The sequence below is a fragment of the Pseudophryne corroboree genome, chromosome 8, assembly GCF_028390025.1.
Source record: "Pseudophryne corroboree isolate aPseCor3 chromosome 8, aPseCor3.hap2, whole genome shotgun sequence".
In the NCBI taxonomy this organism is placed as follows: Eukaryota; Metazoa; Chordata; class Amphibia; order Anura; family Myobatrachidae; genus Pseudophryne; species Pseudophryne corroboree.
Genome location: NC_086451.1, coordinates 234,881,702 through 236,035,134, shown reverse-complemented (window position 1 = coordinate 236,035,134; position 1,153,433 = coordinate 234,881,702). Strand labels below are relative to the sequence as shown.

Genomic DNA, 1,153,433 nt, shown 5'->3' with positions numbered 1-1,153,433 from the left:
AGCGTTTACATGTGTTTCCAATTCTACATTAATCACACCTGTATTTTTGGCCCTTTAAAAGGGACCCAAGAACATTTTTCAAATCTCTCACTTTGAAATGGCTGCTGCCTTGTGTAGTACTGATTTCTTGTTTGCTGTGGGATACCTGAGACTGCTCCATGAGGCTACAATAAACCAGGGCCAGGAAACTGAACATGGTCAGTAGGTTGTCCAGGTGCCGCGGAGGCTGCGCAGGCCTCGTTTTTTTAGGGGGCGTTTAAACTTAAACGCATTGGCCGATGACCAGGTCATACAGATGTTCCTGCTAAACAGAAATAACATTTTCCGTCTGTATGACCTTGTCAAACTGGACCTAGACCCTGAGACAGCACGCTCTCGCTCTGTCTCAGGCCTGCACAAACTCCTGGCTGTGTTGCACTTCATGGCTACTGGCAGCTTTCAGGCTGTGACTGGCGATGTAATTGGTATCTCACAGCCCACCTTTTCTAAGTATTTAAATCAGGTGAGTTAAAACATACATACTCCTCTATGTCTAAGTGGTGCTTCTGTTATGTAATATAACACAGTATTGTATTTATTACAGGTCATGACACTCACCTTATATTTTGTAATGTCCACTCAGGTTTGGATGCTTTGGATACACACATAGATGCCTCTATCTGCTTCCCTACCCAGGAGTCGCAGTGGCATGCAGTCAGGGTAGCTTTCTATGAGCTTGCTGGCATGCCCAATGTGCTGGGTGCCATAGATTGCACACACATTGAGCTGAGACCACCTAGGGGCAGGCAATACATTTATACCAATAAACATCTGGCCCACACCACTAATGTCGAGGTGGTTTGTGATGCAAATCTAAAAATGATGAGTGTTGTTGCGGGTTACCCTGACGACTGCCATGACTCCTTCATCCTCAGTCAGTCATCCCTCTTTGATAAATTTGAGGCCGGACAAATGCCTGATGGATGGCTGCTGGGTATGTTCCAAGTTTGTTGTGTGTATGTGTGTTACCCTCAACATCGTCATTATGTAAGGTATTTTTTGCCTAAACCACATGTCCTAATGTTGGCTATATCTGTCTTTCAGGTGATGGGGGGTATGGGGGATATGGCTGCTTCTCTTGGCTTCTTACTCCATTGTCCCAACCTGATTCCCCTGCTGAACACAATTACAATAATGCACATAAATCCACGCGGAATGTGATAGAAAGATGTTTTGGGGTGCTGAAATCTAGGTTTCGGTGTCTGGATAAGTCTGCAGGGCTTTTGTTGTATAGTCCCTCAAAGGTGACTAGGATTGTGTTCTGCTGCTGTTTTCTTCATAACATGTGTTTGTGCCAACATCTGCCACATGTTGAGGAGGAGGATGTTGGTGATGAAGAAAACAGTCAGCAAGTAGAGGAGTTAGAAACATCTGGCGACAGTGTGAGTACAGATGTAGGGAGGCAGGTAAGGCAAGAACTGATTCTGCATCATTTTACCAGTAAGTCTTAATTTTGCTTACTCAACTTGGCTAATACCAATCCTAAACAATATGTGTTAGGCGCCGAGGGTCCGCTCGTCAGTGCGGCCCGGCGCCTAGCAACTAGGGACGCCGCATGCGGACAGCCGCCGGCTCCCTAGCAACGCTAGACGCCGGGCGCACGGAGCCGCACAGACCCTAGCAACGGGGACGCCACTGTCGGACCGCGTTCCCCGTTGCTGGGTCTAAGTTAATCACCTCACTGGTTCCTGGCCGTGCAGCATGCAGCTGCACGGCATGTTGTAATTAGCCCTGTCTGGCTCCTGATTGGAGGGCTCCCATTTAAAGGCACTCTCAGGACTTCTCACAGACGCCGGTAATAGCTTCCTGTTTGCTGTGTCAGTTGCAGAGAGTTTTCCAGTCCTGTTCTATCCGGTCGTTCCTGTCCTCAGTGATCCAGTACTCGGAAGTTGTCATCTTTTCCTGGAGTCCAGACCGAGCACCTTTAACATCCTGTGGTGTTCGTGAGTCGCGGCGTAGCCGTGTGTTGCGGCTTGACCGCTTACTATTTATTATTTGGTTATATTGTGTTTCGGAGCTTTTTGCGGAGGATTCCGCTCCCACAAATCCACTCTGGTATCCAGCGGTGCTGGATAGGAGTAACGGATTAGTGGATTTTTGGTTGTCCTTTTCCCTGGCGGTTTGTCCGCACATACTTCTGGTTTAAGTTAGTTAGCTTGTAGCCCCTGGCCTGGTTGCTTAGTCAGAGGGCCCCTTGTTATCACCCTGTCTCGGATTTCCCTTTGTCTCCCATTAAGACCTGAGGGGGCATCGGAGTTGGGCAGACATAATCCGCCCTTCAAACGCGGCTGCCATGGGCTCAAGCAACCATAGTCTCGCAGGGGATTTCTGATTACACGGGCGAGACAACGGAGTTAGGGCGCCAGGGGTTACTAGGCTTTCCCGCTCCCGTAACCAGCATTTCCTTCCAGTACTCTGGCCTCTGTCATAAGATCTCCTCTGGTCAGAAGTACTGGAATCATAACATTATTACCGGCCAGACCAAAACTTAAAATTAAACAGGGTTTGATTTTTCCCTTATTCAGTTTAGAAGATTTGTCGGCCTCATGAATCCCACTGGTTTAGGGCCAAATCCTGGCCAGCTTCTAGTTAGCCAGATTCAAGAACTTACTCAGATGGTTCAGGATCTTTCCCTTCGGGTGAGGTCACAGGAAGATCTTTTACGGACTTCCCCGAGGGTCGTTCCTGAACCGAAAATGCATTTGCCTGACCGTTTTTCTGGTGATAGGAAGCAGTTTTTTAATTTTAAAGAGTCTTGTAAACTTTATTTTCGTTTAAGACCAGTCTCCTCAGGTACGGAATCTCAGCGGGTCGGAATTATTATTTCTTTACTTCAGGGGGATCCCCAGACCTGGGCTTTTGGTTTAAGAACAGAGGATCCGGCATTGTTGTCTGTAGACGCCTTTCTGGGGTCTTTAGGGCTATTGTATGATGACCCTGATAGAGAGGCATCCGCCGAGAGTCAGTTACGTGCTCTCAGACAGGGTAGGAATCCCGCAGAGATTTATTGTACGGAGTTTCGCCGTTGGTCGAACGACTGTGGATGGAATGACCCAGCCCTGCGCAGTCAGTTTCGCCTCGGCTTATCTGAGTCTATAAAAGACAGTCTCCTTCAGTATCCCGCTCCTGAGACTCTCGATAAACTCATGGAGCTTTCTATTAAGATTGATCGTCGTCTCAGAGAGCGGAGGGCTGAAAAAGGAGCACCTGTCGGGTCTACCCCTTGTGTTTTTTCCATTCCTGTGGACATAGAGGAGCCCATGCAGATGGGTCTCTCCAAGCTGTCTCCTGAAGAAAGAACCAGAAGGCAAAATTCTGGTCTTTGTTTGTACTGTGGGGGTAAAGGACATTTTGCCCGTAATTGTCCGAGCAAGTCGGGAAACGCCTCGACCAAGTGAATTGTGAGGGGGTTCACTTTGGTCTGCAGCTTATCTCCTCGAATAATTCCCTGTTAGTCCCAGCTAAAGTTTCCTTTGGCAGCCTCTGTTCTTCGGTGTCGGCTTTCGTTGACAGTGGAGCTGTAGGGAACTTTATGGACTTAACGTGGGCCAAGGCCTTAGGTATTCCTCAGTTAACCTTGGGTAGGCATATCACCATGCATGGTTTAGATGGGAGTCCCTTATCCAATGGGGTTATTTCTCTCTGTACACCCCCTGTTCTACTTTCGGTTGGAGCTCTTCATTCCGAAAAAATTGAATTTTTCCTTACCCATTGCCCAGCAGTTCCAGTGGTTCTGGGTCACCCTTGGCTGGCCTTTCATAATCCCATCATTGATTGGCAGTCGGGGGAGATCTCACAATGGGGTACCATCTGTAATAAGGAATGTATTACGCTTCCCCTCAGAATTGCTGCTGTTATTCCCGCACCCATTCCTGTGGAATACCAGGATTTTGTTGATGTATTTTCCAAGGGCAATGCGGACATTCTGCCTCCCCATCGGCCTTATGATTGTGCTATTGAGCTAATTCCTGGTGCCACATTGCCAAAGGGAAGGTTATATGCATTGTCCGGACCAGAAACTGTGGCCATGAATGAGTATGTTAAAGAGAGCCTAGGGAAAGGATTTATCAGGCCATCTAAATCCCCTTTAAGTGCAGGCTTCTTCTTTGTGGAGAAGAAAGATGGATCACTCAGACCCTGCATTGACTTTAGAGCCTTGAATAAGATCTCAGTAAAAAATACTTACCCTTTGCCACTGATTTCTGTCCTCTTTGATCAGCTACGTTCGGCTGTGATTTTTTCTAAGATTGACCTGAGAGGAGCGTATAACCTCATCCGAATCAAGTCAGGAGATGAGTGGAAAACGGCATTCAGTACTCAATCGGGTCACTACGAGTATCTGGTTATGCCATTCGGCCTGTCTAACGCTCCGGCAGTTTTCCAGGATCTCATTAACGATGTGCTCCGTGATTTTCTTGGAAGATTCGTAGTCGTCTACTTAGACGATATCTTGATCTATTCTGACTCTATTGAACAACATGTTACCCAGGTGCGTCAGGTTCTTCAAAAATTACGTGAAAATCACCTATATGCCAAGCTGGAGAAGTGTGAATTTCATGTCACGGAGGTATCCTTTTTAGGGTACATTATTTCCCCTCGGGGATTCTGTATGGAACCAAAGAAGCTCCAAGCCATCCTTAGTTGGGCGCAACCCACCAACTTAAAAGCAATTCAGCGCTTTTTAGGGTTTGCGAATTATTATAGAAGATTTATTCATTCTTTTTCCGACCTGGTTGCTCCCATTGTGGCACTGACTAAGAAGGGAGCGGATCCAACCAACTGGTCACGTGAAGCTGAAGTATCTTTTCAGGCCTTGAAACAAGCCTTCATCTCAGCCCCAGTCCTCAGACATCCCAACCCAGAATTGCCTTCCATTGTTGAGGTTGATGCCTCGGAGGTTGGAGTAGGGGCTATCCTGTCTCAGAAGGATCCGGACTCTCTAGAATTACATCCTTGTGCCTTTATGTCCAGGAAATTCTCTTCTGCTGAATCCAACTACGATGTTGGTAACTGGGAATTACTGGCTATTAAATGGGCTTTCGAGGAGTGGAGGCATTGGCTTGAGGGAGCAACACATACCATTTCAGTTTTGACTGACCACAAAAATCTTCAGTACATCGAATCAGCTAAATGGCTGAATGCCCGGCAGGCTCGTTGGGCTTTATTTTTTACTCGTTTCAAGTTTTTTATCACTTTCAGGCCAGGTTCCAAGAATACTAAGGCGGATGCCCTGTCACGCAGTTTTCTTCCAGTTCATGATAACAGTCCTGTTACTCCCATACTTCCGTCTTCAGTCATTCGGGCAGGTCTCACACAAGATTTGTTCACCCAGTTAAAGCAGCTTCAACATCAAGCTCCTGGAAATACTCCTGCTGGTCGTCTTTATGTCCCTGAGTTTTTGAGAGCAACTGTTTTGACTGAGTTTCATGATAGCAAAGTTGCCGGGCATCCGGGGATCTCTAAGACTTTGGAATTAGTCTCCCGCTCAGTATGGTGGCCTGGTCTTTCCAAAGACATTAAGGAGTTTGTTTTTTCTTGTCAAGTCTGTGCACAGCATAAAGTTCCCCGATCCTTGCCTATCGGTCAACTTATGCCCTTAAATGTTCCTCTCAGGCCATGGTCTCATATTTCCATGGATTTTGTGGTAGACCTCCCTCTGTCAGCCGGATGCCGAGTCATATGGGTAGTAGTGGACCGTTTTAGCAAGATGGCCCATTTCATTGCTCTTCCCCGCCTGCCATCTGCCCAGGGATTGGCAGTTTTGTTCCTCCGCCATGTTTTCAGACTCCATGGATTACCCACTGATATTGTTTCTGATCGGGGTCCACAATTCATTGCACAATTTTGGAAGTCTTTTTGTGCCTCATTAAAGATGAAATTGTCTTTAACGTCCGGCTACCATCCCCAATCCAACGGGCAGACTGAGCGAGTTAATCAATCATTAAAACAGTATTTGCGTTTGTACTCGGCCAAACTCCAAAATGATTGGTCCGAGTTTCTTCCTTTGGCGGAGTTTGCTTACAACAATGCCTGTCATTCCTCCACCAATGTGTCTCCATTTTTTACAGTTTTCGGTTTTCACCCCAGGGCTAATTCCTTTTTTCAACATTCCTCTGTCTCCTCGCTGACCTTGACCTCTCATCTCAGACTCATTTGAAGAAAAGTGCACCTTGCTCTCAGAAAAGCGGCATTTCGGGAGAAAAAATTTTCTGACAGGCTCCGGCGGCCTTGCACTTTTAAAGTAGGAGATAGGGTATGGTTGTCGACTCGCAACATTAAACTTCGACAAACCTCAGCCAGATTGGGCCCCAAATTTATTGGACCATTTCATATTATAAAAAAAATCAATCCAGTTGCTTTCCGGTTACGTTTACCAAGAACTCTCCGGATCGGAAATACGTTCCATTGCTCCTTGTTGAAACCATACGTTTCTTCCAGTAGATTTCCTCGAAAGGTCTCTCAGGGGAAATCACCAGTAGATGTACAGGGTCAGCAGGAGTTCTTGGTGGAGAAGGTTCTCGATTCCAAGTTGTCCCGGGGTCGGCTTTATTTTCTGGTACATTGGAGAGGTTATGGTCCAGAAGAAAGGTCTTGGGTCCTGGATAAGGATCTCCATGCCCCGAGGCTCAAGAGGGCATTTTTTCGAGAATTTCCTCAGAAACCTGGCCTTAGGGGTTCCTTGACCCCTCCTCAAGGGGGGGGTACTGTTAGGCGCCGAGGGTCCGCTCGTCAGTCCGGCCCGGCGCCTAGCAACTAGGGACGCAGCATGCGGACAGCCGCCGGGTCCCTAGCAACGCTAGACGCCGGGCGCACGGAGCCGCACAGACCCTAGCAACGGGGACGCCACTGTCAGACCGCGTTCCCCGTTGCTGGGTCTAAGTTAATCACCTCACTGGTTCCTGGCCGTGCAGCATGCAGCTGCACGGCATGTTGTAATTAGCCCTGTCTGGCTCCTGATTGGAGGGCTCCCATTTAAAGGCACTCTCAGGACTTCTCACAGACGCCGGTAATAGCTTCCTGTTTGCTGTGTCAGTTGCAGAGAGTTTTCCAGTCCTGTTCTATCCGGTCGTTCCTGTCCTCAGTGATCCAGTACTCGGAAGTTGTCATCTTTTCCTGGAGTCCAGACCGAGCACCTTTAACATCCTGTGGTGTTCGTGAGTCGCGGCGTAGCCGTGTGTTGCGGCTTGACCGCTTACTATTTATTATTTGGTTATATTGTGTTTCGGAGCTTTTTGCGGAGGATTCCGCTCCCACAAATCCACTCTGGTATCCAGCGGTGCTGGATAGGAGTAACGGATCAGTGGATTTTTGGTTGTCCTTTTCCCTGGCGGTTTGTCCGCACATACTTCTGGTTTAAGTTAGTTAGCTTGTAGCCCCTGGCCTGGTTGCTTAGTCAGAGGGCCCCTTGTTATCACCCTGTCTCGGATTTCCCTTTGTCTCCCATTAAGACCTGAGGGGGCATCGGAGTTGGGCAGACATAATCCGCCCTTCAAACGCGGCTGCCATGGGCTCAAGCAACCATAGTCTCGCAGGGGATTTCTGATTACACGGGCGAGACAACGGAGTTAGGGCGCCAGGGGTTACTAGGCTTTCCCGCTCCCGTAACCAGCATTTCCTTCCAGTACTCTGGCCTCTGTCATAAGATCTCCTCTGGTCAGAAGTACTGGAATCATAACAATATGTAGTTCTGAATTATGTTTGTGATGCTGTATTGTTTCATGTTAGGCATGTTGTTTACAGTTAGTCACTAACATTTTCATCTTACACTGTCAGTCAATAACAAATTAAACATTGCACATATAGCGTTTGAGTCATTTATTACCTAAAACACTTGTTTTTGCTTGGGCACAATTCTATATTGTTGAAATATGGTTGCCAATACTGTATATACTGTTGCAGGGTTGCTCATTTCCTAGGTTTTTTTTTGCTGGCTGCAGAGGATTGTGATGGCACATTGGGCCGTGTTCTGCTGGATCGTCTAACTGGGGAGGTAACTGGGGTCTGGCGAGGTGTGGTTGTCCCTGAGCTTGAGCCTTGTTGCTGGGATGCCAACACATTTATGTTTTGGCTCAGGTTGTTGAGGCTTGCTGTGAGTTGTGTGGTTGTGGCTGTGTTGTTGGAGATGATTCTGGACAGGCTTTCAGTGATTAATTGATTGTTCTGAATGATTTGAATGAGGGCTTGTTGATGGCGGTGTTGTTCGTCCATTATGCGCTGAAAACTTGCTATCAGTTGACTGGCAGGATATTGGCTGTGTGTGTTGAGACAGGCATAGTTTTGTGCCTGTTGTGTGGCCCAACTGGACCAAAACTCTGGTCCCATTTGTGGCTGGGGTGGAGTTGGGCTCAATTGGGGGGTGGGGGTTGTTTGGGCTGGTGGAGATATGTCAGCCGGCCTGGTTTGCTGGTTATTATCAATTGCTTGCAGGTGGAGTGTGAATGTTTGCTGCAAGTCAGTTTCCTGCTGGGTATCCAGGGGCATGATGTCTGGATCTGTATGGGGTTGAAGACAGCCATAATTTAGTTACTGTTGGGCTTCTGGTTGGTTTCAGCTTTACGTCAACATGCATTACTTCTTAATATGCATGTTGTAAATTATAAATAGAATGTGGGCTAAACTTAAAATATTATTGTACATTATTTTAGAAACATGTGACTTCTTAGGTACCCTACTCATTCCAACAATTTTTAAGGTAAATGTTGGACTAGGAGCCTTACTTAATGGCCAAATACGTAGAACTATAAAAAGTAAAAATTCCACCATTGACATATTATGTTTAAAGCTTCCTTTTGCCAAACAAACACAATACATTAAATGTGTTCAACAATACACTCATACATTGTTAAAGGCTGTCAGTCTTGCCCAGTAAACTTTTTCAATTATAGTGAAAAAACATATGTTTAAAAATATGGTTGGCAGAGAAGTGGGCACACCTATTTTGCGCATATTGTTAAGATGAGATGTGAACCACGAAATAATGCTTACCATGGGGTCAAATTACTAAGATGGAAGTTGGTTTTAAGATGGGATGTTGTCCATAGCAACCAATCACATTGCAGGGATTATATTCGAGAAGGTTCTGTATTAATGTAACGTAGAATAGGATTGGTTGCTATGAGCAACATCACATCTTAAATAGAACTCCCATCTTAGTAACGTTACCCCCATGTGTTTGCTGGTGTGGATTAGTACAAGAATGAGTGTGTGCTTTTGGACATGTTTTTTTGTGTGCAAAAACACTGTGTAAAATGCATTTTTTTTATTTATTTTATGTTTACTCACCAGACAGCTGAGGGGATTGTGGTTCCTCGCTTTGTGGACTGGCCAAAATGGCTTCTGGTGGCTGAGCCAACACAGTGGAGATGCGCCATTGTGGTGGTGAGGATGCGGGGGTAGTTACCGCCTCAAGACGGCGTCCCTTGCTACCCATCTTCTGGAGACTGGCAGACCCCTGTGAATGGTGTCTTAGTGGAGTGTGATGTGATGATGAAGTTCCTATGGGATAAAATAGACATTATAATTCTGTCTTTCTATGTGTTTTCAGAATATGTGTATCCACAAAAATATTACCTGCATCGCCAGCATCCGCATCTCTTGGCAGTGTGGTTTGTGTCCTGGCTGTGCTGGCTCTCTTTCGTACTGTAGAAATATGAAGTTTGACCTTATGATCATTATATTGTGATTAGATATTTAATAAAAAACCTTACTGTGATGTGGACATATAAAGAACATTATGAGAATTAAATAAAACTTTGGTTATGCTTTTCTGGCTAACTTCATTGGGTGTGTATACTTTAATCATGAACCAATTACACCAACCAATCCATACCCTAAGGGGCCCTACTCACTGGCCGACCCGCCGCCGAGCTGCCCGACGGCGGATACGGCCGACGAGCGACCCGGCGGCGGGGGGGCAGTGACGGGGGGAGTGAAGTTTCTTCACTCCCCCCGTCACGCGGCTGCATTGAAGTGCAGGCAAATATGGACGAGATCGTCCATATTGGCCTGCATGCACAGCCGACGGGAGACCAGCGATGAACGAGCGCGGGGCCGCGCATCGTTCATCGCTGGAGTCTCCACACTGAAAGATATGAACGAGTTCTCGTTCATTTATGAACGAGATCGTTCATATCTTTCAAAAAATCGGCCAGTGTGTAGGGCCTATAAGGTGCAGAATTAACAATGTTATACAACTACAAAACCAACCGTGGATGTTTAACACAACAAGAATATTAGTCTGTAACCAAAAAATTTATTTCTGACAAAAATAACTCACAACAACCAAATATATTATTTAAAAAAAAAAAAAAAAGATTCAGCGGCAATAATCACATCTTGCACACAAAGGCCTATCCACAACAACATACATTAACCATAAATACATTAACCAAAATGGAATAAACATTCATAAAAACACGAGTCACACTTCATTTAAAGTACCACACAAAAATGCCAAAAAAAACCCCAGAACAGAATAAATTGATGCAGCAAAAGGGCCAGGACAACTGCTAACTTCACAATACAAAGGTAAAAAACATAACTATTTATGTACAAAACTACATCACCAACATATTAGAACAATGAACCAACTTACAAACACAAATATCTACAATACATTTCAGACAACTAAGGACAAAGCACATATGTTAAAAGAATATAAATATTGTACAACAAACTCACCATCCTGCCTTGGACGATCCGAATCCCGGACATTAGTCGCACCAACCACTTCTGGTGGAATAAGGGGCCGCACAGGCTCCTCCCACTCCCGATACGACGCTCTGAAGGGGTGGCCACCCCCTTTGTCTGGCTGACTTTGCCTCCTTGGCCATCTTAGCCTTGACACGGCGCTTGATGTCGTAGATACGCTTACGACACGTGTCCTCTGTCCTTCTCACCACACCCTCACTGTTAACTGCCGCTACTACCTTCCCCCACAGAACACTCTTCCTGCATGAAGGAACCTTGGCGGCATCAGGCCCAAACAGCTGACGATGATGGGTCATCAGCTCCCGCACCAATGCAACATTCTCTGCATAGCTGAACTTCACATTGCGCCCCGTCTTTGTAGTGGTGCGTGGCTGCGGAGCCACAGCACCATCACTGTCACTCGAGGCCGCAGCACCAACCTCCCCCTCCTCCTCCCCCTCACTAACCTCCTCCACCTCACTCACCTCCTCCCTCTCACTCACCTCCTCCACCTCACCTCCTCCACCTCACTCACCTCTGACTGGGACATATTCCGGACAAACAACAAATAACACTGATAAAAATAAAACACAAAACACACTCCTCCACTACCACTACACACCACACACCAAACACACACACACACACATACATACACACTCACAAACAATGACAATAGACTGAAAAAAAATTTACAAAGACAAAAAACTAAACAAACTTTTAAATAACTACACAACAAGTATGACAAGACTACTTACACAGTACAGCACTCAGCAATCGCAAAAAAAACCCTCAAATCCTCCAAAAACTCCAAACAACTCTCCAACACCAGACACCACTTCCTCTCACCTCTCTACTAGCTAAACCCACGAGGTTCGGTCGGTTTGGGGCGGTTTTATAGTAATGAGCACAGACACTCCTCCATCAGAAAACAAAGCAATCACGGACGAGTGACAAAAACGAAAGTTAGAAAAAAATTGCGGCTGGGAACGGAAAAACACTGCCGTAACATTCAAATGACGAATTCGTAAAAAAAAACACAACACGGCCGCAAAAACACAAAATTGGGCGCATTCTACCTTTGAAAAACACGAATGACATCGACATCGAAAAATGAAAATAATCAAAATACGACAGCATCGTAAATGAGGCGTAAAAAATTCAAAAAGTTGCAAATTCACACATTCGATGCCAATCGTGATTCATCTCCCACCAAATCGACATAAATACGAATTTTAGTAAATATACCCCCTAATATTTAAAAACCTTTGCGGGCCAAATCTAGTGGGTTTTATTTTATTTTTTTACTTATAGGGAAAAAGCAGCGAAAAAGCTTTAAATGTGGTGTAGCAGTGGTTTTCAGAATAGTATGCTGGCCAGATACAAAACTGCCAGGAAGCATGTAGTATTCGGGGGATAATTGAAAATGATTGAAAGGATAGAAGGTATCAGGTCTCTCAAGACGGGATACGGTTGTTAGGTCGACCACTGAAGGTCGACAATGCCATTAGGTCGACATGCATTAGGTCGACATGTACTAGGTCGACAGGTCATAAGGTTGACACAATTTTTTTTAAATTTTTTCCTACTTAACGATCCATGTGTACTACGATTGAAACGGTAACCTGTGCCGAGCGAAGCGAGTCCCCTTGCCCGAAGCATGGCGAGCGAAGCGGTGCACTAATTTGGGTTCCCCGTCACTTTACGGAGAAAACGACACAAAAAACATTAAAAAAACTAATGTCGACCTGTTGACCTAGTACATGTCGACATAACGCCCTTGTCGACCCAATGCCATTGTCGACCTTCGGTGGTCGACCTAATGAGTGTCGACCTAAGTTGGGTCGACCCACCGACCCATACCCCTCAAGACTGACCAGTAGCTAGTTCATTTTGGACAGGCCCACTAGATATGCAAGAAGGTGCCAGATATGAATATCCCTTCTAACATCTCTCCGAGGCATCAGAAAACATTTTACAAAGTCTTGATGGGACATAGTACCACCCATACGGGAAATAGTAAGCATTTTCTTTACTGTTAGTGCATATGGATCTATGGTAATATCTTTTAAAGTTGGGCAAGCCTAGGCCACCCTAGGAGCAGCGGTGTAACATGACATCACAATATTGTGTAAATGGAGGGAGGCCATCAGCACCTGGTAGTACAGCACTGCTATACAGACTGCAGGGTGCGTACCAGGAGGATCCAAGAGATGCTTGGGTGGCACTGTAGTAGCAATACCTGCAGAGTGCCACTCCAAAAGCAATGTGCTCTGTGTGATGGCACCACTCACACACCCCTACTTATGGCCCTGACTAAGAGGTCTTTGTTGCCCCAAATAAAGACAGAGGTGATATACTGAATAAATGTAAAGATATGGGGTGTATGAATTTGAACAGGAAGAGCTTTGAAAAAGTATATAAGCCTTGGAAGGACATTCGATTTGATGGAATTTATTAGTTCAATCCAAGAAATGAAGATTTCTAGGGCAATAGATCATGTTTAATATTGGACAAGAAATGGGAATAGTTTGCCCAATAGTGCTGATTAATGTTTTGTGATAGAAATGCCAAGGTTTTTTAATTCATTGATATACCACTTTAATGAGGATTGTGATCCCAAGGTGTATTTGATGTTAGGAGTATGATAGAATACTCTTTTATTGTATTGTGGCTAGGGCAAATTGTTTGCTAACCACATCTATGTTTGTTTGGGCCCTGGCTACATTTGACTTCCTTCTACCTGAGGCCACTTAAAAAAAATAATAATAATCATGAGCCAAATAAATTTGCTCATGGGAAAAACATTGACTGTGGTCCAGCAGGTGACCACACAGATCATGGGTCAAGCAGCCATTGTGGGCTTGATGCCCTGCAGACTCTGCCATATGCAGAGCTCATGATCTGCACAAGGATTTCCATCCCTTATCAGTTCCCTTCCTGTGAAATACTTCATTTTATCTCCCACATGTACTCCATCTGGATCCTTCTGCGAGATGTGCAGTGAGTTGGGTGCCATATTGGAAACCCCAGGGGTAGCCAGAGTTTCTACTCAGCATTCAGTTATGTCCCATATGATGATGATGATGTTGTTGTTGTTGTTGTTGTTGTTGTTGTTGTTGTTGTTGTTGTTGTTGTTATTATCATCATCATCATCATCACTATTATTATTAGTCTATGTATTATTCTATGGGGGACATGGACTTAGCAGTGATAAAAGTGGAGAAGTGAGCCAGTGGAGAAGTTGCCCATGGCAACCAATCAGCATTGACATAACATTTATCATTTGCATACTATAAAAGTATACAGAGCAGCTGATTGGTTGCCATGAGCAACTTCTCCACTTGCTCACTTCTCCACTTTTATCAGTGCTCATGTGTCTTATATTAAGGGGTGCTTTCACTGCAGCATCTCAGCACTTTACTGGTTTCTGGTGCCGTTTAACCTTCTACAGTTGTCTGGACTGGTCTGTCAGGAGGACCCACTGTCTTCATTATGTCTGTATCACCTAATCTGCATAAAAAATTAGCCATGCGGTGCTTAACAATTCTGTCTGTGATGATCTACTGACACCTTGTGACCAATTTTGCACTGCAGAAATAGTCCTTTAACTACTTGCCTGGCATGGTCGCATCATACCTGCAAGTGCTCTATCTGACCTGGTCGCACAGGATGCGACCAGTCAGATAGAGAGTGTTAGCAGCGGCAGGGAAGGGAAACTTCCAGCCGCTGCTGCTGTCAGAGGGACCGGAAGGTCCCTCTGCCTCCCTGCACTCTACCCTACTGATTGCTGTGCTGCCGATCACTGCTGATCGGTCAGCACGGCAGGATCCCCCCTCCCTCCCCCTCCAGCGGCTACAGACAATGGCAGCAGCTGGGGAGTGTATATTAACCCTACCAAGCCACCCCCAGACCCCCCCCCCCCTCCGTATACCTGGAGGCTGTCCCTGCTTTCAAAATGAAAGCCACGGTTTTCCGATGATCGCGATGTTCCCGAACGATGTTTCGATATTTGTGAGAAAATCTTTTTTTAAATAAAAAAATATTTTTTTTTTTATTTTATTTTTTTTTTTTTTACTAAAATCATTTGGGATAAGGTTAAATTCACGTTCTTCACCTAATTCACTCACAAAAAAAACCTGACAATTTCGGAGTGGTTTTTTGGCTAAATAAATAGTCAGTTAAGTGGTTAAACACCTATAACTACACTGCCATCTTGCAAAATTTCTTCTGCTTGGCTGTCAGACCCCATATGTGATTATGTTTTAGATCAATGTGTTCTTGTTAATGCGTGTATTATTCTGTGTCAGTCTAATATTCATATGCAACCTTTCTGCAGCATATCAGTGTTTGAATGGCATTTGTCTATACTGGTTTGCGTAAAGGGGCTGTTCTATCCTACTTGCCATTACAATACTAATTAAATAACTATAAAGCCATTGCTAGCTGTAATCGGGTGCTATGTTTCCCCCTGCAGGCCACTTGAAATATAGCATTTGCATTTTCTTACCAGGCAAGACTACTATAACTCGAGTATCAAGCTGTACAATAATCAACCTAAGAACCTCCGTTGAGCCTGATGAATACTGTACCACAATTATTATTATTATTATTATTATTATTAAAAAAAATAATGTTACACATAAGTAGCATTGACCTTAATAGTTCCTACAGGCATATAGGTTCATGCAAAAAATTGCAGATACCACACTAAGATAAACGGCTTTTTTAATCTGAGAAAAAATTACATCCAATGCCTAAAAAAAATTTCAAAAAGGTTATAGGCCCTACACACTGGGTGACATGAGTGAAAGATATGAACGATCTTGTTCATTAATGAACGAGATTCCGTTCATATCTTTCAGTGTGGAGGCACCAGCGATGAACGATGTGCGGCCCCGCGCTCATTTATCGCTGGTGCCCCATCGCTTGTGCATGCAGGCCAATATGGATGATCTCGTCCATATTGGCCTGCACTGCTATGGAGCCGGGTGACGGGGGGAGTGAAGAAACTTCACTCCCCCCGTCACTGTCCCCCCGCCCCCACCGCGGGGTCACCCGTTGGCCGTGCGGCGCATCGCGCAGTGTGTAGGGCCATAAGAAGAAGGACACACAATATATATAACAATGCTCCCCTTTAGAATGTAAGCTCTCACAAGCAGGGCCCTCGTCCATCATGTGTTTTTCCTTCTCTTACTTAAATTATCTTTTATTCAATACTCCCTTTGACGGCTTAGTGTCGTCTGCTGATGCAGCTATGTTTATGTCCTATATTATCTTGTTTTTCTTACTTGTATATGTACTGTGTAATAATTGCACCATATAACTAAAGGATAATAATAATAATAATTATTATATATGTATATATGTGTGTGTGTGTGTGTGTGTGTGTGTGTGTGTGTGTGTGTGTGTGTGTGTGTGTAAATAGTTATTCTTATGAAAATAAGACAGAATTGCTTACTTACGCAAAAGGCTGTGACTCTGCCGTGAAAGGTGTCACCTGAGAAATGTTTGATGTTCCTAGTCTGGCAGTCTCCGTTAAGGTGCTTACACATTGGCTGAAATATCGCAGGTCACTCGTCCAGTGTGTACGCGCAATATGTCTGTGAATGCTGTCGTTCACAGGCATATTAAGTCTTGGGGGTGCCCGGGGGTACTTAAGACGGGAGCCCCAGTAGAAGGTGGGGGGGGGGGGTATATTAGATTGTGCATACCTCCCAACATGACCCATTCTAGGAGGGACAAAATGCTCTCTACATGGACTTCCCACTTAATGGGTTCACTACGATCTGCCGGCGGCCGGCCTCCCGGCGACCAGCTTGCCGGCGCCGGGAGGCCGGCCGCCGGCTTACCGACAGTGTGGCGAGCGCAAATGAGCCCCTTGCGGGCTCGCTGCGCACGCCACGCTACGGGCACGGTGGCGCTTCGAGCGCCACACTGTTTTATTCTCCCTCCAGGGGGGTCGTGGACCCCCACGAGGGAGAATAAGTGTCGGTATGCCGGCTGTCGGGCTCCCGGCGCCGGTATGCTGGTCGCCGGGAGCCCGACCGCCGGCATACTGAAGACCACCCCACTTAATATATGATTGGCGTAACCTGTGTTGAACTATTTCATTGATAAGAAAGGTATTTCAGCACAGGTGCTTGCAATCATAAATTAAGATGGAAGTCCAGGAAGAGAGCAGGTTGTCCCTCCTGGAATGAGTTATGATGGGAGGTATGGATTGTCTATATTAAATTTAAACCAATGGCATACCTCCCAACTTTCTTCTCCTGGGAAGCGCTCTCCCGAAAAGGGGGCGTGGCCTACGGAAAGGGGCGTGGTTTCACGGGAGGACCCGCGATCGCGAGTCACGCCCCCGTTTTCGTCACTGAGGGGGCATGCCCAGCGCTCTGTGAGCCGCTGGCATGCTCCCTATCCCTCCATCTGCACTGAATAGACGCTGTGCGCATGCGCACAGCGTCTATTCACCGCTGCTCTGCTAAGCAGGGCAGCGGGTGACAGAGCCTCCCAACTGCCCTCCCCCACCGCGGGACACTGCGGCCCGCGGGTGGGACAGTCCCCAAAAAACGGGACTGTCCCGCGAAAATCGGGACAGTTGGGAGGTATGCAATGGTGTATATTAGTTTTAAACTAATAGTTTAGTAATGCCTAGGTACTGTTTATAGCTCCACCTAATTGAAAACTACTGACAACTATTTTATAAAATATTCTTGTTGTGTAACAAAGACAACTTAACCTTAAAATACACATAGAAAAATAAAATAATTTATCTTGTCACATGCAAGAATTGCAGCAGCCTCTGTACTACTTACACACTGGGACAGACTCAGGGACTCTCTGTGTGTGTCTCTAGCTCTAGACCCAAATAGTTTAGTTGCATAACAGTTTACAAAGGACTCAGACACCCAAGCAGGGAGGAGGAGAAGCTGGGATCCCTGTGTCACTTACAGCTCTCTCCACTCTCCTATCTCTCCTCTGGTCAGAAAGCTCTGTCTGTCGGTAGCTCATGAAACATGATACTCCTGTGTCTCTGCCTGCACTGCATAAGGTCCTGCTCGCATTCTGGCTGCTGGTTCTGTTGCTGCTTAAGGGGGGAAGCTAGTAATGTCAGTGTGCTCCTTCCAGGGGGCCCCCTGACAAAGGGGGGCCCGGGGTACGCCCTGCATCCCCCCTTATTCTGGCTATGCCCTGCTACACAGCCGATAGCCACAATATCTAACTATATGTTAGGGCATCATGCTGTGTGTACGGGTAGTCAGTCGACTGCCTGTACACTTGCTGCAGGTGCCGGTGGTGATTGACAGCACAGTTGGGCGGGCGCATGTAAATTCCCGCCCACTTTGTGACGTCAGTCCCGACGGAATGGGCAGTGTGTATGCAAAACACACTGCCCAGTCCCGATCAGCCGATATATCTACAAGTATGGATCCAGCCTTAGGTAATGGACCCTGGGTGCTGGCAGCATCTCATTCTTATGGTTACCCAATTCCCTCTTCACCCCCACCTTCTGGTTAACTCTCTTAGTGCCAAATGTTGATTGATTGATACAGCAGTCTTTAGAGGTGAACCAATGAATCTGGGGATATCTCTCTAACCCATTTGGTAAGCTCCTCTAATTTTTTAACTCGCTTTAAAAGGAGGTTTGTTTATTTGGGAAGTAGATACTTTAAACACACAATATTTTATGACTGGTCCAGAGGCGGAACTACCATTGGTGTTGCAGGTACATTGCACCGGGTCTCCTGAGCAGGGCCATAACTAGGTGTGTGTAGAGTGTGCCTTGTACACAGCGCACTTGTGAAGGGAGCGCAGTCCCTGATTGGCCGCTCTGATTGTGTGACTCTGTGGCGATGTGCTCTGGTGGTATGTCTGCTCCCAGCGCCGGGCGATCAGCGGCATGTTGGGGAACTGTGTCCCCGGTGGGATAAAGTAGAGCATAACACTGGGATTGAGTGTCCGATCCTAGCGCTGGTAGTACTGTGGCGGGTGTCTGGTGCTGGAATCTGTATGGACTCCCTGCTCTGGACTTGAAGCAGCAACGGCCATCACTGTGGAAGCAGCGCTTTAAACTTAACGCCACTTTGGCATCCAATGGAAAGCGCCGGACACAGCCTTTCAAATCCTGTGCCCTACATGAGCCGGTCATGTCTCACAGAGTGGTAGCCAATGGAAAATGGCCATGGTGAGCTAATCAGACCTCGCTGCACCGTACGTGGCCCCGCCCCTGGAATCTGACATCAGATGCCGCCGGAGGGGGGAAGAAAGAAGGCGCTACGGAGGAGAAGAGGAAGTGAGGCTGCTGGAGCTGGAAGAAGACTCTGGATGAAGAGCTCCAGTGGCCGCAGAAGAGGCCAGAAGACTCCAGGCTCAAGAGAGAAGACCAGAAGCGCCAGTGCCGCTTGGCAGGATGGGTGAGCGGCAGAAGAAAGTAGTAGATGACCGGAGAGGCCTGCAGTGGTGGGAAGCAAGAGACCCCAGTGAAGCTCCCCACTGCAGTCTCTCCCACCGTGAGGTAGGCCCTTCTGAGGCCATACATCTTTCCTCCCTAGGCCACCAGGGATCAGGTATTAGGCCCATGGGCACAGTCAGGCCCCAGGCCTGCGGGGCGCAGTAACATAGTAGTAACATAGTAGGTGAGGTTTATAAAAGACCAGAAGTCCATCAAGTTCAACCTGAATTATATTATATTCCCTATTTTATTCTGGCTAAAAGCAATATCCTTGGATATCTTTTTCCGTTAGAAATTTATCTAACCCATTTTTAAAAGCATTGACTGAGTCTGCCATTACAACCTTCTCTGGCAGTGAATTCCATATTCGAATTGCCCTTACAGTGAAGAATCACTTCCTGCGCTGAGTACGAAATGTCCTATCCTCAAGCCTTAGTGGCTGTCTGCATGTTTAGTGCAGAGGTCTCTTAATAAACAAATCACCAAGTAGCTCCGTATATTGCCCCTTTGTATATTTGTAGATATTAATCATATCTCTTCTTAGTCGTCTCATTTCTAGTGTAAACATGTCTAACCTAGAAAGCCTCTCCTCATAGTCCAGAGTCTCCAACCCCTTAATCAGTTTGGTAGCTCGCCTCTGAACCTTTTCAAGTTCTAACGTGTCTCTTTTATAGTGTGGTCCCCAGAACTATACGCAATAATCAAGATGCGGTCGTACCAACGATTTATACAGTGGCAGGATTACACTCTCATTCCTCAACTCAATTCCCCTTTTAATGCCTGCTAACACCTTATTTGCCTTTGTTGCTGCACTTTGACATTATGTACTGCTGCTAAATCTATCAATGAACACCCGCAAATCGTTTTCTAATACAGTTTTTCCCAATTTAATTGTTAATTTGCGTGATTATTCTTAGTCCCCCAGTGCATAACTTAAAATTTTTCCACATTAAACCTCATACTCCATTTCGTTGTCCAAACTTCCAGTTTAGATCAATCACTCTGAAGAGACTCCACATGCACATCTGACTTGATTACCCTACATTTTTTAGTATCCTCCGCAAAGATTACACTGTGCTTTCTAGTCCTTCTCCTAGATCATTTATAAATATGTTAAACAATAGTGGCCCCAGCACAGAACCCTGCTGTATTCCACTGATTACTTTAGACAAGATGGAAAACATCCCATTAACCACCACTTGCTGTTCCCTGTTATCAAGCCAATTACCCACCCATGTACAAATAGTGTTTCCTATTCCAAGATCCCTTAATTTGAAAATTAGCCTCCTGTGAGGCACTGTGTTGAACGCTTTCACAAACAGATAGACCACATCTACTGCATTACCCTGGTCAAGATTGTTGCTTACTTTCTTATAGAAGCCACAAAATAATACCAATCCACATTGGTAGGTAGGTGGGCACTAGGCCCGTGGCCATAATTCAGGCATTGTTCCCCCCCCCCCCCCATTAGGCATGCAAGGTGATTCTGGGCATTAGGCCTAGGTCACCCAACCGACCCCATGCTAGGTGGGCCATAGGCCCATGGGTAATTGTCAAGCCTCAGGTCTGTGGCACTAGGCCCCGTTTGTATGCACTCCCCCCCCCCCCCCCCCCCCAGGCCCAGGTCACTGTAAAGTGCCACAGTCAGGCAGGCAAAAGCCTGAGCCTCTTAATAAGAGTGATCTGGGCATTCGGCCCAGGTCACTCCAGCATAATGTATAACAGGGGACTCTACCTGCCGTAATGTGTAAAAGGGGACTCTATCTGTCGTAATGTGTAAAAGGGGACACTCTACCTGCCGTAATGTGTAAAAAGGGACTCTACCTGCCTTAATGTGTAAAAGGGAGCTCTGCTGTGTAAAATGGGACTCTATCTAGCGTAATGTGTGACAGGGGCTACCTGGCGTAATGTGTGACAGGGGCTCTACCTGGCATAATGTGTGACAGGGGCTCTACCTGGCATAATGTGTGACAGGGGCTCTACCTGGCATAATGTGTGACAGGGGCTCTACCTAGTGTAATGTGTGACAGGGGGCTCTACCTAGCGTAATGTGTGACAGAGGCTGGCTCTACCTGGCATAATGTGTGTAAGTGGCGCTACTGTGCGGCGTAATTTGAATAATGGAGACTAGTTTACAGTGTAATATGAATTGGTATTATTTTGTGGCCACGCTCCATCCCCATGAAGCCACGCCCCTATATCTCTTTTGTATATGGGGGGTGGGGGGTTTGCCACTGATGCTGTTTCTTGCACACAGCACTAAAATGTCTAGTTATGGCACTGACCCTGAGGACTACGGGGCCTACTGCAACCCAGACCAGCAATAAGTTATCCCCTGGCCCCCCTGCAGACCAATGGCGGTTGAATGTCCCAGTGCAAAGAGCAGGGTGGGATCCACTTCCTGAGGTACCTAACCCTTACCTTAGGGAGGCAGGGCTGACCTTGGGCCTAATTCAGACCTGATCACAGCAGCAAAATGGCTCTCTAATGGGCAAAACCATGTGCACTGCAGGGGGGGCTGATATAAAATGTACAGAGAGATTTAAATTTGTGTGGGGCGTGCTCAAACTAAAATCTAAATTGCAGTGTGAAAATAAATCAGCCAGTATTTACTATGAACAGTAACAAAATAACCACCCAAATGTAACTGTCTCTGCACGTTATGTGTGCCCCCCCCCCCCTGCCATGCACATGGTTTTGCCCATTATAGAACAATTTTGCTGCTGCGATCAGGTCTGAATTAGGCCCCTTGGGTGTGCTGGACTTATAGAGGAGTCCTGCCACCTATCAGAGCTGATGACCACAGCCACTTCCTGCCTCTAATTAACAGGTAGCTGTAAATTTTTTCTAATTCATTGCTGTCTGTGAATTAAAGGCAGCTTACAGCTGGTGTAACTGGCACTGTCAGTGTCTGCCTGAACAAGTGCCAAACTGAGGAAAGCACAAGGGGCAGGGACACCTGTCACAGACAGAGGGAAAGCCACTGTGTTCCTGTCCCCACTAATGTACATGCCCCCTGTGCTCCGCACCACACAGAACATGGGGCCTAGTTCAGATCTGATTGCAGCAGCAAATTTGTTAGCTAATGGGCAAAACCATGTGCACTGCAGGGGGGGGGGGGGGGCAGATATAACATGTGCAGAGAGAGTTAGATTTGGGTGGGGTGTGTTCAAACTGAAATCTAAATTGCAGTGTAAAAATAGAGCAGCCAGTATTTACCCTGCACAGAAACACTATAACCCACCCAAATCTAACTCTCTCTGCAAATGTTATATCTGCCACACCTGCACTGCGCATGGTTTTGCCCATTAGCTAACAAATTTGCTGCTGCGATCAGATCTGAATTACCCTCATTGTGCTTGTACTCCTGTCACCCTCTGCCTCTCCACATCACCTACTGTCATGTTGCATACTGTGAACTTGGGTTGGGGTGGAGGAGGGGGGCCCAAATTATATTTTTATACCTGGGCCCACAATTCACAAGTTCCACCGCTGAACTTGTCCGAGATTGTTATATTACTTACTGTACTTGTGCCAACTGTATCCAATCCTGCTACAGATAACCAGGGCCGTCTTTTTGTATGGGCTCAATGGGCTCTTGCCCAAGGGCACCAGGAGTATAAGGGCCCTAGGCTGATAGATGAGGGTCCCCTCTTTCCAGGGGTACCAGATTTTAAAAAATTGGCCCTGGGGAACCAGAGATATCCGACTTCAAAGCAGTGGTCCCCATCCAAGCCTGTTAATTGCTCTTCCCAGCCAGATATCTCAGGCTCTGTAGGACTTAGAGTTTTTCTGAGGGTAAATTTCAAAAGCTGGGACTCTCCACTTTCGGTGGACACTGGCAGCTTGTCTCTACTATGCCCAGAACCAGAGATATCAGCCTTCAAGCAGCTGGTCCCTGCTCAAGCTCCACACGCCTAATATGCAGTTTTATATATTCGTTGGTGGATTGCTCTGGCTCCTGAACTCTGATCCCTGAGTCCCCAGAACCTTCTGACAGGTGAGACACTCTAATTTTTATCCCATTCAAAGCTAAGAAATATTTTTCCAGGAACTTGAGATATCTGCAGTCAAGCAAGCTGCTCTCTCACCAGAAAATGATGAATATTAAGCCCACTCCACTATCGACCCCTCCCTTACGTATTAAACACCTCCTACCACCCTGGAAGTCATGTTCCAGGGCCCCTTCATTCAGTCCAATGCCACCTTCTACAGTTTAGTGTTCTCCCTCCCACACCATCTGTGCAGTAAAGGAGTAATTAGCAGAAATTGTTAGGCGCAGCGGTCCGTAGCCGGCCGCTGCGCCTTCTCCCCTTTCTGCACGGCGCCTGGCAACGCTAGGGACGCCGTGCGCGCTGATCCGCCGGGTCCCTAGCAACGCTAGGACGCCGTGCGCGCTGAGCCGCCGGGTCCCTAGCAACGCCAGGACGCGTGCGCGCCGAGCCGCCGGGTCCATAGCAACGGGGACGCCACAGGCGGACCGCGTTCCCCGTTGCTGGTGTTTAATTAGTATGCACTCACACATGTCCTCTGGTCGTGCAGCAAGGCAGCTGCACGACATTTTGGGTAATTAGGCTCTGGACTCTGATTGGAGGGTTCACTGTTTTAAGCCTCCTCAGTGCCTCACACAGAGGCCGGTGATAGCTTTCTGCATGCCGCTCATGTTTGGTGAACGTCTGTTCCTGGTCTGCTGTGCCCGGTCTTTCCAGTTCTCTGAGTTCCTGAGTCTTGGAGTAGCCGTCTTATCCTAAGGAATTCTTCATGTCCTCGTTTACCTGTGGCAGTCGATAGAGGATCTTGCTTGGTTTCGTAAATGGCGGCTCTGCCGCAAGTTGCGGCCTAAACCGCTTTATATTGTTTTCTGTTATTGGAGCATTTGCGGAGGTATCCGCTTCCACAGTCCTCTCCGGTACTCGGCGGTGCCGTGTGGGAGAGTGGACAAGTGGAGTATTTTGTTGTTCTTTTCCCTGGCGGAAATCCGCGCATACTTTAGTTTCTGCTTTGTTAGTAGCCCCTGGCCTTGTTGTTCAGTTAGAGGGCCCCTTGTTATCACCCTGTCTCGGTTCACTCTTTGTCTCTCATTAAGACCTGAGGGGGCATCCGAGTTGGGCAGACGTAATCCGCCCTTCAAACGCGGCTGCCATGGGCCCAAGCAACCATAGTCTCGCAAGAGTGTACTGACAGCTCAGGCGAGACAACGGAGATAGGGTGCCAGGGGCTATTCCCTTTCCATTCCCCTTTCCCAGCATTACGTTCTGGTATTCAGGTCCTACCGTATAAGATCACCCCTGACCTGAGTATCAGAATCATAACAGAAATGACTGCTCCAGGTACTAGATGCTGAGCGGAAGATAAAACACCCCCTACCGCCCGCAGGACATCAAAGCTACCGCTGATAGCACCCCCACCCCTGGAGGATGGGTAGGGGCCCCAGTGCATTGCTGTGCCCAGGGGCCCACACTGCTGTTAAGACGGCCCTGCAAATAACCCCTTCTGCAGCCCTGCAAACAGGGCACATGCAGGATACAGCATGTCAGACATTTTGATACATTTCACAGGACAATTTTACACACTGAAGGTCAATAGAATACAATTGTTTTATACATACAAAGTACATGAAATATAATTTATGGTAATTACTTCTGGGCCTTGTTGCTACAGTAGTTTTATAAAAAAAGAGAGAATTTATAGAAACTGACCCCAAAGGACCTTATTCAGATTCAGTTATTTTAGCAAAACTGCAACTGGCTGTGATCGCATGCTGGGGACCGTCCAGCATGCAAATACGTGACAGCGATGTGATCGCAATGCAATTGCTATCGCATCACTGATTTGTGGATGCTCCCTGCCTCCGCAGCCAGGACGTGAAGGCAGGTGCAGGGTGGCCATTTTTCGGGTTGCAGTGGCCGCGTGTAATGTCACGTTTCTGACGCAACGCCCAACCAACGCCACGTCGCCACCACACAAAACACCTCTGCCTGGCAGTCAGGCAGAGGCATTTGCATAGGTTAGATGCGATCACACAGAATAGTCAGTATGCGATCGCATCTTTAACCACTTAACTGATGATTTATTTCGCCAAAAACTGCTCCAAAATTGTCGGGGGTTTTTATGAGTGAATTAGGTGAAGAACATGAATTTGACCCTATACCAAATTATTTTAGTTTACAAAAAAAAAATTAAAAAATCCCTTTTTTTTTGGTACATTTTTTTCCAAACATCAAAACATCGATCGGGAACATCGCGACCATCGCAGCTTTCATTTTGAAAGTCGGGATAGCCTGCAAGTATACAGGGGGGGTCTGGGGGTGGCTTGGGAGGGTTCATTTACACTCCCCAGCGGCTGCCATTGTCTGCAGCTGCTGGAGGGGGGGGATCCTGCCGTGCTGACCGATCAGCAGTGATCGGCAGCATGGCAATCAGTGGGGGAGAGTGCGGGAGGCAGAGGGACCTTCCGGTCCCTCTGACAGCAGCAGCGGAGGGAAGTTTCTCTTCCCTGCCGCTGCTAACACTCTCCATCTGACTGGTCGCATCCTGTGCGACCAGGTCAGATATAACACTTGCAGGCATGGTCGCATCTGATGCGACCATGCCAGGCAAGTGGTTAAAGAGCTTTGCAAGATATATTACTGTAGTACGTCAGTTACTCTGCATATCTGGGACATATAATATTTTCCCAGCCTGCACTATGCTCCAGTGGCAAATTTCCTATTAGGCACGTGCCTAGGGGTGGCACCTATTTGGGGGTGGCACATGGATGCTTGTAACGTCAGCCCAAAAAGTACCAGTAACTGCTAAATATTTCCTCTGTACTGTACCATTTGCCACCTTGAATGGAGTGTAAATAGGTAGGACATTCACATACTGCCCCTGTAAGCTGTCCCACTTAGTAAATATGTATACTGTATATAATAAAAAAATGAAAACGTCTTAGTAGCTTTTTCTTTATTATTCTTTAAAATTGTCTGTCATCAAATGAGGGCTTATAACCAATTAATAAAAATAATACAATTAGGCAGGAGTGGGGCGGCTGTTACTGTTGTGCCTAGGGGTGCCCTCACCCCTAAATCTGCCCTTTTAACCTCCCAAGGTGATCTCACCAAAGCCGTAGTGTCCTTGCGCACTTGCTGCATCCAGATTAGTGATAGCTGTCTCTAGTTGACATGTGTGCTGGCTGGAATAGTGATTGTGCCCCAGCCAGGGACCGGGTTCCGAACATGTCAGCAGTCAGTCCAGGGGAGGGTGAATATGTTGCTATAAAACCTTACTCAGTAAGGATTGCAAAATTTGCAAATCGCAATCCTTCCAATTATTGAACGACTATGCATGCGCAGTGTTCGCATTGCGCACACGCAAGTAAAAATAGTGACAGAAATTGTGTACATATCGTGATTGCAATGTAGCCACTGGTTGTTGTTTTTTTAACTTCAATAGTTTTTATTGAAATGTTATATGAATAAGGGGGTACAGAAAAATAGTAGGGGATAAGGAGGCGCAGGGGCGGATCCAGAAAAAAATGAAACGGGGGGCACCATGATAGGGTAACAGTAATAGTTATATTTACATGCACCTAAGGTACATGTGCTCCCAGATAAGGGGTGTGGTATCACAAGGGGCGTGGCCTCACAGAATATGCCATCAGGTAATGATTGGCTGTAGGAGTGCATCCTGGTTTATTGCCAATGTTTCACCCTGATGAAAAGGCTGATTGGGCCTTGAAATGTTGGTCACCTGTTCCATTAGGTATGGGAGCCTGGAAGGCACCCCAGCACAATATAATTATTAAAGTTTTTAGTTGGTGGTGGCAGGTGCAGCATACCTTGTTTTTGGCACTGCACAGAGACTCAGACTGCAGGATACAAACTGCCCAACTTTGATTAGCAGAAGCAGCCAGCTGGATCTCCAACAAGCAGCATAAGACATCTGCAGGACAGCCCTGTCACAACCACATGGGCTGCCTTCTCAAAGCTGAGTCTGAGGTTGACTGCACCTAGCATGGTGGTAAAGGAAGTGCAGGAGGAAGTGCTGGGAAACTGTGCGGTGCAGTGAAGGCTAATGAAGCCTTCTGCGCCTTCATAAGTAACAGTCTTACTTGATGCTGGCATTTGAACCCCGTGCCTGGGCTGTACTCTGGATGGCTGGCAGTGGGGGAGGTAGGTTGCGGTGTGAGCATGGGGAGGCTGGAGCTGCAGCTCCAGCATCCCCATTGGCAGGGCTGTTTCTAGCCAATGTGGCTCCCAGTGCGAGATTAAAAAATGCGCCCCCCCATGACATAAAAAAATGTGCCCCCCACACACACACACCTAGATAAAAAAAACCTTGCGCACGCACCTGGCAAGGGGGCGTGACCTCATCTAAATGGGTGTGGCCTCGTCTGAAAAGACTACCTCACAATCCAGTTTTTGACCCTGCTCCAACAGATCACGACCACCACAGGAAAAAAAAAATCTACCATATTAAGCCCCACACAGTAATGCCCCCTGCACCATATTATGCCACACACCGCAATGCCCTTGATACATTAAATCCCCACACTACGGCAGGCAATAGTCCCCATTTCACACATTATGGCAGGTGTCCCCATTTTACACATTGAGAGAGAGAGAGAGAATACTTACAGGGGCGATTACCGCTCTTTGGCCCACCTCACCAGTCGCTCCTCGCGCCGGCCTTTCCCTCTTCCTAACTTGGATCCCCCTATGTACTCTGCTCAGGGGGGGGGGGAGTTTCGCGGAGTGACGGGGTTGCGTCGTGACGTAATGAGGCAACTGCGTCATTCCGTGAAACTCCGCCCCCCGAGTGGGTTATTAGGGGAGAAATAGGAGGGGGAAGCAGGGAGCCACAGTTAGTGCCGCAGCAGGTGCCCAGTGCGGTTGCACTGCTCGCCTGCCCCAAGAAACGGCCCTGCCCATTGGTTACCACACGGACTTGCTATTAGAGCCGCAGCGGGTCCTAGTGCCTGCCGGCTCTTTTATCAAATCTGACTGACTGATATAGCAGTAGTGCTGCTGCTGTCCTCCTTTTGAAAAAAAGAAGTCAGAAACGCCAGGGGAGTCACGGGCCCGAGTGCCCCCCCCCCCCCCCCTGGATCCTCCTGTGAGGAGGGGGGAACAAGAACAAAGGGAAGGGGGGATGTACACAGTAATAACATCAATCATATATTCACAGGAACAATATACAAAAAAGAACAATCTCAAAATCAATAACAATTTAATATAATAAGTAATTGAAGGACAATTATCGTGACCAAAAAGAAGTAAAAAGGAAAAGCATTGAGAAGTAGGATTCTCATTTAGACTGAACTGTGGAGGAGGTGACTGAGAAGGGTGTGATACAAAAGCAGCACAGTCTCCCGCCGTAAGATAATAATGCCAGGGCTTCCATTTCTCAACAGATGAAGAAGCGGCAGAAGGATAAGGGACATATACGGTTTCCATGTTATAATGAAAATTAATCTTATGAAAGACCTTTATAACAGGGGGTGCTACTGACTGTTTCCAAGCTTAAGCTATAGTGGCCCTTGCGGCTATACATATATGTCCCAATAAATATCTTTGATGCACTGGAACTTCTATAGGGTAAATATGAAGCAATGCTAAAGTGGGGGACGGGTTCAGGGATAATTGTAAAACATTATTAATCAGTATAAAAACATCTGACCAAAATATTCGAAGTGAAGGGCATGACCAAAAGACATGAAACAAATGGCCTATTTCTCCGCAGTTCCTCCAACAGTATTGAGAACATGGAGGCCAAAAGGTATGTAGCCTCTCTGGAGTTAAATATAATCTGTTTGACATGCATTTCTGAATGATTGAAGCATTTGGACATATGAAATGTTAAACAGTATAATTTTTCCCATTGCATATCAGTTATGTTGACGTTTAAATCCGTCTCCCAGCGTTTCTGGGCATTAGACTTTTGAGATGGGGGCAATGTTATAAGTGTATTATACCAAAAAGTTATATCCGTAGAGGAAGCAAAAGGATACGGAATAATGCAGATTGGGATATAGAGCTAGGAGTTGATTGTAAGCGGGGCAAACTCTGGAACCAATGTCTGATTTGTAAGTAGTGAAATATTTCGGTTTGGGGGAGAGAAAATCAGTCATGCAGTTGGGAAAACGCAAGGAAAGTATTTCCATGTAGTAAATCTCCCAAAGTAGAAATATTGCACATGCTCCAGGTAGAAATATTTAAATTGGGTATCATTTTACTTACAGCCTTCAATGAAAGAGCTGCATATGGGGCAGTAAATACAGGGAGTTTACCTATTAAATTGTCCCATACACGTAGAGATGAGGTCGTAGAAGGAAGAGCGGGTAAATTTAATGGACGGAGAGCTTTTGGGGTCCATAGCAAGTCCTCCAGGGGGTAGCCTAAACACCCTAAACTTTCAATATGTGCCCACAGGGACTTGGAATAGGTTACTCTCTAATATATTAATTGCGCTAGAAAACAAGCATCCTGGTATAGAACTAAATCTGGGAGAGCAAGACCTCCACGATTATAAGGAAGAATCATTCTAGTAAGTGCTAATTTAGCAGGATGGGATTTCCATAAATATTTTGTCAAGACAAGTCTGCATTTATCAAGATAGTATTTAGGGAAAGTATAAGGTATAGTGTGAAACAGATACATAAGCTTGGGCAATAGGGTCATTTTAAATGCAGCTAAACGTCCCAACCAGGTTATTTCAAATAAAAGCCAAGAGGATGTCAGGGCTTGAAGAATAGCTATCAGGGGAGGTAAATTTACCTCAAAGACTTTAGAAGTGGAGGAGGGAATTTGTATCCCTAGATATGTAAGCAAATCGGATTTCCAATTATATGGATATTGAGAGCGCAAGGATGCTATAACGGTGTCTGATAACTTGATAGGTAAGTAGCCACTGTTTGACTGTCAGGAAGCCAGCGTTACTGGGCAGAAACCTGAGCGTGCCCGGGCATTTTTAAGGAGGGTCTCTGACATCAGCGATGACCACTTCCAGCCTCTTGTGTCGCTTGAAGTGTGGATGACCTTGCCTGGCGCAGATAGGTAAAATCTTTGATGTTCCGGTAATTGCATACAGTTTGCGATACAGTCACAATTTCTGCAGAGGGTGTTTTTTTCTCTATTTCCGGGTGGCAACTATTTGATCGCAGCAACTGCTCTTTAGCAAAAACCGCAATCCTTACTGAATAAGCTCCATAATTAGCAAAGTGCAGACTGCAAAGTTGTATTCTGGATCTCCTTAATGCTCCGTAGGTCAGTGGATATATGTCGGGCCACTATCCTTAACATGTTTCTTCATCGTTTTGGGGTGATGGTTTCATCAGTAGGTATACAGTACTGTGGTGCTTTCCAGGTCCAATATTCAAAGGTTAGACAAACTAATTATAGTAAGCCTCTAATTATCAGGCTCAGGTGTTCTCATAATGTGCAACATATTAAGCAGAGACTGTGCGATCAGCACAAATCAAATACATACTGTATACAATATCCTCAATACAAAATTATTAAGCTCAAAAATATATACATAAATATAGTTTAATAAATACATAAATAAAAGAAAAAGAAAAAAGAGAAGGCATCACTAACGAATGTTATATTTAAATTTAATGGGATACACATAAAAAAATTTGTAAACAGCATTCTAGCATGATTTATGAATACATATTCAACATTTTAATAAATGTGTACTTACTGTACTTGTATTCTATCGGTGTTACTGACAGGGCCGGTGCTAGGGTGTTCGGCGCCCCCCTGCAAACTATACATTTGCTCCCTCCCATATTTTACAAAGGGACAGCGCGCGTCAAAAAAGGGGTGTGGTCTCACATGGAAGGGGCTTGTCCACACACAATAGTACACCCCAGAGCTGTAACTAGACTTTATGGTGCCCTGTGCCAGAAAGAGAATTGGCGCCCCGTCACCGCATTTTTCCAATAGGGACATAAGGCGCACGCCTCGTGGGGAAGAGGCATGGCAAAATTGACCACATAGAATGCCCACGCTGCGATGCCCCTTCCCACACACACCGCAACACTGAGCACTAAACATTAAGCAGATCAGTGCAGTGTGCAGCCACACATCCAATCCCTTGCAGCCACACACTACATAGAGTAGATCTGCCCAGCCATAACGCTGATCACTACTTCACAAAGTACAAGGTAAGCTTCAAATAGTTACAACTCTCCAGCTTGGAATTCTTTAGCTGTCTATGTAAGGGCAGAAAGCGCCATGAGTAGACCGTCTGACTGCAATGCCATAGGCAATGGGTTTGAAGCCTGGACACATCAGCATCCCAAAACGTAATAAAGTACAGTGCGGCTAAACAACAAAGAGCTATCAAGTCAAGTCCATGAATGTTGTATAGGTACTGTATTAGCCACAAAAGGGTTGGGGTAGGAGACAGGGGCGGATAGGAGATGCTGGGCTTCAAAAAGGAGGGAGATGTAAGTGAAAGTAATTAGATAATTTATAATTAACAAGTGCTGCGAACAGCGCCCCCTACCCTGCAGCGCTATGTGCGGTGCCCCCTCCGCACACACCTAGTTACGGCTCTGCTACACCATTTAAAATTATGCCACAGTGTAGCACAATCTTATTCACTTCACCCCGCGCATAGTAGTGCTGTTTATACACGTCCCCGGTAGTGGTGTCGCTTATACACATAATACTCCCTGTAGTAGCGCCGCTTACACACATAATGTTCACAGTAGTAGTGCTGGTTAGATATAATGCCCACAGAAGTGCCACTTATACACATTATGCCCCCACACACATACATACACATAGATACATACACCAGTGGCGGAACTTATGAATGGTGGGCCCAGGTGCAAAAATTTTCTTTGGGCCCCCTTCTTCCATCCCATCCCAAGTTCACAATATGCCACATGGCTATCTATGACAGGAGAGGCAGTGGGTGACGAAAAGGAGGATAAGGTAATGGGGACAGGCAGACAGTGACAGGGACAGGCAGAAAATGATGGGGAGGGGGTTGACAGATATAGGGAGAGGGTGACAAGGAACGACAGTGGATGATGGAAAGAGTGACATAAGCAGTAGGAAATAGGGAGAGGGTGACAAGGACTGGCAGTGGGTGACATGGATAGGCAGAGGATAATGGGGAGGGGGTAACAGGTATAGGCAGTGGGTGACAGGTAGAGGGTGAGAGGAAGAGGGATGTAGTTACCATCCTGGCGGTCGGGATCTCGGCAGTCAGCATACCGACGCCAGAATGCCAACAGGGGGCCGAGGGCTATTTCTACTTGTGGGTGTCCACGACACCCATAGAGTGGGCATAGAACCTGTGACGACCCTGAAAGGGGCTTCGTTGCGCTCGCCCCCCTGCCGGCATTCAGATGGCCATGTTCCCGGCGTCGGTATGCTGACTGCCGGGATCCCAGCTGCCGGTCAGCCGTACCCAATGTGAGAAAGAGGGTGACAGGTAGAGGCAGTGGATGATGGAGAGAGTGACATAGCCAGTAGGAAACAGGTAGAGGGTGCAGGTGACAGGGAGAGGGTTACAGGTATAGACAATGGGAGACAGGGAGAGGGTGACAGGTACAGGCAGTGGGTTACAGGAAGAGGGTAACAGGTACAGTACATGGTAGTTGGTGATAGTTATAGGCAACAGGGAGAGGGTGACAGGTACACTATACATCTGTGATGGCTTTAGCAACCAGCTCCTGACAGTTGTCCTCTATGGCTCCACCCTCCGGTGATGTCAGTGGTGGGCAGTGAAAACATTACTGTCACAGCCTAACCCCGTTCTCTGCATTGGCTCTATATGTGGCTGTATGCTCTTGGTGGTGGGTAATGGGGGGGGGGGGGGGGGGGGAGTGGGCGGTATAGGCAGCTTCAACTGCTCTTCTGGCTTCCGCTACTCACAGGGAAGCCACTGCTCAGAAGCCTGGGCTCTCTGCAGTGGGTGGCTGCTCCGCCTCTTCCTGGCTCTGTCGCTCCTTACCTTCAAAGACCTCAGCGCCCGCGCCACTCTTAGGGCTCCTTCCTCCCCTGTGGCAGCAAGTCTCAGATAGGAAGAGCCGGACTGGTCAGGAGGAAAGGGGAGGAGCGGGGAAGAGAGGGGATTGGCGCCCCTCCTCCTCTGGCCAGACTGCGGACATCATCTTTCCACAGCAAAAGGCTCAATCTATACTAGGACCGGGACGGACAGGAAGCGTGATGCAGCAACGGCAGCTTATAATGATGACTCATTGTAATGGTGCCGGCTTCAGGACCCTTAATTGCTGTGGGCCTCTGTGCTATGCAGCAGGTGCACCGCCGAAAATTCCACCTCTTACATACACATAGTTAAACACACACACATACTGTAGTTATATACACGCGCACACACACACACACACATAGATACACACACATACATACACATAGATATACACACACATACATATAGATACACACACATACACAGATACACACACATACACATAGATACACACACACATACATACACATAGATTCACACACACAGATAAACACATTTTCCCACTCACTCTCCCCCAACTTACCATCTGGCTGGCAGGATCTGTAGCAGTTTCTTTCTGTCCTCCTCTGCAGCCTGCCTGGTCCCATGTAGCTCCACTCCCTTTTTGTGCTGTCAGGGGAAGGAGGCGGCTTTATCATGCTGCCATCGCCGCTGCCTGTCAGTGTGACAGGCACAGCAGCTGGCAGTAGCAGGGAGGCCAGGCGCAGCAGCGGGAATGCAGAGCAGGGAGGGCGCCTCTCCTACCTGGCGCCTACCTGCTTTGCATCCCTTTGCTGAGTGGGTAGCGTCGGGCCTGGTTACTGACATGATTTCTACTAGTTGTCATATAAACCTAAATACTTATTGTAGTTTAAATGTGCTATGACTATTACTAGTGTCTTACATCTTACATTATTGTCTTATGTATTATCAGCAGAAGCTCCTACCTTTTTAGGGCATGGGGGCTGCAGCTTCTCATGCTGGAGCGGGAGAGAAGAGAGCCAGCCCACAGACAGCTGGGTCCTGGACACTGCGCAATGGATCTGGCAGGTGCTGGGACCTGCGCATGTGCACATGTCGCCACTTGAGTGCGCATGCACAAACCCTCATCTTCTATGGAGCTGATTAGCTGCATCCCATCCCATAGAAGCTGGATTGGGCTGACGATTAGGCAGGGAGGGCCTTCCTGCAGAAAGCCAGCACTCTACTAATCGCAGCCCGGTCTGACAGACCCTGAGGGAGGAAACACCTCCCAATGCTTGTCTTGCTGGTGATTGGCAGGTACAACTTCCAAAAGGAAGTCAATGCCAGTCACAGTGAAGTAGGGATGGCCATCGGTGTGGTTGCCACTGCTGGCGATATGCCATGTAACCATCAATGGCTGCCAACGGTGCAGTGCGTGACCATAGATGGTTACCACAACCGATGGTCATCACTGTTTTTTCATGAGAACATGGGGGCAGGGCTTTGTGGGTGTCAGGGTGCGAGGCGGGGCTATGCTCCGTGTCCCGGCATATCATTAATAATTTTTTTTTAAATGATTATGCCTTTCCATCGATGGAGGGAAACCATCTGATTCTCCCCCAACGATGGCATAAGTATTCTACATTACCGATAAACCATCAATGATTTTGAATCATTGATGGTTGATGGCCATCCCTACCGTGAAGCCACTAAGCGAGTACAGGCACACAGATTGCAACTGGATCAGCTGAGCTCACTGAAGGGTGGATTTTATTGTAGGGGCTGCAATCCTGCAGCCTATAGGTAAAATCCGCCACTACTTATCAGTATTTTAAGTAACTAGTAACCATTGAGATTAACATTTGTCCACTACTATGATTGTGATAAATAACTATTTTATTTAAGGGAACTTTTATTTTTAGATTAGTTGTATATAGAAGCATAACTTGTTTACCATATAATCAAATAATGAATATTATTCCTGCTTCTTATGTTTGCATAATTTGCAGTGTATAATTTACGTTAGGGGTTTGTAAAATTGTTTCTCATCAAAGCAGGTTTTCCATTTCTTATGACATGCTCTTGACATAGGCATATCTATAAGAGGGTCTATCAAACTGTCATTATTCTGTAGTGATGATAATACACCTTGAGCATGAACTGCTATGGGGTTTGTACATTTACTTCTGGCTCCTGTTTCTAGTATTGCTATTAAATGGTCAGCAGTAGTCACAGTAATGTTGTTTGTCTTCAGGATAATTATCCAGAAGCGGAGACCCTATGGCTAATGACTCGAGCTTGGAACATAGGAATTTTCCAGTACAGTATGAATAAACACACTGATGCAGAGCGCTGGTGTGCATTGGGCATACGCCTGCTCAGTTATTTGGGATCTTTGAAGAGCAGCTATGAAAGCAAGGTATGTACAGCAAGGATGCAGGAATAACCTTTATGGATGCATTTACCTTTATATAAAAATGCTAGAAAGATGAGATTTATTAGTAATATTGGCTGCTGACGTATACTTATTGAGGAATTCCCAGAAATTTGCATACAGTGCATCCGAAAAGTATTCCCAGCGCTTCACTTTTTCCACATTTTGTTATGTTACAGCCTTATTCCAAAATGGAATAAATTAATTTTTTCACACAAAAATTCTACACACAATACCCCATAATGACAACATGAAAAAGTTTTTTTGTGAGTTTTGCAAATTTATTATAAATAGAAAACGAAGAAATCACATGTGCATAATGTAAGTATTCACAGCCTTTGTCATGAAGCTCAAAATTTACCTCAGGTGCATCCTGTTTCCACTGATCATCCTTGAGATGTTCCTACAGCTTAATTGAAGTCCACCTGTGGTAAATTCAGTTGATTGGACATGATTTGGAAAGGCACACACGTCTATATAAGGTCCCACACTTGACAGTGCATGTTTGAGCACAAACCAAGCATGAAGTCAAAGGAATTGTCTGTAGACCTCCGAGACAGGATTGTCTGGAGGCACAAATCTGGGGAAGGGTACAGAAAAATATCTGCTGCTTTGAAGGTCCCAATGAACACAGTAGCCTCCATCATCCGTAAATGGAAGAAGTTTGGAATCACCAGGACTCTTCCTAGAGCTGGCCGGCCGTCTAAACTGAGCGATAGGGGGGGGGGGGGGCTAGTCAGGGAGGTGACCAAGAACCTGATGTCAGAGCTACAGCATTCCTCTGTGGATAGAGTAGAACCTTTCAGAAGGACAACCATCTCTGCAGCAATCCACCAATCAGGCCTGTATGGTAGAGTGGCCAGACAGAAGCCACTCCTTAGTAAAATGCACATGGCAGCCCACCTGGAGAATGCCAAAATGCACCTGAAGGACTCCCAGGCTATGAGAAACAAAATTCTCTGGTCTGATGAGACAAAGATTGAACTCTTTGGTGTGAATGCCAGGCGTCATGTTTGGAGGAAAGCAGGCACCGCTCATCACCAGGCCAATACCATCCCTACAGTGAAGCATTATGGTGGCAGCATCATGCTGTGGGGATGTTTTTCAGTGGCAGGAGCTGAGAGACTAGTCAGGATAGAGGGAAAGATGAATGCAGCAATGTACAGAGACATCCTGGATGAAACCTTCTCCAGAGAGCTCTTGACCCCAGACTGGGGAGACGGTTCATCTTTCAGCAGGATAACGACCCTAACCACACAGCCAAGATATCAAAGGAGTGGCTTGAGGACAACTCTGTGAATGTCCTCAAGCCAGAGCCCAGACTGGAATCCGATTGGATATCTCTGAAGAAATCTGAAAATGGCTGTGCATCGACGCTTCCCATCCAACCTGATGGAGCTTGAGGGGTGCTGCAAAGAGGAATGGGCGAAACTGTCCAAAGATAGGTGTGCCAAGCTTGTGGCATTATATTCAAAAAGACATGAGGCTGTAATTGCTGCCAAAGGTGCATCAACAAAGTATTGAGCAGAGGCTGTGAATACTTATGTACATGTGATTTCTTAGTTTTTTATTTTTAATAAATTTTAAAAAATCATGTTTTTCACATTGTCATTATGGGGTATTGTGTGTAGAATTTTGAGAGAAAAAAATAATTTATTCCATTTCGGAATAAGACTGTAACATAACAAAATGTGGAAAAAGTGAAGCGCTGTGAATACTTTTCGGATGCACTGTATGGGCAAATGCCTCTAATCAAAATGAGACGAACATTAAATACACCGAAATCACCTAGGGCCTAATTCAGACCTGATCGCTGCTGTGCATTTTCGCACAGCGGGCGATCAGGTGTGAACTGCGCATGTGCCGGCGCCATTTGAAAAGGAAAATGTGTTTGAAAAAGAAATGCGCCTGGTGCATGCCAGAGGTGCGATCTGCATCTCTGCCCAGCGAGCGCCTCTGTCTCATTGACAGGCAGAGGCGTTCGCTTGGCGGTAGGGGGTGGGCCGGCGGGTTTTGAGGGCGCGGTTCGAACAATGTAGGCATGCCCGGACCGTGCGGAAGGCAGGCCGCTGCGGCTGCGTGACGTCACACGCAGCCACTGCGACCCAGGAAGCAACGAGTAGCTCCCTGCCAGCGTGCAGGAGCTGAGCAGGCAGGGAGCTACTCCTCAGCTACTTAAGCATTGCTGCTGTGCGATGCTTTTGTACCTGTGCGGGTGGGGGGGGCTGACATGTGGGGGGGACTAGCTGGGCGTCACCCCGCATTTCTGTGAAACTGATTGTAGATGTTCTAAATTTAGCACATCTACGGTCCGGTCTGAATTAAGCCCATAGACCAGCCTTTCATAATGTTAGAGTGAATACTAATATTAAGAGATACGTACCAAAACAAGATTGGGGTGTTCTATGAAGAATGTGGGCTAGCTATAGCAGTTTGCCTGCTTTAAAATGTTTTAATGAACTTCAAAGGATTCTCTATTAATGTGTCTGCATAGATCTCTTCATATGCAAATTGTTGAGATTTTTAATATAACTAGGAAGGTACTAATAGGACCTCAGCCACAGCTTTCAATGGGACTTATTATAACGGTTACATACCCAGCATCACCTACTTTGTTTTCACTTTGGAGGACAGTGCTAGTGAGGATCACTATTCAAATGAATATGTTATACAAGTAAATACAACTCATTTGAAAAATGCTGCCAGGACAATTATTAAGACCACTGCTTATGTGAGCACATCTGAGAGTACTACAGTACTGGTTCTCATTAGACAAAGTTACTGTCAGAGACTCTGACAGTACAAAAACAGAGCTCTTTGTTGCATATGCCATTAAACATTGAGGAACTCTCATCAGACAGTAACCCAAATAAAGTGGCATATTTCTGACTGTAGTATACTTTGTCAACATTCATCACGTTGACATCCATAACATTGACATGAGACTGTTGACGTGGTTATAATTCTGACATGTTTGCACATGTGCTGGATCATCCACCATGGGGACTCTTATGTGCAGAAAAAAGGATTGTAGGTCTGCAGAATTTGCAGCTCATATACTTATAGTTGCAGAGATATAATAAAAACCTCTTGTCTATCTAGATGGCTGGTCTCTACAGTGACATACTAGACAAACTGGATAAAGCAAAAGGATCCCTGTCTGAAGAGTGACGGCTAGAATAATTACATATGTTTGCATTTTACCTGCTACCTTTATTTCTATCCCTGCTACAGAATGATACTGCACTACTAACAAAACTGTTTAAACTCTCTTGTTACAGTATGTAACAGCCTCTTAACAATAAACCTGATTGATGTTATGAGAATTGTGGAATTTCTTCCCAAAGTGTAACTGTGGATATGTGGAGGCAGTATTGTATGTACATTCAAGACACACAAAAGCTTCCTATTTCTTATTAGATATAATGCTGTTATACACACCATTTGGTTTACTCCATCTCTTTGTGTCCTTACACGTGTGTGCTTGCATTTCTATATATCTGTGCAGGACGATGTCATCTATTTTACTGTACTTTATATTGGTGAGTTCTCGCCCACACAGTCTATGGATGACGTGTCAATATAAAGGTGTTACCTTCTCCTGCTGAGTATGCAATAAGAAAGCTTGTTAAAGATGATTTCCATAACCTGTAGAAGATAAACCAAGCATAAGACTATAGCTATTATGATACAGTATGTGCACTGAGTTTCATTAGATTAGAAAGCAAAAGCACACCATTCTTAACTAGCTGTATATATCTGTTACAATAGATGGTTATATAAAAAGACACGCACTCTTATACCAATAACAGAATGCACAATAGTCAGAATTTATATAGAATCATTGTAAAAAAATTTTTATTTTTCAATCAAATATTAAATGCAGCACTCTGTCTGCCCCTGTGTGGCAGTGGGTGTTTGCACAGGAACCTCCCAGTATGTAGCCTCAAGTCGTATTCTGTTGAAATTCGCTGAAAAATCACCCATTTCAAAATCATAGGCCATAAGTTCCCAAATGTGGTCCTCAAGGCACCCCAGCGGTCCAGGTTTTAAGTATATCCATACTTGGCCACAGATTACTTATTTAGCACCTCAAACAATTTGATTTAACCATCTGTGCTGAGCCATGGATACCTTTAAAACCTGGACCATTGGGGTGCCTTGAGGACCGCGTTTGGGTACCTCTGTCATAGGCTATTACATTTTCCCCATTGTCTTCCTTCTAGAGAATAATTTTAAGGACTGCAATTAGTACCCACCTATGTCCGTGAAGTCTTACTTTAATGCACGCTACTCACACAGGAGTAAGTAATATAGACTAACCAGGGCTGTGCGGTGAGGTAAATTTCTTAGGAGGCACTGGTTAGTACCAGAGCCAGATTTACACACAATATATGAGCCAGACGGTTCATGTGGGCAATATACAAAGATGCAGCAGTATAAACTCCTGGAAATTTAGCGGGTTTTGATCAGAGATGTGCGGAAAAGATAAGCAGGTGAGGCAGCCATAGAACTTTTGCTCCAGTCCAGAGATTTGACTTTAAAAATTATAATACAAAGAAGATATTTTTAACATATTCTTACTATTTTTCATATACTTTATACAGTCAAAACTCTGGCACAAACATTAGTATGACAGGAAAGGGATGCGGTCATGTCACCGCCGCTATGGATCCTGTCGGTCACCATGCAGACACCAGGAAACCCTGATCAATCAGAATGCCGACCCACAGGGACTATTCCCACTCGTGGGTGTCCACGACACCCATAGAGTGGAAATAGGTACTCGCCCCCAAGCCCACTGCGTTGTGAGCGCAGTGAGCCTGCAAGGGTCTTTTTGCACTTGCCTGCTGCCGGGATCCCGAGCGCCGGTCTCCCAGCCCCAACTCGACAGGAAAGGCTCTGCCTCACCTCACCACACGTCACTGAGACTACAGTAACAGTATGAAAACCCACTCCCCTTTGATTTCTTCTATTCCCAAACAGATGATGAAGTCTGATTGTTCCTAATTGGAAAACTGAATCAGGACAAGTTATGCTGCTCAATATATAGGCAAATGATGGTGGCCAAGTAAAGATTTTTTTTAGATATTTTTTTTCCTCTCTTGCTATGTACTGAATATACTTTGTTCTTGCAGGTGGCGACTTCAGCACAGCGCATAATCAACTCTTAGACTGATCTTAATTTAAAATTGTTATTTTCTCATTCCCACTCAAAAAGATCGTTAATAAAGAGTACACATTGTACTTCTAATTATTATCCCTCGCCTATTATGTTACACTCTCAATACATAGCTGCTGCTGCTTCTTACTAATATATCTTTGAACACTTGTTAGCGGTGTTTAGTACTTAGAGTGTGCCCCTGCATTTTCTTTTTTTCTATGTGGAACTACAAGTATCTGCATGGTAGCACCTCTCAATGTTTAGAATTAGGGATGCTGATGCAGACCACAAGTGGAGGAGGTTGTGGGTTGCAGGTCATGAGCAGGGGATCGGAGTTGGGAGCCGCAGTCAGTAGGTCCCTGCAGCTCTGCCTCACACACATAGCCAGAACTACGGGTGCCAGTCAATGAATTAACGTGGTGGAAGCATTTTTCTCTTACGTCCTAGAGGATGCTGGGGTCCACATTAGCACCATGGGGTATAGACGGGTCCACCAGGAGCCATTGGCATTTTAAGAGTTTGAGAGTGTGGGCTATGCCCCTCCTACCAGACTCGGTTTAGAAAATGTGCCCGGAGGCGCCGGTCACAGCTAGGGGAGCTCTCCTAAAGAAGTTTAGTTTAGAGTTTTTTATTTTACAGGGAGGCTGCTGGCAACAGCCTCCCTGCAGCGTGGGACTAAGGGGGGGAGCAGTGTCCGCCCTGCGGGGTCTGAGCCACTGACTCGACACTGAGCACCAGAGGGGCTGATCGGTCTCCGCTGCAGTGGAACCACTCACCCCAGCAGCATGCCGCCGACCCCTTACAGAGCTGAAGCATGTGGTGAGTTAGTCACCGACCCCCCTAGCAAGCGGGGGGCCGGTGTGAAGATGGCGGTAACAGGGGATGGAGCACGGTATTAACTGCGCTCCTGGACAGTACCAGAGGCACATGGTGCGGCGCTGTGAGGGACACCCTGGGCCAGCGCCTACCCCTCACACTGGTCGGCAAGCCTGTCTGGGTCAAGGGATTCCAGCCAGCATAATCCTCAGGCCAGTTTAAACTTCTGAAGAGCGGGAAGACAGCGCCATGAAGGGGGCGAAGCTTCTCCTCAGAGCGGACCATTGACGGTACCAGAGGCATGTGGTGTGGCGCTGTGAGGGACACCCTGGGCCAGCGCCTACCCCTCACACTGGTCGGCAAGCCTGTCTGGGTCAAGAGATTCCAGCCAGCATAATCCTCAGGCCAGTTCAAACTTCTGAAGAGCGGGAAGACAGCGCCATGAAGGGGGCAAAGCTTCTCCTCAGAGCGGACCCTGCAGCGTTCCAGCGCCATTTTCCTGCATGCTGTAGCTGAAGGAAGATTCTGGTCCCTCCACAGCAGCTCCAGATTACTGTGTTACGGTACCAGGTGGTTGTAGAAGAGAGGGGAGGCTGATATATTTACTGTGTGTCCTATTAAGGAGCACAAGTCAGCGCAGATAAGGGGTCTCTCCTTGTACAAAGCACCCATTCCATGTAATCAGGTTAGCACTGGTTTAGCACAGATTCCAGCAAGGTAAACAGAGTGGTTTACCTCTATCAAGACTTGGATTTCTCAGATTTCTGACAGGGTTGCCAGTAATGAATCTGCAACCCAGGTATTGCAGTCCTCTATGGCTGTGTGGCCTTTGTCAGGTACCTCAGGTCACCCCTCTATATACCCCCACAAACGTGCGCTTGTGCAGGTAACACAAGATGACACGGATACCAATTCTGACACTACAGATGGTGATGGGGATGTATTGCGGGGGTCCGCATCTCTTGCAAGGGGGGTGCTGTTGTTGATAGAGGCTATCAGGGATGTGTTAAATGTTAATGATGCCACACCTGAGCAGGTTGAGGAGGCTTTCTTCACTGAAAATAAGAAAGCCTTGCTAACCTTCCCTGAGTCAAAGGAGCTGAATGCTATATTTGAGAAGGCCTGGGTGAATCCTGAAAAGACATTTCAGATCGAAAAGAGGTTTCTGGTAGCTTTTCCTTTCCCTGAGGAGGATAGGAAAAAGTGGGAAAATCCGCCGATTGTTTACGCATCTGTATCCAGACTATCAAAGAAGGTGGTTTTACCGGTACCGGGATCTACCGCCTTAAAGGAGTTGGCAGATAGGAAAATTGATAATACTCTGAAATCAGTGTACACTGCTTCAGGGGCCATATTGCGTCCCACTATTGCTAGTGCATGGATTGCAAAGGCAATAGTGAAATGGTCGGCTTCCTTAATGGAGGATTTGGATACGATGAATAGGGATGACGTTGCACTGTATTTGCGCAACATTCATGATTCTGCAGGTTTTATGGTAGAATCCATGAAAGACTTGGGTTCCATGGCTGCGGGAATTTCTTCCATGTCTGTTTCAGCTCGCCGGGGGCTGTAGCTCCGCCAGTGGTCGGCCGACGCGGAATCCAGAAATAGCGTGGAGTCGCTGCCCTATACAGGCCAGGCTCTCTTTGGGGAAGCCCTAGACGCATGGATATCTACCACTACAGCGGGTAAGTCTCCGTATCTTCCCTCAGCAGCACCTGCTCCGAAGAGATCCTTCTCCTCAGCTACGCAGCAGTCCTTTCGGCCCAACAAGTCCAGAAAGGCCAAATCATCCAGTACCTTCTTCAGGGGGGGTAAGGTTAAATCCAAGAAGCCTGCCGTCGCAGGTTCCCAAGAACAGAAGCCTGCTTCAGGTACCCCAAAGTCCTGCGCATGACGGTGGACGAGAGGGCCCGGAGGTGGGGCCTGTGGGAGCGAGACTCAGACAGTTCAGTCATGTCTGGGTATCGTCCGGCCTGGATCCCTGGGTGGTAGATATTGTATCCCAGGGATACAGACTGGAATTTCAAAGTCTACCTCCTCATCGTTTTTACAAGTCGGGCTTACCGCCTTGTTGGAGGACAGCACAGGGCTTCAAGACACTGTCCAAAAGCTGGTGGAGGCACAAGTCATTGTGCCGGTACCACCGCATATGCTGACAAAGGGTTATTATTCGAACTTTTTCGTGGTACCGAAACCGGATGGTTCGGTCAGGCTCATTCTGAACCTAAAATCATTGAATCCCTTTCTAAAGGAGTTCAAGTTCAAGATGGAGTCTCTCAGGGCGGTGATATCAGGTCTGGAAGAGGGGGAATTCCTGGTATCACTGGATATCAAGGATGCGTTCCTTCAAATTCCAATCTGGCTGCCGCATCAGGCTCATCTCCGCTTTATATTGCTGGACTGTCATTTTCAGTTCCAGGCCCTGCCATTCGGCCTCTCAACAGCACCGAGGGTGTTTACCAAGGTGATGATGGACATGATGATGCTACTCCGCAAGCAGGGTGTGAACATCATTCCTTATCTGGACGATCTCCTGATAAAGGCATCGGCCAGGGAGAAGCTGCTGCAGTCCATTGTTCTCACAACACGGCTGCTTCAGAGTCACGGGTGGATTCTGAATTTTCCAAAGTCACATTTGGAACCAACCTGGAGATTGTCATTTCTGGGAATGATCCTGGATATGGAAGTACAGTGAGTGTTTCTTCCGCGGGACAAGGCGTTGGTGATCCAATCCATGGTCCGGAATGTCTTGAAGCCAGTCCGGGTATCGGTACATCAATGCATTCGCCTATTGGGAAAGATGGTGGCCTCTTACGAGGCTCTCCAGTATAGGAGGTTTCATGCTCGGACCTTCCCACTGGACCTCCTGGACAAGTGGTTGGGATCTCACCTCCACATGCATCAGAGAATTTGCTGTCACCAAGGGCAAGGATTTCACTCCTCTGGTGGCTCCAATTGCCTCATCGCCCGGAAGGCTGCAGGTTCGGGATTCAGGACTAGGTCCTGCTAACGACGGATGCGAGTCTCCGGGGATGGGGAGCAGTCACTCAAGAGGTGACCTTCCAAGGACGGTGGTCAAGCCTGGAAGCCGGCCTGCCCATCAACATTCTGGAACTAAGAGCCGTCTACAATGGTCTTCTTCAGGCGGCCCCTCTTCTAAAAAACCGGGCCATTCAAGTGCAGTCGGACAACTTAACGACTGTGGCTTACATAAACCGACAGGGCGGAACGAAGAGCAGAGCGGCAATGTCAGAGGTCGCAAGAATACTCCTCTGGACGGAAAAGCACGCGCTGGCACTGTCAGCCATCTTCATTCCGGGAGTAGACAACTGGGAAGCAGACTTCCTCAGCAGACATGATCTCCATCCAGCAGAGAGGGGTCACCACCCGGAGGTGTTCAAGGAGGTAACAGATCTTTGGGGCCTACCCCAAATAGACATGATGGCCTCTCGTCTCAACAAGAAGCTTCGGCATTATTGTTCCAGGTCGAGGGACCCACAGGCAGTGGCAGTGGATGCCCTGGTGTCTCCGTGGGTGTTCCAGTCAGTGTACGTGTTTCCACCTCTCTCACTGATACCAAGAATCCTAAAGCTCATAAGGAGAACAAGGGTTCATGCGATTCTCATTGCCCAAGACTGGCCAAGAAAGGCTTGGTACGCGGACCTTCTGAATCTACTGCAAGAAGAGCTGAGGCCTCTTCCTCTTCGGGAGGACCTGCTGCAGCAGGTGCCGTTCGCCTATCAAGACTTACCGAGGCTACGTTTGACGGCATGGAAGTTGAGCGCCTGATTCTTGCTCGGAAAGGTATTCCGGAGACAGTTATTCCGACCCTCATACAAGCTAGAAAAGGGGTAACGTCAAAACATTACCATTGTATTTGGGAGAAATATTTTCTTCGTGTGAGTCAAAGAAGTTTCCTGTGGTGGAATTTCAACTGGGACATTTCCTCCTGGGTCTGAGGTTGGGATCTGTGAAGGTCCAGATTTCAGCCCTATCCATTTTCTTTCAGAAGCAATTGGCTGCCCTCCCTGAGGTGCAGACCTTTTTGAAGGGAGTTCTGCATATCCAACCTCCCTTTGTACCGCCTACGGCGCCATGGGACCTTAACGTGGTGTTGCAGTTCCTCCAGTCGGATTGGTTTGAGCCTCTACAGGAGGTGGAGCTCAAATTTCTTACATGGAAGGTGGTCACTTTGTTGGCCTTAGCTTCTGCTAGACGTGTCTCTGAGCTGGGGGCTTTATCCTGTAAAAGCCCTTACTTGATCTTCCACGAAGATAGAGCTGAGCTCCGGACTCGTCAGCAGTTTCTTCCAAAAATTGTGGCATTTCATATCAACCTACCTATTGTGGTGCCAGTGGCTACTGACTCCGCAATTACTTTAAAGTCCTTGGATGTCGTGAGGGCTCTGAAGATATATGTGATGAGAACTTCTCGTCACAGAAAGTCGGACTCTCTGTTTGTCCTATACGATCCCAAGAAAATTCGGTGTCCTTCTAAGCAGACTATTTCTCGCTGGATTAGGTTCACTATCCAGCACGCTTATTCTACGGCAGGACTGCCATGTCCAAAATCTGTTAAGGCCCACTCTACTCGTAAGGTGGGGTCTTCCTGGGCGGCTGCCCGGGGTGTCTCGGCAATGCAACTTTGCATAGCTACAATTTGGTCTGGGTCGAACACGTTTGCAAAGTTCTACAAGTTCGATACTTTGACTGAACTTCAGATCATCAGAGGCCATTCAGTTCTGCAGGAGCCTCCGCGCTCTCTCTCCCATTCTGGGAGCTTTGGTACATCCCCATGGTACTAATGTGGACCCCAGCATTCTCTAGGACGTAAGAGAAAATAGGATTTTGGTACCTACCGGTAAATCCTTTTCTCCTAGTCCGTAGAGGATGCTGGGTGCCCGCCCAGCGCTTCGTTTTCCTGCTATTATTATTTGGTTCAGTACAACTTCATTTTAGTTGAGTACTGCATCGTTACTTGGTAAGTAATATTTCAGCTGTTGCTGAGTAGTTCAAGCTAGTTGTCTTGACTTGCCTTGTATGTGTGAGCTGGTATGAATCTCACCACTATCTGTGTTAAGTCCTTCTCTCGAAGTATGTTGTCTCCTCGGGCACAGTTTCTAGACTGAGTCTGGTAGGAGGGGCATAGAGGGAGGAGCTAGCCCACACTCTCAAACTCTTAAAGTGCCAATGGCTCCAGGTGGACCCGTCTATACCCCATGGTACTAATTTGGACCCCAGCATCCCCAACGGACTACGAGAAAAGGATTTACCGGTAGGTACCAAAATCCTATTATTACCAGCCTATTGTGTCTGTTACTCTCTGTGACTGTAGCCTTACCCTACTACGCCTGTACATATCTAATCTCAATTTTTAATTCTATTTTCTCTAGCATCCATAAGGGATATTGGGGAATTAGTATGATGGGCATAGACAGGGTCCAAAAGAGCCGGTGCACTTTAAATTTCTTCAACTGGTTGTGCTGGCTCCTCCCCTCTTTGCCCCCTCCCACAAGCAGTTTAGAAAAAAGTGCCCTCAGGAGAGGATGCACACTCTGGAGCTCCAGAGAGTTTTCTTCAGTTTCTTTTAAAACGTTATTATTTCCGGTATGCTGTTTGGGCAATAGCATACCTGCACCGTGGGAGTTAGGGGGGGGGGGCTGTTACCGGTCTCTTCAGGTGTCAGAGCCGCTTCCCTGCTGCAGGACCACCGTCCTGAGAGGATGTTGTAGCGGTCACAATCGCAGCATGCCGCACACCCCTAACATTGTCTGAAGGTGACAACAGTGGTGAGTACACACCTGGGGTCCTACTAGGGGGGCCCCCAGGTTCTTGGTGTGGCACAAATGCAGGGGCGGCATACGGGACCCTCCTGGGGGGGGACCTGCTATAGCCCCCCTGTGTACACTGGCAGCGGTAGTGAAAACTACAGTAACACTTCTGTGATGTTTTTACACTTATATGGAGACTTTGCCAGTATAAATATCTATGAAGCTCTGGCGCCATTACAGGGGATTAGCTTCCTCAGAGCAGGACTCTGCTTACAGCTGCAGCAGCATGCACACACAGCTCCTACAGATACTCAGGATACGTAGGAAAACTGGGACAGGGGTGTAGCAAAGGGGGAGAGCCGCTATTGTACACAATCTGTGTCCTGAAAAGGACAAAAACTCTGGTGTTACACCATGATATAACAGTTTGCAGTCTCACTGGGGCTGTTTAGCTTGGGTGTGCTGTTCCCTTCTCTCTGTCTCCCTCTCACATACAGTAAGCACAGGCTTGCTAATATATTGCTTGTCTGTGTGTATGTGTGTATAAGTGTTGTTTACTGTAAACATGGTAAAACACCAATTATGCAGTGTATATCACACCAGATTATCTCACCCTCTACATCTGGTTCCATATCATGTGAACAATGCAGCCAGTTCTCACAATTCAGTGAGGGGGCTGGGGGGGAGGGTCAAGAACCTTCCTGGCTAGGTGGCATAAAATCCATGATGTCAGATATGTCATCTCAGCTCACAGCTAATACTAGAAAAACTCAACAACTGCAGCAGGCTGTTGCAGACCTAGTTGCAAGGGCAGATGTTCAACAGCCCCCCCTCCTCTCTAGATCAGGACCACAAAAATGTGGGTTACCTGCTTTACTCTCATCCTCTGATGAGGAGATACACGAGGAGGGGGAGGACTTGGATCTTGTTACTGGGGATTCCCCTTCTTCCCCTCATTCTGGATATACGGGGCAACGCATCAGTCTCTCGCCTATCTAAAAAGGCGGTACTGCCAGCTCCAGGCTCCTTTACCATAAAGGAAACTGGGGATAGATAAATAGAGACTACACAGAAATCTATCTACACAGCGGATGGTACATCACAAAGACCGTTCATAGTGGGTTGCTGGATGACTCATGCCATTCATACTTGGGCTACTCAAATTCAAGAGGGCCTCTCGGAGGATATGTCCCTGGTCACTACGGTGACTCTCCTAAAACACATTGAAAGCAGATTCACAATTTTTTAATTCTGCTATCCCTAATCTGTCTCTTTTTGGCTCATTTTCTCCTAACTTTAAGGTGTCTAATTTTTTTTGATTGATATACCAATCTGGTTCAAAATTTCATGTGGGTAATTCCACTGCTATCTGAGAATGTAATATAGATTACTGCCATGATAATAATTGGTCAATAGAGGGCGCCATATACACAGTCCGTTTCAGGACTTTAGAACTATTCCTGCTGCATATAAGGCATATAGCCAATACCTACGGTTTGCCCTGCTGAACGATCACTACCAATTCCAGGTGCTAACCTTTGGCCTGTCCACAACTCCGAGGGTGTTCACGAAGGTGATGGCGGAGATGATGTTCCAACTCTGGGTCCAGGAGGTCAATATTGTCCCTTATCTGGACGATCTCTTGATAAAGGCGAGATCCAGGGAGCTTTTATTGCTCCTTATAGACAACACTATCCAACTTCTGTCCCACCATGGGTGGATCCTCAATTTACAGAAGTCCCACCTGCAGCAAACTCAGTGGCTCCTGTTCCTAGGAATGTTGTTTGATACTGTGGCCCAGAAAGTTTTCCTTCCAGAGGTCAAAGCTAGAACACTCCAGGAGAGGGTCTGAATTGTTCTACGGCCTACTCGAATGTCCATCCTTCTTTGCATATGATTGTTGGGGAAAATGGTAGCCTCACACGAGGCGATCCAGTATGGAAGGTTCCATGCCAGAACATTTCAATTGGATCTACTGAGCAAGTGGTCCGGATCACATCTTCAGGTGCACCGGATAATACAGCTGTCACCTGTGGTGGCTACAGTCCTCCAACCTATTGGAAGGTCGAAGTTAGGGGATTCAGGATTTGATCCTCCTCATGACAGATGCGAGTCTAAGAGGATGGGGAGCTGTCACCCAGGGGGGGCTCAGTTCCAGGGCAGGTGGTCAGCCCATGAAGTCCTACTTCTGATCAATATTCTGGAACTTCAGGTGGTCTACAATGCTCTGCTTCAGGCCTCTCCTCTACTCATGGATCACGCGATACAAGTTCAGTTAGACAACGCCACGGCGGTGGCATACATAAATCGACAAGGAGGGACAAAAAGCAGGGCTTGCATTAGAGAAGTGTCAAAGATACTCCTCTGGGCCGAAAGAAATGCAAGAGCAATGCCTGCAATCTTCATTCTGAGAGTGGACAACTGGGAAGCAGACTTCCTGAGTCGTCACGATCTCCACCTGGGAGAGTGGGGGCTCCACCATCAGCTGGTTCAGCAGATCATCGACTGGTGGGGCTGCCCACAGATAGACATGATGGCTTCTCGACTCAATAAGAAGCTTTGCTGGCATTGCTCACGAACCAGGGACCCTCAGACGACGGCAGTAGATGCACTGACGTCGCCTTGGTCTTACCGGCTGGTCTACCTGTTTCCTCCAATTCCATTGATCCCAAGGGTGCTAAAGCGAATCAGGAATCAGAGTCCAGGCAATTCTGATTGCCCCATATTGGCCTCGGAGGACGTGGTACGCGTATCTTCTGGACATGCTCGTCAAAGGGTCCGGGACTGAGGATAGACAGCAAAAAGGTCGACAATCCTAAGGTCGACACACCTTAGGTCGACATGGACAAAAGGTCGTCATGGACAAAAGGTCGACAGGAACAAGGTCGACATGGAAAAAGGTCAACATGAGTTTTTTGTTTTTTGTGTGTCGTTTTATTCGTAGAGTGACCGGGAACCCCAATTAGTGCACCGTGTCCCCTCGCATGGCTCGCTTCGCTCGCCATGCTTCGGGCATGGTGCCTTCGCTCCGCTACCGCTTCGCTCGGCACAGATTACCGTTCCAATCGTAGTCCACGTGGATCGTTAAGTATGAAAAAATCGTGAAAAACTCACGTCGACCTTTTTCCATGTCGACCTTGTTCCTGTCGTCCTTTTGTCCATGTCGACCTAAGGTTTGTCGACCAATTGGCATCAACCTAAGGTTTGTCGACCTTTTTGCTGTCGATCTGGAGTCCGGATACCCCCGTCAAAGACCCTTTGTCACAACTGAGGGCCTGAGCTGACGGGAGGCAGCCTCAGTTGTAGGGGCTGAGATGTACCGGAACCTGGGAGGTTGTATCAGACCCCTGGACATGTAAGTAACATGAATAATAACTGCCCGAAGGCGTGACCACGACAACTTGGATAAAAGTCAATGATGTTTATTATGACAACTCCGCAACACAGCAGCAGTAAAAGAAAACGTAAAAGTCAGCAAAGAATAAATACAGTTCCTGGGTACTACAGGATGGCAGGAGCCACAGAGCACTGGTAGTGTGAGATAGTTCTTATAATCTTCTAGATGGAAAGTCCTTACCAGGCCAAACTGTAGCAATGGAGATAACCCAGGATTGTACCAGCTGGTGTTCCAGGAAAACCTGGGTTGCTGAAGATAAAACGGCTGCTGTGGATACTGGCTGGAACCAGACTGTTGTTAGCACGGAGTGGATACTGGCTGGAACCAGTTAAATAATAAATGAACTTGGGAGCGATGAAATATGAGCTGAAATGTAGAACTTGAGAGCGGAGAAATAATAATACCGGTGGAGAGTGGTAAAGTGTAGAAAGGACACCGGCCCTTTAAGAGAAGCTGTACTCTGCTGGAAGCTGGGCTGGAAGCAGGTAATGTTGTAGCTGGAAACAGATGAATCCACAATGGATTGGAGAGTCAGGCTACACCGCAGGTGGAATGCTGGTGCGGGTCTCTATGGTGGAAGTCTTGAGACAGGAGCTGGAACCTGGAAGACAATCACAGGAGAGATACAAACAGGAACTAGGTTTGACAACCAAAGCACTGACGCCTTCCTTGCTCAGGCACAGTGTATTTATACCTGCAGCAAGGAAGGGATTGGCTAGGCAATTATGCAGATTAACAATACTGACAACAGATTGGAGGAAATGATCAGATGACAGAATCCAAGATGGCTGCGCCCATGCAGACACTTGGAGGGAAGTTTGGTTTGTAATCCATGTGGTAATGAAAACAGTAATGGCGGCGCCGACCACTGGAGACAGGAGACGCCAGGCTGACAAGTGCACATCCAACCACGCGGACACAGAGGAGGCCGCGGCTGACGTAATCGCCACTCTGACACTCTGCATGCAGAAGCTCAGGGACGGCGGCGGAGGCCGCGGGAGACGCCATGCCAGATGTAATATGGCGTGACTGTGACAGCGTCTCAGGGAGACAGGAGAGGATGCAGGAATGTGAACATCAGGATAACAGATGGGATCCGGTCCTGGAGCGCTGAGCCAGCCTTAGGAGGCATCTGATGGGTAAGAAATGGCGTCCAGATACCCGGATCGTGACAGCACCCCCCCCTTTAGGAGTGGCCCCAGGACACTTCTTTGGCTTTTGAGGAAACTTGGAATGGAATCTCCGAACCAAGGCAGGAGCATGGACATCAGAAGCATTGGTCCATGAACGTTCCTCAGGGCCATAACCCTTCCAGTCAATAAGATATTGTAGTTGACCGTAACGGTGACGTGAGTCCAGGATCTTGGCTACTTCATACTCAACGCCTCGTTGAGTTTGGACTTTCGGAGTTGGAGGAAGTGAGGAATGAAACCGATTCAAGATCAGCGGTTTCAACAGGGAAACATGGAATGTCCTGGGTATTTTTAAGAAGGGAGGCAACTGAAGTCTGTAAGCAACAGGATTGATGACTTGTTCAATCTTGAAAGGACCGATATAGCGAGGTGCAAACTTCATACTGGGAACTCTTAACCTCAAATTCTTCGTGGATAACCATACCCGATCACCCACCTTGAGAGCAGGAACTGCTCGACGCTTCTTATCCGCAAACTTCTTGTACCTGAACGATGCCTTGAGCAGAGCTGATCGTACGCTCTTCCAGATATTGGCAAACTGATGCAAGGTGATATCCACTGCGGGAACAGAAGTTGCTGGAAGCGGTTGGAACTCAGGGACTTTAGGGTGGAATCCAAAGTTAGTGAAGAATGGTGTTGAAGCAGATGAAGAATGATACTGGTTGTTATGACAGAACTCGGCCCAGGGAAGTAATTGAACCCAGTCATCTTGAGAGGAGGACACATAGATGCGGAGGAAGGCCTCCAAGTCCTGATTCACCCTCTCGGTTTGACCATTGGTCTGAGGATGGTAAGCCGTGGAAAACTTTAGCTTGACTTGGAGGACTTGACATAAACTTCGCCAGAATTTGGCTGTGAATTGAACTCCTCGATCTGAGATAATTTCTTCAGGAAGACCGTGGAGTCGGAAGATCTCTTGTATGAATACTTGAGCCAACTTGGAAGCTGACGGAAGACCGGTGAGAGGAATGAAGTGTGCCATCTTGGTGAACCGGTCAACTACCACCCAGATGTTATTGAACTTGTTGCACATGGGTAAATCTGTAATAAAATCCATCGACAAATGGGTCCAAGGTCGACGGGGAACAGATAGTGGAACCAGTTGCCCCGCAGGCGACTGGCGGGATACCTTATGTTGAGCACACTTTGGGCAAGATGCAATAAACTCCAAGACGTCCTTTTTCAGAGTTGGCCACCAATAGGACCTAGAGGTAAACTCCAGGGTTTTTTGGATACCTGTATGTCCGGCAAAACGGGAAGCATGGGCCCAATGCATGAGCTTCTTCCTTAGCATCGGTTTCACAAAACTTTTCCCTGATGGGGGCGTAGAGTCCATCCCTACCGTGGAGAATGCCAACGGATTTATAATAGGATGCTTGTCTGAAGACTCTGACTCATTTTCTTGCTCCCATGAGCGGGAAAGGGCATCGGCCTTGCGATTCTGAGAGCCCGGACAGAACTGGAGTTTAAAGTCGAACCTGGAAAAGAAAAGTGCCCATCTGGCCTGACGAGGGTTGAGACATTGTGCGCCTTTCAGATATAAAAGGTTCTTGTGGTCTGTAAGTATGGTGATTGAATGAGAAGCTCCCTCCAACAGATACCTCCACTCTTCTAGAGCGAGCTTGATGGCTAGCAACTCCTGGTCGCCAATGGCATAGTTGCGCTCAGCTGGGGAGAACTTCCGAGAGAAGAAACTGCAAGGGTGTAAATGGCCATCTTTAGCCCTCTGAGATAACACCGCTCCTACTCCAACGGAGGAGGCATCCACCTCTAAGATGAAAGGAGAGTCGATGTCAGGCTGTTTCAGAACAGGCGCAGAGATGAACCTTTGTTTTAAAAGATGAAATGCTTGCATGGCTTCTTCAGACCACTTGGACGGGTTAGCACCCTTCTTAGTGAAAGCAGTAATAGGCGCCACAATGGTGGAAAAGTCTCGTATAAACTTTCGGTAATAGTTGGCGAACCCCAAGAACCTCTGGACCCCTTTGAGGGTTAAGGGTATCGGCCAATTTTGGATTGCTTGTAGTTTCTCAGGATCCATCTCTAGTCCGGAACCGGACACAATGTACCCTAGAAACGGAATGGACTTGACTTCAAAGACGCATTTCTCTAATTTGCAATAGAGATGATTGACACGGAGACGGGACAGAACCTCTTTAACCCAAAAACGATGTTCCTCTAAATCGTTGGCAAAAATGAGGATATCGTCTAGATAGACCACGACATGACGGTATAGAATGTCTCTGAAGATCTCATTGACAAAATGCTGGAAGACAGCTGGAGCATTGCTCAATCCGAAGGGCATGACGAGGTACTCATAATGTCCGTCACGGGTGTTAAAGGCGGTCTTCCACTCGTCACCCTCACGGATCCGGATGAGATTGTATGCACCTCTCAAGTCCAGCTTTGTAAAGATGGTAGCTCCGCTAACTCTGTCAAAGAGCTCAGTAATCAGGGGTAAAGGATAACGGTTCTTGATGGTAATGTCGTTCAAACCTCTGTAGTCGATGCACGGCCGCAGACCACCATCTTTCTTTTTTACAAAAAAGAAGCCTGCGCCGGCTGGAGAAGAGGAAGGTCGAATGAACCCTTTTGCTAGGTTCTCTTTAATGTATTCCTCCATAGAATGCGTCTCAGGCAGAGACAACGGGTAAGTTCGGCCTCGAGGTGGAACCTTCCCTGGAACGAGATCAATCGGGCAGTCCCATTCTCTATGAGGAGGAAGGATATCAGCAGAAGCCTTACTGAACACATCCGTGAAATCTTGATATGGAGGAGGTGGAACATCAGACGACCTGGGGGAGGAAGAACAGACAGGCAATACTTTAAACAAACATGTCTCAGCACAGGAGGGACCCCATGCCAGAATCTGCGTAGTTGTCCAATCAATAGATGGATTGTGAAGACGGAGCCATGGAAGGCCCAGGACCACAGGATGTGTGGCTCTTGGAATCACTAAAAAAGAAATAAGTTCGGAATGAAGAACTCCCACTCTCAGACGAACTGGTAGAGTCCTTAAAGAAATAACAGCATCAAAAATTTTGCTGCCATCCACGGCAGTTAAAGAAATGGACGAAGGAAGTCTCTCGGTGGGTAGGGACCACCGTTTAACATAGGCTTCGGTAATAAAGTTCCCAGCTGCTCCGGAATCAAGGAGGGCAATGACGTTCCGATAACGTTGAGCAACTTGAAGCGAGACTGGGAGATTACAATCTTGAGGAGATGGAGAGGAGATCATTACTCCTAGCCGGCCCTCTCCTTGGCGAGCTAGGATTTGGAGTTTCCCGGACGTTTGGGACAGGCATTAATGGTGTGAGACGGAGCTGCACAATAAAGACAGAGAGACTCGGAGAGACGTCTTCGGCGCTCAGCAGGAGTTAAACGGGAACGGCCAATTTGCATGGGCTCATCTTCAGTTGGTGACAGTTGGCGAGGAGGAGGAGCAGAAGATTTTGGAGCAGATGATCTTCCACGCTCAGTTGCTCTCTCTCTGAAACGTAAATCAACTTTCGTGCAGAGTGAGATTAGCTCATCTAACTTAGAGGGTAAGTCTCTGGTAGCTAACTCATCTTTAATATGCTCAGATAAGCCATGCCAGAATGCAGCATACAGGGCCTCGTCGTTCCATGCCAGTTCGGATGCCAGGATCTGGAACTGTATCAGATATTGTCCTACAGTACGTGACCCCTGGCGTAAACGGAGAATCTCGGATGAAGCTGAGGTTACCCGGCCTGGCTCGTCGAAGATGCGCCTGAATGTTGACACGAATGCAGCGTAAGAAGATAGCAGGGTGTCGGACCTCTCCCATAACGGTGATGCCCAATCAAGGGCTGAGCCACTGAGAAGAGAAATAATGTAGGCAATTTTTGTACGGTCACTGGGAAAATTGCCAGGTTGTAGCTCAAACTGAATCTCACACTGGTTGAGAAATCCCCTGCAGAATCTTGGAGATCCGTCAAATTTTGCTGGCGTTGGAAGATGAAGACGTGGAGCAGAAATGGGTAAGGTGGGTGGGGTTATAGCTGGAGTCACTGTGGTTGACGCACCAGACGCGCCTGATCCACGGAGAGTTGTCTGAATCCCATCCAGCCGAGTAGAGAAATCCTGGAGACAGCGGATGATGTGGCCCTGTGCAGCCTCCTGATGTTCTAGTCGGGCTGCCAGTTCTTGCATCGGCCTGGCCGCTTGATCCTGGTCTCCGGCTGGATTCATTAGGTCAGTGCTTACTGTCACAACTGAGGGCCTGAGCTGACGGGAGGCAGCCTCAGTTGTAGGGGCTGAGATGTACCGGAACCTGGGAGGTTGTATCAGACCCCTGGACATGTAAGTAACATGAATAATAACTGCCCGAAGGCGTGACCACGACAACTTGGATAAAAGTCAATGATGTTTATTAGGACAACTCCGCAACACAGCAGCAGTAAAAGAAAACGTAAAAGTCAGCAAAGAATAAATACAATTCCTGGGTACTACAGGATGGCAGGAGCCACAGAGCACTGGTAGTGTGAGATAGTTCTTATAATCTTCTAGATGGAAAGTCCTTACCAGGCCAAACTGTAGCAATGGAGATAACCCAGGATTGTACCAGCTGGTGTTCCAGGAAAAGCTGGGTTGCTGAAGATAAAACGGCTGCTGTGGATACTGGCTGGAACCAGACTGTTGTTAGCACGGAGTGGATACTGGCTGGAACCAGTTAAATAATAAATGAACTTGGGAGCGATGAAATATGAGCTGAAATGTAGAACTTGAGAGCGGAGAAATAATAATACCGGTGGAGAGTGGTAAAGTGTAGAAAGGACACCGGCCCTTTAAGAGAAGCTGTACTCTGCTGGAAGCTGGGCTGGAAGCAGGTAATGTTGTAGCTGGAAACAGATGAATCCACAATGGATTGGAGAGTCAGGCTACACCGCAGGTGGAATGCTGGTGCGGGTCTCTATGGTGGAAGTCTTGAGACAGGAGCTGGAACCTGGAAGACAATCACAGGAGAGAGACAAACAGGAACTAGGTTTGACAACCAAAGCACTGACGCCTTCCTTGCTCAGGCACAGTGTATTTATACCTGCAGCAAGGAAGGGATTGGCTAGGCAATTATGCAGATTAACAATACTGACAACAGATTGGAGGAAATGATCAGCTGACAGAATCCAAGATGGCTGCGCCCATGCAGACACTTGGAGGGAAGTTTGGTTTGGAATCCATGTGGTAATGAAAACAGTAATGGCGGCGCCGACCACTGGAGACAGGAGACGCCAGGCTGACAAGTGCACATCCAACCACGCGGACACAGCGGAGGCCGCGGCTGACGTAATCGCCACTCTGACACTCTGCATGCAGAAGCTCAGGGACGGCGGCGGAGGCCGCGGGAGACGCCATGCCAGATGTAATATGGCGTGACTGTGACAGCGTCTCAGGGAGACAGGAGAGGATGCAGGAATGTGAACATCAGGATAACAGATGGGATCCGATCCTGGAGCGCTGAGCCAGCCTTAGGAGGCATCTGATGGGTAAGAAATGGCGTCCAGATACCCGGATCGTGACACCCTTGACTTCTGCCACTGAGAATAGATCTTCAACAAGGACCATTTGTCTACCCGGACTTACGGCAACTTCAGTTGATGGCATGGCGGTTGAGTGGAACATCCTAGCTTACAATGGCCTTTCCAAAAAGGTTATTGCTACCATGGTTCAGGCTAGGAAGCCTGTGACGTCAAAACACTATCATCATATCTGGGGAAGATATGTCTCTTGGTGTGAGGAATGCACGTATCTGCCTGCAGAGTTCCACTTGGGACGTTTCTTACGTTTCCTGCAGGCTGGTGTGGATACGTCTCGGTTGCATTAAGGTCCAGATTTCAGCTCTCTCCATTTTCTTCCAGAAGAAATTGGCAGTGTTGCCAGAAGTTCAGACCTTGCAAGGGGTACTTCACATACAACCTCCTTTTGTGCCACCCACGGCACCCTGGGATTTGAATGTAGTGTTGGTTTTTCTACAGCCCTCCTGGCATGTAGTTACCTGTTCAGCTGTTGCTGTTTTGTTACCAGCCATTGCTGGTCGTTTTACGTTATTGGTGTGCTGATGTGTGAATCTCACCACTCATGGTTGTTGTGTTCCTTCTCTCAAGTATGTCCATTCTCCTTTGGGCACTATTTTACCTATAACTGCCTGTGGGAGGGGGCATAGAGGGGAGGAGCCAGCACACCCAGTTAAAGAAAGTGCGCCGCCTCCTTTGGGCCCCGTCTATATCCCATCGTACTAATTCCCCAATATCCCTTATGGACTATGAGAAAAGGATTTATCATTAGATACAGTAATTAAAATCCTATTTTCTGCAGTGGGGTACATTGGTTCCAGAGGGAAACAGAGGGAAACATCGGGCTGTAGAGATGGATCTTGATCCAGGCACCAATAGGTTAAAGCTTTAGACTGTCCCAGGATGCATTGGGGCCTCCTCTATAACCCCACCTCCAGGCACACAGAGCAGGTCATTTAGCAGGGGGGCTGCACTGGGAAGCCCTGAAAAATATTTTAGAATACTTCAAGAGCTGCAGCACTTACATGTCAGGGTGACATTCTGTTCTGCGGATCAGTCACCTCCCCAGCGGTGTTGCATACTCCCGTGGGCTCTGTTCCCGGGTACTTGCGTTGGGGAAGCTCCGGCATTGGTCACGCGGTCGCAGCGCTCTCCTGGTTCCCATGGCTGCTACAGAAGGGAGGAGGTAAGAGGGTCCCCCAGGCGGGACCTGCCATTACATTGCATTCTGAGCGCAGTCTAAGGAGACGGACTGCAATGCTGGCATGGACACTGTAACCGAGCAAGGACCCCACTATATCCCTAAGGGCATAGGAGTACAGGTCGGGTGTACCAATGCCCACTTTACTAAGACTCCGTAGTACTAGGTGGTGAGGACCAGCATAGGGAAGAAGGCGCTTGACCTGTAGCCCCTCCCCCAGCTCCGGGCGCCATCTACTGCTGGTGTTCATGCCCTGGAACTGCCTCACCCTCTCCCTCACTCCCAGATGGAGACACTATGCGCCATCTTCTAAGAATAGCTGCGACTGGTCTCCGGGACTGCAGTGCAAAGACTCCTGTGTAAATCGGCCTGTATATCCTGTATATCAGTGCCGTGATTTTACACACACATAAGTATTCTACATGTCGATATTAAGACAGCGTTAGTGAAGAACAAGTGTACTTGTGCCAGAATATATTGTACGAGTATTCTGATGTATACATATGGTCTCAGACCGAGCATTGTGTTATATATATGTATATATATATATATTTTTTATATATATATATATATATATATATATATATATATATATATATATATGAGGTGTGCACCGGACATTTTTCGGGTTTTGGTTTTGGATTCGGTTCCACAGCCGTGATTTGGATTCAGACGCATTTTGTCAAAACCTCCCTTAAGAATTTTTGTCGGATTCAGGTGTGTTTTGGATTCGGGTAGGGGTTTTTTTTTTTTAACCAAAAAACTGCTCAAATCAAAGAATTTGGGGGTAATTTTAACCTCAATAACCATAATTTCCACTCATTTCCAGTCTATTCTGAACACCTCACAATATTATTTTTAGTCCTAAAATTTGCTGAGGTCGCTGGATGACTAAGCTAAGCGACCCAAGTGGGTGGCACAAACACCTGGCCCATATAGGAGTGGCACTGCAGTGTCAGACAGGATGGCACTTAAAAAAATTGGCCCCAAACATCACATGATGCAAAGATAAATAAAAATAAATAAAAAGAGGTGCAAGATGGAATTGTCCTTGTGCCCTCCCACCCACCCTTATGTTGCATAAACAGGACATGCACAAACCCATCATTTCCGCGACAGGGTCTGCCACACGACTGTGGCTGAAATGACTAGTTGGTTGGGGCCCCCACCAAAAAAGAAGCAATCAATCTCTCCTTGCACAAACTGGCTCTACAGAGGCAAGATGTCCACCTCCTCCTCATCGTCCGATTCCTCACCCCTTTCACTGTGTACATCCCCCTCCTCACAGAGTATTAGATCGTCCCCACTGGAATCCACGATCACAGGTCCCTGTGTACTTTCTGGAGGCAATTGCTGGTAAATGTCTCCATGGAGGAATTGATTATAATTCATTTTGATGAACATCATCTTCTCCACATTTTGTGGAAGTAACCTCCTACGCCGATCGCTGACAAGGTGACCAGCTGCACTAAACACTCTTTCGGCGTACACACTGGAGGAGGGGCAACTTAGGTAAAATAAAGCCAGTTTGTGCAAGGGCCTCCAAATTGCCTCCTTTTCCTGCCAGTATACGCACGGACTGTCTGACATGCCTACTTAGATGCTGTCACTCATATAATCCTCCACCATTCTTTCAATGTGACAGAATCATAAGCAGTGACAGTAGACGACATGTCAGTAATCATTGGCAGGTCCTTCAGTCCGGACCAGATGTCAGCTATCGCTCCTGACTGCCCTGCATCACCGCCAGCGGGTGGTTTTGGAAATGTTATCCTTTTCCTGGCAGCTCCAGTGGCGGGAGAAAATGAAGGAGGAGCTGTTGGCGGGTCACGATCCGCTAGACTTGACAATTGTCTTACCAACAGGTCTTTGAACATCTGCAGACTTACAACGTAGGCTTTAAACCTAGGATCGAGCACGGTGGCTCTGATTTCAACAGATTGACCACCCGTGAATCCTGGTTAAGCGAATGAAGGGCTCCATCCACAAGTCCCACATGCCTAGCGGAATCGCTCCGTTTTAGCTCCTCCTTCAATCTCTCCAGCTGCTTCTGCAAAAGCCTGATGAGGAGAATGACCTGACTCAGGCTGGCAGTGTCTGAACTGACTTCACGTGTGGCAAGTTCAAAGGGTTGCAGAACCTTGCACAACGTTGAAATCATTCTCCACTGCGCTTGAGTCAGGTGCATTCCCCCTCCTTTGCCTATATCGTAGGCAGATGTATAGGCTTGAATGGCCTTTTGCTGCTCCTCCATCCTCTGAAGCATATAGAGGGTTGAATTCCACCTCGTTACCACCTCTTGCTTCAGCTGATGGCAGGGCATGTTCAGGAGTGTTTACTGGTGCTCCAGTCTTTTGGCACGCGGTGGCTGAATGCCGAAAGTGGCCCGCAATTCTTCGGGCCACTGACAGCATCTCTTGCACGTCCCTGTCATTTTTTTTTTAAATTCTGCGCGACCAAATTCATTATATGTGCAAAACATGGGACGTGCTGGAATTTGCCCACATGTAATGCACGCACAATATTGGTGGCGTTGTCCGATGTCACAAATCCCCAGGAGAGTCCAATTGTGGTAAGTTAATCTGCGATGATGTTCCTCAGTTTCTGTAAGAGGTTGTCAGCTGTGTGCCTCTTATGGAAAGCGGTGATACAAAGCGTAGCCTGCCTAGGAACGAGTTGGCATTTGTGAGATGCTGCTACTGGTGCAGCTGCTGCTGTTGTTGCTGCGGGAGGCAATATACCTACCCAGTGGGCTGTCACAGTCATATAGTCCTTAGTCTGCCCTGCTCCACTTGTCCGTGGTTAAGTGGACAGTGGGTACAACTGCATTTTTTAGGACACTGGTGACTCTTTTTCTGACGTCTATGTACATTCTCGGTATCGCCTGCCTAGAGAAGTGGAACCTAGATGGTATTTCGTACCGGGGACACACTACCTCAAGCAATTCTCTAAGTCCCTGTGAACTAACAGCGGATACCGGACGCACGTCTAACACCAGCATAGTTGTCAAAGCCTGTGTTATCCGCTTTGCAACAGGATTACTGCTGTTATATTTCATCTTCCCCACAAAGGACTGTTGGACAGTCAATTGCTTACTGGAAGTAGTACAAGTGGTCTTCCAACTTCCCCTCTGGGATGACGATCGACTCCCAGCAGCAACAACAGCAGCGCCAGCAGCAGTAGGTGTTACACTCAAGGATCCATCGGAGGAATCCCAGTTAGGAGAGGACTCGTCAGACTTGCCAGTGACATGGCCTGCAGGACTATTGGCGTTCCTATCTAAGGAGAAAATTGACACTGAGGGAGTTGGTGGGGTGGTTTGCAGGAGCTTGGGTACAAGAGGAAGATGGGATTTAGTTGTCAGTGGACTACTTCTGCTGTCACACAAAGTTTTTGAACTTGTCAATGACTTCTGATGAATGCGCTCCAGGTGACGTATAAGGGAGGATGTTCCTAGGTGGTTAACGTCCTTACCCCTACTTATTACAGCTTGACAAAGGCAACACACGGCTTGACACCAGTTGTCCGCATTTCTGTTGAACTAATTCCACACCGAAGAGGTGATTTTTTTGGTATTTTGACCAGGCATGTCAATGGCCTTATTCATCCCACGGACAACGGGTGTCTCCCCGAGTGCCTGCCTTAAACAAACCACCTCTCCATCAGAATCCTCCTGGTCAATTTCCTCCTCAGCGCCAGCAACACCCATATCCTCTTCCTGGTGTACCTCAACAGTGACATCTTCAATTTGAATATCAGGAACTGTACTGTGGGTGCTCCTTCCAGCACTTGCAGGGGGCGTGCAAATGGTGGAAGGAGCCACCTTTTCCCATCCAGTGTTGGGAAGGTCAGGCATCACAACCGACACAATTGGACTCTCCTTGGGGATTTGTGATTTAGAAGAACGCACAGTTCTTTGCTGTGCTTTTGCCAGCTTAACTCTTTTCATTTTCTAGCGGGAGGAGAATAATGAGCACAGATACTGAGCACTGTTATGGATAATAGAACTGACACGGGGCAGCAAAATACAGCAATGGACTACTGTACTGTACTACTATATACTGGTCAGTGGTCACCACAATGCAGCAATGATAATAATGAGCACAGATACTGAGCACTGTTCAGGATAATAGAACTGACACGGGTCAGCAAAATACAGCAATGGACTACTGTACTACTATAAACTGGTCAGTGGTCACCACAATGCAGCAATGATAATAATGAGCACAGATACTGAGCACTGTTCAGGATAATAGAACTGACACTGGGCAACAAAATTCAGCACTGGACTACTGTACTGTACTACTATATACTGGTCAGTGGTCACCACAATACAGCAATGATAATAATGAGCACAGATACTGAGCACTATTCAGGATAATAGAACTGACACGGGTCAGCAAAATACAGCAATGGACTACTGTACTACTATAAACTGGTCAGTGGTCACCACAATGCAGCAATGATAATAATGAGCACAGATACTGAGCACTGTTCAGGATAATAGAACTGACACTGGGCAACAAAATTCAGCACTGGACTACTGTACTGTACTACTATATACTGGTCAGTGGTCACCACAATGCAGCAATGATAATAATGAGCACAGATACTGAGCACTGTTCAGGATAATAGAACTGACACTGGGCAGCAAATTCAGCACTGGACTACTGTACTGTACTACTATATACTGGTCAGTGCTCACCACAATGCAGCAATGATAATAATGAGCACAGATACTGAGCACTGTTTTGGATAATAGAACTGACACGGAGCAGCAAAATACAGCAATGAACTACTGTACTGTACTACTATATACTGGTCAGTGGTCACCACAATGCAGCAATGATAATAATGAGCACAGATACTGAGTGTGACGACACAGCCGGCACATCATGTCGCACAGTCATAAAATACATGTGTTTACTTTCCTAGCCCTGGTCCTACCCATGGACTTCACTAATTGCCGATATGTTAGTTATATGCTAAGCAATATTGTATTGTGTTGTGTTATTATATTGTACAGTTATATTTTATATGTTATATTTGGACTATGTGGTTTATTTGGTTATACTGTGTTCAATGTGTGTAGTTGTTAATAGGAATAGTTCTCTGCCAGAGGATTTAACAGACAAATAGTAGCTGGAGTCCCTTGTCTGCTACAAAGGGGATAAATCTGGTGGTGAGTGGACACTATCTGATACATGGAGGAGGGATAACCTAATTAGCAACTATTGTTCTCTAGTAGGCATGTATAGACATGTTACAGGACAACAGCAGGTTTTACCCTGCAATGAACCTGACCTTTTCTCCAGCCATATCCACCCCTTACTCTGCAGCTCCAATAAGCAGAGAGCGCCACGTCTTGGACAGCCCTGGAAGGCAGGTCTACACCTAGAGGAATTGGTGGGACTTTTGAAAGAGAGAGAGATCTAGACAGAAGGGCAGAGAGTGGATGTACTTCTGACGTGCAGACGCTGACTAGGCATTGCGGTGCCGTCAGTGGCGAGAATCCGTGGCGAAGGACGTTGTGTGAGCTGGTATCCCAGGCCAGGAGACACAGAACTACTGCTGGCAGGTAACCTCAGGAGACTGTAATCCTAAACTACTGTGGGGACTTAGTAAGTAAGATACCATCCTGGCTTGTAATTGTTAATGTTATTGTGTACTGTGTGTGTATATTTACAATAAAGAACATTTGCCACTTTACTAAACTGTTTACCTGAGTGATCAGAGAATCCGTATCTTCACAATTGGTGGCAGCAGTGGGATCACTCAGTCTCAGTTTACCCTGGGTAAGGCTGCGAGAGGTGTCAGCGGAGGGCACCTAAGAGCCTTGTAAACAGTTTGGCACACAGTAGCCAGGTATCTTGCTGAAAAGTTGTTGGTACGTTTGGAAAGTCAGCAGTATGGAGGCAGAAACAGAGGTGTACAAAAACCTCAACAAGAGATTCCTGCATATGGTCTGTCGAGCACGAGGTATTTAGGTGACCGCAACAAATGTAAAGGAATCATTAATTGCGAAATTGCTGCAATGGGATCAAGAACACCCTTGTGATGAGGAGGACTCTAATGAGTCAGATGAGGAGGAACAAGTGATGGAGTGGTTGAGACCTACAGCCAGTAACCGCAGTGAGAGCAGTGGATCGGAGGTGGGATCCCAAGGGTTAGTACAACCCCGTCTGAAAGCCCTAAGAGAGGGGAAGGCTGGAGAAAAGTTTGATAGGACACCAGAGGTATTACAGACCCGTCTAGAAGCGCTGGGAGATGGTTCGACACCCGATGATCGGATGCGGGTAATAAAGGAGGTGATGGGACTACCAGACAACAGTCCTACAGTGATAACTCTTGCACCAGCAGCCACCATTCTACAGACTGCCCTGTCCCATCAGGATGTGCCCATGGGCAGGTGCCAGCAACGCAACATGGCGTCTGACGTTTCATACAGAGGAGATTTGCAGAGCCAGCGACTGGGTCAGAGGATGGATAGCTCAAGCCGTAAGCTGATGGAATCCACACTGAGATGGCATGAACACACCAGGGAGCAGGTCGTGTTGGACTACCCCAGGAGACAGTGGTGTCTGGGTCATACAGAGCAGGTAAGTGCAGTGAATGTTACCCTGCACTACCCTATACAAGGAAAATCTGAGGAACAGATGAGTTGTGGATCTGCTGGGCTTTTAGTGGTCCCATGTGCTATACTGGGGAAGGGTACTGAAAATGAGAAGAAAGTGGGGTTTGTCATTCAGACACCCCAGGAGGAGATGCACTATGTCTTCCCATTTGCAGAAGTGGAAGATGGGGGATCTAATAACCAGCTGTGAAGAGAGCTACAAGGTCTGTGTGGAAGAGGAGATCTCTGTGAGGGCAGCAATAGTTGGTAATATCCCAACTATAAGCATGGTTAGTGCAGCCAGTGTCTCACTTCAGGCTGCTCTGCATATTCAGCTGATAAAGACCTATTGTGAAGCTATGTTCATGGCTGCTCCAGTTATTTTATCAGAAAAGAGTGGGCAGGAGGTGCCCAGTGTTTCCCCAGCTACCTTATCTCTCGCAGAAGATTCTGGAGGTCTGTTCCCATTCAGTGAACTTGACGATAAGGAGCTGCAGTCTGAATGCCAGAACCTGCACTGTGACTCAGAGAGAATCCAGGTATCAGACATGGTGAAAGCAACATCAGCACAGAAACTGGAAGGGAGCATGTTGCTCTACTCTAAAGCACCTGAATGTGTTTTGGACTGGCATTGTGTGCTAGGTGAAATGACTGACTCTAACCAGGATAATGATGTTCAGCCAGGACATGTAACAGTGAATGCAGTGAATGGAGAAGATAATGCCACTGTCCCTGTGAACCTACATCCATGTTCCAGTACAACCATGGTCAAGTTGGTGGGTACACACAAGGGAGCTGAGCAGATTGTACTCCAGGCCAAAGCATACAAGACTCGGAGAGGAATCCCACAAGTTATCCAGCCAGCCAGGCTGGAGGAGGCATTTACCCAGGATAGAACAGAAGCAAGTTCTGGCATGGAGGAATCCCCATTGTGCCCTGCCAATTACCATACCCGTGGTTCGTGTTTGGGGGAGGTAAGCCACTGTCCTGATGCACCAGAGGTGATGGAAGTGGGGATTCCAGGGAATACTTTGGGGGGGGGGGGGAGAGTGAGGGCCCCAGAAATACACTGTTGTACTGGCTGTTTGCCCAACCAAACGACTGTCTCCAAAGAGGACTTTGATTAATGTATTTGGATTGGACACTAGGAGGAACTACAAGAATTATGGACTGCTGATCACGTTTCCACCAGACCCTGGTAAGACTGTATTGATTTATGTACTGTGGGCCATGCACCTGCCAGACCAGGGAAAGAAATCCCCACACCAGCCTTGTGACACTGGCTATGGGCTTTATACATGGAACGCTTGTGTGCTCTATACAAACAGTAAAATGCCGGCCCCAAAACCACCAGACCCACAAGAGAATCCAGAAAATAACTGATTTGATGGGGCCTAGACTGTTTGATGCAGGAGAGCGGCACTGCTTTCAGCAAGCTTAAGCTACACATGACACAGGGCTAGAAAGTAGGGGAAGGTAATGTGATGACACAGCCGGCACGTCATGTCGCACAGTCATAAAATACATGCGGTTACTTTCCTAGCCCTAGACTCCTCTGATTGCCGATATGTTATTAGTTATATGCTAGGCAATATTGTATTGTATTGTGTTGTGTTATTATATTGTACAGTTATATTTTATATGTTATATTTGGACTATGTGGTTTATTTGGTTATACTGTGTTCAAAGTGTGTAGTTGTTAATAGGAATAGTTCTCTGCCAGAAGATTTCACAGACAAATAGTAGCTGAAATCTCTTTTCTGCTTCAAAGGGGATAAATCTGGCGGTGAGTGGACACTATCTGATACTTGGTTGAGGGATAACCTAATTAGCATCTATTTTTCTCTAGTAGGCATGTATAGACATGTTACAGGACAACAGCAGGTTTTACCCTGCAATGCACCTGGCCTCTTCCCCAGCCATATCCACCCCTTACTCTGCAGCTTCAATAAGCAGAGAGCACCACGTCTTGGACAGCCCTGGAAGGCAGGTCTACACCTAGAGAAATTGGTGGGACTTTTGAAAGAGAGAGAGATCTAGACAGAAGGGCAGAGAGTGGATGTACTTCTGACGTGCAGATGCTGACTAGGCATTGTGATGCCGTCAGTGGCGAGAATCCGTGGCGAAGGATGCTGTGTGAGCTGGTATCCCAGGCCAGGAGACACAGAACTACTGCTGGCAGGTTACCTCAGGAGACTGTAATCCTAAACTACTGTGGGGACTTAGTAAGTAAGATACCATCCTGGCTTGTAATTGTTAATGTTATTGTGTACTGTGTGTGTATATTTACAATAAAGGGCATTTGCCACTTTACTAAACTGTTTACCTGAGTGATCAGAGAATCCGTATCTTCACACTGAGCACTGTTCAGGATAATAGAACTGTCGAAGTCAAAAATATTTCAGTACACACATCACATACAAACTACACACAGATGGCCTCCGTGCACGTACTTGTTCTGCCGTGCGTGCGCATACTCGCAAGTTATGTATGATCGCTCCCGCAGTCCTGCGTATTAGCGCGTGGTATGAGTAATTACGGTAGTATTTTTGATCGCATGGAAAAGCCATAAAAACACATTACATATTTATTCCATATAGTGCACAATGTACACATAGTTTACCTGCACCACACCAGTGACTTATACTTGCTTAAATGGTATACGAACAAAGGGATTCACCTTTACAGGATAGGAAGGGACAGAACTATGTTAAAAGGTGGTGTTTGGTATCCAGCTGTAGGGTATTTTAAGAGCAATATTCCGGTGTTGGTTTGCAGAAGATCGCACGCTCCTGCGTATAGTTATGCGCAGGAGCAGAATATTAATACTAACTGTAATTACTGTACTCTTGATATGCGGCGGGAACCCAGAGGAGAACATCTGCAAGTGCACCTGGACCAGACATCGCCCACCTATTCAAACCGACCTATGACCTTTCCTGTACTGTAAATGACCATCCCTGTGTCCAACGGACAAAGAGATTACAGTTTCCATTGTGTTAGGTTTTGGACAAATGTATAAAAAGCCAGCTGCAGGCCAGGTCACAACACAATCTCTGAAGGTCATCTACCTTGATGACTGAGGACCGGGAAGCGCAGGCGATCAAACGTATGTACCATTGACTGTAGCCTTTTTCTCTAATTGTATTGTATTATTGTTGTAACCCCCTGCTAGTAAAGATAACCATTGTGGGTTGGATCTCAATATAGTTTTTGAAATACAATTGGTGTCGTGTCCCATTTCCTTGCTAAGGTTTAAAGTGTATTTACAGCCATCGGGCTGCTGCATTGCGCTAACAGCGTGTAGGCCTGTGTACGCAAACTGTGTAGTCACTACGCCCTTTCGGCGTATGTGCGCAGAGTGCGTAACCAATATAAGGGTGAAAGGTTAAATACAGCGGCCGCAGCGGCTCGATTTTAAAGTGTATTAAGTGTGTTTAAAGTATTGCTTTTAGTCCTGTAAGTCAGTCATTTCCAACCACGGTCCTCAAGGCACACCAACAGTGCAGATTTTAGTGATATCCAGGCTTCAGCACAGATGGTTAAATAAAAATAACTGAGCTACTAATTAAGTCACCTGTGCTGAAGCCTGGATATCACTAAATCCTGCACTGTTAGTGTGCCTTGAGGACTGTGGTTGGGAATGCCTGCTGTAAGTAAATCAACATTTGCAATTGGGGGCTCGATCCGGTTTTTCACACACTCAAAGGCTAGCAGGTCATAGCAGACTTTAATCTATCAGCAAAGGGTGGAAAGATATCTACGTTAAACCTTTTCCTGGTTGCTGGATGTTTTTAAAATCCTATTTGTGTGCTGTTAAATTGTGTCTTCTCTGTCTGGTCTGCAGAGGTGTTGATAGAACCCATAGGTAAACAGGAAGAAAGCTATTTAAAAATCTGCATAATTTTTTTGGCGCCAAAAGCGTACACAAAGGGTACCAATACTTTGCATGCCCTCTCACATATTGTTGCCACAAGGTATAGATTTCTAGACCAGTTTAGATCTGTGTGAAATCGGATACATTTGTTGCTATATAGATAAATTTGAATTAGTGTGTTAAGGGAATAATTATAAAAAACACAAAATGCAGTTCTGGCCTAGTCATTACGGTTTACACAGAACAAATGTGGGTTGTGTTTAGTGGGCAATAGTAGTTTTTATTGCTCACATTTATCGAAGTTGTGTGATTTGTTTTATTGCGTACGCACATTGGTACACGTGGTATGGAACGTGAGGACAGCGTAAAAAACGTGCACGTGGTGCAAGGCCGCACACATGGGTTAGAGGTACGCATGGTTGCGTAATTACACAAGCTTGCGTAGGGTTGCGTGCGCATAAATTGAACCACACGATAGTTGTTCAATTAAGAAGGAATAGTATACTTTAAATACAATAGCACATAACTATCCAATTTCAAAAGCAGATTAGTATAAGACTTTTGTTTAAACTGTACTGCCTCTGGGGTAAAGCTACCGATCAGAAAGAGTGGAAATTTTCTGTACAGAAAAACACTCTGTATTTGTGTGAGCTGAAAGCAGGAGTGAGTGGGTTTTAACCCCGGAATTTGGGATCCCGTCGGTTGGTACACCAAGTGAGTGAAGGCTTGGCGGCGTGAGGCGGCTGACTCACATTAGTATAGAAAAGTACGCAAGTCGTGAGGAGACTTGCACAGGAGCGTGGTAGGGAATTGTGACCCATATAGTTTTTTTGTTACGCTCCGGCTGAGATTAGCAGTTTGTATATTCGACTCGTGGTCGTAGAGTGGATAGGTAACAAGTACCTATACGCTGTGCGATTGGACCGCGCGTTTGTGGGTGTGATACGTGACGCAACTTGATACCCTTGTGCAAACTTTTTGCACAAAACCGCGGTATCATTAGGGCCGTGTAGAGCATATGCAAGCGTGATTTGTGTATAAGTGCATAGGGAGTTTTCGCTGGTCTCTATCAGGAAAATCTCCAACGGTAGATATTCACTGGAAAAGGTAAGTCACTCCTAAAAACTTCCAGTGAATAGAAGCCAGTTAGGGGCCCTAAGTTGGGTACATTGCCTTCCGCTATCAACAGTGTATCGTAGTATTGGCCAACGTGGGCGAGAGCGGGTGAAGAGCGCTCGGAGAACTTTCACCGTCTGCTTGCATTGAGTATTTTGGTGTTTGTGGGAAAAGGCCCACAATTATGGGAGCCAGTTGTTCAAGTAAGAGACGCATGGTAGCCAGGGTTCAGACTGGAGAGCCGCGGCCCAAGGGGTCATCGAGGTTTATAATGTGTGGGAAATATGGTCCACATGCTGAAGTTTATTGTGACGAATGAGTATGTATAACTGACAAAGATAGGGTATCATTCCCTAGGGTGGGCAGCTTTGAACCAGAGGTATTACAGAACATAAGAATTAGGATATGTCTGATAAAATCCAGAAAACAAAGGATTAGATATATAGATTGTTTAAATTTGTGGCAGCAAGAGGGGGATGTGCAGAGGGAATTGACTCGCACAGCAGGTTCCAAACCTAGCGGGAAAACAATGGCGACCGCACCACCACCACCACCATATGTTGATGGGGAGAAATTGGCTACAAGCAATGATGCATTGGTACAGGATAGGAAAGTAATTGATAAATGTGCTAACCCTAACCCTTGCCAGCTGTATCCCGTTTTAAATTTTCCCCAGGACTGTGAGCAGGAAGACGAGCCCAGCACGATATCGGCACTCTCAATAGCAGTCACCATACAGGATACTCAGGTGGGCACGGCTCAACCACCAAGGGTTGTAGCGAGACCCCCCAGCAGGGGTTAGTGAGGTTGTGTCCACAGGTAAGTACGGCACCATACACTATGCAGAGACAATAGCTCCCCGCATTATAGAGTCAAACCAGAATTATGTAGTTGAATTAAATCCTGTCAGGGTGATTGCAGTTCCCAACGGGAGAACTGACATTCAGGGAGTAACCCCCATCAGGAACATTGCCATGCATTGTCCCTGGTCCCGAGCAGAGTTAAGGTCAATTATATCAGAATTCCCCGATCCCAGAAAAGATCTAGTCGGATGCCAGAGATTCATTAAAGAGTTAGGTAACGCCCATGAGCCCACAAACAAAGATTGGCGAACAGTGCTTCGGGTGTGTCTACCCTCAAATATTGACATCACAAAATTCATAACGGATTGTAAGCTAGATGCAGAAGTACCTCTCACTGATGTCTACAATCAGGAGAACGTAAAGCAAATCAATCTGCAATTAGGAGTGTATTTCCCTACTATTGTTAAATGGAATAAAATCTTTTCCATAAGACAAAAGGAAGGTGAAATGGCATCTGAATATTTCCATCGAGCACTGCAGGAAATAGTTAGATACACTGGGATTGAGGATATTAAGGATAATGCACATCATAGGGAGGTAGCTGTTTCTGTGTTAATAGACGGTTTAAAGGAATCACTAAGGACAAGGGTGCAAACCTCTCTATCTAACTGGAGAGGTATCTCGGTGGCTGCGTTGAGAGAGTCCGCTATCGAGCACGATCGGAATATCATTAAACACAGGGAGTCACAAGGGGATAGGCTGATGACGGTAAGTATACAGGCTCTTACAGCAAAACCACATCAACCAAAACCCCAGACCCCTGATGGTAAGTCACGTATAATAGTATGCTACAGTTGCCAGCAAGAAGGACATTACTCAAGGGAATGTAGGAATAAAGGGACACAATGTATACAGACCCCCTAGACCAGGATGTGAACCACGCTATAACACTCATAATTGGGAACAGGGACCACATAGAGGGGAAACACGGAGGTATCCACCTAGGAGGGACTGGCAGGCCTCCGAAAAACCACAGCTACCCCCTCACATATTGTAGCTGCCAATGCATTGCAGGAGGGTCCCACTACACAATAGTGGTTGGGCCACACCTGTACTCTTCAGCCAGTGAAGTTGATTGCTAGCCTTGGTAGTGAACCTGAGGTCATGGTTGATGTAGCTGGTGTACCATTACCTTTTCTTGTAGATACAGGGGCGGCCAGGTCAGTGTTGAATTCCACATCAGGTGTAAAAACCACAGGTAAAACAATTTAGGCAACGGGAGTAACAGGAACGGTGCAACAATACCCTTTGAGTAGACCTGCAGAGATTACGATAGGGCCCTTGCAAACCAAACATTCTTTTCTGTTGGCTGCATCGGCTCTGACTAATCTACTTGGCAGAGACCTATTGTGTAAAATGCGGTGTGTCATATATTGTACTCCTGAGGGTGTCTTCTTGGATATACCTGAGAATCATGCTCAAGAAGTGCTAGATATACTAGACACCCCTCAAAGGCTAATGTCGCATTCTACTGTTATAGACGTGTTCATCGCAGGTAGAGGAAATGATCTCACAAATACCGGGTTCTCTTTGGACCAAAGATGGACAGGACACTGGATTGATGGCGAATGTAGCTCCAGTAGCAGTACAAGTAAAAGATGGCAGGATAGCTCCAAAAATCCCTCAATATCCTCTGAAGCCAGAGGTAGAGTTAGGAGTTTACCCTGTCATAGAGCGGCTGCTACAGCAGGGCATCCTAATCAGGACATCCAGCACCGCCAATAGTCCCATCTTCCCTGTGAAAAAGAGTGGGGGGAGGGGTAACAGGCTAGTGCAGGATCTAAGGGGGATAAACAAAATAGTTGAGAGCCAATTCCCCGTAGGGCCCAATCCAGCTGTCATCCTCATGCAAATTCCCTCTACTGCAAAATTCTTCACTGTCATTGACCTCTGTTCTGCTTTCTTTTCTGTACCTCTTCACCCTGACAGCCAATACCTCTTTGCTTTCATGTACAGGGGAGTACAGTACACCTGGACTCGTCTTCCCCAAGGTTTCATTGACAGCCCGAGTATTTTCTCCCATGCCTTGCATGACTGTTTACAATCCTTTCAACCTGAGAGTGGATCAGTGCTAATACAGTATGTCGATGACTTGTTGTTGTGTTCTGACTCACTCAAATCGTCCTTGAAAGATACGAAATAGCTTCTGTTTCATCTTTCCCATACAGGACACAAGGTTTCAAAGGATAAGTTGCAGTTGTGCCGGACCAGGGTCAAATATTTGGGACACTGCATGACACTAGGACTTAGACACATCACTGCTGATAGAATACAGGCGATTCGCGACATGACTCTGCCACAAACTCAGCAACAGATCCGCACTTTCCCTGGAATGTGTTGGTACTGTCGAAACTGGATTCCAGGGTTCTCTATACTGGCTTTACCTTTGCAAGAAATGGTCTCTTCGAACAAACCGGAACGGATCTCTCACACAGATGAATCCGAACTAGCGTTTGAGAGACTCAAACAGTGTCTATCACAAGCACCTGCATTAGGTATGCCAGATTATGAGAAGCCCTTCGAATTGTACGGTACTGAAAGTGCTGGGTGCGCGGCAGGTGTCTTAACTCAGAGATATGGTGATGCCAGCAGACCGGTAGCTTAGTACAGTGCACAGTTGGACACTGTAGCATGGTCTCTCCCCACGTGCTTGCAAAGTGTTGCAGCGATAGCTTTGCTGGTAAATAAAAGCGAGGATGTAGTGTTAGGATATGACTTGACCATCCATACACCTCATGCAGTATCAGCCTTACTAAACTCCGCCCAAACCAGACATGTCTCATCTGCTCGGTTTACAAAGTAGGAATTATCACTGATAGCCCCTGTAAACATCACCATTAAGAGATGCAGCTCACTAAATCCTGCAACTTACTTGCCAAGTGTGCCTGGTCATGCACAAAGGGTGGAGGATGAGAATAATGGTGAAGGAGGATTTAGTGCAGATACTGATACTCATGATTGTATGGAATACCTGAATCAAACTTTCACTGCGAGACCTGGCATCAGTGACAACCCACTGGAAGGAGTAGACTTTACCTTCTACACTGATGGTAGTTGCCACAGACAGACGGAATCGGGAGACCTGTGCACCGGATTTTGCAGTTGTAGATGACAAAGGCATCATAGAAGCTGAACCCCTTGGACCACCACACTCAGCGCAAGTCGCTGAGCTGGTCGCCCTAACCAGAGAATGTGAATTGGCCAAAGGTAAGTCAGCTAATATATACACGGACTCTAGGTACGCCTTTGGAGTGGTGCATGATTTTGGGGCCCTGGGACGCCTCAGAAATGTCATGACGGAAGCTGGCACACCTGTAGCGCATGCGTCTCACATCAAAAGGCTTCTGACAGCAATACAGGAACCAGACAGAGTGGCTGTTATCAAGTGTAAAGCACACACTTACAACCAAGACCCAATCTCACTTGGTAACAGCCGGGCAGACGAAGCTGCTAAATCAGCAGCAAGCACCACCATACAGACGAACATCACATCACTGATGACATTTAACACGGTCAACATGCAAAATTTGTGTTCCCTACAGGAAAAGGCGGTCTGGAAGTCGAAGGGGTATGGTCAGGAGTCCTCAGGACTTTAGACAGGTGGACACGGTAAGCCAGTAGCCCCCAGAGCATATCTTCCAAGTCTAGCTGAGGCGGCACACAGTCTGACTCATCTGGGCAAAGAGGGTATATGCAAGCTGGGAAGAGCCTACTGGTGTGCACCAGGATTCTCTTCTCATGCAGGTAAGAGGGCAATGACATGTTTTACTTGCTTGAGGAAGAATATTGGTAAGACAATACCAACAGAGCCATCCCATATCCCTCCTACAGATGGACCTTTTCAGGTAATACAAATCAACTTCATACAGTTACCACCCTGTAGGAATTTGAAATATGTGTTAGTATGTATCGATGTGTTTTCCAACTGGGTAGAAGCGTTCCCTGCTGCCACAAATACTGCTACGTTCACTGCAAAGAAAATTGTGCAGGAATTGGTGTGTAGATATGGTATCCTTAGAATTATTGAAAGTGATAGGGGTACCCATTTTACAGGTGAAGTCTTTCAGGTCATGTGCAAACTGATGGGAATTAATAGCAAGCTACATACTCCGTACCGACCACAGGCGAGTGCGAAGGTAGAGAGAATGAACAGCACTATTAAGAACAAGCTGAGCAAAGTGATGGCTGAAACTGGATTGCTGTGGCCAGAAGCTTTGCCATTAGTGTTGTACAGCATCAGAACCACTCACAGGTCTCCGCTTAACTTATTACCCTTTGAAAATCTTTTTGGTCGACAACCTCATGTAATGATAGACCCCAGGATGATTTGAAATGCAATAATGAAATAACTGTGAAATATTTGGTTAGGATGAGCCAGCAGCTGAGAAATCAACAAAGAAATTTAAAGCTGGTGATTCCTGACCTACCGAACAGTAATTGTCATGACATTGAGCCTGGGGATTATGTGATGATTCGAAATTTCTTACGCTCAGGTTGCCTCATAGACAAGTGGGAAGGACCGTACCAAGTCTTGTTAACCAGCACTACAGCATTAAAGGTCGCTGAAAGAGAGACTTGGGTCCACTCGTCCCACTGCAAGAAGATCGCTGACACGGAGAAAACTCGTGACAAAGAGCAAGGTGAAGAGAACCTCGTATCACTAGAGAATCTATTCCGGGAAAGCTGAGAGGCAGGACTGTTGAACGGCACCTGAGCACGGAGAGCCTCAAGATCAAGGACGGTTGTCGCACCACTTTCTTTTTTTCACCTCCCCACTGCATTTTCCTTTCTTTTCTCCTCCTTATTTTCCTTATTTCCCCTAACGAAATGGATCTATCACAAGAGACCACATTTCGGGTTCTGCTAGTAACTCTGTTTTTGATCAGGTCAATTTGTTTTAATGAGGGTCCCAGAGAGGTCGAGCAAGGATCTGGAATGGGTTCTGATGGCGAGTACGAATTTGTAGGATCTCAGGAGCAGCACATCCCTCGAGTAAAGGCTGGTATCAGTAAGCGCTCTGGTTGTCATGGAGCTCGGAGGCAATGTGAAGGGTTAATGTCTGATGAACATTGTATTTGTAAGAATTGTGAGAATGTAGTCGAAGACGGGTGCATCCAGAGATGTCAGTCCAACATTAATATTGACATGGACCGACATCCGTTGAGTGATTACTACTCATTAGTGGGTAACGTTTTAAACCAGACAGAATGCTGGGTGTGCTCACAGGTACCTCAAGGTCAGGGTAAGTCAGGATTAGTACCATACCCTTTAGCAATAGATGAGGTACTCGAATTATGGGGTGGGAGACCCGTGGACAAGAAATTCAATATATATAGGCCCCCTAGCTTGAAGCTCCACCAGTACAATGTAGATAGGTCCCTGTTGTGTTTTAATATTTCCAATTTCCGAAAACCAGGAAATTGGGAAGTGACGAGGAATAACCAGACAATGAATTTTTCACACAGAGCTGATAGGATTCCTATTGACTCTGAACTTGTACGCAAGATAGCCAACAATGGGAGGTATTTTCGGTACCGGTATACACGTGGAAGCAAGACCATGTGGATTGGAAAAGTATCATCAAGGTATTGTGCCCATAACATCCAGCCCGATACTTTTAGTGAACAAATGAGAGAACTAGGGATTGGTTTCTTTACATGGAAAGTTTGCAATATGGTGATGTTACATTTTGTCCCCTATGTTCTCCCAGATGATGCCTATTTCATATGTGGGAGGAAAGCGTACAAGTGGCTTACTCCGAGGTCTGAGTGATTGTGTTATATTGGGAGAGTACTACCAGAGGTCATGACCATAATCCACGACAAAATGAAAGACGTTCACCGCAGCGCTCAGATTCCTTATACTCATACCCACTATGAACACATCATCAAGAGACACCTCATAGATAGGGCAGAGCACGCAGCCTCTGATTTGATCCATGAATCCACCGGGATTCAGTTCCTTCTCGCATTAGATATCACCCGTACTGCCAGAGGAACTATAAATTATAAGTACATCCATGCGCTGGCAAACTTGATAGACAATATCACCGAGATGTATGATGACACCTTCAGGTATACAGGAAGGGAGTTACAAGCCTACAAGAAGGAATTGATCCAGCACAGAATGGTCCTTAATTATGTTGCAGCCATGACAGGTGGGTACTACTGTGTTACTCTGGAAACTCAATATGGTGTGAAGTGCTGTACGTATATTACGAACAGCACTGACGACCCCACGGAGAAATGAGATGAGATCACCAACTCTATCCTCAGCAGCTATAAGAAGCACAACCAAATGCTGCCTCGATATTCTGCCGATTAATTAATGTTGTATTTACTGGACTTTACACGTGACTATCACGGTCAATCGCGCTCCTCCTATATTATATATAGGAGAGGCGCTGGTGGCTATCTGAACTCTATTTGTAATCACCCTCCGTCACGCTGATCAAGTATATTGAGCATAAACTACTGCAATGACACAGTGCTCCTTCCGAAAATTGAAGAAAGAACTGATTACATTATAAGATGTATCTACATTAGTGAACACAATGAATACACATACGCAGAGCATTAGATTGTAAAGTCCAGTAAATACAACATTCATTAATTGGCAGAATATCGAGGCAGCATTTGGCTGTGCTTCCTGTTCCTATAGCTGCTGAGGATAGAGTTGGTGATCTCATTTCAGTAGTTACATTGTATGCAATAATGAATGACATAGCTATATGCTGAAAGTATCTATTTACAACAAGTTTAGCTACAGTTACATGTCCTTACTGTGCACAGCTGCCAGCAATAAACGTAGCATATAACTATTGTAATTATTTAACACTCAACAAGCTACTGAATATCTGTGTATCCAATTAATTTAAGGCTGTGGGTATTAACTATACCTATGTATGATTTAACTATATAAGTTATTGAAGAAGGGATACAACAATAACACAATAACACACCAATCTATTTTTGTATGTGAAGTGATCCTGGTAGCATACTGTGTGTGAATCAACTAACACCATACTCCTATTAGTTATTGTACGGCACCCACTGTAATATAATAACTCCATGGCAATTAATTGAACAATTATTTAGACAATGAACGTATAGACGGATTATATCTCTACCATTACATTGCGTTCAGAATATTGAATAACCATCTCTGAGCATTCAGATCCGCAGTGATCCTTATCAGATTAATAAAATCGTACTAATACAAGATATGACACAGGTAGTGAGCCTTGCTTTTTAAAATTCACTTTATTTAGTTATTTCACTCACTATATGTAGTCACTATAACACTTGTATTGTTTTGTCTTATTTCGTATTTTTTGAACGGTCTTAATGGATTTATTAAAAGTTAAATTTTAGATTATTCTACGTGCGCCAACAAAGAGACATTCTTTCCTTTCTTGTTTTCTTGTGTAATTCGGTTGTCTCTGGGTGCACCCTTGAACATCCAATAACTGGTAATTTATTACTGACGGATATTTATCGGGGCTCTTTGTCTTGTAATTTTATATCAATTGTTCAGCTGGTGCAGAGTATATCCCATCTCCCCCATCCTTTTAATGCTCTAAATAAGGGTATTTTGAGAGCAATATTCCGGTGTTGGTTTGCAGAAGATCGCACTCTCCTGCGAATAGTTATGCGCAGGGGCAGAATATTAATACTAACTGTAATTACTGTACTCTTGATATGCAGTGGGAACCCAGAGGAAAACATCTGCAAGTGCACCTGGACCAGACATCGCCCACCTATTCAAACCGACCTATGACCTTTCCTGTACTGTAAATGACCATCCCTGTGTCCAACAGACAAAGAGATTACAGTTTCCATTGTGTTAGGTTTTGGACAAATGTATAAAAAGCCAGCTGCAGGCCAGGTCACAACACAATCTCTGAAGGTCATCTACCTTGATGACTGAGGACCGGGAAGCGCAGGCGATCAAACGTATGTACCATTGACTGTTGCCTTTTTCTCTAATTGTATTGTATTATTGTTGTAACCCCCTGCTAGTAAAGATAACCGTTGTGGGTTGGACCTCAACATAGTTTTTGAAACACAATTAGTGTCGTGTCCTATTTCCTTGCTAAGGTTTAAAGTGTATTTACAGCCACTCGGGCTGCTGCATTGTGCTAACAGCGTGTAGGCCTGTGTACGCAAACTGTGTAGTCACTACGCCCTTTCGGCGTACGTACGCAGAGTGCGTACATGGTACGATCTTGTGTACGTAAGGTGTGTAACCAATATAAGGGTGAAAGGTTAAATACAGCGGCTGTAGCGGCTCGATTTTAAAGTGTATTAAGTGTGTTTAAAGCAGTGGTGCAAATATGCGGGTACGCTCGGGTACGGAGTACCCTTAAGAATATGGCAGCGGGTACTCAGTACCACCTGTCATACACTTTGCACCTGTGACCGCCATTACCACTATTATAATGCGCCACAAAGTTACAAGACCATGGTGCTTGGCAGCATGACAGCTCCTCCCAGTTTGTCAGAGTTACTGGGAGCGCAACGATGATATCATGACGCCATATCACACTTCCTCCTCTGGTGGCTAGGGCTGGCGTGAAGAGAGGAGCCTGATTGCACTTTCCCACAGTGTCTCTTGCTGGGAGCATTCATTTCTAATATAATGTGGACACTACTATATATGTCTATTATTATGGGGATATTACTAATTATTTCTATTGTAATGTGGACACTACTATATATTTCTATGATACCAGGTGCACTACTACACTATATATTCCTTTTATAATGGATGCATTATTATATATTGTTATTACATTTGGTGCATATATTTATTATACTGGTACTGGGGGCATTACTATATATATATTTCTATTATACTGGAGGCATTACTATATATTTCTAGCCTTGCCTCCAGAGTGCAAAGAAAAGGGGCTTTGTAGTGTCGCCACGCCACTAGTGTCATGTAGCCACTCCCACTTGTGGAATGTAGCCACGCTCCCTCACAACACATGACCACGCCCATTTTTCAGCACTCAGTACCACTAAGAAAATATTTCTACTTGCACCACTGGTTTAAAGTATTGCTTTTAGTCCTGTAAGTAAATCAACATTTACAGAACTGACACGGGGCAGCAAAATATAGCACTGGACTACTGTACTGTACTACTATATACTGGTCAGTGGTCACCACAATGCAGCAATGATAATAATGAGCACAGATACTGAGCACTGTTCTGGATAATAGAACTGACACGGAGCAGCAAAATACAGCAATGGACTACTGTACTGTACTACTATATATATACTGGTCACCACAATGCAGCACTGATACTGAGCACAGATATTGAGCTGAGATTTAGCTGATATTGGACTATTCAGGCAGAGACGGTAGCCACGTCCTCTCGCTACCTTGACAATACACGAGTGAAAATGGCGGCGACGCTCGGCTCTTTATATGGAATCCGAATCTCGCAAGAATCTGACAGCGGGACGATGACGTTTTCCCCCGTTCAGGTTTTGCGTGTTAGGCGGGAAGAACCGAGGCTGCCTCCGACCCGTGTAAACCACATGAAGTTCGGGGGGGTTCGGATCTCGACGAACCGAACCCGCTCATCTCTAATATATATATATATATATATATATATATATATATTTCTGCTGTGGGCTCTACAAGGATTCACATCGGGGTGTAGAGTAGGATCTTGATCCGAGGCACCAACAGGCTCAAAGCTTTTGACTGTTCCCAAGATGCTCAGCGCCGCCTCCTCTATAACCTCGCCTCCATGCACAGGGAGCTCAGTTTGTAGTTGGTGTCAATTCAGTAAGCAGGCACTTTACAGGGGGCTGCCTCAAGCAGCCTATTCGGAGCTTCTTTTGAAGAAACGTGACAGAAGACTTTTGTCAGACTACTAACAGAGCTGCAGCAAGTTAGTCAGAAGACTTCCCTGCGTGCAGCTCCGTCACCCCCAGCGGCGCTGTATACTCCCGCGCCCTGGTTGCCGGGTCACTGCAGCGGAGGCTCCGGTTTTCTTCTAAAGGTCAGTCACACACACACCGACCTCCCGGATCGTGAGGCCGCTGACAAGGGAAAGGTAAGGGGCTTCTGTGCCCGCACTTTACCACGATCCAACGCGGCCGTAGGAGGCGGGAAGCACGCGCTGGCGTGGACCCTGATTATTGGGCATCCGCTCCACAAGCCACCAGAGACAGTTAAGGGGCACAGGTCTGGGGTTTTTTCTCTCCCTCACTCCTGACCAGCGGCCATCACAGATTGAGCTGAGCTGTTTCTGGCAAGATGCGAGTAGCGTGGTTGGCAGAAGCTGACGGCCGGGACTTCCGGTTCTGGCTGACGGATGCAGCGGGACCGGGAGGGCAGGATACGAACAGTCACACCATACGGAGTTCCGGCCCTGGCTAGCAGATGCGCCCGGGGATGGTTGGCGGAAGTGGAGGGCGGGAGCCCCTGGATGTCACCATAGGAAATAATGAGTTTAAAATCCCGGAAGTGACGCAACGCAATCATTATTGGTTCTCCATATCCATGATAATTGCAACAATACATACAGCTATGTTCAATGAATGTATCAGAACCAGGATTTGTTGAATAGGAATTTAAATTCTGGACTAACAGACTGCCCCTCATCTCACCTTGAAAAAGTCCTGCAGCAAAGCAGGTGGAAACGCATTGGTTATTGAGGGGTCCGCAGTGCAGTCTCTACCACCACATCTGGATTGCTGAATCATTACCAGGAACGAGCTCCAGTCTGCTTTTTCCGGAGAGGCGATTGGGAACTTATTAAGAACTTGTTTGAGAGCTATTATTGGTTCTCAGACCTGCTGGTAATTATTCTGACTCTCCTCCACAAAGGACTGTGCCAATTCTCACATGTTTCAGTTTTATGTCACAATTGTATGTCAGTATTAAAGATGTTGTAACTGTACTACACATGATATTTCTTTTTTCTTTACATGTGAATTTATGAATGGAATAATCATATCTACTGAGAACGAATCATCTGGATATCTATTTAAGATAAGGGATACCCTTTATCCATTTGTTTTTGTCTTATGCACAATTAAGCTGTGGCTGTGATTTCACTGGTATAAGTGTGTTTATAACGCCAGAAGGAACGCATTCCCAACTCTTTGATTCACGCATATTACTGTTTGGAGTTCCTTGGAGAGAGACTCCTAGGGTTTGCATTTTCCTTATAGGCTGCTTTTTTGGGTTGCGCAATATCAAATTGTCTAAAAGAATACCCTAGCTACACTTTGTTCTCTTCTCTCCTATCTTTTGGTATTTGTAATTTGCAGCAACCATGTTTAAATGTAGGGAAAATAGGAGATCCATGCTAGAAAATCTTTGTAAAGACGAGGGCGAGCATATTTAGCTTCTCGATGAAAGTTTAGAAAGCATCATGAGAAAGCTGGAAACAGTACTTCTAAAAGAAAACAGGATTTGGTGGGAGACAGTTACTTTGGAGAAGTACGTTTCCCACAAAATCATTCCAAGAGGTCTAAGGTTAAACAAAAATGCCTCTTTTGAGAGCTCTTCAGAAACATTTAAAGATGATTGGGGCATGATCTTAGCAGAATGTTCCTTCTCTCTTGTTAACCTTATTATTGAGAGGAAGAAAGATTTGGTAAATTTGGATGAAGAAATTAAACGTTATAGAGACCTGATTGTTCGATTTGCAGATATGCCTGAGTATAAGCGTTTTGAGGAACGAATTGAAATTAATATTAAGAAAAATGAAAAGGCATTGGTCGATCGAAAAATCAGGAAATTTATAAGGGATAAATGGGAATCTAGTGATTCAACAGAGTTTGAATCAGAGGATGAAATAATGGATATAGAGGAGATGCATCAAATTGAAGATACAATAAGACAGCCCAAAAAGGAGAATTATAGAAAAAGAACTAATTATCCAATTAGATCTAGAAAAACTTCTGTATCGTGGAGATCGACACTCAAGAATAGGGATAAACGACACTACTCCAGAGAGGATATAAGAAAAGAGGTCCCTAGATCAGAGAGATACAATGATAGGAGGTATCTAAATAAGGCCCCATATAGGTGGGATTATAGAAATGGAAGAGAGTATGACCCTAAAAACAACTGGAGTGATAGAGGGTCTCCCTTCACAACCCCCCTGCCAACGGTATGGGGTCTTTAATGATCATCAAAGGGAGACTCATTTTTTAGGGGACAGGAGGAGGAGGTGGGATTGGAAATAAGAAAAAGGACACATAGGGGGAAGAGGGGAGGGGTTAAAAAGTAGAAGAAAAACCCTAGGAAAAAATTGGCAAGGAAAAACAAAAGGAAAACTACCTCTCTAGAAACCCAGGCCCTTCAGATGTAGGAATGTCTGGAATCAATAAAGAAAATAATGAGGAGATAAAAGGTATTAAAATATTCAATATTAGCGCCCACGTCCTCACAGAGAATGAAAAGAAAGTCCTAGAAAAGGGCCTTAAATACGCTCCCGCTATACCGATTAATAAATTCGAGACTTTTGTTGATATCTATAAATTCATACGGAAATTATGCATTACATTTTTTTTTTATCAAAAGAATCAGTAGAGGAAGTAGGCAATATAGAAATGACAGACCATACACCTTTTAAACCAAAGTCTATCTTTTATCCCGCTCACGTTAAGGGGAATTTTATTGATACTTTTTGCCAATTGGTACAGGGAGATGTGAGAGAATTTAGACCCACAGGGATAAAGCACAATTTTACCTCAAAAGAGAGGGCGGCTCTGAGGGATTTAAAGCAGAATACAGTAATAGTCATCAAGCCTGCAGATAAGGGGGGGAGGGGGGTAGTGGTAATGGATAGGGAGTGGTACACAAAGGGTATAGATACCCATTTAGAAGATTGTTACACTTACCAAAAACTTAGGTCGGATCCCACAGAAAGGATCAATATAAGTTTTAAAGAACTTGTGAAAAAATTCAGTGACCTAGGTATACTGGAGGAAAGGGAGGTGAAATTCCTCATGAATGAGAAACCAACAGTGCCTACTATGTACCTGCTCCCTAATGTACATAAAGACCCTACCAACCCCCTGGGGAGGCCTATAGTCACTGGTATAGAGTCTATAATGGCAAATTTATCGGAGTATATCGATTATTTTTTGCAGCCGTTGGTGTTAAAAAAATGCCTCACACCTAAAGGATACAAAGAATCTTTTAAATCTCTTGTCCACGATTCCGTGGGAAAAGAACTTAATATTAGTTACGGCTGATGTTAACTCACTTTATTCTATTATTGCCAATCAGGCTGGAATCAGAGCGGTTAAGAATGCCTTGCACAATAGCACTCTAGGGGAGAATTTACAACAATTTATTTTAGAGGGTATTCATTTTATTTTGAATAATAATTATTTTATGGTAGAAAGGGATTTTTTTATTCAGAAGGTCGGTACAGCAATGGGCACCAGGTTCGCTCCAAGCTACGCAAACATCTTTATGGGTCATTGGGAAACAGATTGCATCTGGACCCAGAACCCGTTTGGAGCGAACCTGGTGTCCTGGCGAAGGTATATTGATGATATCTTTTTTATTTGGAGAGGGGATAGGGAAACCCTGGATATGTTTTGTAAATATTTAAACGAAAATGATTTGAACATACAGTTAACGTTCAGTATAGATTATAAGGAGGTTAACTTTTTAGATATTACCCTCTCACAAGATGATGGGAAATTCTGTACCAGAACCTTTATCAAACAAACAGACTCTCAGGCCTACATCAATAAAAATTTTACAACGGAAATGGGGGGGATGGGAAAACTACTGTACTAGTACCGTATTCTAAATTGAACAATGAAGAAAAGAAACCCCAACTTACAATTCATAACAATTCCTTGTCTTGTGTATCAACTGGGGGTGCTGCCACACATATATTGTTGCCAATATATATAGATAGGTTTTGGAACAAGGAAGAAAAGATTGGTCTTAGGTGGCGCACTAATACAAATGATTTTACATTTAAAATATAACTTTTATTTCATATACTTAAAAAGCCTGTAACTGTGAAATATTAAAATGAATTAAAGGACAAGTGAAAGACAAAGTGCAACCTGTGATTATTAAAAAACCACACACTACACCCACTATGCTGTGCAATGTCTCTATATAAAATACTTCAATTATTGTGTACAATGACCTCGATTATGAATATGCATGCTTATCAGAGAAACAAAAGTTCCACCTAAGTGAACCACAATTCTGTCAATCAATTTAATATGATATGGGCTCCTTAAGTGTACTGTAACATGTATGTTATTAGACGTTAGATCTGATAGGGTAGACCGAATAAACTCAATATGTCCCAATTAGCTCCTTGCCTGACAAAATTGTGACTACATCATCCGATGTTCCCACAATATTCGCTATACCACTGTCCTTCTTGATACTAATTTATCTCTTTATATTAACACATAATGCTGTATCACCACTGATGAGCATCAATCAAATTTGTACTGACAGTTATATAAAAGTACAATGTTGGTCAGCATTCCCAGACTCTGCTGTCAGTGCTGTCCCATATGGTGCATTGTACTGCATTGTAGAGTGCTGTTCTTGTAATTTCCTTCTACAAATAACTATTGGCAGCTTGCCCAATCGTATAGATAATCTGGGGACAGAACTATTGTACCTGGATAGCGTTCTCAGTCTCTGCTGTCAACGCTGCCTCATGCAATGCAATTGTACTGGTATAGCACACAATACGTAACTTTCAGTGCCCTTTTGTTAGTTGCTGTTGGAAAATTGCTTATTCAAACAGCGTGAATGTAATAAAAATTCCTCATGTGGCTAGCGTTCTCAATCTCGGTTGTCGACGCTGCCTAGTATAGCGCTATGTATCCATCTGGGCACAATAATTCTGGTTAAATCCCCTCTTGTTAATTACTGTTGGCAAGTAACCTGTTAATGCAACTTTATCTGGGAATACAGATCAAAAATTTATTAATTGTCAGTATTCTGCTCGATTTATTATTAACAGTGAGAGTTGTCCCAGTAATTAGTAATGTGGGAGAGAAAAGGGTATTTTAGTATCAGCATGTTTTAGATCAGGTTCAGGAGCTAATTAGGATATTCCATACACAAGAGATGCACTAAAAAATAATATTGTGAAATAAGCTTTATGTGCTAAATACCCCTCCTGTATATCTATATGATTTCAATCATCATAGTTCACAGAATCCAGGCCAGCAGCTTACTGCAGTATTTGTCATGCAGGTTTATGTATACACTCTATCCCTAAGTGTATCAGAGGATGTTGTGACAGGCTTTAATTATGCACAATATATTTCACAGCTTTTAGTCTGCAGTTACAGGCTGATACACTGGGATTTCAGACTGTTACATATTATCAGACTGTGTTATATATACACACTTTATCCCTAAATGTATCAGAGAATGTTGTAACAAGCTTTAATTATATACAATGTGTTTCACAGCTATTAATCTGCAGCTGCAAGCTGATACACTGGGATTTCAAGCTGTTACATATTATCAGGCTGTCAGTATTGCACAGTCCTACATATGCAAATGAATATGCAGTGTGTTAAAGTTCTCTGCTGCTGCGTGATAGCTTAATGGCCCTTAATCGTGGGTGCAGTGTTCAGCTTAAGATATTCATTCTATGGTTTGTAATCACACTTTTCACCTATAATATAAGCCTAATCATGGTCCCCTATTGTCTAAAGTTCATATTCCTCAAATCATATTCTGAATAAAGCACATATCATTGACAAGCACATTTTAGTAAAGCATGTGGGTGAGGTGTGAATCGCCAACACGTGTTTCACAGTTAGTTTCCTCAGGGCTAACCAGAATGTCTCCGGTGACCGGATTATCACAAAGTAGCAGCTCCAATCACGGGGCATCTCCCCGGTCACATGATTACAGCATCCAATAGCAGCACAGGTCCCTTCATTTGGGATCTAGTGTTTCTTCTGGTCCGATCACATGATTCTAAGGACCAATCACTATCAGGATAAACCATGCACTAGAGGAAAAGATAATAATAATTAAATGTCTATCATTCTGGACTCCGCTTTATCATTTCTGTGAACAGTTTAAGTTAGTAGTGCTCCTATAGGAGTTCATATTCCATACACTGCAGTGAATTATGTGGAAATTCGTTCACCCATCCACCAGGGGTTCATCATAAATAATATTTATGTGTATCTCTGTTAATCTTGTGTATTTTAATCACATACACAGTATCTTGTATTAATGTGACAAAGAGTATAGGTGTCCACAAGGGGCGTGACATCAGATTTGTGAAAATAATAAGAAAAAATATAATGTGCAAAAAACAAAGTCCAAAAGTGTAAACAATATGTGAAAACCGTGTGCTTGTGAATAATAATTCTATATAATTAATATGAACTCAATTAAAAAGTGATTATGTTAAATTTCAGGGTGTGTAAATTGAAGTGTCATGAATAATTATTAAAATGTATGATAGTGCCTTTAATGTTGTGCAGTTATTCATTACGTGCGTGATATATGAATTAATGAATACATGTGAAGTGTGTACAGTGAAACATATAGATATGATTCAAATGTGAGATATGATATTGCATGTTCCTTTATTAGCAGATTTATAATCCTCAATAAAAAATTCCAACCCACTGCCTATTCACTGTGCATCGGTCCTGGTTGATCTTATTGATATCATCATAATGTGTCTCAAAAGACTTGGACTGGTATAGATATAGATTTATACTTTGCACTCTATACAGTAACACTTGCTTCAAGATCTCATCAGTATGTAAAGTTGGCCAGTGTTTCTGTAGGATTCCATTAATCTGAGTGCCGCCATTATCAAGCATTATATATATATATATATATATATATACAAACAGAGAACCCAGCACTCACCAAAGTAAACTCACTTATCCTCAACAATTCAATAAATAAATGATGGGGGTTTAGTTGGTGGATTGGCCAATGCACGGAAGCCTGTATACCGATTCAAGGTACCCCACCTTCATACAGGTCCTACACTATCACAGAGTCTTAAAACCTGACTACCACACTGCTGCATCATCTGCCTGCTAGATGTAATGTGTACCTGCCACAGACTTTATGGCTTTTAAAGGCACACTAGTCACCTATTGCACTGGCTCAAAGATGATTGCTAAAAAACAGCTGAGACAGGTTCAGGATAATAAAGTCCACACAGGGGTGCATGAGAAAGCTAGTGGCCACGGTTAATAAGAGCTAACCTGGTCCGTGCATTGGCCAATCCACCAACTAAACCCCCATCATTTATTTATTGAATTGTTGAGGATAAGTGAGTTTACTTTGGTGAGTGCTGGGTTCTCTGTTTGTATTTATTAGAGCGATGTGGTCATGGGCTACATGCACCCCGCCCTGTGAGTGGTAAGTACAGCTGTGTACCCCGCTTCTGTGGTGGAGAGTGCAGTGTTACATGCACCCCACCCTGTGAGTGGTAAGTGCATAGCTGAGCCCCGCTTCTGGTGCGGTGAGTGCTGTGGTTTTTACTCTGTGTGTATATGAAGGGGTTAATCTAAAAAAAAAAAAAAAAAAAAAGGTTAGCTCTTATTAACCGTGGCCACTAGCTTTCTCATGCACCCCTGTGTGGACTTTATTATCCTGAACCTGTCTCAGCTGTTTTTTAGCAATCATCTTTGAGCCAGTGCAATAGGTGACTAGTGTGCCTTTAAAAGCCATAAAGTCTGTGGCAGGTACACATTACATCTAGCAGGCAGATGATGCAGCAGTGTGGTAGTCAGGTTTTAAGACTCTGTGATAGTGTAGGACCTGTATGAAGGTGGGGTACCTTGAATCGGTATACAGGCTTCCGTGCATTGGCCAATCCACCAACTAAACCCCCATCATTTATTTATTGAATTGTTGAGGATAAGTGAGTTTACTTTGGTGAGTGCTGGGTTCTCTGTTTGTATTTATTAGAGCGATGTGGTCATGGGCTACATGCACCCCGCCCTGTGAGTGGTAAGTACAGCTGTGTACCCCGCTTCTGTGGTGGAGAGTGCAGTGTTACATGCACCCCACCCTGTGAGTGGTAAGTGCATAGCTGAGCCCCGCTTCTGGTGCGGTGAGTGCTGTGGTTTTTACTCTGTGTGTATATATATATATATATATATATAGATAGCAGTACGGTACAGTAGTCCACTGCTCTACCTACCTCTGTGTCGTCAAGTATACTATCCATCGATACCTGTGGTGCATTTCAGTTTTGCACAGTTTGCTGACCACCAGTATATACTATATAGCAGTACGGTACAGAAGGCCACTGATCTACCTACCTCTGTGTCGTCAAGTATACTATCCATCCATACCTGTGGTGCATTTCAGTTTTGCACAGTTTGCTGACTACCAGTATATACTATATAGCAGTACGGTACAGAAGGCCACTGCTCTACCTTCCTCTGTGTCGTCAAGTATACTATCCATCCATACCTGTGGTGCATTTCAGTTTTGCACAGTTTGCTGACCACCAGTATAACTATATATATATAGCAGTACGGTACAGTAGTCCACTGCTCTACCTACCTCTGTGTCATCAAGTATACTATCCATCCATACCTGTGGTGCATTTCAGTTTTACACAGTTTGCTGACCACCAGTATATACTATATAGCAGTACGGTACAGAAGGCCACTGCTCTACCTACCTCTGTGTCGTCAAGTATACTATCCATCCATACCTGTGGTGCATTTCAGTTTTGCACAGTTTGCTGACCACCAATATAACTATATATATAGCAGTACGGTACAGTAGTCCACTGCTCTACCTACCTCTGTGTCGTCATGTATACTATCCATCCATACCTGTGGTGCATTTCAGTTTTGCACAGTTTGCTGACCACCAGTATAACTATATATATATAGCAGTACGGTACAGTAGTCCACTGCTCTACCTACCTCTGTGTCGTCAAGTATACTATCCATCCATACCTGTGGTGCATTTGTGAGAGGGGTGGCGGTGCGGTGTGGTGATGCCTGCTTCCGTGCAGGTGTAGTTTCGCTACTCACCAGGCGCCGCTCTCTCTCACCTTCAGGAACCGGAACCTTCAACGGACCTGGCAATCTTCAGTCGGATCCGGACACGGCGATTCCCTCTCGGAGCTGAAAATAGTCTACATTAAGGGGGGTATCAACCCTTCTTCCACCGGAAAAGGGGATACCCCAGGGGTGACGGCGACCTTCACCGGTTGGGTGAAAGGTCATCACAGGAATAAAGCCTCAGCCACCCAGAATTCACACACTCGCACTCTTGCGCGTAGTGTGATGAAGGGGTTCTCACGTCCGTGAGCAAACCCCTATTCCGACGCTCGGGGACAGACAAAGGGACAAACGTACACAGATGCTACTCACCATCAGTTCCGCACTGCGAACGTCTTCTTCTCTTACAGGTCCCTGTAAAGAGGCAAACGAACAAGCAAACAGCCGTGCAGGGCCTAACTCAACCTAGTGTCACACCCCTATACTAACTACAACGGCAGAGCCCTCAAACTAGCTCTGTGGGTGTGGTGCAACAAAACTAAACACAGACTTAACAAGCTCACACTTTGCCCCACGCACGGTAACAACATACATCACGATACACAGTGCAAGCAACTACCACGGTGCTGTCCCCTTAAGTATCTGAATCAGAACACCAGGTAGTGGGGGCCGCACAGCTCACCCACTCCCCGTACACTGTCTTTCCAGGGGCTCGGGCCGAGCGGCCCTGCCTGCCTAAACACCTTGGGGTGGACTGGGCCTAGTGCCCAGTGCCACCTTTATGCACCTTTGGGAAGGGAACCTCTTATTTACTGGGTCTAACGCCCCCCTAACTGCACTCAGGCCCGAGGCCTGACTTTATCCCTCGGGCCTAGTGCCCGCCTAACTTGCTGCCCGTTGGGTGACCTGGGCCTAATGCCCTGGGTCACCTTATAACCCTAAGCCAAAAGGAACTAGGCCTAATCCCCTCTAATGCTCCCACAGGCCTAATTCCTGAATTGCCCATGGGCCTAATGCCCGCCTAACATGCGCCACGGGCCGGGGGCCCGACTATGTGCCCACGGGCCGGGGGCCCGACAAAGTGCCCGCGGGCCGGGAGGGCCCGACTATCTGCCCACAGTCCGGCAGGGCCTGACTGTGCCCACGGGCCTAATGCCCGAACACCCGGTGGTCTAGGGAGGAGCGATTACAGGGGTGCCTGAGAAGGGCCTACCTGACCCGCTGGGAGAGGCACCAGGGGGGAGCTTCGTCAGCTCTCTTCCTTTCCACCCCTGGTGACCTCTCCGGTGCTCCTTCTCAATCTTCGGCCGCTGGCCCGTCCTGGCCAGCGGCGCCGCCGTCGCCTCGCCGCGTCCAGCCGCCGCTGGACATCTTCTTTCCGCAGCCCAACGTTTTCTGGCCTCTTCAGCGGCCACCGGAGCTCTTTACCTCTCTTCGGCGCGGCCTCCTGTCTTCTCCTCGCGGCGTCCTCTTCAGCGCTCTTCCGCGCGCTCCCCGTCTTCGGCTCCCGCCCGGCGTCTGACGTCAGATGCCAGGGGCAGGGCCTGTGACGCGGCGAGCGCCGATTGGCTCGCTGCGCCCGCTTCTGATTGGCCGGCACCCCGCGAGCCGCAATTGGCTCGCGGACGGCGCCGGGTTTGAAAAGACGCTGGCGGCGCTTCTCATTGGCGGCCCAAGTGGTGCCAAGTTTGAAACGCCGCCGCGCCGCTGCCTGTCGCCTTTGACAATCTGGTGCAGGGAAACGTCTGATCCCTGCACCAGACCCCCGCTGCTGCTGTACGCCGACAGGCGCTGGGGACAGACAAGCTGCCCCAGCACTGCCCCCAGCTAGGGTCTGCACCTCGGATGTGCCCTGGGACACAGGGCACATCTCTACACATTTCAGTTTTGCACAGTTTGCTGACCACCAGTATATACTATATAGCAGTACGGTACAGAAGGCCACTGCTCTACCTACCTCTGTGTCGTCAAGTATACTATCCATCCATACCTGTGGTGCATTTCAGTTGTGCGCAGTATATATAGTAGTAGGCCATTGCTATTGATATATTACTGGCATATAATTCCACACATTAAAAAATGGAGAACAAAAATGTGGAGGGTAAAATAGGGAAAGATCAAGATCCACTTCCACCTCGTGCTGAATCTGCTGCCACTAGTCATGGCCGAGATGATGAAATTCCATCAACGTCGTCTGCCAAGGCCGATGCCCAATGTCATAGTAGAGAGCATGTAAAATCCAAAAAAATAAAGCTCAGTAAAATGACCCAAAAATCTAAATCAAAATCGTCTGAGGAGAAGCGTAAACTTGCCAATGTGCCATTTACGACACGGAGTGGCAAGGAACGGCTGAGGCCCTGGCCTATGTTCAAGGCTAATGGTTCAGCTTCACCTGAGGATGGAAGCACTCATCCTCCTGCTAGAAAACTTAAAAGAGTTAAGATGGCAAATGCACAGCAAAGAACTGTGCGTTCTTCTAAATCACAAATCCCCAAGGAGAGTCCAATTGTGTCGGTTGCGATACCTGACCTTCCCAACACTGGACGGGAAGAGGTTGCGCCTTCCACCATTTGCACGCCCCCTGCAAATGCTGGAAGGAGCACCCGCAGTCCAGTTCCTGATAGTCAAATTGAAGATGTCACTGTGGAAGTATGCCAGGATGAGGATATGGGTGTTGCTGGTGCTGGGGAGGAAATTGACAAGGAGAATTCTGATGGCGAGGTGGTTTGTTTAAGTCAGGCACCCGGGGAGGCACCTGTTGTCCGTGGGACGAATATGGCCATTGACATGCCTGGTCAAAATACAAAAAAATCACCTCTTCGGTGTGGAATTATTTCAACAGAAATGCGGACAACTGGTGTCAAGCCGTGTGTTGCCTTTGTCAAGCTGTAATAAGTAGGGGTAAGGACATTAACCACCTCGGAACATCCTCCCTTATACGTCACCTGGACCGCATTCATCAGAAGTCAGTGACAAGTTCAAAAACTTTGGATGACAGCGGAAGCAGTCCACTGACCACTAAATCCCTTCCTCTTGTAACCAAGCTCCTGCAAACCACCCCACCAACTCCCTCAGTGTTAATTTCCTCCTTAGACAGGAACGCCAATAGTCCTGCAGGCCATGTCACTGTCAAGTCTGACGAGTCCTCTCCTGCCTGGGATTCCTCCGATGCATCCTTGAGTGTAACTGCTGGCGCTGCTGTTGTTGCTGCTGGGAGTCGATCGTCATCCCAGAGGGGAAGTCGGAAGACCACTTGTACTACTTCCAGTAAGCAATTGACTGTCCAACAGTCCTTTGCGAGGAAGATAAAATATAACAGCAGTCATCCTGCTGCAAAGCGGATACCTCAGGCCTTGGCAGCCTGGGTGGTGAGAAATGTGTTTCCGGTATCCACCGTTAATTCACAGGGAACTAGAGACTTGATTGAGGTACTGTGTCCCCGGTACCAAATACCATCTAGGTTCCATTTCTCTAGGCAGGCGATACCGAAAATGTACACAGACGTCAGAAAAAGAGTCACCAGTGTCCTAAAAAATGCAGTTGTACTCAATGTCCACTTAACCACGGACAAGTGGAGCAGGGCAGATTCAGGACTATATGACTGTGACAGCCCACTGGGTAGATGTATTGCCTCCCGCAGCAAGAACAGCAGCGGCGGCACCAGTAGCAGCATCTCGCAAACGCCAACTCGTTCCTAGGCAGGCTACGCTTTGTATCACCGCTTTCCATAAGAGGCACAGAGCTGACAACCTCTTACGGAAACTGAGGAACATCATCGCAGATTGGCTTACCCCAATTGGACTCTCCTGGGGATTTGTGACATTGGACAACGCCACCAATATTGTGCGTGCATTACATCTGGGCAAATTCCAGCACGTCCCATGTTTTGCACATACATTGAATTTGTTGGTGCAGAATTATTTAAAAAACGACAGGGGCGTGCAAGAGATGCTGTCGGTGGCCCGAAGAATTGCGGGCCACTTTCGGCATTCAGCCACCGCGTGCCGAAGACTGGAGCACCAGCAAACAGTCCTGAATCTGCCCTGCCATCATCTGAAGCAAGAGGTGGTAACGAGGTGGAATTCAACCGTCTATATGCTTCAGAGGATGGAGGAGCAGCAAAAGGCCATTCAAGCCTATACATCTGCCTACGATATAGGCAAAGGAGGGGGAATGCACCTGACTCAAGCGCAGTGGAGAATGATTTCAACGTTGTGCAAGGTTCTGCAACCCTTTGAACTTGCCACACGTGAAGTCAGTTCAGACACTGCCAGCCTGAGTCAGGTCATTCCCCTCATCAGGCTTTTGCAGAAGAAGCTGGAGACATTGAAGGAGGAGCTAAAACAGAGCGATTCCGCTAGGCATGTGGGACTTGTGGATGGAGCCCTTAATTCGCTTAACCAGGATTCACGGGTGGTCAATCTGTTGAAATCAGAGCACTACATTTTGGCCACCGTGCTCAATCCTAGATTTAAAACCTACGTTGTATCTCTCTTTCCGGCAGACACAAGTCTGCAGAGGTTCAAAGACCTGCTGGTGAGAAAATTGTCAAGTCAAGCGGAACGTGACCCGTCAACAGCTCCTCCTTCACATTCTCCCGCAACTGGGGGTGCGAGAAAAGGCTAAGAATTCCGAGCCCACCCGCTGGCGGTGATGCAGGGCAGTCTTGAGCGAGTGCTGACATCTGGTCCGGACTGAAGGACCTGCCAACGATTACTGACATGTCGTCTACTGTCACTGCATATGATTCTGTCACCATTGAAAGAATGGTGGAGGATTATATGAGTGACCGAATCCAAGTAGGCACGTCAGACAGTCCGTACGTATACTGGCAGGAAAAAGAGGCAATTTGGAGGCCCTTGCACAAACTGGCTTTATTTTACCTAAGTTGCCCCCCCTCCAGTGTGTACTCCGAAAGAGTGTTTAGTGCAGCCGCTCACCTTGTCAGCAATCGGCGTATGAGGTTACTTCCAGAATATGTGGAGAAGATGACGTTCATCAAAATGAATTATAATCAATTTCTCCGTGGAAACATTCACCAGCAATTGCCTCCAGAAAGTACACAGGGACCTGAGATGGTGGATTCCAGTGGGGACGAATTAATAATCTGTGAGGAGGGGGATGTACACAGTGAAAGGGGTGAGGAATCGGACGATGAGGAGGAGGTGAACATCTTGCCTCTGTAGAGCCAGTTTGTGCAAGGAGAGATTGATTGCTTCTTTTTTGGTGGGGGCCCAAACCAACCAGTCATTTCAGTCACAGTTGTGTGGCAGACCCTGTCACTGAAATGATGGGTTTGTTAAAGTGTGCATGTCCTGTTTATACAACATAAGGGTGGGTGTGAGGGCCCAAGGACAATTCCATCTTGCACCTCTTTTTTCTTTCATTTTTCTTTGCATCATGTGCTGTTTGGGGACTATTTTTTTGAAGTGCCATCCTGCCTGGCACTGCAGTGCCACTCCTAGATGGGCCAGGTGTTTGTGTCGGCCACTTGGGTCGCTTAGCTTAGTCACACAGCTACCTCATTGCACCTCTTTTTTTCTTTGCATCATGTGCTGTTTGGGGACTATATTTTGGAAGTGCCATCCTGTCTGACACTGCAGTGCCACTCCTAGATGGGCCAGGTGTTTGTGTCGGCCACTTGGGTCGCTTAGCTTAGTCATCCAGCGACCTCGGTGCAAATTTTAGGACTAAAAATAATATTGTGAGGTGTTCAGAATAGACTGGAAATGAGTGGAAATTATGGTTATTGAGGTTAATAATACTATGGGATCAAAATGACCCCCAAATTCTATGATTTAAGCTGTTTTTGAGGGTTTTTTGTAAAAAAAACACCCGAATCCAAAACACACCCGAATCCGACAAAAAAATTTCAGGGAGGTTTTGCCAAAACGCGTCCGAATCCAAAACATGGCCGCGGAACCGAATCCAAAACCAAAACACAAAACCCGAAAAATTTGCGGTGCACATCACTACTTAAAATACGGATAAGTGAGCATTGTAGAAATATAAAAAATGGTCTGACCACACACGCTCTGTCCAATCATTTTAAAACTCATCATAATAGTTCTTTAAAACATATAATTAGATTTGCAGGATTTAAATTAATTAAATGTACCAACAGACAAAAGGATATCATGTCAATCTTGGCAAAAAAAGAAATACAGGCTATATATGAATTCAATACATTACATCCATTTGGATTGAACAATGATTTTGAGTTAAAATGGTTTTTGTGATTTATTTTTTTTATGGTAATTTATACAAATTTTTAGTGCATCCGGATAGGAGTTGAATAAATACTTACTGATGCTTTTATTTTTAAAGTATGTGAAAATGTATGTAGCTTGTTAATACACGAGATATGAGAGGTTAGAGATGTTTGCGGAGGGACACTTCCGGGTCTGGCTGGCCAATATGCTATCAGGATGGTTGGCAGAAACGGGTGTCATAGGAAAATATGGCACTTCTGGCTCTGGTTGGCAAGACGCGAGTAGCGTGGTTGATGGAAGCTGACGGCCGGGACTTCCGGTTCCGGCTGACGAATGCAGCGGGACCGGGAGGGCAGGATCCGAACAGTCACACCATACGGAGTTCCGGCCCCGGCTGGCAGATGCGCCCGGGGATGGTTGGCGGAAGTGGAGGGCGGGAGCCCCTGGATGTCACCATAGGAAATAATGAGTTTAAAATCCCGGAAGTGATGCAACGCAATCATTATTGGCCCTCCATATCCATGATAATTGGAACAATACATACAGCTATGTTCAATGAATGTATCAGAACCAGTATTGGTTGAATAGGAATTTAAATTCTGGACTAACAGACTGCATCTCATCTCACCTTGAAAAAGACCTGCAGCAAAGCAGGTGGAAACGCGTTGGTTATTGAGGGGTCCGCAGTGCAGTCTCTACCACCACATCTGGATTGCTGAATCATTACCAGGAACGAGCTCCAGTCTGCTTTTTCCGGAGAGGCGATTGGGAACTTATTAAGAACTTGTTTGAGAGCTATTATTGGTTCTCAGACCTGCTGGTAATTATTCTGACTCTCCTCCACAAAGAACTGTGCCAGTTCTCACATGTTTCGGTTTATGTCACAATTGTATGTCAGTATTAAAGATGTTGTAACTGTACTACACAGGATATTTCTTTTTTCTTTACATGTGAATTTATGAATGGAATAATCATATCTACTGAGAACGAATCATCTGGATATCTATTTAAGATAAGGGATACCCTTTATCCATTTGTTTTTGTCTTATGCACAATTAAGCTGTGGCTGTGATTTCACTGGTATAAGTGTGTTTATAGCGCCAGAAGGAACGCATTCCCAACTCTTTGATTCACGCATGTTTCTAGGACTGCTGGGGCAAATCCTCCTATGTAGAACCGCCTGATTGCCAGTGCTGTGCTTCTTATTACAGGACACTTAAGTATTCTACCTGTCACTGGGACAGTGTTAGTTAAGAAAGAGTGCATACATTCAGGGTTGTGTGGTACAGACACCATGTGATTTACATCCAGTGTTTGCTGTGTATTGTTATATCTATTGTTAACACATATAGCCATACTGAGTATTACTTTGTATAGCTAGTCCAGTGCAGTTTATGGTACATAATTTCTGCATGGTACGTTTGTGACTATTTACGTGTGTGTGCATGTAGCTGCTGCGTGGTTGCCTTATTAAAGGGTATTTCACTCAGTGGGCTATTCCTATATTACTATACCTGAGGGGACCAAATGTTTCAGGTTTTCTTTTTTTGGTTTTTTTTTCTTTCTGTTTAAATATAGGTGTATATCACAAGGCATACTGACAGTGTATTTTTCCTTGTGAATTATAGTCACCATTTAATCTATATCTCTTGAACTCCCGGTCTGTGCTATCATAGGCACGCTTTACTGAGAGTTCTTGATAGGTATAGTGCTGCTACACTTTGTACCTGGTTGCCCGATATTGTGCACATAGTTATGTCTGCTACACATGGCAACAATGCTGTGGCTTCTCCCACACTGCGTGGTAGTGAGGCCGCGGACGACATGGAGGATAACATGGCAGCTGAGTGTTCAGGTTCAGGGGGTTCCTTGCCCCCCAGTGGGTCGGTAGAACCTGGGGCATCACAAGACCCACCTTGGGCTACATTTTCCACATTATTAAACACGCTTGTGACTAAATTAACTCCCCCTGTGGGACCACCTGTGCCACTGCAACAGTTTATGGTCCCTGCTGTAAACCCGCCATGGGCGGATCAGCTTTCCACTCAGTTACAGCATTTGAACCGATCTATGACTAAATCTAAGGGTCACTCTCGCCCAGGGCCGGATTAACAATGGGGCTGATGGAGCTGCAGCTCCAAGCCCAGCATCAAAATAGGCCCACAGCATCTTTAGACTGCTATGCTGCTGCAGACAGGAAAAACAAATTCCTGCTACAGCAGCTTGCCAGTGAGTATTCGAGGACCTGCCGTCTTCCGGCTTCAGAGACATCCCCTACATCCCCCGGCCGCCAGTCATGGAGCATGCAGGTACCCCCCCCCCCCCCCACTCCCTCTATAGATGAGGAGAGAGAGCATTCTTTTATTAAGCCCCGCCCCTCGCAGCAAAATGCCGCGATTCGCGGGTCCATCGGGAGGGGGCGGAGCCAATATGAAAGATACCTCTAATAGCATCATGTCCTTTTGGCCCCGCCCCCTCCTGATGGACCCGCGGAAAAGCGGGTTTTTGTCGCGATGGTGCCTATGTCTAGTTCACTGGGCCGGCTCAGAAGTACCTCCCTGACAATAGGCAGACTGAGCCAGGGGAGCAGTGTGAAAGTGTTCCCTGGCCGCCCACAATGCGATCCTTGGCCTGCCGCTGATGAGAGCCGGAATGAGCAAGCCTATACCGAAGCGCTGACAGAAAATGCTGCTTTGATGTGTTTGTGCTAATCAGCAGCTTTGCTTATTGGAGCGGAGCTGCAGCTGTGCTGACTGGCAAGTAAGTCTCACAGCATGCAGCGGCAGCCTTGTGGCTCTGCCTCTTAGCTGCTGCTGACAGAGAAGTGGCACTTTGCAGCATTAGGGCTACCTGCTGCAGCTACAGAGCAGACAGCACTGTACATCACCAGCTCACCAATGAATGAGGAACTGGAGGATTGGGAGTGGAGAAGAGGAACACTTGGTAATTGAGGTATGGGCCAGAGGACAAGATATACATTTATGATGTCATGAAATTCGTTCACAGCTTTTAAGATGCTGCATTTCCATACAGTGCGTTTGTAGACGTATCATCAACATATCATTGGTCACACCTTCGAAACTTGCACCAACCCTATGGCAGGTGCTTTTTCTCAGTCTATGGGGGTATTCAATACGTGCCATTTCTTTCAACACATTCAAAACCTGGCCTGATTTTTCGACTTGTCAAAAACCACGTGGATCTGCGAATTCCCCACTGATCCACGTGTTTTGTCGAATTTGCGGACGTTTTCTACAGTTGTTTGGTCCGTTTTCGACTATGCCGATTCGACACACTAAAAATTGAAAAGGCATGTTGAAAATTGAGCAAAATCATGTTGAAAACGCCCGCGATTGAATAGCCAATGGTTGAATTAGTGCCGGTTTTCTGACTGTCTGAAAACTCTGCACGAATTGAATACCCCCTAAGTCCTCATATGTAAGCTACTGTGTGTCTTTCAGAGACATGCCCCCGACACTCCCATAATACACATTAGCATGCGTCAGTTTTGCTACCTGTTACCTCACAGTTGCCTCCCAGGAAGTCCCATAAAAATTCCCAGAATTCCCTGCATCCAAATCTATACTGTGGCTCTGCGCAGACAATCGGGACACTTGTGACAAAATATTGCACATTTGCGTGCATATTGCCACTTTGTCCACCTCTGAATTAGCTCAAGATTCAGCCCACGGCTAATTGTTGGGTAATTACTATGAGGGGCAAGGAAAAGCTATTCAATTAAATTGCCTTTTCACTGTGCCTAAAATCGGGAATTACGGTGTGGAACTCACTTATTCCGCGTAAATAGTAGAATCAATGGGTTTAACCCACGCATGAATCCCTGATTGTGCCATTTTCTCAGAATTGTTTCCTCAAAGCTCCTGACGCATCCCTGGACATTCTATGACACTCCCTTCCCCCAATTTAGGATGAAAACTAGAATTTTTTTTATGATTTTCATTTTGGGAATTTTTCTATTTTCTCTGTATGTAATGACGTCCGAGTTCATAGGCCGTGCGGGATGTCGGCCGAATTCAGACATTTTTTTAAAGGGGCAATCACTTACAAGGCATGGTTTTGCCTTTAAAAAAAATGGCCCGTTCGGCTGCCAAACTCTGGCGTCATTACATCCAGCCCTATGGATTTGTTTCAATAATTGATTTGTTGCAGATATAATTTGACATTCCAGTGCTGAGATTTTTCCATGTTTCAAACACACACACACACACACACACACACACTTACACTTATATATACACCACCAGGGCCGGTGCTAGGGTGTTCGGCGCCCTCCTGCAAACTATAAATTTTCGCCCTCCCTTCCATACAAAAGGGGTGTGATCTCACAAGGAAGAGTTGTGACCACACAATAGTACCCACATTTCAAATTACACCACACAGTAGCATAATCTTATTCACACTACAAGTAGTGTTCCTTATTCACATTTCAACAGACAGTAGTGACCCTTACTCACGTTAGACTACACAGTAGTACTCCTTATACACGATGCCACTTACATATAATCCCCACAGTAGTGCCTAGGGTTGCCAGATCATCCCTTTAATCCTGGAGACCTATGAATAATACAGGTTCTGTGGCTGATTACATTTAAGCCTGCATTCCACCTGGTTCTAATCAGCCACAAAACCTGTGTAAATCACAGGTCTCCAGGATTAAAGGGATGATCTGGCAACGATAGTAGTGCCCCTTATACTCGCAATAACCCACAGTAGTAGTGCCTCTTAAACGTAATGGCCATGGGAAGGAGGGGGTGCAATGATGTGTGGGGCCTAGGAACATGTGCACACAGGAGCATGCCAAGACAAAGGCCTGCACTGCCTTCCACCTCCGACGCTCACCTGCATTCAGTGCCTCTGAGGTACGGACTCACTGGTGGTGGCTGCTGTTGATCTCCAGCCGAGCCTGGCTGCTGCTGGTTGGGGGCATGCGCTGAGTGGCAGCTGTTCAGCAAATACATGCAGGAAGGAGCGGGGGAGCAGGCCGAGCTCAGCACTCAGGCAGGGCCGGATTAAGCTTTCAGGGGGCCCAGGTCATGTAAAACAGGGAGCCCTTCCCATCTTGTAAACGCAGCCCCACTAGCTGTTCCCGGTGTGTGTGACTCCTTTCCCTGCACCTCCATCAGGCAGCAGTGGGGAGGAAGCTGAAGCCTTCTTTTGGGCAGCATACAAGCCTGGCAGCAGAAATCTGAAGGCAGGGTACATGATTTGTGCGTACTGTGTTGTACTTTTGTTGTACATAAGATTTTTTTTTATTGTCCCATATTGCATATGGATACAGAATGGGCTGTTTCACAAAGCCTTGTTAAATTATTTTAATATACAGTATTATTAATTCTGAAATTGAATCCAGGGCTGACTACTCCCAATGAAAGGATGTCCAAGGATAACCCCCTTCAATAAAAGAGACATTCAAAATGAGACCTCAGATCTGTGGGGCGGCCCAATACGTCTACTCACCCTCCTCCACTTACTACTGCTGCGCCACGCTCCCTTCCATCTCTGGCAGCGGCTCTGTGCGAGCACACTTTCACTGCAATGAAACATGATTGGTGGATAGCACTAGCCATCCACCAATCACTGATATGATACTCTCATGACTGTGATTGGTGGATGATCGGTGCCATCCACCAATCAACACTGCTAGCACCCGGCGATGTGAATGTGGACATTGACAATGACTGGCCCGGGTGTCTGCGGTGCTCCCCTCTCTCTAGGTGCCGCTTCCAGCAAGGAGGAGATAGAGAGGGGGAGCCGTTCTTCATGTTGCCGGCGCCGCTGACCACTATACAGTGTGACAGGCAGGCGCAGCGGCAGCAACAGCAGGGTTGTTGCAGAGCGGGGAGAGCGCCTCTCCAGGTCAGCGCCTCCCTGCATTGCGGACCCTGCTGAGCGGTTAGCGCCGGCACTGTACACCACTGGTTACACCCCCATATCAATATCCACACCCCGCCATGCTGGTCACACCCCTTGCAGCGGCACACAATAGGCCCTTTATAAATTTCAGCTCCAGGCCCACGAGGACCTTAATCTGGCACTGCTCTCGCCCACCTAAGACTAAGTCGTCTTCTAAATTGGCCATTACCTCCTCCCAATCCACTGCTATTCCAGACACATCCTCTTACGAGGACGGTGCATATACTGATCCCACAGACACTGACACAGATGTTTCTGATGGGGAAGGAAAATCATTAGTGGATCTCCCGGATTTGATTGAGGCAATCAGACTCATTCTTCAGGTGGCTGATGATCCTGAGCCTGAGTCTGTCTCAAAGAAACTGGATAGGTTTAAACGTAAGAAGGTGGTTAAACAAGTTTTACCCCATTCTGATCACCTGGCTGACATATGTCAGGAATTCTGGGAAAATCCGGGGACTAAATTTACACCGAATAAGAGACTGTTGGCTCGCTATCCTCTCTCTCTCTGGAGGTATGTAAAAATTGGGAAACCCCTCAGCCTGTAGATTCTGATGTGGCGTGTATGGTTGTTTCCTCTGCTCTGCCAGTAACTACCATCACCTCTCTGAAGGAACCGACGGATCGACGTGTGAAGGGCTGTTTAAAAGCGATTTATACCCTAGCGGGGGCTGTGCATAGGCCAACAATTGCAGCGACTTGGGCTTCTGAAGCTGTTGAGGCATGGGCTCAGGAACTTGAGGCGGAAATGCCTTCGAATGCATCCGAGCATGCTCAACAATGTCTCTCGTATATTGCCACGGCTTCTCTATACCTTAAGTAGGCGGCCTCCGATGCTGGGGTGCTGGCGGCCAAGGCTCCTACTGCGTCCATCTTGGTCAGACGTATCCTTTGGTTGAGATCCTGGTCAGTGGATATGGATTCCAAGAAAACCCTGGAGGTGCTTCCTTTCAAGGGAGACATTCTCTTTGGGGAAGACCTCAATAAGATTGTGGCTGATCTGGCTTCTGCTAAAACAGCTTGACTACCTAGTACGGCTCCTTCAATGCAGAAGGCTAAAAGTACTTTCCCTCGGCCCTCTAGTCCTCCAGGTAAAGCAAAAGGTCAAGCGTTCCCAAAGCAAGCTCGTGCTTCCAGACCTGCCAAGCCCAGACTGAAGCGTGCCTGGGCCGACCCCGTCAGCCAGCTTCCAAAACGGACAAGTCTGCCACATAACGGGGCGGGCCTCCCTCTGGGGGATCCCAAGGTGGGGGGCCGACTTCTTGGTTTTGCCCAGGAATGGTTGAAGACCACTTCAGATACCTGGGTGAGGTAAGTCGTCATTTGAGGTTACGCAAAACCCTTCAAGAATCGTCCCCCGCAGCGGTTTTGCATGACAGACGTGCCTCTGGATCCGGCAAAAGCAAACACTTTGCACTCGGTGGTACATTCCCTCCTGACCACAGGAGTGGTAGTACAAGTGACTCTGGCTCAGAGAGGCAAGGGGTACTATTCATTGCTGTTTCTAGTCCCGAAACCGAACGGGTCCTTGCGGCCCATTCTCAATCTGAAGTCCTTGAACAAGCATGTGCGGATCTCCAAGTTTCGTATGGAAACTCTGCGCTCTATTGTTCTGGCCATGGAGCCTGGGGACTATATGGTCTCCCTGGACATACAGGATGCCTACCTGCATATTTCTATTGCAGTATCTCATCAACAGTACATGCGGTTTGCTGTGGGAAACCTTCATTAACAATTTCGGGTGTTACCCTTTGGTTTGACAATGGCTCCCCGAGTTTTTACCAAAGTAATGGCGGTCATGACGGCTACACTCCGCCGACAAGAGGTCAGGATCCTACCGTACTTGGACGATTTGTTGATCCTGGCAAATTCCCCAGAACTTCTGTGTCATCTCGATCTGATGGTCCAGTGCATGAAAGCCCACGGGTGGCTGATCAACTGGAAGAAATCCTCCCTGGTGCCTGCTCTGAGCATGTTACACCTGGGAGCGTTAATGGACACTCACAACCAATGGTTGTCCCTGTCTCAGGAGAAAGTCCTGAAGCTTCAGGACAGGATTCGATGTTTCCTATCTCGTCCGCAAGTATCAATACATTCGGCGATGCAAGTGCTAGGTCTCATGGTGTCGGCTTTCAACATGGTGGAGTATGCTCAGTTCCACTCTCGCCCTCTGCAGAAGTTAATTCTGGCCAAATGGGACGGCCAACCTTACCGGATCAGATCTCACATGATCTCTATGTCTCCGGAGGTCCGCCTGTCACTGAGCTGGTGGCTGCAGGACCAACAATTGAGCAGGGGCCGTCCCTTCTGGATATCCAACTGGGTACTTCTGACGACGGATGCCAGCCTGAGAGGTTGGGGCGCGGTGTTGGAACACCACTCTCTTCAAGGTCGCTGGACCAAGGAGGAGTCTCTACTCCCGATAAATAGTCTGGAACTGCGGGCAGTGTTCAATGTGTTGACAATGGCCCAGCATTTGATACAGAACAGGCCTGTTCAAGTGCAGTCGGACAACGCCACCACGGTGGCGTACATCAATCATCAAGGCGGCACCCGAAGCCGCATGGCAATGAGGGAAGTATCACGGATTCTTCAGTGGGCAGAACGCCATCTGCCGGCCATATCCGCAGTGTTCATTCCGGGAGTCCTGAACTGGGAAGAGGACTATCTCAGTCATCAGGACGTACACGCAGGAGAGTGGAACCTCCATCCGGAGGTGTTTCAACTTCTCGTGGACACGTGGGGCCTTCCAGATGTGGATCTGATGGCATCTTGACACAATTACAAGGTTTCGGTCTTCGGAGCAAGGACAAGGGATCCTCAAGCTGGGTTCGTGGACGCTCTGGCAATTCCATGGAATTTTCAGCTTCCGTACGTGTTTCCTCCAGTGTCTCTCCTGCCCAGAGTAATACGGATGTTCAAGCAAGAAGGAGGAAACCTGCTTCTGGTTGCTCCAGTGTGGCCCAGATGGCACTGGTTCTCCGATCTACTGGGTCTCTCGTGGGATCGTCCCATTCTACTTCCACAACGACCAGACCTCCATGTTCAGGGCCCTTGTGTTTTCCAGGACTTGGCCCGTCTGGCTTTGACGGCATGGCCCTTGAGGCTTCCGTCCTGAGGGCCAAGGGTTTTTCTGAGGCGGTCATTCAAACTATGTTGAAGGCCCGTAAGCCGACTTCTGCTCGGATCTACCATAGGGTCTGGAATGCTTTTTTTACTTGGTGTGCGTCTCATAATTATGACATTTTCAAGTTTAGTACGCCCAAATTATTGGCTTTTCTACAACAGGGCCTAGACTTAGGCTTGCATCTGGCCTCCCTCAAGGTTCACATTTCTGCCTTGTCGGTTTGGTTTCAGAGAAAGATTGCCACCCTACCTGATGTCCATACGTTCACTCAGGGTGTGTTGCGGATTCAGCCTCCTTATGTGCCACCGGTGGCCCCTTGGGTCGGTGGTTTTGGAGGCCTTGCAAGTGTCTCCTTTTGAGCCTCTTGCCTCTGCTGACCTTAAGTGGCTTTCCCTTAAGGTCCTATTCTTGCTGGCTATTGCTTCAGCTAGAAGGGTCTCGGACTTGGGTGCCTTATCCTGTAAGTCTCCCTATTTGATTTTTCATCGTGACCGGGCGGTTCTTAGAACACGGCCGGGTTATTTGCCTAAGGTGGTGTCTTCTTTCCACTTTAACCAGGAGATTGTGGTTCCGGCCTTTAATTCTCCTGAGTCGTCTCCCAAAGACCGATCTTTGGATGTGGTACGGGCTCTCCGTATCTATGTGAAGAGCACTTCCTCCGTTCGGAAATCTGATTCTCTGTTTGTTTTGTTTGGTTTTCACAAACGTGGCTGGCCTGCTTCAAAGTAGACTCTCGCTAGATGGATTAGAATGGTGATTGCACATGCTTATGTACAGGCTGGTCGTCCAGCTCCTGATACCATTAAGGCCCATTCTACTCGGTCTGTTGGACCTTCTTGGGTGGCCCACCGTGGTGTGACCCTTGAACAGTTGTGCAAGTCGGCTACGTGGTCCTCTGGGAACACGTTTATAAGGTTCTATGCCTTCGATACCGCCGCTTCCCAGGATGCTTCCTTTGGATGCAGGGTTCTTGTGCCCGCTACAGTGCGTCCCCTCCCATAAGGAACTGCTTTAGGACATACCCGATGTGAATCCTTGTGGAGCCCAGTGTACCCCACAGCAGAATACGAGATTTATGGTAAGAACTTACCGTTGTTAAATCCCTTTCTGCGAGGTACACTGGGCTCCACAAGGCGCCCACCCTGACGCACTTAGCTTCTTTGGGTTGGTGTTGGCATAGCCACTGACACCTTCTCCTGTGGTGAGTGTGTGGTGTACTTGGCTATGAGCGGTTGTTGTCTCTGGTACCTGCTACTGCATTGGGCTGGTTAACGAAACTGAGCTCCCTGTGCATAGAGGCGGGGTTATAGAGTAGTTGTGCCAGAATATATTGTACGAGTATTCTGATGTATACATCTGGTCTCAGACCGAGCATTGTGTTATATACATGTATATATATATATATATATATATATATTAGAGATGTGCAACGGACATTTTTCGGGTTTTGTGTTTTGGTTTTGGATTCGGTCCCGAGGCCATGTTTTGGATTCGGACGCGTTTTGGCAAAACCTCCCTTAAAAATTTTTGTCGGAGTCAGGTGTGTTTCGGATTCAGGTGTTTTTTTTCCAAAAACCCCTCAAAAACAGCTTAAATCATAGAATTTGGGGGTAATTTTGATCCCATAGTATTATTAACCTCAATAACCATAATTCTCATTTCCAGTCTATTCTGAACACCTCACAATATTATTTTTAGTCCTAAAATTTGCACCGAGGTCGCTGGATGACTAAGCTAAGCGACGCAACTGGCCGGCACAAACACCTGGCCCATCTAGGCGTGACACTGCAGTGTCAGACAGGATGGCACTTATAAAAATTGGCCCCAAACATCACATGATGCAAAGATAAATTTAAAAAAAAGGAGGTACAAGATGGCCCTCCCACCCACCCTTATGTTGTATAAACAGGATATGCACATTTTAACAAACCCATAATTTCAGCGACAGGGTCTGCCACACGACTGTGGCTGAAATGACTGGTTAGTTAGGGCCCCCACCAAAAAAGAAGCAATCAATCTCTCCTTGCACAAACTGGCTCTATAGAGGCAAGATGTCCACCTCCTCATCGTCCGATTCCTCACCCGTTTCACTGTGGACATCCCCCTCCTCACAGAGTATTAATTCATCCCCACTGGAATTCACCATCTCAGGTCCCTGTATACTTTCTGGAGGCAATTGCTGGTAAATGTCTCCACGGAGGAATTGATTATAATTCATTTTGATGAACATCATCTTCTCCACATTTTCTGGAAGTAACCTCGTACGCCGATCGCTGACAAGGTGACCAGCTGCAATAAACACTCTTTCGGAGTGCACATTGGAGGGAGGCAACTTAGGTAAAATAAAGCCAGTTTGTGCAAGGGCGTCCAAATTGCCTCTTTTTCCTGCCAGTATATGTACGGACTGTCTGACATGCCTACTTGGATGCTGTCACTCATATAATCCTCCACCATTCTTTCAATGGTGACAGAATCATAAGCAGTGACAGTAGACGACACGTCAGTAATCATTGGCAGGTCCTTCAGTCTGGACCAGATGTCCGCTATTGCTCCTGACTGCCCTGCATCAACGCCAGCGGGTGGTTTTGGAAATTTTATCCTTTTCCTGGTGGGTCACGTTCCGCTTAACTTGACAAGTAGAAAATAAAAAATTGGGCGCCAATGTTTGTATTGGGTGATAGCCGCACGTTCTTAGGGCCTCGTTTCTCTGACCCCACTCAGTGAAACAAAATAGAAAAAAATAGAACTGCGCATATCATCCAAATAGCGACATTTATTCAATATCACAATGTATAAAATAAAATTTGTACAATTTCCGGCCGGATTAGAATATATTATTGCATAAAACAATTGGGATGCTAGCTAATATCCTCAATACCTCCTAAAAACTTAAAATAACAATAACACACACACAGGTAATATGCTCTAAGCACATATGATCGTATCACTGATTTATACATCCACTCATAGGTGACTCCTATAACATTGCAGGCGTCCCTGCAATGCACAGCAGGTGATTAAATGTCCGCAGGACTCATTAGTATAGCAGCAAAGCATTGTTAAACTTCAATTGTTATACCCCTATAACACTGGGGTTATATTGAATAACAGTCTCTTGCAATGCAATGTCCCATGTACTGGTTAGTATATCAGCAAAGTGGCTGTTATAAGCTTACAATTAGTATTCCCTTTAGCACAAGGGTAGTTTGTTAGAAGGCAGTCTCTAGTCACTAGATTGGCTAATAAAAGCACTCTGGTCTGTGAGCGCACTACCTATCCCCCTTAGCACTGGGGTCCTAGTGCTGAGTTGATACTAAGCCATCATGCAGATATACCCACAAATGTTCCTGTTTAGCAGTTTGGCCGGCCGGCTATGAACTCGCGTATTAAAACCTCCACATACGCGTTTCTCCGCTTTAGTTTGGCTTCAGCGGCTTCTTCAGCGTGTATGGAGCCTCTCCATAATTCACAGGCTTAAATACCGGATCCGTATTCCCGTTCCTCTCATGCGCGTGCACACCCACCGTGTGCTGCGTTCCAAGCCTCATTTCCATTTCACATAGAACGAGGATATTCCCTGACTTCCGTCTTCAGCCAGAACCAAGCCTCATTTTCACCTCGAGATGTCACTCGTTCCCCGCACTCTCCTTATAGCGTTTTATCAGACTTTTCTTATTAATCAATGGTCCTAATTAGTCACCTGCATAGTCACCTTCATATGTGCATATTTTAAATTCATATAAAATAAACTAATAATCATTATCCCTAAATATTTAAATAACTTTCTTATAACGCACATAATAATAAAAACTTTTTCTATCTCATATATCATCCCTTAATTTCTGTTCTGGTGTTGGTCACTCCTCACAAAAATAACACATTAAGCGCCTTGGGTCCTATTGGAGAAAGAGCGCTATATAAATAAAATTATTATTATTATTATTATTATTATTATTATTAATATTTTAATATATATGCAGATATTTGTATCCAATTATTATTTACTCTTTAAACAATCACATTAACATGTATAATTAATTCTAAATATACTTCCTATAGACCTGATTTAATTACATTAGATTTGGCACATTAATCAAAGCTCTACACAGACATGTACATATGTATATATGAATGATCATAATCCATCATAAATAATCCATAATGTCTAAATCCATTCTAAAAAATATATCTATATATATATATATATATATATATATATTTCCCTCAACGCCCAATCCCACTTCCTACCTCCATTTAAAATTAATATAATAGTTGCAAGCCCATACAGTCATATAATGCCCTATATCATAGAATTCTAAACCCCATTTAATTCCACAGTATCGTTTAATCCATTAGGTAACATTGTATCTAACTGAAAAATCCAGTAGGCTTCACGTCTACATAGTAGCCCAAATCTATCCCCCCCCCTCCCCCCATTTAGTTTGCTTAATTTGTTTAATAGCCACCATAGTAATACCCTCAAAATTTCCTTTTTGGCACCGTATAATATGATTCACTACTGGATGTTGAGCACTCCTCATAACATTCCGCCTGTGCTCCATGTAGCATACGTGTAGGGTACGTGTAGTACGACCTACGTATTGTCTGCCACACCCGCATGTTAATAAATAAATAACATACGTTGATAAACCGCTAATAAAATCTTTTATTTGAAATTTTTCTTTAGTAACATAAGACTGGAATTGCGTGCTTTTACGCGGTAGATATCTACATGATAGACATTCCATTTTGCCACACCTATGAAATCCTGGTGGTATTATTGGCAACCACGTATTTCCAGTCTTTGGTATACTTCTATCCTCAAAGTGACTGACAACCAATTTTGATCTCAGATTTTCAGCCTTTCTGAAGACCACCATACCTCTAGGATCTATATCCGCTTTTAATAGCTCATCCAAAAGTAACATGGACGTGTTCTTTTTAATATGTCCAATTTGATGTGCACAACAATTATATTGTGTCGAAAATAGGCCACTTTTTTTCTTTTTACTATTGTCCTCTTTGTTTTTTACCTCAATAGTTCTAGGTTTCAATAGTGTTTCTCTGTCCAACTGAACCACCTCCGACATGGCCCTCTCTAACAGGTCTCGTGTATATCTTTGTTCTAAAAATGAGTCCATCAATGTAGTTGCTTGTACATGAAAAGTGGATAATTCCGTACAATTCCTCCGCAACCTAACAAATTGGCCCCTGGGGATATTTTCTTTCCATGCACGTTTATGTGCACTTTTATAATTTAAATAATGGTTCTGGTCAACAGGTTTAATAAAAGTTTTAGTGACCAGTTTATCACCCTCAACAGACAGGTCTATGTCCAAGAAATTAATAGAAGTGTTACTGTAATTATATGTAAAACTTAATCCAAATTCATTATCATTTAATCCCTGTAGTGAAATTAACGAGTGACTGTGAATCCCCACCCCAAATAATAAATAAGTCATCAATATAACGGCCATAGTATACCAGGTCCGCACCCAGCCCGCATCACCACACATGGGCATCCTCAAAGACGCCCATATATAGATTCGCGAAACTAGGCGTGAACCTGGTACCCATGGCCGCACCTCGTGTCTGTAAACAATAATGGGAATCAAATACAAAGTAATTATGTGTTAAAATAAATGTGATAGAATCCAATAAGAAGGCACGAAGAGAGTCTGACACATCACTTTGTTTCAAATAATAGTCAATCGCTAACACCCCTTTGTCATGGGGAATATTAGAATATACTGTAGAGATTCTACGTCACAGGTAAGCAGTGGTGCAAGTAGAAATATTTTCTTATGGGTACTGAGATGCGCGCGCAGCAGGCGCGTGTGCAAAAAGGGGTGTGGTCACATGTCATGTGGGGCGGGCGTGGTCACATGCCAGGGGGAGTGGCTACATGACACTGGGGGCATAGTCACACAACACAGCCCCTTTTCTTTGCACTTTGGAGGCATAGCGTTGAGAACTGTGACTTGCTCTGTAGTGCAGTTTATAGTGGCACTGTGGCAGTAATTGTAAGCTGTTTCTATGAGAAGTCATCTCAATTCAGGGCTACTGAACATTAGTGATGAGCGGGTTCGGTTCCTCGGAATCCGAACCCGCCCGAACTTCACCTTTTTTTTACACGGGTCCGAGCGACTCGGATCCTCCCGCCTTGCTCGGTTAACCCGAGCGCGCCCGAACGTCATCATCCCGCTGTCGGATTCTCGCAAGACTCGGATTCTATATAAGGAGCCGCGCGTCGCTGCCATTTTCACACGTGCATTGAGATTGATAGGGAGAGGACGTGGCTGGCGTCCTCTCCGAGTCCGTTGTATTATATTAGAACTTAGTTATAATTGTGGGGAGGATTGGGGACGGGGAGCAGCTATAAGGAGATTACAGTGCAGGGTTTTGAGTTTAATCCGTTGTTTCTCTGCCTGAAAAAAAACGCTCCACCATATCTGTGCTCACTCAGTGTGCTGCACTGCTGCATGATATATCTGTGCTGAGTGCACTGCTCACACTGCCTAATTGTGGGGACTGGGGAGCAGTTATAGCACTGTACGTGCACAGTTTTGCTGACAGTGACCACCAGTCCAGTATACGTTTGTCTGCCTGAAAAACACTGTGGTGTTTTTTTTTTCTTTCTTCATGCTAGTTTGTTTAGCAGTCTGCTGACACTGCAGTGTCCACCAGGCCCGTTATACAGTATATTATATATATAATTAAGCACTAAGCAGCAGTACGGTAGGCCACGGCTGTATCTACCTCTGTGTCGACTCGTCACTCGTCGTCCATAAGTATAAGTAATACTATCCATCCATCTACATTGTATACCTGTGGTGTTTTTTTTTTTCTTTCTTCATACTAGTTTAGCAGTCTGCTGCTGACACTGTCCACCAGGTCCGTTATACAGTATATTATATTTATATATAAGCACTAAGCAGCAGTACGGTAGGCCACGGCTGTACCTACCTCTGTGTCGTCACTCGTCGTCCATAAGTATAAGTAATACTATACTATCCATCCATCTACATTGTATACCTGTGGTGTTTTTTTTTTTTCTTTCTTCATACTAGTTTAGCAGTCTGCTGACACTGTCCATCAGGTCCGTTATACACTCAGTATATTATATTTATATATAAGCACTAAGCAGCAGTATGGTAGGCCACGGCTGTACCTACCTCTGTGTCGTCAGTGCACTCGTCGTCCATAAGTATAAGTAATACTATACTATCCATCCATCTACATTGTATACCTGTGGTGGTTTTTTTTTCTTTCTTCATACTAGTTTAGCAGTCTGCTGACACTGTCCACCAGGTCCGTTATACAGTATATTATATTTATATATAAGCACTAAGCAGCAGTACGGTAGGCCACGGCTGTACCTACCTCTGTGTCGTCACTCGTCGTCCATAAGTATAAGTAATACTATACTATCCATTCATCTACATTGTATACCTGCGGTGGTTTTTTTTTACTTTCTTCATACTAGTTTAGCAGTCTGCTGACACTGTCCACCAGGTCCGTTATACAGTATATTATATTTATATATAAGCACCAAGCAGCAGTACGGTAGGCCACGGCTATACCTACCTCTGTGTCGTCACTCGTCGTCCATAAGTATAAGTAATACTATACTATCCATCCATCTACATTGTATACCTGTGGTGGTTTTTTTTTCTTTCTTCATACTAGTTTAGCAGTCTGCTGACACTGTCCACCAGGTCCGTTATACAGTATATTATATTTATATATAAGCACTAAGCAGCAGTACGGTAGGCCACGGCTGTACCTACCTCTGTGTCGTCACTCGTCGTCCATAAGTATAAGTAATACTATACTATCCATCCATCTACATTGTATACCTGTGGTGGCTTTTAGTTGTGCACAAAATATGGAGAACAAAAATGTGGAGGTTAAAAAAATAGGGAAAGATCAAGATCCACTTCCACCTCGTGCTGAAGCTGCTGCCACTAGTCATGGCCGAGACGATGAAATGCCATCAACGTCGTCTGCCAAGGCCAATGCCCAATGTCATAGTACAGAGCATGTAAAATCCAAAAGACAAAAGATCAGTAAAAAAATGACCCAAAAATCAAAATTAAAAGCGTCTGAGGAGAAGCGTAAACTTGCCAATATGCCATTTACGACACGGAGTGGCAAGGAACGGCTGAGGCCCTGGCCTATGTTCATGGCTAGTGGTTCAGCTTCACATGAGGATGGAAGCACTCATCCTCTCGCTAGAAAAAAGAAAAGACTTGCGGCAAAAGCACAGCAAAGAACTGTGCGTTCTTCGAAATCACAAATCCCAAAGGAGAGTCCAATTGTGTCGGTTGCGATGCCTGACCTTGCCAACACTGGACGGGAAGAGCTTGCGCCTTCCACCATTTGCACGCCCCCTGCAAGTGTTGAAAGGAGCACCCGCAGTCCAGTTCCTGATAGTGAAATTAAAGATGTCAGTGTTGAAGTACACCAGGATGAGGATATGGGTGTTGCTGGCGCTGGGGAGGAAATTGACAAGGAGGATTCTGATGGTGAGGTGGTTTGTTTAAGTCAGGCACCCGGGGAGACACCTGTTGTCCGTGGGAGGAATATGGCCATTGACATGCCTGGTGAAAATACCAAAAAAATCAGCTCTTCAGTGTGGAAGTATTTCAACAGAAATGCGGACAACAGGTGTCAAGCCGTGTGTTGCCTTTGTCAAGCTGTAATAAGTAGGGGTAAGGACGTTAACCACCTCGGAACATCCTCCCTTATACGTCACCTGCAGCGCATTCATAATAAGTCAGTGACAAGTTCAAAAACTTTGGGCGACAGCGGAAGCAGTCCACTGACCAGTAAATCCCTTCCTCTTGTAACCAAGCTCGCACAAACCACACCACCAACTCCCTCAGTGTCAATTTCCTCCTTACCCAGGAAAGCCAATAGTCCTGCAGGCCATGTCACTGGCAAGTCTGACGAGTCCTCTCCTGCCTGGGATTCCTCCGATGCATCCTTGAGTGTAACGCCTACTGCTGCTGGCGCTGCTGTTGTTGCTGCTGGCAGTCGATCGTCATCCCAGAGGGGAAGTCGGAAGACCACTTGTACTACTTCCAGTAAGCAATTGACTGTCCAACAGTCCTTTGCGAGGAAGATGAAATATCACAGCAGTCATCCTGTTGCAAAGCGGAAAACTGAGGCCTTGACAACTATGTTGGTGTTAGACGTGCGTCCGGTATCCGCCGTTAGTTCACAGGGAACTAGACAATTTCTTGAGGTAGTGTGCCCCCGTTACCAAATACCATCTAGGTTCCACTTCTCTAGGCAGGCGATACCGAGAATGTACACGGACGTCAGAAAAAGACTCCACAGTGTCCTAAAAAATGCAGTTGTACCCAATGTCCACTTAACCACGGACATGTGGACAAGTGGAGCAGGGCAGACTCAGGACTACATGACTGTGACAGCCCACTGGGTAGATGTATTGCCTCCCGCTGCAAGAACAGCAGCGGCGGCACCAGTAGTTGCATCTCGCAAACGCCAATTCGTTCCTAGGCAGGCTACGCTTTGTATCACCGCTTTCCAGAATACGCACACAGCTGAAAACCTCTTACGACAACTGAGGAAGATCATCGCAGAATGGCTTACCCCAATTGGACTCTCCTGGGGATTTGTGGCATCGGACAACGCCAGCAATATTGTGCGTGCATTACATCTGGGCAAATTCCAGCACGTCCCATGTTTTGCACATACCTTGAATTTGGTGGTGCAGAATTATTTAAAAAATGAAAGGGGCGTGCAAGAGATGCTGTCGGTGGCCAGAAGAATTGCGGGCCACTTTCGGCGTGCAGGCACCGCGTACAGAAGACTGGAGCACCACCAAAAAAACCTGAACCTGCCCTGCCATCATCTGAAGCAAGAGGTGGTAACGAGGTGGAATTCAACCCTCTATATGCTTCAGAGGATGGAGGAGCAGCAAAAGGCCATTCAAGCCTATACATCTGCCCACGATATAGGCAAAGGAGGTGGAATGCACCTGTCTCAAGCGCAGTGGAGAATGATTTCAACGTTGTGCAAGGTTCTGCTGCCCTTTGAACTTGCCACACGTGAAGTCAGTTCAGACACTGCCAGCCTGAGTCAGGTCATTCCCCTCATCAGGCTTTTGCAGAAGAAGCTGGAGGCATTGAAGGAGGAGCTAAAACAGAGCGATTCCGCTAGGCATGTGGGACTTGTGGATGGAGCCCTTCATTCGCTTAACCAGGATTCACGTGTGGTCAATCTGTTGAAATCAGAGCACTACATTTTGGCCACCGTGCTCGATCCTAGATTTAAAACCTACGTTGGATCTCTCTTTCCGGCAGACACAAGTCTGCAGGGGTTCAAAGAACTGCTGGTGAGAAAATTGTCAAGTCAAGCGGAACGCGACCTGTCAACATCTCCTCCTTCACATTCTCCCGCAACTGGGGGTGCGAGGAAAAGGCTACGAATTCCGAGCCCACCCGCTGGCGGTGATGCAGGGCAGTCTGGAGCGACTGCTGATGCTGACATCTGGTCCGGACTGAAGGACCTGCCAACGATTACTGACATGTCGTCTACTGTCACTGCATATGATTCTCTCACCATTGAAAGAATGGTGGAGGATTATATGAGTGACCGCATCCAAGTAGGCACGTCAGACAGTCCGTACGTATACTGGCAGGGAAAAGAGGCAATTTGGAGGCCCTTGCACAAACTGGCTTTATTCAACCTAAGTTGCCCTCCCTCCAGTGTGTACTCCGAGAGAGTGTTTAGTGCCGCCGCTCACCTTGTCAGCAATCGGCGTACGAGGTTACTTCCAGAAAATGTGGAGAAGATGATGTTCATTAAAATGAATTATAATCAATAGCTCCATGGAGACATTCACCAGCAGCAATTGCCTCTAGAAAGTACACGGGGATCTGAGATGGTGGATTCCAGTGGGGACGAATTAATAATCTGTGAGGAGGGGGATGTACACAGTGAAAGGGGTGATGAATCGGACGATGATGATGAGGTGGACATCTTGCCTCTGTAGAGCCAGTTTGTGCAAGGAGAGATTGATTGCTTCTTTTTTGGTGGGGGCTCAAACCAACCAGTCATTTCAGTCACAGTCGTGTGGCAGACCCTGTCGCTGAAATGATGGGTTGGTTAAAGTGTGCATGTCCTGTTTATACAACATAAGGGTGGGTGGGAGGGCCCAAGGACAATTCCATCTTGCACCTCTTTTTTCTTTTTTTCTTCTTTGCGTCATGTGCTGTTTGGGGAGTATTTTTTGGAAGGGCCATCCTGCGTGACACTGCAGTGCCACTCCTAGATGGGCCAGGTGCAGAGGCGTATCTAGCACGGGGCGAGCAGGGCACGTGCCCTGGGCGCCGTGGAAACTCCAACAGAGGGGGCGCCACCGGCACGGCCCGCTCACCCCATGCGACAGGGATTCCGCCGGCGCTACCTGCGGCGTTCTCCCTGTCTCGTCCCCGGCTGCTGTGCCTGTCACACTGGACAGGCAGCGGCAGCCAGGAGCCTCTCCTCATCCCCCCCCTTCCTCCCTGCACACTGTACTGTATAACTGTACGCGATCGCGCGTGCGCGCGACCGCGACCTCGGAGGTGCGCGCGACCGCGACCTCGGAGGTGCGCGCGCGCGGCCTTCACAGGTGAGCGGGCTTTTCAATTCTGTTTATATTTTTTTTCTGTCAGGAGAGGGGGGTGCGGGACAGTGTGTGTTTGTTAATTGTGTGTGAGTGTGTGTTAATTGTGTGAGTGTGTGACAGTGTGAGTGTGTTAATTGTGTGTGTGTGGGACAGTGTGAATGTGTGTTACAGTGTGAATGTGTGTTAATTGTGTGTGTTGTACAGTGTGAGTGTGTTAATTGTGTGTGTGTGTGTGTGTGTGTGTGTGTGTGTGTGTGTGTGTGTGTGTGTGTGAATGTGTGTTAATTGTGTGGGTGTGTTAATTGTGTGTGTGTGGGACAGTGAGTGTGTGTTATTTGTGTGTGTGGGACAGCGTGCGTGTGTGTTAATTGTGTGTGTGTGTGGGACAGCGTGCGTGCGTGTTAATTGTGTGTGTGTGGGACAGCGTGCGTGCGTGTTAATTGTGTGTGTGTGGGACAGTGTGCGTGTGTGTGGGACAGCGTGCGTGTGTGTTAATTGTGTGTGTGTGTGTGTGTGTGTGTGTGTGGGACAGTGTGCGTGTGTTAATTGTGTGTGTGTGGGACAGTGTGAATGTGTGTTAATTGTGTGTGTGTGTTAATTGTGTGTGGGACAGTGTGAATGTGTGTTAATTGTGTGGGTGTGTGTGTGTGGGACAGTGTGAGTGTGTGTTAATTGTGTGTGTGTGGGACAGTGTGCGTGTGTTATTTGTGTGTGTGGGACAGCGTGCGTGTGTGTTAATTGTGTGTGTGTGTGGGACAGTGTGCGTGTGTTAATTGTGTGTGTGTTAATTGTCCCGGCGGTTATTGGCGTCTGTAGTGTGCGCCCCGTCCTCTGCCGCTGACAGGAGCGGCGGTGTGCGGCTCTCCCCCTCCTCCGCCGGCTCCATCCTCCCGTCGTGGCCCTGCAGTGTGTGCCGGTCTCCCCAGCAGCAGCAGCAGCAGGTTAGTCTCTCTCCCCCCTCTCTCTCTCTCTCTCTCTCTCTCTCTCTCTCTCTCTCTCTCTGTCTCCTCCTGTGGATTGAAGTTTGTAAGTATCATTTTCATTTTTAGATGTACCCCTATTGGATTCTACTGGACAAGTGGACGTGACCGGCGTGGGATGTAGGTAAGTAATCTGTCTCTCATTTTTACAGATTCCCCTACTGGATTCTACTGGACAAGTGGACGTGACCGGCGTGGGATGTAGGTAAGTAATCTGTCTCTCATTTTTACAGGTACCCCTATTGGATTCTACTGGACAAGTGGACGTGACCGGCGTGGGATGTAGGTAAGTAATCTGTCTCTCATTTTTACAGGTGCCCCTATTGGATTCTACTGGACAAGTGGACGTGACCGGCGTGGGATGTAGGTAAGTAATCTGTCTCTCATTTTTACAGGTACCCCTATTGGATTCTACTGGACAAGTGGACGTGACCGGCGTGGGATGTAGGTATGTAATCTGTCTCTCATTTTTACAGATTCCCCTACTGGATTCTACTGGACAAGTGGACGTGACCGGCGTGGGATATAGGTAAGTATGTGTGAGTGTGTCAGTGTGTTTTAATACATTTTTACTGTCACGGTGTGTGAGTTGTGTTTTTATTTGGGTATTTTTTCTGTTGTAGAACTACAGGTACCGGCGGGCCCGTTATTTCCCTGCATGTTGGTACTTGAGGTTCTCCAAGTACCAGCAAGCGGGGGAGGCTTTCTGGGCCTTGTAGTTCCACAACAAAAAACAATATTCTTTTTTTACTTACATGGCTATCAGCCTCCCATCCACAGCCCACGGATGGGGGGGACAGCCTCGGGCTTCACCCCTGGCCCTTGGGTGCCTGGAGGGGGGGTGAACCCTTGATTTAAGGGGTCCCCACTCCAGGGAACCCCGGCCAGTGGTGACTAGTTGGGGGGATAATGCCACGGCTGCAGGGACCTACATAAATGTGCCCCCCGGCTGTGGCATTATGTCCCTGGCTAGTGGAGCCCGGTGCTGGTTTTAAAAATACGGGGGGACCCCTACATCTTTTGTCCCCCGTATTTTTGGAACCAGGACCGGACTAAGAGCCCGATGCTGGTTGTCTAAATACGGGGAACCCCTGTCCAATTTTTTCCCAGTATTTAAACAACCAGGACCGGCTCAAAGAGCCCGAGGCTGGTTATACTTAGGAGGGGGGACCTCACGCAGTTTTTTTTTACATTTTTAACCCATTCAGACCCTTCTCCATTAAGTTAATGGAAGCCCTGGACAACAAAATTGCATTCATGTCCTCCTCCCACTGCCTTCCCAGTCCCAAACACAAATTATTATTTTTTTTCTATAAAAATGTACAATATATCACAAGTATGATGAGCAAGCATGCAGCGGGCATTGGCGGCTTTGGACTGAGTTGCAAATTAGTGGCGGAGGGCTGGGTCAGTTGATGGTGGGCGAGTTTGTAAGCCATTGGTGGTGGCAGCGGGCATCGGCTCAGAGGCAGTGGCGGGCATTGGCTCGGTGGCGGTAGGGGTCATCGGCAGGATTCGGCAGACATTATGGCTGTAGTGCCTCACCGCACGCCACTGACCTCGCCGCACGCCACTGGTGTGTGGGACAGTGTGCGAGTGTGTTAATTGTGTGTGTGGGACAGTGTGAGTGTGTGTTAATTGTGTGTGTGTGGAACAGTGTCAGTGTGTGTAAATTTTTGCAGTCCAGTGTGTGTGTGGGGGAGAGGAAAGTATGAGAATGTGTGTGTGTAGTCTGAGTGGGTGTGTGTAGGATTTGGGGGTGGCCAGTCTGTGTGTGTGTAATCAGTGTGTGTGGGATGTACTAATGGCCATTTACCAAAGAGAGATATGTATTAAACAACGGGCACTGAGATGCCCTTCTCACTCACCATCCAGCTGGGTGGGCGAGCCGGGCGGGTGGAAAGCCAGCAGCAGGGGCAGCATGCCGGATATCAGCAGCCGAGGGTGGGGGCTGTAAGGCACGTGCGGAGCCCAAAGCCGGAGATCAGCAGCATGTTGACCGGCATTAAGCAGCTTCTGCTTCCGCGTTCAACATGCTGCTGATCTCCGGCTTTGGGCTACGCAGGGTTCGGGGGATGGGTGTCCTCTGCCGGTGTACTGCAGCTCCGGGGGTGCGGGCTCCGGAGGCTTTCAGCACTGTTGAATATCCAGCTGCCTCAAGTATGTACAGCCCGCACCCTCTGCTGCTGATATCCGGCATGCTGCTGGCTGTCCCCCCGCCCGGCTCGGCCACACAGCTGTATGGTGAGAAGGGCATCTCAGTTCCTGAGGTTTAACACATATGCCTCAGAAAATGGCCTCTGCGGTAAACGATACTAATGCTTACCGTGACAGTAACAGCGGGGAGGAAGGCGCACATCGGGATCCTGCAGCATGAAACAAGAACCCCTTCGGAGCGCAGCAGACCACACTGAAAAGGGTGCATACCTGGTGCGGTGCTCTGCATCCCGGGTGGTGCCGAAGATGTGGAGTGTCGGAGGTGGCAGAAGCGCCGCAGCTTGGGGTGAGAAACTGCTGCAGCCCTTCCGCTGCTAAACTCTGCAATTAGTCTATTAAGGGGGTGGGCTCCCCTCATCATAGTGCCCCACAGGCCATGTTAATTCTGGGGGTAGGATCCCCTAACTCTATAATGGGAATTTTGGCTCATATCATGTACTGTAACGTGAATTTTGGCTCATACCGTGTGCTATAATGTGAATTTCGGCTCATACTATGTGGGGTAATGTGAATTTTGGCTCATTCCGTGTGCTGTAATGTGAATTTCGGCTCATACCGTGTGCTGTAATGTGAATTTCGGCTCATACCATGTGGGGTAATGTGAATTTTGGCTCATACCATGTGGAGTAATGTGAATTTTGGCTCATACCGTGTGCTATAATGTGAATTTCGGCTCATACCGTGTGCTATAATGTGAATTTCGGCTCATACCGTGTGCTATAATGTGAATTTTGGCTCATACCATGTGGGGTAATGTGAATTTCGGCTCATACTGTGTGCTATAATGTGAATTTCGGCTCATGCCATGTGGGGTAATGTGAATTTCGGCTCATACTGTGTGCTATAATGTGAATTTCGGCTCATACCGTGTGCTATAATGTGAAAGGGGCACCAATACTAGATAGTATAAGGGGTCCTACTACACTGAAGGACACGCCCCTTTTGAGTGACCGCGCCCCTTTTCCGGAGCGCGCGCGCCTTCGGCGCGCGCATAATTTCTATCTGCACTCTTTCATTCCGCCTTCTAAAATTCAACTTCGACCACTGCACCTACATCTGTACATACACACCCTGACATCTTTGTATGCAGTGACACCGGTGACGTCTGCACATACTTTCCTTTTGTATTTTTTTTTTTATTATTATCATTTTATTTATTTATTATTTTTATTTAAAAAAAATTTTTTTTGGGTGTGTGTGTGTGTGGGGGCGCGCCATTATTGATCTTGCCCTGGGCTCCAAAAACCCTAGTTACGCCTCTGGCCAGGTGTTTGTGTCGGCCACTAGGGTCGCTTAGCTTACTCACACAGCTACCTCATTGCGCCTCTTTTTTTTCTTCTTTGCGTCATGTGCTGTTTGGGGAGTATTTTTTGGAAGGGCCATCCTGCCTGACACTGCAGTGCCACTCCTAGATGGGCCAGGTGTTTGTGTCAGCCACTAGGGTCGCTTAGCTTACTCACACAGCTACCTCATTGCGCCTCTTTTTTTTCTTCTTTGTGTCATGTGCTGTTTGGGGAGTATTTTTTGGAAGGGCCATCCTGCCTGACACTGCAGTGCCACTCCTAGATGGGCCAGGTGTTTGTGTCGGCCACTTGGGTCGCTTAGCTTAGCCATCCAGCGACCTCGGTGCAAATTTTAGGACTAAAAATAATATTGTGAGGTGTTCAGAATAGACTGAAAATGAGTGGAAATTATGGTTATTGAGGTTAATAATACTATGGGATCAAAATGACCCCCAAATTCTATGATTTAAGCTGTTTTTTAGGGTTTTTTGAAAAAAACACCCGAATCCAAAACACACCCGAATCCGACAAAAAAAATTCGGTGAGGTTTTGCCAAAACGCGTTCGAACCCAAAACACGGCCACGGAACCGAACCCGAAACCAAAACGCAAAACCCGAAAAAATTTCAGGTGCACATCCCTACTGAACATCTAGGTCAATATTAAGTTGGATTAAAAATTAAAAGAGTGCAGCATTGACTGAGCCAAAAAAAACTTTTATTTTATTAACCAGGATTGTGAATAATGTAAGCTAGAACTGTACAAATATATAAAACAATCACATTTTAAAATAACATAAGTTATATAACAGATGTCTAAGTTAATGTAATATCAGTGTACCTTACTCCCTCCTTCCATCTCTCACCCCTGCACCTCAATCCCTCCATCCATCTCTGCTGCACCTTGCTTCCACCTTCCATCTCCCACACCTGTACTTCACTTCCACCTTCCATCTCCCACATCTGTACTTCACTTCCACCTTCCATCTCCCACATCTGTACTTCACTTCCACCTTCCATCTCCTCTGCACCTCACTCCCACATTCCATCTCCCACACCTGTACTTCACTTCCACCTTCCATCTCCCACACCTGCCTTCCACCTTCCATCTCCCACACCTGTACTTCACTTCCACCTTCCCTCTCCCACACCTGCCTTCCACCTTCCATCTCCTCTGTACCTCGCTCCCACCTTCCATCTCCCACACTGTACTTCACTTCCACCTTCCATCTCCCACACCTGTACTTCACTTCTACCTTCCATTTCCCACACATGCCTTCCACCTTCCATCTCCCACACTGTACTTCACTTCCACCTTCCATTTCACATAGAACGAGGATATTCCCTGACTTCCGTCTTCAGCCAGAACCAAGCCTCATTTTCACCTCGAGATGTCACTCGTTCCCCGCACTCTCCTTATAGCGTTTTATTAGACTTTTCTTATTAATCAATGGTCCTAATTAGTCACCTGCATAGTCACCTTCATATGTGCATATTTTAAATTCATATAAAATAAACTAATAATCATTATCCCTAAATATTTAAATAACTTTCTTATAACGCACACAATAATAAAAACTTTTTTTATCTCATATATCATCCCTTAATTTCTGTTCTGGTGTTGGTCACTCCTCACAAAAATAACACATTAAGCGCCTTGGGTCCTATTGGAGAAAGAGCGCTATATAAATAAAATTATTATTATTATTATTATTATTATTAATATTTTAATATATATGCAGATATTTGTATCCAATTATTATTTACTCTTTAAACAATCACATTAACATGTATAATTAATTCTAAATATACTTCCTATAGACCTGATTTAATTACATTAGATTTGGCACATTAATCAAAGCTCTACACAGACATGTACATATGTATATATGAATGATCATAATCCATCATAAATAATCCATAATGTCTAAATCCATTCTAAAAAATATATCTATCTATATATATGTATATATATATATATATATATATTTCCCTCAACGCCCAATCCCACTTCCTACCTCCATTTAAAATTAATATAATAGTTGCAAGCCCATACAGTCATATAATCCCCTATATCATAGAATTCTAAACCCCATTTAATTCCACAGTATCGTTTAATCCATTAGGTAACATTGTATCTAACTGAAAAATCCAGTAGGCTTCACGTCTACATAGTAGCCCAAATCTATCCCCCCCCCCCTCCCCCAATTTAGTTTGCTTAATTTGTTTAATAGCCACCATAGTAATACCCTCAAAATTTCCTTTTTGGCACCGTATAATATGATTCACTACTGGATGTTGAGCACTCCTCATAACATTCCGCCTGTGCTCCATGTAGCATACGTGTAGGGTACGTGTAGTACGACCTACGTATTGTCTGCCACACCCGCATGTTAATAAATAAATAACATACGTTGATAAACAGCTAATAAAATCTTTTATTTGAAATTTTTCTTTAGTAACATAAGACTGGAATTGCGTGCTTTTACGCGGTAGATATCTACATGATAGACATTCCATTTTGCCACACCTATGAAATCCTGGTGGTATTATTGGCAACCACGTATTTCCAGTCTTTGGTATACTTCTATCCTCAAAGTGACTGACAACCAATTTTGATCTCAGATTTTCAGCCTTTCTGAAGACCACCATACCTCTAGGATCTATATCCGCTTTTAATAGCTCATCCAAAAGTAACATGGACGTGTTCTTTTTAATATGTCCAATTTGATGTGCACAACAATTATATTGTGTCGAAAATAGGCCACTTTTTTTCTTTTTACTATTGTCCTCTTTGTTTTTTACCTCAATAGTTCTAGGTTTCAATAGTGTTTCTCTGTCCAACTGAACCACCTCCGACATGGCCCTCTCTAACAGGTCTCGTGTATATCTTTGTTCTAAAAATGAGTCCATCAATGTAGTTGCTTGTACATGAAAAGTGGATAATTCCGTACAATTCCTCCACAACCTAACAAATTGGCCCCTGGGGATATTTTCTTTCCATGCACGTTTATGTGCACTTTTATAATTTAAATAATGGTTCTGGTCAACAGGTTTAATAAAAGTTTTAGTGACCAGTTTATCGCCCTCAACAGACAGGTCTATGTCCAAGAAATTAATAGAAGTGTTACTGTAATTATATGTAAAACTTAATCCAAATTCATTATCATTTAATCCCTGTAGTGAAATTAACGAGTGACTGTAAATCCCCACCCCAAATAATAAATAAGTCATCAATATAACGGCCATAGTATACCAGGTCCGCACCCAGCCCGCATCACCACACATGGGCATCCTCAAAGACGCCCATATATAGATTCGCGAAACTAGGCGTGAACCTGGCACCTCGTGTCTGTAAACAATAATGGGAATCAAATACAAAGTAATTATGTGTTAAAATAAATGTGATAGAATCCAATAAGAAGGCACGAAGAGAGTCTGACACATCACTTTGTTTCAAATAATAGTCAATCGCTAACACCCCTTTGTCATGGGGAATATTAGAATATACTGTAGAGATTCTACGTCACAGGTAAGCAGTGGTGCAAGTAGAAATATTTTCTTATGGGTACTGAGATGCGCGCGCAGCAGGCGCGTGTGCAAAAAGGGGTGTGGTCACATGTCATGTGGGGTGGGCGTGGTCACATGCCAGGGGGAGTGGCTACATGACACTGGGGGCATAGTCACACAACACAGCCCCTTTTCTTTGCACTTTGGAGGCATAGCGTTGAGAACTGTGACTTGCTCTGTAGTGCAGTTTATAGTGGCACTGTGGCAGTAATTGTAAGCTGTTTCTATGAGAAGTCATCTCACTTCAGGGCTACTGAACATTAGTGATGAGCGGGTTCGGTTCCTCGGAATCCGAACCCGCCCGAACTTCACCTTTTTTTTTACACGGGTCCGAGCGACTCGGATCCTCCCGCCTTGCTCGGTTAACCCGAGCGCGCCCGAACGTCATCATCCCGCTGTCGGATTCTCGCGAGACTCTGATTCTATATAAGAAGCCGCGCGTCGCCGCCATTTTCACACGTGCATTGAGATTGATAGGGAGAGGACGTGGCTGGCGTCCTCTCCGAGTCCGTTGTATTATATTAGAACTTAGTTAGTTATAATTGTGGGGAGGATTGGGGACGGGGAGCAGCTATAAGGAGATTACAGTGCAGGGTTTTGAGTTTAATCCGTTGTTTCTCTGCCTGAAAAAAAACGCTCCACCATATCTGTGCTCACTCAGTGTGCTGCACTGCTGCATTATATATCTGTGCTGAGTGCACTGCTCACACTGCCTAATTGTGGGGACTGGGGAGCAGTTATAGCACTGTACGTGCACAGTTTTGCTGACAGTGACCACCAGTCCAGTATACGTTTGTCTGCCTGAAAAACACTGTGGTGTTTTTTTTTTCTTTCTTCATGCTAGTTTGTTTAGCAGTCTGCTGACACTGCAGTGTCCACCAGGCCCGTTATACAGTATATTATATATATAATTAAGCACTAAGCAGCAGTACGGTAGGCCACGGCTGTACCTACCTCTGTGTCGTCACTCGTCGTCCATAAGTATAAGTAATACTATACTATCCATTCATCTACATTGTATACCTGTGGTGGTTTTTTTTTCTTTCTTCATACTAGTTTAGCAGTCTGCTGACACTGTCCACCACGTCCGTTATACAGTATATTATATTTATATATAAGCACTAAGCAGCAGTACGGTAGGCCACGGCTGTACCTACCTCTGTGTCGTCACTCGTCGTCCATAAGTATAAGTAATACTATACTATCCATCCATCTACATTGTATACCTGTGGTGGTTTTTTTTTCTTTCTTCATACTAGTTTAGCAGTCTGCTGACACTGTCCACCAGGTCCGTTATACAGTATATTATATTTATATATAAGCACTAAGCAGCAGTACGGTAGGCCACGGCTGTACCTACCTCTGTGTCGTCACTCGTCGTCCATAAGTATAAGTAATACTATACTATCCATCCATCTACATTGTATACCTGTGGTGGCTTTTAGTTGTGCACAAAATATGGAGAACAAAAATGTGGAGGTTAAAAAAATAGGGAAAGATCAAGATCCACTTCCACCTCGTGCTGAAGCTGCTGCCACTAGTCATGGCCGAGACGATGAAATGCCATCAACGTCGTCTGCCAAGGCCGATGCCCAATGTCATAGTACAGAGCATGTAAAATCCAAAACACAAAAGATCAGTAAAAAAATGACCCAAAAATCAAAATTAAAAGCGTCTGAGGAGAAGCGTAAACTTGCCAATATGCCATTTACGACACGGAGTGGCAAGGAACGGCTGAGGCCCTGGCCTATGTTCATGGCTAGTGGTTCAGCTTCTCATGAGGATGGAAGCACTCATCCTCTCGCTAGAAAAAAGAAAAGACTTGCGGCAAAAGCACAGCAAAGAACTGTGCGTTCTTCGAAATCACAAATCCCAAAGGAGAGTCCAATTGTGTCGGTTGCGATGCCTGACCTTCCCAACACTGGATGGGAAGAGCTTGCGCCTTCCACCATTTGCACGCCCCCTGCAAGTGTTGAAAGGAGCACCCGCAGTCCAGTTCCTGATAGTGAAATTGAAGATGTCAGTGTTGAAGTACACCAGGATGAGGATATGGGTGTTGCTGGCGCTGGGGAGGAAATTGACAAGGAGGATTCTGATGGTGAGGTGGTTTGTTTAAGTCAGGCACCCGGGGAGACACCTGTTGTCCGTGGGAGGAATATGGCCATTGACATGCCTGGTGAAAATACCAAAAAAATCAGCTCTTCAGTGTGGAAGTATTTCAACAGAAATGCGGACAACAGGTGTCAAGCCGTGTGTTGCCTTTGTCAAGCTGTAATAAGTAGGGGTAAGGACGTTAACCACCTCGGAACATCCTCCCTTATACGTCACCTGCAGCGCATTCATCATAAGTCAGTGACAAGTTCAAAAACTTTGGGCGACAGCGGAAGCAGTCCACTGACCAGTAAATCCCTTCCTCTTGTAACCAAGCTCGTGCAAACCACACCACCAACTCCCTCAGTGTCAATTTCCTCCTTACCCAGGAAAGCCAATAGTCCTGCAGGCCATGTCACTGGCAAGTCTGACGAGTCCTCTCCTGCCTGGGATTCCTCCGATGCATCCTTGAGTGTAACGCCTACTGCTGCTGGCAGTCGATCGTCATCCCAGAGGGGAAGTCGGAAGACCACTTGTACTACTTCCAGTAAGCAATTGACTGTCCAACAGTCCTTTGCGAGGAAGATGAAATATCACAGCAGTCATCCTGTTGCAAAGCGGATAACTGAGGCCTTGACAACTATGTTGGTGTTAGACGTGCGTCCGGTATCCGCCGTTAGTTCACAGGGAACTAGACAATTTCTTGAGGTAGTGTGCCCCCGTTACCAAATACCATCTAGGTTCCACTTCTCTAGGCAGGCGATACCGAGAATGTACACGGACGTCAGAAAAAGACTCCACAGTGTCCTAAAAAATGCAGTTGTACCCAATGTCCACTTAACCACGGACATGTGGACAAGTGGAGCAGGGCAGACTCAGGACTACATGACTGTGACAGCCCACTGGGTAGATGTATTGCCTCCCGCTGCAAGAACAGCAGCGGCGGCACCAGTAGCAGCATCTCGCAAACGCCAACTCGTTCCTAGGCAGGCTACGCTTTGTATCACCGCTTTCCAGAATACGCACACAGCTGAAAACCTCTTACGGCAACTGAGGAAGATCATCTCAGAATGGCTTACCCCAATTGGACTCTCCTGGGGATTTGTGGCATCGGACAACGCCAGCAATATTGTGCGTGCATTACATCTGGGCAAATTCCAGCACGTCCCATGTTTTGCACATACCTTGAATTTGGTGGTGCAGAATTATTTAAAAAACGAAAGGGGCGTGCAAGAGATGCTGTCGGTGGCCAGAAGAATTGCGGGCCACTTTCGGCGTGCAGGCACCGCGTACAGAAGACTGGAGCACCACCTAAAAAACCTGAACCTGCCCTGCCATCATCTGAAGCAAGAGGTGGTAACGAGGTGGAATTCAACCCTCTATATGCTTCAGAGGATGGAGGAGCAGCAAAAGGCCATTCAAGCCTATACATCTGGCCACGATATAGGCAAAGGAGGTGGAATGCACCTGTCTCAAGCGCAGTGGAGAATGATTTCAACGTTGTGCAAGGTTCTGCTGCCCTTTGAACTTGCCACACGTGAAGTCAGTTCAGACACTGCCAGCCTGAGTCAGGTCATTCCCCTCATCAGGCTTTTGCAGAAGAAGCTGGAGGCATTGAAGGAGGAGCTAAAACAGAGCGATTCCGCTAGGCATGTGGGACTTGTGGATGGAGCCCTTCATTCGCTTAACCAGGATTCACGTGTGGTCAATCTGTTGAAATCAGAGCACTACATTTTGGCCACCGTGCTCGATCCTAGATTTAAAACCTACGTTGGATCTCTCTTTCCGGCAGACACAAGTCTGCAGGGGTTCAAAGAACTGCTGGTGAGAAAATTGTCAAGTCAAGCGGAACGCGACCTGTCAACATCTCCTCCTTCACATTCTCCCGCAACTGGGGGTGCGAGGAAAAGGCTACGAATTTCGAGCCCACCCGCTGGCGGTGATGCAGGGCAGTCTGGAGCGACTGCTGATGCTGACATCTGGTCCGGACTGAAGGACCTGCCAACGATTACTGACATGTCGTCTACTGTCACTGCATATGATTCTCTCACCATTGAAAGAATGGTGGAGGATTATATGAGTGACCGCATCCAAGTAGGCACGTCAGACAGTCCGTACGTATACTGGCAGGGAAAAGAGGCAATTTGGAGGCCCTTGCACAAACTGGCTTTATTCTACCTAAGTTGCCCTCCCTCCAGTGTGTACTCCGAAAGAGTGTTTAGTGCCGCCGCTCACCTTGTCAGCAATCGGCGTACGAGGTTACTTCCAGAAAATGTGGAGAAGATGATGTTCATTAAAATGAATTATAATCAATAGCTCCATGGAGACATTCACCAGCAGCAATTGCCTCCAGAAAGTACACGGGGATCTGAGATGGTGGATTCCAGTGGGGACGAATTAATAATCTGTGAGGAGGGGGATGTACACAGTGAAAGGGGTGATGAATCGGACGATGATGATGAGGTGGACATCTTGCCTCTGTAGAGCCAGTTTGTGCAAGGAGAGATTGATTGCTTCTTTTTTGGTGGGGGCCCAAACCAACCAGTCATTTCAGTCACAGTCGTGTGGCAGACCCTGTTGCTGAAATGATGGGTTGGTTAAAGTGTGCATGTCCTGTTTATACAACATAAGGGTGGGTGGGAGGGCCCAAGGACAATTCCATCTTGCACCTCTTTTTTCTTTTTTTCTTCTTTGCGTCATGTGCTGTTTGGGGAGTATTTTTTGGAAGGGCCATACTGCGTGACACTGCAGTGCCACTCCTAGATGGGCCAGGTGTTTGTGTCGGCCACTAGGGTCGCTTAGCTTACTCACACAGCTACCTCATTGCGCCTCTTTTTTTTCTTCTTTGCGTCATGTGCTGTTTGGGGAGTATTTTTTTGGAAGGGCCATCCTGCGTGACACTGCAGTGCCACTCCTAGATGGGCCAGGTGTTTGTGTCAGCCACTAGGGTCGCTTAGCTTACTCACACAGCTACCTCATTGCGCCTCTTTTTTTTCTTCTTTGCGTCATGTGCTGTTTGGGGAGTATTTTTTGGAAGGGCCATCCTGCCTGACACTGCAGTGCCACTCCTAGATGGGCCAGGTGTTTGTGTCGGCCACTTGGGTCGCTTAGCTTAGCCATCCAGCGACCTCGGTGCAAATTTTAGGACTAAAAATAATATTGTGAGGTGTGAGGTGTTCAGAATAGACTGAAAATGAGTGGAAATTATGGTTATTGAGGTTAATAATACTATGGGATCAAAATGACCCCCAAATTCTATGATTTAAGCTGTTTTTTAGGGTTTTTTGAAAAAAACACCCGAATCCAAAACACACCCGAATCCGACAAAAAAAATTCGGTGAGGTTTTGCCAAAACGCGTTCGAACCCAAAACACGGCCACGGAACCGAACCCAAAACCAAAACACAAAACCCGAAAAAATTTCAGGTGCACATCCCTACTGAACATCTAGGTCAATATTAAGTTGGATTAAAAATTAAAAGAGTGCAGCATTGACTGAGCCAAAAAAAACTTTTATTTTATTAACCAGGATTGTGAATAATGTAAGCTAGAACTGTACAAATATATAAAACAATCACATTTTAAAATAACATAAGTTATATAACAGATGTCTAAGTTAATGTAATATCAGTGTACCTTACTCCCTCCTTCCATCTCTCACCCCTGCACCTCAATCCCTCCATCCATCTCTGCTGCACCTTGTTCCACCTTCCATCTCCCACACCTGTACTTCACTTCCACCTTCCATCTCCCACATCTGTACTTCACTTCCACCTTCCATCTCCCACATCTGTACTTCACTTCCACCTTCCATCTCCTCTGCACCTCACTCCCACATTCCATCTCCCACACCTGTACTTCACTTCCACCTTCCATCTCCCACATCTGTACTTCACTTCCACCTTCCATCTCCTCTGCACCTCACTCCCACATTCCATCTCCCACACCTGTACTTCACTTCCACCTTCCATCTCCCACACCTGCTTTCCACCTTCCATCTCCCACACCTGTACTTCACTTCCACCTTCCCTCTCCCACACCTGCCTTCCACCTTCCATCTCCTCTGTACCTCGCTCCCACCTTCCATCTCCCACACTGTACTTCACTTCCACCTTCCATCTCCCACACCTGTACTTCACTTCTACCTTCCATTTCCCACACATGCCTTCCACCTTCCATCTCCCACACTGTACTTCACTTCCACCTTCCATCTCCCACACCTGCCTTCCACCTTCCATCTCCCACACCTGTACTTCACTTCCACCTTCCATCTCCCACACCTGCCTTCCACCTTCCATCTCCTTTGCACCTCGCTCCCACCTTCCATCTCCCACATCTGTACTTCACTTCCACCTTCCATCTCCCACACCTGCCTTCCACCTTCCATCTCCCACACCTCTACTTCACTTCCACCTTCTATCTCCCACACCTGCCTTCCACCTTCCATCTCCCACACCTGTACTTCACTTCCACCTTCCATCTCCCACACCTGCCTTCCACCTCCATCTTCCATCTCCCACACCTGCCTTCCACCTTCCATCTCCCACACCTGTACTTCACTTCCACCTCCCACACGTGCCTTTCACTTTCCATCTCCTACACCTGTACTTCACTTCCACCTTCCATCTCCCACACCTGCCTTCCACCTTTCATCTCCTCTGCACCTCGCTCCCACCTTCCATCTCCCACATCTGTACTTCACTTCCACCTTCCATCTCCCACACCTACCTTCCACCTTCCATCTCCCACACCTCTACTTCACTTCCACCTTCCATCTCCCACACCTGCCTTCCACCTTCCATCTCCCACACCTGCCTTCCACCTCCATCTTCCATCTCCCACACCTGTACTTCACTTCCACCTTCCATCTCCCACACGTGCCTTTCACCTTTCATCTCCTCTGCACCTCGCTCTCACCTTCCATCTCCCACACTGTACTTCACTTCCACCTTCCATCTCCCACACCTGCCTTCCACTTTCCATCTCTCACACCTGTACTTCACTTCCACCCTCCATCTCCCACACGTGCCTTCCAGCTTCCATCTCCTCTGCACCTCGCTCTCACCTTCCATTTCCCACATCTGTACTTCACTTCCACCTTCCATCTCCCACACCTGCCTTCCACCTTCCATCTCCTCTGCACCTCTTTCCCACCTTCCATCTCCCACATCTGTACTTCACTTCCACCTTCCATCTCCCACACCTGCCTCCCATCTCTCACACCTGCACTTCACTTCTACCTTCCATCTCTCACACCTGCCTTCCATCTCCCACACCTGCACTTCCCTTCCACCTTCCATCTCCTTTGCACCTTGCTCCCCCTAGGCATTCCATATTCCCTTGCCATTTTCCTATAATGCCTAAGTCTGGCTCTGCCCATAGAATCTACCTGATATATTACCTTACAACACTTCAATATATTGTAGTCGATACATATTCTAGGCCATTGGGACCCAATAAATAGACTGTTACTGCACATTACAACATATAGGTATAACGGTGAGCACTCATGCAACATCCCACTAACTATTTAAGAAAAAGAAGGCCAACTCCAGCAAGAGCAGCTCCTGGTACCCCCATCATCCTCTCACCTACTATAACTCCCTCCCATTTCCTGGAGCAGATCACCAAGCTAGCACAGAACTTAACATTTAGAGGCACTTCCACAGCTGCTTATAGTAGGCCTGATCCTGTTGCCTTGCTTGCTCCTATCTTGCCATGCCTTTACAGAATTGAGCTGCCCGACGTCCCTTGCCCAGCCACGATTTTACATATGCGTCCAGATTCCACTCAGTGAAGGGAGGACCAACAATTGAAATAAAAAGTAAGTCCGACACATGTCGAGTGGTCAGTGCAGTCCGCTTATCTGTAATTATGTTGTTCATAACACTAAAGCCTCGCTCACAGTCAGCATTGCTTGCTGCAAGAGTATCTACTGCAAGAATTAATTTCTTTCATTTTTTGGGAACAATCCGTCCTGCGCAGCATTTATATTCCACAAATCCCAGGTGTGTTTCATGGTAACTGACATTCAGCACTTCACATAGTGTACGAATCTCTTGGTCTCCAAAAAGTGGATTATCAGAATCAGTTTGCCAAGATTCAGGATTCAGAACAGATATACTGTCAATCAGGGTATGGTAAGCAGTTTCCCCCCCTTTTGCTACGCTTTCTGTTGCTTTATTAGCAGTGGTGGCAAATAATTTGCACCTCATGTTGTCAACAACAGCCTGAATGAATTGAGAAGATTTGATCTTGGGACTTTTCCCAATGCCTGTCAACTTTGTATTTTTGAACATCATTCCCTCTTCTGCATTCTGTGTCTGTTTACTGTGAAATCCTGGTATTCTCTTTAGGCTTTCAATTCTCCGCACATACATTTTTATGTGGTTGTCTGCCTTTGGAATGGTCATTTTTCTGTCTTGTAAGAGTTCTGATAAAAAATGTTAGCTCAGTCAGAACATCTAACATAATTGACATATTTTTTTACAAAGTTGACTGAGCACAGTTTTGAATGTAGACCTTGGAATTTAACTTGCTCCCTTCTATCCCTTGATTGGTCTTGTGAGGCATTTTTAAAGTGTGCAGCTGATGCAGGATACGTCTGCCAGACTGCATTCACTGCTCTCCACGATGAATCTACCCATCTTACGTTGAAAACTCTGCCAAATTTTTAAAGCAAGACATGCAGCTCATTAGCCTGTGCACTAAGCTCACGTACATTTTTGGTGACTGACTGTAAAGTGTGTATAAGGTGTCTAAAAATGACCTGAAGTCATTTGTACCTCCAGTAACAGCTAGTGCTTGATCCACAGCCAGTTCAAGCCTGTGATTCATGCAATGCCAGTGAATTCGTTTGGGAAAGTCTCTTTGTAAGAGTTTTCCAACACCAGCTTTTACACCAAGCATGACATTTGCGCCATCACTACAAAAACTGACAAAGATCTCTGTCAATACTTCGAAAGTAAAACCATGATGGAATAAACATTTCATTATTTCCTGTTTTATACTCTCAGCTGAGGCATTTTCTAACTCTATCAAATCTAAAGGAAATGCTAATGGATTCATGACTCCATCAACACTGGATTTTAAAAAAATAACAAGAGTTGATTTTCTAGAAAGTGTAGTAGCTTCATCAACTAATATAGTGATCATAGTTTTTATTGTTATCATTTGTGAGACAATCTTTTACCTCATTTCAGCCGAAATGTGTTCTATAATGTCTCCGCAGACCATTCTACTATGAAGCAAACGCCCAATCTGAACTCTATTCACTTTTTGCAGGTCAATCAAGCTCTCATGGTCAGTAAATGGCCTATTCATTTTAGCAATGTAGTAAGCTGTTCTGAATACACGGCTAGTGATTTCAAAAGCAGCTTCTTGACTTCTTCCATTTATGTTTAGCAGAATATCTTTTCTAGCGGTTTCTAGAATTTTTTCTGCTTCTGCATGAGCAGCGCTATTTTTGTGTATATACATTTTTTTGCTTAGAGATGTGAGCTCTGTTTCCTTAGTTTTACCAAAAGGTAAAATGTTACATTCTGCCCATTGAGAAGCAATATTTATGCCTCGAGCAGTGTGAATCTTTAAGTTAGAAACTTCTGCACAGATTGTACAGCCGAGTTTTCCCCTAGACGCAAATAGCCACTCATGTTTCTTCTTGAATTCGTCAAATTGTTCTTTTGACCACACAGCTGGATATTGCTTTTCATCTGTAGACTTATCGTGTGATTCAGCTGATGTCTCAGCAACACCTTCCTCACAGTCAATAGTTACTATTTCATTGTCCAGTGCTAAGTTCCTACAAAAAAAAGAGAGCAGTAGCTCATGTTTCTACAATATTTTTAAAAAATTATCAATTTTTTATTAATATTTAAGCTAATTACTCTCTCACTGAAATTTAAAATATCTAGTTGCTTATTTATTAAGCTTTTTTTTCCCATAAAATTATATTTGAAAATTTATAATTTTATGGATTATTGTTATGAGGTATTGATTTCACAGAAATCAAATGCAGAAATTGAATGTTTATTAGCACTGCAGATCGCAGTCCTTATTATTATCAATGGGAAGTACAATCTGACCCCTGCTGTATGTACCAAACTCTGAAAAGCATAGTTTAGAGAATTTGGTCATGTTAGTTTTAGAGATGTGCACCGGAAATTTTTCGGGTTTTGTGTTTTGGTTTTGGGTTCGGTTCCGCGGCCGTGTTTTGGGTTCGAACGCGTTTTGGCAAAACCTCACCGAATTTTTTTTGTCGGATTCGGGTGTGTTTTGGATTCGGGTGTTTTTTTCAAAAAACCCTAAAAAACAGCTTAAATCATAGAATTTGGGGGTCATTTTGATCCCAAAGTATTATTAACCTCAATAACCATAATTTCCACTCATTTTCAGTCTATTCTGAACACCTCACAATATTATTTTTAGTCCTAAAATTTGCACCAAGGTCGCTGGATGGCTAAGCTAAGCGACCCAAGTGGCCGACACAAACACCTGGCCCATCTAGGAGTGGCACTGCAGTGTCACGCAGGATGGCCCTTCCAAAAAATACTCCCCAAACAGCACATGACGCAAAGAAGAAATAAAAGAGGCGCAATGAGGTAGCTGTGTGAGTAAGCTAAGCGACCCTAGTGGCCGACACAAACACCTGGCCCATCTAGGAGTGGCACTGCAGTGTCACGCAGGATGGCCCTTCCAAAAAACACTCCCCAAACAGCACATGACGCAAAGAAGAAAAAAAAGAGGCGCAATGAGGTAGCTGTGTGACTAAGCTCAGCGACCCAAGTGGCCGACACAAACACCTGGCCCATCTAGGAGTGGCACTGCAGTGTCACGCAGGATGGCCCTTCCAAAAAATACTCCCCAAACAGCACATGACGCAAAGAAGAAAAAAAAGAGGCGCAATGAGGTAGCTGTGTGAGTAAGCTAAGCGACCCTAGTGGCCGACACAAACACCTGGCCCATCTAGGAGTGGCACTGCAGTGTTACGCAGGATGGCCCTTCCAAAAAACACTCCCCAAACAGCACATGACGCAAAGAAAAATGAAAGAAAAAAGAGGTGCAAGATGGAATTGTCCTTGGGCCCTCCCACCCACCCTTATGTTGTATAAACAGGACATGCACACTTTAACCAACCCATCATTTCAGTGACAGGGTCTGCCACACGACTATGACTGAAATGACGGGTTGGTTTGGACCCCCACCAAAAAAGAAGCAATTAATCTCTCCTTGCACAAACTGGCTCTACAGAGGCAAGATGTCCACCTCATCATCATCCTCCGATTCATCACCGTGTACATCCCCCTCCTCACAGATTATCAATTCGTCCCCACTGGAATCCACCATCTCAGCTCCCTGTGTACTTTGTGGAGGCAATTGCTGCTGGTCAATGTCTCCACGGAGGAATTGATTATAATTCATTTTAATGAACATCATCTTCTCCACATTTTCTGGAAGTAACCTCGTACGCCGATTGCTGACAAGGTGAGCGGCGGCACTAAACACTCTTTCGGAGTACACACTTGTGGGAGGGCAACTTAGGTAGAATAAAGCCAGTTTCTGCAAGGGCCTCCAAATTGCCTCTTTTTCCTGCCAGTATACGTACGGACTGTCTGACGTGCCTACTTGGATGCGGTCACTCATATAATCCTCCACCATTCTTTCAATGGAGAGAGAATCATATGCAGTGCCAGTAGACGACATGTACGTAATCGTTGGCAGGTCCTTCAGTCCGGACCAGATGTCAGCATCAGCAGTCGCTCCAGACTGCCCTGCATCACCGCCAGCGGGTGGGCTCGGAATTCTGAGCCTTTTCCTCGCACCACCAATTGCGGGAGAATGTGAAGGAGGAGCTGTTGACCGATCAAGTTCCACTTGACTTGATAATTTTCCCACCAGCAGGTCTTTGAACCCCTGCAGACTTGTGTCTGCCGGAAAGAGAGATCCAACGTAGGTTTTAAATCTAGGATCGAGCACGGTGGCCAAAATGTAGTGCTCTGATTTCAACAGATTGACCACCCGTGAATCCTGGTTAAGCGAATGAAGGGCTCCATCCACAAGTCCCACATGCCTAGCGGAATCGCTATGTCTTAGCTCCTCCTTCAATGTCTCCAGCTTCTTCTGCAAAAGCCTGATGAGGGGAATGACCTGACTCAGGCTGGCAGTGTCTGAACTGACTTCACGTGTGGCAAGTTCAAAAGGTTGCAGAACCTTGCACAACGTTGAAATCATTCTCCACTGCGCTTGAGACAGGTGCATTCCACCTCCTTTGCCTATATCGTGGCCAGATGTATAGGCTTGAATGGCCTTTTGCTGCTCCTCCATCCTCTGAAGCATATAGAGGGTTGAATTCCACCTCGTTACCACTTCTTGCTTCAGATGATGGCAGGGCAGGTTCAGGCGTTTTTGGTGTTGCTCCAGTCTTCTGTACGTGGTGCCTGTACGCCGAAAGTGTCCCGCAATTCTTCTGGCCAACGACAGCATCTCTTGCACGCCCCTCTCGTTTTTTAAATAATTCTGCACCACCAAATTCAAGGTATGTGCAAAACATGGGACGTGCTGGAATTTGCCCAGATATAATGCACGCACAATATTGCTGGCGTTGTCCGATGCCACAAATCCACAGGAGAGTCCAATTGGGGTAAGCCATTCTGCGATGATCTTCCTCAGTTGCCGTAAGAGGTTTTCAGCTGTGTGCGTATTCTGGAAAGCGGTGATACAAAGCGTAGCCTGCCTAGGAAAGAGTTGGCGTTTGCGAGATGCTGCTACTGGTGCCGCCGCTGCTGTTCTTGCGGCGGGAGTCAATACATCTACCCAGTGGGCTGTCACAGTCATATAGTCCTGAGTCTGCCCTGCTCCACTTGTCCACATGTCCGTGGTTAAGTGGACATTGGGTACAACTGCATTTTTTTGGACACTGGTGAGTATTTTTCTGAGGTCTGTGTACATTTTCGGTATCGCCTGCCTAGAGAAATGGAACCTAGATGGTATTTGGTACCTGGGACACAGTACCTCAATCAAGTCTATAGTTGGCTCTGAAGTAATGATGGATACCGGAACCACGTTTCTCACCGCCCAGGATGCCAAGGCCTCAGTTATCCGCTTTGCAGCAGGATGACTGCTGTGATATTTCATCTTCCTCGCAAAGGACTGTTGGACAGTCAATTGCTTGGTGGAAGTAGTAAAAGTGGTCTTACGACTTCCCCTCTGGGATGACCATCGACTCCCAGCAGCAACAACAGCAGCGCCAGCAGCAGTAGGCGTTACACTCAAGGATGCATCGGAGGAATCCCAGGCAGGAGAGGACTCGTCAGAATTGCCAGTGACATGGCCTGCAGGACTATTGGCATTCCTGGGGAAGGAGGAAATTGACACTGAGGGAGTTGGTGGGGTGGTTTGCGTGAGCTTGGTTACAAGAGGAAGGGATTTACTGGTCAGTGGACTGCTTCCGCTGTCGCCCAAAGTTTTTGAACTTGTCACTGACTTATGATGAATGCGCTGCAGGTGACGTATAAGGGAGGATGTTCCGAGGTGGTTAACGTCCTTACCCCTACTTATTACAGCTTGACAAAGGCAACACACGGCTTGACACCTGTTGTCCGCATTTCTGTTGAAATACTTCCACACCGAAGAGCTGATTTTTTTGGTATTTTCACCAGGCATGTCAATGGCCATATTCCTCCCACGGACAACAGGTGTCTCCCCGGGTGCCTGACTTAAACAAACCACCTCACCATCAGAATCCTCCTTGTCAATTTCCTCCCCAGCGCCAGCAACACCCATATCCTCCTCATCCTGGTGTACTTCAACACTGACATCTTCAATCTGACTATCAGGAACTGGACTGCGGGTGCTCCTTCCAGCACTTGCAGGGGGTGTGCAAATGGTGGAAGGCGCATGCTCTTCACGTCCAGTGTTGGGAAGGTCAGGCATCGCAACCGACACAATTGGACTCTCCTTGTGGATTTGTGATTTCGAAGAACGCACAGTTCTTTGCTGTGCTTTTGCCAGCTTAAGTCTTTTCATTTTTCTAGCGAGAGGCTGAGTGCTTCCATCCTCATGTGAAGCTGAACCACTAGCCATGAACATAGGCCAGGGTCTCAGCCGTTCCTTGCCACTCCGTGTGGTAAATGGCATATTGGCAAGTTTACGCTTCTCCTCCGACGATTTTAATTTAGATTTTTGAGTCCTTTTTTTACTGATCTTTTGTGTTTTGGATTTTACATGCTCTGTACTATGACATTGGGCATCGGCCTTGGCAGATGACGTTGATGGAATTTCATCGTCTCGGCCATGACTAGTGGCAGCAGCTTCAGCACGAGGTGGAAGTGGATCTTGATCTTTCCCTATTTTTGGAACCTCAACATTTTTGTTCTCCATATTTTAATAGGCACAACTAAAAGGCACCTCAGGTAAACAATGGAGATGGATGGATACTAGTATACTTATGGATGACGAGTGACTGACGACACAGAGGTAGCTACAGCCGTGGACTACCGTACTGCGTCTGCTAGTATAGAGATGATAATTAATGATATAAAAAAAATATATATATAACTACTGTAGGTATATATAATATAATGACGGACCTGGTGGACACTGTCAGCAGACTGCTAAACTACTAGTATGAAGAAGATAGAAAAAAAAACCCCACCACAGGTAGGTAGGTATACAATTATGGACGAGTGACGACACAGAGGTAGGTACAGCCGTGGCCTACCGTACTGCGTCTGCTAGTATAGATAATATACTAAATATATTACTACTGTAGGTATATAATATAATGACGGACCTGGTGGACACTGTCAGCAGACTCCTAAACTACTAGTATGAAGAAGATAGAAAAAAAACCCCCACCACAGGTAGGTAGGTATACAATTATGGACGAGCACTGACGACACAGAGATAGCCACAGCCGTGGACTACCATACTGCGTCTGCTAGTATAGATAATATACTAAATATATTACTACTGTAGGTATATAATATAATGACGGACCTGGTGGACACTGTCAGCAGACTCCTAAACTACTAGTATGAAGAAGATAGAAAAAAAAAACCCACCACAGGTAGGTAGGTATACAATTATGGACGAGCACTGACGACACAGAGATAGCCACAGCCGTGGACTACCGTACTGCGTCTGTGTTAGGGTCTCCTGCCCTGTGCTGCCACGTCGTCATGGCAACCGGGAGACAAGTGCTAGCGGAGTAACCTGAGCGCAGCTGATACTCCGGTTCGGGTCTTTTGCTGTGCAGTGGTTACAGGCAGGGGATCCGGTGCTGGTTTTTGTGCTCACAGTCTGTGAGGTCTGAGGGGGGTGTGGACAGCACCTGCTTTATAAGGCCTCTTCTCAGGTTAAGCAGATGCTGCTGAATCTTTGTTGGTTAGTCAGTTCCTGAAAGTTAGCCAGTACTGTGTAGCTTTGTATTTGTTGTTGCTTACTGCAAATAGGCCTGGGGATTTGGTACTACACTCTGCCAATCCAGACCTAGCAGTAAGACTGGAGTCAGTCGTTTAGCCTGCTGAGGTTCTTTTGATATTCTGTGAACCCAGCAGGTTTGTGGCTGTACTTTCAGACCTGCCTGCTTAATCCTCTCTCACTGTGCAGGGTGTCCATGTGTCAGTTTAGTGGCAGTAAGCTGTACCTGGGCCCTGCAAGTGAGAATTAGGATTGTGGAGACTCTCCTTGTGTCTATTATTCCATCTCTGATCAAGGAGTTTACTGCCACACCCGTTGGTAACCCTTTAGGGTTTTGCTGTTGCCCTTAGCAACAGCATTTCGGGTTCTCTACGTATTAAAACACAACATCTTGCTTTTTCCATCTGAGCATTTCTAATACTAGGGAGACACCCAGTTTCTTAGCCTCTGGGCTTCTCTGTTCACTCTGTGTTGGTTTTGTTACCCTATCACCTTCTGTGTACATTATGTCATATTTCCCAGTCTGTCTGTGAGTTCATTTGTTTTGCATCCCTCTCTGTTCAGACACCAGTACATTCCTGCAGGCACTGGTGTGCATAACATATTCAGCAGCCCAATACTCCTGTTGAAATTTTGTGGGAATATGGAGCATACCCCTCAAAATACGTTGCAACAGGTGGTCGATCAGGTGCAGGTCCTGACTCGTCAATTTAATTATTTGTCCATTAAAATGCACACCTCCCAGGCCGCTGGCGGAGCTCCCACAGCAGCAGCACCTTCAGGGGTTAAGGAGCCGAAAGTAAATCTTCCGGATCGTTTTTCTGGAGATCGCTCGCAGTTCTTTTGTTTCAAGGAGAGCTGCAAGTTATATTTCCAGCTTAGGCCTCAGTCTTCTGGGTCAGAGATTCAGCTGGTGGGCATAGTGATTTCCTTGCTACAAGGAGACCCACAGGTCTGGGCATATGGGTTGCAGCCTGACTGTCCGTCGCTTAAAAGTGTTGATGCTTTTTTACGGCACTGGGCATGTTGTATGATGACCCTGACAAGACGGCCTTAGCCGAGGCTCAGATTTCGATCCTTAAGCAAGGGCGAAGGCCAGTTGAGGTTTACTGTACGGAGTTTCAGAGGTTGGCCCATGATACCCAGTGGAATGACCCAGCCCTGAGACACCAGTACCGAAGAGGTCTTTCTAACCAGATAAAAGACCAACTGGTACAATATCCCTTGCCTGATAGCTTGGATCAGCTCATGCAGTTATCCATCCGGGTGGATAGACGGCTGAGAGAGCGTAGGCTTGAAAGGGAGACAGAGGTTTCCTTCTTTCCCAAGGGAACCTCAGACTCTGAGGAATTTTCCGAGGAGCCTATGCAGATTGGGGCTACCCGCCTCTCCTCGCGTGAGAAGACGCGGAGGAGACAGCAGGGGTTGTGTTTGTACTGTGGGAATAAGGGTCATGTGGTAGTATCATGCCCAGAAAAGCCGGAAAACTTCAGGGCCTGAGGGTGATGGGAAATATCCTGTCAGGCCAGAAGTCAGAATTTCCCAAGAAGACTTTTATCATTCCGGTGACCTTGAAGATCCTCGGTCAAACTGTCAAGACTGGGGCCTTTGTGGACAGTGGGGCCGACGGGGTTTTTATGGACCGCCAATTCGCCCTGAAACACTCTGTTTCCTTAGTACCCTTGGCGTCGGAAATTGAGATTTGTGGGTTAAACGGGGAACCATTATCCCAAGGTAAAATTACCTCTTGCACTAGCCAGATTTCTTTGTTTATTGGAGCCACACACTCTGAAAAATTGTCCTTTTATGTGACTGTCTGTACTTTTGCCCCATTGGTGTTGGGGTTACCCTGGTTAAGGGCCCACAATCCTCAATTTGACTGGGTCTCTGGGGAGATTCTTAGTTGGGGTACTGATTGTTTCAGGAGTTGCTTGAGCCTTCCAGTCAGGCTCTCGCAGCTAAGTTTGCCAGGATTGCCAGGGTGTTATGCAGATTTTGCGGACGTGTTCTCCAAAAAAGTTGCAGAGGTACTACCTCCCCATCGCCCCTATGACTGTGCCATTGATTTGTTGCCGAATGCTAAGCTTCCCAAGAGCAGGTTGTACTCCCTGTCACGTCCTGAGACTCAGGCTATGGCAGAGTACATTCAGGAGAACTTGGCTAAAGGATTTATCAGACCTTCACAGTCTCCAGTTGGGTCGGGGTTCTTCTTCGTGGGTAAAAAGGACGGTTCATTGCGACCCTGCATCGACTTCAGGGAATTGAACCGTATCACGATTAAAAACTCATACCCACTGCCTCTCATTTCGGTCTTGTTTGACCAGCTTCGTACTGCCACCATTTTTTCTAAGATTGACCTACGCGGTGCGTACAATCTAATCCGAATAAGAGAGGGGGATGAATGGAAGACTGCCTTTAATACCCACTCAGGGCATTATGAATATTTGGTGATGCCTTTTGGGCTCTGTAATGCCCCGGCAGTCTTCCAGGATTTCATGAACGATGTGCTCAGGGAATATTTGGATAGATTCTTAGTTGTATACTTAGATGACATCCTAATCTTCTCCCATTCCCTGGAGGAACATCGGAAGCATGTACGCTTAGTCCTCCAGAAACTCAGAGACCACCGGCTTGGGGCGAAGCTGGAGAAGTGCGAATTTGAAGTTCAGCAAATCGCATTTCTAGGATATATTATCTCCCCAGAAGGTTTCCAAATGGAGGGTTCCAAGGTACAGGCAGTCCTGGATTGGGTGCAGCTCACTAGTTTGAAGGCGCTTCAGCGTTTCCTGGGCTTTGCAAATTTTTATAGACGATTTATCGCTGGATTTTCATCTATAGTGGCGCCCTTGGTGGCACTCACTAAGAAAGGGGCGGATGTTGCTCACTGGTCTCGTGAGGCCAAAGCGGCTTTTGCCCGTCTCAAAAGGGCATTTGTCTCGGCCAAGGTGCTGCGACACCCAGATCCAGAGCGTCCTTTTGTGGTGGAGGTGGATGCCTCTGAGATGGGTATTGGGGCAGTGCTCTCTCAGATGGGAGTGTCTGATAATCGCCTTCATCCCTGTGCTTACTTTTCCCGTAAATTTTCGCCTGCCGAGATGAATTATGACGTGGGTAACCGGGAATTGTTGGCTATTAAGGATGCACTCGAGGAGTGGAGACACTGGCTTGAGGGGGCTAAGTTTGTGGTCTCAATTCTCACCGACCATAAGAATTTGGCATATTTAGAGTCAGCGAAGCGTCTCAATGCCAGGCAGGCACGATGGGCTTTGTTTTTTGCTCGCTTTAATTTTTTGATAACATATCGCCCTGGGTCAAAAAACATCAAGGCTGATGCGCTCTCGCGGAGTTTTGCTCCAATCCAGGAGACCACCGAGGAGCCGTTGCCCATTGTGTCCCCATCATGTATTAAAGTGGGCATTACCCAGGACCTCTTGTCATTAGTCCTTAGAGCACAGGAGCAGGCTCCTCCAGACCTTCCGGTAGGTCTTTTGTTTGTGCCTCCTAGGTTAAGACAGCGAGTGTTCCTGGAATTCCATGCCAAGAAGTCGGCAGGTCACCCGGGTATTGCCAGAACTCGGGAGTTGCTATCTAGGGCGGTGTGGTGGCCCTCGGTGGCTAAGGATGTGGATCAGTGGGTTCGGGCATGTGACATCTGTGCCCGAAATAAGACTCCTAGAGGGGTTCCTGTTGGCCCATTACATCCACTCTCTATTCCATCTAAGCCATGGACCCACATTTCAATGGATTTTGTTGTGGACTTGCCCAAATCCTCGGGGATGACAGCCATCTGGGTTGTCGTTGACAGGTTTTCGAAGATGGCGCACTTCGTTCCACTGGTTGGGCTGCCATCGGCCAGACGCCTGTCTGAATTATTTATGCTGCATGTTGTGCGTCTCCACGGGTTGCCACTTGATGTGGTCTCTGACCGCGGATCCCAGTTTGTGGCCAAATTCTGGAGGGCATTTTGTTCCGATCTCCAGATTTCTGTCAGCTTGTCGTCAGGCTACCATCCGCAGTCTAATGGGCAGACTGAAAGGGTGAACCAGTCCTTGGAGCAGTTCCTCAGGTGTTATGTCTCCAAGTGTCAGACTGACTGGGTTGCTCATCTGTCAATGGCGGAGTTTGCCTATAACAACGCGGCTCACTCTGCTACAGGGATCTCTCCCTTCCTTTGTGTGTATGGGCATCATCCTAAGGCCAATTCTTTTGACCCCCTGGACTCCACGCCTGGTGGTTCCTCTGTCGTTTTGGTCCTTAGAGGTATTTGGAGGAAAGTGAAGAAAGCCCTTGTGTCTGTGTCATTAGTGACCAAAAGGGTTTTTGATAAGCGGAAAAGACCCTGCAGCTTCAAATTAGGAGACTTCGTCTGGTTGTCTACCAAGAATTTGAAGTTGAGACAGCCATCTCATAAGTTAGTTCATCGGCCCTTATAAGATCACCAGGGTTATCAATCCGGTGGCATTTCAGTTAGATCTGCCCCGTTCTTTGGGTATCAATAAAACATTTCATTGTTCCCTTTTAAAACGGGCGATTAGTAATCCTTCTTCCAGAGGAAGACCTTCCCCTCTTCTGATACGTGGCCAGAGGGAGTTTGTTGTTGAAAGGATTCTTGACTCCAAGATGGTTCGGGGTCGGCTGTCATTTTTGGTGCACTGGAAGGGGTATGGCCCGGAGGAGCGGTCGTGAGTGCGCAGTTGTGATCTTCATGCCCCCAGACTGATACGCTCTTTCTTCTCGCAGTTCCCCGATAAACCCGGTGGTAGGGGTTCTTTGACCCCTCGTCAGAGGGGGGGTACTGTTAGGGTCTCCTGCCCTGTGCTGCCACGTCGTCATGGCAACCGGGAGACAAGTGCTAGCGGAGTAACCTGAGCGCAGCTGATACTCCGGTTCGGGTCTTTTGCTGTGCAGTGGTTACAGGCAGGGGATCCGGTGCTGGTTTTTGTGCTCACAGTCTGTGAGGTCTGAGGGGGGCGTGGACAGCACCTGCTTTATAAGGCCTCTTCTCAGGTTAAGCAGATGCTGCTGAATCTTTGTTGGTTAGTCAGTTCCTGAAAGTTAGCCAGTACTGTGTAGCTTTGTATTTGTTGTTGCTTACTGCAAATAGGCCTGGGGATTTGGTACTACACTCTGCCAATCCAGACCTAGCAGTAAGACTGGAGTCAGTCGTTTAGCCTGCTGAGGTTCTTTTGATATTCTGTGAACCCAGCAGGTTTGTGGCTGTACTTTCAGACCTGCCTGCTTAATCCTCTCTCACTGTGCAGGGTGTCCATGTGTCAGTTTAGTGGCAGTAAGCTGTACCTGGGCCCTGCAAGTGAGAATTAGGATTGTGGAGACTCTCCTTGTGTCTATTATTCCATCTCTGACCAAGGAGTTTACTGCCACACCCGTTGGTAACCCTTTAGGGTTTTGCTGTTGCCCTTAGCAACAGCATTTCGGGTTCTCTACGTATTAAAACACAACATCTTGCTTTTTCCATCTGAGCATTTCTAATACTAGGGAGACACCCAGTTTCTTAGCCTCTGGGCTTCTCTGTTCACTCTGTGTTGGTTTTGTTACCCTATCACCTTCTGTGTACGTTATGTCATATTTCCCAGTCTGTCTGTGAGTTCATTTGTTTTGCATCCCTCTCTGTTCAGACACCAGTACATTCCTGCAGGCACTGGTGTGCATAACAGTCTGCTAGTATAGATAATATACTAAATATATTACTACTGTAGGATTATAATGACGGACCTGGTGGACACTGTCAGCAGACTCCTAAACTACTAGTATGAAGAAGATAGAAAAAAAAAACCCCACCACAGGTAGGTAGGTATACAATTATGGACGAGCACTGACGACACAGAGATAGCCACAGCCGTGGACTACCGTACTGCGTCTGCTAGTATAGATAATATACTAAATATATTACTACTGTAGGTATATAATATAATGACGGACCTGGTGGACACTGTCAGCAGACTCCTAAACTACTAGTATGAAGTAGATAGAAAAAAAACCCCACCACAGGTAGGTAGGTATACAATTATGGACGAGCACTGACGACACAGAGATAGCCACAGCCGTGGACTACCGTACTGCGTCTGCTAGTATAGATAATATACTAAATATATTACTACTGTAGGATTATAATGACGGACCTGGTGGACACTGTCAGCAGACTCCTAAACTACTAGTATGAAGAAGATAGAAAAAAAAACCCCACCACAGGTAGGTAGGTATACAATTATGGATGAGCACTAACGACACAGAGATAGCCACAGCCGTGGACTACCGTACTGCGTCTGCTAGTATAGATAATATACTAAATATATTACTACTGTAGGATTATAATGACGGACCTGGTGGACACTGTCAGCAGACTCCTAAACTACTAGTATGAAGAAGATAGAAAAAAAACCCCCACCACAGGTAGGTAGGTATACAATTATGGACGAGCACTGACGACACAGAGGTAGCTACAGCCGTGGACTACCGTACTGCGTCTGCTAATATAGAGATGATAAAGATGATAGAAATGGAAAAAAAAATATAACACTACTGTAGGTAAATATTTATATAATATAATGAATGACGGACCTGCTGGACACTGTCAGGAGAATGCGTTTATACTATAGAATAAAAAAAAAAAAAACACCACAGGAGTGTTTAACTTTTTCAGGCAGACAATATACTGGTGGTCACTGGCAGCAAAAGTGTGCACTGTACTCCTGCTATAACTGCACCCCAGTCTCCCCCACAATTCAGCTGTGTGAGCAGTGAGCACTCAGCACAGTCAGATATACATAGATGATATATCATGCAGCACACTGAGGCTGAGCACAGATATGGTATGTGACTGTGTATCGTTTTTTTTCAGGCAGAGAACGGATTATAAATAAAACTGGTGGTCACTATCAGCAAAACTCTGCACTGTACTGAGTACTCCTAATGCTCCCCAAAATTAGTAAATCAAGTGTCTCTCTAATCTATTCTAAACGGAGAGGACGCCAGCCACGTCCTCTCCCTATCAATCTCAATGCACGTGTGAAAATGGCGGCGACGCGCGGCTCCTTATATAGAATCCGAGTCTCGCGAGAATCCGACAGCGGGATGATGACGTTCGTGCGCGCTCGGGTTAACCGAGCAAGGCGGGAGGATCCGAGTCTGCTCGGACCCGTGCAAAAAAGGCTGAAGTTCGGACGGGTTCGGATTCCGAGGAACCGAACCCGCTCATCTCTAGTTAGTTTATATCATTTTCAGATTATCAAAACTTCTTAAAGCCAATAGAGGCATGGTAGCAAGAGAGAGATCTTTCTATCCCTCTCCTGCAGCCTCCATCCGGTGGCAGCTCCAATACTGGAAACTGTCACTGTGCGCATGCACAGTGTCAGATTCCCCATGACTTTAACACAAATTGAAAAATCTTTTTAAAAATGTAAAGGAACTCAAAGGGACATCGGTTATCACTACCACTTTCCTTTCGGGGGTTTACTTAGTACATAGCAGGAATATTTTTTATAAAAACTGAAAAATTCACAAAGGAAAAGAATGTTAATAATTACGACAGTGCCGCAATTATTAGTGCATAGGCATCTTAACAAGAACAGTGCAGCCAAGTAAAAAACTAGATGTTTAGGGCTAACATTTTGGAAGGCTAGTCTATAGGTCTTCAAGAGTCCCCTCCCCATTTTACATTAATACACAATATTGAGTATATACATTCATTGCACTTTCAAAATAAATTAGCAAAAAAGATTTAAAAAATATGCTGGTACCCACACATATAAATAACCTTGCTCCGGTGCAAAAAACGATATATCAAAGAAGATCCAAAGAAGTGGAGGCACTCAGACTGCAAAATGCAGAAAGCATAAGTATATTGGGCAAACGTTTTCAAGGCTGATGCCCCGTCATCAAGACCACACAAAGAAAGGAGTAACTCCTGTCTTTGTGTGGTCCTGATGACGGGGCATCAGCCTTGAAAATGTTTGCCCAATATACTTGTGCTTTCTGCATTTTGTGATCTGAGGGCCTTCACTTCTTTGATATATATATATATATATATATACACACGTACATACACACACAGTATATATATATATATATATATATGACATGTTTGAAGATCTGACTTACTGTGTTTGAAGTGGAATGTCATTTTTTCCATTCTTTGGTTGGTGGTGAAAGTAGAACATTATTCCTGGCTTTGAAGTATTTGTTCGCTTTTTATTAGACATGATGCCAGCCTGGTAATAACAAAAATTGTTAACATAATATAGAGATTAGAATTAAAACATTTTTGGATCTAATTAAAAAGTTAAAATACCGGTTTAACATTTACAATTGTAAATATTTTGCGTGGTTAATATTTTTACCATATTATCTCCTCCTCATATAACATTAATGTACTGTAGTACAGGTTGAGTATCCCATATCCAAATATTCCGAAATACGGAATATTCCGAAATACGGCATTTTTTGAGTGAGAGTGAGATAGTGAAACCTTTGTTTTTTGATGGCTCAATGTACACAAACTTTGTTTAATACACAAAGTTATTAAAAATATTGTATTAAATGATCTTCAGGCTCTGTGTATAAGGTGTATATGAAACATAAATGATTTGTGTGAATGTACACACACTTTGTTTAATACACAAAGTTATAAAAAATATTGTATTAAATGACCTTCAGGCTTTGTGTATAAGGTGTATATGTAACATAAATGCATTATGTGCTTAGACTTGGGTCCCATCACCATGATATCTCATTATGGTATGCAATTATTCCAAAATACGGAAAAATCAGATATCCAAAATTCTTCTGGTCCCAAGCATTTTGGATAAGGGATACTCAACCTGTATACTATTTACACACCAGACATGTATGTCAAGGACCACCAGATAGTGAGTACCATCCTACCACCGTGAGGAATTTAACCTTCCACAGGAGGTAACATGTGTAACTTGTTGTTACTAAATTAAGAAAATACAAAACAGGTAACAGATGTGTTCTACCTGGTTAAATATGTAACATGACAGTGTGTGTGTGTGTGTGTGTGTGTGTGTGTGTGTGTGTGTGTGTGTGTGTGTGTGTGTGTATATATATATATTCAATACAAGGTCTGGCACTCCCAATACAAATGCTTATCTGCAGCCGGTGCCATCATAAAGGATAAATATATACAAGGAAGATGCGGCACTCTAGGCTTGAATAATTCCACAAAACTCCGATATTTTGCAGCAACGTTTCAGTAGACACACCTACTGTCGTCAGGCTTTAATGCCTGACGACAGTAGGCGTGGAATTATTCAAGCCTAGAGTGCCGCATCTTCCTTGTATATATATATATATATATATATATATACACACACACATACAGTATGTTCTATAAAGTTTGACTCTGGTGCATATACTACTGATCTACCCTCGTGTCAATCTTGAGGTGACACCAGCTTCACAAACTGCGCAGAATGAATCTTTGAGAACTTATCTTCTATATCCCCCCCCCCCCACACACACACACACACACACAGCTTTTTGGCACAAAATGCATCCATTTTTACATCAACCCCACCTGTATGTATTTTTAATAGGTAGATTATTTATGACACATCTAATATGGCTTTTAAATGTAAAATCTTAGTGTAACCCGGTACAGATTTAATTACCTGGTATAGATGTCTTCAATGTTTTAAAACTGTACTTTTCAATAATCAATGTGAAAATCTCTGTCAGGGGACGGCTGCAGAAGATGTAGACCTGTTAGGGAATAAAAATATTTTGTTAATCCAACAGCGATTTATTTTTGTGATGTTCAATTTGTACAAAGTCATTATGTAAAGAGAAGAAAACTCAAGAATAAATCCAAGAGGTTACATACTGGTAAGAGAGAGAGAGGGCTTTAGTGAAAACGGAAAATTCGTTACTTACCTAATGAAGTATTCCCAAGTCCAGTCCAAAGGATCGTATAACACCATAAGCTTGGGTGAAAATGTAGGGCTGTTCTGAAGTCCACTCCAAAGGGTGAAGAACACTGTTGGTTTTAGTGGTGATCAAGGACTGTGGGTAAGTATACTCCAAAAAAATCAAAGTACACTGCAGGCCTTGGGTGAAGGCACTGTAAGGGAAACAGAGTCATAATCATAACTCTAGCCTAGCAAAGCAAAACAAATACCGAAACCAATATATCCTCTGGCACAAAGCAAGCAGCGGCACTCGGAGGCTGATTTCAAAACATGTATTTTACAACGTAATCCCAACGTCCGGGGCTCACATATAGCTCTATCTATATATCTATCTATCTATCTATCTATCTATCTATCTAACTATCTATCTACATATATCTCTACATATAATATAATACAAGTGCCCAGCACTCCAGATTTATAGGCTATTTGTATACTTGCCCGGATGCCCTCCGTGACCTCCAATATAGTGTGTCAGCGTCCGGAGTCTTACCGGTATACTGGGGCCGCGGGGCTGGCTTCCTTGGCGATTTGCAGGCAGCGGCGGAGGTGAGCTGCTGCGCCGGATCCGTGGGCAGCAGTAGCGGCGGTGAGGGGGTCCGCTCGTGGTGGCAGGACGCCGCTACAGCGGGTCGCTCTTGCTGAGCCGTTGCTTGGAGACCAGGGGTAGAGAGCAATGTGGCTTTGCAAAAAGGTCTGCATTACTGGGCGCCGCCATGTTGGAGACCAAGTTTTAAGCATAGTTCCTGTTTCCTGTTTCTTCCAGCCAATCCAGGGTAAGCTCTCCCTATAGAAGGGGGCTGGTTTAGTACAGGGACGCCAGTGCTTCAAGTTACAACCCTGTTGTAGGTGCTTTAGCCTGTGCTCCCAGGATTCCTGCTGTATTCTGGTTCCTCCTGATCCTGCTTGGTCGGTTCTCTGTTGCTGCTACAGCCCTGCCGTTTCTAGCCTGTTACTGCCTGTGGAAGCGCCCCTGGAAAACCCGGGCCAGTAAGACTCTTTGGGCACAGTCGGCCCTGGGTCTTCTGCCTCGTCTTTCAAGCCACACTCCACAGATCTCCTTCACCAGCCACGCCTTTGTACCACCGACTATAGCCTGCAGATTATTATCTTCAGCCTCGTTTAACAAACCACAGTCCACAGTACTTGTCTCCAGCCACGTCTTCAACCACCATCCACAGCTCCACAGTTCATCATCTACAGTCTCGTCTTTCAAATCACAGTCCACAGTTCTTCGCCCCCTGCCACGTCTTTAACCATCGTGCTCCAGCCTCGGTCCTCTACCTCAGCCCTGTACATAATAAATACTTTTCATTGACTCTCAAAACCCGCCTACATTCTTCATTGCTCCGTGTCCCATGTGAAGGAACTATATCCAGCCCCCTCATCTGGTTCATTCACAGCCTGCTACCTCCTCAGCTGCCGGATCCTCAAACTTTGCTAGACGTGACATAGTGGACGTAATGGCGGCACTCCGAGACGTGTAGGTCAATGATAAAATTGCTTTTGAAATAAAAGTAGTTTTTGCATTGATGTACACGTCTCGGAGTGCCGCCATTACTTTGTTATTTATATATATATATATATATATATATATATATATAGATATATATATATATATATAGATAGATAGATAGATAGATAGATAGATAGATAGATAGATAGATAGATAGATAGATAGATTTTTTATTTTTTTACAGTAGGTAGTGGCACTCACAAAGTTCATACCACAAAACCATGCTGGGGTGCAAAACTATCTTAGGCATTTCCAAGGAATCCATCCGCAGTTAGCCAAATATAAATCCAAGTATAGAGAGAGCACTCACCAGTCTTCTCTAAGGAATTCAAGATGATTGCAGCACAATATAAACAACTGTAATGTGCAAAAAAAACAGCCTCATCTAGCCAACGTTTCAGGGCCTGCAGTGCCTTTGTCAAGGCGTGAACAAAGGGGCTGGGGACCCCGGAATGTTGGCCAGATGAGGCCGTTTTTTCTAAATCCCAGAGCGCTGCTGCCTTTTTTGATCATAATTATATAATATATAGCTAAAAATGACCAGCAGCACACATTGAGTCCATTTTTAGGAGTGCCAGGCACATAAACCAGTATGTATGCAAGAAAAAACATCATAAAGTCTAAAGGAGTGCAAAAAACGTATAATACATGACAGCTTAGAAAAAGCAGAGGCTCATAGATTCAAGCTTATACTCATTCTAAAATGCCAGGGTGGTCACAAGAGCGTCCTCATGCTAAATAGCAACAGTGAATCCAACAGCTGGCATTTTAGGATGAGTATAAACTTGAATCTATGAGCCTCTGCTTTTTCTAAGCTGTCATGTACTATACGTTTTTTGCACTCCTTTAGACTTTATGATGTTTTAATATAAACACAATTTTTGCATTAAATTGGAGGTGCTGGCTCTTTTGTCTTTTATATATATATATATATATATATATATATATATATATATATATATATATACATATACACATGCAATCTGGACAGCGACACTCAGAAAAATAAATCCACAAGAAGCAGGTCCTGATGAAAATGCTGGCGCATTGAAACGTTGATGTGGTAAAGGAACCTGCTTCTTATGGATTTATTTTCCTGAGTGCAGCCAACCTGATTCCATATACAGTGTCTGATATACAGCACAAATCAGACGGCAACGGGGCAAGTAACTTTCATTCCAAGTATATAGAGTGCCGGATAACAATGCTATATATAGTCAGAGAATCACAACCTAGTCTGTAAAGATACTCCCTGTCGAGCTCGCACCTTGCAAAAGGTGAGGGGATATCTAGATTCCACCTTACAAACGTGTTGGCTGTGTACTCTTTTAGTTGCATTTTATTGACACAATTTTATACTTTGAACTGTGTATACGTTATTAAAATAACTTTTTACTAATTGGCCTGTTGGCCTCTTGTTTGGGTGACTATTTGGTGAGGGGTGTCTGTTACAGGTCCCCAGATTTAAATACCCTCCAGTCTACATTCTGACGAAAATAACGCTGGAAGAACTGTGTAATTACATTCCACTTTAGCGCACTTGGGAATTTGTGTTTATTCTTGTATGCTTTTGAGGTCTCCCAACAAAGATCTCTCCCGTGGTGCCGCTTCTAGGTTGGCGCGAGATAAAGATACTACTGTGTTTTTTATATATATATATATATATATATATACTGTATACACACACACACACACACACATACAATCGTGGGCCCAGCACTCTCCGCATAAAAAAGTATACCTCTCCAGTTGCCTTCCATATTAGAGGGCTGTGCAGCTCCCCAATATAGTGTACACGTAGACGGCGGCACTCAGGTAAATAAAGACACAATACTGCGTGTTGTAGCCAACGTTTCAAAGCAACGGCTTTTTCATCAGGGCATATCTGCCATATATATATTCATATATATATATATACACAAATACCGCATCTACCACCCGTGTGGTGGGTGCACTCTCGCGGAAATCAATCACCTTGAAAAATTGGTGTATCATTCAGTTTAACCAGGTTCAGTCACGTTGCCTTTAACAATCGACATTTCGGTCCTATTAATGGACCTTTATCAACACCGGCAATTCATAACATCTAAACAATCAAGGAAATGTATAAAATCAGTCAATAAAAATATCGAATCACACACACACCACCACCAGTGCCTCCCAGGCCCTTATAGCAGAGAATAGTGGCATATATAATATTAATTAAATAGCAAACTGTATCAAAACAGAGATAGGAGTCAACCTCCACCATATCTACTCCCAAAGGACAGGCATTATAACAAACACTGAAAAGGACTTAAAGAGTTACCTGGGGTAATATTAAGTCACAAAGGGATCAGAAGTAGCTCCTTAAACACAGGACTACTGAAATAGAGAATTCAAGCCCTCTCAAACACTAACCCACAAAAATAGATATTAAGACACAAAAGTACCATATGAAAGTCATACCTGGTTAATTTAAAAAACAACATGTGGCAGCTACATGTCAATCGGCAAAAGCCAGATGGATTCAGCAACAGAGTCTGCAACTTTAAACACAAACAGGGTGTTTTGATAATCCAAATAAAGTAAGATATTCCTACCTCTAGTGTTCACACAAGCCAGTATACTCACCTCTCTGCTGCCAGATGACTAATGGTAGCTGCATACTGCACATCAGCAGCTGCCAGCTATTTAACATCATGAGACAGGAAATGCCACTTAACTGTGGAGATGTGTCCGGTCCCCCGAGACACATCCCATCAGCAGCACGCAGGGGATCTGTGTCCCCTGCGGAAGTGTGTGCGGGGCAGCGCTGGGGCAGTTGGTCTGCCCCCAGCGTTTGTCCGTGGGCAGGAGCGGCGTGTGTCCGGTGCAGGGATTACCCTCTTCCCTGCACCGGGCCGGAGGCTGCGGGGTAGCTTAAATGTTGGCGCCCTCCGGGAGCCAATCGCGGCTCCCGGAGCGGCAGCCAATCAGAGAGGGACGCGGCGAGCCAATCGGCGCTCGCCGCGTCATAGGCCCCGCCCCCGGCGTCTGACGTCAGACGCCGGGCGGGAGCCTGAAGACAGGACGGCGCGCAGGAGCGCGAGGAGAAGATACGCCGGGCGGGAGCCGAAGACAGCGCGCGCGCGGAAGAGCGCGAAGAAGAGGAAAGCGGTCGGGCTCCTGAAGGAAGATGTCCAGCGGCGGCTGGACGCGGAGCAGCGGAGGCGACGCCGCTGGCCAGGACGGGTCAGCGGCAGAAGAGGACGCTGGAGTTCCCTGGAGCAGGTGAGGCCTCGGTGAGGCAACATTCACCCCCTCCCCTTTTCCTCCCTCGACCACCAGGGACGGGCACTAGGCCCGGGGCACAATTCAGGCACTAGGCCTGTTGCGCAGATAGGAGTTTGGGGGTCACCATTGGAGTAGGTGGTTTGGGCATTAGGCCCAAGCCACCACAAAGCGGCACAGTTAGGCGGGCGTTAGGCCCGGGGGCATATCAGGCAATAGGCCTGCGGGGCATTAGAGGGCGTTAGGCCCTAGTGTATTTTGGCCAATTAGGGAATATTAAGGTAACCCTGGGCACAAGGCCCAGGTCACCCAACGGGCAACAAGTTAGGCGGGCGCTAGGCCCGTGGGTGAAGTCAGGCCTCCGGCCTGTGTGCAGCTAGGGGGCGCTAGGCCCAGTGAATAAGACCCCCGAGGTGAATAAAGGTGACACTGGGCACTAGGCCCAGGCCACCCTGAGATATTAGGTAGGCAGGCCCGCTCAGCCTGAGCCCCCAAGAAGAGAGTACGGTAGGTGGGTGAGCTGTGCGGCCCCCACTACTGGGTGTTCTGAGTCGGGTAACTAAAGGGACCGTACCGTCGCTTGCATTGTGTATCGTGATGTATGTTACCGTGCGGGGCAAAGTGTGAGCTCGTTAAGTGTGTTTAGTTTTGTTGCACCACACCCACAGAGCTAGTTCGAGGGCTCTGCCGTTGTAGTTAGTATAGGGTGTGACACTAGGTTAGAGTTAGGCCCTGCACGGCTGTTTGCTTGTTTGTTTACCTCCTTACAGGGACCTGTAAGAGAAGAAGACGTTCGCAGTGCGAAACTGACGGTGAGTAACATCTGTGTGCGTTTGTCCCTTGTCTGTCCCCGAGCGCCGGAATCGGGATTGCTCACGGACGTGAGAATCCTTTTCATCACACTACGTGCGAGAGCGCGAGTGTGTGAAATCTGGGTGGCTGAGGCTTTGTGCCGGTGATGACCTTTCACCCAACCGGTGAAGGTCGCGGTCACCCCGGGGGTATCCCCTGTTCCAGTGGAAGAAGGGTCAATACCCCCTTTAAGGTAACCTATTCTCATCTCAGCTCGGTCGTCGGTCAGCTCCGAGAGGGAATCGCCGTGTCCGGATCCGATTGAAGATTGCCAGGTCCGTTGAAGGTTCTGGTACCTGAAGGTGAGAGAGAGCGGCGCCTGGTGAGTACCGACTTTACACCTGCACGGCAGCAGGCACCACCACACCGCAGCCGCACCTCTCACATAACCACAAAATATAACCATATTCGTGCTAAACACAAATTACACATAGAGGATGTACACAGCCTCAATGTCCTAATGTCCAGTGTACTTAAAGCAACACATTTAATGGCTGTAACAATCCAATAACGCTCAGAAACACATCAATTACAACAATTGCGGCCGCTGGGGACCGGAAGTGGATGCGTTTCACGGACCGGAAGTCCAGCGGCTGCTGCTCCGCTAAGCCGCTCCAAAAACCTAAGGTTTTAGTGAGCTAACAGCACTCAAAGACAAACATTAGGGGACACCACAGCACAGGGATCAGGGGTTCGGAACTCCATAAACTAGCCACAATTAGTCAATTGTCTAATCGACCCGACCGGAAGTGACATCATAACTCAATATGCATCAATGGGAGGGGGATTAGCCTGTCAATCAACCGAGTTAACCTAAGTTTATACGAATGACAATTAGAATACTGGTTTTACATATGGAAAAAATTGCCTATTATCAGTGGAACACAATTACACTCAATGAGGCAAACCCCTTAAATGTATTTCTATAAGGAACACCTATCCCTTAAATGTATTTCTATAAGGAACACCTATCTGTTTTTTTGATTAGGGACCTTAGTCAGAGTTTATGAGGGTGTTACCCTAATGGTATACGTACACATATTGTGGTTGTTAATACTAAACAAGCATATGTTCATTTAGTGTTATTTTTAAAAAAGTATTATTATTATTTTCAGTATCTTCTTATTTATATTTGTTTATGTTATTATTGTTTAAATTATTTTTTATGTTTATATTTTTCCCAGAACCACCCAGGTCCTTGGCAGAATCCCGGTGTGATCCATTGCATATTATCTCACATAGTGACAGTAAATTGATGGAGTTATCTTATTGATAGGTGGCATTCTAGTATGTCTAATTGAAATTAAAATAAAAATTGATGTATTAGGTATTTACTGTGTGGGATTCCCTTTAATTATGTTCCACTGATACTAGGCAATTTCTTCCATATGTAAAACCAGTATTCTAATTGTCATTCGTATATACTTAGGTTAACTCGGTTGATTGACAGGCTAATCCCCCTCCCATTGATGCATATTGAGTTACTTCCGGTCGGGTCGATTAGACAATTGACTAATTGTGGCTAGTTTATGGAGTTCCGAACCCCTGATCCCTGTGCTGTGGTGTCCCCTAATGTTTGTCTTTGAGTGCTGTTAGCTCACTAAAACCTTAGGTTTTTGGAGCGGCTTAGCGGAGCGGCGGCAGCGGGACTTCCGGTCCGTGGAACGCATCCACTTCCGGTCCGTGGAACGCGGAAGTCGCATCCCCAGCGGCCGCAATTGTTGTAATTGATGTGTTTCTGAGCGTTATTGGATTGTTACAGCCATTAAATGTGTTGCTTTAAGTACACTGGACATTAGGACATTGAGGCTGGACACAATCTTATTTAAGCAATATCCCATTAACTCATACATGATAAAAGCTCCGGAGCATATGATTCTATACTCATGCACACTCGGTACATAGATGATATTTTCATCATGTGGACCGGGGGTACGGATGCGTTTGAACAGCTGATGCTGGAGGTGAATCAGTTGGATACGACAATTAAATTTACCTACTCTCATAGTTATGAGGAGATACAATTTTTGGATGTGAGGGTTCAGGTCCAGGGGGGCCGTGTTGGGACCAGCGTCCATTTCAAGGATGTGGATCGCAATACGTTCCTCCTGGCAGGAAGTCATCACCCGTCCTCTTTAAAACGAGGACTACCATTGTCACAGATGATGAGAGTGGCCAGGATTACCAGTGATGCATCAAAAATCCCGGAGGATCTTGATGTATTAATTAGTAAGTTTAGGGCCCGTGGGTATGATCATGAGGTGCTACAGCAACAAAAGAGACAGGTCTTAGGGATGTCAAGGTCTCAACTACTTAAATCATCAAGGTGTAATGATGAAGAGGTAATCCCCTGGGTAAGTACATTCACGGTAGCAAGCCCTATCATTAATCAAGCCACGAAAGCTTTATGGCCGATTGTAAAATCAGATAGGGATCTGATGTGCTTTAAGGACTGTAGACCTATGGCCGCATTTAAGCGCGGTCATAATCTAAAGGATAGGCTGGTGAAAACCGACATCTCGGGGAGAGGTATACCTTGACACCCTAATGTACACTTTAAAAAAACAGGTTGTTATAGCTGCTTTAATTGCATCACTTGTCAATATGTCACCTTGTAAAAGTTTTAAACATCCTCATACGGAGAGAACCTTTGATATTCGTTATGTGCTCACTTGCAAGAGCACGTATGTGGTGTACATAGTGGTGTGTCCCTGTGGTTTATACTACGTGGGACAGACCACACGTAGTTTCAGAGAACGTATGGCTCTCCATCGCTCCAGTATTGACCTATCACTCTCAGGCAAATCCACTGATCAACCGGTAGCACGGCACTTTAAGATAATGGGCCATGTACTATCGGATTTACGTTATTTCATGATTGATCATGTCCCCGAGTTTTTACCAGAATCAGAATCAGCTTTATTGTCCAGGTGTACTCACGTACACTAGGAATTCTTTGTGGTACAATGCATCGCCAAGCAGCAATATGGAGGAAAAAACGTAGCATACATTACAAACATTACACATATGAGTTCATACTGCACATATGCAACTGTACAGTAGACATATTATACATTTAAGACTAAAAACTAAGGCTGCTTGGCAGAGCAGCACCGAGGCAGCCATCCGCGGCGCCAACTAGAACTCACACAATGCACATAATACAGAAGATTTAAGTATTACATCAAAAGATAAACCACACAGACAAAGACACAGAAAGAATAATGCATGATTGGTGTAGGCATTTTGAGTAATAACCTCCAGGGGTTGTGTATTCCACCATCACAAGGCACCAGGTGCGGCAGCCATCTTAGGCGCACTGCGTAGGATTACCCAGGGTGGAATAGTCCACCCCTAGAAGAGAACACAAAATGGGGAGATTGCAGAGTCCTTAAGTTCAGAGTAGGGTTCCAATAAAAACATCAGGTCCACGCATTTTTCATCCCATCCACAAGCGCACCAGATAAGGCAGCCATGTTGGGCGCACTACAAGGTTACACAGTGGGAGATGAGCCATACAGGGGCCAAATGCATGTATGGGAGAACTGACACGTGTGTAGGAGTATGCTACACCCTGCATGGAAAGATCCAAATGAAGCACACCCCGCCCACAGGGGAACCATCCGAGGCAGCCATGTTGGGCGCACTGCATAGGTTACTGCTGGCAGCGTGTGCAACCAATGGAGGTACACATTACGGGAATAGCACACAGTGGGGTGGAAGTACCGTGTAAGAAGAAAGAGAAGAGAAAGACACATTTGCAAGAAAACTGTACTAACATTATTTTGTGAAAAAGATAAATGTCCTGGTCTCATGAGAGCAGTGCGGGTGGGTGTGAGAAAGTGGGGTGCACACTAATGTCCAATGGAACTGACCCAGCAAAGTCTGGTCCTGATGCGCACGTCCCTCAGTTCCCTGCTGAGCTTGAGGGGTAGTCCCGGGGGCAGTCATGATGTTTTTGGACACAGAAGTAGTAGGCATTGGTCCTGGTGTTCTCATGGCAGAGGTGAGGAGAGGCCACATAATGTTCCAGATTTCTTTCTTGATGCTGTTCAATGTTTGTTTAACTGTTTTTTTAACTGTTCATTTTCAAGACGCTTAGAGAAGGAACGCTTTGAGTATTGGAACGCACAGCTGACATGCACAGCTGTGCATGGTTGAAGTTACAGATATACTATGGGAAATTGACCCAACTACAGCTGAGGCAAATGTCCCACTAATCAAAGGTGTTACATTACACAGTGATTGACTAAACAAACACCAGCCCAGTGAGCCTTAATTAAATATGCGGCACTGCCCATATCACGAGGGGGTGATCGTGGTAAAGTTTTGTTACTGACTGAAGCCAGGTGGATGTTCAGGTTGAACACCATGGCTCCGCTCGCCTTGAATGAAAAAATTAACTGGAACAGTATTATGTACATTTTGTTAAGTATATGATGTATCATTCCTAACTAGTGCGGTATTGTTCGTTGTATTTACCTTTATACAGGGGTGTAGCAGGCAGAATCATATGCTCCGGAGCATTTATCATGTATGAGTTAATGGGATATTGCTTAAGTAAGATTGTGTCCATATGCTGATTATCTGTGTTCATAGGATACTGTTAATTATATCTTGTGTTCCCCCGAGGTTGATGTATTATGTATTGCTTTAATATGTGTGTCTTTACGTGTTTTGTTTCAGCTGTTGTGCTACTGCACTGATGGGCGCTGGAAGCCGGGTTTCCATGGCGACCGCTGGGACGGAACGCAAGCCGGGTTGTCACTATGGCAATGACCGGAAGTATCCGCTCGGAAGTGCGTCATTGAGGCTGGACCCGGACTTCAGGTGCGGCCAGGTGCGGTGAGCGACGCTGATTCATGGGGTATTTCCGAAGGTAAGTGTTTGTATGTCATTTGGCTTGGTGTTGTCTGGAAGAAGGAGCTAGAGCTCCGAAACGTTACATTAAATGGACCAGCAGCTTTGTCTAATTGAAACCCTGTGATTGCCGTTTGTACCGACCTTGGAGCACTATATATATATATATGTGCAAAAAAGATAGTATAGCGACACTTGTGAGGTTAAAATCTCAGTAAAACTATATGAATGAATTATAAACTTTTGTTAAAAAAGCTACAAGCCCACGTAACCTTTTAAAATGGTGTCAGCCCACCCCTAAAAATACAACACTGGTATTGTATTGTTAGAGAGTATAAAAATGGGGGGATAGGGGTACTGGCGACGAGTGTGGCTAAAAACAATGTTTTTGTATGCTTATAATTAGAAGCCAAAAGATATTATAAAATGATAAAAATAGATTTTAATATATACGAGAGTAAAACAGTTTCAATGAATGGTTTTAAAAACAAGAATAAAAAACTTTTGTCAATAAACGAGAAATATAAAAGGATAGGAATTCAGAACTTAGCGTGAAAACAGTGGGTGGTCAGTACAGGCCCAACGCGTTTCGTCTCAGCAGACTTCTTCAAGGGGTAGGGACAGAATGAAGCTGCATGTCTATTTATACCCATATCACTAAGTCAGAGGGTTGTGACATCATAATAGATCATGTGATGTAATTACACATTATATATTCAAAAAGTTGACAAAGCTTATTTCATAGCAAAGCTGGAGTGAGAACCAAGTCAGACAAACTAAATAGTGCTAAAAATGAGTGATTTGAGACAATAAAAACGTTTAAAAACATCCACAGTATGATTAAGAGTCACTTCCGGTGATGGAGGACTCCGCTGGTCACTTCCGCCCCACTTCCGGCGGCAACTGTGCATGCGCCCGCAGCGGCTCCCGGCTTTATTGCGCATGCGCCCGCGGCTGTTCTGAGCTGCTCCTAGGTAGATGGTGATATTCTGACTCCTTAGGCTGTATCAGATGGAGTCCATTTTGTATGGGATATTTGGAATGCTTTTCCATAATGCTGCGGCGGCCATCTTTGGGTGGATGAGCAGACATTCCTAGAATACAGACACATCGGTTTCCATAGTAACGGGTTACATACATGGAATGATAGAAAACAAATGGTAATTTCAAAGCGGTGGTGCATATGCATATTTAGAGGCACAGATTTCATAACAAATAAGTAGATATATTAAAATGAACCCTTGCCCATAAGCTAAAAGTGCTAGTGCAATACAGGCGACTCTATGAGGTGACTTAAGTTATTATTAATAGTAATTACTATTAATAATAACTTAAGTCACCTCATAGAGTATGAGAATATCACCATCTACCTAGGAGCAGCTCAGAACAGCCGTGGGCGCATGCGCAATGATGCCGGGAGCCGCCGCGGGCACATGCGCAGTTGCCGCCGGAAGTGACCAGCGGAGTCCTCCATCACCGGAAGTGTGGCGGAAGTGACTCTTAATCATACTGTGGACGTTTTTAAACGTTTTTATTGTCTCAAATCACTTGTTTTTAGCACTATTTACCGTATATACTCGAGTATAAGTCGACCCGAATATAAGCCGAGGCACCTAATTTTACCACAAAAAAACTGGGAAAACGTATTGACTCGAGTATAAGCCTAGGGATGGAAATGCAGATCTAGCCGTACACATCCATTCGCACAGCGAGCACGTTGATGCGCAAGAAAAGATTTATATATATACACGTACACACGTACACACACAAACATATAATATGCACACACACACATGTAACTGCATGTATACAGTATTTGGCGGCTCCAGCATCTGATACAACACTACATACACATGTACAATTGCAGCCCTGTTTGATGAGTAACTTGCCGCCCACTGTGCCCCAGGCATGGAGGGGTCTAACATACATGCCAGCAGCCCCCGGCCAGGGCACATCAACTCTTTGCTGCTTGTACATTATTCAGGACACTACCAAATTGCATAGATAAACTGGTGGTACCTGAAACACAGCACAGGATCCCAAACGACACTCAGCATGGTCCTAACATCCGGGAGTCGGGAGTACGTTCTTTTTACTTCTAGTGGTTGTTCAGCCTCAGCGGTGCCAGCCGCTGATTGGATGGTTCCGCCATCAGCCATCAAAAAGTGAGAGGGCTGTATTTGGGGCGGCTGTTTGTCATTCAGGCCAGCTGGGAGGGAGGAACGACTATTGGTGCTGCTGTCCTGCAGAACTATCAGCCGTCACTGGGAAGTTAAGCAGCTGGGCCATGAGATACTGCACTGCTGATGCTCACCGCAGCCGCACTTTACATGCACAGATCGGGAAAGGCTGAGCTGTGTGGCTTTGAAGCTGTGTGTGTTAGCAGCAACGGAGGTGAGGTCCGGCCGGGTGACTTTTCAGCAAGAGCAGCAGCGGCGGCAGTGCAGCGCGTATCTCACTTGCTGAACAGTCACCCGGCCGGACCTCACCGCCGTTGCCACGAACACACACAGCTTCAAAGTCACACAGCTCAGCCTTTCCTGATCTGTGCATGTAAAGTGCGGCTGCTTTGATGTCACTGAGAACGGGCCGTGGCTGCTAATAAGAAGGGGTCCTGACTGTCCAGCAAGACTCCAGCCCAATACACCGCTGGCGGGTGGCATGCGACCCGGGCACTCCACTCGCTGTCAGAGAGGCCGGGCCCGGGACAGTTGTGGCCCCAGCACCCCCTTGATGGCGGCCCTGGCTGCTCACCCGGAAGCAGGTACTTTTCATGGTGGTCCTGGAGCATCACTCGAGTATAAGCCGAGGGGGGGCTTTTTCAGCACAAAAAATGTGCTGAAAAACTCGGCTTATACTCGAGTATATACTGTAGTTTGTCTGACTTGGTTCTCACTCCAGCTTTGCTATGAAATAAGCTTTGTCAACTTTTTGAATATATAATGTGTAATTACATCACATGATCTATTATGATGTCACAACCCTCTGACTTAGTGATATGGGTATAAATAGACATGCAGCTTCATTCTGTCCCTACCCCTTGAAGAAGTCTGCTGAGACGAAACGCGTTGGGCCTGTACTGACCACCCACTGTTTTCAAGCTAAGTTCTGAATTCCTATCCTTTTATTTCTCTATCGTCCTAGTGGATGCTGGGGTTCCTGAAAGGACCATGGGGGGATAGCGGCTCCGCAGGAGACAGGGCACAAAAAGTAAAGCTTTAGGATCAGGTGGTGTGCACTGGCTCCTCCCCCTATGACCCTCCTCCAAGCCTCAGTTAGATTTTTGTGCCCGGCCGAGAAGGGTGCAATCTAGGTGGCTCTCCTAAAGAGCTGCTTAGAAAAGTTTAGCTTAGGTTTTTTATTTTACAGTGAGTCCTGCTGGCAACAGGATCACTGCAACGAGGGACTTAGGGGAGAAGAAGTGAACTCACCTGCGTGCAGGATGGATTGGCTTCTTGGCTACTGGACATTAGCTCCAGAGGGACGATCACAGGTACAGCCTGGATGGTCACCGGAGCCTCGCCGCCGGCCCCCTTGCAGATGCTGAAACGAGAAGAGGTCCAGAATCGGCGGCAGAAGACTCCTCAGTCTTCTTAAGGTAGCGCACAGCACTGCAGCTGTGCGCCATTTTCCTCTCAGCACACTTCACACGGCAGTCACTGAGGGTGCAGGGCGCTGGGAGGGGGGCGCCCTGGGAGGCAAATGAAAACCTTTTTTGGCTAAAAATACCTCACATATAGCCTCCGGGGGCTATATGGAGATATTTAACCCCTGCCAGAATCCGTTAAGAGCGGGAGACGAGGCCGCCGAAAAAGGGGCGGGGCCTATCTCCTCAGCACACAGCGCCATTTTCCCTCACAGAAAGGCTGGAGGGAAGGCTCCCAGGCTCTCCCCTGCACTGCACTACAGAAACAGGGTTAAAACAGAGAGGGGGGGCACTAATTTGGCGTTAGAAATATATAAAAAAGATGCTATAAGGGAAAACACTTATATAAGGTTGTCCCTATATAATTATAGCGTTTTTGGTGTGTGCTGGCAAACTCTCCCTCTGTCTCTCCAAAGGGCTAGTAGGTCCTGTCCTCTATCAGAGCATTCCCTGTGTGTGTGCTGTGTGTCGGTACGTGTGTGTCGACATGTATGAGGACGATGTTGGTGAGGAGGCGGAGCAATTGCCTGTAATGGTGATGTCACTCTCTAGGGAGTCGACACCGGAATGGATGGCTTATTTAGGGAATTACGTGATAATGTCAACACGCGCCAAGGTCGGTTGACGACATGAGACGGCCGACAAACAATTAGTACCGGTCCAGACGTCTCAAAAACACCGTCAGGGGTTTTAAAACGCCCGTTTACTTTAGTCGGTCGACACAGACACAGACAGGGACACTGAATCCAGTGTCGACGGTGAATAAACAAACGTATTCCTTATTAGGGCCACACGTTAAGGGCAATGAAGGAGGTGTTACATATTTCTGATACTACAAGTACCACAAAAGAGGGTATTATGTGGGATGTGAAAAAACTACCGTAGTTTTTCCTGAATCAGATAAATTAAATGAAGTGTGTGATGATGCGTGGGTTCCCCCCGATAGAAAATATGGGCGGTATACCCTTTCCCGCCAGAAGTTAGGGCGCGTTGGGAAACACCCCTTAGGGTGGATAAGGCGCTCACACGCTTATCAGAACAAGTGGCGGTACCGTCTATAGATAGGGCCGTCCTCAAGGAGCCAGCTGACAGGAGGCTGGAAAAATATCATAAAGTATATACACACATACTGGTGTTATACTGCGACCAGCGATCGCCTCAGCCTGGATGTGCAGAGCTGGGGTGGCTTGGTCGGATTCCCTGACTAAAAATATTGATACCCTTGACAGGGACAGTATTTTATTGACTATAGAGCATTTAAAGGATGTATTTCTATATATGCGAGATGCACAGAGGGATATTTGCACTCTGGCATGAAGAGTAAGTGCGATGTCCATATCTGCCAGAAGATGTTTATGGACACGACAGTGGTCAGGTGATGCAGATTCCAAACGGCACAAAGGTGTATTGCCGTATAAAGGAAGAGGAGTTATTTGGGGTCGGTCCATCGGACCTGGTGGCCACGGCAACTGCTGGAAAATCCACCGTTTTTACCCTAAGTCACATCTCTGCAGAAAAAGACACCGTCTTTTCAGCTTCAGTCCTTCCGTCCCTATAAGAGTCATATCTGCCCAGGGATAGAGGAAAGGGAAGAAGACTGCAGCAGGCAGCCCATTCCCAGGAACAGAAGCGTTCCACCGCTTCTGACAAGCTCTCAGCATGACGCTGAGACCGTACAGGACCCCTGGATCCTACAAGTAGTATCCCAGGGGTACAGTTTGGAATGTCGAGACGTTTCCCCTGCGCAGGCTCCTGAAGTCTGCTTTACCAAGGTCTCCCTCCGACAAGGAGGCAGTATGGGAAAAAAAAAAAAAATTCACGAGCTGTATTCCCAGCAGGTGATAATTAAATTACCCCTCCTACAACAAGAAAAGGGGGTATTATTCCACACTATATTGTGGTACTGAAGCCAGAAGGCTAGGTGAGACCTATTCTAAATCTAAAAAAAATTTGAACACTTACAAAGGTTCAAATCAAGATGGAGTCACTCAGAGCAGTGATAACGAACCGGGAAGAAGGGGACTATCTGGTGTCCCGAGACATCAGGGATGCTTACCTCCATGTCCCAAATTTGCCCTTATCACTAAGGGTACCTCAGGTTCGTGGTACAGAACTGTCACTATCAGTTTCAGACGCTGCCGTTTAGATTGTCTACGGCACCCCGGGTCTTTACCAAGGTAATGGCCGAAATGATGGTTCTTCTTCGAAGACAAGGCGTCTTAATTATCCCTTACTTGGACGATCTCCTGATAAGGGCAAAGTCCAGGGAACAGTTGGAGGTCGGAGTAGCACTATCTCGGATACTGTTACAACAGCAGGGGTGGATTCTAAATATTCCAAAATCGCAGCTGATCCCGACAACAAGTCTCCTGTGCTTAGGGATGATTCTGGACACAGTCCAGAAAAAGGTGTTTCTCCCGGAAGAGAAAGCCAGGGAGTTATCCGAGCTAGTCAGGAACCTCCTAAAATCAGTGCATCATTGCACAAGGGCCATGGTAAAAAAATGGTGACTTCCTTCGAAGCAATTCCAGTCGGCAGATTTCATGCAAGAACTTTTCAGTGGGATCTGCTGGACAAATGGTCCGGATCGCATCTTCAGATGCATCAGCGGATAACCCTATATCCAAGGACAAGGGTGTCTCTCCTGTGGTGGTTACAGAGTGCTCATCTTCTAGAGGGCCACAGATTCGGCATTCAGTTTTGGATGTTGGTGACCACGGAGGCCAGCCCGAGAGGCTGGGGAGCAGTCACACAAGGAAAAAATTTCCAGGGAGTGTGATCAAGTCTGGAGATTTTTCTCCACATAAATATAGCTAAGGGTAAATTTATAATGCTCTAAGCTTAGCAAGACCTCTGCTTCAAGGTCAGCCGGTATTGATCCAGTGGGATAAAACATCACGGCAGTCGCCCACGTAAATAGACAGGGCGGCACAAGAAGCAGGAGGGCAGTGGCAAAAACTGCAAGGACTTTTCGCTGGGCGGAAAATCATGTGATAGCACTGTCAGCAGTGTTTCATTCCGGGAATGGAAACTGGGAAGCAGACTTCCTCAGTAGGCACGACCTCCACCCGGCAGAGTGGGAACTTCATGGGGAAGTTTTCCACATAATTGTAAACCGTTGGGAATTACCAAAGGTGGACATGATGGCGTCCCGTCTGAACAAAAAACGGGACAGGTATTGCGCCAGGTTAAGAGACCCTCAGGCAATAGCTGTGGACGTTCTGGTAACACCGTGGGTGTACCAGTCGGTGTATGTGTTCCATCCTCTGCTTTTCATACCTAAGGTACTGAGAATTATAAGACGTAGAGGAGTAAGAACTATACTCATGGCTCCGGATTGGCCAAGAAGGACTTGGTACCCGGAACTTCAAGAGATGCTCACAGAGGACTTATGGCCTCTGCCGCTAAGAAGGGACTTGTTTCAGCAAGTACCATGTCTGTTCCAAGACTTACCGCAGCTGCGTTTGACGGCATGGCGGTGGAACGCCGGATCCTAAGGGAAAAGGCATTCAGGAAGAGGTCATTCCTACCCTGGTCAAAGCCAGAAAGGAGGTGACCGCACAACATTATCACCACATGTGGCGAAAATATGTTGCGTGGTGTGAGGCCAGGAAGGCCCCACGAAGAAATTTCAACTCGGTCGATTCCTGCATTTCTTGCAAACAGGAGTGTCTATGGGCCTCAAATTGGGGTCCATTAAGGTTCAAATTTCGGCCATGTCGATTTTTCTTCCAGAAAGAATTGGCTTCAGTTCCTGAAGTCCAGAAGTTTATCAAGGGAGTATTGCATATACAACCCCCTTTTGTGCCTCCAGTGGCACTGTGGGATCTCAACGTAGTTCTGGGATTCCTCAAAACACATTGGTTTAAAACCAGTCGAATCTGTGGATTTGAAGCATCTCACATGAAAAGTGAACATGCTCTTGGACCTGGCCTGGACCAGGCGAGTGTCAAATTGGTGGTTTTTTTTTTCTCAAAAAAGCCCATATCTGTTTGTCCATTCGGACAGGGCAGAGCTGCGGACTCGTCCCCAGTTCTCTCCCTAAGGTGGTGTCAGTGTTTCACCTGAACCAGCTTATTGTGGTGTCTTGCGCCTACTAGGGACTTGGAGGACTCCAAGTTGCTAGATGTGGTCAGGGCCCTGAAAATATAGGTTCCAGGACGGCTGGAGTCAGGAAAACTGACTTGCTGTTATCCTGTATGCACCCAACAAACTGGGTGCTCTTGCTTTTAAGCAGACTTTTGCTAGTTGGATGTGTAATACAATTCAGCTTGCACATTCTGTGGCAGGCCTGCCACAGCCAAAATATGTAAATGCCCATTCCACAAGGAAGGTGGGCTCATCTTGGGCGGCTGCCCGAGGGGTCTCGGCTTTACAACTTTGCCGAGCGGCTATTTAGTCAGGGGCAAACACGTTTGTAAAAATCCTACAAATTTGATACCCTGGCTAAGGAGGACCTGGAGTTCTCTCATTCGGTGCTGCAGAGTCATCCGCACTCTCCCGCCCGTTTGGGAGCTTTGGTATAATCCCCATGGTCCTTTCAGGAACCCCAGCATCCACTAGGACGATAGAGAAAATAAGAATTTACTTACCGATAATTCTATTTCTCGGAGTCCGTAGTGGATGCTGGGCGCCCATCCCAAGTGCGGATTATCTGCATTACTTGTACATAGTTACAAAAATCGGGTTATTATTGTTGTGAGCCATCTTTTCAGAGGCTCCGCTGTTATCATACTGTTAACTGGGTTCAGATCACAGGTTGTACAGTGTGATTGGTGTGGCTGGTATGAGTCTTACCCGGGATTCATAAATCCTTCCTTATTGTGTACGCTCGTCCGGGCACAGTACCTAACTGAGGCTTGGAGGAGGGTCATAGGGGGAGGAGCCAGTGCACACCACCTGATCCTAAAGCTTTACTTTTTGTGCCCTGTCTCCTGCGGAGCCGCTATCCCCCCATGGTCCTTTCAGGAACCCCAGCATCCACTACGGACTCCGAGAAATAGAATTATCGGTAAGTAAATTCTTATTATTTCTCGTTTATTGACAAAAGTTTTTTTATTCTTGTTTTTAAAACCATTCATTGAAACTGTCTTACTCTCGTATATATTAAAATCTATTTAAATCATTTTATAATATCTTTTGGCTTCTAATTATAAGCATACAAAAACATTGTTTTTAGCCACACTCGTCGCCAGTACCCCTATCCCCCCATTTTATATATATAGAGAGAGAGAGAGAGAGAGAGAGAGAGAGAGAGAGAGAGAGAGAGAGAGAGAGAGAGAGAGAGAGAAACGTGTGGTGGCACTCAGAAAGAACGACTGCAGAGGCAACGCTGATGCGGTCAACGTTTCAGGGATTGCTCCCTTTTATCAAGACACAACCAGCACCCTGTAATACAACACATATATATACAACACCGGTACCTTACCAAACTCCAATCGCGTGGCTCCGTCCACCTCTCCCTGCCGCCGGACGATGACGTCATCAGCACGAGCGAGCGCTAAGAATCTCCGTCGGGCGGGTAGGGGGCGCGGCTACGCACACACGTCGAGGCGTTGCTAGGTGACCGTAAACAGGAAGTGTAGACAGACTGAAATATCACTCCTACAAATAACTGATACAAATACAGAACGTGACAAACAATTAAAAACACCTGAGAATGTAAATCCATACTGGGCAGCGCTATCTTATACAGCAGAATACATTATTTAAAGGGCAAGCAATATTATCAATATGCTAGTGTATAAATAACAAGCTATGCATCACAACTATGTTATAATTAGCAAATACATCCTGATAATAGAATAGCATACTCCCTCATATCTGTGATAGTATATACTACTATGAAAATAATGTAGCTTCAAAACCATGTTATCAGTCACAATTGTGGCTCCGGTATGCTTACAAACGCTTTAATAAACCATGAATGGAATAAGGAGTAAGTAATGAGTTACAAGAAACAATTAAAGCTTAAGGCCTCATTAAGGCCCAACGGATGGACCGTTTGGAGAGTGTGGATCCACCACGCCTCTTTTCTCAAGAGCGCCTGACCTCTGTCACCCCCTCTATTACTTGATGGAACATGATCGATCCTTTTGTAGCGAATGGACGACAAACTATGATTGCAATTTTTAAAATGTCGTGCTACAGGCAGATCGCTACCTCTGCCTTCTATGGCTGCTCGTATACTCGACCTGTGTAGGGCAATTCTCTCCTTAAACTGTCTAATACTTTTTCCGACATATAAAAGCCCACATGGGCACTTGATGTAGTAAACAATAAATTTACTACTACACGTTAATGTATGCTTGATGTTAAAGAGCTTGCCCAATTTAGGGTGATTGAAGGTGCTACCAGGTTCCAAGCAACTACAGGTAGTGCACCCTGTGCACCTATAGTTGCCCGGTTTACGAGTCAAAAAATGTGGCAATCTTTCTTGACCCAAGTCGGATATATCATTGTGGACAACTATGTCTTTTATGTTGCTTCCACGTCTATATGATGCCATGAGTGTGGTGTCCTTAAAGGACGATAATTCTCTGTCTCTAGCAATCACTGGCCATATGCCCTTAGCTTGACGGTATAGTTTCTTACTTGCCGTCATGTAATCTTGAGTCCAAATCATTCTATTGTGGACACTTTTGGAATCTTAGGAGGCTGTTGGAATTATTTATTTGGTTGAGCAAGTCCGTAGAGTGCCGTACCTTTGGATTATATATATATATATATATATATATATATATATATATATATACTTTTGAAGCACCTGGCACTCACGTGATACAAACAACAATTGCTCCGGTGCCCTCCTAGAGAACGATAGTCCATAGAGAGATGTACATACAGGCGGCACTCAGAAGACTTCATATAACTCTTTTTATTATAGGTGAATCATCCAATGATGACTCACCTATAATAAAAGGAGTTATATGAAGTCTTCTGAGTGCCGCCTGTATCATATATATATATATATATATACTGTCAAAGTAAAAAATATTGTAATGCATACACCATGTACTAACCACACACACATGCCCGCTGCGCGTGCACTTGTTCCGCCGTGCGTGCACATATCCGCAATTTGCGTATGATCACTCCCGCGATCCTGCGCGTGGTATGGGTATTTACGGTGGAGTTTGTGAGCGCATAAAGGGTTATCAGAACATTACATATTGTCAATGTCGAAAAATATAGCGACCTATGATGCCTTGTACTAACCCCATGCGCTTGCCCGCTGCACGTGCACATTCTCTCCCGTGCGTGCGCATATTCGCAGTTGCGTGACGGCGCCTCCACGGTCGTGCGCTCAAGCGCGTGGTATGCGCATTTACGGTAGAGTTTGTGTGCGTCTGGCGGGCGACTCGATCGTTACATAGTTAATCTAAATAGTGTATTTTATAGGTTATGGTCCCCTTAATAATATCAGTAAGTTTGTTTATTGTAACAGGTTCATGGACAGAGAGATCCCTCTTTACATGATACGAAGGGTCAGACAGGTTTTGAGCAGTGGTGTTTGGTATGCAACGGAAGAGTATATTATTAGTAACATTCCGATGTTGGTTTGAAAGAGATTAATCGCTCCTGCGTATAGTTATGTTTATAAGAAGTTTATGGACATTTACTGTATTTGCAGTTCATTATCCATGCGGCGGGAAACCTGAGATTCCCTCCCACCTGAGCAGTTTGAAATAGTCACAGCCCACCTGTTCGAATCAACCTATGACCTTTCGTTATAATGTGAAGACAGATTCCTGTGTCCAATGAACAATGAGATTGTAGGGCCCTTTGTAGTGTACTGTATGTTGTGCATATAAGAACAGCCAGCCTGGGCCAGCTCAGTCTTCTCTCCACAAAGGTTTTCATCATTGACTAACTAGAGAGCTGGGTTCCAGGACTGCGCTAGCGATCATTCCCCACGTGTGTAAGTTCTCTGTGACCAACTTATTCTCTGTCTGTATTTGCCATACTCTCTCTCTCTCTCACTGTTATTGTTTAGGATTAAGACGCTATTGTATATTTATGTCCAGTTATTCTGTTTAGGTGTTTTATGTTAGTGCTGTAGTGTATAAGCTGTTAACTGTTTTCCCCTTTTACATAGCTAAACCTCGTTAGTAAAGGTGTTGGAACCTCAGCAAGGTGTCTGTGTTTCTCTAGCTAGTATAGAGGGTTTCTGAGCGTCTCAATCGCTCAATCAGCTTTTATATAATAGAGGTTAATCAGCGTTACATTGTGTTAACATTACAAGACCAAGGTTTACAGTATAAGCTTAGCCTTTCAGTGTGTTGCATACAAGGTTTACTGTGTGTCATCCTGTGAGCGTCTGCGCCGCCCGTGTTCCTCTCGTGGACACAGCGTCCGCTACGCTAGTAGCGTAGCATTACGGTGCTCGGGCCGCCTATAGCGTGCTCGATACCCAGCGTAAGCCGTGAGCGAACGTGCCGCTCGTGCGTCTCGACCACGGCCTAGCGTCTGCTATGCTAAGTGCGTACCATTACGGTACCCCATACGCCCATTGCGTACTGAGTCTCTTACCAATATATAGTGAATGTTATAAGATAAATAATTAGCTTTATCAATTGGCGGCTCATCCGTCCTCCACATATCCGCTCTAGCGAACACAAGCAGACTTTATCTGTCAGCAAAGGGCGGCAAGGTAGTATCCCTTTGTATCCGTGTTGGTGGTGGGGGATACGGTAGTGCTGACTAGATAAGCGTCTGCATCGCTACGTTGTAGGAGTGCTGGTGGAATCTGGAACCGGAAGGTAAGAACAGTACGCTATTGTTTTTTTTTTTTTTTAAACTGTTTCATTTCTGTTTGGTACACATTGCAAACGCAACACAAGCACACACCTGTATTTTCATTGGTATTTTCACATCTCGCCTTCCTGTTTGCCATTTATCATTGATAACGTGCTGAGAAAGATTTGTTGCTTTTGATAGTTAAAAGTAAAAATAATACGTAAGGAAGTAATTTGTAAAACACGCACACGGCTTTGCCTAAAATACAAGGAAGTTCTGTGTGGTGCTCGGTAAATGATTACAGTTAAATATCATTTGCATTGATAGAAATGTGTTACTTGTGTTACTGTGGACGTGTCTGGCCTGTGTACACGTGTCCCTAACAAAGGGCGGGACAAGCGTACGTGACGCAAGGGCTTACACGCGTAGCGTATATTACGCAACGAAGCGTACGGGTACGCCCACGTAATACAAATCACACGATAGTATTGTTTTAGTAGGCGATACGGAGGCAACGCGATAATAGCACAAGTTAATCTCAGTGTCCTAAGTTTTAGCGTAAGAGATCCTTCTCTAGTTGCAACTCCTCTGGGACTAGCCTGCGATACTGAATGAAAGGAATTTCTGTACAGAAAAGAAAGTAAAGAGTATATGAGGTGAAAGAGTGTGTATATATATATATATATATAAGTTTCTCATTTTTGTTGGAACCCCCGGAAGTCGAGTTCTCGTGAGGTACATCCGTGAAAGTAACAGCGCGGTGGCTTGGGAGGCATCCCTTGTTAAATATTAAAATAAGAGCATTAGAGTATAGCAGATTAGGAGGTCTACTGTACACAGACCAGGAGGTCACGGACCAGGAGGTCCAGAGAGACAGACCAGGAGGTCTAGGTACAGCAGACTAGGAAGTCCGCTATAGATTATAGAGTATACCCATATAGGCCATCAAGCTCTGGCTGAAGGAATTCGTAGCCGTAATTTTCGATTCCGTTGGTTGTTCCGCACATAAGATTAGTTGCTTATGTGCAGTACGATTGTACCGCATGTAATTGTGTGCATTAGTTTGTAACTTGACCCAGTACCATTTGCGTACGCTAGAGGGGTCATAAACGCTATTTGTACATTCTAACGTGATTTGTGTAATTTTTTATTTTAAGGGAGGTTTGCTGGTCACTCGGGAACTCTCCAGCAACTGATATTTACTGGGAAGGGTAAGTGCTCTTCGGATCACAGCCACACGTTCCAGTAAATAGAGGTTCAGGTTGCAGGGGCCCTAGGTTGAATACGCCAGCGCTAAGGCAGTGTGTGGGCGTATTGGTCGACGTGGGCGAGTGTGTGAAGGTACTCGGTAAACTTTCACCGTCGGCCTACCCCGGACATCTTGGTTTTTGTAAGGGTTCGCTGAAGACCCTGATTATGAAGGTCAGAGGTAGTGAAAGCAACTCCTACAAAGATGGGGGCCAGTTGTTCAGGTAGGGGGCGATCAACCCTGGTTCAGGTTGATTTAGTAAACCGGCCCATAAGGTCGGCAAGGTATATAACGTGTGATACAAACCAAGAGGTCCAAGATGAATCACACACAAAGGTTTTCAATGAATGGGAAAGAATGACTGTACATGACGGGGAAAAGTTCCCACGGGTAGGCAGTTTTAGTCCCAAGGTGTTACAAAATCTAAGGAGAAGGATATGTCTAATTAAGTCCGCGAAGAGGCGGATCCGACATTATGATTGTTTACAGTTATGGCAACGGGAAAGTGAAATACAAGGAGGATTAGCTTACACAGCTGACTCTCACTTTGGTAAGAAAAATATGGCAACAAGAGAAAAAGTGGTTACAGAGAATGGCACACTGGTATATGATAATTGCGCACTTAGCAACTGTAATATTGATGATAAGAATAATTGTAACAAATGTAACAATGATAAAAGTAAAACTGTTAAATGTACAACTGTAAACCCGTGCAAGTTGCACCGCATGTTAAACTTCCCTCAGGATTACAAGCAAGAAAGTGAGCCCAGCACGATGTTGGCACCTTTTCCAGCAGCCATCATACGAGACATCCAGGTGGACGCGACCCAATCGGTAAGGGCAGTAGTCAAACCCCCTAACGGAGGGTCAGGTGAGGTCGTGTCCACAGGTACGTACGGTGTTATATATCACGCACAAACAAATGTATCTCATATTGTAGAACCAACACAAGATGATGTGGTTGAATTTAATCCTGTCAGGGTGATCACAGTCCCCAATGGGAAGACTGACGCTCAGGGAATCATTCCCGCCAGGGACAGTGCAATGCGCCGTCCCTGGTCCCGGACAGAATTAGGAGCAATTATGTCTGAATTCCCTGATCCTAGGAAAGATCTAGTTGCATGTCAGAGGTTTATTAAAGAACTAGGAAACTCCACAGAAGCCACCAACAAAGGTTGGCGGACAGTGCTGAGGGCATGTTTGCCCTCCAGTGTTGACCCTGCGAAATTTATTACTGATTGTAAATTAGACACAGAAGTACCTCGTACGGAGGAACACAATCAGGAATGTATTAAGCAGATCAACCGACAGTTAGGAGTATATTTCCCAGCCGTTGTCGAGTGGAACAAACTCTTCTCCATAAGACAAAGAGGAGGAGAAAGTACTTCTAATTATTTCAATCGAGCACTGCAAGTAATGGCTAGAGACACTGGGATCACGGACATTGAGAAAAATGCACAGCATAGAGATATAGCGGTTAAGGTATTAATGGATGGTTTACAGGAAGTGTTGAGAACAAGGGTACAGACCTCTCTACCTAACTGGAGAGGTGACTCGGTGGCTGTTTTGAGAGAGTCTGCTATTGACCATGAATGGAACATCAAAAGACACCTGGAGTCACAGGGCAGTAAGCAAATGACAATCAGTAGACAAGCCCTGACAACGAAGCCACACCAGCTTAAGCCCCAAACCCCTGTGAGAAATTCAAATGTGATAGTTTGTTATCATTGTCACAAAGAGGGACATTTTGCAAGAGATTGTAGATCAAGAAATATACAAAAGTCATATCAACCCCCTAGACAACGACATGACCATGATATCCAAAGAAACAGGGAAGCACAGGGAGGTAAGAAGCCTCAGATCCCTGTGGGTAAGTCAAAGGTGATAAGATGTTATAATTGCCAGAAGGAAGGTCATTTTGCACGAAGTTGTAGGTTTAAAGATCCACAAAAGGTATATCAACCCCCTAGACAAAAACATGAGCAAAGTCATGATACACGAAATTGTAATCAGGAATCACCTAGGAAGAAGTTTGGGCCGCACCTGTAATATGCAGTCAGGAAAGTTGATCATTAGGACTGGTAGTAAACCTGAGGTTACAGTTAATGATATTGAGAGGTCAGTTCCTTGTAGACACAGGAACGGCCGGGTAAACTTTGAAATTTATCTGTAAATGTTTCTTTTTCCCCATCTCTGATGTTCATCGGCAGAACTCAAACTCAAACTCAAACATCACATAGCTACTTGGTCTTTGCAGAAGTCTACCTAACCCCAGTGTGACCTACCGACATCGGTGTGTCCTGGCCAGGCACAAAAGGGTGGAGTGTGGAAATACTGGTGGGGGAGACTGCGCAAAGATACCAATGGATGTGATGGTGTGACAGCCTGATGGTGAACGGAAGATCTGTTTTTTTGTTTGTTGTTTTATGTAACATATATATGAATTGTTCTCTCTCTCTCGTTTGTTTTTTTTTCTCTTCTCTCTCATGTTCTCATGCTTTACAGATGGTATGTCACACATCAGTTAGACAAATGGTAATGCAAGATTTTTGCTCCTTACAGAAAGATCGCTGATTTGGAAGGAATATTGTATCACCAGAATGTTCGTTTGGAAGACTGAGAGACAGCACCTTTGAGATGACAACAGAGCAAGAAGAACAACAAGACTAGAGGACAAAAGCATCGTCACATTTTTCTTTCCCCTCAAATTATTTTTTTTGTACCCCCATTACAAATTTCTCCTTCTCCTCCTGTAAGATGGACTTGCCCCAAGAGACTGTGAACCGGATTTTCCTGTTGACCATGATGTTGACCAGAGCAGTCTGTTTCGGTGAGAGTACCAGTGAGGTCGAGAAAGGATCTAGAATGGAATCTGATGACCAGGATGGAGGCGTAAATTTCCAAGAGCAACATAATCACTGAGTAAAGGCGAGTATCAGAAAATGATCTGGTAGCATTGACAATAGAAGGAATTGTGAAGGATTGTTAGCTGAAGAGAACTGCATCTGTAGGCATTGTGACAATATAGTTGAGGATGGGTGCATCAAGAAATGTCAGTCCAGTTTTAATATCCACATAGACCGGCATCCATTGAGTGACTATCACTCCTTAGTGGGTAAAGTGTTAAATCAGACAGACTGTTGGGTATGCTCTCAAGTACCTCAAGGTCATAGCAAATCAGGACTAGTACCATTCCCTTTAACTGTAGGAGAGGTACTTGAGTTAAGTGGTGGGAGGCCGGTGGACAAGAGGTTTAATATCTCTAGTCCTCCTAGTTTGAAGCTCCACCAATATCATGTGGATAAGTCCTTAGTATGCTTTAACATTTCCAATCCCCGAAAGCCGGGAAATTGGGAAGTGTCATGGAGTAATCAAACCATGACATTTTCATATAGAGCCGATAGAATGCCCATAGACACAGAGCTTATACGCCAGATAGCCGACAGTGGAATATTTTCCCGGTATAGATACACTCTAGGAAGTAGGACCATGCGAGTTGGAGAAGTATCACCAGGATACTGTGCACATATCATACAACCGGATACGTGTACTAGACAGATGGGAGAATTAGGGTTAGGAGATTTCACATGGAAAGTTTGTAACATGGTTATGTCATACTCCGTCCCATATGTTCTCCCCGATGATGAATATTTCATATGCGGGAGAAAGGCGTATAAGTGGCTTGCCCCAAACTCAGAGGGATTGTGTTACATTGGAAAAGTACTGCCTGAAGTAATGACTGTATCCCATATCAAAATGAAAGACATTCACCGCGGTGCCCAAGCTCCTTATACTCACACTCATTACGAGCACGTCGTTAAACGGCACCTGATAGAGAGGACAGAGCATCCGGCCTCTGATCTGATCCATGAATCCACCGGGATTCAATTCCTACTCGCGTTAGATATCACTCGTACCGCCAGAGGAGTGATAAATTATAGATATATATCTGCGCTAGCAAACTTGTTAGACAATATCACCGAAATGTATGACGACACGTTCAGGTATACTGGGAGAGAGTTACAAGCCTACAAAACAGAGCTGGTTCAGCATAGGATGATTCTCAATTACCTCACAGCAGTGACAGGCGGGTATTGTGTTACCCTAGCAACTCAATATGGAGTAAAGTGCTGCACGTATATTACAAACAGCACTGAGGACCCGGCCAAGGTCATAGACCAAAAGATGGATGACATTTTGCAATTAAAGTGGGAGTTCCGAAGGAGACAATCTCACTCTCGCTGCTGTGAGTAATGAGCTGACCAGTTGGGTATCATGGTTGAACCCACGAAATTGGTTCTCTGGTTTAGGAGAATGGGCCCAAGGCATTATAATGGATGTAGGGAAATTTCTCTTGTGTATTCTGGGAGTCGTCATATTGGTTGGTCTGATATTTAGATGCGTTCGGACTTTAACGAAGTGTAAAGGTAGTACCAGAGTGATGAGTCTGAGGAGCGAGGACACTGTAATAATAACAACTAATTTGATTTATGACCCAACGATAGAGACAATGTTGTGATGAAAATGTGATTCCACGGTCCGTTTCTTTCACCCGTTTCTCCTTTGTTTTCCTCCAAGGCACAAAGACATCCACTTGGAAGAAGAATTTGACAACCTCTTTTATACAGACCATTGATGAACTGTGTCACAGACACCCAATACTTTTAGTGACTAACTATCTACGGGAAACCCAATACTTTAGAGACTATAATTTTATGGACACTGGAACAGCTTTTGTTCGCCATTTACAACAAAAGCACCGAGAGACATCAGACAACATGTACATCAGACAAGACATCAGACAAGACCTCAATCGGCGACTGTTTATTTAAACTCACATAGTTTACGACTGCATTTATAACGATTGTTTCTTATCTTCATCTCTACAACCTCCAGGTAGTATCTCACATAGTCGACAGGTGATTCTCACATATTAGCATTCACATGTTCCCCCCCTTCATGTATCATCAACTAAATGTGCTCCCCCATTTGTTGCAACCAAAAGCCGAAAAGAGCTCGGTAGAGTTTGACAGCCCATCCACAGACCCTTAATACGGGATAAGAAGGATTCAAATGTATACTTCGCAATACCTCGAAGCTTGATTTAGAACACGTACGGCACGATGATACATGACCCCTCAAACATGGATCTCATACACACATGCTTTTACTGTCTCACTAGGTCATACTTTTCCCACCTTCTACTCTCCTCCCTTTACCCAATCATAAAAAGGTATTTACATGATGACATATATTTTTCTGTTTGAACTGTTTAGGAAGTGGCAGTTATTGGTGACTGCCAAAGGGTGGACTGTCAAAGTCGAAAAATATAGCGACCTATGATGCCTTGTACTAACCCCATGCGCTTGCCCGCTGCACGTGCACATTCTCTCCCGTGCGTGCGCATATTCGCAGTTGCGTGACGGCGCCTCCACGGTCGTGCGCTCAAGCACGTGGTATGCGCATTTACGGTAGAGTTTGTGTGCGTCTGGCGGGCGACTCGATCGTTACATAGTTAATCTAAATAGTGTATTTTATAGGTTATGGTCCCCTTAATAATATCAGCAAGTTTGTTTAGTGTAACTGGTTCATGGACAGAGAGATCCCTCTTTACATGATACGAAGGGTCAGACAGGTTTTGAGTAGTGGTGTTTAGTATGCAACGGAAGAGTATATTATTAGTAACATTCCGGTGTTGGTTTGAAAGAGATTAATCGCTCCTGCGTATAGTTATGTTTATAAGAAGTTTATGGACATTTACTGTATTTGCAGTTCATTATCCATGCGGCGGGAAACCTGAGATTCCCTCCCACCTGAGCAGTTTGAAATAGTCACAGCCCACCTGTTCGAATCAACCTATGACCTTTCGTTATAATGTGAAGACAGATTCCTGTGTCCAATGAACAATGAGATTGTAGGGCCCTTTGTAGTGTACTGTATGTTGTGTATATAAGAACAGCCAGCCTGGGCCAGCTCAGTCTTCTCTCCACAAAGGTTTTCATCATTGACTAACTAGAGAGCTGGGTTCCAGGACTGCGCTAGCGATCATTCCCCACGTGTGTAAGTTCTCTGTGACCAACTTATTCTCTGTCTGTATTTGCCATACTCTCTCTCTCTCTCACTGTTATTGTTTAGGATTAAGACGCTATTGTATATTTATGTCCAGTTATTCTGTTTAGGTGTTTTATGTTAGTGCTGTAGTGTATAAGCTGTTAACTGTTTTCCCCTTTTACATAGCTAAACCTCGTTAGTAAAGGTGTTGGAACCTCAGCAAGGTGTCTGTTTCTCTAGCTAGTATAGAGGGTTTCTGAGCGTCTCAATCGCTCAATCAGCTTTTATATAATAGAGGTTAATCAGCGTTACATTGTGTTAACATTACAAGACCAAGGTTTACAGTATAAGCTTAGCCTTTCAGTGTGTTGCATACAAGGTTTACTGTGTGTCATCCTGTGAGCGTCTGCGCCACTCGTGTTCCTCTCGTGGACACAGCGTCCGCTACGCTAGTAGCGTAGCATTACGGTGCTCGGGCCGCCTATAGCGTGCTCGATACCCAGCGTAAGCCGTGAGCGAACGTGCCGCTCGTGCGTCTCGACCACGGCCTAGCGTCTGCTACGCTAAGTGCGTACCATTACGGTACCCCGTACGCCCATTGTGTACTGAGTCTCTTACCAATATATAGTGAATGTTATAAGATAAATAATTAGCTTTATCAATATTTAACCCAAATAGTGCACTTTGTACACATAGCTCCCCAGCACCACATCAGCAAGTATCAACAGTTTAAATGATTCCAGGACTAAGGGATTCACCTTTGCATGATAGGAAGGGACAGACAAAGGTTATAGGGTGATGTCTAGTATCCAGCTGTAGGGTATTTTAAGGGTAACATTCCGGTGTTGGATAGAGAAAGATCGCATGTTCCTGCGTATAGTTATGTGCAGAAGTAGAATATAGATATAAACTGTATTTACTGTATATTATGTATGCGGCGGGAATCCAGAGGAGACCACCCACAAGAGCAGTTGAGAAAGACATCGCCCACCTTTTCAAATCAACCTATGACCTCTCCTGTAATGTAGAGATGCATCTCTGTGTCCAATAGACAAAGGGATTACAGTGACCATTGTATTGTATATGGAAGTAGTGTATAAAAAGCCTGTTGCTGCCTGGCTGGTCAGAAGACTCTGAACGCTATCTACCTGATGACCGGAGGACTGGTCCAGGTTGCGCAAGCGAACATTCTCACGTATGTACATTGACTGTAGCCATTATTCTGTTGTAGATTTATCTTGTTAGCCTTGTAGTATATAACTTGTAATTGTTATCCCCTTTCAAATAATCCACTGTGGCCTTAGAACCCAGCGGTTAACTACAAATCGGTGTTGTGTCCTCATTTCCCTGCTAGGGTTTAAAGTGTATCTAACTGTATAAGGTTTAAGAGTATATTGTTAAGGTGTGTACGCGCTGCGGGTACTTTGTACCGTCAGCGCTGCATAAGGTTTAAGGTGTAACATCATTACAGTGCTTTGCGGCACAAGGTTTAGAGTGTAAGAATATCATTGCATTGCATTACGAATAAGGTAAAGGTTATCAAAAGTGTGTGCGCGCGCTGTGCGTACGTTGTACACCCAGCGCGGCGTTTGTACGCCAAGTACGTACACGGTACGGGACTCTGTACGCAAATAGCGTACGAAGTGCGTAGCGTCTGTATTAAGTATAGCGGCCGTAGCGGCTCCATGGTAAGAGTGTGTTTAAAGGTATAGCTTTATGGTGTAAGATAATATCGACATTATCAAAATATATATATATATATATATATATATATATATATACACTGCTCAAAAAAATAAAGGGAACACTAAAATAACACAACCTAGATCTGCATGAATGAAATATTTTTATTAAATACCTTATTCTTTACATAGTTGAATGTGCTGACAACAAAATCACACAAAAATGATCAATGGAAATCAAATTTATTAACCCATGGAGGTCTGGATTTGGAGTCACCCTCAAAATTAAAGTGGAAAAACACACTACAGGCTGATCCAACTTTGATGTAATGTCAAACAAGTCAAAATGAGGCTCAGTAGTGTGTGTGACCTCCACGTGCCTGTATGACCTCCCTACAACCCGCACAAGTGGCTCAGGTAGTGCAGCTCATCCAGGATGGCACATCAATGCGAGCTGTGGCAAGAAGGTTTGCTGTGTCTGTCAGCGTAGTGTCCAGAGCATGGAGGCGCTACCAGGAGACAGGCCAGTACATCAGGAGACGTGGAGGAGGCCATAGGAGGGCAACAACCCAGCAGCAGGACCGCTATCTCCGCCTTTGTGCAAGGAGGAATAGGAGGAGCACTGCCAGAGCCATGCAAAATGTCCTCCATCAAGCCGCAAATGTGCATGTGACTCCATGAGGGTGGTATGAGGGCCCGACGTCCACAGGTGGGGGTTGTGCTTACAGTCCAACACCGTGCAGGATGCTTGGTATTTGCCAGAGAACACCAAGATTGGCAAATTCGCCACTGGCGCCCTGTGCTCTTCACAGATGAAAGCAGGTTCTCACTGAGCACGTGACAGAGTCTGGAGACGCCAAGGAGAACGTTCTGCTGCCTGCAACATCCTCCAGCATGACCGGTTTGGCAGTGGGTCAGTAATGGTGTGGGGTGGCATTTCTTAGGGGAGCCGCACAGCCCTCCATGTGCTCGCCAGAGGTAGCCTGACTGCCATTAGGTACCGAGATGAGATCCTCAGACCCCTTGTGAGACCATATGCTGGTGCGGTTGGCCCTGGGTTCCTCCTAACGCAAGACAATGCTAGACCTCATGTGGCTGGAGTGTGTCAGCAGTTCCTGCAAGACGAAGGCATTGATGCTATGGACTGGCCTGCCCGTTCCCCAGACCTGAATCCAATTGAGCACATCTGGGACATCATGTCTCGCTCCATCCACCAACGCCACGTTGCACCACAGACTGTCCAGGAGTTGGCAGATGCTTTAGTCCAGGTCTGTGAGGAGATCCCTCAGGAGACCATCCGCCACCTCATCAGGAGCATTCCCAGGCGTTGTAGGGAGGTCATACAGGCATATGGAGGCCACACACACTACTGAGCCTCATTTTGACTTGTTTTAAGGACATTACATCAAAGTTGGATCAGCCTGTAGTGTGTTTTTCCATTTTAATTTTGAGGGTGACTCCAAATCCAGACCTCCATGGGTTAATAAATTTGATTTCCATTGATCATTTTTGTGTGATTTTGTTGTCAGCACATTCAACTATGTAAAGAACAAAGTATTTAATAAGAATATTTAATTCATTCAGATCTAGGATGTGTTATTTTAGTGTTCCTTTTATTCTTGTGTGCAGTGTGTATATATATATATATATATATATATAAATGATCCGGCACTCGCCCCGTTCCCCAACAGCAAATATTCTGCTCCCGTGCCCTCCAGAACAGGAGTGGTTCTTCCGTAAAATAGCTTAAAAAGCAGACGGCACTGGGAGACTTTTAATCACGGTGCATAAAGTGCTTATATATACACACACACACACATTATATATACTCATACACACATATTAGGATAGTTATATTTAGTGCTGCAGCTGTACTTAAAATCACCATGTTCACTGTACAGCAGCAGCACCAAATATAACTATCCTAATAAGTGTGTGTGTGTATGTATATATGTATATATATCAAAACAAAAGGGGGGGTAACCCTTAGCGCTGTGTGTATATAGAACGAGCTGCACACCAGAGGGAACCTCCTGTTAGATGAGGTCCAATATAAGATACGGAAAAAGGGGGGGGGATCTGGGTGCGCTAAAATAGAACTGTCATCCACAACCATGCAAATAGGAACAGTGATCCAGAAATTTAATATTTATTACATAAAAACAGGGGATTTTTCCCTTCACATAAAAACCGAATGGTTCTTGCAGGATTTTCAGACAATACAATTCATACCAATACACGATGAACAGTGTACATTCAATGTTGATGAAACATTATCAAACAAACTGTGTATGATGGTGGAAACAGTACTTGTGGGAACCCAACGCGTTTCGTCCCAATCAGGGACTTCTTCAGGGGTGTTTATCTAGATAGAAATAACTAGGTGTAAGATCTAGAGACTCTTAATCATTGTTCATATTTAGTGAGCCTATACATACCAAGTGCCAGACTTGTTTATAGAATATCCTGAAAGGACGTATATAGCATTATTAAATGATAAAACAGGTATAAACCTAAAGGGCAAAAAAACTAAATAATAAAATTAATGAGAGGTCTTATAAATTGAAAAATGAGGAGGCGGAGGAGAAAAGCAGGAGGAAAAAGATGTTACATACCCAAAATTGGTAAGTGGCGGATAATCCGTCAGTAGGTTTCCGTATTTTTTTAAAAACGGGCCATATTTAACAAAACATGGAAAAATTACATAAAGATATAGAAAAGAGGAACCAGTATTTCTAAAGTCAATCAAACTAGACATGGGGTGACTTGAGACTCCGAGTGGAATAGAAGTCCAAATACATACCAGCCATATAATCAAGATAAATACACTCTGGCTCTATGTGAAGAAGACTAACGCTCAACCTCAATTGATAATTTCTTCACAGTGAATGAAACCTATAATGATAGGTAAAAAATATATTTAACCCACTAATACAATGTAGGGACAATCACAATCAATATACATTGAATGACATCACTATAAAAACAAAACCATCCCCGTATCAATATATGGAGGCAAGACAGTAACAGTGGTACTTACTAGATGAGCATATAGTGGTTCTCTCAAAGTCCAGAGTGTAACTGGAAGCGAACACTACCAGCAGGATATTTATACCAAAATTGAAATTACATCACTTCCTGGGGTTGGTAATGGAGTCTAAATAACAAAATAAATGAAAACCTTATACATGATTAAAGTGGGGATCAAATTAATAGATGGAGACAAAGGTGTATGTGTTAAAAACCTAATAGTTTATTCAATAAATAGAATAAACAAGAATAACAAAAGATAAAGCTTAATTAATATAGGTGGAACGCATATTTCTGCGTTCCAACAGCCGGAAATAAAGATACCGGAAGTCCGTTCCACCAGCGCTGAAAAATGTAACCTTAAGCACATACAGCATACAAAATGTCATGCGTTCCTCCACGGGGGGTTGACCACATCCCGATGGGACGCAATGACGCCGACCGTTCGGCCGTAACCTGATAGGTGATGGTCTAGAAAATGATGGACTTATTATAATTACGGCGGTGGAACGCACGGCCATTATGCGCTCCACCGTCAGGAAGTGTCCGTCAAGAAGTGTTACTGCGGTGGAACGCATGCACATGCGCTACACCATCAGGAGGCACCGTTCCACCCTATACAGAGTGGCCAAACTTCAATAAAAAAAAAAAAAAAATTTGCAACGATGAATCAAAGGGTGGAACGCAAAACGAAAATCCCGTGCGCTCCACCGGACTAACGCGTTAGGGACTCTGCGGCCTGTATAAATAAATAAATAAAGTGACAGGTGAAACTACTTAAAAAATTTATAATAATTAAGTGCTTAACCATTAAATACGCTTATGGGAAATGAATGAATATGTGCCTAATTAAGAGGGCCTAATGACCCAATAATAATACCATTAATCGAAAATTATTTGTGTCAATAATTAAATAATATTCAGGACAAAACCACAATAACAATAAATTCTGTAAGTGTGAAGTCAAGTTAAACATGAAGCTATATGCTGTATGCATATTTATAATGTAGCTCAGAGCTAGTAAATAACACTGATAACTTTACAATTAATTTGTCTCCATATTTACAATAGCGATAACGAGGTTACAAAAAAAATCCCAATATGGTCGTTTAACAATAAACTAAAGATTGAAAAACATATAAAATGTAATGACAGCATGGCAACATAAATTGTGGTGATGGATGACAAACAGAATCTAAAACTAATGTTTGAGGGGTTAAGATAATACAAAGATGTATCAGCAGTCAACTAGATTCTCTCAGTTCATATATAGAAAAACCCTGTTTACACGTATGATTAAAGTAGGCTACCTGTTTATCAACATATGGTTAATAGGGACTAAAAAGCTGAAAGAGGTGGAAGCAAGCATAAGATACTACACATATATATATATATATATATATATATATATATATTATACACTGCCCCACATATATACATATATATATATATGTACATACACACACACACACACACTGCCCCAGGCCGCTGCCATTGTTTTATAGTGTATATATATATATATATATATATATATATATACACACACACATACTGGACTAGTACAGACAGTACACTGTCTGTACTAGTCTAGTATATATACTATTAAAACAGTGTCAGCAGCCTGGTGCAGTGTGTGTGTGTATATATATATATATATATATATATGCACACACACTTACATTGTATATAAATTTACACTGAGTGTACCTCACTCAGGCAGTTAGGCTGCTAGTGCTCCAGCTCAACAACAAACTGCGATGCGCCTAACGGTAACGGCTCCCCTGCCCTGAGTGTGTCTCTACTACTCGTCGCCGGCACCGCTGCTCAAGCCTCCTCAGACCCGCCGCGCCCAGCCAGCCCCCAGCCGCGGGAGCGTGATGATGTCACGATCACACTCCCAGCAGGCTGAGAAGGGGAGGCACCAATGCGGAGGCACACAGCGGCAGCAGCGGGACCTGGGGAGCGCATCACAGTCCAGTGAGCGGCGCGGCCCGGCGGAGTGGGAACGGCGTACCCGCAGCAAAATTCTTAAGGGTACGCCATACCCGCCCACTTGCAGGGCTGCAGGTAAGTAGATAATAATGTTTTACTGATGGAATTCAAAAAATGTTGAGTATCTTTTATATGTGACCTCAGACTCTCAACGTGCCCCTGTAAATAGCTCCCAGACCAGAGTGCTTTTATTAGCCAATCTAGTGACTAGAGACTGCCTTCTAACAAACTACCCTTGTGCTAAAGGGAATACTAATTGTAAGCTTATAACAACCACTTTGCTGATATACTAACCAGTACATGGGACATTGCATTGCAAGAGACTGTTATTCAATATAACCCCAGTGTTATAGGGGTATAACAATTGAAGTTTAACACTGCTTTGCTACTATACTAATGAGTCCTGCGGACATTTAATCACCTGTTGTGCATTGCAGGGACGCCTGCAATGTTATAGGAGTCACCTATTAATGGATGTATAAATCAGTGATACGATCATATGTGCTTAGAGCATATTACCTGTGTGTGTGTTATTGTTATTTTAGGTTTTTAGGAAGTTATGAGGATATTAGCTAGCATCCCAATTGTTTTATGCAATAATATATTCTAATCCGGCCGGAAATTGTACAAATTTTATTTTATACATTGTGATATTGAATAAATGTCCCTATTTGGATGATATGCGCAGTTCTATTTTTTTCTATTTTGACTTGACAAGTGTCTCACCAGCAGGTCTTTGAACATCTGCAGACTTGTGTCTGCCGGAAAGAGAGATACAACTTAGGCTTTAAACCTAGGATCGAGCACGGTGGCCAAAATGTAGTTCTCTGATTTCAACAGATTGACCACCCGTGAATCCTGGTTAAGCGAATGAAGGACTCCATCCACAAGTCCCACATGCCTAGCGGAATCGCTCCGTTTTAGCTCCTCCTTCAATCTCTCCAGCTGCTTCTGCAAAAGCCTGATGAGGGGAATGACCTGACTCAGGCTGGCAGTGTCTGAACTGACTTCACGTGTGGCAAGTTCAAAGGGTTGCAGAACCTTGCACAACGTTGAAATCATTCTCCACTGCGCTTGAGTCAGGTGCATTCCCCCTCCTTTGCCTATATCGTAGGCAGATGTATAGGCTTGAATGGCCTTTTGCTGCTCCTCCATCCTCTGAAGCATATAGAGGGTTGAATTCCACCTCGTTACCACCTCTTGCTTCAGCTGATGGCAGGGCAGGTTCAGGAGTGTTTGCTGGTGCTCCAGTCTTCGGCACGCGGTGGCTGAATGCCGAAAGTGGCCCGCAATTCTTCGGGCCACCGACAGCATCTCTTGCATGCCCCTGTCATTTTTTTTAAATTCTGCACCACCAAATTCATTGTATGTGCAAAACATGGGACGTGTTGGAATTTGCCCACATGTAATGCACGCACAATATTGGTGGCGTTGTCCGATGTCACAAATCCCCAGGAGAGTCCAATTGGGGTAAGCCAATCTGAGATGATGTTCCTCAGTTTCCGGAAGAGGCTGTCAGCTGTGTACCTCTTATGGAAAGCGGTGATAAAAAGCATAGCCTGCCTAGGAGCGAGTTGGCGTTTGCGAGATGCTGCTACTGGTGCCGCCACTGCTGTTGTTGCTGCGGGAGGCAATACATCTACCCAGTGGGCTGTCACAGTCATATAGTCCTTAGTCTGCCCTGCTCCACTTGTCCACATGTCCGTGGTTAAGTGGACATTGGGTACAACTGCATTTTTTAGGACACTGGTGACTCTTTTTCTGACGTCTGTGTACATTCTCGGTATCGCCTGCCTAGAGAAGTGGAATCTAGATGGTATTTGGTACTAGGGACACACTACCTCAAGAAATTCTCTAAGTCACTGTGAACTAACGGCGGATACCGGACGCATGTCTAACACCAACACAGTTGTCAAGGCCTGAGTTATCCGCTTTGCAACAGGATGACTGCTGTGATATTTCATCTTCCTCGCAAAGGACTGTTGGACAGTCAATTGCTTACTGGAAGTAGTACAAGTGGTCTTCCGACTTCTCCTCTGGGATGAGGATCGACTCCCAGCAGCAACAACAGCAGCGCTAGCAGCAGTAGGCGTTACACTCAAGGATGCATCGGAGGAATCCCAGTTAGGAGAGGACTCGTCAGACTTGCCAGTGACATGGCCTGCAGGACTATTGGTGTTCCTGTCTAAGGAGGAAATTTACACTGAGGGAGTTGATGGGGTGTTTTGCAGGAGCTTGGGTACAAGAGGAAGAAGGGATTTAGTTGCCACTGTCAGTGGACTGCTTCCGCTGTCACCCACAGTTTTTGAACTTGTCAATGACTTCTGATGAATGCGCTCCAGGTGACGTATAAGGGAGGATGTTCCTAGGTGGTTAACGTCCTTACCCCTGCTTATTACAGCTTGACAAAGGCAACACACGGCTTGACACCAGTTGTCCGCATTTCTGTTGAAATAATTCCACACCGAAGAGGTGATTTTTTTGGTATTTTGACCAGGCATCTCAATGGCCTTATTCATCCCACGGACAACAGGTGTCTCCCCGGGTGCCTGACTTAAACAAACCACCTCTCCAATCCTCCTGGTCAATTTCCTCCTCAGCGCCAGCAACACCCATATCCTCATCCTGGTGTACTTGAACAGTGACATCTTATATTTGAATATCAGGAACTGTACTGTGGGTGCTCCTTCCAGCACTTGCAGGGGGCGTGCAAATGGTGGAAGGAGCCACCTCTTCCCGTCCAGTGTTGGGAAGGTCAGGCATCGCAACCGACACAATTGGACTTTCCTTGGGAATTTGTGATTTAGAAGAACGCATAGTTCTTTGCTGTGCTTTTGCCAGCTTAACTCTTTTCATTTTTCCAGCGGGAGGATGAGTGCTTCCATCCTCATGTGAAGCTGAACCACTAGCCATGAACATAGGCCAGGGCCTCAGCCGTTCCTTGCCACTCCGTGTCGTAAATGGCATATTGGCAAGTTTACGCTTCTCCTCAGACACTTTTAATTTAGATTTTTGGGTCATTTTACTGAACTTTTGTTTTTTGGATTTTACATGCTCTCTACTATGACATTGGGCATCGGCCTTGGCAGACGATGTTGATGGCATTTCATTGTCTCTGCCATGACTAGTGGCAGCAGCTTCAGCACTAGGTGGAAGTGGATCTTGATCTTTCCCTATTTTACCCTCCACATTTTTGTTCTCCAATTTTTAATGTGTGGAATTATATGCCAGTAATATATCTGGAATTAGACGGCAGTAATGTCTGGAATTAGATACCACTAGATAGATACCAGATACCACTGTGACTGGAATGATGATGACCTATGCACAGTGACAGGACACTACCACAGCACCCTACAGCAGCAAGATGCAGCACAAGACACTGGACTTTTAGTCACCACAATGCAGCACTGATACTGAGCACAGATATTGAGCACTGTTCAGGATAATAGAACTGACATTAGGCAGCAAAATACAGCAATGGACTACTGTACTGTACTGTACTACTATATACTGGTCAGTGGTCACCACAATGCAGCACTGATAATATAATAATGAGCACAGATACTGAGCACTATTCAGGATAATAGAACTGACACTAGGCAGCAAAATACAGCAATGGACTACTGTACTGTACTACTATATACTGGTCAGTGGTCACCACAATGCAGCACTGATAATATAATAATGAGCACTATTCAGAATTATAGAACTGACACTAGGCAGCAAAATACAGCAATGGACTACTGTACTGTACTACTATATACTGGTCAGTGGTCACCACAATGCAGCACTGATAATATAATAATGAGCACAGATGCTGAGCACTATTCAGGATAATAGAGCTGACACTAGGCAGCAAAATACAGCAATGGACAACTGTACTGTACCAGGGGCGGATCCAGAAAAAAATTACAGGGGGGGCACCATAAGGGACATGGCTTCGTTGGAATGGGCGTGGCTTCGTTGGAATGGGCGTGGTATTGCAGGAAAAGACTACCTTATACCCCAGTTTTGCAACCTGCACGCCCAGACGTTGGCCACCACAGAAAAGAAAAATAATCCTGATTCATGCCCCTTACATTATTTGTCATTTTTCCTCCTTATAGTAATGCCCAGTATACATTATTCCACATACTGCAATGGCCCTTAGACATTATTCCACACACAATAATGCACATGACACAATATGCACACACTGTAATGCCCCAGACACATTATGCCACACACCGTAATGCCTGTGACACATTATGACAGGAATCGCAATGCCCGTTATACATTATGCTACACACTGCACTGCCCCTGATACATTATAGCACATACAATGTCTGGGACACATTATGCCACACACTGCAATGACCTTGAGACATTATACCACAATGCCCGTGATATAGTATACCATACACCGTAATGCCTGTGACACATACCGCAATGCCCGTTATACCCTATGCCACACACCGCAATGCCCGTTATATATTATGCCACACTGTAATAACCCTGAGACATTATACCACATACCACAATGCCCGTGATATAGTATACCACACACCGTAATGCCTGACACATTATGACACACACCGCAATGTCCGTGATACATTATGCCACACACTGCAATGACCCTGAGACATTATACCACATATCACAATGCCAGCGATAGAGTATACCATACACCGTAATGCCTGCGACACATTATGACACACACCGCAATGTCCGTGATACATTATGCCACACACCGTAATGCCCATTACACATTAAGTCCTACAGTAAGGCTTCTAATTACTTTTCAAATACCTGCTCGTTGTCAGGGGTTTCATGCACTGGGTGTCATGCTCGTTGCCAGGGGTTTCATGCTCTTGGTTCCATGCACGGTGCCAGGGGTTTTCATGCTCAGGGTGTCATGCTCGTTGCCAGGGGTTTCATGCACTGGGTGTCATGCTCGTTGCCAGGGGTTTCATGCACTGGGTGTCATGCTCGTTGCCAGGGGTTTCATGCACTGGGTGTCATGCTCGTTGCTAGGAGGTAGTCTATGCTCCCAGTGCCACATATGTCCCCAGTGCCAGATATTCCCCCACGGTGCCAGGTACTCACATGCCCCCAGTGCCAAATATAGCCCCCCCCCCATGTGCCAGGTACACATATACCCCCAGTGCCAGATATTCCCGACAGTGCCACATATGCCCCCAGTGCTATATATGCCCCCATTGCCACATATGCCCCAGTGCCAGATATTCCCCCCCCCCAGTGCCACATATGCCCCCAGTGCCAGACAATGCCCCAGTGCCAGATATCCCTTCCCTGCCAGTTATTCCCCCCAGTGCCAGATATCCCCCCCCCCAGTGCCACATATGCCCCCAGTGCCAGATACCCCCCCCCCCAGTGCCAGATATGCCCCCAGTGCCAGATATTCCCCCCAGTGCCATATATGTCCCCAGTGCCAGATATTCGCCCCCCCCCCTCCCTGCAAATATGCCCCCAGTGCCAGATATTCCCCCCAGTGCGTCCCCCGTCCCCCCCCTTCCTCCGCCGCCGCCGCTGCTCCCCCCACTCCCCTGCTGTTAGGAGGGACACGGAGGGCACAGTGCACGCCTCCCTGTGTCCCTCCTGGGTCTCCGGCGGCCGCGGGTCACTGTAATAAAGGAAGTGCTCACGAACGGCACTTCCTTTATGAGACCAGCGGCCGCCGGAGACACAGGAGGGACACAGGAGAGGCGTGCACTGTGCCCTCCGTGTCCCTCCTAACAGCAGGGGACGAAACGAGACCGCAGACTGACATGCGGACACTCGTCCGCATGTCAGTCTGCACTAAAAATGACAGGGGGGGCACGTGCCTTGGTGCCCCCCCCCTAAATCCGCCACTGTACTGTACTACTATATACTGGTCAGTGGTCACCACAATGCAGCAATGATAATATGAGATATTGAGCTGAGATTTGCGATATTGGGCTAATCGGGCAGAGAATGTAGCCACGTCCTCTCTCTATCTCGAAAATGCATGAGTGAAAATGGCGGCGACGCGCGACTCTTTATATGGAATCCGAATCTTGCGAAAATCCAACAGCAGGATGATGACGTTTTTCCCCGTTCGGGTTTTGCGTGGTAGGCGGGAAGAACCGAAGCTGCCTCGGACCCGTATAAACCACATGAAGTTTGGGGGGGTTCGGATCTCGACAAACCGAGCCCGCTCATCTCTAATATATATATATATATATATATATACACACACACACACACACACACACACATTTACTAGTCCGGTGCAGTTTTATTGTCTTACTAAAATAATTATATGCACTGTCACTGTGACTGTGTGTGCCTGTATCTGCTGTGTGGATTTCACTTTCAGTGAATCCCAGCTTTAGCTATCACTGTATTCTGTACCCTAGGGGACTAGGTGCATCTGGGTCACATATATAGTGCTCCACAGTATTTACCGTTAAGTGTATTCTACTGTGTACTCAGTCACATACTACTGGATTTATTTGCTAGTGTTGTGTACTGTGTATGCAGTCACATTGTACCGGACTTAGGGGAACACGATCGCTCGCTGCAGTTTGTCGCAGTGCAGCGATCGAGTCGGAACTGCGCATGCGCCGGCGCATGACAGCTTTCGTTGCCTAGCGATTGCCTCTGAGACATCTCACGCATGACATCTGCGTGACATCTCACGCAGCCGCTGCGGCCAGCGGCAGTGACAATTAACTCCTCAAATACAAAGGCTTCTGTATTTGTGCGGGGGGCCGGCACTGGCATGCGGGGTGGACTAGCCCTGTGCTGGGTGTCCCCCCGCATGTCAGGGAAGATCGTAGCTGTGCTAAATTTAGCGCAGCTACGATCAACTTGGAATGACCCCCTTAGTCGCTGGTGTTGTGCACTGTGTACGCTGTCCCATACTAGGGGATTTATTCGCAAGTATTGTACTCTGTATGGCTGTATTGTACTCATACACTCTGCGGTTACATTCACTGAAAATGTCTAACACAAAGGGCGGGAAATCTGCGGGCGCTCCTGTATCATGCAGAGCATGCACCAAAGATTTGCCTGAGGGGGAAGTTTTGTATGACTGTCTGTGTACTATGTGCCATACATCTCCCAGTCAGTCCGCAGCTCCTGTAACCAATCAAGAGCCTCCTTGGGCGGTGTTCTCAACTATGCTCAATACACTTGTGACACACCTTACGACCCCTATGGGAATGCCTGTGCCATTGCAGCCACATAATGTCCCTATGGTAAACTCGCCTACTTAATTTGTCTGCCCAGTTGCAGCAATTGAATCAATCCTTGGTTAGACATAAAACTGCCCCAAGTCACTCTTGTGTCACGGGGTCACCTAAGCGGGCTACTTCCTCCTCACAATCCACTAATCTCTTAGAATATTCTTCTCATTAGGATGGGGAGTACACTGCCCCGTCAGACACTGACACAGTTGCTTCTGACGAGGAATCTACTACTCAGGTTGATGTCCCTGACTTAGTGGTTGCAATAAGCAGATCCTACAGATCACTGATGATGATGATGATGAGGATTCCACTACGGTGTCTAAGAAACTTGATAAGTTTAAATGTCAGAAGGTAACTAAAACTATATTACCACATTCTGACCATTTAGTAGACATACGTCAAGAACCCTGGCCTTCCCCAGGAAAGAAATTCTCCCTATCTAAAAGAATGGTAGCTCGCTATCCTCTCCCTTCAGAGTTATGTAACAATTCACCGCCGGTGGATTGCCATGTCACCTGTTTCACTGTGTGATCTACTCTGCCTGTCACCACTGTCACCTCACTGAAAGAACCGACAGATAAGCGTGTGGAGGGATGCCTGAAGTCTATTTACTCCTTTACAGGCTCTGTACATAGAACCACTATAGCAGCCTCCTGGGCTGCAAAAGGAATTGAAGCATGGGTTCAGGCATTAGAGGAAGAGCTGCCTCAGGATATATCTGACACTGCCAGACAATACCTGTCTCATATTACCACCGCCGCCTATTACATTCAGGAGGCGTCCTCTGAGGCAGGTATGTTGGCGGCCAAGGCATCGACTATGTCCATCCTGGCTCACCGTATTCTGTGGTTGAGGTCATGGAAGGTGGACCTGGACTCCAAAAATGCTTTGGAGGTATTCCCTTTTAAGGGGAACATCCTATTTGGAGAGGATCTCATTAAAATTGTGACTGTGGCTGCTAAGACTGCTTTTCTCCCAAATACTAATCCTTCTGCACAGAAGGCAAAAGGTACCACTTTTCGCTCCTTTCGACCTCAAGGGAAAGCAAAAGGTAGACATACCCGAGACAATCTCATGCTCCCAAAACCACTAAGCCCAAGGCCAAACAATCCTGGGCTACCCGTCAGCCTGCTTCTAAACACGACAAGCCTGCTGCATGAAGGGACGCCCCCCCCCCCCCCCTCTGGGGGACCCCAGGGTGGGAGGCCGACTTCTGCGATTCACCCAGGTCTGGTTGAAGACCACTTCAGACGCATGGGTGCAAGAAGTTGTCTCTCACGGGTACGCAGTCTCTTTCAAGAGACGTCCCCTTCCCCAGTTCTGCACAACGGTTAACCCTTCGGATCCGTTGAAGGTGCAAGCTGTACAACTGTTTGTGCATTCCCTCCTGGATACAGGAGTGGTGGTCTCAGAGAGGCAGAGGATACTATTCGACCCTGTTTCTAGTCCCGAAACCCAATGAGTCTTTCCAGCCTATACTCAACCTCATATCACTGAACAAGTTTGTGAGAGTGTCCAAGTTCTGTATGGAAACACTGCGCGCAATTGTACTGGCCATGAAACACAGACTGTATGGTATCCCTGGATATACAAGATGCTCACCTGCATATACCTATTGCCATATTGCATCAGCAATATCTGCGGTTTGCTATTGGCAACATTCACTATCGGTTCCAGGCTCTGCTGTGTGGACTGGCCACGGCCCCATGGATCTTCACCAAGGTTATGGCCGTGATGACGGCTCATCTCCATCGCCAGGGAGTCAGGATCCTGACGTATCTGGATGACTTGCTGATTCTGGCAAACTCCCACGATGTCCTCCTCTGTCATCTACAACTGACGGTAAACTTCCTACAAGCCCACGGGTGGCTCATCAACTGGAAGAAGCCCTCGCTGGTTCCTGCTCGGAGCATGGTGCACCTGGGGGCACTGCTGGACACACACAGTCAACGGCTGTTTCTGTCTCCAGAGAAGGTCCTGAAACTTCAGGATAGGATCAGAGCTCTCGCCCAAGATTGTCGATACACTTGCCGATGCAAGTACTAGGCCTCATGGTGTTGACTTTTGACATGGTAGAGTATGCTTAATTTCATTCCTGCCCTCTGCAGAGGTTAATCCTTTCCAAGTGGGACGGCCTACCTCATCAGATCAGGTCTCACATGATCTCCTTGACTCCGGGGGTTCGTTTGTCGATGACCTGGTGGCTACAGGACCAGCGGTTAAACAGGGGCCATCCCTTCTGGATCCCCAACTGGGTCCTACTGACTACGGATGCCAGTTTGAGGAGTTGGGGCGCTTTGTAGGAGCAACACTCCTTCCAGGGTCGGTGGACCAAAGAGGAATCACTCCTCCCAATAAACAATCTGGAATTGTGGGCAGTGTTCAATGCTTTGTCTCTCACCCTGCCTCTGTTACAGAACAGGCCTGTTCAAGTACGGTCAGACAATGCCACCATGGTTGCATACATAAACCATCAAGGAGGCACTCGAAGCCGCATGACAATGATGGAAGTATCAAAAATCCTTCGTTGGGCGGAACGCCATCTGCCAGCAATATTGGCAGTGTTCATTCCGGGAGTCCTCAACTGGGAAGCGGATTTCCTCAGTCATCAGGATGTGCATGCCGGAGAGTGGAGTCTTCATCAGAAAGTCTTTCAACTCCTAGTGGACCTACCAGATGTAGACCTGATGGTGTCTCAACACAATCACAAAGTTCTGGTATTCTTATCAAGAACTAGGGATCCTCAAGCAGCATTCATGGACGCACTGGTAATTCCATGGAACTTTCGGCTGCCTTACGTGTTCCCTCCAGTGTCACTCCTGCCCAGGGTACTTCGGAAGTTCAAACAAGAAGGAGGAATACTACTTCTAGTCTCTCCAGCATGGCCCAGAAGGCATTGGTTCTCAGACCTGCAGGGTCTATCGATAGAGCATCCTCTTCTGCTTCCTCAATGTCCACACCTCCTCATTCAGGGACTTGTGTCTACCCGGACCTGGCCAGACTGGCTTTGATGACGTGGCTCTTGAAACATCACTCCAGAGGGCCAAAGGATTCTCCGAGGCAGTTATCCAAACTATGCTGAAGGCCCGCAAACCGGCATCTGCACAGATTTATTATACGGTCTGGAATTCTTACTTCACCTGGTGTGTTGCTAAGAATTATGATGCATAAAAATTCAGTACTGCCAGACTTCTGGCTTTTCTGCAACAAGGCCTGGACTTAGGCCTTCGTCTGGCCTCCCTCAAGGTTCATATATCTGCCTTGTCGGTGGGGTTTCAGAGAAAAATTCTGTCTATTCCTGACGTTCATTCTTTCACTCAGGGTGTTTTACGGATTCAGCTTCCCTATGTACCTCTTGTGGCTCCATGGGATCTGTCTGTTGTCCTGAATGCCCTGCAAGAGTCTCCATTTGAACCTCTTGAGTCAGTGGACCTTAAATGGCTCACGGTCAAGGTCCTGTTCCTACTGGCTATTGCCTCTGCTAGGAGGGTGAAATTTGTAAGCAGTTGGGCAAAACCATGTGCACTGCAGGGGAGGCAGATATAACATGTGCAGAGAGAATTAGATTTGGGTGGGGTGTGTTCAATCTGCAATCTAAATTGGTGTGTAAAAATAAAGCAGCCAGTACTGTATTTACTCTGCACAGAAACAAAATAGCCCACCCAAATCCAACTCTCTCTGCACATGTTACATCTGTCAGACCTGCAGGGCACATGATTTTGCCCAACTGCTAACAAATTTGCAGCAGCGATCAACTCTGAATTAGGCTCATTGACAGCAGATTCATCTTTATCCTTTCTGCATCTTCAGCCAGCTTGTAGCAACCAGTGGTCTTACCACCTTGCCTCCACCCACAGAGAATGATATATGACCCAGTGTTGCCAGATACTTATTTATTTCATTTATTTCTTCAATGTATGTATTGTTCATGTAATCTGTACAGGTTGCCCTGAGAAATAATTTAGAGGTGAAACTCACTTCTTTGATTTGTGACTTGGTCATCGTTTATACAGGAATTGCACTTATCTGAGCATAACCTACCCAGATTTGGGTAGACCTATACTCAGGCAAGGTTTAACCAACCCAGATAATGTATCCCTCTAATGACTATAGAATAAGTACTGCAGTTTCAATATTACTGTTGTAGGAAGAGCTACTAAACGTTGGACCCCAATAACATCTTAGGAACACAGGTGCACATAAATTCAAGTCCAATTCAGGACCATAACCACAGTGGTACGTTGAATTAAATCCAATTCAGGACTAGGATTATAGCACCATCAGTGCCACTATTCCTGCCACACAAATTTACACACTGATATTCATCAGTTCATTTTAAATTATTTTTCTAGGAGACTATATTTTTATCGATTTAATAAAAGCTATGTTTTATATTCCTTAACAATACTAATTTATACAAATCTACTATATTTTTTCTTAAGAGAGCACTGAACAAGAAAGTCCTCTCTTCTTTTTTTTCTTTTTTTCTTTTGTATCCCAGGATACTTATTGACTTTACGGTGCTCCGCCAGCAGTGTTAATAGGGACAGCTAGTCACCATATCTCACGAATGCTGGTTTCATTTATTTATTTAGTCACTCTTTGACTTTTTTCTATTTCTGCTGGTGAGGAGCCACACCCAATTTGCTTACTATCTTTGAACATTTTTTAGTAGTGTTTAGTACTTAGAGTGTGCCCCTGCATTTTCTTTTTTTCTATATGGAACTACAAGTCTCAGCATGGTAGCACCTCTCATAATGTTTAGAATTAGGGATGCTGATGCAGACCACAAGTGGAGGAGGTTGTGGGTTGCAGGTCATGAGCAGGGGAGGGGAGTTGCGAGCCGCAGTCAGTAGGTCCCTGCAGCTCTGCCTCACACACATAGCCAGAATTACGGGTGCCAGTCAATGAATTAACGTGGTGGAATGAAGCATTTATTCCATACTCAGTCTGTGCAGTGCAGTGCAGTGGCCATACAACCTATTGCTGTAGTACATAGAGTCCTGTATCCTCTCTAGTGAACAGAGCGTATGTCCATCTTCCATCTCAACCTGTTCCCAATGCTTGTGGAAACTGCACACAGTGGTGCTTGATTCTGAGTCGCACACAAAATGGCTGTGGCTATGGCCAGTCATGGAAGCCTGTTTTACTATCTTATACTAATGCAAGAATCCACAGGATTTATGCAGGGGATCATATGTGTGGAAGCGGAAAGCTGTGCTGCCCATTGATCTTACATCAGCAGCTGCAACTACTGCATCATCATTAGTATCTGCAGTTCCACAGCCACATGCTGGGTGCAAGTTTCCCCCTACCAAAATCAGGCTTCCCCTCCTGTGCACAGAACTTGCACGGAGCTTTTGCTACATGTCATACTTGCCTACTCTCCCGGATCATCCGGGAGGCTCCTGAAAATTGGGTGGTACACTCAGCACACGGGAAAGGTAGGCAAATATCCCAGAGCAAGCCCCAATCTCCCCCCAACACCAGTGCCGTTTCTAGTGGCAGGCCAGCCGTGCAATCGAAGGGGGTGCCCATCGCAGCACTTTTATGTCTCCAGTAGCACTCCCCCTCTTCCCTGTCATTAGTACTCCGCTCAGGGTTGCAAAACTTCACCCCTTCCCCACCCCGGGAGGAGAACTATGACAGGAGGAGTGACGCTGAGGAACACGGGTGACGCTGAATCTGGGCAGGTTATTGTGTACAAGCTTGGAGCGGTCAGAGCGGAAGCGACGAGCGGGCGCACACGTGTGCATGTGCAGGAGGAGGCCGGGAGCCGGGAAGCAGGCTGAGTACAGCGGAGCGGGCAGTGGGCAGATCGCTGCTGCTGCTCCTGTGTGTGAGGCCGCTGCTGTGTGTGTGGGAGTGAGGGAGTGTGAGTGAGTGTGAGGGTCCTACCACTGCCGGGCCGTTGCTGCTACCGCAGCTAGTGGAGTGTGTGAGTGAGTGAGTGTGTGCGTGAGTGAGTGAGCAAGTAAGTGTGTGAGGGCCACATTCAGTGTGTGAAAATGTGTGTGAAAGAAGGAAGTGAGAGGGCTGCTGTTGCTGCTGAGTGAGTAAGTGGGCACTGCTGGGGGTGAGAAAGAGTGTGAGTGCTGTTGCAGGGTGAGAGTGAGTGAGAGTGTGTTGCTAGGGGAGAGAAAGGGTGTGAGGGCTGCTGCTGGGTGAGCGAGTGTGTGCTGCTGCAGCCACAGCCTGCGTGAGGACTGCGAACGAAGCAGGTGCCGGAAGCCGGGTGCACGGCAGCAAGTGAGAAGGAGGTGCGGAGAGCTGGAGCAACTGCAAGGAGGAGTATCGGTGAGGGCCCACTCAGATAAGTATTGATTATCTACTTTATTGTGTATGTGATTGAATTGACTGTTTCTGCTGTTTCTCTTCACAGCTAGGTCATAGTCAATATCATATTGCATAGTTTTGTATTGGGCCGTGATTGAGAATCTCACTCAGTGCGTGTTGTGCAAGATGTATGCGCACCTGGAGCAGCCGACCCAGTGCGAATACATATGCACGAGATGTGTGCGAACGGTTGCCCTGGAAGCCCAGGTAACTGATCTAGAGCAGACCCTTACACGACTGTGAGAATCTCAAGCAAAGTTTAGATAGAATGGTGGAGGAGTTGCGGGAGGGGTCACCGGTAGACAAGGATACTCAGGTAGCCAGCTGGGTCACTGTTAGAAGGAAGAATAAGAGAGGGGAGGCACGACCTCTCTAAACTATCAAACCCGAACAAATTTGCCCGATTGGACGAAGATTCGGTGGATGATAGCGAGGAAATGACGGAGCCGGAGGAGACTGCTCCCTCTAGCACCTGGAGGAGTGGTTCCTCTGGCTCAGATGGGATGAAAGTTAGAGAGGCACCCAGGCAGATAGTGGTGGTAAGGGACTCTATCATCAGGAAGGCAGATAGGGCAATCTGCTACCGGGATCGTGATAGCCATATGGTCTGTTGTCTCACACATCGCGGACAAGGTAGATTGTTGGGAGGGGCTGGGAAAGACCTGGCGGTCTTGGTGCACGTTGGCACCAACAACAAAGTTAGCGGTAGGTGGGATGTCCTTAGGAAAGATTATTATATTAAATATTACCAGTGCCACGCGCTAGCTCAGGGAGGCAGAGGGAGATCAGGGAGGTAAATGTGTGGCTTAGAGACTGGTGTAGGAAGGAGGGCTTTGTGTTCCTGGAACACTGGGCGGACTTCTCAGTGAGGAGTCATCTTTTTTGTCGCGATGGATTGCACCTGAATGAGGAGGGGGCTGCGGTGCTGGGGGGAAGGATGGTCAGTAGGTTGGAGGAGCTTTTAAATTAGGAGCCTGGGGGGAGTGTTCAGTTAGAAACTATGGGTCACGTAGTGAGAATAGTAAAGATGGTGGTAGTGAGCTAAATGGGGGTGGAGAAGGGGGGAGGGAAAGAGCAGCCAGCAAGGGCAAGGGTATTTGCATGGGTTGTAAAAAGGGTATTAACAAAGGTATTGCCAAAACATTAACTAACAACATGTATGTGTCATCATTACAGCATATAGAAAAGGATGTACAGAGCATAAGGGAAAATACTTATGTCAGGGCGGAGAATGTAGGCCGGAACATTGGGTTGATCAAAGAGAAGAGTAAGGGGGGCAGTATTAAGTATGGTGGGGTGGAAAGGGAGCGAGGACAGTCAGTAAGAGTAAGTCTAGGCAGGCACTAGTAAACCATGATAGGATACCTTTAAAAATCCAAGCGGATAAGGGAACCACTAAACTAAAATGTATGCTTGCAAACGCAAGAAGCCTAGCAAGTAAAATGGGGGAATTGGAATTGTTAGCATCAAAGGCTGAGTATGATATTATAGGTATTACAAAAACATGGTGGGATGACTCTCACGACTGGGTTGCAAACTTGTAGGGGTATTCTCTTTTCAGGAGGGACAGGGCAAGCAAAAGAGGAGGAGGTATATGTCTTTATGTTAAACCATCTCTTAAACCATACCTAAAGGAGGTTATTTATGAGGGGACTGGCGATAATGTGGAGTCACTATGGGTTGAAATCTCAAGTGGAGGTATTGATGAAAAAAAAATAGTTATAGGCATGTGCTACAAACAGCCAGATATTAGCATACATGAGGAAGAACAACTCTTGCAGCAAATCGAAAGGGCTGCACGATTGGGGGACATCCTAGTGATTGGGGACTTTAATTATCCTGATATTAATTGGAGTAACGATTCATGTGCTAAAGCTATGCGCAACATGTTCTTAAATATGTTAAAGGACCCAACTGGGGTAAAACTACTCTGGATCTAGTAATTACTAATAATGTAGACATTATATCAAATACTAAAGTTGGGGAGACTTTGGGTAACAGTGATCGCTATATGTTCACATTTGACATCATTTTCAGGAAACATAGCTATAAGGGTTCAACAAAAACATTTAACTTTAGGAAGGCTAACTTCAGTATGCTGAGATGTGCACTAAACAACATTGAGTGGGAAGTTTTGTTTCATGGTAAGAACACTTTGGAAATGTGGGATGCTTTAAAAGGGTTGCTAGATAGCAATATTCACAAATTTATTCCCATGGGCAGTAAGCGCAGGAGTACCAAACTCAAACCAATGTGGCTTAACAAGAAGGTCAAGGCAGAAATCGATAAAAAGAAGCGTGCTTTCAAAGCATTTAAATCTAATGGAAAGGAGGATTCATTCCAGTACAAGAAATGCAATAAAAGCTGCAAAAAAGCAACAAGAGCAGCTAAAATTGAAAACGAAAAGCAAATTGCTATAGAGAGTAAAACCAATCCTGCATTTTTTTAAATACATAAACAGTAAAAGGTAAAAAAAGGAGAACATAGGTCCAATAAAAGATGAATTTAGAGTATTGATAAATGATGATGAATCAAAAGCGGAAATACTGAACAAATGTTTTTCATCATTGAACTGACGGTGGGAGTAGTGCATAGCAATAGTGACAGTAATGATTCATGGTTAGATACTTGTTTAAGTGAAGAAGTAGTCAGGGAGAGATTATGCAAAATAAAGATTAATAAATCACCTGGCCCGGATGGACTTCATCCAAGGGTTCTTATGGAGCTTAGGTTACAACTAGCAAGACCCCTATACTTGATTTTCAATAGTTCAATTAGATCTGGCATGGTACTGAAGGATTGGCGTATAGCTGAGGTAGTGCCATTATTTAAAAAGGGATCCAAAAATCATCTGGGTAACTACAAACTGGTTAGTTTGACATCTATAGTGGGGAAAATATTGGAAGGAATTCTAAGGGATAGCATACAGGAGTATCTGCAGACCACTAAGATTATTAGCAAGAACCAGCATGGGTTTGTGAGGGACAGATCATGTCAAACTAACTTAGTTAACTTCGACGAGGAAGTGAGAGACAATCTTGTCCAGGGAAAAGCAGTGGATGTGGTCTACTTAGATTTTGCAAAAGCCTTCGAGAAAGTGCTTCACAGGAGACTAATCATCAAATTAAAGGAGCTTGGCCTAGGAAAAACTATTTGTACATGGATAAGTAACTGGCTGGACAACAGGGTACAGCGAGTAGTGATCAACAGAACAGGAAGTCCTCAAGCTGGACACCAGTAGTCAGCAGAATACCACAGGGGTCCGTACTCGGGCCACTACTGTTCAACATATTTATCAATGACCTAGAAATAGGCCTGGAAAGCAAAGTGTCAATCTTTGCAGATGATACTAAACTGTGTAGGGTAATTAATTCAGAAATAGATGTGGCGTCTCTGCAGAATGACTTGTCTAAACTTGAAATCTGGGCATCTAAATGGAGAATGAGGTTCAATATAGAAAAATGCAAGGTTATGCATTTCGGGACTAAAAACAAACTTGCATCCTACATATTAAACGGGGAAAGTCTAGGGGTAACAATTTTGGAAAAAGATTTGAGTTTACTCATTGATAATAAGCTTAATAACCGTATACAATGTCAAAGCGCAGTAATGAAGGCAAGTAAGGTGCTAGCGTGCATAAAACGGGGAATTGAGACAAGGGACGAGGATGTAATCCTGCCGCTGTACAAATCATTGGCACGTCCGCACCTGGAATATTGTGTTCAGTTTTGGGCACCACTGTATAAAAAAAGATATTGGTGAACTCGAAAGGGTTCAAAGGCGAGCTACTAAATTGATTAAAGGGCTATAGGGACTGGATTACAAAGAAAGGCTTACTAGGTTGAATATGTGAAAAGAAACAAGGAAATCCCGCACCAGACTTATTGAATTTGATGGCAAGTAATAAATATAGGGATATAGGGGGTAATTCCAAGTTGATCGCAGCAGGAAATTTTTTAGCAGTTGGGCAAAACCATGTGCACTGCAGGGGAGGCAGATATATAACATGTGCAGAGAGAGTTAGATTTGGGTGAGGTGTGTTCAATCTGCAATCTAAATTGCAGTGTAAAAATAAAGCAGCCAGTATTTACCCTGCACAGAAACAAAATAACCCACCCAAATCTAACTCTCTCTGCAAATGTTATATCTGCCTCCCCTGCAGTGCACATGGTTTTCCCAACTGCTAAAAAATTTCCTGCTGCGATCAACTTGGAATTACCCCCATAGTCTCTAAATGGCTGTATATAATACAAATGCAAAGCTACAGACTGGTGCCACCTACTGATCCTAAAACATGTACAAGGAAAAAATAGAGAAAAGGGATCAGTTTTTTAGGTGCACTCACTCCCATTAACATCAAAAATTATTATTGGTATTACATCCGTATCGTCAATCTTCTTTTATATATATGAGTTGACACTCAGTTAGTAATATATACCAATACCCATATGGAATGTATCAACTTTATTAGTATCCCACATGAATTATTAAGACCTCTTGTTAGGGCCGTAAATAGTGAAATATGAAACAATAAAAAATAGTTAGACGTGAATAAGAAAAAATGGACAAAAAAAAGAGTTTTATTTTGTCCTGGTGCTAAATAATAAAGAAAGTATTAAAAACAAAACCGTGTGCCGCCTATTCTTCCTTAATTATGTATGTCTTATATGAGAATTATATTCCACTCATATATTACTTAGAAAATTATAGTTGGGATGTATGTCTGTATATCCTTTATAATAGATGCAACAATCCCTAGTTGGTATATTCCTTCATAAACCTGTCACAACCTTGCTCAATTGGTGATGTTCTCCCCTATTTAGATTTGAGCATAATATTGCTTAATGAGGACAGTGATTCCCAATCTCAATATTGCCTCTAAACCTATGTTCTATCAAATGTTACAGTTATTCCTAAATGATACATGTAATCTCATCTAATGTCTGGCAAGATATTGTGGTAGATACAATTATTGCTTTACTAGACAAAGTGTCATCCTATGCTATGACTGTATCACCAAATCATTGGAAATCTGCGGTCTCTCCAATGTGTAATCCCTGGGAAGATACCAATTAGGTTGTATATCACCTGTATTTCAATATCAAATTTGATACAGGTAGATGGCACCTAAATTCCCAATTTTGATAGGATTATAATGACTTCTTATCATGCACGGAAAGGTACAGTGGTAGTCTTTCTTATATATAGTCCTTCATATATATGTGATTACATGTAACAATTAATTTGCTGTACGTGCCCTTTAGGTTAATAATAATAATGCACGTTGATCATATGTACACCATTCGAAAAGATTCAGATCATATCCCCTTGCTTAGTTTATTATATATTTTTGCCCATCGGTCAGGTAGTGTGTATGTATCCAGCTGGTATATTTTTCAAATGTATCTTTTTTTTATTCAGATAGTGTAGGTCTAGTAACCCTTTAATTAAGCATATAATGTGCTCCTACTCAGGGCCGGCGCCACCACTAGGCAGCTTTAGGCAGCTGCCTATGGGCGCCGGCCACTTGAGGGCGGCAGCTCACGCTGCCGATGAACCCTTCTCCATCCTCTTCTTTAAGAGGAATATTACAGGCATTAGCGGGCCGAGGAGCGGAAGACAGTTGCTATAGCAACTGTAACAATATCCGACAGCATACTGCTTACGCTATATGAATAAAGTATTAGAGCCGCTGCCGATGGGTTACACTGACACTGGGGTATATGCAATTGCGGTCGAATTCCAGAAAAAGTCGAATTCCGGAACGAATTCGCCTCAAAAAAACAATTCGCCTATGCAGTACAGTACTTTATCGCAAAAAAACGGACATTCAAAATTCGACTTTTGGCAATTCGACTTTTTTCGCATTCGACTTTTCTGCAATGGTATAGATGCTGCAATTCGCCCAAAGCATATTCAATTCAAGTTTGGAAATTCGCCTGCAGTGCTTTTCGACCGCAAATTCGCCTATTTTAGTCCGCCTCAGTTGACTGGCGGGATCTAAAAAAAAATTTTTAGTACATGTTTTTTTTGGATATTTGAGGATTGCTAGTAGCATATCTATTTATATTGGAAAGGATTATCTACTTGGTTTGTCTTTTTTTGCTTCACAAGTATTATTTAATTGATTTTTTAAAGGAATATTTTTTTCTTCAATCTCCTGAGGGAAATTTACCCATGATTCCACAGTTTTTCCCAGGATACACTTCTGCAAAGCCCCTCCTATCTCCTCACTCCCAGGTTTGAGACTACAGGGAGAAGGAGCCATTTTACAGTCAGCTCTGTGGAATCGTTTTTTTAGGAAAATTCCTGCGTTTTAAAACACATTCCTATTTTTGTACTGACTACAATGATGGAGCCTTTTTCTGACCAGATTGTGATGTTCATGCTGGCTGCAAGCATGATGGAGGAAGAAAGTGCTGATGAACATCAGGATCCAGGTCAGCAAATGTCTGCATTGGGTGAGCTAGTATTGCGGGTTTCATTTCCACGACCACGCCAGTATCGCACTAGGCGTGAACTGGAGGATCTCAGCGAGTTCGAGGTGATACAAAATTATCGCTTATCGACTCGCGACATATATTCGCTGTACGCTCTGTTGGAGGCCGACTTGGAACCTCGGGCACGGACAAATCGTGCAATCAGCGGTTTTCAGAAACTGCTGGGGACGTTACATTTTTTGGCGTCAGGCACATTCCAGCCTACACTGTCTCAAACATGCGGTTTTTCACAGTCGACACTGTCGCGCTGTATAACCCAGGTCATTAGGGCTTTCCGCAAATTGACGATCCAGTACATCACATTTCCAGAGACGGACAGCGAATGTCGTGAGATCAAATTAGGCTTTTTCAACAAATACAAATTTCCCAATGTGCTGGGCGCGATTGACTGTACCCACGTGCAGATCAGACCGCCACGGAATTCAGAGGAATGTTTTCGGAACCGAAAACAGTTCCATTCCCTGAACGTGCAGGCGGTCTGTGATGTAAACATGAGATTTTTGAACATTTTTGTGGGATTTCCTGGATCATCTCACGACTCCTTCATCCTAAGCCAGTCATCGCTGTTTGACAAGTTTGAAACAGGAAACATGCCTGGTGGCTGGCTGTTAGGTATGTATTTTCATTTTTTTATTTTTTTATTATTTTATTATTATTATTTTTTTATTATTTTTTACAAGTACCTAACATTTTTTTTATATTTTCTATAGGCGATGCGGGTTATCCAAACAAACCGTGGCTGTTGACCCCATTGTCTAATCCTGTTGGTAGAGCAGAAAAACGTTACCAAGAGACACACATTGCATCGAGGGGAGTAATTGAGCGTGCCTTCGGTGTACTTAAAAGCCGGTTTCGATGTTTAGACACTTCCGGCGGTGCTCTTTTGTACTCACCGTCGAAGGTTTGCGGCATGGTAAATGCATGTTGTATTTTACACAACATATGTGTCGCAAACCGTTTGCCGGTGACTCTTCGTCGCAGTGCTTTCCGACGCGGGAACCGGTCTTCTGCTCTACCGGTGGGTATGGACGAAGGAGAGGATTCCCGGCGGACATTGATCCAAAATTATTTTGCAGTTGCCTGTGAGTATACTGACATTTGTATTATCGTGTAAACTGACATTGGAATATTTTTTAAAAAACCTCTTCATTTATGTATTTCAGAGTTTTACATCCTGTTGATGTATATCCCCAGGCCATGTTTGTACAGTTCGTTACCCCGTTTTATCCTGTTGTTGGGTTCCCGCAAATATTTGATCCTTTTATCCAACTCTACCATGGGTGAACCTACTGGTGATGTGGACCTGACCCTCCGCCATGTAGCAGACAACCCCCCCTCAGGTGAGATGTATTGCCCAAAACTCCCTTATCCAAAATCACCCCGGCATGTCCAAAGTGCAGCCCTCCGGCATTTGCAAGACTGCACATCCAAGCATTCCCTGAAACAGCAATGCTAGGGAATGTTTGGATGTGCAGTGATGCAAGTGCAGGAGGGTTGAATTTGGGCCGCTGCAACCCGCTTGTGTTGTGTGGACTGTTGTATGTACCTCTTTTTCCAGCCCCAGGGTGACACTATCACCCATATCTGGATGCTCAAACTTTTCTCTTCCACAGGTCCTGCGATGTATCTTCCCAAGTGGCGTGGATGTGAGGAGACACGACATTTCACCTGATGTTCCATGGGTGACCCTACTGGTGATGTGGACCTGACCCTCCGCCATGTAGCAGACAACCCCCCCTCAGGTGAGATGTATTGCCCAAAACTCCCTTGTCCAAAATCACCCCGGCATGTCCAAAGTGCAGCCCTCCGGCATTTGCAAGACTGCACATCCAAGCATTCCCTGAAACAGCAATGCTAGGGAATGTTTGGATGTGTAGTGATGCAAGTGCAGGAGGGTTGCATTTGGGCCGCTGCAACCCGCTTGTGTTGTGTGGACTGTTGTATGTACCTCTTTTTCCAGCCCCAGGGTGACACTATCACCCATATCTGGATGCTCAAACTTTTCTCTTCCACAGGTCCTGCGATGTATCTTCCCAAGTGGCGTGGATGGGAGGAGACACGACATTTCACCTGATGTTCCATGGGTGACCCTACTGGTGATGTGGACCTGACCCTCCGCCATGTAGCAGACAACCCCCCCTCAGGTGAGATGTATTGCCCAAAACTCCCTTGTCCAAAATCACCCCGGCATGTCCAAAGTGCAGCCCTCCGGCATTTGCAAGACTGCACATCCAAGCATTCCCTGAAACAGCAATGCTAGGGAATGTTTGGATGTGTAGTGATGCAAGTGCAGGAGGGTTGAATTTGGGCCGCTGCAACCCGCTTGTGTTGTGTGGACTGTTGTATGTACCTCTTTTTCCAGCCCCAGGGTGACACTATCACCCATATCTGGATGCTCAAACTTTTCTCTTCCACAGGTCCTGCGATGTATCTTCCCAAGTGGCGTGGATGTGAGGAGACACGACATTTCACCTGATGTTCCATGGGTGACCCTACTGGTGATGTGGACCTGACCCTCCGCCATGTAGCAGACAACCCCCCCTCAGGTGAGATGTATTGCCCAAAACTCCCTTGTCCAAAATCACCCCGGCATGTCCAAAGTGCAGCCCTCCGGCATTTGCAAGACTGCACATCCAAGCATTCCCTGAAACAGCAATGCTAGGGAATGTTTGGATGTGTAGTGATGCAAGTGCAGGAGGGTTGAATTTGGGCCGCTGCAACCCGCTTGTGTTGTGTGGACTGTTGTATGTACCTCTTTTTCCAGCCCCAGGGTGACACTATCACCCATATCTGGATGCTCAAACTTTTCTCTTCCACAGGTCCTGCGATGTATCTTCCCAAGTGGCGTGGATGTGAGGAGACATGACATTTCACCTGATGTTCCATGGGTGACCCTACTGGTGATGTGGACCTGACCCTCCGCCATGTAGCAGACAACCCCCCCTCAGGTGAGATGTATTGCCCAAAACTCCCTTGTCCAAAATCACCCCGGCATGTCCAAAGTGCAGCCCTCCGGCATTTGCAAGACTGCACATCCAAGCATTCCCTGAAACAGCAATGCTAGGGAATGTTTGGATGTGTAGTGATGCAAGTGCAGGAGGGTTGCATTTGGGCCGCTGCAACCCGCTTGTGTTGTGTGGACTGTTGTATGTACCTCTTTTTCCAGCCCCAGGGTGACACTATCACCCATATCTGGATGCTCAAAATTTTCTCTTCCACAGGTCCTGCGATGTATCTTCCCAAGTGGCGTGGATGTGAGGAGACACGACATTTCACCTGATGTTCCATGGGTGACCCTACTGGTGATGTGGACCTGACCCTCCGCCATGTAGCAGACAACCCCCCCTCAGGTGAGATGTATTGCCCAAAACTCCCTTGTCCAAAATCACCCCGGCATGTCCAAAGTGCAGCCCTCCGGCATTTGCAAGACTGCACATCCAAGCATTCCCTGAAACAGCAATGCTAGGGAATGTTTGGATGTGTAGTGATGCAAGTGCAGGAGGGTTGCATTTGGGCCGCTGCAACCCGCTTGTGTTGTGTGGACTGTTGTATGTACCTCTTTTTCCAGCCCCAGGGTGACACTATCACCCATATCTGGATGCTCAAACTTTTCTCTTCCACAGGTCCTGCGATGTATCTTCCCAAGTGGCGTGGATGTGAGGAGACACGACATTTCACCTGATGTTCCATGGGTGACCCTACTGGTGATGTGGACCTGACCCTCCGCCATGTAGCAGACAACCCCCCCTCAGGTGAGATGTATTGCCCAAAACTCCCTTGTCCAAAATCACCCCGGCATGTCCAAAGTGCAGCCCTCCGGCATTTGCAAGACTGCACATCCAAGCATTCCCTGAAACAGCAATGCTAGGGAATGTTTGGATGTGTAGTGATGCAAGTGCAGGAGGGTTGCATTTGGGCCGCTGCAACCCGCTTGTGTTGTGTGGACTGTTGTATGTACCTCTTTTTCCAGCCCCAGGGTGACACTATCACCCATATCTGGATGCTCAAACTTTTCTCTTCCACAGGTCCTGCGATGTATCTTCCCAAGTGGCGTGGATGTGAGGAGACACGACATTTCACCTGATGTTCCATGGGTGACCCTACTGGTGATGTGGACCTGACCCTCCGCCATGTAGCAGACAACCCCCCCTCAGGTGAGATGTATTGCCCAAAACTCCCTTGTCCAAAATCACCCCGGCATGTCCAAAGTGCAGCCCTCCGGCATTTGCAAGACTGCACATCCAAGCATTCCCTGAAACAGCAATGCTAGGGAATGTTTGGATGTGTAGTGATGCAAGTGCAGGAGGGTTGAATTTGGGCCGCTGCAACCCGCTTGTGTTGTGTGGACTGTTGTATGTACCTCTTTTTCCAGCCCCAGGGTGACACTATCACCCATATCTGGATGCTCAAAATTTTCTCTTCCACAAGTCCTGCGATGTATCTTCCCAAGTGGCGTGGATGTGAGGAGACACGACATTTCACCTGATGTTCCATGGGTGACCCTACTGGTGATGTGGACCTGACCCTCCGCCATGCAGCAGACAACCCCCCCTCAGGTGAGATGTATTGCCCAAAACTCCCTTGTCCAAAATCACCCCGGCATGTCCAAAGTGCAGCCCTCCGGCATTTGCAAGACTGCACATCCAAGCATTCCCTGAAACAGCAATGCTAGGGAATGTTTGGATGTGTAGTGATGCAAGTGCAGGAGGTTTGCATTTGGGCCGCTGCAACCCGCTTGTGTTGTGTGGACTGTTGTATGTACCTCTTTTTCCAGCCCCAGGGTGACACTATCACCCATATCTGGAAGCTCATACTTTTCTCTTCCACAGGTCTTCCGGTGTATCCTTCCTAAGTGGTGTGGATGTGAAGAGACAGTTCCCTTGATGTTCCCTGGGCAATCTACTTACGTACAATTCAAATGCATTACAAATTTTAATAAAAACCACAGGAAACTTCTATTTTTAAAAGTTTATTGAAGAAAAATTTTTAATAAAGTTTGAAATTTAATTAAAACAAAAAAGTAGTTTGTTCTTCTTTACATTCTTTTCTTGTGTATATAGATATCTGTGGGGGAAAAAAAAAAAGTATATTAAAGTAAAGATACACTAAACTCATGTTCATTTATTTTCACTAAAAATTGGTGGAACAACACAGCCCAGCATGACCCATTGCTGGACTGTGTGGTTCTACAGAGGCATGCGGTTCAAAGTGAAAGAGTGGCGTCAGTGGTCAGCACTTTGACACGCTAACATTTGTGGAACAACACAGCCCAGCATGACCCATTGCTGGACTGTGTGGTTCTACAGAGGCATGCGGTTCAAAGTGAAAGAGTGGCGTCAGTGGTCAGCACTTTGACACGCTAACATTTGTGGAACAACACAGCCCAGCATGACCCATTGCTGGACTGTGTGGTTCTACAGAGGCATGCGGTTCAAAGTGAAAGAGTGGCGTCAGTGGTCAGCACTTTGACACGCTAACATTTGTGGAACAACACAGCCCAGCATGACCCATTGCTGGACTGTGTGGTTCTACAGAGGCATGCGGTTCAAAGTGAAAGAGTGGCGTCAAGTGGTCAGCACTTTGACACGCTAACATTTGTGGAACAACACAGCCCAGCATGACCCATTGCTGGACTGTGTGGTTCTACAGAGGCATGCGGTTCAAAGTGAAAGAGTGGCGTCAGTGGTCAGCACTTTGACACGCTAACATTTGTGGAACAACACAGCCCAGCATGACCCATTGCTGGACTGTGTGGTTCTACAGAGGCATGTGGTTCAAAGTGAAAGAGTGGCGTCAGTGGTCAGCACTTTGACACGCTAACATTTGTGGAACAACACAGCCCAGCATGACCCATTGCTGGACTGTGTGGTTCTACAGAGGCATGCGGTTCAAATTTTCTTGAATGAAACATGGTTCTACTCACCTTGGTACACACAACACAAACTTATGCCGTCCACTTCATTTTTCCCCACCAATCCTATGAAGAAGACAAAAACACAGACTAGTGAATAGTAAATTCACACAATTAAAGCCTACTGTACACCATTACAAAAAGGATTTTTGGAAGAAAAAAGTGGTATCAGAATAGCTCTTTGGCCCATCATACACGTAGCCACAAGGAGCTTTCATCCGTTACCACACGCGCCCGCATACATGCCCGCGCATGTATGCCTACACAAAGCTCCTTGGTAGTACCCGGTCACGGGTGGGGAAGCCCAACACAGAAAACAATAGTAAGAAAAAAAACAAACTAATGGGAGGGGAAGAAAGGGATACACGAAAAACATTTGTAAATAAATAAAATACGACCGGGTTTATGGTGGAAGTCTGTCCGGATCCTCTTCTTCCCCCTGATAGGGCGTGGATGTCCTGGGAGGCTGGGGAGTATGTTGACTGGTCCTCTGTGCCCATGCTGCTGAAGATTGTGTGGCCGGTGGTGGAGGCATCTGGGGGGTGGGGTACATCCCTGTATATCCCTGGTACATCTGTGACTGTCTGTACTGGGATGGGACTTGAGGAAGGGTACGAGGCGTCCTTGTGGCTTGCGACGGCGGATATGGTGGATCACCAGCGTGTTGATTAGCTGTTCCTGGGAGCTTATCATAGATCATCTGCAGTGTGGTTGCGATGACCTGTTGGCTGGATGAGGAGTGTCGATGACTCTCCGACATGTTTTGATTGCTTGATACCAGACATGCAGTGTTGTCCACGAGCCGGGTCATGGATTCGGCCAGAATGTTAAGTACGGTCATACTCTCCCTATGATCTTGCATTCTGACCTGTAGTATTGTGGCCGTGCTGTCGGAAAGAGTCTTTTGCAGTTCAAGCAGACTGTTTGCCATTTTCTCCATTGTCCTCTCAATGTTGTCCAGTCTGCTTCCCACGACATTTGTGTATGTATCCTGGCGTGTCCCAATCTCTGATGCCAGGGTGTGAACCCTCTGAACAGTTGAGGGATTCTGCCCTTCCTGGATGTCTGCCACAACTTGGATTTGGGCAGCTGAAAAGAAAATTAGACAATATTATACACATTCATCATACATTTTTTTGAAGGCTCACAATTCAATTTACTCACGCAGGGATGTAGTAACTGGAGCCTCCTGCACTTCCACCTCGTCATCCTCTGACGACTCCTGTAGGAGGAGATCCGGCCTGAAGTAGGAACCAATCCCCGAAGCTAGTCCGCTGCTGGTCCGTGGCACCACTGTTTGCAAAATAATTTTTTGGGGAAAGTTAATAAAATTTACACAACTGCTGCCCACCCCCCCCCCTCCTACAAAATAAATACAAACCTTCTCCATCCTGTGATGCCGCTGCTCCAGGAGCTCCACTTGTCCTCGTTTCGGAAGACTTTTCAAGGGTCTGGCTGGATACGTCTGCACGGCTGTCCTCAAACCCAAGAAAAGTTTCGTCTGTTAACCCTGTAGACTCAAACAGATCGGGTGATGGGTCCACAAGGGTTGTGTCTTGAGGCTCTTCAGTCACAGTCCCAGAGCTCCTGGAGAGACGACGATCTGGTGATGGCCTGCGCGCAGGAGCTGATGTTTGGCGCCCATCTTGTGGTGTGGTCGCCGACGGTGTCTGGCGCACAGGTGAAGTTCTGTGCGCTGATGTCTGGCGCACAGGTGATAGTCTGTGCGCTGACGTCGTCTGGTGCACAGGTGACAAACTGCGCGATGACGAACTGTGGCGCACAGGTGACGATCTGCGCGCTCCCGATGCTTGCGGCGCAGGTGATGGTCCGCGCGCTGCTGCCGATGCCTGCTGCACAGGTGATGGTCCGTGCGCTGGCGATGTCCTGCGCGCAGGTGATGTCCTCTGGGCAGGCCTGTCTGAAAAAAAAAAAACAACTCACATTAGCACATACAAAAATTTTAAAGGGAAGTACAGTTCATGTGAATGTATTCTTACCATCAGACCTCCTTTTGGACGGCTTATCTCCCGCCTTCTTCCGTCTTCTGGGCGGTTCTTCCTCCTCGGGAAAGCCAGCAGGACGGCTAGAGTCCACACCTCCGCGAACTCCTTCGACCATGGCAGGGTTCATGCGCCTTCTAATAACATCCTCCCAGGGTAGCCACTTCAGGTTGAGAGCCGGGCCACCTCCCGTAGCTGTCTCATGTCGGCGCTGAATCCCCATCTTCTTCTTGGTCTGTCTGCGGCAATCACTGTACCGCTTCAAGCAATTTCTGGTGCTCCGGCGGTTTCCAGATATTGCAGTGACTTGACTCGCAATGGATTCCCAGATGCTTCGCTTTGTCCTAGCTGCTGTTGTCTGTGCCCTTGGTCCATACAAAACGTCGTAGGACCTGTCGACGCAATCCACTAGGGTACAGTTTTCCGCCTCAGTATATCTGGGTCCACGCGGCTTTTTAGGTCCTGCATCTTCACCAGAGGCTTCCTCCTCCGACTGCTCCTCTGGCTGGCTTCTTGCCTTTAGGGATTAAAAAAAATAAAAAAAATTAATAATAAGATCGGTATGTACCTGTGAGTGTCAGTATCCCTGTCATTGCGCACATATTCCAGTAGGTGTGCATGGCATTGCGCAAACTACAGTAAAGAAAGTTTGATGCTATTTGTGTCTGCAGGTGTGGTTAGTACCTTTCTACTAGGCTTTTTCTTGGACTTCTCATGGGCCCTTGACGACCGCGGCTGGTCACTACATGCCTGGCCGGTCGTATCCGCCTCCTGGGTTGGCTCCCACTCCTCGTTGCTATGAAGGGATAGATCCGAGGGGGTGGGGGAAGGGGCGGATCGGGTCTGCTTGTCCTTTGACATCTCTGTTATAAAATAAAATAAAATAAAATAAAAATAAAAATACATACATACATACATACATGTATAAATGGCTGACCCACACAAAATGGCTGACCCACACAAAATGGCTGACCCACACAAAATGGCTGACCCACACAAAATGGCTGACCCACACTGTTGACTAAACTTGCTCCAAATCACCCCAAAATGGCCAGAAAGCATCCCAGCACACTCAGGAGGAACACCACAGCAAAATTAGGCGGGAAAACACATGTTTGCCAAACTGCCGACAGCACAGGTCGACCAGGCTGTCGACTAAACTTGCTCCAAATCACCCCAAAATGGCCAGAAAGCATCCCAGCACACTCAGGAGGAACACCACAGCAAAATTAGGCGGGAAAACACATGTTTGCCAAACTGCCGACAGCACAGGTCGACCAGGCTGTCGACTAAACTTGCTCCAAATCACCCCAAAATGGCCAGAAAGCATCCCAGCACACTCAGGAGGAACACCACAGCAAAATTAGGCGGGAAAACACATGTTTGCCAAACAGTCTACAGCACATGTCGACCAGGCTGTCGACCAAACTTGCTCCAAATCACCCCAAAATGGCCAGAAAGCATCCCAGCACACTCAGGAGGTACACCACAGCAAAATTAGGAGGGAAAAAACATGTTTGCCAAACAGTCTACAGCACATGTCGACCAGGCTGTCGACCAAACTTGCTCCAAATCACCCCAAAATGGCCAGAAAGCATCCCAGCACACTCAGGAGGTACACCACAGCAAAATTAGGCGGGAAAACACATGTTTGCCAAACAGTCTACAGCACATGTCGACCAGGCTGTCGACCAAACTTGCTCCAAATCACCCCAAAATGACCAGAAAGCATCCCAGCACACTCAGGAGGTACACCACAGCAAAATTAGGTGGGAAAACACATGTTTGCCAAACAGTCTACAGCACATGTCGACCAGGCTGTCGACCAAACTTGCTCCAAATCACCCCAAAATGGCCAGAAAGCATCCCAGCACACTCAGGAGGTACACCACAGCAAAATTAGGCGGGAAAACACATGTTTGCCAAACAGTCTACAGCACATGTCGACCAGGCTGTCGACCAAACTTGCTCCAAATCACCCCAAAATGGCCAGAAAGCATCCCAGCACACTCAGGAGGTACACCACAGCAAAATTAGGAGGGAAAAAACATGTTTGCCAAACAGTCTACAGCACATGTCGACCAGGCTGTCGACCAAACTTGCTCCAAATCACCCCAAAATGGCCAGAAAGCATCCCAGCACACTCAGGAGGTACACCACAGCAAAATTAGGAGGGAAAAAACATGTTTGCCAAACAGTCTACAGCACATGTCGACCAGGCTGTCGACCAAACTTGCTCCAAATCACCCCAAAATGGCCAGAAAGCATCCCAGCACACTCAGGAGGTACACCACAGCAAAATTAGGCGGGAAAACAAACAGTCTACAGCACATGTCGACCAGGCTGTCGACCAAACTTGCTCCAAATCACCCCAAAATGACCAGAAAGCATCCCAGCACACTCAGGAGGTACACCAATGCTAATAGAAGACCCAAAAAAGTCAATTAAAGAATAAAAAAAAAACGTGAAAAACTACCCCAAAACACAAGTCTCCCCCAAAAAATGCAGCAACACAAGCAAGGGGCTATACACATACCTGCACACATGCACACATACCCAAACACCCCATGTACACCTCATGGCAACCCCCACTACACAAACACATACATGCAACACCAGACACACATGTGGTACTTACCTACAAATGTAGTAAAAGCTCCTAAAATGGCTCTCCTCCGGGTAACAGGAATCCTCCTGACTGTCCTGGAATAAAGCCTGCTGGGGTGTCCAAACGATATCCACAGCAAACAACCAAATTGCTAGCTCTGCACCTCCACACACCTCTCTGCAGGTTCACAAAATGGCTGCAGAGCACGCAGCAAACAAGCCCTAATAAAGGGCTGCTTTCGGCGGGAAGGCGAATTCAGTACTCCCACATATATACACATGCACATATATATATATATATATATATATATATATAATAAACTAGGTACCGGCCCGTGAAAATGACGGAACATCGTAACAGTAATGTCAGAGCTGGTGACTGTGTGCGCCCAAATGGAGCAACACTTGAACTACTCGATCGGGCACCATATAGTCACTGCCAGCACACAAAACACTTGAATTCCCCCCATACAGATGAGGAGCAGCATTAGTGTTTAATTACATAGTGGGTGTATGTATGTATATATATATATATATATATTTAGTGGTCGAAGTGGGCTGGTATGCGGCGGCATGGCATACCGGCACTTCTCCACAGACCCGGAAGTTTTTGTTTTTTTTTTAAATGGCTGAGCGTGCTCATGTTCCCCCCACCGCTGCTCCCAGTCACGGCGGTCGGTGCCGGAGCTCTGTACCACACTACTCCCCAGCAGTTACAGCGGACACACACTCCCCCTTCCCTCCTCCAGCAGCCGTCCATGCACAGTGCCAAGATTCCTTCAATTATTCAACCGGGCGGCCACGTCACAATTGGGTCTGCTTAGACGCTGGCGCTCGAATCCTCCTGCTGCCGGCTTCCTCTTCGGGCTCTGCCTGGGTCCGCGCTGTGGGACTCCCTTGTTGACAGTGACAGCCCGCAGCTCAAGCTAAGGTTGACTGGACATGGCGGCGGTGAGTGACTGCTGGAGAGCCCTGTGCCCTCCTGCCCCCCCATTCCCCATGTGTGTGGACCCTCCCTCTGTGTGCGTGACACCTTGTGCCCCCCTGTCCGTCCCCCCACTGCCTTTGTGTGTATGTCACCCAGTGCTCCCCTACCCCTGTTGTCCTGTGTGATGACCCTCCTGCCCATGTATGGTGGTCTGTACACCCCCCTGCATGTGACACCCTGTCCCCCATGTTTCGGCTCATACCTTGTGCTATAATGTCAATTTTGGCTCATTCCGTGTACAATAATGTGAATTTCGTCTCATTCAGTGTGCTACAATGTGAATTTCGGCCCATTCAGTGTGCTACAAGGTGAATTTCGGCTCATTCAGTGTGCTACAATGTGAATGTCGGCTCATTCAGTGTGCTACAATGTGAATGTCGGCTCATTCAGTGTGCTACAATGTGAATGTCGGCTCATTCAGTGTGCTACAATGTGAATGTCGGCTCATTCAGTGTGCTACAATGTGAATTTCGGCTCATTCAGTGTGCTACAATGTGAATGTCGGCTCATTCAGTGTCCTACAAGGTGAATTTCGGCTCATTCAGTGTGCTACAATGTGAATTTCGGCTCATTCAGTGTGCTACAATGTGAATGTCGGCTCATTCAGTGTGCTACAAGGTGAATTTCGGCTCATTCAGTGTGCTACAATGTGAATGTCGGCTCATTCAGTGTGCTACAAGGTGAATTTCGGCTCATTCAGTGTGCTACAATGGGAATGTCGGCTCATTCAGTGTGCTACAATGTGAATGTCGGCTCATTCAGTGTGCTACAATGTGAATTTCGGCTCATTCAGTGTGCTACAATGTGAATTTCGGCTCATTCAGTGTGCTACAATGTGAATTTCGGCTCATTCAGTGTGCTACAATGTGAATGTCGGCTCATTCAGTGTGCTACAAGGTGAATTTCGGCTCATTCAGTGTGCTACAATGTGAATGTCGGCTCATTCAGTGTGCTACAAGGTGAATTTCGGCTCATTCAGTGTGCTACAATGTGAATGTCGGCTCATTCAGTGTGCTACAATGTGAATTTCGGCTCATTCAGTGTGCTACAAGGTGAATTTCGGCTCATTTAGTGTGCTACAATGTGAATGTCGGCTCATTTAGTGTGCTACAATGTGAATGTCGGCTCATTCAGTGTGCTACAATGTGAATTTCGGCTCATTCAGTGTGCTACAAGGTGAATTTCGGCTCATTCAGTGTGCTACAAGGTGAATTTCGGCTCATTCAGTGTGCTACAATGTGAATGTCGGCTCATTCAGTGTGCTACAAGGTGAATTTCGGCTCATTCAGTGTGCTACAATGTGAATGTCGGCTCATTCAGTGTGCTACAAGGTGAATTTCGGCTCATTCAGTGTGCTACAATGTGAATGTCGGCTCATTCAGTGTGCTACAATGTGAATTTCGGCTCATTCAGTGTGCTACAAGGTGAATTTCGGCTCATTCAGTGTGCTACAATGTGAATTTCGGCTCATTCAGTGTGCTACAAGGTGAATTTCGGCTCATTCAGTGTGCTACAATGTGAATGTCGGCTCATTCAGTGTGCTACAATGTGGATTTCGGCTCATTCAGTGTGCTACAAGGTGAATTTCGGCTCATTCAGTGTGCTACAATGTGAATGTCGGCTCATTCAGTGTGCTACAAGGTGAATTTCGGCTCATTCAGTGTGCTACAATGTGAATGTCGGCTCATTCAGTGTGCTACAATGTGAATGTCGGCTCATTCAGTGTGCTACAAGGTGGGGGGGGGGGGGTAGCAGGCTGAAATTTTGCCTAGGATGTTGAGAAGCCTTGCACCGGCCCTGCTCCTACTATTGTTATACTCCACACCACTCACACTTATATAAATTATAAGGCAATCTGAGCGCTGTTGTATTAATACAATGATATCATGGGACAAGTATATATTCCTCTGTATACTTTTCGTACATTAATGGTATAAATGAATCCTATAAAAATAGCATATTGGCAGTACTCGTATATAGTGTCCTGTGATTCACATAGTACAGGTACATTCCTAGTCTATGCTGCCAATTGCTACAAACATCTGACAGAACAGCAACTATGATCTGTGTTGCGTGCTGCTAAGATTCCACAGCACCGCACTGCACGTGGCTACAACCTAAACGTGCATACAGTTCATCTACACAAGCAAATAGGTTGGCAGGTATAATAGTGGAATAATAGTTCTAATATATTGATATGAACATTTTCATTAGTTATTTACGGCGCACGGCTATTCCCCTATGCGCATTTCACTCTATGTTAGAGCTTCATCAGGGCTCTAGTGTCTAGTGGGCAAAAATATATAATAAACTAAGCAAGGTGATATGATCTGAATCTTTTCGAATGGTGTACATATGATCAACATGCATTATTATTATTAACCTAAAGGGCACGTACTGCAATTGAATTATGTTACATATAATCACATATATATGAAGGACTATATATAAGAAAGACTACCACTGTACCTTTCCGTGCATGATAAGAAGTCATTATAATCCTATCAAAATTGGGAATTTTGGTGCCATCTACCTGTATCAAATTTGATATTGAAATACAGGTGATATACAACCTAATTGGTATCTTCCCAGGGATTACACATTGGAGAGATCGCAGATTTCCAATGATTTGGTGATACAGTCATAGCATAGGAAGACACTTTGTCTAGTAAAGCAATAATTGTATCTACCACAATATCTTGCCAGACATTAGATGAGATTACATGTATCATTTAGGAATAACTGTAACATTTGATAGAACAGAGGTTTAGAGGCAATATTGAGATTGGGAATCACTGTCCTCATTAAGCAATATTATGCTCAAATCTAAATAGGGGAGAACATCACCAATTGAGCAAGGTTGTGACAGGTTTATGAAGAAATATACCAACTAGGGATTGTTGCATCTATTATAAATGATATACAGACATACATCCCAACTATAATTTTCTAAGTAATATATGAGTGGAATATAATTCTCATATAAGACATACATAATTAAGGAAGAATAGGCGGCACACGGTTTTGTTTTAAATACTTTCTTTATTATTTTGCACCAGGACAAAATAAAACTCTTTTTTTCTTTTTTGTCCATTTTTTCCTATTCACGTCTAACTATTTTTTATTGTTTTCATATTTCACTATTTACGGCCCTAACAAGAGGTCTTAATAATTCATGTGGGATACTAATAAAGTTGATACATTCCATATGGGTATTGGTATATATTACTAACTGAGTGTCAACTCATATATATAAAAGAAGATTGACAATACGGATGTAATACCAATAATCATTTTTGATGTTAATGGGAGTGAGTGCACCTAAAAAACTGATCCCTTTTCTCTATTTTTTCCTTGTATAGGTTGAATATGTATACACTGGAAAAGAGGCGTCTAAGAGGAGACATTATTAATGTCTTCAAATACGTAAAGGGGGACTCCAAAAAGTTATCAGAGGAATTATTTATTAAAAGAACTCTGTTTAGGACACGTGGGCACTCGCTCATGCTGGAGGAGAGAAAATTCTGTATGCAACGGAGGAAAGGGTTCTTCACTGTTAGGGCAATAAGGATTTGGAATTCCTTGCCAGGGAAGGTGGTAATGGTGGACTCTGTAAATGCATTTAAAAAAGGACTGGATGAATTTCTGATTGAAGATGATATCCAAGGTTACAACATTTATAGTTGTTTACTAGTCATAAAACATTCTTCAGCAGGTACAGTAAAATTAACTCAACTAAATACAGAATACAGGTTGAACACGATGGACATTTTGCCTCTTTTCAACCTCAATTACTGTTACTATGTGGGAGGGGAGAAGAGGAGTGGTTGGCGGGCTGTGGGGAGCTGTACACACCCCTGGCCTGGCATTACACACCCCTGGCCATGTGCATCACACCCCGTCCCAGAGCATGAAACCCTTGGCAACGAGCAGGTGATTTCAAAGAAATTAGAAGCTTAACTGTAGCGTATAACGTATCACGGCATTGCAGTGTGTGGCATAATATGGTGCAAGGAGTATTACTGTGTGTAGCTTAATATGGTGGAATTATTTTCTCCCTGTGGTGGCTGAGGTCTATTGGTGCAGGGTCAAAAACTGGGGCATAAGGTAGTATTTTCCTGTACAGCCACGCCCATTTCTAGGTAGTCCACGTCCCGGCGCATGCAAATTTGTGGTTTTTATAACTATGAGGAGTGGGGGGAGGCACACTTTTGAATGTTGATTGGGGGGAAGGGCACATTTTTAAATCTTGTACTGGAAGCCAAATTGGCTAGAAACAGCCCTGCCCACCACCCCCGCCCTCTTCCTAGCTCTGAATTGCATCATTGTAGCCCCACTCCCGCTATACAATATCAGTAATATGGGCATTGAATACCAGGGGGCACAATGGTGGGATCAAGTATCCACAACCCTGTACCACCCACCCATGATAGGGCCACCCCTTCCCGTTATACTGACCTGGCTGCCCCCTCCCACATAGGGCAGCCAGAAAGTCTGTTAAGTATGCTACATGTCCCAGGGTGATTCTATGCGATAGATTAGACACTGTACACTTCATGCCCCAAAGCGCCCCAATTTCACAGAAAGATTTAATGAAATTGTGACCAACTCAGGATAGGATGGGCATTCTCAGAAATGTGAAAGTCGCTTCCACTCTTTATGCAAAAACTGTCCGGTTGCGACTGTGACGAGAGATCTGTGTGTGACTCCATCATCCAATCGTCCCCAGCGAGCAACAGGTAAGTTAGCTGTGGGTGGTAGCTAGTATGGGAAGAAGGGGTGAAGGGGAATGGGTATGGTTGAGTAAAGGTTAACGTTGAGACATCCACAGGGGCCGGGTATGGGAGGAGATGTGGTCAAATACAAGAGGCACGGTCATGCCTCCTCTGAAATGAAATCAATTAAAAAAATACTATCAATGGTGCATTTGAAACCAAACATTTGTCGGGTTGGGGATGGAATCCCGGAGTTCAGAATACCGACACCGGTATACCAGAATGCCGCCAGCGGTGCGAACGCTAGAAAGCCCCTTGTAGACTTGCTGCGCTCACCACACTGCAGGCTCGGTGGCTCGCTGTTCTCGCCACAGGTTCTATTCTCATTCTAAGGGTGTCATGGACACCCACGAGTGGGAATAGACACTAACTCTTGTCAACCTTTTGAACCTGTCGTCCTTAAGCATTGTCTGCCTTCATACTGGGGCGGGGTGGAGGCATAACACTATACAGGAGGCGGTACGGAGATGTGGTGGCCACAATAGCATCATTGTAGTCATGCCCTCCCCTTTACAATGGTGAAATTACTGGCATTATACAGCAGTGGGCATGGCTACAATTATGCGATTCACCCAGAATCGCGTCGTTGGCACCTGCACCACCTACTTAACTTGCTAAGTGGGCGGTCGGGCAGGGGAGGTCCTCTTAAGCCAGGAGACTTGCCTGGTCTTCCAGGGGTCAGGAGGGTCGTACAGTTTTTGAGAGCCTCCTGGTCATTCTGAGTAGGCAAATATGTACCTTTTACCTGTCAACCTTTTGACCATGTCGACCATATGGTGTTGACCTATTGACTGTCTAGGCAGTGTAAATCTGTCACCCAGATAGCGTTACTAGACACCTTACCTTGATTCCTAATACAGTCAATTATTTGTCTGACTGTGTGTCACGATCCTGACTTTATCGCTCTAGTTTTGTGACTTACCTTTGCCATTAGTCCTGCATCTCAAGAGTGTCCTACTTGCTGGGTTTAGACCAGCTCACTAGTACCAAGTACTTCCTATTTTGCTGAGTCCATTATCTGACAGGTCTGCTTGGTTTACAAGCTGCCGTCTGTGTTGCTAGCTGCTGAATCTTCTGATTAGCCACTTGTGTGAGTTTTCCTGTGTGAGTAATCTGTAGAGTTCTGAATTAAGCAGTTAAGTCTGTCCATGTTGTCCCCTCACAGTGAACCCAGCATGGCATGCTAATTCCAGTTCCAGCTCTCCACAGTGCTCTGCTCACTCCGCTTCTGCAGCATTTGAGCCTATTTACTCCACGCCAGAGTTCCCTCCAAAACTCCATGTCTGAGATTTGGAGGGAACTCTGGTGTGGAGGAAATAGGCCCAAATGGTGCCGCCATGACACTTGCTAACAGCTTACCACTGATTCCCCAACCACAGATTCTGCAACAGTCTCCTGACTCGGTCTGCTCCTGTTCTCTGCTTAACCAATCCTTGGCCTAGCAGCGGCCATTTGACTTGGTCCTCCAATCACCGCTCTGCAATGGGATATAACAATTTCAAGTAGCAGATGCCTTGAACAACATCGCCTTACTGAGCTACATCCCTGGGCTCCAGGCTCTGAACTCCTGCAGCTTGTGGTAGTACTCTGTCTGTATAAGTCAGCCTGAAATTAGAAGCACCATCGGTTCCTGCCCGATAAGAAGCATCATTGGTTCCAGCTCGATGTAAGAATCCTCATCAGTTCAACCCCCAATATAAGAAGCATCCATCTGTTTCAGCCCAATATTACAAGCAACATTTATTCTAGCCCAATATACTGTAAGAAGCATCATTGGTTCCAGCCCGATAATCCTGTATCATCGGTTCCAGTCCGAGAATCCTGTGCCATTGGCTACAGTTCGATAACTTGTGTCATCAGATACTATTCTGCAAGCATCAAGCTCCAATTCTCCTATTTCCTGATCATGTGCAAGAACTGCTAGAAGCCTCCCAGTTTCCACTTCTCAGTATCCACCACTGGCCTGCTGAGGTCACAGTTGGGAACACAAATCCTCACAGTTTTGACACTGTGGCTGTTAAGCTATAAAACCAATAACCAAAAATCAGAGACCCTCCCTCTCCACCTAACATACCAGCTGAAAAACATTTTAAACATGAATTGTGATTTCCAATTAATGGAAGACTATCTGCAGGGCCAGTTCTAGACCTTGTGGCGTCCAGTCAAACATTTCCTTTGGTACCACCCAATTTAAAACAGAGAGAGTGCACGCCAAAAGCGTGCATAAACAATAGGAGCGTGGCTTCATGGGGAGGGGGCGTGGCCACAGAATAGTACCAATTCAAACTATACCGCACAGTAGTGTCCATCAGTCACATTACACCAAACAGTAGTATCCTTTATACATGTTGAGCCAGATAGAGCCTCTTATACATATTACATATTGCGCCAAGCAGCCCTTTATACACATTGCGCCAGGTAGAGCCTCTCACACATTTTGTCAGGTAGACACTGAAACACATTGAGCCAGGTATAGCTCTTATACACATTGCACCAGGTAGCCCTTTAACACATTGCACCAGGTAGAGCCTCTTATACACATTGCACCAGGTAGAACCTCTTATACACAGTGCGCTAGGTAGAACCTCTTATACACATTATGCCGGGTAGCTCCTTATACACACTGCACTAGGTAAAGCCTCTTATACACACATGGCTCCAAGTAGCCCCTTATACACATTGTACCAGCTAGACATATTTATACACATTGCACCAGGTACAGCTTCTTATACACATTGCACCAGGTAGAGCCTCTTATACACATTGCAACAGTTAGCCCCTTATACACATTGCGCCAGTTAGAGCCTCTTATACACATTGCGCCAGGTATAGCTCTTATACACATTGCACCAGATAGAGCCTCTTATACACATTGCGCCAGTTATAGCTCTTATACACATTGCACCAGGTAGCCCCTTATTCATATTGTGCCAGGTAGAACCTCTTATACACAGTGCGCTCGGTAGAACCTCTTATACACATTATGCAAGGTAGCCCCTTATACACACTGCACCAGGCAGCCCCTTATACTGTACACATTGTACCAGCTAGACCTTTTTATACACATTGCACCAGGTAGATCCTCTTATACACAGGGCATCAGGTAGAGCCTTTTATACACATTGTGCCAGGTAGAGCTTCTTATACACATTGCACCAGGTAGAGCCCCTTATACACATTGCACGAGCTAGAGCTTCTTATACACATTGCACCAGGTAGAGCCTCTTGTACACACTGCACCCAGTAGCTCCCACCCTTACTTTACCACAGTTAGGGGCAGAGTATTTCCATGAAAGGGCTTGCAACGGGTACACAGTGTCCCCTCACCCCTTGCTGTGGCTCTTCTGCCACCTCCGATCTGGCTTCTTTGGTCTTCAGCACCACACTAGGCTGCGCTCTTTGCTGGGGTCCACCTGCAAAGTCCTCTCACCACCTGGGGTCGTCCTTGGCTCCGTTGCTGGGGTCTTCTCTCTGTTCCGGGCAACTGTGTCAGTGCCATCTTCTCTGGTGTCTGGTAAGGGTCCTTCTCGGGTCCTCACCTACATGTAAGCATGGCATCCTCCGCAGTGCCTGCGCTGCCCCTCTTTGGTTAGCGCTGCTCCTCCTCAGGATAAGGGCTCTTCCGCGAAGTACTGATTCCCTGGATGGTCCTCCGGTTCAGCATTGCTGCAACTCCTCTCCAATGGTGTCCCCCATTCCACTCCGCGCAATCAGACAGTGACTTGTGCAACTTTCTTTCTTGCAGGGATCCCCTGTGGTTGCTGGTCATCCCAACGCTGCAGACTCTGGTCTCTTCATCTCCTGGGGACTTAGCTATGGTAAGCATGCCTCCTCGCTGTCCGGCCGCACACCATTCCCCTAGGGATCAGCTACCTTTTCTCCCGCATAAGTGAGTAGGGGGTAGGTGCAGCCAGCGGAAGGTGGAAATGAATTGGGGAGGTTGGTAGCGGGCAGCGGGTTATGGAGGTGTGGGCACATTTAATATGGATGCTGCTGGCAAGGTGGCTGCAGCCACGCCCTCAGGCCACAGAGCCCCGGGCACCTGCCTGCTAGCATGCACTTAAAATCAGTACTGACTATCTGTCTAGAGCTAAGTCTTATGAAGAGCAGTATCCCCTTCAACAAAACAGATCTGTACCTAGCATTCTGGTATTCCTATAATTTAACAACGCTATAAACAAAGACTCCGGGTCACAATTACACATACAGTTCCTCCTTGGCTTTTCTTTGGGCATTCTTAAACAGAGGCTCCCTTGGTAAATTCTAAGAAGGCTCCTGTGGTTTCCCAAGGGCAAACACAGGATTTATTGTGGGGGAGTTTCCGTATGTGTTATTCATGTTAAATACTATATACAGTACTAGCTGAATACCTGTACTTTGCTACGGCATTTCAAGTATAATCACAAAGAGATGAAAAGCGCTGGTATTTAAGCAAATTTAATACTGCTTTTAAAATACACACACTTGTGGTAGGATGTTGTTGAGAACTGGTAGCATCAATGTGCCTCTCCATGAAGACGCCCGAGAACACACCAAAACAATGAACAGATTTTATTGTACGGAATCTGTAGTCTCTGTGTCTTATTTTCTGGTCAACAGGATATACCTAACGTTAACTGGTTAGTTTATCAAAGAAGGTCAGCAATTAGACTTACAACAAGACAAGCTCCGCCCGCCACTGCCAATCTTTGTCAGGCCGCATCTCCACAGATTGATGCTGTCAAAAGCCTCCTTCTCTGCCCCATCCCGCCTCTGATGCTGCCCTGCTCAGTGTTGTAAATGCTGGGACAACAGTCCAAGCTCCGCCCGCTGTATGTTAAATATGCAAGATTTGCAGGAATAGGCTGACTCTATTCCAAAGTGGCCTAGGTCTCCTTACTTAGCTTCTCGCTCTCCTTAGCGCTCTTCCTTTGAAGTAAAAAGGTAAATATTTTTGCACAACATTTAAGGTCACTGGGAGAGCTGTTCGTACCCTTTACACAGCAGATAAGCAGTTGCTGACTATCAAGCTTTATTTTAATGCATTTAAGAGTCAAAATATCTATCTCTCCTTTCCTCCTATTGCTCTCTGAGAGGTTTGGAAATGTTTAGTTGAAGTGATAGGTTAACCTCTGATAATTGAGACACTATCCTCTCCCAACTGGACATACAGTAGGTTGGTTAAGTACTATATATATAGGGGTGGCAGTTGATGTGGCTCCTCTCTTTGAATAATGGGCTGCACTGCAACTGCCACTGGCAAGGAAGTCCAGGAACAGAACATTGTGTCCTCCCCCCTCCGTGACTTGGTATCGCCAGCACTATGCATTATTTATAGCCCCAGGTGGGTGGGCTGTCTTAACTCTCCTCTGTGAGGAGGGATTTCCAAATAGTCATCTCACCCCTTTTAACCCCTTTGTGGGTGGAATTTTGAAAAAACTTTTCTTAGTGGGTGCCTACGTAACAAAAGAAAGCTACTGCCCAAATTTCAAGTTCCAAGTCCTTATGGTTCAGGAGATTTTGTAATGAGTCAGTGGTATTTGTCCTTTATAGATATATACAAATATACCTATACATACATAGCACACACATACATACAAACACATATACATACATACATGTATATCACATACCTGGGGCTGAGAGCAGACTGCCGGCACTCTATGGATGGAGGGAGCTGCTGTGGCTGAGCATGCGCAGCAAGCAGCTCCCCCCAGACAACCTGTATACAGAGAGCTACAGAGTTCTGTTGCTGTAACAAGCACCACAATCTCTGTGAGTGTGAGGACTCAAGGTAGAAGGGGAAACAACGGAAACAGATGAATGAGCTGAAACGGCCAAGAAGTCGTTAAGGAGTCCACAGCCTTGGATTCTGGGTTACATGTACAGGAGCAGTACCGAAGGAGCTGATGGTTTTGCCTGGTCACCACGAGGTCTACCCGAGTCTAGCCCCAATGATTAACCAGCTGTGTAAAGACCTGTGGATGTAACGCCCATTCTCCTGGATAAAGATTCTGACGACTTAGGTAGTCTGCTTCCCAATTGTCAAACCTGAGTATAAAGATCGCTGAAATCGCTGTTGTACTTTTTGGGCCAGAGGAAAATGCGACTTACTTCCCACATGGCTCCCCTGCTTTGAGTTCTGCCTTGTCTATTTATGTATGCCATCGCTCTGACATTGTCTGACTGGACTCGAATAGCCAAACCTCTGAATAGAGGAAAAGACTGACAAAGGGAAGTGTACACCGCTCGGAGCTCTAGAATGTTGACTGGCATGGATGACTCCTGAGGAGATCAAAGCCCTTGGAAGTGACTGCCACAGCACCAGTTGTGAGGAGAAACCAGTTCCATAAGCCAAATCAAAGTCCCTCTGGAAGGTGAGAGGTCTGCAACCACCAGAGGAGTGAGAGCCGCATCCTGGGTGTTAAGCGAACTAGACGATTCAGCTGTAAGTGTGATCCTGTCCACTGGGAGAAGAGATCTAATTGAAAGGGTCGTAAGTGAAAATGACCGAACTGGATGGCTTCAAATATAGCCACAATCTTGTCTAGTAGGTGGATGCAGAGGTGAACAGAGACTCGCTGAGGCTGTAGGAGTAACTGAACCAGTTCCTATATAGCCAGAGCCTTGTCCAGCAGAAGGAAACCTATGGAAGCACCGTATCGAAGATCTATCCCTAGGAACTGCAGTCTCTGAGTTGGTTCCAGGTGTGACTTCTGGAAACTGATAATCCATTCGTGCTCTATGAGGGGATCGGTATGGTATCCCGCTGCATGGGATGCCGAAGGTCAGTATACCGACATCAGCTTCCTGAGCGGTGGATTGCCAGCAGGGGGGCAAGCGCAACTTCCCTATGGACACCCATAGAGGGAAAATCACCTATATCGCCGGTTTACAGGTGGCGGTATGGTACCCCAGTCAGTATCCTGGCGTCAGTATTGTGACAGCCGCGATCCTGACGAGCGGTATGCTGACCGCATACCTCTATGAGAACCTGATGGGTTAAGGCAATGCCCTGTAATATCCTTTACTTTGACTGAGCCCTTTATGAGGAGATCATCCAGGTACGGAATTATGCTTCTTTCGTATGGAGAAGCGTCATGATCACCGCCATCACTTTCGTGAAAAGTCCAGGTGCGGATTTCAGGCTGAATGGTAGGGCCTGGAACTGGTAGTGAGACAGGATGCTGGAATGTACTGGTTGTAAGCAGGAACACTCCAGAGGCAGGTACAGGCTCCACAGGAAGCTATCACCGGCGGGGCTGTCCTATTCTAGCTCCCATAAAAACCCCTGCAGACCAATCAGCAGGCAGCCCAGCCCAGGAACCCGATTCAACCGGCTGTCAGCTGGCACGCGGCGTCCCGGCTACTTAGTAACAGCCGGGACTGCAGTGCAGGGCAGACGCCCGGCGTCTCCGGTTGCTAGGCAACCGGCCGGGGACAGAGAATCAGCAGAGGAAGTGACGCGCCGGCCCCGCTGCCTAGCAATGTCCGTGAACCGGCGCGACCCGCCGCTGCTAACACCCACAGAGCGAGTGGAATGTGCACAGGTTTTATCTGAAACCGGCTTCTCAGATGTAGAATAAGCCTAATAGTTTCTTTAATCTTAACTATAACCTGTTTAGAAGCTGGCCATCCTAGTTCATACAGAATTAGGAGATAATCTGTCTTTTTAATACCTGAAGTCCTGTCTAAGTAAATTCTTAATACCGTGACCACATCTAGCAATGGTAATCTGTCTTTGCTGAAGGCCCTGTCTGCCTTAAAAAAGGAGGGAGTCACTATGTCCTGGTTTAAATGGAAATCTACTTTAGGTTGAAATGAAGAATGTGTACGAAACATGGCCCTGTCTTTATGTATAATTATTGAGATTTACAAGATAGAGCCCCCAATTCTGACACCTCATAGCTGATTCAATGGCTAGGAGAAAAAGCTATTTCCATCTTACCAATTTGAGATCTATCTCCTGCACAGGCTCAAACTGAGGAGCCTGAATAGCTTTAAGAACCAGATTTAAATTCCAGGGTTCAATATAGGGTGGTTTAATGTGTAGCACTCCTTGCAGAAAACTTCTAACTTCTAGAATAATAGACCCAATTTGTTTTCAGAAAATAAACTGAAAAGGTCTGACATCTACACTTTTAGAGAACCTAGGCTGAGACCCAAAGAAAAAACATCCTGTAGAAAAGAAAAAAGTCCTGGTAGAGAAAAAGAAGAATCAGAAACCATCTTCTCTTGGCACCAATCTATATATTTTTCCAGACCATATGATAATTGACTACAGAAACCTTTTTCCATACTTCCAATCATCTTAGGAGATCTCGTTGAAGCTTTTCTTCTGATTTTGGATTGAAAACCAAATAGTCTAGATAAGGTATCATACTGATTCCTTTCTTTATTCGTTAGCACCCCTGCCATAACCCTTGAGAAAATTCAAAGTGCTGTGGCTACCCCGAAAGGCAGTGCCCTGAATTAGAAAAGTTTTTTTCCAACTGGAAACCTCAACAGTTTCCGATGACCTTCCCAAATGGGTATATAGAGATACACAGCCTTTATGTCTACGCATGCCAGGTATTCGCCTACCTCCATCCCATTCATCACTGACCTCATACATTCCATTAAGAATCTACAGTATCTATCCTTAACCTTAAATTAAGATATTTAAATTTAATATTGGTCTGTGACTCCCGTCTGGTTTCTGAACCAGAAAAAGTTTGGAATAAAATCCTATAATTCTCTGGAAACTGGATACAGGAATAACTACTCCCGAATCCAGTCTTTATCATCTGTTTTAACTCCATACATTTTTGTCTGTTTATTGGTCACCTTGTTAAAAGAAATCTTTTTGGGTTAACTCCCAGGATTTTTGTCCTATAACCTCTCTGTACAAACCTTGTAACACACCTATCCATGGAAGGCATCTTTCACCTGTCTTTGAATGGCATTAGGCAGGCACCTACCCAAGATACCCCCTGGGAGTAATCTTGCAATAGGATCATCCACTTTCTGTGGCTGTTTTCTAATCACAATGTCTTTATTCATCCACTGAGTACATAGACTGAAACCTGTGAGGAACCTGACATTTCCTATCCAAATTCTCCCACAGTTCAGAGATAAACTCTTTTAACTGGACAGAAGAAGGAAAACACACAGATCGTTTCTTAACCTTTTTAGGTGTAACTGAAACCATAGCAATAACATCTTGACCTGTGAGAGTAAAGAGACAAAATATGTGAGGTTATGTGTACTGTAGAGAGAGGATGTAATTAGATAGTGAAGCATTGAAGGTTTATGCAGGTGGCTCTGTAATTTGATAGACTTGTCTGAAGAGGTGAATTTTCAGGGAACGTTTAAAGGTTTGGAGACTAGAGGTGAGTCTTATTGTGCGTGGGAGGGCATTTCACAGAGTGGGTGAAGCCCGGATAAAGTCCTGTAATTTTGAGTGGGAACAAGTAATACGTGTGGATGAGAGACGCAGATCTTGTGCAGAGTGAAGAGGTCAGTTAGGAAGATATCTTGAGATGAGTGAAGAGATGTATGTTGGTGCAGTTTAGTTAATAGCCTTGTATGTAAGTAAAAGTATTTTATATTTAATACGGTAGAATACCGGTAAACAATGGAGGGACTGACAGAGCGGATCTGCAGATGATGAACGTCTAGCAAGGAAGATTAGCCTCGCAGCTGCATTCAAAATGGATTGTAGTGGTGAGAGCCTATGTTTGGGCAGACCAGTCAGGAGACTATTACAATAATCAATGCGGTAGATAATGAGAGCATGGATCAGAGTTTTGCTGTGTCTTGTGTAAGATATAGTCATATTTTGGATATGTTTCTTAGATGTATGGAACATGATTTTGAGACAGATTGAATGTGGGGAACAAAGGACAGTTCAGAGTCAAGAATGACACCTAGGCAGCGAACTTGTGGGGTAGGGATGATTGCTGAGTTACCAACAGTGATAGAGATATCAAGTTGGGAACTACTATTGGCCAGTGGAAATATAATTAATTCTGTTTTGGAAATATTAAGTTTGAGGTAGCGAGATATCATCCAAGATGAAATGGCAGAAAGGCATTCAGTGACACGGCCCAATACAGATGGTGACAAATCTGGGGAGGATAGTTAGACTTGTGTATCATCTGCATACAGATTATACTGAAATCCGAAAGAGCCAATTAGTTTGGGAAGAGATGTGGTATAGCTAGAGAAAAGCAGAGGACTTAAGACTGAGCCTTGCGCTACTCCAACTGAGAGAGGTAGCAAAGAGGAGGTGGAATCAGAAAAACGAACACTGAAAGAGCGATAAGTAGGATGAGAACCAAGAAAGGGCGGTGTCCTGAAGACCTAGGGATTGTAGTGTTTGTATGAGGAGAAAGTGGTCAACAGGGTCAAAGGCAGAAGAGAGATCAAGGAGAATAGGTAGTGAGTAATGGCTTTTAGATTTAGCAGTGACCAGATCATTCCCTACCTTAGTTAGTGCTGTCTCTGTGGAGTGTTGGGCACGAAATCCTGACTGAAGTGTGTCCAGTAAACTGTGTGTGTTAAGAAAGTGTGTGAGGCGAGTGTAGCTTGGAGGGGCATGGGAGCTGAGAGATGGGACGGTAGTTTAAGAGAGTGTTTGGGTCAGAATTTTTTTTTTTTTCGAATGGGAGTAACCACTGCATGCTTGTAGAGAAAGAAAGATACCAGTAGACAGAGAGAGATTACAGATTTCAGTTAAGGTTGACAGAGGAAACAGATTTACTAATTTGTGAGGGTATAGAATCAAGAGGAGAGGTAGTAGAGTAGGCAGATGAGAAGAGTGCAGATACTTCATCTTCATTTGTGGGATCAAATGAAGAGAAGGTGTTAGAGGGTTCAGGAAAAGAATTGAGCAGGTCACTGGCTGTGGAAGAGCATACCATTTCATTTCGGATCTTATCAATCTTGTCCTTGAAATAGGACACAAGATCTTGCAACTGATAGTGGGTGGGTTGCGTGAGGGAGGGACAAGAAGTGATTTAAATGTATTAAAAAGTCACTTGGAGCAGAGATGAGAGATTGGAAATATGTTTATTTGGCAGTGTCCAGAGCACTACGATAGGAGTAGTACATGGTCTTATATGTGAGAAAGTCACTTGAACTATGATATTTACGCCACTGGTGTTCTACTTTATGTGAGAGTTTTTGTAGGTGTCTTGTGTATTCAGAGTGCCACGGTTGACATCTAAGTCTACATGGAGTGTAGAGGGTACCCGGAGCCACTTCATCAAGTGCTGTTTCTAGAATTTGGTTAAGGTGTGATACAGCAGTGTCAGGAGAGGTGAATGTAGAAATTGGTGAGAGCAGTGGTTGCAGAGAGGTAGATAGTTTTAAAAAATATATTTTTATTGAAATTTTCGATACGGACAAAAAAGTATACAATGAAATATCAGATATCACAGTAAGACAATCACTAAGCAAAATGAAGAGGATGAGAAATAATTGAAAACAACTCCAAAGACTGTCATGAATATACACATTTTCCCCAAATCTGAAGATATGATAACTATATCTTAGGTTTTGAAGATCAATACAAAGAAATACTGTAAAATCAGGACTGAAACATCAAAGCAAATAAAATGACGGAGGGGTGAGGAAAGAAGGAGAGGGGAGAAGCAGATAGAAGAAGAGGGGGATCCACCCGATTCAAGAAGTATAATCAAAATATTACATTACGTTGGCAAGGACGGTCAGGTATTTTCCATTACAATTTAAAAGAAAAGGTCAAGGTCTCAAATTTTCGAACGCTTTATAAATATGCAATTGTGTCACCAATTCTAAGGTATAAATAAATGGGGCCCATTTAAGATAAAACCTCTGAACTCCTGGGTAGAAGTCAGAACTTGCATATTTCCTCTCGTAATATAAAATCTGAAGAAGTTTATGTTTCACTTCTGCAAGACGAGAAGCTGTTTTCTTTGTCCAATGATTTAATAGACATTTTTTACTTACAGTAACAACGGTAATCAAGAGGGGAAGAACACGTTTCTTATCCCTACCGAGAGACCATGCTGAGAAATTAATCCCTAAACATGCCTTTGGATCTGGACTCAATTGGAGATTAAACATATTATTAATAAATTGTTTGAGTGTTTGGGAAAACGCAGTGGTGTCCAGGCGTTTGCAGGGCGGGTGTCTGATGTCAATTCCGGCACCAAAAAGACTGAAGTGATCGCAAGGGCTGAGTAAGTCCAGAGCTACTCTGAAACTGCACAAAATGTTTTTGCTGCACTCGGCTGAGGTTAATACTTTTAAAGAAAAGGAACAGGACTCTATCAAATCAGAAATAGTTACCAGTGAGGGAATATCCATTTTCCATTTGGCCAGTTGTAATTCCCATTGAACATGTTTAGCAGAGTTAATAAGTATGTGATACAAATTTTTCATTTTGTAAACCTTATGTATGAGAAAATGAAATAGCATTTCCAACTAATTAATCTGTGATAGAGTTACGGCCTGAGTAGCCAAGTATGGTGGGGGAGCTTTTATTGAGGTTAAAAAGTGTCGCATCTGTAGATACATAAACATATGGGTTTTAGGCAGTATCTAGCGCTGACTAATCTCATCAAAAGAGGATTGGTAGCCACCTGGGTCAAAAACTTTACACGATACATAGAACCCTTTAGAATGCCAAATCTTAAACCAGGGGTATGTTATAGAAGGTGGGAATGAAGGACTTCCCCATAAAGGGATAAAAGGAGTGCTGCGTGGGTTACTATCACAACATTTATTAATAGAAATCCAGGTTTTATGTGTATCCGCAAACAAATTATGATTACGACGTTTTACTGGGATAAGGGAATATTTAGATTGTAAAAGGGCGCTGAGTATGGAGAAAAAAATTCTATATCAAGGGAAAGATCAATATATTGAGATTTATTTAGTATCCAAGCACTGATATTCTAAAGAAAGTCGCGTATGAGTAGGTTTTCAGAACAGGACAACCTAGACCTCCTTTATTTCTAGGTGTGATAAGCTTGGCTTTAGAAATCCTAAGGCGTTTATGCTGCCAGAGAAATTTGGAGAACAAAGCGTCCAATTTTTTTTATATCCGAGTGGAGTATAGCAACCGGAAGCATTTGCATGCAGCAAGAAATTTTAGGAAAGATATTTGATTGAATGACTGCTAAATGTCCCAACAGGGAGAGTGGTAAATCCTTCCACGCCTCGAGTTTAGTGATTATTTTAGTAAGTACAGAATTATAATTGGCAGAATAAAGGTGTTGTAGATTAGAACAAATTTGTATGCCCAAATATTTAATTTGGGAGGGGGCAATTGATAAAGGTATGTTTAAAGATTTCAAGAAGTCTGAAGTAGTAGTTCCTAAGACTTGAATTTCCGATTTGGACATGTTAATCCGATATACCGAAACTGCTCCAAAGGATTTTAATAACTGGACCAAAGCAGGTAAAGAGTGATGGGGGTTAGAGAGAAATATAAGAGTGTCATCAGCAAATAAGCTAATTTTCAGTTCTGCAGAGCCAATTTTGACTCTGGAATCAATGGGGAGTTACGTATGGCAACAGCCAGGGGTTCTATGGCAATGGCAAACAAGAGAGGCGACAATGGGCACCCTTGCCTAGTACCTCTACTAAGAGTGCAGGCCGAAGAAAGAGTCTTATTGTAAGCCACTCGAGATTTGGGGGTAGACTATAACATACGAAGGATATTAAGTAAAATGGATAGGGAAACCAAATTTTTCTAAAGTACGAAAAAAAGGAGGCCATAGGACAAGGTAGAATGCCTTTTCTGCATCCAACGTAACAATAGAATAGCCGCAAGGACTCTTCTCACATTCACTACCGAGTGTCTTCCAGTGATGAAGCCAGTTTGATCCTTATGGATTAAAACAGAGTAGGTTTCAAGTGATCCGCCAGGATGTTTGTAAAAATCTTAGTCAGTGTTTAATAATGAAATAGGTCTGTATGACCATGGAAGACTAAGATTTCTATCTATTTTAGGTAAAACTTTAATAAAGGCATCTGAGAAGTGAGGGGGAAGAGTCCCATTGTGAATTATATTATTAAAACAGGCTGCTAAGGGTTGCGTAGTATGGGTACTAAGTAACCGGTAAAACTCATTCGAAAAGCCATCGGGCCCGAAGATTTAGCTGGTTTCAGTTATTTAAGAACTTTCAGCACTTCCTCTGAAGTTATGGGGGCCATTAAAGCGGTAGATAAAGCAGCTGGCAGCTGAGGGAGAGGGAGCAGATCCCAAAAGGCAGAAGAAGAGGAAGAAGAAGGAGGCATAGATTCAGAAATCGTCGAAGAGGGAGAATGATCAGTAATCTCTAAAGGAGCAGAATAGAGATCTTCATAAAAGGATTTCATAACCTCTGTAATCTGATTCAGTTAGGGACCCATCTGTTTTTAGTAGGGGATGTACTACCATTTGGCTTCTAGATCCCTGCAATAAGTTAGTTAGAAGCCTACCTGTCTTATTGCCAAATCTGTAAAACTTTTAACATTAAAAAATAAGATTTTATACCTACCGGTAAATCTTTTTCTCGTAGTCCGTAGAGGATGCTGGGACTCCGTAAGGACCATGGGGATAGACGGGCTCGGCAGGAGACATGGGCACTTTAAGAAAGAACTTTAGGTATGGGTGTGCACTGGCTCCTCCCTCTATGCCCCTCCTCCAGACCTCAGTTAGAGAAACTGTGCCCAGAGGAGACGGACAGTACGAGGAAAGGATTTTTGTTAATCCAAGGGCAAGATTCATACCAGCCCACACCATTCACACTGTATAACTTGTGATATACTAACCAGTTAACAGTATGAAAACAACATAGCATCAGTCCAAGACTGATGAAACTATAACATAACCCTTTAGTAAGCAAAACTATATACAAGTCTTGCAGAAGTAGTCCGCACTTGGGACGGGCGCCCAGCATCCTCTATGGACTACGAGAAAAAGATTTACCGGTAGGTTTAAAATCTTATTTTCTCTTACGTCCTAGAGGATGCTGGGTACTCCGTAAGGACCATGGGGAATATACCAAAGCTCCCAAACGGGCGGGAGAGTGCGGATGACTGCAGCACCGATTGAGCAAACAGGAGGTCCTCCTCAGCCAGGGTATCAAACTTATAGAATTTTGCAAAGGTGTTTGAACCCGACCAAGTAGCAGCTCAGCACAGCTGTAGTGCCGAGACCCCTTGGGCAGCCGCCCAAGAAGAGCCCACCTTCCTAGTGGAATGGGCCTTGACCGATTTAGGTAACGGCAATCCAGCCGTAGAATGAGCCTGCTGAATCGTGTTACAAAACTTTTAACATTAAAAAATAAGATTTTATACCTACCGGTAAATCTTTTTCTCGTAGTCCGTAGAGGATGCTGGGACTCCGTAAGGACCATGGGGATAGACGGGCTCGGCAGGAGACATGGGCACTTTAAGAAAGAACTTTAGGTATGGGTGTGCACTGGCTCCTCCCTCTATGCCCCTCCTCCAGACCTCAGTTAGAGAAACTGTGCCCAGAGGAGACGGACAGTACGAGGAAAGGATTTTTGTTAATCCAAGGGCAAGATTCATACCAGCCCACACCATTCACACTGTATAACTTGTGATATACTAACCAGTTAACAGTATGAAAACAACATAGCATCAGTCCAAGACTGATGAAACTATAACATAACCCTTTAGTAAGCAAAACTATATACAAGTCTTGCAGAAGTAGTCCGCACTTGGGACGGGCGCCCAGCATCCTCTATGGACTACGAGAAAAAGATTTACCGGTAGGTTTAAAATCTTATTTTCTCTTACGTCCTAGAGGATGCTGGGTACTCCGTAAGGACCATGGGGAATATACCAAAGCTCCCAAACGGGCGGGAGAGTGCGGATGACTGCAGCACCGATTGAGCAAACAGGAGGTCCTCCTCAGCCAGGGTATCAAACTTATAGAATTTTGCAAAGGTGTTTGAACCCGACCAAGTAGCAGCTCAGCACAGCTGTAGTGCCGAGACCCCTTGGGCAGCCGCCCAAGAAGAGCCCACCTTCCTAGTGGAATGGGCCTTGACCGATTTAGGTAACGGCAATCCAGCCGTAGAATGAGCCTGCTGAATCGTGTTACAGATCCAGCGAGCAATAGTCTGCTTTGAAGCAGGAGCGCCAACCTTGTTGGCTGCATACAGGACAAACAGTGCTTCTGTTTTTCTGACTCTAGCCGTTCTGGCCACGTAAATTTTCAAAGCCCTGACCACATCAAGGGACTCAGAATCCTCCAAGTCTCGCGTAGGCACAGGCACCACAATAGGTTGGTTCATATGAAAAGATGACACCACCTTAGGCAAAAATTGAGGACAGGTCCGCAATTCCGCTCTATCCATATGGAAAACCAGAGAGGGGCCTTTATGAGACAAAGCCGCCAATTCCGACACTCGCCTAGCCGAAGCCAAGGCTAACAACATGACCACCTTCCAAGTGAGATATTTTAAATCCACCGTTTTAAGTGGTTCAAACCAGTGCGACTTAAGGAAACTCAACACCACATTAAGGTCCCAAGGTGCCACCGGAGGTACAAAAGGAGGCTGAATATGCAGCACTCCCTTCACAAAAGTCTGTACTTCTGGGAGAGAAGCTAATTCTTTCTGAAAGAAAATGGATAAGGCCGAAATCTGATCCTTAATGGAGCCTAATTTTAGGCCCAAATTCACTCCAGTTTGTAGGAAGTGAAGGAAACGGCCCAGATGGAATTCTTCCGTAGGAGCATTCCTGGCCTCACACCAAGAAACATACTTTCGCCATATACGGTGATAATGTTTGGCTGTCACGTCCTTCCTAGCCTTTATCAGAGTAGGAATGACCTCATCCGGAATGCCCTTTTCCACTAGGATCCGGCGTTCAACCGCCATGCCGTCAAATGCAGCCGCGGTAAGTCTTGGAACAGACAGGGCCCCTGTTGCTACAGGTCCTGCCTTAGAGGAAGAGGCCACGGATCTTCTGTGAGCATCTCCTGCAGATCCGGATACCAGGCCCTTCGCGGCCAATCTGGAACAATGAGAATTGTCTGTACTCCTCTTTTTCTTATTATTCTCAACACCTTTGGGATGAGAGGAAGAAACACATAAACCGACTGGAACACCCACGGTGTCACTAGGGCGTCCACAGCTACCGCCTGGGGGTTTCTTGACCTGGCGCAATACCTCTGCAGATTTTTGTTGAGGCGGGACGCCATCATGTCTATCTGGGGCAGTACCCACTGACTTGCAATCTGTGCGAAGACTTCCTGATGAAGTCCCCACTCTCCTGGATGCAGGTTGTGCCTGCTGAGGAAGTCTGCTTCCCAGTTGTCCACTCCCGGAATGAACACTGCTGACAGTGCGCTTACATGATTTTCCGCCCAGCGAAGAATTCTGGTGGCTTCCACCATTGCCACTCTGCTCCTTGTGCCGCCTTGGCGGTTTACATGAGCCACTGCGGTGATGTTGTCTGACTGAATCAGAACTGGTAGGTCGCGAAGTAAGGTCTCCACTTGACGAAGGGCGTTGTATATGGCCCTCAGCTCCAGGACGTTGATGTGAAGACAAGTCTCTTGACTTGTCCAAAGTCCTTGGAAGTTTCTTCCCTGTGTGACTGCTCCCCAACCTCGGAGGCTCGCGTCCGTGGTCACCAGAACCCAGTCCTGAATGCCGAACCTGCGGCCCTCTAGAAGGTGAGCACTCTGTAGCCACAGGAGAGATACCCTGGTCCTGGGGGACAGGGCGATCAACTGATGAATCTGTAGATGTGACCCGGACCACTTGTCCAGTAGGTCCCATTGGAAGGTCCTCGCATGGAACCTGCCGAAGGGAATGGCCTCGTACGATGCCACCATCTTTCCCAGGACTCGAGTGCAGTGATGCACTGACACCTGTTTTGGCTTCAATAGTTTCCTGACCAGGGTCATGAGTTCCTGAGCCTTTTCTATCGGAAGATAAACCCTTTTCTGGTCCGTATCCAGAATCATGCCCAAAAAGGTCAGACGAGTCGTAGGAACCAACTGCGACTTCGGGATATTGAGAATCCAGCCGTGTTGCTGTAACACTTTCAGAGAAAGTGACACGCTGCTCAGCAACTGCTCTCTTGATCTCGCTTTTATGAGGAGATCGTCCAAGTACGGGTTATTGTGACACCCTGCTTGCGCAGGAGCACCATCATTTCCGCCATTACCTTGGTGAAAATCCTCGGGGCCGTGGAAAGCCCAAACGGCAACATCTGAAATTGGTAACGGCAATCCTGTACCGCAAATCTCAGGTACGCCTGATGAGGTGGATATATGGGAACATGAAGGTATGCATCCTTTATGTCCAGGGATACCATAAAATTCCCCCCTTCCAGGCTGGCGATGACCGCTCTGAGCGATTACATCTTGAACTTGAACCTTTTCAGGTATAGGTTCAGGGATTTTAAATTTAAAATGGGTCTGACCGAACCGTCCGGTTTCGGGACTACAAACAGGGTTGAGTAATATCCCCTCCCTTGTTGAAATAAGGGAACCTTGACCACCACCTGTTGAAGATACAATTTGTGAATTGCATTTAACACTAACTCCCTTTCTGGGGGAGAAGCCGGCAGGGCCGATTTGAAAAACCGGCGAGGAGGCACCTCTTCGAATTCCAGCTTGTAACCCTGAGAAACAATTTCTATTGCCCAGGGATCCACCTGTGAGTGAACCCAGATGTGGCTGAAAAGTCGAAGATGTGCCCCCACTGGGGCGGACTCCCTTAGCGGAGCCCCAGCGTCATGCGGTGGATTTTGTAGAGGCCGGGGAGGACTTCTGTTCTTGGGAACTAGCTGTGTTGTGCAGCTTTTTCCCTCTGCCCTTACTTCTGGCAAGAAAGGACGTACCTCGTACTTTCTTGTTTCTCTGTGACCGAAAGGACTGCATTTGATAATGTGGCGCTTTCTTAGGCTGTGAGGGAATATAAGGCAGAAAATTGTATTTACCAGCTGTAGCTGTGGAGACCAGGTCCGAGAGACCTTCTCCAAACAATTCCTCACCCTTGTAAGGTAAAACCTCCATATGCCTTTTTGAGTCGGCATCACCTGTCCATTGCCGGGTCCAGAGGACTCGTCTAGCAGAAATCGACATAGCGTTGACTCTAGAACCCAGTAAACCAATGTCTCTTTGAGCATCTCTCATATATAAGACAGCATCTTTTATATGTCCTAGGGTCAATAAGATGGTATCCTTATCCAGGGTCTCAATCTCCGCTGATAAGGTATCTGTCCACGCTGCTACAGCACTACAAACCCAAGCCGACGCAATAGCCGGTCTGAGTAAAGTACCAGAATGTGTGTAAATGGACTTCAAAATAACCTCCTGCTTGCGATCAGCAGGATCCCTTAGGGTAGCCGTATCTTGGGATGGCAGCGCTACCTTTTTGGATAAGCGTGTCAACGCTTTGTCCACCCTAGGGGAGGATTCCCACCGTATCCTGTCCTTTGCCGGGAAAGGATACGCTATAAGAATCCTTTTGGGAATCTGCAGTTTTTTGTCTGGAGATTCCCACGCTTTTTCACACAACTCGTTCAGCTCATGAGAAGGGGGAAAGGTTACCTCAGGTTTCTTTCCCTTATACATGTTTACCCTCGTGTCAGGGACAGGGGGTTCCTCTGTGATATGCAAAACATCTTTTATTGCAATAATCATATATCGAATACATTTAGCCAATTTTGGCTGTAACTTTGCATCATCGTAGTCGACACTGGAGTCAGAATCCGTGTCGGTATCAGTGTCTACTATTTGGGATAGTGGGCGCTTTTGAGACCCCGAAGGTCCCTGCGACATAGGGACAGACATGGGTTGACTCCCTGGCTGTTCCCTAGCCTCAGCTTTGTCTAATCTTTTGTGCAATAAATTCACATTAGCACTTAAAACATTCCACATATCCATCCAGTCAGGTATCGGCGTTGTCGACGGAGACACCACATTCATTTGCTCCACCTCCTCCCTAGGAGAGCCTTCTACCTCAGACATGTCGACACACGCGTACCGACACACCACACACACAGGGAATCCTCTTATCTGAAGACAGTTCCCCCACAAGGCCCTTTGGAGAGACAGAGAGAGAGTATGCCAGCACACACCCAGCGCTAATGACCCAGGAAAAAACACACAATGTTTACCCAGATAGCGCTGTAATCTGTATAATGCGCCAATTATGTGCCCCCCCTTCTTTAAAACCCTCTTTCACCGTGGATAAGCAGGGGAGAGTCCGGGGAGCTTCCTCTCAGCGCTGTGGAGAAAATGGCGCTGGTGAGTGCTGAGGAAGGAGCCCCGCCCCCTCGGCGGCGGGCTTCTGTCCCACTCAAATATCGAAAAACCTGGCTGGGGCTCTTTATATATACAGTGCCCAGCTGTATATATACACATTTGCCAGAAAAAGAGGTTTTATTGCTGCCCAGGGCGCCCCCCCCCTGCGCCCTGCACCCTTACAGTGACTGCCGTTTGTGTGTGCTGTGTGGGAGCAATCGCGCACAGCTTTACTGCTGTGCGTTACCTCAGTGAAGATCTGAAGTCTTCTGCCACCTCTGAAGTCTTCTTTCTTCTCATACTCACCCGGCTTCTGTCTTCCGGCTCTGCGAGGGGGACGGCGGCGCGGCTCCGGGACGGACAGCGAGGGTGAGATCCTGCGTACCAATCCCTCTGGAGCTAATGGTGTCCAATAGCCTAAGAAGCAGGACCTAGCTTCAGAGAGTAGGGCTGTTTCTCTCCCCTCAGTCCCTCGATGCAGGGAGTCTGTTGCCAGCAGGCTCCCTGAAAATAAAAAACCTAACAAATATACTTTCTTTCAGGAAACTCAGGAGAGCTCCCTGTAATGCACCCAGTCTCCTCTGGGCACAGTAGTAAACTGAGGTCTGGAGGAGGGGTATAGAGGGAGGAGCCAGTGCACACCCATAAAAGTTCTTTCTTAAAGTGCCCATGTCTCCTGCGGAGCTCGTCTATCCCCATGGTCCTTACGGAGTCCCCAGCATCCTCTAGGACGTAAGAGAAAGATAATTATCACCGCTTAATTGCAGTAGTTCCGAGAAATGCGTTTTAGCAGTGAAATATGTGGATTTATTTTCTAGAGAAGGGGACTGTTTATAAATTTTGAAAGCAGTAGAGAAGTTCGATTGCAATTCCAAATAAGCAGCAGTCCGTAGCTTTTTAAGCAGTGAATTATAAGATATCAATTCGCCACGTAAAACTGCTTTTGCCGCAAGCCAAAAAACAGTTGGGTCAGAAAATTAATAATCAACATTATGTTGTCGATATTCATTCCACCAGGTTTCCATTTTTGTTTGGAAACCCTTCGCTTTACGTAAGTGTGAAGGAAATTTCCAAAGGGGTGTTGAGTTTTCAGACTTCTTGAAATTTAAAACCACCCAAACCAAGCCATGGTCTGCTAGAACTGGTGGTTCCATATCAACTAAGGTTACTTTAGGAAAAAGTGATTCCGCTATGAGTATATAGTCAATTCTTGACCACGTATTATGGTTTAAGGAGAGACATGAATATTCTCTCTCTGTAGGATGGGTAGCCCTCCACGTATCTACTAAATTAAGGGATTTAGAAAAGAAGGGTAGACCTATTCTTGGTAAAAAAAATCAAACCTTTTGGAGGAGGGAATTGATCAAGAAAGGAGGAGGAAATTAAAGTCACCACAGATTATTAGTGAAGTTGGATCATAAGTATGCAGTTTCACCAATAATGAAGTGAAAAAGGATTTTTTTAATAAATATTTGGAGCGTGTATATTACACAAATTAAATAAATGACCCTGAAAGTCAAAACTAATGACCAAATAATGCCCTTCCAAATCTGCAGAAACATAGGACACCTGGATATTCAATGATTTTTTTTAGCCAGTACAGCCACACCCCGAGATTTGGTATTGTGTGAAGCAGAACCCAGTGATACCCAACCATATCATTTGCAACTTTTTAACCTCATTGGCCATTTCCCGAAGACAGATTAAATCAACAGCAAATTTGTCCAAATAATGCTGCATTCAGACTGCAAATGCCGGATCCTACCCGGTAAGACAAACGTGTACTTACCGGGTGGGATCCGGCATTTGCACTCCGCTGCTGGCTTTCCGACCCGGCAATATACCGGGTCGGTTGCCATAACAACGGAGCGCGCAGCAGCAGCAGGGGCGGGGGTGGAGGCGGCGTCGAGAGATGAGCTCATCTCCAGCGCCGCCTCTCCCTATCTTGTGAATGGGAACCGTGTCGCATCGACACGGCTCCCATTCACACCGCACCTGACCCGGTAATCAACCCGGGTAAAACCCTTCTTTTTTACCGGGTTGATTTACCGGGTCAGGCGACCCGCTAAATCGGCCAGTGTACTTTCACATCGCACACTGACCCGGTTCGACACGGCAATATGCCGTGTCGGTACCGGGTTATTTGTGCGATGTGAAAGGGGTATAAGTGAGTAACATTCTGCATGTAGCAGGAGTATGTATACCCCTAATATTAAGTGAACCAACCTTGAGAGACATATGTGCAATAACTGTTGGAATCAAAACAGAGCTTTGTAAATCGTGAGGAAGAGTAGTAGGTACATAAAGAGGGGAAACACATGAGGGAAAAAATAAGATTTTAAACCTACCGGTAAATCTTTTTCTCCTACTCCGTGGAGGATGCTGGGGACTCCGTAAGGACCATGGGGTATAGACGGGCTCTGCAGGAGACATGGGCACTACAAAGAACTTTAGATGGGTGTGCACTGGCTCCTTCCTCTATGCCCCTCCTCCAGACCTCAGTTAGAGAAACTGTGCCCAGAGGAGACGGACAGTACGAGGAAAGGATTTTTGTTAATCTAAGGGCAAGATTCATACCAGCCCACACCATTCACACCGTATAACCTGGAATATACGCAACCGGTTAACAGTATGACAAAACAGTATCAGCCAACAACTGATCTTAACTGTAACATAACCCTTATGTAAGCCACAACTATATACAAGTCATGCAGAAATATGTCCGCACTGGGACGGGCGCCCAGCATCCTCCACGGACTAGGAGAAAAAGATTTACTTGTAGATTTAAAATCTTATTTTCTCTTACGTCCTAGAGGATGCTGGGAACTCCGTAAGGACCATGGGGATTATACCAAAGCTCCCAACCGGGCGGAAGAGTGCGGATGACTCTGCAGCACCGATTGAGCAAACATGAGGTCCTCATCAACCAGGGTATCAAAATTGTAGAATTTAGCAAAAGTGTTGAAACCCGACCAAGTAGCCGCTCGGCAAAGCTGTAAAGCCGAGACGCCACGGGCAGTCGCTCAAGAAGAGCCCACCTTCCTAGTGGAATGGGCCTTTACCGAATTTGGTAACTGCAATCCAGCCATAGAATGAGCCTGCTGAATCGTGTTACAGATCCAGCGAGCAATAGTCTGCTTAGAAGCAGGAGCGCCAACCTTGTTGGCTGCATACAGGACAAACAGTGCCTCTGTTTTCCTAATCCGAGCCGTCCTGGCTACGTAAATTTTTAAGGCCCTGACTACATCAAGGGACTTGGAATCCTCCAAGCCTCCCGTAGCCACAGTCACCACAATAGGTTGGTTCATATGAAACGATGACATCACCTTAGGCAAAAATTGAGGACGAGTCCTCAACTCAGCTCTATCCACATGGAAAATGAGATAGGGGCTCTTATGAGACAAAGCCGCCAATTCGGACACCCGCCTAGCAGATGCCAAGGCCAACAACATGACCACCTTCCAAGTGAGAAATTTTAATTCAACTGTTTGAAGAGGCTCAAACCAGTGAGATTTCAGGAACTGTAACACCACGTTAAGGTCCCATGGTGCCACTGGGGGCACGAAAGGAGGCTGGATGTGTAGCACTCCCTTTACAAAGGTCTGGACTTCTGGGAGAGAAGCCAATTCCTTCTGGAAGAATATAGATAGGGCCGAAATCTGTACCTTAATGGAGCCTAACTTTAGGCCCATATCCACTCCTGTCTGTAGAAAGTGGAGTAAACGGCCTAAGTGGAAATCTTCCGTAGGAGCATTCTTAGCTTCACACCAAGATACATACTTCTTCCAGATACGGTGATAATGTTTCGCCATCACCTCCTTCCTAGCCTTTATCAGAGTAGGGATGATCTCCTCCGGAATACCTTTCCCAGCTAGGATTCGGTGTTCAACCGCCATGCCGTCAAACGTAACCGCGGTAAGTCTTGGAACACGCAGGGCCCCTGTTGCAACAGGTCCTCTCTGAGAGGAAGAGGCCACGGATCGTCTGTGAGCATTTCCTGAAGATCCGAATACCAGGCCCTTCGAGGCCAATCTGGAACAATGAGTATTGTCTGCACTCTTGTTCGTCTTATGATTCTCAATATTTTTGAGATGAGCGGAAGAGGAGGGAACACATAGACCGACTAAAACACCCACAGTGTCACCAGGGCATCCACCGCTACTGCCTGAGGGTCCCTTGACCTGGCACAATACCTCCGAAGCTTCTTGTTGAGGCGTGACGCCATCATGTCTATTTGAGGAAGTCCCCAAAGACTTGTTATCTCTGCAAAAACTTCTTGATGAAGTCCCCACTCTCCTGGATGGAGCTCGTGTCTGCTGAAGAAGTCTGCTTCCCAGTTGTCCACTCCCGGAATTAATACAGCTGACAGAGCGCTTACGTCATTTTCTGCCCAGCGCAGAATCCTGGTGGCTTCCGCCATTGCCATTCTGCTCCTTGTCCCGCCTTGGCGGTTTACATGAGCCACGGCTGTGACGTTGTCTGATTGAATCAGAACCGGTAGGTCGCGAAGAAGATTCTCCGCTTGTCATAGGCCGTTGTATATGGCCCTTAATTCCAGTATGTTGATGTGTAGACAAGCCTCCTGGCTTGACCATAGTCCCTGAAAATTCCTTCCTTGTGTGACTGCTCCCCATCCTCGGAGGCTCGCGTCCGTGGTCACCAAGACCCAGTCTTGAATGCCGAACCTGCGACCCTGAAGGTGAGCACTCTGCAGCCATCACAGGAGAGACACCCTGGCCCTGGGGGACAGGGTTATTTTCTGATGTATTTGAAGATGGGACCCGGACCACTTGCCCAGAAGGTCCCACTGAAAAGTCCTCGCATGAAACCTGCCGAAGGGGATGGCCTCGTAGGTCGCCACCATTTTTCCCAGTACTCGAGTGCATTGATCGACTGACATTCTTTTTGGTTTTAGCAGGTCTCTGACCATATTCTGGAGTTCCTGGGCTTTTTCCATTGGGAGAAAAACCCTCTTCTGTTCCGTGTCCAGAATCATGCCTAAGAAAGATAGTCGAGTCGTTGGAATCAACTGTGACTTTTGGTAGATTTAGAATCCAACCATGCTGCTGCAGCACTCTCAGGGAGAGTGACACGCTTTTCTGCAACTGTTCCTTTGATCTCGCTTTTATCAGGAGATCGTCCAAGTACGGGATCATTGTGACTCCTTGCCTGCGCAGGAGCACCATCATTTCTGCCATTACCTTGGTGAAAACCCTCGGGGCCGTGGAAAGCCCAAACGGCAACGTCTGAAACTGGTAATGACAGTCCTGTACAGCGAATCTCAGGTATGCCTTATGAGGATATATGGGAACGTAAAGGTATGCATCCTTTATGTCTAGTGGCACCATAAAATCCCCCCCTTCCAGGCTGGAGATAACTGCCCTGAGCGATTCCATCTTGAACTTGAACCTTTTTAAGTACAGGTTTAGGGATTTTAAATTTAGAATGGGTCTGACCGAGCCATCCGGTTTCGGGACCACAAACAGGGTTGAATGATACCCCTTTTCCTGTTGTATTAGGGGAACCTTGATAATCACTTGCTGTTGACACAGCTTTTGAATTGCAGCTAAAACTATCTCCCTCTCTGGGGGAGAAGCTGGTAAAGCCGATTTGAAGAATCAGCGAGGAGGCACATCTTCGAATTCCAGCTTGTAGCCTTGGGATACAATTTCCATCGCCCAAGGATCCACGTCTGACTGAACTCAGACGTGGCTGAAGAGTCGAAGACGTGCCCCCACCGGCGCGGACTCCCTCAGTGGAGCCCCAGCGTCATGCGGTTGATTTAGTAGAAGCCGGGGAGGACTTCTGCTCCTGGGAACTAGCCGTAGCAGGCATTCTTTTCCCTCTACCCTTACCTCTGACAAGGAATTAAGAGCCTCGACCTCTTCTGGACTTATGCAACCGAAAGGACTGCATCTGATACTGTGGTGTTTTCTTTTGCTGTGGGGGAACATAAGGCAAAAAAGTAGATTTACCCGCGGTAGCTGTGGAAACCAGGTCCGCGAGACCTTCCCCAAATAAAACCTCACCTTTGTAAGGCAAAACTTCCATATGCCTCTTTGAGTCGGCACCACCCGTCCATTGGCGGGTCCACAGTGCTCGCCTAGCACAAATGGCCATTGCGTTGGCCCTCGAACCTAGTAGCCCAACGTCTCTCTGAGCGTCTCTCATATATAAGACTGCGTCTTTGATGTGACCTAAGGTCAATAAAATGGTTTCCCTATCAAGGGTATCAATATCAGCTGGCAAGGTATCTGTCCAAGCTGCTACCGAACTACAAACCCAAGCCGATGCTATTGCCGGTCTGAGCAAAGCACCTGTATGTGTATAAATTGATTTTAAAGTCGTTTCCTGTCTGCGATCAGCAGGATCCTTGAGGCCTGCCGTGTTTGGAGACGGTAGCACCACCTTCTTGGATAAGCGCGTTAAAGCTTTGTTCACCCTGGGCGAGAATTCCCACCGTACCCTGTCCTGTGCAGGGAAAGGGTATGCGATAAGAATTCTCTTGGGAATCTGCAGTTTCTTGTCTGGAGTTTCCCAAGCCTTCTCAAATAACGCGTTCAGCTCATGAGATGGGGGAAACTAAGAATGCCAAATTGATTTCTCACAAATATTTAAAATGCCTGCTCTAATATATAGTGTAAATGCCTGCAACTCTTATTACCATATCCCATGAATGTGCGCTGTACATCGCACAACACTGCATCCCATAAGAGAAAACAATACACCCACACGTTATCTGAGTTGCAAAGCTCATTAATGTATATATTTGTTGTTAAAAGGATATGGATTCAATATATATTACAAAGTACAGTATACCTATAGTTACATGAATACAACTCACACAGTAAACAGTTAGAACATACAATTACATAGTTATATGCAGTTTCAGTTACATGCCAGCGATACAATACCATATCTTTCTCATATAAGTTTGTCCCTCCATATGACTCTCTCTCTCTCTTTCCTCTGTAAAATCATGCAAGACCTCCATCTCCCTCTGAGACCAAAAAGGGACTAACTCTGAGACCAAAAGAAACAGGAACTACCTTCCTGTGTGACCAGCAAAATGTGTTAACTAGTTTCTGGGGGAGGGGTTCATGATGAGTCACTATTCTCTATGTATATGCTGATCAGGTTCAACCTTCAAGACTGCCAAAGGGCTGGCCTGAGTTCCCTGTCCACTGTTTGGAGCTTCTATTGTTCTAATAGAAGTGATTTTAGCTTTTATACATGTAATCATAATTATCCGCTGCAATGTCCCACAACTTCATAACAAGTATCAAATTAATCTACACATTAAGCTGGTTGTTTTAATAGTAAACATGACCGGTCTATTTGGTTCCGTTCAAATAATACACATTCATGACATTAATTCAATATATATACAATTCTAAATCATCATGATGTCTGGCGCTTGATATTATTATAATTATGTACTGTATGAGATAAGTGTCGAATCCATCTCTGTGGCATGTCCGTGTAAATGCGTGTGTTACCATATATAGCTGTGCTCGCTGCGCGTATTTGCAAGTATAGCGACTTAAATGTGTGTAGTTTGTATGTTCTCTTTATGTAATATTTTTGACTTTGACAAAACGTTACCTCAGGTTTCTTTTCCTTAAACATGTGTACCCTCGTGTCAGGGACAGAGGGGTCTTCTGTGATATGTAAAACATCTTTTATTGCAACAATCATATAATGAATACTTTTGGCCACCCTTGGGTGTAACCTTGCATCATCATAGTCGACACTGGAGTCAGAATCCGTGTCGGTATCAGTGTCTGCTATTTGGGATAGGGGACGTTTTTGAGACCCTGAAGGGCCCTGTGATACCGTCAAAGCCATTGATTGACTCCCTGTATTATCCCTGGACTCTGCTTTGTCCAATCTCTTATGTAATCAAGTCACATTTGCATTTAAAACATTCCACATATCCAACCAATCAGGTGTCGGCGTTGCCGACGGAGACACCACAATCATCTGCTCCACCTCCTCCTTAGATGAGCCTTCCGCTTCAGACATGCCGACACACGCGTACCGACACCCCCACACACACAGGGATATATTTATATGGAGACAGTTCCCCAATAAGGCCCTTTGGAGAGACAGAGAGAGAGTATGCCAGCACAGACCCAGCGCCAACTGACACTGGAAATCAAATTCCCATATTAACAGCGCTTTTATATATGAATATACACTCACTGCGCCAATTATAAGTGCCCCCTTCTGTCACCGTGTTCAGCAGGGGAGAGTCCGGGGAGCCAGCTTCTCTGCAGTGTGCTGTGGAGAAAATGGCGCTGGTTAGTGCTGTGGGATCAAGCCCCGCCCCCTCAGTGGCGGGCTTCGGTCCCGCTCAAATTTTCAACACTGGCAGGGGATTGTATAATCTACATCCTCCGCAGCCTATATAACTATATTAGCCAGTCCTAGAGGTTTATTATTGCTGCGCAGGGCGCCCCCCCCCCCCTGCGCCCTGCACCCATCAGTGTGTGTTGTGTGTGGGAGCAATGGCGCGCAGCGTTACCTCAGAGAAGAACTGAAGTCTTCTGCCACCTTTGAAGTCTTTTTTCTTCTAATACTCACCCGGCTTCTATCTTCCTCTGTGAGGAGGACGGTGGCACTGCTCCGGGACGAACGGCGAGGGTGATACCTGCATTCCGACCCTCTGGAGCTAATGGTGTCCAGTAGCCTAAGAAGCAGTGCCTATCATTTAAGTAGGTCTGCTTCTCTCTCCTCAGTCCCACGATGCAGGGAGCCTGTTGCCAGCAGTGCTCCCTGAAAAAAAAAAACCTAACAAAATTCTTTTTCAGAGAAACTCAGGAGAGCTCCTCTGCAGTGCACCCAGTCTCCTCTAGGCACAGGATCTAACTGAGGTCTGGAGGAGGGGCATAGAGGGAGGAGCCAGTGCACACCCATCTAAAGTTCTTTGTAGGTCCCATGTCTCCTGCAGAGCCCGTCTATACCCCATGATCCTTACGGAGTCCCCAGCATCCTCTAGGGCGTAAGAGAAATAAAAGGACAAAAAAGTAACACCCAAACAAAACATACAAAACAATCGTGAGCAGTGAAAGTGTGTCCTACCCAAGGACTTCCAGCTAAAGTTCAGCATTTGCACCACCAGGGTTGCAAACATTGAACCAATTACTATAGACTTCTAGGAAAAACGGAACGGCTCAGTTCCGGTTATCCACTCCAGCCATAATAATCTGAATATAGGAATCTCCAATAAGTCGGAATGATATGAATAACAAACACAAATAATCACAGATACACCATATAGAATAATGACATGCCGTCGAATAATCTGAATACGTGAATACTTAAACATAACTCAACTTCAGGAAATAAGTAGGAATGGTCAGTGAGAGTTCAAGATGTATCATTCATCTCGAGCCTGAAACATGTCAATGTTGCATTCTTCAGCAGCTTCCTCTCTTAAAAAAGCCTCCGCAGCAGTAGTGAAGTCAGAGAAACTTGATCTTCTCAGGCGGGCCGGGAACATCATAATAAACCTGCGATTAGCTTTAATTATAGCTGTGCAGACTGGAGAAAAAGTATGTCTGAGTCTTGAGAGTTCCACTGAAAAATCTTGGAAATGTGCACCTCCCACTGAATGGGATGAAGTTTGCGGCACGCTTTCAAAATTGCCTGAGTATGGAGATAATTAAAAAATGTGAAAATAACCACTCTAAGATGTTGTGAGAGATGCCTTGTACTATCACGTATGCGGTGTATCCTCTCCACCACAATATCAGCACATTCTCTCTCAATGTGTAGTAGTTTAGGAAGAGTGGGATGCAGAAAATGTCCTAGGGGGGGGGTCACCTTTCAGTGACTCCGGGAGTCCTATGATTCTTAAATTGTTTCTTCTGGTTCTGATTTCATTATCATCTAACTTTTCAGCTAGACATTTGTTCTCTGTTTCTAAAGCACAGACAGACTTTTGCAAACCTGTAACATTGTCCATGGTGTCACTGATGTGTTTCTTAGCCTCATAGACTCTACCAGACAGATGCTGTATTTCAGCAGTGATATCAGACACAGCTTTTTGTAACAACGGCGTCAAGGTGGCCTGAATCGCTAAAACCATTTCTTCATATGAAGAGGAACAGGTACTTTTGCAAGCGGGAATCTCCTCTGCATCAGTAGAGAGGTCGGCTATAGGTTTTTTTGCTAGCCGGCATACCTGGAGCCTTTTCCGTGCCCGGCGCCATATTGTATTCTCTCCAGCGCTTCTCTTGTTGCAGCGGTTGGGCTGATGCAGGCACATTAGGAGCGGTGAGTGCGGCTAAAAACTTCTCCATCGGCTTCTCTTTCCTACGTGGAGACCGGGAGCGGCGTTTCCCCGATGCAGACAGCGTGTTTGTTGGGAGAGCTGGCGTGGAGACCGGAGCTGAAAGGAGAAGATGCTCATTCTCCCATGCCGGAACCAGAAGTCCAGAGAGGTAGTTATTGAAAATGAATAGCCTTAATATTTCTGCGGGTTAGAGGAGGCTTGGTAGACTTCAGGGACATGAAGTTTGAAGTAATGGAGGAAAGCATGCAGGTGATAAGGTTGTGATCTGAGAGAGGGAAAGGAGTGTTAGAGAGTTCAGAAACAGAGCATAGTCTGATGGATACAAGATCAAGGCAGTGGCCGTCCTGATGAGTAGGGGAGTCAGTCCATTGGGAGAGGCCAAGAGAGGAGGTTAGAGAGAGTATTTTAGAGGCATGGGGAGATTGTGGACTGTCAATAGAGATAATGAAATCACCCATAATGATGGTGGAGATGTCAGAGGATAAAAAGTGAGGGAGCCAAGCAGAAAAATCTTCCAGAAACTTTGTGGGTTGCCCAGGTGGGCAATAGATAGCTGCAACACGTAGAGAGAAAGGGGTAAAAATCCTAATAGAATGTACTTCAAATTATGTAAATGCGAGTGAAGGAACAGGTGGTAAAACTATGTGTGTGTAAGATCTGGATAGTAAAATTCCAACCGCACCTCCTTTACTGTTACCTGGCCTGGTGGGGGTGTGTGTGAAGTGGAGGCCACCATTTGACTGTGCTGCAGCTGAAGCAGTGTCTGATCGTGTGAGCCATGTTTCTGTTATAGCTAGCATATTGCATTTTTTGTAAATGAAGAGGTCACGAATAGATGTTAATTTGTTGCAAACAGAGCGTGCATTCCATAAAGCACATTTTAGTGACTTGGAGGGAGATGGGAGACAAGTAATGTTTATAAGGTTTGTTGGATTTATATTCCGTTGTGAATCAGCTGAATGTGAGTGTATGTGGATGGGACCTGGATTTGGTATCCTGTGTAACTTCTGCACAATTTTTTTAAAAATCAGACTTAGAGGTGATTTAGTGATGTAGCATAATTATCTCAATAGACTACAATAAACTCAGATACTTATCACACTCCCTGGAGAAACTGAGGAGGGGGACATGAAGGAACTTTGTTAATTGTCCCATCTCATCCTTTTTTCAGCTGTTGGACTGAACTATCTGATGGACAGGGTTGCTCCTTTTGGTCCTGCTGTTCCAGCCAGTCCGATGACTTATGTCAGCACATTACCCTCTCTGCTAGGGTAGGCACTGAGCGCATCCTTCCCCCTACTAGCTACCTTTTTGTTAGGGTGATAGAGGCCAAAACTTTCCAGAACCAGCCACCCCTCCTCTGGTTGGAGTAAAATCTGGTCTTGCTCTACTTCTTGGATGCAGCTTCCTGTAGCTATAACTCCACTTGCATCCCGTGTAGCTCCAACTGCTGCCAGGTTACTGTGCCTCTCACCCCACACTGGCGGATAACTGAGTCCAGCTCTACCTGGCGTTTGCAGCAACTCACCTGATTGACACCAGCTTAGCATTTCTAGGATTGCCCTGAGGTAAGGTGATGCACTGTTTTTCTACCATAAGCACCAGGGTTCAGCAGAGATCAGTAAGGGTTAAGAGAGATAGAAGCTCCAAAATAAAAAGGGAAAGACAAGAATCCTTCCCCAAACAAAATGCTGACCACCTTCTTCAGCACTTAATGAAAAACTGTGTGTGTCTGTGTGTGTGTGTGTGTGTGTGTGTGTGTGTGTGTGTGTGTGTGTGTGTGTTTGTGTGTGTGTGTGTTAGAGTGGAGAAGCTTTTATAGAGCTAAAAGTGTAGATCAATAAGTGCTGATGCCTCAACACCACTCTAACCCCCATGTGTAATGAAGTGTCAACCCAGATGTAGGAAAAACGAGTTATGGTAGACTTACCCTTGTTAACTCTTTGAGGTCCATAAGGCCCAAAAGGATAACATCGGGGCTGTAGGTGGTGGATCAGGTCCAGGTACCAAACAGTTAAGCTTTCAGATTTCCCAGGATGCCTCAATCCCTTAGCCTCCATGCTCAGGCAGGTCAGTTTTGTTAAAAAACCCAAAGCAGAAAAAGGATAGGAGAGTAGAAAGATATGGTTCACAGAAGAACACACTCTCACAGACAGGAAGCAGTGACTATAGCCGTAAACCCATACAGGCCAGGTGCGTCAGGGTGTGCGCCCAGTGGACCTTGAAGAAAGTTAACAAGGGTAAGTCTACCAAAACTCTTGTTTTCTTCTTCGGTTTTCATAGGGCTACACAGGGTTAACATCAGGAATGTGCTAAAGCAGTACTTCAAGGGTAGGGATGTCCCTGAGTGGATAGTAGAATCCAGCATCCAAATAAAGCATCATGGGAGATGAATGTATCAAAGATGTAAAACCTAATGCTGGGTACACACTTGTAGATATATCTACAGATCAATTGATCTGCAGCTATATCTATAGCCGGATTGGGCAGTGTGTTGTGCTGTCAGTCACCGTCGGCTGCTGCAGCAGTACGTGTACGGGTGGTCGGCTGACCGCTCGTACACACACAGCGATGCACTTGTATATCTGTAGATATATTGATCATGGTGTGTGCTGCAGGGCCGACGCGATATGTCTGAACAACGGCATTCACAGACATCATTGTTACACACTGGCCAACGGACCCGCAAAATATCGACCGCTCAATAGAAAGGCCAACTTATCGACCAGTGTGTACCCAGCATAACAAAAGTGTGGATGGGAGACAATGTAGCCGCCTTGCACAATTGTTCAGTGGACGCACCTCGGCGCATCGCTCATGAAGGTAACACAGAGTCGAATGAAGCTGGTACTGAGTGTACGCTTGTGCATTAGTCATTCGAATACACCTGGCCAGAGTCTGTTTGTTAGCTGGCCTACCACGTTTGTGAAAACCATAGAGGATGAATAGTCAATCAGATTTCTTAATGGAACTGGTCTGACTCATATAGAGACGGAGTGCGCGGACAACATCCAACTAAAGTTCCCCTGTCAAGAGACTTGGTGAAGCAAAAGCCGGGAACTACTATGGCTTCATTAAGGTGGAAACGGGAGACCAGTTTAGGGACGTAACCCTGTTGAGTACAGAAGACAGCCCTGTCTGGATGAAAGATCAGAAAAGGAGGGTGACAGGAGAGTGTTCCTAAGTCTGACACCTGCCTGGCAGATGCAAAGGCCAGAAGGAATAAGGTCTTTGCAGTCAATCATTTCAAATCCATGGACAGCAGAGGTTCAAATGGAGGCCATTGAAGAGCGTCTAGAACAGCAGACAAGTCCCACGAAGTCACCAGAGGGAAATAGGACACGTATAACACCCTGCAGAAAGGTGCGAAACAATACTGGCAAGGCAGAGATGTGTACTTTAAGGGAAGCTAGGCGAAGGCTGAGGCTTCATCCACACTGCAGGAAGGCCAGTAGTCTTGATATTCTGAAGACAGTAGGGTCATAGCGCTTGGTAGCGCACCACTGGAAGTATACCACACCCTGTAGTATATATGGGCTGAGGCTGGTTTTTGTACCTTAAGCATTGTCTGTACAATAGAACAAGAAAAGCTTTTTGCCCTTAATATGGAGGATTCAAGAGCCATACCGTCAAAGACAGTAGTGCTAGGTCCGAGTGTGGACATGATCCCTGAGACAGCAGGTCCTGTCATTGAGAGTTGGAAGGGAACTCACACTGATAGACACTGTAGGTCGGAGAACCAATGATGTCTATGTCACTATGAGTGTGCGTCCCTCCTGTTTGAATTTCTGCAGAACCCTTGCAGAAGAGACATCGTAGGAAAGATGTACATTAGATGGAAGGTCCATTTGACAGAGAAAGCATCTACGAACACCGCTTATGGATCACGCACCTGGGATCTGTATAATGGAACCCTGTGATTGTGTCGCGAGGCCATGAGGTCCACGTCTGTCAGACACCATTTGTCCACGAGAAGTGTAAATACTTTTGGGTGTAGGGACCATACGCTCGTATAAACATCCTGGCGACTGAGGATAGTCCCTGGAATGAATATGGCTGAGATGGCTGGAAGATGACGGTCAGCCCACTTGAAAATTCAGCCACTTCCTGCATTGCCTTCTGACTTCGAGTGCCATCCTGGTGATCGTGGCATTGTTGGACTGAACTTGTACTGGTCTGTCTTGAAGGACACTGTGTGCTAGAGTTAATACTGGTTAGACCGCTCGCAGCTCCAGAACATTTATCAGCAACTGAGACTCTGCCGGCATCCAATGACCCTGAAATGAGTGCTACTCTGTCACCCCCCCAAACCGCCGAGGCTTGCATCCGTGACACCGTAGCCAGCCCAAAAGGCAGCGCCTGGAATTAATGATTGTTGTATATAGCAAAACGTAGGTATTGTTGATGTGAAGGAGCAATAGGGATAAGCAGATACGCATCCTGTGTGTCCAGTGATAATATAAAATCCCCGATTCCATTGCTAGGACAATGGAATGCAGTTTCCATGCAAAACTTGGGGACCTTTACAAATCTGAGAGATTTGTTGAGGATGGGTCGATGAGACCCGTTGGCCTTTTGTACGAGGAACAGGGAGCAGTAATAGACACTTTCGCTATTGTGATGGAGGACCCAGTGTGATCACCCCTGATTGCAGGAGGGATAGAACTTACCTTTTGCAAAATCAGAGCCTTTTCCGGATATGAGGGTAGGCTTGTGCAAAAGAATTGTTGAGTGGGGGATCCTTTAAAAGATTGCGTACCCGTGAGAGACTACTTCTTGCACCCAGGTGCCTGAGGTGGTCAGGTTCTTGGTGGCAGATAAAAGCAACAATCTTGTTCAATTTCGGGCCAAACAAAATTTCTCTCGTGAAAGGAAGAAAATCCAGTGTTTTCTTGGAATCCATGTCAGCCTTCCAGGAGCAGAGTCAAATAATATGGCGGGCAAGCACTGCAGTAGCAGACGTCTTGGCTGCAAATAATCCAGCATCAGAAAGCGACTCTCCTACGTAAAAGGCCGCGTTTCGGTTAAGAGCCCAGTCTTTTTTTAAATAAATTTCTTTATTAGACAGCCATAAAGTCACAATATACGTTGTCAGATATTAAAGTACAAGATTATTCAGCAGTGACATACATTTAAATTCTAGTATGAATAAAATACAGAGAATTGAAGGCTGTACAGTTTTTTTGTTTTTTTGTAAGAGAAGAAGAAAAATAGAAACAGTTCACAGCAAATAATGCAAACTCAGCTGTCTAGTAATAATGGTAGTAGCAGTACCGGGGGGGGGGGGGGGGGAGGGGTGCTTAACACGCGTGCACCATCCCCTCCAATAATAAGGAACAGTCCAAACAGATGAGTTAAATATCACATCTGTTGAAGGAAAGTAGAGATAGGAAAGAGAAAGGAAGAGAAAAAGAAAGGAAAGAAAAGAGAAAAGGATAATTTAGAGAGCAAAGAAAAAGCACTAGTACCGAGGTACCATAAATGGGTAGCGTATGTTGCCGGGGGGGGGTGATCAAATCCATATTCTGGGCGAGGAGAGTATGTCATGGGTTTGGAGTGAATGTTGTACTATGTTAATCCCTAATTAGGACTGTCGACGCTATAAGCAAGGCATCTCAATTAGATCTATCTTTCAGCCTACCTGTGGTCAAGTAATGGTTCCCACTATCCGACTAGTCCAATACCATGTAGTGTCTCGGAATACCTTCCAGATACATTCACGCCTGTCCAGGGGTAAAGTCTCTATATAGGTTCCCCATTTTTTGTGGAAAAGCATCACTCCATTTTCAATTTGAAAAGTGGCCATTCGTCTCTCACAAAACAGTACGTCTAATAAGGCAGATTCCCATTCTCCCATCGATGGAGCAGTTTTATATATCCAATGTCTCAATAACACCTGTTTCGCCACCGTGACCATCACAGTCGGTAGAGGGATCATAGAAGCAAGGTCAAACCGCGACAACCAGGGCGAAAAGTCCGCGAACAGCAACGGGCCCACCTCTTCTGGAAGGGGTAATTTAAGTAAACGGGATAGATACTGGAGAATCTTACGCCAGAACCGTTTAATTTTCCCACATAACCAGAAATTGTGCGCAAGGGATGCTCCACTTCCTCCACATTTAGGGCAACTGCCCGTCTCACCGGGGCGGAAGTGTTGTCTTTGAGAGGGGGCTATATACATCCTGTTTAAAGTTCTTAAATGTATTTCTTGTAGTGTAGCGGATTTTAGAGCCTTTAGGACCAGTTCAGTGCTCTCAGACATCTCGCCCATCTCGGGTGCCTCCGGGAGTTCCCGCCGCCATGAAGCAGAGAGAGGGGACCAAGAGGGGGCTGACACCTCAATCAGGTCATTATAAATATAGCGAATTTTGAATGGGTTATGTCTGCAAAACGTGAGAGTGTCGAGTATTGTTCGAGTAGAGGCCTTTTTACCCAGGGGGTCACCTAGGGAGGTAATGTAATGGCGCGCTTGGAGATACATAAAGAAATTAGTGTGGGGCAAAGAAAATCTGTCACGTAGTTGTTGAAAGGAGAGCATCTGGCCACCAGGATCAAAGACATCCCTGATAGAATAAATTCCTTTACACTTCCATGTGTAAAAGTGGCGATTATCTAAAGAAGAGGGGAAACTAGGGTTGCCCCATAAGGGTATATACGGTGATTCAAAGGGGTTAGTATGGAATAATTTATGAGTGGAGATCCAGGCCCTATAAGTATCCCAAAACAAAATATTAGTCTTTAGTTCCTGGGGTAGTTTAGAGAGTGGTGTGTGAAGCAATGCTGCAGGGGAGTAAGGAAAAAATAATGCTTCTTCCAATTCCAGGTTCGTAGATAGATCGGACCGGAGCAGCCAATCTGAGGCGAATTTTAATAGTGCTGCTCTAGCAAACATCGTCACATTGGGCATACTCAGACCACCTTTTCGTTTGTTAACATAAGTTCGGGCTTTGGGCATGCGAGGCTTAGCATTTTTCCATATAAATTTTGAAAATATTTGCGAGCAGAGTAGGGAGTCTTGTTTAGTAATCGTAACGGGGAGCATTTGGAGCAAATAAGCCAGTTTAGGGAATATAACGGACTTTATCACCACTATCCTGCCTAGTAGAGAAAGTTTAAGATCTTTCCAGGTTTCTAAGCGTGTTTTAATTTGTTGGATAATGGGAGTATAATTGAATATATACAGCCGGGAGAGTTCCGAAGGGATATAAATACCTAAGTATTTTAGTTTAGTAGGGGTCAGCGTAAATTGGGAAGCGAAGTCAGTATAGATGTGGGGGTCTTTTATGTTAGTCAGGGGGAATAATTCAGATTTATGTGTATTTATGCGGTAACCAGCAAAGGTACTAAAACAGTGTATGGTGTCGAAAATAGCTGGTATCGAAGTACGGGGGTTGGAGACAAATAAAATCATATCATCTGCGAATAATCCAAGTTTAACTTCTCTTTCCCCTACCGAGATCCCCGAAAAGGTTGGTAATTGTCTCAGTGCTATGGCCAGTGGTTCCAATGCAGCCGCAAAAAGCAGAGGAGATAAGGGGCATCCCTGTCTAGTCCCCCTATGGATCATTAAGGGCCGTGACAGATATCGGTTTGTGAAAATTTGTGTAGATGCATTATGATAGATAGTGCGTATAACGGCTATAAATCTGTCAGGAAATCCGAACTGTTGGAGTGTCTCAAACAGGTGGTCCCACGTCACCAAATCAAACGCTTTTTCGGCGTCCAATGACAATAGGAAAGTGGGATCACCTGTCCCCACCCTGCTCAGGGACTGTATAACTGTCAGAACCTTACGGATATTGGTTACCGAGTGTCTGCCTGAGATAAAACCGGTTTGATCTTCATTAATTATTTCAGGCAGGATAGATTTTAGGCGATCCGCCAACAGTTTAGTAAACAGTTTGTAGTCCACATTAAGCAAGGAGATAGGGCGGTAAGAGGACGGGAGGAGCGGGTCTCTACCAGGTTTGGGTATAACTCGAAGCAGGGCCGAGTTGAAATACTGTGGGATAGTAAGGTTGGAAAAAATAGAATTAAAAAAGGCCGTTAGAGAGTCCACTATTTTAGGAGAGAGCAATTTAAAGAATTCCCCGGATAAACCATCTGGGCCCGGGGTTTTCAGTGGTTTAAGGGTTTTAATAGCTTCTGTCACTTCAGTGACAGTGACAGGGGCTGTGAGAGAGTCCGACTGATCTGGGGAGATCTGAGGCAGCTGTATTGTTTCCCAAAAGGAGTTTTTAGTAGGTTGTTCGATGTCGCTATGTGAGTAGAGATCGGTATAAAAGGAGTGAAAAATATCTGTGATCGCCTTCCCTTCAGAGTGTATACCAGAGGATGGGTCTTTCAGAGCTGTTACATGTTGGGGCCCCTTATCAGATTTAAGCAGATTGGAAAGCATTCAGCTAGGCTTATCCCCATATTGAAAAAATTTATATTTTCCTGCAATAAGGAATCTATTGTCCATTTGTGTCAGAGTATGATCAAACTGGGTCTTAGCGTCCCTATATTTCTGCTTGTTAGATAACGTGGGTGAGGATTTAAATTTTTGAAATGAGGAAGTGAGTACAGACTGTGCCGTCCTATATACGGCGTCTTGGTCTCGTCTATATTTCGCCATGTATGCAATTATGTCTCCTTGTAAGACAGCTTTGGCTGTCTGCCAAAACAAGGCGGGATCAGACGCGTGGGTAGAGTTATTAAGTGCGTAAGAGTCCCAGGAAGTCGTCAGCATAGTTTTAAATTCTGGAGAAGCCGCCATCTTAGCAGGGAATCTCCAATGTGAATTAGTACCTAAAGTGAGTCTACCCTGTAGCACTATCGATATAGGGGCATGGTCTGAAATGGTTATAGGGTTAATAGTTGCCTCAATGATCCTGGTGGACAGATCAGTGGAAACGAAAAAATAATCAATACGTGAAAAGGAATTATGGGTTGAAGAGTAGTAAGTATATTCCAATTCTACGGGGTTATGAAGACGCCATACATCAATCAGTCCCAGTTGTGCAGACATGTAATCCAGATTGATCCCGGGAAGTCGGGTCCTCTGGGACGAGGCACCCTTCCTGTCCAGGACCAGAGAGGACACCATATTCATATCCCCTCCAACAATAAGGGAGGTATGCGAATATGGGCGGAGAATATTTGTTATTTCTAGATAGAATGATTTATCATAGACAGCCGGGGCATAGACATTGCACAAGGTCAGTCTGGTGCCCTCCAAAGTTATATCTAGGACAATGTATCTACCCAGAGGATCGATAATCTGATGGTGTATGTCGAAGACCACCCCCTTACGGATAAGGATCGCAACCCCTCTCGCCTTAGAGGAGAATGAAGAAAAAGCTACAACTTCTTGTCTAAGCATGATAAGTTTAGCGTGTTCATCAGGGGTCAGATGCGTCTCCTGAAGCATAGAGACATCCGCTTTTATTTCATTTAAGTAGGTAAGGATACGTCTCCGTTTAATAGGAGAATTAATACCCCTAACGTTCCACGATATTATATTAAGTTGTGACATTTATACCACCAGTAGGAGAATACAGCAGGGCCATATCAGGTCTTGAGACAAGAAGCCTCCTTATATAATTAATCCAGAGTATCGTGAACACAGACAATCCCCACCCCCACCAGCTAGGCATCTTCAGGGAAGGAGGAGTAGAGAGGAAGAAAGAAAAAGTCAGAAAGTAGAAAGGAAAGTAAAAATAAAGGTTAAGACAAGAACAATATATGGGAGCGTTCCCACCAGTATACATCAGTATATACTGTCTGCATGGGCTCGCTGCAATGTAGAACAAAGATAAAAAGAAAGGGAATAACAGCATAACCAACAGGCAATACCAAGATTATGAACTTTAAGAAACATCACTATGACCCTTATATAAAGAGAATGCTAACACGGTAGTAGTTAAACCAAATCAAATCCACCCCGCAATAGATGAGAAACATCAACTATATCGATCCACATAATAATATGGACTAAGACCTGAAATCAAGTTTCAACTGTTATCGTCTGCTCTGCTCGGAGAAGACGGGTGTGAGGCTGAGGGTGACCGCATGGGTCCTTCGAGCTCCGTCACAAAGTCCTTAGCTGAGTCCACTGAAGTGAAATCTTTCGGACCTTGCGGAGTGAAAATGCGCAGTCGCGCAGGATAAAGGAGGGCAAATCGGATACCACTTTTCACTAGGTGAGAGCATAATGGAGACATTTCTCTTCTGGCTCTAGAGACTTCTGCGGAATAATCCTGGAAGAGAAACAGCCGTTGACCATCCCAGTGAAGTGGGCCCCGGCTTCACGCCACAGACCACATCAGTTCTTTATGTCTAAAGTTTAAGCATTTAAAGATAACCGGGCGGGGTCTAGTTTGGTTAGAGTCACGTGGCGGACCCAGTCTATGAGCTCGTTCAATCTCCATCGAAGATAGTTCTTCCGGGATGCCTAGGAGGCCTGGCAGGTCGGAGAGTAAAAACTTTAGAAGATCAGGGCCTTTCAGTGATTCTTTAAGGCCCACAATTCTCAGGTTGTTACGACTCGAACGATTTTCCAGGTCGTCTATCTTCATCATCATATGTTGGCGTGAAGATGTTAAAGATACGACCTGTTCCTTGAGATCTTCGATTTCTTTGAAATTAGCTCCAATCCTATTCTCATTCACCGAGATTCTGCGAGTCATAGACCCAAGATCTGATTTAAGGTCTGATACCGCGGTCATAAAATTGTCCGCCTGTACTTGCAGTAACGGTTCCACGGTTTCTTTGATTGCTTTCACTATTTCCGAATAGGAAGGAGGAGCGGGGGGAGCTTTTGGGGCCATGGTAGGTGATGATTCAACTTCGCCATCTAAACCGACAGGATTGAAAGACAGCGGCGGAGAGACGGGGCTCGGTTCCCCGCGTTTATTTCCACTCCTATATCTTTGTGGTTTTGGTGCAGAAGAACTTAAGAATTTGTCCATAATAGTAATTATGAGCTCATGAGGGTCGGATAGATGGGATGGTATGCCTTTGGCTATGAAAGGATGAAGAATTCTACATCACAGCTGCGGGTGGTGTAAGTTCACATATCGCTGCGAAATGTGTCAACTGAGGGTAAACGGAGGATGGGCGTAGTTCACCAAGTTGTCAGCGGGATGTAATTGTGTTAACCGGGTATAAATTTGATGTCGCCAATCTATGCGGGAGGGCGAGCAGGTTGATTTAGAGAGCGTGGCAAATATATTCAGTGGTGTAATATATCAATTACAACGGCAATCCGGCCAGCGGCATCACCGTATGAGCACGCCCACGAAAGATTAATCAGTAAGTAATGAGATAGTCGTTCTCACCTCCCACACACGTGGCGACAAGAGGGGGTAGGAGATGTAATTCACTTTGTGGCAACAGACTGGAGAAACAGCACCGCTTCTGAGAATCAACCGTGATGATATAGGGGCAATTCCATCTCACTGCAATGTAATCTGGAAGATAGCCAGCTCGGAGGAAGGATTTGATCAGCTGAGGATGAAGGGAAGTGAGGCTTAGTAGGTCTGTGGTGCTTCTGTTATTCTTGTAGTGTGTCAGTTGGTCTCCCCCAGCCTTCCCTTTTAACTGTGGAGCTCATAGGTTTCTTCAATTACACAGACCCCTTCCATCCCATCCAGCAGCAGCAGCTTATATTGTCAGGGGGAGAGGGGTGCAGGGAGGACACAGCCACCTCACAGTGAGCCCGCGTCTGGCAGGGAGAGAGCCGCGCTGCCGCAGCACCGGAAGTGCGGCCTCGCGGGTCCCTCCGTCTCTTCGAGCGCCGGGTGTCAGCAGGCTCTCCACGGGGCACCAACCTTGTTACAGGGGGGGTCCCAGAGGCTTCACGGCAGACAGGGGTGAGTGAGTCCAGACGCTCCGGTTGTCGCGGGCAGCTCCGGTTCCCACACCGCTCACGGAGCTTCTTGTCGGGCCCTGGATGAAAATTTAGCCCGCGGCTCCGGCACCCGGCACAGGCCCCAACCCGCAAAGACCGTGAAAACGGTCTCCCGGCTCCGCGGCCAAGTACCCAGGCAACCAGAGCGATAGGGGGGACTGTAGAGGTAGGAAGGGGCCAGTTAAGCTGATTGCAGCTGGAGATTTAAATGTTTTTAGCAGGAGCTCTGCTTTCCTGCTTCCAGCCGTCTCTCCAGTCAGGCCACGCCCCTCCGGAGCCCAGTCTTTTAATTACATTTTCACTATATTAATTTTTGTATATAGATTTTGTTTTCCTTTTATTAACACATACTAACACTTTACCTTCTCGCATTGTGCTGCCCTGGGGTAGTTGGCCTTCGCCAGTTTGTGGGGTTCTGCACCCCGGGCCCAGACCTAGAGTTAGGGACCACCAGCCTTGTCGGGGCCTGGCATCTTATCATACATTTGCAAACTGTATGTAACTAAGACCTCTGGATTTCTATTATAAGTATATATGTAGTCTTTCATGTCTTGGTACAGGTACAACTCTGTGCTGGGGGACACCAGGGATTAATCCCCAATGTATTTCTAGCTTAGACTAACCCCTCCCTTTCATGCACCTGAAATGTATTTCCTGATTGATTTGAGCAACTTACATTTTGTTCTGCTAGTGGAGTCCCTTGTAAACAGCAGTGTTCACGCCAGTGTCCATCTCCCAGGACACGCGGCAGACTATGATTTAAGACGTGGGACCCACCGTACCTGCCCCGATGGTGGCCATGCAGTCCTAGGGTAGTCCAAGGCTGGGCGTTGCTAGGCTTTGTTTGGTCTCCTCCGGAAGCTCCGGACTAACAGCGTCTTGCTGTGCAGGAGCTTCGGCGTCAGCGGGGGTGACGGAGATGCAGCACTGGAGTCTATCAGACTCACAGCGCAACAGACTCAAGTAGAGATAAATAAAAATAAAAAGCTTGGGGCTGCTTAAAAGCAGATCCCTGTTTATGGGTGCATCCAGCTTACTGCTGACACCAACAAAAAACTGACCTTCCTAAGCATGAAGGCGGGGCTATAGGGGTGGGGGAAGGACCGAGGCATCCTGGGAAATCTGAAAGTTTAGCTGTTTGGTGCCCAGACCTGAGCTACCCACCTACAACCCCGATGTTCTCCCTGTAGCACCCTATGGAACCCAAAGAAGAAATACATTATTCAGTCATACCCTCAATTTCTACTACAGCTCTATGCAAATGAGGTATTGTCTTAGTTTTGCACATCACCACCAGAGATTCAACTTTAAGAATTATAGCATGCAAGAGCCACTGTTCTTCCTATTAAAGGGGCCGCGATTCTGTGCAGGCAAGAAACTGTGCACCTGGCCCAAACCATGCTGCACTGCAGGTGGGGGGAGGGGGGGGGGGGGGGGGGGGGAGATAAAAAAAAGTGCAGAGATTTAAGGGGCGATTCAATTGTTTATGCACACCTGATTTCCAGTCTAAAATGACGGGAGATCAGGGAGAGCTATTAATTTTTTTTATTTTTTTTTATTGCATTGTTCGCACCCTGCAATATTGGGTGTAGCTGCCTAAAATTGCTAAACCTGACCAAAGTGCTGGATGTGACGCGAAAAGTGAAAAGGGGCTGCAAATAGAAATGCCAGTGCTTATTTGCGCCCGAACACAGCAACAATTGAATTGCTCTGTCAGGCGCCCGGAACCGACAGCAACTGGCACAAAGATTTGAATTTCTCCCTTAGATTTAAACAGTGGTTCATCCAAACTCTAGTCGAAATTGCAGTGTAAAAATAAAGAGTTAGGATAAAACTTACCTTTGTTAACTTCGAGGTCCATGGGATTCACAGGGACATCGGGGGTGTAGGGCTGCAGAGTGGATCCGGGCACCAGACCTTTAAAGCTCCCAGGATGCTCCGGTCCTTCCCCCCTATACCCCGCACCCTGGCCAAGGGACTTCAGTTTTGTTAGCAAGCCCAAGGCAGGAGCAGGATGAAAGAGAAGGAAGAACATTACACTCAAGAAACACACTCTCAAGCTACAGAGAAGGGAACAAATGACCAGAAGAACCCATTGAAGCCAGGTGCGTCAGGGTGGGCGCCCTGTGAATCCCATGGACCTTGAAGAAAAAGAGTTAACAAATTTCTTCTTCGGGGTTCATGCTGATTCACAGGGACATCGGGGATGTCCTAAAGCAGTTAAACCCCAGAATGGGGACACTCCTGAGTTGAGAGGAGTACCCGACATCCAAATGAGGCATCCTGAGAAGCGAACGTGGCAAAGGCGTAAGACCTTAGGCAGATGTGGATAGAGGACAATGTGGCCACCTTGCAGAGCTGTTCTGCAGACTTCCCACGGCGAGCTGCCCACGAAGGCCCAGCAGACCTCGTGGAATGAGCCGAGACTGTGTCCAGCACGGGGAGGTTTGCCTGTTGGTAAGCATGTGAGATGGTCAAGCTGGGCCAGAGTTTGTTTACTGGCTGGCCTTCCTCTCTTGTGAAAGCCATATATGATAAAGAGCGAGTCCGTTTTCCTGACAGACTGTTCTGCTGAAGGCAGAAATGCCGTCTTAAAAGCAGCAATAGTATCCACTATCTCATTAAGTTTTTTTTTTTTACCAAACAAGATGTCCCCCGTAAAAGGTAGAGCTTCCGAGGCCTTTTTAGAATCACTATCCGCTTTACATGTACGTAACCAAATCATGCGTCGCGCTGCAACAGAAGTAGCAGAGAGTTTAGGTCAATAATCCTGTGTCTAAGACCACTTCGCCTAGATAGGACGCTGCCTCCCTGACGTTCACAATGTGGGACATCGGGACCCTGTGTGTATCTGCCGGCATACTCTCTTCTAAGGCATCAGCCCAACTTTCAATGGCCTTAGCTACCCATGCCGAGGCCATGGTTGGTCTAGTGACTGCCCCTGAGAGGGAACATATAGACTTCAGGCAAGTTTCTATCTTTGTCAGTGGCATCCTTTCGGGACGAAACAGATGGGATAGGCAGTGTAGATGTGCCCACTAAAACATGCCACATGGTAATCCACAGAGGGAGACGTTTCCCATTGTGCGCAATCCTTTGCCTGAAGGCGGTAAAATGTTGTCAGACGCATAGCTTTCTGACATTTTTTACCATGCATACTCCAGGCTTCCTGCAGTTGTTCGGACTAAGGAAACTCTGCTAAAACTGGTTTTTTTGGCCGCTTAAATACCGGCACCTTGGATTTGGATGTAGGGGCCGGTTGTTCTTCAGTTAATTTCCAGGATGAACTTTAACGCTCTGACTAAAGTTGGTACATCTATAGTGGAATAACGTTTCTCATCAGGGGAGAGGGATTCCACTAGAGATGCATCTGTCTGATCAGGTTTCCCAAAGGATCCCTCTGACTCAGGCCCCTGAGTAGATTAAGAGGACTGTAAAGACCTTCTGTGGGGCCGCCCCTCTGTAGTCTTGGTTTGTAACATTTGTTGGACTGCAGCAAAAGTCTGAGCTGGACAGTACATCTACCCAGGGAGGCTGTACAGGAAGTAAAGGGGGATTAAACATTGCAGGCTGTAGTTGATGAAATCCCACACTGTGGGGCTGGGCAGGTGCTGATATGCAAATTGCAGACTGCTTGAGGAGCTGTGAGAAGGAAGCCCATGGGGGTTCCTGTGGCAGGGGCTGTTCTGCTGAGGTAGACTGGTATGGAGGATTATAACCATTTATGTATTGACTATCATTAACAGGATACTGTGGGGTTAAGCCCACTGAAAAGGTCCTGCATGAAACCTGTACTGGAGCAGCCTGCTCCTTATGAGCCTTTCTAGAGGACATACTGTAAAGCACACTTCAGTGTATGGCTTAAAAATGCAATGTGACTGTAACATAGTATCTGAGGTTGAAAAAAGACAATTGTCCATCGAGTTCAACCTATTTGTGGTCTCCTATGCATGATGATTTGACTAAAATTTCTGACTGATGCTGCTGTCAGCCGTTGCATTTTATCCCTATTTATAGTAACTATAATGCATGACTATGCACCATACCCCTGGATATCCTTATCCATTAGGAATTTATCTAACCCATTCTTAAAGGTGTTGACAGATTCCGCCATTACAACTCCCTCAGGCAGGGAATTCCAAACACGTATTGTCCTTACCGTGAAAAAGCCTTTACGCCGTATTGTGCGGAATCTCCTCTAACCTGAGCGAGTGTCCACGAATCCTCTGTGTTGATCTAACCAAAAACAGGTCCCGCGCAAGCTCTGTGTATTGTCCCCTTATATATTTGTTGATAGAGTCAAATATTACCTTTGAACATAAGCTATATACTTATTATGGACTAGTACGCAATCGGCGCACAGAGTACCGTAAGGGTACGCACTTAGCTTAGCAGACGCTTAACCGTGGGCGCGACGCACGAGCGGCACGTACGCTGTCGGGCTTACACTTGGTATCGAGCACGCTATAGGCGGTCCGAGTACCGTACTGCTACGCTGTTGGCGTAGCGGACGCTGTGCCGTGAGAGTGAGACACGAGCGGCGCTGACGCTCACTGAATGACACACTGTAAACCTTGTTTAACAACACACTGTAAGGGTATGCTTATACTGTAAACCTTAGTACTGTAATATTACCACAATGTAACGCTTATTGACCCTGATAATATGAAAGCTGTTTGAGCGATTGAGACGCTCAGAAACCCTATACAATAACTGGTGAAACATACAAGACCTGGTAAGGTTCCAACACCTTCGTAGGAGATACTTTAGTATAAAAAGGGGAAAAACAGTTACAGCTTATACACTACAGACCTAACATCAATACCTAAACAGAATAACAAGAAATAAATGTGAACAATAGCGAACGATAGCAAACAGAATAAACACAAAGAGAATAAAATGGCAAACACTTAAAGGGTAACAAAATGAGAATGAATGGCGTACATAAAGAATAACAAAATGGCTACAGAGAAACTTACACACGTGGGAATGATTCGCTTGCGCAACCCGGATCCAGTCCTCCAATTATCAGGTAGATAAATATTGATGTGAGAGGGAGAGAGTGAGCTGGTCCGGCTAGGGTGGCCTTTATATACACATCATACAGTACAATACAATGGGCCCTACAATCTTATAGTTCATTGGACACAGGAATGTGTCTCTGCATTATAACAAAAGGTCATAGGTGGGTTTGAACAAGTGGGCTGTGTCTGTTTCCAACTGCTCAGGTGGGAGGTATCCTCAGGATTCCCGCCGCATGGATAATGAACAGCAAATACAGTGAATGTCTAGAAACTACTTTTAAACATAACTATACGCAGGAGCGAACAATCTCTTCCTAACCAACACCGAAATGTTACATTTAAAATACTCTACAGCTGGATACTAGACATCACCGTTCTACCTTTGTCTGACCCTTCATATCTAGTGGAGTCCCTTGTAAACAGCAGTGTTCACGCCAGTGTCCATCTCCCAGGACATGCGGGAGACTATGATTTAAGACGTGGGACCCACCGTACCTGCCCCGATGGTGGCCATGCAGTCCTAGGGTAGTCCAAGGCTGGGCGTTGCTAGGCTTTGTTTGGTCTCCTCCGGAAGCTCCGGACTAACAGCGTCTTGCTGTGCAGGAGCTTCGGCGTCAGCGGGGGTGACGGAGATGCAGCACTGGAGTCTATCAGACTCACAGCGCAACAGACTCAAGTAGAGATAAATAAAAATAAAAAGCTTGGGGCTGCTTAAAAGCAGATCCCTGTTTATGGGTGCATCCAGCTTACTGCTGACACCAACAAAAAACTGACCTTCCTAAGCATGAAGGCGGGGCTATAGGGGTGGGGGAAGGACCGAGGCATCCTGGGAAATCTGAAAGTTTAGCTGTTTGGTGCCCAGACCTGAGCTACCCACCTACAACCCCGATGTTCTCCCTGTAGCACCCTATGGAACCCAAAGAAGAAATACATTATTCAGTCATACCCTCAATTTCTACTACAGCTCTATGCAAATGAGGTATTGTCTTAGTTTTGCACATCACCACCAGAGATTCAACTTTAAGAATTATAGCATGCAAGAGCCACTGTTCTTCCTATTAAAGGGGCCGATTCTGTGCAGGCAAGAAACTGTGCACCTGGCCCAAACCATGCTGCACTGCAGGTGGGGGGAGGGGGGGGGGGAGATAAAAAAAAGTGCAGAGATTTAAGGGGCGATTCAATTGTTTATGCACACCTGATTTCCAGTCTAAAATGACGGGAGATCAGGGAGAGCTATTAATTTTTTTTATTTTTTTTTATTGCATTGTTCGCACCCTGCAATATTGGGTGTAGCTGCCTAAAATTGCTAAACCTGACCAAAGTGCTGGATGTGACGCAAAAAGTGAAAAGGGGCTGCAAATAGAAATGCCAGTGCTTATTTGCGCCCGAACACAGCAACAATTGAATTGCTCTGTCAGGCGCCCGGAACCGACAGCAACTGGCACAAAGATTTGAATTTCTCCCTTAGATTTAAACAGTGGTTCATCCAAACTCTAGTCTAAATTGCAGTGTAAAAATAAAGAGTTAGGATAAAACTTACCTTTGTTAACTTCGAGGTCCATGGGATTCACAGGGACATCGGGGGTGTAGGGCTGCAGAGTGGATCCGGGCACCAGACCTTTAAAGCTCCCAGGATGCTCCGGTCCTTCCCCCCTATACCCCGCACCCTGGCCAAGGGACTTCAGTTTTGTTAGCAAGCCCAAGGCAGGAGCAGGATGAAAGAGAAGGAAGAACATTACACTCAAGAAACACACTCTCAAGCTACAGAGAAGGGAACAAATGACCAGAAGAACCCATTGAAGCCAGGTGCGTCAGGGTGGGCGCCCTGTGAATCCCATGGACCTTGAAGAAAAAGAGTTAACAAATTTCTTCTTCGGGGTTCATGCTGATTCACAGGGACATCGGGGATGTCCTAAAGCAGTTAAACCCCAGAATGGGGACACTCCTGAGTTGAGAGGAGTACCCGACATCCAAATGAGGCATCCTGAGAAGCGAACGTGGCAAAGGCGTAAGACCTTAGGCAGATGTGGATAGAGGACAATGTGGCCACCTTGCAGAGCTGTTCTGCAGACTTCCCACGGCGAGCTGCCCACGAAGGCCCAGCAGACCTCGTGGAATGAGCCGAGACTGTGTCCAGCACGGGGAGGTTTGCCTGTTGGTAAGCATGTGAGATGGTCAAGCTGGGCCAGAGTTTGTTTACTGGCTGGCCTTCCTCTCTTGTGAAAGCCATATATGATAAAGAGCGAGTCCGTTTTCCTGACAGACTGTTCTGCTGAAGGCAGAAATGCCGTCTTAAAAGCAGCAATAGTATCCACTATCTCATTAAGTTTTTTTTTTTACCAAACAAGATGTCCCCCGTAAAAGGTAGAGCTTCCGAGGCCTTTTTAGAATCACTATCCGCTTTACATGTACGTAACCAAATCATGCGTCGCGCTGCAACAGAAGTAGCAGAGAGTTTAGGTCAATAATCCTGTGTCTAAGACCACTTCGCCTAGATAGGACGCTGCCTCCCTGACGTTCACAATGTGGGACATCGGGACCCTGTGTGTATCTGCCGGCATACTCTCTCCTAAGGCATCAGCCCAACTTTCAATGGCCTTAGCTACCCATGCCGAGGCCATGGTTGGTCTAGTGACTGCCCCTGAGAGGGAACATATAGACTTCAGGCAAGTTTCTATCTTTGTCAGTGGCATCCTTTCGGGACGAAACAGATGGGATAGGCAGTGTAGATGTGCCCACTAAAACATGCCACATGGTAATCCACAGAGGGAGACGTTTCCCATTGTGCGCAATCCTTTGCCTGAAGGCGGTAAAATGTTGTCAGACGCATAGCTTTCTGACATTTTTTACCATGCATACTCCAGGCTTCCTGCAGTTGTTCGGACTAAGGAAACTCTGCTAAAACTGGTTTTTTTGGCCGCTTAAATACCGGCACCTTGGATTTGGATGTAGGGGCCGGTTGTTCTTCAGTTAATTTCCAGGATGAACTTTAACGCTCTGACTAAAGTTGGTACATCTATAGTGGAATGACGTTTCTCATCAGGGGAGAGGGATTCCACTAGAGATGCATCTGTCTGATCAGGTTTCCCAAAGGATCCCTCTGACTCAGGCCCCTGAGTAGATTAAGAGGACTGTAAAGACCTTCTGTGGGGCCGCCCCTCTGTAGTCTTGGTTTGTAACATTTGTTGGACTGCAGCAAAAGTCTGAGCTGGACAGTACATCTACCCAGGGAGGCTGTACAGGAAGTAAAGGGGGATTAAACATTGCAGGCTGTAGTTGATGAAATCCCACACTGTGGGGCTGGGCAGGTGCTGATAAGCAGTCTGCAATTTGCATGAGGAGCTGTGAGAAGGAAGCCCATGGGGGTTCCTGTGGCAGGGGCTGTTCTGCTGAGGTAGACTGGTATGGAGGATTATAACCATTTATGCATTGACTATCATTAACAGGATACTGTGGGGTTAAGCCCACTGAAAAGGTCCTGCATGAAACCTGTACTGGAGCAGCCTGCTCCTTATGAGCCTTTCTAGAGGACATACTGTAAAGCACACTTCAGTGTATGGCTTAAAAATGCAATGTGACTGTAACATAGTATCTGAGGTTGAAAAAAGACAATTGTCCATCGAGTTCAACCTATTTGTGGTCTCCTATGCATGATGATTTGACTAAAATTTCTGACTGATGCTGCTGTCAGCCGTTGCATTTTATCCCTATTTATAGTAACTATAATGCATGACTATGCACCATACCCCTGGATATCCTTATCCATTAGGAATTTATCTAACCCATTCTTAAAGGTGTTGACAGATTCCGCCATTACAACTCCCTCAGGCAGGGAATTCCAAACACGTATTGTCCTTACCGTGAAAAAGCCTTTACGCCGTATTGTGCGGAATCTCCTCTAACCTGAGCGAGTGTCCACGAATCCTCTGTGTTGATCTAACCAAAAACAGGTCCCGCGCAAGCTCTGTGTATTGTCCCCTTATATATTTGTTGATAGAGTCAAATATTACCTTTGAACATAAGCTATATACTTATTATGGACTAGTACGCAATCGGCGCACAGAGTACCGTAAGGGTACGCACTTAGCTTAGCAGACGCTTAACCGTGGGCGCGACGCACGAGCGGCACGTACGCTGTCGGGCTTACACTTGGTATCGAGCACGCTATAGGCGGTCCGAGTACCGTACTGCTACGCTGTTGGCGTAGCGGACGCTGTGCCGTGAGAGTGAGACACGAGCGGCGCTGACGCTCACTGAATGACACACTGTAAACCTTGTTTAACAACACACTGTAAGGGTATGCTTATACTGTAAACCTTAGTACTGTAATATTACCACAATGTAACGCTTATTGACCCTGATAATATGAAAGCTGTTTGAGCGATTGAGACGCTCAGAAACCCTATACAATAACTGGTGAAACATACAAGACCTGGTAAGGTTCCAACACCTTCGTAGGAGATACTTTAGTATAAAAAGGGGAAAAACAGTTACAGCTTATACACTACAGACCTAACATCAATACCTAAACAGAATAACAAGAAATAAATGTGAACAATAGCGAACGATAGCAAACAGAATAAACACAAAGAGAATAAAATGGCAAACACTTAAAGGGTAACAAAATGAGAATGAATGGCGTACATAAAGAATAACAAAATGGCTACAGAGAAACTTACACACGTGGGAATGATTCGCTGGCGCAACCCAGATCCAGTCCTCCAATTATCAGGTAGATAAATATTGATGTGAGAGGGAGAGAGTGAGCTGGTCCGGCTAGGGTGGCCTTTATATACACATCATACAGTACAATACAATGGGCCCTACAATCTTATAGTTCATTGGACACAGGAATGTGTCTCTGCATTATAACAAAAGGTCATAGGTGGGTTTGAACAAGTGGGCTGTGTCTGTTTCCAACTGCTCAGGTGGGAGGTATCCTCAGAATTCCCGCCGCATGGATAATGAACAGCAAATACAGTGAATGTCTAGAAACTACTTTTAAACATAACTATACGCAGGAGCGAACAATCTCTTCCTAACCAACACCGAAATGTTACATTTAAAATACTCTACAGCTGGATACTAGACATCACCGTTCTACCTTTGTCTGACCCTTCATATCATGCAAAGAGGAATTTCTCTGTCCAAGAACCGTTTACACTAAACATACTTTCTGACATTGTTAAGGGAAATACTGTCTATAAAACACACTATTTTGGTTAAATATGTTGCGATCGAGTCGCTCGCTAGACGCTCACAAACTCCGCCGTAAATACACATCTCCATGCGCAGGAGACGTCGGAGCAGGGGCGGATTGGGAACAAAAAGCGGCCCTGGAAAAATTTGTACTAGTGGCCCCACATGGGCAGCACCAGAGGTGCAAGGTCTAGCCATGGGCCATGGCAACAGCATCCTCCCCCCAAGACTTTCCAGATAGTAAGCTTGTCCAGCATCAAGGGGGAAGTTAAAAAGAAAATTAAATATTATGAGCACATTATATGATACACCTTCAGAATTTAGGAAACTATATCATTCTTTAGAAAGATATATTTTCTTACTTATTACACCAACCGTATCCCAATCACTATTCACTCAATCTTATATGTCAGCCAAGCAGGCAGACAGAGCATACACTAGATCATCTGCAATCACAGGCTAAGTGGCAAAATCATTTTCATATACGCAAATTGTTGGCATCGTATTCATTATGTTTAGAAATAGGACCACATGTCCTCAAACAAAACAGGCCCCGCGGATGCGCCGGCCCACCGGGAATCTTCCCTGTAAACCCTATGGCCAATCCGCCTCTGCGTCGGAGCATCCCTTACGCAACCTGAGGGGATGCGTACGCACGGGGGAGTGGGTGCACGAGCAGCGGGCATGTGCATCGGGGTTAGTACAAGGCATTGTGAATCACAATATTTTTCGACTTTGACAGTCCACCCTTTGGCAGTCACCAATAACTGCCACTATCTAAATAATCAAACAGAAAAATATATGTTATCATGAAATACCTCATTATGATTGGGAGTAGGGAGGAGAGGAGGAGGTGGGAAATGTATGACCTAGTGGGATAGTAAAAGCATGTGTGTATGAAATCCATGTCTGAGGGGTCATGTATCATCGTGCCGTACGTGTTCTAAATCAAGCTTCGAGGTATTGCGAAGTATACATTGAATCCTTCTTATCCCGTATTAAGGGTCTGTGGATGGGCTGTCAAACTCTACCGAGCTCTTTTCGGCTTTTGGTTACAACAAATGGGGTGCACATTAGTTGATGATACATGAAAGGGGAAAATATGTGAGTGCTAATATATGTGCCTATATTACCTGTCGACTATGTGTGTTACTACCTGAAGATAGTAGAGATGAAGATAAGAAACATGCGTTATAAATGCAGTCGTATAATTATGTATGTGGTCGCTGATTGGGGTCTTGTTGATGTCTTGTCTGATGTCTTGTCCGGGTTGTCGTGTCTTTACTGTAGCTTTGCGGTAATTGGCAAACAAAGCTTCTTCAAGTGTCCATAAAAAGAATTACAGTCTCTAAAAGCTCATTAGGTGTCTGTGACACAGTTCATCAGTGGTCTGTGTAAAAGGTCATCAAATTCTTCTTCCAGGTGGATTTTCTTGGTACCTCGGAGAAAACCAAAGGAGAAACGGGTGAAAGAAACGGACCGTGGAATCACATTTTATCACAACATTGTCTCGATTGACGGGTCATAAATTAAACTAGTTGTTGTTACAATGCCCTCGCTCCTCAAACTCATCAATTTGGTTCTACGCTTGCAATTCATTAAAATCCGAACACATCTGAATACCAGACCAATCAGTATGATAACTCCCAGGATACACAAGAGGAATTTTCCTACATCCATGATAACGCCTTGAGCCCATTCTCCTAAACCTGAAAACCAATTTCGTGGGTTCAACCATGATACCCAGCCGGTCAATTCATTACCCACAGCAGCGAGTGTAAGATTGTGCCTCCTTCGAAACTCCCACTTTAATTGCAAGATATCGTCCATCTTTTGATCTATGACCTCTGTTGGGTCCTCAGTGCTGTTTGTGATATACGTACAACACTTCACTCCATACTGAGTTGCTAGGGTGACACAATACCCTCCTGTCACTGCTGTGAGGTAATTTCGAACAATCCTGTGCTGGATCAGTTCCGTTTTGTAAGCTTGCAATTCTCTCCCAGTATATCTAAAGGTGTCATCATACATCTCGGTGATATTGTCTATCAGGTTCGCTAGCGCGGTAATATACCTATAATTTATAACTCCTCTGGCGGTACGGGTGATATCTAACGCGAGTAGGAATTGAATCCCGGTGGATTTGTGAATTAAATCAGAGGCTGCATGCTCTGTCCTATCTATAAGGTGTCTTTTTACAATGTGTTCGTAATGGGTGTGATTGTAAGGAGCTTGAGCATTGCGGTGAACATCTTTCATCTTTTCATGGGTAATGGTCATTACTTCCGGTAACACTCTTCCAATGTAACACAATCCCTCTGAGTTTGAGGCAAGCCACTTATACGCCTTCCTCCCACATATGAAATATGCATCATCGGGGAGGACATATGGGACAGAATATGACATCACCATGTTACAAACCTTCCAGGTGAAAACTCCTATCCCTAACTCTCTCATCTGTCTAGTACACGTATCAGGTTGTATGATATGCGCACAGCATCCTGGTGATACTTCTCCAACTACTTCCTAGAGTGTACCTATATTGGAAATATCTTCCACTGTTGGCTATTTGGCGTATAAGCTCTGAGTCGATGGGCATTCTATCGGCTCTGTGTGAGAATGTCATGGTTCGGTTGTTCCATGTCACTTCCCAATTTCCCGGCTTTCGGGGATTGGAAATGTTAAAACATATTAGGCACCTATCTACATGGTATTGGTGGAGCTTCAAACTAGGAGGGAAAGAAATATTAAATTTCTTGTCCACCGGTCTCCCACCCCTTAATTCAAGTACCTCCTCTATCGTTAAAGAGTATGGCACTAGTCCTGACTTTCTATGACCTTGAGGTACTTGTGAGCACACCCAGCATTCCGTTTGGTTTAAAACCTTACCCACTAATGAGTGATAGTCACTCAATGGATGACGGTCCATATTGATATTAATGCTGGACTGACATCTCTGAATGCACCCGTCCTCAATTATGTTGTCACAATTTCTACATATGCAGTTCTCTTCAGCTAACAATCCTTCACAATGTCTATTAATGTCATGGCTACCAGATCGTTTTCTGATACTCGCCTTTACTCGGTGATTGTGTTGCTCTTGGAATTCTACGAATCCATCCTGATCATCAGAACCCATTCCAGATCCTCTCTCGACCTCATTGGTACTCTCACCGAAACAGACTGCTCTGGTCAACAACAGGGTCAACAGGAAAACACGAACTGCAGTCTCTTGGGGCGAGTCCATCTTACAGGAGGAGAAAGAGAAAGTTGTAATGGGGGAAAGAAAACAACTATGAGGGAAAGAAAACTTGGCGCGACAACCGCCTCCGATCTTGTAATTCTCTGTGCTCAGGTGCCGTGACAACAGTCCTGCCTCTCAGCCTTCCCAGAACTGACACTCCAATGATATGGTTTCCTCCACACTCTGTTCTATGTCATGGGCTTTCTCTGGGTCAGCGACCTTCTTACAGTGGGACGAGTGGACCCAAGTCTCTCTCTCGGCAACCTTCAATGCTGTTGTGCTGGTCAGTAAGACTTGGTACGGTCCTTCCCAACGGTCAATCAGGCAACCTGAGCGTAGAAAATTCAGAATCATTACATAATCCCCAGGTTCAATGTCATGACAATTACTGTCTGGCAGATCAGGAATCACCAGCTTTAGATTGCTATTCTGATTCCTCAACTGCTTGCTCATCTTAACCAAATACTTTACGGTTACTTCATTGTTACATTTCAAATCATCCTGGGGGTCAATCATAACATGGGGTTGTCGACCAAAAAGAATTTCAAAGGGGGACAGATTAAGAGGGGACCTGGGAGTGGTTCTGATGCTGTACAATACAAGTGGCAAAGCTTCTGGCCACAACAATCCAGTTTTAGCCATTACTTTGCTCAACTTGTTCTTAATAGTGCCGTTTACTCTTTTCACTTTCGCACTCGCCTGTGGGCGGTACGGAGTATGCAGCTTACTATTAATTCCCATTAATTTGCACATTACCTGAAAGACTTCACCTGTAAAATGGGTACCCCTATCACTTTCAATTATCCTAGGGATACCATACCTGCACACAAATTCCTGCACAATTTTTTTTTTGCAGTAAACGTAGCGGTATGTGTGGCAGCGGGGAACGCTTCAACCCAATTTGAAAACACATCAATACAAACCAATACATACTTCAAATTTCTACAAGGTGGCAATTGTATGAAATCAATCTGTATTACCTGAAAAGGGCCGTCCGTTGGCGGAATATGGGATGGTTCTGTTGGTATTGTCTTTTAAATGTTCTTCCTCAAACAGGTAAGGCATGTCATTGCACTCTTGCTCGCATGAGAAGAAAATCCTGGTGCGCACCAGTAGGCTCTTACCAACTTGCACATACCTTCTTTACCTAGATGAGTCAGCCCATGTGCCGCCTCTGCTAAACTCGGAAGGTATGCTCTGGGTGCCACTGGCTTACCCTGTCCATCTGTCCAGAGTCCTGAGGACTCCTGGCCATATCCTTTTGACCTCCAGACTGCCTTTTCCTGTGGCAAACACAAATTCTGTATTTCACTCAATTTCTGTGTGTTGACGGTATTGAATACCATCAGTTGTGTGATGTCTGTCTGTCTGGGGGTGTTGGCTGCTGATTTAGCAGCTTCGTCTGCTCGGCTGTTACCAAGTGACACTGGGTCTTGACTGTACGTGTGGGCTTTACACTTGATAACAGCCACTCTGTCAGGCTCCTGTATCGCTGCTAAAAGTCTTTTGATGTGGGTTGCATGTGCCACAGGTGTGCCAGCTGCCGTCATGAAATTTCTGAGGCGCCATAGGGCCCCGAAATCATGCACTACTCCAAAGGCATACCTAGGATCCGTGTAGATATTGGCTAACTTACCTTTAGCCAATTCACACGCTCTGGTTAGGGCAACCAGCTCAGCAACTTGTGCTGAGTGAGGTGGGCCCAGGGGTTCCGCTTCTATGGTGCCTTTGTCATCTACGACTGCGTATCCAGTACACAAGTCTCCCGAGTCCGTCTGTCTGTGGCAATTACCGTCAGTGTAGAAAATAAAATCTACACCGTCCAGTGGGTTGTCACTGATGTCAGGCCTTGCAGTGAAATTTTGGGTCAAATATTCCATACAATCATGTGTGTCAGTGTCTGTACTAAATCCTCCTTCACCATTACTCTCATCCCCCACCCTTTGTGCCTGTCCAGGCACACCTGGGAGATACGTTGCAGGATTTAGTGCGCTGCATCTCCTTATGGTGATGTTTACAGGGGCCATTAGTGCTAATTCCCACCTTGTAAACCGTGCGGATGAGACGTGTCTGGTTTGGGCAGAATTCAGTAAAGCTGACACTGCATGAGGTGTGTGTATGGTCAGGTTGTGTCCTAGCACTACATCTTCGCTTTTACTCACTAGCAATGCTATCGCTGCAACACTTCGCAAGCATGTGGGGAGGGATCGCGCTACCGTGTCTAGCTGAGCGCTATAGTAGGCTACCGGCCTGCTGGCATCACCATGCTTCTGGGTTAAGACACCTGCCGCACATCCAGCACTTTCAGTACCGTACAGTTCAAAGGGTTTCCCATAATCTGGCATACCTAATGCTGGTGCCTGCGTTAGGCACTGTTTTAGTCTCTCAAATGCCAGTTCGGACTCATCTGTGTGCGAAATCCGATCTGGTTTGTTTGATGAGACCATCTCTTGCAAAGGTAAGGCCAGTATGGAAAATCCTGGGATCCAGTTACGACAGTACCCACACATTCCTAGGAACGTGCGAATCTGTTGCTGAGTCTGTGGCAGAGTCATGTTGCGAATTGCCTGTACTCTATCAGTGGTGAGGTGTCTCAGTCCTTGTGTCAAACAATGCCCCAAATATTTTACCTTGGTCTGGCATAATTGCAACTTATCCTTTGAAACCTTGTGTCCCGTATCAGAAAGATGAAACAGAAGCTGTTTCGTGTCTCTCAAGGACGATTCGAGTGAATCAGAACACAGTAGTAAGTCGTCTACATACTGTATTAATATTGATCCGCTCTCAGGTTGAAAGGATTGTAAACAATCATGCAAAGCCTGCGAGAAAATACTTGGGCTGTCAATGAAACCTTGTGGTAAGCGAGTCCAGGTGTACTGTACTCCTTTGTATGTGAATGCAAACAAACATTGGCTGTCAGGGTGCAGAGGTACAGAGAAGAAGGCAGAGCAGAGGTCAATTACAGTGAAAAATTTTGCAGTGGGAGGGATTTGCATAAGGATGACAGCTGGATTTGGCACTACGGGGAATTGGCTCTCCACTATTTTGTTGGATCCCCCTTAGATCCTGCACTAGCCTGTAACCCCTCCCCCCACTCTTCTTCACAGGGAAGATGGGACTATTGGCAGTGCTGGACGTCCTAACCAGAATGCCCTGTTGTAGCAAGCGCTCTATTACTGGGTAAACTCCTAACTCCACCTCTGGCTTCAGAGGATATTGTGGGATTTTTGGAGCTATCCTACCATATTTTACTTGGACTACTACAGGAGCTACATTTGCCATTAATCCAGTGTCTTGTCCATCCTTGGTCCAAAGTGACTCCGGTATCTGGGAAATCATTTTCTCTACCTTGGACGGACACCTATCTGTAACAGCAGTATGCGTCATTAACCTTTGTGGGGAATCTAGCATATCATGTACTTCCTAAGCGTGATTCTCGGGTATATCTAAGAACACACCGTCAGGAGTACAATATATGACACACCCCATCTTGCACAGTAAATCTCTCCCAAGTAAATTAGTCGGAGCCGATGCAGCTAGCAAAAAGGAATGCTTGGTCTGCAAAGGCCCTATCGTAATCTCTGCTGGTTTGCTTAAAGGGTAGTGTTGTACTACTCCTGTTACTCCCATGGCTGGAATTGTTCTACCAGTGGTCTTCATACCCACTGTTTAATTTATCACTGACTTGGCCGCCCCCGTATCTGCAAGGAAAGGTAGAGATCTACCACCTACATCAATTGTGACCTCGGGTTCACTTCCAAGGCTCGCAATTAATTTCACTGGCTGCAGACTACAGGTGTGGCCCCACCCCTATTGTGTGTGGTGACCTCCCTGCAGCGCGCTGGCAGCTACTACATGTGAAGGGGCTAACTGGGAATTATCAGAGACTTGCCAGTCTCTTCTTGGTGGGTACCTTTTTGTTTCCCCTGCATGTGGCTCATAACTCCGTCTCTGCGGTCCCTGATCCCAATTACGTGTGTCTTGTCGTTGTCTAGGGGGTTGGTATACCTTATGTGGGTCGTTAAACATACAATTCCGTGCATTATGTCCTTCTCTGCTACAATTATAACATTTTATCACAGTTGACTTACCCACGGGGGTCTGGGGCTTTGGCTGAGGTGGCTTTGTTGTAAGGGCTTGTATACTTACTGCCATCAGCTTATCGCCCTGTGTCTCATGATGTTCCGATCATGTTCAATAGCGGTCTCTCTCAAAGCAGCCACCGACAGACCTCGCCAACTTGGTTGAGTGGTCTGTACCCTTGTACTTAACACTTCCTTTAAACCATCCATTAACACAGAGACTGCTACTTCCCTATGATGCACATTTGTCTTAATGTCTGCTATTCCAGTATACTTAGCCATTTCCTGCAGTGCCCGATGGAAATAATCAGAAGCTATTTCACCCTCTTTTTGTCTTATGGAGAAGATTTTGTTCCACTTGACAACAGCTGGGAAATATACTCCTAATTGCATGTTGATCTGCTTAACATTTTCCTGATTGTATGCATCTGTGAGAGGCATCTCTTCATCTAACCTACAATCAGTGATAAATCTTGCAGAGTCGATATTGGGGGGCAAACATGCCCTCAGCACTGTCCGCCAATCTTTGTTATTGGGTTCTGCGGAGTTACCTAGTTCTCTGACGAACCTTTGGCTTGCAACTAGATCTTTCCTAGGATCAGGGAATTCAGACATAATTGCTCTTAATTCTGTCCGGGATAAGGGACAATGCATTGCAATGTTCCTGACGGGAGTGATTCCCGAAGTGTCAGTTTTCCCATTTGGGACCGCAATTACCCTGACAGGATTAAGCACAATGACATCACTCTGGGTTGATTCTACAATATGTGGTGTAATTGTTTCTGCGTAGTGTACAGTGCCGTACTTACCTGCCGACACAACCTCACCTGTCTCTCCACTAGGGGCCTTTGCTACTCCTCTTACTGGTTGGGCCGTGCCCACTGTAGTCTCTGCTATGGTGGCTGCTAGAGAGAGTGCCGATATTGTGGTAGGCTCATCTTCCTGCTCGCAATCCTGGGGGAAGTTTAAGACGGGATACAACTTGCACGGGCTAGTATTAACATCAATACACTTATCTACTTTATTCTTATCACTAATACAATTTATTAAGTGCATTTTTATCATATACCAGTGTGCCATTCTCTGCAGCCATTTTCTCTCCTGTTATGTATGGTGGTGGTGGTGTGGTAGCTATTAGTTTCCTGATAGGATTGGAACCAGCTGCTTGAGCTAATCCTCTTTGTATCTCGCCTTCCTGTTGCCATAACTGTAAATAATCATAATGTCTAATCCGTTGCTTGCCGGACTTTATTAGACATATCCTTCTCCTTAAATTTTGCAAAACCTCAGGATTAAAACTGCCTACCCTGGGAAACTTCTCCCCATCGTTCACAGTCATATGTTCCCACTCATTGCATAAAACCTCGGCGTGTGATCCATATTTCTCACACATTATATACCTGGCCGACCCAACTGGTCGCGGTACTGAATCAACCTGAACCTTGGTTGATCGTCCCTTACTTGAGCAACTGGCCCCCATTATTTGCAGGTATTGCCTTCTTAGCGAATTCCTACAAAAAACCAAGTTGCCTGAGGTAAGGCGACGGTGAAAGTTCAACGAGTGCCTTCACTTCACTCTCGCCCACGTCGACCAATACGCCCACACACTGCCTTAGCGCTGGCGTACTCAACCCAGGGCCCCTGCACCCTAAACCTCTATTTACTGGGGCGTGTGGGAGTATGCTACCCTCCCCAGTAAGTATCAGTTGCTGGAGAATTCCTGAGTGATCAGCGAACCTCCCTTAAAATAAAAAAAAACCTACACAAATCACGTTAGAATGTACAAATAGCGTTTTTGATCCCACAAAAACTGAATGAGTATCAAGGTAACCAACTAATGCACACAATTACGTGCGGTACAGTCGCAATGCGTATAAGTAACTATTACTTATCTGCAGAACGACCAGCGGAATCGGTTGTTTAGGCTGCGAATCCTTCAGCCGGAGCGTATTCTCAAAACGGGCCTATATGGGTTTTGCGCCAACCCCCCTCTGGGTTGCGCTCACTTACCTCTGACTTTTCTTAAGTCAGGGTCTTCAGAACTTCATATATGTACTTTTAACGGATTTCTGATTTTTAGCGACCTTCTGGTCTGCTGTAACACTACTTGCTCCTTTTATCTTATTTCACTGTTAACGTGAGATGCCTCTCTCACGCCACCACGTGCTTCACTTCACGGGTGTACTTCTACGAGATCTCGATTTTTCTCAAGGTTCACCCAAAGAAAAATTCACTTGCATACACACGCTTCTTTCACTTCAAATATACTGTGATTTTTCTGTACAGAAAATTTCTTTCATTCAGGTAACACAGGTTAATCCTAGAGGAGATGCAGCAAGAGAAGGATCTTTTTTCTTTAAACTAGTTTTAGGAAACTGAAAGAAATTGTGCTATTATCTCGAGGATTCCGTATCGCCCTACTAAAACAATGCTATCGTGTGATTTGTATCTAGTGGGCGTATCTGTACGCACATTGCGTAATTTCCGCCACGTGTGTAGGCCTTTGCGTCGCGTACGCTTGACTCGCACTCGGTGAGAGACACGTGTACACAGGCTGGATACGTCCGCAGTAACACAAATAACACGCTTCTATAAATGTAAGCGATATTTCACTATAAACACTTACAAAACACCACACAGTATCTTCTATGCTGCGTGCGTGTTTTTACAATTACTCCCTTAAGTATTACTCTTTACTTTTTACTAAAATAGCAACAAATTTCCTCAGCACGTTATCAATGCAAATGGCAAACAGGAATGTAGATATGTGAAAATACACAAATGAAAATACAGGTGTGTGTGTGTGTGTGTTGCGTATGCAATTTGCACCAAACAGAAATTAAAACAGTTTAAAAAGACAATAGCTTAACGTTCTTACCTTTCGGTTCCGGATCCCACCAGCATCCCTACAAACCAAGCGAAGCAGACGCTTATCTGATCAGCACTGCCGTATCCCCAACCATAAACACGGATACAGGGGATACTACCTTCCCGCCCTTTGCTGATGGATAAAAGTCTGCCTGGTTCCGCTTGACTGCGGGTATGAGGAGGCCCGGACGATGCCCCCAATTGATAGAGTCAAATATTACCTTTGAACATAAGCTATATACTTATTATGGACTAGTACGCAATCGGCGCACGGAGTACCGTAAGGGTATGCACTTAGCGTAGCAGACGCTTAACCGTGGGCGCGACGCGCGAGCGGCACGTACGCTGTCGGGCTTACACTTGGTATCGAGCACGCTATAGGCGGTCCGAGTACCGTACTGCTACGCTGTTGGCGTAGCGGACGCTGTGCCGTGAGAGTGAGACACGAGCGGCGCTGACGCTCACTGAATGACACACTGTAAACCTTGTTTAACAACACACTGTAAGGGTATGCTTTTTTTTTTTTTAAACATATGTTTATTTGGGTTTTTTTCAGCTTTTCAAACATGTAACATCAGACAAATACAATGGACATACGAAAGGACATTTTAGACCATGAAAAATTTGATAATCATCTATGCGAAAATGTTAGAAATTGGTAAAGTAGGATCTTGTACTTCGGAGCAATAGGGATGGACATCAACATTATAAGGTTGTGAAGAACATATACTTGTACATTCCATATCCGAAGTATCAAAGACTAATCATTCTAGGCGAATCCAAGGGAGGCAAGTTACAACTTTAACGTTAGAAATTTGAACATTTTCGCCTTAGACCTACCTAGATAAAAGACTAACTAGAGTATGCAAGGTCCCCTATGAAGTGTTATGTCGTTCCAAAAAGACACAGTTACTTGTCCTCTCAAACCAATCTCTTATAGTAGGTCTATCAAGGGGAAGACACAAGACACAATACAAAACAGTGAGAGTAAGGGAAGGTGGGAGAGGAGAGCGATAGATCAGGGAAAGGAGGGGTGAAGCAGTTGGAGGGTGTAGGAGGGAGCAGGGATGGATATCGGAGCCAGGCCGCACAACGCCTAGAGCGATCTGAAAATATAATATAGTATAGTAGGGCAAAATTGGATAGCTATCGATCAAGGAGTGCGCTGATCAAATATCTTCAATATCTGGGAGCGTTCTTCTGTTGTGCGGGTATTAATATATGGGTTCCATTTTTTCGTAAAGCATTTAGCCCTTAATTGGACATTGGGATATAAAGAGTATCTGTCATAATACATCATTTTATTTAGTAAGGAATGTACTTCTGCCATTGAGGGGGCTGATCTGGAGATCCAGGAGTTTAAGATCACCTTTTTAGCAATAGTTACCAATATTGTGAGAAAGGGGATAAGGTGTTTGTCCCAAACCGCTAGGGTCCATGAGTCAAAATTGGCAAACAACATTGGAATTGGGTCAAAGGGTATGTTTATAGAAAAAGAGGAGTTTATAAAGTTCCTCAATTTGTGCCAAAATCTTTTTACATGACCGCAGTCCCAGAAGTTGTGGAACAAAGATGCTGAGGAAGAGTGGCATTTAGGACAAGACCCATCTTCCTCTCGAACAAAGTGACTACGCTGTTGTTGAGATATATATGCCCTATATAGTGATTTCACGTGTATTTCTTGTAGGGATGCTGTATGTAGAATTTTCAATGTTTTGTGGTAGTATTTGAATAGTAAAGATTCTGGTAAACACATAGACAGGTCTCTTCCCCACACCCGCGCCACCGACTCCCACACCGCCTGTTTAGCAGGGGATATCAATTTTTGATATATTAATCTCGTTTTGTATTTGTCTTTCAAGAACAAAGTTGCCACTTGGGCGATAAGATCTGGGGTCCCCGACCGCAGCATGATAGGGGGAAGAGACCCGATGTAGTGCTGGAGTTGGAGATATGGAAAATAGTAGATATCTGTAACCCCATATGTTTCTTTCATGAAAGAGAAAGAGATAAATTTCCCACCTGGATCAAAAACTTGAGATGTGCTACGTAGTCCCTTCAATTTAAGTCTGTAAAAAAGTGTATCTTGTATCCCCGGTAGAAACAAAGGATTGCCCCACAGAGGTATCCATTTTGAGTTTTGAGGGGATTTTCCTAATTTTTTGTTGACAGCCCACCAAGCATTATACGTGTCTTTGAATAGTATATTCATATAAATCGCTGCGGGTAAGTTTGCTTTATTAGTGTGTAAGAGTGCCCCTGGGGCATAAGGGAAAAACAAAGCACAATCTAGGTCATAAGAAGTGTATTTGCTTGTTTCAAGTAACCAGTCATATATATAGCGGAACATTAGGGCCCGGGAATATTGAAGAATGTCAGGGAAGCCCCAACCTCCCTCTGGTTTAGATAATTGAAGTTTTTGTCTAGAAATGCGTGGTTTTTTATGTCTCCAAATGAAAGATTGGAAAATCGAGTACAACTCTCCAATGTCATGTAAAGTGAGTCTAATAGGCAACATTTGCATAGAGTATGTGAGTTTTGGCAACAAGATTGTTTTTACTACTTCTAATCTGCCGAGTAGTGATAAAGGAAGATTGCACCAATTCTCTAAAGTCTTAGCGAAATGTGTGATGGTTGGGGAGTAATTGAGTTTATAGAGGAGCGTTAAATCTTTTGGGATTAAGACGCCTAAATATTTGATGTGGGAGTGCATGATTTTAATAGAGGATAAGGAAGTGTCATTAGCGAAAGAGGGGGAGGGGCCTTTAAGCATAAGAAGTTCAGATTTGTCTATATTAATTTTGTATCCCGAGAAAGAGCTGAATTTTTGAATAATTTTAAAGACCTGGGGGATAGAGGTTTCAGGATCAGAAAGAAAAAGAAGCATGTCGTCTGCAAAAAGAGATAAACGTAAGTCCAGGGAGCCGATAGAAATACCGGAGAACAAAGGAGATTGTCTCAAGGCTATCGCCAGTGGCTCCAGCGCCAAAACAAATAATAGAGGGGATAGGGGGCATCCCTGTCTGGTGCCTCTCTTGATCGGAAAGTGAGATGATAAATTTCCATTACAGATCAGCTGGGAGGAAGAATCAGAGTATAAAGTTTGTAAAATTTTTATAAACTGATGTGGGAAACCAAAGCGATTTAGGGAGTCATAGAGATGGTCCCAGTGCACCATGTCAAAAGCCTTTTCGGCATCTAGCGATAATATGGCTTTTGATATCTTAGACCTGGGGCACTTGGAGTCGCTCACCACCGCCAGAACCCGTCGAATATTTGTTACCGGGTTTCGAGCACATACAAATCCTGTCTGGTCAGAGTGTATCACACTGGGTAAAATCACTTTAAGTCTGTTAGCTAGAATTTTGGTCAGTATCTTGTAGTCGATATTGAGGAGGGAAATTGGCCTGTAAGAGCCAGGGTTAGAGAGATCCCGCCCAGGTTTTGGGAGAAGTCTCAGAACTGCTGAGTTGAAGTACTTCGGAAGCGAGCCCGACTCCATGATAGTGTTGAAGACAGAGGCTAGAGTTGGGGCCACTAGTGGGCCAAGGAGTTTGTAATAATCAGGAGTGAGGCCATCTGGACCTGGAGCTTTACCTGAGGTTAGTCCCGCTATAGCTTCAACCACCTCAATCTCAGATATTGGTGTTATCAAGGAAGCCCCCTGGGACCCCTCAATTTGTGGGACGGGGAGCGCCTCCCAAAAGGAGGAAGCATCAGCCTGGAGAGGAGTTGGGGATGAGTACAGAGATGTGTAAAAGTTTTGCAGTACTTGTGTGGTCTGGTCATTGTTGGTTGACAATGATCCGTCTAACTTTTTCAGAGGGTGTATAGAGGATGAGGGACGCTGACCCTTAAGGAGGTTTGACAGTGTCTTACTAGGTTTATTCCCAAACTTGTAGAACCGATAACCCGACTTAAAAGAGTAATTTGTTTCTAATTTAGTGAGGAGGGCATCAAATATAGTTTTTGCTGATGAGTATTTCAATTTTGTAGTCGGGGAGGGGAGTGATTTAAAGTTATTGAAGGCGTTTGTTAAGGCAAGTTGTGCAGAAACATAGTCCTTTAGCAAAGCTTTCCTCGATGAGGATGAGAGAGCAATCATAGTGCCTCTTATGACTGCTTTTGATGCCTGCCAAAACAAAGGCGGATTAGTGGATTGCATTTCAGCATTATGTACCCCATATTCAATCCAACTATCCCTGACTTTTTGTCTAAAGTCAGATGAAGTAGCAAGAGCAGGGGGGCAACGCCAAGAGATAAAGTTTCTCTGGAAGGGTTTCAGTTGTAGTTCCACCCATATCACCGCATGGTCTGAAAGGGATATAGGTTCAATTTCAGATCGGACTACTTTAGATAGTAGAAATTCTGACATTAAGATATAATCTATACGCGACATAGTGCCTCTCGCAGCTGACAGGCAGGTGAAGTCACGGTCAGTCGGATGCATAACCCTCCAAATATCCAGCAATTGGAGTTTTTTGGCTAGGGAAGGTATACCAAATTTGGGTGGGTTGCCGCCATGCTCTTTCGGGAATTGTTTATCTAGAAATTTTGAGGAAATAACATTCCAGTCCCCACAGAGCATAATAGGGGAGTCCGCAAAAGGAGTCAATTTAGTCATTATTAATTGAAAGAAATGTTTGTTGTATACATTAGGGGCATAGATATTACAGAGGGTATAAGGTTGGTCATTGTATTTGATGTGGCATATCACCCATCTGCCCTCCACATCCGCGGAGAGGGAAACAACTTCGGCAGAGTTGTTTCTTTTGGCTAGAATCACCACCCCTCTAGATTTTTTGGAATATGAAGCGGCTGCTAGTACCCTCCATCCCAACATATTTAGTCTCTGGACATCTGGGGGGAGAAGATGAGATTCTTGTAAAAACACAATATCTAGGTGCAACTTTTGCAGATATAACAGAACTTTTTTCCGTTTTTGTGGGGAGTTCATGCCTCCCACATTCCAGCTTCCCACTTTAAGGGATGACATTAGCCCAAAGATGGAGAAGCAGATATAATGGCCATTGAGTGAGCATGGCCCCGACTCCCATCAGGAGGGGGGGAGGAAGAAAGAACGAGGACAAGACAATAGGACAGACATAGAAAACCACATACAACAAAAAACAAGCATATTTCGCAAACTGACATTCCGGATAGGGAATCCCAATAAAGGCTAAGTGCATTATTAACAGGGAGAGCAACCGGTAGCCACCCAATAGAGACAGGACATAGCAGCTTGATCGCCGCCGGAACCCACCCCCGGGAATAACTAAAGTCTAATATCTCTCTCAAGAGAGCGTTGAGTAGACAAAGGGATATAAATTTGGATGTAGGGGTATATAGTGTAGCATAGAAGCAAGGACAGGAAGGTATGTTAGAGGAATGATTAATGGAGGATAATAGATGGAAATCTGGAACAATCCCCGTCCATTTGGCTTAATGGTAGAACTCCAGAAGAGCTGTGTCTCTGGTGTTAGTATACAGGGGTTCAGAGAGAAATAATGAGGGCGAGGAGAACAGGGAAGAAAAGAAGGAAAGAAGGGTACGGAGATCTTCAACAGCTCGTGTGCTATTATATTGTATATATGGCAGCGTGATAGAACATGTTAGAATATTGTGCGTAATAAGAAACCTACTATATTCTATATATGGCAACATGGGGGAACAAGTTAGAGAGTTATGCCCCTATATCTATGGTAGCGTTATAAGAAACCTAAAAAGAAACACTTTTAAAATTAAGTAATCAGTAGCAAGAGACAGTGGACCGCTCCACAGGGATACAGCAAAACATAGCTGCAGGGATTAATGAAAAAGGTGATTGTAGGGCAGGCCACAGCCACGCGCCCTAGGACAAAAAAGCAATCTTTCGTTTCCTGGTGGGGTCAGTCACATCGAATTGGATCTTCAGATTGTAGTTGGAGATAGGCTTCAGCGTCGCGTACAGACAGAAAGTCTTTAAAGGAATCATCTTTGTAGATGCGCAGCCGCGCCGGGTATAACAGTGCAAATTTCTGATTGATCTGAATCAGTTTAGAGCATAAAGGAGAAAACTCTTTCCTGGCTTTAGTGAGTTCTGCAGAATAGTCCTGAAAAATTAGTAAGGAATGGCCTTCCCAGGATAATTTGCGATGTTTGCGGGATGCATGCCATAAGATTTCTTTGTGTAAAAAGTTCAGTACTTTAAAAATCACAGCTCGGGGTCTACCGCCATCTTGTGGTCGATACGGGCCAAGGCGGTGAGCCCTCTCAATAACTATGTCTGAACATTCAGATTTAACTTGTAAGAGTGCCGGTAAAGTGTCCCGCACAAACAGCAGTAGATCGGACCCTTTCACTGTCTCCGGCAGGCCTATAATTCTTAGATTCTGCCTTCTGGCCCTGTTCTCCAGTTCATCTGTTTTATTATGAAGGTTGTAGCAAGCTTTCGTATTCAGACTAACTGCTTTTTTCAGATTGGCTATATCTGCAAAGCATTCCCCTAATCGATGCTCAGTTACTGAGAGTCTTTGAGAGAATTGAGCCAACTGCTTGTTAATGTCTGCTGTTTGCTCTTTCAGCAGGGGGCCGACAGTCTCTTTAATTGCTTGTACAATGTCAGAGTATGTGACTGCGGCCGCTGGGGCCTGTATTCCCGCCATTGTGTGCGGGGGACTGACACTCTCTGAAGGATCTTGAGAGGGAGGGGGAGAGGGAGTCTTGCTCCAGGCAGCCTGTGGTGGAGAGCTTGGGGGAGCCAGGAGTGGATGTTGGGGCTGCAAGGTAGGAGACGACTCACCTCCCGACCTGGCCGCCGCCGCCATTTTAGGTGCTGTGCGGTTCTGCTCCTTGTCCTTGCGGGCCTTGCTGCGCGACATCAGAGGTCGGAAATATCGTTCCATACACCGGGGGAGCTGTTCCGGGTGTGTGGGGGACCAGCGGACCGGCTGCGGGAGGCTCAAGAGCCGTTACGAGGGCTCTAAATAGCGGGTGGCAGCGGAGCTCTGAATTCAGCTGCTGCTCATGCGGCCGCCGGAACCGGAAGTCAAGGGTATGCTTATACTGTAAACCTTAGTACTGTAATATTACCACAATGTAACGCTTATTGACCCTGATAATATGAAAGCTGTTTGAGCGATTGAGACGCTCAGAAACCCTATACAATAACTGGTGAAACACACAAGACCTGGTAAGGTTCCAACACCTTCGTAGGAGATACTTTAGTATAAAAAGGGGAAAAACAGTTACAGCTTATAAATAAAACAGGGCCAAGGACTGCGCTTCTTGCTTCACTTGATCTGATAAGCTGCTTATGGAGGAGTAAGAGGATTCCACTTTCCTCTCAATATAACTAAACAAAAAACAAAAATACCTCCCAGCGCTAATAGTCAAGTGAAATATCAACTCACATCACCAATTCTTTGATAATCTTTACCAATAATTATACAAATACAGACCGGAATATGTAAGTATAAAGTTTATTAATAGAATTATGAATAAAAGATGATCATCTATTCAAAAGCCTAAAAGAAAAAATAATAAATAAAAAGTGATTCCTAATACCGGTATATTATAACATGGACATAACATACATACATACATATAACATTAATAGGCTGGTGATAATAAGAATTTACTCACCGGTAATTCTATTTCTCGTAGTCCGTAGTGGATGCTGGGGACTCCGTCAGGACCATGGGGAATAGCGGCTCCGCAGGAGACAGGGCACAAAATTTAAAAGTTTGACCACTAGGTGGTGTGTACTGGCTCCTCCCCCTATGACCCCCCTCCAAGCCTCAGTTAGGATACTGTGCCCGGACGAGCGTACACAATAAGGAAGGATTTTGAATCCCGGGTAAGACTCATACCAGCCACACCAATCACACCGTACAACTTGTGATCTGAACCCAGTTAACAGTATGATAACGTAGGAGCCTCTGAAAAGATGGCTCACAACAATAAACAACACGATTTTTTTGTAACAATAACTATGTACAAGTATTGCAGACAATCCGCACTTGGGATGGGCGCCCAGCATCCACTACGGACTACGAGAAATAGAATTACCGGTGAGTAAATTCTTATTTTCTCTGACGTCCTAGTGGATGCTGGGGACTCCGTCAGGACCATGGGGATTATACCAAAGCTCCCAAACGGGCGGGAGAGTGCGGATGACTCTGCAGCACCGAATGAGAGAACTCCAGGTCCTCCTTAGCCAGGGTATCAAATTTGTAGAATTTTACAAACGTGTTCTCCCCTGACCACGTAGCTGCTCGGCAGAGTTGTAATGCCGAGACCCCTCGGGCAGCCGCCCAAGATGAGCCCACCTTCCTTGTGGAGTGGGCATTGACAGATTTAGGCTGTGGCAGGCCTGCCACAGAATGTGCCAGTTGAATTGTGCTACAAATCCAACGAGCAATCGTCTGCTTAGAAGCAGGAGCACCCAGCTTGTTGGGTGCATACAGTATAAACAGCGAGTCAGATTTTCTGACTCCAGCCGTCCTTGAAATATATATTTTCAATGCTCTGACAACGTCCAGCAACTTGGAATCCTCCAAATCGCTAGTAGCCGCAGGCACCACAATAGGCTGGTTCAGGTGAAACGCTGAAACCACCTTAGGCAGAAAATGAGGACGCGTCCTCAATTCTGCCCTGTCCGAATGGAAAATCAGATATGGGCTTTTATACGATAAAGCCGCCAATTCCGACACTCTCCTGGCTGAAGCCAGGGCCAGTAGCATGGTTACTTTCCATGTAAGATATTTCAAATCTACCGATTTGAGTGGCTCAAACCAATGGGATTTGAGAAAATCCAAAACTACATTGAGATCCCACGGTGCCACTGGGGGCACAACCGGGGGCTGTATATGTAGTACTCCTTTTACAAAAGTCTGGACTTCAGGAACTGAAGCCAATTCTTTCTGGAAGAAAATCGACAGGGCCGGAATTTGAACCTTAATGGACCCCAATTTGAGGCCCATAGATAATCCTGTTTGCAGGAAATGTAGGAATCGACCCAGTTGAAATTCCTCTGTCGGGGCCTTCCTGGCCTCACACCATGCAACATATTTTCTCCAAATGCGGTGATAATGTTGTGCAGTCACCTCCTTCCTGGCTTTGACCAGGGTAGGGATGACCTCCTCCGGAATGCCTTTTTCCCTTAGGATCCATCGTTCAACCGCCATGCCGTCAAACGCAGCCGCGGTAAGTCTTGGAATAGACACGGTCCCTGCTGAAGCAGATCCCTTCTTAGAGGTAGAGGCCACGGATCTTCCGTGAGCATCTCCTGAAGTTCCGGGTACCAAGTCCTTCTTGGCCAGTCCGGAGCCACTAGTATCGTTCTTACTCCCCTTTGCCGTATAATTCTCAGTACCTTGGGTATGAGAGGCAGAGGAGGAAACACATACACTGACTGGTACACCCATGGTGTTACCAGAGCGTCCACAGCTATTGCCTGAGGGTCTCTTGACCTGGCGCAATACCTGTCCAGTTTTTTGTTGAGGCGGGACGCCATCATGTCCACCATTGGTCTTTCCCAATGGACTACAATCATGTGGAAGACTTCTGGATGAAGTCCCCACTCTCCCGGGTGAAGATCGTGTCTGCTGAGGAAGTCTGCTTCCCAGTTGTCCACTCCCGGGATGAACACTGCTGACAGTGCTATCACATGATTTTCCGCCCAGCGAAGAATCCTTGCAGCCTCTGCCATTGCCCTCCTGCTTCTTGTGCCGCCCTGTCTGTTTACGTGGGCGACTGCCGTGATGTTGTCCGACTGGATCAACACCGGCTGACCCTGAAGCAGAGGGTTTGCCAGGCTTAGAGCATTGTAGATTGCTCTTAGTTCCAGTATATTTATGTGAAGAGACGTTTCCAGGCTTGACCACACGCCCTGGAAGTTTCTTCCTTGTGTGACCGCTCCCCAGCCTCTCAGGCTGGCATCCGTGGTCACTAGGACCCAGTTCTGTATACCGAATCTGCGGCCCTCTAACAGATGAGCACTCTGCAACCACCATAGCAGAGAGACCCTTTTTTCCAGGACTCTTGTGCATTGATGCACAGACACTGTCCCTGGTTTTAGGAGGTTCCTGACGAGTTCGGATAACTCCCTGGCTTTCTCCTCCGGAAGAAATACCTTTTTCTGAACAGTGTCCAGAATCATCCCTAGGAACAGCAGACGTGTCGTCGGGATCAGTTGGGATTTTGGAAAATTCAGAATCCACCCGTGCTGTTGGAGCACTACTTGAGTTAGTGCTACTCCGACCTCCAGCTGTTCTCTGGATCTTGCCCTTATCAGGAGATCGTCCAAGTAAGGGATAATTAATACGCCTTATCTTCGAAGAAGGATCATCATTTCGGCCATTACCTTGGTAAAGACCCTGGGTGCCGTGGACAATCCAAACGGCAGCGTCTGAAACTGATAATGACAGTTTTGTACCACGAACCTGAGGTACCCTTGGTGTGAAGGGCAAATTGGGACATGAAGGTAAGCATCCTTGACGTCCAAGGACACCATAAAATCCCCTTCTTCCAGATTCGCTATCACTGCTCTGAGTGACTCCATCTTGAACTTGAATTTTTGTATGTACAGGTTCAGAGATTTCAGATTTAGAATAGGTCTTACCGAGCCGTCCGGCTTCGGTACCACAAATAGCGTGGAGTAATACCCCTTTCCCTGTTGTAGAAGGGGTACCTTGATTATCACCTGCTGAGAATACAGCTTGTGAATGGCTTCCAATACCGTCGCCCTGTCTGAGGGAGACGTTGGCAAAGCAGATTTTAGGAACCGGCGAGGGGGAGACTTCTCGAATTCCAACCTGTAACCCTGAGATACTACCTGCAGGATCCAGGGGTCCACCTGCGAGTGAGCCCACTGTGCGCTGAAATTCTTGAGGCGACCCCCCACCGCCCCTGAGTCCGCTTGTAAGGTCCCAGCGTCATGCTGAGGCCTTTGCAGAAGCCGGGGAGGACTTCTGCTCCTGGGAAGGGGCTGCTTGCTGCAGTCTCTTACCCTTTCCTTTGCCTCGGGGCAAATATGAATGTCCTTTTGCTCGCTTGTTCTTATAGGAACGAAAGGACTGCGGCTGAAAAGACTGCGTCTTTTTCTGCTGGGAGGGGACTTGAGGTAAAAAGGTGGACTTCCCGGCTGTTGCCGTGGCTACCAAATCCGATAGACCGACCCCAAATAATTCCTCCCCTTTATACGGCAATACTTCCATATGCCGTTTGGAAACCGCATCGCCTGACCACTGTCGTGTCCATAGACTTCTTCTGGCAGATATGGACATCGCACTTACTCTTGATGCCAGAGTGCAGATATCCCTCTGTGCATCTCGCATATAAAGGAATGCATCCTTTAATTGCTCTATAGTCAATAAAATACTGTCCCTATCCAGGGTATCAATATTTTCAGTCAGGGAATCCGACCAAGCCACCCCAGCACTGCACATCCAGGCTGAGGCGATTGCTGGTCGCAGTATAACACCAGTATGTGTGTATATACTTTTTAGAGTATTTTCCAGCCTCCTATCAGCTGGATCCTTGAAGGCGGCCGTATCAGGAGACGGTAACGCCACTTGTTTGGATAAACGTGTGAGCGCCTTGTCCACCCTAGGGGGTGTTTCCCAGCGCGCCCTAACCTCTGGCGGGAAAGGGTATAACGCCAATAACTTCTTTGAAATTAGCAGTTTTTTATCAGGGGTAACCCACGCTTCATCACACACGTCATTCAATTCCTCTGATTCAGGAAAAACTACAGGTAGTTTTTTCAGACCCCACATAATACCCCTTTTTGTGGTACTTGCAGTATCAGAGATATGCAAAGCCTCCTTCATTGCCGTGATCATATAACGTGTGGCCCTACTGGAAAATACGTTCGTTTCTTCACCGTCGACACTAGATTCGGTGTCCGTGTCTGGGTCTGTGTCGACCGACTGAGGCAAAGGGCGTTTTACAGCCCCTGACGGTGTTTGAGACGCCTGTACAGGTACTAACTGGTTTGCCGGTCGTCTCATGTCGTCAACCGACTTTTGCAGCGTGCTGACGACATCACGTAATTCCATAAACAAAGCCATCCATTCCGGTGTCGACTCCCTAGGGGGTGACATCACCATTACCGGCAATTGCTCCGCCTCCACACCAACATCGTCCTCATACATGTCGACACACACGTACCGACACACAGGGAATGCTCTGATAGAAGACAGGACCCCACTAGCCCTTTGGGGAGACAGAGGGAGAGTTTGCCAGCACACACCAAAGCGCTATAATTATATAGGAACAACCTTATATAAGTGTTGTTTCCTTATAGCTGCTTAAATATATATAATATCGCCAAAAAATGCCCCCCCTCTCTGTTTTTTACCCTGTTTCTGTAGTGCAGTGCAGGGGAGAGCCTGGGAGCCTTCCTAGCAGCGGAGCTGTGTAGGAAAATGGCGCTGTGTGCTGAGGAGATAGGCCCCGCCCCCTATTCCGGCGGGCTCTTCTCCCGGTTTTTCTGAGACCTGGCAGGGGTGAAATACATCCATATAGCCTCATGGACTATATGTGATGTATTCTTTTTAGCCAGAAAGGTATTAACATTGCTGCCCAGGGCGCCCCCCCCAGCGCCCTGCACCCTCAGTGACCGCCGGTGTGAAGTGTGCCTGAGCGCAATGGCGCACAGCTGCAGTGCTGTGCGCTACCTCATGAAGACTGAAAAGCCTTCAGCCGCCGGTTTCTGGACCTCTTCTTACTTCGGCATCTGCAAGGGGGTCGGCGGCGCGGCTCCGGTGACCCATCCAGGCTGTACCTGTGATCGTCCCTCTGGAGCTAGTGTCCAGTAGCCTAAGAAGCAAATCCATCCTGCACGCAGGTGAGTTCACTTCTTCTCCCCTAGGTCCCTCGTTGCAGTAAGCCTGTTGCCAGCAGGACTCACTGAAAATAATAAAACTATCAAAACTTTTACTCTAAGCAGCTCTTTATGAGAGCCACCTAGATTGCACCCTGCTCGGACGGGCACAAAAACCTAACTGAGGCTTGGAGGAGGGTCATAGGGGGAGGAGCCAGTACACACCACCTAGTGGTCAAACTTTTAAATTTTGTGCCCTGTCTCCTGCGGAGCCGCTATTCCCCATGGTCCTGACGGAGTCCCCAGCATCCACTAGGACGTCAGAGAAAAGCTTTATAGTGACAAAGTCACTTTCCTCGCCTTTTGAGTTTTACTCCAAGAGGTATACAGATGCTATATCAGCACTATATTCAATGGCTGATAATTTATATTTAAAAGTCTCCTTAAAATGTGAAAACTACTTATAAAAAGTCCATCCTCCTAATGGGCCACTTGAATTATAGTCCAAAGATGATCTCTATAAACTGTAGCTTTGTATCCAATGTGAGACTTACAGTGTCCTTCTTATAGCTGGAAGCATAAAACATCAGGTGTCTGCCGGCAGACGTTTTTGCTGGTGCCTCTGCGATCAACTAGTTTCGCCTGTCTAAGCAGGCTTCATCAGGATGCCTGAGTGCACCTTCTGACTCGTTTTTATGCTCCACTAATTGTTCGTAGTCATGGTTACCCTGTCTGTATGGGTGACATCATTTCCGCCCATCTCTTACATCGGATTTTTCTGTATATTCTTCCGTTTCTTTCTCTGGTACCGGCCGCGTCACTTCCGCCCTTAGCCCAGGCGCTTCTTCCGTATTCAGTGCCCGGTTATCCAGGGAGCGGCCACGTCACTTCCACCCTTCTTGAGGGTCCTGCTGCTGCTCTTGCTTGTACCGGCCGCGTCACTTCCGCCCTTAGCCCAAGCGCTTCTTCCGTATTCAGTGCCCGGTTATCCAGGGAGCGGCCACGTCGCTTCCGCCCTTCTTGAGGGTCCTGCTGCTGCTCTCGCTTGACGTCACTTCCGCCCTTCTCTCTAACATAGTTAATGTAGTCTCCATAGCGACGTGATGTGACTTCCGTTTCCCTGTCGGACCGCTCTCTCCATCCAGTCCCCATCATACTGTCCCCAGTCATCAACTTACTATGGATATAAGTAATCAACCTTATATCTTACTTGTGTTCTTCATTCAGACTGTCAATAATTGTCACGTTCCCATCGTTATTGGGCCCATCGTCAGGCATTCTTCTTAGTTGTCACTCCAGATTATTATTCATTCTAGATGAAGGTAATCGGAGTTTCACTGCTATATTTTCATGTATATTATACCCTTTATTTGATTGGGTTATAATTGAATACACATTTAACACACATATAACAAGGTGCATATAAAACTAAAATGAAACAATAAAAATAAAAAATAATAATAGTAATAATAATAAAATGTTAATAAAAATTAAAATCAATTAATTATACTGCTATCTGCCTGTATTTATATTTCTTGATGTTATAGCTTTTTACCCTAGTAGATTATTCATCTAAATATTCATTATAGTTTAGTCGGTGATATTAAATCTTTTATAAAGGGGAAAATGGTAGTCCTATTTCTTTCCTTATCCTTCTTTCAAGAAGGGGTGGAGGTCCCAATCTATGTTAAGGCCTTTAGGTATAAGAGTCCCAAGTTCAAAAATAGTTCTTGCTTCTTCCTTTAGTAACTCACTATTCCAGTCTCCTCCTCTCCATGCTTTTTTTATTAATTTAATCCCAATGAAATTCAAAGAAGAGGGATCACTATTATGAATTTTTCCCTTTATAAAAGATGGGCCCAATAACGATGGGAACGTGACAATTATTGACAGTCTGAATGAAGAACACAAGTAAGATATAAGGTTGATTACTTATATCCATAGTAAGTTGATGACTGGGGACAGTATGATGGGGACTGGATGGAGAGAGCGGTCCGACAGGGAAACGGAAGTCACATCACGTCGCTATGGAGACTACATTAACTATGTTAGAGAGAAGGGCGGAAGTGACGTCAAGCGAGAGCAGCAGCAGGACCCTCAAGAAGGGCGGAAGTGACGTGGCCGCTCCCTGGATAACCGGGCACTGAATACGGAAGAAGCGCTTGGGCTAAGGGCGGAAGTGACGCGGCCGGTACAAGCAAGAGCAGCAGCAGGACCCTCAAGAAGGGTGGAAGTGACGTGGCCGCTCCCTGGATAACCGGGCACTGAATACGGAAGAAGCGCCTGGGCTAAGGGCGGAAGTGACGCGGCCGGTACCAGAGAAAGAAACGGAAGAATATACAGAAAAATCCGATGTAAGAGATGGGCGGAAATGATGTCACCCATACAGACAGGGTAACCATGACTACGAACAATTAGTGGAGCATAAAAACGAGTCAGAAGGTGCACTCAGGCATCCTGATGAAGCCTGCTTAGACAGGCGAAACTAGTTGATCGCAGAGGCACCAGCAAAAACGTCTGCCGGCAGACACCTGATGTTTTATGCTTCCAGCTATAAGGACACAGTAAGTCTCACATTGGATACAAAGCTACAGTTTATAGAGATCATCTTTGGACTATAATTCAAGTGGCCCATTAGGAGGATGGACTTTTTATAAGTAGTTTTCACATTTTAAGGAGACTTTTAAATATAAATTATCAGCCATTGAATATAGTGCTGAAATAGCATCTGCATACCTCTTGGAGTAAAACTCAAAAGGCGAGGAAAGTGACTGTCACTATAAAGCTTATCACCAGCCTATTAATGTTGTATGTATGTATGTATGTATGTATGTATGTATGTTATGTCCATGTTATAGTATACCGGTATTAGGAATCACTTTTTATTTATTATTTTTTCTTTTAGGCTTTTGAATAGATGATCATCTTTTATTCATAATTCTATTAATAAACTTTATACTTACATATTCCGGTCTGTATTTGTATAATTATTGGTAAAGATTATCAGTTACAGCTTATACACTACAGACCTAACATCAATACCTAAACAGAATAACAAGAAATAAATGTGAACAATAGCGAACGATAGCAAACAGAATAAACACAAAGAGAATAAAATGGCAAACACTTAAAGGATAACAAAATGAGAACGAATGGCGTACATAAAGAATAACAAAATGGCTACAGAGAAACTTACACACGTGGGAATGATTCGCTTGCGCAACCCGGATCCAGTCCTCCAATTATCAGGTAGATAAATGTTGATGTGAGAGGGAGAGAGTGAGCTGGTCCGGCTACGGTGGCCTTTATATACACATCATACAGTACAATACAATGGGCCCTACAATCTTATAGTTCATTGGACACAGGAATGTGTCTCTGCATTATAACAAAAGGTCATAGGTGGGTTTGAACAAGTGGGCTGTGTCTGTTTCCAACTGCTCAGGATTCCCGCCGCATGGATAATGAACAGTAAATACAGTGAATGTCTAGAAACTACTTTAAAACATAACTATACGCAGGAGCGAACAATCTCTTCCTAACCAACACCGAAATGTTACATTTAAAATACTCTACAGCTGGATACTAGACATCACCGTTCTACCTTTGTCTGACCCATCATATCATGCAAAGAGGAATTTCTCTGTCCAAGAACCGTTTACACTAAACATACTTTCTGACATTGTTAAGGGAAATACTATCTATAAAACACACTATTTTGGTTAAATATGTTGCGATCGAGTCGCTCGCTAGACGCTCACAAACTCAGACGTAAATACACATCTCCATGCGCAGGAGACGTCGGGGCGTCCCTTACGCAACCTGAGGGGATGCGTACGCACGGGGTAGTGGGTGCACGAGCAGCGGGCATGTGCATCGGGGTTAGTACAAGGCATTGTGAATCACAATATTTTTCGACTTTGACAGTGTAGATGTCTCCACTTTTCCAATGTAAACATGCCTAGTCTTTCAAGCCTTTCCTTGTATTCCATCGTCTCCATGCCCTTAATTAGTTTGGTCGCCCTCCTCTGAACCTTTTCTAGCTCCAGGATATCCTTTTTGTAGTACGGTGCCCAGAATTGTACACAGTATTCAAGGTGTGGCCTCACTAGTGATTTATATAACGGGAGTATAATACTCTCGTCCCTAGCATCAATACCCCGTTTTATGCATGCTAATATCTTATTAGCCTTCTTTGCTGCAGTCCTACTTTGGGTACTACTGCTTAGTTTGCTATCTATGAGGACACCTAAGTCCTTTTCCAATACAAAATCCCCTAATTTTACCCCATTTAGTAGGTAGGTGTAATTTTTGTTCTTGTTACCACAGTGCATTACCTTACACTTGTCTGTGTTGAAGCGCATTTTCCATTTGGCTGCCCATGCTTCTAATTTAACTAAGTCGTTCTGAAGAGACTCGGCATCCTCCTCTGTATTTATAGCCTTAGACAATTTGGTATCATCTGCAAAAATTGACACCATGCTCTCTAGACCTTCTGTTAGGTCGTTAATGAAAATATTGAACAATAGCGGTCCTAATACTGAGCCTTGCGGCACACCACTTAGCACTTCAGTCCAAGTTGAAAAAATAAGAATTTACTCACCGGTAATTCTATTTCTCGTAGTCCGTAGTGGATGCTGGGTACTCCGTAAGGACCATGGGGTATAGACGGGCTCCGCAGGAGACTGGGCACTCTTAAAAGAAAGATTAGGTACTATATCTGGTGTGCACTGGCTCCTCCCTCTATGCCCCTCCTCCAGACCTCAGTTAGGGAAACTGTGCCCGGAAGAGCTGACATTACTAGGAAAGGATTTGGAATCCAGGGTAAGACTCATACCAGCCACACCAATCACACTGTACAACTCGTGATAACTATACCCAGTTAACAGTATGAACAATAACTGAGCCTCTCTCAACAGATGGCTCATACAATAACCCTTTGGTTAAGCAATAACTATATACATGTATTGCAGAGAGTCCGCACTTGGGACGGGCTCCCAGCATCCACTACGGACTACGAGAAATAGAATTACCGGTGAGTAAATTCTTATTTTCTCTGACGTCCTAGTGGATGCTGGGTACTCCGTAAGGACCATGGGCATTATACCAAAGCTCCCAAACGGGCGGGAGAGTGCGGATGACTCTGCAGCACCGAATGAGCAAACTCAAGGTCCTCCTCAGCCAGGGTATCAAACTTGTAGAATTTTGCAAAAGTGTTTGAACCCACCAAGTAGCAGCTTGGCAAAGTTGTAAAGCCCGAGATCCCTCGGGCAGCCGCCCAAGAAGAGCCCACCTTCCTCGTGGAATGGGCTTTTACTGATTTAGGATGCGGCAGTCCAGCCGCAGAATGTGCAAGCTGAATGGTGCTACAGATCCAGCGAGTAATAGTCTGCTTTGAAGCAGGAGCACCCAGCTTGTTGGGTGCATGCAGGATAAATAGCGAGTCAGTTTTTCTGACTCTAGCCATCCTGGAAACAAAGTTTCAGGGCCCGGACTACGTCCAGCAACTTGGAATCCTCCAAGTCCCTAGTAGCCGCAGGCACCACAATAGGTTGGTTCAAATGAAACGATACCACCTTAGGGAGAAATTGGGGACGAGTCCTCCATTCTGCCCTTTCCATATGGAAGATCAGATATGGGCTTTTACATGACAAAGCCGCCAATTCTGACACATGCCTAGTCCAAGCTAAGGCCAAAAGCATGACCACTTTCCACGTGAGATATTTTAGCTCCACGGTCTTAAGTGGCTCAAACCAGTGGGATTTTAGGAATCCAACACACGTTAAGATCCCAAGGTGCCACTGGAGGCACAAAAGGGGCTGAATATGCAGCACCCCTGTAACAACGTCCGAACTTCAGGCAGTGAAGCCAGTTCTTTTTGAGAGAAAAAGGGATAGGGCCGAAATCTTGGCCTTTATGGATCCTAATTTTAGGCCCATAGTCACTCCTGACTGTAGGAAGTGCAGGAATCGACCCCCCTGGAATTCCTCTGTAGGGCCTTCCCAGCCACACACCAAGCAACCTATTTTCGCCACAGTGAAAAAGTCTTGCTGTCACGTCTTTCCTAGCCTTTATCAGCGTAGGAATAACTGCATCCGGAATGCCCTTTTCCGCTAGGATCCGGCGTTCAACCGCCATGCCGTCCAACGCAGCCGCGGTAAGTCTTTGATCAGACAGGGTCCCTGTTGCAACATGTCCTGACTGAGAGGCAGAGGCCATGGGTCCCCTGAGAGCATTTCTTGCAGTTCCGGGTACCGAGTCCTTCTTGGCCAATCCGGAGCAAAGAATATTGTTCACACTCCTCCGTTTATTACAATTCTCAGCCCTTGGGTCTGAGAGGAAGAGGAGGGAATATATAGACCGACTGGAACACCCACGGTGTTACTAGTGCGACCACAGCTATCGCCTGAGAGTCCCTTGACCCAGCGTAAAACCTTTTTTATATTTTTATTGAGGTGGGACGCCATGTAGTCCACCTGAGGCAGTTTCCATCAATTTGTAAAACTGCGTGAAGACTTCATGATGAAGTCACCACTTTCCCGGGTGGAGGTCGTGTCCACTCCCGGAATGAACACTGCTGACAGTGCGCTTACTTGATTCTCCGCCCAGCGAAGAATTCTGGTGGCTTCTACCCTCGCCACCCTGCTCGCCACCCTGGCAGTTTACATGAGCCCCTGCGGTCTGACTGGATCAGAACCGGTTGGTCGCGAAGCAGGAACTCCGCTTGACTTAGGGCGTTGTATATGGCCCTTAGTTCCAGGATATTGATGTGAAGGCAAGTCTGTTGGCTTGACCACAAACCTTGGAATTTTCTTCCCTGTGTAACTGCCCCCCACCCTCGGAGGCTTGCATCCGTGGTCACCAGGACCCAGTCCTGAATGCCGAATCTGCGGCCCTCGAGAAGGTGAGCACTCCGCAGCCACCACAGGAGAGACACCCTGGTGATTAACCGATGCATCTGAAGATGTGATCCGGACCACTTGTCCAGTAGTTCCATTGTCCTTGCATGGAACCAGCCGAAGGGGATGGCCTCGTATGATGCCATCATCCTTCCCAGGACTCGAGTGCAGTGATGCACGGACACCTGTTTTGGTTTTCAATGGATTCCTGACCAGTGTCATGAGCTCCTGAGCTCTCTCTATCGGGAGATAAACCCTCTTCTGGTCTGTGTCTAGGATCATGCCTAGGCGAGGCAGATGAGCTGTAGGAACCAACTGCGTCTTTGGAATATATAGAATCCAGTCGTGTTGCCGTTTCACTTCCAGAGAAGGTGATACGCTGTCCAGCAACTGCTCTCTTGATCTCGCTTTTATGAGATCATCCAAGTATGTGATAATAGTGACACCTTGCTTCCGCAGGAGCACCATCATATCCGCCATTACCTTGGTGAAATTGGTAATGACAATCCCGTACCGCAATTCTGAGGTACGCCTGATGAGGTGGATAAATGGGGACACGAAGGTATGCATCCCTTATGTCCCGATTCATTTCAGGCATGCAATGACCGCTCTAAGCGATTCCATCTTGAACCTGAACCTTTTCAGGTATATGTTCAGGGATTTTAATTCAATATGGGTCTAACCGAACCGTCTGGTTTCGGGATTATACCATGGTCGAATAATAACACCCTCTTGTTGAAGGAGGGGACCCTTGACCACCACCTGTTGAAGATACAATTTACGAATTGCAGTTAACACTGGCTCCCTCTCTTGGGGGGAAGCCCGCTGGGTCCTCGGTGAGGGGGCATCTTCTCACAGTCCAGCCTGTATCCCTGTGATACAATTTCTATTGCCCAGGGATCTAACAGGGAGTGAACCCACTTGTGGCTGAACTTACGAAGGCATGTCCCCACCGGGCCTAGCTCCGCCTGTGGAGCCCCAGCGACATGCGGTGGATTTTTGTAGAGGCCGGGGAGGACTTCTGTTCCTGGGGACTAGCTGTGTTGTACAGCTTCTTTCCTCTGCCCCCGGCTCTGACATGAAAGGACGCACCTCAGACTTTCTTGTTTCTTTATTCGAAAAGCTGCATTTAATAATGTCGTGCTTTCCTAAGCTGTGCAGGAATATAAGGCAAAATATCAGAATTTACCAGCTATAACTGTGGAGACCAGGCCCGAGAACCTTTCTCCACACAATCCTCAGCCTTCCATATGCCTCTTAAGTCGGCATCATCTGTCCAATGTATATTCTACAGGACACGTCAAGCAGAAATCGACATAGCTTTTGTCTCTAGGACCCAGTATACTCATGTCCCTTTGGGCCTGCTTTATAATTATATATCTATCACTTAAGACAGCATCTTAAAATATTTATATGCATACTAGGGTCTCAATCTCTGCTAAGGTACCTGTCCACGCTGCCACAGCGCTATAAACCCATGCCAACACAATCGCCGGTCTGGGTAGTATACTAGAATGTGCACGCTATCTGCAGGATCCCTGAGAATAGCTAGTGCAAACAGGACACCCAAGGGGAAGATTCTCAACACATCCTGGCCCTAGAGGGGAAAGGATACAGCCTGAGAATTCTCTTGTGGGAAGCTGCCGTCTCTTGTCTGGAGATTCCCGCTCTTTTTCCTCATGAGAGGAGGGAAATTTACCTCAGCATTCTTCCCCTTAACATGTGCACTCTCGTGTCAGGGACAGATGAGTCATCAGTGATATGTAAATCATCTTTTATTCCAATAATCAAATATTGAATATCTTTTAGCCCTCTTGGCTGTAAATTTGCATTATCGTAGTCGACAGTGGAGTTAAACTCCGTGTCGATACTGTTATTTTGGATAGTGAACATAGAGAGACTCTGAAGGACTCTGTGACATAGGGACAGACCAGGGTAGATTTCCTTTCTGTTCCCTAACCTTTTGTGCAATAATTTTACCTCAGCACTTACACATATCCAAACAGGTGTCGGTGTTGTTGACGGAGACACCCTCCCACACACTTATCCGCTATCACCTCCTTAGAAGAGCCTTTTACCTCAGACTTGTCGACACACGCGTACCGACACACCACACACACAGGGGATGCTCTAATTGAAGACAGTTCCCCCACCAGGCCCTTTGGAGAGACAGAGAGAGAGTATGCCAGCACACACCACAGCGCTATATAATACAGGAATGTACACTATACTGAGTGATTTTTCCCCTATAGCAGCTTATATACACAGTTTTGCGCCTAAATTTATGTGCCCCCCTTCTCTTTTTTACCCTTTGTGTACCAGGATACTGCAGGGGAGAGCCTGGGGAGCTTCCTTCCAGCTGAGCTGTGAAGAGAAAATGGCGCCGGTGTGCTGAGGAAGAAGGCCCGGCCCCCTCAGCGGCGGGCTTCTGTCCTTTTATGTACTTTAATGGCGGGGGTTAATGCACATATACAGTTTATCAGACTGTATTATGTGCTTTTCGCCAAGTAAGGTAATCTAATTGCTAATCTAAGAGTGCCCAGTCTCCTGCGGAGCCCGTCTATACCCCATGGTCCTTACGGAGTACCCAGCATCCACTAGGACGTCAGAGAAAGATCCATTAACCACAACGCACTGCTCCCTATTTTCTAACCAGTTTTTGACCCAAGTGCATATTGTGCTTCCTAGCCCTGATTCTTGTAGCTTGTAGATAAGTCTCATGTGTAGTACAGTATCGAACGCTTTGGCAAAGTCTAAAAAGATTACATCCACGTCTTTACCCTGATCTAGGTTTGCGCTTACTGTTTCATAAAAGCCAAGTAAGTTGGTTTGACAGGATCTGTCCTTCATAAACCCATGTTGATTCCTTTTAATGACCTTATTGACTTCAAGGAACTTCTGAATACTATCTCTTAGAATACCTTCCAATACTTTCCCCACTATAGCTGTAAGACTAACTGGTCTATAATTACCTGGTTCAGCTTTACTTCCCTTTTTGAATATAGGCACTACTTCCGCTATACGCCAGTCTTTGAGAACCATACCTGATATAACTGAATCCTTAAAGATCAAAGATAGCGGTTTTGCCAGTTCAGAGTGAAGCTCCATTAGAACCCTTGGGTGAATACCATCGGGCCCTGGTGATTTATTAATCTTTAAATGTTTTAATCGGTCACAGACTACTTCCTCGCTTAAATAAGTACCTATCAGTGGGATATTCTCATTATTGAGATTGTGTCAGTCCCTGAATTGGGTCCTCTCTAGTGAATACTGTTGAAAAAAACTCATTTAGTGTGTCCGCTATGTCATTATCATTTTTGCTTAAGACTCCCAACTTGTCTTTTAAAGGGCCTATACTCTCCTTCTTTAATCTCTTGCTATAGATTCAAGGAAAAAGGGGAAGGGTAGAGAACCTCTGCACTGGACTCATGTCAAATTAATAATACCTATGGTAAATTGATGTCATTCCCCAATTTCATTATCATAGATCAATTCATGATGTTATATGGGGGTGCCGCCATAGACAATAAAAATAGAAGAAAAGTACTGGGAAGGAAAGAATTGTCTCTTTGTTGGCGCACTTAAAGGAGAAAGAGTAAGTTTAAAATGTAACTTTTAATTTTATTTGATTAAAATCCCTGAGAATGTGAAAAATCATGAGACAACAATTACAAACATTACATACAATACAAATAAAAATGATGATAAATCCTCCTGTGTGTCTTGGTTGTATTCATATGATTTATGATTCTTAAGTGAGTGCAGCAATACCTCAAACCCTACCGCAAAATAATAACTGCACGACCGGATCCTTATTCTTTAAGATATCTTTATTCAAATTATAGAAGAGTATATCACTGTGTCCAGCAGTCTCTATAAATTAACGGTAGAAATTCTATTCTGTATTCATAATTTGTGCATATGCATATGGGGCCAACGTGTCACACTTCTGCAAACAGTATCTCTAAACATTTGTTGTAGCATATACTTCAGTAATTATAGCTCATTGGTGGCTCTATCACATAGTTATTCTGTCGCTATCTAGAAAGTTTCTCAGCAGTCCGTGGTTGTTGTGATACAGTTCTGAGGATTAACAACAGTTAACACTGGTATTGCAGATTCTCTTTCTGCCTCTGTAGGTGGTCAAGTATACACTTCAATGTCTATTACTTGCACAGAATGACCTGCAGAGGACATTTGTTAGTCAGAGAACAGTTCCATCTTGTAAATTCTTATTCAATAGATGTGAACTGTCTGCTGTGTATATTTGTTTACACAAAAGTTTTCACATCCAGTGTGTTATGCTAGTTTAATTTGACAGAATGGTTGATTTGTATCCTTCACGTTTGTCTGTACTGTTGCTGTCTCAAAAATTGCAACAAACCACGGCTCTTACTGTTTTATCCTAAATGTTGCAACAGTTGCCACTGGAACTGCAGGTATGAAAATGTCATTGGCAAGCTATTATGACCGTTTATTTGTAGTATCCTGCAGAAAATATTTATAATCACGTCTGGAAAATACACTTCCACCACATGAGCTTTATAACATGTACTTCAGTAATTATAGCTCGTTGGTGGCTCTATTGTATAGTTGTTCTGTCGCTGTCTAGAGAATTTCTCAGCAGTCCGTGGTTGCTCTAATACAATCCTGAAAATTTACAACAGTTAACACTGGGATTGCAGATTCTCTAACTGCCCCTGTCAATGGTCATATATACATTCCTGTGCCTATTAGTTACACAGAATAACCTACACAGGGCTTTTATTTATCAGAGATAGAGCTCCACCTTATAAATTGATATTTAATAAATGTGAGCTATCTGCTGTGTGTGTTTATTTACACGTGATCTTTCACATCCAGTGTATTATACCAATTTAATTTATCAGGATAATTAATTAGTATCTTAAATATTTGTCTGGTCTGTTACTATATAACAGGTTACAGCAAACCACGGTTCTTATAATTTTGTCCTAAACATTGCAACAGTTACCACTGGACCTGCAGGTATTAAAACGTCATCAGCAAGCTACTGTGTCCGTTTATTTGTAATAACCTGCAGAAAATGTTTACTTCTGGAAAATACACTTCCACCATGCGAGCTCTTGCTGGATAAATATGAGCCACTTTCTATGTGCATTCATTACTCAAGCTTTCCACAGCCCATGTCAGAGTATGTCCACACGCTGTACTGATTTAAATCCACCCTAATTAGCTTAGAGCTGTAGAACTATCCCTAAAATAGTATAGACATTCACTGATGCACCAGTGTGATTGTGTTTAAACTGATGTCCCAACGCTGTTTAATACAGTGTAATTGTAGCTCACACTAATTATACTTAAAGTGAACGATCTCCTATCAAATAAATGCAAGCTATTCACTGTGTGTGTATGTTACACAGATTCTCTAGCTTAATTCACACTATATCTACATATCAAGCTGGTGAAATTAAATCAGGTGTGAACATGCCGGTATATTGTGATCCCGGCTCTATCTCATACTAGGGTCAATAAGCATTGGTCCCATTCGTATTTCTGACTAAGATAAAGTCCCATATGTTGCACATAATAATTAAACATATTTAACTGAGTTTGACATTGCACACAAAATGAGTTCTTATTATAGACACATAGTAGCTGAGCTGGTGTGCTAGCACCGTTCTGAAACGCCCACGTGCACGTTTCACTTTTGCTTCATCAGGGCAAAGCTGCCCAGGACGAGCCCACTTGCCTAGTAGAATGGGCTTTTACCGAAGTTGGTATTGGCAATCCTGCAGTGGAATGAGCGTGCTGAATGGTACCTCTGATCCCGCAAAATAGTCTGCTTAGAAGTAGGACCCCCAATCTTGTTGGGGTCATAGAGGACAAAGACTCTGTTTTCCTAATGCGAGCCGTTCTAGCAACATAAGTCCTTAATGCTCTGACGACATCCAAGGACTTTGAAACTGCTGAGGTGTCAGAAGCCACTGGCACCACCACAGGTTGGTTGATATGGAAGGATGACACAACCTTCGGAAGAAAGTGCTGACGCGTTCTCAGTTCAGCCCTATCTTCATGAAAAATCAAAAAAGGACTCTTGTGTAACAGAGCCCCTAATTCAGACACCCGTCTGCCTGAGGCCAAGGCCAACAACGACTTTCCACGTGAGAAACTTCAGCTCCACCTCTTGCAGAGGCTCAAACCAGTCCGATTTAAGGAACTGCAACACCACATTAAGATCCCATGGCGCTGCAGGAGGCACAAAGGGAGGTTGGATGCGCAGAACCCCCTCACGAACGTCTGGAGCTCAGGAAGGGAAGCCAACTATTTCTGAAAGAAAATGGAAAAACCCGAAATTTGGACCTTGATAGACCCGAATCTCAAGCCAGCATCCACACCCGCCTGTAGAAATAGCAGAAGACGTCCTAATTTAAACTCCACCGCAGGAGACTTCTTGGATTCGCACCAAGATACGTATTTTCTCCAAATACGATGGTAATGTTTGGACGTTACCCCTTTCCTGGCCAGAATAAGTGTGGGAATGACTGCATTGGGAATACCCTTACGGGCTAGGATCTGGCGCTCAACAGCCATGCCGTCAACCGCAGCAAGTCCTGATAAACTAACGGCCCCTGCTGAAGCAGGCCCTCGCGTAGAGGAAGAGGCCGAGGATCTTCCAGTAGTAACTCCTGAAGATCTGGATACCAAGCCCTCTTTGGCCAGTCTGGAGCAATGAGAATTGCTCGAACCCTTGTTCTTCTGATGATCTTGAGAACTTTTGGTATTAGTGGAAGTGGAGGGAACAGATACACTGACTGGAACACCCACTGGGTTACCAGAGCATCCACTGCTATTGATTGCGGGTCTCTCGACCTGGAACAACATTTCTGAAGCTTCTTGTTGAGACGTGATGCCATCATATCTACTTGAGGAACACCCCAATGACTTGCTACCTCCGCAAAGACCTCTGGGTGGAGGCCCCATTCTCCTGGATGGAGATCATGTCTGCTGAGGAAGTCTGCTTCCCAGTTGTCCACTCCCGGAATGAAAATTGCTGACAGAGCTTTTGCATGTCTCTCTGCCCAGAGGAGTATTTTTGTCACCTCTGCCATTGCCGCTCTGCTTTTTGTTCCGCCTTGACGGTTTATGTAAGCCACTGCCGTTACATTGTCTGACTGGGTCAGTACGGGGCGGCCTTGTAGAAGGTGCGCCACTTGATGAAGGCTGTTGTACACAGCTCTCAATTCCAGATTGTTTATGTGAAGGAGTACTTCTTCACCTGACCATCTTCCTTGGAAGCTTTCCCCTTGCGTGACTGCTCCCCAACCTCGGAGGCTTGCATCCGTTGTCACCAGGATCCAGGCCTGAATCCCGAACCTGCGTCCCTCCAGGAGGTGAGAACTTTGTAGCCACCACAGGAGCAAAATTCTGGCTTTCGCTGACAAGGTTATGCATTGATGCATGTGCAGATGCGATCCGGACCACTTGTCCAGTAGGTCCCACTGGAAAAACCTGGCATGGAATCGGCCATATTGTAGAGCCTTGTAAGCTGCTACCATCTTCCCCAGCAGGCGAATTCACTGATGAATGGATACAAGTTTTGCTCTCAAAATTTGTCTGACCATGCTCTGGATCTCCTGAGCCTTTTCCACCGCTAGAAATACTCTGTTCTTCGGTGTGCAGTATCATTCCCTGAAATGATAACCTCATTGTCGGTTCCAATTGTGATTTTTGGAAGTTGATGATCCAACCGTGCTGTTGAAGCTGTCAGGGATAGTGTTATGTCCTGGACTAACTTCTCACTCGATCTCGCCTTTTTGAGGAGATCGTCCAAGTAAAGAATTATGTTGACTCCTTTCTTGCGAAGGAGAACCTTCATCTCCGCCATTACCTTGGTGAATATTCTCGGAGCCGTGGAGAGTCCGAAAGGTAACGTCTGGAACTGATAGTGAGAGTCTTGAACCGCAAACCTTAGGTATGCTTGATACGGAGGAAAAATGGGAACATGCAAATAAGCATCCTTGATGTCCACCGACACCAGGAATTCCTTTCCCTCCAAGCTGGGATCACCATTCTCAGGGACTCCATCTTGAATTTGAATCTTTTCAAATAAAGATTCAGAGTTTTTAAGTTTAAAATCGGCCTGACTGAGCCATCCGACTTCGGCACTACAAACAGGCTTGAATAATATCCCTTGCTCTGTTGTTCGGCTGGAACCAAGGAAATCACTTTGTCTTGAATTAATTTCTGTATTGCGTTCAGCACTTTTGTTCTGTCCTGAACAGAAACTGGTAAGATTGATTTGAAAAATCGGCATGGGGGAAGGTCTTGAAATTCTAACTTGTAACCTTGGGATACTATTTGTAATATCCAAGGATCCAGATCTGAGTGATCCCAGACCTGGCTGAAGAACAGAAGACGTGCACCCACCCAATCGCACTCCCGCAGGAGAGCCCCAGCGTCATGCTGTAGTTTTGGCAGAAGTAGATGTTGACTTCTGCGAACCTGATGGTGTTGCAGATTTCCTACCTCTTCCTTTCCCTCTTCCTGCGAAGACGGGAGTACCCTTTGCCTTTTTGTACTTGTTGAGGCGAAAGGACTGCATAGTATGAGAATGATATACTTTTTTAGCCGATGCAGCTGCCGACGGCAGAAATGCTGATTTGCCAGACGTAGTAGTTGATATAATGGCATCCAGCTTTTCACCGAAAAGGGCCTCATCATTGTAGGGGAGTGCCTCAATATTTCTTTTGGATTCAGCGTCAGCATTCCATTGGCGGATCCAGAGCGCCCTGCGGGCTGAAATTGCCATAGCAGAGGCTCTTGAGCCCATTAAGCCAACGTCCTTCATAGCCTCAACTAAGTAACCTGCAGAATCTTTGATATGACCTAAAAATAGAAGCATATCATCCTTATCAACAGTGTCAATATTAACAATCAAGTTGTCTGCCCACTTTTCCACTGCGTTACCTACCCACGCAGAAGCAATTGTGGGCCTGAGTAACGTACCCATAGCTATAAATATAGACTTTAAAGTCGTTTCTAATTTGCGGTCAGCACGTTCTTTTAAGGAAGATGACCCTAGGGAAGGCAAAATGATTTTCTTCGACAGCCTAGAGACTGAGGTGTCTACCATTGGGGGTGACTCCCACTTACGCCTGTCCTCTTCAGGGAAAGGGTACGCTACACGCAACCTTCTAGGAATAGCAAACTTCTTTTCCGGGTTAGACCAGGATTCTTCAAAGAATGCATTTAAGTCCTTAGATGGAGGAAAAGTCACCACCTGTTTTTTATTTAATTTAAAATAATATTTTTCCTCAAATGCAGGTGTCGTGTCAGTAAATTCTAACACCTCTTTTATAGCGACTATCATACACTGAATGCTGTTAGCTAGTTTGGGGTCTACCCCAGTGTCGACCTCAGTGTCGGAATCTGTGTAGTGTCCCTTTGCATAATCTGCGCCAGAGACCTTTTCTGAGAACTGGAGGGATACCGAGTGGATGACGTGGAAGAGTCAGCAAACAGTGCATCCTCCAATACTTTGTCTGTTGTTCAGACTCAGAGAATTTCTTTGCAAGCTTAGACATATTATTCTGCAGCTTTCTCACCCACACAGGCTCAGAACAGTCTTGTGCATTCAAATTGGGTTCCTCTGGGGAAGAACTTTCTCCAGACATTGTACACACTTGTACAGTCATACCACTTCCACACCGGGGAGCGAATGGTGAAAGACATACACTGTCTGTCAGAGGGACCCAAAGGGATTTGCCAGTCCACACCACGGGCCTATAAGTATTGTATACAGTATACACAATCACAGCGCTGTATAATTCAATACAGGTTGAGTATCCCATATCCAAATATTCCGAAATACGGAATATTCCGAAATACGGACTTTTTTGAGTGAGAGTGAGATAGTGAAACATTTGTTTTTTGATGGCTCAATGTACACAAACTTTGTTTAATACACAAAGTTATTAAAAATATTGTATTAAATGACCTTCAGGCTGTGTGTATAAGGTGTATATGAAAGATAAATGAATTGTGTGAATGTAGACACTTTGTTTAATGCACAAAGTTATAAAAAACATTGGTTAAAATTATCTTCAGGCTGTGTATAAGGTGTATATGAAACATAAATGAATTCTGTGCTTAGATTTAGGTCCCATCACCATGATATCTCATTATTGTATGCAATTATTCCAAAATACGGAAAAATCCGATATCCAAAATACCTCTGGTCCCAAGCATTTTGGATAAGGGATACTCAACCTGTATTAAGTCTGCAGACCTAATGTAATATGTGCTCCCCTCCCTTCTATAACACCCTGGTACTTGTATTAGCGATGTGTGAGAAGCAGCTTCAGGGTCAGCACACTGGCGTTTCTGTGAAGAAAATGGCGCCCAATGAGTGTTACTGGCAAGTCTGAAGAGAAGTCCCGCCCCCCCGTAATGGCACGATTCTACCTCAGTTAACAAATTTTTTTTATACTGGGGGGGTATGTACTCCAGCGGCTCCCATGTATGTACTTTATGCCAGTGGAGTAAGGATTTTAATATGTCCCTCATAGCACCCCCCCCACCACCACCACGCGTTCTGCACCCTGTGCTGAGAGACATGTTGCTGCGTAGCGTCCCGCGCTGCGCTGGTACTTTTATGCCGCCACGATGACCGGAGGACCCCTCTCTGCAGGTCTCCGGTAAATGCTCACCAGCCTTCTGGCTCTGTTAGGGGGTAGCGGCAGTGCTGTGGGAGTGAGCAGCAGCTAGGCGAGGGCTGTGTTCAGTGCCCTTCAGGAGCTAATGGTGTCCTGTCAGCGGAAGCAGAGCCATTGAACTAATGGAGAAGTTGGTTCCTACACCCCCACTCCCACGAAACAGGGAAGCTGTTGCCAGCAGCTTCCCTGTAAAATAAAAAACCTAACAAAGTCTTTTATTTTCTAAACTGAGGTCTGGAGGAGGGACATAGAGGGAGGAGCCAGTTCACACTGTTAAGTCTTAAAGTGCCGAAGGCTCCTGCGCAACTGTCTATACCCCATGTTACTAAAATGGACTCCAGCATCCACTAGGACGTAAGAGAAAGTGCCCTGGTAGCATAGTGGCATCGCAGGTGCACTGGCGCCAACACCAGCGGTCCTTCTCCGCGACCACAATGAAAGAGGCGGGTCCCCGTTTCCATGGAGACTTGCCTTACCTGTCCCCCTGTTGGCCGTCTGTAGTCCCTAGGTCGCCAGGAAGCCTTGCTAGAGGAGTCTTGTCTGGCGGCCACCGAGATCACCAGACCAGTTACTGGTGTCACGGTGCCGGGCAGGGAGTTGTAGGAGCAGCAGCGCTGGTGTCCGCTGGACAACCAATCGCTGCTGCTGGGTAGTAAAATATACTAAAATCTAAAAAAATTATAAAATAAAGCAGCCCCCTGTCTAATGATGCATCCGGCTCCAGAACGAAACTGAAATCCCTTGGCCAGGGTATAGGGAGGAAGGACTGGAGCATCCTTGGAGCTTAAAAGCTTTAGATGTCTGGTGCCCAGATCCACGCCGCAGCCCTACAACCCCAATGTCCCTGTGAATCAGTATGGACCCCAAAGAAATAAAGCCGTCCTGTACTTACTCAGCATGAAAAAAAATAAAATAGGATTTTAATTACCTACCGGTAAATCCTTTTCTTGTAGTCCGTAGAGTATGCTGGGGTCCACATTAGTACCATGGGGTATAGACGGATCAACTAGGAGCCATTGGCATTTTAAGAGTTTGAGTGTGGGCTGGCTCCACCCTCTATGCCCCTCCTACCAGACTCAGTCTAGAAACTGTGCCCAAGGAGACGGACATCTTCGAGAGAAGGATTATACACAGATAGTGGCGAGATTCATACCAGCTCACACATACAAGGCAAATCAAGCTAACTAGTTTGAAAACTCAGCAACCGCTGAACCATTACATAACCAGTAATAAAGCAGTACTCAACTAAAAACCAAGTTGTACTGAACCATATAACCACTGCAGGAAAACGAAGCGCTGGGCAGGCGCCCAGTATCCTCTACGGACTACGAGAAAAGGATTTACTGGTAGGTAATTAAAATCCTATTTTCTCTTACGTCCTAGAGGATGCTGGGGTCCACATTAGTACCATGGGGATGTACCAAAGCTCCCAGAACGGGAGGGAGAGCGCGGATGCTCCTGCAGAACTGATTGGCCTCTGAGGACCTTAAGTTTGGCCAAAGTATCAAACTTGTAGAAGTTTACGTACGTGTTTGACCCCGACCAAGTAGCTGCTCGGCAGAGTTGTAAAGCCGAGACAACCCAGGCAGCCGCCCAGGAAGCACCCACCTCACGAGTAGAGAGGGCCTTAACAGACGTAGGACACGGCAAGCCTGCCATAGAATACGCATGCTGGATAGGGAACCTGATCCAGCGAGAGATTGTCTGCTTAGAAGCTGGACACCCAATTTTCTTAGGATCATACAGGACAAACAGAGAGTCCGATTTTCTGTGACGAGCAGTCCTCCTCACATAGATTTTTAGAGCCCTTACATCATCTAAGGACTTTGATGAGAATGAGGAGTCAGTCGCAACTGGCACCACAATAGGTTGGTTGAATGAAATGCCGACACAAACCTTCTCAAGAAACTGCTGACATGTCCGAAGCTCAGCTCTATCTTCATGGAAGATGAAGTATGGGCTTTTACATGACAAAGCCCTTAACGCCGACACACGTCTAGCAGAAGCTAAGGCCAACAATGTGACAGCCTTCCATGTAAGAAATTTGACCTCAACCTCCTGTAGAGGCTCAAACCAATCTGACTGGAGAAACTGCAACACCACGTTAAGATCCCAGGGCGCCATAGGCGGTACAAAGGGAGGTTGGATGTGCAGAACTCCCTTCAAAAATGTCTGAACCTCAGGGAGGGCAGCCAATTGTTTCTGGAAGAAAATGTATAAGGTCGAAATCTGGACCTTCATGGATCCCAACCTCAGGCCCATATCCACACCTGCTTGCAGGAAGAGGAGAAACCATCCCAGTTGAAACTCCACCGTAGGAAACTTCTTGGACTCGCACCAAGATACATATTTTTTCCAAATACGTGTTAGGTTCCTGGCGCTCAGAACAAGGGAGATGTGGTGTAGTGAGTCCAAAGCACCAGAACGTGAAGCTGAAATAAGGTGTGGTGTGGAAATAGCCCCTAGCACCCTACCTCCATTGTCTCACCCGTGTGGTCAGTTCACGCCTGAGTGACTATGGTTTCTTGGGCCCACGGCAGCCGCGTTTGAAGGGCGGATTAGGTCTGCCCAACTCCGATGCCCCCAGGTCTTAGAGTGAGACAAGGCGTGAACCGAGACAGGATAATAACAAGGGGACCTCTAACTAAAGCAAACAGAAGGCTAGGGGCTACTAACAACCCTAAAACTAAATATATGTGCGGCATGCCGCCAAAGGAAAAGAACAAAGGAAATGCTGTCCACACGCCGACACAATACTGTTGTGTACCGGCGGTGACAGCATAAGCAGAACCCTCTGCAAAATACCAGTAACAAATATAACCAAAGAATACTGCGGCCTAGGCCGACGGATGCGGCAAAGCCGCTACTCACGGAACCGGTACAAATACTGGCAAACGGACAGGAACCCCCAATGTAGCCGACACAGACTCTCAGAACCAGAGGACAGGCAGAATCCCAAACGACAGACCGGTGGACACCAAGAAGCCAGATACTCGACCAGGCACAGACAAAGCCACAGGACTTCTGGACAGGAACGCTTCACGGCAGGACACGGGATCAGACACTGGAACCGACACTGGAAGCAGCTAGACAGACACTGCTAGACAGGAGCTCAGGAACTGGCAGGGACTAGCTAGGAACTGGCAGGGACTAGCTCAGAACTCAAGAACTCTGGAACTATCACCAGCGTCTGTGTATTGCACTGAGCCAGAATATAACAGAGTGAGTGTCCTAATTAATTATGTCGTGCAGCGGCCCTGCTGCACAACTGAGAGGTGCAATTAACAGACAGGTGAGGCTGAACACATGGGAACAAGCTGCAATTACACAGACTCACCACCGGCAGCAAACAAGAGTCTTCTTAAACCAGAGCAACGGGAAATCCTGGCCTGCAAGACAACTATAAACATAAAATACGGAAAACAGGAATGAACCACTACCTGTGGTTCATAACAGCACCCTCTCCTTAAGGGTGAGCTCCGAACACCCCATGACACCCACGGGGAACATAAACAGAAGTATAACATAAAATACATAACCAAAATGCAAAACAGGAATGAGCCACAGCCGTGGCTCATAAGAATACGATGGTAATGTTTAGACATTACTCCTTTCCTAGCCTGTATCAGGGTAGGAATAACTTCATTCGGAATGCCCTTCCGTGCTAATATCTGGCATTCAACCTCCGTGCCGTCAAACGTAGTCGTGGTACGTCTTGAAAGGCGAACGGCCCCTGCAGCAGCAGGTCCTCCTGAAGAGGAAGAGGCCTCAGCTCTCCTAGCAGTAGTTTCAGTAGATCCGCGTACCAAGCCCTTCTTGGCCAGTCTGGAGCAATGAGGCTTGCCTGAACCTCTTGTTCTCCTTATGAGTTTGAGAACTCTTGGAATGAGTGGAAGTGAAGGAAACACCTATACCGACTGGAACACCCACGGAGTCACTAGGGCATCCACCACCATGGACTGCGGGTCCCTCGACCTGGAACAAAACCTCGAAGCTCCTTGTTGAGACGAGAGGCCATCATGTCTATTTGGGGTACACACCAAAGATCTGTTACCTCCTTGAACACCTCCGGATGGAGACCCCACTCCCCTGGATGGAGATCGTGTCTGCTGATGAAGTCCGCTTCCCAGTTGTCTACACCCGGAATGAAGATAGCGGACAGCGCCAACGCGTGTTTTTATGCCCAGAGGATGATTCTCGTTACCTCTGACATTGCAGCTCTGCTCTTCGTTTCGCCCTGTCGGTTTATGTAAGCCACTGTCGTTACATTGTCCGATTGCACTTGAATGGCCCGATTTCTTAGAAGATGGGCCACTTGTAGAAGACCGTTGTAGACGGCTCTTAGTTCCAGAATGTTTATCGGCATGCTGGCTTCCAGACTTGACCACTGTCCTTGAAACGTTTCCCTTGAGTGACTGCGCCCCAGCCCCGGAGGCTTGCATCCGTGGTTAGAAGGATCCAGTCCTGAATCCCGAACCTGCGGCCCACCAGAAGATGAGGTAATTGTAGCGACCAGAGGAGTGAAATCCTGGCCTTTGGTGACAGAAGTATTCTCTGGTGCATGTGTAGATGAGATCCCGACCACTTGTCCAGGAGATCCAGCTGGAAGAACCAAGCATGAAACCTTCAGTACTGCAGATACTTCTAAGAGGCCACCATCTTCCCCAGAAGGTGAATGCACTGATGAACCGACACTGGACTGTAACAGCTTCTCCTTGGGCGATGCCTTTATTAGCAGATCGTCCAGATAAGAAATTATGTTCACCCCCTGTCTGCGGAGGACCATAATTTCGGCCATAACCTTGGTGAACACCCTCGGTGCTGTGGAGAGGCCGAATGGCAGGGCCTGGAATTGAAAGTGACAGTCCAACAGTGCGAATCGGAGATAAGCTTGATGCGGCGGCCAACTCGGAATGTGGAGGTACACATCCTTGATATCCAGGGATACCAGGAATTTCCCTTCCTCCAGACCTGATATCACCGCTCTCAGAGACTCCATTTTGAACTTGAACTCCCTTAGGAAGGGGTTTAACGATTTTAAGTTAAAAATGGGTCTGACCGAACCATCTAGTTTCAGTACCACGAAAAGGTTCGAATAGTAACCTTTGTTGTGCATATGGGGTGGAACCGGTACAATAACCTGTGCCTCTACCAACTTCTGGATGGCTTCCTATAGAATAGCCCTGTCTGCCAGCAGAGCTGGCAAGCCTGATTTGAAGAATCGGTGAGGAGGGAGATCTTGAAATTCCAGCCTGTGCCTCTTGGGCACAATATCTTGCACCCAGGGATCCCGGCCGGACGACACCCAGACGTGACTGAAATGCCTGAGTCTCTCCCCCACCTCCAGGCCGTGCGGTCCACCATCATGCTGAGGACTTTGGCATACCTGAAGCAGGTTTCTGTTCCTGGGAACCCGCAGCAGCAGGTTTCTTGGAATTTGACCGACCTCCTCTAAAGAAGGTGTTGGACGGTTTCGCCTTTCTTGCTTTGGCATTCCGAAAGGACTGTAATGTAGCTGAAGAAAAGGGTTTCTTCGTAGTAGGTGCAGTTGAGGGAAGAAAAGGAGACTTACCTGCTGTAGCTGTGGAAATCAACGCATCCCCAAAGAGAGCCTGACCTGTGTAGGGTAGGGTCTCCACACCTCTCCTGGATTCCGCATCTGCAGACCACTGGCGCAGCCAAAGTCCCCTACAAGCTGAGACAGACATGGAAGATATCCCTGCAGCCATGGAACCCAGGTCTTTCATGGATTCCACCATAAATCCTGCAGAATACTGAATGTTACGCAAAAACAATTCAACATCACTTTTATCCATTGTATCCAAATCCTCAAGTAGCGTGCCTGACCACTTTACTATAGCTTTGGAAATCCATGCACTGGCAATAGTGGGACGCAGTATTGCCTCTGAAGCCGTGTATATGGATTTGGGGGTAATATCAATTTTGCGATCAGCCGGCTTTTTTAAGGCGGTAGATCCTGGAACGAGTAAAACCACCTTTTTTGAGAGTCTGGCTATAGACGCGTCAACTATGGGTGGGTTTTCACATTTTTTCCTATCCTCCTCAGGAAAGGGGAAAGCAACCAGAACCCTTCTAGGGATCTGGAATTTTTTTCTCCAGGTTTTCCCATGCTCTCTCAAATATAGCATTCAATTCATTAGACGCAGGAAAGGTTAGCGAGGCTTTCTTATTGTCAGTGAAGTAAGCCTCCTCAACCTGTTCAGGTGTTGCATCAGCAATATTCAACACATCTCTGATAGCCTCTATCATCAACTGCACTCCTTTTGCAAGAGATGCCGCCCCCCTCAGCACGTCCCCATCACCTTCTACCCTATCCGAGTCGGTATCCGTGTCGTCTTGCATAATCTGGGCAAAAGCACGTTTGTGGGTACATACTATAGGGAGCCCTGAGGTAACAGAACCGGACCAAACTGCCATAGAGTTCTGTAAAACCTGAGTTGCAGATTCATTCTGCGCAACCCTAGCTGAAATCTGAGAAATCATAATTTTGATAGAGGATAACCACTCTGGCTCCCTTGTTGGTATCTGCGCTAAGACAATGCAATCCTGATTACATGGAATGGGATCATGCTTAGAGGACATATCCTCAGCAGCATATGACACAGAGTCCCTGCACATAGCTTTATGGAGACCACACACACACAGGGAAGGGCAGACAGAGTTTCCCTCCAAGAATGCCAAGAGAGACACGGTTTGGAGCCAACCCACACACAGCGCCTTGTAAGATGCAGGACACCCCTTACTAGCGCCCACTGTGTACTGTAATACTTCACAGCGTCTGATGCACCCCCCCTTCTACAACTCCCTGGTACCGCACAGGTTAGCTGGAGTTGCTTGGAAGGACAGCTCTGTCAGCATCTGTGTACAGGAACTGCAGGCAGGAAAAGAGCGCTGAACGCTGCTGGGTCCGCTCTGAGAAGCTCCGCCCCTTGAAGATGGCACGTCTTCCTGCACAAATTTTTTATACTGGCCTGAGGATTCCGTTGCTAGGTGGGGGATTCCGTCCCCTGTTAGCATCTGTGTACGGAGGATTCTGACGCTAGCCTGGGGATTCAGTCTCCGGTTAGCGTCTGTGACCAGTGTAGGGTATTTAGACGCTGGCTCAGGACGCCCCTCATAGCGCCAACACTGTGTGCCGCTGAGCCTTACCGGAGCACAGCCGCTCAGAGCTACGCTCTTACCTATTGCCATCTTCTGGCTCTGTAAGGGGGTGGCGGCATGCTGCCGGGGTGAGCGATCGATCCCCTCAAGAGCTCAGTGTCCTGTCAGCGGAGATAGTGGCTCAGACCCCGCAGGCCGGACACTACTTCCCCCCCCCCCCCTTAGTCCCTCGAAGCAGGGAGGCTGTTGCCAAGAAGCCTCCCTGTGTCTAAACTCTAAATAAAATAATAAAACTAAAAACTCCTATGGAGCTTCCCTAGCTGTGACTGGTAGGAGAGGAATAGAGGGAGGAGCTAGCCCACACTCTCAAACTCTTAAAGTGCCAATGGCTCCTAGTGGACCCTTCTATAACCCATGGTACTAATGTGGACCCCAGCATCCTCTAGGACATAAGAGAGAAAAAATAAGAATTTACTTACCGATAATTCTATTTCTCGGAGTCCGTAGTGGATGCTGGGGTTCCTGAAAGGACCATGGGGAATAGCGGCTCCGCAGGAGACAGGGCACAAAAAGTAAAGCTTTAGGATCAGGTGGTGTGCACTGGCTCCTCCCCCTATGACCCTCCTCCAAGCCTCAGTTAGGTACTGTGCCCGGACGAGCGTACACAATAAGGAAGGATTTATGAATCCCGGGTAAGACTCATACCAGCCACACCAATCACACTGTACAACCTGTGATCTGAACCCAGTTAACAGTATGATAACAGCGGAGCCTCTGAAAAGATGGCTCACAACAATAATAACCCGATTTTTGTAACTATGTACAAGTAATGCAGATAATCCGCACTTGGGATGGGCGCCCAGCATCCACTACGGACTCCGAGAAATAGAATTATCGGTAAGTAAATTCTTATTTTCTCTATCGTCCTAGTGGATGCTGGGGTTCCTGAAAGGACCATGGGGATTATACCAAAGCTCCCAAACGGGCGGGAGAGTGCGGATGACTCTGCAGCACCGAATGAGAGAACTCCAGGTCCTCCTTAGCCAGGGTATCAAATTTGTAGGATTTTACAAACGTGTTTGCCCCTGACTAAATAGCCGCTCGGCAAAGTTGTAAAGCCGAGACCCCTCGGGCAGCCGCCCAAGATGAGCCCACCTTCCTTGTGGAATGGGCATTTACATATTTTGGCTGTGGCAGGCCTGCCACAGAATGTGCAAGCTGAATTGTATTACACATCCAACTAGCAAAAGTCTGCTTAAAAGCAAGAGCACCCAGTTTGTTGGGTGCATACAGGATAACAGCAAGTCAGTTTTCCTGACTCCAGCCGTCCTGGAACCTATATTTTCAGGGCCCTGACCACATCTAGCAACTTGGAGTCCTCCAAGTCCCTAGTAGGCGCAAGACACCACAATAAGCTGGTTCAGGTGAAACACTGACACCACCTTAGGGAGAGAACTGGGGACGAGTCCGCAGCTCTGCCCTGTCCGAATGGACAAACAGATATGGGCTTTTTTGAGAAAAAAACCACCAATTTGACACTCGCCTGGTCCAGGCCAGGTCCAAGAGCATGTTCACTTTTCATGTGAGATGCTTCAAATCCACAGATTTGACTGGTTTTAAACCAATGTGTTTTGAGGAATCCCAGAACTACGTTGAGATCCCACAGTGCCACTGGAGGCACAAAAGGGGGTTGTATATGCAATACTCCCTTGACAAACTTCTGGACTTCAGGAACTGAAGCCAATTCTTTCTGGAAGAAAAATCGACAGGGCCGAAATTTGAACCTTAATGGACCCCAATTTGAGGCCCATAGACACTCCTGTTTGCAAGAAATGCAGGAATCGACCGAGTTGAAATTTCTTCGTGGGGCCTTCCTGGCCTCACACCACGCAACATATTTTCGCCACATGTGGTGATAATGTTGTGCGGTCACCTCCTTTCTGGCTTTGACCAGGGTAGGAATGACCTCTTCCTGAATGCCTTTTCCCTTAGGATCCGGCGTTCCACCGCCATGCCGTCAAACGCAGCTGCGGTAAGTCTTGGAACAGACATGGTACTTGCTGAAACAAGTCCCTTCTTAGCGGCAGAGGCCATAAGTCCTCTGTGAGCATCTCTTGAAGTTCCGGGTACCAAGTCCTTCTTGGCCAATCCGGAGCCATGAGTATAGTTCTTACTCCTCTACGTCTTATAATTCTCAGTACCTTAGGTATGAAAAGCAGAGGATGGAACACATACACCGACTGGTACACCCACGGTGTTACCAGAACGTCCACAGCTATTGCCTGAGGGTCTCTTAACCTGGCGCAATACCTGTCCCGTTTTTTGTTCAGACGGGACGCCATCATGTCCACCTTTGGTAATTCCCAACGGTTTACAATTATGTGGAAAACTTCCCCATGAAGTTCCCACTCTGCCGGGTGGAGGTCGTGCCTACTGAGGAAGTCTGCTTCCCAGTTTCCATTCCCGGAATGAAACACTGCTGACAGTGCTATCACATGATTTTCCGCCCAGCGAAAAGTCCTTGCAGTTTTTGCCACTGCCCTCCTGCTTCTTGTGCCGCCCTGTCTATTTACGTGGGCGACTGCCGTGATGTTTTATCCCACTGGATCAATACCGGCTGACCTTGAAGCAGAGGTCTTGCTACGCTTAGAGCATTATAAATTTACCCTTAGCTATATTTATGTGGAGAAAAATCTCCAGACTTGATCACACTCCCTGGAAATTTTTTTCCTTGTGTGACTGCTCCCCAGCCTCTCGGGCTGGCCTCCGTGGTCACCAACATCCAAAACTGAATGCCGAATCTGCGGCCCTCTAGAAGATGAGCACTCTGTAACCACCACAGGAGAGACACCCTTGTTCTTGGATATAGGGTTATCCGCTGATGCATCTGAAGATGCGATCCGGACCATTTGTCCAGCAGATCCCACTGAAAAGTTCTTGCATGAAATCTGCCGACTGGAATTGCTTCGAAGGAAGTCACCATTTTTTTTTTTACCATGGCCCTTGTGCAATGATGCACTGATTTTAGGAGGTTCCTGACTAGCTCGGATAACTCCCTGGCTTTCTCTTCCGGGAGAAACACCTTTTTCTGGACTGTGTCCAGAATCATCCCTAAGCACAGGAGACTTGTTGTCGGGATCAGCTGCGATTTTGGAATATTTAGAATCCACCCCTGCTGTTGTAACAGTATCCGAGATAGTGCTACTCCGACCTCCAACTGTTCCCTGGACTTTGCCCTTATCAGGAGATCGTCCAAGTAAGGGATAATTAAGACGCCTTTTCTTCGAAGAAGAACCATCATTTCGGCCATTACCTTGGTAAAGACCCGGGGTGCCGTAGACAATCCAAACGGCAGCGTCTGAAACTGATAGTGACAGTTCTGTACCACGAACCTGAGGTACCCTTAGTGATAAGGGCAAATTTGGGACATGGAGGTAAGCATCCCTGATGTCTCGGGACACCAGATAGTCCCCTTCTTCCCGGTTCTTTATCACTGCTCTGAATGACTCCATCTTGATTTGAACCTTTGTAAGTGTTCATATTTTTTTAGATTTAGAATAGGTCTCACCTAGCCTTCTGGCTTCAGTACCACAATATAGTGTGGAATAATACCCCCTTTTCTTGTTGTAGGAGGGGTAATTTAATTATCACCTGCTGGGAATACAGCTCGTGAATTTTTTTTTTTTTTTTTTTTTCCATACTGCCTCCTTGTCGGAGGGAGACCTTGGTAAAGCAGACTTCAGGAGCCTGCGCAGGGGAAACGTCTCGACATTCCAAACTGTACCCCTGGGATACTACTTGTAGGATCCAGGGGTCCTGTACGGTCTCAGCGTCATGCTGAGAGCTTGTCAGAAGCGGTGGAACGCTTCTGTTCCTGGGAATGGGCTGCCTGCTGCAGTCTTCTTCCCTTTCCTCTATCCCTGGGCAGATATGACTCTTATAGGGACGAAAGGACTGAAGCTGAAAAGACGGTGTCTTTTTCTGCAGAGATGTGACTTAGGGTAAAAACGGTGGATTTTCCAGCAGTTGCCGTGGCCACCAGGTCCGATGGACCGACCCCAAATAACTCCTCTTCCTTTATACGGCAATACACCTTTGTGCCGTTTGGAATCTGCATCACCTGACCACTGTCGTGTCCATAAACATCTTCTGGCAGATATGGACATCGCACTTACTCTTGATGCCAGAGTGCAAATATCCCTCTGTGCATCTCGCATATATAGAAATACATCCTTTAAATGCTCTATAGTCAATAAAATACTGTCCCTGTCAAGGGTATCAATATTTTTAGTCAGGGAATCCGACCAAGCCACCCCAGCTCTGCACATCCAGGCTGAGGCGATCGCTGGTCGCAGTATAACACCAGTATGTGTGTATATACTTTTTATGATATTTTTCCAGCCTCCTGTCAGCTGGCTCCTTGAGGACGGCCCTATCTATAGACGGTACCGCCACTTGTTCTGATAAGCGTGAGCGCCTTATCCACCCTAAGGGGTGTTTCCCAACGCGCCCTAACTTCTGGCGGGAAAGGGTATACCGCCCATATTTTCTATCGGGGGGAACCCACGTATCATCACACACTTCATTTAATTTATCTGATTCAGGAAAAACTACGGTAGTTTTTTCACATCCCACATAATACCCTCTTTTGTGGTACTTGTAGTATCAGAAATATGTAACACCTCCTTCATTGCCCTTAACGTGTGGCCCTAATAAGGAATACGTTTGTTTATTCACCGTCGACACTGTATTCAGTGTCCCTGTCTGTGTCGACCGACTAAAGTAAACGGGCGTTTTAAAACCCCTGACGGTGTTTTTGAGACGTCTGGACCGGTACTAATTGTTTGTCGGCCGTCTCATGTCGTCAACCGACCTTGGCGCGTGTTGACATTATCACGTAATTCCCTAAATAAGCCATCCATTCCGGTGTCGACTCCCTAGAGAGTGACATCACCATTACAGGCAATTGCTCCGCCTCCTCACCAACATCGTCCTCATACATGTCGACACACACGTACCGACACACAGCACACACACAGGGAATGCTCTGATAGAGGACAGGACCTACTAGCCCTTTGGAGAGACAGAGGGAGAGTTTGCCAGCACACACCAAAAACGCTATAATTATATAGGGACAACCTTATATAAGTGTTTTCCCTTATAGCATCTTTTTTATATATTTCTAACGCCAAATTAGTGCCCCCCCTCTCTGTTTTAACCCTGTTTCTGTAGTGCAGTGCAGGGGAGAGCCTGGAAGCCTTCCCTCCAGCCTTTCTGTGAGGGAAAATGGCGCTGTGTGCTGAGGAGATAGGCCCCGCCCCTTTTTCGGCGGCCTCGTCTCCCGCTCTTAACGGATTCTGGCAGGGGTTAAATATCTCCATATAGCCCCCGGAGGCTATATGTGAGGTATTTTTAGCCAAAAAAGGTTTTCATTTGCCTCCCAGGGCGCCCCCCTCCCAGCGCCCTGCACCCTCAGTGACTGCCGTGTGAAGTGTGCTGAGAGGAAAATGGCGCACAGCTGCAGTGCTGTGCGCTACCTTAAGAAGACTGAGGAGTCTTCTGCCGCCGATTCTGGACCTCTTCTCGTTTCAGCATCTGCAAGGGGGCCGGCGGCGAGGCTCCGGTGACCATCCAGGCTGTACCTGTGATCATCCCTCTGGAGCTAATGTCCAGTAGCCAAGAAGCCAATCCATCCTGCACGCAGGTGAGTTCACTTCTTCTCCCCTAAGTCCCTCGTTGCAGTGATCCTGTTGCCAGCAGGACTCACTGTAAAATAAAAAACCTAAGCTAAACTTTTCTAAGCAGCTCTTTAGGAGAGCCACCTAGATTGCACCCTTCTCAGCCGGGCACAAAAATCTAACTGAGGCTTGGAGGAGGGTCATAGGGGGAGGAGCCAGTGCACACCACCTGATCCTAAAGCTTTACTTTTTGTGCCCTGTCTCCTGCGGAGCCGCTATTCCCCATGGTCCTTTCAGGAACCCCAGCATCCACTAGGACGATAGAGAAATTTGCACTCACTCCTTGCACTGTAACATGGTTTTTCCTGGTGCAGTCACTGCTTGCATCCTTGACCTGTCCTAAAGGGAGGGAAAGGTAAATTGTGGTAAAACATTCCTGCTTTAAAAGCCTGTAAAACATTACTAATTGGACATGAAATATAAGCAGATGTTTGTCCTTTCCAAAACTCTTCTTACTTTCATCCTTGATATTCTTGTGTCAGCTGCAATTAAATGGATCCCACCAATTACCTGAAAGAAATCTGTATGTGAGTTATAAACACAATCACACTGTGTGAAAGAAAATGTAGAGAAAAAGCCGACAAGTCATTGCAACTTCGTTTATTAAAAAATATATGTGCCTCCTGGGTTTATCAGCATCTCTTTAAACAATCAGATTCCATTTCATTTTCTGCTCTGCTGTAAATTACAATTGGGAGGGGAGAGGCAGGGACAAAGATATATATATATATAAAAAGGTATTATCACACATTGGTACCAGCCACCCCGCCTGCTGTTTATTCCATTACACAATTCGTACCATGACATGCCCTCTTCACATCCCATTCAAGCTGGTGGATAGCAAGCGGGTAGAAACAATTAAATAAAAGTAAAAATCAAGGAGGATAGGAAACGCTTTGCAAAATCCTCAATGTAGCAGCTGGGGAACAAATAAAAATAAATCACTTTAGAAATGTCACTAGTTTCCCCCCACTTCAAAGCTTCAACTTCCATTGTTCTCTAGCCACCATGATTCATCAAGCCACATCATTAGTAAGCAAATACATAGCCCTAAAAGTGAATGACCCCCCCACTTCAACCACTTGACAGTGCAGGACAAACTATGAATGCCAGCTGGTTACCAGCACACACTGGAGAGAAACGGAGGTACAGTGTCCTGCAGTGTCGGAACCAAGCCTGTGAGTGATCATACTCTGGAAATTGGACCCTGAGCGATGAGTTTCACACTGAGCATCAAGAAGGAATTTTTGGTTCACTTCTTCAGTCCGAGCAGTTCTCTAGCCACAAAAACATTTCACACCAAATATGGATCTTGGAACGGCAGTATCCATAAAAAAAACATCCATCTTGAGAGAACATGCACCCTGTTCAGATAACAATGTTACCTGTAGGAAAGTTGTGTTAAGGTGACATAACGCATGCGGACAGGTTTGTAGCCACTTCAGGCATAGCCGACAACCTTCATAGCATCTCTTACAGAACACTTGCTAAAATGGTCAGCGACATTGTGTGTAACATACATACAACATTCTAACAGTAGTATCCCTGTTCCTCAGTCATGTGCTGCCTGCAGCAGACCTACGGCGACTGCCCTACACCTCCACTGCCTGTTACTTCTACTAGAAATGAGACTGTTTTGAAACTCTAAACATTCCGATTTTACAAACACAGCAGCATGGAACATTGGAATTTTAGCTAAGAGTTTATTATCTGTGAACAGGTATGGAGCATAGGGGCTTATGGTCAATAAAAGGACCTCTATATTGCTCCAAAACCTTAGAATTAAGCCCTTCTGTCCTCATTCTTCCCAGGCTCAAAAATATCCAGGTTAAGGTTTTGTTTTTTTAATTAGCAGAACTGCAATCTAAAAATTAAAAGGATTCTAACGGAAATGAAAAATATGGATTTTATACCCGTTAATTTAAAAATAGAAGTTACCATGAAAAAAAATTCACACGGCAACACAACACAGCCTTAAAAAAATAAAAATCATCATCATCATGCAAACACACAAGAGTCAGATCCATTAAAACTCTGCTCCTGTCTCGCACTTTACTTTCTCTTTATCTTGGCTGCTTCTGTGGTCGGTCCTGGAACCTGACACCTCCTCTGGTCCTCAGCATGCCTCCGTGGTACTAAGAACAGTGCAAGCCCCAGAACAGAACTCCCACAAACCTACTTATTTGGAAAGTGTGAAAAGCTCTCCAACCATAAAACAAACTTAAGGGCATGGCTCAGACCTGTGCAAATAGGCCCGCATCACAACACTGCACCAAGGGAGGCGGCAGGCATTTAAGGAGTTACTAGCTATCACAGAGTACCATGTAGTAGCTTGTCAGAGGAGAAGTTTCTTCTAGAACAGCTAGACAAGGTTATAGTGTCCATTTAAAAAGTAAAGTTTGGCTCACGTCAGTTTTCTAAGCTTTTTCCGAAGAATTCCTACATGTAAAGGAAGATAGATTCCACTCGTCATCACATATAAAATCATCAATGTAAATTATGTCAGTCTTCCATAAGAGTCAGAGTACCGAGAACAAGCAGTAGAGGAAACTTTCCAACTAGACAAGCTGCAAAAAGGCAGCTAGACCCCACTCCATACGCTCCCAAATATTTGGTGCCAACTGGATCAACCACATATAGCAGACCTTACCCAGAGCAAGAATGGTAGCCATGGTGGGTAGACTGTATATAGTACCAGAGCAAAGCCCGAGCTCTGCCCATCACAGAAGAGAACTTTAAAAAAATCATTACAAACAATAGAATAGCAGGGACAAATATCCCATCACAGCCAAAATATATATATAATATATATATATATAATCATATATAAATTATATATACACACACGCACACACATTATATATATATATATATATATATATATATATATATATATATGTATATAAATATGCCTTCTTCCAATCCAGCAGAGGTGGGGGCTTATAGATAAAGGGTGGGTGTCTGGAGTTAGGAGGACGTGGCCTCTTCTGCTCTTTTCCCTTTTTTTTTTTTTTTTTGCATTTTGTAATCTAAATGTTCAAGTCTGTTCTTGCCCCATACAAGTGAGGGCAGGGATTCCTTGTTGACCCCACAAAAATTCCCCAAATGGTCAGTATAACTACACACAAGTTGCAGAGAAAAACTGGCGGAGTTCTGGGCACTCTCAGGACAAATCCATGTGTATGATGACAAATGCACATAGAACCCCACTCTGTCTCTCTGGGGGTACGGGTAGTGTTGGATCGTAGAGGGTAGACAGCAGTTCAGTAAAGTATTTAGAGTTTTTCAGGGGATGGCACCCAGATATGATGTCCAGAATGATCCTCAATTATCTGCTTGATCTTGTTATAAATTTCTTCCAGCGACTCACCCTGTACGATGGCTGTGGATAGAAGACTTTCATATAAGCATTTTTTTTTTTTGCAACAAAATATTACAAACGTTCATAAATCTCAAAACATGAAAAGAAACATCAGATGTCTTTTTTCACGTTCAATATCTATGTAACTACAAGTAACTTGTATCAGACCACTAAAATCTGAAAAGTTAAAGTCTTCCTAATTTTACAGCTGCGGTCTCTCAAACGTCAGCACAACTACCATACAATGGCATGAAGCACCTAAACATTTGCATCTTTCAGCAATGTACAAACTTTCAAGCAGTCAAGATACTGTATATAAAGAGTAATTTGTAACAATGAAAATTATATAAGAGAATGCATTCTAATACCTCCTCCCTTTGTTGCTTACTGCGGCTGTGCAAGTCACCTCCAAGTTTGAGGATCACTTTGGTTAATTTGTCAGCCTAAGCAGTGAACCCCTAATGCTGCACACAAAAAATCGAGGGATGTCTACCAAGCACCAGGATTTCTAAATATAGGCTGCAAAGTAAACTTTCTGTGACTGTATTTGCTGACGAACAGTTTTCTTTCAAAGGATGTAAACATGAGCAATAGTGGTACACGTCTCCATTATTCTAAATAATGTAACAAGACTACAACACAATATATGGAGTAGGGTAACCTGCACTGTGAAACAGCTTCTAAGGTAGAGGTATAAGTGTGGCAGATATGGTGCAGGTGCATGAGGCATGAAATGGGAAGCCAGGCTAAGTAAATCCCCATAAATCCTTGTCTCCATGTTTTATTTAGGTGTTTCTTTATATATATGCTATACAAAATATATGTACAGGCTGCTGTTATTGATGACCTGTAAGGTGCCAATATGCTCTGCAGCACTGGCCAGTGGGAAAAACAGGACAAATAAAACTGGGACATACAAGCACAAAGAAAATAAATAAATAAAAAAATAGAAATTTAATACCTATCGGTAGTTCCTTTTCTCGTAGTCCGTAGTGGATACTGGGGATCTGTACTTTAGTACTATGGGGTATAGATCGGGTCCACTGGAGCCTGGCACTTTAAAACCTTTAGTGTGTGTATGTGTGTGCTGGCTCCTCCTCTCTATGACCCTCTACCAGACTCAGTATAGGAAACTGTTCCCGAGGAGACGGACATACCACGAGAAGAAAAAAACAGTTACAACAGCGGTGGGGCACTAAGACTAAGCCAACACACAACCATAATTGAAAGGAGGGCGCAACACCAACCCAACCAAGATAGCAAAGCTATCCCAATAAACAGTACCGCAACATGGGCCAACCAAACACTTACTCTGGTAAGAAGGAATCGAAGCACTGAGGCGGGCGCCCAGAATCCACTACGGACTATGAGAAAAGGAATTACTGGTAGGTATTAAATTCCTATTTTCTCTTACGTCCTAGTGGATACTGGGGATCTGTACTTTAGTACCATGGGGAAGTCCCGAAGCTCCCAAACGGGTGGGAGAATGCTGAGACCCCTGTAACACCGCCTGACCAAACTGAAGGTCACCCTTGGCCAAGGTGTTGAACCGATAGAACTTAACAAAAAAGTGTTCGAACCAGACCAAGTGGCAGCTCGGCACAACTGTAAGGCCGAGACACCCCGGGCAGACGCCCAGGAAGAGACCACATATCTCGTTGAGTGGGTCTGAATAGACGTCGGCAAAGGCAGAGGCGCCGAAGTATAAGCTTGTTGAATGGTCAATATGAGCAAACGAGCAATTGATTGCTGAGGAGCCGGACAACCGATCTTGGTGGCATCATAAAGGACAAACAGCAAGTCAGACTTCCGATGATGAGCAGTCCATTTGACATAAATCTTCAGAGCCCTCACCACATCCAAGGACTCTGGACCAAAGTAAGCGTCAGACAACATCGGAACCACAATGGGTTGATTCACATGAAAAGCTGACACCACTATCTGCAAAAATGGAGGTCGGGTCCTGAGTTCCGCCCTGTCTTCATGAAAAATCAAATAAGGGCTCTTACAAGATAAGGCCCCAAATACAGATACACGTCTGGCAGACCCCAATGCTAGTAACATCACCGTCTTCCAGGTGAGAAATTTCAACTCCACCCTATGTAAAGGTTCAAACCAGTCCGATTGAAGAAAGGACAGAACCACATTGAGATCCCACGGAGCTGTGGGAGGTATGAAGGGCGGATGCATATGAAGAACAACTTTGAGGAAAGTTTGTACTTCCGGCAACATGGCAAGCTGTTTCTGGAAGAAAATAGAAAGCGCCGAAATCTGGACTTTGATGGAGCTTAAGCGTAGGCCCATATTCACACCCGCTTGCAAGAAAAGCAGAAAGAAACTCATTCTAAATTCCACGGGAGAAACCTTTCTACTTTCAGGAAACATACTTTTTCCAGATACGATGATAATGTTTAGACGTAATACTCTTCCTTGTCTGGACCATGGTGGAAATAACCCGGGAGGGAAGACCTTTTCTAGATAGAATTTCCCTCTCAACTTCCAAGCCGTCAAACGTAGCTGCGGTAAGTCTGGATAGACGAACGGCCCTTGTTGAAGATCCTTTTGAAGCGGCAGAGGCCAGGGATCCTCCAGAGCCATGGTTAGGAGGTCCAAAGAAAACGCCGTCGAGGCCAATCTGGGGCAATTAGAATTGCTTGAATGCTTTCCCTTCTTAGTCTTTTTAGAACACTTGGGATTAGCGGTAGAGGAGGGAACAGGTACACAAATGGGGTCGTCAGCACGTCTACTGCTACAGCTTGCAGACTCCTCGTTCTGGAACAGTAACAGCATAGCTTCTTGTTGAGACGAGAAGCCATCAGATCCATCTGCGGACAGACCCACCAGTGGATTAACGGTTGAAACACCTGGGAATGTAGGCCCCATTTCCCCGGATGGAGGTCGTGTCTGCTGAGGAAGTCCGCTTCCCAGTTGTCTACTCCTGGAATGAAACTGGCCGATATGGACCTTGTGTTGGCCTCCGCCCAGACCAGTATTCTTGACACTTCTCGCATCTCTGCTCTGCTTTTTGCTCCCCCTTGTGGAGTACATAAACAGACCTCTGTGGATTTGTCCGACTGGACCTAGATCGCCTTATCCTTCAGGAGATGGGAAGCTTGCAGAAGAGCATTGTAAATTGCCCTGAATTCCAGGATGTTTATCGGCAGAGCAGATTCCTGAACGGACCATAACCCCTTGGGTCACCGCTCCCCAACCCCGTAGGCTGGCATCTTGTCAGTAGAATCCACGAGTGGATATTGAAACTTCTGCCCTCTACCAGGTGAGGAATTTGAAGCCACCATAATAGAGAAATCCAGGCTATCGGAGATAGGGTCACTTCCTGATTCATATGAAGGTGAGAACCTGACCATTTGTCTAGCAGATCCAGTTGAAATGGCCGGGCATGAAACCTTCCGTACTGGATTGCCTCGTAAGCAGCCACCATCTTGCCAAGTAATCTGATGCAAAGATGTATGGACACCCTGCGAGGACTGAGCACCGAGCGGACCATAGCCTGGATAGTCAAAGCTTTGTCCATTGGGAGAAACACCTTTTGAGATACCGTATCCAGTATTATTCCCAGGAACTGAAGACGCTGGGTCGGTTCCAGGTGAGATTTCTGAAAATGTAGGATCCACCCATTATCCATGAGTAGGCAAATAGTCAGATCGATGCTGTGCAGTAGACGCTCCCTGGACACAGCCTTTATTAGGAGATCATCCAAATAAGATTTTAAACCTACCGGTAAATCTTTTTCTCGTAGTCCGTAGAGGATGCTAGGGACTCCGTAAGGACCATGGGGATAGACGGGCTCCGCAGGAGACATGGGAACTTTAAGAAAGACTTTGACTCTGGGTGTGCATTGGCTCCTCCATCTATGCCCCTCCTCCAGACCTCAGTTAGAGAAACTGTGCCCAGAGGAGACGGACAGTACGAGGAAAGGATTTTTGTTAATCCAAGGGCAAGATTCATACCAGCCCACACCATTCACACTGTATAACTTGTGATATACTAACCAGTTAACAGTATGAAAACAACATAGCATCAGTCCAAGACTGATGAAACTATAACATAACCCTTTAGTAAGCAAAACTATATACAAGTCTTGCAGAAGTACGAGGAAAGGATTTTCGTTAATCCAAGGGCAAGATTCATACCAGCCACACCAATCACACCGTATAACTTGTGATATACTATCTAGTTAACAGTATGAAAAAACAACATATCATCGGTCCAAAACCGATGAAACTACAACATAACCCTTATGTAAGCAATAACTATATACAAGTCTTGCAGAAGTAGTCCGCACTTGGGACGGGCGCCCAGCATCCACTACGGACTACGAGAAAAAGATTTACCAGTAGGTTTAAAATCTTATTTTCTCTAACGTCCTAGAGGATGCTGGGGACTCCGTAAGGACCATGGGGATTATACCAAAGCTCCCAAACAGGCGGGAGAGTGCGGATGACTCTGCAGCACCGATTGAGCAAACAGGAGGTCCTCCTCAGCCAGGGTATCAAACTTATAGAACTTTGCAAAGGTGTTTGACCCCGACCAAGTAGCTGCTCGGCACAGCTGTAGTGCCGAGACCCCTCGGGCAGCCGCCCAAGACGAGCCCACCTTCCTAGTGGAATGGGCCTTAACCGATTTTGGTAACGGCAATCCTGCCTGAATCGTGTTACAGATCCAGCGAAAAATAGTCTGCTTGGAAGCAGGGCCGCCAACCTTGTTGGCTGCATACAGGACAAACAGTGCTTCTGTTTTTCTGATCCTAGCCGTTCTGGCCACGTAAATTTTCAAAGCCCTAACCACATCCAGGGACTCGGAATCCTCCAAGTCACGTGTAGCCACAGGCACGACAATAGGTTGGTTCATATGAAAAGATGAGACCACCTTAGGTAGGAATTGAGGACGGGTCCGCAATTCCGCTCTATCCATATAGAAAACCAGACAGGAGCTTTTATGTGATAAAGCCGCCAATTCCGAAACTCGCCCAGCCGAAGCCAAGGCTAACAACATGACCACCTTCCAAGTGAGATATTTCAACTCCACTTTAAGTGGTTCAAACCAATGTGACTTAAGGAAACTTAACACCACGTTAAGGTCCCAAGGTGCCACCGGAGGTACAAAAGGAGGCTAAATATGCAGTACTCCCTTCACAAAAGTCTGTACTTCAGGTAAAGAGGCCAATTCCTTTTGAAAGAAAATGGATAAGGCCGAAATCTGAACTTTAATGGAGCTTAATTTTAGGCCCAAATTCACTCCAGTTTGTAGGAAGTGAAGAAAACGGCCTAGATGGAATTCTAGGAGCATTCCTGGCCTCACACCAAGAAACATATTTTCGCCATATTCGGTGATAATGTTTAGATGTCACGTCCTTCCTAGCCTTTATTAGCGTAGGAATAACCTCATCCGGAATACCTTTTTCCGCTAGGATCCGGCGTTCAACCGCCATGCCGTCAAATGCAGCCGCGGTAAGTCTTGGAACAGACAGGGACCTTGTTGTAACAGGTCCTGCCTTAGAGGAAGAGGCCACGGATCTTCTGTGAGCATTTCCTGCAGATCCGGATACCAGGTCCTTCGTGGCCAATCCGGAACAATGAGTATTGTTCTCACTCCTCTTTTTCTTATTATCCTCAACACCTTGGGTATGAGAGGAAGAGGAGGAAACACATAGACCGACTGGAACACCCACGGTGTCACTAGGGCGTCCACAGCTACCGCCTGAGGGTCTCTTGACCTGGCACAATACCTTTGTAGCTTTTTGTTGAGACGGGACGTCATCATGTCTATTTGGGGCAGTCCCCACCGACTTGCAATCTGCGCGAAGACTTCTTGATGAAGTCCCCACTCTCCCGGATGCAGGTCGTGTCTGCTGAGGAAGTCTGCTTCCCAGTTGTCCACTCCCGGAATGAACACTGCTGACAGAGCGCTTACATGATTCTCCGCCCAGCGAAGAATTCTGGTGGCTTCCGCCATTGCCAATCTGCTCCTTGTGCCGCCTTGGCGGTTTACATGAGCTACTGCGGTGACGTTGTCTGACTGGACCAGAACTGGTCGATCGCGAAGTAAGATCTCCGCTTGATGTAGGGCGTTGTATATGGCCCTTAGTGTCAGGATGTTGATGTGAAGACAAGTCTCTTGACTTGACCAAAGGCCTTGGAAATTTCCTCCCTGTGTGACTGCTACCCAACCTCGGAGGCTCGCGTTCGTGGTCACCAGGATCCAATCCTGAATGCCGAACCTGCAGCCCTCTAGAAGGTGAGCACTTTTCAGCAACCACAGGAGAGATACTCTGGCCCTGGGGGACAGGGTGATCCGCTGATGCATTTGCAGATGTGACCCGGACCATTTGTCCAATAGGTCCCATTGGAAGGTCCTTGCATGGAATCTGCCGTAGGGAATGGCTTCGTATGTCGCCACCATTTTCCCCAGGACTTGAGTGCAATGACGTATTGACACTTGTTTTGGCTTCAACAGGTTCATGACTAGAGTCACGAGTTCCTGCGCTTTTTCTGTCGGAAGAAAAACCCTCTTCTGGTCTGTGTCCAGAATCATTCCGCAAGAAGGGCAGACGAGTTGTAGGATTCAGCTGCGACTTTGGAATATTGATAATCCAGCCGTGTCGCTGTAACACATTCAGTGAAAGTAATACGCTGTTCAGCAACTTCTCCCGTGATCTCGCTTTTATGAGGAGATCGTCCAAGTACGGGATAATTGTGACACCCTGTTTTCGCTGGAGCACCGTCATTTCCGCCATTACCTTGGTGAAAATTCTCGGGGCCGTGGAAAGCCCAAACGGCAATGTCTGAAATTGGTAATGCCTGTACCGCAAATCTCAGGTACGCCTGTTGAGGAGGATATATGGGGACATGCAGGTATTCATCCTTTATGTCCAGAGATACCAACAAATCTCCCCCTTCCAGGCTGGCGATGACCGCCCTGAGCGATTCCATCTTGAACTTGAACAGTTTTAAGTAAAGGTTCAGGGATTTTAAATTCAAAATGGGTCTGACCGAACCGTCCGGTTTCGGAACCACAAAGTTGAGTTGAGTAGTACCTCTTCCCTCTTTGAAGCAGGGGATCCTCTACCACCACTTGTTGCAGGCACAATTTGTGAATTGCCTGTAAAACTATCTCCCTTTCCAGGGGTTGTTTCGGTAGGGCCGATTTGAAAAACCGGCGAGGAAGCACTTCTTCGAATTCTAGCTTGTAACCCTGGGAAACAATTTCTATTGCCCATGGATCCACCTGTGAGTGGACCCAGCCGTGGCTGAACAGTCGAAGACGTGCCCCCACAGGAACTGACTCCCTCAGGGGAGCCCCAGCGTCATGCGGTGGATTTAGCAGTGGCCGGGGAGGACTTCTGTTCCTGGGAACTAGCTGTGGTGTGCAGCTTTTTCCCTCTGCCCTTACCTCTGGCAAGAAAGGACGATCCACGTGCTCTCTTGCTTTTATTGGAACGAAAGGACTGCATTTGATAATGAGGCGCTTTCTTAGATTGTGAGGGAATATATGGCAAAAAATTTGATTTACCTGCCGTAGCCGTGGAGACGAGATCCGAGAGGCCCTCTCCGAACAATTCCTCACCCTTGTAAGGCAACAACTCCATATGCCTCTTTTAGTCGGCATCACCTCTCCATTGCATGTTCCACAGGACACGTCTAGCAGAAATCGACATAGCGTTGACTCTAGAACCCAGTAGACTAACGTCTCTTTGGACATGTCTTATACATATATATACATATAAGACAACATCTTTTACATATAAATATATATATATATATATATATATATATATATATATATATATTAGGGACAATAACATGGTATCCTTATCTAGGGTTTTAATCTCCGCTGATAAGGTATCTGTCTACGCTGCTACAGCGCTATAAACCCATGCCGACACAATCGCCGGTCTGAGTAGTGTACCAGAATGTGTGTAAATGGACTTCAAAGTACTGTTACTGCATGCTATTTGCAGGATCCCTGAGGATAGCTGTAAAGTCAGCGCTACCTTTTTGGGTAAACGTGTCAATGCCTTGTACACCCTAGGGGAAGATTCCCATCGTATCCTGGCCCCATTAGGGAAAGGATACTCCCTGAGAATTCTTTTTGGGAAGCTGCAGCTTCTTGTCTGGAGATTCCCGCTCTTTTTCTTCATGAGAGGAGGGAAATTTACCTCAGCTTTCTTCCCCTTAAACATGGGTACCCTCGTGTCAGGGACAGATGAGTCATCAGTGATATGCAAAACATCTTTTATTACAATAATCATATATTGAATACTTTTCTGCCAGTTTTGGCTGTACTTTGCATTATCGTAGTCGACACTGGAGTCAGACTCCGTGTCGATATCAGTGTCTATTATTTTGGATAGTGAGTGTTGTGAGACTCTGAAGGTCTCTGTGACATAGGGACAGACATGGGTAGATTCCCTGTCTGTTCTCTAATCTTTTGCGCAATAAATTTACCTCAGCACTTAATTCCACATATCCAGTCAGGTGTCGGCGTTGTCGACGGAGACACCACACACACACATTTGCTCCATCTCCTCCTTAGAAGAGCCTTTTACCTCAGACATGTCGACACACACGTACCGACACACCACACACTCAGGGAATGCTCTACTGAAGACAGTTCCCCCACAAGGCCCTTTGGAGAGACAGAGAGAGAGTATGCCAGCACACACCCCAGCGCAATATGACCCAGGAAAAACACAGCAATTTAATGTTTACCCCGTAGCGCTGTTATTATTATCTGCGCCGAATTATGTGCCCCCCCTCTTCTTTAAAACCCTCTCTTCTACCGTGGTATAAGCAGGGGAGAGTCCGGGGAGCTTCCTCTCAGCGGCGCTGTGGAGAAAAACATGGCGCTGGTGAGTGCTGAGGGAGAAGCCCCGCCCCCTCGGCGGCGGGCTTCAGTCCCGCTAAAAGTGTAAAATTGGCGGGGGCTCATGCATATATACAGTGTCCAGCTGTATATATGCTCTCTTTAGCCAAATAATAGGTTTATATTGTTGCCCAGGGCGCGCCCCCCCCCCCCCCCCCTGCGCCCTTACAGTGACTGCCGTTTGTGAGGTGTATGAGAGCAATGGCGCACAGTGCTGTGCGTTACCTCAGTGAAGATCAATGAAGTCTTCTGCCGCCTCTGAAGATCTTTTCCTCTCATACTCACCCGGCTTCTATCTTCCGGCTCTGTGAGGACGGCGGCGGCGCGGCTCCGGGACGAACTCCAGGGTGAGACCTGTGTTCTGACTCCCTCTGGAGCTAATGGTGTCCAGTAGCCTAAGAAACAGAGCCCTGAAACTCAGAGAAGTGGGTCTGTTTCTCTCTCCTAAGTCCCTCGATGCAGGGAGTCTGTTGCCAGGAGGCTCCCTGAAAATAAAAAACCTAACAAAAATGCTTTCTTACAGGAAACTCAGGAGAGCTCCTGAAATGCACCCAGCTCCACTGGGCACAGTATCAAACTGAGGTCTGGAGGAGGGGCATAGAGGGAGGAGCCAGTGCACACCCAGAGTCAAAGTCTTTCTTAAAGTGCCCATGTCTCCTGCGGAGCCCGTCTATCCCCATGGTCCTTACGGAGTCCCAGCATCCTCTAGGACTTTAGAGAAATTAACATTAGCACTTAAAACATTCCACATATCCATCCAGTCAGGTGTCGGCACTGCCGACGGAGACCTAACATTCATACACTCCCCCTCCTCCTCAGGTGAGCCTTCAATCTCAGACATGTCGACACACGCGTACCGACACACCACACACACACACAGGGAAGCTCTTTTCTGAAGACAGGTTCCCCACCAGGCCCTTTGGAGAGACAGAGAGAGAGTATGCCAGCACACACCCCAGCACCATATGACCCAGGAAAAAACACAGTATGTTTACCCAGTAGCGCTTTTGTTATGTATATGCGCCAATTATGTGCCCCCTCTCTACTTTAAAACCCTTCTTTCCCCGTGTGTTAAGCAGGGGAGAGTCCGGGGAGCTTCCTCTCAGCTGTGCTGTGGAGAAAAATGGCACTGGTGAGTGCTGAGGGAGAAGCCCCGCCCCCTCGGCGGCGGGCTTCTGTCCCGCTCAAATTTCTCAATAACATGGCGGGGGCTCTTTATATACATGTACAGTGCCCAGCTCTGCGAGGACGGCGGCGCGGCTCTGGGACGGACGGCTAGGGTGAGACCTGCGTACCGATCCCTCTGGAGCTAATGGTGTCCAGTAGCCTAAGAAACAGAGCCCTGAAACTCAGAGAAGTGGGTCTGTTTCTCTCTCCTCAGTCCCTCGATGCAGGGAGTCTGTTGCCAGCAGGCTCCCTGAACATAAAAACCTAACTAAAATGCTTTCTTCACAGGAAACTCAGGAGAGCTCCTGAAATGCACCCAGTCTCCACTGGGCACAGTATCAAACCGAGGTCTGGAGGAGGGGCATAGAGGGAGGAGCCAGTGCACACCCAGAGTCAAAGTCTTTCTTAAAGTGCCCATGTCTCCTGCGGAGCCCGTCTATCCCCATGGTCCTTACGGAGTCCCCAGCATCCTCTAGGACGTTAGAGAAAAGGGACTATGTTCACACCCATCCTGCACAGCTGCAGCATCATCTCCGCCATGACCTTGGTGAAGACCCTCGGAGCTGTGGATAATCCAAAGGGAAAGGCCTGAAACTGGAAATGGTCGTCCAAGATGCCGAACCCGAGGTAAGCCTGATGAGGGGGCCACATGGGAATGCATAGGTAAGCATTCTTGACATCCAGAGACACCAGGAACTCGCCCTCTTCCAGAACGGACACCACCACCCGCAGGGACTCCATCTTGAATTTGAACACCCTCAGATACGAGTTTAGAGACTACAGGTTCAAGATGGGGTGCACCGAACCGTCTGATTTGGGAACGACAAAAAGACTGGAGTAAAAACCCCGGTTGTGTAACGGAGGAGGTACAGGAACTACCACCCCTGTTTTCAAAAGTATTTGAATAGCCGCTTGCTAGGTAACTTTTGCTGCGGGTAAAGCTGGTAAACCCGACTTGAAATACCTGTGAGGAGGGAGTGCTTGAAATTCCAGCCAGTGTCAGTTGGAAATGAGGTCCCTCACCCAAGGATCCGGGCAGGACTCCACCCACACGTGGGCAAAGTGTTGCAGGCGAGCACCTACCTGAAAGTCTCCTTGTCGCTGGGGCCAACCATCACGCGGAAGGCTTAGCGGCAGGGGATCTGGTGGTCTGGTTCAGGGAGACAGCAGGTGCATGTTTACGGGACTTACCACAAGATCCTCTGGAAGCAGTGGAGACCCCTCAGCCCTGGCCTCTGAACCTTGCCACACGAAAGGACTGCAAGGAGGGTCCGTAGTAAGAATGGCTAGCAGGTGGCAGACAAGTGGTTCTTCCAAGCAAGTCTACCTATTTAATTTGTCCCCAAACAAGGCATCACCTTTAAAGGGAATATTTTCTACACCCTTTTTGGAATCAGCGTCCGCTGCCCACTGACGTAACCACAGAGCTCTGCGTGCTGAGACAGCCATCGCAGTAGTGCGGGCATTTATCTTACACAACTCCTTAATAGCCTCGCTCATAAAATTTGCAGCATCCTGTATATGTTGCAGCAGAGATACGACCTCATCCCGGGGTAGAGAGACTAAACCATCAATAACATTATCAGACCACTTTACCACAGCCCTGGTAAACTCCACCCGCAAACTATTGTGGAGTGCTGTGCGCGCCTGCTGCCGTATAATTTGCCTTGAGCGTTGTCTCAATTTTACGGTCAACTGGATCATTCAGGGATATAGCCCCAGGAACAGTCAGTACCAATTTCTTAAACAGTCTGGATACAGATGTATTGACCAACGGGGTTTTTTCCCAGACCTTCCTATCCTCAGCTGGAAGGGGAAAGGTAGATAAAAACCTCTGAGGAATTTGAAATTTTTTATCAGGGTTTCACCAAGCCTCCCTGGCCAGGGAGTTTAACTCTTTAGACACCGGAAAGGTAGCTGAACTCTTGGGTCTAACATTAAAAGTATAACTCCTCATCTGGCTCCGCCTCCTGATACGGTATGTGGAGGACCTCTCTTACAGCAATTTTGTGAGCCTCCACCGCAGGGGACAGGGAGCTATCATTATCCACATCTGGCTGATCAGAATCAGATTAGAAAAACCGTGGCAGTGAGCATTTATGTGAAGCCACTAGAGGAGGCTGAGAAGCCTTCTTAGAATCTGCTGATTTAGCCACACAATCAAAGGAGTGTTTTAACACCCGTCTCTCTCTTTAGCTGCAGCTAATTCAGAATTTACATTTTGAATCACGCTCTTAAAGCTATCTAACCAGTCAGGTGCTCATGAGCTGGGCCCCTGAGGAGATAAAGAACATTGCTCACACATGAGTGACCCCGCTGGAGACGGGGTAAAATTACAAGCAGCACACATAACCATGTCCACAGACATTATGCGGGAGAACTACAGCGCAGCTCCTTGACCAACACCCCACACAGACCCTAGAGAGCCCATGGGGTGACACTGAGGAGTGGACCCAGCACACAGCAGTACAATGTGTGGAAATAAGTGTATGTGATATAAGTGCAGCAGCGCTACACCTGACGTGCTCCCCCCTGTCTATGACCCCCTGGTACCAGTTTCAACAGTCTGTAACTGCGTGGGTCCTGGAGAAGCAGCATGCATGCAGCCTTGATGATCTGCAGCGCAGAAAATGGCGTCTTCCCGTCGCTGTCCCGCTCCAGGAAGCCCCGCCCCTTGCAATGGCGCGCGGTCCTCACAAAGATTATACTGGCCACAGTGGTAAAACACATGTGAAATGCATTAAACAGCCCATATAAAGTCTTAAAGACGGTGAGCACTGTGGGGCAACAGCACTGAGCCAGTTTGTCCGCGGCGGGCACCGCAGCTCCGAGCCCGTGACATGCTACCAAACTGCACCGGGGACCTACTAACCGGGGCCCCGGTGTAACACTCTAGGTCTTCAGCATCTGTTAGAGGATGGCGGCTAGCTGCTGGCGTGGGCACACACACTGACGATGAATGATCAGCACCTCAGGAGCTCAGTGATCTGACAGCTGGGATTACGAACCATTAACCCTCAGGAGGTTGGTTCGGTCCCCCCTCTAAGTCCCACAAAGCAGGTAGTCTGTCTGCCAAGCAGAGCTACCTGAAAATAATAAACTAAATTATAATTAAAATTAAAGACAAATCTCTGGAGCTCGAGAGAAGTGCACCCGGCTCCTCAGGCACATTTTTCTAACCTGAGTCTGGTAGGAGGGGCATAGATGGGAGGAGCCAGTACACATATACACACACCAAAAGTTTAAAAGTGCCAGGCTCCAGTGGACCCGATCTATACCCCATGGTACTAAAGTACAAGACCCCAGTATCCACTAGGATGTAAGAGAAAAAAAAATAAGATTTTACTCAACGGTAAATCTATTTCTCGTAGTCCGTAGTGGATGCTGGGGACTCCGTAAGGACCATGGGGAATAGACGGCCTCCGCAGGAGACTGGGCACTCTAAGAAAGAATTAGTACTAATGGTGTGCACTGGCTCCTCCCTCTATGCCCCTCCTCCAGACCTCAGTTAAGGAAACTGTGCCCGGAAGTGCTGACATTACAAGGAAAGGATTTTGGAATCCCGGGTAAGACTCATACCAGCCACACCAATCACACCGTACAACTCGTGATAACACATCCAGTTAACAGTATGAACAACAAACGAGCATCACTCAACGGATGCCAACATAACATAACCCTTTATTAAGCAATAACTATATACACGTATTGCAGAAAGTCCGCACTTGGGACGGGCGCCCAGCATCCACTACGGACTACGAGAAATAGATTTACCGGTGAGTAAAATCTTATTTTCTCTAACGTCCTAGTGGATGCTGGGGACTCCGTAAGGACCATGGGGATTATACCAAAGCTCCCAAACGGGCGGGAGAGTGCGGATGACTCTGCAGCACCGAATGGGCAAACACAAGGTCCTCCTCAGCCAGGGTATCAAACTTGTAGAATTTTGCAAAGGTGTTTGAACCCGACCAAGTAGCAGCTCGGCAAAGCTGTAATGCCGAGACCCCTCGGGCAGCCGCCCAAGAAGAGCCCACTTTCCTTGTGGAATGGGCTTTTACTGATTTTGGATGCGGCAAGCCAGCCGCAGAATGAGCCTGCTGGATCGTGTTACAGATCCAGCGAGCCATTGTCTGCTTTGAAGAAGGAGCACCCAGCTTGTTGGATGCATACAGGATCAACAGCGAGTCAGTTTTTCTGACTCCAGCCGTTCTAGCTACATAAATCTTCAAAGCCCTGACTACATCAAGCAACTTGGAATCCTCCAAGTCACGAGTAGCCGCAGGCACCACAATAGGTTGGTTCAAATGAAAGGATGACACCACCTTCGGCAGAAACTGCGGACGAGTCCGTAATTCTGCCCTGTCCATATGGAAAACCAGATAGGGGCTTTTACATGACAAAGCCGCCAATTCTGACACACGCCTAGCCGAAGCTAAGGCCAATAGCATGACGACTTTCCACGTGAGATACTTTAGCTGCACGGTCTTAAGTGGCTCAAACCAGTGGGATTTCAGGAAACCCAACACCACGTTGAGATCCCAAGGTGCCACTGGTGGCACAAAAGGGGGCTGAATATGTAGCACTCCCTTAACAAACGTCTGAACCTCAGGAAGAGAAGCCAGTTCTTTTTGAAAGAAAATGGATAGGGCTGAAATCTGGACCTTAATGGAACCCAATTTTAGGCCCAAATTCACTCCTGACTGTAGGAAGTGCAGGAACCGGCCCAGCTGGAATTCCTCTGTAGGGGCCTTCCTGGCCTCACACCAAGCAACATATTTTCGCCATATACGGTGATAGTGCTTTGCTGTCACGTCCTTCCTAGCCTTTATTAGCGTAGGAATAACTTCATCCGGAATGCCTTTTTATTCCGCTAGGATCTGGCGTTCAACCGCCATGCCGTCAAACACAGCCGCGGTAAGTCTTGGAACAGACAGGGTCCCTGTTGCAACAGGTCCTGTCTGAGAGGCAGAGGCTATGGGTCCTCTGTTAGCATTTCTTGCAGTTCCGGGTACCAAGTCCTTCTTGGCCAATCCGGAACAATGAGTATTGTTCTCACTCCTCTTTTCCGCACGATTCTCAGCACTTTGGGTATGAGAGGAAGAAAAGGAAACACATAGACCGACTGGAACACCCACGGTGTTACTAGTGCGTCCACCGCTATCGCCTGAGGGTCCCTTGACCTGGTGTAATACCTTTTTAGCTTTTTGTTGAGGCTGGACGCCATCATGTCCACCTGTGGCAGTTCCCATCGATTTGCAATCTGCGTGAAGACTTCTTGATGAAGTCCCCACTCTCCCGGGTGGAGGTCGTGCCTGCTGAGGAAGTCTGCTTCCCAGTTGTCCACTCCCGGAATGAACACTGCTGACAGTGCTTGCACGTGATTCTCCGCCCAACGAAGAATCCTGGTGGCTTCCGCCATTGCCACCCTGCTTCTTGTGCCGCCCTGGCAGTTTACATGGGCCACTGCGGTGATGTTGTCTGACTGAATCAGCACCGGTTGGTTTCGAAGCAGAGGCTCCGCTTGACTCAGGGCGTTGTATATGGCCCTTAGTTCCAGGATATTGATGTGCAGACAAGACTCCTGACTTGACCACAGCCCTTGGAAGTTTCTTCCCTGAGTGACTGCCCCCCATCCTCGGAGGCTTGCATCCGTGGTCACCAGGACCAAGTCCTGTATGCCGAACCTGCGGCCCTCGAGAAGGTGAGCACTCTGCAGCCACCACAGAAGAGACACCCTGGCCCTGGGGGATAGGGTGATCCGCCAATGCATCTGAAGATGCGATCCGGACCACTTGTCCAACAGATCCCACTGAAAGATCCTCGCATGGAACCTGCCGAAGGGAATGGCTTCGTATGACGCCACCATCTTTCCCAGGACTCGCGTGCAGTGATGCACCGACACCTGTTTTTGTTTTAGGAGGTCTCTGACCAGAGTCACGAGCTCCTGAGCCTTCTCCGCCGGGAGAAACACCTTCTTCTGGTCTGTGTCCAGAATCATGCCCAGGAAGGGCAGACGCGTCGTAGGAATCAGCTGCGACTTTGGAATATTCAGAGTCCAGCCGTGCTGTTGCAACACGTCCTGAGAGTGTGCTACGCTGATCAGCAACTGCTCCCTGTACCTCGCCTTTATGAGGAGATCATCCAAGTATGGGATAATTGTAACTCCTTGCTTTCGAAGGAGCACCATCATTTCCGCCATTACCTTGGTAAATATTCTCGGTGCCGTGGACAGGCCAAACGGCAACGTCTGGAATTGGTAATGACAGTCCTGTACCACAAACCTGAGGTACTCCTGATGAGGTGGATAAATGGGGACATGCAAGTAAGCATCCTTGATGTCCAGAGACACCATAAAATCCCCCTCTTCCAGGCTTGCAATGACCGCTCTGAGCGATTCCATTTTGAACTTGAATTTCTTCAGATAAATGTTCAGGGATTTTAAATTCAAAATGGGTCTGACCGAACCGTCCGGTTTCGGTACCACAAACATTGTGGAATAGTAACCCCTTCCCTGTTGAAGGAGGGGAACCTTTACCACCACCTGCTGGAGATATAACTTGTGAATTGCCGCTAACACTACCTCTCTTTCCCTGGGGGAAGCTGGCCGGGCCGATTTTAGGTAACGGTGAGGGGGCATCACTTCGAATTCCAGCTTGTATCCCTGAGACACAATCTGTATAGCCCAGGGATCCACCTGTGAACGAACCCACTGGTGGCTGAAATTTCGGAGACGCGCCCCCACCGCTCCCGGCTCCACCTGTGGAGCCCCAGCGTCATGCGGTGGATTTAGTGGAAGCCAGGGAGGACTTCTGTTCCTGGGAACTAGCTGTATGGTGCAGCTTCTTTCCTCTACCCCTGCCTCTGGCAAGAAAGGATGTACCTCTGAATTTCTTGCTTTTTTGTGAACGAAAGGACTGCATTTGGTAATACAGTGCTTTCTTAGGCTGTGAGGGAATATATGGCAAAAAATTTGACTTCCCAGCCGTAGCTGTGGAAACTAGGTCCGAGAGACCGTCCCCAAACAATTCCTCACCGTTATAAGGTAAAACCTCCATGTGTTTTTTAGAGTCGGCATCACCTGTCCATTGCCGAGTCCACAGGACCTGTCCAGGGTATCTATTTCCTCAGATAGAGTATCTGTCCATGCTGCTACAGCACTACACATCCAGGCCGAAGCAATTGCTGGCCTCAGTAGAGTACCTGAATGTGCATAAACAGACTTTAGGATACCTTCCTGCTTCCTATCCACAGGATCCTTTAGGGCGGCCGTATCCTGTGACAGCAGGGCCACCTGCTTGGATAAGCGCGTCAACGCTTTGTCTACCCTAGGGGAGGATTCCCAGCGTATCCTGTCCGTTGGCGGGAAAGGATACGCCATAAGTAATCTTTTGAAAATCAGCACTTTCCTATCAGGAGAATCCCACGCTTTTTCACATAATTCATTTAATTCATGTGAAGGGGGAAAAGTCACCTCTTGCTTTTTCTCCCCAAACATATAAACCCTCTTGTCAGGGACAGGGTTTTCCTCTGATATATGCAACACATCCTTCATTGCTATAATCATGTAGCGGATGGCTTTAGCCATTTTAGGCTGCAATTTTGCCTCATCGCCATCGACACTGGAGTCAGAATCCGTGTCGATATCTGTGTCAACAATTTGGGATAGTGGGCGCTTTTGAGACCCTGCCGGCCTCTGAGCTGTAGGATCAGGCATGGGTTGAGACCCTGACTGTCCCAAGGCTTCAGCTTTATCCAACCCTTTATGCAAGGAGTTTACATTATCATTTAACACCTTCCACATATCCATCCAATCAGGTGTCGGCGCCGTCGGCGGAGACACCACATTCATCTGCACCTGTTCTGCCTCCACGTAGCCTTCCTCGTCAAACATGTCGACACAATCGTACCGACACACCGCACACACACACACAGCGATGCTCTAATTGAGGACAGGACCCCCACAAGGCCTTTTGGGGAGACAGAGAGAGAGTATGCCAGCACACACCCCAGCGCTATATAACCCAGGGATTACACAGTAACTTAGTGTTTACCCAGTAGCTGCTGTATAACTGATTTATGCACCTAAATTTATGTGCCCCCCCTCTCTTTTTACCCTCTTTCTACCTGGAGACTGCAGGGGAGAGCCTGGGGAGCTTCCTCTCAGCGGAGCAGTGGAGAGAAAATGGCGCTGGTGAGTGCTGAGGAAGAAGCCCCACCCCCTCAGCGGCGGGCTTCTGTCCCGCTTTCTGTGTAAAAATAATGGCTGGGGCTCATACATATATACAGTGCCCAGCTGTATATATGTGACTTTTGCCAAGAGGTATCATAATTGCTGCCCAGGGCGCCCCCCCCTGCGCCCTGCACCCTACAGTGACCGGAGTGTGTGGGAGCAATGGCGCACAGCTGGAGTGCTGTGCGCTACCTCATGTGAAGACAGGAGTCTTCTGCCGCCGATTTTGATGTCTTCTTGCTTCTGCCGGCTTCTGTCTTCTGGCTTTGCGAGGGGGACGGCGGCGCGGCTCCGGGAATGGACGACCAAGGTTAAGATCCTGTGTTCGAACCCTCTGGAGCTAATGGTGTCCAGTAGCCTAAGAAGCGCAACCTAGCCGCAGTTAGTAGGTTTGCTTCTCTCCCCTCAGTCCCACGTAGCAGAGAGTCTGTTGCCAGCAGAAGCTCTCTGAAAATAAAAAAACCTAACAAATACTTTCTTATCAGCAAGCTCAGGAGAGCCCACTAGGAGCACCCAGCTCTGGCCGGGCACAGATTCTAACTGAGGTCTGGAGGAGCCAGTGCACACCATTAGTACTAATTCTTTCTTAGAGTGCCCAGTCTCCTGCGGAGTCCGTCTATTCCCCATGGTCCTTACGGAGTCCCCAGCATCCACTAGGACATTAGAGAAACAATATTAAATGCAAAACCAAAAGTATTTTACATGATATAAGTAAACAGCTGTGGCACTTGTAGGAGTGTTTATTACTAGACCTCTACATGGGGTATCCTGATAATGAGACCTCAGAGAATAAACGTTATGAATTGAAGAATACCTTATGGAATTAAAGTCTGGAAACCACTTGCAATTGTTCTAACAATTGCACTATAATGAGGAGTGTCACAGAAGCACATACATTTAGCAACGATCAATTTACCTGTGAAAAATTCTCCAAACTCCTGCTCCAGCTTGGTGGCTTTATCAAACATCTTGTGAGCTTGCTCAAATGTTTGCCTCCGATTCATTTCCCTACAATGAGAAAAGGAACACTTTTAATCTCTCGCCTTTTAATTATCTATATTCACTTTATAGTAGACTCGCACATCAACCAGGACTCACATCACATTTCCAACTTCCATAAAAGTTGTTGAAAGTCAAAATATATACGATTTGCTAACACCATCTGTTAGATCTTCTGGTGACTGACACCTACTGGGCATACATCTCCAAATAAAACACTAAATCTCTACCTTTCACACACTGGGCAATAAATGTAACAACAAACAGTGCATTCTGTAAAGACTAACGTAACTAAGCCAAAGATAAAAAATTTGCTTGTGTAAAGGACGGTGAACTGTACAGTCTCCCTTTTCCAAGAACAAAACCGTTTAATCAAAAAAGAATAAATTCAGCACACCAGGTCTGATTCAAGTTCAGTCGCATTACAGGTAAAAGCGCAAAATACCGATGTTTGGTACTTTGTGCATGCATCATACAGGTTAGGCATCAGACATAGTACGGATGTAGAGGTCAGGTGACCGAGTCTGCAGCCGCTTGGGTGTGGGCAGCTAAGGTATACATTTCCCAAATTAAGGTGTGCCTCCTCCTAATTGCGGGAGTGCAGATGCCGGAGTCTCCATTTTCTGATGGAGATTTGCTGGCCTCAGTGACGGAGCTATGGTGGCCAGTCTGAGTAACCTCAGGGTTACTCAGCCAGCTGATGGTATTGGAGGTGAGCTGATGCTGTGTCCTCAGTTGCAGCAGAGGATAACACATGCGTGTAGTAGGCGTCTACTTATACCAGATGCCTCCTGCAGCATTACCATATCTGAGCATCACTGCTGCTACCAAGTAAGCAGCAGTCATGCACTTTATCTGAATCACCCCACAATGCTGTATTTCACAGAAAGCCTGTATCAAAGCCATAGGGATCTATTTACTAAGCCTTGGATGGAGATAAAGTAACAGCCAATCAGCTCCTTATTGTCATGTCACAGGCTGTGTTTGAAATATGTCAGTTAGGAGCTGGTTGGATGGCACCTAATCTCCGTCCAAGGCTTAGTAAACAGACCTTTTATTCACTGCCTGTAGTAATAAAATTGTACAAATGGCAGCTAGAGTGAAATAATTAAGTCTAATCTGAGTATATACACAGTCCAGTACCACTAATTATGAGGGGAAAAAAGTCCCACTTTTTGGCTGCTGCCTGTTGTGGTTAATAATATGCAGAAACGCATATTACTTTCTTCAATCTTGGACTTGATCTAAAACAGCATTACTTTCTTTGGCCTATTGGTATTGGAACACGATAGTCCGAATTTAGCTTTTTAAAGCAATCTTCACCTGAAACATGCTTTGAGTGCCCAAGTCAGCGAATTCTCACCCTTTGTTTCCATTACACAAGTACTTGTCAAGATTGCCCATTGTAAGGTCATATCTACTTTATACCCTGTTCCTAATCAGTTGCTTCCCCTACTGATTTACAGCCACTTAAAATAGGATTTTAATTACCTACCGGTAAATCCTTTTCTCGTAGTCCGTAGAGGATACTGGGGATACATTTAGTACCATGGGGTATAGACGGGACTACTAGGAGCTTTGGGCACTCTAAGTATTTAATAATGGTGGCTGGCTCCTTTTTCTATGCCCCTCCTACCAGACAGTCTAGGAAACTGTGCCCGAGGAGACGACCATACTTTGAGAGAAGGATATGAAAGAATAGTGGTGAGATTCCGAACCAGCACACACAAACCAGAGGATAGCCATGCTAACCAAACTTGAAACAGGTACAGCAACAGCTGAACCAACCAACAATACTTACCAAGTAACAGTGCAGGAAGAACGAAGCACCGGGCGGACGCCCAGTATCCTCTAGTCTACGGGACTACGAGAAAAGGATTTACCGGTAGGTAATTAAAATTATATTTTCTCTTACATCCTAGAGGATACTGGGGATCCATTTAGTACAATGAGGAAGTACCAAAGCTCCAAAACCAGGTGGGAGAGTGCTGAGGTTCCTGCAGAACTGAACTGAAGGTCCTCAGAGGCCAAAGTATCGAACTTGTAGAACTCTGCAAATGTGTTCGAACCTGACCAAGCAGCTGCTCGGCAGAGCTGTAAAGCCGAGACACAGCAGGCAGCCGCCCAAGAAGAATCCCCCGACCTAGTAGAGTGGGACTGTACAGATTTAGGAACCGACAATCCTGCCGTGGAATGAGCATGCTGGATAGTGAGCCTGATCCAGCGCGCAATTGACTGCTTTAAAGCTGGACACCCAATCCTACTGGGATCGTAAATAACAAACAGCGAGTCCGATTTTCTGTGACGAGCTGTCCTCTTCACATACACCTTCAAAGCCCTCATAACATCCAAAGACTTTCAAGTAGCAGCTGTCCTTAACAACCGGAACCACAATAGGTTGGTTGATGTGAAACGCAGACACCACTTTAGGAAGAAATTGCTGATGAGTCCTGAGTTCAGCTCTGTCCTCATGGAAAATTAAATAGGGGCTCTTAAAGACAACGCCCCCATCTCCGACACACGTCATGCTGAAGCCAAGGCCAACAGTGTGACGGTCTCCCACATAAGATATTTTACGTCTACCTCCTGTAACAGTTCAAACCAGTCCGATTGGAGTTACTGCAGTACCAAATTGAGATCCCAAGGTGCCGTGGGAGACACAAAGGGAAGCTGGATGTGCAGAATACCTTCCAAAAACGTCTGGACTTCAGGGACAGAAGCCAATTGTTTCTGAAAGAAAACGGACAATGCGTAAATCTGGACTTTTATGGAGCCCAGACGTAGGCCCACATCCACACCCGACTGCAGAAAAAGCTGGAAACGTCCCAGATGAAATTCCACCGCAGAATATTTTCTGCTCTCACACCAAGAGACGTATTTCTTCCAAATACGGTGGTAATGTTTAGATGTTACGCCCTTCCTGGCTTGGATCATAGTCGGGATGACCTTGTCAGGGATGCCTCTCCTGTCTAGAATCAGCTGTTCAACTTCCATGCCGTCAAACATAGCCGTGGTAAGTCTTGATAGACGAACAGGCCCTGTTGCAGAAGATCCTCGTGAAGAGGTAGAGGCCACAGATCTTCGAGGAGCATCTCCAGAAGAACCGCGTACCAGGCCCTTCTTGGCCAGTCCGGAGCGATGAGAATTGACTGAACCTTTTCCCTATTGATTCTTTTCAAAATTCTTGGGATCAGAGGAAGTGGAGGAAACCGGTACACCATCTGATAGACCCATGGAGTCGTCAGAGCGTCCACTGTCACTGCGTCTCTCGACCTGGAACAATACCGCCTGAGCTTCTTGAGACGAGTGGCTATAATGTCGATTTGCGGATATCCCCATTAGCGTGTCAAGCACCTGAACACTTGCGGGTGAAGGCCCCACTCCTCCGGGTGCAGGTCATGCTGCTTCCCATTTGTCTACTCCCAAAATGAAGACCGCCGACGCCGCAGCGCCTTTTTCTGCCCAGAGGCGAATTCTTGACACGTCTGATATTGCTGCTCTGTTTTTCGTTCCGCCTTGTCGGTTTATGTACGTCACTGCCATCACATTGTCCGACTGGACCTGAATGGCCCGATCTTGAAGATATGAGGCATGCAGAAGGACATTGTATATAGCCCTGAGTTCCAGAATGAAAAATTATATGTACATACAGCTAGAGATAAATCTCAAACTGTATATATATCTGGCGCTGAAATGCAATGTATGGTAATAATTTACCAGATGGTGATCAGTAAAAATCGTGACCTTTAGGGCTGCTGAGCAAAACAGCTGGTTAGGCTGAACAACTAATTGAAGTGCAAAGAAGGAAGAAATGCTCTGCGCACCAAAAATCACTTGGAATTAATTAATTGATTAATTAAGTGCAGTCTAGCAAGGAGAATGATTGACTCAATGAAGCTTGACCTTTTTTTATAAAGAAAAATATTTTATAAAACAGTTAATGACACAGAACAAAGTATATGAGACAAACAGTACATATATATATATATATATATATATATAAGCAGTATAAAAACCGGAGGTTTTCACCTCTTGCAAGTGTAAACAGAAACACTGTATCTAACTTTTATAAACGTGCTGTTTAAACAGCATACAATGTATCTAAAATGCAGATCAGATATCTTAAGTGAAAGAGGCTCTTTACAGAGAGCAACAATTGATTCTGACACTGGCGTCCCAGTGTGGAATCATATAAAATGTCCACAGATGGCTCCACAATATGAAATTATTAGAAGCAAAGCAAACGGTAATAATTACCCCCGTGCTGATTCCTGAGATGTAATGCAGAGTCCTGTATGCATTTGCACGAGGAGAATGTAAAGATTTGTAATTGCTGCCACAATGGTAATTAGAGGACAGACTTGCTGGAATACTTATTCTCCGTTGTAATAGCCGTCAGTTGACCATCAGATGATGACATATAGGGAGTTTCCCAGCAAGGGACGTGATCCGTATGGCTATCGGTAACAGCATGAAACGGCAAAGCCGCTGATGGCTGGCGCCGCACTGGTCTCACAGCGGAGATCCGTCTATATCCAGCTGATCGCAGCGGGATTATGATGTAGAAATGCCGTTAGCAACTGGACTCCCTTTAACCTCACTGCGGAGGTATGATTCCTGTAGGTCACTTGGCTTAGATGTGGACGGAACCGGAGTATCAGGACCGAGATGGTAGGAGCCCGTCTGTGGAGTAACAGATATCCACTGCACTGAACTCGTAGAAAGGGGCGTCAACGCGTTTCGTCTCCTAGCAACGGAGACTTCCTCAAGACGAAGGAACGAAGACGAAGGAAGTCTCCGTTGCTAGGAGACAAAACGCGTTGACGCCCCTTTCTACGAGTTCAGTGCAGTGGATATCTGTTACTCCACAGACGGGCTCCTACCATCTCGGTCCTGATACTCCGGTTCCGTCCACATCTAAGCCAAGTGACCTACACGAATCATACCTCCGCAGTGAGGTTAAAGGGAGTCCAGTTGCTAACGGCATTTCTACATCATAATCCCGCTGCGATCAGCTGGATATAGACGGATCTCCGCTGTGAGACCAGTGCGGCGCCAGCCATCAGCGGCTTTGCCGTTTCATGCTGTTACCGATAGCCATACAGATCACGTCCCTTGCTGGGAAACTCCCTATATGTCATCATCTGATGGTCAACTGACGGCTATTACAACGGAGAATAAGTATTCCAGCAAGTCTGTCCTCTAATTACCATTGTGGCAGCAACTACAAATCTTTACATTCTCCTCGTGCAAATGCATACAGGACTCTGCATTACATCTCAGGAATCAGCACGGGGGTAATTAGTACCGTTTGCTTTGCTTCTAATAATTTCATATTGTGGAGCCATCTGTGGACATTTTATATGATTCCACACTGGGACGCCAGTGTCAGAATCAATTGTTGCTCTCTGTAAAGAGCCTCTTTCACTTAAGATATCTGATCTGCATTTTAGATACATTATATGCTGTTTAAACAGCACGTTTATAAAAGTTAGATACAGTGTTTCTGTTTACACTTGCAAGAGGTGAAAACCTCTGGTTTTTATACTGCTATATATATATATATATATATATATATATATATATATATATATATATATATATGTACTGTTTGTCTCATATACTTTGTTCTGTGTCATTAACTGTTTTATAAAATATTTTTCTTTATAAAAAAGGTCAAGCTTCATTGAGTCAATCATTCTCCTTGCTAGACTGCACTTAATTAATCAATTAATTAATTCCAAGTGATTTTTGGTGCCCTGAGTTTCAGAATGTTGATTGGAAGAGCGACTTCCGGAGTTGACCATCTTCCTTGAAACTGCACCCCCTGGGTGACTGCTCCCCAAACTCTGAGGCTTGCGTCCGTGGCTAGCAGAATCAAATTCTGAATCCTGAACCGTCGGCCCTCGATTAGGTGAGAAGTCTGTAGCCACCACAAAAGGGAGATCCTGGCCTTTGGCGACAGGATCTAGTGCATGTGAAGATGCTATCCGGACCATTTGTCCAACAGATCGAGCTGGGAGGGTCTTGCATGAAGCCTTCCGTACTGAAAAGACTCTGAAGAGGCACCATTTTCCCCAGAAGGCGAATGCATAGATACACCGATATCCGGGTTGGCTTCAGTACATCGCAAACCATCGACTGGATTACCAATGCCTTTTCCAACAAAAGAAAAACATTCTGCGACTCTGTGTCCAGTATCATTCCCAGAAATGGGGGCTTCCGAGTTGGCTCCAAGTGAGATTTCGGAAGATTTAGAATCCACCTGTGATCCAGGAGTAGTTTGGTTGTGAGGCAAATGCTGTTCAACAACCTCTCCCTGGACAGTGCCTTTATCTCACTCCCTGCTTGCGAAGGAGAAACATCATCTCTGCCATCACTTTGGTGAACACCCTTGGTGTCGTGGAGAGACCAAAAGGCAGGGCCTGGAACTGGTAGTGACAGTCCTGCAGTGCAAACTGTAGATAAGTCTGGTGAGGCGGTCAGATAGGAATGTGGAGGTACGCATCCTTGTTATTCAGGACACTAGGAATCCCCCCCCCCCTCCCTCTAGACCTGAGAATGCCGCTCTCAGAGACTCCATCTTGAATTTGAACACTCCAATCAAAATCGGCCTTACCGAACCGTCCAGTTTCGGTACTACAAACAAGTTGGAATAATATCCCTTGTTTTGTAGATGAGGTGGAACTGGAACAATGACCTGAGTCTATACCAGTTTTTGAATGGCATCCTGTAAGGTTATACTTGCCTCTTTTGAAACTGGGAAGCCTGATTTGAAGAATCTGTGAGGTGGGAGCTCCTGAAATTCCAGTCTGTAGCTCTGGGAAATAAGATCTATGACCCAGGGATCCTGAGACGATGTTGTCCAGATGTGACTGAAAAATTTTAGTTGGGCTCCCACCTGCCAATCCTCGTGGTCCACCGTCATGCTGAAGGCTTTGAGGCAGCAGAGCTTGAGCTCTGTTCCTGAGAACCAGCAGCTGCTGTTTTCCGTGGTTTACCTCTAGCGCCTCTGATGGATGTAGAAGAACCTCTGGTTTTACCCTTAAAATTGGCAGTACGAAAGGACTGTAGGTTAGGTCCTGAGTAGGCCTTTCTGGCTGGGGGAGCTGCAGAAGGAAGATATGTGGACTTACCCGCAGTAACTTTGGACATCCATTTGTCTAGTTCATCTCCAAATAAGGCCTCTCCTGTGAAGGGTAGGCCTTCCACACCTTTCCTGGAGTCCGCGTCTCCACTGGCGCAGCCATAAGCCCCTGGGTGCTGACACTGCCATAGAGTCCCGTATATGTTGCAGGAGTAAAACAATCTCCCCCCTAGATAAGGAATCCAACCCCTCAATTAGGTTACCTGACCATTTAGCAACTGCTTTGGTAATCCACACACATGCTATAGTGCGTCTCTGGGCCACCTCAGCAGCCGTATACAAGGATTTGAGTGTGGTCTAAATTCTACGATCAGCCGTGTCTTTCAGGGAGGCTGCACCAGGGACAGGAAACACTATTTTCCGTGACAGCCTGAAGACTGATGCATCCACTATCGGTGGATTTTCCCATTTTTTCCTATCCTCGGGAAAAAAAGGAAAGGATGAGAGTAACCTTTTAGGAATTTGAAATTTCTTATCAGGATTAACCCATGGTTCTTCAAACAGGGTACTCCGTTCTTTTGACACAGGAAAAGTGACTGAGGACTTCTTTTTTACATTAATATAAGATTCCTCACACTCCTCTGTTACCTTATCAGGAATTTGCAGAACGTCTCTGATAGCTTCTATAAGAGACTCTATTCCTTGTGACAGAGCAGCATCTCCCCCCCCCCCCTCTGAGTTCCCCTCCCCCTCCTCCATGTCTGACCCATCATCAGAGTCAGAATGCAGGATATGGGCCAGAGTACGTTTTTGCGGACAAATGGCAGGGGACTGAGACGCTGGTTGGGGACCGAGTCTCTATTCATAAACCCATCCACAGATTGTTTTAAGTATTGCGTCTCTTTCTCATCGCGGGACAATTTAGTAGAAATTTGGTAAATAATTCCTTTAATAGAATCCAAACATGCTCGCTTTGCCCCGCTAGCCTGGGAAGGTACACTGCACCGAATACATTGTAGTGAGCCCCTTAGGGGAAGAGGAACACTCTGCCGTACATGAAACACTCTTTGCCTGACATATTGTAAATGTGACAGCAAACACACAGGAAAAGGTTAAAAGCACAATTAACCCACAAAGAGCCCTTCCAGGGAGTCACAGAGAAATTATGGAGCCAGCGCACTGCACCCTTATCGCCAATGCCAAGCTTAGTCGGGTCGCAGACAAAGTATCCAGATTGGGGACTTGATACACTAATAAATCGCTCCACCCTGCTATGACCCCCTGGTACCGCTGAGGTAAGCTGGAGTCACTCCGGAGGAGCTGCGCGTACCTGTCAATCAGCGCCTGTGTCCACTGCAGAGGGAAAATTTGGATTTCTTTACTTACCGTAAAATCCCTTTCTCTGAGTACATCTGGGGGACGCTGCGCACTTACACTTGGGTTAGAGTGTGTGAGTATGGAGTTTGGCACAAGCTATGAAAATAACTAACTCCTCCCCCTCTAGCCACTCCTATCAACTCCCTGTTCATAGGAAGGACTCCTCAGTTAAAGTTTAATAAAGCCGAGAGAGAGAAAACAAAACCAGCAATCAATAAAAAGACAAAAGGTAAGGGATCACAGAGTCCCCCAGAAGGACTTAGAGATATATACGTTATGGTAAGAACTTACCGTTGATAACGGTATTTCTCCTAAGGCGAGAAGAACACACATGCACACCCTTCCATACAAGAAGGAAGAGGTTAGTGAGTAGCAAGATCCTCAAATCAGGTGCGTCAGGGTGGGATCCCTGTGGAACCTGTGGACTTAGTAGAAATACCGTTTTCAACGGTAATTTCTAACCATAACATATATTTCTCCGACAGGGTCCATAGGTTATCCACAGGATAATAATGGGATTTCCCAAAGCAATTTTAGTGGTGGGGACGCTCCTGATTGGACAGGAGAACCTTACGCCCGAATTCAGCGTCATGAGAGGCAAAAGTATCCAAGCATAATGTCTAATATATGTGTTAATGGAAGACTATGTGGCTGCCTTACATATCTGTTCTGCGGAAGCACCATGTTGTGCTGCCTATGAAGGACCTACCTTACGAGTAGCGTGAACAGAGACATTAGGCGGAACAGGGAGATCCGCTTGAGAATATGCTTCCGAAATAGTCATTCGAAGTCCCCTAGCCAGCGTCTATTTATTAGTAGGCCATTCTCTCTTGTGGATTCCGCAGAAAATGGAGAGAATCTGTCTTTCTGATGGCACTGGTGCGATCCACGTAGATCCTTAATGCTCGGACCACGTCCCGCGACGCATCTCCCGCAGAAAGCCCCAATACCTGAAAAACCCGGGACTACAATTTCTTCATTAAGGTGGAATTTAGACACCACCTTCGAAAGATACCCAGATCTAGTTCTGAGAACTGCTTTATCTGGATAAAAAAAATCAGAAATGGGGAATGACATGTAATGCCCTTAAATCTAATACTCTTCTAGCTGACGACATAGCCAGTAGAAAGAGAACTTTAGCTGTCAACCATTTAAGATCCACTTTATTAAGTAGTTCAAATGGGGCAACTTGAAGGGCTTTCAGGACTAGACTTAAGTCCCAGGGCACTGTAGGAGGAACAAAAGGAGGTTGAATGTGCAGCATTCCCTGGAAAAAGTATGCACATCTTGTAACTTGGCAATTTTCTTTTGAAACCATACAGTCAATGTTGATACTTGTATTCTCAAGGAAGCCACCTTCGAACCCTTATCCATTCCCGCCTAAAGGAAATCTAAGACCCTGGAAACTTGGAAAGATTTCGAGTCTATATTTCTTTCACTGCACCATGAATATAGGCCTACCATATTCGGTGATAAATGCGAGCTGAGGAGGGTTTTCTCGCTCTGAACATTGTTTGAATTACCTGTAGCGAGAATCCTCTTGATTTCAGGACAGAGGTTTCAAGAACCACGCCGTCAACGATAGTGGAGCATCTGTCGACATTCTCTGCAGATCTGTGTACCAATGCCTTCTGGGCCAAACCGGAGCCATTAGAATCACGGCACCCTTTGCTGCTTTTATTTTCCTCACCACCCTGGTTGCAGGATGATCGGAGGAAATAGATACGCCAGATGAAAATCCCATTTCACTGACAAGGCGTCCACAAAGTTCGCTCTGAGATCCTTTGTTCTTGCCCCGTATGCGGGCACTTTGTTGTTCAGACGGGACGCCATGAGATTTATCTCTGGCAAACCCCACTTGTCTACCAGAGTCTGAAAGACTTCCGGGTGTAGAGCCCATTCGCTTGCTTGAACGGTGTGTCGACTGAGAAAGTCTGCTTCCCAGTTTAGGATGCCTGGAACGAATACTGCGGACAAGGCAGGAAGATGGAGTTCTGCCCATCTTAGTATGTGACTTACCTCCATCATTGCTGTTTGGTTGCGCGTTCCTCCCTGACGGTTGAGGTACGCCCCTGCCGTTAAATTGTCAGAGCGGATCTGGACTGGTCTTCCTTGAAGAGTGTCCTTTTCCTGAATCATTGCCATGTATATGGCCCAAAGTTCCAAAAGATTTATTGGCAGGCAACTTTCTTCTGTGGTCCATTGTCCCTGGAACCATAATCTTACGTACACTGCTCCCCAGCCCTGAAGACTGGCATCTGTTAGCCAAAAAGGTTCTCCCCTTTGTCTAGATGGGCTATCTGTTTGCCACCAGGCTGATGACTTTCTTACCTTGTGTGAAAGTACCATAGTCTGTTTATCGTCTGATGTATTCCATTCCATCTGGCCAGAATCAGACGCTGTCGAGGTCTTGAGTGGAATTGTTCATACTCCACCATGTCGATTGTTGACACCATCAAACCCATCAGTCGCGTAGCTGCGTGGATTGATATTGTTTTGACTGTGTAACAACTCCTGACTGTACCTTAGATATCTTGTTCCGAGGTAATCAATTTTCTGCAGACTTGAATTCAGTACCGCCCCACGGTGAGTCATCCGTTGTGACGGAACCAAAGATGACTTTGCCCAATTTATGAACCACCCGTGCCTCTGCAGACAAGTCATTGTCTGTTGGAGATGGCACAGAAGCTTTTCCTGTGATTGTGCCAGGATAAAAAAGGTGGTGGAGGTATGACAATTTTCTTATCCCCTTCCTGCGGAGATAAGCTGCCATAATCATCATAATTTTGGTACATACTCTGGGGGCTGTGGCTAACCCAAAGGGTAAGGTCTGGAACTGAAAATGTTGCTGGAGAATGGTGAACCTTGAGATAACACTGATGGAACAGTGCTATAGGAATCTGTAGGTAAGCATCCTGACTATCCAGGGATACCATGTAATCTCCTGGCTCCATGCAAAAAGTATGGAGCGCAACATCTCCATGTGAACCGTGGTACCCAAACTTATCTGTTTAGGATTTTGAGAATAGGGTGAAAGGATGCTTCTGAACCCAAACCCAGTTGGAGTAAAAAAAAAACCTATCCCTATTGTGCAGGGGTTACTGGAATGACTATTCCTGACCAAAGCAATTTCTGAACTGCTTCTTGAAAACTTCTGTACCCGAGATGGACTGGAACAGAAGAACCTTTAAGGAGGATGCTTCTAGAAGGGAAAGCATAACCTAGAGATACCGCTTCTCGCACCCAGGCATCTGTTTGTAGACTGCTACCAGATCTGTGCAAACTGAAGAAGTTGGCCCCCTATCCTTTTGGGGTTCACCAGGAGGAGGCCCGCACCATCATGCTGATGGCTTATCCTTTGGTTTGGAAGCTGGCCCTCTGACTGTCTATGCTTCTTTGCCTTACCAAACTTATTGTATTGGGGCTGTTTCATTCCTTTATGACCGACAAGGCCGAAACCGGACCCCTAGGTTTGGGGTTATATGTGGAAGGAAACGTGACCTTCTTGGAGTCTCTTTCTGACTCCAGAATATCTGTTAACTCCTTCCCAAACAGAAATTTTCAGCCAAAGGCAAAGTTTCCAGAACCTTCTTTGATTCTGAATCAGCTTTCCATGTATGTAAGCAAAACTGCTCTACGAGCAGCTATAGTTAATGCTGATGCCCTAGAACATTAATGTCCATATGAGCTATATGGGATTCTTGCTCCCTTGCAGGCGCTGAAAACCTGTCTTCCAGTACCTCAGCCCAGTGTACCTACAGCACCTGGTATTCCTAGGTGGTCTCCCATCCAAGAGCTAACCAGGCTCAACACTGCTTAGCTTCCAAGATCTAGTGAGATTGGGCCTATCCAGTGTGGTGTGGCTGTAGATTGCAAGGTGAAGTCATGGCTGGCCTTATGACTGCCCCAGACAGAGACAATATGGTTTTCAGAAAACCATCCCTTTTTTGATGTTGATGACAAAGGCCATATAGATCAATGATATGCGTATCTACTTTAGGAGGCACTTCCTATCTTTAAACAGTCCCCCGCTGGAAAAGGATATTTGGAATCCCATTTACTGGGAACCTATATTCCTTATTGGGTATAAGCCAAACCTTTTACAGCTGCTGGGGTCCCCCATGAGGAGGCCATAATTTTGGGGACGTTTAAACATAGGTACCTTATTTTTAACACGGGCTCTGTTTATCCTCTGAGGACAGAAAAGGCCTTTACTGTTCTCATTTATTCAGCTATATTCACTGAGCTGATACCCTCTACCTGTTCTTTGTATGCCGAAGTAGAGTATGTAGAACTTTCATTGTCTGATGAATCATCATGTGTAGCCTGTGCAGTTGATGATTTATTTACACTCTGTTTCTCAGCTTGTTTTATTGGAGAAGCTGCTGGTAATACCATAGGTAGAGAGCTGCATGTATGGGTTAATAGTGAACCCTATTCCTGGTATTGATGCTGTAGGAATTAACCTTTCAGCTATACTGTACAAGGTCTGTGCAAACATCGCCCAAGGGGGATCCTTCTGTACTTGATGTAGATCAGGGATCTGCCTTGTATTATGCTGAAAAGCAAACCATTTTACACATAAACCATCCTGTACCAGATCAGAGGGGATAACATAGTTTTTGCAAGACAACATGATATGAGTGTTGGTGTTACTGTAAGTGTACTCGTCACTTTTGCCGCTCTTAGACATAAATAATCAGCACTTTCACAGTGTACTACACAATTTGTGACTGTAACCACTTTACCGTTCTAAAGTGATATCAATCTGACCCTTACCCATGCACCCGCATTGAGGATCAGAAGACCAACTGACAAACATATATAAAAGTCAGCAATCACACTAGCAGTCAGTCACATGTTATATATGAGTCATATGAGCACATAATCAACTACGAACACATTTTAAAGTATGTAGGAGTACATATTACTGAATTCTGTTTTATGCAGACGTAATGCGAAGAAAACCACAGTAATGTACACAGACTCATATGCAATAGGCACTTAAATTTAACTATTCATACTGACAAAAGTAGATAGAAAATTAGTGCTGTATAACCCGTACTCAGTAGAGTGGGATACAGGGAGATTCACCTCACTTCCAAGATCGATCAATACGTTAGCGAACGCTGAGTGGATCCAGACGCTACTAGTATACACCGCCGCTCCGGGAACTTTTAGTGAGCACAGACGCACTGCATACAGACGCACCGGCTATACAGACGCTTTTATTGCGACCGGGTCTCCTCGCGGTAGCGCTTAGTGAACACAGACGCAGCGGCCTATGCTGCGACCGAGAACCCTCTTAGTAACGTCTGAGAGGGAAGTGAGGCAACAGTTCATGGCGGGAGACTCGCGGAAACTGGTCATGAACTGGGGGAGAGGGGCGACGAGGAGAGCGTCTAACTCCCCACCGCTGACATCAACCCTAGGGATCGCAGCCTCATACTATTCCAGGTGAATTATGATCCCTAAGGCCTAGCGCTGGAGCACCCGTGGTGGCGGCTCGTCAGCTGTTTGGTAGTCTCTTTCCAATACAGTGCGGCTGTGTCCGTATTCTCCAATTACGGGGAACCTATGCCTTACCTTCTCCCCGTGCTCCGGCCACAGCCTGGTAACGTCTGCTGGACCTGCTAGTATATCCGACACAGACGCTCGCCGAGACAGCACTGCACACATGGGTAAGCGTTGTTGCGACCCGGCGGAGAGTTGTTGGAGCGACTCTTTATAATATGCGTATAAGACGCTGCTAAGAAAGATCGCTCAAAAACATAGTAAGACTATAAAAATAAAATAAGAAAGCTTAAGGCTGCCATAGAACAGCAGCCCTCTGACCATGGTCCAGCTCCTGCCTCACCAAACAAAAAACTGATTTGCCTGAGCCAGTGGGCGGGGATATATGGACGGGCCCGTTGCATCCTGGGAGTCATGAAAGCTTGTGATCGTTTGGTGCCAATCCGCTGTCGCTCCATCATATCCCTTTGTTATCCTGTGGATAACCTTTGGACCCTGCGGAAGAAAGATTTTACAATAAGTAAAAAAATCCAAATTTCTCTATCATCCATCTGGGGGACGCTGCTCACTTACACTTGGGTGATATCCCAAAGCAAGCCAAAGAGGGGGGTGAAATAAGCAGGAAATCCACCCCTAAGATCAGACACCCAATAGAGGCATCCCCCCATACCAAAAGTATGGAAACAATAGAATCCTGTGAAGGTTGCAGCTCTACACAGCTGCACAATAGAGGCACCTCCACGAACAGCACAGAAGGCCCCAACGGCCTGAGTTGCACAATTCTGCAGAGGGTCAGGAACAGCAGAGGACACATAAGGCTGACGGGTAGCTGATGTGACCCAACGAGCCTCAGTGTTCTTAGAGACCGGTCAACCTCGCTGGGACGCACCAAGAACTAACAACGTGTCCGTACAGCGAATTTCAAATGTTTCAGTTCAAGGTTTGTCTTGAACCCAGGTCTCAATATACACTGGTCTCTAGCAATAGTGTGCTGAGCCACAGCTCCTCTGTTGAAAAAAGGAGTTTTGTATGTAAAACCACTCTAATAGAAAAACCAACAAAGGGGGACTACAGCAAAGGACTGCCAACTCAGAAACACATTGAGCTGAAGCAATGGGCAAAAGAAAACAAAACCAACGTAAGAGGAAGGAACCGCCACCCAACAGAGTCCAGAGGCTGGAAAGGAGACACAGGAGCTACACATGGAAACTGTATATGCAATAGCTGTGAAGGAAACACCGAACATCCGAAAGAATGTTGGTAACCATGTCTGGAAAACAAAATCTAGAGCAGAACCCTGTATCTGAAGATAAGAAGACAAAGTCCTTTTAACAACTGTTCTGCAGAAAAGACAATAGGCGAAAAAGACCAAGAACTTCAGCTGAGAGGCCTATATATTCGCACCAAAAGATGAAAAGTTTTACTAAGCACTGTGATTGGTTTGCGAGCCTGAAACATAGTCAGGGTTACCGACTGAGGTAAACTTATTACTCTGATGATGTTCTCCACAATCACGCCGTCACCGTAAGACGAGACAAATCCCGGTGATGACACAAAGTTTGTGAGTGAAGTTCTGGCCAAAGAGGTACACTATAAGGAGCCTTGGCCACCCTGGTCTGAAGCATTGCAGAGCAGTGTTGACAGCCAAATCCAGAGCGATTTAGTTAGACCAAAAGAGCCACTGGTCAAATACGTTGAAGCAGTCACTGGATCTTGTCAGAGGCAGAAACAAATATGCCAGATGAAATCGATAAGGAGCTAACACGGCGTCCATGATTGCCACAAGAGGATCCCCGGAGCGATCACCGTAACAAGGAAGTTATTTTTGTAGAGATGAGAAGCCCTGAGGTCGATGTCGGATCGTCACACAGGTACATCAAAATCAGAAAAACCTGTTGGATTATTTCACATTCTTCAGGGAAGAAAAGCATGACAACCCGGGAACTCAGCTTCCCAGTTGTCCATTCTGGAAATGGAGACGGCAGACATTGCCGGAACCCAAAGTTCCTCCCTCTGCGTATGTGAAATACCGTTCCGACGGCTTTCCAGCTGCAAGTGCCACTGTACATGTTGATATAGGCCATTGCGGTTTCGAAGTTCGACTGGATGCGGGCTGCAAGACCATGCCAATCTTCTCTTTATCGTTGCAATTTTTTTTTTGTACATGTGCTGCCAAAGCGAGCACTTGTAGAAAGCCTTGAGCTGGAGCCAAGGCGTCGTGCACTGCCCGGAGATGGAAGTGACATCTCCACTGCGGACCTCAATGTTTTTGAAAACCAGAGTTGAAACCCAAAACCGTAATGTCTGAGACTAGTGACTGTGGTTATGACCTTCCATGTCAAGACAGAAAAAGGAGTCCTATGGGTCAGATTCGGATTGTGTAGACACCAACGAAGATAGTGTTCACACTAGCCTTCTTTTGCGGGGCACTGCGCCCTGCCCCTTTTCTGAGTGAACCCATGACCTGTTACACCTTACTGCTAGAGCTATTTACTCCTGCCTGCAAGTCACGCTATGATTTGGAAGCGGAATTCCACAAATCGCAATCAAAATGAATATATGGGCGTCATAGACAGGGCAGAGATGCAGGATTGAATAGAAATAGAATCCAAGAAAACAACATTGGCAGAGGATAGAGCTTCAGAGACCCAATCTGTCAATGGATAATTTGAAAAATAAGAATTTACTTACCGATAATTCTATTTCTCGTAGTCCGTAGTGGATGCTGGGGACTCCGTAAGGACCATGGGGAATAGCGGCTCCGCAGGAGACTGGGCACAAAAGTAAAGCTTTAGAACTACCTGGTGTGCACTGGCTCCTCCCCCTATGACCCTCCTCCAAGCCTCAGTTAGGATACTGTGCCCGGACGAGCGTACACAATAAGGAAGGATTTTGAATCCCGGGTAAGACTCATACCAGCCACACCAATCACACCATATAACTTGTGATCTAAACCCAGTTAACAGCATGATAACAGAGGAGCCTCTAGAAAAGATGGCTCACTACAGTAATAACCCGATTTTTTTGGTAACAATAACTATGTACCAGTATTGCAGACAATCCGCACTTGGGATGGGCGCCCAGCATCCACTACGGACTACGAGAAATAGAATTATCGGTAAGTAAATTCTTATTTTCTCTGACGTCCTAGTGGATGCTGGGGACTCCGTAAGGACCATGGGGATTATACCAAAGCTCCCAAACGGGCGGGAGAGTGCGGATGACTCTGCAGCACCAATTGAGAGAACTCCAGGTCCTCCTCAGCCAGGGTATCAAATTTGTAGAATTTTACAAACGTATTTGCTCCTGACCAAGTAGCTGCTCGGCAAAGTTGTAAAGCAGAGACCCCTCGGGCAGCCGCCCAAGATGAGCCCACCTTCCTTGTGGAATGGGCTTTTACAGATTTTGGCTATGGCAGGCCTGCCACAGAATGTGCAAGCTGAATTGTACTACAAATCCAACGAGCAATAGTCTGCTTAGAAGCAGGAGCACCCAGCTTGTTGGGTGCATACAGAATAAACAACGAGTCAGATTTTCTGACTCCAGCCGTCCTGGAAACCTATATTTCCAGGGCCCTGACAACGTCTAGCAACCTGGAGTCCTCCAAGTCCCTAGTAGCCGCAGGCACCACAATAGGTTGATTCAGGTGAAACGCTGAAAACCACCTAAGGGAGAAACTGAGGACAAGTCCTCAATTCCGCCCTGTCCGAATGGAAAATCAGATGAGGGCTTTTACAGGATAAAGCCGCCAATTCTGACACGCACCTGGCCCAGGCCAGGGCCAACAGCATGACCACTTTCCATGTGAGATATTTTAACTCCACATATTTAAGTGGTTCAAACCAATGTGACTTTTGGAACCCAAAAACTACATTTAGATCCCAAGGTGCCACTGGAGGCACAAAAGGAGGCTGTATATACAGTACCCCTTTCACAAACGTCTGAACTTCAGGGACTGAAGCTAGTTCTTTTTGGAAGAAAATTGACAGGGCCGAAATTTGAACCTTAATGGACCCCCATTTCAGGCCCATAGACACTCCTGTTTGCAGGAAATGTAGGAATCGACCTAGTTGAAAATTCCTCCGTCGGGGCCTTACTGGCCTCGCACCACGCAACATATTTTCGCCAAATGCGGTGATAATGTTTTGCGGTTATATCTTTCCTGGCTTTGCTCAGGATAGGAATGACTTCATCCGGAACGCCTTTCTCCTTCAGGATCCGGCGTTCAACCGCCATGCCGTCAAACGCAGTCGCGGTAAGTCTTGGAACAGACAGGGTCCTTGCTGGAGCAGGTCCCTTCTTAGAGGTAGAGGCCACGGATCCTCCGTGAGCATCTCTTGAAGTTCCGGTTACCAAGTCCTTCTTGGCCAATCCGGAGCCACGAATATAGTGCTTACTCCTCTCCATCTTATAATTCTCAGTACCTTGGGTATGAGAGGCAGAGGAGGGAACACATACACTGACTGGTACACCCACTGTGTTACCAGAGCGTCTACAGCTATTGCCTGAGGGTCCCTTGACCTGGCGCAATACTTGTCGAGTTTTATAAACATGTGGAAAACTTCTGGGTGAAGTCCCCACTCTCCCGGGTGGGGGTCGTGTCTGCTGAGGAAGTCTGCTTCCCAGTTGTCCACTCCCGGAATGAATACTGCTGACAGTGCTATCCCATGATTTTCCGCCCAGCGAAGAATCCTTGCAGCTTCTGCCTTGCCCTCCTGTTTCTTGTGTCACCCTGTCTGTTTACGTGGGTGACTGCCGTGATGTTGTCCGAATGGATCAACTCCGGGTGACCTTGAAGCAGAGGTCTTGCTGAGCTTAGAGCATTGTAAATGGCCCTTAGCTTCAGGATATTTATGTGAAGTGATGTCTCCAGGCTTGACCATAAGCTCTGGAAATTCCTTCCCTGTGTGACTGCTCCCCAGCCTCGCAGGCTGGCATCCGTGGTCACCAGGACCCAGTCCTGAATGTCGAATCTGCGGCCCTCTAGAAGATGAGCACTCTGCAACCACCACAGGAGAGACACCCTTGTGCTTGGTGACAGGGTTATCCGCTGATGCATCTGAAGATGCGACCCGGACCATTTGTCCAGCAGGTCCCACTGGAAAGTTCTTGCGTGGAATCTGCCGAATGGGATTGCTTCGTAGGAAGCCACCATTTTTCCCAGAACCCTTTCATTGATGTACTGAGACTTGGCTCGGTTATAGGAGGTTCCCGACTAGCTCGGATAACTCCCTGACTTTCTCCTCCGGGAGAAACACCTTTTTCTGGACTGTGTCCAGGATCATCCCTAGGAACAGAAGACGAGTCGTCGGAATCAGCTGCGATTTTGGAATATTGAGAATCCAATCGTGCTGCCGCAACACTACCTGAGATAGTGCTACACCGACCTCCAACTGTTCCCTGGATCTTACCCTTATCAGGGAATCGTCCAAGTAAGGGATAACTAAAATTCCCTTCCTTCGAAAGAGTATCATCATTTCGGCCATTACCTTGGTAAAGACCCGGGGTGCCGTGGACCATCCATACGGCAGCGTCTGAAACTGATAGTGACAGTTCTGTACCACAAACCTGAGGTACCCTTGGTGAGAAGGGTAAATTGGGACATGAAGGTAAGCATCCTTGATGTCCCGAGACATCATGTAGTCCCCTTCTTCCAGGTTCGCAATCACTGCTCTGAGTGACTCAATCTTGAATTTGAACCTCCGTATGTAAGTGTTCAAGATTTTAGATTTAGAATCGGTCTCACCGAGCCGTCCGGCTTCGGTACCACAACAGTGTGGAATAATACCCCGTTCCCTGTTGCAGGAGGGGTACCTTGATTATCACCTGCTGGGAATACAGCTTGTGAATGGCTTCCAAAACTGCCTCCCTGTCAGAGGGAGACATCGGTAAAGCCGACTTTAGGAAACGGCGAGGGGGAGACGTCTCGAATTCCAATTTGTACCCCTGAGATATCACCTGAAGGATCCAGGGGTCTAATTGCGAGTGAGCCCACTGCGCGCTGAAATTCATTGAGACGGGCCCCCACCGTGCCTGATTCTGCTTGTAAAGCCCCAGCGTCATACTGTGGGCTTGGCAGAGGCGGGAGAGGGCTTCTGTTCCTGGGAACTGGCTGATTTCTGTAGCCTTTTTCCTCTCCCTCTGTCACGGGGCAGAAATGAGGAACCTTTTGCCCGCTTGCCCCGAAAGGACTGCGCCTGATAATACGGCGTCTTCTTATGTTGAGAGGCGACCTGGGGTACAATTGTGGATTTCCCAGCTGTTGCCGTGGCCACCAGGTCTGAAAGACCGACCCCAAATAACTCCTCCCCTTAATAAGGCAATACTTCCAAATGACGTTTGGAATCCGCATCACCTGACCACTGTCGTGTCCATAACCCTCTAATGGCAGAAATGGACAACGCACTTAGACTTGATGCCAGTCGGCAAATATTCCGCTGTGCATCACGCATATATAGAAATGCATCTTTTAAATGCTCTATAGTCAATAATATACTGTCCCTATCTAGGGTATCAATATTTTCAGTCAGGGAATCCGACCACGCCAACCCAGCACTGCACATCCAGGCTGAGGCGATTGCTGGTCGCAGTATAACACCAGTATGTGTGTAAATACATTTTAGGATACCCTCCTGCTTTCTATTAGCAGGATCCTTAAGGGCGGCCATCTCAGGAGAGGGTAGAGCCCTTGTTCTTACAAGCGTGTGAGCGCTTTATCCACCCTAGGGGGTGTTTCCCAACGCACCCTAACCTCTGGCGGGAAAGGATATAATGCCAATAACATTTTAGAAATTATCAGTTGTTATCGGGGGAAACCCACGCATCATCACACACCTCATTTAATTTCTCAGATTCAGGAAAACTACAGGTAGTTTTTCCTCACCGAACATAATACCCCTTTTTGGTGGTACTCGTATTATCAGAAATGTGTAAAACATTTTTCATTGCCTCAATCATGTAACGTGTGGCCCTACTAGAAGTCACATTTGTCTCTTCACCGTCGACACTGGAGTCAGTATCCGTGTCGGCGTCTATATCTGCCATCTGAGGTAACGGGCGCTTTAGAGCCCCTGACGGCCTATGAGACGTCTGGACAGGCACAAGCTGAGTAGCCGGCTGTCTCATGTCAACCACTGTCTTTTATACAAAGCTGACACTGTCACGTAATTCCTTCCAACAGTTCATCCACTCAGGTGTCGACCCCCTAGGGGGTGACATCACTATTACAGGCAATCTGCTCCGTCTCCACATCATTTTTCTCCTCATACATGTCGACACAAACGTACCGACACACAGCACACACACAGGGAATGCTCTGATAGAGGACAGGACCCCACTAGCCCTTTGGGGAGACAGAGGGAGAGTTTGCCAGCACACACCAGAGCGCTATATATATACAGGGATAACCTTATATAAGTGTTTTTCCCCTTATAGCTGCTGTATTGTTTATACTGCGCCTAATTAGTGCCCCCCTCTCTTTTTTAACCCTTTCTGTAGTGTAGTGACTGCAGGGGAGAGCCAGGGAGCTTCCCTCCAACGGAGCTGTGAGGGAAAATGGCGCCAGTGTGCTGAGGAGATAGGCTCCGCCCCCTTCTCGGCGGCCTTATCTCCCGTTTATCTGTGTATTCTGGCAGGGGTTAAATTCATCCATATAGCCCAGGAGCTATATGTGATGCATTTTTTGCCATCCAAGGTGTTTTTATTGCGTCTCAGGGCGCCCCCCCCCAGCGCCCTGCACCCTCAGTGACCGGAGTGTGAAGTGTGCTGAGAGCAATGGCGCACAGCTGCAGTGCTGTGCGCTACCTTGTTGAAGACAGGACGTCTTCTGCCGCCGATTTTCCGGACCTCTTCTGTCTTCTGGCTCTGTAAGGGGGCCGGCGGCGCGGCTCTGGGACCTATCCATGGCTGGGCCTGTGATCGGTCCCTCTGGAGCTAATGTCCAGTAGCCTAAGAAGCCCAATCCACTCTGCACGCAGGTGAGTTCGCTTCTTCTCCCCTTAGTCCCTCGATGCAGTGAGCCTGTTGCCAGCAGGTCTCACTGAACAGAAAAAACCTAAAACTAAACTTTTCACTAAGCAGCTCAGGAGAGCCACCTAGTGTGCACCCTTCTCGTTCGGGCACAAAAATCTAACTGAGGCTTGGAGGAGGGTCATAGGGGGAGGAGCCAGTGCACACCAGGTAGTTCTAAAGCTTTACTTTTGTGCCCAGTCTCCTGCGGAGCCGCTATTCCCCATGGTCCTTACGGAGTCCCCAGCATCCACTAGGACGTCAGAGAAAGGATCATCTTATACAATAATGGACAACTTGCATTATGCAATCTGCAACCGCAATAAGATCCATTCATTAGCCAAGATACGGCATAGGAATATTTATGTCAGAATGAATACCAATTTAATATCCGCCTCACTGTTGTTAAACCGCGGTTATTTAAGGTCACATACTGTACTTTAGGAAGACAGTCATCTTAGGCCACCACATGATGGATGCATCTACTAATTATTAGTGGAACCTCCATCAAGTCAGTGTCTTCATCAGCGAAAAGGATAATAATAATTTACTCACCGGTAATTCTATTTCTCGTAGTCCGTAGTGGATGCTGGGGACTCCGTAAGGACCATGGGGAATAGACGGCTCCGCAGGAGACTGGGCACATCTAAGAAAGATTTAGGACTATCTGGTGTGCACTGACTCCTCCCCCTATGACCCTCCTCCAAGCCTCAGTTAGGAACTGTGCCCGGAAGAGCTGACACAATAAGGAAGGATTTTTGAATCCCGGGTAAGACTCATACCAGCCACACCAATCACACCATATAACACGTGATAGGAACCCCGGTTAACAGTATGATAACAAATGGAGCCTCTGAAGAGATGGCTCACAACAAAACCCGATTTTTGTAACAATAACTATGTACAGGTATTGCAGACAATCCGCACTTGGGATGGGCGCCCAGCATCCACTACGGACTACGAGAAATAGAATTACCGGTGAGTAAATTCTTATTTTCTCTGACGTCCTAGTGGATGCTGGGGACTCCGTAAGGACCATGGGGATTATACCAAAGCTCCCAAACGGGCGGGAGAGTGCGGATGACTCTGCAGCACCGAATGAGAGAATTCCAGGTCCTCCTCAGCCAGGGTATCAAATTTGTAGAATTTTGCAAACGTGTTTGCCCCCGACCAAGTAGCTGCTCGGCAAAGTTGTAAAGCCGAGACCCCTCGGGCAGCCGCCCAAGATGAGCCCACCTTCCGTGTGGAATGGGCTTTTACAGATTTAGGCTGCGGTATGCCTACCGCAGAATGCGCCAGCTGAATAGTGCTACAAATCCAGCGCGCAATAGACTGCTTAGAAGCAGGAGCACCCAGCTTGGTGGGTGCATACAGGATAAACAGCGAGTCAGTCTTTCTGACTCCAGCCGTCCTGGAAATATAAATTTTTAGGGCCCTGACTACGTCCAGCAACTTGGAATCCTCCAAGTCCCTAGTAGCCGCAGGCACCACAATAGGTTTGTTCAAGTGATAAGGTGAGACCACCTTTGGGAGAAACTGAGGACGAGTCCTCAATTCTGCCCTATCCATATGGAAAATCAGATAAGGGCTTTTACAAGACAAAACCGCCAATTCTGAAACCCGCCTGGCCGACGCCAAGGCCAACAGCATGACCACTTTCCACGTGAGATATTTTAAATCCACAGTCTTAAGTGGTTCGAACCAATGTGATTTCAGGAATGCCAAAACCACATTGAGATCCCAAGGTGCCACTGGGGGCACAAAAGGAGGCTGAATATGCAGTACTCCTTTGACAAAAGTCTGAACTTCGGGCAGTGAAGCCAGTTCTTTTTGGAAGAAAATCGACAGAGCCGAAATCTGGACCTTAATGGACCCCAATTTGAGGCCCAACGTCACCCCTGCTTGCAGGAAGTGCAGGAATCGACCCAGTTGAAATTCCTCCGTCGGGGCCTTCATGGCCTCACACCAAGCAACATATTTTCGCCAAATGCGGTGATAATGTCTTGCGGTGACATCCTTCCTGGCTTTGATCAGGGTAGGGATGACTTCCTCCGGAATACCCTTTTCCTTCAGGATCCGGTGTTCAACCGCCATGCCGTCAAACGCAGCCGCGGTAAGTCTTGGAACAGACAGGGTCCCTGCTGCAGCAGGTCTTGTCTGAGCGGCAGAGGCCAAGGGTCCTCTGTAAGCATCTCTTGAAGTTCCGGGTACCAAGCTCTTCTTGGCCAATCCGGAACCACGAGTATGGTTTTCACTCCTCGCCTTCTTATTATTCTCAGTACCTTGGGTATGAGAGGTAGAGGAGGAAACACATAAACCGACTGGTACACCCATGGTGTCACTAGAGCGTCCACCGCTATCGCCTGAGGGTCTCTTGACCGGGCGCAATATCTTTTCAACTTCTTGTTGAGGCGGGACGCCATCATGTCTACCTGTGGTTTTTCCCACCGGTTGACCAGCATTTGGAAGACTTCTGGATGAAGTCCCCATTCTCCCGGGTGGAGGTCGTGTCTGCTGAGGAAGTCTGCTTCCCAGTTGTCCACTCCCGGAATGAACACTGCCGTCAGTGCTAACACATGATTCTCTGCCCATCTGAGAATCCTTGTGGCTTCTGCCATCGCCATCCTGCTTCTCGTGCCGCCCTGTCTGTTTACATGGGCGACCGCCGTGATGTTGTCTGACTGGATCAGTACCGGCTGGTTTTGAAGCAGGGGTCTTGCCTGGCTTAGGGCATTGTAAATGGCCCTTAGCTCCAGGATATTTATGTGAAGAGAAATCTCCTGATTTGACCACAGTCCTTGGAAATTTCTTCCCTTTGTGACTGCCCCCCAGCCCCGAAGGCTGGCATCCGTGGTCACCAGGACCCAGTCCTGTATTCCGAATCTGCGGCCCTCTAGTAGATGAGCCCTCTGCAGCCACCACAGCAGCGACACCCTGGTTCTGGCCGATAGGGTTATCCGCTGTTGCATCTGGAGATGGGACCCGGAACATTTGTCCAACAGGTCCCACTGGAACGTCCTTGCGTGGAACCTTCCGAATGGAATTGCTTCGTACGAAGCTACCATTTTTCCCAGGACTCGTGTGCATTGATGTACCGACACTTTTCCTGGTTTTAGGATGTCTCTGACCAGAGATGACAATTCCTCGACTTTTTCCAGTGGAAGAAACACTCTTTTCTGGTCTGTGTCCAGAATCATTCCCAGGAACAGAAGACGTGTCGTCGGGACCAGCTGTGACTTTGGAATGTTTAGAATCCAGCCGTGCTGTTGTAGCACTTCCTGAGAAAGTGCCACCCCCACTATCAACCGTTCTTTGGACCTCGCCTTTATCAGGAGATCGTCCAAGTACGGGATAATTAAAACTCCCTTCTTGCGAAGGAGTATCATCATTTCGGCCATTACCTTGGTAAAGACCCTCGGTGCCGTGGATAACCCGAACGGCAGCGTCTGGAACTGATAGTGACAGTCCTGTACCACAAATCTGAGGTACTCCTGGTGCGGAGGGTAAATGGGGACATGCAGGTACGCATCCTTGATGTCCAGGGATACCATGTAATCCCCCTCCTCCAGGCTCGCAATAACCGCCCTGAGCGATTCCATCTTGAACTTGAACCTTTTGATATAAGTGTTCAAGGTTTTTAAATTTAAGATGGGTCTCACCGAACCGTCCGGTTTCGGTACCACAAACATTGTGGAGTAGTAACCCTTTCCTTGCTGAAGGAGGGGTACCTTGACGATCACTTTCTGTGAATACAGTTTTTGAATAGCCACCAACACTGCCTCCCTGGCAGAGGGAGTTGCCGGCAAGGCAGATTTTAGGAAACGGCGGGGGGGAGACGTCTCGAATTCCAGCCTGTACCCCTGAGATACTACTTGAAGAACCCAGGGATCCACTTGTGAGAGAGCCCACTGTGCTGAAAAACCTGAGACGTGCCCCCCACCGTTCCCGATTCCGCCTGAGCAGCCCCAGCGTCATGCTGTGGACTTACCGGACGCAGGGGAGGACTTCTGCTCCTGGGAACTAGCTGTGTGCTGCAGCTTTTTCCCCCTTCCTCTGCCCCTCGGCAGAAAGGATGAGCCTCTAGCCCGCTTATTTTTCTGGGGCCGAAAGGACTGTACCTGATAATACGGTGCTTTCTTTTGCTGTGGGGTAGCCTGTGGCAAAAAAGTCGATTTCCCAGCAGTAGCTGTGGAAACGAGGTCTGAAAGACCTTCCCCAAAAAGTTCCACCCCTTTATAGGGTAAAACTTCCATGTGCCGCTTGGAGTCGGCATCACCTGACCATTGCCTAGTCCATAACCCCCGTCTGGCGGCAATGGACATAGCGCTTATTTTTGATGCCAGCCGGCAAATATCCCTCTGTGCATCACGCATGTATAAGACCGCGTCTTTTATATGGTCAATCGTTAGCAAAATATTGTCCCTATCCATGGTATCAATGTTTTCCGACAGGGAGTCTGACCACGCAGCAGCAGCACTGCACATCCAAGCTGATGCAATAGCGGGTCTCAATATAATGCCAGTCTGTGTGTATATAGCTTTTAGGGTACTTTCCAGCTTTCTATCAGCAGGTTCTTTTAGGGCGGCCGTATCCGGAGACGGTAGTGCCACCTTCTTTGATAAGCGTGTCAATGCTTTATCTACCCTAGGGGGTGTTTCCCAGCGTGACCTATCCTCTGGCGGGAAAGGGTACGCAGCCATTAACCGTTTAGAAATGATCAATTTCTTATCTGGGGAAGTCCACGCTTCCTCACACACCTCATTTAATTCGTCAGATGCAGGAAAAACTACTGGTAGTTTTTTCTCACCAAACATAATACCCTTTTTTGTGGTACCTGGGGTATCATCAGAAATGTGTAAAACATTTTTCATAGCCTCAATCATATAACGGGTGGATCTATTGGAGGGTACACTCGTCTCATCATCGTCGACACTGGAGTCGGTATCCGTGTCGACATCTGTATCTGTCATCTGAGGTAGCGGGCGTTTTATAGCCCCTGATGACATTTGAGACGCTTGGACAGGCACAAGCTGAGTAGCCGGCTGTCCTATGTCGTCAAACCTTTTATGTAAGGAGCTGACACTGTCACGTAATTCCTTCCATAAGTCCATCCACACTGGTGTCGACCCCGCAGGGGGTGACATCACATTCACAGGCATTTGCTCCGCCTCCACATCATTATCCTCATCATACATGTCGACACAGCAGTACCGACATACAGCAGACACACAGGGAATGCTCTTACAGAGGACAGGACCCCACAAAGCCCTTTGGGGAGACACAGGGAGAGTATGCCAGCACACACCAGGGCGCAATATAACACAGGGATATCACTATACAGAGTGTTATCCCCTATAGCTGCCTATAATATATATACTGCGCCTAAATTGTGCCCCCCCTCTCTTTTTTACCCTTTCTGTAGTGCAGGACTGCAGGGGAGAGCCAGGGAGCTTCCTTCCAGCGAAGCTGTGAGGGAATAATGGCGCCAGTGTGCTGAGGGAGTTGGCTCCGCCCCTTTTTCGGCGGGCTTTCTCCCGCTATTTTATCGTTTCTGGCAGGGGTTAATATACACCTATATAGCCTCTGGGGCTATATATGGTGTTAGTTTTGCCAGCCAAGGTGTTATTATTGCTGCTCAGGGCGCCCCCCCCCCCAGCGCCCTGCACCCATCAGTGACCGCAGTGTGTGGTGTGCATGAGGAGCAATGGCGCACAGCTGCAGTGCTGTGCGCTACCTTGGAGAAGACAGAAGTCTTCAGCCGCCGATTTTCCGGACCACCTTCTTGTTTCTGGCTCTGTAAGGGGGACGGCGGCGCGGCTCCGGGAACGGACGACGAGGTCGGGTCCTGTGTTCGATCCCTCTGGAGCTAATGGTGTCCAGTAGCCTAAGAAGCCCAAGCTACCACCACTTAGGTAGGTTCGCTTCTTCTCCCCCCTTAGTCCCTCGTTGCAGTGAGCCTGTTGCCAGCAGGTCTCACTGAAAATAAAAAACCTAAACTATACTTTCTTCTAGGAGCTCAGTAAGAGCCCCTAGTGTGCATCCAGCTCAGCCGGGCACAGAAATCTAACTGAGGCTTGGAGGAGGGTCATAGGGGGAGGAGCCAGTGCACACCAGATAGTCCTAAATCTTTCTTAGATGTGCCCAGTCTCCTGCGGAGCCGCCTATTCCCCATGGTCCTTACGGAGTCCCCAGCATCCACTAGGACGTCAGAGAAAAAGAAAATAGGATTTTGGTACCTACTGGTAAATCCTTTTCTTGTACTCCGTAGAGGATGCTGGGGTCCACATTAGTACCATGGGGTATAGACAGGTCCACCAGGAGCCATTGGCACTTTAAGAGTTTAAGAGTGTGGGCTGGCTCCTCCCTCTATGCCCCTCCTACCAGACTCAGTCTAGAAACTGTGCCCGAGGAGACGACATACTTCGAGAGAAGGATTTAATACAGATAGTGGTGAGATTCATACCAGCTTACACAAACAAGGCACGTCAAGACAACTAGCTTGAACTAATCAGCAACGGCTGAAACATTACTTACCAAGTAACAATGCAGTACTACTAAAACGAAGTTGGCCTGAACCTAATAACAGCAGGAAACTAAGCGCTGGGCGGGCACCCAGCATCTTCTACGGACTACGAGAAAATGATTTACCGGTAGGTACCAAAATCCTATATTCTCTTACGTCCTAGAAGATGCTGGGGTCCACATTAGTACCATGGGGATGTACCAAAGCGCCCAGTACGGGAGGGAGAGCGCGGAGGCCACTGCAGAACTGATTGACTGAACTTCAAATCATCAGAGGCCAAAGTATCAAACTTGTAGAACTTAGCAAACGTGTTCGATCCCGACCAAGTTGCAGCACGGCAAAGTTGCAGTGCCGAGACACCCAGGGCAGCCGCCCAGGAATACCCCACCTTATGAGTAGAGTGGGCCTTAATAGATTTTGGACACGGCAGTCCTGCCGTAGCATAAGCATGCTGGATAGTGAACCTAATCCAGCGAGAAATAGTCTGCTTAGTAGCAGGACACCCAATTTTCTTGGGATCATATAGGACAAACAGAGTCCGTTTTCCTGTGACGAGAAGTTCTCTTCACATAAATCTTCAGAGCCCTCACGACATCCAAGGACTTTGAAGTAATTGAGTCAGTAGCCACTGGCACCACAATAGGTTGGTTGATATGAAATGCCGACACAACCTTCGGAAGAAACTGCTGACGAGTCCGGAGCTCTGTTCTATCGTCATGGAAGATCAAGCAAGGGCTTTTGCACGATAAAGCCACCAGCTCGGAGACACATCTAGCAGAAGCTAAGGCCAACAAAGTCCCCGCCTTCCATGTAAGAAATTTGAGCTCTACCTCCTGAAGAGGCTCAAACCAATCCGACTGGAGGAACTGAAACACCACGTTAAGGTCCCAAGGCGGCGTAGGCGGTACAAAGGGAGGTTGGATATGCAGAACTCCCTTCAAAAAGGTCCGAACCTCAGGGAGGGCAGCCAATTGCTTCTGAAAGAAAATGGATAGGGCTGAAATCTGGACCTTCATAGATCCCAACCTCAGACCCATATCCACTCCTGCCTGCAGGAAGAGGAGGAAACGTCCCAGTCGAATTTCCACCGCAGGAAATTTCTTGGACTCACACCAAGAAACATATTTCTTCCAAATACAATGGTAATGTTTTGACGTTACCCCTTTCCTAGCCTGTATGAGGGTAGGAATAACCTTCGTCGGAATACCTTTCCGAGCAAGAATCAGGTGCTCAACTTCCATGCCGTCAAATGTAGCCGCGGTAAGTCTTGATAGGCAAATGGCCCCTGCTGCAGCAGGTCCTCCCGAAGAGGAAGAAGCCACGGCTCTTCTTGCAGTAGATTCAGAAGGTCCGCGTACCAAGCCCTCCTTGGACAATCTGGGGCAATGAGGATCGCCTGAACCCTTGTTCTCCTTATGAGCTTTAGGATTCTTGGCATGAGTGGAAGTGGTGGAAACACATACACTGACTTGAACAACCACGGAGACACCAGGGCGTCCTCTGCCACTGCCTGTGGGTCCCTCGACCTGGAACAATAACGCTGAAGCTTCTTGTTGAGACGAGAGGCCATCATGTCTATTTGGGGCAATCCCCAAAGATCTGTTATTTCCTTGAAAACCTCCGGATGCAGTCCCCACTCTCCTGGATGGAGATCGTGTCTGCTGAGGAAGTCTGCTTCCCAGTTGTCTACTCCCGGAATGAAGATGGCGGACAGCGCCAGCACGTGTTTTTCCGTCCAGAGGAGTATTCTTGACACCACTGACATTGCTCTTCGTTCCGCCCTGTCGGTTTATGTAAGCCACTGTTGTTACGTTGTCCGACTGCACTTGAATGGCCCGGCTTCTTAGAAGAGGGGCCGCCTGAAGAAGACCATTGTAGACGGCTCTTTGTTCCAGAATGTTGATGGGCAGGCCGGCTTCCAGGCTTGACCACCGTCCTTGAAGGTCACCCCCTGAGTGACTGCTAACCATCCCCGGAGGCTCGCATCCGTAGTTATCAGAACCCAGTCCTGAATCCCGAACCGGTGGTCTTCCAGGAGGTGAGGCAATTGGAGCCACCAGAGTAGTGAAATCCTTGCCTTTGGCGATAGATGAATTCTCTGATGCATGTGGAGGTGAGTTCCCGACCACTTGTCCAAGAGGTCTAGTTGGAAGGTCCGAGCATGAAACCTCGCGTACTGGAGAGCCTCGAAGGAGGCCACCATCTTTCCCAATAGGCGAATGCATTGATGCACCGACACCCGGGGTGGCTTCAAGACAGCCCAGACCATGGATTGGATCACCAACACCTTGTCCCGCGGAAGAAACACCCGCTGCACTTCCGTATCCAGGATCATTCCCAGAAACGACAATCTCTGTGTTGGTTCCAAATGTGACTTTGGAAAATTCAGAATCCACCCGTGACTATTGAACAGTCGCGTTGTGAGAACAATGGACTGCAACAGCTTTTCCCTGGACGATACCTTTATCAGGAGATTGTCCAGATAAGGAATAATGTTCACACCCTGCTTGCAGAGTCGCATCATCATTTCCGCCATCACCTTGGTAAACACCCTCGGTGCTGTTGAGAGGCTGAATGGCAGGGCCTGGAACTGAAAATGACAGTCCAGCAATGCGAAGCGGAGATAAGCCTGATGCGGCAACCAGATCGGAATGTGAAGGTACGCACCCTTGATATCCAATGACACCAGGAATTCCCCCTCTTCCAGACCTGATATCACCGCCCTGAGAACTCCATCTTGAACTTGAACTCTTTTAAAAAGGGGTTCAATGATTTTAGGTTCAGAATGGGAATGACCGAACCATCCGGTTTCGGTACCACAAAAAGGTTGGAATAGTAACTTTTTGTCAGCATGTGCGGTGGTACCGGCACAATGACCTGTGCCTCCCCCAGCCTTTGGACAGCGTTTTGAAGCACAGTGCCGTCCTCCAACAGAGTTGGTAAGCACGACCTCAAATAACAGTGAGGAGGGATACTTTGAAATTCCAGCCTGTATCCCTGAGACACAATATCTACTACCCAGGGATCCAGGCCGGACAATACCCAGACATGACTGAACTGTCTGAGTCTCGCTCCCACAGGCCCCACCTCCGGGCCTTCCCGTCCACAGTCATGCGGAGGACTTTGGAGTACCTGAAGTAGGCTTTTGTTCCTGGGAACCTGCGGCGGCGGCAGGCTTCTTGGATTTAACCTTACCTCCCCTGAAGAAGGTATTGGATGACTTGGCCTTTCTGGACTTGTTGGGCCGAAAGGACTGCTGCGTAGCTGAGGAGAAGGATCTCTTCAGAGCAGGTGCTGCTGAGAGAAGATACGGAGACATACCCGCTGTAGTGGTAGATATCCATGCGTCTAGGGCTTCCCCAAAGAGAGCCTGGCCTGTATAGGGCAGCGACTTCACGCTCCTTCTGGATTCCGCGTCGGGCGACCACTGGCAGAGCCACAGTCCTCGACAGGGTGAAACAGACAGGGAAGAAATTCACGCAGCCACGGAACCCAGGTCTTTCATGGATTCAACCATAAAACCTGCAGAATCATGAATGTTGCGTAAGTACAATGCAACGTCATCCCTATCCATTGTATCCAAATCCTCACATAAGGTAGCCGACCACTTCACTATTGCCTTTGCAATCCATGCACTAGCAATAGTGGGACGTAATATGGTCCCTGAAGCCGTGTACACTGATTTCAGAGTATTATCAATTTTCCTATCTGCCGGCTCCTTTAAGGCGGTAGATCCTGGCACCGGTAAAACCACCTTCTTGGAGAGTCTGGATACAGATGCGTCAACAATTGGCGGGTTTTCCCACTTTTTCCTATCCTCCTCAGGGAAAGGAAAAGCTAACAGAATCCTCTTAGGAATCAAACTTCTTTTCAGGATTCACCCAGGCCTTTTCAAATATAGCATTCAGCTTTTGACGCAGGAAAGGTTATCGAGGCTTTCTTGTTTTCAGTGAAGACAGCCTCCTCAACCTGCTCAGGTGTGGTATCATTAACATTTAACACATCCTTGATAGCCTCTATCAACAACTGTACCCCCCTTGCAAGAGATGCGGACCCCCGCAATACATCCCCATCACCATCTGTAGTGTTAGAATCGGTATCCGTGTCCTCTTGTGTTACATGCACAAGCGCACATTTGTGGGGGAATATAGTGGGGTGACCCGAGGTACAAGACAAGGGCCATACAGCCAGACTGTAATACCTGGGTTGCAGACTCATTACTGGCAACCCTGACAGATATCTGAGAAATCCAAGCTTTGATAGAGGAAAACCACTCTGCTTCCCTTGCTGGAATCTGTGCCAAACCAGTGCTATCCTGATTACATGGAATGGGATCATCCTGTGAGGATAAATCCTCTGCAGCATATGACACTCTATCCCTGGACATTGCTGCTGGTGACCACCAAACACACACATAGGATGGGGTAAGACAGAGTTTCCACCCCAAGAATGGCAACAGAGAGACAGAGATTGGAGCCAAACCACACCAGCGCTTAACACAAGGAGAAAACCCCTTATCAGCGCTGACTTGTGCTCCTTAATAGGACACACAGTTAAACAATCAGCCTCCCCTCTCTTCTACAACCCCCTGGTACCGTATTACAGTAATCTGGAGCTGCTGTGGAGGGACCAGGATCTTCCTTCAGCTACAGCATGCAGGAAAATGGCGCTGGAACGCTGCAGGGTCTGCTCTGAGGAGAAGCTCCGCCCCCTTCATGGCGCTGTCTTCCAGCTCTTCTGAATTTGAAACTGGCCTGAGGAGTTGTGCTGGCTGGGATCTCGGGAGCTCGACAGGCTTGCTGACCAGTGTGAGGGGTAAGCGCTGGCCCAGGGCGCCCCTCATAGCGCCGCACAGTGTGCCTCTGGTACCGTCCGGGAGCGCGGTTAATACCACACTCTATTCCCCGTTGCCGCCATATTCACACTGGCCCACTGCTTGCTAGGGGGGTCGGTGACTAACTCACCACTTGCTTCAGCTCTGTAAAGGGTCAGCGGCATGCTGCTGGGGTGAGCGGTTCCCCTGCGGCAGAGACTGCCGCTCTGGAGCTCAGTGTCCAGTCAGCGGAGTCAGTGGCTCAGACCCCGCAGGGCGGACACTGCTCCCCCCCCCCTTAGTACCACGCTGCAGAGAGGCTGTTGCCAGCAGCCTCCCTGTAAAATAAAAAACTCTAAAACTAAACTTCATTAGGAAAGCTCAGGAGAGCTCCCCTAGCTGTGACCAGCTCCTCTGGGCATATTTTCTAAACGTAGTCTGGTAGTAGGGGCATAGAGGGAGGAGCCAGCCCACAAACTCTTAAAGTGCCAATGGCTCCTGGTGGACCAGTCTATACCCCATGGTACTAATGTGGACCCCAGCATCCTCTAGGACGTAAGAGAAACACTGTCTGTAAATGTGAGGCATCAGATCTGAAGCAACAATATTGTGTACTAGAGACAGACACATTTCCCTGGAAACATGAACCGCTTCATCATCCCAACGTGAGGGAAGAGGTGGAAACCAATTAACTCAGTAGTCTATTTCTTATTCCTATCCTGAAGCATCCTCCCTGACAGGATTTATTTGACTAATTTCCTGAGATAAAGCCTCAAAAATGTGGATCAGAACAAGAAACGAAATAGAGGGAGGTGCAGTACTCCGCCAATTGGCGGTACAGCCTGAGGACGCAATCATCCTGCTTAAGGTAGCCATCTCAGACAGACACCAGGAAGTATAAAACTAAGACCTGCCTTAGAAGTGACCATAACTAGAGATCATAACTATGACAAATGATTGTCCTTTGAAGTAACTGAGGTATAGTGTCTGTTAAGGACCTGGCTCACTGCACAGTATAAGCTGCATAAGGAGCGTTTAGCTCTGTGCAGCCATTTTGGAAATTTATAGGTACACAGTGCACAAGAAAATAGATAGTCTGTCTTGTGTCTCGACATAGAAATAACAAAAGGAAAACAGACTACCAACAATCACTGCTTTAGGTGAAAGTATTGACCACAGAGTATTTTGCATTAACTCAGCCATTAACATTTTACCAAGGTTTGTGGGCTAAGTACTAAACAGAGTACCAGTCCCTTGTCATAGTGCAAGCAAAGGCAGACTCTGACAATACCGGTATTTGTGTACTGGTCCTGGACGCACTGCAATACCAGGTCAATGTATAAAGTGGACAGAGCAAGCTCCTCTTCTATCATGTAAGATATGGTCCCTAAATAGGGAGCGCATCCGATATTAAACTGATAAAAACAGATATTACACCTGAACTTTTCTAAAAGGCTGAGATAATAAGCAAATATCACTTGCATATTGGTTGCAGTTGGTGGGCTATGTAATAGAGGCAGTAAAAGTCCCACTATACCAGCTACTGAATAAAGCTATAAATGCTGAACACAGTAATGGCCACTATATTTACTGTAGTGCCCATAATTTGTTTAGAGAGGGCATTGTTCGCATGACAACACGGTAGCGTCTAGTTTACCTTCGTGGAGAGGACCTTTCCCATAACCCCCTGGGTCCCTGTCACAATCTAATTGGAATAGTAAAGTGTGGCGAGCGAAGCGAGACACCGATCCCGAAGCGTGGCGAGCGTCCAATGCTGCATAGAATTTTTTTTTTTTTTTTACCCCAAACGAAAGGAGAACGAAGCAAACATTTAGGTGCTGTAAGAGCGGAAGTTCTCTCCTGCCCTCTCGTTTTGTCACTTCCAGGTCCTGAGCACGAAGGTAACAGACACAACCATGACAACACAGGTAGGATTTTCTAACAAGCAAATATCATGTATATATTTGTTATAGTTGCTGGGCTAAGTACAGAAACCTGCAATAGTCCAGAATACTTGCTATTGTGTATATTATACTATATAGGCAGATCACTTGTAAAGTTGCCACTCTGTGGGCTTGTTACTGATCACAGCAATAGTCCCACTATCTCAGTGCAAAGAATGACAGTGTTCCCCCTCCCCCTCATGCTGAGCTGCTGAAATGTGATCAGCAGCTTCCTGCAGTGCTGCTGGGGGCATGGCCTAAATTGGGTGAGGCAGTAGGTTTGAGGGCGCTAAAACACCCAGCAACTCCCTACAATAAAGATAATAACAATGTTTCTGGCCAGGGTTGGGCTAGAACTTAAGTCTGGCTGAAGAAATACAGAGAGAGAGGGACTTAGTATGCAGTAAGAAGCTGCACAAAATGGCTCCTTCCCGGGACCTGAGGCACTTTATAATACTGCCCTCAGTGTTCCCTGGCCACCGCTGGCCCCAGTACTCAGCGCAGCCACATACAGCTCCTTACAAGTGACCTAGCCAGGGCACAGCAAATATACGGGGTTGGGCGCGCGCTAAAAATCCTTACTCTCACTGGCAAAACAGTACACACATGGGAGCCGCTGGTGTACATACCCCTGCCAGTATAAATATTGTATTTACCGAGGCTGAACCGCGCCATTACATGGGGCGGGGCTTCTCCTCAGACTTGCTAGTAACACTCAATTGGCGCCATTTTCTCCTCACAGTGACAGCAGAGCGCTGATCCTGAAGCTGCTTTTCCTCACACATCGGTGATACAAGTACCAGGGTGTTATAGAAGGGGAGGGGAGCACATAGTTAGAGGTCTGCAGACTTCATATTGGATAAAAGCGCTGTGGTTGTGTGTGTGTATATATATATATATATATATATATATAATTATTGTATGCAATACATATAGGGCGCGTGGTGTGGGCTGGCAATTCTCTCTGTGTCCCTCTGACAGACATTAAGTAGATCTGTCCCCAATACCTCCCGTGTGTGTGAGTGGTGCGACTGTACACGCATATACCATGTCTAGAAAAAGTTCTTCCCCGGAGGAACCCATTTTGTAGGCACAGGAGTGTTCTAAGCCGGTGTGGGTGAGAAAGTTGCAGAGTAATATGGCTAAACTGGCAAAGAAATTCTCTGCGTCTGAACAACAGACAAAGTATTGGAGGATGCACCGTTTGCGGATTCCTCCACGTCATCCATTGGGACCCCTCCAGTTCCCAGAAAAGGTTTCTGGCTCAAATTATGCAAAGAGACACAGACACAGATTCCGACACTGAGGTCGACACTGGGGATTTGAGGGGGGTAGATCCCAAACTGGCTAAGAGCATTCAATGTATGATAGTCGCTATAAAAGAGGTGTTAGAATTTACGGACACCTGCACCTGAGGAAAAAGATTATTTTAAATTAAATAAAAAACAGGTGGTGACTTTTCCTCCGTCTAAGGATTTAAATGCATTCTTTGAGAAATCCTGGGTTAACCCGGAAAAGAAGTTTGCGGGTAGCGTACCATTTCCCTGAGGAGGACAGGCGTAAGTGGGAGTCACCCCCAATGGTAGACACCTCGGTCTCTAGGTTGTCAAAGAAAATAATTTTACCTGCCCCAGGGTCAGCTTCATTAAAAGAACCTGCTGACCGCAAATTAGAGACGACTTTAAAGTCCATCTATGTTGCTACGGGTACATTACTCAGGCCCACAATTGCTTCTGCGTAGGTAGGTAACGCAGTGGAAAAGTGGGCAGACAACTTGACTGTTAATATTTGACACAGTCGATAAAAATGATATGCTTCTAATTCTAGGTCATATCAAAGATTCTGCAGGTTAGTTAGTTGAGGCTATGAAGGACGTTGGCTTACTGGGCTCAAGGGCCTCTGCTATGGAGATTTCAGCCTGCAGGGCACTATGGATCCGCCAATAGAATGCTGACGCAGAATCCAAAAGAAATATTGAGGCGCTCCCCTACAATGGTGAGGCTCTCTTTGGTGAGAATGCCATGATATCAACAACTACATCTGGCAAGTCAGCATTTCTGCCGTCTGCAGCTGCACCGTCTAAAAAACTAGGATTTTAATGCCTACCGGTAAATCCGTTTCTCTTAGTCCGTAGAGGATGCTGGGGATGCTTCAAGAACCATGGGGTATAGACGGGATCCGCAGGAGACATGGGCACACAGACTTTTATTGGGTGTGAACAGGCTCCTCCCTCTATGGCCCTCCTCCAGACTCCAGTTATAGGAACTGTGCCCAGGGAGACGGACATTTCGAGGAAAAGGATTTATTTAATTATTTTAAAACTAAGGTGAGATACATACCAGCTCACACCACAAACACGCAGTACAACATGGCATTTAACAACAACGCATGCAACAGCATGACCAACAACAGTCACAGACTGACTGAACTCAACATGAGCGTAACTACAACCAAACTGCAGAAACAGCCCGCACTGGGACGAGCGTCCAGCATCCTCTACGGACTAAGAGAAAAGGATTTACCGGTAGGTATTAAAATCCTATTTTCTCCTTACGTCCTAGAGGATGCTGGGGATGCTTCAAGAACCATGGGGTTTATACCAAAGTTCTAGAACAGGCGGGAGAGTGCGGATGATTTTGCAGCACCGATTGACCAAACAAGAGGTCCTCCTCAGCCAGGGTATCAAACTTGTAAAACTTGCAAAGGTGTTTGATCCCGACCAAGTAGCGGCTCGGCAAAGTTGTAACGCAGAGACCCCTCGGGCAGCCACCGAAGATGAGCCCACCTTGCTGGTAGAATGGGCTTTCACCGATTTCGGTAACGGCAATCCTGCCGTAGAATGAGCCTGCTGAATTGTATTACAGATCCAGCGCGCAATAGTCTGCTTAGAAGCAGGAGCCCCAATCTTGTTGGGAGCCCACAGGACAAACAGAGCCTCTGTTTTCCTAATCTGAGCCATTATGGCGAGATAGATTTTCAAAGCTCTGACCACATCGAGAGACTTCGATTCCGCCAAAGGTGTCAGTAGCCACTGGCACCACAATAGGCTGGTTTACGTGAAATGATGAAACCACTTTAGGCAGAAATTGCTGACGAGTTCTCAACTTCGCTCTATCAGCATGGAAGATTAAATAGGGGCTTTTGTGAGACAAAGCCGCCAACTCAGACACCTCGCCTTGCGGACGCCAAGGCCAACAACATGACTACTTTCCAAGTAAGGAATTTTAACTCAACCTTACGCAAAGGTTCAAACCAATGAGACTGCAGGAACTGCAATACCACATTCAGATCCCACGGTGCCACAGGAGGCACAAACGGAGGTTGGATGTGCAGCACGCCCTTCACGAAGGTCTGGACTTCTGGAAGGGAGGCCAATTCTTTCTGAAAGAAGATTGATAAGGCTTGCAAAAAATGGAGCAAACGCCCCAATTGAATACCCTTCCGGGCTAGGATTTGGCGTTCAACCGCCATGCCGTCAAACGCAGCCGCGGTAAGTCTTGATACATGCACGGCCCCTGTTGTAACAGGTCCTCCCGAAGAGGAAGAGGCCAGGGATCTTCTATGAGCAACTCCTGAAGATCTAGATACCAGGCCCTTTTTGGCCAATCCGGAACAATGAGTATCGCCTGAACCCTTGTTCTTCTTATAATCTTTATCACCTTTGGAATGAATGGAAGTGGAGGGAACACATATACCGACGGAAACACCCACGGTGTCACTAGGGCGTCCACCGCTATCGCTTGAGGGTCCCTTGACCTGGAACAATATCTCTGAAGTTTCTTGTTGAGGCGGGACGCCATCATGTCTACTTGAGGAATTCCCCAACGACTTGTCACTTCTGCAAAGACCTCTTGATGAAGACCCCACTCTCCTGGATAGAGATCGTGTCTGCTGAGGAAGTCTGCTTTCCAGTTGTCAACTCCTGGAATGAAGACCGCTGACAGAGCGCTGGCATGTCTTTCCGCCCAGCGAAGAATCCTCGTGGCCTCGGCCATCACCGCTCTGCTCCTTGTTCCACCCTGGCGGTTTATGTACGCCACTGCTGTTACGTTGTCTGACTGAATCAAGACGGGCAGACCGCGAAGATGTTCCGCCTGCAGAATGCCGTTGTAAATGGCCCTTAATTCCAGAATGTTTATGTGCAGACAAGCTTCCTGGCTTGACCACTTTCCCTGAAAATTACTCCCATGTGTGACTGCTCCCCAGCCCCGGAGGCTTGCATCTGTGGTCACCAGGATCCAATCCTGAATCCCAAACCCGCGTCCCTCCAGAAGGTGAGAACTGTGCAGTCACCACAGAAGGGAGATTCTGGTCCTGGAAAATAGGATTATTTTCCGGTGCATGTCCAGGTGAGACCCGGACCACGTGTCTAACAGGTCCCACTGAAACACCCTGGCATGGAACCTGCCATACGTAATGGCCTCGTAGGCCGCCACCATCTTCCCCAGCAACCGAGTGCATTGAAGAACCGACACCTTTGCTGGTTTCAGAATCTTTTTTTACCATGTTCTGTATTTCCAGAGCCTTTTCCACTGGAAGAAAAACTCTCTGCAATTCTGTATCCAGAATCATCCCCAGGAACGACAGTCGTGTCGTCGGAACCAACTGTGAATTTGGCAAATTTAGGAGCCAACCATGTTGCTGCAGAATCGTCAGTGAAAGGGCAACATTTTTCAGCAATTGTTTCTTGGATCGTCTAAGTACGGGATAATTGTGATTCCCTGCTTGCACAGGAGAACCATAATTTCCGCCATTACTTTGGTGAAAATCCTCAGAGCCGTGGACAGACCAAACGGCAACGTCTGAAATTGGTAATGACAATCCTGAACAGCAAACCTCAGGTAAGCCTGATGTAGAGGATATATGGGGACGTGTAACTAGGCATCCTTTATGTCGACCGACACCATAAAATCCCCCTTCTCCAGACTGGAGATCACTGCTCGGAGAGATTCCATCTTGAATTTTAATTTTCATAGGTAGAAATTGAGGGATTTTAGGTTCAGAATCAGTCTGACTGAGCCATCCGGCTTCGGGACCACGAACAGGCTCGAATAAAAGCCTTCCCCCCTGTTGTGAAGGGGGGACCGTGACAATTACTTGATTTTGACACAACTTTAGTATCGCAGCGCATACTACCTCCCTTTCTAGAAGAGAAGCTGGCAAGGCCGATTTGAAAAATCGGTGAGGGAGCACGTCTTGAAACTCCAATCTGTACCCTTGGGTTACCATTTCTAATATCCAAGGATCCAGGTCCGAGTGCACCCAGACCTGACTGAAAAGTTTGAGACGTGCCCCCACCGGTGCGGACTCCCGCAGAGGAGCCCCAGCGTCATGCGGTGGATTTGGTAGAAGCCGGAGAGGACTTCTGCTCTTGGGAACTTGCCACAGCTTGTGACCTTTTTCCCCTTCCTCTCGCAGCAAGGAAGGAGGACCCTCGTCCTTTTTTGAATTTATTGGGGGCGAAAGGACTGCATTTGATAGTGGGTCGTTTTCTTCTGTTGTGCAGGAACATAAGGTAAAAATTATGACTTACCCGCGGTAGCCGTAGACACCAGGTTAGTGAGGCCGTCGCCAAACAGGACACTACCGTTAAACGGTAACGACTCCATCGCCTTCTTAGAGTCAGCATCAGAATTCCATTGATGAATCCACAATGCTCTCCTTGATGAAACTGCCATGGCATTGGCCCTTGAACCCAAAAGGGATTTACAGCTTCTTTTAAATATGCAGCAGTGTCCCTGATATGACCCAGAGTCAAAAGCACGCTATTCCTGTCTAGGGTATCCATCTCAGATGACAAGTTATCTGCCCACTTCTCAATAGCGCTACTCACCCATGTCGAAGCAACGGCAGTGACATAAATGGATTTTAGTGTATTTTCCTGCTTACGATCCGCAGGATCCTTTAGGGCTACCGTGTCGGGAGACGGAAGCGCCACCTTCTTGGACAGGCGTGATAAAGCTTTGTCTACCGTGGGGGTTGACTCCCACTTTTCCCTGTCCCCAAATGGAAACGGATATGCCACTGGAATTCTTTTGGGAACCTGTATCTTCTTGTCAGGATTTTCCCAAGCCTTTTCAAAAAGAGCGTTCAGTTCATGAGAGGGAGGAAACGTTACCTCAGGTTTCTTTCCTTTATACATACAGACCCTAGTATCAGGAACAGCAGGGTCCTCTGTTATATGCAACACTTCTTTAATTGCCACAATCATGTACTGAATGCTCTACACTGGAATCAGATTCCGTGTCGGTATCTCTATCTGCTATCTGGGTAAATGCACGTTTCTGTGACCCCGAAGGGGTCTGAGTTTGTGACAATGCATCCTCCACGGATTTCCTCCATGTCTGGTTCTTAGACTCAGATTTATCAAATCTCTTAGTCAACCGAGTCACATTTGCATTCAAAACACTCAACATATTTACCCAATCATCCGTCGGCGGTGCCGACACGGTCACTCACAGTATTTTGTCCCCACTCCAGACCCACAACAAAGCCTGTAAGAGAGACTCAGAAGGAGTTCTGCCAGCTCACAACCCAGCGCCTATCCCGGTACTGAAGCAAGTAAAAGACTGCCCAGACCTGTTAGCGCCTTTATATATAAATAAATAGCACCAAATCTCTTGTGCCCCCCCCCCCCCCCCCTCGTTCCCCGTTTTGCACCCTGTTACTTGTACAGCAGTGTGGGAGGCCAGTCTCAGCGTCTCTGCAGCTTCTGTGAAGAGAAAATGGCGCTGGTCAGAGCTGTGAGGGCTAAGCCATGCCCCCCTTAATGGCGCGCTTCAGTCCCGCTTAAAATACATATTTATACTGGCGGGGGTCGGTAATTAGTGCCTAGGCACTGTTTACCCATCTGCCAGTGCTATTTGAGGGTCCTATGCTGCCCAGGGCACCCCCCCTGCGCCCTGCACACTGCAGTGCCGTGTAGCTCGGACCTCAAAAGTAGTCTTCTGCCGTCACTGAAGTCTTCTGATCTTCCTATACTCACCCGGCTTCTTTTTTCTGGCTCTACGAGGGGGGTGACGGCGCGGCTCCGGGAACAAGCAGCTAGGCGCACCAAGTGATCAAACCCTCTGGAGCTAATGGTGTCCAGTAGCCTAAGAAGCAGGGCCCTTGAACTCAGAGAAGTAGGTCTGCTTCTCTCCCCTCAGTCCCACGATGCAGGGAGCCTGTTGCCAGCAGGTCTCCCTGAAAATAATAAACCTAAGTCTTTTTTTCTGAGAAACTCTGGAGAGCTCCTCAGTGTGCATCCAGTTTCACTGGGCACAGAATCTAACTGGAGTCTGGAGGAGGGGCAGAGAGGGAGGAGCCAGTTCACACCCAATCAAAGTCATAGTGTGCCCATGTCTCCTGCGGATCCAGTCTATACCCCATGGTTCTTGAAGCATCCCCAGCATCCTCTAGGACGTAAGGAGAAAGTATATAATTCTCAAACTATGCAGTCCTTTCGGCCCAACAAGTACAAAAAGATAAGAGTACCACTTTTTTCACAGGAAAAGGGAGAGGAAGAAAACCTACACCACCATCAGGCTCCCAGGAGCAGAAGTCAGCAACTACTTCTGCAAAAGCCACAGCATGACGCTGGGGCTCCTCTGCAGGAGTGCGATTGGGTGGGGGCACGTCTACTATTTTTCAGCCAGGTCTGGGTTCACTCAGATCTGGATCCTTGGATATTACAGATAGTATCTCAAGGATACAGGTTGGAATTTCAAGACCTTCCCCCATGCCGATTTTTCAAATCAGCCTTGCCAGTTTCTGTTCAGGACAGCGCAAATGTCCTAAACGCAATACAAAAATTATGTCAAGACAAAGTAATTTCCTTGTTTCCTGCCGAACAGAAGAACCAAGGCTTTTATTCAAGCCTGTTTGTGGTGCCGTAACCGGATGGCTCGGTCAGACCGATTTTAAACCTAAAATCTCTGAATCTTTATTTGAAAAGGTTCAAATTCAAGATGGAATCCCTGAGAGCACTGTTCTCCAACTTGGAAGAAAAGGAATTTCTGGTGTCAGTGGACATCAAGGATGCTTACTTGCATGTCCCCATGTACCCGCCACATCATCAAACATACCTAAGGTTTGCGGTTCAGGATTGCCACTACCAATTCCAAACATTACCGTTCGGGCTCTCCACGGCTCTGAGAATATTCACCAAGGTGATGGCGGAGATGATGGTTCTCCTTCGCAAGCAAGGAGTCAACCTAATTCCAGGGACAAGCTACTTCAGAACATAGCACTATCCCTGACGGTGCTTCAACAGCACGGTTGGATCATCAACTTTCCAAAATCTCAGTTGGAACCGACGATGAGATTATCATTTTTGGGAATGATACTGGACACCGAGGTACAGAGAGTATTTCTACCGGTGGGAAAGGCTCAGGACATCCAGAGCATGGTCAGACAACGTTTGAGACCAAGAACAGTATCAATTCATCAGTGCATTCGCCTGCTGGGGAAAATGGTAGCAGCTTACGAGGCTCTACAACAGGCATTCCCAACCACGGTCCTCAAGGCACACCAACAGTGCAGGTTTTAGTGATATCCAGGCTGCAGCACAGATGGTTAAATCAAAATAACTGAGCTACTAATTAAGTCACTTGTGCTGAAGCCTGGATATCACTAAAACCTGCACTGTTGGTGTGCCTCGAGGACCGTGGTTGGGAATGCCTGCTCTACAATATGGCCGATTCCATGCCAGGGACTTCCAGTGGGACCTACCGGACAAGTGATCAGGGTCGCATCTCCACATGCATCAAAGGATAATCTTGTCAGCGAAAGCCAGAATTTCGCTCCTGTGGTGGCTATAAATTTCTGACCTCCTGGAGGGACGCAGGTTCAGGATTCAGGCCTGGATCCTGGTGACCACGGATGCAAGTCTCCGAGGATGGGAAGCCGTCACGCAAGGCGAAAGCTTCCAAGGAAGAGGGTCAAGTCAAGAAACTCTCCTTCACATAAACATTCTGGAATTGAGAGCTGTGTACAACAGTCTTCATCAAGCGGCACACCTTCTTTAAGGTCGTCCCATACATATCCAGTCAGACAATGTGACGGCAGTAGCTTACATAAACCGTCAAGGCGGAACAAAAAGCAGAGCGGCATTGGCAGAGGTGACAAAGATACTCATCTGGGCAGAAAGGCATGCAAAAGCTCTGTCGGCAATTTTCATTCCGGGAGTGGACAACTGGGAAGCAGACTTCCTCAGCAGACACGATCTCCATCCAGGAGAATGGGGCCTCCACCCAGAAGTCTTTGCGGAGGTGGCAAGTCGTTGGGGCGTTCCTCAAGTGGATATGATGGCATCACGCCTCAACAAGAAGCTTCAGAAATATTGTTCCAGGTCGAGAGACCCACAAGCAATAGCAGTAGATGCACTGGTGACCCAGTGGGTGTTTCAGTCGGTGTATCTGTTCCCTCCACTTCCACGAATACCAAAAGTTCTCAAGATCATCAGAAGAACAGGAGTTCGAGCAATCCTCCTTGCTACAGACTGGCCAAGGAAGGCTTGGTATCCAGATCTTCAAGAGTTATTACTGGAAGATCCTCAGCCTCTTCCTCTTCGCGAGGACCTGCTTCAGCAGGGGCCGTTAGTTTATCAGGACTTACCGCGGCTGCGTTTGACGGTTGAGCGCCAGATCCTAGCCCATAAGGGTATTCCCAATGAAGTCATTCCCACACTTGTTCTGGCCAGGAAAGGGGTAACGTCCAAACATTACCATCGGATTTGGAGAATATATGTATCTTGGTGTGAATCCAAGAAATCTCCTGCGGTGGAGTTTCAATTAGGACGTCTTCTCCTATTTCTACAGGCGGGTGTGTATGCTGGATTGAGATTAGGGTCTATCAAGGTTCAAATTTCGGCCTTGTCCGTTTTCTTTCATAAACGGTTGGCTTCCCTTACCGAGGTCCAGACGTTCGTGAAGGGGGTTCTGCGCATCCAACCTCCTTTTGTGCCTCCTGCGGCGCCATGGGATCTTAATGTGGTGCTACAGTTCCTTAAATCGGACTGGTTTGAGTCTCTGCAAGAGGTGGAGTTGAAGTTTCTCACTTGGAAAGTGGTCATGCTGTTGGCCTTGGCTTCAGGCAGACGAGTGTGAGTTAGGAGCTCTGTCACACAGGAGTCCTTCTTTAATATTTCGGGCTGAACGGAGAACTTGTCAGCACTTTCTTCCGAAGGTTGTGTCTTCTTTTCATATCAACCAACCTGTGGTGGTGCCAGTGGCTTCTGACACCTCAGCCGTTTCAAAGTCCTTGGATGTCGTCAGAGCGTTGAGGACTTATGTTGCTAGAACGGCTCGAATAAAGAAAACAGACTCTTTGCTTGTCCTTTATGACCCCAACAAGATTGGTTGTCCTGCTTCTAAGCAGACTATTGTGCGCTGGATCAGGGTTACCATTCAGCACGCTCATTCCACGGCAGGATTGCCGTTACCGACACGGGTAAAAGACCACTCTACAAGGAAAGTGGGTTCGTCCTGGGCGGCTGCCCGGGGTGTCTCGGCATTGCAAATTTGCTGAGCAGCTACCTGGTCAGGTGCAAACATGTTTGCTAAGTTTTACAAGTTTGACACCTTGGCTGCTGACGACCTTACATTTGGTCAGTTCTGCAGGAACATTAGCACTTTCCCGCTCGTACTGGAAGCTTTGGTACATCCCCATGGTACTAAAATGGAACCCAGCATCCTCTAGGACGTAAGAGAAAATAGGATTTTAATTACCTGCCCGTAAATCCTTTTCTCGTAGTCCGTAGAGGATGCTGGGCGCCCGCTCAGTGCTAATTTTTCCTGCTGATTACGTTTTCTCTTTTTTGCACAGTTTCATGTGTTCAGATGTTAACAGCTGTTGCGTCATACATGCTGGTTAGCATGAGTTATGTTTAAGGCCATGTTAGCTGATATGTTTTTTGTGTATGGTATGAGCTGGTGTGAATCTCGCCACAAGTTTAATAGTAATTCCTCTCGAAAATGTCCGTCTCCTCGGGCACAGTTCCTATACTGAGGTCTGGAGGAGGGGCATAGAGGGAGGAGCCAGTTCACGCTGTTGAAAAGTCTTAAAGTGCCGAAGGCTCCTACGGAACCTGCGTCTATACCCCATGGTACTAAAATGGACCCCAGCATCCTCTACGGACTACGAGAAAAGGATTTACCGGCAGGTAATTAAAATCCTATTATTCTCACTCTGGATGGGTTTGTCGCCAACATTAGTGACTAAACACCAAATAAGAAAACAATTAGAAATAAAACCTAACTAAAAGCTAGGAGCAAAAGAAAAGTGTGCCTTCACTCCGAGGCACAAAACTAAAACTGAGGAGTACTTCCTAGGAACAGGGGGTTGATGGGTGGGGTTAGAGGGGGAGGAGTTAGTTCTTTTCATAGCTAGTGCCAAACTCCATACTCATACACTCTAACCCAAGTGTAAGTGCGCAGCGTCCCCCAGATGGATGATAAAGAAATGGCGCTGGTGAGCTGCTGGATCCGCTCATAGTGAAGACCCGCCCCCTCAATGGCGTGCAGTCTTCCCGCTATTTTTATACTGGCTGAGGTAATTTAGTGCTTAAAATGGTGTCATAACCGTTTCAAGTCTGTGTTTGCCAGTGTGGGTACTATGTACAGTGTACTGCGACTCAGTTCGCCCCCTCAGAAGCGGTGCGTCTGCACTGTGTACAGAGTCTGGAGATGCAGTCCACCCCGGTTAGAAGCTATGCGTCTCCGTACCCTCATGCCGCCATAATGGCCGGCGACCCGCTGACCGGGACGCTGGCTTAGTACTCACCACTTTTCACTCTTCTGGATCTGTTAGGGGTGGCGGCGTGCTGCGGGAATGTACGCTCGCTGTGGTGGGGCTTGCGAATAGTTCCCTTCCCCAGTCCCAAGAAGCAGGCAGGCTGGTGCCATACAGTCCTGCCTGAAAATGTCAAACAGAAAAATAAATGCAGAAAACTCTTAAGGAGCTTCCCCTAAGCATGACCGGCTCCTCTGCGCACATTTTCTAAACAGTCTGGTAGGAGGCGCATAGGGGGAGGAGCCAGCCCACATTATCAAATTCTGAAAGTGCCTGTGGCTCCTAGGGGACCAGTCTATACCTGATGGTACTAAATGGATCCCCAGTATCCTCTAGGACAGGGGTGTCAAAGACAAGGCCCGCGGGCCAAATCCGGCCCGCCAGACCTCGTCTGATGGCCCGCGGTGCCGCCGCCATGAAACCCCCTTCTCCCGAGTGCCCAGCGCGGGGGGGGGCTTCGCGGAATGACGCGATTGCGCCGTGACGTCACGGCGCAAACGCGTCATTCAACGAAACCCCGTCGGAGGAGGGAGAAGGGAGCCGCGCAGACGAGGAGGGAGAGGCGGCTGAAGAGCGGCGAGAACCGCTTCAAATGTAAGTCAGCCCCTCTCCCTTCCTCTCTTTCTCTCTCTCTCCCTCCTTCCACCACCTGCCGCAATGTGTAAAATGGGGACCTGTGCCTGCCACAATGTGTAAAATGGGGACCTGTGCCTGCCACAATGTGTAAAATGGGGACCTGTGCCTGCCACAATGTGTAAAATGGGGACCTGTACCTGCCGCTATGTGTAAAATGGGGACCTGTGCCTGCCACAATGTGTAAAATGGGGACCTGTGCCTGCCACAATGTGTAAAATGGGGACCTGTACCTGCCGCTATGTGTAAAATGGGGACCTGTGCCTGCCACAATGTGTAAAATGGGGACCTGTGCCTGCCACAATGTGTAAAATGGGGACCTGTGCCTGCCACAATGTGTAAAATGGGGACCTGTACCTGCCGCTATGTGTAAAATGGGGACCTGTGCCTGCCACAATGTGTAAAATGGGGACCTGTGCCTGCCACAATGTGTAAAATGGGGACCTGTACCTGCCGCTATGTGTAAAATGGGGACCTGTGCCTGCCACAATGTGTAAAATGGGGACCTGTGCCTGCCATGTGTAAAATGGGGACCTGTACCTGCCGCTATGTGTAAAATGGGGACCTGTGCCTGCCACAATGTGTAAAATGGGGACCTGTGCCTGCCACAATGTGTAAAATGGGGACCTGTGCCTGCCACAATGTGTAAAATGGGGACCTGTACCTGCCGCTATGTGTAAAATGGGGACCTGTGCCTGCCACAATGTGTAAAATGGGGACCTGTGCCTGCCACAATGTGTAAAATGGGGACCTGTACCTGCCGCTATGTGTAAAATGGGGACCTGTGCCTGCCACAATGTGTAAAATGGGGACCTGTGCCTGCCACAATGTGTAAAATGGGGACCTGTGCCTGCCACAATGTGTAAAATGGGGACCTGTACCTGCCGCTATGTGTAAAATGGGGACCTGTGCCTGCCGCAATGTATAAAATGGGGACCTGTGCCTGCCACAATGTGTAAAATGGGGACCTGTGCACTATAAAAGGGGGCACATGGCTGGGCACTTTAAAAGGGGGCAGATGGCTGGGCACATATAAGGCAGGTGGAGCGGTAAATTTTGGATAGACCTACAGATACAACCGGCCCTTTGATGGGGACCAAACTGCTGATGCGGCCCCCGATGAATTTGAGTTTGACACCCCTGCTCTAGGACGTAAGAGAAAGGTCAAGTAGGAAGTAAATCTGGTAACGATGAAAAAAGGTCTTACATGTATAGTAACCTCCATGACATCACATCACGTATTCGTTATCATCCAATACATTTAAATGTTTTGTGCAGACTGCAGCACACCCCTGAGGGTTCTATGGAGACTGACATCAGAACGGACTCATTTATTGTGGAATGTACAGAAATGTAGGACCGCGCTCTTAGCATTTTGGCAATACTCCCCATTATTAACAAATATGCCTATTTACATGGGGTCTAGAAGAAGTTCTGAAAAAAAAACATGTATCTTCATAGATTCAACTTGATGACATTAGCAAAGGTATTAGCCTTGACATGGCTGGTTGGGGGTGAATTGGAAGCTTACTGTGAATGATAGTAGGAACCATGAACAACATGCACACAGACAGCAAGGCACTTTGCAAGTATCCAAATATGGCCCATTTGGTGTTTGGCTGACGTGTCTATACTTAGGGCAGTATCTTATTAGCAGTTGTACTTTGCCATTGCTAATAGGATTGTAGGGAGCTATCCTATTAGCCCTGATGACGGCACTTATTGGGGATTATGCTTCGGGTGCCTCAGGCAAACGACACACAATCCCTGATAAGTGACCGCTGGAGCAGTAATAACATATGGCACTTTCCCCTGATCCCATGTGTTATTGTACAATCGCGGGTCCAGTTTCAGCCCATCAAAACAGCCTCTAACTGGATACTGTGATAATTACCATTGATTATTAATCACGATATTCGTCCGTTTTGATAGGCCAAAACTGCATCGGGGCTAATAGGATACCGCTCTTAACATGCCTGGGCTCAGAGAGGGAGTCTGCCTGATACAGGTTTATCTATACTTTCTTTTCGCTGCATTCTCCTTTATGTTGTGGAATGCGATCAATAAATGACTATGTTTAAGTAAATACTGCAAGTGTGCCCAGTTTATATCCTATAGAGCAGTACAGAAGGTGTAATTGTTAGCATTACTGCCTCACAGCACTGAGGTCATGGGTTCGATCCCCACCATGGCCCTAACAATGTGGAGTTTGTATATTCTCCTCGTACTTGCGTGGGTTTCCTCCGGGTACTCCGGTTTCCTCACACAAACCAAAAATATACTCGTAGGTTAATTGGCTCCCAACAAAAATTTACCCTAGCGTGAATGTGTGTGTGTAAATGTGGTAGGGAATATAGATTGTAAGCTCCACTGGGGCAGGGACTGATGTGACTGGGCAAATATTCTCTCTGTAAAGCGCTGCGGAATATGTGTGCGCTATATAAATAACTGGTAATAATAATAATAAATATTATTTCTTTGTAAAACATTTAAAAAACCAGCATCTGTACTAGTTCTTTGGCATTGTGCTTCTTACAGCGCAGAATCCAGGTTCTTCATTTGTCTGGCCAAAATAATGTCATGGTACCTTGCTTTCAGTTATTAGACATCCACATTCTACTCCATTCCATGTACATTTCAAGCTTTCTTTGTGGGGGGAGAACTTCTTTAAGCTGTCACCACAGAATTTAAATAATGCTTTTAAATGATTCATCCTAACGAAGTTCACAGAACCTACAATAATAAGATTTTACTCACCGGTACATCTATTTCTCGTAGTCCGTAGTGGATGCTGGGAACTCCGTAAGGACCATGGGGAATAGCGGCTCCGCAGGAGACTGGGCACAACTAAAGAAAGCTTTAGGACTACCTGGTGTGCACTGGCTCCTCCCTCTATGACCCTCCTCCAGACCTCAGTGAGGATATTGTGCCCGGAAGAGCTGACAGAATAAGGAAAGGATTTTGAATCCCGGGTAAGACTCATACCAGCCACACCGTATAACTCGTGATACTATACCCAGTTAACAGTATGAAATATAACAGCCTCTCAACAGATCGCTTAACAATAACCCTTTAGTTAAACAATAACTATATACAAGTATTGCAGACCATCCGCACTTGGGACGGGCGCCCAGCATCCACTACGGACTACGAGAAATAGATTTACCGGTGAGTAAAATCTTATTTTCTCTGACGTCCTAGTGGATGCTGGGAACTCCGTAAGGACCATGGGGAATATACCAAAGCTCCCAAACGGGCGGGAGAGTGCGGATGACTCTGCAGCACCGAATGAGCGAACTCTAGGTCCTCCTCAGCCAGGGTATCAAACTTGTAGAATTTAGCAAATGTGTTTGACCCCGACCAAGTAGCTGCTCGGCAAAGTTGTAAAGCCGAGAACCCTCGGGCAGCCGCCCAAGAAGAGCCCACCTTCCTCGTGGAATGGGCTTTTACAGATTTAGGATGCGGCAGTCCAGCCGCAGAATGTGCAAATTGAATCGTGCTACAGATCCAGCGAGCAATAGTCTGCTTTGAAGCAGGCGCACCCAACTTGTTGGGCGCATGCAGGATAAATAACGAGTCAGTCTTTCTGACTCCAGCTGTCCTGGAAACATAGATTTTTAGGGCCCGGACTACGTCCAGCAACTTGGAGTCCTCCAAGTCACGAGTAGCCGCAGGCACCACAATAGGCTGGTACAAATGAAACGCTGAAACCACCTTTGGGAGAAATTGGGGACGAGTCCTCAATTCTGCCCTATCCATATGGAAAATCAGATAAGGGCTTTTACAAGACAAAGCCGTCAATTCTGACACACGCCTGGCCGAAGCCAAGGCCAACAGCATGACCACTTTCCACGTGAGATATTTTAGTTCCACGGTTTTAAGTGGTTCAAACCAATGCGACTTTAGGAAATCCAACACCACGTTGAGATCCCAAGGTGCCACTGGGGGCACAAAAAGGGGGCTGAATATGCAGCACTCCCTTAACAAATGTCTGAACTTCAGGTAGTGAAGCCAGTTCTTTTTGGAAGAAAATCGATAGAGCCGAAATCTGGACCTTAATGGAACCCAATTTTAGGCCCATAGTCACCCCTGACTGTAGGAAGTGCAGAAATCGACCTAGCTGAATTCCTCCGTTGGGGCCTTCCTGGCCTCACACCACGCAACATATTTTCTCCATATGCGGTGATAATGGTTTGCGGTCACTTCTTTCCTAGCTTTAATTAGCGTAGGGATAACTTCCTCCGGAATGCCCTTTTCCTTCAGGATCCGGTGTTCAACCGCCATGCCGTCAAACGCAGCCGCGGTAAGTCTTGGAACAGACAGGGCCCCTGCTGCAGCAAGTCCTGTCTGAGCGGCAGAGGCCATGGGTCCTCTGAGATCATTTCTTGAAGTTCTGGGTACCAAGATCTTCTTGGCCAATCCGGAACCACGAGTATAGTTCTTACTCCTCTCCTTCTTATCATTCTCAGTACCTTGGGTATGAGAGGCAGAGGAAGGAACACATACACCGACTGGTACACCCACGGTGTTACCAGAGCATCCACAGCTATCGCCTGAGGGTCCATTGACCTGGCGCAATAACATTTTAGCTTTTTGTTGAGGCGGGACGCTATCATGTCCACCTGTGGCTCTTCCCAATGGTGTACAATCATTTGGAAGACTTCTGGGTGGAGGCCCCATTCTCCCGGGTGGAGGTCGTGTCTGCTGAGAAAGTCTGCTTGCCAGTTGTCCACTCCGGGAATGAACACTGCTGACAGTGCTAACACATGATTTTCCGCCCATCGGAGAATCCCTGTGCCATTGCCATCCTGCTTCTTGTGCCGCCCTGTCGGTTTACATGGGCGACCGCCGTGACGTTGTCTGACTAGATCAGCACTGGCTGGTTTTGAAGCAGGGGTCTTGCCTGACTTAGGGCATTGCAAATGGCCCTTAGTTCCAGAATATTTATGTGTAGGGAAGTCTCCTGACTTGACCATTGTCCTTGGAAGTTTCTTCCCTGTGTGACTGCCCCCCAACCTCGAAGGCTGGCATCTGAGGTCACCAGGACCCAGTCCTGTATGCCGAATCTGCGGCCCTCTGGAAGATGAGCACTCTGCAGCCATCACAACAGCGACACCCTGGCCCTTGGAGACAGGGTTATCAGCCGATGCATCTGAAGATGCGATCCGGACCACCTGTCCAACAGATCCCACTGAAAGATCCTTGCATGGAACCCTCCGAATGGAATTGCTTCGTAAGAAGCCACCATCTTTCCCAGGACTTGCGTGCAATGGTGCACCGACACCTGTTTTGGTTTTAGGAGGTCTCTGACTAGAGATGACAACTCCTTGGCCTTCTCCTCCGGGAGAAACACTTTTTTCTGTTCTGTGTCGAGAACCATCCCCAGGAACAGTAGACGCGTTGTAGGAAACAGCTGCGACTTCGGAATGTTCAGGATCCAGCCGTGCTGTTGTAGCACTGCCCCAGCTAGTGCTACTCCGATCAACAACTGTTCCCTGGACCTCGCCTTTATAAGGAGATCATCCAAGTACGGGATAATTATAACTCCCTTCCTTCGAAGGAGTATCATCATCTCTGCCATTACCTTGCTAAATACCCTCGGTGCCGTGGACAGACCAAACGGCAACGTCTGGAATTGGTAATGACAGTCCTGTACCACAAATCTGAGGTACTCCTGGTGAGGGGGGTAAATGGGGACATGCAGGTAAGCATCCTTGATGTCCAGTGATACCATGTAATCCCCTTCGTCCAGGCTTGCAATAACCGCCCTGAGCGATTCCATTTTGAACTTGAACCTTCGTATATAAGTGTTCAAGGATTTCAAATTTAAAATGGGTCTCACCGAACCGTCCGGTTTCGGTACCACAAACATTGTGGAATAGTAACCCCGTCCCTGTTGAAGAAGGGGTACCTTGACTATCACCTGCTGCGAATACAGCTTGTGAATCGCCTCCAGCACTGCCTCCCTGTCTGAGGGAGCTGTCGGCAAGGCAGATTTGAGGAAACGGCGAGGGGGAGACGTCTCGAATTCCAGCTTGTACCCCTGAGATACTACCTGTAGAATCCAGGGATCCACCCGTGAGCGAGCCCACTGGTCGCTGAATTTCTTGAGACGGGCCCCCACCGTACCTGGCTCCGCCTGTGGAGCCCCAGCGTCATGCGGTGGACTTAGAGGAAGCGGGGGAGGACTTTTGTTCCTGGGAACTGGCTGTATGCTGCAGCTTTTTCCCTCTACCTCTGCCTCTGGGCAGAAAGGACGCGCCTTTAAGCCGCTTGCCTTTCTGGGGCCGAAAGGACTGTACCTGATAATATGGTGCTTTCTTTGGCTGTGAGGGAACATGGGGCAAAATGTTGATTTCCCAGCTGTAGCTGTGGAAACGAGGTCCGAGAGACCATCCCCAAACAACTCCTCACCCTTGTAAGGCAAAACTTCCATGTGCCTTTTAGAATCAGCATCACCTGTCCACTGCCGAGTTCCTGGCAGAAATGGACATTGCGTTTATTTTTAGATGCCAGTCGGCAATTATCCCTCTGTGCATCTCTCATGTATAAGACTGCGTCTTTAATATGCTCTATGGTTAGCAATATAGTGTCCCTGTCTTAAGGTACAGAGAATCTGACCACGCAGCTGCAGCATTGCACATTCATGCTGAAGCAATAGCTGGTCTCAGTATAATGCCTGAGTGTGTATATACAGACTTCAGGATAGCCTCCTGCATTCTATCTGCAGGCTCTAGGGCGGCTGTGTCCTGAGACGGTAGTGCCACCTTCTTTGACAGACGTGTGAGCGCTTTATCCACCCTAGGGGATGTCTCCCAACGTGACCTATCCTCTGGCGGGAAAGAGTACGCCATTAGTAACCTTTTAGAAATTACCAGTTTCTTATCGGGGGAAACTCACGCTTCTTCACACATTTAGTTCATCAGATGGGGGAAAAACCACTGGAAGCTTTTTTTCTCCCCAAACATAATACCCTTTTTTGTGGTACCTGGGGTAATATCAGAAATGTGCAACACATTTTTTATTGCCGTAATCATGTAACGGGTGGCTCTATTGGTATGTACAGTAGTCTCATCGTCGTCGACACTGGAGTCAGTATCCGTGTCGACATCTGTGTCTGCCATCTGAGGTAGTGGGCGTTTTAGGGCCCCTGATGGCTTTTGAGACGCCTGGGCAGGCACAGGCTGAGAAGCCGGCTGTCCCACATCTGCTATGTCGTCAAACCTTTTATGTAAGGAGTTGACACTGTCACGTAATTCCTTCCACATGTCCATCCACTCAGGTGTCGACCCCGCAGGGGGTGACATCACAATTATCGGCATCTGCTCACATAAGCCTCCTCATCAAACATGTCGACACAGCCGTACCGACACACCGCACACACACAGGGAATGCTCTGACTGAGGACAGGACCCCACAAAGTCCTTTGGGGAGACAGAGAGAGAGTATGCCAGCACACACCAGAGCGCTATATAATGCAGGGATTCACACTACCCACAGTGATTTTTCCCTTATAGCTGCTATAATACACAGATTTGCGCCTAAATTTAGTGCCCCCCCTCTCTTTTTAACCCTTTGAGCCTGAAAACCACAGGGAGAGCCTGGGGAGCTGTCTTCCAGCTGCACTGTGAAGAGAAAATGGCGCCAGTGTGCTGAGGGAGATAGCCCCGCCCCTTTTTCGGCGGACTTCTCCCGCTCTTATAATCATAATGTGGCAGGGGTATTTTACACATATATAGCTTATTAGGCTATATTATGTGTGATTTGCCACTCTTAAGGTACTCTAATTGCTACCCAGGGCGCGCCCCCCCCCAGCACCCTGCACAAATCAGTGACCGGAGTATGTGGTGTGCACAGGGAGCAATGGCGCACAGCTGCAGTGCTGTGCGCTACCTTAATGAAGACCGGAGTCTTCTGCCGCCGATTTCCTGGACGTTCTTCTTGCTTCTGGCTCTGCAAGGGGGACGGCGGCGCGGCTCCCGGACCGGACGACCGAGGCTGGGCCTGTGTTCGATCCCTCTGGAGCTAATGGTGTCCAGTAGCCTAAGAAGCCCAAGCTAGCTGCAAGCAGGTAGGTCCGCTTCTCTCCAGTAAGTCCCTCGTAGCAGTGAGTCTGTTGCCAGCAGATCTCACTGAAAATAAAAAACCTAAAATATACTTTCTTTTCTAGGAGCTCAGGAGAGCCCCTAGTGTGCATCCAGCTCGGCCGGGCACAAAATTCTAACTGAGGTCTGGAGGAGGGTCATAGAGGGAGGAGCCAGTGCACACCAGGTAGTCCTAAAGCTTTCTTTAGTTGTGCCCAGTCTCCTGCGGAGCCGCTATTCTTCATGGTCCTTACGGAGTTCCCAGCATCCACTAGGACGTCAGAGAAATCAGGTTAGCTGCTCTATATTAAAGTACAGTAACCCAAAGTAACTGAATATCAGTCTGTAAATTCACTACTGGGTTGTGTATGATCATATTTCAAAACTATTAGCAGGACCCAGTTATGCCTGTGTGAGGCCAAACTATTCATTCAGTCACTAAGGCCAAGCTCCAGGACTGGGCCCACGTATGGCAAGACTGACACTGTTCATGAAATAAGCCACACATACTAGTCACTCTAAGGCAGTGGTTCTATCAAGACGTCCTACAGTATCAGCATTATTCCCACAGCACCCCTAGGCCCAAAGTTTATTGAGAAACACTGCAAAAATGTTTAAATTAAGCAAACTATGCATACTGATCTTCCTTTAAGGTCAGTTATGTGGTTGTGGACAGGGTTGTGTATCTTTGCCCACATATTTTATGAGTGACAGCCACCAGCTCTGGTTTTGCCTATCAAACTGATTTTATTTGATCACCAACCCCTGGAAGTGCCTTGATGTACCCCAGGGCGCCACGACACGCCGTTTGGGACTCACTGCTCTACAGGGTGCATTTCCGAAAGGTCAATTTTCATCGATTTCATATAAAAATCGTTCTACATTGATGCTGTGTTTACAGGCTAACACACACATTTACTAACATTGTATTCTTAATGTATATTTTAGGCACGGAAATTCACTGCTTTTCATCAAGATAAACAAACAAAAAAAAACAACAATTTTCTGCAGCAGGGTACATTGGTTTCCACAGGGAAACATCGGAGTGTAGAGTGGATCTTGATCCAAGGGCACCAACAGGTAAAGCTTTAGCTGTCCCAGGATGCATAGGGGCCTCCTCCATAACCCTGCCTCCAGGCACTGAGAGCTCAGTTTTTTAGTTGGTGCCTGCAGCAGCAGGTCACTGAACAGGGGGGCTGCGCTGAGCAGCCCTGAAAGCTTTTAAAAGAAGACCTTTCGCTTTTCTGACTAGGGTGGTAGCACTGTATGTCAGAGTGACATTCAGCGCTGCAGCTCTATCACCTCCCAAGCGGAGCCGCACACTCCCGTTGGCCTGGTTCCCGGGTACCCGAGGCATAGCAGTCCCGACTTAGGCACGGTCGCAAACTGCTCTCCTGGTACCTGCTACAGGGAGGAGGTAAGAGGGTTTTTCCTAGGCAGGACATGACATTAAATTACGTTCCGTCCGCGGTGTGGGGAGACAGACAGCGGCGCTGGCGTGGACACTGTCATTAGGCAGCGACACCACTAGACCACCAGGGCAATCGGAGCACATGTCAGGTGTATTAACACCTGTTTACTAAGGCTCCACAGTACCTGGGGTGGAAGTCCAGCACAAGGGAGGTGGCGCTTGACCTGTTGACCCCTCCCCCGGCCCAGGGTGCCATCTCCTTGCAGATTTCCCGCACTGGAGCTACCTCACTCTCCCTCACAGTGACTCTGGGTGCCATCTTAACAGCATAGCTGCGTAGGTCTCCGTGATTGGAGGGCAAGGTCTCCCATGTAAAGCCGCTTGTGTACAGCGCTGAGACTTTACATTCACTTCACTACATGTCTTAGAGACAGCATTAGTTGTATATTGTACGAGTATTCTGCTATATCCTCCGGTCTGTGACAGTGCTGTGATAGATATAAAATATATATATATATATATATATATATATATACACATATATATATACATATACACACACACACACACACATACATACACACACACAAACAAACAAACACACAAGTCCAGTGCAACTTTATTGTCATAATAATTTCTGCATTGCATTTGACAGGAGGCATTTGATATGCCGTCTGTCGGGATCCTGGCACTCACCATACTGGCAACTATTCTCCCTCTTGGGGTGTCGACACCCCTGGAGGGAGAATAAATAGCGTGGCGCAGCGAGCCCGCAAGAGGCTCTTTTGCGCTAGACCCGCTGCCGGCGTCAGTATGGTGGGCGCCGGGATCCTGAAAGCCTGCATAACGTAGTACACCCGCATGTGACTGTGTGCTTTCACGTTCAGTGTTTCTTAGATATAACTAAAACTATATTCTGTACCCTGGGCTAGATGCGTTTGGGTCTTACAAATTTAGTTCTACACAGTGTATATCTAAATATCAATATAAGTATATTTCCACTGTTAGTCACGTTATACCGTTTTATTTCACAGGTTTTTGCTTTTGTCTGGCTTTATAATCGTACTGTGTTAGCCCATTTGTTGCATATATAATGTCTAACAGAAAGGGCAGCAAGTCTGTGTAAGCTCCTGCATCATGCAGAGCATGCTCCAATGATTTATCAGAGGAGGGAGTGTTGTATGATGGTCTGTGTACTGCTTGTCATGCACCTCCCAGTCAGTCCGCAGCCCCCAGTCTAACCAACTGCAACAACTAAACCAGTCCCTGGTTAGACAGAAATGTACCTCGGGTCACTCCCGTGCCCCTGGTCCCTCTAAGCGGGCTGCTTCCTCCTCACAGTCTAGTACAAACCTCTCTGATGTCTCATATGAAGAGAGGGGGAGCATACGGTCTTGTCAGACACTGAATCCTGTGTTACTGATGAGGATTCTCCCTTACAAATTGATGTCCCTGCCATGGTGGTTGCTCTTAAGCATATCCTTCAAATCACAGATGAGGAGGATTCCACTGCTGTGGCAAAGAAAACTGATAAGTTTAAACAGCAGAAGGTGGTTAAAACTGTTTCTCTTACGTCATAGAGGATGCTGGGGTCCAATTTAGTACCATGGGGTATAGACTGTTCCGCAGGAGCCTTCGGCACTTTAAGACTTTTCAACAGTGTGAACTAGCTCCTCCCTCTATGCCCCTCCTCCAGACATGTTTAGAAAATGTGCCCGGGAGACTGGCTGCATATCAGTGAAGCTCTACTGAGCTTGACTGAAAGACTTTTTTCAGTTTTTATTTTACAGGGAACCTGCTGGCAACAGCTTCCCTGCTTCATGGGACTTATGGGTGGGTGGGTGGGGGTGGGGGGGGGGGAGAGTAGTAACCAACTTCTCAGTTAGTTTAATGGCTCTGCTTCCGCTGACGGGACACCATTAGCTCCTGAAGGGTACTGAACACAGCCCTTGCCTGGCTGCTGCTCACTCCCACAGCACTGCCGCCACCCCCTAACAGAGCCAGAAGTCAGAAGGCTGGGGAGTATTAACCGGAGACCTGCAGAGAGGGGTCCTCCGGTCATCATGGCGGCATAAAGGTACCAGTGCAGCGCGGGACGCTGCGCAGCAACATGTCTATCAGCACAGGGAGCAGGGCGCGCGCACGGGGGGTTAGGGGTTTGCGCGCTCTGAGGGACATGATAAATCCTTACTCTCACTGGCAAAATGTACATACATGTGAGCCGCTGATGTACACTACCCCCGCCAGTATAAATATTACTGTGGCTGAACCGCACCATTACAGGGGGCGGGGCTTCACCTCAGAATTGCTTGTAACACTCATTTGGCGACATTTTCTCCTCAAAGAGACGCCGGAGCGCTGATACTACAGGCTGCTTCTCCTCACACATCGCTGATACAAGTACCAGGGTGTTGTAGAAGGGGAGGGGAGCACATAATTTATTGAAGTCTGCGGGCTTCACATTGGATAAAAAGCACTGTTTTGGCATATATGTATATTCATTGTATGTAATACATATAGGGCGCGTGGTGTGGACTGGCAATCCCCTCTGGGTCTCTCTGACAGACTTTAGGTAGATCTGTCCCCAATAGCTCCCCTGTGTGTGTGAGTGGTGTGACTGTACACGTGTGTAACAGGTCTGGAGAAAGTTCTTCCCCAGAGGAAACCATTTTGGAGGCACAAGACTGTTCTGAGCCTGTGCGGGTGTGAAAGCTGCAGAGTAATATGTACATTCTCCGAGTCTGAACAACAGACAAAGCAAGACAGTCTGTGGAGGTTGCTCTGTTTGCTGATTCCTCCATGTCACCCACTCGGGACCCCTCCTGTTCCCAGAAAAGGTCTCTGACCCAAATTATGCAAAGGGACACTGACACAGATTCCGACACTGAAGATTTGAGGGAGGTAGATCCCAAACTGGCTAAGAGCATTCAATGTATGATCGTAACTATAAAAGAGGTGTTGGAATTTCCGGACAACACCTCCACCTGAGGAAAAAGATTATTTTAAATTAAATAAAAAAACAGGTGGTGACTTTTCCTCCGTCTAAGGATAGCGTACCCTTTCCCTGAAGAGGATAGGCGTAAGTGGGAGTCACCCCCAATGATAGACACCTCAGTCTCTAGGTTGTCAAAGAAAATAATTTTACCTACCCCAGGGTCAGCTTCATTAAATGAACCTGCTGACCGCAAATTAGAGAAGACTTTAAAGTCCATCTATGTTGCTACGGGTACGTTACTCAGGCCCGCGATTGCTTCTGCGTGGGTAGGTAACGCAGTGGAAAAGTGGGCAGACAATTAAATTGTTAATATTGACATGGTCGATAAAGATGATATGCTGCAAATTCTAGGTCATATTAAAGATTCTGCAGGTTACTTGGTTGAGGCTATGAAGGACGTTGGCTTAATGGGCTCAAGGGCCTCTGCTATGGAGATTTCAGCCTGCAGGGCACTATGGATCCGCCAATGGAATGCTGGCGCAGAATCCAAAAGAAATATTGAGGCGCTCCCCTACAATGGTGAGGCTCTCTTTGGTGAGAATGCCATGATATCAACAACTACATCTGGCAAGTCAGCATTTCTGCCGTCGGCAGCTACACCGGCTAAAAAAAAGTAAAAAAACAAAGTATATCATTCTCATACTATGCAGTCCTTTCGGCCCAACAAGTACAAAAAGGCTAAGAATACCCCTTTTGTCACAGGAAGAGGGAGAGGAAAAGGTAGAAAATCTACAACACCTTCAAGCTACCAGGAGCAGAAGTCAGCAACTACTTCTGCAAAAGCCACAGCATGATGCTGGGGCTCCTCTGCGGGAGTGCGATCGTGTGGGGGCACGTCTTTTATATTTCAGCCACGTCTGGCTTCACTCAGACCTGGATCCTTGGATATTACAGATAGCATCCCAGGGTTACAGGTTGGAATTTCAAGACCTTCCCCCATGCCGATTTTTTCAAATCAGCCTTGCCAGTTTCTACTCAGGATGTCACAAATGTCCTGAACGCAATACACAAATTATGTCAAGACAAAATAATTGCCTTAGTTCCTGCCGAACAAAGAAACCAAGGTTTTTATTCAAGCCTGTTTGTGGTGCCGAAGCCGGATGGCTCGGTCAGACCGATTTCAAACCTAAAATCTCTGAATCTATTTGGAAAGGTTCAAATTCAAGATGGATTCCTTGAGAGCGGTGATTTCCAGCTTGGAATAAAAGGAATTTCTGGTGTCGGTGGACATCAAGGATGCTTACTTGCATGTCCCCATTTACCCACCACATCAAGCATACCTGAGGTTTGCGGTTCAGGATTGCCACTACCAATTCCAGACATTACCGTTCTGGCTCTTCACGGCTCCGAGAATATTCACCAAGGTGATGGCTGAGATGATGGTTCTCCTTCGCAAACAAGGAGTCAACATAATTCCATAATTGGACGATCTCCTCATAAAAGCGAGATCCAGGGACAAGCTTCTCCAGAACATAGCATTGTCCCCGAAGGTGCTTCAACAGCACGGTTATATCATCAACTTTCCAAAATCGCAGTTCGGACCGACAATGAGATTATCATTTTTGGGAATGATACTGGACACTGAGATACAGAGAGTATTTCTACCGGTGGGAAAGGCTCAGGACATCCAGAGCATGGTCAAAAAACGTTTGAGACCAAGAACAGTATCAATTCATCAGTGCATTCGCCTGTTGGGGAAAATGGTAGCAGCTTACGAGGCAGTTTCCATTTCCAAGGAAGAGGGTCAAGTTAAGAAACTCGCCTTCACATAAACATTCTGGACTTGAGAGCTGTGTACAACAGTCTTTATAAAACGGCACACCTTCTTCAAGGTCGTACCATACAGATCCAGTCAGACAATGTGACGGCAGTAGCTTACATAAACTGTTGAGGCGGAACAAAAAGCAGAACAACAATAGCAGAGGTGACAAAGATACTCCTCTGGGCAGAAAGACATGCAAAAGCTCTGTCGGCAATTTTCATTCCGGGAGTGGACAACTGGGAAGCAGACTTCCTCAGCAGACACGAGAATAGGAGAATGGGGCCTCCACCAAGAAGTCTTTGCGGAGGTGGCAAGTTGTTGGGGTGTTCCTCAAGTGGATATGATGGCATCACGCCGCAACAAGAAGCTTCAGAAATATTGTTGCAGGTCAAGAGACCCACTAGCAATAGCGATAGATGCACTGGTGACCCAGTGGATATTTCGGTCGGTGTATCTGTTCCCTCCACCTCCACTAATACCAAAAGTTCTCAAGATCATCAGAAGAACAGGAGTTCGAGCAATACTCATTGCTCCGGACTGACCAAGGAGGGCTTGGTATCCAGATCTTTAAGAGTTATTAATGGAAAATCCTCTTCCTCTTCGCGAGGACCTGTTTCAGCAGGGGCCGTTTGTTTATCAGGACTTACTGCGGATGCATTTGATGGCATGGCTGTTGAGCTCCAGATCCTAGCCCGTAAGGGTATTCCCAATGAAGTCATTCCCACACTTATTCTGGCCAGGAAAGGGGCAACGTCCAAACATTACCATCGGATTTGGAGAAAATATGTATCTTGGTGTGTAACCAAGAAGTCTCCTGCGGGGGAGTTTCAATTAGGACTTCTCCTCCTATTTCTACAGGCAGGTGTGGATGCTGGATTGAGATTAGGATCTATCAAGGTTCAGATTTCAGCCTTGTTAGTTTTCTTTCAGAAACAATTGACTTCTCTTCCCGAGGTCCAGACGTTCGTGAAAGGGGTTCTGCGCATCCAACCTCCCTTTGTGCCTCCTGTGGCGCCTTGGGATCTTAAAGTGGTGTTGCATTTCCTTAAATCGGTCTGTTTTGAGCCTCTGCAATAGGTGGAGTTAAAGCTCTCACTTGAAAAGAGGTCATACTGTTGGCCTTGGCTTCAGGCAGACGAGTGTCTGAGTTAGGAGCTCTGTCACAGAGTCATTATTTGATATTTCATGAAGATAGGGCTGAACTGAGAACACGTCAGCACTTTCTTCCGAAGGTTGTGTCTTCTTTTCATATCAACCAATCAATGGTGGTGCCAGTAGCTTCCGACACCTCAGCTGTCTCAAGGTCCTTGGATGTCGTCAGAGAGCTGTGGACTTATGTTGCAAGAACGGCTCGGATAAGAAAAACAGAATCTCTGTTTGTCCTCTATGACCCCAACAAGATTGGGGGTTCCTGCTTCTAAGCATACTATTGTGCGCTGGATCAGGGGTACCATTCAGCAAGCTCATTCCATGGCAGGATTGCCATTACCGACTTCGGTAAAAGCCCACTCTACAAGGAAAGTGGGTTCGTCCTGGACGGCTGCCCGGGGGGTCTCGGCTTTGCAAATCTGCCGAGCTGCTACTTGGTTGGGTGCAAACACATCTGATAAGTTTTATACGTTTGACACCTTGGCTGCTGACGACCTTCAATTTGGTCAGTCAGTTCTGCAGGAACATTAGCACTTTCCCGCCCGTACTGGGAGTTTTTGTATATCCCCATGGTTCTAAAATGGACCCCAGCATCCTCTAGGACAATGATTTTCAACCCTTTACAACTCGCGGCACACTGAACAAGATTTAAATATTGCCAAGGCACACTCAAATATAATGGTGATGCAGGGTGCAGCTGCGTGTTCTAGGATGTCATGTCGCAGCTTCTCCATAGGTAACACCTGAGCCACATCTGAGAAAGACAGAAGAGCCCAACACTGCCCAGGTCCAAAATTAGAACTGTCTCTGCAACCACAAAACCCACCAGTATTGATTGTTCCATGGCCTCAGTAGCAGCAAATCTCTGACGGGCCTGGCTGTGTTTCTATGGCGGCACAACTGGAGACTGCTCAGGGCACACTACTGTGCCACGGCACAGTGGTTGAAAAACACTGCTCTAGGACGTAAGAGAAAAATAAGAATTTACTCACCGGTAATTCTATTTCTCGTAGTCCGTAGTGGATGCTGGGAACTCCGAAAGGACCATGGGGAATAGCGGGCTCCGAAGGAGGCTGGGCACTCTAGAAAGATTTATGACTACCTGGTGTGCACTGGCTCCTCCCACTATGACCCTCCTCCAAGCCTCAGTTAGGACACTGTGCCCGGACGAGCGTACACAATAAGGAAGGATTTTGAATCCCGGGTAAGACTCATACCAGCCACACCAATCACACCGTATAACTCGTGATATTATACCCAGTTAACAGTATGAAACAATTGAGCCTCTCAACAGATGGCTCAACAATAACCCGATTTAGTTAACAATAACTATGTACAAGTATTGCAGATAAACCGCACTTGGGATGGGCGCCCAGCATCCACTACGGACTACGAGAAATAGAATTACCGGTGAGTAAATTCTTATTTTCTCTGACGTCCTAGTGGATGCTGGGAACTCCGAAAGGACCATGGGGATTATACCAAAGCTCCCAAACGGGCGGGAGAGTGCGGATGACTCTGCAGCACCGAATGAGAGAACTCCAGGTCCTCCTTAGCCAGGGTATCAAATTTGTAGAATTTTGCAAACGTGTTTGCCCCTGACCAAGTAGCAGCTCGGCAAAGATGTAAAGCCGAGACCCCTCGGGCAGCCGCCCAAGATGAGCCCACCTTCCTTGTGGAGTGGGCATTTACAGATTTTTGGCTGTGGCAGGCCTGCCACAGAATGTGCAAGCTGAATTGTACTACAAATCCAACGAGCAATAGTCTGCTTAGAAGCAGGAGCACCCAGCTTGTTGGGTGCATATAACTAAACAGCGAGTCAGATTTTCTGACTCCAGCTGTCCTGGAAACATATATTTTCAGGGCCCTGACAACGTCTAGCAACTTGGAGTCCTCCAAGTCCTTAGTAGCCGTAGGCACCACAATAGGCTGGTTCAGGTGAAACGCTGACACCACCTTAGGGAGAAACTGGGGACGAGTCCTCAATTCTGCCCTATCCGTATGGAAAATTAGATAAGGGCTTTTACATGATAAAGCCGCCAATTCCGATACTCGCCTGGCCGAAGCCAAGGCCAATAACATGACCACTTTCCACGTGAGATATTTCAGATTCACGGTCTTTAGTGGCTCAAACCAATGTGATTTTAAGAAACTCAACACCACATTGAGATCCCAAGGTGCCACAGGAGGCACAAATGGGGGCTGAATATGCAGCACTCCTTTTACAAATGTCTGAACTTCAGGTACTGAAGCTAGTTCTTTTTGAAAGAAAATCGACAGAGCCGAGATCTGTACCTTAATGGAACCTAATTTTAGGCCCATATTCACTCCTGCTTGCAGGAAATGCAGAAATCGACCTAGTTGAAATTCCTCTGTTGGGGCCCTTTCGGCCTCACACCATGCAACATATTTCCGCCATATGCGGTGATAATGATTTGCTGTAACCTCTTTCCTGGCTTTAATAAGCGAAGAAATGACTTCTTCCGGAATGTCCTTTTCCTTTAGGATCCGGCGTTCAACCGCCATGCCGTCAAACGCAGCCGCGGTAAGTCTTGGAACAGACAGGGCCCTTGCTGTAGCAGGTCTTGTCTGAGCGGCAGAGGCCACGAGTCCTCTGAGATCATCTCTTGAAGTTCCGGGTACCACGCTCGTCTTGGCCAATCCGGAACCACGAGAATTGTGTTTACTCCTCGCCTTCTTATTATTCTCAATACCCTTGGTATGAGAGGCAGAGGAGGAAACGCATAAACTGACTGATACACCTCCGGTGTCACTAGAGCGTCCACAACTATTGCCTGAGGGTCTCTTGACCTGGCGCAATACCTCTCTAGTTTTTTGTTTAGGCGGGACGCCATCATGTCCACCTGTGGACAATCCCACTGATTTACAATCATTTGGAAGACTTCTGGATGAAGTCCCCACTCTCCCGGGTGGAGGTCGTGCCTGCTGAGAAAGTCTGCTTCCCAGTTGTCCACTCACGGAATGAACACTGCTGACAGTGCTAGTAGATGATTTTCCGCCCATCGGAGAATTCTTGTGGCTTCTGCCATTTTCATCCTGCTTCTTGTGCCGCCCTGTCGATTCACATGGGCGACAGCCGTGATGTTGTCTGACTGGATCAGCACCGGCTGGTGTAGGAGCAGGGATTTTGCTTGACTTAGGGCATTGTACATGGCCCTTAGTTCCAGAATATTTATGTGAAGGGAAGTCTCCTGACTTGACCATAGTCCTTGGAAGTTTCTTCCCCTTGTGACTGCCCCCCAGCCTCGAAGGCTGGCATCCGTAGTCACCAGGACCCAGTCCTGTATGCCGAATCTGCGGCCCTCCAGAAGATGAGCACTGTGCAGCCACCACAGAAGAGACACCCTGGTTCTTGGAGACAGGGTTATTAAACGATGCATCTGAATATGCGATCCGGACCACTTGTCCAACAGGTCCCACTGAAAGGTTCTGGCATGGAACCTGCCGAATGGAATTGTCTCGTAAGAAGCTACCATCTTTCCCAGGACCCGCGTGCAGTGATGCACCGATACCTGTTTTGGTTTCAGGAGGTCTCTGACTAGAGAAGACAGCTCCCTGGCTTTCTCCTCCGGGAGAAACACTTTTCTCTGGACTGTGTCCAGAATCATACCCAGGAACAGTAGATGCGTAGTCGGAACCAGCTGTGACTTTGGGATATTCAGAATCCAGCTGTGCTGGCGCAGCACTTCCTGAGATAGTGCTACTCCCACCAACAGCTGTTCCTTGGACCGTGCCTTTATTGGGAGATCGTCCAAGTACGGGATAGTTAAAACTCCCTTTTTTCGAAGGAGTATCATAATTTCGGCCATTACCTTGGTAAACACCCTCGGTGCCATGTACAGTCCAAACGGCCGTGTCTGGACTTGGTAATGGCAAACCTGTACCACAAATCTGAGGTACTCCTGGCGAGGATGGTAAATGTGGACAAGCAGGTAAGCATCCTTGATGTCCCGGGATACCATGTAATCCCCCTCGTCCAGGCTTGCAATAACCGCCCTGAGCGATTCCATCTTGAACTTGAATTTTTTTATGTATGTGTTCAAGGATTTTAAATATAAAATGGGTCACACCGAACCATGCGGTTTCGGTATCCCAAACCGTGTGGAATAGTAACCCCGTCCTTGTTGAAGTAGGGGCACCTTGAGTATTACCTGCTGGGAATACCGCTTATTAAATTGCCTCTAGCACAGCCTCCCTGCCTGAGGGAGTTGTCGGCAAGGCATATTTGAGGAAACGGCGGGGGGGAGACATATCGAATTCCAGCTTGTACCCCTGAAATACTATTTGAAAGAAACAGGGATCCACCTGTGAGCGAGCCCACTAATTGCTGCAATTTTTGAGACGGCCCCCCCACCGTACCTGGCTACACCTGTGGAGCCCCCGCGTCATGCTGTGGACTCACAGGAAGCGGGGGAAGAATTTTGATTCTGGGAACAGGCTGACTGGTGCAGCTTTTTCCCTCTTCCCTTGTCTCTGTACAGAAAGGAAGCGCCATTTGACCCGCTTGCTTTTCTGAAGCCGAAAGGACTGTACCTGATAATACAGTGCTTTCTTAGTCTGTGAGGAAACCTGAGGTAAAAATATTTCTTCCCAGCAGTTGCTGTGGATACGAGGTCCCAGAGACCATCCCCAAATCATTCCTCACCCTTATAAGGCAGAATCTCTATGCGCCTTTTAAGTCAGCATCACCTGTCCAGTGACAGGTCTCTAATACCCTCCTGACAGAATGGACATTACATTCATTTTGGATGCCAGCCGGCAAAATATCCCTCTGTGCATCCCTCATATATAAGACGACGTCTTTAATATGTTCTCATATTAGCAAACTAGTATGCTTGACAGGGTCACCGACCACGCTGCAGCAGCACGATCTGCAGGTCTCAGTCTAGTACCTGAGTGTGTAAATACAGACTTCAGGATAGCCTCCTGCTTTTTATCAACAGGTACCTTCAAAGTGGCCGTTCCTAAAACGGCAGTGCCACCTTTTTTGACAACCGTGTGAGCGCCTTATCCACCCTAGGGGATATCTCCCAGCGTAACTTATCCTCCTGGCGGGAAAGGGTACGCCATCAGTAACTTTTTAAAAATTACCAGTTTCTTAACGGGGGAACACACGCTTTTCACACACTTCATTTATTCATCTGATGGGGGAACAAAACACTGCCTGTTTTTTCTCCCCAACCTAAAACCCATTTTTAGAGGTGCTTGGGTTAATGTCAGAAATGTATAACACATTTATTATTTGCCGGGATCAAGTCACGGATGTTCCTAGTGGATTGTGTATATGTCTCAACCTTGTCGCCACTGGAGTCAGACTCCGTGTCGACATCTGTGTCTGCCATCTGAGAGAGCGGGCGTTTGTGAGCCCCTGATGGCCTTTGAGACGCCTGGGCAGGCGCGGGCTGAGAAGCCGGCTGTCCCACAGTTGTTACGTCATCCACCCTTTTATGTAAGGAGTTGACACTGTCGGTTAATACCTTTCACCTATCCATCCACTCTGGTGTCGGCCCCACAGGGGGCGACATCACATATATCGGCCTCTGCTCCGTCACCATATAAGCCTCCTCATTCAACATGTCGACACAGCCGTACCGACACACCGCAAACACACAGGGAATGCTCTAAACGAGGACAGGACCCACAAAAGCCCTTTGGGGGGACAGAGTGAGAGTATGCCAGCACACACCAGAGCGCTATATAATGCAGGGACTAACTGAGTTATGTCCCCTATAGCTGCTGTTTCTATATAATGTATACTGCGCCTAAATTTAGTGCCCCCCCCCCCTCTCTTTTTTAACCCTTTTCTGTAGTGTAGACTGCAGGGGAGAGCTAGGGAGCTTCCTTCCAGCGGAGCTGTGAGGGAAAAATGGCGCCAGTGTGCTGAGGGAGATAGCTCCGCCCCTTTTCCGCGGCCTAGTCTCCCGCTTTTTTATGGAATCTGGCAGGGGTATTTACCTCATATATAGCCCCTGGGGCTATATATTGAGGTATTTTTGCCAGCCAAGGTGTTTTTATTGCTGCCTCAGGGCGCCCCCCCCAGCGCCCTGCACCCTCAGTGACCGGAGTGTGAAGTGTGTGAGAGGAGCAATGGCGCACAGCTGCAGTGCTGTGCGCTACCTTGGTGAAGACTGATGTCTTCATGCCGCCGATTTTCCGGACCATCTTCTTGCTTCTGGCTCTGTAAGGGGGTCGGCGGCGCGGCTCCGGGACCGAACATCAAGGCTGGGCCTGCGGTCGATCCCTCTGGAGCTAATGGTGTCCAGTAGCCTAAGAAGCCCAATCCGGCTGCAAGCAGGCGAGTTTGCTTCTTCTCCCCTTAGTCCCTCGCTGCAGTGAGCCTGTTGCCAGCAGGTCTCACTGAAAATAAAAAACCTAAGTCTATCTTTCTTTCTAAGAGCTCAGGAGAGCCCCTAGTGTGCATCCAACCTCGGCCGGGCACAAAATCTAACTGAGGCTTGGAGGAGGGTCATAGTGGGAGGAGCCAGTGCACACCAGGTAGTCATAAATCTTTCTAGAGTGCCCAGCCTCCTTCGGAGCCCGCTATTCCCCATGGTCCTTTCGGAGTTCCCAGCATCCACTAGGACGTCAGAGAAATAGGATTTTAATTACCTGCCGGTAGATCCTTTTCTCGTAGTCCGTAGAGGATGCTGGGCGCCCGCCCAGTGCTCATTTTTCCTGCTGATTAAGTTTATCTTTTTGCACATTGTTTCATGTGTTCAGTTGTTAACAGCTGTTGCGTTATGCATGCTGGTTGGCATGACTTATGTTAAAGGCCATGTTAGCCGACATGTTGTTTATGGATGGTGTGAGCTGGTGTGAATCTCGCCACAAGTTTAATAGTAATTCCTCTCGAGAGAATGTCCGTCTCCTCGGGCACAGTTCCTATACTGAGGTCTGGAGGAAGGGCATAGAGGGAGGGAGGAGCCAGTTCACACTGTTGAAGTCTTAAAGTGTCGAAGGCTCCTGCGGAACAGTCTATACCCCATGGTACTAAAGTGGACCCCAGCATCCTCTATGGACTACGAGAAAAGGATTTACCGGCAGGTAATTAAAATCCTATTTTTTACCTCATTGTGATCATTTAGTGCACATCAGACGGGAACCCTGGTCTAATACAGGGAAGAAATTCCCTATTCCTAAACAGGCCTTTGGCTCGCTACCCTCTCCCTGCAGAGTTGTGTAACAAATGGATGACTCTACCGCCAGTGGATTCTCATGTCACCCGCCTAGCGGTGTCATCCATGCCTGTCACCACACTGAAGTAGCCGACAGATAAGCGTGTTGAAGGGTGACTGAAATCTCTATATTCCCTTACAGGAGTTATTCATAGACCCACTACAGCCACCTCTTGGGCTGCAATAGGTAGTGAGGCGTAGGTTCAGGCGCTAGAGGAGGAGCTGCCTGAGGATTTTTCTGGCAATGCCAATATTTTGTTTGGGAAAGAGCTAAATAAAATAGTGTCTGAACTGGAAGCTGCTAAGACAGCTTTTCTCCCAACTACTAATCCTTCTGCACAGAAGGCAAAGGGTACCACTTTTCGCTCCTTTCGGCCTCACGGGAAAGCAAAAGGTAGACATACCCGTGACAATCTTGTGCTCCTGAAATCACCAAGCCCAAGGCGAAACAGTCTTGGGCAGCCCGTCAGCTTGCTGCTAAACATGACAAGCCTGCTGCATGACGGGGCGGGCCTCCCCCTGGGAGACCCCAGGGTGGGAGGCAGACTTCTACAGTTCGCCCAAAGTCTGGCTCACGACCAATTCAGACACATGGGTACTGGAAGTTGTCTCTCACGGATACGCCGTCTCCTTCAAGAGACATCCCCCTCACCAGTTCTGCACTACGGCTCTCCCTTCAGATCCGTTGAAAGCGCAGGCTCTCCAGACAGTTGTAGGATCCCTCATGAGTACAGGTGTGGTTGGGCCGGTGTCTCAGTCCTAGAGGGGCAGAGGTTACTACTCGACCCCTTTTCTGGTCCCCAAAACCCGATGGGCCTTTCCAGCCTATACTCAACCTCAAATCTGTGAACAAGTTTGTGAGAGTGTCCAAGTTTCGTATAGGAAACGCTGCGCTCAATTGTGCTGGCTATGGAACCCGGAGACTATATGGTATCCCTGGAGATACAGGATGCATATCTGCATATTCCTATTGCCATATTGCATCAGCAGTTCCTGCAATTTGCTATTGGCAACCTTCACTACCAATTGCAGGCTCTGCCATTTGGACCTGCTACGGCTCCTCGGATCTTCACCAAGGTCATGGCCGTGATGACGGCCCATCTCTGTCGCCAGGGAATCAGAATCCTCCCAAACTTGGACGACCTGCTGATTCTGGCAAATTCTCACAAAGTCCTCCTCAGTCATCTGCAACTAACGGTGAATTTCCTGCAAGCACATGGGTGGCTAATTAATTGGAAGAAGTCCTCGCTGGTCCCAGCTCAGAACATGGTGCACCCTGGGGCACTCTTGGGCACACAGTAAGACTGTTCCTGTCTACAGACAAAGGGCCTAATTCAGAGTTGATCGCAGCAGCAAATTTGTTAGCCGTTGGGCAAAACCATGTGCACTGCAGGGTGGGTGGGTGGGCAGATATAACATGTGCAGAGAGAGAGAGAGAGTTAGATTTGGGTGGGGTGTGTTCAAACTGAAATCTCAACTGCAGTGTAAAAATAAAGCAGCCAATATTTATCTCGCACAGAAACAAAATAACCCACCCAAATCTAACTCTCTCTGCACGTTATATCTGCCACACCTGCAGTGCACATGGTTTTGCCCAACTGATAACAAATTTGCTGCTGCGATCAAATCTGAATTACCCCCGAAGTCCTGAAGCTTCAGGACAGGATAAGATACTTCAGTTGTGGCACCAGAGTGTTGATAAACTCTGCGATGCAAGTCCTTGGCCTGATGGTGTCATCCTTCGACGTGGTTGAGTACGCTCAATTTCACTCTCGTCCTCTGCAATGCTTGATCCTGTCAAAGTGGGAATGGCCTACCTTATCGGATCAGATAACAGATGGTCTTGTTGACTCCGGAGATTCGTCTGTCACTGACCTGGTGGCTCCAGGACCAGCAATTGTGCAGGGGCCGTCCATTCTGGATACCCAACGGGGTCCTACTAATGGATGCCAGTCTGCAGGGATGGGGAGCGGTGCTGGAATAACACTCGTTTCAGGGTCGTTGGACCAAGGAGAAATCCCTCCTCTCCGATTAACATTTTGGAGCAGTGTTCTCTTTCCCTGCCTCTGGTATGGAACAGGCCTGTTCAGGTACAGTCAGACAACGCCACCACGGTATACAGAAAGATACCAGCGCTAGGAGTTGTATCACCAAATATTCAATGAATCAATTAAACTATCAATGGATCAGTTAAAAAGAGATTTAATAATTAATAGAACATGAATGCTGATAAATCACACACATTAAAAATTCCAAATAATAAAAAATTAATAAAAAATAATAATAACCATAAAAATTAATATTGGCTCTGAGGTAGTAATTGTTTCAAGTTGCTGATATGGACCCAACCATTAGTTAGTGATCCCGGACTTGGTATAAATACAAGTTTCCTCCTCCTTAGAGTTATTTGTGCAGTCAGCTGGTAATACCCTTAATATTACCTCTCACACAGTTCCACGAGGTGATGATTGCAGTTACTCGCCTGTGTAGATAGTTCAAGGGGTTTCCATGGTTTTGCTGAATATGCTGAAAAGGAGTGGTTTAAAATTCTGGTCCTTGGAAATCCAAGTTAGGCAGAAAAAGTCCTTATCTGGATCAAGCTGGATGGTAGGTTGGAGTTCCACAGCAGTGCACTGATCCATTGATAGTTTAATTGATTCATTGAATATTTTGTGATACAACTCCTAGCGCTGGTATCTTTCTGCATATTGTTTATTTTTTGTGGGGTCTGACAAACCCCTTCCAGATGCTGTGGTAATCCAAGTGGGTATTATATTTAACTTTATTAACGCCACCACGGTGGCATGCATAAATCATCAAGGCAGCACTCGAAGCCGCATGGCAATGATGGAAGTGTCAAAAATCCTTTGTTGGGCAGAACGCCATCTGCCAGATATATCAGCAGTGTTCATTCCGTGTGTCCTGAACTAGGAAGCAGACTACCTCAGTCGCCAGGAAGTACACGCCGGAGAGTGGAGTCTTTATCTAGAAGTCTTTCGACTCCTAGTGGACAAGTGAGGTCTACCAGACGTAGACCTCATGGCGTCTCGACACAATCACAAGGTTCCGGTCTTCGGATCTCGGACCAGGGATCCTCAAGCAGCATTCGTGGATGCACTGGCGGTGCCATGGAACTTTCGGCTGCCTTACGTGTTCCCTCCAGTGTCACTCCTGCCCAAGGTTCTACGGAAGTTCAAACAGGAAGGAGGAATGCTGCTTCTTGTAAGCTCCAGCGTGGACCAGACATTGGTTCTCAGACCTGCAGGGTCTGTCGACAGAGCGTCCCTTTCTACTTCCTCAGCGTCAAGGCCTCGTCGTACAGAGGCCTTGTCTCTAGCCGGACCTGGCCAGACTGGCTTTGACGGCGTGGTTCTTGAAGCATCACTCCTGAAGGCCAAAGGATTTACTGAGGTGGTTATTGAGACTATGATGAAGGCCCGCAAACCGGCCTCTGCCCGGTATTATTACAGGGTTTGGCATTCATATTTTACCTGGTGAGCTGAGAAGAATTATGACGCTGGTAGGTTTAAAATTTCCAGAATTCTGGCTTTTCTGCAAAGAGGTTCGGACTTAGTTCTTCGTCTGGCATCCCTCAAGGTTCATATATCTGCCTTGCCGGTGTAGTTTCAGCGCAAGATTACCACTGTACCTAATGTTCATAAATTCACTCAGGGTGTTCTATGTATTCAGCCTCCCTATGTACTCCCTGTGGCTCCATGGGATCTGTCTGTTGTGCTGAATGCCCTCCCTTTGAACTGGTAGACCTTAAATGGCTCACGGTCAAGGTCCTGTTCTTACTGACTATTGCCTCTGGAAGACGGGTGTCAGACTTAGGCGCTTTATCCTGTTGTCCGTCCTTTCTAAATTTTCCACCGTGACCGGGCAGTTCTCCGAACTAGACCAGATTATTTGCCTAAGGTGGTGTCATCATTTCACCTTAACCAAGAGATTGTGGTTCCGGACTTTATCTCTTTGGACTTGTCAACCAAAGAACATTCTTTGGATGTGGTAGGGGCTCTCCATGTCTATGTGGAGAGGACTGCCTCTATTAGGCGGTTGGATGCTCTCTTTGTCCAGTTTGGTTTCCACAAATGTGGCTGGCCTGCGAACAAGCAAACCTTGGCCAGATGGATTAGAATATTGATTGTACATGCTTATGTGCAGGCTGGACTCCCAGCTACTGCTGCTATGAAGGACCATTCTACTTGGTCTGTTGGACCATCTTGGACAGCCCACCGTGCCGCGTCTGCAGAACTTTGTACAAGGCGGCTACGTGGTCCTCAGTGAACACGTTTCTTAGGTTCTATGCCTTTGATACCTTCGCCTCCCAGGATGCCTCCTTTTGGCGCCGGATTCTCACATCTGCTCAGGCGCGTCCCCTCCCTTGAGGAACTGCTTTAGGACATCCCCGATGTTTCCCTGTGGAAACCAATGTACCCTGCTGCAGGAAAGGATAGTTATGGTAGACTTACCATTGTTAACTCTCTTTCTGTGAAGTACATTGGGTTCCACAGGGCGCCCACCCTGACGCACCTAGCTTCTTTGGGTTTATATGGCATTAGCCACTTGTACCTTCTCCTGTCGTGAGAATGTGTTCTCATGTGACTAACATCTGCCTTCTCTCTTGCCTGCTCCTGCATTGGAATGGTTATTAAAACTGAGCTGCCTGGAGGCGGGGCTATGGAGGTTGCCCCTATGCATCCCGGGACAGCTAAAGCCTGTTGGTGCCTCTGGATCAAAATCCACTCTACACCCCAATGTTTCCCTGTGGAACCCAATATACTATGCAGAAAGAGTTAACATGGTAAGTCTACCATAACTCTCCTTTTAGTAAATACACCCCTAGAGATGAGAGACAAGAAGTAATGGGTACTTACATGAGTGCTTCTACTGATTTTGGTTTGATAAAAATAGCGATGGGGAATAGTTGTGCTTGTTGCAATCGTTTGATTGCATTGCCAGATACATCGAGAATGCAGTGTTTTCCCTGTGAAAGAAAGCATATTAGTGTACACTATATTGGGAGACTTGAAATTAGAAGAAAGGTCTCTGCACTATATCAGTGGTTCCCAACCTCTGTCCTCAAAGACCCCCAACAGTTCATGTTTGCCAGGTCACCCAGAGGTGCGCAGGTGTGGTCATTACTCACTGACATTTTAAAAGATCCAGAGGTGGAGGCAATTATTTCACTTTTGATTCTGTGAGGAGACCTGGAAAATGTGAACTGTTGGGGGTCCTTGAAAACAAAGTTTGGGAACCACTGATTTTACGTGAATAACCTGATCACCTTCCCAAACTTACCCTTTCAGCTACTGCACGTACAGACTGAATACTAGTCCCATAGAGATTGTCATTAAACTGACCAGCCTCTATGAATTTGTTTTCCTGAATGTCTTTCTCCATCTGCTCCCGAGAAGAAACAAAATGATAGTCCTGACCGTCAAGCTCCGTCTCCCTTCGTGGTCGTGTAGTGTCTGCAGTGATTAATTTATTTACATTAGAAGAGAGGAAATGAGGTGCCGAAGAGTCTCAGAATTATGGAAGTTAAAATAAATATATATATATATATATATATATATAAAAAAAAATAATAATAATAATAATAATAAGCATCCCTTACGTGGAACACAGGAACCGAATTTGTGAGGAAATTCAGAGATAAGATCATCATTTACTCTGTCCTTCAGGGGACCCAAGATGATGACTGGTCTAGAATAATGAACTAAGACAGAAATGTATTCCATGTTAATAAACTTTTAAGAGCATTGAAGTAACAATGACATGCCATACTAAACTACAACACTGTTTTAAATAATATCAGACCATCATAGTCTAGGTGATACTATGGGCTCGGGGATGCAAGCAGAAATCCGACCACCATTGCGGTGGCCACTTTAGACGGAGAATGTCCATTCTCGCACCCAAAACACCCTGTTTAGTCAGCGAGAACTGGCCTTCCACGACATGACAGCGTGCAGAATTGAATAGCAACAGGAGCTAATTCTCCACACTATTCAATCTGTGCAGAATTGAATCGAGCCCTTTGTTTATTCAAACAGGGAACACTTAAAATGGGAATTTCTTACACAGTTATATTGAAAGGACTATGCAAGAACATGCACACAGATAACTAAGGATTGTGACGTTTGTTGATTTATCAAAATGTAACAAAGTAAATGTGATTGCCATCTTTCCTGGTGTTGAGACACAAATAAATTACTGGTGGTAAGTCCATGATAAATTATTGCAATAAATACCAAGATATCTAAAGGTAAAGTTGAAAACCAAATGTAATTACAAGTCATTTGTTCCATGTATAATTCAAATATACCCGCCCCACAGTGCCAGATATGCCCCACAGTGCTAGATGTGCCAGATATGCCCCACAGTGCCAGATATGCCCCACAGTGCCAGATGTGCCTGATATGCCCCACAGTGCCAGATGTGCCCCACAGTGCCAGATATGCCCCACAGTGCTAGATACTTACCCTCCGTCGCTCCCGCGCTGTCTTCTAAAGGAGGGACACGGAGAGCGCAGTGCGCGGCTCTCCTGTGTCCCTCCTGCGTCTCCGGCGGCAGCGGCGTGTGTTAAAGGAAGTGCCGGTTCGTGCACTTCCTTTAACACACACACCGCCGGAGATGCAGGAGGGACACAGGAGAGCCGCGCGCTGCGCTCTCCGTGTCCCTCCTAACGCTGACTCGATTATAAGCCGAGGTGGCTTTTTCAGCACAAAAAAACGTGCTGAAAAAGTCGGCTTATAATCGAGTATATACGGTAGTTCACACAAAAATCCCCAATACATTTCTGCAGTTTATTTCAACATTTTTGTCTGTTTGTTGTTTTAAAAAACGTCATGTTACAAGTAACCAGGGGTTCCAGCACACTAGCTGGAAAAGGAGGATTTTGGTACTTACGGATAAATCCCTTTTTTGGAAGCCTTAGGGGACACTGGCACAACTTCAAGACCGTGGGGTGATGATGGTGGCTTACAGGGAGCTGGCACTTTAAATAATCGAAGAAGTGAAACAGGCTCCTCCCCCTCTAACCTTCATCATCCTTCAGTTATGAATTAGCCGAGAGGAGGCGGGAACAAGAGAACAGAAACTATAAGAGGGAAGAGAGCATATAACAAACACAACAGAACAACAAGGATGGAAAGAGAACAGCGACGGGCGGGTGTCCCCTATGTCTTCCGAAAAATGGATTTATCGGTAAGTACCAAAATTCTCCTTTTTCTGTCAGCCACTAGGGGACACTGGCCCAACTTCAAGACTGTGGGGACATCCCAAAGTTTTCCCCCCGGGGTGGGAGATTACTAAGGAACTTGCAAAACTAGACGGCCAAACTGAGAAGATGAAGCCGCAAAAGTATCAAACTTGTAGAATTTAGCAAATGCATGAATACTGGACCAAGTGGCTGCTCTACAGAGTTGAGATGTGGTAGCTCCCCTTCTGGCGGCCCATGAAGGCCCAATTTAACGCGTAGAATGGGCAGCAATGGATACTGGCGATCGCCTAGACTGGTGGAGATAGGCCTGACGAATAGTCAAATTAAACGTAGCCGTGGTAAATCTGCATCCACGAAGGGCCCTTGTTAGAGTAGATCCGGACGCAGAGGAAGATTGACCGCTAGAAGAAAGCGCAGTTCTAAATACCAAGCCCTCCAAGGCCAATCTGGTGCCACCAGGATCACAGTGATTGACTCCCGTGTGATTCTCTTGAGAATTCGAGACAATAGAGGAAACAGAGGAACACGTAAACTAGGTCGTACGGTCAAGGCACTGCCAGAGCGTCCACAGCTACCGCTTGAGGATCCCGGGTTCTGGCGATGTATCTTGAAGTTGATAATTGAGACGTGATGCCATGAGATCCACGTCTGGACACCCCATTGTATATCGCTCTCAGTTTCAACTAATTTATTGGCAACAGCAATTCTTGTGGAGACCAGTGGCCCTGAAGATGGGAGTCCAACACAAGCGCGCCCCATCCCGGGGTTGGCATTCGTCGTGAGGAGCGCCCAGTCCCGCACACACCGAACCGCCTGCCAGCAGTGAGATTGTGCAGCTGCAGCCACCAAAGAAGCAAAAGTCGTGTCTTCAGAGTTAGATAAACTAACTGTTGTACATGCAGATGCGACCCAACTATTGATGTAACAGGTCCAGCTGGAAAGGACGTGAATGAAAACGGACGAATTCCAGAGTTTTGAAAGCAGCTACCATCTTTCCAAGCAGACGAATGGATAAATGGACTGGTACCCATCGTGGCTTGAAAACAGGCCGGACCAGTTTCTGTATACTCAGAGCTTTATCTTGTGGTAGAAAAACTCACTGTACATTGGTGTCCAGAATCACACCGAGAAACTGGAGAGGCTGTGATGGCTGAAGGCTGAATTAAAGAAAATTGATTATCCATCCATGTTCTACCAACACATTGTAAGTTAATAGAGCATGCTCCTGGAGAATGCGATCGGATGGAGCCTTGAGGAGGCCGTCTAGGTATGGTATTATTGTGATTCCCAATGATCTGAGGTGAGCAATCATCACCGACATGACCTTGGTAAACACTGTGGGTGCTGTGGACAGTCCGAATGGTTAAGACTCTGAACTGAAAATGACCCTGTTGAATGACGAACCTGAGAAACGCCTGGTGAGGTTACCACATCGGAATGTGGAGATATGCATTCCTGGTGTCTAGAGATATCATGAATTCCCTGGGTTCCAGTCTCTAAATCATTGAGTTGAGTGACTCCATCTTGAACCGGTAACACAGACACTGATTTAATGATTTCAGGTTCAGGGTTGGTCTTACTGTACCGTTTTTGTTTTGGAACTACGAAAAGATTAGAATAGTAACCCTTTTTCCATTGACTCAGTACTGGCATTAGCAGAGTTAATTCTGCTAAGGTCCGTATTGCACCTTGAAGGGCTAAACTTTTGTCCAGAAGGATGGGAAGACTTGTAGTAAAATATTTCTTTGGCGGTAAAACTCAAATCTAATGTGTATTCCCTTGGGAGATGATGTTGCAAATCCACGCATTTTCGGATAGTTTGAACTAGGCATCCTGAAAATGTTGCGTTCCCACCGCACCTGGACCCCGGTGGGAAGGGAGACCGTCATGCCACAGTATTTTCTGTAAGCTTTTGGTCTTGACGATGAACAGCGACTTGCCGCGACCTCTACCTTGAAAGGGTGTCGCTCTTCAGCGTCCTCTAAAAGGTTGAGTGGAACAAAGGGATCAAAAGGAGGTTCCAGTATAAGAGCGTTTAGACGGTGGTGGAAGGGTCGATAAGAAGGTAGATTTACCACCCGTAGCTTGTAGAATTAACGTGTCTAGTTCTTTTCCAAAAGAATGTCACCTGTAAAGAGAAGTGCCTCCGCAGCTCTTTTTGACTCAGTGTCTATTTGCCATGACCTCAGCCAAAGGGCTCTTCTGGCTGCAATAGTTGCTGTTGAGATCCTTGAGTTAACTTGTCCTATATCTTTAGCCGCTTCTCCTAAGTATATAGCTAATTCTTTAATGCGTTTGCTAGGATAACTACATCTTCTAACGGAACCCCCTCTTGTAAATCTTTAATCAACTTAGTGGCCCAATGCTCCACTGCCTTGTTCACCCAGGAATTCACCAAGGTTGGTCTAAGTGCAACAACAGCGGCCACATAGATGGACTTCAACATGGTGTTCAACTTCCTGTCAGAAGGGTCTTTCAAAGAGGATGCGCCCAGAACGGGTAATGCTGTCTTCTTTGACAACCTGGAAAGAGGAGTCCACTTGAGGTGACTTCTCCCATTTATCCGTCATAGCCGATAGAAACGGATAAAGACTGAGGAATCTTTTGGGCATCTGAAATTGCTTCCATCAGCTGATCATCCAGCTTCTTTGAAAAAGGATACGTGACCGAAGAATGTGGTTTTCTACCAAACAACGCAGTATCTGGAGACTCTGGTGTTGTAGTCTCGGAAATGTTCAAAACTAGTCTTATAGCTAAAATAAGAGGTTCAACCCCATGAGAAGGTTCCGGTAGAACTTAGTCATCTGCGTCAGAAATTTTGCCCAAATCACGATCGTCCTCCTTAGCTTCTTCCGGAGAGAGAAGTTCTACTCCGGATTCATCGGACTGAAGAATTAAGGGTACTGGACGTTTCTTAGCCTTGGACACTGTCTGCGACTGTTTACTGGACGAGTCCAAGCGTTCTGCGAGACCCTCTACGGACCTATCTAATGCAGACACCCAAGGCGGTTCTGTAGCACTAGAAGGAATATCACTTTGAAAAATCTCCCTGTCTCTCGAGTCTTCCATAAAGCAGCCACCTCAGTATGTAATTGTGAGATGGTTCCTGTTAGCGCTACCTCCCAGGGAGAAAATTAGCGTCTTGGGACAGGTCATTAACGTAACTGCCGAAGCACATGCCTCACACAAGGAGGATTCGTCCGTATAATTTTTTGTTGTTGTTGCACTTTCACACAGACAATTTTTGAAACGCCTTATTTGCTGGTCCCTTGCCTGCCATTGTGATGGGACAGAGACACACAATTCACAGCAGCACTATCAATAATACACAGAGAGAGAGAGAGAGTAATATCAGAAGTATAGAGGGAGGTATATTTTTCTACCGGTCTATTCTAAACTCACTCAGCTACCAGCCTGTATTCTATGTGCAGGCTTTCAGTTTTCTGGCAATCTGAATCACTCTGCACCTGTTTCTGCTAACAGTGCTGATTCCTGAAGAAAGAAGAAACAATGTTGCTAAACATGAGCTGCCTAGCTGAGGAAGGCGCCTTTTTGGTGAGTGACAGGTTGCATACCTGCCAACTACGCCCCAGAGATGTACTGGCACCCAGCTCAACCATAAGCATCATATTGAGTAGGTGCCTGGGTGCCTACAGTATAATTTGTAAAGTGCAGGCATTTTTTGTATTAAATATTTTAAACACAGTGGGGATGCACTGCTTGTGGATGCTATACACTGTTACAGCACTGTACATTTCTCTTACGTCCTAGAGGATGCTGGGGTCCATTTTAGTACCATGGGTATAGACGGTTCCGCAGGAGCCTTCGGCAATTTAAGACTTTTCAACAGGGTGAACTGGCTCCTCCCTCTATGCCCCTCCTCCAGACCTCAGTTTAGAAAATGTGCACGGGAGACTGGCTGCACCTCAGTGAAGCTCCACTAAGTTTCGCTGAAAAAGACTTTGTTAGGTTTTTTATTTTTAACCAACTTCTCAGTTAGTTTAATGGCTCTGGTTTCGCTGACAGGACACCATTAGCTCCTGAAGGGAGCTGCTCACTCCCACAGCACTGCCGCCACCCCCTAACAGAGCGAGAGAGAGAGAGTATTAACCGGAGACCTGCTGAGAGGGGCCCTCCGGTCATCATGGCGGCATAAAGGTACCAGCGCAGCGCGGGACGCTGTGCACACACGTCTCTCGGCACAGGGCGGGGGGGGGGGGGGGGGAGGGGAGGGACGATGCGCTCTGAGGGACATGATAAATTCTTACAGGCGGTGGGGCTTCACCTCAGAATTGCTTCTAACACTCATTTGTCGCTATTTTCTCCTCACAGAGACGCCGGAGCGCTGATCCCACAGGCTGCTTCTCTTCACATATCGCTGATACAAGTACCAGGGTGTTATAGAAGGGGAGCACATAATTTATTGAAGTCTGCGGGCTTCACATTGGGTACAAAGCGCTGTCTTGGTATATATGTATATTCATTGTATGTAATACATATAGGGCGCGTGGTGTGGACTGGCAATCCCCTCTGGGTCTCTCTGACAGACTTTAGGTAGATCTGTCCCCAATAGCTCCCCTGTGTGTGTGTGTGTGAGTGGTGTGACTGTACACGTGTGTAACAGGTCTAGAGAAAGTTCTTCCCCAGAGGAAACCATTTTGGAGGCACAAGAGTGTTCTGAGCCTGTGTGGGTGACAAAGCTGCAGAGTAATAATAAGAATTTACTTACCGATAATTCTATTTCTCATAGTCCGTAGTGGATGCTGGGACTCCGTCAGGACCATGGGGAATAGCGGGCTCCGCAGGAGACAGGGCACATCTAAAAAAGCTTTTAGGTCACATGGTGCGTACTGGCTCCTCCCCCTATGACCCTCCTCCAAGCCTCAGTTAGGTACTGTGCCCGGACGAGCGTACACAATAAGGAAGGATCTTGAATCCCGGGTAAGACTCATACCAGCCACACCAATCACACCGTACAACTTGTGATCTGAACCCAGTTAACAGTATGATAACACAAACGAAGTAGCCTCTGAACAGATGGCTCACAACAACAGTAATAACCCGATTTTTGTAACAATAACTATGTACAAGCATTGCAGACAATCCGCACTTGGGATGGGCGCCCAGCATCCACTACGGACTATGAGAAATAGAATTATCGGTAAGTAAATTCTTATTTTCTCTAACGTCCTAGTGGATGCTGGGACTCCGTCAGGACCATGGGGATTATACCAAAGCTCCCAAACGGGCGGGAGAGTGCGGATGACTCTGCAGCACCGAATGAGAGAACTCCAGGTCCTCTTTAGCCAGAGTATCAAATTTGTAAAATTTTACAAACGTGTTCTCCCCTGACCACGTAGCTGCTCGGCAAAGTTGTAATGCCGAGACTCCTCGGGCAGCCGCCCAGGATGAGCCCACCTTCCTTGTGGAATGGGCCTTTACAGATTTAGGCTGTGGCAGGCCTGCCACAGAATGTGCAAGTTGGATTGTACTACATATCCAACGTGCAATCGTCTGTTTAGACGCAGGAGCACCCAACTTGTTGGGTGCATACAATGTAAACAACGAGTCAGATTTTCTGACTCCAGCTGTCCTTGAAATATATATTTTTAATGCTCTGACAACGTCCAGTAACTTGGAGTCCTCCAAGTCGCTAGTAGCCGCAGGCACCACAATAGGCTGGTTCAAGTGAAATGCCGAAACCACCTTAGGGAGAAATTGAGGACGTGTCCTCAATTCTGCCCTGTCCGAATGGAATATCAGATATGGGCTTTTGTATGACAAAGCTGCCAACTCCGAAACTCTCCTGGCTGAAGCCAGGGCCAACAGCATGGTTACCTTCCATGTAAGGTATTTTAAATCTACCGATTTTAAAGGCTCAAACCAATGAGATTTGAGAAAATTTAGAACCACGTTCAAATCCCACGGTGCCACTGGAGGCACTATTGGGGGTTGTATATGTAGTACACCTTTGACAAAAGTTTGTACTTCAGGCACTGACGCCAATTCCTTCTGGAAGAAAATTGATAAGGCCGAAATTTGAACTTTAATGGACCCCAATTTGAGGCCCATAGACAATCCTGCTTGCAGGAAATGTAAGAATCGACCCAATTGAAATTCTTCCGTTGGAGCCTTCTTGGCCTCACACCACGCAACATATTTTCTCCAAATGCGGTGATAATGTTGTGCGGTCACTTCTTTCCTGGCTTTAATTAAAGTAGGAATAACTTCCTCAGGAATGCCCTTCTCTTTTAGAATCCGGCGTTCAACCGCCATGCCGTCAAACGCAGCCGCGGTAAGTCTTGGAACATACAAGGTCCCTGCTGAAGCAGATCCCTTCTTAGAGGTAGAGGCCACGGATCCTCCGTGAGCATCTCTTGAAGTTCCGGATACCAAGTTCTTCTTGGCCAGTCCGGAGCTACCAGTATTGTTCTTACTCCTCTTTTCCGTATAATTCTCAGTACCTTTGGTATGAGAGGCAGAGGAGGGAACACATACACTGACTGGTACACCCACGGTGTTACCAGAGCGTCCACAGCTATTGCCTGAGGGTCTCTTGACCTGGCGCAATACCTGTCCAATTTTTTGTTGAGGCGAGACGCCATCATGTCCACCTTTGGTTTTTCCCAACGGTTCACAATCATGTGGAAAACTTCTGGATGAAGTCCCCACTCTCCCGGGTGAAGGTCGTGTCTGCTGAGGAAATCTGCTTCCCAGTTGTCCACTCCCGGGATGAACACTGCTGACAGTGCTACGACATGATTCTCCGCCCAGCGCAGAATCCTTGCAGCTTCTGCCATTGCACTCCTGCTTCTCGTGCCGCCTTGTCGGTTTACGTGGGCGACTGCCGTGATGTTGTCGGACTGGATCAACACCGGCTGACCCTGAAGCAGCGATTTTGCCAGGCTTAGAGCATTGTAGATCGCTCTTAGCTCCAGTATATTTATGTGAAGAGACGTCTCCAGGTTTGACCACACGCCCTGGAAGTTTCTTCCCTTTGTGACTGCTCCCCAACCTCGTAGGCTGGCATCCGTAGTCACCAGGACCCAGTCCTGTATGCCGAATCTGCGGCCCACTAACAGATGGGCAGTCTGCAACCACCACAGGAGAGACAACCTTGTTCTCGGTGACAGTGTTATCCGCTGATGCATGTGCAGATGCGATCCGGACCATTTGTCCAGCAGATCCCACTGAAATGTAGGTGCATGGAATCTGCCGAATGGAATCGCTTCGTACGAAGCCACCATCTTTCCCAGGACTCTTGTGCATTGATGTACTGACACAGTTCCTGGTTTTAGGAGGTTCTTGACAAGTTCGGATAACTCCCTTGCTTTCTCTTCCGGGAGAAATACCTTTTTCTGAACCGTGTCCAGAATCATGCCCAGGAACAGCAGATGTGTTGTCGGGGTCAATTGAGATTTTGGAAGATTTAGAATCCACCCGTGTTGCTGAAGCACTACTTGTGTTAGCGCTACACCGACTTCCAGCTGTTCTCTGGACTTTGCCCTTATCAGGAGATCGTCCAAGTAAGGGATAATTAATACGCCTTTTCTTCGTAGAAGAACCATCATTTCGGTCATTACCTTGGTAAAGACCCGAGGGGCCGTGGACAACCCAAACGGCAGCGTTTGAAACTGATAATGACAGTCTTGTATCACGAACCTGAGATACCCTTGGTGTGAGGGGTAAATCGGGACATGTAGATAAGCATCTTTTATGTCCAAGGACACCATGAAGTCTCCTTCTTCCAGATTCGCTATCACTGCTCTGAGTGACTCCATCTTGAACTTGAATTTCTTTATGTGCAGGTTCAAGGATTTCAGATTTAGAATAGGCCTTACCGAACCGTCCGGTTTCGGTACCACAAATAGTGTGGAATAATACCCCTTTCCCTGTTGTAGGAGGGGTACCTTGACTATCACCTGCTGAGAATACAGCTTGTGAATGGCTTCCAAAACCGACGTCCTTTCTGAGGGGGACGTTGGTAAAGCAGACTTTAGGAACCGGCGAGGGGGGGACCTTTCGAACTCCAGCATGTAACCCTGAGATACTATCTGCAGGACCCACGGGTCCACTTGTGAGTGAACCCATTGATTGCTGAAAATCTTGAGTCGACCCCCCACCGTTCCTGAGTCCGCTTGTAAAGCCCCAGCGTCATGCTGATGGCTTTGTAGAAGCCGGGGCGGGCTTCTGTTCCTGGGCAGGGGCTGCTTGCTGCCCTTTCTTACCCTTTCCTCTGCCTCGCGGCAGATAAGACTGTCCTTTTGGTCGCTTTTTATAGGAGCGAAAGGACTGCGGCTGAAAAGACGGTGTCTTTTCCTGTTGGGAGGGGGTCTGAGGTAAAAAAGTGGATTTGCCGGCAGTTGCCGTGGCCACCAGGTCCGAAAGACCGACCCCAAACAATTCCTCTCCTTTATATGGCAATACTTCCATATGCCTCTTGGAATCCGCATCACCTGACCACTGTCGCGTCCATAAACTTCTTCTGGCAGATATGGACATCGCGCTTACTCTTGATGCTAGAGTACAAACATCCCTCTGAGCATCTCGCATATAAAGGAAAGCATCCTTTAATTGCTCTAGAGTCAATAAAATACTGTCCCTATCCAGGGTATCAATATTTTCAGTCAGAGAATCCAACCACACTACCCCAGCACTGCACATCCAGGCTGAGGCTATTGCCGGTCGCAGTATAACACCAGTATGTGTGTATATACTCTTCAGTGTAGTTTCCAGCCTCCTATCTGCTGGATCCTTGAGGGCGGCCGTATCAGGAGACGGCAACGCCACTTGCTTTGATAAACGTGTGAGCGCCTTATCCACCCTAGGGGGTGTTTCCCAGCGCGCCCTAACCTCTGGTGGGAAAGGGTATAATGCCAATAACTTCTTGGAAATTAGCAGTTTTCTATCGGGGTTAACCCACGCTTCATCACACACGTCATTTAATTCCTCTGATTCTGGAAAAAATACAGGTAGTTTTTTCACCCCCCACATAATACCCCTTTTTGAGGTACCAGCAGTATCAGAGATCTGCAAAGCCTCCTTCATTGCCGTGATCATATAACGTGTGGCCCTATTGGAAAATACGTTTGTTTCTTCACCGTCGACACTAGATTCATCTGTGTCGGTACCCGTGTCGACTGACTGAGGTAAAGGACGTTTTACAGCCCCTGACGGTGTCTGAGACGCCTGAACCGGTACTAACTGGTTTGCCGGGCGTCTTATTTCGTCAACTGACTTTTGTAATGTGCTGACATTATCACGTAATTCCATAACTAAAGCCATCCATTCCGGTGTCGACTCCCTAGGGGGTGACATTACCATCATCGGCAATTGCTCTGCCTCCACACCAACATCGTCCTCATACATGTCGACACACACGTACCGACACACAGCAGCCACACAGGGAATGCTCTAATCGAAGACAGGACCCCCTAGCCCTTTGGGGAGACAGAGGGAGAGTTTGCCAGCACACACCAAAAGCGCTATAAATGTATATAAACAACCCTAGAAGGTGTTGTTTACTATATATGCGCTCTTAATATATAAATATCACCAATTTATGCCCCCCTTCTCTTTGTTACCCTGTTTCTGTAGTGCAGTGCAGGGGAGAGACCTGGGAGCCTTCCTCACCAGCGGAGCTGAGCAGGAAAATGGCGCTGAGTGCTGAGGAGAATAAGCTCCGCCCCTTTTTCGGCGGGCTTTTCCCCGGTTTTTAAGAAACTGGCCTGGGTTAAAATACATACATATAGCCTTAATGGCTATATGTGATGTATTTATTTTGCCACTAAAGGTAATTATATTGCTGCCCAGGGCGCCCCCAGCAGCGCCCTGCACCCTCCGTGACTGAGTCAGTGAGCCGTGTGACAACAATGGCGCACAGCTGCCGTGCTGTGCGCTACCTTCAAGAAGACTGAGGAGTCTTCTGCCGCCTGCTTTCCGGACCTCCGTTCTGCCGTCTCTTCAGCGTCTGTAAGGGGGATCGGCGGCGCGGCTCCGGGACGAACCCCAGGCTGACCTGTGTTCCGACTCCCTCTGGAGCTAAGTGTCCAGTAGCCTAAGACTCCAATCCATCCTGCACGCAGGTGAGTTGGAAATCTCTCCCCTAAGTCCCTCGATGCAGTGATCCTGTTGCCAGCAGGAATCACTGAGATTGAAACCTAAAAAAAAACTTTTCTAAACAGCTCTTTAGGAGAGCCACCTAGATTGCACCCTCTCGGACGGGCACAAAAACCTAACTGAGGCTTGGAGGAGGGTCATAGGGGGAGGAGCCAGTACGCACCATGTGACCTAAAAGCTTTTTTAGATGTGCCCTGTCTCCTGCGGAGCCCGCTATTCCCCATGGTCCTGACGGAGTCCCAGCATCCACTAGGACGTTAGAGAAATGTAAATTCCCTGAGTCTGAACAACAGACAAAGCAAGACAGTCTGTGGCGGATGCTCTGTTTGCCGATTCCTCCACGTCACCCACTCGGGACCCCTCCGGATCCCAGAAAAGGTCTCTGAGCCAAATTATGCAAAGGGACACTGACACAGATTCCGACACTGAAGTCGACACTGGAGATTTGAGGGGGATAGATCCCAAACTGGCTAAGAGCATTCAATGTATGATAGTCACTATAAAAGAGGTGTTGGAATTTCCTGACAACACCTCCACCTGAGGAAAAAGATTATTTGAAATTAAATAAAAAACAGGTGGTGACTTCTCCTCCGTCTAAGGATAGCGTACCCTTTCCCTGAAGACGATAGGCACCTCAGTCTCTAGGTTGTCAAAGAAACTCATTTTACCTGCCCCAGGGTCAGCTTCATTAAAAAAAACCTGCTGACCGCAAATTAGAGACGACTTTAAAATCCATCTATGTTGCCACGGGTACGTTACTCAGGCCCGCGATTGCTTCTGCGTGGGTAGGTAACGCAGTGGAAAAGTGGGCAGACAATTAAATTGTTAATATTAACACAGTCGATAAAGATGATATGCTGCAAATTCTAGGTCATATCAAAGATTCTGCAGGTTACTTGGTTGAGGCTATGAAGGACATAGGCTTACTGGGCTCAAGGGCCTCAACTATGGCGATTTCAGCCGCAGGGCGCTCTAGATCCGCCAATGGAATGCTGATAATGAATCCAAAAGAAATATTGGGTGCTCCCCTACAATGGAGATGCCCTCTTTGGAAACTAGATGCCAAGATATCAACTACTACATCTGGCAAGTCAGCATTTCTGCCGTCGGCAGCTACACCGGCTAAAAAAAAAAAAAAAAAAAAGTATATCGTTCTTATACTATGCAGTCCTTTCGGCCCAACAAGTACAAAAGGGCTAAGAATACCACTTTGGTCACAGGAAAAGGGAGAGGAAAAGGTAGAAAATCTACAACACCTTCAAGCTCCCAGGAGCAGAAGTCAGCAACTACTTCTGCAAAAGCCATAGCATGACGCTGGGGGCTCCTCTCTGTGGGAGTGCGATCGGGTGGGGCACATCTATTATATTTCAGCCAGGTCTGGCTTCACTCAGACCTGGATCCTTAGATATTACAGATAGTATCACAAGGTTACAGGTTGGAATTTCAAGACCTTCCCCCATGCCGATTTTTCAAATCAGCCTTGCCAGTTTCTGCTCAGGATGGCACAAATGTCCCCAACGCAATACACAAATTATGTCAAGACAAAATAATTGCCTTAGTTCCTGCCGAACAAAGAAATCAAGTTTTTTATTCAAGCCTGTTTGTGGTGCCGAAGCCGGATGGCTCAGTCAGGCCGATTTTAAACCTAAAATCTCTGAATCTTTATTTGAAAAGGTTCAAATTCAAGATAGAATCCTTGAGAGCGGTGATTTCCAGCTTGGAAGAAAAGGAATTTCTGGTGTCGGTGGACATCGAGGATGCTTACTTGCATGTGCCCATTTACCAGCCACATCAAGCATACCTGAGGTTTGTGGTTCAGGATTGCCACTACCAATTCCAGACATTACCGTTCGGGCTCTCCACGGCTTCAAGAATATTCACCAAGGTGATGGCGGAGATGTTGGCTCTACTTCGCAAACAAGGAGTCAACAGAATTCCATAATTGGACGATCTCCTCTTAAAAGCGAGATCCAGGGACAAGCTACTCCAGAACATAGCATTGTCCCCGAAGGTGCTTCAACAACACGGTTGGATCATCAACTTTCCAAAATCGCAGTTCGAACCGACAATGACATTATCATTTTTGGGAATGATACTGGACACCGAGATACAGAGAGTATTTTCTACCGGTGGGAAAGGCTCAGTGCATTCGCCTGTTGGGGAAAATGGTAGCAGCTTACAAGGCGCTACAATATGGGCGATTCCATGCCAGGGTCTTCCAGTGGGACCTACTGGACAAGTCGTCAGGGTCGCATCTCCACATGCATCAAAGGAAAATCTTGTCAGCGAAAGACAGAATTTCGCTCTTGTGGTGGTTACAAATTTCTCACCTCCTGGAGGGATGCAGGTTCGGGATTCAGGCCTGGATCCTGGTGACCACGGATGCAAGTCTCCGAGGATTGGGAGCAGTCACGCAAGGCGAAAGCTTCCAAGGAAGATGGTCAAGTTAAGAAACTCGCCTTCACATAAACATTCTGGAGATGAGAGCTGTGTACAACAGTCTTTATCAAGCGGCACACCTTCTTCAAGGTCGTCCGATACAGATCCAGTCAGACAATGTGCCGGCAGTAGCTTACATAAATCGTCAAGGCGGAACAAAAAGCAGAGCGGCAATGGCAGAGGTGACAAAGATACTCCTCTGGGCAGAAAGACATGCAAAAGCTCCGTCGGCAATTTTCATTCCGGGAGTGGACAACTGGGAAGCAGACTTCCTCAGCAGACACAATCTCCATCCAGGAGAATGGGGCCTCCACCTAGAAGTCTTTGCGGAGGTGGCAAGTTGTTGGGGTGTTCCTCAAGTGGATATGATGGTATCACGCCGCAACAAGAAGCTTCAGAAATATTGTTCCAGGTCAAGAGACCCACAAGCAATAGCGATAGATGCACTGGTGACCCAGTGGGTGTTTCGGTCGGTGTATCTGTTCCCTCCACTTCTCCAAAAGTTCTCAAGATCATCAGAAGAACAGGAGTTCGAGCAATACTCATTGCTCCGGACTAACCAAGGAGGGCTTGGTATCCAGATCTTCAAGAGTTATTACTGGAAGATCCTCGGCCTCTTCCTCTTCGCGAGGACCTGTTTCAGCAGGATTTACCGCGGTTGCGTTTGACGGCATGGCTGTTGAGCGCAAGATCCTAGCCCGTAAGGGTATTCCCAATGAAGTCATTCCCACACTTATTCTGGCCAGGAAAGGGGTAACGTCCAAACATTACCATCATATTTGGAGAAAATATGTATCTTGGCGTGAATCCAAGAAATCTCCTGCGGTGGAGTTTCAATTAGGACGTCTTCTCCTACTTCTACAGCCGGGTGTGGATGCTGGATTAAGATCTATCAAGGTTCAGATTTCAAAAACAATTGGCTTCTCTTCCTGAGGTCCAGACGTTCGTGAAGGGGGTTCTGCGCATCCAACCTCCCTTTGTGCCTCCTGCGGCGCCATGGGATCTTAATGTGGTGATGCAGTTCCTTAAATCGGACTGGTATGAGCCTCTATAAGACGTAGAGTTGAAGTTTCTCACTTGGAAAGTGGTCATGCTATTGGCTTTGGCCTCAGGCAGACGGGTGTCTGAGTTAGGAGCGCTCTCACACAAAAATCCTTACTTAATATTTCATGAACTGAGAACACGTCGGCACTTTCTTCCGAAGGTTGTGTCTTCTTTTCATATCAACCAACCAGTGGTGGTGCCAGTGGCTTCTGACACCTCAGCCATCTCAAAATCCTTGGATGTCGTCAGAGCGTTGAGTATTTATGAAGCAAGAACGGCTAGGATAAGGAAATCTGAATCTTTATTTGTCCTCTATGACCCCAACAAGATTAGGGGTTCTGCTTCTAAGCAGACTATTGCGCGCTGGATCAGGGGTACCATTCAGCACGCTCATTCCACGGCAGGATTGCCATTACCGACTTCGGTAAAAGCCCACTCTATTAGGAAAGTGGCTTTGTCCTGGTCGGCTGCCCGGAGTGTCTTGGCTTTACAAATCTGCCGAGCAGCCACTTGGTCAGGGGCAAACACGTTTTCTAAGTTTTACAGGTTTGACACCTTGGCTGCCGAGGACCTTCAGTTTAGTCAGTCAGTTCTACAGGAACATTAGCACTTTCCCGCCCGTACTGGGAGCTTTGGTATATCCCCATGGTACTAAAATGGACCCCAGCATCCTCTAGGACGTAAGAGAAAATAGGATTTTAATTACCTGCCGGTAAATCCTTTTCTCATAGTCCGTAGAGGATGCTGGGCGCCCGCCCAGTGCTCATTTTTTCTGCTGATTACGTTTATATTTTTGCACATTTTTTCATGTGGTGTTCAGTTAACAGCTATTGCGTTATGCATGCTGGTTGGCATGACTTATGTTAAAGACCATGTTAGCCGACATGTTGTTTATGGATGGTGTGAGCTGGTGTGAATCTCGCCACAAGTTTAATAGAAAACTCCTCTCTCGAGAATGTCCGTCTCCTCGGGCACAGTTCCTATACTGAGGTCTGGATGAGGGGCATAGAGGGAGGAGCCAGTTCACACTATTGAAAAGTCTTAAAGTGACGAAGGCTCCTGCGGAACAGTCTATATACCCCATGGTACTAAAATGGACCCCAGCATCCTCTACGGACTACGAGAAAATAAGAATTTACTCACCGGTAATTCTATTTCTCGTAGTCCGTAGTGGATGCTGGGTACTCCGTAAGGACCATGGGGTACAGACGGGCTCCGCAGGAGACTGGGCACTCTTAAAAGAAAGATTAGGTACTATATCTGGTGTGCACTGGCTCCTCCCTCTATGCCCCTCCTCCAGACCTCAGTTAGGGAAACTGTGCCCGGAAGAGCTGACATTACTAGGAAAGGATTTGGAATCCAGGGTAAGACTCATACCAGCCACACCAATCACACCGTACAACTCGTGATAACTATACCCAGTTAACAGTATGAACAATAACTGAGCCTCTCTCAACAGATGGCTCATACAATAACCCTTTAGTTAAGCAATAACTATATACATGTATTGCAGAGAGTCCACTACGGACTAGGAGAAATAGAATTACCGGTGAGTAAATTCTTATTTTCTCTGACGTCCTAGTGGATGCTGGGTACTCCGTAAGGACCATGGGGATTATACCAAAGCTCCCAAACGGGCGGGAGAGTGCGGATGACTCTGCAGCACCGAATGAGCAAACTCAAGGTCCTCCTCAGCCAGGGTATCAAACTTGTAGAATTTTGCAAAAGTGTTTGAACCCGACCAAGTAGCAGCTCGGCAAAGTTGTAAAGCCGAGACCCCTCGGGCAGCCGCCCAAGAAGAGCCCACCTTCCTCGTGGAATGGGCTTTTACTGATTTAGGATGCGGCAGTCCAGCCGCAGAATGTGCAAGCTGAATCATGCTACAGATCCAGCGAGCAATAGTCTGCTTTGAAGCAGGAGCACCCAGCTTGTTGGGTGCATGCAGGATAAATAGCGAGTCAGTTTTTCTGACTCTAGCCGTCCTGGAAACAAAGTTTCAGGGCCCGGACTACGTCCAGCAACTTGGAATCCTCCAAGTCCCTAGTAGCCGCAGGCACCACAATAGGTTGGTTCAAGTGAAAAGCTGATACCACCTTAGGGAGAAATTGGGGACGAGTCCTCCATTCTGCCCTTTCCATATGGAAGATCAGATATGGGCTTTTACATGACAAAGCCGCCAATTCTGGCACACGCCTAGTCCAAGCTAAGGCCAAAAGCATGACCACTTTCCACGTGAGATATTTTAGCTCCACGGTCTTAAGTGGCTCAAACCAGTGGGATTTTAGGAATCCAACACACTTTAAGATCCCAAGGTGCCACTGGAGGCACAAAAGGGGCTGAATATGCAGCACCCCTGTAACAACGTCTGAACTTCAGGCAGTGAAGCCAGTTCTTTTTGAGAGAAAAAGGGATAGGGCCGAAATCTTGGCCTTTATGGATCCTAATTTTAGGCCCATATTCACTCCTGACTGTAGGAAGTGCAGGAATCGACCCCCCTGGAATTCCTCTGTAGGGCCTTCCCGGCCACACACCAAGCAACCTATTTTCGCCATATACAGTAAAAAAGTCTTGCTGCCACGTCTTTCCTAGCCTTTATCAGCGTAGGAATAACTGCATCCGGAATGCCCTTTTCCGCTAGGATCCGGCGTTCAACCGCCATGCCGTCCAACGCAGCCGCGGTAAGTCTTGGATCAGACAGGGTCCCTGTTGCAACATGTCCTGACTGAGAGGCAGGGGCCATGGGTCCTCTGAGAGCATTTCTTGCAGTTCCGGGTACAGAGTCCTTCTTGGCCAATCCGGAGCAAAGAATATTGTTCACACTCCTCCGTTTATTACAATTCTCAGCCCTTGGGTCTGAGAGGAAGAGGAGGGAATATATAGACCGACTGGAACACCCACGGTGTTACTAGTGCGACCACAGCTATCGCCTGAGAGTCCCTTGACCCAGAGTAAAACCTTTTTTATCTTTTTATTGAGGTGGGACGCCATGTAGTCCACCTGAGGCAGTTTCCATCAATTTGCAAAACTGCGTTTAGACTTCCTGATGAAGTCACCACTTTCCCGGGTGGAGGTCGTGTCCACTCCCGGAAAGAACACTGCTGACAGTGCGTAAAATTTATAACAATTTATTAAAAACACTAACTCGTTAAAAAATAAGAATTTACTTACCGATAATTCTATTTCTCATAGTCCGTAGTGGATGCTGGGGACTCCGCAAGGACCATGGGGAATAGCGGCTCCGCAGGAGACTGGGCACATCTAAAGAAAGCTTTAGGACTAACTGGTGTGCACTGGCTCCTCCCCCTATGACCCTCCTCCAAGCCTCAGTTAGGATACTGTGCCCGGACGAGCGTACACAATAAGGAAGGATTTTGAATCCCGGGTAAGACTCATACCAGCCACACCAATCACACCGTATAACCTGTGATCTGAACCCAGTTAACAGCATGATAACAGAGGAGCCTCTGAAAGATGGCTCACAACAATAATAACCCGATTTTTGTAACAATAACTATGTACAAGTATTGCAGACAATCCGCAATTGGGATGGGCGCCCAGCATCCACTACGGACTATGAGAAATAGAATTATCGGTAAGTAAATTCTTATTTTCTCTAACGTCCTAAGTGGATGCTGGGGACTCCGTAAGGACCATGGGGATTATACCAAAGCTCCCAAACGGGCGGGAGAGTGCGGATGACTCTGCAGCACCAAATGAGAGAACTCCAGGTCCTCCTCAGCCAGGATATCAATTTTGTAGAATTTTACAAACGTATTTGCTCCTGACCAAGTAGCTGCTCGGCAAAGTTGTAAAGCCGAGACCCCTCGGGCAGCCGCCCAAGATGAGCCCACCTTCCTTGTGGAGTGGGCATTTACAGATTTTTGGCTGTGGCAGGCCTGCCACAGAATGTGCAAGCTGAATTGTACTACAAATCCAACGAGCAATAGTCTGCTTAGAAGCAGGAGCACCCAGCTTGTTGGGTGCACACAGGATAAACAGCGAGTCAGATTTCCTGACTCCAGCCGTCCTGGAAACATATATTTTCAGGGCACTGACAACGTCTAGCAACTTGGAGGCCTCCAAGTCCCTAGTAGCCGCAGGCACCACCAATAGGTTGGTTCAGGTGAGACGCTGAAACCACCTTGGGGAGAAACTGAGGACGAGTCCTCAATTCCGCCCTGTCCGAATGGAAAATCAGATAAGGGCTTTTTTAGGATAAAGCCGCCAATTCTGACACGCGCCAGGCCCAGGCCAGGGCCAACAGCATGACCACTTTCCATGTGAGATATTTTAACTCCACAGATTTAAGTGGTTCAAACCAATGTGACTTTTGGAACCCAAAACTACATTGAGATCCCAAAGTGCCCCTGGAGGCACAAAAGGAGGCTGTATATGCAGTACCCCTTTTACAAACGTCTGAACTTCAGGGACTGAAGCTAGTTCTTTTTGGAAGAAAATTGACAGGGCCGAAATTTGAACCTTAATGGACCCCAATTTCAGGCCCATAGACACTCCTGTTTGCAGGAAATGTAGGAATCGACCCAGTTGAATTTCCTCGGTCGGGCCTTACTGGCCTCGCACCACGCAACATATTTTCGCCAATTGCGGTGATAATGTTTTTTGCGGTTACATCCTTCCTGGCTTTGATCAGGATAGGGATGACTTCATCCGGAATGCCTTTTTTCCTTCAGGATCCGGCGTTCAACCGCCATGCCGTCAAACGCAGCCGCGGTAAGTCTTGGAACAGACAGGGTCCTTGCTGGAGCAGGTCCCTTCTTAGAGGTAGAGGCCACGGATCCTCCGTGAGCATCTCTTGAAGTTCCGGTTACCAAGTCCTTCTTGGCCAATCCGGAGCCACGAATATAGTGCTTTCTCCTCTCCATCTTATCAATCTCAGTACCTTGGGTATGAGAGGCAGAGGAGGGAACACATACACTGACTGGTACACCCACGGTGTTACCAGAGCGTCTACAACTATTGCCTGAGGGTCTCTTGACCTGGCGCAATACCTGTCGAGTTTTTTAATCATGTGGACGACTTCTGGGTGAAGTCCCCACTCTCCCGGGTGGAGGTCGTGCTGAGGAAGTCTGCTTCCCAGTTGTCCACTCCCGGAATGAATACTGTTGACAGTGCTATCACATGATTTTCCGCCCAGCGAAGAATCCCTGCAGCTTCTGCCATTGCCCTCCTGCTTCTTGTGCCACCCTGTCTGTTTACGTGGGTGACTGCCATGATGTTGTCCGACTGGATCAATACCGGCTGACCTTGAAGCAGAGGTCTTGCTAAGCTTAGAGCATTGTAAATGGCCCTTAGCTTCAGGATATTTATGTGAAGTGATGTATCCAGGCTTGACCCTAAGCCCTGGATATTCCTTCCCTGTGTGACTGCTCCCCAGCCTCGCAGGCTGGCATCCGTGGTCACCAGGACCCAGTCCTGAATGCCGAATCTGCGGCCCTCTAGAAGATGAGCACTCTGCAACCACCACAGGATGGATACCCTTGTCCTTGGTGACAGGGTTATCCGCTGATGCATCTGAAAATGCGACCCGGACCATTTGTCCAGTAGGTTCCACTGGAAAGTTCTTGCGTGGAATCTAACGAATGGGATTGCTTCGTAGGAAGCCACCATTTTTCCCAGAACCCTTGTGCATTGATGCACTGAGACTTGGTTCGGTTTTAGGAGGTTCCTGACTAGCTCGGATAACTCCCTGGCTTTCTCTTCCGGGAGAAACACCTTTTTTCTGGACTGTGTCCAGGAACATCCCTAGGAAACAGAAGACAAGTCGTCGGAACCAGCTGCGATTTTGGAATATTGAGAATCCAATCGTGCTGCCGCAACACTACCTGAGATAGTGCTACACCGACTTCCAACTGTTCCCTGGATCTTACCCTTATCAGGGAATCGTCCAAGTAAGGGATAACTAAAATTCCCTTCCTTCGAAGGGATATCATTTCGGCCATTACCTTGGTAAAGACCCGGGGTGTCGTGGACCATCCCTACGGCAGCGTCTGAACTGATAGTGACAGTTCTGTACCATAACCTGAGGTACCCTTGGTGAGAAGGGTAAATTTTGACATGAAGGTAAGCATCCTTGATGTCCCGAGACATCATGTAGTCCCCTTCTTCCAGGTTCGCAATCACTGCTCTGAGTGACTCAATCTTGAATTTGAACCTCTGTATGTAAGTGTTCAAAGATTTTAGATTTAGAATCGGTCTCACCGAGCCGTCTGGCTTCGGTACCACAATAGTGTGGAATAATACCCCGTTCCCTGTTGCAGGAGGGGTACCTTGATTATCACCTGCTGGGAATACAGCTTGTGAATGGCTTCCAAAACTGCCTCCCTGTCAGAGGGAGACGTCGGTAAAGCCGACTTTTGGAAACGGCGAGGGGGAGACGTCTCGAATTTCAATATGTACCCTTGAGATATTACCTGAAGGATCCAGGGGTCTACTTGCGAGTGAGCCCACTGCGCACTGAAATTCATTGAGAACGGGCCCCCACCGTGCCTGAGCTTGTAAGGCCCTAGCGTCATACTGAGGGCTTTGCAGAGGCGGGAAAGGATTTCTGTTCCTGGGAACTGGGTAATCTCTTCAGCCTTTTTCCTCTCCCTCTGTCACGAGCAGAAAAGAGGAACCTTTTGTCCGCTTGCCAACAAAGGACTGCGCCTGATAATACGGCGTCTTATTTTGAGAGGCGACCTGGGGTACAAACGTGGATTTCCCAGTTGTTGCCGTGGCCACCAGGTCTAAAAGACCGACCCCAAATGTCCCCTTTCAAAGGCAATACTTCCAAATGCCGTTTGGAATCCGCATCACCTGACCATTTTACTGGTAGAATTGGACAACGCACTTATACTTGATGCCAGTCTGCAAATATTCCGCTGTGCATCCTGCATATATAGAAATGCATCTTTTAAATGCTCTATAGGCAATAATATACTATCCTTATCTAGGATATCAATATTTCCAGTCAGGGAATCCGACCATGCCAACCCAGCACTGCACCTCCAGGCTGAGGCGATTGCTGGTCGCAGTATAACACTAGTATGTGTGTGAATACATTTTTGGATACCCTCCTGCTTTCTATCAGCAGGATCCTTAAGGGCGGCCATCTCATGAGAGGGTAGAGCCCTTGTTCTTACAAGCGTGAGAGCGCCTTATCCCCCCTAGGGGGTGTTTCCCAACGCACCCTAACCTCTGGCGGGAAAGGGTATACAGCCAATACTTTTTAAGAAATTATCAATTGTTATCGGGGGGAAACCCACGCATCATCACACACCTCATTTTATTTCTCAGATTCAGGAAAACTACAGGTAGTTTTTCCCTCACCGAACATAATACCCCTTTTTGGTGGTACTCGTATTATCAGAAATGTATAAAACATTTTCCATTGTCTCAATCATGTAACGTGTGGCCCTACTGGAAATTACGGTTGTCTCTTCACCGTCGACACAGGAGTCAGTATCCGTGTCGGCGTCTGTATCTGCCATCTGAGGTAACGGGCGCTTTAGAGCCCCTGACGGCCTATGAGACGTCTGGACAGGCACAAGCTGAGTAGCCGGCTGTCTCATGTCAACCACTGTTTTTTTATACAGAGCTGACACGGTCACGTAATTTTCAACAGTACATCCACTCAGGTGTCGACCCCCTAGGTGGTGACATCACTGTTACAGACACTCTGCTCCGTCTCCACATCATTTTTCTCCTCATACATGTCGACACAAACGTACCGACACACAGCACACACACAGGGAATGCTCTGATAGAGGACAGGACCCCACTAGCTCTTTGGGGAGACAGAGGGAGAGTATGCCAGCACACACCAAAGCGCTATATATATATACAGGGATAACCTTATATAAGTGTTTTTCCCCTTATAGCTGCTGTATGTTCTAATACTGCGCCTAATTAGTGCCCCCCTCTTTTTTTTTAACCCTTTCTGTAGTGTAGTGACTGCAGGGAAGAGCCAGGGAGCTTCCCTCCAACTGAGCTGTGAGGGAAAATGGCGCCAGTGTGCTGAGGAGATAGGCTCCGCCCCCTTTTCGGCGGCCTTATCACCCGTTTTTCTGTATATTCTGGCAGGGGTTAAATGCATCCATATAGCCCAGGAGCTATATGTGATGTATTTTTTTTTTTTTTTTGCCATGTAAGGTATTTTTATCATGTTTTATTGCGTCTCAGGGCGCCCCCCCCAGCGCCCTGCACCCTCAGTGACCGGAGTATGAAGTGTGCTGAGAGCAATGGCGCACAGCTGCAGTGCTATGCGCTACCTTATTGAAGACAGGAACGTCTTCTGCCGCCGATTTTTCCGGACCTCTTCACTCTTCTGGCTCTGTAAGGGGGCCGGCGGCGCGGCTCCGGGACCCATCCAGGCTGGGCCTGTGATCGTCCCTCTGGAGCTAATGTCCAGTAGCCTAAGAAGCCCAATCCACTCTGCACGCAGGTGAGTTCGCTTCTTCTCCCCTTAGTCCCTCGATGCAGTGAGCCTGTTGCCAGCAGGTCTCACTGAAAATAACAAACCTAAACTAAAACTTTCACTAAGAAGCTCAGGAGAGCCCCTAGTGTGCACCCTTCTCGTCGGGCACAGAAATCTAACTGGGGCTTGGAGGAGGGTCATAGGGGGAGGAGCCAGTGCACACCAGTTAGTCCTAAAGCTTTCTTTAGATGTGCCCAGTCTCCTGCGGAGCCGCTATTCCCCATGGTCCTTACGGAGTCCCCAGCATCCACTTAAGACGTTAGAGAAAACAGTACTATTCTGTACAGTTATATTGTGCCATGTGCATGCATAAGAAAAATGAGTTTTTACCCAAGATATTGTTTCAGGACATGTATCATGTGAACTCTAGAGGATCCGTTCCAAATATTGCCCTTAGGTGGTATATATCCAGTAGTTTTCCACTATGTAAGTCCCGTTTAGATGGTGTCAAGAGAGTACTTTATAAATTCCATAGGCCGCTAGAGGATTTTAGATGGAATAAATGTCCCATATGCAGTGGGTACCTCATGCAATGCGGTAGTTGGATGGTGCCTCTCTGGGACTCCTCTGGGTAGCTGGAAGTTGGTATGGGCTGGTTCGGATCCAATTGAAAAGAGTCCTGCTCCAAAGGTGAAGCCTGACGCGTTTCGCTGCATATACCTTGCAGCTTTTTCAAAGGTATATGCAGCGAAACGCGTCAGACTTCTTCTCCTTTGGAGCAGGACTCTTTTCAATTGGATCCGAACCAGCCCATACCAACTTCCAGCTACCCAGAGGAGTCCCAGAGAGGCACCATCCAACTACCGCATTGCATGAGGTACCCACTGCATATGGGACATTTATTCCATCTAAAATCCTCTAGCGGCCTATGGAATTTATAAAGGACTCTCTTGACACCATCTAAACGGGACTTACATAGTGGAAAACTACTGGATATATACCACCTAAGGGCAATATTTGGAACGGATCCTCTAGAGTTCACATGATACATGTCCTGAAACAATATCTTGGGTAAAAACTCATTTTTCTTATGCATGCACATGGCACAATATAACTGTACAGAATAGTACTGTTTTTTAACGAGTTAGTGTTTTTAATAAATTGTTATAAATTTTACACATTTAGTGGATATTGTTCATTTCCTCTTGGAGCGCAGCCTCCTCTTTTTTCTGTTGTAATTGTATATATATTGGGAGTGACTTCCTTCTTAATATTGGCTGCTGCTTAGCCGAGCACCTCATCTCACAGCGCCCGAATACCCCAGGGTATTTTTAACCTTTTTTACTGCTGACAGTGCGCTTACTTGATTCTCCGCCCAGCGAAGAATTCTGGTGGCTTCTACCCTCGCCACCCTGCTCCTTGTGCCGCCCTGGCGGTTTACATGAGCCCCTGCGGTCTGACTGGATCAGAACCGGTTGGTCGCGAAGCAGGAACTCCGCTTGACTTAGGGCGTTGTAAATGGCCCTTAGTTCCAGGATATTGATGTGAAGGCAAGTCTGTTGGCTTGACAACAAACCTTGGAATTTTCTTCCCTGTGTAACTGCCCCCCACCCTCGGAGGCTTGCATCCGTGGTCACCAGGACCCAGTCCTGAATGCCGAATCTGCGGCCCTCGAGAAGGTGAGCACTCTGCAGCCACCACAGGAGAGACACCCTGGCCCTGGGGGATAGGGTGATTAACCGATGCATCTGAAGATGTGATCCGGACCACTTGTCCAGTAAGTTCCATTGTCCTTGCATGGAACCAGCCGAAGGGGATTGCCTCGTATGATGCCATCATCCTTCCCAGGACTCGAGCGCAGTGATGCACTGACACCTGTTTTGGTTTTCAATAGATTCCTGACCAGTGTCATGAGCTCCTGAGCTCTCTCTATCGGGAGATAAACCCTCTTCTGGTCTGTGTCTAGGATCATGCCTAGGCGAGGCAGATGAGCTGTAGGAACCAACTGCGACTTCGGAATATATAGAATCCAGCCGTGTTGCCGTTTCACTTCCAGAGAAGGTGATACGCTGTTCAGCAACTGCTCTCTTGATCTCGCTTTTATGAGGAGATCATCCAAGTATGTGATAATAGTGACACCTTGCTTCCGCAGGAGCACCATCATATCCGCCATTACCTTGGTGAAATTGGTAATGACAATCCCGTACCGCAATTCTGAGGTACGCCTGATGAGGTGGATAAATGGGGACACGAAGGTATGCATCCCTTATGTCCCGATTCATTTCAGGCTTGCAATGACCGCTCTTAGCGATTCCATCTTGAAACTGAACCTTTTCAGGTATATGTTAAGGGATTTTAATTCAATATGGGTCTAACCGAACAGTCTGGTTTCGGGATTATAACATGGTCGAATAATAACACCCTCTTGTTGAAGGAGGGGACCCTTGACCACCACCTGTTGAAGATACAATTTACGAATTGCAGTTAACACTGGCTCCCTCTCTTGGGGGGAAGCCCGCCGGGTCCTCGGTGAGGGGGCATCTTCTCACAGTCCAGCCTGTTTCCCTGCGATACAATTTCTATTGCCCAGGGATCTAACAGGGAGTGAACCCACTTGTGGCTGAACTTACGAAGGCGTGTCCCCACCGGGCCTAGCTCCGCCTGTGGAGCCCCAGCGACATGCGGTGGATTTTTGTAGAGGCCGGGGAGGACTTCTGTTCCTGGGGACTAGCTGTGTTGTACAGCTTCTTTCCTCTGCCCCTGGCTCTGACAAGAAAGGACGCACCTCAGACTTTCTTGTTTCTTTATTCGAAAAGCTGCATTTAATAATGTCGTGCTTTCCTAGGTTGTGCAGGAATATAAGGCAAAATATCAGAATTACCAGCTATAGCTGTGGAGACCAGGCCCGAGAACCTTTCTCCACACAATCCTCAGCCTTCCATATGCCTCTTAAGTCGGCATCATCTGTCCAATGTATATTCTACAGGACACGTCAAGCAGAAATCGACATAGCTTTTGTCTCTAGGACCCAGTATACTCATGTCCCTTTGGGCATGCTTTATAATTATATATCTATCACTTAAGACAGCATCTTAAAATATTTATATGCATACTAGGGTCTCAATCTCTGCTGATAAGGTACCTGTCCACGCTGCCACAGCGCTATAAACCCATGCCGACACAATCGCCGGTCTGGGTAGTATACTAGAAAGTGCACGCTATCTGCAGGATCCCTGAGAATAGCTAGTGCAAACAGGACACCCAAGGGGAAGATTCTCAACACATCCTGGCCCTAGTGGGGAAAGGATACAGCCTGAGAATTCTCTTGTGGGAAGCTGCCCTCTCGTCTGGAGATTCCCGCTCTTTTTCCTCATGAGAGGAGGGAAATTTACCTCAGCATTCTTCCCCTTAACATGTGTACTCTCGTGTCAGGGACAGATGAGTCATCAGTGATATGCAAATCATCTTTTATTCCAATAATCATATATTGAATATCTTTTAGCCCTCTTGGCTGTAACTTTGCATTATCGTAGTCGACAGTGGAGTTAAACTCCGTGTCGATACTTTGTTATTTTGGATAGTGAGCATAGAGAGACTCTGAAGGACTCTGTGACATAGGGACAGACCAGGGTAGATTTCCTCTCTGTTCCCTAACCTTTTGTGCAATAATTTTACCTCAGCACTTACACATATCCAAACAGGTGTCGGCGTTGTTGACGGAGACACCCTCCCACACACTTATCCGCTCTATCACCTCCTTAGAAGAGCCTTTTACCTCAGACATGTCGACACACGCGTACCGACACACCACACACACAGGGGATGCTCTATTTGAAGACAGTTCCCCCACCAGGCCCTTTGGAGAGACAGAGAGAGAGTATGCCAGCACACACCACAGCGCTATATAATAAGATTTTACTTACCGATAAATCTATTTCTCGGAGTCCGTAGTGGATGCTGGGGTTCCTGAAAGGACCATGGGGAATAGCGGCTCCGCAGGAGACAGGGCACAAAAAGTAAAGCTTTTCCAGATCAGGTGGTGTGCACTGGCTCCTCCCCCTATGACCCTCCTCCAGACTCCAGTTAGGTACTGTGCCCGGACGAGCGTACACAATAAGGGAGGATTTTGAATCCCGGGTAAGACTCATACCAGCCACACCAATCACACCGTACAACCTGTGATCTAAACCCAGTTAACAGTATGATAACAGCGGAGCCTCTGAAAGATGGCTTCCTTCAACAATAACCCGAATTAGTTAACAATAACTATGTACAATTTATGCAGATAATCCGCACTTGGGATGGGCGCCCAGCATCCACTACGGACTCCGAGAAATAGATTTATCGGTAAGTAAAATCTTATTTTCTCTATCGTCCTAGTGGATGCTGGGGTTCCTGAAAGGACCATGGGGATTATACCAAAGCTCCCAAACGGGCGGGAGAGTGCGGATGACTCTGCAGCACCGAATGAGAGAACTCCAGGTCCTCCTTAGCCAGAGTATCAAATTTGTAAAATTTTACAAACGTGTTCTCCCCTGACCACGTAGCTGCTCGGCAAAGTTGTAATGCCGAGACCCCTCGGGCAGCCGCCCAAGATGAGCCCACCTTCCTTGTGGAGTGGGCCTTTACAGATTTAGGCTGTGGCAGGCCTGCCACAGAATGTGCAAGTTGGATTGTGCTACAGATCCAACGAGCAATCGTCTGCTTAGACGCAGGAGCACCCATCTTGTTGGGTGCATACAATATAAACAACGAGTCAGATTTTCTGACTTCAGCTGTCCTTGCAATATATATTTTTAATGCTCTGACAACGTCCAGTAACTTGGAGTCCTCCAAGTCACTTGTAGCCGCAGGCACTACAATAGGCTGGTTCAGATGAAATGCTGACACCACCTTAGGGAGAAAATGCGGACGAGTCCGCAGTTCTGCCCTGTCCGAATGGAAAATCAGATATGGGCTTTTGTAAGATAAAGCTGCCAATTCTGATACTCTCCTGGCAGAAGCCAGGGCTAGAAGCATGGTCACTTTCCAAGTGAGATATTTCAAATCCACCTTTTTTAGTGGTTCAAACCAATGAGATTTTAGAAAGTCCAAAACCACATTGAGATCCCACGGTGCCACTGGAGGCACCACAGGAGGCTGTATATGCAGCACTCCCTTAACAAAAGTCTGGACTTCAGGGACTGAAGCCAATTCTTTTTGAAAGAAAATCGACAGGGCCGAAATTTGAACCTTAATAGATCCCAATTTGAGACCCATAGACAATCCTGATTGCAGGAAATGTAGGAATCGACCCAGTTGAAATTCCTCCGTCGGAGCACTCCGATCTTCGCACCACGCAACATATTTTCGCCAAATTCGGTGATAATGTTGCACGGTTACTTCCTTCCTTGCTTTAATCAAAGTAGGAATGACTTCTTCCGGCATGCCTTTTTCCTTTAGGATCCGGCGTTCAACCGCCATGCCGTCAAACACAGCAGCGGTAAGTCTTGAAACAGACAGGGACCCTGCTGAAGCAAGTCCCTCCTTAGAGGTAGAGGCCACGGATCTTCCGTGATCATCTCTTGAAGTTCCGGGTACCAAGTCCTTCTTGGCCAATCCGGAACCACTAGTATCGTTCTTACGCCTCTTTGCCGTATAATTCTCAATACTTTTGGTATGAGAGGCAGAGGAGGAAACACATACACCGACTGGTACACCCAAGGCGTTACCAGCGCGTCCACAGCTATTGCCTGCGGATCTCTTGACCTGGCGCAATACCTGTCCAGTTTTTTGTTGAGGCGAGACGCCATCATGTCCACCATTGGTCTTTCCCAACGGGTTACCAGCATGTGGAAGACTTCTGGATGAAGTCCCCACTCTCCCGGGTGAAGATCGTGTCTGCTGAGGAAGTCTGCTTCCCAGTTGTCCACTCCCGGGATGAACACTGCTGACAGTGCTATCACATGATTCTCTGCCCAGCGAAGAATCCTTGCAGCTTCTGCCATTGCACTCCTGCTTCTTGTGCCGCCCTGTCTGTTCACATGGGCGACTGCCGTGATGTTGTCCGACTGGATCAACACCGGTTTTCCCTGAAGCAGAGGTTCTGCCTGGCTTAGAGCATTGTATATTGCTCTTAGTTCCAGAATGTTTATGTGAAGAGACGTTTCCAGGCTCGTCCATACTCTCTGGAAGTTTCTTCCTTGTGTGACTGCTCCCCAGCCTCTCAGGCTGGCGTCCGTGGTCACCAGGATCCAATCCTGTATGCCGAATCTGCGGCCCCCCAATAGATGAGGACTCTGCAACCACCACAGAAGAGACACCCTTGTCCTTGGAGACAGGGTTATCCGTAGGTGCATCTGAAGATGCGACCCTGACCATTTGTCCAACAGATCCCTTTGGAAAATTCTTGCGTGGAATCTGCCGAATGGAATTGCTTCGTAAGAAGCCACCATTTTTCCCAGGACTCTTGTGCATTGATGTACAGACACCTTTCCTGGTTTTAGGAGGTTCCTGACAAGCTCGGACAACTCCTTGGCTTTTTCCTCCGGGAGAAAAACCTTTTTCTGAACCGTGTCCAGAATCATCCCTAGGAACAGCAGACGAGTTGTCGGCATTAACTGGGATTTTGGAATATTCAGAATCCACCCGTGCTGTTTTAGCACTTCTTGAGACAGTGCTAATCCCATCTCTAGCTGTTCTCTGGACCTTGCCCTTATTAGGAGATCGTCCAAGTATGGGATAATTAATATGCCTTTTCTTCGAAGAAGAATCATCATCTCGGCCATTACCTTTGTAAAGACCCGAGGTGCCGTGGACAATCCGAACGGCAGCGTCTGAAACTGATAGTGACAGTTTTGTACAACGAACCTGAGGTACCCCTGGTGTGAGGGGTAAATTGGAACGTGGAGATACGCATCCTTGATGTCCAAGGATACCATAAAGTCCCCCTCTTCCAGGTTCGCTATCACTGCTCTGAGTGACTCCATCTTGAACTTGAACTTCTTTATGTACAGGTTCAAGGACTTCAGATTTAGAATAGGCCTTACCGAGCCATCCGGCTTCGGTACCACAAAAAGAGTGGAATAATACCCCTTCCCTTGTTGTAGAAGAGGTACCTTGACTATCACCTGCTGAGAGTACAGCTTGTGAATGGCTTCCAAAACCGTCTCCCTTTCGGAGGGGGACGTTGGTAAAGCAGACTTCAGGAAACGGCGAGGTGGATCTGTCTCTAATTCCAACCTGTACCCTTGAGATATTATCTGCAGGATCCAGGGATCTACCTGCGAGTGAGCCCACTGCGCGCTGTAATTTTTGAGACGACCGCCCACCGTCCCCGAGTCCGCTTGAGAAGCCCCAGCGTCATGCTGAGGCTTTTGTAGAAGCCGGGGAGGGCTTCTGTTCCTGGGAAGGAGCTGCCTGTTGCTGTCTCTTCCCTCGACCTCTGCCTCGTGGCAGATATGAATAGCCCTTTGCTCTCTTATTTTTAAAGGAACGAAAGGGCTGCGGTTGAAAAGTCGGTGCCTTTTTCTGTTGGGGAGTGACTTGAGGTAGAAAGGTGGATTTCCCGGCTGTAGCCGTGGCCACCAAATCTGATAGACCGACTCCAAATAACTCCTCCCCTTTATACGGCAAAACTTCCATATGCCGTTTTGAATCCGCATCGCCTGTCCACTGTCGCGTCCATAAAGCTCTTCTGGCCGAAATGGACATAGCACTTACCCGTGATGCCAGTGTGCAGATATCCCTCCGTGCATCACGCATATAAAGAAATGCATCCTTTATTTGTTCTAACGACAGTAAAATATTGTCCCTGTCCAGGGTATCAATATTTTCAATCAGGGACTCTGACCAAACTACCCCAGCACTGCACATCCAGGCAGTCGCTACAGCTGGTCGTAGTATAACACCTGCATGTGTGTATATACTTTTTTGGATATTTTCCATCCTCCTATCTGATGGATCTTTAAGTGCGGCCGTCTCAGGAGAGGGTAACGCCACTTGTTTAGATAAGCGTGTTAGCGCCTTGTCCACCCTAGGAGGTGTTTCCCAGCGCTCCCTAACCTCTGGCGGGAAAGGGTATAATGCCAATAATTTCTTTGAAATTATCAGCTTTTTATCAGGGGCAACCCACGCTTCATTACACACGTCATTTAATTCTTCTGATTCAGGAAAAACTATAGGTAGTTTTTTCACACCCCACATAATACCCTGTTTAGTGGTACCTGTAGTATCAGCTAAATGTAACGCCTCCTTCATTGCCAAAATCATATAACGTGTGGCCCTACTGGAAAATACGGTTGATTCGTCACCGTCACCACTGTAATCAGTGCCTGTGTCTGGGTCTGTGTCGACCGACTGAGGCAAAGGGCGTTTCACAGCCCCTGACGGTGTTTGAGTCGCCTGGACAGGCACTAATTGATTGTCCGGCAGCCTCATGTCGTCAAACGACTGCTTTAGCGTGTTGACACTATCCCGTAGTTCCATAAATAAAGGCATCCATTCTGGTGTCGACTCCCTAGGGGGTGACATCCTCATATTTGGCAATTGCTCCGCCTCCACACCAATATCGTCCTCATACATGTCGACACACACGTACCGACACACAGCAGACACACAGGGAATGCTCCTAACGAAGACAGGACCCACTAGCCCTTTGGGGAGACAGAGGGAGAGTTTGCCAGCACACACCAAAAGCGCTATATATATATCAGGGATAGCCTTATAATAAGTGCTCCCTTATAGCTGCTTTGTTATATCAAAATATCGCCATAAATTTGCCCCCCCCCTCTCTGTTTTACCCTGTTTCTGTAGTGCAGTGCAGGGGAGAGACTTGGGAGCCGTCCTGACCAGCGGAGCTGTGAGAGGAAATGGCGCCGTGTGCTGAGGAGATAGGCCCCGCCCCTTTTCTGGCGGGCTCGTCTCCCGCTATTTAGAGAAATCAGGCAGGGGTTAAATATCTCCATATAGCCTCTGGGGGCTATATGTGAGGTATTTTTAGCCTTTATATAGGTTACATTTGCCTCCCAGGGCGCCCCCCCCCCAGCGCCCTGCACCCTCAGTGACCGCGTGTGAAGTGTGCTGAGAGGAAAATGGCGCACAGCTGCAGTGCTGTGCGCTACCTTTAGAAGACTGCAGGAGTCTTCAGCCGCCGATTCTGGACCTCTTCTGACTTCAGCATCTGCAAGGGGGCCGGCGGCGCGGCTCCGGTGACCATCCAGGCTGTACCTGTGATCGTCCCTCTGGAGCTGATGTCCAGTAGCCAAGAAGCCAATCCATCCTGCACGCAGGTGAGTTGACTCCTTCTCCCCTCAGTCCCTCGCTGCAGTGATCCTGTTGCCAGCAGGAATCACTGTAAAATAAAAAACCTAGCTAAACTTTTTCTAAGCAGCTCTTTAGGAGAGCCACCTAGATTGCACCCTTCTCGGCCGGGCACAAAAATCTAACTGGAGTCTGGAGGAGGGTCATAGGGGGAGGAGCCAGTGCACACCACCTGATCTGGAAAAGCTTTACTTTTTGTGCCCTGTCTCCTGCGGAGCCGCTATTCCCCATGGTCCTTTCAGGAACCCCAGCATCCACTAGGACGATAGAGAAAATACAGGGATGTACACTATACGGAGTGATTTTTTCCCCTATAGCAGCTTATATACACAGTTTTGCGCCTAAATTTATGTGCCCCCCCTCTCTTTTTTACCCTTTGTGTACCAGGATACTGCAGGGGAGAGCCTGGGGAGCTTCCTTCCAGCTGAGCTGTGAAGAGAAAATGGCGCCGGTGTGCTGAGGAAGAAGGCCCGGCCCCCTCAGCGGTGGGCTTCTGTCCTTTTATGTACTTTAATGGCGGGGGTTAATGCACATATACAGTTTATCAGACTGTATTATGTGCTTTTCGCCAAGTAAGGTAATCTAATTGCTGCCCAGGGCGCCCCCCCCCCAGCGCCCTGCACCCATCAGTGACCGGAGTGTGTGGTGTGCTAAGGGAGCAATGGCGCACAGCTGCAGTGCTGTGCGCTACCTTAATGAAGACCGGAGTCTTCAGCCACCGATTTTCAACTTCTCTTCGTTCTTCTGGCTTTGCAAGGGGGACGGCGGCGCGGCTCCGGGACTGGACGACCGAGGACTGGGCCTGTGTTCGATCCCTCTGGAGCTAATGGTGTCCAGTAGCCTTAGAAGCCCAAGCTAGCTGCAAGCAGGTAGGTTCGCTTCTCTCCCCTCAGTCCCACGTAGCAGTGAGTCTGTTGCCAGCAGATCTCACTGAAAATAAAAAACCTAACAAATACTTTCTTTTCTAGGAAGCTCAGGAGAGCCCCTAGGGTGCATCCAGCTCTGGCCGGGCACAGATACTAACTGAGGTCTGGAGGAGGGGCATAGAGGGAGGAGCCAGTGCACACCAGATATAGTACCTAATCTTTCTTTTAAGAGTGCCCAGTCTCCTGCGGAGCCCGTCTGTACCCCATGGTCCTTACGGAGTACCCAGCATCCACTAGGACGTCAGAGAAAAAGATTTACCGGCAGGTAATTAAAATCCTATTTTTTCCTTGAACACTGGGCCGCTTCACTGAGCCTGTCATCCCTGTAGCGAACTGCCTGTGAGGATGGCAGCTTAGTTTGTTATGCCACAGTTTCCTTCTGACTACCGCGTCTCCCGCTGCCATCAGAATAGCAAATACTTGCCGGGCGTTGGGCCCATGACCAACAAACTTCATGTACTGGCACCCATCTCATTTTGAGAGGCTGCATGAGAACTTTGTTGAGCTGCTGCTATGTGTGTGAGCTCAGTGTAAAGTCCAGTAGCGCCGTACCTCCGCTGTCAGCCGCCCCTCAGTGTCAGAGTCCCCGCTGTACGCGCCAGTGCTAGAGTGGAGGATGTCGCGTTGCCACTGCCGTCTGCTCGTGTGGTCCAATGAGCACCAGTGTGCCGGGACCTGCTGTATAGGATGTGTAGCAGCCACTGTACTGGCGCCGCTGTGTTATCGCACTGCCGCTGAGACTTAAGAGCGCGGCAGTTTAGTTAGTCATGCAACCGCTGCACTATGTCCAGGACATGGAAACAGTGCTTCCATGCGAGCGCCCACTGCATGCAGCAGCAGGGCTACAAGAGCAGCAGCAGCACAGGGATGGTGGAGGCCGGCAGGCACTCCCAGACCACGCCGCTGTTAATTTAAGCTGAGCGGACCCAATGCCTCCTCCCCCTGGTAATGGGGAGGACAGTCCATAGTATAGGAAGCTTACGGAAAAGCACCTGTGTGTCGGTGACGGCGGGCCCGCTGACCACGGGCGCCTTATAGGGGTGACAACACTCACCCATTCCGACCCTCAGGAGGATGTGGCTGCTTTTCTGGAAGAAAAGTGATTCTCGCTTAAGCTCTGATCTCCAGTGTAGCGTCTCACCCATTCGGGACTTTCAGGATGCGGCTGTCTTGGGAGGAATAGTGCGTCTCATGTTAAGCACTGTTCTACATATATTCAGCTTGACGCTGCTGGTCTGTAACCCGGACCCCACTTCTCATATAAGTGGCAAAGGGTTCCTGAGGCTGAGGGAACTAAGTCCCATGATAAAAAGAGTAAAATAAAAGAAAGTAAATGAAAATAGATGTAGACTGAGCTGGAGCTCAGTCAGCAGTGACCGGCTCCCTGGGCACAAATTCAAAACTGAGGGATGATGGGGGATAGAGGGGGAGGAGCCTGTTTCATTTTTTAGATTATTTAAAGTGCCAGCTCTCTGTAAGCCACCATCACCACCACACGGTCTTGACGTTGTGCCAGTGTCCCCTAGTGGCTGACAGAAAAAACTAGATTTATGGTAAGAACTTACCTTTGTTAAATCTCTTTCTGCGAGGTACACTGGGCTCCACAAAGATAGACATTGGGGTGTAGAGTAGGATCTTGATCCGAGGCACCAACAGGCTCAAAGCTTTGACTGTCCCCAGAATGCACAGCGCCACCTCCTCTATAACCCCGCCTCCCTGCACAGGAACTCAGATTTTAGTTAACCAGCCCAATGCAGTAGCAGGAAAAGAGACGAGAACGGTTAGTAGCCACATACACCACACTCTCACGACAAGAGAAGTGTCAGCGGCTAATGCCATACCAACCCAAAGAAGCTAAGTGCGTCAGGGTGGGCGCCTTGTGGAGCCCAGTGTACCTCGCAGAAAGAGATTTAACAAAGGTAAGTTCTTACCATAAATCTCGTTTTCTGCTGCGGGGTACACTGGGCTCCACAAGGATAGACATTGGGGATGTCCTAAAGCAGTTCCTTATGGGAGGGGACGCACTGTAGCGGGCACAAGAACCCGGCGTCCAAATGAAGCATCTTGAGAAGCGAGTAGAATGGGCCGTAATATGAGCAGGAGCTGACAGACCAGCCTTCACATAAGCATATGCAATCACCATTCTAATCCATCTGGCCAAAGTCTGCTTGTGAGCAGGACCAGCCACGTTTGTGAAATCCAAACAATACAAAGAGAGAATCAGATTTCCTAATAGAAGCAGTTCTCTTCACATAGATAAGGAGAGCCCGTACCACATCCAAAGACCTCTCTTTGGGAGACAGATCAGAAGAAACAAGTGCCGGAACCACAATCTCTTGGTTAAGGTGGAACGAGCCCTAAGAACCGCCCGGTCACGGTGAAATATCAGATATGGGGAACTACAGGACAAGGCACCCAAATCCGAAACTCTTCTAGCTGAAGCAATAGCCAGCAGAAACACCACCTTAAGGGAAAGCCACTTAAGGTCAGCTAAACCAAGAGGTTCAAACGGAGACTCTTGTAACGCCTCCAAAACCACCGACAAGTCCCAAGGAGCCACAGGCATAGGGAGGTTGGATAAGCAACACACCCTGAGTAAAGGTATGCACATCAGGTAAGGTCGCAATTATTCTCTGACACCACACCGACAAGGCAGAAATATGAACCTTGAGGGAGGCCAGACGCAGGCCTAAGTCGAGGCCCTGCTGAAGAAAAGCCATCAACTTGGCCGTACTAAACTTGGAAGCGTCATAATTGTTAGATGCGCACCAAAGTAAGAATGCCAGACCCTATAGTAAATCCGAGCCGAAGCCAGTTTCCGGGCCCGCAACATAGTTTGAACGACCGCCTCAGAAAACCCTTTAGCCCTCAAGACGGAAGCTTCAAGAGCCACGCCATCAAAGACAGCTGGGCTAGGTCCTGGTAGACACAGGGGCCCTGAACGAGGAGGTCTGGGCGTTGTGGAAGTAGAATTGGACGCTCTGACGATAGGCCTTGCAGGTCTGAGAACCAGTGCCATCTGGGCCACGCTTGAGCTATGAGAAGCAGTATTCCTTTTTCTTGCTTGAACTTCCGAATTACCCTGGGCAGGAGTGAGACCGGAGGGAACACGTACGGCAGCCGAAACCTCCACGACACCGCCAGCGCATCCACAAATGCTGCTAGAGGATCCCTTGTCCTTGTTCCGAAGACCGGAACCTTGTGATTGTGTCGAGATGCCATCAGATCTACGTCTGGAAGGCCCCACCTTTCCACTAGGAGTTGAAACACTTCTGGATGGAGGCCCCACTTGCCGACATGTACGTCCCGACGACTGAGAAAGTCCGCTTCCCAATTCAGGACTCCCGGAATGAGGATTGCCGATATGGCCGGTAGATGGCGTTCCGCCCAATGTAGAATCCGTGAGACTTCCTTCATTGCCAGACGGCTTTGAGTGCTGCCTTGATGATTTATGTAAGCCACTATGATGGCGTTATCCGACTGCACCTGAACAGGACTGTTCTGAATTAAATGCTGAGCTAGGTTCAATGCATTGAAGACCGCCCGAAATTCCAGAATGTTGATTGAGAGGAGGGACTCCTCCTTGGTCCACCGACCCTGAAGGGAGTGTTGCTCCAGCACCGCGCCCCAACCTCTTAGACTGGCATCTGTCGTCAACAGGACCCAGTTGGATATCCAGAAGGGACGGCCCCTGCACAATTGTTGGTCCTGGAGCCACCAGAGCAGCGACAGACGGACCTCCGGAGTCAATGAGATCATGTGGGACCTGATCCGGTGAGGCAGGCCATCCCACTTGGCTAGAATTAGCTTCTGGAGGGGGCGAGAATGGAATTGAGCATACTCCACCATGTCGAATGCTGACACCATGAGGCCCAGCACCTGCATCGCCGAATGTATCGACACTTGCGGACGAGAAAGGAAGCAACGAATCCTGTCCTGAAGCTTCAGGACTTTCTCCTGACACAAGAACAACCTCTGGTTGTGAGTGTCCAATAGCGCTCCCAGATGCACAATGCACTGAGCAGGGACTAGGGAGGATTTCTTCCAGTTGATGAGCCACCCGTGGGCTTGTAGAAACCGGACAGTCAAATCTAGATGACGTAGGAGAAGTTCTGGGGAATTTGCCAGGATTAACAAGTCGTCTAGATACGGCAGTATCCTGACCACTTGACGGCGGAGTACCACCGTCATCACAGCCATGCCTTTAGTGAAGACCCGCGGAGCCGTTGTTAAACCAAAAGGTAACGCCCGAAACTGGTAATGGAGGTTGCCAATAGCAGACCTCCGGTATTGCTGATGTGATGCTGCTATAGGAATATGCAGGTAAGCATTCTGTATGTCCAGGGAGACCATGTAGTCCCCCGGTTCCAAGGCCAGAACTATAGAGCGAATGGTTTCCATACGGAACTTGGAAACCTTCACAAACCTGTTCAATGCCTTGAGGTTTAGAATGGGCCGGGAGGACCCATTCGGTTTCGGGACTAGAAACAGTGGAGAATAGTACCCCCGGCCCCTCTGCGCAAGAGGCACCTGTACTACGACTCCTGTGTCCAGGAGGGTCTGTACCACCGAATGTAGTGTGTTTGCCTTTGTCTGGTCCAACGGGACGTCTGTCCGGCAAAATCGATGAGGGGGTCGGTTACTTCCCGTACCCAGGCATCTGAAGTGATCTTCAACCATTCCTGGGTATACCCTAGAAGCCGGCCCCCAACCCTGGGATCCCCCAGGGGGAGGCCCGCCCCGTCATGCGGCAGGCTTATCGGCCTTGGAAGCTGGCTGACGGGCCGCCCAGGCTCTTTTGGGCTTTGGCTTGCCAGGTTTGGAAGTGCGGGCCTGCTTGTTGTACGCCTGACCTTTTGCTTTACCTGAAGGACGAAAGGGGCGAAAGGAAGTACCTTTAGCCTTCGACACAGAAGGAGCGGTACTTGGCAAACAGGCAGTTTTGGCAGTAGCCAAGTCAGCCACTATCTTATTTAAGTCCTCCCCAAACAGAATATCTCCCTTGAAAGGGAGTACCTCCAGGGTTTTTCTAGAGTCCAGATCCACAGACCAGGGTCTCAGCCACAATATCCCGCGAGCCAGGACTGACGTAGTAGAGGCCTTGGCTGCTAGGATACCGGCATCAGAAGCCGCCTCTTAAATATAGCGAGAAGCTGTGACAATATATGACAAGCATTGTCTAGCATGGTCAGAGGAGATTTCAGCTTCTAACTCTAAGGCCCATGCTTCAATAGCCTCTGCAGCCCATGTTGCTGCAACAGTGGGCCTTTGTGTAGTATCCTTGAGGGTGTAAATCGCTTTCAGACAACCCTCCACACGTTTATCCGTAGGCTCTTTTAGAGACGTGACGGTAGTGACAGGTAGAGCTGACGAAACCACCATCCTAGCCACATGTGAGTCTACTGGAGGAGGCGTTTCCCAATTTTTAGACCGCTCTGGGGCGAGGGGATAGCGAGCCAGCATCTTCTTTTGAGGCACAAACTTCGTACCCGGGTTTTCCCAGGGTTCCTGATGTATATCCACTAGGTGGTCAGAATGAGGTAAAACTTGTTTAATCACCTTCTGACGCTTGAACCTATCTGGTTTCTTAGGAGGGACGAATGGCTCGGGATCATCCGTAATCTGTAGAATTAACTTAATAGCCTCCAAAAGATCAGGAACATCCACATGTGAACTACCCTCCCCATCAGCAGTATCTGAGTCAGAACCTGTGGGGTCAGTGTAAGTGCCGTCTTCATCAGACGAGTTGTCAGCGACAGCAGTTGATTGTGAGGAGACCAGAGCTCGCTTAGAGGACCCCTTGGACTTAGGCGAGCAATGGTCAGACTTTTTAGTAGTCAGGGACTGGTTCAACTTCTTCAATTGAGCAGATAAATCGTCCGCGCACGGCGGGTTAGCTGCAGGGACCACATACGGTTGTACCGGCATTGGGGGTCCGATAGGGGGTGTTAGTTTATTAACTAGCGTATGTAGAAGCGTGGAAAAAGCGGCCGATGGTGGGTCATTATGTACCTCCGTTGCCACAGTCCCACTGGGGGTCAAGGAGCCCCCAGAACCAGAGCCCACAGCTGCTATATTTTCCTCATAGGGATCTGTGGCTTCAGCAACACCGGCAGTGTGTTCAGCCCTAGAATCGTTACCCTCAGAAGCAGACATGATATAACTTGCAGTATCAGGTAACACAGTACAATTGGCAGCAGCACAATACCCCTTACCCAAACCCCTGCGCAGTGTAGTCAGTACTAGCAGAGATAAAGGAGAGATATGGTGACTAAATCACAGAGAAAAATACGTATTAAAGTATATCTTTGTGAAAATCCTATATCAATATAAAATCTGACGCACCAAGCCCCCTCAGGTTATAGAATATCGGGATAGCAAGTTGAGTGAAAGACACGAAATGGACACCACTCAGCTAGCTAATGCACACACAGATAGTCACAGTTTGTACAATGCAGAGGTTATTACTAACAATAATACTGCACTGGACTAGCTTATATATATAGCTATGTAGTCAATAGATATAACACTGCACAGTAAGAACTGGATGTATATCACAGGGTAATTGTACTAGAAAACCCTGACTAAATGCACTCTTTCTTAACTAGCACCGTCTAAAAGGCAGGTAGAATACTTAAGTGTCATGTAAAGTCACAGCACTGACAACCAGGTGGCTTTACACAGGAGGATTTGTCCAAGCAGTCCCAGGAACAGTGTAGCTGAGAGAAATGGCGCCCAGACACTGACAGGGAGTGAGGGAGAGACAGATATGCAGCTCCAGGGCGGTAACATTTGCGAGAAATGGCGCCCTGGGGCTGGAGGGAGGGGCTTCAGGTCTAAGCCTTATCCCCCTGCTGGCAAAACCACCGGGTACTGTGGGCTACTGAAAATGGTTTAGAGAGAAAACCTGACCTGCACCCATGCCCTGGTGATCTAGTGGGATCGCCTGTACTGCCACAGTGTCCACTGACCGCTCCGCAAGCGGGACCCACTCACCACCTCCCGAAGCGCGGCCACGCGATCCCGGAGTGCCCCCGTCGTGTGTGCCTGACTGAGAAGAAAACCGGGGCCTCCTGCTGTAGTTACCCGGCAACCAGGGCTCGGGGGTGTACAGCGCCGCTGGGGAGAGCTGGAGCTGCAGCAGTGAATGTCTCCTGACATTTACACACCGCTGCTGCACTTGTAGTCTTCACTTTTTTCTTAAAAAAAAAAGCTCTTCTTAGGGCTGTCTGGAGCAGCCCCTCTGTTATGTGCCTGCTATCTGCAGCACCAACTACAAAACTGAGCTCCTGTGCAGGGAGGCGGGGTTATATAGGAGGCGGCGCTGTGCATTCTGTGAACAGTCAAAGCTTTGAGCCTGTTGGTGCCTCAGATCAAGATCCTACTCAACACCCCAATGTCTATCCTTGTGGAGCCCAGTGTACCCCGCAGCAGAAACACTACTTTATACTATTGCACATCAATGATTTACTCATTATGAAACTCTCACGCTACCAAGTGCCGCCAAGTAGTAAGAGCTAGGTGAGTGGCACATGGTGTAGCTGTAGGGGTTGAGTTTGTCACTTACTTTAAGGCCGGAGCAAAGAGCCACGGAAATAATTACACCACCTTTGAGATCAGGCACTTACAGAATTCATACCAGGTCACAGCACATATATGCAGGATTATATTGCCACAGTAATAGGATAAAGACAGAAAAGCCAGTTGAACAAGTGTACTAAAGTGATAATACAACAGGGCCCATGTATGAATTACAAGTTTAGGACAGTGATAGCCAGCAGATTGCCGTACGAGCATATACCTGCAGCCCACGGTTCTTTCCTGCAGATTTGTTTGTAACAATTGTTTAAAATACCTGCAGATACTTCACTGTAGTGTGTCCGTTTTTGGTTTAATATTTTGTTTGAATTCATTACCGAGATTAAGTGTAATGATTAAAACGTTAGAGGATGACCCTCCCCTGCAGCATATCAAGTCACCTATATGTTTTATGGCACATGTCTTTATTTGTAAGACTTACTCTCTTGTCGGGTCACTGGCTCATATGACAGGATAGTGTCTTCTTGTCCCTCTGTGGAGTAATAATAAAAGTGCTTGTTTGAGATTTCACAAAATTAAAAGGGCAGTGATTAGATAATGAGAGTGAATGTCTACTCACTGGAGCTGCTCTCACTGTCACTGGTATTCGATGTCACAGCCTCTGTAAATAAAGAGATGTCATCATGGGGTATAGTGGGAATGTGACACACTGCACACACAGAGCAAAGGGAAAGGGTTTGAGAACCCTATGAAGTGCAAGCTCCACATAACAGCTGCCTGTCCTATTACCAGATCAGCCTCCCTGGTATGATATCAGAATTAAGATTAAAATGGGTTTAAACATATTCACACTGCTGCTTATACAGTTAAAGTTTACTACTTCCGTCATTTAAATATAATTAACTTCCTTAAGAGTCCAACAATATTTTTTTTTTTTTTCATTTTTAGATATCACATAGACATCAACTTGCCATGTTACAGTAACAAATAGCTGTAGGTATTCCAATGGCCATTAGCTTCATTCTAGGAAATAGACCTGTACTGGGATGTCAGACAGTCATGCTTTAGCTGAATGCAGGGCATACAAACCTAGTTTGCAGAGCTGCTAAATCAAGTAGTGTATATAAATAAATGATCATTTATAGACTAAATATCTGGGGTTTCCAAAGAATAATTAGATAAGCTGCATTGCAGCCTTCAATAAGATGATCTATGCGGAGTCAGATCTTTATGTGCATTACATACATAGGTGAAAAGAGACATGCCACAAACGACCATCTGCCCCCCACCCACACCTGACAAGACATGTCCCCAAGCACACACATCCCAATAGTAAGAGCAGAGCCCCTCCCCCCTCATACTGAGGGACTTACTCAGACTCTTTGATCCATAATAATCGTCACTTAAGCCAGGGAAGTCCTGATATTACAGATAGGAGAGAGGAGAAAGACAGAGACAGTGAGAGACAGCCAGATAGAGACAGTGTTAGGAAGAAGAGCCCAAAAGAATAGTCACCATGCACAGAATAATGTCAATGTCACATCCTCCTTATGTAACAAATACACCAAAGCAAGAGAGGCGAAGAATTGTCAAAATGGAGGGCATTTCAACTGACCACACGAATCAGTATTAGAAGGGACACACTATTGCTCATTTTAGGAGGTAACACTAAGGAGGACAGAGGAAGAATCAAGAACATTGATGACATACTGGCATGGCTGAATAACCAGAGATCGCATCTAATCGTAACGTCACTAAACACTTCAGTGCTCCAGTCACTCTCTAAAGATGGTACATGTGCATGCTATGTCCCAGAAACACTGCTGAGTGCACCTCTTGTAACGTGTGTTGTGATAAGCTGAAGTTTTATTCTATACATCTTGTGTTTTCGTTTTGAATACTGTGCCTCAAAGAGTGCTCAACCTCCGTAAGTGTGCATAATACAGCGCACAATCTGCTATGTCCATGTTGCTGACCACAATCGTTTAGTGCACTTATTCTAAATATCCAGATTAACACTCAAGTCACATTTCCAGATTTGCTTTCAAGAGGGAACTTCATTATGCTATAACCATAGTGCTTCAACATAACTTTATAAAGACAGGCCATGAACACTATAAAAACAGCAGGAATATCAGCCAATATCACAGTATGGTGTCTGAAATCATCATAGGGACCACTGCTCATTACAGATCTGCTGCACATACTGTCAGACAGTACCACCATGTGGCAGACCACTGTCACTGAACTTCTACATTTCTCTTCAATACTTTGACATACCTGCTCGCCACTACAGCCCGTGGTCAGTTCCACACACCTAGAGCGCCCATGTCACTTACTATTACTGTACCATCAGTATTCCGCAGATCAACCTTTTCAATAGTGACTATGGTGCATACAGTACACTGCATCCCACAGATGTGTCCTCATATATCTTTGCAGCAGTCAAGCCAAACAGCCTCTCTTGGCACACCAGGACCTACGGGGCTCTGTTAGTGTCGAGCATCATTTTTGCAATGCAATGGAACTAGGACACACCAGGATACTGTGTGATTAATTTGATATGCACCACTTGTATATCTCTGTGCGACAATCTCTGAATCTGCATATGAAGAGCAACAATGTAGCAGCTGCGGCTTTTTTCTAACCCAATTTCCTTTGTGCTCCGTATACAGACTAAGTTGTACACAAATATACAGGTGTCACATATTAATCAGCATAGTCTACTGGTGCGTACTAGTCACATCGCGATTAAGACACATAAAAAAAAAAAAAAAATATAGGATTTTGGTTACCTACCGGTAAATCCTTTTCTCTTAGTCCGTACAGGATGCTGGGGTCCATATTAGTACCATGGGGTATAGACGGGTCCACCAGGAGCCATTGGCACTTTAAGAGTTTAATAGTGTGGGCTGGCTCCTCCTTCTATGCCCCTCTTACCAGACTCAGTCTAGAAACTGTGCCCGAGGAGACAACATACTTCGAGAGAAGGAATTACACAGATAGTGGCGAGATTCATACCAGCTCACACAAACATGAAAATCCGGCCAACATGCCGGAACAACTCAGCAACAGCTGAAACAGTATATAACGCAGAACTTACCTAGGAACCAGGCAACACTGAACTATAAAACCAATACAGGAAACGAAGCGCTGGGCGGGCGCCCAGCATCCTTTACGGATTACAAGAAAAGGATTTACCGGTAGGTAACCAAAATCCTATTTTCTCTAACGTCCTAGAGGATGCTGGGGTCCATATTAGTACCATGGGGATGTACCAAAGCTCCCAGTACGGGAGGGAGAGCGCGGAGGCTCCTGCAACACTGCCTGACCAAACTTGAGGTCATCAGAGGCCAAAGTATCGAACTTGTAAAACTTGGCAAACGTGTTCGACCCAAACCAAGTAGCTGCTCGGCAGAGTTGTATTGCCGAGACACCCCGGGCAGCCGCCCAGGAAGAACCCACTTTACGAGTAGAGTGGGCCTTTACGGATTTCGGACACGACAATCCTGCCGTGGAATAAGCATGCTGGATAGTGAACCTGATCCAGCGTGAAATCGACTGCTTAGAAGCAGGACATCCAAGTTCATAGAGGACAAACAGAGAGTCACTTTTCCTATGACGAGCCGTCCTCTTCACGTAAATCCTCAAAGACCTCACTACATCCAAGGCCTTTGAATTAATTGAGGGATCAGTAGCCACTGGCACCACAATAGGCTGGTTGATGTGGAAAGCCGACACAACCTTAGGCAGGAACTGTGGACGAGTCCTAAGTTCCGCCCTGTCTTCATGGAAGATCAGATAGGGGCTTTTACAAGATAAAGCACCCAATTCCGACACGCGTCGCGCAGAAGCCAAGGCCAACAAGGTGACCGCCTTCCACGTGAGAAACTTGAGATCAGCCTCCTGTAGAGGCTCAAACCAAGCAGATTGTAGGAACTGCAACACCACATCCAGATCCCATGGAGCCGTAGGCGCCAGAAAGGGAGGCTGGATGTGCAGTACCCCTTTCAAACAGGTCTGAACCTCAGGGAGGACAGCCAAATGTTTTTGAAAAAAGATGGACAAAGCAGAGATCTGGACCTTGATGGATCCTAATCTCAGGCCCACATCCACTCCCGCCTGCAGTAAAAGGAGAAAACGTCCAAGTTGAAACTCCACTGCAGGAAATTTTCTTGATTCACACCAAGAAACATATTTTTTCCAAATACGGTGGTAATGTTTAGACGTTACCCCCTTCCTAGCCTGAATCAGGGTAGGAATGACTTCACTCGGGATACCTTTCCGAGCTAAGATCTGGCGCTCAACCGCCATACCATCAAATGTAGCCGTGGTAGGTCTTGGTAGGCGAACGGCCCCTGCAGTAGCAGATCCTCTCAAAGAGGTAAGGGCTTTGGATCTTCCAGCAGAAGATCCAGTAGATCCGTATACCAAGCCTCCTTGGCCAGTCCGGAGTAATGAGGATTGCCAGAACCTTAATTCTTCTTACCAGCTGAAGAACGTTTTGGAATCAAAGGAAGTGGAGGGAACACATACACTGACGGGAACACCCACGGAGTTACCAGTGTGTCCACCGCCACTGCCTGAGGGTCTCTTGACCGGGATCTTGTTGAGGCTGGAGGCCATCATGTCTACGTGAGGAACCTCCCACCAACCGGTTACCTCCTCAAACACCTCCGGATGGAGGCCCCACTCCCGTGGATGGAGATTGTGTCTGCTGAGGAAGTCTGCTTCCCAGTTGTCTACTCCCAGAATGAAAATTGCTGACACCGCTACAGCGTGCCTTTCCGCTCAGAGGAGGATTCTTGCCACCTCTGACATGGCAGCCCTGCTCTTCGTTCCGCCTTGTTGGTTTATGTAGGCTACAGTGGTCACGTTGTCCGACTGCACCTGAACAGCCCAATCCTGTAGAAGGTGTGCTGCTTGCAGAAGGGCGTTGTACACGGCCCTTAGCTCCAGGATGTTTATTGGGAGAAGTGACTCGAGCCGACCATTGTCCTTGAAAGGTTTCCCCCAGAGCGACCGCTCCCCAACCTCTTAGACCTGCATCTGTGGTCAAAAGGATCCAGTCTTGAATTCTGAACCTTAACCCTTCCAGAAGGTGTGGAAGTTGCAGCCACCAGAGTAGTGAAATCCTGGCTTTCGGAGACAGGCGTATCCTCTTGTGCATGTGTAGGTGAGAGCCCGACCACTGGTCCAGTTGAAACGATCGAGCATGAAACCTGCTGTACTGCAGAGCCTCGTAGGCGGCAACCATCTTCCCCAGAAGGCGTATGCATTGATGAACCAATACCCGGGTAGGCCATAGGACATCCCGGACCATTGTTTGAATCACCAACACTTTCTCTGCCGGGAGAAAAACCATCTGCACTTCTGTATTGAAGATCATTCCCAGGAAAGACAGCCACCTTGTCGGCTCCAGATGAGACTTTGGAAGATTCAGGATCCAACCATGCTTCCTGAGCTGCTGTGTCGTGAGTGCGATGACCGCAACAACCTCTCCCTGGATGACGCCTTGATCAGGAGATCGTCCAGATAAGGAATTATGTTCACCCCGTTTGCGGAGGAGAACCACCATCTCCGCCATCACCTTGGTGAAGATCTTTGGTGCTGTTGAGAGGCCAAACGACAGCGCCTGGAACGGATAGTGATCGTCCATCAGCGCAAACCTGAGATAAGCTTGATGCGGCGCCCAAATTGGAATGTGGAGGTAAGTATCTTTGATGTCCAGGGACACCAGGAACTCCCCCTCCGACAGCCCTGAAATGACAGCTCTCAGAGATTCCATCTTGAATTTGAACTCCTTGAGATAAGGGTTCAAAAGATTTTAAATTTAGAATAGGCCGTACCGAACCATCCGGTTTCGGTACCACAAAAAGGTTCAAATAATAACCCTTGTTCCGTTGCTGAAGAGGGACCTGAACAATGACCTCTGACACCACCAATTACCTGATGGTTTCCAGAAGAATTATCCTGTCCGCCAGCAGAGCTGGTAAGCCTGACTTGAAGAAACGGTGAGGCGGGGGCTCTTGGAACTCCAATCTGTACCCCCTGAACACTATATCCAGAACCCAGGGGTCCAGACCCGACGACACCCAGACGTGGCTGAACTGCCGGAGTCTCGCACCCACCTGACCTTCCTCCAGGCTTAGCTGTCCACCGACATGCGGAGGCCTTAGGGATATCAGAAGCGGGCTTCTGGGTCTGGGAACCTGCGGGAGCGGGTTTCTTTCCTTTAGCACGCCCACCTATGAAAAAGGTGTTCGAAGGCATATTCTTTCTAGGTCTTGCGGCCCGAAAGAACTGTGACGTGTTAGATGAAAAGGGCTTCTTCGTAGCCAGTGCAGCTGAGGGGAGAAAAGGAGACTTACCCGCGGTAGCCGTGGCAATCCACGCATCTAGCGCCTCCCCAAATAGAGCCTGACCTTTGTACGGAAGGCCTTCCACACACTTCCTGGATTCCGCGTCCGCAGACCAGTTGCGCAGCCAGAGACCTCTGCGAGCAGAGACTGACATGGGGGAGATCCCCGCAGCCATGGAACCCAGGTCCTTCATGGAATCTACCAGGAACCCTGCAGAATCCTGAATATTACGCAAAAACAAATCAACGTCACCTTTTTCCAGCGTAGACGATTCCTCCTGCAGAGTGATCGACCACCTGGCAATAACTTTAGCAATCCAAGCACAGGCTATAGAAGGCCGCAATATAGCCCCCGAAGCCGTGTAAATGAATTTCAGCGTAGCATCCACCTTGCGATCTGCCGGGTCCTTTAACGCGGTAGATCCCGGGACCGGTAAAACTACCTGTTTGGACAGCCTGGACACAGAGGCGTCGACTATCGGTGGAAACTCCCACCTCTTCCTATCTTCCTCTGGGAAGGGAAAAGCCACCAACACCCTCTTGGGAATCTGGAATTTCTTCTCCGGAATTTCCCATGCCTTTTCAAAGATAGCATTCAATTCTTTGGATGCCGGGAAGGTGAGGGGGGGCTTCTTATTATCTGTAAAGAAGGCCTCCTCCACCTGTTCCGGAGCTGTGTCTAAAATGTGTAAAACATCCCTAACAGCCTCAATCATCAACTGCACCCCCTCGGCAAGTGATGCCGTCCCCCGCAACACATCCCCATCACCGTCTACAGCGTCAGAGTCGGTGTCCGTGTCATCCTGCATAATTGCAAGCGCACGTTTATAAGAAAATTTACCACCGGAGACTCCGAGGAGGCAGAATCAAACCATACCACCACAGAGGACTGGAGGACCTGAGTGGCGTGCTCAGTCCTAGCAACTCTATCAGAAATTTGGGAAATAGTCCTCCTCAGAGAGACTAACCATTCTGGCTCTCTAGCTGGGATCTGCGCTAAAACTGGCAATCCTGATTACATGGTATGGAGTCCTCCTGGGAGGACAAATCCTCTGCAGCATATGACACATTGTCCCAAGACATGTTACCACACACACACACACACAACACCCCACAAACACACAGGGTATTATGTAGGCAGTGGATAGCGACTGCAGGCAGAGAAAATGGCGCTGAACGCTGCTGGGTCCGCTCTGAGGAGAAGCTCCGCCCCCTTCCCGCTCTCAAGAAGATTATACTGGCCTGGAGGATTCGGCTGACCTGGATCCACAGACCCCGACATGCAGGAAACGACCAGTGCAGGGTCTGGTGCTGGCCCAGGGCGCTCCCCCCCCCCAGCGCCGCACAAGGTACCGCTGAGCCTTCCAGGAGCGTGGTTAAGACCGTGCTCCTAACCCTCTAGCCGCCCACTTCACACTGTCCCCCCCACTTGCAAAGGGGGGGTGGGGGGGGGGGAAGACAGTGACTCACTCGCCATCTTCAGCTCCTGAGGGGGTGGTGGCCGGCTGGCGGGGCGAGCGTTCCCCTGCGGCGGGGCGCGATTGGACCCCTCTGGAGCTAGTGCCCAGTCAGCGGGAGCAGTGACTAAAGACCCCAGGGGGCGGACACTGCTCCCCCCCTCAGTCCCACGCTGCAGGGAGGCTGTCGCCAACAGCCTCCCTGTAAAATAAAAAAACTGAAAAGAAGAAATAAACTCTTTTACTAAGAGAACTCTGTAGAGCTCCCCTAGCTGTGACCGGCTTCTCCGGGCACATTTTCTAAACCGAGTCTGGTAGGAAAGGCATAGACTCGTCCACAGTTCCTGCCTAAGGTTGTGTCGGCTTTCCACATCAACCAGCCTATTGTGGTGCCAGTGGCTACTGATCCCTCAATTAATTCAAAGGCCTTGGATGTAGTGAGGTCTTTGAGGATTTACGTGAAGAGGACGGCTCGTCATAGGAAAAGTGACTCTCTGTTTGTCCTCTATGAACTTGGATGTCCTGCTTCTAAGCAGTCGATTTCACGCTGGATCAGGTTCACTATCCAGCATGCTTATTCCACGGCAGGATTGCCGTGTCCGAAATCCGTAAAGGCCCACTCTACTCGTAAGGTGGGTTCTTCCTGGGCGGCTGCCCGGGGTGTCTCGGCAATACAACTCTGCCGAGCAGCTACTTGGTTTGGGTCGAACACGTTTGCCAAGTTTTACAAGTTCGATACTTTGGCTTCTGATGACCTCAAGTTTGGTCAGGCAGTGTTGCAGGAGCCTCCGCGCTCTCCCTCCCGTACTGGGAGCTTTGGTACATCCCCATGGTACTAATATGGACCCCAGCATCCTCTAGGACGTTAGAGAAAATAAGATTTTACTTACCGATAAATCTATTTCTCGGAGTCCGTAGTGGATGCTGGGGTTCCTGAAAGGACCATGGGGAATAGCGGCTCCGCAGGAGACAGGGCACAAAAAGTAAAGCTTTTCCGATCAGGTGGTGTGCACTGGCTCCTCCCCCTATGACCCTCCTCCAGACTCCAGTTAGGTACTGTGCCCGGACGAGCGTACACAATAAGGGAGGATTTTGAATCCCGGGTAAGACTCATACCAGCCACACCAATCACACCGTACAACTTGTGATCTAAACCCAGTTAACAGTATGATAACAGCGGAGCCTCTGAAAGATGGCTTCCTTCAACAATAACCCGAATTAGTTAACAATAACTATGTACAATTTATGCAGATAATCCGCACTTGGGATGGGCGCCCAGCATCCACTACGGACTCCGAGAAATAGATTTATCGGTAAGTAAAATCTTATTTTCTCTATCGTCCTAGTGGATGCTGGGGTTCCTGAAAGGACCATGGGGATTATACCAAAGCTCCCAAACGGGCGGGAGAGTGCGGATGACTCTGCAGCACCGAATGAGAGAACTCCAGGTCCTCCTTAGCCAGAGTATCAAATTTGTAAAATTTTACAAACGTGTTCTCCCCTGACCACGTAGCTGCTCGGCAAAGTTGTAATGCCGAGACCCCTCGGGCAGCCGCCCAAGATGAGCCCACCTTCCTTGTGGAGTGGGCCTTTACAGATTTAGGCTGTGGCAAGCCTGCCACAGAATGTGCAAGTTGGATTGTGCTACAGATCCAACGAGCAATCGTCTGCTTAGACGCAGGAGCACCCATCTTGTTGGGTGCATACAATATAAACAACGAGTCAGATTTTCTGACTCCAGCTGTCCTTGCAATATATATTTTTAATGCTCTGACAACGTCCAGTAACTTGGAGTCCTCCAAGTCACTTGTAGCCGCAGGCACTACAATAGGCTGGTTCAGATGAAATGCTGACACCACCTTAGGGAGAAAATGCGGACGAGTCCGCAGTTCTGCCCTGTCCGAATGGAAAATCAGATATGGGCTTTTGTAAGATAAAGCTGCCAATTCTGACACTCTCCTGGCAGAAGCCAGGGCTAGAAGCATGGTCACTTTCCATGTGAGATATTTCAAATCCACCTTTTTTAGTGGTTCAAACCAATGAGATTTTAGGAAGTCCAAAACCACATTTAGATCCCACGGTGCCACTGGAGGCACCACAGGAGGCTGTATATGCAGCACTCCCTTAACAAAGGTCTGGACTTCAGGGACTGAAGCCAATTCTTTTTGAAAGAAAATCGACAGGGCCGAAATTTGAACCTTAATAGATCCCAATTTGAGACCCATTGACAATCCTGATTGCAGGAAATGTAGGAATCGACCCAGTTGAAATTCCTCCGTCGGAGCACTCCGATCTTCGCACCACGCAACATATTTTCGCCAAATTCGGTGATAATGTTGCACGGTTACTTCCTTCCTTGCTTTAATCAAAGTAGGAATGACTTCTTCCGGCATGCCTCTTTCCTTTAGGATCCGGCGTTCAACCGCCATGCCGTCAAACGCAGCCGCGGTAAGTCTTGAAACAGACAAGGACCCTGCTGAAGCAAGTCCCTCCTTAGAGGTAGAGGCCACGGATCTTCCGTGATCATCTCTTGAAGTTCCGGGTACCAAGTCCTCCTTGGCCAATCCGGAACCACTAGTATCGTTCTTACGCCTCTTTGCCGTATAATTCTCAATACTTTTGGTATGAGAGGCAGAGGAGGAAACACATACACCGACTGGTACACCCAAGGCGTTACCAGCGCGTCCACAGCTATTGCCTGCGGATCTCTTGACCTGGCGCAATACCTGTCCAGTTTTTTGTTGAGGCGAGACGCCATCATGTCCACCATTGGTCTTTCCCAACGGGTTACCAGCATGTGGAAGACTTCTGGATGAAGTCCCCACTCTCCCGGGTGAAGATCGTGTCTGCTGAGGAAGTCTGCTTCCCAGTTGTCCACTCCCGGGATGAACACTGCTGACAGTGCTATCACATGATTCTCTGCCCAGCGAAGAATCCTTGCAGCTTCTGCCATTGCCCTCCTGCTTCTTGTGCCGCCCTGTCTGTTCACATGGGCGACTGCCGTGATGTTGTCCGACTGGATCAATACCGGTTTTCCCTGAAGCAGAGGTTCTGCCTGGTTTAGAGCATTGTATATTGCTCTTAGTTCCAGAATGTTTATGTGAAGAGACGTTTCCAGGCTCGTCCATACTCCCTGGAAGTTTCTTCCTTGTGTGACTGCTCCCCAGCCTCTCAGGCTGGCGTCCGTGGTCACCAGGATCCAATCCTGTATGCCGAATCTGCGGCCCTCCAATAGATGAGCACTCTGCAACCACCACAGAAGAGACACCCTTGTCCTTGGAGACAGGGTTATCCGTAGGTGCATCTGAAGATGCGACCCTGACCATTTGTCCAACAGATCCCTTTGGAAAATTCTTGCGTGGAATCTGCCGAATGGAATCGCTTCGTAAGAAGCCACCATTTTTCCCAGGACTCTTGTGCATTGATGTACAGACACCTTTCCTGGTTTTAGGAGGTGACAAGCTCGGATAACTCCTTGGCTTTTTCCTCCGGGAGAAAAACCTTTTTCTGAACCGTGTCCAGAATCATCCCTAGGAACAGCAGACGAGTTGTCGGCATTAACTGGGATTTTGGAATATTCAGAATCCACCCGTGCTGTTTTAGCACTTCTTGAGACAGTGCTAATCCCATCTCTAGCTGTTCTCTGGACCTCGCCCTTATTAGGAGATCGTCCAAGTATGGGATAATTAATACGCCTTTTCTTCGAAGAAGAATCATCATCTCGGCCATTACCTTTGTAAAGATCCGAGGTGCCGTGGACAATCCGAACGGCAGCGTCTGAAACTGATAGTGACAGTTTTGTACAACGAACCTGAGGTACCCCTGGTGTGAGGGGTAAATTGGAACGTGGAGATACGCATCCTTGATGTCCAAGGATACCATAAAGTCCCCCTCTTCCAGGTTCGCTATCACTGCTCTGAGTGACTCCATTTTGAACTTGAACTTCTTTATGTACAGGTTCAAGGACTTCAGATTTAGAATAGGCCTTACCGAGCCATCCGGCTTCGGTACCACAAAAAGAGTGGAATAATACCCCTTCCCTTGTTGCAGAAGAGGTACCTTGACTATCACCTGCTGAGAGTACAGCTTGTGAATGGCTTCCAACACCGTCTCCCTTTCGGAGGGGGACGTTGGTAAAGCAGACCTCAGGAAACGGCGAGGTGGATCTGTCTCTAATTCCAACCTGTATCCCTGAGATATTATCTGCAGGATCCAGGGATCTACTTGCGAGTGAGCCCACTGCGCGCTGTAATTTTTGAGACGACCGCCCACCGTCCCCGAGTCCGCTTGAGAAGCCCCAGCGTCATGCTGAGGCTTTTGTAGAAGCCGGGGAGGGCTTCTGATCCTGGGAAGGAGCTGCGTGTTGCTGTCTCTTCCCTCGACCTTTGCCTCGTGGCAAATATGAATAGCCCTTTGCTCTCTTATTTTTAAAGGAACGAAAGGGCTGCGGTTGAAAAGTCGGTGCCTTTTTCTGTTGGGGAGTGACTTGAGGTAGAAAGGTGGATTTCCCGGCTGTAGCCGTGGCCACCAAATCTGATAGACCGACTCCAAATAACTCCTCCCCCTTATACGGCAAAACTTCCATATGCCGTTTTGAATCCGCATCGCCTGTCCACTGTCGCGTCCATAAAGCTCTTCTGGCCGAAATGGACATAGCACTTACCCGTGATGCCAGTGTGCATATATCCCTCTGTGCATCACGCATATAAAGAAATGCATCCTTTATTTGTTCTAACGACAGTAAAATATTGTCCCTGTCCAGGGTATCAATATTTTCAATCAGGGATTCTGACCAAACTACCCCCGCACTGCCCATCCAGGCAGTTGCTACAGCTGGTCGTAGTATAACACCTGCATGTGTGTATATACTTTTTTGGATATTTTCCATCCTCCTATCTGATGGATCTTTAAGTGCGGCCGTCTCAGGAGAGGGTAACGCCACTTGTTTAGATAAGCGTGTTAGCGCCTTGTCCACCCTAGGAGGTGTTTCCCAGCGCTCCCTAACCTCTGGCGGGAAAGGGTATAATGCCAATAATTTCTTTGAAATTATCAGCTTTTTATCAGGGGCAACCCACGCTTCATTACACACGTCATTTAGTTCTTCTGATTCAGGAAAAACTATAGGTAGTTTTTTCATACCCCACATAATACCCTGTTTAGTGGTACCTGTAGTATCAGCTAAATGTAACGCCTCCTTCATTGCCAAAATCATATAACGTGTGGCCATACTGGAAAATACGGTTGATTCGTCACCGTCACCACTGGAGTCATCGCCTGTGTCTGGGTCTGTGTCGACCGACTGAGGCAAAGGGCGTTTCACAGCCCCTGACGGTGTTTGAGTCGCCTGGACAGGCACTAATTGATTGTCCGGCCGTCTCATGTCGTCAAACGACTGCTTTAGCGTGTTGACACTATCCCGTAGTTCCATAAATAAAGGCATCCATTCTGGTGTCGACCCCCTAGGAGGTGACATCCCCATATTTGGCAATTGCTCCGCCTCCACACCAATATCGTCCTCATACATGTCGACACACACGTACCGACACACAGCAGACACACAGGGAATGCTCCTAATGAAGACAGGACCCACTAGCCCTTTGGGGAGACAGAGGGAGAGTTTGCCAGCACACACCAAAAGCGCTATATATATATCAGGGATAGCCTTATAATAAGTGCTCCCCTATAGCTGCTTTGTTATATAAAAATATCGCCATAAATTTGCCCCCCCTCTCTGTTTTACCCTGTTTCTGTAGTGCAGTGCAGGGGAGAGACCTGGGAGCCGTCCTGACCAGCGGAGCTGTGAGAGGAAATGGCGCCGTGTGCTGAGGAGATAGGCCCCGCCCCTTTTCCGGCGGGCTCGTCTCCCGCTATTTTGAGAAATCAGGCAGGGGTTAAATATCTCCATATAGCCTCTAGGGCTATATGTGAGGTATTTTTAGCCTTTATAGGTACTCATTTGCCTCCCAGGGCGCCCCCCTCCCAGCGCCCTGCACCCTCAGTGACTGCCGTGTGAAGTGTGCTGAGAGGAAAATGGCGCACAGCTGCAGTGCTGTGCGCTACCTTTAGAAGACTGCAGGAGTCTTCAGCCGCCGATTCTGGACCTCTTCTGTCTTCAGCATCTGCAAGGGGGCCGGCGGCGCGGCTCCGGTGACCATCCAGGCTGTACCTGTGATCGTCCCTCTGGAGCTTGATGTCCAGTAGCCAAGAAGCCAATCCATCCTGCACGCAGGTGAGTTGACTCCTTCTCCCCTCAGTCCCTCGCTGCAGTGATCCTGTTGCCAGCAGGAATCACTGTAACATAAAAAACCTAGCTAAACTTTCTCTAAGCAGCTCTTTAGGAGAGCCACCTAGATTGCACCCTTCTCGGCCGGGCACAAAAATCTAACTGGAGTCTGGAGGAGGGTCATAGGGGGAGGAGCCAGTGCACACCACCTGATCGGAAAAGCTTTACTTTTTGTGCCCTGTCTCCTGCGGAGCCGCTATTCCCCATGGTCCTTTCAGGAACCCCAGCATCCACTAGGACGATAGAGAAAATAGGATTTTGGTTACCTACCGGTAAATCCTTTTCTCGTAGTCCGTAAAGGATGCTGGGCGCCCGCCCAGCGCTTCGTTTCCTGTATTGGTTTTATAGTTCAGTGTTGCCTGGTTCCTAGGTAAGTTCTGCGTTATTTACTGTTTCAGCTGTTGCTGAGTTGTTCCGGCATGTTGGCCGGATTTTCATGTTTGTGTGAGCTGGTATGAATCTCGCCACTATCTGTGTAATTCCTTCTCTCGAAGTATGTCGTCTCCTCGGGCACAGTTTCTAGACTGAGACTGGTAAGAGGGGCATAGAGGGAGGAGCCAGCCCACACTATTAAACTCTTAAAGTGCCAATGGCTCCTGGTGGACCCGTCTATACCCCATGGTAATATGGACCCCAGCATCCTCTAGGACTTTAGAGAAAATATGAAAATTCCAAATGCTAACAGAGTTGTACGTGACCTGGTGGCTCACTCACGCCAAGCATGTCCCACTGTGTGGCGTATAGAGGCTAGATGGATGAGAGCACAACTGTATAACAAATATATTACTTTAGGCATATGGCAATTAGTTACATCATGATCTAACCGGAAGCTATAAAAGAAATTCCCATGGTAATACCACAAAGGGCTATCAAATCAGTCATACCCTCAGCTTAGCTACTGTGTTGAGTCTCCTTTTTAGAACCCATAACATCTTGGTAGTTACTTTTTACAAGTGGCTGCCTTCGGGGGCTTACACAGGGTGCTCTGCCTACACTTACCCCTCCGTCTGAGAAACAGTCAATTCTACTATTACTTCCCAGAGCAGAACACAGCACAAAGAGGCATCACCGATATCCATGACCTATGCGACAGCCAATCACATGGCTATTTGGCATAACCCAAGAAAGGAAAGCGCAGAAAGCAATGCAACGTTACAAGAATAGTATAAGACATGACTGCTCTGCCTTACACTTTCCTTGGCTTGTGTCACATAGCCAAGTGTATGAGCCTCATCAAAAAGATCAGTTCCTTCCTAAAGCGCCACCTGAGCTACATTCTGCTCCTTCTAAGGCTATATGAATGAAATACAGCTCAGGCACAAACATCTTTAAAGAATATGTGCACACACCCCTAGCCATTCAAGTAGTTATAGTCTCTGAAACAGCTACACTGGTGTAAGGTCTGACATGTCCTCTCGTCTTACTTACGTGCATTGCTGGTCTCTTGAACAAGACTCTTGTAAAACGGAAACTTGCGAGACAGTCGAAAACTCTTTTTACGCTTGGATTTGATAGACTGTGGCAGATGGGGTACGGCACAGAACGGATAACGGGAATGAAAATGCCATACAGTGTAGAAATGGAGGAGAGAATGGAGAAGAACAAAAATAAAAACGAGACAAAAACAAAATATGGGTTTACAAGGCATGCAAAAAAAAAAAAAAAATTAAAATGGGATAACGTGATGAACGGAGAGGCAAGGATAACATGGAATGTTGAACAAGAGCCTTTCCAGGGACAACAGATATGACCTGGCCTGCATCTTACCAAACTTTATTAAAGCCATGAAACAACGTTTAAAAAATAAAACAAACCTAGCCTACTTGCAGTATGGCATTCTTGGAAAATCAAACATAATCAACATTACCCCTCAATAGTACCCTGCCGGTCATAATAAGGTTAGCAAAGTCTTAATTATTACTCTGTGTGTGGGGCCTCATTGTTCAATTTATTTTAATAATTCAGTGGTCTCATTAACAAAAAAAAAGGGGGTAAAAAGTTAATGTTTTGGAAATTATCAGGAAATTAGACTAAAAGCAGGAGTGCTCACTTAAAAGCATTACAATACTTATTGGTGTCATGTGATCTAACATACATTAACAGGCCAAATGTCAGTACATACAGTACGTTGGAATAACCATTTCAGATTACTTAAACTACTCAGAAAAACTCATTATAGGTGATAACTGAGAAGAGAAACCGGGTCATATTCACTAGACACTACAAAAATAAAACATTAACTGATTGGTTATCCTGCTGCCTGGGCAGGTAGCCGCAAGTGTACTCACTCTGTTAGACTCCATGCCAGAGCGTCCATGGAATTTGACCGTTTTCAGTCGCGCTCTCTCTTTTTTCTCAACCCTGCAAAGAAAAGTAGACATCTATAGGTTGGTACACATGGCAATATCCTCTCTCTAGCATCCATAAAGTGACTGTGGTCCAGCTGCTTGAACCAACACATAGGTGGATATCCTATTAACCACAATAATTTTACAGCCAGAAACAAATAAGATTTTAAACCTACCGGTAAATCTTTTTCTCCTAGTCCGTAGAGGATGCTGGGGACTCCGTAAGGACCATGGGGTATAGACGGGCTCCGCAGGAGACATGGGCACTATAAAGAACTTTAGATGGGTGTGCACTGGCTCCTCCCTCTATGCCCCTCCTCCAGACCTCAGTTAAAGAACTGTGCCCAGAGGAGACGGACAGTACGAGGAAAGGATTTTTGTTAATCTAAGGGCAAGATACATACCAGCCCACACCATCCACACCGTACAACTTGGAACATACGAACCAGTTAACAGTATGAAACAAAACAGCATCAGCCAGAGACTGATCAAAACTGTAACATAACCCTTATGTAAGCAATAACTATATACAAGTCTCGCAGAATTTAGCCCGCACTGGGACGGGCGCCCTGCATCCTCTACGGACTAGGAGAAAAAGATTTACCAGTAGGTTTAAAATCTTATTTTCTCTTACGTCCTAGAGGATGCTGGGGACTTCGTAAGGACCATGGGGATTATACCAAAGCTCCAGACCGGGCGGGAGAGTGCGGATGACTCTGCAGCACCGATTGAGCAAACATGAGGTCCTCCTCAGCCAAGGTATCAAACTTGTAGAATTTAGCAAAAGTGTTTGTACCCGACCAAGTAGCCACTCGGCAAAGTTGCAATGCCGAGACACCTCGGGCAGCCGCCCAAGAAGAGCCCACCTTCCTAGTGGAATGGGCCTTTACCGAATTTGGTACCGGCAATCCAGCCGTAGAATGAGCCTGCTGAATCGTGTTACAGATCCAGCGGGCAATAGTCTGCTTAGAAGCAGGGGCACCAACCTTGTTGGCTGCATACAGGACAAACAGTGCCTCTGTTTTCTTAACCCGAGCCGTCCTGGCCACATAAACCTTTAAGGCCCTGACTACATCAAGAGACCTGGAATCCTCCAAGTCCCCCGTAGCCACAGGCACCACAATAGGCTGGTTCATATGAAATTATGAAACCACCTTAGGCAGAAATTGAGGACTAGTCCTCAACTCCGCTCTATCCACATGGAAAATCAGATAGGGGCTTTTGTGAGACAAAGCCGCCAATTCAGACACTCGCCTCGCAGATGCCATGGCTAACAACATGACCACTTTCCAAGTGAGAAATTTCAACTCAACTGTTTGAAGAGGTTCAAACCAGTGTGACTTAAGGAACTGTAACACCACGTTAAAGGTCCCATGGTGCCACTGGGGGCACAAAAGGAGGCTGGATGTGCAGCACTCCCTTTACAAAAGTCTGGACTTCTGGGAGAGAAGCCAATTCCTTCTGAAAGAATATTGACAGGGCCGAAATCTGTACCTTAATAGAGCCTAACTTTAGGTCCATATCCACTCCTGTCTGCAGAAAGTATAGGAAACGGCCCAGGTGAAAATCTTCCGTAGGAGCATTCTTGGCTTCACACCAAGATACATATCTCCTCCAGATACGGTGATAATGTTTCGCCGTCACCTCCTTCCTAGCTTTTATCAGAGTAGGGATGACTTCCCCCGGAATACCTTTCCTAGCTAGGATTTGGCGTTCAACGGCCATGCCGTCAAACGTAACTGCGGTAAGTCTTGAAACACGCAGGGCCCCTGCTGCAACAGGTCCTCCCTGGAAGCAAGAGGCCACGGATCTAAAGATCTGAATACCAGACCCTCCGAGGCCAATCCGGAACAATGAGTATTGTCTGGACTCTTTTTCGTCTTATGATTCTCAGTATTTTGGAGATGAGTGGAAGAGGAGGGAAGACATAGACCGACGGAAACAGCCATGGTGTCACCAGGGCGTCTACTGCTACCGCCTGAGGGTCCCTTGACCTGGAACAATACCTCGAAGTTTCTTGTTGAGGCGTGACGCCATCATGTCTATTTGAGGAAGCCCCCAACGACTTATCTCTGCAAAAACTTCTGGATGAAGACCCCACTCTCCTGGATGGAGATCGTGTCTGCTGAGGAAGTCTGCTTCCCAGTTGTCCACTCCCGGAATGAAGACTGCTGACAGCGCGCTTACGTGATTTTCCGCCCAGCGAAGAATCCTGGTGGCTTCCGCCATTGCCACTCTGCTCCTTGTCCCGCCTTGGCGGTTTACATGAGCCACTGCTGTGACGTTGTCTGATTGAATCATAACAGGCAGGTCGCGAAGAAGAGTCTCCGCTTGTCGTAGGCTGTTGTATATGGCCCCTAATTCCAGCACGTTGATGTGTAGACAAGCCTCCTGGTTCGACCACAGTCCCTGAAAATTTCTACCTTGTGTGACTGCTCCCCATCCTCGGAGGCTCGCTTCCGTGGTCACCAGAACCCAGTCTTGAATGCCGAACCTGCGACCCTCTAGAAGGTGAGCACTCTGCAGCCACCACAGGAGAGACACCCTGGCCCTGGGAGACAGGCTTATTTTCTAATGTATTTGTAGATGGGACCCCGACCATTTGTCCAGAAGGTCCCACTGAAATGTCCTTGCATGGAACCTGCCGAAGGGTATGGCCTCGTAGGCCGCCACCATTTTTCCCAGTACTCGAGTGCATTGATGAACTGACACTCTTTTTGGCTTTAACAGGTCTCTGACCATGCTCTGGATTTCCTGGGCTTTTTCCGTTGGGAGAAAAACCCTCTTCTTTTCCGTGTCCAGAATCATGCCTAAAAATGACAGCCGAGTCGTTGGAATCAACTGCGATTTTGGCAGATTTAGGATCCAGCCGTGTTGCTGCAGCACTCTCAGGGAGAGTGACACACTTTTCAGCAACTGATCTCTCGATCTCGCTTTTATCAGGAGATCGTCCAAGTATGGGATAATTGTGACTCCTTGCCTGCGTAGGAGCACCATCATTTCCGCCATTACCTTGGTGAAAATCCTCGGGGCCGTGGACAGCCCAAATGGCAACGTCTGAAACTGGTAATGACAGTCCTGTACAGCGAATCTCAGGTACGCCTGATGAGGAGGATAAATGGGGACATGAAAGTATGCATCCTTTATGTCTAGTGACACCATAAAATCCCCCCCTTCCAGGCTGGAGATCACTGCCCGGAGAGATTCCATCTTGAATTTGAACCTTTTTAGATACAGGTTTAGGGATTTTAGATTCAGAATGGGTCTGACCGAGCCATCCGGTTTTGGGACCACAAATAATAAGAATTTACTCACCGGTAATTCTATTTCTCGTAGTCCGTAGTGGATGCTGGGAACTCCGTAAGGACCATGGGGAATAGCGGGCTCCGAAGGAGGCTGGGCACTCTAGAAAGATCTTAGACTACCTGGTGTGCACTGGCTCCTCCCACTATGACCCTCCTCCAAGCCTCAGTTAGGTACTGTGCCCGGACGAGCGTACACAATAAGGAAGGATTTTGAATCCCGGGTAAGACTCATACCAGCCACACCAATCACACCGTACAACTCGTGATATGAAACACAGTTAACAGTATGAAACAATAGAGCCTCTCAACAGATGGCTCAACAATAACCCGATTTAGTTAACCATAACTATGTACAAGTATTGCAGATAAACCGCACTTGGGATGGGCGCCCAGCATCCACTACGGACTACGAGAAATAGAATTACCGGTGAGTAAATTCTTATTTTCTCTAACGTCCTAGTGGATGCTGGGAACTCCGTAAGGACCATGGGGATTATACCAAAGCTCCCAAACGGGCGGGAGAGTGCGGATGACTCTGCAGCACTGAATGAGAGAACTCCAGGTCCTCCTCAGCCAGGGTATCAAATTTGTAGAATTTTTGCAAACGTGTTTGCCCCTGACCAAGTAGCTGCTCGGCAAAATTGTAAAGCCGAGACCTCTCGGGCAGCCGCCCAAGATGAGCCCACCTTCCTTGTGGAATGGGCATTGACAGATTTTGGCTGTGGCAGGCCTGCCACAGTATGTGCAAGCTGAATTGTACTACAAATCCAACGAGCAATAGTCTGCTTAGAAGCAGGAGCACCCAGCTTGTTAGGTGCATATAGGATAAACAGCGTGTCAGATTTTCTGACTCTAGCCGTTCTGGAAACATATATTTTCAGTGCCCTGACAACGTCTAGCAACTTGGAGTCCTCCAAGTCCCTAGTAGCCTAGGCACCACAATAGGCTGGTTCAGGTGAAACGCTGACACCACCTTTGGGAGAAACTGGGGACGAGTCCTCAATTCTGCCCTATCCATATGGAAAATCAAATAAGGGCTTTTACAAGACAAAGCCGCCAACTTTGATACTCGCCTGGCAGAAGCCAAGGCCAATAACATAACCACCTTCCACGTGAGATATTTCAGATCCACGGTTTTTAGTGGTTCAAACCAATGTGATTTTAAGAAACTCAACACCACGTTGAGATCCCAAGGTGCCACAGGAGGCACAAACGGGGGCTGACTCTGCAGCACTCCTTTTATAAATGTCTGAACTTCAGGTACTGAAGCTAGTTCTTTTTGAAAGAAAATCGACAGAGCCGAGATCAGTACCTTAATGGAACCCAATTTAAGGCCCATAGTCACTCCTGCTTGCAGGAAATGCAGAAATCGACCTAGTTGAAATTCCTCTGTTGGGGCCCTTTCGGCCTCACACCATGCAACATATTTTCGCCATATGCGGTGATAATGAGTTGCTGTAACCTCTTTCCTGGCTTTAGTAAGCGTAGGAATGACTTCCTCCGGAATGCCCTTTTCCTTCAGGATCCGGCGTTCAACCGCCATGCCGACAAACGCAGCCGCGGTAAGTCTTGGAACAGACAGGGCCCCTGCTGCCGCAGGTCCTGTCTGAGTGGCAGAGGCCATGGGTCCTCTGATATAAATTCTTGAAGTTCTGGGTACCAAGCTCTTCTTGGCCATCCACGAGTATCGTTCTTACTCCTCGCCTTCTTATTATTCTCAGTACCTTTGGTATGAGAGGCAGAGGGGAGAACACATAAACCGACTGGTACACCCACGGTGTTACCAGAGCGTCCATAGCTATCGCCTGAGGGTCCCTTGACCCGGTGCAATATCTTTTATAGCTTTTTGTTGAGGCGGGACGCCATCATGTCCACCTGTGGCCTTTCCCAATGGTGTACAATCCTATTGGAAGACTTCTGGAGGAAGTCCCCATTCTCCCGGGTGGAGGTCGTGTCTGTTGAGAAGATCTGCTTCCCAGTTGTCCACTCCGGGAATGAACACTGCTGACAGTGCTAACACATGATTTTCCGCCTATCGGAGAATCCTTGTGGCTTCTGCCATCGCCATCCTGCTTCTTGTGCCGCCCTGTTGGTTTACATGGGCGACTGCCGTGATGTTGTCTGATTGGATCAGTACCGGCTGGTTTTGAAGCAGAGGCCTTGCCGGCCTCAGGGCATTGTAAATGGCCCTCAGGTCCAGAATATTTATGTGTAGGGAAATAACTTGACTTGACCAAAGTCCCTGGAAATTTCTTCCCTGTGTGACTGCCTCCCAGCCTCAAAGGCTGGAATCCATGGTCACTAGGACCTAGTCCTGTATGCCGAACCTGCGGCCCTCTTGAAGATGGGCACTCTGCAGCCACCACAGTAGAGATACCCTGGTCCTTGGAGACAGGGTTATCAGCCTATGCATCGGAAGATGCGATCCGGACCACTTGTCCAACAGGTCCCTCTGAAAAGTTCTTGTATGGAACCTGCCTAATGGGATTGCTTCGTAGGAAGCTACCATTTTTCCCAGGACTCGCGTGCAATGATGCACCGCTACCTATTTTGGCTTCAGGAGGTCTCTGACTAGAGATGACAACTCCTTGGCTTTCTCCTCCGGGAGAAACACTATTTCTGGTTTATGTCCAGAACCATCCCCAGGAACAGTAGACGTGTCATAGGAACCAGCTGTGACTTTGGACTGTTTAGAATCCAACCATGCTGTTGTAGCACTTTCCAAAATAGTGCTACCCCGACTACCAACTGCTCCTTGGACCTCGCCCTTATAACGAGATTGTCCAAGTACGGGATAATTACAACTCCCTTTTTTTGAAGGAGTATCATCATTTCGGCCATTACCTTGATAAAACACCCTCGGTGCCATGTACAGTCCAAACGGCAGTGTCTGGACTTGGTAATGGTAATCCTGTACCACAAATCTGAGGTACTCCTGGCGAGGATGGTAAATGGGGACATGCAGGTAAGCATCCTTGATGTCCCAGGATACCATGTAATCCCCCTCGTCCAGGCTTGGAATAACCGCCCTGAGCGATTCCATCTTGAACTTGAATTTTTGTGTTCAAGGATTTTAAATATAAAATGGGTCACACCGAACCATGCGGTTTCGGTACCCCAACCCGTGTGGAATAGTAACCCCGTCCTTGTTGAAGTAGGGGCACCTTGAGTATTACCTGCTGGGAATACCGCTTATTAATTGCCTCTAGCACAGCCTCCCTGCCTGAGGGAGTTGTCAGCAAGGCATATTTTAGGAAACGGCTGGGGGGAGACATCTCGAATTCCAGCTTGTACCCCTGAAATACTACTTGAAAGAAACAGGGATCCACCTGTGAGCGAGCCCACTAATTGCTGAAATTTTTTGAGACGGCCCCCCACCGTACCTGGCTACACCTGTGGAGCACCCGCGTCATGGTGTGGCCTCACAGGAGGCGGGGGAAGAATCTTGATTCTGGGAACAGGCTGACTGGTGCAGCTTTTTTTCCCTCTACCCTTGCCTCTGTACAGAAAGTTAGCGCCATTTGACCCGCTTGCTTTTCTGAAGCCGAAAGGACTGTACCTTTGTCTGTGAGGAAACCTGAGGTAAAATTATTTCTTCCCAGCAGTTGCTGTGGATACGAGGTCCCAGAGACCATCCCCAAATAATTCCTCACCCTTATAAGGCTCTCTATGCGCTTTTTAAGTCAGCATCACCTGTCCAGTGACAGGTCTCTAATACCCTCCTGACAGAATGGACATTACATTTATTTTGGATGCCAGCCGGCAAAATATCCCTCTGTGCATCCCCCATATATATAAGACGACGTCTTTAATATGTTTTTATGTTTTCCAACTAGTATCCCTGTTTGACAGGGTCACCGACCACGCTGCAGCAGCACTATCTGCAGGTCTCAGTCTAGTACCTGAGTGTGTAAATACAGACTTCAGGATAGCCTCCTGTTTTTTATCAACAGGTACCTATTAAAGTGGCCGTATCCTAAGACGGCAGTGCCACCTTTTTTGACAAACGTGTGAGCGCCTTATCCACCCTAGGGGATATCTCCCAGCGTAACTTATCCACCTGGCGGGAAAGGGTACGCCATCAGTAACTTTTTATAAAATTACCAGTTTCTTAACGGGGGAACCCACGCTTTCACACACTTCATTTATTCATCTGATGGGGGAACAAAACACTGCCTGTTTTTTCTCCCCAAATCTAAAACCCATTTTTAGAGGTGCTTGGGTTAAAGTCAGAAATGTATAACACATTTTTTATTGCCGGGAGCACGTCACGGATGTTCCTAGTGGATTGTGTATATGTCTCCACCTTGTCGACACTGGAGTCAGACTCCGTGTCGACATCTGTGTCTGCCATCTGAGAGAGCGGGCGTTTTTGAGCCCCTGATGGCCTTTGAGACGCCTGGGCAAGCGCGGGCTGCGAAGCTGGCTGTCCCACAGCTGTTACGTCATCCACCCTTTTATGTAAGGAGTTGACACTGTCGGTTAATACCTTTCACCTATCCATCCACTCTGGTGTCGGCCCCACAGGGGGCGACATCACATATATCGGCCTCTGTTCTGTCACCATATAAGCCTCCTCATTCAACATGTCGACACAGCCGTACCGACACACCGCAGACACACAGGCAATGCTCTAAACGAGGACAGGACCCACAAAAGCCCTTTGGGGGGACAGAGTAAGAGTATGCCAGCACACACCAGAGCGCTATATATATACAGGGACTAACTGAGTTATGTCCCTAATAGCTTTTATATAATATACTGTATACAGTGCCAATTTTAATGCCCCCCCTCTCTTTTCCCTCTTACTGTACTGTAGAATTGCAGGGAAGAGCCAGGGAGCTTCCCTCCAGCCGAGCTGTGAGGGAAAAATGGCGCCAGTGTGCTGAGGAGATAGGCTCCGCCCCTTTTTCGCGGCCTATTCTCCCGTTTTTTATGGAATTCTGGCAGGGGTATTTACCTCATATATAGCCCCTGGGGCCATATATTGAGGTATTTTAGCCAGCCAAGGTGTTTTTATTGCTGCCTCAGGGCGCCCCCCCCAGCGCCCTGCACCCTCAGTGACCGGAGTGTGAAGTGTGTGAGAGGAGCAATGGCGCACAGCTGCAGTGCTGTGCGCTACCTTGGTGAAGACAGAGTCTTCATGCCGCCGATTTTCCGGACCATCTTCTTGCTTCTGGCTCTGTAAGGGGGACGGCGGCGCGGCTCCGGGACCGAACATCAAGGCTGGGCCTGCGGTCGATCCCTCTGGAGCGAATGGTGTCCAGTAGCCTAAGAAGCCCAATCCGGCTGCAAGCAGGCGAGTTCGCTTCTTCTCCCCTTAGTCCCTCGCTGCAGTGAGCCTGTTGCCAGCAGGTCTCACTGAAAATAACAAATTCTAAGACTATAACTTTCTAAGAGCTCAGGAGAGCCCCTAGTGTGCATCCAACCTCGGCCGGGCACGAAATCTAACTGAGGCTTGGAGGAGGGTCATAGTGGGAGGAGCCAGTGCACACCAGGTAGTCTAAGATCTTTCTAGAGTGCCCAGCCTCCTTCGGAGCCCGCTATTCCCCATGGTCCTTACGGAGTTCCCAGCATCCACTAGGACGTTAGAGAAATAGAGTTGAATAGTACCCCTTCCCCTGTTGCCCTAGGGGAACCTTGATAATCACTTGCTGTTGACACAGCTTTTGTATCACATCTAAAACTATTTCCCTCTCTGGGGGAGAGGCTGGCAAAGCAGACTTGAAAAATCGGCGAGGAGGCACTTCTTCGAATTCCAGTTTGTAGCCTTGGGATACAATTTCTATCGCCCAAGGATCCAAATCTGACAGAACCCAGATCTGGCTGAAGAGTCGAAGACGTGCCCCCACCGGCGCGGACTCCCGCAGTGGAGCCCCAGCGTCATGCGGTGGATTTTGTAGAAGCCGGGGAGGACTTCTGTTCCTGGGAACTAGCCGTAGCAGGCATTCTTTTCCCTCTACCCTTACCTCTGGTGAGGAAGGAAGAGCCCCGGCCCCTTCTGGACTTATGCGACCGAAAGGACTGCATCTGATATTGAGGTGTTTTCTTTTGCTGTGGGGGAACAGAAGGCAAAAAAGATTTACCCGCGGTAGCTGTGGAAACCAGGTCCACGAGGCCCTCCCCAAATAAAACATCACCCTTGTAAGGCAAAGTTTCCATATGTCTCTTTGAATCGGCATCACCCGTCCATTGGCGGGTCCACAGGGCTCGCCTAGCAGAAATTGCCATGGCATTGGCTATTGAACCCAACAGCCCAACGTCTCTCGCAGCGTCTCTCATATATAATGCTGCGTCTTTTATATGACCCAAGGTCAATAAAATGCTATCCTTATCTAGGGTGTCAATGTCAGATGACAAGTTCTGTCCATGCTGCTATTGCGCTACATACCCATGCCGACGCTAGTGCCGGTCTGAGCAAGGCCCCCGAATGTGTATAAATTGATTTTAAGGTAGTCTCCTGTCTGCGATCAGCAGGATCCTTGAGGGCTGCAGTGTCTGGAGACGGTAGCGCCACCTATTTGGACAAGCGCGTCAAAGCCTTGTCCACCCTGGGCGAGGATTCCCACCGTAACCTGTCCTGTGTGGGGAAAGGATACGCCATAAGAATTCTCTTGGGAATCTGCAGTTTCTTGTCTGGCGTTTCCCAAGCTTTTTCAAATAAAGCGTTCAGCTCATGAGATGGGGGAAAGGTTACCTCAGGTTTCTTCTCCTTAAACATGCATACCCTCGTGTCAGGCACCAAGGGGTCCTCTGTGATATGCAAAACATCTTTTATTGCAATAATCATATAATGAATACTTTTGGCCACCCTTGGGTGTGACCACGCATCATCGTATTCGACACTGGAGTCAGAATCGGTGTCGGTATCAGTGTCTGCTACCTGGGACGGGACGTTTATGAGACTCTGAAGGGCCTTGTGACACAGTCAAAGCCATGGATTGACTCCCTGCTTTTTCTCTGGACTCTGCTTTGTCCAATCTTTTATGTAATAAAGACACATTTGCATTTAAAACATTCCACATATCCATCCAATCAGGTGTCGACTGTGCCGACGGAGACACCACAATCAGCTGCTCTACCTCCTCCTTAGATGAGCCTTCCGCTTCAGACATGCCGACACACACGTACCGACACCCCCACACACACTGGGATAGATATATATATATATATATATATATATATATATATATATATATATATATATATATAGAGACAATCCCCCAATAAGGCCCTTTGGAGAGACAGAGAGAGAGTATGCCAGCCCACACCCAGCGCCACTGGACACAGACAAAATCCCAGTCTGTACAGCGCTTTTATATATCAATAATACACTCACTGCGCAAAATAAATTTGCCCCCCCCCCCCCCCCCCCCCTCTTTTTTGCCCTCTGTACTTGTGTTCAGCAGGGGAGAGTCCGGGGAGCAGCTTCTCTGCAGCGTGCTGTGGAGAAAATGGCGCTGGTTAGTGCTGGAGGATCAAGCTCCGCCCCCTCAACGGCGGGCTTTGGTCCTGCTCAAATTCTTAATACTGGCGGGGGTTTATTTAATATACTGCCTCCGCAGTATATATATGTCAGCCAGTGTCCCTTGAGGTTTATTATTGCTGCCCAGGGCGCCCCCCCGCGCCCTGCACCCATACATTGCTGTCAGTGTGTGTGAATGTGGGAGCAATGACGCGCAGCGTTACCGCTGCGCGGTACCTCAGTGAAGATCTGAAGTCTTCTGCCGCCTTTGAAATCTTCTTTCTTCTTATACTCACCCGGCTTCTATCTTCCGGCTCTGTGAGGAGGACGGCGGCGCGGCTCCGGGACGAACAGCGAGGATGAGACCTGCGTTCAAACCCTCTGGAGCTAATGGTGTCCAGTAGCCTAACAAGCAGAGCCTATCATTTAAGTAGGTCTGCTTCTCTCCCCTCAGTCCCACGTTGCAGGGAGCCTGTTGCCAGCAGTGCTCCCTGAAAATGAAAAACCTAACAAGTCTTTTTCAGAGAAACTCAGTAGAGCTCCCCTGCAGTGCACCCAGTCTCCTCTGGGCACAGAGATAGAAGAGTGTGTAAGTGCGCAGTTAGCAGCAGCTGGTATGGGGATAGTCATGTTCCCCAATAAACTAAAGAAGAAAAGACACACAAAATACCAGCGCTGGCTGTAATGAATTAATTATAAAAAGACGGTTTGCTTATGTATATACAATGTAAAAATATAACACTTTATTATACCATTAAAAAAACAGGAATCGATTCCTATTACCCAAATTTAATAACACTTGCAATCATAGTCTCTCCCTGGATAAGATCTAATATAATTCCACTCTCCTCTAGGACATGTATTATTCTTTACGGCTAGGAAAATCTCCAGATGGCATTCACTGTAACACAGGGTAATTACCGATTCCACAATAGGTGTGTATGATGGCATCAGCTTTAGGAAGAGTCCATTGCTAGCTGTATATGTGGATCAGGTCCTTGCTCGTAGGAATCCCCAGTGATTGGAAAAGTGTCCAATTAGAGCCAAAAGTATCAAAGTCCCAATGGATGACGTCGGAGAGTGGTGTCCAGGCGGGTGAATAAACGAACGCGTTTCGCTGGCAACAGTATGATCCAGCTTCCTCAGGAGCAACATCTTTTGGGCACAGGATCTAACTGAGGTCTGGAGGAGGGGCATAGAGGGAGGAGCCAGTGCACACCCATCTAAAGTCTTTAGAGTGCCCATGTCTCCAGCGGAGCCCGTCTATACCCCATGGTCCTTACGGAGTCCCCAGCATCCTCTAGGACGTAAGAGAAAATAAGATTTTACTCACCGGTAAATCTATTTCTCGTAGTCCGTAGTGGATGCTGGGAACTCCGTAAGGACCATGGGGAATAGCGGCTCCGCAGGAGACTGGGCACAACTTAAGAAAGCTTTAGGACTACCTGGTGTGCACTGGCTCCTCCCTCTATGACCCTCCTCCAGACCTCAGTTAGGATACTGTGCCCGGAAGAGCTGACACAATAAGGAAAGGATTTTGAATCCCGGGTAAGACTCATACCAGCCACACCAATCACACCGTATAACTCGTGATATTATACCTAGTTAACAGTATGAAATATATCTGAGCCTCACTAACAGATGGCTCACAACAATAACCCTTTAGTTAGGCAATAACTATATACAAGTATTGCAGACAATCCGCACTTGGGACGGGTGCCCAGCATCCACTACGGACTACGAGAAATAGATTTACTGGTGAGTAAAATCTTATTTTCTCTGACGTCCTAGTGGATGCTGGGAACTCCGTAAGGACCATGGGGATTATACCAAAGCTCCCAAACGGGCGGGAGCGTGCGGATGACTCTGCAGCACCGAATGAGCAAACTCAAGGTCCTCCTCAGCCAGGGTATCAAACTTGTAGACTTTTGCAAAAATGTTTGAACCCGACCAAGTAACAGCTCGTCAAAGTTGTAAAGCCGAGACCCCTCGGGCAGCCGCCCAAGAAGAGCCCACCTTCCTCGTGGAATGGGCTTTTACAGATTTAGGGTGCGGCAGTCCAGCTGCAGAATGTGCAAGTTGAATCGTGCTACAGATCCAGCGAGCAATAGTCTGCTTAGAAGCAGGAGCACCCAGCTTGTTGGGTGCATACAGGATAAATAGCGAGTCAGTTTTCCTGACTCCAGCCGTGCTGGAAACATATATTTTCAGGGCCCTGACTACGTCCAGTAACTTGGAGTCCTCCAAGTCCCACGTAGCCGCAGGTACCACAATAGGTTGGTTCACATGAAAAGCTGATACCACCTTAGGAAGGAATTGGGAACGAGTCCTCAATTCCGCCCTATCCATATGAAAATCAGATAAGGGCTTTTGCATGACTAAACCGCCAATTCTGATACACACCTGGCCGACGCCAAGGCCAACCGCATGACCACTTTCCACGTGAGGTATTTTAGCTCTACGGATTTAAGTGGCTCAACCCAATGCGACTTCAGGAAATCCAACACCACGTTGAGATCCCACGGTGCCACTAGAGGCACAAACGGGGGCTGAATATGCAGCCCTCCCTTAACAAAAGTCTGAACTTCAGGCAGTGAAGCCAGTTCTTTTTGGAAGAAAATGTACAGAGCCGAAATCTGGACCTTAACGTAACCCAATTTTAGGCCCGTAGTCACTCCTGACTGTAGGAAGTGCAGAAATCGACCCATTTGAAATTCCTCCGTTGGGGCCTTCCTGGCCTCACACCAAGCAACCTATTATTGCCAAATGCGGTGATAATATTTTGCGATCACATCTTTCCTAGCCTTAATCAGCGTAGGAATAACTTCCTCCGGAATGCCTTTTTCCTTTAGGATCCGGTGTTCAACCGCCATGCCGTCAAACACAGCCGTGGTAAGTCTTGGAACAGGCAGGGCCCCTGCTGCAGCAGGTCCTGACTGAGCGGCAGAGGCCATGGGTCCTCTGAGATCATTTCTTGAAGGTCTGGGTACCAAGCTCTTCTTGGCCAATCCGGAACCACGAGTATAGTTCTTACTCCTCTCCTTCTTAGTATTCTCAATACCTTGGGTATGAGAGGCAAAGGAAGGAACACATACACCGACTGGTACACCCACGGTGTTACCAGAGCGTCCACAGCTATCGTCTGAGGGTCACTTGACCTGGCGCAATATCTTTTTAGCTTTTTGTTGAGGCGGGACGCCATCATGTCCACCTGTGGCCTTTCCCAATGGTGTACAATCATTTTTAAGACTTCTGGATGAAGTCCCCACTCTCCCGGGTGGAGGTCGTGCCTGCTGAGAAAGTCTGCTTCCCAGTTGTCCACTCCGGGAATGAACACTGCTGACAGTGCTAACACATGATTTTCCACCCATCGGAAAATCCTTGTGGCTTCTGCCATCACCATCCTGCTTCTTGTGCCGCCCTGCTGGTTTACATGGGCGACCGCCGTGATGTTGTCTGACTGGATCAGCACCGGCTGGTGTTGAAGCAGGGGTCTAGCCTGACTTAGGGCATTGTGAATGGCTCTTAGTCCCAGAATATTTATGTGTAGGGAAGTCTCCTGACTTGACCATAGTCCTTGGAAGTTTCTTCCCTGTGTGACTGCCCCCCAGCCTCGAAGGCTGGCATCTGTGGTCACCAGGAACCAGTCCTGTATGCCGAATCTGCGGCCGTCTAGAAGATGAGCTCTCTGCAGCCACCACAACAGCGACACCCTGGCCCTTGGAGACAGGGTTAACAGCCGATGCATCTGAAGATCCGACCCGGACCACTTGTCCAACAGATCCCACTGGAAGATCCTCGCATGGAACCTACCGAATGGAATTTCTTCGTAAGAAGCTACCATCTTTCCCAGGACTCGCGTGCATTGATGCACAGACACCTGTATTTGTATTAGGAGGTCTCTGACTAGAGATGACAACTCCTTGGCCTTCTCCTCCGGGAGAAACCCTTTTTCCTGTTCTGTGTCCAGAACCATACCCAGGAACAGTAGACGCGTCGTAGGAACCAGCTGCGACTTTGGACTATTCAGAATCCAGCCGTGCTGTTGTAGCACTTCCCGAGATAGTGCTACTCCGACGAACAACTGCTCCCTGGACCTCGCCTTTATAAGGAGATCGTCCAAGTACGGGATAATTATAACTCCCTTTTTTCGAAGGAGTATCATCATCTCGGCCATTACCTTGGTAAATACCCTCGGTGCCGGGGACAGACCAACGGCAACGTCTGGAATTGGTAATGACAGTCCTGTACCACAATTTTGAGGTACTTCTGGTGAGGAGGGTAAATGGGGACATGCAGGTAAGCATCCTTGATGTCCAGTGATACCATGTAATCCCCTCCGTCCAGGCTTGCAATAACCGCCCTGAGCGATTCCATTTTGAACTTGAACCTTCATATATAAGTGTTCAAGGATTTCAATTTTAGAATGGGTCTCACCGAACAGTCTGGTTTCGGTACCACAAACATTGTGGAATAGTAACCCCGGCCTTGTTGAAGGAGGGGTACCGTGATTTCACCTGCTGGAAGTACAGCTTGTGAATTGCCGCCAGTACTACCTCTCCTCGAGGGCAGCAGGCAAGGCTGATTTGAGATAACGGCGAGGGGGAGTCGCCCCGAAACTCCAGCTTGTATCCCTGTGATACTACTTGCAGAACCCAGGGATCCACCTGTGAGCGAGCCCACTGGTCGCTGAAGTTCCCGAGACGCGCCCCCACCGCACCTGGCTCCACCTGTGGAGCCCCAGCGTCATGCGGTGGACTCAGAGGAAGCGGGGGAAGATTTTTGATCCTGGGAACTAGCTGTCTGGTGCAGCTTTTTCCCTCTTCCCTTGTCTCTGTGCAGAAAGGAAGCGCCTTTAACCCGCTTGCTTTTCTGAAGCCGAAAGGACTGTACCTTATAATACGGTGCTTTCTTAGGCTGTGAGGAAACTTGAGGTAATTTTTTTTTTCCTTCCCAGCTGTTGCTGTGGATACGAGGTCCCAGAGACCATCCCCAAACAATTCCTCACCCTTATAAGGCAGAATCTTCATGTGCCTTCTAAAGTCAGCATCGCCTGTCCACTGCCGGGTCCCTAATACCCTCCAGGCAGAATGGACATTGCATTAATTCTGGATGCCAGCCGGCAAATATCCCTCTGTGCATCCCTCATATATAAGACGACATCTTTAATATGCTCTATGGTTAGCAAATAGTATCCCTGTCCTGACAGGGTAATAGACCACGCTGCAGCAGCACTATCCATGCTGAGGCAATTGCAGGTCTTAGTATAGTACCTGAGTGTGTATATACAGACTTCAGGATAGCCTCCTGCTTTTTGTCAGCAGGCTCCTTCAAAGTGGCTGTATTCTAAGACGGCAGTGCCACCTTTTTTGACAAACGTGTGAGCGCCTTATCCACCCTAGGGGATATCTCCCAACGTGACCTATCCTCTGGCGGGAAAGGGTACGCCATCAGTAACTTTATAGAAATTACCAGTTTCTTATCAGGGGAACCCACGCTTCTTCACACACTTCATTCACTCATCTGATGGGGGAACAAAACACTGTCTGCTTTTTTCTCCCCAAACATAAAACCCCTTTTTTGTGGTACCTGGGTTAATGTCAGAAATGTGTAACACAATTTTCATTGCCGAGATCATGCAACGGATGTTCCTAGTGGATTGTGTATATGTCTCAACCTCGTCGACACTGGAGTCAGACTCCGTGTCGACATCTGTGTCTGCCATCTGAGGTAGCGGGCGTTTTTGAGCCCCTGATGGCCTTTGAGACGCCTGGGCAGGCGCGGGCTGAGAAGCCGGCTGTCCCACAGCTGTTACGTCATCCAGCCTTTTATGTAAGGAGTTGACACTGTCGGTTAATACCTTCCACCTATCCATCCACTCTGGTGTCGGCCCCACAGGGGGCGACATCACATTTATCGGCATCTGCTCCGCCTCCACATAAGCCTCCTCATCAACCATGTCGACACAGCCGTACCGACACACCGCACACACACAGGGAATGCTCTGACTGAGGACAGGACCCCACAAAGTCCTTTGGGGAGACAGAGAGAGAGTATGCCAGCACACACCAGAGCGCTATATAATGCAGGGATTCACACTACCCACAGTGATTTTTCCCTTATAGCTGCTATAATACACAGATTTTGCGCCTAAATTTAGTGCCCCCCTTCTCTTTTTAACCCTTTGAGCTTGAAAACTACAGGGGAGAGCCTGGGGAGCTGTCTTCCAGCTGCACTGTGAAGAGAAAATGGCGCCAGTGTGCTGAGGGAGATAGCCCCGCCCCTTTTTCGGCTGACTTTCTCCCGCTTTTTTATGGATCCTGGCAGGGGTATTTTTCACATATATAGCCTCTGGGACTATATATTGTGATTATTTTGCCAGCCAAGGTGTTAATATTGCTGCTCAGGGCGGCGCCCCCCCCCCAGCACCAATCAGTGACCGGAGTGTGAGGTGTGCATGAGGAGCAATGGCGCACAGCTGCAGTGCTGTGCGCTACCTTGTTGAAGACCGAAGTCTTCTGCCGCCGATTTTCAGGACCATCTTCATGCTTCTGGCTCTGTAAGGGGGACGGCGGCGCGGCTCCTGGACCGGACGATCGAGGTCGGGCCCTGTGTTCGATCCCTCTGGAGCTAATGGTGTCCAGTAGCCTAAGAAGCCCAAGCTAGCTGCAAGCAGGTAGGTTCGCTTCTTCTCCCCTTAGTCCCTCGTAGCAGTGAGTCTGTTGCCAGCAGATCTCACTGAAAATAAAAAACCTAAAATATACTTTCTTTTCTAGGAGCTCAGGAGAGCCCCTAGTGTGCATCCAGCTCAGCCGGGCACAAGATTCTAACTGAGGTCTGGAGGAGGGTCATAGAGGGAGGAGCCAGTGCACACCAGGTAGTCCTAAAGCTTTCTTTAGTTGTGCCCAGTCTCCTGCGGAGCCGCTATTCCCCATGGTCCTTACGGAGTTCCCAGCATCCACTAGGACGTCAGAGAAAAGAGACTTGTTTTACGATTTGAGTCCAATGGCATCAGGCTATCTTATTAAAGCCGTTTTTCTGTCCAAAAACCAATCCGGTCTGCAGGCGACAACACATCGGATCCCGGATAAATTCCTAGACCCATGTGTTCTTGTGGCTCTGAATAGCTGTTTATCTGGGATTATACTTCACATGCTGCATAATCCCCGATAAGTGCCGACATCAAGGGAATCAGTATGCCGACATCTGGGCTAACAGGATATTCCCCCGCAAAAATCTATTAGCATTGGTAATTTAGGACATTAACACCTATGGCAAACATCCTCAGCTAATACACCCTATTTTCTTAAGTGCAAGACAGACTTAGCGCTGCTTATTTTATTTTCTGTCTGACCAGTGCTTGATAAAGTATGTAAATTTCACGAGGATACATTCACCATGAGATAATAATGACATCTATGATTACAGCAGTTCAAGCTCTATTCACTATGTGGTGCATACAACTAGAAGCAGGCTGAGCTCAAGTAGGCCCCAGAACAAACAGGTCTCAAAATAAGTTATGGCAAACGCAGTATATTGGAAATTGTCAAGATGGATTAATGGCCACTCACCTCTTTTTGCTGGGGATAACCCCGATTTGTTCACTTTCCCCATGTGGAGTGACAAGTCTTGCCTGCCACCATTCATCATCAGAGGCATTGATAACATGAAGAATATCCCCATAAGAGAAGCTCAGCCCCTGGCTTGGTAGGCAGCTGTCCCGAGATCGATCATAGTCAAACAAAGCCCTGTTAATGGCAAGAGCAACCATCAGAATTAAATCTTGTTTCTATATGAGTGAACAATTTCACAAATTTCCAGTTGTATGATAGTTTAATATGGAAGTGCAGATATGCCTCCATCACATGCAGAGGTAGGAGGGTGCTGTTAAGACTAGGGTGGCCACAGAAAACAATGGGATTGGATACAAGGAAAAACAAAAAAACTAAAGTAAACAGTAGTAAATAAAGGATTTTACTAGATCAAGAACTCATCATACTGGTGTTGTGTACATGCACACACATAAATACATACATTGCTAATTGCATAAATCTGCTTTTGAGCCAATGTTTCTGGAGATTTTTTGTTTAAATTGAGTATGTTCAATTTGATTCTTTTTAAATTTATGATACAAGGTTCAGTGGTTTCCCTAGGGCCTCTTTCTGACCCTGCCGGGCTTCCCCTCTCAGGTCCCCAATCTTCCTTTCCCCAGCTACATCATAATGCCACTTAGCACTACAGCAGAGGTTCTCAAACGCAGTCCTCAAGCTACCCTAACAGTCCAGGTTTCAGGTATATCCATGGCTCAGCACAGACGGTTAAATCAGATTGACTGAGGTGTAAAGTCACCTGTGGCCAAGCATGTATATACTTACAACCTGGACCGTTGGGAGTGCTTTGACAACCGCATTTAAGATACTCTAGAATACAGGAAGGACAATTGTTACAATGTCTGTGTATGGGAGAATCATTTTCTTTTGCACTTTACTCATATTTGGAACTGCATCATAGGGTACTACAAAGGAGCTCTCATATACCTTTTTGCTGCATCATACTAGAGGAGAACTCCCACACAGCTGTACTTAATGTTTGTGCCAGATAAGTAAAAGCAGAACTAGATCATGTATGTACCTGACGTAGAGAGATCTTTTCTCACTGGTGCGCAATGACCCGGATCCAGAGCTCATGCTGCTGTTCATCATTTGCTCTCGCAAGTCATGGATCTTTGACTCAAACCGACTGTACTCTAAGAAACATAACATGACAATACTTTACAGAAACTTGTTGAAAGATAATTTTTTAAGTCCACTACAAATCATAGCTGCACTACATCTACTGAAAGATCGTAAGTGGTCTTTTTACAGTATGTCATTTATCAGCCATCTACTACACAACACTTCAGACAACGAATGAGACAAACGCCTCCACCACATTACAGGCCTCTTATGATACCACACATATATACATAGTGTCACTATGTAAACTTCACTTCTGCTAAAATAAAATCTGTTTTTACAGTAACTTAAACAGTCACTGAAGCCATATAGTAACTGTGGAGACAATAGTATAAGACAGAACTGTGGGGCCCATAAATGTTTATGTTACTGGCAGGCAGTGTTCATCTGCGTGTTTAATTAGTGACTGGTTCTCTCTTATACACGCGACAAGGAAACTAAACTGCTGCTCATAATATATTGTATTTTGCAAGTCACTGACGTACATAAGTGAAGCTGTAATAAAAAGGACAAAAATCCAAGACAACCGTACTTTCTCAGTCACGCTGCTGTACAATGCCTTATATCCACGACAAGCCACACAGTAGCGGTTCCATATTGTGTACTTGTTACTATTCTTTTTGGTACTTGAAAAATTAGTTCTTCATATACAGTATTGCACACTATGTGATGACAGATCCAGACTTAAGGAACAGGACGAGCACCATCCAGCCAGGAAAACTTCTCTCCATACACTCATACAAGCATGCACCATAAATTTAGTAGGTCATTTGGGCACTAAGAGCTAGGATTTATTTGATTTAGTTGTCTGACCACCAAATTTTATATTACAAGGATTTTGACAAACTTGTATCCTTGCTTTCTATCTTAACAATATTCTTTAACTGTAGTTATGTCAACACTAATTACAAGTGGGTAGCATGGACCACGGTTGCCCATTTGCTGCAGACGCGACAACTGATGGTAGGGTCAGGTCGCTGCTGGAGTTTGAATTGCATTTAACATGCAGATGAGTAACTTGTAATTGGGAGGTCACAACATTGTGATCAATGTATTTAACTTACATTATTATTATTATTTTTTTACATTTTAAAACTATCAAAACCACTGGACTGATGATGACGATGTACCAACCTCAGTAACACAATACGCTTATGGTTAGGTGTATATGCATGTTTCTGCTGGGCTGTACCGGACCCTGTATAACGCATTACAATGTTCCAAAAAGAATCCCGCATTACACATATTTGCACAACACTATGGGGTATATGCAATTGCGGTCGAAATCAGTCTGGGATTCGACACAATTCGACAGTCGAATCCCGACCGCCGGGACCCGAATTCGACATATTCAATAAAAAACGGATTCGACAGTCCCGCTGTCGAAAAAAGGACCAATTGACGAATAGTGTGCGTCCTGGATTCGACTTAATGGACGGCACAAAAGTGTAAAATAATCTTGAAAAAAAATGCGTGGGGTCCCCCCTCCTAAGCATAACCAGCCTCGGGCTCTTTAAGCCGGTCCTGGTTGTAAAAATACGGGGTTGGAAAAAGGACAGGGGATCCCCCGTATTTTAACAACCAGCACCGGGCTCTGCGCCTGGTCCTGGTGCCAAAAATACGGGGGACAAAACACATAGGGGTCCCCCGTATTTTTCACACTAGCACAGGGCTCCACTAGTCAGAGAGAAAATGCCACAGCCGGGGGGCACTTTTATAAAGGTCCCTGCGGCCCTGGCATTAAATCACTAACTAGTCACCCCTGGCCGGGGTACCCTGGAGGAGTGGGGACCCCTTAAATCAAGGGGTCCCCCCCCTCCAGCCACCCAAGGGTGAAGCCTGAGGCTGTCCCTCCCATCCAAGGGCGGCGGATGGGGGGCTGATAGCCTTGTGTCAAAAAAATAAGATTTTACACACCGGTAAATCTATTTCTCGTAGTCCGTAGTGGATGCTGGGGACTCCGTAAGGACCATGGGGAATAGACGGGCTCCGCAGGAGACTGAGCACTCTAAGAAAGAATTAGTACTACTGGTGTGCACTGGCTCCTCCCTCTATGCCCCTCCTCCAGACCTCAGTTAAGGAAACTGTGCCCGGAAGAGCTGACATTACAAGGAAAGGATTTTGGAATCCAGGGTAAGACTCATACCAGCCACACCAATCACACTGTATAACTCGTGATAACATACCCAGTTAACAGTATGAACAACAACAGAGCATCAAACAACAGATGCCAACATAACATAACCCTTTTATTAAGCAATAACTATATACACGTATTGCAGAAAGTCCGCACTTGGGACGGGCGCCCAGCATCCACTACGGACTACGAGAAATAGATTTACCGGTGAGTAAAATCTTATTTTCTCTAACGTCCTAGTGGATGCTGGGGACTCCGTAAGGACCATGGGGATTATACCAAAGCTCCCAAACGGGCGGGAGAGTGCGGATGACTCTGCAGCACCGAATGGGCAAACACAAGGTCCTCCTCAGCCAGGGTATCAAACTTGTAGAACTTAGCAAAGGTGTTTGAACCCGACCAAGTAGCTGCTCGGCAAAGCTGTAATGCCGAGACCCCTCGGGCAGCCGCCCAAGAAGAGCCCACTTTCCTTGTGGAATGGGCTTTCACTGATTTTGGATGCGGCAAACCAGCCGCAGAATGAGCCTGCTGAATCGTGTTACAGATCCAGCGAGCAATAGTCTGCTTTGAAGCAGGAGCACCCAGCTTGTTGGATGCATACAGGATAAACAGCGAGTCAGTTTTCTTGACTCCAGCCGTCCTGGCTACATAAATCTTCAAAGCCCTGACTACATCAAGCAACTTGGAGTCCTCCAAGTCACGAGTAGCCGCAGGCACCACAATAGGTTGGTTCAAATGAAAAGATGACACCACCTTCGGCAGAAATTGCGGACGAGTCCGTAATTCTGCCCTGTCCATATGGAAAACCAGATAGGGGCTTTTACATGACAAAGCCGCCAATTCTGACACACGCCTAGCCGAAGCTAAGGCCAATAGCATGACCACTTTCCACGTGAGATACTTTAGCTCCACGGTCTTAAGTGGCTCAAACCAGTGAGATTTCAGGAAACTCAACACCACGTTAAGATCCCAAGGTGCCACAAAAGGGGGCTAAATATGCAGCACTCCCTTTACAAACGTCTGAACTTCAGGAAGCAAAGCCCGTTCCTTTTGAAAGAAAATGGATAGGGCCGAAATCTGGACCTTTGTGGACCCTAATTTTAAGCCCATAGTCACTCCTGACTGTAGGAAGTGCAGGAACCAGCCCAGCTGGAATTCCTCTGTAGGGGCCTTCCTGGCCTCACACCAAGCAACATATTTTCGCCATATACGGTGATAATGTTTTGCGGTCACGTCCTTCCTAGCCTTTATCAGCGTAGGAATAACTTCATCCGGAATGCCTTTTTCCGCTAGGATCCGGCGTTCAACCACCATGCCGTCAAACGCAGCCGCGGTAAGTCTTGGAACAGACAGGGCCCCTGTTGCAACAGATCCTGTCTGAGAGGCAGAGGCCATGGGTCCTCTATGAGCATTTCTTGCAGTTCCGGGTACCAAGTCCGTCTTGGCCAATCCGGAACAATGAGTATTGTTCTCACTCCTCTTTTTCTTACGATTCTCAGCACCTTGGGTATGAGAGGAAGAGGAGGAAACACATAGACCGACTGGAACACCCACAGTGTTACTAGTGCGTCCACAGCTATCGCCTGAGGGTCTCTTGACCTGGCGCAATACCTTTGTAGCTTTTTGTTGAGGCGGGATGCCATCATGTCCACCTGTGGCAGTTCCCATCGATTTGTATCTGTGTGAAGACTTCTTGATGAAGTCCCCACTCTCCCGGGTGGAGGTCGTGCCTGCTGAGGAAGTCTGCTTCCCAGTTGTCCACTCCCGGAATGAACACTGCTGACAGTGCTTGCACGCGATTCTCCAGCCCAACGAAGAATCCTGGTGGCTTCCGCTAACGCTACCCTGCTTCTTGTTCCGCCCTGGCGGTTTACATGAGCCACTGCGGTGATGTTGTCTGACTGAATCAGCACCGGTTGGTTGCGAAGCAGAGGCTCCGCTTGACTCAGGGCGTTGTATATGGCCCTTAGTTCCAGGATATTGATGTGCAGACAAGCCTCCTGACTTGACCACAGCCCTTGGAAGTTTCTTCCCTGAGTGACTGCTCCCCATCCTCGGAGGCTTGCATCCGTGGTCACCAGGAACCCAGTCCTGTATGCCGAACCTGCGGCCCTCGAGAAGGTGAGCACTCTGCAGCCACCACAGAAGAGACACCCTGGCCCTGGGGGATAGGGTGATCAGCCGATGCATCTGAAGATGCGATCCGGACCACTTGTCCAACAGATCCCACTGAAAAGTCCTTGCATGGAACCTGCCGAAGGGAATGGCTTCGTATGACGCCACCATCTTTCCCAGGACTCGCGTGCAGTGATGCACCAACACCTGTTTTGGTTTTAAGAGTTCTCTGACCAGAGTCACGAGCTCCTGAGCCTTCTCCGCCGGGAGAAACACCTTTTTCTGGTCCGTGTCCAGAATCATGCCCAGGAAGGGCAGACGAGTCGTAGGGATCAGCTGCGACTTTGGAATATTCAAAATCCAGCCGTGCTGTTGCAACACTTCCTGAGAGTGTGCTACGCTGATCAGCAACTGCTCTCTGGACCTCGCCTTTATGAGGAGATCGTCCAAGTATGGGATAACTGTGACACCCTGCTTTCGAAGGAGCACCATCATTTCCGCCATTACCTTGGTAAATATTCTCGGTGCCGTGGAGAGACCAAACGGCAACGTCTGGAATTGGTAATGACAGTCCTGTACCACAAATCTGAGGTACTCCTGATGAGGTGGATAAATGGGGATATGCAGGTAAGCATCCTTTATGTCCAGAGACACCATAAAATCCCCCTCTTCCAGGCTTGCAATGACCGCTCTGAGCGATTCCATCTTGAACTTGAACCTTTTCAGGTAAATGTTCAGGGATTTTAAATTCAATATGGGTCTGACCGAACCGTCCGGTTTCGGAACCACAAACATTGTGGAATAGTAACCCCTTCCCTGTTGAGGGAGGGGAACCTGTACCACCACCTGCTGGAGATATAATTTGTGAATTGCCGCTAACACTACTTCCCTTTCTATGGAGGAAGCAGGCAGGGCTGATTTTAGTTAACGGTGAGGGGGCATCACTTCGAATTCCAGCTTGTATCCCTGAGACACAATCTGTATAGCCCAGGGATCCACCTTTGAGCGAACCCGCTGGTGGTTGAATTTTCGGAGACGCGCCCCCACCGCTCCCGGTTCCACCTGTGGAGCCCCAGCGTCATGCGGTGGATTTAGTGGAAGCCGGGGAGGACTTCTGTTCCTGGGAACTAGCTGTATGGAGCAGCTTCTTTCCTCTACCCCTGCCCCTGGCAAGAAAGGACGCACCTCTGACTTTCTTGCCTTTTTGTGATTGAAAGGACTGCATTTGGTAATACGGTGCTTTCTTAGGCTGTGAGGGAATATATGGCAAAAAATTTGACTTCCCACCTGTAGCTGTGGAAACTAGGTCCGAGATCGTCCCCAAACAATTCCTCACCCTTGTAGGGTAAAACCTCCATGTGCTTTTTAGAGTCGGCATCGCCTGTCAATTGCCGAGTCCACAGGACCCTTCTGGCAGAAATCGACATTGCATTTATTCTAGAGCCCAGTAGGCAAATGTCCCTCTGGGCATCCCTCATATATAGGACAGCGTCTTTTATATGCCCCAGGGTCAGTAAAATAGTATCCTTATCCAAGGTATCCAGTTCCTCAGACAGTGTATCTGTCCATGCTGCTACAGCACTACACATCCAGGCCGAAGCAATTGCCGGCCGCAGAATGGTACCTGAATGTGTATAAACAGACTTCAGGATACCTTCCTGCTTCCTATCCGCAGGATCCTTTAGGGAGGCCGTATCCTGTGATGGCAGGGCCACCTTCTTAGATAAGCGTGTCAACTCCTTGTCTACCCTGGGGGAGGATTCCCAGCGTAACCTGTCCGTTGGCGGGAAGGGTTACGCCATAAGTAACCTTTTGGAAATCAGCACTTTCCTATCAAGAGAATCCCAAGCTTTTTCACTTAACTCATTTAACTCATGTGAAGGGGGAAAAGTCACCTCTCCCCAATAAACCCTCTTGTCAGGGACAGGGTTTACCTCTGATATGTGCAATACATCCTTCATAGCTACAATCATGTAGCGGATGGCTTTAGCCATATTAGGCTGCAATTTTGCATCATCGCCATCGACACTGGAGTCAGAATCCGTGTAGATATCTGTGTCAACAATATGGGATAGTGGGCGCTTCTGAGACCCTGACGGCCTCTGCGCTGTAGGATCAGGCATGGGCTGAGACCCCGACTGTCCCAAGGCTTCAGCTTTATCCAACCTTTTATGCAAGGAGTTTACATTATCATTTAACACCTTCCACATATCCATCCAATCAGGTGTCGGCGCCGTCGGCGGGGACACCTCATTCATCTGCACCTGCTCTGCCTCCACATAGCCCTCCTCGTCAAACATGTCGACACAAGCGTACCGAGACACCACACACACACAGGGAATGCTCTATATGAGGACAGGACCCCCACAAGGCCTTTTAGAGAGACAGAGAGAGAGTATGCCAGCACACACCCCAGCACTATATGACCCAGGAATCACACAGTAACTTAGTGTTTACCCAGTAGCTGCTGTATATATGATTATTGCGCTAAATTTATGTGCCCCCCCTCTCTTTTTACCCTCTTTCTACCGTGAGTCTGCTGGGGAGAGCCTGGGGAGCTTCCTCTCAGCGGAGCTGTGGAGAGAAAATGGCGCTGGTGAGTGCTGAGGAAGAAGCCCCGCCCCCTCAGCGGCAGGCTTCTGTCCCGCGATTTGGTGTAAAAAATGGCGGGGGCTCATGCATATATACAGTGCCCAGCTGTATATATGCTGCTTTTGCCAGGAGGTACTCAATTGCTGCCCGGGGGGGCGCCGCCCCCCCCCCCCCCCCCCCCTGCGCCCTGCACCCTACAGTGACCGGAGTGTGTGGGTTAGTGTGGGCGCAATGGCGCACAGCTGCAGTGCTGTGCGCTACCTCATGTGAAGACAGGAGTCTTCTGCCGCCGATTTTGACGTCTTCTTGCTTCATCCGCCGGCTTCTGTCTTCTGGCTCTGCGAGGGGGACGGCGGCGCGGCTCCGGGAACGGACGACCAAGGTTAAGTTCCTGTGTTCGAACCCTCTGGAGCTAATGGTGTCCAGTAGCCTAAGAAGCGCAACCTAGTTGCAGTTAGTAGGTTTGCTTCTCTCCCCTCAGTCCCACGAGCGGAGAGTCTGTTGCCAGCAGAAGCTCTCTGAAAATAAAAAAAACCTAACTAAAATACTTTCTTAATAGCAAGCTTAGGAGAGCTCACTAGAATGCACCCAGCTCCTTCCGGGCACAGATTCTAACTGAGGTCTGGAGGAGGGGCATAGAGGGAGGAGCCAGTGCACACCAGTAGTACTAATTCTTTCTTAGAGTGCCCAGTCTCCTGCGGAGCTCGTCTATTCCCCATGGTCCTTACGGAGTCCCCAGCATCCACTAGGACGTTAGAGAAAAAAGAATATTTTTTTTTGTAGCAGAACTACAAGTCCCAGCAAGCCTCCCCCGCAAGCTGGTACTTGGAGAACCACAAGTACCAGCATGCGGGGGGGAAACGGGCCCGCTGGTACCTGTAGTTCTACTACAAAAAAACACCCAAATAAAAACAGTACACACACACACACACACCGTGACAGTATAACTTTATTACATACATGCACACCAACATACATACATACTTACGAAGTGTCAGTCCCCTTCTCCACGTAGAATCCACGGGGTACCTGTAAATAAAATTATACTCAACAATCCAGTGTAGATCGGTCCTCTTCTTTGTTTGTAATCCACGTACTTGGAAAAATAAAAAAACGACAAACACGATCCATGCACTGAATGGGGTCCCATGTTTACACATGGGACCCCTTTCCCCGACTGCCGGGACCCCCCGTGACTGCTGTCAAAGAGGGTCCCTTCAGCCAATCAGGGAGCGCCACATCGTGGCACTCTCCTGATTGGCTGCGCGCGTCTGAGCTGTCAGGCGGCGCACTCGAGATACACTGTAGTGCATAGGCGCTCCATTATATCCAATGGTGGGAACTCTGCGGTCAGCGGTTGACCGCGAGGTTATGTGGGGTCACCCTCGCGGTCAACCGCTGACCGCAAAGTTCCCACCATTGGATATAATGGAGCGCCTATGTTTTTATTTGGGTATTTTTTTTGTAGTAGAACTACAGGTACCAGCGGGCCCGTTTCCCCCCGCATGCTGGTACTTGTGGTTCTCCAAGTACCAGCTTGCGGGGGAGGCTTGCTGGGACTTGTAGTTCTTCTACAAAAAAACAATATATATATATTTTTTTTACACAAGGCTATCAGCCCCCCATCCGCCGCCCTTGGATGGGGGGGAGGGGGGACAGCCTCGGGCTTCACCCCTGGCCCTTGGGTGGCTGGAGGGGGGGGACCCCTTGATTTAAGGGGTCCCCACTCCTCCAGGGTACCCCGGCCAGGGGTGACTAGTTAGTGATTTAATGCCAGGGCCGCAGGGACCTATATAAAAGTGTCCCCCGGCTGTGGCATTATCTCTCTGACTAGTGGAGCACGGTGCTGGTGTGAAAAATACGGGGGACCCCTATGTGTTTTGTCCCCCGTATTTTTGCCACTAGAACCAGGCGCAGAGCCCGGTGCTGGTTGTTAAAATACGGGGGATCCCCTGTCATTTCCCCCCCCCCCCCCCCGTATTTTTACAACCAGGACCGGGTCAAGGACCCCAAGGCTGGTTATGCTTAGGAGGGGGGACCCCGCACATTTTTTTCCCTGAAATTTTAACCCATTCCCACTGAAAAACATGCTCTGATCTCTCCATATTATTTTAGTCAGTAAAAAAAAAAATATTATTTAAAAAAATCTATTAAATAATACTTGTGGCTCATAAATAGGCAAACCAAGTAGATAATCCCTTCTAATATAAATAGATATGCTATTAGCAATAAAAAAAAACCACAAAAAAAAACATGTTTTTACATTTTTTTATTAGATCACGACAGCAAAATGAGGCGGAATGAAATTGACTGTCGAAAAGCACTGTTGTCGAATCGACATTCTTCAATTGAATAAACTTTTGTTGAAAAGCCGCATTTTTTCCATTGCAGACATGTTGAATTTGACAAATGTCGAATTGCAAAAAGTCGAATCTGAAACGGCAGGTTTTTTGTCGAAAAGTACTGTATTGCATTGTCGAATCCAATTCGACAGGTTTTTTTTTGTCGAAAATGACCCGTTTTTCGACATTTGCGGCAAATTCGACCGCAATTGCATATACCCCTATATGACAAGTTCTTCAGTTGTCAGCACCCCATATATTGGAGAAATTGGGATCACTCTTGCCCTGTATTTAATTCACATCTGACCATGTGATCAGATGCACCTAATGCATTCACACTGCACAAAAATGCCCATTCCTTCCCCCATATGCCTCCCTGACTGTAAGGAGAGAACAGTATGTAATGCATACACATCCAGCCATCCATTATGAGCTTACAATCAAATCGGTGCACTACACAACAGCTTTAACTAGTTGACTAGGAGATCGGCACTGGGGATCCCGGCGGTTAGCATACCGACCCCGGGAACCCGGCAGCAGAATGCCGGCAGGGGGGTCAGCGCAACAAAGCACCTTGCGGTCTCGCCACAGGTTTCATTCCCACTCTATGGGTGTCGTGGACACCGCCGAGTGGGAATAGTGCCTGTGGATCGGCATTCTGTTTGCCGGCATTTTGATTGCTCGAGGGCTGGTCACATGACCGGATCCCATATGAACTTGTCTTTTCCCACTGCCCCAGGAACTCTCCTCATTACGTTGTTCATTAATGCTTCAGACAAATCCCTATAGGGAGGACTATGTCATTCTAAACAATACAAGTCATCCCTGCAGAAGGAAATCCCCTGTGAAGTCAGAAGAGGATTGATTCCATATGACTACGATAGCTAAATCAATATGAATAGATCCAGTGAGCCTTGGATACACCCATAATACAAATAAATAAAAAGAGACCAGTTTGTGCAATGCTGTTGTCTATAGGTCTACTTTAGAAGAAAGACGGTGGGCAAAATAAGTCAACTAGAGAGCAGATGAGGAGCAAGACTTGTGGCTCAAACATTAAATGCAAAAGGACGAGTGCCAGTCGCCCTCAAACCATCACCAGTAATCAAAAGTAACTGACCCCCCCCCCCCCCGCCGTCCCCCAGTAGAGTGTCGCTGATTAGATCATTTGCTACCAAAATGACTTGCCAGAAGGAGTTAACAGATTTTTGAAAGGGGATCATCATAGGCTGCACAAATGTCATGTTTCTAGAACGACGCTGGACTGGTATAAAGAACATTCATTATTCCAGATGGACTGGCCAGCTCAGACTGCCGATCTTAATCCCGTTGACAACCTCTAGGACGAATTGGAGCAGCAGGTGCATTTTAGACCAATTTGACCTTTTTCAGTGTTGCAGTTGGAGTGAGATAGACATTATAAAGATTGACCGTCATTAAGCTGACATGAAAAAAATCGATTTTTGTTTGTTATTGTGCGTTTTTAAACATATTTCACCCAAATTTGAGAAATGCTTTGCTCGCCATGCTTTGGTCTCAGTGGATCACTTCACTTGCCACAAGGTTACTAAAGGTAATAGTTTGTGACATCGATAGTAAATGCAGCAAAAGTTGTAAAAATATTTTTTTAAAGTGTTGACCTTTTGACCTTGTAACAGTCTAACAACCACCTCCAGCAGTCGGTCACTGCACTTCAGGCGAAATGGCAAAACATACCATCTGCTGTTGTCCAGGATCTTGTGGACAGTTTGCCAAGAAGAGGGTCTGCAGTAATCACTGCATGTGGTGGAACTGCAGACATCAATAAAATCTCTGATGCTGCTTTCACATCGCAAAACCTGCTTTTGAAATGGTATTTGAAACGGTTCTTAAAACGGGTCTGAGCAGTTAAACCCCTTTCACATCTCATGTTGTAACCAGTAAATTACCATTTCATTCCCGTTTTGGTACCTTTCACACTGAACCCGTTTCACCCATAGAAAACAGTGGTTGTCATTATAAATGGACTTTTCTGGCCCACACATTATTATTAATCACTAATTAATTCATTATTAATAATTTGGATAGTCGTACGATGGAACCCAGCAGCTTGAAGCATATCTATTTTTATTAGATGGGATTAGGTACTTGGTTTGTCTTTTTTGGAGGCACAAGTATTATTTATATATTTTTTTAAATTATTATTATTTTTTTTTTAGATGGAATGGTTAAATACAGGAAAAAAATGGCGTGGGGTCCCCCCTCCAAAGCATAACCAGCCTCGGGCTCTTCGAGCTGGTCCTGGTTCTAAAAATGCGGGGAAAAAATTGACAGGGGATCCCCCGTATTTTTAAAACCAGCACCGGGCTCTGCGCCTGGTGCTGGTGCAAAAAATACGGGGGACAAAACGAGTAGGGGTCCCCCGTATTTTTCACACCAGCATCGGGCTCCACTAGCTGGACAGATAATGCCACAGCCGGGGGTCACTTTTATGCCGTGCCCTGCGGCCGTGGCATTAAATATCCAACCAGTCACCCCTGGCCGGGGTACCCTGGGGGAGTGGGGACCCCTTCAATCAAGGGGTCCCCCCCCCCCCAGCCACCCAAGGGCCAGGGGTGAAGCCCGAGGCTGTCCCCCCCCCATCCAATGGGCTGCAGATGGGGGGGCTGATAGCCTTTGTTGTAAATGAAAAGATATTGTTTTTTCCAGTAGTACTACAAGTCCCAGCAAGCCTCCCCCGCAAGCTGGTACTTGGAGAACCACAAGTACCAGCATGCGGGGGGAAACGGGCCCGCTGGTACCTGTAGTTCTACTGGAAAAAAAATACCCAAATAAAAACAGTACACACACACCTTGATAGTAAAACTTTATTTCATACGTCGACACACACATACTTACCTATGTTCACACGCCGACATCGGTCCTCTTCTCCATGTAGAATCCAGGGGTACCTGAAAATAAAAGATCAATATACTCACCTCAACCAGGCTCCAGAGATAAATCCACGTACTTGGAGAAAAAAACAAACCGGACAACCGACCACACGGACTGAAAGGGGTCCCATGCTGACACATCAGACCCCTCTCCCCGAATGCCGGGACATCACGTGACTCCTGTCACTGAAGTCCCTTCAGCCAATCAGGAAGCGCTACTTCCGTGGCGCTCACCTGATTGGCTGTGCACTGTCTGAGCTGTCAGACAGCGCATCGCAAAGCCGCTCCATTACTTTCAATGGTGGGAACTTAGCGGCTAGCGGTGAGGTCACCCGCCGGTCAGCGGCTGACCGCGGGTGACCCCACCGCTAGCCGCAAAGTTCCCACCATTGAAAGTAATGGAGCGGCTTTGCGATGCGCTGTCTGACAGCTCAGACAGTGCACAGCCAATCAGGTGAGCGCCACGGAAGTAGCGCTTCCTGATTGGCTGAAGGGACTTCAGTGACAGGAGTCACGTGATGTCCCGGCATTCGGGGAGAGGGGTCTCATGTGTCAGCATGGGACCCCTTTCGGTCCGCAGGTCCGGGTGTTCGTTTTCTTTTTTTGCCAAGTCCGTGGATTTATCTCTGGACCATGGCTGAGGTGAGTATATTGAACTTTTATTTTCAGGTACCCCTGGATTCTACATGGAGAAGAGGACCGATGTCGGCGTGTGAACATAGGTAAGTATGTGTGTCGGCAGTGTGTAATAAAGTTTTACTGTCGACGGTGTCTGTGTCCTGTTTTTATTTGGGTATTTTTTCCCCCATTAGAACTACAGGTACCAGCGGGCCCGTTTTTCTCCCGCATGCTGGTACTTGTGGTTCTCCAAGTACCAGCTTGCGGGGGAGGCTTGCTGGGACTTGTAGTACTACTGGAAAAAACAATATCTTTTCATTTACAACAAAGGCTATCAGCCCCCCCATCCGCAGCCCATTGGATGGGGGGGGACAGCCTCGGGCTTCACCCCTGGCCCTTGGGTGGCTGGGGGGGGGGACCCCTTGATTGAAGGGGTCCCCACTCCCCCAGGGTACCCCGGCCAGGGGTGACTAGTTGGATATTTAATGCCACGGCCGCAGGGCACGGCATAAAAGTGACCCCCGGCTGTGGCATTATCTGTCCAGCTAGTGGAGCCTGATGCTGGTGTGAAAAATACGGGGGACCCCTACTCTTTTTGTCCCCCGTATTTTTTGCACCAGCACCAGGCGCAGAGCCTGGTGCTGGTTTTAAAAATACGGGGGATCCCCTGTCAATTTTTTCCCCGCATTTTTAGAACCAGGACCAGCTTGAAGAGCCCGAGGCTGGTTATGCTTTGGAGGGGGGACCCCACGCCATTTTTTTCCCGTGTTTTTCACATTTAAAAGTGTATAAAGCCACTCTCTCATGTGTCTCCTATGTTTTCCAAGCTGTTTCCTGGTTGTGGCTGGTGACATCACACATGGAGACAGCCTATCATCTTCTGGGGCTTGCAAATACTGTTTCAGACCCTTTCACACTGCACAGTGAAATGGGACTGAAACGGGTAGGACCCTGCTTTTTTACCGTTTCAAAATATCGGTATTTTGAAAACGGTAAATTGAAGGGGACCCTTTCACATCGCAGCTTGACCCGTTTAGGAAGCCAGTTAAAACGGCAAAATACCGGGTATAAGCTGCGGTGTGAAAGGGGTATGACCTATTTGCTGTCAAACCGTAACGCAGGTGTCCTAAGGGGAGCACAGGGAGGACAGAAACCTCCCACGGAGCAGAAGGTTTTATCTATTTGGAAAGGTTAAAAATGATGAATCAAAAAGTATTTTTGTGGTGTTTACTAACAATAACAACCACATTTACTTTAGGTTCGCTTTCTTGAAATTTTGATTACAAACCACAACTTTTTTGGCAATCTTAGGTAGATTTAATTTGCCGTATAAAGCGTTATAAACAAGTTCTTTTATTGACATTCAAACTCTTCTGTAAACAATTTTTGTGGGTTCTGTATGAAAAAACAATTCTATACATGATATGATATTTATGTTGTAAATAGCATGTCGGGGATTTTGCAAACTCACAGGAATTCGATTGTCAGGAATGTGGTTTTGTTTGTCTGCAATTCAATTCAGGGCATGATATTGTAATCTGTGACTTAAATATGCATATCAGGCAAGGGACAGGGAGGAGACTTATTTGTACTCCCAGGAATGCAATGTTATATAAGGCAAGACTTGGGAGAAGAAGCCAAAATCACTTTGGTACTGAACTGAAATGAATGGTAGCAGCAGTGGGAAGCAGTATATTGTTCTGTGGACGTGTGGAAAAATATCAATCATCGCTTTATAATGTGACTTAATTGTCATTGGCACCAGTAGGGTAATCTTGCTGGCACTGTGACAGCCAAAGGCAGGGAATCTCTAATAATCGCACGCAACTGGTGTTGGTTTAGGGCGGCTTGCTTGGCATCATCAATATGGAAGTGCAAACGCCAGTCAAGTACATGCTGTCCTCCCTCTTCAGATGAAATCCTCTACTGCAGCAAGAGATGTTAGTTGAAACAACTGAGAAAGGGGAGGGACAAACCACTTGCTAAACCAGCCAGTGGGAATATAAACGGGTGTGGTATGGAAGGTAGATAGTAACTAGGTCGACAGTAACTAGGTTGACAGGGTCTCAAGGTCGACAGGTCAAAATTAGTTTAAAAAAAAAAAATTGTGTTGTTTTCTTCGTAGAGTGCCTGGGAACCCCAATTAGTGCACCATGTCCCCTCGCATGGCGCACTTCGCTCGCCAAGCTTCAGGCAAGGTGCCTCGCTCCGCTCGGCAAAGATTACCGTTCCAATTGTAGTCCACATGGATCGTTAAGTATGAAAAGGTTCAAAGGTTCGTAAAAAACTCATGTCGACCTTTTGACCTGTCAACCTAGAACATGTTGACCTAGAGACCCTGTCGACCTAGAAACCCTGTCGACCTAGTTACTTTCGGCCAATAGTGGTCAACCTAAACATTGTCGACCTAGTTACTGTCGACCTAGAGACCGGATCCCAATATAAACATGTTGGATTGAAAAATTAGACCTATTTACAGCATTTCTAATAGCTTAGTATTACATTCAAAACAAAAAAATAAGAATTTACTTACCGATAATTCTATTTCTCGGAGTCCGTAGTGGATGCTGGGGTTCCTGAAAGGACCATGGGGAATAGCGGCTCCGCAGGAGACAGGGCACAAAAAGTAAAGCTTTAGGATCAGGTGGTGTGCACTGGCTCCTCCCCCTATGACCCTCCTCCAAGCCTCAGTTAGGATACTGTGCCCGGACGAGCGTACACAATAAGGAAGGATTTTGAATCCCGGGTAAGACTCATACCAGCCACACCAATCACACTGTACAACCTGTGATCTGAACCCAGTTAACAGTATGATAACAGCGGAGCCTCTGAAAAGATGGCTCACAACAATAATAACCCGATTTTTGTAACTATGTACAAGTATTGCAGATAATTCGCACTTGGGATGGGCGCCCAGCATCCACTACGGACTCCGAGAAATAGAATTATCGGTAAGTAAATTCTTATTTTCTCCATCGTCCTAGTGGATGCTGGGGTTCCTGAAAGGACCATGGGGATAATACCAAAGCTCCCAAACGGGCGGGAGAGTGCGGATGACTCTGCAGCACCGAATGAGAGAACTCCAGGTCCTCCTTAGCCAGGGTATCAAATTTGTAGGATTTTACCAACGTGTTTGCCCCTGACTAAATAGCCGCTCGGCAAAGTTGTAAAGCCGAGACCCCTCGGGCAGCCGCCCAAGATAAGCCCACCTTCCTTGTGGAATGGGCATTTACATATTTTGGCTGTGGCAGGCCTGCCACAGAATGTGCAAGCTGAATTGTACTACACATCCAACTAGCAATAGTCTGCTTAGAAGCAAGAGCACCCAGTTTGTTGGGTGCATACAGGATAACAGCAAGTCAGTTTTCCTGACTCCAGCCGTCCTGGAACCTATATTTACAGGGCCCTGACAACATCTAGCAACCTGGAGTCCTCCAAGTCCCTAGTAGGCGCAAGGCACCAAAATAAGCTGGTTCAGGTGAAACACTGACACCACCTTAGTGAGAGAACTGGGGACGAGTCCGCAGCTCTGCCCTGTCCAAATGGACAACCAGATATGGGCTTTTTTGAGAAAAAAACCACCAATTTGACACTCGCCTGGTCCAGGCCAGGGCCAAGAGCATGGTCACTTTTCATGTGAGATGCTTCAAATCCACAGATTTGACTGGTTTTAAACCAATGTGATTTGAGGAATCCCAGAACTACGTTGAGATCCCACAGTGCCACTGGAGGCACAAAAGGGGGTTGTATATGCAATACTCCCTTGACAAACTTCTGGACTTCAGGAACTGAAGCCACTTCTTTCTGGAAGAAAATCGACAGGGCCGAAATTTGAACCTTAATGGACCCCAATTTGAGGCCCATAGACACTCCTGTTTGCAGGAAATGCAGGAATCGACCGAGTTGAAATTTCTTCGTGGGGCCTTTCTGGCCTCACACCACGCAACATATTTTTGCCACATGTGGTGATAATGTTGTGCGGTCACCTCCTTTCTGGCTTTGACCAGGGTAGGAATGACCTCTTCCGGAATGCCTTTTTCCCTTAGGATCCGGCGTTCCACCGCCATGCCGTCAAACGCAGCCGCGGCAAGTCTTGGAACAGACATGGTACTTGCTGAAACAAGTCCCTTCTTAGCGGCAGAGGCCATAAGTCCTCTGTGAGCATCTCTTGAAGTTCCGGGTACCAAGTCCTTCTTGGCCAATCCGGAGCCATGAGTATAGTTCTTACTCCTCTACGTCTTATAAGTCTCAGTACCTTAGGTATGAGAAGCAGAGGATGGAACACATACACCGACTGGTACATCCATGGTGTTACCAGAACGTCCACAGCTATTGCCTGAGGGTCTCTTAACCTGGCGCAATACCTGTCCCGTTTTTTGTTCAGACGGGACGCCATCATGTCCACCTTTGGTATTTCCCAACGGTTTACAATCATGTGGAAAACTTCCCGATGAAGTTTCCACTCTGCCGGGTGGAAGTCGTGTCTGCTGAGGAAGTCTGCTTCCCAGTTTCCATTCCCGGAATGAAACACTGCTGACAGTGCTATCACATGATTTTCCGCCCAGCGAAAAGTCCTTGCAGTTTTTGCCATTGCCCTCCTGCTTCTTGTGCCGCCCTGTCTATTTACGTGGGCGACTGCCGTGATGTTTTTCCCACTGGATCAATACCGGCTGACCTTGAAGCAGAGGTCTTGCTAAGCTTAGAGTATTATAAATTTACCCTTAGCTCCAGTATATTTATGTGGAGAAAAGTCTCCAGACTTGATCACACTCCCTGGAAATTTTTTCCTTGTGTGACTGCTCCCCAGCCTCTCGGGCTGGCCTCCGTGGTCACCAGCATCCAATCCTGAATGCCGAATCTGCGGCCCTCTAGAAGATGAGCACTCTGTAACCACCACAGGAGAGACACCCTTGTCCTTGGATATAGGGTTATCCGCTGATGCATCTGAAGATGCGATCCGGACCATTTGTCCAGCAGATCCCACTGAAAAATTCTTGCGTGAAATCTGCCGAATGGAATTGCTTCGTAGGAAGTCACCATCTTTACCAGGACCCTTGTGCAATGATGCACTGATTTTAGGAGGTTCCTGACTAGCTCGGATAACTCCCTGGCTTTCTCTTCCGGGAGAAACACCTTTTTCTGGACTGTGTCCAGAATCATCCCTAGGCAAAGCAGACTTGTCGTCGGGATCAGCTGCGATTTTGGAATATTTAGAATCCACCCGTGCTGTTGTAGCAGTATCCTAGATAGTGCTACTCCGACCTCCAACTGTTCCCTGGACTTTGCCCTTATCAGGAGATCGTCCAAGTAAGGGATAATTAAGACGCCTTTTCTTCGAAGAAGAATCATCATTTCGGCCATTACCTTGGTAAAGACCCAGGGTGCCGTGGACAATCCAAACGGCAGCGTCTGAAACTGATAGTGACAGTTCTGACCACGAACCTGAGGTACCCTTAGTGAGAAGGGCAAATTTTGGACATGGAGGTAAGCATCCCTGATGTCTCGGGACACTATATAGTCCCCTTCTTCCTGGTTCGTTATCACTGCTCTGAGTGACTCCATCTTGATTTGAACCTTTGTAAGTGTTCAAATTTTTTTAGATTTAGAATAGGTCTCACCTAGCCTTCTGGCTTCAGTACCACAATATAATGTGGAATAATACCCCTTTTCTTGTTGTAGGAGGGGTAATTTGATTATCACCTGCTGGGAATACAGCTTGTGAATTGTTTCCCATACTGCCTCCTTGTCGGAGGGAGACCTTGGTAAACCAGACTTCAGGAGCCTGCGAAGGGGAAACATCTCGACATTCCAATCTGTACCCCTGGGATACTACATGTAGGATCCAGGGGTCCTGTACGGTCCCAGCGTCATGCTGAGAGCTTGGCAGAAGCGGTGGAACGCTTCTGTTCCTGGGAATGGGCTGCCTGCTGCAGTCTTCTTCCCTTTCCTCTATCCCTGGGCAGATATGACTCTTATAGGGACGAAAGGACTGAGGCTGAAAAGACGGTGTCTTTTTCTGCAGAGATGTGACTTAGGGTAAAAACGGTGGATTTTCCAGCAGTTGCCGTGGCCACCAGGTCCGATGGACCGACCCCAAATAACTCCTCTTCCTTTATACGGCAATACACCTTTGTGCCGTTTGGAATCTGCATCACCTGACCACTGTCGTGTCCATAAACATCTTCTGGCAGATATGGACATCGCACTTACTCTTGATGCCAGAGTGCAAATATCCCTCTGTGCATCTCGCATATATAGAAAATGCATCCTTTAAATGCTCTATAGTCAATAAAATACTGTCCCTGTCAAGGGTATCAATATTTTTAGTCAGGGAATCCGACCAAGCCACCCCAGCTCTGCACATCCAGGCTGAGGCGATCGCTGGTCGCAGTATAACACCAGTATGTGTGTATATACTTTTTATGATATTTTCCAGCCTCCTGTCAGCTGGCTCCTTGAGGACGGCCCTATCTATAGACGGTACCGCCACTTGTTTTGATAAGCGTGTGAGCGCCTTATCCACCCTAAGGGGTGTTTCCCAACGCGCCCTAACTTCTGGCGGGAAAGGGTATACCGCCCATAATTTTCTATCGGGGGGAACCCACGCATCATCACACACTTCATTTAATTTATCTGATTCAGGAAAAACTACGGTAGTTTTTTCACATCCCACATAATACCCTCTTTTGTGGTACTTGTAGTATCAGAAATATGTAACACCTCCTTCATTGCCCTTAACGTGTGGCCCTAATAAGGAATACGTTTGTTTATTCACCGTCGACACTGGATTCAGTGTCCGTGTCTGTGTCTGTGTCGACCGACTAAAGTAAACGGGCGTTTTAAAACCCCTGACGGTGTTTCTGAGACGTCTGGACCGGTACTAATTGTTTGTCGGCCGTCTCATGTCGTCAACCGACCTTGCAGCGTGTTGACATTATCACGTAATTCCCTAAATAAGCCATCCATTCCGGTGTCGACTCCCTAGAGAGTGACATCACCATTACAGGCAATTGCTCCGCCTCCTCACCAACATCGTCCTCATACATGTCGACACACACGTACCGACACACAGCACACACACAGGGAATGCTCTGATAGAGGACAGGACCCACTAGCCCTTTGGAGAGACAGAGGGAGAGTTTGCCAGCACACACCAAAAACGCTATAATTATATAAGGACAACCTTATATAAGTGTTTTCCCTTATAGCATCTTTTATATATTTCTAACGCCAAATTAGTGCCCCCCCTCTCTGTTTTAACCCTGTTTCTGTAGTGCAGTGCAGGGGAGAGCCTGGGAGCCTTCCCTCCAGCCTTTCTGTGAGGGAAAATGGCGCTGTGTGCTGAGGAGATAGGCCCCGCCCCTTTTTCGGCGGGCTCGTCTCCCGCTCTTTAATGGATTCTGGCAGGGGTTAAATATCTCCATATAGCCCCCGGAGGCTATATGTGAGGTATTTTTAGCCAAAAAAGGTTTTCATTTGCCTCCCAGGGCGCCCCCCTCCCAGCGCCCTGCACCCTCAGTGACTGCCGTGTGAAGTGTGCTGAGAGGAAATGGCGCACAGCTGCAGTGCTGTGCGCTACCTTAAGAAGACTGAGGAGTCTTCTGCCGCCGATTCTGGACCTCTTCTCGTTTCAGCATCTGCAAGGGGGCCGGCGGCGAGGCTCCGGTGACCATCCAGGCTGTACCTGTGATCGTCCCTCTGGAGCTAATGTCCAGTAGCCAAAGAAGCCAATCCATCCTGCACGCAGGTGAGTTCACTTCTTCTCCCCTAAGTCCCTCGTTGCAGTGATCCTGTTGCCAGCAGGACTCACTGTAAAATAAAAAACCTAAGCTAAACTTTTCTAAGCAGCTCTTTAGGAGAGCCACCTAGATTGCACCCTTCTCGGCCGGGCACAAAAATCTAACTGAGGCTTGGAGGAGGGTCATAGGGGGAGGAGCCAGTGCACACCACCTGATCCTAAAGCTTTACTTTTTGTGCCCTGTCTCCTGCGGAGCCGCTATTCCCCATGGTCCTTTCAGGAACCCCAGCATCCACTAGGACGATAGAGAAATAAGATTTTACTCACCGGTAAATCTATTTCTCGTAGTCCGTAGTGGATGCTGGGAACTCCGTAAGGACCATGGGGAATAGACGGGCTCCGCAGGAGACTGGGCACTCTAAAAGAAAGATTAGGTACTATCTGGTGTGCACTGGCTCCTCCCTCTATGCCCCTCCTCCAGACCTCAGTTAGGATACTGTGCCCGGAAGAGCTGACACAATAAGGAAGGATTTTGAATCCCGGGTAAGACTCATACCAGCCACACCAATCACACCGTATAACTTGTGATACTATACCCAGTTAACAGTATGAAATATAACTGAGCCTCTCAACAGATGGCTCAACAATAACCCTTAGTTAGGCAATAACTACATACAAGTATTGCAGACAATCCGCACTTGGGATGGGCGCCCAGCATCCACTACGGACTACGAGAAATAGATTTACCGGTGAGTAAAATCTTATTTTCTCTGACATCCTAGTGGATGCTGGGAACTCCGTAAGGACCATGGGGATTATACCAAAGCTCCCAAACGGGCGGGAGAGTGCGGATGACTCTGCAGCACCGAATGAGAGAACTCAAGGTCCTCCTCAGCCAGGGTATCAAATTTGTAGAATTTAGCAAAACGTGTTTGCCCCTGACCAAGTTGCAGCTCGGCAAAGTTGTAAAGCCGAGACCCCTCGGGCAGCCGCCCAAGATGAGCCCACTTTCCTCGTGGAATGGGCTTTTACTGATTTAGGATGCGGCAATCCAGCCGCAGAATGCTCCAGCTGAATTGTGCTACAAATTCAGCGAGCAATAGTCTGCTTAGAAGCAGGAGCACCTATTTTGTTGGGTGCCTACAGGATAAAAAGCGAGTCAGTTTTCCTGACTCCAGCCGTCCTGGAAATATAAATTTTTAAGGCCCTGACTACGTCCAGTAACTTGGAATCTTCCAAGTCCCTAGTAGCCGCAGGCACTACAATAGGTTGGTTCAAGTGAAAAGCTGATACCACCTTAGGGAGAAACTGGGGACGAGTCCTCAATTCTGCCCTATCCATATGGAAAATCAGATAATAAGATTTTACTTACCGATAAATCTATTTCTCGTAGTCCGTAGTGGATGCTGGGGACTCCGTCAGGACCATGGGGATTAGCGGCTCCGCAGGAGACAGGGCACAAAACTAAAGCTTTAGGATCAGGTGGTGTGTACTGGCTCCTCCCCCTATGACCCTCCTCCAAGCCTCAGTTAGGATACTGTGCCCGGACGAGCGTACACAATAAGGAAGGATATTGAATCCCGGGTAAGACTCATACCAGCCACACCAATCACACCGTATAACTTGTGCTCTGAACCCAGTTAACAGTATGACAAACGTAGGAGCCTCTGAACAGACGGCTGACAACAATAACAACCCGATTTTTTTGTAACAACAACTATGTACAAGTATTGCAGACAATCCGCACTTGTGATGGGCGCCCAGCATCCACTACGGACTACGAGAAATAGATTTATCGGTAAGTAAAATCTTATTTTCTCTGACGTCCTAAGTGGATGCTGGGGACTCCGTCAGGACCATGGGGATTATACCAAAGCTCCCAAACGGGCGGGAGAGTGCGGATGACTCTGCAGCACCGAGTGAGAGAACTCCAGGTCCTCCTCAGCCAGGGTGTGCCCCTGACCAAGTAGCAGCTCGGCAAAGTTGTAAAGCCGAGACCCCTCGGGCAGTCGCCCAAGATGAGCCCACCTTTCCTTGTGGAATGGGCATTTATATATTTTGGCTGTGGCAGTCCTGCCACAGAATGTGCAAGCTGAATTGTACTACACATTCAACTAGCAATCGTCTGCTTAGAAGCAAGAGCACCCAGTTTTTTGGGTGCATACAAGATAACAGCAAGTCAGTTTTCCTGACTCCAGCCGTCCTGGAAATCTATATTTTCAGGGCCCTGACAACATCTAGCAACTTGGAGTCCTCCAAGTCTCTAGTAGCCGCAGGTACCACAATAAGCTGGTTCAGATGAAACGCTGACACCAACTTAGGGAGAAACTGGGGACGAGTCCGCAGCTCTGCCCTGTCCGAATGGACAATCAGATATGGGCTTTTGTGAGACAAAGCCGCCAATTCTGACACTCGCCTGGCCGAGGCCAGGGCCAACATCATGGTCACTTTCCATGTGAGATATTTCAAATCCACAGATTTGAGCGGTTTAAACCAATGTGATTTGAGGAATCCCAGGACTATGTTGAGATCCCACAGTGCCACTGGAGGCACAAAAGGGGGTTGTATATGCAGTACTCCCTTGTCAAATTTCTGGACTTCAGGAACTGAAGCCAATTCTTTCTGGAAGAAAATAGACAGGGCCGAAATTTGAACCTTAATGGACCCCAATTTGAGGCGCATAGACACTCCTGTTTGCAGGAAATGCAGGAATCGACAGAGTTGAAATTTCTTCGTGGGGCCTTCCTGGCCTCACACCACGCAACATATTTTCGCCACATGTGGTGATAATGTTGTGCGGTCACCTCCTTCCTGGCTTTGACCAGGGTAGGAATGACCTCTTCCGGAATGCCTTTTTCCCTTAGGATCCGGCGTTCAACCGCCATGCCGTCAAACGCAGCCGCGGTAAGTCTTGGAACAGACATGGTACTTGCTGAAACAAGTCCCTTCTTATCGGCAGAGGCCCTGAGTCCTCTGTGAGCATCTCTTGAAGTTCCGGGTACCAAGTCCTTCTTGGCCCATCCGGAGCCACGAGTATAGTTCTTACTCCTCTACGTCTTATAATTCTCAGTACCTTTGGTATGAGAAGCAGAGGAGGGAACACATACACCGACTGGTACACCCCTGGTGTTACCAGAACGTCCACAGCTATTGCCTGAGGGTCTCTTGACCTGGCGCAATACCTGTCCAGTTTTTTGTTCAGGCGGGACGCCATCATGTCCACCTTTGGTCTTTCCCAACGGTGCACAATCATGTGGAAAAAACTTCTCGATGAAGTCCCCACTCTACCGGGTGGAGGTCGTGCTGAGGAAGTCTGCTTCCCAGTTGTCCACTCCCGGAATGAAAACTGCTGACAGTGCTATCACATGATTTTCCGCCCAGCGAAGAATCCTTGCAGTTTCTGCCATTGTCCTCCTACTTCTTGTGCCGCCCTGTCTGTTTACGTGGGCGACTGCCGTGATGTTGTCCCACTGGATCAATACCGGCTGACCTTGAAGCAGAGGTCTTGCTAAGCTTAGAGCATTGTAAATTGCTCTTAGCTCCAGTATATTTATGCGGAGAGAAGTCCCCAGACTTGATCACACTCCCTGGAAATTTTTTCCCTGTGTGACTGCTCCCCAGCCTTTCAAGCTGGAATCCGTGGTCACCAGGACCCAGTCCTGAATGCATAACTGTGGCCCTTTAGTAGATGAGCACTCTGCAGCCACCACAGAAGAGACACCCTTGTCCTTGGAGACAGGGTTATCCGCTGATGCATCTGAAGATGCGATCCGGACCATTTGTCCAGCAGATCCCACTGAAAAGTTCTTGCGTGAAATCTGCCGAATGGAATCGCTTCGTAAGAAGCCACCATTTTTCCCAGGACCCTTGTGCAATGATGCACTGACACTTTTCCTGGTTTTTGGAGGTTCCTGACTAGCTCGGATAACTCCCTGGCTTTCTCCTCCGGGAGAAACACCTTTTTCTGGACTGTGTCCAGAATCATCCCTAGGGACAGCAGACGTGTCGTCGGAGACAGCTGCGATTTTGGAATATTTAGAATCCACCCGTGCTGTCGTAGAACTACTTGAGATAGTGCTACTCAGACCTCCAACTGTTCTCTGGACCTTGCCCTTATCAGGAGATGGTCCAAGTAAGGGATAATTAAGACGCCTTTTCTTTGAAGAAGAATCATCATTTCGGCCATTACCTTGGTAAAGACCCGGGGTGCCGTGGACAATCCAAACGGCAGCGTCTGAAACTGATAGTGACAGTTTTGTACCACGAACCTGAGGTACCCTTTGTGAGAAGGGCAAATTTGGACATGGAGGTAAGCATCCTTGATGTCCAGGGACAACATATAGTCCCCTTCTTCCTGGTTCGCTATCACTGCTCTGAGTGACTCCATTTAGAATAGGTCTCACCGAGCCGTCTGGCTTCAGTACCACAATATAGTGTGGAATAATACCCCTTTACTTGTTGTAGGAGGGGTACTTTGATTATCACCTGCTGGGAATACAGCTTGTGAATTGTTTCCAATACTGCCTCCCTGTCGGAGGTAGACGTTGGTAAAGCCAACTTCAGGAACTTGCGAGGGGGAGACGTCTCGAATTTCCAATCTGTACCCCTGGGATACTACTTGTAGGATCCAGGGGTCCACTTGCGAGTGAGCCCACTGCGTGCTGAAACTCTTGAGACGACCCCCCACCGCACCTGTTTGTACGGCCCCAGCGTCATGCTGAGGACTTGGCAGAAGCGGTGGAAGGCTTCTGTTCCTGGGAATGGGCTGCCTGCTGCAGTCTTCTTCCCTTACCTCTATCCCTGGGCAGATATTATGGGGACGAAAGGACTGAGGCTGAAAAGACTATGTCTTTTTTTGCTGAGATGTGACTTGGGGTAAAAAAGGTGGATTTTCTAGCTGTTGCCGTGGCCACCAGGTCCGATGGACCGACCCCAAATAACTCCTCCCCTTTATACGGCAATACTTCCATGTGCCGTTTGGAATCTGCATCACCTGACCACTGTCGTGTCCATAAACATCGTCTGGCAGATATGGACATCGCACTTACTCTTGATGCCAGAGTTTCGCATATATAGAAATGCATCTTTTAAATGCTCTATAGTCAATAAAATACTGTCCCTGTCAAGGGTATCAATATTTCCAGTCAGGGAATCCGACCAAGCCACCCCAGCGCTGCCCATCCAGGCTGAGGCGATCGCTGGTCGCAGTATAACACCAGTATGTGTGTATATACTTTTTAGGATATTTTCCAACCTCCTATCAGTTGGCTCCTTGAGGGCGTCCGTATCTGGAGACGGTAACGCCACTTGTTTTTATAAGCGTGTGAGCGCCTTATCCACCCTAAGGTGTGTTTCCCAACGCGCCATAACTTCTGGCGGGAAAGGGTATACCGCCAATAATTTTCTATCGGGGGAAACCCACGCATCATCACACACTTCATTTAATTTATCTGATTCAGGAAAAACCACATGTAGTTTTTTCACACTCCACATAATACCCTTTTTTGTGGTACTTGTAGTATCAGAAATATGTAACATCTCCTTCATTGCCCTTAACAAGTAACGTGTGGCCCTAAAGGAAAATACGTTTGTTTCTTCACCGTCGACACTGGAGTCAGTGTCCGTGTCTGTGTCGACCGACTGAGGTAAAAAGGACGTTTTTAACGCCCCTGACGGTGTTTTAGACGCCTGGACAGGTACTAATTGGTTTGCCGGCCGTCTCATGTCGTCAACCGACCTTGCAGCGTGTTGACATTATCACGTAATTCCTTAAATAAGCCATCCATTCCGGTGTCGACTCCCTAGAGAGTGACATCACCATTACCGGCAATTGCTCCGCCTCCTCACCAACATCGTCCTCATACATGTCGACACACAAGTACCGACACACAGCACACACACAGGGAATGCTCTGATAGAGGACAGGACCCCACTAGCCCTTTGGGGAGACAGAGGGAGAGTTTGCCAGCACACACCAAAAACGCTATATTATACAGGGACAACCTTTATATAAGTGTTTTTCCCTTATAGCATTTTAATATATATATACATATCGCCAAATAAGTGCCCCCCCTCTCTGTTTTAACCCTGTTTCTGTAGTGCAGTGCAGGGGAGAGCCTGGGAGCCTTCCCACCAGCATTTCTGTGAGGGAAAATGGCGCTGTGTGCTGAGGAGAATAGGCCCTGCCCCCTTTTCGGCGGGCTTCTTCTCCCGTTTTTCTGAGACCTGGCAGGGGTTAAATACATCCATATAGGGGGTGTGGCCTGGCTGTGGATGCAGGAGGTTGTGCTGCACTCAAGCTCCTGCCACAGTAGCAGTTTTAACTGCTCTTTTGCCCTACAATCGTACCTGACACCTTTCATATACCCTACTCGTACCCCCACAGCAATAAGCAGGGCGGTTGCGGAGCCGGCGGGTGCCCCCTGGACCCGTGCGGGTTGCGGCCTACCCCGCCAGCTGGAGCCGGGACCTCGCGTGTGGAGCTACCCCGGACCGGAAGTGCGGCGCCCCGCGGCTGAGAGACGGGCCGGAGCTGTCCCCAACACCCCCAGAGCCCCCGCACCACTTACCACCCGTCAACTCATCCTGGTGAGTCAATGCCCTGACGATCCGCTCTGTGCGGCGGGTTCCCGTGCGTCCGGCGGCTGGCTCCGTTGTGAGAGGGAGTGCGGCGCCGGTCACGTGGTGCCGCTCCCGGGGACAGACGCGGCCACTGACTTAATCAAAGCCCACGGCGTGCCCCAGGAGGCCCCGACTGGGCTCGGGGGAAGCCAGCCACTGCCACCACTGAAGCTATCCTGCAGACAGGGGATACTTGGGGCCCGTTGCAGGCACCTGGAGGTGGCAGCCTGGCGGCGCCATCTTGGATCCTGGCAGACACCACTGGCAATAGGAGCCGCCGACGCCATTTTTAAATCTGGAAAGGCGCCCATACTAAGAGTGCTGTATAGCCCTGCTGCCAAATAGGGTGTAGGTGACAGGGGCTGTTGACACAGGATCCCAACCACCCCACTAATTAAAGGGGACAAGCTGCACATTCTTTGCCTGACATAGGGAACTGAAGCTCCCCCTGGTGGACCCCTGCTACATCTCACCTCCCCTACTGCTACACTTGCTTGTATTATAACAAAATAACTTGCCTACAACTAGCCACCGCTGTGTGACCACCATGTCCCCACCCAAAAGGAAATAGACGCCTCCTCCTGCAGCCATGTAGGGCCGTCTCGAGGGATGAGGGCTGACGCCTCCTGACACGTTCTACTACCAAAATGACCACAGATCTGTTCTGCTGATTCTGCAATATCTTGCCAGACCCGACACGATAACGCATCCACCCTGACATGTCTTTAACGGCGCGATTCACCGAACGCACCCACCACTGCACCTGACACTCTCTTCTGTACGGTGGCGACTTAGGGATCAGTGAATATCAGCCCCAAGCTCTGGGATATGGGACCGAGGGAGTGCTCAAAGTGTGACCTGCGATACTGAATTGCCCATCACATCTGCCCCAACGCCTGTCGCACAGGTTTCGACGCCCACATCCCCTTCTTATTACCCATGAGTCGCAGGAGACGTAGGGGAGTGAAAACCTCTATCGGTCAGTCTGAAGTTACCCCCCGCTCAGACCTAAGGCGGTTTCTCAATCTCCGGAAAGATACAGTTATGTCGACTCCACCGACGCCTTCCTCTCCGGCACATTCCGAGAGGGCAGAGAAGCAAGGCGAAAACAGAGTGACTACACCGGATAGGAATTCCACTGAACAGCAGGACATGCAGAAGGTTCTCACACTCCTGCAGACCTTGCCCACTAAGGCGGACTTCACATCTTTGGAGAGTAAACTCCGAGATGTGGTCCACTCTGAGGTGTCCTCACTTCGGTCTGAACTGACTCACCTGGGTTCTCGAATTGAAACATTGGAGACCAGGGGAGAAGAATCCAACGCTTTCCAACACGCACTGGTGGATACTATCAGACTTCAAGCAGAAGAGATTCAGAACCTGCACGACCATCTTGATGATATAGACAACAGGGGACGTAGGAATAACCTGCGAGTGAGGGGCATTCCAGAAGACATACCACAGCAAAGCATCTCAGATGTCCTCAACAAGATCTTCGGTGCAGTCCTGGAAACCGACCCGAACGACCCCATTGTTTTCGACAGGGCACACAGAGCACTGCGTCCCAGAGGCTTGCAGTCCGACCGACCAAGAGACATTATTTGCCGCCTACACTACTACAGCCAAAAAGAAGAGATAATCAGGAAACTCCGGAACGCCGGAGACCTAGACTTCAACGGCGCACCTATCCAGGTCTTTCAGGACCTTTCTCGTCACACCCTACAGTCAAGACGTCAAATAAAACCCCTAACAGACGCCCTCCGTAAAAACAACATCAAATACAGGTGGGGTTTTCCGTTCAGCATCACAGCGACCAATGACGGCAGGTCTGCAACGATTCGGACCCCCGAGGATGTCGCCCCCTTCTGCTCCACCCTATCTATTGACCCAGTACAGGTCCCTGAGTGGCAATCCGTAGGCTCGAGAATACGCCCCCCCCAGCCTCCCCGGGCTGACATACCTTTCCAAACAAGGGGATCTCCTTCAGCAGCACAGAAGAGGAATCGCTCCCTTTCGTCCCCTCTGTCTCCATCTTCTCCCTCGACTGCGAAGACCTGATCGCACCACCTTTAAAATGGCAACCTTTCCTCGCTACGCAGGACTGACGGGCACGGAGAGGACTACTCCAATATGTCAAGTCCCCATGGGAGGATCCATGGCTTTTATATGAAGACTGCCTCCCTCGAGACACCATGCAGTTGAGGGGCGCGTTGCCTCTCGGTCTCTCGCCTCTATATTTAATAGCCCCGTCATGCCCGAGGGACCTAGACATTTTAACTTCCCGAATAGAGTGAGATTTAAGCAACTCTGCCACGGTATTTACTGTACTATCGTAGCTCGGGTAATGTACTGTACCCTAGTGTGATGGCATGCAATGTTCACATTATTGTGGTTATTCATTATGTTCCATTGATATAGTTCGTGTGGGAGGGCGGATCCGTCCCCCCCCCTCGTTACCCCATTTGCACCGCAATGTTTGGTCCTGGAATGATCGATGGGGACACTGTCCCCGTTGTTCGTATCACCAGGAGCGGTGCTACGTTTCCACATGTTCAACTGTTCTATATTGCTATGTTTTTCTGTTCTGTTGTTCTTCCCCTATCCCTTTCTCTCTCCCCTCCTCTTCTTCAGGTTCTCTCTTCCCTTCCAAAATTACCTAGACTCACCAATGCCCTAACCCTACTCTATGCTGCTGGGATCTCGGTAAGACCAGATTTACTATTTCTTATTGGAACAGATAAATGGCGCTACTAAAAGTGGTTTCTATTAATGCCCGGGGACTCAACATTCCTGAGAGGAGGTCAAGGGCCTTACGAGAATTGAAAGCCGAAAAAGCAGATATTGCCTTTGTGCAAGAAACCCACTTTAAAGAGGGAGTGGCCCCCTCTCTCGGGAATCGAGACTTCCCCACAGGGTATTTCTCAAATAACGTTGATGGTAAGACATTGGGGGTAGCGATTCTGATCGCCAAGCATGTTGCCCTCGCTGATGTTGTTTGTCACCAACTTGTCCCCGGCAGGGCTTTACTTATAAACTGCGCCATCGCTAATAGAGCTCTTACATTTCTTAATGTTTATGCCCCCAATAAGGCTCAGCCAGGCTTTTTGGAAAGAGTCCTCACGCTAGCCCAACCTCATATTAATGGGATTCTGCTTTTTGGCGGGGATTTAAACTGGTCTTTGGAGCCTCGGTTAGACTCCTCCAACCCCTCCCCAAGGTATTCAGATAAATTACATCGTAGGGTCCGGAAGATTCTACATAACTTCCAACTTATGGATGTCTGGAGATTACAACACCCCTCCACTAGGGACTTTAGCTTCTATTCACACCCTCACAACACTTACACTAGGATTGACTACTTATTTATCTCGCATAGATTTTTGCATCTGGCTGAGGTATCTGCTGTGGGCAGCATGTCCTGGACAGACCATGCTCCCGTCTCTCTGGGGGTTCGCCTGTCCCCAGCCCGCCCGAACTCCTACACATGGAGACTAAACGAGACGATCATCCAGGACCCCGGTTGCCAGCAGCAGATCAGAGAGGCGATAGCCGATTATATTGAGGTCAACGACACAGAGGAGATCTCTAAAGTGGTAGTTTCGGAGGCACACAAATGTGTAATAAGAGGAAAACTCATCCAACTGGGTGCCCATAGGAAAAGACAACATATGGCGGCACGGGAGGCCTTGTTACAAAGAATTCAAGCCTTAGAACTTCTCCATAAATCCACCATGTCAGATGAAAACCTTCAATCATTACTAATAGCTCGGAAGGCATTAGACTCGCTTATGTCCCACAGATTGAAGTTAGAGGCTAGAAAATGTCGTAGTCGCTATTTCCTATGGGGGAACAAACCTGGGAAGCTGCTAGCGCGGGCTCTCCAGGCTCAACGCGCGGCATCTTTTATATCTAAAGTAAAATCTCATACGGGAACAACACAACACACCACGACAGAGATAGCAGCAGCCTTCCGACATTATTATACCCAATTATACAACCTAAGAGGCTCCACGGAGGCAGAATCTGATCTCTCCCGAAAGGCCTCCATTGCAGAGTTTTTAAGGGAAATTAAATTCCCCACTCTTACACCTGAAGAAGTCGAGTCACTTGAGAACCCCTACACTCTGGCTGAACTCGAAGACGCTGTTAAGACCACCCCAAATGGCAGGAGCCCGGGCCCTGACGGCTTCTCTTTAGCCTACTATAAGACATTTGGAGATGTCTTGCTACCTATGATGCTCAGAGCTTTTAATCAGGTTTCAGACCAGTCCTCCTTCTCCCCCCAGTCTATGCTTGCACATATCACAGTGATCCATAAGGAAGGCAAAGACCCGTCACAATGTTCCAGCTATAGACCAATTTCCCTACTAAACGTAGACTTGAAGCTCTTCGCCAAATTAATGGCGAATCGCTTAAAACTCTTCCTTCCAAAACTGATACACTCGGACCAGGTGGGTTTCGTTCCGGGCCGCGAGGCCAGGGACAACACCACGAAGGTTCTCGATTTGATTCATTACGCATCAACTTGTAAATCCCCCTCCATCCTCCTCTCAACAGACGCAGAAAAAGCGTTCGACAGGGTGGACTGGGATTTCCTATTGGGGGTACTGGAACACATGGGCATGGGCATGGTAAGCCTCCAGAGAATTAGGGCCCTGTACTCTGACCCCGCTGCTCGCGTACGTATCAATGGTGAACTATCAGACCCGTTCCAGATACGGAATGGGACTCGTCAGGGGTGTCCTCTGTCACCACTTATTTTTGTGCTATGCATGGAGACCCTGGCGAGGGCCATTCGCCAGAATGTTAACATCACAGGGCTACAGGTGGGGAGGACGGAGTACAAGCTCGCCCTATTTGCAGATGACCTCCTTGCAGTGATTTCCAATCCCTTGACCTCTATACCCAATCTCCTTAAAGAGTTCAAGCGGTTTGGTACTCTCTCCAATTTTAAAATTAATTTATCAAAATCTACAGCAATGAATTTAACACTAGACCAGACCAGCCTCCAAGTACTACAATCTATCTCGCCCTTTGCATGGCATCCAACACAGTTAAAATATTTAGGAGTAACCCTTCACAAGGATCTTTCCCAAATTTACCAACTGAATTTCCCTCCACTCCTTTCAAAACTCCAATCTGATCTCTCCAAATGGGGCGGGGAAAAAATTTCATGGATAGGGAGAATAGCAGTAATCAAAATGAATATTTTACCCAGAATTCTTTACCTACTACAAACTCTACCTGTTACTATTCCTCGATCATGGTTCCTCTTACTACAACGAAAGATCAGAGACTACATTTGGGCGGGGCGAAAACCCCGATTTAAGCATGAGATCCTCTTTAGACGGAAACATCAAGGAGGTCTCCAACTTCCTCACTTTTTATCCTATTACCATGCAGTACTCCTTACGAGAGCCATGGAATGGAGTAGTGAACCCCACAGGAAACAATGGGTAGACATTGAACTGGCCTCTCTTCCCTCTCTTAGCTTAAACTCCCTCTGGCTTTCTAAAGTCCCCCAAGTAATGCACCCACTGGCTGGTCCCATCTTTTCGTGTTGGCGTCTCCTACGCTCTATCCCACATATTTCAGCACATCCCTCCCCACTCTCACCACTGTTTGGGAATCCTGAGTTTCCCCCTGGATGCCACTCCTTGTCGTTTCATGCATGGCAAGAAAAGGGCATCCGGAGAACTAATCAAATGCTAGATTCATCTGGTATAATGCCCTTTCCCGAACTGCAAACTAAATGGAACCTACCCAATAAAGAAATCTGGAGATATCTCCAACTTAAACATTACCTACAGACTTTTTGCTCTTCTGGAAAGGGTATACGAGCACTGACTCTATTTGAACAGATGTGCCTCTCCCACACATACCCTAGACACACTCTTTCCACGTTTTACAAGTGGATCTTGAATCATAGATTCTCTTCCCAACCGAAATTTGTCAGGGATTGGGAATTAGACCTAGGGGGTTTGGTGACCACAGACGATTGGGAGGGTATTTATAAAAATACCTTCTCATTAACTACCAATGTGCTAGTCTTGGAGACTCACTACAAAATACTTACAAGATGGTATAGATGCCCAAATATCCTTGCGAAAATTTATCCTGGAGTACCCAACACGTGCTGGAGATGCGAGACAGCAGTAGGCACCCCACTACATATATGGTGGGAATGCTCTCTCTTGCAACCGTTCTGGCGCAAGGTGGTGGAGACAGCTAGCATTATCCTCGGTGAGGACTTACCCTTTTGCCCTAGCTTTTGGTTATTAAATCTCACGCGTACACCTAGTTATCATCTCAAGAAATCACTACTTCGCCATATTCTAAGTGCCTCTAAGGCAGTGATCCCAGTTCACTGGAAATCAACAGTGCCCCCCACTATGAAAGAATGGTCCGCCCGATTAGACCACTATATGGCAATGGAAGATCTCATTTTGTCTCTAGAAATGAAAAACACCTCCTTTATAGCTACTTGGAGCCCATGGCTGGAATACAAAGAGTCAACCCATTACAAATCTTCTCTTTAAGAGAAACCCCTCCCCTTTATCTCCAGTTGCCATATGTAACTAATCATGCTTTAAGCCCCTTAGGACAGGAAGAGAAAACCTCCCCCCCCCCCCCCTTCCTAAACCTTATCTCTCTAAGCTACCTTTCTTTCTCCCCCTCTACACTGAGAGTAATACTACCCCCTACCCTTCTATTTTTCTCTTTGTATCTCGTTACTCCTCTATCCTCTCCTACTTCTACTCTCTCCCTTTTGCATCAAGAAGTTGTAATTCATGAAACGTTTATGGTTCTTACTCCTTTATGCTCTATATATTTTTCTTTATCTGGAAGTATGATACGTTAGTGGAAAGAGGACATCCACCTATACAGTTATTTTTCTTTTCTTTTATTATACACGGTGTTAAGTCTCTCCAGATGATGTACCTCTGACAATCTGAGAAGCTATTCAAATGTTTCTGCAACTTCCTGTTTTCGTTCAATTGAAATTTCAATAAAATCTATTTGCAAAAAAAAAAATACATCCATATAGCCTCCAGGGGCTATATGTGATGTATTTTTAGCCAGAATAAGGTATTATACATTGCTGCCCAGGGCGCCCCCAGCAACGCCCTGCACCCTCCGTGACCGTTGGTGTGAAGTGTGTGACAACAATGGCGCACAGCTGCAGTGCTGTGCGCTACCTTCATGAAGACTGAAAAGCCTTCTGCCGCCGGTTTCTGGACCTTCAATCTTCAGCATCTGCAAGGGGGGTCGGCGGCGCGGCTCCGGGACGAACCCCAGGGTGAGACCTGTGTTCCGACTCCCTCTGGAGCTAATGGTGTCCAGTAGCCTAAGAAGCCAATCCATCCTGCACGCAGGTGAGTTGAACTTCTCTCCCCTAAGTCCCTCGATGCAGTGAGCCTGTTGCCAGCAGGACTCACTGAAAATAAGAAACCTAAAAACTTTTTCTAAGCAGCTCCTTAAGAGAGCCACCTAGATTGCACCCTGCTCGGACGGGCACAAAAACCTAACTGAGGCTTGGAGGAGGGTCATAGGGGGAGGAGCCAGTACACACCACCTGATCCTAAAGCTTTAGTTTTGTGCCCTGTCTCCTGCGGAGCCGCTAATCCCCATGGTCCTGACGGAGTCCCCAGCATCCACTTAGGACGTCAGAGAAAAGGGCTTTTACATGACAAAGCCGCCAATTCTGACACACGCCTGGCCGAAGCCAAGGCCAATTACATGACCACTTTCCACGTGAGATATTTCAAATCCACAGTTTTAAGTGGCTCAAACCAATGTGATTTTAGGAAACTCAACACCACGTTGAGATCCCAAGGTGCCACAGGAGGCACAAAAGGGGGCTGAATATGTAGCACTCCCTTTACAAATGTCTGAACACCAGGCAGTGAAGCCAGGTCTTTCTGGAAGAAAATCGACAGAGCCGAAATCTGAACCTTAATGGAACCCAAGTTTAGGCCCATAGTCACTCCTGACTGTAGGAAGTGCAGAAAACGACCCAGCTGAAATTCCTCTGTTGGGGCCTTCCTGGCCTCACACCACGCAACATATTTTCGCCAAATACGGTGATAATGGTTTGCGGTTACTTCTTTCCTGGCTTTTATCAGCGTAGGAATGACTTCCTCCGGAACGCCCTTTTCCTTTAGGATCCGGAATTCAACCGCCATGCCGTCAAACGCAGCCGCGGTAAGTCTTGGAACAGACAGGGCCCCTGCTGTAGCAGATCCTGTCTGAGCGGTAGAGGCCATGGGTCCTCTGATATCATTTCTTGAAGTTCTGGGTACCAAGCTCCTCTTGGCCCATCCGGAATCACGAGTATCGTTCTTACTCCTCGTTTTCTTATTATTCTCAGTACCTTTGGTATGAGAGGAAGAGGAGGGAACACATAAACCGACTGGTACACCCACGGTGTCACTGGAGCGTCCACAGCTATTGCCTGAGGGTCCCCTGACCTGGCGCAATATCTAGTTTTTTGTTTAGGCGGGACGCCATCATGTCCACCTGTGGCCTTTCCCAACGGTTTACCAACAGTTGGAAGACTTCTGGATGAAGTCCCCACTCTCCCGGGTGTAGGTCGTGTCTGCTGAGGAAGTCTGCTTCCCAGTTGTCCACTCCCGGAATGAACACTGCTGACAGTGCTAAGACGTGATTTTCAGCCCATCGGAGAATCCTTGTGGCTTCTGCCATCGCCATCCTGCTTCTTGTGCCGCCCTGTCGGTTTAAATGGGCGACTGCCGTGATGTTGTCTGATTGGATCAGTACCGGCTGGTTTTGAAGCAGAGGCCTTGCCAGACTTAGGGCATCGTAAATGACCCTCAGCTCCAGAATATTTATGTGTAGGGACGACTCCTGACTTGACCAAAGTCCTTGGAAATTTCTTCCCTGTGTGACTGCCCCCCAGCCTCGAAGGCTGGCATCCGTGGCTACCAGGACCCAGTCCTGTATGCCGAATCTGCGGCCCTCTTGAAGATGAGCACTCTGCAGCCACCACAGCAGAGATACCCTGGTCCTTGGAAACAGGGCTATCAGCCGATGCATCTGAAGATGCGATCCCGACCACTTGTCCAAGAGGTCCCACTGAAAGGTTCTTGCATGGAACCTGCCGAATGGAATTTTGCTTCGTAAGAAGCTACCATTTTTCCCAGGACTCGTGTGCAGTGATGCACCGATACCTGTTTTGGTTTCAGGAGGTCTCCGACTAGAGATGACAGCTCCTTGGCTTTCTCCTGCGGGAGAGACACTTTTTTCTGTTCTGTGTCCAGAACCATCCCCAGGAACAGTAGGCTTGTGGTAGGAACCAGCTGTGACTTTGGAATGTATAGAATCCATCCGTGCTGTTGTAGCACTTCCCGAGATAGTGCTACTCCGACCAACAACTGCTCCTTGGACCTCGCCTTTATAAGGAGATCGTCCAAGTACGGGACAATTAAAACTCCCTTTTTTCGAAGGAGTATCATCATTTCTGCCATTACCTTGGTAAAGACCCTCGGTGCCGTGGACAGTCCAAACGGCAGTGTTTGGAATTGGTAATGGCAATCCTGTACCACAAATCTGAGGTACTCCTGGTGAGGATGGTAAATGGGGACATGTAGGTAAGCATCCTTGATGTCCAGGGATACCATGTAATCCCCATCCTCCAGGCTTGCAATAACCGCCCTGAGCGATTCCATCTTGAACTAGAATTTTTTTTTATGTATGTGTTCAAGGATTTCATATTTAAAATGGGTCTCACTGAACCGTCCGGTTTCGGTACCACAAACAGTGTGGAATAGTAACCCCGTCCTTGTTGAAGTAGGGGCACCTTGACTATCACCTGCTGGGAATACAGCTTGTGAATTGCCTGTAGCACAGCCTCCCTGCCTGAGGGAGTTGTCGGCAAGGCAGATTTGAGGAAACGGCGGGGGGGAGACGCCTCGAATTCCAGCTTGTACCCCTGAGATACTACTTGAAGGATCCAGGGAACCACCTGTGAGCGAGCCCACTGATCGCTGAAATTTTTGAGGCGGCCCCCCACCGTACCTGGCTACGCCTGTGGAGCCCCCGCGTCATGCGGTGGACTCAGAGGAAGCGGGGGAAGAATTTTGATTCTGGGAACTGGCTGGACTGGTGCAGCTTTTTCCCTCTTCCCTCGTCTCTGTGTAGAAAGGAAGCGCCTTTGACCCGCTTGCTTTTCTGAAGCCGAAAGGACTGTACCTGATAATACAGTGCTTTCTTAGGCTGTGAGGAAACCTGAGGTAAAAAATTTTCTTCCCAGCTGTTGCTGTGGATACGAGGTCCCAGAGACCATCCCCAAACAATTCCTCACCCTTATAAGGCTCTATGTGCCTTTTAAAGTCAGCATCACCTGTCCAGTGTCGGGTCTCTAATACCCTCCTGACAGAATGGACATTGCATTAATTCTGGATGCCAGCCGGCAAAATATCCCTCTGTGCATCCCTCATATATAAGACGACGTCTTTAATATGCTCTTATGTTCGCAAAATAGTATCCCGGTTTGACAGGGTCACAGACCACGCTGCAGCAGCACTATCTGCAGGTCTCAGTCTAGTACCTGAGTGTGTAAATACAGACTTCAGGATAGCCTCCTGCTTTTTATCAGCAGGTACCTTCGAAGTGGCCGTATCCAAAGACGGCAGTGCCACCTTTTTTGACAAACGTGTGAGCGCCTTATCCACCCTAGGGGATATCTCCCAGCATAACTTATCCTCTGGCGGGAAAGGGTACGCCATCAGTAACTTTTTAGAAATTACCAGTTTCTTATCGGGGGAACCCACGCTTTTTCACACTTCATTCACTCATTTGATGGGGGAACAAAACACTGCCTGCTTTTTCTCCCCAAACATAAAACCCTTTTTTAGTGGTACTTGGGTTAATGTCAGAAATGTGTAACACATTTTTTATTGCCGGGATCATGTAACGGATGTTCCTAGTGGATTGTGTATATGTCTCAACCTCGTCGACACTGGAGTCAGACTCCGTGTCGACATCTGTGTCTGCCATCTGAGGGAGCGGGCGTTTTTGAGCCCCTTATGGCCTTTGAGACGCCTGGGCAGGCGCGGGCTGAGAAGCCGGCTGTCCCACAGCTGTTACGTCATCCAGCCTTTTATGTAAGGAGTTGACACTGTCGGTTTATACCTTCCACCTATCCATCCACTCTGGTGTCGGCCCCACAGGGGGCGACATCACATTTATCGGCATCTGCTCTGCCACCACATAAGCCTCATCAAACGTGTCGACACAGCCGTACCGACACATCGCACACACACAGGGAATGCTCTGACTGAGGACAGGACCCCACACAGCCCTTTGGGGAGACAGAGAGAGAGTATGCCAGCACACACCAGAGCGCTATATAATTTAGGGATTAACACTATATTGAGTGAATTTTTCCCAATAGCTGCTTGTATATACAATATTGCGCCTAAATTTAGTGCCCCCCCTCTCTTTCAGCCTGCAAACTACAGGGGAGAGCCTGGGGAGCTGTCTTCCAGCTGCACTGTGAAGAGAAAATGGCGTCAGTGTGCTGAGGGAGATAGCTCCGCCCCTTTTTCGCTGACTTTTCTCCCGCTTTTTTTATGGATTCTGGCAGGGGTATTTATCACATATATAGCCTCTGGGGCTATATATTGTGATATATTTGCCAGCCAAGGTGTTTTTATTGCTGCTCAGGGCGCCCCCCCCAGCGCCCTGCACCCTCAGTGACCGGAGTGTGCATGAGGAGCAATGGCGCACAGCTGCAGTGCTGTGCGCTACCTTGGTGAAGACTGATTTTCCGGACCTCTTCTTGCTTCTGGCTCTGTAAGGGGTACGGCGGCGCGGCTCCGGGAACGAACACCAAGGCCAGTTCCATGCGGTCGATCCCTCTGGAGCTAATGGTGTCCAGTAGCCTAAGAAGCCCAAGCTAGCTGCAAGCAGGTAGGTTCGCTTCTTCTCCCCTTAGTCCCTCGATGCAGTGAGCCTGTTGCCAGCAGGTCTCACTGTAAAATAAAAAACCTAAAATAAACTTTCTTTCTAGGAGCTCAGGAGAGCCCCTAGTGTGCATCCAGCTCGGCCGGGCACAGAAATCTAACTGAGGTCTGGAGGAGGGTCATAGTGGGAGGAGCCAGTGCACACCAGATAGTACCTAATCTTTCTTTTAGAGTGCCCAGTCTCCTGCGGAGCCCGTCTATTCCCCATGGTCCTTACGGAGTTCCCAGCATCCACTAGGACGTCAGAGAAATGTGTAAAACTCTCACCCCTTTGAGGATGAGAGAAAAACTTGAGAGATTTAGAATAAAATTGATAGGAATTACAACTCTCACCACAACCGAGAATTAATTGAATTGGTCTGGTCCTTAAAACTATAGTATATAGAGAAAACATTTGTCAGGAATTGTAAAAACATCTACAACTAAAATCCAACATCTCCCACTACAGAGCAATATCTCCAAGAATTGAATTTGTGGGAATTTATTTTGGCGACAAAAGTTCCCAAAACTCCTGAAAACAGCAACATCCCACCGAATTGAATTGAGCTGAGCCCATAGGTGTGTATCCCATAGAGTATAACTTAAACATTTCACATTTTGCCAGTCTGTGTCCACCCCCATCACTATATATAGCTGACATGTGCCCACATTACTTAACCTGCCAGTAACTCCATGGCTGTTCCCCCTTCTCCTCTGATGTATGCCTTCTAAGAACAATTACCATGTACCTAGTTACAACAGGTCTAGTGATTTTGCATTATGATATGCATGCCGTGTTATTGCAGCCAGTGCTGCACTACTGAGAAATTCTGCTTACATGAATGTCACCAGAGCTTTCAATGAAAACAGGAGAGCGGTTCCTGGCACAAAAATAGCACACTGTGTTATAATACTGTGCCTCGGAGCTGTAATACCCCTTTCACATGGCACAAATTACCCGGTATCGAACCAACATATTGACACGTCGACACGGGTCAGTGTGCGGTGTGAAAGGGCCATGTCCGAATTCCTGGGTCGCCTGACCCGGTAATTCAACCCGGGTAATAAGAAGGGTTATTCCCGGGTTTAATACCGGGTCAGGCGCAGTGTGAATGGGTTGACGGGTCGATGCGACCCGGTACCCATTCAAAGAATAGGGAGAGGCTGCGCAGAGATGAGCTCATCTCCCAGCGTCGGCTCCTTTCCCCCCTCCCCGCTATGGCAACCGACCCAGCAATTTGCCGGGTTGGGAAGCAAGAAGATAGTCTCCAATGCCGGATCCCACCCGGGAAGGACCCATTTCCGGCATTGGAGAGGTGAAAGGGGTATAAAAAGTTCACAGCAACGCCCTGAGAGCTGTCATTAGCAACCCACTAATAGTGTTGAAGCAGCAAAACAAAGACATGACATACTCTGGTCACAACTGTGTATTTCTAAGTCATCATGGCAACTGGGATTTGTACAGTGCTGCTACTTACTTGGCTTTTATAACAGTAAGCGCAAACCTAGATCAGGGTAAAGAGGTGGATGTAATCTTTTTAGATTTTGCCAAAGCATTCGATACTGTACCACACATGAGACTTATCTACAAGCTACAAGAATCAGGGCTAGGAAGCACAATATGCACTTGGGTCAAAAACTGGTTAGATAATAGGTAGCAGCGCGTTGTGGTTAATGGATCTTTTTCAACTTGCACTGAAGTGCTAAGTGGTGTGCCGCAAGGCTCAGTATTAGGACCGCTATTGTTCAATATTTTCATTAACGACCTAACAGAAGGTCTAGAGAGCATGGTGTCAATTTTTGCAGATGATACCAAATTGTGTAAAGTTATAAATGCGGAGGGGGATGCTGAGTCTCTTCAAAACGACTTAGTTAAATTAGAAGCTTGGGCAGCGAAATGGAGAATGCGCTTCAATACAGATAAGTGTAAGGTAATGCACTGCGGTAACAAGAACAAAAATTACACCTACCTACTAAATGGGGTAAAATTAGGGGATTCTGTACTGGAAAAGAACTTAGGTGTCCTCATAGAAAGCAAACTAAGCAGTAGTACCCAAAGTAGGACTGCAGCAAAGAAGGCTAATAAGATATTAGCATGCATAAAACGGGGAATTGATGCTAGGGACGAGAGTATTATACTCCCGTTATATAAATCACTTGTGAGGCCACACCTTGAATACTGTGTACAATTCTGGGCACCTTACTACAAAAAGGATATCCTGGAGCTAGAAAAGGTTCAGAGGCGGGCGACCAAACTAATTAAGGGTATGGAGACGCTGGAATACGAGGAAAGCCTTGCAAGACTAGGCATGTTTACACTGGAAAAGGGCAGATTAAGAGGGGACATGATCAACATTTACAAATATATAAGGGGACAATATACAGATCTTACGCAGGACCTGTTTTTGGTTAGATCAACACAGAGAACTCGTGGACACTCGCTCAGGTTAGAGTAGATTCCGCACATTACGGCGTAAAGGCTTTTTTACGGTAAGGACGATACGTGTTTGGAATTCCTTGCCTGAGGGAGTTGTAATGGCCGACTCAGTCAACACCTTTAAGAATGGGTTAGATAAATTCCTAATGGATAATGATATCCAGGGTTACGGGGCATAGTCACGCACTATGGTTATTATAAAAAAAGAGGGGTAATCGGAACGGCAGTCATCAACTTCAGTCAAAATTTTATACAAAATAATCGTGCATAGGAGACCACAAATAGGTTGAACTCGATGGACAATTGTCTTTTTTCAACCTTAGATACTATGTTACTATGTGTGCACTGGAAAGCTGTTATGTTATATTTGGATGAAAGTAGAAATAAGACCAACCATAGGCACTCATTCTTCTATGGTCAAACTGAATGAAAGTGACTTAGATTGTTGCATGTGTACACAAATTGTAAAAAATATTTTAACACTGAACATAAATCGATCACAGGGGTAAATTTACTAAGATGGGAGTTCTATTTAAGATGCAATGTTGCCCATAGCAACCAATCAGATTCCAGGTATCTTCTAGAAGGTGCTAGATAAATGAGAAATAGAATCTGATTGGTTGCTATGGGCAACATCCCATCTTAAATAGAACTCCCATCTTCGTAAATTTACTCCACTGTGTGTGTGGACAGGTTACACATGCCCCTACATGCTGAACTGGCTTCCAATTAATACCACACTGGCCGTAAACCAGCCCTCTGCTTTTCTTACTCTATACCACATCTCTTGGTAAACTAATCAGCTCTTTTGGATTTCAGTATCATCTGTATATAGTTGATACTCAAATATACCTATCCTCCAAAGATTTGTCACCATCTGTAGTGGTCCGTGTCACTGAATGCCTTTCTGACATTTCCTCTTGGATGACATCTCACCACCTTAGACTTAGTATTTAAAAAATAGGATTTTGGTACTCACCGTTAAATCCTTTCCTCCTAGTCCGTAGAGGATGCTGGGGACTCCAAAAGGACCATGGGGTATAGACGGGATCCGCAGGAGCTTGGGCACACTAAAAAGACTGACTGGGTGTGAACTGGCTCCTCCCTCTATGCCCCTCCTCCAGACCTCAGTTATAGGAACTGTGCCCAGGAGAGACGGACATTACAAGGAAAGTTTTTTGTCTTAAGGGCTACCAAATTACCAGCCCACACCATAAACATACCGTACAACCGGAATAACGCCAAACCAGATAACAGTATGCATAAAACTCCAGCAACCAGCTGCAACAAACCAATACACAAGTCGTGTATAAACGAACTTAACCAGTAAGAAAATATATAATGCAAGTAATAGTCCGCACTGGGACTGGCGCCCAGCATCCTCTACGGACTAGGAGAAAAGGATTTAACGGTGAGTACCAAAATCCTATTTTTTCTTACGTCCTAGAGGATGCTGGGGACTCCAAAAGGACCATGGGGATTATACCAAAGCTCCAGAACGGGCGGGAGAGTGCGGACGACTCTGCAGCACCGACTGAGCAAACGCCAGGTCCTCATCGGCCAGGGTATCGAACTTATAGAATTTAGCAAAAGTGTTCGAACCCGACCAAGTAGCCGCTCGGCAAAGCTGTAGTGCCGAAACACCTCGGGCAGCCGCCCAAGATGAGCCCACCTTTCTGGTAGAACGGGCTTTAACCGACTTCGGCACCGGCAACCCCACCGAAGAATGAGCTTGCTGGATCGTACTACAAATCCAGCGTGCAATAGTCTGTTTTGACGCGGGATGACCAACCTTGTTGGCCGCATACAAAACAAACAACGCTTCAGTTTTCCTAGTAACAGCTGTCCTAGAAACGTAAACTTTTAACGCTCTTACAACATCCAGAGATTTTGGAATCGCCACTTCTTCCGTAGCTACCGGAACCACAATAGGTTGGTTAATGTGAAATGACGAAACCACCTTCGGTAGAAATTGTTGACGAGTCCTCAATTCCGCCCTATCCGCATGAAAAATCAAGTACGGACTCTTATGAGATAAAGCTGCCAATTCCGATACTCGCCTGGCAGATGCCAGCGCCAAAAAGCATAAAAACCTTCCAAGTGAGAAATTTTATTTCAACCGTCGCAAAGGTTCAAACCAGGAAGACATGAGGAACCGTAAGAAGACATCAAGGTCCCATGGCGCTACAGGCGGTACAAACGGTGGATTGATATGCATTACACCCTTCACAAAAGTCTGAACCTCTGGGAGGGCAGCTAACTCTTCTTAAAAGAAAATAGACAAAGCCGAAATTTGCACTTTGATGGAACCCAATTTCAGGCCTGCATCTACACCCGCCTGTAAAAAGTGGAGAAAACGACCCAAGTGAAACTCCTCCGCAGGAGCCTTTTTAACCTCACACCAGGAAACATATTTCCTCCAGATACGGTGATAGTGTTTCGCCGTAACCTCTTTCCTAGCCTTAATGAGAGTTGGAATGACCTCCCTGGGAATACCCTTACGAGCTAAGATCTGGCGCTCAAACTCCATGCCGTCAAACGCAGCCGCGGTAAGTCCGGAAACACGCATGGACCCTGTAACAACAGATCCTCTCTTAGAGGAAGCGGCCAAGGATCTTCCACCAGTAAGTCCTGAAGATCCGGGTACCAGGCCCTTCTTGGCCAGTCTGGGACGACGAGAATCGCCTGAACCCTTGCTCGACGAATGATCCCAAGCACCTTTGGAATGAGAGGAAGAGGAGGGAACACCTACACCGACTGGAAGACCCACGGAGACACCAGGGCGTCCACCGCCGTGGCTTGTGGGTCCCTTGACCTGGAACAATACCTCGGGACCTTCTTGTTGAGCCGAGACGCCATCATGTCTATCAACGGAATTCCCCAGCGTCTTGTCACTTCTGCAAATACCTCTTGGTGCAGAGCCCACTCTCCCGGATGGAGGTCGTGTCTGCTGAGGAAATCCGCTTCCCAGTTGTCCACCCCCGGTAGGAAAACTGCTGACAGTGCGCTGACGTGTTGTTCCGCCCAGCGAAGTATCTTTGTGGCCTCCGCCATTGCTGCTCTGCTCCTCGTTCCGCCTTGGCGGTTTATATGGGCCACCGCTGTGATGTTGTCTGACTGTACCAGGACCGGTCGGCACTGAAGAAGACTTCTTGCTTGGAGCAGGCCGTTGTAAATGGCTCTTAGCTCTAGAACATTTATGTGGAGACAGGCTTCCTGGAGCGACCATTTTCCCTGGAAATTTCTTCCTTGGGTGACTGCGCCCCAGCCCCGGAGACTTGCATCTGTTGTCAGAAGTACCCAATCCTGGATACCGAATCGGTGTCCCCCCAGAAGGTGATGAGCTTGCAGCCACCACAGGAGAGAAATTCTGGCTCTGGGAGATAGACTTATCTTCCGGTGAATGTGTAGATGAGACCCAGACCATTTGCTCAGCAAGTCCCACTGAAACACGCAGGCTTGAAATCTGCCGTATGGAATGGCTTCGTACGCCGTAACCATCTTCCCCAGAACCCGAGTACAATGATGGATCGACACACTCGTCGGCTTCAGAAGTTCTCTGACCATCGTCTGCAATTCCAGAGCCTTTTCTTCTGGAAGGAATACCTTCTGTAACTCCGTGTCCAGAATCATGTCCAGAAAAGGAAGCCGAGTGGTCGGAATCAACTGGGATTTCGGCAATTTGAGGACCCATCTGTGTTGTCGCAGAACAGATAGAGACAACTCTGCACTAGTCAGCAATCGTTCCTTGGACCTCGCCTTTATCAGGAGATCGTCCAAGTACGGGATAATTGAAACCCCTTGTTTGCGAAGAACCATCATTTCCGCCATGACCTTGGTGAAAATCCTCGGAGCCGTGGAAAGCCCAAACGGCAACGTCTGAAATTGGTAATGAGAATCCTGTATCGCAAACCTGAGGAAAGCCTGATGCGGAGGATATATCGGCACATATAAGTAGGCATCCTTTATGTCGACTGACGCCATAAAATCCCCCCCCTCTAGGCTGGCAATCACCGCTCGAAGGGATTCTATCTTGAAATTGAAGACTTTCAAGTATGGATTGAGGGATTTTATATTTAGAATTGGTCTGACCGAACCGTCCGGTTTCGGTACCACAAAGAGGCTCGAGTAGAACCCCTCCCCCCGCTGGGACGGGAACAATGACCCTCTGTAGACACAATTTTAGAATGGCCGCCCGGACCACCTCCCTGTCCGGAAGAACCACTGGTAATGCCGAAATGAAGAACCGGTGAGGGGGCATCTCCTGAAACTCCAGTTTGTATCCTTGAGACACTATTTCTAACACCCAAGGATCCAGGTCTGATTGAATCCAGACCTGGCTGAATACCTGAAGATGGCCCCCCACCGGTCCGGACTCCCCCAGGGAAGCCCCAGCGTCATGCGGTGGACTTGGTAGCAGCCGGGGAGGACTTCTGGTCCTGCGCACCTGAGGTTGCAGGAATTTTTCTTCCCCGTCCTCTACCCTTTGAGGCGAGGAAAGACGAACCCTTTCCACGCCTGTATTTATTGTGACGAAAGGACTGCATTTGCTGATGTGGTGCCTTCTTCTGTTGTGTGGGAACATAAGGAAGAAAAGAGGACTTACCCGCAATCGCGGTCGAGACTAGGTCCGCCAGGCCGTCCCCAAACAAGACCGTACCTTTAAAGGGTAGAGCTTCCATAGACCTCTTGGAGTCGGCATCAGCATTCCATTGATGGATCCACAAGGCCCTCCTGGCAGATATCGACATGGCATTGGTCCTTGATCCCAAGAGCCAGACGTCCCTTGCCGCGTCCTTCAGGTAATCTGCAGCGTCCTTAATATAACCGAGAGTTAGAAGGACATTATTTTTATCAAGAGTATCCATGTCACTAGCTAAATTCTCCGCCCATTTAGCAATAGCACTACTCACCCATACCGACGCCACAGCAGGTGTGAGCAATGCACCCGTATTAGCGAAAATGGACTTCAGACACGTCTCCAACTTGCGATCCGCCGGATCCTTGAGAGCTGCCGTGTCAGGAGACGGAAGCGCCACCTTCTTAGACAAACAGGATAGAGCTTTATCAACAGTTGGAGATGTCTCCCATCTTTCCCTGTCATCAGAGGGAAAAGGATACGCCATAAAAATCCTCTTGGGAATCTGCCATTTCTTATCCGGCGATTCCCAAGCCTCTTCACAAAGAGTATTCATTTCATGAGAGGGGGAAACTTTACCTCAGGTTTCTTCCCCTTGAATAAGCAAATCCTTGTTTCCTGCACCGCAGGTTCATCAGAAATCTGCAACACATCCTTTACAGCCACTCTTAACCAAACGTGGATGTAACACCGCCTCAGTGAAATCGACCTCGGAATCAGAGTCCGTGTCGGTATCCGTATCCTCCACCTGAGTAAAAGGCCTCTTATGGGACCCGGATGGGGTCTGTACCTGAGATAAAGCCTCCTCCATAGATTTCTTCCACACCTGGGTCTGTGACTCAGACTTATCTAACCTCTTAGATAAAGAAGCTACATTGGAATTTATTGTAGTAAGGAGTGCTAGTAAATCAGGAGTCGGCTGCGTCGACAGTGCTAGCTCTAGCCCCGCATCCCCACCTCCTATAACCTCCTCTGGTGAACAACATTCAGGTTCCGACATGTCGACACGCAGTACCGACACCCACAACACCCAGAACCGTCCCAGCAAGGTGACAGGCCCACAATTCAGCCCAGAAGAGGAGACAGAGGGAGTATGCCAGTTCACACCACAGCGCCTGTATTGGGACACAGAAGATTAAGTGTACCCAGCGCTGCCTTATAATTCACAACTGGTACCCCACAGCGGCTCTCCACTGGAGATGCCCCCTATACTTGCAGAAAACGTGGAGGTCCCGGCAGCGTCTCTCCCTCGGTGCTGTGTAGGGAGAAAATAAGAATTTACTCACCGGTAATTCTATTTCTCATAGTCCGTAGTGGATGCTGGGGACTCCGTAAGGACCATGGGGATTAGCGGCTCCGCAGGAGACTGGGCACAACTACAAAGAAAGCTGTTAGACTACTGGTGTGCACTGGCTCCTCCCACTATGACCCTCCTCCAGACCTCAGTTAGGATACTGTGCCCGGAAGAGCTGACACAATTAGGAAGGATTTTGAATCCCGGGTAAGACTCATACCAGCCACACCAATCACACCGTATAACTCGTGATACAATACCCAGTTAACAGCATGATAACAACTGAGCCTCTCAACAGATAGCTCAACAATAACCCTTTAGTTAAGCAATAACTATATACAAGTATTGCAGACAATCCGCACTTGGGATGGGCGCCCAGCATCCACTATGGACTATGAGAAATAGAATTACCGGTGAGTAAATTCTTATTTTCTCTAACGTCCTAAGTGGATGCTGGGGACTCCGTAAGGACCATGGGGATTATACCAAAGCTCCCAAACGGGCGGGAGAGTGCGGATGACTCTGCAGCACCGAATGAGAGAACTCAAGGTCCTCCTCAGCCAGGGTATCAAATTTGTAGAATTTAGCAAACGTGTTTGCCCCTGACCAAGTAGCAGCTCGGCAAAGTTGAAGAGCCGAGACCCCTCGGGCAGCCGCCCAAGAAGAGCCCACTTTCCTTGTGGAATGGGCTTTTACTGATTTAGGATGCGGCAGTCCAGCCGCAGAATGTGCAAGCTGAATCGTACTACAGATCCAGCGAGCAATAGTCTGCTTAGAAGCAGGTGCACCCAACTTGTTGGGCGCATACAGGATAAAAAGCGAGTCAGTCTTCCTGACTCCAGCTGTCCTGGAAACATAAATTTTTAGGGCCCTGACTACATCCAACAACTTGGAAGCCTCCAAGTCATTCGTAGCCGCAGGCACCACGATAGGTTGGTTCAGATGAAAAGCCGATACCACTTTGGAGAGAAACTGGGGACGAGTCCTCAATTCTGCCCTATCCATATGGAAAATCAGATAAGGGCTTTTACATGACAAAGCTGCCAATTCTGACACACGCCTGGCCGAAGCCAAGGCCAACAACATGACCACTTTCCACGTGAGATATTTTAAATCCACGGTTTTCAGTGGCTCAAACCAATGTGACTTTAGGAAATCCAACACCACGTTGAGATCCCAAGGTGCCACTGGAGGCACAAAAGGGGGCTGAATATGCAGCACTCCCTTAACAAAAGTCTGAACTTCAGGTAGTGAAGCCAATTCTCTCTGGAAGAAAATCGATAGAGCCGAAATCTGGACCTTAATGGAACCCAATTTAAGGCCCATAGTCACCCCTGACTGTAGGAAGTGCAGGAACCGGCCCAGCTGAAATTCTTCCGTTGGGGCCTTCCTGGCCTCACACCACGCAACATATTTTCGCCATATGCGGTGATAATGGTTCGCAGTTACTTCTTTCCTAGCTTTTATCAGCGTAGGAATGACTTCCTCCGGAATGCCCTTTTCCTTCAGGATCCGGTGTTCAACCGCCATGCCGTCAAACGCAGCCGCGGTAAGTCTTGGAACAGACAGGGCCCCTGCTGCAGCAGGTCCTGTCTGAGCGGTAGAGGCCATGGGTCCTCTGACATCATTTCTTGAAGTTCCGGATACCACGCTCTTCTTGGCCAATCAGGAACAATGAGTATAGTTCTTACTCCTCTTCTCCTTATTATCCTCAGTACCTTTGGTATGAGAGGAAGAGGAGGGAACACATAAACCGATCGGTACACCCACGGTGTTACCAGAGCGTCCACAGCTATCGCCTGAGGGTCTCTTGACCTGGCGCAATATTTTTCTAGCTTTTTGTTTAGGCGGGACGCCATCATGTCCACCTGTGGTTTTTCCCACTGGTTTACAATCATTTGAAAGACTTCTGGATGAAGTCCCCACTCTCCCGGGTGGAGGTCGTGCCTACTGAGGAAGTCTGCTTCCCAGTTGTCCACTCCCGGAATGAACACTGCTGACAGTGCTAACACGTGATTTTCCGCCTATCGGAGAATCCTTGTGGCTTCTGCCATCGCCGTCCTGCTTCTCGTGCCGCCCTGTCGATTTACATGGGCGACTGCCGTGATGTTGTCTGATTGGATCAGTACCGGCAGGTTTTGAAGCAGGGGATTTGCCTGACTTAGGGCATTGTAAATGGCCCTCAGTTCCAGAATATTTATGTGCAGGGAAGTCTCCTGACTTGACCATAGTCCTTGGAAGTTTCTTCCCTGTGTGACTGCTCCCCAGCCTCGAAGGCTGGCATCCGTGGTCACCAGGACCCAGTCCTGTATGCTGAATCTGCGGCCCTCTTGAAGATGAGCACTCTGCAGCCACCACAGCAGAGACACCCTTGTCCTCGGAGACAGGGTTATCAGACGATGCATCTGAAGATGCGATCCGGACCACTTGTCCAACAGGTCCCACTGAAAGGTTCTTGCATGAAACCTGCCGAATGGAATCGCTTCGTAGGAAGCTACCATTTTTCCCAGGATCCGCGTGCAGTGATGCACCGACACCTGTTTTGGTTTTAGGAGGCCTCTGACTAGAGATGACAGCTCCTTGGCCTTCTCCTCCGGGAGAAACACTTTTCTCTGTTCTGTGTCCAGAACCATCCCTAGGAACAGCAGGCATGTTGTAGGGACCAGCTGTGACTTTGGAATGTTTAGAATCCAGCCGTGCTGTTGTAGCACTTCCCGAGACAGTGCTACCCCTACCAACAACTGCTCTCTGGACCTCGCCTTTATCAGGAGATCGTCCAAGTACGGGATAATTAAAACTCCCTTCCTTCGAAGGAGTATCATCATTTCCGCCATTACCTTGGTAAAGACCCTCGGAGCCGTGGAGAGAACGAACGGCAACGTCTGGAATTGGTAATGGCAATCCTGTACCACAAATCTGAGGTACTCCTGGTGAGGATGGTAAATGGGGACATGTAGGTAAGCATCCTTGATGTCCAGCGATACCATGTAATCTCCCTCGTCCAAGCTCGCAATAACCGCCCTGAGCGATTCCATCTTGAACTTTAATTTTTTGATATATGTGTTCAAGGATTTCAAATTTAAAATGGGTCTCACCGAACCGTCCGGTTTCGGTACCACAAACATTGTGGAATAGTAACCCCTTCCTTGTTGAAGTAGGGGCACCTTGACTATCACTTGTTGTGAATACAGCTTTTGAATTGCCTGTAACACTGCCTCCCTGCCTGAGGGAGTGGTTGGCAAGGCATATTTGAGGAAACGGCGGGGGGGGGGGGGGGGGGGGACGTCTCGAATTCCAGTTTGTACCCCTGAGATACTATTTGAGCCCACTGCTTGCTGAAATGCTTGAGACGGGCCCCCACCGTACCTGGCTCTGCCTGTGGAGCCCCAGCGTCATGCTGTGGACTTAGAGGAAGCGGGGGAGGACTTTTGCTCCTGGGAACTGGCTGTATGCTGCAGCTTTTTCCCTCTACCTCTGCCTCTGGGCAGAAAGGACGCGCCTTTAACCCGCTTGCCCCTATTGGCCCGAAAGGACTGTACCTGATAATACGGAGGTTTCTTTGGTTGTGAGGGAACATGGGGCAAAAATGTAGACTTCCCAGCTGTTGCTGTGGAAACGAGGTCCGAGAGACCATCCCCGAACAATTTCTCACCCTTATAAGGCAGAACTTCCATGTGTCGTTTGGAATCTGCATCACCTGTCCACTGCAGAGTCCATAACCCTCTCCTGGCAGAAATGGACATTGCACTAATTTTGGATGCCAGCCGGCAAATATCCCTCTGTGCATCCCTCATGTATAAAAGTGCGTCTTTTATATGCTCTACGTTCAGCAAAATAGTGTCCCTGTCTAGGGTATCTATATTTTCTGACAGGGAATCTGACCATGCAGCAGCAGCGCTGCACATCCAGGCTGAAGCTATAGCCGGTCTCAGTATCACACCTGTGTGTGTATATATAGATTTCAGGATAGCCTCCTGCTTTCTATCAGCAGATTCCTTCAGGGCGGCCGTATCCGGAGACGGTAGTGCCACCTTCTTCGACAAGCGTGTGAGCGCTTTATCCACCCTAGGGGATGTTTCCCAGCGTGACCTATCCTCTGGCGGGAAAGGGTACGCCATTAGTAACCTCTTAGAAATTACCATCTTTTTATCAGGGGAAGCCCACGCTTCTTCACACACTTCATTTAACTCTTCAGATGGAGGAAAAGCTACTGGTAGTTTTTTCTCTCCAAACATTATACCCTTTTTTGTGGTACCGGGGGTAACATCAGAAATGTGCAACACATTTTTCATTGCCTCAATCATGTAACGTGTGGCCCTACTGGAAGTTACATTAGTCTCTTCGTCGTCGACACTGGAGTCAGTATCCGTGTCGACATCTGTGTCAACCATCTGAGGTAGCGGGCGTTTTAGAGCCCCTGATGGTTTTTGAGACGCCTGGGCAGGCACAGGCTGAGAAGCCGGCTGTCCCACATTAGGTATGTCGTCAAACCTTTTATGTAAGGAGTCGACACTATCACGTACTTCCTTCCACAGCACCATCCACTCAGGTGTCGACCCCGCAGGGGGTGACATCACATTTACAGGCATCTGCTCCGCCTCCACATAAGCCTCCTCATCAAACATGTCGACACAGCCGTACCGACACACCGCAAACACACAGGGAATGCTCTGACAGAGGACAGGACCCCACACAGCCCTTTGGGGAGACAGAGAGAGAGTATGCCAGCACACACCAGAGCGCTATATAACACTGGGATCCCACTATCAATGAGTGTTTTCCCTATAGCTGCTTTTTTTATATATATTACATATATATATATATATCTATACTGCGCCTAAATTTAGTGCCCCCTTCTCTTTTTTACCCTTCTGTAGTTTTCTCAGACTGCAGGGGAGAGCCAGGGAGCTTCCTTCCAGCGGAACTGTGAGGGAAAAATGGCGCCAGTGTGCTGAGGGAGAAGCCCCGCCCCCTTTTCGGCGGACTTTCTCCCGCTTTTTCTGTGATACTGGCAGGGGTAATTTTACATCTATATAGCCTCTGGGACTATATATGATGTGTATTTTGCCAGCCAAGGTGTTATTTATTGCCCTCAGGGCGCCCCCCCACAGCGCCCTGCACCCATCAGTGACCGAAGTATGAGGTGTACATGAGGAGCAATGGCGCACAGCTGCAGTGCTGTGCGCTACCTTGGTGAAGACTGAAGTCTTCTGCCGCCGATTTTCCGGACCATCTTCGTGCTTCTGGCTCTGTAAGGGGGACGGCGGCGCGGCTCCGGGAACGAACACCAAGGTCGGGTCCTGCGGTCGATCCCTCTGGAGCTAATGGTGTCCAGTAGCCTAAGAAGCCCAAACTACCACCTGTTAGGTAAGTTCGCTTCTTCTCCCCTTAGTCCCTCGCTGCAGTGAGTCTGTTGCCAGCAGATCTAACTGAAAATAAAAAAATCTAAATATACTTTCTTTCTAGGTGATCAGGAGATCCCCTAGTGTGCATCCAGCTCGGCCGGGCACAAGAATCTAACTGAGGTCTGGAGGAGGGTCTTAGTGGGAGAAGCCAGTGCACACCAGTAGTCTAAAAGCTTTCTTTGTAGTTGTGCCCAGTCTCCTGCGGAGCCGCTAATCCCCATGGTCCTTACGGAGTCCCCAGCATCCACTTAGGACGTTCGAGAAAATGGCGCGCGAGTGAGCCGCGGACCGAAGCCCTGCCCCCTTCCCGGCGGCTTGGCCCGCCAAATTTAAACATACAAAAAATGCCCGGCGGGGGTCTGTAATAAAGTGCCTCGGCACCTACGATCTTTTGCCGGCTCAGTAACCTCAGTAACATGCCCCCCAGGGCGCCCCCCCCCCCCCCCCCAGCGCCCTGCACCCAGTGACTACCGTTGGTGATGTGTGTGGGAGCATGGAGCACAGTCACTGAAGACTTCTGCCGTCCTGAAGTCTTCTGTTCTTCTCATACTCACCCGACTTCTGGCTTCTGTGAGGGGGTGGCGGCGTGGCTCCGGGAACAAGCAGCTAGGCGCACCAAGTGATCGAACTCTCTGGAGCTAATGGTGTCCAGTAGCCGAGAAGCAGAGCCTTGAAACTCACAGAAGTAGGACTGCTTCTCTCCACTCACTCCCACGCTGCAGGGAGCCTGTAGCCAGCAGGGCTCCCTGAAAATAAAAAACCTAACAAAAAGTCTTTTCCTAGAGAAACTCAGGAGAGCTCCCCTAGTGTGCATCCAGTCACTCCTGGGCACAAAGTCTAACTGAGGTCTGGAGGAGGGGCATAGAGGAAGGAGCCAGTTCACACCCAGTCTTAAGTCTTTTTAGTGTGCCCAAGCTCCTGCGGATCCCGTCTATACCCCATGGTCCTTTTGGAGTCCCCAGCATCCTCTAGGACTAGGAGGAAAGGATTTAACGGTGAGTACCAAAATCCTATTTTTTAAATACTAAGTCTAAGGTGGTGAGATGTCATCCAAGAGGAAATGTCAGAAAGGCATTCAGTGACACGGACCACTACAGATGGTGACAAATCTTTGGAGGATAGGTATATTTGAGTATCAACTATATACAGATGATACTGAAATCCAAAAGAGCTGATTAGTTTGCCAAGAGATGTGGTATAGAGTAAGAAAAGCAGAGGGCTGGTTTACGGCCAGTGTGGTATTAATTGGAAGCCAGTTCAGCATGTAGGGGCATGTGTAACCTGTCCACACACACAGTGGAGTAAATTTACGAAGATGGGAGTTCTATTTAGAGAGTTTATATATATATATATATATATATATATATATATATATATATATATATATATATAAAGAGAGTTTTTATTGCTGCTCAGGGCGCCCCCCCTCCCAGCGCCCTGCACCCTCAGTGACCGGAGTGTGAAGTGTGCTGAGAGCAATGGCGCACAGCTGCAGTGCTGTGCGCTACCTTGTTGAAGACAGGACGTCTTCTGCCGCCGATTTTCCGGACCTCTTCTGCCTTCTGGCTCTGTAAGGGGGCCGGCGGCGCGGCTCTGGGACCCGTCCAGGCTGGGCCTGTGATCGTCCCTCTGGAGCTAATGTCCAGTAGCCTAAGAAGCCCAATCCACTCTGCACGCAGGTGAGTTCGCTTCTTCTCCCCTTAGTCCCTCGATGCAGTGAGCCTGTTGCCAGCAGGTCTCACTGAAAATAAAAAACCTAAACTAAAACTTTCACTAAGAAGCTCAGGAGAGCCCCTAGTGTGCACCCTTCTCGTTCGGGCACAAAGATCTAACTGAGGCTTGGAGGAGGGTCATAGGGGGAGGAGCCAGTGCACACCAGATAGTCCTAAAGCTTTCTTTAGATGTGCCCAGTCTCCTGCGGAGCCGCTATTCCCCATGGTCCTTACGGAGTCCCCAGCATCCACTTAGGACGTTAGAGAAAACAGAATTATATTTCCACCGTCCAATAGTAGTTAGAAACCTGTTATCTCTATCACTGTAGAGAACTCGACCATCAATCCTACCACACAAGCTTGCTGCCTAGGCGTCATCCTCGACTCTGACCTGTCCTTTGTTCCTCAGATTCAATCTGTCTCTAAATCAGGCCTGGCCAACCTGTGGCTCTCCAGCTGTTGTGAAACTACAAGTCCCAGCATGCCCTGACAGTTTTGCCATAAGGGAATGCAAAAACTGTGACAGGGCATGCTGGGATGTGTAGTTTTACAACAGCTGGAGAGCTACAGGTTGGCCAGGCCTGCTCTAAATCTTGCTAAATGCATCTATAAAACATATCCAAAATACGACCATACCTTACTAGACACCAGAGACGTGCGGTGAGCTAAATGGCTCAGGAGGCACTGGCTGGCCCCAGAGCCAGATTTACACACAATATATGAGTCAAAGGGTACATCTGGGCATTATACACAGGTGCAGCAGTATAAACTCCTGGAAATTTGGTGAGTTTTGATCAGAGATGAGCGGAAAAGATAGATAGGTGAAGCACTGCCTCACCTGCCATAGACTTTTTACTCTAGAGTTTTGGCTATACATATTATTAGAATAATGCAAAGGAGATATTTCTAACATATTCTTTGTATTTATCATATACTTTACAGTCAAAACTGACACAAACATAAGTATGACAGGAAAGGCTCTGCCTCACCTCACGTCACTGCTAGACACTGCAAAAAAGAATCCATGCTCTCATTATCACCTGCATTAATTATTGCATTAGTCTCCTTAATGGTCTAACTAAAGAGACTCTCCCCACTACAATCCATTCTGAATGCTGCTGCGAGATTAATCAACCTCACTAGACATTAATCGTCTGCGGATTGACTCCGTCAGTGCCTTCATTGGTTACCTATATTCTACCGTATTCAATATAAAATACTTTTACTTACACAAGGCCATTAACGAAATTGCACCAACATACTCTATTATCTCAAAATATCTCCCAACCCAACCTCTACGCTCTTCACAAGATCTACGTCTCTTATCCACACTCATTTGCTCCCATTTACGATTGCAGGACTTTCTTTGGCCTGTATCCACTCTGTGGAATGTCCTCCCACACTAGTCTCCAAACCTTCAAGAGTTCACTGAAAACTCACCTCTTCAGGCAAGCTCATCAAATTCCGGAACCGCCCACATAACTTTCATACACTTTCCTAACCAATTACTTCCCCACTGTACGGTCCACTCATATTCACATATTTCCCATCATCCTGACCTCAGGCCAACACAGGTGTGTGACCATATCATACAGCCCACCAAGAGCCTTTGCAATCTGGCAGGCCTTTATGTAACAGATAACAACTATCCTTGTGTATCAATGCCAACCTTGCAAACAGGGCCTTCCTACCTCATTGACTATCAGTTTTGTTTTTTCACTCTTTTCAAATTGTTTTATGTTATAACTGTTTCCAATTGTAAAGCGCAACGGAATTTGCTGCACTATATAAGAAACTTAGTAAGTAATAAACCAATGGGCAAAAAAAGATCACTAATCCCAAGCAACTAATGGATAAGATTCAAAATTCCAAAATGCAGTCAGCCAATAAATGCAGACTGTGGAGGTAGTCATCTTCTAATCACACTTGTGGTGTTCCCGGTGGGATCATATTACACAAAGCCTCTTTTTATAGACATCAAGACAATCAATTGTTTCTTTCCCTCAGCTACCACTAGGTGTCACAAAGCAGAGCAATTCAATTGTTGCTCCCTACAGACACCTATAAGTAGCAAGGGTGACATTTCTTCGCACTGTGGTGAGAGAAGAAATATGTGCAAAGTCTGTAGTTTAGGCGCTCTAACTAGGACTTTAGACGGGATTAGCCACGTCTATTTGGGCATGGTCAAAAAAAGAAATAAATTTGAATTGCGACTCCTGATCTCCCGTCACTTTAGACCGAAGATCAGGCATGCAAAAACAATTTAATCTCCCCACAACCAAAATCATAAAGACAAAATTTAGCATACCCCACTGAGATGGGTTGCCACAAATAGATTGGTTTTCTAGCTCTAGAAGGAACGGTATGTTTCCCACTAAAAGAGCGAAAGCGTAGGAGCAGTTATATAATTTAAGCAACGATTTATCAACCTTGGGGAGTGATAAATTGCATGGTGATAAAGTACCAACCAACTCCTGTCATATTACAGGCTGTGTTTTAAAAATGACAGTTAGGAGCTGCTTGGTTGGTATTTTATAACCGCGCAATTTTTAACTATCCAAGGCTTGAGAAATCTGGGCCTTAGAGAAAAACCAACAGAAACAATGGAAAGCCTAATACCCAGGAATACCTATCAATATACTGCAAGTAGAAAAAAATAAGATTTTACTTACCGATAAATCTATTTCTCGTAGTCCGTAGTGGATGCTGGGGACTCCGTCAGGACCATGGGGATTAGCGGCTCCGCAGGAGACAGGGCACAAAAATAAAGCTTTAGGATCAGGTGGTGTGCACTGGCTCCTCCCCCTATGACCCTCCTCCAAGCCTCAGTTAGGATACTGTGCCCGGACGAGCGTACACAATAAGGAAGGATTTTGAATCCCGGGTAAGACTCATACCAGCCACACCAATCACACCGTACAACTTGTGATCTGAACCCAGTTAACAGTATGACAACGTAGGAGCCTCTGAACAGACGGCTCACAACAATAACAACCCGATTTTTTTGTAACAATAACTATGTACAAGTATTGCAGACAATCCGCACTTGGGATGGGCGCCCAGCATCCACTACGGACTACGAGAAGTAGATTTATCGGTAAGTAAAATCTTATTTTCTCTAACGTCCTAGTGGATGCTGGGGACTCCGTCAGGACCATGGGGATTATACCAAAGCTCCCAAACGGGCGGGAGAGTGCGGATGACTCTGCAGCACCGAATGAGAGAACTCCAGGTCCTCTTTAGCCAGGGTATCAAATTTGTAGAATTTTACAAACGTGTTCTCCCCCGACCACGTAGCTGCTCGGCAGAGTTGTAATGCCGAGACCCCTCGGGCAGCCGCCCAGGATGAGCCCACCTTCCTTGTGGAATGGGCCTTGACAGATTTAGGCTGTGGCAGGCCTGCCACAGAATGTGCAAGTTGAATTGTGCTACAAATCCAACGAGCAATCGTCTGCTTAGAAGCAGGAGCACCCAGCTTGTTGGGTGCATACAGTATAAACAGCGAGTCAGATTTTCTGACTCCAGCCGTCCTTGAAATATATATTTTCAATGCCCTGACAACGTCCAGCAACTTGGAATCCTCCAAATCGCTAGTAGCCGCAGGCACCACAATAGGCTGGTTCAGGTGAAACGCTGACACCACCTTAGGCAGAAAATGAGGACGCGTCCGCAGTTCTGCCCTGTCCGAATGGAAAATCAGATATGGGCTTTTATACGATAAAGCCGCCAATTCTGACACTCTCCTGGCTGAAGCCAGGGCCAGTAGCATGGTTACTTTCCATGTAAGATATTTCAAATCCGCCGATTTGAGTGGCTCAAACCAATGGGATTTGAGAAAATCCAAAACTACATTAAGGTCCCACGGAGCCACTGGGGGCACAACCGGGGGCTGTATATGTAGTACTCCTTTTACAAAAGTCTGGACTTCAGGAACTGAAGCCAATTCTTTCTGGAAGAAAATCGACAGGGCCGAAATTTGAACCTTAATGGACCCCAACTTGAGGCCCATAGACAATCCTGTTTGCAGGAAATGTAGGAATCGACCCAATTGAAATTCCTCCGTGGGGGCCTTCCTGGCCTCGCACCACGCAACATATTTTCTCCAAATGCGGTGATAATGTTGTGCAGTCACCTCCTTCCTGGCTTTAACCAGTGTAGGGATAACATCTTCCGGAATGCCTTTTTCCCTTAGAATTCGGCGTTCAACCGCCACGCCGTCAAACGCAGCCGCGGTAAGTCTTGGAATAGACACGGTCCCTGCTGAATCAGGTCCCGTCTTAGAGGTAGAGGCCACGGATTTTCCGTGAGCATCTCCTGAAGTTCCGGGTACCAAGTTCTTCTTGGCCAATCCGTAGCCACGAGTATCGTTCTTACTCCCCTTTGCCGTATAATTCTCAGTACTTTGGGTATGAGAGGCAGAGGAGGAAACACATACACTGACTGGAACACCCACGGTGTTACCAGAGCGTCCACAGCTATTGCCTGAGGGTCTCTTGACCTGGCGCAATACCTGTCCAGTTTTTTGTTGAGGCGAGACGCCATCATATCCACCTTTGGTTTTTCCCAACGGTTCACAATCATGTGGAAGACTTCTGGATGAAGTCCCCACTCTCCCGGGTGTAGATCGTGTCTGCTGAGGAAGTCTGCTTCCCAGTTGTCCACTCCCGGAATGAACACTGCTGACAGTGCTATCACATGATCTTCCGCCCAGCGAAGAATCCTTGCAGCTTCTGCCATTGCTCTCCTGCTTCTTGTGCCGCCCTGTCTGTTTACGTGGGCGACTGCCGTGATGTTGTCCGACTGGATCAACACCGGCTGACCCTGAAGCAGGGGTTTTGCCAGGCTTAGAGCATTGTAAATCGCTCTTAGCTCCAGTATATTTATGTGAAGAGACATCTCCAGGCTTGACCATACTCCCTGGAAGTTTCTTCCCTGTGTGACCGCTCCCCAGCCTCTCAGACTGGCATCAGTGGTCACCAGGACCCAGTCCTGTATGCCGAATCTGCGGCCTTCTAACAGATGAGCACTCTGTAACCACCACAGAAGAGACACCCTTGTCCGTGGCGATAAGGTTATCCGCTGATGCATCTGCAGATGCGATCCGGACCATTTGTCCAGCAGATCCCACTGAAAAGTTCGTGCGTGGAATCTGCCAAATGGGATTGCTTCGTAAGAAGCCACCATCTTTCCCAGGACTCTTGTGCATTGATGCACAGACACTTTTCCTGGTTTTAGGAGGTTCCTGACAAGTTCGGATAACTCCTTGGCTTTCTCCTCCGGAAGAAACACCTTTTTCTGAACCGTGTCCAGAATCATTCCTAGGAACAGCAGACGTGTTGTCGGGGTCAACTGAGATTTTGGGAAATTCAGAATCCACCCGTGTTGTTGCAGCACTACTTGGGTTAGTGCTACTCCGTCCTCCAGCTGTTCTCTGGACCTTGCCCTTATCAGGAGATCGTCCAAAGTAAGGGATAATTAATACGCCTCTTCTTCGCAGAAGAATCATCATTTCGGCCATTACCTTGGTAAAGACCCGAGGTGCCGTGGACAATCCAAACGGCAGCGTCTGAAACTGATAATGACAGTTTTGCACCACGAACCTGAGGTACCCTTGATGTGAAGGGCAAATTGGGACATGCAGGTAAGCATCTTTTATGTCCAGGGACACCATAAAGTCCCCTTCTTCCAGATTCGCTATCACTGCTCTGAGTGATTCCATCTTGAACTTGAATTTTTTTATGTACAGGTTCAAAGATTTCAGATTTAGAATAGGTCTTACCGAGCCGTCCGGCTTCGGTACCACAAATAGCGTGGAGTAATACCCCTTTCCCTGTTGTAGGAGGGGTACCTTGACTATCACCTGCTGAGAAAACAGCTTGTGAATGGCTTCCAATACCGTCGCCCTGTCTGAGGGAGACGTTGGCAAAGCAGACTTTAGGAACCGGCGAGGGGGAGACTTCTCGAATTCCAACCTGTAACCCTGAGATACTACCTGCAGGATCCAGGGGTCCACCTGTGAGCAAGCCCACTGCGCGCTGAAATTCTTGAGTCGACCCCCCACCGCTCCTGAGTCCGCTTGTAAAGCCCCAGCGTCATGCTGAGGGCTTTGCAGAACCCGCGGAGGGCTTCTGTTCCTGGGAAGGAGCTGCTTGCTGCCCTCTCTTACCCTTTCCTCTGCCTCGGGGCAGATATGACTGTCCTTTTGCCCGCTTGTTCTTATAGGACCGAAAGGACTGCGGCTGAAAAGACGGTGTCTTTTTCTGTTGGGAGGGGGTCTGAGGTAAAAAGGTGGATTTCCCGGCAGTTGCCGTGGCCACCAAATCCGATAGACCGACGCCAAATAATTCCTCCCCTTTATACGGCAATACTTCCATATGCCGTTTGGAATCCGCATCACCTGACCACTGTCGTGTCCATAAACTTCTTCTGGCAGATATGGACATCGCACTTACTCTCGATGCCAGAGTGCAAATATCCCTCTGAGCATCTCGCATATAAAGAAAAGCATCCTTTAATTGCTCTAAAGTCTGTAAAATACTGTCCCTATCCAGGGTATCAATATTTTCAGTCAGGGAATCCGACCAGACCACTCCAGCACTGCACATCCAGGCTGAAGCGATGGCTGGTCGCAGTATAACACCAGTATGTGTGTATATACTTTTTAGAGTAGTTTCCAGCCTCCTATCAGCTGGATCCTTGAGGGCGGCCGTATCAGGAGACGGTAACGCCACTTGTTTTGATAAGCGTGTGAGCGCCTTATCCACCTTAGGGGGTGTTTCCCAGCGCGCCCTAACCTCTGGCGGGAAAGGGTATAATGCCAATAACTTTTTAGAAATTAGCCCTTTTCTATCTGGGTTAACCCACGCTTCATCACATACATCATTCAATTCCTCTGATTCAGGAAAAACTACAGGTAGTTTTTTCACCCCCCACATAATACCCCTTTTTGTGGTACTTGTAGTATCAGAGATATGCAAAGTCTCCTTCATTGCCGTGATCATATAACGTGTGGCCCTACTGGAAAATACGTTTGTTTCTTCACCGTCGACACTAGATTCAGTGTCCGTGTCTGGGTCTGTATCGACCGACTGAGGTAAAGGGCGGTTTACAGCCCCTGACGGTGTCTGAGACGCCTGGGCAGGTACTAACTGGTTTGACGGCCGTCTCATGTAGTCAACTGATTTTTGTAATGTGCTGACATTATCACGTAATTCCATAAACAAAGCCATCCATTCCGGTGTCGACTCCCTAGGGGGTGACATCACCATTACCGGCAATTGCTCCGCCTCCACACCAACATCGTCCTCATACATGTCGACACACACGTACCGACACACAGCAGACACACCGGGAATGCTCTATTGAAGACAGGACCCCACTAGCCCTTTGGGGAGACAGAGGGAGAGTTTGCCAGCACACACCCAAGCGCTATAATATATATGGGAACAACCCTATATAAGTGTTGTATCCTTATAGCAGCTTAAATATATTAATATCGCCAAAAAAAGTGCCCCCCCCTCTCTGTTTTACCCTGTTTCTGTAGTGCAGTGCAGGGGAGAGTCCTGGGAGCCTTCCTCACAGCGGAGCTGAGCAGGAAAATGGCGCTGTGTGCTGAGGAGAATAAGCCCCGCCCCCTATTTCGGCGGGCTCTTCTCCGGAATCTGTGAGATCTGGCAGGGGTTAAATACATCCATATAGCCTCAAAGGGCTATATGTGATGTATTTTTAGCCATAAAAAGGTATAATACATTGCTGCCCAGGGCGCCCCCCCAACGCCCTGCACCCTCCGTGACCACTGTGTGAAGTGTGCTGACAACAATGGCGCACAGCTGCAGTGCTGTGCGCTACCTCAGGAAGACTGAAAAGTCTTCTGCCGCCTGCTTCTGGACCTCTTCCATCTTCGGCATCTGCAAGGGGGGTCGGCGGCGCGGCTCCGGGACGAACCCCAGGGTGAGACCTGTGTTCCGACTCCCTCTGGAGCTAATGGTGTCCAGTAGCCTAAGAAGCCAATCCATCCTGCACGCAGGTGAGTTCACTTCTCTCCCCTAAGTCCCTCGATGCAGTGAGCCTGTTGCCAGCAGGACTCACTGAAAATAAAAAACCTAAAAAACTTTTTCTAAGCAGCTCTTTAGGAGAGCCACCTAGATTGCACCCTGCTCGGACGGGCACAAAAACCTAACTGAGGCTTGGAGGAGGGTCATAGGGGGAGGAGCCAGTGCACACCACCTGATCCTAAAGCTTTATTTTTGTGCCCTGTCTCCTGCGGAGCCGCTAATCCCCATGGTCCTGACGGAGTCCCCAGCATCCACTAGGACGTTAGAGAAACCTAAATACTATCATTCCTCATTATTGTACAATACAGACTTAACTCTAGGGAATGTGAAATAAATAGTATAAATACAGATATTGTTCATAAAAATAAAGCAATGCCATTCCACACAGTTACCTATCAGACCAACTTCACACACAGCTATGAATAGACCGCGACTATGTATACTTGGGGACAGATTCAATTGTGGCGTGTGCCACCTGCTGGCCATCAGAAATAATAGGCGTCTATTGGCGCTATTCAATTGTTGCTCCAATAGAAGTCCATTAGCCGAGGCAGACACAAATGTGTTATGAAGTCCGTAGTTTGGGTGCCCAAAGCCAGACTTTTGATGCCCATTCATGCTATTTAGATGGATATTGCCGCTTTGCACAGCTAAACCCAGAGATGACAGGCGCCTTAACTAGCAATGGGCGCCTGATCGGAGCAACAATTAAATAGCTCCAATAGGCGCACATTGCTAAACACGCCCAGCAGAGGGCACAAAAACAAATGAAAACGCCCCTCAGGGGTAGATTCAATTAGATGCAAAGTAGGTTGAACAAATTTTTACAACTGAGGAAAATCATGGAAATTACTTTTTGCTATTCAATTAGAAACTCTGTACAAGATTTTCAAAGGAGTTAACGTGGCTTTTAGTTCGCACCTCCAAAGTAGGTGAGAAATAATAGGATTTTAATTACCTACCGGTAAATCCTTTTCTCGTAGTCCGTAGAGGATGCTGGGGTCCATTTTAGTACCATGGGGTATAGACGGTTCTGCAGGAGCCTTCGGCACTAAGACTTTTCAACAGTGTGAACTGGCTCCTCCCTCTATGCCCCTCCTCCAGACCTCAGTATAGGAACTGTGCCCGAGGAGACGGACAACTTCGAGAGAAGAATTTACATTAAACTAGTGGAGAGATTCACATCAGCTCACACCATGCAAAACATGCCGCCTAACATGGCTTTCAACATAACCCATGTGAACGTGCATGCATAACGCAACAGCTGTGAACATCTTAACACATGAGAACCTGTGTAAAAAGATAAAACGTAATTCTGCAGGAAAAATTAGCACTGGGCGGGCGACCAGCATCCTCTACGGACTACGAGAAAAGGATTTACCGGTAGGTAATTAAAATCCTATTTTCTCTTACGTCCTAGGAGGATGCTGGTGTCCATTTTAGTACCATGAGGATGTACCAAAGCTCCCAGTACGGGCTGGAAAGTGCTAATGTTCCTGTAGAACTGACTGACCAAACTGAAGGTCATCAGCAGCCAAGGTGTCAAACCTGTAAAACTTAGTAAACGTGTTTTCCCCTGACCAAGAAGCTGCTCGACAAATTTGCAATGCCGAGACACCCCGGGCAGCCGCCCAGTAAGAACACACTTTCCTTGTAGAGTGGGCCTTTACCAAACTCGGTAACGGCAATCCTGCCGTGGAATAAGCGTGCTGAATGGTACCTCTGATTCAGCGCGCAATAGTCTGCTTAGAAGCATGACCCCCAATCTTGTTGGGGTCATAGAGGACAAACAAAGATTCTGTTTTCTTTATCCGAGCCGTTCTTGCAACATAAGTCCTCAACGCTCTGACGACATCCAAGGACTTTTGAAACGGCTGAGGTGCCAGAAGCCACTGGCACCACCACAGGTTGGTTGATATGGAAATAAGATACAACCTTTGGAAGAAAAAGCTGACGCGTCCGCAGTTCAGCTCTATCTTCATGAAAAATCAAATAAGGACTCTTGTGTGACAGAGCCCCTAATTCAGACAATAGTCTGTCTGAGGCCAAGGCCAATAGCATGACCACTTTCCAAGTGAGAAACTTCAACTCTACCTCTTGTAGGAGGCTCAAACCAGTCCGATTTAAGGAACTGCAACACCACATTAAGATCCCATGGCGCCGCAGGAGGCACAAAAGGAGGTTGGATGCGCAGATCCCCCTTCACAAACGTCTGGACCTCAGGAAGGGAAGCCAACTGCTTCTGAAAGAAAATGGACAAGGCCGAAAATTGGACCTTGAGAGACCCTAATCTCAAGCCAGCATCCACACCCGCCTGTAGAAATAGGAGAAGACGTCCTAATTTAAACTCCACCGCAGGAGACTTCTTGGATTCACACCAAGATACATATTTTCTCCAAATACGATAGTAATGTTTGGACGTTACCCCTTTCCTGGCCAGAATAAGTGTGGGAATGACTTCATTGGGAATACCCTTACGGGCTAGGATCTGGCGCTCAACAGCCATGCCGTCAAACGCAGCCGCGGTAAGTCTTGATAAACAAATGGACCCTGCTGAAGCAGGTCCTCGTGAAGAGGAAGAGGCTGAGGATCTTCCAGTAATAACTCCTGAAGATCTGGATACCAAGCCCTCCTTGGCCAGTCTGGAGCAATGAGAATTGCTCGAACCCTTGTTCTTCTGATTATCTTGAGAACTTTTGGTATTAGTGGAAGTGGAGGGAACAGATACACCGACTGAAATACCCACTGGGTCACCAGTGCATCCACTGATATTGCTTGTGGGTCTTTCGAACTGGAACAATATTTCTGAAGCTTCTTGTTGAGACGTGATGCCATCATATCTACGTGAGGAACGCCCCAACGATCTGCTACCTCTGCAAAGACTTCTGGGTGGAGGCCCCATTCTCCTGGATGGAGATCGTGTCTGCTGAGGAAGTATGCTTCCCAGTTGTCCACTCCCGGAATGAAAATTGCAGACAGAGCTTTTGCATGTCTTTCTGCCCAGAGGAGTATCTTTGTCACCTCTGCCATTGCCGCTCTGCTTTTTGTTCCGTCCTGGCGGTTTATGTAAGCTACTGCCGTTACATTGTCTGACTGGATCTATATGGGACGACCTTGAAGAAGGTGTGCCGCTTGATGAAGGCTGTTGTACACAGCTCTCAATTCCAGAATGTTTATGTGAAGGAGTACTTCTTGACTTGACCATCATCCTTGGAAGCTTTCACCTTGCGTGACCGCTCCCCAAAATCGGAGGCTTGCATCTGTGGTCACCAGGATCCAAGTCTGAATCCCGAACCTGCGTCCCTCCAGGAGGTGAGAACTTTGAAGCCACCACAAGAGTGAAATACTGACTTTTGTTGACAGGATTATCCTCCGGTGCATGTGTAGGTGCGATCCGGACCACTTGTCCAGTAGGCCCCATTGGAACACCCTGGCGTGGAATCGGCCAAATTGTAGAGCCTCTTAGGCCGCTACCATCTTCCCCAACAGGCGGATGCACTGATGAATCGATACGCGTGCTGGTTTTAAAACATGTTTGACCATCCTCTGGATCTCCAGAGCCTTTTCCACCGATAGGAATACTTTCTGTGCTTCCGTGTCCAATATCATTCCCAGAAATGATAACCTCATTGTGGGTTCCAATTGTGATTTTGGAAGGTTTATGATCCCACCGTGCTGTTGAAGCACCGTCAGGGAAAGTGCAATGTTCTGCACTAGTTTCTCCCTGGATCTCACTTTTATGAGGAGATCGTCCAAATATGGGATGACTGACTCCTTTCTTGCGAAGAAGAACCATCATCTCCGCCATCACCTTGGTGAATATTCTCGGAGCCGGGGAGAGCCCGAAGGCAATGTTTGGAACTGGTAGTGGCAGTCCTGCACCGCAAACCTCAGGTATGCCTGATGCGGCAGGTAGATGGGAACATATAAATAAGCATCTTTGATGTTCATCGATACCAGAAATTCCTTTTCCTCCAAGCTGGAGATCACCGCTCTCAGGGATTCCATCTTGAATTTGAACCTTTTCAAAGAAAGGTTCAGAGTCTTTAGGTTTAAAATCGGTCTGACCGAGCCATCCGGTTTCGGCACTACAAACAGGCCTGAATAAAACTTTTTTCCTGTTGTGACACAGGAACTAAGGAAATTACGTTGTCTTGACATAATTTCTGTATTGCGTTCAGCACTTTTGCTCTGTCCTGAACAGAAGCTGGTACGGCCGATTTTAAAAATCGGCATGGGGAAGGTCCTGAAATTTCAATTTGTACCCTTGGGATACTATCCGCAATACCCAAGGATCCAGTTCTGAGTGAACCCAGACCTGGCTGAAAGACAGTAGACGTGCCCCCACCCGATCGTACTCCCGCAGGGGAGCCCCAGCGTCATGCTGAGGTTTTAGCAGAAGTAGCTGTTGACTTCTGCTCCTGCGAGCCTGATCGTGTTGTAGATTTTTTACCTCTTCCTCGACCTCTTCCTGCGAAGAAGGGAGTACCCTTTGCCTTTTTGGACTTGTTGGGTCGAAAGGATTGCATCATATGAGAATAAAATCCTTTCCTAGGTGGAGCAGCTGCGGAAGGCAGAAATGCTGACTTGCCTGATGTAGTTGTTGAAATCATGGCATCCAGCTTGTCTCCAAAGAGGGATTCTCCATTGTAAGGAAGCGCCTCAATATTCTTTTTTGATTCCACATCAGCATTCCATTGGCGGATCCACAGCGCCCTGCGGCCTGAAATCGCCATAACTGAGGATCTTGAACTCAGCAACCCAATATCCTTCATAGCTTCAACTAAGTAACCTGCAGCATCTTTGATATGGCCGAGAGTTAGGACTATTTCATCCCTGTCAACTGTGTCTATGTTAACAAGCAAATTATCAGACCATTTTTCCACAGCGTTACCTATCCACGCACAAGCAATGGTGGGCCTGAGCACCATTTCGTTAGCCGTATATATGGATTTTAAGATTGTTTCTAATTTACGGTCAGCTGGATCTTTTAAAGAGGCTGAACCAGGGGCAGACAAAACTATTTTCTTAGACAGCCGAGAAACTGAGGTGTATCATTGGGGGTGTCTCCCATTTGTGCCTGTCTTCCTCAGGGAAAGGGTACGCTAAAAGTATCCTTCTGGGAAGGGTAAATTTATTCTCAGGGTAAGCCCAGGATTCTTCAAAGAACGCATAAAAATCCTTTGAAGGAGGAAAAGTCACAACCTGCTTTTTATTTAATTTAAAAATAAGATTTTACTCACCGGTAAATCTATTTCTCGTAGTCCGTAGTGGATGCTGGGAACTCCGTAAGGACCATGGGGAATAGCGGCTCCGCAGGAGACTGGGCACAACTAAAAGAAAGCTTTTAGACTACCTGGTGTGCACTGGCTCCTCCCACTATGACCCTCCTCCAGACCTCAGGTAGGATACTGTGCCCGGAAAAGCTGACACAATAAGGAAGGATTTTGAATCCCGGGTAAGACTCATACCAGCCACACCAATCACACCGTATAACTTGTGATACTATACCCAGTTAACAGTATGAAATATAACTGAGCCTCTCAACAGATGGCTCAACAATAACCCTTAGTTAGGCAATAACTACATACAAGTATTGCAGACAATCCGCACTTGGGACGGGCGCCCAGCATCCACTACGGACTACGAGAAATAGATTTACCGGTGAGTAAAATCTTATTTTCTCTGACGTCCTAGTGGATGCTGGGAACTCCGTAAGGACCATGGGGATTATACCAAAGCTCCCAAACGGGTGGGAGAGTGCGGATGACTCTGCAGCACCGAATGAGAGAACTCAAGGTCCTCCTCAGCCAGGGTATCAAATTTGTAGAATTTTGCAAACGTGTTTGCCCCTGACCAAGTTGCAGCTCGGCAAAGTTGTAAAGCCGAGACCCCTCGGGGCAGCCGCCCAAGATGAGCCCACTTTCCTCGTGGAATGGGCTTTTACTGATTTAGGATGCGGCAATCCAGCCGCAGAATGCTCCAGCTGAAATGTGCTACAAATTCAGCGAGCAATAGTCTGCTTAGAAGCAGGAGCACCTATTTTGTTGGGTGCCTACAGGATAAAAAGCGAGTCAATTTTCCTGACTCCAACCGTCCTGGAATATAAATTTTTAAGGCCCTGACTACGTCCAGTAACTTGGAATCTTCCAAGTCCCTAGTAGCCGCAGGCACTACAATAGGTTGGTTCAAGTGAAAAGCTGATACCACCTTAGGGAGAAACTGGGGACGAGTCCTCAATTCTGCCCTATCCATATGGAAAATCAGATGAGGGCTTTTACATGACAAAGCCGCCAATTCTGACACACACCTGGCCGAAGCCAAGGCCAATAACATGACCACTTTCCACGTGAGATATTTCAAATCCACAGTTTTAAGTGGCTCAAACCAATGTGATTTTAGGAAACTCAACACCACGTTGAGATCCCAAGGTGCCACAGGAGGCACAAAAGGGGGCTGAATATGTAGCACTCCCTTTACAAATGTCTGAACTCCAGGCAGTGAAGCCAGTTCTTTCTGGAAGAAAATCGACAGAGCCGAAATCTGGACCTTAATGGAACCCAAGTTTAGGCCCATAGTCACTCCTGACTGTAGGAAGTGCAGAAAACGACCCAGCTGAAATTGATCTGTTGGGGCCTTCCTGGCCTCACACCACACAACATATTTTCGCCAAATACGGTGATAATGGTTTGCGGTTACTTCTTTCCTGGCTTTTATCAGCGTAGGAATGACTTCCTCCGGAATGCCCTTTTCCTTTAGGATCCGGAATTCAACCGCCATGCCGTCAAACGCAGCCGCGGTAAGTCTTGGAACAGACAGGGCCCCTGCTGTAGCAGATCCTGTCTGAGCGGTAGAGGCCATGGGTCCTTTGATATCATTTCTTGATGTTCTGGGTACCAAGCTCTTCTTGGCCCATCCGGAACCACGAGTATCGTTCTTACTCCTCGTCTTCTTATTATTCTCAGTACCTTTGGTATGAGAGGCAGAGGAGGTAATACATAAACCGACTGGTACACCCACGGTGTCACTAGAGCGTCCACAGCTATCGCCTGAGGGTCCCTTGACCTGGCGCAATATCTAGTTTTTTGTTTAGGCGGGACGCCATCATGTCCACCTGTGGTTTTTCCCAACAGTTTACCAACAGTTGGAAGACTTCTGGATGAAGTCCCCACTCTCCCGGGTGTAGGTCGTGTCTGCTGAGGAAGTCTGCTTCCCAGTTGACCACTCCCGGAATGAACACTGCTGACAGTGCTAAGACGTGATTTTCCGCCCATCGGAGAATCCTTGTGGCTTCTGCCATCGCCATCCTGCTTCTTGTGCCACCCTGTCGGTTTACATGGGCGACTGCCGTGATGTTGTCTGATTGGATCAGTACCGGCTGGTTTTGAAGCAGAGGCCTTGCCAGACTTAGGCCCTTGTAAATGGCCCTCAGTTCCAGAATATTTATGTGTAGGGACAACTCCTGACTTGACCAAAGTCCTTGGAAATTTCTTCCCTGTGTGACTGCCCCCCAGCCTCGAAGGATGGCATCCGTGGTTACCAGGACCCAGTCCTGTATGCCGAATCTGCGGCCCTGTTGAAGATGAGCACTCTGCAGCCACCACAGTAGAGATACCCTGGTCCTTGGAGACAGGGTTATCAGCCGATGCATCTGAAGATGCGATCCCGACCACTTGTCCAAGAGGTCCCACTGAAAGGTTCTTGCATGGAACCTGCCGAATGGAATTCTGCTTCGTAAGAAGCTATAATTTTTCCCAGGACTCGTTTGCAGTGGTGCACCGATACCTGTTTTGGTTTCAGGAGGTCTCTGACTAGAGATGACAGCTCCTTGGCTTTCTCCTGCGGGAGAAATACTTTTTTCTGTTCTGTGTCCAGAACCATCCCCAGGAACAGTAGGCGTGTGGTAGGAACCAGCTGTGACTTTGGAATGTATAGAATCCATCCGTGCTGTTGTAGCACTTCCCGAGATAGTGCTACTCCGACCAACAACTGCTCCTTGGACCTCGCCTTTATAAGGAGATCGTCCAAGTACGGGATAATTAAAACTCCCTTTTTTCGAAGGAGTATCATCATTTCTGCCATTACCTTGGTAAAGACCCTCGGTGCCGTGGACAGTCCAAACGGCAGTGTTTGGAATTGGTAATGGCAATCCTGTACCACAAATCTGAGGTACTCCTGGTGAGGATGGTAAATGGGGACATGTAGGTAAGCATCCGGGATGTCCAGGGATACCATGTAATCCCCCTCCTCCAGGCGTGCAATAACCGCCCTGAGCGATTCCATCTTGAACTTGAATTTTTTTATGTATGTGTTCAAGGATTTCAAATTTAACATGGGTCTCACCGAAACGTCCGGTTTCGGTACCACAAACAGTGTGGAATAGTAACCCCGTCCTTGTTGAAGTAGGGGCACCTTGACTATCACCTGCTGGGAATACAGCTTGTGAATTGCCTCTAGCACAGCCTCCCTGCCTGAGGGAGTTGTCGGCAAGGCAGATTTGAGGAAACGGCGGGGGGGGAGATGCCTCGAATTCCAGCTTGTACCCCTGAGATACTACTTGAAGGATCCAGGGATCCACCTGTGTGCGAGCCCACTGATCGCTGAAATTTTTGAGGCGGCCCCCCACCGTAACTGGCTACGCCTGTGGAGCCCCCGCGTCATGCGGTGGACTCAGAGGAAGCGGGGGAAGATTTTTGATTCTGGGAACTGGCTGACTGGTGCAGCTTTTTCCCTCTTCCCTCGTCTCTGTGCAGAAAGGAAGCGCCTTTGACCCGCTTGCTTTTCTGAAGCCGAAAGGACTGTACCTGATAATACAGTGCTTTCTTAGGCTGTGAGGAAACCTGAGGTAAAAAAATTTCTTCCCAGCTGTTGCTGTGGATACGAGGTCCCAGAAACCATCCCCAAACAATTCCTCACCCTTATAAGGCTCTATGTGCCTTTTAAAGTCAGCATCACCTGTCCAGTGTCGGGTCTCTTATACCCTCCTGACAGAATGGACATTGCATTAATTCTGGATGCCAGCCGGCAAAATATCCCTCTGTGCATCCATCATATATAAGACGACGTCTTTAATATGCTCTTATGTTCGCAAAATAGTATCCCTGTTTGACAGGGTCACAGACCACGCTGCAGCAGCACTATCTGCAGGTCTCAGTCTAGTACCTGAGTGTGTAAATACAGACTTCAGGATAGCCTCCTGCTTTTTATCAGCAGGTACCTTCAAAGTGGCCGTATCAAAACACTGCCTGCTTTTTCTCCCCACACATAAAACCCTTTTTTAGTGGTACTTGGGTTAATGTCAGAAATGTGTAACACATTTTTTATTGCCGGGATCATGTAACGGATGTTCCTAGTGGATTGTGTATATGTCTCAACCTCGTCGACACTGGAGTCAGACTCCGTGTCGACATCTGTGTCTGCCATCTGAGGGAGCGGGCGTTTTTGAGCCCCTGATGGCCTTTGAGACGCCTGGGCAGGCGCGGCTGAGAAGCCGGCTGTCCCACAGCTGTTACGTCATCCAGCCTTTTATGTAAGGAGTTGACACTGTCGGTTTATACCTTCCACCTATCCATCCACTCTGGTGTCGGCCCCACAGGGGGCGACATCACATTTATCGGCATCTGCTCTGCCACCACATAAGCCTCCTCATCAAACGTGTTGACACAGCCGTACCGACACACCGCACACACACAGGGAATGCTCTGACTGAGGACAGGACCCCACACAGCCCTTTGGGGAGACAGAGAGAGAGTATGCCAGCACACACCAGAGCGCTATATAATTTAGGGATTAACACTATATTGAGTGAATTTTTCCCAATAGCTGCTTGTATATACAATATTGCGCCTAAATTTAGTGCCCCCCCCTCTCTTTTTAACCCTTTGAGCCTGCAAACTACAGGGGAGAGCCTGGGGAGCTGTCTTCCAGCTGCACTGTGAAGAGAAAATGGCGCCAGTGTGCTGAGGGAGATAGCTCCGCCCCTTTTTCCGTGGACTTTTCTCCCGCTTTTTTATGGATTCTGGCAGGGGTATTTATCACATATATAGCCTCTGGGGCTATATATTGTGATATATTTGCCAGCCAAGGTGTTTTTATTGCTGCTCAGGGCGCCCCCCCCCCAGGGCCCTGCACCCTCAGTGACCGGAGTGTGAAGTGTGTATGAGGAGCAATGGCGCACAGCTGCAGTGCTGTGCGCTACCTTGGTGAAGACTGATGTCTTCTGCCGCCGATTTTCCGGACCTCTTCTTACTGGCTCTGTAAGGGGGACGGCGGCGCGGCTCCGGGATCGAACACCAAGGCCAGTTCCATGCGGTCGATCCCTCTGGAGCTAATGGTGTCCAGTAGCCTAAGAAGCCCAAGCTAGCTGCAAGCAGGTAGGTTCGCTTCTTCTCCCCTTAGTCCCTCGATGCAGTGAGCCTGTTGCCAGCAGGTCTCACTGTAAAATAAAAAACCTAAAATAAACTTTCTTTCTAGGAGCTCAGGAGAGCCCCTAGTGTGCATCCAGCTCGGCCGGGCACAGAAATCTAACTGAGGTCTGGAGGAGGGTCATAGTGGGAGGAGCCAGTGCACACCAGGTAGTCTAAAAGCTTTCTTTTAGTTGTGCCCAGTCTCCTGCGGAGCCGCTATTCCCCATGGTCCTTACGGAGTTCCCAGCATCCACTAGGACGTCAGAGAAATAATCCTTTTCCTCTGGGACCAGTGTTTCAAGAAACTCCAACACTTCCTTTATAGCAACTATCATACATTGGGGTCGATTCAATTCGGCAACTTATGAATAGCGCCGGGAATTAGCTCCCGACGCTATTCAATTCAGCTGCTAAGTTACCAGCAATTGTCGGGAATTCTTCTCTCATCCCCGGGGGATGAGAGAAGAAACCCGATAAAAGTGCTGCCTCGCGCCGTGGGAGTTACGTCGGAGAATGCCCGTTCTCCCGACAATTCAACCTGTTTAGTCGGCGAGAACGGGCCATCGCCGACTTAACTGGAGCTGAATTGAATAGCGTCGGTAGCTAATTCCCTCCGCTATTCATAAGTTGCCGAATTGAATCGACCCCATTGCATGCTTTTGGCTAATTTGGGGTCTACCCCTCTCAAATCCCCAGTGTCGACATCAGAGTCGGAATCTGTGTCTGTGTCCCCTTGCGTTATCTGGGCCAGAGACCTTTTCTGGGAACTGGATGGGACCCGAGTGGATGATATGGAGGGGTCAGTAAACAGTGCATCCTCCACATACTGCCTCCAATATTTAGTCTGTTGTTCAGACTCAGAGAATTGTAGTGATGAGCGGATTCGGTTTTACTCGGTTCTTAAAACGGCATCTTATTGGCTCACGGATGTCACGTGTTTTGGATAGCCAATAAGATGCCGTTTTGAGAACAGAGTAAAACTGAATCCGCTCATCACTAGAGAATTTGTTTGCAAGCATTGACATATTCTTTTGCAACATTCTCACCCACTCTGGCTCCTTCTGAGAGGGAAGGGCCACCACATTACCCTCTTGTGCATCTAAAATGGGTTCTACCTGGGAAGAACCCTCCCCAATGTCTGACATGTTACACACTTGTACACACACACACACACCTATCACACAGGGGAGCTATTGGGGACAGACCCACACTAAAGTCTGTCAGAGATACACAGAGGGATTTGCCAGTCCACACACTGCGCCTTATTATGAATTGTGGAAATATTACCCAATTACAGCGCATATACCAATAATAGGCCCACAAACCTATTTATAATGAACACTCTGTGCCCCTTCTATAACACCCTGTACTTGTATCAGCATTGTCATGAAGAGAAACAGCGTTCAGGAGCTTCACACTGGAGTATCTGCAGGAGAAAATGGCACCCAGTGAGTGTTCTGGCAAGTCTGAGGAGAAGCTCCGCCCTTCAGCCTCAGCAATGTAATATTTATAATGGCTGGGGATGGCACATCAGCGGCTGTACATGTATGTGCCCTTTTTGCCAGTGAGAGTAAGGTTTTAAAACATGCCCTCAGAGAGCGCGCCCCCCCCCCCCCCTCTGCGCGCTCTGCACCCTTGTGCTGAGAGACATGGCGCGCAGCGTCCCTCCGCTGGGCGTGTACCTGTATGCCACCAACGATGACCGGAGGATCCCCTCTCTGCAGGACTCCGGTAATATACTAACCAGCTCTCTGACTTCTGGCTCTGTTAGGGGGTGGCGGCAGTGCTGTGGGAGTGAACGCTGGCCAGGCTTGGGCTGTGTTCAGTACCCTTCAGGAGCTAATGGTGTCCTGTCAGTGGAAGTAGAACCATTAACTAATTGAGAAGTTGTTTCCTACTCGCCCCCCCTCCCTAAGTCCTACGAAGCAGGGAAGCTGTTGCCAGCAGCTTCCCTGTAAAATAAAAAACCTAAGAAAGTCTTTTTCCAGCAAAGCTCTGTAGAGCTCCACTAGTGTGCATCCAGTCTCCTGGGCAAATTTTCTAAACTGAGGTCTGGAGGAGGGGCATAGAGGGAGGAGCCAGTTCACACTGTTGAAAAGTCTTAAAGTGCCGAAGGCTCCTGCAGAACAGTCTATACCCCATGGTACTAAAATGGACCCCAGCATCCTCTAGGACATAAGAGAAAGTAACATTCCTTATTTTATTGTAAAACCCAAACATCGAAAAATACAGTGCAGTATCCCTATGACACACCACCAAATGAATAATCCTCGATTCAAATAAGACGTAATTTTCTCTTAACAGCAAAAAAAATAAAATAAAGTTAGACAGCGTGGTGCATGTATGTTGAGGTGATGTATTGACAAGGAATTGGTTCTTGAACTTGCCAATGGGAGATATATATATATATATATATGCACACACAATTTACTTCATTTGATATTTTTCTAAATTTCTCAATGAGAAACTTTTGGCCTAAGGGTGCTGTGAAAAATAAGATTTTACTCACCGGTAAATCTATTTCTCGTAGTCCGTAGTGGATGCTGGGTACTCCGTAAGGACCATGGGGAATAGACGGCTCCGCAGGAGACTGGGCACTCTAAAGAAAGATTTAGGTCTACCTGGTGTGCACTGGCTCCTCCCCCTATGACCCTCCTCCAAGCCTCAGTTAGGACACTGTGCCCGGAAGAGCTGACACAATAAGGAAGGATTTTGAATCCCGGGTAAGACTCATACCAGCCACACCATATAACTCGTGATAGGAACCCCGGTTAACAGTATGATAACAATGGAGCCTCTGAACAGATGGCTCGCAATAACAACCCGATTCTTGTAACAATAACTATTTACAAGTATTGCAGACAATCCGCACTTGGGATGGGCGCCCAACATCCACTACGGACTACGAGAAATATATTTACCGGTGAGTAAAATCTTATTTTCTCTGACGTCCTAGTGGATGCTGGGTACTCCGTAAGGACCATGGGGATTATACCAAAGCTCCCAAACGGGCGGGAGAGTGCGGATGACTCTGCAGCACCGAATGAGAGAACTCCAGGTCCTCCTCAGCCAGGGTATCAAATTTATAAAATTTTGCAAACGTGTTTGCCCCTGACCAAGTAGCAGCTCGGCAAAGTTGTAAAGCCGAGACCCCTCGGGCAGCCGCCCAAGATGAGCCCCCCTTCCTCGTGGAATGGGCTTTTACAGATTTAGGCTGCGGTAGTCCCACCGCAGAATGCGCCAGCTGAATAGTGCTACAAATCCAGCGCGCGACAGTCTGCTTAGAAGCAGGTGCACCCAGCTTGTTGGGTGCATATAAAATAAACAGCGAGTCAGTTTTCCTGACTCCAGCCGTCCTGGAAATATAAATTTTCAGGGCCCTGACTACGTCCAGAAACTTGGAATCCTCCAAGTCCCTAGTAGCCGCAGGCACCACAATAGGTTGGTTCAAGTGAAAAGCTGATACCACCTTCGGGAGAAACTGAGGACGAGTCCTCAACTCTGCCCTATCCATATGGAAAATCAGATAGGGGCTTTTACAGGAACAAAGCCGACAATTCTGACACACGTCTGGCCGAAGCCAGAGCCAACCACATAACCACTTTCCACGTGAGATATTTTAAATCCACAGTCTTAAGTGGCTCAAACCAATGTGATTTCAGAAACTCCCAAAACCACATTGAGATCCCAAGGTGCCACTGGGGGCACAAAAGGAGGCTGAATATGCAGAACTCCCTTGACAAAAGTCTGAACTTCAGGCGGTGAAGCCAGTTCTTTCTGGAAGAAAATCTTCATGCGGTGAAGCCAGTTCTTTCTGGAAGAAAATCGACAGGGCCGAGATCTGGACCTTAATGGACCCCAATTTGAGGCCCAACGTCACACCTGCTTGCAGGAAATGCAGGAATCGACCCAGTTGAAATTCCTCCGTTGGGGCCTTCCTGGCCTCACACCAAGCAACATATTTTCGCCAAATGCGGTGATAATGTTTTGCGGTGACATCCTTCCTGGCCTTGATCAGGGTAGGGATGACTTCCTCTGGAATGCCTTTTTCCTTTAGGATCCGGCGTTCAACCGCCATGCCGTCAAACGCAGCAGCGGTAAGTCTTGGAACAGACAGGGTCCCTGCTGCAGCAGGTCTTGTCTGAGCGGCAGAGGACAAGGGTCCTCTGCAAGCATCTCTTGAAGCTCCGGGTACCAAGCCCTTCTTGGCCAATCCGGAGCCACGAGAATAGTTCTCACTCCTCGCTTTCTTATTATTCTCAGTACTTTGGGTATGAGAGGTAGAGGAGGAAACACATAAACCGACTGGTACACCCACGGTGTCACTAGAGCGTCCACAGCGATCGCCTGAGGGTCCCTTGACCTGGCGCAATATCTTTTTAGCTTTTTGTTGAGGCGGGACGCCATCATGTCCACCTGTGGTTTTTCCCAACGGTTTACCAGCATCTGGAAGACTTCTGGATGAAGTCCCCATTCTCCCGGGTGGAGGTCGTGCCTGCTGAGGAAGTCTGCTTCCCAGTTGTCCACTCCCGGAATGAACACTGCTGTCAGTGCTAACACATGATTCTCTGCCCATCGGAGAATCCTTGTGACTTCTGCCATTGCCCTCCTTCTTCTTGTGCCGCCCTGTCTGTTTACATGGGCGACCGCCGTGATGTTGTCTGATTGGATCAGTACCGGCCGGTTCTGAAGCAGGGGTCTTGCTTGGCTTAGGGCATTGTAAATGGCCCTTAGCTCCAGAATATTTATGTGAAGCGAAATCTCCTGATTTGACCACAGTCCTTGGAAATTTCCTCCCTGTGTGACTGCACCCCAGCCCCGAAGGCTGGCATCCGTGGTCACCAGGACCTAGTCCTGTATTCCGAATCTGCGGCCCTCTAGTAGATGAGCCCTCTGCAGCCACCACAGCAGCGACACCCTGGTCCTTGCCGACAGGGTTATACGCTGTTGCATCTGGAGATGGGACCCGGACCAACAGGTCCCACTGGATAGTCCTTGCGTGGAACCTTCCGAATGGAATCGCCTCGTACGAAGCTACCATTTTTACCAGGACTCGTGTGCATTGATGTACCGACACCTGTCCCGGTTTTAGGATGTCTCTGACTAGAGATGACAACTCCTCGGCTTTTTCCATTGGAAGAAACACTTTTTTCTGGTCTGTTTCCAGAATCATTCCCAGGAACAGAAGACGTGTCGTCGGGACCAGCTGTGACTTTGGAATTGAGAATCCAGTCCTGCTGTTGCAGCACTTCCGGAGAAAGTGCTACCCCCTTACCAACTGTTCCTTGGATCTCGCCTGTATCAGGAGATCGTCCAAGTACGGGATAATTAAAACTCCCTTCTTGCGAAGGAGTATCATCATTTCGGTCATTACCCATGGTAAAGACCCTCGGTGCCGTGGATAATCCAAACGGCAGCGTCTGGAACTGATAGTGACAGTCCGGTACCACAATCTTGAGGTACTCCTGGTGAGGAGGGTAAAATAAGAATTTACTTACCGATAATTCTATTTCTCATAGTCCGTAGTGGATGCTGGGGACTCCGTAAGGACCATGGGGAATAGCGGCTCCGCAGGAGACTGGGCACATCTAAAGAAAGCTTTAGGACTAACTGGTGTGCACTGGCTCCTCCCCCTATGACCCTCCTCCAAGCCTCAGTTAGGATACTGTGCCCGGACGAGCGTACACAATAAGGAAGGATTTTGAATCCCGGGTAAGACTCATACCAGCCACACCAATCACACCGTATAACTTGTGATCTGAACCCAGTTAACAGTATGATAACAGAGGAGCCTCTGAAAAGATGGCTCCCAACAATAATAACCCGATTTTTGTAACAATAACTATGTACAAGTATTGCAGACAATCCGCACTTGGGATGGGCGCCCAGCATCCACTACGGACTATGAGAAATAGAATTATCGGTAAGTAAATTCTTATTTTCTCTAACGTCCTAAGTGGATGCTGGGGACTCCGTAAGGACCATGGGGATTATACCAAAGCTCCCAAACGGGCGGGAGAGTGCGGATGACTCTGCAGCACCGAATGAGAGAACTCCAGGTCCTCCTCAGCCAGGGTATCAAATTTGTAGAATTTAGCAAACGTGTTTGCCCCTGACCAAGTAGCTGCTCGGCAAAGTTGTAAAGCCGAGACCCCTCGGGCAGCCGCCCAAGATGAGCCCACTTTCCTTGTGGAACGGGCTTTTACAGATTTTAGCTGTGGCAGGCCTGCCACAGAATGGGCAAGCTGAATTGTACTACAAATCCAACGAGCAATAGTCTGCTTAGAAGCAGGAGCACCCAGCTTGTTGGGTGCATACAGGATAAACAGCGAGTCAGATTTCCTGACTCCAGCCGTCCTGGAAACATATTTTCAGGGCCCTGACAACATCCAGCAACTTGGATTCCTCCAAGTCCCTAGTAGCCGCAGGCACCACAATAGGTTGGTTCAGGTGAAAACGCTGGAACCACCTTAGGGAGAAACTGAGGACGAGTCCTCAATTCCGCCCTGTCCGAATGGAAAATTAGATAAGGGCTTTTACAGGATAAAGCCGCCAATTCTGACACGCGCCTGGCCCAGGCCAGGGCCAACAGCATGACCACTTTCCATGTGAGATATTTTAACTCCACAGATTTAAGTGGTTCAAACCAATGTGACTTTTGGAACCCAAACTACATTAAGATCCCAAATTGCCACTGGAGGCACAAAAGGAGGCTGTATATGCAGTACCCCTTTTACAACCGTCTAAACTTCAGGGACTGAAGCTAGTTCTTTTTTGGAAGAAAATTGACAGGGCCGAAATCTGAACCTTAATGGACCCCAATTTCAGGCCCATAGACACTCCTGTTTGCAGGAAATGTAGGAATCGACCCAGTTGAATTTCCTCCGTCGGGCCTTACTGGCCTCGCACTACGCAACATATTTTCGCCAATTGCGGTGATAATGTTTTTGCGGTTACATCCTTCCTGGCTTTAGATCAGGATATGGATGACTTCCTCCGGAATGCCTTTTTTCCTTCAGGATCCGGTGTTCAACCGGCATGCCGTCAAACGCAGCCGCGGTAAGTCTTGGAACAGACAGGGTCCTTGCTGGAGCAGGTCCCTTCTTAGAGGTAGAGGCCACGGATCCTCCGTGAGCATCTCTTGAAGTTCCGGTTACCAAGTCCTTCTTGGCCAATCCGGAGCCACGAATATAGTGCTTTCTCCTCTCCATCTTATCAATCTCAGTACCTTGGGTATGAGAGGCAGAGGAGGGAACACATACACTGACTGGTACACCCACGGTGTTACCAGAGCGTCTACAACTATTGCCTGAGGGTCTCTTGACCTGGCGCAATACCTGTCGAGTTTTTTAATCATGTGGACGACTTCTGGGTGAAGTCCCCACTCTCCCGGGTGGAGGTCGTGCTGAGGAAGTCTGCTTCCCAGTTGTCCACTCCCGGAATGAATACTGTTGACAGTGCTATCACATGATTTTCCGCCCAGCGAAGAATCCCTGCAGCTTCTGCCATTGCCCTCCTGCTTCTTGTGCCACCCTGTCTGTTTACGTGGGTGACTGCCATGATGTTGTCCGACTGGATCAACACCGGCTGACCTTGAAGCAGAGGTCTTGCTAAGCTTAGAGCATTGTAAATGGCCCTTAGCTTCAGGATATTTATGTGAAGTGATGTATCCAGGCTTGACCCTAAGCCCTGGATATTCCTTCCCTGTGTGACTGCTCCCCAGCCTCGCAGGCTGGCATCCGTGGTCACCAGGACCCAGTCCTGAATGCCGAATCTGCGGCCCTCTAGAAGATGAGCACTCTGCAACCACCACAGGATGGATACCCTTGTCCTTGGTGACAGGGTTATCCGCTGATGCATCTGAAAATGCGACCCGGACCATTTGTCCAGTAGGTTCCACTGGAAAGTTCTTGCGTGGAATCTAACGAATGGGATTGCTTCGTAGGAAGCCACCATTTTTACCCAGAACCCTTGTGCATTGATGCACTGAGACTTGGTTCGGTTTTAGGAGGTTCCTGACTAGCTCGGATAACTCCCTGGCTCTCTCTTCCGGGAGAAACACCTTTTTTCTGGACTGTGTCCAGGAACATCCCTAGGAAACAGAAGACAAGTCGTCGGAACCAGTTGCGATTTTGGAATATTGAGAATCCAATCGTGCTGCCGCAACACTACCTGAGATAGTGCTACACCGACATCCAACTGTTCCCTGGATCTTACCCTTATCAGGGAATCGTCCAAGTAAGGGATAACTAAAATTCCCTTCCTTCGAAGGGATATCATTTCGGCCATTACCTTGGTAAAGACCCGGGGTGCCGTGGACCATCCCTACGGCAGCGTCTGAACTGATAGTGACAGTTCTGTACCATAACCTGAGGTACCCTTGGTGAGAAGGGTAAATTTTGACATGAAGGTAAGCATCCTTGATGTCCCGAGACTTCATGTAGTCCCCTTCTTCCAGGTTCGCAATCACTGCTCTGAGTGACTCAATCTTGAATTTGAACCTCTGTATGTAAGTGTTCAAAGATTTTAGGATTTAGAATCGGTCTCACCGAGCCGTCTGGCTTCGGTACCACAATAGTGTGGAATAATACCCCGTTCCCTGTTGCAGGAGGGGTACCTTGATTATCACCTGCTGGGAATACAGCTTGTGAATGGCTTCCAAAACTGCCTCCCTGTCAGAGGGAGACGTCGGTAAAGCCGACTTTTGGAAACGGCGAGGGGGAGACGTCTCGAATTCCAATATGTACCCTTGAGATATTACCTGAAGGATCCAGGGGTCTACTTGCGAGTGAGCCCACTGCGCACTGAAATTCATTGAGAACGGGCCCCCACCGTGCCTGAGCTTGTAAGGCCCTAGCGTCATACTGAGGGCTTTGCAGAGGCGGGAAAGGGTTTCTGTTCCTGGGAACTGGGTAATCTCTTCAGCCTTTTTCCTCTCCCTCTGTCACGAGCAGAAAAGAGGAACCTTTTGTCCGCTTGCTAACAAAGGACTGTGCCTGATAATACGGCGTCTTATTTTGAGAGGCGACCTGGGGTACAAACGTGGATTTCCCAGTTGTTGCCGTGGCCACCAGGTCTAAAAGACCGACCCCAAATGTCCCCTTTCAAAGGCAATACTTCCAAATGCCGTTTGGAATCCGCATCACCTGACCATTTTACTGGTAGAATTGGACAACGCACTTATACTTGATGCCAGTCGGCAAATATTCCGCTGTGCATCATGCATATATAGAAATGCATCTTTTAAATGCTCTATAGGCAATAATATACTATCCTTATCTAGGATATCAATATTTCCAGTCAGGGAATCCGACCATGCCAACCCAGCACTGCACCTCCAGGCTGAGGCGATTGCTGGTCGCAGTATAACACCAGTATGTGTGTGAATACATTTTTGGATACCCTCCTGCTTTCTATCAACAGGATCCTTAAGGGCGGCCATCTCATGAGAGGGTAGAGCCCTTGTTCTTACAAGCGTGTGAGTGCCTTATCCCCCCTAGGGGGTGTTTCCCAACGCACCCTAACCTCTGGCGGGAAAGGGTATACAGCCAATACTTTTTAAGAAATTATCAATTGTTATCGGGGGGAAACCCACGCATCATCACACACCTCATTTTATTTCTCAGATTCAGGAAAACTACAGGTAGTTTTTCCCTCACCGAACATAATACCCCTTTTTGGTGGTACTCGTATTATCAGAAATGTATAAAACATTTTCCATTGTCTCAATCATGTAACGTGTGGCCCTACTGGAAATCACGGTTGTCTCTTCACCGTCGACACAGGAGTCAGTATCCGTGTCGGCGTCTGTATCTGCCATCTGAGGTAATGGGCGCTTTAGAGCCCCTGACGGCCTATGAGACGTCTGGACAGGCACAAGCTGAGTAGCCGGCTGTCTCATGTCAACCACTGTTTTTTTATACAGAGCTGATACTGTCACGTAATTTTCAACAGTACATCCACTCAGGTGTCGACCCCCTAGGTGGTGACATCACTGTTACAGACACTCTGCTCCGTCTCCACATCATTTTTCTCCTCATACATGTCGACACAAACGTACCGACACACAGCACACACACAGGGAATGCTCTGATAGAGGACAGGACCCCACTAGCCCTTTGGGGAGACAGAGGGAGAGTATGCCAGCACACACCAGAGCGCTATATATATATACAGGGATAACCTTATATAAGTGTTTTTCCCCTTATAGCTGCTGTATGTTTTAATACTGCGCCTAATTAGTGCCCCCCTCTCTTTTTTTAACCCTTTCTGTAGTGTAGTGACTGCAGGGAAGAGCCAGGGAGCTTCCCTCCAACTGAGCTGTGAGGGAAAATGGCGCCAATGTGCTGAGGAGATAGGCTCCGCCCCCTTTTCGGCGGCCTTATCTCCCGTTTTTCTGTATATTCTGGCAGGGGTTAAAAGCATCCATATAGCCCAGGAGCTATATGTGATGTATTTTTTGCCATGTAAGGTATTTTTATCATGTTTTATTGCATCTCAGGGCGCCCCCCCCAGCGCCCTGCACCCTCAGTGACCGGAGTATGAAGTGTGCTGAGAGCAATGGCGCACAGCTGCAGTGCTGTGCGCTACCTTATTGAAGACAGGAACGTCTTCTGCCGCCGATTTTTCCGGACCTCTTCACTCTTCTGGCTCTGTAAGGGGGCCGGCGGCGCGGCTCCGAGACCCATCCAGGCTGGGCCTGTGATCGTCCCTCTGGAGCTAATGTCCAGTAGCCAAGAAGCCCAATCCACTCTGCACGCAGGTGAGTTCGCTTCTTCTCCCCTTAGTCCCTCGATGCAGTGAGCCTGTTGCCAGCAGGTCTCACTGAAAATAACAAACCTAAACTAAAACTTTCACTAAAAAGCTCAGGAGAGCCCCTAATGTGCACCCTTCTCGTCGGGCACAGAAATCTAACTGAGGCTTGGAGGAGGGTCATAGGGGGAGGAGCCAGTGCACACCAGTTAGTCCTAAAGCTTTCTTTAGATGTGCCGAGTCTCATGCGGAGCCGCTATTCCCCATGGTCCTTACGGAGTCCCCAGCATCCACTTAGGACGTTAGAGAAATGGGGACATGCAGGTAAGTATCCTTGATGTCCAGAGAGACCCTGTAATCCCCCTCGTCCAGGATCGCAATAATCGCCCTGAGCGATTCCATCTTGAACTTTGTTATATGTGTTCAAGGATTTTAAATTTAAGATGGGTCTCACCGAACCGTCCGGTTTCGGTACCACAAACATTGTGGAATAGTAACCCTTTTCCTGTTGAAGGAGGGGTACCTCGATAATCACTTGCTGTGAATACAGTTTTTTGGATAGCCACCAACACTGCCTCCCTGGAAGAGGGAGTTGCCGGTAAGGCAGATTTTAGGAAACGGCGGGGGGGAGACGTCTCGAATTCCAGCCTGTACCTCTGAGATACTGTTTGAAGAACCCAGGGATCCACCTGTGAGAGAGCCCACTGTGCGCTGAAATTTCTGAGACGGGCCCCCACCGTACCCGGGTCCGCCTGAGCAGCCCCAGCGTCATGCTGTGGACTTACCGGACGCAGGGGAGGACTTCTGCTCCCGGGAAACTAGCTGTGTGCTGCAGCTTTTTCCCTCTACCTTTTCCTCTTGGCAGAAAAGATGAGCCTCTAGCCCTCTACTTTTCTGGGGCCGAAGGGACTGTACCTGATAATACAGTGCTTACTTTTGCTGTGGGGTAGCTTGTGGCAAAAGTTTTGATTTCCCAGCCGTAGCTGTGGAAACGAGGTCTGAAAGACCATCCCCAAACAGTTCCACCCTCTTCTAGGGCAAACTTCCATGTGCCGTTTTTAATCGGCATCGCCCGACCATTGCCGAGTCCATAACCCCCGTCTGTCGGCAATGGTTTTACCTAGCGCTTATTAGTGATGCCAGTCGGCAAATATCCCTCTGTGCATCACGCATGTATAAGACAGCGTCTTTTATATGCTCTATTTTCAGCAAAATATTGTCCCTATCTATAGTATAAATATTATCCGACAGGGAATCTGACCACGCAGCTGCCGCACTGCTCATCCATGCCGAGGCAATAGCAGGTCTCAATATAATGCCCGTGTGTGTGTATATAGCTTTTAAGGGTAGTTTTCTGCTTTCTATCAGCAGGTCCTTCAGGGCGGCCGTATCCGTGACGGTAGTGCCACCTTTATTAATAAGCGTGTAACCGCTTTTTCTACCCTAGGGGTTATTTCCCAACGTGACCTATCCTCTGGCGGAAAAGGGTACGCTGCTTAGAAATTATCAATTTCTTATCGGGGGTAGTCCACGCTTCCTCACACACCTCATATCAATTCCTCAGATGCAGGAAAACTACTGGTAGTTTTCTGTCACCAAACATAATACCCTTTTTTTGTGGTATCTGGGGTATTATCAGAAATGTGTAATACATTTTTCATTGCCTCAATCATGTAACGGGTGGCCCTATTGGAAGGTACACTAGTCTCATCGTCGTCGACACTGGAGTCGGTATCCGTGTCAACATCTGTGTCTGCCATCTGAGGTAGCTGGCGTTTTAGAGCCCCTGATGACATGTGAGGCGCTTGGACAGGCACAAGCTGAGCAGCCGGCTGTCCTATTGTCGGCAAACCTTTTATGTAAGGAGTTGACACTGTCACGTAATTCCTTCCATAAGTCCATCCACACCGGTGTCGACCCCGCAGGGGGTGACATCCCATTCACAGGCATTTGCTCCGCCTCCACATCATTATTCTCATCATACATGTCGACACAGCAGTACCGACACACAGCACACACACAGGGAATGCTCTGACAGAGGACAGGATCCCACAAAGCCCTTTGGGGAGACAGAGGGAGAGTATGCCAGCACACACCAGAGCGCTATATATCACAGGGATATCACCTATAGAGAGTGTTTTCCCTTATAGCTGCATAATATATATATACTGCGCCTAATTTGTACCCCCCCCCCTCTCTTTTTAACCCTCTTCTGTAGTGCAGGACTGCAGGGGAGAGCCAGGGAGCGATTCCTCCAGCAGAGCTGTGAGGGAAAATGGCGCCAGTGTGCTGAGGGAGATGGCTCCGCCCCTTTTTCGGCGGGCTTTCTCCCGCTATTGTAAAAGTTCTGGCAGGGGTTAATAAACACCTATATAGCCCCTGGGGCTATATATGGTGTCAGTTCGCCAGCCAAGGTGTTAATATTGCTGCTCAGGGCGCCCCCCCCCCAGGGCCCTGCACCCATCAGTGACCGCAGTGTGTGGTGTGCATGAGGAGCAATGGCGCACAGCTGCAGTGCTGTGCGCTACCTTGGAGAAGACAGAAGTCTTCAGCCGCCGATTTTCCGGACCACCTTCTTGCTTCTGGCTCTGTAAGGGGGACGGCGGCGCGGCTCCGGACGACGAGGTCGGGTCCTGTGTTCGATCCCTCTGGAGCTAATGGTGTCCAGTAGCCTAAGAAGCCCAAGCTACCACCACTTAGGTAGGTTCGCTTCTTCTCCCCTTAGTCCCTCTGTGCAGTGAGCCTGTTGCCAGCAGGTCTCACTGAAAATAAAAAACCTAACATATACTTTCTTCCTAGGAGCTCAGGAGAGCCCCTAGTGTGCATCCAGCTCAGCCGGGCACAGAAATCTAACAGAGGCTTGGAGGAGGGTCATAGGGGGAGGAGCCAGTGCACACCAGGTAGACCTAAATCTTTCTTTAGAGTGCCCAGTCTCCTGCGGAGCCCGTCTATTCCCCATGGTCCTTACGGAGTACCCAGCATCCACTAGGACGTCAGAGAAATAATTATGATACTCTAGGGCACCGTGATTCCCAAAAATTTGAGAGCCACTGCTATAATATATACGTGCCAGCCAGTATTCCCCATAATTTTGTTTACACGCAACCACTGTGTAGTGCAGAGGTTCTCAAACTCGGTCCTCAGGGGCCCACACAGTGCATGTTTTGCAGGTCTCCTCACAGAATCGCAAGTTAAATAATTAGCTCCACCTGTGGACCTTTTAAAATGTGTCAGTGAGTAATTAATACACCTGTGCAGCTGCTGGGTTACCTGCAAAACATGCACTGTGTGGGCTCCCGAGGACCGAGTTTGAGAACCTCTGGTGTAGTAGGTGGGACAAGGTGGATAAATAAAACAAGTAGAATGACAATCTAACACAGGCATTCCCAACCACGGTCCTCAAGGCACACCAACAGTGCAGGTTTTAGTGATATCCAGGCTGCAGCGCAGATGGTTAAATCAAAATAACTGAGCTACTAATTAAATCACCTGTGCTGAAGCCTGGATATCACTAAAACCTGCACTGTTGGTGTGCCTTGAGGACCGTGGTTGGGAATGCCTCATCTAACACAATAGAGTATTGTGACATAACAGAAAGTGAAAAGTAAAAATACCCAAAATACAATTTTCATGACAATGTATCATCACAAAACAAACAACAGCGGGTACCTGTAGAACGGGGCTGGCTGTTTTAGCAGAGGGCTACAATTAGGACATGGTGCATTTTGCCACTCTAAAATTGGGCAGGGTGTAGCACCCTGCTAATAAAGCCTACTGACATGCTCAGGATAGACAGAGGACAGGCCTAGTACCGAATGGTTGAAGATTTACTGGCATGGAGAGTGCTCTGTGTAAAGGCCCATACACACTGGGTGGTTTTGAGCTGAAAGCAGCTCACTTTTTGTGTGTTGAGCTGCTTTCAGCTCAAAGCCGCCCAGTGTGTATGCACAAGCGATGATCGCTGATGCACGCTCCCGCTTCATCGCTGGCGGCCGCGTTCATCTACTGGTATTACCAGTAGATGAACGGCGGGGTGGGCTTTTTTCCATAGCGTCCTGCTATGGAAAGCCACTCACCTCCGCTGACATCGCTGGGTAGGGGGGGAAAGCGCTCAGTGTGTATGCACTGAACGCTTTTCAGCCCAGCGATTATCGCTATGCATACACGCTGGGCAAAAACGCCCAGTGTTTATGCACCTAAAGAAGTCTTGGAGGATGATGAAGGGTGTCAGAAGGGATAAGAGGCTGGAAGTGCAGGGAAGGCAGGACTGGGTGAGGGCTTTGTAAGTGAAGATGAAGAGAATGAATTGGAAAATACTGGGGTAGAGGAACTAGTATATATTGGATCAGGTGCACCAGATAGGATGCTGCTGAGATAGAGTCTGGCAATGTAGCAAAGCCAGGATGCATGGGGTGAAGGTGAGGAAGACGTTAAGCATGTATGATGCCCGGACACCTGACTTGGGAACAGATGTGATAATGGTGTTTTCACCCATGGGAGAGACAACTGGACATGAGAGAGAAGGTGCTGGAGAAAGGGGGATCTGGGTGGTGATGGCATAGAGCGAATACTGAGTACTGAAGAAGCTGTTGAGGTCATCAAAGTGAGAGATTTATAGAGAGAAGAGCAGAGGGCCGGGTTACTCTGACAGGGACTGGAAGTAGAAACAGAGAAGGAGCGGCTGGAGGTAGGAGCAAATCCCAACATCACTGCAAGGGTGGAAATACACCGACACTCATGGAGGCGATCCTTATTATCAGTAATGGTTTCCAGTGATTTATGCTTTACACCAACTCTCTAACGAGCGCTGGAAGTCACCGGCTATAATATACATGTATCCGTGTTACTGGTGTATCATACATTCACAAAGACGGGACCAGGGATTTCTCACATATATTATATATATTTATTACACACATAGATATGTATCTGGGAACATCTGTGAGTGATTAGACTTGTGCACTGGGTGTGAGTAACAGCAGTAGCAGTCATACAGGTCACTGACAGCCAGGGACTGGGAGCAGCGCTGCCGCCAGTAGCCAGACAGAGGTGCCAGGAGTGTCCCCTCCCTCCCTGCAGGACACGGGGAGCACAGCCCGCCTCGAGCAGGACACACCGCACACACCTGCCGGCGTCATGTAACCGCGCATGCAGTACCACCACCGTACTGCCCTGACAACGGAAACAGCGTTCTCGCCGGCACATTCCTGACTCACGTATCCGCGTCCTCCCCGGCTGCGCTCTGACCTCTGGGGTTGCGGAGACCGCGCCCAGACCGTCACAGGGCATGCACAGCCACTGACCCCCGGCTTGCTGGCCACCCACCTGTACACGTAACACCGTCCGTCCTGCGGTAACTAGCACAAGCCCGGCTCCCGGGTCTCTGCAGCCGTTTCAACGAAACAACAGGCGAAACTCTGCGAATGGTAATCTCCGCCTCTTCCGGCCAGAAGCAATCCACCAACCATGTAGCTTGCAAGTCAACTAACCAATCAGATCGCGACCAGCTCAATCAGCCACTCAGCGGCACATCGCGTGTTGCCGCCCAACCAAAACTCTGTATTTTCCCGCCCACTTTTCAACAGGCCACACCTACAATACTTGTCTCGGATGGTTGCTGTTCGTACTTATAAAGAACGGTCAGTCTGTACTGAGGTCACTCACGGTAGATGCTAAATCCTAGTGGGCTATGGGACCTGTGACGTCAGGGGGCGGAGCAAGGACGGATACTACTTTCAGTATCCACGCCACCAACTACGAGCTACCGTGTCCATTTCTGGACCCTTTGCCGAACTTGCTCACCCCCTTCTCTTGCGTGTCACGTGGGTCAAATGTCCCTTGGCCCACTAGGAAATAGACACAATCCTGAGGTCACGCAATAAAGCTGCAGTAGGGATGGCCATCGGTGGGTTATGCATCAATGGTTCCATTGATGGATAACATAGAGATGGTGTAAAACCATCTTTAAGGGAATCATCTATAGTTTTACCCATCGATGGCAACCCCTGTATTAAATGTAACATGAATTGCAGGCCAATCAAAGCCTGGGGCTGGACCTTGCGGGTGTTAGAGGGCGGGATCAAGCTCCTTGCTCTGACATTTGGAGGGAGAAGGGAAAAAAATTGGTAGCACTAAACCATCTGGGTCTCCATCAATGGTAAAAGTATTGGACATTGGTCACAACCCATCAATGATTTCAAATCATAGATGGTCAATGGCCATCCCTAACCATAATAGCGTACCTCCCAACTTTTAATCTTTGTAAGTCGGGACACTCTGCGCTGCGTTGCCGCGTGCCCCCCCGAAAAAGGGGTGTGGCCTCGGGTGGGATAAGCGTGGCTACTGCCGAGTGGGCATGGTCACACGCTGAGGGTCCATTTTCGTCATTTAGGGGGCGTGCCCAGCGCTCCCTGAGCAGCTGGGCAGCCCCCGGCTTACTCCCCGCACTGCATAGATGCCGTGCGCGTGCGCACAGTTTCTATTTAGAGATCACTCGCTGCTTTGCAAAGAGCAGCGGGTGATCAAAGCCTCCCCAACTACCCCCCTCCCCTGCGGGACACTGACCCGCGAGAGGGACAGTGGGACAGTGTCCGAATAGCGGGACTGTCCTGCTGAAATCGGGACAGTTGGGAGGTATGTAATGGAGAGTGCATAGCCGTGCACGTTATTAGCTTATCTGCATGCGGAAACAAACCTAAACTATAGCGTCCTCAGGTCACACTGCCCTAGTTGGCACATGCTATGCCAGCATTAGCTATCGCTGTGTGCATTATTGGGAGGAGAAAGCAGGCTGTAACGCAGGGGATCCTAAGACATATGCACTATGTGGGAGAGCTATCAAACCTAAATAAGGCAAGTGGAGGTATTACTCGTAACATTCATTCAGATTCTAGCTTTTATTTTGTAGAATGTATGAAAAAAATTATAGCTAGAATCTAATTGGTTGATACCCTACATCCCAACATAACCCTCTCCGGGAGGGACAGAACGCTCTGCTCCTGGACTTCCCTCTTAATGCATGCTTGCCATCACCTGTGCTGAAACACCTTTTCTATCCATTAACCTGTTCAAAACATGTGATGGCAATCATAAATTAAGAGAAAAGTCCAGAAGCAGAGCATTTGATTCCTGCTGGAGAGGGTCATGTTGGGAGGTATGGTTGATACAGGCAACATCTGCACGTGCCCTCTTTAGAAGGGATGATAAAACTTCTAATTGGAAGCCATCAGCAATGGCTTTGCCTATTACATTATACCAGTGCTGGTGGCTGCCATTCATAAAATATGTGGTTAAACAGAAGCAAATCTAGGTTCCCCACCACATAACTGAACCTAAGGATGACATGTAAACACAATTTACTTCATTTAATATTTCTTTAAAATTTCTCAATAAGAAACGTTTGGCCTAGGGGTGCCATGAAAAAAAATTCTGATACTCTAGGGCAGGCTTGGCCAACCTGTGGCTCTCCAGATGTTCTGAAACTACACATCCCAGCATACCCTGCTGCAGATTTAGCATGGCCTAAAAGTAATACTGTGGCAGGGCATGCTGGGATTTGTAGTTTCTCAACAGCTGGAGAGCCACCGGTTGGCCAGGCCTGATCTAGTGTGTACCCAGCTTAAGTTTCATGGAGACAGTGACTGAGCTAAGCAGTTTAGAGCAGAGGTTCTCAAACTCGGTCCTCAGGACCCCACACAGTGCATGTTTTGCAGGTCTCCTCACAGAATCGCAAGTGAAAATAAGAATTTACTTACCGATAATTCTATTTCTCGGAGTCCGTAGTGGATGCTGGGGTTCCTGAAAGGACCATGGGGAATAGCGGCTCCGCAGGAGACAGGGCACAAAAGTAAAGCTTTTACAGGTCAGGTGGTGTGTACTGGCTCCTCCCCCCATGACCCCCCTCCAGACTCCAGTTAGGCACTGTGCCCGGACGAGCGTACACAATAAGGGAGGATTTTGAATCCCGGGTAAGACTCATACCAGCCACACCAATCACACCGTACAACTTGTGATCTAAACCCAGTGAACAGTATGATAACAGAGGAGCCTCTGAAAGATGGCTTCCTAAACAATAACCCGAATTAGTTAACAATAACTATGTACAAGTATTGCAGATAATCCGCACTTGGGATGGGCGCCCAGCATCCACTACGGACTCCGAGAAATAGAATTATCGGTAAGTAAATTCTTATTTTCTCTATCGTCCTAAGTGGATGCTGGGGTTCCTGAAAGGACCATGGGGATTATACCAAAGCTCCCAAACGGGCGGGAGAGTGCGGATGACTCTGCAGCACCGAATGAGAGAACTCCAGGTCCTCCTTTGCCAGGGTATCAAATTTGTAAAAATTTACAAACGTGTTCTCCCCTGACCACGTAGCTGCTCGGCAGAGTAGTAATGCCGAGACCCCTCGGGCAGCCGCCCAAGATGAGCCCACCTTCCTTGCGGAATGGGCGTTAACAGATTTAGGCTGTGGCAGGCCTGCCACAGAATGTACAAGTTGAATTTTGTTACAAATCCAACGAGCAATCGACTGCTTAGAAGCAGGTGCACCCAACTTGTTGGGTGCATACAGTATAAACAGCGAGTCAGATTTTCTGACTCCAGCCGTCCTTTAAATGTATATTTTTAAGGCTCTGACAACGTCCAACAACTTGGAGTCCTTCAAGTCGTCTGTAGCCGCAGGCACTACAATAGGCTGGTTCAGGTGAAACGCTGATACCACCTTAGGGAGAAAATGCGGACGCGTCCGCAGCTCTGCCCTATGTCGAATGGAAAATTAAATAAGGGCTTTTATAAAACAAAGCCGCCAGTTCAGATACTCTCCCGGCCGAAGCCAGGGCCAGTAACATAGTCACTTTCCATGTGAGATATTTCAAATCCACCTTCTTTAGTGGTTCAAACCAATTTGATTTGAGGAAATCTAAAACTACATTTAGATCCCACGGTGCCACCTTAGGCACCACAGGAGGCTGTATATGCAGTACTCCTGTGATAAAAATCTGGACCTCAGGGACTGAGGCCAATTCTTTTTGGAAGAATATTGATAGGGCCGAAATTTGAACCTTAATAGATCCCAATTTGAGACCCATAGACAATCCTGATTGCAGGAAATGTAGGAAAACGACCCAGTTGAAATTCCTCCATCGGAGCACTCCGCTGCTCGCACCACGCAACATATTTTCGCCAAATACGGCGATAAAGCTTCGCGGTGACTTCCTTCCTTGCCTTTATCAAGGTAGGAATGACTTCTTCTGGAATGCCTTTTCCTTTTAGGATCTGGCATTCAAACGCCATGCCGTCAAACGCAGCCGCGGTAAGTCTTGAAAAAGACAAGTACCCTGCTGAAGCAGGTCCCTTCTCAGAAGTAGAGGCCACGGATCGTCCGTGACCATCTCTTGAAGTTCCGGGTACCAAGTCCTTCTTGGCCAATCCGGAGCCACTAGTCTTACTCCACTTTGCCGTATAATCCTCAATACCTTTGGTATGAGAGGCAGAGGAGGAAACACATATACCGACTGGTACACCCAAGGTGTTACCAGCGCGTCCACAGCTATTGCCTGCGGATCTCTTGACCTGGCGCAATACCTGTCCAGTGTTTTGTTGAGGCGAGACGCCATCATGTCCACCATTGGTTTTACCCAACGGTTTAATAGCATGTGGAAAACTTCTGGATGAAGTCTCCACTCTCCCGGGTGAAGGTCGTGTCTGCTGAGGAAGTCTGCTTCCCAGTTGTCCACGCCCGGGATGAATACTGCTGACAGTGCTATCACGTGATTCTCCGCCCAGCGAAGGATCCTGGCAGCTTCTGCCATTGCCCTCCTGCTTCTTGTGCCGCCCTGTCTGTTTACATGGGCGACTGCCGTGATGTTGTCCGACTGGATCAACACCGGTCTTCCTTGAAGCAGAGGTTCCGCCTGGCTTAGAGCATTGTAGATTGCTCTTAGTTCCAGAATGCTTATGTGAAGAGACTTTTTCAGGCTCGACCACACTCCCTGGAAATTTCTTCCCTGTGTGACTGCTCCCCAGCCTCTCTGGCTGGCACCCGTGGTCACCAGGATCCAATCCTGCATGCCGAATCTGCGGCCCTCCAATAGATGAGCCTCCTGCAACCACCACAGAAAGGATACCCTTGTCCTCGGCGACAGGGTTATCCGCAGGTGCATCTGAAGATGCGACCCTGACCATTTGTCCAACAGATCCCTTTGCCTGGAATCTGCCGAAAGGGATTGCTTCGTAAGAAGCTACCATTTTTTCCCAGGACTCTTGTGCATTGATGTACAGACACCTTTCCTGGTTTTAGGAGGTTCCTGACCAGGTCAGATAACTCCTTGGCTTTTTCTTCGGGAAGAAAAACCTTTTCTGAACTGTGTCCAGAATCATCCCCAGGAACAGCAGACGAGTTGTCGGCATTAATTGGGATTTTGGAATATTCAGAATCCATCCGTGCTGCTTTAGCACCTCTTGAGATAGTGCTAAACCCATCTCTAGCTGTTCTCTGGACCTTGCCCTTATTAGGAGATCGTCCAAGTATGGGATAATTAATACGCCTTTTCTTCGAAGAAGAAATATTATCTCGGCCATTACCTTTGTAACGACCCGAGGTGCCGTGGACAAACCAAACGGCAGCGTCTGAAACTGATAGTGACAGTTTTGTACAACGAACCTGAGGTACCCCTGGTGTGAGGGGTAATTGGAACGTGGAGATACGCATCCTTGATGTCCAAGGATACCATAAAGTCCCCTTCTTCCAGGTTCGCTTATCACTGCTCTGAGTGACTCCATCTTGAACTTGAACTTCTTTATGTACAGGTTCAAGGACTTCAGATTTAGAATAGGCCTTACCGAGCCATCCGGCTTCGGTACCACAAAAAGAGTGGAATAATACCCCTTCCCTTGTTGTAGAAGAGGTACCTTGACTATCACCTGCTGAGAATACAGCTTGTGAATGGCTTCCAAAACCGTCTCCCTTTCTGAGGGGGACGTTGGTAAAGCAGACTTCAGGAAACGGCGAGGTGGCTCTGTCTCTAATTTCAACCTGTACCCCTGAGATATTATCTGCAGGATCCAGGGATTTACCTGCGAGTGAGCCCACTGCGCGCTGTAATTCTTGAGACGACCGCCTACCGCCCCCGAGTCCGCTTGCGAAGCCCCAGCGTCATGCTGAGGCTTTTGTAGAAGCCGGGGAGGGCTTCTGTTCCTGGGAAGGAGCTGCCTGTTGCTGTCTCTTCCCTCGTCCTCTGCCTCGTGGCAGATATGAATAGCCCTTTGCTCTCTTATTTTTAAAGGAACGAAAAGGCTGCGGTTGAAAGGTCGGTGCCTTTTTCTGTTGGGGAGTGACTTGAGGTAGAAAGGTGGATTTCCCGGCCGTAGCCGTGGCCACCAAATCCGATAGACCGACCCCAAATAACTCCTCTACGCATCGCCTGTCCACTGTCGTGTCCATAAAGCTCTTCTGGCCGAAATGGACATAGCACTTACCCGTGATGCCAGTGTGCAGATATCTCTCTGTGCATCACGCATATAAAGAAATGCATCCTTTATTTGTTCTAACGACAGTAAAATATTGTCCCTGTCCAGGGTATCAATATTTTCGATCAGGGACTCTGACCAAACTACCCCAGCACTGCACATCCAGGCAGTCGCAATAGCTGGTCGTAGTATAACACCTGCATGTGTGTATATACCTTTTTGGATATTTTCCATCCTCCTATCTGATGGATCTTTAAGTGCGGCCGTCTCAGGAGAGGGTAACGCCACTTGTTTTGATAAGCGTGTTAGCGCTTTGTCCACCCTAGGAGGTGTTTCCCAGCGCTCCCTAACCTCTGGCGGGAAAGGGTATAAAGCCAATAACTTCTTTGAAATTAGCAGTTTTTTATCGGGGCACCCCACGCTTCATCACACACGTCATTTAATTCTTCTGATTCGGTAAAAACTACTGGTAGTTTTTTCACACCCCACATAATACCCTGTTTAGTGGTACCTGTAGTATCAGCTAAATGTAACATCTCCTTTATTGCCAAAATCATATAACGTGTGGCCCTTTTGGAAAATACGGTTGATTCGTCACCTTCACTACCGGAATCAGTGCCTGTGTCTGGGTCTGTGTCGACCGACTGAGGCAAGGGGCGTTTTACAGCCCCTGACGGTGTTTGAGGCGCCTGGACAGGCACTAAGTGAGTGTCCGGCCGCCTCATGTCGGCAAACGACTGCTTAAGCGAGTTGACGCTATCCCGTAATTCCACAAATAAGGCATCCATTCTGGTGTCGACCCCCTAGAAGGTGACATCCTCATATTTGGCAATTGCTCCGCCTCCACACCAATAACGTCCTCATACATGTCGACACACACGTACCGACACACAGCAGACACACAGGGAATGCTCTATACGAAGACAGGACCCACTAGCCCTTTGGGGAGACAGAGGGAGAGTCTGCCAGCACACACCAAAAAAGCGCTATATATGACAGGGATAGCCTTATGATTAAGTGCTCCCTTATAGCTGCTTTTATATTAATATATTGCCATTTATTTTGCCCCCCCTCTCTGTTATACCCTGTTTCTGTAGTGCAGTGCAGGGGAGAGACCTGGGAGCCTTCCTGACCAGCGGAGCTGTGACAGAAAATGGCGCCGTGTGCTGAGGAGATAGGCCCCGCCCCTTTTCCGGCGGGCTCGTCTCCCGCTATTTAGTACATTTAGGCAGGGGTAAATATCTCCATATAGCCTCTGGGGCTATATGTGAGGTATTTTTAGCCTTTTTAAAGGTTTACATTTGCCTCCCAGGGCGCCCCCCCCCAGCGCCCTGCACCCTCAGTGACTGCCGTGTGAAGTGTGCTGAGAGGAAAATGGCGCACAGCTGCAGTGCTGTGCGCTACCTTAAGAAGACTGCAGGAGTCTTCAGCCGCCGATTCTGGACCTCTTCTTGCTTCAGCATCTGTGAGGGGGCCGGCGGCGTGGCTCCGGTGACCATCCAGGCTGTACCTGTGATCGTCCCTCTGGAGCTTCATGTCCAGTAGCCAAGAAGCCAATCCATCCTGCACGCAGGTGAGTTCACTTCTTCTCCCCTCTGTCCCTCGTTGCAGTGATCCTGTTGCCAGCAGGAATCACTGTAAAATAAAAAACCTAAGCTAAACTCTCTAAGCAGCTCTTTATGAGAGCCACCTAGAATTGCACCCTTCTCGGCCGGGCACAAAAATCTAACTGGAGTCTGGAGGGGGGTCATGGGGGGAGGAGCCAGTACACACCACCTGACCTGTAAAAGCTTTACTTTTGTGCCCTGTCTCCTGCGGAGCCGCTATTCCCCATGGTCCTTTCAGGAACCCCAGCATCCACTTAGGACGATAGAGAAATAATTAGCTCCACCTGTGGACCTTTTAAAATGTGTCAGTGAGTAATTAATACACCTGGCACCTGCTGGGTTACCTGCAAAACATGCACTGTGTGGGCTCCCGAGGACCGAGTTTGAGAACCTCTGGCTTAGCTAGTTGACTGCCACTTATACTGAAAAAGTGACAGGCAGCTATTGGCAGTAGAGTACACCTGCATTAGTAGTGTGCTACACTATTTATCGGTACAGACTGTAAAGTTACTATTCAACATGTGCTGATGTGCACAGAGAAATTGAATATGCAGAATAAGTTTAATCATAATACCAGGGGTCCAGCTTTGGCATTTTAGCTTAGACCCAATAAGACGTGTATCAAAATCCTGGTTTTATGCACGTGAATGCGCATCAACCTGGGATTTTGGTATGTCTGAATGCAAATGATCCGGGACTAAGGGCCTAATTCAGATCTGATCGCAGCAGCAAATTTGTTAGCAAATGGGCAAAACCATGTTGCACTGCAGGGGAGGAAGATATAACATGTGCAGACAGAGTTAGATTTGGGTGGGGTGTGCTTAAACCTAAATTGCAGTGTAAAAATAAAGCAGCCAGTATTTACCCTGCACAGAAACAATATAACCCACCCAAATCTAATTCTCTGCACATGTTATATCTGCCCTCCCCTGCAGTGCACATGGGGGGTCATTCTGACCCGATCGCACGCTGCAGTTTATCGCAGCGGTGCGATCGGGTCAGAAGTGCGCCGGCGTATGCCAGAAGGCCGTCGGGCCGATACGATCGCCTCAGGCAGAGGCGATCGCTGGGTGGGGGCGGAACGGCGGCCGCCGTTTCGTGGGCGCAGTCCGGCCAACGCAGGCGTGGCCGGATTGAACGGGGGGCAGGCCGCAGCGGCTGCGTGACGTTACACGCAGCCGCTGCGGGCCGGGGACGCGATGAATAGCTCCCGGACAGCGCGCTAAAGCTGCGCTGGTCGGGAGCTACTCTTGAAGTGCAAAGGCATCGCCGCTGTGCGATGCCTTTGCACTTCTGCGGCGGGGCACTGACATGCGGGGCGGGATAGCCCTGTGCTGGGTGCCCCCCTGTCAGTGTGAATTATTGTAGCTGTGCTAAATTTAGCACAGCTACGATTATGTCAGAATGACCCCCATGGTTTTGCCCATTTACTAACAAATTTGCTGCTATCAGATCTGAAATAGTCCCTAAGTGCCAAGTCCGTGACCCTACTCCGGATCAGGGTTATGGAACTCAGACCCGGGATTTTGCTGGCATGCTAGCCCTGGCAATTTCCTGGGTCTGATGTCTGAAAGTGGTATTACATGGGGGTTATTCCATGCCAGTTCACCCAGGCATGACACCCATCGACTGGGATTTTCATGAAACTTTGTACACTTGATACTACCACAGAGCTACTAACCCATGTAAAATTTTTCTGCTCTAGGCATCATAGTTTTTGAGATGTAGGGGGTCAAAGTTTTGAAAAATTGCTAATGCTCTGTTTTTTTCTGCGGTGTATTTGGAATAAAATTCACATCTCCACGTATCACTTTGAAATTTTGACCCTTTGTCAATTGAAATATTGAGACTCTAAAAAAAAAAAGTTTTAGCGATCTTGCCCGACTCTGACAGTTCATTATACATTCCTTTATGTCATACTTAATAATTTTTTTATTGCAAAAAAAAAGTGGGTTCAGTTAGCATTATCAACCTAAGGCATATGAGTTATCATGTCCCTTTTCTCTAACGTCCTAAGTGGATGCTGGGACTCCGTAAGGGCCATGGGGAATAGCGGCTCCGCAGGAGACTGGGCACAACTAAAAGAAAGCTTTAGGTCTACCTGGTGTGCACTGGCTCCTCCCTCTATGACCCTCCTCCAGACCTCAGTTAGAATCTTGTGCCCGGCTGAGCTGGATGCACACTAGGGGCTATCCTGAGCTCCTAGAAAAGAAAGTATATTTTAGGTTTTTTTATTTTCAGTGAGATCTGCTGGCAACAGACTCACTGCTACGAGGGACTAAGGGGAGAAGAAGCGAACCTACCTGCTTGCAGCTAGCTTGGGCTTCTTAGGCTACTGGACACCATTAGCTCCAGAGGGATCGAACACAGGGCCCGACCTCGATCGTCCGGTCCCGGAGCCGCGCCGCCGTCCCCCTTACAGAGCCAGAAGATGGTCCTGAAAATCGGCGGCAGAAGACTTCGGTCTTCAACAAGGTAGCGCACAGCACTGCAGCTGTGCGCCATTGCTCCTCATGCACACCTCACACTCCGGTCACTGATGGGTGCAGGGCGCTGGGGGGGGGCGCCCTGAGCAGCAATATTAACACCTTGGCTGGCAAAAAAAATCACAATATATAGTCCTAGAGGCTATATATGTGAAAAATACCCCTGCCAGAGATCCATAAAAAAGCGGGAGAAGTCCGCCGAAAAAGGGGCGGGGCTATCTCCCTCAGCACACTGGCGCCATTTTTCCCTCACAGCTCCGCTGGAAGGATCGATCCCAGGCTCTCCCCTGCAGTTTCAAGACTACAAAGGGTAAAAAAGAGAGGGGGGGCACTAAATTTAGGCGCAGCAGTATATATATAAGCAGCTATAAGGGAAAATCACTCAGTTATAGTGTTCATCCCTGTGTTATATAGCGCTCTGGTGTGTGCTGGCATACTCTCTCTCTGTCTCCCCAAAGGGCTTTGTGGGGTCCTGTCCTCTGTCAGAGCATTCCCTGTGTGTGTGCGGTGTGTCGGTACGGCTGTGTCGACATGTTTGATGAGGAGGCTTATGTGGAGGCGGAGCAGATGCCGATAAATGTGATGTCACCCCCTGCGGGGCCGACACCTGAGTGGATGGACTTGTGGAAGGAATTACGTGAAAGTGTCAACTCCTTACATAAAAGGTTTGACGACATACCAAATATGGGACAGCCGGCTTCTCAGCCTGTGCCTGCCCAGGCGTCTCAAAAGCCATCACGGGCTCTAAAACGCCCGCTACCTCAGATGGCAGACACAGATGTCGACACGGATACTGACTCCAGTGTCGACGACGATGAGACTAATGTAATTTCCAATAGGGCCACACGTTACATGATTGAGGCAATGAAAAATGTGTTGCACATTTCTGATGTTACCCCAGGAACCACAAAAAAGGGTATTATGTTTGGAGAGAAAAAACAACCAGTAGATGAAGTGTGTGAAGAAGCGTGGGCTTCCCCCGATAAGAAACTGGTAATTTCTAAAAGGTTACTAATGACGTACCCATTCCCGCCAGAGGATAGGTCACGTTGGGAAACATCCCCTAGGGTGGATAAAGCGCTCACACGCTTGTCAAAGAAGGTGGCACTACCGTCTCCGGATACGGCCGCTCTAAAGGAGCCTGCTGATAGGAAGCAGGAGGCTATCCTGAAGTCTGTATATACACACACAGGTATTATACTGAGACCAGCTATTGCTTCAGCATGGATGTGCAGTGCTGCAGCTGCGTGGTCAGATTCCCTGTCGGAAAATATTGATACCCTAGACAGGGACACTATATTGCTAACCGTAGAGCATATTAAAGACGCAGTCTTATACATGAGAGATGCACAGAGGGATATTTGCCGGCTGGCATCTAAAATAAGTGCAATGTCCATTTCTGCCAGGAGAGGGTTATGGACTCGGCAGTGGACAGGTGATGCAGATTCTAAAAGGCACATGGAAGTTTTGCCTTATAAGGGTGAGGAGTTGTTCGGGGATGGTCTCTCGGACCTCGTTTCCACAGCAACAGCTGGGAAGTCAGCATTTTTACCCCATGTTCCCTCACAGCCAAAGAAAGCACCGTATTATCAGGTACAGTCCTTTCGGCCCCATAAGGGCAAGCGGGTTAAAGGCGCGTCCTTTCTGCCCAGAGGCAGAGGTAGAGGGAAAAAGCTGCAGCATACAGCCAGTTCCCAGGAGCAAAAGTCCTCCCCCGTTTCCTCCAAGTCCGCCGCATGACGCTGGGGCTCCACAGGCGGAGCCAGGTACGGTGGGGGCCCGTCTCAAAAACTTCAGCAATCAGTGGGCTCGCTCACGGGTGGATCCCTGGATCCTTCAAGTAGTATCTCAGGGGTACAAGCTGGAATTCAAAACGTCTCCCCCCGCCGTTTCCTCAAATCTGCCTTGCCTACAACTCCCTCAGGCAGGGAGGCAGTGTTAGAGGCAATACACAAGCTGTATTCCCAGCAGGTGATAGTCAAGGTGCCCCTCCTTCAACAAGGACGGGGTTACTATTCCACAATGTTTGTGGTACCGAAACCGGACGGTTCGGTGAGACCCATTTTAAATTTGAAATCCTTGAACACATATATAAAAAAATTAAAGTTCAAGATGGAATCGCTCAGGGCGGTTATTGCAAGCCTGGATGAGGGGGATTACATGGTATCACTGGACATCAAGGATGCTTACCTGCATGTCCCCATTTACCATCCTCACCAGGAGTACCTCAGATTTGTGGTACAGGATTGTCATTACCAATTCCAGACGTTGCCGTTTGGTCTGTCCACGGCACCGAGGGTATTTACCAAGGTAATGGCCGAAATGATGATACTCCTTCGAAAAAAGGGAGTTTTAATTATCCCGTACTTGGACGATCTCCTGTTAAAGGCGAGGTCCAGGGAGCAGTTGTTGGTCGGGGTAGCACTATCTCGGGAGGTGCTACAACAGCACGGTTGGATTCTAAATATTCCAAAGTCACAGCTGGTCCCTACGACACGTCTACTGTTCCTGGGGATGGTTCTGGACACAGAACAGAAAAAAGTGTTTCTCCCGGAGGAGAAGGCCAAGGAGCTGTCATCTCTAGTCAGAGGCCTCCTAAAACCAAAACAGGTGTCGGTGCATCACTGCACGCGAGTCCTGGGAAAAATGGTAGCTTCCTACGAAGCAATTCCATTCGGCAGGTTCCATGCAAGGACTTTTCAGTGGGACCTGTTGGACAAGTGGTCCGGATCGCATCTTCAGATGCATCGGCTGATAACCCTGTCTCCAAGGACCAGGGTGTCTCTGCTGTGGTGGCTGCAAAGTGCTCATCTTCAAGAGGGCCGCAGATTCGGCATACAGGACTGGGTCCTGGTGACCACGGATGCCAGCCTTCGAGGCTGGGGGGCAGTCACACAGGGAAGAAACTTCCAAGGACTATGGTCAAGTCAGGAGACTTCCCTACACATAAATATTCTGGAACTGAGGGCCATTTACAATGCCCTAAGTCAGGCAAAACCCCTGCTTCAAAACCAGCCGGTACTGATCCAGTCAGACAACATCACGGCAGTCGCCCATGTAAACCGACAGGGCGGCACAAGAAGCAGGACGGCGATGGCAGAAGCCACAAGGATTCTCCGATGGGCGGAAAATCACGTGTTAGCACTGTCAGCAGTGTTCATTCCGGGAGTGGACAACTGGGAAGCAGACTTCCTCAGCAGGCACGACCTCCACCCGGGAGAGTGGGGACTTCATCCAGAAGTCTTCCAACTGATTGTAAACCGTTGGGAAAGGCCACAGGTGGACATGATGGCGTCCCGCCTAAACAAAAAGCTAGAAAGATATTGCGCCAGGTCAAGAGACCCTCAGGCGATAGCTGTGGACGCTCTAGTGACACCGTGGGTGTACCGGTCGGTGTATGTGTTCCCTCCTCTTCCTCTCATACCCAAGGTACTGAGGATAATAAGGAGAAGAGGAGTAAGAACTATACTCATTGTTCCGGATTGGCCAAGAAGAGCTTGGTACCCGGAACTTCAAGAAATGATCTCAGAGGACCCATGGCCTCTGCCGCTCAGACAGGACCTGCTACAGCAGGGGCCCTGTCTGTTCCAAGACTCACCGCGGCTGCGTTTGACGGCATGGCGGTTGAACACCGGATCCTGAAGGAAAAGGGCATTCCGGAGGAAGTCATTCCTACGCTGATTAAAGCTAGGAAAGAAGTGACCGCAAACCATTATCACCGCATTTGGCGAAAATAAGAATTTACTTACCGATAATTCTATTTCTCGGAGTCCGTAGTGGATGCTGGGGTTCCTGAAAGGACCATGGGGAATAGCGGCTCCGCAGGAGACAGGGCACAAAAAGTAAAGCTTTTCCAGATCAGGTGGTGTGCACTGGCTCCTCCCCCTATGACCCTCCTCCAGACTCCAGTTAGGTACTGTGCCCGGACGAGCGTACACAATAAGGGAGGATTTTGAATCCCGGGTAAGACTCATACCAGCCACACCAATCACACCGTACAACTTGTGATCTAAACCCAGTTAACAGTATGATAACAGAGGAGCCTCTGAAAGGTGGCTCCCTAAACAATAACCCGAATTAGTTAACAATAACTATGTACAAGTATTGCAGATAATCCGCACTTGGGATGGGCGCCCAGCATCCACTACGGACTCCGAGAAATAGAATTATCGGTAAGTAAATTCTTATTTTCTCTATCGTCCTAGTGGATGCTGGGGTTCCTGAAAGGACCATGGGGATTATACCAAAGCTCCCAAACGGGCGGGAGAGTGCGGATGACTCTGCAGCACCGAATGAGAGAACTCCAGGTCCTCCTTTGCCAGGGTATCAAATTTGTAGAATTTTACAAACGTGTTCTCCCCTGACCACGTAGCTGCTCGGCAGAGTTGTAATGCCGAGACCCCTCGGGCAGCCGCCCAAGATGAGCCCACCTTCCTTGTGGAATGGGCCTTAACAGATTTAGGCTGTGGCAGGCCTGCCACAGAATGTGCAAGTTGAATTGTGTTACAAATCCAACGAGCAATCGACTGCTTAGAAGCAGGCGCACCCAACTTGTTGGGTGCATACAGTATAAACAGCGAGTCAGATTTTCTGACTCCAGCCGTCCTTGAAATGTATATTTTTAAAGCTCTGACAACGTCCAACAACTTGGAGTCCTCCAAGTCGCTTGTAGCCGCAGGCACTACAATAGGCTGGTTCAGGTGAAACGCTGATACCACCTTAGGGAGAAAATGCGGACGCGTCCGCAGCTCTGCCCTATCCGAATGGAAAATTAAATAAGGGCTTTTATAAGATAAAGCCGCCAGTTCAGATACTCTCCTGGCGGACGCCAGGGCCAGTAACATAGTCACTTTCCATGTGAGATATTTCAAATCCACATTTTTTAGTGGTTCAAACCAATGGGATTTGAGGAAATCTAAAACTACATTTAGATCCCACGGTGCCACCGGAGGCACCACAGGAGGCTGTATATGCAGTACTCCTTTGACAAAAGTCTGGACCTCAGGAACTGAGGCCAATTCTTTTTGGAAGAATATTGACAGGGCCGAAATTTGAACCTTAATAGATCCCAATTTGAGACCCATAGACAATCCTGATTGCAGGAAATGTAGGAAACGACCCAGTTGAAATTCCTCCGTCGGAGCACTCCGATCCTCGCACCACGCAACATATTTCCGCCAAATGCGGTGATAATGCTTCGCGGTGACTTCCTTTCTTGCCTTAATCAAGGTAGGAATGACTTCTTCTGGAATGCCTTTTCCTTTTAGGATCTGGCGTTCAACCGCCATGCCGTCAAACGCAGCCGCGGTAAGTCTTGGAATAGACACGGTCCCTGCTGAAGCAGGTCCTGTCTTAGAGGTAGAGGCCACGGATCGTCCGTGACCATCTCTTGAAGTTCCGGGTACCAAGACCTTCTTGGCCAATCCGGAGCCACTAGTATCGTTCTTACTCCGCTTTGCCGTATGATTCTCAATACCTTTGGTATGAGAGGCAGAGGAGGAAACACATACACCGACTGGTACACCCAAGGTGTTACCAGCGCGTCCACAGCTATTGCCTGCGGATCTCTTGACCTGGCGCAATACCTGTCCAGTTTTTTGTTGAGGCGAGACGCCATCATGTCCACCATTGGTCTTTCCCAACGGTTTATTAGCATGTGGAAAACTTCTGGATGAAGTCCCCACTCTCCCGGGTGAAGATCGTGTCTGCTGAGGAAGTCTGCTTCCCAGTTGTCCACTCCCGGGATGAACACTGCTGACAGTGCTATCACGTGATTCTCCGCCCAGCGAAGGATCCTGGCAGCTTCTGCCATTGCACTCCTGCTTCTTGTGCCGCCCTGTCTGTTTACATGGGCGACTGCCGTGATGTTGTCCGACTGGATCAACACCGGTCTTCCTTGAAGCAGAGGTTCCGCCTGGCTTAGAGCATTGTAGATTGCTCTTAGTTCCAGAATGTTTATGTGAAGAGACTTTTCCAGGCTCGACCACACTCCCTGGAAGTTTCTTCCTTGTGTGACTGCTCCCCAGCCTCTCAGGCTGGCGTCCGTGGTCACCAGGATCCAATCCTGTATGCCGAATCTGCGGCCCTCCAATAGATGAGCCCTCTGCAACCACCACAGAAGAGATACCCTTGTCCTTGGAGACAGGGTTATCCGCAGGTGCATCTGAAGATGTGTGCATTGATGTACAGACACCTTTCCTGGTTTTAGGAGATTCCTGACCAGGTCGGATAACTCCTTGGCTTTTTCCTCGGGAAGAAAAACCTTTTTCTGAACCGTGTCCAGAATCATCCCTAGGAACAGCAGACGAGTTGTCGGCATTAATTGGGATTTTGGAATATTCAGAATCCATCCGTGCTGCTTTAGCACCTCTTGAGATATTGCTAATCCCATCTCTAGCTGTTCTCTGGACCTTGCCCTTATTAGGAGATCGTCCAAGTATGGGATAATTAATACGCCTTTTCTTCGAAGAAGAATCATCATCTCGGCCATTACCTTTGTAAAGACCCGAGGTGCCGTGGACAAACCAAACGGCAGCGTCTGAAACTGATAGTGACAGTTTTGTACAACGAACCTGAGGTACCCCTGGTGTGAGGGGTAAATTGGAACGTGGAGATACGCATCCTTGATGTCCAAGGATACCATAAAGTCCCCTTCTTCCAGGTTCGCTATCACTGCTCTGAGTGACTCCATCTTGAACTTGAACTTCTTTATGTACAGGTTCAAGGACTTCAGATTTAGAATAGGCCTTACCGAGCCATCCGGCTTCGGTACCACAAATAGAGTGGAATAATACCCCTTCCCTTGTTGTAGAAGAGGTACCTTGACTATCACCTGCTGAGAGTACAGCTTGTGAATGGCTTCCAAAACCGTCTCCCTTTCGGAAGGGGACGTTGGTAAAGCAGACTTCAGGAAACGGCGAGGTGGATCTGTCTCTAATTCCAACCTGTACCCCTGAGATATTATCTGCAGGATCCAGGGATCTACCTGCGAGTGAGCCCACTGCGCGCTGTAATTTTTGAGACGACCTCCCACCGTCCCCGAGTCCGCTTGAGAAGCCCCAGCGTCATGCTGAGGCTTTTGTAGAAGCCGGGGAGGGCTTCTGTTCCTGGGAAGGAGCTGCCTGTTGCTGTTTCTTCCCTCGACCTCTGCCTCGTGGCAGATATGAATAGCCCTTTGCTCTCTTATTTTTAAAGGAACGAAAGGGCTGCGGTTGAAAAGTCGGTGCCTTTTTCTGTTGGGGAGTGACTTGAGGTAGAAAGGTGGATTTCCCGGCTGTAGCCGTGGCCACCAAATCTGATAGACCGACTCCAAATAACTCCTCCCCTTTATACGGCAAAACTTCCATATGCCGTTTTGAATCCGCATCGCCTGTCCACTGTCGCGTCCATAAAGCTCTTCTGGCCGAAATGGACATAGCACTTACCCGTGATGCCAGTGTGCAGATATCCCTCTGTGCATCACGCATATAAAGAAATGCATCCTTTATTTGTTCTAACGACAGTAAAATATTGTCCCTGTCCAGGGTATCAATATTTTCAATCAGGGACTCTGACCAAACTACCCCAGCACTGCACATCCAGGCAGTCGCTATAGCTGGTCGTAGTATAACACCTGCATGTGTGTATATACTTTTTTGGATATTTTCCATCCTCCTATCTGATGGATCTTTAAGTGCGGCCGTCTCAGGAGAAGGTAACGCCACTTGTTTTGATAAGCGTGTTAGCGCCTTGTCCACCCTAGGAGGAGTTTCCCAGCGCTCCCTAACCTCTGGCGGGAAAGGGTATAATGCCAATAATTTCTTTGAAATTATCAGCTTTTTATCAGGGGCAACCCACGCTTCATCACACACGTCATTTAATTCTTCTGATTCAGGAAAAACTATAGGTAGTTTTTTCACACCCCACATAATACCCTGTTTAGTGGTACCTGTAGTATCAGCTAAATGTAACGCCTCCTTCATTGCCAAAATCATATAACGTGTGGCCCTACTGGAAAATACGGTTGATTCGTCACCGTCACCACTGGAATCAGTGCCTGTGTCTGGGTCTGTGTCGACCGACTGAGGCAAAGGGCGTTTTACAGCCCCTGACGGTGTTTGAGGCGCCTGGACAGGCACTAATTGATTGTCCGGCCGCCTCATGTCCTCAAACGACTGCTTTAGCGTGTTGACACTATCCCGTAATTCCATAAATAAAGGCATCCATTCTGGTGTCGACCCCCTAGGAGGTGACATCCCCATATTTGGCAATTGCTCCGCCTCCACACCAATATCGTCCTCATACATGTCGACACACACGTACCGACACACAGCAGACACACAGGGAATGCTCTAAACGAAGACAGGACCCACTAGCCCTTTGGGGAGACAGAGGGAGAGTCTGCCAGCACACACCAAAAAGCGCTATATATGACAGGGATAGCCTTATAATAAGTGCTCCCTTATAGCTGCTTTATATATATCAAGATATTGCCATTAAATTTGCCCCCCCTCTCTGTTTTACCCTGTTTCTGTAGTGCAGTGCAGGGGAGAGACCTGGGAGCCGTCCTGACCAGCGGAGCTGTGAGAGGAAATGGCGCCGTGTGCTGAGGAGATAGGCCCCGCCCCTTTTTCGGCGGGCTCGTCTCCCGCTATTTTGTGAATACAGGCAGGGGTTAAATATCTCCATATAGCCTCTGGGGGCTATATGTGAGGTATTTTTAACCTTTATATAGGTTTACATTTGCCTCCCAGGGCGCCCCCCCCCAGCGCCCTGCACCCTCAGTGACTGCGTGTGAAGTGTGCTGAGAGGGAAATGGCGCACAGCTGCAGTGCTGTGCGCTACCTTTAGAAGACTGCAGGAGTCTTCAGCCGCCGATTCTGGACCTCTTCTTACTTCAGCATCTGCAAGGGGGCCGGCGGCGCGGCTCCGGTGACCATCCAGGCTGTACCTGTGATCGTCCCTCTGGAGCTGATGTCCAGTAGCCAAGAAGCCAATCCATCCTGCACGCAGGTGAGTTCACTTCTTCTCCCCTCTGTCCCTCGTTGCAGTGATCCTGTTGCCAGCAGGAATCACTGTAAAATAAAAAACCTAAGCTAAACTTTCTCTAAGCAGCTCTTTATGAGAGCCACCTAGAATTGCACCCTTCTCGGCCGGGCACAAAAATCTAACTGGAGTCTGGAGGAGGGTCATAGGGGGAGGAGCCAGTGCACACCACCTGATCTGGAAAAGCTTTACTTTTTGTGCCCTGTCTCCTGCGGAGCCGCTATTCCCCATGGTCCTTTCAGGAACCCCAGCATCCACTAGGACGATAGAGAAAATATGTTGCGTGGTGTGAGGCCAGGAAGGCTCCAACGGAGGAATTTCAGCTGGGCCGTTTTCTGCACTTCCTACAGTCAGGGGTGACTATGGGCCTAAAATTGGGTTCCATTAAGGTCCAGATTTCGGCTCTATCGATTTTCTTCCAGAGAGAACTGGCTTCACTACCTGAAGTTCAGACTTTTGTTAAGGGAGTGCTGCATATTCAGCCCCCTTTTGTGCCTCCAGTGGCACCTTGGGATCTCAACGTGGTGTTGGATTTCCTAAAGTCACATTGGTTTGAGCCACTTAAAACCGTGGAATTAAAATATCTCACGTGGAAAGTGGTCATGCTGTTGGCCTTGGCTTCGGCCAGGCGTGTGTCAGAATTGGCGGCTTTGTCATGTAAAAGCCCTTATCTGATTTTCCATATGGATAGGGCAGAATTGAGGACTCGTCCCCAGTTTCTCCCTAAGATGGTATCAGCCTTTCATTGGAACCAACCTATCGTGGTGCCTGCGGCTACTAAAGACTTGGAGGCTTCCAAGTTGTTGGACGTAGTCAGGGCCCTGAGAATTTATGTTTCCAGGACAGCTAGTGTCAGGAAAACTGACTCGTTGTTTATCCTGTATGCACCCAACAAGCTGGGTGCTCCTGCTTCAAAGCAGACTATTGCTCGCTGGATCTGTAGTACGATTCAGCTTGCACATTCTGCGGCTGGACTGCCGCATCCTAAATCAGTGAAAGCCCATTCCACGAGGAAGGTGGGCTCTTCTTGGGCGGCTGCCCGAGGGGTCTCGGCTCTACAACTTTGCCGAGCAGCTACTTGGTCGGGGTCAAACACATTTGCTAAATTCTACAAGTTTGACACCCTGGCTGAGGAGGACCTAGAGTTTGCCCATTCGGTGCTGCAGAGTCATCCGCACTCTCCCGCCCGTTTGGGAGCTTTGGTATAATCCCCATGGTCCTTACGGAGTCCCAGCATCCACTTAGGACGTCAGAGAAAATAAGATTTTACTCACCGGTAAATCTATTTCTCGTAGTCCGTAGTGGATGCTGGGCGCCCATCCCAAGTGCGGATTGTCTGCAATACTTGTATATATTTATTGTTTAACTAAAGGGTTATTGTTGAGCCATCTGTTGAGAGGCTCAGTTGTTGTTCATACTGTTAACTGGGTATAGTATCACCAGTTATACGGTGTGATTGGTGTGGCTGGTATGAGTCTTACCCGGGATTCAAAATCCTTCCTTATTGTGTCAGCTCTTCCGGGCACAGTATCCTGAGGTCTGGAGGAGGGTCATAGAGGGAGGAGCCAGTGCACACCAGGTAGACCTAAAGCTTTCTTTTAGTTGTGCCCAGTCTCCTGCGGAGCCGCTATTCCCCATGGTCCTTACGGAGTCCCAGCATCCACTACGGACTACGAGAAATAGATTTACCGGTGAGTAAAATCTTATTTTTTGTTCAATTGAACCTTAAAATATACATTAAAGGCTATGAAAGAAAAAATAAGAATTTACTCACCGGTAATTCTATTTCTCGTAGTCCGTAGTGGATGCTGGGGACTCCGTCAGGACCATGGGGAATAGCGGCTCCGCAGGAGACAGGGCACAAAATTTAAAAGTTTGACCACTAGGTGGTGTGTACTGGCTCCTCCCCCTATGACCCTCCTCCAAGCCTCAGTTAGGATACTGTGCCCGGACGAGCGTACACAATAAGGAAGGATTTTGAATCCCGGGTAAGACTCATACCAGCCACACCAATCACACCGTACAACTTGTGATCTGAACCCAGTTAACAGTATGATAACGTAGGAGCCTCTGAAAAGATGGCTCACAACAATAAACAACCCGATTTTTTTGTAACAATAACTATGTACAAGTATTGCAGACAATCCGCACTTGGGATGGGCGCCCAGCATCCACTACGGACTACGAGAAATAGAATTACCGGTGAGTAAATTCTTATTTTCTCTGACGTCCTAGTGGATGCTGGGGACTCCGTCAGGACCATGGGGATTATACCAAAGCTCCCAAACGGGCGGGAGAGTGCGGATGACTCTGCAGCACCGAATGAGAGAACTCCAGGTCCTCCTTAGCCAGGGTATCAAATTTGTAGAATTTTACAAACGTGTTCTCCCCTGACCACGTAGCTGCTCGGCAGAGTTGTAATGCCGAGACCCCTCGGGCAGCCGCCCAAGATGAGCCCACCTTCCTTGTGGAGTGGGCATTGACAGATTTAGGCTGTGGCAGGCCTGCCACAGAATGTGCCAGTTGAATTGTGCTACAAATCCAACGAGCAATCGTCTGCTTAGAAGCAGGAGCACCCAGCTTGTTGGGTGCATACAGTATAAACAGCGAGTCAGATTTTCTGACTCCAGCCGTCCTTGAAATATATATTTTCAATGCTCTGACAACGTCCAGCAACTTGGGATCCTCCAAATCGCTAGTAGCCGCAGGCACCACAATAGGCTGGTTCAGGTGAAACGCTGATACCACCTTAGGCAGAAAATGAGGACGTGTCCTCAATTCTGCCCTGTCCGAATGGAAAATCAGATATGGGCTTTTATACGATAAAGCCGCCAATTCCGACACTCTCCTGGCTGAAGCCAGGGCCAGTAGCATGGTTACTTTCCATGTAAGATATTTCAAATCTACCGATTTGAGTGGCTCAAACCAATGGGATTTGAGAAAATCCAAAACTACATTGAGATCCCACGGTGCCACTGGGGGCACAACCGGGGGCTGTATATGTAGTACTCCTTTTACAAAAGTCTGGACTTCAGGAACTGAAGCCAATTCTTTCTGGAAGAAAATCGACAGGGCCGAAATTTGAACCTTAATGGACCCTAATTTGAGGCCCATAGATAATCCTGTTTGCAGGAAATGTAGGAATCGACCCAGTTGAAATTCCTCTGTCGAGGCCTTCCTGGCCTCACACCATGCAACATATTTTCTCCAAATGCGGTGATAATGTTGTGCAGTCACCTCCTTCCTGGCTTTGACCAGGGTAGGGATGACCTCTTCCGGAATGCCTTTTTCCCTTAGGATCCGGCGTTCAACCGCCATGCCGTCAAACGCAGCCGCGGTAAGTCTTGGAATAGACACGGTCTCTGCTGAAGCAGATCCCTTCTTAGAGGTAGAGGCCACGGATCTTCCGTGAGCATCTCCTGAAGTTCCGGGTACCAAGTCCTTCTTGGCCAGTCCGGAGCCACTAGTATCGTTCTTACTCCCCTTTGCCGTATAATTCTCAGTACCTTGGGTATGAGAGGCAGAGGAGGGAACACATACACTGACTGGTACACCCATGGTGTTACCAGAGCGTCCACAGCTATTGCCTGAGGGTCTCTTGACCTGGCGCAATACCTGTCCAGTTTTTTGTTGAGGCGGGACGCCATCATGTCCACCATTGGTCTTTCCCAATGGACTACAATCATGTGGTGAACACTGCTGACAGTGCTATCACATGATTTTCCGCCCAGCGAAGAATCCTTGCAGCTTCTGCCATTGCCCTCCTGCTTCTTGTGTCGCCCTGTCTGTTTACGTTGGCGACTGCCGTGATGTTGTCCGACTGGATCAACACCGGCTGACCCTGAAGCAGAGGTTTTGCCAGGCTTAGAGCATTGTAGATTGCTCTTAGTTCCAGTATATTTATGTGAAGAGACGTTTCCAGGCTTGACCACACGCCCTGGAAGTTTCTTCCTTGTGTGACCGCTCCCCAGCCTCTCAGGCTGGCATCCGTGGTCACTAGGACCCAGTTCTGTATGCCGAATCTGCGGCCCTCTAACAGATGAGCACTCTGCAACCACCATAGCAGAGAGACCCTTGTCCTTGTCGACAATTTTATCCGCTGATGCATCTGCAGATGCGATCCGGACCATTTGTCTAGCAGATCCCACTGAAAAATTCGTGCATGGAATCTGCCGAATGGAATCGCTTCGTAAGAAGCCACCATTTTTCCCAGGACTCTTGTGCATTGATGCACAGACACTGTCCCTGGTTTTAGGAGGTTCCTGACGAGTTCGGATAACTCCCTGGCTTTCTCCTCCGGAAGAAATACCTTTTTCTGAACAGTGTCCAGAATCATCCCTAGGAACAGCAGACGTGTCGTCGGGGTCAGTTGGGATTTTGGAAAATTCAGAATCCACCCGTGCTGTTGGAGAACTACTTGAGTTAGTGCTACTCCGACCTCCAGCTGTTCTCTGGATCTTGCCCTTATCAGGAGATCGTCCAAGTAAGGGATAATTAATACGCCTTCTCTTCGAAGAAGGATCATCATTTCGGCCATTACCTTGGTAAAGACCCTGGGTGCCGTGGACAATCCAAACGGCAGCGTCTGAAACTGATAATGACAGTTTTATACCACGAACCTGAGGTACCCTTGGTGTGAAGGGCAAATTGGGACATGAAGGTAAGCATCCTTGATGTCCAAGGACACCATAAAATCCCCTTCTTCCAGATTCGCTATCACTGCTCTGAGTGACTCCATCTTGAACTTGAATTTTTGTATGTACAGGTTCAGAGATTTCAGATTTAGAATAGGTCTTACCGAGCCGTCCGGCTTCGGTACCACAAATAGCGTGGAGTAATACCCCTTTCCCTGTTGTAGAAGGGGTACCTTGATTATCACCTGCTGAGAATACAGCTGGTGAATGGCTTCCAATACCGTCGCCCTGTCTGAGGGAGACGTTGGCAAAGCAGATTTTAGGAACCGGCGAGGGGGAGACTTCTCGAATTCCAACCTGCAACCCTGAGATACTACCTGCAGGATCCAGGGGTCCACCTGCGAGTGAGCCCACTGTGCGCTGAAATTCTTGAGGCGACCCCCCACCGCCCCTGAGTCCGCTTGTAAGGTCCCAGCGTCATGCTGAGGCCTTTGCAGAAGCCGGGGAGGACTTCTGCTCCTGGGAAGGGGCTGCTTGCTGCAGTCTCTTACCCTTTCCTTTGCCTCGGGGCAAATATGAATGTCCTTTTGCTCGCTTGTTCTTATAGGAACGAAAGGACTGCGGCTGAAAAGACTGCGTCTTTTTTTGCTGGGAGGGGACTTGAGGTAAAAAGGTGGACTTCCCGGCTGTTGCCGTGGCTACCAAATCCGATAGACCGACCCCAAATAATTCCTCCCCTTTATACGGCAATATCTGGCAGATATGGACATCGCACTTACTCTTGATGCCAGAGTGCAGATATCCCTCTGTGCATCTCGCATATAAAGGAATGCATCCTTTAATTGCTCTATAGTCAATAAAATACTGTCCCTATCCAGGGTATCAATATTTTCAGTCAGGGAATCCGACCAAGCCACCCCAGCACTGCACATCCAGGCTGAGGCGATTGCTGGTCGCAGTATAACACCAGTATGTGTGTATATACTTTTTAGAGTATTTTCCAGCCTCCTATCAGCTGGATCCTTGAGGGCGGCCGTATCAGGAGACGGTAACGCCACTTGTTTGGATAAACGTGTGAGCGCCTTGTCCACCCTAGGGGGTGTTTCCCAGCGCGCCCTAACCTCTGGCGGGAAAGGGTATAACGCCAATAACTTCTTTGAAATTAGCAGTTTTTTATCAGGGGTAACCCACGCTTCATCACACACGTCATTCAATTCCTCTGATTCAGGAAAAACTACAGGTAGTTTTTTCAGACCCCACATAATACCCCTTTTTGTGGTACTTGCAGTATCAGAGATATGCAAAGCCTCCTTCATTGCCGTGATCATATAACGTGTGGCCCTACTGGAAAATACGTTCGTTTCTTCACCGTCGACACTAGATTCGATGTCCGTGTCTGGGTCTGTGTCGACCGACTGAGGCAAAGGGCGTTTTACAGCCCCTGACGGTGTTTGAGACGCCTGTACAGGTACTAACTGGTTTGCCGGTCGTCTCATGTCGTCAACCGACTTTTGCAGCGTGCTGACATTATCACGTAATTCCATAAACAAAGCCATCCATTCCGGTGTCGACTCCCTAGGGGGTGACATCACCATTACCGGCAATTGCTCCGCCTCCACACCAACATCGTCCTCATACATGTCGACACACACGTACCGACACACAGCAGACACACAGGGAATGCTCTGATAGAAGACAGGACCCCACTAGCCCTTTGGGGAGACAGAGGGAGAGTTTGCCAGCACACACCAAAGCGCTATAATTATATAGGAACAACCTTATATAAGTGTTGTTTCCTTATAGCTGCTTAAATATATATAATATCGCCAAAAAATGCCCCCCCTCTCTGTTTTTTACCCTGTTTCTGTAGTGCAGTGCAGGGGAGAGCCTGGGAGCCTTCCTAGCAGCGGAGCTGTGTAGGAAAATGGCGCTGTGTGCTGAGGAGATAGGCCCCGCCCCCTATTCCGGCGGGCTCTTCTCCCGGTTTTTCTGAGACCTGGCAGGGGTGAAATACATCCATATAGCCTCATGGACTATATGTGATGTATTCTTTTTAGCCAGAAAGGTATTAACATTGCTGCCCAGGGCGCCCCCCCCAGCGCCCTGCACCCTCAGTGACCGCCGGTGTGAAGTGTGCCTGAGCGCAATGGCGCACAGCTGCAGTGCTGTGCGCTACCTCATGAAGACTGAAAAGCCTTCAGCCGCCGGTTTCTGGACCTCTTCTTACTTCGGCATCTGCAAGGGGGTCGGCGGCGCGGCTCCGGTGACCCATCCAGGCTGTACCTGTGATCGTCCCTCTGGAGCTTGTCCAGTAGCCTAAGAAGCAAATCCATCCTGCACGCAGGTGAGTTCACTTCTTCTCCCCTAGGTCCCTCGTTGCAGTGAGCCTGTTGCCAGCAGGACTCACTGAAAATAATAAAACTATCAAAACTTTTACTCTAAGCAGCTCTTTATGAGAGCCACCTAGATTGCACCCTGCTCGGACGGGCACAAAAACCTAACTGAGGCTTGGAGGAGGGTCATAGGGGGAGGAGCCAGTACACACCACCTAGTGGTCAAACTTTTACATTTTGTGCCCTGTCTCCTGCGGAGCCGCTATTCCCCATGGTCCTGACGGAGTCCCCAGCATCCACTAGGACGTCAGAGAAATAATGGGATTTCTGCAGCAGGGTATATTGGTTTCCACAGGGAAACATCAGGGTGTAGAGCGGGATCTTGATCCAGAGGCACCATCAGGCAAAGCTTTGACTGTCCCAGGATGCATCAGGGCCTCCTCTATAACCCCACCTCCAGTCACTGAAAGCTCAGTTTTGAGTGGTGCATGTAGCAGCAGGCCACCTATCAGACGGGATGCACTCGGCAGCCCTGAAAAAGCTTAAGAAGACTTCAAGGGCTGCAGCACTGATATGTCAGGGTGACATTCAGCGCTGAGACTCCTTCACCTCCCAAGCGGCGTTGCATACTTGCTGCAGAGACGCTCCGGCTTAGGCACACGGTCACAGATGCTCTCCTGGTTCGCGTGGCTGCTATGAAGGGAGGAGGTAAGAGGGTCCCCCATGCAGGACCGGCCATTAAATTGAGTATCTGATCGCAGTCTAGGGAGATGGACTGTCACTGAGCAGGGACCCCACTATATCTGCCAGGGCATAGGAGTACAGGTCGGGTGTACTAATTGATCTGGCTCCGTAGTACCGGTGATGAGGTCCAGCATAGGGGAGCCGGCGCTTGGCCTGTAGCCCCTCCACCGGCCCAGGGAACCATCTCCTCACACTCTCCCTCAGTTCCTGACAGAGACGCTAGGCGCCATCTTCTGAGCATAGCTGCTACTGGTCTCTGGGATTGCAGGGCAAGGTCTTCCCTGTAAAGCCGCGTGTACACAGCGCTGATACTTTACAGACACTTGAGTATTCTACATGTCTTCATACAGAACAGCATTAGTTAAGAAACAATGTACCTGTTACAGAATATATTGTACGAGTTTTCTGATATATACCTCCGGTCTAGGACCGCGCTGTGTTTTATTTATATATATATATATATATATATATATATATATATATATATATATATATATATATATATATATACTAGTCCAGTGCAGTTTTATTGTGCTTATAATAATCTCTGCATTGCCTGTGACTGTGTGTGCCAGTATCTACTGTATGGTTTCACTCTCATGTGTATCCCATCTATACCTATCACTATATTCTGTACCCGAGGGGACTAGGTGCGTCAGGGTCCTCTAATATAGTGCACACAGTACTTATCGCTATACGGATATTCTACTGTGTTACAGTCACGTACACCCGAAATTTAGTCCACAAGTTTGTGTACTTTTACGCAGGGTGTGTACTTTGTCTGGCTTCATCGCACTATTACCCTGATTGTTGCTTTAATACAATGTCTAACAATAAGGGCAGTAAAACTCTGGAAAATCATATAATTTGTTAAGGCATGCTCCAGAGGTTTACCTAAGGGGGAAGTATTGCATGATGGTCTGTGTACTAAATGTCATACACCTGCCAGTCAGCCTGCAGCTCCTGTAGCTACAATGAAGCCACCCTGGGCTATGTTCACTACCCTCCTGGGGACTCTGGTGGACCATTTAGCCCCTCAATGGGACCTCCGGTGCCACTGCCACCACAAATTGTCCCTATGTTAAATCCACCCTGTGCAGAACATTTGTCTAGCCAACTGCAGCAGTTAAATTAGTCTTTGGTTAGACAGAAAGCTAAGCCAGGTCACTCCCTTGTCCATGGGTCCTCTAAGCGGGCTGCTTCCTCCTCACAATCCACTAACCTCTTTGATGTTTCATCTGAAGTGAACGGGGAGCATACGGTCCTGTCAGACACTGAATCCTGTGTTACTGACGAGGATTCTCCCTCACAAGTCGATGTCCCTGCCCTAGTGGTTGCTATTAAGTAGATCCTACAAATCTCTGAAGATGAGGATTCCACTACAGTGGCCAAGACAACTGATATGTTTAAACAGCAGAAAGTGGTTAAAACGGTATTACCCCATTCTGATCATCTTGTGAACATCAGACGGGAACCCTGGTCTACCCCAGGTAATAAATTCCTGCTCCCTAAATGGGCTTTGGCTCGATATCCTCTCTCTGCAGAGTTATGTAATAAGTGGGAGAATCCGCCACCGGTGGTTTCTCACATCACCCGTCTCATGGTGTCGTCTACTCTGCCTGTCACCACTGTCACCTCACTGAAGGAACCGACAAATAAGCATGTGGAGGGATGCCTGAAATCTATATATTCCCTTACAGGGGCCATTCATAGACCCACGATAGCTGCCTCTTGGGCCGCAAAAGGAATTGAGGCGTGGGTTCAGGCGTTAGAGGAAGAGCTGCCCGAGGATATTTCTGACAATGCCAGACAATACTTGTCTCACATATGCACCGCCACCTATTACATTCATAAGGCGTCCTCTGAGGCGGGGGTAATGGCAGCCAAAGCGCCATCCATGTCTGTACTGGCTCGCCCATACTGTGGCTAAGGTCGTGGAAAGTGGATTTAGACTCCAAGAAGACCTTCGAAGTACTCCCCTTCACTGGGGACATTTTATTTGGAGAGGACCTAAATAAAATAGTGTCTTAATTAGCAGCTGCTAAGACTGCTTTTCTTCCTCCTACTAATCCTTCTACACAGAAGGTGAAGGACTACCTCTTTTAGTTCCTTTAGACCTAAGGGAAAACCAAGGGTCAGACTTACCCGAGACAATCTCGTGCTCCCAAGACCACCAAGCCCAAGACGAAACAGCCCTGGCCAGCCCATCAGTCTGCTTCAAAACAAGACAAGCCTGCTGCATGACGGGGCGGGCCTCCCCCTGGGTGGAGGACAACTTCTGTGGTTCGCCCAGGGCTGGTTACAGACCACTTCAGATGCATGGGTACTGGAAGTTGTCTCTCACGGGTACGCTGTCTCCTTCAAGAGACGTCCCCCTCCCCAATTCTGCACTACGGTACTCCCTTGGGATCCGTTGAAGGCGCAGGCTCTGCAAACGGTGGTAGGTTCCCTCCTGGGTACAAGAGTGGTTGTGCCGGTACCTCAGTCCCAGCGTGGCAGAGGCTATTATTCAACCCTGTTTCTAGTGCAGAAACCCAATGGGTCTTTCTGGCCTATATCAACCCCAAATCACTGAACAAGTTTGTGAGGGTAGCCAAGTTTCGTATGGAAACGTTGCGCTCAATCGTGCTGGCTATGGAACCTGGAGATTACATGGTATCACTGGATATGCAGGATGCTTATCTGCATATTCCTTCAGCCATATAGCATCAGAGGTTATAGCGGTTTGCTATTGGCAACAGTCACTACCAATTCCAGGCTCTGCCATTTGGACTGGCCGTGATGACGGCGTACCTCCATCGCCAGGGAGTCACAATCCTGCCGTACTTAGATGACCTGCTGATTCTGGCGAGTTCCCACAATGTCCTCCTCTGTCATTTACAATTGATGGTGAGTTGCTTACAAGCCCACGGATGAAGTCCTCGCTGGTCCCAGCTCAGAGCATAGTGCACCTTGGGGCACTTCTGGACACACACAGTCAGAGACTGTTCCTGTCTCCAAACTCCTGAAAATCCAGGATAGGATAAGACACTTCATCTGTCACCACAGAGTGTCTATACACTCGGCGATGCAAGTACTTGGCCTGATGGTGTCGGCATTCGACATGGTGGAGTACGCTCAATTTCATTCCCGCCCTCTGCAACGCTTAATTCTTTCCAAATGGGACGGCCTGCCTCATCTGATCAGATCCCAAATGATCTTGTTGACTCCAGAGGTTCGTTTGTCGTTGACCTGGTGGCTCCAGGACCAGCAATTGAGCAGGGGCCGTCCCTTCTGGATGCCCCACTGGGTTCTCCTGATGACGGACGTCAGTCTGAGGGGATGGGGAGCGGTGTTGTAGCAACACTCTTTTTAGGGTCGGTGGACCAAGGAAGAATCACTCCTCCCAAGAAACATCCTAGAGCTGAGGTTGGTGTTCAATGCGTTATAACTTGCCGTGCCTCTGGTACAGAACAGGCCGGTTCAGGTACGGTCAAACAACGCCACAACAGTGGCATACATAAACTATCAAGGCGTCACTCGAAGCCGCATGGCTATGAAGGAAGTGTCAAAAATCCTTTGTTGGGCAGAACGCCATCTGCCAAGTATATCGACAGTGTTCATTCCGGGTGTCCTGAACTGGGAAGCAAACTACCTCAGTCGCCAGGAAGTACACCCAGGAGAGTGGAGTCTTCATCTAGAAGTCTTTCAACTCCTAGTGGACAGGTGGGGTCTACCAGACATAGACCTCATGGCGTCTCAACACAATCAGAAGGTTCTGGTCTTCGGATCTCGGACCAGGGATCCTCAAGCAGCATTTGTGGACGCACTGGCGGTGCCATGGAACTTTCGGCTGCCTTACGTGTTCCCTCCAGTGTCACTCCTGCCCAGGTTATACGGAAGGAATGCTGTTTCTAGTCGCTCCAGCGTGTCACAGAAGGCATTGGTTCTCAGACCTACAGGGTCTATCGACAGGGTATCCCCTTCTACTTCATCAATGGCCAGACCCCCTCGTACAGGACCCTTGTCTCTACCCCGACCTGGCCAGACTGGCTTTGACGGCGTGGCTCTTAAAGCATCACTCCTGAGAATCAAAGGATTTTCAGAGGCGGTTATTCAAACTATGTTGAAAGCCCGCAAACCGGCTTCTGCCCGGATTTATTACAGGGTTTGGAATTCTTACTTCACCTGGTGTGCTGAAAGGAATTACGATGTCCATTGCTTCAGAACCTCCAGAATACTGGCTTTTCTGCAAAGTGGCCTGGACTTAGGTCTTCGTCTGACCTCCCACAAGGTTCATATATCTGCCTTGTCGGTTTGGTTTCAGAGAAAAATTGCCTCAATACCTGATGTTCATACATTCATTCAGGGCTTTATTCGGATTCAACCTCCCTATGTCCCTCCTGTGGCTCCATGGGATTTGTTTGTTGTGCTAAATGCCCTGCAAAACTCTCCATTTGAACCTCTTGAATCGGTGGACCTTAAATCACGGCCAAGGTCCTGTTCTTACTGGCTATTGCCTCTGCAAGACGGGTGTCGGACTTAGGCGCTTTGTCCTGTCATCCACCCTTTCTCATATTCCACCGGGACCGGGCAGTTCTACGAACTCGCCAAGGTTATTTGTCTAAGGTGGTGTCATCTTTTCACCTTACCCAAGAGATTGTGGTTCCGGCCCACTGGATTTGTCTCCCAAAGAATGTTCTTTGGATGTGGTTAGGGCTCTCCGTATCTATGTGGAGAGGACTGCCTCTATCAGGAGGTCAGTTGCCCTTTTTGTACTGTTTGGCCTGCGAATAAGCAAACCTTGGCCAGATGGATTAGAATGGTGATTGCACAAGCCTATGCGCAGGCTGGACTCCCAGCTACTGCTGCAGTTAAAGCCCATTGTACTCGGTTTGTTGGACCTTCCTGGGTGGCACGCCGTGGCGCGTCCCCAGAACAATTGTGCAAGGCGGCTACGTGGTCCTCAGTGAACACGTTCATTAGGTTCTATGCCTTTGATACTTCCGCCTCCAAGGATGCTTCTTTTGGGCGCTGGATTCTCTTACACACTAAGACGCATCCCTTCCCTTGAGGAACTGCTTTAGGACATCCCCGATGTTTCCCTGTGCAAACCAATGTACCCTGCTGCAGAAAAGGAGAGTTATGGTAGATTTACCATTGTAAACTCTCTTTCTGCAAAGTACATTGGATTCCACAGGGCACCCACCCTGACGCATCTAGCTTCTTTGGGTTGTATGGCATTAGCCGCTGGTAACCTCTCCTGTCTTGAGAATGTGGTTCTATGTGACTAACATCTGCCTTCTCTTTTACCTGCTCCTGCATTGGGCTGTTTAACGAAACTGAGCTCTCAGTGCCTGGAGGCGGGGTTATAGAGAAGGCCCTGATGCATCCTGTGACAGTCAAAACTTTGCCTGATGGTGCCTCTGGATCAAGATCCCACTCTACACCCCGATGTTTCCCTGTGGAACCCAATGTACTTTGCAGAAACAGAGTTAAGAATGGTAAGTCTACCATAACTCTCCTTTTTGATTGCCTGTATGAGTATTTTAATGTTTAATTATAATTCTCACTTTAAAAATGAAAATTACTATTGGGTATAATTTTGCCCGCCAGGAGAGTATTTTCATTTGTATATTACTATGTGTATGTGCAGATTTCTATTTACATATAGGTGAGTATTCAATTATATGCGATAACCCATTTTATGCACGAAAAACTGTGATTTTACTGCAAATCGTGAAAGACCCCTATTCAATTAGCCGCAATAATTTATAATCGATAATTTAACTGTACATTTTATTTCACCAACTTTGCAGGTGGGAGTAGTCAGTTTTTTTCCATTTTTCTTTTCCAAGTCTCCTAAAATGACCTAAATATATACTTATACCCATTTTTATGTACCCCTAATTTAATGAGAGCACTTATTTTACTTAATTTTGGGGGGAGAATTATGATTTTTTGAGTAGTCCCTTGCACTCACGGAAGAGTGGCTGCATTTATCATTCCTGCTAGGGATGGCCATCGGTGGGTTATCCATCGAAGGAACCAATGATGGATAACCTCGATGGTGTGAAACTATCTGGAAGGGAACCATCGATGGTTTCACCCACCGATGAACACACCTGCTTTAGTGTACCACGAGATGTGGGCTAATCAAAACTCGGTGGTGGGGCTTCACGGGTGTGAGAGTCTGAATATGCTCAGTGCCCCAACACCTTGGAAAAGCAAAAAAAAACCATTTGGTCGCTCTGTAACATCGATGGTGGGAAACCATTTAGTTCTCTCCCATCAATAGTAAAAGTACTTACCAAAAGATAGTCGATGGCCATCCCTACCACCTGTTTCCTAGTGAAGCGGGCAGGAAAAGGAGATTATACAGGGAATCGTGGTGCCGAATGGAGGGGGTGACGATAAACAATGTGAATTTGCATAATGTAGACCTAATGGGGCCTAGTGACGTGACAACATTGCCCCGCCCCCCAAAGTGCCAAGCAGCATCTCTTCTCCAGGCTTTTCCCGTACAGGAGACCTGAAAGTAGACAACTATGTTGTAGCCCTATGTGGCTTCCAGGAGTAGCAGAGGATACAATCCTGAATAAGCTGGCTTGTTGATTTGTGCACCAGTGTATTATCGCAATCACATGCATGTCCACATTTATAGCCCATGCTAGCCAGACAAGGCAGGAGCTGCCACTGGTACAGACTATAAATAATGGTGGGTATTGAACAGAAGTGCAAAATTAAAAGAGAGAGTAAGGTGTAAGACAAACATATGGCAAGTAATGGTAAGCCTGCTTACCTCGTCAAGGTGTACCCTATAAAGCAGGGCCTCATGTGTGTGAGATGTGATAGTGTGTAATGCATGGTAAAGTAGACTGTTTGAAAGGGTAACTTAGTGCATTACTTGCCATAATGCTATTTGAGCAGTACTAATGTACGTATGAATGATAAGCGGATTCCAAATTGAGTTATTATAATACAAATAAACATGTAAATAAATTAGTATGGAAAGTAGAAGTACTCTGTGCTGTATTTAATGACAATGTCAGTTTAATTTTTCCTGCAGAACAAAAAGCAGTAGTCCATAGCCTTTTCGTCCCTAATAAGTTTTTACAAGTTAGTTTGGACTTGCCTACCTATTTCTGTCAAGTACCCTACCATTATTGTAGCTAAAACAAGGTGCTTTCTGAAACCCGAACACAACAGAGCTACAGATGTGTCCTCCACTGTACATCCAGCCTCAATACGCCGCACGGTGTGAGATGACTGGGATGAGTGAGCCGCCAGGTCTCTTTTTTGCCAAAAATGCATCATGATGCAATTAGGAAGCACCAGCAGCATAACTCGATGCAACTAGGACACACCAGGAGCATAACATGCTACTAGGACGCACCAGGAGGATAACACAATGCAACTAGAACGCACCAGGAGCATAACACAATGCAACTAGGATGCATCGGGAGACTGTGCTGATTTATTTGCTATATTACACTTGTATATTGTGTGTAACAAATACAGAACTCTTATTTGAAAAAATCTGCAGCTGCTACATTGTTGCACTTTGTGTAGAGATTCAGAGACTCAGTTGCACACAGATATATAGGTGTCATGTATTAAATTAATTAGTACAGTCTCCCTGTGCATCCTATCCATTTTATGCAAAAACGACATTAGCAGAGAATGCAAAAATATCACAATTGGGATTCCAAACAACTCCAACCCACCCTAGAGAAATCGCAAGATCTCTCTACAGTGCTGAAAACTCTGCTACCATTTTTATAAGAAATTGGATACCGCGGATATTGGGAGTGCACATGCCCACAGCCTTAGTGGCATGTTATATGCCCTGGAGCCACAATAAATCTTAACCTGGCTGTATATACCTGATGTTTTATCAGCTGTGTTTGAGAGTCTAGGTACCTGCAGTCTCAACATTTTATTGCAGGAGGATGAGCTGATATGTTAAAGAACAACTAAGTCAGGTTTTTTTATATTAATATATAAATATATTTATAGAATGGCATGGTATAATGACAGAAAACTCCATAACATGCATGATTGGATACTTTAGATCACATGACCCCGCATTATTTCCCAACGACTGCAGTTCCCAGTGTAACCTCATACTTCCAGCAGCCTGTCACACTACCATCTTCAAACAAACACAACTGTAAACAATACAGAGACTACTGACAGCAGCACATCCGTGCCTCACTGACAGACATACACATCACTGCCCCACTGACAGCAGCACATCCCTGCCTTACTGACAGCAGCACATTCCTGCCTCACTGACAAACATACACATCCTGCCTCACTGACAGACATACACATCCCTGCATCACTGACAGAAATACACATGCCTGCCTCACTGACAGCAGCACATCCCTGCCTTACAGACAGCAGTACATCACTGCCTCACTGACAGCAGCACATCCCTGCCTCACTGACAGCAGCACATCCCTGCCTCACTGACAGACATACACATCCCTGCCTCACTGACAGACATACACATCCCTGCCTCACTGACAGACATACACATCCCTGCATCACTGACAGAAATACACATGCCTGCCTCACTGACAGCAGCACATCCCTGCCTTACAGACAGCAGTACATCACTGCCTCACTGACAGCAGCACATCCCTGCCTCGCTGACAGACATACACATCCCTGCCTCACTGACAGACATACACATCCCTGCATCACTGACAGAAATACACTTGCCTGCCTCACTGACAGCAGCACATCCCTGCCTTACAGAAAGCAGTACATCACTGCCTCACTGACAGCAGCACATCCCTGCCTCACTGACAGCAGCACATGACTGACAGCAGCACATCCCTGCCTCACTGACAGCAGCACGTCCCAGCACATCACTGCCTCACTGACGGCAGAACATCACTGCCTCACTGACGGCAGAACATCACTGCCTCACTGACGGCATCACACCACTGTCTCACTGACAGCAGCACATCCCTGCCTCACTGACGGCAGCACATGGCTGACAGCATTTATATATAATTAAATGCAAGGTAAAATGCTCCTACTGCCATAGCCTTATTTTACACGGCAGCTTGGACAACAAGTAAAGCATTTTGGAGTATTTCCTCTCTCTTCACAGCAAAAATCACTCCTGGGCAATATGTGAAGAAGGATGTGGTCAGGATGCCTATGCTGGAATCCCGACACGCGGGCAAAATGATGATGCTGGAACACACACATCACTTAGAAAGCAGACGTTGGAATCCCTACCGTCAACATCCCGAACGTAAGTGTGTCTTCTAGATTTTACCCGGGGAATGTGGGGGGGAAGAGGTTAAGTTTAGGTTGCTGGGGGAGAGGGGAACTAGGGTTAGGCTGTTGGGAGGTGGTGTCAGATTTAGGCACCTCCGGGAGAGGGTAAGAGGAGGGTCAGGGTTAGGCTTCTGGGGGGAAATTAGGGTTAGGGGATGCTGGACATCGGAATGCTGGTGTCGTTCTAATGGCCGCTGGCATCACAAACGCCGGCATCCCATATCACGCCCTGTGAAGATAGGATAGATATAACATATATCAAGTGACATATGTACTATGCCAATTATATTTTATTTTGTGACGCCTTTATTCATGACCCTCTTATATAGAGAATTTCTGTTACCTACAGGACTTAAATACATTCCATAACTACACTGAGATACAAGATAGGGAAGCACCCACACTTAAAGGGTTGGCCATTAATTCAATCATATAGATTTATTAATAAAACATAGGGGTACAGGTATTTATACCATACTGTAGTTGAAACTGACAATCCACTGTAGAAGATGGAACCCAGGTATATAAGGACTGATATGCTGTAACCCAAGATAAAAAGACATCATCAAAAGACACCGCAGTGCATGAAAACGCATTGATAGAGTGACTTTTTACTAAATCTATATGATTGAATGACATTATTACATTACAACCCCCCTTCCCCTTTGTTCTGGTTTTGTTTATATACATTTAGGATTGATAATACTGGCATATGTCAATATGAGGATAAAAAGAAAGTACAAAGAAACCTTTGTACATAATGTGCATATAATCCTTTTATGCAAGTGAGCATGCATGTAAGAATCTTCACAGAGCGACGTTTACATCACACTTTGGGTGCCCAGAACGGGAGCCGGGTGTTTGAGTACTTTGGGACTAGCTCACCTTATCCTGTGCGATTTGACACATGGGGTGTAATTGTGTCTTTTTATTCTTCCCATTTACAGTATGTATCCCCATTTATGGACTTTAATACTGAAAAACCTGGAAATTATTACATTTGAAGTTGTTGGAACAATCTATAGAGCTAATTCCGAGAGGTACGGTTGTGCAACATGATGCAAATGCTGCAGGAGGCATCTTCCACCAAGGATGCAGCATTAAATCATCTCCGTGAACAGCCGATATCTGAGTAACTCGCAGGTTACTCAGGATGTCTGTCGTTTTCACGCCAATGAAGCTGCGTTAGAGGATGCAGCCACCGTCTTTAGCACGCCCAGAAAATTCAGCCGACGCGCCTAACTTACTGGAACGCTGTTTGTTACGCCCCCAAACACCAGCAGTAGGTCAATAATGTTGCACGTTTGGAGCACTGTGAGAGACATTACAGATCTGCACACTCGCAGTGCGGATTCTCCACAAAGGCAGATAGGTGTTACCATTGAATTAACGTATATCTTTGAATTATGCCATAGCCAGAAACTTAAATAGGTCTTATGAAAAACTAGTTAGCAGACTGTCAAAATGACAGAACAACATATCAGTAATGTCCGTGCCAGCGGCTGTGCGCGCCAGAGTGGAGCAACACTTGAATTGATCCTCCGGGCGCCAGCTACTGAATTCCCTCCAAAGAGGTGGGGAAAAGAGTCAGCCAGTGAAACATGTGACATTACCACACTGGCACGCATTACAGTCATTTTCTAACATTTTTATGTTAAAATGCTACAGTATATTACCATGATAGTTTTAAATTAAAACATTAAAAAAACACTAATAAACAAATTTGTTTTAGTGGAGAATATTACAATAGCAGAGTAAAAATGCAGCAGTCCATTTTCTGTTAAACACCAAAAAAAAAATTGTGACTTTGCAAAATCTCCTGAAGAAGCATAATCTTAAATGTCTGCTGCATGCATGTACTTGCTTAGCCTGTAAGACTCTATAATCAGTAACGTCTAGGTGAAGGTTATATGCCAGAAGTAAGCCCATATCCCAGGAGACAGTCTCACTCTAATCATACGTTCATTCACTATGGTTTATAAATACCTTTGCATTCCTTTACTTTAATGCCACACATTGCCACCTACAGTACTCCAAACACAAATCTGGTGCCAGCAAACATGAGGTCATCAATGCCTACCTGTATCTTTCTTCCCACAGCTCTCATCTCTTTGTTTTAACCCTTAGCATCCATAACTGCTCCTACCTTGAGCAAGAACCAACTCTGTGCCTCCTTAAAGGACCACTACCCCAGCATATTGTCCAAAGTGTGACTGTTACTGGAAAACTGCATTAGAGTATCCACTATAGGCCTTGAATGAAAATCCAAACTAGGTAATGTTGGTATAAAGACCACATAACCTCTGCTATAATCCGTATTCTGATTTAATGACTATGAATAGTAAAAATTGAGACCGTTTATATACTGTACATTTTTAAATCACAGCACCAAACTATTACCATCTATCTGCTACTGTGTGTACAAATGCATCTCTCTAGACTGGGACAATAAGAAGCCACACAATGCCCGGCACCATCCCTTCTCTCCACTTGTCCAATCTCTTCTCTTACTGAACACATTCTGTCATACGGTCTACTCTGGTAAACATGATCTAGTTCTGGGAAATGCAACCTGTTTATTCATTACAGTTGGCTGCACAGATCTGTAAATATACCAGTTTGAAAGTATGCTTAATTACTTTAAATGACTAAGGGTTATAGAATGGATCCAACCTGGGCTATTCAATGACATCTCAATTCGACTTTTAAAAAAGTCGAATTGAGATGCGGGAGGGAAGACGGGGGAGAGCAGTGCTACAGCAGCGGCTATATAGCCGCTGCTGTAGCGCTGCTCTCCCCCGTCTCCCCCCCCCCCCCCCCATTCACTCTGCCTCTCCATCCTCTCTCGGTCCCTGCATCACAGCCGCCGCTCACGGCAGCGTCCACCCGAGCTCCAGCAAGCGGCGGCTGTGACATCCTTCGGCGCTGCTCTCCCCGTCCCCGGTGCGACTCTCCCCGTCTCCGGCGCTGCTCTCCCCATCTCACTTCGACTTTTTTTAAAGTCGAATGTAGATTATCGAAAAGGGGGCCAAAACCTGTCGGTTTTGGCCCCGTTTTCGACACAAGCACGCGGATCGGCAGCTATTCCGCTGATCCACGTGATTTGGGGTTAAAATTTGGGGTTAGATTGAATAGGTCGGAACCCCTTCCGACCTAAAAAAGTTGAAAAACTGCCGTCTTTTCGACAGACGGCAGCTTTTGACAGCAATCGAATATACCCCTAAATATTTCCCTTTGCTTCCTAATAATTATATACAGATTTACCATGCTATTTATGAAACCCTAATTATGTATAACTTATAACAGAGCTTGGGCTGATACAGAGTTGAACGCAAGCTGGCTATAATGAGAGAATTGTGGCTATTCACCCTAATGCAGAGTTGTACACATGATACATCCCTGCACTGTCCCTATTCATATGCTAGGCTTCAAAGCCATCATTATTATCAGTGCACACTTGCACAAGACATATCCCTGGTATAAGAGATCCCACTGGGAAAATGCGTATCTACGCATGTACACAAATCAGTCAATATGTGTGCAAATACCAAATTAACACCACGTTATGCCCCTTTAGCCGCAATATACGTATCTCATGAGGAGCTGAAGTACAGACTAAAGATCACCAGCTCTCACTCGCCTCTTCTGGTTCGCTGTAACTAACAATTCTAAATTTATTATAGTTACAACTACATTATATGACATTGGGGGTCATTCCGAGTTGTTCGCTCGTTGACGATTTTCGCTATACTGCGATTAGTCGCTTACTGCGCATGCGCAAGGTTTGCAGAGCACATGCGCTTAGTTATTTTACACAAAAGTTAGGTATTTTACTCACGGCATTACGAGGCTTTTTCATCGTTCTGGTGATCGTAGTGTGATTGACAGGAAGTGGGTGTTTCTGGGCGGAAACTGGCCGTTTTCTGGGAGTGTGCGGAAAAACGCTGGCATTTCTGGGAAAAACGCGGGAGTGACTGAAGAAACGGGGGAGTGTCTGGGCGGACGCTGGGTGTGTTTGTGACGTCAAACCAGGAACGAAACTGACTGAACTGATCGCAATGTAGGAGTAAGTCTGGAGCTACTCAGAAACTGCTAAGAAATTTCTATTCGCAATTCTGCTAATCTTTCGTTCGCAACTCTGCTAAGCTAAGATACACTCCCAGAGGGCGGCGGCTTAGCGTGTGCAATGCTGCTAAAAGCAGCTAGCGAGCGAACAACTCGGAATGAGGGCCATTGAGGCCACCTATTTATTTTATTTCCATTTGGATTACTGCAAGAAATCCCGTTGGTTTTTAAAGGGCTACACAATGGAGTGCCTGTATTCCATATTACATGGAAAATGGATTTTTACCAGTCAAGACACTATTCTATCTTGTATATATTATGCTCGATTAAATTATTATATTGTGTACAAATAGGATACTGTGACTACAGCATTTATTGCTAACACTATCACTCTCTCTGCTCTCAATAGGTGTAAGTATACTTGGCTGTAAGTCTGCCATACACCTGGTACAAATAGAACAGACAATAAGCTGACATACATCCAGCTCTACATACACATGTATCTTTTTTGTTGCATATGTCTTTTTCTGTGTATGTTGGATTTTTACATCATTCTTAAGGTGGGTACACACTTAGTGATTTAGGGGGTCATTCCGACCCGTTCGCACGCTGCGGTGCGAACGGGTCTGAAATGCGCATACGCGGCGTGCGCATTGTGCACGCGCAGAAGATAGCGATTGCAGCGGCGACCGCAAGCAGATGGACAGCAAGAGGGCATTCCGGGACGTCAACTTACCATTTGCTGCCGTTTTCGGGGAGTGGTAAGTAAAACGCAGGCATGTCCAGGCGAACGGAGGGCGGAGGTGTGACGTCAAAGCTGACCCCATAATCGCTGGATCCGACGCACAGGGTAAGTATGTCCAGGACTGGTCTTGTTTTGAGTGAAACTTTTTTAGCTTAGCAGGGCTGCACAAGCGAACGCAGCCTTGCTATGCTAAAATACACTCCCCCATAGGCGGAGATTAGTTGATCGCACCAGCAGAAAAAAGTTACTTGGTGCGATCAACTTGAAATGACCCCCATAGTGAACTATATCACTCATTTTCCCCTCTGAGCGATATAGTTTACTATATCTCCCAGTGTGTATGCCATTGCTGACCCTCGATCTCAGCCGTGCATGCAGCTCAATTTGGACTCATCGTCCAATGCTACATGCTCCGGCCAGCCGCGAAGTGACATCACTGTGCGATATCATTAGTGATATCGCACAGTGTATATGCCCGCCGTCGGGCGGCCCGACTCGGGAGGGGAAGCACTAGAGGATGTTGCTCACCACGCACATAGCCTAGTGTGTACCCACCTTTAAGGTACACAGCAAATATATATTCAGAACAAAGCAGCTGATCCAGAAATGAAATTAAGAAATGTATAAATCCATTTTGCGCATTCGCTTTCGATGTCCTACTCATTTCTATGTTTAACTTAAATATGTTGTTGTAATGAGTACAGCCAATAAAGTCATCATCATTATTATCTTGTTATTTTCTTGCTAATCAGTTTTCCATATTTTTACAGGTGTCAATATTATCATATGTAAAAACATAGTTTGCAAATGTATTGTTAGTTAAAAACTCCACTGAAGGAAGCTGGTTTTAACATAATATTTCATTAACATACAGTGTATATTGTAGGAATAGTAATAGCGTCTTAATTAAAAGGGGAAACATAATACAGTATATAGGGGTATATGTAACAGTATATAGTAAATTATTATTATTATCCTTTATTTATATGGCGCCACAAGGGTTCCGCAGCGCCCAATTACAGAGTACATAAACAAATAATCAAAACAGGAAACAGCAACTTACAGTTGAAGGCAATATAGGACAAGTACAGGGTAAATAAACATAGCTACAGCAGCAGACGACACTGAGATAAGTATCAGGTGGCAGAGGACTGCTGGATTTGGTGCAGCTGAAGATTATTACAGTAAGAAAAAGGATAAGCACATGAGGGAAGAGGGCCCTACTCATGAGAGCTTACATTCTAAAGGGATTGCTGATTTAACAATATGCCCATTCTCGTCCAACATCCCACACCTCAAGCAAACTCGGACCCTATTACATATATCTTACAGTCTTTTTAAATGGTAGTTTCCACTTTATTTCTGAAAGATACGATTGCAATTGTGAACACACACCCCAGAAAATGGTACATGTATCTTACCTTCAGGTCGGTACTGTGCTACAATTGTAACGGTCTGTCCTGCCCGTTTGAGCGCTGCAGCAGCTTGTTCATGTGTTGCACTGCGTAGATTCACTCCATTAACCTGTAGCAAAAGAAAATGTTCAACTTTACATACTGATGCACTTTACAGCAATAACAGATTATCCGTATTAATTATGCCCAGGCTACATAAGACACTAGGTGGTTATATGTTTGGGTAGACTGCAGCATCTATCTGTTCAGTATAAAAAGTATGACGCAGTATGGGAAGATCTGGCACAGATATATAGGAGTATGCAGGGTTTTTTTTGTTTTGTTTTTTTAAATGCCTGTAATCAAGTGTGTAATGGGCATGTATTATGAGGGGGTAATTCAATCCGCTGTGATATGTGGCTGCTTACGGTAGTGAGCATTACTGTACTCCAACATTGCACATTTCCTGCGCTCACTTATGGGGTGCTAGGGAAAATGTCCAATGTTAGTGGCTGTGAGCTTCCGGTGTTCAGACTATTTCTTCTTCTGCCATAAAATGTTACGAGTGCAGCACAAACTAAAATCTGGCAACTGTTAGGACAGCAATTAGAGTCAAGTTAGGTTAGGTGGGTGGGCAGCAAGCAATATCAGCAAACACAGTTTGTAAGGCAAAAAGTAACATATACTGAGACTTGCGTTTGCTAATTCACAAACGACTTGTTAACAAAACTATTACAGCGCACATTAATTCATCATGGTCAACATTGTACTTACAGATAGGATGCGGTCGCCACGTCGCAACTCCCCACTAAGGTCTGCTGGTCCCCCAGCAAGAATAAATGATACAAAGATTCCTTCTCCATCCTCTCCACCAACAATGTTAAAGCCCAGCCCTGTGGAGCCTTTGTGTAGAATGATCTTGCGTGGTTCCCTAGGGACACGACGGAAAGACATGTCTAGCACTCAAGTCAGGTGGAAAGGGGAAAGGAAGATGAATGTGGAAAGGTGGGAAATGATAGAATAAGTGAGAATAAAGGAGAGGGAGAACAGAAGAAAGGAAAAAAGCTATGTGGAAAGCAAAGGTCTTGAAGAGATACAAATCAGACATTAACTTCTGATTTAAGTATATGATTATAAGTAAAGCAACAAAACTGAATAGAAAAGCAACGAGTGGCAGACTGAGAAGGATGTTGTAGTCTGCTCTGTATCAACGGCTGGATGAGATGGAAGCTGGGTAGGAAAGTGCTGCACAGCCGGTCTGACTGGTGCTATCAAAGGAAATCACTAATGAAACCTCCTGACAAGTTTCAGGGCAGGAACAACTATGGATTGCAACATAAGGTAACTCATCACATCTCACAGCATCTATCTGCTCCCCAACAAGTACAACTCCTCCAATGGTCACTGCTTCATACTTTATATTCCATTTACCATCCTATCCTTTCATCTACAGATTATTGCCCGTTTTATATATATATATATATATATATATATATATATATATTGAAATATATATATATATATATATATATATAATGTAGGAAAGATTGGCGGCACTCAGGTATACCTGACGAAGATTGAATAAATTGAAACGTATCTATGAGAAGAGTCCGCCAGTGATTCTTATTAAGATAAGTCCGTGAGTGCCGCCAATCCTTCCTACATTGCATGTTCCTACAGTGGATGGCACCCGTCAGATTGAATACTGTTTAGCAGTTGAGTGCAGAGTACCTTGTATTGCTATATATATATATATATATATATATATATATATATATATATATATTTATTCCCATACTGTAGAGCAGCGGAGTATGTCCTCATGTGCAAATGTCTCCAATTCTTCTCATGCTTGGCAACTCCCTCCTACCTCTCTTTGCTGCTCCTTTGTGCCAGTAGCGGACGCTTGTGGGGTGCGGTGTTCAATGGTCTCCGATATGACATAGATGATGAGACGTTGACTGTGAACATGAGTGCTGCTCCCAGATGTACTGCTGCCTCTTTTGTTTCTATCACTTCCTTCTAACTCTCACCTGCACTGGGCCCAGTGATTAGTTACAGGCCCCTATGTTCGCTTCTGTATTGATAACTCCTCTTCCGCCTCGCTTTAATCTTTCACTTTTCACTTGTCCTTAAATCTTCACTAGACCGTGACCTTAGTTCCCTCTGCTTTCACTGCATACAGTACCTCCAGTTATCTATCTTAACCTCATTCTTTCTGACTGCTGCTGCTTCTACCATTCTCTCAAGTTCCAGGAAGCCCGATGCTGTCTCTTGCTGCCCTGTCTGCATCTAACTGGTGTTTAAACACTTATTTGCTCTCCCTCTCTCACTGACACATTCTTTCTCACAAAACAAGTAGGGTGTTGCTAACACCTCTTTTCTTCTGTTTTGTTAATTTAACCTTTTCCTGTAAGTATTCAGGTTTAAAACTGAGCAAATACACAGAGGGTTTGTTAATCCTCAGACACTTCATGTGTGTGCCTGCTTGTCATTTGTAAACTAAGGCATCCTTTTGAGAGTGATTGACAGTGAGGGACAGAGTAGTTCTCTTTGCTGGGTGTTAGACATTTCAAACATTTAGTTACAAGGTTCAGTAGGATAGGTCACATTCCCATCATTCCAAGTGAGCTGAATGTATCTGGGAAAAGCTTTGCGTTGATGACATCATCACTAACACACATGACTACTACAAGCTGCCGTTTTATAATGGGTTGGAATGACAGTTCACTAATTGTCTGTGTCACCTGTGGCTGTAGAGGCACCTCCCTAATTAATCTCATCTGTTTTCCCTCTCTCATACACTCCTTTTTGTCTGCAAAATATTATTTTTTTCCTATAGACAGTTCCCTTTCCCCAGAGTTTTCCAAACCCTACCATTACAGTCCAGGTTTTAAGACTATCTATACTTGGAGAAATTGCGGAGAAATAGGGGAGAAATTGCGGAGAATTAGGACATTTGTATCACATTTTCTGGTCATGTCCTCTTCTTCATACTTTCTGGGCAGAAGTATTTACGCTGATAAATAAAGTGCTATGTCTATCTTTAAGCCCATCCCCAGCTTTAGCTCTCCTACATATGTATCCCCTAGAGGTCTAAGCCCCCCAAAGGTACTTATTGGGACACATTTGTATAGCAGCAAGGGTAACCTTGGCCCAAGCCTGGAAACAAGCGGTAGTCCCTCCTGCTCTAAAAGGGTTTCATAAGGTTCATTTCCACTATATCATGGAAACTGAATGTGTGCCTTATTCTTCCTCTGCTTCCTCTCCCATTATGCGATGGTTCCATTGGCATGAATACGTCAAGGAGGGGGAAGGTTCCGCTCTCATATCACACCCAGGGAAGACATCCCCTTTACAATTTAGTCTGAATGAGAAATCTTCTACTTCTTGAATGCTCCATCTCCCATACTATCCCTTTTGGTTTGTACTGGCGGTTATGTCTATAATGTTATCAATTGCCTTCTCCCTAAAGGTAAAACCCTATCGAACTAGCCCTTCACATTTTCATCTGTTAATATGGCTAGAATACCTGAATACCTGCTTAGTGCTATGTTAACTGTCTCAAATGTATGTTGCATTTCATTGACGTGTACATCCCTCCCCACCCTGTTTTTTTTCTTCTGTACCCCCCCCCCTTTTTTCTTTTTGCATTTACTATAAAATCCAATAAAAATTATTGATGTTAAAAAAAGACTATCTATACTTGAGTCCAGATAGTTACATAAAATTGACTAAGGTACTAATTAAGTCATCTGTGCACAAACATGGATATCCTTGAACCCTGGACTGTAAAAGCGGAGTTTGGGGAACTCTGCTTTATCCCCTTCAGTTTTCACTCCCTCACCTCCAACCCTATTGCATATTTTGCATGATGAGTCAGACTGCAGATATTTTTATCCCTCTGTGCCTAGTAACCAGTCTTTAATATTTGCTATATTCCTGTTTGATAGTAAGTTACACACTGAACCGACGATTGCCATTAGTCTGTAAATGTTAAAAATTGATGTCATCAATAATATAACTAACACCTCTATACTGTGTACATACAATAGCGGGGAATACATAGGATATCCCGGCAGACGGGATGCCGGCTGTCACTATACCGACAGCCTCTTCCTCTCTGCTGGATTTCCAACAGCGAGTCCCCTCACAGGCTCGCCATGCTTCGGGCCTGAAGGCTCGCTTCGCTTGCCACAGGTTACATTCCCACTCAGATGGTGGCGTGGACCCACCAACCGAGTGGGAATACCTGGTGGACCCACTAACCGAGTTTGTCCGGATTCCAGCCGGCGGAATTACACCAGCTGTCGGGATTCCAGCGTCGGTCTCCTAAATGCCAGTATCCCGATATATATATTAACTGCATCCCAATAGCGGTATAGGGTTGTAAGTAACTTTTAAAACCTCAATCTAATTTGCCTCTGAACCAAAGTTGCACAACATATGGATGGGACCAGAACTGGGTTCCCATAATCTGTTTTTTTGGATTGCCCTGATTGTCAGATGTGCTAAACAATGTGCTGGGAAATTTCTCTTTTGGGGTTCCAGAAAAATAGCACAGTGAACCTTAGTGTCCCGAAACAATGGCATACTGACCTTTAGGCAACTAAAACAATTGTAAACTGACCCTTGGTGAACCAAAACAATAGCACACTGACCCTTGGTCACCTGAAATAATGCACGCTGATCGTTGGTCTTTCGAAATAATGGCACACAGACCCTTGGTCACTTGAAACAATGGCACACAGACCTTTAGTCATCTGAAACAATGGCACACATGCCCTTAGTCAGCCAAGACAATAGCACACAGAGACTTGGGCACCCGAAACAATGGCAAAATGACCCTTGATCTCTCAAAATAATGGCACACTGACCGTTGGTTACCCGAAGCAATAGCACACAGACCCTTGGACTTCTAACAACAATGGCACACAGACCTTATGGTGTCTTCAAACAATGCACTGACCCCTGATCTCTGTGTTGCTTTAATTGATGTTTTGTTGATCATACAGTATATAAATTAGTATTAGGAAAGAAATGAAGCTCTTATGTAAAAGGTTATAAACCAGCCATTGAAAATGTTGACAACTATTGGTGGAGTTACATTAATTTCCAAAACATTTAGTATATTGTAAAACAATTTAAGCAGTTTTTCTGTGTTATGGTGTGTACATACGGTGAGATTTTTTCTTACGATTTTGACTATATAGTCAAAATCGTAAGAAAAGTTAGTGCAGATCGCAATGTGAAAGTCACCTTGCGATCCCGATTCGATGCCGATGCACAATTGGCATCGCAAGAATAGATAGACTGTGCAGGCAAGTCAATTTTGACTATCTCTATAGAAGAGATAGTCAAAATTGACACTTAGCCAAAATCGCACATAGTCAGTATCGCAAGTACATAATGAGTGTGCTTGCGATACTGACTATGTGCCGACCTAGCCCCTGTCGCATAGTGAGAATCGGGCATAGCCCGAATCTCACCGTGTGTATTGGCCATTAGAAAAACCTGTTTGTTATTCTTCTATGTTTGCGTTAATCAGATATTAAACTCCCGGTATTCACCTTTGTAACTAAAGGTTTGTAAAACAGGTTTAACCGGACTTAGTCATGATATAGTATAGAACATCAAAATATCTTAACAAAGGCTTCTTCTATAGTCTTCCTTCAGGTTAAATGAGACACTCTAATTGCATAGTGTAGCTCTAACCTTCTTTTTCACATTTGGAGTTGAGTAATTCAATATAGAGATGAAAAGTATAGCATCATTACCAGGAATGCTCCTAGGAAGGGGTAGCCAGGTAAGGCAGACAGTTCTCAGCCATAGCAAAACTTGTCTGTAAAGTTAGTGTATTTATCAAACATATATATATATATATATATATATATATATATATATATACACACAATGTCCAGATAAAGGTGCACATTCACAAGTATACCCATTTTCACAGTATGCATGTATTGTATTATTCATTTTTTATTACATTATTTATATTGCGCCTATTAAATACAAAATAGATTTTATATATATATATATATATATATATATATATATATTATTATTATTATTTTTTTTAAATACTACATTTAACACATCAGTAGCCGCCCCAGTGGTGCTTACAATCTATGGCCCACATTTATCAAGCCTTGGAGAGTGCTAAGTTGCACGTTGATAAAGTACCAACCAATTAGCTCCTAACTATAATTTTTCAAACACAGCCTATAACATGACAGTTAGGAGCTAATTGGTTGGTACTTTATCACCGTGCAATTTATCAAGGCTTGATAAATCTGGGCCTATATTCCCTATCACATGATCACACATGGGTAAATTCTAAGCATACTAACAAAATGCATTGCAGGAAATTAACCCTGATTCCAGTGTATATATACAACAATCTGAAGCTGGAACTGTGCCTTATTAATATTAGTGATGAGCGGATTCGGTTTTACTCGGTTTTACTCGGTTCTCAAAACGGCATCTTATTGGCTCACGGATGTCACGTGTTTTGGATAGCCAATAAGATGCCGTTTTGAGAACCGAGTAAAACCGAGTAAAACCGAACCTCGCTCATCACTAATTAATATATGATTAATTGGATCCATTTGTTATTGTCCGTGGCCACAAATTCAGATATTAGGTACCTTGTTTTCAACTGTGATCTCGGTCCTGCGTTACCCACATTTATATGTGATGTTTTATATATTTTAGATTCTATATATGATTTAATAAATCAATATTTTGTTAATTCAGCAGCTGTGTTCATCTCCCTTATTTTTCATTGTCTAGTTACCATGTATATATAGGTTTCAGGACCTATTGTTGTAGTGGCAGCAGTATTTAACTGCACCATATAAAAATCAAATTTATTGCTATTTAATATTATATTTACATATAGCGGCCATGTTTTTTCTTTTTATTGCAATTAAGCTATCAGTTTATTTTTGAAGTGTGGGTGGAAGCCTACACAAACATGGGGAGTACATACTACCTGCACAAGGTGCCCTGGTTGGCCATTGGATAGGCTTACCATACTAGCCCTTTAAACTGGGACACTCATGGATAATACAGGTTCTGTGCCTGACTGACTTCTAGTCTGCATTTCACCTGTTTTAATCAGCCACAGAACCTGTTTAATTCATGAGTGTCCCGGTTTATAGGGATAGTATGGAAAGTCTGCCACTGGATATGTTGTTATTAGTCTCCAGCTGTCTTTTGCATTTTCTCTATCCCATTACTGTATAAAGCTAATGGGAAATAAATAAATAAATAAGTAATAATATTCTGTATAGAGAAAGGTTGGGAATGGGATCCCCACAGCCAGGATGCCGACATCGGCACTCTGGCTGCCTGAAATCCTGACAGAAGTGCTGGAGCTAAGTAACCCTAATCCTAACCCCCCCTCCCCCCGCAGCCTAACCCTAACCCCCTGGCATACATACATTTGGGATTCCAGCTGTTGGGATTCCAGTGTCAGCATTCTGGCCCTGGTATTCTGACTGCCGGGACCTCATATATCGACTACATCCACTGAGAAAAGTCGTGCTGTGCAGTTGATCAATAACAAAAACACAATCAAGCACAAGTCTTACAATTCTGTGATGATCCCAGATGCAGTTGGACCTATAATCCAATTTAAGAGCATCATTATACTGGGAAGACTGGACATATTGGTAACCATGGATTGTACTCAGCAACCCAAACATATCATTGACGCCCTGGTAACTGTGTTTCATGTTAAAAGTGCAATGAAAATCCTTTGCACAGTGATTAGCATTGCTATGCTACAGTAATAGAGGCTAATTTTTGATACAAACTCAGGTCCTATATGTGTGGAGGTTGCATATATTCCATTATTAGGTGGGGTTCTATTAATTTTCCTCCCACAGTCTAACGGATGCTGGTAGGTTAAATGGCTGATAGCCATTTAACCTAGCCTTTGATGGAATCACTACAAAATTAATTGGAGTTAATAAAACAAGCACTTAACTTATAAAGGCACCTAAGATGTCTACCTCTATGTAGAACTTTTGACCCTTACAACCTTTTGGACCTGTCGACCTTACCCACTGACGACGTTTCATTTTGATCTATTATACCACACTTCAAATAGAACTCAATATCCTAAAGAATGTGATGCACTACAATATCTGCTCAATGAGGTTACCACCTAATGGTGCCTCATTATAGTACCACAGTGAAGACTGGATGAGAGAAGACAGGAGTTGAGGACTTTCTTTCTTTATCATATGATCGTGGGAAAGGAAATGACCAGAAATAAATGGAATGGGAACAGGGAAGAGGAAGAGTGAGATGACTGCATGAGGGTCTACCAAATGATGGCCAATCAGATATGTTCAGTACAGCCGTTCCGTTTACCCCTTCCTTGATCCCCAACTCCTCCCTTTTGTATTGCACTGAAATATTAATAAAATTTACTTAAAAAAATGGTTGATTGCTGTAATATGAAAAAAAACAGCATTTAATTTACATACTGTAGCTGATGTTACACTGATCATATTTCTTGTCAATAATGTTCATATATTTGTGGAGCAACTCTTAAGTTACACTGCCTTCCCAAAAGAAACTTTGAGGTGAAAATCATAGTGATCCGCTCAATTGATATCTGTTAGTGGGAATAAGTTCTAATATTTGCTATTGGGAATAACTAATGCTAATCAGGATCTATAAGGGTAGGAAGCCAGCGGTTACCTCACAACATTTGTGATGCTGAACAGCAGAATTACATACCTGGTCAGACAGGTCATACCAGGGTAGGATGTGGGTGGCACAGTCTGGCTTCCTATCTCTACCTTATGTTTAGCATTTCTCTAAAACGTATAAAATACGTATTGTCTCTGTCTTTTTAAAGTCTGTATTGTACGACAGGTGTCTTCATATTTTTAAATCAATATAGTAAGTGGGTTGTAATTTTGTCCATGCATTATATGCTGTGCCTTGAGTTCTGCACAAAAGCATCTTTCAAGGATCCTTCTTTAGAAAACCATGGACCTAATTCTGAGTTGATCGCAGCAGCAAATTTGTTAGCAGTTGGGCAAAACCATGTGCACTGCAGGGGGGACAGATATAACATGTGCAGAGAGAGTTAGATTTGGGTGAGGTGTATGCAAACTGAAATCTAAATTGCAGTGTAAAAATAAAGCAACCAGTATTTACCCTGCACAGAAACAAAATTACCAACCCAAATCTAACTCTCTCTGCAAATGTTATATCTGCTCCCCCTGCAGTGCACATGGTTTTGCCCAATTGCTATCAAACTTGCTGCTGCGATCAACTCAGAATTACCCCCCATATGTGACACTTTTAATAGTCCCCAATCCCCTGTCAGCTGGGTCTGGGAATTTGGAATATTAAACATGTTTAAAAATCCCGATTCCGAGAAGATAATAAGCCAATTCAATCCAAGTGGGAGACAGAACTTCAAATTTCCCTAACAGATGAGGATTGGTCCACATTATTTCCAAATATCTTTAAGATGTCCAACTGTACAGTATCAATCATTCCGAAATTATGTTTAATTAATAAATGGTCTTTATCATACTCCAGATAAATTGCATAGAATATGTCCTGAGATCTCTAAATATTGCTGGAGAAATTGTGGACTAGAGGGCACCTTGGTCCATACCTTCTGGTCTTGCCCAATAATGAAATCTTTATGGACGGAAGTTTTTCACTTGATTACTAAGGTTACTGCGTAGGTTCTTCCTCAACTCCCTTAAATTGCCCTTTTACACTATTTCCACCTAACAGTACAAGCCCATAATATATATGTGTTATAGGACATATTCTCATATCTACAAGGGCGACTATAACCCAATATTGGGAAAGGTCAGATCCCCCACTTTGCTGAAAATAATATCCAGTGTACAAAGAAGCTCTGACATGGAAACACTTGGGTTTACATACTCATCTGCCTTATCTCCATTGACTAAGTGGAGCCCTTGGTTTGTCTTTTATGCTGCTTATATTGCCGAGATCAATCCTTCTGTTAATAAATACATTTTTGCTGTTCTCTTTCTAATTCAGTTTTATATGTTTGTATATTTCCTCTAAAAGTTTATTAATTCTCAGTAAGGCGTAAAAACTATGTTATCATATTTATGCTTTTCTATGGTATATATTACTAATATTGGTTTTTTTCTATTTTCCCCTTTTGTCCTTTTTTGTCTGTATGTGTTATATTGTATATCATGCGTCGTATTCTGTGTAATTCCAGCTACAGTATCATTGTGAATATAGTTACATATGTTTTGTACTGTCAAAATTTCCTTTTCTTTCTCTTCAATAAAAATGATTTGAGTTAAAAAACGGTCAGGATCAGCAAATCAGTCAATTTTAACATGGTTACTATACCCGAAGGATTGCCGATCATTGCTGGCCACCAATCCAGCTGGCGGATCAACGTATCCAGCAGGGTTGGGAAATAGCCTCATAGATGTATGGCCTTAAGACTAATTAGCACTACAGATCACAGTCCCCATTATTCTAATTGAGTACTATGCTCTGACCCCTATGGGGTGTATTCAATAATTGTCGGAAACTGTCAGAAAGACGGCAGCTTCCGACAGGTTTAGGTTGAAAGGGGTTTCCGACCTATTCAATGCCTGCTGATTTTTTCCGACAAGTCAGGAATTCCCGTCTTGTCAGAATCCACGTTGGCTGTCGGAAGCGCGGCCAAACCTGACAGGTTTTAGCCCCATTTCCGAAAATGTCAATCCGACTTTAAAGAAAGTCGGATTGTCATTGTCGGGAACAGGCCAAACCTGTCGGGTTTGGCCCGGAATTGAATACGGACCTGTCGGATCCTTTCCATTGGAAAAAATCCGACAGGTATTGAATATACCCCTATGTATCAAACTCTAAAAGCATATATTTTTTTTAACAGTTTGGCCACATTGGTTAACACCGTCCTCAGGTAGCATTAACCACTTTATGCCTATAGCTGCATTTTCTTATGATCCAAAATGTGAAAGACTCTTCCACTATGCCTGGGATGTAACTCACAGGAACAGAGGTTCTTACAACTGCTATCCCTGGAAGATCATTTTAGTACATATCTGTGATACTTTAGTTAAATATGAAAAAATCAATCATGATAAGGACTGATAATAATTGCGGCACTGCTGAGATTATTAATACATAGGCCCCAAGTTCTAAGCAACCGCTGTTTTATCCGTCAGCACACTACAGTGCATCAGGGATGCATGAGAGCTGCATGGAGACACAGGTTTGTTAAATTGTTCTTATGCAGGCTTGGCGCTGAGTATCATTGCTGGAATGGCAGGATATGTATAGACAAAACCATAATTATCATTCTGGGACGTTACAATAAATAATTGTACAATAAATAATTGTATGTAGTATGTTTATGTTTTGTATTGTAAAGATTACAATGTCCTGACTGTCTATAGCTTGGTAAACCAGAGAAAAAATAAACTCGTTTTTTGGGGGGCACTCATTAACAAAATATTATGTAAAATATAACTTTTATTTCTTATTATTAAAATACTATACCACAACCAAGACAAGACAAGGACATAGACATATATACATAAATGACCAAACAAAACCACACCTAAATTTCCGTGTGGAATAACATCACATTGGAAGATAAACGTAATTAATTCATAGCTGATGGTATCGATACTGAAAGTTATCAAGACAATAAGCAGCTCACCAACCCACAATTTGATATAGTCTGTGGGGTAGTGTGGCTAGCTAAGTGTAAATCAAAAAATGATATCAGTATACACAAATCAACTGTCAGTACCTTAGCCAATTATAATTAATACAAATGTTGTGAAATATATGTCACAACTGCAATAGTATTATAAATGTATCACCAGACTTTGCGGTACAACAAATATCCCAGTCAATTGAGTGATGTATTATCTCTTATAAAGGTAGTAGCGATATAATATGATATTATTCAATATATAGGATATTAATATCCACAGTACAGGTAAAACTTGATACAAAACATAGTCTTAGTGCAAATACTATAAATCTTCCCAGTGCAGTGTACCAGTATGCATGCTGCTAGGATTATTAATTTTTCTGGCCAAAGTATCCAGTATATGGAACACCCTAATCCATATCTCAGGTACTAGAGAACTGTTGCAAATAATCAATAACAATCAAAACCTCTGAACAGACTCAGGCAGCAATGTATCTATTGACTCCTCATATGTAATCATTTAGAGGATAAATGAAACAAAGTAATTGTTGCCTGGGTCTGGGAATATAGAGAATCTCATTAGCTGAGAATGTATTAAATTTCATAAAAAGAGAAAGAAAAGAGGCACACCTAGCATTGGTGCAGTGGGGCAGCTGCTGTTCACTGTGTGCCAAGCATTTATACAGTGAATGAGTGTGCCCCATCTCCATCGAAGGGTTGGAAACAGGTAGAATGCTTCTGCTATTGAAAAGATAACCCCGGACACCCTGATGTATCAGCGCAGGGGGCCCTATGAGTTCTCATTAACAATGAGAGAGCATTGTAACAGAGGTAGAAAAATGAAGTAAAAAAATATAGTACAGGTTGAGTATCCCTTATCCAAAATGCTTGGGACCAGAGGTATTTTGGCTATCGGATTTTTCCGTATTTTGGAATAATTGCATACCATAATGAGATATCATGGTGATGGGACCTAAATCTAAGCACAGAATGCATTTATGTTACATATACACCTTATACACACAGCCTGAAGGTCATTTTAGCCAATATTTTTTATAACTTTGTGCATCAAACAAAGGGTGTGTACATTCGCACAATTCATTTATGTTTCATATACACCTTATATACACAGCCTGAAGGTCATTTAATACAATATTATTAATAACTTTGTGTATTAAACAAAGTTTGTGTACATAGAGCCATCAGAAAACAAAGGTTTCACTATCTCACTCTCACTCAAAAAAGTCCGTATTTCGGAATATTTGGATATGGGATACTCAACCTGTATCAGTAAAGTATGTGTAGTGCACCAGTTTCTTAGAGGATGTAAGCTGCTTCCCTGCATATGTTAGTACGTTGATGCAAGGTGAGCGTTACCCCCCTTCCGCCCTATAGTGCCTGGAAAAAAGAGTAGTAAAGTGACAGTGCTGGGACCCTAATGGTAGCAAAGGTCCTGATGCCAATAGGTATTGCAGGATCCGTTTACTCACCATGCGGTCCTGCTGATTGTCACTTGAAAAGGAAAGGTACCTGAGAGTGGTTATAAAATAAATTCCCCGAAGGGAGGGGAAGCAGAAAAAGAAATCAGGTACAATTTAAGGTGCACTCAAACCAACCAGCAAGTTTTACTGTATTATTTTCAAAAAGTGTATGTCTACACTGCAATGTCAAATAAAGGCTCAAATGCCCATTAACTAAGATTAGTACTGAGAATTATTATTGTTTGAGGGACTGAGACATGTCCTTTATTAATAATAGAGCGAAATATTAAAATCTAACAAAAAATAAAAAGTTTGTGACAGAAATTAACAAATTGTGAATAAAGATTTAAAAAAACGCTGATGCGTCATACCCTTAATATATGTCCTTAAGAATTATTCCAAATGTACATGAATGTGGATGTATTTATGCAGCACTGTATCGGTGCTAATTATAATAGAGATCTGTACTTCATGTAGTAACTGGGGCTTAAATCATATGCCACAGAGGGAGATATATTATTTGGCTGTTTGAATCACAAGTTGTTACAGTACATTGCAACAGTGGTGAGTAGAATGTTACTTACTGTAGTGTTGTGATTGAAACTAGAAGAAACACTGTTGCTAAATATATGATTCACGCATTTAGATACAAATCACCATGTGGTAGAGAGAGCTAATAAGGGAAATATCTGGCTACAATAGCATTTGTAAAGTAGTGTGCAAATACATCAATGGATATCCTATATATAGTATCAATCTTGGGTAATATGCCACCTTATTACACTGTATTGAAATATGATTATTTAATAAATCACAACAGCATAGGATATCTATAAATCCTGTTAACGATATAAAGAGGGTAGATTAGTATTTACTGTATCATGTAGATGCACAATGATTGATAATTATGCCGCACTAGATTAGATTGTATCAAATCCGTGTCTCACAATAGCACTGTCTGTACATTCTCAGTGCTTATGATATATCGTTCTTCAAAGATCTTTTAATGTGCAAAAATGCCCTATAAATATATAGGGTACATGCAACCCACTTATTTATGCATGGCCTATATATATAGGTCTGTGATGTATAACACAAATCAGCAGTGATTATGTCCCGTACTGTATGATATTATATTGTGCCTATACAGGACATATAAACTGCCATTGACGATCACTGATCGTGTTTAAATGTGCACATTCCTATAACACTAATGTGCACATTCATGTACATTTGGAATAATTCTTAAGGACATATATTAAGGGTATGACACATCAGCGTTGTTTTTAATCTTTATTCACAATTTGTTAATTTCTGTCACAAACTTTTTCTTTTTTGTTAGATTTTAATATTTCGCTCTATTATTAATAAAGGACATGTCTCAGTCCCTCAAACAATAATAATTCTCAGTACTAATCTTAGTTAATGGGCATTTGAGCCTTTATTTGACATTGCAGTGTGGACATACACTTTTTGAAAATAATACAGTAAAACTTGCTGGTTGGGTTGAGTGCACCTTAAATTGTACCTGGTTTCTTTTTCTCCTTCCCCTCCCTTCGGGGAATTGATTTTATATCCTAGTTTAAACCAGTTGGTAGCACCTTATGAGCCTTTATCCCTATGTCTCATATATACACATGAGATTTTATAATAAGGGTTGAAATACACATCATGTAAGGCACCCCAACCTTGTAACATAAACTGAATTAATTTATCTTGGTGCGGGTTACTTTTCTGATTTGATGTGAGCTTTATGCTTGACCAATATCAGATAAAAATATTTTGACCCGAGAGTGGTTATTGGATATTAGAGTGTGCGGCTCAGGGTACACTGCGCTGGGTGTGCGGTGTCCCGTCTGGCTTGTGAGCGGGCGCCCGCCTCAGACAGCTGTTTCGCTATTCTAGCTTCCTCAGTGGTCTCACTGTTTGTTTCATTTATCCTCTAAATGATTACATATGAGGAGTCAATAGATACATTGCTGCCTGAGTCTGTTCAGAGGTTTTGATTGTAACTGATTATTTGCAACAATTCTCTAGTACCTGAGATATGGATTAGGGTGTTCCATATACTGGATACTTTAGCCAGAAAATAGGATTTTAATACCTACCGGTAAATCCTTTTCTATGAGTCCGTAGAGGATGTTGGGGACACCAAAAGAACCATGGGGTATAGACGGGATCCGCAGGAGACATGGGCACTTTAAGACTTTCAAAGGGGCGTGACCTGGCTCCTCCCTCTATATCCCTCCCCAGACTCAGTTTGGAACTGTGCCCGGAGAGACAGACATTCCAAGGAAAGGAATTAACAAACAAGGTGAGCATTATACCAGCTCACGCCATAAACATGCCCAATAACATGGCATTCAACTGAACACATGTTAACGGACATGAACAAAATTCAGCAACAAGCTGAAGAAACCATAACACAACCTGTGTGTAACCAGAACTAAACTGCAGATACGGGCGCCCAACAACCTCTACGGACTCATAGAAAAGGATTTACCGGTAGGTTTTAAAATCCTATTTTCTATTTCGTCCTAGAGGATGTTGGGGACACCAAAAGAACCATGGGGTTTATACCAAAGCTCTATAGCGGGTGCGGATGACTCTGCAGCACCGATTGACCAAACTTAAGGTCCTCATCGGCCAAGGTATCAAACTTGTAAAATTTAGCAAATGTGTTTGACCCCGACCAAGTAGCAGCTCGGCAAAGTTTCAATGCCGAGACACCCCGGGCAGCCGCCCAGGACGAGCCCACCTTCCTAGTGGAATGGGCCTTCACCGATTTCGGCAACGGCAAACCTGCCGTGGAATGAGCCTGCTGAATCGTTTGACATATCCAGCGGGCAATGGTCTGCTTGGAAGCAGGACACCCAATCTTATTGGGAGCATACAGGATAAACAGAGACTCTGATTTCCTAACTGGAGCCGTTCTGGCGACATAAATTTTCAAAGCTCTGACCACATCTAGAGACTTTTCCTCAGCCAAAGCGCCAGTAGCCACTGGCACCACAATAGGTTGGTTAATATGAAAAGAGGAAACCACCTTTGGCAGAAATTGTTGCCGAGTTCTGAACTCTGCTCTATCTTCATGGAAGATCAAATAAGGGCTCTTGTGAGACAAGGCCGCTAACTCAGACATCCACCTTGCGGATGCCAATGCCAACAAAATGACAACCTTCCAAGTGAGGAATTTCAATTCCACTTCACGTAACGGTTCAAACCAATGTGATTGAAGGAATGTCAATACCACATTTAGGTCCCAAGGTGCCACAGGGGGCACAAAGGGAGGTTGTATGTGCAGGACCAATTTTACGAAGGTCTGCACCTCAGGAAGTGAGGCAATAGTTTCTGAAAGAAAATTGACAAGGCAGAAATCGGCACCTTAATGGAGCCTAATTTAAGGCCCGCATCCACTCCATTTTATAGAAAAAGGAGAAACCATCCAAGGTCAAACTTCTCCACAGGAGCTTTCTTGGACTCGCACCAGGAAACATATTTCCTCCAAACACGGTGATAGTGCTTTGACGTCACACCCTTCCTATCAAGAATAAGGGTAGGGATGACTTCACTGGGAATACCCTTTCGGCCTAAAATCTGGCGTTCAACCGCCATGCCGTCAAACGTAGCCGCTGTAAGTCCTGATAGACGAACGTCCCCTGTCGTAGCAGATCCTCGCGAAGGGGAAGAGGCCAGGGATCTTCGACCAGTAACGCCTGAAGATCCGGGTCCCAAATTCTACTTGGCCAGTCTGGAACTACAAGGAGCGCTGGAACCTTTGTTTTTCTTAGAATTCTCAGAACCTTTGGGATGAGAGGAAGCGGAGGGAAAATGTACACCGACGGAAACACCCAAGGTGACGTCAGTGCATCCACTGCCGCCGCCTGAGGGTCCCTGGACCTGGAACAATACTTCAGAAGTTTTCTGAAGCGAGACGCCATCATGTCTATGTGGGGAACCCCCCAAAGACTTGTCACTAGTGTGAAGACCTCTTGATGGAGCCTCCACTCTCCTGGATGTAGATCGTGTCTGCTGAGGAAGTCTGCTTCCCAGTTGTCCACCCCCGGAAGGAATATTGCTGACAGAGCGCTTGTATGTGTCTCTGCCCATCGGAGAATCTTTGTGGCCTCTGCCATGGCTGTCCTGCTCTTTGTGCCGCCTTGGCGGTTTATGTATGCTACTGCTGTCACATTGTCCGATTGGATCAGGACAGACCGGTTTCAAAAAAGATGCTCCGCTTGCAGAAGGCCGTTGTAAATGGCCCTTAGCTCCAGAACGTTTATGTGAAGATGAGTCTCTGGACCTGACCATCTTCCTTGGAAGGTCACCCCTTGTGTGACTGCTCCCCAACCTCGGAGACTTGCATCCGTGGTCACTAGGATCCAGTCCTGGATCCCGAACCTGCGTCCCTCTAAGACAGGGGTGGGGAACCTCAGGCCCAAGGGCCGTATAAGGCCCTCAAAGCCACTTGATCCGGCCCGGCCAGGCTCACCTAAATGAGAGGAGATGCTGAGTGCCCATTGAGATTTTACCACCAGCGGGCGCCCGGCTCCTCAGCAGCAGCCAGACGCAGGAGCTCACTCCTGAGCTCCAGCTTCTGGCTCAGGCAGTGTACATGTGTGGCTGTGCGGCGCTATGGGAGAGACGTCATGACATCTCTCCCATAGTTCCGAGGAGAGGGAGGGCAGCGGTCCGAAAACAGCAGGAGCAGGGCTGGTGAGCATTGTGGGGTTTTTTTTTTACTTTCAATGTGTGTGTGTGTGTGTGTGTGTGTGTGTGTGTGTGTGTGTGTGTGTGTGTGTGTGTGTGTGTGTGTGTGCGTGTGTGTATGTATGTGTATGTAAGCGGCGCTACTAGGGGGCATAACTACATGGGGCATAACAACTGACGGGGCATATCTAATGGGCCAAAACAACTGACAGTGGGCATATCTAATGGGGCATAACAACTGACTGGGGGGAAATCTAATCGGGCATAACAAGTGACTGGGGGCATAACTACTGACTGGGGGCAGGCTAATTTTTAAGTTGATAATTTTTGTATGGCCCCCGAAGGATTTTAGAAATATCCAAATGGCCCTTGGTAGAAAAAAGGTTCCCCACCCCTGCTCTAAGAGGTGAGAGCTGTGGAGCCACCACAGGAGTGAGATTCTGGTGTTGGGAGATAGAATTATTCTCCGGTGCATATGAAGGTGGGATCCGGACCACTTGTCCAACAGGTCCCACTGAAACACTCTGGCATGGAACCTCCCAAACTGGAGGGCTTCGTATGCCGCTACCATCTTCCCCAGCAACCGAATGCATTGATGAATGGAGACTGTTTTTGGTTTCAGAATGAGTTTTACCAAACTCTGAATTTACAGAGCTTTCTCCATAGGAAGGAACACTCTCTGCTGGACTGTGTCCAGAATCATACCTAAAAACGCCAACCGGGTTGTTGGGATTAACTGTGATTCCGTCAAGTTTAAGATCCAGCCGTGCTGTTGCAGAATCGATAGGGACAGTGCAATGTCCTGTACCAACTTGTCTTTGGATCTCGCCTTTATCAGGAGATCGTCCAAGTATGGGATAATTGTAACTCCTCGCTTGCGGAGGAGAACCATCATCTCTACCATGACTTTTGTGAAAATCCTCGGAGCCATTGACAGGCCAAACGGCAACGTCTGAAACTGGTAATGAGTATCCTGGATTGCAAACCTGAGGTACCTTTGATGAGGGGGATAGATGGGGACATGAAGGTATGCATCCTTTATGTCCAATGATACCATGAATTCCCCCTCCTCCAGACTGGAGACCACCGCTCTGAGAGACTCCATCTTGAATTTGAATTTCTTCAGGAATTTTTTTTAAAGAGATTTCAGGTTGAGGATTGGTCTTACCGAGCCATCCGGCTTTGGTACCACAAACAGGCTTGAATAAAAACCCTCCCCTTGCTGTGCCAGGGGAACCGGGACCACAACCTGATTTTCACACAATTTTTGTATTGCTCCACAGACTAGAACTCTGTCTGGAAGCGAAGCTGGTAAGGTTGATTTGAAAAAACGGCGAGGGGGAACGTCTTGAAACTCCAGTTTGTACCCTTGGGTCACAATTTGCAACACCCAAGGGTCTAGGTTTGAACGAACCCAGACCTGACTGAAGAGCTTTAGACGTGCCCCCACCGGTGCGGTCTCCTGTAGGGAAGACCTGGCGTCATGCGGTGGATTTGGCAGAAGCCGGGGAGGACTTCTGCTCCTGGGAACCCGAGGAGGCGGGTGTTCTCTTGCCCCTTCCTCTACCTCTGGTAGCAAGGAAGAAATTTCCTCTGCCTCTTTTATACTTGTTGGGCCGAAAGGACTGCATTTGATAGTGTGGTTTCTTTTGTTGCGCAGGAAAATAAGGTAAATAGGTTGACTAACCCGCGGTGGCCGCCGATACCAAATCAGTAAGGCCATCACCAAAAAGTTCACCTCCTTTAAATGGAAGGGACTCCATATTTTTCTTGGAATCGGCGTCAGCATTCCACTGGTGAGTCCAAAGCGCTCACCTAGCCGCAACTGACATAGCATTAGCCTTAGCACACAGGAGGCCAGCATCTCTTGCAGCCTCTTTCAAGTACGCAGCCGTGTCCCTGATATAACCAACCGTCACTAGGATGCTATCCCTATCAAGATTATCCAAATCAGAAGACAAACTTTCAGCCCATTTTTCAATAGCGCTACTTACCCATGCTGACGCAATAAGAGGCCTAAGCTGCGTCCCCGTGGTTGTAAAAATAGCTTTCAAAGTAGTCTCCTGTTTACGATCAGCCGGCTCCTTAAGGGTCGTCGACTGAGCCGCAGGGAGGGCTGCCTGTTTAGACAAGCGCACTAGGGCCTTGTCAACTGTGGGTGGTGTTTCCCACTTTTCCCTATCAGCCGCGGGAAAGGGGTACGCCACCTTGATCCGGTTAGGAATCAGATTTTTTTTTATCAGGGTTGTTCCAAATGCTATCAAATAGGTCATTTAGTTCAAAACATGGAGGAAAAGCAACTGAGCGTCTCTTTTCCTTGTAAATAAGGACTCTCGTTTCAGGTGTAATAGGGTCCTCATCAATATGTAATATGCTTTAACAGCTACAATCAAATACTGGATACTCTTAGCTAATTTAGGATCTAATCTGGAATCAGCATAGTCAACATCAGCCTCAGAGTCTGTGTCGGTATCTGTGTCAACTAATTGGTCAACACCACGTTTGAGCGACCCCGGAGGGCCCTGGACCTGCAATAAAGCGTCCTCCATTGATCTCTTCCACACCTGGATTTGAGATTCAGACTGATCAAACTTTTGATTTAAAAGAGTGACATTAGCATTTAAAGCATTCAAAGTAGATAACCAGTCAGCGGTCGGCGGTGCCGACAGGGCCACCCCCAAAACATTTGGTGTCCCCAATAAATTATCCCCCTGAGAGGAATAATCTGTCTTAGACATGTCGTCCACTGAAAACAGCACCCAAATCAAAGCCGGTCAGGGAACACAAAGGGAAAAAGCCAGCTCACACCCCAGCGTCAAAATGCAGGTCTGAAAACACCCTCAAGTGCCCCAGAGCTGCAGCGCTAAATTTATCTATTAATTCTGCTCCCCCCCCTCATTTTCTTATGCCCCTGGTACTTGCTGCTTGTGAGGAAGGACCAGCGCTCCTTGTGTGGAGGAGGAAATGGCGCCGAGTGAGCAGTGAGGAAGAGGCTCCGCCCCCATAATGGCGCACTTCGTCCCGCTTAAATATACATTTATTTATCCTGGCGGGGGTTTTGGACTGTGCCTAGGCACTTTTAGTCCCACTAGTCAGCTTTTCTGAGGTAAACAGGCTCCCCAGGGCACCCCCCCCCCCAGCGCCCTGCAACCAGCGGTGTGTACTGTATGGGAGCCCGGCGCGCACTGTGCACTCGCTGTGCGGTACCTCTGTAATGCTGTCTTAGTGAAGAGAAGTCTCCTTTTCTTCTACATACTCACCTGTCTTCTGACTTCTGGCTCTGAAAGGGGGTGACAGCAGGCTGTGGGAACTAGAATCCGAGAGTACCCGGCGTTCATCTCCCCTTAGGTGCGGAGTCAACCTGTCAGCAGCAGCAGAGCCCTGAAACTCATTAGAAGTGGGTCTAGACTGCTCTCCCCTCAGTCCCACGAAGCAGGGAGGCTGTAGCCAGCAGACCTCCCTGAAAATAAAAAACCTAACAAAAGTATTTTCAGAGAAACTCAGTAGAGCTCCCCCGAGTGCCTCCGTCTCGCAGGGCACATTTTCTAAACGGAGTCTGGGGAGGGATATAGAGGGAGGAGCCAGGTCACGCCCTTTTGAAAGTCTTAAAGTGCCCATGTCTCCTGCGGATCCCTTCTATACCCCATGGTTCTTTTGGTGTCCCCAACATCCTCTAGGACGAAATAGAAAAATTAATAATCCCAGCAGCATGCATACTGGCACACTGCACTGGGAAGATTTATAGTATTGGCACTAAGACTATGTTTTGTATCAAGTTTTACCTGTACTGTGGATATTAATATCCTATATATTGAATAATATCATATTATATCGCTACTACCTCTATTAGAGATAATACATCACTCAATTGACGGGGATATTTGTTGTACCGCAAAGTCTGGTGATACATTTATAATACTATTGCAGTTGTGACATATATTTCACAACATTTGTATTAATTATCATTGGCTAAGTAACTGACAGTTGATTTGTGTATACTGATATCATTTTTTGATTTACACTTGGCTAGCCACACTACTATATCAAATTGTGGGTTGGTGAGCTGCTTATTGTCTTGATAACTTTCAGTATCGATACCATCAGCTATGAATTCATTACGTTTATCTTCCAATATGATGTTATTCCACACGGAAATTTAGGTGTGGTTTTGTTTGGTCATTTATGTATATATGTCTATGTCCTTGTCTTGTCTTGGTTGTGGTATAGTATTTTAATAATAAGAAATAAAAGTTATATTTTACATAATATTTTGTTAATGAGTACCCCCCAAAAAACGAGTTTCTTTTTTCTCTGGTTTACTATTGATTGTCTACTCTCAGGGGTGCACCTCCACATAAGTTATTTGCAAAAATCCTTCTTAGAAGATTAATTTTCTGAACTACTGTGGTCTGCTAATTTACTGGGTGTAATAACCATCATAATTAGATTTTACGACCTGTGCTCAAGTTTTTCTTTCCCTTTTCCCTGACCCTACCTTTCCCCCATCAAAAAATGTCTATAGCTTGGTATAGACTTGTAACCCCACTAGCCATGAATTGAATATCACTGAGAAGAAATCACATACAATAGGCTCTCACATCTACGTGAAATCCAGCGTGCATAGTACTATTTGGTTTAAAACATGTTCTGTGGCTATGCAGTTCAGAATCCTTCCTCAAACACTGAGAGATACTAATGCAGGTGCCCCAGGCGGTAGCCTGAAGCCAGAGCTATAAAGGGAGGAAGGGGAGGGGGGATCTTCCCCACCAAATCGCATCCATGCAAATATCAGCATGACAAGATAACATGAGTCTGATGTTAGCTGCTTGCCCCAGTGAACTTGCAAAGGTATTCTTGATGTTTATTGTAGATTTCTTGAAGAACGGAGATGGCTGGGTATTAATATACAGTGGCTGATGTGCTTCCTATATATTTTATAGTAGATTTGCAAGAAATATACATTTCTGTGGGTGTTCACGCACATAAAGTATACAGTAGGCAGTAAACTTGCATGGAAACAAAGACAGTCCTCAAATTTCAAAGTTGTTCTGTCGATAGCATGGATGAACCTCAATTAGTAAAATCCGTTATATAAACTTATGTCCTGAAGCTTCATGTGTCTACAATCGAGCCAGTAGTCCTTTCTCATGATCATGTCCCCTTTTAATAACCCCACTGCATAAAACCTTTCAGGACAACATGCCAAGATAGCAAACTCTTCACCAAACACATTACTGAGAGTTAATTTTGTGTAGACTCTGAATAGGAGAGGCAAGATGACTGAGCTTTACTGCCTCCATGTGTCGAACAGTGATCCTTAAATTATCTAGTACATGAGGGATTTAGCAAAACTGCATTTAGTTAGAGAGAGGTTTGGTAACGCCTGTGTATTACATACTGTACTCTGTCACCGCTGCGGATGATTATTTAAGACTGGTGGGTTGTTACTGATTTTGGAGAAAATCCCCAATCACTTGCTGTATGCTGTATCCAACAGATGCTACATTCCTAGTCTGTATTCTCTGTATAGACAGAATAAATAGCTGAAAGCAGTATAACTCACCTTGCTATGAAATGTACAGTCGCCATGTTCAGTGATCTGTGTAAGTCAGTCTGCAGTGGGAGGTGAAATCTACAGTTCTTTCCCTTTCTCTCACTGTTACAACACACCTGTTCTGACTTGTCAAAAGAGTCCTTTTTTCCTTATTACAGTACTTTACAAAATATGCTGATTATCAAACTGCTCACAGCGACACATGCAGTATTTCTGAAAGGATTGTTTTGTTTAGCCAATCTTAGTATTAAAATACATGTTATGAACCGGCTGCAGAATTCAGGACACTTGCATAGATCTGTACATGACTTAATGGAAACCTCACTGTCTCGTGTTACGCACAAGCCTCACCTGGTGAAATCTTCTTCCCCCAGCATGTGTCGAGGGACAGGTGAGAATCTGGATGGGGTGACTTGAGGTGGTTGGTAAGGGGATTTACTCTCCACACTGCTCAGGTATCCGCCCAGAGTGGAGTTATGGCTTATGTGGTTATCAACAGTGAAAGCTGCAAAGTCAAGAGATAGATCAAGGATTGAGTGGAAATGGAAGCAAGAGTAAGAATAAACGATTAGTGAGAACTCCGGGACCATTGATTACGGAATACTAAATAGAGAAAATAAAATGGTCTACACCACAAAAGCAATAAGGAGATTTGGCCAAGAACTGTGTACAATGCACGGTTTACTAATAAACACGATGACACATTGGTTTTGATTTTACAATACATAGTAGTACTGAATTAGATTTGTGTGACAAGAAAGTGTTTCTGCTAGTGAAAGCACACCTGCATTTCAAAGGTGAACGCATACTGTGCACACACCAATGACTAACCATCAACAATTATGCTGTATGTAAAAGTACAACATTGGAGTGACCGGGATGTTACTACCCACAAGGAGGTAATGGCATCCTTGTGGGACGTCTGACAGATATGGAGGCTACTCAAACTGTTTGGAGCAAATACAGTGTCAATGGAATGATCAATGTCCTTGCTGGAAACACATCTGTTCATTACTATGTCAAACAGTAATGATGTATATGTTTGTACCACTGGTGTTAGGTAAACACTAGTGACAATGCATTTGCAACATGACTGAATTTAGCACACACTGATAACCAGTATTTATGGTGACCAGGGGGCGTGGGTGTGGAATCTGCAGTAAATGTGAGTAAATAGACCAGGCAGCGTCCAAAAGACACTACCGTGCCACTGCTCCTGACTGCAGCCACATGCTTTTCCCAACAGTAAAGAATGGTAGGAAAAGCCAGGGGCAAAGTGTTTGGCAGTTAGCCTTTTTTTCTAAAAAAATATATTTAATTACTGGATATACACAACACAGACTGATTAGGCCAGTTCACCTACACTTTAATGACTAGGCCAGGAATAATGTTTCAGGTCCTTTTTTCAGAAGAGACAGAAACGGAAATCTATCAAAGCGAGAGAGAGAGAGAGAGAGAGAGAAATGGAGAGAGATAAAAGTACTGACCAATCAGCTTCTAACTGTAATTTTAACGGCTGAGCATTTGAAAGGTGACAGGAGCTGTTTGGTAGCTATTTCTCTCCACTTTATCTCTCTCCAAGCTTTGATAAATCTCCCCTAGAGATTTGTTTCAGAAACACATTAGAGGAAATATATATTAGGGCAATAGCAATATAATGCGGACAACCAGGAAAAAAATAGTCTTTTAAAAACATTTTATACCCACTTTTACTTTCATGCATTTAGGGCAAAAATAGGATTTTAATTACCTACCGGTAAATCCTTTTCTCGTAGTCCGTAGAGGATACTGGGAATATATTTAGTACCATGGGGTAGAGACAGGTCCACTAGGAGCCATGGGCACTTTAAGAATTTGATAGTGTGGGCTGGCTCCTCCCTCTATGCCCCTCCTACCAGACTCAGTCTAGCAAACTGTGCCCGAGGAGATGGACATACTTTGAGAGAAGGATATAAAGGATAGTGGTGAGATTCCGAACTTTAAACAGGAACAGCAACAAGCGAACCAACAATACTTAACCAGGTAACAGTGCAAGAAAAACGAAGCACCGTGCGGGCGCCCAGCATCCTCTACGGATTACGAGAAAAGGATTTACCGGTAGGAAATTAAAATCCTATTTTCTCTTACGTCCCAAAGGATACTGGGAATCCATTTAGTACCATGGGGATGTACCAAAGCCCCCAAACCGGGTGGGAGAGTGCTGAGGTTCCTGCAGAACTGATTGACCAAACTGAAGGTCCTCAGAGGTCAAAGTATCAAACTTGTAGAACTTAGCAAACGTGTTCGAACCAGACCAAGTAGCCGCTCTGCAGAGCTGTAAACCCGAGACACCCCGGGCAGCCACCCAGGAAGAATCCACCGACCTAGCAGAGTGGGCCTGAACACATTTTGGAACCGGCAAACCTGCAGTGGAATAAGCATGCTGGATAGTGAGCCTGATCCAGCGTGCAATTCTCTGCTTTGAAGCAGGACACCCAATTTTATTGGGATCATAGAGAACGAACAGCGAGTCGGATTTCCTGTGACGTGCTGTCCTCTTTATGTATACCTTCAAAGCCCTCACAACATACAAAGACTTTGAAGTAGCAGAGGTGTCGGTGACAACCGGAACCACAATAGGTTGGTTGATGTGAAACGCAGACACCACTTTAGGAAGAAATTGCTGACGAATTCTGAGTACAACACTGTCCTCATGGAAAATTAAATAGGGGCTTTTGTGAGAAGAAGCCCCCAGCTCCGACACATGTCTTGCTGAAGACAAGGCCAACAGTGTGACGGTCTTCCACGTAAGATATTTTACGTCCACCTCCTGTAACGGTTCAAACTAGTCCAATTGGAGGAACTGCAGCACCAAATTGAGATCCCTAGGTGCCGTGGGAGGCACAAAGGGAGGTTGGATGTGCAGAACACCTTTCAAGGACGTCTGGACCTCAGGGAGAGAAGCCAATTGTTTTTGAAAGAAAATGGACAAGTCCGAAATCTGAACTTTTATGGAGCCCAGACGTAGGCCTGCATCCACACCTGCCTGCAGAAAAAGCAGGAAACGTCCTAGATGAAATTCAACCGCAGAATAATTTTTGCTCTCACACCAAGAGACATATTTCTTCCAAATATGGTGGTAATGTTTAGACATTACCCCCTTCCTGGCTTGGCTCATAGTCAGGATAACTTTGTTGGGGATCCATCTTTTGGCTAGAATCAGCCATTCAACTTCCATGTCGTCAAGCGTAGCTGCGGTAAGTCCTGTTACATGAACAGGTCCAGTTGCAGAAGAACCTCGCGAAGAGGTAGAGGCCACGAATCTTCGAGGAGCATCTCCAGGCCCTCCTTGGCCAGTCCGGAGCAATGAGTATTGCCTGAACCTTTTCCCTTTTTATAATTCTTGGGATCAGAGGAAGTAGAGGAAACACGTACACCATCTGACAGACCCATGGAGTCGTGAGAGAGTCTACCGCCACTACCTGTGCGTCTCTCGATCTGGAACATAACCGCTTGTGCTTCATGTTGAGACGAGAGGCCATCATGTTGATTTGTGGATATCACCATCGACGTGTCAAGCACCTCAACACTTCCGGGTGAAGGCCCCACCCCCCCGGGTGCAGTTTGTGTCTGCTGAGGAAGTACACTTCCCAGTTGTCTACTCCCGGAATGAAGACTGCTGACAATGCCAAAGCGTTTTTTTCTGCCCAGAGGAGAATTGTTGACACCTCTGACATTGCTGCTCTGCTTTTAGTTCCGCCCTGTCGGTTTATGTACGTCACTGCCGTCACCTGAATAGCCCGATCTTGAAGAAGATACGAGGCCTACAGAAGGGCGTTGTATATTGCCCTGAGTACCAGAATGTTGATTGGAAGGATGACTTCCTGACTTGACCATCTTCCTTGAAACTGCACCCCCTGGGTGACTGCTCCCCAACCTCTGAGGCTTGCGTCCGTGGTTAATAGAATCCAGTTCTGAATTACGAATCTCCGACCCTCGACGAGGTGAGAAGTTTGTAGCCACCACAGAAGGGAGATCCTGGCTTTTGGCGACACACGGATCCTCTGGTGCATGTGAAGATGTGATCCGGACCATTTGTCTAACAGATCGAGCTGGAAGGGTCTTGCGTGAAATATTTTGTATTGAAGCGCCTCAGAAGAGGCCACCATTTTCCCCAGAAGGCGAATACATAGATGCACCGATATCCGGGTTGGCTTCAGGACATCCCGAACCATCGACTGGATTACCAATGCCATTTCCAACGAAGGAACACTTTCTGCAACTCCGTGTCCAGTATCATTCCCAGGAATGGAAGCCTCCGTGTGGGCTCTAGGTGAGATTACGGAAGGTACAGAATCCACCCATGATCCTGGAGAAGCTTGGTTGAGAGACCAATGCTGTCCAGCAACCTCTCCCTGGACGGCGCCTTTATCAGAAGATTGTCCAGGTACGGAAATATATTCACTCCCTGTTTGCGGAGTATAAACATCATCTCTGCCATCACTTTGGTGAATACCCTTGGTGCCGTGAAGAGACCAAATGGCAGGGCCTGGAACTGGTAGTGACAGTCCTGCAGTGCAAACCGTAGATAAGCCTGATGAGGCAGCCAGATCGGAATGTGAAGGTACGCATCCTTGATATCCACAGACACTAGGAATTCCCCTTCCTCCAGACCTGAGATCACCGCTCTCAGAGACTCCATCTTTAACTTGAACACTCTTAAGAACGGGTTCAAGAACTTGAGATTCAGAATTGGCCATACCGAACCGTCCGGTTTCGGTACTACAAACAAGTTGGAATAGTACCCCTTGTTGTGCAGATGAGGTGGAACCGGAACAATGAGTTGAGTCTGTACCAGTTTTTGGATGACATGCTGTTAAGGTTTACTTGCCTCTTGTGAAACTCGTAAGCCTGATTTGAAGAATCTGTGAGGTGGTAGCTCTTGGAACTCCAGTCTGTAGCCCTGGGAAATAAGATCTATGACCCAGGGATCCCGGCACGAACGTGACCAGATGTGACTGAAGAATCTTAGTTGGGCTCCCACCTGATAGCCCTATAAGGCATCCCGGTCCACCGTCATGCTGAAGGCTTTGAGGAAGCTGAGCCTGAGCTCTGTTCCTGAGCATCTGCAGTTGCTGGTTTGCGTGGTTTACCTCTTGAGCCTCTGGAGGCCGTAGAAGCACCTTTGGATTTGCCCTTAAACTTGGCGATCCGAAAGAACTGTAAATTTGAAGCTGAATAAGCTTTCCTGGCCGGGGGAGCTGTGGAAGGAAGATACGTAGACTTACCCGCGGTAGCTTTGGAGATCCATTTGTCTAGTTTATATCCAAACATGGCCTCTCCAGTGAATGTTAGGCATTCCACGCCTTTCCTGGAGTCCGCATCAGTAGTCCACTGGCGTAGCCACAAGCCCCTGCATGTTGACACTGCCATAGCGGTGGTGTGTGCATTAAGCAAGCCTATCTCTTTATAGCTTCCACCATAAATTTCGCAGAGTCCAGTATATGCTGCATTAGTAAAACAACATCTTCCTTAGACAAGGAATCTAACCCCTCAATTAGGTTACCTGACCATTTAGCAATGACTTTTGTGATCCATACACATGCAATACTGGGTCTCTGGGTCACCCCAGCAGCTGTGGACACTGATTTGAGTGTAGTCCAAATTTTACGATCAGCCGTGTCTTTTAGGGAGGCTGCACTAGGGACAGGCAATACAATTTTTGTGACAGCCTAGAGACTGATGTGTCCACTATCAGTGGATTTTCCCATTTTTTTCCTATCCTCCAGAGGAAAAGGAAAAGATGAGAGCAACCTTTTAAGGATTTTAAATTTCTTATCAGGATTAACCCACGGTTCTTCAAACAGGGTATTCAATTCCTTTGACGCAGGACTTCTTTTTTACATTAAAAAAAGATTCCTCACACTCCTCTGACACCTTATCAGGAATTTTCAGAACATGTCTGATAGCCTCTATAAGAGCTCTATTCCCTGTGACAGAGTAGCATCCCCCCCTCCATATCCACCTCGCCCTCCTCCATGTCTGACCCGTCAGCGTCAGAGTCAGACTGCAGGATATGGGCCAGAGATCGTTTTTTGTGGACAAATGGGAGGGGATTGAGACACTGGTTTGGGGACTGAGTCTCTATTCACAAGCTCATCCAGTCTGTCTTAAGTATTGCATCTCTTTCTCAATGCGGGATAATTTCATAGAAATATTGGAGATCATTCCTTTAATGGAATTAACCCACTCCGGTTCAGCCCCGCTATTCTTGGAAGGTGCACTGCCCTGAGTACCCAGTAGTGAGCCCCCTAGTGAAGAGGAACACTCCGCTGTACAAGAAACACACTCTTTGCCTTTGTATGTGACAGCACATACACACAGGAAAAGGTTAAGCACAATTAACCCACAAATAGCCCTTCAGGAAGACAGAGTTATTTGGAGCCAGCCCCCACCGCACTCTTATCACTAATGCCAAGCTTAGCTGGGTCGTAGACTAAGTACCCAGATTGGGGACGTAGTACACTAATATAGTGAAGGCCCCGCCCCTTCAATGGCGCGCACTCTTCCCGCTTTTTTATACTGGCTGAGGTAATCTGGTGATTAAAATGGAGAGAAAACCATTTTAAGGCTGTTTTTGCCAGTGTGGGTACTGTGTACAGTGTACGGAGATGCAGCTGTGTACTGTGTCTGGAGACGCATTCCGCCCCGGTTAGAAGCCGTGCGTATCCGTACCCTCATGCCGCCATAATGGCCGGCGCCCAGCTAATCGGGACGCAGGCTTAGTACTCACCACTCTTCACTCTTCTGGCTGTTAGGGGCGGCGGCGTGCTGCGGGAATGTATGCTTGCCGTGGTGGGGCTTGCTAATAGTTTCCTCAGGAGCTCAGTGTCCTGTCAGCAGGGAACAGGACCATTAACCCTTCAAGAGGTTGGGCCGTCCCCCCCCTAAGTCCCACGAAGCAGGCAGGCTGGTGCCACCCAGCTCTGCAGTGAAAATAACATATAAAATAAATGCAGAAAACTCTACAGGAGCTTCCGTAAGCGTGACCGGCTCCTCCGGACACATTTTCTAAACTGAGTCTGGTAGGAGGGGCATAGAGGGAGGAGCCAGCCCACACTATCAAATTCTTAAAGTGCCCATGGCTTCTAGTGGATCTGTCTATACCCCATGATACTAAATTAATTCCCAGTATCTGCTAGGACGTAAGAGAAACCATCATATTTCTGAGGAATAACATATTCGCTAGATTTGGGCAATAGGATGCAGGATTTCTAAGCCTTTATACCATTTCTAGCACAATTTAACAATTTCTGACTGTTCTTATTTATAACTCATACAGCAATACAGTATACTGAGCAGTGACAGCTCCTACCATCATGGTGAGGGGGCTGCCCATGCTGCAGTACAGAGACAGTCGGAATTCTGGACTGCCAGAGTTGCAATGCCTGGCGATCTGGCAGGTGCAGGGCCAGTGCATGTACACAAATGGTAGTAGGACCGCATAAACACTGGCTTGTAGGGACTGCACTGGCTGCAGCCCCTAGAAACCGCTTAAGGCTGTCATTCCCATTGGAAGTGCTCTCTCCTTTAATCACGTCTCGGACGGGCAGTCCCAGGGAGAGAAAACACCAGATAGTACTTCCAATAGGAAGCCACAGCCAGGGTGCTCCAAATGACTCACTAGGGGTGGCAGACTTTACTGGGGAGGCTAATAATGAAGATTTTTCTAAGAAGCATTTCCCCCTTTTCCAATAATCCTCAAAGTCACTTACAAATCAATGTTATATCAAGATTTTACTCACTGCTGGAATAGTCAGGGGGAGCATAAATCTCATTGAGGTGAACAGGTCCAGGTTTAGCTACTTTGAGATAAACCATATCGGAGGTATTCTTCAGTGCAGCCACAGCCTCTTCATGTCTGACATCCTGCAGGTTAGTGTTATTCACCTGGAAGTAGACAAAAGGTAGATTACCAAAAACTGACTAATTGTGGTCTCCCCATTGGTTTATTATGGAACACTGACACTCACTGCCAAAAGCCTGTCTCCAATCTGCAGTCTTCCATCTTTCTGTGCTGCTCCCCCCTCAATAATCTTAGTAATGTAGATGCTGTTGTCCCCTGGAATGTGCTGGTTCCCAATACCTCCAGCAATACTGAACCCCAGCCCTGTGGAGTATTGAGAAAAAAAGTTACAATTGCAAATCCCACTGTATCTGTTTTTTGTTTACTTTGGCAATTTTCTGCATGTAATAAATTGAATTTATGGTAATAATTGTGAATCTCCATCCTATGTGTTCTTTCCATTTCTTATCGTATATACTTACCTGCACAATATATCTCACTATCAGAATTAATCTAGTGCAGGGGTTCTCAAACTCGGTCCTCAGGACCCCACACAGTGCATGTTTTGCAGGTAACCCAGCAGGTACACAGGTGTATTAATTACTCACTGACACATTTTAAAAGGTCCACAGGTGGAGCTAATTATTTCACTTGTGATTCTGAGAGGAGACCTGCAAAACATGCACCGTGTGGGGTCCTGAGGACCGAGTTTGAGAACCTGTGATCTAGTGCAAGTAATACATTTGCAGACCCCTTTTATAATGTATGTCAGGCATTCCCAACCGCGGTCCTCAAGGCACACCAACAGTGCAGGTTTTTGTGATATCCAGGCTTCAGCACAGATGGTTAAATCAAAATAACTGAGGTACTAATTAAGTCACATGTGTTCAAGCCTGGATATCACTAAAACCAGGACTGTTAGTGTGCCTTGAGGACCGCGGTTGGGAAACACTGATGTATGTATAACGTATGTACTGATACTGCCACCAAGTGGTCACATGTAGGTATTTTATACCTAATAAATGGAACAGGTGGAGAACAAATGTCTTTTTTAACAACTTTGAAATAACTATCAGCAGAGAGTATATTACTAGTAGTAAACATAAATGAGTGAATAACAGAAACTCCATAGGCATGGCTATTTTACGATGGTATCGGCACTTTTTTTTGTTTTCGGTGGAATTTTTTTTTTTTTAAATATTAAATTTTTATTGAATTTTCACACAGATTACATAAATATGTATATGTGAATTGGTATAAACAATCTGGATGAGGGTAAAGAGACATACATAAAACAAAACTAATAAAGACATTAAAGACGTTGGGGGGGGGGGGGGGGGGGAGTACAAATCAGGGGTATCATAATGCAACAATGAGAATACAGTAGAGTGTAAAGCAAAAGGTCTACTTCACTTTAACCCGTTAATGTCTGGAATGGACTGGGGGAGCGAAGCACGGAGAGGTCTGGAGTAGAAATCGAGGCCCAAGGGGCACCTATCTGGCCCGAACCCTCCTTGTATAGGGACCATTTAATCCATTTCTTGCTAATAGAGGTATTTCCTGAGGAATACTTGGCCTGTGCTGTTTCGAAAACATAATGTTGATGGACTTTATTTTCTATCATAGAAATAGTGGGGACAGTTGCTGATTTCCATTTGGAGGCGATGGCGGCTTTAGAGGCTATAAGGATATGGCCTAATAGGTATCTATCTCCGCTGGACATTTCCTTCCCATAGTAATGGAAAAGCGCCAAGAGAGGTTCGGGCAAAAGTACCACTCCCAGTACGTGGGAAATAAGTAGAAACACTTCCCTCCATAGCGCCCGAATTATTGGGCACAGCCAAAATATATGTAGGATATCTCCCACCATCCCGCAGTTTCTCCAGCAACTAGCGGAGACATCTGGCCAGATCTTGTGCAGGCGATCTGGCATTAGATATACCCTATGGACCAATTTGTAATACATTTCACAATGATTCACGCATTTAGAAATTCTAAAACAAGATTTAAAGATATCTCTCCACACATCTTCAGTGAAGGTTGCAGGGAGATCCCTTTCCCATTTGGTCTGTGCAGGGAAAACTCCATGATGGGCCTCTGTCACAAGATACTGGTACCATCGTGATATGCCTCCTCTGTTGCCGCTGGGTGTAAGAAGTGACATCAGTAGTTTAGGGAAATCAGTATGTGGAACTCGATTTGGCAAGCAACTTTGAAGCCAATGTCGCAGTTGTAGATATTTATGAAAGTCCTGTTTGGGAATCTGAAACTGTTCTTGGAGCAGGGAGAAGGAAACTAAGGTGCCGTCCTGGAGGACATCCTTTAGGGTAGTGAGGCCTAAGTCCTGCCAATGGTATAATTGCATGTCTGGTATCAGTAGGGCTATAGTGTGGAGGGACAACTGGGGGGAGGGGATAGCACCAGGAGGGAGAGATTTAATTACTTCTTTCCATGCCATCAGGGTTGTGTGTACTGCTGGACATTCAGCAACTCTGGTTGGAACTGAGTTAGTGGGCAACCACAACAAATCCGATAATGTGAAGGGGGATATCGCGTCTCGCTCCAGGGATACCCATGGTTTAGACTTGCTCTGAGTGAACCAGTCTTTAGCCTGTGTAAGTAAACAAGCGATATGGTATCTCTCTAGATCTGGATACGCAACACCCCCGTTCCCTTTAGGTGCCGTCAATGTGGATTTCGCTATTCTCGGCTTCGAGCCTCCCCATATATATTTAGTCAAAAGCCGATTGAATCTGTTACAAACATCTTTGGGGAAAGCTCTTGGGATGGTGCGAAACAGGTACATCAACTTTGGCAAAAGGACCATCTTTGCCGCCGCCACCCGTCCGACCCAGGAGACCTCCTGCATCATCCAGTCTTTAATCATCAATTCAAATGTACGATAAAGAGGGTCATAGTTGCATCCTATTAAGTCCCGCCCCCTAGATATATGAACACCCAGATATTTAAGTGACCTAAGTTGCCACGCATACTTATAATCATTCTTTAGACGACTAAGAGTGCTGTCGGATATATTCAAAGGGAGGGCCTCGGTCTTAGTAGTGTTTAGCTTGTAATAGGAAACCGCTGCATATGAGTCTAATATAGAATGTAGATGGGGTAAGGACGCCTCAGGCTCTCTAAGACACACCAGAATATCATCCGCAAAAAGACAGATTTTATGCGGCATCCCCCCCACTTCTGGGCCTATAATTGAATCTGACATCCTAATTTGTTCCGCCAGAGGCTCCACCGCTAGCACAAAAATCAGGGGTGATAGTGGGCAACCCTGCCGGGTCCCATTAGTAATATTAAATATGGAGGAGTTGTACCCATTGGTGAAAACCGAAGCCGAGGGTGAGGAGTACAATGCCAATATAGAATCAAGTATTCTACCCTCAAATCCAAAATGACCCAGGGTAACCCTTAGGTAGTCCCAATGTATCCTATCGAATGCTTTTTCTGCATCCAGAGATAGAAGCAGGAGAGGTTCGTTCCGGGCCTGGCAGCGGTCAATTAAGTTAATAACTCTACGTGTGTTATCCGACGCTTGTCTGCCCAGAACAAAACCTACCTGGTCTGAGTTAATCAAACTTGGCAGGAGAGGGGCGATCCTATTTGCCACCATCTTGGCGAACAATTTAAGGTCAGTGTTCAGCAATGCTATAGGGCGGTAGTTCTGAACCACTGTAGGGGATTTTCCTGGTTTAGGGATGGTGACTATTCTGGCCTCCAACATCTCTCTCGGGAAGCATTTGGAACCAGAGGCTTCATTATATACTGACAATAAGAGTGGAGCAAGGGTTAGTTTGAATGTTTTGTAGAAGTTGGAGGGATACCCATCTGGGCCAGGGGCCTTATTTATTGGACAGGAATCTATGGCTGCTATGACTTCGTCAATTAACCAGGGGGCGCTAAGGGATTCACGGGTCTGGGCGTCTATAGTGGGGAGCGATAGCCCGTCTAAAAAACCTTTGATGTCTGCTAACGTGGGTTGGGGGGTGTCAGGGTCATCCTTGAGGTTATACAGCTGCGAGTAGTATTCAGCAAACGCGTTCGCTATCTCGACCGGGTCAGTTACTTTGACTCCTGAAGATGTGTGGACAGCATGTATGCGTTCCTTGGCTCTGCGTCCTCTTAATTTGCGCGCCAATAACTTTCCTGCTCTATTACCAAGCCTATAATAATTTTGATTTAGCCGCTGCAGGTTGCGATGTACTTCGGTTAAGGCAAAGGCGTTTACCTTGTCTCGAGCAGTAAGGAGTTGCTTATAAAGAGATTTATTGTCGGGGTTTATTTTATGTGCCGCTTCCAACCGCGCAGCCTCTCTGTCGGCTGATTCGTGTCTCCTCCTGTATTCGCGCTTAAGTCTAGCTGCGATTTGAATTGCAGAGCCTCTAATCACGGCCTTCAGGGAACACCAATGGGTAAAAACAGACGTGTCTCCGGGGCAATTCGTGGTCAAATATAGGTCCAGAGATTGCTGAATGGCCTGGTGAGCCTCAGGGTGAGCCAACAGGTGCTGGCCCATTCTCCAGGGGCCGTGGGGAACCACCCTCTTACTAATATCCCAAACAACAATGATCGGAGAGTGGTCAGACCAAGACATAGGTAATATGTCTATTTTGCTAATAGTCGCTAATGTCCATCTATCCGCTAATGCTAAGTCTATACGAGAGTATGAACTATGGACATGGGAATAAAAAGTGTAATCTCGTTCTCGTGGGTGTTTAGCCCTCCAGACATCGTATAGCGCGTACTCAACCAGCAGTTGGCTAAATTTGCCTGAGGGGTCCTGAGGCGGGCTGTTACGGAGGGCCCGGGTCGGACGGGAGCGGTCAACAACGGGATCCAGTACCATATTGAAGTCCCCTAAAATCAAAAGGGCTCCCTTCATACGTTCTTTGAGAGTTCTACAGAAGGTTCTAAGGAATGGGATTTGTTTGGCGTTAGGCGCATAACAGGAGACCAAGGTAGTCTCTACATTATCCAATTTACCCACTAAGATTAAATATCTCCCGTCTGGGTCTTCATATTTATCGGACAGAACAAACGAGCAATGTTGTGCTATAAGGAGAGCCACACCAGCTTTCTTGGCGGGCCCATTTGCCATGTAACAGAGGGGGTAACGTGTGTTAGTAAATGAGGGGGGATTTTGGCTCTGGAAGTGTGTCTCCTGCACCGCCACCACATGTGCTTTAAGTTTATAAAAACAATTTAGGGCAACTCTTCGTTTGTGAGGGGAATTGAGCCCTTTGGCATTGATAGAAACTATGTTAACCATAGTCCTTTATAAAAAGAGCTAAAAGTTCCGATGACCAATTTCCGTGCTTAAGCTGATATACCTGATAGGGGAAGGGAAACATTTCCAGGGGTGGGAGGACAGACAGACAAAAAACTAAAAAAACAAAACTGAATTGATCTCCCTTGAGATCATAACCAGTCGCCATGATAAGGCGGCTGTGTAGGCTAAGGGGGGGGTTAGTGGCGTAGCGCCTACCCGCTGCCATATTTTATACTGCATTCTATACTGAACACATATACGAAACATAAACAGAAACATAATCATCCCTGCAATATTAAGGCATATAGGGACTTGTGCATGTAAATATCACATGAGGAACAAACATTACTTAACAAAGACTGTCCAGTCTGTACACAAGGCTCATAGACTGGCACCGTCGTCAGAAGCATCGTTAGGATCTCTCCAGCTACTCATCCTATACCTCGAACTCCAATACCCATAGCTGGAGAGTCACTAGTGTCATTACGTTACCGAAATAGCCTCCGCGGACGGTGTCCGATTCCGAGCATGCCACCTCACTTCACCGCGGACCAGTCCTGCTGAAGTCGACGGGGTGAGGAGTCCGCTGAGGGTTCCGCAATGTTCCAGGATTTGAGCAACTTTGCTCCTTCATCCGCTGTAGAAATAGAGACAGTGGAGCCATCTCGATGGATCAGTAGCTTGGTGGGGAAGCCCCAGCGGTAAGGGATATCCGCCTTCCTGAGAGCTGCCGTAATGGGGTGAAAGGAGCGCCGTTTATAAAGAGTAGCTGCTGACAAGTCCCCGAAAAGCTGAAGTCCCTTAAGGGCTGAAGAGTTGTCCGACGTCGGTCTTGATGCTTTCAGTAGTGCCTCCTTTACGTGAAAGTAGTGCATTTTCATCAGGACATCTCTAGGCGCGTCTCCTGGGGCCGCTCTCGCCTTTGGCAGTCTGTGTATTCGGTCAATAATAAAATCTGCCGAAGGGGACTGGGGTAATAGAGCTTTGAATAGGGCCACAGCGTAATCGTGTAGACTGCTATGTGACACAGATTCGGGGACTCCCCGCAATTTAAGGTTGCTGCGTCGTGATCTGTCCTCCAGCTCTGTGACTTTGTCTCGCAAAAGCTTCACCTCTGCCTCCAAGGCGTCATGGGAGTCTAGTAGGCCGTTATGGGACCCCACGACCTCTTCCATTTTATTTTCCAAATGATCAGTACGTCCCCCTAGGTCATCTATGGATTGTTGACACGCTGTTAAAGTGGTACGGAACTCCGCTGCCACTTCGTCTTTAAAGCGAGATAGAAGGAGTTTCATAGTGCCCACAGTCAGAGCATCTCCATCTTCAACTTTATCCAGGTTTGTAGCGGCTATGGAAGCAAGCGGAGGTATCTCCCGAGAGGGGGGAGTTTGCGGTACTTTTTCTGTAACAGAGGATTTAGTGGGTTTAGGGCCCGGCAACTTAGGGGATGACTTGAAAAATGAAAGCTGCTGCGTGGGCTTAGACGGCTTGCTGCGTCTGGACGGCATGCTAAGGCCAGGGTAAGAGAGCTCGGCAGTTCTGATCACGTAAGATATGGAAAGTTGAGGCTCCGCTGTCTCTGGTATTACCAGGATGTCATGTAGATATTGGCAAGGGTAGGGGGTACTGCTCCCTTTACATTGGCATGAGCAAGGCTTGCAATGCTATGTAACTAGCCATCCTCTTCTTTGTGCCTATGTGTCGTTGGGGGGGACTTCTATCCCGCACTCCAGGTCGCCCAGGTACACTAAGGGTCAGGACGCAATTTGCAGAGGATCAGGATAAAGCCCAATTCCACCCGGACAGATAATACTACCTTGCCGAGGGAAGGTTCTTGGTGGCACCAGGTGTAGGGCCAGGAGTGTGGCACTGCGCCGTGCTTCCCGAGCACTCTCTGCACAGCTCCAGGATCTAATATGAGAGACTTGTGGGTCGCATGACTCTGCTTCTCCCTCCTGCTCCCTCCAATGGGCCACCCGCAGCCGTGGGTGTATCCGCAGAGGGGTCGGGGACACACAGGCTCTCCCAGTATCCACGGGTGATTTCGGTGTGCACTGATGAGGTGAGTGAGGGGGGGACTTCGTCTATCGCTTAATGGGGATCCGCACCCCTGAGTACGTCCCAGCGTCTCCAGAGCATAGATGACTGAGAGCGCTCCTTTTCTTTTGTTCTGGCCGCACACTTTCTGATAGGCAGGGGGGGGGAGGGGGGAGTCCCGTCCGGAGCAGTGCGCCGCTGGTAGCTGGTAAAGGGACCCGGCACCAAGGGGGGGAGACGAACAACCACTTCTATGGAGTGGACCCTTCTATCCGCTCACCTCCAGGGCCGCCTGATGTCTCCTCCGAACCTCCGCCGTCCTGCCTCCCGTTCTCCTGTCTCCAAGGTGGCCGCCACTCGTGTCCCGTCGTGCGCTTCACGGCTTCTATCTGAGCCTGGGCCTCCTCCCGCCGGCCAGCGGGGACCTCCGGTGAGTCCTCTGAGACGCCCTTGCAAGGGATGTGATGGTAGCCGGTCCGTCGATCGTTCCGGGCCGGCCGATCTCTCAGCTGGGGTGCAGTGTGAAAATTTAGGCCCCGGCTTCTGGGTGTTGAGTAGGCCGCAATCCGCGGGAGCCAGGAAACCGGCTCCCCGATTCCGCAGCTCGTACTCGCCACCTGTAGTAGCACTCTAGGGATATGATCCAGTGGATTTGGATCAATTAGGATAGGGTGAGGCTGTGATATTATGATTTAACTCTCAGGTCCCTGAGAGCTCACTGAAAATGCAGCCTGCTCATACAGCCTCCAGGCCACGCCCCTTCGGTGGAATTTTTAATTCTTTTAACTAGCTGTATAAACTGGAAGAAATCAAATAATGAATTTTAGAAAATTAATAAAATAGGCATCTGAAGACTTATGCAGAGTTTGGAAGCTACTATATATCATGTATCAACTTGTACCTTTAGGTGAGTAACTGCACTTCACCGGTTTTTTTTTTTTTTAAATAAATTATTTGGGGGGAATTCAAATGTTTGAAAAGTCAGTTGGGTGTCTGCTTTTTCCTATCTAATAGAAAAAAAACAGACACCCAACCGACTTTTCAAACATTTGAATTCCCCCCATTATTCTGGTTTTGAAACGTTCCATACTTTGCAGATTTATACATACAGCGAAAATGCCACCATGTAAAGATTGTACATAAAGTCATAGATTACTCCAACTTTAGTCATACAATCAAACACTGTCGGAATCATAATACTTCACAGAAAAAATAACTCACATCCCTCAACAGCTTGGCGTATAGAGGAATAACCTCCAATATCAATAGAATAACAAAAATGAGGAACCCAGCATGGAACTATATTACGAATGGGGGGAGGGGGGCTTTAGAAACAAAATCAAAGACAAGGGGAAAAGGGCAAGGAAAGACAGAACTAGGAAGGATCTCAGACTATTGGGGCAGATGTATTAACCTGGAGAAGGCATAATGAAGTGATAAACCAGTGATATGTGCAAGATGATAAAGGCACCAGCCAATCAGATCCTAACTGTTAATTTACATATTGGAGCTGACTGGCTGATGCCTTTATCTCCTTGCACATATCACTGGTTTATCACTTCCTCCTTATGCCTTCTCCAGGTTAATACATCTGCCCCATTGTCAGTTATCGTCCAACGGAAGTGACAGGACAACAATAATATACGGTCGTTTGGCCGTATAATCTGAGTATTTCTCTAAAGCTGTAAAGTAAATGTCCTCCATATGCATGTAAAAATCTATATGCTGGACCCATTCCCACACAGTCGGCGGTTCGTGAGAGCGCCAGTGCACCGGGACAACTGTTCTTTCCGCATTATTTAAATGTTTGAGCAATGAGGTTTGTATTTCGCTAAGGGGATGGCGGAGTGAGACAGTAGCCAGAAGTCTGGGCCAGTTGGCATCTGGAATCCCAGAATTGTAGCAGAGAGCTCTACAACTTTGGTCCAGAAAGGGACAACAAACGGGCAATCCCACCATATATGGATTAGAGTGCTTCTATCTTTGTTACAGCGCCCAGCATAAGGGAGAAACTGAGGGAAAAAATGTATGCAACAGGGCTGGGCATCAATACCATCTTGTCAGTACTTTATACTTTGTTTCTACAACTTCTAAGCTAGTAGAGCAACGTGCCAGAACCTCGCAATGCTTGTCCCATTTAATAGTAATTCCCTTATGTGCTAAATCTTTATCCCATGAAACACAATAAGAAGAAGGATCAGGAAAAGAGCCGTTTATCAGGATCTTTTAAGAGTGAGGACCCTACGAAGGTCGAGCACACCTCTCCGAGAGGTGATAAAATGGTGGAGTTGCAAATAAAACCAGAAATCCTTTGGAAGGATATTCTTATTTTCTCGCACCTCTGAGAAGGTTTTAAGTTTACCATCTGCAAACAGGTGGTGTATTCTCGCCATATTCGCCCTTCTCCATCTGGACGCCACTCCACTCGAAATTCCCGGGGGAACAGTGGATTATCAAATGTAGACATAAGAGAAGAGTTTCCTGACGATATTCCCAGACTAAATCGAAGAATTTTCCAAAAAGCTAAGGTGGGACCTACGGTGGGATGTGACAATCGAGCAATTACAGAAGTCCATGGCAAGGCAAATAAATTAAGGTTTGTTGAGGCTTCAATCTCAACCCATTGTTTCCTAATTGGGCTGGGCCACAACCAGTCCAGTATTCTATGTAGGACAGTGGCATGGTAATAAAATGAAATCATTGGCAGTTGCTGACCTCCCTGTGATTTACGTCTACACAGATTATTATGCTTGAATCTGGGTTTTCTACCACCCAAAACAAAATGACTTATTGCCTTATGAGCTTCTGAAAGGAATTGAGAGGGAAGTTTTATCGGTATGGTTCGGAAGAGGAATAACAACCTGGGGAGAATATTCATTTTCACAATGTTCATCCGGCCAAACCAAGAAAACCTCTGTGCAAGCCAATGTGTCATCTCTTGTTTCAGTTTTCGGAGGAGGGGGATGTGATTAATCTAGTCTATAGCACTAAATTGAGAAGGAATTAAAATCCCCAGATATTTAATGTGGGAAGACTGCCACTGAAATGGGAATGATGTGGGTAGCAGGAGAATCATTGAGGCCAGAAGAGTAAAATTGAATGCAATAGATTTAGAGTAATTAATTTTGAAATTAGTCAGTCTGCCAAAAGGTGTAAATTCTTACATAAGATGGGGCAGTGGGACTACAGGGTCAGTTATGACTGCCAATAGGTCTGTAATGTTGGAGTTATGTCTGATTGCTCGCGCCAGTGCCTCCATACATAGCACAAAAATCAGGGGCGAAAGTGGGCACCTCTGACGAGTGCCATTAGAGATGTGTATGGGTTCCGAGTAAATTACGTTTATTCTGACCTATGCGGTATAAGCTCTGTACAACTAAATATTTTTTTTGTAAAAAGGTACGACCCAGACCCAACCGTCGGAGGACTGCCTCAATAAAGTCCCAGTCCACCAGATCTAAGGCCTTCTCCGCGTCCGTGGAGAGAAGCATTAAGGGAGCATTCATTGTTTGGGCATGAGTTATCAAACCAATAACTTTAATAGTGTTGTCCCTTGCCTCTCTGCCCGGTACGAATCCAACCTGATCAGGGTATACAACGTCTGGCAGCAACGGACCTAGACGGTTAGTCAGCAGCTTTGCATACAACTTAACATCAACGTTAAGAAGCGAGATTGGTCTATAGCTGGATGGGAGCGTTGGGTCTTTACCTTCCTTCGGTATAAGTGTAATATGAGCTCCAAGGGACTGGCCAGAGAAAGGGAGTTCTGTTGAAACTGCATTACAGGCACTCAACAACAATGGAACAAGCTTATCACGGAAGGTCTTATAATACGTGATAGGGAAGCCACCTGGGCCCGGACTTTTGCCGTTAGGGGAAGACTGCAATGCAGCAACTAACTCTAGCTCAGTGAAAGGGGCTTCTAGGTTCTGAGCCACGTTATACAAGTCAGAGTAATAGGTGTGAAAGATTTTAGCCATGCCACTACCTGTGGCCCCGGTACCTTTTTTTCACATTGGTATATATATTTCAATAATAATATAAACACGATATCCATGAATTTGTGTCACTTACTGATGTCAGTAAAATCATAAAATCTTTGATTTGGCTATAAAAAGGTCCCAAACCTAAATGTATTTGAAAACAACATGACTGTACCCTATCAATCTTTCTGTACATCTTTTACACACAGACCTTTAGGTCCTTTAAGAAGATTAACCTCCACGATGGTCTCCGGAGGACTCTGCCTGCGCCGGACTAAAAGCCTCACTACGGGGCCTGCCTCCTTCAGAGCCTCCACTGCTTTACTATGCACAACCTCCGTTACATCCACGTCATTGACACGAAGGACACAGTCGGTCACCCTGCAAAGAGAATGAAACATATTGTCTATACAATACTTCTGCGGAGTCAGTGAATGAAAAAAGCTGAAAAAAGGCAATGAAAGCTGAAACAAAGATAACGGTGCTTCCACTACCTGGGGACATGTCAGTGATAACCATGACCATCTCTCACCCTAATCTCCCATCCATTGCTGCAGCTCCTCCAGGAATTATTTTTGTGATGAATATTCCAGGATCATCAGGAACGTGCGGATTATCAATCCCTCCAGCAATGCTGAAGCCCAAGCCTGAGTTTCCCTGCAATATGGATAAATACCAAAGTATACCAAAGTATAGATACCAGAAGTAAAGTGGAAAAAGACAGAGTGATGGAGGCGGGGGGGGGGGATGTATATCTTGTAGTGTTGGACTTTTTTGGGAGACTTCAATTGATTATCACACCCAATCTCCCGTCCCGGCGATATTTAATTGAGCCCTGTCATCGCACCCATAGAGGTCGTAGAGCTTCATAGAGTGGCTAAACCCGACCAAAGTGCTGGCGCGATAGCGAAATTGCGGTTTGGGTGCCAAAATGGTTCACTTTTTGGGCATTTCAGTTCGCTACCCCCAAGGGGTGCAAGCTGAAATGCAGACGCCAGCAGCCGTTCGCGCCTGAACAGAGCTACAATTGAATAGCTCTGTTGGGCGCCATCTACTGGCTGCTGGCGGGATAACATTTTAATTACGCCCTAAAATCTTTTAAATGTTATTGGCAGACAGGAGTCACATTGTTTTTCATACTTACCCTCTCTAATACAATCTCTTCGTATTTGTATAAAGCATCGCTACCATTTACCTGCAAAATACAGAATTAAATGATAGATTAGAGAATGGAGAAATCCCGTCAGATGAAATCTTGTGGATCTGCAGTGCCATTTTAAATCAAAAGCAGAACAGACAGAAAACTAGACATATATGAGTACATTTAATATAACGGCCATAGCAACTAATTGGATTCTGGCTTTCATTTATCTGGTACACATAAAAAAAAATGCTATGGGCAATACATTCATTTTTATAAACCCCCACTTTACATTATTTACCCAAAAGTCTCAGTAATAAGAGCGTGGCCCCGCAGTGCGCTTGCCTGCTATGTCATCAGGAGTACTGATTTGAACATTTGTTCCCATTTTTGGCCCTTTTGAGTGAAAAATCGAGGTGGATCCCTCTGTACTCAAATATAAAAACAAGGTCTTAAGGGGGGTGCACACGGGGCGATTCAGGCTCAGCCCAATCTGGGCTTAGCACACATCGCAGCGAGCGTCTGTACACATGTAGCGATGTGTGCTAGCCTGATCCTAACTAGACCGCAAGGCTCAATGAGAGCCTTGCAATCTAGCCAGATCTTGACTGCATGCAGTCAAGATCTGAGCTGGCGATAGCGATGCGCGGGGCCACGCATCGCTATCGCTATGGGGTATACACATGGAGCGATCAGTGCTTTATTTCTAAGCGATCTAGACAGATCGCTTAGAAAATAGGCTAATATCGCTCAGTGTGTACCGCCCCTTAAGGTGTGTACTGTGTTTATCCATGCATATCAGCTTGGTGTTCACATGTCTTCGGAGGTAGCAGAGACTAGGCATTGCCCTACGCATGCAATGGGGAGTCTTTTGCGGTAGCTACAACTTTTAGTACATGCATACTAACTAAATAAAAATATGCAGCCATGACTTAATTAAAACATATGTGAAACTTGTAAAAGCAGGTATTGATTATGGGAGTGGTCCAGAATTGGTAACTGGCAGTACTTTGCATTGACATTTTACTTATTGGCCAACTTGTACAATCTCAGCCCATAATACGGCAAAAGTCATGCAAGACATATTCTTTGTAGACTCCTTTATCCACACCAAGCAATGTAATAATACATTTCACATAACACAGTTTGCCTCACATAATACTGTCCTGGTGTTCCCTTATGCTCTTGATTAATTTAGGCCATAAATCTAAGTCAATCTAATCAAATGTGTCCTCATACACCAAGCCTCAATACGCTATACTGCTCAAGACACCTGGCACAATACGCCTGGCACGTGTGAGCCACAAGGACCTGCGCGACTCTGCTTGCGCCAAGAGTCTTTTTTTTTTAATTGTGTCTTAGGCAAGCAAAAAATAATTATTAAAGTGCGCAATAAATGTTACTCTAGGCAACCGTCACACATCACTGAGGGAACACCACATCCCTCGATATAAATAAAGCAGAAAAAAAATGGATGTGTGCATGGGCGCCCTTGTTACAAAGATGAATACTGGAATGGTATTTTATTTAAAAACACACTACTTTAATACAAAAAACAAAATGTGTACATAACAAATCATAAAAACATGTAAAATCACAAAAAACAATGTGCCAATCCCAATAAAATCTCACCCTCTATATGATTTGCGGTGGGCAGAGAGCCTTTTTATGCAAAAGGCAATCCGATCCCGATGGAATTGTCGTGGCACCACCGCAAAAAGGCTTATTCCATTTGGAGGCTGAGTAGGGAATCAGGCAATGCAATGAAAGATGCCCGTGTCGTCCAAACGACGCGTTTCGGAGAAAGCTCTCCTTTTTCAAGCTTGGATGACATGGACCATCACATAACAGATATTTATACCCCCTTTAATTATGTTAATTAACCAATTAGGCTATCATAACTTCCAGATTCAATCTGCCGGAAGTGACGTATGCGGTTCATTAGGTACTTCCGATTACGTTCCATATATACCCACCCTATGTTTCCACATTCAATATACAGCATAAAGCATAAATATAACACAGTATATATCGCCAAAGTCCGATCTTAATGCTGTACTTAGCGTTAGCAAAAAACTTTACTTAAACGGAGAAACCGTTTTTTTACTTCCGCTTTTAATAGCCGGAAGTGACGAATACGTCTCTCCGCTGCGTTCCATGCAGCGGCCATCTTCAAAAATAACTTCCGTCCACGTGTTCAAGCAGTAGAGCATTACAAAGACGGAAAAGCCGGCCTTTTACTTCCGCTTTTGGTGACCGGAAGTGACGCATGCGTTTCACCGCTGCGTTCCATGCAGCGGCCATTCTTAAACATGGCTTCCATTCTGATATTCAGGAAGTACAGCTAGCGTTTCACCGTTGAAATCCACATGGTGGCCATCTTGCTTAATGCTTTTCCACATAGAAGACTATATTTATCATACTTGACCATTTAGATTCACATGAAAGTCACTTCAAGGATAAATATATATAATATAGTAGTGCCATATCTCCTCAACACATCTTAGCCGTACTTCACATTCCGGACCAGTCCATCCCTATTACCGGGAGATAGGCATTCCAATGAGAATACAACTCCTGGCTCCAGTGTTTTAACTCGAGAAAAAGAGAGATGAAAATACAGTAATTAATAACAATATATTAAAAGTATTTAAAATGTTAAAATGTCCTAAAAAAAAAAGCAATATAAGACAACAGAATGTGGATACAATAAAATAGGAGTTCATTCTAAAAACCACTTCAGTTCGAAATCTGAATTGTGTCCTTCTGGTATAAGAGTATTCAAATTAAAAAACAACCTCATTTCACTCTGTGCCAATTTCGTTTCTGTATTTCTGCATTTCCAATTACCTCTAATCTGTTGGATGCCTAAAAATCTTTTTATCCCTCTTTCACACTTATCATGGACCAATGAAAAATGTTCAGATAGTGGATGGGTGTTAAAGCCCTTTTTGATGTTATAAATATGTTCTGCCATTCTTGTTTTTAGACATCTAGTGGTTTTACCTATATACAGTTTTCCACAATGACATTCTATGAGGTAGATTATGTTGCGTGAATAACAGGTAATAAACACTTTTATATTTCTTTCCATGTACCTCAAATTCTGTAGTTTTTCTTTCTATTCCATTCTTTGTAGTGGATCTGCACATAAAGCACGTTCCGCAGCGATGAAACCCAATGCTTCGTTCGCTGGCTCCTTTTTCATTTTTCAGGGCACTTTGTACTAAAATATTCTTAAGAGAAGAGGCTTTCTTATAGATAAACCTAGGTTGATCTGGTATAATATCACACAGAATAGGGTAATCTTTTAAGATTCTCCAATTCTTTCTTATTATACCCTCAACCTTCTTATGATGGGCCCCATATTTAGTAATATAGGCCCATTCATAGCGGTTATCTTTTTCAGTAATTTTGGATTTCTTCTTCAAAAGTTCCTTTCTCTCTATCGTATAAACCTTTTGCTTTGCTGTTTCCAAAAGATGTTTAGGGTAACCCTTCTGTTGGAAACGTGTAGTCATTTCCTCTGTTTGCTCTTCTAAAGTGCTCTCATTAGTGCAATTTCTTTTTAACCTCGTAAATTGGCCCATATTTTCCAACCATCTTTTATGATGTTGACTGGATATTTCAATATATGAGTTGGAGTCAGTAGGTTTTCTGTGTGTCTTTGTGCAAATTTTGCTATTTTCTATATAAATAACTAAATCTAAAAAGGCTAAAAATTCTTTATTTATATCAAAAGTCAGTACAACGTGCTTTATGTGCAGATCCACTACAAAGAATGGAATAGAAAGAAAAACTACAGAATTTGAGGTACATGGAAAGAAATATAAAAGTGTTTATTACCTGTCATTCACGCAACATAATCTACCTCATAGAAAGTCATTGTGGAAAACTATATAGGTAAGACCACTAGATGTCTAAAAACAAGAATGGCAGAACATATTTATAACATCAAAAAGGGCCTTAACACCCATCCACTATCTAAACATTTTTCATTGGTCCATGATAAGTGTGAAAGAGGGATCAAAAGATTTTTAGGCATCCAACAGATTAGAGGTAATTGAAAATGCAGAAATACAGAAACGAAATTGCACAGGGTGAAATTAGGTGGATTTTTAATTTGAATACTCTTATACCAGAAGGACACAATTCGGATTTCGAACTGAAGTGGTTTTTAGAATGAACTCCTATTTTATTGTATTCACATTCTGTTATCTTATATTGCTTTTTTTTTAGGACATTTTAACATTTGAAATACTTTTAATATATTGTTATTAATTACTGTATTTTCATCTCTCTTTTTCTCGAGTTAAAACACTGGAGCAAGGAGTTGTATTCTCATTGGAATGCCTATCTCCCGGTAATAGGGATGGACTGGTCCGGAATGTGAAGTACGGCTAAGATGGGTTGAGGAGATATGGCACTACTTTATTATATATATTTATCCTTGAAGTGACTTTCATGTGAATCTAAATGGTCAAGTATGATAAATATGGTCTTCTATGTGGAAAAGCATTAAGCAAGATGGCCACCATGTGGATTTCAACGGTGAAACGCTAGCTGTACTTCCTGAATATCAGAATGGAAGCCATGTTTAAGAATGGCCGCTGCATGGAACGCAGCGGTGAAACGCATTTGTCACTTCCGGTCACCAAAAGCGGAAGTAAAAGGCCGGCTTTTCAGTCTATGTAATGCTCTACTGCTTGAACACGTGGACAGAAGTTATTTTTGAAGATGGCCGCTGCATGGAACGCAGCGGAGAGACGTATTCATCACTTCCGGCTATTAAAAGCGGAAGTAAAAAAACGGTTTCTCAGTTTAAGTAAAGTTTTTTGCTAACGCTAAGTACAGCATTAAGATCGGACTTTGGCGATATATACTGTGTTATATTTATGCTTTATGCTGTATATTGAATGTGGAAACATAGGGTGTGTATATATGGAACGTAATCGGAAGTACCTAATGAACCGCATACGTCACTTCCAGCAGATTGAATCTGGAAGTTATGATAGCCTAATTGGTTAATTAACATAATTAAAGGGGGTATAAATATCTGTTATGTGATGGTCCATGTCATCCAAGCTTGAAAAAGGAGAGCTTTCTCCGAAACGCGTCGTTTGGACGACACAGACATCTTTCATTGCATTGCCTGATTCCCTACTCAGCCTCCAAATGGAATAAGCCTTTTTGCGGTGGTGCCACAACAATTCCACCAGGATCGGATTGCCTTTTGCACAAAAAGGCTCTCTGCCCACCGCAAATCATATAGAGGGTGAGATTTTATTGGGATTGGCACATTGTTTTTGTGATTTTACATGTTTTTATGATTTGTTATGTACACATTTTGTTTTTTTGTATTAAAGTAGTGTGTTTTTAAATAAAATATCGTTCCAGTATTCATCTTTGTTACAAGGGCGCCCATGCACACATCCATTTCTTTAAATTGTGTCTTAGCCGCAAGTGGATGAGACAGGCCGCTTCATGGGACTGCACCAATTAATATCATACGTGGCACTTATTTATCTTTGTGCGTCTGAGTCTGTATAGGATTTTGCATTATTGAGAGCAGGACTGAAAGAGCATTACATCAATAAATCTGCCACGGTATAAGAATTCTCCTTTGCTCAGCATAGATGTAAGAAAGGATACTGTCACCTGTGAATGATAATGCCTACTTACTCTACCTTTGCTATAAATCAATGATTGTCTTGCCTGAAAATGGATTATTTTCTCAGCTATCGAACTTAGAATAATGAAGTTTCCTTATATACTGTACTATGAAAAAATCTTTGACTGTTCCCAAAAATAACACTAAAACATTAAGGGATAATCCAGCCAATATTATTTCCTGTTTCTTTGTAAACTAAATGCAAGAATCCCTTAATGGAAATAGAGTAGGACAGAGATAAATTGATGTTTGCCTGAGTAACATACAGTATTAGGCTTACCATACTATCCCTTTACACCGGGACATTCATAAATTACACAGGTTCTGTGGCTGATTAAAACCAGGTGAAAGGCAGGCTTTAATTTTCAATGGGTCTGTAAAAACGATGGCTTTACTAGACCACTTTGTTTGCCACAACTTTCATCTCCTGAATTTCATAATGTAAGGTCATTAACTCTAATATGAAGGCTGAGTGTGGTCATGGAGTCACAAGGGAAAGAGTATTCCTTAAATCAGTTATAAGGCTAAGCTAAACTTCTAACCTGTTGAAATCCCGCTGGTTCCGAGATCTTGGAACCTAATACACATCACTAGATATGTGTATGTTTCCCATTGTAGCAGGATTTCATTCATTGCTGTAAGCTGTAAATCTATATTAAATAGTACAAAATTTGTTGGATTGGTGCATTTATCTTTTATAAATATATTTGTTTAATTCAAATTGTATACTGTTTAGTTCTTGAGATTTTTATACTGGCTTTAAATGATAAACTCTATGGAATGGTAATGCAAAATGTCAAAGACCCTTTGGTGGTTGAAACGGTTCCGGTATGAATGGTCGACCATGTTATGGTCGACAGTCATTAGGTCGACCACTATTGGTCGACATGGGCATGGTCGACATGGACACATGATCGACACATGAAAATGGTCGACACATGAAAGGTCGACACATGAAAAGGTCGAGATTAGTTTTTTAACTTTTTTTGGTGTCGTTTGTGACTGGGAACCCCAATTAGTGCACCGCTTCGCTCGCCATGCTTCGGGCATGGTGCCTTCGCTTCGCTCGGCACAGATTACCGTTCCAATCGTAATCCACGTGGATCGTAAAGTATGGAAAAGTTCCCCAAAAGAAAAAAAGTTAAAAAACTCATGTCGACCTTTTCATGTGTCGACCTTTCATGTGTCGACCATTTTCATGTGTCCATGTCGACCATGTCAATGTCGACCAATAGTGGTCGACATAATGACTGTCGACCATAACATGGTCGACCATGTGAATGGATACCGGTTGAAACGCGTAGGTGAATTATCCTCTGAAATTGTGGTGACAATAGACAAGGAGGAAAGTTTTTGTTTTACAGCTACCTCCATATACCTCAGTACGAGTTCATCCTCATTTATGTTGAAGTTTATGGTTTGCCAGGGACGTGCGGTAAGGTAAATGTCTCAGGAGGCCCTGACTAGTACCAGAGCCAGATTTACGCACAATATATGAGCCAAAGACTTCATGTGGGCATTATACACAGGTGCAGCAGTATATACTACTGGAAATATGGTGAGTTTTGATCAGATATGTGGGGAAAAGATAAGTAGGTAATTAGATGATTAGAATAATAAAAAGAAGATATTTCTAATATATTCTTTATATTTTTCATATACTTTATACATTCAAAACTCTAGAGCAGGCATTCCCAACCGCGGTCCTCAAGGCACACCAACAGTGCAGGTTTTAGTGATATCCAGGCTTGAATACAGGTGACTTAATTAGTACCTCAGTTATTTTGATTTAACCATCTGTGCTGAAGCCTGGATATAACTAAAACCTGCACTGTTGGTGTGCCTTGAGGACCGTGGTTGGGAATGCCTGCTCTAGAGTGTACTTCACCGCACGTCACTGCTGTTTGCTATGTTTATGAATTAAAGAAGCTTTTATACAAACTTTCTCACCGCTTTAAGGGGATTATTCAGGTTTGTTAGCAAACCAAAAAAAGCACACTAATGGGAATAGCCATGTTGCACTGTAGGTGGGGCAGATGTAACATGTGCAGAGACTTAGATTTGGGTGGGTTATTTTGTTTCTGTGCACAGTAAATACTGGATTCTTTATTTTTACACAGCAATTTAGATTTCAGTTTGAACACACCACACCCAAATCAAAATCTCTCTGCACATGTTATATCTGCCCCACCTGCAGTGCACATGGTTTTGCCCATAAGTAGGCTTTTTTGGTTTGCTAACAAAACTGAGTAAGGCCCTGAGTACATTTATACCCACACTGAGGGTCTATCTGTACTAGAAAACAAGGAGAAAGGAAGTCTTCTCAGCTAAAGACCCCCAGAAGTGACTACTGTTGTGAGTGTTTTGTTGAGGGGGCATCCCCAACAATATTATATACGGTGTCGGTGATTACCTGTTGTGGATGGTTATTTGAGATGTCTGATCATTATCCCAGTGCTGGCAACACAGCTACAAGTAGGAGACGTCTCTTCTAATGAGACGTCTCCTGACATTTTCCCTCCTTCAAATCAGACAGTAATTTAAAGGTACATACTGGCTTAATTTATTATTTATTAACAGTTATTTATATAGCGCACACATATTCTGCGGCACTTTACAGAGAATAATTGTCCATTCACATCAGTCCCTGACTGATGTGGAGCTTACAATCTATATTCATACCTCCCAACATGACCATCTCCAGGAGGGACAGAATGCTCTGCTCCTGGACTTCCCTCTTAATGTATGATTACCATCACCTGTGCTGAAACACCTTTCTTATCCATTAACCTGGTCAGCACAGGTGAGGACAATCATAAATTAGGAGAAAAGTCCTGGAGCAGTGCATTCTCAGACCCTCCAACATGACCCACCGGGTCTGGGACTCAGGGTCAACAGCAAAAATGTCGACACACCTTAGGTCGACGCCAATTGGTCGACACACCTTAGGTCGACATGGACAAAAGGTCGACAGGAACAAGGTCGACATGGAAAAACATGGTGTCGTTTTCTTCGTAGAGTGACCGGGAACCCCAGTTAGTGCACCGCTTCGCTCGCCATGCTTCGGGCATGGTGCCTTCGCTCCGCTACCGCTTCGCTCGGCACAGATTACCGTTCCAATCGTAGTCCACGTGGATCGTTAAGTATGAAAAGGTTCCAAAAAAGAAAAAAAAAGTTAAAAACTCATGTCGACCTTTTCCCATGTCGACATTGTTCCTGTCGACCTTTTGTCCACGTCGACCTAAGGTGTGTCGACCAATTGGCGTCGACCTAAGGTGTGTCGACCTTTTTGCTGTCGACCTGGAGTCCGGATACTGACCCACCCCACTAGGTACAAAATGCTCTGTTCCTGGACTTCCCTCTTAATTTATGATTGCCATCACCTGTGTTGAACTAGTTAAATGATAAGAAAGCTGTTTCTTCACAGGTGATGGCAATAATAAATTAAGAGGGAAGTCCAGAAACAGAGCATTTTGTACCTAGTGGGGCGGGTCATATTGGAGGGTATGCATTCTGTCCCTCCTGGAGAGGGTCATGTTGGGAGGTATGTATATTCCCTAACACATGTACACGCATACACATTCATGGTAGGGTTAATTTGTGTTGGGACCCATGTTAGTAAATAAATAAATCCACCTTTTGTGGACTAAGGTGGAATCCAATTAGCCGCTATAACGTGATCTGCAATCGCTGGTAAAGTTATCGCACCTATCACCTGAAAAAACTGCTTATCGCGGGTATGCACACTCCTGTTTTTTACCTGTCCTATTACAAAATAGCGAAAACGGATGACCTGCGATGTATTAAACAGTGAAAAGTGCAGATAAAAATGGGTAAAATATACGGTATGGTAAGAACTTACCGTTGACAACAGTATTTCTCCTAAGTCCACAGGTTCCACAGTATACATTGGGATATGATGGAGCGACAACGGATTTGCACCAACGGTCAAAGCTTTTCTGCCTCCCAGCATGCATCGGGCCCGTCCATATATCCCCACCCCCTGGCTCAAGCAAATCAGTTGTTTTCCAAAGCTCAGGCAAGAAGAACACACATGCACACCCTTCCGTACAAGAGGGAAGAGGTTAGTGAGTAAAAGGATCCTCAAATCAGGTGCATCAGGGTGGGATCCCTGTAGAACTTGTGGACTTAGGAGAAATACTGTTATCAATGGTAAATTCTTACCATAACGTATATTTCTCCTGCAGGGTCCACAGGGTATCCACAGGATACATTGGGATGTCCTGAAGCAATTTAGTGGTGGGGATGCTCCTCATTAGACAGGAGAATCCTTTGCCCGAATTCAGCGTCCTGAGAGGCAAAGGTATCAAAGCATAATGTCTAATGAATGTGTAAATGGAGAACATGTGTCTACCTAACATATCTATTCTGCTGAAACAGCACATTGTGCTGCCCATAATGCCTACCTTACAAGTAGAATGAGCAGAGACATTAGCCAGAAACAGGGAGATCAGCTTAAGAATATGCTTCTGAAATTTTAATCCAAAGCCACTTCACCAGTGTCTGCTTATCCGCAGGCCATCCTCTCTTGTGAAATTCATAGAGAATGAAGAGAGTATCTGTCTTTCTGATGGCACTAGTATGATCCATGTAGATCCTTAAGGCACGGACTACGTCCAACGATGCATCTCCTGCAGCAAAGTCCTGCCCCTAGAAGACCCAGACTACAATTTCTTCGTTAAGATGGAATTTAGAAACCACCTTAGGAGGAGACCCAGATTTGGTTCGAAGAACTGCTCTCTATCTGGATAAAAAAAATTCAGAAATGAAGGATGACATAACAATGCCCCTAAATCTAAAAATTCTTCAAACTGAAGCAAAAGTCAGTAGAAAGATAACTTTAGCTGTCAACCATTTAACCATTTAAGATTCAATCTTTCAAGTGGTTCAAATGGAACAACCTGAAGGGCCTTTAAGACTAACTTAAATCCCAAGGCACTGTAGGAAGAACAAAAGGAGGTTGAATGTGCAGCATTCCTTGGAAAAAACTGCGCACATCCTGTAGGTTAACAATTTTCTTTTGGAACCATACAGTCAATACTCTCAAGAAAGTCAGCCATAAACCTTTATGCATTCCTGCCTGAAGGAATGCTAAGACTCTGAAAACCCTGAAAAACCACGGGTCAAATTTTTGATCCCTGCACCATTGAATATAGGTTTGCTATATTTGGTGATAAATGTGAGCTGAGGAAATTTTCCTTGCTCTAAGCATAATTAGAATTACCTGTTGTGAGAGTCCTTTTGCCTTCAGGATGGAAGTCCAAAGAGTCACTTCATCAAAGACAGTCCATCCAGGTGTTTGTAATAACCATGACCCTGAGACGGTAGATCTGACCGTTGAAGGAGTAGAAATGGAGCATCCATCTGTGTATCAATGTCTTCTGGGCCAAGCCGGAGCTATCAGTATCACGGCACCCTTACCTTGTCTTACCTTTCGTATCACCCTGTATTACAAGGCGATTGGTGGAAACACATGAACCAGACGAAAGTTGACAAGTCATCAACAAGATCGCTCTGGGATTTGCTCTTGCCTGTATGCGAAACCTTTGTTGTTCTGACAGGACGGCATGAGATGTATCTCCGGTAACCCCCATTATCTACCACCAGAGTTTTTAAGACCTTGGAGTGTAAGTCCATACGTTTACCTGAATTGCGAGTTGACTGAGAAAATCTGCTTCCCAGTTTAGGACTGCCGGAATGAGTACTGTGGACAAGGCTGGATTACGAAGTTCTGTCCACCTCAAAGTGTGACTTACCTTCTTCATTATGTTTTGGCTGTGGAATCCTCCCTAATGGTTGAGGTACACCACTGCCATTGCATGTCCGAGCAGATTCGATCTGGATTCACCCGAAGGATATTCTTTGCCTGAATAAATGCCATATATATATGGCCTGAGGTTCCAATATATTTATTGGCAGGCAACATTTCTTCCTTGTTCCACTGCCCCTGGAAGCAACTCCTTCCTGACACTTCACCCCAGCCCCACAGGCTGGCATCCATTGTCAGAGTTGCCATCTGATATTCAAAGGAGCCTTCCTTTGTCCAGGATAGGATGTCCAATAACAATCAAGCTATTGACCTCCTAACTTACAGAGGCAGACCATAATCTGTGCTTTTATTGTCTGATGAAAAACCTTTCTACCAAGAAATGATCAGACATTGCAGATGTATCTAATGGAACTAAGTAAGAACTAAGAAATCAGCCTCCCACCCTCGGTCGCAGCAGGTGGAGGCCCTCACCATCAGGCTGATGGCTTATCTTCAGATTTGAAAACTGGTCCTCTGGTAGCTCAATACCTTTTAGTCCTACCAGACTTGTTGGATTGGGACTGTTTGCCTTTTACACTTTCCTTTTGCTTTTCCTTGATTCCAAAAGGACTGGAAAGCTGGAAATTAGGCTTGAATTTTTGTGTGAAAAGAAACTTCACTTTCTTGGAGTCTGATTCCAAATACTATGAATTATTTACCAAAAAGAATATTTCCAGTAACAAAGATCAGAATCCAGAACCTACCTGGATTCTGAGTCAGTTTACCATGTACATAGCCAACCTGCTCTGCGAGCTGCTGCTGCTGCCCCTGCTGTCTGAGGGGTAATTGTACCCATATCCAGGTCTGCTTATCGCTGCCTGTTTTTTGCTTTCTAGATGCCATTGAAAGATCCCCTTTCAATTCATCAGACCAGGCTGCCACTACTTTCGCTATCTGAGTTGATGCCAATGCTGGTCTAATGATTGTCCCAGACAAAAAGAAAAAAATGGTGTTTTAGAAAACCATTGAGTCTCCTATCCGTGACATCATTTATTTATGTTGAAAACAAAATTAATGTAGATTTTCGCAGCAATCTAAGATCTGCAAATCTACTTTGGGAACCACCCTTATTTTTTAAACAGTCCCCAGATGGACAAGTATAATTGGAATTCCATTCCCTGAATTTCTAACTTCCTATTGAGCATAACCCAACATAATTTCCATCAGCTGTTTTGGAACGTTTAAACACAGCTGCCTTATTTTCAAACACAGGCTCTGCTGCTTCTGAGGATAGAATGGCTTACATAGCACTAGTGAGCTCAGGTATGTCCACTGAGCTGAGACCCTCCGAAATGTGCAACGAGTCCTCAGCTAAACATGGGTAGACTGTGAAGATGTTGTATCATGTCTATGTGATTTACTTACCACCGGCCTTTCAGCCTGCCTTTGTTAAGAGGCTGCCATTCCCTAGGTGGATCACCTCAGAATGAAAGTTGATTGTAAGGGTTATTAGGATAACCTATTGCTGGTATAGGAGCTGGCATTATCTGCTCAGCTAGATCTGAGCAAAGTAGCCCATGAAGGTTCACCAGAACCTGTGCCTGCCCCGGTTACTTAAGAGGCTTTGGAGATAACTAAACCATTTTGCACATAATCCCATTGAACCAGTCCTGATAGGTTAAACTAGTTCTGCAAGACAACATGAAATGAGTATTGGTGCTGCTGTGGAAAGTGTATTTTCCTCACCCTTGCTGCTCTTAGACATGATAAATAAATTACACACCTTTACAGTGTTAGCACATAATTTGTGACTGTAATCACTTTAAAATTTGTTAAAGTGACATACAATCCGACCCTACCCTGCTTTGCACCAGCACTGAGGATCGGAATACACAGAAAACTGACGGTTATTATAGTAAAGTCAGCAATCACACTAGCAGTCAGTCACAGGTTATACATTTGTATAATAAGCAATATAAGCACAGAATCAACTACAAATATATTACAAGTATGTAGGAGAAACATATTACTGCATTACCTTATATGGGAGTTTTAAACGTATTCAGTTGCACAGCAAAAGAAAACCACATCAATAGTTATCAGACTCATATGCATCACGCACTTTATCTAACTATTCATACTCAAAGGTAGATAGAGACTTAGTGCTGAATTACCCGGCTCAGTAGAGTGGGATATAGGTAGACTCACCCCGCTTCCAGGACGATCATTACGTTTGTTAACGCTGAGTGGATTCAGATGCTAATAGTGTACACAATCGCTCCATGAACCTATAGTGAACACAGACGCCCAAGTGAACACTGACGCACCAGTCACACAGCCGCCTATGCTGCGACTGGGTCCCCTGAGTACACAGCTAAAACAGTTCATGGCGGGAGACTCGGAGGAAACTAGACATGAACCGGGGGGAGGGACGACCAAGGAAGCGTCTGACTCCCCACTGCTGACATCAACCGTAGGGATCGCGGCCTCATACTACCCCCCTGGAGCCTATGATCCCTAAGGCTTAGCGCTTAGGTCGATAGGGACACTAGGTCGACATGGTCATTAGGTCAACATGTGCTAGGTTGACAGGCCAAAAGATCGACATGCGTTTTAAAAAAATTATTTACATTTTTGGACTTTTTCATACTTTACGATCCACGTGGACTACAATTGGGAACGGTAAACTGTGCCAAGCGCAGCGATAATGGAGCGAGGCACCTTGCCCGAAGCATGGCGAGCGAAGCGAGCCATGTGAGGGAACACGGTGCACTAATTGAGGTTCCCCGTTACTTTATGACCTGACGACCTACTACATGTCGACCTAATGACCATGTCGACCTAGTGTCCCTGTCGACCTAATGCATGTCGACATTTAGTCGTTGACCTAATGACTGTCAACCTAAGTTGGGTCGACCCAACGACCCATACCCGCTCAGAGTCGGTGAAGGGAAATTTTGCGATAACCCCTATGGAGAATTATCGCATGCTAGTAATTGGATAACTGTGACATTGTGGGTTGTGAAAAATAAGCATTTTCTAATTTTTTTCCGCAAAAACGAGTTATGAAAATTAGGTTAATTTGATACCCCCCAAATATTAACTAATTTTTTACTGTCTAAAGCAAAATACTGTATACATAAAAAAATGTTACAAGGTCAGGAAAAGGACTGAAAAGCAATCCAGCAGAGATAAATAGCATACTGCCTCAATTAAGGTGGCATGAGTCACCGGATCGTCTGGCCTGTGGTGGTGACAAGTTAGAAACCAGTCACCCACACTCTAAGTAATTTGTAAGTGCACAATGTTGGGCTACTCTACAGACAGAACATCACAGGTAAGGTGGTCAGTAATAGTGGCATTACTGACCGCTGTGTATATTACTGTCCATTACTATTCATAAGCATTTTATATGTATTACTAGTGGGAATGTTATTGGGCATTAGTCATTCTCATGGGCATCTTACTGGCTATTACAGTAAACAGTGGACTTAATTCTATTACTACTGTGTATCTTACTAAGCATTTCTATTACTTTACATCTTACTGTACTATGCATTATTGTAGTTCATCTTAATGGGCATTACTGTTACAAATGAGCATCTTAGTGGGCATTGCTGTTACTTACTTTGACTACTGGACTTCTTATTGGAACTTGATGCAATAATTAGATGATTTCTAGGAGTTACTATTAATTTGCATCTTACTGGGCATTATCACTTTCATATTAGATCTTGATGGAAGTTACAACTTCCATATGACATCTTACTGGGTGTTAACACTTGCATATTAGATATGAGGTGACCTTATCACTATTGTAATGGCTTCAAAGTTAACACTGCCATATTACATTTTGCAGGACAGAGCGGGGAGCCCAAATGGCAGAAGTAGATTGACGCCAGGCAGTGGCAGTTCCTACTTACTTTTAGTAGGGGGGCTGCTGTTACCTCTGTGCCCGGAGAGGAAATAGGCAGCCCCGGGAATGGCACATGTGCAATGGATCTGGCATGCTCAGTTGACGCAGTGCGACTGCACACACGCAAACCTTCGGCTTCTATGGACTGCATCGGCTGCAGCTCATAGAAGCCGGATTGGGCTGAGCGAAAGGCAGCCCTCTGCTAATCTGGTTGCAGCTGGTGTACTGGCTAGAAACCATAGTGAGACAGCGCTGGCGGCATTTCAAATGTGGCACTGGATGCAAGCCAATCGGAGTTTGTGGACCAGCAATAAGGAGCAGGCGCAAACGTCGACATTTTTTTCAAAACTGGTTTACGCATTAATAGATGCCTCACCCCCATTGTAGCTTACCCACATAATCCACTGCTTGTCACTGGCCTAGGCTGAGGGTGTTGTGAACTCGGGGATTCTTCCGGTGGTTGGGAAGAGGAACCACAACTGAGCTGGAAAAGGGAAGGCCTAATATAGGATTTCCTCATACAGGACACTGACAGTGGAGTTTGATGAAATATTGAAGAGTTTTATTGCAGGGAAAAACAACTTAAAGTCAAATGCCAAAAAGGGATAAATGAGGGAAATGTCCAGACCCACTGAAGGGTTTAGTGAGAAGTATTAGAGATGCTGGTAACTGAAGAAACTGTGGATGATGTTTAAAAGTCACTGATAACTTGAGGAACTTATAAATGATGATTGAAGGCACAGATGGATAAAGAACTTGTGAGCGGTGACAGAGACGCTGATGATGTGAAGAACTGAAGTGCAGAGGTTTAAGACGCTGTTTGATTTGTAGAACTTGAGAACGGTGACTGAGACGCTGATGATGTGAGGAACTGAAGTGCAGGGGTTTTAGACGCTGTTGATTTGTAGAACTTGAGAACGGAGACTGAGACGCTGATGATGTGAGGAACTGAAGTGCAGGGGTTTTAGAAGCTGTTGGCTTGTAGAACTTGAGAACGGAGACTGAGGCCCGCAGCCACGCTGATTCCTAGGAGCACGGGTGACTGGAACACAGAGAGATATACCGGCCGCTGAATACACTGGAACCGGTGCAGCGAACTGGCAGCTGGAAATGCCGGAGACACTGGAGTACAACTGCAGAGATCCTTGCCGGGAACAAGAGCACTGGCATCTACGTCAGGGAAAGACGATACTCAGGCACTGAAGCTCTGTCCGGCGTCTGACTTTGAATCTCCCGCCAGCGCTGGATTGGCGGAGCAGTCTGATGACGTCACCTGCCCCCCGTCCACGTGATGCTGGGTGTCATGGCGGCGCCCAAGCCCCGGAGAACCGCCGGTAGCCGCGCCAACCAGACGCCGGAGCCCGTGGCTCACCAAAGGCAGAGGCCGCAACACCGACCAGCAGACACGCAGGGGTAAGCGCGGCGAACGCCGCCTCTGGTGTGTGACACTGCTCTTCCCATCTATGCTTATTTTGTCAGTCCCGGGCCCCACAATTACTGATGGCAGCCCTGTATGTTGGCATATAAGATCTTGATTCTTAGTCATCATCACTGGCATATTCAATCTTGTTGGGACATAATTGGTGACATAAAAGTTTTTACATTTAGGCTGAAAGGTTGTATTTTGGGTATTTTCTATTTTATGGCCCCAAATTTCACACTAAAGCTAGGTACACACCTCAGAGATCTGAGAAACGACCCATATTTTTTTTTCTGAGAGCTGAAACGATCCAGAGAATATACGTTTTCCAGTGTACTACTATTAATGTTCCTACCTGAACAATAAATATCCCTAAAGATCATTGCGGTGAGATTTTTAAATGCACCATGTCACATACACAATACATTTATGGTGCAATGGGGCAGATGTATTAAGCCTGGAGAAGTGATAAAGCAGTGATAAAGAAGTTGTAAGTGGGAGTTGTTAAAGCACCAGCCAATCATTACCGGTTTGAAAAATAACAGTTAGGAACTGATTGGCTGTTTTCTTATCACCTTCCACTTATCACTTCTTTATCACTGCTTTATTACTTTTCCAGGCTTAATACATCTGCACCAATATCTGCTCAAATGTCGTACACCAGCCCAAATCAGATAAGCTACTCAATGATGATCGGCTCGGGGTGCATTGTACACACTGTGCTATAATGGAACCCAGCAGCCAAGAGTTGTCTATTTGGTCAATTGTACAGTGTGTACCTGACTTTAGATTATGTAGTCTAATTATGTGGTAAAGTTGTTGTGTTTTGCATTTTTGTCATGTAACATTTACCAACTGCAAATAACACTTTCATATCACTGACCAATCTCTTGGAATTCTGACATCATAGGCATGCAAGGACACGCATGTAACATGTACACTGCTGTGAAGATTGTAGCCTTAAAACAGAAAGAGTGCTCTTCTTTAGAAGTGGCCTCAAGGTAATTGTTGTCCAGTGAGACATATTTGCTACATTTTTGTGCCTGCACCATAATAAATCAGTGATGTGCAATGTAAGCAGGTAGTAGGTGATCTGTCCAAAAATCCAGGCCTGTGAGCATTGGTCACCACTGACAATTATTTTGTTAAGAAGATCTGTGGCTTCTTTTGCAGACAAAATAACATATTGTGAGAGCTAGTAAACAAAAATATGAATGTACCAATAAAAAGCAATATTGTGAACAGGAAGGGACTACAGAAGAACATTTTTCAGCCAATAAACAAAAAAACTAAATTTGAAAAGGTTATATTTTTTTTTTTTAGGAATCGCCAGCTATAAAAAAAAACATATTGTTTAGTGTATGTGCTTGTGTCATATGGTACAGCAAGCAGGGTATGAGAAGTATTCACTACTGCAAACTTTTTGACATGTTTAGACTCCTGTTAAATTCAGTCTGCTTTTATGTATTGTATAGAACTCAAGTACAGGGACTGACTTTATCTGCAGTGCCATGACATTGTCACAACTCACGAAGAACAGCATACTTATGTTAATATCATTTTTTAAGGTATTTGTAAGCTATTCTTAGAAGCTTGAAAACCATTCCCAAAGACTGGGGCAATGGTGATTTGGCAAAATCATATTGCTACTTCAGGAGGATTCCCACTCCTAGTTGTTTAATTATACTGCCTCATAATAGTAACTTCTGCCGGGTAAATTCCATTTTTGATCAAATAGTCTAAGTATATGATGATCCTGACAGGGTCACATAAGCATAAACTAATCTTTGTTCCCAGAGACAGGGGCTCCAACCTGTTTAGGATTACTGTGTCAAATTTCCGCAGTGTGCTACTGTGTGTAGTTAGAACAATCCGAGCAGGTTAAGTACTTTTTTCTCTACCAAAAGCAACTGATGGACCAAGGATAGGAAACTTCACCATTACTACACTGACCACCTATAAATTTGCTCTGTGGAAGCCTATGAAGGATGGGGCTTACTTGTTGGCATTCCTTAGAGCAGGTATTCCCAACCACGGTCCTCAAGGCACACTAACAGTGCAGGTTTTTGTGATATCCAGGCTTCAGCACAGGTGACTTAATTAGTAGCTCAGTTATTTTGATTTAACCATCTGTGCTACAGCCTGGATATCACTAAAACCTGCACTGTTGGTGTGCCTTGAGGACCGCGGTTGGGAATGCCTGCCTTAGATGTATCTGCCCTTACTGTGGAGAAAAGGGGGCGAAGAAATTCAAGAAAACAACAGGGCCTAGGTGATTGTAAGAAAGCACATATATGTTAACAGGTAGTTACACCTAGAAAACATCATTACCTGTAAACTTAACCTTTAGGGAAATGTAATGCCAGTTAACAAGCTGGCATTATGTGGTTAACAGTTCTCCTGGGAATTTCATATTGGGGGAAATGTGGCAACCTCTTCCATAAATTCTAAACTAGCACTCCAAAAGTGTGTTGGATACAGCCCATGGTATTACACCAAACATGTAGCTAGTCAGTTTCCAAAATCTGTGTACATCCATTTGCTTTGCTGTGAGATTGTAAGATGGGGAGAGGGGTACATGATAGAATGGTTATCTTGACAAGTCCGGTTTGCCACCGCTTGTATTGGAAATGTTGCTGTTAAATACACTGTATACAGGGCCTGGTTCAGGTTTGTTAGCAAAGCAAAAAAAGCACACAACTTGGCAAAACCATGCTGCACTGCAGGTGGAGCAAATGTTACGTGCAGAGAGATTTAGATTTGGGTGGGTTATATTGTTTCTGTGCAGGGTACATACTGGCTGCTTTTGCATGTAGGACAAAAATGTTAAACAGCTTTATTTTTACACTGAAATTTAGATTTTCACTTTTGAACACACCCCACCCAAATCTAACTCTCTCTGCATATGCTACATCTGTCCCAGTGCAGCATGGTTTTGCCCAGATGTGTGCTTGTTTGCTTTGCTAACAAAGTCCCACAGTTACATATTATGCTAAAATGTTTGCCAACAAGTTTTCTCCTGATTGAGAATTCTGAGTGTACTATAGAGCTATTGCTAAGGTCTACATTTACTAAACACAAAATATTAACATGATTTAACCCTGAACTCCAGCCATGGACGCATATATGAAAGAATATATGGACAAAGGGTTCATCAAGCCTTTACATCCCCTATGATAATGGGGAGCAGGGTCTGGGGCTGATGGAGAAAAGAAAAGGGATTTATGCCCATGTATTGTTATAGAGGTCTCAATAAAACCAGCATTAAAAAAACAAAAACAAATACTGTGTGCTTTTGATTTTGTCCTTCTTCAACTAAATTCTGGAAGGCAATATATTTCTAGTGACTGGGCTCAGAAGAGCATATTATTTAATCAGGATAAATGGAGAGGAGTGGAAAACACCATTCAACACTCATACCAATGGTGTGTACACACGGTGAGATCCTTGCTATGCCCGATTTTCACTTTGTGATTTCCCTTGAACTCCCTGGAGCCCAGCACCACCGATTTTGACTAACTTTTCTTGAGATATGGACTATGTGTGCTTACGATTTTGGCTTATGTGAGATTTAATTGACATGTGAGATGAACTAGATAGTACACCGATCTAGCAAGGATTGACTTGCCTGCACAGTCTATCTTTTCCTGCGATACCGACCTGGCGGCACCGCGCATCAGGTTCGAATCGGGATCGCAAGTGGCATAACACCTTGCGATTTGCACTAACTTTTCTTGCGATTTTGACTATATACCACCGTATATATATATATCACCGTGTGTACACACAATGAATGCATCGTTATAACTTTCGGTTAATGCAATGCCCCAGCTGTATTTCAAGACTTGAAATCCTTTGGGACCTGTTTGAAAGACTTGTATTTTTTTCTATATTCCTCAAATGAAGATTACAGTAGGCAGGATAAATTGGTAGGTGGTTAATGATCATTTCTGGATATCTTATCTTTCAATGCATTAATATGGATCTGATTAAGTAACCAGCTTTATTGATTGGACACTATCCTGCTACCTTAAAGCCATATGTAGACTTTCAGGATTTGCAAAGTAATACTGATACTTTATTACATCATTTTCTACTATTGTGGCTTACATGGCAATGACAAAGAAGAGCTGAAATGGCCGCATTTATTTTGTAAAAATGCAGTTTCATCTCAGTACCCATCCTTCAAAATCCAGATACCAGCCTACTTTTTATTGTTCAATAATCAACCAGTACACTCATATGCCTTCAAATGGTCACAGAATACAAGTGTAGTCAAATGTTGTTTGGGTTGCTAGTTTACACTCCTCATCAGACTTTAAATATAAGTGCAATTAAAACACATCTTAATACACACTTCTTCAAATACAAAGAGCTAAAAATCAGATGCTTGTATAGTACATGTATTTCAACATAGGATAACAGCAGACCCTCCAACATGACCCGCCGCACTAGGTACAAAATGCTCTGTTTCTGGACTTCCCTCTTAATTTATGATTTCCATCACCTGTGTTGAACTAGTTAAATAATAAGATAGCTGTTTCTTCACAGGTGATGGCAATAATAAAGTAAGAGGGAAGTCCAGAAACAGAGCATTTTGTACCTAGTGGGGCGGGTCATGTTGGAGGGTATGTAACAGCTCTCATATTAACCCACTCTTCCAAGCTCCTTGCTCACTGTCTCTCCCCTCTGTCTCACTCCGGTCTGTCTGCCCCTCCCCTATAGAATGTAGGCTCTCACAAGCAGGGTCCTATTCCCTCATGTGCTTTTCCGTCCCTTACTTATACTATCATCTACTCCTCACTGATTTCAATGATACCTAACCCCTTGGGTTCTGCCACCCTGCTGCTTGAGAATTATGACTACTTATGCGACAATGTTTAAAAAAACATGTCCTGTAATGTTCTGTACTGTAAGTTACTTTCTTCTAGTTTTGTTCATAATGTTTCTGTTTATGTATTTTGTAAAATGCTACAGACTCACAGTGGTGCCATATAAATAAAGGTCAATAATAAAATAACAAAGGAAGGACAATTTTGCGGTGAAGTGAGTTCTATGGGAGAAAGAGCTCTACTGTATATGAATAAAATCATTATTATTACCCTATCCCTAATACGCTAACCAAAACCGCTAACCCTAACATAATACACTAACCCCTAATCTGAACTGCTAAACCAACTCTAATACCCTAACCCAAACCCCTAAACTAACCCTAATACCTCAACCCTCATGGGCAGACTGGATGGGCCATTTGGTTCTTATCTGCTGTCAAATTCTATGTTTCTCTGTAAGGGGAGGTGTATTTGATTCTGAAAGGGGACTGTGCTGTATTTTATAGATACAATATAGCCGGCCACACAGCAAATGGGAGAGATTAATTTATCCACAAGATTCCATCAGAACCTTGCGCACAATTACTGTACGAGTTATCCATGCAGGAAATCCTTGTTTGTTTTTTATTGCAGCCCATAGAGGTGCAAGCAAAAAATGAACAAAAGCTTTCCTCCCTCAATTATGTGCTATGTGCACAGTCATACATCTCATGAGTCTCATTAATTGAATCTCCTCTGTTATTTGGCAGCTGTATGACTCTGAAATGGTCAGCATCCAAAGCTGTACATAATCATGATTCCAACAAGGTGGAAATACAATTTAATATTAATACGCATCAAAGCTTGTGCATTATTGAACAAACAGTGGGGCAGATGTATTAACCTGGAGAAGACATAAGGAAGTGATGGGGCATGGCCAGAGTTAGCACATAGCTGGTCTTATGTCACATAAACTACTTACTCAATACAAGTAGCTGCTATATCGGGTGTGGTATAAAAAGTCAACATTCAGAATGTTAACAGGTTCTGTATGTCGACAGACAGAATGCCAACATGGACATTACTGTAGGTCGACAAGCAAAATAGGTTCACATGTCCATAATGTAGACATTTATCATTTCAACATCAGAATGTCTACATAGTTTTTTTTTTATATTTTAGCCTAACACTAACCCTAATATCACAAAAAAAAAGGAGATTTATGGTAAGAACTTACCTTTGTTAAATCTCTTTCTGCGAGGTACACTGGATTCCACAGGGAATAACATTGGGGTGTAGAGTTGGATCTTGATCCGAGGCACCAACAGGCTAAAAGCTTTGACTGTTCCCAGGATGCATAGCGCCGCCTCCTCTGTATACCCGCCTCCAGTCCCTGGAGCTCAGTTTTTTGTTAACCAGTCCAATGCAGTAGCAGGTAAGTCAGACAACAACAGTTAGTAGCCACATACACTACATTCTCAAGACAGGAGAAGGTACCAGCGGCTAATACCATACAAACCCAAAGAAGCTAAGTGCGTCAGGGTGGGCGCCCTGTGGAGTCCAGTGTACCTCGCAGAAAGAGATTTAACAAAGGTAAATTCTTAACATGAATCTCCTTTTCTGCTGCGGGGTACACTGGTATTCCACAGGGAATAATATCGGGAATGTCCTAAAGCAGTTCCTCATGGGAGGGGACGCACTGTAGCGGGCACAAGAACCCGGCATCCAAAGGAAGCATCCTGGGAGGCGGATATATAAAAGGCATAGAACCTTATGAACGTGTTCACTGAGGACCACGTAGCCGCCTTTCACAATTGTTCAAGGGTCGCACCATGGCGGGCCGCCCAAGACGGTCCAACAGACCGAGTAGAATGGGCTTTGATGGTAACAGGAGCAGGAAGACCAGCCTGTACATAAGCATGTGCAATCATCATTCTAATCCATCAGGCCAAGGTCTGCTTATTAGCAGGCCAGCCACGTTTGTGAAAGCCAAAGAGAACAAAGAAAGTCAGATCTCCTAAGTGAAGTTGTTCTTTTTCACATAAATACGGAGAGCCCGTACCACATCCAAAGACCTCTCTTTGGAGGATAAACCTGGAGAGGTAAAGGCTGGAACCACAATCCCTTGGTTAAGGTGGAAAGACGACAACACCTTAGGCAGATAACCAGGGCGAGTTCTAAGAACTGCCCGGTCACGGTGAAAATTCAGAAAAGGTGACCGACAGGACAAGGCAGCTAAGTCTAAAACCCGTCTAGCAGAGGCGATAGCCAGCAAAAACAGGACCTTAAGAGTAAGCTACTTAAGGTCCACAGACTCAAGAGGTTCAAACGGAGACTCTTGTAAGGCGTCCAGAACAACCGACAAATCCCAAGGAGCCACGGGAGGAACATAAGGAGGTTGTATCCGTAAAACACCGAGTGAATGTATGAACATCAGGCAGAGTCGCAGTTTTTCTCTGAAACCATATTGACAAGGCAGAAATATAACCCTTGAGGGAGGCCAGACGAAGGCCTAAGTCCAGGCCCTGTTGTAGGAAAGCCAAAAGATTGGCAGTACTGAACTTGAATGGATCAAAATTCTTAGCAGCACACCATGTGAAGTAAGAATTCCAGACTCTATAATAAATCCGAGCCGGTTTACGGGCCTTCAACATAGTTTGAATGACCGCCTCAGAAAACCCTTTGGCCCTCAGTACTGAAGCTTCAAGAGCCACGCCGTCAAAGCCAACCGGGCCAGATCCTGGTAGACACAAGGGCCCTGAACGAGGAGGTCTGGGCGCTGCGGAAGCAGAACAGGACGCTCTATCGGGAGACCCTGCAGATCTGAGAACCAATGCAGTCTGGGCCACGTCGGAGCGATTAGAAGTGGTATTCCTCCTTCTTGCTTGAACTTCCGTATTACCCTGGGCAGAAGTGACACTGGAGGGAACACGTATGGCAGCCGAAAGTTCCGTGGAATTGCCAGTGTGTCCACGAACGCTGCTTGAGGATCCCTTGTCTTTGCTCCGAAGACCGGGACCTTATGATTGTGTCGAGACTCCATCAGGTCTACGTGTGGTAGGCCCCACTTGTCCACTAGGAGTTGAAAGACTTCCGGATGAAGACTCCACTCTCTGGCGTGTACGTCCTGACGACTGAGAAAGTCCGCTTCCCAGTTGAGGACATCCGGAATGAACACTGCCGATATGGCTGGCAGATGGCGTTCCGCTGTCAGGTCCGGGTGTTTTTGTGAATCCGTTAACCCGGAACCAACCACAGGTGTAGGTGCTGGTGTATGAAGAAAGCAGGGAGGACGAAGGAAGTTCCGTTTCATATATTTATTAAGATAACAATTCAGTAAGGAGTTAAATGACTAGTTGTTAATCATCATTTTATACTGAAGTATTGCAGGAATGGCAGAAATAATATGCTAGAGAAAACTCACAAATAAATAAAAGAAATGTTCATGGAAACATATGCAAAAACAAGCTGATGAATAAATGTTGAATTGTCCAAATAAAAACAAGCTTGATGCTGAACTGCAGAATGTGTTTAACTGGTTAATGCAGACATGAAGAAATAACTGTAAGGATTTGCAATGGAGTTTTGAGAGTTAACTGAGAAACTGTGAAGAATTATCCTTGTTATGACAACATAGAAAATATAAAGTACTGAATTGGGTTACTTGCGGGTTCCGGAGATCACTGTGAAACTGTAGTAGATGACAAGGTGATGAATGGGTTAAATGCAGAGTTGAACAAACGAACAGCTGAGGGAAATGGAATCCTCCAAACTTTGAATGGTAGGCCGACAAGGTAACCTCATGCAAGACTCAGGGAATTCAACTGTTTCCAGTAGGTGAGCAATTAACTGACAGCACAGCGGAGAGCCGGTAGATCTTTCAGCAGTGAAGGCTGCAGACGAACCTCTGGGAACGGAGGCGATATCTGGACCACGGGAATCACACAGGAATGCACGGAGAGAGCTCAGAGCTAGAGCACAGCGTTGATACAACAAAGCACTGGCCCAGAGTAACATGATCCCTGCCTACTTAAAGGCAGCGCACGCACGGGATTGGCTTACACCTGCCCACAGGTGTTTTCACAAGTGCTCTGTATTACCTATTTGGTCTCCAACATGGCCACCTCCAATACAGCAGACACACCGCAGTGCCTTAGGCCATTTGGTCCCCGCACTCCCAGTTCCCAGACTCTGCATTACCTGTGCCACTGATCACGGCGCGTCCCCACACGGGCGCACAGCACCGCGAGCAACCGCACTGGCAACGGATGAACCCCAGAACCCGCAGAGGTGAGAGTCCGGTTCGTGACAGCACCCCCTCTTCTAAGGGTGGTCTCCGAACACCTTTGAACCTTATCAGGATTTTTGGAGAAGTATTTCTGTACCAGTCTTGGAGCATGAACATCTTCAGAGAAAACCCAGGATCTTTCCTCCGGACCGTAACCCTTCCAGTCGACCAGAAGCTGTAAACGTCCATATCGGGAACGTGAGTCCACAATCTCTTTAACTTCAAATTCCTCATTCTGCAAAGAGTGAACTTTAGGAGATTTGGACTGGGTAGTACGGAACTTATTGAGAATCAAAGGCTTCAGTAAAGATGTATGAAAGGCGTTAGGAATTCTCAAAGACGGTGGCAACTTGACTTTGTATGACACAGGGTTGAGTACTTTTACAATGGGAAATGGACCAATAAACCTGGGAGCAAATTTCTTAGAAGGAACTCTGAACCTGAGATTGCGTGTAGAAATCCAAACCTGGTCTCCCACTTTATAATTCGGTACAGCTTTACGTTTTCTATCTGCAAAAGATTTATAACGAGCGGAAGTTTTGACCAACGACTTACGCACACAACTCCAGATTCTAGATAGACGTTGAAGCTCTTGATCTGCTGCTGGAACCTCTAGGGCTGGCAATGGATGGAACTCTGGCACACGAGGATGAAAGCCGAAGTTAATATAAAAGGGCGTAGATTCAGAAGACGAATGGAAGAGATTATTATGAGCAAATTCTGCCAATGGAAGGTAGTCAACCCAGTCATCCTGTGAGGACGATATATATAGCCGGAGAAATGTTTCAAGGTCTTGGTTTACTCTCTCAGTTTGTCCATCTGTCTGAGGATGATATGCAGAAGAAAAGTTCAACTTGACATTTAAAGACGAACAAAGCGACCTCCAAAACTTGGCCACAAACTGTGTTCCCCGATCAGAGATGATCTCTCGAGGAAGGCCATGCAACTTGAAGATTTCAGAGATGAACAATCTGGCTAATAAAGGGGCTGATGGTAACCCAGTTAATGGAATAAAATGTGTCATTTTCGAAAATCGATCCACTATCACCCAAATGGTATTTCGCCCTTTTGATGGAGGTAGATCGGTCACGAAATCCATTGAGATATGAGTCCATGGTTGTTTGGGTATGGATAATGGATGTAATAAACCTGGTGGAGAACTTCTTGGACTCTTATGTTGGGCACATTTAGGACATGCTACTATAAACTCTTGGACATCGGCTTTGAGACGTGGCCACCAATAAGACTGTTGAATAAATTTGAGAGTCTTTAGAACCCCAGGGTGACCCATGAAAGTGGAGGAGTGAGCCCAGGTAAGCAGCCGTTTTCGAAGACTTGTGGCGACAAAGGTCTTGCCAGGCGGAGGAACTGGAGAGGTTCGAGTCATTAAAAAGGACGTAGGATTCACAATGGCTTGATTCGTGGTAGCATCATTTGATTCAGAAGAAGCAAAGGACCGAGAAAGGGCATCTGCCTTTTTGTTCTGAGACCCTGGACGATAGGTGAGCTTGAAATTAAATCGTGAGAAGAAAAGCGCCCATCGAGCTTGTCGTGGATTTAAGCACTGAGCTGACTGCAGATATAGAAGATTCTTATGATCAGTATATACTGTAATGCGATGTTGTGCTCCTTCTAGAAGGTATCTCCACTCCTCAAATGCCAACTTGATGGCAAGTAATTCTTGCTCACCGATTGCATAATTACGCTCGGCCGGGAGGAACTTACGGGAGAAATATCCGCAGGGATGGACTTTTTTATCTTCAAAGACTTGGGATAACACAGCTCCTACTGCTTCTGTAGATGCATCCACCTCTAGTAGAAAGGGACAATTCCAATCAGGCTGTCGAAGAATGGGGGCTGACACAAAGGCTTGCTTTAAATCAGAGAAGGCTTTGATTGCTTCAGAAGACCAGTTCGTAGGATTTGCTCCCTTGCGAGTTAGGGCTGTGATGGGAGCAGCTAACGTAGAATAATTCTTAATGAATCTCCTATAGAAATTAGCAAAGCCAAGAAATCGCTGAATCCCCTTGAGAGTTGTAGGAGTGGACCAATCTCGGATAGCTTGTACCTTACCGGGATCCATACATAGCTCTGATCCCGAAATGATGTAACCAAGGAACGGTATGGAAGATACTTCAAAAGTGCACTTTTCTAACTTACAATAAAGTTGATTTTTCCTCAAACGTGTCAGTACCTCTTTAACTTGGTGACGGTGAGACTTTAGATCCTTAGAGAATATTAGGATATCATCCAGGTACACTACTAGACACTTGTAGAGAAGGTCACGAAAAAGTTAATTCACATAGCTTTGAAAAACTGCAGGTGCATTACAAAGACCAAAAGGCATTACAAGGTATTCGTAATGCCCATCCCGGGTATTAAAAGCAGTCTTCCACTCGTCCCCTGCCCGGATGCCGATTAAATTGTAGGCCCCTCGGAGATCCAGTTTTGTGAACACAGTAGCTCCCTTTACCCGGTCAAATAACTCTGGAATTAAGGGTAATGGATACTTGTTTTTCACAGTGATCTCATTGAGTCCGCGGTAATCTATGCAAGGTCGTAACCCACCGTCCTTCTTCTTAACGAAAAAGAATCCGGCTCCTGCAGGTGAAGAAGATGGTCTGATAAATCCTTTGGTTAGATTTTCCTGTATATAATCAGACATAGCTTGCGTCTCTGGGATGGATAGCGGATAAATTCGTCCCCTAGGAGGGGTTTTGCCCGGAACCAGGACGATTGGGCAGTCCCATTCGCGATGAGGAGGTAGAGAGTCTGCTGCTTGTTTACTGAAAACATCCGCAAAGGGTTGATACACCGGAGGTAGATCGGGAAGGCTAATTGACCGGAGAGGTAAAATTGAGGCTAAACAATCCTTGGTACAAGATTTACCCCACGAAAGGACTTCCATGGTTTGCCAATTGAGTTGAGGATTATGTTTCTGCAGCCAAGGTAAACCAAGTATCACATCTTGAGAGGCTCTGGGAATCACGTAGAAGGAGAGGTATTCGGAATGGAGCACACCAACTTTCATCTTGAGACATACGGTTCGATGAGTAATTATACCATCTGGAATTCGACTGCCATCCACTGCTGTAACAGCAACTGCTGCTTCCAGAGGTATGGTTTGAACTTTAGACCGTATGACAAAGGCTGAGGAGATGAAGTTCTCGGCTGCCCCGGAATCTAGGAGAGCTGAAACTTTCACTGTAGAACTTGGAACTTCTAATTGAATAGACAAGGTCGGCTCTTTCCCAGAACGTGATTCTAGAGTAACTCCTAGCTTAACCTCTCTTGAATAAGCTAGGAGCGAGAGTTTCCCGGTCGGAGTTTGCAGAATTTAACTAAGTGTTCGGAGGACCCACAGTACATGCAGAGGTTACCCTGTCGACGACGAAGTCGTTCCTCTTCTGTGAGGCGAGAGCGCCCAATCTGCATAGGTTCTTCTGTCGTTACCGGAGACTGTGATGAAGAATCTTGTCGAGGCCTAGGATGACAACGTGGACTGGATCGCTCTGCCCTGGATTTCTCCAAACATCGCTCCCTGTAGCGTAGGTCAAGTTTGTTACAGAGAGAAATCAATTCATCCAGTTTAGTTGGCACATCCCGGATAGTTAAATCATCCTTGATTCTCTCTGAAAGTCCATTCCAAAACGCGGCGATCAGGGCCTCCTCATTCCAGTTTAACTCTGAAGACAACGAGCGAAACTGAATAATATATTGACTGACAGGACGTAAACCTTGACGTAGACGGAGAATCTCCAAGGATGCTGAGGTGGTCCTGCCTGGTTCGTCAAAGATTCTCCGGAAGGAAGATACGAACTCTTTGTAATTAGAGAGGATAGGATCACCTCTCTCCCATAATGGTGATGCCCACTCCAGAGCCTGACCGGAGAGGAGGGCAATAATATATGCAACCTTAGAACGAGCAGATGGGAAACTGGCGGACATCAGTTCGAACTGGATCTCGCATTGATTCAGGAATCCTCTGCAAAGTTTTGGAGTTCCGTCAAACTTACTCGGAGAGGGTAACTGCAAGCGGGACGTAGGCAGCATCACAGGAGAAGCTGTAGTGGTAACTGGGACAACCGGAGTTGGAATCTGGACTTGAGACGTTTTAATAGCTGTATGAAGAGTCTCTAAACGGTCTGCCATAGTTTGCATAAACTGCACTATTTGTGTCTGTATAGACTCCTGGTTTTCCAGACGGGAAAGGATATCTGACGTAGCACCGCCTCCTGCGAATTGGTCACTTGACGGATCCATGTGGCCAGTGCTTACTGTCAGGTCCGGGTGTTTTTGTGAATCCGTTAACCCGGAACCAACCACAGGTGTAGGTGCTGGGGTATGAAGAAAGCAGGGAGGACGAAGGAAGTTCCGTTTCATATATTTATTAAGATAACAATTCAGTAAGGAGTTAAATGACTAGTTGTTAATCATCATTTTATACTGATGTATTGCAGGAATGGCAGAAATAATATGCTAGAGAAAACTCACAAATAAATAAAAGAAATGTTCATGGAAACATATGCAAAAACAAGCTGATGAATAAATGTTGAATTGTCCAAATAAAAACAAGCTTGATGCTGAACTGCAGAATGTGTTTAACTGGTTAATGCAGACATGAAGAAATAACTGTAAGGATTTGCAATGGAGTTTTGAGAGTTAACTGAGAAACTGTGAAGAATTATCCTTGTTATGACAACATAGAAAATATAAAGTACTGAATTGGGTTACTTGCGGGTTCCGGAGATCACTGTGAAACGGTAGTAGATGACAAGGTGATGAATGGGTTAAATGCAGAGTTGAACAAACGAACAGCTGAGGGAAATGGAATCCTCCAAACTTTGAATGGTAGGCCGACAAGGTAACCTCATGCAAGACTCAGGGAATTCAACTGTTTCCAGTAGGTGAGCAATTAACTGACAGCACAGCGGAGAGCCGGTGGATCTTTCAGCAGTGAAGGCTGCAGACGAACCTCTGGGAACGGAGGCGATATCTGGACCACGGGAATCACACAGGAATGCACGGAGAGAGCTCAGAGCTAGAGCACAGCGTTGATACAACAAAGCACTGGCCCAGAGTAACATGATCCCAGCCTACTTAAAGGCAGCACACGCACGGGATTGGCTTACACCTGCCCACAGGTGTTTTCACAAGTGCTCTGTATTACCTATTTGGTCTCCAACATGGCCACCTCCAATACAGCAGACACACCGCAGTGCCTTAGGCCATTTGGTCCCCGCACTCCCAGTTCCCAGACTCTGCATTACCTGTGCCACTGATCACGCCGCGTCCCCACACGGGCGCACAGAACCGCGAGCAACCGCACTGGCAACGGATGAACCCCAGAACCCGCAGAGGTGAGAGTCCGGTTCGTGATATCCGCCCATTGAAGTATCCTTGACACTTCCAACATTGCCATGCGGCTTAGAATGCCAACCTTGATGATTTATGTACGCCACTGTGGTGGCGTTGTCTAACTGTACTTGAACAGGCCTGTTCTGTACCAGAGACAGAGCTAGTGTCAATGCACTGAAAACTGCCCGCAATTCCAGAATGTTTATCGAAGGAGAGACTCCTCCCTTGTCCACCGACCCTGAAGAGAGTGTTGCTCCAACACCGCGCCCCAACCCCGCAGACTGGCATCCGACATCAGAAGGACCCAGTTGGAGATCCAGAAGGGACTACCCCTGCTCAATTGCTGGTCCTGTAGCCACCAGGTCAGTGACAGGCGAACCTGCAGAGTTAAGGAGATCATGTGAGTCCTGATCCGGTGAGGCAGGCCGTCTCATTTGGAAAGAATTAACCTCTGGAGAGGGTGGGAGTGAAATTGAGCATACTCTACCATGACGAAAGCCTACACCATGAGGCCCAGTACTCGCAACGCCGAGTGTATCGACACACGTGGGCGGAATAGGAAGTTTCTTATTTTGTCCTGAAGTTTCAGGACCTTCTCCGGCGATAAAAACAACCGCTGGTTGTGAGTGTCCAACAATGCCCCCAGGTGCACCATGCTCTGAGCAGGGGCCAGGAAGGATTTCTTCCAGTTGATGAGCCACCTGTGGGCTTGTAGGAATTGGACCGTCAGTTCCAGAGAAAATCTGGTGAGTTCGCCAGGATCAACAAGTCGTCCAGATACGGCAGGATCATGATTCCCTGACGGCGAAGAAGAGCCGTCATGACCGCCATGACCTTGGTGAAAATTTGTGGAGCCGTGGTCAGACCAATAGGTAAGGCCTGAAATTTAAAATGTAGGTTGCCAATAGCAAACTTTAGGTATTGCTGATGCGACATGGCAATAGGAACATGCAGGTAAGCATCCTGTATGTCCAGGGATACCATATAGTCCTTGGGCTCCAAAGCCAGAACAGTAGAGCGAAGCGTTTCCATACGGAATTTGGAAACTTTCACAAATTTGTTCAAAGACTTGAGGTTGAGAATGGTCCTAGAGGACCCATTCGGTTTCGGGACTAGGAACAGCGTGGAATAGTACCCCCTGCCTCTCTGAACCAGAGGCACCGGCACTATCACTCCTGTATCCAGGAGAGATTGTACCACTAAATGGAGAGTTTTTGCTTTTACCTGATCCGAAGAGATGTTTGTTGAGCAAAACTGGAACGGGGAACGTTTCTTGAAAGAGACGGTGTATTCGTGAGTGATGACTTTCCTTACCCAGACGTCCGAAGTGGTCTGTAACCACACCTGGGCAAACCGTAGAAGTCGGCCTCCCACCCTGGGATCCCCCAGGGGGAGGCCCGCCCCGTCATGTAGCAGGCTTGTCTGTTCTGGAAGCAGGTTGACGGGCAGCCCAGGCACGTTTAGGTTTGGGCTTAGTGGATTTGGAAGTGCAAGCCTGTTTTGGGTACGCCTGACCCTTTGCTTCACCTGGAGGTCGAAAGGAATGAAAGGAAGTACTCTTAGCCTTCGGAGCCGAAGGAGAAGTACTAGGCAGACATGCAGTTTTAGCTGATGCCAAGTCAGCAACAATCTTGTTGAGATCTTCCGCAAAAAATATGTTTCCCTTAAAAGGGATCACCTCCTAGGTCATTTTAGAGTCCAGATCTACAGACCAGGACCGCAACCAGAGAATCCGGTGAGCCAGAATGGACGTACAATAGTAGACGCTTTGGCCGCCAGGACACCTGCATCAGATGCCGCGTCCTGTATATAATGAGAGGCTGTAATAATATATGAAAGACATTGTCTAGCACTATCAGGAAAATCAGACGGTAGTTACGCTTCAACTTCCTGAACCCAGGCTTCACTAGCTTTTGCCGCCCAAGAAGCCGCAATAGTGGACCTATGCACAGCTCCTGCAAGAGTGAAAATGGACTTCAAGCAACCCTCCACACGCTTATCCGTCGGTTCCTTCAGCGAGGTGAATGTAGTGACAGGCAGAGCAGAAAACACCACCAGACGCGCGACTTGTCAGTCCACCGGCGGTGGTGTTTTCCAATTTTTACTTAACTCTGCAGCAAGGGGATAACAAGCTAGCATCTTTTTAGACAGGGAAAATTTCTTTCCTGGATATTCCCAGGACTCCTGACGTATGTCAACCAAGTGGTCAGAATGGGGTAAAACTAATTTAGTAACCTTCTGACGTTTAAACTTATCTGGTTTCTTAGAGGTAGCTGGAGGCTCTTCGTCATCATCAATTTGAAGAATCAGCCTGATAGCCTCCAAGAGGTCAGGAACATCCACTTGTGTCAGAGATTCCCCATCAGAAGCATCTGCATCAGTGTCTGAAGGGTCAATATAAGCGCCATCTTTATCGGATGAAGTATCCGAAACATGTGTGGATTGTGAGTAAGTAATGGCCTGTTTAGATGACCCCTTGGTCTTAGGCGGGCGAGGGTCAGGATTTTGCTTAGCCAGAGACTGATTTAATTGCTGTAACTGAAAAGACAGTGTATCTGCCCATGGCGGATTAACTGCATGGACAATATGTGGCTGTAATGGCACAGGAGGTCCCATAGGGGGCGCAAGTCTGGTTACTAGCGTAGTCAGTAAATTAGAGAAAGCAGCCCAAGGTGGGACTTGATTTGCCCCCGTTGCTGCAGACTGACTGTGGGGTATAGAACCCTCAATACCTGAATCCTCAGCTGCTATGTTTTCCCCTGGGTAATCCGTGGTGACAGCACTGCATGGTGCAGGATAAGCCATGGATCTACCACCCTGTTTAGCAGACATTATTTGTAAGCATAACCTTAGGGTGTAATAGTACAATATAAGCAGACGAATTACCTGACAAAAAAACCCTGTATAGTGTGACTGCAAAGCAGTGCACAAACAGAGGATTTAAGAGGTATATGGTGACTGTAAAACACAGAGAAAAACACCAAAGTAGTATATCCTGTGAAACACTATATTAGCCCACTTCAGAATACAGAATATAGGGATAGCAATATGTGTGAGATACACGGAATAGAGATCACACAGCAGCTATAGGCGCACACACACAGTCACATGTACAATGCAGAAATTAATACAAACAACAATAAAACTGCACTGGACTAGCAATACTAAGTAACTGTACTACCAAGTAAAGCTATGTAGGTATATAGATATAACGGTGCACAGTAAAGACTGGATGTATATCACAGGGTACTTGTACTAAATATTCCTGTAGTAATGCACTTGTTCATAACTAACACTGTCTAAATGACATGTAGAATACTTAAGTGTCCTGTAAATGCACAGCGCTGATGATACAGGCGGCTTTACAGAGGAGACATTGCCCAGCAGTCCCAGAATTAGCTGAGCATGTGTGTAATGGTGCGCAAACGCTGACAGGGAGTGAGGGAAACAGAGAAATGCAGCTCCAAGGCGGTAACATTTGCAGTAAATGGCGCCTAGGGCTGGGGGAGGGGCTACAGGTCAGAGCCTTATCCCCTTGCTGGACTTCACTACCGGGTACTGCGGGGCCTATTAAAAGTGTGTGTGCCCTGAAGAAAACCGGAGCCCTCCGCTGTAAGTACCCGTCAACCAGGGCGCGGGAGTATACAGCGCTGCTGGGGGAGGTGAGGAAGCCGCAGCACGATATGTCAGCATGACATATAGCACTTTTAAGTGCCTGTGCTGCGGCCCTTGAAGTCTTATATCTTCTGAAAAGCTCTTTTCAGGGCTGCCTCGCACAGCCCTCCCAGTTAGCTGCCTGCACTGCAGGCACCAACTTACAAACTGAGCTCCAGTGCCTGGAGGCAGGGATATAGAGGAGGCGGCGCTATGCATCCTGGGAACAGTCAAAGCTTTTAGCCTGTTGGTGCCTCAGATCAAGATCCAACTCTACACCCCAATGTTATTCCCTGTGGCATACCAGTGTACCCCGCTGCAGAAATGTATTGTCTGGTGGTGACATGTTACATGCTGACATTATGAACATGTTGATATATTTCCTCTCGACCTTTCGTCCATGTCGACATAGTGAATATCGACCTGTTGGCATTCTGACTGAAATGCTGTCTAAAGCGGCTAATGATGTATAGGGCAGAAACACTTTATAAGTAGAACTGCAAGTCCGGGTAAGATTTATTATTATTTGTTTCTATAGCGCCACTGATAACATCGAATTTTCTAGGGAATACTGAATCATTCACATCAGTCCCTGCTCCATTTTTTAAACTGTGGGAGAAAACTGGAGCACCCAGTGGAAACCGGAGCACCCAGTGGAAAACCACCACAGGGAAAACATACAACAGTCCACTAAACAATGTATGCACTATGAATATTTTTTTATTATTATTAACCTTTATTTATAAGGCGCCACAAGGGTTCTGCAGCGCCCAATTACAGAGTACATAAACAAATAATCAAACTGGAAAACAACAACTTACAGTTGACGATAATATAGGACAAGTACAGGGTAAATAAACATAGCTACATCAGCAGATGACACTGGAATAAGTATCTGGTGGCAGAGGACTGCTGGATTTGGTGCAGTTGAAGATTATTTAAGAGCGAAAAAGGAGAAGCACATGAGGGAAGAGGGCCCTGCTCGTGAGAGCTTACATTCTAAAGGGGAGGGGTAGACAGACAGGGATGACACAGATGGGTACATAGAGAGCGTGGAACAGAGGGTTAGGATGAGATTTGGCTGGGTTTGGTGAAGAAGTGGGTCTTGAGAGCCAGTTTGAAGTTTTGTAGAGAGGTGGAGAGTCTGAGGGGGAGAGTTAGGGAATTCCAGAGAAGTGGTGCAGCATGTGAAAAATCTTGGAGGTAGGAGTGGGAGGAAGTAATCCATAGGCAGGAGAGTCGGCGTGCATTAGCAGAGCGAAGAGGACGGGTGGGAGTGAAAAGGGATATAAGGTCAGAGATGCTGATGGGAGAGGAGTGGGTGAGGGCTTTGTAAGTGAGTGTGAGAAGCTTGAAATGGATTCTGAAAGGGAAGGGGAGCCAGTGAATGTCTTGTAAGAGAGGCGAGGTGGACGTAGTGCATATGGTGAGGAAAATGGGTCGGCCGGCAGCATTGAGGATAGACTGGAGTGGAGAGCGGTATTTGTCAGGAATGCCAGTCAGGAGGAGATTACAGTAGTCCAGTCTTGAGATGACCAGTGAGTGGATACGAGTCTTAGCAGCATCCTGGGTCAGAAAGGGTCTGATCCTGGGAATATTTTTTAGATGAAAACGGCAGGTTTGTGAGAGGTGCTGAATGTGTGGTTTGAAGGAGAGGGAGGAGTCATGGATTACTCCAAGACAGCGCACCTGGGGGCTAGAGGAGATAGTAGTGCCATCAATAGATAATGAGATTGTAGGAGGTGAGGTTATGCGGGAGGGATGGAAGATGATCAGCTCGGTCTTAGACATGTTAAGTTTAAGAAAGCGCTGGGACATCCAAACAGAGAGGGCAGAGAGACAGTTGGAGATACGAGTGAGGAGAGCAGGGATAAGGTCTGGAGAGGAAAGACAGATTTGAGTGTCATCAGCATAGAGATGATATTGGAAACCAAAAGAACTAATGGGCTTACCTAGTGAGGACGTATAGAGAGAGAGAAAAAGAAGAGGACCAAGGACAGAACCTTGGGGTACACCTACAGTTAGTGGAAGTAAGGGGGAGGTGGAGTCATGAGAGGAGACAGAGAATGAACGGTCAAAGAGGTTGGAAGACAGCCAAGAGAGGGCAGTATCACGCAGACCAATGGAGTGAAGGATTTGCAGTAGGAGAGGATGGTCCACAGTGTCAAAAGCAGCAGAGAGATCACGTAGAATAAGTAGAGAGTAGTGTCCCTTAGATTTAGCAGCATGGAGATCATTGCATACTTTTGTAAGAGCAGTTTCAGTGGAGTGGAGAGGACGGAAGCCAGACTGGAATGGGTCAAGCAGTGAGTGTGAGGAAAGAAAGGAAGTAAGGCAGTTGTAGACAATACGCTCAAGGAGTTTGGAGGCAAAAGGGAGGAGAGAGATTGGTCGGTATTTGGAGAGAGTGTTTGGATCAAGGGTAGGTAGCGGAGGAGTCGGGAGGGGATAGAGTCAAGTGGGGAGGTGGTGAGGGGACAGGAACGAATGACGGCCATGACTTCTTCACCAGATGCATGGAAGAAAGATGTAAGAGTTGGTGGGAGGGATGGGGAGGTGTGGTAGGGGATGGGAGGAGGCTGGTTACTGATGGTCTGGTGTGATGTGATATCCTGACGTATGGAGTCAATTTTGGATGTGAAGTAAGTGGCAAAGTCAAGAGCAGAGAGTGAGGAGGGGAGACAAGGTGGAGGTGGGCAGAGGAGTGAGTTGAGAGTGGCAAAGAGGCGCCGGGGGTTGGAAGACTGGTAGGAGATGAGGTTCTTGAAGTATGACTGTTTAGCAAGAGAAAGGGCAGCACTGAAGGATGACAGCATAAGTTTTAAATGGAGGATTTCTACCTTAGAGCGTGATTTCATCCAGTGTCGCTCAGCAGTACGTGAGCATTTTTGCAGATATCTGGTGCATTTGGTGTGCCAGGGTTGAAGTGTTAATTTGCGAGGGTGAATAGTGGTTGGTGGAGCAACAGAGTCAAGAGCAGAAGTAGGGGATGCATTGTATATGGAAGTGGCTTGTTCAGGGCATGAGAGAGAGAGAATAAGAGAGAGAATAGGAGAGAGAAGTGAGTCAAACATGGAGTAAAGGAATGTGGTGTCAATAGCCTCAATGTTACACTTAGTGATGGTAGCCTTAGGAGGTAGAGATGGGGAAGCAGAGAGAGATAGGTTAAAGGAGAGCAGGCGGTGGTCAGAGAGGGGAAATGGGGAGTTGGAAAAATAAGAAATATCACAACGGTGAGTGAAGACCAGATCCAGTGAGCTCCCATTCACATGGGATGGTGAGGAGGTCCACTGGGAGAGACCAAGTGAAGAGGTGAGGTTAAGGAGTTTAAAGGCAGGGGATTGTGTGGGGATGTCGATAGGGATGTTGAAATCACCTAGGATAATGGAGGGAATGTCAGAAGAGAGGAAGTAAGGAAGCCAGGAAGCAAAGTTGTCGATTAATTTGGAAGCAATGCCAGGGGGGCGGTAAATGACAGCTACTCTAAGATGGACTGGTTGAAAGAGGCGTATATGAAGGTATTTAAGTCAAAAGGAAGATAATTTTATGATTTTTTTTTTTACATTTCATTTTATAGACTATAGAAGTAAATTTGTCGATAAAAGACAATATCTAGCAGAATGTATCTAATGGTACCAGAATGGAAAACAAACTCTGCAGAGGGTAGGTGATATGCAATTAGCATTATATAATATCCATCTTTTGTCTCATTTGAGTGTCTAGCAAACTGGGTGCCTACTCCAGCTGTAATGTTAATATGAGTATATCTGCAGAAATAAAGACTGCAAATGAGAGATTTACATTAAAAAATACACAGGTCAACCTGCATATATCTCACTATTAGGTTTTAGCTATTGTGCTTGTTCTCCAAGAGGTCCACTGAGAACAGTTATAAGAGGAACATATGCTATTCGAGCCTTTCCTGCAGATGAGAGCCCATACTAACCAGTAAAAGGAGAGTATTACGACAGCAACATTGCTACAGTGCCCTCCACACCAAAGGAATCCCCAAAATGGTGGCACCAAGCATATGTTTTGGCATAATAATGCACACTGCTACTTGAAAGCCATGTAATTCCAGCATCCTGTGTGTTATTAAAATGGGCAGTACGGATGGTGTAATGGTTAGCATTACTGCCTCACAGCACTGAGGTCATGGGTTCGATTCCCAGCATGTCCCTAACTGTGCAGAGTTTGTATATTCTCCCCGTACTTGCGTGGGTTTCCTCCGGGTACTCCGGTTTCCTCCCACAATCCCAAAAATATACTGGCAGGTTAATTGGCTCCCAACAAAATTAACCCTAGCGTGAATGTGTCTGTACATGTGGTAGGGAATATAGATTGTAAGCTCTTCTGGGGCAGGGACTGATGTGAATGGGCAAATTTTCTCTGTAAAGCGCTGCGGGATATGTGTGTGCTATACAAATAACTGGTAATAAATAAATAAATAGTGACTTCTCAGGGCTGATATAAAAAAACGGTTCTTTTCACCAAATAAGCCGTTCTGCAACAACAGTAGTGCTGGGCACATGCTCTTGTCTCCCATGTTGGTAAACATTGTAGTCACCATGCTGACTCAGACAGCCCTACTCAACCCCCTGGTGTATCTGGCCACTCTAGAGGCCCCATGAGTACACAGGGAGCAAACAGGGCACTAAATTGCTTGGACCATATCGGTCAGATGAATTTGGATTTGAGGCCAGACACTTTGTAACCCATACCTCATATTGTGAAAATAATTTATAACCTGCTTTGCCTGATTTAGTAATGAAAGGAAAGAATCCATAGAGAGCAGAAAGCAGACTGATGTGTGCCTTGCAATAAAGAAAGACAATCTGAATGTGTACCTCTCGTTATTTGCAGGACTAGAGCTCTATTTTAACTCTGCACTGGATTTGGACAGGACATCCAGATCCAAGAAACTTTTCTTTTATAGAACAGAGACCCAGAGGACGTACCACATCTACTAGCACACAGTATCTCATTAACTAGACATCAAATCTCATTAAACGATTCCAGAACACTAAGAGCAAACAATTATACAACGTACAATGTGGTGCTGAACGTCCCAGCCATTTAGACTGACTGTACATATTCAAATTGTTACAACTTCACAAAATGGAACACTAGGGGCAGGTCTTCAAAATATAAAACAGGGCAATATAGAGGCAACATCTTAGTACCATATTATCAACAAAGAAACAATGGAATTATTTCCTCAAAGTGTGGAGAGATGACTTTGACTTCAAAAAAATCTGATTATACATTGTCATATTGTGATCTTATGGAATAGATCAGCAAATCTAGTCATTCATGGCATTTCAAAGCGGTCACCTTCTTATGGAATTTTAATGTTTGCACTCTTCTGTGCTAAATGGTGAAAATGCCATAATGTAAAAGTATTAGCAAAACTAATAATACATAAGATTGTCCAGGCAAGTGGTACTCAAAAATCATCAACATGGCAATGGCATTACCCAATGCAGAAACATCCTCATGTCGAAAGTCTATGGTCAATACTCCAATGCCTATATCATGTTACTTTGGTGCGTCCAAGCCATTACCTTGTTATTATATGTAATCCAAAACCAATCATTTGTTATTGGTGGCAATGCAGTCCAATAACTTGGTGCTGGTACTCTAGCATCAAAAAATTGTGGTTCATGGTTTTCAGATGTCATTTAAAGGAAAACTGTAAAATGAGCTGAAGAACAGGAAATGTGTACCTATTTTTGAAATGGAACACAAGGTAACATTATATGATTCTTTCTTATTAATGGTCTAACTCACCGAAGATCCTGGGTCCAGACAGTCTGCGTTCACCAGCATAGGTGCAGCACCAGCCTGTGGAAAATAGAGCAGAGGATGTGGGACATGCTGAAGTCATAGCAGCAAATATGTGGTATTGCGATGGGATGTAAATAACACAAAAAAAAGGAGTATGCTTATCATGATACAGAAGAGCATAGCTCCCGGGTAACATACACATATGTAAATATAAAGCACATTTACAGGTAGAACTCTGAATGTACACCGATGAAGGTCCTCATTCCAAGTTGATCGCTAGCTGCCGTTGTTCGCTTCGTAGCGATCATTTAAAAAAAATGGTAAAACTACGCAGGTGTATGGACCACAATGCGCATGCACGGCGTACGGGTACAAAGAGCATCGTTGTTTTGCACTGTTTCTAACGACGATTCCATTCGCACAGCCGATCGCAAGGAGACTGACAGAAAGAGGGCGTTTGTGGGTGTCAACTGACCGTTTTCTGGGAGTGTTTGGAAAAACGCAGGCACGTCTAGACGTTTACAGGACGGGTATCTGACGTCAATTCCGGGACCTTCGTCGCAGCAATCATCGCACAGAATAAGTAACTACAGGGCTGGTCTTGTTTTGTACCTGCTCTGCTGCACAGGCGTTCGCACTCTTACAAAGCGAAAATACACTCCCCTGTGGGTGGCGACTATGCGTTTGCACGGCTGCTAAAAGTAGCTAGCGAGCGATCAACTCGGAATGAGGGCCAAGGGTAGTTGTGGCTACAGTAGGCTGTTCACAAAAAAAAATAACATATTTAAAATAAAATGATTTGTTGTGTTAAATTCAAAACACAATAGTTTCCTAATGAGGGATATTATTCCCTTTCCTAATATGGTAATGATTAGTTCAGCATTGCAGCACAATAGCCATAAAATAAGTATAGTAGATCAATTACTCCTTTCCTGCCATGACACCATGGGGTCATGCAGATGATGGCAAATTGGCCAGAAATCATTGCGGAATTAATGGTAGATTAGAGCGACTTTCCCATGCCCAATTCCTCAGCCCCACTACCAGTCACCTTGCCCTTACCTCATAGCAGCCAGACACCAGGCCATACAGCACTCACTGCATGGACTCCCTCTCACCTACTCCAGTTTTACTGTATTTTTTTTTTTATATTTCCACAGCTGCAACCTGCACTCACAAAGCCTGTCTTATGTGGTGTTCACTGAACGGATATTGTGCTTCTGCATTTAGTATGTATCAATAAATAGCTCACAGGGCAGGCTCCAAATGCATTTGCAGTATGAGCAGACCTTGTACTTCTAAAGGCCAACACAGAAAACTTGGAGGCAGAATCTCTACACTGTGTTATGTGGTTTTACTACCATATTGCTTGGAAGTAAAACATTGGATGAGGAAACATAAAATAGCCAGATACATATTTTCTGAACAATTCTGGACACTGGAAAGTGAAACTTATGCCTGTCTGTGCAACACAAAATACGTAACTGTGCCCTGTGCATGCCCACTAAGAGAACACATGCGTATGCACGAATACAGAGTTGATCCCATTTGACATTGCTCCTCCTTACGAATGGATAGGTGAAACCGAGACAGCTGGTGCATGCACACGCAGTCCAAGTACAGTATGGGCTTGTTCATACATACATGGTTAGCCGAGATCTGCAGAGATACTGCTATAGCTTTCCCATGCTCTGACCAATCAGCAAGCTGCTTTCTGTACGGATTAGAATCTCATAGACAGTGGGCCTGTTGTTCAAGTTGCAGCTACTGGTGGAGGTTATCTTCTTTGTGCAAAATGTTGTCTTTTTTCTTCAGAAAGAAAGCACTCCATACCCCTTATCCCCCACCCGGGGTTTAGGTGAGCAATAAAGTCATGAATGACAGGGGCTTACGGGATTTTTTTATTTTAATAAAATATATTTGACACCATTTCCGTGTTGTTGCTGTTGTTTGTTTGTTTTATGCTGTATTTTTTTTTTATTGCAGGTACACTACAGGTCTCAGTGGCTGCCAGAACATGCTGCCAGCTATGGGTATGCTGGTACATGTAAATATACAAGATCCAGCAAACCCAAACAGTTTAGGCATGCCAGGGCTTGCTGGGACCTGTAGTTTTTTTTAATGCAAATTCTGTTTTATTGACAAAGGGATAACAATACACAGCACAAAAGAATTGCATGTAATACAAGAAGTAGTGTAACAAGTGCTGACATTTCAAACGTAAACTGAGAATACAAAAAATAAAACAAAAGTAATATTTGATATTATTAGCTTACGTATCTTAGGATAATAAACTGCGTTATCTTCACGAAGTAAGAACAATAAAAAGAAAGATAATAGAACACACAGGAAGCAAAAAGGAAAGACAAGATAAGAGAAAGAGAGAGAAAAGAGAAAGAGGAAAGAACCGATATCACCATTGCGACCCTATGATGACGTAGGGGAGGGGAGTCGCAGAAGGGTTTTGTATTCCTGCGTACCTTTGAATTCCAGCCAATCAAGCCAGACAGCTGCAAATCGAGAGGCAGACTGTCCGGAAGACGTCAAGTCCTCTGGGACCTCCAGAAGCACGGAATGGTCGCCCTAGCGGCATTCATTAAGTGTCGCAATAAAGAATATTTAAACTGGGATAGAGGAAGGTCAATTAAGTTAAGTAGCCAAAACTCAGGTGTCTCTGGTATAGGGACTCAGGGAGCCCCGTGATACGCCTGGTGATAGAGTTGGACCTGTTGCCAGAACGAAGCCAGTCCCGGGCACCGCCACCAAATATGGCAAGGAGTGCCACGAGACCGGCCACACCTCCAGCAGACATCTGGAACACTCGGAAACATGTGGTGGACTCGGTCTGGGCACCTATACCATCTCGATACCACTTTGTATTGAGTATCCAATACTTGAAGTGAAGGCGAACTGGCAAATGTGAACTGAAAAATGCGGGACCATTGGTCAGAGGTCAACTCCCTACCTAAGTCCTCATGCCACGCTGTTACGAATGCCAAGGGTCGAGTGTGAGTGTGCGCATGGCAATGTCTGTACAACAAAGATATTATGTGTCGTGGCAGATTTTCAGAGAGACACAAGGATTCGAAAACCGTCGGCCTCCATCCCACCGCGCGAGCTGGTGTTGAAGCAACATAATGCCGAATTTGTAGATAAGCCCAGAAAGAATTATGCGGTAGACCCCAGGATCGTTGCAAGTCTGCGAAGGGATGGAATCCCGACGGACCAATCAGGTGACTCAACTGAGAGATGCAAGCTTTAGCCCATACTGATGTCGGAGACAGAGAGAGAGGATTCGCGGGTAGGTCTGGATTGAACAATAAAGGCATCGGTAAGGAGGGGCTCGGGCTGAAAGAATCTAAGTACCTAAATTTCTTCCATATCTTAAAGGTCGGGTCTAGGGTGGGATGTTTTATGCGTGGAATTTTTTTAAGCCAGGGAAGAATAAGTGAAGGAGTCCCCACAGACGTTTCAGCTATCAGCGGCCACTGCTTAGTATAAGGGGATCTAGACATATCTAGGACTCTGGACAGGTGCACAGCATGGGACCTGTAGTTTACCATAAAAAGTAAAACTTTATCTTTTTAAACTTCATATGTATTGCTTTAAAAAATAGGATTTTAATTACCTACCGGTAAATCCTTTTCTCGTAGTCCGTAGAGGATACTGGGGTCCATTTAGTACCATGGGGATGTACCAAGGCTCCCAAACCGGGTGGGAGAGTGCTGAGGTTCCTGCAGAGCTGATTGACCAAACTGAAAGTCCTCAGAGGCCAAAGTATCGAACTTGTAGAACGTAGCAAACGTGTTCGAACCTGACCAAGTAGCTGCTCGGCAGAGCTGTAAAGCTGAGATACCCCGGGTAGCCCCCCAGGAAGAACCCACCGACCTAGTAGAGTGGGCCTGTACAGATCTTGGACATTGCAAACTTGCCGTGGAATAAGCATGCTGGATAGTAAGTTTGATCCAGCATGCAATAGTCTGCTTTGAAACAGGACACCCAATCTTATTGGGATCATAAAGAACAATCAGCGAGTCCGTCTTTCTGTGACGAGCTGTCCGCTTCACACAGATCCTGAAAGCCCTCACAACATCCAAAGACTTTGAAGTAGCGGAGGTGTCGATGACAACCAGAACCACAATAGGTTGGTTGATGTGAAACGCAGATACCACCTTAGGAAGAAATTGCTGATGAGGCGGCCAGAACAGAATGTGAAGGTACGCATCCTTGATATAAAGAGACACTAGGAATTCCCCCTCCTCCAGAACTGAGATCACCGCTCTCAGAGACTCCATCTTGAATTTGAACACTCACAAGTACGGGTTAAACGACTTGAGATTCAGAATTGGTCTTACCAAACCGTCCGATTTCGGTACTACAAACAAGTTGGAATAGTACCCCTTGTTTAGATGATGAGGTGGAACTGGAACAATGACGTGAGTCTGTACCAGTTTTTGGATGGCATGTTGTAAAGTTATACTGGCCTCTTGTGAAACTGGCAAGCCTGATTTGAAGAATCTGTGAGGTGGGAGCTCTTGAAACTCCAGTCTGTAGCCCTGGGAAATAAGATTTATGACCCAGGGATCCTGGCAGGAATTTGACCAGATCTGACTTAAGAATTGTAGGCATACTCCCACCTGACAGCCTTCCAGGTATTGCGGTCCACCATCATGCTGAAGTTTTGGAAGAAGCAGAGCCTGAGCTCTGTTCCTGAGCACCTGCTGTTGCTGGTTTGCGTGGTTTACCTCTTGCGCCGCTGGAGGATGTAGAAGCACCGCTGGATTTGCCCTTGAACTTGGCTGTCCGAAAGGACTGTAACTTAGAAGCTGAAGAAGTCTTCTTAGTTGGGTGGGCTGCGGAAGGAAGATACGTGGACTTACCCGCAGTAGCTGTGGAGATCCATTTGTCTAATTCATCTCTGAACAAGGCCTCTCCTGTGAATGGTAGGCCTTCTACGCCTTTCCTGGAATCCGCATCAGCAGTCCACTGGTGTAGTCACAAGCCCCTGCATGCCGACATTGCCATAGCGGGGGTGCATGCGTTAAGCACGCCTATTTCCTTTATGGCTTCCACCATAAAGTTCGCAGAGTCCTGTATATGCTGCAGGAGTAAGACAACATCCCCCCTAGATAAGGAATCTAACCCCTCAATTAGGTTACCTGACCATTTAGCAATGGCTTTAGTGATCCACGCACATGCAATATTGGGTCTATGCGCCATCCCAGCAGCTGTGTACAATGATTTGAGTGTAGTCTCAATTTTACGATCAGCCGTGTTTTTCAGGGAGGCTGCACCAGGGACAGGCAATACAATTTTACGTGACAGCCTAGAGACTGATGCGTCCACTATCGGTGGATTTTCCCATTTTTTCCTATCCTCCAGAGCAAAAGGAAAAGATGAGAGCAACCTTTTAGGGATCTGAAACTTCTTAACAGGACTTCTTTTTTACATTAAAAAAAGATTCCTCACACTCCTCTGACACCTTATCAGGAATATGCAGAACATCTCTGATAGCCTCTATAAGAGCTCTATTCCCTGTGACAGAGTAGCATCCCCCCCTCCTTATCCACCTCTCCCTCCTCCATGTCTGACCTGTCAGCGTCAGAGTCAGACTGCAGGATATGGGCCAGAGATCGCTTTTGCGGACAAATGGGAGGGGACTGAGACGCTGTTTTGGGGACTGAGTCTTTGTTCATAAACTCATTCCCAGTCTGTTTTAAGCATTGCGTCTCTTTCTCATTGCGGGACAATTTTTTAGAAAGAGTTGAGATCATTCCCTTAAGAGAATTAACCCATTCCGGTTCAGCCCCGCTAGCCTGTGAACCTTGAGTACCCAGTAGTGAGCCCCTGGTGAAGAGGAACACTCGGTGGTACAAGACACACACTCTCTGCCTGACATAATGTAATGTGACAGCACACACACATACACACACACACACACACACACACACACACAGGAAAGGTTAAGCACAATTAACCCACAAAGAGCCCTTCAGGGAGACACAGAGTAATTTGGAGCCAACCCCCACCGCGCCCTTATCTCTAATGCCAAGCTTAGCCGGGTCGCAGACTAAGTACCCTGATAGGGAACTTAGTACACCTATAGTCGCTCTCCCCCTGCTATGACCCCCTGGTAGCACTGAGGTAATCTGGAGTCACACTGGAGGAGCTGCGCGTCCCTGTCTTGTCAGCGTGTGTGTCCACTGCAGAGAGAAAATGGCGCTGGTGAGCTGCTGGATCCTCTCAAAGTGAAGCCCCGCCCCTTCAATGGCGCGTGGTCTTCCTGCTTTTTTTATACTGGCTGAGGAATCTGGTGCTTAAAATGGAGAGAACCATTTTAAGGCTGTTGTGCCAGTATGGGTACTGCGTATAGTGTACCGTGACGCAGTTGTGTACTGTGTCCAAAGACGCATTCCGCCCGTGTAGAAGCCGTGCGTCTCAATACCCTCATGCCGCCATAATGGCGGGGCGCTGGCTCAGTACTCACCATTCTTCTGGCTCTGTTAGGGGTGGCGGAGTGCTGCGGGATTATACGCTCGCCATGGTGGGGCTTGCGAATAAGTCCCTCAGGAGCTTAGTGTCCTGTCAGCGGGGAACGGGACCATTCAAGAGGTTGGGCCGTCCTCCCCCCCCCCCCACCCCTAAGTCCCACGAAGCAGGCAGGCTGGTGCCAACCAACCTTGCCTGAAAATAACAAACATTAAAAATGAATGCAGAAAACTCTTCAGGAGCTTCCAGAGATGTGACCGACTCCTCCGGGCACATTTTCTAAACTGAGTCTGGTAGGAGGTGCATAGAGGGAGGAGCCAGCACACACTATCAAATTCTTAAAGTGCCCATGGCTCCCAGTGAACACATCTATACCCCATGGTACTAAATGGACCCCAGTATGCACTAGGACGTAAGAGAAATACCATTTATTTAATATTTTTTAAGCTTATTAGTCAAATATATCAACTCTACATATATAATACTATAGGCAAAATGTAAAAATGCAGCTGATGCTAATTAAAAGTAGTGAGTGAGTAGTAAGACAACTGGTGTCAGGTGGAAGGATGCATAGAAACCATGGTGACAGCATGTGAAGGGATGACACACTGACATGTAAACACAAAAATGTTATTCCTATTCCCTCATATACCGGTATGCGCTGAAATTACCTAATTGATTGACACCTGCAGGGGAAATGAGACAAGGCCTGGCAAATATCACTGTCTCAAATAGTGGAGATAGCAGCTATGAAGACACTGAGATAGAGGAGGTATGCTGGAAAGAAACTAGTTTACAGGCATTATAGTACTGTACTGTCCATAAGCGTTACTAGGCAAATCACGTCACATCATTAACGCAGCGTGTGCATTTGTGTCTAGTTGGTAATGGCTGACCATAACTGCAGGCAAAACCACACAAAGGAAACTGGTTGGATTAAAAAAATGAGGCACTACAATGCGGTTATTATATATAAAGTGTATCCAGGGTAAAGATGCGTGTATGTGAAATGCAAGCAGTTCTGCTACAGATTTATATACTTACCATAAACTATTGGTGAAAATAATGAAACATTCAGAGCAGATTATAAACTCAATTTGCAATGACCTCATCCCATATCCCTGTATTGTGTATGCGTACTATACCATTGTCTAATAGCACAGGGCTACTGAATGGAGCAGCAGGTGAGAAACATTTACTTATTTCAAACAAGTCACAATTTTTGCTTTAGATCATTATTATTGATCTGTTGAAGATTAGACGTTAATTAAAGTCTGTTGAGAAGACAAGTATGTGTGCATTCATTTCACAATTATCGCCTCTTTGAGTGCATCATCCACTATGATGCTAAGTGATTAGTACAGAGACTAACCAGAGTTAGCCGTAATAAATAAGATTTTACTCACCGGTAAATCTATTTCTCGTAGTCCGTAGTGGATGCTGGGACTCCGTAAGGACCATGGGGAATAGCGGCTCCGCAGGAGACTGGGCACAACTAAAGAAAGCTTTAGGACTACCTGGTGTGCACTGGCTCCTCCCACCATGACCCTCCTCCAGACCTCAGTTAGGATACTGTGCCCGGAAGAGCTGACACAATAAGGAGGGATTTTAAATCCCGGGTAAGACTCATACCAGCCACACCAATCACACCGTATAACTCGTGATACTATACCCAGTTAACAGTATGAAATATAACTGAGCCTCTCAACAGATGGCTCAACAATAACCCTTTAGTTAGGCAATAACTATATACAAGTATTGCAGACAATCCGCACTATGGATGGGCGCCCAGCATCCACTACGGACTACGAGAAATAGATTTACCGGTGAGTAAAATCTTATTTTCTCTGACGTCCTAAGTGGATGCTGGGACTCCGTAAGGACCATGGGGATTATACCAAAGCTCCTAAACGGTGCAGCACCGAATGAGCAAACTCTAGGTCCTCCTCAGCCAGGGTATCAAACTTGTAGACTCTTGCAAAAGTGTTTGAACCCGACCAAGTAACAGCTCGGCAAAATTGTAAAGCCGAGACCCCTCGGGCATCCGCCCAAGAAGAGCCCCTTTCCTCGTGGAATGGGCTTTTACAGATTTAGGGTGCGGCAGTCCAGCCGCAGAATGTGCAAGCTGAATCGTGCTACAGATCCAGCGAGCAATAGTCTGCTTAGTAGCAGGAGCACCCAGCTTGTTGGGTGCATATAGGATAAATAGCGAGTCAGTTTTCCTGACTCCAGCCGCCTGGAAACATATATTTTTCAGGGCCCTGACTACGTCCAGTAACTTGGAATCCTTCAAGTCCCAAGTAGCCGCAGGCACCACAATAGGTTGGTTCACATGAAACACTGATACCACCTTAGGAAGGAATTGGGAACGAGTCCTCAATTCCGCCCTATCCATATAAAAAATCAGATAAGGGCTTTTGCATGATAAAGCCGCCAATTCTGATACACGCCTGGCCGACGCCAAGGCCCACAGCATGACCACTTTCCACGTGAGGTATTTTAGCTCCACGGATTTAAGTGGCTCAACCCAATGCGACTTCAGGAAATCCAACACCACGTTGAGATCCCACGGTGCCACTGGAGGCACAAACGGGGGCTGACTATGCAGCACTCCCTTAACAAAAGTCTGAACTTCAGGCAGTGAAGCCAGTTCTATTTTGGAAGAAAATCGATAGAGCCGAAATCTGGACCTTAATGGAACCCAATTTTAGGCCCATAGTCACCCCTGACTGTAGGAAGTGCAGAAATCGACCTAGCTGAAATTCCTCCGTTGGGGCCTTCCTGGCCTCACAGCACGCAACATATTTCCGCCATATGCGGTGATAATGGTTTGTGCTCACTTCTTTCCTAGCTTTAATTAGCGTAGGGATAACTTCCTCCGGAATGCCCTTTTCCTTCAGGATCCGGCGTTCAACCGCCATGCCGTCAAACGCAGCCGCGGTACGTCTTGGAACAGACAGGCCCCCTGCTGCAGCAGGTCCTGTCTGAGCGGCAGAGGCCATGGGTCCTCTGAGATCATTTCTTGGAGTTCTGGGTACCAAGCTCTTCTTGGCCAATCCGGAACAATGAGTATAGTTCTTACTCCTCTCCTTCTTATTATTCTCATTACCCTGGGTATGAGAGGCAGAGAAGGGAACACATACACCGACTGGTACACCCACGGTGTTACCAGAGCGTCCACAGCTATCGCCTGAGGGTCCCTTGACCTGGCGCAATATCTTTTTAGCTTTTTGTTGAGGCGGGACGCCATCCTGTCCACCTGTGGCCTTTCCCAACGGTGTACAATCATTTGGAAGACTTCTGGATAAAGTCCCCACTCTCCCGGGTGGAGGTCGTGTCTGCTGAGAAAGTCTGCTTCCCAGTTGTCCACTCCGGGAATGAACACTGCTGACAGTGCTAACACATGATTTTCTGCCCATCGGAGAATCCTTGTGGCTTCTGCCATCGCCATCCTGCTTCTCGTGCCGCCCTGTCGGTTTACATGAGCGACCGCCGTGATGTTGTCTGACTGGATCAGCACCGGCCAGTGTTGAAGCAGGGGTCTAGCCTGACTTAGGGCATTGTAAATGGCCCTTAGTTCCAGAATATTTATGTGTAGGGAAGTCTCCTGACTTGTCCATAGTCCTTGGAAGTTTCTTCCCTGTGTGACTGCCCCCCAGCCTCGAAGGCTGGCATCCGTGGTCACCAGGACCCAGTCCTGTATGTCGAATCTGCGGCCCTCTAGAAGATGAGCACTCTGCAGCCACCACAACAGCGACACCCTGGCCCTTGGAGACAGGGTTATCCGCCGATGCATCTGAAGATGCGACCCGGACCACTTGTCCAACAGATCCCACTGGAAGATCCTTGCATGGAACCTGCCGAATGGAATTTCTTCGTAAGAAGCTACCATCTTTCCCAGGGCTCGCGTGCATTGATGCACCGACACCTGTATTTGTATTAGGAGGTCTCTGTCTAGAGACGACAACTCCTTGGACTTCTCCTCCGGGAGAAACCCTTTTTTCTTGTTCTGTGTCCAGAACCATACCCAGGAACAGTAGACGCGTCGTAGGAACCAGCTGCGACTTTGGAATATTCAGAAACCAGCCGTGCTGTTGTAGCACTTCCCGAGATAGTGCTACTCCGACGAACAACTGCTCCCTGGACCTCGCCTTTATAAGGAGATCGTCCAAGTACGGGATAATTATTTCGGCCATTACCTTGGTAAATACCCTCGGTGCCGGGGACAGACCAACGGCAACGTCTGGAATTGGTAATGACAAACCTGTACCACAATTTTGAGGTACTCCTGGTGAGGAGGGTAAATAGGGACATGCAGGTAAGCATCCTTGATGTCCAGTGATACCATGAAATTCTCCAGGCTTGCAATAATCGCCCTGAGCGATTCCATTTCGAACTTGAACCTTCGTATGTAAGTGTTCAAGGAGTTCAATTTTAGAATGGGTCTCACCGAACCGTCTGGTTTCGGTATCACAAACATTTTGGAATAGTAACCCCGGCCTTGTTGAAGGAGGGGTACCTTGATTTCACCTGCTGGAAGTACAGCTTGTGAATTGCCGCCAGTACTACCTCCCTCTCTCCGAGGGCAGCAGGCACGGCTGATGTGAGGTAACGGCGAGGGGGAGTTGCCTCGAACTCCAGCTTGTATCCCTGTGATACTACTTGCAGAACCTAGGGATCCACCTGTGGGCAAGCCCACTGGTCCCTGAAGTTCCCGAGACGCGCCCCCACCGCACCTGTCTCCACCTGTGGAGCCCCAGCGTCATGCGGTGGACTCAGAGGAAGCGGGGGAAGATTTTTGATCCTGGGAACTGGCTGTCTGGTGCAGCTTTTTCCTTCTTCCCTTGTCTCTGTGCAGAAAGGAAGCGCCTTTGACCCGCTTGCTTTTCTGAAGCCGAAAGGACTGTACCTGAAAATACGGTGCTTTCTTAGGCTGTGAGGAAACCTGAGGTAAAAATTTTTCTTCCCAGCTGTTGCTGTGGATACGAGGTCCCAGAGACCATCCCCAAACAATTCCTCACCCTTATAAGGCAGAATCTCCATGTGCCTTTTAAAGTCAGCATCACCCGTCTACTGCCGGGTCTCTAATACCCTCCTGGCAGAATGGACATTGCCTTAATTCTGGATGCCAGCCGGCAAATATCCGTCTGTGCATCCCTCATATATAAGACGACGTCTTTAATATGCTCTATGTTAGCAAAATATTATCTCTGTCTAGGGTATTAATATTGACAGGGTATCAGACCACGCTACAGCAGCACTATTCATGCTGAGGCAAATGCAGGTCTCAGTATAGTACCTGAGTGTGTATATACAGACTTCAGGATAGCCTCCTGCTTTTTATCAGCAGGCTCCTTCAAAGCGGCCGTATCCTAAAGGTGTGTACACACGGTGAGATTTTTTTCTTGAGATTTTGATTATATAGTCAAAATCGCAAGAAAAGTTAGTGCAAATCGCAAGGTGAAAGTCACCTTGCGATCCCGATGCGCGGCCCCGCCAGGTCGGCATCGCAAGAAAAGATAGACTGTGCAGGCAAGTCAATCCTTGCTAGATCGGTGTACTATCTAGTTCATCTCACATGTCAATGACATCTCACATAAGCCAAAATCTCACATAAGCCAAAATCGTAAGCACACATAGTCCATATCTCAAGAAAAGTTAGTCAAAATCTGTCCTATCTGGGCTCCGGGGAGTTCAAGGGAAATCGCAAGTAAAAATCGAACATAGCAAGGATCTCACCGTGTGTACACACCTTAAGACGGCAGTGCCACCCTTTTTGACAAACGTGTGAGCGCCTTATCCACCCTAGAGGATATCTTCCAACGTGACCTATCCTCTGGCGGGAAAGGGTACGCCATCAGTAACTTTTTAGAAATTACCAGTTTCTTATCGGGGGAACCCACGCTTCTTTACACACTTCATTCACTCATCTGATGGGGGAACAAAACACTGGCTGCTTTTTCTCCCCAAACATAAAACCCCTTTTATGTGGTACTTGGGTTCATGTCAGAAATGTGTAACACATTTTTCATTGCCGAGATCATGCAACGGATGTTCCTAGTGGATTGTGTATATGTCTCAATCTCGTCGACACTGGAGACTAACTCCGTGTCGACATCTGTGTCTGCCATCTGAGGTAACGGGCGTTTTTTGAGACCCTGATGGCCTTTGAGACGCCTGGGCAGGCGCGGGCTGAGAAGCCGGCTGTCCCACAGCTGTTACGTCATCCAGCCTTTTATGTAAGGAGTTGACATTGTCGGTTAATACCTTCCACCTATCCATCCACTCTGATGTCGGCCCCACAGGGGGCGACATCCCATTTATCGGCCTCTGCTCCGCCTCCACGTAACCTTCCTCATCCAACATGTCGACACAGCCGTACCGACACACCGCACACACACAGGGAATGCTCTGACTGAGGACAGGACCCCACAAAGTCCTTTGGGGAGACAGAGAGAGAGTATGCCAGCACACACCAGAGCGCTATATAATGCAGGGATTAACACTATAACTGAGTGATTTTTCCCCCAATAGCTGCTTGTATACACATATTGCGCCTAAATTTAGTGCCCCCCCTCTCTTTTTAACCCTTTGAGCCTGAAAACTACAGGGGAGAGCCTGGGGAGCTGTCTTCCAGCTGCACTGTGAAGAAAAAATGGCGCCAGTGTGCTGAGGGAGTTAGCCCCGCCCCTTTTCCGGCGGACTTCTCCCGCTTTTTCTGGAATTCTGGCAGGGGTATTTTTACACCTATATAGCCTTCCTGACAATATATGGTGTAGATTTGCCAGCCAAGGTGTATTATATTGCCCTCAGGGCACCCACCCCAGCGCCCTGCACCCATCAGTGACCGGAGTGTGAGGTGTGCATGAGGAGCAATGGCGCACAGCTGCAGTGCTGTGCGCTACCTTGTTGAAGACAGAAGTCTTCTGCCGCCGATTTTCCGGAACACTTCTTGCTTCTGGCTCTGTAAGGGGGCCGGCGGCGCGGCTCCGGGACCGAACGATCGAGGTCGGGTCCTGTGTTCGATCCCTCTGGAGCTAATGGTGTCCAGTAGCCTAAGAAGCCCAAGCTACCTCCAGTCAGGTAGGTTCGCTTCTTCTCCCCTTAGTCCCTCGCTGCAGTGAGTCTGTTGCCAGCAGATCTCACTGTAAAATAAAAAACCTAAAATATACTTTCTTTCTAGGAGCTCAGGAGAGCCCCTAGTGTGCATCCAGCTCAGCCGGGCACAAGATTCTAACTGAGGTCTGGAGGACGGTCATGGTGGGAGGAGCCAGTGCACACCAGGTAGTCCTAAAGCTTTCTTTAGTTGTGCCCAGTCTCCTGTGGAGCCGCTATTCCCCATGGTCCTTACGGAGTCCCAGCATCCACTTAGGACGTCAGAGAAAACAGACATTATTGATGGTCATTCCGAGTTGATCGCTCGCTGCCGATTTTCGCAGCGCAGCGATCAGGTGAAAAAAAGGCATTTCTGCGCATGCGTATGCCCCGCAATGCGCACGCGCGACATACGGGTACAAAGCTCTTTGTGGTTGTGCTCAGGTTCTAGCGAAGTTTTCCTTCGCACTGGTGGCCGCAAGAAGATGACAGGAAGGGGGCGTTACTGGGTGTCAACTGACCGTTTTTATGGAGTGTTTGCAAAAACGCAGGCGTGTCTGAAAAAACGCAGGCGTGGCTGGGCGTTCGCTGGGTGGGTGTATGACGTCAAATCCGGACACGAATAGGCTGAAGTGATTGCAAGCGCTGAGTAGGTTCAGAGCTACTCTGAAACTACACAAACTGTTTTTGCAGAGCTCGGCTGCACATGCATTCGCACTTCTGCTAAGCTAAAATACACTCCCCAGTGGGCGGCGGCATAGCATTTGCACGGCTGCTAAAACTAGTTAGCGAGTGATCAACTCGGAATGACCCCTATTGTCAGCACATCGAACATACATGTGTGATGCTCTACTATAATACAGTAATGACTTACAGAAATATGGATCTAAAGCTTATCTATGCATAATATATAAAAAATGTGGATCAGATGAAAATAGTGAAAAGACATTATTCTGGTGTTATGGTCTGATCTGTGGTTAAAGTGTGAAGACCAGATACCTGCAGAACAGGGATAACCCTCAATGAATAGAAACAAGCCCTCTAAACAGATGAATCGGGGATGGATAGCAGCCAGTGATGGCAGCTTTATATATGGTTAGGATTGTTAGGCCATCCAGCGGGTCTGTATCAATTGCTGCTTTTGACCACAGCTGAAAAAAACAGCGTCATTCCAGGCATCCCCCAGCAAAATAGAAACAGAAAACTTGACGGCAGATAAGAACCACTTGATCCATCTAGTCTACCTCTTTTTTACCATATTTTTACCTCAAACCCTATCTAATCCTTATTTCTTTGTAAGGATATCCTTATGTCAATCCCATGAATGTTTACATTGCTCTACTGTCTTAGACTCTACCACCTCTGATGGGAGGCTATTCCACTTGTCCACTACCCTTTCTGTGAAGTAATTTTCCTCAAATTTCCCCTGAACCTCCCTCCCTCCAGTTTCAGTGCATGTCCTCGTGTTCTAATACTTCTCTTCATTAGAAGAATGTTTCCCTCCTGGACTTTGTTAAAACCCTTGATATATTTGAAAGTTTCTATCATGTCCCCACTTTCCATTCTCTAAACCAGAGGTTCTCAAACTCAGTCCTCAGGACCCCACACAGTGCATGTTTTGCAGGTCTCCTCACAGAATCGCAAGTGAAATAATTAGCTCCACCTGTGGACCTTTTAAAATGTGTCAGTGAGTAATTAATACACCTGTGCACCTGCTGGGTTACCTGCAAAACATGCACAACTTAAAAAATTACCCTGCCCCCCAGTAGGTCTGCCCCTTAGAGGTAGTGTGTGTGCGCCCCGGAGCGGCAGCCGCGGCTCCTGATTGGCTGCCGGTCCGCGAGCTCTGATTGGCTCACGGACCGGCGGCTGGTTTGCAGTACTACACGCCTCCGCTCCCACACGACAGCCGCGCTCTCCTCCCTGTCTCCCTGTTCTGACAGCTGAGACACGCTGCCGCCGGACTGAGCGGCGGCGTGTCTCACTGACACAAGCTGGTGGGCCGTACCAAACGGCTTTGCGGGCCATATACGGCCCGCGGGGCGGAGGTTCCCCACCCCTGCCTTATACAGTGGCATTGTTACTTCTTTCTTTCTGCTGCTGATTCCTTCCTCAGTGCAACCAAGCATCAGGCTAGCCTTCCTCATTACTTTGTTACATTACTTACCTGCCATTAAGTCCCCTGAAATAGTGACCCCTAGATCCCTTTCTTCCTCAGTGGTTTCCAGTATAGTGACATTAATACTATATTTAGCAGGAAACTCTACTTTGTAGAGCACCCCTACCCACACCACTTTCCAACAAGGGCGGCCATAGGACTAAGTAAAGTAGGAGGCATACGCATCAAATAAAAAGCATCTAAGATGCATACGACTCAAAATTGTACAAGTACTGTAAGATGGGTATACAGCCTGTAAAGCCTGCACAGTTTGCTATTGATCGCCTAATCCAGGGGTTTTCAAACTCGGTCCTCAGGACCCCACACAGTGCATGTTTTGCAGGTAACCCAGCAAGTGCACAGGTGTATTAATTACTCACTGACACATTTTAAAAGGTCCACAGGTGGAGCTTTATTTCACTTGTGATTCTGTGAGGAGACCTGGAAAACATGCACTGTGTGGGGTCCTGAGGACCGAGTTTGAGAACCTGTGGCCTAATCCACAGGTTCTCAAACTCGGTCCTCAGGACCCCACACAGTGCATGTTTTGCAGGTCTCCTCACAGAATCGCAAGTGACATAATTAGCTCCACCTGTGGACCTTTTAAAATGTGTCAGTGAGTAATTAATACACCTGTGCACTTGCTGGGTTACCTGCAAAACATGCACTGTGTGGGGTCCTGAGGACCGAGTTTGAGAACCACTGGCCTAATCTATCCCAATTAATAAATTGCATGCAACTCAGAATTAGGCCTAAAGTCTTATGGTACATCCAGCTCTGCACCGGTAACATATGCCCACAATTAACATCAAGCGCACTTACACGCAGATATACCCCTGGCTTACATCAGGTGCACTTCCACCCAGATATTCCCCCAGTTTACATCAGGTGCACTTCCACCCAGATATTCCCCCAGTTTACATCAGGTGCACTTACACCCAGATATGCCCCCAGCTTACATCAGGTACACTTACACCCAGATATGCCCCCAGCTTACATCAGGTGCACTTACACCCATATATGCTCCCAGTTTACATAAGGTGCACTTACACTCAGATATACCCCCAGCTTACATCAGGTGCACTTACACCCAGATATGTCTCCGACTTACATAAGGTGCTCTTACTTTTAGATAGGTATGCAGCTTACATCAGGTGCACTTACACTCAGATATGCCCCAGCTTACATCAGGTGCACTTATACCCAGATATGCCCCCAGCTTACATCAGGTACACTTACACCCAGATACTTCCACGGCTTACATAAGGTGCACTTACACCGAGATATGCCCCAACTTACATCAGGTGCACTTACACCCAGATACATCCCAGGCTTACATAAGGTGCACTTACACCCAGATATGCCCCATCTTACATCAGGTGCACTTACACTCATATATACCCCCAGCTTACATCAGGTACACTTACACCCAGATATGCCCCCAGCTTACATCAGGTGCACTTACACCCATATATGCACCCAGTTTACATAAGGTGCACTTACACTCAGATATACCCCCAGCTTACATCAGGTGCACTTACACCCAGATATGTCTCCGACTTACATAAGGTGCTCTTACTTTTAGATAGGTATGCAGCTTACATCAGGTGCACTTACACTCAGATATGCCCCAGCTTACATCAGGTGCACTTACACCCAGATATGCCCCCAGCTTACATCAGGTGCACTTACACCCATATATGCACCCAGTTTACATAAGGTGCACTTACACTCAGATATACCCCCAGCTTACATCAGGTGCACTTACACCCAGATATGTCTCCGACTTACATAAGGTGCTCTTACTTTTAGATAGGTATGCAGCTTACATCAGGTGCACTTACACTCAGATATGCCCCAGCTTACATCAGGTGCACTTACACCCAGATATGTCTCCGACTTACATAAGGTGCTCTTACTTTAAGATAGGTATGCAGCTTACATCAGGTGCACTTACACTCAGATATGCCCCAGCTTACATCAGGTGCACTTATACCCAGATATGCCCCCAGCTTACATCAGGTGCACTTACACCCAGATACTTCCACGGCTTACATAAGGTGTACTTACACCCAGATATGCCCCAACTTACATCAGGTGCACTTACACCCAGATACATCCCAGGCTTACATAAGGTGCACTTACACCCAGATATTCCCCCAGTTTACATCAGGTGCACTTACACCCAGATATGCCCCCAGCTTACATCAGGTACACTTACACCCAGATATGCCCCCAGCTTACATCAGGTGCACTTACACCCATATATGCACCCAGTTTACATAAGGTGCACTTACACTCAGATATACCCCCAGCTTACATCAGGTGCACTTACACCCAGATATGTCTCCGACTTACATAAGATGCTCTTACTTTTAGATAGATATGCAGCTTACATCAGGTGCACTTACACTCAGATATGCCCCAGCTTACATCAGGTGCACTTACACCCAGATATGTCTCCGACTTACATAAGGTGCTCTTACTTTTAGATAGGTATGCAGCTTACATCAGGTGCACTTACACTCAGATATGCCCCAGCTTACATCAGGTGCACTTATACCCAGATATGCCCCCAGCTTACATCAGGTGCACTTACACCCAGATACATCCCAGGCTTACATAAGGTACACTTACACCCAGATATTCCCCCAGTTTACATCAGGTGCACTTACACCCAGATATGCCCCCAGCTTACATCAGGTACACTTACACCCAGATATGCCCCCAGCTTACATCAGGTGCACTTACACCCATATATGCTCCCAGTTTACATAAGGTGCACTTACACTCAGATATACCCCCAGCTTACATCAGGTGCACTTACACCCAGATATGTCTCCGACTTATATAAGGTGCTCTTACTTTTAGATAGGTATGCAGCTTACATCAGGTGCACTTACACTCAGATATGCCCCAGCTTACATCAGGTGCACTTATACCCAGATATGCCCCCAGCTTACATCAGGTGCACTTACACCCAGATACTTCCACGGCTTACATAAGGTGCACTTACACCCAGATATGCCCCCAGCTTACATCAGGTGCACTTACACTCAGATATGCCCCCAGCTTACATCAGGTGCACTTACACCCAGATGTGCTCCTAGCTTACATCAGGTGCACTTACACCCAGATACATCCCTGGCTTACATAAGGTGCATTTACACCCAGATATGTCCCCAGCTTAGATAAGGTGCACTAACACCCACATATGCCCCCAGCTTACATAAGGTGCACTTACACCCAGATATGCCCCCAGTTTACATAAAGATCACTTGCACTCAGATATGCCCCCCCGTTAACATCAGGTGCACTTACACTCAGATATACCCCCAATTTATATCGGGTGCACTTACACCTAGATATGTCCCCATATGTAGGTGCTTTACAGCAAATGATGTATTATTAGATTTCACTTAAATAAAAGAAATACATATCTAATGCAGCAGGTATAATCTTCCTCATGTATGAATAAACGGGATGGAGTCAGAATGCCGACTGTCAGGATCCCAGCTGTCAAAATACCGACGCCCTTCAGAATCCTGACACCAGGACTCTGAAAGGACCACGAAACCGACGCCGGAATCCTGACAGCCGGCATCCCGACCGTAAGTGTACCCAGCAGGTTAGGTTTAGGCTCAGGAAGGAGGGTTAGGTTTAGGTGTCAGAAGAGGGGTTAAGGTAAAGCTGGGGGAGGGAGGTTAGGATTAGGCTGCGGGTAGGGAGGGTTAGGTTTAGGCACCCTGGTTCTGGTATGAATGGTCGACAATGTTAAGGTCGACACTCATTAGGTCGACCACTATTGGTCGACATTGACATGGTCGACATGGACAAATGATCGCCGCGTGAAATGGTCGACACACGAAAAGGTCGACATGAGGTTTTTTTACTTTTTTTTGGGTGTAGTTTTCTGCGTAAAGTGATGGGGAACCCCAATTAGTGCACTGCTTCGCTCGCCATGCTTCGGGTAAGGTGCCTCTCTCCGCTACCGCTGCGCTCGGCACAGGTTACGGTTCCCAGTCGTAGTCCACGTGGATCGTAAAGTATGAAAAAGTTCCAAAAAAAGAAGAATTTTTTTTTAAAAACTCATGTCGACCTTTCCACGTGTCGATAATTTGTCCATGTGTCGACCATGTCACTGTCGACCGATAGTGGTCGACCTAATGAGTGTCGACCTTAACATTGTCGACCATCTGAACGGATACCAGGCACCCTGGGGGGTTAGGGTGGGGGTATGGAGGTTAGGATTACGCCGCGGGTATGGAGGGTCAGGGTTAGGTACCCCCGGAGGGGGAGTTAGGGTCAGGCTGCGGGGGGAAGGAGGATTAGGTTTAGACAGCAGGGATGGGGACTTAGGTTTAAGCACCTCCGGGGGGTGGTTATGGTCAGGCACTAAGAGGGGAGGCTAGAGTTAGGCTTCGGGAACAGAGGGTTAGGGTGTAGGGGAGGGGAGAGACCATCCCACACTCACCCCTGTTGGCCTTGCCAGCATTGGGATCCCGGCGTCGGTATTATGACCACCAGGATCTTAAACGCCAGCATTTCATACAGGAACTGAATAAACGTAGCACAATTTTTATTCTAAAGTACACATCATATGATTTTGAAACAATGAATGAGGAAAGCACCGGTCATCCTCAGAGATAAATCTGCAATCAAAAGCGGCTAGCTAGTGCTGGGGGCCATCAGCATCAGTGTGTACTTACAGTATATCAGCCTTCAGGTACCTGTGAGACAGCTACTGACAGGCACATCTACACCTCTCTGCAGAACTACCTTACGCTTTTACTGTACAACATCTGTATTTGCAGGCTGCTTCCCTACCCAATCCACAGCTCAAAGTATAAGGAAGTGCAAGTACAAAGGGGATAATTCAGAGTGGATCGCAGCAGCAAATTTGTTAGCAGTTGGGCAAAACCATGGGAGGGCCATTCCGACCCGATCGCTCCCTGCAGTATTTCGCAGCGATCGGGTCGGAACTGCGCATGCGCTGGCGCCACAATGCACCAGGGCATGCCGGACTGCTGGAGGCCGTTGTTGCCTAGCGATCGCCTCTGCCTGATTGACAGGCAGAGGCGGTTGCTGGATGGGAGGGGGGCGGCACGGCGGCGTTTGGCCGCCATTATGGGGGCGCGGTCCGGACAACGCAGGCGTGGCCGGACCGTGCGGGGGGCAGGCAGCAACGGCTGCGTGACTTCACGGGCAGGGGCAGCACTGGCCGGGAGTTACTTCACAATTACAAAAGCATTGACGCTGTGCAATGCTTTTGTACTTGTGGGGGGCGGCAGACTAGCCCTGTGCTGGGCGTCCCCCCGCATGTCAGGGAAGATGATCGTAGCTGTGCTAAATTTAGCACCGCTACGATCAACTCAGAATGACCCCGCATGTGCACTGCAAGGGGGGGACGGGGGGTAGATATAACATTTGCAGAGAGAGTTATGGGCCCTTCACACTGGTCGATAATACGAGATACCGTTCATATCTATGAGTGTGTAGGCACCAGCAATGAACGATGCGCAGCCCCGCGCTCGTTTATCGCTGGTGCCGGCTCGTTTAAACATGCAGGTCAATATGGACAATCTCGTCCATATTAGCATGCAATGCTATGGAGCCAGGTGATGGGGGGAGTGAAGAAACTTCACTCCCCCAGTCACCTCCCCCCGCGTCACCTTGTCACCCGTCTGCCGTATCGGCCGTCGGGCAGCTCGGCGGCGGGTCGCTAGGTGTGTAGGGCCCTTTAGATTTGGGGGGGGGTTATATTGCTTCTGTGCAGGGTAAATACTGGCTGCTTTATTTTTACACTGCAATTTAGATTTCGTAATGAACACACCCCACCCAAATCTAAAGAGCTCCATACGCTACTGCGACATGTCCACTTGACATGTCACAGATGATCACCCCGGCAGCCTCCTGGGCGGCAGGATCGCCCATGATACATCGTATGCTGTCCTTTTGCATACAATGTATCTTGGGCGATCCTGGCCGATCCCAGCCACACCTGCGGGGTTGGACCAGATTGAATGTGCAGCACATTCAATCTGGAGGATCCGATCCCATGCTCACTGGGCCACGCATCGGATCTGATACACAGCCAAAATGCCCGTTTTCACCCAATATATCGGGCCGAATGCCCGAATTGGGATGAAATCACATGTTATATCTGCCCCTTCCCCCTGCAGTTCACGTGGTTTTGCCCAACTGCTAACACATTTGCTGCTGCGATCAACTCTGAATTATCCCCAAAGTCTGTATACTGAACATTAAAGAAGGGACAAACGGGGAGATGTAAGAATAAATGATAAGTATCAAAAGAGCTATAACCAGCACTATTTGACACTTACATAGAACATCGGGGATGCGGTCAAGATGCCACCGGCCGGAATCCCGGCGGTCGAAATACCGACGTCGGAATCCCGACCGCCACAATCCCGACCGCCACAATCCCGACAGATTCTCCCTCCGTGGGTGTCCACGACACCCATAGAGGGAGAATATAATAGTGTGCCGAGCGTAGCGAGGCACCGTGCCCGCAGCGTGGCGAGCGAAGCGAGCCCGCAAGGGGCTGCGTTCCGCTCGCCACCCCTGTCGGGATTGTGTGGTCGGGATTCCGGCGTCGGTATTTCGACCGCCGGGATTCCGGCCGGCGGCATTTAGTACTGATCCCGAACATCGGCATGTATGAAAGCAGACAACGTAGAAAATAAAAATCTCTTTTCTCTAGGGAATCTGCAAACTTCTAACAATGAAAATCATTCAGCTCTTACTAAAAAATGATAAGTGTACTTTTGTGGCTTATAATTTTTTCAAATATCGGCATGTGCACAAACCTGCAGGGGCTTTGGGTGGTCATTCCGAGTTGTTCACTCGCTAGCAGTTTTTAGCAGTCGTGCAAACGCTATGCCGCCTCCCACTGGGAGTGTATTTTAGCTTAGCAGAAATGCGAACGAAAGGATCGCAGAGCGGCGGCAACGTTTTTTTGTGCAGTTTTAGAGTACCTCAATACCTACTCAGCGCTTGCGATGACTTCAGACTGTTCAGTTCCTGTTTTGACGTCAAAAACACGCCCTGCGTTTGCCGGCCACGCCTGCGTTTTTCCTGGCACGCCTGCGTTTTTTCGAACACTCCCTGAAAACGGTCAGTTGACACCCAGAAACACCCACTTCATGTCAATCACTCTGCGGCCAGCAGTGCGACTGAAATGCTTGTGTGAAACTACATCGTTCGTTGTAATAGTACACCGCGCGTGCGCATTGCGCCGCATATGCATACGCAGAAGTGCCGATTTTTTGCCTTATCGCTGCACAGCGAACGAATGCAGCTAGCGATCAACTCGGAATGACCACCTTGGTCCAGCCACGCACAAGATCTTGCAGTGCTTGTGAGATCTCGAGCATACACAGTGGGGTCGGCCAGGAGGCAAGAGGTTGATGCACTCCAGAGAGCGTGATGTTTATCAGCATTATTGTTCCCTGTTTCACCTCCATAAGAGTACACCTCCCCCAAAGGATACAGTTATCACAATGCACTTGGGCTTTTTATCCTACAATCCTGCATCCGACAATGCATTGTTAAGGTAGCACATACAGGCCCTCATTCCGAGTTGTTCGCTCGCTAGCTGCTTTTAGCAGCATTGCACACGCTAGGCCGCCGCCCTCTGGGAGTGTATCTTAGCTTAGCAGAATAGCGAATGAAAGATTAGCAGAACTGCTACTAAATATTTTCAAGCAGTTTCTGAGTAGCTCCAGACCTACTCCTAGATTGCGATCAGCTCGGTCCGTTTAGTTCCTGGTTTGACGTCACAAACACGCCCTGCGTTCGACCAGCCACTCCCCCGTTTCTCCAGACACTCCCATGTTTTTCCCTGGCACGCCTGCGTTTTTTAGCACACTCCCGGAAAACGCTCAGTTACCACCCAGAAACGCCCCTTTCCTGACAATAATTCACCGATCAGCAGAGCGACTGAAAAGCGCCGCACGAACACCAGCAAATCTACTAAGTTTTGAGTAAAATACCTTAGCGCATGCGCTCTGCGTACCATGCGCATTTAGCAACAAATCGCAGCATAGCGAAAATCGGCAAAGAGCGAACAACTCGGAATGACCACCATAGTCCTTCCAAGTGAAAAATGAATGTTTTCTTCTTCGACCACTGCTCTCCAAACAAAGACTCTAAGTGTTCTCACAGGGATGCTGCAGAATATTTCACATTTTCACAGCACAAGTTCATATTTTCAACAATAGATGGCGCTACATTCCATATTATGATTTCAAATACATTTTTGTATATAATTAACTGTTGACTCCCAAAGTCCAGCAGTTACGGAAAAGAACTGATGGAGGGTGTTTTGACGGGTTCAGTATGAATTACCAGTGGCCGCAGTGGGGTGAGCGCAAGAAAGCCTCTTAAAGGCTTGCTGCGCTTGCCACGCTGCGTGCACGGTGGCTCGCTGTGCTAGCCACAGATTATATTCTCCCACAGAGAGAGAATAGCCTTTCTTGACGGTATTCCGGTGCCGGCATTGTACCGCTGTGCAGGATTCCAGCGCCGGCACTATGATCACCGGGATCCTGTGCGGCGGTATCTTAACCGCTTCCCATTTTGACCACTGTCTGCGAGGACTAGCGATGTTCAGTGAATTCAATAGTTTCCATACTGTGCACCACAAGCAATAGAGACATTTTTTAACATTATTAAGAAGTACAAGAAGAAAATTATGTCAAACCACAGACCAGTGATAAAGTTATGAAGAAACTAAAATATTCAAAATATCAACCCGGGATTTTGGTATGTATGAAAGGCACGGTTCCGGGTCGCCAACCCTGGAATTGACCTGGGTTTTTACCAGATCTTTCTTTCCGGGTTGACATCCCAGGAATTTGCTCTCTGGCCACATGTGAACAGTTTTAATTGGCCAGGAACGGCAGATTGATGCCTGCTGATGACATCATCAGCGGCAGCCGGAGATGGACAAACACCACACGAGAGGAACACAGAGCTGTGCAGAGAAGAGTGCCAGAGGGTGCCAGTGAACATATGCCACACATGAGAGGAACACAGAGCTGTGCAGAGAAGTGTGCTTGTCAGCCATGAATCCAGCAATGCATTATGGGAACCACACCCAGACTATTTATAGGCTGCCCCCCCCCCCTTTGCATGACCTCATTATTGTGTGCCTGCAAACTGTCCCCTTAAAATTATGACATTGCCTTCAAAACTGGAAAAAAAACAGTTTGTGTGAAAGGGACCAACTCGGGAATTTCCAGGGTCTCTGGAGTAGTGTAAAAAGGGGTTCTCGAATAAACTCCCGGGTTTTTTCTGAAGAGAAAATCCCATGTCTGAGCAGGGAAATTCCCGGGTTGTATATTTGAAAGGGGTATGAAAGGCATGTTCAGCTTCTACTTCCAACAAGCAAGCTTAGGAAATAATGGGCCTAATTCAGACCTGATCCCTGTGCTGCAAATTACACTGTCCTGCGATCAGACATTCGTCGCCCAGTGGGAGTGAAAATTCACCCCGTGCAAGTGTGTGATTGCATGTGTACGCTGTACGAAAATTCCCCTCAGTCAGCGGACAGCTGCAAAACCGTTCGCATCACACTCACCATTGAATGTTTTCCCACTCTGTGCAGTGTGTGCAGTGGGGGTAATTCCAAGTTGATCGCAGCAGGATTTTTTTTTTAGCAGTTGGGCAAAACCATGTGCACTGCAGGGGAGGCAGATATAACATGTGCAGAAGAGTTAGATTTGGGTGGGTTATTTTGTTTCTGTGCAGGGTAAATACTGGCTGCTTTATTTTTACACTGCAAATTAGATTGCAGATTGAACACACCCCACCCAAATCTAACTCTCCCTGCACATGTTATATCTGCCTCCCCTGCAGTGCACATGGTTTTGCCCAATTGCTATCAAAAATCCTGCTGCGAACAACTTGGAATTACCCCCAGTCTGCGAGTAGCTCAATACTTACTCCTCCAGTGTGAAGAAATCAGGCTGATCGGGGGCCAGAGCTAACGTCACACACCCTCCCTGAAAACGCTTGGGAATGCCTGAGTTTTTCCAGACACTCCCTGAAAACGTCCAGTTACTACCCATAAATGTCCTCTTCCTGTCAATCACATTGCGAACGTCCGTGCAATCTAAATTTTCACACCATCCTGTCTCTGTTTGGTGATGCGCCTGCGCATTGCGGTGCATACGCACATGCAGTAGTTAGATAAATCACCTGCTGGGCAAAAACGCACAGCAGCAATCAGATCTGAGTTAGCCCAGAATTAGACAGAGCTTGATATTGTTATACATACTGTTTTGAAAAAATAATTCCATAACATTTAAAAAACTTGCCCTACAGTCTCAACCCTGACAAAGCATAATAATCTGAAATCATCATGTTTAAATCACCAAGCGTAAAGGGCTCACCAAAAGGAACGACTTTGACACTTTATAAAATAAGGCTTTTTCATAATGTTGATTGTGCTTGCTCTGATTTCTTTATTGAATAAACCTGTATGTGCCGTACACTGAATTTTGTAAATATTCTGTGTGTGCAGCTGACCTCATGCTGGAATAATTGTAACCTCTTGGGAAGCAGGACCATTTTACCTTTGTTTCCTTTGCACTTGTGTATGTCTTTGCGTCTTTACTAATTATTCAGCATCATATAGAACCGGACACACTAGATAGTTTTAATCCGTTACTTAGTGCACATAAATCCAATTCTACATCCCCCACCCTGCTCTCAGTCGTAGCCTTAGGCTCTTGTATAAACTGCAGTTTTCTGCTTCACTTAGTCAATCTCCCATGAATAGACAATCAATATTCAGATATTGAGCTGTGTGCTGGGAGTGGAGCCCCTAGGGCAAACTACTCATAAAACAAACAACCTTCATTTTATGACCCCACAGCCAATCCAAAGCTAGCATGATTAATAAATTACCCCTATGCAACAGAAAATGTAGCTAGAATGGTAAAATAAATGAAAATTAAACAGGCAACTACAGAGATTAATCACCATAAAAAATATAAAATACACGTGATGTAAAGGGAAGCAGTTATAGGCCCTACACACTTGCCGATTTGTTTGAAAGATATGAACGATCTCGTTCATAAATGAACGAGAACTCGTTCATATCTTTCAATGTGGAGGCTCAAGCGATGAACGATGCGCGGCCCCTCGCTCGTTCATCGCTGGTCCCCCGTCGGCTGTGCATGCAGGCCAATATTTGCCTGAACTTCAATGGAGCCGCGTGACGGGGGAGTGAAGAAACTTCACTCCCCCCATCACTGCGCCGCCGGGTCGCTTGTCGGCCGTATCCGCCGTCGGGCAGCTCGGCGGCGGATCGGCCAGTGTGTAGGGCCCTTTAGTTTCCCAGCTGTCCGGCAGTCAGGATACTGACAGCCAAGGGAATCCTGGCAGTCGGAATCCCAACCGGGGCCCGGAATCCCCACTCAGGGGGTGGTCCACGCCTCCTCCCGAGGGGGAATAAATTAGTGTGGTGAGCCGGGCCTGAAGCATGGCGAGCATGTGAGGGGACACGCTGCGCTCGCTGTCTGGATCCCGTCGTTGTTCTTATGACCGCTGGGATCTCGACGTTCTGAATCCGAAGCAAATATATGAATACATTTCTGTAATATCATTTAAATGGAAAGTTCGGATGGCTTATATACATAATCAGTAAGTTCTAAGATCGTTCGTGATTACTATAGTGTTCACTAGGGAAAATATTGTACATACATATATAGTGTGTGTATATATATGCACATACACACGCACACACACACTTATGTATGTATATGTTAATACATATTCCCTGTCAAGCATACATCTTAAGATAGTTGAGGTAGCTATATTTAAAATATACACTTTATATACACACATACAGCATATACAGATTTTATATACACACATACAGTATATATATATATATATATATATATATATATATATATATATATATATATATATACACACACACAGTGGGGCAAAAAGTATTTGGACAGCCACCGATTGTGCAAGTTGACCCACTTAAAAAGACGAGAGAGGTCTGTAATTTTCATCATAGGTACACTTCAACAGTGGGAGACAGAATCTGGAAAAAAAACCTAGGAAATCACATTGTATGATTTTTAAAAATGTACTTTATTTGGACACCTACCAAGCATCAAGATTTCTGGCTCTCACAGACATGTTACTTCTTCTTTAAGAAGCTCTTCTATCCTCCACTCATTACCTGTATTAATGGCACCTGTTTGAACTGGTTATCTGTATAAAAGACACCTGTCCACACCCTCAAACAGTCAGACTGCTACCAAGACCAGAGAGCTGTCTAAGGACACCAGGGACAAAATTGTAGAGCTGCACAAGGCTGGGATGAGCTACTCGACAATAGGCAAGCAGACTGTCTGGATTCTCAGTGGGCGGGATGTAGGGGGGTCACATAACTACATCCCATATTATCATATGGGCTGGTCCACTGTGCACGGAGGGGTGGGTAACAACCAGCAGTGCTGCACCCACAGAAAGCATACGTGGTCCATGTCCGTGATACCACAGCGACAATTAGCCAGAATTCTTTAGCAACAGAGACTAGTTGACAAATCGTAGCCTGGGGGCAAGCACTCAGCATTGGCGCATTAACAGCGGACAACCCTTAAAAGTTCGCTTGAGGTACTAAACAAAGGGCTTATTTATCGATGGGAGAAATGCCTGTTTTTTGGCGAAAACTGGTCTTTTTACCAGTGAAAGATCTTCTTCCTGCTTTGTATATTAATATGTAAACAACCAGCATTGGCCCACATTGGGGGAAGTCTATTTATTAAGCATTGCAGCGTTACTGCTGGCTCTGTCAATATTATCAGATAAAGGACCTAATTCAGTATGAGTTGTAGTTTTGTGAAAATTTACAAAACTACAACTCTTTCCACTAACACAGGGTAGCCACCTGCCTCCACAGCCTAGCTGCGAATGCAGTCGCCGGGCCGCCATGTTTTGAGTCGCAGACGCTGCATGTGATGTCATGCAGCCACTGCGGCCCGCTCCGCAAACGGTCCGGACACGCTTGCACAGCTGACCAACGGAAGCGTGGGCAGTGAAGCCAGGAAGTCTGCTTGTCACAACGCAGACCAATGGCTTTCCCCTCCTAAAAAAGAGGCGACATGTCCCTGTTTCTAGGAATGCAGGCCTGCCTCCGCCCCATCCTCACCCCCTCAATGGCGCTGCCTGGGAAGAGTGGAACTATGGGTGACAACACAGGGACGGTTCCCCATTAACGTAATTATTCGGAGAGAACCCCTTCAGCAGCTGAAGCATTGCAATGATTTCAGGAAGCTCCACGTGTGCACTGCACATACGTGATGTGATGTGACTGATGCGAGTAAGTGTGCCACTGCTTCAGTATATAATATCTTAGGGTGCCCCGCCTCCCAGCCCAGTCCATTTCCTGTGCAGCTATTGATATTTAGGTAGTCCTGATTATGACTTTTTATTCTTATGAAGACTAAGGGTGCTCAAAACAGATACTACATCGTAATGTTCACTAGTAACATCCTGTAAAGAGTCAAATAGGTGTTACAGTGACTGCTGAGATACGTGGCCTATACGGAAAATATCCCATTACTAGCCATCCTTTGTTTGCACCCTGTTATCAACAAATGACGAAAGTATTATTAATTACAAAACCAACTGGTAGATTTTAATGAATTTCCAGACCTTTGGGTCTGGATGTAGGTGGTCAGAAGAACGACTGGGGCATCCCGATGGAGAGAATCAACACAGGGGCTAGGTAAATACACTTAAGGCCCCTATCCACTACTCAGGCTTGTCTGAACTGCAGATCGCATCAGATTTCTTTTGAACTCTCCCGGGAGCGTCACAGGAATCGGATCGGACCCTGGCTTTAATTTTCACTACATTCACTTCAGATATATCTGATGCGATCTATCATGTGTCAGATCGCATCAGATATATCTGGTGCACACATGCTACATGCGATTGATCTGATGCTGCTGCTGCCGCATCCTGTGGTGGGTGGGAGTGGCCAGTCAAGTGACGCTTCAGATTAATCTGATCAGATACATCTGAAGTAAAAAAAACACTCCGATGTGCACCTGATTTCTTCAGATTCAGATAAATAGTTGGGGCAGCCACAAATATCTGTAGTTCAGACAAATCTGACACGGGACTGCGCATCGGATCGGTAGAGCCATCCGATGTGACACTTTTCTTCAGATATTTTTGTCAGATGTGTCGAAATCTGAAGAAAAGTGCCCAAATCGGACTAGTGGATGGGGACTTTAGCCTCCCCCAATATCCCCATAACCCCAACCCTCCCCACCCTCAGACTAACCCTAACCTCTAACCCTCCCCACCCGCAGCCTAACCCTAATGCTCCCCGGGGTTGCCTAAACTTAACCCCAACACCCAGCAAACCCCCCCTTCCCCATACTTACACTCGGTAATCTGGCGTCAGCATTTCATCTGCTGACAAAGTTTCGGCGTTGTGGCTGCGTGTCGGGATTCCAGCGCTAGGATTCCAAATTCCTGCATCCTGACCGCATCCCCTGTGACTCAGCTGAATAATATACTTGGTAAAATAAAAAAAAATATGTGTAACTAAATCTATGAAATATGCTCTCGGCATCACTTTTCTGATTACGCTAGTTAACGATTTCAAACTTTATTTCGACAACATGAGCAAAATAGGGTGATTTTCACTACTTCATATTTGTTGGTAAAAAGTTTATAACAGGTCATGTTTTTTATGTTATATGCTTGAATTCATTGTTTACAATTTTATTATTATTTTACCATTGTAAATTAACTGAATGGCTTAACCACTTGCCTGGCGTGGTCCCATCAGATAAAACCACACCAGGCTAGGCTTTCTCTGACATGGGCCTATATTTATTATTTACTAATAATCCGAGTTTGACCGATTTGTGTTTTTTTTTCTAAGTCCCAACATGGGAATTCACTAAGCACAAATCTCGGCAGTGTTTGGGCTATTCGTAATGGTTTTCAAGGCTAAGTTCAGAAATACGAATGAATAGACCATCGGTCAAATGCGGCTGTTATTTCATACAACACGGTTATTCACTATTAATTCGTATTTGGGTGTTAGTCTCTGAATGTTCAAGTGCGGGTGTTTTTTTTTGCGATTCGTTAAAAAAAGCAGCAAAAAAATAGACCTGCTTTTTCCTGGCGAGTTTGGATAATCATGCACAGATCAGTGAGATCTGTGCATGGTTATCTATGGGAAAGGGTCGTTTAGTGTAAAAACTTTAAAAAAAAAAAATTGCGTGGGGTCCCCTCTCCTAAGCACAACCAGCCTCGGGCTCTTTGAGCCGGTCCTGGTTGCAAAAATATGGGGAAAAATTTGACTGGGGATCCCTCATATTTTAACAACCAGCACCGGGCTCTGCGCCTGGTGCTGGTGCCAAAAATACGGGGGACAAAAAGCGTAGGTGTCCCCCGTATTTTTAACACCAGCACCGGGCTCCACTAGTCAGAGAGATAATGCCACAGCCGGGGGACACTTTTATATAGGTCCCTGTGGGCCTTGCATTAAATCACTAACTAGTCACCCCTGGTCGGGGTACCCTGGAGGAGTGGTGACCCCTTAAATCAAGGGGTCCCCCCCCTCCAGCCACCCAAGGGCCAGGGGTGAAGCCCGAAGCTGTCCCCCCCCCATCCAAGGGCTGCGGATGGGGGGCTGATAGCCATGTGTAAAAATAAGAATATTGTTTTTTTTGTAGCAGTACTACTAGTCCCAGCAAGCCTCCCCCACAAGCTGGTACTTGGAAAACCACAAGTACCAGCATGCGATGGAAAAATGGGCCCGCTGGTACCTGTAGTACTACTGCAAAAAAAATACCCAAATAAAAACAGAACACACACACCTTGAAAGTAAAACTTTATTACATACATGCACACCTACATTCACACATACTTACCTATGTTCACACGAGGGTCGGTCCACTTCTCCAAGTAGAATCCATGGGGTACCTGAAAATAAAATGATACTCACAAAAATCCAGTGTAGATCGGTCCTCTTCTGAGCTTGTAATCCACGTACTTGGCAAAAAAACAAACCGAAAAACCCGAACCACGCACTGAAAAGGGTCCCATGTTTACACATGGGACCCCTTTCCCCGACTGCCGAGACCCCCCGTGACTCCTGTCACAGAGGGTCCCTTCAGCCAATCAGGGAGCGCCACGTCGTGGCACTCTCCTGATTGCCTGTGCGCTCCCGAGCTGTCAGTCAGGCTGCGCACGGCAGAGATACAATGTAGCGCATAGGCGCTACACTGTATCCAATGGTGGGAACTTTGCGGTCAGCGGTGAGGTTACTCGCGGTCAACCGCTGACCGCAAAGTTCCCACCATTGGGATAGCCTATGCGCTACATTGTATCTCTGCAAAGTATGTTGATTACAGGCTCAGAAGAGGACCGATCTACACTGGATTTTTGTGAGTATAATTTTATTTTCAGGTACCCCATGGATTCTACTTGGAGAAGTGGACCGACCCTCGTGTGAACATAGGTAAGTATGTGTGAATGTAGGTGTGCATGTATGTAATAAAGTTTTACTTTCAAGGTGTGTGAGTTCTGTTTTTATTTGGGTATTTTTTTTGTAGTAGTACTACAGGTACCAGCGGGCCCGTTTTTCCACCGCATGCTGGTACTTGTGGTTCTCCAAGTACCAGCTTGCGGGGGAGGCTTGCTGGGACTAGTAGTACTGCTACAAAAACAATATTCTTATTTTTACACATGGCTATCAGCCCCCCATCCGCAGCCCTTGGATGGGGGGGACAGCCTCGGGCTTCACCCCTGGCCCTTGGGTGGCTGGAGGGGACCCCTTGATTTAAGGGGTCCCCTCCAGGGTACCCCGGCCAGGGGTGACTAGTTAGTGATTTAATGCCAGGGCCGCAGGGACCTATATAAAAGTGTCCCCCGGCTGTGGCATTATCTCTCTGACTAGTGGAGCCTGGTGCTGGTGTTAAAAATACGGGGGACCCCTACGCTTTTTGTCCCCCGTATTTTTGGCACCAGGACCAGGCGCAGAGCCCGGTGCTGGTTGTTAAAATATGGGGGAACCCCAGTCAATTTTTCCCCCAAATGTTTGCAACCAGGACCGGCTCAAAGAGCCCGAGGCTGGTTGTGCTTAGGAGGGGGGACCCCACGCAATTTTTTTCTTGATTTTTAACACTTACATTTTTTTTTTTAAAGGTGCACAATGAAGCCCTGCACGGATCTCACAGATCCGGCCGGGATTCCTTGTGTTTTGTCAGGCAGTGTTTTACTCATCACTCCCGTAAAACACTGCCTGACATTACGAATCACATTGACATCGGAAAAGACGAATGTTGCAAACTCGGCAGTTTAGTAAATGACCTTCTCAGGATTCAAAAAGTTGCAGTAAAATCCACCCGATACCATTCGAGTTCAAACACCCTTAAAAACGGCTAAAACACGAATATCAGTAAATATACCCCATGGTTGCATCTGATGCAACTAATCAGAAAGTCCACTGTGAGGCTGCTGGAAGAGAATCTTCTTGCAGATGCAGGTATCAGAGGCCCCTCTGCTTCCTAGTTCCCTCCTTCCGGTGCCTTTCATGCAGCCTGTCACTGCTGAGCAGGCAGCCAGCCCAGCTGCACCCTCACCCACAGCTGCAGAGATTATCAGCCATCTGAGAAATGTGAAAGAGCAGCCCCTCACCTTCCTTGTGGCCTCCTGACAGCTGCAAAGAGGAGCAGCCACCAGAAAAATATAGAGACGCGATGTTAATTATCGATGGGTCAATATATCAACCATCAATGTTTGTAACAATGTTTAAATAAAACAGCTAACAAAAAATTGTATTGGATATGTCTCAAATAAACGTTCTTAACCAAATTCAATCATAAAAACTCCCCAGCAATTTCTGACCATTTTTTGGGGGGGGAAATATTAACCAGTTTAATGTGTTTAAACTTTAAAGCAAGGATAATACTGGAAATTTGATAACAAAAAGCATGTTTAAGACACAAGTATATAAACAATAAAGAATCCCCACAAGATCGCTAGATAAATTTAGGAAACATATTACTTAAAGTTATTTTTGCGCTTATGAGTAGCGTGGTCCTCCCTTATCAAAACCCAGCTATAATCATCCATCATCGCTGGATCCATCCCCTTTGATACAGATACTCCATTGGTCGAATATCTTGATGGAATCATGCCACCTGCTTATCACTCACAGCTCCCAAACTGTCCAGAAAGAAGTCCAGAATGTAAGAAATGTATCTTCAACGACATAACTCATCCTAACTTTTTGTAGTTATTCAGTAATCCATTGGCTCTATGGAGGCCAATCCCGGGATCGGCGGGATCCTGGGATTTAGTCCCAAAAAACCGTCCGGTATTCAATCCCGGGATTGGAAGCTCCAGTCCCGGGGATTGAGGGATCAGCGTTGAGCGTCCTAAGGACGCTCAGACGCTGGCCGGCTTCCTCCTCCCGGCTCCCCAGCACAGCATGACATGCAGTGAGAGGTCACGCTGCGCCACCACCCGCCGCTGGGAGAGAGAAGAGGATGTATCCCACCCGCCCGCGATATATGATGATTTATGTCTGTGGGGTGGGGCGGGGTGAGGGGGCAGCCACATAGGGAAAAGCCAATCACGGGTATCCCGGGATTGACCATTTTTCAATCCCGATACCCGGGATTGAAAAAATGGCCCGGGATTGGCCTCCCTAATTGGCTCTTTATATCGGATCTTTATAGTTTTCTGATTTTTCATTTCCTAAAACCAACCAACCTCAGATTGGAAGGAATTCCATGCAGCTAATTCTACCGCACTAAGATTATCTTCAAAGGTTTTGTCTTTTAAAAATAGTTTGAGGGCCTACAAATAACCTTCCTTCAACTTGGCATCACTCAGTTGTAGAAACTGACATTTAAATTCTCTAAACCTTCAGCATTTTTGTCCATAGTCTTTACAACATTTTTCACGAGGAATAACTTAATATGTAATAGAGGGATGATCACCACTTCAGGATCCAATGAAGGTGTATATTGTGCTCTCTGGGGATGAGCTCCTCCCTGACGGGCCAGTCCAATGTATAATTCTGGTGTGTAGAACAACTATGCCATGGGCACAGGAAACAACAATACTTAGTAAAACCACCCTGCAGGCCAAACAACAAAGCAATTTCCAATCAGCAGATTTGCCAGCAAAATATATTATAAATAATGGCATTTACCAAGATTGACATAGCATTGTAAATTTCATCCATAGCTACAGTACCACTGGTACCGACAGTTCGATATTCCCATTCGATCAGCTAAGAAGAATCAATGAATAATCGCCATTGTTCATGGTTAAGCTGAAACCCTAGTTCGGGATTCGGTCAATTTACCTACAATCAAAATCCAGACGGTCAAACTACCGACAACGATTGACCGACGGTCAAAATGCTGACATGGTCAAAATCCCGACAAGGTCAAAATACCGACATTTAAGACACCGGTTTTCGGTGTGTATGTTGACAAAGGTTGACACTTACACCGTATAGTTGTACCGCGTCCCCTCGCATGGCTCGCTGTGCTAGGCACACTATTATATTCCCCCTCCAGGTCCACTGGGATGGTAATGTATGAACAAGTCAGTAGCAATGAAAAAATCATGAAAAACTCATGTCAACTTTTTGACCTGTTGATATTTTAAATGTCTGTATTTTGAACTTGTCAGTATTTTAAATGTTGGTATTTTGACCATGTCCGGGATTTTGTCATTGTCGGATTTTGATTGTAGGTAAATTGACCGCATCCCCATCATATGCATAGGCAATCTATTGCAAAAGCAGATGCCTCAAGGGCCCCATACACTACAGTGACATGTCGGAGGCTAAAGTCGGATGCGCTTTCCTTTTGAACCGCCCGGCAGCTTCCCGTACGGCAGAATCGCATACGATACATCATATGCGGTCCTTTTGCATACAATGTATCATATGCGATCCCAGCCATGCCTGCGGGATCCGACATATCACGAGTGCAGTACTAACGACCTAGGGGCTCCGATCCGATGCTCACGGGAACGCGCATCAGATCGGATGTAAAACACATCCGATTTATCGACCCAAAAGGTCGAAATCGGGCATTATCGTTCTAGTGTATGGGGCTCTTTATGTCTATAACTATGCTATAATTCTCCCACTTAGCTAACCTCTATTTCAGTGTACTCAATAGAGATAATCAGCAGGAGGATTCTAATTTATTTTTACCTAATCATAACCATTTTGACATGCAGTATATCAGCAGAAATAGTCTGCAACATTCAGTTTCTTTTTACCCAAGCATTTAAATAAATAAATCCAAAACATGAGGTGTAATGCTCTGTAGTGTAGTTCAGGTATAAGATTCTGTATTGCCTATGCATTTAAATAAATAAATCCAACCCATGAGGTGTAATGCTCTGCAGTGTAGTTCAGATATAAGATTCTGCATTAACTATGCATTTAAATAAATAAATCCAACCCATGAGGTGTAATGCTCTGCAGTGTAGTTCAGATATAAGATTCTGCATTAACTATGTATTTAAATAAATAAATCCAACCCATGAGGTGTAATGCTCTGCAGTGTAGTTCAGATACAAGATTCTGAATTACCTATGCATTTAAATAAATGAAATGTAACACACTCATACATCATCCGTTATTTGTGTGAACCTTCTTTTTGTTTGTTTCGCAGTGAACAGGGTCCACTTATTGGCAGTATATATTATAACACCCAATGCCTATGTGGGAGAAAATTAAATCTCCTTTTCCGATGATGTCTGCCCTCCCACTGTCCACAGTCATGTTCGTTTTGTTTGTTCCCATTTTGCAGACGCCGACACTTTTCTCCCAGCGGCCCCTGCGCCAAGGTGCTTTGCGCATGCATAATTCAGTGATGCTGCTGTGACTCACCCCCAGCCACCTCCACTGGGTATGTGGGAGCAGTGGCGTAACTATAGAGGGCACAGGGGGTGCAGTAGCTATGGAGCCACCCCGTCAGGGGGGGCCTGAGTCACAGCAAGCAAACCTTTTTTTTTTTTTTTGCAAACATTTTAAGATCACGCAAAAGATGCCGATGACATGCAAATCTGGAAGCAGTGCAAAAGAAGCTGAGGACGGACAGATTGGTGCATGCTGCCTGAGCCTGTGTTCTCCTTTGGACTCGGACAAACTCACGGTGCTGCCGGTAAGAACACCCCTCCAACAGAGCCAGCCCTAACAATACACTTCGCTCCAGGCTCCTGCCACTGGTGGGATATTCCCTGCCCCCCCCCCATTGCCTACTCGAGCACCTTCCCCTTCCTGGTGCCAGGCCGACCCTAACATTACACTCCCCTCCCGCTGCCGTCCACCCACTCACCTTCCCCCCCTAAGTGCAGGCTCGAACATTACACTGCCTGTCCTCTCCCCCTGTTGCTGGTGAGAACGCTCCACACCCGACCCCCAGTGCGACTTGAACAATGCACTCCCCTCCTGCTGCTGCTAGTGGGAACACCCCAGAGTGGCTGCAAATCCCGGTGATAACTATCAGCATTTTATTTATTGTTTTAACAAGTTTATTTGTGGTTTTATACACAAAAACATATACAGAAATACATACATACATATATACATATATGGATATGATGACCAAGGAATGAGAAAGGAGAAAAAGGGAACCACATTCAAAAAAATAAAAAATACATATATACCAAACGGACGTCTGCAACTATAAATATGTTGAAATGGATTAACCCGGTTGATGTGAGGCCAGGATAAGGTAATAGCCAGGGGCCTGGTAAAGGGAAGGTACTATATATCAACACAGTAAACCAGGAAAAACAATAATAGGATTTTAGTTACTTACCGGTAAATCCTTTTCTCGTAGTCCGTAGATGATGCTGGGGTCCACATTAGTACCATGGGGTATAGACGGGTCCACCAGAAGCCATTGGCACTTTAAGAGTTTAAGAGTGTGGGCTGGCTCCTCCCTCTATGCCCCTCCTACCAGACTCAGTCTAGAAACTGTGCCCGAGGAGACGACATACTTCGAGAGAAGGACTTAACACAGATAGTGGTGAGATTCATACCAGCTCACACGTACAAGGCACGTCAAGTCAACTAGCTTGAACTAATCAGCAAACGGCTGAAACCTTACTTACCCAGTAACTATGCAGTACGCAACTAAACAAAGTGGTACTGAACTAAATAACATAAGCAGGAAAACGAAGTGCTGGGCGGGTGCCCAGCATCCTCTACGGACTACGAGAAAAGGATTTACTGATAGGTACCAAAATCCTATTTTCTCTAACGTCCTAGAGGATGCTGGGGTCCACATTAGTACCATGGGGATGTACCAAAGCTCCCAGAACGGTAGGGAGAGCGCGGAGGCTCCTGCAGAACTGATTGACCGAACTTCAGGTCATCAGAGGCCAAAGTATCGAACTTGTAGAACCTTGCAAACGTGTTCGACCCAGACCAAGTTGCCGCTCGACAAAGCTGCGTTGCCGAGACACCCCGAACAGCCGCCCAGGAAGACCCCACCTTACGAGTAGAGTGGGCCTTAACAGATCTTGGACACGGCAGTCCTGCCGTAGAATAGGCATGCTGGATAGTGAACCTAATCCAGCGAGAAATAGACTGCTTAGAAGCAGGACACCCAATTTTCTTGGGATCATATAGGACAAACAAAGAATCCGATTTCCTGTGACGAGAAGTTCTCTTCACATAAATCTTCAGAGCCCTCACGACATCCAAGGACTTTGAAGTAATCAAGGGGTCAGTAGCCACTGGCACCACAATAGGTTGGTTGATATGAAATGCCGACACAACCTTTGGAAGGAACTGCAGACGAGTCCGGAGCTCAGCTCTATCCTCATGGAAGATCAAGTAAGGGCTTTTGCATGACAAAGCCCCCAGCTCAGAGACACGCCTAGCAGAAGCTAAGGCCAACAAAGTGACCACCTTCCATGTAAGAAATTTGAGTTCCACCTCCTGTAGAGGCTCAAACCAATCCGACTGGAGAAACTGCAACACCACGTTAAGGTCCCAAGGCGCCGTAGGCGGTACAAAGGGAGGTTGGATATGCAGAACTCCCTTCAAAAAGGTCTGAACCTCAGGGAGGGCAGCCAATTGTTTCTGAAAGAAAATGGACAGGGCTGAAATCTGGACCTTCACAGATCCGAATCTCAGCCCCCATATCCACTCCTGCTTGCTGGAAAAGGAGGAAACGTTCCAGTTGAAATTCCACCGCAGGAAACTTCTTGGACTCACACCAGGAGACATATTTCTTCCAAATACGATGGCAATGTTTAGACGTTACCCCTTTCCTAGCCTGTATGAGGGTAGAAATCACTTCTTTCTGAATACCGTTCCGAGCAAGAATCAGGCGCTCAACTTCCATGCCGTCAAACCCAGCCGCGGGAAGTCTTGATAGGCGAACGGACCCTGCTGCAGCAGGTCCTCCCGAAGAGGAAGAGTCCTCGGCTCTTCTTGCAGTAGATCCAGAAGGTCCGCGTACCAAGCCTGTATTGGCCAGTCTGGGGCAATGAGGATCGTCTTATGATCTTTAGGATTCTTGGGATGAGTGGGAGTGGTGGAAACACGTACACTGACTGGAACACCCACGGAGACACCAGGGCGTCCACCGCCATTGCCTGAGGGTCCCTCAACCTGGAACAACAACGCCGAAGCTTCTTGTTGAGACGAGAGGCCATCATGTCTATTTGGGGTAGACCCCAAAGATCTGTTACCTCCCTGAACACCTCCGGATGGAGGCCCCACTCTCCCGGATTGAGATCGTGCCTGCTGAGGAAGTTTGCTTCCCAGTTGTCTACTCCCGGAATGAAGATGGCTGACAGCGCCAGCGCGTGCTTTTACGTCCAGAGGAGTATTTTTGTGACCTCTGACATCGCCGCCCTACTCTTCGTTCCGCCCTGTCGGTTTATGTAAGCCACTGTTGTTACGTTATCCGACTGTACTTGAATGGCCCTGTTTCTTAGAAGAGGGGCCGCCTGAAGAAGACCGTTGTAGACGGCTCCTAGTTCCAGAATGTTGATGGGCAGGCCAGCTTCCAGGCTTGACCATCTTCCCTGGAAAGTCACCTCTTGAGTGACTGCTCCCCAGCCCCGGAGGCTCGCATCCGTCGTTAGCAGGAGCCAGTCCTGAATCCCGAACCTGCGGCCCTCCAGCAGGTGAGGTGATTGGAGCCACCATAGGAGTGAAATCCTCGCCCTTGGCGACAGACAAATTCTCTGATGCATGTGGAGGTGAGATCCCGACCACTTGTCCAGGAGGTCCAGTTGGAAGGTCCGAGCATGAAACCTCCCGTACTGGAGAGCCTCGTAGGAGGCCACCATTTTTCCCAATAGGCAAATGCATTGATGAACCGACACCCGGGGTGGCTTCAAGACATCCCGGACCATGGATTGGATCACCAACGCCTTGTCCCGCGGAAGGAACACCCGCTGTACTTCCGTATCCAGGATCATTCCCAGAAACAACAATCTCCGGGTCGGCTGCAAATGTGACTTTGGAAAATTCAGAATCCAACCGTGACTCTGAAGCAGCCGTGTTGTGAGAACAATGGATTGGAGCAACCTTTCACCGGACGATGCCTTTATCAGGAGATCGTCCAGATAAGGAATGATGTTTACACCCTGTTTTCGGAGTAGCATCATCATCTCCGCCATCACCTTGGTAAACACCCTCTGTGAAGTGGAGAGGCCGAACGGCAGAGCCTGGAACTGAAAATGACAGTCCAGCAATGCGAATCGGAGATAAGCCTGATGCGGCAGCCAGATTGGAACGTGAAGGTACGCATCCTTGATATCCAGGGATACCAGGAATTCCCCCTCTTCCAGACCTGCTATCACCGCCCTGAGAGACTCCATCTTGAACTTGAACTCCTTTAGAAAGGGGTTCAACGATTTTAGATTCAGGATAGGCCTGACCGAACCATCCGGTTTCGGAACCACAGAAAGGTTTGAATAGTAACCCTTTGTCAACATGTGCGGTGGTACCGGCACAATAACTCGTGGCTCCACCAGCTTTTGGACAGCGTCCTGTAGCACTGTGCTGTCCCGCAACAGAGTTGGTAAGCCCGACTTGAAAAAACAATGAGGAGGGAGACTTTGAAATTCCAGCCTGTATCCCTGAGAGACAATATCTAACACCCAGGGATCCAGGCCGGACGAGACCCAGACCTGGCTGAACTGTCTGAGTCTCGCTCCCACAGGCCCCACCTCCGGGCCCTCCTGTCCACCGTCATGCGGAGGACTTAGGGGTACCCGAAGCAGGCTTTTGTTCTTGGGAACCTGCAGCGGCAGGTTTCTTGGACTTAACCTTACCTCCCCTGAAGAAGGCATTGGATGACTTGGCCTTTCTGGTCTTGTTGGGCCGAAAGGAATGCTGCGTAGCTGAGGAGAATGATCTCTTCGGCGCAGGAGCTGCTGAGGGAAGATACGGAGACTTACCCGCTGTAGTGGTAGAAATACACGCGTCTAGGGCTTCCCCAAAGAGAGCCTGGCCTGTATAGGGTAGCGACTCCACACTTCTTCTGGATTCCGCGTCGGCCGACCACTGGCGGAGCCACAGTACCCGACGAGCTGAAACTGACATGGAAGAAATTGCCGCAGCTATGGAACCCAGGTCTTTCATGGATTCTACCATGAAACCTGCAGAATCATGAGTGTTGCGTAAATACAATGCAACCTCATCCCTATCCATCGTATCCAAATCCTCCATCAAGCAGCCAACCACTTCACTATTGCCTTTGCAATCCATGCACTAGCAATAGTGGGACGTAATATGGCCCCTGAAGCAGTGTAAACAGATTTCAGAGTTTTTATCAATTTTCCTGTCTGCCAGCTCCTTTAAGGCGGTAGATCCCGGTACCGGTAAAACCACCTTCTTTGAGAGTCTGGAAACAGATGCGTCAACAATAGGTGTGTTTTCCCACTTTTTCCTATCCTCCTCAGGAAAAGAAAAAGCTACCAGAATCCTCTTAGGAATCTGAAACTTCTTTTCAGGGTTCACCCAGGCCTTTTCAAATATAGCATTCAGCTCTTTTGATGCAGGGAAGGTTAGCGAGGCTTTCTTGTTTTCAGTGAAGAAAGCCTCCTCAAAATGCTCAGATGTGTTATCATTAACATTTAACACATCCTTGATAGCCTCTATCAACAACTGTACCCCCTTGCGAGAGATGCGGACTTCCGCAATGCATCCCCATCACCATCTGTAGTGTCAGAATCGGTATCCGTGTCGTCCTGTGTTACCTGCACAAGCGCACGTTTATGGGGGCATATTGGCCCTCATTCCGAGTTGTTCGCTCGCTAGCTGCTTTTAGCAGCATTGCACACGCTAAGCCGCCGCCCTCTGGGAGTGTATCTTAGCATAGCAGAATTGCGAACGAAAGATTAGCAGAATTGCGATTAGAAAATTCTTAGCAGTTTCTGAGTAGCTCGAGACTTACTTCTACATTGCGATCAGTTCAGTCAGTTTCGTTCCTGGTTTGACGTCACAAACACACCCAGCGTTCGGCCAGACACTCCCCCGTTTCTCCAGTCACTCCCGCGTTTTTCCCTGAAACGCCTGCGTTTTTCCGCACACTCCCAGAAAACGGTCAGTTTCCGCCCAGAAACACCCACTTCCTGTCAATCACTCACCGATCAGCAGAACGATGAAAAAAACTTTGTTACGCCGTGAGTAAAATACCTAACTTTTGTGTAAAATAACTAAGCGCATGCGCTATGCGAACCTTGCGCATGCGCAGTAAGCGACTAATCGCAGTATAGCGAAAATCGGCAACGAGCGAACAACTCGGAATGACCACCATTGTGGGGTGACCCGAAGTACCCGACAAGGGCCACACAGCCACCGAGGACTGTAATACCTGGGTTGCAGACTCATTACTGGCAACCCTGTCAGAAATCTGAGAAATCCAAGTCCTGATAGAGGAAATCCACTCTGGTTCCCCTGCTGGAATCTGTGCTAAACTAGTGCTATCCTGATTGCATGGAATGGGATCATCCTGAGAGGATATATCCTCTGCAGCATATGACACTGTATCCCGGACATTGCTGCTAGTGACCACCAAACACACCCCACACACACACACACACACACACACACACACACACAGGATGGGGTAAGACAGAGTTTCCCCCCCAAGAATGGCAAGAGAGAGACAGAGATTGGAGCCAACCCACACCAGCGCCTAAACCAAGGAGAAAACCCCTTTCCAGCGCTGACTTGTGCACCTTAATAGGACACACAGTCAAGTAATTAGCCTCCCCTCCCTTCTACAACCCCCTGGTACCGTTACAGTAAACTGGAGCTGCTGTGGAGGGATCAGGATCTTCCTTCAGCTTGTCAGCATGCAGGAAAATGGCGCTGGAACGCTGAAGGTCCGCTCTGACGCGAAGCTCCGCCCCCTTCCCGCTCTTCTGAGTTTAAATTTGGTCTGAGGAGTTGTGCTGGCTGGGATCCCAGGGGCCCGATAGGCCTGCTGACCAAAAGTGAGGGGGAAGCGCTGGCCCAGGGTGCCCCTCACAGCGCCGAACAGTGTGCCTCTGGTACCGTCCAGGAGCGCAGTTAATACCGCGCTCCATCCCCTGTTGCCGCCATCTTCACACCGGCCCTCCGCTTGCTAGTAGGGGGGTCGTGACTAACTCACCACGTTCTTCAGCTCTGTAAGGGGTCGGCAGCATGCTGCTGGGGTGAGCGGTTCCCCTGCGGCGGAGACCGATCAGCCCCTCTGGAGCTCAGTGTCCAGTCAGCGGAGTCAGTGGCTCAGACCCCGCAGGGCGGACACTGCTCCCCTCCTTAGTCCCACGCTGCAGGGAGTCTGTTTATTAGGAAAGCTCAGGAGAGCTCCCCTAGCTGTGACCAGCTCCTCCGGGAACATTTTCTAAACTGAGTCTGGTAGGAGGGGCATAGAGGGAGGAGCCAGCCCACACTCTTAAACTCAAAGTGCCAATGGCTCCTGGTGGACCCGTCTATACCCCATGGTACTAATGTGGACCCCAGCATCCTCTAGGACGTTAGAGAAATAAAACATAGGTAAGCTTAAGATGGAGAGTAAAAGGGACAGAAAGAAGAGATAAGGGAATAAGGGAAACAATAAGAAAAGAAGGAGGAGTACAAAGAAAGGGTAAGAGGAAAATGGAAAAAATAGAGAGAGGTAGAGGCCTAATCAATATTATAAACATAGGGAAAAAAACAGTATGAAGTGCAGATGGCTATTCCCAGTAGGTGTTAGGGAAAATATATGTCAGTATCAAAGTAAAAGGTCTGAAAAGCCTGATGGAAGGGTTCCTTGGTGGGTAAGGTTATTATATAAAAAAACAATCACACCAGATCATAAGGAACTTATGGGAGGTATTGTGAAGGTAAGGTGATATTTTCTCCATGGCTGCAACGTGCCAGATTTTATTCAAAAGTTGTTGGCGGGAAGAAGGATACTTTTCCATTGTTTAGCAATTAAACAACGGGCCGCATTCAAGATGCGCATGGAGAGCTTGTCTGCACCCTTATTTAGGTCCTCTGTTGGGCAGCCAAGGAGAAGAGACCAGGGCGATTTGGTTATTAGTACGTGGAGAACCTCAGAAAGAACATGGGAAACATCATCCCAAAACCATACGATCTTGGAACATGACCACCAGATATGTAAATAGGTGCTCTCTTCGCCACAACCTCTCCAACATCTGTCTGAGACAGAGCTATACATTTTACGTAGAGGGGAAATTACTAGGTACTACCTATAGTAGATCTTGTAAGCGTTTTCTTTAATTAAGGAGGAGACAGAGAGGCTTTAGAGACCCTTTCGAGTATGATGGTCCATGACTCGTCATCTGGTGGATTACCCAGATCTCTTATCCATTGGAGCGCATGACTTGGGGTATTTTGAAGCTTAGCATGAAGTAGGTAATTGTACAGTGCTGAGATGACCCCCTTACGAAGGGGATAATTTAAGCTAAGAGACTCGACCTGGGTCAGCAGTCTGGTAACTGAGCTAGGAGTTAGGGAGTCAAAAAAATGACGAATTTGGATGTACGTAAAATAGTTAATAGAAGGCAGATTGTATTTGCTCTGTACAGAATCCAGAGAAGCGCAATGGTCTGAATCCAGTAAATCATATACAACTCTAATGCCTCTACAGTTGAGTCCAGGAGAAAATGCTGGGTTATGCCATAGGGGAGTGATGGGAGAGGGGTAGGAGGTAATATCAAAGTGGATTTTTTAATAATCCCATATTGAGCAGGTAAAGGCAACAGGGTGAGAATGCGTGATTGCAGGCCTTACCTAGGGGGCTAGTCCTAGAACAGAGGACATTGAAGGAACGTTACATGAGTTAGCCTCCACTAGAGACCCACCTAGGAGTTTGAGAGGGTGCAAACCAACTATCAGCATTTTTGTTAAAAAAATTAAAGATTCTTTCGAATTGTTTCCCTTGAGTCATAAAGCAACATTTACAGTACAGCGGGTTGGGTTAGGAATGCCAGCTGTCAAAATACCGTCCGCGGCATTCCGATATTCTGAATACCGACAGGGGGAAGGTAAGTATAATTACTTTGCCCCAATGACCCCCTAACGCTCCCTTCCCGCAGCCTAAACCTAGACAATCCCCCCCACAGCCTTTTTCTAACACTCCATGTAGTGCCTAAACCTAAACACCCCTTTCCTCAGCCTAAACCTAACCCTCCCCCCCAATGCAGCCTAAACCTAACACCCCTCCCCCACACACACATATGGTCCCCCCTGCGACTTACCTCTCCTGCGGCCCACAGGATCTTGTTCGGGATCCCGGGTTTCGTAATGCCGGAGCTGGGATTGTAATCCCAGTTGGGATGCCGGCGCTGACATTCCGAGGGTGTGTCGAGATTCCGGCATCTGTATTTTGACTGCTGGGATCTTAAACAGATACCCAGTATAGTACATGATGTGTGTTTTTTTAATGGTTAAAGTTGGAGAGATTTTATTGCAACACAGGACAGTGATGGGTTCAGTGGCGTAACTACCGTGGGTGCAGCTGATATGGGACCTGGACTGCTTCCAGGGCCCCCAGCTTCCCCTGCACCCAGTCACAGGCTGCCTCCGAGGACTGCTGGTCCTCCATCACCTGCCGATAGCACAGCCGTAGAGGATGTAGCAGAGGGTCCCCCACACTGCGGCCAACATTGCCTCATCCTGGCCCAGACGCTCTGCCCCTATCTACCTGGCTCCCAACATCAGAGAGGTGACATGATTCGCAGGTATTTAGGTGGCACGGCCTAATACCATGAAGTGCCCGCACCCATCAAAGACCTGTGCACTGTGTGCAGTGCAATTATAGTCAGGTAGTGTCTCCTGCCCGCTCCCCCCCCACCGGCACGCTCTATCTTACTCCTCACTCTCTATGACACTGTCTCTCTCCCCCGGACTCTCTCTCTGACACTGTCTCTCCCTCACTCTCTTCGTGACACTGTCTCTCCTCAACACTTTCCCTCTCTCTGTGACACTGTCTCTCACTCCCTGCCTCTCCCTGACAGTCTCTCTCTCTCTCTCTCTGACTCCATCTCTCTCTCCATGGACACTGTGCCTCTGTCCCTCTCTCTGACACTGTCTCTCTCTCTCCCTCTCTCTGACACCATCTCTCTCTCCCTAACACTGTCTCTTTATCCCTCTCTCTCCCCTTGACACTGTTCCCCTCTCTCTCTCCTGACACTGTCCCCTCTCTCTCTCTCTGACAGTCTCTCTTTTTCTCTCCCTCCCGGACAGTCTCTCTACCCCTGAAACTGTCTCTCTCCCTCCATCTAGCTCTAAAACTGTCCCCCCCTCTCTCTCCACCGACACTGTCTCTCTCTCACTCTCTCTCTCTGTGCCACTGTCTCTCTCAATCTCTTTCTTTCTCTCTTTCCGTGGCAGTTTCTCTCTCTGACACTTTCTTTCTCTCTCCCTCTGTCTCTCCCGCTTCTTTCACTGACACTCTCTCTCACTCTCGTCTCTCTCTATATATCTTGCTCCTCCCGCCCTCTCTCTCTCTGACACCATCTATCTCTCTCCCCTCTCATCCCTTTCTCTCTTTCTCCCTGAAAACCCTCTCTTTCATTCCCTCTTTTCCCATTAAACCCTCTTTCTCTCACCCTCTGACCCCCCACCCCCCTCTTTCACTCCCTCTCTTTCTAACTCTTCCTTTTCCCCCTGACACTGACTTTGTCTGTTTCTCTCTCTCTCTCTCTCCTCACTCTCTCTCGCTTCCCTAAAGGGCACTGTAATGACAACAGACGAGGGTCCCTTTCAAGATTTGCTATGGGGTCCACAACGTTCTAGTTACACCACTGTGTGGGAGATCTCGCTAGCATTGCAAGATCTCCTATGCAGCCCAGAGTTGGCAGCCGCCACAGCCAGGGATAGATCTGTCCCTACTGTGGTGATCGGGCAGTTGACACCTGAAGCTGTCAAAATAGATACAGTAGCTGCAGGTGTCGGAGCAGTTAGTGCTACTGACCGTTAATACAGTGCCCGGCATATCGGCGCGTGCTATCGTGTAGATAGCAGCGCCGATATATAGAGAGGGGCGCAGTAATACAAGGGGGAGAAGCGGTATCAGTGCACAAAACATGCGCTGATGCCACTTCTTCCCCATAATGCAAGGTAATACATCTACCCTTCTGTTTGTTTCAATCTCTTTTTGTTGTTCTTTGTTATATAGATTATCAAAATTGTGAGGAATCCGGCCTGCGCTGATTTCAATTTGATAAATGTATCTACCAAATATATTGTACAGAATTTGTATGTTTTTAATTTTTATTTATTATGTGTTACTCACAAGCACTCGGATTTATTTTCAGGTTAAAATCAGGTTTACACAATATTTCAATAGCAATTATTTCAAGCCCATTTCTGTATAAAACACATTTTTGTGGCATCCAGCAAAATCAGACACTCCTTGAAACAAGAAGGGTCTTCCTCCCTATAAATCTGTTTAAATATCTTGTTGTTCTGTAATACAAAATCTAGGGGGTCATTCCAACCCGTTCGCACGCAGCGGTTTGTCGCTGCAGTGCAAATGGGTCCGGAATGCGCATGTGTGGCGTATAACGAACAAAGTGGTCGCAGAGACGACCGCAAGAAGATTGACAGAAAGAAGGCGTTCCTGGGCGTCTCCGGACCGTTGGCAGCCGTTTTTACGGGGAGTGGAGAAGAAAATGCAGGCGTGTCCAGGAGAACGGAGGGCGGATGTCCGACATCAAAGCCGGCCCCAGCATCGCAGATATCGTCGCACAGGGTAAGTATGTCCAGGGCTAGTCTTGATCTGCTTGAATTTTTTTTAGCTTAGCAGGGCTGCACAAGCGATCGCAGCCCTGCTAAGCTAAAATACACTCCCCCATAGGCGTGTACTAGTTGATCGCAGCAGCAGCAAAAAGTTGCTGGCTGCGATCAACTCGGAATGACCACCCTAGTTTTTGCAGATCACCTATATCTTAACCTATACTAATAAGCAACATTTTTTTCCCTTTCATTGTCCATCAATCAACAGAGGCATGAATAACAGCCATCTGGTCATGTAAATGGAAGCGCAGTCCCATCCATTGAGAAACACTGCTTACAAGTGCTGACCCATTACATCACACTGGCATTTAGGAGTCAGGGTTAGGCACATTACTCATTGTTGGATGCTGCAAGTAACTTTCACATCACAAATGGACCCGGAAGCCCTCATTCCGAGTTGTTCGCTCGTTGCCGATTTTCGCAACAGAGCGATTAAGGCAAAAATGCGCATGCGTATGGTACGCAGCGCGCATGCGCTAAGTATTTTAGCACAAAACTTAGTAGATTTACTCACGTCCGAATGAAGAATTTTCATCATTGAGGTGATCGAAGTGTGATTGACAGGAAGTGGGTGTTTCTGGGCGGAAACTGACCGTTTTCTGGGAGTGTGCGAAATAACGCAGGCGTGCCAGGATAAAACGCGGGAGTGTCTGGCCGAACGCAGGGCGTGTTTGTGACGTCAAACCAGGAACGAAACGGGCTGAGCTGATCGCAGTGTAGGAGTAAGTCTCGAGCTACTCAGAAACTGCTAAGAATTATTTTTTTCGCAATTCTGCTAATCTTTCGTTCGCAATTCTGCTATGCTAAGATACACTTCCAGAGGGCGGCGGCCTAGTGTGTGCAATGCTGCTAAAAGCAGCTAGCGAGCGATCAACTCGGAATGAGGGCCGGAATACATTACTGGAGCCGACGGACCCATAAAATTAGGTTAGTCCAGGACCACTGGGAACGTTTTGTTAATATTCTACTCATGTCAACATTTTATCAGTGTCAACATGATGCATGTCAACATTATGACCAAGTTGACAAAATATACCCAACCCATATGCAAGTTTTAAACATATATTAATGATTGCATAAGGTGAAGATATGCTATTTTTAATGTGTACACCAGTGGTTCCCAAACTGGATGCCTCGGGGCACTTGGGAGCCCTGGGTTGGTGGTCCAGGAACAAAATGTGGTCCATGTATTAGGCAAAACCAGAGCTGGTGGCTTCTCATAATAAAATCTGTGGCCGTACAGAAGCGCAACCCTGTCCACCACTACATAGCTGAACCAGAGCCTGACAGGTAAGCACAATTTACTTCATTTTATCTTTTTTAAGATAAGAAACTTTTGGCCTAGGGATGCCATGAATAAAATGCTGATACTCAAGGGCGCGGTGATTCAAGATAGGTTTAGAACCACTGGTGTTTGCTATGGTAGAAAGAAGGAAATATTGTACTCATACCAAACCTTCACCATATAAGCCCATTCTATGCAACATGTAGTACATTCCTCCTGGCATTCTAAACTCAGTGTCTCTGAAGCTATCTGCTGCGTCCAGCTTTGGTTTATTCGTAAATACCATTTATATGTTATTTTTGTCCTATTATATCTGTAATGTACATTTGTATGCCCTTTATGTCGACCGGTTTATGTTTGTTTTGTTTTTTGTATGCCTTTTGTACCCCACTATGGACCCCTAAGGGCACCCTTTCAAGAATACTGGGCCTGAGTCAGAGGTGGACACAGTTAGCACTGCTGCTGCCATTATGTATGTAGCGACTGTGCTGAATTATGCCGCAGGAGGCGTCTTGTGTAAATAGAAGCCCACTCTCTGCTTCTGTGATATGCTGCAGCATTGTGTGTGACCATCGGACTAACCCTAAGGATACTCAGGATGTCCGGTGAGATCACCCTGCTGGAGCCAGTGATGCTGCATCCGTGGACACTTCAATATGCCCAGAAAACTGGACGGACACCCCTCCCATTTTCTGGAGCACTGCCCATCTGCATAGATCTAAAAACATCGGAGATCTGCAGAAACATTGGGGTTACGTGTATCTCTGAATGAAACCCAATGATAATAATACACTAGCAGAACATACAACTCCATAATGTCACAATCTTGCCTTATAATGAAAGCTCATAAGGCAGAAAATAATAATCCAACAAATCACAATAGTAACACAATCATAGTGAAGATATAGGACTGATTTTTTTCATCCTATACATCAAAATCAGTATTTTGAGAGTGAATAAGACAAATATTTAGGTGGAACTTATACAGCTGCAATATTCCAATAGCTGTTCTATTATAGCCAACTCAGGCTGAATTGTATTGTATAAAGCAATTTTAAAAACTATAAAAAGGTTTAAACATTTTTTATAAAGATGTTACTTTTTTTAAACTTTATATATTTTTTTTCCAATAGTGCAAATATTAGCCTAATACAGTGGTAAATTAAGCTACAACCCTTTACACTAGCATGCGGGGGGACACCCAGCACAGGGCAAGTCCACCCCGCAAACCGGGCCTTTCCCCCCCCACTAACATGGGAATGCTTCGCTCAGCAGCAAAGCACTCGCATGTAAAGGGTAGCCCTCTGCCTGCACAGCCTAGCTGCGAAGGCAGACGGCTACCCGCCATGTTTAGGCTTGCACCGGCTGCGTGTTATGTCATGAAGCCGCCGCAGCCCGCAAACAGTCTGGACACGCCTGCATTGTCTGGACCACGTCCCCCAAATGCCACAACTCCCTCTCCCGCCCCGCAAACACCTCTGCTTGTTATTCAGGCAGAGGTGTTCGCATATGTGAGATGCCGTCGCATCTCACTGTGTGCACACGTGCAGTGCGGTTTCTGCACGTGCGCACACTCCAGAAGGGCTTCAGCATGCAAACGCATCGTAGATGCGTTCCATGCTGAATTAGGCCCTCAGCCAGTTGGTCGGCAACAGGCAGTGATAACAAACTTCTGCATGTTGCTATAAAGGGGCTGTTCATGACAACTAAACCCCATGTACCTGTTGTAGTGTAATTAGTTAGTACTTACTGGCCTATTTTATGTTACAAAACCCTATTCCATAAATTAGATAAGCTAAATAAACACTATGCGCCTGAGGTGGACACAACCTTTGCACGCAGGAACTTTGCTAAAACATGAAATGGATCTAACTGAACAAACATCAGGCCACCATCAGACCCTCAGGTTGCTTAGGATGTCAGGCCAAACCATTCAACTGGGGCTAGTGAAGCTGCGTACAAGGACACAACCACTGGCTTCGTCATGTCCAGAATATAGGGCCACCAAACTACTGCAACGCTGCTCCTGCTCATTCGCAGATCAGAAAAAACAATCGCTTAACTGCAAAAGAAATAAATAAAATGATCAATCATACACCTATAAATCAGCCCCCATAACAATACAGGAACATTGAGATCAGTTGAAATCAGTGATTTCTCCATGGCCTGCATTTCGTACATTTTGAATAGGTGGGAATGATTGCTTTATTTTCAGTGTTTGAAAAAAAAAACCACAGAAAAAATAAGATTTTAAACCTACCGGTAAATCTTTTTCTCATAGTATGTAGAGGATGCTGGGGACTCCGTAAGGACCATGGGGTATAGACAGGCTCCGCAGGAGATATGGGCACTATAAAGAACTTTAGAATGGGTGTGCACTGGCTCCTCCCTCTATGCCCCTCCTCCAGACCTCAGTTAGAGAAACTGTGCCCAGAGGAGATGGACAATACGAGGAAAGGAAGCAACAACTATATACAAGCCTTGCAGATTTTGTCCGCACTGGGACGGGCGCCCAACATCCTCTACGGACTATGAGAAAAAGATTTACTGGTAGGTTTAAAAATAAGATTTTACTTACCGGTAAATCTATTTCTCGTAGTCCGTAGTGGATGCTGGGGACTCCGTAAGGACCATGGCGAATAGACGGGCTCCGCAGGAGAGAGGGCACTTTAAGAAAGAATTAGGAATACTGGTGTGCACTGGCTCCTCCCTCTATGTCCCTCCTCCAGACCTCAGTTAAGGAAACTGTGCCCGGAAGAGCTGACAGTACAAGGAAAGGACTTTTGAATCCAGGGTAAGACTCATACCAGCCACACCAATCACACCGTATAACTCGTGATAAACTTACCCAGTTAACAGTATGAACAACAACAGAGCATCAGACCAACCTGATGCAACCATAACATAACCCTTATGTAAGCAATAACTATATACAAGCATTGCAGAAGAAGTCCGCACTTGGGACGGGCGCCCAGCATCCACTACGGACTATGAGAAATAGATTTACCGGTAAGTAAAATCTTATTTTCTCTAACGTCCTAGTGGATGCTGGGGACTCCGTAAGGACCATGGGGATTATACCAAAGCTCCCAAACGGGCGGGAGAGTGCGGATGACTCTGCAGCACCGAATGAGCAAACACAAGGTCCTCCTCAGCCAGGGTATCAAACTTGTAGAATTTTGCAAAAGTGTTTGAACCCGACCAAGTAGCTGCTCGGCAAAGCTGTAATGCCGAGACCCCTCGGGCAGCCGCCCAAGAAGAGTCCACCTTCCTTGTGGAATGGCCTTTTACTGATTTTGGAGGCGGCAATCCAGCCGCAGAATGAGCCTGCTGAATCGTGTTACAGATCCAGCGAGCAATAGTTTGCTTTGAAGAAGGAGCACCCAGCTTGTTGGATGCATACAGGATAAACAGCGACTCAGTTTTCCTGACACCAGCCGTTCTGGCTACATAAACCTTCAAAGCCCTGACTACCTCTAGTAACTTGGCATCCTCCAAGTCACGAGTAGCCGCAGGCACCACAATAGGTTGGTTCAAATGAAAAGAGGACACCACTTTTGGCAGAAATTGCGGATGAGTCCGTAATTCTGCCCTATCCATATGGAAAACCAGATAGGGGCTTTTATGTGACAAAACCGCCAATTCTGACACACGCGAGATATTTTAACTCCACGGTTTTAAGTGGCTCAAACCAGTGTGATTTCAGGAAACTCAACACCACGTTAAGATCCCAAGGTGCCACTGGTGGCACAAAAGGGGTTGACTATGTAGCACTCCCTTTACAAACGTCTGAACTTCAGGAAGAGAAGCCATTTCCTTTTGAAAGAAATGGATAGGGCTGAAATCTGGACCTTAATGGACCCCAATTTTAAGTCCAAAGTCACTCCCGACTGTAGGAAGTGAAGGACACGGCCCAGCTGGAATTCCTCTGTAGGGGCATTCCTGGCTTCACACCAAGCAACATATTTTCGCCATATACGGTGATAATGCTTAGCAGTTACGTCCTTCCTAGCCTTTATTAGCGTAGGAATAACCTCATCCGGAATGCCTTTTTCTGCTAGGATCCGGCGTTCAACCGCCATGCCGTCAAACGCAGCCGCGGTAAGTCTTGGAACAGACAGGGCCCCTGTTGCAACAGATCCTGTCTGAGAGGCAGAGGCCATGGGTCCTCTGTGAGCATTTCTTGCAGTTCCGGATACCAAGTCTTTCTTGGCCAATCCGGAACAATGAGTATTGTTCTCACTCCTCTTTTTCTTACGATTCTCAGCACCTTGGGTATGAGAGGAAGAGGAGGAAACACATAAACCGACTGGAACACCCACGGTGTCACTAGTGCGTCCACAGCTATCGCCTGAGGGTCTCTTGACCTGGCGCAATACATTTGTAGCTTTTGTTGAGGCGGGATGCCATCATGTCCACCTGTGGCAGTTCCCAACGACTTGTAATCTGTGTGAAGACTTTTTGATGAAGTCCTCACTCTTCCGGGTGGAGGTTGTGCCTGCTGAGGAAGTCTGCTTCCCAGTTGTCCACTCCCGGAATGAACACTGCTGACAGTCCTTTTACGTGATTCTCCGCTTCGCGAAGAATTCTGGTGGCTTCCGCCATCGCCACCCTGCTCCTTGTGCCGCCATGGCGGTTTACATGAGCCACTGCGGTGATGTTGTCTGCCTGAATCAGCACCGGTTGGTTGCGAAGCAGAGGCTCCGCTTGACTTAGGGCGTTGTATATGCCCCTTAGTTCCAGGATATTGATGTGCAGACAAGCCTCCTGACTTGACCACAGACCCTGGAAATTTCTTCCCTGTGTGACTGCCCCCCACCCTCGGAGGCTTGCATCCGTGGTCACCAGGACCCAGTCCTGAATGCCGAACCTGCGACCCTCGATAAGGTGAGCACTCTGCAGCCACCACAGGAGAGACACCCTGGCCCTGGGGGATAGGGTGATCAGCCACTGCATCTGAAGATGCGATCCGAACCACCTGTCCAACAGATCCCACTGAAAAGTCCTTGCATGGAACCTGCCGAAGGGAATGGCTTCGTATGACGCCACCATCTTTCCCAGGACTCGCGTGCCTTGATGCACCGACACCTGTTTTGGTTTTAAGAGGCCTCTGACCAGAGTCACGAGCTCCTGAGCCTTCTCCGCCGGGAGAAAAACCTTCTTCTGGTCTGTGTCCAGAATCATGCCCAGGAAGGGCAGACGCGTCGTAGGAATCAGCTGCGACTTTGGAATATTCAGAATCCAGCCGTGCTGTTGCAACACTTCCCGAGAGTGTGCTACGCTGATCAGCAACTGCTCTCTGGACCTTGCCTTTATGAGGAGATCGTCCAAGTATGGGATAATTGTGACTCCTTGCTTTCGCAGAAGCACCATAATTTCTGCCATTACCTTGGTAAATATTCCCGGTGCCGTGGACAGACCAAACGGCAACGTCTGGAATGGGTAATGACAATCCTGTACCACAAATCTGAGGTACGCCTGATGAGGTGGATAAATGGGGACATGAAGGTATGCATCCCTTATGTCCAGAGACACCATAAAATCCCCCCCTTCCAGGCTTGCGATGACCGCTCTTAGCGATTCCATCTTGAACTTGAACCTTTTCAGGTATATGTTCAGGGATTTTAAATTCAATATGGGTCTGACCGAACCGTTCGGTTTCGGTACTACAAACATGGTCGAATAATAACCCTTTCCTTGTTGAAGGAGGGGAACCTTGACCACCACCTGCTGAAGATACAGTTTGTGAATTGCAGTTAACACTGTTTCCCTCTCGTGGGGGGAAGCCGGCAGGGCCGTCGGTGAGGGGGCATCTCCTCAAAGTCCAGCTTGCATCCCTGAGACACAATATCTATTGCCCAGGGATCTAACAGGGAGTGAACCCACTTGTGGCTGAACTTACGCAGGCGTGCCCCCACCGGGCCTAGCCCCGCCTGTGGAGCCCCAGCGACATGCAGTGGATTTTTGTAGAGGCCGGGGAGGACTTCTGTTCCTGGGACCTAGCTGTGTTGTGCAGCTTCTTTCCTCTGCCCCCGCCTCTGGCAAGAAAGGACGCACCTCGGACTTTCTTGTTTCTTTGTTCTAAAGGCTGCATTTGATAATGTCGTGCTTTCCTAGGCTGTGCAGGAATATAAGGCAAAACATCAGAATTACCAGCTATAGCTGTGGAGACCAGGTCCGAGAACCCTTCTCCACACAATCCTCAGCCTTCCATATGCCTCTTAAGTCGACATCATCTGTCGATTGCATATTCTACAGGACACGTCAAGCAGAAATCGACATAGCTTTGTCTCTAGGACCCAGTATACTCAGGTCTCTTTGGGCATGTTTTATATATATATATATATATATATATATATATATATATATACAAATCTCTTAAGACAGCATCTTTAATATATATATCTCTATATATACATATATCTATATATACATCTACATACTAGGGTCTCAATCTCTGCTGATAAGGTACCTGTCCACGCTACCCCAGCGCTATAAACCCATGCCGACACAATCGCCGGTCTGAGTAGTGTACCAGAATGTGCACGCTATCTGCAGGATCCCTGAGAATAGCTGTTACGACAGGTTACCTTTTGGGCAAACGTGACACCCTAGGGGAAGATTCCCATCGTATCCTGGCCCTAGTGGGTAAAGGATACTGCCTGAGAATTCTTTGTGGGAAACTGCAGTCTCTTGTCTGGAGATTCCCGCTCTTTTTCCTCATGAGAGGAGGGAAATTTACTTCAGCTTTCTTCCCCTTAAACATGTGTACCCTTGTGTCAGGGACAGATGACTCATCAGTGATATGCAAATCATCTTTTATTACAATAATCATATATTGAATACTTTCTGCCATTTTGGCTGTAACTTTGCATTATCGTAGTCGACACTGGAGTCAATCTCCGTGTCGACATCAGTGTTTATTATTTTGGATAGTGAGCATTGAGAGAGACTGAAGGTCTCTGCGACAGAGGGACAGCCATGGGTAGATTTCCTGTCTGTTCTCTAATCTTTTGTGCAATAAATTCACCTTAGCACTTAATTACACATATCCAACAGGTGTCGGCGTTGTCGACGGAGACACCTCACACACACATATTTGCTCTATCTCCTCCTCAGGGGAGCCTTTTACCTCAGACATGTCGACACACACGTACCGACACACCACACACACACAGGGGATGCTCTATTTGAAGACAGTTCCCCCACAAGGCCCTTTGGAGAGACAGAGAGAGAGTATGCCAGCACACACCCCAGCGCTATATGACCCAGGAATCACACAGTAACGTAGTGTTAACCCAGTAGCTGCTGTATATATTGTTTTTACACCAAATTTATGTGCCCCCCCCTCTCTTTTCACCCTCTTCTATCGTGCTTCTGCAGGGGAGAGCCTGGGGAGCTTCCTCTCAGCGGAGCTGTGGAGAGAAAATGGCGCTGGTGAGTGCTGAGGAAGAAGCCCCGCCCCCTCAGCGGCGGGCTTCTGTCCCGCGATTTTGTGTAAAATAATGGCGGGGGCTCATGCATATATACAGTGCCCAACTGTATATATGCTGCTTTTGCCAAGAGGTACCTAATTGCTGCCCAGGGCGCCCCCCCCCCCCCCCCCTGCGCCCTGCAGTGACCGGAGTGTGTGGGTTTAATGTGGGAGCAATGGCGCACAGCTGCAGTGCTGTGCGCTACCTCATATGAAGACTGGAGTCTTCTGCCGCCGCTTTTGACGTCTTCTTGCTTCTCACGACGGCTTCTGGCTCTGCGAGGGGGACGGCGGCGCGGCTCTGGGATCGGACGACCAAGGGTGCGTTCCTGTATTCGATCCCTCTGGAGCTAATGGTGTCCAGTAGCCTAAGAAGCATGACCTATCCGCAGTTAGTAGGTTTGCTTCTCTCCCCTCAGTCCCACGTAGCAGAGAGTCTGTTGCCAGCAGATCTCTCTGAAAATAAAAAATCCTAACAAAATACTTTCTTATTAGCAAGCTCAGGAGAGCTCACTAAAGTGCACCCAGCTCTGTCCGGGCACAGATTCTAACTGAGGTCTGGAGGAGGGATATAGAGGGAGGAGCCAGTGCAAACCAGTATTCCTAATTCTTTCTTAAAGTGCTCTGTCTCCTGCGGAGCCCATCTATTCCCCATGGTCCTTACAGAGTCCCCAGCATCCACTAGGACGTTAGAGAAATCTTATTTTCTCTTACGTCCTAGAGGTCCTCATCAGCCAGGGTATCAAACTTATAGAACTTTGCAAAAGTGTTTGAACCTGACCAGGTAGCTGCTCGGCAAAGCTGTAAAGCCGAGATGCCTCGGGCAGCCGCCCAAGAAGAGGCCACCGTCCTAGTGGAATGGGCCTTTACTGAATTTGTTAACGGCAAACCCGCCGTAGAATGAGCCTGCTGAATCGTGTTACAGATCCAGCGAGCAATAGTCTGCTTCGAAGCAGGAGCGCCAACTTTGTTGGCTGCATACAGGACAAACAGTGCTTCTGTTTTCCTAACCCGAGCCGTCCTGGCTACATAGATTTTTAAGGCCCTGACTACATCCAGGGACTTGGAATCCTCCAAGTCACCCGTAGCCACAAGCACCACAATAGGTTGGTTCATATGAAATGAAGAAACCACCTTAGGCAAAAATTGAGGACGAGTCCTCAACTCTGCTCTATCCACATGGAAGGTCAAATAGGGGCTCTTGTGAGACAAGGCCGCCAATTCGGATACCCGCCTTGCAGATACCAAGGCCAACAACATGACCACCTTCCAAGTGAGAAATTTCAATTCAACCGTTTGAAGAAGTTCAAACCAGTGAGACTTCAGGAACCGCAACACCACGTTAAGGTCCCAAGGTGCCACTGGGGGCACAAAAGGAGGCTGGATGTGCAGCACTCCCTTTACAAAAGTCTGGACTTCTGGGACAGAAGCCAATTCCTTCTGAAAGAAAATAGACAGGGCCGAAATCTGTACCTTAATGGAGCCTAATTTTAGGCCCATATCCACTCCTGTCTGTAGAAAGTGGAGAAAACGGCCCAGATGGAAATCTTCCGTAGGAGCATTCTTGGCTTCACATTAAGAAACATATTTCCTCTAGATACGGTGATAATGTTTTGCCGTCAACTCCTTCCTAGCCTTTATCAGAGTAGGGATGACTTCCTCCGGAATACCTTTCCCAGTTAGGATTCGGTGTTCAACCGCCATGCCGTCAAACGTAACCGCGGTAAGTCTTGGAACACGCAGGGCCCCTGTTGTAACAGGTCCTCCCTGAGAGGAAGAGGCCATGGATCTTCTGTGAGCATCTCCTGAAGATCTGAATACCAGGCTCTTCGAGGCCAACCTGGAACAATGAGGATTGTTTTCACTCTTTTTTGTCTTATGATTCTCGATATTTTCGAGATGAGAGGAAGAGGGGGGGACACATAGACCGACTGAAACACCCAAGGTGTCTCCAGGGGGTCTACCGCTACTGCCTGAGGGTCCCTAGACCTGGCACAATACCTCCGAAGCTTCTTATTGAGGGGTGACGCCATCATGTCTATGTGAGGAATTCCCCAAAGACTTGTTATCTCTGTGAAAACGTCTTGATGAAGTCCCCACTCTCCTGGATGGAGATCGTGTCTGCTGAGGAAGTCTGCTTCCCAGTTGTCCACTCCCGGAATGAAGACCGCTGACAGAGCACTTACGTGATTTTCCGCCCAGCGAAGAATCCTGGTGGCTTCCGCCATTGCCACTCTGCTCCTTGTTCCGCCTTGGCGGTTTACATGAGCCACGGCTGTGACGTTGTCTGATTGAATCAGAACCGGTAGGTTGCGAAGAAGATTCTCCACTTGTCATAGGCCGTTGTATATGGCCCTCAATTCCAGTACGTTGATGTGTAGACAAGCCTCCTGGCTTGACCATAGCCCCTGAAAATGTCTTCCTTGTGTGAATGCTCCCCATCCTCGGAGGCTCGCGTCCGTGGTCACCAGAACCCAGTCTTGAATGCCGAACCTGCGACCTTCTAGAAGGTGAGCACTTTGCAGCCACCACAGGAGAGACACCCTGGCCCGAGGGGACAGGCTTATCTTTTGATGTATTAGTAGATGGGACCCTGACCACTTGTCCAGGAGGTCCCACTGAAACGTCCTTGCATGAAACCTGCCGAAGGGGATGGCCTCGTAGGCTGCCACCATTTTCCCCAGAACTCGAGTGCATTGATGAACCGACACTCTTTTTGGTTTTAGCAGTCTCTGACCATGTTCTGGAGGTCCTGGGCTTTTTCCATCGGGAGAAAACCCCTCTTCTGTTCCGTGTCCAGAATCATGCCTAGGAATGATAGTCGAGTTGTTGGAATTAATTGTGACTTTGGCAGATTTAGGATCCAACCGTGTTGTTGTAGCACTCTCAGGGAGAGCGACACGCTCTTCTGCAATTGATCTCTCGATCTTGCTTTTATCAGGAGATCGTCCAAGTATGGGATAATTGTGACTCCCTGTCTGCGCAGGAGCACCATCATCTCCGCCATCACCTTGGTGAAAATCCTCGGGGCCGTGGAAAGCCCAAACGGCAACGTCTGAAACTGGTAATGACAGTCCCGTACAGCGAATCTCAGGTACGCCTGATGAGGAGGATATATGGGGACATGAAGGTATGCATCCTTTATGTCGAGTGACACCATAAAATCCCCCCCTTCCAGACTGGAGATCACTGCCCAGAGCGATTCCATCTTGAATTTGAACTTTTTCAAGTACAGGTTTAGGGATTTTAGACTAAAAATGGGTCTGACCGAACCATCCGGCTTCGGGACCACGAACAGGGTCGAATAGTACCCTTTCCCCTGTTGGACTAGGGGAACCTTGACAATCACTTGCTGCTGACACAGCCTTTTGAATTGCAGCTAACACTACTTCCCTCTCTGGGGAAGAAGCTGGCAAGGCCAACTTGAAAAATCGTCGAGGGGGCACCTCTTCGAATTCCAGTTTGTAGCCTTGGGATACAATATCCATCTCCCAAGGATCCACGTCTGACAGAACCCAGACCTGGCTGAAGAGTCGAAGACGTGCCCCCACCGGTGCGGACTCCCTCAGTGGAGCCCCAGCGTCACGCGGTGGATTTAGTAGAAGCCGGGGAGAACTTCTGCTCCTGGGAACTAGCTGGAGCAGGTGCTCTCTTTCCTCTACCCTTACCTCTGGCGAGGAAAGATGAGCCCCGACCTCTTCTGGATTTATGCGACCGAAAGGACTGCATCTGATATTGTGGAGTTTTCTTTTGCTGTGGGGGAACAAAAGGCAAACAGGTGGATTTACCCGCGGTAGCTGTGGCAACCAGGTCCGCGAGACCTTCCCCAAATAAAACTTCACCTTTGCATGGCAAAACCTCCATATGCTTCTTTGAGTCGGCATCACCCGTCCATTGGCGGGTCCACAGGGCTCGCCTAGCAGAAATCGCCATGGCGTTGGCTCTCGAACCCAGCAGCCCAACGTTTCTTTGAGCGTCCCTCATATATAAGACTGCGTCTTTAATGTGGCCTAAGGTCAATAAAATGGTATCCCTGTCTAGGGTATCAAGGTCAGCTGACAAGGTATCTGTCCAAGCTGCAACTGCACTACACACCCATGCCGATGCTATTGCCGGTCTGAGCAAAGCACCTGTATGCGCATAAATAGACTTTAAAGTAGTTTCCTGTCTGCGATCAGCAGAATCCTTGAGGGCTGCCGTGTCTGGAGACGGTAGCGCCACCTTCTTGTACAGGCGTGTTAAAGCCTTGTCCACCCTGGGCGAGGATTCCCACCGCACCCTTTCCTGTGCAGGGAAAGGATACGCCATAAGAATCCTTTTGGGAATCTGCAGTTTTTTATCAGGAGTTTCCCAAGCTTTTTTAAATAACTCGTTAAGCTCATGGGATGGGGGAAAGGTTACCTCAGGTTTCTTTTCCTAATACATGCGCACCCTCGTGTCATGGACCGAGGGGTCATCTGTGATATGCAAAACATCTTTTATTGCAATAATCATATAATGAATACTTTTGGCCACCCTTGGGTGTAACCTCGCATCATCGTAGTCGACACTGGAGTCAGAATCCGTGTCGGTATCAGTGTCTGCTATTTGGGATAGAGGACGTTTTTGAGACCCAGAAGGGCCCGGTGACCCAGTCGAAGCGGTGGATTGACTCCCAGCTTTTTCTCTGGACTCTGCTTTGTCCAATCTCTTATGTAATAAGGTCACATTTGCATTTAAAACATTCCACATGTCCATCCAATCATGAGTCGGCGTTGCCGACGGAGACATCACAATCATCTGCTCCACCTCCTCCTTAGCTGAGCCTTCCGCATCAGACATGCCGACACACTCGTACTGACACCCCGACACACACAGGGATATAGTTATAAGGAGACAGTTCCCCAATAAGGCCCTTTGGAGAGACAGAGAGAGAGTATGCCAGCACACATCCAGCGCCAACTGACACTGGAAAATAATCTCCCAGATAATAGCGCTTTTATCTTAATCACTGTGTTAATACACTCACTGCGCCTTACAAGTGCCCCCCCTCCTCTTTTCAGCCCTCTGTCACCGTGTTCAGCAGGGGAGAGACCGGGGAGCCATCTTCTCTGCAGATCTCTGTGGAGAAAATGGCGCTGGTTAGTGCTGAGGGACCAAGCTCCGCCCCCTCCAGCGACGGGCTTCGGTCCCGCTCAAAATATCACAAAACTGGCGGGGGATTTATAGAATTACTGCCTCCGCAGTGTCTAACCTTATAATGCCAGAATTAGAGGTTTTTATTGCTGCCCAGGGCGCCCCCCCTGCACCCTGCACCCATCAGTGCCCGCTAGTGTGTGTAGTGTGTGGGAGCAATGGCGCGCAGCGTTACCGCTGCACGTTTACCTCAGTGAAGATCTTAAGTCTTCTGCAGCCTTGAAGTCTTCTTTTCTTCTTATACTCACCTGGCTTCTATCTTCCGGCTCTGCGAGGAGGACTGCGGCGCGGCTCTGGGACGAACAGCGAGGGGAGACCTGTGTTCCGACTCCCTCTGGAGCTAATGGTGTCCAGTATCCTAAGAAGCAGTGCCTATCACTTAAGTAGGTCTGCTTCTCTCTCCTCAGTCCCACGATGCAGGGAGCCTGTTGCCAGCAGTGCTCCCTGAAAATAAAAAACCTAACAAAATTCTTTATCAGAGAAACTCAGGAGAGCTCCCCTGTAATGCACCCAATCTCCTCTGGGCACAGGATCTAACTGAGGTCTGGAGGAGGGGCATAGAGGGAGGAGCCAGTGCACACCCATTCTAAAGTTCTTTATAGTGCCCATATCTCCTGCGGAGCCCGTCTATACCCCATGGTCCTTACGGAGTCCCCAGCATCCTCTAGGACGTAAGAGAAAAAGGGTTACCACCACTTCAAACATTACATTGCTAAGGCTGGGTACACTCCTGACCGACAAGTTGATTGAGCAAACAATCAAGGTATGCGCATACAGCGAAAAGATGCTTGATCAGAATTCCCAGCTGGGAAGGCATTTGAATTTGCGTTGATGTCAGCCCCCCTCCCTCCCCCCCTCCCCCCCAGCAAGTTGACAGTCCAAGCGTACACACAGCCAGATGGCACAGTATATCTCCATATATATCAGCCGATGCGATACGTCTGTGAAACCATATCAGGGGTACACACCCGCCAACGGGTTCACAATATATATCGATCGGTCGACGTGTACCCATTTTAAACCTCAAGTTGTCCTGGGAATACAGAGACCTCTAATGGAAAATAGTATTGTTTCCTCTTTCAAGTGAGCTGCTTTATCAATCACAACAATATACTAACTTCAATCTACAGCCTCAATCACATCTGTTAAATTGAAGGAGACTTTTGACAGCTTTGAAATATTCATTTATATTGGTTGAGACTAAGCAGAGGCAATGCTTGCTTGGCCAATTAGGACACAGCAGGGGTAGAATGAAAGCTGAACAGCGTGGGGCCACTCCCTGCAAAACACAATAAGCAACAGGGGCGGCTCAAGGTACAGGCTGGCAGGGATATAGCTCAGAGCGCCATTGCCAGAACGGTCGCTACCTGAACATCTGGCCCAGCTGCGCTAGCAGTGGCTGATTTTTGTCCATTTTTCTCCCAATACCCTATCCTCTTTATTATGATCCTCAGATCGCTGCTTGATCCGAGATGTCAGGGAACAGCAGCTCCGTCCCCCAGGAGCCACACTCCCAGTGTTCGGCCTCAGGATCCTGAAGATCTGAGCAACTGTAGAGCATGCTGGATGGAGCGCGGAGCAGCAAGAGGAGCCTGCTACAGGACAGAGCATATAAATAAGAGCTCTCTGAGTAAGGGGGCGGAAAGAAAGGTAGTGGGGGCAGAAAGGTTTGGAGGGGGGTTATGTGTAGTGTGGCTGCTATAGTGTAACCCCCCCTTTTCCCCCGAAAGGAATGGGTTTAACAAGAATGTGCCTCCACCCAAGCAATGAGTGTAATGAGTTAGTTGGATTGTACCTAGCTAGCTTGGGATAGCTAAAACGACCTTTGAACTGTAGGAATACAATATTGTTTTGTTCAATGGGGTCAGGTAACTTCTTCGGCAAAGAATACACTTCAATGGGTATGTATTGGTTTGTTTTATAATAATGCAGTCAATTTAATATACACTTATTACACTATATAATATCAGCTTATTAACTATTCCTATGTAAGGTTCAAATGTATAAATCAGTAATACTGGAAATGACTGAGTAATACTCCTTAAACAATTTTATATATGTATTTACTAATTACAATACCCTTGCATGCACAACAAAAAAATCTCTAGTCCGAAGGAATATAGACCCGGGGTTTGGGTGTATGAAAAAAATATGGTACCTTTGGGGCCCTTTCTATAACTGTGCAGAGAGCAATGTAACTTGACTTGAGTCGTTCAAACGAAACTGCAACAGTTATTCAAGCTGGCACATGAGATGGTGACGTCTATGATATATGACATTTCCTCATAGTGATGTATTTATATCCATTATAAACAGATGAAGGTGGTAATGCTGCCAGGTTGGCGATCTACCCACCAATGTTTCTTGGGTGTTAGATTGAGTTAGGTTAGTAATCTACTGGTACACAGTAGGGGACGTTGCTCTCCTCACAGTTGCCTCTTCCTCACAGTTTACTCTGTAGCTGAGTCCGCCTCATGTTATCACTGGCTTGTTGGAATAGTAATAGTCACTCACAAGACCGGACTCACTGTCGTTCCAATGTTACCAAGGGTGGCGGTTCATAAGTCACAATAAAAAGGCAGAAGTCCCTTAAGTGCTGTATATTCTGGCGTACCACTGTCTGATCACTGAGGATAATAGTCTCATAAATAGCTTAAGCGGATTACATAAATTGTGAGTCTTTCCCTACTCAGTTCACTGGTCTGTTAGTGGTTTTAGCATATAATGTAAGGAATAAACTGTGAATTAATCTCAGTACCAGGGCGAGGTGCACTTCACTCCTATAACTCCCCCAATACTGGTAAGTTTTTTCCTGCTGGTGTGTGCCAGTATCCTTTCACTCCCCCTCTGAGTTGAACTCTTCTTCTGTACTTTAATATAACCTCTAGTGCTGTAAGTCTCGTATGACTATGGGGGTCATTCTGACCCGATCGCACGCTACAGTTTATCGCAGCGGTGCGATTGGGTCAAAATTGCGCATGCGACGGCAATGCAGTGAGAAAGCGCATGCCAGACGGGTGGGCGGGGGGCGGAAAGGCGGGGTTTGGCCGCCATTTCGTGGGTGCGGTCTGGACAACGCAGGTGTGGCCGGACCGTGCGGGAGGCGGGCCGCAGCGACGAGTAGCTCCCGGCCAGCACGCTAAAACTGCGCTGGCTGGGAGCTACCCCTAAAGTGCAAAAACTGGTTTTGCACTTCTGCGGGGGGGGGGGACGGCACTGAAATGCGGGGCGGGCTAGCCCAGGGCTGCAATCAACTCTGAATCACCCCCTATGGTAATACAGCTTTAGACTAAGTATATACTTCCCCTTTTGGCAGTTAGTTTCGCTGTACTGGGCCAAACTCCCATGACTCACTGCTATTGGGCTGCGATTACGCAGTTTATTATGCAGAATAAGGAGATTTATGGTAAGACTTACCATTGTTAAATCTCTTTCTGCGAGGTACACTGGATTCCACAGGGATTAATATCGGGGTGTAGAGTTGGATCTTGAGCCGAGGCACCAACAGGCTAAAGCTTTGACTATTCTCAAGATGCATAGCGCCGCCTCCTCTATATCCCAGCCTCCAAGCACTGGAGCTAAGTTTTATTCACCAGTCCAATGCAGTAGCAGGTAAAAGAGACGACAACAGTTAGTAGCCACATACAGTCTCATTCTCACGACAGGAGAAGGTACCAGCGGCTAATGCCATACCAACCCAAAGAAACTAAGTGTGTCAGGGTGGGCGCCCTGTGGAATCCAGTGTACCTCACAGAAAGAGATTTAACAAGGGTAAGTCTAACCATAAATCTCTTTTTCTGCAGCGGGGTACACTGGTATTCCACAGGGAATAACGCAGTTCCTCATGGGAGGGGACGCACTATAGCAGGCACAAGAACCCGGCGTCCAAAGGAAGCATCCTGGGAGACGGAAGTATCAAAGGCATAGAACCTGAAGAACGTGTTCACTGAGGACCACGTAGCCGCCTTGCGCGAGGGACGCGCCACGGCGGGCCACCCAAGAAGGTCCAACAGACAGAGTAGAATGGGCCTTGATAGTAGCAGGAGTTGGAAGGCCAGCCTGCACATAAACTTGTGAAATCACCAGTCTAATCCACCGGGCAAAGGTCTGCTTATTCGCAGGCCAGCCATGTTTGTGAAAACCAAAAAGGACAAAGAGAGAATCAGATCTCTGGAGAGAGGCAGTTCTCTTCACATATATACGGAGAGCCCGTACCACATCCAAAGACTGCTCTTTGAAGGACAAACCAGGGGAGATAAAGGCCGGAACCACAATCTCTTGATTAAGGTGGAAAGATGACACCACCTTCGGCAGATAACCAGGGCGAGTTCTAAGAACAGCCCGGTCACGGTGAAAAATCAAAAAGGGTGAATGACAGGACAAAGCACCTACTGTAAGTCCGACACCTTACTAGCAGAGGCAATAGCCAGCAAAAACAGGACATTAAGCGTAAGCCATTTAAGGACCACAGACTCAAGAGGTTCAAATGGAGACTCTTGTAGGGCCATTCAGAACAACGGACAGATCCTATGGAGCCACAGGAAGGACATAGGGAGGCTGAATCCGTAAAACACCCTGAGTGAAAGAATGAACGTCAGGTAGAGATGCAATTTTTTTCTGAAACCATACCGACAAGGCAGAAATATGAACCTTGAGGGAGGCCAGACGAAGGCCTAAGTCCAGGCCCTGTTGCAGAAACGCCAAAAGTTTGGCAGTACTGAACTTGTGTGCATCATAATTCTTAGCCGCACACTAGGTGAAGTAAAAATTCCAGACTCTATAATAAATCAGAACTGAAGCCGGTTTACGGGTTTTCAACATCGTTTGAATGACCGCATCAGAAAAAATAGGATTTTGGTACTTATCAGGTAAATCCTTTTCTTTGAATCCATAGGGGGCACTGGAGTACTCTTGGGATATGGACGGCTTCCGCAGGAACAAGGGCACTGAATATTTAAATTTAGAACTCTCCACCCCTCCATATCCCCGAGTACCTCAGTGTTTTTTACTGAGCTGAACAGGAACTATAAAGAGGTTGACAATGGAGAATTACATATAACATAACGGACAACAACAAAGTTGACACATAACGTTACTGACAACTAAACAGTTGACACCATAACCGATAGAACCTTATAATTTGAACCAGTCGGTGAAAATGTGTTACCATAAGATCCCCTGAGCTTAATACAAACCAGGTAAAACTGCTCTGGGTGGGCGTCCAGTGCCCCCTATGGATTCAAAGAAAAGGATTTACCTGGTAAGTACCAAAATCCTATTTTCTTTTTCATCCACTAGGGGTCACTGGAGTACTCTTGGGACGTACCAAAGCTTCCCCCGTGGGCGGGAGAGCTGTTTGACACCTGTAACACTAGGCGGCCAAAGCTAGATGCTGATGCCGCAAACGTATCAAACTTGTAAAAGCGCACAAACGTGTGCACTGAAGACCATGTAGCCGCACGGGAAAGCTGCGTCGTAGAAGCTCCCCGACCAGCTGGCCATGAAGTTCCCACAGAACCCGTGGGATGAGCTATTACTGATGTAGGCGACTGTAACCTAGCCTTAAGTTAAGTCTGACGTATAGACAGTTTTATCCATCTGGATAAGGTCTGCTGAGAAGCTGGCCAACCCCACTTGGCAGCATCATAGAGAACAAACAACGAATCCGTATTACGAACTGTAGACCTTCAGGACACATAAACGCGTAATGCGCGTACCACATTCAGAGTTCCAGAATGTGCTGTCAACACAGGAACTACTATTGGTTGATTGATGTGAAAAGATGACACTACCTTTGGTAAGAAAGCGGGATTCGTCCGAAGTTCCGCTCTGTCATCAGGAAACACCAAATACGGTGGCATGCATGACAAGGCACCCAAATCTGAAACACGCCTTGCCGAAGCTAAGGCTAGAAGAAAAAATTGTTTTCCAAGTGAGAAACTTTATATCCACTTGCTGTAAGGGTTCAAAATATGAAGACTGTAATAACTGTTAACCCAGATTCAAGTCCCATGGCGCTGTGGGTGGAATGACTGGAGGCTGTACTCTGAGGACACCTTGTAGAAAAGCGTGTACCGACGGCAATAGAGCCAGTCGTCTTTGAAAATAAATTAACAACGCAGATACCTGCACCTTTAGTGTAGATAAACGCAGTCCTCCATCTAACCCCGTCTGCAAAAATAACAAAAGACGGTATAACTTGAAAAATGATGTCGGAAACTTCCGAGCTTCACACCAACCTATATAGGCACGCCAAATTCTGTAATAATGAGCTGCCGTAACCGGCTTCCTAGCTCGTAACATGGTTGGTATAACCGATACTGTAATGCCCTCTCTTCTTAAGAGGGCGGTCTCAACAGCCACCCCGTCAAATGCAGCCGGGCTAAATCTGGGTAAAAGAACGGACCCTGTTGTAACAGGTCTGGACGTAGTAGGAGCGGGCAAGGATCGTCTGCGAGTAGTCCGCGGAGATCCGAGACCCAGCTCTCTGAGACCAATGAGACATCACTAGTATGACTGTGACAGACTCTCTTTTGATCCGTTTTAGCAACTGAGAGAGCAGCGGAAAACGGTGGAAACAGATACACGAGACTGTACGGCCACGCGATTGTGAGAGCATCCACCCCCACTGCCCTTGGATCTCTCGTTCTGGACACATACTGGGGCGTTTGTGGCGAGGTGCCATCAGGTCCACCTGAGGGTAACCCCACCTGTGGACCAACATGTGAAACACCTCTGGATTTAATGCCCAGTCTCCTGGATGAAAATCCCGACGGTTGCGATCATCCGCCTCGCAGTTGTCCACTCCCGGAATGAACCCAGTCGACAATATCACCTGGTGGTATTCTGGGCAATTGAGGATTCGAGCTACTTCCCGCATTGCCATGCGGCTTCTCGTTGCTCCCTGTGTATGCGACTGCCGTCACGTTGTCTGACTGCCCTTGGACAGTCTGAGAGCGAAGCATGTAGTGCATTGTAAATTGCACTGAGTTCCAGGACATTTATAGACAGCAATCTGTCGTGATCCGCCCAGAGACTCTGTCGTTGACCATTTGAAACTACAACTCCCCAACTTCTGAGACTCTCGCCCAGAGTAGAGACACCGTCTCCCCTGGCGACAACCTCACCCTGTGGGGAATCTGCCTATGCGAGGGCGACCACTGCTGTTGAAATGGACGCGAGTGAAAACCTCCGAACTGAAGCGCTTCGAAAGCCACCACCATTGTTCCTAATAGGCGAATACACAAATGTACCGACAGTGTGCGTGGCTTGAGCACTAAGTGTACCAGATGGCGTATAATCTGTACTTTCTGGTGTAGTAGTTAAATTCCTTGATTTACCGTATTTGGAATCATACCTAGGAATTGAAGTCATTGAGACGGAATTAGATGCGATTTCTTGAAGTTGACACTGCAACCGTGGTGTACGTTAGCAGCGCAAGTAGGAAGAGCATCTGTCGAGACGGAGCTCTTATGAGCAGATCGTCTAACTACAGAACGATTGTCACTGCCAGAGATCTGAAATGAGCTACCATCACAAACATCACTTTGGTGAATACTCGAGGCGCTGACGAGAGGCTAAACAGTAGAGCCTGAAACTGTTAATGGTTGTGGCGCATTGCAAAACGCAAGAACGTCTGATGAGGTGACCTAACCGGAATGTGTAAGTACGCATCCCGGAGATCAAACGCAATCATGCAATCTTGTGGCTCCAAATCTGCAAATTCTGGCCGCAGAAATTCCATCTTCAATCTGTAGGAAGTGACTTAATGATTGAGACTGTGACGGAGCCCTCCGGCTTCGGTGAATAATAACCCTAACCTTGTGGGTGTACCAGGACTGGAATTAAAAACTGCTGAATCCAGCAGAGACTGAATGGCAACCTGCCAAAGCGCCTTCTTGTCGTCCGACAGAGGCAGTCCTGTCTTGAAAAAGCGCAGTGGCGGGAGACAGCTTTCTTTTAACACTAAATAGCGGAAACATCCATCAGTGGATGTCTAGAATCCCAGCAAATGTAACGTCTGAAGACGCGCTCCCACAAATGGAAATCCGAAATGGCCTGGGAGCCCGTCAAGCCACTGGCTTGTTGGTGACTTTAGGGCCCTGGCGTTACAAGGCGTGGCTGTACCACAGCCTTGACAGGACTGAAGTCTAAAGGATTTGAACGCCGGACCAGAGTATTTCCGTCTTGGTACCGGTGGAGGCAATGACAGGAAACTAGGCTGTCCCCCCCCCCGCCTTGGCCTGAGAAATGCATTTGTCAATTTTAGGACCAAACAACTTCTGGCCACCGTATTCTTTTGACCTCTGACTCCGCTTGCGAAGAACGCAGCCAGAGAACTTGTCGTGCTGTAACTAGTGACGATGAAAATGCGAGAAGCGAGCTAACAGCCGGAAGGAGAAGCTGTACATAGCTATCTCAAATTTGATTAACGATAAGTATAACGTGATCGTCATTGTTTCCATACAAAGGGCGCCTTAGTGACCCAACGTCTGAAGGGTCTGTATAAGGTTTGACACAGACGAATCCACCAATGGCGGATTCTCCAATGTAGATCTGTGAGGTATAGAACGGGTTATTCGCTTATTTCTACTAACATCTTAGTAAGATATCCCAAATTAGAAGCCCATTGGAAATCTGTTGTTTAGTAAATCCGACTGATTATATGTTAGAGGCTCCTTAGTCTCTGTAAACTTCAGAGACTGACGCACTGGTCATTATCAATGTCTGGGCTGTTAAAAACCGCACTATCTGACTGCTGGTCTAATGTGCCATCCTCACCCTTATTTAACGCCGTAAGGGTTGGCATAGAATTGTCAGACTGCAACATAGCAGAAACGGTTAAATTATAAGACCAATTAAATGAATACTCTGCTACCCAAAGTGAAGTTGGACTTTTGCAACGGCTGAGACTCCTCCGTTAGATTTGGCGGTCTTCTCCGAGACTCGGATCTTGCCGCTCGTGTCGAACGGTGGCCAATTCTAATTGCAACCCAGACATTACATTTGCGTAACATAGGAATGAAACCGGGTTCCGGAGTGGAAACCTACAAAACATACGGAACATGTGGTAGATTCATGTACAGACATTGCAGTAAACATTCCTTTTTAGTCTTTGCTGGTGCCGTACTCTTATGCAGACAGACAACCCAATAAACAAAGACAGACACTTGCACGATGGAGTAAAAATGTTACTTAAGGTGTGTAATATACATATATATATATATGGCCGAAGTGCATTTACATGGCCAGCTTATGTAAAACCTGAAGCAAAAATTCCCACTAACACCCCTGCGCCTCCGGTGGAGTAGAGATGTAGGGCAGGAACGTTCTGGAATTACAAACAGGAAGAAACAGGAAGCATGGTTAAAATGGCCCCCATGCCATGCTTACACTGACAATCACAGTACAGGGTACAATACATCCTGTGTGAATATAGACTCAATAGTCTATTATACAGGGAGAATCACAGGCAGGCTATGGCAGCCTGTCATACAGGCTATTTCTCTTTATGTAATCAGCCATGTCCTCCCCCCCTTCCCCCTGTATTCCCTGTAGCGCTGTGTTTCAGCGGGGAGCATTGCCGGGAAGCTCATTGCAGGGAGGCAAGGGACACTTATTGCAGAGCAGCGGAGGTCGGCTGGCCGGAGCGGCGCGTAGCGGCTTCCGGCGTCGCTCGAGCTGCGGCGGTTCCCCTCTCAGCGCTGGCATCTTCCTGCTGACAGAGCGTCTGGGGCGGCCGGACGGAGCGGCTGGGGCGGCCGGACGGAGCGGCGGGTGCGGGCGGCTGTATGAGCGGCGGGTGCGGGCGGCCTGACAACACGGACCCCACACAGCGGGGCGGCAGCCTGCGCTGACCGCCCCGTTCCCCCCCAGCATACCATGTTGTATGGAGGGCTGCGACGGGGATTCTATCTGTAAGCTCCATCCAGCTTTTCAGTTCATGGCTGCGACGGGGCTTCTTCCTGTAAGCTCCGTCCAGCTCTTCAGGGCATGGCTGCGACGGGGCTTCTTCCTGTAAGCTCTGTCCAGCTGTTCAGGGCATGGCTGCGACGGGGCTTCTATCTGTAAGCTCCGTCCAGCTTTGCAGCAGTAGTGGGCTGCGTGTGGCTGTGAGGGTGCTCTTTGTGAGGACCGACACGCCATGCTCTTGCAGCGGCACTATCCCGGACCCATGTTTTTACAGAAACTGGGAAGGGATGTGCAAAAGGAAAAAGTAAAAATGAAAAATTAAGAAAATCTTCAACTAAGTGTGGGAACTCCACACAAGCCTTGTTCGTGCTGTGAGCACAGAAAAAACACTGAGGTACTCGGGGATATGGAGGGGTGGAGAGTTCTAAATTTAAATATTCAGTGCCCTTGTTCCTGCGGAAGCCGTCCATATCCCAAGAGTACTCCAGTGACCCCTAGTGGATGAAAAAGAAACTTTGGCTGTCAGGACTGAAGCTTCAAGTGCCATACCATCAAAGCCAGTCGTGCCAGATCCTGGTGGACACAAGGGCCCTGAACGAGGAGGTCTGGACGTTGTGGTAGTAGAAGAGGGCGCTCTATCGAGAGACCCTGTAGGTCTGAGAACAAATGCCATCTTGGCCACGCTGGAGCAATGAGAAGTAGAATTCCTCCTTCTTGCTTGAACTTCCTCATTACCCTGGGCAGGAATGAAACCGGAGGGAACACATACAGCAGCCGAAAGTTCCATGGAATTGTCAGTGTGTCCACGAACACTGCTTGAGGATCCCTTGTCCTTGATCCGAAGACTGGAACCTTGTGATTGTGTTGGGACGCCATCAGGTCTACATCTGGTAGGCCCCATTTGTCCACTAGGAGTTAAAATACTTCCGGATGAAGATTCCACTCTCCGGCATGCACGTCCTGATGACTGAGGAAGTCCGCTTCCCAGCTGAGGACCCCCGGAATAAACACTGACGATATTGCTGGCAGATGGCGTTCCGCCCATTGAAGAATCTTAGACACTTACATCATTGCCATGCGGCTTCGAGTGCCGCCTTGATGATTTATGTACTCCACCGTGGTGGCATTTTCCGACTGTACAGTTTTAAAGTATTGAACACTGCCCGCAACTCAAGAATGTTCATCGAGAGGAGAGATTCCTCCTTGGTCCACCGACCCTGAAAAGAGTGTTTGCTCCAACCCCGCAGACTGGCATCCGTCGTTAAGAGGACCCAGTTGGAGATCCAGAAGGGACCACTCCTGCTCAATTGTTGGTCCTGTAGCCACCAGCCCAGTGACAGACGGACCTCCGGAGGCAAGGAGATCATGTGAGTCCTGATCCGGTGAGGCAGGACATCCCATTGGGAAAGGATTAACCTCTGCAGAGGGCGGGAATGAAATTGAGCGTACTCTACCATGTCAAAAGCCGACACCATGAGACCTAGTATTTGCATTGCCGAGTGTATCGACACACGTGGGCGAGAGAGGAAGGATCTTATCTTGTCCTGAAGTTTCAGGACCTTCTCCAGAGACAAGAACAACAGTTGGATATGTGTGTCCAATAATGCCCCCAGGTGCACCAGCAAGGACTTCTTCCAATTGATGAGCCACCCGTGGGCTTGTAGGAATTGGACCGTCCGTTCCAAATGATGGAGGAGAACGTCTGGGGAGTTCGCAAGGATGAAAAAGTTGTCCAGATACGGCAGGATCGTGATACCCTGACGGCGGAGCAGAGACGTCATGACCACCATGACCTTGGTGAAGATTCGCAGAGCCGTGGTCAGTCCAAATGGTAAGGCCTGGAATCGATAATGGAGGTTGCCTATAGCAAATCGCAGGTATTGCAGATGCGACATGGCAATAGGTATATGTAGGTAAGCATCCTGTATGTCCAGGAATACCATATAATCCATGGGCTCCAAGGCCAGAACAATAGAGCGAAGAGTTTCCATACGGAATGTGGATACCTTTACAAATTTGTTCAAAGACTTGAGGTTGAGAATGGGCCGGGAGGAACCATTCGGTTTCGGAACTAGGAACATTAAATAGTACCCCCTGCCTCTCTGAGCTAGAGGCACCAGCATAATCACTCCTGTGTCCAGGAGGGATTGTACCACCAAATGGAGAGATTTTGCTTTCACCGGATCCGAAGGGATACTTGTCGAGCAAAACTGGCGAGGGGGACGTTTCTTGAAAGAAATGGCGTATCTGTGAATGACAACTTCCCTTACCCAGGCGTCTGAAGTGGTCTGTTACCACACCTGGGCAAACCGTAGAACTCGGCCTCCCACTCTGGAGTCCCCCAGGGGGAGGCCCGCCCCATCATGCAGCAGGCTTGTCTGTTTTGGAAGCAGGCTGACGGGCAGCCCATGAACGTTTAGGTTTGGGTTTAGAGGTTTTGGAAGTGCGAGCCTGTTTCGGGTACGCCTGACCCTTTGCTTTACTTGGAGGCCGAAAAGGAACAAAAGGTGGTACTTTTAGCCTTCGGAGCTGAAGGATTAGTACTTGGCAGACATGCAGTTTTAGCAGACGCTAAGTCAGCAACAATCTTGTTCAGATCCTACCCAAAAAGGATGTCTCCCTTAAAAGGGATCACCTCCAAGGTCTTTTTAGAGTCCAGATGCACAGACCCGGACCGCAAACACAGAATCCGGTGAGCCAGAATGGACGTAGTAGATCCTTTGGCCGCCAGGGCACCGGCATCAGAGGCCGCCTCCTGAATATAATGAGAGGCTGTGATAATATACCAAAGACGCTGTCTGGCATTATCAGAAAAATTAGAAGGTAGCTCCGCTTCAACTTCTTGAACACAGGCTTCAATAGCTTTTGCAGCCCATGAAGCTGCTATAGTGGGACTATGTACAGCACCTGCAAGAGTGTAAATAGACTTCTAGCAACCCTCCACACGCTTATCCGTCGGTTCCTTCAGAGAGGTGACGGTAGTGACAGGCAGAGTAGATGACACCACCAGACGTGCGACATTAGAGTCCACCGGTGGTGGTGTTTCCCAATTTTTACTTAATTCTGCAGTGAAGGGATAACGAGCCAGCATCTTTTTAGACAGGGAGAATAGCTTTCCTGCAGACTCCCAGGATTCCTGACGTATGTCAACTAAATGGTCAGAATGGGGCAAAACTTATTTAGTGACCTTCTGACGTTTGAACTTATCGGGTTTCTTAGAAGTATCTGGAGGATCAGATTCATCATTAATCTGAAGAATCAGTTTGATAGCCTCCAAGAGGTCAGGAACATCGACCAGTGTAATAGATTCCCCATCAGAAGCGTCTGCAGTGTATGAGGGGTCAGTGTATACGCCCTCTTCATCGGATGAAGTGTCCAAAATATGCGTGGATTGTAAGGAAGAAATGGCCCGCTTAGATGACCCATTGGTCCTAGGAGGGCGAGGGTTAGGTTTTTGTTTAACCAAAGACTGATTTAATTGCTGTAACTGAGTTGACAGAGTATCTGCACATGACGGATTAACTGCAGGGACAATATGTGGCTGTAATGACACAGGAGGTCCCACAGGGGGCGTAAGTCTCGTTACTAGCGTAGTAAGCAAATTAGAAAGAGCAGGACAAGGTGGATCTTGGTGCACCTCTGATGCTGCAGACTGACAGAGGGGTATTGGCCCCCCCCGTACCTGGACCCTCAGTTGGAATATTTTCCTCAGATGTATCCGCGGCGTCAGCACTGCATGACGCAGGATCAGCCATGGCTCTCCCGCCCTGTGTAACAGACATTATTTGGAAATATAGCCGTAGGGCGTAACAGTAAAATATAGCCAGACAGAATACCTGACAAAAAGCCCTTGTGTAGTGCGAGTGCAAATGCAGAACACAAACAGAGGATTTAAGTGGTATATGGTGACTGAAATATACAGAGAAAAAAATAAGAATTTACTCACCGGTAATTCTATTTCTCGTAGTCCATAGTGGATGCTGGGAACTCCGTAAGGACCATGGGGAATAGCGGGCTCCGAAGGAGGCTGGGCACTCTAGAAAGATTTATGACTACCTGGTGTGCACTGGCTCCTCCCACTATGACCCTCCTCCAAGCCTCAGTTAGGACACTGTGCCCGGACGAGCTGACATAATAAGGAAGGATTTAGAATCCCGGGTAAGACTCTTACCAGCCACACCAATCACACCGTACAACTCGTGATACTATATCCAGTTTTACAGTATGAAAACAACTGAGCCTCTCAACAGATGGCTCAACAATAACCCTTTAGTTAACAATAACTATTTACAAGTATTGCAGACAATCCGCACTTGTATTGGGCGCCCAGCATCCACTACGGACTACGAGAAATAGAATTACCGGTGAGTAAATTCTTATTTTCTCTGACGTCCTAGTGGATGCTGGGAACTCCGTAAGGACCATGGGGATTATACCAAAGCTCCCAAACGGGCGGGAGAGTGCGGATGACTCTGCAGCACCGAATGAGAGAACTCCAGGTCCTCCTCAGCCAGGGTATCAAATTTGTAGAGTTTTGCAAACGTGTTTGCCCCTGACCAAGTAGCTGCTCGGCAAAGTTGTAAAGCCGAGACCCCTCGGGCAGCCGCCCAAGATGAGCCCACCTTCCTTGTGGAATGGGCATTCACAGATTTTGACTGTGGCAGGCCTGCCACAGAATGTGCAAGCTGAATTGTACTACAAATCCAGCGAGCAATAGACTGCTTAGAAGCAGGAGCACCCAACTTGTTGGGTGCATACAGGATAAACAGCGAGTCAGATTTTCTGACTCCAGCCGTCCTGGAAACATATATTTTCAGGGCCCTGACAACGTCTAGCAACTTGGAGTCCTCCAAATCCTTAGTAGCCGCAGGCACCACAATAGGCTGGTTCAGGTGAAACGCTGACACCACCTTAGGGAGAAATTGGGGACGAGTCCTCAATTCTGCCCTATCCATTTGGAAAATCAGATAAGGGCTTTTACATGATAAAGCCGCCAATTCTGACACTCGCCTGGCTGAAGCCAAGGCCAATAACATGACCACTTTCCACGTGAGATATTTCAGATCCACGGTTTTTAGTGGCTCAAACCAATGTGATTTTAAGAAACTCAACATCACGTTGAGATCCCAAGGTGCCACAGGAGGCACAAATGGGGGCTGAATATGCAGCACTCCTTTCACAAATGTCTGAACTTCAGGTACTGAAGCTAGTTCTTTTTGAAAGACAATCGACAGAGCTGAGATCTGTACTTTAATGGAGCCTAGTTTTAGGCCCATATTCACTCCTGCTTGCAGGAAATGCAGAAATCGACCTAGTTGAAATTCCTCTGTTGGGGCCTTTTTGGCCTCGCACCATGCAACATATTTCCGCCATATGCGGTGATAATGCTTTGCCGTAAGATCTTTCCTAGCCTTAATAAGCGTAGGAATGACTTCTTCCGGAATACCCTTTTCCTTTAGGACTCGGTGTTCAACCGCCATGCCGTCAAACGCAGCCGCGGTAAGTCTTGGAACAGACAGGGCCCCTGCTGTAGCAGGTCCTGTCTGAGCGGTAGAGGCCACGGGTCCTCTGAGAGCATCTCTTGAAGTTCCGGGTACCACGCTCGTCTTGGCCAATCCGGAACCACGAGAATGGTGTTTACTCCTCCCTTTCTTATTATTCTCAATACCTTTGGTATGAGAGGCAGAGGAGGGAACACATAAACCGACTGGTACACCCACGGTGTCACTAGAGCGTCCACAGCTACCGCCTGAGGGTCCCATTAACTGGCGCAATATCTTTTTAACTTTGTGTTGAGGCGGGACGCCATCATGTCCACCTGTGGTTTTTCCCAACGGTTTACCAGCATCTGGAAGACTTCTGGATGAAGTCCCCACTCTCCCGGGTGGAGGTCGTGTCTGCTGAGGAAGTCTGCTTCCCAGTTGTCCACTCCCGGAATGAACACTGCTGACAGTGCTAGTACATGATTCTCCGCCCATCGGAGAATTCTTGTGGCTTCTGCCATCGCCACCCTGCTTCTTGTGCCGCCCTGTCGATTTACATGGGCGACTGCCGTGATGTTGTCTGACTGGATCAGCACTGGCTGGTGTAGAAGCAGGGATTTTGCTTGACTTAGGGCATTGTAGATGGCCCTTAGTTCCAGAATATTTATGTGAAGGGAAGTCTCCTGACTCGACCATAGTCCTTGGAAGTTTCTTCCCTGTGTGACTGCCCCCCAGCCTCGAAGGCTGGCATCCGTGGTTACCAGGACCCAGTCCTGTATGCCGAACCTGCGGCCCTCTAGAAGATGGGCACTCTGCAGCCACCACAGTAGAGACACCCTGGTTCTTGGAGACAGGGTTATCAAGCGATGCATCTGAAGATGCGATCTGGACCACTGGTCCAACAGGTCCCACTGAAAGATTCTGGCATGGAACCTGCCGAAGGGAATTGCTTCGCAAGAAGCCACCATCTTTCCCAGGACCCGCGTGCAGCGATGCACTGATACCTGTTTTGGTTTCAGGAGGTCTCTGACTAGAGATGACAACTCCCTGGCTTTCTCCTCCGGGAGAAACACTTTTTTCTGGACTGTATCCAGAATCATACCCAGGAACAGTAGCCGTGTCGTCGGAACCAGCTGTGACTTCGGGATATTCAGAATCCAGCCGTGCTGGTGCAGCACCTCCTGAGATAGTGCTACTCCCACCAACAACTGTTCCTTGGACCTCGCTTTTATTAGGAGATCGTCCAAGTACGGGATAATTAAAACTCCCTTTTTTCGAAGGAGTATCATCATTTCCGCCATCACCTTGGTAAATACCCTCGGTGCCGTGGACAGTCCAAACGGCAGCGTCTGGAATTGGTAATGGCAATCCTGTACCACAAATCTGAGGTACTCCTGGTGAGGATGGTAAATGGGGACATGCAAGTAAGCATCCTTGATGTCCAGGGATACCATGTAATCCCCCTCTTCCAGGCTCGCAATAACCGCCCTGAGCGATTCCATCTTGAACTTGAATTTTTTTATGTATGTGTTCAAGGATTTCAAATTTAAAATGGGTCTCACCGAACCGTCCGGTTTCGGTACCACAAATAGTGTGGAATAGTAACCCCGGCCTTGTTGAAGTAGGGGTACCTTGATTATCACCTGCTGGGAATACAGCTTGTGAATTGCCGCTAGCACCGCCTCCCTGTCTGAGGGAGCAATCGGCAAGGCAGATTTTAGGAACCGGTGGGGTGGAGATGCCTCGAATTCCAGTTTGTACCCCTGAGATACTATTTGAAGGATCCAGGGATCCACCTGTGAGCGAGCCCACTGATCGCTGAAATTCTTGAGGCGGCCCCCCACCGTACCAGGCTCCGCCTGTGGAGCCCCACCGTCATGCGGCGGACTTGGCAGAAGAAGCGGGGGAGGACTTTTGCCCCTGGGAACCTGCTATTTGTTGCAGCCTTTTTCCCCTACCTCTGCCTCTGGATAGAAAAGACCCGCCTTTTCCACGCCTGTTTTTCTGGGTCCGAAAGGACTGAACCTGATAAAACGGCGCCTTCTTAGGCTGAGAGGGGACATGGGGTAAAAATGCTGACTTCCCAGACGTTGCTGTGGAAGCTAGGTCCGAGAGACCATCCCCAAATAATTCCTCACCTTTATATGGCAACACTTCCATGTGCCTTTTAGAATCTGCATCTCCTGTCCACTGGCGAGTCCATAAGCCTCTCCTAGCAGAAATGGACAATGCACTAACTTTAGATGCCAGTCGGCAGATTTCCCTCTGTGCATCTCTCATATATAAGACTGAGTCTTTTATATGGTCTATGGTTAACAGGATCGTGTCTCTGTCTAATGTGTCAATATTTTCTGACAGTTTATCTGACCACGCAGCGGCAGCACTGCACATCCAAGCTGACGCAATAGCTGGCCTAAGTATAATGCCTGAGTGTGTATATACAGACTTCAGGATCGCCTCCTGCTTTCTATCAGCAGGTTCCTTGAGGGCGGCCGTATCCGGAGACAGTAGTGCCACCTTTTTAGACAAACGTGTGAGCGCTTTATCCACCCTAGGAGGTGTTTCCCAACGTGACCTATCCTCTGGCGGGAAAGGGAACGCCATTAGTACCTTCTTAGGAATTACCAATTTTTTATCAGGGAAAGCCCACGCTTCTTCACACACTTCATTTAATTCATCTGATGGGGGAAAAACTACGGGTAGTTTTTTCTCCCCAAACATAATACCCTTTTTAGTGGTACCTGTATTTATCTCAGAAATGTGTAACACCTCTTTCATTGCCTCAATCATGCAGTGAATGGCCTTAGTGGGCATCAGATTAGACTCATCGTCGTCGACACTGGTGTCAGTATCAGTGTCGACATCTGGGTCTGCGGTCTGAGGTAGCGGGCGTTTTAGAGCCCCTGATGACCGGTGCGACGCCTGGGCAGGCACGAGCTGAGAAGTCGGCTGTCCCACATTTGGCATGTCGTCAAATTTCTTATGTAAGGAGTCTATACGTGCACTCACTTCTTTCCATAAGCTCAACCACTCAGGTGTCTGCCCCGCAGGGGGTGACATCCCTTCTAAAGGCATCTGCTCCGTCTCCACATCATTATCCTCATCAAACATGTCGACACAGCCGTACCGACACACTGCACACACACAAGGAATGCTCCAACAGAGGACAGGACCCACAAAAGCCCTTTGGGGGGACAGAGTGAGAGTATGCCAGCACACACCAGAGCGCTATATAATGCAGGGACTAACTGAGTTATGTCCCCTATAGCTGCTTTTTCTATATAATTTATACAGCACCTAAATTTAGTGCCCCCCCTCTCTTTTTTTACCCTTTTCTGTAGTGTAGACTGCAGGGGAGAGCCAGGGAGCTTCCTTCCAGTGGATCTGTGAAGGAGAAATGGCGCCAGTGTGCTGCAGGAGATAGCTCCGCCCCTTTTCCGCGGCCTATTCTCCCGCTTTTTTCTGGATTCTGGCAGGGGTATTTTCCACATATATAGCCTCTAGGGCTATATATTGTGGTATTTTTGCCAGCCAAGGTGTTATAATTGCTTCTCAGGGCGCCCCCCCCAGCGCCCTGCACCCTCAGTGACCGGAGTGTGAAGTGTGTATGAGGAGCAATGGCGCACAGCTGCAGTGCTGTGCGCTACCTTGGAGAAGACTGATGTCTTCTGCCGCCGATTTTCCGGACCTCTTCTTGCTTCTGGCTCTGTAAGGGGGACGGCGGCGCGGCTACGGGACCGAACACCAAGGACTGGGCCTGCGGTCGATCCCTCTGGAGCTAATGGTGTCCAGTAGCCTAAGAAGCCCAATCCGGCTGCAAGCAGGCGAGTTCGCTTCTTCTCCCCTTAGTCCCTCGCTGCAGTGAGCCTGTTGCCAGCAGGTCTCACTGAAAATAAAAAACCTAAGTCTATCTTTCTTTCTAAGAGCTCAGGAGAGCCCCTAGTGTGCATCCAACCTCGGCCGGGCACAAAATCTAACTGAGGCTTGGAGGAGGGTCATAGTGGGAGGAGCTAGTGCACACCAGGTAGTCATAAATCTTTCTAGAGTGCCCAGCCTCCTTCGGAGCCCGCTATTCCCCATGGTCCTTACGGAGTTCCCAGCATCCACTAGGACGTCAGAGAAATATGATTTAATTTACCTACTGGTAAATCCTTTTCTCGCAGTCCGTAGAGGATGCTGGGGTCCACATTAGTACCATGTGGTATAGACGGGTCCACTAGGAGCCATTGTCACTTTAAGAGTTTGAGTGTGGGCTGGCTCCTCCCTCTATGCCCCACCTACCAGACTCAGTCTAGAAACTGTGCCCGAGGAGACGGACATCTTCGAGAGAAGGATTATACACAGATAGTGGCTAAATTCATACCAGCTCACACATACAAGGCAAAACAAGCAAACCAGCTTGAAACTCAGCAACCGCTGAAACATTGCTTACCAAGTAACAACGTAGTACTCAACTAAAAACTAAGTTGTACTGAACCAGATAACTGCAGGAAAACGAAGCACTGGGCGGGCGCCCAGCATCCTCTACGGACTACGAGAAAAGGATTTACTGGTAGGTAATTAAAATCCTATTTTCTCTTACGTCCTAGAGGATGCTGGGGTCCACGTTAGTACCATGGGGATGTACCAAAGTTCCCAGAACGGGAGGGAGAGCGCTGAGGCTCCTGCAGAACTGATTGACCAAACTTAAGGATTTTAGAGGCCAAAGTATCAAACTTGTAGAACTTTGCGATCGTGTTGGACCCCGACCAAGTAGCCACTTGGCAGAGTTGTAAAGACGAGACATCCCGGGCAGCCGCCCAGGAAGAACCCACCTTATGAGTAGAGTGGGCCTTAACAGACGTAGGACACAGCAAGCCTGACGTAGAATACGCATGCTGGATAGTGAACCTGATCCAGCGAGAGATTGTCTGCTTAGAAACAGGACACACCCAATTTTCTTGGGATGATACAGGACAGAGAGTCCGATTTTCTGTGACGAGCAGTCCTCCTCACATAGATTTTAAGAGCCCTTACAACATCTAAGGACTTTGATGAAATTGGGGAGTCAGTCGCAACTTGCACCACAATAGGTTGGTCGATATGAAATGCTGACACAACCTTCAGAAGAAACTGAAGACGTGTCCGAAGCTCAGCTCTATCTTCATGGAAGATCAAGTATGGTATTTTACATGACAAAGCACCCAACTCCGTCACACGTCTAGCAGAAGCTAAGGCCAACAAAGTGACAGCCTTCCACGTGAGAAACTTGACCTCAACCTCCTGTAGAGGCTCAAACCAGTCCGACTGGAGGAACTGCAACACCACGTTAAGATCCCAGGGCGCCCTAGGCGGTACAAAGGGAGGTTGAATGTGCAGAACTCCCTTCAAAAAAGTCTGAACCTCAGAGAGGGCAGTAAACTGTTTCTGGAAGAAAATGGATAGGGCCAAAATCTGGACCTTTACGGATCCTAAACTCAGGCCCATATCCACACCTGCTTGCAGGAAGAGGAGAAAACATCCCAGTTGAAACTCCACTGTAGGAAACTTCTTGGACTCACAACAAGATACATATTTTTTCCAAATACAATGGTAATGTTTAGACGTTACTCCTTTCCTAGCCTGTATCTTGGTAGGAATAACCTTGTTCGGAATGCCCTTCCGAGCTAGTATCTGGCGTTCAATCTCCATGCCGTCAAATGTAGCCATGGTAAGTCTTGATAGGCCAACGGCAGTAGGTCCTCCCGAAGAGGAAGAGGCATCGGCTCTTCTAGCAGTAGATCCAGAAGATCCGCGAACCAAGACCCTCTTGGCCAGTCTGGAGTAATGAGGATCGCTTGAATCCTTGTTCTCCATATGAGCTTTAGCACTGTTGGAATGAGTGGGAGTAGTGGAAACACGTACACCAACTGGAATACCCACGGAGTCACCAGGGCATCCACCGCCATTGCTTGCGGGTCCCTCGACCTGGAACAATATCGCAAAGCTTCTTGTTGAGATGAGAGGCCATCATGTGTATTTAGGGTATGCTCCAAAGATCTGTTACCTCCTTGAACACCTCCGGATGGAGACACCAATTCCCTGGATGGAGATTGATCCTGCTGAGGAAGTCCGCTTCCCAGTTGTCTACTCCCAGAATGAAGATTGCTGACAGCGCCAACGCGTGTTTTTCTGCCCAGAGGATGATTCTTGTTACCTCTGACATTGCAGCTCTGCTCTTCATTCTGCCCTGTCAGTTTATGTAAGCCACTGTCGTTACAATGGCCACCTGCACTTGAATGGCCCGATTTCTCAGTAGATAGGCCGCTTGGAGAAGACCATTGTAGAAGGCTCTTAGCTCCAGAATGTTGATCGGTAGACCGGCTTCCAGACTTGACCACCTTCCTTGGAAGGTTCCCCCTTGAGTGACTGCGCCCCAGCCCCGGAGACTTGCCTCCGTGGTTAGAAGGATCCAGTCCTGAATCCAGTACCTGCGGCCCTCCAGAAGATGAGGTAATTGTAGCCACTAGAGGAGTGAAATCCTGGCCTTTGGCGACAGACGTATTCTCTGGTGAATGTGTAGATGAGATCTCGACCACTTGTCCAGGAGATCCAGTTGGAAGGACCGAGCATGAAACCTCCCGTACTGCAGAGCCTCGTAAGAGGCCACCATCTTCCTCAGAAGGCGAATGCAATGATGAACCGACACCCGGGGTGGCTTCAGGACATCCCGGACCATTGTTTGTATCACCAATGCTTTTTCCTCTGGAAGAAACACCCTCTGCACTTCCGTGTCGAGGATCATTCCCAGAAAGGACAACCTCCTGGTTGGTTCCAAATGTGATTTTGGAAGATTCGGGATCCAACCGTGTTCATTGAGTAGATGGGTCGTGAGAACTATGGACTGTAACAGCTTCTCCTTGGACGATGCCTTTATCAGATCGTCCAGATATGGAATTATGTTCACCCCCTGTCTGCGTAGGAGAACCATAATTTCCGCCATCACCTTGGTGAATACCCTCGGTGCTGTGGAGTGGCCGAATGGCAGGGCCTGGAATTGAAAATTATAGTCCAACAGTGCGAATCGGAGATAAGCTTGATGCGGCGGCCAAATCGGAATGTGGAGGTATGCATCCTTGATATCCAGGGATACCAGGAATCCCCCCTCCTCCAGACCTGATATCACCGCCCTTAAAGACTCCATTTTGAACTTGAACTCCCTCAGGAAGGGGTTTTACGATTTTAAGTTCAGAATGCGCCTGACCAAACCATCCGGTTTCGGTACCACGAAAAGGTTCGAATAGTAACCTTTGTTTTGCATATGGGGAGGAACTTGTACAATAACCTGTGCCTCCACCAACTTCTGGATGGCTTCCTGTAGGATAGCCCTGTCTGCCAGCAAAGATGGCAAGCCTGAATTGAAGAACCGGTGAGGAGGGAGATCTTGAAATTCCAGCCTGTAACCCTGGGACACAATATCTTGCACCCAGGGATTCAGGCCGGACGACACCCAGACGTGACTGAAATGCCTGAATCTCGCCCCCACCTCCAGGCTGCACGGTCCACCGTCATGCTGAGGACTTTGGCGTACCCGAAGTAGGTTTCTGTTCCTGGGAACCCGCCGCAGCAGGTTTCTTGGATTTTGGCCGACCTCCTCTAAAGAAGGTGTTAGACGGCTTGGCCTTTCTTGCTTTGGCAGTCCTAAAGGACTGAGATGAAGTTGAATAAAAGGGTTTCTTCATAGCAGGGGCAGCTGAGGGAAGAAAAGGAGACTTACCCGCTGTAGCCGTGGAAATCCACGCATCCAATGCTTCCCCAAAGAGAGCCTGACCTGTGTAGGGTAGGGTCTCCACACCTCTACTGGATTCCACGTCGGCAGACTAATGGCGCAGCCAAAGTCCCCTACGAGCTGAGACAGACATGGAAGATATCCCTGCAGCCATGGAACCCAGGTCTTTCATGGATTCCACCATAAATCCTGCAGAATACTGAATGTTACCTAAAAACAATTCAACATCACTTTTATCCATTGTATCCAAATCCTCAAGTAACGTGCCTGACCACTTTACTATAGCTTTGGAAATCCATGCACAGGCAATAGTAGGACGTCGTATCGCCCCATAAGCCGTGTATATGGATTTGAGTGTAGTGTCAATTTTGCGATCAGCTGGCTCTTTAAAGGCGGTAGATCCTGGAACAGGTAAAACCAGCTTTTTTTAAGAGTCTGGATACAGACGCGTCAACTATGGGTGGGTTTTCCCATTTTTTCCTATCCTCCTCAGGGAAGGGGAAAGCAACCAGAACCCTTCTAGGGATCTGGAATTTTTTCTCTGGGTTTTCCCATGCTTTCTCAAATATAGCATTTAATTTTTTTAGACGCAGGGAAAGTTAGCGAGGCTTTCTTACTGTCAGTGAAGTAAGCCTCCTCAACCTGTTCAGGTGTTGTATCAGCAATATTCAACACATCTCTAATAGCCTCTATCATCAACTGCACCCCTTTAGCAAGAGATGCCGCCCCCCGCAGCACCTCCCCCTCACCGTCTGCCATGTCAGAATCGGTATCCGTGTCATCTTGCATAATCTGGGCAAGAGCACGTTTGTGGGAACATACAGTAGGGGGTCCTGAGGTAACAGAACCGGACCAGTTGCAGATTCATTCTGTGCAACCCTAGTAGAAATCTGAGAAATCATAGTTTTAATAGAGGATAACCATTAAGGCTCCCTTGCTGGTATCTGCACTAAGACAGTGCAATCCTGATTACATGGAATGGGATCATCCTGAGTGGACATATCCTCTGCAGCATATGACACAGAGTCCCTGGACATAGCTTAATGGAGACCACAAACACTGCACACACACACAGGGGAGGACTGACAGAGTTTCACCCCCAAGAATGGCAAAAGAGACACAGAGATTGGAGCCAACCCACACACAGCGCTTTTAAGGTATAGGGAGACCCCCAACCAGCACTGACTGTGCCCTTAACAGGTTACACAGTCTTTACACAGCCCCCCCCCCCTTCTACAACCCCCTGGTACCATAAGAGATAGCTGGAGTTGAATTGGAGGGATAGCTCTCACTGATAGCGCTTCTGCAGGCAGGAAAATGGCACTGAACGCTGCTGGGTCCGCTCTGAGGAGAAGCTCCGCCCCCTTCATGGCGCTGTCTTCCCGGTCTTCTGAAGATTATACTGTCCTGAGGAATTGTGCTGGCAGCGATCCTGGGACCCTGACAGGCTTAGAGGTCAGTGTAGGGTGTAGGCGCTGGCTCAGGGCGCCCCTCACAACGTCGCACTATGTACCGCTGAGCCTCGGAGCGCAGTTTGTACTGTGTTCCATACCCTGTTGCCGCCATCTTCACACTGGCCCCCCCGCTTGCTAGGGGGACCGGTGACTAACTCCCCACTGATCTTCTGGCTCTGTAAGTGGGTGGCGGCATGCTTCTGGGGTGAGCGATCCCCTGTGGCGGAGAACGTTCGATCCCCTCAGGAGCTCAGTGTCCTGTCAGCGGATATAGTGGCTCAGACCCCGCAGGGCGGACACTGTTTCCCCCCTTAGTCCCACGAAGCAGGGAGGCTGTTGCCAGCAGCCTCCCTGTAAAATAATAAACTCTAAAAAAAAAAACTTTTACCAGAGAAGCTCTGTACAGCTCCCCTAGCTGTGACTGGCTCCTCCAGGCACATTTTCTAAACTGAGTCTGGGAGGAGGGGCATAGAGGGAGGAGCCAGCCCACACTCTCAAACTCTTAAAGTGCCAATGGCTCCTAGCGGACCCGTCTATACCCCATGGTACTAATGTGGACCCCAGCATCCTCTAGGACGTAAGATAAATACAAAGGTAGTATATCCTGTGAAACACTATATATATAGGACTCTGATGCACTTAGCCCCCCTCAGGGTACAGAATATAGGGATAGCAATATGTGTGAGATACACAGAATAGGAACCACACAGCAGCTATTGGCACACACAGTCATATGTACAATGCAGAAATTATTACAAACAACAATAAAACTGCACTGGACTAGCAATACTAAGTAAAGCTATGTATGTATACAGATATAACAATGCACAGTAAATACTGGATGTATATCACAGGGTACTTGTATTAAATATCCATGTAGGTATGCACTTGTTCTTAACTAACGCTGTCTAAACGACATGTAGAATACTCAAGTGTCCTGTAAATGCACAGCGCTGATGAGGCAGGCGGCTTTACATAGGAGACAGTGCCCAGCAGGCCCAGAGTCAGCTCAGCATGTATGTATTGGCGCCAAAACGCTGACAGGGAGTGAGGGAGAGAGATGCAGCTCCAGGGCGGGAACATCTGCTGTAGATGGCTTCTGGGGCTGGGGGAGGGGCTACAGGTCAGAGCCTTCTCCCCTCTGCTGGACTTCACTACTGGGTACTGCAGGACCTATATCAAACGGATTATAGTAAATGCGACATGTGCCCTTGGCCCTGGTGGATATAGTGGGGTCCCTGCACGGCCACAGTGTCCACGCCAGCGGCGCTGTCCATCTCCGGAAACCGCGCCGGATCACGATTTCGGTGGGTCCCACCTGGGGGACCCTCTTACCTCCTCCCTTTGATGATGCCGCCACGTGATCCAGGAGAGCAGCGGCGGTATGTGTGCCGGAGTGCCTCCGCTGTAAGTACCCGGCAACAAGAGTGTGGGAGTATACAGCGCCGCTGGGGGAGGTGAGGGATATGTCAGAATGACACATAGCACTTTTAAGTGCCTGTGCTGCGGCCCTTGAAGTCTTCTTTCTTCATAAAAGCTCTTTTTAGGGTTGCCATCCCTGCTAGCTGCCAGGCACCAACTTAGAAAACTGAGCTCCAGTACCTGGAGGCGGGATATAGAGGAGGCGGCACTATGCATCCTGGGAACAGTCAAAGCTTTAGCCTGTTGGTGCCTCGGATCAAGATCCAACTCTACACCCCAATGTTATTCCCTGTGGAATACCAGTGTACCCCGCTGCAGAAATGTAGATTATGCCAGCCAAAGAAGTAGTAGCCGCCTTTCTGTTGGTTCTAACCTCTGTCCTTTCACCTCACAGTCTAAATGTCACGGATAGCTTAACTGAACGAGGCACTACTATTCATCTCATGTAATCAATTATTTATTATGCTACCAATTCCTCCTCTCTGTTGATACTGATAGCCTCCAGTCAGTTTGTGCAGCGCTAACCAGGACCTGCCTCTCGCTTCCTGTGGTTCAATATCAGACTAGAGCTGACGACTAGTACCACCCAGGTACCCGCCTATCACCACTCACAGAGCCGCAGTTGCTGGGTACTCATTGATACTCATTTCCCCGCCTCTCCTGTCAACTCTACCTCCCGATGTGCTCAGCTTCCTGTACAGCCAGATTAGTACAGCCACGGTCATGACTCCTGATACTATTCACCACCGCTCTTAATCCTCCCACCGGTAAATATGGCTCCAAACCATAAAGGGAGATGTATACTCCTGGGACCAGCGATCTTATTGCTGCTGCTCCTCTCCCTCTCAGTCTGCCGCACGCCCCTCTGTCTACCTGCCTAACTGCCTTCGTCTCCAGCTGTATGATGTGTATGTGCTGCTTCTGGAGCTTTCTCTCACACTGCCCATCAATAAATGCATATATATTAACACCTTTTATCAGAGCAATATGCACATATATCTATATTGCACATAACATTTATTTTACTGTTAAACATTTATGTTATAATAAATGGAGAGTTCAGTTTTGTTTACAATACATTTCTTAAGTAATGTATAAGGCAGTATATAGCCCAAGTATATAGCCCAAGACTGACTACAATAGGAAGACAAGATAAGGTGAAAAGGGGGCCAGAGGTGACAATGTGACTGCTATGGGAGTGTAGGAACAGAAAGGACTGGAGAGAGGGGAGCTCAGGACACAATGTGTGATGCTATGGGAGCAGCATATGTGTTCGTGAGGTTATGAGAGCTGAGTGTGTGTGAGGCTACTGGGGCTGCTTGTGTATGTGAGGCTATTGAGGCAGTTTATGTGTGTGAGACTATGGGACAGTGAGGCAGTGAAAATGTGTGTCGAGGGATAAAGGAAATTCTCTCCCTGGGCTTCATTCAGTCTAGAAATGGACCTGTAAGCAAGAGAATCTCCTATAAATTAGCCCAGATCTGCGACTCAGTGTAAAACGCTGGGCGGAGTCACAACCCTGGGCGAAGTCAGGGTCACAGATCTGGGCTAATATATCCGTGGGTGCTCCCGAGCCTGAGCACCCACGGGCAATGATGAGTATAATTATGCCCGCACCCACCCTCCCATACTTTACTGGGGCTGCGCCCAGTAGACTCCTGGCAATGTACATTAATCCCCTGGGAATGGACATTTAACCCCTGGCAACGCGCATGAAACCCATGACAATGGACATTAAACTCCTGGCAACGCGCATGAAACCCCTGGCAACGCGCATGAAATCCCTGGCAACGCGTACTAAACTCCTGGCAACAGACATTAAACCCCTGCCAACGTGCATGCAAACCCTGGCAATGGACATTAAACCCCTGGCAACGCGCATGAAACCCCTGGCAACGCGCATGAAACCCCTGGCAAAGTGCAGGAGACCCCTACCAACGTACTGGAGACCCCTGGAAATGAGCATGAGTCCCCTGACAACATGCAGGTAATTTAAAAGTAATTAGAAGCCTTACTGTGCGCCATTATTTGGTGTCAGGACCTGATACACCAACCGCGGCACCACCGCACCCGCCCCTACCCCACCTGCAGCACCTTCTGAACCCCTCCCCCATCAGCAACAGCCCCGTACCTGCCTCTCCACCACCCGTGGCACGCCCTCCCCTCCCCCACCCACAGCCCATCCGGACCCCATCCACGGCTCCCCCTCCCCAAGGGGATACACCCCCTTCACCACTGGACACGCTTTCGTCCTGCAATATTTAACCACTAACAAAACTAGGAATGCAGGTAATACTCCATATAATACAAATATTGAACGCCATAAAGGCGTGCAGGGTTTAAGGGGGCATAGCCCCTTGCGACGGTGTGAAGAGCGCCCGTAGAGCGCGATGAGTCACTTAGTAGGATAGACTGTGCTGGTCATACTATAACAGTGAAACCCACAGCATGTGGTCCATCTTCCAGAATGTAACACAGCCCCAGTCTGTTCACCACAAATCCGAAATCCTTAGAACAAGCACCAAACACCCCACAGTGTAGTTGCAATATAGAATACAGCATTTCTTTGCTCAAGTACTTCTGGTCCCAGCAAGTCCTGGCAGCCCTAAATTGCTTGGGTACAAAACACATAAATGATCCAAGCACAGCGCTTATAGGGGTTTCTTTAGACTTGGACGCAGCCACGCATTCACTGACCGTACACATTGCGGCAACATACAGGGCGGGGGCCGTCGAGGGGGTGTCGTTGTGGCATCGGAGGGTGGGGCATTCTGAACGGGGGCGGACCAGGACCGTTTTCGGGGCAGCTGCGTGACTTCACACACAGCCACTCCGAAAAAAAATAGCGCAGGCTGCGCTGCCAGGGGTCAATCTTAGTTCCGATGCGTCCACAAATTGCATCGGGAGGCGGCCTCTCACATGTTGGACGGCTTTGCCCTGTGATGGGCGGTCCACAGTATGTGAGGAGACGAATGCAGATCGCAAAAACAAAATCTTTCTCTAATGGGCAAAACCATGTGCACTACAGGTGGGGCAGATATAACGTGCAGAGAGTTATTTTGTTTCTGTGCAGGGTAAATACTGGCTGCTTTATTTTTACAATTTAGATTTCAGATTGAACACACCCCACCCTAATCTAACTCTCTCTACACGTTATATCTGGTTGTGGTTCATTAGGTTGACAAACACTGGGTCGACCACGTTTGGTCGACATGCATTAGGTAGACATGATCACTAGGTCGACATGGTCTTTAGGGTGACATGTGCTAGGTCGACATGGAAAAAGGTCGACATGAGATTTTTTTACTTATTTTGGTGTCGTTTTGTTCGTAAAGTGACTGGGAACCCCAATTAGTGCACCGTGTCCCCTCGCATGGCTCACTTCGCTCGGTTACCGTTACCAATTGTAGTCCACATGGATCGTTAAGTATGAAAAAGGTCAAAAAAAGGAAAAAATTGTGAAAACCTCATGTCGACCTGTCTCTTACGTCTTAGAGGATGCTGGGGACTCCATAAGGACCATGGGGTATAGACGGGCTCCGCAGGAGATAGGGCACCTAAAAAGAACTTTGACTATGGGTGTGCACTGGCTCCTCCCTCTATGCCCCTCCTCCAGACCTCAGTTAGATCGTGTGCCCAGAGGAGAATGGGTGCACTGCAGAGAGCTCTCCAGAGTTTTCTGTGGAAGAAGATTTTTGTTAGGTTTTTTATTTTCAGGGAGTCCTGTTGGCAACAGGCTCCCTGCATCGTGGGACCGAGGAGAGAGAAGCAGAGCTGGCTTGTCAAGTTGGGCACTGCTTCTAAGGCTACTGGACACCATTAGCTCCAGAGGGAGTCGGAACACAGGTCTCACCTGGGGTTCGTCCCGTAGCCGCGCCGCCGTCCTCCTCACAGATGCCGAAGATAGAAGCCGGATAGAGAAGGCAGAAGACATCTTAGGCGGCAGAAGACATCAGATCTTCATGAGGTAAGGCGCGCAGCGATAAGCTGCGCGCCATTGCTCCCAGTCACACGCACACAGAGCAGCACTGAAGGGTGCAGGGCGCAGGGGGGGGGGGCGCCCTGGGCAGCAACAAACCTCACATTTTGGCACAAAACAGTTTGATTAGACTGCGGAGGCAGTAAATCTATGATCCCCCGCCATTTTATTAAAAAATCACTGGGACCGAAGCCCGCCGTCGGGTCGGCGGGGCTTGATCCTCAGCACTAACCAGCGCCATTTTCTCCACAGAAGCTGCATGAGGAAAACGCTGGCTCCCTGGTCTCTCCCCTGCTGAACTTCACAGGCTGGAAAAAAGAGGAGGGGGGCACATTAGCGACGCAGTGAGTGGGAATTGGCATATTATATATATATATATATATATAAAGAAAAAAAAAGCGCTATCTGGACATATTTTTTCCAGTGTTTTTAAGCGCTGGTGTGTGCTGGCATACTCTCTCTCTGTCTCTCCTTAGGACCTGGTTGGGGTTTTGTCCCCTTATAGGTTAATCCCTGTGTGTGTGGGGTGTCGGTACGTGTGTGTCGACATGTCTGAGGCGGAAGGCTTCTCCAAGGAGGAGGTGGAGCAAATGAGTGGTGTGTCCCCGTCGGTTGTGCCGACTCCAGATTGGATGGACATGTGGCATATGTTGAATGCAAGTGTGGTATCTTTACATAAAAGGCTTCATAAGGCTGATTTAGGGGGGACATCAGGGGGTCAATCCTCGGATTGGACCGACTCACAGGGCCCGTCGGGGTCTCAAAAGCGTCCCTTAACACAAGACACTACTATCGACACGGATTCTGATTCCAGTGTCGACTATGACGAAGTAAAATTGCACCCTAGGGTGACTAAAACCATTCAGTGTATGATTGTGGCAATAAGGGATGTGTTGCATATTGTGGATGAACCCTCGGTCCCCGACACAGGGGTACACATGTTTAAGGAAAAGAAACAGATTATTGACTTTCCAACATCTCATGAATTAAATGAATTCTTTGGAAAAGCTTGGGAGACTCCGGATAAGAGACCGCAGATCCCCAAAAGAATTTATAGGGCATACCCTTTCCCTAAACAGGACAGGGAGATTTGGGAATCACCCCCCACTGTGGACAAGGCCCTGACGCGCTTGTCCAAGAAAGTGGCGCTACCGTCTCCTGACACAGCGGCCCTTAAGGACCCTGCAGATCGCAGGCAAGAAACTACCTTAAAGGGTATTTATTTTCATACGGGTGCTGTGCTAAGACCGACAATTGCGTCGGCATGGGTGTGTAGCGCAATTGCAGCTTGGACAGATGAGCTGACAGATCAAATTGATAATATGGATAAGGATACTATATTCCTAACTCTAGCCCATATTAAAGATGCAGTCTTATTTATGAGGGATGCTCAAAGGGACATTGGATTGCTAGCTTCTAGGGCCAATGCCATGTCTATCTCAGCGAGAAGATCCTTATGGACTCGCCAATGGACGGGTGATGCTGATTCCAAGAAACATATGGAAGTACTACCCTATAAGGGTGATGTATTGTTTGGGGATGGGCTGACGGACCTGGTTTACACAGCTACAGCAGGTAAATCAAATTTTTTACCATATATTCCCCAACAGAAAAAGAAAGTAACACCCTATCAGATGCAGTCTTTCGGTCGCACAAGTCCAAAAGAGGTTGGGGATCCTCTTTCCTCGCCAGAGGTAAGGGCAGAGGCAAGAGAGCACCTGCTTCGGCAGGTGCCCAGGAACAAAAGTCCTCCCCGGCTGCTCCAAAACCCACAGCATGACGCTGGGGCTCCCCTGAGGGAGTCCGCACCGGTGGGGGCACGTCTTCGACTTTTCAGTCAGGCCTGGGTCAGTTCGGACCTGAATCCCTGGGTATTGGAAATAGTTTCCCAGGGTTACAAATTGGAATTCGAGGAGGTGCCCCCGCGCCGATTTTTCAAATCGGCCCTACCAGCTTCCACATCGAAAAGGGATGTAGCTGCAATTCAAACGCTGTGTATACAGCAAGTGATAATCAAGGTTCCCCTGCACCAGCAGGGAAGAGGTTACTACTCAACCCTATTTGTGGTCCCGAAACCGGACGGTTCGGTCAGACCTATTTTGAATCTGAAATCCCTAAACCTGTACATAAAAAAATTCAAATTCAAAATGGAATCTCTCAGAGCGATAATAGCCAACATGGAGGAGGGGGTGTTTATGGTGTCTCTGGACATAAAGGATGCGTACCTTCATGTCCCCATATATGCCCCCATCAGGAATACCTGAGATTCGCTGTACAGGATTGTCATTACCAATTTCAGACGTTGCCGTTTGGACTCTCCACGGCCCCGAGGATTTTCACCAAGATAATGGCGGAAAATAAGATTTTACTTACCGGTTAATCTATTTCTCGTAGTCCGTAGTGGATGCTGGGGACTCCGTAAGGACCATGGGGAATAGACGAGCTCCGCAGGAGACATGGGCACTTTAAGAAAGAATTTAGATTCTGGTGTGCTCTGGCTCCTCCCTCTATGTCCCTTCTCCAGACCTCAGTTAGAGAAACTGTGCCCGGAAGAGCTGACAGTACAAGGAAAGGATTTTGGGAATCCAGGGTAAGACTCATACCAGCCACACCAATCACACCGTATAACTTGTGATAACTTTACCCAGTTAACAGTATGAACAATCACATAGCATCAGATAAACTCTGATGCAACTATAACATAACCCTTATTTAAGCAATAACTATGGCCCTCATTCCGAGTCGTTCGCTCGGTATTTTTCATCGCATCGCAATGAAAATCCGCTTAGTACGCATGCGCAATATTCGCACTGCGACTGCGCCAAGTAATTTAACAATGAAGATAGTATTTTTACTCACGGCTTTTTCATCGCTCCGGCGATCGTAATGTGATTGACAGGAAATGGGTGTTACTGGGCGGAAACACGGCGTTTTATGGGCGTGTGGATGAAAACGCTACCGTTTCCGGAAAAAACGCAGGAGTGGCTGGAGAAACGGGGGAGTGTCTGAGCGAACGCTGGGTGTGTTTGTGACGTCAAACCAGGAACGACAAGCACTGAACTGATCGCACAGGCAGAGTAAGGTTGAAGTTACTCAGAAACTGCAAAGTAGTTTGTATTCGCAATATTGCGATTACATCGGTCGCAATTTTAAGAAGCTAAGATACACTCCCAGTAGGCGTAGGCTTAGCGTGTGTAACTCTGCTAAATTCGCCTTGCGACCGATCAACTCGGAATGAGAGCCTATATACAAGCATTGCAGAAGAAGTCCGCACTTGGGACGGGCGCCCAGCATCCACTACGGACTACGAGAAATAGATTTACCGGTAAGTAAAATCTTATTTTCTCTAACGTCCTAGTGGATGCTGGGGACTCTGTAAGGATCATGGGGATTATACCAAAGCTCCCAAACGGGCGGGAGAGTGCGGATGACTCTGCAGCACCGAATGAGCAAACACAAAGTCCTCCTCAGCCAGGGTATCAAACTTGTAGAACTTTGCAAAGGTGTTTGAACCTGACCAAGTAGCCGCTCGGCAAAGCTGTAATGCCGAGACCCCTCGGGCAGCCGCCCAAGAAGAGCCCACCTTCCTTGAGGAATGGGCCGTAACTGATTTAGGCAGCGGCAACCCAGCCGCAGAATGAGCCTGCTGAATCGTGTTACAGATCCAGCGAGCAATAGTTTGCTTTGAAGCAGGCGCTCCAAGCTTGTTGGAAGCATACAGGATAAACAAAGATTCTGTTTTCCTGACCTTAGCCGTTCTGGCTACATAAACCTTCAAAGCCCCGACGACATCCAGTGACTCGGAATCCTCCAAGTCAGTAGTAGCCACAGGCACCACAATAGGTTGGTTTATATGAAAGGATGAAACCACTTTCGGCAGAAATTGTGGGCGGGTCCGCAATTCTGCTCTATCCGCATGGAAAACCAGATAAGGGCTTTTATGTGACAAAGCCGCCAATTCTGACACACGCCTAGCCGAAGCCAAGGCTAATAGCATGACCACCTTCCACGTGAGATATTTTACTTCCACCGTTTTGAGTGGTTCAAACCAGTGTGATTTCAGGAAACTCAACACCACGTTAAGATCCCAAGGTGCCACTGGAGGCACAAAAGGGGGCTGAATATGCAGCACTCCCTTTACAAACGTCTGAACTTCAGGCAGAGAAGCCAGTTCTTTTTGAAAGAAAATGGATAAGGCCAAAATCTGAACCTTAATGGAACCCAATTTAAGGCCCAAAGTCACTCCCGACTGTAGGAAGTGAAGGAAACGGCCCAGCTGGAATTCCTCCGTAGGGGCATTCCTGGCCTCATACCAAGCCACATATTTTCGCCATATACGGTGATAATGTTGAGCCATCACATCCTTCCTAGCCTATCAGCGTAGGAATTACCTCATCCGGAATGCCTTTTTCTGCTAGGATCCGGCGTTCAACCGCCATGCCGTCAAACGCAGCCGCGGTAAGTCTTGGAACAGACAGGGCCCCTGTTGCACAAGTCCTGTCTTAGAGGCAGAGGCCACGGGTCCTCTGTGAGCATTTCTTGCAGATCTGGATACCAAGTCCTTCTTGGCCAATCCGGAACAATGAGCATTGTTCTCACTCCTCTTTTTCTTATGATTCTCAACACCTTGGGTATGAGAGGAAGAGGAGGAAATACACAGACCGGCGGGAACACCCACGGTGTCACCAGTGCGTCCACAGCTATCGCCTGAGGGTCTCTTGACCTGGCGCAATATCTCTGCCGCTTTTTGTTGAGGCGGGATGCCATCATGTCCACCTATGGCAGTTCCCACCGACTTGCAATCTGCGTGAAGACTTCTTGATGAAGTCCCCACTCTCCCGGGTGGAGGTCGTGCCTGCTGAGAAGTCTGCTTCCCAGTTGTCCACTCCCGGAATGAACACTGCTGACAGTGCGCTTACGTGATTCTCCGCCCAGCGAATTCTGGTGGCTTCTACCATCACCACCCTGCTCCTTGTGCCGCCTTGGCGGTTTACATGAGCCACTGCGGTGATGTTGTCTGACTGAATCAGAACCGGTTGGTCGCGAAGCAGGGTCTCCGCTTGACGTAGGGCGTTGTATATGGCCCTTAGTTCCAGGATGTTGTTGGAAATTTCTTCCCTGTGTGACTGCCCCCCACCCTCGGAGGCTTGCATCCGTGGTCAACAGGACCCAGTCCTGAATGCCGAATCTGCGACCTTCGAGAAGGTGAGCACTCTGCAGCCACCACAGGAGAGACACCCTGGCCCTGGGGGATAGGGTGATCAACCGATGCATCTGAAGATGTGATCCGGACCACTTGTCCAGTAAGTCCCATTGGAAGGTCCTCGCATGGAACCTGCCGAAGGGAATGGCCTTGTATGAAGCCAACATCCTTCCCAGGACTCGAGTGCAGTGATGCACTGACACCTGTTTTGGTTTTAATAGATTCCTGACCAGTGTAATGAGCTCCTCTATCGGGAGATTAACCCAATTCTAGTCTGTGTCTAGGATCATGCCTAGGAGAGGCAGATGAGCTGTAGGAACAAACTGCGACTTTGGAATATATAGAATCCAGCCGTGTTGCCGTTACACTTCCAGAGAAAGTGATACGCTGTTCAGCAACTGCTCTCTTGATCTCGCTTTTATGAGGAGATCATCCAAGTACGTGATAATAGTGACACCTTGCTTCCGCAGGAGCACCATCATTTCCGCCATTACCTTGGTGAATATTCTCGGGGCCGTGGAGAGACCGAACGGCAACGTCTGAAATTGGTAATGACAATCCCGTACCGCAATTCTGAGGTACGCCTGATGAGGTGGATAAATGGGGACATGCATGAAGGTATGCATCCTTTATGTCCCGAGTCACCATAAAATCTCCCCCTTTCAGGCTTGCAATGACCGCTCTTAGCGATTCCATCTTGAACTTGAACCTTTTCAGGTATATGTTCAGGGATTTTAAATTCAATATGGGTCTGACCGAACCGTCTGGTTTCAGGACTACAACATGGTCGAATAATAACCCCCTCCTTGTTGAAGGAGGGGAACCTTGACCACCACCTGTTGAAGATACAATTTGTGAATTGCAGTTAACACTGTTTCCCTCTCGTGGGGGGAAGCCGGCAGGGCCGTCGGTGAGGGGGCATCTCCTCAAAGTCCAGCTTGTATCCCTGAGACACAATATCTATTGCCCAGGGATCTAACAGGGAGTGAACCCACTTGTGGCTGAACTTACAAAGGCGTGCCCCCACCGGGCCTAGCTCCTCCTGTGGAGCCCCAGCGACATGCGGTGGATTTTGAAGAGGCCGGGGAGGACTTCTGTTCCTGGGAACTAGCTGTGTTGTGCAGCTTCTTTCCTCTGCCCCCGCCTCTGGCAAGAAAGGACGCACCTCGGACTTTCCTGTTTCTTTGTTCGAAAGGCTGCATTTGATAATGTAGTGCTTTCCTAGGCTGTGCAGAAATATAAGGCAAAATATCAGAATTACCAGCTATAGCTGTGGAGACCAGATCCAAGAACCCTTCTCCACACAATCCTCAGCCTTCCATATGCCTCTTAAGTCGGCATCATCTGTCCATTGCATATTCTACAGGATACGTCAAGCAGAAATCGACATAGCTTTGACTCTAGGACCCAGTAGACTCATGTCTCTTTGGGCATGTTATATATATATATATATATATATATATATATATATATATATCTCTTAAGATAGCATCTTTAATATATATATCTCTATATATACATATATATATATATATATATATATATACATACTAGGGTCTCAATCTCTGCTGATAAGGTACCTGTCCACGCTGCCGCAGCGCTATAAACCCATGCCGACACAATCGCCGGTCTGAGTAGTGTACCAGAATGTGCACGCTATCTGCAGGATCCCTGAGAATAGCTGTTACGTCAGGGCTACCTTTTGGCAAACGTGACACCCTAGAGGAAGATTCCCATCGTATCTTGGCCCTAGTGGGGAAAGGATACTCCCTGAGAATTCTTTGTGGGAAACGGCAGTCTCTTGTCTGGAGATTCCCGCTCTTTTTCATCATGAGAGGAGGGAAATTTACCTCAGCTTTCTTCCCCTTAAACATGTGTACCCTTGTGTCAGGGACAGATGACTCATCAGTGATATGCAAATCATCTTTTATTACAATAATCATATATTGAATACTTTTCTGCCATTTTGGCTGTAACTTTGCATTATCGTAGTCGACACTGGAGTCAGACTCCGTGTCGATATCAGTGTCTATTATTTTGGATAGTGAGCATTGAGAGACTCTGAAGGTCTCTGCGACATAGGGACAGACATGGGTAGATTCCCTGTCTGTTCTCTAATCTTTTGTGCAATAAATTCACCTTAGCACTTAATTACACATATCCAAACAGGTGTCGGCTTTGTCGACGGAGACACCCTCTCACACACATATTTGCTCCATCTCCTCCTTAGGGGAGCCTTTTACCTCAGACATGTCGACACACACGTACCGACACACCACACACTCAGGGAATGCTCATCTGAAGACAATTCCCCCATAAGGCCCTTTGGAGAGACAGAGAGAGAGTATGCCAGCACACACCCCAGCGCTATTAACCCAGGAATAACACAGTAACTTAATGTTAACCCAGTAGCTGCTGTTTATATTGATTTTTGCGCCTAATTATGTGCCCCCCCCTCTCTTTTTACCCTCTTCTACCGTGTAACTGCAGGGGAGAGGCTGGGGAGCTTCCTCTCAGCGGTGCTGTGGAGAAAAAACATGGCGCTGGTGAGTGCTGAGGAATAAAAGCCCCGCCCCCTCGACGGCGGGCTTCTGTCCCGCTTTCATGTACAATTTTGGCGGGGCTCATACATATATACAGTGCCCAACTGTATATATGCAAACTTTTGCCAAAGAGGTCTCTAATTGCTGCCCAGGGCGCCCCCCCCCCCTGCGCCCTGCACCCTTACAGTGACCGGAGTATGTGGGTGTAGTGTGGGAGCAATGGCGCACAGCTGCAGTGCTATGCGCTACCTCATGTGAAGACTGGAGTCTTCTGCCGCCGATTTCGAAGTCTTCTTGCTTCTTTCACCCGGCTTCTGTCTTCTGCGAGGGGGACGGCGGCGTGGCTCCGGGATCGGACGACAAAGGGTGAGATCCTGTGTACAATCCCTCTGGAGCTAATGGTGTCCAGTAGCCTAAGAAGCAGGACCTATCTGCGGAGAGTAGGGCTGCTTCTCTCCCCTCAGTCCCACGATGCAGGGAGTCTGTTGCCAGCAGAGCTCCCTGAAAATAAAAAAACCTAACAAAATACTTTCTTATAGCAAGCTCAGGAGAGCTCACTAAACAGCACCCAGCTCGTCCGGGCACAGATTCAAACTGAGATCTGGAGGAGGGACATAGAGGGAGGAGCCAGAGCACACCAGAATCTAAATTCTTTCTTAAAGTGCCCATGTCTCCTGCGGAGCCCGTCTATTCCCCATGGTCCTTACGGAGTCCCCAGCATCCACTAGGACGTTAGAGAAATGATGGTGGTCCTGCGCAAGCATGGAGTCACAATTATCCCATAATTGGACGATCTCCTGATAAAAGCGAGATCAAGGGAGAAATTGCTGAGCAGTGTGGCGCTCTCGATGAGAATGCTCCAGCAACACGGTTGGATTCTAAATCTACCGAAGTCACAGTTGATTCCGACAACTCTACTACTGTTCCTAGGCATGATACTGGATACGGAACAAATGAAGGTCTTCCTCCCAATAGAGAAAGCCCAAGACATACAGAACATGGTCAGAGACCTGCTAAAACCAAAACGGTGTCAGTTCACCAATGCACTCGAGTTCTGGGGGAAATGGTGGCAGCCTACGAGGCCATTCCCTTCGGAAGGTTCCATGCAAGGACTTTTCAATGGGACCTTCTGGACAAGTGGTCCGGGTCCCATCTGCACTTACATCGGAAAATAACTGTCCCCAGGGACCAGAGTGTCCCTCCTGTGGTGGTTGCAAAGTGCTCACCTACTGGAGGGTCGCAGGTTCGGAATTCAGGATTGGATCCTGGTTACCACGGACGCGAGCCTCCGAGGATGGGGAGCGGTCACACAGGGAAAAAAATTTCAGGGTCTTTGGTCAGACCAGGAGTCCTGTCTACACATCAATGTGTTGGAACTCAGGGCCATTTACAACGGCCTTCGACAAGCGGACAGTTTTCTTCGAAACCTACCGGTTTTGATTCAATCAGACAATGTCACAGCAGTGGCTCATGTGAACCGCCAAGGCGGGACAAAAAGCAGAGTCGCAATGGCGGAAGCCACAAGGATCCTTCGCTGGGCGGAAAATCATGTAAGCGCTCTGTCAGCTGTCTTCATTCCGGGAGTGGACAACTGGGAAGCAGACTTCCTCAGCAGACACGATCTCCATCCAGGAGAGTGGGGACTTCATCAAGAAGTCTTTGCAGACGTAACACGTCTTTGGGGAACTCCTCAAATAGACATAATGGCGTCACGCCTCAACAAAAAACTTCGGAGGTACTGCGCCAGGTCTCGGGACCCTCAGGCAATAGCAGTAGACGCTCTGGCAACACCGTGGGTGTTCAAATCGGTCTACGTGTTTCCTCCTCTTCCTCTCATCACAAAAGTGTTGAGGATCATAAGACGAAGAAGAGTACGAACGATACTCGATGTCCCAGACTGGCCTCGAAGGGCCTGGTACTCGGATCTACAAGAGATGCTCACAGGAGATCCCTGGCCTCTTCCTCTGAGGGAAGACCTGTTGCAGCAGGGGCCCTGTGTATTTCAAGACTTACCGCGGTTACGTTTGACCGCATGGCAGTTGAACGCCGAATCCTAGCGAAAAAGGGGATTCCGGATGAGGTCATCCCTACTTTAATAAAGGCTAGGAAGGAGGTGACGGTTAAGCATTATCACCGTATCTGGCGAAAGTATGTGTCTTGGTGTGAAACCAAGAATGCACCTACGGAAGATTTTCATCTGGGTCGTTTTCTCCACTTCCTACAGACAGGAGTGGATATGGGCCTGAAATTAGGCTCTGTTAAGGTACAGATTTCGGCCCTCTCGATTTTCTTTCAGAAGGAATTGGCTTCTCTTCCAGAAGTCCAGACGTTTGTAATGGGAGTGCTGCACATCCAGCCCCCTTTTGTGCCTCCAGTGGCACCATGGGACCTGAACGTGGTGTTGCAGTTCCTAAAATCACACTGGTTTGAACCGCTTAACAAGGTTGAGTTGAAATTTCTTACCTGGAAGGTGGTCATGTTGTTGGCCTTAGCATCAGCAAGGCGAGTGTCAGAATTGGCGGCTTTGTCACACAAGAGCCCCTACTTGATTTTTCATGTGGATCGAGCTGAATTGAGGACACGTCCGCAATTTTTGCCTAAAGTGGTTTCTTCGTTCCATATGAATCAACCTATTGTGGTGCCTGTGGCTACAAGTGACCTGGAGGATTCCAGATCCCTGGACGTAGTCAGGGCCTTAAAAATTTATGTAGCCAGGACGGCTAGAATTAGGAAAACAGAGGCTCTGTTTGTCCTGTATGCAGCCAATAAGATTGGCGCTCCTGCTTCAAAGCAGACTATTGCTCGCTGGATCTGTAATACGATTCAGCAGGCACACTCTACGGTGGATTGCCGGTACCAAATTCGGTTAAGGCCCATTCCACTAGGAAGGTGGGCTCTTCTTGGGCGGCTGCCCGAGGCGTCTCGGCATTACAACTTTACCGAGCGGCGACTTGTTCGGGGTCAAACACTTTTGCTAAATTCTACAAGTTTGATACCCTGGCTGATGAGGACCTAGCGTTTGCTCAGTCGGTGTTGCAGAGTCATACGCACTCTCCCGCCCGATTGGATGCTTTGGTATAAACCCCATGGTCCTTACGGAGTCCCCAGCATCCTCTAGGACGTAAGAGAAAATAAGATTTTAACCCTACCGGTAAATCTATTTCTCCTAGTCCGTAGAGGATGCTGGGCGCCCGTCCCAGTGCGGAAACTCTGCAAGACTTGTATATAGTTGTTGCTTACATAAGGGTTATGTTACAGTTGACATCGGTATTGGACCGTTACTGTCGTTTGTTCATACTGTTAACTGGTTATGTATGTTCCAGGTTACATGGTATGATTGGTGTGGGCTGGTATGAATCTTGCCCTTGGATTGCTAAATCCTGCCTTGTATTGTCCATCTCCTCTGGGCACAGTTCTCTAACTGAGGTCTGGAGGAGGGGCATAGAGGGAGGAGCCAGTGCACACCCATAGTCAAAGTTCTTTTTAGGTGCCCTATCTCCTGCGGAGCCCGTCTATACCCCATGGTCCTTACGGAGTCCCCAGCATCCTCTACGGACTAGGAGACATAGATTTACCGGTAGGTTTAAAATCTTATTTTTTCCACGTCGACCATTTTCCATGTCGACCTAATGACCATGTCGACCTAATGACCATGTCGACATAATGCACGTCGACCAAACGTGGTTGACACAATGTATGTCGACCTAACTCATGTCGACCTAATGACCGCCATCCGTTATATCTACCCAACCTGCACTGCACGGCGTTGGTATGAATGATCGACAATGTTAAGGTCGACACTCATTAGGTCGACCACTATTGGCCTGGTCGACATGGACAAATGGTCGACACATGAAGGTCGACACATGAAAAGATCAATCCGGGCAGCCACAGGAGCTGCGCTGGCCGGGAGCTGCTCCTGAAATGCAAAAGCATTGCCGCTGTGCGATGCTTTTGCCCTTATGCGGGGGGAGGGGGGGGGGGCGGCACTAACATGCGGGGCGGACTAGCCCTAAGCTCCTCCCGCATGTCTGAGTGCCTGATCGTAGCACAGCTACGATCAACTCAGAATGACCCCCATGTGCACTGCAGGGGGGGCAGATGTAAAATTTGCAGAGAGATTTAGATTTGGGTGGGTTATTTTATTTCTGTGCAGGGTAAATACTGGCTGTTTTATTTTTACACTGCAATTTAGATTTGAGTTTGAACACATCCCACCCAAATCTACTCTCTCTGCACATGTTATATCTGTCCCCCCTGCAGTGCACATGGGGGTTCATTCCAACCCGATCGCACGCTGCGCTTCTTCGCAGCCGTGCGATCGAGTCGGAACTGCGCATGTTCTGTGGCCGCATTGCACAGGTGCGTCATTGCCCGGCGATGGCCGTCGCCGAGCAGCGACACCGCTAATAAAGAAAGCGGTCGCAGCAGCGACCGCAAGAAGACTGACAGGAGAAAGGCGGAACTGGCCGTCAACTCACCGTTTTCTGGGCGTGGAGATCCAAACTCAGGCGTGTTGAGGCATTTGGAGGGCGGATGTCTGACGTCAAAATTATTTTGTATGCAAATACAGATGCAGACACACACAGAATATAGGCATGCCACATATCATTAAGCTGATTGGGTGTCCTATTTGGGGTGGTATTCATGTGACCGCCGGTCAGCTGACCGACAGTCACATGACCTCCTCCGTGAGCCCGACGGCATGCCGACCAACAGGGACTATTTCCACTCGTGGGTGTCCACGACACCCATAGAGCGGGAATAGAACCCGTGGCGACCGCAGGTCGCCACCGAGCCCGCAGCGTGGCGGTAAGGAGACCGCCGGTCACCAGTACTACACCCTCCTATTTGCATAGCAATGCAAATAAGATGCATTTAAAAAAAAAAAAAAAAAGACGCCTGCTGCTAACAGAGTTGCAGTCATCTCACTCACGTCATTATATAATATAGTTCATTCAGAGAATAAAATTAATGAACTACAATATCTAAATGTAGATCAAAAGCTGAACCCTAAAATAACCAGAGCAGTCTTCTTGGTCTATGACCAACCATAGGACATGATTCAAATGTGGTTGGAGCTGCTATCGCTGCTGCCTACATATCAATGCAGCAGGTAGTGCCACCGCTCCTGCTTGTATTAGTGATCCAAGCTACATCCTAGGATCATCTGCGACACCATCAACAGGCTGCGTGATTCATGGGGATCGCACATACAACAAAGAGGCCAGGAAATCATCCTCTGATGGAGATCCTGGCCTCGTCCCTTTTCTACAATGGCGGTAACACGCCCACGTTTTGAGAAACGGAGGCTGCCACTGCCTACTTCCTGCACACAAATGCCATCAGACTGACACCGAACTGCGTCATGTGCAGTACGGGTTCAGCGCATGCGCTAAGTACGAAGCATTGGTACTTTGCAGCATGTGCCGCAATAGGGTTGGGACCTTGAATCAGGCCCATTGTGAAGCTGCACTGGTTAACACTGACAAGATGGGAGAAGGTTTGTGTCATTCAAATTAGGCTTTGCTAATTATAAATCCTATTGGATTAAAAAAAGCAACACTGGAAAGTATCCCCCTGGGTTCAGGCATCTAAAAATTGGGTATAAGTAGTTGTGTGATGTTAAGATCTTTTTTGTTGTTTTTTTATAGCATTTTTTCTTGCCGTACTACAGGTTCCAACAGACTCTAGCTGACAGTGTATTCTGGTGCTTATGGTTCCACAAGCCCTAGCATACCCAAACAGTTAAGGGCTGCCAAGGACACTGTACGTGTGAGATGCGTAATAATCTGCCTATGGACATGTGCATATTGTTGTACTGAAATGCATCTTTTACTCTAAACAAGCAGAGGTAGGTCTCACTTTGCACCAGCTGTAACTGTCCTAACTCTAATACCCCTTTCGCACAGAAAGGTACATTACCAGGTGAAGCAGTTCTACCCAGTAATTTGCCGATAAACACAGGTCCTTTTTCTGTGTGAAAGGGTCAACCCGGGTTGAAATTCCTGTGACTTTGACCCAGGAATTTACCAGGGTCGGAGACCCAGGAATTTCTACCCAGGTTGACCCTTTCACACAGACAAAATACCCTTGTTGATACGCAAATTGCCGGGCAGAAAATATTGACCCAGTAATTTGCTTCTCTGTGTGAAAGGGTGGTCAGGCAGAGACCGGCAAAATCACCCGGCACTCAAATGCCGGGTAAATGCCGGGATTTCTGTCTGAAAAGGGTATGAATGACGCTTTCTGTGTTTAACTAGGTTGTGCCTGGCAATAATAGCAGTGTCTCATATATATATATATATATATATATACTTACTATTTCATTCAGAACCAGTGATATGAATCTGAAACAACTGTAATACTTATATCATCTGTTGGCTGGAACAGTTACCACTGTATGACATGGCTAGGGGTCTATTCATGAAGTAGTGAAAAGAGTGGAGAAGTGAGCCTGTGGAGAAGTTGCCCATGACAACCAATCAGCTGCTCCGTACAATTGTATAGTATGCAAATTTTAAAGGTCACTTCAATGCTGATTGGTTGCCACAGGCAACTTCTCCACTGGCTCCAAACTTCACTGCTTCATAAATAGACCCCTAAGAGAGAAGTTTGCATTAAAGATAGTTTGACTTGCACTTCTTTCATGCTGTAGTGTATTTTTTTTCCACTTCTTTTTGTATACTACTGTAACCAGTTGCTTTTTTTCAGACAAGACCCTCTATAGCTTAGATCAGTGGTTCCCAAACGTGGTCCTCAAGGCACTTTAACAGTCTCTAGACTTTAAAGGTATCCATGCTAAAGCACAAGTGACTTTTTTAGTACCTCAGTCAGTGTGATTATACCATTTGTACACAAGCATGGATATCCTTAAAACCTGGGCTGTTAGGGTGGCTTGAGGACATACTTGCCTACTCTCCCGGAATGGCCCGGGAGGCTCCCGAAAATCAGGCGGCCCTCCCGGCCCCCCGGAAGAGCTGCAAGTCTCCCGATTTCAGGGGTCCCCCCTGCCCGTCCGCTTACTTAGTGTGTAAAGTGGGCGGTCTGGGCAGTAGATGACGTGATTCTTGCTGAATCGCGTCATCATAGCCACGCCCCCTGCAGTGTAATGAGATCGTGGCATTACAGAGTGGGGGCGTGGCTTAAAGGAGGTGCCGCTGTAACTCCGCCACTGTCCCGCCCCCATCCCGCCTCCGGTCTACCCCCTCCTCACGTCACAGCCCTCCCCCTGCCTCCCTGCTGAGCCGACCTGGCTGCTCTCTCCCGCAGAGAGCAGCCAGAATGACGGTAAGTATGCTTGAGGACCATGCTTGGGAACTGGCTTAGATGAATAACTGGTATGTCAATAAGAGAATCTTGCTACACCCTTTGCAGAACATAAAAGCACTGCCAGTATGTTCTGAAACATATTTTGCTTTTCTGGGGTAGTTAAGTACTTTGTTTCCCCAAATACAAAATAAGTTCATTACAAATAAACAGGTCTGCAGCCTTTGTCCATTACTGCTATAATACTGTAGCCAGCATGCGGAACCCCAGATCTAACTAAGAGAAGAGAAATCTGGAAGAAGTGTGTAGGCTGCCATGTTATTGGAATAGGTGAGTGACTGCAGGAAGTGGCATGTAAAGCGGTTCCCCAGGATACTAGAATATGATCCCACTCTCATGCTGTGTATTATAATACATTTCATATGTTAGTCAGTGTATGCATCATTGTCACTTGAAAAGAGAATTAGGTACATCGCAAGTAAGGGAGAGAAGTAAAAGGAAAGAGGAAGCGAGGGAGTGAGAGAGTCATGGTAGAGGGGTGGGAGTGTGCAGATTCTGGTACATGGTGATCTGTGCAGGAGGAGGAGGAGGTTTCCATGGTAACTGAATTCCTACTCCTTCCTCCCTCCCCAGGATAATTAACCCTTGGATTTCAGGAACCTGCCTCAGGGGAGTCACCAGCTGTCAGGCAGCAGAATGTGTACAGGGCCAGCAAGCACATGCTGTATCTGTATGGACAGATAGATGTGTGAATAGATAGATAACAAGATAGCTGCTTATAGATAGAGAAAATAGGAGATAGCGATAGATAGATAGATAGATAGATAGATAGATAGATAGATAGATAGATAGATAGATAGATAGATAGATAGATAGATAGAATTTTGATTACGTTATTATACTAGTATGAATCATTTTTTTCATAAACTCCAGTTCTTATACTGTGTTACTAAACACTATTTTATTGTACCATAAAGCACAAAAACTGCAGATGCTCATGTAACATCCATGCACTTACCATGTATTAAAGGTGATGAAATGTATGCACATATTCTTCGGCACTGTCATACAAACCCTTCGCTTAAGATCAGCTTCATATTTTCCATACATACTTGAATCGCATTTACTTGGAACACAAAAATGGTATTTGGCATGAAAATGCTGCATCATTTCTGCATGCATGTGGGGAAAAGACCTAAGTGTACATGTACTTGTAGGTTGTCTCCCTAGGTTTCCGTTCTTTCACACAGCCTCCATTTTACAACACTCAGATTACTCCGTCCATTTTCTGAGCAGACAGACTGTAATGCAGGAAAATATCAACTCCCTCCAACGTCAGCCCACTCACATGGGTAATATAATAATGTATAATAGAATATATATATACTGTATATGTACACATACTAACAAATGTATATTTGTATCCTGTGTATGAAAAGAATATGGCAAAATATAGACCAAAATTATAGGCAGTATAGATCTGTATATCTATTGGGAGAAGAATCAGGAGCAATAAAGAATACTTATGGGGGTCAAAGAGCAAGACACTTAACAGCTTCAGGATGAGGCACAGATGGGGCGGGTAGGTCATGTGCAGTAGTTACTCTGACTTTGGGTGTCTCACTACCTGTGAAAGTGAAGAGGAGCACCTGTTGAAGAGCAAGTATTAGTAAAGTCTAGCACATTTGACAGGCATCCCACATATGTATGCGTGTGTGTGTGTGGGGGGGGGGTCACCTTTCTTGGGGACAATTTAATTCACCACAGAAGTGTTACTCTCTAGCTCACTTCAAATTAAGATGTATTAAAGTATTAAAGTATTAAAGCGTAGTCTCATTCATTTGTTAGGTAACTTCACTCACTAAGCAGCCTCAATCATTGGCAAAGTAACCTCGTGTGAGGAGAGCACCTCTTCCTCTCCTATGGTACAGCAGACAGCACCACCATTTCAGACATACCAAAAACGACACAGTCTTATACTTACATTTATTACCAGACACACCCTGTATTTCTTATATTAGAACAAGTATATTCCCCACCACAGTGTGATCTATCTGTAATTACTAATCACCATCTTCCTCTTTATGGGCCTGAACATCCTTGTTCATCGATTACCAAGTTATTATTTCACTAATATGTACAAGTCTTACTGCACTTCCATCTGCAAAATAGACTGTTGGGAGCCCTCAGCTGTGAGAAAACGCATATGTGCCTCCACCCACACAATGTGCAAGATTCATGTATGGGAATACATATAAACGTTTGTCCTTTTGAATGAAGAGACATCTGCAACAATCTACATAAAATAACACAATATATATACCCACATATCATAAAAGTAAACATTTGTATATTTAAATTCTTAAAACCATTTGATTGTATACACCCACACCCAAGTACAATTGTGCTCTATACATATTATATAATGATCTTACCACATGAGAATAATTTGTGTTTTACATGTATGTATATACAGACAACTTTCATTTTCCTGAATTTATGAATATGATACTTGACATCCAATACACGTGCAATAATGTGAGGGGAAGAAAGGCTCCCCAAATTCAGTGAGGGGAGAAAAGGAACCAGTAGGTGGAAAAGATGACAGATGAAATGGTTCGAGGAGATTTAGGGGTTGTGTGGTGGGGGTGAAGGGGTTATTTTATGAGATAACTCACCTGCTCATACCAGTCACGGTTGGTGCAAGTACACTCTGGCCACCAATTGGGGCTATTACCATTCATTTTTGGGGTGGCACTTTTGGGGGGGCCTTTCAAGGTTGGGGTAAGATTTTCACGTGTGGCTGGGACAAGCTTGGCTTTTCCGCGAGCCGTTGGGGTGACAGCAGGTTGTGACGGGAGGGTTTGAGAGCTATAACCTCCGTAGCCACCCCCATACTGCTCATGCTGCCACTCTCCATATGTTGGGGGTTCCATCCTGCGCAGAGCAGACATGCGAGATGCCTCGTAACACTCAGGACACTTGCAGCAATGATGGTGTTTGTGCATCATAGGATCCGACTCCAAAAAGAATAAGCGTAACCACAGACCAATCCAGTACCAAAATCCACCTCCTCAGCACAGAAAATGCCCCAAAATACTGTAAGGCTGTATTAATCTGCTGGTATCTCAGATTTTTCTTACAGGGCCACGTACCCAGGCACTGCTCACAATACACTCCAGTGAAAAAAAAGGTTAAACACCTGATCAGTGCCAAAAATGTACCTTAGATGAGATGGCTAATGCCCACAATATAGCAAAACATTGGCAAAAATAAAAACATAAAGGCAGATAGCAAATGTGGCCAATGGGGGAGGTGGTAAAGGCAGAATATTCTGTGTTATAAAATCCAATAAAAAAAAAAATCACCACAAAAAATACCAAAATCTGCCCTTATTTCCTTAAAAAAAATACTGATTTCCTGAGCATTATTCCTGCAGGTCTTCCCTCCTCCCACTTCTTGATGTAGGGAATCTGCTGAGGGAGGGGGGTTAAATAAGATGCAGTCTCCTGTGCTCCCCCTCAGCTCCGTCAATGTAAAGATGGCGTCGTTGATGCCCTTTTCTCTTTCTCAGCAGTGGTTACTGGGGTGAGGGGGCTATTTGCTCTCTCAGGCCCAATGTCGAGTGTGGGTGCCTCAGGCTGGGTGCAGGGTGCTCCTGGACGGTGTGCAGAGGAGGCTGTGCTGCTGGTCCCTGGTGGAGCTGCTGCCTCTCTGCCTCTGGATGCAGCATCTCCTGGTTGCAGCCAATCAGGAACCAGCAGCAGCATCAGCACCACCGGCTGTAACCCTATATCTGCCAGAAAAAGGCCTGCAGTGCATAGAGCTTGGATTTAGAGCTGCAACTGCCACAGTAGCTGCGGAGTTAATCAGCAAATTCTTAACGGGGACCGGGATCTGCAGCTGACGGATTCTAATGGGGGAGGATGAGAGTGGCAAGGGGGAGGGCCACCAACATTTTATCCAAGGATCCTAAATCAGAGCAGAGAAGGAACACCCACCCACTGAAGCTTTATTGCCTCATTTTGAGGTTGACAAGTGCTATTGAGTATTATCATAGACTTTGCACAGAGCTCTGCCGTGTCCTCCATGCAGCTCATCACATTTAGAGTAGAAATCACGTCTATGCTGTAATTATTCCTAGTGACAGATGCAGTGTGTGTAGAGTGCAGAACAGAATGTATAGGTTTTACAGCCACACATGTAATCTGCAACAATAATGTTGATGGGTAACATAAAAAATTAGAATTGTAAACTTGAAAATCAAATTACAGAAAGCATTTGACAGTTGAGCAAATACAGACACGGTTAATTAGGTAGACTTGTAGAATTGTGTTACATGCACAGCACAGTATGTAATAACCATGCTATGTATGAATGTACATCTGTGTGAAGAATATGACAGTCAACATGTCTGTTACATACAGTGCAGACTGTCTTGTGCAGATAAATTGAAATAAACCTACAGATGTGCCCTCATATACCTATCCTTTTCTGCGCCATATGGCGAGAGACACCTGGCATGGCTTAGATGCTCTACTATGGGTAACATATTATTGCATGTAAATGTGATAAATAGTAAATATATACTGATGCATCAGTTGTACAATCTTAGCTTTTACTGACTGGTAGTTGCTAAGATTATATACTTCAAACTGGACATCAAATCGCTCCATATACTCAGAGCAAATTAATTTCTTTGCTAACTAACAATTTGCTGTGACTAATTTTTTTCATAAATTACATATAATCTAGGTAAATAAGACTAAATATAGTTAATTGTAGAGGCAGTTCTGCTAACAAAAAGCTTATATAGTGATCCAAGTTACTGTAAGTGCTTGGGATATGAAATGGATTTTTACACACATATGGTAGTGTGCACTAATCAATCCCTGGAGAAAAAAATAAGAATAGTTTTTCTTCGAACTATGGGCCTAATTCAGACCTGATCGTAGCAGCAAATTTGTTAGTAGTTGGGCAAAACCATGTGCACTGCAGGGGAGGCAGATATAACATTTGCAGAGAGAGTTAGATCTGGGTGGGTTATATTGTTTCTGTGCAGGGTAAATACTGGCTGCTTTATTGTTACACTGCAATTTAGATTTCAGTTTTAACACACCCCACCCAAATCTAACTCTCTCTGCACATGTTATATCTGCCTCCCCTGCAGTGCACATGGGGGGGTCATTCTGAACCGATCACACGCTGCAGTTTATCGCAGCGGTGCGATCGGGTCAGAACTGCGCATGCGCCGGCGCCTGCCGTCGGGCCGCTACAATCGCCTCTGCCTGATTGACAGGCAGAGGCGGTCGCTGGGCGGAACGGCAGCGTTTTGGCGCCGTTTCGTGGGAAACTGTGAGATGCCTTTGCCTTTCTGTGGGGAAGGAGGGCGGCACTGACATGCGGGGCGGGATAGCATGTCAGTGTAAATGATCGTAGCTGTGCTAACAAATTTGCTGCTACGATCAGGTCTGAATTACCCCCTACATCTCTGATTTTATGCTTTGATTAAATCTATAATTTGGCTGTATAAACTGTAATGTCTCAATAAAAATAATTGTTAAAAAAAAAAAATTCTAAGAACCAAAGAAAAGTACAAGACATGCTGAGGCACAGATTTAATTAATTGTGGCCAGTTCAGTCGTAGTTGCACCTGCATTGCATGCATGCATAAAAAAAATTATTATATTCACCCATGTGCAACCACACTGCCCTTTCCATACACCCGGTTAAAAAGTCATTACCAGTACACACTTGAACAGGCCTATACCTGGTGCTAGAGATCTGTATGAAAACAGACAGATCTCCACATAAGCACGTCCCAGCATAACTTGCAGTTCTATTGAAACGCCCTCACTGAACTTAGACTACATGCGAACACGGGGCCTAATTCATACCTCCCAACATGACCCTCTCCAGGAGGGACACAATGCTCTGCTCCTGGACTTTTCTCTTCATTTATGATTGCCATCACCTGTACTGAACAGGTTAATGGATAAGAAAGGTGTTTCAGCACAGGTGAGGGCAATCATAGATTAACAGGGAGGTCCAGGAGCAGAGATTCTGTCCCTCCTGGAGAGGGTTGTGTTGGGAGGTACGTAATTCAGACCTGATCGTAGCAGCAAATTTGTTAGCAGATGGTCAAAACCATGTGCACTGCAGGGTGGGCAGATGTAACATGTGCAGAGAGAGTTAGATTTGGGTGGGTTATATTGTTTCTGTGCAGGGTAAATACTGGCTGCTTTATTTTTACACTGCAATTTAGATTTCAGTTTTAACATACCACACCCAAATCTAACTCTCTCTGCACATGTTATATCTGCCCCTCACTGCAGTGCACGTGGTTTTGCCCATCTGCTAACAAAGTCTGAATTAGGCCCCGAGTTTCCACCCAGTGAAACCCTTTCAGCCACAAGCTGAAACGTGTTACTGAGTTACGTACAACTCTGAATTGCCCGAAGATGTGCGCTTGGCTCCAAATATGTCCATTGCAAAAACGTAGGATCCGTCTGCAAAACTGGATTACATTCAACCCACTGTCACTGTACAGGACATTTGGGAAAGGCATCGGAGGATGTAGCTCCCGGGTTAAGTGCCCGGAACCAATCAATTTCCTTGTGGTAAGCCCACAACTAGAGGATTTCAAGTTGCATACATAACTAGTGGCTCTAGGGTAAATCCGCAGGCTTGCCGCGTGTGGTAACATTGTGCGTCAACAGACCTGCGTCTACCAATTAACCCAGTAGATACAGCTAATCACGATAAAGGCTGGATACACACTATAAACTTATCTGACCAATCTTTCTGGTTGGAACAAAAATCTGGTAATGTATAGGGGTTAGGTAGGGGTAGCAATGACCATTTGCTCCAAAACACTAGAAAACGGACAAAGGCCCTCATTCCGAGTTGATCGCACGGTAGCATTTTTTTGCAGCCGTGCGATCAGATAGTTGCCGCCTATGGGGGAGTGTATTTTAGCTTAGCAAGTGTGCGTTCACTTGTGCAGGGGAGCTGTGCAAAAAGTTTTTGTGCAGTTTCTGAGTAGCTCTGAACCTACTCAGCTACTGCGATCACTTCAGCCTATCAGGTCCCGGAAATTACGTCAGACACCGCCCTGCAAACGCCTGGACACGCCTGCGTTTTCCACAGCACTCCCAGAAAACGGTCACTTGCCACCTTGCTGTCAATGCTGTCTTGCTGTCAATCACCGCTGTGATCGCGTTCTTTGTAAGGTCCCACACTGCCCGGCATTGGGCAGTGATGTGCCTGCGCATTGCAGTCGTGGCGCATGCGCAGTTCAGACTCGATCGCACCGATTCGAACAACTGCAGCGTGTGATCGGGTCGTAATGACCCCCAAAAATGGATGTTCGGACAAATAAGTGAAATCCATTTGATTTAACAAATTTATCCGAAGGACCATTTTTGCCCATTTTCTGGCTTTTGGGAGCAAATGGTTGATTGTCATTTGCTCCCATACATTACCAGATTGTCGCTCCAAACAGAAAGACTGAACAGATACTGTAATCTTATAGTGTGTATCCAGCTATAGCAGGGACGTGCAGTGAGCTAAAAAGCTAAGGAGGCACTAGCTAGCACCAGAGCCAGATTTACACATAAAATATCAGCCAAAGGGTGCACCTGGGCATTATACACAGGTGCAGTAGTATAAACTCCTGGAAATTTGGTGAGTTTTGATCAGAGATGTGCGGAAAAGATAGATAGGTGAGGCCATAACTTTTTACTCCAGAGTTTTGGCTATAAAAATTATTAGAATAATACAAAGAAGATATTTCAAACATATTCTTTGTATTTTTCATATACTTTATACAGTCATAACTCTGGTACAAACGTAAGTATGAAAGGAAAGGCTCTGCCTCACCCCACTGCACGTCACTGAGCTATAGACTCGGCAGACGCGATGCAATCAACTGAATACGACTGGGACCTTAACCCGGCAGCTACAATACATCCCCGCAATGCTAACTGAATTGCCCCCAAAGAGCTTCATGAAAAGCTGTAAGTAAGAGGAACTTCTATTTCTATTTACATCATTATCACGCTCAGTTTGCAGTCTTTTGAATCACGTAATTAAACCACTGAAATGGAAACTTTAAAAAAAAAATAGCTTTTCTCCAAAGAAATTAGCATTTTAAGACCCCATTTTAAACTGAGCTGCCTTTTCATGAGTTAAATTATTGTGGTAAGCAAATATCTACTACAGTATATTTCAGATCTACAGCTCATTAGCATGACGGGGATGCACATGTACAATTGCAGCTAATTGTAAGCAAATTGCTACCATTTATGACTCAGAGCTTAAGAAAGATATTGCACTTAAGTAAAGAACAGTATCCACACCAATTTAGATTTTTCTAGAAATAGGATATATACCTTGTAAAATAACATGGATTCTATAGCTCAGAGGGCTACATGCAGATTTGAAGGCAACTTGTGCCGCATTGCGTGCATGGTAATAAGAAATGCGTATATTGGGCATGATTCAGAGGTGGACAAGAATGTGGCCGCCGCTAAGTTTTTTGACAGCTGTGCGACAATAGGCAAATGCCGCAGGAAGTGTCTAGTGTAAAAAGATGCCCACTGTCAGTTTCTCAGATCCATTGCCAAGTCTATAGATGCAGCATCAGATTAACATCGCAACCATCGCATTGGACATCTTAGTGACTCTCAGGATGTCTGCAGGGGCTAGTAACAGCGCGTCCGAAGACGCACCCACCTACTTCAGCACGCTCCCAAAACGGAGCAGACAGGCCTCCTTTTTGAAGACCGTTACTTCTCTCTTCCCCCAAAAGCCTGCAGCATGTCCATCATGATGCAGCATCCAAGGCATTGCAACCGGGGTCAAAGTAACATTGCAACACACGCGCACTGAGACCCCCCCAGAACATGCGCAGTTCTGAAACCATTGATCATTTGCAACCGTATCGGAACTGCGTGCGGGTCTGAATCAGGCCCACTGTCTTGTGTGCAGGGTGTACTCGCATCAGCCCTATACTAGGTGCCAATGATATTTCTTAAACCATTTGTATTTACAATTCAGGTACTACGCATTTTTTGCGGAAACACTTCTGCCTATGTCAGGGCACTCCATTACAGCCCAGTTACACCTGTCAGCCGCAAGCAGAGATGCTACTGAAATATGTACAACAGTGTACTGTCTGTACGTCCTTGCAGCACAGCGCAAAACACGCAAGACAGGCTGCACAAATGGGCGCATGTTCCACTCAGCACCACAATCTTTTTATAACACATGATATTCACAAGCGTTCAGTGCCAAGTTTATTGAACGATACAGAGCATAACTACATCAGTGAATATATCAGGAGTCCAAATGAAAAATGACATGATTAGTAAAGAAAAACAGACACTTCTGCAACAATATGTTTCACTTTTGCCCACAGAAACATTTAGTATTCAGGCCCAAATGTATTAAGCTTTAACAGGTGATAAAATAGGATTTTAATAACCTACCGGTAAATCCTTTTCTCGTAGTCCGTAGGAGATACTGGGAATCCATTTAGTACCATGGGGTATATATGAATCCACTTGGAGCCATAGGAACTATAGAAGTTTGATAACGTGTACTGGCTCCTCCCTCTACGCCCCTCCTACCAGACTCTGTCTACGAAACTGTGCCCGAAGAGACGGACATACTTTGAGAGAAGGAAATAGATAAGGAAAGTGGTGAGATTTCAAACCAGCACAACCAGAACAAGAGGAAAGCCATGCTAACCAAACTTGAAAACAGGGACAGCAATAGCTGAATCAAACAACAGGTCTTAAACAAGTAACCGTGCAGGAAGAACGAAGCACCGGGTGGACGCCCAGTATCCCCTATGGACTACGAGAAAAGGATTTACCGGTAGGTTATTAAAATCCTATTTTCTCTTACGTCCTAGGAGATACTGGAAATCCATTTAGTACCATGGGGAAGTACCAAAGTACCCAAACCAGATGGGAGAGTGCTGAGGTTACTGCAGAACAGATTGACAAAACTGAAGGTCCTCAGAGGCCAAGGTACCAAACTTGTAAAACTTGGCAAACGTGTTCGAACCCGACCAAGTAGCTGCTCGGCAGAGCTGTATTGCCGAGGCAGCCCGGGCAGTCACCCAAGAGGAACCCACCGACCTAATAGACTGGGCCTGTACAGATCTCAGACTCTGCAAACCTGCCGTGGTAAAGGAATGCTGGAAAGTGAGCCTAATTCAGCGTGCAATAGACTGCTTTGAAGCATGACACACAATCTTGCTGGCATCATATAGAACGAACAGCGAGTCTGATTTCCTGTGACAAGCAGTTCGCTTTACATATACCTTCAAAGCCCTTACCCACACCCAAGATGGCCGCCGGGAACACAGCCCAGCCTGTACACAGAAGCCCTGGCTCCACAGCAGCACCGCTAACCCCTGCCGGAGGGACATGCTGCCAGTCTGCAGAGCCGCCAACCAGTGCCCCTGCCTGTCCTCCCAGCGCACCCTGCCGGGCACCAGCAGCCCACACCTCCGCCAGCTGGACCTCTCCAAAGGTACGGAACAGGTAAGAGCCGGCTCCCCTGCACAGTCTCCCGCCACACCGTGACATTACCCCCCCCCTCCTTTTTAGAGTGGCCCCTGGACACAATTTAGGCTTCTCTGGATGTTCAGAATGAAATTCGTGAACTAATGCTGGGGCATGAACATCTATCGCGTACTCCCAGGACCGTTCCTCCGGACCATATCCTTTCCAGTCCATTAGGTACTGTAACTGACCATAACGAATTCGGGAGTCAAGTACCTTTTTAACCTCAAACTCTATTCCACTATGGGTGAGTACTTTGGGTTGTCGTGGTAACAGTCTCCGAAAATTGGTTCAAAACTAAAGGTTTTAGCAAGGAAACATGGAAAGAATAAATTTTGAGGTAAGGGGGTAGTTTGAGTTTATAAGACACTGGATTCATTATTCCCACAATTGGAAAAGGACCTAAAAAGCGGGGGGCAAATTTAATTGAAGGTACTCGTAAGTGTAAGTTCCTTGTAGAAAGCCAAACTTGGTCTCCTACCTTGAGACTAAGAATTGTTCTTCGTTTTCTATAAGCCCATTTCTTATAACGAAGAGAAGCCTTTTGAAGATTGGTATGAACTCGATTCCAAATTATAAAAAACGCTTTAGGGAAGTCTCCACTGCTGGTAAGTCGAGTGCCGGTAGACTCTGAAATGCTGGAACTTTAAGATGGGCTCCGTAAACAATGAGAAAGGGCGTAAGCCCAGTAGAAGAATGGTAAGTATTGTTGTGGGCGAACTCAGCCCAAGGTAAATGTTCTACCCAATCATCCTGAGAAGGGGAAACGTGAATGCATAGAAAGGTCTCCTAATCTTGATTAACTCGTTCCGTGGAACCGTTGGACTGTGGATGATAGGCTGTGGAATACTGCAATTTGATTTGTAAGGCTGTACAGAGGGATTTCCAGAACTTTGCTACAAATTGCACCCCTCGATCAGACACTATTTCGGTGGGAAGACCATGAAGCCTGAAAATCTCGTAAATTAAATGATGGGCCAATTCAGACGCTGTTGGTCATTTCTTCAATGGTACAAAGTGGGCCATTTTGGATAATCGGTCTATCACCACCCAGATTGTAGTGTAACCTCTAGAACAGGAGTTCTCAAACTCGGTCCTCAGGACCCCACACAGTGCATGTTTTGCAGGTAACCCAGTAGGTGCACAGGTGTATTAATTACTCCCTGACACATTTTAAAAGGTCCACAGGTGGAGCTAATTATTTGACTTGCAATTCTGTGAGGAGACCTGCAAAACATGCACTGTGTGGGGTCCTGAGGACCGAGTTTGAGAACCTGTGCTCTAGAAGATGGTAAATCTATTATGCTGTCCATTGATAAATGGGACCATGGTTGAAAGGGTACAGAAAGAGGCAATAACTTCCCAGCCAGAGGTTGCCGAGAGACCTTGTGTTGGGCGCACTTAACGCAGGAGGAAATGAAGGCTGTCACATCTGCTTTTAGCGTGGGCCACCAATAGGATCTTTGCAGAAATTCCATTGTCTTGTGAACACCCGGATGACCTGAAAATCGGGACATGTGAGCCCAAGATATGAGTTTCTTCCGTAGTTGGGGAGTGACAAAAGTTTTCCCTGCAGGAGGTTGTAGACGAGTGGAGGAAAAAACTTTTGCATCTAGGATGGGGTGTGTTTGAGGAGGTTCTTCAGATTCAACGGAAGTAGTGGACCATGACAGAGCATCCGCTTTTAGATTCTGTGAACCGGTCCGATAAGTCAGGATGAACGAAAAGCGGGAGAAGAACATGGTCCAACGAGCAAGACTCAGATCTTTCAGGAAGGTTAAGTTCCGATGGTCTGTATAAATGGTAATAGGGAAGTTAGCTCCTTCCAGGAGGTATCGCCATTCCTCTAGGGCCAGCTTGACCGCCAACAACTCCTGCTCCCCGATAGTGTAGTTCTTCTCGGCGGGGAGAAACTTCTTCAAGAAGTAACCACAAGGATGGAGCTTATGATCTTTGTACCTTTGAGAGAGTACCGCTCCTACCGCTTCTGAGGAGGCGTCCACTTCAAGAAAAAAGGGGTTTATTTATATCTGGTTGGCTTAATACTGGTGCTGATATGAATGCTTGTTTACGCAGCTGGAAAGCGGACTCTGCTTCTGGGGACCAATGAGACGGGTCTGCTCCTTTTCGAGTAAGAGCGGTGATGGGGGCTACCAAGGCGGAGAATCCTCTAATAAATTTCCGATAGTAGTTAGAGAACCCTAGAAAAAGCTGCACCGCTTTAAGAGAGGAAGGTCTTGACCAATTCAATATTGCTTGTACTTTCTCCGGATCCATCTGTAATCTGGAGCCCGAAATGATATACCCTAGAAAGGGAACTGAAACCTGCTCAAAGAAGCATTTCTCTAGCTTGCAATACAGATGGTTCTCCCGCAGTCTAAGTAGTACCTCTAGAACGTGTCGTCGATGTGTTCCAAGGTCTGGGGAAAAGATTAAGATGTCGTCCAGATAGACCACGACAGATTGATATAGAAGGTCTCGGAAAATTTTGTTGACAAAAATAAGAATTTACTTACCGATAATTCTATTTCTCGGAGTCCGTAGTGGATGCTGGGGTTCCTGAAAGGACCATGGGGAATAGCGGCTCCGCAGGAGACAGGGCACAAAAAGTAAAGCTTTTACATGTCAGGTGGTGTGTACTGGCCCCTCCCCCTATGACCCTCCTCCAGACTCCAGTTAGGTACTGTGCCCGGACGAGCGTACACAATAAGGGAGGATTTTGAATCCCGGGTAAGACTCATACCAGCCACACCAATCACACCGTACAACTTGTGATCTAAACCCAGTTAACAGTATGATAACAGAGGAGCCTCTGAAAGATGGCTTCCTAAACAATAACCCGAATTAGTTAACAATAACTATGTACAAGTATTGCAGATAATCCGCACTTGGGATGGGCGCCCAGCATCCACTACGGACTCCGAGAAATAGAATTATCGGTAAGTAAATTCTTATTTTCTCTATCGTCCTAAGTGGATGCTGGGGTTCCTGAAAGGACCATGGGGATTATACCAAAGCTCCCAAACGGGCGGGAGAGTGCGGATGACTCTGCAGCACCGAATGAGAGAACTCCAGGTCCTCCTTTGCCAGGGTATCAAATTTGTAAAAATTTACAAACGTGTTCTCCCCTGACCACGTAGCTGCTCGGCAGAGTTGTAATGCCGAGACCCCTCGGGCAGCCGCCCAAGATGAGCCCACCTTCCTTGCGGAATGGGCCTTAACAGATTTAGGCTGTGGCAGGCCTGCCACAGAATGTACAAGTTGAATTTTGTTACAAATCCAACGAGCAATCGACTGCTTAGAAGCAGGTGCACCCAACTTGTTGGGTGCATACAGTATAAACAGCGAGTCAGATTTTCTGACTCCAGTCGTCCTTTAAATGTATATTTTTAAGGCTCTGACAACGTCCAACAACTTGGAGTCCTTCAAGTCGTCTGTAGCCGCAGGCACTACAATAGGCTGGTTCAGGTGAAACGCTGATACCACCTTAGGGAGAAAATGCGGACGCGTCCGCAGCTCTGCCCTATGTCGAATGGAAAATTAAATAAGGGCTTTTATAAGACAAAGCCGCCAGTTCAGATACTCTCCCGGCCGAAGCCAGGGCCAGTAACATAGTCACTTTCCATGTGAGATATTTCAAATCCACATTCTTTAGTGGTTCAAACCAATTGGATTTGAGGAAATCTAAAACTACATTTAGATCCCACGGTGCCACCTTAGGCACCACAGGAGGCTGTATATGCAGTACTCCTTTGATAAAAATCTGGACCTCAGGGACTGAGGCCAATTCTTTTTGGAAGAATATTGATAGGGCCGAAATTTGAACCTTAATAGATCCCAATTTGAGACCCATAGACAATCCTGATTGCAGGAAATGTAGGAAAACGACCAAGTTGAAATTCCTCCATCGGAGCACTCCGCTGCTCGCACCACGCAACATATTTTCGCCAAATACGGCGATAATGCTTCGCGGTGACTTCCTTCCTTGCCTTTATCAAGGTAGGAATGACTTCTTCTGGAATGCCTTTTCCTTTTAGGATCTGGCATTCAAACGCCATGCCGTCAAACGCAGCCGCGGTAAGTCTTGAAAAAGACAAGGACCCTGCTGAAGCAGGTCCCTTCTCAGAAGTAGAGGCCACGGATCGTCCGTGACCATCTCTTGAAGTTCCGGGTACCAAGTCCTTCTTGGCCAATCCGGAGCCACTAGTCTTACTCCTCTTTGCCGTATAATCCTCAATACCTTTGGTATGAGAGGCAGAGGAGGAAACACATATACCGACTGGTACACCCAATGTGTTACCAGCGCGTCCACAGCTATTGCCTGCGGATCTCTTGACCTGGCGCAATACCTGTCCAGTGTTTTGTTGAGGCGAGACGCCATCATGTCCACCATTGGTTTTACCCAACGGTTTAATAGCATGTGGAAAACTTCTGGATGAAGTCCCCACTCTCCCGGGTGAAGGTCGTGTCTGCTGAGGAAGTCTGCTTCCCAGTTGTCCACGCCCGGGATGAATACTGCTGACAGTGCTATCACGTGATTCTCCGCCCAGCGAAGGATCCTGGCAGCTTCTGCCATTGCCCTCCTGCTTCTTGTGCCGCCCTGTCTGTTTACATGGGCGACTGCCGTGATGTTGTCCGACTGGATCAACACCGGTCTTCCTTGAAGCAGAGGTTTCGCCTGGCTTAGAGCATTGTAGATTGCTCTTAGTTCCAGAATGCTTATGTGAAGAGACTTTTTCAGGCTCGACCACACTCCCTGGAAATTTCTTCCCTGTGTGACTGCTCCCCAGCCTCTCAGGCTGGCATCCGTGGTCACCAGGATCCAATCCTGCATGCCGAATCTGCGGCCCTCCAATAGATGAGCCTCCTGCAACCACCACAGAAGGGATACCCTTGTCCTCGGCGACAGGGTTATCCGCAGGTGCATCTGAAGATGCGACCCTGACCATTTGTCCAACAGATCCCTTTGCATGGAATCTGCCGAAAGGGATTGCTTCGTAAGAAGCTACCATTTTTTTTCCCAGGACTCTTGTGCATTGATGTACAGACACCTTTCCTGGTTTTAGGAGGTTCCTGACCAGGTCAGATAACTCCTTGGCTTTTTCTTCGGGAAGAAAAACCTTTTTCTGAACTGTGTCCAGAATCATCCCCAGGAACAGCAGACGAGTTGTCGGCATTAATTGGGATTTTGGAATATTCAGAATCCATCCGTGCTGCTTTAGCACCTCTTGAGATAGTGCTAAACCCATCTCTAGCTGTTCTCTGGACCTTGCCCTTATTAGGAGATCGTCCAAGTATGGGATAATTAATACGCCTTTTCTTCGAAGAAGAAATATTATCTCGGCCATTACCTTTGTAAAGACCCGAGGTGCCGTGGACAAACCAAACGGCAGCGTCTGAAACTGATAGTGACAGTTTTGTACAACGAACCTGAGGTACCCCTGGTGTGAGGGGTAATTGGAACGTGGAGATACGCATCCTTGATGTCCAAGGATACCATAAAGTCCCCTTCTTCCAGGTTCGCTATCACTGCTCTGAGTGACTCCATCTTGAACTTGAACTTCTTTATGTACAGGTTCAAGGACTTCAGATTTAGAGAAGGCCTTACCGAGCCATCCGGCTTCGGTACCACAAAAAGAGTGGAATAATACCCCTTCCCTTGTTGTAGAAGAGGTACCTTGACTATCACCTGCTGAGAATACAGCTTGTGAATGGCTTCCAAAACCGTCTCCCTTTCTGAGGGGGACGTTGGTAAAGCAGACTTCAGGAAACGGCGAGGTGGCTCTGTCTCTAATTTCAACCTGTACCCCTGAGATATTATCTGCAGGATCCAGGGATTTACCTGCGAGTGAGCCCACTGCGCGCTGTAATTCTTGAGACGACCGCCTACCGCCCCCGAGTCCGCTTGCGAAGCCCCAGCGTCATGCTGAGGCTTTTGTAGAAGCCGGGGAGGGCTTCTGTTCCTGGGAAGGAGCTGCCTGTTGCTGTCTCTTCCCTCGTCTTCTGCCTCGTGGCAGATATGAATAGCCCTTTGCTCTCTTATTTTTAAAGGAACGAAAGGGCTGCGGTTGAAAGGTCGGTGCCTTTTTCTGTTGGGGAGTGACTTGAGGTAGAAAGGTGGATTTCCCGGCCGTAGCCGTGGCCACCAAATCCGATAGACCGACCCCAAATAACTCCTCTACGCATCGCCTGTCCACTGTCGTGTCCATAAAGCTCTTCTGGCCGAAATGGACATAGCACTTACCCGTGATGCCAGTGTGCAGATATCTCTCTGTGCATCACGCATATAAAGAAAAGCATCCTTTATTTGTTCTAACGACAGTAAAATATTGTCCCTGTCCAGGGTATCAATATTTTCGATCAGGGACTCTGACCAAACTACCCCAGCACTGCACATCCAGGCAGTCGCAATAGCTGGTCGTAGTATAACACCTGCATGTGTGTATATACCTTTTTGGATATTTTCCATCCTCCTATCTGATGGATCTTTAAGTGCGGCCGTCTCAGGAGAGGGTAACGCCACTTGTTTTGATAAGCGTGTTAGCGCTTTGTCCACCCTAGGAGGTGTTTCCCAGCGCTCCCTAACCTCTGGCGGGAAAGGGTATAAAGCCAATAACTTCTTTGAAATTAGCAGTTTTTTATCGGGGCACCCCACGCTTCATCACACACGTCATTTAATTCTTCTGATTCGGTAAAAACTACTGGTAGTTTTTTCACACCCCACATAATACCCTGTTTAGTGGTACCTGTAGTATCAGCTAAATGTAACATCTCCTTTATTGCCAAAATCATATAACGTGTGGCCCTACTGGAAAATACGGTTGATTCGTCACCTTCACCACCGGAATCAGTGCCTGTGTCTGGGTCTGTGTCGACCGACTGAGGCAAGGGGCGTTTTACAGCCCCTGACGGTGTTTGAGGCGCCTGGACAGGCACTAATTGAGTGTCCGGCCGCCTCATGTCGGCAAACGACTGCTTAAGCGAGTTGACGCTATCCCGTAATTCCACAAATAAAGGCATCCATTCTGGTGTCGACCCCCTAGGAGGTGACATCCTCATATTTGGCAATTGCTCCGCCTCCACACCAATAACGTCCTCATACATGTCGACACACACGTACCGACACACAGCAGACACACAGGGAATGCTCTATACGAAGACAGGACCCACCAGCCCTTTGGGGAGACAGAGGGAGAGTCTGCCAGCACACACCAAAAAGCGCTATATATGACAGGGATAGCCTTATGATTAAGTGCTCCCTTATAGCTGCTTTTATATTAATATATTGCCATTTATTTTGCCCCCCCTCTCTGTTATACCCTGTTTCTGTAGTGCAGTGCAGGGGAGAGACCTGGGAGCCTTCCTGACCAGCGGAGCTGTGACAGAAAATGGCGCCGTGTGCTGAGGAGATAGGCCCCGCCCCTTTTTCGGCGGGCTCGTCTCCCGCTATTTAGTACATTTAGGCAGGGGTAAATATCTCCATATAGCCTCTGGGGCTATATGTGAGGTATTTTTAGCCTTTTTAAAGGTTTTCATTTGCCTCCCAGGGCGCCCCCCCCCAGCGCCCTGCACCCTCAGTGACTGCCGTGTGAAGTGTGCTGAGAGGAAAATGGCGCACAGCTGCAGTGCTGTGCGCTACCTTAAGAAGACTGCAGGAGTCTTCAGCCGCCGATTCTGGACCTCTTCTTGCTTCAGCATCTGTGAGGGGGCCGGCGGCGTGGCTCCGGTGACCATCCAGGCTGTACCTGTGATCGTCCCTCTGGAGCTTCATGTCCAGTAGCCAAGAAGCCAATCCATCCTGCACGCAGGTGAGTTCACTTCTTCTCCCCTCTGTCCCTCGTTGCAGTGATCCTGTTGCCAGCAGGAATCACTGTAAAATAAAAAACCTAAGCTAAACTCTCTAAGCAGCTCTTTATGAGAGCCACCTAGAATTGCACCCTTCTCGGCCGGGCACAAAAATCTAACTGGAGTCTGGAGGAGGGTCATAGGGGGAGGGGCCAGTACACACCACCTGACATGTAAAAGCTTTACTTTTTGTGCCCTGTCTCCTGCGGAGCCGCTATTCCCCATGGTCCTTTCAGGAACCCCAGCATCCACTTAGGACGATAGAGAAATTTTGGAATACGGCAGGGGCGTTACTCAGACCAAATGGCATGACGAGATATTCGAAATGACCATCCCTGGTATTGAACGTAGTCTTCCATTCGTCGCCTGCTCATATCCTGATCAGATTGTAGGCTCCCCTTAGGTCTAGTTTGGAGAAGATGGTCGCTCCCTTGACTCGATCAAATAATTCTGAAATGAGGGGTAGAGGGTAACGTTTTTTACCGTGATGTTATTCAGGCCCCGGTAATCTACACAAGGTCTTAACACCCCCCCCCCCCCCCATCTTTTTTCTGGACAAAGAAGGACCCAGCTCCAGCTGGTGAGGTAGATGACCGAATGAACACCTTGGCCAAGTTTTCTCGGATATACTCGGACATAGCCTTAGTTTCAGGAATTGATAAAGGGTAGGTCTGACCTCTGGGTGGATCTTTCCCTGGTTAGAGGTCTATAGGACAGTCCCATTTCCTATGGGATGGCAAGATATCTGCTCCCTAACCCCTGCCAGAGAGACATGCTGCCAGTCTGCAGAGCCGCCAACCAGTGCACCTTGCCCGGCGCCAGCAGCCCGCACCTCCGCCAGCTGAGCCTCTCCAAAGGGACCGTACAGGTAAGAGCCAGCTCCCCTGCACAGTCTCCCGCCGGACCATGACAGTAACCCTTGTTTTGTAGATGAGGTGGAACTGGAACAATGACCTGGGTCTGCAACAGTCTTTGAATGGTGTCTTGTAAGGTTATTCTTGCCTCTTGTGAAACTGGTAAGCCTGATTTCAAGAATCTGTGATATGGGAGATCCTGGAACTCTAGCCTGTAGCCCTGGGATATAAGGTCTATGACCCAGGGATCCTGGCAAGATCTTGTCCAGGTGTGACTAAAGAAATTTAGCCGGGCTCCCACCTGCCTGTCTCCCAGGCATCGCGGTCCACCGTCTTGCGGAAGGCAGAGCCAGAGATCTGTTCCTGTGAACTAGCAGCCGCTGGTTTGCGTGGTTTACCTCTAGCACCTCTGGCGGCGGTAGAAGAACCTCTGCCCTTGCCCCGAAACTTTGCAGTCCTAAAGGACTGTAAATTGGGTCCTGAGTAGGCCTTCCTAGCTGGCGGAGTTGCAGAAGGTAAATAGGTGGATTTACCCGCAGTAGCTCGTGAAATCAGGGCAGTACGGATGGTGTAATGGATAGCATTACTGCCTCAAAGCACAGAGGTCATGGGTTCGATTACTACCATGGCCCTAACTGTGCGGAGTTAGTATATTCCTCCCGTACTTGCGTGTTTCCTCCGGGTTCTCCGGTTTCCTCCCACAATCCAAAAACATACTGGTAGGTTAATTGGCTCCCAACAAAATTAACCCTAGTAAATAATAAATAAATAATAAATCCACTTGTCGAGTTCGTTGCCAAATAAGGCCTCACCTGTGAAAGGAAGGCCTTCCACACCTTTTTTGAAGTCCGCGTCAGCAGTTCACTAACATAGCCATAATCCCCTGCGTGCCGACACACCTATCTCCTTAATGGCTTCCACCATAATGTTCGCAGAGTCTTGTATGTGTTGCACGAGTAAAACAATTTCCTCTTGAGGTAAGGTGTCTAACCCCTCAATTAAATTACCAGACCATTTAGCAATGGTTCGCGTAACCCACCCACATGCTATAGTGGGTCTCTGGGCCACCCCAGCAGCTGTATACAAAGATTTGAGTGTAGTCTTACGATCAGCTGCATCCTTTAGGGAGGCTACACCAGGAACAGGTAATACTATTTTCTCTAACGTCCTAAGTGCATGCTGGGGACTCCGTAAGGACCATGGGGAATAGCGGCTCCGCAGGAGACTGGGCACATCTAAAGAAAGCTTTAGGACTATCTGGTGTGCACTGGCTCCTCCCCCTATGACCCTCCTCCAAGCCTCAGTTAGATCTCTGTGCCCGAACGAGAAGGGTGCACACTAGGGGCTCTCCTGAGCTTCTTAGTGAAAGTTTTAGTTTAGGTTTTTTATTTTCAGTGAGACCTGCTGGCAACAGGCTCACTGCATCGAGGGACTAAGGGGAGAAGAAGCGAACTCACCTGCGTGCAGAGTGGATTGGGCTTCTTAGGCTACTGGACATTAGCTCCAGAGGGACGATCACAGGCCCAGCTTGGATGGGTCCCAGAGCCGCGCCGCCGGCCCCCTTACAGAGCCAGAAGGCAGAAGAGGTCCGGAAAATCGGCGGCAGAAGACGTCCTGTCTTCAACAAGGTAGCGCACAGGACTGCAGCTGTGCGCCATTGCTCTCAGCACACTTCACACTTCGGTCACTGAGGGTGCAGGGCGCTGGGGGGGGGCGCCCTGAGACGCAATAAAAACACCTTGGATGGCAAAAAATGCATCACATATAGCTCCTGGGCTATATGGATGCATTTAACCCCTGCCAGAATCCATAAAAAAGCAGGAGAAAAGTCCGCGAAAAAGGGGCGGAGCCTATCTCCTCAGCACACTGGCGCCATTTTCCCTCACAGCTCCGTTGGAGGGAAGCTCCCTGGCTCTCCCCTGCAGTCACTACACTACAGAAAGGGTTAAAAAAAGAGAGGGGGGCACTAATTAGGCGCAGTATTAACTATACAGCAGCTATAAGGGGAAAAACACTTATATAAGGTTATCCCTGTATTTATATAGCGCTCTGGTGTGTGCTGGCAAACTCTCCCTCTGTCTCCCCAAAGGGCTAGTGGGGTCCTGTCCTCTATCAGAGCATTCCCTGTGTGTGTGCTGTATGTCGGTACTTTTGTGTCGACATGTATGAGGAGAAAAATGATGTGGAGACGGAGCAGATTGCCTGTAATAGTGATGTCACCCCCTAGGGGGTCGACACCTGAGTGGATGAACTGTTGGAAGGAATTACGTGACAGTGTCAGCTCTGTATAAAAGACAGTGGTTGACATGAGACAGCCGGCTACTCAGCTTGTGCCTGTCCAGACGTCTCATAGGCCGTCAGGGGCTCTAAAGCGCCCGTTACCTCAGATGGCAGATATAGACGCCGACACGGATACTGACTCCAGTGTCGACGGTGAAGAGACGAATGTGACTTCCAGTAGGGCCACACGTTACATGATTGAGGCAATGAAAAATGTTTTACACATTTCTGATAATACGAGTACCACCAAAAAAGGGGTATTATGTTCGGTGAGGAAAAACTACCTGTAGTTTTCCTGAATCTGAGAAATTAAATGAGGTGTGTGATGATGCGTGGGTTTCCCCCGATAACAACTGATCATTTCTAAAATGTTATTGGCATTATATCCTTTCCCGCCAGAGGTTAGGGTGCGTTGGGAAACACCCCCTAGGGTGGATAAAGCGCTCACACGCTTGTAAGGGCTCTACCTTCGCCTGAGATGGCCGCCCTTAAGGATCCTGCTGATAGAAAGCAGGAGGGTATCCTAAAAGGTATTTACACACATACTGGTGTTATACTGCGACCAGCAATCGCCTCAGCCTGGATGTGCAGTGCTGGGTTGGCGTGGTCGGATTCCCTGACTGAAAATATTGATACCCTAGATAGGGACAGTATATTTTTGCCTATAGAGCATTTAAAAGATGCATTTCTATATATGCGTGATGCACAGCGGAATATTTGCCGACTGGCATCAAGTCTAAGCGCGTTGTCCATTTCTACCAGTAGAGGGTTATGGACACGTCAGTGGTCAGGTGATGCGTATTCCAAACGGCATTTGGAAGTATTGCTTTATTAAGGGAGGAGTTATTTGGGGTCGGTCTTTCAGACCTGGTGGCCACGGCAACAGCTGGGTATTCCACGTTTGTACCCCAGGTCGCCTCTCAACATGAGAAGACGCCGTATTATCAGGCGCAGTCTTTTCGTGGACAAGCGGGCAAAAGGTTCCTCATTTCTGCCCCGTGACAGAGGGAGAGGAAAAAGGCTGCAGAAATCAGCCAGTTCCCAGGAACAGAAACCCTCTCCCGCCTCTGCCAAGCCCTCAGTATACGCTGGGGCTTTACAAGCAGAATCAGGCACGGTGGGGGGCCCGTCTCAATGAATTTCAGCGCGCAGTGGGCTCACTCGCAAGTAGACCCCTGGATCCTTCAGGTGATATCTCAGGGGTACAAATTAGAATTCGAGACGTCTCCTCCTCGCCGTTTCCTAAAGTCGGCTTTACCGATGTCTCCTTCTGACAGGGAGACAGTTTTGGAAGCCATTCACAAGCTGTATTCCCAGCAGGTGATAATCAAGATACCCCTCCTGCAACAGGGAACGGGGTATTATTCCACACTGTTGTGGTACCGAAGCCGGACGGCTCGGTGAGACCGATTCTAAATCTAAAATCTTTGAACACTTACGTACAGAGGTTCAAATTCAAAATTGAGTCACTCAGAGCAGTGATTGCGAACCTGGAAGAAGGGGACTACATGATGTCTCGGGACATCAAGGATGTTTACCTTCATGTCAAAATTTACCCTTCTCACCAAGGGTACCTCAGGTTTATGGTACAGAACTGTCACTATCAGTTCAGACGCTGCCGTATGGATGGTACACGGCACCCTGGGTCTTTACCAAGGTAATGGCCGAAATTATGATATTCCTTCGAAGGAAGTGAATTTTAGTTATCCCTTACTTGGGCAATTCCCTGATAAGGGTAAGATCCAGGGAACAGTTGGAGGTCGGTGTAGCACTATCTCAGGTAGTGTGGCGGCAGCACGATTGGATTCTCAATATTCCAAAATCGCACCTGGTTCCGACGACGTGTCTTCTGTTCCTAGGGATGATCCTGGACACAGTCCAGAAAAAGGTGTTTCTCCCGGAGGAGAAAGCCAGGGAGTTATCCGAGCTAGTCAGGAACCTCCTAAAACCGAGCCAAGTCTCAGTGCATCAATGCACAAGGGTTCTGGGTAAAATGGTGGCTTCCTACGAAGCAATCCCATTCGGCAGATTCCACGCAAGAACTTTCCAGTGGGACCTGCTGGACAAATGGTCCGGATCGCATCTTCAGATGCATCAGCGGATAACCCTGTCACCAAGGACAAGGGTGTCCCTCCTGTGGTGGTTGCAGAGTGCTCATCTTCTAGAGGGCCGCAGATTAGGCATTCAGGACTGGGTCCTGTGACCACGGATGCCAGCCTGCGAGGCTGGGGAGCAGTCACACAGGGAAGGAATATCCAGGGCATATGGTCAAGCCTGGAGACATCACTTCACATAAATATCCTGAAGCTAAGGGACATTTACAATGCTCTAAGCTTAGCAAGACCTCTGCTTCAAGGTCAGCCGGTGTTGATCCAGTCGGACAACATCACGGCAGTCACCCACGTAAACAGACAGGGTGGCACAAGAAGCAGGAGGGCAATGGCAGAAGCTGCAAGGATTCTTCGCTGGGCGGAAAATCATGTGATAGCACTGTCAGCAGTATTCATTCCGGGAGTGGACAACTGGGAAGCAGACTTCCTCAGCATGACCTCCACCCGGGAGAGTGGGGACTTCACCCAGAAGTCTTCCACATGATTAAAAACTCGACAGGTATTGCGCCAGGTCCAGGGACCCTCAGGCAATAAGCTGTAGACGCTCTGGTAACACCGTGGGTGTACCAGTCAGGGTATGTGTTCCCTCCTCTGCCTCTCATACCCAAGGTACTGAGATTGATAAGATGGAGAGGAGTAAGCACTATATTCGTGGTTCCGGATTGGCCAAGAAGGACTTGGTAACCGGAACTTCAAGAGATGCTCACGGAGGATCCGTGACCTCTACCTCTAAGAAGGGACCTGCTCCAGCAAGGACCCTGTCTGTTCCAAGACTTACCGCGGCTGCGTTTGACGGCATGGCGGTTGAACGCCGGATCCTGAAGGAAAAAAGGCATTCCGGATGAAGTCATCCCTATCCTGATCAAAGCCAGGAAGGATGTAACCGCAAAAACATTATCACCGCAATTGGCGAAAATATGTTGCGTGGTGCGAGGCCAGTAAGGCCCGACGGAGGAAATTCAACTGGGTCGATTCCTACATTTCCTGCAAACAGGAGTGTCTATGGGCCTGAAATTGGGATCCATTAAGGTTCAAATTTCGGCCCTGTCAATTTTCTTCCAAAAAGAACTAGCTTCAGTCCCTGAAGTTCAGATGTTTGTAAAAGGGGTACTGCATATACAGCCTCCTTTTGTGCCTCCAGTGGCACTTTGGGATCTCAATGTAGTTTTGGGTTCCAAAAGTCACATTGGTTTGAACCACTTAAATCTGTGGAGTTAAAATATCTCACATGGAAAGTGGTCATGCTGTTGGCCCTGGCCTGGGCCAGGCGCGTGTCAGAATTGGCGGCTTTATCCTGAAAAAGCCCTTATCTGATTTTCCATTCAGACAGGGCGGAATTGAGGACTCGTCCTCAGTTTCTCCCCAAGGTGGTTTCAGCGTTTCACCTGAACCAACCTATTGGTGGTGCCTGCGGCTACTAGGGACTTGGAGGCCTCCAAGTTGCTAGACGTTGTCAGTGCCCTGAAAATATATGTTTCCAGGACGGCTGGAGTCAGGAAATCTGACTCGCTGTTTATCCTGTATGCACCCAACAAGCTGGGTGCTCCTGCTTCTAAGCAGACTATTGCTCGTTGGATTTGTAGTACAATTCAGCTTGCACATTCTGTGGCAGGCCTGCCACAGCCAAAAATCTGTAAATGCCCACTCCACAAGGAAGGTGGGCTCATCTTGGGCGGCTGCCCGAGGGGTCTCGGCTTTACAACTTTGCCGAGCTGCTACTTGGTCAGGAGCAAATACGTTTGTAAAATTCTACAAAATTGATATCCTGGCTGAGGAGGACCTGGAGTTCTCTCATTTGGTGCTGCAGAGTCATCCGCACTCTCCCGCCCGTTTGGGAGCTTTGGTATAATCCCCATGGTCCTTACGGAGTCCCCAGCATCCACTTAGGACGTTAGAGAAAATAAGAATTTACTTACCGATAATTCTATTTCTCATAGTCCGTAGTGGATGCTGGGCGCCCATCCCAAGTGCGGATTGTCTGCAATACTTGTACATAGTTATTGTTACAAAAATCGGGTTATTATTGTTGTGAGCCATCTTTCAGAGGCTCCTCTGTTATCATGCTGTTAACTGGGTTCAGATCACAGGTTATACGGTGTGATTGGTGTGGCTGGTATGAGTCTTACCCGGGATTCAAAATCCTTCCTTATTGTGTACGCTCGTCCGGGAACAGTATCCTAACTGAGGCTTGGAGGAGGGTCATAGGGGGAGGAGCCAGTGCACACCAGATAGTCCTAAAGCTTTCTTTAGATGTGCCCAGTCTCCTGCGGAGCCGCTATTCCCCATGGTCCTTACGGAGTCCCCAGCATCCACTACGGACTATGAGAAATAGAATTATCGGTAAGTAAATTCTTATTTTACGTGAGAGCCTGGAGACTGACGCATCCACTATCAGTCGATTTTCCCATTTTCTCCTATCCTCAGGAGGAAAAAGAAAAGATGATAATAACCACCTAGGAATTTGAAATTTCTTATCTGGATTAATCCACGGCTCTTCAAACAGGGTATTTAGTTCCTCTGACACAGGAAAAGTGGCTGAGGATTTTTTTCTTCAAATTAAAGAAAGATTCCTCACACACCTCTGTCACCTTATAAGGAATATTTAGGACTTCCCAGATAGAGTTTATGAGAGCATCAACAACTTGCAACAGAGTACCCTCCCCTACCTCTATGTCCACCTCACCTTCCTCCATTTCTGATCCTTCATTATCAAAGTCAGAATGCAGGATATGGGCCAAAATAGGATTTTAATTACCGGTAAATCCTTTTCTCGTAGTCCGTAGAGGATGCTGGGGTCAATATTAGTACCATGGGGTATAGATGGGTTCACCAGGCGCCCTTTAGGACTTTAATAGTGTGGGCTGGCTCCTCCCTCTATGCCCTTCCTACCAGACTCTGTTCCCGAGGAGACGGACAACTTCGAGAGAAGGACTTTACACAGATAGTGGCGAGATTTACACCAGCTCACACATAACAAGGCAAACCAAGATAACCAGATTGAAAAGTCAGCAACTGTTGAACAAGAATACTTAACCAAGTAACAAAACAGTACCAAGAACAAAACATAACAAAGAACAAAGCAGTAATGAACCAAGTAACCACTGCAGGATCACGAAGCGCTGTGCGGGCACCCAGCATCCTCTACGGACTACAAGAAAAGGATTTACCGGTAGGTAATTAAAATCCTATTTTTTTCTTACGTCCTTGAGGATGCTGGGGTCCATATTAGCACCATGGGGATGTACCAAAGCTCCCAGAATGGGAGGGAGAGTGCGGAGGCTCCTACAGAACCGATTGACCAAACCTTAGGTCCTCAGTGGCCAAAGTATAGAACTTGTAGAGCTTAGCAAACATGTTCGACCCAGACCAAGTAGTCGCTTGGCAAAGCTGTAAAGCCGAGACACCCCGGGCAGCCGACCAGGAAGAACCCACCTTACGAGTAGAGTGGGCCTTAACAGATTTGGGACACAACAATCCTGCCTTAGAATATGTATGCTGGATAGTGCTCCTGATCCAGTGAGAGCTAGTCTGCTTAGACGCAGGACACCCAATTTTCTTGGGATCAAACAGGACAAACAGAGTCCGATTTTCTGTGACGAGCAGTCCTCCTCACATAGATTTTCAGAGCCCTTACAACATCCAAGGGCTTTGATGAAATTGAGGAGTCAGTAACAACTGGCACCACAATAGGTTGGTTAATATGAAAGCTGACACAACCTTTAGAAGGAACTGCTGACGTGTCCGGAGCTCAGTTCTATCTTCATGGAAGATTAAGTAGGGGCTTTTACAAGACAAAGCCCCCAACTCCGACACACGTCTAGCAGAAGCTAAGGCCAACAAAGTGACAGCCTTCCACGTGAGAAACTTGACCTCAACCTCCTGTAGAGGCTCGAACCAATCCGATTGGAGGAACTGTAACACCACATTAAGATCCCAGGGTGCCGTAGGCGGCACAAAGGGAGGCTGGATGTGTAGAACCCCTCTGAAGAAAGTCTGAACCTCAGGTAGGGAAGCCAGTTGTTTCTGGAAAAAGATGGATAAGGCCGAAATCTGGATCTTTATGGATCCCAAACTCAGGACCATATCCACACCTGCTTGCAGGAAGAGGAGAAACCGTCCAAGTTGAAATTCCACCGTAGGAAACTTCTTGGATTCACACCAAGATACATACTTTTTCCAAATGTGGTGGTAATGTTTAGACGTTACCCCTTTCCTAGCATGTATCATGGTAGGAATAACCTTGTTCGGAATGCCCTTCCGAGCTAATATCTGGCGCTCAACCTCCATGCCGTCAAACGTAGCCGTGGTAAGTCTTGATAAGCGAACGGCCCCTGTTGCTGAAGGTCCACCTAAAGAGGAAGAGGCCTCAGGTCTTCTAGCAGTAAATCCAGAAGAGCCGCGTACCAAGCCCTTCTTGGCCAGTCCGGAGCAATGAGGATTGCCTGAACTCGTTCTCTTTACGAGTTTTAGAATCCTTGGAATGAGTGGAAGTGGAGGAAACACGTACACTGACTGGAACACCCACGGAGTTACCAGGGCGTCCACCGCCACTGCTTGTGGGTCTTCTGAACTGGAACAGTACCCCTGAAGCTTCTTGTTAAGATGGGAGGCCATCATATCTATTTGAGGTACACCCCAAAGATTTCTCACCTCCGTGAACACCTCCGGATGGAGGCCCCACTCTCCTGGATGGAGATCATGTCTGCTGAGGAAGTCCGCTTCCCAGTTGTCCACTCCCGGAATGAAGATTGCTGACAGCACCAATGCGTGCCTTTCTGCCCAGAGGAGGATTCTTTTTACCTCTGACATTGCAGCTCTGCTCTTCGTTCCACCCTATCAGTTTATGTAGGCTACCGTCGATACATTGTCCAACTGCACCTGAATGGCCCGATCTTGTAGAAGATGTGCCGCTTGTAGAAGACCGTTGTACACGGCTTTTAGTTTCAGAAAGTTGATTGGAAGAATGGATTCCAGACTTGACCACCTTCCTTGGAAGGTTTCCCCTTGGGTGACTGCGCCCCAACCTCTGAGACTTGCATCCGTGGTTAGAAGGATCCAGTTCTGAATTCCGAACCTGCGGCCCTCTTGAAGGTGAGGCAATTGTAGCCACCACAGGAGTGAAATCCTGGCTTTTGGCCACAGACGTATCCTCTGGTGCATGCGCAGATGAGACACCGACCACTTGTCCAGGAGATCCAGTTGGAAGGACCGTGCATGAAATCTTCCGTACTGAAGAGCCTCGTAGGAGGCAACCATCTTCCCCAGAAGATGAATGCACTGATGAACCGATACCCGGGAAGGATTCAAGACATCCCGGACCATAGTTTGGATCACCAACGCTTTTTCCACCGGTAGAAATACCCTCTGCGCTTCCATGTCGAGGATCATCCCCAGGAAAGACAATCTCCTTGTTGGCTCCAAATGTGATTTGGGAAGATTCAGGATCCATCCATGTTCCCTGAGCAGTCGAGTCGTGAGAGCAATGGACTGCAACAACCTCTCCCTGGACGATGCCTTTATCAGCAGATCGTCCAGATAAGGAATTATATTAAACCCCTGCCTGCGGAGGACAATCATCATCTCTGCCATTACCTTGGTGAATACCCTCGGTGCTGTGGAGAGACTGAATGGCAAAGCCTGGAACTGATAGTGACAGTCCAACAGCGCAAATTTGAGATAAGTCTGGTGTGGCGGCCAAATCGGAATGTGGAGGTACGCATCCCTGATTTCTAAGGAAACCAGAAACTCTCCCTCCTCCAGCCCTGAGATCACTGCTCTCCGAGACTCCATTTTGAACTTGAATTCCCTCAGATAAAGGTTTAGCGACTTCAGGTTCAAAACTGGCCTGACCGAACCATCCGGTTTCGGTACCACAAATGGGTTTGAATAGTAACTCTGGTTTACCAGATGAGGTGGAACTGGAACAATTACATCTGACCTTTCCAATTTTTGAATGGCTTACTGAAGGATAGCCCTTTCTGTTAGCAAAGCTGGCAAGCCTGATTTGAAGAACCTGTGGGGTGGAAGCTCTTGAAATTTCAGTTTGTACGCCTGGGACACAATATCCTGTACCCAGGGATCTACACCGGATGACACCCTGACGTGGCTGAAACTTCTGAGCCTCGCTCCCACCTGCCCGTTCTCCAGGCAGGGAGGTCCACCGCCATGCAGAGGATTTTGAGGACACAGAGGCAGGCTTCTGGTCTAGGGAACGTGCAGGTGACGGTTTTTTGGATTTTGCTCGCCCACCTCTGAAGAAAGTGGTAGGAGTCTTGGACTCTTTAGCTTTTGCATACCGAAAGGACTGCATAGAGGACATAGAAAAAGGTTTCTTCGTCGTCTGAGAGGCTGAGGGATGAAAGGTTGACTTACCAGCAGTTGCCGTAGAAATCCATGCATCCAATGCTTCCCCAAATAGAGCCTGACCTGTGAAGGGTAGGTTCTCCACACTTCTCCTGGATTCTCGTCTGCAGACCACTGGTTTAGCCAGAGTCCCCTGCATGCTGAGACAGCAATGGACGATGTCCTTGCAGTCAGATTACCCAGGTCCTTCATGGCCTCCACCATGAAACCTGTCGAATCCTATATGTTACGTAAAAACAATTCAATGTCACTTCTATCCATAGAATCTTAGTCCTCTAGTAATTTGCCTGACCACTTTACTATGGCTTTAGAAATCCATGCACAGGCAATAGTGGGCCTTAACGCCACTCCAGAAGCAGTGTATATGGATTTGAGCGTAGTTTCAGTCTGCCGGTTCTTTCAAAGCTGTAGACCCAGGCACAGGTAAAACCACCTTTTTAGACAGTCTAGATATAGAAGCGTCTACTATAGGTGGGTTTTCCCACTTTTTCCTATCATCCTCAGTGAAAGGAAAAGCCACAAGAACCCTCTTTGGGATCTGGAATTTTTTCTCTGGAGTTTCCCAGGATTTTTCAAAAAATGCGTTTAATTCCTTAGACGCAGGGAAGGTCAGGGAGGCTTTCTTATTGTCTGTAAAGCAAGCCTCCTCTACCTGTTCAGGTGGTTTGTCAGTAATGTGTAACACATCCCTAATAGCCTCAATCATGAGTTGCACCCCTCTTGCCAGGGAAGCCTCGCCCCCTCCCCCCCGCATATCCGCATCACCCTCTGCCGTGTCAGAGTTGGTGTCCGTGTCGACATGCATAATCTGAGCGAGCGCACGTTTCTTGGATACACCGGGGGGATTTTGAGGTAGTGGGGACAAAACCAGACAAAACCTCCACAGATTGTTTTAAAAACGAGTTTTATGGTAAGAACTTACCTTTGTTAAAACTATTTCTGCGAGGTACACTGGGCTCCACAAGGAATGGACAATGGGGTGTAGAGTAGGATCTTGATCCAAGGCACCAACAGGCTCAAAGCTTCGACTGTTCCCAGAATGCATAGCGCCGCCTCCTATATCACCCCACCTCCCTGCACAGGATCTCAGTTTTTAGTTACCCAGTCCAATGCAGTAGCAGGAAAAAAGACGACAACGGTTAGTAGCCACAACACCGCATTCTCACGACAGGAGACGTGTCAGCGGCTAATGCCATACCAACCAAAAGAAGCTAAGTACGTCCGGGTGGGCGCCTTGTGGAGCCCAGTGTACCTCGCAGAAAGAGTTTTAACAAAGGTAAGTTCTTACCATAAAACTCGTTTTCTGCTGTGGGGTACACTGGGCTCCACAAGGAATGGACAATGGGGATGTCCTAAAGCAGTTCCTTATGGGAGGGGAAGCACTGCAGCGGGCACAAGAACCCGGCGTCCAAAGGAAGCATCCTGGGAAGCGGCAGTATCGAAAGCATAGATCCTTATGAACGTGTTCACAGAGGACCACGTTGGGCCGCCCAGGAAGGTCCAACAGACCGAGTAGAATGGGCCTTAATGTGATCAGGAGCAGAGAGACCAGCCTTCACATAAGCATGTGCAATCACCATTCTAATCCATCTGGCCAGAGTTTGCTTGTGAGCAGGCCAGCCACGTTTGTGAAACCCAAACACAACAAAAAGAGAGATTTCCTAATAGGAGCAGTTCTCTTCACATAGATACGGAGAGCCCGTACCACATCCAAAGACCGCTCTTTGGGAGACAGATCAGGAGAAACAAGTGCCGGAACTACAATCTCCAGATTAAGGTGGAACGAAGAAACCACCTTAGGTAGATAGCCGGGACGAGTCCTAAGAACCGCCCGGTCACGGTGAAATATCAGATATGGGGAACTACAGGACAAGGCACCCAAATCTGACACTCTTCTAGCTGAAGCAATAGCCAGCAGAAACACCACCTTAAGGGAAAGCCACTTAAGGTCAGCTGAACCAAGAGGTTCAAACGGAGACTCTTGTAACACCTCCAAAACCACCGACAAGTCCCAAGGAGCCACAGGCGGGACATAGGGAGGTTGGATACGCAACACGCCCTGAGTAAAGGTATGCACATCAGGTAAGGTCGCAATTTTTCTCTGAAACCACACCGACAAGGCAGAAATATGAACCTTGAGGGAGGCCAGACGCAGATCTAAGTCCAGGCCCTGCTGAAGAAAAGCCAACAACTTGGCTATACTAAACTTGGAAGCGTCATAATCGTTAGATGCGCACCAAACAAAGTAAGAATGCCAGACCCTATAGTAAATCCGAGCCGAAGCCGGTTTCCGGGCCCGCAACATAGCTTGAATGACCGCCTCAGAAAACCCTTTAGCCCTTAAGACGGAAGCTTCAAGAGCAACGCCGTCAAAGACAGCCGGGCTAGGTCCTGGTAGACACAGGGGCCCTGAACGAGGAGGTCTGGGCGTTGTGGAAGTAGAATTGGACGCTCTGACGATAGGCCTTGCAGGTCTGAGAACCTGTGCCGTCTGGGCCACGCTGGAGCTATGAGAAGCAGAATTACTTTTTCTTGCTTGAACTTCCGAATTACCCTGGGCAGGAGTGACACCGGAGGGAACACGTACGGCAGCCGAAACCTCCACGGTACCGCCAGCGCATCCACGAATGCTGCTTGAGGATCCCTTGTCCTTGCTCCGAAGACCGAAACCTTGTGATTGTGTCGAGACGCCATCAGATCTACGTCTGGAAGGCCCCACCTTTCCACTAGGAGTTGAAACACTTCTGGATGGAGGCCCCACTCGCCGGCATGCACGCCCTGACGACTGAGAAAGTACGCTTCCCAATTCAGGACTCCCGGAATGAATATTGTCGATATGGCCGGTAGATGGCATTCTGCCCACTGTAGAATCCGTGAGACTTCCTTCATTGCTAGACGGCTTCGAGTGCCGCCTTGATGATTTATGTAAGCCACTGTGGTGGCGTTGTCCGACTGTACTTGAACAGGACGGTTCTGAATTAAATGCTGGGCTAGGTTCAAGGCATTGAAGACCGGCCGCAACTCCAGAATATTGATCGAGAGGAGGGACTCCTTGGTCCACCGCCCCTGAAGGGAGTGCTGCTCCAGCACCGCACTCCAACCTCTAAGACTGACATCTGTCGTCAACAGGACCCAGTTGGATATCCAGAACGGACGGCCCCTGCACAGTTGTTGGTCCCGGAGCCACCAGAGCAGCGACAGACGGACCTCCGGAGTCCATGAGATCATTTGAGACCTGATACGGTGAGGCAGGCCGTCCCATTTGGCTAGAATCAGCCTCTGGAGAGGGCGAGAGTGAAATTGAGCGTACTCCACCATGTCGAATGCTGACATCATGAGGAACAGCACCTGCATCGCCGAATGTAACGACACTTGCGGACAAGATAGGAAGCAACGAATCCTGTCCTGAAGTTTCAGGACTTTCTCCTGAGACAGGAACAACCGCTGGTTGTGAGTGTCCAATAGTGCACCCAGATGCACCATGCTCTGAGCAGGGATCAGGGATGACTTCTTCCAGTTGATGAGCCACCCGTGGGCTTGCAGAAACCGGACCGTCACATCTAGATGACGCAGGAGAAGTTCTGGGGAATTTGCCAGGATTAACAAGTCGTCCAAATACGGCAGTATCCTGACCCCTTGACGGCGGAGTACCACCGTCATCACCGCCATGACTTTTGTAAAGACTCGCGGAGCCGTTGTTAAACCAAAAGGTAACGCCCGAAACTGGTAATGGCAGTTGCCAATCGCAAATCTCAGGTATTGCTGATGAGACACTGCTATAGGAATATGCAGGTAAGCATCCTGTATATCCAGGGAGACCATGAAGTACCCAGGTTCCAAGGCCAGAACTATAGAGCGAAGAGTTTCCATCCGGAACTTGGAAACCTTCACAAACCTGTTCAATGCCTTGAGGTTGAGAATGGGCCGGGAGGACCCATTCTCGAGACTAGAAACAGCGGAGAATAGTACCCCAGGCCCCTCTGCGCAAGAGACACCTGTACTACGACTCCTGTATCCAGGAGGGTCTGTACCACCGACTGTAGAGTGTTTGCCTTTGTCTTGTCCAACGGGACATCTGTCTGGCAAAATCGATGAGGGGGTCGGTTTTTGAAGGCTATGGCGTAACCTCGAGTGACGACTTCCCGTACCCAGGCATCTGAAGTGGTCTACAACCATTCCTGGGTATACCCTAGAAGCCAGCCCCCCACCCTGGGATCCCCCAGAGGGAGGCCCGCCCCGTCATGCGGCAGGCTTATCTGTCTTGGAAGCTGGCTGACGGGCCGCCCAGGCTCTTTTGGGCTTAGGCTTACCAGGTTTGGAAGTGCGGGCCTGCTTGTTGACCTTTTGCTTTACCGGAAGGACGAAAGGGGCGAAAGGAAGTACCTTTAGCCTTCGACACAGAAGGAGCAGTACTTGGCAGACAGGCAGTTTTGGCAGTAGCCAAGTCAGCCACAATCTTATTTAAATCCTCCCCAAACAGAATATCTCCCTTAAAAGGAAGTACCTCCAGGAGTTTTCTAGAGTCCAGATCCACAGACCAGGATCTCAGCCACAATATCCGGCGAGCCAGGACTGACGTAGTAGAGGTCTTGGCTGCCAGGTTACCGGCATCAGAAGCCGCCTCTTTAATATAACGAGAAGCTGTGACAATATAAGACAAGCATTGTCTAGCATGGTCAGAGGAGATTTCAGCATTTAACTCCAAGGCACATGCTTCAATGGCCTCTGCAGCCCAAGTAGCTGCAATAGTGGGTCTTTGTGCAGCACCCGTGAGGGTGTAAATCGCTTTCAGACAACTCTCCACACGTTTATCCGTAGGCTCTTTTAGAGACGTGACGGTGGTGACCGGCAGAGCTGAGGAAACCACCATCCTAGCCACATGTGAGTCCACTGGAGGAGGCGTTTCCCAATTCTTAGACAGCTCCGGCGCGAGGGGATAGCGAGCCAGCATCTTCTTTGGAGGCACAAACTTCTTACCCAGGTTTTCCCAGGGTTCCTGACGTATATCAATTAGGTGGTCAGAGTGAGGTAAAACTTGTTTAATCACCTTCTGACGCTTGAACCTATCTGGTTTCTTAGGAGGAACGGATGGCTCGGGATCATCCGTAATCTGTAAAATTAACTTAATAGCCTCCAAAAGATCAGGAACATCCACATGTGAACCACCCTCCCCATCAGCCGTATCTGAGTCAGAACCTGTGGGGTCAGTGTAAGTGCCGTCTTCATACGACGAGGTGTCAGTGACAGCAGTGGATTGTGAGGAGACAAGCGCTCGCTTAGAGGACCCCTTGGACGTAGGCGAGTGACAGTCAGACTTTTTAGTAGTCAGGGACTGGTTCAACTTTTTGATTTATTTGAGCAGATAAATCGTCCGCCCACGGCGGGTTAGCTGCAGGGGCCACAAACGGTTGTACCGGCATTGGGGGTCCCATAGGGGGTGTTAGTTTATGAACTAGCGTATGCAGAAGCGTGGAAAAAGCGGCCCTCGGCGGGTCATTATTTGCCCCTGTTGCCACCGTCCCACTGGGGGGCAAGGAGCCCCTAGAACCAGAGCCCAAAGCTGCTATATTCTCCTCATAGGTATCTGCGGCTTCAGCAACACCGGCAGTGTGTTCAGCCCCAGAACCATTACCCTCAGAAGCAGACATGATATAACTTGCAGTATCAGGTAACAGTACAATTTGTCAGCAGCACAATACCTCTAGCCCAAACCCCTGCGCAGTGTAGTCAGCACCAGCAGAGATAAAGGAGAGATATGGTGACTAAATCACAGAGAAAAAATAAGAATTTACTCACCGGTAATTCTATTTCTCGTAGTCCGTAGTGGATGCTGGGAACTCCGTAAGGACCATGGGGAATAGCGGGCTCCGAAGGAGGCTGGGCACTCTAGAAAGATCTTAGACTACCTGGTGTGCACTGGCTCCTCCCACCATGACCCTCCTCCAAGCCTCAGTTAGGACACCGTGCCCGGACGAGCGTACACAATAAGGAAGGATTTTGAATCCCGGGTAAGACTCATACCAGCCACACCAATCACACCGTATAACTCGTGATATGAAACCCAGTTAACAGTATGAAACAACTGAGCCTCTCAACAGATGGCTCAACAATAACCCGATTTAGTTAACAATAACTATGTACACGTATTGCAGATAAACCGCACTTGGGATGGGCGCCCAGCATCCACTACGGACTACGAGAAATAGAATTACCGGTGAGTAAATTCTTATTTTCTCTGACGTCCTAGTGGATGCTGGGAACTCCGTAAGGACCATGGGGATTATACCAAAGCTCCCAAACGGGCGGGAGAGTGCGGATGACTCTGCAACACCGAATGAGAGAACTCCAGGTCCTCCTCAGCCAGGGTATCAAATTTATAGAATTTTGCAAACGTGTTTGCCCCTGACCAAGTAGCAGCTCGGCAAAGTTGTAAAGCCGAGACCCCTCGGGCAGCCGCCCAAGATGAGCGCACCTTCCTTGTGGAATGGACATTGACAGATTTTGGCTGTGGCAGGCCTGCCACAGAATGTGCAAGCTGAATTGTACTACAAATCCAACGAGCAATAGTCTGCGTAGAAGCAGGAGCACCCAGCTTGTTGGGTGCATATAGGATAAACAGCGAGTCAGATTCTCTGACTCCAGCCGTTCTGGAAACATATATTTTCAGGGCCCTGACCACGTCTAACAACTTGGAGTCCTCCAAGTCCCTAATAGCCGCAGGCACCACAATATGCTGGTTCAGGTGAAACGCTAACACCACCTTAGGGAGAAACTGGGGACGAGTCCTCAATTCTGCCCTATCCATATGGAAAATCAGATAAGGGCTTTTACATGATAAAGCCGCCAATTCTGATTCTCGCCTGGCCGAAACCAAGGCCAATGACATGACCACTTTCCAAGTGAGATATTACAGATCCACGGTCTTTAGTGGTCCCAAGGTGCCACAGGAGGCACAAACGGGGGCTGAATATGCAGCACTCCTTTTATAAATGTCTGAACTTCAGGTACTGAAGCTAGTTCTTTTTGAAAGAAGATCGACAGAGCCGAGATCTGTAACTTAATGGAACCTAATTTAAGGCCATAGTGACTCCTGCTTGCAGGAAATGCAGAAAACGACCTAGTTGAAATTCCTCTGTTGGGGCCCTTTCGGCCTCACACCATGCAACATATTTCCGCCATATGCGGTGATAATGATTTGCTGTAATCGCTTTCCTGGCTTTAGTAAGCGTAGGAATGACTTCCTCCGGAATGCCCTTTTCCTTCAGGATCCGGCGTTCAACCGCCATGCCGTCAAACGCAGCCGCGGTAAGTTTTGGAACAGACAGGGCCCCTGCTGCTGCAGGTCCTGTCTGAGTGGCAGAGGCCATGGGTCCTCTGATATTTATTCTTGAAGTTCTGGGTATCAAGCTCTTCTTGGCCAGTCCGGAACCACGAGTATCGTTCTTACTCCTCGCCTTCTTATTATTCTCAGTACCTTTGGTATGAGAGGCAGAGGGGAGAACACATAAACCGACTGGTACACCCACGGTGTTACCAGAGCGTCCACAGCTATCGCCTGAGGGTCCCTTGACCTGGCGCAATATCTTTTATAGCTTTTTGTTGAGGCGGGATGCCATCATGTCCACCTGTGGCCTTTCCCACTGGTGTACAATCCTTTGGAAGACTTCTGGAGGAAGTCCCCACTCTCCCGGGTGGAGGTCGTGTCTGTTGAGAAGATCTGCTTCCCAGTTGTCCACTCCGGGAATGAACACTGCTGACAGTGCTAACACATGATTTTCCGCCTATCGGATAATCCTTGTGGCTTCTGCCATCGCCATTTTGAAGCAGAGGCCTTACAGGCCTCAGGGCATTGTAAATGGCCCTCAGGTCCAGAATATTTATGTGTAGGGAAATCACCTGACTTGACCAAAGTCCCTGGAAGTTTCTTCCCTGTGTGACTGCCCCCCAGCCTCAAAGGCTGGTATCCATGGTCACTAGGACCTAGTCCTGTATGCCGAACCTGCGGCCCTCTTGAAGATGGGCACTCTGCAGCCACCACAGTAGAGATACCCTGGTCCTCGGAGACAGGGTTATCAGCCTATGCATCGGAAGATGCGATCCGGACCACTTGTCCAACAGGTCCCTCTGAAAAGTTCTTGTATGGAACCTGCCTAATGGGATTGCTTCGTAGGAAGCTAACATTTTTCCCAGGACTCGCGTGCAATGATGCACTGCTACCTGTTTTTGCTTCAGGAGGTCTCTGACTAGAGATGACAACTCCTTGGCTTTCTCCTCCGGGAGAAACACTATTTCTGGTTTATGTCCAGAACCATCCCCAGGAACAGTAGACGTGTCATAGGAACCAGCTGTGACTTTGGACTGTTTAGAATCCAACCGTGCTGTTGTAGCACTTTCCAAAATAGTGCTACCCCGACTACCAACTGCTCCTTGGACCTCGCCCTTATAAAGAGATTGTCCAAGTACGGGATAATTAAAACTCCCTTTTTTCGAAGGAGTATCATCATTTCGGCCATTACCTTGATAAAACACCCTCGGTGCCATGTACAGTCCAAACGGCAGTGTCTGGATTTGGTAATGGTAATCCTGTACCACAAATCTGAGGTACTCCTGGCGAGGATGGTAAATGGGGACATGCAGGTAAGCATCCTTGATGTCCCGGGATACCATGTAATCCCCCTCGTCCAGGCTTGCAATAACCGCCCTGAGCGATTCCATCTTGAACTTGAATTTTTTTATGTATGTGTTCAAGGATTTTAATATATAAAATGGGTCACACCGAACCATGCGGTTTCGGTACCCCAAACCGTGTGGAATAGTAACCCCGTCCTTGTTGAAGTAGGGGCACCTTGAGTATTACCTGCTGGGAATACCGCTTATTAATTGCCTCTAGCACAGCCTCCCTGCCTGAGGGAGTTGTCAGCAAGGCATATTTTAGGAAACGGCTGGGGGGAGACATCTCGAATTCCAGCTTGTACCCCTGAAATACTACTTGAAAGAAACAGGGATCCACCTGTGAGCGAGCCCACTAATTGCTGAAATTTTTGAGACGGCCGCCCACCGTACCTGGCTACACCTGTGGAGCACCCGCGTCATGCTGTGGACTCACAGGAAGCGGGGGAAGAATTTTGATTCTGGGAACAGGCTGACTGGTGCAGCTTTTTCCCTCTTCCCTTGTCTCTGTACAGAAAGGAAGCGCCATTTGACCCGCTTGCTTTTCTGAAGCCGAAAGGACTGTACCTTTGTCTGTGAGGAAAACCTGAGGTAAAAATATTTCTTCCCAGCAGTTGCTGTGGATACGAGGTCCCAGAGACCATCCCCAAATAATTCCTCACCCTTATAAGGCAGAATCTCTATGCGCTTTTTAAGTCAGCATCATCTGTCCAGTGACAGGTCTCTAATACCCTCCTGACAGAATGGACATTACATTCATTTTGGATGCCAGCCGGCAAAATATCCCTCTGTGCATCCCTCATATATAAGACGACGTCTTTAATATGTTCTCATATTAGCAAACTAGTATGCTTGACAGGGTCACCGACCACGCTGCAGCAGCACGATCTGCAGGTTTCAGTCTAGTACCTGAGTGTGTAAATACAGACTTCAAGATAGCCTCCTGCTTTTTATCAACAGGTACCTTCAAAGTGGCCGTTCCTAAAACGGCAGTGCCACCTTTTTTGACAACCGTGTGAGCGCCTTTTCCACCCTAGGGGATATCTCCCAGCGTAACTTATCCTCCTGGCGGGAAAGGGTACGCCATCAGTAACTTTTTATAAATTACCAGTTTCTTAACGGGGGAACCCACGCTTTTCACACACTTAATTTATTCATCTGATGGGGGAACAAAACACTGCCTGTTTTTTCTCCCCAAACCTAAAACCCATTTTTAGAGGTGCTTGGGTTAATGTTAGAAATGTATAACACATTTTTTATTGCCGGGATCAAGTCACGGATGTTCCTAGTGGATTGTGTATATGTCTCAACCTTGTCGACACTGGAGTCAAACTCCGTGTCGACATCTGTGTCTGCCATCTGAGAGAGCGGGCGTTTTTGAGCCCCTGATGGCCTTTGAGACGCCTGGGCAGGCGCGGGCTGAGAAGCCAGCTGTCCCACAGCTGTTACGTCATCCACCCTTTTATATAAGGAGTTGACACTGTCGGTTACTACCTTCCACCTATCCATCCACTCTGGTGTCGGCCCCACAGGGGGTGACATCACATATATCGGCCTCTGTTCCGTCACCATATAAGCCTCCTCATTCAACATGTCGACACAGCCGTACCGACACACCGCAGACACACAGGGAATGCTCTAAACGAGGACAGGACCCACAAAAGCCCTTTGGGGGGACAGAGTGAGAGTATGCCAGCACACACCAGAGCGCTATATAATGCAGGGACTAACTGAGTTATGTCCCCTATAGCTGCTTTTTTTTTTATATATGTATACTGCGCCTAAATTAAATGCCCCCCCTCTCTTTTTTAACCCTTTTCTGTGTTGTAAACTGCAGGGGAGAGCTAGGGAGCTTCCCTCCATCGGAGCTGTGAGGGAAAATGGCGCCAGTGTGCTTGAGGGAGATAGCTCCGCCCCTTTTCCGCGGCCTATTCTCCCGCTTTTTTATGGAATCTGGCAGGGGTATTTACCTCATATATAGCCCCTGGGGCTATATATTGAGGTATTTTTGCCAGCCAAGGTGTTTTTATTGCTGCCTCAGGGCGCCCCCCCCCCAGCGCCCTGCACCCTCAGTGACCGGAGTGTGAAGTGTGTGAGAGGAGCAATGGCGCACAGCTGCAGTGCTGTGCGCTACCTTGGTGAAGACTGAGTCTTCATGCCGCCGATTTTCCGGACCATCTTCTTGCTTCTGGCTCTGTAAGGGGGAGGGCGGCGCGGCTCCGGGACCGAACACCAAGGACTGGGCCTGCGGTCGATCCCTCTGGAGCTAATGGTGTCCAGTAGCCTAAGAAGCCCAATCCGGCTGCAAGCAGGCGAGTTCGCTTCTTCTCCCCTTAGTCCCTCGCTGCAGTGAGCCTGTTGCCAGCAGGTCTCACTGAAAATAAAAAAAATCTAAGACTATTACTTTCTAAGAGCTCAGGAGAGCCCCTAGTGTGCATCCAACCTCGGCCGGGCACGAAATCTAACTGAGGCTTGGAGGAGGGTCATGGTGGGAGGAGCCAGTGCACACCAGGTAGTCTAAGATCTTTCTAGAGTGCCCAGCCTCCTTCGGAGCCCGCTATTCCCCATGGTCCTTACGGAGTTCCCAGCATCCACTAGGACGTCAGAGAAATACGTAATGCAGTATATCTTTGTGAAAATCCTATATTAGATAAAACCTGACGCACTAAGACCCCTCAGGTTATAGAATATAGGGATAGCACGTTGAGTGAAAGACACGAAATGGACACCACTCAGATATCAAATGCACACACAAATAGTCACAGTTTGTACAATGCAGAGGTTATTACTAACAGTAATACTGCACTGGACTAGCTTACACAGCTATATAACAATAGATATAACAGTACACAGTAAGAACTGGATGTATATCACAGGGTAATTGTACTAGGTAACCCTGACTAAATGCACTCTTTCTTAACTAACACTGACTAAAAAAGGCAGGTAGAATACTTAAGTGTCTTGTAAAGTCACAGCACTGACAACCAGGCGGCATTACATAGGAGGATTTGCCCAAGCATTCCCAGGAACAGTGAGCTGAGGGATAATGGCGCCGCTGACACTGCCAGGGAGTGAGGGAGAGACAGATATGCAGCTCCAGGGCGGGAACATTTGCAGAAAATGGCGCCCTGGGGCTGGGGGAGGGGCTTCAGGTCCAAGTTCTACCCCCCTGCTGGCAAAACCACCGGGTACTGCGGGCTCTAATAAAACGGTTTATAGAGAAAACCTGACCTGTCCCATGCCCTGGTGATCTAGTGGGATCGCCTGTACTGCCAGTGTCCACCGCCAGCGCGCACGGCCCGCCTCCCACTGACCGCGCCGGATCACGATAAAGACCAGGTCCCGTAAGCGGGACCCACTTACCACCTCCCGAAGCGCGGCCACACGATCCCGGAGAGCCCCCGTCGTGTGTGCCTGACAAGAAGAAAACCGGAGCCTCCTGCTGTAGTTACCCGGCAACCAGGGCTCGGGAGTGTACAGCGCCGCTGGGGAGAGCCGGAGCTACAGCCGTGAATGTCCACTGACATGTAACACTACTGCTGCCCTTGAAGTCTTCACTTTTTTCCTCAGAAAAAAAGCTCTTCTTAGGGCTGCCTGGAGCATCCCCTCTGTTAAGTGCCTGCTACTGCAGCACCAACTACAAAACTGAGATCCTGTGCAGGGAGGCGGGGTGTTATAGGAGGCGGCGCTATGCATTCTGGGAACAGTCAAAGCTTTGAGCCTGTTGGTGCCTCGGATCAAGATCCTACTCTACACCCCATTGTCCATTCCTTGTGGAGCCCAGTGTACCCCGCAGCAGAAATCTGTGATTCCGTCTCATAATTTGTAATCCTAGTAGAAATCTGGGATATCATTCCCTTAATAGAAGCTACCCACTGGGGCTCAGATTCGGAAGGCTGAGACAAAATATTACATGTGTACATGGAATGGATTCATCTGGAGAAGATACATATTCTGCCGCACAAGACATAGTTCCTGGACATGGTTATGTGAGAAAGTTGCATACACACACACATAGGAAAGTGTCAGACACAGTTTCCCCCAAGTACCTTCAGAGAAACACAGAGCTTGGAGCCAGCACACACAGCACCTCAGTAGGCAGTTATAGAATAATTGCCTGGCGCTGACTGTGTACCCTTAATACAACTACACAGTTAATAGACAGTCCCCCCCCTCTTCTACAACCCCCTTGGTACTGCACAGGATAGCTGGAGTCGTGGAGGGTCAGCGCTCCCTGTCAGCGTCTCAGAGTGTGGATCTGAAGGGAGAAAATGGCGCGGGTGAGCTGCTGGGTCCACACTGAGGAAAAGCTCCGCCCCCAAACATAGCGTGTCTTCCCGCACCTTTAATATTTATACTGGCCTGAGGTAACGGCGCAAGCAGCGTTACCTAAGCCCCTTATAGCATGAGTGACCAGTTGTACGGGTATTGCGCTGGCCCAGGGCGCCCCTCACAGTGCCGCACCTGTACCGCTGAGCCTTTCGGAGCGCAGTGTTAGTACTGAGCTCCAACCCTGTAGCTGCCATGTACACCGGCTCCCCGCTTGTCGGGTCACCGGTGACACACTCACCACCTCGATCTTCTGGCTCTGTTAGGGGGTGGCGGCATGCTGCGGGAGTGAGCGGTCACCTCGGGGGCTAACGATCAGCACCCTCAGGAGCTCAGTGTCGTCCTGTCAGCGGAGATAGTGGCCATTAACCTCAGAGGGTTGGACACTACTCCCCCCCCTAAGTCCCACAAAACAGGGAGTCTGTTGACAGCAGCCTCTCTGTGCCTAATTACTCTTAAAGAAAACCAAAGAAGCTCTAGGAGCTCCCCTAGCTGTGACTGGCTCCTCCGGGCACATATTTTATACTGAGTCTGGTAGGAGGGGCATAGAGGGAGGAGCCAGCCCACACTATTAAAGTCTTAAAGTGCCCATGGCTCCTGGTGGAACAGTCTATACCCCATGGTACTAATATGGACCCCAGCATCCTCTAGGACGTAAGAGAAAGTACGTTTTTGCTGACAAATGGTAGAGGACTGAGACGCTGGTCTGAGTACTGAGTCCTTTTGCATAAACTCAGTCATAGACTGTCTTAAGTATTGCATCTCCTTCTCATTACGAGATAATTTAGTAGAGATGGTGGAAATCATTCCCCGAATGGAGTCCAGCCATGCTGGCTCTGTCCCACTAGCCTGAGAAGGGATACTACACCGAGTACACACTAGTGAACCCCCTCGACAAGAGGAACACTGTGCCTTGCATGATACACACGCTTTGCCTGACATACTGCAGTAGTAACAGCACACACACAGGAAAAGGTTAAAGGCACAATTAACCCACAAAGAGCCCTTCCCGAGAGACACAGAGTCACAGACTAAGGCCCTCATTCCGAGTTGTTCGCTCGTTCTTTTTCATCGCATCGCAGTGAAAATCCGCTTGGTACGCATGCGCAAAGTTCGCACTGCGACTGCGCCAAGTAACTTTACTATGAAGAAAGTATTTTTACTCACGGCTTTTTCTTCGCTCCGGCGATCGTAATGTGATTGACAGGAAATGGGTGTTACTGGGCGGAAACACGGCGTTTCAGGGGCGTGTGGCTGAAAACGCTACCGTTTCCGGAAAAAACGCAGGAGTGGCCGGGGAAACGGTGGGAGTGCCTGGGCGAACGCTGGGTGTGTTTGTGACGTCAACCAGGAACGACAAGCACTGAACTGATCGCACAGGCAGAGTAAGTCTGGAGCTACTCTGAAACTGCTAAGTAGTTAGTAATCGCAATATTGCGAATACATCGGTCGCAATTTTAAGAAGCTAGGATACACTCCCAGTAGGCGTAGGCTTAGCGTGAGCAACTCTGCTAAATTCGCCTTGCGACCGACCAACTCGGAATGAGGGCCTAAGTACCTAGATTATGGATTTAGTACACAAGTATAAAGCTTCCCCCTGCTATGACCCCCTGGTACCGCTGAGGTAATCTGGAGGCTCTCCGGAGGAGCTGAGCGTCAATGCAGTCAGCGTCTGTGTTGCTGTAGTAGGCTAAAATGGCGCCTGTGAGCTGCTAGATCCGCTCATAGTGAAGCCCCGCCCCTTCAATGGCGTGCGGTCTTCCCGCTCTTCTTTATATTGGCTTCATGTGTCTAAGTGCATATAATGGAGTAAGCCCACTTTTAAGCTGCAATGCCAGTCTGGGTACTGTGTACACATACTGTGTACTATGGGGGTCATTCAGACCTGATCGCACGCTAGGTTGTTTCGCAGTGCTGCAATCAGGTCAGAACTGAGCATGCGTATGCACCGCAATGCGCAGGCGCGTCACACGGGTACAAAGCAAATCGTTGCTGTGCGATGGGTTTAACAAAGAATCCATTCACACAGACGATCGCAAGGAGATTGACATGAAGAAGGCGTTTGCGGGTGTCAACTGACCATTTTACTGGGAGTGGTTGGAAAAACGCAGAAGTGTCCAAGCATATGCAGGGAGGGTGTCTGACGTCAATTCCGGGACCGGACAGGCTGAAGTAATCGCAAGGGCTGAGTAAGTTCTGGGCAACTCAGAAAGTGCACAAATATTTTTTGTACAGCCCGGCTGCACATGCGATCGCACACTTGCAAAGCAAAAATACGCTCCTCTATGGGCGGCGACTATCTGCACGCAGCAGTGCAAAAAACCCTGCCGAGCAATCAGGTCTGAATTAGGCCCCAAGTCTGGAGACTCAGTCAGCCACGTTAGAAGCCGTGCGTCTTTGTACCCTAATGCCACCATAATGGCCGGCGACCCATTAACCGGGACGCCGGCTTAGTACTCATCACTCTTCTGTCTTCTGGCTCTGTTATGGGTGGCAGTGTGCTACGGCAATGTACGCTCACCGTGGTGGGGCTTGTGAATAGTTCCATCAGGAGCTAGCGTCCTATCAGCAGGGAACGGCACCATTAACCTATAAAGGGTTTGGGCCCCCCAAGTCCCACGAAGCAGGCAGGCTGGTGCCATCCAGTCCTGCCTGAAAATAACAAACTTTTAAAATAAATGCAGAAAACTCTTCAGGAGCTTCCAGAGATGTGACCGGCTCCGTCGGGCACATTTTCTAAACTGAGTCTGGTAGGAGGGGCATAGAGGGGGAGCCAGTACACGTTAATGGCTCCAAGTGGACCCGTCTATACCCTATGGTACTAAATGGATTCCCAGTATCCCCTAGCAGAGGGATGGGGAACCTTTGGCACTCCAGCTGTTGCTGAACTACACATACCAGCACGCATTGCAACAGTTTTGCAATTTTGCCATGCTAAAACTGTTGCAGGGCATGCTGGGATGTGCAGTTCAACAACAGCTGGATGGCCAAAGGTTCCCCATCCCTGCCCTAGGACGTAAGAGAAAGTGGAGATGGATAAAGAGTGATAAAGTACCAACAAATCAGCTCCAGAGCTGTATTTAGACCTCATGGGGCCCTAGGCAAGATACCAGTTGAGGGTCCCTCCTTTAAACAATCCATCACACTAGATTTTTATTCCTGATGGCATTGCGTAGGCTGCATTCAATAGGCTGCATTCTCAGAACTGTTGGTTCAGGACCTTGCATTTCTTCGGCTGGACAAGATCTAGGTTTATAGATGAGTGTGTAAAGGAGACTGCAATACCACCTTATAAAGCAGTTGAAAACCTCATACTCTGGGCCTGGGCCTGAATCTATACAAAGATATTTGGGGGGAGTTGTACTAAACAGTGAAAAGAATGGAGAAGTGAACCAGTGGAGTCGTTACCCATGGCAACCAATTAGCTGCTCTGTATAATTTTATAGTATGCAAATTCGAAATGTTACTTCAATGCTGATTGGTTGCCATGGGCAACTTTTCCACTGGCTCACTTCTCCACTCTTTTCACTGCTTAGTACATCTCACCCTTAGATCTGTAACTTCAGGACAAATAGCATCTCTACCCTAATTCTGACTCTAAAGGTGTGTACACATGGTGAGATTTATCTGTCCAATCTGTCTGGTGAGAACTAACATCTGGTAATGGGTGAGAGCAAATGACAATAGACCATTTGCTCCCAACCACTGGAAAATAGACAATGGTTGTTCTAACAAATAGGTTAAATCAGTTTGTTTGGAAAAATGTGTTAAATCAATAGTTTTAATACATTTTCCAGTGTTTGGGAGAAAATGGTTGATTGTCATTTGCTCTCATCCATTGCCAGATTTTTGTTCCCACCAGACAGAAACCCTACATAACCATAATACCTAACTCAAACCCCTAAACTAACCCTAATACCCTAACCCAGCGGTCGCAATTCGGGTCGCTCGACCCGTGCTGGCTGCTACTGCTGCCCAACTTCGGGGGGGGGGGGGGGGGGGGAGTCCGCAATTGACTCCCCCCAGCCGCGGTCCCTAGCACTCCTCCGTTACGGAGCCTGAGGAGACATACGCTAGAGGTCATACAGTGCTATAGGTACCTGGAAGTGCTGGGAGCGCTCAGAGCTGGCGCTCCTGGCACTTCCATAGTATGTGCAGCTGCAGCCTGCGGCTGGCTGGTGCGCAGGCTGCAGAGAAGAGGAGGCGGGATCCTGACTTGCCACATGTGGTTCGTGGCTTTGTGTTTAGAGCAGGGACGTGCAGAGCAGACCTCCTTGTCCTTCTTCAGTAATGTGTGACACAGCCTGACTTTGCCAGCTACAGAAGAAAAGAAAGACAGGCTGTGTTAAATATTTTTTTTATTATCAACTAAATGTTAACTTAAAGCTGTGGGACATATACTGTACACACACACACATATATATATATACACATGTATATATCTGTATATGTGTGTATGTACTGTATGTGTATATTTATGTTATCAATTCAATTTGAAGTTAAGTCTCTGGGTCCTATATTTATATATATATAATTTTAATTTTAGACCTCAGGGTACCCTTGTCTTAAGTACGTCGGGCCCCCCAGAGCCGTAATCCAGCTCTGCATTACACCCCTGTTACTGTAACGAGCATTACAGCCCTGGCAACTAGACCCCAGCGAGCATGACACGCAGAGCATTACACCCCTGGCAACAAGTAGGATACCCAGAGCATGAAACCCCTGGAAACGCGCATGAAACCCCTGGAAACGCGCATGAGACCTCTGACAACGAGCAGGTAATTTAAAATGAATTAGAAGCCTTACTGTGGGGCATAATGTGTAATGGGCATTACAGTGTGTGGCATAATGTATCACAGGCATTGCAGTAGGTAGCATAATGTGTCAGGCATTACGGTGTGGGGCATAATGTATCACGGGCATTGCGGTGTGTGGCATAATGTCTCAGGGGCATTGCGGTGTGTGGCATAATATGTCACGGCCATTACTGTGTGTGGAATCACGTGTCAGGAGCACTGCAGTGTGTGGCATAATGTGTAACGGGCATTACAGTGTGTGGCATATTGTGTAAGTAGCATTACTGTGTGTGGTATAATGTGTCACAGGCATTATGTGTGTGGCATAATGTGTAAGGGGCATTACTATAAGGAGGAAAAACGACTAGTAACTTGGATTACTACCTGGTTAGATAAGAGGGAGCAGCGCGTTGTGGTAAATGGAACTTTTTCAAATTGGACTGAAGTACTAAGTGGTGTGCCACAAGGGTCTGTACTCGAATCGCTATTGTTCAACATTTTTATTAACGATCTAGCGGAAGGTCTAGAAAGCATGGTGTCAATTTTTGCAGACAATACCAAACTATGTAAGGTTATAAATTCGGAGGGGGATGAAGAGTCTCTCTAGAACGATTTATTTAAACTGGAATCATGGGCAGCAAAATCGAGAATGAGTTTCAATACAGACAAGTTTAAGGTAATGCACCTTGGTAGAAAGAACAAAAATAACACCTACATACTTAATGGGGTGATTTTGGGGGACTCCGTACTGGAAAAAGATTTAGGTGTTCACATACCTAAAGATTTAGGGGTTCACATACCTTAGCAGCAGCACCCAATGTAGGATAGCAGCAAAAAAGGCAAACTTAAGGTACTAGCATGCATTAAGAGGGGTATTGATGCAAGGGATGAGAGTGTTATACTCCCACTATATAAAGCCCTAGTGAGGCCCCATCTGGAATACTGCGCACAATTTTAGGCACCCTACTACAAAAAGAATATCCTGGAACTAGAAAAGGTTCAGAGGGGGGCGGCCAAACTAATTAAGGGTGATGGAGACTATGGAATACCAGGAAAGACTTGCAAGGCTTGACATGTTCACGCTGGAAAAGAGGAGATTAAGAGGGGACATGATCAACATTTATAAATATTTAAGGGGACAATACACAGAGCTTGCGGGGGATCTGTTTTGGTTAAGACCATTACAGAAGACACGTGGATGCCCACTTAGGTTAGAGGAGAGGAGATTCCGCACACAGAGGTGAAAAGGTTTTTTCACCGTAAGGACAATACGAGTTTGGAATTCCCTGCCTGAGAGAGAGTAGAAATGGCAGACTTGGTCAATACTTTTAAGAATGGGCTAGATAAATTCCTAGTGGATTAGGATATAAAGGGTTATGGTTTATAGATCACGAACCATAGTTAAAATAAAATGAGGAAAAACAACACAACGGCCGACTTTATCAACAGATAAAATTACTCCTGAAAATAATACAAAGTAAGAGAACACAAATAGGTTAAACTAGACGGACGGATTGGCTTTTTTCAACCTCACAAACTATGTAACTAATAATGTAAACGGCATGAATCAGGATTTTTTTTTTTCCTGTGGTGGCCAATGTCTGGGCGTGCAGGTTGCAAAACTGGGGAATAAGGTAGTCTTTTCATGCAATACCACGCCCCTTGCAGTGAGGCCACACCCTCCTTTTGGAGCATGCGCGCCCATGGTGCTCGCTAATTCTTTACTTTTAATAAAGCAATAGGAGGGTCGCAAGAAACTTTTTTGGCAGAAGGGTGCAAAATGTATAGCTACGCCACTGCCCAAGAGTCAAGTCTTAACACTGAGAGCGTGCCAGCAACCATTCAAGTATGGCTTTTTTTTTTCCAAAAACTTTAGAAGCTCCTCTGGAGCTTTAATTTTTCTCGAGTAGCTCACACCCCAATTAAGGTTGGAGACCACTGCCCTAAGCCAAACGGTTTGACCAACCCTAATACCATATCCCTAATACTGTAACCCATACCCCTAACATAACCCTAATAACCTAAAACAAACCACTACACCTACTCTAATACCCTACCCATAATGCCCCAACCCAAACCCCTAAATTAGTTGTAACCCTTAATTTTTACTTCTTACTACTATAAAGGTGGATGGCCCTCTACCTGTTGCTCCTTACATACAACACTATCTGAAAGAGTGCTAGGGAGTAGAAGGTCCCTGCAAGATGGCATCTGCAGTGGGGGCTGTGGTGTGGACACAAAGTCATGCGGTAGTCACGCAGTGCTACTCTGGAAACGTTTTTGACAGGCCAAATTTCTTCATGGGGCCTATCCAAGGGCCCCTTGGGACCCATGGGGCCCTGGGCAGGCGCCTAGTTTGCCATATAGGAAATCCGGGCCTGGTCATTTTTCAAACACAGCCTGTGACATGACAGTTAGGAAGCAGATTAGCTGCTACTTTTTTTTTTATCCGTATCCACTTTATATCTTGTTAAAGCTTAACACATTAAGAATTTAATAGTCCACTGGGTAACTGACCTGATGTCTACAATCCCATTGAGTATCAAAGCTATACGGAGTTAATCCACAGCCCTAACAACAGGCAAATTAATAAAATGACTAGGAACTAGGAAGAGCATCAAAGATCCACTGATCCAACACCCTAACAAAAGAGGAAGGTATTGGCAGACTTTACTAAGAATGTCATTGCTGGTGGCGCTGTGATACTCCCTCTGTTTTTCAGATACAGCTTGGTTACCTTTGCTCCAAACATGGAAGGAACATAACACTTTGCCTTCTCTAAAATGTTACACAGGTAAAATGTAGAAACCACAACAGAAAGTGACCAGAACTAGAGACAAACTCCCAGAACTAATACTAAAACAAACAATTTAAAGTCCTCAGGAGAGAGAGAGAGAAACACAGAGTTTGCCATTAACAGTTAAGTATATGTGCTAATTTCCTCCACGGAACAACACTACACTCCATTTGTAATCCATACTGTAGTTACCAAATCTAAATAGTGAAATAAGCAGTCTAAACATTACATTGCCCTATGAGGGTCATTCAGAACAAGCCGCTAATGCGGCCCTCAACACAGTTTGCTGATGGATGCTACCATAAAGTGATTGACAGTGGCGGGCATTAGCGGGTCGAATGGGGCTGGGCTGGGACCGGTTTCAGGGCAGCTGCGTGACATCACATGCAGTCACTGCGATTAAAAAAATGGTGGCCGACCACCTGACAGCGCAGCCTGGGAGTCAACCTCAGTTCTGATGCGTCCGCAATCTAATTGCGGGTGAATCAGGAGGTGGCCTCAAACATGCTGGGTGGCCCCCACATGTGAGGAGATGGACGCTACGTATGCAGCTATCTGCGTCCATCTCCAAATAAGCCCTATGTGTGCAACTTCAACTCCGACACCCATTGCTCAGAAATACTATACCATACTGTTGGATTAGGTAACAGCTATACGTACCACCACAACAGGGACAGATGGAAGTAATAGCCATTATACCATAATTTCAGGTGAGGAAAGCAAATGTTCAACCCATCAGTTGAAACTCAGAAAAACATGAAATAAATGACGGCGCTAAGTGATTCAGATATTGACTGTAGGATTAAAGACCCTTACAACCCCAGAAGTAAAAAGACTATTAAGCACATTCATATAAAAAAAAGGAGATTTATGGTAAGAACTTACCCTTGTTAAATCTCTTTCTGCGAGGTACACTGGATTAGACAGGGAATAACATTGGGGTGTAGAGTAGGATCTTGATCCGAGGCACCAACAGGCTAAAAGCTTTGACTGTTCCCAGGATGCATAGCGCCGCCGCCTCCTCTGTATCCCCGCCTCTAGGCACTGGAGCTCAGTTTTGTTAACCAGTCCAATGCAGTAGCAGGTAAAAGAGATGACAACAGTTAGTAGCCACAGACATCACATTCTCATGACAGGAGAATATATCAGCGGCTAATGCCATACCAACCCAAAGAAGCAGAGTGCGTCAGGGCGGGCACCTGTGGAATCCAGTGTACCTCGCAGAAAGAGATTTAACAAGGGTAAGTTCTTACCATAAATCTCCTTTTCTGCAGTGGGGTACACTAGTATTCCACAGGGAATAACATCGGGGATGTCCTAAATCAGTTCCTCAAGGGACGGGACGCACTGTAGCGGGCACAAGAACCCGGCGTCCAAAGGAAGCATCCTGGGAGGCGGAAGTATCGAAGGCATAGAACCTAATGAACGTGTTCACTGAGGACCACGTTGCCGCCTTGCACAATTGCTCAAGGGTTGCACCACGGCGGGCCGCCCAAGAAGGTCCAACAGACCGAGTAGAATGGGCTTTGATGGTAGCAGGAGCTGGAAGACGAGCCTGTACATAAGCATGTGCAATCACCATTCTAATCCATCTGGCCAGGGTCTGCTTATTCGCAGGCCAGCCACTTTTGTGAAAACCAAAAAGTACAAAGAGAATCAGACTTCCTAAAGGAGGCTGTCCTCTTCACATAGATACGGAGAGCCCGTACCACATCCAAAGACCGCTCTTTGGAGGACAAATCAGGAGAGATAAGGGCCGGTACCACAATCTCTTGGTTAAGGTGGAAAGAAGACACAACCTTAGGTATATAACCAGGGTGCGTTCTAAGAACTGCCCGGTCACGGTGAAAAATCAGAAAGGGAGACCTACAGGATAAGGCACCCAAGTCTGAAACCCGTCTAGCAGAGGCAATAGCCAGTAAAAACAAGACCTTAAGCGTAAGACATTTCAGGTCCACAGACTCAAGAGGTTCAAACGGAGACTCTTGTAGGGCATTCAGAACAACCGACAAATCCCATGGAGCCACAGGAGGAACATAGGGAGGTTGAATCCGAAGAACACCCTGAGTGAATGTGTGAACATCAGGAATAGTTGCAATTTTTCTCTGAAACCAAACCGACAAGCTAGAAACATGAACCTTGAGGGAGGCCAGACGAAGGCCCTGTTGCAGAAAAGCCAAAAGATTGACAGTACTGAACTTAAAAGCATCACAATTCTTAGCGGCACACCAGGTGAAGTAAGAATTCCAGACCCTATGATAAATCCTGGCAGAAGCCGGCTTACGGGCCTTCAACATAGTTTGAATGACCGCCTCAGAAAAACCTTTGGCTCTCAGGACTGAAGCTTCAAGAGCCACGCCATCAAAGCCAGCCGGGCCAAATCCTGGTAGACACAGGGGCCCTGAACAAGGAGGTCAGGGCGTTGCGGAAGCAGAAGAAGATGCTCTAACGATAGAACCTGTAGGTCTGAGAACCAATGCCGTCTGGGCCACGTAGGAGCTATCAGAAGTAGGATTCCTCCTTCTTGCTTGAACTTCCTTATCACTCTGGGCAGAAGTGACACTGGAGAGAACACGTACGGCAGCCGAAAGATACATAGAATTGCTAGCGTGACCACGAACGTTGCTTGAGGATCCCTTGTCCTTGCTTCGAAGACCGGAACCTTGTGATTGTGTTGAGACGCCATCAGGTCTACATCTGGTAGGCCCCACTTGTCCATTAGGAGTTGAAATACTTCAGGATGAAGGCTCCACTATCCAGCATGTACGTCCTGACGACTGAGGAAGTCCGCTTCCCTCTTGAGGACTCCCGGAATGAACACTGCCGATATGGCTGGCAGATGGCGTTCCGCCTAGCGAAGAATCTTTGACACTTCCAACATTGCCATGCGGCTTCAAGTGCCGCCTTGATGATTGATGTACGCCACCGTGGTGGCGTTGTCCAACTGTACTTGAACAGGCCTGTTCCGTACCAGAGGCAGGGCTAGTGTCAGTGCATTGAACACTGCCCGTAATTCCAGAACGTTTATCAGGAGTAGTGACTCCCCCTCAGTCCACCGACCCTGGAGAGAGTGTTGTACCAAAACCGTGCCCCAGCCTCTCAGACTGGCATCCGTCATCAGTAGGACCCAGTTGGATATCCAGAAGGGACGATCCCTGCTCAATCGTTGGTCCTGAAGCCACCAGCTCAACGACAGGCAGACCTCCGGAGACAGGGCGATCATGTGAGATCTGATCCGGTGAGGCAGGCCCACTTGGATAGAATCAACTTGTGTAGAGGGCGAGAATGGAACTGAGCATACTACACCATGTCGAAAGTCGACACCATGAGACTTAAGGCTTGCATTGACGAATGAATCAACACTTGCGGACGGGATAGGAAGCATCGGATCTTGTCCTGAAGTTTCAGGACTTTCTCCTGAGACAGGAAAAACTGCTGGTTGTGAGTGCCAACAACGCTCCCAGGTGTACCATGCTCCGAGCCGGAAACAGGAAGGATTTCTTCCAGTTGATCAGCCACCCGTGGGTGGACTGACATGCACTGGGCCGTCAGATCGAGATGACACAGGAGAATTTCTGGGGAACTCGCCAGGATCAACAAATCATCTAGGTATGGTAGTATCCTAACCACTTGATGGCAGAGTGTAGCCGTCATGACCGCCATTACTTTGGTAAAAACTCGCGGAGCCATTATCAAACCAAAGGGTAACGCCCGAAATTGGTAATGAAGGTTGCCCACCGCAAACCGCAGGTACTGCTGATGAGATACCGCAATAGGAATATGTAGGTAGGCATCCTGTATGTCCAGGGAGACCATATAGTCCCCAGGCTCCATGGCCAGAACAATAGAGCGCAGTGTTTCCATATGGAACTTGGAGCTCCGCACATGCTTGGTCAAGGACTTCAGATTGAGAATGGGCCGCGAGGACCGTTCAATTTCGGGACTAGAAACAGCAGTGAATAGAACCCCTTGCCCCTCTGAGTCAGAGGCACCTGTACCACCACTCCTGTGGACAGGAGTGAATGTACACCAAGTGCAACATGTCTGCTTTTGCCGGATCCAGAGGCACATCTGTCGGGCAAAATCAATAAGGGGGACGATTCTTGAAGGGTATGGTGTAACCTCGAGCAACGACTTCCCTCACCCAGGTATCTGAAGTGGTCTTTAACCATTCCTGGTTAAAACCTAGAAGTCGGCCCCCCACCCTGGAATCCCCCAGAGGGAGGCCCGCCCCGTCATGCGGCCAGCTTGTCAGTTTTGGAAGGTGGCTGACGGGCGGCCCAGGCACGCTTCGGTCTGGGCTTGGCAGGCCTAGAAGCACGAGCTTGCTTTGGGTACGCCTGACCTTTTGCTTTATCTGGAGTACGAAAGGGCGAGGGAAAGTACTTTTAGCCTTCTGTGCGGAAGGAGCCGTACTAGGTAGGCAGGCTGTTTTAGCAGTAGCCAGATCGGCCACAATCTTATTGAGGTCTTTTCCAAAGAGAATATTTCCCTTGAAAGGAAGCACCTCCAGGGTTTTCCTGGAATCCAAATCCACCGACCAGGATCTCAATCAAAGGATACGTCTGGCCAAAACGGATACAGTAGCAGCCTTGGCCGCGAGCACCCCGGCATCGGAGGCCGCCTCCTTAAGGTACAGGGAAGCCATGACAATATATGAGAGACATTGTCGAGCATGCTCAGATGCATCGGAAGGCAGTTCCGCCTCGAGCTCCTGAGCCCACGCCTCAACAGCTTCAGCAGCCCAAGTCTCTGCAACAGTTGGCCTTTGCACAGCCCCCGAGAGGGTATAAACCGCTTTTAAACAGCCCTCCACACAACGTTCCTTCAGAGAGGTGATGGTAGTTACTGGCAGAGCAGAGGAAACAACCATGCGCACCACATGAGAATCTACAGGCGGAGGAGTTTCCCAATTTTTACACACCTCCGCAGAGAGAGGATAGCGAGCAAACAGTCTCTTATTCGGTGTAAATTTTGTTCCCGGATTTTCCCAGGATTCCTGATGTATGTCAACCAGGTGTTTAGAGTAGGGTAAAACAGGATTTTAATACCTACCGGTAAATCCTTTTCTCTTAGTCCATAGAGGATGCAGGGGTCACCATTAGAACGATGGGGTATAGACGGGATCCGCAGGAGACATGGGCACTTTAAGACTTTGAATGGGTGTGAACTGGCTCCTCCCTCTATGCCCCTCCTCCAGACCCCAGTTATAGGAACTGTGCCCAGGGAGCCGGACATTTTGAGGAAAGGATTTATTGTTAACTAAGGTGAGATTCATACCAGCTCACACCTCAAGCATGCCTCACAATGTAGCATTCAACAGAACACAAGACAACGGCATGAACAATTTCAGCAACAGGCTGACAATAACCGTAACACAACATATGTGTAACCAGAACTATTAACTGCAGATACAGTACGCACTGGGACGGGCGCCCAGCATCCTCTACGGACTAAGAGAAAAGGATTTACCGGTAGGTATTAAAATCCTATTTTCTCATACATCCTAGAGGATGCTGGGGTCACCATTAGAACCATGGGGTTATACCAAAGCTCTAGAACGGGCGGGAGAGTGCGAATGACTCTGCAGCACCGATTGACCGAACTTAAGGTCTTCATCGGCCAAGGTGTCAAACTTGTAGAACTTTGCAAAAGTGTTTGACCCCGACCAAGTAGCTGCTCGGCAAAGTTGCAATGCCAAGACCCCCTAGGCAGACGCCCAGGACGAGCCCACCTTCCTAGTGGAATGGGCCTTCACTGATTCCGGTAACGGCAGTCCAGCCGTGGAATGGGCCTGCTGAATTGTGTTACAGATCCAGCGCGCAATGGTCTGCTTGGAAGCAGGACACCCAACCTTGTTGGGAGCACACAGGACAAACAGAGCCTGTTTTCCTAATCTGAGCCGTTCTGGCGACATAAATCTTCAAAGCTCTGACGACATCCAGAGATTTTGATCCAACGAAGGCATCAGTAGCCACAGGTATCACGATAGGTTGGTTTATGTGGAAAGAGGAAACCACCTTCGGTAAAAATTGCTGACGTGTCCTCAACTCAGCTCTATCTTCATGGAAGATCAAATAAGGACTCTTGTGAGACAAGGCCGCTAACTCAGACACCAGCCTTGCAGATGCCAAGGCCAACAGGATGACCACTTTCCAAGTGAGGAATTTCAACTCCACCTTCCGCAAAGGTTCAAACCAATGTGATTGAAGGAACTGCAACACCACATTAAGGTCCCAAGGTGCCACCAGAGGAACAAATGGAGGTTGGATGTGCAACACTCCATTCACGAAAGTCTGAACTTCTGGAAGGGAGGCCAATTGTTTCTGAAAGAAAACCGATAAGGCTGAAATCTGTACCTTAATTGAGCCTAATTTTAGGCCCGCATCCACACCTGCTTGTAGAAAACGGAGAATTCGCCCCAGGCAAAACTCTTCCATAGGAGCCCCTTTGGCTTCACGCCAAGAGATATATTTTCTCCCAATACGGTGGTAATGTTTAGCCGTTACCCCTTTTCTGGCCTGAATAAGTGTGGGAATGACTTCACTGGGAATACCCTTACGGGTTAGGATTCTGCGTTCAACCGCCATGCCGTCAAACGCAGCCCTGATACACGCACGGCCCCTGTCGTAACAGATCCTCGCGCAGAGGAAGAGGCCAGGGATCTCCTATGAGTAATTCCTGAAGATCTGGATACCAAGCCCTCCTTGGCCAGTCTGGAACAATGACGATCGCCTTAATCTTTGTTCTTCTTATGATCTTTAGAACTTTCGGAATTAGAGGAAGTGGAGGGAATACATACACTGACTGAAACACCCACGGTGTCACCAGTGCATCCACTGCTATTGCTTGAGGACTGCTATTGCTTGAGGGTCCCTTGACCTGGAACAATATCTCTGAAGCTTCTTGTTGAGACAAGATGCCATCATGTCTATTTGAGGAACTCCCCAACGACTTGTTATCTCTGCGAAGACTTCTTGGTGGTGGCCCCACTCTCCTGGATGGAGATCGTGTCTGCTGAGGAAGTCTGCTTCCCAGAGTCCACTCCTGGAATGAATATCGCTGACAGAGCGCTTGTATGTTTTTCCGCCCAGCGGAAAATCCTTGTGGCTTCTGCCATTGCCACTCTGCTTTTCGTTCCTCCCTGACGGTTTATGTACGCTACTGCTGTTCCTTTGAAGCTTTCTCCCAGTGTGACTGCCCCCCAACCTCGGAGGCTTGCATCCGTGGTCACCAGGATCCAATCCTGTATCCCGAACCTGCGCCACTCTAGGAGGTGAGATCTGTGCAGCCACCACAGGAGCGATATCCTGGCCTTGGATGACAGGATTATTCTCTGGTGCATGTGCAGATGGGACCCAGACCACTTGTCCAACAGGTCCCACTGAAACACTCTGGCATGGAACCTGTCAAACTGAATGGCCTCGTAGGCCACAACCATTTTCCCCAGCAACCGAATGCATTGATGGATTGACACTCTTGCTGGTTTCAGAATTTGTTTGACCAGACTCTGAAGTTCCAGCGTCTTTTCCACAGGAAGAAAGACTCTCTGTAGTTCTGTGTCCAATATCATTCTCAAAAATGACAACCGCGTCATCGAAATCAACTGTGATTTTGGCAAGTTTAGGAGCCAACCATGTTGCTGGAGAACCGTCATGGAGAGTGCAACGTTTTGGACCAACTGGTCCCTGGATCTCGCTTTTAATCAGGAGATCGTCCAAGTATGGGATAATCGTGACTCCTTGTTTGCGAACGAGAACCATCATCTCCGCCATCACTTTGGTGAAAATCCTCGGAGCCGTGGAAAGACCAAACGGCAATGTTTGAAATTAGTAATGACAATCCTGAATTGCAAATCTCAGGTAAGCCTGATGCGGAGGATAAATGGGAACATGTAAGTAGGCATCTTTTATGTCCACCGACACCATATAATCCCCTTCCTCCAGACTGGAGATCACTGCTCGGAGAAACTCCATCTTGAGTTTGAATCTCTTTAGGTAGAAATTCAGGGATTTCAGGTTTAGGATCGGTCTGACCGAGCCGTCCGGCTTCGGGACCACAAACAGGCTCGAATAAAACCATTCTCCCTGTTGTGACTGGGGAACCCTGCTGATAACCTGATTTAAACACAATTTTTGTATTGCGGCGCAAACTACCTCCCTGTTGGGAAGAGAAACTGGTATGGCCGATTTGAAAAAACGGCGAGGAGGGGCGATCTGAAACTCCAGCTTGTACCCTTGGGATACTATTTGTAATATCCAAGGGTCTAGGTTCGAACGAACCCAAAACTGACTGAAGAGTTTCAGACGGGCCCCCACCGGTGCGGACTCCCGTATAGGAGTCCCAACGTCATGCGGTGGAGGTGGCAGAAGCCTGGGAGGACTTCTGTTCCTTGGAGCCTGACAAGGCTGGAGATCTCTCACCTCTTCCCCTTCCTCTAGTAGCAAGGAAGGAAGAACCCCGGCCCTTTCTGAATTTATTGGGCCGAAAGGACTGCATCTGATAATGGTGCGTTTTCTTTTGTTGTGGAGGAACATAAGGTAAAAAGGATGACTTACCCGCGGTAGCCGTAGACACCAAATCATCAAGGCCGTCTCCAAATAAGGCCATACCTTTTTATGGTAAAGCTTCCATACTTTTCTTGGAGTCAGCATCAGCATTCCATTGGTGAATCCACAACGCACGCCTAGCTGAGACAGCCATGACATTGGCCTTTGATCTCAAAAGGCCAATATCTCTTGCAGCTTCCTTTAGATATGCTGCGGCGTCCCTGATATGACCTAGAGTCAAGAGAACGCTATCCCTATCTAGGGTATCTATATCAGATGACAAGTTATCTGCCCATTTTTCGATTGCACTCCTCACCCACGCAGATGCAATGGCTGGCCTGAGCAGCGTACCTGTGGTGACATAAATGGATTTCAATGTATTTTCCTGCCTACGATCCGCAGGATCCTTAAGGGCTGCCGTGTCCGGGGACGGAAGAGCCACCTTTTTGGACAGCCGGGATAGAGCCTTATCCACAATGGGGGGTGACTCCCACTTATCCCTATCCCCAGAAGGAAATGGGTACGCCACCTGAATCCTTTTGGGAATCTGAAACTTTTTGTCAGGACTTTCCCAAACCTTATGAAATAGAGCGTTCAGTTCATGAGAGGGAGGAAACGTTATCTCAGGCTTCTTTCCCTTAAACATACAGACCCTTTTGTCAGGAACAGCAGGGATCTGTAATATGTCTTTTATCGCCACAATCATGTACTGAATGCTCTTTGCCAATTTTGGATCTAATCTGGCAACACTATAGTCGACACGGAGTCAGAGTCCGTATCGGTATCCGTGTCTGCCAACTGGGCAAACGATCTTTTTTGTGACCCCGAAGGGGTCTGGACTTGCAACAACGCATCCTCCACAGACTTCTTCCATGCCTGGTTCTGAGACTCAGATTTATCCAATCTTTTACTAATAAAAGCCACATTTGCATTCAAGGCATTCAACACATTAGCCCAATCAGGAGTCGGCGGTGCCGACAGGGTCACTCCCACAGCTGTTTGTGTTCCCAACACAGTCTCCTCCTGGGAAGAGCACTCCGCCTCAGACATGCCGACACACGTGTACCCAACACTCACAGACACACTGGGCATATAGGGGACAGACCCACAGTAAAGTCTGTCAGAGAGACACAGAGGGAGTTTGCCAGCCCACAACCCAGCGCTTCACCAACGGTTCTGAAATCCAAATTAATGCCTCAGACCTGCAGTGCTATTATAATAATAATAATATGCACCAAAATTACTGTGCCCCCCCCCCCTCCCGTTTTGCTCCCTGTTACTTGTACAGCAGTGTGAGGAAGGACCAGCGTCTCTGCAGCCTGTGTAGAGAAAATGGCGCTGAGCTGTGTGAGCTGAGAGGACAATGGCGCGCTTCAGACCCGTGTTTTTTCAGTAAATGTTCATACTGGCGGGGGTAGGACAGTGTCTCCGCACCTACGTCCCCTCTTGCCAGTCTGTTTTGAGGTATATATATATATATATATATATATATATATATAGATAAAGAATATATGGTGACTATAAATCACAAGTAAAAATACCCTGTTAGTATACCTTGTGAAACAATCCTATATTATTTGCAGAGAAAAACCTGAAACACTTGGCCCCCTCAGGTATAGCAATAATAAGATTTTACTTACCGGTAAATCTATTTCTCGTAGTCCGTAGTGGATGCTGGGGACTCCGTAAGGACCATGGGGAATATACAGGCTCCGCAGGAGACAGGGCACTTTAAGAAAGAAATTGGATACTGGTGTGCTCTGGCTCCTCCCTCTATGTCCCTCCTCCAGACCTCAGTTAGAGAAACTGTGCCCGGAAGAGCTGACAGTACAAGGAAAGGATTTTGGAATCCAGGGCAAGACTCATACCAGCCACACCGTATAACTTGTGATAAACTTATCCAGTTAACAGTATGAACAACAACAGAGCATCAGATCAACCCTGATGCAACTATAACATAACCCTTATGTAAGCAATAACTATATACAAGCATTGCAGAAAAAAGTCCGCACTTGGGACGGGCGCCCAGCATCCACTACGGACTACGAGAAATAGATTTACCGGTAAGTAAAATCTTATTTTCTCTAACGTCCTAGTGGATGCTGGGGACTCCGTAAGGACCATGGGGATTATATCAAAGCTCCCAAACGGGCGGGAGAGTGCGGATGACTCTGCAGCACCGAATGAGCAAACACAAGGTCCTCCTCAGCCAGGGTATCAAACTTGTAGAACTTTGCAAAAGTGTTTGAACCCGACCAAGTAGCTGCTCGGCAAAGCTGTAATGCCGAGACCCCTCGGGCAGCCGCCCAAGAAGAGCCCACCTTCCTTGTGGAATGGGCTTTTACTGATTTTGGCTGCGGCAATCCTGCCGCAGAATGAGCCTGCTGAATCGTGTTACAGATCCAGCGAGCAATAGTTTGCTTTGAAGCAGGAGCACCCAGCTTGTTGGGTGCATACAGGATAAACAGTGACTCAGCTTTCCTGACTCTAGCCGTTCTGGCTACATAAACCTTCAAAGCCCTGACCACATCTAGTAACTCGGAATCCTCCAAGTCACGAGTAGCCACAGGCACCACGATAGGTTGGTACATATGAAAAGATGACACCACTTTTGGCAGAAATTGCAGACGGGTCCGCAATTCCGCCCTGTCCATATGGAAAACCAGATAGGGGCTTTTATGTGACAAAGCCGCTAATTCTGACACACGCCTAGCTGAAGCCAAGGCTAATAGCATGACCACCTTCCACGTGAGAAATTTTAACTCCACGGTTTTTAGTGGCTCAAACCAGTGTGACTTCAGGAAACTCAACACCACGTTAAGATCCCAAGGTGCCACTGGAGGCACAAAAGGGGAGTGACTATGCAGCACTCCCTTCACAAACGTCTGGACTTCAGAAAGAGAAGCCAGTTCTTTTTGAAAGAAAATGGATAGGGCCGAAATCTGGACCTTAATGGAACCCAATTTTAGGCCCAAAGTCACTCCCGACTGTAGGAAGTGAAGGAAACGGCCCAGCTGGAATTCCTCCGTAGGGGCATTCCTGGCCTCACACCAAGCAACATATTTTCGCCATATACGGTGATAATGTTTAGCCGTCATGTCCTTCCTAGCCTTTATCAGCGTAGGAATGACCTCATCCGGAATGCCTTTTTCTGCTAGGATCCGGCGTTCAACCGCCATGCCGTCAAACGCAGCCGCGGTAAGTCTTGGAACAGACAGGGCCCCTGTTGCAACAAGTCCTGTCTTAGAGGCAGAGGCCATGGGTCCTCTGTGAGCAGTTCTTGCAACTCTGGATACCAAGTCCTTCTTGGCCAATCCGGAACAATGAGTATTGTTCTCACTCCTCTTCTTCTTATGATTCTCAGCACCTTGGGTATGAGAGGAAGAGGAGGAAATACATAGACCGACTGGAACACCCACGGTGTCACTAGAGCGTCTACAGCTATCGCCTGAGGGTCTCTTGACCTGGCGCAATATCTCTGTAGCTTTTTGCGGGATGCCATCATGTCTACTTGTGGCAGTTCCCACCGACTTGCAATCTGCGTGAAGACTTCTTGATGAAGTCCCCAGTCTCCCGGGTGGAGGTCGTGCCTGCTGAGGAAGTCTGCTACCCAGTTGTCCACTCCCGGAATGAACACTGCTGGCAGTGCGCTTACGTGATTCTCCGCCCAGCGAAGAATTCTGGTGGCTTCCGCCATCGCCACCCTGCTCCTTGTGCCGCCTTGGCGGTTTACATGAGCCACTGCGGTGATGTTGTCTGACTGAATCAGCACCGGTCGGTCGCGAAGCAGGGTCTCCGCTTGTCGTAGGGCGTTGTATATTGCCCTTAGTTCCAGGATGTTGATGTGAAGACAAGTCTCCTGACTTGACCACAGACCTTGGAAATTTCTTCCCTGTGTGACTGCTCCCCACCCTCGGAGGCTTGCGTCCGTGGTCACCAGGACCCAGTCCTGAATGACGAATCTGCGGCCCTCGAGAAGGTGAGCACTCTGCAGCCACCACAGGAGAGACACCCTGGCCCTTGGGGACAGGGTGATCAGCCGATGCATCAGTAGATGTGATCCGGACCACTTGTCCAACAGATCCCACTGAAAGGTCCTCGCATGGAATCTGCCGAAGGGAATGGGCTCGTATGAGGCCACCATCTTTCCCAGGACTCACGTGCAGTGATGCACCGACACCTGTTTTGGTTTTAATAGGTCTCTGACCAATGTCATGAGCTCCTGACCCATACTCCATCGGGAGATAAACCCTCTTCTGGTCTGTGTCCAGAATCATGCCCAGGAAGGGCAGACGAGTCGTAGGAATCAACTGCTACTTTGGAATATTCAGAATCCCGCCGTGCTGTTGTAATACTTCCCGAGAGCGAGCCACGCTGATCAGCTACTGCTCTCTGGACCTCGCCTTTATGAGGAGATCGTCCAAGTATGGGATAATTTTGACTCCTTGCCGTCGCAGGAGCACCATCATTTCCGCCATTACCTTGGTAAATATTCTCGGTGCCGTGGAGAGACTAAATGGCAACGTCTGGAATTGGTTGACAATCCTGTACCACAAATCTGAGGTACTCCTGATGAGGTGGATAAATGGGGACATGAAGGTAAGCATCCTTTATGTCCAGAGACACCATAAAATCCACCTCCTCCAGGCTTGCGATGACCGTTCTGAGCGATTCCATCTTGAACTTGAACCTTTTCAGGTATATGTTCAGGGATTTTAACTTCAATATGGGTCTGACCGAACCGTCCGGTTACGGTACCACAAACATGGTCGAATAGTAACCCCTTCCCTGTTGAAGGAGGGCAACCTTTACCACCACCTGCTGAAGATACAATTTGTGAATTGCAGCTAACACTATTTCCCTCTCTAAGGGGGAAGCTGGCAGGGCCGATTTGAGGTAACGGTGAGGGGGTATCCCTGAGACACAATCTCTATAGCCCAGGGATCCACCTGGGAGTGAACCCACTTGTGGCTGAAATTTCGGAGACGCGCCCCCACCGGGCCTAGCTCCGCCTGTGGAGTCCCAGCGCCATGCGGTGGATTTAGTGGAGGCCGGGGAAGACTTCTGTTCCTGGGAACTAGCTGTATTATGCAGCTTTTTTCCTCTACCCCTGCCTCTGGCAAGAAAGGACGCACCTCGTACTTTCTTGCCTCTTTGTGACCGAAAGGACTGCATTTGGTAATATGGTGCTTTCTTAGGCTGTGAGGGAATATATGGCAAAAAATTTGACTTTCCAGCAGTAGCTGTGGAGACCAGGTCCGAGAGACCGTCCCCAAACAATTCCTCACCCTTGTAAGGTAAAACCTCCATGTGCCTTTTTGAGTCGGCATCGCCTGTCCATTGCCGAGTCCACAGGACCCTTCTGACAGAAATCGACATTGCATTTATTCTAGAGCCCAGTAGGCTAATGTCTCTTTGGTAATCTCTCATATATAGGACAGCGTCTTTTATATGCCCCAGGGTCAGTACTATAGTATCCTTGTCCAAGGTTTCAAGTTCCTCAGATAAGGTATCTGTCCATGCTGCTACAGCACTACACATCCAGGCTGACGCAATTGCCGGCCTTAGTAGGGTACCTGAATGTGTATAAATGGACTTCAGGATACCCTCCTGCTTTCTATCCGCAGCATCTTTTAGGGTGGCCGTATCCTGTGACGGCAAGGCTACCCGCTTGGATAAACGTGTTAAAGCTTTGTCTACCCTAGGGGAGGATTCCCAGCGCAACCTGCCCGTTGGCGGGAAAGGATACGCCATATAAGCATCCGTTTGGAAATCTGCAGTTTTCTATTTGGAGAATCCCAAGCCTTTTCACATAACTCATTTAACTCATGTGACGGAGGAAAGGTCACCTCTTGCCTTTTTTCCCCATACATATAAACCCTCTTGTCAGGGACTGGGGTTTCCTCTGTGATGTGCAACACATCCTTCATTGCTATAATCATGTAACGGATGGCTTTAGCAATTTTAGGCTGTAACTTTGCATCATCGCCATCGACACTGGAGTCAGAATCCGTGTCGACATCTGTGTCAACAATTTGGGATAGTGGGCGCTTCTGAGACCCTGACGGCCTCTGCGACATAGGATCAGGCATGGGCTGAGACCCCGGCTGTCCCAAGGCTTCAGCTTTATCCAAGGAAGTAACATTATCATTTAAAACCTTCCACATATCCATCCAATCGGGTGTCGGCGCCGACGGCGGCGACCCCACATTCATTTGCTCCGGCTCTGTTTCCACATAGCCTACCTCGTCAATCATGCAGACACAAGCGTACCGATACACCACACACACAGGGGAAGCTCTTTTTGAAGACCCAAAACTCCAAGAAATGAAGCGCTGTCCAGATCAATAAATTTTCAAAACACAAAACATTTATTTTACATTACATAACACACAAACATTAATCACACGGCCGGTGTAACAATGAATTAAAATATTAAAATATATATGAAAAAGCTGGTGGCCACTTCTAAATTAATTTAGCTTATCTACTTCATTAATAATTAGCAGCATAGGTGGCATTTAGCCAACAGATCATAGCTTCTGTATTTGCTCACTATATAATATTGCTCCAAGATGTTAGAAGATGTTAGAAAGCTCAAAAGGCACAGAAGATTAATGTCATGCAACAATGCTGAGCTAACAATGCCTCATATTTATCTATTGTTTGTCAGCGCTCAGGCATTCTTTTGTTTCTGTATTCTTTTTGAAGACAGTTCCCCCACAAGGCCCTTTGGAGAGACAGAGAGTATGCCAGCACACACCCCAGCGCTATATGTCCCAGGAGTCACACAGTAACTTAGTGTTAGCCCAGTAGCTGCTGTATATATTGTTTTTGCGCCAAATTTATGTGCCCCCCCCCCCCCTCTCTTTTTACCCTCTTCTACCGTGATTCTGCAGGGGAGAGCCTGGGGAGCTTCCTCTCAGCGGACCTGTGGAGAGAAAATGGCGCTGGTGAGTGCTGAGGAAGAAGCCCCGCCCCCTCAGTGGCGGGCTTCTGTCCCGCGTTTCTGTATAAAAAATATGGCGGGGGCCCATGCATATATACAGTGCCCAACTGTATATATGCCCACTTTTGCCAAGAGGTCTCTAATTGCTGCCCAGTATGCACTCTTTCTTAACTAACACAGTCCCAGTGACAGGTAGAATACTCAAGTGTCCTGTAGGAAGCACAGCACTGGCAGTCAGGCGGTTCCACAGAGGAGGATTTGCCCCAGCAATCCCAGGAACAGCAATGCTCTATCTGTAATGGCTGCTGACCGGGAGTGAGGGAGAAGGAAGCAACTCCAGGGCGGGAACATTGTAGAAATAGCGCCCTAGGGCTGGGGGGAGGGGCCTCAGGTCCGACCTGCTCCCCCTGCTGGCATCCCCACCGGGTGTGCGGGCAGTAAACATAAAGTGGGGGGAACATGGTACAACATCCCCCTTGACCTGTGCCCATAATATAACCCTGGTGGCTAGTGGAACATCAGCCCAGTAATCCGTGTCCACACCAGCGCGCGCGCGGCCCGCCTCCTACGGACGCACTGGATCACGGTAAAGTACGGCACAGAAGCCCCTTACCTCCCCCTTGTCTGTGGCCCCGCCATCTGGGAGACGGCAGCGTGTGTCTGACTCACTTTAGGATGGAATAAGCCGGCGCCTCCGCTGCAGTGACCCGGCAACCGCGGCGCGGGAGTATACAGCGCCGCAGGGGGTGATGGAGCTGCACGCAGGAAAGTCTATGAAACTTTGCCAGCAGCGGCCCTGGAAGTCTTCTTTACATTTTCTCTGTTCAGTCTGTAAAACGAAGCTCTGAAAAGGCTGCTTATGGCAGCCTCCTGTCAAGTGCCTGCATACTGCAAGGCACCAACTTACAAACTGAGCTCACTGGCATGGAAGCGGGGTTATAGAGGAGGCGGCGCTGTGCATCTTGGGAACGGTCAAAAGCTTTGAGCCTGTTGGTGCCTCGGATCAAGATCCTACTCTACACCCCGATGTAATTCCTTGTGGAGCCCAGTGTACCCCGCAGCAGAAAGAATATTCCCCTTAAAAGGGATACCCTCCAGAGTCCAGATCCACAGACCACAACCGTAACTACAGGATCCGGCGAGCCAGAATGGACGTTGTAGCCGCTTTGGCCACCAGAACACCAGCATCCTGAATGTATTGAGAAGCCGTAACAATATACGAGAGACATTGTTTAGCATTATCAGGAAAGTTAGACGGCAGTTCCGTTTCCACCTCCTGAACCCAAGCCGTGATGGCTTCAGCAGTCCAAGAGGCCGCAATATTAGGTCTATGCACAACTCCATCGAGAGTATAAATAGACTTCAAGCAACCCTCCACGTGCTTATCTATCGATTCTTTCACAGAAGTGACGGTAGTGACAGGCAGAGCAGAAGAAATCACCAGCCGTGCGACTTGTGAGTCCAGTGGAGGCGGTGTTTCCCAATTTTTACTTAGCTCTGCGGCAAGAGAATAGCGAGCTAGCATCTTCTTGTGAGGTGTAAACTTTTTCCCAGGACATTCCTGACGTCTGTCAACCAAATGGTCAGAATGAGGTCAGAAGGCCGCTAAACTTGTTTTACATCCTTGTAGGCCTCTTGATGTTCTGTGTCATCATCGCTTTGGAGAATCAGCCTGATAGCCTCCAAGAGATCAGGAACCTGTGAAATAGATAGGGTCAGTATACGCACCCTCTTCATCATAAGAGGTATCCGGAACATGAGTGGATTGCAAGGAAGTAAGGGCCCACTTAGAGGGCCCCTTGGCCTTAGGCGGGCGAGGGCCAGGTATTTACTTAGCCATTGTCTGATGGAATTGCTGTAATTGAGTGGACAGAGTATCTGCCCATGGCGGATTAACCGCAGGGACAAATTGTGGCTGTAAAGGCACAAGTGGTCCCATAGGGGGCGTGAGTCTCGTTACAAGCGTATTCAGCAATGTAGAGAAAGTAGCCCAAAGTGGGTCTGAATGTGCCCCTGTTGCTACAATCTGACTGGGAGGTAAAGAGCCCCCAGCACTTGAGCCCTCAGCTGCAATGTTATCCTCTAAGGCAGGGGTGGGGAACCTCAGGCCCGAGGGCCGTATAAGGCCCGCAGAGTCACTTGATCCGGCCCGGCTCGGCCAGGCTCACCTAGCCGGGCTCCCGCTGAGATTTTGCTACTAGTGGGCGCCTGGCTTCTTACCCTCAAGTAGCAGCCGGAGGCAGGAGCTCACTCCTGAGCTCCGGCTTCCGGCTCTGCTGTGCGTTATTATGGGAGAGATGTCATGACTTCTCTCCCATAGTTCTGAGGAGTGAGTGGCCAGGCGGAGGGCAACGGTCCGGAAACAGGAGCGGGGCTGGTGAGTATTGTTTTTTCTTTTCTTTTAATGTGTGTGTGTGTGTGTGTGTGCGTGCGTGCACGTGTGTGTGTAAGAGTCTCTACTAAAGGGCATATCTAATGAGGCATAACAACTGACTGGTGGCATATCTAATGGGGAATAACAAATGATGGGGCATATCTAATGGGGCATAACAAGTGACTGGGGGCATACTTACTGGGGGCATACTTACTGGGGGCATAACAACTGACTGGGGGTATATCTACTGGGGGCATATCTACTGGGGGCAGGCTTATTTTTAAGTTGCTAATTTTTGTATGGCCCCCGAAGTATTTTCAAAATATCCAAACGGCCCTTGGTAGAAAAAAGGTTCCCCACCCCTGCTCTAAGGGATCCATGACGTCACCACCATGACTGGCGGGATCAGCCACAGGACCGTCGCCCCTTGTAGCCGACATGATAGGAAGGCTAATCCAAGGGCAACGCAGTACAATAAATGCAGAGAATTTACCCAAACAAGAACCCCCTGTACAGTGTAATGCACATGCAGAGGATTCAAGAGGCAAATGGTGACTGAAAAGCACAGGGAAATATACTATGCAGGTATATACTGTGAAAAACACCTATATTAACCAAAAGCCCTGACGCACTGAGCCCCCCTCAGGGTAGAGAATATAGGGTTAGGATTTATGAGATAGATACACGGAGTAGATATCACACAGCAGCTATATGCACACACACAGTCACATATACAATGCAGAAGTTATGACAAGCAATAAAACTGCACTGGACTAGCAATACTAAGTAGAACTGAGTAAAGCTATATATGTTGCTAGATATAACAATCCACAGTAAAAGACTGGATGTATATCACAGGGAACTTGCACCAGATTACCCTGTCACAATGCACTATTCTTAACTAACACTGCCAAAAGACATGTAGAATACATTCAAATGCACAGCGCTGACTACAGAGGCTGCTTTGCAGAGGAGGTTTTGACCATGCAGTCCCAGAGCAGCATGATGGCGCCAAACACTGCCACAGGGAATGAGGGAGAAGATATATGCAGCTCCAGGACGGGAACATTTATATAAAATGGCGTATGGGGCTGGGGGAGGGGCTACAGCCGGAGCCATATCCCCTAGCTGGACTTCCTCACCGGGTACTGCAGGCCCTTATAAAACGGGTTAAAACCCGACCTGTGCCCTTGCCCTGGTGGTCTAGTGGGGTCCCTGTACCAACACAGTGTCCACGCCAGCGAGCGTGGCCGGCATCCCACAGGCCGCGCTGGATTGCGGTTTGCGGCAGGTCCCACAGGGAGAACCCTTTTACCTCCTCCCTGATGCGGTCACGCGATCCTGGAGAGCAGCGGTGGATGTGTGTGCTATGCGCCGGGAACTGGAGCCCTCAGCTATAAGTACCCGGCAACCAGGGACACAGGAGTATACAGCGCCGCCAGTGGAGGTGATGGATCCGCAGCATTTAATGTCAGACTGACATCCAGCACTTGTCAGTGTTATGCTGCGGCCCTTGAAGTCTTCAATCTTCAGAAAAAAAGCTCTTTTCAGGGCTGCTTGGAGCAGCCCACCTGTTAGTGATCCTGCCTGCATGGCACCAACTTACAAACTGAGCTCCAGTGCCTGGAGGCGGGGATATAGAGGAGGCGGCGCTGTACATCCTGGGAACAGTCAAAGCTTTTAGCCTGTTAATGCCTCGGATCAAAATCCTACTCTACACCCCGGTGTTTATTCCCTGTGGAATACCAGTGTACCCCGCTGCAGAAAAAAAAGGATTGCAATTTTTTGTGGCATTGCACCTTATAGAAAGTACTTACATATACATCTCTTTTAGTGATGTGCGGTGAGGTGAGGCATGTGAGGCAGAGCCTTTCCTGTCATACTAACGTTTGTACCAGAGGTTTGACTGTATAAAGTATATGAAAAATACAAATAATCTGTTTGAAATACCTTCTTTGCATTATTCTAATAATTTTTATAGCCAAAACTCTGGAGTAAAAAGTCTATGGCAGGTGAGGCAGTGCCTAATCTCTTTGTGGATGTAGATTTGTGTAGACAGGTGCACATGACAATAATACATCCCTGCAAAGTCAACTGCACTCTTCTGTTATAAATGATCTCCTTATGTATATCTAAATGCAAAAGTTGGAGTCCGATCAGCAGAGTATACTTCTATGTACAGTACAAATGTATGCCACAAATTGCTGTCATGGCTCAGCCAAGGAGTATGTTACGCAAAAACAAGAATGCTTACTTGACTTGTGTTCTATAGAAAATTCCCGCATGTAAGTGATAATCTCAGATCCCAGTGATCTATCAGATGCAGTTTACACAACTATTAAAATTAAAGCTGTGACCAAAACTCAACAAAATCTGATTTGCCAAATTTTATCTGAGCTGGACTTTTAAGAGGAGTCACGTGGGATTCAGTATGATAGAAACATAGAAACATAGAATTTGAAGGCAGATAAGAACCACTTGGCCCATCTAGTCTGCCCCTTTTTTTTTATCCTTTAGGTCATCTCAGCCCTTTTTGAACCTTAATTCTTTGTAAGGTTATTGATATGCCTATCCCATACATGTTTAAATTGCTCTACAGTCTTAGCCTCTACCACCTCTGATGGGAGACTATTCCACTTATCCACTACCCTTTCTGTGAAGTAATTTTTCCTTAAATTTCCCCTGAACCTCCGCCCCTCCAGTCTCAATGTATGCCCTCGAGTTCTAATATTTCTCTTCCTTTGAAGAATGTTTCCCTCCTGAACTTTGTTAAGACCCTTGATATATTTTAAAGTTTCTCTCCTCCAAACGATACATGTTAAGATCTTTTAGCCTTTCCGGGTACGTTTTATGATGTAGGCCATGCACCATTTTAGTTGCCCTTCTTTGTACACTCTCTAATGTATTTATATTCTTCTGGAGATATGGAGGGTAAATCCAAGTTGATCGCAGCAGGAATTTTGGCCCTCATTCCGAGTTGTTCGCTCTGTATTTTTCTTTGCATCGCAGCGATTTTCCGCTAATTGCGCATGCGCAATGTTCGCACTGCGACTGCGCCAAGTAAATTTGCTAAGAAGTTTGGTATTTTACTCACGGCATTACAAGGTTTTTTCTTCGTTCTGGAGGCCCTCATTCCGAGTTGTTCGCTCGGTATTTTTCATCGCATCGCAGCGATTTTCCGCTAATTGCGCATGCGCAATGTTCGCACTGCGACTGCGCCAAGTAAATTTGCTAAGAAGTTTGGTATTTTACTCACGGCATTACGAGGTTTTTTCTTCGTTCTGGAGATCGGAGTGTGATTGACAGGAAGTGGGTGTTTCTGGGCGGAAACTGGCCGTTTTATGGGAGTGTGTGAAAAAACGCTGCCGTTTCTGGGAAAAACGCGGGAGTGGCTGGGCGAACGCTGGGTGTGTTTGTGACGTCAAACCAGGAACGACAAGCACTGAACTGATCGCACTGGAAGAGTAAGTCTCGAGCTACTCAGAAACTGCACAGAGAAATCTTTTCGCAATATTGCGAATCTTTCGTTCGCAATTCTGCTAAGCTAAGATTCACTCCCAGTAGGCAGTGTGCAATGCTGCTAAAAGCAGCTTGCGAGCGAACAACTCGGAATGAGGGCCTTTGCTAGCAGTTGGGCAAAACCATGTGCACTGCAGGGGAGGCAGATTTAACATGTGCACAGAGAGTTAGATTTGGGTGTGGTGTGTTCAATCTGCAATCTAATTTGCAATGTAAAAATAAAGCAGCCAGTATTTACCCTGCACAGAAATAAAATAACCCACCAAAATCTAACTCTTTCTGCACGTTATATCTGCCTCCCCTGCAGTGCACATGGTTTTGCCCAACTGCTAACAAAATTCCTGCTGCGATCAACTTGGAATTACCCCCATGGTCTCCAGAACTGGACACAGTATTCCAAATGGGGCCGCACCAATGACCTATACAGTGGCATTATCACTTCTTTTTTCCTACTACTGATTCCTCTCCCGATGCAACCAAGCACCTGACTTGCCTTTCTCATTGCTTTGTTGCATTGCTTTCCTGCCTTCAAGTCACTTGATATTAGAGATGTGCACCGGACATTTTTCGGGTTTTGTGTTTTGGTTTTGGATTCGGTTCCGCGGCCGTGTTTTGGATTCGGACGCGTTTTGGCAAAACCTCCCTGAAATTTTTTTGTCGGATTCGGGTGTGTTTTGGATTTGGGTGTTTTTTTTCAAAAACCCCTCAAAAACAGCTTAAATCATAGAATTTGGGGGTAATTTTGATCATATAGTATTATTAACCTCAATAACCACAATTTCCACTCATTTCCAGTCTATTCTGAACACCTCACAATACTATTTTTAGTCCTAAAAATTGCACCGAGGTCGCTGGATGACTAAGCAAAGCGACCCAAGAGGGCGGCACAAACACCTGGCCCATCTAGGAGTGGCTCTGCAGTGTCAGACAGGATGGCACTTAAAAAAATTGGCCCCAAACAGCACATGATGCAAAGAAAAGAGAAAAAGAGGTGCACTGTGGTCGGTGGACGGCAAAGCTAAGCGACACAAACACCTCAATATCACAGGAATTATTTGTTCTAATCAATGGTATTATTGGTCCAAATCACTGCAAGAAAATGACAAAATCACTGGAATTATTCGTTCTAATCAATGGTATTATTGGTCCAAATCACTGGAAGAAAATGACAAAATCACTGGAATTATTCGTTCTAACGTCCGTAGATATTTTCAACACACCGAGCACAGATTATTTGCAGCACACTGAGCACAGATATTTGCAGCACACTGAGCACAGATTACGGAGTTTTTCAGGGAGAGAACGCTGCCACGTCCTCTCTGTTCAATCTCCAATGCACGAGTGAAAATGGCGGCGACGCGCGGCTCCTTATATAGAATACGAATCTCGCGAGAATCCGACAGCGGGATGATGACGTTTGGGCGCGTTCTGGTTAACCGAGCAAGGCGGGAAGATCCGAGGCTGCCTCGGAACCGTGTAAAATGGGTGAAGTTCGGGGGGGTTCGGATCCCGAGGAACCGAACCCGCTCATCTCTACTTGAAATAGTGACTCCTAAATCCCTTTTCTCCTCAGAAGTTTCCATTATAGTACCCTTGATACTATATTTAGCCTTTGGGATTTTGAGACCCAAGTGCATGATTTTGCATTTTTTAGCATTAAACTGTAGTTGCCACGTTCTTGACCATTTCTCAAGCCTACCTAGGTCATCATTTGTTTTACCCCTCCCGATGTGTCTACCCTGTTGCATATCTTTGTATCATCTGCAAAAAGGCTAACCTTCCCTTCAATACCATCTGCAATGTCACCAACAAAGATATTAAAGAGAACTGGACCAAGTACAGATCCCTGGGGTACTCCACTGGTAACATTTCCCTCCATAGATTGCACTCCATTAACTACAACTGTCTGTTTCCTATCCTGCAACCAGGTTCTTATCCATGTAACTGTTTTATAATCCCCCCCACGCTTTCAAGTTTATTTAGCAGTCTGCGATGTGGGACAGTGTCAAATGCCTTACTAAAGTCTAGATATGCTACATCTACAGCTCCCCCTTGATCTATTATTTTCGTCACAGAGTCAAAAAAGTCAATAAGATTTGTTTGGCATGATCTCCCATCAGTAAATCCATGCTGTTGTGGATCCTGTAAGTGGTTTGATTTAAGATATTCCACAACTCTTTCTTTTAATAGTTTTTCCATTACTTTCCCTACTACTGATGTAAGGCTTACTGGTCTGTAGTTACTTGCTTCTTCCTTGCTTCCACTTTTGTGCAGTGGAACTACATTTGCTCTTTTCCAGTCCTCTGGAATAGCACCTGTATTTAGTGACTGGTTAAATAATTCTGTTAAAGGTGTAACCAGCACATCTTTTAGCTCTTTGTGTATCCTTGGGTGTATCCCATCTGGTCCCATTGATTTATCCACTTTTAGTTGTGAATGTTCTGTTAGGACCTTCTCCTCTGTAAATGTACTTTCATCTACGTTATTTTTATGAATGTCCTTGCAACTTAACGGTGGCCCCATCCCTTCTTCTGTAGTAAAAACTGAGCAAAAATAATTATTTAGGTGATCTGCTACAGGTTGAGTATCCCATATCCAAATATTCCGAAATACGGAATATTCCGAAATACGGACTTTTTTGAGTGAGAGTGAGATAGTGAAAACTTTGTTTTTTGATGGCTCAATGTACACAATCGTTGTTTAATACACAAAGTTATTAAAATATTGTATTAAATGACCTTCAGGCTGTGTGTATAAGGTGTATTTGAAACATAAATGAATTGTGTGAATGTACACACACTTTGTTTAATGCACAAAGTTATAAAAAATATTGGCTAAAATTACCCTCAGGCTGTGTGTATAAGGTGTATACTGTATGTAACATAAATGCATTCTGTGCTTAGATTTTGGTCCCAACACCATGATATCTCATTATGGTATGTAATTATTCCAAAATACGGAAAAATCCGATATCCAAAATACCTCTGGTCCCAAGCATTTTGGATAAGGGATACTCAACCTGTATTACGTTGTCACCCTCCACCAAATGCTCACTCTCTGTCTTAAGTTTTATTATTCCTCCATTTGATTTTCTCCTTTCACTTATATACTTAAAAAAAGTTTTGCCCCCTTTATCTACTGACTGGGCCATTTTCTCCTCAGCTTCTGCCTTTGCACGTCTGATCACTTTCTTAGCATCCTTCCGTCTGTGATACACCTCTTTGTCTGTTTGTATTTCCTAAAAGCCATCTTTTTTGCTTTCACACTAGTTGATACTTATTTTGTGAACCACACTAGCTACCTTTTCCTGGTGCTTTTCCTAACGCTTTTGATACAAAGATCAGTTGCACTTAGTATTGCACTTTTCAGTTTTTCCCACCTCTCCTGCACTCCTTCCAAGTTCCACCAGTCCGCCAATGAATCACTTAAACATCTCCCTATTTTTGCAAAGTCAGCATTTCTAAAATCCAACACGTTTGTTTTTGTGTGACAGGAGTTGGATCATGTCTTTATACTAAACCATACTGCTTGATGATCACTGGATCCCAGGTGCTCACCCACATATATGTTGGATATCCTATCACCATTTGTAAGAATTCAATCTAATATTGAATCTTTGCGAGTGGGCTCCATCACCAATTGCTTGAGAGATGCTCCCTGTAAGGAATGTAGAACCGCATGGGGAACTGTATATACCCCATGATATCCGATGGACGGGATGCCGGCTGTCATAATAACGACAGCAGCATCCTGAACATCGGAAGCCCGACAGCCCCCTGAAAAGTACCCTAACCCACCCCTGTCCCCTACCCTAACCCTCCCTTGTGGGTGCCTAAATGTAACCCTCTCCGGTGGTGCCTAACCCTATCCTTCCCAGGTGGTGCCTAACCCTAACCCTCCATTCCCCGCATGCCTACACCTAACCCTCCCCACTAGGTGCCTAATACTAACCTCCCTTTCTAAGTGCCTAAACCTAACCATAACTTTCCCGTCCCTACACCCTAACCCTAGCACCATCGGAATTTAGACAACGGGATTATGTCGTCCTTCGGGATTCTGCGTCAATATATCGACCACCAGGATCCCATCCTTCGGGATATTAATTGCATCCGGTAACGTGAACAGCACATGAATAATGCTCTGGGAACAATTATCCATGTTACTAGTCCATGCCCTCCATCACAAATTACTAATCTGTGTCCTCCATCACAAGTGACTTATCATTAATGATCCATGCCCTCAATCACACACTACTAATCCGTGCCTCCATTACACATTACCAATCCATGCCCTCCATCACACACTACTAATCCGTGCCCTCCATCACACACTACTAGTGTCTAATAGTGACATGTCATCATTGCTTGTAGGAAAAACAAAAGTCCTCAAATTACCCCCAAATCAATGTTTTTAGTTCATTTACTGTATGTACCCCTAAATTAATTTTAGTAATTAACAAAAAAAGTTTTTTTAATTGGCCTAAAATTGCCCCCAAATCCCCTTTTTTTGTTTCTTTTTTTTTTGTGTGTTTTTTTTCTTCATTTTATTCATTTGTAATTAAATGGGTTTTATTTTAACAAAATGCACTAATAAGCTAACTGCTGCATTACAAAATACAAAAAACAACAACAATATTTAGGGTCAATAATAAACATTACTGTTACCCAACTTTTTTTTTTATTATTCTTTTTTAGGGGAGTACAGGCTATCCCAAAAAAAAAATATTTTTTTTTACCAAACCATTTTGTTCCTGCAACAAAACAGAAAAGCGGAAAATGGTTTTGATGTCCACATGATATTTACTGCAAAAATCTAGCGGTCAGTTGAATTTGTACCTTAAAGAATAACTACTTTCGTTTTGTAAAGTAGCAGCTACAGAGGAAACAGCGATAATTTTACACAAGCACGCTGCCCACATAAGGTACTGGGGGTTTCAGGGTGGGAAAAGACTCTAGTAGGTTTGGAAGTAAAAGAGGGACAGCTGGGACCTAATCTTGATATATATGCTTTTAGGACATTACTAGAAAGAGAATCAGCTGTAGCAAACCTCAGCTCTCCTGGGAACACAAGGGATAAAAAATGTAATGACAGGGGTGAAAGAGAGTACAAAAGAAGGGGAGGGTAGCAGAAAGTGCTGTAAAGGCTGAATGAAACACCTTAAACTCAACGATACACCGTATATTATATGTAAAGGTCTATATGATGGGAGAAACATGTGTAAGTGGATTGGCATCAAATGTAGATAGAAATCAAAATAATTGCAATCAGAGTAGATTCCCAATGGATGACAGGATTCAACTCCTGATGAAGGTTTCACTTGTTTAACATAATTCATACAAACACATATATAACAGCTGAGGTGTAAATACAGGTTGAGTATCCCATATCCATATATTCCGAAATATGGAATATTCCGAAATACGGACTTTTTTGAGTGAGAGAGAGAGAGAGAGAGAGAGAGAGTGAAACCTTTGTTTTTTGATGGCTCAATGTATACAAACTTTGTTTAATACACAAAGTTATTAAAAATATTGTATTAAATGACCTTCAGGCAGTGTGTATAAGGTATATATGAAACATAAATGAATTGTGTGAATATAGACACACTTTGTTTAATGCACAAAGTTATAAAAAATATTGGCTAAAATGACCTTCTGGCTGTGTGTATAAGGTGTATATGTAACATAAATGCATTCTGTGCTTATATTTAGGTCCCATCACCATGATATCTCATTATTGTATGCAATTATTCCAAAATACGGAAAAATCCCATATCCAAAATACCTCTGGTCCCAAGCATTTTGGATAAGGGATACTCAACCTGTACCACATTTTGATTTATAATTGCCTTTGGCTGTGTACACATTATGCGATATCACATGCCATACGGCTGATATCATATGTTCGCATACGATAGTGTGTAATGTGTATGCACTATATTGCATGCAATGCACTCTCCCACGTGTCGTATCCTGCATTGCACGTCAGACTTGCATGCAGTTCCCACGTGGAATTGCTTAAGAGGACCATGCTGCCAAATGCAGCATGGCCCCGCTCCTCTCTCCAGTCGCAGTTGACATCGGCAAGTGTGTAACATAATCATTCCACTGCTTTTTGCAAAGAGGAATGATTTAAAAAGAAAATTAAAAAAACAAGCGTTAAATTGAGTCAGACAGAAAAAGGTAATTCCAAGTTAAGAAAACACAGAATGAAAATAAAGATTGTTCTGGTAATTGTGTTGCAAACTTCCTGTTATCATCATATAGGGTTAAGCAATATTAAATCTTTTAAGTCAAATGTGTTTCTAACTAATGAATGCAAGTAATAAAACAGTTTATGACATGCAGGTGTGCTCCTGTTTGTGACTTAAGGGCCTTACACATTTAGTTATGTCAGCGATTTGGACGATGATCAATCTGAATGATGAACATTATCATCCAAATTGACTTGCATTGAAAACCAACGATGAATGACCACAGTGACATGCATCGTTCATCGTCGGTGCCTCCACACTAAACGATATGAACGATATACAGATGGAGCTGCACTCATCTGAGGCGGCTCCATCGCAAACGAGCACTCCTGGCGTGACTAGGCGATCCGTCCACTTAGTCACACCAGGAGTGCACAGAGCCGCTTCCAATCAAAGCGTCTCTGTCCGGGTGTGTGGACGGAGACGCTCTCCAAGTGAATGGGGTGCGTCTCCACCGCGGGCGCGCGCGCCCAAGCGTACGGGGACGCTCTTAGCACAAAGCACAGATGGATCCACGACTAGCGTGGCTCCATCTGTACCGTTCATTTCTGAACAGTATCGTTCATATCGCTCATCAACGTCGCTAAGTGTGTAGGGCCCATTAGAAATACCTATAGATGTGTAATGATGTTGGAGAAAGATTGCAAATGCCATGAATGTACATGTAGACGTAAGCTGTTTGTATATGTCTTGTTTTTTTTATTTTTTTCTGTGACTTTGTAAATGATGACGTCTTTCTGTCATTGGATCTCTGTTAATACCAATGTGTACATCAATGTGCCTGTAAATATGTATTTAAGTGTGTTTCTATCATATTTATATGTGGTCATACATAACTGCAGCCACTAAAATAGCCTCTATTTCTGCCGTCGCTGTAGCTGTCTGTGGTGCTGACTGTTGGCTATACTGTACAATGTATTACTCAGGAAAACACATTGATACTACAGTATGTGAACGAATGATAAAGGAGCGCTTAAAAATTTAAATATATATTTTAATTGCATAAACAAGTATTAATACAATTGCATTAAAAAGATCTCTTATGGCAAAAAATTATTATAGGATGATATCATTATAAGTGGTGTTCATATGTATGCACAATATACTTCCAAGATGATGAAATTACCCTCCGGTGAAATTTAACTCAAATTGGTATATTTAGCATTAGGCTAAGACCGTTAAGCTCAGCTCCCCGATATTGGTTGCAAAGATCTCACCCTTGATAACTGGATAGTCATCTGTGTGCCTCTCTTGGGACTCGTGAGCTCAGCCTTTTGCTGCACGAAGGTATCAGCGTTTAAATCCTTTTAGCACATCAGTTACGTGGAGTCAGAGTTTAACAACGCTGTGTCTAGCTGGCGGTCCCGGTGAGGTAAGCACTGTGGGAGCACATCAGCAGCGTGAATTCAGAGCTTAGCAACGGTGTATCTGGCTGGTGGTCCCAGTGAGGTGAGCACTATGAGAGGCTTGAAGGAGATCTTACAGAGGTCTAATTACCGGAGCTGACAATCCCGGCAAAACTTCCACTGGGGAGAGCGCATTCACGGCTTTGATACAGTCTGACCACCGGATCGGTTATGTGCACATACACAGAGTTCCTATACGCGTTTCTCGGCTGTAGTGATCAAGCGGTTTCCTCAGGAGGTGCATACAGGTGTCTCAATTGGGTAGGTATTTAAATTCACTTCAGCCAATGAGAAAAGTTCACATTTAATAAGCATCACCTGTGCATACTTATTTTGTCAGCCAAACAGTGTCAGCAGAGAGCTTAAATCTTTTCACATTAAAAAACAATATAAGATTCTTACAGAGATAACACACATGTATACAAAATAGTTCAGTGTCTGAATAACAACATAAAAACTTTTTGGAATCACAGAGAAAGATTAGAGCTCTTTATCCAGTATAAATACGGAACTATAAGTATTACTTTTTAGACTTCCTTAGCGGTGAGAGCTCTTATGGCTCACTCTGCTAGGTTCCAGACTTCGACACACAAGGTCGAAGGATCAAGACCCCGATTAGCCACCAAGCAGACCTTCAACCAAGTTTTCATTATTAAATGTAAAATTAATAAATTGATCTACCATTTGGTTTTATATAGCAAAAAATAGGATTTTGGTTACCTACCGGTAAATCCTTTTCTCATAGTCCGTAGAGGATGCTGGGGTCCATATTAGTACCATAGGGTATAGACGGGTCCACCAGGAGCCATTGGCACTTTAAAAGTTTAATAGTGTGGCCTGGCTCCTCCCTCTATGCCCCTCCTACCAGACTCAGTCTAGAAACTGTGCCCGAGGAGACGACATACTTTGAGAGAAGGAATTACACAGATAGTGGCGAGATTCATACCAGCTCACACAAACATGCGAATCCGGCTAACATACCGGAAAAACTCAGCAACAGCTGAAACAGTAAATAACGCAGAACTTACCTAGGAACCAGGTAACACTGAAACATAAAAAACAACGCAGGAAAATGAAGCGTTTGGCGGCGCCCAGCATCCTCTATGGACTACGAGAAAAGAATTTACCGGTGGGTAACCAAAATCCTATTTTCTCTTACGTCCTAGAGGATGCTGGGGTCCATATTAGTACGATGGGGATGTACCATACCTCCCAGTACGGGAGGGAGAGCGTGGAGGCTTCAACACTGCTTGACCAAACTTGAGGTCATCAGAGGCCAAAGTATCGAACTTGTAAAACTTGGCAAACGTGTTCGACCTAGACCAAGTAGCTGCTCGGCAGCGTTGTACCGCCGAGACACCCCTGGCAGCCGCCCAGGATGAGACCACTTTACGAGTCGAGTGGGCATTTACAGATCTCGGTAGTGAACCTGATCCAGCAGAAAATCGACTGCTTAGAAGCAGGACATTCAATTTTCTTTGGATCATAGAGGACAAACAGAGAGTCACTTTTCATATGACGATCCGTCCTCTTCACGTAAATCTTCAAAGTCCTCACTACATCCAAGGCCTTTGAAGTAATTGAAGGGTCAGTAGCCACTGGCACCACAATAGGTTGGTTTATGTGGAAAGCCGACACAACCTTAGACAGGAACTGTGGACGAGTCCTAAGTTCCGCCCTGTCTTCATGGAAGATCAGATAGGGGCTTTTACAAGATAAAGCCCCCAATTCCGACACGCGTCGTGCAGAAGCCAAGGCCAACAAGGTGACCGCCTTCCACGTGAGAAACTTGAGAACAGCCTCCTGTAGAGGCTCAAACCAAGCAGATTGCAGGAACTGCAACACCACATCAAGATCCCATGAACCCCTTTCAAAATGGTCTGAACCTCAGGAAGAACAGCCAATTGTTTTTGTAAGAAGATGGACAAAGCAGAGATCTGGACCTTGATGGAGTCCAATCTCAGTCCCATATCCACCCCTGCTTGCAGGAAAAGGAGAAAACGTACAAGTTGAAACTCCACCGCCAGAAACTTCTTGGCCTCACACCAAGAAACATATTTCTTCCAAATGCGATGGTAATGTTTAGACGTTACCCCCTTCCAGGCCTGTATCAGGGTAGGAATGACCTCACTTGGGATACCTTTCCGAGCTAAGATCTGGCGTTCAACTGCCATGTCATCAAACGTAGCTGCGGTAAGTCTTGATAAGCTAACGGCCCCTGCAGAAGCAGATCCTCCCGAAGAGGTAAAGGCCGTGAATCTTCCAGCAGAAGATCCAGCAGATCCACATACCAAGCCCTCCTTGGCCAGTCCGGAGCAATGAGGATTGCCAGAACCTTTGTTCTTCTCACGAGCTGAAGAACCCTTGGTATCAGAGGAAGTGACGGGAACACATATACTGACTCGAAAACTCACGGTGTTAACAGTGTGTCCACCGCCACTGCCTGTGGGTCTCTTGACCTGGAACAGTACCAACGTAGCTTCTTGTTGAGGCGTGAGGCTATCATGTCTATGGGGGTAATTCTGAGTTGATCGCAGCAGCAAGTTTGTTAGCAATTGGGCAAAACCATGTGCACTGCAGGGGGGGGGGCAAATATAACATTTGCAGAGAGAGTTAGATTTGGGTGGGTTATTTCGTTTCTGTGCAGGGTTCTGGCTGCTTTATTTTTACACTGCAATTTAGATTTCAGTTTGAATACACCCCACCCAAATCTATCTCTCTCTGCACATGTTATATCTGTCCCCCTGCAGTTCACATGGTTTTGTCCAATTGCTAACATATTTGCTGCTGCGATCAACTCAGAATTAGGCCCTATGTGGGGAACCCCCAACCAACCGGTTATCTCCTCGAACACCTCCGGATGGAGGCCCCACTCCCCTGGATGGAGATCATGTCTGCTGAGGAAGTCTGCTTCCCAGTTGTCTACGCCCGGAATGAAGATTGCCGACATCGCCACCGCGTGCCTTTCTGCCCAGCTGAGGATTTTTGACACCTCTGCCATGGCAGCCCTGCTCTTCGTTCCGCCTTGACTATTTATGTAGGCCACTGTGGTGCTCGTGTGATGCTGTAGAAGGTATGCTGCCTGCAGAAGGGCATTGTACACGGCCTTGAGTTCCAGGATGTTTATTGCGAGGAGTGACTCCTGATCCGACCATCGGCCCTGGAAGGTTTCTCCCAGAGCGACTGCTCCCCAACCTCTTAGACTTGCATCTGTGGTTAAAAGGATCCAGTCTTGAATGCCAAGCCTTCGCCCTTCCAGAAGGTGTGGAAGTTGCAGCCACCAGAGGAGTGAAATCCTGGCTTTCGGAGACAGGCGAATCCACTTGTGCATGTGTAGGTGAGAGCCCGACCACTCGTCCAAGAGGTCCAGCTGAAAAGGTCGAGCATGAAACCTGCCATAGTGCAGAGCCTCGTAGGCGGCAACCATCTTCCCCAGAAGGCGTATGCATTGATGAACCGACACCCGGGTAGGTCTTAGGACATCCCGGGCCATTGTTTGAATCACCAACGCTTTTTCCACCGGGAGAAATACCCTCTGCACTTCCGTGTCGAGGATCATTGCCAGGAAAGACAGCCGCCTTGTCGGCTACAGATGAGACTTCGGAAGGTTCAGGATCCAAACGTGCTTCCTGAGTAGCTGTTTCGTGAGCGCGATGGACCGCAACAACCTCTCCCTGGAAGACGCCTTTATCAGGAGATCGTCCAGATATGGAATTATGTTCACCCCCTGTTCGCGGAGAACCATCATCTCCGCCATTACCTTGGTGAAGATCCTCGGTGCCGTAGAGAGGCCAAACGGCAGCACCTGGAACTGATAGTGATCGTCCATCAGTGCAAATCTGAGATATGCTTGATGCGGCGCCCAAATGGGAATGTGGCAGTAAGCATCCTTGATGTCCAGAGACACCGGGAACTCGCCCTCCATCAGTCCTGAGATGACAGCTCTCAGGGATTCCATCTTGAATTTGAACTCCCTGAGGTAAGTGTTCAAAGACTTTAAGTTTAGAATAGGCCGTACCGAACCATTCGGTTTTGGTACCACAAAAAGGTTTGATTAATAACCCTTGTTCCACTGTTGAGGTGGGACCGGAACAATGACCTCTGACACCACCAATTTCTTCACGGCCTCCAGAAGAATGGTCCTGTCTTCCAGCAGGGCCCGTAAAGGCTTTTTTACGGTAAGGACGATACGTGTTTGGAATTCCCTGCCTGAGAGAGTTGTAATGGCCGACTCAGTCAACACCTTTAAGAATGGGTTAGATAAATTCCTAATGGATAAGGATATCCAGGGTTACGGGGCATAGTCACGCACTATGGTTATTATAAAAAAAGAGGGATAAAACGTAACGGCAGACATCAGCATCAGTCAAAATTTTATACAAAAGAATCGTGAATAGGAGACCACAAATAGGTTGAACTCGATGGACAATTGTCTTTTTTCAACCTTAGATACTATGTTACTATATAAAAAAAGGTGAGGCGGGGGATCTTGAAACTCCAGTCTGTACCCTCTGGACACTATATCCAAAACCCAGGGGTCCGGACCCGACGACACCCAGACGTGGCTGAACTGCCGGAGTCTTGCCCCCACCTGACCTTCCTCCAGGCCTAGCTGTCCACCGTCATGCGGAGGACTTAGGACTTAAGCGGGCTTCTGGGTCTGGGAACCTGCGGGAGCAGGTTTCTTTCCCTTGGCACGACCACCTCTGAAGAAGCTGTTCGAAGGCTTATTCTTTCTAGGCCTTGCGGGCCGAAAGGACTGTGACGTGGAAGATGAAAAAGGCTTCTTCGTAGCCGATGCAGCTAAGGGGAGAAAAGGAGATTTACCCGCGGTAGCCGTGGCAATCCACGCATCCAGCGCCTCCCCAAAGAGAGCCTGACCTTTGTATGGTAGGCCCTCCACACACTTCCTGGATTCTGCATCCGCAGACCAGTTGCGCAGCCAGAGACCCCTGCGAGCCGAGACAGTCATGGAGGAGATCCCCGCAGCCATGGAACCCAGGTCTTTCATGGAATCCACCAGGAACCCTGCAGAATCCTGAATATTACGTAAAAATAAATCAACGTCACCTTTGTCCAGCGTAGACGACTCCTCCTGTAGACTGATTGACCACCTGGCAATAGCTTTAGCAATCCAAGCACAGGCTATAGTAGGCCCCAATATAGCCCCTGAAGCAGTATAAATGGATGGATTTAACGCGGTAGACCCCGGGACCGGTAATACCACCTGTTTGGACAGCCTGGAGACAGAGGCGTCGACTATCGGCGGGGACTCCCATCTTTTTCCTCAGGGAAGGGAAAAGCCACCAAGACCCTCTTGGGAATCTGGAATTTATTTTCCAGAGTTTCCTATGCCTTTTCAAAGATAGCATTTCATTCTTTGGATGCCGGGAAAGTGAAGGGGGCTTCTTATTATCCGTAAAAAAAGGCCTCCTCCACCTGTTCCGGAGCTGTGTCCGAAATGTATAAAACATCCCTAACAGCCTCAATCATCAACTGCACCCTCTTAGCAAGGGATGCTGTCCCCCTCAATACATCCCTGTCACCGTCTGCATCATCAGAGTCGGTGTCCAAGTCATCCTGCATAATTGCAAGTGCACGTTTGTGAGAATGTACCGCAGGGGACCCCGAGGAGGCAGTATCAGACCATACAACCATAGAGGACTGGAGGACCTGAGTGGCATGCTCAGTCCTAGCCACCCTATCAGAAATGTGAGAAACAGTCCCCCTCAGAGAGACTAACCATTCTGGCTCTCTAGCTGGGATCTGCGCTAAAACAGTACAATCCTGATTACATGGTATGGGGTCTTCCTGGGAAGACAAATCCTCTGCAGCATATGAAACAGTGTCCCTAGACATGTTGTCACACACCCTCAAACACCCCACAAACACACAGGGTATTATGTAGACTGAGTTTCCCCCCCAAGAGTGGCAGAGAGACACAGAGATTGGAGCCAACCCACACACAGCGCTATTTGAGTATAGGGAGACCCTAAACCCGCGCTGGCTGTGCCCCTTGATAGGTGACACAGCCTATAATATAGCCTCCCCCCCCCTTCTACAACCCCCTGGTACCGTACAGACAGCTGGAGATTGCTCTGGAGGGACCTGGATCCACTTGGCAGTGAGCGCAGGCAGGAAAAATGGCGCTGAACGCTGCTGGGTCCGCTCTGAGAAGCTCCGCCCCCTCAATGGCGCGGTCTTCCTGCTCTCTGAATGATTATACTGGCTGGAGGAGTTGTGCTGGCCTGGATCTGCAGACCCCGACAGGCTTGATGTGACCACAGTACGCCCCCCACAGTACCGCTGAGCCTACCAGGAGCGCGGTTAAGACCGCGCGCCTACCCTCTAGCCGCCCTCTTCACACTAACCCCCCACTTGCAAGGGGGGACAGTGACTCACTCGCCACTTCTTCAGCACCTGAGGGGGTGGCGGCTGGCTGCCGGGGCGAGCGTTCCCGTGGCGGGGCGTGATCAGACCCCTCTGGAGCTCACGTCCAGTCAACAGGAGCAGTGGCTAAAGACCCCGCAACTAAGGTGAAGGTGCTGGGACACACAAGGAGAAACAGAAAAATATTATAATAAGACTAGAAAAAGAAACAAAAGATTTGAGAAGCAGAAAAAAGAAGTTTCATAGAGATTTAAATGAATCTCAGAATGAGGGCCCCACTAATCAAAAAGGGCAGGATCAATGGCTAATTAGAAAAGAATTCATACAGATTCCCACTTGGCGTAAGGGAATACACAGACAGAAGTATCAGGTGAGAAAAGAAAAAAGACCAGTATAAGAGACAGAATCAACCACAGGGGAACCTCAAAGGGAAATATTCCTTGAGAAAAAGAAATCCCAAAGAAAAGTACCCCCCAAAAAATGAGAGAAATAGGGAATTTGGACCTTATGGTATAAAGGTGAACAGGAATTTATCCATCATTCACATGATTGGGTGAGGAATCGCCCTAGGGAGCCAAACAGACAAAGAGAAGGAAGCAAACTCGGGGGGAGGAGAGACGAGAAGTATAGATCAGATAACATGTATACGCCACGTTCAAATCAGTCTTTTTTAGAAAGAGACCGTTGGACCCCAAGAAGGGAATAATTGGTGAACTCACCAAATTACCCAAACGGGAGAAAACGGGTGGAATAAAAAAAACCTAAACCTAGAAAACCTTCTCCTAATCCATCAGAGATTGATGTAGGACAAGAGAAAAATGGATGCTCAGAAAGTAAAACTACCAGTAAAATCTTTAACCTGAATAATCATGATTTAACTGCATCTGAACAGAGCGTATTATTAAAAGGGCTTAAATTCGCACCCTTCAATGACCCTAATCCATTTGAGTTGTTTATTGATCTGCAGAAATATATAAGAAAGTTGAGTCTAAAAATGTTTTTCTTGGGAAAGAAAACGACAGATGAGGATATGTCAATTGACAGACCCAAGTTTAAGAAAAAAATAAAAATTTTATCAGCAACATGTAAAAACAGGTAGTATTAATTGCTTTAATTCTATTGTAACAATAGAACTTAGAAAGATTCCCAAATGTAAAAAGAAAAACTTAACTAAAAATAATTTCTTGCAGTGCAATCTTTACAGGCAAATAAGGAAATAATCATAATGCCTGCAGATAAAGGGGGAGGAGTAGTTGTCATGAGTAAAGAGAATTATTTAAAAAAAATAGAGAGGCAACTTGGGGATCTAAGTACCTATAAAAAACTAAAAACGGAACCTTTTACCAAAATCACTAAGAAATTAGATGAACTTACTGTAAGAGCAATGAAAGAGGGTGCTATTTCCGCGGGTGAAAGAGATTTCATCAATATAAACGATCCCTCCACACCTACGATATATGTTTTACCCAAAATTTATAAGGACTCCATCAATCCCCCTGGACACCCAATCATTGCAGGCACCAATAGTATATCATCAAATTTATCAGCTATGGTGGACTACTTACTTCAACCGTTAGTGATAGGCACCCCTCCATTTTTAAAAGACAAAGGAGATGTTTTAAGGAAGTTAGAAAATGTAACATGGGATAATGGATGCACTTTAATTAGTGCTGATGTTAGCACCCTTTATACCATCATAGATTGGGGTAAAGGTAAAGTGGCAGTCGAATATTTTTTTGAATAAGAGTGAGTACAACGAGGAGACTAAGAGATTTATACTGGAATCCATTGATTTTATTTTAATGAATAATTATTTATATTTCAATGATTCCTACTATCTGCAAATCAGGGGCACGGCCATGGGAACCAGGTTTGGTTCCAGTTACGCCAATTTCTACATGGCCTACTGGGAAGAGCAGACTGTGGATCATTTGAGAGATCTGGGAGTAAACCTGGTGTCCTGGTGGTGTTTTATTGATGTCTTTTTTTTTTTAATCTGGCGTGGAGAGGAGAAAACTTTGAATGATTTTCTTAAGTCACTTAACATTAGTGATGAGCGGGTTCGGTTTCCGAGAAACCGAACCCACCCGAGCTTTACCTTTTTTACACGGGTCCGAGCAGACTCGGATCCTCCCGCCTTGCTCGGCTAACCCGAGCGCACCCGAACGTCATCATCCCGCTGTCGAATTCTCGCGAGATTCGGATTCTATATAAGCAGCCGCGCGTCGCCGCCATTTTCCACATGTGCATTGAGATTGATAGGGAGAGGACGTGGCTGGCGTCCTCTCCATTTATATACTAGTTATATGCTACACAGTTGATCTGATTGCTTAGCTTATTGTGGGGAGGATTGGGGAGCAGCTGTTAGGAGGAGTACAGTGCAGAGTTTTGCTAATAGTGACCACCAGTTTTTTTTCCGTTCTCTTCCTGAAAAAAACGCTCCATACCATATCTGTGCTCAGTGTGCAGTGCTGCATGATATACCTGTGCTGAGTGCTCACACTGCTTAATTGTGGGGACTGGGGAGCAGCTATAGCAGGAGTACAGTGCACAGTTTTGCTGACAGTGACCACCAGTATACGTTTGTCTGCCTGAAAAACACTCCTGTGGTGTCTTTTTTTTTTATACTATAAACGCAGTCTGCTGACAGTGTCGACCAGGTCCATTATACTGTATATAGCAGTACGGTAGGCCACTGCTGTACCTACCTCTGTGTCGTCACTCATCGTCCATAAGTATACTATCCATCCATCTACATTGTATACCTGTGGTGTCTTTTTTTACTATAAACGCAGTCTGCTGACAGTGTCCACCAGGTCCATTATACTGTATATAGCAGTACGGTAGGCCACTGCTGTACCTACCTCTGTGTCTTCACTCGTCGTCCATAAGTATACTAAGTATCCATCCATCTACATAGTATAAAGAAAAAAAGACACCACAGGTATACAATGTAGATGGATGGATACTTAGTATACTTATGGACGACGAGTGACGACACAGAGGTAGGTACAGCAGTGGCCTACCGTACTGCTATATACATATAATGGACCTGGTGGACACTGTCAGCAGACTGCGTTTATACTTCGTATAAAGAAAAAAAGACACCACAGGTAAACAAAGTATAAACGCAGTCTGCTGACAGTGTCCACCAGGTCCATTATACTGTATATAGCAGTACGGTAGGCCACTGCTGTACCTACCTCTGTGTCGTCACTCGTCGTCCATAAGTATTCTAGTATCCATCCATCTACATTGTATACCTGTGGTGCCTTTTAGTTGTGCGCATTAAAATATGGAGAACAAAAATGTGGAGGTTAAAAAAATAGGGAAAGATCAAGATCCACTTCCACCTCGTGCTGAAGCTGCTGCCACTAGTCATGGCCGAGACGATGAAATGCCATCAACGTCGTCTGCCAAGGCCGATGCCCAATGTCATAGTACAGAGCATGTAAAATCCAAAACACAAAAGATCAGTAAAATGACCCAAAAATCAAAATTAAAAGCATCTGAGGAGAAGCGTAAACTTGCCAATATGCCATTTACGACACGGAGTGGCAAGGAAAGGCTGAGGCCCTGGCCTATGTTCATGGCTAGTGGTTCAGCTTCACATGAGGATGGAAGCACTCATCCTCTCGCTAGAAAAAAGAAAAGACTTAAGCTGGCAAAAGCACAGCAAAGAACTGTGCGCTCTTCGAAATCACAAATCCCCAAGGAGAGTCCAATTGTGTCGTTTGCGATGCCTGACCTTCCCAACACTGGACGTGAAGAGCATGCGCCTTCCACCATTTGCACGCCCCCTGCAAGTGCTGGAAGGAGCACCCGCAGTCCAGTTCCTGATAGTCAGATTGAAGATGTCAGTGTTGAAGTACACCAGGATGAGGAGGATATGGGTGTTGCTGGCGCTGGGGAGGAAATTGACCAGGAGGATTCTGATGGTGAGGTGGTTTGTTTAAGTCAGGCACCCGGGGAGACACCTGTTGTCCGTGGGAGGAATAGGGCCATTGACATGCCTGGTGAAAATACCAAAAAAATCAGCTCTTCGGTGTGGAAGTATTTCAACAGAAATGCGGACAACATTTGTCAAGCCGTGTGTTGCCTTTGTCAAGCTGTAATAAGTAGGGGTAAGGACGTTAACCACCTCGGAACATCCTCCCTTATACGTCACCTGCAGCGCATTCATCATAAGTCAGTGACAAGTTCAAAAACTTTGGGCGACAGCGGAAGCAGTCCACTGACCAGTAAATCCCTTCCTCTTGTAACCAAGCTCCTGCAAACCACACCACCAACTCCCTCAGTGTCAATTTCCTCCTTACCCAGGAAAGCCAATAGTCCTGCAGGCCATGTCACTGGCAAGTCTGACGAGTCCTCTTCTGCCTGGGATTCCTCCGATGCATCCTTGAGTGTAACGCCTACTGCTGCTGGCGCTGCTGTTGTTGCTGCTGGGAGTCGATCGTCATCCCAGAGGGGAAGTCGGAAGACCACTTGTACTACTTCCAGTAAGCAATTGACTGTCCAACAGTCCTTTGCGAGGAAGATGAAATATCACAGCAGTCATCCTGCTGCAAAGCGGATAACTGAGGCCTTGGCAGCCTGGGCGGTGAGAAACGTGGTTCCGGTATCCATCGTTAATTCAGAGCCAACTATAGACTTGATTGAGGTACTGTGTCCCCGGTACCAAATACCATCTAGGTTCCATTTCTCTAGGCAGGCGATACCGAAAATGTACACAGACCTCAGAAAAAGACTCACCAGTGTCCTAAAAAATGCAGTTGTACCCAATGTCCACTTAACCATGGACATGTGGACAAGTGGAGCAGGGCAGACTCAGGACTATATGACTGTGACAGCCCACTGGGTAGATGTATTGCCTCCCGCTGCAAGAACAGCAGCGGCGGCACCAGTAGCAGCATCTCGCAAACGCCAAATCGTTCCTAGGCAGGCTACGCTTTGTATCACCGCTTTCCAGAATACGCACACAGCTGAAAACCTCTTACGGCAACTGAGGAAGATCATCGCAGAATGGCTTACCCCAATTGGACTCTCCTGGGGATTTGTGACATCGGACAACGCCAGCAATATTGTGCGTGCATTACATCTGGGCAAATTCCAGCACGTCCCATGTTTTGCACATACCTTGAATTTGGTGGTGCAGAATTATTTAAAAAACGACAGGGGCGTGCAAGAGATGCTGTCGGTGGCCCGAAGAATTGCGGGCCACTTTCGGCGTTCAGGCACCGCGTACAGAAGACTGGAGCACCACCAAACACACCTGAACCTGCCCTGCCATCATCTGAAGCAGGAGGTGGTAACGAGGTGGAATTCAACCCTCTATATGCTTCAGAGGATGGAGGAGCAGCAAAAGGCCATTCAAGCCTATACATCTGGCCACGATATAGGCAAAGGAGGTGGAATGCACCTGTCTCAAGCGCAGTGGAGAATGATTTCAACGTTGTGCAAGGTTCTGCAACCCTTTGAACTTGCCACCCGTGAAGTCAGTTCAGACACTGCCAGCCTGAGTCAGGTCATTCCCCTCATCAGGCTTTTGCAGAAGAAGCTGGAGACATTGAAGGAGGAGCTAAAACGGAGCGATTCCGCTAGGCATGTGGGACTTGTGGATGGAGCCCTTCATTCGCTTAACCAGGATTCACGGGTGGTCAATCTGTTGAAATCAGAGCACTACATTTTGGCCACCGTGCTCGATCCTAGATTTAAAACCTACGTTGTATCTCTCTTTCCGGCAGACACAAGTCTGCAGGGGTTCAAAGACCTGCTGGTGAGAAAATTGTCAAGTCAAGCGGAACGTGACCCGTCAACAGCTCCTCCTTCACATTCTCCCGCAACTGGGGGTGCGAGGAAAAGGCTAAGAATTCCGAGCCACCCGCTGGCGGTGATGCAGGGCATTCTGGAGCGAGTGCTGACATCTGGTCCGGACTGAAAGACCTGCCAACGATTACTGACATGTCGTCTACTGTCACTGCATATGATTCTCTCACCATTGAAAGAATGGTGGAGGATTATATGAGTGACCGCATCCAAGTAGGCACGTCAGACAGTCCGTACGTATACTGGCAGGAAAAAGAGGCAATTTGGAGGCCCTTGCACAAACTGGCTTTATTCTACCTAAGTTGCCCTCCCTCCAGTGTGTACTCCGAAAGAGTGTTTAGTGCCGCCGCTCACCTTGTCAGCAATCGGCGTACGAGGTTACTTCCAGAAAATGTGGAGAAGATGATGTTCATTAAAATGAATTATAATCAATTCCTCCGTGGAGACATTCACCAGCAGCAATTGCCTCCAGAAAGTACACGGGGACCTGAGATGGTGGATTCCAGTGGGGACGAATTAATAATCTGTGAGGAGGGGGATGTACACAGTGAAAGGGGTGATGAATCGGACGATGAGGAGGAGGTGGACATCTTGCCTCTGTAGAGCCAGTTTGTGCAAGGAGAGATTGATTGCTTCTTTTTTGGTGGGGGCCCAAACCAACCAGTCATTTCAGTCACAGTCGTGTGGCAGACCCTGTCACTGAAATGATGGGTTGGTTAAAGTGTGCATGTCCTGTTTATACAACATAAGGGTGGGTGGGAGGGCCCAAGGACAATTCCATCTTGCACCTCTTTTTTCTTTCATTTTTCTTTGCATCATGTGCTGTTTTGGGAGTATTTTTTTGAAGTGCCATCCTGTCTGACACTGCAGTGCCACTCCTAGATGGGCCAGGTGTTTGTGTCGGCCACTTGGGTCGCTTAGCTTAGTCACACAGCTACCTCATTGCGCCTCTTTTTTTCTTTGCATCATGTGCTGTTTGGGGACAATTTTTTTGAAGGGCCATCCTGCGTGACACTGCAGTGCCACTCCTAGATGGGCCAGGTGTTTGTGTTGGCCACTTGTGTCGCTTAGCTTAGTCACACAGCTACCTCATTGCGCCTCTTTTTTTCTTTGCATCATGTGCTGTTTGGGGACAATTTTTTTGAAGGGCCATCCTGCGTGACACTGCAGTGCCACTCCTAGATGGGCCAGGTGTTTGTGTCGGCCACTTGGGTCGCTTAGCTTAGCCATCCAGCGACCTCGGTGCAAATTTTAGGACTAAAAATAATATTGTGAGATGTGAGGTGTTCAGAATAGACTGAAAATGAGTGGAAATTATGGTTATTGAGGTTAATAATACTATGGGATCAAAATGACCCCCAAATTCTATGATTTAAGCTGTTTTTTAGGGTTTTTTGAAAAAAACACCCGAATCCAAAACACACCCGAATCCGACAAAAAAATTTCGGTGAGGTTTTGCCAAAACGCGTCCGAACCCAAAACACGGCCGCGGAACCGAACCCAAAACCAAAACCCGAAAAATTTCCGGTGCACATCACTACTTAACATCAATGATTTTAACATTGTTTTGACTTTTACTGAGAGCAAAAAGGAACTAGTGTTTCTAGACCTTAAAGTTTATATGGAGAATGAAAAAAATTCTAACCCAAACTTATCTGAAATCAACCGATTCCAATGCCTACCTCAGTATCAATAATGAACACCATGAGAAATGGTTGGAGAACATCCTCTTTGGCATGTTTAAACGTCTGAAAAGAAACTGTATGGATGCAGCCGTTTTAGAGACACAACTAGAGGGAATGGCAGGGAGATTTCTGGAAAAAGGATATAATGAATCAGTACTTAAAAAAGCGAAGGAAAAAGTACACAAAATTGACAGAAAAGAACTTCTAGTGGAAAAGCAAAAAAGTCAGAGCAGAGAGACAATTCATATGAATGGCCATTTACCACCCAATATGGTGCACATCATAAAAAAGAGAAAATCTTCAAAGATAACTGGAGAATATTGCTAGATGACCCAATTCTTGGAAATCACTTACCCACTAAACCAGTCTTCATATATAAAAAGGCAAAATCTTTGAAGGACAAATTGGTTAAAAGTAGTCTACATGAGAACACATTAGGAAGAACATGCAATAATGGTTTCCATAGATGTCGGTCGTGTCTGATGTGCCGTACCACGACAAAGAAAGATATAGCACGAAAAACAACGGAATTTGAGGTTAATGGTAAAAAAATACCCAATTAGAGATTTTGTCACGTGCCATTCGAGGAATGTGATCTACCTGATTGAATGCAAGTGTGGTCAGATCTATATAGGAAAAACATCCAGGCCATTAAAAACAAGAGCAGCAGAACACAAATACAGTACAATATCCGCAAAGACTTAGAAACCCACCCACTCTCTGAACATTTTAGTAAAAAACATAATTAATGTGAGGGCCATAGTAAACGTTGTTTGGGTTTACAACAACTAAAACCAAATTGGAGGAATAGAAATCTAGAGAAACGCCTCACTCAAAGTGAAATGAAATGGATTTATGACCTTCATATATTAAAACCCAAGGGGCATAATGTTGATTTTGAGTTGAGGTGGTTCCTGGACTAGTTTTGAACTATGATGTGATAAAACGCATATTATTTTTTAACCATGATGTGATAAAACGCATATTATTCTTTTAATTGTTCTTCTAATTGTTTAATAACCTCATTTTTTCATTTTGTCTTCATATGTCTGAAACCTATGGGAGCCTTCGTATGGATTATGAGAAATCCAGGACCACACCCGAGTAATAGGGATGTACAGGATGAGAATACGAAGTACTACCTAGTTTGGTCAGGTGTGTGTGTCCCTGTACTTTATCTTTTATGGGCAAAGATTGTTGGATCCCGTAATCAAAATGGAGAACGAAGCTCATAGTCATTATGGAATGAAATCGGATTTTGTATGGGCAAGATTAATGAGATGCCTCGAGTAGTATGGTCAGCGGACATGTATGGTGATTGTCGAATATGATGATCCGCTTCCAAATTATCCACATATAAAGGTAACAACAGCGGTGGAACGCAAGGAAGGAGCAGCTGCGTCTAAGAAAAGGCAGGAAGTGGTCACTGGAACGCATAAACGCAACTTCCGGTATGAGAATCCGGAAGCATGGCTCCGATCATCTGTGGAACGCAAGGAAGGAGCGGTGGTGTCTAGCAGAAAGTGGTCACTGGAACGCTTAGACGCAACTTCCGGTATTAGAATCCGGAAATGTGGTGCCGGTACTTAATCAATTACCTTGTTGAATAGAGCATTTAGGATGGATATAAAAGGACTATTTGGAGACAGCTCTACATCCATTCTTGAAAGAGGTCGACAGAAAGACCGAAACGCGTTGTTTGGACGGAGGAGCTGTTCACACCAAGACCGATGACTGTATGCTGACAAAACCGGTTGCGGTGGTGCCAGGCTAATCAGCCCTGGACCGCATTTGCTAACTAACAAGCTACCCCACCGCACTGTTGGATTATGGTGAGAGATCTCCATTCCTTTTGAGACACCAGACACTTTATTTGGAAACTTTAGATCTCACTGTGCACAAGATCTATTGAATACAAATTTGGATGTGAACTTGTATGTCATTTTTTTACATGTTTTTATTGTGATGTTTTATTAAAATATTAACTCTCATCCACCATTTATTGTGGATATTTATCCCATTGGTACATGAGCCTTTAAGGTTAATATTACCCTTTTAATTAAGGGTCATCTGTAGGAATTCAGCGCCAGTGGTACGCTCTATTATTTGTTGTTCCATTGACAGAGATTTGGTGTTTTCTCCCCCCCATATAATATAGAGGTGTACCAAGGAAGCTTATTCTTTTAACTTATTCTTCCAACATATTCTGCTGCACTATATCTATATATGCAAAGCTAATTCTGCTGGGTAATTACAATTGACTACAACTACCAACATATTCTGCTGCACTATATCTATATATGCAAAGCTAATTCTGCTGGGTAATTACAATTGACTACAACTACCAACATTCTGCTGCACTATATCTATATATGCAAAGCTAATTCTGCTGGGTAATTACAATTGACTACAACTACCAACATATTCTGCTGCACTATATCTATATATGCAAAGCTAATTCTGCTGGGTAATTACAATTGACTACAACTACCAACATATTCTGCTGCACTATATCTATATATGCAAAGCTAATTCTGCTGGGTAATGCAAATTGAAACATTATTGCATAGTATGTGATTTTGAAGTACTTTTTTAAGTTTTGAATGATATAGACCCAGTTTAATCTTTGTGGAGTGCCTGGTTGTTGTTTTTAAGGTAATTTATTGCCTGGCATTTGAGGGGGTGGGGTGTGGTTACAGATTTCAATTATTGGTTTCACTTGTAATAGTCTTCTACTTAAGTCCAATGGTGTAGGCTGTGCAAAGCCGTTTGGCTGTGCATTTATTGATCTAAGCGTGCATTTTTATCAAAGCGTGATAAAATTGACACATAACAGCAGCGTTCAATCAGCGTTCAATCGAAGTGAAAAAGAAGGAAAACAGAAGCACAACAATCAAACAAAACAAAGAAAACTGAAGAACTAATAACAAATGTGAGTCACTTACTCCTCAGATCACTCACCTCCTGATTGTTGCATCTGATTAAATAGCACGGAACAACCTTACTTGGACATTTCAAAAACCGCCCATTTCCCCTACAAATGCTTGTATCTGTATTATTGTAATTTTGTTTTTAAGCACAGCTGCACCAATGCAATTTTACCTGCAAACACTTAAAAAATCTAACATAATTACCATTGCTTCTTAAACCTCTCACAATCCTTTCATTTCTTACACTCCAAATACATTTCTGCACCCACTTTATCTACGCTTTTGACTCATTTCATACTAAATCTACACCCCTTGAGCCAACACTGCTTTTCTCACCTGCATTTCTGCAATTCTGCTCCTCTTCTTCTGTTCGGATTCCCTTACAGTCTCCTCTCCTACTTCCACTTTCCCTCAACCCATTTACTTACTTAAAACTATGTCAAGGCTTTCTTATACTCCCCACATCACTCAGTGTCTACCTAATAATGTATCTTTATCCTTCCCCCCTAGTCTCCTACACCTCCTCCTCTCTCCCCTCCTCTGTCTCCCCTCCATCCCTCTGTTTCCTTCCCCCACCTTTCCTGTTACCCCACTTTCATTCACCTCTGCCCCATGGTCCTGCTACCCCACAACTCAGCCCTGCTCCCTCTCTCCCTTCCCTGTCACCTCCCCACACCCCCATCCACATCACACTGACCTCCCTCCCTGCCCACCTCCTGCAGTTTCCCCTCCTAGCTCAGGCACCCGTACCATCACTACTCTCTCATCATCCCTGCCCTCAAAGTTAATCCCACCTCATCGCTACAGCAACCCTGAAAATCTCATTCACATCTCTCCTACAAACTCATACCCCTGTGCCCTCTGGAATGCCAGATCTGTTTGTAACAAACTGGTCCCCACTCATGACCTTTTAATTTCCAACTCCCTACACCTACTAGCCATTACTGAAACTTGGATTACGCCCTCTGACACTACTTCTGCTGCTGCTCTCTCTGCTGGGGGCCTCACATTCACACACACACCCCCGACCTGGGGGTCGCCATGGGGGTGGTGTTGGGGTCCTTTTACCTTCTAGTTACTCCTACCTACTCATACCACCAGAACCATCCCTTATATTCTCTACATTTGAGGTCCACGCCATATGCCTCTTCCAACCAGTCCATCTTAGAGTAGCTGTCATTTACCACCCCCCTGGCATTGCTTCCAAATTCATTGACAACTTTGCTTCCTGGCTTCCTCACTTCCTCTCTTCTGACATTCCCACCATTATCCTAGGCGATTTCAACATCCCTATTGACATCCCCACACAATCTCCTGCCTCTAAACTCCTTAACCTCACCTCTTCACTTGGTCTCTCCCAGTGGACCTCCTCACCCTCCCATGTGAATAGGAGCTCACTGGATCTGGTCTTCACTCACCGTTGTGATATTTCTGATTTTTCCAACTCCCCATTTCCCCTCTCTGACCACCACCTGCTCTCCTTTAACCTATCTCTCTCGACTTCCCCATCTCTACCTCCTAAGGCTACCATCACTAAGCGTAACATTGAAGATATTGACACCACATTCCTTTCCTCCCTGTTTGACTCACTTCTCTCTCCTATTCTCTCGCTCTCATGCCCTGAACAAGCCACTTCCACATACAATGCTTCCCTTACTTCTGCTCTTGACTCTGTTGCTCCACCAACCACTATTCACCCTCGCAAATTAATACCTCAACCCTGGCACACCAAATACACCAGATATCTGCAAAAATGCTCACGTACTGCTGAGCGACACTGGAGGAAATCACGCTCTAAGGCAGAAATCCTCCATTTCAAACTTATGCTCTCATCCTTCAGTGCTGCCCTTTCTCTTGCTAAACAGTCATACTTCAAGAACCTCATCTCCTACCAGTCTTCCAACCCCCGGCGCCTCTTTGCCACTCTCAACTCACTCCTCTGCCCACCTCCACCTCGTCTCCCTTCCTCACTCTCTGCTCTTGACTTTGCCACTTACTTCACATCCAAAATTGACTCCATACGTCAGGACATCACATCACACCAGACCATCAGTAACCAGCCTTCTCCCATCCCTTACCAACCCTCCCCATCCCTCGCACCAACTCTGTCATCTTTCTCCCATGCATCTAGAGAGGAAGTCATGGCCCTCATTCGTTCCTGTCCCCTCACCACCTCCCCACTTGACCCTATCCCCTCCCGCCTCCTATGCTACCTCTCCTTCTGCTTGTTCCCATTTTTCCCACCTTCTCAATCTCTCCCTCTCATCAGGCACTGTCCCCTCTGCCTTCAAGCACGCACTCATCTCTCCTATTCTTAAAAAACATACCCTTGATCCAAACACTCTCTCCAACTACCGACCCATCTCTCTCCTCCCCTTTGCCTCCAAACTCCTTGAGCGTATTGTCTACAACAGCCTTACTTCCTTTCTTTCCTCACACTCACTGCTTGACCCATTCCAGTCTGGCTTCCGTCCTCTCCACTCCACTGAAACTGCCCTTACAAAAGTATGCAATGACCTCCATGCTGCTAAATCTAAGGGACACTACTCTCTACTTATTCTACTTGATCTCTCTGCTGCTTTTGACACTGTGGACCATCCTCTCCTACTGCAAATCCTTCACTCCATTGGTCTGCGTGACACTGCCCTCTCTTGGTTGTCGTCCTACCGTTCTGACCGTTCATTCTCTGTCTCCTCTCATGACTCCACCTCCCCCTCACTTCCACTAGCTGTAGGGGTACCCCAAGGTTCTGTCCTTGGTCCTCTTCTCTTCTCTCTCTATACGTCCTCATTAGTTCTTTTGGTTTCCAATATCATCTCTATGCTGATGACACTCAAATCTATCTTTCCTCTCCAGACCTCTCCCCTGCTCTCCTCACTCGTATCTCCAACTGTCTCTCTGCTATCTCTTCCTGGATGTCCCAGCGCTTTCTTAAACTTAACATGTCTAAGACCGAGCTGATCATCTTCCCTCCCTCCCACATAACCTCACCTCCTACAATCTCATTATCTATTGATGGCACTACTATCTCCTCTAGCCCCCAAGTGCGCTGTCTTGGAGTAATCCTTGACTTCTCCCTCTCCTTCAAACCACACATTCAGCACCTCTCACAAACCTGCCGTTTTCATCTAAAAAATATTTCCAGGATCAGACCCTTTCTGACCCAGGATGCTACTAAGACTCTTATCCACTCACTGGTCATCTCCAGACTGGACTACTGTAATCTCCTCCTGACTGGCATTCCCGACAAATACCTCTCTCCACTCCAATCTATCCTCAATGTTGCTGCCCGGTTCATTTTCCTCACCAAACGCACTACGTCCACCTCTCCTCTCTTACTAGACCTTCACTGGCTCCCCTTCCCTTTCAGAATCCATTTCAAGCTTCTCACACTTGCTTACAAAGCCCTCACCCACTCCTCTCCCATCTACATCTCTGATCTTATCTCGCTTTACACTCCCACCCGTCCTCTTCGCTCTGCTAATGCTCGCCGACTCTCCTGCCTACGGATTACTTCCTCCCACTCCTACCGCCAAGATTTTTCACGTGCTGCACCACTTCTCTGGAATTCCCTACCTCTCCCCCTCAGACTCTCCACCTCTCTACAAAACTTCAAACGGGCTCTCAAGACCCACTTCTTCACCAAACCCAGCCAAATCTCATCCTAAACCTCTGTTCCACGCTCTCTATGTACCCCATCTGTCTCACCCCTGTCTGTCTACCCCTCCCCTTTAGAATGTAAGCTCTCATGAGCAGGGCCCTCTTCCCTCATGTGCTTACCCTTTTTCTTACTTTAATAATCTTCAATTGCACCAAATCCAGCAGTCTTCTGCCACCTGATACTTATTCCAGTGTCATCTGCTGATGTAGCTATGTTTATTTACCCTGTACTTGTCCTATATTGTCGTCAACTGTAAGTTGCTGTTTTCCTGTTTGATTATTTATGTACTCTGTAATTGGGCGCTGCGGAACCCTTGTGGTGCCATATAAATAAAGGATAATAATAATAATAATAATAACTGCGCAACTCTGATATCGTATGATCACATTTTTTGGGACACACTACATGGGCATGGTGACAGACGTCTTATCAAGCTCCGCGTACCTTCTCCCCGCATCACTACCTCAGTATCTACTATATAAAAGCGAAAATTTGTCCTTCAGTCCTTCTGTCTTTCTATACAAATCCACAGTTTACAAGCTATGATCACTAAATTTTACATAAAAGCATATTAAAACACGGCCGAGGCAACTAAAACAATTAGAAATCCCTAACACCTCTGGGGGGGAGGTGGGGTGGGGGGGAGAACAGCAGCACAGAGTTTATCAGGAGACAGCATAACTGGGGCAATGTACTCAAACACTGGTACACATATGCCTTACAATCTGGGAACAAACTCTGGGGAGGAAGACACCCCTAGCACCCCTAGGGGTGAGGCAGCATCACTGCGTCTTTCAGCAGACAGCATAACTCTGGAATGCCTGTAGCAATTTACACCAAACTTGCTACACATATGACTTACACTCTGGGAACAAACACTGTGGGGGTAACACACCACTAGCACCACTAGGGGTGGGCCAGCAGCACAGACTATATGAGGACATGCATGATATGTCAGTGATGACAGGGCTGCATGTGACAGGGCCAGTGACATGATGTGAGGAGGGGAATGGAGGTAGCACGAACCCACACACTGACAGTTATATAGTGGAGTATATCAGGAGATACATAATGTGCTACGCTATATAAGAAACTGTACTGTAAATAAATCGATAATTTCACAGGGGAACTGACATGATGTGAGGAGGAGAATGGAGGCAGCAGGAAGCCACAGACTGAGTTGTATAATGGGAAGAGCAGGGTCCCTTAGGGGACCAAAAACAGGTCCGGCCACTACACAAAGTGCGTCAGGGAAGCAAGATATGCCTATATACTAGATTTTCAACCAATGTAAATTAATGAACAACTAACATTCTAATTTACCATCCTCATCCCTTAGCGAAGCACGGGTATTCAGTTATCTACAATGTTATTTATACTGTGTATTTAATATTTACATTTAATTTTGTAAACAGACATTCTTAAAATCCCGGGCAATGTCGGGTACTCCAGCTAGTTTTATATATATATATATATATATATATATATATATATATATATATATATATATATATATATGTGACACTTTTGTCAGAGGAGCCTTATATTTATGTAATCTGGCTATTGCTATCTGCACCTATGCAAAACATTCATATTTCAAATGTATGTACAAATCTCCCCATGTAATCTGGCTATTGCTATCTGCACCTATGCAAAACATTCATATTTCAAATGTATGTACAAATCATTTGTTAGACAGTTTTGTGATTTTTGCTTTTGTTTGCAATGTAAAAAACCTGCGTTTCAAAGCTTGGTCAGTGCTGCATATTTAATTAAGGCTCACTGGGCTGGTGTTTGTTTAGTCAATCACTGTGTAATGTAACACCTTTGATTAGTGGAACATTTGCCTCAGCTGTAGTTGGGTCAATTTCCCATAGTATATCTGTAACTTCAACCATGCACAGCTGTGCATGTCAGCTGTGCGTTCCAATACTCAAAGCGTTCCTGCTCTAAGCGTCTTGAAAATGAACAGTTAAAAAAACAGTTAAACAAACATTGACCAGCATCAAGAAAGAAATCTGGAGCATTATGTGGCCTCTCCTCACCTCTGCCATGAGAACACCAGGACCAATGCCTACTTCTTCTGTGTCCAAGAACATCATGACTGCCCCCGGGACTACCCCCCAAGCTCAGCTGGGAACTGAGGGACGTGCGCATCAGGACCATACTTTGCTGGGTCAGTTCCATTGGACATTAGTGTGCACCCCACATTCTCACACCCACCCGCACTGCTCTCATGAGACCAGGACATTTATCTTTTTCACAAAATAATGTTAGTACAGTTTTTTTCCTGCAAATGTGTCTTTCTCTTCTCTTTCTTCTTACAGGGTACTTTCCCCCCACTGTGTGCTATTCCCGTAATGTGTACCTCCATTTGTTGCACACCCTGCCAGCAGTAACCTATGCAGTGCGCCCCACATGGCTGCCTCGGATGGTTCCCCTGTGGGCGGGGTGTGCTTCATTTGGATCTTTCCATGCAGGGTATAGCATACGCCTACACACGTGTCAGTTCTCCCATACATGCATTTGGCCCCTGTATGGCTCATCTCCCACAGTGTAACCTTGTAGTGCGCCCAACATGGCTGCCTTATCTGGGGCGCTTGTGGATGGGATGAAAAATGCGTGGACCTGATGTTTCTATTGGAACCCTACTCTGAACTTAAGGACTCTGCAATCTCCCCATTTTGTGTTCTCTTCTAGGGGTGGACTATTCCACCGTGGGTAATCCTATGCAGTGCGCCTAAGATGGCTGCCGCACCTGGTGCCTTGTGATGGTGGAATACACAACCCCTGGAGGTTATTACTCAAAATGCCTACACCAATCATGCATTATTATTTCTGTGTCTTTGTCTGTGTGGTTTATCTTTTGATGTAATGCTTAAATCTTCTGTATTATGTGCATTATGTGAGTTCTAGTTGGCGCCGCGGATGGCTGCCTCGGTGCTGCTCTGCCAAGCAGCCTTAGTTTTTAGTCTTAAATGTATAATATGTCTACTGTACAGTTGCATATGTGCAGTATGAACTCATGTGTAATGTTTGTAATGTATGCTACATTTTTTTCCTCCATGTTGCTGCTTGGCGATGCATTGTACCACAAAGAATTCCTAGTGTACGTGAGTACACCTGGCCAATAAAGCTGATTCTGATTCTGATTTAAAATTATTATCAGAGCCACATACATTGGTGTTTTCCTTGAACAGCGATAATATTTTGACATTTATTCTATTGTATTTACATGTGTGGGCAGTCCTTGTTTAATAAATTTGTTTTAGATAATTCTACAAAAATCATCTATTTGTAAATGTACATGTTGAAAGTGTAGTGTACAACAATAATCTAGTGTATACATGATTCCAAGCACAAACACTGGGCCAGCAATGACTATGTGGTATGCGGTCAGTATACTGCTCGCCAGGATTCCAGCTGTAACAATACTGATGCCGGGATCCCGACTGGGTAACAATACTACCGCCGGTATACCGGCGAGGTAGCTGATTCCCCAGCTATGGGTGTTCACGACACCCACAGAGGGAGAATAGAACATGTGATGAGCGTAGCTTGTCACCAAGCCTGCAGCATGGCGAGCTCAGCGAGCTCGCAAGAGGCTTCATTGCGCTTGCTCCCCTGCTGGCATTCCACCCATTGGGATGACGAGGTCGATATACTGACATTCGGAAGCCATCCGGCGGTTTAACATACCGATCCAGCCTATTCTATGGTAAATTATTGCTCTTGTTCAATGAATGGACTGGCTCTTGTTCAAATTATCACTATTTATAAATTGTATTGACCTTTCTAGAAGATGTTATATCCAACAGAAAACTAGTTTTTTTTTAAACATCTCTTTTACAAAAATACCACTTTTTATAGATATGGCAATAAACCAGGCAAGTTAATGTCTTTCTTATAGAAAGGGCGCCATCCTCCTTCAGTGATTAAATCTCTCCTCACTGGGGATGGTAATAGAGTTCGGTCTAATGCACAGATTATGGAGGTTTTGAGCACATTCTATTTGCGGTTATATTCCCAGCCCTGTGTTAATCTGTAAAATAAGGAAACTTTTTGGTCTAGTCTCACACTGCCTCAGATGTCTGATACTCAGGCATCCTCCTTGATGGCCCCTATTTCTAAGGAAGACATTGAAAAGTTGGATAAGGCTTTCAAAACTGGCAAAGCCCCGGGGTCAGACGGCCTATCCAATGATTATTATAAAATATTATTACCCCATGTGTGTGAACCGTTACAGGTTTACTATAACTCTATACTTTCGGGTGCAGCCTTGCCCAGTCATTTTAATTCAGCGTTTCTTAGGGTCCTCTTGAAGCCAGGCCGGGATCCTGAACTCCCGGAGTCCTATAGGCCCATTTCATTGCTCAACACAGACTATAAGATTCTTACTAAAATCATAGCTGACAGACTAAAGCTTATTTTACCATCTATAGTCCACCCAGACCAGTCCGGGTTCATTTGGGGCCGCCAATCGGTTGTTAACATCCGGAAAGTCCTAACAGTAATGCAATGGTTGAAATTCTCAAAATGCCCCGGTACTAATATTGTCCTTTCACTCGACGCCGAAAAGGCTTTCGATATGGTTACTTGGGACCACTTATTTGACACTTTACACAAATTTGGGGCCCCTACTGCCCTTGTAGAAATGTTATCTCGTTCATATATGGCACAGGCCACTCAAGTGTTGGGTAACAGGTATATTTTTTCCCCCTTCCATATTCAGGGGGCACTCGCCAGGGATGTCCCTTGTCCCCTTTGCTTTTTGCTTTGGCCCTGGAGCACCTGGCGATTGCTCTTCGAGACGCCTCTTCTTTTACTGGAATTTTGGTAGGAAAGATAGAAGTCAAATTGGCATTATTTGCTGATGATATGTTGTTACTTATTTCTGATCCCTGTAAATCTATAACATCTATTGTCTCTATCATTGATGGGTTTGGTTCCTTCGCTGGCTACAAGGCGAACCTCACCAAATCTGAACTTCTTCCTCTATCGGGAGAGGGGTCACAATTTAAAACTTCACCCTGTATTAGCTCAATTTCCTATAGCTCAAAAGGCTCTTAAGTACTTGGGCATCTTCATACCTGCATCACTAGAGATGATATATAATGTTAATGTTAAACCAGTTCTGGCGGCTCTCCATGCTCTTTTGACTGGCTGGGTTAATTTACCGTTATTGTTGGGTAGGGCCACTGTCCTTAAATGTATAGCCTTCCCAAAACTTTCATATATATGACAAATGTTGCCAAAGGATAGACAATATGTGAACTCTATGGGGTAAATTTACTAAGATGGGAGTTCTATTTAAGATGGGATGTTGCCCACAGCAACCAATCAGATTCTACTTCTCATTTATCTAGCACCTTCTAGAAGATAATACCTGGAATCTGATTGGTTGCTATGGGCAACATCCCATCTTAAATAGAACTCCCAGCTTAGTAAATTTACCCCTATGTTTTCTAGATTTTTGTGGGGAGGGAATAAAAAGAGGGTTTCCTATGCTAAACTTCAGCTGCCAAAATTGGAGGGGGGACTGGGTATCCCTGACCTGGAGGTATTTACCAGGGCAGTCCTGTTCAGGTATGTCACGGATTGGTTCTGGAAGTGCTCTTGTTTTACGAATTGTATGTTGGAAGAGGAATTATTTGCCCCTTTTACCCCCTGTGCACTTCTCCACACCCCGAAACATAAAGTACCTGTCTTGCTTAAGTCCAATATTTTGTTTGCAGACACTTATGCGGCATGGCAATACTCGAATCCCAAACTACACAGGGATCCGAGCTCTCCCGATTCACTACTTTTTGGGGTAACCTTAGCTTTCTTCCTGGATTAGACAACGTGACTTTCCAAAAGTGGAATTGGAAGAAGGTTGGCATTGCCTCTATTAGGAACGTGTATGACCCGGGTGGGACTCATTTGATGACCTTTGAGGAGTTGAAAAATAAATTTGGTTTGCCTAATTCAAATTTTTATATGTACCTACAAGTCAGGCATTTTATTAGTACAATGGTTTTGAAGGATGTCTCTGATCTGATACACACCCTCCTCACCCTCACGAATGCTTCCATTTATAGACTGTCTTATTTTTACGATCATGTTAGAGTATTGCAGAGAGAGAAATGTGGAAATGTTCTTTCTCCAAATGGGGGAAGGTTATTCCTGGGTTCCCGGATCAGGTCACTATTATATAACCATGCCAATTGACATTTAAGTATTTGCATTCGGCTCATCTGCAGGAGGTGTATTTCAAGGTACTCCACAGGGCATATATTGCCCCGGCCCAAAGAGTACATACTGTATGTTCCTGGATGGGACTAGTGAATATTTAAAATGTCACATTCTACACGCTTCCTTCTTTCATTGCTTTTGGACGTGTAGGAAAATGTCTAAATTTTTAAATTAAGTTCTAATCTATATTAACCGAATATTCTCTTTAAAGCTAACAAAAGACCCAATAGCTTGTCTCTGCTCCTGTTTCTCAGACTGGTTTCTGTGCCCAGACAAAAGACGGGTTATCATTCTCACTGTGGCTAAAAAGGTTATATTAAATCATTGGACGAAAAGGTCGTCCCCTTCTTTAGGTGAACTAAAAAACTTAATGATACGTATTCTTTACTTTGAGCGCCAAGCCACTTTACCGGACATAGAGAGGAGTGTAGCTCGTGTTTATACGAAATGGGAACTTTATATCAATAGTCTGGACCCAGAAACACAGGCACATATTGAGAAGCTTTTTGAAAACACCTCTTGGGTCTTATATAAACGTATTGCGTCCATTTGAATGGTTCGTTGTGCTGAGGTCATACTCTTATAAATTATGTCCATATGGCATTGGTGAGCTCAAAGAATCTCTACCCCTACCTTCGTGTTTAGAGAGTAATTTGTCTTGTCTTTCCCCCTCCTCAATGTGTTTTCCCTTGATCTGAGTTCGTTGATCTTCTTGGTAATACATTACTTTACTATGTTTGACGATGTATCATTTATTTTGTATTCTGTACTATGTATATTGATTCACTTTGTTTCATTGCCGTGTTTTTGATTTAGTACTTGTTTGGATTAGGGGAGGTATGCCCCCCTTCCCTGCTCTTAGTACACACTGCTCCCATGTCTTTGTACCTTGCTGTATAGTAACATTGGTGTGCAGATGCAATCATATGTGATATTGTATTCATCTAAACAAAATTTACAACAAAAAAAAACAACTCTCTTGCATGGGTGGGTTTCAAAGTCTCAAACGGCAGAGTAGAGTGGGAACCTCCTCCCCCTCCCCTATCTATATCACTGTATTGAGCTGGTTCTAGGGTAGGATCTGAGCATGTGATGCTCACATCCAATCCCAAACATGCCACACAACCCAGATATGCAGAACTCCAGCAACACCATTAAGACCTATGGTTAGCTAACAAGTTAACCTTGGCTTCAATATTAAAAATGATGGATACTTCAGTTTGCCTCCACATATACTCATTTGGGTGAATTCAGTTCTTATCGGAACTGCTGTCTTGTCGGAAAGACGTCAGTTTCCAACTTTTCCAGGTCGAACAGTGATTCGACCTATTCAATGGGGCTGCCGTTTTTCCGACAGGTTGGCAATTCCGACTTGTCGTAAAACACGTAGATCGGCAGATTAGCCTCAGATCCACGTGTTTTGTCGGATTTGCGGCCAAATCTGACAGCTTTTAGCCCCGTTTTCGACAATGTAAATCTGACTTTAAAAAAAGTTGGATTAATATTGTCGAGAACGGCCAAATCCGCAAATTGAATACTGCATTGTCGGATCCTTTCCGTCGGAAAGGATCCGACATGCATTGAATACACCCCATCGCCTTTTACAACACACTCGGGTGTGACATGGGACTTGGAACACAGTTTCAAACCAGGTCAGATCCATCACAGACCCGTTTCGCACTGCGGCGCTGAACCGGGTTATCACCAGATAAGGGGGGTCATTCCAAGTTGTTCGCTCGTTGCTGATTTTCGCAACAGAGCGATTAAAGCTAAAATGTGCATGCTCATGGTACGCAGTGCGCATGCGCTAAGTATTTTAGCACAAAAATAAGAATTTACTTACCGATAATTCTATTTCTCGGAGTCCGTAGTGGATGCTGGGGTTCCTGAAAGGACCATGGGGAATAGCGGCTCCGCAGGAGACAGGGCACAAAAGTAAAGCTTTTACAGGTCAGGTGGTGTGTACTGGCTCCTCCCCCTATGACCCTCCTCCAGACTCCAGTTAGGTACTGTGCCCGGACGAGCGTACACAATAAGGGAGGATTTTGAATCCCGGGTAAGACTCATACCAGCCACACCAATCACACCGTACAACTTGTGATCTAAACCCAGTTAACAGTATGATAACAGAGGAGCCTCTGAAAGATGGCTTCCTAAACAATAACCCGAATTAGTTAACAATAACTATGTACAAGTATTGCAGATAATCCGCACTTGGGATGGGCGCCCAGCATCCACTACGGACTCCGAGAAATAGAATTATCGGTAAGTAAATTCTTATTTTCTCTATCGTCCTAAGTGGATGCTGGGGTTCCTGAAAGGACCATGGGGATTATACCAAAGCTCCCAAACGGGCGGGAGAGTGCGGATGACTCTGCAGCACCGAATGAGAGAACTCCAGGTCCTCCTTTGCCAGGGTATCAAATTTGTAAAAATTTACAAACGTGTTCTCCCCTGACCACGTAGCTGCTCGGCAGAGTTGTAATGCCGAGACCCCTCGGGCAGCCGCCCAAGATGAGCCCACCTTCCTTGCGGAATGGGCCTTAACAGATTTAGGCTGTGGCAGGCCTGCCACAGAATGTACAAGTTGAATTTTGTTACAAAACCAACGAGCAATCGACTGCTTAGAAGCAGGTGCACCCAACTTGTTGGGTGCATACAGTATAAACAGCGAGTCAGATTTTCTGACTCCAGCCGTCCTTTAAATGTATATCTTTAAGGCTCTGACAACGTCCAACAACTTGGAGTCCTTCAAGTCGTCTGTAGCCGCAGGCACTACAATAGGCTGGTTCAGGTGAAACGCTGATACCACCTTAGGGAGAAAATGCGGACGCGTCCGCAGCTCTGCCCTATGTCGAATGGAAAATTAAATAAGGGCTTTTATAAGACAAAGCCGCCAGTTCAGATACTCTCCCGGCCGAAGCCAGGGCCAGTAACATAGTCACTTTCCATGTGAGATATTTCAAATCCACATTCTTTAGTGGTTCAAACCAATTGGATTTGAGGAAATCTAAAACTACATTTAGATCCCACGGTGCCACCTTAGGCACCACAGGAGGCTGTATATGCAGTACTCCTTTGATAAAAATCTGGACCTCAGGGACTGAGGCCAATTCTTTGTGGAAGAATATTGATAGGGCCGAAATTTGAACCTTAATAGATCCCAATTTGAGACCCATAGACAATCCTGATTGCAGGAAATGTAGGAAAACGACCCAGTTGAAATTCCTCCATCGGAGCACTCCGCTGCTCGCACCACGCAACATATTTTCGCCAAATACGGCGATAATGCTTCGCGGTGACTTCCTTCCTTGCCTTTATCAAGGTAGGAATGACCTTCTGGAATGCCTTTTCCTTTTAGGATCTGGCATTCAACGCCATGCCGTCAAACGCAGCCGCGGTAAGTCTTGAAAAAGACAAGGACCCTGCTGAAGCAGGTCCCTTCTCAGAAGTAGATGCCACGGATCGTCCGTGACCATCTCTTGAAGTTCCGGGTACCAAGTCCTTCTTGGCCAATCCGGAGCCACTAGTCTTACTCCTCTTTGCCGTATAATCCTCAATACCTTTGGTATGAGAGGCAGAGGAGGAAACACATATACCGACTGGTACACCCAAGGTGTTACCAGCGCGTCCACAGCTATTGCCTGCGGATCTCTTGACCTGGCGCAATACCTGTCCAGTGTTTTGTTGAGGCGAGACGCCATCATGTCCACCATTGGTTTTACCCAACGGTTTAATAGCATGTGGAAAACTTCTGGATGAAGTCCCCACTCTCCCGGGTGAAGGTCGTGTCTGCTGAGGAAGTCTGCTTCCCAGTTGTCCACGCCCGGGATGAATACTGCTGACAGTGCTATCACGTGATTCTCCGCCCAGCGAAGGATCCTGGCAGCTTCTGCCATTTCCCTCCTGCTTCTTGTGCCGCCCTGTCTGTTTACATGGGCGACTGCCGTGATGTTGTCCGACTGGATCAACACCGGTCTTCCTTGAAGCAGAGGTTCCGCCTGGCTTAGAGCATTGTAGATTGCTCTTAGTTCCAGAATGCTTATGTGAAGAGACTTTTTCAGGCTCGACCACACTCCCTGGAAATTTCTTCCCTGTGTGACTGCTCCCCAGCCTCTCAGGCTGGCATCCGTGGTCACCAGGATCCAATCCTGTATGCCGAATCTGCGGCCCTCCAATAGATGAGCCTCCTGCAACCACCACAGAAGGGATACCCTTGTCCTCGGCGACAGGGTTATCCGCAGGTGCATCTGAAGATGCGACCCTGACCATTTGTCCAACAGATCCCTTTGCATGGAATCTGCCGAAAGGGATTGCTTCGTAAGAAGCTACCATTTTTTCCCAGGACTCTTGTGCATTGATGTACAGACACCTTTCCTGGTTTTAGGAGGTTCCTGACCAGGTCAGATAACTCCTTGGCTTTTTCTTCGGGAAGAAAAACCTTTTTCTGAACTGTGTCCAGAATCATCCCCAGGAACAGCAGACGAGTTGTCGGCATTAATTGGGATTTTGGAATATTCAGAATCCATCCGTGCTGCTTTAGCACCTCTTGAGATAGTGCTAAACCCATCTCTAGCTGTTCTCTGGACCTTGCCCTTATTAGGAGATCGTCCAAGTATGGGATAATTAATACGCCTTTTCTTCGAAGAAGAAATATTATCTCGGCCATTACCTTTGTAAAGACCCGAGGTGCCGTGGACAAACCAAACGGCAGCGTCTGAAACTGATAGTGACAGTTTTGTACAACGAACCTGAGGTACCCCTGGTGTGAGGGGTAATTGGAACGTGGAGATACGCATCCTTGATGTCCAAGGATACCATAAAGTCCCCTTCTTCCAGGTTCGCTATCACTGCTCTGAGTGACTCCATCTTGAACTTGAACTTCTTTATGTATAGGTTCAAGGACTTCAGATTTAGAATAGGCCTTACCGAGCCATCCGGCTTCGGTACCACAAATAGAGTGGAATAATACCCCTTCCCTTGTTGTAGAAGAGGTACCTTGACTATCACCTGCTGAGAATACAGCTTGTGAATGGCTTCCAAAACCGTCTCCCTTTCTGAGGGGGACGTTGGTAAAGCAGACTTCAGGAAACGGCGAGGTGGCTCTGTCTCTAATTTCAACCTGTACCCCTGAGATATTATCTGCAGGATCCAGGGATTTACCTGCGAGTGAGCCACTGCGCGCTGTAATTTTTGAGACGACCGCCTACCGCCCCCGAGTCCGCTTGCGAAGCCCCAGCGTCATGCTGAGGCTTTTGTAGAAGCCGGGGAGGGCTTCTGTTCCTGGGAAGGAGCTGCCTGTTGCTGTCTCTTCCCTCGTCCTCTGCCTCGTGGCAGATATGAATAGCCCTTTGCTCTCTTATTTTTAAAGGAACGAAAGGGCTGCGGTTGAAAGGTCGGTGCCTTTTTCTGTTGGGGAGTGACTTGAGGTAGAAAGGTGGATTTCCCGGCCGTAGCCGTGGCCACCAAATCCGATAGACCGACCTCAAATAACTCCTCTACGCATCGCCTGTCCACTGTCGTGTCCATAAAGCTCTTCTGGCCGAAATGGACATAGCACTTACCCGTGATGCCAGTGTGCAGATATCTCTCTGTGCATCACGCATATAAAGAAATGCATCCTTTATTTGTTCTAACGACAGTAAAATATTGTCCCTGTCCAGGGTATCAATATTTTTGATCAGGGACTCTGACCAAACTACCCCAGCACTGCACATCCAGGCAGTCGCAATAGCTGGTCGTAGTATAACACCTGCATGTGTGTATATACCTTTTTGGATATTTTCCATCCTCCTATCTGATGGATCTTTAAGTGCGTCCGTCTCAGGAGAGGGTAACGCCACTTGTTTTGATAAGCGTGTTAGCGCTTTGTCCACCCTAGGAGGTGTTTCCCAGCGCTCCCTAACCTCTGGGAATAAAGCCAATAACTTCTTTGAAATTAGCAGTTTTTTATCGGGGCACCCCACGCTTCATCACACACGTCATTTAATTCTTCTGATTCGGTAAAAACTACTGGTAGTTTTTTCACACCCCACATAATACCCTGTTTAGTGGTACCTGTAGTATCAGCTAAATGTAACATCTCCTTTATTGCCAAAATCATATAACGTGTGGCCCTACTGGAAAATACGGTTGATTCGTCACCTTCACCACCGGAATCAGTGCCTGTGTCTGGGTCTGTGTCGACCGACTGAGGCAAGGGACGTTTTACAGCCCCTGACGGTGTTTGAGGCGCCTGGACAGACACTAATTGAGTGTCCGGCCGCCTCATGTCGGCAAACGACTGCTTAAGCGAGTTGACGCTATCCCGTAATTCCACAAATAAAGGCATCCATTCTGGTGTCGACCCCCTAGGAGGTGACATCCTCATATTTGGCAATTGCTCCGCCTCCACACCAATAACGTCCTCATACATGTCGACACACACGTACCGACACACAGCAGACACACAGGGAATGCTCTATACGAAGACAGGACCCACTAGCCCTTTGGGGAGACAGAGGGAGAGTCTGCCAGCACACACCAAAAAGCGCTATATATGACAGGGATAGCCTTATGATTAAGTGCTCCCTTATAGCTGCTTTTATATTAATATATTGCCATTTATTCTGCCCCCCCTCTCTGTTATACCCTGTTTCTGTAGTGCAGTGCAGGGGAGAGACCTGGGAGCCTTCCTGACCAGCGGAGCTGTGACAGAAAATGGCGCCGTGTGCTGAGGAGATAGGCCCCGCCCCTTTTTCGGCGGGCTCGTCTCCCGCTATTTAGTACATTTATGGCAGGGGTAAATATCTCCATATAGCCTCTGGGGCTATATGTGAGGTATTTTTAGCCTTTTTAAAGGTTTTCATTTGCCTCCCAGGGCGCCCCCCCCCAGCGCCCTGCACCCTCAGTGACTGCCGTGTGAAGTGTGCTGAGAGGAAAATGGCGCACAGCTGCAGTGCTGTGCGCTACCTTAAGAAGACTGCAGGAGTCTTCAGCCGCCGATTCTGGACCTCTTCTTGCTTCAGCATCTGTGAGGGGGCCGGCGGCGTGGCTCCGGTGACCATCCAGGCTGTACCTGTGATCGTCCCTCTGGAGCTTCATGTCCAGTAGCCAAGAAGCCAATCCATCCTGCACGCAGGTGAGTTCACTTCTTCTCCCCTCTGTCCCTCGTTGCAGTGATCCTGTTGCCAGCAGGAATCACTGTAAAATAAAAAACCTAAGCTAAACTCTCTAAGCAGCTCTTTATGAGAGCCACCTAGAATTGCACCCTTCTCGGCCGGGCACAAAAATCTAACTGGAGTCTGGAGGAGGGTCATAGGGGGAGGAGCCAGTACACACCACCTGACCTGTAAAAGCTTTACTTTTGTGCCCTGTCTCCTGCGGAGCCGCTATTCCCCATGGTCCTTTCAGGAACCCCAGCATCCACTTAGGACGATAGAGAAACTTAGTAGATTTACTCACGTCCGAACGAAGACTTTTCATTGTTGAAGTGATCGGAGTGTGATTGACAGGAAGTGGGTGTTTCTGGGCGGAAACTGGCCGTTTTCTGGGAGTGTGCGGAAAAACGCAGGCGTGCCAGGAAAAAACGCGGGAGTGTCTGGAGAAACGGGGGAGTGGCTGGCCGAACGCTGGGCGTGTGTGTGACGTCAAACCAGGAACGAAACGGCCTGAGCTAATCGCAATCTGTGAGTAGGTCTAGAGCTACTCAGAAACTGCTAAGAAATTTCTATTCGCAATTCTGCTAATCTGTCGTTCGCAATTCTGCTTAGCTAAGATACACTCCCAGAGGGCGGCGGCCTAGCGTGTGCAATGCTGCTAAAAGCAGCTAGCGAGCGAACTCGGAATGACCCCCAAGGGCCCTTCACACTGCCGCGTGTGCAGTGGAACTCTGCTGCCGGTGCATGGGGAGATACAAGTGTCGGGAAAGCCGGATCTCCTCATGCTGTAAATGGATGACCCAGGTTACCCGTTCACACTGTATCAAAGGGTTGGATTCCACTGGGCCCAAGGTTTTATTTTATGAGCCTTTTATACCCCTTTCAGACCACCAGCAATACCCGGGTTGCGGTGCAGTCTGATAGGGGCTAGTTGAAATAACCCTGGTTGAGCAACCCGGTATTTCAATTCGGGTAGGGAGATGTTCAGCCCGGCTGAAAGTGCAGTGCGAATGGGTAAGCAGAGTTGATGCGACCAGCACCCGTTCACTGAATAGGAAGCGGCGGCTCTTGGAGATCATCTCATCTCCAAGCACCGCCTCAGGATGCATTGGTGATGTCACCAGACCAGCAATAAACCAGGTCGGGCCACCAGTCTGAAGGGGACTCAGCTGGGTCGCACCTGGGAATGACCTGTGTACAAATTCCGGGTGTGACTTGGAAATAAGTCAAAAGCTTGGTGTAAAAGGGTGTAGAAGTCGAAATTATTATACCCACATGCATCACGTACAAACACCACACAGAGTGTCCTCCGTGCGTGTGCTCGTTCTGCCGTGCTTGCGCATACCCGCATGCTGCGTACATTGGTTCACGAAGCCCTGCGTATTAGCACGTGGTATGAGTAAATACGGTAGCATACGCATTCGCATGGAAAAGCCACAAAGACATATCTGATACTTTATCCACTTAGTGCATAATTTACACATAGTCTACACGCACCACACCAGCAAGTTATATTTGTTTCAGAAATGGAATAGATATTCAACTTTGCAGGATGTGAGGGGACAGAATTAGGTTAGGACATGATGTTTGGTATCCACATGTACAGTATTTCAAGGGCAATATTCCGTTCGCAGTTTGCTGAATATAGCATGCTCCTGCGCATAGATATGCGCAGGAATACAATATTAATATCTCACTGTAATTACTGTACTCCTGATATTTGGCGGGAACCCAGTGGAGGGCATCTGCAAGTAAACCTGGACCAGGCATCGCCCACCTATTCAAACCGACCTATGACCCCTCACATACTGTAAATGACCAACCCTTTGACCTATGAAAGAAGAGCTTACAGTTTCCTTTGTACTATGTTTTGGATAAATGTATAAAAGCCAGGCCTCCTGGCCGGTCCCAGTCTAATTCTCTGAAGGTCATCATGCTATACTGACTGAGGACCGGATCCTGGTGGCGCAGGCGAACAAACGTATATATCCATTGGTTCTAGCTTTTCTCTTGTACTGTTGTATTTCTTGTTGTAACCCCCTTTTAAGTAAATATTTGTTGCTGCGTTGGACCACAACATAACATATACAATTGGTGTCGAATTCCATTCCTGTTAGGGGTTAAAGTGTATTCAGCCACACGTGTAGCTACATTGTGCTCACAGCGTGTCGGCGTGCTTACGCAACGTGTACGCATTCGTAGAGGTTTATCACACACGCTTAGAGGCCGCAGCGGCCCGAACACTTGTGTAATAAGGTATTGCTTTTTCCTGAAAGTTAAACGAACTTAACAGACTTTGACCTACCAACAAAGGATGGAGACGTGTCTTAAGTAATTTTGTATTGTGTTTAAAACCATCTTGTGTTGTTAGACCACGTCTGTTCTGTATAGTCTTAGAGGTGCTGGTGCAACCCGAGGGACAAACAGAAAAAAAGCAGTTTATTATTTTGTGTGTGCAACTTTTGGCGCGCATAAAGCGTACTTTGCATATATTCTCACATATTGTTGCCATAGGTTATAGTAGTAATTTTAGATCTGTATAGAGTCGGATACGTTTATTTGCTATACTAGGTGCTTCATCGCGCCCTACGGGCGCTCTTCACAACGTCGTAGGGGGCTACACCCCCTTCACCCCTGCACGTCTTTGTGTGGTTGAATATATGATTATATGGAGTATTACCTGCATTTCTACTGTTAGAGGTAAAATATTGCGCAATGTAAGGGCAGCGGATGGTGATGGGGGCGTTGCCTCTTGCTACGGCGTGAACAGCGGCTGCAAAGCCCGATGTAGAGAATGTAGCGGGTGTGTGGGGGACCGTGGATGGGGGAGAGTGTCTGTAGATGCTGCAGGTGGAGGGGCGAATGGGGAAGGGAGTTGGGAGGTGCTGCGGGTGGGGTTGGGCGGGGGAGTGGGGTCCGGAGGTGCTATGGGTGGGGGAAGGGAGGGGGGTCGCGGGTGGGGAAGGGACAGGTGCGGGGGTTGCTGCGGTGTGGGGGAGGGTGTCTGTAGATGGCACGGGTGGAGGGGGTTTGATGCAGGGAGGGGGTGTGCGGATGGGTGAGGGGGCTGCGGGTGGTGGAGGGGCAGGTGCGGGGGTGCGTGGATGCTGCAGGTGGGGTTGGGAGGTGCCATGTGGGGGGGGGGGGAGAAGCATGGGTGGTGCAGGTGGGAGAGGGGCAGATGCGGTGGGGTGGGGGACGGAGGGCGGTAGGGGAGGGGCAGTTGTGGGTGTTCCAAGGGTGGGGGAGGGATGTGTGGCACGGGTGGGGAAGGGAGGGGTGCGGGGTTTGCTGCTGTGTGGGGGAGGGTGTCTGTAGATTCTACGGGTGGAAGGGAGTTGATGGGGGTAGGGGAGGCTGCGAATGGGAGAGTGGATTTGGAGGCGGTGTGAATAGTGGAGGAGAGGGGGTGTGGTGGGGGAGGGGCAGGTGCAGGGCTGTTGGGGATGGAGTAAGGGTTCCGAAGGTGCAGAGGGTGGAGAAGGGGTTGATTGCGGGGGTGTGGTGGATGGTGGAGGGGGTCCGGAGGTGCTGCGGGTGGTGGAGGGGTAGGTGTGGGGGTGCGTGTAGGGGAGGTGGGGTGCTGCAGGTGGGGTAGGGGGTTGGGAGGTGCAGTGTCGGGGGGGGGGGGGGGGAGAAGCACGGGTGGAAGAGCGGCAGGCGCGGTGGTGTGGCGGATGGGGAGGGGGTCTGGAAGTGCCGTTGGTGGTGGAGGCGCAGTTGTGTGGGTGCGTGGATGCCACGGGTGGGGGAGGGGGGGTGCTGCTGGTGGGGTAGGGTTTGGGAGGTGCCGTGTGGGGTGGGAGAAGCATGGGTGGTGCGGGTGGAAGAGAGGCAGGTGGGGTGGTTTGGCAGATGGGGGAGTGGGTCTGGAAGTGCCGCGGGTGGTGGAGGCGCAGTTGTGGGGGTAGCAGTGGGTGGGGGACGGGGTCCTATACACACAGCATGATACTGGTCTGTACAGCATGGACATATACAGACACAGCAACTGCACTCCTGTCCGCACTCACCACTTGTGGCTGGGCTGGGCCCCGGCATTCCCATGGCCACTTCCTCACACAGCTGCAGAATGCTGTACACCTCCGACAACTCCTCCTCCGCTCCTCGGTGTCGTTATCCACAGAAGGCCGTGAGAGAGTCACCTCCTCACACAGCAGCAGCAGCACATTCGGGTCGGTAGCCGCAGCCTCTTCCGCTCCCCGGCGCCTCCGTCAGGTGGACAGTGGACCGGCATCCCCCGAGGCCGTCCCTTCCCCACACAGCAGCAGCGTGCTCTGGTCCCCCGCCGGAGCCTCCTCCAATCCCAGTCCAGTAAAAAGTTAGTGAAGCGGGAGCGTAGCAGGCGCCCATAGGCAGCTGCCTAATGCTGGCGCCGGCCCTGATACTGAGCACTCCCCCAGGCAGCATGGCGCCTGGAGAGCTGCGGGTAGGGGAGCGACTTTATGTGGAGCTGGGGGCAGGAGTGGCGTGAGGCTGGGCGCATGCACACAGACAGGTGCGGGTGACGGGGATGTGGAAGTGGAGGGGGTTGCGACGTTGTGGTGACGGCATCTGGCGGTACAGTGTGGGCCGGGTGTATGAGAGAGGTTGTGGGGCGGGCGGCAGCGGTCTGTGCGGCTGTGGTGCGTGCGGCGTGTTGCCGTTACTGTGTGTCCGCATCTGCAAGGTGATGCACAGACATGGGGCGGCAGGGAGGGGACGCAGAGACGCGGGGCGGCAGGGAGGAGAAGCAGAGACGCGGGGCGGCAGGGAGGGGACGCAGAGACGCGGGGCGGCAGGGAGGGGACGCAGAGACGCGGGGCGGCAGGGAGGGGACGCAGAGACGCGGGGCGGCAGGGAGGGGACGCAGAGACGCGGGGCGGCAGGGAGGGGACGCAGAAACACAGTTCGGGAACCCAGAGACGCAGGGCGGGGACGCAGAGACGCAGGGCGGGGACGCAGAGACGCAGGGCGGGGACGCAAGGAGGGGACGCAGAGACGCAAGGAGGGGACGCAGAGACGCAAGGAAGGGACGCAGAGACACAGGGCGGGGACCCAGAGACGCGGGGTGGCAGGGCGGGGTCGCAGAGACGCAAGGAGGGGACGCAGAGACGCAAGGAGGGGACGCAGAGACGCAAGGAGGGGACGCAGAGACACAGGGCGGGGACCCAGAGACGCAGGGCGGGGACGCAGAGACGCAGGGCGGGGACGCAGAGACGCAGGGCGGGGACGCAAGGAGGGGACGCAGAGACGCAAGGAGGGGACGCAGAGACGCAAGGAAGGGACGCAGAGACACAGGGCGGGGACCCAGAGACGCGGGGTGGCAGGGCGGGGTCGCAGAGACGCAAGGAGGGGACGCAGAGACGCAAGGAGGGGACGCAGAGACGCAAGGAGGGGACGCAGAGACGCAAGGAGGGGACGCAGAGACACAGGGCGGGGACCCAGAGACGTGGGGCGGCAGGGCGGGGACGCAGAGACGCAAGGAGGGGACGCAGAGACGCAAGGAGGGGACGCAGAGACGCAAGGAGGGGACGCAGAGACGCAGGGAGGGGACGCAGAGACGCAGGGAGGGGACGCAGAGACGCAGGGCGGCAGGGAGGGGACGCAGAGAGGGGATGCAGAGAAGCCGGAGGCATAGATGCGGGCGGTAGGGAGGGGATGCAGAGGCTGGGTGGCAGGGAGGGGACGCAGAGACGCGGGCGGCAGGGAGGGGACGCAGAGAGGCGGGGCGGCAGGGAGGGGATGCAGAGAGGCGGGGTGGCAGGGAGGGGATGCAGAGAGGCGGGCGGCAGGGAGGGTGCGCAGACACACGGGGCGGTAGGGAGGGGATGCAGAGACGCGGGGCGGTAGGGAGGGGATGCAGAGACGCGGGGCGGCAGGGAGGGGGACGCAGAGACGCGGGGCAGCAGGGAGGGGGACGCAGAGGCGCGGGGTGACAGGGAGGGGGATGCAGAGACACAGGGAGGGGGATGCAGATATGCGGGTGGCAGGGAGGGGATGCAGAGAGGCGGGTGGCGGCAGGGAGGGGATGCAGAGATGCGGGCGGTAGGGAGGGGATGCAGAGAGACGGGGTGGCAGGGAGAGGACACAGACGCGGGGCGGCAGGGAGCGGACGCAGAGATGCGGGGCGGTAGGGAGGGGATGCAGAGAGGTGGGCCGGCAGGTAGGGGAGGCAGAGACGTGGGGCGGCAGGGAGGGGACGCAGAGATGCGGTGCGGCAGAGAGGGGATGCAGAGAGGTGGAGCGGCAGGGAGGGGATAAAGAGAGGCTGGGCGGCAGGGAGAGGGACGCAGAGACGCAGGGCGGCAGTGAGAGGGATGCAGAGAGGCGGGGCGGCAGGGAGGGGATGCAGAGAGGCAGGGTGGCAGGGAGGGAACGCAGAGACGCGGGGCGGCATGGAGGGACGCAGAGATGCGGTGCGGCAGGGAGGGGATGCAGAGACGTGGGGTGGCAGTGAGGGGACGCAGAGAGGCGGGGCGACAGGGAGGGGATAGAGACACGCGGGGCGGCAGGGAGGGGACGCAGAGATTTGGGTCAGCAGGGAGGGGACGCAGAGAGGCAGGGAGGGGACGCAAAGAGGCTGGGCAGACAGAGGGGACGCAGAGACGCGGTGCTGCCTATGTACTCTCTCTCACCTGTGAGGTTGGGGCAGCGTCCACAGTACCAGGTGTGCTGTCCCGCATCTCAGGCTTGTGCAGCCGGCAGGCCAGTCCCTGTGGTGTGCAGTCCGGGTCTCTGGGGATGGTGGGAGGCAGCGTTGTCTTAGGTGTGCGGAGGAGGCGGCGGGTGTCTGTACGCGGCGCAGGGAGGCTTATGAAGCCGCCATACATATTAGGAGGGACGGGTGGCGCAGGAGACGGACGGGGAGGCAGCAGTCAGGCGCGGGTGATGCTGCGCCGTAACTGGCGGGACAGTTGGTCCCAGGCGCGGCTGCAGTGCGGGAGCTGGCGCTGGGGGTGTGCGGAGGGCGGGAGGGGTGGTGCGGCCTGCGGCTGTCTGGTCGGCTGTGGTGCGGCCCGGCCACCGTGTGCGTGCTGAGGATGGGTGTGAGAGTCTGGGAGATGGTGGGCTTGTGCGGCGGGTGGGATCGGTGCTGTGGGGTTAGCGGGTGTGTGTGCTGGTCCGTTATGCGTCGGGTCTGGGCCGTCAGTGGCTGCATGTGGGAGCTGGTGGAGGGGGGTTTGGGGGGGTGCTGCGGGTGGCATTGGGGTGTAGGTGGCCATGGTTACCTGGCACTGTGGTGGGTCCGTCCCCTGGTGGCTTGTGGCTGGGGATGGTGGGGGGGATTGTGTGGCTGCTGCTCCCGTTCTGCTAGTGGTGTGCTGGGACAGGGCAGGAGCTGCTAACTCCTCCCAGCCCTGTGACTCCACCCAGCGTTAGAACTGCAGGCACAGAGTCACAAGGCAAATATATAGGAGATATTTGAGATAGTTTGTTAAGGGAGTAATTATAAAAACACGAAACGCAGCTCCGGCCTAAACGTTTAGGTGAAAACTTAAAAGAGGATTACCTTTGGAGGTAACTTCCGGCGAGTGTAAAGGAACAATTGTGTATTGTGTAAGTGGGCTGTAGCATTTTGTTGCTCACATTTATCGTGATAAGTGTGGTATATTTAGGCACGAACGCACGGTGAACACGTGGCACGTTGTGTGCGGAAAGCGTGCGGGAATGCACGGTTGCGTGCATACGCACAGTTACGTGAAGCAACAAGCGCCAGTTATAACCACACGATAGCAGCTCAAGTTAAGGCGGGGTAAAAGATTTGTAGTTATACAATAGCAAATAACTATCCAATTCTAAAAGCAGATTATTATAACATTTTGTTTAAAGTGTACTACTACCTCTGGGACAGGCTATAAATCAAAGAGAGTGATATTTTTCTGTACAGAAAAACACTGAAAACACTGTATATGTGTGTGAGTGGAAGGTAGGAGTGGACATAATGAACCCCGGAAAACGGGAATACCGTGGAGACACTGAGTAGGCAGAGGCTCGGTGGCGTGTAAGGGTCGCAACCTTGCATATTAATCAGGTATTGAGGCACGTAGTGTGAATTCGACTCCAGTGATCGTAGGGCGTAAAGATAACAAGTATCTATAAGCTGTGCGATTGGACCGCATATTTGTGTGTGTGATACATGGCGCAACGTGATACCATTTGCGTTCTTTTGCATAAATTGCGTCATCATACGTGTCGTGTAAAGCACACGCAAACGTAATTTGTGTATAGTAAAAGGAATTTTTCGCTGACTCTCTCTCAGGAAATCTTCCTAGGTAAGACATTCACTGGAAAGGGTGATCGATAAGGTGTTTCTCATCCTACAAAACTTCCAGTGGATAGAGACCAGAAGCTGGTAGGCTCCTCACTGGGTACGCGGCGGTCACTATTGGAATGAGTCGTGGTACGGCCAGCGGAGAAGGAGTTGGTGGGAGAACTCTGAGGACTTTCACCGTCTACTTGTATTGTTCATTTGGGGATTGTGTTTAAAAGGCCCACAATGGGAGCCAAGTGCACAAGAGAGAAAAGTTCGGCAGCCAGGGTTCAGGCTGGAGAGCTGAGGCCAAGAGGGTCCGCTCGGTTGATAATGTGTGGGAAGTATGGTCTACACGCAGAGGCTTTTTGTGATGAATGGGTATGTATGACTGCTGATGATAGGGCATCATTCCCTAGGATGGGTAGTTTTGAACCAGAGGTACTACAGAGCGTAAGGAATAGAATATGTCTGATCAAATCTAGGAAACAAAGGATCAGACATAACGACTGTTTAATTACATGGCAACAAAAGGGAGATGTGCAAAGGGAGCTGGCTCGCACAGCAAGTTCCAAACCTGACAGGAAGTTGATTGCAAGCGCACCACCACCGCCATATGTCGATGGAGGGGGACCAGCTACAACCAATGGTACATTGGTAAGTAATAGCAACATACATAATAATTGTATTAACCCTAATCCCTGAAAGTTGTATCCTGTTTTGAATTCTCCCCAAGGTTGTGAGGAAGACGACAAGCCTAGCATGATATCAGCACTCTTCCTAGCAGCTACCATACAGGACACTCAGGTGGGCACTGCCCAACCAGTAAGGGAGGTGACGGTGCCCTCCAGTAGAGGGGCGGGTGAGGTCATATCCACCGGTAAGTATGGGACCGTCCATAGGGGGTAATTCCGAGTTGATTGCAGCAGGAATTTTGTTAGCAGTTGGGCAAAACCATGTGCACTGCAGGGGAAGCAGATTAGACATGTGCAGAGAGAGTTCGATTTGGGTGGGGTGTGTTCAATCTGCAATCTAAATTGCAGTGTAAAAATAAAGCAGCCAGTATTTACCCTGCACAGAAACAAAATAACCCACCCAAATCTAATTCTCTCTGCAAATGTTATATCTGCCTCCCCTGCAGTGCACATGGTTTTGCCCAACTGCTAACAAAATTCCTGCTGCGATCAACTCAGAATTACCCCCATTATGCAGAGACAGTAGCCTCCCGTATTATACAGACAAACAGAAATGAAGTGGTTGAGTTAAACCCAGTCAATGTGATTGCAGTCCCCAATGGGAGATCTGATAATCAGGGAGTAACCCCCATCAGGAACATTGCAATGCATTCTTCATGGTCCCGAAAAGAACTGAGGTCAATTATGTCAGAATTCCCCTATCCCAGAAAAGATCTAGTAAGATGCCAGAAATGTATTAAAGAATTGAGCCCACAAACAAAGATTGGCGGATAGTGTTAAGAGCGAGTCTACCCTCTAATATTGACATTGTAAAATTAATAACCGACTGCAAACTAGACGTAGAAGTGCCTCTCACTGATGACTACTGCCAGTAGAATGTAAGGTAAATTAACATACAATTAGGATTGTATTTCCCCACTGTTGTTAAGTGTAACAAAATTTTCTCCATAAGACAGAAAGAGAGTGAAACGGCATCCGAGTATTTCCATAGAGCTCTACAGGTAATGGCTAGATACACTGGGATAGAGGATATCAAAGAAAATGCCAACCAGAGGGAGGTAGCTGTCTCTGTATTAATTGACGGACTAAAAGAGGCATTGAGGACCAGAGTGCAAACCTCTCTGCCAAATTGGAAAGGTATCATGGCAGCTGCACTAAGAGAGTCTGCAATCGAGCACGACCGAAACATCATTAAGCACAGGGAGTCGCAAGGGGATAGGGTTGATGCTGGTAAGTATACAGGCTCTTGAAGGGATGTCCAACCAACCTAAACCCCAGAATCCTGACGACTGGAAACAGTCAATAACATGTTTTATTTGCAGGAAAGAAGGGCATTTTGCCAGGGATTGTAGAAATAACGGGACACATAATAAATATAGACCCCCTAGACCTGAATACGAAATACGATACCAAACACATAGACGGGATCAGGGAACACATAGGAGAGAGTACGAGCCGCATAGAGGGGAAATAAGGAGGTACCCACCGAGGAGGGACTGGCAGACCCCCGAAAACCCACAGCTATCCCCCACACATATTGTAGCTGCCAATACTCTGCGGGAGGGTCTAAAAACACAATAGAGGTCAGGTCATACCTGTAGTCTGCAGCCGGTGAAATTGATTGCTGGCCTTGGAAGTGAACCTGAGGTCATGGTCAATGTAGCTGGTATACCACAACCTTTTCTTGTAGATACAGGGACGGCCAGATCAGTGCTAAACTCCACCACAGGTGTAACGACCACAGGTAAAACAATTTCGGCAATGGGAGTAACGGGAAAGGTGCAGCAGTACCCTTTGAGTAGACCTGCAGAGATTACGACAGGGCCCTTGCATACCAAACATTCTTTCCTGTTGGCTGCATCGGCTCCGACTAATCTACTTGGCAGATATTTGTTGTGTAAAATGTGGTGTGTCATTTACTGTACCCCTGAGGATATCCCTGAGAACCATGCACAGGAAGTACAAGACATATTAGACACCCCTCAAAGGCTAATGTTGCACTCCACCGTTATAGACACATGTCCATCGCAGGTAGAGGAAATGATCTCACAAATACCGGGTTCCCTTTGGACCAAAGATGGACAGGACCCTGGATTGATGGCAAATGTAGCCCCACTAGCAGTGCAAATAAAAGATGGCAGGATAGCTACAAAAATCTCCCAGTACCCTCTGAAACCAGAGGTGGAATTAGGAGTATAACCTGTCATAGAACGGCATCCTACAGCAGGGCATCCTAGTCAGGACTTCCAGCACAGCCAACAGTCCCATCTTCCCCATGAAAAAGAGTGGTGGGAGAGGTTACAGGCTAGTGCAGGATCTAAGGGAGATAAACAAAATAGTTGAGAGTCAATTCCCCGTAGTGCCCAATCCAGCGGTCATCCTCATGCAGATTCCCTCCAGCTCTAAGTTCTTCACTGTCATTGACCTCTGTTCTGCTTTCTTTTCTGTCCCTCTTCACCCCGACAGTCAATACCTTTTCGGTTTCACCTACAGGGGAGTACAGTACACCTGGACCCGTCTCCCCCAAGGTTTCATTGACAGCCCAAGTATTTTCTCCCAGGCCCTACATGACTGTTTGCAAACCTTTCAACCTGAGAATGGGTCAGTGCTGATACAATATGTTGATGACTTGTTGTTATGCTCTGACTCATTCGAGTCGTCCCTGGCAGACACTAAACAGCTTCTGTTTCATCTCTCCCAGACAGGACACAAGGTTTCAAAGGATAAGTTGCAGTTGTGACGGACTAAGGTTAAATACTTGGGACACTGCTTGACGCAAGGACTCAGACACCTTACCACAGACAGAATACAGGCCATCCGTGACATGACTCTGCCGCAAACTCAGCAACTGTTAGGATTCTGTTCAGTATGTATCTGGTGTCAGCTGATCTATCTGTGTTTTCTGTTCCTTTGGCTCTGTGTACATGCAGCTCAGCAGGTGCACAGGGTTTGTAACACTCCAAACCTGGACTTGTTCATTGGATAGTGTGGCTGTTAAAAACCAGCTAGCTGAGTTCTCCCACGCCGGTGATATTATACTATTTCCCTGCCTGAACGGTCTAATGTCTTAGTCCTAGCTCCAGTTCATGCCAAGAAGCCTGGTCTGCCAGTTCATGTTATCCAGCAACTCCTGTTCTTGTCAGTTTGTGTTCCAGGACGACCTCAGCTAAGTATTATGGACTTTCTCTGTGCCCTATGGATTCTCTAGCATTCATTACTTGTGTTACATATTACTATGGACTTTCTCTATGCCTGCATGCTGTTCTGCTTTATTGTGCAAATCCTGCAATCTGAGATCCGTGGATTATATTACTCTGGTTCCTAGTTCAACTATCTCATTACTCTGCTGCAAGTCTCATTCTGGAGAACCATTTATTCCCTGCTCATATTGTACCCTGGATTGTTACTGTGATTCCTCTGCCATACCTTATTATACCATTGCTATAAAAGTACTTAGTATTCCTGCACTTCTGTGGACATTCATTACCTGTGATTGTGAAACATTCTAGTCCTGTATTCAAGCCCTGGCTCATACCTGTGTTATATTACTCATCTGCTGTCCATAATCAGTGTAAAGTGTGGTGCTGCACACTCCAGTATTAAAGGGAGAGTCCATGGGGCGTGGTCTGGATGCTGAAGGAGGCAGAAGTGTTTGGTGAGAGCTCCCGGGATCCACAGCCCAAACTAACTATTTCCCTCCCTTCTGCACCATCTTAATCACCCCACTTCCTCTGCTACACTTCTTGTGCCCCCGGCTAAGCCCCCTGAAGTGCCGCGGAATCGGGGAGCAGTTTTAACTGCTCCTGTGGATTGCGGCCTACGGGGCTAGGGGAAGCCGGGGCCTCGAGTTTGGCTTTAGGCCGGGGACGGCTCCGGGACCCGCTGCTCGTGCCGTGGACGTCATCCGGAGCTCCGTCCTTTCCGCTGCCGCTGGCCGCTGGCTGCGGCTAGATGTGTCTCCCTGTCCCCAGCTTCAACTGATACATACCCGCCCGGCGGGGACCCGGCAACCCGACGAACGGGACAGCGCCGGCGGGCGCTCGGAGGCCATCTTGGAGTCACTGGAAGGTACTGGGGATTTCTCTGCTGCTGGGCCGCTGAACGGGACTGCGGTCCCTTGACTAGCATCCTGAGGCACCTAAGTGAAGGGGAGGGGAGGGATACCCATAAGGCTGGGCCACACAGGCCTTGGTGCACCATAAAAATTGTCAAAGTGCCCCCCTCATCCATCCATATATCAATTCAGGTGTCTACGTCGGCCGGTACCCTGCTTAGTGGCCTGGGGTCGCGCAGTTACACCCCCATCGGGCCATATCGGATGTACTGCCACTGCGAGTTGACAAATGGGTCCCTAGCCTTATGCATGCCTGCCTGATGCCATCCTAAGACCACGTGGGGGCTTTTGCACGGCGACGACCCTCATGCTTTACAGTGCCGAGGATATGTGAAAGGGTAATTCTACACCGCTTTATTTAAAGACCGATCTCATGGTGAGAGGGATAAAGAAAAAAAAAAAGGCCAAGAACAAGCCGGACGCGATTCCATCTCCCGCGAACCGACACTCGTCAGATCTACGTCAGTTCCTAACTACGCCAACCTCAACCCCCGCTGCTTCTTCTACTGTCCCGACCTCCCAGAGTTTACACGACCCGGTGGACGACATGGCGTCCCCTGGGACTCCGGTGCCCCCACAGGCCCTCTCTCTGTCTGCGGAGATAAGCGAGATATTGTCTCATGTACGGACACTTCCTACGAAACAAGATTTCTCAGCCTTGGAGACTCGCCTACTTTCCACCATCACTCAGGAAGTGACAGCGCTCCGACAAGATATGTCCCAAATTGCGACTCGAGTTGATGTACTGGAGCGCCATGAATCGTCTACTGTGGATTCTCTGACTAAATTTCGGGAAGTGCTATCTCACCAACGGGACGATATCTCCTTTCTAAAATCACGTATTGAAGATTTGGATAATCGCGGCCGGCGAAATAATATTAGAGTCAGGGGCCTACCCGAGAGTGTCCAGCAGGCGGACCTGGTAGCCGCCTTATCTAAGATATTTGGAGAACTTATTGACCTGGATCCGAACACGGACATCATATTCGATAGAGCTCACAGAGCCCTCCGTCCTCGGGGCTTACCCTCCGACAGACCACGAGACGTGATTTGCAGGCTCCATTATTATGTCCAAAAAGAGGAAATAATGAGGTCGGCCCGTCAACTGGACAGCATTGTCTTTCAAGGCAACAAGATTCAGATATTTCCTGACCTTGCCTGGTCGACCTTACAACAACGTCGAGCCTTGAAACCTCTTACAGACTCTCTCAGGAAACTCGAGCTGAAATACAGATGGGGCTTTCCTTTCTCCCTCCAGGTCTCTCATGGTGGCAAAGTCGCAAGTCTCTTTAGACCTTCGGATTTACAGGCCTTCTTCACGATCTTGGGAATCCCTCCGGTTCCGGTGCCAGACTGGGACGCTTTTCACCACCTGCCGGACTTGCCTGTTGTACTCCCTCCAGATGACGCGTGGCAGCAAGTTCGTTCCCCACGGATGCGGGGAGCCACTCCTGGTCCACGTCCTTCAAAAAATTCCCTGAATGAGAAGTCTCGTCCCGAGTGGACGTAAATTTATTTGTTACCTATGTTATACACTGAGTCTTTTTCTTCCTTAAATAGTGCTATGTGTTGCTCACACGTGAGATCGGTTTTTGTAATTGGGTAATAGTGTGCAGATGCCATGGTTTCATGAAACCTGGTTTGATAGTTTAAGGATTATCTGTACACTCTTATACAAGCATGTATACTTATATATTTTTATATTTTTTCTCTTGTTTCACTTGTGTCTAGTGCACACCTCGGTAATACCATACATTTATCTAGATTCTATCTTGGGGGTGGTCGCTGTCCTGGGCCCCCCGCAGGACCCCACTATGCTGCATCCCCTGTTTCTTTGGATTGGGAGTCGGCAGGATTCCGCTCCTGTCCTTTTTGCAGCAGTCCTTTTTGTAGTAGTACCTTTTCTGTTTAATGTCAAAGTACCTTTTGGCGTGGTTTCCCACGCCACATCTTTTTCTTTTCTTTTCCTCGCTTTCCCTTTTTTCCTATCCCCCCCCCCCTTGCTGCTCTTCCCTCACCTTCCCCAGGGTCTGCCGTAGAGAAGACTAATGTGAAGCGATTAGATCCGTCTGATAATGGGGGTGAATGATCTACACGTAACTACCCTTAACGTCAAAGGGCTGAATGTTCCTGAAAAAAGGTCTAAACTTCTCAAATGGCTTAGAGATGAGAAAATTGACGTTGCTTTTATTCACACTTAAACACACTTCAAGATAGGACACGTGCCGTCCCTAAAATGTCACTATTATCCGCATGTTTTCCTGTCTAATAACTCTGCTGGTAAGACACTAGGTGTGGCCATATTATTGGCTCGCCATCTGCCTGTCCTCAATGTTGCCTCCCACAGAATAGCTGAGGGTAGGGGGTTACTGGTGAAATGCGACATACATGGCCAACGTTTCTCTTTCTTGAATATATATGCTCCTAACGCTAAACAACCTTCCTTTATATCCTCAGTTCTAGAAGACGCGGAACCTCTTTTAGAAGGGGTGGTCGTGATGGGAGGTGATTTAAATTGGACCCTGGATCCCCGCCAGGACAATTCTAAAAAGATTTCCTGCAGGCCAGAGAAGGAGCATAGGGGAATGAGGCGCGCCCTGCTCGACCACCAGCTGATCGATACATGGAGACTGACACACCCTACTGATATAGATTACTCCTTTTTCTCACACCCACACCAGACATATTCCAGAATTGATTACTTATTTCTGAGTCACCGACATTTACACCTTCTGTCTGATGCCTCTATAGGACAGATTGTATGGTCAGATCATGCCCCAGTTAACCTCACCCTATGCTTACCTCCCAACACACATCGCCAATGGTCCTGGCGTTTTAACGACACTTTCCTGCAGGACGCAGACTAAGTCCCGAATCGACAACGCTTTAGATTCTTACATTTGTACCAACGACTTAGATGACATTTCCAAAGTCTCAGTCTGGGAAGCTCACAAATGTGTCATCATGGGGGTTTGTGTTCAAATAGGATCCTTCCGCAAAAAGCAGAGAGAGAAACTTCGAAGTGATTTACTGTCTAAGATACAATCTCTCGAGCTCCTACACAAAAAATCCCAAACCCCACAACACTATGCCGATCTCGAAACTGCTAGGGCGGATCTGAATAAGTTACTCTCTGACAGAGTCAAGTTTTCTTATCGGAAGTGCCGTAGCAGATACTATCAATGGGGCAATAAGCCTGGAAAACTACTAGCCAAAGCACTTAGAGAACAGCGTGCTCTTACTTTTATTCATACAATTAAAAATAGTCACGGCCAATCCCAACACCAGACACCCCACATAGCCAGGGCCTTCGGGACATATTATTCCACTCTGTATAACCTCTCTGGCCCTACCGGAAGAATTGACAGGTCGTCCCATCAAACAGCCATAGCCAACTACTTACGGGCCTTAAATTTCCCCACGCTAACCGCAAAAGAAGTAGAAGATCTAGATGCCCCTTTTTCTACTGAGGAGGTTCAGAAAGTTATTGAATCCTCTCCCAATGGCAAGAGTCCCGGCCCTGATGGATATACTATTGCCTATTACAAAGCTTTTAAAGAGAAATTAGTCCCTATACTCACAAGAGCCTTTAACACCATATCAGAACAATCGCCTTTCTCCCCACGATCTCTCGAAGCCCATATTGCAGTTTTACCCAAGGAGGGTAAAGACCCCAGTCTTTGCTCCAGTTACCGGCCTATCTCACTATTAAATATAGACATAAAACTTTTCGCCAAATTGATTGCAAACCGCCTTAAACTATTATTACCTAGCCTGATACATGGAGATCAAGCTGGATTTGTTTTAGGCCGAGAAGCTAGGGACAATACCTCTAAAGTGCTCAACATGATTCACTATGCCGGCCAGCTTTCATCCCCATCAATCCTACTGTCGACCGATGCCGAAAAAGCATTTGACAGAGTGGACTGGGACTTTCTGACTGGTATACTGAAGCATCTGGGACTTGGTAACATCTGTCTTCACAGAATCCTATCCCTCTATACCTCCCCGTCCGCCAAAATTAGGATTAATGGCTCCCTTTCTGACTCCTTTCCAATTTCCAATGGCACACGACAGGGCTGCCCGCTATCCCCATTGCTCTTTGTCCTTTGCATGGAAACATTAGCCCGAAGTATTAGGGCTAACCCGAGTATTCCGGGTTTGTTGGTAAAGGGGACCGAATACAAATTGGCCTTATATGCCGATGATCTACTTGCCATAATCACAAATCCGGTCACCTCTTTGCCAAACTTGATGGCAGAATTTGAGAAGTTTGGAGCCCTCTCTAACTTCAAAATAAATTATTCCAAATCTATTGCCATGAATTTAACTACTCCTCCTGCTATAGTAGAAAGCCTGAAACATGCCTTCCCTTTCACCTGGCACGATCATAAATTAAAATATTTGGGGGTGTTACTGACCAACGATTTATCCAAATTGTTCTCCCTAAATTTTAAACCCTTCCTGACTAAGCTTCGCCTAGACTTCCTGAAATGGAAGAAACTAAGACTGTCCTGGTTCGGCAGTATTAACGTTGTCAAAATGAATGCCCTCCCTAGGATCTTATTCTTTCTCCAGACCCTTCCGATACACATCCCCCTGCTCTGGCTCCGGGACGTCCAGAGTCTTATCCGCGCGTTTGTATGGGGTTGTAAAACAGCCAGGTTTAAACACGACATTTTGTTTAGGAGAAAACATCAAGGGGGGCAACAACTCCCACATATTCCTAACTACTACCACGCGGTACACTTGAATAGGATTCTGGAATGGACGCGTGCCAAAGACCGCAAACAATGGGTCCTACTAGAGGAGGGCTGTCTCCCACATTATATTGAAATTGCACCTTGGCTTCCTACCCTTCCGAAGGTTTCACACCCCACGGTCTCCCCCACGCTCAATTTATAGGCCACGCTGAGATCCCAGAGCCAAATATCCTCAAAATGGTCCCCCCTAACCTCCCTTCTCTATAACTCCGAATTTGCCCCTGGCTTTCGAGGGACTGCTTTCGCTCCATGGGCGGAAGCCGGGATTTTTAGAGTCGGTCAGCTGGTGAGCTCGGGTAGGGTGCGCTCCTATTCAGATGTTCAGTCTTCTTGGAACCTACATAGTGCTGAGTTTTGGAGGTTCCTGCAGGCTCATCATTTCATATCATCTTCTAAGAACATCTCTGACATAACTAGGGATCTCACCGGGTTTGAAAAACTATGCACCTCTCCCAGCTCTCCCACGCACACTATCTCACAAATCTATGCGATGATTATGGAAAACTTTTTCCCACAACCTCCTACCTTTCTGGCTTCCTGGGAGAAGGAATTGTCGGGGCTACCTACGCAGATTAATTGGGATTCCGTATTTAAGAACGCCCAGGCGAGTTCTCTATGCCTATCGACATTAGAGACCCTCTATAAACTTATATATAGGTGGTATAGGACTCCTTGTGTTCTCAATAAAATGTCCCCCTCTCTCTCGAATCTGTGTTGGAGAAACAAAAACGCCCCAGGGAGTTTTATAAATATTTGGTGGGATTGCCCTCTTATAACCCCATTCTGGGCAGAGGTATTTAAATGCACCGAACAGATAGTGGGAGATGAGATCCCGAAAGACCCAGGTTTCTGGCTCCTCAATCACACCCCTGCAGGAACACACTCCTACAAACATTCCCTGTTAAGACACCTTAGCAACGCAGCTAAAGCGGTGGTTCCAATCCTTTGGAGATCCACCTCTCCACCCTCGATTAAATTGTGGTTCACAAAGGTTGATTACTTTTTAGACATGGAGGACCTTGTCTCCTACTCATCCGGGAAAACAGTTAATTTCATAGCCATTTGGTTTCCCTGGTACGATTTTAAGGACACACCGTTGTATCGGTCCTACATGACGACATAACCCTCCTCATAATCATAAACATACTCATATTTATACCCATACTCATATCCACATTCATATTCCGACAATGATGTCTCTTAAATATGGCCCAGACCCATAATCGGTGGGGGACGCCCCTCCGCCCCCCAAATAGTCTGCCCCTACTGCGCAGACTCTCACACCTGACTCTGCCCACCCTAATTTTCCCTTGCTTCTCCTCTCTTCCTCTTCTCTTCTCTCTTTTTCCTCTTTCCCATTTTTCCATGCGGTTTTGTTAGAATGTTCCTCTTTTATAAGTTTTAATGTTGTCAGTAATGCAGACAAATTATTTTTCTACTATGGGCGCTCTATGTGTAGCGTACTGACGTATATATGTAATGTGATGTTTTTGTTCTCCTTCCCTTTTTTTTTTTTTTTTTTTTGAAAAATATTGCTGTAATGTTTTGTCTGCTGCTTTAACCAATAAAAACAGTTTACACAAAAAAAAGGGAGTCCATAGTCTGCTAAACATTAATTCTGCTACACCTCGCTCAAGTGATTACAGTATTCCACAGTCAAGTCTGGTTAACCATTTCTGTGTCACTCTGCATCTGCCTACATCTCCAGTGGTAATCCTCTCCTTGTAATTCACCTGCCAAACATTAGAGGCAGGTGAATTGTAACAGCAACAAATCCGCACTTTTCTAGGAATGTGTGGGTACTGTCGGAATTGGATTCCGGGGTTCTCTGTTCTGGCACTACCACTGCAATAATGGTCTCTTCGAACAAACCAGAACGGGTCTCTCATACAGAAGAGTCCGAACTGGCGTTTGAGAGACTAAAAGAGTGTTTGTCACAAGCACCTGCATTGGGGATGCAAGATTACGAGAAACCCTTTGAGTTGTACGGTACCGAAAGTGATGGGTGCGCGGCAGGGGACTTAACACTGAAACATGGTGATGCCAGTAGACCGGTAGCCTACTACAGTGCACAGTTGGACACTGTAGCACGGTCTCTCCCCACTTGCCTATGGAGCGTTGCAGCCATAGCTTTGTTGGTAAGTAAAAGTGAAGACGTAGTGTTAGGACACGACCTGACCATTCATACACCACATGCCGTCTCAGCCTTGCTAAACTCAGCCAAAACCAGACATGTCTCATCCGCTCGGTTTACAAAGTGGGAACTGTCACTGATGGCCCCTGTAAACATCACCATAAAAAGGTGCAGCGCACTAATCCTGCAACTTACTTCCCGAGTGTGCCTTGTCATGCACAAAGGGTGGAGGATGAGAATGATGGTGAAGGAGGATTTAGTGCAGACACTGATATGCATGATTGTATGGAATACCTGAACCAGACCTTCACTGCGAGACCTGACATCAGTGACAACCCACTGGAAGGTGTAGACTTTACCTTCTACACTGACGGTAGTTGCCACAGACAAACGGACTCGGGAGACCTGTGCACCGGATACGCAGTCGTAGATGACGAAGGTATCATAGAAGCTGAACCCCTTGGTCCGCCTCACTCAGCACAAGTCGCTGAGCTGGTAGCACTGACCAGAGCATGTGAGTTGGCAAAGGGTAAGTCAGCTAATATATACACGGACTCTAGGTACGCCTTCGAAGTGGTGCATGATTTTGGGGCCCTGTGGCGCCTCAGAAATGTCATGATGGCAGCTGGCACACCTGTAGCGCATGCGTCATACATTAAGAGCACACACTTACAACCAAGACCCAATTTCACTTGGTAACAGCCGATCGGACGAAGCTGCAAAATCAGCAGCAAGCACTATCACACAAACTAACACCACACAACTGATGACATTCAACACGGTAAACATGTAACAATTAATCGAAATGCAAAATTTGTGTTCCCTACAGGAGGCGGCTTTCTGGAAGGCGAAGGGATATGGTCATGAGTCCTCGGGATTCTGGAGAGATGGACAAGGTAAGACAGTGGCCCCCAGGGCATATCTTCCAAGCCTAGCTGAGGCGGCACACGGTCTGACTCATCTGGGCAAGGAAGGTATGTGCAAATTGGTAAAAGCCTACTGGAGTGCGCAAGGGTTCTCTTCTCAGGCGAGCAAGAAAGCAATGACATGTCTTACTTGCTTGAGGAAGAATATTGGTAAGACAATACCAACAGAGCCATCCCATATCCCTCCTACAGACGGACCCTTCCAGGTAATACAAATCGACTTCATACAGCTACCACCCTGTAGAAATTTAAAGTATGTTTTAGTATGTACAGATGTCTTTTCAAACTGGGTAGAAGCATTCCCCGCTGCACCAAATACTGCCGTATTCACTGCAAAGAAATTTGTGTGTAGATATGGTATACCTAAAATGAGTGAAAATGATAGGGGTACCCATTTTACAGGTGAAGTCTTTCAGGTCATGTGCAAACTGATGGGTATTAATAGTAAGCTGCATACTCCATACCGGCCACAGGCCAGTGCGAAGGTGGAGAGAATGAATAGCACTATTAAGAACCAGATGAGCAAAGTGAAGGATGAAACTGGACTGTTGTGGCCAGAAGCACTGCCACTAGTGTTGTACAGCATCAGAACCACTCCCAGGTCACCGCTTAACCTATCACCCTTCGAAGTTCTTTTTGGACGACGACCCCATGTAATTATAGACCCTCAGGATGATTTGAAGTGCAATAATGAAATGACTGTGCAATATTTGGTTAGGATGAGCCAGGAACTGATAAACCAGCAAAGGAATCTGAAACTGGTGATTCCTGACCTACCAAACAGTAATTGTCATGATATTGAACCTGGGGACTATGTGATGATTCAAAAGTTTCTACGCTCAGGTTGCCTCTTTGACAGGTGGGAAGGACCGTATCAAGTTTTGTTGACCAGCATGACAGCACTGAAGGTTGCCGAGAGAGAGACTTGGGTCCACTCGTCCCACTGCAAGAAGGTCGCTGAACCAGAGAAAACTTGTGAAAAAGAGAAAGGTGAAGAGAACCTCGTATCACTAGAGAATCTGTTCCGGGAAAGCTGAGAGGCAGGACTGTTGGACTGCACCTGAGCTTGGTGAACAACAAAACCAAAGACGGATGTCATAACATTTTTCTTTTTCTCCTCCAATCACCCCCCCCCCCCTGCATTTTTTTTCTCCCTTCCTGTTTTCTCCTTACCGAAATGGATCCACACCAAGAGACTGTGTTCCGTCTTTTTCTTGTGTCTCTATTTTTGATCAGGACAATTTGTTTTTGTGAGGGCCCCCGAGACGTTGAGCAAGGATCTGGAATGGGTTCTGATGGAGAGGATGGATTCGTAGGGCCCCAGGATCAGCCCATTACTTTGGTCAAAGCTGGTATCAGTAAGAGATCTGGTAGTCACGGAGCTCGTAGGCAATGTGAAGGGTTATTGTCTGATGAATACTGCATATGTAGGTACTGCGAAAACATAGTCGAAGATGGGTGCATCCAGAGATGTCAGTCAAACAATAATATCGACATTGGCGGACATCCTTTGAGTGATTACCACTCATTAGTGGGTACGGTCTTAAAACAAACAGAATGCTGGGTGTGCTCGCAAGTACCTCAAGGACAGAGTAAGTCGGGATTAGTGCCACACCCTTTAACCGTAAATGAGGTACTCAAATTACATGGGGGGAGACCGGTGGACAAGAAATTCAATATATCTAGGCCCCCTAGCTTGAAGCTCCACCAGTACCACATAGAAAGGTCACTGCTGTGTTTTAACGTGTCCAATTTCCGGAAACCAAGAAATTGGGAAGTGACATGGAACAATCAGACAATGACCTTCTCACATAGAGCTGATAAAGTACCCATCAACTCCAAACTTGTACTTAGAATAGCCACAAGTGGGAGGAACTTCCGATACAGGTATACACATGGGATCAAAACCATGTGGGCTGGAAAAGTGTCACAGGGATATTGTGCCCACATCATCCAGCCCGATACTTGTACTGAACAAATGGGAGAACTGGGGACCGGTTTCTTCATAAGAAAAATCTGTGATATGATCTTGTTGCATTTTGTCCCCTATGGTCTTCCAGATGACGCCTACTTCATATGTGGAAGGAAAGCGTACAAGTGGCTTGCTCTGAGCTCTGAAGGGTTGTGTTACATTGGCAGAGTACTACTAGAGGTCATGACCATTGCCCACGACAAAATGAAAGATATTCACCGCAACGCTCAGACTCCTTATACTCATACACATTATGAACACATTGTCAAGAGACACCTCATAGATAGGACAGAGCCCGCAGCCTCTGGTTTGGTCCATGAATCCACCGGGATTCAAATTCGTCTCGCATTAGATATCACCGATACTGCCAGAGGAATTATAAATTATAGGTACATCCATGCGCTGGCTAACTTGATAGATAATATCACTGAGATGTATGATGACACCTTCAGGTATACGGGGAGGAAGCTACAGGCCTACAAGAAGGAGCTGGTCCAGCACAAGATGGTCTTAAATTACGTCACGGTCGTGACAGGTGGGTATTGTGTTACTCTGGCAACTCAATATGGTGTGAAGTGCTGTACTTCTATTACAAACATTACTGAAGACCCAACGGAGATCATCGATCAAAAGATGGACGAGATCTTGCAGTTGAAGTGGGAGTTCAGGAGGAAACACAACCTGACCTTAGCGGCCGTGGGTAATGAATTGATCGGCTGGGCCTTATGGTTGAACCCACTCAAATGCGCAGGAATACAATATTACTATCTCACTGTAATTACTGTACTCCTGATATTCGGCAGGAACCCAGTGGAGGACATCTGCAAGTACACCTGGACTAGGCATCGCCCACCTATTCAAACCGACCTATGACCCCTCACATACTGTAAATGACCAACCCTTTGACCTATGAAAGAAGAGCTTACAGTTTCCTTTGCACTATGTTTTGGACAAATGTATAAAAGCCAGGCCTCCTGCCGGTCCCAGCCTAATTCTCTGAAGTTCATCTTGCTAGACTGACTGAGGACCGGATCCGGGTGGCACAGGCGAACAAACGTATGTATCCATTGGTTGTAGCTTTTCTCTTGTACTGTTGTATTTCTGTTGTATCCCCTTTTAAGTAAATATTTGTTGCTGCGTTGGACCACAACATAACATATACAATTGGTGTTGCATTCCATTCCTGTTAGGGATTAAAGTGTATTCAGCCACACTTGTAGCTACATTGTGCTCACAGCGTGTCGGCGTGCTTACGCAACGTGTCCGCATTCGTAGAGGTTTATCGCGGCCGCTGCGGCCCGAACACTTGTGTAATAAGGTATTGCTTTTTCCTGATAGTTAAACGAACTTAACAAGGGGTATTAGAGACCTACAAACAGGCAATATTCTGCAGAATGTCCCATCAATGGGAGGTGACAATGCGAGCATACGTATTTGTGGGAGTGTCATGGGAGTAATGTATCTAAAGTTTTGTGCGATTCTAAATCAAAGGGAAACCTGTTTGTGACGAATCTCTTGCACCAAGCAAGTGAGGACCCTAATGTTATTATGGTTGCGGCAGGCTCATGTAAAATGAATGGGGCGGCATGGCTTTCCACTTGCAGATGGACTAACCCCCACATAACCCCTACGGATTCCAGAGTACATTTCAGAATCTACCCCAATGTGAGCAACTCGAAGGGAATACCGTGTTGTTGCCACTTTAATTTGTATTGTGGCAATAGGCACAGTTGATTCCCCTTTAGAATGTAAGCTCTCACGAGCAGGGCCCTCTTCCCTCATGTGCTTACCCTTTTCTTACTTTAATAATCTTCAGCTGCACCAAATCCAGCAGTCTTCTGCCACCTGATACTTATTCCAGTGTCATCTGCTGATGTAGCTATGTTTATTTACCCTGTACTTGTCCTATATTGTCGTCAACTGTAAGTTGCTGTTTTCCTGTTTGATTATTTGTTTATGTACTCTGTAATTGGGCGCTGCGGAACCCTTGTGGCGCCATATAAATAAAGGATAATAATAATAATTTACCCTGACATTGCCAAGAACAACAACACTAATGACACCAGTTAATACAATTTGGTAATCAAGGGTCATTATTTGTAGAATATAATTATCAAATGTATTTGCAGTTCTTTTAACTAGAGGTCCTGAAGAGCATGACACATAAATCAGATTTAGTACTCCCAGGTGATAAAATAATTTCTAGGGGGGAATGAACAAAAACAAGCAAAACACTTAATACTGGTCTTGGGTGATCTCAGCAACCTACCAACTTTAATTAAACTTGAAAACAAACCTGTTCACCTCTAAAAACCAAAATGAACCAAAAATAGAAATCATGTATATGTAGAAGTATCCATGCCCTAGCAGAACTAAAAATACTTCACATTGTGGGGGTAATTCTGAGTCGATCGCAGCAGGATCTTTGTTAGCAGTTGGGCAAAACCATGGGGGTCATTCCGAGTTGTTCGCTTGCAAGTGAATTTTAGCAGATTTGCTCATGCTAAGCCGCCGCCTACTGGGAGTGAATCTTAGCATCTTAAAATTGCGAACGATGTATTCGCAATATTGCGATTACACACCTCGTAGCAGTTTCTGAGTAGCTTCAGACTTACTCGGCATCTGCGATCATTTCACTGCTTGTCGTTCCTGGTTTGACGTCACAAACACACCCAGCGTTCGCCCAGACACTCCCCCGTTTCTCCAGCCACTCCTGCGTTTTTTCCGGAAACGGTAGCGTTTTTTCCCACACGCCCATAAAACGGCCTGTTTCCGCCCAGTAACACCCATTTCCTGTCAATCACATTACGATCGCCAGAACGATGAAAATGCCGTGAGTAAAATTCCTAAGTGCATAGCAAATTTACTTGGCGCAGTCGCAGTGCGGACATTGCGCATGCGCACTAAGCGGAAAATCGCTGCGATGCGAAGATTTTTACCGAGCGAACAACTCGGAATGACCCCCCATGTGCACTGCAGGGGCGGCAGATATAACAAGTGCAGACCCTGCACAGAAACAAAATAACCCACCCAAATCTAACTCTCTCTACACGTTATATCTGCTTCCCCTGCAGTGCACATGGTTTTGACCAACTGCTAACAAAAATCCTGCTGCGATCAACTTGGAATTACCCCCTGTATTTCAGTTTGCTAAGTAGCTTTGTGCAACTTAAGTCACAAGAAACTCTCTGGATTTTCTGGATGAACGTATTAACACATAACTGCTGTTCACTACAATCCATCATGTGAAAGCTATTATTTAAGAGAAATGGCAGCAGGTGTGGTAAGAATCTACAAAGACTTCCCCCTAGTTCCCAGTCCTACATTGACATGAATATAAACATGAATTTAATCTGAATTTTAGCATGATCAGATACACAAAAAATATATAAATAAACTCATGTCGACATTTTCTTGTGCCGCCCTTTTCCATGTCGACATTTTTACCATACCGAACTCTCCCATGTCTACCTTGTGCATGTCGACCTAGACACTGTCCACCTTTTCCAGGTCGAACCAATGATCCACACCCGTTTAAGCTCGGCCCAGAAGTGCCCTACTACAGCACTAAAGAATATCTAGAAGGCGGCAGCTCTGTGTTTATGAGAGAGGTCAGACAAGAATGGCCAGGCTAGTGGAAGCTGGCCCTAAGTCACCTAGCACCCTGTGTGAGAATTTGTGGAGTGCCCCCTCCCCAATAAACTACTTATCAATTATAATTTTAATATTAGCAGAAAAAAGGTTTACATGTTTTTAATATAAGAAAATAATTTCACAAGAGATAAAAAAATAAAATTTTACTTACCGGTAAATCTATTTCTCGTAGTCCGTAGAGGATGCTGGGGACTCCGTAAGGACCATGGGGAATAGACGGGCTCCGCAGGAGATAGGGCACTTTAAGAAAGCTTTGGATTCTGGGTGTGCACTGGCTACTCCCTCCATGTCCCTCCTCCAGACCTCAGTTAGAGAAACTGTGCCCAGAGGAGATGAACAGTACGAGGAAAGGATTTTTGTAAATCTAAGGGCGAGATTCATACCAATCACACCGTATAACTTGTGATAAACTACCCAGTTAACAGTATGAACAATAACATAGCCTCGGTTCAAACCCAATCAACTATAACATAACCCTTATGTAAGCAATAACTATATACAAGTCTTGCAGAAGAAGTCCGCACTTGGGAAGGGCGCGCAGCATCCTCTACGGGCTACGAGAAATAGATTTACCGGTAAGTAAAATCTTATTTTCTCTAACGTCCTAGAGGATGGTGGGGACTCCGTAAGGACCATGGGGATTATACCAAAGCTCCCAAACGGGCGGGAGAGTGCGGATGACTCTGCAGCACCGATTGAGCAAACAGGAGGTCCTCCTCAGCCAGGGTATCAAACTTATAGAACTTTGCAAAGGTGTTTGACCCAGACCAAGTAGCAGCTCGGCACAGTTGTAGTGTCGAGACCCCTCGGGCAGCCGCCCAAGAAGAGCCCACCTTCCTAGTGGAATGGGCCTTAACCGATTTAGGCAATGGCAATCCTGCCGAAGAATGCGCCTGCTGAATCGTGTTACAGATCCAGCGAGCAATAGTCTGCTTTGAAGCAGGAGCGCCAACCTTGTTGGCCGCATACAGAACAAACAGAGCTTCAGTCTTCCTGATCCTAGCCGTTCTGGTCACATAAATCTTCAAAGCCCTGACCACATCCAGGGACTCGGAATCCTCCAAGTCCCGTGTAGCCACAGGCACGACAATAGGTTGGTTCATATGAAAAGATGAGACCACCTTGGGCAGAAATTGAGGACGAGTCCTAAACTCTGCCCTATACACGTGAAAAATCAGGTATGGGCTTTTATATGATAAAGCCGCCAATTCCGAAACCCGCCTTGCAGAAGCTAAGGCCAACAACATGACCACTTTCCAAGTGAGGTATTTTAACTCTACTGTTTTGAGTGGTTCAAACCAAGGTGACTTGAGGAAACTTAACACACGTTAAGGTCCCAAGGCGCCACCGGAGGTACAAAGGGAGGTTGGAATATGCAGCACGCCCTTCACAAAAGTCTGTACTTCAGGAAGAGAAGCCAATTCTCTTTGAAAGAAAATGGATAAGGCCGAAATTTGAACCTTTATGGACCCTAATTTTAGGCCCAAATTCACTCCCGTTTGAAGGAAGTGAAGCAGACGGCCCAACTGGAACTCCTCCGTAGGAGCAGTTCTGGCCTCACACCAAGAAACATATTTTCGCCATATACGGTGATAATGTTTCGACGTCACGTCCTTCCTAGCCTTGATCAGGAGGAATCCCTTTTTCCGCTAGGATCCGGCGTTCAACCGCCATGCCGTCAAACGCAGCCGTGGTAAGTCTTGGAACAGACAGGGCCCCTGCTGCAGCAGGTCCTGCCTTAGAGGAAGAGGCCACGGATCTTCTGTGAGCAACTCTTGCAGATCCGGATACCAAGTCCTCCTTGGCCAATCTGGAACAATGAGGATTGTTCTGACCCTTTTTATTCTTATTATCCTCAACACCTTGGGTATGAGAGGTAGAGGAGGAAACACAGAGACCGATCTGAACACCCAAGGTGTCACCAGAGCGTCTACCGCAACCGCCTGAGGGTCTCTTGACCTGACGCAATACCTCTTTAGCTTTTTGTTGAGGTGGGATGCCATCATGTCTAACTGAGGCAGTCCCCACCGATCCGTGATCTGTGTGAAGACTTCTTGATGAAGTCCCCACTCTCCCGGATGCAGGTCGTGCCTGCTGAGAAAGTCCGCCTCCCAGTTGTCCACCGCCGGGATGAACACTGCTGATAGTGCGCTTACATAGCCTTCCGCCCAGCGTAGAATCCTGGTCGCCTCTGCCATGGCCACTCTGCTCCTTGTGCCGCCTTGGCGGTTTACATGAGCCACTGCCGTGACATTGTCTGACTGAATCAGAACCGGTTTGTTCCGAAGCCATTCCTCCGCTTGGCGTAGGGCGTTGTATATGGCCCTCAACTCCAGGACATTGATGTGGAGACCAGTCTCTAGGCTTGACCAGAGACCCTGGAAATTTCTTCCTAGTGCGACAGCTCCCCAACCTCGGAGGCTCGCGTCCGTGGTCACCAGGACCCAGTCCTGAATGCCGATCCTGCGACCCTCCAGGAGGTGAGCACTGCGCAGCCACCACAGGAGAGACACCCTGGCCCTGGGAGACAGGGTGATCCGTTTTTGCATGTGTAGATGGGACCCGGACCATTTGTCCAATAGGTCCCATTGAAAGGTCCTTGCATGGAACCTGCCGAAGGGGATGGCCTCGTGTGAAGTCACCATCTTCCCCAGAACCCTCCTGCAATGATGCACTGAAACCTTTTTTGGTTTCAATAGGTTCCTGACCAGAGCTACGAGCTCCTGAGCCTTCTCCACTGGAAGAAAAACTCTTTTTTGGTCTGTGTCTAGAATCAGGCCCAAAAAGGTCAGACGCGTTGTAGGGACTAGCTGGGATTTCGGTAAATTGAGAATCCAGCCGTGCCTCTGCAACGTCTTCACGGACAGAAACACGCTGTCCAGCAACTTCTCCCAAGATCTCGCCTTTATGAGGAGATTGTCCAAGTACGGGATAATTGTGACGCCCTGCCTGCGCAGGAGTACCATAATTTCCGCCATTACCTTGGTGAAAATTCTCGGGCCCGTGGAAAGACCAAACGGCAACGTCTGAAATTGGTAGTGACAGTCCTGTACTGCAAATCTCAGGAACGCCTGGTGAGGAGGGAAAATCGGAACATGAAGGTACGCATCCTTTATGTCCAGGGACACCATCCAATCCCCTCCCTCCAGGCTGGCGATGACCGCTCTGAGCGATTCCATTTTGAACTTAAACCTCTTCAAGTACAGGTTCAGGGATTTCAGATTTAAAATGGGTCTGACCGAACCGTCCGGTACCACAAACAGGGATGAATAATAACCCTCTCCTTGCTGGAGATGAGGAACCTCGACTATCACCTGTTGAATGTACAATTTGTGAATTGCAGCTAACACCAGCTCCCTCTCCGACGGGGAAGCCGGCAGAGCCGATTTGAAAAACCGGCGAGGAGGCATGTCTTCGAATTCCAGTCTGTATTCCTGGGAAACAATCTCTATTGCCCAGGGATCCACCTGTGAGAGAACCCAGACGTGGCTGAAAAGACGAAGACGTGCCCCCACTTGATCTGACCCCCCCCGGAAAGCCCCAGCGTCATGCGGTGGACTTTGCGGAAGTAGGGGAGGACTTCTGCTCTTGGGAACTAGCCGAGTGCAGCTTTTTTCCCTTGCCTTTACCTCTGGCAACAAAGGATGATCCTCGTACCTTCTTGCTTTTATTGGAACGAAAGGACTGCATTTGATAATGCGGTACCTTCTTAGCATGCTGCGGGGGAACATAAGGTAAAAAATTCGATTTACCGGCCGTAGCAGTAGAGACAAGGTCCGAGAGGCCTTCTCCAAACAACTCCTCCCCCTTGTAAGGCAATGACTCCATATGCCGCTTTGAGTCGGCGTCTTCCGTCCACTGTCGGGTCCACAAGAGTCGCCTAGCAGAAATAGACATAGCGTTTATTCTGGAGCTTAGTAAACAAATGTCTCTCTGAGCATCCCTCATATACAAGGCAGCATCTCTGATATGCTCAATGGTCATTAGAATGGTATCCCTATCTAAGGTGTCAATCTCCGTAGATAAGGAGTCTGCCCATGCCACGACAGCACTACAAACCCAGGCCGACGCCATGGCCAGTCTAACGATAGTTCCTGAATGTGTGTAAATGTGCTTCATGGTAATTTCCTGCTTGCGATCAGCAGGATCCTTGAGGGAAGCAGTATCCGGAGAAGGCAGTGCCACCTTCTTGGATAAGCGTGTCAGTGCCTTGTCTACTTTAGGCGAAGATTCCCATCGTATCCTATCTTTCTGTGGAAAAGGATACGCCAATAAGAATCCTTTTGGGAACATGTAGTCTCCTATCCGGAGACTCCCAAGCCTTTTCGCACAATTCGCTTAGCTCAAATGAGGACGGAAACGTGACCTCAGGCTTTTTCCCTTTATACATGTGAACCCTCGTGTCAGGGACAGAGGGTTCCTTAGTGATATGCAAAACCTCTTTTATGGCAATAATCATGTATCGAATACCCTTTGCCACCTTCGGCTGTAATTTTGCATCCTCATAGTCGACACTAGAGTCAGTATCTGTGTCAGTATCTGTGTCAGCGACCTGGGATATGGGGCGCTTTTGAGACCCTGAAGGTCCTGGCGCCACAGGGACAGGCACGGTCTGGCTACCTGACTGATCCCTAGCCTCAGCCTTGTCTAACCTTTTATGCAGGAGATTCACATTTGCATTTAAGACATTCAGCATATCCACCCAGTCCGGTGTCGGCGCTGCCGACGGCGACCTGACATTCAAACACTCCCCCTCCACATTAAGCGAGCCTTCCTCGTCAAACATGTCGACACACACGTACCGACACTTCACACACACAGGGAAACTCCTTTCTGAAGACAGTATCCTATTTAAGGCCCTTTGGAGAGACAGAGAGAGAGTATGCCAGCACACACCCCAGCGCAATGACCCTGGAGGCCAACACAAAATGTTTTTCCCCAGCAGCGCTGTATAATATCTTATCCGCCAATTATGTGCCCCCCCCCCCTCTCTTTTAAACACCCCTTCACCGTGTGTAAGCCGGGGAGAGTCCGGGGAGCTTCCTCTCAGCGTTCTGTGGAGAGAAAAATTGCGCTGGTGAGTGCTGAGGGAGAAGCTCCGCCCCCTCGGCGGCGGGCTTCGGTCCCGCTCAAATTTGTGTAAAAATGGCGGGGGCTCTTTTATATACATGTACAGTGCCCAGCTGTACATGTATATATCTTTTTGCCATGTTTTGAGGTGTTATTATTGCTGCCCAGGGCGCCCCCCCTGCGCCCTGCACCCATACAGTGACCGGAGTGTGTGAGGTGTGTGGAGCAATGACGCACAGCTGCGGTGCTGTGCATTACCTCAGTGAAGCCGCTGAAAGCTTCTGCCGCCTGAGACGTCTTCTTGCTTCTGTTCTTCTGGCTCTGTGAGGAGAACGGCGGCGTGGCTCCGGGGGTGGACGCCCAGGACGAACCTGTGTTCACCCCCTCTGGAGCTAATGGTGTCCAGTAGCCGAGGAAGCAGATCCTATCATTTAAGTAGGTCTGCTCCTCTCTCCCCAGTCCCTCGATGCAGGGAGCCTGTTGCCAGCAGTGCTCCCTGTAAAAATAGAAAAATCCAAACAAAAATGCTTTCTAATGCAAAGAACTCAGGAGAGCTCCCTGCAGTGCGCCCATCTTCCTCTGGGCACAGTGTAAAACTGAGGTCTGGAGGAGGGACATGGAGGGAGGAGCCAGTGCACACCCAGAATCCAAAGCTTTCTTAAAGTGCCCTATCTCCTGCGGAGCCCGTCTATTCCCCATGGATCTAACGGAGTCCCCAGCATCCTCTAGGACGTTAGAGAAACTATAAATGCTCATATAGCTTCCAACTGTATTGCCCAATATGTCCCATGTCACTTCCAGTCTTATGCCTCGTCAATTCCAGCTTCACGCCCCCTGCGTCACTTCCAGCCTCACTTACTTAGTCATGTCCAGCCGCATGTCCTCTGTGTCACGTCCAGCCTCATGTCCTCTGTGTCACGTCCAGCCTCATGTCCTCTGTATCATGTCCAGGTTTATGGCCCGTGTCACGTCCACCTCCTGTCCTCTGTGTCACGTTCAGCCTCTTGCTGGCTCACGACCCACGCATCACTTACAGCGTCAAATCCTCGATGTCATGTACAGCCTCATACCTCCCGCGTCACTTCTCATAACCCCTGCCTCCCTTCCAGCCACTTACCTCTGACATCAATTCCATCAACATGCCCCCTTAGTCACTTACAGCCAGCCTCATGCCCACTGTGTCCTTCCAGCCTCAAGCCTCCTGATTCACTTTAAGGCTCATACCCCCTGCATCACATACAGCTTCACGCCTCCTGCATCTATTCCAGCCTAATCCCTTCTGCGTGACTTCCAGCCTCAAGCCTCCTGCGTGACTTGCAGCCTCATGACTATTGCGTGATTTCCAGCTTCATGACTCCTGCGTGACTTCCAGCCTCATGACTCCTGCGTGACTTCCAGCCTCATGACTCCTGCGTGACTTCCAGCCTCATGACTCCTGCGTGACTTCCAGCCTCATGACTCCTGCTTCCCTTCCGGTATCCAGGCTCTAGGTCGACCATGTAAAGGTCGACAGTCATTAGGTCGACATGCTGTAGGTTCACATGTTCAAGAGGTCACCATGGACAATAGGTCAACGTGCTTATGGCCAACAGGTACGAAAGATCGATAGGTGCAAATGGTCAACATAGCTTTTTTTTTTAGGATTTTCAGCAAATTAATACATTTTTGCATACTTTCCCATCCACGTGGACTATGATTGAGAATAGGGGACACGGTACACGAATTGGGGCTCCACCTCCTTTGAAAACAACTCCCAAAAAACGTAAAAATATTGTGTCAACCTTTTTTTATGTCAACCTTTCATGTGTCGACCTTTTGACCTTGTCTACACAATGCATGTCGACCAATAGTGGTCGACCTAATAACTGTAGACCTTTGTAATGTAGATCTGATGATCCATACCCTTCCCTTCCAGCCTCATGCCTCCTGCATTTTTTCCAGCCTCATGGCTCGTGTCACTTCCAGCCCAATGCGTCTGTGTACCTTCCAGCCTCATTCCCTGACTCACTTCCAGCCTCGTGCCTTCTGCTTCCCTTTCAGCCTCATGCCTCCTGTGTCCCTTCCAACCTCATGTCCTCTGTGTCACATCTTGCTGCACACCCCATGTCTCATGTGTCAGGTCCAGCCTCACGCCCTGTGTCATGTCCAGCCTAATGCCTCGTGTCACATTCAGCCTCTTGCCCCGTGTCATATCCAGCCTCTTGACTCCTATGTAATTTCCAACCTAATGGCCACTTCCAGCTGTCATGTCCCCAGGGGATGCTGCTAAGGTCAGACCCCGTTTCCAACCAGTCAGGCCAAATGTGAGGGTCCGGCGTGCTCTGGCAGTCGCATGGCCACAGCAGTCACAGCGATTGGGGCTAGGTCATTTGTGTGCGATGCTCCTGCAAGCCCGGAAGTATGGACGACACCATCGTGCTTAGTGTCAGCTGACCAGTCTCTGACAAATTCCATGCATCCTCAGTGTCAGCTGACATTCCCAGCCAATCCTGTGTCATCAAGGGGTTTAAAGCTTCCTGCTGCTCAGTGTTCAGGTTGACAGTGCCAAAAGTTATACAGCTCTGTGTGTGTGCTTTCAAGCTGCGCGCCTCTGGGTATTCAGCTACAGCACAATGGCCCTCATTCCGAGTTGTTCGCTCGGTAATTTTCTTCGCATCGAAGCGATTTTCCGCTAATTGCGCATGCGCAATGTTTGCACTGCGACTGCGCCAAGTAAATTTGCTAAGAAGTTTGGTATTTTACTCACGGCATTACGAGGCTTTTTCTTCGTTCTGGTGATCGGAGTGTGATTGACAGGAAGTGAGGGTTTCTGGGCGGTACCTGGCCGTTTTATGGGAGTGTGTGAAAAAACGCTGCCGTTTCTGGGAAAAACGCGGGAGTGGCTGAAGAAACGGGGGAGTGTCTGGGCGAACGCTGGGTGTGTTTGTGACGTCAAACCAGGAACGACAAGCACTGAACAGATCGCACTGGAAGAGTAAGTCTCGAGCTATTTAGAAACTGCACAGAAAAATCTTTTCGCAATATTGCGAATACTTCGTTCGCAATTCTGCTAAGCTAAGATTCACTCCCAGAGGGCGGCGGCTTAGCGTGTGTAATGCTGCGAAAAGCGGCTAGCGAGCGAACAACTTGGAATGAGGGCCAATACCCGCATTCTTTGAGCTTCTTTATTTGCTACCTGCATTACCATCTGCATTTCCAAAGGATCATCCAGTGTCATCATTCCAGATCCAGCCCAGTCAGCACTCCAGTGTCATCATTCCGGATTCAGCCTGGTCAGCACTCTATTGTAAGCTCCTTAGAGCAGGGCCCGCTTCCCTCCTGTTCTCTCAGCCCTCTTCTCTTGCACTTCAATTACAGCTCTTTCACACTCGGTGACTGTCTATACTTGCATTTCCTCTTGCCCGTGACTGTTCATCTCTTCCAACTGCTGCCCACCCCCAGTAGTATGCCGCCCCCAGCAGTATGCCGATTACGCCTTTGCTTCCTTACATCTCAGCTGTATTGTGTACTGAGAACTGTGGTGCTAATTGTTACTTGTGCTATGTTTTAGTTTTCTGTGATGTTAAGTTCTGTATACCCTGTATTGTCCTAATGTGTGCTGTATGTACGGCACTGCGAAACACTTGTGGCGCCTTATAAATAAATTGTAATAATAATCATTCCGGATCCAGCCCGGTCAGCATTTCCTGGATCCAGCCTGGTCAGCATTTCCCGGATCCAGCCCGGTCAGCATTTCGGTCCCATTACAAATACCACCTGTTCCAGTTCGATATCATCGGTTCCAGTCCAATAATGCAGATACCATCGGTAACAGATACCTTCGGTTCTAGTAAGATAATATAGATACCATCGGTTCACATCCGATAATACAGATACCATCAGTTAGATACCATTGGTTCCATACCGATAACACAGATACCATCAGTTAGACACCATCGGTTCCAGTCCAATAATGCAGATACCAACAGATACCATCAGTTCTAGTCCGAAAAATACAGATACCATCGGTAACGGATACCGCCGGTTCCAATCTGATAATACAGATACCATCAGTACCAGTCTGAGAATACAGATACCATCGGTTGCAGATGCCATCTGTTCCAGTACGATAACACAGATATCATCGGTTCCAGTCCGATAATGGATACCATCAGTTGCAGATACCATCAGTTCCAGTCCAATATTACATATACCATCGGTTAAAGATACCATCGGTACCAGTCCGATATTACAGCTACTGTATCATTTGTTCCTACCAATACTGCAGTTACCTGCAGTCCCAGTCTTTAGTGCTAGCCCAGGTGACCTAGTCAGGGGGCCGCAACCGACTTGACGGGTGCAGCGAAACTCATATCCCCTTGCAGGGTTCCGTGGATAAGGACACCAGTGGGGTAAGACTCAGTGCCCCTGCACTGCGTTTCATCGACTACCTAGTGCTAGTCATTGCATCTTCCTGCATCCTCTGAACAGTAAGTCTTTCCACCTCTATGAGAAGGAACTACATAAAACCTCTGAGTTTTCATCACAACACCGCTCCAGTAGCAAATAACTGACACAGGTTTGGAGACATCAATACACAAAATACAGACACCAGTCTCATGACTCCTATGTCACTATCATCCACATGCCCGCTGCGTCCCTTCCAGCCTCATGGCCCCTGCGCCCCTTCCAGTCTCATGCTCCCTGCATACCTTCCAAACTCATGGCCCGAGACACTTCTAGCCTCATGCATCACTTCCAGCCTCACGGCACCCTGCGTCCCTTCCAGCCTCACGGCACCCTGCGTCCCTTCCAGCCTCTTGCCTCCTGCGTCCCTTCCAGCCTCTAGCCTCCTGCGTCCCGCGTCCCTTCCAGCCTCTAGCCTCCTGCGTCCCTTCCAGCCTCTAGCCTCCTGCGTCCCTTCCAGCCTCTAGCCTCCTGCGTCCCTTCCAGCCTCTAGCCTCCTGCGTCCCTTCCAGCCTCTAGCCTCCTGCGTCCCTTCCAGCCTCTTGCCTCCTGCGTCCCTTCCAGCCTCTTGCCTCCTGCGTCCCTTCCAGCCTCTAGCCTCCTGCGTCCCTTCCAGCCTCTAGCCTCCTGCGTCCCTTCCAGCCTCTAGCCTCCTGCGTCCCTTTCAGCCTCTAGCCTCCTGCGTCCCTTTCAGCCTCTAGCCTCATGCGTCCCTTCCAGCCTCTTGCCTCCTGCGTCCCTTCCAGCCTCTAGCCTCCTGCGTCCCTTCCAGCCTCTAGCCTCCTGCGTCCCTTCCAGCCTCTAGCCTCCTGCGTCCCTTCCAGCCTCTAGCCTCCTGCGTCCCTTCCAGCCTCTAGCCTCCTGCGTCCCTTCCAGCCTCTTGCCTCCTGCGTCCCTTCCAGCCTCTAGCCTCCTGCGTCCCTTCCAGCCTCTAGCCTCCTGCGTCCCTTCCAGCCTCTAGCCTCCTGCGTCCCTTCCAGCCTCTAGCCTCCTGCGTCCCTTTCAGCCTCTAGCCTCATGCGTCCCTTCCAGCCTCTTGCCTCCTGCGTCCCTTCCAGCCTCTTGCCTCCTGCGTCCCTTCCAGCCTTTTGCCTCCTGCGTCCCTTCTAGCCTTTTGCATCCTGCGTCCCTTGCAGCCTCATGGCTCCTGCACCACTTCCAGCCTAATGGCCCCTTTGTCACGTCAAGCCTCATACACCCTGAGTCACATCAAGCCTCATGCTACACTTACAGCGTCATGTTCAGTCTCACTTCCCCTGTATCAATTCCAGCCTCTTGCCCCCTGCATCAATTCCAGCCTCTTGCTTCCTGCGTCCCTTCCAGCCTCTTGCCTCCTGCGTCCCTTCCAGCCTCATGCCTCCTGTACTGCTTCTAGCCTCATGTCCTGTGTCATGTCAAGCCTCATACACCCTGAGTCACATCAAGCCTCATGCTACACTTACAGCGTCATGTCCAGCCTCACTTCCCCTGCATCAATTCCAGTCTCTTGCATCATGCGTCCCTTCCAGTCTCATGCCTCCTGCGTCCCTTCCAGCCTCTTGCCTCCTGCGTCCCTTCCAGCCTTTTGCCTCCTGCGTCCCTTCTAGCCTTTTGCATCCTGCGTCCCTTGCAGCCTCATGGCTCCTGCACCACTTCCAGCCTAATGGCCCCTTTGTCACGTCAAGCCTCATACACCCTGAGTCACATCAAGCCTCATGCTACACTTACAGCGTCATGTTCAGTCTCACTTCCCCTGTATCAATTCCAGCCTCTTGCCCCCTGCATCAATTCCAGCCTCTTGCTTCCTGCGTCCCTTCCAGCCTCTTGCCTCCTGCGTCCCTTCCAGCCTCATGCCTCCTGTACTGCTTCTAGCCTCATGTCCTGTGTCATGTCAAGCCTCATACACCCTGAGTCACATCAAGCCTCATGCTACACTTACAGCGTCATGTCCAGCCTCACTTCCCCTGCATCAATTCCAGTCTCTTGCATCATGCGTCCCTTCCAGTCTCATGCCTCCTGCGTCCCTTCCAGTCTCATGCCTCCTGCGTCCCTTCCAGCCTCTTGCCCCCTGCGTCCCTTCCAGCCTCTTGCCCCCTGCGTCCCTTCCAGCCTCTTGCCCCCTGCGTCCCTTCCAGCCTCTTGCCTCCTGCGTCCCTTCCAGCCTCTTGCCTCCTGCGTCCCTTCCAGCCTCTTGCCTCCTGCGTCCCTTCCAGCCTCTTGCCTCCTGCGTCCCTTCCAGCCTGCCTCCTGCGTCCCTTCCAGCCTCTTGCCTCCTGCGTCCCTTCCAGCCTCTTGCCTCCTGCGTCCCTTCCAGCCTCTTGCCTCCTGCTTCCCTTCCAGCCTCATGCCTCCTGCGTCCCTTCCAGCCTCATGCCTCCTGCGTCATTTTAAGCCTCATGTCCCTGCGTCACTTCCAGCCTCATGTGTCATTTCCAGCCTCAAGCATCCTATGTTTTCTCGAGCCTCATGCTTCCTGTGGCCATTCTAGCTTCATGCCCCCTGTGTCACTTCTAGCTTTGTGCCCCCTGCGTCACTTCTAGGCCCCTGAAACACTTCCAGCCTCATGGCCAATGCATCTTTTCCAGATGAATGCCTCCTTCATTCTTACTATCCAAATCCCTCCTGTGTCCCTTCCAGTCTTATCTCCCATGTCATCTCCAGCCTCAAACTCCCTGCATCACTTCAAGCCTCATGTTCCCTATGTCATGTCCAGCCTCATACCTCCTGAATCCTTTCCAGCCTCATGCCTGCTGCGACCCTTCCGGCCTCATGCCTGCTGCGACCCTTCCGGCCTCATGCCTGCTGCGACCCTTCCGGCCTCATGCCTGCTGCGACCCTTCCGGCCTCATGCCTGCTGCGACCCTTCCGGCCTCATGCCTGCTGCGACCCTTCCGGCCTCATGCCTGCTGCGTCCCTTCCAGCCTCATGCCGGCTGCGTCCCTTCCAGCCTCATGCCGGCTGCGTCCCTTCCAGCCTCATGCCTGCAGCGTCCCTTCCAGCATCATGCCTGCTGCGTCCCTACCAGCCTCATGCCTGCTGCGTCCCTTCCAGCCTCATGTTCCTGTGTCACATCCAGCCTTGTACACCCTGCATCAATCCAGCTTCATGTCCTGTGTCACGTCTAGCCTCACGTCTCCTGTCATGCCTAGCCTCATGCCCCCTATGTAATTTCCAGCCTCATGTGTCACTTTCAGCCTCACATTACGTGCGTCACTTCCAGTCTCACACACCCTGCTTCACTTCCAGCCTCCTACAACCTGTGTCACTGACCTCCTCACGTCCCCGTAACGTTCCTCCTTTCGGCACCCATGCATCACATCCAGCCTCACCCCCCGTGTCACGTCCAGCCTCATACCTTATGCGGCACTTCCAGCCTCATGTCCCATGTCATGTCCAACCTCATGTACCTCATGCGTCACTTCAAGCCTCATATACCTGTGTCACTGCCCTCCTCACGTCCCCGTAACGTTCAGCCTCTTGGTACCCATGCATCACATCCAGCCTCACACCCTTTGTCACGTCCAGCCTCATACCTTATGCGGCACTTCCAGCCTCATGTCCCATGTCATGTCCAACCTCATGTACCTCCTGCGTCACTTCAAGCCTCATATACCTGTGTCACGTCCAGCCTCATACCTTATGCGTCACTTCCAGCCTCATGCCCCATGTCATGTCCAACCTCATGTACCTCATGCGTCACGTCAAGCCTCATATCCTGTGTCATGTCCAGCCTGTTGTCCCCTGTGTCGGGTGGTCTTCAGTTTGCCGAATGCCGGGATCCCGGCGCACAGTATACCGGCGCCGGAATCCCGACACACGGCATACCGGCATATATTCTCCCTCGTGGGGTCCACGACCCCCCTAAAGGGAGAATAAAATAGTGTGGCACGCGTAGCTCCTTTGTGCTCGCCACGGTGTCGGTATGCCGGCGGTCGGGCTCCCGGCGTCGGTATGCTGGTCGCCGGGAGCCCGGCCGCCGGCATACCATACTACACCCCCTCATGCTCCCTGTGTCACTTCCAGCCTCATGTCCACTACGGCACCGGTGGGCTGCCAGTTCCGGTCAGAATGTTGAGTGATGCGCTGCTGGGGGGTTGGGATTGTTTTGTCGGCAGTCGGGATCTCAGAGGTCAGCATACCGACCCCGGGATCCCGGCCGCCAGAATGCTGGTGTGGGGGTGAGCGCTACGGAGCCCCTTGTGGACTTGCTGCACTCACCACACAGCAGGCTCGGTGGCTCGCCAGAGGTTCTATTCCCACGCTATGGGTGTCGTGGACACCCACGAGTAGGAATAGTCCCTGTGTGTCGGAATGCCAATCGGGATCCCAATGTCAACATCCTGAACGCCAGAATCCTGACCGCCGGTCATGTGACCGCATCCCCTGCTGGGGACAGGTCCACATGCGGCATTCTTCCCTGCAGCCCCATCGGCCTCCCGAGACAGTGGAGAATTGCAGTGCTGTGCTGCTGCTCTTCTCTTTGTTGTTTTGTTGCAGCTCATATAAGTACACACAGCCTGCTCTGCTGAGTAGAGCGCTGAGAATGGTCAGGAGGACTTCACTTTTGATAAACAACATCCAAAAAACGAAACAGAATTTGCACAAATGTAAGCTACATTGCTTCTGGAGAAATGTCCTTTGGGCAGATGAGTCATACGATGGAGTTTGATTGGCAAGTCACTTCAGCTCTATATTCACAGATGGAAAAATGAAGCTTTCAAAGAAAAGAACACCATACTGTACTTACTGTGAAACATGTTTTGTGGTTGCTTTGCTGTGTCTAACAAGGGGTGCCTTGATTCTCCCTCTCTTACCCCATTTCTCACTTACCCCACCTCTTTCTACCTCTGAAACCCTTCAAAGTTTTCTAAATGCATCAAATTCTTTTTGTCTCTACCGTATAACCCACTCTTTATATAAGCAGGCTAATAAGTTACCAACTTAATGAATGAGCTACCTTTAAAACTAAGGGGGTCATTCCGAGTCGTTCGCTCGGTAATTTTCTTCGCATCGCAGCGTTTTTCTGCTTAGTACGCATGCGCAATGTTCGCACTGCGACTGCGCCAAGTATTTTTGCTATGAAGATAGTTTTTTTACTCACGGCTTTTTCTTCGCTCCGGCGATCGTAATGTGATTGACAGGAAATGGGTGTTACTGGGTGGAAACATGGCGTTTTATGGGCGTGTGGATAAAAACGCTACCGTTTCCGGAAAAAACGCGGGAGTGGCTGGAGAAACGGAGGAGTGTCTGGGCGAACGCTGGGTGTGTTTGTGACGTCAAACCAGGAACGATAAGCACTGAACTGATCGCAGATGCCGAGTAAGTCTGAAGCTACTCTGAAACTGCTAAGTAGTTTGTAATCGCAATATTGCGAATACATCATTCGCAATTTTAAGAAGCTAAGATTCACTCCCAGTAGGCGGAGGCTTAGCGTGTGTAACTCTGCTAAAATCGCCTTGCGAGCGAACAACTCGGAATGAGGGCCTAAGTGTCTCCACCCAAGTATATATTAGTTATAATGGGCCTACTTGGAAAAAGCTAATGAATATTGTTTATCCTAATACCAAGACACCATGTATATTACATTTAATATAGTCTTATATGTACAGATGGAGGCACGCTAATAGTGGCTACGTCTGTGCCAGGGCGTGGCTGCCTAGGCGTGCCCATGCAATGGGAGCATCTCTGTGTGTGTGTGTGTATATAAAAATAGGATTTCATATACCTACCGGTAAATCCTTTTCTCGTAGTCCGTAGAGGATGCTGGGGATCCATTTAGTACCATAGAGTATAGACAGGTCCTCTAGGAGCCATGGGCACTTTAAGAGTTTAATAGTGTGGGCTGGATCCTCCCTCTATGCCCCTCCTGCCAGACTCAGTCTAGAAACAGTGCCCGAGGAGACAGACATACTTCAAGAGAAGGAAATACACAGATAGTGGTGAGATTCACACCAGCTCACACACAACAAAAGAAAAGCCATGCTAGCCAACTTGAAACGATTCAGCAACGACTGGACCAACAATACTTAACCAAGTAACAATGCAGGAATACGAAGCACTGGGCAGGCGCCAAGCATCCTCTACAGACTACGAGAAAAGGATTTACCAGTAGGTATATAAAATCCTATTTTATCTTACGTCCTAGAGGATGCTGGGGTTCCATTTAGTACCAAAGGGATGTACCAAAGCTCCCAGTACGGGAAGGAGAGTGCTGAGAACAGATTGACCAAACTTAAGGTACTCAGCGGCCAAAGTATCGAACTTGTAGAACTTAGCAAACGTGTTCGATCCTGACCAAGTAGCTGCTCAGCAAAGCTGTAAAGCCGCCCAGGAAGAACCCACCTTTACGAGTAGAGTGGGCCTGAACAGATCTTGGAATCGGCAATCCTGCTGTAGAATAAGCATGCTGGATAGTAAGCCTGATCCAGTGAGAAATCGTCTGCTTAGAAGCAGGACACCCAATCTTGTTGGGATCATAAAGGACAAATAGTGCGTCCGACTTCCTGTGACGAGAAGTTCTCTTCACATATATCTTCAAAGTCCTCACAACATCCAAGAACTTTATGGTAATTGAGGTGTCAGTAGCTACTGGCACCAAAATAGGTTGATATGAAAAGCAGACAACCTTTGGAAGAAATTGCTGACGCGTTCTGAGCTCAGCTCTATCCTCATGGAAAATAAAGTAGGGGCTCTTGTGCGACAATGCCCCCAATTCTGACATGTCTTGCAGACACCAATGCCAACAGTGTGACCGCCTTCCAAGTAAGAAACTTTACGTCCACCTCCTGTAAAGGTTCGAACCAATTCGATTGCAGAAACTACAGCACCACATTAAGATCCCAAGGTGCCGTAGGAGGCACAAAGGGTGGTTGGATGTGCAGAACTCCTTTCAAGAAAGTCTGAACCTCAGGGAGAACAGCCAATTGTTTTTGGAAGAAAATGGACAAGGCCGAAATCTGGACCTTTATGGAGCCCAAGCGTAGGCCCACATCCACACCTGCTTGCAGAAAGAGGAGAAACCGTCATAGTTGAAACTCCACCGTAGGAAACTTCTTGGATTCACACCAAGACACATACTTTTTCCAGATCCGATGGTAATGCTTAGACGTTACACCCTTCCTAGCTTGAATCAGAGTAGGAATGACTTTGTTCGGAATGCCTTTCCGAGCTAAGATCTGGCGTTCAACCTCTATGCCGTCAAACGTAGCCATGGTAACTCTTGATAGGCGAACAGCCCCTGTTGTAGAAGGTCCTCGCGAAGAGGAAGAGGCCTCAGATCCTCCAGCAGTAATTCCAGAAGATCCGCGTACCAAGCCCTTCTTGGCCAGTCCGGAGCAATGAGGATCGCCTGAACTCTTGTTCTTTTTATTAGTTTGAGAATCCTTGGGATGAGTGGAAGTGGAGGGAACACATATACACTGACTGGACTACCCACGGAGTTACCAGGGTATCCACCGCCACTGTTTGTGGATCCCTAGACCTGGAACAGTACCTCCGAAGCTTCTTGTTGAGGCGAGAGGCCATCATGTCTATCTGAGGTACACCCCATCGGCTTGTTACCTCTGCGAATACCTCCGGGTGGAGGCCCCATTCTCCTGGATGGAGAGCATGTCTGCTGAGGAAGTCCGCTTCCCAGTTGTCCACTCCCAGAATGAAGATCGCTGACAACGCCACTGCGTGTTTTTCTGCCCAGAGGAGGATTCTTGTTACCTCTGACACTGCAGCTCTGCTCTTCGTTCCGCTCTGCCTGTTTATGCAGGACACCGCTGTGACGTTGTCTGACTGAACCTGAATGGCTTGATCTTGCAGAAGATGCGCCGCTTGTATAAGGCCGTTGTATATGGCCCTCAGTTCCAGAATGTTTATTGTAAGTAGAGAGATTCCTGACTTGACCACCTTCCTTGGAAGTTTTCCCCCTGGGAGACTGCTCCCCAACCTCTAAAACTCGCATCCAGGGTTAGAAGAATCGCATTCTGAATCCCGAACCTGCATCCCTCGAGCAGGTGAGAAGTTTGGAGCCACCAGAGGAGTGAAATCCTGGCTTTTGCCGACAGGCGACAGGCGTATACGCTGGTGCATGTGGAGATGTGATCCCGACCACTTGATCCAGTTGGAAGAACCGTGCATGGAATCTTCTGTACTGTAGAGCCTCAGAGGAGGCTACCATCTTCCCTAGAAGGCGAATGCACTGATGAACCGATACCCGGGCTGGCCTCAGGACATGTCGGACCATTGATTGGATCACCAACGCTTTCTCCACTGGTATAAACACCCTCTGCATTTCTGTGTCGAATCATCCCCAGGAACGGCAGTCTCCTGGTCGGCTCCAAATGTGACTTTGAAAAGGTTTAGGATCCACCCGTGATAGTAGTTGAGTTGAGAGAGCAATACTCTGCAACAGTCTCTCCTTGGAAGATGCCTTTATCAGATCGTCCAGATAGGCAATTATGTTCACTCCCTGCTTGCGGAGGAGGAACATCATCTCCGCCATGACCTTGGTGAACACCCTGGCACTGTGGAGAGGCCAAATGGTAATGTCTGGAACTGATAGTAACAGTCCAGTAGTGCAAACCGTAGGTAAGCCTGATGAGGCGGCCAGATCGGAATGTGAAGGTATGCATCCTTGATATCCAGGGATACCAGGAATTCCTTACCAGGGAGGATTTCTTATTTACGGTAAAATAAGATTCCTCCTCCAGCTCAGGTACCTTCTCAGTAATGTGTAAAACATCCCTAATGGCTTCAATCATTAGTTGCACCCCTTTGGCAAGGGATGCATCCCCCCCTGCATATCCCCATCACCATCCCCTGTATCAGTGTCAGCTTGCATTATCTGTGCAAGTGTATGCTTTTGTGGGTAATGTAGGTGGAGTTTTTGACGAAGTAGTGGAGGCCTAATACTGCAAACCCTCCACAGATTTCCTCAAAAACTGCCTCTCTTTCTCAGTATGTGACATCCTTGTAGAAATTTGGGATATCATTCCCCTTAAAGAATCCACCCATGCGGGTTCGGAAGGCTGAGAAAGTATATTGCAGTCCTGAGTACATGGAATGACTCCTCAGGAGAAGATAAACACTCTGCAGCGCAGGACACAGAGGGGGTCATTCTGAGTTGATCGTAGCTGTGCTAAATTTAGCACAGCTACGATCTTCTTCCCTGACATGCGGGGGGACGCCCAGCACAGGGCTAGCCCGCCCCGCATGTCTGTCTGGCCGCCCATCACAGAAGTGCAAAGGCATCGCACAGCGGCGATGCCTTTGCACTTCAAGAGTAGCTCCCAACCAGCGCAGCTTTAGCATGCTGGCCGGGAGCTACTCATCGATCCCCAGCCCGCAGTGGCTGCGTGTGACGTCACGCAGCCGCTGGGGCCCGCCCCCCGTTCGGTCCGGCCACGCCTGGAGGAGGATTTTCCCACTTGGATGTCTTTAGGTGAAAGCGGATAGAAGGTCTGATAATGTTTAGAAAGCTGAAACCGCTTGTCCAGTTTAGCCCAAGCCACTTCCAGCAAATCTTCCAACTGTGCTGAAGAAGGGAATAGTGCAGATTCCTTCTTCGGCCTCTTGATGATTGGGGTCTTGGATTTGGGTGTAGAGTCCCCTTCTTCAATATCCAGGACCGACCGCACTTCTCTAACTAGTGCATGAACTTCTGCTACTGACAGGGTGTCCTTGGGACCAGAGGAGGTGTCCATATCTGAATCTCGTGAAGCTCCGTCATCTTGATCAGAGAGCAACTCTGATGCAGAGTCCCCTTCAGAGACCGGGGTAGAACTTTCCCTCAAAGTACTTGCTTGTCCAAGTCGCTTTTCCCTGTCCATGAGTTGTTGCATGGAAGCAGAGAAATGTGGGACCCTGAATAGACTGTGCAAGAGACTTCATCCAGGGGGACTCTACCTGGGAAATGGGGGCAGCGTGTGCCGGTCCTGCCGTAGCCATACTCCGGTGCGGCAGATCAGGAGGATTCAGCTGTGGAGTGGCCAAGCGATCTACCAGCTGCGTCATTACCCGAGTTAATATTGTTGCCCAAACTGATTCCTGTGAGACGGTTTCAGGGGCCGGGTTCTCCCTTGGCGGAGCTTCCATACATCCTTTGCACAGGTCAGAATCTATAGTATCTTGTGGAGACAGAATGTTAAAACACACACGCAAAGTGCGAGGCTCAGGAGCAACATTTTTCTTGCCCACTAATACACAAGAGTGTATGCAAGTGCAAGTGTATTATAAGAAGGGTGTCAGGAAGATAAGAACCCTCTAAACCACAGAAAATTTAATACTGACAAGCAATGCGTCATGCAAATATAGCAATGAAGCACCCACTTAAGGAGCAGGTCCTGTATGAGTGATATAAGGCCAATCCACCATAACTGCAACACTACACAACAGGGAACACAGACACTCAATGCTTGACAGAAATAGAGGCCAAAGATACTCAACTGTCCAGCTAGAAAGCAGGCAGGAGACGAATGCTGGACCTGGCTACTAGATCGGGATACAGGGTAGACTGAAGCCAAACCTCCCTCTCTGTGCCAGTCCCAGCAGTCAAGTGAAGTTAATATGGCTGCTCAGCATTTTTAAGGAGGGACTAAGGGAGGAAAGAGGAGGAGAGACACAGTGGCAGGACATGAGCCCTGCTACTATCAAGTCCCAGAGGCGGATGAGGGGCTGCAGGTTAGGCGCCCCATCACACAGATGTAAGACCACAGGGACCTGCAAAGCTGTCCTGCTGCTGTGCCCTGGTGGTCCAGTGGTGATAGCGCAGTGCACTGGGCCCCCACTCAGCTGACCCCCCCACTGTCCCCTGAAGCGGGAGAGGATCACCGCTAGTCACGCCGGTCTACTCACCCTCCGGCTCTGGTGCGGATGCAGGGGACATCCTTGATGCTCCTTGAGTCCCACAGTGGGAGCCACTGGACCCGTTACCAGCGTTGCCACCAGCAGCCACCGGGTGCTGGAGCAGGCTTGCTGGGCGCTAAATCCGCCTGCCGCCCACTCACCTTCGCTGCAACGCAGCACTAACTTTACTCATTTAAAAATAAAATAAAAAAGTAACCTGGGCTGTAAAAACAGCCCCCCCTTACTAAAGGTGCCTTGGCGCCAAAGAGAAAACTGGTGTGCCCTGGGTCGGGGTGGGGTATAGGGGACAGGGAGGCAGGGCCTGCTGGGTAATTTAAAGTAACCCCTTTGGTGCTTGCCTGCCTGCCTACCTCCCAGGCAACCTATACCCAGCGTAATGCTCTTGTGTCACCTAGTGGAGAAACTTTACTAAACTTTCTGAAGTCATTACTGAATCTCAAAGCTCCCGAAGGTTTGGGCACTAAAACAATGGGATTATTCCATTCACTGTTTGACTCCTCTATGACCCCTAGGCACAGCATCTCTTCCACTTTCCATGTTACTGCTGCCCATTTGGCCTCATATATACGATATGACCTTTGTTTTTTGGCCGGGGTGTCTGCCAATGTCATACCAGGTAACCACCTCCCGTAACAGGGAAAAGTCCCGGCACACGATTAGTGGATAAGGAGGTTTGGATACCACTGTGGCTACCATTTTTACTGATCATCCTTTAATCCCCACCAGCAGATGCACTCGTGGGCATTCTTCTATGTCACCATGTATACACAGTACTTTTACCGGGGTAAAACCTGGTCAGACCCGAGAGGAACCAGGTTAGCAGAGATGATGGACAATTCACTGCCGGTACCAAGCAAGGCCCAGATATCCCGGCCCTGAATCTGTACCATCAGATGAAACAGGCTGGTTTCAACTGGAGAAATGCTTCCAGCAGCCATGCCGACTACAAGTCATGTTTTTTTCCCTGTGCAGGAATCCATTGGCTCACCATGCTTTGGCCAGTCCCACCGTACATGACTGGATGCTTGGTTTAACAATGGGGACTTGGGTTCTGGGTTAAGGTTTTGACTATAACCCTTGCTTGGCTTTATTCAATTTTCCCAAGGTCAGATACCTCTCAATTACCACTGCTAACTCCTCAAATGTCTGGGGGTCAGCCTGCATGGCCCAGTGTAGTACACCATGGTCTAAAACCCGTATAGCCTGGTCTAGAGCCACCACTTCCCTGCTGAGCAGAGTTTTTATCCGGCGTTAGCCAGGCTTTGCTCAGTCTGGCCAGTTGGACCCTTGGAGGTTCAGACCGGTTCAGACGCCACTCATGACATTCTTGGGCTTTTGCTGGGGCCTGTCACCCCAATCCTGCTAATTATAGCCTCCTTCAAGTGAGAATAGGAGCTGGCCTCAGAAACCTTTAACTGAACATAGGTGGTCATTCCGAGTTGTTCGCTCGTTGCCGATTTTCGCTATGCTGCGATTTGTTGCTAAATGCGCATGCGCATGGTACGCATGCGCTTAGTTATTTAACTAAAAACTTAGCAGTTTTGCTGTTGTTCGTGCGGCGCTTTTCAGTCGTACTGCTGATCGGTGAGTGATTGACAGGAAAGGGGCGTTTCTGGGTGGTAACTGAGCATTTTCCGGGAGTGTGCTAAAAAACGCAGGCGTGTCAGGGAAAAACGCGGGAGTGTCTGTAGAAATGGGGGAGTGGCTGGCCGAACGCAGGGCGTGTTTGTGACGTCAAACCAGGAACTAAACGGACCGAGCTGATCGCAATCTAGGAGTAGGTCTGGAGCTACTCAGAAACTGCAAGAAAATATTTAGTAGCAATTCTGCTACTCTTTCGTTCACTATTCTGCCTAGCGTTTGCAATGCTGCTAAAAGCAGCTAGCTAGCGAACAGCTCGGAATGACCACCATAGGCTCTCTGTGACTCCCCTGTGAGATAGGGAGCTATGCTGACAGCCCATTCCTCTTCAGGCATTCAAAGTTGCTTAAATATGCTTGTATGTGATCAGCAGGAGTAAGCTTTAGTAGCAACTCTCGTTCCTGCCCACCTTTTCTTATTTCTGTTAATTGAGCATGCATTAACTGAATTAATAAACCAATAAGCAGCTCTTTATGAGAGCCACCTAGAATTGCACCCTTCTCGGCCGGGCACAAAAATCTAACTGGAGTCTGGAGGAGGGTCATAGGGGGTGGAGCCAGTACACACCACCTGACCTGTAAAAGCTTTACTTTTGTGCCCTGTCTCCTGCGGAGCCGCTATTCCCCATGGTCCTTTCAGGAACCCCAGCATCCACTTAGGACGATAGAGAAAAACCCTTTGTTTAACCTTCAAAATAGTGCTGTTTTACTCACTGATCTCACTGCCAGACTCTGCTTTCTCTTGGGTCCTTTGCTGCGTAGTAGTTTCCAGCAAGGATTCCTTTTCGGGGTGCCAAATGTGACAGGAATCACATAGACCAGATAAACTTCACCAGTTTCTTTATTTCTTTGTTAGGCAAGAATGCACAGGGATTTCTCATCATAGCAATGCAGGTTTACATCAGTACAGGTACATAGTAGTACAGGATCACATCAGTACAAGATTAATAGAGAGACAGGTTCACCTTAGTACAGGTCCATTGGTCCTAACGTCTCCACACCCCCTTCTGGATGCTAGTCACCGTCAGAAGCATTGGAGGTAATTCCAAGTTGATCGCAGCAGGATTTTTGTTAGCAATTGGGCAAAACCATGTGCACTGCAGGGGAAGCAAATATAACATGTGCAGAGAGAGTTAGATTTGGGTGGGGTGTGTTCAATCTGCAATCTAATTTGCAGTGTAAAAATAAAGCAGCCAGTATTTACCCTGCACAGAAATAAAATAACCCACCCAAATCTAACTCTTTCTGCACATGTTATATCTGCCTCCCCTGCAGTGCACATGGTTTTGCCCAATTGCTATCAAATATCCTGCTGCTATTACCCCCATTGTTCCTTTGTGCCTGGAGCCCTTTTAACACGCTCTTAAAATTCCCGTAATCAACTGCTTCTCAACAATGAACAACAGTAACACCTAACCTGAATTAGAATTAGCCACAATGCTGCAATTCTAAATCCATGTCAGATCTGTGCTGTCTCTGCCACATGTGCATTTCTATATTATTTAAATATTTAATGAGCACTCAACTCCCTTTCCTGACTGAAGTAGGTTCCGTGTTAGATGGACTGTAGTCATATGGCTCCTGATGTAATATAATGTATTTTCAAGGGTTTGTCTTTGGAAAGAGCATGTTTCTTATGAAGTTGCTGTGCTGTTATATTGAAAAAACTAATTTAGCTATACTGTATAGAGATGCTTTGCTTCACTTCAGGTGATAATTAGATTCGGTTTCCCCTTCTTTATCATATTACTGCAAGGTGCAGCTCTGTCTATGTCTAAAGAGGGGTACTCACTGAGCGATATTCTAAGCAATCTGACTAGATTGCTTAGAATATCAGCATGATCGCTCCGTGTGTAGCCCCCTCAGCGGTAGCGATGCGCGGCCCCGCACATCGCTATCGCTGCTGCTAGATTGGCCTGCATGCAGGCCAATCTAGCGGGTCGCTCACTTCACCCGCTGGGTGAAGTGAGCGGCCCCCCCGTCTCCCCCCGCACGCTCAACACAGATCGCGCTGTGCTGAGCGGCAGGAGAGATGTGTGCTGAGCGGTTCGCTCAGCACACATCTCTCCTGCATCGGCCCGTGGGTACTGGGCTTAAGTTTGCAGAGACTTTGGGATCTATTTACTAAGCCTTGGATGGAGATAAAGTGGACAGAGATAAAGGCCCAGCCAATCAGCTTCCCAACTGCCATGTTACAGGCTGTGTTTGAAAAATGACAGTTAGGAGATAGTTGGCCAGTACTTTATCTCCATCCAAGTCTAGGTACATAGACCCCAGAGTCAGTTTTTAAAGTCTTCCGTCCTGTGTTACATACAGGCGGCTACAATCCCATTTACTCAGTTAATGCAGGGCTATATTACAATGTAGGTTTTGCAGCAGAGTAGTGTATAATCCTGTCACAATGTGCTAGCTCAGTCAAAATATATTAGCCTACTGACTACTGCTGGTAAAGACATTGGGCGGTATTCAGTTCTTTACACCCACTTCCACACCCGTTCTGTTTCTGCTGACGGGCGTGGTATAATCTTTTCAACTCACTACCCCCAGAATAAACCCCCAACCCTTTACGCAGCTAAACCGGATTACTATGGGCGCGATAGGCGTGATAACGGGGATCACTTTAGAATGGAGATAGCGCGGTATTAAAATGATATATCATGCCCAATGTGTCTATTTACTAAGACTTGGATGGAGATAACGTGAACGGAAATAAAGTACCAGACAGTCAGCGTCTAACTGCCATGTTACAGGCTGTGTTTGAAATACGACAGTTAGAGCTGGTTGGTTGGGACTTTATATCCGTCCACTTTATCAACATCCACGGTTAAGCAATAGATCCCATAAGTAGCTATTGGCCACCCTGTTACTGTCTGGCCCATGATGTGTGAGTTCGTACAGACCTCTCCTTTATGCAGCACTGCTTGTCTTCATTAAGCTGCTGTTGCTGCTCCCACAACTTACTGCACAGCCTCCTCTAGAAGTAAAATGCACGCACTCTTAACACTGACTGCTGCTGATAGTTGCCTACCCTCCCTCATTCTGCAGACTTCCTGAAATATTAGCAATCTCCCTGACTCCCTGAATAGTCCAGCAATCTCCCCGATTGCACCTTACTCCCATTATGCAGCTGTTACATTCAAATGGGATCATCAGTGCCATTTCCCTGTATTGGTTATAAGGCACAATGATCACTATGGCTACATGCATTTTAAATAAGGAGTCTCATGACCACTTACAGTATATGGAACCTCTTGCAAAACACAATACACAAAACAAATCCGAAAAAAATCAGTGTCTTCTCTTCAACAAGTACAGTAGATCTTACTAACTTTGGGGCTCATTTACATTTGGATGTAAGTCATTTTCATGACATGAATCTCATATGTAGCAGTACATGTCCGTGCTGATAGGTGTAAAGGGCCCCATACATTAACGCAACATGTCCGACCGTCAAGTCGCAGGAGATAACCCCGGCAGCCTCCCGGGTGGCAGGATCACATACGATACATCGTATGCGGTCCTTTTGCATACGATGTATCTTATGCGATCCCAGCCATGCCTGCGGGGTCGGACGTGATCGTAAGTGAAGCAGATTCAATCTAGGGGATCCGATCCGATGCTCACAGGAACGCGCATCGGATCGGAAACACCTCCAAAATTCCCGATTTCACCCGATATATCGGCCCGAATTCGGATGAAATCGGGCATTATCGTTCTAGTGTATGGGGCCCTTTACTTTCACAATCTCCCTGAAATTATTTTTCAAAAGTAGGCAAGTATGCTGCTGCTGATGCCTCTCCACTCCCTTGAACCATGAACACTGTTCCGGCTGTCACTTATCCCTGTCACTCCACAGCTGCAGCCTATTCTGCTACTACCATTGCCTGAAGCTTCCAGGATCCTGTCTCTTCACATACAAGGGCCTGTATCCTCTCCTGAGAGCATCGGCTCTATCTCTCAGATGAGGTAAAATCCTCTCCTCAGCTCCTGAGGTACCTCTCTCTTCAGGTACCTCTATGGTTCCATCATCTGCTGCCTGTTGTAGTCTCCTCCCACCTGCTCAGGGCTCATGGGAGTTATTTCTAACTGCACAGGGAGTTTCTAGAAAAGGCACTTTCTCTGCTCATGCCACTATACTTATATGCATTGCCTATGTATATTTGTACTATAATACATTTAATAATAAGAATTTACTTACCGATAATTCTATTTCTCGGAGTCCGTAGTGGATGCTGGGGTTCCTGAAAGGACCATGGGGAATAGCGGCTCCGCAGGAGACAGGGCACAAAAGTAAAGCTTTTACAGGTCAGGTGGTGTGTACTGGCTCCTCCCCCTATGACCCTCCTCCAGACTCCAGTTAGATACTGTGCCCGGACGAGCGTACACAATAAGGGAGGATTTTGAATCCCGGGTAAGACTCATACCAGCCACACCAATCACACCGTACAACTTGTGATCTAAACCCAGTTAACAGTATGATAACAGAGGAGCCTCTGAAAGATGGCTTCCTAAACAATAACCCGAATTAGTTAACAATAACTATGTACAAGTATTGCAGATAATCCGCACTTGGGATGGGCGCCCAGCATCCACTACGGACTCCGAGAAATAGAATTATCGGTAAGTAAATTCTTATTTTCTCTATCGTCCTAAGTGGATGCTGGGGTTCCTGAAAGGACCATGGGGATTATACCAAAGCTCCCAAACGGGCGGGAGAGTGCGGATGACTCTGCAGCACCGAATGAGAGAACTCCAGGTCCTCCTTTGCCAGGGTATCAAATTTGTAAAAATTTTACAAACGTGTTCTCCCCTGACCACGTAGCTGCTCGGCAGAGTTGTAATGCCGAGACCCCTCGGGCAGCCGCCCAAGATGAGCCCACCTTCCTTGCGGAATGGGCCTTAACAGATTTAGGCTGTGGCAGGCCTGCCACAGAATGTACAAGTTGAATTTTGTTACAAATCCAACGAGCAATCGACTGCTTAGAAGCAGGTGCACCCAACTTGTTGGGTGCATACAATATAAACAGCGAGTCAGATTTTCTGACTCCAGCCGTCCTTTAAATGTATATTTTTAAGGCTCTGACAACGTCCAACAACTTGGAGTCCTTCAAGTCGTCTGTAGCCGCAGGCACTACAATAGGCTGGTTCAGGTGAAACGCTGATACCACCTTAGGGAGAAAATGCGGACGCGTCCGCAGCTCTGCCCTATGTCGAATGGAAAATTAAATAAGGGCTTTTATAAAACAAAGCCGCCAGTTCAGATACTCTCCCGGCCGAAGCCAGGGCCAGTAACATAGTCACTTTCCATGTGAGATATTTCAAATCCACATTCTTTAGTGGTTCAAACCAATTGGATTTGAGGAAATCTAAAACTACATTTAGATCCCACGGTGCCACCTTAGGCACCACAGGAGGCTGTATATGCAGTACTCCTTTGATAAAAATCTGGACCTCAGGGACTGAGGCCAATTCTTTTTGGAAGAATATTGATAGGGCCGAAATTTGAACCTTAATAGATCCCAATTTGAGACCCATAGACAATCCTGATTGCAGGAAATGTAGGAAAACGACCCAGTTGAAATTCCTCCATCGGAGCACTCCGCTGCTCGCACCACGCAACATATTTTCGCCAAATACGGCGATAATGCTTCGCGGTGACTTCCTTCCTTGCCTTTATCAAGGTAGGAATGACTTCTTCTGGAATGCCTTTTCCTTTTAGGATCTGGCATTCAAACGCCATGCCGTCAAACGCAGCCGCGGTAAGTCTTGAAAAAGACAAGGACCCTGCTGAAGCAGGTCCCTTCTCAGAAGTATAGGCCACGGATCGTCCGTGACCATCTCTTGAAGTTCCGGGTACCAAGTCCTTCTTGGCCAATCCGGAGCCACTAGTCTTACTCCTCTTTGCCGTATAATCCTCAATACCTTTGGTATGAGAGGCAGAGGAGGAAACACATATACCGACTGGTACACCCAAGGTGTTACCAGCGCGTCCACAGCTATTGCCTGCGGATCTCTTGACCTGGCGCAATACCTGTCCAGTGTTTTGTTGAGGCGAGACGCCATCATGTCCACCATTGGTTTTACCCAACGGTTTAATAGCATGTGGAAAACTTCTGGATGAAGTCCCCACTCTCCCGGGTGAAGGTCGTGTCTGCTGAGGAAGTCTGCTTCCCAGTTGTCCACGCCCGGGATGAATACTGCTGACAGTGCTATCACGTGATTCTCCGCCCAGCGAAGGATCCTGGCAGCTTCTGCCATTGCCCTCCTGCTTCTTGTGCCGCCCTGTCTGTTTACATGGGCGACTGCCGTGATGTTGTCCGACTGGATCAACACCGGTCTTCCTTGAAGCAGAGGTTCCGCCTGGTTTAGAGCATTGTAGATTGCTCTTAGTTCCAGAATGCTTATGTGAAGAGACTTTTTCAGGCTCGACCACACTCCCTGGAAATTTCTTCCCTGTGTGACTGCTCCCCAGCCTCTCAGGCTGGCATCCGTGGTCACCAGGATCCAATCCTGCATGCCGAATCTGCGGCCCTCCAATAGATGAGCCTCCTGCAACCACCACAGAAGGGATACCCTTGTCCTCGGCGACAGGGTTATCCGCAGGTGCATCTGAAGATGCGACCCTGACCATTTGTCCAACAGATCCCTTTGCATGGAATCTGCCGAAAGGGATTGCTTCGTAAGAAGCTACCATTTTTTCCCAGGACTCTTGTGCATTGATGTACAGACACCTTTCCTGGTTTTAGGAGGTTCCTGACCAGGTCAGATAACTCCTTGGCTTTTTCTTCGGGAAGAAAAACCTTTTTCTGAACTGTGTCCAGAATCATCCCCAGGAACAGCAGACGAGTTGTCGGCATTAATTGGGATTTTGGAATATTCAGAATCCATCCGTGCTGCTTTAGCACCTCTTGAGATAGTGCTAAACCCATCTCTAGCTGTTCTCTGGACCTTGCCCTTATTAGGAGATCGTCCAAGTATGGGATAATTAATACGCCTTTTCTTCGAAGAAGAAATATTATCTCGGCCATTACCTTTGTAAAGACCCGAGGTGCCGTGGACAAACCAAACGGCAGCGTCTGAAACTGATAGTGACAGTTTTGTACAACGAACCTGAGGTACCCCTGGTGTGAGGGGTAATTGGAACGTGGAGATACGCATCCTTGATGTCCAAGGATACCATAAAGTCCCCTTCTTCCAGGTTCGCTATCACTGCTCTGAGTGACTCCAACTTGAACTTGAACTTCTTTATGTACAGGTTCAAGGACTTCAGATTTAGAATAGGCCTTACCGAGCCATCCGGCTTCGGTACCACAAAAAGAGTGGAATAATACCCCTTCCCTTGTTGTAGAAGAGGTACCTTGACTATCACCTGCTGAGAATACAGCTTGTGAATGGCTTCCAAAACCGTCTCCCTTTCTGAGGGGGACGTTGGTAAAGCAGACTTCAGGAAACGGCGAGGTGGCTCTGTCTCTAATTTCAACCTGTACCCCTGAGATATTATCTGCAGGATCCAGGGATTTACCTGCGAGTGAGCCCACTGCGCGCTGTAATTCTTGAGACGACCGCCTACCGCCCCCGAGTCCGCTTGCGAAGCCCCAGCGTCATGCTGAGGCTTTTGTAGAAGCCGGGGAGGGCTTCGGTTCCTGGGAAGGAGCTGCCTGTTGCTGTCTCTTCCCTCGTCCTCTGCCTCGTGGCAGATATGAATAGCCCTTTGCTCTCTTATTTTTAAAGGAACGAAAGGGCTGCGGTTGAAAGGTCGGTGCCTTTTTCTGTTGGGGAGTGACTTGAGGTAGAAAGGTGGATTTCCCGGCCGTAGCCGTGGCCACCAAATCCGATAGACCGACCCCAAATAACTCCTCTACGCATCGCCTGTCCACTGTCGTGTCCATAAAGCTCTTCTGGCCGAAATGGACATAGCACTTACCCGTGATGCCAGTGTGCAGATATCTCTCTGTGCATCACGCATATAAAGAAATGCATCCTTTATTTGTTCTAACGACAGTAAAATATTGTCCCTGTCCAGGGTATCAATATTTTCGATCAGGGACTCTGACCAAACTACCCCAGCACTGCACATCCAGGCAGTCGCAATAGCTGGTCGTAGTATAACACCTGCATGTGTGTATATACCTTTTTGGATATTTTCCATCCTCCTATCTGATGGATCTTTAAGTGCGGCCGTCTCAGGAGAGGGTAACGCCACTTGTTTTGATAAGCGTGTTAGCGCTTTGTCCACCCTAGGAGGTGTTTCCCAGCGCTCCCTAACCTCTGGCGGGAAAGGGTATAAAGCCAATAACTTCTTTGAAATTAGCAGTTTTTTATCGGGGCACCCCACGCTTCATCACACACGTCATTTAATTCTTCTGATTCGGTAAAAACTACTGGTAGTTTTTTCACACCCCACATAATACCCTGTTTAGTGGTACCTGTAGTATCAGCTAAATGTAACATCTCCTTTATTGCCAAAATCATATAACGTGTGGCCCTACTGGAAAATACGGTTGATTCGTCACCTTCACCACCGGAATCAGTGCCTGTGTCTGGGTCTGTGTCGACCGACTGAGGCAAGGGGCGTTTTACAGCCCCTGACGGTGTTTGAGGCGCCTGGACAGGCACTAATTGAGTGTCCGGCCGCCTCATGTCGGCAAACGACTGCTTAAGCGAGTTGACGCTATCCCGTAATTCCACAAATAAAGGCATCCATTCTGGTGTCGACCCCCTAGGAGGTGACATCCTCATATTTGGCAATTGCTCCGCCTCCACACCAATAACGTCCTCATACATGTCGACACACACGTACCGACACACAGCAGACACACAGGGAATGCTCTATACGAAGACAGGACCCACTAGCCCTTTGGGGAGACAGAGGGAGAGTCTGCCAGCACACACCAAAAAACGCTATATATGACAGGGATAACCTTATGATTAAGTGCTCCCTTATAGCTGCTTTTATATTAATATATTGCCATTTATTTTGCCCCCCCTCTCTGTTATACCCTGTTTCTGTAGTGCAGTGCAGGGGAGAGACCTGGGAGCCTTCCTGACCAGCGGAGCTGTGACAGAAAATGGCGCCGTGTGCTGAGGAGATAGGCCCCGCCCCTTTTTCGGCGGGCTCGTCTCCCGCTATTTAGTACATTTAGGCAGGGGTAAATATCTCCATATAGCCTCTGGGGCTATATGTGAGGTATTTTTAGCCTTTTTAAAGGTTTTCATTTGCCTCCCAGGGCGCCCCCCCCCAGCGCCCTGCACCCTCAGTGACTGCCGTGTGAAGTGTGCTGAGAGGAAAATGGCGCACAGCTGCAGTGCTGTGCGCTACCTTAAGAAGACTGCAGGAGTCTTCAGCCGCCGATTCTGGACCTCTTCTTGCTTCAGCATCTGTGAGGGGGCCGGCGGCGTGGCTCCGGTGACCATCCAGGCTGTACCTGTGATCGTCCCTCTGGAGCTTCATGTCCAGTAGCCAAGAAGCCAATCCATCCTGCACGCAGGTGAGTTCACTTCTTCTCCCCTCTGTCCCTCGTTGCAGTGATCCTGTTGCCAGCAGGAATCACTGTAAAATAAAAAACCTAAGCTAAACTCTCTAAGCAGCTCTTTATGAGAGCCACCTAGAATTGCACCCTTCTCGGCCGGGCACAAAAATCTAACTGGAGTCTGGAGGAGGGTCATAGGGGGAGGAGCCAGTACACACCACCTGACCTGTAAAAGCTTTACTTTTGTGCCCTGTCTCCTGCGGAGCCGCTATTCCCCATGGTCCTTTCAGGAACCCCAGCATCCACTTAGGACGATAGAGAAATACATCTTAAAAGACAGTACATTTATATTATACATTTATGGACATAACTCCCAATATGTATATGGAGGTTACACCCGCTACACCGTCTCATTCTCTTGCCTCCTTCATCCCTAGTCTGTCCTCCGGGGGAGTTCGGAGAAGGTAGGGGAGCTGCAGTGAGACACCCAGTTCAGGGTCCTTCTCCTCCAGTGGGTAGAGGGGGGTTAAGGGTTGCTTGGTTTGCTGGGGAGACTAGAGGCTGTATGTTAGGCAGCCAGTAAGGGGAAGGGACCATCTACAGAATTCTGCCAAGCCACCTTAAAGCCTGGACGTATGCCATATCAGTATCACAGAAAGATTAACCATTACTAAATTGTGCTTATTAAATTTCATCACTAAGTTGTCATTTGGTTATTACACAAAGGACAATCAATCACAATTAAAAAGCAAAATAAAACAAACAATGATACACTGTAAATGTCAGTTAACATACACATTTTCATTCCATGTTCACTGCGCTAACTCTACTGTCCCCTCGAATGTATGTACTGTATATTCATGCAGAATCACCCCAGACAAAAAATATCATCCATAACCAATGAGGTAACTCTCAAAAACAAATGCAATTTTATATATATATATATATATATATATATATATATATATTTATATATATATTATATATATATTATATATTATATTATATTATATTATATATCTCTACTGAAATGAACATGAATAGTAATACATAATTATATGCACGTTATTGCTGCAATACAAGAAATTACACTGTGCTGTAGCTTCCTTATATTTTCTGAATGGACCTTTGGAATAGTTTCACTTTCCCAGCCAATAACAAACTTACCTTTTTCCCTAATCAGAAAGCAAGAGGACCCAGCAGGTGACTCCTTCTGACCAATCACAGCTGGAGAAGATCTTCCTCAGCCAGACCAAAAAGCATTTATATCCAGCAGCTATAGCACAGCAGCAGCAGCAGCAGCTCACAAACCTTCCGCATCTACAGTGACACAGTGACTGTTTGCATGTATACTGCAACACTATACACTCATTATCTGAGATCTGACCTCATGTCCGGCAATGTCGCATATACAAAGCACTACAAGCAACAAAATCTTACTTGTGACGATACAATGGTTTCTTGTGCTTAGATATTGAAATGCATTCTCCCTTTTCTCTAATCTAACACATGTCAGCCTGCCCTTCTCTGAGAACATTATTTATAACTATAGAGGAGGTGCATGAGGCAGCCCAACTGTGCATTGTATACAGAGAGAGTAGGACACACAGCGGTGAGGACATTTAATGCTTGGAAAGGTACAGACAAATTCTTAGAATGGGGAAAGAGGAGGATACAATGGTTTGATACATGGTGCACACAGAAACACTTACAGGCTATATACTGTGCGTTCTATATGTTATAGCACATTTCATTTCCGTATGTTAAATGCACAGAAACTGCTTTAACACTGTATGTCCTTTACATTTCACTTCTAAATGTACTATACTGAAGAATACTAAATATTTAGCAAGTGATTTAGAATCACACACCAGAACAAGGCAGCTCAACACACATATTTGTTCATTTTTCATGTATCTTTCGTTTCATCCAGGACATATGCAGTCACATAATAGGAAAACTAGACCCAGGGGATGATTATTTACTAGAATCATTTTGTCTCCGTGTTTAAGATATACAAAAACCAGAGAAGCTTAATGTGTGAAGGAGAAATGAGGGATGAAGTCATTTGTAGCTGCAATTTGTAGCCTGTTTCTCCCCACGTAGACTAGTGGTGGTTATATTGTGTGTGGGCGCGGGGTGGGAGCAGTCGGGTGAATAATATACAGAGGAAGGTAAAAACCATATTGTACTTTCATAATATATAGATGTGCATGGAAGGAATATTCAGTAATATGTGGGGTATATATGTTGTGCCAGAGAAATAACTGTAACGTATGAATGAAGGAGGAAATTGAGGCTAATAGTGTCCTTGTAGCAATACACATACTTAGTGGGAAGAACATGGAGTTATTTGTTTGCTTCATGGCATTCTAAAGATCTAGAATGGACACACTTAAGGAGAAGTACAGTAAACATACTTTGATTTTCACTTCTGTAGACAGACCAGCAGGTAATAGAACAGCAAAATGATAACAAATGTGAATTTTTATTAAACAATATTTGAGGGAAAATACATGTTCATGGTGTACCCGCAAATATTAAGGATTTAAGAAGAAGGCATTGCAGCAGATATCTCCGATACCTGCAACGGTCCCTCCATAACCATAAAGCAGCTCCTGTAGGATTATACGGGGGTTGCTATGCATATTTTTTTTTTTAAATGCAGATTGTGATAAATGGGGAGGACTTTAAATTAGCAGCTGTAATTTACCGCAGACTAATTGATCCCCCAGGGCTATTCAATTGTCTCCAAAGTCAGACCGCAGGCTCCACTTAACAGGGATTTTTTGGCGATGCCTGAGCAGGATCGAAAAAAATAGGATTTTAATTACCTACCGGTAAATCCTTTTCTCGTAGTCCGTAGAGGATACTGGGGGTCCATTTAGTACCATGGGTATAGACTGGTCCACTAGGAGCCATGGGCACTTTAAGAATTTGATAGTGTGTGCTGGTTCCTCCCTCTATGCCCCTCCTACCAGACTCAGTCTAGGAAATTGTGCCCAAGGAGATGGACATACCTTGAGAGAAGGATTTAAAGGACAGTTGTGAGATTCGAACCAGTACACACAAAACAAGAGGAAAGCCATGCTAACCAAACTTGATGAAGAACAGCAACAGCTGAACCAACAACAGTACTTAACAAGTAACAGTGCAGGAAAACACGAAGCACTGGGTGGGCGCCCAGTATCCTCCACGGACTACGAGAAAAGGATTTACCGGTAGGTAATTAAAATCCTATTTTCTCTTACGTCCTAGAGGATACTGGGGTCCATTTAGTACCATGGGGATGTACCAAAGCTCCCAAAACCGGGTGGGGGAGTGCTGAGGTTCCTGCAGAACTGATTGACCAAACTGAAGGTCCTTAGAGGCCTAAGTATCGAACTTGTAGAACTTAGCAAACGTGTTCAAACCTGACCAAGTAGCTGCTCGGCAGAGCTGTAAAGCCGAGACACCCCGGGCAGCCGCCCAGGAAGAACCCACTGACCTAGTAGAGAGGGCCTGTACAGATTTTGGAACCGGCAAACCTGCCATAGAATAAGCATGCTGGATAGTAAGCCTGAACCAGCGAGCAATAGACTGCTTTCTAGTAGGACACCCAATTTTATTGGGATCATAGAAAACAAACAGCGAGTCTGATTTTCTGTGACGAGCTGTCCGCTTCACGTAGATCTTCAAAGCCCTCACAACATCCAAGGACTTTGAAGTAGCAGAGGTGTCGGTAACCACCGGAACCACAATAGGTTGGTTGATATGAAAGCAGACACCACCTTTGGAAGAAATTACTGACGAGTTCTGAGTTCAGCTCTATCTTCATGAAAAATCAAATAGGGGCTTTTGTGAAGCACGCCCCCAGTTCCGACACACGCCTTGCTGAAGCTAAGGCCAACAGTGTCACGGTTTTCCATGTAAGAAACTTCACGTCAACGTCCTGTAAAGGTTCAAACCATTCTGATTGTAGAAACTGCAACACCACGTTGAGATCCCAAGGTGCCATGGGAGGCACAAATGGCGGTTGGATGTGCAGAATACCCTTCCAGAACGTCTGAACCTCAGAGAGAGAAGCCAATTGTTTCTGGAAGAAAATGGACAAGGCCAAAATCTGGACTTTTATGGACCCCTAGCGTAGGCCCACGTCCACCCTTGGCAGAAATAGGAGAAAACATCCCAGTTGAAATTCCACCACAGGAAATTCCCTGTTTTCACACCAAGAGACGTATTTATTCCAAATACGGTGGTAATGTTTAGACGTTACCCCCTTTCTGGCTTGGATCAAAGTTGGAATAACCCTGTCCGGGATCCCTTTCCGGGCTAGAATTTGATGCTAAACTTCCATGCCGTCAAACGTAGCTGTGGTAAGTCTTGATAGACGAACGCCCCTTGTTTCAGAAGATCCTCGCCACGGGTCCTCTAAGAGCATCTCCAGTAGTTCCGCGTACCAGGCCCTTCTTGGCCAGTCCGGAGCAATGAGTATTGCTTGAATCTTTTCTCTTTTTATTCTTTTGAGAATTCTTGGGATCAATGGAAGTGGTGGAAACATGTACACCATCTGGTAAACCCATGGAGTCACCAGAGCGTCCACCGCCACAGCCTGTGGGTCTCTAGACCTGGAACAATACCACTTGAGCTTCTTGTTGAGACGAGAGGCCATCATGTCGATTTGAGGAACCCCCCACCAACGTGTCAAGCACCTGAACACCTCCGGGTGAAGGCCCCACTCTCCTGGGTGTCTGCTGAGGAAGTCTGCTTCCCAGTTGTCCACTCCAGGAAAGAAGATTGCCGACAACGCCGCAGCGTGTCTTTCTGCCCAGAGGAGAATCCTTGTTACCTCTGACATTGCTGCTCTGCTCTTCATTCCACCCTGCCAGTTTACAAACGTTACTGCCGTTACATTGTCCGACTGAACCTGAATGGCTTGATATGGAAGAAGATGTGATGCCTGTAGAAGGGCGTTGTATATGGCCCTTAGTTCCAGAATGTTGATTGGGAGAATGGTTTCCTGACTTGACCATTTTCCTTGGAACTGTTCCCCTTGGGTGACTGCTCCCCAACCTCTGAGGCTTGCGCGTGTGGTTAGCAGAATCCAATTTTGAATCCCGGACCTTCGGCCCTGTCAGGTGAGAAGACTGAATCCACCACAGAAGAGAAATCCTGGCTTTTAGCGACAGACATCTTCTGGTGCATGTGGAGATGCGATCCAGACCATATGTCCAACAGATCCAGGTGGAAGGGCCTTGCGTGAAACCTTCCGTACTGCAGTGCCTTGTAAGCGGCTACCATCTACCCCAGAAGGCGAATGTATAGATGCACCGATATCCGGGTTGGTTTCAGAAAATCCTGCACCATCGACTGGATTACCAAAGCCTTTTCCAATGGAAGGAATATTTTCTATGCCTCCGTATCTAGTATCATCCCCAGGAACGAAAGCCTCCGTGTTGGTTCCAGGTGTAATTTTGGTAGGCTCAGAATCCACCCGTGATCCCGGAGTAGGCGAGTTGAGAGGGCAATGTTGTCCAACAACCTCTCCTTGGATGGTGCCGTTATTTCTCACTCAGTGTGCATTAGGGATTGCCAAATGTTTTTCTCTTACCCAGAATTACCCTTCCCTTTTAGCACCTGAGTGACATCACAATCTGATTGAACAGCTTACCAATAAATGTGCATTGTATTTCAGAGAGGCATGGATGGGTCAGCATTAGGAGGGATTGCTGACTCCAGAGTGTCATTGGAGAAGTTAGGGGTGTCTCCAGGTAAGCTGGCTCTCAGATACTGTAGGAGCCATTATCATGTGGTCTCACAGTGGGCTATTAGACCCAGACATATTTGTCATTATTTATGGGGTGGGTTTGGGGTGCGATTTTCCCTGTGTTGGTATGGCTAGGCTGCTTCAAGTTGGCACACCCTAACATTTTATTAACACTTATGTTTTTCCCTGTCACATTGTATATATTTTTTAATTATTTTAATCACACCTCACTTACATAGCACTTGTGTGCTTCTTATTAACACTTACTAATTTTCACCTGTGTGCTGCCCTGGGGTAGCCGATCTGTGCCGACATGATGGGGTCCCGCACCCCGGACCCACACCTAGTATTAGGGACCCCCAGTGACAGACGCCTTGTCGTTCGGCCTGGGGGCTTAACCCTATATCTGCAGATATACGCAACTAAGATCTCTGTATTATCTGATTATTATATAGTGTTATTTCTCACTCAGTGTGCATTAGGGATAGCCAAATGTTTTTCTCTTACCCAGAATTACCCCTCCCTTTTAGCACCTGAGTGACATCACAATCTGATTGAGCAGCTTACCAATAAATGTGCATGGTGCCTTTATCAGCAGATCGTCCAGGTACAGAATTATGTTCACTCCCTGTTTGCGGAGGAGAAACATAATCTCTGCCATTACCTTGGTAAACACCCTCAGTGCCGTGGAGTGGTCAAATGGCAGGGCCTGGAACTGGTAGTGACTGTCCTGTAATGCAAACCTTAGATAAGCCTGATAAGGCGGCCAGATTGGAATATGAAGGTATGCATCCTTGATATCCAGAAACACTCCTCCAGACCTGAGATCACCGCTCTCAGAGACTCCATCTTGAATTTTAACACCCGTAAGTACGGGTTTAGTGACTTAAGGTTTGTTTGTTTTTTTTTGTTTGTTTTTTTACATTTTTATTGAAGCAATATTTGTAATACATAAATACATTTTTACAGTAGGTCAAACCTATGTCAAATAGGAAAAAGCGAAAGGGGAGTAAATAATAAGACAACTGAGTCCCCAATCAAGAGACATTTCAAACACAATACAAACAATAGTATTATATTTATATGGAACATGCCTCTCGGGGCTTCAGCAACCATTGGATTAAGAGCTGGCCCAGTCAGCTGACCCAGACTCGTGCAGGTAAGGATAAGAAAACAAACAAAAAAAAAAACCCCTGTGACCGTATGCCAACTTCCCCCCAGTCGTCTACCGAGCTTAGAATGCCATTCAGTTCTATAGCACAATTGGCGGATCCCCCGCAATCATTCTAGTCAAAAACCATTCTGTATTAGGAAAAGAGTTATGGAGCTGTGACTTGACTGCTATCGACAAGGTCGTTATATAGCTTTCCCATACTTCAAAGAATCTCTGTATCTTTAGTATCTTTTTCTAGCAAAATTCCTATCCATTCCATTCGAAAGAGATAAAATAATTTGACCTTAAATAACGAAAGTGTAGGTAGATCTCTAGCAATCCATACTTGCAGAATAGCCTTCCTGGCCACTATACTAACTGCCAGCAGTAGCTTTCTACTTCCCTGAGAGAGACGTAGGTCCGGTGAGAATATACCGAAAAGCGCCCATTTTGGGCACAATCTCCAATAATTCACCAGGTTAGTCGTTAAGTAATTCCTTATCCAGAATTGTCTAATCAGAGGGCATGTCCACAAGCAGTGATACAGGTCTGCCTGGGGAGAACCACACTTCCAACAAGCATGCGTGTCAGCTAGTCCTATGAGATCTTCTATGAGGCGATAAATAAGTCCTGTGCAAAATATTAAGAGACATTTCTTTATACCTAGAAGAGGGAAATAGTTTACAAGCTTTTACATGGGCCGTAAGCAAGTCAGACGTCTCTATCCCCTGGAGACATTCCGTCCAGGACCGGATACCTCCCTGTCCCGTAGAGTAGTCTAGAACAGTCCGAAAGTAACCATATGCCATTGATATTGCCTTACTAACTCTAGGGGCTTGTTGCAGTAGTTTGTCTATCGGATTGCTCCAATCCATAGGTGAGAAACAGCTAATAGTAGCAGAAACATAGTGTTGGGCTAATAGAAAGGCCACAGAATATGCCAGTAAGTCTGGATTAGCCATGAACGGAAGGTACAGTGATTTGTGGGAGTTCAGATCTAGTTTATTACGTACATCCGTCCATAGTTTTTCAATGCTCCACAATAGTGGATTCCTCCTCCACTCCTCAGACACCTCCTGAGCACGCAGATGAAAAAAGGCAACCAGATCCCCCCATTGTAAAAATTCTCTATCTAAGTCAGTGTTTGTGTAGTTGTTGTCATTGTGCACCCAGTCATGCAAATACCGTAGTTGAGCGGCATGGGAATACCAAAGAACATTAGGAAAATTAATTCCCCCATTCTCCGTGGTTTGCTGTAACTTAATCAACGCTATACATGGTTTTCTTCCCTGCCAAATAAAGCGTCTAAAAAGAAAATTAATGCGTTGAACATCTTTAGGTAGGAGCACATGTGGCATGGCCTGAATAAAGTACATCAGACGGGGGAATTATATCATCTTTATCAAATTAGCTCTCCCCTAGTATGATAAAGGCATAGATTTCCAGGTGTCAAGTTCTGCCTCAATTTTTCTGACAGCCGAGGTAAAATTTAGGGTATAAAGTCGCTCCGGTTGTCTCAATATTTGAATCCCCAGATAGGTTAATTGATCTGAGCTCCATTTCAGTGGTAAACCCCCCACCCAGTTTCTCAAAAACGCACCACTCCCCAGTCTTAGTGCCACTGACTTCGACCAGTTAACATTGAAGCCAGAAATATGTCCATACGCCTGCAGTAGATTAAATATATGAGTCAAGGAAGTCCCCGGATCTGAAACATACAACAGTAGATCATCAGCAAATGCAGTAAGCTTTAGCTCCCTGCGACCTATCTGAATGCCATGAAACTGAGTGTCAGTCAATAGCAGACGATGGAGGGGGATCTATGGCCAAGTTGAACAACAAGGGTGACAAGGGACAGCCCTGCCGTGTGCCACGATGCATAATCACTGGATCACTGGTATAGCCATTCAGTAAGAGGGTAGTGGAAGGAGAATCATATAAGTAACGAATAATATTAATAAAGTCTTGGTGGAAGAGTCTACATTCCAAGACCCTGAATAGATGGAGCCAAAGTACCGTATCGAAGGCCTTAGTAGTGTCCAGACTGAGGAGTATATTCCTGGATTGGGGCGAATGAGCAGAGGCTATGACTGCAGCAATAGCAGCCCGAATTCCTTTTACCGAATGTGTATTACGAACAAAGCCAAGCTGATGAGTAGTTAGAGCGTAGGGGAGAATCGTTTGTAGTCGATCTGCCAAAATCTTGGTGAATAATTTTATGTCGGTATTCAACAACGTAATGGGTCTGTATGAAGTCACCAATTGAGGGTCCTGGGCGGGCTTGGGGATCATAACTGTATGGGCTGTTGTGAAATGATGAAAAGGGGCACGATGATGCATCAGGCCGTTAAACAGTTCTAGCAGAGTCGGAATTATATGAGGCTGGAGGATTTTATAAAATTCATTGGAGAGGCCATCTGGGCCCGGGGATTTGTAGAGGTGGAGTTTGGACATAGCCGAGATAAGCTCCTCCTCAGTAATTGCACTCGCCAGTAAATCCGATTGCGCACTCGTTATAGGAGGCAAAGCTGAATCGGGTAAAAGTGTGGCGTGAGCACAATCATTAAAAGAGAGGTCAGAATATAAGTCAGCAAAATAAGATTCAAAATGTTTCACTATAGCAGGGGAAGTGGTAAGGAGATGCCCCGTATCCCGATGTTTAACAGCCGTTATGAATTTTCGAGTAGTTTTTTTCCTAGCCATATTAGCCAAAAGTCTTCCAGACTTGTTACCCCATTGATAATACTTGTGAGAAGAAAACACCACGTCCCGCTTCGCTTGCGCCAGCAAATGGTCATTCAGTAGTTGTTTCGCCTGCAAATAGAGCCGCAAAGATTCCTCAGTTTGCAGGATATGGTGACTCTGCAGCGCAGCATCTAACTCCGAATGTAGTGGCGTAAAAGTCGCCAGATTTTTTTTCTTCAATCTATGGACATACTCAATAATTTGACCTCGAAGAACAGTCTTCGCCACACCCCAGAGAATATTTAGGCGATCCCAGTGTTCAAGATTATCGTCTAAGAAGTTGGCCCAATTAGTTATCAAAAATTTCCGAAAGTCGTCGCAATTATAAAGATAACTCGGAAACCTCCATTTTCTGGAGCCCCCCGACTGAAGAGTTCTCTGTAGCGTCAATGTCACCGGAGCGTGATCCGATATCAAAATGTTATGGATATCAGCATGCACGACCCGCGTAACAAGAGAATCCACAATTAAAATCGAGTCAATCCTGGACCAGGATCGATGAACCCCAGAAAAAAAAGTGAATGATTTTTCGGAGGGGTTTAGGAGACGCCAAACGTCAGTAAGCTGGAGGGAGACCATTAAAGTTTGAAGGTGTGACCAAAAGGAAGATTGGGAAGTGTGTGGGACAGGAGATTTATCAACAGTGGGATCATCAACAGTATTCCAGTCACCCCCCAGGACAAGCTGAAAATTGTCGCGTTGCAACAACTGAGAACTCAATTCCCGGAAGTAAGGCAGCAGTTTCGACATTGGGTGCGTAGACATTTACTAGTGTATACTTATTACCACAAATTTCCACATCTAGAATTAAATAGCGCCCCTGCGGGTCAATAATAGAGTTCAGAATAGTGTATTGTAAATATTTACGGAATAGGATCGCAACCCCCCTGGTCTTTCGTGTATTGTCAGCGGAAATACAGTCATCCAACCAAGGTGCCCGAAGAGCAGAGGAGGCGCCCGATACCCAGTGGGTCTCTTGGAGAAATATAATCTGGGGTTTAAACCGTTACAAATGTGTAAGAACCCTTTTACGTTTAATCGGGGAGTTGAGGCCGCCCACATTCCAGGACAGAATCTTAAAAAAGGCATCCGAGGATGAGGCTCCTGTATCGAAGTCAGTCATAGGTCTGCTAGCCTACACCCACCCGAGGGTGGCAATCCAGAAGGAACACTACACCACACAGTTGCCCTCCCCCGTCCCAGCGAGCGGAGAGGGACAATCTGAACCACAGTGTACCATAGAGCTTAGCAACGGATCTGGTGAGGGAGGCACGGCACGGGCAAAACAAAAAGAAAAACAAAATAAAACACACATTGCTTCACATAACAATTTTCACATTTTCCAAACCAAACTAGTAACAGCGCAAGTGCGAAACCATCCGGTAGCACTGGCGAGGAACACATCAATAATAACTGTAGTAATTGACTTAAAGTAAAATTAAATTAAATTAAGCTGAGCAGCAGATAACGAGACCAAAGGCCTCATTCATGTGTATATTAAACCAACTCAGTATATAAGGCAGGGAATACCAAAACAACTTGAATTCTGCAGCGCAGACGAAGACCACAACAATAAGAGATACTACATTGAAGATTAAGCTGGTTGGCGTAGTGCGGGACTTATGGTCTCCCAATTGTTGAAGAGAAACCAACCCAAGGCAGTAAACATGTTGTAGAAAAATAACTATCACTCGTGTTATGGGTTCTCAGGAGTCAACATATGTGTGACGTGGGATTTGGCAGTAACAGGATCAGCAAATAGTAGTGTGCGACCATTGTCATGCACCCTCAACTTAGCTGGATACATCAACGCAAATCTAGTATTGCTCTCATGAAGCATCCTGCAGACGTCAGAAAACTCTCTCTTCTTTTGCGCAACAGAGGCAGAGAAATCCTGAAAGAGCAAAATACGTTTACCATTCACTAGCAAAGGCGGGATTTTCCGGTAAGAGCGCAAAACATGTTCCTTCATGCGGAAATTCATAAACCTTGCAATGACAGGCCGTGGTCTCACATCAACAGGGCGAGTGGGACCAATTCTATGCGCTCTTTCAATATCCGTTAGAAATGGGGGATCAGAGATATCTAGCGCTGAGAACAGGTCATTCAGTATAAAATCAGACAACTGCCCGTCCCTGATTGATTCTAGGATGCCCACGAAGCGCAAATTCGACCTCCTATCCCTGTTCTCAAGATCATCTATTTTAGCCTGCAGAGCCTTGAGGGATGAATCTTGGGTGGCAGTAGATCGTTGGAGTCTATGCATCTGATCTTCCCCGTCACTAACCCCTTGCTCTAAGGAGTTTATCCGTGAGGTGTTCTGATCAATCTTTGTAAGTGTGGAATCTAGTAGTGTTTGTATCTGTTCCAATCTTTTATCAATTAACGGTATATTTTCAAGTTTCTTGTCGATTTGGGGCATGAGAAGTCGCGAGATCTCCTGTGCCATATGTATTAAAGAGGGCTGGTCAGGCAGAGCCTCTGTTTCTTGAGACTGAGCCTGGGGGTTGTCCACACCTGGAGGAGAGGGGGGGGTAAGTTTCCCCGCAGTGTTATTTTTACTCATTCTTGTATTCACTGAGGATTGAGAAGGTCTAACCGCTGGAGTCTTATGGACGTATTTGTCCATCACCCAGGTCTTTAGACTGCTAAACATAAAGGGCAGCAGGCCCTGATGTGCACACGCGGTGGTATATGATAAAGAAGCACCTCACGTAAGAGCTCAAGTTGGAAGATATGTCAGAGCTACTCAGCGAAAACAAAAAAATCAAAACATCAATTTACATAATATGCACAATAAGGCACGCCATAATCATGACGTCGCGTATCCATCAGATGGAAATTAAACTCAAAGCAGTACCATAGCTTGCTGGATATAAATAATCCTGTGAGAGTAACCAGAGGTTGCACAGCACAGCATAAACCCACAATATGCTAAAATAATAACAATTTTCAGGCCTATGCGATAAATCAATGGAACAATTGGAAGCGACAATGACTACATTAGCAATAACAGAGGTTGCTCAGAGTAAGGAGCTCTGCAGCGTGCATTCAACAGCAGAGGAATTGCGCCAGTATAGTTATATTGCACAACTGCAAGCAGGCACCAGGTGGCAGCAGAGTCTAAGATATACCTTAACTCCAAAATAGCTCCAAGCTTAACCCCTGCAAGTGCGTTGTCAAGCCCCGTAAGGCAAATCAAGCAGCAATAACAATGACAGTACAATTGTGGCCCCAGCAGCAGAGTCTCGCATCTAGTAACACAGTTAAAGTTACTGCCAGTAGGATTTCCAGCCGCCAAGCAGGTTCAGCTGCAGCAAGAGGTATGGAGATGTAGCCCTCTTTGCAAAGCCCCTCAGTCACAGATACAGACGCAGTCCTCTGCAACAGTCTCCTCCGCGCTTCCCGACCCCCACAGAACGACAACTGAGGTCAGCAGTAAGATCACGAGATGTAGGGTCACTGGGCTTGGGAGCAGGGACAGGAGGCAAAAGGCAGTAGAGGGGCAGTAACAGATATCTCCCCGGGGTCTCAGGCTGTATACACAAGTATTGTGTGTAGATACAGTGCTTCAAGTAGCCCTGAAAACAAAAAACATGAACGTCTGGGAGAGTCTAGGAAGCAGGCAACCAAAGTATAGGGAGATGCAGACCAGGTATTCAGCCCAGGACCGTTTTCAAACAGAGGTGGGGGGTAGTGAAAAGGAGTGGGTAGAGAACGGGGGATGGAGAGAAGGCGAAAGGGGGGGGGGTATGAGGAAAATACACAAGGAGGGCAAGGGTCCAAGCAGGGAAAAGGAGGGAAGTATTAGTAGAAAGAGGGATGACAATACAGTACTAGTATCAAGGACGTGTTGCTAGCTTGTCCATGCCAGATCCACCCTCTGATACTGGGGAGTCTTGGTACGGCAGCAGGTGTATCAGTCGGTTAGTGCCACAGTTCAGCAGCAGATCCAGGGGGACCCCAGTACAGCAAGCCAGGGTTTAAACAGCCTCCAACGTCCTGAGCGGGACAGTGATAAGTCAGCCAGCCGTGTCCCCGCCACACACACGTCCAGTGGCGCTCCAGCGCAGATCTGCAATCACCTGTCTTCTCTCGCCCCAGCCTCACTCACATAGAACAGAGAGCCGAGAGCTATCACCGCGCCGATGCGCCAGCCAAGGTGTCTCCGGTGAGAGGGGAGGAAGCCGTCAGCGCAGGGAAGCCTCGGACCGCGCTGCCACAGCCAGAGCGGAGTACCACAGGGGGATCGCAGGTCACAGGGCATCTACGCCGCTCCGTCCACGCTCCTCTCCGCTTCTTCAGCCCGCGGTCAGGATCTAGGTTGGGTGAAGCCAGGTCCAGCGCCGCAAGGGGGATCGCGGGTCACAGGACACCTACGCCGCTCCGTCCACACTCCTCTCCTCCCTGTCAGCCTGCGGTCAGGCTCAAGGTAGAGTGAAGCTAGGTCCTCCTTGTTTCACAGAGGACACGCAGGGAACGGCGTCTCAGGCTGTTGTACAGGCCATCCGTTCCGAAGGCCTGACTCCTGTGCAGTTTGATTGCTCCAGGGCAATAGTGGTATCAATCTCCTTCGCTTGGTGTGATCTTTCCAAATTGGAAGTGATCCGTGCTGGCAAATGGATTTAAAAAGAGGATGGAGGCAGATAAGAGGTTGCCACTGGGAGCTCAATTAAAATGTGGCCATGCTGGATGCCCCGCCCACCGGAAGTCTCAGTGACTTAAGGTTTAAAATGGGTCTTACCAAACCGTCCGGCTTCGGTACCACAAACAGGTTGGAATAATAACCTTTGTTGCACAGATGAGGTGGAACTGGAACAATGACCCGAGTCTGTACCAGTTTTTGAATTGCTTCCAGTAAAGTCATACTTGCTTCCTGAGAGGCTGGTAAGCCGGATTTGAAGAATCTGTGAGGTTGGAGTTCCTGAAACTCCACCCTGTACCCCTGGGTGATAAGATCTTTGACCCAGGGATCCTGGCATGATGTCGCCCATATGTGACTGAAATCTCTTAATCGGGCTCCCACCTGCCTGTCTTCCAGGCAGTGCGGTCCACCGTCATGCTGAAGGCTTTGATGAAACAGAACCTGAGTTCTGTTCCTGTGAACCTGCAGTTGCTGGTTTTCTGGGTTTACCTCTATTGCCTCTGGAGGCTGTAGAAGAACCTCTGGTTTTATTTTTAAATTTGGCTGACCGAAAGGACTGCAAAGTTGGAGCCGAGTAGGTCTTTCTAACTGGGGGGGGCTACGGAAGGAAGATATGTAGACTTACCCGCCGTAGCCTTGGATTTCCACGTATCCAGTTCATCTCCAAATAGGGTCTCACCTGTGAATGGTAGGATTTCCACACCCTTCCTGGAATCCGCATCCGCAGTCCACTGGCGTAGCCATAAGCACCTGCGTGCAGACACTGCCATGGCAGTGGTGTGTGCGTTGGGCAAGCCTATTTCGTTTATTGCCTCCACCATGAAATTTGCAGAGTCCTGTATATGTTTTAAGAGTAAAACTACCTCTGCCCTGGATAAGGAATCTAATCCCACAATTAGGTTACCTGACCATTTTGCAATGGCCCTAGTGATCCATGCACAAGCAAAAGTGGGTATTTGGGCCACCCCAGCAGCTGTATATACAGATTTGAGAGTGGTCTCAATCTTGCGGTCAGCTTTCCTTTAAGGAGGCTGTGTCCTTTAAGGAGGCTGCCCCAGGGACAGGTAAGATTATCTTACGTGATAACCTAGATACCGATGCATCAACAATCGGTGGATTTTCCCATTTCTTCCTATTATCCTGAGGAAAAGGGAAGGATGTGAGTAACCTTTTAGGTACGTGAAATTTCTTATCAGGATTAACCCAAGTCTCTTCAAATAGAGAATTCAACTCTTTTGATACAGGAAAAGTAGCAGAGGATTTATTCTTTACTTTAAAATAAGATTCCTCATCCTCCTCTGTCACCTTATCAGGAATGTGCAGGATGTCTCTAATAGCTTCTATCAGGGCCAGTATTCCTTGTGATAGGGCAGCATTCCCCCCCTCCTGAGTCCACCTCACCCTCCTCCGCGTCTGATACGTCATCATCAGTGTCAGTCTGCAGGATCTGGGCCAGTGTACGCTTTTGCGGACAAATGCTAGGGGTCTGAGATGCCAGTATGGGAACTGAATCTCTATTCATCAGGTCATCCACAGACTGCCTTAAGTATTGCGTCTCTCTTTCATTTGGGGATAATTTACTTGAAATATTTTAGATCATCCCTTTAAGGGAATCCAACCATGCTGGTTCGGATCTACTAGCCTGAGAATGTGTACTATCCTGAGTACACTGTAGTGATCCCCCTAAGGAAGAAAGACACTTTGCCATGCATGAAACACACTCCTTGCCTGACATTGTAAATGTCAAGCACACACACACACACACACACACACACACACACACACACACACACACACACACACACACACACACACAGGAAAGGTTAAAACAGTTAACCCACACAGAGCCCTTCCAGGGAGACACAGGCTATATATGAGCCAGCCACACCGCACCCTTAGTGCCAACACCAGGCTTAGCTGGGTCGCAGACTAAGTACCCTGATAGGGGTTTAGTACTCCAATAACGCTCCACCCCCTTACTGTGACCCCCTGGTACCGCTGAGGTAAGCTGGAGTCCTACTGGAGAAGATTCGCTTCCCTGCCAGTCTGTCTGCAGAACTGCAGAGGGAAAATGGCGCTGGTGAGCCCCTTACAGTGAAGCCCCGCCCCCTTAATGGCGCCCGGTCTTCCCGGTTTTAATTTAAACTGGCTGAGGTGTTTTAGATGCCTAAACAGTGGGACATTGCCCCTGTAAGCATATTTGCCAGTGTGGGTACTGTATAGGATGACTCAGATCGCCCCTCATAGCGGTGCAGCCTGCGCTGATTTGAACCTGGAGACGCAGCCTGCGCCTCAGCGCTGCGCTCCGTACCCTCATGATGCCATAATAGCCGGCGACCCGCTAACCGGGACGCCGGCATAACACTCACCACTCTTCTTTCTTCTGGCTCTGTTAGGGGTGGCGGCGTGCTGTGGGAATGTATGCTCGCCATTCGACTTGCGAATGGTTCCCTCAGGAGCTCAATGTCCTGTCAGCGGGGAACGGGACCATTAACCCTATAGGAGGTTGAGCCGTCCCCCCCTCCCCCTAAGTCCCACGAAGCAGGCAGATTGGTGCCAACCAGACCTGCCTGAAAATAACAAATAGAAAATAAATGCAGAATATGGCTCCCGCCCTGCTATTACCCCCTGGCACCGCTGAGGTAACCTGGAGTCCATTGCAGAGGGAAAATGGCACTGGTGAGCTGCTGGATCCAATCATAGTGAAGGCCCCGCCCCTTCAATGGTGCGCGGTCTTCCCACTTTTTTATACTGGCTGAGGTAATCTGGTGCTTAAAATGGAGAGAAAACCATTTTGAGGCTGTTTTTGCCAGTGTGGGTACTGTGTACCATGTACTGAGACGCAGCTGTGTACTGTGTCAGGAGATGCATTCTGCCCCGGTTAGAAACAGAGCGTCTCCGTACCCTCATGCCGCCATAATGGCCGCCCCCCCGGCTTAGTACTCACCACTCTTCATTCTTCTGGCTCTGTTAGGGGCGGCGGCGTGCTGCGGAAATGTATGCTCGCCGTGTTGGGGCTTGCGAGTAGTTCCCTCAGGAGCTCAGTGTCCTGTCAGCGGGGAACAGGACCATTAACCCTTCAAGAGGTTGGGCCGTTCCTCCCCCTAAGTCCCACGAAGCCACCCAGCCCTGCCTGAAAATAACAAACATATAAAATAAATGCAGAAAACTCTTCGTGAGCTTCCCTAAGCGTGACCGGCTCCTCCGGGCACATTTTCTAAATTGAGTCTGGTAAAATGGGCATAGAGGGAGGAGCCAGCAAACACTATCAAATTCTTAAAGTGCCCAAGACTCCTAGTGGACCCGTCTATACCCATGGTACTAAATGGACCCCAGTATACTCTAGGACGTAAGAGAAAAAACCTTGTTAAATAGCCTGTTTTCATGAGCAGTATCAACATATACTGCAGGTCTGGAAACTTATCTCGAATTGTAAATGTTAACACTCAAACAGTTACTTAACGGGCAAAAAAACAGGCTGTAACTGAATAGAAGCTAAAAATCGTGAAAAAGCTCAAGGCTACCAATGTTTTTCGCCTCCGTTAAATTATCTGGACTATTTGAATTCTGCCCATAGGCACCAAACATTTTAGATATGCACAATTCAAAGTAAAATGCAGACACTTTTGATATTTCCCTGTTTTTGGTAACATTAAGGAGGGAATATAGGATTGATAGTTGTAAAATGTGCATCTACATGTCTGAAGCCCCTTACAGAACTACTACCGGTATATATGGGCAGTGAGTTTTGGAATTCGGGAAGCATACTATGTTAAAACATGGTGATCTTAATGCAATGCATGTAGCATGGTACTTACATGCTTGCTATAACAGACCATCTCCTACTCAATTCCAACATTCCCCCCTTACATCCATTCTCAGTGCTACAGATCATTTTATCATCCTATCCCATCGCTCAGATTTGACCTCTCTTCTCCTCTCCAACTCCTTCACTGGCTCCTCTTCCGATACAAATTAAGCTAATCACCCTAACATTCAAAACTCTTCATTACTCCTACCTTTATCTAGTGTCAGATGGGGCATGAATGGCCCACCAGGGGGATAAAATGGAAGAATCCCATGTTTAGGGGTGTGGCAAGCCGACACAGAGGTCTGGCTAACCATGAGAGAGTGCATGGTCTGAGCCCCATGATAACTATATAGTAAATACTGCCAGTGCCTGCATGATAATGTACTAGATTAATAATAGCAATGCACTGTAGAGAATATACCATAGTGCAGTATAAGGTATATGTGACCTCATCTCAATGCACACTCCTTATTTCCCTCTCAGCTCTTCCACAGAGTGTCCCCTTGACTCGACTCTGCTGTGATTATGTCCCCCCACTCCCACATCCAGGATTTCTCCCCTCTTCGGGAATGCACTCCCCCACTCAATCAGAATACCACCCTGGATAGTTAAAATATGCCCTGAAAACGCACCTGTTCGTCAAAACCTATCACCTCTCCTCACATTCTTAACTTTCAACTCCCTGCCCTCCCTTCTCACTTCCTAGTTCACCTCCCATTTCTACACTGACTCCCCAGTCTCTAAACTCTTACTAGGAGAGTCCTCCAGCCTCCTGCTCTATAACTGCACAATCCCTGTCTCCAGCACCCTCCTTCTCATAACCAACATCTATGATCCTTTCTGACCGGTCTCCCCAGGATCACTGTGATATTTTTCTCATGTACAGATGTGTCCTCATACATCTTGCCTCAATACACCATGCAGCAGAAGATGCCTGGCGTGAGTCAGCCGGAAGCTCTGCTAACTTTGGCCGTCTTTTTTGCCAAATGTGCATCTTATTCGCATTGCTTTGTGACTAGGACGCACAAGCAGTTTATGCTGATTAAAATGATATGCGGCATGCCTATATTCTGTGTGCAACTGTGGCTGTATCAGCATACGTAATGCTACATTATAGTGAAAAACAGAATATAGGCATGCCACTTGTAATTTTAATCAGCATAAGCTGCTCTGCGACCTGTTCGCATAGCAATGCGTATTAGACACATTTAAACTGAAAAAGATCCACACTCGGCGTTACTGAATCAACCCACAGCATGGCGTGATTAGAAGGGCTGTTTAACATGACTGCAGCAAGTACGTAGGAGGACACATCTGTACAACTTGGTAGTACCTTTTATTACATTAAATGGTTTGTGTTTCAGTGTTATCTGTCCCTGTATGGCAGTGGTTCCCAAACTTTTTTGAATCACAGTGACCTAGAGTATCATAATTTTTTTCACGGCACCCCTAGGATAAAAGTTTTTTATTGACAAATTTGGAAATAAAAATAAAAGTAAGTAAATTGTGCCAACCGGTCATCCTTAAACCCCGTACACACTGGGCAATACACTAGACCAAGGATGGCCAACTAGTCAGTGGCAAAGAGCCTGAAAAGATCTGCAGTAAAAGGGAAAGAGCCATATCATGCACACGCCAAAGGTGCGCAAGCAAAAATGGGGGCATGGCATAGTTGTCACAAAGCCACACCCCATTTTTATGCGCACACCTTTCAGTTTGATGTTTGTAGGAGTATAACCTTGTGTCATAACCCCATTTTTAGTCATGTTGTACAGTGCCACATACAAATAAAGCCCCTGTACAGTGCAACAAACATATAAAAACACCAAAAAATGGGTGCCTCCACAGTGCCAGATACATATATTCCTCCACAGTGCCAGATACATATATGTCCCCACAGTGCCAGATACATATATTCCTCCACAGTGCAAGATATGTCCCCACTGCCAGATACACATGCCCCCCCCAGTGCCAGATGTGCCCCCAGTGCCAAATATGCACCCAGTGCCAAATGTGCCCCCACTGCCAGATACACATCCCCCCAGTGCCAGATACACATGTCCCCCCAGTGCCAGATACACATGTCCCCACAGTGCCAAATATGCCTCCACTGCCAGCTACACGTCTCCCCAGTGCCAGATATGCCCCCAGTGCCAAATGGTATCCGGCCGATGGATCGGCACCCGCTAGTTCGACAAAGCTAACATCGACCACGCAACATCGACAACACCTACATCGACAGTGATCGAACATCGACAAACACAAGATCGACATATCAGCAACATCGACAACCACTACATCGACAAACCCCGAACATCGACAAGACGCATATTCGACAAACAGTAGATCGACACAACACATGATTGATCACGCACAACAGCGACACAATGTAAGATCGACAAACAAATCATCGACAGGAACAAGTTCGACCAAAAACTCATCGACATGTAATTGTTCGACAAACAAATAGATCGACATACAGAAGATCGACAAACCATAGACCGACAAAACATAGACTGACAAAACTTAGATCGAAATTTAATTGGGTCGACAGGTAATAGCTCGGCATATACAAGATCGACAAAACTTAGATCGAAAAAACTCTGACCGACAATACTTACATCGAAACTTAATAGGGTCGACATGTAATAGCTCGACATATATAAGATCGACAAAACTTAGATCGACATTAAATACTTCGACAGTTAATATATCGACATATAAATAGGCCAAGTATAGAAAAACACTCTACAGCGCTACCCCTGCTTCCATTCGTGGAACTACAGCTCCCAGCCAGCCCTTACATCCACCACCTACACAGTCCCCTGACCTGATGCACATCTGCAACGCTGCCCCCCTCCCCCCCACCTGCTGTCCACCCGATACCGTTCAGCCATCCCCCCTAGTCACCCCGCTTCCCGTCTACATTTACACGTCTAGCTATACACCCCACTGCCTTACGCGCTCCATGTTTCCCCGTGGCACTACAAGTAACACAACGCCCTGGCACTGCTCCCCGCTCTGGTAGCACAGTAACACCCTTCATGAAAGACCCCACCCATGTCTGCCAGCACACCCGGGCACCCTGCTGCACATCTGCAACGCTGACACCCCCCCCCCCCCCCCCCACATGGAGCGCGTAAGGCACAGGGGTGTATAGCTAGGCATGTAAATGTAGACGGGCAGCGGGGTGACTAGGGGGGATGGCGGCGGCGTCTAAGTTTGCACGAGTATAGGGGTGGATAGCAGGTGGGGGGAGGGGGGCAGCATTGCAGATGTGCATCAGGTCAGGGGATTATGTATGTGGTGGATGTAAGGGCTGGCTGGGAGCTGTAGTTCCACGAATGGAAGCAGGGGTAGCGCTGTAGAGCTTTTTTCTATAGATGGCCTATATTTATATGTCGACATATTAACTGTCAAAGTAATTAGTGTTGATCTTGTATATGTCGACTTATTACCTGTCGACCCTATTAAGTGTCGATCTAAGTTTTGTCGATCTAAGTTTTGTCGACCAAATAGATGTTCGAACTATTTGCGGTCGACCTATTAACGGTCGATAAAACAAATTTCGAACTAGTTGATGTCGAAATAAAAGATGTTCGAACTAATGGCAGTCGGTCTATTAACTGTCGAACTAGTTACTGTCGATCTAACAGCGTTTGATCTAACGCTGTGGTCGAACAAACTACTGTCGATCTTAATCAATGTCTATGTATATTACGTCGAACAGTATGTTATGTCTAACTAAAATATTCGACAAAGTAACTGACTATCATTTGTTACGGTCGAACAAATACATGTCGAAACTAATGTTACTGTCGATATACAGCCAGTCGATGAGTTGTACTTGTCGAAGTACTGTGGTCGATCAAAGCATTGTCGAACGGACAAATGCCGATAAAACGAACCACACCCGTGCCAAATATGCCTCCACTGCCAGCTACACGTCTCCCCAGTGCCAGATATGCCCCCAGTGCCAGATACACATCCCCCCCAGTGCCAGAAACACAAGTCCCCCCAGTGCCAGATATGCCCCCAGTGCCAGATACACATGTCCCCACACTGCGCCCCCCAAGTGCTGCTCACCGCCGCGCTGCTGCTCAGCTCAGTCTGCTGCATGTGAGGGGAGGAGAGCGCAGTGTGCGCCTCTTCTGCCCCTCAGTCTCCACTCTCCGGCGGCGTTGATTCTCTCTAATTAAGCGCCGGTCCGTGAGCCAATCAGAGTTTGTGAACCGGCAGCTAAGACTCCTGATTGGCTCACGGACCGGCGCCGGGCACTGCAGACTAGGGCAGTGGGAGGCGCCGCAGGAGCTTACGAGCCACATACGGAAATAGAAATCGAATAGAATATCGTCTAGCTGCACTAGACAATATGAACGATAACAATCTTTTTTTTAAAACATCTATTGTTCATATCGTCTAGTGTGTACAGTATGCCTGAACAATGATCGCACCCGCGGGTAGTTCTCATTCAGGCATTATCTACCGAACATGCAGCTCAACTATAACTATTTCGTTGAGCTGCATGTTCGAGGAGTGCGGGGGATGAAGTCACTGAACAATATTGTTCAGTGTGTATGCGCTATACCGCTGAACGATAAAGCAATCAGCGATATAGCGCTAGTCGTGTACGGGGCTTTAGGTTCAGTTATGTGGTGGTGTACAGTTGTGCTTCTGATTGGCAGCCACTAGCACTGGTTTTGCCTAACTCTTTGACCATAAATAATTTGATTTGGTCCTGGACCACCAAACTAAGGCAACCCTGCAAGAGCCTTGAGGCACCTCAGGATGCCTATGCACACAGTTGGGAACCACTGCTCTATGGCATTACAGACACTTAATGGTGCCATATACATAAAATATTATAATAGTAATAACAGACCCGGCTGTCCAGTATATTATATAGTTTTAATGCCCATCATATACAAACAATGGGCAGACAATATAGCCTAGTTTCCACCAAATACAGTTCCAATAACCACTGAATACAGATCTATTGCCAACATAAAAGCATCAAGCAAACTACAACCACACAGAATTCCAAAAGCCCAGTAGTTATAATCAGAGCTAGCAAAGTAACTTCTTTCCCACCAATACTTCAATGAGAAAATATACAGCACTATAACACCACAAGACTTGTACTATAAAACATATTATGATATTATGAATATAAAATAGAATGCAACTACATACAACACCAGGCCAGTATAGCCACGTACTATGGGGGTCATTCAGAGTTGATCACTAGCAGCCGTTGTTCGCTGCGTAGCGACCACTGAAAACAAACGGCTAATCTGCGTATGCACTGCAATGCGCACGCGCGTCGTACGTGTACGAAGTCCTTTGTGGTTTTGCACTGGTTCTAGCGGCGATTCCAATCGCACAGCCGAACGTAAGGAGATTGACAGGAAGAGGGCATTTATGGGTGTCAACTGACCGTTTTCTGGGAGTTGTTGGGAAAACGCAGGCATGGCTGGGCGTTTACTGGGCGGGTATCTGACGTCATTACCGTGTCTCTCGTTGCAGCAATCATCGCACAGGATAAGTAACTACAGGGCTGGTCTTGTTTTGCACAAAATGTGTTTGCAGGTGCTCTGCTGCACAGGCTTTCACACTCCTGCAAAGCTAAAATACACTTCCCCGTGGGCGGTGACTATGCGTTTGCACGGCTGCTAAAAACTGCTAGCGAGCAATCAACTCTGAATAACCCCCTATATACAGCCCACAGAATTTATATAATTATAGTATACATTCCTATACCACTATACTATGTACCCCATGGCATTTTACTCCCTATGGCAGAATACAGTATGTACAGTATTCAATCATGACAGGATGTAATAAACGCCATCAGGTATATATAGCTTTCAATGCAGCGGAATAACTGTATACACCCATGTCAGTACACAGATATAATATGCCAATTTGAACATTTCATACTGCATTACATTCCCATAGCTGAAATCGGTATACAATCATGAGAGATAAAGTACCAACCAATCAGCTCCTACCTTAAACACTGCATACAAAATGACATTTAGAAGCTGGTACTTTATCTCTCTCCAAGGTTTGATAAATATCCCTTTGTGAGTGGAAGTGCGGCAGTGTCACTTCTCAAGTGACAGAAACAACACAAAATGGATTCACTAGGTGTGATTCAAATGGTTTTCTAGGTACTCTTCAGAGCAATTCAATTGTTACTCTGATCAGACGACCATTACTTTTTAAGCACCCAAATAGAAGCAGCCGCAAATAGCGGCTAATCCCATCTAAAGTCCTGGTTAGTGAGCCCAAACTCCCGTTTGGGCACCTAAACCACTGACTTTTTGCACATTTCTTCTTGCTGTTTCAGGAGGCAACAAGAAGAAATGTCCTCTCCCATGGCTAATGGGCGACCTAATGGAGCAACAATTGAATAGCTCCGTTTTGCGCACCTAGTAGTAGCTATGACGGAAAACAACCGATTCACCCCCACTGACCATAAGTGTGCTATGAATGGCTGTTATAGGCCCTACACACTCGGCGATGTGCCGCCGAGCTGCCCGACCGCCGATACGGCCGACGGGCGACCTGGCGGTGGGATGGCAGTGACGGGGGAGTGAAGTTTCTTCACTCCCCCCGTCACCCGGCTCCGTAGACGTGCAGGCAAATATGGACGATCTCGTCCATATTGGCCTGCATGCACAGCCGACAGGGCACCAGCGATGAACGAGCGCGGGGCCGCGCATCGTTCATCGCTGGTGACTCCACACTGCTCGATATGAACGTTATCTCGTTCATTAATGAACGAGATCGTTCATATCGTGCAGTGATGTCGACCAGTGTGTAGGGCCCATTAGAGTTCATTACAGTAAAGCAACGAAAGTGCAACCAACAACGGAGCTCCACTACCACAAACTGGCTTTTGAGCACATTGTGGTGCCTTTAACCAGCACTACCCAGACTTGCTGTCCAGTGATCCTTGGATAGACATCAATAAGAAAACTCAACTTTTTGAATCTTTCATTAAACTTTGCCCATGACATGGCATTAGGTCCTCGTCATGTGCTAGTGTCATGCATCAGTGGCAGGTGCATCAAGTGTTTGTATCAGGTGATTGTCACATGGTTAGACTGTTAGTTGGATTCTGTCTCAGCACATGGCTCTGTTTTGCTCAGAATACACAGTGGGCAAGGAATGATTGTAAAGGCTTCCTTTTAAATGGTGTACTTAGAAGCAATACCACAAGCAATAGAGACGCTTCCTGGCGTGTAGTTATTAGTGAGTAATTTAGAAAATCTCATTGAGGCTGACACTATAGTAATGCTTAACATGCTGAAGAGACATTTTCATCAGTTATAACTCCTGTAAGGGAGAAGATTAGTTAAAATAAATTCTTAAATAATATGCCACGTTTGGAGATATTCATCTGGCAGAACCTTAGCATAGATGTATAACAAGGATCGTACATGCATTCTAGCGACAAAGCTAAACAAACAGGAATGTGCAATCTGACCTTGGGGAGAAAGGAGTGCAAAGGGCTCAGCAGAGTATGTGCCGTCTCCTTCATGTCCATCATCTTTCCAATCACACAAACAAACTCAGGCTCCAGATCATTTGTCATTTCATTTCCAATCTCAGATCTCCAAAAATCCTAAAATGATGAGGAAAAAATATGTAAAAACCGACATATTCTTGGGGTAAACAGTTTCCATGTAGAAACAAGAATCATAGTAACCTCGCATACCAGCAGGTGACAGATCTTCCTACACTTTCTTGCAACCTAATCCGGTCACTGCATGCATGGCTTTGTCAGATGCCGAAGCAGTCTTTCACAAATGGGAAAAACTCCTCCAAAATGCCTGGGAATTAACTACTAGCTACAGCGGTTATCGCCACCACTGTCACTGCGCGTTACACATAGTACACAGTGGGGATGTTATCATTAAAAATGAAAATATCAGCCATAAAATGGATGTTAATAATCGCTTTAATACACAAGACCCTAAAAAAAACTTGAAATTGTCAGAAAACAAATTTATATGACACAAAATCCCTCATTATAGGCACAATGTGTGCTGTTGTGGAGTTAAGTTGGCATATTACAAAAAATGTGCTGAACAACGCTTTATGGGGGTAATTCAGAGTTGATCGCAGCAGCAAATTTGTTAGCAGTTGGGCAAAACCATGTGCACTGCAGGGGGGGCAGATATAACACGTGCAGAGAGAGTTAGATTTGGGTGGGTTATATTGTTTCTGTGTAGGGTAAATACTGGCTGCTTTATTTTTACACTGCAATTTAGATTTCAGTTTGAAAACACCCCACCCAAATCGAACTCTCTCTGCACATATTATGGGGTATATTCAATTAGGACCGGATCCATTCCGACATTCATTTGTCGGAATGGATCCGACAACCCCTATTCAATCTCATCTCAATTCGACTTTTAAAAAGTCGAATTGAGATAAGGGACCCAGAGGAGGAGAGGGGGGGTGGGGGCCGCAGGGAGACCAGCGGGGACAGTCACGGGCAGAGCAGCGTTACAGTAGCGCTGCAGGAGGTTGTCTCACAGCCGCCCGACCTCACGACAATGTCCACCCGGCTCCAGCAAGCGTGACCGCTGCCGTGAGCGGTGCGGCTGTGAGACATCCTGCTGCAGCACTGTGCTGTAGCGCTTCTCTCCCATGTATGTCCTGCGGCTGTCCCCCGTCTCCCCGCGGCTCCCCCTCCTACTCTGGGTCCCACATCTCAGTCCGACATTTTTTTATGTCGGACTGAGATGGTCGGAAACGGGGCCAAATCCTGTCAAATTTGGCCCCGTTTCACTCAAAAGTATGTGAATCGGCAGCTATACCGCCGGTTCACGTACTATTTGACAAGTCGAATTCTACGACTTGTCGAATAAAAACTGATGGGACTGTAAAGGGCGAATCCCTATTCGACCTTAAAAAGTCGAAAACTGCCGTCTTTTCGACAGACAGCAGTTTTCGACCCTAATTGAATATACCCCTATATCTGCCCCCCCTGCAGTGCACATGGGGGGTAATTCCAAGTTGATCGCAGCAGGAATTTTTTTTAGCAGTTGGGCAAAACCATGTGCACTGCAGGGAAGACAGATTTAACATGTGCAGAGAGAGTTCGATTTGGGTGTGGTGTGTTCAATCTGCAATCTAATTTGCAGTGTAAAAATAAAGCAGCCAGTATTTACTCTGCATATAAACAAAATAGCCCACCCAAATCTAACTCTCTCTGCACATGTTATATCTGCCCCCCCCCCCCCCCCATGCAGTGCACATGGTTTTGCCCAACTGCTAAAAAAATTCCTGCTGCGATAAACTTGGAATTACCCCCATGGTTTTGCCCAACTGCTAACAAATTTGCTGCTGCGATCAACTCTGAACTAGGCCCTATAATCTTCAATCTTTGCTTGTTTGTAGTGTTCCCAAGCTCTATTACCTGCAGATCCACTGTGGGTGGGCCCAGGTTTGCGATATCAATGGCATCACATTTTGCAGAATTCAACATCACTTCATAATACTCTTGTATGTCTGAAACACAGGTTGCAACAGTAACCAAACATGTTCAAATGATGCAGACGTACACAAAACCTAGAGCTGTACTAACACCCAGTAGTGCGGAGATTGTTACCTGTGATTGGGAGGCAGTCAATTGACCGACTGTCGGTATCCCGGCGGTCAGGATACCGACGCCGGAATCCCGACACCAGCTGAAATACCGGCGGTTATCCCTCTTGGGTGGTAGTCCAAAGCGTGGCGAGCACAGCATGGCGACCGCCGGGATCTCGTACTGATCCCCTGTGATTAGCTTTTATGTTCAGACCCCCCTCCGAAAAGCCACCTTCTAGTATAGGTTGGCGAACTAAGCACACTTGCTGGCTCTGGTATTATAATAAGGGCACAGACTGGACCCTTGGAGGTAAAACAGAGTTGGTGCGCTGCAGTTACACCTTTTGGTTGATAATTTTAGAATCATTTATTTCTACAATTACAGAAGGTTGTAGCACAATATGAAACCAGTAGTTTTAGGAAGAAGAGGAGTTGTGCCCTCGACCAATGACAGTTTGCAAAGAAGAATCACTCTGCATTTGCAGTTGTTGAATTCCACCTCCCAGTAAAAGCCAATCACCTGAGCCAGGGTCAGACCTCTAACACAGCTCTGAGGACTTGCTGCACTACCGTCACACATGTTACATGTTTCAATAGCTCACACTGCTGACCTGCAGTACAGAACATGCTAACAGGTTCATTAATAACCACAAAGTATGACTTGTTGTTCTCACCCCTCCCCCTCATGGGAAATAACTCTGAACTCTTCAACCATAAGAACTCAAACTTCTGCTTTGCTGGGCATTAACCCTCACCCCCCTATTCCAGCTCGTCACACATCAGTCACCCATCACACACACATGCACTACCTCCAGCTACTCAGTGCACCAGGTGGGAGTCAGGATACCATGGCATTGTCCGCCAGCACATCAATTCTTGACATCTTTCCCATGCCCAGGCAGAAAAGGTGGAAGAAAGCTGCTCATACTGTACCTAATAGAGCCTGGAAGAGGTCGCCCCCCAACATGCACGTCACCTCCTGCAGGGACTCTCTGAGCGTCTGCTGTTCCGGAGCACACAGTCTGCTTTGGCAGGAGAGGAGCAGGTGCTGAGCCCGCTGGGCGTCTGCGGACACAAGTTACACGCAAAGCACTGTAAGCACATATGCTACGGCGTCATGTACGCAAGAGGTGGTGCGGAGTGAAGGAAAGTGTTGGAAGGACAGCATAAGCGGCACAGGAGAGAAAGGCACAAGAAGCAGTAGCTCCATAGCACGAAGAGAACAGTGTGAAGTACTATGAAGAGACTATTTTACCTCTTCTGGGGGACATGGGGCTCATATGGTGCCGCAGGCAACCTGCTGTAATCAGCTCTCACAGGAGGAGGCCAATGTATTCTTCTGTTTTCTCACTGTCGTCTTAAGTTTGCTCTGTCCTTCCGGCCAGGGTCGGTGTCGGGCTTCTGCTGCTGCTGCTGCTTTCCATCTGTATCACTCACTCTGATTTGTGCAAAGTTTTGTTTGGAGAAAGTAGGACAAAGTGTAACTGCAAACACACAGCTCTGCATTCAGGGACTGCCCTGAGTACACACACACACACACACACACACACACACTTTCACTCCCACACTACAGCCCTGCCAGGCAGCGAATATTCGGACACTGATGTATGTACAGTGTATAGCCGCATCCGCTGGGCACCTTTATAATAAAAATAAAATACGTCAGTGTTATCGCAGAGGTGATGATTTTACAGACACACAGGACTGCTAAACATCACTGCAATGTGGTTACCAAAAATGTAAGGTGCCGATTTATCACCAGCACCTGAGGTAATTATTGGGATCATTTAAATTCAGCGCGGATTGAATAGCACCAGGGAATTCGCTCCCGGTGTTATTCAATTCAGCACGATGTGACGCCCAACGAGAAGATTTCTTCTCGCACCCCTACGGCATACCTCCCAACTTTGTCCTCCTATGAAGAGGGACACACGCGAGCGTGCTCCCGAAAAGGGGGCGTGTCCTGTGGAAAAGGGGGCGTGGCTTTGCGGAGGACCCGAGATCGCGAGCCACGCCTAGTTTTCGACACGGGGGTGGGGTGGGGGGGAGGCATGCCCAGCGCTCTGCGAGCTGCTGGCATGCCCTCTCTCCTACTGTCTGCACTGAATAGACGCTGTGCGTCCCAACTGCCCCCCTCCCACCCACCGCGGGTGGGACAGCGGGACAGTCCCCAAAAAATGGGACTGTCCCACAAAAATCAGGACAGTTGGGAGGTATGCCCTACGGGGGTGCAAGCAGAGATCCGACAAAAGTGCTGACACAATGCTGTTGTCTGCCCTTATCGTGACAGAAACAGCATCGCGTCGGACACTTAAGTCGGATAATGCCGGTTCTCGCGACAAAACACCCTGTTTAGTCCGCGAGATTCAACCTCCGATATAACATTGCGCTGAATTGAATAGTACCGGGAGCTAATTTGAAATGACCCCATTGATTGTATTGAATGTATAAATAATTGCATGCAGGGACAGAACTTGCGAGAAAGCTCTGTCTCTGTGATGCCTCTCTGCAGCCAAATCAGGGTATTTTTCATGAAAAATACCCCAGTTATGTGCTGCACTTGCACCACCGCCCGATATCATCAACGCTACTAACACCACCGGCACCCCTCTCCCCGGCGCGATGACCCCACCCACCGCAGCTCATACTCACCAGGCAGGGCTTGGTGATCAGTGCTCCTGGAGGGCTGATGGTCATCAGGGCTGCTTGCTGCTGTAACCATCGGTGCTGTAAAGTGAGCTGCCGCTTTCACAGGAGCAGCAAGGGAACCGTGGTAACCAGCAGCCCACACTGAATCCGATCACCAGTCCCTGGGTATGTATTATATTTTTTTTCCCCACTTTTTTTTAGGTAAATTTGTCCAGATCGCATTTCCCATTATAAGCATGGGAAATGCGATCTTGGTTACTAAAAAAAAGTGAATTAAAGGGTTTGGAGCAGTTTTCCATGAAAACTTATCCAAAAGCCTTTTAATACATTCAGGTGATACTAAAATAATGTGAAAGGGGTGTGAAAACATCCTTTTTCATATTATTTTAGTAAATAAATTGTTGTTTGTTTTTCAAAAAGTTTGTTGACAGGCAAAAGCAATACAATCAATACACGTGTAGTGCTCAAATATTCAGAACAGAAACTAAGTTGTCTTGCATTATATTACAGCAGTCAATCAAGGGAAGAAACAGTACAACAGAAGAAAGTCAAGAGCATGAACAGAGTGATATGTGTTAGGGTAATAGGCTTACACCTTAACTATCAACGCCTTAGTAGCCCTTCTGTCTTGGAGATTCATGGTTCTGGATACAGCCGGCCGGAGAGCAAGAAGTCACACTAGACACAATGCCAGTATAACACTGCTCTGTCTTGTGACAGAGAGAGCTTTTATTTATACCATAAGAGAAGTGGGCTTTTACATGCCCTCCAATCACAGTGAAGTATAAAGTTAGCTAATCATATATATATTACAAGTTTCAGTGACATAGAAGGTAATATTCAGAAGACACAGTTCCAAAGTATTCCTGGAGTCTGTCTTGTCAGAGAATGAGCGATTGCTGAAGATCTCTATTTCTGTTATTCTCTGTCTCCTGGCTTCACATTCTTATCTTGTAAAGTATTTTAAGGAAACCACCTGTTGTCTCACACATACAATACAAGCAACGATGACCTTATAATATATGTAAAGGGACATATATACAGTCTTTAGAATATAGTGAAACAATAATAAAGCAAAAGCATTTTAATCAATATTACTCTCACATATGCAAAACGTAGGACCCAGACATAATATATGCAAAGTACAGTTTTGTGAAGGGAAAACTATACCCCTATCCAGGGGCAAGTCAGAACGGTACACCAGAATCTAACACTGCCAGATTGTACCAGTCAGTATTTTGGAAGCATTTCCGTAAGGCCTTTTTAAGTGACGGGAATAGAGTATGAATATATGGGAGCCATGTGTCAAAATGTTTCCTTGTCAGTTTTTCTTTGTGAAGTGTGGTGTTGGTCCAATCTAAGTGAAATAAGAAAAGGAGATTTATGGTAAGACTTACCATTGTTAAAGCTCTTTCTGCGAGGTACACTGGATTCCACAGGGAATAACATCAGGGTGTAGAGTTGGATCTTGATCCGAGGCACCAACAGGCTAAAGCTTTGACTGTTCCCAGGATGCACTGCACCGCTTCCTCTATATCCCCGCCTCCAGGCACTGGAGCTCATTTTTGTTAACCAGTCCAATGCAGTAGCAGGTAAAAGAGACGATAGTAGTTCGCCACATAGAACCACATTCTCACGACAGGAGAAGGTACCAGCGGCTAATGCCATACAAACCCAAAGAAGCTAAGTGCGTCAGGGTGGGCGCCAGCGGTGCAAGTATGCGAGTACGGGTGGGTACGGCGTACCCTTAAGAATTTCGCCGTGGGTACGCCGTACCCACACCGACGGGCCGCCGCTTGCTACCGCTGATGTGAGGGGAGGAGAGCGCAGCCTGCGCCTCTCCTGCCCTCAGTGTCTTCGTTCAAATCAGCGCCGCCCGTGAGCCAATCAGAGCTCGCGGAGCTTTGATTGGCTCACGGATCGGCGCTGAATATTGAACTCACTCGCCGGAGACTGAGGGGAAGGAGAGGCGCAGGCTGCGCTCTCCTCCCCTCACACACGGGAGACAACACAACAGCAGCAGCGGTGAGCTGGGGAAGGGGGGGGGAGGCAGCACTGTGGGGGGCAATGTATACCTGGCACTGTGGGGGGCAATGTATACCTGGCACTGTGGGGGGCAATGTATACCTGGCACTGTGGCGGGCAATGTATATCTGGCACTGTTGTGGGCAATGTATATCTGGCACTGTTGTGGGCAATGTATACCTGGCACTGTGGGGGGCAATGTATATCTGGCACTGTGGGGGGCAATGTATATCTGGCACTGTGGGGGGCAATGTATACCTGGCACTGTGGCGGGCAATGTATACCTGGCACTGTGGCGGGCAATGTATATCTGGCACTGTTGTGGGCAATGTATACCTGGCACTGTGGGGGGCAATGTATATCTGGCACTGTGGGGGGCAATGTATATCTGGCACTGTGGGGCATTCGTGTATCTGGCACTGTGGGGCAACGTGTATCTGGCACTGTGGGGCAACGTGTATCTGGCACTGTGGGGGTCATATGTGTATCTGCCCCTCCCCCATATGTGTATCACGCCCACATTTTCATTGACCACGCCCCATATGGCATTTGGCCACACCCATTTTTGGCGTAAGACATTTTTTCTACTTGCACCACTGGTGGGCGCCCTGTGGAATCTAGTGTACCTCGCAGAAAGAGATTTAACCATGGTAAGTCTTACCATAAATCTTCTTTCTCTTACGTCCTAGAGGATGCTGGGGACTCCAAAAGGACCATGGGGTATAGACGGATCCGCAGGGGCTTGGGCACACTATAAAGACTTAAACTGGGTGTGAACTGGCTCCTCCCTCTATGCCCCTCCTCCAGACCTCAGTTAGACTTTGTGCCCAGGAGTGAAGGGACACACACTAGGGGAGCTTTACTGAGTTTCTCTAAAAGACTTTATTGTTAGGTTTTTTATTTTCATGGAGACCTGCTGGCTACAGGCTCCCTGCATCGTGGGACTGAGGGGAGAGAAGCAGACCTACTTCTTCTTAGTTTAAGGGCTCTGCTTCTCAGGTTACTGGACACCATTAGCTCCAGAGGGTTCGATCACTTGGTGCGCCTAGCTGCTTGTTCCCAGAGCCGCGCCGTCACCCCCCTCACAGAAGACAGAAGCCGGGTGAGTATGAGAAGAACAGAAGACTTCAGTGACGGCAGAAGACTTCAGTAACGGAGGTAACAGGCAGCGGTCGCGCTGCGCTCTATGCTCCCACACACCAACGCACTCACAGGGTGCAGGGCGTTGGGGGGGAGCACCCTGGGCAGCAATGTTACTGAGGCTCTTTTCAACAAAATAGGCTGGCTTGACTTGGTATTCGGTGCCCGGGCGCCGTGTCCGCTACCCCCGACAGCTTGTCGCAGCGGTCCCGCTGCGCGCCGATGCTCCCACACACCAATGGCTGGTATCGGGTTCAGGGCGCAGTGGGGGGCGCCCTGGGCAGAATGTTTTACATTGTTTTTACACTCCCAGAGAACATATACAGTGGGTAGCCACTGTATATGGTCCCCTGCCTGCATAAAACGTTTTTAATATAGTGGGCTACCGCGCGCCGATAAAGGGCGGGGCTTAGCCTTCACAGCAAGAGACAGCGCCATTTTTATTAAATGTCCCCGCCAAAACGTGTACAGCACAAACAAGGGGGGGCACATTTTGTTAGTGTTATGTAGGAATGTATAACACTATTTAATTGGAAATGGGCATGTACTCATGGTTGTGTGTACTCTCTGTGTCCTCCCTGTCAGATATACACTTGTGTCGACATGTGTGAATGTTCTGTCACTAACACCTCTGGGGTTCATTGTCGGCATCGCCGATGCCTGTTCGGTACTTGATACAGAGTCAACAGATCGGTTGTGTTATACTTGTTCATAGTAAACACGGTATGGGAGACACAGTAGTAGGTGGGTGACCCTGTCGGCACCAACTGTTATTACCGGGTGTAAATTGACATGCTGTAACTAACTTATACCTGTATATATATTTATATGTATTTATATGGTTCGGTTCAGGGAGTCTGGGGCTCGAGCACAGACATGATTATATTTGTGGGGGAATGTTATTAAAATTATTTATGTATGATTCCCTCGGACCCCTCGGGGTCGCAAGTATGTTATTTTACCTGGTTACTACTCCCTGCTGTCGACGATTACTAGGTTTTCTGTCGACTATAATGTTTCCTGGTAGAGCCACAACTGCAGATTCAGTACATGGTCATACACATTCAGAACACATTAATGTCACTTGGGTCCCGAAGGTTCCGGGCAATCCGCTTATATGTATATTATATGTATATATAGGTAGGATATGTGTGTTTATGTGTATTACGATATGTATATTCATCTTATGATTATAATGAATGCTAAAGTAATAGTATTCTTTCTCATGTGCTGGTCGCTCTGTTGATAAAGCTCTAGGTCGGCCGCAATGAGTTGGTCTCCCGTCCTCTCAAGGAGTCCGAATGTTTATTCTTTTCCTGCGGCGGAGAAGATACTGTGAAAGTCAACTCCTGGTCGACACGGCGTCCTGTCACAAAGGATCGGATACAGGAAGCTAAGTTTTATTTTATTTCTATTCTTTGGATTTATTTGCATTACATGCACATGAGGGAGTGTTTATATTCGGAAGGACATCCGATGAAATTATCCTGCAGAGATAAGGGATTTGCCTTATGTTGGGTTTTCTCTATATATCGCGGCAGGCTGCAGTGCGTATACAGGAGGTGGCCGGGGAAATACGGTGGCTGACTCCGAGAGATACTGGAGCTTTTTCCCTGAGTCGGTGTACCGCTGTTTGGGGATGCCTCAGTTCAGTCAATCTCAGCGAATGCTGCTGATAAATCTAACTGGGTGAGTTAGATTCCCTCACAACGGTTGGTGACGCATTCTTCTGTGGGATGCAGTCGATTTAACTAGTTCGATGCCGTTCTTTTTTCCTTTCTGTGCAGATGGAGTGTGAAAAGGTAAGTGTTCTGCAGCCTTGTTAGGTTCGCAGAAGCGGAGGTCGTTTTCGGTTTCTCACACATCCACCACATGGTGCTGAGTCTACCTGCCTGGACCCCACTCTGGTGGGGACTTGTCTACTACCTTTCAGTTGGTCCGGGAATAGACCAGGACCCGTGAGTTAATTGTAGAATCCAGAGGAGGAATATCTGGAGTTACAGATGTTTCCCCTCACTGTTTCCTAATAGATCTTACCGTTTCCCCTCTGGAAGGGGAGGTAATTCGCGACGCCATATCAGAGGTGCGTCACATTCAGGGCCTTGTCCTCCTGTCCCAATTTAAAAAAAAAAAGTGTACGTGCGTTATTTTACGCATTCAGTTTACTTGGAGGGATAGCCAGGATGGTCTTTGCCATTTCACTGGAGTGATGGTAGTATGATGGTTTTATTTAAATAGTAAGATCCATTGTTATTCTGTAATGAGATGCTCGCCTGATTGAGGAGAGGTCTAGTAACAAGTGGCACAAATCGTTGTTTCTCTCTGACTGTTCTTCAACACAGGGAAGGGCTGTTGTTCCCAATGACACAGATATCGGAGGTGGTATCAGAGTAGATACTGAACGGTTGAGGTTCTGTGATTTCCTGTGGAAAGAGCTCTGAGGATCCTGAGTCGGATCAGATTTGCAGTGACAATCCATCTGTATGTTCCATTGATGAAGAAGTTGGGCGCAGCCTGAGAGGCCTTTTCGGTGAGCAGGTCAAATGATAGAGTGGTTTTCACGGGACCTGTTGGGAATGTGGTCCGGGTCTCGCCGGCACATGCACCGGAATATAGTTCTAATGGACGGGATTTCAATTATGTGCTGTCTGCTCAGTTCTCCCCTCCTAGAGGGATGAAGGTTCGGGATTCACGATTAGATCCTGGTGTACATGGGTGCAGATCTCCGAGACTGGGAAGCGGTCCTTGCATGGGAAGTATTTCCAGAGGAAAAGGTCAACTTGCAAAGCTTGCAACTTGCAAAGCTTTCTAGAAGTAAGAGCTATTTTCAACGAACATATTCTTCGTGATCTGCCCGTGTTATTTCTGTCGGACGGCTTGGCAGCAGTGGCGTATGTAAGCCGCTAAGGCGGAACAAGAAGCAAAGCGGCAATGGCAGAAGCTGAAATGGTTTTCCGCTGGGTGATAAGACTGGTAACCGTTATATTAGTGGTCTTAGTTCCGGACGTAAACGACGGAGAAATAGATTTCCTCTGCAGACGCGCTCTCCATTCGGGAGAAATACTGTCGTCATGGAGACAGTTTGCAGAAGTGGCTAGTCTTTGAGGAGTGCCTCAATTGGGCATGTGGGCGTCTCGCCTCGATGAGAGACTTCAGGAATATGGTTCCAGGTCAAGGTACACACAAGCTATAGCAGTGGACGCCCTCGTGACACCTTAGGGGTTTTCAGTCGGTCTATGTGTCCCCACCGCTTTCACTCTGCTGAAGGTGATAAAAGTAGAGGAACAGAGGTTCCGGCGATACTCATTGTTCCGGTCTAGCCAAGGAGGACTTGGTATCCAGTTCTTCAAGATTTATTCATAGAAGACCCCTGGACTCTTCCGCTACGGGAGGAACTGTTACAGCAAGATCCGAGCGTGTATCAGGACTTATCACGTCTGCGTTTGACGGCGTAGCGGTTGAACGCCATATCCTAGTCCGATCGGGTATTCCCAGTGGGGTCATTTCCACACTTCTTCAGGATAAAAAAGAAGTTATGGCGAAGCCTTAATACCGTTTTTGGCGTGAATATGTGTCTTGGGGTAATTCTAAGAAGCTTCCTATGGCAGATTTTCAGCTGAGTCGTTCTTCTCCGTTCTTTGCAAGCAGGTGTGGATGCAGGCCTACAGTTAGGCTCTGTTTCAGGGCAGTTTTAGCCTTGTAAATTTTCTGTTAAAAAAAAAAAAAAAAAGAATTGCCCACCTTTTCCGGAAGTTCAGACTTTCGTGAAAGGAGTACTGAGCATCCAACCTCCATTTGAGCCCCATTGGCACAGTGGGCTCTTGACGTGGTGTTGCGTTCTTGTGTCTTACTGATTGGAACCTTTATTAAAGGTTGTGTTAAACTTTCTCTCTTGGAGAGTGGTCATGTTTTTGCTTTTTAGGCGTCCGCAAGGCGGTTGTCGGAAGTAGCGGCTTTGTCTCACAAGAGCCCGTTTGATTTTCCAAGTGGATAGAATTAAGAACTCGGATAGTAGTTCTGCCGAAAAGGGTTTTCGGGGGTTATCAAAGACTTGCCTTTTTCGATGCCTGTGGTAGCTTCAGCATTGGCTGATTTAATCTCTCTAGATGTAGTCAGGGCTGTGCAGTATATGTCGCCAATTTGGGCTCAGTTTGGGGAAACAGATTCTCTGTTTGTCCGGTATGCTCACAGCGTGCTTGGGCGCCTGTGTCTCTGCGGTTTGTTACACGCTGGATCTGTGATACGATTCCGTGTGCTAGTTCTACGGCTGGATTGCCGTTACCGAAGTCGGGGGAGACCCATTCTACTAGGAAGATGGGTTATTGTTGGGCGGATGCCCAAGTTGTTTCGGCGGGTAAACTTTGCTGAGCGGTTACTTGGTCGGGTTTCAAACACCTTTGCTAAGCTCTACAAGTTTGATACCCTGGATGATGGGGACCTCATGTTTGCTCAATCGGTGCTGCAGAGTCGTCCGCACTCTCCCGCCCGTTCTGGAGCTTTGGTATAGACCCCATGGTCCTTTTGGAGTCCCCAGCATCCTCTAGGACGTAAGAGAAAATAGGATTTTAGTACCTACCGGTACATCCTTTTCTCCTAGTCCGTAGAGGATGCTGGGCGCCCGTCCCAGTGCGTACTGTGTCTGCAGTTATTGATTTTGGTTGCACTTTGTGGTGTTTCTTCTCTGTCAGGCTATCGCTGACGTTGTTCATGCCATGGCATGTGGTTTTTTATTGTTGGTAGGCTGACACACAGGTTGTGTTACATGTTCTCTCAGCATATGGCTGTATGGTTTTCATACCGTGGGCTGGTATTCTGTTGAAGGCCATGTCTTGCGGTATGTTCGTGGTGTGAGCTGGTATAACACTCACTGTGTTTAAATTATAAATTCTTTCCTCAAAATGTCTGTCTCTCCTGGGCACAGTTTTCTAACTGAGGTCTGGAGGAGGGGCATAGAGGGAGGAGCCAGTTCACACCCAGTTTAAGTCTTTATAGTGTGCCCACGCTCCTGCGGATCCATCTATACCCCATGGTCCTTTTGGAGTCCCCAGCATCCTCTACGGACTAGGAGAAAAGGATTTACCGGTAGGTACTAAAATCCTATTTTTCTGCAGCGGGGTACACTGGTATTCCATAGGGAATAACATCGGGGATGTCCTAAAGCAGTTGCTCATGGGAGGGGATGCACTGTAGCAGGCACAAGAACCCGGCGTCAAAAGGAAGCATCCTGGGAGGCGGAAGTATCAAAGGCATAGAATCTAATGAACGTGTTCACTGAGGACCACGTAGCCGCCTTGCACAATTGTTCTAGGGACGCGCTACGGCAGGCCGCCCAAGAAGGTCCAACAGATCGAGTAGAATGGGCCTTGATAGCAGCAGGAGCTGGAAGTCCAGCCTGCGCATAAGCTTGTGCAAACCACCATTCTAATCCATCTGGCCAAGGTTTGTTTACTCGCAGGCTGGCCACGTTTGTGGAAACCAAAAAGGACAAAAGAGAGAATCAGATCTCCTAAGAGAGGTGGTTCTCTTCACATAGATATGGAGAGCCTGTACCACATCCAAAGACCGCTCTTTGGAGGACAAACCAGGAGAGGTAAAGGCCGGTACCACAATCTCTTGGTTAAGGTGGAAAGACGACACCACCTTATGTAGATAACCAGGGCGAGTTCTAAGAACCTCACGGTCACGGTGAAAAATCAGAAAGGGTGACCGACAGGATAAGGCACCCAAGTCTGTAACCCATCGGGCAGAGGCAATAGCCAGCAAAAATACCTTAAGCGTAAGCCATTTAAGGTTCACAGACTCAAGAGGTTCAAATGGAGACTCTTGTAGGGCATTCAGAACAACAGACAAGTCCCAAGAAGCCACAGCAGGGACACAGGGAGGCTGAATCTGTAAAACACCCTTAGTGAAAGTATGAATGTCAGGCAGAGACGCAATTTTTCTCTGAAACCACACCGACAAGGCCGAAATATTAACCTTGAGGGAGGCCAGACGTAGGCCTAAGTCCAGGCCCTGTTGCAGAAAAGCCAAAAGTTTGGCAGTACTGAACTTGTATGCGTCATAATTCTTAGCCACACACCAGGTGAAGTAAGAATTCCAAACTCTATAATAAATCCGAGCCGAAGCGGGTTTACGGGCTTTCAAAATAGTTTGAATGAACGCCTCATAAAATCCTAAACAAAGAGGTCTGGGCGTTATGGAAGTAGAAGAGGACGCTCTATCGAGAGACCCTGCAGGTCTGAGAACCAATGCCGTCTGGGCCACGCTGGAGCGACTAGAAGTAGTATTCCTCCTTCTTGCTTGAACTTACGTATTACCCTGGGCAGGTGTGACACCGGAGGGAACATGTACGGCAGCCGAAAGTTCCATGGAATTGCCAGTGCATCCACGAATGCTGCTTGAGGATCCTTTGTCCTTGCTCCGAAGACCGGAACCTTGTGATTGTGTTGAGACGCCATCTGGTAGGCCCCACTTGTCCACTAGGAGTTGAAAGACTTTTGGATTAAAGCTCCCCTCTCCGGCGTGTACGTCCTGACGACTGAGGAAGTCCGCTTCCCAGTTGAGGACCCCCGGACTGAACACTGCCGATATGGCTGGCAGATGGCGTTCTGCCCATTGAAGAATCTTTGACACTTCCAACATTGCCATGCGGCTTCGAGTGCCATCTTGATGATATATGAACGCCACCATGGTGGCACTGTCCGACTGTACTTGATCAGGCCTGTTCTGTACCAGAGGCAAGTCAAGCTTCAGAGCATTGAACATTGCCCGCAACTCCAGAATATTTATCGGGAGGAGAGATTCCTCCCTGGTCCACCAACCCTGAAGAGAGTGTTGCTCCAACACGGCGCCCCCAACCCCGCTGACTGGCATCCGTCGTTAAGAGGACCCAGTTGGAGATCCAGAAGGAACGACCCCTGCTTGTTGATCCTGTAGCCACCAGCTCAGTGACAGACAAACCTCTGTGGTCAAGGAGATCATGTGAGATTTGATCCGGTGAGGCAGGCCATCCCACTTGGAAAGGATTAACCTCTGCAGAGGGAAGGAAAGAAATTGAGTGTACAACACCATGTCGAAAACCAACACCATGCATCGCCGAGTGTATCGACACTCTTGGGTGAGAGAGGAAGCATCTTATCCTGTCCTGGAGTTTCAGGACCTTCTCTGGAGACAAGAACAAATGTTGGTTATGTGTGTCCAGGAATGCCCCCAGGTGCATCATGTTCTAAACAGGGATCAGCGAGGATTTCTTCCAATTGATGAGCCATCCGTTGGCTTGTAGGAATTGGACCGTCAGTTCTAGATGACAGATAAGAACCTCTGGGGAGTTCACAAGGATCAGCAAGTCGTCCAGATACGGCAAGATTCTGATGCCTTGACGACGGAGAACGGCCGCCATGACTGCCATGACCTTGGTGAAGATCCAAGGAGCTGTGGTCAGTCCAAAAGGCAAGGCTTGGAATTGATAATGTAGGTTGCCAATAGCAAACCGCAGATACCGCTGATGCGACATGGCAGTAGGTAAGCATCCTGTATGTCCAGGGATACCATATAGTTCCCGGGCTCCAAAGCCAGAACAATAGAGTGAAGCGTTTCCATACAGATACCCTCACAAATTTGTTCAAAGACTTGAGGTTGAGACTGGGCCGGGAGGTTCCATTCGGCTTCGGAACTAGGAACAGCGTTGAATAGTACCCCTTGTCCCTCTGAGACCGAGGCACCGGCACTACCACTCCTGTGTCCAGGAGGGATTGTACCACCAAATGTACAGTTTTTGCTTTTAACGGTTTCGAAGGGATAATTGTCGAGCAAAACTGGCGAGGGGGACGTGTCTTGAAAGACATGGCGTATCCGTGAGTGACGACTTCCCTCACCCGGGCATCTGAAGTGGTCTGTAACCTGGGCGAACCGCAGAAGTCGGCCTTCCACCCTAGGTTTGGGCTTAGAGGTTTTGGAAGTGCGAGCCTGTTTCAGGTACGCCTGACCCTTTGCTTTACTTGGAGGTCGAAAGGAGGTACTTTTAGCCTTCAGAGCCGAAGGATTAGTACTTGGCAGACATGCAGTCTTAGCAGACACTAAGTCAGCAACAATCTTGTTCAACTCTTCCCCAAATAGTATGTCTCCTTTAAAAGGGATCACCTCCAAGGTCTTTTTATAATCCAGGTCCACCGACCAGGACCGCTACCACAGATTCCGGCGAGCCAGAATGGACGTAGTAGACGCTTTGGTCGCCAGAACATCGACATCAGAGTCCACCTCCTGAATGTAATGAGACGCTGTGGTAATATATGAAAGACACTGTCTGGCATTATCAGAAAAATTCAGAGGTAGCTCTGCCTCAACAGCTTGAACCCAGGCTTCAATACCTTATGCAGCCCAAGAAGCTGCTATAGTGGGTCTATGTACGGCACCTGCAAGAGTGTAAATAGACTTTAAGCAACCCTCCACGTGCTTATCCGTCAATTCCTTCAGAGAGGTGACGGTAGCGACAGGCAGAGTAGAAGACACCACAAGACGAGCTACATGCGAGTCCACCGGTGGTGGTGTTTCCCAATTCTTACTTAACTCTGCAGAGAGGGGATAGTGAGCTAGCATCTTTTTAGAAAGGGATAATTTCTTTCCTGGAGACTCCCAGGATTCCTGACATATGTCAACTAAATGGTCAGAATGGGGCAAAACTAATTTAGTAACCTTCTGACGTTTGACCTTATCATGACGTATCTGGAGGGTCAGTTTCGTCATCGATCTGAAGAATCAGTTTGATAGCCTCCCAGGAGGTCAGGAACATCAACCTGTTTTGTAGATTCCTCATCAGAAGCATCTGCATCAGTGTCTGATGGATCAGTATATACCCCATCTTCATCGGATGAAGTATCCGAAACATGAGTGGATTGTGATGAAGAAATGGCCCGCATAGATGACCTTTTGGTCCTAGGTGGGCGAGGGTTAGGCTTTTGGTTAGACAAAGACTGATTTAACTGCTGTAACTGAGTCGACAGAGCATCCGCCCATGGCAGATTTACGACAGGGACAATATGTGATTGTAATGGCACAGGAGGTCCCAAAGGGGGCATAAGTCTCATTACTAGCGTAGTCAGTAAATTAGAAAAAAGCAGCCCAAGGTGGGTCTTGGTGTGCCACCAGTGTTGCAGACTGACTGAGGGGTACAGAACCCCCGGTACCTGGACCCACAGCTAGAATATTTTCTTCAGATAAATATGTGACGTCAGCACTGCATGATGCAGGATCAGCCACGGATCTCCCGTCCTGTGTAGCAGACATTATTTGGAAACGTAGCCTTAGGGCGTAACAGTACAATATAGCCAAACACAGTACCTGACAAAAACCCCTGTGGAGTGTGACTGCAAATGCAGAGCACAAACAGAGGATTTAAGTGGTATATGGTGACTGAAATACACAGGGAAAAATACTAAATAGTATATCCTGTGGAACACTATATATATAAATGTGGAAGTCCCATAAAAGCTGATAAATGGGACGAAACGCGTTGGACCAGCTTCCACTACCTCTCCAACGGCATTTACAACATATAAGCTTGTTATAACTTTCTAAATTGTACGATTCCATTTTTATGTATTTGTGTGTGATTAAAATTGTGAAAAACTATATCACACTATTAGCTCCCTTTTTCTTTCTGTTTTTTTCCTTGAATGGAAAAAAAAACCTTTTTTTCAAAGGTACTATATATTGTCAAGGAGTACCTTATAGGAGCAGCATTCTAAAAAGGAGTGAGTTATTACCTTCCTTTCCTTATTTTTAAACTTTGTCACTTGGGTGTGATTCTGATTATTTACAGTAGAAATCACATTTTCAATATAGTGGTTTTTGAGACACTATAGGCACATAGCACTTTTCTATAAATATTTTTTTTAATATTGGCACTAACAAGTCACTGGTCACTTTAGAATATTAAGAGCATTTTGCTGACACATATCTTTCCTTTCTGCTTATATAACTGTACCTAAACCCCTCGCTGAGGGTGTCCGTACATGGAGTAAGAGGACAAGGGAAGACGACCATTTAAAGATACCACTACAGGCATATCTTGATCATATCTCTGGTACGCATATATATTATTAGCTGCACATTGAAGGAATTTTCCACACCAGAGCACTGAAGGCGCAGAGACTTTATCCCTATTGAATATCTATATATATATATATATATATATCTATATATATCTATATCTATATATATATATATATATATATATATATATATATATATATATACACATACACACACACACACACACACAGGACCCTGATGCACTTAGCCCCCTTCAGGGTACAGAATATAGGGATAGCAATATGTGAGATACACAGAATAGAAACCACACAGCAGCTATAGGCACACACAGTCACATGTACAATGCAGAAATTATTACACACAACAATAATACTGCACTGGACTAGTAATACTACATAAAACTATGTATGTATAAAGATATAACAATGCACAGTAAACACTGGATGTATATCACAGAATACTTGTACTAAATATTCCTGTAGTTATGCACTTGTTCTTAACTAACACAGTCTAAACGACATGTAGAATACTTAAGTGTCCTGTAAATGCACAGCACTGATGAGGCAGGCGGCTTTACAGAGGAGACAGTGCCCAGCAGTCCCAGAATCAGCACACCTCTGTGTAATGGTGCCCAAACGCTGACAGGGAGTGAGGGAGAGACAGATGCAGCTTCAAGGCGGGAACATCTGCTGTAGATGATGCCTGGGGAGGGGCTGCAGGTCAGCGCCTTATCCCCTCTGCTGAACTTCACCACCGGGTACTATGGAGCCTGTAATAAATGGATTTTAGTAAATCCGACCTGTGCTCCTTGCCCTGGTGGATATAGAGGGGTCCCTGTACGGCCACAGTGTCCACGCCTGCGGCGCGGTCCGTCTCCGGAAACAGCGTCCTGGATTGCGATATCAGCGGGTCCCGCCTGGAGGACACTCTTACCTCCTCCCTTTCGTGGGCCACGCGATCCCGGAGAGCAGCGGCGGTGTGTGTGCCTGAGAAGACCGGAGCACCTCCTCTGTAAGTACCCGGCAACCAAGTCGCGGGAGTATACAGTGCCTGGAGGCAGGGATATAGAAGAGGTGGTGCAGTGCATCCTGGTAACAGTCAAAGCTTTAGCCTGTTGGTGCCTCAGATCAAGATCCAACTCTACACCCCGATGTTATTCCCTGTGGAATACCAGTGTACCCCGCTGCAGAATGAAAGTCTGGGGTAAAGTAGTGCAATGGGTACGAAGTCTGGGGAGATCCACTGGGAGAGTATTGTTTTTTTCGCTGTCGCAGCCAGTTTGACAAGTAAAACACGGTTACCTTTAGATAATGTAGGAAAGGAAGTCTTAGGGTAAATACCCCAAAATGCCCAGGATTTAGTGATGGTGAATTGAATTTTCAATTAATTCGTAATATATAGTTGAAGTGCCTGCCAGAGGGCCTATACCCTTGGACAGGATCACAAGCAATGAAATATGTCTACTTCTGGTAAGCCGCATTTAAAACAGAGGTTGGGGTGTCCCCAATGAGGAATTTCAGTTTAGGAGTAAAATAAGCCCTATGTAAAAAAAATGTGATGCATCTCTGTATAAGAGATCGAAACCAATGTTTTATCTAAAGTCAGAGTGACATCTAGAATTGATTTCAGTGTAAGGTTTGGGAACTCCGACGTCCATCTCAACAACCCAACATCCCCAGATTCAAAGTTAAGTAAGGGATGTGATTGGGCGTATATAAAAGCAGTGGAGAAGAGACCATTGGGATTATGGCATAATGCTCTATCTAAAGAATTGGTCCTATCTATCTCAGAGTGGACAGAACTTTTTGTACATAACTACTCGCATGTAAGAAGAGGATCGTCAATAATGGAAATCGTTCCAGCAAGTGTGAGAGTGTGTAAGCAGGACTAAATCATCTTTACGTAGAAAATTATGGACATATTGTAGGCCTCCTTTATACCATGTATAAAATATCTGAGAGGTATTATGTGGTTCAAAATTAGGATTACCCCAAAGGGTCAGGAATAAAGAGGTTTGTCGTGACAATTTCGATTTAGAGCGCACTGTCCTCCACGCCATACAGGTAGACGACAACAGGACATTATCTTTTATAAAATCAAGCATGGAGTGGGGCGTAGCATGTAACAAGGAAACTAGGTCCCAGTTCAGTATGACAGTTTGTTCTAGCTGTCGATTTGCATATACACTGCGTCCATTAATCCAGTCCAAATCAACTCTATAGTTTGCCGCCATTGCATGAGTGTGTAAGCACGGTGAATTTAGACAACAACTTTGGTTGTTGAATCGCGAGACCCTTGGCCGTTTACCGGCCCAAATAAATTTGGTCAATGCTTTGTTCAGTTGAGCGAATGTACTTTTAGGCGGGATCAATGGGAGCATCTGCAATACATATAAAAACCGCGGAAAGCTAATTATTAAATGACAACGGATAGTGTATGTCAAAGGGAGGTGAGCCCATTTAGAGAAGTCAGTATAAGTCCTGGCAAAAAGTGAGGAGAAATTTAAGATGTATAATTTTGAGGGATGACTAGGGATTTTTATACCTATATAGGTGATAGTATCATCGGACACCCAGTGAAAGGGGAACGAAGTTCCCCAACCAGTTTTGGCAGAGGGGAAAAAGGCCAAAGCTCCGGTTTTTGAATGGTTCATTTTAAACCCAGATATTAGTTCAAAGAAATTCAAAATGGAGAGCAAATGGGGCAGTGCCGCACGGGGGTTACTAAAATAAAGCAGGATGTCATCGGCAAATGCTGAGAATTTAAGTTCCAGATGGTTCAATTTAATTCCATGTCATCTATCTTCTTTTAAAAAGTGGCGAAAAAGGGGTCTCATGCCAAGTTAAACAAAAGCGGGGAGAGGGGACAACCTTGCCTGGTGCCCCAATGCAATGTAAAATAACGGGTGTTATGGGCATTAATAGTCAAATAAGCTAGTGGTTGGTGATAAAGGGTGTGAATCACACATGTAAAAAGACCAGGCCAAATCCCTGAAGTTGAAGAATTCCACTTAAGTGCGCCCAGGATACCCTATCAAAGGCCTTATTGGCGTCACAACTGAGGACTATGTTTCCCGTCTCCCGAGAGTTATGTGTCTTAATCATGGCCGCCAATAATGAGCGGACATTACGAACTGAATGTCTGTTGCATAGAAAACCTGTCTGTGCAGGGTGTAATAATTTAGGCAAAACCAACTGAAAGCGGGAAGCAAGGAGTTTGGTAAAAATCTTGAAGTCTTGATTCAAAAGGGAAATCGGTCTATAAGAAGAAACTAAGGTGGGGGTCCTTATTTGGTTTGGGTAGAACAATCACCCTAGCAGTATTAAAATCAAGAGGGGCCAAATGACCTGTGAAGATTGAATTATACAGTCTGGAAAGGTGTTCCCGAATGTGTGGGGAGAGGAGTTTGTAGTATGCAGCAGATAGGCCATCTGGGCCTGGGGCCTTCCCGTTAGGTAAAGCTTTAATCACCAACTCCAATTCTGCATCTGTGATGGGAGAACTAAGAAGTTCTCTGTCATCATCAGAAAGGGTAGGGAGAGCTGCCTGAGTTAAGAAGTTTAAACCCTGTGTAGAAAGCTTCAAAAAATTCAAGGAAAACGTTACTAATTGCCTCCATAGTCAGTGCTAAGGAGCCCTGCCTGGTTTGAGTGGACGCGATGGGTTTAGGAGCCCCTGAGGTCACTAAGTTAGCCAGCAATTTTCCAGTGCGATTATCCCATCGAAAATATTTATTAGATTGGAATGATAAGAATAATTTAGCCTGCTCAGCACAAAGGGTGTCATAGATCGATTTGGCATCCTTGTATAATAGTCGATTAGATTCAGAAGGGTCAGCTAACAATTGCGAGTATGTTGACTTAACTTTGTGGGTTGCATGGGACAGCCTAGAAATGTTTTTTCTTAGTGGCGACATAAGATAATATGTGGCCCAGAAGGACCAGATTTGAAGCTTGGCAAAAAAAAATTATGTCATCTGTATAGACACTATATTGTACTGGCCATAGTTAAGAAAATATTGGGTTAAGTGAAGTTTACAGTTATCAGAGGAGGCTAGGTAAGCTGGAAAACACCAATTATGAGAATATGGATGAGGCTACGACAGGGTAAGTGTGAGGGTAATGGGGCATGATCAGATAAAAGGATGTCAGCTGTGGCCATGTCTGTAACTATGAATCAATGAACCAGAGAGCAACCAATAATCTAATTGAGAAAATACATTATCTGGGTGCGAGAAATAGGTGTATTCCCTAGAGTCAAGATGTAAGATCCTCCAGGGGTCCATAAGTTGTAATGAATCTAACAATAAGGACAAGGTAGATGGGGCGGATGTACTTGATCCAGTTTGCCTGGGCCCACCCGACACATCGAGGGAAGAGTCAAAGACTACATTTACAGTATATCACCCCCCAGAATTAAAGAACCTTCCATCCATCCTTGTAGGTTAACAAAGAGGGTAGAAAAAAAGGCCACATTTGGCCCTGTGGGGGCATAAATACATGCTAGGGTGAACCGTTCCCGTTCAATATCCACCTTCAAAAATAAAAATCTCCCATCAGGATCAGTCCATTCATCCTTAATAGCATAATGCAATGATTTATTAAATAAGAGTAACACTCCCCTAGTTTTCATTGTGTAAGAGGCACATTTATAATCACCAATCCAATTATCCCGTACTGTGTTCGGGTCAGTGAGCCGCCAATGCGCCTCTTGTAAAAACGCCACATCGGGCCGAAATTTTTTGAGATGACTTAGAATTTTCTTCCTCTTAATTGGGGTGTTCAGCCCTCCCACATTCCAAGAGACCAGCTTAAGAGAAGTCTTTGATTTGTCCGTGAAGACTGCATTATCAGAGTACCTCAACATCATCCAATACCCAGTCTGATGGAACATGGAAGGGGAAGCCATAATGAAGCGTCCGTCCACCTGTCCCAGTGAGCAGGGGAAGGACTAAAGATAACCATCAAAGAGAGATACATAAAGTAAACCAGAAAAACAAGACATATTACAATACATGTAAGTGCAACAATAGCATATAACAATTGGCACCTGTCCAAATATTTAAAAAAAATTTGAACCCAAATTGACAGTTCTAAGAACCATCGCAATTAAATTTAACTATTATCAAGGCTAGTAAGAGAAGGAAAGTGGGGAATGGGCAGGAAAAATGGAGAGAAGATTTTTTTTTCCACTCAGGCATCCACAAGATAGCAGGGGAGATACCACGCAACATCAACAACAGCAAAAACAGAAAAAATAAGCATAACATTGAGTCATCCATTTAAAAAGGAGAAAAAGAGATTAGGCTAGGCAATACTAATCAAACCACGGACAGTCATTCAGCATTATCCATGCGTGAATCAGAGGAGGACGAGGTTAAAGAGCGGAGGAAATTTCGGGCAGTATCAGGGGTTTCAAAATAGTGTGGCTTGCCGGCATGAAAGATCCTCAACTTAGCAGGGTAAAGGAGGGCAAATCGAATGTCCTTTGAAAAAAGTTATTGGCAGACTGGAGAGAATTCCTTGCGACGTGAAGAAACTTGAAATGAGAAGTCCTGAAAAAGAAGTAGTTTAGAGTCTTCATAACAAAGGTTGTTGGATTTGCGGTAAGCCTCCATGATTTTCACCTTGTCTAGATAGTTCAAGAGCTTGAAGATCACCGGTCTAGGTCGTTGCTGAGATTACTGTTTGTGAGGGCAGATGCAGTGCTCTCTTTCCACCAGGTATGATGTGGGAGAAGAAGGAAGACCAGGAGTCTCAGGGAGCCAGCGAGATACCAGATCCATAAGATCTTTGGGGTGGACCGATTCCGGAAGGCCAATAAGGCGGAGGTTATTCCGCAGATTGTGATTTTCCAGATCTTCGATTTTATGGGTTAAAGCCGCAAGGGTGGCGTCATGTGTTTGCAGTTGCGAGACGACCTCATGATGGTCATCCTTCAAGGTGGAAATGCAGTCCTCAGCTTCCGCAAGACGTTTGGGGTGTTGCGTTATTTGAGCAGCAGCAGAGTTAATGGCCTTCATAAACAGAGCCAATTTAGCATCTAGAAGAGGCGAAATAATGTCAGAGATTTCTTTGGCCCGTTGAACAGAGGAATGACTAAATTTGTCAGCCACAACCAGCCCATCTGTGGAAACCCCCATCCGGGAGATGCGGGGGAAAAAAAGAGTAATCCAAATAGGTATCTTTAGCCTTATCCTTGTCTTTAGATGTCGTTTTATTTTTTATTTTGGGAGCCTTTGGTCACCCGTGGCGTTTTGGCAACCATATCTTTCCATGGTCAGGGCCGCTGGATCAGTATGACCCGGTGCAGATCAGTAAAAAAGTGTCACAAAGATGATATAAAGAAGGAGTGTGATCTGATGATATAATGGAGGAGGAAATGGAGGAATACAGCACCGTTGTCAAAATCAGTCGGTTTCTCACAGAAAAAGAAGGGCCAAAACAAACAGGTGCACATGCAGCGACAGCAGCAGCAAATAGGATGTCTCCGATATCACTTGGTTTCTCACAGGTGCAGATTCAGCATCTGCGGCCACAAATACGTTATCTCAAATATCACTGGGTTTCTCACAGGTGCATATGCAGCAGCAGCAGCAACAAATACGGTGTCTCACATATCACTTGGTATCTCACTGGTGCATATGCAGCAGCAGCATACACTTCGTCACATATAGCTCTTGAATGCTCGCAGTTACATATGCAGCAGCAGCAGAAATGTTGTTTCATATGACACTTGACTTCCTGCAGATATATAAGTAACTGCAGCAGCAGCAAACACACTGACTGTGAGGAAAAAGACAGGGTGCAGTGTGATGTGTCTGTCTTGGACTCTGGTCAGGATGTCCGGGTGGAGGAGGGAGAGAGGAAGGGAGTCCTCAGTTCCCCAATGCAGCCGCTGGGTCACAGAAGTAGTGGGCAGGTGGGGAGCAGTGTGGGGGTACTGATCCCCAATAGAAGAGGGCTTATGTGGAGTGGGAAGGAAAGGAACGGTGACCCCTGTACCCTAGTGCAGCGTCCGCGGAAGACAGGCAGTGACCAGCGTGGTACCTGATCCACGGACACATGCACCCGCTGCTCGAGCTCCTGACGTGGCCGAGATCAATGACTGCCGCCGCCCTCCACACCTCCGCGTGTGCTGACTTCCGGCGGTGAGAGCCGGGCAGGGGCGAGCCGGGAGACAAATCCTCTTAGTCATCTGGGTCCGGAGATACTGCGAGGCTATGTTAGTGGGTCCTGGTCCTGAGTCGACTAGTGAAGAAGAAATTTAATTCACCAGGCAGGATGGAGAGCTCTAGTAAGATGCGTCCGAACAGGTCGGCCCGCCCACTGGAAGTCAGTAAATAAATTGTTAACAGATATGCACATAACTGATTGAGCAGATTAGTGATGCCCTATCTGTGTTAACTACTTTCCTTTTTCGTTTACTAGTTACCAGTCCGTCAAAATGATGGATCAACATAACATTAATGTCAGCGCTGGCGCCTGTCCGTGCCCGAATGGAGCAACACTTGAATTGCTCTGTCGGGCTATATAGGATATAGGGCCCAATTCAGACCTGGTCGCAAGCAGGCGTTTTTTGCACTGCTACGACCAGGTAGTCGCAGCCTACGGGGGAGGGGGTAATTGGTGTTCAGGGGTGCGAATGGATGTGCAGAGAGCTACACAAACAAAAGTTTGTGCATTCTCTGCACAGCCCAGGACTTAGCCGCTGTGATGATCCGGACCGATGCTGATGTCAGAAACCCTCCTTCCGAATGGCTGGGCATGCATGCGTTCTCCCGGACACTCCTTAAAAGCGGTCAGTTGCCACCCACAAACGGCATCTTCCTGTCAATTTTCTTGCGATCATCGTTGCGATCGCTTTCTTCGTAAAATCCATCGCTGTCCGGCGATCCCTGTCGCCGGCGGCTGACGCGCCTGCGCATTGCGCAGTTCAGACCCGTTCGCTCCCGCTGCAAAAAAAGCTAGCGTGCGATCGTGTCTGACTGAGGCCCATAGTCACTGAGTTTTGACAGTGAAACAGCCACTATAATCTTCTTAACTGGCATGGTCAGATCTTATGCGACTACACCGTCCCACCCTGTCGCCCCGTTTTTGATGAGGAGATCCATTCTGCAGATGTGCATAATATAATGTTTAAATATTTTTAAAAATACTTTTTAAACTTTATTAAATAAAATAAATAAATAAAAAACAATGGCCCTCATTCCGAGTCGTTCGCTCGGTAATTTTCTTCGCATCGCAGCGTTTTTCTGCTTAGTACGCATGCGCAATGTTCGCACTGCGACTGCGCCAAGTAATTTTGCTATGAAGATAGTTTTTTTACTCACGGCTTTTTCTTCGCTCCGGCGATCGTAATGTGATTGACAGGTAATGGGTGTTACTGGGCGGAAACACGGCGTTTTATGGGCGTGTGGATAAAAACGCTACCGTTTCCGGAAAAAACGCGGGAGTGGCTGGAGAAACGGAGGAGTGTCTGGGCGAACGCTGGGTGTGTTTATGACGTCAAACCAGGAACGACAAGCAGTGAACTGATCGCAGATGCCGAGTAAGTCTGAAGCTACTCTGAAACTGCTAAGTAGTTTGTAATCGCAATATTGCGAATACATCGTTCGCAATTTTAAGAAGCTAAGATTCACTCCCAGTAGGTGGCGGCTTAGCGTGTGTAACTCTGCTAAAATCGCCTTGCGAGCGAACAACTCGGAATGAGGGCCCATGTTATTAACAGTTTTGAAGGGAAAAATCGTCAGTTAAGTGGTTAATATTAGCCAGCATTATATGGTATATGCAAGAGGGCATTAGTGAAGTGACCCTGATTATTATTTAGAGGCCTAGGAATCATGCACTGTGATTATTTACAATCTGTAATGTGACTGTGAAATCTCCTACATTAGGCTATTAGTCAGGGGCATTTCCACAGAGGAGGGGGCCTGTGTGCACCTCCAGGTGGCCTCCCTCCTCTGCATGCGCAGGTCTCCAGAAACATGGCACCCGCCATGTTCCGGAGAACAATTTAACTACTGCGCATGCGCGGTGGCCATTTCGGCAGCAATTTCAGCTCTCGACGGTAGACTCCAAAAAGGTAAGTATTCGAATATGGGTGCAGTGTGTGTGGTGTGGGCCCCCCTGGACCATGTGCAGCGCACACATTGCACCCATTACAGAAACGCCAATGCTATTAGTACATAGCAACAATTAATAATGCAGAAACTGTAGTTTCCACATCATTTTATGCAGTAATCACAATGGGGAGGCATACAGCGGTATGGCAAACTGTCAATCCCCCTTCTAATTGGTCAATAGAGGCAGTGGTGGCTCGACGGCAGTTCAACCGCGACCACATTGACCCACCACTGCCAGGATCTGGGACCAACACTGTCTTCAGAAACATGGTCAGGGCAGTGATTTGTGGCTGCACAGCTCACTGCTGCAGGAGACGAGGGGGCGCCGTTGACATACTAAAGCTAGCGCAAGGTGAGAGGGTTTGTTTACACATGCCCTCGAACCCCACCCCCTCTTGCCCACCGGCTGGTCACAAATGCTGGAACTGGAAGCCAGCAGCTATAGTGAATACCTGCTGCTGGTTGGTGTTCTGTAAACAGAGGGGATAAGTGAGAGGTGCAGAGGCGAAAAATAGAAGAAGGCAGTGAAGTGAAAAGTGCAGAGTTATAGAGGGATAGAGGCTATGGGGCTCATATATCATTAAACAATTGCGACATATTCCCTAAAAACACGCGTCTTACAAATTGTAAGTGTCACTTAAATGTATGAAAACACCTGCTGCTGTCTGTCCATTTACACAGCTGCCGCAGCCCCCATAGATTTCTATGGGGGATGCAATGCTGTGAGATTTACCAAGTGAGTTTGGCCCCCGCAGCTAATGTCAGGGCTGTCCCTGCGTGTGCTCATTCATACATTCCAGTGGTATAATCACATATTGCATTGCAATTTACAATGCAATTTTTGGCGCTAATATCCAGTGGCGTGCGGTGAGGTCAGTGGCTGGTGAGGCACTGCAGCCATAATGTCCACCGTGTCCCGCTGATGCCCGCTACTGCCGCTGTCCCTGCATGGGCTGAAGGTATGCATGCTCCCGGAAAAGTGGGTACAGTCTTGCAATGAGGGTGTGGCCTCACAATAAGGGACATGGTCGTATGAGGAGGAGAGGGTGATGCCTTGGAAAGGCAGAGGGTGGCAGGAGAGAGATGGTGAAGAGGAGACTGTGATGCAAGGGAGATGCAGTGGGTGACAGGGAGAGGGTGTCAGAGAGATGCAGTGGGTGACAAGGAGAGGGTGACACCAGGGAGAGGATGACAGCAGTGGGAGAGAGGAGGAGGGTAACAGTAAGGAGAGGGTGATAGCAGTGGGTGATATCAGTGAGAATGTGGTACTAGGGGAGAGGATGACGGAGAGAGGCAGTGGGGTGACAGGTAAAGGGTGACGGAGAGGGGTAGTGGGTGACGGCAGTAGGTGATGCTAGGGAGAGGGTGACAGGGAGAGGGTGACGCCTGGGAAAGGATGACAGCAGTTTGTGACAGGGAGAGGGTGACAGCAGTGGCTGATGCCAGGGAGCTGGTGACAGGAAGAGGGTGACAGCAGTCGGTGCCAGCTGTGGGTGACGGGGAGAGGGTGGCAGGGAGACGGTGACAGCAGTCAGTGCCAGCTGTGGGTGACAGGTAGAGGTTGACGCCAGGGAGCTGGTTACAGGAAGAGGGTGACAGCAGTCGGTACCAGCTCTGGGTGACTGGAAGAGGGATGTGCCCTGGATGTGGCATGACCACTGCCCACCTTTGGCTAGTATTAGTCTTCCACCAGCTGTCATGTCCTTCCATATCTATCTACAGCACCAGTCACTATACACACACACACACTATACACACACACACACACACACACACACACACACACACACACACACACGTTAGAATATGGGGTTTCATGTATATCTTGTCAGACATAAAACACTTTCCTTGTGTCAGGTCTTCTTAATAACCTATAATACTGTATACTCACTATACTGCAGTACCAGGATGGAATACTGATTCCAAGCTCTTGGGACGCCAAACTATACACACTGACACCACTGTAACTTCCTATTACATGTTAGCAACTGTAACACTTGTGGAGATTACAGTGGCTTGGTAAAAAGTTATCCAACATGTGATGTTATGGAACTACAAACCCCAGCGTGACATGGCAAGACATGCTGGGAACTGTAGTTCTGCCAACCTGTGGAGAGCCACAGGTTGGCCAGGCCAGCTACAGGGGCTTATCGTGTGCCTATCTATATAAACAATAATGCAACTTCGTGGCTGCATGGTGCCCGCCTCATCTTGTAGGTGTTCTCAAGGATCTTGGCCACAGCTTCAGGGTCCCGGGACATGGCTCTGGCTGTCTCCTGGTCACCACATGCAGTCACACGGGCAAACGCAGGATTTCTGGAGGGGGGTTTCCAAATATTTGATTTTAGTGCAATTGTTGCCAGCTCATGAAAAATGCATAATTAGCATGTAACAAGCTATAGTCTGCCCCAAACACATTGCCGTGAGCCCCACCCCCTTTCAGACAGGTCAGGCACCAAGAACACAAACACACACACACACACACACACACACACACACACACACACACACACACACACACACCAACAGCACCCCCACCCCTCCATGGAAAGCAAAGATACCAAGATCACCCCACCCCCTCCAGACAGTTTAGGCACTAAGATCACCAGCAGCAAACCCCCCCCCCCTCCCCCCCATTCCCCTTCCAGACGGTGCTGGCACCAACATCATACCCCCCCCCCCCCTCCCCATAGGCAGACAGCACAGCTCCACCACGGTCGTCCCTCACCTTCCCATCCCTCCTCCTCCCCTTGGTCCCTGCACTCATGTGGCATACTTTACTAAATACCGGTGCCGCATCCACCCACAGCCTGTCCCCGACATATACAGAGACTCCCCGCTGTGCCCTGGCCGGGAGCGACTGAGCACACCAGTGACAGCGCCGCTCTCACCTCTCAGCCTGAGAGGAGCTGCAGCTCTCCCTACTTGCCTGCGCCCCCCCCCCCCCCCCCCACGCTCCCCGCATGTGCGTAGGACTCACCAGGGCTTCCCTAGAAGCCAGGATCCCGGCAGCAGCTCTCCCTCCTCTCAGCACTCCTGGCTCTGCCCTGCGGCCCGCACCATGCCCCCGCCTCAACTGTCACAACTTGCAGGGGCCGGCGGCAGTGGAGAGGCTGGAAGGTAGGGCCGTTGAGGTCAGCGGCATCAACCGGGGAGGGGCGCACTTGCGTGGGGAGAGGGGTGCAGACATCGGTAGAGGAGGAGAGGGGAGGAGGTGAGCTGGCTCCTGACTGCTGGAGCTTGTAGGCAGGGAGCAGTGTCTTAGTGACAGGGGCGTGCTTTCATATGAGCACGCCCTTGTCAAAGAGGCACTTCTAGTAAGTGCCGCTTTTGCTGCATTTTTTAATGGGCTTTCACTGCCCAGTGCTTGGCCCCGCCCCCCGCTTCCGGTCCTTTAACATAGACAGCGGGAGGCACCGAGAGCGGTGCCTCCAAAGCACATTTACAACTGTTTTTATTAAGGTAAAAATTATTTAAGTAATATCAATGCTAAAGGAGATACTTATGACACAGAATATGTGTCATAAGTATCTTCTTTGTATTATTTTAATCGTTAATGACAGGGGAGGCACTGCACGTCCCTGTTAATATCGCACCCAGAATGCACTGCAAATGTGATTACTGATAAATGGGCCCCTATGACAGGTGCAGAGCAGGGTAAAAAAAGGATGGAGTAAATTCCCAATCTCAAAATCAGAGACAAGGCTTGTGTCCCCACAGATATTGGGCCTAGGGGGTAATTCCAAGTTGATCGCAGCAGGAAATTTTTTAGCAGTTGGGCAAAACCACGTGCACTGCAGGGGAGGCAGATATATAACATGTGCAGAGAGAGTTAGATTTGGGTGGGTTATTTTGTTTCTGTGCAGGGTAAATACTGGCTGCTTTATTTTTACACTGCAATTTAGATTGCAGATTGAACACACCCCACCCAAATCTAACTCTCTCTGCACATGTTATATCTGCCTCCCCTGCAGTGCACATGGTTTTGCCCAATTGCTAACAAAGTTCCTGCTGCGATCAACTCAGATTTGCCCCCTTTGTTAGCAAATGGGCAATACCATGTGCACTGCAGGGGGGTCAGATATAACATGTGCAGAGAGAGTTAGATTTGGATGGGGTGGGTGTATTCAAACTGAAATCTAAATTGCAGTGTAAAAATAATGCAGCCAGTATCTACCCTGCACAGAAACAATATAACCCACCCACATCTTACTCTCTCTGCACATGTTATATCTGCGCCCCCTTCCCCCTCTCCATGCAGTGAACACGGTTTTGCCCATCTGCTTACAAAGTTACTGCTACAATCAGGTCTGAATTAGGCCCATTGTTCCCACCATGAAACTGGTTCCAAGATATTTTGGACCATTAAAAATTCTTTGAGTCCTAAATCCAGTAACCTCTCTCTTTCTCAGTAAACCAAACTATTACCTTGTATCTTTACTTTAACCCTTGGTCATTTCCAAACATATCAGAATTTCTTCAAAAGTGATGACTTTAAGGTAAATAACAGTTCAAAGTTTAAAAAAAATCTTGATTCTGTAATCTCCTGTGAAAAACTTCACTTTATAAATTGATTGGAAGTGTTATGGTCATACTAGGATTGATGCTTCTATCATCCATTCTCCAGCTCTTGATAAAAAGTCCAATCAGAAAAGGTTTTTGGGAATTTTTGACATCCTCCCTTAAGTTCACTTACTGGGCTTGGGGTACCAGCTTCATCCACAGGCTCTTGTGGGTCTTGGTTCAGTTGCTGAGTACATCTATAATGGATGCAGGGTATGTGGTGAATATGGGCCCCTGTGTACAGGGCATACTTGCCTACCTGACCCACTCCATGGGGGTAATTCCAAGTTGATCGCAGCAGGATTTTTGATAGCAATTGGGCAAAACCATGTGCAGAAAGAGTTAGATTTGGGTGGGTTATTTTATTTCTGTGCAGGGTAAATACTGGCTGCTTTATTTTTACACTGCAAATTAGATTGCAGATTAAACACACCCCACCCAGATCTAACTCTCTCTGCACATGTTATATCTGCCTCTCCTGCAGTGCACATGGTTTTGCCCAATTGCTATCAAAAATCCTGCTGCGATCAACTTGGAATTACCCCCCATGAGGGAGAAAATGCTCTGTTCCTGGACTTTCCTGGTACTGTATGAATGCCATCACCTGTGGTGAGTTAGTTAATTGATAAGAAAGGTGTTTCACCACAGGTGATGGCAATCATACATTACCAGGAAAGTCCAGGAACAGAGCATTTTCTCCCTCATGAAGAGGGTCAGGTAGGCAAGTATGGTACAGGGGGGCCTACAACCATTCATGATACTTACCTCTCTGTCTACACCAAAGATGTCACAGGGAACATGGTGCAAGCCAGGGACGTGCAGTCAGGGGAGGCAGTGCCTCCCCTGTCATTAATGATTAAAAGAATACAAAGAAGATACTTATGACACAGATTCTGTATCTGCTTAAGGCTGTGTATTATTTTAATCATTTTACCCTATAAAAAACTGTTTTTAAATGTGTTTCGGAGGCACCGTTCTCGGTGCCTCCCGCCATCACTGAGAAAGATCCGAAAGCGGGGGGGGGGGGGGGGGGCAAGCATCGGGCAGTGAAAGCCCATTGAAAAAAGACCTATAAGCGGCACCTACTAGCAGTGCCGCTTTGACAGGGGGCGTGCTTTCAGCTCATATGATAGCACGCCCCTGTCACTGAGGAAGATAGGATTGGGCAGCGGGAGGGCCGGCCCTATCTTTAACCCTGGACCTGGTATGAGGCTAAGGTGCACCACATTTAGGAGGGTGCTGCAGCGCTGGCCGACATACCCTGCCACGGTGAGTGTCTATTGGTGTCCCCGCAGAAGACGGCGCGCACAGACCCCTGTGTTCCCCCTGGTGTCTCCTTGTACCACGCTGCCGCAGCCTGTGTGTTCTCCTTCCCCCATGGTGTCCCCACTTCCAGCGCACACAGTCCCCTGCTGCCGCCGTTGCCCCAGGCCCCCCCCCCCCCCCCGTGTGTCCACGCAGGCTAAAAAAAATTTTTCAGAGACGGAGACAACCTCGTCTCCGTCTCTATACCAGCTGCGCACCCACGTCCCATTGCTGCTGCCCGGCGGTTCAGCTGTTAGCGCATCCGCGACAGGTGGCCTTCATATCCATACCACCTAACGTGGAGCGCAGGCAGCTGAAGCGCCAGTGGCCGGGCAGCACCGCGAGCACACTATGACAGCCCTAAATGTGAGGAAGAGGAGGAGGTTCTGCGCCGCCAACCCCCCAGTCATGGAGGAGATCCTGACCTGCAGCAGCAAACTGCATGTGAAGTATGGGGGAAAGGAAGGGGGCAGGGGGATGCGTGTGTATGCCCTGTCTGTTTTTATAACGTGTGTGTGTGTGTGTGTGTGTGTGTGTGTACTTTGTGTGTATGTATGCCCTATAAAATATATATTTTGTGTGTGTGTGTATATATATATATATATATATATATATATATATATATATATAAATATATGTATATAAATATATATATATATATATATATATATATATACCAACGACGGCTCTCTGGGGTGGATTACGACTCCTCTCCCCTCTGCTTTAAGAACCAGGCGGCACTCCTCGGATTTTCCTTTTTCCTTGCTCCTCATTCCTATGGCCTTCACTTCCCCCCCCCCCCCCTTCCCTTTTCCTTTTCCTTTCTCTTTTCTAAGTAGAACGGCACTTAGCCCCCCAGTAAATGGTGGGACCATACATATAGGTCCAGCCCCCCTAGAATAGGGGGCCTCATAGTCCTGCATGCATGGGTAGTACCCGGCCTCAGAGGCCCTGTATATATTACCACAAAATACTAACACAACAATATAAATATAAAAATATAAATATATACAGTAAGTTTAAGCCAGCATGCCTTAGTCTGTACAAAGTGGGATGATAAAGTATAGTATTCAGGCCTAGTGTCTGTATGGTATGCCAGCATGCCTAAATCAATCTCGTGTAGGACACCCAACAGAATGTGTATCAGCCAGTAGTGCATTCTCTCTGGCAGCGTTTCCCAGCAATGTTTTTATTATGTATGTTTTTTATATTAGCACTGCGCTACAGTCACTTTATGTCTGTATTTCACCCATGTTCATCATTCACGGAGCGTAATAGCCCCTGGTGTTTGTACTATGTGTCACTTTTCATTCATTCTATTTTCCGCCTTCCGTGTCCTTAGCAACGGTGTCCTAGGCAACGGACGGCTGGCGGCAGCGGGCGAATGGGAGAGGATGCAGAGCGTGACGTAGTCACGTAGACCGCACCCCCCGGAAACACCGCAGCCCGCAGCTCCCGGCCCCAGGAAGACGCCAGCAGGGAAGAGAGGGTGGTCTTATCCACATACTTTAAAAAGGTAAGACTTGCTTATGTGAGGTTTGGTTGCTGTTTTTCACTATTTTTCACAGCATAGCACCTTGAAAAAAACGCCTGTGAGGCGTTGAAACGTTGGTGTTTCACTATGCCTGTCACTGTTATTTTGTTTTTGATGTGATTTAATACACGCCTTGCATGGCTGAATAAATCCGAGGAGTGCCGCCTGGCTCTTAAAGCAGAGGGGAGAGGAGTTGTAATCCACCCCAGAGAGCCGTCGTTGGTCTATCAGTAGTGGAGGAGGGCACCCCGGTGGTTGTCACATGACAGTGAGTGCCATTATAAAGCATGTGATAGATATATATATATATATATATATATCTATTATTATTATTATTTTTGTATGTGTATTTTTTTTTTTGTATACAGTATATAGTACAAGAAAAAGGCTGGCACACCAATAATATAGCAAAACTTTCCATGGTGCCCTCCCAGGAAACATGCCCATATTATACCAGATGCAAATGGCGGCACTCAATAGTCTAAATTAGTAAAGAATTACACAACTCACGAGAATTCTTGATAAAGGTGGAAACACCAAAACTTTGAGCTAAGAAGGACTTGGGGTCACGTGATTCTTTGCTAATATAGATCACTGAGTGCTGCCATGTGCATCTGATATATAATATGTGTATATACTATAGATAAGATAGATATTTATATATTGCCCCTGTGCCTGGCAGCGTGAGAAACGCTGTCAGTGAGGTGAGGGGGTGGCGGGACATGTCTGCAGCCACAGTGACCCATGCTGAGTCTGCCTGGCTGACGGGACCTTCAGGGGCGAATTTAAGGGTCAGGCCGCCCCTAGGCACGATATTATTGGACAGTCACAGAGCTGTGAAAACGGTGGGGAGACAGCGGGGAGGGATCTGAAAGGATCCCTCACCTGCACAAGCTGCCGCATCAGTGATGGCGGCAGTAACTGGCAATGGCTACGGGGTGGTAGCGGGCATCATCACAGGGGTGGCAGCGGGCATCAGCACGGCAGCTGTATGGGTCATCGGCGGGACTCTGCAAACATTATGGCTGCAGTGCCTCACCAGCTACTGACCTCACCGCACACCACTGGTTCAAGCACCATGTTTCCAGAGATCTGCGCCACAGATGTCACAGGAAAAACAGTGCAGGCGTTGTTGTTTCCAGAGATCTGCACATGTGCACTACAGATAACACCAGGAATGGTGCCTGTGCCATTTTCCTGGAAATAGACGTATGTGTAGTAAACTCTGGCATGGAGCCAGTGTCTACAGAAGACATGTGCTGGTGAGAGAGGGGGGTCCATACACAGACCCTCCACTCTCTTGATCTGCCCCTGCTCTAATGTTCTGAATCTCACCATGTGCTTTTTCTATAGAGTTCATATCTCACTAGTGTGTGCTGTGCTCCAGTGTTCTGAATCTCATTGTGTGCTATTTTACAGAGTTAATCTCTCTCGTGTGTCCTGTACTCCAATGTTTCCAGTCACCATGTGCTGTATTGTAGAGTTCTTTTCATACACCTATGTGTTATGCGGTATCATATCTCCCAACATGACCCTCTCCAGGAGGGACAGAATGCTCTGCACCTGCACTTCCCTCTTAATTTATGATTGCCATCACCTGTTTTCAACAGGTTAAACGATAAGAAAGGTGCCGGCAATCATAAATTAAAAGAGAAGTCCAGGAGCAGAGCATTCTGTCCCTCCTGGAGAGGGTCATGTTGGGAGGTATGCGGTATCCGTTCCAGTGGTCGACAATGTTAAGGTCGACACTCATTAGGTCAACCATTGACATGGACAAATGGTCGACACATGAACGCTCAACACATGAAAAGGTCGACATGAGGTTTTCACATTATTTTCTTTTTTGGAACTCTTTCATACTTTATGACCCACGTGGACTACTACAGGTATTGGGAACTGTAACCTATGCCGAGTGCAGCGAGGCACCTTGCCTGATGCATGGCGAGCAATGTGAGGGGACGAGGTGCACTAATTGGGGTTCCCCGTCACTTTACGCAGAAAATGACACCAAAAAAAGTAAAAATCTCACGTCGACCTTTTCATGTGTCAACCATTTTCATGTGTCAACCATGTCAATGTCGATCAATAGTGGTCGACCTCATGAGTGTCAACCATTCATACCAGAACACCAGCACTCCTGTAGTGCCGCCATCCTGTGCTGAGCTCCACCATCCTAATCAAACGCCTGTGTTATTCTCTAGCATTCCAAACTGTTCCACCCCATGCTGTGTTTCTGAAACGTTGTTGAACACAGTGCTCAGTGTCTACTGCTCAGACCTCTCAGCCCTACCTTATGCCTATCTGCTGCATCTTATAGTTTTCTACACTCAAGATGGTAATTGCCTCAGGGGCCGCAACCTGACGGGGATCTGCAGCAAAGCCCAAACCTCCTTGCAGGGATCTTCGGTGAAGGCAAGTGCACCATTAGACGCTGAGTATGCGGGGATGCAGTGTCAACCCAGAACTATACAAAAGCATACCTCCCAACATGACCCTCTCCAGGAGGGACAGAATGCTCTGCTTCTGGACTTCCCTCTTAATTTATGATTGCCATCACCTGTGCTGAAACACCTTTTCTTATCCACTAACCTGTTCAAAACAGGTGCCGGCAATTATAAATGAAGAGAAAAATCCAGAAGCAGAGCATTGTGTCCCTCCTGGAGAGGGTCATGTTGGGAGGTATGCAAAAGTAATGAGACAGCGCTTTTTACCTTGATCTCAATTTTATCCAATAAACATTAAAACATATAAACATACACATCAATATAGATACCAGCCAGTATCACATATATTAGTTACATAAAATAAATTACAATCGAATGTTAAAATATAACTATCACAATTGAGCCCTTTTTTACCGAATATTTGCAACCAGGTTACCTCTTAACTGAGTCCCAATTATTACCTCTTAACTGAGTCCCAATTATTCCTGTATCTCTGAAAAAGTTGTGATCATCAATTGCAGTCCCGATTAAAACTTTCCCACAAAGGGTGTTTTATCCTGGGTTGATGAAGAGAGTTAATTCAGCATGCAGCTTGTGCCAAACATTAAGCAAAAAGACAACTGGTATTCACTTATGTGCAAACTTGCAAAGCAGCATGAATGAGTCAAACAAGCACTCCAGAAGGGCACCTCTTATTAAGCAAATATAAGCCGAATCCCTTGGTATTCACTTGTGTGCAAATGTGCAAAGCAGCATAGATAGGTTCAGCAAGCACTCCAGAAATGCACTTTTCATTAGAAGCAGTTCGTAATAGCTTTGAGTGTAGTAGTAGTTGCCGACTTCTGGGCTGCTCTCTCCGGGAGAGAGCAGCCCGTCGGCTCAGCAGGGGGGGCGGGCAGTGAGGTGACGTGACAGGGGGGCGGGCCAGAGGCGTAATGGGGCGTGGCTTCGGGGCAGCGTCATTTAAGCCACGCCCCCGCTGTGTAATGCCGCAATTACCGGCATTATACAGCAGGGGGCGTGGTTACGATGACGCGATTCAACAAGAACGCGTCAACGCCTGCCCGGACCGCCCACTTTACTCGTTAAGTGTGCGGCGGGCAGGGGGTGACCCGCGGATATCGGGAGACTTGCCTGCTCTTCCGGGGGGCCGGGAGGGTCACCCGTTTTTCGGGAGCCTCCCGGCCATTCCGGGAGGGTAGGCAAGTATGGCAGTGTACACGTATAATGCAGCATATATTATGATCCAGCAAGCACTTACAGTGTACCATGCACCGCACCCAAATGGATAGTACCTATCTCCATTGGTGTTTTATTATATGGTGTATTCAGTAGCGGATCTTGATACGGGCACACGGGACTTTTGCCCGGGGTGCCACCTTTCGGAGGGCGCCGCTACATGGCAAGATCCGCTACTGTTCGGCAGTGCCCCCAGCTGTGCCCCCCGCTGTGAAGGGAACTAGACGCTCTTCGTGGAGAGGACCTTTGCTGTGCGGTGCGCGATGACGTCATCGCGCACCGCACAGCATTGTGGGACTGGCACATAGACGCTAGGGGTCAAAATTGACCTCTACTGTCTACCTATGCTGTGCTATGGGAGAGACGTCATGACATCTCTCCCATAGATCCGAGGCGCGGCGCCGGCGGAGGTCTGCAGCGGAGGTCAGCAGCAGTCGGGAATCAGGAGCGGGGATAGTAAGTATTAATATTTTTTTATTTTTTATGCGCTACTCTACAGGGGCACAACTCTACAGGGAGCACAAATGGGGGCACAACTCTACAGGGTGCACAAATGGGGGCACAACTCTACAGGGGGCGTAACTGACCACGCCCCTGTATGAAGCCATGCCCCTATTTTCGCCCAAGGCGCCACAAGGGCTAGAACCAGCCCTGGGTGTATTGTTCATTATTGCAGCAATTATCTCCGCTTACAGGACACTGAGCACCTGAGGGGATCGAACGTTCGTCGCCACAGGGGATCGCTCACCCCAGCAGCATGCCGCCACCCCCTTACAGAGCCAGAAGACTTCAGTGGCGAGTTGGTCACCAGCCCCCCTGGCAAGCAGGGAGCCGGTGTGAAGATGTCTGCAACAGGGTAGGGAGCGCAGTACTAAATGCGCTCCGGGGCTCAGCGGTACATGGTGCGGCGCTGTGAGGGGAGCCCTGAGCCAGCGCCTACACTCTACACTGTCCAACAAGCCTGTCAGAGTCCCAGGATCGCTGCCAGCACAGCGCCATGAAAGGGGGCGGTGCTTCTCAGAGCGGACCCAGCAGCGTTCAGTGCCATCTTCCTGCCTGCAGAAGCGCTGACAGGGAGAGCTGTCCCTTCAAGTCAACTCCAGCTATCTTGTATGGTACCAGGGGGTTGTAGAAGGGAGGGGGAAGCTGTGTAAAGTCTGTGTAGTCTATTAAGGTACACAGACAGCTCTGGTAGTGTCATTAGTTTTACCTTAAAAAGCGCTGTGTGTGGGTTGGCTCCAATCTCTGTGTCTCTCTGTGGCATATTTGGGGGGAAACTGTGTCTAACGTGTGTGTGTGTGTGTGTGTGTGTGTGTGTGTGTGTGTGTGTGTGTGTGTGTGTGTGTGTGTGTGTGTGTGTGTGTGTGTGTGTGTGTGTGTGTGTGTGTGTGTGTGTTACTATCCCACATAGCCATGTGTAGGGACTCTGTGTCATATGCTGCAGAAGATTTTTCCTCTCAGGAGGGATCCATTCAATGTACACAGGATTGTAATGCTTTGTCTCAGATCCCTATTGTTGAAGCTAATACTGAGACTGAAACGCAGGTATTGAAGAAGTTTATGGCAGTTTGGTCAGGCTCTGTCCCTATTCCTGCAAAATCCCCTAGGATGTTCCCACAGAAACGTGCACTTGCTCAAATTATGCAAGATGACACGGATACCGATTCTGATACTGCAGATGGTAATGGGGATGTGCTGAGGGGGGCGGCATCCCTTGCTAAGGGGGTGCAGCTCATGATTGCGGCCATTAGAGATGTGTTAAACATTACTGACACCACACCTGAGCAGGTTGAGGAGGCTTACTTCACTGACAATAAGAAAGCCTTGCTAACCTTCCCTGCGTCTAAAGAATTAAACACCATATTTGAGAAATCCTGGGAAAACCCGGAGAAAAAATTCCAGATCCCAAAGAGGGTTCTGGTTGCTTTTCCCTTCCCTGAGGAAGATAGGAAAACATGGGAATACCCACCCATTGTGGACGCATCTGTCTCCAGACTGTCTAAAATGGTAGTTTTACCTGTCCCTGGATCAAACGCGTTAAAAGAACCAGCTGTTAGTAATATTGACACTACGCTCAAATCCATTTACACTGCAGCATGGATTTCTAAAGCCATAGTAAAGTGGTGGCACATTACTAGAGGATTTGGATACAATGGATAGCAGTGACATTGAATTGTTTTTACATAACATACATGATTCTGCGGGGTTCATGGTGGAATCCATGAAGGACCTGGGTATGCTGACTGCACGGATATCTTCCATGTCGGTATCGGCTCGCAGGGGACTCTGGCTACGTCAATGGTCTCCAGATGCGGAATCCAGGAGAAGTGTGGAGAACCTACCCTACACAGGTCAGGCTCTATTTGGGGAAGCATTGGATACATGGATTTCCACGGCAACCGCGGGTAAGTCACCTTTCCTTCCCTCTGCTACACCTTCTACGACAAAACCATTTTCTCTAACGTCCTAGTGGATGCTGGGGACTCCGTAAGGACCATGGGGAATAGACGGGCTCCGCAGGAGACTGGGCACTCTAAGAAAGATTTAGTACTACTGGTGTGCACTGGCTCCTCCCTCTATGCCCCTCCTCCAGACCTCAGTTAAGTTAGAATCTGTGCCCGGAAGGATGCATTTTAGTGAACTCTCCTGAGCTTGCTATTAAGAAATCTCCAGACAAGAGACTGCAGCTTCCCACAAAGAATTCTCAGGCAGTATCCTTTCCCCACTAGGGCCAGGATGTGATGGGAATCTTCCCCTAGGGTGTCACGTTTGCCCAGAAGGTAGCCCTAGCTATTCTCAGGGATCCTGCAGATAGCGTGCACATTCTGGTACACTACTCAGACCGGTGATTGTGTCGGCATGGGTTTATAGCGCTGGGGCGGCATGGACAGGTACCTTATCAGCAGAAATTGAGACCCTAGTATGTATATATATATATATATATATATATATATATAGAGAGAGAGATATGTATATATATTAAAGATGCTGTCTTAAGAGATATATATAATCAGACATGCCCAAAGAGACATGAGTATACTGGGTCCTAGAGTCAAAGCTATGTCGATTTCTGCTTGACGTGTCCTGTAGAATATGCAATGGACAGATGATGCCAACTTAAGTGGCATATGGAAGGCTGAGGATTGTGTGGAGAAGGGTTCTCGGACCTGGTCTCCACGGCTATAGCTGGTAATTCGGATATTTTGCCTTATATTCCTGCACAGCCTAGGAAAGCACGTCATTATCAAATGCAGCTTTTCGAACAAAGAAACAAGAAAGTCCGAGATGCGTCCTTTCTTGCCAGAGGCGGGGCCAGAGGAAAGAAGCTGCACAACACAGCTAGTTCCCAGGAACAGAAGTCCTCCCCGGCCTCTATGAAAATCCACTGCATGTCGCTGGGGCTCCACAGACGGAGCTAGGCCCGGTGGGGGCACGCTTTCGTAAGTTCTGCAACAAGTGGGTTCACTCCCTGTTAGATCCCTGGGCAATAGATATTGTGTCTCAGGGATACAAGCTGGACTTTGAGAAGATGCCTCCTCCCTGACGGCTTCCCCCCACGAGAGGGAAACAGGGTTAACTGCATTTCACAAATTGTAGCTTCAAAAGGTGGTGGTCAAGGTTCCCCTCCTTCGACAAGGAGGGGGTTATTATTCGACCATGTGGTAGTCCCGAAACCAGACGGTTCGGTCAGACCCATATTGAATTTAAAATCCCTGAACATATACCTGAAAAGGATCAAGTTCAAGATGGAATCGCTAAGAGCGGTCGTTACAAGCCTGAAAGGGGGAGATTTTATCATGACTCGGGACATAAAGGAGGCATACCTTCATGTCCCCATTTATCCACCTCATCAGGCGTACCTCAGAATTGCGGTACGGGATTGTCATTACCAATTTCAGACGTTGCCGTTTGGTCTCTCCACGGCCCCGAGAATATTCACCAAGGTAATGGCGGAAATGATGGTGCTCCTGCGGAAGCAAGGTGTCACTATTATCACGTACTTGGACGATCTCCTCATAAAAGCGAGATCAAGAGAGCAGTGGCTGAACAGCGTATCACTTTCTCTGGAAGTGTAACGGCAACACGGCTGGATTCTATATATTCCAAAGTCGCAGTTGGTTCCTACAGCTCATCTGCCTCTCCTAGGCATGATCCTTGACACAGACCAGAAAAGGGTTTATCTCCCGATAGAGAGAGCTCAGGAGCTCGTGACACTGGTCAGGAATCTATTAAAACCAAAACAGGTGTCAGTGCATCACTGCACTCGAGTCCTGGGAAGGATGGTGGCATCATACGAGGCCATTCCTTTCGGCAGGTTCCATGAGAGGACCTTCTAATGGGACTTACTGGACATAGTGTTCCGGATCACATCTTTAGATGCATCGGTTAATCACCCTATCCCCCGGGGCCAGGGTGTCTCTCCGGTGGTGGCTGCAGAGTACTCACCTTCTCGAGGGCCGCAGGTTCGGCATTCAGGACTGGGTCCTGGTGACCACGGTTGCAAGCCTCCGAGGGTGGGGGGCAGTCACTCAGGGAAGAAGTTTCCAAGGGCTGTGGTCAAGTCAGGAGACTTGCCTTCACATCAATATCCTGGAACTAAGGGCCATATACAACGCCCTAAGTCAAGTGGAGACCCTGCTTCGCAACCAATCGGTGCTGATCCAATCAGACAACATCACCGCAGTGGCTCATGTAAACCGCCAAGGCGCCACAAGGAGCAGGGTGGCGATGGCGGAAGCCACCAGAATTCTTCGATGGGCGGAGAATCACGTACGAGCACTGTCAGCAGTGTTCATTCCGGGAGTGTACAACTGGGAAGCAGACTTCCTCAGCAGGCACGACCTCCACCCGGGAGACGGGGGGACTTCATCAAGAAGTCTTCGCGCAGATTGTAGGTCGGTGGGAACTGCCACAGGTGGACATGATGGCATCCCGCCTCAACAAAAAGCTACAGAGGTATTGCGCCAGGTCAAGAGACTCTCAGGCGATAGCTGTAGACGCACTGGTGACACCGTGGATGTTCCAGTCGGTTTATGTGTTTCCTCCTCTTCCTCTCTTACCCAAGGTGCTGAGAATCATAAGGAAAAGAGGAGTGAGAACAATAGTCATTGTTCCGGATTGGCCAAGAAGGACTTGGTATCCAGAGCTGCAAGAAATGCTCACAGAGGACCCGTGGCCTCTGCCTCTAGGGCAGGATCTGTTGCAGCAGGGACCTTGTATGTTCCAAGACTTACCGCAGCTGCGTTTGACGGCATGGCGGTTGAACGCCGGATCCTAGTAGAAAAAAGGGATTCCGGATGAGGTTATTCCTACGCTGATAAAGGCTAGGAAGGACGTGACGGCTAAACATTATCACCGTATACTGCGAAAATATGTTGCTGGGTGTGAGGCCAGGAATGCCTCTACAGCGGAATTCCAGTTGGGCCATTTCCTTCACTTCCTACAGTCGGGAGTGACTTTGGGCCTAGAATTGGGGTCCATTAAGGTCCAGATTTCGGCCCTATCCATTTTCTTTCATAAAAAACTAGCTTCTCTACCTGAAGTTCAGACGTTTGTAAAGGGAGTGCTGCATATTCAGCCCCCTTTTGTGCCACCAGTGGCACCTTGGGATCTTAACGTGGTGTTGAGTTTCCTGAAATCTCACTGGTTTGAGCCGCTTAAGACCGTGGAGTTAAAATATCTCACGTGGAAAGTGGTCATGCTATTGGCCTTAGCTTCGGCTAGGCGTGTGTCAGAATTGGCGGCTTTGTCATGTAAAAGCCCTTATCTGGTTTTCCATATGGACAGGGCAGAATTACGGACTCGTCCACAATTTCTGCCAAAGGTGGTGTCATCTTTTCATTTGACCCAACCTATTGTGGTGCCTGCGGCTACTCGTGACTTGGAGGATTCCAAGTTACTAGATGTAGTCAGGGCTTTGAAGATTTATGTAGCCAGAATGGCTGGAGTCAGGAAAACTGACTCGCTGTTTATCCTGTATGCATCCAACAAGCTGGGTGCTCCTGCTTCAAAGCAACCTATTGCTCACTGGATATGTAACACGATTCAGCAGGCTCATTCTGCGGCTGGCTTGCCGCCTCCAAAATCAGTAAAAGCCCATTCCACAAGGAAGGTGGGCTCTTCTTGGGCGGCTGCCCGAGGGGTCTCGGTATTACAGCTTTGCCGAGCAGCTACTTGGTCGGGTTCAAACACTTTTGCAAAGTTCTACAAGTTTGATACCCTGGCTGAGGAGGACCTTGTGTTTGCTCATTCGGTGCTGCAGAGTCATCCGCACTCTCCCGCCCGTTTGGGAGCATTGGTATAATCCCCATGGTCCTTACGGAGTCCCCAGCATCCACTAGGACGTTAGAGAAAATAAGATTTTACTCACCGGTAAATCTATTTCTCGTAGTCCGTAGTGGATGCTGGGCGCCCGTCCCAAGTGCGGACTTCTTCTGCAATACTTGTATATAGTTATTGCTTAAATAAGGATTATGTTATGGTTGCATCAGGTTTGTCTGATGCTCTGTTGTTGTTCATACTGTTGACTGGGTATGTTATCACAAGTTATACGGTGTGATTGGTGTGGCTGGTATGAGTCTTACCCTGGATTCCAAAATCTATTCCTTGTAATGTCAGCTCTTCCGGGCACAGTTTCCTTAACTGAGGTCTGGAGGAGGGGCATAGAGGGAGGAGCCAGTGCACACCAGTAGTGCTAAATCTTTCTTAGAGTGCCCAGTCTCCTGCGGAGCCCATCTATTCCCCATGGTCCTTACGGAGTCCCCAGCATCCACTACGGACTACGAGAAATAGATTTACCGGTGAGTCAAATCTTATTTTCTTCTCCTTTCGGACCGCTAAGGTAAAAATGTCCAAGCCTCCTACCACTTTCTTTAGAGGTGGTCGGGCAAAATCCAAAAAGCCTGTACCCGCAGGCTCTCAGGACCAGAGACCTGCTTCTGGTTCCTCAAAATCCTCAGCATGACGGTGGACCTCAAAGCCTGGAGGACTGGCTGGTGGGTGCGAGACTCAGACATTTCAGACACGTCTGGGTGTCATCCAGCCTGGATTCCTGGGTACAGGATATTGTGTCCCAGGGGTACAGACTGGAGTTTCAAGAACTCCCGCCTCACTGATTCTTCAAATCAGGCTTGCCAGCTTTGCTGACAGACAGGGCTATCCTACAGGAAGCCATCCTAAAATTGGAAAAGTCACAGGTCATTGTCCCGGTTCCGCCTCATATGCAAAACAAGGATTATTATTTAAACCTTTTCGTGGTACCGAAACCGGATGTTTCGGTCAGACCTATTTTGAACTTGAAATCGTTGAACTCTTACCTGAGGGTTTTCAAATTCAAAATGGAGTCTCTCAGAGCAGTGATTTCAGGTCTGGAGGAGGGAGAATTTCTGGTATTCCTGGATATCAAGGATGCGTACCTACACATTCCGATTTGGCTGCCGCACCAGGCTTATCTCAGATTTGCACTGTTGGACAGTCCACTATCACTTTCAGGCACTGCCATTCGGCCTCTCCACAGCACCAAGGGTGTTCACCAAGCTGATGGCAGAGATGATGGTTCCTTTCCGCAGACAGGGGGTGAACATATTCCCATATCTGGATGATCTGCTGATAAAGGCATCGTCCAGAGAGAAGTTTTTGCCGCCCATTGTTCTCACGACTCATCTGCTCAGGGAACACGGTTGGATCCTGAACCTTCCAAAATCATGATTCTCGACATGGAAGTGCAGAGGGTGTTTCTCCCGGAGGAGAAAGCATTGGTGAGACAAACAATGGTCCGGGATGTCCTGAAGCCAGCCCGGGTTTCGGTTCATCTGGGGAAGATGGTGGCCTCTTACAAGGCTCTACAGTACGGAAGGTTTCATGTTCGGCCCTTCCAACTGGATCTCCTGGACAAGTGGTCGGGATCTCATCTACACATGAGCCCTCTGGTGGCTACAACTCCCTCACCTTCTGGAGGGCCGCAGGTTCGGGATTCAGGACTGGATCCTTCTAACCACGGATGCGAGTCTCCGGGGCTGGGGCGCAGTCACTCAGGGGGTAACCTTTCAAGTACGGTGGTCAAGCCTGGAATCCTGCCTTCCAATAAACATTCTGGAACTATGAGCCGTCTACAACGGTCTTCTCCAAGTGGCCCATCTTCTGCAAAATCGAGCCATTCAGTTGCAGTCGGACAATGTAACAACGGTGGCTTACATAAACCGACAGGGCAGAACGAAGAACAGATCTGCAATGTCAGAAGTTACAAAAATCATCCTCTGGGCAGAAAAACACGCGTTGGCACTGTCAGCAATCTTCATTCCAGGAGTAGACAACTGGGAAGCGGACTTCCTCAGCAGACATGATCTCCATCCAGGAGAGTGGGGACTGCATCCGGAGGTGTTCACGGAGGTAACAGATCTTTGGGGTGTACCTCAAATAGACATAATGGCCTCTCGTCTCAACAAGAAGCTTCAGCTGTATTGTTCCAGGTAGAGGGACCCACAAGCCGTGGCGGTGGACGCCCTAGTGACTCCGTGTGGGTTCGAGTTGGTGTACGTGTTTCCTCCACTTCCACTCATTCCAAGAGTTCTAAAACTCATAAGGAGAACAAGAGTTCAGGTAATCCTCATTGCTCTGGACTTGCCAAGAAGGGCTTGGTATGCGGATCTTCTGGATCTACTTCTAGAAGAGCCGATGCCTCTTCCTCTTTGGGAGGACTTGCTGCAGCAGGGGCCGTTCGCTTATCAGGTCTTACCATGGCTACGTTTGACGGCATGGAGGTTGAACGCCAGATATTAGCTCGGAAGGGCATTCTGAATAGTCCTACCCTGATACAGGCTTAGAAAGGAGTAACGTATAAACATTACCATCGTATTTGGAAAAAATATGTCTCTTGAGTCCAATAAGCTTCCTACGGTGGAGTTTCAACTGGGATGGTTTCTCCTCTTCCTGCAAGCAGGTGTGGATATGAGCCTCAGGTTGGGATCCGTAAAGGTCCAGATTTCGGCCCTATCCATTTTCTTCCAGAAACAATTGGCTTCTCTCCCTGAGGTTCAGACTTTCTTGAAAGGGGTTCTGCACATCCAGCCTCCCTTTGTTCCGCCTACAGCACCCTGGGGTCTTAATGTCGTGTTGCAGTTCCTCCAATCGGATTGGTTTGAGCCTCTACAGGAGGTTGAGGTCAAGTTTCTCACGTGGAAGGCTGTCACTTTGTTGGCCTTAGCTTCTGCTAGACGTGTGTCGGAGTTGGGGGCTTTGTCTTGTAAGAGCCTTTACTTGATCTTCCATGAAGATGGAGCTGAGCTCCGGACACGTCAGCAATTCCTTTCCAAAGGTTGTGTCGGCATTTCATATCAACCAACCTATAGTGGTGCCAGTTGCTACTGACTCCTCAATTTCATCAAAGTCCTTGGATGTTGTAAGGGCTCTGAAAGTCTTTGTGAAGAGGACTACTCGTCACAGAAAATCGGACTCTCTGTTTGTCCTGTATGATCCCAAGAAATTTGGGTGTCTTGCTTCTAAGCAGACGATCTCTCGCTGGATCAGGTTCTCTATCCAGCATGCGTATTCTACAGCAGGATTGCCGTGTCCTACGTCTGTTAAGGCCCACTCTACTCGTAAGGTGGGTTCTTCCTGGGCGGCTGCCCGGGGTGTCTCGGCTTTACACCTTTGCCGAGTGGCTAATTGGTCTGGGTCGAACACGTTTGCAAAGTTCTACACGTTCGATACTTTGGCCGCTGAGGACCTGATGTTTGGTCAATCAGTTCTGCAGGAGCCTCCTATCTCTCCCTCCCGTTCTGGGAGCTTTGGTACAGCCCCATGGTACTAATGTGGACCCCAGCATCCTCTAGGACATTAGAGAAAATAGGATTTTAATTACCTACCGGTAAATCCTTTTCTTGTAGTCCGTAGAGGATGCTGGGCGCAAGCCCAGCGCTTTGTGATCCTGCAGTGGTTACTTAGTTCAGTACTGCTTAGTTCTTGGTTAAGTACTGTTTTGTTACTTGCTTAAGTAATGTGTTCAGCCATTTCTGATGTTTCAAGCTGGTTAGCTTGGTTTGCCTTGTGTGTGAGCTGGTGTGAATCTCGCCACTATCTGTGTATTTCCTTCTCTCGAAGTTGTCCGTCTCCTCGGGCACAGTTTCTAGACTGAGTCTGGTAAGAGGGGCATAGAGGGAGGAGCCAGCCCACACTCTCAAACTCTTAAAGTGCCAGTGGCTCCTAGTGAGCCCGTCTATACCCCATGGTACTAATGTGGACCCCAGCGGACTACGAGAAAAGGATTTACCGGTAGGTAATTAAAATCGCATTTTGCTCTTTGAGGTATTTGGGATGAAATCCTTGAGAACAGGTGCTCTTACTTTGATTAATGACGGCGCCAGGTGTATATTTGTAGTACAGATTCAACCCAGAACTGACTGATCTAATCCACCACATTCTGGTTCCAATCTGATAATGCCGTTCCCCTTTCCTGTTAATTGTTCCTACCGTCACAGTCCACTCTCTTGTTGGTTATATGCCCCCCTTATCATAACTATCTCCTCTCATCTCTTTTCTTACCCCTCACACCTTTCTTTCCACTAATATAGAATCTCTCCCTTGCAACATATATAGATTTTTATTAATAAACCATATTAATGCATAGGAAACAAAAATGCATTTAAGGGTGAAGACTTTGTATGCTACTGGCATATATAAATAAATAACAACAAAAATAAATACATTGTCATAATTACTGTTTTACACATTTTCTACAAATAATAAATAATTTTTCTACAAGGGCTGATATTTCTTCGCTCCTGTCTCCAAGGTTTCTTGCTGCTTCTTCTTGATTTTTTACAGGTTACTGCTGATGTTGTCCAGCCTGTTCTACAACAACTAGGTGCTGCCTCTTACTACTAGGTATAGCCTTCATTCAGTGATGGCTACTAGGCATTGATGTTTTGCTACCAATGGTTAATTGTGATCCAATGTCTTTCCGTCATTAAGGACGGAGGTCCATTGGTGAAGTGGCAATGTTCTTTTTCCTCTGAGCCACATTATTTTGCCATGCCGCCCTGGTTCACATCACTTAGCCCCACCCTCCTTCTCTAATTTGGTTGTCACGTATCCCCAGTTGTGATGTCTATTGATGGTTCAAACCATTGATAATATATATTCTTAAAATCTGTCTTCAGGACCCCAAACAGTTTATGTTTTCTAGGTCTCCTCACAGAATCACAAGTGAAATAATTATCTCCTTTTGTGGATCTCTTAAAATGTGTCAGTCAGTAATGAATACACCTGTGCACCTGCTAGGTGACCTGGAAAACGTGAACTGTTTGGGATCCTGAGGACCGAGTTTGAGAAATACTGGTTTACTGCCATTGATGAAAAGTACCAATGGTATCATCGATGGTCATACCTACTTCCAGAAGTTGGTCAGTTGGGGTGGGAGTTGATTGAACAGCAGGCAGTGAGATTTACTTATGTGGCCCTTCATCCTCCTGATCTCAGACTACAGTGCCTCTAGTATGCTTGTCAAACACAATGGATACTCCACCCACAGCTGAATGAAGCAACAACATGAAAGTAAATGTCATCTGTTTCTAAAAAGCATTATTTACTCATTCCTGTATTTCTACCTCTGTTATTACATTGAAGGCTTTGTACTCACATCTTTTATTATGTTCTTAGGGCCTAATTCAGATCTGATCGCTGGGCTGCTAATTTTGCTGTCCTGTGATCAGATAGTGGCCGCCTACAGGGGGCATGTAAATCCGCTGTGCAAGTGTGCGATCGCCTGTGTAGCTGAGCTGCAAAAATCCACTTTGGGCAGTCTATGCGCAAACCCAGGACTAACTCCTCCAGTGCGACGAGAACGGGCTGATCGGGGCCGTAGCTGATGTCGGACACCCTCCATGAAAACGCTTGGGTATGCCTGCGTTTTCCCGAACACTCCCAGTAAATACTCAGTTGCCACCCACAAACGGCCTCTTCCTGTCAATCACCTTGCGAACGGCGGTGCAAACGGATTTTTCACACCATCCCGTCGCTGACCGGCGATACCCGGTGTTGCTTTCTGATGCGCGTGCGCATTGTGGTGCATACGCATGCGCAGTTAGGATCTGATCGCCCGCTATGTGAAAACGCACAGCAGCGATCAGAACTGAATTACCCCCTTTGTCTCTTGAGAAAGAGAGAATGGGAAAGGGGTTCACATAATGAATTATGGGTATAGAAAAATGGGATCCGGTCCTTTGGTCGACTGCACTTAGGTCGACACCCATTAGGTCGACCACTATTGGTTGACATGCATTAGGTCGCATGGTCACTAGGTCGGCATGTAAAAAGGTCGACATGAGTTTTTCAATTTTTTTCCTCTTTTTGAACTTTTTCATACTGTACGATCCACGTGGACTACAATTGTGAACGGTAACCTGCCTGAAGCATGTTAGGGGACACGGTGCACTAACTGGGGTTTACGGTCTCTTTACGAAGAAAACTAAACAAAGTTAAAAAAAACCCTCATGTCAACCTTGTTCATGTCGCCGTAATGACCATGTCAATCTATTTTAGGTGTCAACCTAGTCACTCACTGTCAACCAGTAGTGGTCGACCTAATAACTGTCTACCCTATCATCCACACCCAGAAAAACTATAGTAGAATAGGGTCACGGAAACAAGAATGTTTTCATTTAAGCAAAAATATAGTTTGTATCTAAAAGAATGTACTAACATAGGACTTAGTTACATTGTAAGCCATAGGGGGATTCCATGAGTTAATGTATCTGAAAATTACACAGTCTTTATATTTTGTAACTAGAGTTGCTTGAGGGTCCTGATAATTACCTCAGGTCGGAGTGACCTTCGGCTGAAGCTTCCTGAGCTCTTGGCATGTTTGCCAGTGTAAGTAGTCATATAAATTTGTTGCTTTGTTACACTTTGGGCCTAATTCTGAGTTGATCGCAGCAGCAAATTTGTTAGCAGTTGGGCAAAACCATGGAGGTCATTCCGAGTTGCTCGCTCGCAAGGCGATTTTAGCAGAGTTGCTCACGCTAAGCCGCCGCCTACTGGGAGTGAATCTTAGCATCTTAAAATTGCGAACGACGTATTCGCAATTTTGCGATTACAAACTTCTTAGCAGTTTCAGAGTAGCTTCAGACTTACTCGGCATCTGCGATCAGTTCAGTGCTTGTCGTTCCTGGTTTGACGTCACAAACACACCCAGCGTTCGCCCAGACACTCCCCCGTTTCTCCAGCCACTCCTGCGTTTTTTCCGGAAACGGTAGCGTTTTTTCCCACACGCCCATAAAACGGTCTGTTTCCGCCCAGAAACACCCATTTCCTGTCAATCACACTACGATCGCCTGAGCGAAGAAAAAGCCGTGAGTAAAAATCCTAACTTCATAGCAAATTTACTTGGCGCAGTCGCAGTGCGGACATTGCGCATGCGCACTAAGCGGAAAATCGCTGCGATGCGATGAAATTTACAGAGCGAACAACTCGGAATGACCCCCCATGTGCACTGCAGGGGGGGGCAGATATAACATGTGCAGAGAGGGTTAGATTTGGGTGCGGTGTATTCAAACTGAAATCTAAATTGCAGTGTAAAAATAAAGCAGCCGGTATTTACTCTGCATAGAAACAAAATAACCCACCCAAATCTAACTCTCTCTGCACATGTTATATCTGCCCCCCGCCTCCCCCATGCAGTGCACATGGTTTTGCCCAACTGCTAACAAAATTCCTGCTGCGATCAACTTGGAATTACCCCCTTTGACACTGGTTTGCACATTTAACAATACTAGAGCATCCATAAAAGTAGGAGTTAGAATAATGTTAGCTTTGTATACAGTGCCGACAACCCAAGCAGGCCAAGGAAAGAAACGGCTTACCATTCTGAGGAAGACAGAATATACTGTAGGCAGGCACATGTGCACAGTACACGGCTGTCCGACATTGTGTTCGTGTGTATGTGATGGGTTATACATTTATAGTGTGCCTGGGTACTCCTATTACACTGTCACCCATTGCTAAATGTGCGCAACCGTGGGCCTGGTCCCTTCTGAAGCGTGGCCACACCCCTTCTGGTGTGTGACCACACCCATTTTTTCACCGCGCGCGCCTTCGCCGCGCGCACATGCTTTTTGTGTTTCTTTTTTTTAATGTGTGTGTGTGTGTTTGGGGGGGGGGGGGGGGCGCCATTTTCCATCTTGCCCTGGGCTCCGGAAACCCTAGCTACGCCTCTGGTTCTGTATAATCCAGTTACACAGCAGTGTTGGCCTGGGGACAGCAGGATGTGTGAGTGGAGAAAGATAAAATATGTAGTTTTCTGTGGACTACATAGAAGGTTATTGGGTAGGATAGCTTATGGAGGTTACACGTTTCTATAATGGGTGCAGTGTGTGCGGTGCACACGGGCCCCTGAGTCCAGAGGGGGCCCCCACCGCACAAGCTGCACCCATTTTTAAAATACTCACCCCTCCGAAGTCCAGTGTTGGCATCCGCAGAGCTATTAGAACTCTGTGAAAATGGCTAAACGGCCATTTTCACGGAGTTCTGCGCATGCGCAGTAGAGAAATCTCAGGGAAAATGTCCGCCGCGCCATTTTCACGGAGATCTGCGCATGCGCAGTAGAGTCTAAGCCCTCTAGAGCTCAGACTCTACAGCGCTCCGGGCATAGAGGAGAGGGCCCGAACGGAGGAGGCTGAACACGGGCCTCCTCCTCTCTTGAAACGCCCCTGTGAGGTTATGTGGGTGGTTCTGAAATATGATAAGCTGATTGAAGAGGTGAATTCTCAGGGAATGCTTAGAAGTTTGGAGACTATAGGAAATGTGCATGGGAGGGCATTCCACAGAGTGAGTGCTGCATGAAAAAAGTCCTGTAACTGTGACGGCGAGCAGGTGATGCATGTATAGGAGAGCAAGATCTTTTGCAGAATGGAGGGGTGAACTGGGAGATATTGTGAGATAAGAGAAGAGACGTACTGTATGTTGGTGTAGTTTGGTTAATAGAATTACTGTATGTGAAGTGTTTTAGATGGAATTCGGTAAAATACAGGCAGTCAGTGGAGGGACAGACAGAGTTGAGCAGCAGAAGATTAATATTTTATGAGGTGGGCAAGAAGGGGAGGGGCTAGGGGTGTGGTGTCTGTCAAGCGGGCAAGTAGGGGAGGGACTAGGGGTATGGCACCTGATGGGGGGGGGGGGGGGCTGAGTTCCACCACCTCTCTAGGACAACTTTATGCACCAGTGCACTATGGCCCTCATTCCGAGTTGTTCGCTCGGTAAATTTCATCGCATCGCAGCGATTTTCCGCTTAGTGCGCATGCGCAATGTCCGCACTGCGACTGCGCCAAGTAAATTTGCTATGAAGTTAGGATTTTTACTCACGGCTTTTTCTTCGCTCAGGCGATCGTAGTGTGATTGACAGGAAATGGGTGTTTCTGGGCGGAAACAGACCGTTTTATGGGCGTGTGGGAAAAAACGCTACCGTTTCCGGAAAAAAACGCAGGAGTGGCTGGAGAAACGGGGGAGTGTCTGGGCGAACGCTGGGTGTGTTTGTGACGTCAAACCAGGAACGACAAGCACTGAACTGATCGCAGATGCCGAGTAAGTCTGAAGCTACTCAGAAACTGCTAAGAAGTTTGTAATTGCAAAATTGCGAATACGTCATTCGCAATTTTAAGATGCTAAGATTCACTCCCAGTAGGCGGCGGCTTAGCATGAGCAACTCTGCTAAAATCGCCTTGCGAGCGAACAACTCGGAATGACCTCCTATATAAATAACTTTTAATTAATTCTCATTCTTGGCACAACCCACTGTGTTTAATGGTGGCCACACACGGTGCTATATGTGCTAGGTACGATTTGAGCAATACTGTTTGTGCTATGCGATTTGTACTTTAGTGGCATGCGATTTGAACTACTCCTAAATTTGACTACACTATAATATGTAATGTATGCAATGTAGTTCAGAAATACCTGCCTGCACATACTATTTTGCCTTACGATATTGACTACACGGGAGTGCTCCTCGCATCGCAAAGTAAACTAAACACTGTGCGATGTGATCTAGACGTGATGCTATTTGAACTAAAGAGGATGAAATAGCATGTGAGAATCGCACCGTGCGTGGGCACCATTACAGTCAGTGGCCTGACAACCTTGCTACTCTGTGCAGTAACACTGATTAAACGGTAAAATATAAATAAAAAAAACTTGGAGTTGGAGGAAGCATATGCCTAAAAACCTTTTACCTGACACGGTAGTTTCCAATGCTCTCTTTAGGGATACTTATAAAGTTTGGTGTATGATGATTAGCAAAAAACTTTAAAGAAACCATGTAAGATCCCCATATAATACTTTCTGGGGGGACTCTTGCTTCTCCCCAGGGTTGGAAAATAGTATGTTTGCAGCATGGAAAGAATTAGGTACCATAGCCATAAGAGATGTTTTTGACCCAAGAGGCACCATTTGATCTTTTTACTTGCAAAAAACTTTTTTGCGTTACTAATAGATGCTTTTTTATGTATCTTCAGGTCAGACACTTTGTTCAAACAAGACCACTGGCCCATGTTACAAACATTGCAACTGACACTATACTCTCTGTTATGTCATTTATTCGGTCTAATACATACAGAATACGCTGTTTATACCCTTCCTTGATTAAAACCAACTCCGCATGTTCCTGGTCCCGTTCACTAGCAAAATGGTCTATAGATGTTCCTTCAATAGACTCCCTTGATGTATGGATACAACATTGTGCACCTTAAAATATCTACACTTCACAGCTCTACAAGAGGTCCAGTTAAAGGTCCTCCATAGGGCGTACATTTCACAGTCACAAAGGAAACACATGGTCCCGGATGAAACTGGGAGATGCCCAAAATGTAGTGCTCTAGATGCCTCTTTTTTTCATAATTTCTGGGAATGTGGCAAGATCAGACGCTTTTTGGATAAAGTAATAGCCTTTGTTAATAAAATGTTCTCACTATGTTTGATTAAACTTCCTATTTCCTGTTTATTACTGAATTTTTCACAATGGTATATGGGTATTGATTGTAAACGAATTATACCAGTGCTTATGGTTAGTTTGACGGTGGCCAAGAAACTAATTTTGTTACACTGAATCACTAAAGCACCTCCTCTTCTGCTAGAGGTTAAAAACATGTTTTTAAAAATGATATATTATGAGCACCAAGCCACATTGCCAGATAGGCTTGACTCGTTGTTATAAGAAATGGGATATGTATATAGGGGGTAATTCAGAGTTGATCACAGCAGCAAATATGTTAGCAGTTGGGCAAAACCATGTGCACTGCAGGGGGGGGGGGGGGGGGCAGATATAACATGTGCAGAGAGAGTTAGATTTGGGTGTGGTGTGTTCAATCTGAAATCTAAATTGCAGTGTAAAAATCAACCAGCCAGTATTTACCCTGCACAGAAACAATATAACCCACCCAAATCTAACTCTCTCTACACATGTTATATCTGCCTCCCCTGCAGTGCACATGGTTTTGCCCAACTGCTAACAAATTTGCTGAATTACCTCCATTGTCCAGCTGAGCCTGGCCATAAAACAGATTAAAAAACATTTGAAACCACCTCATGGTATCACCTAAGGCAGGTCAAATGACCTCTGGATGATCGTTACCATACATTGCACTACTTTGCTTCTGTAGATAGAGTAGTGGAGGATCCATAATTGTGTCCCTTTTATATTCATGTCTTGTTGTCCCCCTTCCCTTTCATTCTGTTCCTATCTCTAGCGTTCTCTTTTCCTTTCCCTTTGTTTCTTCTCATTTCACTTTTTAATTCTGTTATTGTATCATGTCTTTATGAAGGGTGATTATTATTATTGATGAACAGTTTTGGCATTATATACCTGTTCATGGCATCACCTTAATGCTGCTCCAACCCCTCCTGAATGTGATTGACAAAATGTATATGATTCTTTTTCTTTTTTGTTGGTTGCCCTGTATTTGATGGTTTGTTTTTACACAATTTTTGAACGCATCTGTAATTTTTTTTAATGATCTGTTCACATGTCAAAATCAATAAAATGTTATTAAAAAAAAAGGTAAAAAAAAAGGTAAAAAAAAAGAAAACCCTTGGAATCGCGGGAAACCATCTGGTTCTCTGCCATCAGTGGTAAAAGCATTCAACATCAACCATAAACCATCGACGGTTTAGATGCAACGATGGATGATGTCCATCCCTAGTCTAGTCTGATTTTTCTCCTAATGCGGGAGCTTCTGCACAGCTTGATGGCATTCTATGAGAGGAGTGGAGCAGAAACAGTGGGTGCCACTCCAAACATCCTCACGTGTGTTAAGTTCGTTTAACTTACAGGAAGAAAAGCAATACCTTAAATACACAAATGTTCAGGCCGCTGCGACCGCTAAACGTGTGTGTGTAACCCCTATGAAATGCGTACACGTTACGTAAGCACACCGTCACGCTGTAAACACAAAGTAGCTACACGTGCAGCGGAATACACTTTATAACCCCTAACAGGAAAGGAATGCAACACAACTTGTATATGTAATGTTGTGGTCCAACGCAGTAACAAATATTTACTTAAAAGGGAGTACAACAGAAATACAATAACACAAGAGAAAAGCTACAATCAGTGATACATACGTTTGTTCGCCTGCGCCACCCGGATCCGGTCCTCAGTCAATCTGGAAAGATGACCTTTAGAGAATAGACTGAGACCGGCCAGGAGGCTTGGCTTTTATACAATGGTCCAAAGCATGAAACAAAGGAAACTGTAATCTCTTCATCCATAGGTCAAAGGGCTAGTCATTTACAGTACGAGGGGTCATAGGTCGGTTTGAATAGGTGGGTGATGCCTGGTCCAGGTGCACTTGCAGATGTCCTCCACTGGGTTCCCGCCGAATATCAAGGGTACAGTAAATACAGTGTAATATTAATATTGTACTCCTGCGCATATCTATGCGCAGGAGCGTGCTACATTCTGGAAACTGCCATCGGAATATTGCCCCTGAAATACCTTACAGCTGGACACCAAACACCACCTCCTAACCTAATTCTGTCCCCTCATATCCTGTAATGTTGAATCCTTCTGTTGTTATACCTCTGAAGCAAATGTAACTTGCTGGTGTGCGTGTAGGCTATGTGTAAATTATGTACTATGTGGATTAAATATCAGATATGTCTTTGTGGCTTTTTCCATGCGAATGCGTATGCTACCGTGTTTACTCATACCACGCGTTAATACGCAGGGCTTCGTGAGCCAATATACGCAATGTGCGGGTATGTGCACGCACGGCAGAACAAGCACACGCACGGAGGCCACTCTGTGTGGTGTTTGCACGTGATGCATGTGGGTATAATATTTTCAACTTCGACAGTCCACCCTTTGGCAGTAAACAATAACTGCCACACCTAATAAAACTGAAAATATTACATATACATTATATACAATCGAGTGACCGGGGGAGATTTGTAGGTGGGAAATGTATAGTCTAGTGGGATAGGAAAAAGCATGTATGTATGAATTAATGTCTGAGGGGCATGTATCATCGTGCCGTATATGTTCTAAGTAAGCTTCGAGGTACTGCGAAGTATACATTAAATCCTTCTCATCACGTATTAAGGGTCTTTACATGGGCAAACAAACACTACCGAGCTCGTTCTAGTCAAAGGCCAATAGCCCTCACCTTTCCAGCTTCTTATACCAACAAATGGGGAGCACATTTATCTGATGATACATGTGGGGTAGACGTATGTGTATGCTATTATATGTGGATAACATTTATCGACTATGTGGGTCATTAACTGAAGATTGCAGAGATGAGGGTAAGACACACAAAAATACATTTACATAAATTTGGGTCTGTTGAAGTTTTTTCCGGTTGGATGTCTCTGGGTAGAGGGGAAAACAGAAAAATGGTGAAAGAAACAGGCCACGAAATTAATTTACAATCCTTATCACAACACTGTTTCTACGGATGTATCATAAATCAAATCTGCCGCTGTTACAACGCCCTCGCTCCTTAGACTCATCAAATTTGTCCTATGTTTGCGCAGCGTCAAAATTCGAACACATCTGAATATCAGACCAATAATTATGACGACACCCAGGATACAAAGGAGAAACTTTCCCACACTTGCATTTACATTTTGCACCCACTCTCCTAACCCAGAAAAGCATTTGAGTGGGTTCAACCATGAGGCCCAGCCGGTCAATTCATTACCCACAGCCGTCAAGGTAAGGTTGTGCTTCCATCTGAACTCCCACTTCAACTGCAAGAGCTCGTCCATCTTTTGATCGATGATCTCCGTTGGGTCTTCAGTTCTATTCGTAATATACGTACAGCACTTCACACCATATTGAGTTGCCAGAGTAACACAACACCCACCTGTCACAGCCGTGACATATTTCAGGACCATTCTATGCTGGACCAGCTCTTTCTTGTAGGCTTGTAACTCCCTGCCCGTATACCTGAAGGTGTCATCATACATCTCAGTGATATTATCTATCAAGTTTGCCAGCGCATGGATGTACCTATAATTTATAATTCCTCTGGCAGTATGGGTGATGTCTAATGCGAGAAGAATTTGAATCCCGGTAGATTCATGGATCAAATCAGAGGCTGTGGGCTCTGTCCTATCTATGAGGTGTCTCTTGAAAATGTGTTCATAATGTGTATGAGTATAAGGAGTCTGAGCGTTGCAGTGAATATCTTTCATTCTGTCATGTGCGATGGTCATAACCTCTGGTAGTACTCTGCCAATATAACACAACCCTTCAGAGTAAGCCACTTGTACGCTTTCCTTCCACATTTGAAGTAGGCATCATCTGGAAGAACATAAGGGACAAAATGCAACAAAACCATATCACATATTTTCCTTATAAAGAAACCGGTCCCCAGTTCTCTCAGTTGCTCAGTACAAGTATTGGGCTGGATGATGTGGGCACAATACCCCTGCAACATTCTTCCAGCCCACATGGTTTTGATCCCACGTGTATACTGATATCGAAAGTACTCCCCACTTGTGGCTATCTTACGTACAAGTTCGGAGTCGATAGGTACTTTATCAGCTCTATATGAAAAGGTCATTGTCTGGTTATTCCATGTCACTTCCCAATTTCCTGGTTTCCAGAAATTGGACACGTTTAAGCATAACAGTGACCTATCTACGCGGCACTGGTGGAGCTTCAAGCTAGGGGGCCTAGATATGTTGAATTTCTTGTCCACCGGTCCCCCCCCCCCGTAATTCGAGTACCTCATCTACTGTTAAAGGGTATGGCACTAATCCCATATTACTCTGTCCTTGAGGTACCTGTGAGCACACCCAGCATTCTGTTTGGTTTAAGACCGTACCCACTAATGAGTGGTAATCACTCAAAGAATGTCTCCCAATGTCAATATTACTGTTTGACTGACATCTCTGGATGCACAAATCTTCGACTATGTTTTCGCAATACCTACATATGCAGTATTCCTCAGACAATAACCATTCACATTGCCTCCGAGCTCCGTGACTACCAGATCTCTTACTGATACCAGCTTTGACCAAAGTGATGCGCTGATCCTGGGGTCCTAGGAATCCGTACCCTCCATCAGAACCCATTCCAGATCCTTGGTCGACGTCCCGGGGGCCCTCACAAAAACAGATTGTCCTGATCAAAAACAGAGTCACCAAAAAAATCTGGAACGCAGTCTCTTGGTGTGGATCCATTTCGTTAGGGAGAAAAAAATAGAATGAGGAAAAAAAAGAAAACTGCAGTGGCGGGTAAAAAAGAAAAATGTTACGACAACCGTCCTTGATTTTGCTGCTTTCCACGCTCAGGTGCCGTCCAACAGTCCTGCCTCTCAGCTTTCCCGGAATAGATTATCTAGTGATATGAGGTTCTCTTCACCTTTCTCTTTGTCACAAGTTTTCTCGGGATCAGCGACTTTCTTGTAGTGGGACGAGTGGAATCAAGTCTCTCTCTCGGCAACCTTTAGTGCTGTCGTGCTGGTCAACAAAACTTGATACGGGCCTTCCCACCTGTCAATGAGGCAACCTGAGCGTAGAAAATTTCGAATCATCACATAATCCCCAGGCTCAATGTCATGACAATTACTGTTTGGTAGGTCAGGAATCACCAGTTTTAGATTCCTTTGCTGGTTTATCAGTTCCTGGCTCATCCTAACCAAATATTGCACAGTCATTTCATTATTGCACGTCAAATCATCCTGAGGGTCTATCATTACATGGGGTTGTCGTCCAAAAAGAACTTCGAAGGGTGATAGGTTAAGCGGTGACCTGGGAGTGGTTCTGATGCTGTACAACACTAGAGGCAGTGCTTCTGGCCACAACAATCCAGTTTCATCCATCACTTTGCTCAGCTGGTTCTTAATAGTGCTATTCATTCTCTCCACCTTCGCACTGGCCTGTGGCCGGTATGGAGTATGCAGCTTACTATTAATACCCATCAGTTTGCACATGACCTGAAAGACTTCACCTGTAAAATGGGTACCCCTATCACTTTCAATCATTTTAATGATACCATATCTACACACAAATTCCTGCACGATTTTCTTTGCAGTGAACACGGCAGTATTTGTGGCAGCGGGGAATGCTTCTACCCAGTTTGAAGAGACATTGATACATACTAATACATACTTTAAATTCCTACAGGGTGGTAACTGTATGAAGTCGATTTGTATTACCTGGAAAGGTCCATCTGTAGGAGGGATATGGGATGGCTCCGTTGGTATTGTCTTACCAATATTCTTCCTCAAGCAAGTAAGACATGTCATTGCTTTTTTACCTGAGAAGAGAACCCTGGTGCACTCCAGTAGGCTCTTACCAACTTGCAGATACCTTCCTTGTTCAGATGAGTCAGACCGTGTGCCACTTCAGCTAAGCTTGGGAGATATGCCCTGGGGGTCACTGGCTTACTGTGTCCATCTCTCCAAAGTCCTAAGGACTCCTGACCATATCCCTTTGCCTTCCAGACTGCCTTCTCCTGTTGGGAACACAAATTTAGCATTTCAATAAATTGTTTATCGTGCTAAATGTCATCAGTTGTGTGGTGTTAGTTTGTATGATGGTGCTTGCTGCTGATTTTGCAGCTTCGTCCGCCCGGCTGTTACCAAGTGAAATTGGGTCTTGGTTGTAAGTGTGTGCTTTACACTTGATAACAGCCACTCTGTCCGGTTCCTGTATGGCTGTCAGAAGCCTCTTAATGTATGACGGATGCACTACAGGTGTGCCAGCTGCCGTTATGAAATTTCTGAGGTGCCACAGGGCCCCGAAATCATGCACCACTCCAAAGGCATACCTAGAGTCCGTGTATATATTAGCTGACTTACCCTTTGCCAACTCACATGCTCTGGTCAGTGCTACCAGCTCAGCAACTTGTTCTGAGTGAGGTGGGCCAAGGGGTTCAGATTCTATGATAACTTTGTCATCTACAACTGCGTATCCGGTGCACAGGTCACCCGAGTCTGTCTGTCTATGGCAACTACCGTCAGTGTAGAAGGTAAAGTCTACACCTTCCAGTGGGTTGTCACTTATGTCAGGTCTCGCAGTGCAAGTCTGGTTCAGGTATTCTATACAATCATGCGTATCAGTGTCTGCACTAAATCCTCCTTCACCATCATTCTCATCCTCCACTCTTTGTGCATGACCAGGCACAATCGGCAAGTAAGTTGCAGGATTTAGTGTACTGCACCTCTTTATGGTGATGTTTACAGGGGCCATCAGTGATAGTTCCCACTTTGTAAACTGAGCAGATGAGACATGTCTGGTTTGGGCGGAGTTTAGCAAGGCTGATACTGCATGTGGTGTATGAATGGTCAGGTCGTGTCCTAACACTATGCTTTTACTTACCAACAAAGCTATGGCTGCAACACTTCGTAGGCAAGTGAGGAGAGACCGTGCTACAGTGTCCAACTGTGCACTGTAGAAGGCTACCGGTCTGCTGGCATCACCATGTTTCTGTGTTAAGACTCCTGCCGCGCACCCAGCGCTTTCAGTACCGTACAATTCAAAGGGCTTCTCGTAATCTGGCATCCCCAATGCTGGTGCTTGTGACAAACACTGTTTTAGTCTCTCAAACGTCAGTTCGGAATCTTCTGTATGAGAGACCCATTCTGGTTTGTTCGAGGAGACCATTTCTTGCAAAGGTAGTGCCAGGATAGAGAAGCCTGGAATCCAATTCCGACAGTACCAACACATTCTGAGGAAAGTGCGGATCTGTTGCTGAGTTTGTGGCAGAGTCCTATTGCGGATGGCCTGTGTTCTGTCAGTGGTCAGGTGCCTAAGTCCTTGTGTCAAGCAGTGTCCCAAGTATTTAACCCTAGTCCGGCACAACTGCAACTTATCCTTTGAAACCTTGTGTCCTGTCTGGGAGAGATGAAACAGAAGCTGTTTAGTGTCTGTCAGGGACGACTCAAATGAGTCAGATCACAAGAAGTCATCAACATATTTTATTAGCACCGACCCACTCTCCGGTTGAAAAGATTGCAAACAGTCATGTAGGGCCTGTGAGAAAATACTTGGGCTGTCATTGGGCTGTCAATGAAACCTTGGTGGAGACAGGTCCAGGTATACTGTACTCCCCTGTAGGTGAAAGCAAAGAGGTATTGGCTGTCAGGGTGGAGAGGAACAGAAAAGAATGCAGAACAGAGGTCGATGACAGTGAAGTACTTGGAGGTGGAGGGAATCTGCATGAGGATGATTGCTGCATTGGGCACTACGGGGAATTGACTCTCAACTATCTTGTTTATCCCCCATTAGATCCTGCACTAGCCTGTAACCCCTCCCCCCCATTCTTTTTCACAGTGAAGATGGGACTGTTGGCTGTGCTGGACGTCCTGACTAGGATGCCCTGCTGTAGCAGCCGTTCTATGATGGGGTATACTCCTAATTCCACCTCTGGTTTCAGAGGACACTGGGGGATTTGGGGGGCTATCCTGACACCTTTTATTTATACTACTACTGGGGCTACATCCACCATCAATCCAGTGTCCTGTCCATCTTTGGTCCAAAGGGAACACAGTATTTGCAAGATAATTTCCTCTACCTGCGATGGACATGTGTCTATAATGGTGGAGTGTAACATTAGCCTTTGAGGGGTGTCTAGTATATCTTGTATTTCCTGTGCATGGTTCTCAGGGATATCTAAGAACACACCCTCAGGGGTACAGTATATGACACACCGCATTTTACACAATAAATCTCTGCCAAGCAGATTAGTCGGAGCCGATGCTGCCAGCAGGAAAGAATGTTTGGTATGAAACGGCCCTATCATAATCTCTGCAGGTCTACTCAAAGCATACTGCTGCACCTTTCCCGTTACCCCCATTGCCGAAATCGTTTTACCCGTGGTTGCATTTAGTACCGATCTGGCCGCCCCTGTATCTACAAGAAAAGGTAGTGGTATGCCAGCTATACTGACCATGACCTCAGGTTCACTTCCAAGGCCAGCAATCAATTTCACCGGCTGTAGACTACAGGTATGACCTATCCTCTAGTGTGTAGTGGGACCCTCCCGCAGGGCATTGCCAGCTACAATATGTGCGGGGGATAACTGTGGGTTTTCGGGGGCCTGCCAGTCCCTCCTCGGTGGGTACCTCCTTGTTTCCCCTCTATGCGGCCCATAATCCCTTCTACGTGTTCCCTGATGCCAACTATGTGTCTGGTAACGTGGTTCGTATTCAGGTCTAGGGGGTCTATATATGTTATGTGTACCCTTACTTCTACAATCCCTTGCAAAATGCCCTTCTTGCCTGCAAAGAAAACATGTTATTGACCGTTTCTTACCATCAGGGCTCTGGGATTTAGGTTGATTGGACATCCCTGTAAGAGTCTGTATACTTACCATCATCAACCTATCCCCGTGCGACTCCCTGTGTTTACTAATGTTTCGGTCATGCTCGATTGCAGTCTTTCTTAGTGCAGCTACCGTGATACCTCTCCAATTTGGCAGAGAGGTTTGCACTCTGGTCCTCAATGCCTACTTCAGTCCATCCATTAGTACAGAGACAGCTTCCTCCCTGTGTTTGGCATTTTCCTTTATATCCTCTATCCCAGTGTATCTAGCCATTTCCTGCAGTGCTCTAAGGAAATACCTGGATGCCATTTCACTTTCCTTCTGTCTTATGGAGAAAATTTTGTTCCACTTAACAACAGTAGGGAAATACAATCCTAATTGTAAGTTAATTTGCCTTACATTCTCCTGGCTGTACTCATCAGTGAGAGGCACTTCTACATCTAGCTTACAATCAGTTATGAATTTTGGGATGTCAATATATGAGGGTAGACTCGCTCTTAGCACTGTCTGACAATCTTTGTTCGTGGGCTCATGGGCATTGCCCAATTCTTTAATTAATTTCTGGCATCCGACTAGATCTTTTCTGGGATTGGGGGAATTCTGACATAATTGTCCTCAGTTCTGATCGGGACCAAGGACAATGCATAGCAATGTTCCTGATGGGTGTTACTCCCTGATTATCAGTCTTCCCATTGGGGACTGCAATCACCATGACTGGGTTTAACGCAACCACTTCATTTCCATTTGTCTCAATAATATGGGAAGCTATTGTCTCTGCATAATGGACGGTTCAGTACTTACCAGTGGACACAACCTCACTCGCCCCTCCACTGGGGGGCATCGCCACTGCTCTCAACGGTTGGGCCGTGCCCACCTGAGTGTCCTGTATAGTAGCTGCTAGTGAGTGCTGATATCGTGCTAGGCTAGTCGTCTTCCTCACAACCTTGGGGAGAATTCAAAATGGGATACAACTTGCAGGGATTAGGGTTAACACACTATGCATTTTGCTATCATTTACCGATGTACCATTGGTTGTAGCTGGTTTCTCTCCATCGACATATGGCGGTGGTGGTGCGCTCGCAATCACCTTCCTGTCAGGTTTGGAACTTGCTGTGCGAGCCAGCTCCCTTTGAACATCTCCCTCTTGTTGCCACAGATTTAAACAGTCAGTATGTCTGATGCTTTGTTTCCTAGATTTGATCAGGCATATTCTAATCCTTACACTCTGCAGCACCTCTGGTTCAAAACTACCGATCCTAGGGAATGATGCCCTATCATCAGCAGTCATACGTACCCATTCGTCACAAAAAGCCTCCGCGTGTGGACCATACCTTCCCATACATTATCAACCGAGCTGACCCCCTGGGCCGCAGCTCTTCAGCCTGAACCCTGGCTGCCGAACGCCTCCCGCTTGTGCACTTGACTCCCATTGCAGACTTTTTAAACACAATCCCCAAATGCACAATACGAGCAGACGGAGAAAGTAAACCTAGCGCTTTCACTCCTGCCTCCGCTGGCCGTACCACGACACACTCCAATAGTGACCACCGCATACCCAGTGAGGATCCTATCAGCTTCTGGTTTCTATTCACTGGAATTTTTGTAGGATGAGAAATATCTTATCAATCACCCTTTCCAGTGAATTTCTTACCTAGGAAGATTTTCCTGAGAGAGAAACAGCGAAAACTTCCTTCTACTATACACAAATCACGTTTGCGTATGCTTTACACGACGTGTATGATGATGCAATTTACGCAAAAGAACGCAAATGGTATCATGTTGCGTCACGTATCGCAAACACAAACGCGCGGTCCAATCGCACAGTGTATAAATACTTGTTATCTATCCGCACTATGATCACTGGAGTCGAATTCACAAGCTGCGCTCCACAGCCGGAGCTTAACACAAAAACCTTAAACTTCAATTACTTCACAATCTATACGCTATCACGCTCCTGTGCAAGTTTTCTCACTACTTGCGTATTTCTCTATTAACGTAAGGTAGCTGGCCTCACGCCCCTGAGCCTCCGCTAACTCAGTGTCTCCACGGGAGCCCGACTTCCGGGGTTCAATATGTTCACTCCTACTTTCAGCTCACACAAATACACAGTGTTTTTCTGTACAGAAAAATATCACTCCCTTTGATTGATAGCCTGTCCCAGAGGTAGTACAGTTTAAACAATGTATTATAATAATCTGCTTTTAAAATCGGATAGTTATGTGCTATAGTATAAATGTATTCTATTCCGCCTTAAATTAAACTGCTATTGTGCGGTTATAACTTGCGCTCGCAACTCTACGCAACCTTGCGTAAACATGTGATCGTGCATGTCACTACGCCATGTGTGTGTCCCTGCACCACGTGCGCGTTCCTGTACACTGTCCTCACATACCGTACCACGTGTATAAACATGCGTTCACAACTCAATAAACCACACTATCTCGATAAATGTGAGCAACAAAATACTACTGCTCACTAACACAACACACAATTGTTCCATACACTCGCCGGAAGTCACCTACACAGGCAATCCTCTTTTGAGTGTATACCTAAACGTTTAGGCCGGAACAGCGTTTTGTGTTTTTACAATTATTCCCTTAACACACTATTTCAAATATATATATATATATATATATATATAGCCAATAAAGTATCCGATTTTACACAGATCTATAATGACTGCAATAACCTATGGCAACAATATGTGAAAATGGTACGCTTTGTGTACGCTTTCACGCCAAAAATTACACACAAATAATAAACGACTTTTTCCCTGTTTGTCCCTCGGGTTACACCAGCACCTCCAAGACTATACAGAACAGACGTGGCTTAACAACACAAGATAGTTTCAAACACAATGCAAGGTTACTGAAGATGCGTCTCCACCCTTTGTTGGTAGACCGAAGTCTGTTATGGCCTGCAAGTCTGTAAGTATGTGGTGAACCGGACAGAGCCCCCAATTGTTAAGTTCATTTAACTTACAGGAAGAAAAAGCAATACCTTAAATACACAAATGCTCAGGCCGCTGCGACCGCTAAGCGCGCGTGTGTAACCCCTATGAAATGCGTACACGTTACGTAAGCACGCCGTCACGCTGTAAGCACAAAGTAGCAACACGTGCGGCGGAATACACTTTATAACCCCTAACAGGAAAGGAATGCGACACTAATTGTTTATGTAATGTTGTGGTCCAACGCAGCAACAAATATTTACTTAAAAGAGGGTACAACAGAAATACAATAACACAAGAGAAAAGCTACAACCAATGATACATACGTTTGTTCACCTGCGCCACCCGGATCCGGTCCTCAGTCAATCTGGAAAGATGACCTTCAGAGAATAGACTGAAACCGGCCAGGAGGCTTGGCTTTTATACAATGGTCCAAAGCATGAAACAAAGGAAACTGTAATCTCTTCATCCATAGGTCAAAGGGCTGGTCATTTACAGTACATGAGGGGGTCATAGGTCGGTTTGAATAGGTGGGCGATGCCTGGTCCAGGTGCACTTGCAGATGTCCTCCACTGGGTTCCCGCAGAATATCAAGGGTACAGTAAATACAGTGTAATATTAATATTGTACTCCTGCGCATATCTATGTGCAGGAGCGTACTACATTCTGCAAACTGCCATCGGAATATTGCCCCTGAAATACTGTACAGCTGGATACCAAACACCACCTCCTAACCTAATTCTGTCCCCTCATATCCTGTAAAGTTGAATCCCTCTGTTATACCTCTGAAGCAAATGTAACTTGCTGGTGTGGTGCGTATAGGCTGTGTGTAAATCATGTACTATGTGGATTAAATATCAGATATGTCTTTGTGACTTTTTCCATGCGAATGCGTATGCTACCATATTTACTCATACCACGCGTTACTATGCAGGGCTTTGTGAGCCAATATACGCAACGTGCAGGTATGCGCACGCACGGCAGAACAAGCACACGCACGGAAGCCACTATGTGTGGTGTTTGTACTTGATGCATGTGGCTATAATATTTTCGACTTCAACACGTGTCACTTGGGTTAGGATGGTCTATTAATGGGTCTGCCATGTCTGCATTGCGAAAGACAGACACTTGCACTATGGGGTCTGTGTTGACCATGTCACAGAGGCTTCAGGGTGAGCTCCATTGTAAAAATGAGATGATGTATTTGCTAATAAGTCCTCTGTGGAAGTAGTTTTTTTTTTTGTAGATACTGCATTTAAACCGTGTTTCAAGGTCAGCAGGATGGAAGGTAAGTAGACTGTAGATAAGAGCCCATAGGCACAAAAACTCTTCTACTAAATACTGTAAAATAGTTTCAGAGCGTTTAGTTTCCTGAAGGATGATAGTAGATGAAGTCCCAGGAGCTTTACATAGAAATCATCTGTGATAGTAGCAGATTTAGCTAAGCTGGCTCAGAAGCTCAGACAAAGCACATCTGTCTCCCTCCCAACAGTCCTTATGTATAAGATAAGCAGTCATTAAAAAATATATCACAAATACTAAACAAAGTTTATTTAGGCACATCAGTCTCTAGCTCGATTCAATTTCTAATCTAATTTCCTTACAACACAGGCACACTACAAGGGACAATTCAGTCAAAAGCCCATTAATTAAGAGTACTGTATGTGTTTGGTCTGTGGGAGGAATTGGGAGTATATACTTTACAGAAATGTCCTTATTTGTTTTTTATTGCAGGGATGTCACACTCAAAATAAATTATTCTCTTGTGTAGAGTCGATTCTCCTCCATTTTTTGTACATACATCTAGGGGCACCACTATCTACACATATATGTTAAAAAACAGCATAGGGGACACTAGGGGGAATGCAGATAATAGTGTATTACTATAACATTACAACAATAAGCGTTCATTTATTTGGGCAATAAAAAATGTATTTCCACCCAGATGTATTAAATATCACATCCAGGGCCAGGCCCTCTGATAGTCCGTCCCTGCGATGCATAAGGTGATCGCTTTAACAATCGCTTTACTTTACGTTGCTGACCTACTGCGCATGAGCAGCTGTCATCTGTAAGTTATGCGACATGTAACCCATAAGTGACAATGGCTAACACCATCACCACTGCAATCAGAAGCAGCGAAAGTGCAGCAGATATTCTTTATTAACCCCTTTAAGGGTAGCCCCCAAAAATGTCAGTTTTCATGGGATTTTGCACAAAATGTGTACAATAAATATGCTCCTAAATCATAACTGTAAAATGTGAGTGACTTCATGTAGAAGAGAAAGTATCCACTCATAGCTCCCACCCGGGCTGGGGCTGTGCATGGAGGGTTTTTACACTTACATTTTCAGCTGAACCTGGTGGGAAATTGGGAGTGTGTAGTGGGTGCTAGAGAGGCCAATTTCAGGATCGGGATTGGCGGGATCCCGGGATTCTGTCCCAAAAATGCAGAGATTTGAATTCTGGGATTGGAGCCTCCAGTCCCGGGATTGCATTGCGCATGCGCACTTTTGCCGGGCAGCGCTGAGCACTATAGCACATCGCTGTCCGGCTGTACGACCTGGGTGGCAGCAGGGTGAATACATACACTGACCGCGACAGCAGCATTTCAAATGTCGCGCCAGCCATCAGCCAATCAGGGAAGCGGCCGCAGCAGCAGCTCCTGATTGGCTGCCGGACTGCCCGTTTTGACTGGCTGGCGGCCAGGGCTACATTTAAAATGCTGCCGGCACGGTCAGTGAGTGTTCATACGTAACACACATGGAGACAATCTGGGGAGGTAGCAACAGGCAGAGCTGGATTAAATAGTAAGTTTTGCGGCATAAAGCCACCCTCCCACATTGCTCCGAGTCACTACATCCTCCCTCCCGCACTGCTCCGAGTCCTTACATCCTCCCTCCCGCGCTGCTCCGAGTCCCTACATCCTCCCTCCCGCGCTGCTCCGAGTCCCTACATCCTCCCTCCCGCGCTGCTCCGAGTCCATACATCCTCCCTCCAGCACTGCTCCGAGCCCCTACATCCTCCCTCCCGCGCTGCTCCGAGTCCCTACATCCTCCCTCCCGCACTGCTCCGAGTCCCTATATCCTCCCTCCGATGCTGCTCCGAGTCCCTATACTCTCCCTCCCGCGCTGCTCCGAGTCCCTACATCCTCCCTCCCGCACTGCTCCGAGTCCTTACATCCTCCCTCCCGCACTGCTCCGAGTCCCTACATCCTCCCTCCCGCGCTGCTCCCTACATCTTCCCTGCTCTCTAAACTCACCCTCCCGCCCTGCTCCCTACACCACCCACCCTTCCACGCTGCTCCCTGCACCCACCTTCCCTTGCTGTTCTCTATACCCTTCTTCTCTGCCCTCCTCTTCCACTCTCCCTGCTCCCTACACGGATCCCTACTGCAATCCCAGGATCCTGGGATTGAGCATTTTTCAATCTCGAATCATGGGATTAAAAAATGCCCTGGGATTGGCCTCCCTAGTGTGTGCCACAGGGAGGAAGGGACGAGACTGAAGTTAGCTTCTTATTCGGCCAGCTTCTTGGAAGTGAATAAGAAGCTGGCCAAATAAAAAGCTAACTTCAGCCTTGTGAGGAAAGGGGCATTTGGGTCCAATGGGAGGAGAGAAAAAGGAAGAAGAGGGAGCTGACGGGGGAAGAGGGGAGGAACATATGAAGTGGGAGGTGAGAGGAGGGGCCAGCCCATACAAACTACACACGGCATGGGTTGGAGCTGGGGGAGGAGAGCCCTGGAAGCAGGCAAAGAAGGCCTGTGGAAAGGGATGAGGTAGAGCAGCAGGAATGGCAATTATCTCCATTCTGACACTGCCTGTGGTAAACCTAGATAGCGGCCGCACTGCACCCCACGAATCAGTCCATTGACTGGTGCCTCCCAAATGTTGGGGTGCAGGCGAGATGCCACCTTGCCCGACCACCACCCCATTCTGATGCTTAATCGTCAGATATGTACAGATGTGTCCACAACTATCCTCAAATCATGCCAAACATCCCCTTTATTGTGCCACAGTCTTTGCTACATAGCTGTGAGAGAACACTACACCTACACTTCACTATAAGCAAATGAAGACATAAAATTGAGGAAAATGTAGCACTATAGATACAGCGGCACAGTAGGGCGGCAGTGCCGCCAGCACAGGGAAGTGCCGCATTGCCTGCTGCATCCCAAGGCTGCTCCAAGCGGTTGTATAGACTGCAGGGTGTCTGGATTGGAGCATCCAAAGGACACTCTGGGTGGTACTGCAGCAGCGATACTGGTTGCAGGGTACCATTCCAGGCATCCTGGTAGCCAGAAGCAGGGGCTGTGGGTAGCGATGGTGCCACCCCCAGGGTTTTACACTCTGTGTGAAGGCTCCAATCTCACACCCATAGTTGCGACCCTGTAGAGATATGTACAGTAGACAGAAGATATGTACAGTCACCTTGTAAAACCATGTAATTTTGCTTCAGATAAATGGCTGGATGCGTTATCGCCTTGTCAAAGTCGAAAATATTTCAGAGCACACATCACGTACAAACTACACACAGATGTCCTCCGTGCGCGTACTTGTTCTGCCGTGCATGCGCATACTCACAAGTTGCGTATGATCGCTCCCGCGGTCCTGCGTATTAGCGCGTGGTATGAGTAATTACGGTAGTATTTGTAATCGCATGGAAAAGACATAAAAACACATCACATATTTAATCCACATAGTGCACAATTTACACATAGTCTACATGCACCACACCAGCGAGTTACACTTGCCTAAAGGGTATAATAACAAAAGGATTCACCTTTACAGGATAGGAGGGGACAGAATTAGGTTATAAGGTGGTGTTTGGTATCCAGCTGCAGGGTATTTTAAGAGCAATATTCCGGTGTTAGTTTGCAGAAGATCGCACGCTCCTGCAAATAGTTATGTGCAGGAGCAGAATATTAATATCAACTGTATTTACTGTACTCCTGATATTCGGCGGGAACCCAGTGGAGAACACCTGCAAGTGCACCTGGACCAGACATCGCCCACCTATTCAAACTGACCTATGACCTCTCCTGTACTGTAAATGACCATCCCAGTGTCCAATAGACAAAGAGATTACAGTTTCCATTGTGTTAGGTTTTGGACAAATGTATAAAAAGCCAGCTGCAGGCCCGGTCACACACAATCTCTGAATATCATCTACCTTGATGATTGAGGACCGGACCGGGAAGCGCAGGCGAACAAACGTATGTACCATTGACTGTAGCCTTTTTCTCTTATTGTATTGTATCATTCTTGTAACCTCCTGCTAATAAAATAACCGTTGGTGGGTTGGACCTCAACATAGTTTTGAAATACAATTGGTGTCGTGTCCCATTTCCTTGCTTAGGTTTAAAGTGTATTTACAGGCACTCGGCCTGCTACATTGTGCTATTGGCGTGTAGGCCTGTGTACGCAAACTGTGTAGTTACTACGCCCGTTCGGCGTAGGTACGCAGAGTGCGCACACGGTACGATAGCAAGGTGTGTAAACAATACAAAGGTGAAAGGTTAAATACTGCGGCCGCAGCGGCTTAAACTTTGGTGAAATAAGGTATTACTTTTTGTCCTGTAAAATACTCAGCATTCACAATTGGGGACTCAATCCGGTTTTTCACACACTCAAGGGCTAGCAGATCATAGCAGACTTTAATCTATCAGGAAAGGGTGGAAATACATCTTTACGCTAAACCTTTTTCTGGTTGCTGGATGTTTTAAAACCCTATTTTGTGCTGTTAGATTGTGTCTGCTCTGTCTAGTCTGCAGAGGTGCTGATAGAATCCGGAGGTAAACAGGAAAAAAGCTATTTAAAAATCTGCGTAATTTTTTTTGCCGCCAAATGCGTACACAAAGGGTACCGATACTTTGCATACCCTCTCATATATTGTTGCCACAAGGTATAGATTTTTAGATCAGTTTAGATCTGTGTGAAATCGGATACATTTGGTTGCTATATAGATAAATTTGATATAGCATATTAAGGGCGTAATTATAAGACACAAAACGCAGTTCCGGCCTAGTCGTTACTGTTTACACAGAACAAGTGTGGGTTGTGTTTAGTGGGCAATAGTAGTTTTTATTGCTCACATTTATCGAAGTTGTGTGATTTGTTTTATTGCGTACGCATATCGGTACACGTGGTACGGAACGTGAGGACAGTGTACAAAAACGTGCACGTGGCGCAAGGCCGCACACGTGGCATAGAGGTACGCACGGTTGCGTGATTACGCAAGCTTGTGTAGGGTTGCGTGCGCATAATAGAACCACACGATAGTTGTTCAATTAAAGGAGGGGTAGTATACCTTAAAAACAAATAGCACATAACTATCCGATTTCAAAAGCAGATTAGTATAAGACTTTTGTCTAAACTGTACTGCCTCTGGGGTAAAGCTGCCGATCAGAAAGAGTGGACATTTTCTGTACAGAAAAACACTGTGTATTTGTGTGAGCTGAAAGCGGAGTGAGTGAATTTGAACCCCGGAATTCGGGATCCCGTCGTTGGTACACCAAGTAAGTGAAGGCTTGGCGGCGTGAGGCGACTGACTCACGTTAGTATAGATACTGAAGTACGCAAATCGTGAGGAGATTTGCAGAGGAGCGTAACAGGGAATTGTGAAGTAAAAAGTTTTTTGTTACGCTCCGGCTGAGGAGCGCAGCTTGTATATTCGACTCCAGTGGTCGTAGAGTGAATAGGTAACAAGTACCTATACACTGTGCGATTGGGCCAGGCGTTTGTGGGTGCGATACGTGACACAACTTGATACCATAGTGCGAACTTTTTGCACAAAACCGCGGTATCATTAGCGCCTTGTAAAGCATACGCAAGCGTGATTTGTGTATAAGTTCACAGGGAGTTTTCGCTGGTCTCTCTCAGGAAAATCTCCAATGGTAGATATTCACTGGAAAAGGTAAGTCACTCCTAAAACTTCCAGTGAATAGAAGCCAGTTAGGGGCCTCACTGGGTACGCGGTGGTCACTATTGGAGTGAGCCGTGTTTCATCAGCGGAGAAGGAGCGAGTGAAAGCGTTAGGTGTCTTTCACCGTCTATTGTGTAGTGCATTTGGGGATTGCGTTTACAGGCAAAAAGTCTGCGATGGGATCCAATTGCACAAGCAGTGGGCATTTGGTAGCTAGGTTTCAGGCTGAAGAGTTGGGATCGAGAAGGTCAGAATTGCGGCCGAGAGGGTCAGCAAGGTTTATTATGTGTGAGAAATATGGTTCACACACAGAGGCTTTTTGCAATGAATGGGTACGTATGACTGCGGAAGCTAGGGTATCATTCCCTAGGATGGGCAGCTTTCAGACAGAGGTATTACAGAACATAAGGATTAGGATATGTCTGATAAAATCCAGAAAACAAAGGATTAGACATACAGATTGTTTAAACTTGTGGCAGCAAGAGGGTGATGTGCAGAGAGAGTTGGCTCGCACAGCAGGTTCCAAACCTAGCGGGAAAGTGATGGCGACCGCACCACCACCACCACCATATGTGGATGGGGAGAAATTGGCTACAAGCAATGATGCACTGGTACAGGATAGGAAAGTAATTGACAAATGTGCTAACCCTAACCCTTGCCAGCTGTATCCCGTTTTAAATTTTCCCCAGGACTGTGAGCAGGAAGACAAGCCCAGCACGATATCGGCACTCTCTCTAGCAGCCACCATACAGGATACTCAGGTGGGCACGGCTCAACCACCAAGTGTTGTAGCGAGGCCCCCCAGTGGAGGGGTGAGTGAGGTTGTGTCCACAGGTAAGTACGGCACCATACACTATGCAGAGACAATAGCTCCCCGCATTATAGAGTCAAGCCAGAATGAGGTAGTTGGATTAAATCTTGTCAGGGTGATTGCAGTTCCCAACGGGAAAACTGACACTCAGGGAGTAACTCCCATCAGGAACATTGCCATGCATTGTCCCTGGACCTGAGCAGAGTTAAGGTCAATTATGTCAGAATTCCCCGATCCCAGAAAAGATCTAGTCGGATGCCAGAAATTTGTTAGAGAGTTAGGTAACGCCCATGAACCCACAAACAAAGATTGGCGAACAGTGCTCTGGGTGTGTCTACCCTCAAATATTGACATCACGAAATTCATAACAGATTGTAAATTAGATGCAGAAGTACCTCTCACTGATGAGTATAATCAGGAGAACGTAAAGCAAATCAATCTGCAATTAGGAGTATATTTCCCTACTGTTGTTAAATGGAATAAAATCTTCTCCATAAGACAAAAGGAAGGTGAAACAGCATCCGAATATTTCCATAGAGAGCTGCAGGAAACAGCTAGATACACTGGGATTGAGGACATTAAGGATAATGCACATCACAGGGAGGTGGCAGTCTCGGTGTTAATGGATGGTTTAAAGGAAACACTAAGGACAAGGGTGCAAACCTCTCTACCGAGGTATCTCGGTGGCTGCGTTGAGAGAGTCCGCTATCGAGCACGATCGGAATATCAGTAAACACAGGGAGTTGCAAGGGGATAGGTTGATGACGGTAAGTATACAGGCTCTTACAGCAAAACCACATAAGCCAAAACCCCAGACCCTTGATGGTAAGTCACGTGTAATAGTATGCTACAATTGCCAGAAGGAAGGACATTTTGCAAGGGACTGTAGGAATAAGGGGACACATAATGTATACAAACCCCCTAGACCGGAATACGAGCCATATTACAATTCACATAATTGGGATCAGGGTCCAAATAGAAGAAATTACGAGCCACATAGAGGGGAAACAGGGAGGTACCCACCAAGGAGAGACTTGCAGGCCTCCGAAAATTCACAGCTACCCCCCTCACATATTGTAGCTGCCAATGCGCTGTGGGAGGGTCCCACTACACAATAGGGGTTGGGCCACACCTGTAGTTTGCAGTTGATTGCTAGCCTTGGTAATGAACCTGAGGTCACGGTTGATGTAGCTGGTGTACCATTACCTTTTCTTGTAGATACAGGGGCGGCCAGGTCAGTGTTGAATTCCACATCAGGTGTAAAAACCACGGTAAAACAATTTTGGCAATGGGAGTAACAGGAACGGTGCAACAATACCCTTTGAGTAGACCTGCAGAGATTACGATAGGGCCCTCGCAGACAAAACATTCCTTTCTGCTGGCTGCATCGGCTCCGACTAATCTACTCGGAAGAGACTTATTGTGTAAAATGCGGTGTATCATATATTGTACTCCTGAGGGTGTCTTCTTGGATATACCTGAGAACGATGCTCAAGAAGTGCAATATATACTAGACACCCCTCAAAGGCTAATGTCGCATTCTACTGTTATAGACACGTGTCCATCATACCGGGTTCCCTTTGGGCCAAAGATAGACAGGACACTGGATTGATGGCGAATGTAGCTTCAGTAGCAGTACAAGTAAAAGATGGCAGGATAGCTCCAAAAATCCCTCAATATCCTCTGAAGCCAGAGGTACAGTTAGGAGTGTACCCTGTCATAGAGCGGCTGCTACAGCAGGGCATCCTAGTCAGGACGTCCAGCACCGCCAATAGCCCAATCTTCCCTGTGAAAAAGTGGGGGGATGGATTACAGGTTAGTGCAGGATTTAAGGGGGATAAACAAAATAGTTGAGAGCCAATTCCCTGTAGGGCCCAATCCAGCTGTCATTCTCATGCAAATTCCCCCCACCGCAAAATTCAAACAGTGTTTATCACAAGCACCTGCATTAGGTATGCCAGATTGTGAGAAGCCCTTTGAATTGTATGGTACTGAAAGTGCTGGGTGTGCGGCAGGAGTCTTAACACAGAGACATGGTGATGCCAGCAGACCAGTAGCCTACTACAGTGCACAGTTGGACACTGTAGCACGGTCTCTCCCCACTTGCTTGCGAAGTGTTGCAGCGATAGCTTTGCTGGTAAGTAAAAGCGAGGATGTAGTGTTAGGACAAGACTTGATCATCCATACACCTCATGCAGTATCAGCCTTACTAAACTCCGCCCAAACCAGACATGTCTCATCTGCTCGGTTTACAAAGTGGGAATTATCACTGATGGCCCCTGTAAACATCACCATTAAGAGATGCAGCTCACTAAATCCTGCAACTTACTTGCCAAGTGTGCCTGGTCATGCACAAAGGGTGGAGGATGAGAACGATGGTGAAGGAGGATTTAGTGCAGATACTGATACTCATGATTGTATGGAATACCTGAACCAAACTTTCACTGCGAAACCTGACATCAGTGACAACCCACTGGAAGGAGTAGACTTTACCTTCTACACTGACGGTAGTTGCCACAGACAGATGGAATCGGGAGACCTGTGCACCGGGTATGCAGTTGTATATGACGACGGTATCATAGAAGCTGAACCCCTTGGCCCACCACACTCAGCGCATGTCGCTGAGCTGGTCGCCCTAACCAGAGCATGTGAGTTGGCCAAAAGTAAGTAAGCTAATATATACACGGACTCTAGGTACACCTTTGGAGTGGTGCATGATTTTAGGCCCTGTGGCATCTCAGAAATTTCATGACGGCAGCTGGCACACCTGTAGCGCATGCATCCCACATCAAAAGGCTTCTGGCAACAATACAAGAACCAGACAGAGTGGCTGTCATCAAGTGTAAAGCACATACTTACAACCAAGACCCAATCTCACTTGGTAACAGCCGGGCAGACAAAGCTGCAAAAACAGCAGCAAGCACAACCATACAAAGGAACATCACATCACTGATGACATTTGAAACAGTCAACACACAACAGTTAATCGAAATGCAAAATTTGTGTTCCCTACAGGAAAAGGCGGCCTGGAAGGCGAAGGGGTATGGTCAGGAGTCCTCAGGACTTTGGACAGGTGGACACGGTAAGCCAGTGGCCCCCAGAGCATATCTTCCAAGTCTAGCTGAGGCGGCACACGGTCTGACTCATCTGGGCAAAAAGGGTATGTGCAAGCTGGTAAGAGCATACTGGAGTGCACCAGGATTCTCTTCTCATGCGGGTAAGAAAGCAATGACATGTCTTATTTGCTTGAGGAAGAATATTGGTAAGACAATATCAACAGAGCCATCCCATATCCCTCCTACAGACAGACCTTTTCAGGTAATACAAATCGACTTCATACAGTTACCACCCTGTAGGAATTTTAAATATGTGTTAGTATGTACTGATGTGTTTTCCAACTGGGTAGAAGCGTTCCCTGCTGCCACAAATACTGCTACATTCACTGCAAAGAAAATTGTGCAGGAATTTGTGTGCAGATATGGTATCCCTAGAATGACTGAAAGTGATAGGGGCACCCATTTTACAGGTGAAGTCTTTCAGGTCATGTGCAAACTGATGGGAATTAATAGCAAGCTACATACTCCATACCGGCCACAGGCAAGTGCAAAGGTGGAGAGAATGAATAGCACTATTAAGAACAAGCTGAGCAAAGTGATGGCTGAAACTGGATTGTTGTGGCCAGAAGCTTTGCCATTAGTATTGTACAGCATCAGAACCACTCCCAGGTCACCACTTAAGTTATCACCCTTTGAAATTCTATTTGGTCGACAACCTCATGTAATGATAGACCCCCAGGATGACTTGAAATGCAATAATGAAATAACTGTGAAATATTTGGTTAGAATGAGCCAGCAGCTGAGAAATCAACAAAGAAATCTAAAGCTAGTGATTCCTGACCTACCGTACAGTAAATTGTCATGACATTGAGCCTGGGGATTATGTGATGATTCGAAATTTCTTACGCTCAGGTTGCCTCATAGACAGGTGGGAAGGACCATATCAAGTCTTGTTAACCAGCACAACAGCATTAAAGGTCGCCAAAAGAGAGACTTGGGTCCACTCGTCCCACTGCAAGACGGTCGCTAACCCGGAGAAAACTCGTGACAAAGAGCAAGGTGAAGAGAACCTCCTATCACTAGAGAGTGTATTCCGGGAAAGCTGAGAGGCAGGACTGTTGAACGTCACCTGAGCGTGGAGAGCAACAAGATCAAGGACGGTTGTCGCACCATTTTCTTTTTTCACCTCCCCCTGCATTTTCCTTTATTTTCTCCTCCTTATTTTCCTTCTTTCCCCTAACAAAATGGATCTATCACAAGAGACTGCGTTTTGGGTTCTGCTAGTAATATTGTTTCTGCTCAGGACAATATGTTTTGGTGAGGGTCCCAGAGAGGTCGAGCAAGGATCTGGAATGGGTTCTGATGGCGAGTACGAATTTGTAGGATCTCAGGAGCAGCACATCACTCCAGTAAAGGCTGGTATCAGTAAGCGCTCTGGTAGTCATGGGGCTCGGAGGCAATGTGAAGGGTTATTGTCTGATGAATATTGTATTTGTAAGAATTGTGAGAACATAGTCGAAGATGGGGGCATCCAGAGATGTCAGTCCAACATTAATATCGACATGGACCGACATCTGTTGAGTGATTACCACTCATTAGTGGGTAAGGTCCTAAACCAGACAGAATGTTGGGTGTGCTCACAGGTACCTCAAGGACAGAGTAAGTCAGGATTAGTACCATACCCTTTAGCAATAGATGCGGTACTCGAATTATGGGGTGGGAGACCGGTGGACAAGAAATTCAATAAATCTAGGCCCCCTAGCTTGAAGCTCCACCAGTACAACGTAGATAGGTCCCTGTTGTGTTTTAATATTTCCAATTTCCGAAAACCAGGAAATTGGGAAGTGACTTGGAATAACCAGACAATTACTTTTTCACACAGAGCTGATAGGATACCTATTGACTCTGAACTTGTACGCAAGATAGCCAACAGTGGAAGGTATTTTCGGTATAGGTATACACGTAGGAGCAAGACCATGTGGGTTTGGAAAAGTATCGCAAGGGTATTGTGCCAATATCATCCAGCCTGATACTTGTACTGAGCAAATGAGAGAACTAGGGATTGGTTTCTTTGCCTAGAAAGTTTGCAATATGGTGATGTTACATTTTGTCCCCTATGTTCTCCCAGATGATGCCTATTTCATATGTGGGAGGAAATCGTACAAGTGGCTTACTCCGAGCTCTGAGGGATTGTGTTATATTGGGAGAGTACTACCAGAGGTCATGACCATAACCCAAGACAAAATGAAAGACGTTCACCGCAGTGCTCAGACTCCTTATACTCATATCCACTATGAACACATCATCAAGAGATACCTCATAGATAGGGCAGAGCATGCAGCCTCTGATTTGATCCATGATTCCACCGGGATTCAGTTCCTTCTCGCATTAGATATCACCCGTACTGCCAGTTGAACTATAAATTATAGGTATATCCATGCGCTAGCGAACTTGATAGACAATATCACCGAGATGTATGATGACACCTTCAGGTATATGGGAAGGGAGTTACAAGCCTACAAGAAGGAACTGATCCAGCACAGGATGGTCCTTAATTACGTCACAGCCATGACAGGTGGGTACTGTGTTACCCTGGCAACTCAATATGGTGTGAAGTGTTGTACGTATATTACAAACAGCACTGACGACCCCACGGAGATCATCGAGCAGAAGATGGACGAGATCTTGCAGTTAAAGTGGGAGTTCAGGAGGAAGCACAATCTTACCTTAGCGACTGTGGGTAATGAACTGACTGGCTGGGTCTCATGGTTGAACCCACGCAAATTGTTCTCAGGGTTAGGAAAGTGGGCACAGAATGTTATTATGAGTGTGAGGAAGTTTCTCCTTTGTATCCTGGGAGTCATCATAATTATTGGCCTGATATTTAGGTGTGTTCGAATTCTAACGCGGCGCAAGCACGGCACAAATTTGATGATTCTAAGGAGCGAGAGCGCTGTTACAGCTGCAGATTTGATTTATGATCCATTCATAGTGACAGTGTTATGATAAGGATTGTATATGAATTTCATGGCCTGTTTCTTTCACCATTTTTCTCTGTTTCCCCCTTTACCCAGAAACATCCAACCGGAAAAGACGTCAGCCCTACCCAAATGTTTATGTGAATGTATTTTATATATGTGTCTTATCTTCATCTCTGCAACCTCCAGTTAATGGCACACATAGTCGGCAGGTGTTATACACATATAGTAGCATGCACATATGTTCCCCCTCCATGTACCATCAACTAAATGTGCTCTCCATTTGTTGGAATAAGAAGCGAAAAGAGCTCAGTAGTGTTTGTTTGCCCATTTACAGACCCTTAATATGGGATGAGAAGGATTTAATGTATACTTCGCAATACCTCGAAGCTTACCTAGAACATATACGGCACGATGATACATTCCCCTCAGACATTGATTCATACACACATGCTTTTACTATCCCACTAGGTTATACATTTCCCACCTACAACTCTACCTCGATCATCCAAACTTGTATATATTGTGTAGATAATATTTTCTGTTTAGTAGTAAAGTGTGGCAGTTATTAATGACTGCCAAAGGGTGGACTGTCAAAGTCGAAAATATTTCAAAACACACATCACTCCCGCGGTCCTGCGTATTAGCGCGTGGTATGAGTAATGACGGTAGTATTTGTAATCGCATGGAAAAGCCATAAAAACACATCACATATTTAATCCACATAGTGCACAATTTACACATAGTCTACATGCACCACACCAGCGAGTTACACTTGCCTAAAGGGTATAATAACAAAGGGATTCACCTTTACAGGATAGGAGGGGACAGAATTAGGTTAAGAGGTGGTGTTTGGTATCCAGCTGCAGGGTATTTTAAGAGCAATATTCCGGTGTTAGTTTGCAGAAGATCACACGCTCCTGCGAATAGTTATGTGCAGGAGCAGAATATTAATATCAACTGTATTTACTGTACTCCTGATATTCGGCGGGAACTCCGTGGAGAACATCTGCAAGTGCACCTGGACTAGACATCGCCCACCTATTCAAACTGACCTATGACCTCTCCTGTACTGTAAATGACCATCCCAGTGTCCAACAGACAAAGAGATTACAGTTTCCATTGTGTTAGGTTTTGGACAAATGTATAAAAAGCCAGCTGCAGGCCAGGTCACAACACAATCTCTGAAGATCATCTACCTTGATGATTGAGGACCGGACCGGGAAGCGCAGGCGAACAAACATATGTACCATTGACTGTAGCCTTTTTCTCTTATTGTATTGTATTATTCTTGTAACCCCCTGCTAGTAAAGATAACCGTTGGTGGGTTGGACCTCAACATAATTTTGAATTACAATTGGTGTCGTGTCCCATTTCCTTGCTAAGGTTTAAAGTGTATTTACAGCCACTCGATCTGCTGCATTGTGCTAACAGCGTGTAGGCCTGTGTACGCAAACTGTGTAGTTACTACACCCATTCGGCATAGGTACGCAGAGCGCACACGGTACGATCTTGTGTACGCAAGGTGTGTAAACAATACAAAGGTGAAAGGTTAAATACTGCGTCCGCAGCGGCTTGAACTTTGGTAAAATAAGGTATTACTTTTTGTCCTGTAAAATACTCAGTATTCACAGCCTGTAGAGTGGTAAAATGGAGAAAGAAAAAGTACCAGCCAATCAGGTCCTAACTGCCATGTCACAGGCTGTGTTTGAAAAATGGCAGTTGGGAGCTGATTGGCTGGTAATTTAGGGTCTATTTACTAAGCCTTGGATGGAGATAAAGTGGACGAAGATAAAGTCCCAGACAATCAGCTCCTAACTTTAATGTTACAGGATGTGTTTGAAAAATGACAGTAAGGAGCTGACAGGCTGGTACTTTTTCTCTTTCCATTTTATCACTCTCCAAACGATGACGCATCTAGCCCAAAGTGTTTCATAGGTTTGATGACTAGGGGATATGTATCAAGCTTTCTAAAGAGAGAAGTGGACAAGTTGCCCATAGCAACCAATAAGCTTCTTTTTATAGAATGTACTAGAAGCTGATTGGTGCTATGGGCAACTTCTCCACTTCTTATAAGGCTTGAATCATTTTCCCTAAACTACCAGGATTTTCAATTTTAGCACTGAAAAAGTTCATTTTAAGTCAACTGAATCAGGAGCAACTTTTTGGAAACAAGTTTGTCTCATGAAACTCACATATTGACAAATGTACGCACTCCAGATATGCGAGGTGCAATTAGAAATGCCAATATGTGGGACTTGCTGCGAGGTTCTGCGACTATTCTACAATATGTGACCTGGGAGAAGTGCATGAAAATGTGGGGAAACCATCCTGGACCCCCAGAAAAGTGACAACTAAGATAGCAGGACCATATAGAAGGATGGTAGTGGCCAGGAGGTAAGCACGTTTTTAAAAGGGGTCAAATGGATGATTTTTGCGCTTTTTATTAATAGCTGTAAAATAATAGCATGGAGGTGTTTTCATTAAAGTCCTCCCAACTTTCTGGTACTGAAATGTCTGTATAGTAATCTTTCAGTGTTTTTATACAGATTTGTAAAAAAATGGAATAAACACATTTACCTCTCATCTGCAAGCTCTCTCCCATCCATACAACATCTCCAGGTACCTGCCCCATATCATGTAGCCCATTATACTGTATGTCTTTTAGAGACATTCACCTGAAAACTGGCATGTCTCTATTGTGCAAATTATGGTATTTAATAAACCCCTCCCAGTGCATGAGTATTCATTGGCATGATTATACCAGAGGGTCTGCATTTTAACTTAACGTTTTTATTTTGAAATAAAGATGCGTCCTACCTTTTCTCCTGCTCAGCGGGTGCGCACAGAAAAACATGAATTTCAATGCGTGTTTGCTGCGATAATGGCTCACAGGACACAACTCAAACCCAATTAAATTTACCCCTACACTCTAATGTAAACAAATTAGACAGCTCAACTAAAAGTCACAGAGTTGAAATAAAGCTCCTAGTATTTGTGTGCCTTATGTAAAATCAGACAGTATATTCACCTCATAATTTGCCCAGGTTCAAATTTGCATCCTGTAGCGTTATTTATTTTGCTCAACTCTTTAAATTTGTCCCATAATATTATGTGTGCTGAGGACATCTAGTGGTCAAAGCACTGTAATATCAGCTTTGTAGCCTGATAATGCCCCATTTAAATCAGGATAAGGATCTGGAATGGTCTTGACTACACAAATGTTTGATATGCTAAATTCTGGAAAAACATACATTTTAATGTTTTCTTGGGAATATACCATAAGGAGAAATAATTAAATAGGACAAGGATGGTTTCCCACTAAGTACAAGACACTTGTCTTGGGGTGCCACCAGCTGCCACCCCCATCCCCCCTGCATCAGAGCTAGAGATTCTTTTTTATGTAACACCAGTGTAGAAAGGGGGTAGTCGTGGGTGGTGATTTGCATGAAGGAGATGTGGGAGAGGCTGCCTTAGAGCTTCCTGCTGCTTCAGGACCAGGGACAGAGCCTGCAGTGACACTATCATGATACAGTATCTATGCAGAGCCACCTGTCAACACTGCTGGGCGCCCTGCAGCTACTGTATGCTTAACTGCAGTGACCGCAGACTCTGTGATCAGTTGTTAAGGAGGTGGGGGAGATCGGACAATGATTTGTGCCTAGGGGCAAGCTGACCCCTAAATTTGTCTCTGGCGATAGCTCTGTTCTGAATAAGAAATATAAATGGCTGATACAAATGCCAGCACATCCAAACATCTGAAGGTTTTCTGGGACCAGTGGTGCACTGAAATATAAATATAATTTTTTATTTTTTTTTACAAATGTTTTATCTCAACACCCACGAGATAGGGGTGTTGGAAAGAACCTTACTGCTTTCAGATCAGAGTGGGGGTCCAATTTTTTCTGTGTGTGCCAAATTTTGCTATTGACAGCTAGTGGCGTATCAATAGTCCCTGCAGACCCCGCGGTGGCTTGGGGGCGCTGGTGGGGATTTGGTGCCAGCAGAGACATCAATGGAGAGACAGCAGCACAGTGCCGCCGTAATTTCAATTCTGGTGCTATCCGCAAACCAATTGGAGCTTGCAGACTGGCAGCTATTCAGGAGCTGCCGGTTCACAGACAGCGGCAGATTCAAAATGATATCGACTAGAGATGTGCACCGGAAATTTTTCGGGTTTTGTGTTTTGGTTTTGGGTTCGGTTCCGCGGCCGTGTTTTGGGTTCGAACGCGTTTTGGCAAAACCTCACCGAATTTTTTTTGTCGGATTCGGGTGTGTTTTGGATTCGGGTGTTTTTTTCAAAAAACCCTAAAAAACAGCTTAAATCATAGAATTTGGGGGTCATTTTGATCCCAAAGTATTATTAACCTCAATAACCATAATTTCCACTCATTTTCAGTCTATTCTGAACACCTCACAATATTATTTTTAGTCCTAAAATTTGCACCGAGGTCGCTGGATGACTAAGCTCAGCGACCCAAGTGGCCGACACAAACACCTGGCCCATCTAGGAGTGGCACTGCAGTGTCACGCAGGATGGCCCTTCCAAAAAACACTCCCCAAACAGCACATGACGCAAAGAAAAAAAGAGGCGCAATGAGGTAGCTGTGTGACTAAGCTCAGTGACCCAAGTGGCCGACACAAACACCTGGCCCATCTAGGAGTGGCACTGCAGTGTCACGCAGGATGGCCCTTCCAAAAAACACTCCCCAAACAGCACATGACGCAAAGAAAAAAAGAGGCGCAATGAGGTAGCTGTGTGAGTAAGCTAAGCGACCCTAGTGGCCGACACAAACACCTGGCCCATCTAGGAGTGGCACTGCAGTGTCAGGCCGGATGGCCCTTCCAAAAAATACTCCCCAAACAGCACATGACGCAAAGAAGAAAAAAAAGGCGCAATGAGGTAGCTGTGTGACTAAGATAAGTGACCCTAGTGGCCGACACAAACACCTGGCCCATCTAGGAGTGGCACTGCAGTGTCACGCAGGATGGCCCTTCCAAAAAACACTCCCCAAACAGCACATGACGCAAAGAAAAATGAAAGAAAAAAGAGGTGCAAGATGGAATTGTCCTTGGGCCCTCCCACCCACCCTTATGTTGTATAAACAGGACATGCACACTTTAACCAACCCATCATTTCAGTGACAGGGTCTGCCACACGACTGTGACTGAAATGACGGGTTGGTTTGGACCCCCACCAAAAAAGAAGCAATTAATCTCTCCTTGCACAAACTGGCTCTACAGAGGCAAGATGTCCACCTCATCATCATCCTCCGATTCATCACCGTGTACATCCCCCTCCTCACAGATTATCAATTCGTCCCCACTGGAATCCACCATCACAGCTCCCTGTGTACTTTGTGGAGGCAATTGCTGCTGGTGAATGTCTCCATGGAGGAATTGATTATAATTAATTTTAATGAACATCATCTTCTCCACATTTTCTGGAAGTAACCTCGTACGCCGATTGCTGACAAGGTGAGCGGCGGCACTAAACACTCTTTCGGAGAACACACTTGTGGGAGGGCAACTTAGGTAGAATAAAGCCAGTTTGTGCAAGGGCCTCCAAATTGCCTCTTTTTCCTGCCAGTATACGTACGGACTGTCTGACGTGCCTACTTGGATGCGGTCACTCATATAATCCTCCACCATTCTTTCAATGGTGAGAGAATCATATGCAGTGACAGTAGACGACATGTCCGTAATCGTTGTGAGGTCCTTCAGTCCGGACCAGATGTCAGCATCAGCAGTCGCTCCAGACTGCCCTGCATCACCGCCAGCGGGTGGGCTCGGAATTCTGAGCCTTTTCCTCGCACCCCCAGTTGCGGGAGAATGTGAAGGAGGAGATGTTGACAGGTCGCGTTCCGCTTGACTTGACAATTTTCTCACCAGCAGTTCTTTGAACCCCTGCAGACTTGTGTCTGCCGGAAAGAGAGATCCAAGGTAGGTTTTAAATCTAGGATCGAGCACGGTGGCCAAAATGTAGTGCTCTGATTTCAACAGATTGACCACCCGTGAATCCTTGTTAAGCAAATTAAGGGCTCCATCCACAAGTCCCACATGCCTAGCGGAATCGCTCAGTGTTAGCTCCTCCTTCAATGTCTCCAGCTTCTTCTGCAAAAGCCTGGTGAGAGGAATGACCTGACTCAGGCTGGCAGTGTCTGAACTGACTTCACGTGTGGCAAGTTCAAAAGGTTGCAGAACCTTGCACAACGTTGAAATCATTCTCCACTGCGCTTGAGACAGGTGCATTCCACCTCCTATATCGTGGTCAGTTGTATAGGCTTGAATGGCCTTTTGCTGCTCCTCCAACCTCTGAAGCATATAGAGGGTTGAATTCCACCTCGTTACCACTTCTTGCTTCAGATGATGGCAGGGCAGGTTCAGGCGTTTTTGGTGTTGCTCCAGTCTTCTGTACGTGGTGCCTGTACGCCGAAAGTGTCCCGCAATTCTTCTGGCCACCGACAGCATCTCTTGCACGCCCCTCTCGTTTTTTAAATAATTCTGCACCACCAAATTCAAGGTATGTGCAAAACATGGGACGTGCTGGAGTTTGCCCATATTTAATGCACACACAATATTGCTGGCGTTGTCCGATGCCACAAATCCACAGGAGAGTCCAATTGGGGTAAGCCATTCTGCGATGATCTTCCTCAGTTGCCGTAAGAGGTTTTCAGCTGTGTGCGTATTCTGGAAAGCGGTGATACAAAGCGTAGCCTGCCTAGGAAAGAGTTGGCGTTTGCGAGATGCTGCTACTGGTGCCGCCGCTGCTGTTCTTGCAGCGGGAGTCAATACATCTACCCAGTGGGCTGTCACAGTCATATAGTCCTGAGTCTGCCCTGCTCCACTTGTCCACATGTCCGTGGTTAAGTGGACATTGGGTACAACTGCATTTTTTAGGACACTGGTGAGTCTTTTTCTGAGGTCTATGTACATTTTCGGTATCGCCTGCCTAGAGAAATGGAACCTAGATGGTATTTGGTACCGGGGACACAGTACCTCAAACAAGTCTAGAGTTGGCTCTGCAGTAATGATGGATACCGGAACCACGTTTCTCACTGCCCAGGATGCCAAGGCCTCAGTTATCCGCTTTGCAGCAGGATGACTGCTGTGATATTTCATCTTCCTCGCAAAGGACTGTTGGACAGTCAATTGCTTGGTGGAAGTAGTAAAAGTGGTCTTACGACTTCCCCTCTGGGATGACCATCGACTCCCAGCAGCAATAACAGCAGCGCCAGCAGCAGTAGGCGTTACACTCAAGGATGCATCGGAGGAATCCCAGGCAGGAGAGGACTCGTCAGAATTGCCAGTGACATGGCCTGCAGGACTATTGGCATTCCTGGGGAAGGAGGAAATTGACACTGAGGGAGTTGGTGGGGTGGTTTGCGTGAGCTTGGTTACAAGAGGAAGGGATTTACTGGTCAGTGGACTGCTTCCGCTGTTGCCCAAAGTTTTTGAACTTGTCACTGACTTATGATGAATGCGCTGCAGGTGACGTATAAGGGAGGATGTTCCGAGGTGGTTAACGTCCTTACCCCTACTTATTACAGCTTGACAAAGGCAACACACGGCTTGACACCTGTTGTCCGCATTTCTGTTGAAATACTTCCACACCGAAGAGCTGAATTTTTTGGTATTTTCACCAGGCATGTCAATGGCCATATTCCTCCCACGGACAACAGGTGTCTCCCCGGGTGCCTGACTTAAACAAACCACCTCACAATCAGAATCCTCCTTGTCAATTTCCTCCACAGCGCCAGCAACACCCATATCCTCCTCATCCTGGTGTACTTCAACACTGACATCTTCAATCTGACTATCAGGAACTGGACTGCGGGTGCTCCTTCCAGCACTTGCAGGGGGCGTGCAAATGGTGGAAGGCGCATGCTCTTCACGTCCAGTGTTGGGAAGGTCAGGCATCGCAACCGACACAATTGGACTCTCCTTGTGGATTTGTGATTTCAAAGAACGCACAGTTCTTTGCTGTGCTTTTGCCAGCTTAAGTCTTTTCATTTTTCTAGCGAGAGGCTGAGTGCTTCCATCCTCATGTGAAGCTGAACCACTAGCCATGAACATAGGCCAGGGCCTCAGCCGTTCCTTGCCACTCCGTGTGGTAAATGGCATATTGGCAAGTTTACGCTTCTCCTCCGACGATTTTATTTTAGATTTTTGAGTCCTTTTTTTACTGATATTTTGTGTTTTGGATTTTACATGCTCTGTACTATGACATTGGGCATCGGCCTTGGCAGACGACGTTGATGGAATTTCATCGTCTCGGCCATGACTAGTGGCAGCAGCTTCAGCACGAGGTGGAAGTGGATCTTGATCTTTCCCTATTTTTGGAACCTCAACATTTTTGTTCTCCATATTTTAATAGGCACAACTAAAAGGCACCTCAGGTAAACAATGGAGATGGATGGATACTAGTATACTTATGGATGACGAGTGACTGACGACACAGAGGTAGCTACAGCCGTGGACTACCGTACTGCGTCTGCTAGTATAGAGATGATAATGATATAAAAAATATATATATATCACTACTGCAGGTATATATAATATAATGACGGACCTGCTGGACACTGTCAGCAGACTCCTAAACTACTAGTATGAAGAAGATAGAAAAAAAAACCCCACCACAGGTAGGTATACAATTATGGACGAGCACTGACGACACAGAGGTAGCCACAGCCATGGACTACCGTACTGCGTCTGCTAATATAGAGATGATAAAGATGATAGAGATGAACAAAAAAAATATAACACTACTGCAGGTAAATATTTATATAATATAATGAATGACGGACCTACTGGACACTGTCAGCAGAATGCGTTTATAGAATAAAAAAAAAAAACACCACAGGAGTGTTTAACTTTTTCAGGCAGACAATATACTGGTGGTCACTGGTCAGTCACACTGGCAGCAAAAGTGTGCACTGTACTCCTGCTATAACTGCACCCCAGTCTCCCCCACAATTCAGCTGTGTGAGCAGTGAGCACTCAGCACAGTCAGATATACATATAGATGATATTATCATGCAGCACACTGAGGCTGAGCACAGATATGGTATGTGACTGTGTATCGTTTTTTTTCAGGCAGAGAACGGATTATATTAAATAATAAATAAAACTGGTGGTGGTCAGTCACTAGTAACTATCAGCAAAACTCTGCACTCTGAGTACTTCTAATGCTCCCCAAAATTACTAAGTAATCAACTCAAGTGTGTCTATCTATTCTAACGGAGAGGACGCCAGCCACGTCCTCTCCCTATCAATCTCAATGCACGTGTGAAAATGGCGGCGACGCGCGTCTCCTTATATAGAATCCGAGTCTCGCGATAGAATCCGAGCCTCGCGAGAATCCGACAGCGGGATGATGACGTTCGGGCGCGCTCGGGTTAGCCGAGCAAGGCGGGAAGATCCGAGTCTGCCTCGGACCCGTGTAAAAAGGCTGAAGTTCGGGGGGGGGTTCGGATTCCGAGGAACCGAACCCGCTCATCTCTAATATCGATGCCGGGTAGGGGACAGCCCTTGTAGAGAGGTAGCGTCTAGTTTCTCTTCGTGCTAAGGACCTTTCCCATAATCCCCTGGGTCCATGTCACAATCTATTTGGAATAGTAAAGTGTGGCGAGCGAAGCGGAGCGAGACACCGAGCCCGATGCGTGGCGAGGGTCCAATACTGCATAGAAAACAAACAAACCCCCAAACGAATGGAGAATGAAGCAGACATTTGGGAGCTGTAAGGGCGGAAGTTCCCTCCTGCCCTCTCGTTTTGTCACATCCAGGTCCTTAGCACGAAGAGAACATAGACACAACCCTTGTAGAGAGTCATCTGTGGGACAGAGGCGCACGATGTGCTGCTGTGAGTCACTAGGAAGTAGGGAAGGGGGTCAGCGATACGGTGTAAGTAGCCCCCAGGTTCAGCCCCTGGATCCCACGGACGGGAAGAAGCTCCTTCTCCAGCAGCATAGATTGGCAGTGACATCATGTAGTAACCGGAGCACCCGGAGACAGACCCAGAGCAGAAGGCAGGAGAAAGACCCCAGGGCAGAGCCACGGACCCTCTAGAGACCCCTGAGATGTTGAGTGAGAGACTGAGTGGGAAGAGGCCTATAGGGCCGTAGTAAGAGACCCCAGACAGCATGGAGACGGCGGCTGGATAACATCTGGGGCGGTGTACGGTGACAGCGGGGCAGATGTATTAAGCCTGGAGACGTGAAAAAGTGAAAGGTAAGGTAATAATGCACCAGTCAACTCCCGTCATTTTTCAAACCCAGCCTGTAACTTGACAGTTAGGAGCTGATTGGTTGATGCGTTATCACCTTCCACTTTATCATTTCTCTAGGCTTAATACATCTGCCACTTTATGACATGGGGATACATGCTCAGGGATTTCCTGTAATAGTGTCATCAGCCTGTCCTGTCATAGGCTAGTGCTGGTCAGAGCCAGATGAAGGCTTGTGGGGGCCCAGGGGAAACTCAGTTGTATGGCTCCTCCCCCCCCCCAAAAAAAAATGGCCCCTTAATTTGCCCCATCCACAAAATGGCCAGAAGAAGGTGTTTCTGGACTGTCCTTGTGGCTATGTGGCGTGAAGACAAAGAGGGAAAATAATGGACTTCCATGTGGCAGGGGAAAAAGCTTACCTGAGGGGAAAAAAGCAGTGTGAAGGAGGGAGCAGAGGAGAGTGGCTGTGAGGAGAGGTCTAGCAGCACTGATCCCAAAGGAGGTAGTGTGAGTGGCGATTAGAAGCAGGAGGGATGGTGGACTCCGCATCAGAGCCACCAGGAGGAGTAACTAGGAAGCAGGTCAGAGCCATGGGCAGTGCCTGATCCCGGCAATTGCAGGGTCAGACTGACCCACTGCGGCCCCCTGATCCAGCCTCCCAGAGCTGGTATTGGCTTTATCACTTTGATGGCACAAGAAAATGTGTCATCCTTCTCTCACTCATTCCCTGCATGGATTAAATTTACATGCAGTACCCTCTTTCTAGCGATGGCCAGAGCAGTTGGCTGGAATGGTACTTTATTGACACAACATGTAATTATAGTATGTTAACTCCTAAAGAACACTTCTCAGAATATGGCAACCAGTGTCGACCCCTACTTACATTTTGGTGGGGGGCTGTCCCCATGCCTGGACAGGAGACAGACAGCTTCCAGCACCGGGTCCCGCCCCCTGCGCAATGAATGCAGCAGGTTCCAGGACCCATTCATGCGGAGACACCACAGTGTGACTGCACATGTGCAAACCCCCGGCTTCTATGGACTGCATCGTCTGCAGCCCATAGAAGCCGGATTGGGCTGCGCCAAAGGCAGGGAGTGGCTTCCTATAGGAAGACAGCTCCCTGCTAATTACAGCCCAGTCTGGCAGTCCCATAGGGAGGAAACACCTCTGAATGCGACTGCCTTGTGAGTCTGTGACTGAAAGGTAAGACTTCCAATAGAAAGTCACTGCCAGTCACAGTGAAGCCAGTGTAGTCACGGACTGTATTGGACTCACTGACACTGAGAGGGGTGGTGGATTTTAAAAAGGGGGGGGGGCTGCATACAACCCATAGATAAAATCCAACATTCAGGCTATCTCCGATACCTGTTGCGATCCAACCATTCCTGTCGGCAATCACAACCCCTATAGATTTCTGTGTGGATTCAATGCTGCCAGGTTTACCAATTTCCATAATGCAAAGCATTCCAGAGACTGGTCCCTACTGTAGCCTATAGGCTACATTTACACTGCAAAGGCCGTCGTACATGAGCTATCTGCAGGACAGGGCCTGCGCAGTAGCCACGGCTGCACACAGCACACATCGCAGGGACAGGCTCCAATGAAACATCCCACTGGTAAAATCGCATCCTGCAGTACGATATTCAGCACTAATATTGCACCCAGATCAATTTTTAATAATCCCCCCCCAAGGAATTTACTGTACCACTACCATCACATTCTTTAAATATAATCAATGAGTAACTGAAATTAAATTGCCAAAAAACACGAAGCCCACCTGGCTTGTCGTGCATTTAATCATTTGGCTGATTTGATATACTCCAAATGCCGATTATCCGTCAGTATAGTTACTGAACTGTGCTTTTAAGCAGATGTCTCTATTCTTCCAAAGCCAAAATAATCGACTACAAGTCTCCCATTGAATAACACACTCTCACATTCAGGATTTCTTTCACTCTTCTCCTAACCTCTGAAATGCCGCTCCCTCACTCCAATTAGACCGTCATCCAGCCTCCCCTTGAAACATTTTCATTCCAGCTTCCCACCCCTCCTCCTAACTCTGCAGTCTCTGATCCCTTCTCTTCATCATGTGCACCACTATCCCTAGAGGTTACAAGTAGAGATGAGCGGGTTCGGTTTCTCTGAAACCGAACCCGCACGAACTTCATGTTTTTTTCACGGGTCCGAGCAGACTCGGATCCTCCCGCCTTGCTCGGTTAACCCGAGCGCGCCCGAACGTCATCATGACGCTGTCGGATTCTCGCGAGACTCGGATTCTATATAAGGAGCCGCGCGTCGCCGCCATTTTCACACGTGCATTGAGATTGATAGGGAGAGGACGTGGCTGGCGTCCTCTCCATTAGAAATTAGATTAGAAGAGAGAGAGAGATTGTGCAGAGTCAGACAGAGTTTACCACAGTGACCAGTGCAGTTGTTGTTAGTTAACTTTTATTTATTTTAATATATATCCGTTCTCTGCTATATCCGTTCTCTGCCTGAAAAAAAACGATACACAGCAGCAGCCAGTCACACAGTGTGACTCAGTCTGTGTGCACTCAGCTCAGCCCAGTGTGCTGCACATCAATGTATAAAAGGCAAAGCTTATAATAATTGTGGGGGAGACTGGGGAGCACTGCAGGTTGTTATAGCAGGAGCCCCCAGGAGTACATAATATTATATTAATTTAAAATTAAACAGTGCACACTTTTGCTGCAGGAGTGCCACTGCCAGTGTGACTAGTGGTGACCAGTGCCTGACCACCAGTATAGTAGTATATTGTTGTATGTATTGTATACTATCTCTTTATCAACCAGTCTATATTAGCAGCAGACACAGTACAGTGCGGTAGTTCACGGCTGTGGCTACCTCTGTGTCGGCAGTCGGAACTCGGCAGGCAGTCCGTCCATCCATAATTGTATTACAATATATACCACCTAACCGTGGTTTTTTTTCCATTCTTTATACCGTCGTCATAGTGTCATACTAGTTGTTACGAGTATACTACTATCTCTTTATCAACCAGTGTACAGTGCGGTAGTTCACGGCTGTGGCTACCTCTGTGTCGGCAGTCGGCAGGCAGTCCGTCCATCCATAATTGTATTATTATTATAATATATACCACCTAACCGTGGTTTTTTTTCCATTCTTTATACCGTCGTCATAGTGTCATACTAGTTGTTACGAGTATACTACTATCTCTTTATCAACCAGTGTACAGTGCGGTAGTTCACGGCTGTGGCTACCTCTGTGTCGGCAGTCGGCAGGCAGTCCGTCCATCCATAATTGTATTATTATTATAATATATACCACCTAACCGTGGTTTTTTTTCCATTCTTTATACCGTCGTCATAGTGTCATACTAGTTGTTACGAGTATACTACTATCTCTTTATCAACCAGTGTACAGTGCGGTAGTTCACGGCTGTGGCTACCTCTGTGTCGGCAGTCGGCAGGCAGTCCGTCCATCCATAATTGTATTATTATTATAATATATACCACCTAACCGTGGTTTTTTTTCCATTCTTTATACCGTCGTCATAGTGTCATACTAGTTGTTACGAGTATACTACTATCTCTTTATCAACCAGTGTACAGTGCGGTAGTTCACGGCTGTGGCTACCTCTGTGTCGGCAGTCGGCAGGCAGTCCGTCCATCCATAATTGTATTATTATTATAATATATACCACCTAACCGTGGTTTTTTTTCCATTCTTTATACCGTCGTCATAGTGTCATACTAGTTGTTACGAGTATACTACTATCTCTTTATCAACCAGTGTACAGTGCGGTAGTTCACGGCTGTGGCTACCTCTGTGTCGGCAGTCGGCAGGCAGTCCGTCCATCCATAATTGTATTATTATTATAATATATACCACCTAACCGTGGTTTTTTTTCCATTCTTTATACCGTCGTCATAGTGTCATACTAGTTGTTACGAGTATACTACTATCTCTTTATCAACCAGTGTACAGTGCGGTAGTTCACGGCTGTGGCTACCTCTGTGTCGGCAGTCGGCAGGCAGTCCGTCCATCCATAATTGTATTATTATTATAATATATACCACCTAACCGTGGTTTTTTCCCCATTCTTTATACCGTCGTCATAGTGTCATACTAGTTGTTACGAGTATACTACTATCTCTTTATCAACCAGTGTACAGTGCGGTAGTTCACGGCTGTGGCTACCTCTGTGTCGGCAGTCGGCAGGCAGTCCGTCCATCCATAATTGTATTATTATTATAATATATACCACCTAACCGTGGTTTTTTTTCCATTCTTTATACCGTCGTCATAGTGTCATACTAGTTGTTACGAGTATACTACTATCTCTTTATCAACCAGTGTACAGTGCGGTAGTTCACGGCTGTGGCTACCTCTGTGTCGGCAGTCGGCAGGCAGTCCGTCCATCCATAATTGTATTATTATTATAATATATACCACCTAACCGTGGTTTTTTTTCCATTCTTTATACCGTCGTCATAGTGTCATACTAGTTGTTACGAGTATACTACTATCTCTTTATCAACCAGTGTACAGTGCGGTAGTTCACGGCTGTGGCTACCTCTGTGTCGGCAGTCGGCAGGCAGTCCGTCCATCCATAATTGTATTATTATTATAATATATACCACCTAACCGTGGTTTTTTTTCCATTCTTTATACCGTCGTCATAGTGTCATACTAGTTGTTACGAGTATACTACTATCTCTTTATCAACCAGTGTACAGTGCGGTAGTTCACGGCTGTGGCTACCTCTGTGTCGGCAGTCGGCAGGCAGTCCGTCCATCCATAATTGTATTATTATTATAATATATACCACCTAACCGTGGTTTTTTTTCCATTCTTTATACCGTCGTCATAGTGTCATACTAGTTGTTACGAGTATACTACTATCTCTTTATCAACCAGTGTACAGTGCGGTAGTTCACGGCTGTGGCTACCTCTGTGTCGGCAGTCGGCAGGCAGTCCGTCCATCCATAATTGTATTATTATTATAATATATACCACCTAACCGTGGTTTTTTTTTCATTCTTTATACCGTCGTCATAGTGTCATACTAGTTGTTACGAGTATACTACTATCTCTTTATCAACCAGTGTACAGTGCGGTAGTTCACGGCTGTGGCTACCTCTGTGTCGGCAGTCGGCAGGCAGTCCGTCCATCCATAATTGTATTATTATTATAATATATACCACCTAACCGTGGTTTTTTTTTCATTCTTTATACCGTCGTCATAGTGTCATACTAGTTGTTACGAGTATACTACTATCTCTTTATCAACCAGTGTACAGTGCGGTAGTTCACGGCTGTGGCTACCTCTGTGTCGGCAGTCGGCAGGCAGTCCGTCCATCCATAATTGTATTATTATTATAATATATACCACCTAACCGTGGTTTTTTTTCCATTCTTTATACCGTCGTCATAGTGTCATACTAGTTGTTACGAGTATACTACTATCTCTTTATCAACCAGTGTACAGTGCGGTAGTTCACGGCTGTGGCTACCTCTGTGTCGGCAGTCGGCAGGCAGTCCGTCCATCCATAATTGTATTATTATTATAATATATACCACCTAACCGTGGTTTTTTTTTCATTCTTTATACCGTCGTCATAGTGTCATACTAGTTGTTACGAGTATACTACTATCTCTTTATCAACCAGTGTACAGTGCGGTAGTTCACGGCTGTGGCTACCTCTGTGTCGGCAGTCGGCAGGCAGTCCGTCCATCCATAATTGTATTATTATTATAATATATACCACCTAACCGTGGTTTTTTTATACCACCTAACCGTGGCAGTCCGTCCATAATTGTATACTAGTAAACTATCCAATCCATCCATCTCCATTGTTTACCTGAGGTGCCTTTTAGTTCTGCCTATAAAATATGGAGAACAAAAAAGTTGAGGTTCCAAAATTAGGGAAAGATCAAGATCCACTTCCACCTCGTGCTGAAGCTGCTGCCACTAGTCATGGCCGAGACGATGAAATGCCAGCAACGTCGTCTGCCAAGGCCGATGCCCAATGTCATAGTACAGAGCATGTCAAATCCAAAACACCAAATATCAGAAAAAAAAGGACTCCAAAACCTAAAATAAAATTGTCGGAGGAGAAGCGTAAACTTGCCAATATGCCATTTACCACACGGAGTGGCAAGGAACGGCTGAGGCCCTGGCCTATGTTCATGGCTAGTGGTTCAGCTTCACATGAGGATGGAAGCACTCAGCCTCTCGCTAGAAAAATGAAAAGACTCAAGCTGGCAAAAGCACCGCAAAGAACTGTGCGTTCTTTGAAATCCCAAATCCACAAGGAGAGTCCAATTGTGTCGTTTGCGATGCCTGACCTTCCCAACACTGGACGTGAAGAGCATGCGCCTTCCACTATTTGCATGCCCCCTGCAAGTGCTGGAAGGAGCACCCGCAGTCCAGTTCCTGATAGTCAGATTGAAGATGTCAGTGTTGAAGTACACCAGGATGAGGAGGATATGGGTGTTGCTGGCGCTGGGGAGGAAATTGACCAGGAGGATTCTGATGGTGAGGTGGTTTGTTTAAGTCAGGCACCCGGGGAGACACCTGTTGTCCGTGGGAGGAATATGGCCGTTGACATGCCAGGTGAAAATACCAAAAAAATCAGCTCTTCGGTGTGGAGGTATTTCACCAGAAATGCGGACAACAGGTGTCAAGCCGTGTGTTCCCTTTGTCAAGCTGTAATAAGTAGGGGTAAGGACGTTAACCACCTCGGAACATCCTCCCTTATACGTCACCTGCAGCGCATTCATAATAAGTCAGTGACAAGTTCAAAAACTTTGGGTGACAGCGGAAGCAGTCCACTGACCAGTAAATCCCTTCCTCTTGTAACCAAGCTCACGCAAACCACCCCACCAACTCCCTCAGTGTCAATTTCCTCCTTCCCCAGGAATGCCAATAGTCCTGCAGGCCATGTCACTGGCAAGTCTGACGAGTCCTTTCCTGCCTGGGATTCCTCCGATGCATCCTTGCGTGTAACGCCTACTGCTGCTGGCGCTGCTGTTGTTGCCGCTGGGAGTCGATGGTCATCCCAGAGGGGAAGTCGTAAGCCCACTTGTACTACTTCCAGTAAGCAATTGACTGTTCAACAGTCCTTTGCGAGGAAGATGAAATATCACAGCAGTCATCCTACTGCAAAGCGGATAACTGAGTCCTTGACAACTATGTTGGTGTTAGACGTGCGTCCGGTATCCGCCGTTAGTTCACAGGGAACTAGACAATTTATTGAGGCAGTGTGCCCCCGTTACCAAATACCATCTAGGTTCCACTTCTCTAGGCAGGCGATACCGAGAATGTACACGGACGTCAGAAAAAGACTCACCAGTGTCCTAAAAAATGCAGTTGTACCCAATGTCCACTTAACCACGGACATGTGGACAAGTGGAGCAGGGCAGGGTCAGGACTATATGACTGTGACAGCCCACTGGGTAGATGTATGGACTCCCGCCGCAAGAACAGCAGCGGCGGCACCAGTAGCAGCATCTCGCAAACGCCAACTCTTTCCTAGGCAGGCTACGCTTTGTATCACCGCTTTCCAGAATACGCACACAGCTGAAAACCTCTTACGGCAACTGAGGAAGATCATCGCGGAATGGCTTACCCCAATTGGACTCTCCTGTGGATTTGTGGCATCGGACAACGCCAGCAATATTGTGTGTGCATTAAATATGGGCAAATTCCAGCACGTCCCATGTTTTGCACATACCTTGAATTTGGTGGTGCAGAATTTTTTAAAAAACGACAGGGGCGTGCAAGAGATGCTGTCGGTGGCCAGAAAAATTGCGGGACACTTTCGGCGTACAGGCACCACGTACAGAAGACTGGAGCACCACCAAAAACTACTGAACCTGCCCTGCCATCATCTGAAGCAAGAAGTGGTAACGAGGTGGAATTCAACCCTCTATATGCTTCAGAGGTTGGAGGAGCAGCAAAAGGCCATTCAAGCCTATACAATTGAGCACGATATAGGAGATGGAATGCACCTGTCTCAAGTGCAGTGGAGAATGATTTCAACGTTGTGCAAGGTTCTGATGCCCTTTGAACTTGCCACACGTGAAGTCAGTTCAGACACTGCCAGCCTGAGTCAGGTCATTCCCCTCATCAGGCTTTTGCAGAAGAAGCTGGAGGCATTGAAGAAGGAGCTAACACGGAGCGATTCCGCTAGGCATGTGGGACTTGTGGATGCAGCCCTTAATTCGCTTAACAAGGATTCACGGGTGGTCAATCTGTTGAAATCAGAGCACTACATTTTGGCCACCGTGCTCGATCCTAGATTTAAAGCCTACCTTGGATCTCTCTTTCCGGCAGACACAGGTCTGCTGGGGTTGAAAGACCTGCTGGTGACAAAATTGTCAAGTCAAGCGGAACGCGACCTGTCAACATCTCCTCCTTCACATTCTCCCGCAACTGGGGGTGCGAGGAAAAGGCTCAGAATTCCGAGCCCACCCGCTGGCGGTGATGCAGGGCAGTCTGGAGCGACTGCTGATGCTGACATCTGGTCCGGACTGAAGGACCTGACAACGATTACGGACATGTCGTCTACTGTCACTGCATATGATTCTCTCAACATTGATAGAATGGTGGAGGATTATATGAGTGACCGCATCCAAGTAGGCACGTCACACAGTCCGTACTTATACTGGCAGGAAAAAGAGGCAATTTGGAGGCCCTTGCACAAACTGGCTTTATTCTACCTAAGTTGCCCTCCCACAAGTGTGTACTCCGAAAGAGTGTTTAGTGCCGCCGCTCACCTTGTCAGCAATCGGCGTACGAGGTTACATCCAGAAAATGTGGAGAAGATGATGTTCATTAAAATGAATTATAATCAATTCCTCCGCGGAGACATTGACCAGCAGCAATTGCCTCCACAAAGTACACAGGGAGCTGAGATGGTGGATTCCAGTGGGGACGAATTGATAATCTGTGAGGAGGGGGATGTACACGGTGATATATCGGAGGGTGAAGATGAGGTGGACATCTTGCCTCTGTAGAGCCAGTTTGTGCAAGGAGAGATTAATTGCTTCTTTTTTGGGGGGGGTCCAAACCAACCCGTCATATCAGTCACAGTCGTGTGGCAGACCCTGTCACTGAAATGATGGGTTGGTTAAAGTGTGCATGTCCTGTTTTGTTTATACAACATAAGGGTGGGTGGGAGGGCCCAAGGATAATTCCATCTTGCACCTCTTTTTTCTTTTCTTTTTCTTTGCATCATGTGCTGATTGGGGAGGGTTTTTTGGAAGGGACATCCTGCGTGACACTGCAGTGCCACTCCTAGATGGGCCCGGTGTTTGTGTCGGCCACTAGGGTCGCTAATCTTACTCACACAGCTACCTCATTGCGCCTCTTTTTTTCTTTGCGTCATGTGCTGTTTGGGGAGGGTTTTTTGGAAGGGACATCCTGCGTGACACTGCAGTGCCACTCCTAGATGTGCCCGGTGTTTGTGTCGGCCACTAGGGTCGCTAATCTTACTCACACAGTCAGCTACCTCATTGCGCCTCTTTTTTTCTTTGCGTCATGTGCTGTTTGGGGAGGGTTTTTTGGAAGGGCCATCCTGCGTGACACTGCAGTGCCACTCCTAGATGGGCCCGGTGTTTGTGTCGGCCACTAGGGTCGCTAATCTTACTCACACAGCTACCTCATTGCGCCTCTTTTTTTCTTTGCGTCATGTGCTGTTTGGGGAGGGTTTTTTGGAAGGGCCATCCTGCGTGACACTGCAGTGCCACTCCTAGATGGGCCCGGTGTTTGTGTCGGCCACTAGGGTCGCTAATCTTACTCACACAGCTACCTCATTGCGCCTCTTTTTTTCTTTGCGTCATGTGCTGTTTGGGGAGGGTTTTTTGGAAGGGACATCCTGCGTGACACTGCAGTGCCACTCCTAGATGGGCCCGGTGTTTGTGTCGGCCACTAGGGTCGCTTATCTTACTCACACAGCGACCTCGGTGCAAATTTTAGGACTAAAAATAATATTGTGAGGTGTGATGTGTTCAGAATAGGCTGAAAATGAGTGTAAATTATGTTTTTTGAGGTTAATAATACTTTGGGATCAAAATTACCCCCAAATTCTATGATTTAAGCTGTTTTTTAGGGTTTTTTGAAAAAAACACCCGAATCCAAAACACACCCGAATCCGACAAAAATAATTCGGTGAGGTTTTGCCAAAACGCGTTCGAACCCAAAACACGGCCGCGGAACCGAACCCAAAACCAAAACACAAAACCCGAAAAATTTCAGGCGCTCATCTCTAGTTATAAGTTGTTTGAGCAGAACCCTATTCTCTAAATAATTGTGCTATATGCTCAGTGTGTTTATGTGAATTCATATACAGTCTGTACTTTTATAGCTTGTTAGTTTATTCCCTTGCATGGCACTACAGAACTCCTTATAAATAAAAGATAATAAGTGTAAAGGGTTTCAGCCCGGCAGTGTTCCTGGCGGCGTTTCAATTCTTGTGAATACATTTATCCACATACCCCAAAAATAGGATTTTAATTACCTGCCGGTAAATCCTTTTCTCGTAGTCCATAGAGGATGCTGGGGTCCATTTTAGTTCCATGGGGTATAGACGGTTCTGCAGGAGCCTTCGGCACTTTAAGACTTTTCAACAGTGTGAACTGGCTCCCCCCTCTATGCCCTTCCTCCAGACCTCAGTATAGGAACTGTGCCCGAGGAGACGGACATTCTCGAGAGAGGAATTACTATTAAACTTGTGGCGAGATTCACACCAGCTCACACCATCCATAACAACATGTCGGCTAACATGGCCTTAAACATAAGTCATGCCAACCAGCATGCATAACGCAATAGCAACAGCTGTTAACAACTGAACACATGAAAAAATGTGCAGAAAGATAAACGTAATCAGCAGGAAAAATGAGCACTGGGCGGGCGCCCAGCATCCTCTACGGACTACAAGAAAAGGATTTACCGGCTGGTAATTAAAATCCTATTTTCTCTTACGTCCTAGAGGATGCTGGTGTCCATTTTAGTACCATGGGGATGTACCAAAGCTCCCAGTACGGGCGGGAAAGTGCTAAAGTTCCTGCAGAACTGACTGACCAAACCTTAGGTCGTCAGCAGCCAAGGTGTCAAACTTATAAAACTTAGCAAACGTGTTTGCACCTGACCAAGTAGCAGCTCGGCAGATTTGTAAAGCCGAGACACCCCGGGCAGCTGCCCAGGACGAACCCACTTTCATTGTAGAGTGGGCTTTTACCAACGGCAATCCTGCCGTGGAATGAGCGTGCTGAATGGTACCCCTGATCCAGTGCGCAATAGTCTGCTTAGAAGCAGGACCCCCAATCTTGTTGGGGTCATAGAGGACAAACAGAGATTCTGTTTTCCTTATCCGAGCCGTTCTTGCAACATAAGTCCTCAGCTCTCTGACGACATCCAAGGACTTTGAGACGGCTGAGGTGTCAGAAGCTACTGGCACCACCACTGGTTGGTTGATATGAAAAGAAGACACAACCTTTGGAAGAAAGTGCTGACGTGTTCTCAGTTCAGACCTATCTTCATGAAATATCAAATAAGGACTCTTGTGTGACAGAGCTCCTAACTCAGACACTCATCTGCCTGAAGCCAAGGCCAACAGCATGACCACTTTTCAAGTGAGAACTTTAACTCCACTTCTTGCAGAGGCTCAAAACAGTCTGATTTAAGGAACTGCCACACCACATTAAGATCCCAATGGCGCTGCAGGAGGCACAAAGGGAGGTTGGATGCGCAGAACCCATTTCACGAACGTCTGGACCTCAGGAAGAGAAGCCAATTGTTTCTGAAAGAAAACGAACAAGACCGAAATCTGAAACTTGATAGATCCTAATCTCAATTAAGCATCCACACCTGCCTGTAGAAATAGGAGAAGTCGTCCTAATTAAAACTCCACCGCAGGAGACTTATTGGATACTGTCACGTCTGGCAGGGTTTGATGATCCGGCAGCTGAGATTTGCCCGAGGAGGTAGCAGGCTATGAATGAACCAGATGAGGGGGCTGGATATAGTTCCTTCGCATGGGACACGGAGCAATGAAGAACGTAGGCGGGGTTTGAGAGTCAATGGAAAGTATTTATTATGTACAGGGCTGAGGTAGGGAACTAAGGCTGAAGCACAATGGTTAAAGACGTGGCTGGAGGTGAAGAACTGTGGACTGTGATTTGAAAGACGAGACTGTAGATGATGAACTGTGGAACTGTGGATGGTAGTTGAAAACGTGGCTGGAGACAAGGACTGTGGACTGTGGTAAACGAGGCTTGAAGATAATAATCTGCAGGCTGTGCTCAGTGGTACAAAGGCGTGGCTGGTGAAGGAGATCTGTGGAGTGTGGCTTGAAAGACGAGGCAGAAGACCCGGGGCCGACTGTGCCGAAAGAGTCTTACTGGACCGGGTTTTCCAGGAGTGCTTCCACAGGCAGTAGCAGGCAAGAAACGGCAGGGCTGCAGCAGCAACAGAGAACCGACCAAGCAGGATCAGGAGGAACCAAGATACAGCAGGAATCCTGGGAGCACAGGCAAAAGCACCTACAACAGGGTTGTAACTTGAAGCACTGGCATCCCTGTCCTAAACCAGCCCCCTTTTATAGGGAGAGCTTCCCCTGGATTGGCTGGAAGAAACAGGAAACAGGAACTATGCTTAAAACTTGGTCTCCAACATGGCGGCGCCCAGTAATGCAGACCTTTTTGCAAAGCCACATTGCTCACTGCCCCTGGTCTCCAAGCAACGGTTCAGCAAGAGCGACCCGCTGTAGCGGCGTCCCGCCGCCACGAGCGGACCCCCTCACCTCTGCTACTGCTGCCCATGGATCCGGCGCAGCATCCCACCTCCGCCGCTGCCCGCACAACGCCAAGGAAGCTAGCCCCGCGGCCCCAGCGTACCGGTAAGACTCCGGACGCTGACAGTACCCCCCCTTTTGCGGGTGGACTCCGAACACCTATGTGGTTTAGTTGGAAACTTGGCATGAAATGTCCGAAGAAGTCTTGGAGCATGGACATCCTCTGCATCTACCCAAGATCTCTCCTCTGGCCCATACCCTTTCCAATCAACAAGGTACTGGATGCGTCCATAACGTCTGCGAGAATCGAGGATCTTGTGAATCTCAAATTCATCTCCATGTGCTGATTGGATCTTGGGTGATTTAGGCAGAGCGGCTCTGAACCGATTAAGTACCAGTGGTTTTAAGAGAGAAATATAAAATGCATTAGGAATTCTTAACTGCGGAGGTAATTTCACTTTGTAAGCCACAGGATTCAACACTCTTTCGATTGGGTAAGGCCCAATAAATCTGGGAGCAAACTTTTTTGTAGGAACCTTTAATCTTAGGTTACGTGTGGAAACCCAAACCCGATCTCCTACCTTAAGGCTTGGTACAGCTTTTCGTTTCAGATCTGCATAGGTCTTATATCACTTGGATGTCTTGAGCAAAGTCTTGTGAACTTGTTTCCAGGCTTCAGTAAATTGACGAAGTGTTGACTTTGCGGCCGGAACCTCGAGCGTAGGTAGAAGTTGGAAGTCAGGAACTCTTGGATGGTAACCATAATTAATGAAGAATAGAGAAGATTTTGTGGCAGAGTGATCAAGATTGTTATGGGCAAATTCTGCGAACGGGAGGAAGTCCAGCCAGTCGTCCTTTGAGGAGGACATGAATAAACGCAGAAAAGTCTCCAGATCCTGGTTCACTCTCTCTGTTTGACCATCCGTTTGAGGATGATATCCTGAGGAGAAGTTTAATTTCACGCCAAGAGCAGAACATAGGGATCTCCAAAACCTGGCCACAAATTGAGGACCTCTATCAGACACGATCTACTGGGGTAGACCATGGAGTCGAAAGATCTCTGCTATAAACAATTTTGCCAACTGGGATGCAGATGGAAGATTAACCAGAGGAACAAAGTGTGCCATTTTAGAGAATCGGTCAACTATGACCCATACGGTGTTCCACCCACCAGACATAGGTAAATCTGTAATAAAGTCCATAGAAATATGCGTCCATGGTCTTAGTGGTACCGGCAAAGGATGGAGTAACCCGGCTGGTGGACCTTTGGGACTTTTATGCTGGGCACATTTTGGACAGGCAGCTACGAATTCCTGAACGTCAGTCCTGAGATGAGGCCACCAGTAGGAGCGTTGAATGAATTTAAGTGTCTTATGACCGCCCGCATGGCCCATGAAGGAGGAGGAGTGAGCCCATGTAAGAAGTTTTTTGCGAAGATTTGGTGCAACGAAGATCTTCCCTGGAGGAGGAAGTGGAGAGGTATTAGTTGCAGAAAAAGAGGTGGATTCCAGGATAAATTGCTCTTTTGAACGGTCAGAGGGTTCTTCTGAACTTAGGAAGCGAGATAATGCATCTGCCTTTTTGTTGAGGGAACCTGGTCTGTAACTGAATTTAAAATTAAAACGGGTAAAGAAGAGTGCCCATCTTGCTTGGCGTGGGTTCAGACATCGGGCTGACTGTAGATACAGGAGGTTCTTGTGATCCGTGGTCACCGAAATTGGATGCTGAGCTCCCTCCAACAAATACCTCCACTCCTCAAAGGCCAGCTTAATTGCCAGTAATTCCTGTTCCCCAATAGCGTAATTCTGTTCAGCGGGGGAGAATCTTCGCGAGAAGAATGCACAAGGATGGACCTTCTTGTCCTCGAAAAGCTGGGATAATACTGCTCCTACTCCTACAGTAGAGGCATCAACCTCCACCAAGAACGGACGGCTGAGATCGGGTTGTCGAAGAACTGGAGCAGTCGTGAAGGCCTCCTTTAAAGATGAAAAAGCTTCCAAAGCCTCCGGAGACCACTTGGCAGGATCAGCTCCCTTCCTAGTTAATGCGGTTATAGTAGGAGCTAAGACAGAAGAATAATTTTGAATGAATCTTCGGTAGAAGTTAGCAAGCCCCAGGAAACGTTGAATTCCTTGAAGGGTAGCTGGAAGTGCCCAATCCTGAATCGCCTGGACTTTAGCGGGGTCCATCTGTAACCTCTGCCCTGAAAGAATGTAACCGAGGAATGGAATCGTGGGTACTTCAAAGGTGCACTTCTCTAACTTACAGAATAACTGATTCCTTTGTAAATGAGTTAACACTTCTTTGACTTGTTCCCGGTGGGTTTTCAGATCCCTAGAAAAAATGAGGATGTCATCCAGATACACTACCAAGCAGTCATAGAGGAGATCTCTGAAGATTTCGTTAACGAACTCTTGAAAGACGGCTGGGGCGTTGCATAGGCCAAAAGGCATTACCAGGTATTCGTAATGGCCGTCGCGGGTATTAAATGCCGTCTTCCATTCGTCCCCTGGGCGAATACGTATAAGATTGTAGGCCCCCCGTAAGTCCAACTTAGTAAATACAGTAGCTCCTTTAACACGGTCGAACAGTTCTGGAATCAGAGGTAATGGATATCTGTTCTTAATTGTTATGTCATTGAGACCTCTATAGTCAATACAGGGCCGCAACCCCCCATCCTTCTTTTTGACGAAGAAAAACCCTGCTCTGGCCGGAGATGTAGAAGACCTGATGAACCCTTTCTCCAAGTTCTCCCGTATATACTCCGACATGGCCTGTGTCTCGGGAAGTGAGAGAGGGTAAATTCGACCTCGGGGAGGAGTCTTACCGGGTACTAGCTCAATGGGACAATCCCAAGTACGATGCGGAGGCAAGGTGTCCGCCCCATGCTTACTGAAAACATCTTGAAAAGATTGGTACTCCACAGGAAGGCTGGAAGGGTTGGAAGAACAGAGAGGTCTAACTGAAGGTAAACAGTTCTGAAAGCAGTCTTGTCCCCAAGAGAGAACATCCATAGTTTGCCAATCTATGTGGGGATTGTGTCTGATTAACCATGGAAACCCTAGGATTAGTTCATGAGAGGCTTTAGGAATTACAAGGAAAGAGATTTTTTCTGAATGGAGAACTCCGACCTTCATCTTGAGAGGAATAGTACGAAAGGATATAATACCCTCTGGGATATAACTTCCATCCACTGCGGTAACAGAAATGGTACGATCCAAAGGAACCGTTTGTATTCCAGATCGTTTGACCAGAGCTGACGTAATGAAGCTTTCGGCGGCTCCGGAGTCGAGTAGTGCAGGGATGAGAAGAGAAGAAGAAGGAAGCTCCAATTGGGTTAACAGGACAGACTCTTTCTTGGTATGTAATTCTGAGAATTCTCCTAGCTTGACCTCTCCAGCACAAACTAGGAGCGGGCGTTTCCCGGACGTAGACTGCAAGTTTTAACAAAGTGATCAGATGCACCACAATACAGGCAGAGGTTCCCTTGTCGCCGTCTCTGACGTTCTTCATTGGAGAGGTGGGAGCGATTAATCTGCATGGGTTCTTCCACAGTTGGTGATGATGGTGTTGGTGGAAGAACAACTCTAGGCTTAGGGCGATCTGACCGCAACCTCTCCATACAGCGTTCTCTGTACCTCAGATCTAACTTATTGCATAAAGAAATTAGTTTATCCAACTTATCACGTACGTCCTGAGTTGCGAGGTCATCTTTGATTTTTTCGGAGAGACCGCTCCAGAAAGCTGCAATGAGAGCCTCCTCGTTCCAGTTCAGTTCTGAGGAAAGGGTGCGAAACTGGATCACGTACTGACTGACCGTACGCGTGCCCTGACGCAGGCGCAGGATCTCCAATGAGGCGGCAGAAGTCCTGCCCGGTTTGTCGAAGATTCTTCGAAAGGTGGCCATGAATTCTGGATAGTTAGAGAAGATGGGATCCATCCTCTCCCACAAAGGTGAAGCCCATTCCAACGCTTGCCCGGTAAGTAAAGAAATTATATAGGCTACTTTGGTTCGTGCAGACTGTAGTTCGAACTGGATTTCGCACTGGTTAAGAAACCAGCGGCATTGTTTTGGATTCCCATCAAATTTACTGGGAGGTGGCAAATGCAAACGTGGAAGTGGTACTGGTACAGGAGGAAGCAGGACCGAAGGTGCCAATGTGGGAGCAGCTGTAGATACTTGAGGTGCCGTCATGGCAACACAGAGAGATTCGAGACGTTCGGACATACTCTGCATGAACTGCACGATTTGAGATTGTGTGGCCTCCTGCTTACTTAAGCGAGACCAGATATCTGCAGTTGAATCCCCTCCTGAGGCCTGATCACCCATCGAATCCATTGGGCCAGTGAACGTCTGGCAGGGTTTGAGGATCCGGCAGCTGAGATTTGCCCGAGGAGGTAGCAATGAAGAACATAGGCGGGGTTTGAGAGTCAATGGAAAGTATTTATTATGTACAGGGCTGAGGTAGGGAACTGAGGCTGAAGCACAATGGTTAAAGACGTGGCTGGAGGTGAAGAACTGCGGACTGTGATTTGAAAGACGAGACTGTAGATGATGAACTGTGGAACTGTGGATGGTAGTTGAAAACGTGGCTGGAGACAAGGACTGTGGACTGTGGTAAACGAGGCTTGAAGATAATAATCTGCAGGCTGTGGTCAGTGGTACAAAGGCATGGCTGGTGAAGGAGATCTGTGGAGTGTGGCTTGAAAGACGAGGCAGAAGACCCGGGGCCGACTGTGCCCAAAGAGTCTTACTGGACCGGGTTTTCCAGGAGCGCTTCCACAGGCAGTAGCAGGCAAGAAACGGCAGGGCTGCAGCAGCAACAGAGAACCGACCAAGCAGGATCAGGAGGAACCAAGATACAGCAGGAATCCTGGGAGCACAGGCTAAAGCACCTACAACAGGGTTGTAACTTGAAGCACTGGCATCCCTGTCCTAAACCAGCCCCCTTTTATAGGGAGAGCTTCCCCTGGATTGGCTGGAAGAAACAGGAACTATGCTTAAAACTTGGTCTCCAACATGGCGGCGCCCAGTAATGCAGACCTTTTTGCAAAGCCACATTGCTCACTGCCCCTGGTCTCCAAGCAACGGTTCAGCAAGAGCGACCCGCTGTAGCGGCGTCCCGCCGCCACGAGCGGACCCCCTCACCTCTGCTACTGCTGCCCACGGATCCGGCGCAGCAGCCCACCTCCGCCGCTGCCCGCACAACGCCAAGGAAGCCAGCCCCGCGGCCCCAGCGTACCGGTAAGACTCCGGACGCTGACAGATACACACCAAGATACATATTTTCTCTAATACGATGGTAATGTTTGGACGTTACCCCTTTCCTGGCCAGAATAAGTGTGGGAATGACTTCATTGGGAATACCCTTACGGGCTAGGATCTGGTGCTCAACAGCCATGCCATCAAACGCAAACCGCGGTAAGTCCTGATAAACTAAAGGCCCCTGCTGAAACAGGTCCTCGCGAAGAGGAAGAGGCCGAGGATCTTCCATTAATAACTCTTGAAGATCTGGATACCAAGCCCTCCTTGGTCAGTCTGGAGCAATGAGTATTGCTCGAACTCCTGTTCTTCTGATGATCTTGAGCACTTTTGGAATAAGTGGAAGTGGAGGGAACAGATACACAGACCAAAACACCCACTGGGTCACCAGTGCATCTATCGCTATTGCTTGTGGGTCTCTTGACCTGGAACAATATTCCTGAAGCTTCTTGTTGAGGCGTGATGCCATCATATCCACTTGAGGAACACCCCAAAAACTTGCCACCTCCACAGACTTCTGGGTGGAAGCCCAATTCTCCTGGATGGAGATCGTGTCTGCTGAGGAAGTCTGCTTCCCAGTTGTCCACTCCCGGAATGAAAATTGCCGACAGAGCTTTTGCATGTCTTTCTGCCCAGAGGAGTATCTTTGTCACCTCTGCCATTGTTGCTCTGGTTTTTGTTCCGACTTGACGGTTTATGTAAGCCACTGCCGTTACATTGTCTGACTGGATCTGTATGGGACGACCTTGAAGAAGGTGTGCCGCTTGATGAAGACTGTTGTACACAGCTCTCAACTCCAGAATGTTTATGTGAAGGCGAGTTTCTTAACTTGACCATCTTCCTTGGAAGATTTCGCCTTGCATGACTGCTCCCCATCCTCGGAGACTTGCAATCCCGGACGTGCGTCCCTACAGGAGGTGAGAAATTTGTAGCCATAACAGGAGCGAAGTTCTGGCTTTCGCTGAAAAGGTTATCCTTTGATGCATGCGTAGATGCGACCCGGATCACTTGTCCAGTAGGTCCCACTGAAAGACCCTGGCATGGAATCGGCCATATTGTAGTGCCTCGTAAACCACTACCATTTTCCCCAACAGGCGAATGCACTGATGAATTGATACTGTTCTTGGTCTCAAACGTTGTTTGACCACTGGTAGAAATACTCTCTGTATCTCGGTGTCCAGTATCATTCCCAAAAATGATAATCTCATTGTCGGTTCCAACTGCGATTTTGGAAAGTTGATGATCCAACCGTGCTGTTGAAGCACCTTCGGGGACAATGCTATGTTCTGGAGTAGCTTGTCCCTGGATCTCCTTTTTATGAGTAGATCGTCCAAGTATGGAATTATGTTGACTCCTTGATTGCGAAGGAGAACCATCATCTCCGCCATCACTATGGTGAATATTCTCAAATCCGTGGAGAGCCCTAACGGTAATATCTGGAATTGGTAGTGGCAATCCTGAACCGCAAACCTCAGGTATTGCTTGATGTGCTGGGTAAATGGGGACACGCAAGTAAGCATCCTTGATGTCCACCGACACCACAAATTCCTTTTCTTCCAAGCTGGAAATCACCACTCTCAAGGATTCCATCTTGAATTTGAACCTTTTCAAATAAAGATTCAGAGATTTTAGGTTTAAAATCGGTCTGACCGAGCCCTCCGGCTTTGGCACCACAAACAGGCTTGAATAAAAAAATTGGTTTCTTTGTTCGGCAGGAACCAAGGCATTTATTTTGTCTTGACATAATTTGTGTATTGCGTTCAGGACATTTGTGCCGTCCTGAGCAGAAACTGGCAAGGCTGATTTGAAAAATCGGCATGGGGAAAGGTCTTAAAATTCCAACCTGTAACCTTGGGATACTATCTGTAATATCCATGGATCCAGGTCTGAGTGAAGCCAGATCTGGCTGAAATATAATAGACGTGCCTCCACCCAATCGCACTCCCGCAGAGGAGCCCCAGCATTATGCTGTGGCTTTTGCAGAAGTAGTTGCTGACTTCTGCTCCTGGGAGCTTGACGGTGTTGTAGATTTTCTACCTTTCCCTGTGACAAAGGGGTACTCTTAGCCTTTTTGTACTTGTTGGGCCGAAAGGACTGCATAGTATGAGAATGATATACTTTTTTTTATTTTTTTTAGCCGGTGTAGTTGCAGACGGTAGAAATGCTGACTTGCCAGATGTAGTAGTTGATATCATGGCATCTAGTTTCCAAAGAGGGCCTCACCATTGTAGGGGAGCGCCCATTTCTTTTGGATTCAGCGTCAGCATTCCATTGGCGGATCCAGAGCACCCTGCGGCTGAAATTGCCATAGTAGAGGCACATGAGCCCAGTAAGCCTACGTCCTTCATAGCCTCAACCAAGTAACCTGCAGAATCTTTGATATGACCTAGAATTTGCAGCATATCATCTTTATCGACCGTGTCAATATTAATAATTAAATTGTCTGCCCACTTTTCCACTGCGTTACCTACCCACGCAGAAGCAATCACAGGCCCAAGTAACATACCAGTAGCAATATAGATGGACTTTAAAGTCGTCTCTAATTTGCGGTCAGCAGGTTCTTTTAATGAAGCTGATCCTAGGGCAGGTAAAATGATTTTCTTTGACAACCTAGAGACTGAGGTGTCTATCATTGGGGGTGACTCCCACTTACGCCTATCCTCTTCAGGGAAAGGGTACGCTATCCTTAGACGGAGGAAAAGTCACCACCTGTTTTTTTTTATTTAAGTTAAAATAATCTTTTACCTCAGGTGGAGGTGTTGTGTCAGGAAATTCCAACACCTCTTTTATAGTGACTATCATACATTGAATGTTCTTAGCCAGTTTGGGATCTACCCCCCTCAAATCTCCAGTGTCGACATCTGTGTCAGTGTCCCTTTGCATAGTTTGGGTCAGAGACCTTTTCTGGGAACAGGAGGGGTCCCGAGTGGGTGATGTGGAGGAATCAGTAAACAGAGCATCCTCCACAGACTGTCTTGCTTTGTCTGTTGTTCAGACTCAGAGAATTTACATATTAATCTGCAGCTTTCTCACCCACACAGGCTCAGAACACTCTTGTGCCTCCAAAATGGTTTCCTCTGGGGAAGAACTTTCTCTAGACATGTTACACACGTGTGCAGTCACACCACTCACACACACAGGGGAGCTATTGGGGACAGATCTACCTAAAGTCTGTCAGAGAGACCCAGAGGGGATAGCCAGTCCACACCACGCGCCCTATATGTATTACATACAATAAATATACATATATACCAAAACAGTGCTTTTTATCCAATGTGAAGCCCGCAGACTTCAATAAATTATGTGCTTCCCTCCCCTTCTATAACACCCTAGTACTTGTATTAGCGATGTGTGAGGAGAAGCAGCCTGTAGGATCAGCGCTCCGGCGTCTCTGTGAGGAGAAAATGGCGCCAAATGAGTGTTACAAGCAATTCTGAGGTGAAGCTCCGCCCCCTGTAATGGCGCGGTTCAGCCACAGTAATATTTATACTGGCGGGGGTAGTGTACATCAGCGGCTCACATGTACATACATTTTGCCAGTGAGAGTACGGATTTATCATGTCCCTCATAGCACCCCCCCACGCGCCCTGCACCCTGTGCTGAGAGACATGTTGCTATTAGGGAATGCTAAAACTGTGTCAGGGCATGCTGGGATGTGTAGTTTCAAAGCAGCTGGAGAGCCACAGGTTGCCTAGGCCTGCCTTAAGTTTTCCCAATAGCTCAAGTTTTAAGGATTCCTGCCTGTGGAAACACACCCCCAGCAAAACTAGGACTTTTGGTCACTTACCATTGAATCCTTGTCTCTTAAGCAGACTAGGGGACACATGGGACTGGAGATGGCACTTAATGTGAACTGCAGCTTTAATTCTAAGCTCCCCTCCCCCTGCAACCACATAATTTCAGTGCTTCTATAAAATGTTGAGTCTTGTGGTGTTGGATAGGGATGTTAGTCCACACAAAGACACTTAACCAGGATGATTGGTTTATTCAGATAACAGAGATAACAGCTTGTAGTATATAGATGTTCTGCAGCAGCAGGAACTCAAAGTATACATGTGAAGCAGTACAGCTGTAACACAGCGTCTCAGTACACACAGGGTGCAGCTGCGAGGCAGAGAAGGTCACACACTGAGGAGAGCAGAAGCTGCAGGTCAGTGCAGTTGTCTCCCCCAGGAAGAACTCTCTCAGACTGTGCAGTAAGCACCTCCTTCTGCACTGAGCTGACACTAGGAGGGAAAACACTAGAGCAGTAAAGCTGCCTCGAGTGCTGAAAACGGAGACAGACCACAGAATGATCCACTGTCTAACATAAAAGAGTCTTGAAATGATTAACCCAGTGAAACAGTTAAAACAATAAAATATTGGGGAACACTATATCATGGTAAGTTCATCATCCGCCCGTAGGAGAGGGAACGCTCATGCTGCCTGACCGGAGAACAGAACGCCTAAAGTAGGCATTGCGAGAGGCATACATGTGAAAACATATGGACAGAAGACCAAGCTGCATGACAGACCTGTACAGCCAATGCCCGGGTCACACTGCCCAGGAGGGCGCCACCGCCCTACTGGAATGCGCTGACACCTGATGTAGCGGCAGTCACCTCGCACTAAAATAGCTCAAGTGAAAACAGAGTGGAACCCACACGCAATTGTCTGCTTTGTAACCGGCCAACCACATGTATGTGCTTCATAAAGTTCAAGCAGAAAATCCGGGCAACGAACAGCGGAAGTTCTGTCCAATAGTCAGATTATCTTGGTCCTGGGAAAGTCATGAAAGGAGGAAAAAATAGGATTTTTAATTACCTACCGGTAAATCCTTTTTTCGTAGTCTGTAGAGGATGCTGGGGTCCACATTAGTACCATGGGGTATAGACGGGTCCACTATGAGCCACTGACACTTTAAGAGTTTGAGAGTGTGGGCTGGCTCCTCCCTCCATGCCCCTCCTACGAGACCCAGTCTAGAAACTGTGCCCGAGGAGACGGACATCTCCGAGAGAAGAATTACACAGATAGTGGTGAGATTCACACCAGCTCACACACACATGCAACCCAAGCTAACTAGCTTGAAACATCAGCAACTGCTGAACAAGATTACTTACCAAGTAACAAGACACTACTTACCCAGAATTAAGCAGTACTTAACTAAATAACCACTTCAGGATAACAAAGCACTGAGCGGGCGCCCAGCATCCTCTATGGACTACGAGAAAAGGATTTACCGGTAGGTAATTAAAATCCGATTTTCTCTTACGTCCTAGGGAAAGCTGGTGTCCACATTAGTACTATGGGGATATACCAAAGCTCCCAGAACGGGAGGGAGAGTACAGAGGCTCCTGCAGAACCAATTGACCAAACTTAAGGTCCTCAGAGGCCAAAGTATCGAACTTGTAGAACTTTGCAAACGTGTTCGACCCCGAACAAGTAGCTGCTCGGCAGAGTTGTAACGCCGAGACACCCTGGGCAGCCACCCAGGAAGAACCCACCTTTCAAGTAGAGTGGGCCTTAACAGACGTAGGACACGGCAAGCCTGCCATAGAATACGCATGCTGGATAGTGAACCTGATCCAGCGAGAGATTGTCTGCTTAGAAGCAGGGCACCCAATTTTCTTGGGATCATACAAGACAGAGTCCAATTTTCTGTGATGAGCAGTCCTCCTCACATAGATTTTTAGAGCCCTTACAACATCTAAGGACTTTGATGAAATTGAGGAGTCAGTTCCAACTGGCACCAAAATAGGTTGGTTGATATGAAATGCCGACACAACCTTCAAAAGAAACTGCTGACGTGTCCGAAGCTCAGCTCTATCTTCATGGAAGATCAAGCATGGGCTTTTACATGACAAAGCCCCCAACTCCGACACACGTCTACCAGAAGCTAAGGCCAACAAAGTGACAGCCTTCCACATGAGAAACTTGACCTCAACCTCCTGAAGAGGTTCAAACCAGTCCGACTGGAGGAACTGCAACACCACGTTAAGATCCCAGGGCACCGTAGGCGGCACAAAGGGAGGTTGGATGTGCAGAACTCCCTTCAAAAAAGTCTGAACCTCAGGGAGGGCAGCTAACGGTTTCTGGAAGAAAGTGGATAGAGCCGGAATCTGGACCTTTATGGATCCTAACCTCAGGCCCATATTACACCTGCTTGCAGGCAGAGGAGAAAACGTCCCAGTTGAAACTCCACCATAGGAAACTTCTTGGACTCACACCAAGACACATTTTTTCCAAATACGATGGTTATGTTTAGACGTTACTCCCTTCCTAGCCTGTATCAGGGTAGGAATAACCTTGTTCGGAATGCCCTTCCGAGCTAGTATCTGGCGTTCAACCTCCATGTCGTCAAACGTAGCCATGGTAAGTCTTGATAAGCGAATGGCCCCTGCTGCAGCAGGTCTTCCCGAAGAACAAGAGGCCTCTGCTTTTCTAGCAGTAGATCCGTGTACCAAGCCCTTCTTGGCCAGTCCGGAGCAATGAAGATTGCCTGAACTCCTGTTCTCTTTATGAGTTTGAGAACTCTTGGAATGAGTGGAAGTGGAGGAAACACGTACACCGACCGGAACACCCACGGAGTCACTAGGGTGTCCACCGCCACTGCTTGCGGGTCCCTCTACCTGGAACAATACCGCCGAAGCTTCTTGTTGAGACGAGAGGCCATCATGTCGATTTGGGGTACGCCTCAAAGATCGGTTACCTCCTTGAACATCTCCGGATGGAGACCCCACTCCCCTGGATGGAGATCGTGGGAAGTCCGCTTCCCAGTTGTCTACTCCCGGAATGACGATTGCTGACAGCGCCAATGCGTTTTTCTGCCTAGATAATGATTCTTGTTGCCTTTGACATTGCAGCTCTGCTCTTCGTTCCACCTTGTTGGTTTATTTAAGCCATTGTCGTTACGTTGTCCGACTGTACTTGAATGGCCCGATTTCTCAGAAGATGGGCCGCTTGGAGAAGACCGTTGTATACGGCTCTTAGTTCCAGATTGTTTACCGGCAGGCCGGCTTTCAGACTTGACCACCTTCCTTGGAAGGTTTCCCCTTGAGTGACTGCGCCCCAGCCCCGGAGACTTGCATTTGTGGTTAGAAGGATCCAGTCCTGAATCCCGAACCTGTGGCCCTCCAGAAGGTGAGGTAATTGCAGCCACCAGAGGAGTGAAATCCTGGCCTTTGGCGACAGACGTATTCTCTGGTGCATGTGTAGATGGGATCCCAAACACTTGTCCAGGAGATCCAGTTGGAAGGACCGAGCGTGAAACCTCCCATACTGCAGAGCCTCGTAAGAGGTCACCATCTTCCCCAGAAGGCGAATGGACTGATGAACCGACACCCGGGCTGGCTTCAGGACATCCCGGACCATTGATTGTATCACCAACGCTTGTTGGTGTTGATTGTAACACCTTCTGCACCTCCGTGTTGAGGATCATTCCCAGAAAGGAAAACCTTCTGGTTGGTTCCAAATGTGATTTTGGGATATTCAGGATCCAACCATGTTCCCTGGGAAGCTGGGTCGTGAGAGCTATTGAGTGAAACAGCTTCTCCTTGGACGATGCCTTTATCAGCAGATCGTCCAGATACGGAATTATGTTCATTTCCGCCATCACCTTGGTGGAAACCCTTGTTGCTGTGGAGAGGCCGAATGTTAGGGCCTGGAACTGAAAATGACAGTCCAACAGAGCGAATCGGAGATAAGCTTGATGCGGCAGCCAAATCGGAATGTGGAGGTACGCATCCTTGATATCCAGGGATACCATGAATTCCCCCTCTTACCTGATATCACTGCCCTTATAGACACCATTTTGAGCTTGAACTCCCTCAGAAAGGGGATTAGTGATTTTAAGTTCAGAATGGGCCTGACCGAACCATCCGGTTTCGGTACCACGAAAAGGTTTGAATAGTAACCTGTGTTCAGCATTTGAGGAGGGACTGGTACAATGACCTGTGCCTCCACCAACTTCTGGATGGCTCCCTGTAGGGTAGCCCTGTCTGCCGGCAAAGCTGGCAAGCCCGATGTGAAGAACCGATGAGGAGGGAGATCTTGAAATTCCAGCCGGTACCCCTGGGACACAATATCTAGTACCCAGGGGTCCAGGCCGGACGACACCCAGACGTGACTGAAATGTCTGAGTCTCGCCCCCTACCTCCAGGCTGCATTGTCCACCCTCATGCGGAGGACTTTGGCGCACCTGAAGCAGGCTTCTGTTCTTGGGACAAACAATGGTAAATGCTCGATCATTCCTGGAGATAATTATGTTTCAGGTGCTGGAAAGGGGGAGGGGTCACAGACAAACAGACAGAGAGGGGAGAGGTTGCAAATCCCACCATTATATTTCCCTTCAGCACACTAAGAAATTACCTGTAACCATACCTGAACCTATCTGGTAATAGAGATTCAGAGAATTAGTTTACACATGTTTGCAAACACATGTTTAAGCTGCTGCGCCACTTCACGGCTTCTCCGATGTCAGAAGTCCTAACACTACATAATGGCAGTGCCCACATAGGGCCATGTAATTTGCCACAGTAGGCCTCATGATAAAGGCTATTACTAAAACACATCCAGACAGAGAGCTAACTTACCCAGGAGCCACCCCCAGGATCTCCCATTGGCACTACAAGGAGCCACCCTCAGGATCTCCCATTGGCACTTCTGTTCTTGGGAACCTGCCGCAGCAGGTTTCTTGGATTTTGGTCGGCCCCCTCTAAAGAAGGTGTTGGTCGGTTTGGTCTTTCTTGGTTTAGAAACCCAAAAGGACTGAGATGCAGATGAAGAAAAAGGTTTCTTCATATTAGGAGCTGCTGAGGGAAGAAAAGGGGACTTACCCGCTGTAGCTGTGGAGATCCACGCATCCAACGCTTCCCCAAAAAGAGAGCCTGACCTGTGTAGGGTAGGGTCTCCACACCTCTCCTGGATTCCACGTCGGCAGACCACTGGCGCAGCAACAGACCTCGACGAGCTGAGACGGACATGGAAGAAATTCCTGCAGCCATTGAACCCAGGTCTTTCATGGATTCCACCATAAAACCTGTAGAATCCTGAATGTTACGGAGAAACAATTCAATGTCACTCTCATCTAAAGTATCCAAATCCTCAAGTAACGTGCATGACCACTTTACTGTAGCTTTAGAAATCCATGCACAGGCAATAGTAGGACGGAGTATCGCCCCATAAGACGTGTATATGGATTTGAGCGTAGTATCAATCTTGCGATCAGTCGGCTCCTTTAAGGCGGTAGATCCTGGGACAGGTAAAACTACCTTTTTTGAGAGTCTGGATACAGATGCGTCAACTATGGGTGAGTTTTCCCATTTTTTCTATCCTCCTCAGGGAAGGAGAAAGCAACCAGAACCCTCCTATGGATCTGGAATTTTTTCTCCGGATTTTCCCATGCTTTTTCAAATATAGCATTTAATTCTTTGGACGCAGAGAAAGTTAGCGAGGCTTTCTTATTGTCAGTGAAGTAAGCCTCCTCAACCTGTTCAGGTGTTGCATCAGCAATATTCAACACATCTCTAATAGCCTCTATCATTAACTGCACTCCTTTTGCAAGAGATGCAGCCCCCCTGAGCACGTCCCCATCACCGTCTGCCATGTCAGAGCCTGTATCCGTGTTCTCTTGCATGATCTGGGCAAGAGCACATTTGTGGGAATCCACAGAGGGGGATCCTGAGGTAACAGAACCAGATCACGCAGCCATAGTTCTGTAAAACCTGAGTTGCAGATTCATTCTGAGCAACCCTAGCAGAAATCTGAGAAATTATAGTTTTGATAGAGGATAACCACTCCAGCTCCCTTGCTGGTATCTGCGCTACAACAGTGCAATCCTGATTACATGGAATGAGAGGACATGTCCTCAGCTGCATATGACACAGAGTCCCTGGACATAGCTGACTGGAGACCCCAAACACCACACACACACGGTAGGTTAGACAGAGTTTCCCCCCTGAGAATGGCAAGAGAGATACAGAGATCAGAGCCAACCCACTCACAGAGCTGTTATATATAAAGGACACCCCTTATCAGCGCCCACTGTGTACTGTAATAGTTGCACAGATCTAATTCACCGCCTTCACCCCCTGGTACCGCACAGGATAGCTGGAGTTGCTTGGAGGGACAGCTCTGTCAGCGTCTGTGTACAGGAACTGTAGGCAGGAAAATGGCGCTGAACGCTGTTGGGCCTGCTCTGAGGAGAAGCTCCGCCCCTTGAAGATGGCACATCTTCCCGCAAAAATTCTTTATACTGGCCTGAGGATTCTGTCGCAAGGCGGGGGATTCCGTCGCCTGTTGAGCGTCTGAGTACGGAGGATTGTGACGCTAGCCTGGGGATTCAGTCTCCGGTTAGCATCTGTGACCAGTGTAGGGTATTAAGTCGCTGGCTCAGGACGCCCCTCAAAGCGCCAACACTGTGTGCCGCTGAGCCTTCCCGAAACACAGCCGCTCAGAGCTGTGCTCCTACCCTTGTGCCGCCATATCTCACCTCTTCTGGCTCTGTAAGGGGGTGGTGGCATGCTGCCGGGGTGAGCGATCCCCTGTGGCGGGGAACGTTCGATCCCTTCAGGAGCTCAGGGTCCTGTCAGTGGAGATAGTGGCTCAGAACCCGCAGGGCAGACACTACTACCCCCCCCTTAGTCCCTCTAAGCAGGGAGGCTGCTGCCAGCAACCTCCCTGTAAAATAATAAATTCTAAAATAAACTTTTACTAAAGAAGCTCTGTAGAGCTCCCCTAGCTGTGACCGGCTCCTCCGGGCACATTTTCGAAACTGAGTCTGGTAGGAGGGGCATGGAGGGAGGAGCCAGCCCACACTCTCAAACTTTTAAAGTGCCAATGGCTCCTAGTGGACCCGTCTATACATCATGGTACTAATGTGGACCCCAGCATCCTCTAGGACGTAAGAGAAACTGGAAAGACAATATCCTACTTTAAGAGAAAAAGGTGAAAGAACTACAATATAGTTCAATAACCATGTGCTCGTTCTAATATTATGTAATAAAGGAAACAGTCTTGTGTCTGGATCATAACCCTTGAATAGACTTAGGACTTCATGGCAAACACAAGTTTGCCATGGATACTCATGGCATAATACTCTACCATTCTCATTTTACATTAGATATTAGGCAAGATCTAAACTTCTGCTGTAACAGGGTTTGCAGGGTAACAAGTGTGAGCCCAAAGGCTGGAGTACAATGAAAGGTCTTGGAAAACAAAAAGGGCAAGTGTCTCTATAGGTTAGTACAGAATTCACAGCCAGTCATCAAACTAAATGGCCACTTCCTATGTGACATAACATACACACGTGCATATGTGACAAAACATACACACATGTGCAGAGCCGGTCTTTCAGTTTAAGTGAACTACTTGAAATCTCCAGAGACAGCAGATGGTGTACACGGGGTTAGCCAGCTCATCCATGGCTTGCAGCATTAAATGGAGAGTCACAGGGACCGTAGAGAAGGAAAGCTACCGGAGTTAGCTAGCTTAAAGAAACAGGGGAGGAGGTGTCAGATTATAAATAAACAGTGCTGTAACGAGACATTTTACCGCTGTGTGCAAGAAACAGCATCGGCGCCCCCCTCCATATTTATAAGAGGGCCAGTGCGTGCTAAGAATGCCAAATTGATTTCTCACAAATATTTAAAATGCCCGCTCTAATATATATTGTAAACGCCTTCACATCTTATTACCATATCCCATAAATGTGCGCTGTACATCTCACAACACTGCATCCCATAAGAGAAAACAATACACCCACACATTATCTGAGTTCCAAAGATCATTGGTGTATATATATTTGTTGTTAAAAGGGTATGGATTCAATATATATTACAAAGTACAGTATACCTATAGTTACAACTCATACAGTAAGCAATTAATACATAGTTACATACAATTTCAGTTACATGCCAGCGATACAATTACCATTCCCTCCAATGTAGCTTATGTCTCCCTCTCTCTCTGTAAATAAATACAGGAACTGATCTGCCAGCAAGTCCATCATCGTCTGAGACCAAAAAGCAAGTCAGTCTGCCCTCCTGTGTGGTCAGCTTTCCTTTTCGGTATCTTTCAACTGGAATTGTTTGTAGGGTGAAAAACAGAGAAATTAGATAACTATCTTTCACCCTTTCCAGTGAAGCCCACCAGGGAGATTTCCCGAAGTTATCAAAGAAAAACCCCTTTGTCTATACAATCACGTCTGCGTATGCTCTTCCACAGCGCATATGACACAATAATATCACGTTGCGCTGTGCAGAACAAATGGACATGTGATGCAATAGCACAGCCTATAGATACTAGTTATCTATATGCCCTAAGATTGCTGTAGACCACCTAGCTTAGACCACCTAGATTACTAAGAGTTGTATGGGATACCATTCAGTCCACCAAGACCACCTAGTTAATAACGCAGGGTTGCGAACCCTACGCCACCGGGCCTCTACTAACCCAGTGTGTCCACCTAGACCACCTAGCTTAGACCACCTAGACCACTTCAGTTCTTGGGTTCAGTATCCACTCACTCCTGCATTCGCTCACTCAAATACACGTTATTTTTCTGTACAGAAAATTGGGATTCATTCAAGTTGGCAGCTTTACCCCCAGAGGCAATTTAAAAAAATATATATATATTTATACTAAATTGTGTTTTTATACTAAATTTCTTTAGAAACTGGGTGGTTTGGTGCTATTGTAGCGTGGCTACTGTCCCACCTTTAAACTAAACGAACTATTGTGTAATTTGTATTTAGCGACCGTACTTCTTACGCAATTTGCGTAAAGACGCAACCGTGCTTACGCCGCGTGTGCAGTTCCGTACTTTGTCCGAGACACGTGTACAAAACCGTACGTCCGCAATTAAACAAATTCCACAACTTCTAGAAATGTGAGCAATACCAACTATAATTGCTCACTTAACAGTAGTGAAATTGATGGAAACACTCTTAAAAGAAAGAGTTGTAGTTTATCTCAAATCCGGCAATTTACAGGATCCCAAACAGCATGGATTCACTGGGGGGAGATCATGTCAAACAAATCTTATTGACTTTTTTGACTGTGTGACTAAAGTGGTGGATAAAGGTGGAGCCATGGAAATAGCTTATCTAGACTTTAGTAAGGCATTTGACACTGTTGCACATCGCAGACTACTAAATAAACTTGAAAGTTTGGGATTGGATAATAGGATTATTGAATGGATAAAATCTTGGTTGAAGGATAGAAAACAGAGAGTTGTGGTAAATGGAGTGCATTCACAGGAGGGAAATGTTACCAGATGAGTACCCCAGGGATCTGTACTTGGACCAGTGCTTTTTAATATCTTCATTGGTGACATTGCAAATGGCATTAAAGGGAAAGTATGCCTTTTTGCAGATGACACAAAGGTATACAACAGAGTAGACACACCAGGTGGGGTAAATTTTTTTATTGAGGATCTAGGTAGACAAGAGGAGTGGTCAAGAGTGTGGCAATTACAGTTTAATGCCAAAAAATGCAAAGTCATGCACTTGGGTCTCAAAAATCCAAAGGTTAAATATAGTATTAATGGGACTATACTGGAAAGTACTGAGGAGGAAAGGAATCTATGAGTCACTATTTCAGGTGACTTAAAGGCAGGTAAGCAATGTAACAAAGCAATGAGGAAGGCTAGTCAGATGCTTGGCTGCATTGGGAGAGGAATCAGCAGCAGAAAGAAGGAAGTAATAATGCCACTGTATAGGTCATTGGCACGGCCTCATCTAGAATACTGTGTTCAATTCTGGAGGCCATATCTTCAAAAGGATATTAATACATTAGAAACTGTACAAAGGGGGGCAACTAAAATGGTGCATGGCCTACATCACAAAACATACCAGAAAGACTAAGAAATCTCAATATGTACAGTTTGGAGCAGAGAAGGGAAAGGGGGGACATGATAGAAACTTTCAAATATAGCAAGGGTATTCTCCAAATGAAGAGATCAACGTGCTTTCCGACAGCATTCCGACAAGTCGGGTTTCCCAACTTGTCGGAATAAATAGGGCCGTAATGAATAGGTCGGAACCCCTTCCGACCTAAAACTGTCGAAAAGCTACCGTCTTTCCAACAAGACGGCAGCTTCCGACAGTTATTGAATATACCCCTAAGACAGTGGAGCAATTTAAACATGCATGGGATAGACATAAGGATATCCTTACAAAGAAATAAGGATCAAATAAGGTTAGAGATAAAAATAATGTAAAAAAAAAAAAAAAAAAAAGGGGCAGACTAGATGGGCCAAGTGGTTCTTATCTGCCGTCAAATTCTATGTTTCTATGCTGTATGTAGGTATCCTGTGTGTCTGTATATGCTGTATGTAGGTATCCTATGTGTATGTATCCCATGTGTGTGTATCCTATGTGTCTGTATATGTTGTATGTATGTATCTTATGTGTGTGTGTATATGCTGTATGTATGTATCATATGTGTGTGTATATATCCTGTGTGTATGTATCCTATGTGTGTGTATGTATCCTGTGTGTGTGTGTGTGTGTATGCATGTATCCTGTGTGTATGTATCCCATGTGTGTGTATGTATCCTATGTTTATGTATCCTATGTGTGTGTATATGCTGTGTGTATGTATCCGCTATATGTTTGTATGTATATATACTATGTGTGTATATGTATGCTGTGTGTATGTATACTATATGTGTATATGCTGTGTGTATGGATACTATACTGTATGTGTATATGCTATGTGTGTATATGCTGTATGTGTGCATGCTGTGTGTATGTATGCTCGCCTGGTGTATGCATGTGTGTGTGCATGCTCTGGGTGTGTGTCTGCAGTATGTATGTTTGATCTGTGTATTTATGTATATATGTTATTGTAAGGATGCTATGCGTGTATGTATACATGCATGCTGTGTGTATATATATATATATATACATACATACACACACACATATACAGTTGTGCTCATAAGTTTACATACCGTAGCAGAATTTGTGATTTTCTGCCCATTTGTCAGAGAATATGAATGATAACTCACAAACTTTTCTTTCACTCATGGTTAGTGGCTGGGTGAAGCCATTTATTGTCAAACAACTGTGTTTACTCTTTTTAAATCATAATGACAACAGAAACTACCCAAATGACCCTGATCAAAGGTTTACATACCCCAGTTCTTAATACCGTGTATTGGGGGTCATTCCGAGTTGTTCGCTCGTTATATTTTTCTCGCAACGGAGCGATTAGTCGCTAATGCGTATGCGCAATGTCCGCAGTGCGACTGCGCCAAGTAAATTTGCTATGCAGTTAGGTATTTTACTCACGGCATTACGAGGTTTTTTCTTCGTTCTGGTGATCGTAATGTGGTTGACAGGAAGTGGATGTTTCTGGGCGGAAACTGGCCGTTTTATGGGTGTGTGCGAAAAAACGCTACCGTTTCTGGGAAAAACGCGGGAGTGGCTGGATAAACGGAGGAGTGTCTGGCCGAACGCTGGGAGTGTTTGTGACGTCAAACCAGGAACGAAACTGACTGAACTGATCGCAGTTGCCGAGTAAGTGTGGAGCTACTCAGAAACTGCTAAGAAGTGTCTATTCGCAATTTTGCTAATCTTTCGTTCGCAATTTTGATAAGCTAAGATTCACTCCCAGTAGGCGGCGGCTTAGCGTGTGCAAAGCTGATAAAAGCAGCTTGCGAGCGAACAACTCGGAATGAGGGCCATTGCCCACTTTAACATCAATGACAGCTTGAAGTCTTTTGTGGTAGTTGTGGATGAGGCTCTTTATTTTCTCAGATGGTAAAGCTGCCCATTCTTCTTGGCAAAAAGCCTCCAGTTCCTGTAAATTCTTGGGCTGTCTTGCATGAACTGCATGTTTGAGATCTCACCAGAGTGGCTCAATGATATTGAGGTCAGGAGACTGAGATGGCCACTCCAGAACCTTCACTTTATTCTGCTGTAGCCAATGACAGGTTGACTTGGCCTTGTGTTTTGGATCATTGTCATGTTGGAACGTCCAAGTACGTCCCATGCGCAGCTTCCGGGCTGATGAGTGCAAATTTTCCTTTAGTATTTTCTGATAACATGCTGCATTCATCTTGCCATCAATCTTGACCAAGTTTCCAGTGCCTTTGTAGCTCACAAATCCCCAAAACATCAGCGATCCACCTCCGTGTTTCACAGTAGGAATGGTGTACCTTTCATCAAAGGCCTTGTTGACTCCTCTCCAAATGTAATGTTTATGGTTGTGGCCAAAAAGTTAAATTTTGGTCTCATCACTCCAAATGACTTTGTTCCAGAAGTTTTGAGGCTTGTCTCTGTGCTGTTTGGAGTATTGTAAGCGGGATGCTTTGTGGCATTTGCATAGTAATGGCTTTCTTCTGGCGACTCGACCATGCAGCCCATTTTTCTTCAAATGCCTCCTTATTGTGCATCTTGAAACAACCACACCACTTTTTTTTTTTTTTTTTTTAGAGAGTCCTGTATTTCAGCTGAAGTTATTTGTGGATTTTTCTTTGCATCCCGAATTTTCCTGGCAGTTGTGGCTGAAATTTTTGTTGGTCTACCTGACCGTGATTTGGTTTCCACAGAATCCCTAGTTTTCCACTTCTTAATTAGAGTTTGAACACTGCTGATTGGCATTCTCAATTGCTTGGATATCTTTTTATATCCCTTTCCTGTTTTATACAGTTCAATTACCTTTTCACGCAGATCCTTTGACAATTCTTTTGCTTTCCCCATGACTCAGAATCCAGACACGTCAGTGCAGCACTGGATTAAAGATGCAAGGGTCTTTCAGGAGTCCAGAAACTCACTGACCTTTTATACACACACACTGATTACAAGCAAACAGATCACAGGTGAGGATGGTTACCTTTAGTAGCCATTCAAACCCGTTTGTGTCAACTTGTGTGCATGTTATCAGGCCAAAATCTCCAGGGTATGTAAACTTTTGATCAGGGTCATTTGTGTAGTTTCTGTTGTCATTATGATTTAAAAAGAGTAAACACAGTTGTTTGACAATAAATGGCTTCACCCAACCACTAACCATGAGTGAAAGAAAAGTTTGTGAGTTATCATTCATATTCTGACAAATGGCCAGAAAATTACAAATTCTGCTAGGGTATGTAAACTTATGAGCACAACTGCATATACATACACACACACACACACACACACACACACACACACACACACACACACACACATATATATACATACACACACACATACATGTACGGAAACCCCCCCAAGAAAATCCTGCGTTTGCCCCTGTTACTGACAGACACTTATTGACACAGACACCACCTACTGACAGATACTGCTTACGGATACACTGACACCCTTTAAAACACATACTATTTACTGACATTACTCGCACATTATTGCATACTTACTGACAGTCATAATAACTGACAATAAATACCCCTGACAATAAATAAACACATAAGACACCACTTACTGACCGATGCCCGGCCCTTACTGACACACATACGGACTGACACACTCATTTATTATGCATTCACACAGCCCCCTTCCCCCAAGCTCTCTGTCACCCCCTGTCCCTCTGGCCATCATCAAGTGAATGTTACAGCAAACAATCCTTTCCCCCTAATTCCCCCCCCCCGTAATTCCCTGGTCAATGCAGCCGAATTTAATGCTTCTATGCGGTCCACCGACTTGCCAAAAACTAGAGGGTCTCACCTTCACAAGGATACATATCCCGTTATCAGGAGCCTTGTAGGAGCGGAGATATCAGGCTTCAAAACGGGCCTGTCACAGCTTGCTTTCCTGTTGCTGGAGAGCAGATTTATATAGTGGGCACAGGCTGTGACTGCAACAGCTCCACCAGCACTGTGGATCCCCTGAGACCTGCTGCGCCCTAAGCAGCAGGCCTCCGCTGCTGCCCTCTTCAAAGTGTACACACACTTTGCAAGAGCAGGTGAGGGGGCGGAGCACACTGGTAAAGATTACCTGATCAGCGCTGTCTGCTGTATTATACACAGCAAGCAGTGCAGCATGTGTCTGAAGATAGGCGGCCGGCTAATCAGGGACGATGCGGACGATGCGCCCACAGGGCTAATGCACTGTTGGCAAAGCACCGTCTGCCCACACCTAGTTACGGCTCTGTAAATAAACATTCCCACGGATGGTATATATACACACACTTGTCCCCACTGCTTGTTTCTATGAAAAAATAGACCCTTACTGCTGAAGGTCCAGTGACCAAGTTTGTATCTCCCAAGCCTAGTGTATTATCAAGCTGGAATGGAACTATTCTAGTGAAATAAAAAGCAAGAACATGACGGTAGAAGAACTCCCTGTTTCCAGAAAAACAGAGTGCTTTTACTTAGTTAGAAGTAGAGAGAAAAAGAAGACTCTATTTTGGGGGCACTCTTTGAAATACAAAACAGGGCCAATATTATCCTAGTTGTCTTAAAATATAACCTTTATTAATCCATTAAAATATATCATTGTAACAAACATAAGCATAATAGAACTTCACATTGATCTTCATAAAAGTACTGCAACACAACTATTCATATGTGTTGATTGAATAACCAAAATGGTTCCTCACTGTTAATAAATCAATACCCTCTGTAGATATTCAACTCCCATATAAAATTGTTGTGAGTTTCACAAGTATGGCTATACCCAGGATTGAGGATAATTGTAAAAGGTTATCCCCCACTTTGACTAAAAATTGTATTTGAGGTTTACCATCTCAGCATACACGGACACCAAAAAATCTTCCATCAGTGTTTGAACATCAGTCAAAAAAACCTAACTGTATTTATTTTTAGACCTCATTGTAGGTTTTTAAACACAATAAGTGTAACACTTCTTAATATT

General features: G+C 47.0%; 3 protein-coding genes, 2 long non-coding RNA genes and 2 pseudogenes across 18 annotated transcripts in view; 3 read left to right on the top strand and 4 right to left on the bottom strand.

Moving 5' to 3' along the window:
* TEX11 (testis expressed 11) overlaps positions 1–38,872 on the top strand; it is a 1,490,225-nt gene extending 1,451,353 nt beyond the window's left edge. For all 3 annotated transcript variants that reach the window (XM_063937124.1, XM_063937125.1, XM_063937123.1), the window contains 2 exons: positions 35,373–35,537; positions 38,655–38,872. In XM_063937124.1, coding sequence (XP_063793194.1) covers positions 35,373–35,537; positions 38,655–38,723 — 234 coding nt within the window. In that variant the 3' untranslated portion in view covers positions 38,724–38,872. The remainder of the gene's footprint in view (positions 1–35,372; positions 35,538–38,654) is intronic.
* A 168,920-nt stretch (positions 38,873–207,792) lies between these two features.
* On the top strand, positions 207,793–208,786 carry LOC134947652 (uncharacterized). The gene is made up of 3 exons (XR_010182682.1): positions 207,793–208,040; positions 208,139–208,510; positions 208,592–208,786. It is a non-coding gene; the product is annotated as an uncharacterized LOC134947652 (long non-coding RNA).
* A 1,863-nt stretch (positions 208,787–210,649) lies between these two features.
* On the top strand, positions 210,650–212,402 carry LOC134947650 (uncharacterized). The gene is made up of 4 exons (XR_010182681.1): positions 210,650–210,778; positions 211,052–211,180; positions 211,454–211,582; positions 212,258–212,402. It is a non-coding gene; the product is annotated as an uncharacterized LOC134947650 (long non-coding RNA).
* Positions 212,403–213,359: 957 nt separating this feature from the next.
* On the bottom strand, positions 213,360–218,118 carry LOC134948863 (serine/arginine repetitive matrix protein 1-like). Its single transcript, XM_063937121.1, has 7 exons — positions 217,981–218,118; positions 216,027–216,205; positions 215,340–215,859; positions 215,054–215,260; positions 214,721–215,020; positions 214,504–214,632; positions 213,360–214,428 (listed from the first exon to the last, which is right to left on the bottom strand). Exons 2-7 carry the CDS (start codon positions 216,201–216,203, stop codon positions 213,743–213,745), a joined length of 2,019 nt encoding a protein of 672 aa, XP_063793191.1. The 5' UTR covers positions 216,204–216,205; positions 217,981–218,118; the 3' UTR covers positions 213,360–213,742.
* A 112,283-nt stretch (positions 218,119–330,401) lies between these two features.
* DLG3 (discs large MAGUK scaffold protein 3) lies at positions 330,402–1,029,420 on the bottom strand. Of its 12 annotated transcripts, XR_010183050.1 has the most exons (25): positions 1,029,068–1,029,397; positions 1,028,746–1,028,877; positions 1,027,643–1,027,734; positions 1,025,702–1,025,839; positions 721,612–721,665; positions 680,937–680,987; positions 680,325–680,449; positions 680,004–680,173; positions 668,676–668,812; positions 668,448–668,592; positions 661,015–661,168; positions 637,986–638,142; positions 637,239–637,341; positions 505,587–505,701; positions 504,527–504,703; positions 486,126–486,198; positions 485,266–485,353; positions 470,356–470,397; positions 470,218–470,268; positions 428,346–428,447; positions 428,027–428,199; positions 427,603–427,712; positions 402,716–402,800; positions 352,377–352,468; positions 333,114–333,198 (listed from the first exon to the last, which is right to left on the bottom strand). XR_010183050.1 is itself a non-coding variant. In XM_063937111.1 (24 exons), exons 1-24 carry the CDS (start codon positions 1,029,090–1,029,092, stop codon positions 333,092–333,094), a joined length of 2,571 nt encoding a protein of 856 aa, XP_063793181.1. In that variant the 5' UTR covers positions 1,029,093–1,029,347; the 3' UTR covers positions 330,402–333,091. The 12 variants fall into 12 exon arrangements, 11 of the variants coding, with proteins under 11 accessions (XP_063793181.1, XP_063793180.1, XP_063793185.1 ...); XM_063937111.1 differs by lacking the exons at positions 402,716–402,800; positions 485,266–485,353 and adding an exon at positions 471,110–471,155 and having other exon boundaries at positions 330,402–333,198; positions 1,029,068–1,029,347; XM_063937110.1 differs by lacking the exon at positions 402,716–402,800 and having other exon boundaries at positions 330,402–333,198; positions 1,029,068–1,029,344.
* LOC134951719 (5S ribosomal RNA) lies at positions 364,676–364,794 on the bottom strand (annotated as a pseudogene).
* On the bottom strand, positions 387,075–387,247 carry LOC134953694 (U2 spliceosomal RNA; annotated as a pseudogene).
* Positions 1,029,421–1,153,433: the final 124,013 nt, after the last annotated feature.

Coding starts and splice junctions, on each gene's coding strand:
- DLG3 (XM_063937110.1), bottom strand. CDS start 1,029,092: ATGAGCCCCATGTCCCCCAGAAGAG. Junction 668,593..668,675: donor TTGGAGACAGGCTTTTGGCA/GTGAGTGTCAGT, acceptor GTCTACTTCCAG/GTGAATAACACTAACCTGCA. Junction 637,342..637,985: donor GTGGCGACCGCATCCTATCT/GTAAGTACAATG, acceptor CTTTTGCTACAG/GTTAATGGAGTGAATCTACG.
- LOC134948863 (XM_063937121.1), bottom strand. CDS start 216,203: ATGTCAAAGGACAAGCAGACCCGATCCGCCCCTTCCCCCACCCCCTCG. Junction 215,261..215,339: donor GTCCAAAAGGAGGTCTGATG/GTAAGAATACAT, acceptor TTTTTTTTTCAG/ACAGGCCTGCCCAGAGGACA. Junction 215,021..215,053: donor GTCAGCGCACAGACTATCAC/CTGTGCGCCAGA, acceptor ACAGAACTTCAC/CTGTGCGCCAGACACCGTCG.